This window comes from Bos javanicus, chromosome 23, assembly GCF_032452875.1.
Source record: "Bos javanicus breed banteng chromosome 23, ARS-OSU_banteng_1.0, whole genome shotgun sequence".
In the NCBI taxonomy this organism is placed as follows: Eukaryota; Metazoa; Chordata; class Mammalia; order Artiodactyla; family Bovidae; genus Bos; species Bos javanicus.
Genome location: NC_083890.1, coordinates 37,089,540 through 38,242,972, shown reverse-complemented (window position 1 = coordinate 38,242,972; position 1,153,433 = coordinate 37,089,540). Strand labels below are relative to the sequence as shown.

The window sequence follows — 1,153,433 nt, the reverse complement described above, 5'->3', positions numbered from 1 at the left end:
CATTTATTAGTGTTTTGGTGGAGTTGTTAGGGTTTCCTATACATGTGACGTGTGGCATCATGTCATCTGCAAATAGTGACAGTTTTACTTCTTTCTTTCCAATTTTGTTGCCTTTTATTTATTTTTCCTTGTAACTGATACAACTGGGACCCGAAATACTCTGTTTAATAAAAGCAACAAAAGTGGGTACCCTTGTTTTGTTTCTGATCTTAGAAAGCTTTCACCTTTTGTTATTGAGTATGATGTTAGCTGTGGGTTTGTCATATATGGCCTTTATTGACTTCAATCATCATGCCATTGTGATTAGAAAAGACGCTTAATATGATTTCAGCATTCTTAAATGTATTGAGACTTGTTTTGTGGCTTACCATGTGATCTATTCTGAAGAATGTTCCATGTATATTTTGTAGGGGAGAGAACATTTTTCTCTACCCTTCTAGTTGTTTTGGCTGTTTTAAAGAAAATTAACATAAGACATGTTATTAAATTAAAAAAAAATTAATTTCATACTTATGGAGGTTCCATAGATATGGAACCAAAAAAGTAACTGAAGCAGGATGTTTATACACCATTTTAGACAAAGAACCAATTATTTGTAAAGTTTTGACAAAACCAAGGGGTTATTGCTTGGAATAACAAGCTAATGCAGAAGTAGCAAAGTTTGTTTCTTTAACCTTCTTAATTTCTCTCTCTCTGGGGACTAGGATGCCCTCCATCCCCCTGGCACAGGGAGGAAAACTTCCCATGGGAGTTTACTGTTTTCAAGGGAGCAAAGAAGAGTCAGAGTGTTCTTTTTGTACTGGTTGTTTCTCAAGTAACTTTTATTCAAAACAATATGCTACTTTGGCATATTTGGAGCAGCTCATCCTTGAACCCCATCAGTTCCCTCCTCTGGGAGCTTCACATGTTAGAAGCTGAGGTGGTATATTGCTCAGTTATTTCATTTAATTTCTTCGTCTTAAAAATAGGTCAGTTCAGTTAAACAAGAATGTCTCATTCTATGAGGTAATGATGCAGCTGGGCATCATTACCAAAGTTAGGCCTGTATTGTGCAAGAAATCAGGTATCAGGACTTCCCTGGTGGCCCAGTGGTTAAGACTTCATCTTGGAATGCAGGGGATGTAGGTTTGAGCTCTGGTTGGGGAGCTAAGATCCACATGCCTCACAGCCAAAAAACCAAAACATAAAACAGAAACAATATTGTAACAAATCAAATAAAGACTTTAAAAATGGTCTGCATCAAAAAAAAAAAAAAATCTTAAAGAATCAGGTATTTAATAAGCTGTGCATACTGTGTGCTCAGTAGCTTCAGTTGTGTCCAATTCTTTGTGACCGTATGGAACTGTAGCCTCCAGGCTCCTCTGTCCATGGGATTCTCCAGGCAAGAATACTGGAGTGGGTTGCCATGCCCTCCTCCAGGGGATCTTCCTGACCCAGGGATGGAACCTGCGCCCCTTATGTCTCCTGTACCGGCAGGCGGGTTCTTTACTAGCGCCACCTGGGCACTTAGGTGGAAACAACAGAAAATCAATGGTTAATGATTACAGCAAACTATAAACCAGTTTCTGAGATCCAGGGGTTGGACAGTAGAGAAAATTACCAGATATTGGACTCAAAGCATTCCCCAGAGTGAGGACAGGCAGTGAGGACTTGATAGGTTTTCCTGGTTTGCAGTTGAATCCCTTGCAGTTGGTCTTCTGAATAGCCCACACAGCAACCCGTATGAAGATTGTCTGTACGTGAGTTGTGGTGATTTCTCTGAAGTTTCTATCAAGTTGTCCAACTTTAGTTTGCATAGCTTTAGAAAAAGGGAAGTTTTAGTACTTAATGATTTCAAATCTAAAGGGTAGAAGAAAAATTGGAAATATTAGTTTGGAGAGTTGTAGCCAAATTTCAAGGAAACTAGAAGAATTCAGGTTCTAGTCCAGTTTACAGGTAGAAAAACAAAACCTCAAAGATTAATAGAAAGTGAAAATGTTAGTTGCTCAGTTGTGTTTGAATCTTTGAAACCCCACAGACTGTAGCCTGCCAGACTCCTCTCTCCATGGAATTCTCCAGGCAAGAATACTGGAGTGGGTAGCCATTCCCTTCTCCAGAAGATCTTCCCTACCCAGGGATTGAACCTGGGTCTCCCACATTGCAGGCAGATTCTTTACCATCTGAACCACCAGGGATCTAGAATTCAATATCCATAAAGGTATATTACTGAAACATCATTTTTCTCTACAGTCTCTCCCGTTTCTATCAAAGATAAACCACAGTAAGATTAATTTGCTTGCAAATTCAATCAAGTTTTATTCAATCGAGTTTTATTAAACTTGGCTTGATTATTTACATAAGCACATCAAATATAGCAGCTGACCATATCCATATTTTAATTTGCTTTCCTGGAACTTCTCATAAGGAACTGCAGATTGAACTTGTAAAAGCCTCTTGTGGGTAAAAAGACTTCCCTTGCATTAAGTCTCTCTCCTCAAGGCCCTCCAAATATCCTGAGGTTCTTGTACCTAACAAAAAGTAACCTTCCTTACATGCCAAGGCTCTTAGAAACCCTGTAAGCAACATACCAGGCTTTTTCCCCAAGGGCTTTATTGGCTCCATAAACTCAATTTTAGTTCCTGAAAGCTGTCTAGTCACATTTAAGTCAATGCAAAATCTTAAGTATGACATTTCAGTCAAAACCTTGGTAACATGACCAACATGTTCCATTGTGTCCTGTTACAAGGAGTTGTTCAGTCACTCAATCTTGTCCAACTGTTTGCGACCCCATGGACTGCAGCACGGCAGCTTCCCTGTCCGACTCTTTGCGACCCCGTGGACTGTAGCCTACCACGCTCCTCTGTCCATGGGATTTTCCAGGCAAGAGTGCTGGAATGGGTTGCCATTTCCTTCTCCAGAGGATCTTCCCAACCCAGGGATTGAACCTGGGTCTCCCACATTGTAGGCAGACGCTTCACTGTCTGAGCCACCAGGGAAGTCCATGTCCTCCACTGTCTCCCAGAAATTGCTCAAACTCCTGTCCATTGAGAGGTGGATAGTAATGCCATCCATCCATTTCATCCTCTGTCATCCCCTTCTCCTCCTGCCTTCAATCTTTCCCAGCATCAGGGTCTTTTCCAATGAGTCAGCTCTTTATATCAGGTGGCCAAAGTATTGGAGCTTTAGCTTCAACATCAGTCCTTCCAATGAATATTCAGGACTGATTTCCTTTAGGATTGACTGGTTTGATCTCCTTGCAGTTCAAGGGACTCTCAAGGCTTTTCTGCAGCACCTCAGTTCAAAAGCATCAATTCTTCTGTGCTCAGCCTTCTTTATCGTCCAACTCTCACATCTGTACATGACTACTGGAAAAGCCATAGCTTTGACTCTAGGGACCTTTGTCAGCAAAATGATGTCTCTGCTTTTAATATGCTGTCTAGGTTTGTCATAGCTTTTCTCCCAAGGAGCAAGCATCTTACAAGAAGAACAGATTCTTATTGAACTCATGCAGACAATTGTATTGCCATGAAAATAATATTCACTGAGAGTTTCTGAATGCTGGAGGGATTAGGCAGAGGGAAAAGTAAATGTTTCATCTTTGTTTACAAAGTTACATTTCATCAAATTGCTGTAAATCATATCACTTAAGAAAAAGTTTTCTTAAATCTGGAAAACATAAACACGTTTAAAAAACAGCAGTACTTTAAGTTAGAAAGTCGTAATAAATTATAATCATCTATCTCAGTTCATGTAGTCCCATGTAATTAATGCTTGTTAGTCTTGATCTTTTGCTAGAAGTTTTACAAAGCCATCAGTCTCTCCATTAGGATTCTGTAAATTGTTATTTAGTTCAGTGGTAATGTCTGAAAAGTTATCAGAAACCTGTATTGTAGAGTACTTGTTAGAATCCTCCATGAATACCTAAAGATAAAGCACTTTTGTAGGGACACTTGTAAAATTGTTAGAGTAAAATATTAACTGTAAATGACAAGACTTTAAAAGGGCCATAGTTAAAAATCTAATGAGGGTTGCAATTAATAAAGAATTTGATTATTTCTGTGCCACATAACACTTCAAGATAGTAACTATAATTACAAATGATAACATATCAGGACACATCAGATTTCTAGGAATTCCATACAATTTCTGGAATACTTATAATAAAAATATAAGTATAATCTAAGAAAAGTTTTGCACTACTTATTTGATAATGCTTCCTACGTGATTTAACATACCAAATAAGCTCTACTTTAGGGCAACATCGTTTTAGAAGGAGAGAGAACAAATCTTTTGAAATGTTCTAAGGACCCTCTGAAAATTCCTAAAATTAATTTGAGGTCAAAAAGACTTTGTGTAGAATTGGATTGGGTGGAGGGGTGGTGAGAAGTTTGTCAACAATATCAAAAGATTTCAAAAGATTTGATCATATAGGATCCCAGGGCACTGTGAAACAGTGACTAAGAAAATAGTTAACTGGTTAACCCAAGTGACAATCACAGACCTCACGGGGTGGGCAGCGCCAGCTCTGGTGTCATCTATGGGGAGGTGCTGCGTGTGACACCTAAGACCAGGGACACAGCAGAAACCAGGGCCCTCCTGAGATCCCCCAGGGCGGATCTCATCTCAGCAGCAGCTCCAGCTTCTGGGAGTTGGTGCGGAAGAAGGCACTCTGTGGCTGCTCAGTCAGCCGGGGTCAGTGTCAGCGAGGATGGTGGGAGATCCCTGCAGCAAAGGCTGCAGATGTCTACGTGGGGCTTGCTGGGGTTCGCCTGCTCTCCTCCCCCTGTGGTGAGCTTCCCCCAGGGGATCCCTCCTGGTGCTGAGCTGCTCTTGACTAGGGTATGGGATGACACAAGCCAAGTATGTTCTGTACTTTTCTGTGTTGCCGTCCTTGGTTTTTGAATCCACAGGGAGTCTGCTGGTTCTTTGTAGTCCAGAGGTTTCCCTGTTCACCTCCGTTTGTAGTTACTTATATACTGCTCCTGTTGTGTGTGTGTGTGAGACGGGGAGATCGGTATCGGGACCTCCTTGCCTTCCATCTTGCTGATGACACTCTCATCCCCTTTAGAAGAATTTTTAAAACTCTGTTGTGAATCTACTCTAGGTTTTTGCTTTGTGGTTGCCAAGAGGCTTACTTAGAATATCTCAAATGATGCAGTCTATTTTAAGCGGATAGAAACCTAATTTTTATTGCCTACCAACGCCTCACATTTTTACTCCTCAGCTTTTATCTTTTTGATGTCATTCTTTACTGCTTGTTATACTCTATATTCATTAACAAATTTAGTAGCTATAATTATTTTTAACACTCTTCTCCTGGAATCTTTGTACTATGGATAAGTGGTTAACACACCATCTTGTTACAGAATTAGAGTTTTCTAAGTCTGTGTATTTACCAGTGTGTTGTCTACTTTCATCTTTTTCATGTCACTAATTAGCTTCTTTTCATTTCAGCCTGAAATGAAATATTTTTTGCAAGGCAAAATTTTTTGCAAGGCAGGTCTAGTGATGACAGGCTCCCTCAGCTTTTCTTTGAGAGAGTTTCTATTTCCCCTTCATATCTGGAAGGTAATTTAGCCAGGTAGAGTATTCTGGACTGGCAATTTTTTTCCTTCAGCACTTTGAGTATGTCATTTGATCCTTTCCTGTCCTCTATGGTTTCTGTTTAAAAAAATCTGTGGTTAGCCTAATGGGGCTCCTTTGTAGGTTATAATCTTTTTTTTTCCCTGACTGCTTTTAAAATTCTAACTTTCTTTGATTTTTGACAGTTTCACCATAAAAAAGTTTCTTGGGGAAACTCTTTTTGCATGGAGATAATAAGGTGAGCCACTAGCCTAGCGCACTTGGATGTCCAAGTCTTTCCCCATGTTTGGGAAGTTCTGAGCTATTATTTCTGAGCTTTAAATAAAGTTTCTGCCCCTCTCTCCTCCTTTCCTTGTGGAAACCCTATTATTCTAATATTTATGTGGTTTTGATGGAATCTTTTAGATCATGTATGCTTTTTTTACTTTCTCATTTTTTTTCTTTGTTCTATTCTGACTGGGTTATTTTAAAATTCCTTTTCTTTAGTTCACTTATTCTATCTTCCATTTGCTCTACTCCACTGCAGTTTTTCTCTACCGCATTTTTCATTTAGTTCATTGAATTCCTGTTTAGAATTTCTGTTTTTATGATTCCCATCTCTTTGGTAAATACCTCGTTTTGTTCGTGTATGTTTTTCCTGATTTCATTGAATTATCTGAGTTTTCTTGTAGTTCATTGAGTTTCTTCCAGACCATCATTTTGAATTCTTTATCAGTTAGATCACAAAATCCCACACTCTGAACTTGGGTTTTGGATAATTATTGCTATCTTTGGGTGATAACACATTTTATTAATTTTTCTGTGAACTAATTTTAATTAAATTTTTTCATACAGTGTTTGAAGGTTACTTTCCATTTATACTCATTATAAAACATTGGCTATATTTCCTGTATTGTGCAATAATTTCCTTGAGCCTGTCTTACACCCAGCAGTTTGTGCCGCCCACTCTCCCACCCCCATAGCGCCCTCCTCCTCACTGGTGACCTCTAGTTTGTTCTCTGCATCTGTGTCTGCTTCCTTCTTCTTATAGTCACTGGTTTGTTGGATTCGTTAGATTCCACGTATAAGTGATACCGTACAGTATTCATCTTTCTCTTCTGATTTTTGTCACTTAGTATGACGTCCTCCGAGTCCATCCATGTCGCTGCAAGTGAAAACATTGTGTTCTTTTTACGACTGGGTAGTATTGCATTGTGTGTGTGTGTACATACACAATGTTGTTGGTGTAAGAGTTTTATCATAGCCTCATATCCTTTGCATTTCTGTGGTATCTACAATGTCTCCTTTTTCATTTATAGCATTGTTTATTTGGATCCTCACTCCTTTTCCCCTAGATTAGTCTAGCTAAAAATGTCCAAATTTTTGTTAGGTCTCAAAAAGCCAACTCTCGGTTTGGTTAATTTTTGTTTTTCTGTTCTTTATATCCTTTATTTCTGTTCTAATATTATTTCCTCGTACTAAGTTCGGGCTGAATTTTTTCTTTCATTCTTTAAGGCATAGAATTAAGTTGTTTATTTGGGATCTTTGTTTCTTTTTTTTTAATTTTTTTATTGGAGGATAGTTGCTTTATAGTATTGTGCTGGTTTCTGCCGTACATCAGCATGAGTAAGCCACAGGTATACATATGTCCCCTCCCTCTTGAACCTCCTTCCCACCGCCCACCCCCTGGGTTGTCACAGAGCACTGGGCTGAGCTCCATGTCACACAGCCACTTCCCGCCGGCTCTCTATTTTACGTATGGTCATGTGTATGTTTCCATGCTTCCCTCTCAATCCGTCCCGCCCTCTCCTTCCCACACTGTGTCCAGACATCTGTTCTCTATGTCTGCATCTCCACTGCTGCCCTGCAAATAGTTTCATCAGTACCTATCCCTCCTTTTAGATTCCACACAGGGCATTTATTTCTATAAACTTCCCTCCTAGAAACGTGTTTGCATCCCATACATTTTGGTATTTGGAGTTTCCATTTTCATTTGTCTCAAGGTACTGCTTTATTCTGCCTTTAATGTTTTTTCTTTCATTATTTTAATATATGACCCCATTCTCTCATGAATGTTTATGGTGACAAATCCTCTAACGGTTGCACGGTGGTTCCCTTGTATGTAACTTCTCTCTTGCTTCTTTCAAAATTCTTTGACTTTTGACAATTTATTTACAATGTGTCTCAATACAGCCTTATCCTGGTGCAACCTATGGGGTCCTTTGGGCCTCTTGGATCTAGATGTCTGTTTCTCTTCTCATGTCTGTGAAGTTTCCAGCCATTACTGCTTTAAATATTCTTTCTGTCCCTTTCTATTCTCCTTCTGGAACTTCCATAATGCAAATATCATTTCTTTTAAGTCTGTCCCTCAAGTACTGTAGGCTTTCTCCACTTTTCTTTCTGTTTAGTTTTTGTTCCTCTGTCTGAATAATTTCAAGTGCTATACATTGCTGATTCTTTCTTCAATTAATACATGGCCGACTCTGCTTTGAAGCTCCCTGTTTGAATTCTTCAGTTCCATTATTGTACTTTTAACTCCAGGATTTCTTTGTTCTTATAGATTCTATTCTGTTGTTGTTGTTGGATGTCTTGTTTTGTTCATGCATTATGTTCCTAATTTCTTCTATGTGTGTTCTTATAGTTCACTAAACTTCTTTAAAAGGATTATTCTGAATTCTTTTTCTGGCAGTTCATAGATCTGCACATCTTTAGAGTCAGTTACTAGAAGTTTGTTAGTTACCTTGGTGGTGTCATATTTATCTGATGTTTCATGCTCTTTTATTCTTTATATGGTATCTGACACTTAAGTAGTCTCTTCCTTCAGGCTTTGCAGGTTTGCTTTGATAGAGATAGTTCTTCACCAGTCAATTCAGTTTGGGTTTCTGGAAGTGTTTTCTGGCTAACATCCTTGGGCACATGGGGCCTGCCATTAGGGTCTATTTTTGTGAGGAAACTGTTCAAGCTCTGAGATCAGGGATGGAAGGTGCCACTTGCTATGAACAACTGTATAGAACTTCTGGCTTGGTTCCCTGCCAAGTTGCCTGAATTCTCTCATCTGGCTTACTGGGTGGCCAGAACTGGGAACTATAATCAGCAGTAGGTGGGGCAATGAATCAGCTTTCCTGTCCTGGTGGGGTGGGAGGATGAGCCCCAGAGCCCTACAGGAGCACACACTGAGTATCCCGGTCAGGTGAGGTCACTAGTTCTGCTCTGCAGACAGGGAAAGCCGCAAGCTGCGCTGCTTGTCCACTGTTTTAGGCACAGCTTCTGGGTGTGTTTCAGCCACCCGTGCGCCCTGGGCAGACTTCCCTGGCCAGGTGAGCTGAAGTTCGTATTCAGCAATAGATGGGGCTATGAATCAGTTTCCCTGTCTGAGCACAAGAAAAGCAGCTCCATAGCTACTCAGACTCTTTGTGCTCTTGACCCAAGATGATCCTTCCCCCAAGTTTTTTGGCTGAACAGGTCCACTGGCTTGGCTCTGGGGGCAATCACCTCTGCCTTCCTATCTCTCAGCTCAAGCGTTGCTGGGTTATATAGCAGCTTGTAGGCATTTTCATGGAGCCCTTCCTGTCAAATAGCACTAGGCACCATACTCCACAGTAGGTGGGGCTGTGAATTAACTCCCTGACCTGGGTGTAGCATGAAAGTGTTCATCGCTCGGTTGTATCCGACTCTTTGCAACCCCTCTGTCCATGGGATTCTCCAGGCAAGAATACTGGAGTGGGTTGCCATTCTCTTCTCCAGGGGATCTTCCCAACCCAGGGACTGAACCCTAGGTCTCCTGCATTGTAGGTGGATTCCTTACCATGAGCCACCAGGGAAGCTACATCTGGCTGTAGCAGGTGAAACCTCCATGCTTGATACTGGCTTTGCTTTGTGGGTGATCAGCTCTGCCTGCCCTCCTCTCAGCTCAAGCATTGCTGGCTTATCCGTTCTCTGCAGCCCTCATGTCACATGGGGCTGGGAGCTGAGTTTTGTAGCAGACAAGGCTAGGACCTAGCTCTCCTGCCTAGGTAGGGTTGGAGGACCCACTTCTGGCAGTTGCCAAGTTTTCCCAAATAGTCTTTCTAGTCAACCGGGGCCTGAAGGCATGCTTACTCTACAATGGGTTTAGCTGTGACTCAGCAATTCTGCCTGAGCAGGAGCAGACCATGCTTTAGGGCCAGCAAATCTCCATTGAAGACTGAAATCAGGCAGGGTTGGAACCCACTGAGTTCCCTGATCAGACTACGCTGCTGACTTGGTTCTACAGATGAGCAAACCCAGTGGTTGGGGCTACCCGTGGGCTCTGCAGGTAGGAACGTGGCCTGCCAAGATCTGAATGATGTTGCTGGAAGCCCAGCAGAGTCCCTGTAGGGCAAAACCAGAGTAGGGGCTCCTACAGAACAACCGAGGTGCTATATGTCACCCCAGTGTCTCTCTTTCCAGCAGAGGAAATGTAGGCTCAGGGAAGACCTCTCAGCCTGGTGCTCCAATGGCCTGGAGCTACTGTGTCTAGCTGGTCGTCATTCCTCTCACCCTCCTCATGGAGTCTGCTCTGGTCTCTGTGTTGCAGCGGGTATTTCAAACTCACTCCCACATTCTAGAATTCTCTCAGTGGTGTCTTGTCTGTGAATAGTTGCAAAGTCAGGAAAGACCTATGTCACCATCTTGTGATGTCACACCACCTGGCACTGTAGACTTCTGTGTCCACACTAGGTTTATGAATTCTTGCATTACTGTGTCCTGGTTGTTGCTGTTCTGTTGGTTTTTTTTTTTTTTTTTTGACACAATATGATGGGGGAATTCTGTGATTATAAATTAATTCTTGTTTGTTTTCTTCCAGTTACATTCAAATCATTTCCTGTTTCTGAAACCAAAATTATAATACATATATTTGTAGATACCATTGCTTATTAAATTGACTCATCTGGGTTTTTTGTTTAATTTTAACATATGTGAAGTGAAAATAACAAAGGTACAACTCAATTATATCGTGAAGTGAACATCTGTGTGACTACCATGTAGACCAAGAAACAGTGTTGTCAGCTCTCTATAAGGACCTGTCATGCCCCTGCAGCCTTCCTAAAAGTAATTACCATGACTTCTGATCATACACTTTGGGCATTTTTGCTTTTTGGATTCTATAATATGTATTTATTTGTGTCTGCTGCAGCTGCTGCTAAGTCGCTTCAGTCATGTCCGACTCTGTGCGACCCCATAGACGGCAGCCCACCAGGCTCCCCCGTCCCTGGGATTCTCCAGGCAAGAACACTGGAGTGGGTTGCCATTTCCTTCTCCAATGCATGGAAGTGAAAAGTGAAAGTGAAGTCGCTCAGTCGTGTCCGACTCTTAGCGACCCCATGGACGCCAGCCCAGCAGGCTCCTCCGCCCATGGGATTCTCCAGGCAAAAGTACTGGAGTGGTAGCTATTTCCTTTCCTTTTGTGTCTTTCATTTGCTTTTGCTTTTCTGTTATCATAGAAATACTTTTGTATATAGACCTTGTACGACATGACTTTGCTAACCTTCTTTATCGATCCTAAAATTTATCTGTATGTATTTTCTAAAGATTTTCTGTTTATAAAAGTATAGCATCTGCATTTAATAAAAGGTTTACTTCTTCTTTCAACCCTTACATATTTTATTTCTTTTTATTGCCTTATTGAATAGAGTAGGAACTCCTGTACACATTTTCTCCAAATTCAAGAGGAAAGCCTTTAACCTTTCACTACTAAGTATGACAAATACCATAGGTTTTTTTATGTTTATTAGTTCCTTTCTAATTTCTCAAGACTTTTTTTTTGAAAGGGTTGAAAACTAGACTGATTATTTTTTTATTCTAGTTTTAATAATTTACACATAACACCTTATTTAAGATGTATAACATAATTATCTGATGTGTTCACTGTCAAATGATTATCACAAGTCTAGTAAATATCCATCACCTTACATATTTATAGCTATTTTTCTTGTGATGAGAACTTTTAAGATTCACTCTCTTAGCAACTTTCAAATATACAAAGCAATGGTAATAACTAGTCACTATATTGCACTCTGCATACCCAGAACTTACTTATCTCACTCAAGGAGTTTGTGCCTTTTGACTACCCTTCACCCATTTCCTCACCCCTCATCTCCCACCTCTGGCAACCACCAATATGTTGTTTCTGTAAATTTGTTGTCATTGGTCTTTTTTCGATTCTACATATAAGCAAGCTCATATGATATTTGTTTTTCTCTGCCTGACTTATTTCACTACTTAGCATAATGCCCTCAAGGTCCATTCATCTTGTCACAAATAGAAAGATTTACTTTCGTTTTTTGACACAATACTACTCCATGATACATGTGTATATACATATATATGTATATATACACACACATTTTCTCTGTCCATCCAGCTGTCAATAACATTTAGGTTGTTTCCATGCGTTGACTATTAGAAATAATGCTTCAGTGAATAAGGAAGTGCAGATATCTCTTTGGAATAGTGATTTCATTTCCTATAATTATATACCCAAATGTGGAATTGCTGGATTATATGGTAGCTCTGGACATGGAACAACAGACTGGTTCCAAATAGGAAAAGGAGTACGTCAAGGCTGTATATTGTCACCCTGCTTATTTAACTTATATGCACAGTACATCATGAGAAACGCTGGGCTGGATGAAGCACAAGCTGGAATCAAGATTGCCAGGAGAAATATGAATAACCTCAGATATGCAGATGACACCACCCTTATGACAGAAAGTGAAGAACTAAAGAGCCTCTTGATGAAAGTGAAAGAGGAGAGTGAAAAAGTTGGCTTAAAGCTCAACATTCAGAAAACTAAGATCATGGCATACCAGTCCCATGACTTCATGGCAGACAGATGGGGAAACAGTGGCTGATTTTTTGGGGGCTCCAAAATTACTGCAGATGAAATTAAAAGATCACTGCAGGCATGAGATTAAAAGACCACTTACTCCTTGGAAGGAAAGTTATGACCAACCTAGACAGCATATTAAAAAGCAGAGACATTACTTTGCCTACAAAGGTCTGGATAGTCAAGGCTATGGTTTTTCCAGTGGTCATGTATGGATGTGAGAGTTGGGCTATAAAGAAAGCTGAGCGCCAAAGAATTGATGCTTTTGAACTGTGGTGTTGGAGAAGACTCTTGAGAGTCCCTTGGACTGTAAGAAGATCCAACCAGTCCATCCTAAAGGAGATCAGTCCTGAGTGTTCATTGGAAGGACCGATGTTGACACTGAAACTCCAATACTTTGGCCACCTGATGCGAAGAGCTGACTCATTTGAAAAGACCCTGATGCTGGGGAAGACTGAAGGCAGGAGGAGAAGGGCACTATAGAGGATGAGATGGTTGGATGGCATCACCAACTTAATGGACATGAGTTTGGGTAAACTCCGGGAGTTGGTGATGGACAGGGAGGCCTGGTGTGCTGTAGTCCATGGGGTCGCAAAGAGTCTGACATGACTGAGCGACTGAATTGAACTGATGGTAGCTCTACTTTTAAGATTTTTATAAACCTCCATACTGTTTTCTACAGTGGCTGAGCCAACTTACATTTCTACCAAGAGTGCACAAGGATTCCCTTCTCTTGACATTTTTGCCAACACTTGCAATCTCCTATCTTGTTTTTTATTTTTTTCAAGTGACCTTCAAACAGGTAGAAGTGATATCTCATTGCTGTCTTCCTTGATTTGCATTTCCCTGGTGATTAGTAATGTTGAGTATATTTTTACATACCTGTTGGCAATTTGTATGTCTTCTTTGAAAAAAATGTCTAATTCCTCTGCCCATTTTGTAACTCACATTGCTTACTTTGATGCTGTTAACTTGTTCTTTATATATTTGGACATTAACCCTTTATCAGATATATGATTTGCCAATGTTTTCTCCCATTCCATGGGTTGCCTTTTTGTTTGATGATTTCCTTTGCTATGCAGAAGCTTTTTAACTTAATATTATCCTACTTGTTTATTTTTGCTTTTGTTGTCTTTATTTTTGATGTCAACTCTAAAGGATCCTTACCAAGGCCAATGTCAAGGAGCTTACCCTCAAAATTCCTTCTGGGAGTTTATGGTTTCAGACCTTATAGTCAAGTCTTTAATGCATTTTGAGTTAATTTCTGTGTGTAGTATGAGAGATTCTTTTCATTCTTCATCATTCATTCCATTTCATTCTTTTACATGTGACTGTCTACTTTTCCCAACACCGTTTATTGGAGAGACAATTCTTTCCCCATTCTATATTCTTGGGCCTTTGTTCTAAATTTCTTGACCATATATGCATAAGTTTTCTTGAGGCTTTCTCTATTCTGCTTCATTTGATCTGCGTGTTTGTTTATATGACAATAGCATACTGTTTTGATGAGTATGATGAAGTGTGATGCCTCCAGCTTTGTTCTTTTTTCTTAAGATTGCTTTGGCTCTTGGGGGTCTTTTGTGATTCCATACGAATTTTAGGACCATTTGTTCTGTTTCTGTGAAAAATGCCATTGGAATTTGCATTGAATCTGTATATTGCTTTGGGTAGTATAGACATTTTAACAGTGTTAAACTTTTCAGTCTTTGAGTATGGAATATCTTTCCATTTATTTGTGTCTTCTTCAGTTTCTTTCATTAATATCTTAGAATTTTCAGTGTACAGGTCTTTCACCTCCTTGGTTAAATTTATTCTTATATTTTCTTCTATTTGATGCAGTTTTAAGTGGGGGTGTTTTCTTAATTTCCTTATCTGATAGTTCATTATTAGTGTATAGAAACACAACTTTTTTGTACATTGATTTTGTATCCTTTATTGAATTTGTTTATTAGTTCTAAGAGCTTTTTTTGGTGGAGTCTTTAGAGTTTTCTATGTATAATGTTATCTGCAAATAGTGATGGTTTCACTTCTGCCTTTCTAATGTGGATGATTTTATTTATTTTCCTTGCCTAATTGCTCTGGCTAGAACTTCTAATACAAAGTTTAATAAAAGTGGGGTGTGGGCATCTTTGTCTTATTCCTGATGTTAGAGGAAAGCTTTCAGCTTTGCACAATTAAGTCTGATGTTAGCTCTGGGCTTGTCATATATGGCCTTTACCATGTGAAGGTACCTTCCCTCTATAACTCTGTTTGTTGAAAGTTTTTACCTTAAATGCATGTTAAATTGTGTCAAATGCTTTTTCTGCACCTGCTGAGATGATCATGGCTTTTTATCCTTCATTGTGTTAACATGGTGTTTCACATTGACTAATTACAGGTGCCGAGCCTGCCTTGAAGCCCTGGGATAAATCCCATTTGATCGTGATGTCTAATTCTTTTAACGTGCTATTGAATTAGGTTTGCTAATACTTTCTGAGGATTTTTGCACCCATGTTCATCAGGGATATTAGCCTGTAATTTTCCTTGTCGGCCTCCCTTCTGGTTTTAGTATCAGGATAATGATGGTCTTATAAAATATATTTGTAAGTGTCCCCTTTTCCACTTTCTGGAAGATTTTGAGAAGGACTGGTATTAATTCTTCTTTAAGTGTTTGGTAGATTTCGCCAGCAAAGCCATCAGGACCTAGACTTTTGTTTGTTGAAAGGTTTTGATTACTAGTAAGTGAGTCTGGGTGAACTCTGGGAGTTGGGGATGGACAGGGAGGCCTGGCGTGCTGTGAGTCATGCCGTCTCGAAGAATTGGACACGACTGAGCAACTGGACTGAAGGAGATTTAATCACTAATCAGTTTGTTCAGATTTTCTGTTTCTTCCTGATTGAGTCTTGATAATCACGATGGTGTGATCACTGACCTAGAGCCAGACATCCTGGAATGTGAAGTCAAGTGGGCCTTAGAAAGCATCACTACGAACAAAGCTAGTGGAGGTGATAGAATTCCAGTTGAGCTATTCCAAATCCTGAAAGATGATGCTGTGAAAGCACTGCACTCAACATGCCAGCAAATTTGGAAAACTCAGCAGTGGCCACAGGACTGGAAGAGGTCGGTTTTCATTCCAATCCCAAAGAAAGGCAATGCCAAAGAATGCTCAAACTACCGCACAATTGCACTCATCTCACACGTTAGTAAAGTAATGATCAAAATTCCCCAAGCCAGGCTTCAGCAATATGTGAACCGTGAACTTCCAGATGTTCAAGCTGGTTTTAGAAAAGGTAGAGGAACCAGAGATCAAATTGCCAACATCTGCTGGATTATCGAAAAAGCAAGAGAGTTCCAGAAAAACATCTATTTCTGCTTTATTGACTATGCCAAATCCTTTGTGTGGATCACAATAAACCGTGGAAAATTCTGAAAGAGATGGGAATACCAGACCACCTGATCTGCCTCTTGAGAAATCTGGATGCAAGTCAGGAAGCAACAGTTAGAACTGGACATGGAACAACAGACTGGTTCCAAATAGGAAAAGGAGTATGTCAAGGCTGTATATTGTCACCCATATGCAGAGTACATCATAAGAAATGCTGGACTGGAAGAAACACAAGCTGGAATCAAGATTGCCGGGAGAAATATCAATAACCTCAGATATGCAGATGACACCACCCTTATGGCAGAAAGTGAAGAGGAACTCAAAAGCCTCTTGATGAAAGTGCAAGAGGAGAGTGAAAAAGTTGGCTTAAAGCTCAACATTCAGAAAACAAAGAAAGATCATGGCATCCGGTCCCATCACTTCATGGGAAATAGATGGGGAAACAGTGGAAACAGTGTCAAACTTTATTTTTCTGGGCTCCAAAATCACTGCAGATGGTGACTGCAGCCATGAAATTAAAAGACGCTTACTCCTTGGAAGGAAAGTTATGACCAACCTAGATAGCATATTCAAAAGCAGAGACATTACTTTGCCAACAAAGGTCCGTCTAGTCAAGGCTATGGTTTTTCCTGTGGTCGTGTATGGATGTGAGAGTTGGACTGTGAAGAAGGCTGAGCGCCGAAGAATTGATGCTTTTGAACTGTGGTGTTGGAGAAGACTCTTGAGAGTCCCTTGGACTGCAAGGAGATCCAACCATCTCCTTCAGTCCATTCTGAAGGATATCAGTCCTGGGATTTCTTTGGAAGGAATGATGCTAAAGCTGAAACTCCAGTACTTTGGCCACCTCATGTGAAGAGTTGACCCATTGGAAAAGACTCTGATGCTGGGAGGGATTGGGGGCAAGAGGAGAAGGGGACGACAGAGGATGAGATGGCTGGATGGCATCACTGACTCGATGGATGTGAGTCTGAGTGAACTCCGGGAGTTGGTGATGGACAGGGAGGCCTGGCGTGCTGCGATTCATGGGGTTGCAAAGAGTTGGACACGACTGAGTGACTGATCTGATCTGATCTGAGGCTGTATGTTTCTAGGAATGTATCCATTTCTTCTGTATTGTCCAATTTGTTGGCGTACACTTTTCACAGCAGTCTCTAATGATCCTTTGTACTTGTGTGGCATTATAAGGCTTTTTTAAGTCATGAGTAGATATGGAAGGTTTCCATTTGCTTTTTATGCATCTGTTAAAATAATCAGTATTTTTTTCCCCTTTATTCTGTAAGCATGTTAATCACACTGATTAGTTATTGAATACTGGATCAAATCAACATTCTCAAATATAACAATATGAGCAAGATTTATTATCTTTTTATATATTGTTCAATGCACTCTATTAATATTTTGTTAAGGATTTTTGAGTGGACTCAACTATAGTTTTTCCTATAATGTTTGTTATGTTTTGGTATCAAGATTATTTAGGCATTGGAAATTACCTTTTTTGTCATTTCCTAATCTCTGAAAGAGTTTTTAAAGTTTACCACTAACTCCTTTTTAAATGTTTGGTAAAATTCAGCAATGAGAATTCAGAGCATAAATTTTCTTTATGGGAAGCTTGTTAATTATATGGGCTTTCCTTGTGGCTCAGCTGGTAAAGAATCTGCCTGTAATGTGGGAGACCTGGGTTTGATCCCTGAGTTGGGAAGATCCCCTGGAGAAGGGATAGGCTACCCACTCCAGTATTCTGGCCTGGAGAATTCCATGGACTGTATAGTCCATGGGGTCTCAAAGAGTTAGACAAATAGTTACAGCATTGTTCGGATATTTCTGTTTCTTCTTGGATCCAGTTTAGTCAGTCACCACTAATAATGTATTGAGCAAAGTCACCACTAATAATAAGGAAGGTGTCAATCTTATCTAACTTACCTAACTTTAATAGATAAGTTTAAAGCTGTTCATAATACACATAAAGTCTTACAGCAGGATCTATAGTGTTGTTTCCTTTTTGATTCCTGATATTAGTTGCCTTTTCTGCCTGTTTTCAATCAGTCTATGGTAGAGTTTATGAATTGGCATCAGTCCTTTCCAAGAACCAACTTTTAGCTTTATTGACCTTTTTCAATAATGGGGACATTTAAACATTTGTTATTTGTGTATTTGTTTTTGGTTGTGCTGGGTCTTTCTTGCTGTGCAGGCTTTTCTCTAGTTGCCCTGAGTGGGGGCTGCTCTCTAATTGCAGTGTGCAGGCTTCTCACTGCGCTGGTTTCTCTCGCCGCAAAGCACAGGCTCCAGAGCACTCAGGCTTCAGTCGTTGTAGCACGTAGGCTCCGGAGTTGGGGCTCGCAGGCTCCAGAGCACAGTCGCAGCAGTGCTGGCCCATGGGCTTAGTTGCCCCGTGGCAAGTGGGATCTTCATGGACCAGGGATCGAACTCATGTCTCCTACATTGGCGAGTGAATTCTTCACCACTGAGAAACCAGGGAAGCCCTGATCTTTTTTTGATTGTTTTCTGTTTCTTTTTTTCTCTTTCATTTCCTTCTTCCTACTTATTTTTTTTTTTTTTTTTTGGTGGTGGTGGGGGGCTGCTATTTAAGCTTTTTTTTATTCTGACTTGTTGAGATGAATTCTTAGGTCATTTATTTTTAGATCTTGTTCTTTTCATTTAAAGCTACAGACTTGAGGCATGGTTTTCACTGCGTTCCCTTCATCTGTTGTAGCAGTAATGCCTATGTAGTTCTACATGCATAAGCCTGTATTTTATCACTTATTTTAAAAATATTGGAACTACTTTTATTTACATCGCATCATAAGTCTCTAAACGATTTCTTTTAAGCTATATCCACCTAGTCATTTAATAAAAATGGGGTGAGACGCTTTCAGCTTCCTGTTATCTGGAGGACAGAGGAGAAATAGGTGCACGCCTGCCGGTGCTTTTCCTTTGATCACACCTTCAGTCTCACTCTCCTACCCAAATCCAAGCCCTTGGAGTTATTTTTCAGCAGGATTTTCCAATCTCTGCTTTCTCTGAATTCTTACAGTATTCGATTTCCATCTTACTCATTGTGACACTTGCTAATAAGTATCTTCCAGTGTTACTTGTTTCAAGTGTGTGTTTTAAATTAGTCTGTTGTGATAGGTAGAGATTCTAGATCTTCAAATGTATTTTGTGCTTCCCTTACCACATTGCATGGTGCCAAACATGTGACTCACAGTCCTATCACCAGATACAGGAAGAGCCAGGGAAATTGACAGGGGCGTGGTCAACGGCCACCCACGTGCTCTCAGACTCACCTTTCTTGGGAGTGCAGCAGCTGCTTGTTGCAATCCCCCTGCATCTCTGCTGGGGACCCTCTCTCCCTGCTGAGCATGTCTGGCCAGTTTGCAGGCCCTGCCATGCTGCTGGGGAGTGGTCCCAGTGACAAACGAGAGTTAGTCCTTCAGTACTTCGATCTCCTGTTCTTGGGTAGGAGAACTCTGGGGTATGTTGTCCACTGTCTCCAGGGTCCCCAGCAGACTGAGCTCCAGTTGCCCACAGTGCTCATCCACTAATGAGTGCATCCGATATTAGATTTCATCCCTCCCCTGTCTCACTTCCCCATTCCAAGTCCTTCCTGTTATCACTTGCCAAACAAATTGCTGTTGCTCAGCGTGACATCCCCGGCTCAAGGAAGGTCTGCTTCTCGGTAGACACACCCCAAGGCCATCTGTGGCCTTTCTGCCTTTCGAAAGGGATCATCCTCATTTGGAAATTTACAAGGTTTCAAAAACAAATTCTAGCGACAGTTAATTCAAGCTAATAGCACGAGAAGAGTTTATGAGACAATTTGTGAAATGAATGGACACAGTTTGGTGACTCCAGACCTAAGCCCAGGAGGACGGCCCAGGGTTCCAGTGTCAACCCCATCACTCACTGCATGTTTGCCCACAGGAAGGTCATTCATTTTTTTCAGATCTCAGGTTCCTAACTTAAAAATGGATAGTAACAACTCATTCCAGTAACCTCATATTCTTGGTTTGGGAAGCAAAGGAGAGAATGTATGGGAATGGGTTTTTATGAACTGTCAATTACAAATAATACATGAAGTAAAATGGAATTGTTGTCTTTTCTCATGAGGTACTGAAAGTATTCTGGTAATGTTTAGAAAACTAATTGCAAGAAATAAAAAGCGGGAAAGAGGTGGGGGAAGGAAAGAACAAATTTGCCCAAAATATATGTTGCTTCCTGATATTTTTCCCTCTGACAGTGAGGCATAAACTTGATTTGGGAATTTTATCCAAGTGCCTTGTAATGTTGAGGAACAAATGAGGTGGGAAGGGAGACCGAGAAAGATCGATCCACTTGCTGCATTGCTCGTCCTAGTAATCCTGGGCCCGAGGGGCAGGTGCCCCTGACCTACCTGTGAGAGCATGTCTATCAGACACAGAGGAGATCTAAATGCTTGCCAAAATATTTACCTGTTTCTTTCTAAATTAAGAAACTTGCCTAACTGCCCTCACTATAATACTGAATATCAGTGATGAAAGAGAATGCATAAAATGCTTCTATTAATATTTTCCTTTCAAAACTGGCCACCTAGCACTTATTATCCAGGGAACAAAACACTTCCAAGTTATAGGCCAAAAATAAGTTAGGCCAGACCAGTACAACCACAGGCTGGAGAGCTTAATCCTCGAAACAGGGACTCATTAGGGTGTAAAGGAAAATATCAAATTGCAGACCATTAGAAGCAATCTTCCTACTCAGTTCGTTTAACACTCATCTTGTACAGATGAGAAAATTGACATCCAAAGAGCTTAGATAGCCCTATGTCCCAATAACTTATTTCCACTATATCATCATTTCAGAAATCAGCTAGCTTAATAATTCACATTATGACTGAACTCATGTTTAACCTCTGCAATCTGACTGGTACTCTGCATAAGAGGAAAAGTCCTGAGTTGGCCCACTCATTCCACATTCACACAGCAAATAAAAAGCAGAACATGTCTTAAAGCTATTTGCCCACAACATCTAGGCTTCTTTGAGTCCATACATCCTCTTGTTTTTAAGATAAGCAGAAGTCTGGGTAGATTTGACCCTACTGGAAGAGTCATTAAAAATCTGACATTTACTCTGAAAGATTGTCATTTACTGTTTAAAAGGAACATCAGAGGTTAAAGTGGAAATTGCTATGTATTCACACAGTGAGTGAAAGAATGTATGAATGAACCTTAAAGAACTGAAGAACAAATGAACGAATGCTTGAATTTTTAGTTGTCTGAGTTGCTTGCAATTACCTTAACTGTCCACAAGATGTCACTACTTCACCCCACTTTAGAAAAGCCATCCACATTCAAGAATTTTTGATCTTTTGGACACAGATGATTTCTCTCTTGTAATTGAAAGAAGCTCCGTCATTTCTAATACCTTTGGCTGCTTCCTTGTTTTCTCTTAAATCTACTGTGAAAGAGTCTGCAAAAATGTAGATGTTAATTAAGGCCTGAGACTGAATGGGCTAATGCTGGGAATCTTTAACCAAGAAGTCACCCTCTCAGGAGGTTCCCAGGCTGCTCCAAGCCCTTCATCTGCTCAGCTGCAAGGCTCTCATCAGCACTTTTTTGTAATTCTACCAGCCTCAGTCCTTTGGACTCACAAAACAGTGATTTAGCAACACCCAAAAGATGGCACCTTGGGGTTTTAAATTGTGCTTCCTTCTTGAAATATTCCCTCTACTTTCCCTTACCGGGACTGAAGTTCCAATGACTAGTGAGTTATGTGTCATCTATTTATACAGCACACTCATAATTCAGATCAGACTTGTCCTGTGTTCACTGGGTTTTTTTTCCCCCTATATAATTAGAACCCAGTTTGCAAATCATTATTTCAAGTTTTTAAAAGTTTTAAACAGACCACACATACGTTAACCAGGCTTACAATTTCCACTTCAGCTATACTGAGCATTAACAAACCTTAAGTTTATTTTAAATACTTTATTATTCATATGAAATTTATTGGTACAAAAAGTGCTTGCAGATTGCAGATTTTTTAAAGGTCCCATCGTGTTTCAAAGTTGTGAACTTTATTAGTGCTCACTACTGAGACTCTTTCTCCTAATCTCTGTCTTTTTTAAAGCTGAAATTGAGATGAATAATCTTCAGTAATGGGGGATTCCCTGGTGGCTTAGCAGTAAAGAATCTGCCTGCCAAGGCGGGGGACACAGGTTAGATCCCTGGGTTGGGAAGATCCCCTGGAGACAGGAATGGCAAGCCATTCCAATATTTTTGCTTGGAAAGTCCCGTGGACAGAGGAGCCTGGCAGGCTACAGTCCATGGGGTCACAAAAGAGTTGGACACGACTTAGGGACTAAACACCAATAAATCTTCACTAATGGCAGTTCATGTCTGGCCACCCTGAGAAGGCAGTGAACTCATTTCATTTAAAAAAAAAAAAAAAACTTTTCTGCTTGGTAGTGTTCAGAAGAGGAGTCCACTTTATAGAACAAGAAAGCTGTTTTGCTTTAAAGGCCCATATCTCCTCCACAAACACATCCTACTTACTGAGGAGCTCAGTGGGGGTCACTTGGCAGGTAGTGGGTTAAAAGTCTCAGAGAAGCTGGCCTCAGCCTCTGTGGGCTGATGAGCTGTGGGGTAAGTCAAAGTAATTTCAGACTAATAATAATTAAGAGTTCAGTTAGTAATTAATTTACCTTTTAGAAAATTATGAGCCAAGTTCAAGCCCACCCCCATTATGGCCTCACTGGTTTTCATTCCTCAAAGTGTTTACTGGAGCAGAGGAGGAAGGCATGGAGGATTTAGCAGCTTGTAGACCTGCTCACATTGTAAAGTTAAATAATACACAGAATTCCAAGCTCCAAAAGAAGTCTTGGGCTTTTGTACAAATCAGTGCCTATAAGAAGAAGAATAAGAAAAGTATTTTATAACTACAGAAGAAAATAGGAATATAATAAAATATCAACAGGTACTGGGATTTATGGCTGCTTTATTCTTTTTATGAATTTTAAAAATTCTGGGAGGAATATTTTTAACAAAGCAACAACCAATAGCCAACAATTAGGCTGTTTTTCAAAACTATGACACATTCACTCACAGAAGAGTATGCAGCCATTTAAAACAACTTTTAAGAAGTTTCTATAATAACATGGAGATATGTGAGATATGTTCAGATGTTTCTGAAAAGTCAGATGTGGGGGCACAGAGTTACTCTGATGGGCTGTGTACAGAAGATGATAGTGGCCGCCCCCAGGAACTGAAACAGGAGTACTGAGGACAGAGAGTATTTTTTCACAATGATCAGATTGCCACAGAACAAAATTTGGTAACACCAAGTCTGATGAGAATGTGGACAAAGAACTGCCAAACCCCGCAGTTCAGTTCAGTCGCTCAGTCGTGTCCAGCTTTTTTCGACCCCATGGACTGCAGCACGCCAGGCCTCCCTGTCTATCACCAACTCCCGGAGTTTACCCAAATTCATGTCCATTGAGTCGGTGATGCCATCCAACCATCTCATCCTCTGTCGTCCCCTTCTCCTCCTGCCCTCAATCTTTCCCAGCATCAGGGTCTTTTCCAATGAGTCAGCTCTTTGCATCAGGTGGCCAAAGTATTGGAGTTTCAGCTTCAACCTCAGTCCTTCCAGTGAACACTCAGGACTGATCTCTTTTAGGATGGACTGCAGGGTTAGGGGGAAATTCCTGTAACCATTTGGAGACCAATACATACAGGCAAGCTCTAGGTCCATTTGTTCTTGCAATTCCATGTCCCTGCTTCTACCTTATCACCCCCGTGTACACAGAGAACTATGAAAGGATGTTCACCTCGCTTCGTTTATTACCATGGAAACACTGGGACTAGCCTGAAGGTCTGTGATGGGCAGAATCGTGGCCTCCCCAAATTCTTAAGTAAAGTCTAATCCCAGTACCTCAGAATGTAACTTAGTGTATTTGGAAATAGGGTCCTTAAAGACATATTAATAGTTAAGTTGAAGTTATTGTGGCTGGGCTCTAATCCAATATGATTGTTGTCCTTTTAAGAGGAGATTAGAACACAGACCAATGCTGAAGCGGAAGCTCCAATACTTTGGCCACCTGATTGCAATAAGCCAACTCACTGGGAAAACCCTGATGCTGGCGAAGATTGAGGGCAAGAGGAGAAGGGGGTGACAGAGAATGAGATGGTTGGATGGCATCACCGACTCAATGGGTGTGAATTTGAGCAAACTCCGGCAGTTGATGAAGTACGGGGAAGCCTGGCGTGCTGCAGTCCCCAGGGTTGCAAAGAGACAGACACAACTGAGCGATTGAACAACAGCAGCAGAGCACAGACACAGAGAGAGAAGCCCCTGTGAAGATGGAGGGAGAAGACGGCTGTCTGCCAGGAAGGGTGGGAGACCGCAGAAGGTCCACTCTGCCGACACTTTGATCTCAAACTTCTGGTTTTGACTGTAAGACACACACTTTCTGTTGTTTAAGCCACGGGGATGGTGGGACTCTGATGGCAGCCCAAGCAGCTGAAGACAAAGCCCAACAGCAAGGGATGGATACATGAAGACTTGGTTATGCAGGAAACAAAAGCACTAACCACACAAATTGTAAAAGATGAAGATTCCAGCGACATGGAGCCCAGTGAGTGAACAGCCCCCAGGGACCTGGTTCCAGCAATGGTGACCTTACCCCTACGGGAACCCCAGAGGCCAGAAAAGCTTGGTCTTGCACCCTATTCAAGGGGAAGCCTGGGCGCTCAGAGACAAGGGAACTTGTTGCCTTTGGTTGTGACTAGTGCTGTTTACAGGAAAGTGAAAGTGAAAGTAGTCGTTAGTCATGTCTGACTCTCTGCCACCCCATGGACTGTGGCCCACCAGACTCCTCTGTCTATGGAATTCTCCAGGGAGGAATACTGGAGTGGGTTGCCATTCCCTTCTCCAGGGGGTCTTCCCCATCCAGGGATCAAACTCCATCTCCAAGGGCCATTTCTAGGGCTGGTCTCTAAACGCAGGGGCCAGAGCCCCAAACCCAACCCACCTCCCCAGGCAGCCCCTCACCCTAGGGAATCAATCCTGCCAGAGGGGATGGAATCCATTCCTTCCCTCATTAGTTCAATGAACCATTGACTCCAGACCCTGTGAGTCAGCGCCTTGCTAGGCAGGAAGACATAAACACAGCATGGAGTTGTCAGGCAGCGGGCAGTCAGGTTGGGGAACAGACAAAGGAAACCAGGTCACTCGGGACACAGTGTCATTGGGTGTCTCTGAGAAGAATGCAGAGGCCCATGGAGGGTGACGACCAGTGAAAGAGCAACCAGCATCTGTTTTCTTGGCTGGAAAGGCCTGTCTTTTTTTTTTTTTTTTGCTTTGGGAAGTGCCCACTCAAAAAGGGCAAGTCCTCTGATGGTGACAGTCCAAGATACAGATCAGGTCACTCGGGAAGGGGTGGGCTTTCTGCTGTCCATAGTAGGAGACGACAGAAAGTTTGCTGCAGAGAACGGGCCTGATGGTCCATCCAGAAAGTTTCTCTGGGAGCGGCTTGGAGAAGGATGGGAGGGAGAAGGAGCCTGGTGACCCAGCAGGAAAGTTCTCCCAGCTTTTGAGGTTTTTCTGGGCCAGCACACCCACAGACGGTTGCACCCTGGGACTGCAGCTGGCAATGCTGAAAGGTCGTTTTGCCTGTGAAACACAAGACAATGGACAGAAAGGAGGCCTGCAATGAGTGGATGATTGTAGCTGGCAACTGCTTAGACCGTGTATATTTGAATGTCAAAAGTGCTTACTCCGGATGAATTTGCTTTGGGAACAAAAGAGGCCATTTGATCTGTTGGGCTATGTGGATCTAGAAAGGCATAGAAGGAAAAAAAAAATGCTGTACTGTCCAGAAAAGTGCTCCCTGTCTGCCTCCATTGGCTGGGTCAGCAGTTCTGGAAAGACTGTGAGGTGGCTCAGAAGCTGATGTTAGGCCACAGCACGTGGAGGGCCAGCTGGTACCCAGAAGATGCAGATGTTCAGGTCCGCGGAAGCAGGACCAATGCTCACCTGTACTATCTTAGGCCTTCCAGGGGCGTGTTCGTCCGAGGAATGGTCATAGAAAACTAAGATCGCTCCTCCAAGTCCTGTTTGTCCATGCAATGCGCAGAGCTGGGTGTCTGTTGGGGAGGAACTGTGAACTTGTGGGACTTACAAGCTCTACTGGAACAAGAGAATTTGCTTCTACCCTCAAATCAGCTACAGGAGAGCTTCATGATGCCTCAGGCAGGTCATGAAACTCCCTGGGAATTACCTCGGATGTAATAGTCATAATAAACCAGTAACTCCCAACCCAGGAGTACTGTTTCCTGAGCACACCTCCAAACCAGCTGAACCAAAAGATCTGGGGGCTCCTCCTGGAGTCTGTTTGTAGCCAAGTGTCTGTTAAGGTGTCTGTTCCCTGCATATCCCTGAGGATCTCTCACTTTATAAGAAACAAGTTTCTAAGTACAAGGGTAACAGGAAGCCCCCCTGCCCCCCAGTAATTTAGGGGGTTCTCATGGACTTAGGTCGCTTCTGGGCTTTTCTTGCTCTAAGCTCTATGTCTACTGCATTTTCTGTCTATCCTCTTCTCTCCTCCCAACACCAGCCCCAAGTGAAGCACAAGGGATTCCCCCTTTCTTTAAACTGAAAAGTGTCCCTAGCTATGGCAGTAAGAGACGAACCTTCCAGAACAGCCCAACAATTCTGCTCTGTTCTTAAATGTCACCCTGATCAGTCAACCCTCTGGGAATTCCTCTTCTCAGGTCCCAAATGTCTGCTGCCTCATTCTTCTGCTCCCAAGCAGGGACGGCTAATCCCCCCAAAGTTCTGTTCCTTTCTCCAGCAAAGTAGTTTTTTTCCCCACAACATACATCAGGTCCCAAAGGTCTAGGCCAACCTTTGCATATTTCACGTTAAACAAAATGTCTTGTAGCAGCACAAGCACAGACAGAAGCTTCAAAGTGCCTTCTGTCTCTCTTTTTAATATTTATTTATTTGACTCTGCCAGATCATTTTTTTCAGGGTAAAGTCTCTTTATTATAATATTGCAAATATTTTTTAAATCCATAAATTATTTTAATAAACATGTCAGTAATACTAGTCACTAATTTTTACTAAGTACTGACTGAACACTAGCCACTATTCAGAGCATTTTATGTATTCTCTTATTTTATTTCATGATAACCTAGTTGCTGTTCAGTTGCTAAGTTGTATCTGACTCCACGAGACCACGTGGACTGAGCATGCCAGGCTTCCCAGTCCTTCACTGTGTCCTAGAGTTTACTCAAACTCATGTCCACTGAGTCGGTGATGCCATCCAGTCATCTCATCCTCTCTCGCCCCCTTCTCCTCCTGCCCTCAATCTTTCCCAGAAACAGGGTATTTTTTAATGAGTCAGCTATTTGCATCAGGTGGCCAAAGTATTGGAGCTTCAGCCTCAGTCCTTCCAATGAGTATTCGGGGTTGATTTCTCTTAGAATTATTGACTGGTTTGATCACCTTGCAGTCCAAGGGACTCTCAAGAGTGTTCTCCAGCACCACAATTCGAAAGCGTGATGACCTACTAAGGAGATCCAGTTGTTATTCCCATCTGATAGATGAGTAACCTGAAGCCCAGAGAGGTTAAGCAGCTTGCCGAGAGTCGTTCAGTCAGTATAGAGTTGTGCCAGATCTTAGTTGCAGGACGTGGGATCTTAAGTATTCAATATTGTGCAGCATGTGGGATCTAGTTCCCTGACCAGGGATCGAACTCAGGCCCCTGCCCTGGAAGCACGAGTCTTAGCCACTGGACCACCAGGGCAGTCCCTCAGTGTGCCATCTCTTGACCAGAGTCCAGTGATTTGGTGTGGTTCCCACTCTACCAGTTTACTCCTTCCCTTCTAACCCACAGGGGCTTCCCTTGTGGCTCAGCTGGTAAAAAATCTGCCTGCAGTGCAGGAGACCTGGGTTTGATCCCTGGGTTGGGAAGATCCCCTGGAGAAGGGAAAGGCTATCCACTCCAGGATTCTGGCCTGGAGAATTTCATGGACTGTATAGTCCATGAGGGTCACAAAGAGTCAGACCAGACTGAGCGACTCTCACTTTTCTAATCCATACAGACTGAGAGCAGAGCAAGGTTTCCATTAGCCTCCACTGATAGGATTTCTGCTGCTCCCTTAGACGGTGGCAGTCACTGTTTTTCTGTCAACAGCAGATCCATCCTTCCCATCCTGCCTCTTTAGCAGGATGTCTAAGAGACAGGGCCAGCCTACCTGCATTCAGAAACCACTGGACCAGACAACTTGTAGAGTTACTTTCAGCAATAAATTTTTTTGTTAAAGGGATTGTTCACAAGGAGGCAGGATGACTTCAGAGTTACCTGGACCAGGATCCAAGCCCCAGCTCACCGACTTGAACAAGCTGGGTGACCTGGGGCAAGTTACTTAGTCTCTAAGCCCTGGCTTCCACCATAAAAATATCCTGGCCGAGGATATGAATGGCAAGTTTCCAGGCTGTATTAAGTAATGAATGTGAAAGGAATTGCCGGTAACTGCTAGTTTTCTTCCTCTCAGCATATGGGAGGTAGCCTCACATATGTTTTAGATTTTTTTAATGCTATTTTTTAAATTGAAGTACACTTGATTTATAATGTCATCTTCATTTCTGTGCAGCAAATTGATTTTTACATATTTAAACATTCTTTTTTGATATTGTTTCCCATTATGGTTTATCAAAGGATATTGAATATAGTTCTCTGTGCTATATAGTAGGACCTTGTTTATCCATTCTGTATATTTCAGCTTACATCTGCTAATCCTAGCCTCCCACTCCACCCCTGCGCAACCCCCTCCTGTAGCAACCTCAGAGCTGTCCTCTATGTTTATGAGTCTGCTTCTGTTGTGTAGATAGCTTCACGTGTGTCATATTTTAGATTCCATGTATAAGGGATGTGATACGGTGTTTTTCTTTCTTTTTCTAACTTACTTCAGTTCGTATGATAATCTCTAGCTGCATCCATGTTGCTGCAGATGCCATCATTTCGTTCTTTTTTATGGCTGAGTAGTATTCCGTTGTGTATACACACCACATCTTCTTTATCCACTCCTCTGTCAATGGCCATTGAGGTTGCTTCCATGTCTTGGTTATTGCGAATTGTGCTGCTGTGCATACAGGATGCACATTATGTTTTTGAATTAGAGATTTGTCTGGATAGATGCTCAGAAGTGGGGTTGCTGGATCCTATGGCAGCTCTGTTTTTAGCTTTCTGATGAGCCTCCATACCGTTTTCCATAGTGGCTGCACCAACTAAAATTCCTACCAACAGAGTAGGAGGTCCCCTTTTCTCCACATCCTGTCCTGTATTTGTATTTGTAGTTTTTTGGTTTAGGGGTGGGGTTACATTTATTTATTTTTGACTGAACCACACAGCATGTGGGATCTTAGTTCCCTAACCAGGGATCAAGCCAGTGTCCCCTGCATTGGGAGCATGGAGCCTTAACCACTGGACCATCAGGGAAGTCCCTGTAGAGTTTTTAATGATGGCCATTTTGACTGGAATGAAGTGGTACCTCACAGTAGTTTTGTTTGCATTTCTCTAATAATTAGAGATGTTGAGCATCTTTCCATGTGCCTATTGGCCATATGCATTTCTTCTTTGGATACATGTCTGTCTAGGTCTTCTGAACCCTTTTTTTTTTAATGGTTATTTTGTTGCTGTTGTTGAATTGTATGAACTGTTTGTATATTTGGAAATTAAGCCTTTGTCAGTTGCATCATTTGCAAATATTTTTTCCCATTCTGTAGGTTGTCTTTTGTTTTGCTCATGGTTTCCTTTGCTGTGCAAAAGCTCGTAAGTGTGGTTAGATCTCATTTGTTTATTTTTCTCTCTCTTGCCTTTGGAGATTGACCTAAGAAAACATCGTATGATTTATGTGAGGAAATGTCTTGCCTATGAGATCTTCCAGGACTTTTATGGTGTCGTGTCTTATGTTTAAGTCTTTCAGCCATTTTGAGTTTATTTCTGTGTCTGGTGAGAGTGTTCTAATGTCACCAATTTACATGTGGCTGTTCAACTTTCCCAACACGACTAGGGGAAGAGAGTGTCTTTTCCCATCGTAGAGTCTTGCCTTTGTTGAAGATTGACTGTGGGTATGTGGGTTTATTTCTGGGCTTTCTATTCTGTTCTCTTGGTCAGTATGTCTGTTTTCGTATCAATACTATGCTGTTTTGGTCACTGTGGCTTTGTAGTTTCTCAAGTCTGGGAGGGTATGCCTCCTATTTTATTCTTTTTCTTTAGGATTGCTTTAGCAATTCTGTGTCTTCTATGGTTTCATATAAATTTTAGGATTATTCTAGTTCTGTGAAAAATGTCATGGTTAACTTGATAGGGCTCACATTAAATCTGCAGATTGCTTGGGTAGTATGGTCATTTTAACAATACTAATTCTTCTAATCCAAGAGCATGAGGTATCTTTCCATTTCTTTGATCATCTTAAGTTTCCTTTATTAATGTTTTATAGTTTTCAACATGTACATCTTTCACCTCCTTTGTCAGGTTTATTCCTAAGTATTTTACTTTTGGGGGGTGTGATTTAAATTTTTTTTTTAACATTGTCTTTCTGATATTTCATTGTTAAAGAAATGCAACTGATTTCCATATGTTGATCTTATATCCTGCTACCTTGCTGAATTCATTTCAGTTCTAGTAGTCTTTATGTGGTGTCCTTAGGGTTTTCTCTATATTGTATCACGTCATCTGCATATAATGACGATTTTACCTCTTCCCTTCCAATTTGGATCTTTTCTTTCTTTTTCCTGATAGCTGTGGCTAAGACTAGTGGGAAGACTTTCAGCTTTTCACTGTTGAATGTTGTATTGGCTGTGCATTTGCCATAAATAGCTTTTATTATGTTGAGATATGTTCCATCTGTGCCCACTTTGGTGAGTTTATCATTAATGGGTGCTGAATTTTGTCAGCTGCTTTTTTTGCATCTGCTGAGATGATCATGTAGGCTTTGTCTTTTGTCTATGGCATACCACATTGATTTGTGTATGTTGAAGCAAACTTGTGAACTTGGGTTGAATTCCACTTGGTCATGGTGTATGATCTTTTTTATGTGTTATTGGATTCAGTTTGATAATATTTTGTTGAGAATTTTTCAATCTATATTCATCAAAGATATTGGCCTGAAATTTTCTCTTTTGGTTCTCTTTGTCTGGTATAGGTATCAGGGTGATGGTGGCTTCATAGAGTGTCTTTGGGAGTTTTCCCTCTTCAATTTTTTGGAAGGATTTGAGAAGGTTCAGTATAGGTTCTTCTTTGTGTGTTTGGTAGACTTCATCTGTGAAGCCATTTGGTCCCAGACTTTTGTTTGTAGGGAGTTTTAAAATTACAGATTCTATTTCACTTCATGATTGGTCTGTTCAAATTATCTATTTCTTCTTGATTCAATTTTGGTGGGCTGTAGAAACTTCTCCATTTCTTCGAGGCTGTCTAATTTGTTGGCATATTATTGTTAAATAGTTATTCATAGCATTCCCTTACGGCTCTTTGTATATCTGTGGTATTGGTTGTTTATGTCCTCTTTTCATTTCTTATTTTGTTTACTTGGGCTCTCATTTTTTCTCAGCAAATGTGGTGAGAGGTTTGTCAATCTTATGTAGCCTTTCAAAGAACTAGCTCTTGGATTTATTCATTTTTAAAATTTTTTCTATTGCTTTTAAAGTCTCTATTTATTTCCTCTCTGATATGTTTTGTTTGTTCATTCTCTAATTCTTTTAGGTGGTAGGTTAGGTTGCTTGAGATTTTTCTTGTTTTTTGAGGAAAGCTTGTATTACTGTGAACTTCCCTCTAAGAATTACTTTTCCTGCAACTCATAAATTTTGCACAGTTGTGTTTTCATTGTCACTTGTCTCAAGGTATTTTTACATTTCCTCTTTGATTTCATCACTGACCACTGATATTTTAGTGACATATATTATTAGTCTCCGTGTAATCACTATCTTCTCATTTCTTTTCCTGTGGTTAATTTTTAGTTTCATGTCATTGTTAGAAAAGATGCTTGAGATAATTTCTATAATTTTAAATTTGTTGAGGCTTGTTTTCTGCCCTAATATGTGGTTAATCCTAGAGAATGTTCCATGTGCACTTGAATATGTATTCTGGGGGTTTTTTTGGATGTAATGTCCTGAATATATCATTTAAGTCTAACTGTTCTATTGTATCATGTGGGATCTCTGTTACACTACTGCTTTTCAGTCTAGAAGATCTGCCCATTGATGTGAGTGGGGTGTAAAAATCTCCTGCTGTTACAGTAGTCCTGTCAATTTCTCCCTTTATGTCTGTTAGTGTTTGTTTTATGTAACTGAGTGCTCCTGTACTGGGTGCATATATGCTGATAAGTGTAAAATCCTCTCCTTGCATTGACCCTTTTATCACTCTATAGTGTCCTTCTTTATCTTTAGGATTGTTGTTTTAAAGTCTATTTTGTTTAAGTATCGCAACCCCTACTTTCTTGTCATTTCCGTTTGCATGAAATATCTTTTTCCATCCCCTCACTTTGAATCCATGTGCACCCTCTGCCCTAAAGTGAGTCTCTTGTCCGCTGTTTCTTTTTTATCCAGTCCGCCCGCCACTCATGTCTTTTGATTGCACCATTTAGCCCATTGGCATATAAGGTAACTATTGATAGATATGTATTTATTGCAATGTTAAACCTTGTTTTCCCCTTGATCTTATATTTCTTTTTTGTCCCTTTATTTTTCCTTTTGTGGCTTGATGATTTTCTTTTGTAGTATACTTCTGTTCTCTTCTTTTAGGTTATTCTCTGAATCTGTTGTATGTTTTTTATTTGTGGTTACTTTGTTTTTCAGGCATGTGAACTGCTTCCTGTATCTACTTGGTAGTCACATAGGCTCAAACATGTTCTGCTAAGTCACTTCAGTCGTGTCCAACTCTGTGCGACCCCATAGACGGCAGCCCACCAGGCTCCCCCGTCCCTGGGATTCTCCAGGCAAGAATACTGGAGTGGGTTGCCACTTCCTTCTCCAGGGCATGAAGGTGAAAAGTGAAAGTGAAGTCGCTCAGTCCTGTCCGACTCTGAGCGACCCCATGGACTGCAGCCTACAGGGCTCCTCCGTCCATGGGATTTTCCAGGCAAGAGTACTGGAGTGGGGTGCCATCGCCTTCTCCACAAACATGTTCTAGGAAGTGAAAAAAAAAATCTACATTTTCTTACTCTCCTCTCCTGTACTTTGTGATTTTGATGTCCTATTTTATATCTTCACATTCATCTTTTTGCTGTTCATTGTGGTTATCATCACTTTTATATATATATATATAAATTTTAATCTGTGTACTGGCTTATTTGGGCTTCCCAGATGACACTAGTAGTAAAGAACCTGCCTGCCAATGCAGGAGACATAAAAGATGTGGGTTCGATCCCTGGGTGGGAAGATCCCCTGGAGGGGAGGGCATGGCAGCCCACTTCAGTATTCTTGCCTGGAGAATTACATGGACAGAGGAGCCTGGTGGGCTACAGTCCACAGGGTTGTAAAGAGTCATGTACTACTGAAGCAACTTAGCACACTCTGGGTTATTTAGGTGACTTGCTTTCCAATTGTGATTTTCTCTTCCTAATAGATGCTTGCTTCTTTTCTATTTAGAGAAACACTTCCAAAGTTCTTTTAGGATAGGTTTAGTATTGCTGTCCCATCCCTTCATGGCAAATAGATGGGGAAACAATGGAAACAGTGAGAGACTTTATTTTGGGGGAGGCTCCAAAATCACTGCAAATAGTGACTGCAGCCATGAAATGAAAAGACACTCGTTCCTTGGAAGAAAAGCTATTACCAACCTAAGCAACATATTAAAAAAGAGAGACATTACTTTGCCAACAAAGGTCCGTTTAGTTAAAGCTATGTTTTTTCCAGTAGTCATGTATGGATGGGAGAGTTGCACTATAAAGAAAGTTGAACACTGAAGAATTGATGCTTTTGAACTGTGGTGTTGGAGAAGAGCCTTGAGAGTCCCTTGGACTGCAAGGAGATCCCAAAGGTCCATCCTAAAGGAAACCAGTCCTGAATATTCATTGGAAAGACTGATGCCGAAGCTGAAACTCCAATACTTTGGCCACCTGATGCGAAGAACTGACTCATTGGAAAAGACCAGATGCTGGGAAAGATTGAAAGTAGGAGAAGGGGATGACAGAGGATGAGACGGCTGGATGGCATCACCAACTCAACGGACATGAGTTTGAGCAAGCTTCAGGAGTTGGTGATGGACAGGGAAGCCTGGCGCACTGCAGTCCATGGGGTCGCAAAGAGTCCGATGCGACTGAGCGACTGAAGTATTGCTGTATTCTTTTAGTTTTTGCTTGTCCGAGAAATTCTCTCTTCTTCTATTCTAAATTATAATCTTGCTAGGTAGAGTATCCTAGGCTGTAGATTTTCCCCTTTCAGGGCTTTGAATATATCTTGCCACTCCCTTTCTGGCCTGCAAATGTTTCTGGAGAGAAACCAGCTTGACAGCCTTATGTGGGGGGTTCCCTTGTAATTAACTCTTTCTCTTCTGCCTTTAGCATCCTCTCTTTAACATTTGCCATTTTTATTATGTCTTGGTGTAGGTCTGTTTTGGCTTATTTTACTTAGGACCCTCTGTGCTGCTTGTATCTGGATATGTTTTCTTCTTTAGGTTTGGGAAGTTTTCAGCCATAATTTCCTCAAATACATTTTCAATACCTGTTTCTCTTTCTTCACCTACTGGAATGCCTCTTATATATAGTTTGGCACACTTTATCCCATAGGTGTCTTATATTGCTTTCATTTAAAAAAATTTATTTTATATTGGAGTATCATTGCTTAACAATGTTGTGTTAGTTTCTGGCGTACAGCAAAGTGATTCAATTATACATACACAAGTATCTATTATTTTGCAAATTCTTCTCCCATTTAGGTTACAGAATATTGAGCAGAGTTCCCTGTGCTATACAGTAGGTCCTTGTTGGTTATCCATTTTAAATATAGCAGTGTGTACATGCCCATCTCAAACTCCCAGTATCTCTCTTTCCTTCACCTTCCCATCTGGTAACCATAATTTGTTCTCCAAGTCTGTAAGTCTGTTTGTAAATAAGTTAATTTATATAATTTTGCTTTTTCAATTTGGCTTTCTGTCTACAGTCCTGAATGGGTGACTTCCAATATTCTATCTTCCAGGTCACTTATTTGTTGTTCTGCATTAATCATCCTGCTATTCATTGCCTTTAACTCAGCTTTCATCTTGGCAAATGAATTTTCTAATTTTCCTTGGTTCCTCTTTATAGTTTCCAGTTTCATTTTACAGTTCCTCTGCATTTCTGTCAATCATCTTTCTTAACTCCTTCAGTGTCTTCATTATCTCCTTTTTGAAATCGGTGTCTATTAGTCTGAAGAGGTCTGTTTCATTGTTTTTTTAGGGGAATTCTCTTGGTCTTTTAACTGGGAGTGGCTCTTCCGTTTCTTCATTTTGCTTGTATTTCTCTTATTCTGTGAGTTTAGGAAAAACAATTATCTTACTGTGGTCTTACAAGGTTATTTATATGTGGGAACACCCCTATGTAGCTTGTGCGGGTTTAATGTATTTGGGGTGAGGGCTGTGTTTAGTGTGGACGCTTGTCTCTTTTCTTGGCATGTGCTGGCCATCTTCCCCTTGATAGGGAGTATGCAGATGAGGCAACTGGTCCCCTGTCCTGGGGTTCTTGGCCGCAGGGGTAGCTAATGCATGCCCGCAGAGCACGTGATGGGGTCAGCAGCAGCTCCTCTCCTGGAGCCTGAGGGGTGGCAGGGACAGCAGCTTGCAATCATTCCTGGAGCTCCTGCTGCTGCTGCTAAGTCGCTTCAGTCGTGTCCGACTCTGCGCGACCCCATAGACGGCAGCCCACCAGGCCCCACTGTCCCTGGGATTCTCCAGGCAAGAACACTGGAGTGGGTTGCCATTTCCTCCAATGCATGAAAGTGAAAAGTGAATAGCCTAACATAAGTTTAGGGATTAGACAAAGCTGACTGAAGCGACTTAGCAGCAGCAGGAGGGCTGAGCCTTCTCTCAGCAAACACCCTTCCTCCTGGGCCTCAGCACATCACTCACTGAGCCTAGAACTTTCCTGAAGATCTTTCGGGGTTGGGGGCTGGCTTAGCCACCCCACGACCTCTATGGGCAACGGGGAATGCACGGTCTGCTCCTTTGGACCGTCACTGCAATAACTGGTACTGGTTTGTTGCAAAGGCAGCATCCAATTTCAGAACAAGGGCAGGCTTTACTTCACCCAGACAAGAGGCTGCTGAGGGGTGCTGTTGCTCTACTGAGGAACCTTCAGGCGCCAAGAGATGAGGTGGCTCCGAACTTACAGGAAAACAAGGACACAGCAACCAGTCACTGTGCGGTTGAGAATGCTGGGATCCCTCCAACCTGCAGCACATGCTCCGGATCTTGTCTTTCTGGTCCCACTGTGAGCTCTTCGAGGGCAGAGAATGGGTCTTCAGCATCTTTTACCTGCATCCTTTACGTGGCCAGACCTGACATTTGATAAATAAGCAAATGCATTAGTTAATGGATGGTGGGGGTGGTGGTGGGTTCAGACTATATGTATACTGCCTACCTAAGTGATTATTTCACATAATGCGCTTTCAGAATTCCCTGAAAACACATGCCCTTATTTCAAAAACTAATTCTGACAAGTAGAAAAGATGTTTCCCAGCACAAAAATGACTCCATCAAAACTGTCAAACCCAACGATGCATTAAACTAATGCATTCAATCCTTCATTCATTCAACAAACACTTACTGAATCTTCATTACATGCCCCGCACTATGCCAAGGGCTGGAGACAAGAAGAGAAATAAGATACAGTCTCTCACAAAGCTGGGCATCAACCACTTCTTTATCAACTTCCTATTGTGGTTGTAATGTGCGGCCAGTGTGGAGAAGGGTGTACAGAATGGACCTCTGCTCACTGCCTTGAGCCTACACAGTCCAGGGGGCACACCCACAACCTGTCCTGGGACCACCCACCAATTTCTCTCTTCTCCTCCCAATTTCTGCCTTTTTCTCTCTTAGCCTGTCAAAATCTCAGGCTGAAATACTTACTGAGTCTTTGCAACTACTGAATAATGTTTATGTTCTGTATGGCAACCTTAAAACTAAAATAGAATTAACTGAAAGATTCTTTAAAGTTTTATAATTTTCAAAAGTTTTGCACGCATGACTTCATATAATCCCATAATAACCCCTTTTCTACCCTATTCCTGTGTTGACTCTCCCTTCCCTCTCCCCACTGGTAATCACTAGTCTGTTCTCTGCATCTATGAGTCGGCTGCTTTTCTGTTTTATTCACTAGCTTGTTGTATATTTTAGGTTCCACGTATAAGGGATATCATTCAGTATTTATCTTTCTCTGACTTATTTCACTTCACACAGTGCCAAGTTCCTCCACGGTACTACAAATGGCAAAATTCCCATTCTTTTTATGGCTGAGTGGCGTTCCATTGTGTGTGTGTGCATAGTCTCTATGTATGTGTGTGTACACTGTATCTTTATCCATTCATCTGATAATGGACACTTAGGTTGCTCCCATACCTTAGTAATTATAAGTAAGGTTGCTAGGAACAAAAGATTGCATGTTTCTTTTCAAATTAGTGTTTGGGGGCTTTTTTGAATATACATCCAGAAGTGGAATTATTAGATCATATGGTAGTTCTATTTTTAGTTTTTAGAGGGATCTTCATACTGTTTTCCACAGAAGCTTCTCCAATTTACATTCCTACCAACGGTATATGAGGGCTCCCTTATCTTCACATATCTTCACATTCTTACCCACATTTGTTATTTGTGTCCTTTTTGATAGCCATTCTGACTAGCATGAGGTTGATTATCTCACTGTGGTTTTGATTCTCATTTCAGTGATGACTAGATCTGGCCTTTAAAAAAAAAAAACAAAACCCTAAAATGTATTTCTTTTAAACCTAAAACTCATCAACTCAACACATACTTATTAAATATATAATACATTTAGGATACCTTGAAACTCTTTGTTAAGTTGCTCAGTCATGCCTGACTCTCTGTGATCCCAAGGACTAGCAGCACACCAGGCTTCCTTGTCTTTCGCGATCTCCTGGAGTTTGCTCAAACTCATGTTCATTGAGTCGGTGACGCTATCCAACTGTCTCATGCTCTGCAACCCCCTTCTCCTACCCTCAATCTTCCCCAGCATCAGGGTCTTTTCTAATGAGTTGGCTCTTTGCATCAGGTGGCCAAAGTGTTCGTGCTTCACCATCGGTCCTTCCAATGAATATTCAGAGTTGATTTCCTTTAGGATTGACTGGTTGGATATCCTTGCAGTCCAAGGGACTCTCAAGAGTCTCTTCCAGCACCACATTTAAAAGCATCAATTCTTCGATGCTCAGTCTTCTTTATGGTCCACTCTCACATCCATACATGACTACTGGAAAAACCATAGCTTTGACTATATGAACCTTTGTTGGCAAAAGTGATATCTCTGCTTTTTAATACACTGCTTAGGTTTGTCATAACTTTTCCTCCAAGGAGCAAGTGTCTTTTAATTTCATGTGCAGTTACCATCTGCAGTGATTTTGGAGCCCAAGAAAATAAAAGTCTCTCACTGTTTCCATTGCTTCCCCATCTATTTGCCATGAAGGGATGGGACCAGATGTCATGATCTTCATCTTATGGATGTTGAATTTTTTTTCAGGCAAGAAAAAGAAATTTGTTAGAGGGTAAACGAGAGGGTGACTGGCCCTTAAGGAGAAGAATGTTGAGTTTTAAGCCAGCTTTCACTCTCCTCTTTCACTTTCATCAAGAGGCTCTTTAGTTCCTCTTCGATTTCTGGCATAAAGGTGGTGTCATCTGCATACCTGAGGTTATTGATATTTCTCCTGGCAATCTTGATTCCAGATTGAGTTTCATCCAGCCCGGCATTTCACATGATGTACTCTGCATATAAGTTAAATAAGCAGGGTGACAATATACAGCCTTGACATTCTCCTTTCCCAATTTGGAACCAGTCTGTTGTTCCATGTCCGCTTCTAACTTGCTTCTTGACCTTCATACAGGTTTCTCAGAAGGCAGGTAAGGTAGTCTGGTATTCCCATCTGTTTAAGAATTTTCCACAGTCTGTTGTGATCCATTTAGTCAAGGCTTTCGCATAAACCTTCACATAGTAAACAAAGCAGAAGTAAATGTTTTTCTAGTATGCTCTTGCTTTTTCTATGATCCAACAGATGTTGGCAATTTGATCTCTGGTTCTTGTCTTTTCTAAATTCAATTTGTACATTGGGAAGTCCTCTGTTCATGTACTAATGAAGCCTAGCTTTAAGGATTTTGAGCATTATCTTGCTAGCATGTGAAATGAGCACAATCGTGCAGTAGTTTGAACATTCTTTGGCATTGCCCTTCTTTGGGATTGGAATGAAAAATGGCCTTTTCTAGTCCTGTGACCACTGCTGAGTTTTCCAAATTTGCTGGCATATTGAGTGCAGCACTTTCACAGCATCATCTTTCAGGATTTGAAATAGCTCAACTGGAATTCCATCACCTCCACTAGCTTTGTTCGTAGTGACGCTTCCTAAGGTCCACTTGACTTCACACTCCAGCATGTCCTGGCTCTAGGTGAGTGGTCACAGCATTGTAGTTATCTGGGTCATGAAGATCTTTTTTGTACAGTTCTTCTGTGTATTCTTCCCGCCTCTTCTTAATATCTTCTGCTTGTGTTAGGTCCATACCATTTCTGTCCTTTATTGTGCCCATCTTTGCATGAAATGTTTCCTTGGTATCTGATTTTCTTGAAGAGATCTCTAGTCTTTCCAGTTCTGTTGTTTTCTTCTTTCTTTGCATTGTTCATTTAAGAAGGCTTTCTTCTCTCTCCTTTGCCTTTCGCTTATCTTCTTTTCTCAGCTATTTGTAAGGCCTCCTCAGACAACCATTTTGCCTTGTTGCACTTCTTTTTCTTGAAGATGGTTTTCCATAGTTCTTCAGGCACTTGATCAGATCTAATCCCTTGAATCTATTTGTCACTTCCACTGTATAATCACAAAGGGTTTGATTTAGGTCATACCTAAAAACTAGGAACTCTACGGCGATAGAAACAGTCCTCATCTTCTATCTAAATATGGGTCCTAAATTGAAATTTTTTTCTATGGGTAAATGTTCTCGGGGCGGGGGGGGGGAGGGGGTAGGTATGAATCACTCTTCAATGTGTTATCCTTTTATTACTGAGTAAAGCCTCATAGTATCAAAAACGTGTCCCAGGATCTAGCACTGTCTGACACAGACAATCTATAAGCCCAGATTCCATAGTCTTGACTTTATTCTATAATGAATAGTTGATTCTGGGTGGGTCACTTAGGGGACCAGTGGTCCCCACTTGCCTAGGACTCAGGGGTTGGCAGAGTCCCTGCAAAGCAGAGAGACGATAAACTCTCCTCTCACCACCAAAGTTCTTCTCTCAGAAATGAAGACACTTAAAATACAGTGAAACCTAGACATAAATCACATTGCAAGTTCAAGGATTTCATTGTAAGATGGATTATTCCACACACTCCATGCCAATGGTGATATAGACCATTTTTGCTAGTGTACAAGATTATGCATTTTGGTCTTGTACCTCAAAATATTCCTGTTGGAGGCAGACTCTGACAGATGTTAGGCACCTACCTTTTTCCCCTGCATCCACTAAGATTCCTTTCAGGACACTAAGAAGGGTTGCTAGAAGATTGAAAGAAGTGTTTAGTCACTCAGTCGTGTCCGACTCTTTGCGACCCCATGGACTGTAGCCCACCAGGTTCCTCTGTGCATGGGATTCTCCAGGCAAGAATACTGGAGTGGGTTGCCATTCCCTTTGCCAGGGGATCTTGCTGATCCAGGGATCAAAACCAGATCTCCTGCATTGCAGGCAGATTCTTTATCATCTGAGCCACCAGGGAAGTCCCAGAAGTTACCTGGTTAAATTGGCGTGAGCTTCCTACCCTGGCCCAAATGTGCTGCTTCTTAACTTCCACTGTCTCACATCAGGACTAGAGCTTAGGCTCTGAGCAGCACAGGGCCACCCTGGACTCTCTAAGGAACAAGAACACCATTTCACATTTCATTGTCCCAAGAGAAGCACCAGCATGGAAAGATCCCATGGCCAGCACCCTTCCTGGGACCACCGTGAATTCCAATCGTAGCTCAACCATGACGTCTGTGACTATGGGGCAGGTAGCAACCATCTTCCTGACTGTTTGCTCATCTATAACAGGAAGTTAATCCTATCTGCACTTAGGGGGATGAAGATCAGAAATCCAACCAAAAACCAAAACCACCCAAGCACTTGACATAAAGTATAGATGGAGCACATCATGCTCAAATTTTAAGCAAGTAAGACCTTTAAGTTTGTACACATTTGTTCACACACACACACATGCAAAATGCACACACATGCTTCAGAATGGCAAGATGCTACTGACACAGTACGCAATGTTTTTCAGAAATATTTCCTTTATATAGAAATACAGTATTCATTTAGTAAGAAACTTTTTACCATTTTATTTGAACAAATTCTCTCCTCCCAAGGGTTTTGATTGAAAATACATCATAGCATGTTTTATCATTATTATTATTTTCCATAACATTTAATACCACATTTCCTTCTCCCACATAGAATATCACCTAGCAGAAGTTTCCCAAAGGAGCCATAGCACATTCATGACAAAGACAGGAAAGAAAAGAAAACCATTTTAAATCTGCTTTCAGGCAGGATGATTCAACTCAAACAATGTCAAATTTAATCAGCTTTGAAACTGAAAAATGGAAACCAGCCCAAGTGAACACCACGGCCATGATCATGAACACTCCCAAGATGTGAGGGAAGAGGAGAGAAATGTCTGCCTTTTCTTCCCAAACTTCAATGTAACTTTATTTTTTTAAAAATTATAAAAAGGTATCCTCCTGCCTTCATAGTGTGAAATTTGGGTGTTTTCTCAGGACCATGTGTGGGTAAGTGGAAGGCATGTACTTGTGCAATGGGGAACTGTAACCCCTCTGAGACCTCTTTGTACCTGGACAGGAGACTTTCTGATTTTCAATCTTGGCTCATTGCAGAAGAAGGTTACATCCCTCGGGGGCGGGGGAAGAAAACACAGCCGCCTTCAGGGCACATGCCTGACTTCAAGTCCATACAGGTGTCCGTTCACGTTGGTGATCTTGGCACATCGAGTTTTCAGTATTCTGCAGACCTCCCTTCACACAGTTCCTCCCCGGAAGTCTTCTGAGTGTAGTTAATGTGTTTGAGAACAGTAATGTCACAAGTCAAAGGATTGGGGGCTTCCCGAGGCACAGCCATCTTGGGTGTATTCTGGAAGACAAGTCATCTCAGCTTCCCCTTCTCACTTTGGGAGCAGACACTCAGGTTCCCAATATTCAGATTTCAGGGGCTGGAGATCATGCCAGAAAAACAAAGACCCAGATGCCCAGAATGTATTGTCTCTGCAAGTTCTGGCACTTTCTCCACATACCTCCATGCCACTAAAATGTCCTATGAAATATGAAATCAACTGGGCATGGCTGATTCAATGGTACAAAAAGGCTGTATAAAAATACTCCCTGCACTTAAAAAACAAAAACAAGAAGAAAATGCATGTAAACATCGCCTCTAAGTCACTGGAGAACTCTGGAGTCTTTATCTTGTCCGTCCAATGATTTGCAGTCTTAAGTGTTCAGCGTTTTTTTGTGTTTTTTTTGGTGGAGGTATCAATCCATTTTTTTATTAACAGAGTTCAGAGTCTGAGGCCACCTTTGATTATGAGCTTGTGGTTTGATTGGCAGGAATAGAATGATCAGGAGACTGATGATGTGTAAGTAAAAGTACATAGACCTAGGAAGAAACATACACGTATTTCAAATGAGGATATACAAGGGAAATGTCACATGAAGCAATCACATCCTCCTTTGGCGCTGGCAGACCTAACCGCCCTCAGGCTTGCCTTGATCTACTCCACAGATAACTCCCTACAGTGGCTGAGCAGGCCAAGGATGGACCAAAACCTCAGAGCTGGGCAGAGCAAACGAACGAGCCCGTCTGCAGACAGACACGTGGTAATATCCCACTGATGTTATAAGCAGATTAAGAGCATTAACCCCACAGCTAGAAACTCACCATAGTAAAAGTATAAGGATGCATGGAATGCAAATTCAAGCCTTACCCTATGCTCCCCTAACACAAAAGCAACTGACACTTTAGCCAATGTGCTCCACTAAGTGTCGGGGTTCTTGTAGACATTATGAGCCCAAAGAGTCCAGATTTCAAAAGCCTACCCCATGACTCAATAATTTTCATCCAAACTAGAACACGTTTTGCTTTTGAAGTCTGTGGACTCACAGCCTAAGTGTGGGACTGGGCACAGTGTGGATGTTCAATAAATCTGTACACATCAATGAATGAAGTAATTAGGAACAGCTTTTATATGATTGCTGTATATCCATTTGGAAAAACTGAACTTTCCGTTTCTCCAATGCTTTTTGAAGAGCAGAAGAAAATAATGTTAAGGGGCAGGAGACCCACAACTGATTTACATCTCATCCCCCAGCTTCTGTGATCATAAGGTCGGGTCAACAGAATAGTCAAGAGCTCCAGCAGAAGCAAGCATACCTTTTCTTCTTTCAATAAGTATGTATTGTGTGTGTGCACTCCACTGCTCAGTCATCTTTGCGACTCCATGGACTGTATAGCCCACCAGGCTCCTCTGTCCATGGAATTTTTCAGGCAAGAATACTGGAGTGGGTTGCCATTTCCTCCTCCAGGGGATCTTCCCAACCCAGGGATCAAACCCACATCTCCTACATCACAGGGGATTCTTTACCACTGATCTACTGGGGAAGCCCACCTAGAATGTAGGAAGGATTAAACTGGGATCTATACAAACACACAGACTCCACCCCTTCTTCTGGGAATGGAAAAGACCAGTATAGACAGAATAATAGCAATTTGGCCAGCAGAGGGGTGAACAGCCACAGGTGAGTGGTCATCTGATTTACTATTTAAACCAGCACATTATTGAGAGTGAAAAACGGTTCAACAAGGAAACACACTGGCTCTGCAAGTATAAACTGGGATTCTCACATCTCACATCTCATAGGCACATCTGCTGCTGCTGCTAAGTCACTTCAGTCGTGTCCTACTCTCTGTGACCCCATAGACGGCAGCCACCAGGCTCCCCCATCCCTGGGATTCTCCAGGCAAGAACACTGGAGTGGGTTGCCATTTCCTTCTCCAATGCAGGAAAGTGAAAAGTGAAAGTGAAGTTACTCAGTCGTGTCTGACTCTTCGCAACCCCATGGACTGCAGCCTACCAGGCTCCTCCGTCCATGGGATTTTCCAGGCAAGAGCACTGGAGTGGGGTGCCATTGCCTTCTCTGAGGCACATCTGAGGCATAGGCAACTCCAGCTTTCAAAGTCTGCTCTCCTAAAACAGACTTTGTTTTTGCCTTTTGCCTGAATCATTTACATGTGGTCAAATCTACCCTGAAGCAGTTATGTTAGATTACAACCAAATATTCTGGAAGTCAAGGGGTTAAAATTTCCTTTTCAACCTCCCAGGAAGGTTTAGTAACCTATTCTGACATTCCATACCTCTCTCCAGTGTTAAAGAACCCTTCATCTTTTTTATTATGGAAGAACTCAGTTAACATTTGTATAGTGTTCTGGCACTGAACTAGGTGTCCAGATATACAGATGAATAGGGCACAGTCCTCCTCTCAAGGAGCTTGCTATCTACAGAAACTCCTACACAAATTCTAACATTCTTATATACTGAATTTAGTAAGCATTATCTAGTTAGACAACTTAGGAGATTTTGCTTTTGAAAATGATTTCAGAGAAGGGTTCTGCTCCTAAATATTTCTGTCCTCCTTGAATACATATGTTGAAACCCCGACTTCCAATGTGATGGTACTGGAAGTAGCCTTAGGGAGGTGACTTGTTTTAGAAGAGGCCATGAGGGTGGGGTCCCCATGATTAGTGTGTTTATTAGAAAATAACGGGAAATAGAGTGTGAGCTGTCTCTGTATCCTTCTCACTGTCCCTCAAACCATCTTTTTCGCTGTCCCTGTCTCCATCAGTCTCTCTCTCTGCTATGTGAGGACACAGCAAGAAGGAAGACTTCTGCAAGCCAGAAAGAGCTCTCATTGGAAACCAAATCTGCTGGCACCTTGATCTTGACCTTCCCAACTTCCGCCACTGTAAAGGAAAAAAAAAGTCTGTTGTTTTAAGTCACCTAGTCTATAGTATTTAGTCATAGAAGCCTGAACTAAGACAACTTCATTCTTTTTTTTTTATTGGATTATAGTTGATTTACAATGTGTTAGTTTCAAATGTGTGAAAAAGTGATTCAGTTATACATATATTCATTCTTATTCTGTCCTTATATAGATTATCACAGAATATTGAGTAGAGTTCCTTGGGCCATATAGTAGGTCCTTGTTGGTTACCTATCTTATATATAGTAGTATGTGTTCGTTAACCCCAAGCCCCTGATTTAGCCTCCATACCCCCACATTACCCCTTTGGTAACCATAAGTTTGTTTTCAATATCTGTAAGTCTGTTTCGACTTCATAATAAGTCCATAAGTTCATTTGTATCATTTTAAAAAAATCAGATTCCACATGTGGGGGATATGGTATTTGCCTTTGTCTGGCTTATTTCACTTAGTATGACGATCTCTAGGTCCGTCCATGTTGCTGCAAATGGCATTATTCCATTCTTTTTATGGGTGAGTAATGTACTTAGTTGCTCATTATGTCTGACTCTTTGCAACCCCATGGACTATAGTCCACCAGGCTCCTCTGTCCATGGGGATTCTCCAGGCACAAACACTGGAGTGGGTTGCCATGCCCCTCCTCCAGGGGACCCTGTGTGTGTGTGTGTGTGTGTGTGTGTGTGTGTGTATGGACCACATCTTCTTTATCCATTCATCTGTTGATGGACGTTTATGTTGCTTCCATATCTTGGCTACTGTAAACAGTGCTGCAACACACATTAGGGTTCCTTCCTCTGCAATTTTTTGGGGAGAGTTTCAGAAGGATTGTTGTTAACTCCTCTCTAAATGTTTGACAGAATTTGCCTGTGAAGTCATCTGGTCTTGAACTTTTATTTGTTGGAAGATTTTTAATCACTGTTTCAATTTCAGTACTTGAACAGGTTTGTTTTCTTTTCTCCTGGTTCAGTCTTGGAAGGTTGCACCTTTCTAAGAATTTAGCCATTTCTTCTAGGTTGTCCATTTTATTGGCATATAGTTGTTTGTGTGGAGAAGGCAATGTACCCCACTCCAGTACTCTTGCCTGGAAAATCCCATGGATGGAGGAGCCTGGTAGGCTGCAGTCCATGGGGTCGCTAAGAGTTGGACACGACTGAGCGACTTCACTTTCCCTTTTCACTTTCATGCATTGGAGAAGGAAATGGCAACCCACTCCAGTGTTCTTGCCTGGAGAATCCCGGGGACGGGGAGCCTGGTGGGCTGCCGTCTCTGGGGTCGCACAGAGTCGGACATGACTGAAGTGACTTAGCAGCAGCAGTTGTTTGTAGTAGTCTTTTAAGATCCTTTATATTTCTGTAGTGTCAGTTTAACTTCTCCATTTTCATTCCTGATTTTATTGATTTGAGTTCTCTCCCTTTTATTCTTAATGAGTCTGGCTAACATTCATCAATCTTGTTTACATTCTTAAAGAAAAAGCTTTTAGTTTTTTTCCATTATTCATCTCTCTTTCTGCTCTGATCTTATTTCTTTCCTTCTACTAACTGAATTTTGTCTGTCATCTTTCTTTGCTTTAGGCCTGAGGATCATAGCTTCTCTTCTCATGTCTGCCCTCTAGTGGCTGACGTTGGTCCTGAGGTTCGTGCAGGTTTCCTTGTGGGTGGAGCTGGGTCTTGTCATTCAGGTGGTCAGGATCTTGTCAGTTCAGTTGTGTTCGACTCTGCGACCCCATGGACTGCAGCACGCCAGGCTTCCGTGTCCATCACTAACTCCCAGGGCTTGCTCAAACTCATGTCCATCGAGTCAGTGATACCATTCGACTCATCATTGGATGGCATCCTCTGTCGTCCCCTTCTCTTCCTGCCTTCAATCTCTGCCAGCGTCAGGGTCTTTCCCAATGAGTCAGTTCTTCGCATCAGGTGGCCAAAGTATTGGAGCTTCAGCTTCAACCTCAGTCCTTCCAAAGAATATTCAGGACTGATTTCCTCTAGGATGGACTGGTTGGATCTCCTTGCAGCCCAAGGGACTCTCAAGGCTCTTCTCCAACAGCACAGTTCAAAAGCATCAGTTCTTCAGTGCTCAGTTTTCTTCACAGTCCAACTCTCACATCCATACATGACTACTGGAAAAACCATAGCTTTGACTACATGGACCTTTGTTGGCAAAGTGATGTCTCTGCTTTTTAATATGCTGTCTAGGTTAGTCATAGCTTTTCTTCCAAAGAGCAAGTATCTTTTAATTTCATGGCTGCAGTCACTACCTGCAGTGATTTTGGAGCCGAAGAAGTAAAGTCTGTCACTGTTTCCATTGTTTCCCCATCTGTTTTCCATGAAGTCACATTCATTTTTTGAATGTCGAGTTTTAAGCCAGCTTTTTCAGTCTCCTCTTTCACTTTCATCAAGAGGCTCTTTAGTTCCTCTTCACTTTCTGCCATAAGGGTGGTGTCATCTGCATATCTGAGGTTATTGATATTTCTGCCAGCAGTCTTGATTCCAGCATGTGCTTCATCCAGCCCAGCGTTTCTCATGATGTACTCTGCATATAAGTTAAATAAGCAGGTGACAATATACATCTTGACATGCTCCTTTCCCAGTTGGGAACCAGTCCATTTTTCCATGTTTGGTTCTAACTGTTGCTTCATTACCTGCATACAGGTTCTCAGGAGGCAGGTAAAGTGGTCTGGCATTGGTTAGGATTGTGTCAAGGGGTGTGTTTAGAGGTGGCTGTGTGGCTGAGACTTCCCTGGTGGCTCAGACGGTAAAGAATCTGCCTGCAGTTCAGGAGACTGGGGTTCCATCCCTGGGTCGTGAAGATCCCCTGGAGAAGAGAATGGCAACCCACTCCAGTATTCTTGCCTGGAGAATCCCATGGACAGAGGAGTCTATAACCTTGGCGGGCTACAGTCCATGGACTTGGAAAGAGTCGGACAACTGAGAGCCTAACATAAGGACCAGGTGACCTCAGTGTGGCTGCTGACTGTTCTGTCTGAGGCATTCCAGCACTGGAGCTGTAGGTCGTTGGTTACAGCCAGGTCTTGATGCCAAAATGGCAACCTCTGGGAGAGGTCAGTATTCTCTGGGGGCTTCTGCCGCCACTGTCCTTACGCTTCCCCCAGCCCAGTGAGCCGCAGCCAACCCCTGTTGCCACAGGAGAGCCTCTAGGACCCACAGGAGGTCCAGTCCCAGCTCCTATGGAGTTTACTACTGGGCTGGCTCCCAGGGGCACAGAACCTTGTCTGTGCCCTCCAAGAGTGGACTCGGTCTCCCCCAGTCCCGTGGAGCTCCAGTCCTGTACTCAGTCCCACTGACCTTCAAGGCCAAATGCTCTGGGGGTCCCTCCTCGCAGGGCTGGACCTTCATGCTGGGGAGCGTGATGTGGGGCTCAGCACTCCATCTTGTGAGGGAACCTCTGTGATATAATTACCTTGCAGCCTATGGGCTGCCCACCTGGTGGACATGGGCTTTGACTGTGTTGTGAAAGCACCCCTCCTACCGTCTCGTGTGGCTCCTTCGTTGTCTTTGAATGTATCATGTGGGGTAGATTCCAGTGTCTTCGGTGGAAGGCTGTTCAGCACTTGGTTGTGATTTTGGTGATTTCCTGAGGGGAAGTGAGTGCAAATCCTTCCACTCGGTCGTGTTTGTGGAGACACAAGTTCTTTCATAACACAGTCAAATGTTCACTTGGGGCTCACTTACAACTACAAGGGAAAAAATTAGACTAAAGCAGGATTTTCAGTCGCTACAGATTGAAAAGTGACGAGACAGAAAAACAAAGCCCGTCTGACACTTAAATGTCAATCAAGGAAGGGTATCCTGAGAAATGGATTTGCATACGACTGCCAGTCATCTCCAGCTACTGAAATTACCCCCTAGAGAGGAACAGATCTGGCCAGGCCCATGTCCATTAATTTCTTCTGCCAGATTCAGAGAGTCTCCTACGAGTTTCTGAAAAAGAATTGTTTTAAAAAGATTCTGAAAACACTTTTGAGAGGCAATCTATAATAGCCATTGGCAACAGCTATGCAGCTGTTAATCTAACTTTAATTACTTTGAATTTTAAGTTGAAAACTGTTTCTCAGTCACACTGCTGCTGCTAAGTCGCTTCAGTCGTGTCCAACTCTGTGCGACCCCATAGACGGCAGCCCACCAGGCTCCCCCGTCCCTGGGATTCTCCAGGCAAGAACATTGGACACATTTCAAAAGCTCGGTGGCCACCCTACTGGATGGCATTTCAGTCTCTGTAGAAACTTCTACTGGACAGAGCTGACCTAGGTAGGGAATTTAGATGGTATACTAAGCAAGGAGGAAAACACCATACCACTTAGGCTGAATTACTTGAAACTGACAAAAGTGACAGAAATGTCAATTTCACTCTAAACAAAGGTTTGTGTGTGTTTTAAGTAAAGCAGGTTGTTTTTAAAAAGAAATGGAAATCTCCTGAGAGTGATCTGGCCTGATAATGATTTCTTTCCCTAAAGCTCCTGCCTACAAATAGAATTTGGCATGCTTAGTTGGTTAAATGCATGTGATCACAAACAAATCACCACTTGTGTGTGACTCCCAAGTGATAACATTCTTCCAAAGTATTTTCTCCTACAGAAATTTTTAGTGACTGCACTCCTCCTCTTGCTGTTTAAAACAAAAAAAAACTTTGCAAGTGAAACTTGGGTTTTGCTGTGTGACACCTGTTAAATTACTCACCCTCTCTGAGCCTCCATGGCCATAAATAATAAACAGGGATAGTGATACCTACCATTCTCTCCTCAGCTCACTGCTCTACTTTGGATTGGTTCTACAGTCTTCCCACACTCGTGTTTCTCAGGGCTTCTTCCTATTACAATGGAGCTTCTCTGTGCTGCTCCCAGGGTTTGCAGCACAGCCCACAGTGCTCCATCCGCCCCGCTCAGCATCCCTACACACTCTCTACCTGCTTCACACTCCCCTGGTGCAGCCTCCAGGAAAGAAAGCTCAACGCTGCTTTCTCTCAAGAGTCAGATTCCTGTTACACGCACCATGTACATGTTACATGGTACAAAATCTCCAGACCATTCACTCAAGGGTCTGATCTTCGTGGATATTTATAAATCTGTCAATTATTTCCTATCACTTCTATCAAGCGATCTCCTCCACGGAAGTAGGAATGAGCTCTCTCTTTTGTTCACCATCCCAGTCCCAGCTTCTAGAGCAGTGCCTAGCACGTCGTTCTGTGCTAAGTCACTTCAGTTGTGTCTGTGCAACCCTATGGACTGCAGCCTGCCAGGCTCTTCGGTCCATGGGGGTTCTCCAGGCAAAAATACTGAAGTGAGTTGCCATGCCCTTCACCAGAGCATCGTTACGACCCAGGGATCGATTAAATGATATTGAGTTAAATACAGGCACTTCTGCTATAATATGACACACATATTCCTGGGAAAAAAATATTGCATCTAGCAACATCATACGCTTAAAATGCCAGGGCTAGGGTGGGTATGTTTCGCCTCTCCCCAGTTCCTGTTTCTTTATCTGCATAGTAACTTAGATTTTCCAAACACTGGGGGAACCCTCAGCCCCAGGCATCTGACTTCGGAATGCAAATCAATGTGTCTTGATGCCTGTTTAAAAAAAAAATAACCTGTTTAACATAATTCCTTGTTTACCTCACAGTTCCACTTCTTTATAAAAGGTCATCTCCTCACTAGCAGCTCTCTCCTCTTTCCTCTCTCCAAAGAAAACGGGGGAAAGAGCCCAGGGTTACCAGTTAGAAGCAGACACCTCAAAACTTATGAGAGTTTATGTAACCTGAGCACTAACAAAGACAATTAGCACCCAAGCCCAAAACTTGGACAGCCCAGGAGGATAGCTGGACTGGGCCTAAAGGCTGCTTCAGAGAGTGTTAAAATGTACAAGATGATAAAGGGCAAATGCTGGCTGGAGGGCACTCAGATAAAGTGAAAGTGAAGTCGCTCAGTCGTGTCCAACTCTTTGCAACCCCGTGGACTGTAGCCCACCAGGCTCCTCCATCCATGGGATTCTCCAGGCAAGAATACTGGAGGGGGTTGCCATTTCCTTCTCCAGGGGATCTTCCCAACCCAGGGATCGAACCCAGGTCTTCCGCACTGCAGGCAGACACCCACCAGGGAAGTACTCAGATAAGGGAAAAGAAAACAGAGCTGTGAGCAAGTGGGGCTGCTCAGAGGGAGGGGGCACAGGAGGTAAAACTGAGATGGTGCAGGCTTGGGGGGGGGGGCACCTCTGGAAAGAGGAAGCCGAGCGCAGGTGGGACAGCTCATGGCTCCTACCTCTGTAGCAGCTGAACTGAGGGTTTTTTGGCTGAAGATTATAATTCTTTTCCCACTATTCCTGCATCCCTTGTCTAGAAAAATCTGTATATAAACCAGTTTAACTTCCATGCTATCTGGACATAACGCCTACGACCTAACTGGAATTACAGAAACAGACTTCAACCTGAAAAAAAAGAATCCTACATCTAGACACTGATACCTGGACTGAGCAGTGAGAGTATCTTTGGTCATTCCTAACCGGTGTGTACAGTCTGATATACAATAAGGCACGTTTGCATGTTTATTCCCAAGCCACTTTTCTGACTGTAGCTGTGGCCCAAACTTAACCTACAAAAGTTCCTGCAAATCAGTAAACGATGCAAGTCAGTATTTATCGAGTACAGACTACACTGGGCTGAGCCCTTTGCATGTCTGCCTCATTCAATCCTGACAAAGGTGTTTTGAGATGAATTCTATTCTTGCCTTCATTTTACAGTTGACAAAACACAGGTAAAAGAGGTTAATAACTTGCCAGAGGTCACACAACCACTTCTCTGAGAGTAGAGAAATATGGCTAATTCAACAGAGGAGTGAGACAATAAAAGTAATCAAGAAGAGGTTTGCGGTTCAGCTGGAGGGCTGGTGTTTGAATACAAGGGCCTGACATCCTTTCCCTAAAGGCCTCGTCTGTGGGGTGAAGCCAGCTCCTGCCTGCTTCTGTCCCTCCTGGGGTGCCCCAAGGCCTCCAAAAGAGCCTAACCCCAGGAAAAACAGGTAAGGGCAGTGAACTCACCCTCTGAGCTTGTAATCCAGACACATGCCTTCGGAATTCGCTACCATAAGCATCCCTTACTTACTTTAGGAATGGTTCAAGGGCACTCTGCCCCATCTGCGTTACTGTCTGTCAGCATCTCCAGGACAGACACTTCCTCCTAAAGCCTTCTCTAGACATTTTCCCATTGAAACCACACATAGAAACTCAGTACTGGCTGATTCAGCTCACCAGCTCCTAAGCCAAACACAGAGGTTACCAGACAAGTTTTCTACAGAGCAATCGTGAGCAAGCGAAACTTACTTATATAAGCTGATGGTGGGTTCCACGGCCAACATAACGAAGGGGGCCACCGTGTAAGCGACGGCCAGCTGAGTGACAGCCCAGGTGACTATGTCATAAACTGCCTTGAGGGCTTTTGAAGAAAGGAAGTAATGTCTGTAGTTTTTCCTCACCTGCTCGCCAAGGAAGTTGGGGGGCGGGGTGCAAAAAATAAAAACTTTTATTCCATGCATGCACGTAGTATACTTCAGGAACACAGGAGATAAAAACTACCAACCATCTGAGTTCTATTTTCAACCAAAATTACCATTATCGTTTTGTTATTTTTAAAAAGTACACATCCATTCACTGTAGAAAAATGTTTAAAGAACAACTAAGCAGTCAGATTTTTTTTAACATCTCCCCAAGAAAAGCATTGTTGAAAAACCCTTTCAAGTCTCTTTTCTATTCATACATATTCATGTTTACATTTCCAATGGCATCACTAGATGGTTAGCCTGTTTTTTCATTTAGCAACATAGCATGAACTTTTTTCTATGTCAATATTAATCTGACACAATTTTAATTATGGGAAACTTTGTAAACAATTCTGTGATGTATATCCTTGTAGAAAAGTCTCTGCACTGTGTCTTATTTCCTTTAAATAACGGTGAAATATAATAGTGTAATAATGAGAGCTACCATTTATTGAGTGTTTACAGTATGCCAAGTCTGTGCAAATTCTTTATGGGTATCATCTCTGATTCTCCCAACAAGGCTATCATGTAAGCATCATTATGCCCATTTTACAGACAAGGAAACAGAACTCTTTGAGATGAAAAATGCTGGGTGTCAAAGGATTTGTAGGTCTTTGGACACAGATTTGGTTTCAGAAAGACACCCGATTTCCAGATGCCAGAACCAAAGACAGAGTTGAAACAATGGCTGGTTTAAAGGCAGGTCAGCAAGGACTCTTCCTTGGCTCTAAGGTCCTCTAGACAGAGGCTGGAGGTCCATCCATGGGCAGTACTGAGAAGCACATAAGAGATTTTATTAAGTAACTTCCTGGGCCTGAGACACTTCATGACTGTTTGAGTTCATTCTCCCTTCGGCAGGGAGGGGAATGGAAACACTGTTCCATCAACCCTCTCTCCATCTCTTATCTGACTCATTTGTGGAAAACGTTCCAAGGTCACCGGACAGACTTTATATACTGGGTTGGCCCAAAAGTTCATTTGGGCTTTTCCAAAAAGATGTTACAGAAAACCTCGAACAAATTTTTGGGCCAACCCAATAAGTCAATGCTTTTATACCAATTAAGATCAACTGAACGAAAGATGTTTTAAGAAATAATACTCTGAATGTATAAACAAAATTCTAGCCTTTGTCTTTCCATCTGTTTTTTAGTTTTATGACCCAAGTTGGTATATGAATGGGAAAAAAGAAAATGCTTGCTTTCACCGCACAAGTATGTACAATATATACTTTTATTGTTCTTGTTTAGTCACTAAGTCATGTCCAACTCTTTTGCGACCCCCATGGACTGTAGCCAAGCCAGGCTCCTCTGTCCATGGGATTTCCCAGGCAACAATACTGAACTGGGTTGCTATGAAACTTTAAACTGTGCTAATCAGAATGATCAATTATCCATCTTGTTCACACAACAAACATTTATATAAATAAAATATTGGGTCAGCTAAAAAGGTGCATACAAATTTTTCTACAAGTGCTTAATTTGTGAACTTTTTGGCCAAGCTAATAAGAACTGCATGGGTGAAGAACTTTTGTTCACTGCAGTAGCCCAGCACCTGCTAACACATAAAAGGGCTCCTGAAATATTCATCGAACAGATGAATGAGTCAACAGCTAAAAGAAATGGGGAAGAAATCCTACTCTACCCACTTTCTCCACTGAACAAACAGGAAGATGTTATCCATTTATATGAGATGTTTCCCGTTTACACTAGATGTTACGTCTCTATTCCCAGTAGACCAGAGTAGGGACCACATCCCTTCTGTTCTCCATTTTTTCCTCCAATACCCATCACAGCACTTGGCATGCAAGGAGGCACTCCATAAACATATTTAAAAAAAATGAGAGTGAATAGCTTTGTTGGGGCTCCTAAACCCACGTCTAAAATACCAGCTCAACAAATCTCATTAAAAGCTCTGTATTTGACAGAATACACTGACTTGTAATTACTTTTGTACATGTTCACTTCATTTTTGAGGACATTTTATTTTTTAATTCTGCTCTGCAGAATTATTATTATTCTTGCTCTGCAGCCAGCAAATCACAGGAACAGTCTAGGACAAACTGAAGGCTACTCCTAAAACCTAGAGAACTAAATTTATAAAATTCACAAAGGACTTTACACAAACTTAAATTGGATCAAACACGAGAGGTTCGAGAAATCTTTAAGAGAACAGTTCCTGTGGCTGCAATTTTTACAGTTCCTCAGAGATCAAATTATTTTTAGGTGAAAGATTATGAAAAGGACATTATGTATAGTATAAGCAAAATGAAGTTTTATGGAATCTCCATGGATGAATAACGATAGTCACCTGTAATTAGTAGCCTTTAATGATTAAAAATATTTTCATCTCTTAAGGTACTAAACATTGTTCCTAAAAGTCCTTTTGTTTTGCAAACACTCCCTGTAAGTAATATGAAAATGAAGTAATTAACCATTTTATGACCATAAGTTCCTATATACTGAAATATTTCTCTAATGGGAAGACATCTGTTGATTTCTCAAAACATCACTCCCACCATGGTCCCCAACCTGCTGGGACCTAAAAGACAACACACACACAGGCATCTGATTACTAACAAGAAGACCCCATAACCAGAGGAAGCTTACCGTTCTGGCTGCTAGAGTGACCAGGATTCCAGTTAAGAAGGTGAAGTAGTACCCAGGGTAGACACCGTGCCATAAGGCAGACAGGATGAAGGTCAGCACTGTGGGATACCAGGGAACCCGCTCATAGCACACACTGAAGACAGGAAGGTACAATGAGCCACAGGTCAAACATATCAGGAATTTTTACTGACACCTGCATCTTTTTGGATCCAATCATGCAGAAATCACTTGATGATCCATTGATGGCATGCCTGCCTAACCCTCGTCAGGGACTTGCAGTGTAGTCCAAGCAGCCTTGAACTCTAGTTTTCTTAAACACTAAGAGTCGTGTCCGACTCTTTTGTGACTCCCAAGGACTATAGGCCGCCAAGCTCCTTTATTCATGGGATTTCCCAGGAAAGAATACTGGAGTGGGTTGCCATTTCCTTCCCTAGGGGATCTTCCAGACTGGAAAAGTGCCATTGGCTCTAAAACATTTAGAACCAGGTAAGGGTCCTCATTTAGTGGAATTCATTTACTTTCCGCACTGGCCCCAATGCCACCTTAAAAAAAAAAAAAACAACAACAAAACCACGGCAGCCTTCTCATCTCTCTTGGCCATGACTCCAGCACAAAATCAACACATCAGTTACAGGGCCTCTTCAGTTCTCAGCGTCCACTGGATTCCAACCCATGAATTTGCCTTAAAGAGCGAGGGCGTTATGAGAATCCAGGAACTGCCAGTAAAAACCCTGCAGATCTCTGGCTTCTTGGTTGTTTATTAAAACGAAGTGACAGGGGACTTCCTCCCAAATCCAGTCTATAGATTGGCAGTGGTACCCTGGGGAGCAACTACATGGCTTCCTAAATGAGACAGCCCAGATGAAAATAAATCCCAACAGTCAAAAGTAACCAAGCTAAAACCAAACTAAGGGTCACGGCTGTCTCTTTATGGGAAGAAAGGGAATGCATCTGAGGAAAGAAACAAGCGTGGAATTCCATGTGAAATATTTCTTCTTGAAATGAGAGGTACTTTGCATGGGTGTTTGTTTCTTACCTCTCTGGACCTTCTTGAATGAATGAAACATTCCATTTTCTAAAGTGATTTTTTAAAAAGATTTCACTTTTTATATATATGTTCACATAAAAAATGTTTATGTAGAACAAGCTCCTAGTGGAGACTATAGGATTCTCAATACATTGGGGTCATTCAATAGGCAGAAATAGAGGTTTATGCTAAACTGATTCAGAAAATTAAAAGCAATAACTTAAGGGCAAATTTTCAAAACGTACATATTCAGATGAATTGCATGAGTTTACTTTGGTAGAACTGTTATCCTTTGTCTCTTCTTTGACCCCAGTGTTTTAACAAGACGGAAAATGCTACTTATCAAAAACAGTAGAACTGACAGTTTAATATTTGTATACTCTCTCTGCACTCATGTAATAGGAATATTCATGAGCTAGAGTCTGCTGCTTTGAGGATAGCATGTCATTAGTTCCATAAGAAGTAATATTTCTAATTTTGGAATGTGTAGAAAAACAAAAGGACAGAGAAATACCAAAAATACAAAGTTAAAAAGCATCAACATGTGGGGGGGTACCACAAAGTTTTCAATGCTACAGATAAAATAAACAGCAGTCTTCCGTGACATGATGCTGACATTGACCCTCCTTGACCCCTGAGCAATAGACTGTCCTCGAGGTAGGCAGCAGCACGTCACAGAGGTTAAGAGCCTGGCTCTGGAGATGCACTGGCCTCATATTTATTACTCCTTAGCTGTGTGACTGGCAAGTGACACAGCCCTCTGTGCCTCACTTTCCTCATCTGTAAAATGGAGATAAGTACCATCACTTCCTGGGATTGGTACGAGGATTGCTGGTACACAGGAATGGCATTAGCAAGTATTTGGTACAGTGAAATTAATATACTACAAAAAAAAATTAATATACTACAAAGTGCCAGCTGACATGACCCAGCAGACTACGGCTGTTCACCTAACGCTGCCCATCTAAACATATCCCAGCGCCATGAGTAACAAGGTCGTTTTTGTTTTCCTTACCGCTTTAGCCAAGTAGCTGTCTGAATATTCCAGTTTTCTACGTACATTTTGAAACTTGTGGCAGTCTAGAAAGGAGAAAATAACACCTATCATTAGCTTTAAATATCCCCAGAAACGGAAAGTCCTCCCCAGAATTTCCCTGGCGACAGACTAGATGTGCTATTTCCACGGTGACAACTGGCTCGGGCAGCTCAGCTGCTCCGCTGTACACAGTCAGACTTTATGGGCTTCCCAAGATTTCCTTTGCAACTAAAACTTGGCTCGCAGAGTCTCAATTTCTCTCAAAATCTATTTTCAAATTATAGGATGACCAAAAGAATGTTTTGTGGGTTTTCCTTCCATTCTGGTTAAACACAAAACCCAAGTCATCTGAATTTTAAAACTAAACCCTCTAAAATGGGATTTGCCACAGGAAAAGCTTCATCCTGTGAATTCAGAGTCCTTCCAGAGACACCTTGAATTCAGTTGCCATCGTTTCACTCTGGGGCCAGCCGTAAACTAGGTCAGTCTGGTGCAGTTATTCTGCAAGTAGCTATACAGGTTCAAACGCTTCCAATTGTATCTAGAATAGTAAGGAGATTTCACGCACGAAGGAGTCACAATACAGAAAAGAAAACAAAATATCACTCTTGCCGGCATGACACAGGTAGATCAACCATGCAGAAAGATTCCAAAATAAGTCTTCAATTGGGTTTTCTAATTAAAAAAAAAAATTTAATAAAGGCTGGTTGTAGAAAGCACATAGCAAACATTTAAGACCTAGAATTCCTAATAAAGTTGGAAAATGTAGATGTCCCTGTTTTCTGTTTCAACCATAAAATCTTAGGCCACACGTTGGCCTAATGTAATATGTTTGGAAGGAATGGAGGAAGAGGGAGAACGCATCTGTGATGGACAGACAGGTTTCTGTACTATGAACTTCTAGTTTGAACACCCTAAGGCAGGGGTCTCCAACCTCCAGGATCTAATGCCGGATGATCTGAGGTGGAGCCGATGTAATAACAATAGATATGAAGTGCACAATAGATGCAACAAGCTTGAATCATCCTAAAACCGTTCCCCACCCCTGGTCCGGGAGAAAACTGTCTTCCACGGAGCTGGTCCCTGGTGCCAAAAGGTTGGGGGCCGCTGTCCTAGGGAGTTTTATTTATCCATTTAGCCATCGTCCATGGCTAAAAAAGGCTATCCTCACAGAGCCAAAAGTGCCTAAATTAAATCAGACTTCCTTGGCGGTTCTACTTAGCTCCTGGCTGTATATCAGCTCCACTTCTTTCATCATAAATACATGACTCAGCATCACCCAGAACACATGCCCACAGTGAGAGGTCTCTGTCTTCAGGGCCACAGTGGAGGGGTTGGCGGGCAGCCGGAGGTCCAGGGGACCCACTCTGAAGGCCCATTTACCCTCAGCACGCCCAAGTAGCCAGCCGGGGTCTGACAGTTTTGAGGACGAGAAGAATTTCAGTGGGAAAAGGGAGGAAAGTCCTAACACATCGCTCTCTGACATCATCTAGATAGAAAAACAAGAGAGAGGGGTTGTTCTGGAGGCTGGATCATGTCCATTCAAAAGAAGAGAAGCCCCAGGTGTCAAGAAGGTGGAGGCCGTCCCCCGGGTCTCCCAGTGGGTGGGGGATGCCCACCAAATGTAGGCAGCAGGGGGTCAGTCTCCACCTCCTGGGCTTCCTGCCCTACACGGAGCCCCTCTTTCTGCCTAGACTCTCCAGTGCCATAGCCAACAGCAGTCATGAGTCTCTTGGCTGGAGAACCAGCACTTCTGCACGTTGAGAATCGTGCCCTCTGGCTGCAAGGAGGAAAAGGGCCAGAGGCTTGGCAGTCCGTTCAGCTCTGAGGGATGACAACACGGAGGAGATCAAGAAGGATGTGGCCCCACAGAGATCACCTCTAGAGATGGAAATGATAATACCGAGAACTGTGGTCCAAGAACAAAGCTAGTGAAAGAGAAAACACTCTAATTCTAGAGGCCTTAAAGCTGCGCACTGTTGCAATTCTTAAAAGCAGAGGCATCGTGGAAAGGAACCACAGAGAAACACAGGCAATACAACCGCTAGTCTGATCTCTGCAGAAAGGACACTGTCACCAAGAGAAAATGACGTCTGTACTTTCTAGTTGGTACAACAGGAGCGTAAACAACAAAAAGATTTTCCATGTATCATTATTACTACTAGAACCACTAATACTGCCAAGAAAGTAGGTACCATAAAATATATATATATAAGGAAAAAAGTTCTGACATACAGAGTGTTTCAGAGACTGCTGGAGCCAGGATTCCCTGAAAGGGGCTTTTTCTCGGACACTAACAAGGACCTCCCGTGTATACCACACTCACAGCACACCGTTTGCTTTACTCACAACGGCAGCGTCATTCACAAGCATGATACACTCACCTCAATTTTCCAGATGTTTAGGTTAGAAAGCAGATCCCAAGAGAAATTTCCATTCTTATCCACTCCGCTGAACCCAAAGCCAGCTGCATTATTCACTGCATCAGCTATGGTTTTTAAAACAACACATTAGGATGTGGGACAAAAGTCACATTGCTGCTTTCAAAGATAACTAAATGTCTGTCTAGCTTTAAGAGGAAGAGAGATGGCTGCAGTTTCCTTGAGAAAGAAACCAAAATCAGGATCTCCTGGATACTCCTAAGAGTCAGAGCTTTGGCGCTTGGGTGATGTCAACTTTTATTCATTCATTTTTATTCATTCACTAGCATTTCATGAGCACCTGCTAAGTAAGAAGGAAGATGCTCATAGAATGTGCAGAATGAGAAAAAGAGAGATGAAGAAACAAAACAGAGAAATAGGAAGATTTAGAGACCAACTAGATATAAGGGGGGAAAGGGAAAAAGGTGGAAATATTTACATATAAGCTCAGAAGACAGAAGGACCTCCATCCAAGAGTTGTCATTAACGATGGCATGACACAGGCTGATAGCATCACATCTGGAAGAGAATCAGCTCTGAAAGAGAAACTGAGCTCGTTCTGGATGTTAAGCATGACGTGTCAGTAGGGATATCAGTTGGGACAGCCAAGATACAGTTAGAACAATTTAGAACTTACAAAAAAGAACAGTACCAGAGCTGGGAATTTGGAGGCAGCTGCCAGAGAGGCCACATGCATACACGCTAAGTCGCTTCAGTCAGTGTCCGGCTCTGCGACCCATGGACGGGTCTGTGGGCTTCTCCAGGCAAGAATACTGGAGGGGGTTGCCATCCCCTCCTCCAGGGGATCTTCCCGACCCAGGGATCAAACCCATATCTCGTGTGTCTTCCGCACTGGTAGGCGGGTTCTTTACCACTAGCGCCACCTGGGAAGCCCGCCAAGAGGCCACACGTGGACACAATGACCAAAGCCACCCTACCGACAGAGTCGGCCTCAACGCTCCTGTATCCACCTTTATTTCACTTCACTCAACTCTGTGAAACCATCCCCCTGCCGTATTTCATTTCTAATCCGTTCCTTAATGATATTTTTTACACTCAAAGAGAGACCTGATGAAATCAACACACTTGTATTATAATGTCCAAGATTACTTTCTTTCAAGTTCACTCTGTTAGAATATTTCCTTCAGTTCAATTCAGTCGCTCAGTCGTGTCTGACTCTTTGCGACCCCATGCGTCGCAGCACGCCAGGCCTCCCTGTCCATCACCAACTCCCGGCGTTCACCCAGACTCACGTCCATCGAGTCAGTGATGCCATCCAGCCATCTCATCCTCTGTCGTCCCCTTCTCCTCCTGCCCCCAATCCCTCCCAGCATCAGAGTCTTTTCCAATGAGTCAACTCTTCGCATGAGGTGGCCAAAGTACTGGAGTTTCAGCTTTAGCATCATTCCTTCCAAAGAAATCCCAGGGCTGATCTCCTTCAGAATGGACTGGCTGGATCTCCTTGCAGTCCAAGGGACTCTCAAGAGTCTTCTCCAACACCACAGTTCAAAAGCATCGATTCTTCGGCGCTCAGCCTTCTTCACAGTCCAACTCTCACATCCATACATGACCACAGGAAAAACCATAGCCTTGACTAGACGAACCTTTGTTGGCAGAGTAATGTCTCTGCTTTTGAATATGCTATCTAGGTTGGTCATAACTTTCCTTCCAAGGAGTAGGCGTCTTTTAATTTCATGGCTGCAGTCACCATCTGCAGTGATTCTGGAGCCCAAAAAAATAGTTTGACACTGTTCCCCCATCTATTTCCCATGAAGTGGTGGGACCGGATGCCATGATCTTCATTTTCTGAATGTTGAGCTTTAAGCCAACTTTTTCACTCTCCTCTTTCACTTTCATCAAGAGGCTTTTTAGTTCCTCTTCACTTTCTGCCATAAGGGTGGTGTCATTTGCATATCTGAGGTTATTGATATTTCTCCCGGCAATCTTGATTCCAGCTTGTGCTTCTTCCAGTCCAGCGTTTCTCATGATGTACTCTGCATATCAGTCACACGCTAGTAAAGTAATGCTCAAAATTCTCCAAGCCAGGCTTCAGCAATACGTGAACCGTGAACTTCCTGATGTTCAAGCTGGTTTTAGAAAAGGCAGAGGAACCAGAGATCAAATTGCCAACATCCGCTGGATCATGGAAAAAGCAAGAGAGTTCCAGAAAAACATCTATTTCTGCTTTATTGACTATGCCAAAGCCTTTGTGTGGATCACAACAAACTGTGGAAAATTCTAAAAGAGATGGGAATACCAGACCACCTGATCTGCCTCTTGAGAAATTTGTATGCAGGTCAGGAAGCAACAGTTAGAACTGGACATGGAGCAACAGAATATTTCCTTAAAAATAATCAAATGAGCTTTTTAACAGATTAAAAGGAAAAATATGGTCATATTAACAGATACAGAGATGACATTCCATAGAACTCATCTTTTCCTAATTAAAAACAAACATCCCCTCACCAAAACCCCTAAACCTTTGCAAACAAAGAAGCAAACCTGTTTAACTTAACAAAGCAATCTACAGAGGACAAATAAATAAAAAAGCAGCAAATGTACTTGATGCTTGCTTCCAACTTTTGATAGTTATGAGTAAAGCTGCTACAAACATAAAAAAATCAAACTAATGAAGTTGTAAAGCCTGAGATCTGGGGGAGATCTCAGAGCAACCCTTCCCATAGCTCTGTTCATTCCGTTTCTAGGGGAGTTCAGGTCCAGCTCACGCTAGACTTCTAAGGGCTAGTGGGAAGAAAAACCACCCCCTCGAAGTTTGCCTGCTTTCCTTTTGGCATCGTTGATGCCTTAAAACTGCTTATCTTACGCTTAGCTTTACTGTAAAACGATCTGGCTTCTTTCAGAAAAGGGAGGAAAGAAACGAGTCCTGAGATCTCTTCCTCCCATGCCGACTGGAGGGAAACTCAGTGGAAAAGGAGGAGGACACAGCCAGGGTGCAGCAGCTAAGAGACCACGAATTTACACTGTGTGGGCACAGATGGCGAAGGACAGAATTAAAACCAGGAGAGGACGCGCTCTTGAGGCCCGGGCTGATGGTGCTGCAACCAGCACAGCAATCCAGGCATGCCTTGTCCTGTCTCCAGCCTCAGATCTAAAACACACAGAAGAATAACAATTTTTTCTTTTGGGGGGGCGGAATCCTTAAATATTTTCCCAGGATTCTGTAAAGCATTCCACAGACATTTCTCATTTAGTGCTCACAATGGTGTGGAAATGGTGGTTCATACTACCATCGTCGTGGGAACGGTGATCTCCTGGGTTCCTTTCTCTACTTGGGAGCGGGGTCAATTCACAGCCTTGGGAGAGCTGTCTCAACTTCTAGGAACCTCTTCTCATGAGTAGATATTATAACAGTACCTATTTTAAAGGAATGCTAAAAGGATTAGGCCGAATTGAAAATATGTAGAGTGCATAATACAGGGCCTGGCCCAAGTTAACATTCAAGAATGGTTAGCTGCCACCATCATCATTATTACTGCCACCCCCATCTTGCTAGTGAGAGGTCTAAAGCTTAGTGATGTTAACATTAAGATCACTCAGTCCCGCCAGGTGTGCAGGACTTCCCTGGTGGGCCAGTGGTTAAGACTTCGCCTTCCAATGTAGGTTCGATTCCACGGATGGGGAGCCAAGATCCCACATGCCTTCAGGTCAAAAAACCAAAAGATAAAACAGATGCGATACTGTAACAAACTCAATAAAAACTATTAAAATGGTCCACATCAAAAAAAAAAAAAAGAAAAGATTGCTCAGGTGGTAAACAGTGCCAGACTCTGAACACTAGGGCTGATTCCACCAGCCTGAATGGCTGCTGCTGCTGCTGCCAAATTGCTTCAGTCGTGTCCGACTCTGTGCGACCCCACAGACGGCCTCCCATCAGGCTCCCCCATCCCTGGGGGCTAGGAGCCGTCTTGAGAGTCCCTTGGACTGCAAGGAGATCCAACCAGTCCATTCTGAGGGAGATCAGCCCTGGGATTGCTTTGGAAGGAATGATGCTAAAGCTGAAACTCCAGTACTTTGGCCAGCTCATGTGAAGAGTTGACTGATTGGAAAAGACTCTGATGCTGGGAGGGATTGGGGGCAGGAGGAGAAGGGGACGACAGAGGATGAGATGGCTGGATGGCATCACTGACTCGATAGATGTGAGTCTGGGTGAACTCTGGGAGTTGGTGATGGACAGGGAGGCCTAGCGTGCTGTGATTCATGGGGTCGCAAAGAGTTGGACACGACTGAGCGACTGAACTGAACTGAAGAACCAGAAGAGGTGACTCTCAGAACTGCCGCATTTATACACGGTCAGAATTCCCTGCTCCCCTTAGTGCATCCTGCCACCTTTTATCCAAGATTGTTCTTGCCTTAAAGCAGTTAGAATCTCTAAGTTCACCAATCCAAAACCGGCTTCACTTGCATTGCACACGGCTCTAACATAACGGAAGATAAATGCATTGGACACCCCTATTTGGGCATCTGTGATCTTTAGAACACAGCCTGGGCTATAACTGAGTCTCACTAATTAGTACTAATTAGCAGGAGAAAAACCACTAGCCTCATATGCTAAGTCCAAAGAAAATAGCTCCATTCTTTCAATAGAAACGGTAACTAGAACTCGACGTACAGAGTGCAAGTCAGCTGGGAGTCATCGAGAGGCCAGCTTTAAGGAGTGAATGTATAACTGTGTATAATTAGTACATCAATTATATGCAAATGGTGTTTGAAGGAGCTGCATTAAACAATTATTCGGTTAAGCAGTTTAAATATTCCCCGTTACACTATTCATTGCATCTTTACTTATAAATAATACAAAGGTTAATTTCAGACCAGCCCATGCAATCTAAACTAATACAAACTTCAAATTGAGGCCATGCAAATTAATGAAGCGTTTCTACTGAAGCTACCAAAAACAATGAAGAAAGGCTGGTGGGGAAGAAAAGACAGAGGTAAGTCCACAGAGAAAGCAATCCATGGCAAGGGTTATTTCTCTACTCTAAATATCTGGGGTCACTCCACAAAGGACCGAGTGAGGCCGGACACCCCTGTGCCCTGCAACCACCTCCCCGCCCAGATTCCCGCCAGTACAACCCACCTCGTGTTAGACTTTCCCTACGAGGCCACGGAATGGCCTTTCTTTCCTCCTTAAATCAGGAGCCGATTTAGTCCAGAAGCCAGCCCATAAGCCCTGGGGTACAGAATGTGGGAGCAGGAACGGGAGGGAGAAGGGGGGAAGAAAGGGAGGAAAAGCGAAGAAGTAGAAATTAGGAAAGGAGTGAGAGATTCTATCACACACCCTCTCCAGGTTGGAGCAAAGCGAAGTCTACTTCAGTAGAAAAACACACCCAGTGTTCTGAGTGGTGCTGCATCCAGAGGAGGAGTAATGCCCACCTACTGAGGAAATGACTCTTCAACAGTAAAGCATCGGCAGGAAAGGCAATCAGATACAAGGAGCTGGGAGCCTCGCCCAAGGACCAGTCCGTACACGTCATCTCCTCTGCCATCCTGTCACTGCCGCAGCTCTGGGTATGCACTGCCTGGTGGGTATATGTGTCTGGGGCCCCACTGAGTGCAATGACCATGAGGGCTGAGATGTCCGACTTTGAGTTCCTCGTAGCACAGAGCCTGGTACTCAACAAAAACTCCTTGCGTTAAACTGAATGGGACCGGGAACAAACTTTCCCACACAGCAAATTGTGGAAAAGCTCTTACGTGTCTCTGTGGTCAAGTGTGACATAAATTCTGCATTGGGCTGCACTTGTCTCTGAACACTGTGATCTTTAAAAAATCATTTGGACCAGGAGCAGGGAAGAAAGAGGAATAGGGATCACTGCTCTGTTGAAAGGATAGAGTTTCTGTTTCAGGTGATAGAGTTCTGGAAATGGATGGTGGTTATGTTGCATTGTTGTGAGCGAACTTAATGCCATTAAGTTGTACACTATGGTGGATAAAATGGCAAATTCTACATTATGTTTATTTTACCACAATAAAAAAATGATAAATGAATAAATCAGTAGTTATAAACTTGAACTGGGTGCTAAAAACTTAAGAGTATGAAATGAGAGAACTCAGTTAAGTGCCGCACCCTTATGGAATATGGTCTACTAGGAACCAAGTTTAATAATCTACTCGATTTCATAAACCAAGTCACTGTTCCTGACATCAGGCCCCCAGGTCACTTGCAGCTAAGGTGTTAAACTTCCCCTCCTGAAAGTCTTCCAAATGCAAAATAGATATTCCCTATGGTTACCATGCCTTATCAAAATACTTTACCATTCTTGGTATGTAAATAGAAGGTTTATCGCTCACCTTAGCAAAGGTTTAAACTTTTCTGGTGTAAAACTCTTTAAAAGGAAAAGATATAAAGGCTTAATATTGACTAAAGTTACCTCACGGGGGAAAAAGAAAAGTATGATAATGCCCAATTAAGTTGAACTTTCTACCTTAAAAAAAAATCACTTGAAATCAGCTTCTTTCTAAAGCATAAAGCTTAACCAACCATTTCTTTAAAAGTTCAACCTAAATAAGCATATATATGGGTAAACTTCAACGTGTATCCTGTATTACAGACAACCCACAAAAATTACAAGAAAGCCAGATCATTCTGGAATTTTTCCCCTAACTTTCCATTACCCTAAATAGCCAAGTTTGATGGGTGGATGCAGCAGCTTCCAAGGTCTGACATCTGCTAATAACACTGGGTTTAAACAATAGCCAGGACTTTTTTCCTTATCACAGATAATTGAAAGGAGGGTTACCCTGGAAAGTACAGAGTCCCCCTGGCTCAACCGCCTTCCATTACACACCGGTCTTTTTTTTTTTTTTTGGTTTAAGTGATCCAAATGTTGCTCTGGCCAAGCCCTCCAAGAAGTAGCATTTTTTCCTCATGCATTCAGCGCCCTCCAGCAAACTCACCTAAGGTCCAGGCAAAGTAATACTTGGGCTTGGAGGCTTGCATGACAATGTATAAGTAGCAGAGTCGGGTCAGAAAGTTTGCTTCATGAACAAACCAGTCGTCAACCAGGGAGGTGACAGGGAAGGTCTTCGTCAGCGTCAGAAACAAAAGGAGAGATACCAAGGTCACGCACAGTTTGTGCATCACGGCTCCCTGGAAATGGGGGAGAAGAATGAAGTAACTATTCAGAAGACACTGGTGCGTGGAAAACAATTTCAGCAAAGGGATGCTAAGAATAAAGCTGCCCCATGGCTGCTGTGGTAATAGTCTCTAGAAGGAGAGGCAAAGGGCATTATTCCTCAGGGCACAGTTTCAGATGATGGGCATACATGCTGTATTTAGATGTAGGATTCGCCTCTGACACCCCAGGAAGGGATGGATCTTAAAAAAAAGAAAACTCTTACCAGCACATTCTACCATCAAAGGTCAGGTGGTTTTATTACCCAAGTGAGAGACCACTTGCTCAGTTGGGTCCGACTCTTTGAGAGCCCATGGACCGTATAGCCCACCAGGCTCCTCTGTCCATGGGGTTCTCCAGGCAAGAATACTGGAGTAGGTTGCCATTTCCTTCTCCAGGGGATCTTTCCGACCCAGGGATTGGACCCGGGTCTCCTGTGTTGCACGCAGATTCTTTACCATCTGAGCCATTAGGGAAGCCCCCAAACACATGCAAAATCAGTAACATTACAGGGTGGCAATCTTCCATCAGAAAGAAAGAGCCACTGGCCACCTGGTTGGTCCTGCAGCCAGCAGAGCCAAGGAAATGGATCTGAGTCACCAGCAAGGAGCACAGAGGCTTAATAAGGAAGGATTCCGGGCACGTGATTACATGTCTAAGCCAGGACATGGGCAGGTAGCTTTACAAACCCTTTCTGGATGGTTTCCACGCAGTCTGCTCTGGGGTTGAGATGTACTGAGGTTTTCAGTTCCCCTGGATGGAGTCATTTTGCCCAGATCCCCTGACATCCAGGAGATGTCAGCTAACACCCAAAGAATTATAGTCCCCAGCTTTATAAAAGAGACTACTTTTATTTGTTAACAGCGCCTGCCTCACAGGGTGGCTTGGGGTTTCAGCACAGGAATGTTTACAAGGGGCTAGGCACAGAGCCGGATTCCCGGCACATCACAGTAGAGCACAGCATGCTTTTCTAACTGTTCACCACTAGTGTGCGCCAGCCCCTCACAACCACATGTCTCTGGCCAAAATGCAACTTCAGAGCTTCATGTTCTCTGTGCACAAAAATGCAAGTCTCCTTGGAGGGCAACGTGAAGACTCTCTGATACCATTATTTTCCAAATAATGTGACACAGAACTCCTGTGACAGACCCTGTGTGTAAGCACTTGCGGTTACGCAGATGACACCCAGCCAGTGACCTCCCTCCTAGATTCTGTCCACAAAGGTCTCTGATTCACCATAAACTGCAGAGGACCTGACTGTGTCAAACTCTCAGAAAACATATGCTTAATCAATCATTTAAACTTTCACATACTTAATGTTGCCTAACAGTGGCATTTAAAAATATTTAAATTATCCTCAATTTCTCCCTTTCCAATGTTTCTCTTCCTTCCATTGATTACAAATTTTTCTTAAATATAGGATATCTGATCTGGATATGTTCAGCAGATTTGCAAAGTTCAATGAGTTATCCTCATGTTGATTAATTTGAGATTAATACACTTCAAATTAAAACATTATTTCAAAAAAACACCTTCAACTTTCTACAAGTCAATAAGATGAAACTTACTGACTATAAGGCATGCCAGGATAAAGCTGGTTTCCCTTGCCATAGTAAGGCTCTGCAATAAAAAGCACATGTATTCTGGTTCCCACTCTTTCCCTCTTCACCATTTATGACATAGTATCCTTTGGCTGTCTATGAATTTCTATTCGTAAAGACACATTTGAAGGTGTTAACTACACAATTGTAGGTACATCATAGGCAGTAAATACTGGCTGGTTGGCAAGTAGATTAATTGCTGTAATATTTCAGGCCAATGAGCTTCTCTGTGAAATAAATTCCTGTTGCACCAACATGGAGAACTCCTGCAAATAAATACCAATGTTGATATTTTAAACAGGGGGGAAAAGTTATGGGCCAAGCTTTCTGGTAAACTGTTTGGATTTTTAATTAGAACAATTAAAAGTGACAGCCCTGGTAGCAAAGCTCTACTTCCTAGACCTCTGGATAAATACTTGGCACTGAACAACTTACAGTAGGAGAAGGTTCTGGCAGACTGTGGAAGCCTTTTTCCTTCCAGTTCACTTCCAGCAACTTCATGTGTGTGTGTCTCCCCTCAATGAAGGCTATATAATCCTTGAAATTGTTACAAGGGCCTGCTATGACACTCATGAAGTTGAGAAGGTAGCTCACATATTCCAAAAAGGAGGGTTTTGCTCTGCGAAAATAAAGTGAAAAGTTGAAGAGTCTTCAGTCTTTGATTTTTCTTTCATATCTGCAAATACGCCCGTTGTAAAGACAGGTGTTGTCTCTGTCGCTTGTTAAATGCTACACGCTCTTTCTTTGTTCTGTTTCTTTAAAAACCCACCTAAGAGTGAAACGTAGTTGAAAGGCAGTGAAGGAGGCCAGTGGCTCAGAGACGGCACGGCACTCTATGGCGCCCTCTGCTGGCTATCCGCAGCTCTACACGCGGAGGGCCAGACCGGGACAAAGGCAGCCTTGAGGCTGGGGAACATTCTTTCTGGGCAACCTCAGCTGTCTGTCCACCCGAGAAAATGAAGGTAATAAACATCAGGCAGGGTGGGAACCCGGACTAATGGGACTTGGTCGAGATGGTGTGAGATGGGAAAACTCCCTCCCAACTGCCAAAATAAATACAAAACAAATGATGGGTGGAACTGGTTTCCACTTGAAGAGGCCACACAAACTACTGCTGTAGCTGTCTCCTGTCTGCTTTGGCCTCCGGGCATGACGTCCCGGCCAACAGACAGGGGTAGTGGCAGGAAAACACTCTGCAGAGACCGGCTGTGTCTAGTGTGTTAACGGCAGGCTCCAGTGGTTAAGACTCCGCACTTTCAATGCAGGGGGTGTGTGTCTGATCCCTGGTCCGGGAACTAGCATCCCATATGCCTCACAACCAAAAATAAATGAAGTGCTGTGATATTGTCTGAGTAGAGTTTCATTAAAAATCGTAACATTGGAGAGCAAAAATAAGTACCAAAGGGCATGCTCTTCTAACGACAGAGTTGTGGGAAAAGGATTCCTCACAGGGTTAGCCCTCTAGCGTTTACACCGCTATGATGCTCAGCAAAGAAGTTGGTTCATGAGACTCTTGCGGTGGTTCTGTCTCCATCACTTCCAAGTCCCGATTCCTTAATGAAGGAATGAAGCGGGGACCCTCTCTTCATACATCCCGGTTATCTCCTGCTACTCCCTGGTATTCTGGTATTCATTGGAAGGACTGATGCTGAAGCTGAAACTCCGAAACTTTGGCCACCTGATGCGAAGAACTGACTCACTGGAAAAGACCCTGATGCTGGGAAAGACTGAAGGCAGGAGGAGAAGGGGACGACAGAGGATGATATGGTTGGATGGCATCACCGACTCAGTGGACGTGAGTTTGAGTAAACTCCAGGAGTTGGTGATGGACAGGGAAGCCTGGTGTGCTGCAGTCCCTGGGGTCGCAGAATCAGACACTGAGCGACTGAACTGAACTCTCTGGTAGGAACTCTTCGCCGTGGCTGTACCACCCTCCCCCACATGCCATTTTACAGCCTTATCAGCGCTATTCTCCTCTTTACACGGCCTCCCTTCCTCTCTGATGCCCACCCCCTCTCTACTTCACATAACATTGGCCAAAATCCACCTTCAAACTTTAGCTTCCTCCTTCCTCCTCTTGCCCAGCCCATATTTCTTTCTCCAACCCTATATCCTATCTTTTTTCATGCCAGCATAATCATACTGATGGGCACAGGTAAGTGACTGTTTCTTGAGGATGTCCCCCAACTCCAGATACATGCCCAATAAAAATAATCCTGGAAGAAACAGAACAACCGCAGTGAAGGAGAATCCTGGGAAACTAAGAAAATTACAGAGCCACTGACCCTTTAATCAAGGGAACCTATCCCACAACTACACCCAAATCCATTTAAAATGACCTATGAACAAGGTTATCGTAGCTTACCACTTATAAAAGCCAAAGACAACCCAGTCTACCGATTGTCCATCATAAGTAGCTTCATTCCATAAACAATATTACATCCATATAAACAAGGAAGAGCTCTGAATACTGATGCCCAAAGGGCTCAAGAATATATCGTCAAACTTACTTTACAGCAAGTCGATGTTGCTCGCTGGAAAGATCTTCAGCCCTTCGACCTAGTCCTATGAAAAGAAACATTTAGAAATAAGAGGTTTCGAGTGAAGTAGATCACTACATCCTAAAAGAGGCTGATAAAAACTCCTTTGAAAGAAATGATTCATTTTTATTTCATCAGTCATAAAGAGTCTCTGTTTTCCTTTTTTTTTTTTTTAAGTGCTCTGGATCAAAGAGCCGCCAATAAGTACATGAGTGAGGAGGAAAGTCTTTATAGGTTCTTAGGAAGAGGGAGGATTCGGAGGTTACCCTTATTTAATTCACCAGTATGAACAGGGATCTACACTGCATATATTCCTTACCACGCTGTATAGGTTTTCACTGCTACATGAGACACACAAGCCTGCCTTTGCGGCCTGCACTTGCCTAACTGCCACCCAGATTATGCTGGGTACACACACCTGGTACACACTGAGAATGGAATGGAATGGGAAAGGAATAGGGCACTTTCCTCTTCCAAAGGGAAAAAAAAAAGGAAATGTAACCCTGAATGCAGGGAAAACACCAAAGAATTATCAGGAGGTTTTTCTTCTTTTAAAACGCACCCATGCCAGAACTCCCAACCCAATCACACTTGTGCCTCCTAGAAAATGCGTCTGTTAACTTACAGTCAAGGAAACCAAACTGTCATCTTGAAAGCAAAAGAATTCGACTTTAAAACTGTATATTTAGCTAAGACAGATTACGGTCAACAACCACCAACACAACTCAAAAACATGCCTAAGAGAAGGCAGAGTGTTTCTGGAATTTACTTGTTCCTCCTACACACAAGAAAGAAAAAAAGGCAAATAAACATTTTGCAGCATGTAAGGGATATTCTAAAAACAAAAAACAGGGTAAACTGAGAACGCTTTAAAAAGTAAATTTAGGCAAAAAGCCTATGTATTAAAATCAAAAACAAGAAGCAATGTTGATTAAACAAAATTACACTCACTTTTTTCTAAGATCTCATCAAATAGTCCAGCTCTGGCAATCTCAGGAGGGCTTCCCTGATAGATCAGTTGATAAAGAATCCGCCTGCAATGCAGGAGACCCGGGTTTGATTCCTGGGTCGGGAGATCTGCTGGAGAAGGCAGAGGCTACCCACTCCAGCAATCTCAGGAATTAAACTGATTTTAGCTTATTGACTTATGGCACTAGTATGAGTCTATAACCACGATCAAATGTTTTTCAGGTACAAAAATATTGACCAACTCTCACCATTTTGTCCAGGACTTTGCCAACTGGGGCACTAAATATCTCCTGTCCTGGGAAACCTTTGGATTCTGAGCAAACTCGGATAGCTGGTCAGTGTAGAAAGACTCTATCCTCAGAATAAAAGTACTCAGTTCTCTAGAGAATGACTAATCACCAAGTATGAACTGGGAATAAACAGGGTCAAAATGAAATCAAACCAGTTCTCAAGCTTTAAGTAAAAACAAGCAGACTCGCTAGTGGGGACTAAATCTTCCCAATCTGTCAACACATAAAGAAGTTTCAACAATCGGAAACCATTTGTTAGAGCCCTACAAACCCAAAGAAGACATCCTTACTAATCGCACCTGCTTCTCTTAAGCCCATATTGAAATCTTCCTCTTGCGTGGAAATGCCACCCTCCTTTCCTGGAACCGGTAGTAACGCTGGAAATAATCACACGTTCTGGCCATTATCAGCAAGGGCCCAAGTGAAGAAAATGTTCAGTTTTTAGACAACCAGAGGATTCTTCCTCTTGCCAGCTTTTTATAGGTTCGGGCCAATCTCATTATATAATTTTCCAAGCCAAAAATAAAGGTAACTTAACTAGCCAATGCTGTTTCTTCTTTTATTACCTTCTGAGCTTCTCAGAGATGAGCCCAAAGGAAAAAGGATGCCATTTCTTCTTAACAGATTTGGAAATCAAGGGCAGAGAGTACCACAAAATTAAACTGAAATTTAAAACATCATACAGCTAAACCAAAAACCCACTGCTCTTGATGCAAATATTTCAGCAAAGGCTACAGATTCAGCAATGGAATGGTAGGTCACGGCTGGGAAAGTAAAAAGCTATGATTAATCTGAGTTGCAAAAAAAAAATTTTTTTTTACAAGATATAACAAGATCTGCCAGCCCTTGTCTAAACTTTAGGCTGTGTATACAGTGGAAAAGAAGAACTCTGAAGGTCAGGCTCACTCTTAGACCCAAAAGGAGGGCTGCTGTTCTCACCGTCATGAACTTGGAATGCCAAGGTTGTGATCTTCTGAGTAACAATCATCAGAGGCCTGAAAGGAAGATAGAAAATAATGAAGACTGGCCACATCGCCACGGGAGAAAATGTTTATTCCATCTCTGGCCCTGGTAGTTTCTCATCTTGACGGTTATTAAGTAAAATACAAAAACCATGGAATTCAAAACAATTTTCCCCTTCCAAATCACCTTGAATAAGTAGAACAAGTGAACAGCAAGATCACGCGGAAAAGTCTCTCTTGCATTTTTACTCGAAGCTAAGTTCCAGAAGCAACACTGCCAGCATCTGCTGGAGCTTGTCTGAAACGCTGAAGCTTATGCTCCATCCCCGACCATAAAATGAGAACCTGAATTTTAACAAGATCTCCATGGAATTCAAATGCACATTTAAGCGTAAGCAGCACTTGTCTGGGAAACACCCAATCCAGTGCCCTGGTTCCACCTGGATGGGTATATATGTTGGCTTCTTCATCCTAATATGGTCTAACATGGTTTGTTCTATTTAAAAGCAATTCTTCCGTGCACACGTAGTAAAAAAAACAAACACATTTGTAAAATGTAGCTTCCTGTAAATAAAGCATTTTGTGACCTAAAATAGCAACAATCTTAATTTGAGGGGAAAAAAAAGCTTAAGAAATGACACCCATGTCAACAAGGGTGCCAAGATAGTTCAATGGAGGCAAGAACAGTCTTTTCAGCAAATCGTGATGGGACAACTGGACAGCCACATAAAAAGCATACTGAAAGTAACAAAAAATGGTTCAAAGGCCCAAATGGAAGAGCTAAAACTACAAAACTCTTACAAGAACACACCGGCAGAAAATTTCATGACGTTCAATGTGGCAACAGCTTCTTAGATATAACACCCAAAGCGCAAGCAACCAAAGAGAAAGAAAACGGATTAAATGGCTGTCATTAAAACTTAAATTTTTTGTGCTTCAAAGGACACACACCATCAAGAAAAAGTGAAAAGACATTTCACAGAATGTACAAACATATGTGAAAATCATACATCTGCTAAGGAACCTGTACTAGACTACACAAAGGACTCTTCCGAATTAAAAAGACAAAAATAACCAGTTTAGATGGCCTGAATGGACAGTTTAGATGGCCTGAATTTAGAAGGCTCTGAATGGACATTGATGTTAAAGAAGAGAGATAAGCACATGAAAAGATGTTTCGCTGTCATCAGTCATCAGAGAAACGCAAATCAAAACCATGAGACACCACTTGGCAAGCACCAGGATGACCAGAATCAAAAAGACAGGTTGTTTTGGCCACAAGGCGGAGAACTGGAACCCTCATACATTACTGGTGGGAATATTAAATGGTGCAGCTCCTTGAAAAGCAGTCTGCCAGTTTCTCAAAAGGTTAGACATAGAGTGACCATATGACCAAGCAATTCCACTCCTAGGTATGTACCCATGATGTGTCCACACATAAACTTGTACATTCATGTTCAAAGCAACATTATTCGTAACAGCCCCAAAGGAACAACCCAAATAACCCAAATGTTACATAAGTACATTTTATTTATCCATCCATCAGTTGATGGGTGTTTGGATTATTCCTTTCAGGCTGTTATGAAGTGTTGCTCTGAACATGTATGTACAAGTCTGTGTGTAGACATATTTTTCTTTCTCATCAACTGATGGGCAAATAAAACACGATATGTTTGTCCATCCAGGGCCTCCCCAGGAGGCTCAGCAGTAAAGAATCTGCCTGCAATGCAGGAGATGTGGGTTTGATCCCTGGGCCGGGAAAATCCCCTGGAGGAGGAAATAGCAACCCACTCCAGTATTCTTGCCTGTAAAATTCCCTGGACAGAGGAGCCTGGCGGGCTACAGTCCATGGGGTCACAAAGAGTCGGACATGGCTGAGCACAGCACACTCACACACACACACATGTCCATCCAACAGAATATTCAATAATTCAATAAAAAACAATGAAGCACTGCTAATGCTACAGTATGGATAAACCTTGAAAACATTATGCTAAGTGAAAGAAGCCAGACCCAATGGCCACATACTGTATGATTCCATTTATATAAAGTGCCGAGAATAGGCAAATCCACAGGGAAATGAAATAGATTGCTGGTTGCCTAAGACTGGGGTAAAGGGAGGAAATGTGGAGTGATAGTTAAGGCATACAAGTTTCTTTGGGTAGGAGGGTGATGAAAATGTAAAATTAACCACTGTAAAGAGTTAGACTCTGTAAATTCACTCTGCGTATATGCTAAAACCTGCTGAATTGTGTCCTTTAAATGGGTGAATTGTATGGTACGTGAATTATATCTCAATAAAGCTGCAGTTTGGTTTTTGCAATCATCTGGTCTAGCTCAGTACCTTTAATAGCTCTATTCTTGCCCCATAAGACAAGATAAAATCTCACCGCCCAACTACCGTACCTTCCTCTAAAGTACCTCTACCATACCTTCCAAGTTTAGCCTGGTTTTCTGATCTCCATCCTCATGGCTTCTTCCTGAATTTGCCATCTCTAACCCATATGTTCTGAGGGCTCATTTACATACAAAGCTGAGGGTTGGTCAGTGTCTATGACTGCATCCTTGAGATAACCTTAGGGTGCAGCACAGCCTCTGGGCCCTGAGCTCTGGCCACGCCAGGTGTGGGAGGATGGGATGGACACAAAGCATCCTTAGGCCAAAGCTGATGTGTCCACTGTACTCAGCCTCCTCTCTCTGAGGTCATTTTCTTCTTTAATTCCTCTCGTTCCCATTGCCATTTTCCATCTCTTTAAAAGAATAAACATGTAATATTTTAAACTACCAGTATAAGCTAGAAAGATACACTATTTTAAAGAGCATGTCAACAAAGGCCCTTTGAAATCTTAACACCTACATCCAACTTTATATCTCATTTGCAAAAGCCCCACTGCCAAGATTTGAAACAAGAGTCCTCACACTGTGAAAGGTGAAGAGCAGGGGAAGTGAGGGGTCTGCCTGTGGAAGGGAGGGGCGGCTTGCTCTCCGGGACTGGGGAGAAATGGGAGTGTCGGACAGGGGTCCCCAGGGTGGTCACTCTAGGGCAGCAAGACAGCTCACAGCTGACACTGATTTTGATTACACTCTTATATAGTGGAAAAAAAAAAATAACTGCTTCAAGAACATGGAGGTTTGGGTCCTAAAAATAAGATACATCAAAACTTTCTGTAAGAGCAATTTGGCCTTATAGACCCAATATAACCTCACAGCTCATCTTCTTGATATTCTACCAGACTTCTAACCCAGAATGTATAACAGATGCAGAGAGCTATTTATCTTGAAAGGGACTCACTCTAAGCATCACATTCCAAGTGGTTGCCAACTATGACCTTTTTTCCCCAAAGCCTTTTTATCCTGTAAGACTAAGTCTGAGGAATCAGTAATAGGACCTAAGCTCCCAGCCTTCTTTACACAAAGCCCAGCACAATTTTTTTTTGTATTCTGAGACACACATTCTGATGACCATGCACTTTGCAAACTTAGTTTCTACATTTCATTTAATTTATAACTTCATTTTTAAAGGGTTTATAACATTGATATATCCATAAAGAAAATGTGTCACAGAATTAGCTTGGTCTTCTCTCTTTACAGAAGACAGACGGATGGATAAAGAACATACGGTGTGTATATATATATAATGGAATATTACTCAGCCATTAAAAAGAACGAAATGATGCCATTTACAGCTCCATGGAGGGACATGGACACGATCATACTAAGTGAAGTAAGGCAGAGAAACACAAATATCATATCACTTATACGCAGAATCTTACAAAATTGATACAAATGAATTTATTTACAAAACAGAAACAGACTCACAGACTTAGAGAATGAATATGGTCACCAGTGGGGAAAATGAGGTGTCGGGGGCGGGGGGATAGATTGGGAGGGACATGTACACAATGCTATAATTAAAATAGATAACCAACAAGGACCTGCTGTATATAACTTAGGGAACTCTATTTTGTAATAACCTAAATGGGAAAATAATTTGAAAAAAGGATACATATTTATAATTGAATCACTTTGCTATACACCCGAAACTAACATTGCTCATCAACCATATTCTAATATAAAATTTAAAAAAAATTTTTTTAAGAAATGTAACATTTGTTTTCCTTTACCAGGGAGTTAGATTTAATGTATTTCACAATTAGGCACACGTTCAGCAAAGCATTTAGTATCTATTCCCAGAAATAATGGGCATGAGAAAGCAGCTCTCTGATTGGCTGCTGGGGGTGCGTAATTGACGGGCTCCAGCTCCATCCTCTGGTTCCATCGCCTTGTTGGTGCTGAACCCACACCTCCTGAGGTTGTGTCCAGTCAATGACTGAGCACAGCTGGGTACCCAGCAGGCCCTCCAGGCCAGGTATGGTGCTCCCCAGCTGGGGATCCGAGCTCGAGGACTTATCCCTGAACTCGCTGAAATATTACAAGAACTGCACTGCAGTCCAAGACCTCAGTCCCCTCCTTTCCTGTCCATCTCAGGGGTCAGACATGCATGTCCATCTGATGGCTCCCCCAGATGGAAGAACCTCCCTGTTTAGTTACCTCCATGTTTTCCCTCACACGTATTTCACCCAACAAATCTCATACTTCTGTTCCCACCTTGGCATCCACTTCTCACAGAACCCAGACTAATAAAATGCATAATAGTAAATATCTAGATCAATGTAAATGAATAACAGTTATTCCACATGAAATCTGTACCTTTAGGTCTATGTAAGAATCATATTGTTATTATTCTTGATGAAAAAAAATCTCCCTTCTAGGGGGGCAAAAGAAAGAAGCTATGGGTCAAATATTGTTACTCATCACCCAGACTATACTTTCAATAATATAGTGTTTCTGTTTGAAGTATCTGAAGAAAGTTCTAGCAACTTAAATAAGAAACAACTCACATGTGGGATCATGGGCTTATAAAACACACTGGCAACCTGTAGGAAAGGAAATGGGGTTAGACTCCTCCTCCATTCTTACTTTCCTGTGGGTGTAAGGAATGGAGCCATACGCTCCTGCTCAGAGGATGTCCATTCTGAACACTTTTTCATTCATCAATTTATTTAAGCCAATGGGTAGATCAGATGCCAAACTCAGATGGCACAGCTTACTGAGACGTCAGAGTTACTGACTTAGGATAAAACTCAAATACCATAGTACCATCCATGTTGCATTTCAATCAAAAAGTAATATAATCTAAGACACAGACCCCCTATTTCCACCGGGCTGATCAGGTCAGTGATTGGGATTATAGTAAACCAACAGAGGAAAACATCTCCCATGGAACAACAGGGCAAACAAACTCTCCTACCTCAGGGGGTGTGAGTGAGTGGTATTTCTAGAATGCCCAACAGGATAACCAGGAACACAAATGGCTGTTGTTCCACTGGTGTAGGCTGCAGCTCACCGTGAGAAGCATGCACAGTGTGCATTCAACTGTATTATGTTTAAATGACAGTTAGAACTTATTACATAAAATTAAAAAAAAAATTATTGAAATCACCAATAAAGACCACTCCCCAACCCTACACAGAATCACTGTCTTAGTATTTATTTCCCTCCACTCTTTTTTCCCCCACACATGTCCACATTCATGAAAATGGAATCTCAATACACGTATTTTTTGGTGTGGTTTTGATTTCCCATTATATTGTAAGCATTTCCAGTGTTATTAGATATTCTTTGAAGGCATCCTTTTAATGGATGCATATTAGTACCAGAATTTATTTTTTAATTTTTTTGGCCACACCATGTGGCTTGTGGGATCTTAGTTCCCCAGCCAGGGACTGAATCTGTGACCTCAGCAGTGAGAGCACGGAGCCTGAACCACTGGACAACCGAGGAATCCCCGTTTAGTGTCCCAATTTACCCACTCACCTCTTTTGGACCCTTTAGGATGTTTCCAATTTTGCACTATGATGGACAAGTTGCACTATTCATAAGTTGAACACACATATGAATAAATTTGATTTCCTTCAGGTAATTCAGTTCCTAGGAATTTATAATATGATATAAACTTTTAAAAATTTCTTGCTTAAAATTTGTGGCTAAGTTGCCTTCCAGAACAGTTGTACCAATTTATACTCCCACTAGCAGCGTATAAAAGTTCTCATTTCATGATGTTTTCAAAAAAACATGAGCAACTCAAATTGCCATCCTGATGACAGGGCAATTATCTGCCTGAATCTGGCCCTGTCTGCAAAAGGATTAAGGTTCCTTCTTGCTGTTGCCCTCAGAAGAAAACTTGATTTGCACCCTTCTGTGAGCAAAAAAACAATCAGTTCACTATCACAGACTTAAAAGGAATCAAGTATCAGCTTTATTACAAGCAATTGTTGAGCTTCCCCAGGGAGAACAGTTAAATCTTCCCATATTTTTAATAACCTGCATTCACAGAGAAAACACGGAGGGCGCTGGCCCCCGTGTGTACTGACACAAATGACGTCAGCATCACTAATAAAAGTGAATCTTGCGTGTCATGCTCGCCATTCACACCAGCTTTGATTACTTTCAGAATGATAAAATTTCAAGACCCAGAGTAATCTGAAGTACAAGTTTATGTGCTCCCCCAAATTAGAAACACATACACATCATTGCTGGAGAAGGGAATGGCAATCCACTCCAGTGTTCTTGCCTGGAGAATTCCATGGACAGAGGAGCCTGGTGGGCTACAGTCCGTGGGGTTGCAAAGAGTTGGACACAACGGAGCAACTAACACACACACCTCATTGTAACAACACGGACATAATCCAATCTTGGTCACCTCCTGTCTGCGCTCTTGCTCTAAACAACAGTGTTAGGCACATAGGTTTGCACACGTGCTCAGAAGAGAACAGCTATCACATCAGGCTGCTGCCTTAAAACACCAAGTGTAACTTCAAATCACTGCTTGACTCCTCAACAAAATCCTAAATAAGATTCTTAGACCAACATAAACAGGAGTGTTAAATTCCATTCTGAAAGAGAACTGCTGGTTGCTTGCATGTTCATCATGAGAACGGTTTCCTACTGGGGCTTCCCTGGTGGCTCAGACAGTTAAGAATCTGATGCACGTTTGATCTCTGGGTTGGGAAGATCCCCCTGGAGAAGGGAATGGCAGCCCACTCCGATATTCTTGCCTGGAAAATTCCATGGACAGAGGAGCCTCGTGGGCTACAGTCCATGAAGTCACAAAGAGCTGGACATGACTGAGCAGCTAACACAATGAGAACAGACTGTCAGAATCTCTCCTATTGACCATGTGTGATGTAAAACACTGTGTCAATTTCCAGTTAGTTTGTACCTCTCCATTTACGTTTCTGACATTACCCAAGAAGATGGATCTTTATCAGTGAGGCACTGTGCATTTAGGATGACAGGGAAAAAATAATGCTGCTGCCTAAGAATGCCCTATAATTAAAAAAAAAAAAAAAGACACATATCTTCCAGGAACTGAATAAAGTATGGTCACTTGCCAATTAGGGCTCTAAATCACCTTCAATGTACAGGAGCAGACACATTTTCGTTGTCTCCTTTCCCTAACAGAAGTGTCCTTTCTAATTCAAACAGTCTGCACTTTTATATGTAAAGAAGAGATTTCTTAACACAAGCAGACCCAAAAATGCCGGAGGACAAACACCACATAAGGAAATGTAGCACAATTTCGCCTACGCCGCTGACAGTGGAGTGGACAGGAACTTCCATCCTCCAGTGCTGTCAAACCCCAAATCCACCCCGTTTCAAAAACGCATGACTGTCTTCCCATAATTTGCCCTCTATCCTTCCCTTTTGGTAACTTTCCACAATTGCAATTATACTAAAAATGACGTAACAACCGTTCAAGAGTTTTACGGACAAAACCACTGGAGGACATGTCATGAAGGCAGGGAGGAATGTGGAGAGGGAGGCATTGTGTCCTGTTTGACCAAGAGCTGGGGACTGCAGTCAGCAGATATATATATGAAATCAGAACAATGGATATTCATCTCCTAGAGCCACCATAACCTCTCCCAGTTCTGGAGGTCAGAAAGGCCACAAGCAAGGTGCTGGCAGAGCTGGGTTTTTCTGAAAGCTCTGACGAAGAATGTTCCATGCTTCTCCCTGGCTCCTTGGGGCAGACGGCAGCCCCTGGAGTCCCTTGGCTTGTGGCTGCATCACTCTTATCTCTGCCTCCGTCTTCACGTGGCCACCCTCCTCCTGTGTATCTCTCTCTCTCTCGTGGACATTTTATAAGGACACCCGCCATGTGAATTTAGGGCCCATCCTAATCTAGCATGCCCTCACACTACCTAATTACACCTGCAAAGGTCCTGTTTCTAAATAAGAACATATTCTGAGGCTCCAAGTGGACACGAATTAGGGGCACGCTCGTCAAACCAGTTCATGGTGACGCGCTCACATGCGGCCTCCCTACACAAACCTGGAATGCGTAACTGCACATGCATTCTTCCTCAGTCTTTCCTCACCTTTGTCTCCTATAATCGCGCCTGCCATCTACAGGTTCTCAGTCAGGTCTGCTGAATGGTGAATGAAGGTACCTTCCAAGGCAGAACCCAAGCCACTCCTTGGAGTGTGGATCTGATCGATGATGGCTTTGCTCTTACACAATCCCCATCCACTTTCTCTGGAGTGGTTTTCTCCAACACGGATTGAGAAGGTAAGGGGAAGCAAAGATGCTTGCAAAGCAATCTTAATGCAAGATTTTCATGTTTATAATCCTGCCTCACACCCTTTTGGCTTTCTCAAATACTAGAGTATTTAACTCATTCATTTAGTGAACACCTATGACATGCCAGGTGTTCTTCCCTGGTGGCTCAGATGGTAAAGTGTCTGCCTCCAATGTGGGAGACCTGGGTTCAAATCCCTGGGTCGAGAAGATCTCCTGGAGAGGGAAATGGCAACCCACCCCAGTATTCTTGCCTGGAGAATCCCACGGATGGAGGAACCTGGTAGGCTACAGTCCATGGGGTCGCAAAGAGTCGAACATGACTGAACCACTTCCCTTTCACTATGACAGACCAGAAGCTCTTCTAAGTATTGGGAACGGGAGACATAGTTCTGGGGTTAAACCAAAAAAACTGAAGTCTGTTGATTAAACTCTAAGGAGAGTTATGACCACCATTTTGAAATTACTTTTAATGCTATAACTTTGCGACTGTGTTGCTAATCTTTGTTGCTCCCACGTTTTCCATATTTTGCTAGCCATACACATCATTGAAAAAAAACAGAAAGAAGTTTGTGAATCTGTTTCAGGAAACTGAAAGATAGTGGTCCACAATCTGGGAGGAAAGGAATAAAGAAAGGATGCAACTCAAAGAGAAAAAGGCAAAACCCAGAGGACTGAGGGTAAGAGGAACTTATGCCCAGAAAGCCAGTCTGAGACCAAACTAGGGTTGTGGAAGTTTCAAGGCAACAGGTTTTGTGTTCCAGGCAACACTTCGCCTCCTGAAGTCTCGTCACAATGGGAGAGTTTAGTTGCACAACTGGGAAGTTCATACAAATGAGTGGTAAGTTGTAGCCCTTATTTCATTGATTACTCTCTACCAACTCAGCCCACGAAAGGCAGGTCACCTCAGGCCGCCTGCGTAGACGAAAAGCGAACTCCTAAGGAAATGACGTGGAGAATACATGACCTGTGAGGAGGAGGATCTCTCCTTTAGTGCCTGTTCCTCAAGATTCGCAAAAAGCTGTTCCTGAAAGAGCATCAACAGAGCACAAACTGTTCACTGATTCACCATCACCTTCACCAGGCGACCCACTAGGATAGGGGTGGCCCCCTGGGTGAAGGCCGCAGTGACAGACAAAATTTTACAAGGATGGAGACCCCTGCTATGCATTACCCTTCTGGTTGCCAGAAGTCTGGGGGAGCTGGGGAGGGGACCTGGGAAGGCCAGAGCAGCCAGGGGTCACTCAATGGGGCTCACAGAACAGCTGTTGGATTGGCCAAAAAGTTCATCTGGCTTTTCTGTAACAGCACATGGAAAAATCCGAACGAACTTTTTGGCCAACCCAATGTTTATCAGCTCCTATGGAAGAATTTTGTGTTATTAACTAGTAAGAGATAAAACACCAACGCTGTATTTGGGACCTTAGAATAGAGATTGGCAGACTTTTCTGTACAGGGCATGATAGGAAATATTTTGGCTTCTGTAAGGTCATATGGTTTCTGTCATAACTACTCAGTGCTACCACCATAGTGCAAAAAGCAGCCGCAGATAACAAATACATGAGTAAGTGCCTGGGCATGTTCCAATATAACTACAGAATCAAGTGGCAGCCCAGACAGTGCCCATGGCATGTGGTTGGCAACCCTGCCTTACGACAACGGCAGAGCTCACCATCCTACGGAGCAATCAAATCACCGCCCTCAACCTCACGTGCACCGTCTCACCGAATGATTTAACCAAGTCACTGATGACTCATACCTGTGTTCTCGATCTTTACAGACCCCAGGGGACTGAGTCAAAGTCAGCCACCCAACCACCCCAACGCAAATGAAGATACTCACCCAGAAAAATCTGTAGTGAGAATTCCGTAGTGGAAGATGTAGATTCGACTGATGTGGCAGATTGTAAGGTAGCCCATTGCTACAAAAAAGGAGTATCTAGAACCAAAAAAAACCACCGAGGATCAGATCATTGTGCATGCAGTCAATCGACTTTCTCTTCTCTCCCTCATCCACCACATGCGATTAGCCGCCAAGTCCTACCTGGTCCACCTCCCTCCCAGCACATCCCTGCTCCTCACTTGCACACACACGGCTCTCAGCCCTTCATTTTTCCTCATCTGGACCACTGCAGTCGTTCTCAACTGGGGCAGCATGATGGAATCACCTGGGGAGTAACTGGCCCCACCCCCGGATATTCTAATTTCATTGATAAGGGATACATGTGGCAGGTGTGACTACAACGTGCAGCCAGAGCTGGGAACCGGGGACCTGTAAGGTCCTGCACTCAGATCCTCCTCTTCACAAGCCATCCTGTTTACACAGTGATCTTCCTAAAATATAAATTATCCTGTTGCCAACCACTCCCTTCCTGAAACACTTTGTTCCCTTGGCTTCCATTCTCCTTGTTTCCTTCCCAGCTCTCTGGTCAGTTCTTCCAAGGCTCTTGCTCAGCCTATCTTCCTCCCTCTACTCCTTAGGCATCAGCAGTCCCAGTGCTCTGCTCAGAACCCTCCCTGCTGATGCCTGAGGCTTCAATTTCCGCCTTCTCCTGTTCACTCCCTGGCCTCCTTCAGAGGATCATCCTATGGTATAAACCAGCAATGTACACACACACATGCATGCATGCCATTAAGAACATTCATCAACTTGTACACATAAAGATATATGATCATCTGATTAACCACTGTCTCCCTTACAAGCCGGAAAGCCCCATGAGAGTAAGGATGGTCACGTGTGTTTCATTCACCACTAGCTGAGACTGTCGCCAGTGTTGAATGAACACACAATAAATGAATGTTTCTTGACTTAAAAGCCACAGGGTTCAACCCTGGTTCAGGAAGACCCCACCTTCCCTGGGGCAACTAAGCCCACAGCTACTGAAGCCCATATGCCCTAGAGCCTGTACTCCACAACCAGAGAAGCTGCGGCAATGAGAAGTCCATGCACCCCAACTAGAGAGCAACCCCCACTGTCTGCAATGAGAGAAAGCCTGGACACAGCAACGAAGGCCCAGCGCAGCCATAGACTGATAAATAAAGCCGTTTAAAAAAGTGTTTTGCTCCTCCACCCCACGCCTACTCCCTACTGTCTAATCACATCAAAACTCCTGAATACAGCATTCCAGCTGCTGCACATGCTAAGCTCTACCTTAACAGTTCCTTTCTGGATCACCTCCAGCCATGTTCCATGTCCATCATGTGCTAAACCACACCGGATTGCTCCCTTCCAATTAAATCCTGAATTTTCAGGCCAGATTTCCTTCTCCTTCCTCTGCCTGCAACTCTTTGCTCCCTCCTATGGTCTGTCTGGACACAAATTACCTGATATCAGTTCAGTTCAGTCACTCAGTTGTGTCCGACTCTTTGCAACCCCATGAATCGCAGCACGCCAGGCCTCCCTGTCCATCACCACCTCCCGGAGTTCACTCAAACTCATGTCCATCGAGTCGGTGATGCCATCCAGCCATCTCATCCTCTGTCGTCCCCTTCTCCTCCCGCCCCCAATCCCTCCCACCATCAGGGTCTTTTCCAATGAGTCAACTCTTCACATGAGGTGGCCAAAGTACTGGAGTTTCAGCTTCAGCATCAGTCCTTCCAATGAACACCCAGGAGTGATCTCCTTCAGAATGGACTGGTTGAATCTCCTTGCAGTCCAAGGGACTCTCAAGAGTCTTCTCCAACACCACAGTTCAAAAGCATCAATTCTTTGGCATTCAAATTTCTTCACAGTCCAACTCTCACATCCATACATGATCAATGGAAAAACCCTAGCCTTGACTAGACGGACCTTTGTTGGCAAAGTAATGTCTCTGCTTTTGAATATGCTATCTAGGTTGGTCATAACTTTCCTTCCAAGGAGTAAGCGTCTTTTCATTTCATGGCTGCAATCACCATCTGCAGTGATTTTGGAGCCCCCCAAAAATAAAGTCTGACACTGTTTCCACTGTTTCCCCATCTACTTCCCATGAAGTGATGGGACCAGATGCCATGATCTTAGTTTTCTGAATGTTGAGCTTTAAGCCAACTTTTTCACTCTCCTCTTTCACTTTCATCAAGAGGCTTTTGAGTTCCTCTTCACTTTCTGCCATAAGGGTGGTGTCATCTGCATATCTGAGGTTATTGATATTTCTCTTGGCAATCTTGATTCCAGCTTGTGCTTCCTCCAGCCCAGCGTTTCTCATGATGTACTGTGCATATAAGTTAAATAAGCAGGGTGACAATATACAGCCTTGATGTATTCTTTTTCCTATTTGGAACCAGTCTGTTGTTCCATGCCCAGTTCTAACTGTTGCTTCCTGACCTGCATATAGGTTTCTCAAGAGGCAGGTCAGGTGGTCTGGTATTCCCATCTCTTTCAGAATTTTCCATTTTTTTCCAGAATTTTCCAGTTTCCTGTGTGTGATTGTGGTCCACACAGTCAGAGGATTTGGCATAGTCAATAAATCAGGAATAGATGTTTTTCTGGAACTCTCTTGCTTTTTCGATGATCCAGCAGATGTGGGTAATTTGATCTCTGGTTCCTCTGCCTTTTCTAAAACCAGCTTGAACATCTGGAAGTTCACGGTTCACATATTGCTGAAGCCTGGGTTGGAGAATTTTGAGCATTACTTTACTAGTGTGTGAGATGAGTGCAATTGTGCGGTAGTTTGAGCATTCTTTGGCACTGGAATGAAAACTGACCTTTTCCAGTCCTGTGGCCACTGCTGAGATTTCCAAATTTGCTGGCATATTGAGTGCAGCACTTTCACAACATCATCTTCCAGGATTTGAAATAGCTCAACTGGAATTCCATCACCTCCACTAGCTTTGTTCGTAGAGATGCTTTCTAAGGCCCACTTGACTTCACATTCCAGGATGTCTGGCTCTAGGTGAGTGATCACACCATCGTGATTATCTGGGTCGTGAAGATCTTTTTTGTACAGTTCTTCTATGTATTCTTGCCACCTCTTCTTAATATCTTCTGCTTCTGTTAGGTCATACCATTTCTGTCCTTTATTGAGCCCATCTTTGCATGAAATGTTCCCTTGGTATCTCTAATTTTCTTGAAGAGATCTCTAGTCTTTCCCATTCTGTTGTTTTCCTCTATTTCTTTGCATTGATCGCTGAGGAGAGCTTTCTTATCTCTCCTTGCTATTCTTTGGAACTCTGCATTCAAATGGGTATATCTTTCCTTTTCTCCTTTGCTTTTCACTTCTCTTTTTTCACAGCTATTTGTAAGGCCTCCCCAGACAGCCATTTTGCTTTTTTGCATTTCTTTTCCATAAGGATGGTCTTGATCCCTGTGTCCTGTACAATGTCAGGAACCTCAGTCCATAGTTCATCAGGCACTCATCTATCAGATCTAGTCCCTTAAATCTATTTCTCACTTCCACTGTATAATCATAAGGGATTTAAGTCAAACCTGAATGGTCTAATGGTTTTCCCTACTTTCTTCAATTTAAGTCTGCATTTGGCAATAAGGAGTTCATGATCTGAGCCACAGTCAGCTCCCAGTCTTGTTTTTGCTGACTGTATAGAGCTTCTCCATCTTTGGCTGCAAAGAATATAATCAATCTGATTTCAGTGTTGACCATCTGGTGATGTCCATGTTGTTGGAAGAGGGTGTTTGCTATGACCAGTGCATTCTCTCGCCAAACCCCTTAGCCTTTGGCCCTGCTTCATTCTGTATTCCAAGGCCAAATTTGCCTGTTACCCCAGGTGTTTCTTGACTTCCTATTTTGCATTCCAGTCCCCTATAATGAAAAGGACATCTATTTTGGGTGTTAGTTCTAAAAGGTCTTGTAGGTCTTCATAGAACCATTCAACTTCAGCTTCTTCAGCTTTACTGGTTGGGGCATAGACTTGGATTACTGTAATATTGAATGGTTTGCTTTGGAAATGAACAGGGATCATTCTGTCGTTTTTGAGACTGCATCCAAGCACTGCCTTTCGGACTCTTTTGTTGACCATGATGGCTACTCCATTTCCTCTAAGGGATTCTTGCCCACAGTAGTAGATATAATGGTCATCTGAGTTAAATTCACCCATTCCAGTCCATTTTAGTTTGCTGATTCCTAGAACGTCGACGTTCACTCTTGCCATCTCCTGTTTGACCACTTCTAATTTGCCTTGATTCATGGACCTAACATTCCAGGTTCCTATGCAATATTGCTCTTTACAGCATTGGACCTTGCTTCTATCACCAGTCACATCCACAGCTGAGTATTCTTTTTGCTTTGGCTCCATCCCTTCATTCTTTCTGGAGTTATTTCTCCACTGATCTCCAGTAGCATATTGGGCACCTACTGACCTGGGGAGTTTCTCTTTCAGTATCCTATCATTTTGCCTTTTCATACTGTTCATGGGGTTCTCAAGGCAAGAATACTGAAGTGGTTTGCCATTCCCTTCTCCAGTGGACCACATTCTGTCAGACCTCTCCACCATGACCCACCCGTCTTGGGTGATATGGCTTATCTGATATGGCTGGGCTCTAATGTCACCTAGCATAGTCTTGCTCCATCCACCCCACCCCAACTCCCAACACAATTCACTGCTCAACTGCCTGTGTTTCTCCAGTGCTCTATGCTAACACATCATCATAACATTAAAATTACATGTATCTGTTTCTCCAATTCATTGTAACCTTAAGCACCCAAACTCTCGGCCACCAAGAGGTTCACTTAACTGTTAGTTGCAATGAACTAAACTGAGAACATTAAACACCTTGGAAGAAAAGCTATGACCAACCTAGACAGCATATTAAAAAACAGAGACATTACTTTGCCAACAAAGGTCCGTCTAGTCAAAGCTATGGTTTTTCGAGTAGTCATGTATAGATGTGAGAGTTGGACCATAAAGAAAGCTGAGCACTGAAGAATTGATGCTTTTGAAGTGTGGTGTTGGAGAAGACTCTTGAGAGTCCCTTGGACTGCAAGGAGATCCAACCAGTCCATCTTAAAGGAAATCAGTCCTGAATATTCATTGGAAGGACTGATGCTGAAGCAGGAAACTCCAATACTTTGACCACCTTTTGACGAGAACTGACTCATTGAAAAAGACCCTGATGCTGGGAAAGATTGAAGGCAGGAGGAGAGGGGACAACAGAGGATGAGATGGTTGGATGGCATCATCGATTCGCTGGACATGAATCTGAGCAAGCTCCAGGAGTTGGTGATGGACAGGGAAGCCTGGCGTGCTGTAGTCCATGGGGTCACAAAGAGTCAGACACAACTAAGCAACTGAACAGAACTGAACTGAATGGTTCAGGAGCCCATCATAAACAGACATAAATTCACAAGGATGATTTTCAAACAAATGTAATAAAACTGGGAAGATGTATATTCTGATACCGAATGATGTTGAAATTCACAAATTCACATTAAAATAACTCATCAAGACTAAATCAACCTCAGGAATAGTAAAGAAAGGATAATAAACATTCATCTGGTAGCAAGGGAAAGCAGGATGCTAAGCCAGATACAGTAAAGCACTCTATAACTTTAGTTCTCTTCATTATTTGCAAGAAAGATGTTACCACACAGAAATGACTTTTCCCTCCCTGGGTTCAACCATAACCCCTTCCAGACCAAGAAGATGGTGCACAAAGCAAATGTTTAAGAAAAAACTCCCTTATGAGCTGAAGTACTAGAATGGAGTTAGACCTTTTCCCTCTAGTACCTGTCCCCCCTCCCAAGCCAGTTCACAAGGGTCAAGGCAGTAGCACAAAGAAGATTTGAGAGACTTTTCCAGAATCCTTTCGAATCAAAAGGAGCTACGCCCATGCCTTCCTGGGACCCTTCACCCAGAGAGAAAAGCAAGTTCAATTCAATTATTATACTTTCACCCACCTACCAAGGGTGGGGCCAAGTACTGAGTCCCCAGACAATAGAGAAATACATTCATTTCCCCTGAAAAACCTGAATCCAGGAGCCGCAGACAGAGCATGTATTCTGGGCCCAGACCAACATGAGTTCAAATCCAAGCACTGGCCAAACTCATCTGCAGGTGTGAGAAGTCAGGCTAGTAGTTACTTTAGGAAGGAAGGGTGTGGTAGAGATTGGAGCATGAATGACGGTGACACAGTCCTCGCTGACCTTCGTGGCAGTTGCAGGGGTGCATTCACTTTGTGAAAACTCACTCAACTGCAGAGCCATTTGTACACCCGGGGCTTTCCAGGTGGCACCAGTGGTAAAGAATCCGCCTGCCAATGCAGGAGACACAAGCAATATGGGTTTGATCCCTGGGTTGGAAAGATACCTTGGAGTAGGAAATGGCAACCAACTCCAGTATTCTTGCCTGGGAAATTTCATGGACAGAGGAGTCTGGAGGGCTACAAAGGAGCCAGACATGACTGAATGACTGAGCACGTACACCCATTCACCTCTCTGAACTTTCATCATTTTCCATCTCAGGAAAAAAAAAAATCTATACCTTATAGAGTTCTCCTAGAAAGAATATATTTGCCGTAATGATAGGAAATAGTAAATGTAATTGTATACTGATATACTCAATAAGAGTTTATATATCAATTTAATGAAACATATTTAAGAGAGCTTGGCCTCAAAAGTTGGTAACTGCATCACCAAGTTCCCACACGAGGCCTTCCATCCCAGGAGGTACTGTATTCTGTTCCAGTGGGTTCATATAAAGTAAGTGAACACCTGTGATTTTTGCCCAACAGAGTGGCCTGGGAAGTAAACAGCATCGGTACTTCATGAACTCTCTAGATAAATCCTGAATAACAGGCAGCTCTGCAGTGGGTTAGGTCCACATGGCAGCAAGTACCACCATCTTCCCCTCCTATTCCCAGCTATGCATAGAACACAACTCATAACTCAGGGAAAGGCAGAGGAACACAATTCACAAAGAACCCAGCAATCTTGAAGCAAACAAGCTCAAACCATCCTCTGGTGGCTCAGTGGTAAAGAATCCACCTGCCAATGTAGGAGATGTGGGTTCAATCCCTGGATCGGGGAAAATCCCCTGGAGTAGGAAATGGCAACCCACTCCAGTGTTCCTGCCTAGGAAATCCCATGGACAGAGGAGCCTGGCAGGCTACGGTCCATGAGGTCACAAAGAATCGGACAAAACTCAGCAACTAAACAACAAACACCACGACAAACCCCACGTCGCATAGGCGGGAAGCCCGACACGCAAAGAAGCCGCCTGGCTTTTCCAACCTTGTGCCGCTGCAAACAGCCAGGTTTCCTGACCCTTGCCTGGTGTTCTTTCCCAGCAGCAAGAGGAAACAACTTCCCTCCATGGGGAAATGTGAGCCACTCCTGACTTCGGCAGTCCTGGCAACCACACAAGCACAGAAAAAGGAGAAGAACTTGTTCTGGCATTTTTTTCTTTCCAGTCTTAGGACACGGCCCTCTGCTACCACAATGTTATCATGAAGAAACAGTCAGAGCCTGCCCGTGAAGGGCTCTCCCTACCAACGCCGGAGGATTCCACTCCTGGCTGGAGACTAACACAGCAAGCCTGAAAATACAGCTGGACCCTCTGAAAAATGGACCCCACCTCACCAGCATCACACAGATGCAGGGAGAACTGACAAATTATAGTTTGTAAGGTAGCTGGAAATCTGCTTTAGAGATGTGACATTTTTATTCATCATTTAATTCCAGTGTCAAGTGGAGGAAAAGCCACGCATTTTTACCTCCTACTGAAAAAAAAAAGCATTTTGTCATAACATGAAGCATTTCCCAAATCCATTCTTAACAAATTATAGAAATACCGATTTCTTATTTCCCTTCTGAAGGAATGACTCTATCCTCTTTAAGGAAGACACTTAGCAGAGAGATGACTAGAATTCAAATTTCCCAAGTTCATTCGAACACAGTTAAGTGACTATCCAAGTTAAAAGCAGGCAAAAATATTTTCCCTTGCAAACCAAAATTTTATTGGAAGTAATTACAAGATGATACACTAAAAAATTAAATTCCAATTCTTTTAAGAAGGAAAACTATTGTGCCAATAGTCTTATTAATCAAAGAGTTTTCCGAGGTTGAAATAAGGCATTTGCTTTTCCAGAGAAGTTATCAAAAATGAAGCCATTGAAGCATGAATGTGTTTTCAAGTATATTCAGCCATTCATTCCACAAATATTTACTGAGTCTTTACTTGTGCCAGGTATTGTTCTAGGCTCTGAGGCTACAACAGTGGAGAGAAAAGTCTGTGTTTTCACAGAGCTCACATTCCAGTGTTACTGAGAGGCTGAATTAATTCTGAGGTTTCAGAAAGACCACATGAATCAGAGACAATACAAGACAGCCACTCCAGGTATTTTCCTGGATTGTCCAAGCATGCAGCCTTCAAGGTAGAATTAAATTACTTCTGCACTTTGAAATCAAAATATCATAGTAAGAATATTTCTTCCCTTTTTAACACTTCTTTGGGCACATTTAAAGTATCCAAAGTTTTGACACATGTCATACTCAGAAAATCAGAGCCAAGTTCAAGATAACAGACATATCCATCACCCCCTCCCCAGGTTGTTTCACACCTCTCATGATCCCTTTCACATCTCCCTGAGCCATCTTGCTGCCAGTTACCCCAATCTGATTTCTGTCACTACAGCTTAGTTTGCTTTTTTGAGAAGAGAATTCGTGGGATCTCCTTCATCCAGCACATTGATGATGAGATTCATCCATGGCACTGTGTGAGGCAATCACTCATTCTTTTTCATGGCTGAGTAGTATTCCATAAGGTGACCACTTTCCAGGTTGGTGCCATGACAAATGAGGCTGCCTAATTCTGATAAACTCTCTTTCCCCTGAGTCCCAGTTTGCATCACACTTTTTTTTTCCCAAACAGCTTTCTCCAAAGACCCCCAGAATTTAAGGTTTTCCATCCCTCCCTTCAGATATCCCAGAGAACTTAGGATATACCATATGTGGCTAATGGAGAAGGCATCTCTTCATCCTGGAAACAGATTTCAAAGATCATGAAAGAGCTCACCTTGCATTGTTCATCCCCAGGGTCTTACCTGTGAATATTGGATATGCTTGCAGTGACCATGATTCCATAGCACATTAACACCAGCACAAAAAGATGCACAGAATACCTGCAGGACATTGTGGGGAGAAAGGGAGGACACCGAATGTATTTCATATTAACATACCTCTTGGCTGTCTCCACCTCCACTCCCACCAAAAAGCAAGTGATCAGTCAACTCATGTTTATTTAAGAGAAAATAAATCAAGTATTTTCATTCTATGCAAATAAGATACCTTGAAACGACACTAGGAAGTCATGACATAGATCTCCAACTGCAGAGAAGAGAGTTCTTTCTAACTTTAAAGTATCAAGACCAAAACTGAGCTGCCCCAGACACCAACACTTTGACCTTGGGGTGATTCAAAATACTCATCATCCTTTCTCAAATTTTCACTGGAGGAGGAGGAGCCATAAGCTACTACTCTGAACAAATTCCCTCAAGTTGAACTTCTAGAAATGTTTATTTCTAGAACTTCTTCCCCAAGAAGTATCCCTCCCATGAGATCTGCCCAGCTTACCTAGCAGAGAAAAGGCTTTCCCTGCTAAAGGAGGACACATTCCCGAAGACTGGCCCTAAAACTTTTCTTCTACTCTAAGTGCAGGATTAATGCCACTATCTCTAGCAGTGATGCAAGAAAAACACCAATAGCTATAACAGTTAGGAAAAGTTCCTTGCTAGGAAAATTCCATTTACATGATCTTGGGTGAGATCAGCAGAAGTCTAATTTTAAGAAAAATTCACTGAATTAACTTCTATTAGAGTCAATTTATTGGTTTCAGTTTCTGGAGATTCCTGCAATATCCCCATTATTTTACAATAAGAGTAAATGTCATATTTTTTCTTCCTTAGTGTCTGGGAAATGCCAAGAATATCTCCACAAAACACTCAAATGATAAACATTTAGAACGTAGGAGGTTCATACTCACCAGCCAAAACAAAAGATGACAAAATAGATGCCAAAAATGGTGGCAAATGCATGCCGGACAGCAGGACTGGTTTCACCGGGACTCAAGTAGAGGCGGAACCAGAAAGCAGCACACAGAGCAGAGAGCTGGCAGGCCACGAAATTCACCTGGACGGGGAAGCGAGAATCAGAACCTTTGCTGTTTGGCCCGAGCGTGGATTTTCTTTCCCTCCTCCTTGCAGAGTCTACATCAAGATGCCTCTCAGACATGGATGTTTTGCTCGGTAGAGCACTCGTTTGGAGGATGTTAAAAGATAACCATACCCTCATCTGGTAGAAGAAGTGACCAACCCAAAGGTTTCTTCTCCAATCCTTTGAGATGAGGCAAAGCTGCTTTCCCACCGACAAACTGGAGACTTCTTATTGGAAAGAGCCTTAGTTGACTGTGAGGTCACTTTGCTGAGCGTCTTCCCTACCCTCAGCCCTTAGCATTATCCTAAGATAAAGAACATATTCTTTTTGAGATGCCGATGAATCAAATCCTTGAGGCTTCCCTCACTGTGAAGTGAAGTGAAGTAAAAGTTGCTCAGTTGTGTCCAACTCTTTGCGACCCCATGGATTACACAGGCCATGGAATTCTCCAGGCCAGAATACTGGAGTGGGTAGCCTTTCCCTTCCCCAGGGGATCTTCCCAACCCAGGGATCGACCCCAGGTCTCCCACATTGCAGGCAGATTCTTTACTGGCTGAGCCATAAGGGAAGCCCAAAAATACCAGAGTGGGTAGCCTATCCCTTCTCCATCGGATCTTCCTGACCCAGGAATCAAACCGGGGTCTCCTGCATTGCAGGCAGATTCTCTACCAACTGAGATATCAAGGGAAGCCCTTTCCCTCACTGGTACCTAAGAAAGCAAATGCTTTTCCAAAACAATCACCAGTTGGTTTGCGGGGGGCTTTAAAATTTTTTTAAAAATATGGACTGTTTTTTTTTTAAGTCTTTATTGAACTTGTTATAATATTGCTTCTGCTTTATGTTTTGGTTTTTTGGCCCTGAGGTATATGGGATCTTGGCTCCCCGACCAAGGATCAAACCTGCAACCCGCTGCAAGGAGTGAAATCTTAACCAGAGAAGTCCCTCATCAGCTGTTTTCTGACTCTAATTTTTCTCATTTTAAATTAACACCAAATAAGAGATTGCCCAAATCCAAGGGGGTATTCCAAAGACGCTCAGAAAAAGAGACAGCCCTGTATTAAACTTTCAATATCAAAACTATCTAGTTATGTAAAATAGGCACTATATTTCCTTAGAAAAATCTCAATGACCTCTCTCTCAAAAATATTTTACCTAAAAGAAACTATAAAATATTTATAATTTCCTAATACCCTTAGGTATGCAGAGTACATCATGAGAAACGCTGGGCTGGATGAAGCACAAGCTGGAATCAAGATTGATGGGAGAAATATCAATAACCTCAGATATGCAGATGACACCATTCCTATGGCAGAAAGTGAAGAGGAACTAAAAAGCCTCTTGATGAAAGTGAAAGAGGAGAGTGAAAAAGTTGGCTTAAAGCTCAACATTCAGAAAACAAAGATAATAGCATCCAGTCCTATCACTTCATGGCAAATAAGTGGGGAAACAGTGGAAAGAGTGAGAGACTTTATTTTTCTGGGCTCCAAAATCACTGTAGATGGTGACTGCAGCCATGAAATTAAAAGACACTTGCTCCTTGGAAGAAAAGTTATGACCAACCTAGACAGCATATTAAAAAGCAGATATTACTTTGCCAACAAAGGTCCGTCTAGTCAAAGGCTATGATTTTTCCAGTAGTCATGTATGGATGTGAGAGTTGGACTACAAAGAAAGCTGAGTGCCGAAGAACTGATGCTTTTGAAGTGTGGTGTTGGAGAAGACTCTTGAGAATCTCCTGGACTGCAAGGAGATCAAACCAGTCTATCCTAAAGGAGATCAGTCCTGAATATTCATTGGAAGGACTGATGCTGAAACTCCAATATTTTGACCACCTGATGCAAAGAACTGACTCATTTGAAAAGACCCTGATGCTGGGAAAGATTGAAGGCAGGAGAAGAAGGGGACAACAGAGGATGAGATGGTTGGATGGCATCACCAACTCAATGGACATGAGTTTGAGTAGGCTCCGGGAGTTGGTGATGGACAGGGAGGCCTGGCATGCTGGTCCATGGGGTCGCCAAGAGTCAGACACAACTGAGCGACCAAACTAAACTGAACTGATACTCTTAGGAAAGAGCAAGGGACTTAACACAAAATATATTGAAAGGTTTAACCATTAAATTAACCCTAGAGAAAAAAAAAATTAACCCTAGAAAAGTACTTTAGACTTTTCAGAGTATTCAGAATGAAAACTTCAGCATCAGTTTGCTTTTAGAAGGGATCAAGGACATAGTATCTGAATAAATCAATTCCTTTTGAAGTGGTCTTTCATGGCTCTTCCAGCCATAATGGTCTCTGATTCCACATCTGACCAGCATCTTTTCCCTGAACTCTTGGTGCCCAAATGCAACACTTCACAATGGATTAAAAGTTTCCCCCCTATACACAAATACAACCCACCCCTCCAACCTTCTTCCCAACAATGAGTCTCTAGTCAGTCCTCAGATGTTCCAGAGCAAACTGGAACCTCAGGGTTCCAGAGCAACCTATTCTAAGGCGAAACTGAAAATACACAATGGCAGCACTTAGTTCTAGCAGGAAGGTTCTAGCAGAATTACTTTTCAATGACTAGAGGAACATCCTAAAAGGTACACCCTGAACCACAATTAGATACCACGTCACACCCATTAGGATGGTAATTACTTTAAAAACAAAATAATAAGCATTGGCAAGGATTTAGAGAAATTAGAATCCTTGTACACTGCTGGTGGGAATCGAAAATGGTACAGCTGCTATGGAAAACAGTACTGTGGTTCTTCAAAAAATTATAATACAGCAATTCCACTTTGGGGCGTATACCCAAAAGAACTGAAAGCAGGGTCCTGGAGAGATATCTGCCCACCAGGTTTAGAGCAGCATTATTCACAACATTCAAAAGGCAGAGACAACCCAAATGTCTATCAACAGATAAATGGATAAGTAAAATGTGGTAATAAATACATGCAATGGAATATTGTTCAACCTTAAAATGGGGGAAATTCTGACACATGCTACAACACAGATAAACCTTGAAGATATTATCCTAAGTGAAATAATCCAGACACAGGACAGATATCTGATTCCACTTATATGAGGTACCAGGCTTCCCTCATAGCTCAGCTGGTAACGAATCCGCCTGTAATGCAAGAGACCTAGGTTTGATCCCTGGGTTGGGAAGATCCCCTGGAGAAGGGAAAGGCTACCCACTCCAGTATTCTGGCCTGGAGAATGCCATGGACTGTATAGTCCATGGGGTTGCAAAGAGTCGGACATGACTTTCACTTCACTTCATATGAGGTACCTAGAAAAATAAAATTTATCAAGACTGAAAGCAGAATGGTGTTTGCCAGGAACTGAGGGGTGGAGAGAATAGGATTATTACTGAATGGATATGGAGTTTCAGTTTTACAAGATGAAGAGAGTTCTGGAGATGGATGATTTGGAAATAGTTACATGACAGAGTGGGTGTACTTACTGCCACTGAATTGTACTACAAGCTTTAAAATGGGAAACCCTGTATCATGTATACATTACAGTTTTAAAAATATACACAGGCTGGAGCACAATATCCATTTCTTTCTGTTTCCTAGTTCATATCAATACTGGTAACTGGTAGGAACTATGACCATCTCTGCAGCCAAGAGTGACTACCTGGCAACAATTTATACACGAACATTGTTAGATCTTTCCTCCTTTCCTCTCTGAAGGGTTAACAAAACTAGACGTTATATTTTACATACAATGTTACATTTCAGAAATAAATCCACAAACGGGTTTGATTTAATCTATGGGATCTACTTCCAAATAATCTTACAGGGAGGGAGAGTGGAGTGAGTATAAGTCAGTGGCCCTCAACTCGGGAGGGTGTGCTCCCCAGGGAACACTTCCGGTTGTCATAACCAGGACGCGGGGAGGGGTGTAGTGCTCCTGGCATCTAGTAGGTAGAGGCTAGGGATCCTGCTAAATATCCTACAAGGCACAGGAGAGCCTCCCATCCAAAGACTTTTCCAGTCTAAAATGTCAATAGTGCCAAGGTGAAGAACCCTGGTATAGATGAAACCAGGCTGGCCATGAGTTTAAAATTGTTGAGGCTGTGTGTTGGGCACTTGAAAAGTTTGCTCTACTGACATCTCCATGTTCACCTTTATGTTTAACCTTTTTCACAATAAATAGGTTTTAAAAACGACACAGCTCCAGGACTTCCCTGGTGGTCCAGTGGCTAACACTGTGCTCTCAGTGCAGGGGGCCTGGGTTCGATCCCTGGTCAGGGAGCTAAACCCCACATCCCGCAATGAAGACCCCATGTATCGCAACTAAGATACATCACAGCCAAATAAGTTAAAAAAAATTTTTTTTTAAATAACACAACTCTGGAAAGCAGTCACTGACCTGAGATAATACAGATTTTAAACCCTAGTGATTCCAAGTAGTTGAAATGAAGGTTTCTTTATCCTCATCAGAGAAACAGCTAAATTAATGAGGAAATACATATTAATATATGAACAAACCAAAACAGTAAAGAGATGATGCCTTCCTAAATAGGAAAAGAACCACCTTTTATGAAATGATCAAACTCCTGAAAGAAGAAAGCCAAAAGTGTCACAAATACAAGAGAAAAGGATTTCCCTTCAATAATAATCAGATTAAGTACTTGTCACCTCCCAGTCCCTGACCAGAAATAGAACCAGGGCTTCCCTGATGGCTCAGTGGTAAAGAATCGACCTGCCAATGGAGACACGAGTTTGATCCTTGGGTTGGGAAGATCTCCTGGAGTAGGAAATGGCAACACACTCCAGTATTCTTGCCTGGAGAATTCCATGGACAGAGGAGCCTGGTGGGCTCGTGGGCTACAGGCCATGGCGTCACAAGAGTCAAACACAACTCAGAGACTCAACAACAGTCTTACCGGGCTGCAAGACCCAGCCTCACCACTTACAGGGTGAAGAGTTACAAAGCTCATTTCATCTTGGCTCCTAGAGCATGTGGTGGAGGTAATAACAGTAGTACTAGGGACTTCCCAATTGGTCCAGTGGTTAAAACTCCATGTTCCCAATGCAGGGTTCAATCCCTGGTCAGGGAACTAAGATCCCTCATGCCACGTGGTATGGACAAAAAAAAAAATAGTAGTTGTCCTTCTCAAGTTGTTTTGAGGACTAAAGAAGTTAATGTAGAAGATTGCTCAAAACAGTCCTGGCACTGACAAGTACTTGCTATTAATATTATTCTATATCCACTAAATTATCACAGGAGGAGGAGGAGGCAACAGAAATGAGATGGCTGGATGGCATTACCGACTCAATGGACATGAGTTTGAGCCAACTCTGGGAGATAGTGAAGGACAGGGAAGCCTGGTGCCCTGCAGTCCATGGGGTCAGAAAGAGTTGGACACAACTTAGCCACTGAACAATAACAACACACAAACTGTGCATTCGATAAACTTAACACACAGTCCCCAGTTAAGTCACAGCACTGAACTGCTGTGTTGTTAAGAATTGGCTTCCCCAGTCTCTTTGTTGCCCTTGGACTGATTCCCTTTCCCACCCATCATTCAAGCAGCTGCCTAAGCCCTCCACATTCCTTTCTTCCCCAGGGACAAGCCATGCAGCCTAGGATGAGAGAGGCAATCCCTGGGTTTTCCAGTTCCTGAGTCGAGTTTTCTAAACCTAAAGCAGAGATAAATCTGAAAGTCAAAACAGTCTCCAGAACCTTAGCAAAGTTTTTCTTTTTCCTTTTTAATTCTGAAAGCTTATCTTCATAGCTGAAGAGCAAAACTGAAGAATTTAAAGCACGGAGTTTTACCATAATCCCACAGGGGAGAAAAGCTCTTAATGATATAAGAGCTATTTTTCGGCACAAAAGTTGATAAAAGTGTTTGGCCAGCAGACTGAAGGAGAGATTCCATGGGGTTGAACTAGCACTTGGGGCTTCCCCAGTGGCTCAGCAGTAAAGAATCTGCCTGTAATGCAGGAGCTGCGGGTTCAATCCCTGGGTCAAGAAGATCCCAAGGAGGAGGGCATGGCAACCCACTCCAGTATTCTTGCCTGAAGAATCCCATGGGCAGAGGAGCCTGGTGGGCTACAGTCCACAGGGTCACAAAGAGTTAGACATAGCGACTTAGCATAGAACCACACAGGACCAGCACTTAGACACCCGGACAAAAGGGTAAAAGGAAAGATGCTCAGACCATTAAGTGGATGGGATTCTAGAAAAGCCTAGAGGAAGCATGCAGGTATCACAGTAGAAGAGATGGTTGCCTGGCTTCTCAGAATGCAGCCGGGGGAGATGGCCAACTGTATAGAGAAGCACTCTAGAGGAACACAAAGATGGAGTAGAGACCAGCAAAGTCCCAATGGCACAGGCACCCGATGCCTGCCAAGAACACAAAAGCCTGCAACTCATTCCCAGGTGTAGAGGGAGACAAACCTTCATAGCCTTAAACAGGAAGTGAGTTGACTAAAACTGGCAATTCAGCTTGAAAACTAAATTAAGTTTAGTAGGGAAAAATGTTTAAAGTTCTATTTTTTTGTATTATCTGTCTGTGGCTGTAAATCTTATTTTTTTTAATATTTTGCTTTATATTGGAATATAGATGATTAACAATGTTTTGATAATTTCAGGTAAACAGCAAAGAGATCAGCTATACATCATAAACATGTATCCATTCTCCCCCAAACTCCCCTCCTATCCAGTCTGTGTGACTGTAAATTTTAAAACCACAATTACCTATTAGAAATGTGCACCAAATTTTTAATACAAACACAAAAAAGACACCTCAATATTATTTCTAATGGCAAGAAGAAGCAAACTAAAAGTTCAACACTTAGTAAAGACACTGGTTAACATGTGAAAAAAAGGATACACCTGGCACCATAGTCCTTTCAAAAGGAATATGGTAGATAGTAGTTACTACAAGTAACACTTCTGACCAACTCCTGGAAATTTATTCATTGGAATGACAAAAAGCTTAATGCCAAAAGATAGTATTTATGAGACAAAATGAAGCAAAATCTACCTACATGTAGGATAATAGAAAGATAGTAATTAATGGTACTGTTCAGTATAACAGTATTAAAAATGGGCCTTACAAAGCACCTATAATAAAATGAAAAACATTTGCTATAACTAATAAAAAGCAAAAGATAAAACTGTATCGATATGTACAACTATATTTTAAACAATAGTAGCATGTGAAAAGGCAAAGACATGTAAAATTGAATATGGCTGTTTTAACAGGATGGCAGGGATCTTGGCAAATTCTTTGTAAACTTTTTTCCAATTTATAATTGCAATTTCCATATGGAATTTCTCATACACACAACACCACACACAATCAGGGCACTTAAACTCATAACAATTCTTATTTAATTCTGCTTACTCTATCCTCAGGGCTGCATTTATTAGCACTTACTATATATATCAAGTTTAGGGAGGAATTAGGCATAAACAGAAGTTAACTTGAAAAAAACTTCATCTTAAAGAAAAACGTGCTTTTTACAGGCAGCAAAATGTCAGGAGTTAACCATGAAGATGGGCAAAGAAGATGAAAATAGATAGCTTTACTTTTAATAAACCCTTCCCTGGTGGTTTCAGATACTAAAGAATCTGCCAGCAATGCAGGAGACCCAGGTTTGATCACTGAGTCAGGAAGATCCCCTAGAGAAGGGGATGGCAACCCACTCCATTGTTCTTGGAAATCCCATGGACAGAGGAGCCTGGCGGGTTACAGTCCATGTGGTAGCAAAGAGTTGGACACGACTGAGCAACTAACACTTTTACATGTTCATATTGAAAAGGAAGGTGTGCCAAATTTTTGTTTTTCTACTGATGCCCTCCCTCTAGAGCAGGAAAGCAAGCTGCATTTCCATTCGTGATGTCCAACAACACGCCCTTCACAATGAAAGCATTGCCCAGGCCGTTCTGCAGAAGGAAATGGTATAGCACAGCTGTTTTGATCAAACACAACCCGTATTCAGCAAGACCTCAATTTCCACCACTCTCGCAAGATTTCAAAGTCACGGCAAGGAAATAAAACATGTGCCCAGGGAGGTGGGAGGGAGTTCAACGGACATATGAATTCAACATATCTATGGCTGAGTCATGTATGGCAGAAACTAACACAATATTGTAAAGCAATTATCCTCCCATTAAAAAGAAAAAAAAAAATACATGCCCAAGGGTTTGACTTATTTCACCAAAGGCCCATCACTTAGTGCTTAGTCGCTCAGTCGTGTCAGACTCTTCATGACCCCATGGACTGTAGCCCGCCAGGCACCTATGTCCATGGGGATTCTCCAGGCAAGAATACTGGAGTGGCTTGCATGCCTTCCTCCAGGGGATCTTCCCAACCCAGGGATGGAACCAGGGTCTCCTGCATTGCAGGCGGATTCTTTACCAGGCACAGGGAAGAACAATCACAATGAGCTGCAATCTTCCAGTGGAAGTTTTTGATCTTTCTGCTCTCATGTGCTGCTTGAAAGGCATTTCTTGGGGATTTATGTTCCAAAAAAAAGCCCCCAAACTTTGCCAGGAGCGCAAAACACTGCCTTCCTCCTAATGAAGAGATGCAAGCTGGCTATTTTTAACAAACAGCAAATATTAACAATCCAAAATTATTTCCCTACCACAGTGATTTACCGGCGGCTCACCAATGAGACAAAGGCAGCTGTTCAGGCCTGGAATGTTTTTCTCAGCAGCACTGCCTTATATGCCCCAAGACGAAACCAACCTAATTAAACAATTCCTTATTTAAAGGCAAGCCGTCCCTCTCTCACAAACAGTGCTCTTTTGCATTGCCTCCTACAAATGAATGTGGCTGGGGAAGAGAACAAAAAATGCAATTCCTTTCTGTACCACAAAACAAAAAGTGGCTGTACCATACTCTTTAGCTACTTTGCACTTTCAAAGACATCCTTGTCATACTTTAATTCCAAGCTCCTTGGGAGGTCAGCAAGAAACGCCTTCAAATCTGTGATAAGCCATTTTCCAAGCTTGTAGGTAAGCAAACAGTACTTAAAAGTGATAATCAATGTGCAAATTTATAACCAAACTCCTAACTGATATTCCGTCTCATTGTAACAACACTATTTTTTTGAGTGCTTACTAAGTGTCAGGCAGAGTAATAAACTTTATACAGACGAAGTCCTTTCAGCTTCACAACTTTATGAAGTAGCTTACTCCTGCTTTACACAGGAGGAAAAGAAAAAACAAAGGCTGAATTCACAAAGCCAGTGAGCAACAGAGCCAGAATTTAAAACCTGGCCTATGTCCCCACTGAAGATACTATATCACTTCCTTCACCTTCAAATAGTCTGCCCAGAAATACTATCACTCTGGGGAGAATTCAGTAGCTACCTGTATTAGTTTGCTAGGGCTGCCATGTCAAAGTATCACAGATTGGAGGGCTTCAACAACAGAACCTTGTTGCCTCACAATTCTGGAAGCCCTGAATTCAAGATGGCGGCAGGGTTGTTTTCTTCTGAGGCCTCTGTCCTTGGCTTGCAGACGGCCAACGTCTCCCTCCCAGAGGGTCTTCCCAAAGACCTCATTTAACTCAGTGACCTCTTGAAAGATACTATCTCCAAATACAGTCACGTTCTAAGATACTGGAGGTGGTTGTTTGTTGTTCAGTCACTCAGTCATGTCTGAATCTTTGCGACCCCACGGACTGCAACACGCCAGACTTCTCTGTCCTTCACCACCTCCCGGAGTTTGCTCAAACTCACCTCCGTTGGGTCAGTGATGCCATCCAACCATCTGGGAGTTAGGACTTCAGAACTGGGTTTTTGCAGGAACATAATTTGGCCTGTAACACTTCCCAACAAAAAACCCTCGACTCAAAGACAAGGAATGAAACAGACCTCATTTTCCTTGTGCCTGCAGGTGGGAAGTTAGCAACACCCAAACCAAACTGTGAGGGATGCCCCCTCCTCACCTGGAGGTACGTCTCAGCCCACTGCAAACGGGACTGAGAGGGCTTCCCAACAGTGCCCTGGCCTCCCTGCTCCTACTTAGGTCAAAAGCTCATTAGCCCACAAAGGGTTCACACTTGTTGAGAAAGTTCATGACCCCTAAGCCTTTTGTTTCAAACACACACGTGTAAGTAGTAACAATTGGCACTGATTGAGCATGTATGTGTACTGAGCAACACAAATACAGGCTGTTTTTCTAAATGTATGTGCTCAGTCACTGGGTTGCTTCCGACTCTTTTGCAACCCCATGGACCGTAGCCTGCCAGGCTCCTCTGTCCATGGAATTTCCCAGGCATGAACACTGGAGCAGGTTACTGTTTCCTCCTCCAGGGGAATCTCTGATTCAGGGATGGAACCCTCATCTCCTGCATCGGCAAGGAGATTCTTTTACCACTTCACCCCTATCATCTCACTGAATCTTCCCAACAATCCTCAAGGATTACTGAGGAAACCAAGATGTAAAGTAAATGGCCCCAAACACTCAGCTCCAGGGCAGCTCCAGGAGTTAAAGCGAGATGCTTAGTCATTGCCTGTGGTTGTCTCCCAAGACGTCAGGCTTGTCCAGGGGGAGGCTTTAATTAAGCTGCTCAAAGTCATTTCCAACAACTCTTCAACTTGTGCAAACTTTCTCTCTGAGCTTTTAAAAAAAATTTTAATATGGATTATTTTTAAAGTTTTTATTGAATTTGTTACAATATTGCTTCTGTTTTATGTTCTGGTTTTTTGGCCCTAAGGCATGTGGGATCTCAGCTCTCCAACCAGAGATTAAATCCACACCCTCTGCATCAGAAGGCAAAGTCTAAACCACTGGACCACCAGGGAAGTCCTGCTCCCCAACTTTTTATACTCACTTAACAAGCCTCTTTCCACTAGTTCAGAGTAAGTCATCCAGTCCTTCTGGAATGAGATAACCCTCCCTGGTGGCTCAGCAGTCAAGAATCCACCTGCAATGTAAGAGACGCAGGTTCGATCCCTGATCCAGGAAGATCCTTTGGAGAAAGAAATAGCAACCCACTCCAGTATAGTTCCCCGGGAAATCCCATCAACAGATGAGCTGGACAGGATACAGTCCATGGGGTTGCAGAAGAGTCGGACACAATTTAGCAACTAAATACCTTCTCAGAACAGTATCCTATATACTTGTTTAGGGTTTAAATTGTACAGGAAGACTCATGGCTGACCTTATTCTGTAAACATCATGCCATGCATTTATTATAATTTACAATGAAAACCCTTTAGAAACTGACTCCAGTGTATACAAAGGGGAAAATACTTAAGCCACCTCTTTAGCCATGGCAAAGAAAAACCTTAATATAGGTGGGTAGTATCTTTTAAGGATATCCCTCTAGCTTGCCTCCCACCTCATAAACCACATCCTTATAAGCCCTGGCCAAGTAGACAGGGAAGACTGGATAGAATTCAGGATTATTTGAGGAATCCTGGGAAACCTTGCCCATAAGCATGCTGTCATCCACCTCCCTGGAGATACCATTTCCCCATTAGAATTAATTTCATTGTTAGTCAGTTAATAATAGCTAGTATTTAGAGTAGTCTTCCCTGGTGGATCAGATGGTAGAGAATCCGCCCGCAATGTAGGAGACCTGGGTTCAATGCCAGGGTCGGGAAGACCCCCTGGAGAAGGGAAAGGCAACCCACTCTGGTATTCTGGCCTGGAGAATTCCAGAGAGAAGCCTGTTGGGCTACAGTCCACAGGATCACAAAGAGTTGGACACGACTGAGTGACTAACACTATCAGTATTTAGAGGGATGGCTAAAAGCTTCATTTGGGTTTTTCCATCACATCTTACAGAAAAACCCAGATGAACTTTTGACCAACCCCATATATTCCAGCACTGCTCTAAAGTCCTTCTGCCTGTAAGTCATAGACAGGTTACAAAATTTTCCTAAATATCACATATTTAAATGGGGATTTAAACTCAATATCACACACCTAGTAAGTGGCAATATGGGGATTTAAACTCGGGGAGACAGGGTTCAGAGTCCATCTGCTCAGCCCCCCTAGAATGATTCATTTAGTTCAATCTTCTCATGTAATTCCAACATCTCATTTTTCAGACAAGAAAAGCGGAGCCCAGAGATGGCCAATCACTCAGCCAAGTTCATAGTCACCAAGCAACAAACTGGCCTGATTCCAGTCCAGCGCACCCTCCCAAAACTCCCCACCAGCCTTGGGTGTAGGGGCTTCCCTGGTGACTTGGTGGTAAAGAATCCACTTGCAACACAAAAGATGCAGGAGACGCAGGTTCGATCTGTGGGTCAGGAATATGCCCTGGAGAAGGGCATGGCAACCCACTCCAGTATTCCTGCCTGGAGAATCCCATGGACAAAGGAGCTTGCTGGGCTACAGTCCACAGGATCACAAAGAGTTGGACATGAACGAAGCAACTGAGCACACGCATGCACACCTGGGTGTGGGGTGAAAATAAAACAAGGTGCAGGGGAGCTGACAGGCCCATCTAGAAACAAGTTCTCAGTGAAGACCCCTGAACTGCCAAAGGGAAGGGGGACACCAGCTGCTGAAGGCACCACTGAACACACAATGCAATATTTGCAGACAACTTTATGATATTTTTAATTGAGATAAAACTGACATATAACATTAGTTTCAGGTGTACAACATGTGTCAGTAGCTCAGCCATGTCCGACTCTTTGTGACCCCATGGGCTTCAGCCCACCAGGTTCCTCTGTCCATGGGCTTCTCCGGGGAAGAATATTGAAGTAGACTGCCATTTCCATCTGCAGGGGATCTTCCTGACCCAGGGATGGAACCTGCATCTCCTGCATTGGCAGGCGGGCTCTTTATCAGCTAGGCCACTAAGACTCCCTTACAGGTTTACAATGTAATGGTTCAGTATTTGCAAATATTGTAAAATGATCAACAGAGTAAGTCTAGTTGATATCCATCACCACACACAGTTACAACTTTTTTTTTCTTGTAATCAGAAATTTCAAGATCTACCCTGTAGTTACTGTATAACACAGGGAACAATATTCAATATCCTGTAATAACCTATAATGGAAAAGTAATCTGAAAATATGTATATATACATACATATATGTGTGTGTGTATATATATATCATGAAGTGAAGTATGAAGTGTTAGTCACTCAGTCATGTCTGACTCCTTTGTGACCCCATGGACTGGTGCCTGCCAGGCTCCTCTGTCCATGGAATTCTCCAGGCAAGAATATTAGAGTGGGTTGTCATTCCCTTCTCCAGAGATCTTCCCGACCCAGGGATCTAACCAGGGTCTCCTGCACTGCAGGCAGATTTTTTACCATCTGAGCTACCAGGGAAGCCCATATGTATCTCATAGCAACTCTCAACTAGACGTTTTCTTATAAAATTAATAAATGCTCATTTGAACAACTGAACAATACAGAGAAATGCAAGGGAAAAGCTCAGTTTCCCCATCACCAAAACCTTCCACACACCATTCTTCTTAGCAACTACAATATGTGTTTAAATACTTTTTTCTATATTTACAAAAATATACCCATATACATGGTTTCTCCTTTTAATATAATCATATAAAATCATATAAAAGTCACCTATAGCTCAATTTTTCACTTAAAATATGACAGACATCTTCCCAAGTCTGCTCACACTGAGCTAAGTTATACTGTTTAACACTGCATGATATTCCAAAACACTGTTGTTGGAGGAGAGGGGAACACTTCCCACTTCATAGATTTCCATAAGGAAGAATAATCTCCACTCCCTTCCCTAGGAGGGAAAATACAAAAGGAGAATTTCCACCTTCTCTCCACTGTGACTCCGCACTTCCTCCTATCCAGGGAGGGAGGAAATGACTAGCCCAACTGGTGAGTCTGAGAGGAGACACTGGGTGTGCTGGACTCACTTGGAGACTTCGGTCTTTAGTGGCCAGTCTGCATTCAGACAAGGACGTTCTCTGATCTGTGCTCCCTCCCCTGCTGCCCTTCCCCCATCACCACCAGTAGTTGGGAACATAAGTCCATCTCATTCAAGAATAAAGAAATAAGAAACACAGTCAATCAGCTTTATCACTAATAAGACAATACTTTGATCTCCCTCTGTCCCTTGGGTCTTATTTCCTAATTGGTTCGCTTCCCAGGTGGCTCAGTGGTTAAAAAATAAATAAATAAATAATCCGCCTGCAATGCAGGAGATGCAAGAGACTCAGGTTGGATCCCTGGGTCGGGAAGATCCTCTGGAGGAGGAAACGCAACCCACTCCAGTATTCATGCCTGGAGAATCCCATGGACAGAGGAGCCTGGCGGGCTACGGTGCACAGAGTCGCAAAGAATCAGACACAACTGAAAAACTGAGCATGAGCATGCATGCATGCTAGCTAGGAGAGGAATTGTTGATTAGTTTCCCCAAACTCCAAAATTAGGAATGCAGAATAATTTATGCCAGCATTTTCCAACTGCCAAGTGGTTTCCAGTTTAGGGTCATTACAAATAGCATGATAAAAAACAAATTCCTTGTACATGCATCCTTATGTACTGGTGATTTTATGTCTACAAGATAAATTCCTAGGAGTTCAGTCAAATGAAATGTTTAAAATTTTAAATAAAAATTTGAAGCAATTTTTTTACTCCCACCTTCCCACGAGTTACATATGAGCATGTGTCCTTACCCTCACACTTGGATGCTATGAATCTGTTCCATTTTTCCAATCAGGTAAAGAACTAGTGGAATATTCATTTCAATTTGCATTGTCCTGACTACTGGTTGAGCATCTTTTCATTTATTATTGGCCTTTGGCCAATGAATCTATTAGCCACAAGACTCATTTTCATTACTGTAAAAACAGCGTGATGCAGATGAGTTAAAGCATTCAGATTTGATCAATAGGACACTGTCCCTCAGAGTCTGTGGGGATTGGTTCTAGGACCCCAACAGATGCCAAAATCTGTGGATGCTCAAGTCTCTTACAGAAAATAGCCCAGTACTGCCAGCCCTCCTTATTCTCAGTTTCTGTCCATTTTTTCTGTCCACGGATTCAACAAACTGCAGATCTGTAGACAAAGCAGCAGACTGTAATGAAAGCTAGTGGTGTAAAAAGTTAAGACCACAGGCTCCGGAGCCAGACTGCTGAGACTTGAATACTACCCTAACTCACCCCATAGCTGTACAACTTTGGCTAGTTATCTAACCCCTACCCCCAATTCTTCTGTAAAATGTGGATAATAATATAGCTACCCTCACAGAATTAGTACTTAATATTCACTGAGTCATAGATTTAATGACTTAATACTTGTAAAGTGATTCGCATGGTGCCTGTCCAGCATGAAATACTGAGTGTATGCTAAATGGCACCTCTCTTATTTTCCGTCAGGCTGTCTACCAATACAGCAACAAGGAGAAAAGCTCAAATATATTCATTAGACTTGACCAATTTCTCTGCACATCCTTCAGTAAAAAACATATAAATGATGACCACCACCCCTCCATCTCTGAGGACTTTCCAGGTGGCGCTTGTGGTAAAGAACCCGCCTGCCAATGCAGGAGATGTAAGAGACAGGTTGGCCTGGAAGTGGCTTTTCCTCCTTTCTCCTCTGTCCTGGAGTGGAGAGGTTGATAGAGAACTAAGTCAATCAAAATCCTGCCAGGAGACCCACCAGGGCAGCTGCTGACTTCCTCATGGGTTGGGAAGATCCTTGAAGGAGGGCATGGTAACCCACTCCCGTATTCTTGCCTGGAGAATCCCATGGACAGAGAAGCCTGGCGGGCTATAGTCGATAGGATCGCAGAGTCAGACACAATTGAAGTGACTTAGCCCACTGATGGTCTACCAATGCATAAGTTCCGACATAGCCGGCAAGTGTGTTAGTTTTCAGTTGTATCCGACTCTTTGCGACCCCATGGACTGCAACACGCCAGGCTCCTCCATCCATGGGATTTTCCAGGCAAGAATACTGGAGTGGGTTGCCATTTCCTTCTCCAGGAGATCTTGTGGATCCAGGAATCAAACCTGGGTCTCCTGCACTGCAGGCAGATTCTTTACCCACTGAGGTACCAGGGAAGCCCATAGGCATATTTGGCACATGTCCTAAATGTAAAAATGAAATTAGCCCATCTTCACCCAAATGAGATTCAACTGAGTTGATGATGGTGCTTTAAAGAGGCCACATTCATTATCCTAACATTTTTTTTAAATCTCATTATTTAAAATTCTTAGACATTACACATTTGAAATAGTACAATCAATCAAGAAATATGAACCGAACAGCATGGAGCATGAATCAATTATACTATGATCCTATAGTGTCATTTTATTAAAAAAAAAAAAAAGAAAAAGTAACTACACACACACATACACGCACACACTGTGTTTGGTTACTTCACGTCACTAGGGAGGCAGTAAGTACAAATACCGTCAGTGGTTTCCCAGCGGGTACAATGGAGAGGTTAAATAAGGTGTATTTAACGAGAGAGAGGAAAACACACTCCCAAGTCACCTCTATCCCCAATAACCTATTGCTGCCTCCTAAACAAAAAGCCTGACTTGAGCAATTTCTTTCGTGGTGGTCTGTGAACCCTTCACCATGCCAAAGAAAGTGCACTCTACAGGTAGATCTGCTTTCTCATCACCCATAAAACTATCTACTATTTAAGACATCACTGTGAATGAGATCTTTAGGGAAAATGAAAATGCAGAACTCAGAGCTATATTTTCTTATGCAATTTCCCTAGGGTGTGACCAATTATCTCACACAGTTATGAAATTCTCAAATGTCTTGAAACAATTAATTTTCACTTCAAGTTGAAAATAAAACATAGCACCATTTAGCTTTCATAAAATAAAGCTCTTGTGGGGACAGGTGAGATATAACACAAATGTCACAATTCCAAGAGTGGAGAGACCCAAGCCCTAGGGGCCACTATACAACCAGGGAACATCAAAATGGGAATACCTGTGATTCCGTCTGGTCACTAAGTCCTAAGCTATTTACAATTCCTATTAGGTAATCACCTTCTCTAAAATATGTGTTAATGATCAAAGGGAGACTCCAATTTGGAGCAAGAGTCAAAGGAACTGTGCATCCCTTATTTTAAAAGAAAAGAAAATGCCTTAGCCTATAGAAAACAAGACAATGGTTTTCAAAGGCATAAAACAAATTCCAACTAACTACAGGTTAAAAAAAAAATTGCAAGTAGTAGGTAAGCTTTTCTTTGGTGCTTATTAATTCTCCCACCTATAGGTCACAGGGAGGGACCTAGTGAAGGGATTTGTATTTTTAAAATTTAGTTACGGGGCTTCCCTGGTAGTGCCATGGTTAAGAATCCGCCTGCCAATACAGGGGACATGGGTTCGATCCCTGGTCTGGGAAGATCCCACATGCCACAGAGCAGCTAAGCCCGTGCGCCACAGTTTCTGAGCCTGAGCTCTGCAACAAGCCACTGCATGGAGAAGCTGGAGCACCGCAACGAAGACTAGCCCCTGCTCACCACAGAGAAAGCCTGCGCACAGCAGTGAAGCCCCATCACAGCCAAAAAGAAATAAATCTTTTAAAAATTTAATTACAAAGAACCCCTAAAATCATACTGTATTGCTTAACCTCCACTACATGCCACAGGGCCTTCCCTGATAGCTCAGTTAGCAAAGAATCCGCCTGCAATGCAGGAGACCCCGGTTTAATTCCTGGGTCCGGAAGATCCCCTGGAGAAGGATAGGCTACCCACTCCAGTATTCTTGGGCTTCCCTGGTGGCTCAATTGGTAGAGAATCTGCCTGCAATGAGGGAGACCAGGGTTCGATCCCTGGGTTGGGAAGATCCCCTGGAGAAGGAAAAGGCTACCCACTCCAGTATTCTGGCCTGGAGAATTCCATGGGTCCACGGGGTCTCAAAAAGTCAGACATGACTGAGCAACTTTCACTTTCAGTGCCATAAATTACAACACTCTCTAACACTCTAAAACAACTGCTGTGACCAAGTCACCAACCATCTCATCGACCAAAGCCGGTGAGCAGGACCCAGGAGCTGCCGTGAGCTTTCAGCAATGTTTGACGCAGAGCATTATTCTTTGCTCTTTCTGCTTGACTCCCTGACATTCCTAGGTGGTCTTCACCTTTGAGAGCTGCTCTCCTGCCGCTCCACTTGAGACGGTGCCCTCTGGGGGGCCATCCCAGGCCAGCTTCGCTTCCCAAGCCAAGTTATACAGCAGAGGATCTCTCACACTCCCACGCCTCCGATGACCAGCAGATAACTTCCAGATCTCTTTTCTTCAGCCCAGATGTCCCTCCTGAATCCCCAGGCATACACCCTGGTGCCTACTGGAATCCTCATTTGGATAAACCACAGACACCTAAATTTCATGAGGTCCATAAGAGCTTATCGCTTTCCCCTTCACCTCAGCCTCCCCTCTGAGGGTGGGCCCTTCAACCACCCAACTGGTTAGGCCAGAAAGCAGAGAACCTGTCCTTTTCCCTTAAATCCTATTAATGGAATCAACCTCCTGACTCTATTCATTCTACCTCTGTCTCTTAAATCCATCTGCTTCCCTCACTACTTCTACCTTAATTCAGGTCACCCTTCATTTCACCTGGACAATTTCAACAGCCATTGAACTCATCTACTGCTTCTGACCATGCCCACTTCCTTCTCCCCTCTTCCTCCAACCTTTTAATCACAGCTTAGAAGTCACCTCCTCCAGGAAGGCTTCCCTTTTGACATTCCTGCAGTATCCTAAGCTTCTGCAGTCACAGCACTTCTCCAACTGTGTTGACCTCATTACCTGGGCAAACAGCTTCAAGAAGGCAAAGGTTGTGTCTTTACTTTTGATCAAAGTATCCATTTTGTTGTTATTCAGTCGCTCAGTCGTGTCCAACTCTTTGTGACCCCATGGACTGCAGCATGCCAGGCTTCCCTGACCTTCACTGTCTCCTGGAGTGTACTCAAACTATGTCCATTGAGTCACTGATATAATCCAACCATCTCAACCTCTATCATCCCCTTCTCCTCCTGCCTTCAATCTTTCCCAGCATCAGGGTCTTTTCCAATGAGTCAGCTCTTTGCATCAGGTGACCAAAGTATTGCAGCTTTAGCTTCAGCATCAGTCCTTCTGATGAATATTCAATATATAGCAGGGTGCCTACTATATATTGGGTTCTCAAAATTGGAATGAATGAATGAACGAATGGTAGGCTCAGGAGCAAAGGAGGTTAGCCAGCATGTTAAGAGGGTAAGAAAAGACAGATAAAGGAAAAGGAAAACAAGTAATAACAAGAAAAAACAAGAAAACAAGTAATAAAGGAATCTGTAGATCATGCTTCCTCTTTATTCTGTAAAGAATACAGTTCCAGGCCTCTACCAGGTATTCAGAAACTGCTAAAAGGCTGATATACAAGAGTGAACTGTTTTGGGGCCATGGGTGACTTTGCCAGAAGTATTCTTTGAGTTACAGGTGTCACTTTTTAAAATGACCAATGTTATTTCTTATTCAGCTATTTATATGTAATTAATACAAAACAAACTTGATAATCTCTTTCCAATTTGATCCTTCCTCTCAACTTCAACAGAAAACATTACAGTTAACCCCATCAATAACAAACTATGGAAAATTCTTAAAGAGATGGGAATATCAGATCATCTTACTTGTCACTTGAGAAACCTGTATGCAGGTCAAGAAACAACAGTTAGAACCAGACATGAAACAATGGAATGGTTCCAAATTGGGAAAGGAGTATGTCAAGGCTGTATGTTGTCACCCTACTTGTTTAACTTACATGCAGAGTACATCATGCTAACTGCTGGGCTGGACAAATCTCAAGCTGGAATCAAGACTGCTGGGAGAAATATCAAAAACCTCAGATATGCAGATGACACCACCCTTATAGCAGAAAGTGAAGAGGAACTAAAGAGCCTCTTGATGAAAGTGAAAGAGGAGAGTGAAAAAGTTGGCTTAAAACTCAAAAGAAAAAAAAGAAGTTCATGGCGTCCGTTCCCATCACTTGATGGCAAATAGATGGGGAAACAATGGAAACAGTAACAGACTTTATTTTCTTGGGCTCCAAAATCACTGCAGATGGTAGCTGCACCCATAAAATTAAACGATATTTGCTCCTTGGAAGAAAAGCTATCACCAACCTAGACAGCATATTAAAAAGCAGAAACATTACTTTGCTGACAAAGGTCCATCTAGTCAAAGCGATGGTTTTTCCAGAAGTCATGTACAGATGTGAGAGCTGGACCATAAAGAAGGCTGAGCACTGAAGAACTGATACTTTCAAACTGTGGTGCTGGAGAAGACTCTTGAGAGACCCTTGGACAGCAAGGAGATCAAACCAGTCAATCCTAAAGGAAATCAACTCTGAATATTCATTGGAAGGACTGATGCTGAAGCTGAAACTCCAGTACTTTGGCCACCTGATGGGAAGAGCTGACTCACTGGAAAAGCTCTGATGCTGGGAAAGATTGAAGGCAGGAGAAGGGGACAACAGAGGATGAGATGGTTGGATGGCATCACCAATTCAATGGACATAAGTTTGACACACTCTGGGAGACAGTAAAGGACTGGGAAGCCTGGCATGCTGCAGTCCATGGGGCTGCTAAGAGTTGAACACGACTGAGTGACTGAACAACAACTAACTCCATCAATACAATCCCCAGGAAAACTGCTGACAGCAGGGAATTCTTTTACATTTTTGAACTGAAGGAAAACAAAAAAGAAGGCAATAAAGATGCTGTGGTATAAACTGCTATGAAAAATCGATTCCTAGAGATGCCTCAATTTTCTGACACTATACCTGCAGAATCAAAGAAGGATCTGTTGCCTTGCTTTCTCAACTCTTGCTCTTAAAACCAAAAAGGAGGTGAAATTGGCTCTTTTGCCTTTCCGAATCTGTAGGTAGCAAATGCCTTGTTTCCTTGTTCCAAGAAAAGTTAAGTTCCCAGGAGAGCTATAGTGAGAAGTCCTGCAAACGCATAAATGAAAAATACGTGTGTGTGTGTGTGTGTGTGTATGTATAAAATCTTGAAGCACATCTATAATCATATACTTAATAAACATTTCAATATGAAAAGATGCACATAAACATATGGGGAAAAAAGCTAAAAGTGTAGAAACGTATAAATATCTTTTGGTTTCCTAGATGGACTCTATGAAGAAAAGGTAAGTTCTCCATGTCACACAAAATTGGAATTTTGTGGTCTCTGAGTAGTAGAAGCTGGTCTTTTCTAGATCTCTGTTCCCGTATAAGAAAAATGTCTTCTGAAAGTTAATCCAGGATTTGAATTTTTAAATTCCATAAAATAATCATAGGGATTCAAACTGGTTTTTAAAAGACACCACAATTGAGTGGAAACATTTCATCAAAAATGATTAATGACTCATTTTGGAAAATATCTGAAATAGAGTCAAAATTCATTTGGCTGTTCATAAGTAGAAGGACACAAAGGAGATTAAAAATTTTGTTTCACTTAGGAAGAGACAGACCAGAAACTGGGCAAATCTTTAAATATGAGTATTACATGAATAACTAGGCAGTGCCAGTAAATATTTAGGGATAGAGGGTTTAAAACACAGAGAAAGGAGAAAGACAAAAATGTTGGGGTAGGGAAATAAATAAACGACAAAGAGAACATGGTTTAACTGCTGCTTCTTACAACAGGGGTCCCCAACCTCTGGGATCTAATGCCTGATGATCTGAGGTGTAGCTGATGTAGTAAGAAATACAACAGAAATAAAGTGCACGTGAATCATCTTGAAACCATGATCCCCATCCGTGGAAAACTTGTCTTCCACGAAACGGGTTCCTGGTGCCAAAAAGGTTGGGGACCGCTGTCTTACAAGACGGTTCTAAAAATCAGATGAGGTCCTAGAATTGGCAGAATAAACAATTCAAATGCTAGATAAAGTCTACTTTTCCAATAGAATGTGAGGGTCTCGTGGGCAGAAACTTAATGACTTATTACTCTTTGGATCCCTGGCACCTAGCACAGTCCCTGGCATGTGGTAAATATTTAATCTCTGTAGAACAAATGAATAAATAAGAAAAGGCCCATAAAAGAAAGCTAAAGAAAATCTAAGACAGAAAGGAGGAACACTAAGATGGCTGCAAAGAGTATCAGTCAGTGGCGCCCACAACTGGTGGTTCCAAAGAACGACTCTAGTTTCTCTTGGCTTTACAGTAGATCACAGCTATGTGAGTCAAAGGAAAATTAAATCCGGGCTTTGCTAATAAGAAGACTGCTTGATTTCTTTTTTCTCTCAAGTTGAAAAGCAAAGGCCAATCTACCCTGATGTTCTCACATTCCACCCACCCCTTCTCAATGCCCAAGGAACCTGTCCTACACATCAATACACACCAGGCCAAGTGGGGAGAAAGTGGGGATGCTGAAGCTGAAACTCCAATACTTTGGAGTTTTGAAGAACTGACTCATTGGAAAAGACCCTGATGATGGGAAAGACTGAAGGCCAGGAGGAGAAGGCGATGACAGAGGATGAGACGGTTGGATGGCATCACCAACTCGATGAACATGAGTTTGAGCAAGCTCCAGGAGTTGGTGATGGACACGGAAGCCCAGCGTGCTGCAGTCCATGGGGACACAAAGAGTCAGATACATCTGGGCAACTGAACTGAACTGAGTCGGGGGAGTGGGGAGCAGCTCTCTCTCCATCCTGTGGGCCAAGCTCCACAAGCTACTGTGGTTGGTAGCCTACCTACCTGGTTAATCCCAATAACCTGGGGCCACTCTCTTACTCAAATGAAAAATGGGATTAATAATGTCTGTCAGGACTTCTGCAGAGATTTGCATGTTTTACAAAGAGCAAAGGGTTTGAAGGAAATCTTAGAAATGATAGCATGCTAACTAAACAAATCTGTGATGATACAAGTTGAAATACAGATGGTGCCCCCCAGATCCATCGTGGTCCAAGAAATATACGGATATATACACACATGTGTCTACATACATTAATATATGTATACACACACACACACACATATATATACACATATGTATTTCTTATGTATGTCATTTCTATAGACGTATACACACATGCACACACACTTCCAGGTGGTGAAGAATCCACCTGCCAATGCAGCAGACTTAAGAGACCTGGGTTTGATCCCTGGGTTGGGACGAGCCTCTGGAGCAGGAAATGGCAACCCACTCCAGTATTCTTGCGTGGGAAATCACATGGACAGAGGAGCCTGGTGGTCTACAGTCCGTGGGGTCACAAAGAGCCGGACACAACTGAGCACCAGAGCACATGTGCACACACACACACACTGTGCACAGATGTCAGTGGGCCACCTCCCCCAGGTTGTAAGGACATACTTGTTCTTAAGATTAAGAACTGAGCCTCAGAATATGGTTCCTGCTGTTTAGTATACTTGAAAGAGGAAAATTAAGATATCTGAGACAGAAATGGGGAAAAAAGTGTTAGGAGTCCAGGAACCCAAGCCACCAATCTATGAAAGGGTGTGCTGCACAGCTTCTCCGGTCACCTCCAGATGCCACCCCTGACACCACTCAGGGCACCAGGTCCCCTGCTGTATGCACCACTGGGAGGTGACTCGGGGCTCAAGAAGAAAGAGTTGCTTCTTGTGAGCATCTTGAGGAAATCAAGAGTACTTGAAAACAGTTCCAGTCACGGGATCCTTGCTGAATAAAAATAATACCAAGCAGCCAATGACGGAGGGGTTCCCAGGTGGTTCAGTGGCAAAGAACTTGCCTGCCAGTGCAGGAGAAGTGGGTTCCATCTCTGATCTGGGAAGGCCCCGTGCAGGAGGAAATGGTAACCCACTGCAGTACTCTTGCCTGGAGAATCCCATGGGCAGAGGAGCCTGGTGGACTACAGTCCATGGGGTCACAAAAGAGCTAGACACAACTCAGCAACTGAACAACAACAAGCCAATGATGAAGAGGAATTTTCAAAGCAAAAAGTTAGCTACTACTTTTAAATTCCTTCGATTTCTATTTTCATGTCTGACATGATGGGGATGTGCCAGAAGGGCAGTGACATCCACAAGAGGCAAATTAATTCATCCTGGACGTTATCATTTAGTAAGACAGTCAAGAAAGAGAGTCCCCAGCAAAGCCACACCTTGGTAAGTTCAGGATGCAGGGTAAAGATGTCTGCGGGCCAGGAGAGGAAATAGAGACGTATCCAAAAACCAGTCCCTCCCCTAAAAGCTGGTCTCTTTTAAGACCCCACAAAAACAGCCTTTTAATTAATAAAAATAGCAAAGCCAGAAAGGCCCTAAGAGAGAAATTATCTGTAGTAGAGACACTGCTTTCTCTTAAATGGAGAATTTTAAGTTTAGGTTCTTAACAGAAACTCGTCTTTTCTTGAAACTCAAGAAAAAAAAAATCACCTGTTGAAAATGATACATGTAATTGCAACACATGCTGAGTAGACAACAGCCTCATAAGTGCTGTTGGCAAAGGGCTATTTGAAGCTTGACTATGGGGGTGTGTGCATTTTATATTTTGTTTGTTTTACGATTAATGCAATGCAGTGGTGTAGTTAAAAGCTAACTTTTTTTTAAAGTTGAAGCTTTAAGCAGTCCCAAAGTAAGATGCAGAAGAGATACTGACATTTACCATCAATATTTACTCCGTTTCAAATATGATAAAAGGTCTAGAATCATAATTTTTTAAAGATTTTTTGGGGGGAGGTGGACCATTTTTAAAGTCTTTCTTGAATTTGTTACAATATTGCCTCTGCTTTACCTTTTGGTTTTGAGCCCCAAGCATGTGGGGTCTTAGCTCCCTGACCAGGGATGGAACCTGCAGCCCCTGCACTGGAAGGCAAAGTCTTTACCACTGGCCCACTGAAGTCCTATAACCTCGTAATTGTTAACTATAAAAAATGGGTAGCATCGGATAGTTCATAAAGCTATCTGCTAGTAGCTCAGTTGGTAAAGAATCTGCCTGCAATGCAGGAGACCTGGCTTCAACCCCTGGGTCAGGAAAATCCCCTGGAGAAGGAAATGGCAACCCACTCCAGTACTCTTGCCTGGAGAATTCCACAGAGGAGCCTGGCAGGCTCTCCAGCCCATGGGATTACACAGTCGGACATACTGTGGAACGAACTTTCACTTTTCACACATTTAGAAACACTGAAAATTTTGACAGTCTAGCCTGTCATCAAGAATGACCTGCCCTTAGTCACTACCTGGAAGAAAATACTAATAAAGACTTTAGTTGTTGGTATTTCGACAATTAACAATAGGCTGGTGCTTACTCACCTTTAGCCAGTGAATTAGCCTGTAATTGTCAGGCCGTCACCTTCTCTCTTGCTTCATGAGCTTATTAAGCAGCAAAAAGAAGGGTTCAGAACTGTCTTGAGGACATTATAATAACAAGAATGCCTATTTAAAAAATCCAAGATATGTTGATATGGACAATACACCAAAGCACAACATTGGGATTGCTCGTGAAACTTGGCACAGGTTTCTGAGACATCCTAAAATGTCAGCTTTCTCTAAAACTTTCTGCTTATCTTCTCACTTTGTTCCCCGCTGCCCAAAGCTTCAGCCTATCTGTTGCCACCACTACCACCTGGCTTTCCTCCTTCCTTTTACTCTGATGCCAGCTTCCTAAGTCCCTGGCAGCAGGTTCAATGGCAACAGGGCAGATTAGCGGGCATCAGGTGTCACTCACAAGACTCAGGTCTTGCAGTTGTCTAAAAGATTTTAAAGGTGCAGCTGAGCATTAAAGCTACTTTCTCTCAGTGTGGAGGGGAAAGTCCTTTGGGTTTTACATGTAATCCATTCATGTTTCCAATCTCCTGGATCCAATGCCTGATGATCTGAGGTGGAGCTGATGTAATAATAGAAACAAAGTACACAGTAAGTATCAGTCAGTTCAAGTCAATCCTGTCCGACTCTGCGACCCCGTGGACTGCAGCACACCAGGCTTCCCTGTCCATCACCAACTCCAGGAGTTTGCGCAAACTCATGTCCATCGAGTCAGTGATGCCATCCATCCAAGCATCTCATCCTCTATCATCCCCTTCTCCTCCTGCCTTCAATCTTTCCCAGCATCAGGGTCTTTTCCAATGAGTCAGTTCTTCATATCAGGTGGCCAAAGTACTGGAGTTTCAGCTTTAGCATCAGTCCTTCCAATGAATATTCAGGACTGATTTCCTTTAGGATGGACTGGTTGGATCTCCTTGCAGTCCAAGGGACTCTCAAGAGTGTTCTCCAGCATCACAGTTCAAAAGCATCAATTCTTTGGCACTCAGCTTTCTTTATGGTCTAACTCTCATATCCATACATGACCACTGGAAAAACCATAGCTTTGACTAGACAGACCTTTGTCAGCAAAGTAATGTCTTTGCATTTTAATATGCTGTCTAAGTTGGTCATAGTTTTCTTCCAAGGAGTGTCTTTTAATTTCATGGCTGCAAACACCATCTGCAGTGATTTTGGAGCCTAAGAAAATAAAAGCTCTCACTGTTTCCATTGTTTCCCCAGCTATTTGCAATGAAGTGAAGTGACAGGATCAGATGCCATGATCTTAGTTTTTTGAATGCAGTTTTAAGCCAACTTTTTCACTCTCCTCTTTCACCTTCATTAAGAGGCTCTTCAGTTCCTTTTAGCTTTCTGCCGTAAGGGTGGTGTCATCTGCGTATCCGAAGTTATTGATATTTCTCCTGGCAATCTTGATTCCCACGTGTGCTTCAGTCTGGCATTTGGCATGATGTACTCTGCATACAAGTTAATAAGCAGGGTGACAATATACAGCCTTGACATACTCCTTTCTTAATTTGGAACCAGTCTGTTGTTCTATGTCCGGTTCTAATTGTTGCTTCTTGACCTGCATACAGATTTCTTAGGAGGCAAGTAAGGTGGTCTGGTATTCCCATCTCTTTCAGAATTTTCCACAATTTGTTGTGATCCACATAGTCAAAGGCTTTAGCATAGTCAATGAAGCAGAAGCAGATGCTTTTCTGGAACTCTCTTGCTTTTTCTATGCACAATAAGTGTAAAACGCTTGAACCGTCTTGAAACCATTCCTACCTGCCCGCTACCTCCAGTCTGTGGAAAAATTGTCTTCCATGAAACTGGTCCCTGGTGCCAAAAAGGTTGGGGACCGCTGCTCTAGAGTCTATAGTTTTTTCAGTGGTGTAAACATAAAAAAAAATTACTCACCTCAAAAGCCTATTAAGCCAAGATGCAATTTCCTGTCTCCTATTGTGGTTTTTCTATTTGTTTGACATTTAAGTCAGACCATTCCAGGGTACAAGGCAGAAGTTCCTGCCTCCTGCTACCAGTTTTCCAGGGATGTAAATTCTATGGGGAAGAGGAGGCGGCAGGCAAGGGGCACCATCACAGAATGACCAGGAAAGTCCCTCCAGTGTGCAGGTAATGTACACACAGTGGTTACTGTGTATTCAACGAATGGCCTTCCAAAGCCACCCCCACATGACACCATTTTTCTTTAGAGCAAAAGCTGAACCTGCCATGGCTACCTACTGTTAACACTATGAAGATTCCACAGTTGCAATCAGTTCAGTTCAGTTCAGTCACTCAGTCGTGTCCGACTCTTTGCAACCCCATGAATCGCAGCACGCCAGGCCTCCCTGTCCATCACCAACTCCCGAAGTTCACTCAGACTCACGTCCATTGAGTCAGTGATGCCATCCAGCCATCTCATCCTCTGTCGTAACCTTCTCCTGCCCCCAGTCCCTCCCGGCATCAGAGTCTTTTCCAATGAATCAGCTCTTCGCATGAGATGGCCAAAGTACTGGAGTTTCAGCTTCAGCATCATTCCCTCCAAAGAGATCCCAGGGCAATACTTGGCCACAAAAACATGACAGTGTTAGAAAAGGACCACAGGATTCTGGGAAATATTTAAAAAGTAGTCGTTGCTGTTCTTCTAAACGTGATGTCCCTGCCAAGCACACGTGGTGTCAGAGTGTGGATACCCATTGCCTAATCTTGGACCAGACACAGACTAGGTCTGAGACAGGCTCATTGTGGGCTGAAGTCAACAACGATTATGCACTGAACATTAGACAGTCATTAGCCCCTGAGGTCCTAAGCTTTCCAATAGGAAAAATCAGGAGATCATACTAATGATCCATAATATCCTTTCTAACTCAAAAATACTTATAAATGCTTTCTGTGCTTTGGCTGGATAAAGTGACTCAGCCTAAGGCTGACTGACATCTGACAGGTGATGATGAACTGACCCACTTCATGTGAACCGATCCACTTCATGTAAACCGATCCACTTCATGTAAAGACTATACCAACAGCACAGGAAATAAATTCATTGTACTGACATCAAAACAATGAGTGGAGCAAGGTCATCCCACTGAACGGCCAGTCTTAAAAGTGTAGCTCACCAAACCTACAGTGGGTGCCTGGTTTCTATCAGGGATTTGCTGAGAGTTAGATTTTACATTTTTCTCCCCCTTGGCCATACTGCACAGTATGTGGGATCCTAGCTCCCCAACCAGGAACTGAACGCATGCCCCCTGAGGCACAGCTCCCTAATCACTGGACTGCCAGAGAAGCCCCAAGAGCTGGATTTAAAAAAAAAAAGAAAAAGCCAATAGCTTCCTTCAACAAATCAGAGAAGCCAAGCGCTGTATCTCCCTCCCTCCCTTTGGCAGCCTCTGCGGTTGCATCATGCCCGCACATTGCACCCATCACATCCTGTCTGGTCCCCTAAGTGTCTGTGTTCAGGCCACCTCCACTCTAGACTGTTTCTTCCTTGAAGAGTGGATCCTTATCTAGATAGTTGTGGCACTGCTCAAAAACTAGACACTTCTCAGGCTCTTTTCAATAAAACTCTGATGTAGTTTAATGTCACTGAACCTGCTTTAATTCCCCCCAATTCCTTTTTCCAATCACTTCCAATCCCTCCACACTCTCACTACTGGCCATCTTCCTATGTTACCCGATTCTCCTGTCCTTCCCCATGAAAATGTCCTGGCATTTTCCACTGTTTTCCCCTTCCTGTCATCTCTCCAGGGCCTCCCAGTGTGGACACTCAGGCCTCATGGGCAGCTAACTAACCCCCTGCTTGTTCCAATAACCACCTGTAGCCCTGGATCTCCTACACCCCACATTCTGCTCCCGCCCAACAGAATCAGCTGCTCTGGTATTTTGCTAATTAAACTCAAAAATCATCTGCACTTGATGAATCAGCCCACAAAGTTTCACTCTGAGCTACGCTAAACGTTATTTAAATGTCTAGCCTTTAAATAGGACACCAACGCTTCTTTCTACCACCCAACAAACACCAATTACTTGTTAATGTTCATCTTCTAACTTAAAAACCTACAGTGTATCCACAGACAAGCGAATTTAATGAAAACTTCTATTTAATAAATGGCATACCCTTATGTAAACTTGTGTTTTCCACCTGGACGTTTAGGAAGACTTCAACAGAACTTAAAATTTAAGAATGAAAGAAACTGAAATGATCAGAAACCACTCTGATGTCACCCAAACTGAGCCTGTGCTTGTACCTGCTAAGTCAATTCAATCATGTCCAAGTCTTGGCAACCCCATGGACTGGACTGTAGCCCACCATGTTCCTCTGGCCATGGGATTCTCCAGGCAAGAATACTGGAGTGAGTGGCTGTGCCCTCCTTCAGGGATTCTTCCCAACCCAGGGATCGAACCCTCGTCTCTTATGTCTCCTGCATACCGCTAGCACCACCTGAGAAGCAGTGAGCCTAAGGAGACATATAATGAAAACAGAAACAGTAGCAAATGATTGCCTTGAAATGATCAGTTTTAGGCAGTGTTAATGGCAGGCTGAAAATAGAAACCAGATAATGTAATCTTGTCTACTTCACAGCTGCCAAAGGACTGGCCTGTTGAGGCTGTTTCCCATTTTGGTGGCTGCAGTAGAGAGGTCTGAATTAGGGGTAACACTCTGGTCACTGCTGTGGTGACCCTCCTCGTTAAGTACCCCTCCCCCCAACACAAGAGTGATCAGAGCCACTCACAGGGGGCAGGGCCATCTCAGTGCAGGAGGAAGCACAAGTCTCAGCCCCGTGTCACCTCTTTCCTTTTTAAACATTTCTTTTCTTTCACCTCTTTATTATCAGGTTCCCTCTGTCTTCCTTCTTCCTGCTCTGACTTTGTTCTTTAAGGGGGGCCCACACTGCATGGTATAGGGGGCTCTAGTTCCCTGACCAGGGATGGAACCCATAACCCTTGCACTGGAATCACACAGAGTCTTAACCACTGGCCCACCAGGGAAATCCCTGCTCCCATTTTATTTTATTTTCAACTGCTGGCCTTTTCTCTCCATCTTATTTTCTTCTCTCTTGAACTCTAAGGTGGATGAAAAGTCATCACTTAAATGTATTCAATTAAATAACTAGTCCCAGAGTTCAGGATGGTGCCATGGTAGAAAAAGGACAGGCGCTCTGGTTCCCACCTTCTAGAGAAAGGGATAAAGCAAGTATCAATACAACAGACCAAAAAGCACATATTCGTGCATGCATGCTAAGTCACTTCAGTTGTGTCTGACTCTCTGCGATCCCCTGGACTGTAATCCGCCAGGCTCCTCAGTCCATGGGATTTCCCAGGCAAGAATGCTGGCGTGGGTTGCTATTTCCTTCTCCAGAGAAATCTTCATGACCCAGGGATCAAATCCATGTCTCTTATGTCTCCTGCATTGGCAGGTGGATTCTTTAGGAAGCCCCTAAAGCATAAGGCATCATCTTGTCCTCAAACACAGGAGACAGGAAGCCCACGGGCATCCAGAGGAGAGAGCTCGCATCTCCATGGGGACCAGGTGATGAAGGAGGGGCCATCCAAAGTGAAGACTATGCTTCCAACACAGAGCATGACTCAAGGGCACAGGTGTGTACGTTCACAATGCCTCAGACCATTGAGAAACTATGTTACACCTACACAAATTGAAGGAAGGGATTAACAACACGCACATCTATCATCAGGATAAATCAGCTCAGTTCAGGTTGCAAGAGCTCTCACATTTACGGTCCCCAGCTCTGTTTGAGCTCTCTCACTATCAAAGACATTATCAAGCACCCTAGCTGACACCTGTGCACGTCTCAACTGATTCACAACCCACTGGAGGGGGCGAAAATGAAACTCTCAAACCCCAATATTTATTATGGAAAATGATGGAGAATTTTTCATTGGTGGAGAAAAATTCAGGTAACACAATGGCAACAGTTGGTATTATATTTATAAAAAAGAACAAATTGACACACAGAGCTCTCCAGACACCAGAAACCCCCTGGCCTTATCTCCCACCCCTCTGCAAAGGGCCAAGGATATGACTGCAGCCAGAGAGAAATCCCTGTCCTCTGGACCCCTCTTCACTCTCTCACTCAAGGAGCCTGCCAGGTGGTCCTACCCTCCAGGCTAGAATGTAACTAAAATAAACTGTTATCTATCTAGTCCACAGCTTGGCTTCCTTTGTGGCTCAGGTGGTAAAAAATCTGCCTGCAATGCAGGAGACCTGGGTTCGATCCCTGGGTTGGGAAGATTCCCTAGAGAAGGAAAGAGGCTACCTGCTCAAGTATTCTGACCTGGAGAATTCCATGGACTGTATAGTCCATGGGGTCGCCAAGAGTCAGACATGACTGAGCAACTTTCACGACAGTCCACGGTACTATGATCTAGACAATGTGTTTACAGAAAGGAGAAGTCTGCCAGGATTTTATTAAACAAGGGAAAAACGACAAAATAGTTGACTACATGAACACCAAATAGGTAAAGAGGTACTACAGCCAGCCCATCCGGGTACAGACAAATGATGCAGCTGGGCCTATCTGGTCAGCCTGGCTCCATCACCATGACCATGATGTCCACCAGCAGACTCCATCTATTTCTGATTCAATTCTGAATTTGCAGAGAAAGTCTCCTATGTGGGAGATAAAGAGAATGACTACCCAATATCAGTATTTCTGTTCTGCTTACCAGTTACATTCTGTGTGTGATCAGTCGCTCAGTCGTGTCTGACTCTGTGACCCCTTGGACTATAGCCTGCCAAACTCCTCTGTCCAAGGAATTCTCCAGGCAAGAATACTGGAGTGGATAGCCATTCCCTTTTCCAGGGGATCTTCTCAACCCAGGGATCGAACCTGTGCTTCCCATATTGCAGGCAGATTCTTTACTGTCTGAGCCACCAGGAAAGCCCCTATACTACTATAGGTATCTAATATTTTAACATAATGGCAATTTGTGTGTGAATCTATATTCTAGCTATGTTTGAGTTCTCTGTAGGCAAGGAACAAGTTTTACTCATCTCTGTAAGCCCAGCACCTAGGTCAGAGCCCAACACACGATAATCAAAATTATACTCCCTATAGTCTTAGCATTTTCCCTATTTTTTCATTTCATTCCTTTAACAAAACCATGACGCAGGTCCATTATCATTTCCATTCAACAGATGAAAAGTCTTAAAAGGCAGTGAGGACAGATGGCCAAGAGGCACATGATTCAACATTGCTAATTATTAGAGAAATACTAGAATACAAAACCACAATAAGATATCACCTTGCACCAGTCAGAATGGCCATCATCAAAAAATCTACAAACAATAAATGCTGGAGAGGGTGTGGAGGAAAGGGAACACCTCTATACAGTTGGTGGGAATATAAATTGGTACAGACATAATAGAGAAGAATATGGAGGTTCCTTTAAAAACTAAAAGTGGAGCTACTGTACGATCCCACGATCCCACTCCTGGGCATATATCCAGAGAAAAACATGGTTCATAAAAGGATACATGCACCCCAATTTCATCACAGTGCTGTTTACAATAGCCAAGATACGGAAGCAGCCTAAACGTACATCGACAAATGAATGGATAAAGATGTGGGGTGTATATACAACGGACTATTACTCAGCCATTAAAAAGAATGAAATAATGCCATTTGCAGCAACATGGATGTACCTAGGGATTATCACACTAAATGAAGTCAGCAAAAAAGGCAAATATCATATGGTATCACTTATATGCAGAATCTTTAAAAAAATGATACAAATGAACTTTTTTACAAAACAGAGATAGACTCCAGACTTAGAGAATGAACTTATGGTTACCAGGAGGTGGGATGGAGAGGCTGGAGGATAGACTGGGAGTTTGGGATTAACATGTACACACTGCTATATTTAAAATAGATAACCAACAAGGACAAGGACCTACTGTATAGCACAAGGAACTCTACTCAGTATTCTGTAATAACCTAAATGGGAAAGGAATTTGCAAAATAATAGATCCATGAATAACTGAGTCAGTTTGTTGTATACCTGAAATTAACAACAACATTGTTAATCAACTATGCTCCAATATAAACACTGAGTTCAGTTGGTAAAGAATCCACCTGCAATACAGGAGATCTGGGTTTGATCCCTAGGTTGGGAAGATCCCCTGGAGGAGGGAAAGGCTACCCACTCCAGTATTCTGGCCTGGAGAATTCCTTGGACTGTATAGTCCGTGGGGTCTCAAAGAGTCGGACGTGACTGAGCGACTTTCACGTTTTCACTTTCACCTCTAAAAACTGAAAAAAACAAGGAGTTAACACCAGCTCTGACTCCCTGTCTTTGTACTGGGTCACATCCATAAATGATTGAGAGGAAGGAAGACGGTGGGGCAGGAAGGTGAGAGGCCTGGAGTTTGCTGGAAGCTTCAGCTCTGTCTTCATCTGTAGGTAATCTATCTCCTCCCTCCCACCAGGCTCACTGCCCCAGGGAACAAGAGTCCATAACTTTTCAATATGATCATGGGTATTTCAACATGAAGCCAGCTCTTCTAGATTCCACACATAAGTGAGATCATACAGTTTTTGTCTGTCTGTATCTGACTGACTCATCCCACTTCGCATAATGCCCTCAGGGTTCATCCACTCCTGACAAATGGCAAGACTTCCTTTTTCTTGGTGGAGGGGGGTCGGGGGAGGGGCTGAACAGGAGGATACGGATGCAGATATTTCTTTGACAGTGATCTCATTTCCTTTGTAAATATACCGAGAAGTGGGATTGGTCAATTATACAGTAATTCTATTTTTAGTTTTCTGAGGACTCTCCACACTGTTTTCCATAGTGGCTGTACCAGTAAGTCTTCCATCTCCAATGATGCTTCCAACATACCTCTTGCTGCTGCCTACATTCTCCAGGTCCAAGCAACTACAAATCCATATGTCCTGAGGGTCACCACCCTTCCTGCAGCCCAGAGTAAGAGAATGAGAAACAGAAGGCGAAGCAATACTGTGACCCTGTGGGGAATGGATAAGCACAGCTTCTTGGAAGCAAGTTTACCGGGCAAGTTATTCACTGGTTGTTCGCTGGATCTGAATCTGGAGGGTCAATAAGGCCAGCCTGAAACATCATCATTTTTAAGTAGAGCCCTGATGAAATCTTTGAAGAAGTAGCACAAATTAGAATATTTATCAAAGTACACCTTGAACAATGTAAAGGAGTTTAAACTCTGAGTAGGGGACTTAAGAAAGCCATAAGAGAGAGCAAGCATCTACTTCCAAAAGTAAATAAACTAATCAGGAAGTCAGGAGAAAAACCATAGTGCCTTGAGTAATTCCCGATTAACTTACTTTCCAGGTAATCAAACAAGCTCCACACTCCAACAAATGGAAAGCAGAGCATAAGCCATTCAGTTTTAAGCAAAACTTGCAGCCTGTAAATATGGTTATAAAACTATTTACCAAGTTGGTTAGAAATATTTATTTCAAACTTAAACATCTTCAGGATAAAAATAACTTCCTATGTTTATTCCGCTAAGACATCTTTGAACATCACAACTTGCTCATTCAGATGTGAATATAAAGTCCTTCCCAGGACATAAGAGAGGATTCTCAAGATTCCTGGAATATTTAAACACCAACCAATGGCAACTCTGGGCTTTCCTGGTAGCTCAGATGGTAAAGAATCTGTCTACAATGTAGGAGACCTGGCTTCGATCCCTGGATCAGGAAGATCCCTTGGAGAAGGGAGTGGCAACCCACTCCAGTATTCTTGCCTGGAGAATCCCATGGACAGAGGAGCCTGGTGGGCTACAGTCCATGGGGTCGTAAAGAGTCAGACACAATTGAGTGATTAAGCGCAATAACGGAAATCTGTGTGCAATAACCGTAATCCAGGGATCTAGTCTTTTCACTACGGTCATGTTTTACTAATTCTGAAGACACGAGCAAAACAGTAAACACGTCATATAGGAAATAGCATGGACTTTGGAGTCTGACAGCCAGTTATGTCATGAGTTACCTAGGGTGTCCTTGGACTACTGCTGTAATCTCGAGGAACCAGCCCTTCCTGTCTGTAAAATGAGGAAGTGGGAAAGATAACTGTTCGGATAATTGTGAAATTTCCAAAACAAAATATATGGATACATCTAGTACAAGCATCTAAAGGGCTCTCCCACAACTTATGGGGAGTGTTCTCCAGGGCAAATTTTACTGCGGTTCTATAGAGCTCACTTTCTTCTTCCTACTTCCCCTACAAAAACAGTTCCAACTTCTTATTTTACAAATTTAAAACAATTTAAAACGCCAGAAGGGGTTAACAATCTCTATCTTCAGCAAAGGAGAGAAGGAATAACAGAGTCATGACACTAAGAGTTAGGCTCCTGGATTAATATGAAAGAATAAGGAGTAAAAAAAAAGAATTTCCGTAAGTCAGGTCAAGAAACGAAGAAACTTGGCACACTGGCTTTCTACCTAAGTTTAAGAGTGAAATGGGAACACTATACAGGCATACCTCTTGATTGCACTTCACGTCTCTGAGCTTCACAGGTAATGTTTTTTTTTACGAATTGAAGGTTTGTGGCAACCCTGTGTAGTCAGATAATGGTTGGCAATTTTTAGCAATAAGTTATTTTTTAACTGAGGTGTGCATATTGGTTTTTTAGACACAATGCGATTGCACATTTAACAGACTACAGTATAGTGTAAACATAACTTTTGTATGCACTGGGAAATCAAAATGCAATACTTGCTTTATTGCAGTCGTCTGGAATTGAACCCCCAATATCTCCAAGGTCTGCCTGTGTGGGGCATAAGCGGCAACCCTGTGAACTGGAAGAGTACCTAGAGAAAATGACTCAAGGGTGCTCAGAGAGGCTTTGGAATCTTTGTGGGAACAGACATGGCAGACTAAGAACAGTAAACAACACAACAGATATCCACATCTACAAATGCTCAGCCTTAGAAATAGCAAGGTGTCTGATCACCATAGGAGACCCAACTTCCCTGAGTGAGCAAAATTTAGAACAAGTCCCCAAAGGAGTAAATGCTCAGACAAACCTATAGATAATACACAGAGTATTTTTCTGCCCCAGAAAGGCATTCTTCCTCTTTAGGACTCCCAGCATCCCAGGAAGCTCCTGGGGGTATGTTGAGTCCTTATTTTTTTCTCCTTCCAGTTCTATTGAGATGTTATTAACACACAGCACTGTGTAAGTTTCAGGTGTACAGCGTAATGATACGAATGACATACATCACAAAACAATTATCACAGTACATTTGGGGAATATCCATCACCTCTTAGAGATACATAATGAAATAAACAGAAAAAAAAAAAAACCTTTTTCCCTTGTGATGAATCCTACACTCTTAGGATTTACTCAGCGAACAACTTTCATACATAACATACAGCAGTGTTGATTATTGGAGAAGGCAACGGCACCCCACTCCAGTACTCTTGCCTGGAAAATCCCATGGACGGAGGAGCCTGGTAGGCTGCAGTCCATGAGGTCGCTAAGAGTTGGACACGACTGAGCGACTTCACTTTCACTTTTCACTTTCATGCACTGGAAAAGGAAATAGCAACCCACTCCAGTATTCTTGCCTGGAGAATCCCAGGGACGGGGAGCCTGGCGGGCTGCCGTCTATGGGGTCGTACAGAATCGGACACAACTGAAGCAACTTGGCAGCGGTGTTGATTATATTTAGCATGGTGTACATTTCATCCCGAGTATTTATTTATCTTACAATTGCAAGTGTGTTCCCTTTGACTACCTTCACCCACTCCCCACCTCTGGTAACAACTCTGATCTCTTTTTCTATGAGACTGCTTGCTTGCTTTGGACACATAATTGACCTACAACACTATGTAAGTTTCATTTACACCATAATAATTCCATATTTCTATATATTTCAAAACGATCACAATGAGTCTAGTTACATCACCGTACATCAATATTACATAGCTATTGACTATATTCGCCTCTCTGTACATTTTATATCTGTACTCACTTATTTTAGAACCGCAAGTTTATATTTGTTCGTTTCCCTCACCTATTACTTTCCCCTCTCCCCACTGGCAACCGCCTGTTTGTTCTCTGTATCTATAACTCTGTTCTGTCTTCTGTTTTAGACTGCACGTATAAGTGACATCAAATAGCATTTGTCTTTCTCTGATTTATTTCACGTAGCATAATACCCTCCAGGTCCACCCATGTCGTCAGAAACAGCAGGATTTCATCCTTTTTGTGGCTGAAAAATATTCTACTGGATTTATATACTATATCTCCTTTATCCATTCATCTATTCACAGGCACTGAGGTTGCTTCTCTATCTTGGCTACTGTAAACAATGCTTCAGAGAACATCGAGGTACCTATATCTTTTTTTCTAACTAGTGTTTTTGTTTTCTTGAGTAAATATCCAGGAGAGGAATTGCTGAGTACACGACAGTTGTATTTTTTCCATTCTTTGAGGAATCTCTGTACTGTTTCCCACCGTGGCTGCACCAGTTTATAGTCCCACCAACAGCACATAAGGGTTCCCTTGTCAATCCTTGTTATCCTTTTGAAATAGCCATTCCGGCAGGTGTGAGGTGGTATCTCACTGTGGTTTTGATTTGCATTCCCCTGGTGAGTAGTGACGCTGAACATCTTGTCGCGTATCTGTTGGCCATCTGTATGTCTTCTTTGGGACAGTGTGCATGCAGACTGCCTGCTCCTTTTCTTTGGCACCCAGACAGGGACATGAACATCTTCACAGGTCACTGCGATGGCTAGCGACATGGTAGTGACTATCATGCCAAAGCCAGACAGATGAATAGATGGAAGAGATGGCATTTTTATTTTTTAATCAGGACAGGAGATCATAATACACATACTGTTCTACAACTTGCTCTTTTCACTCAATATGATGACTATCTTTCAACCTGACCTCATTTTCTCTAATACGTGTATCTAATTTCATAGCTTGAGTATACTATAATTCAATCTAACTATTCTGCTATTGCTTATCATTTAGGGATCTTTCTGTCTTTAAAAGTCCATTGAGAAAAGGCGCTCCTTAAACCACTGACTTGTTTGTCAGCTGATACTAAAACTAGAACCACTGTGGACTGACAGCTGGATAAACAAAGAACGCAGAGCAAGCAGGGAGGGCTATCGGGAAGGAAGGGAGTAGATCCTGATGGCAGGAGTATCATCACCACACCGCCTCTGCTTGAATACTTAAAAACTGCCAGGGACGGGGCACTCATGAACTTCCATGATGACCGATTCTTTTATCGACACAAATCTCATCAATAGGAAACGCTGTGACAAATTGAAGCCTACTTCCCTAAAGTTTCCATCCCTTGAGTTCAGTTCTGCTGAGGACACAGCATAATTACATGCATCAAATATCTGAACACTACTACGGGATCCTATCTAAGGCTTTTCTTCTCCAAGTTAAACACCTCTTCTTCCTTCAATAATCCTGTTCCCAGGAACTAGGTTCCAGGGCTCTCACCTTCCTTCAGCTCTTCTTGTTTTCCGAGGTCTCTCTTTTATAAGTAGGTCTCTCTTTTATAAGTCTTTATTGCATTTGGTACAACGTTGCTTCTGTTTAATGTTTTGCTTTTTTGACCACAACGCCCATGGGATCTTGGCTCCCCAACCCAGGATCAAATCTTCATCCCCTGCACTGGAAGGCAAAGTCTTAACCACTGGACCACCAGGGAAGTCCCTCCAATGTCACTCTCAAAAGCTAACACGTAGCATTAAACACTGAGGGGCTTGTGACTCAAGCAGCACAGAGTGAACTGCTGTGACCATCCATCCCTCCACAGCATCACCGGCTATGGACAGGAGAGCCTAACACATCCCCTGGGTCATTTTACCACATGCCACAAGCCAAAGAGTTCAGTTTAGTTGAGTCACTCAGTCATGTCCAACTCTTTGCAACCCCATGGACTACAGCACTCCAGCTTCCCTGTCCATCACCAACTCTCAGAGCTTCTCAGATTCATGTCCATTGCGTCGGTGATGTCATCCAACCATCTCATCCTCTGTCATCCCCTTCTCCTCCTGCCTTCAGTCTTTCCCAGCATCAGGGTCTTTTCCAATGAGTCAGTTCATCGCATCAGGTGGCCAAAGTCAAAGAGGACAGCTACAAAACTTGCTGTGTATTCTAACTCATTCCCAGACTTACCAAATACTCTTTTGAATACTCTCTAATCAGCCCTGCTTTGAGGAGGCACTTGAAGCCCTTAGGCATAAAACACAAGAGTGGATAAGAACCCAAAGTTCCTGAGTCCCAATCCTGGCTCTACTGTAGGCCAGCCACGGGACCTAAAACAAGTCACTTACCACATAGGAGGTTGTGTGGCTTAGATAATTCATATGGAGTGCTTAGCACAGTATGCAAGAAGCAATCATTGCAAAAAGCTCAAGAATTCCATGGACAGAGGAGCCTGGCAGGCTACAGTCCATAGGGTCACAGAGAGTCGGACATGACTGAAGCAACTTAGCACACATGCGTAACTAGGTTAGCACAGAGACCAGAAGTTGAAAGCAGAATTCTTGCCATATGACAGAATAAATATACATGTGGCCCATACCTCCTGAGGAATTAAGCTGTATTTTCCTCTTCTTTGAAGAGATAGAAGTCTTGTCTTTTATATATCTAAGTGGCTGATAATAAGTAAATACCTGAGCTTCGGTGTCTGTTTCAGAAGACAATTGAGTTTTCCTAATATCCCACAGGTACAGCCACACTGCTGGCTGTGAACATACCCAAACTAACTAACCCCGCCTCTTCATTGATAAGAAGTAATGTTTATCAGATAAAGAGTGGTTCCTATGAGAGGTTCTTTCTCACTTCCTGGATACACTAAATTTACTTATATTTCAGCTTGGATCCACTCTTTCCCATTTCACTACAGTCAAAAAAAAAAAAAAGTTTCCCCCACCCCTCCCCTAGCTGTCATCCTTGTCTTTACTCACTGCCTTCTTCTGCCCCATCTTTTCTGTCTTGAAGTACTAAATTTTTTCATCCCCTAGAATCCTCAAAATTGAGTCTTTTCTTACTCATCACCAGATACTAACTGAAAACTCAACTTCCCCTCCAAACACCACCTACACCCACCTCACTTAATCTCAGTGCTGTGACATGAGCACTGAGCATGTATTGTTCCCTCTGAGCTTCAAAAATGTGATGGAAGGGGTGATGGGGAAGTGACAGCAAGCAGCATGCACATAATTGATGAACAGTTTACTAAAATCTTCCCCATGGATCACCCGCCTCATTTGAAATTCAAACCACTCTTAATGTACCTATAATAGCTCATTTTACAAATAAGGGATCAGGCTCAGAAAGCTTAAATAGGTTGGCCAAGGTCATGTGCTCCCGTCAAGTCCGACTCTGCAACTGCCAGGCTCCTCTCTCCATGGAATTTTCCAGGCAAGAATACTTAAGTGGTTTGCCATTCTCTTCTCCAGGGGATCAAAGCCGCATCTCTTACATTGGCAGGTGGATTCTTTACCACTAGCGCCCCCTGGGAAGCCCCAAAAGGTTACACATCTACAAAAGACTGGCTCTAAGTCTAAAACCCAGCTCTTCAAAGTCTACTGCAGCATTGCTCCTACTACAACTGAGCTAGGGTGAGTTCACAGGACAGAAGTCAGAAGGAAACACAAATATCAATTACACAGCCTGGGTCTAAAACGTGGTCGACTTTTTACAGCTTGCCCTCCATAATTCTTTGAGAAGAGTTTTTTGCATGAATTCTTTTGGCTTAAGCAATAGACACTTAGAATGGTTCTGCTGAATGGGCAACTGAGATGCAGAATAGCACTTTCAAGGTCAAAACTTAATGAGGAAATACCCTCAATGAGCAATGGCTAATGCCTGGAGAGTTTCGTTCGGAGGTGGAGGTGGGGGCTTGGGGGAGGGGGGTTCTGCTGTTTTATGTTACAAGACGAGAAATACTTATCTTACTAAACAATTATTTGTTCATGAAAATCACCTGATGAGGAGCTGGAGGATTCAGGATAAACCAAAGTTCTTTGCGTCTTTACTGAAAGTGACTTAGATGCATGCAATGATGTTAATAAATCTGACTTTAAAGCAAAAGTGAATGTAAAGAACAAACACGTACCAGGGTAACTGTGTGTTTCCTTTTCATTCTTCTGGCTAGAAAATTCTCTAAAACCACACTGGTCCCAGTGTTCACAGACACGGCACAAGTAATGATCCTTGATTAAAAACAAAAAAGGCAGGGACTTCCCTGGTGGTCGAGTGGGTAAGACTCCACAATCCTCATGCATGAGGTGTGAGTTCTACCCCTGGTCATGGAACTAGGTCCCACATGCATGCCCCAACTAAGAAGTCTACACGCTGCAACTAAAGATCCCAGTAAGACCTGGCACAGCCGAAAATAAATAAATATTTTTTAATTAAAAAAATTTTTTTAATTAAATAGCATTACGTTTTAAGTATAAACTATGTTTCAGAACAGCTTTAAAGAAAAATTGCAAAGATAGTACAGAGAGTTCTCCTATAGCCTAACCCTATTTCCTTTATTATTAGCATCTTACATACAAAGGTTTCATGTGCCACAGTTAATGAACCAATATCCATACATTAGTATTAACTGAAGCCTGCTCTGTATTCAGATTTCCTTAGACTTGCCTAATGCTCTTTGTCTGCCCCAGGACACAACACACATTAGTTGTTCTGTCTCCTGAGACTCATCCTGGTTATTAAAATGGACACACAGCCTTGTGAAGATACTAAAAAACATTGAACTGAACACCTGAAATGGGTGAATTGTAAGGTACAGAATCCCAGATTAGAAAGAGGACATTAGTTGAAAACCTCGTGGAATTCAAAAAGTCTGCAATGCGTTTAACAGTTATCAGTGTTGATGTTTTACTTTGGACAAGGGTACCTAATGAGGAAAATTGGGGAAGGCATATACAAAAACTCTTTGTACTATCATTACAAATTTTCTGTACATTTAAAATTATTCCAAAATAAATTTGGGATTTTTTTTTTTAATTACCATAGAACGTGATCTATTATTATGAAGCAAAGAGCAAACCTTAGACGGTATACCAGTTGCTTCTGGAAATATTGGTGAGACTCTTTTTTTTTTTTTAAGTTTTTCCTATTCATTTAATCAGGAAGCAATATCATTGGGTACTCATTATCTTATGTTACAAAACATTGGAAAAATGGAAAGAATAGGAAAAACGCATAATCTGTGCTTTCAACTGTTGTTCAGTCTAGGTGGGGTGATGGGTGGTATATAAGTAAATACATGCAAAACAAACATGAACTATGTATAGATGCAAAAGATGTATGTATAACTAGATAGTTAACAACAATTATAATAGTGAGATAAGGTATGCCATTAGGATATTTGAAAAGTTGTATATAAATTGGTTTTTTAAAACATTACTTCCTATTTTTAAATGATTGTGTTCTTAAAGCAATCATTTTATAGTTCTTTGCATTTAGTGCAGCCTTTAGAAATCATAGAACACAAAGAATGAGTTACGACACTTCCCAGAATCTGATGGTTTTCTTTTTTTTTTTCTCTTTTTTTTTTTTTTTTTGAGAAGGGGACTGGGGAAAAGAGGATACCCCAGGCCAAGAGAAAAGCATTTATAAATGATCATGGGGCATATTTTAATAAGGAATAATAATAATGATGTATTTGATAAATAGCACTGTTTTCTTTTTTTTTTTTCTTCCCAAATCTTCCCACCCTCTCCCTCTCCCACAGAGTCCATAAGCCTGTTCTATACATCAGTGTCTCTTTTGCTGTCTCGTATACAGGGTTATCGTTACCATCTTTCTAAATTCCATATATATGTGTTAGTATACTGTATTGGTGTTTTTCCTTCTGGCTTACTTCACTCTGTATAATAGGCTCCAGTTTCATCCACCTCATTAGAACTGATTCAAATGTATTCTTTTTAATGGCTGAGTAATACTCCATTGTGTATATGTACCACAGCTTTCTTATCCATTCATCTGCTGATGGACATCTAGGTTGCTTCCATGTCCTGGCTATTATAAACAGTGCTGCGATGAACATTGGGGTACACGTGTCTCTTTCCCTTCTGGTTTCCTCAGTGTGTATGCCCAGCAGTGGGATTGCTGGATCATAAGGCAGGTGAGACTCTTAGTATTTTCATTCAAGCTAAAGAGAGGATACCTATAAAATGACATGACAAAGGAGTTCTCTGAGGCCATCAAGTTCAAGGCCATCTTCAGGAAATGACATGCATCAGTGGCACACCCCTGATACGGTTACCAAACCAGCATTTTATGGTCCTCTTTGATCACCACCATTCCACAGTCTGCAGCTTTGGCCACCTTTAGTCAACTCTACTCAAGTTTACTTTCTTTTGTTCAGGAACCTTCAATTCAGTTGTCCTTATAACCGTTTTTCCTGCTCCTTTCTAACTATACCATATCCTCTAGAAACTTCGCAATAGAGAACCAATCTTGATACATATAACTCTAATAAATACTTGGGGGTTGCCAAGCATACAACAGACGGTGTTCCAGTTCTCATTAAAAAAAGTGGTCAATTTCTAAATCACTTTGACAGCTTACTATTGTCCTTCAGTGTCTCTCGAAGTTTCAAATAGCGAAGGTGCACAGTCATAATTCATTATTGCTCAAGACAGTGAAATTGGGCCCCACCTTGTACTCTGATGAAAAGATTACTTTTAGTTTATAGCCTCCTTTCAGCCTTCTTTTAAATTAAGATAACAAACTAGCCATCAGATAAAGGTATCTATAAAGACACTCTAAATACCTCTATAGAAAGATAAAACACGTAACTCAAGATTTGCAACTAGGTCAAGCTCACTATGAAACTGAGGTAAATGATAACTCAGTAAGGCTCAGACTACAAAACAGCCTTTCATTATATCCTTTTTGTAAACTCCACCCCCAGACCCCAGTCATTAAAAAAAAAAAAAAACACGTAAATTTTCTTTTGTTGTTCTTCCCTCCACAGGGTAGAGAAAGTGGACCTCTGAATACAATTTGAAATCCAATTTGATTTGCTTCCTTTTGAACCTGCAGGCAAGTTAACACTTACTGTTTGGAGATGAATGGGCAATTTTCTTTTGGGATAGAGAAGGGAGGAAAAGCAGCTCAACATCCCTAGTAAACAAGAAAGAGAAGCTCTTTTTCACACACAATTACACCAGTATGTATTTGTGCTTCAGATTCACTTTTACTTTGAAGTCAGATTTATTAAAATCATCGCATGCATCTAAGTCACTTTCAGTAAAGATACAAAGGACTTTTGGTTCACCCCGAATCCTCAGGCTCATCAGGTGATTTTCACGAACGAATAATTGTTTAGTAAGATAAACATTTCTCTCCTCAAACATGTGAACAAGAAATAGAAGCTCTTTTCGAATAAATTACTCTTATTTCCAGAGCAAAGCACACAAACTTCTAAGGCATTCTGACCGGACTCTAACAAGGAGGTGGAAGCAAAGCAATTCCAGAGCCCTGAAGTTCTATTCACTTCAGCCAACACGCGTGGAAATGCGCACACTTCGTTGAAAGAAATAAGAAAGGAACATATACAGGTGCAATTCTTTGAGCTTCATCCACTGAAAAGGAAAAAGAAAAGGGGGTCTTCACCCTCAAGAAGAGTTCCTTTACAATCTGAAACCAAGCCTTCCCTCTGCTGTTGAAGATCTTGGAATCACAGAATTTTAGAGCTGCACTGGACTTCAGGAGCATCGTTTCTGGCAGATGGAGAGAGCAGAAATTCTGGAGACGGGCCATGGACCTCACGTCTGAGAGAGGCAGAGCCATTTGAATCCCTGGGCCACAAGGAACAGACGATCCTCAACGTCCTCAAGCCTAAGTCCAGAGTGGATCTCTCTCCCTCCCAGCAGAAACTGGAGGCAAACCCCATTCTGCCCCTCCTCCTGAGCTCTGCACTCAACCGCCCGACCTGTCCCACTGGAGGGGGTCCTCACTCTACACATTCCTGGGGACCATGCCAAAGTGGAGGACCCCACCCGATTCCATCACCCACCCCCAGCAGCGTTTTTCAGCCTTGGCTAAAGGACGAGGTCACTCCTGGAAGCACAGAAACAGAACTCTCAGAAAAGGCAGAAAGGAAGTCGGCATTGCAAGAGCTCCGTAGACACAGATATGAATCAATTCCTAGGAGACACTGTTTTTTTCTCTTTTTTTTTTTTTAAAGAAGAGTGGAGGAACCTACGCTCTCGCTTATATCAGAAAAGACAAAAAGATTCCATATACATGGATGTCTCCCCTACCTCTCAAAGGGTGCCACTGGCTGCCAGTGGGGAGGGAATGTGAGCAGCTTCAAACTAGGGGGATGGGGGATAAGTGGGGGATCACCACTGGGACTGACCTTTCATCCTACCCCCCCTTTTCTGCCTTGTGATTCTGACACTAAATACATAAACTACCTAGTCAGAAAACTAATTTCTTAAAATCTGTATTTACACAAAGTAAAAACCCCCCAAAATGAGCTAATCAAACACAAATCATGTTCAATTAAAACAGATAAATATTTAAAATAAGTGAAATTAAATTTTTAGAAAGACAGAGCAACAAATCATGCAGGGGTGGGGATGGGTGGGGGACGTCTTCGGAGGAGACGTCTCAACCCAATGACACTCACAGTTAAACCACTTCGTGACATTTCACAAGATGACTTTTGAATTTAGCAACTTCCTCTAGGCCTTAGCAACTTTATGTTGTACGTACCTCTGCCGACTCTGTTTCAGAAAAGAAGCACAGAATGAGGAATGAGACAAAAGCGAGGGGGGGACAAACCACAGGATTTTTTAATTACTTGTTTGAAATATGAATTTAGAACTGAAGAAAACTTTTCCAGTATGACCCTGCTCTTTTTTTTTTCAAATGAAACAATAACCCAAGCTTTGTGTTGTTCTTTTGGTAGATAAGCTGGAGTATGGAATATTTTTAACACTAAGATGGTTGGGAAACCCTCAGCACCAACCCCCTTTCCCACCCCCCAGAAATCCTAGTTCAACACTTAGAGATGCTTTAATGCCGTGTGGACTTTCAAAAACATACTTCAGAGAAGATTAACCACTGACAACAGTTATAAGCAGAGCCCTTCTACTATAAGGAAGTTGGTAAATGATTCACCAAGTACATATTTTTTGGCCAAGTAAAAACCCATTACAAATGGGTTAATGAGTTCATCTTGTGGCACATGGTCATGTAACTGAGCCCTAAGGGATAGTGGTCTTTTAATAAAGCCTATTTTTAACCAGTATAAACTATGTGAAGGTAATTTTCCCATTGATTATTCTCTATCCTTTTGCTTTTCTGGCAAAACTACTAGAAATTGTCATTAATAAGTCTGCAGCAAGTTTTTCCTTTGTCTTATTTACTGAAAGGGTTGACTTACTTAAAATAGAAAGCTTCTAAAAAGTACACAACCAAATACTGTGATTAAATTACACAGACTGAATTCTTAATTTTTTTATAAGTTGCTGCCACAAAAAGATATTTCCAGATTGTATCTGCTTTGATATAATCTTTTCATGAAATTTTTTTTATGAATGTAATTCAGAGGCCATGCTTCAAAAATACTTGAGAGTACTGGGGTATACTGTACTTTTTGTTTAAGTGACTTGACTTCAGACTGGGAAAGGGATTTCTACATATTGTCCACACAAACATGAAACATTCTGACCCCCCCAAAAGATGATAATATCTGCATTTATGATATTACTATATCATATAGTAATAGATCTATCTAGGGTAATAGATCTATCAACTTCACACAATGAAAACAGGAATGGAGAATGTTATACTTACACAATCCAAGATTCACATTTCACTATCAGCAACTGGGCTGTTAATTAACTTTCGATCAGAAATTAGGCCTATTCAATCTGAAATGCAGGGTCCAAATAGGAAATAGGTAGGCCTAACCCAGTGGTTAAAGGAACTGGCCCCTTGGTTTCTCATCACTTAGTCATCCATTCCAACGCAAATATGTAAATAAAATTCCACTACAATGGAATCAAGTGTGTTTAGTTTTTACTTCACACGCCTAAGCATACCAAGATGACCACGACTCAGCCTTAGTCACTGCCCACAGAGAAAGTTCATCTTTTCTCAGTGCCTTTGCTCAGTTTCCTCTTCCTGGCATATTCTGCCTGTCCCCCCGGCCCCATCCCTGCACTTTCTCTCCTGCTTCTAAAGCAGGAACTCCCAGGAAGAACACTCCCCACACACATCATTTCCCAGAAGAGGCCCAGGGGTCCTGAGGCCTGGGCGCACACATTTTCTGTAATAATTAAGCATACTGCATTGTAAGAGTTTACACATGCTTATAAATCTGCCTGCTAGAAAGCACAGGCCCTAGCTCATCTCTGTATCCCTCTTCCAGCCCAATATTTGGTAGCCAGTGTTCAATAAGCAACTACAGAAAGAAGCCTCTCAGAGCGAGGCAGGGCAGAAACACCAAGAAATATCTGAGACACAAGAGGCACCAGGTAAGGAAAGAATGAAATATTGCCATTTGCAGCCACTTGGATGGACCTAGAGTATATCCTACTAAGTGAAGTCAAAGACAAATATTATATAATATCATTTATATGTGGAATCTAAAAAATAATACCAATGAATTTATATACAAAAAAATGAAACAGACTCACATAGAAAACATTTATGGTTACCAATGGGGAAAGGGTGGGGAGGGATAAATTATGCGATTAACAGATACAAACAACTATACATAAAACAGATAAGAAATAAGGATGTACTGTACAATACAGGGAACTATATTCAGTATCTTTTAATAACCTACAATGGAATAGAATCTGAAAAATAGATATAACTGAGTCACTTTGCTGTACAGCTGAAACTAATACAATATTGCAAATCAACTATGAATTTTCTATTTAAAAATGACAGAAACAGACACACAGAACCAATATGCAGACCAGTAGAAACACATATTGTTGTTCAGTCGCTCAGTCACATCCCACTCTTTGCAACCCCATGGACTGCAGCATGCCAGGCTTCTTTGTCCTTCATTATCTCCTGGCGTTTGCTCAAACTCACGTCCATTGAGTTGATGATGCCATCCAACCATTTCATCCTCTGTTGCCTCCTTCTTCTCCTGCCCTCAATCTTTCCCCGCATCAGGGTCTTTTCCAATGAACTGGCTCTTAGCATCAGGCGGCCAAAGTATTGGAGCTTCAGTTTAGCATCAGTCCTCCAAATGAACACTCAGGGTGGTTGATTTCCTTTAGATATGCATATACAAAGTCAATAAACATAACTCTTTGGACTACTGTCATAATCCTTCCCCCCGCAAAAGAGGTACATGTGATATGGAGAGAGTGCTGTGGAGAAACAAAGAAAATAAAAGGGGGGTCATTTGGCCCTGGGGAAGGGGGAGTCTATAAGGGAAGAGGGGAGAGCAAGGCCTGGGTCACAGAAAGCAGACAGGAGGGGATGAAACAGGAAATGAGCATCAGGATGAGGGCTACTGCCTGCGAGAGGGGAAGTGTGAACAGAAGCTGGAAGGTGTAAAAGACACAGGGGATCTGGGCCACAGGAAAGCACTGTCTGCTGCGCTGACTATACAGAACCCAGGAAAGCATGCTGGCATGTAAGGAAGTGACTACAGCAAAGCCTGCAGAGGCCCAGGTTCAAGTCCTGCCTCTGCCCTCGCCCAGCCCTAGGGCTGCAGGCAAGTTACTGAAGACGGGTGAGTGCTTAGTCGCTTCAGTCATGTCTGATTCTTTGCGACGCTATGAACTGTAGCCCGCCAGGCTCCTCTGTCCACAGGATCCATGGGATTCTCCAGGCAAGAATACTCGAGTGGGATGCCATTTCTTTCTCCAGGGGATCTTCCTGACCCAGGGATCGAACCTGCGTCTCCTGCATTGCAGGTGGATTCTTTTCCATTGAGCCACTGGGGAAGTCCCACTGAAGACCTGTAAGCCTGTTTAAGCATCCAGCATGTGGAGTTGCTGGTGTCTTTAGGGCAGACAGGTAAACTGAGGCCAAGTCAAGAAGAAACACATCTTGTTCCATGACAGGCAGGCAGAAGCTCCAGGACCCACCAGGCCTCTGCCTTAAATTCCAGAAAGCATATGGCCACACCCCCCTTCAACGGTGGTCAAATCAGGCCACCGGACTGTGACACCAGCCAGCACTGGCCATTCCTGCCAGTACCCCCTGGACCTACCCGAGTCCCTTAGGATAGAGTCGTCATTCCTCCCACACACAGGGCTGGACTAAGGAACATTGCCCAACGCCACCCACCCTGTCCTCTTTATTGTATGGAATTTGGGGTTTATAATATAGTCTTTCCCTCAATACATCTCACCGTTTCATTATGCTCACGCTAAGTCAATTCAGTCATGTCCAGCTCTTTGTGACTCCATGGACTGTATCCCGCCAGGCTCCTCCAACCATGGGATTCTCCAGGCAACAGTACTGGAGTGGGTTGCCATGCCCTCCTCCAGGGGATCTTCCTGACCCAAGGAGCGAACCTGCGTCTCTTGCATTGCAGGCGGATTCTTCGCTGCTGAGCCTCTGGTTATTTTAAAAGCCGCCTTTCATCTCCCAAAAGCAATCTCTTCAGAACCACAAAGGCTCTTTCCACTCTCTTTGTGAGCAGCTCCAAGAAAGACTGCAAGGCTTAGGGTCAGTTGCTGGCCATGGCCTTACCAGGCTCCTGGGCCCCCAGGGGGCACTTTCCCTGCCATGCCGAGCAACCTGCCTCTCATCCCCAGCCTCCTGCAGGGTGTGCACACTTGCAGCTAAGGACTTCTTCCTCCGCTTCCATGATTCATGTTCGCACCACTGACCTCCCTCCCACTTTTGACCTCTGCTCTGCTCCGGAAACCTCAGAGTCTTCCCAGCTCCTTCCCTCAGCTCTCGGCCTGGTGGGAGAGCTGTCTGCCCCCAGTGTCTGCTTTCCCATTTTACTACCACATGGGCAAGGAGAGAGAAGAAAGTCACTGCTTGTCCAGACTCCCCCAGTGCTGCTCTGGACCATTTTTCTTCCACCATCCCCTGTCATTTAGCAATACACTTGCAGACTAAAAGCCCTAAGTGTGTGTAAAATCAGCCAATCATGTGAAAGTAATACCTCTGCCCTTATTTATTAGCCTGAATAGAAAGAACTCTAAAATGGCCGTTTTTAAGAAAGCATTTGAGTGCATTTTGTTTGGTCTTGTATTCATGAAGTGTTCTGTTGTTGTTCAGTCACTAAGTCGTGTCCGACTCTTCCTGACCCCATGGACTGCAGCACGCCAGGCTCCCCTGTCCCTCACTATCTCCCGGAGCTTGCCCAAGTTCATGTCCATTGAATCGGTGATGCCATCCAACTATCTCATCCTCTGTCATCCCCTTCTCCTCCTGCCCAATCTTTCCCAGAATCAGGGTTTTTTCCAGTGAGTCAGCTCTTCACATCAGGTGGCCAAAATATTAGAGCTACAGCATCAGTCCATCCAATGAGTATCCAGGGTTGATTTTTCTTAGGATTGACTGGTTTGATCTCCTTCCTGTCCAAGGGACAATCAAGAGTGTTCTCCAGCACCACAGTTTGAAAGCATCAATTCTTAAAGTGTTTAATTAGCACCAATTATGAACTGGACCCCTAGGATGGGGCTGTTGGAGGGAACGGGGGTGGCAGGCACCAAAAAAAACACAGCAGGTATGTTCTGCTCCCCTCATCAGGCTCAGCTGCTGCCTCTTTCTATAAAGGGGGTAGGAGAGCTCCTAACACCCTTCGAGAGAGGCACCATCCTTCCAGCCAGGAAGTGCCTCCCCTCCAGACCCAAGTCCGGCTCCTCCTAACCCTGGGTAGGATGCACCCTGCAGAGCAGCTGGCCGAGAGCCTGAGAGCAGAGCTGGTCATGCCCTGTCTGGTCCCTCCTAGTTGTCAGCATCCACCAACCTCCACATTCCTGGAGAGCTTCGGTACCACACCTCACATCCCCGGGCACCTGGGGAGCTTCAGTGTTTACGAGGACAATTCCTCAAACCCCCCTAGTTCCTGGGCTTGCTAAACTGAATCAATTTCCATTCCTTCTCCCAGGGAAGCTTTGCTAGGGATCTTCAACTTGAATACCCCGGCGCCTGGCTCTCTCACTTCCCCAGCACCTGCTCCTCAAAGTCCCTCCAATCTCCTAATGTTTCCCTTCTCACTGTCACCACCTCTAGCTACTTGTCAGCATCTCTCAACACCCTTACTTCTTAACGTCTCAACGACTTTCCCTTCCAACTGTCTATTTCACTTTTGCTCTGAGAAGGCGCTGCTGAAAGAGAAAAATCACAGACTGGCACAAATCCTAACACTTTTGACTTTCAGTGGGTTGATTATACCCAGCAACCCATTCAACTGACCCCAGGCAGCTCCTTCTCTGCTCCCCTATAAAGACCACCTGAAACATCTGCTCATCCTCAAAACCCCGGCTTCACTTCCATCCCTTCATCCCTCAGCCATGACCTCCCACCCCACTTCACAAGATGAAAATCCTTTCACATTAAACCCTTCAACACTTTCCCTTTGATGTGAGCAATGCCTCTAAACTTCTGTTGTCAGGAGAATCACCTGGGCAGCCCCTTCACTCGGACAGGTATTTGGACTCACTAGGCCTGAATCGAATCCCAGAAGCATACACGGCAGTAGATTCAGATGCTGGTCCATCCACCAGATTGGAGGAAAATCAGTCTAGGACATGGATCTCAAACTCCAGCCCTCGGGCCAAATCCAGCCCCTGCCTGTTTTTGTGTGGCCTGCATGTTAACTATGTGTTTTTACATTTTTTAAGGGTTGTAAAAAAAAAAAAAAAATCAAAAGAGGAGAATTTTGGACTTTCCCTTGTGGCACAGCAGATAAAAATCCACCTGTCAATGCAGGGGACACAGGTTTGATTCCCTGGTCTGGGAAGATTCCACGTCCCACGGAACAACTATGCCCATGCAATTCAACTACTGAACCTGTGCTCAGGAGTCCAGAACCACACCTACTGAGCCTGTGAGCTGCAACTGCTGAAGCCCAAATGCCCTCGAGCCCAGCTCTACAAGAGAAATCACAGCAGTGAGAAGCCCCCACACCATGACGAAGAGTAGCCCCCAACTAGAGAAAAGCATACAGGAAGCAACGAACACCCAGCATGGCGAAAAATAAGTTTTTTTTTTTTTTTTTAAAGAAGGGAATGCCACAACCCATGTAAATTACATAAAATTCAAATTCCAGTGCCCATAAATAAAGCTTCAGGAGAACACAGCCAGGCCCAGTGATTTACATACTGTCTACGGCTGCTCTGAAGTGACAAAGGCACAGTGACGTGGATGCCACAGACTGCCTGCAAAGCTGAAGATGTTTGCTGTCCGGTCCTTTATATAAAAAGCTTGCCGCCCCCTGGTCCGCAGGATGAAGTGCAGACACCTCACCAGAGCCTTCCAGCTTCTCTGGGATGTAACCCCCGCCCCCCTCCCCAACCTACGGTCCCAGAGTCTTCACAAGCGCAGCCGCACCGCCACTTCAGTGGGCTCAGCGCCTCAAATGAAGTGCAGTTTCACACTTCCCCGTTTCTGTACGTGCTGTTCTTTCTACCCACCTTGCCACACAAACACTTCTTCGTCCTTCCAAGACCCAATTCATGTTCCTCCCCACCCGTGAGATGCTCTCTGACAACCAAACCTCACCCGACTCCCCACTGCACTAAACTCATTTGTATCCCAATTATCTGTACACAGCAGTGATTCTCAAACTTCTTGCTCCCAGCACCACCAGGAGGGCTCATGAGACCACCCTCTGGCTGGGTCTGCCCCGCAGAGCGGCGGACGGGGTGCCAAGCAGAGAGAATGGACATTTCTAACAAGTTTCAAGGCTGATGCTGCTGGCCCAGGCACTGCACAGAAGCAACACCAGTTGACTTCTGTGTCCCCCGCCCCAATCGCTAGTGAGTTTTTTGAGCAAGGGCCCAATTTTATTCACTTTTGAATCATCCCAGCCTCACTTGGTTCCAAGAATTCCTGGAATACGGCAGAAACTCAAGATTTGCTATCTGTGGTCTAACCTCATGAGCTTCCTCCTGGGAGTCAATGATTTTCACTCTCAGACAATGAAAGGGAAATTTAGTGGGGAGAGGAGATCTGGCCTTGCAGGAACCAGTGAGGCCAAAGAAATAAATGAAAGTGGCTCTCTGCAGGACCGACGTTTTCTGGCCTGCCAAATGCATCCTGAGCTGGGGTCAAGCCCTAGGGTGGAGAGCAGATGGTTCAAATCAGAAACCCAAGGGTACAGCCTGGAGGCACCACCAACAGGGGGGATGTTCAGTGGCGGGCCCTCTCCCTACAAAGGCCCATCCACTGTCCACTTGAAAAACAAGATTCTCTATATCAACATCTGATCACATACACCATTAGCATGGGCCTATACTGTTACTAATGATAAACATTTGTTGAGTACTTACTACTTGTTTGGGCTTCTCCTGTGGCTCAGCTGGTAAAGAATCCGCCTGCAATGTGGGAGACCTGGGTTCAATCCCTGGTTTGGAAAAATCCCCTGGAGAAGGGAACGGCTACCCACTCCAGTATTCTGGCCTGGAGAATTCCATGGACTGTATAGTCCCTGGGGTCGCAAAGAGTCGGACACGACTGAGCGACGTTCACTTTCACTTATTACTTGTTTAGAATACAAAGGGAAATAAAACCTGACCCTCAAGAAAACTTTAGTTTGAAACTCAGCACACAAATGTAGAAGGACAGCTAACAAAGTAACATTTACTAAGTGTCAAATACAAATGGTGTCAAAGGTAAACAGTAAATTCTACAGGAGTCCAAGGTGTCCTGTGGCTTTCCCGTCTCCATTCCACTAAGGTACCACGTGTAAACCTCAATCCTAAAGGAAATCAACCCTGAATGTGCATTGAAAGGACTGATGCTGAAGCGCCAATACTTTGGCCACCTGATGCAAAGAGCTGACTCACTGGAAAAGATCCTGATGCTGGAAAGATTGAAGGCAGGAGGAGAAGGGCAACAGAGGATGAGATGGTTGGATCTCACCCACTCAATGGACATGAGTTTGAGCAAACTCTAGGAGATAGTGAAGGCCAGGGAAGCCTGGCGTGCTACAGTCCATGGGATCGCAAAGAGTCAGACATAACTGAGTGACTGAACAACAGCAAACCTCTATTAGCACCTACACCGGTTCATCAGGACATAGTACTTGTATATTAATATTTATGTGGGTCTTTTGTCTCCTTTATAGGTGTATAAACTCTTCTAGGACAGAAACCTTTTTTTCTTAATCCTTATATTACTACAACCTGACCAAGTCCCTGGCATTACAAGTGTGAAATAAATATTTAATAATGACTGTGGAATGTGAGTTAAGCCTTTAACCAAGGGCAAGCCTTAGATAAGACAAGAATTGAGGGTTGGGCTTTCCACAGACAGGCAAAGGAACCAACCAGGTGACTGAAAACTCCAGGCAGGTAGAGAAACTTTATGGTCAGAGGCTTCAGGGTCAGACTCTTTGCTACCCCATGACTGTAACCCGCCAGGCTCCTCTGTCCGTGGAATTTCCCAGGCAAGAATACTGAGTGGGTAGTCATTCCCTTCTCCAGGGGATCCTCCCAACCCAGGGATTGAACCTGGTCTCCTGCCCTGCAGGCAGATTCTTTACCATCTGAGCCACCAGAGACACGGGTAGGAGCATCATACCCGCATATCACCATGAGTTGAGAAGGCCAGGCCTTGAGAGCTAGTCTTCACTAGCCTTTTAAACTGTAATACAAGCCTATAGGAAGAGGCCTAAACCTTGACAGCTTTAACCTCGGAAATCACTTCCTAGATTCTTATCTCCTGGTCTATTTTTCCTTTGCCCCTTTTTTCTGCTGATGTCAATTAGGGGGAAAAACTGAAATCCAGACAAAGAATCCTAATTTAATAATGAATTGATACTTTATGCAAATACAGACAAATTTGGGGGGTTTCAGTTGGTAAAAACGTAAGTCTTGGCACTCAGAGTTCCCCAAATTGCAAAGTCCTTAAAGCCAGGAATTCCTCCTCTTGCACAGCTCCTCGGATATGATCAAGTGACACACACATTAGGAATGTCAGCATTCTGGTAGCTGAGTCCATTTAGGACTAGTTGAGTCCTAGTCCATTCGAAGGCTGGGACAGTTTAAAGATGGATCTTGTCATAGCCCACAACCTAAACAGAGTGGAGAGGGCATGAACAGATGATTTAAACAGAAAAGCAAATAAGAAACAGAAAAGCTCCCTGCCCAAGCTCCACATCTGCTCAACAGAAAGGAACTCATTCTAGAAACACAGTTTTCAACAAACTCATGTGTGAGGCACCTGTGAAGGCCCCTACATCCTCCATTTCCTATACTCTGGATCTGAACTGCTAGGCTCCAAGTCTCTAATTAAATAAGATGATTTTGCATTTAACCTCTTTCAGAGGAGTCCAGGCTAGTCAAAGTCCCCATAAACTAAAACTAGAGACTTTTCCTGAGTGTAGTTGCAACGCACATGGGCTCCCCCGAGGAGCTAACAGAACAGATAAATGGAAGAATCGGATGAAAAACAGAGCTCTTCACTCACATAGTAGAATGCTCAGCAGATATCTCAGGTGTTGCAAATAATAAACGACTTGACCCAGGGAGACCTAGAAGCCAAAGACATTCTCACAAGTGCAATCAATTCAGAAATTAACAAACACATGTGAAATGCTAAAATATTAAGGAGAGGATTCACTGCCGCCTTTAAATGGTATATGAGGCACTACTTGGGCAACTTGAGATATGTTTTGTCATTCTTGGCAAATTGCAGGCCAATAAGAAGGTACTCTTTAATGGGCCAGGAGCAAATGTATATCAAGGACTGGGCTCTTAGCCTAGGACTGTCCTCCAGAGCTGGCTCCACATTTCTCGTCCCCTTTCTGTGGCCCAGGAGAAGCCCCTCAGACCACTTCACCTAGGTGCTCTAGGCCAGCCACCCACCAGGGGCCATGGCAAGAGATGCAAAGGTCAGGGGATGGGGAGCAGAAGGGCCAAGTTCTCTGCTTCGCCCCTGCATCCAGCAACAGGACTTTCTCCCTTTTCCCCTTCAGCGCCCAGTCTTGGTACATGAACATCCTTTATTGGCTCCTATAGTGCCACCCACAACTCTTAAGTAATTCAGGGAAGTTTCTTCATTATAAGCCATTGAGTTGAATTGTCTCCTGCCAGGCCCCTGCCTGATACAAGGACCGTAGGGCACTTTACATCTATATAAAATGTCTCAACTCCCAGAGGTAGGTCCTTTGCCATCTCCCACATTACACGTGAGGACCCTAAGGCTCCAGGTTGGTAGAATACCAGCTGACGGTCACAAAGGAAGATTTCTGGCAGACCAGGAATTACCCGCAAGTCAGTCTAACATCTAAAAGGCCCTTGAAAGTGTGAGGGAGAAAAACACATCAAGCTTCCAAACCCTCAAGCCACAGTTTCGCCTCAAACCACATTGTTTATGGTTTGGGATTCTCCCTCAGCCTAAATAAGCCAGCTGGGGTACTGCCCTTTATGGGTGTCTTCCACCAAGAGTCACTGTGATTGGACCCAACTGAAGGGCAGTAGGGCTCCCTAAGATCTAAGAGATCACAGGTGTGCCTTCCTTGTCTATAAGCCCACATTTTTCCTTCAGTGTACCCCCAAATCCCTCCCCTCTCAGTCTTTTGTTCTTTCTTATAAATTAAAACCAGGATTCCTTTGCCAGACATCCAGGAGACTCAAGATGAGAGTGGAGGCAGTTACAGGGCACTTAATAACATCCATCCTAGGTACCTCTTAGCCATCAGTCTCCAGGATCTATTAACAATCTCTCTTTCCATACAAAAAAAACCACCCTCCCTGGATTCCTCCATTCTCTAGTTGTGCTGTTCTGCTGCAAATGGAAAGTGCAATTAAATTGTGATGGAGGGTAGAGGGGTTAAGTATGAAACAAACTCCCCAGAAAGGAAATTCGGCTCTGAGTTAGATTTCATTTCAGGGCTAGAGAATTTGCTGCTATTGCTGCCTTTGCAGGTCCCTGGCAGTCACTACATCCTCACTACAAGAACAGGCACTGGCAGCTGAAAAAAAACCCTCCTGACCTTCGGGATTTCACAACTGATGAGAAGGCAACTGTCGGATCAGGTGGAGTTCTGAATCAAAGCCTCAAAGGGGGCCAGGTAGAGGGTGGCTCGGAAAACAGTCTGAGTAAAGCAAACATCCAGCTCTCACTTCCTCATTGCTGAAGGAATGGGAGTGGGAAGTGCAGCAGGTATGCTCTTGTGTGAAGGAAAGAATTTTTAAAGTTCACTAGGCAACAGGTGACTTCCCCAGTGGCTCAGACGGGAAAGCATCTGTCTACAATGCGGGAGACCGGGGTTCGATCCCTGGGTTGGGAAGATCCCCTGGAGAAGGAAATGGCAATCCACTCCAGGACTATTGCCTGGAAAATCCCATGGGCAGAGGAGCCTGGTAGGCTACAGTCCATGGGGTCGCAGAGTCGGACACAACTGAGCGACTTCACTACTATTCACTACTAGGGAACAGGCAGAGGAAGAAAACTGGGTGAAAACTCAGCAGGAAACAGGAGTATGCAGGCCCTCCTCCAGGACGCCTTACTCAATTCCATTTAAATAACATACAGCTGACCCTTCAACCACACAGGTGTTCATCTGCCTATAATTTACAGACAGCCTCTTGAATCCTCCGTTCCTAGACTGCAGATTTAAGCAGCTTCAGTACTGGTACAGCGCTGTAGTACTTACTATTGAAAAATATCCACATATAAGTGAATCCATGCAATTCAAATTTGTCTTATTCAAGGGTCAACTGTGTATTTACTGGCTCACTACTAAACACAGGGCAGATCTAGCCTGTAGCATCTAGAGAGACCAAAAAAATGGGTTAAGAGCCTCAACGCTTAGAAAAATTTCTTACCTGGAATTACTGTTTGTTGCTATTTTCAGTTTCCGTCCAAACACCTGCAGCAGCCTCTCTCTTCTTCCAATAACCTATCCTACTAGGGAGCCTGGACCCTCGAGGACGGACTGACTGAATAAACCACAGCCCTCGGAAAACCACAGCATCCTGTGTCCCTCCTCCCTTGCGGATAGAGATCGCACGGCACAAAATAACTGTCAACCCGATTTTCCAAGCCTCGCTGCCCGAAAAACCCGGGTCTCTCATCCCCAAACGGTAGACTACTGCTTAGACATCACTCAGGGTTACTTTCTAAGTAGGCTCAACTAACTTAAAAATAATGAAGACTTGAGTGCAATGACAGAAGGAACACGATTTCATTTATCAGAAGGCTTTAGAACTGGCTTACAGGAAAGGAGGCAACCCCAAACTTCAAACAAGACCAAAAAAAAAAAAAAAGTTTATTCGAACCTGCTGTGCAGGGTATACACATACTTACAGGAGAAAAACATCAACTCAAACAAACAAAACTCCACCTGTCTAGTCTGAAGCAGGGAAATCTGCTTGGGGGCGGGGACGGGAGGTAGATAACATCCCCCTCCCCGCTTCCCCCGGCTTCCCTCCCGCTCCGACTCGGGGAGGGTGCCTGCGCTCACGCCCCAGCCGCGGCCTGGCCGCCCGCCCGCAGTTACCTGGTCCAGCGGGATGCCCAGGAGCTCGCTGAGCGGGTGCAGACAGGTGGAGCCCGTGGTGCGGTAGGCTCCGCTGCCATCCTGCATCTTCGGGAGGAGCCGCCCCCAGCCCCGGCCCCCGGCTCGGCGTCCTCCTGCCCGAGTGCGCGCAGGCGACCGTCCCGAGGGTAGCGCGCGGCCGCCAGGCTCCGGGACACCGAGCTGCGAGCCGGAGGACGAGACGCGGCGCAAAGTCTCGGGGCGCAAAACTTGGCGTTCTGCGCTGCGGCTACGGGCGCGGTAGGAGGGCCGCGGCCCAGCGCGCTCGGCTTCCCGCTCCCCTCCTCTCGCCGCTCATTGGCCCGGCCGCCCGGGACGGCCCGGGAGGCGGGGGGAGGGAGGGTTGAGTGGGGACCAGAGCCCGGCCCCCCGAGCGCCACCCGGCCCGCCCTGCCCGGGCCGCGCGGGGCGGGAGAGGCTGCCACGGGCGCCGCCGCCTTGCCCCGCGCCCGGCGTTGCGCAGCCCCGGGCGGGGGTGGGGCGGGAGGAGCCAATGCTCTTCCTTCTCCGGAGTTCCCCGTCCTCTCCCCGCCACCCGAAAACGACCTCCTCCAGGGTCACCCAGGCGGGCGCCTAGAACTCGGGAGCACCCTGGCCACACCCTGTTTTGGTTCCGCCGCAGTCTCAGCACCCCCGCCCTCCCGGTTCCCTCTCGGGTGAAGGTTTCCTGCGCTTTCCCCGCGGCCAAGAGTTCATCTGCCGGGGGCTGGAAACCCAAGGACACCCCGATGCTCCCAGCCAGCGCCCCATCACCCACCCCTTAAGGGGAGAGTTTCCTACACCCTGGGTTTGTGTCGCAGAAGCTCAGAAACTAGGACTGCTAGCTTCTGACCTTGGATGTCCGGCCCCCCGCGGACTGTAAATTCTTTTTACTCCTGTAAGAAACGATGCTACTGCGATACTGTGTGCTCTCTGATCACTGTTTTGCCAGCACCGGTTCTAAAAAGGGGTTACCTGGCCCCCTTTGTCCCCAGAAGTGTATCACTGGTGCTTGGGAAACTTTTTCAGTTGATACAGAGATTTTGAGAATCATAAAAGTCTTGCTCTTTCCAGGAACTGCTGTAATGCTTGCTGGACTTTCAGGAAAGCAGTGTTGAAATCAAATGGGTAGGAAAAAAAAAAAAAGAGTTGGTGTCAATCCCCAGGCTTCACCAGGTAACCAAGCTCAATACTTTGCATTAGCAGTTTACCTGGGAACGGGCACCGAGCCACCCAGCCAAGGATTAGTTGGTGGCGAGACCAACCAAACAGGGGGGCAGTCCCTCTAGAGCAGAACTAACTGTCCTCCATGTGACCCTCAACTTCAAATCCAACTGAAGGCCTGTCAGACACTCCTAACACCTTTCCCTCCAAGGCTCAGCCTCACCCTGGCCTTCTGGAAGAGTTTCATCACCAAAAAGCTGCACAGAATTTTAGATGGTCAGGCCAGAGTTTCTCAACTCTTGTCCTCTGCTGAGGAGCAAAAAAAAGTCCCAACCACCGCTCCTGGTCCCCATGAAGATTTTATAGGCGGCCACTATCACCACGCTCCTTCACTCACGCAGTGCACACACTCACACACACAGGCATACGCTTGAGGATCAATGAGGCTGTGTGTACGCGTGTTAAGGCGCTTCAGTCGTATCCAACTCTTTGCAACCCTATGGACTATAGCCCACCAGGCTCCTCTGTCCATGGGATTCTCCAGGCAAAGAATACTGGAGTGGGTTGCCATGCCCTCCTCCAGGGGATCTTCCAACCCAGGGATTGTACCCCAGCCTCCTGCATTGCAGGTGGATTCTTTACCATTAATGCCACCTGGGAAGCCCCAATGAGGCTAGACAGGCTTATTAAATACCACACAGTTCTAGAAACTGACCAGAATTGAAACAATGTTCCTTTTATCTTCACCAAGACAACAGCTTACATGAAGTATTTGAGGGCAGAAAGAGTCTGAAACCTCAAAAAAAAAAAAAATCACTTAAATGTGAACTGCTAGAAAAGAAAAGTAGGCCAGTTTGGGTGGTGTTTATGAAGAAAACCCTCAGACCATTCATAGTTCTCCACAAAGCTATATTCTTCAGACTTCAAAAAATAGTCCTCACATTGACATAGGTTTAAAAACAGAAGATTAGCCCTACCTGGATTTTCTTCTCAACAAAACACAGATTATCATCTAGTCTAAAATTTACCCTTAAAAAGGCAGGAACTATGCTTAGATCTTGAAAACAAAACATCACAGAACTTAAATCTTAATAATCCTGTCCTACTGATAACTGTAGTACAATTAATCCTCACAGAACTCCTAGGAGACGCAGCATCAAGAGAAGGGATCAGTAACACTTGGTGGTGGTGGTGGTCGATCTGTGTACAGTGTGTGTGTGTGCACACGTACTCTGGTGCTGGTGCTCAGTTGTGTCCAACTCTTGGCGACCCCATGGACTGTAGCACGCCAGGCTCCTCTGTTTGTGGGATTCTCCAGGCCAGAATACTAGAGTGGGTTGCCCTGCCCTTCTCCAAGGGATCTTCCTGACCCAGGGATTGAACCCACATCTTCTGCATTGCAGGAGGCACCAGGGAAGCCCCAGTTATACTACAGGTTAATTCACTTGGGTTCTGGAAGATGGGCTATGATTCTAAGATGCACCATGGACTTATCACTCTTTTTTCCTTCCCCTTTGTTTCCATCCTCTGTGAATCATACATTCATCATAATAATTATTATATGTTAGTTATATCTCTACAAAAGCTCTCTCATTTACCAGTGACAATATCCCGTGTGGTAGTTATTATAATCTCTATTTTACAAGTGAGAAAACTGAAGTTTGGGGAGCTTAAGTGTCTTGATTGTGTTAAGGGAGGTTGAATAAAACATGTCTGTCTGATTCCAGAGCCTGGGCTCTCAGTCATTTGTCATTTGCCTCTTAAAACAAAGCATTTCTCTCTCTATCAGGAGGCCTGCTCACATCCCCGCAGGCTTGTCATTCCTATGGGCAAAACACTGCATTTACTGTTCAAAAACGAGGTGGCTGGGGTGAGGCTACAGGCGCTTTGTCTCACCTGTTTTCTATCTGCAGTAAAATGAGGCTTGATATCAAGGTCAAGTTTTTAATCTCCTTTATGAAGCTATGCTCAGAATGTGAAGTCATCCAGAAGACCCAGCACTTATCCTGATGACTGGTCTGAAATTAAAGGCCAGACAAAAAAGACCTGAAAAAGAATCTGGCATGTTTCAAGAAGGCAGCTTGATGCTATCGACTGATGAAAATCCAACACCAGTCTCATGCCAACACAGACCCAGCCAAATATAAACAACAAAATTAAATTAAAATCATCCTCAAAATTTACAAAGGTATAACCCCCTCAAGAAGATAGACTCTTATGATTCAATAAAAAATAATTATCACAAACACTAATTAAACCATCTAAAATGACATAACCCACATAAAAATAAATTGCCATGCTAATAATACCACATATTTGTGTATATTCTGTATTCACAGAGAACATTCATTTATATCATCCCCTTTGATCCTCCCACCAACTCTAGGAGGTTGAAAAGGCAGGTGTTACCACTTTTATTATTATGTCATCATCATTTCCATTTTTGTTCATGAAAATATGAAGTTTCTGGTAACTTGCAGCTAGCTTATCCACCTAGTAACCTGCAAAAGTAGGATTCAAACTTAGCTATTCCATTGTTCTTTTTTATCACACAGAAATCTTTTTTATTATACTAGGAGTCCACCTTCAGGAAAACAGCAGAAATTGTTGCCTGCCAAGGGCATTAAACTCCATGCGTTAATATTTGAGATCGGATCAGGAGAATGGTCTAAAGTGACCCACGATGGGTACCACTCTTGCTTTTAAAGCTGTTTCCTTAAGCATCATCCACATGAAATTGTAGGGAATTTATATTTTGCAATCAGTGCTTCACTTCACGTTTTTAGCTCAACCATTCTGCATTGGCTTGGAGCATCTATTTCCACCTACCTGCCTAACTTATTTTCTGAGTTGCAATCACAGTTAAACATTATTTTCATATTTCTACATGTTCAGAAAATTAAGATAACTGAACACATGCCAGATTTTTCTCTTACTATTTCATAACATAACATTTTCCCCTGAGAATAGTAGTATCATTTAGTCATTCAAGATAAATCAACACAAATCCGCTCAGCCTACTAATCTCTACTTACATCAGGGAGATGCTGTAAAGACAAAAGAATCCAAAATAATATGCCAGCCTCTGAGAGGAACCAGTTATGAGAAATACAAAGCAGAAGTTAGTCACTGATAAGCAAATGCAGAAATAAAACCTGCTACAAAATGCCATTCACTAAAAGTACACAGAGCAATAAATATGATTTTGCACAATTCCTGAGTAGGCAGGACTGGAGCCTAAAACACAGAAAAGGAACAGGGAATGAAAGTCGAAAGAATCCAGCCTTTAGAGCAAAACTAAACTGGACATGAAAACCAGAAATGCTTTTTCCTGGTTTTGTGACTGAGCAGGTTAGTTATCATCATGTCTCAGCTTCCTGCTCTACAACATGAAAATAAGAATTATGGCCTCTTGTCACTGGTATAAGGACCGAGGGAAAGATTATATGTGAACTAAACTGTTACGGAGTAACTGTTTTAAAAAAAAAAAATGCTAAAACTGCTCAGTGGAAGCGTACCCTCCACAAGCTAACATTTTAGTTTTAACTCTAGTCTTTTGGGAAGAAGAGGTTTCTAAAATGGATTGCATGTGTTCCCGCTTACTTAAAGTGATCATAACTGAATTTTTACTGATGAATCACGAACCCCATCCTGCAACACAGTGATGACATCTCAGAGTCCACTGACTTGTCAAAAGTTTGTCCAGGCACTAAATTTCACCCAAAGAGATAAACTTTTTCAGTTACTGTGTCTACTTCCTAGGTTTTCAACCTCCTCTCATAGTTGAGCTGTTGCTTCCTTGACGTCTATTTTGGTTCTGCTATGAGTTAGGGGCTGGAGAAGGAAAGGGCAACCCACTCCAGTATTCTTGCCTGGAGAATCCTATGGACGGAGCAGCCTGGTGGGCTACAATCCACAGGGTTGCAAAGAGTCGGACACGACTGAGTGACTGAGCACTTCACTCCTCGTTCTATTGCCTGATTCCTAGGCCCAGTGATAATACCAAGCACAACAGTGTTTTCAAATGAAGAGATGGCTGGTTTCCTGGCCATCTGTGCAGCCAATGGTACTCATGACCTCTCACTTAAATCCCCATGACCCAGCTTGTTCAGAGCCTGTGCGGCCATCAGCGTCAGCACATCAGACTGGCCAGCCCTAAATTATGCTGACGGTACAGTGTAGTCTCTTCTTTATAGAACTAAAGTAGGTATTTGTCTCTATTCCCTAAGCCTTCCCTACACTCCAATTGTGCCATTTCTGCAACTTCCATTCTCTTCAAAACAATTTCCATCACTACTGGTCAATTACTTCAGAGTACCTATCTCCACCACATACTCACAGGTGCTCGTGTCGGTGATCTCCAAGAAAGGAACATCAGGCTCCACTCACCATGGGACACTTTCTGTGTTCAGAGTGCATCCTTCAGAACTAGCTTTCCCCAGACTCACTTGGGGAAACAGTGCTTTTGCTTGTGAAGACTGAGTCGACATTCAGCACATGTTTATTGTTTATAATAAACTACTATTATTTAACATAAATATTATTTAATAAAGCACCATTCTAGGTGCTTGGGATACACATCAACTGTAAACAGACAAAAATCCGTCCCCAAATGGAGCTTATACTCTAGAAGGTGAAGACATAACAAAAACATTCGAGACCCTACTTTCAATCTTTTAGATATGTACTCAGAAATGGGATTGCTGGATCATGTGTGTGTGTGTTAGTTAGTCAGTCGAGCCTGACTCTTCGCAATTCCATGCAGTGCAGCCTTCCAGGTTCCTCTGTCCATGGGATTCACTAGACAAGAATACTGGAATGGGTTGCCATTGCCTCCTCCAGGGTTGATGGATCATATGGCAGTTCTATTTTTAATTTTTTGAGAAATCATCATACTATTTTCCATAGCAGCTCTACCACTTTATAACCCCACCCATACTGCACAAGTCTTCCAATTTTTCTCCATTCTTGCCAACTCTTTTTATCTTCTATTTCATTTTTATTCAATAGTAGCCATCCAAATGGGTGTGAAATAATCTCATTGTGGTTTGGACTCACATTTCTCTGATAGTAACGTCGAGCATCTTTTCCTATGCTTGTTAGCCATTTTACATCATCTTTAAAGAGATGTCTGTTCAAGTCCTTTACCCATTTTTTGGTGAGGTTATTGATTTTTTTCATTGTTGAGATGTAAGAGTTCTCTATTTATTCTGGATATTAACCCTCTTATCAGATATATGACTTGCAAATATTTTCTCCCATCCAATCCATTGTCTTTTCACTCTGTTGATTGTGTCCTCTGACTCATGAAAGGTTTGAAGCCTGATGTAGTCCCATTTTTCTCTTTTAAATTTCATCGCTTGTGCTTTTTTGTTGTATCTAAAAAATCATTGCCACATACAATGTCATAAAGTTTTCCCCCTATGTTTTCCTCTAGTTCTCTACTAATCGTTTTAGGTCTTCTGCTTATGTTTTTAGTCATTTTGAGTTACTTTGTGAATATAATATAAGATAAAAGTCTAACTTCAGTTTTTTGGCATATGGATTTCCAGCTTGTCAACAGTCTTATATTGTCCTTTTCCCACTGAGTGGTCTTGACATCCATGTCAAAGATCATTTGACCATATCGGTGAGAGTTTATCTGAGTTCCCTCATTTTTAATGTAAAACAATGGAACTATCTCTTTGCTTACCATCCTCTTTAAAATCCAGTCTATAAAAGGGCTTATTATTTTCCTACATAAAGACATTTTTCCCCCTGAAAGAGATTCTCCTACCTGTTGTTAAAAATTTTAGATTTTCCCTCAACTGTCGCACCTACAAACCCAGTCTTCCTCAGCTACAGTTTCCATGTATATGTTTGAGAAATAAAACTGCCTTGAAAACATTATAGATTTTTTAAAACTGTATTTATTAAGAGATACATCATATGTATAAGTATAATAATATATTGTTATTATTATGTATATGTATGTATATATATTGGGTTGGCCAAAAAGTTTGGGGTTTTGCATAAGATCTTATAGGAAGCACCAAATGAACTTTTTGGCCAACCCAATATATATCTATACAAATATAAACTAAAAACAGACCAATAAAAGATAAATGCATGTTATCACAACTCTTATAAGAAACAGAACATCAGAAACATCATCAGCAGTGCTCTCCAAACCAAGGCTTGCATGCCTCTCACCTTCCCACCCCTACTCAGGTACATAAGGACTTTTGTGAGTAATGGCACCCCACTCCAGTACTCTTGCCTAGAAAAATCCCATGGACGGAGGAGCCTGGAAGGCTGCAGTCCATGGGGTCGCTGAGGGTCGGACAGACTGAGCGACTTCACTTTCACTTTTCCCTTTCATGCATTGGAGAAGGAAATGGCAACCCACTCCAGTGTTCTTACCTGGAGAATCCCAGGGACGGGGAAGCCTGGTGGGCTGCCGTCTATGGGGTTGCACAGAGTCGGACACGACTGAAGCGACTTAGCAGCAGCAGCAGCAGCAACCGTCTACCAGTTAATGTAAATTATTTCTAGATACCCAAATTTCATGTATACTCTTGCTAAACCAAATTTGCCTGAGAAGTCTCAAGTTCACAACAGTCCTTCTCCCACTTGGTCAAAGCATCCACTGCAAATCTCACAGTGTACCAGGGTCCTGGGTGTGAACCCTTCTCATCTCCAAATGGGCCAGGTCTCCTGAGGATTAAGCAAGGCTCCGTAAATTCACAGGGCTTTCTTGGTTCCCATTTTATGCATATTTCTGTTAATGGCAGAGCATGAATTTTAGAGTTAACTATGTCAAGATGTTCTGACATCAGATCAATGGTAGTGATGAGAATGAAGGTGGCAATGATAATTTTCCACCTCTTTCTTCCCCAGCTCATTTTCAAAGAATGAGGAAGAGTCCTGGGAGAGAAAAATAAAGAAAAGATGGGTAAGAAATACTCAACACTAGGGCTTCCCTGCAGATCCAGTGGTTAAGACTGTGCTTCCACTCTGTGGGCATGGATTTGATTCCTGGTTGGGGAACTAAGACTCCACATGGTCCATGGGATGCCCAAAGAAAGAGGGAAAGAAAGGAAGGAGGGAGGGAAGGGAGGGAGAGAGAGAAAAAGACAGACTCAACAGTGAAAACTTGAGGTTTTTTTTCATGTGTTTAAAAACAAGAATTTCTTTTCAGCTATTTTCAATACTCTTTCCTAGGGTGTGTCATTTGCTGGAAATAAAAACATGTTGATCAGCTGAAGAAGCAGAATGACTGTGATTCTTTTCAATGTTACTGGAATGTTTCCTGGGTCTGCCAAAATTTTCAGGATAACTTTGGGTAAGATCTAAAAATAAAACTTTTTTTCCCCATTTTTGTATGTAGTACTCAGTGTGGTAATTAAAACCTATTTTATCAATTATATTATTAATTTTTTGTAATTACAGTGATTCCTATTGCTTTATCCTTTGAAATGTTTATTATTTTCTATCTCCTATCAATAAAAACAATATAGAAAATAACTGCTAGTCCCACCAGTTCTCACTAGTATAAACTGTTCTCTTTACTAAAAGCATAGAAAAAGAGCATGATTCTTCTTATAAAATTATTTATTTCTAAAATCAGCTATACTTCAAATTTAAATAAAAAGCAGAAAAGGATTTATTTCCAATAAATTTTGCTTTTTGTATTTAACAATATCAACATTTATAAATATATTTAAGAAGGGCTTCCCTGGTGACTCAGTGGTAAAGAATCTGCTTGCGATGCAGGAGATGGGGATTCAATCCCTGGGTTAGGAAGATCCCCTGGAGAAGGAAATGGCAACCCACTCCAGTATTCTTGCCAGGAAAATCCCATGGACAGAGGAGCCTGACTGGCTACATTCCATGGATCACAAAGAGTTGGACAGGACTGAAGCAACTGAGCACAATAAAAATTACAAAGATAACTCAATCTAGAAGAATTATTTTTTTAGAAGAATTAATCTTAGAGCCTTATACTAGAAAATGAGATAAATGTGAAGATTACATTTATATGCATATTTTGTTTTGAAAAAGTATGATAGGATAATTAATAGAAGACTTTCAATCATGTTAGGACAAAAACTTGTGGAGGGAGTAGAATAGAAATATTTTTCAAAGAGTTTACCACTGAGCCACCAGGGAAGCCACCCTCACAATTGTTTATCCATTTAATTACTGAAGGATATCTTGGTTGATTTTTTTTTAAATTTTGCTTTATACTTAACTCTGTCTCATCTAGAATTAATTCCTGGATATGATGTGAGATAGAATGTGAGGTTTCATTTTTTTTTTCTGTATGGATTATTAGATGTTTCAGAACCTTTTATCAACTTGTTCCCCTTTTTCCTGCTGATCAAGCTCTGTCATATATCAAGTTATCATTTTTGTGTTGATCTGTTTTAAGCTCACTATTTCATTCCACTGTTCTATATGTCTACTGTGGACCAATACCACAATGTCATAATTACAATCGATGTGTTAAAGTCTTGGAACCTGGAATGAGGTGTTCCATCATATTGTTCTTCAGGAGCATCTGGACAATCTGGGACCTTCTTCCATGTAAATTTTAGAGCCAGTTTGTTAGTTTCATGAAAAACCCCATTGGGTTTTGATTAGAATTGTGTTGAGTCACTTTCTCAATTTGTAGAGAAATTTTCAGTCTGCAGAGAACCGAAATCTTTGTGATATGTAAAGTTTTTGTTCCATGAGTACAGTATTTCTCTCTGCTTACTCAGACCTTGAAGTTTCTGATTAAGTTTTTATTACTATCTATATAAATGCCTCGATCATTCTGATTAGATTTATTCCAGGTACTTTATATTTTCTTTTGCACTAGTAAACATTCTCTCTTTTGTTTTATACACTACATATTCTGTTTGTTGCAATTTACTTTTGAAGTTGGTGATGGACAGGGAGGCCTGGCGTGCTGCGATTCATGGGGTCGCAAAGAGTCGGACACGACTGAGCAACTGAACTGAGCTGATCATCTTATACGTACGTAGCACCCTTTTAAATATTTATGAATTTTACTTATTTGTATATAGATTCAAATTTTCTAAGTAGAAAATCATATCATCTTCTTTACAAAGTTGCAGTTTATTCCCTTCTCTCTAATCCTTGTATTTCTATTTCTTTTTCTTATTCTGTTGAGCTGGCTAAAACCTCCAGGACTTTCATATGGAATTTGATAAGACACAGTCCTTCTCCGTGAAGTGCTTTATTCAGGGAAGTAATCAATATGATACATCATGACAGGACATAGGAATAGGTTGTATAGAGAATGTGGAAATTGAGTAAGGCTACATTTAATTCCTTCATAGAAGACAGAGACCAATCCTACACTAATCACTGTAGCTTAAATATATACATTAATGTTTTGCTAACTGAAATCAAATATATAATCATTCACAAAGATAGGTAGAACATTGTTTTTGGAGTGAGAAGATATATTTTAAAAAATAATAACTTTGTTCATACATATATTGAATATATATTTATAATGCTTTTATCCAACATTGTCCCAGACCATTCAGCATACTGATATACAGACAAACACAGTCTGCTCTTAGTTATTAACTGGGATAAGGGGAGGGACTCTGTTTAAACAGTGAAACATTTTTGTGTCAATTGGGTCTTCCAAGAAAATAACAAACATATGGGGCTCGTATGTAACCCATGACAGACACTGTGGAAACAGCATATTGGTTAAAAATTTCGATCATATTGCACTAAAACCTGCTGTTCTGAAACTCTTAACCACTCTTCCTAGTTCTGCCAAATAAAATAAAAAAATATTTTCTTCCATTTGACAGCAGTTAAAGACTGAAAAGAGCCTCTTTCCCCTCCTCTTATAAGCCTTCATTTCCATAGCTAAAGTATTCCTTCAATAATGTTGTAATTTTAAGATCTCATACTATTCTAATTACCCTGTTCCTGAGATTCTGTTGTTTGTCCCTGTCTCTCTTAAAAACCATTACACAAAACTGAAAACAGTCTTCCAAGCAAGAGATGACCAGTGCCGTATAGATGGAGACTATTATCAGCTGTTTCTAGAAGTTAAAAATATCCCTGCCCATGGCTTCCCCAGTGGTTCAGTGGTTGGAAATCTGCCTTGCAATGCAAGGGGCACTGGTTTGATCCTTAGTCCAGGAAGATCCCACATGCCATGGTGCAGCTAAGCTCATTCGCCACAGTTACTGAGCCTGCACTCTGGAGCCCATGAGCCACAACTACTGAAGCCTGAGCACTCCAGAGCCTGTACTCTGCAACAGAAGCCCCTGCAATGAGAAGCCCGCACACCACAACCAGAGAATAATCCCCGCTCTCTGCACACCTAGAAACGAAAACCCAGTGCAGCCAAACAAAAAAAAAAATCTCTGCCATGCTTAAGTAAATTTACATTATTTCTTTTCATTTTTCAGTATAGTACCCAGACTTATTGTCATACATTTCAAGAAATCAGATTTCAAATTAATATGAATAAGAATTTCTCTAGATAACCAACAAGGAACTATACTCAACAGTCTATAATAACCTATAAGGGAAAAGAATCTGAAAAACATAGACATATATGTATGTAAAACTGAATCACATTGCTGTACACCTAAAACTAAGACAACATTGCAAATCAACTATACTTCAAGTAAAAAAAATTCTCCAAAGAGCCTCTTTCACACAAATAATTGTTAGGCCATGTCTCCCCAATCCTATCCTTGTCCATTAACTTTTGATCATATTTTCATTATTTTTGTTTTTGTTTTTTTAGTTGCAAATGATAGACATGTCATTTCAAGCATCCTTAGGCAATTAAAAAAAACAAGGTGGTGATTTATTGGTTATCAAATTAATTAGTCAAATAATTGAAAACTCCTAGAGTATTTGCACTTCAGATACATCTAGATCCAGGATCTCAAGGTTTTCAGGACTGGTCTTTTAGAATTTCTGGGTTTTGTTTTCCTCTATGATCTTCCATCCCCTTAGGATGGCAAGATGGCTGCCTGCAGCTCCAGGCCAGTTTCCTGTCCTCTCAGTAACTAGAAGATGCAGTCCTCCCAGCAGGAATCCCAGGATTGAATCTCATTGGCCCTAAATGTGTCACGTGCCCATCTCGGAACCAAATAAAGAATGTATCACTCTGATTGGCCAGATCATTATCATATGGCCATCTATGGAACTGGAGGCTGAACTTGCATAACACAACCTCTTAACTGAAAGTGAGGGAGGAGTAATTTTCTAAGAAAAAAATATAGAGTTCTGTTATCAAAACAAGGAGAAATGGATTTTAGGTTTTCAAAAAAACCAAAGTCCACTTTAGCTCTAAAGCTCAGATACATTTATCTCTATTAAATGGAACCTATATTTCTATATTCTGATGTGGATGCCTTCACTAACTAGCTGCATTGTTTTGGTTTAATCACTTAACCCCTTGGAGTACTCATTGTAAAATGGAAAAGGAAAGGTGGTGAAATAATCGCTAAAGCTATTCCCACTTCTAATTTCCTCATTCCATGATATGTATGTTGAGTGCGGGAAACAGGACTTTAAAAAGTATTCCCAAATGTGAAAGTCTGCTATTTGTAGCAATGTCGATGGGGACGAGGGAGCCTGGTGGGCTGCCATCTATGGGTTCACACAGAGTCGGACACGACTGAAGCAACTTAGCAGCAGCAGCAGATGGGTCTAGAGAATATTAATGCTCAGTGAAAAAAGTCAGACAGAGAAAAACAAATACTATATGTTATTTACTTATATGTAAAACCTAAAAAATAATACAAATGGTTGCATATAGCAAAACAGAAACAGACTCACAGATATAAAAGAAAAACTAGTGGTTACCAATGGGGAGAGGGAAGGGGGTGGGGCGAGTTAGGGGTATGGGATTAAGAGATACAAAGTACTATGTATAAAATAGATAAGCAGCAGAGATACCATTTACAGCACAAGGAATTATAGCCATTATCTTGTCATAATTTTTAATGGAGTATAATCTACAAAGTTACTGAATCACTATGCTGTACATCTGAAATGAATATATAATAATATTGTAAGTCAAGTATACCTCAATAAAAAAAGACAAAAAAATTTTAAAATGTCTTCTCAAATGTAAGCAATGATAAAATTAAAATTCCTGTGGCTGTAAGGTTTATCAAGTATGCAAGCTCTATGGGAATCCTTAAATTAAATTCTAAAAACCTTCATTGAGTGCCTACCATCAATTAATCAGCAAGTACTCCTCTAAATGGAAAAAGACTCTTGGGAAGTATGCAAGAGAGGAATTCTGATTTCGTAATTGCAAATGTTCACCAAAGTGGGTAGGGGAGGTGGGTATCTTTAAAAATAGTTACAATTGCAGGCTCTATTTAGGTCAGATTTTTAAAATGATATTTGGGAAGGGTGGTCGGAGGGAGACAACCAAACACAAGCAAACTATGATACTGACCTACAAGAAATAACGGGAAGTCCAAAATCCAGAATTATCTACGGCTTGCCTTCTGAGATGTAGCATGCTGTAAGGAAAGAAACCAGGGATCTTGAACTCAGACAGAACTGAAAATAAAGGCCACTTCTGTACTTACTATTTACTGCCTTTGGGAATTTGAGCAATTTACTATCCCATCTATTCCCTTATCTGTAAAATGGATATAATGACTTTTCCTCAAGAGAATCCTTTGGTAGGGAAGATCCTCTGGAGGAGGGCATGGCAGCTCACTCCAGTATCCCTGCCTGGAAAATCCCATGGTCAGAGGAACCTGACCAGCTATAGTCTGTGCGGATGCAAAGAGTTGGGAGTTGGACACGACAGAAGCAACTGAGCTCAGGAGAATGAGATTATGCAAATAAATTTCAGTCACCAAGGGGTCATTCAAAACATACTCTTCAGTTGTGTCTAACTCTTTGTGACCCCGTGGACTGTAGCCCACCAGGCTCCTCTGTCCATGGGATTCTCCAGGCAAGAATACTGCAGTTGGTTGCCATGTCCTCTTCCAGGGGATCTTCCTGACCCAGGAACCCAACTCACATCTCATACATCTCCTGCACCTCAGGCGGGTTCTTTACCACTAGTGCCACCTGGGAGACACAGGAATTATATTAAATGAAAGTCAAGATTCAAAAAGATTTCACACTACCTTGCTATGTGATCTTTCAGTTAGTCAGTTCAGTCGCTCATTTGTGTCTGATTCTTTGCAACCCCACGGACTGCAGCACGCCAGGCCTCCCTGTCTATCACCAACACCCAGAGCCTGCTCAAACTCACGTCCATCAAGTCGGCGATGCCATCCAACCATCTCCTCCTCTGTCGTCCCCTTCTCCTCCTGCCTTCAGTCTTTCCCATCATCAGGGTCTTTTCCAATGAGTCAGTTCTTCACATCAGGTGGCCAAAGTATTGGAGCTTCAGCTTCAGCTTCAGCATCAGTCCTTTCAAAGAATATTCAGGACTGATTTCCTTTAGGATGGACTGGTTTGATCTCCTTGCAGTCCACGGGACTCTCAAGAGTCTTCTCCAACACCGCAGTTCAAAAGCATCAATTCTTCGGCACTCAACTTTCTTTATAGTCCAAGTCTCAGATCCACACATGACTACTGGAAAAACCATAGCTTTGACTAGATGGACCTTTGTCAGCTTTGTGTTCTTTGTAAATGTGATCTTTGGCATGTATTAAACAATTGGAACCTCAGTTGCTTCATCTATACAATTAAGAGAATTATTTTTACCGATTTTACAGGTTATGTCTTTGGGGGATCGTGATTCTACCCACACAGATTCCAAAGCCCATTCTCTTTTCTTACATCATAGTCCCTTCCCTCTTCTGTCCAACATCCTTTCCAGTTCTCAATGAAGCTTATGGAAAACATGGGGGACAAAGAAGACATGGTCGCTGCAGTTAAGGAGCTTCCAGGGGAGTTGGGGTGGAAGAAGAAATGTCAATTGTTGCACTCAATTTGGGTTTGCAAGTAACAAAGCCCATTATAGACACCGTGGTTATACTTCAGTTTACAAATTCTCTGGCTGTGGAAACCTACTGCTAACATTTAGTCATGAGAATAACTTTCTAATTTCCTGCACATAAGAGGGGCAGGCATGGAACTGTTTGGGGTATTGGACACCACGGAAAAAGTGATGTCTCCGAAGCAGAGAAAGCAGTGGCATGTGCTGGGGTGAAGTCACAATGGCAGTGGAGACCCAGGGAGGGCAGGTTGTTTGAAGGAGAGGTCCTGTGGATGGAGTGCAGGAGGCAGCAAGAGGGGCTGGGTCAGGGAGAAACTGCTGGAAGGACAGGTGTTTCATGAGCTGGCCAGAGCCTTGACGCTACCTCATGAGCCTTCACACCAGAAGTGCCCCCTCAGAATGCCCCTGCTTCATTCATTGTCATGACAGCAAGTCTAGAGAAGGGGGAGAGCCACAGGGACTGAAATAGTCAAATTCTCAGTGAAGTGGTGAGAACTGAAACAGAGGATTGTTATTGTGGTCACTGAGAGGGAGCAATTCAGGGCAGAAGCAACTTCAGAGAAAAGGGTCTGGAGAGGCAGGTGGGCACGCAGGAGAGCCTCTCACAGAGGGCTCCCCAGCCATGAAGGAGCCACCTTCATGATGAAGGCCGCCACCTTCATCCCCGAGCCAGCTGTGCTTGAAAAGCGTCTTTATCACAACCAGCCCTCTGTGACTCCAAACCCCGAGGCAGGCTCAGACCCTGCCAGTATCAGAACCTTCAAAGGTACTTGTCAAAAGTGCCGACTTGAGGGCTTCGTGACAGACCTTCCAGAGGAGAATGGCTAGCGCTGGGGGAACAGGAACCAGGAATCTTCCTTTTGAACAAAATTCCCCAAGGAGGTGAAGTTGAAAGCCAGGGAGGCAGGTGACCCAACTGCTTCCCTGCTAGTGAGATCACTGAAAGCAGATCAATGCCTCACCCCTAGGTGAAGGTCAATGAACGGGGCCAACAGGAAGTCGATGGAGAGAAAAGCTTTCTGTTTCCTGGTACTGTGGTCACTGCAGAAAGCAGCCTTGTGAAACATAAATGGGATGGCTAAGAGACATTCAACCTCCTTAGGTATCTCTTCTCAGACCCAAACTTCTGTGGTGCCAACTACTTGGTAATTTTAAAAGTAGAAAAAGAACTGTATTTTGCTCTGAAATGGTTTTACTTCAATCATTCTGTCTTTTCTATAACTATGGGGGAAATCTGTGTTAATTGCAGTTAGGGAAAGACTAACTGTCAACAGTATTTAAAAGGAGGGAGATCCCCTCAAGCATATCGTCATTTATTCACCAACAGCAACTATAAATCACAGGCACATTGTCAGAAAAGTAATAACATTGATGCTCACTGGATACAACCAAAAAGGCTTTCAGTTAAAAGAAAAGAAGAAGGACAACAAATGTGTGACTATGTCTGCCATTTTTAAAATTTCAGTCCAGATGAGCTTTTGAATGTGGCCCGAGAATCCGACTGCGATGCAGGAGACGCAGGTTTTATCCCTGAGTTGGGAAGATCCCCTGGAGAAGGAAATGGCAATCTACTCCAGTATTCTTGCCTGGGAAATCCCATGCAAGGAGGAGCATGGCGGGCTACAGTCCATGGGGTTGCAGAGAGTCAGACACAAGTTAGTGAGTGAGCACAGGCACGAGCAGGATTCAAAAGACCTCTGAATCCTTTAAAGTTTCAACACTTCTTTGTAGAACCATCCATACAGAAGAAAAATGCTTTCACATTACTAACTTGTACCACGCCTATCTATAGAGTATTTCGCCTCTAATAGGTGTGGTCTTGGCCACAGTCTTTTTTGTGTTCAAGCCAAGTGAGAACAGTGTGGCTGGAGACCAACCATTTCCATTTCTGGAGCTTCATCAAGATTAGTTGAGCTACTTTTTCAAACCTAGGCTTCTTCCTATTCAGATGGGCATATAATGGAGACAACTTGGAGGGCTGTAAAGAAATTTCTATTTCTTTCTCCTCCTTTCACTTCTTTAAATTTCATTTCATAGTCTCTTTCTCAGAAGATCCCACCTGTTCTTCAAACTTTCAAGCCAAGACTTGAATCATCTGCTCTCTAAGGGCAATTTTTCTTTAGGTGTATTTAGCTTTAAACCAAAGTTCACAACCTTGGCTATACATCAGAATCCCCTGGGGGTGGGAGTATAAATTACTGGTGCCAGGGCTCTATTCCAGGACAATTAAGGTGAAGTGATTCCCAGTAAGACATAGACAAACGTGTTCTAAAATTGATATGGAAAGATAAAGGACTTAGAATAACTAAGACCATTTTGAAAAAGAGGTATAAAATGGAAGGAATCACTACATATATTAAGGCTTATATAACCACAGTGATCAGCTTAGTGTGGTACAATGGAAAGATAGATATTGATACATAGATCAATGGAACAGAAAAGAAGACCTATGAATAGATCCACATAAATATGCCCAGCTTACTTTTGGACAAAGATGGAAGGGTAATTCTAGTGAGGAAGAATAACCTTTCCCAGAGATGATGCTGAAACAATTGGATATGCATAGGTAAAAAAATGACTTTCAGAGTAAACTTCATGTCTTATATAAAAATTAACTCAAAATGGGTCACAGACTTAAATGTAAGCTATAAAACTACAAGCCCTTTAGAAAAGACATAAGAGAAAATCTTCAGGACCAAGGGTTAGATGAAGAAATCTTAGGCTTGAGGCCAAGAGCATGATCCATTACAAGAACTGAAAAAATTGGATCTCACTGAAATTAAATTTCTTTACTTTGTGAAAGACCCATCTAAGAAAATAAAAAGACACTACAGAGTGAGAGAACATATAAATAAACCCTATATCCTACAAAAGAGTTGTTTCTAGAAAAATATAAAGAACTCAGGACTCATGGTTAAAAGCCAACAATCCAATTTTTAAATGGGCAAAAGTCACGAAGGGGCATTTCACCTAAGAGGATATACAGACAGTGAACAGAACCCATGAAAAGATGTTCAATGTCATTAGCAACTGGGGAACAGTAAATCAAAATCATGAAATACCACTACATCCTTACTAGAATGGCTACTTTTTTTTAAAAAAGTATCACCATCAAACACTGCTAAGAATGGAGAGAAACTGGACACTCATATACTGGTGGTAGGTATGCAAAATGGTACAGCTACTCTGAAAAATAGTTTGACAGTTTCTTATAAAACTAAGCATGTAGTTCCATTGTTGTTCAGTTGCTAAGTCGTGTCCGACTCTTTGCGACCCCATGGACTGCAGCACGCCAGCCTTCCCTGTCCTTCACTATCTCCTGGAGTTGTTCAAACTCATGTCCATTGAGTCAGTGACACTATCAAAACTTCTCATCCTCTGTCGTCCCCTTCTCCTCCTGCCCTCAGTCTTTCCTGGCATCAGGGTCTTTTCTAATGAGTCAGCTCTTCACATCAGGTGACCAAAGTATTGGAGCTTCAGCATCAGTCCTTCCAGTAAATATTCAGGGTTGATCTCCTTTAGGATTCTCTGGTTTGATCTCCTTGTAGTCCACAGGACTCTCAAGAGTCTTCTCCAGCACCACAATTCAAATGCATCAGTTCTTTGGGACTCAGCCATCTTTATGGTCCAACTCAGACATCCATACATGACTACTGGAAAAACCATAGCTTTGAATATGCAGACTATGTGACCCATCAGTTCCACACTTGGTCATTTATTCAGAGAAGTAAAAACTTAGGTTCACACAAAAACCTCTACATGATCGTTTATAGCAGCTTTATTCATAACAGTCCCAAACTGAAAACAACTCAAACATCCTTCAGTGGGTGAATAGTAAAATAGACTGAAACACCCATTCCGTATCGGATGAAGTGTTAGTCACTCACTCACGTCCAGCTCTTTGCAACCCCATGGACTGTAGCCCTGTCTGTGGAATTCTCCAGCCAAGAATACTGGAGTGGGTAGCCACTTTCTTCTCCAGAGGATCATCCCAATCCAGGGATCGAACCTGGGTCTCTTGCTTTGCAGGCAGATTCTTTACTATCTGAGCCTCCAGGGAAGCCCTCCATGGATACTACACAAAAATAAAAGGCAACCAACTGTTGATACATCCACAACTTAGAAGGATCTCAAGGGAATTATGCTGAGTGAAAAAAAGCCCACCACAAAACATCACATGCTACATGATCCCATCAACATAGCCTTCTTGAAATACCAAATTAAACTGTCAGGATGGAGATCAGATAAGTTGCCAGAGGGGAGAGGTGGGAGAGCATGAGGGAACCTTGTGATGATGGCACAGTTCTCTATGTTGATTGTGGTGGTGGTTACACAATTCTACACGTGTGCTAAAATTGCATAGAAACACACACCCATGCACACAAACATATTAACACTGGTGAAATCTGAATAAACTCTTGAAGACTGCACCAGCGTTGTTTTCCTGGAGTCGATATTTCAGTATACTTAATGCAAGATTATCACTGGGGGAACGGGATGAAGAGCACACAGAATCTCCCTGTACATTCCTTCCAATTTCCTGTGAATTTAAATTATTTCAAAGTAAAACTTTTAAGCCAAAAAAATACATTAACAAAATGCTGATGTTTGGGCCCTATTCCAGACAAATTAGGTGAAAATTTCCTGGGGTAAGACAGACCATTAATACTTTTTAAACTCTCTCCAGATTATTCTAAGGTAGATTAAGGGTTGGATCACTGCTTTAGCCAAGAATGGATTTCCAAAAATATGCAAATTACAAAAACGATAACTTGCTTTATTAAAAATCTTCGCTCTACAATACTAAATTGATCATAAGCAATATTTCAAGAAGTGAGCCCTCTAAATCACTTAAGAAATCTAATTTACATGTTACCTTTCAGGAACACATATATGTAATGGTCATGCTGAAACATGTGGGCAGTCATAGAGGCTATTGCTAAAGAGAAAAAAACCATAAACTGAAAAGACACATGCACCCCTCTGTTCATAGCAGCATTATTTACAACAGCCAAGACATGGAAGCAACCTTAGTGGACAGATGAATGAAGAGTGAATGAAGACAGAAGATGTGGTATTTAAGCAATGGAGTATTACTCGGCCATGAAAAAGAATGAAATAATGCCATTTGCAACAACATGGGTAGACCCAGAGATTATCATACTACGTAAAGTAAGTCAGACAAAGACAAATATCATATGACATCACTTATAAGTGCAATCTAAAAATTATACAAAACAACTTATACACAAAACAGAAATAGACCTACAGACATAGAAAACAAATTTAGGGTTACCAAGAGGGAAAGGGGGAAAAGGATAGATTAGGAGGTTGGGATTAACATACAAACACTACTATGCAAAAAATAAATAACCAAGAAGGACCCACTATATATTGAACCCACTATATATTGAACTATATTCAATATCCCATAATAATCTATAATGGAAAAGAATCTGAGAAAGTCCACATGCTGTGCTGTGCAGCCAAAAACAAATAAACCAACAAAAGACAGAACCAAAACCAAACAAAACCCAGGAAACACAGGCGTTCTCTGAGCCTCATCTAGGTTTTGCAGGGTGGTACACCTGAAACTAACATTGTAAATCAGCTATGCTTCAATATTTCTAAAAATCCATTGCCTTCAACTCTCTGAGAACATGTGTTTAACTAGTTTATTAATTTATCTTAATGTCTACTGCTTGTAACCACCGGGCTTTCCAAAGCAGTGTCAACCAAGTCTCACTTCACAATAGTCAGACATTTGCCTTTTGTTTCAAGAATCTCAACAGAGATTAAGAAGCAGCTCCTGGGGCCTCAGCAGTGTTCACAGAGGGCAGATGTCTTAAGGATATGAGTTTTACTGGGCCAGCACTAGACCCTGAGTACAGAACCCCATGGGTTTTTACTTGTTAGTACATGTGTGACATGCACAGGGCCCTCTCAGTCATGGGCCCGACACCTGGGCTCCTCTTACCCAGACTAAGGGCAGTCTGGCGCACATCCCATAGAACGTCTCATTTGATTGTTTGTATCTCAGTCGTGCACGTGACCCACTTGATAACCAACTTCATTTACCATCCTGGGATCAAGGAAACTTTTGCTCTAAAAATTTTGCCTGTCCACGAACGATGGTCTTTTATCATCTGAAGATCTCCGAAGAATATGCCAGAGACATAAAAGAGGAATCCAGAACAGTTAGAACAGCGGCAACATCCCTGGAATATCTCTGTAGATTCTCACGGTAAAGCGCTACCAAATCAAAACACTGATTTGTTTGTTCCATGTCGTGTCATTTTTAAATCTATGTTGAAAACTCAGGAGCACCTGGCAAAACCCAGGTGAGGCTCAGAAAGCTCTTTTATTCCCTGTCTGGTCTTTTGTTTGTTTTTAGTTCTGTTTTTCGTTTGTTTGGGGGTGGGGTTTTTTGGGCTACACCTCGTTACGGGATCTTAGCTCCCTCACCAGGGATCAAACCTAATGCCCTCTGAATTGGAAGCACAGAGTCTAAACAATTGGACCACCAGGCTGTGGATTCGGAAAGACCGAAACACTTCACCACTGCTGCCATCCTCCCCTCTGCATGATGTCTATCATGTTTTGCTAAACACTATTTCACATAATTATGGTCAAAATATATATACCTAAAAATTGTATATTCTAACCATCAGCACAGTGAAAAGAACATCTACAGAAAGGGAAGAATGTTTGCAAGTCATGTATCTAATAAGAGCTTAATATCCAAAATGTATAAAGAATTCATCCAACTCAATAGCAAAAGCCAAATAACTCAACTAAAAACTAGGTGAAGGACCTGAATAGACATTTCTTCAAAGAAGATACACAAACGTCAGCATCACTAGTCTTTATGGGCATGCAAGTTAAAAAGAGGTATCACCTCACACCTATTTAAATGGCCAGCAATAAGAGACAAGAGACAAATGCTGGCATGGATGTGAAGAAAAGGGAACCCTTGTCCACTGGTGGAGAAATTGTAAATTGGTGCAGCCACTATGCAAAACAGTACCGAAGTTCCTCAAAAAAACTGAAAGTAGAGCTACCTTACCAGAAATTCCGCTTTGGGGAATGTATCCAAAGATAACGAAAACACTAACTTGCAAAGATATATGTATCCCCATGTATTGTACTCCATTGTGTTTGTGTGGTGTGTGTGTGTGTGTGTATATATATAAAATGTTTACTGAAATATATATATATATATTGTATATACCACAACTTCTTTATCCACTAATCTTTTTTTTGACACACAAACACACATGCACACACACACACATACACACACACACAATGGAATACAATTTAAAAAAACATTTAAAAAAACAAGGAAATTCTACCATTTATGACAACAGGATGGACCTTGAAGTCATGTCCTACAACACCTCATAGAAAAAGAGATAAGATTTATGGGAGAGGGAATTGGAAGAAGGTGGTCAAAAGTACAAAGTTTTAAGATAAACAGGTATTAGGTACGTGTATATCCGTGGCGGATTCATGTTGATGTATGGCAAAACCAATACAATATTGTAAAGCAATTAGCCTCCAATTAAAATAAATAAATTTATTAAAAAAGAAAAAAAAAACAAGTATTAGGGAGGTAATAGGGTCTATGGGGTCACACAGAGTCGGACACGACTATGGGGCTTCCCTGGCGGCTCAGTCAGTAAAGAATCTGCCTGCAATGCAGGAGACCCAGGTTGAATCCCTGGGTCAGGAAGATTCCCTGGAGAAGGAAAAGGCAATCCACTCCAGTATTCTGGCCTGGAGAATTCTATGGGCAGAGGAGGCTGGCAATCTACAGTCCATTGTGTCGCAAGGAGTCGGATACGACAGAGCGACTAACACTCACTTTCAGGGATATAACATGCAACATGAAGACTATAGTTAACGCAGCCGTTTGCTACATAAGAAAATAGTTAAGAGAGGAAATCCTAAGAGTTCTCATCACAAGGAGAAAACAATTATTTTTTCTCTCAATAAAACTGGGAGGAAAAAATCTGTGATGCTGTTAGGCCACTCCCCAGAGAAAGCAAACAAACAGGACTGGCCGAATTCCTTGAGTACATAAAGGTTTCTCGCCACTGAAAATGTCCTGGCCCAAGACCATACAGTGTCTTGGTTCCCTCATTTTATTTTTAACATAACCACGATGCTAATTGGGTGCTCTTTCAAGCTGCCGGAATAAGATCCTGAGATTCCAAACTGCTGTCAGCCTCCTCATCTTTAGCCCTGAAGTGCTCCTCTATGAGGAACTTCTCACACTTGACATATCCCTGCTCTCTGCAAATTATTTTCAATGATTTCTTAATTCAAAGAACTCTCTCTCCCGTGGCTAATGAAGCACGCGGGAGCTGCAGAGCCAGCGGGAGACAGTGATGGTTCTGGCTCCCCTTTCTCCTCTCTAACCCCTACTTCTAACTGAAGTACCTATGTCCACCTTTTAGCCAACACTGTGTCTTTTTACAATAAAATGTCAATGCTTTATCTCTGGGTTGTGGATTTTTACAGGCATCAGAAAATGCAACTCTAGTTATCCTTATTTTAATGTTTTTCTCTCTCTACCAGTAACTTGTAAAGACGTAGACAAGAGGTTATTTCTTGCAGGAAGAATTATCTACATAATTTGTCTCTAACCCGGTAGAGATTGCTGTATGTTTTCCAAAGGTATTGAGCAGTCAGACATCAGGAAGACTTCCAATGAGAACTCAGTAAGAAACCATGGCCAAATTCAAAACAAATCCTTTTTCCTACAGTGGCTAGGAGAATATATTACTCTGCCTACCTTTATTAAGAATTTGCTTACCTTATCTATACCTCAATAAGAAAATGCTAAACTTTAAAAAAGAAACATTTGTAAAATAAATGAGTGAATAATGAAACTACCATCCAAGTTAATTTTTTTTAAATTTTGTTCAAACTTTTGTACAAAACTTTTGATTAATAAATTTCTTAAATTAAAAAATATTGTTATATTCTTATTTTCTACTGAAGTTCTTTCTGGCTTTGCTCTGCTCACAGCATTTTACTTGTGGGAACAATACTTTGTGGGCTACAGATATGCTCAATTATTTTTCTGAGAATTTTTTCAGGTATCTACAAGGAAAAAAATGAAGAGAAAGATATATATATAATTAAAATTGAGATCTTTACACTGAAAAGCACAAAACACATAAAAACAGAGAAAAATTAAAGGAGGTCAAAACAAAAGGAATTGGTGGTACTGGAGAAGACTCTTGAGAGCCCCTTGGACGGCAAATCAAACTAGTTGATCTTAAAGGAAATCAACCCTGAATATTCATTGGAAGGACTGATGCTAAAGCTCCAATACTTTGGCCACGTGATGCAAAGAGCCGACTCATTGGAAAAGACCCTGATGCTGGGAAAGATTGAAGCAAAGCGGGGGGCGAGGTGGGGGGGAGCAGTAGAGGATGAGATTGTTAGACAGCATCGCCAATTCAACGGACATGAATCTGAGCAAACTCCAGGAGATAGTGAAGGACAGGGGAGCCTGGCGTGCTGCCATCCATGGGGTCACAAAGAGTCCAAGATGACTTAGCGATTGAACAACAACAACAAAATGGAGAGATTATACCTCATTCATCCAAGATTATAATTTGGATTAGAAGACTCAGTATTTGCTAGCATGACACTTTTTCCCAAATCAATCTATATCTCTGTACTGTGGCTACTCCATTCAAGTGCCCAGTTCCTGAATGGCCAATGACAGGGGCCTTGCTCATGTCGACTGGCTAGATGCGTCTCCCATGACCCATACTTTCTGATGGGTATAGCATTTTCACACGCCCAACCATAGACCTCTGATCCAGACCTGTTTGTCACCAAACTTCCAGTCCACTCCCTTCCAAGTTCCTGAACACACTTCCTGGATTTTTAAGTTTATTTGACTGCACTGAGTATTAGCTGCAGCATGTGAGATCTAGTTCCCTGACCAGGGATGGAACCGGGGTCCCCTGCATTGGAAATGCAGTGTCTTAGCCACTGGACCACCAGGGAAGTCCCCTTCCTGGAGTCTTATTTAATCAGTTTGAATTATATTTATTCTTCTGTGCACATCATATCACAGGCCAGAGAATTCTGCCTGCATGATGTGGAAGGGGCCCGTCCACTAGCCGAGAACTTCCTGCCCAAAGGTTTATCCACTGTGTGAGAACAAGAGTCAGTTTTCTGGCAGTAGTAGTGTCATGCTCTAATACATGATCTGAATAGATCAATCAAAATAAAACATAAGCTTTAGAGTGAAAATAGCTTTAGGGAACACTGGATTAAATCAGATTTTTAAAATCTCTCTCTCTTTTTTCTTTTAAAACCAGATGTCGCAATGCTTTTAACATGCTAAGTTACACTGTGAATCTCCAGTAAAGAATTAAAATAGTCACCACATCCAAAACTTATTTGACCACAGACCCTCTTGCTTTGAACATCCCTCCTGATTAATGTTTTGTGGAACTCACTTTAGGACATGGTGTTCAATAGTTATATGATGAAAACAACACAAGTGGATTTTTGTTTTGCGTAACAGCTTCTGCATTTTGCTCCGCTGAAGCAAATTGCAATTACCATTTATTGTGAAATCGGTCTCTCTTTTCAGTCTTTTTCATCAGTGGTCCATTTGTAGTACCACCCTCTACATCTCTACTCTGCATCAGGAGTGTACCTTCATTTTAAACTTCAAGTTTTTCTGCACTTATAGATCTACCTCTTAAGATTTTCAGTGTTTAATAGAAGATAAAAGACTTACAAATAACTATGACAGATGACTAGAAAATGACTTAGAGATACTATAGTAAAAATTAAAATGATCATATTTAATGTATTTCTCAATTATGATTCAGTAGGTGTGAGTTTAATTTGTGCTCTCTGCCAAAAATATTCAAATAAACACTTTACAATGTCACAATGGTATACATAAAAAAAAAAAAGAATTCACACTGAGTATTGACCAATTAGAGAGGTGATGTGTTTATGAGTAATACTAGATAACACACACTCTATACGTGTACTACATTACTGTGTGATGCAATGGTTGAAGTGAAATACAGCTCTACCAGAATGGTAGAGTTGTGTGTAATGGGAAAGTGTTTCACACTGCTTTAGGTTTCTAAGTTAAAATGAAAATTACTTAAAATGAAATAAAATGTAAAATATAGTTCCTCAGTTGCTCTGGCCATATTTCAAGTACTCACCAGCCACATGTGACTAATGGTTACCATGTTGGCAATAGTGAAAGGAAATGCAGGGTCACGGGAGAGCGTCTGGAAAGACAAGAGAGACTTGCACACACTGTACATGGAAGGGATGCTGCCAACTGGAGGGGGAGAGTGGGTACCTCACAGTGATGGGCAAGGTCCCCAAGGAGATACGAGGACGTAGGATCCAGAGAGACCAGCCTTGAAGAGGAGGGACATATTACTCCAGTTCTGAGACTACTGCTAGACCCTTATAGTCCGTCTCCATGTACCCCATCCCTACCACTCTCAGAACAGTACATAAAGGAAGCTGAGAGCCTCTGAAGATGATTGTAAAGGAAGGGGTTTTAAAAAGAATGTAATCTGTGGCATCAAACAGACCTCGGTTCAAATCCTGGCTCTATCATTTACTAAGTGACTTTTGTCAAGTCATTTAAACTTCTGAGACAGTTTTCTTCTTCTTTTTTAATTGATGTATTTTTACAATAATATTTTACAATTGATGATTTACAATATTGTATTAGTTTCTGGTGTACAGCATAGTGATTCAGTTATATATATCAGATTATATTCCATTACAGGTTATTACAAGATGTTGAATACCATTTCCTGTGTTATATATAAATCCTTGCTGTTTATCTATTTTAAATACAGTGGTGTGTCTGTTCATTCCAAACTCCTAATCTATCCCTCCCCCAAATGTCCCCCTTTGATAACCATAACTTTGTTTTCTATGTCTGTGAGTCTGTTTCTGCTTTGTATACAGATTCATTTGCATTTGCATAATTTTTCAGATTCCACATTTAAGTAATATCTTATAATGTTTGCTTTATCTCTGACTTATTTCACTTAGTATTATATTCTCTTGGTGTATCTATGCTGCTGCAAATGGCAATATTTCATTCTTTTTATGGTTGAGTAGTATTCCATTTTGTGTGTGTGTATATATACGCATCTGCATCTTCTTAAATCAGTCATGTGTTGATGTGAGTTCGGGTTGTTTCCGTGTCTTGACTCTTATAAATAGTGCTGCTCTGAACACTAGGAAGCATCTTTTCAAATTAGAGTTTTCATCTTTTTGATATATGCCCAGGAGTGAGATTGCTGGATCATATGGTAGCTCTAGTCTTACTTTTTAAAGAAACTTCCATACTCTTCCCATAATGCTGCACCTGTTTTCTTATAATTAAGATAGGGACACTTCCTGTCTTCAAGAATGATGTGAGAATCAAACAAGGTAATGTACACAAAGAAATGTTGCGTGTAGTAGCCACCTCATTAGAAGCACTCGATCCTTCACATCAGGTAGTAAGAACACCTTTCTCCTATTCTGCCTGAGACTGTATCTGACAGCTGTGGGGAACCCCAGGGCTAAATGACTGACAGGGCAAATCAAAGAATCGTAGTGAGAAGCCTGGACATTTCCTAAAGTATTTTCCCATAAACACCATCCTTTTCCATGAGGCCTTCTGCGGCTACACCTCCTGCCCTCTCATTCAAAGCGTGCTACGAGACAGAGGAAGAGAGCTAGTAGTAAAAGATGACCTAGTTGACACCTTGGTGATACCTAGTTGGATACCACACACTTGGCCCTTCTTTCCTGTATCTCTGACAACCTAAATATAACATGACATTTCACAAAATATTTGAGAGGTTTCCCCAAGTTTTGTGGGTAGAAAACCTTTCCTAGACTCTTGAAAAGACATTCTTTAGTCCTCCAGTAGCCAGATAATCTCAGAAGGAACCTAACCAATGCCTACTGCCAAAGGAAGGGGACTCAGAGAGAAGAACTCTTCCCCGCAGATTCCTCCCCGCCCCGCCCCCACTGTGCACAACGACAGCAACCAGCTTTGGTGATGCTGCTAAGTCACGTCGGTGGTGTCCGACTTTGTGTGACCTCATAGACGGCACCCAACAGGCTCCTCTGTCCCTGGGATTCTCCAGGCAAGAGTACTGGAGTGGGTTGCCATTGCCTTCTCCATTGGTGATGCTAAGAATAGACAAGTTCTTAAAGAACTGTACAAAAAAAAAAAAAAGATCAAAAGATCTTCAGGATCCAGATAATCACAATGGTGTAATCACTCACCTAGAGCCAGACATCCTAGAATGTGAAGTCAAGTGGGCCTTAGGAAGAATCACTACGAACAAAGCTAGTGGAGGTGATGGAATTCCAGTTGACCTATTTCAAATCCTAAAAGATGATGCTGTGAAAGTGCTGCACTCAAAATGTCTGCAAATTTAGAAAACTCAGCAGTGGCCACAGGACTGGAAAAGATCAGTTTTCATCCCAATCCCTAGGAAAGGCAATGCCAAAGAATGCTCAAACTACCGCACACATCTCATACACTAGCAAAGTAATACTCAAAATTCTCCAAGCCAGACTTCAGCAATACATGAACCGTGAACTTCCAGATGTTCAAGGTGGATTTAGAAAAGGCAGAGGAACCAGAGATCAAACTGCCAACATCTGCTGGATGATTGAAAAAGCAAGAGAGTTCCAGAAAAACATCTATTTCTGCTTTATTGACTATGCCAAAGCCTTTGACTGTGTGGATCACAATAAACTGTGGAAAATTCTGAAAGAGATGGGAATACCAGACCACCTGATCTGCCTCTTGAGAAACCTGTATGCAGGTCAGGAAGCAACAGTTAGAACCAAACATGGAATATCAGACTGGTCCAAAGAGAAAAAGGAGTACGTCAAGGCTGTATATGGTCACCTTGCTTATTTAACTTATATGCAGAGCACATCATGAGAAATGCTGGGCTGGAAGAAGCACAAGATGGGATCAAGATTGCCAGGAGAAATATCAATAACCTCAGATATGCATATGACACCACCCTCATGGCAGAAAATGAAGAAGAACTAAAGATCCTCTTGATGAAAGTGAAAGTGGAGAGTGGAAAAGTTGGCTTAAAGCTCAACATTCAGAAAACTAAGATCATGGCATCCTGTCTCATCACTTCATGGGAATTAGATGGGGAAACAGTGGAAACAGTGGCTGACTTTATTTTGGGGGGCTCCAAAATCACTGCAAATGGTGATTGCAGCCATGAAATTAAAAGATGTTTACTCCTTGGAAGGAAAATTATGACCAACCTAGATAGCATATTAAAAAGCAGAGACATTACTTTGTCAACAAAGGTCCATCTAGTCAAGGCTATGGTTTTCCCAGTAGTAATGTATGGATATGAGAGTTGGACTATAAAGAAAGCTGAGTGCTGAAGAATTGATCCTTTTGAACTGTGGTGTTGGAGAAGACTCTTGAAGAGTCCCTTGGACTGCAAGGAGATCCAACCAGTCCACCCTAAAGGAGATCAGTCCTGGGTGTTCATTGGAAGGACTGATGCTGAAGCAGGAAACTCCAATACTTAGGCCACCTGATGCGAAGGGCTGACTCATTTGAAAAGACCCTGATGGTGGGAAAGATTGAAGACAGGAGAAGAAGGGGACAACAGAGGATAAGATGGTTGGATGGCATCACTGACTCAATGGACATGGATTTGGGTGAACTCCGGGAGTTGGTGATGGACAGGGAGGCCTGGCATGCTGCAATTCATGGGGTCGCAAAGAGTCAGACACGACTGAGCGATTGAACTGAACTGAACTGCCCCTCCAAATTCCCCACCCCTCTTCCCATCACTTTCCCTACCTCCACTAATTGGTTGGAAGTTTTCATCCCTCTAGCCTGTCATTCTGGTGGTATAATTTCCCCAGTGGTAAATCAAAACACTGATTAAAAGAGTGGGTGTACAGAATAACTTGATGACTTTAAAAGTGATCATGGCTTCAGAAAGCCTGTGTACAGGTGTTTTATTATGAGGTATTTCAAACAGAAAATAAAACCAGGGAGAACAAAATAATAGGCTCTTAGTCACCACCATCCAGATTGTTCTCATTTTCCCTGTGTTTACTTCAGATGTTTCTGAGGAAATAAAATATCACAGATGCAGTTGAAGTCCTCTTTATACCTCTTTTGGAAGTTGCAGTTATTATTATTCTTCAAATTTTATAAACAGTAGGTTGTGAGCATGTTAGTAATAAATCTGAAAATAACATTCAAAGGCAAAGTGAAATTTTTCTTCTCCTGTTACTATGGGCTTTAATTTAACAAGTCTTAGGGCATGCTTTCCTTCTCATTTATAGGCCTTTTTTTCATTCTTTTCCAAATAATCTCATACCCAGAATTAGGATTCATTGTGCTATTAAGGTATAAACAAAAAACAGATCTGAATGTGCTTTGAATTTTTTCTCTGCCTTCAATCTAAGCTATTAAAGTTTAAGATGCCCAAAGATACCATAAAAATCTTGTATAATTTCACAAGTTAAGATATTTGATTTTTATTTTATTTCCCTATAGAGTAGCCACGTAGAATTGCAAAATTTCCTGCAAAAATAACTGATTGCTGCTCTTGCCCAACTGAATCTCTTCCTATTCAACTTTTTACTTGTTTCCATCAAAGTCTGAATGGTTGCTTATCCATCAATTACATAACTCAGGGTGAGAGCCCAGCAAATGTAACAAATATGTATTTTTAGTTATTAATTATAGTTAGTATTGAAATTTTCACATTCTAGAAGACAAGACTATCTGGAAGTTTAGAAGCTTTTGGGGGTTATCTTCCAAGGACCCACTTGGAAAACTCAAACTTCCTTATCTTCCCCTCAAGTTCATTCATTCAAATTATTTTTCTTATAAAACTTTGTGCCCATTCTCCTGGAAGGAAATCTCCATACACATGTACTCCCTCCCTTCTGCCACCTAGAGGTCAAAGAGTAAAACAACTCATAATCTTTCCAAGATATTTCCACCCCCAGAGTTCTTAAACCTTCTTAACTGTACAAAATTATCTTACTTTCCTCCACCATGGGAATTCCTGTAACACCTTCTACCACTTTTAATTTGTTTCTACATTTTACCCTGTACAGTAGTTATTTGTGAACAAATCTTATGTCCCCTTACAGACACCGAATATCTTAAAGGGCAGGTATGTATTTTAGTCATTCTTCTTATCTTGCATAAAACCTAGCTGTGCTTTACAGAGAGAATAATGAATAAAATAATGAACGACCCCATAAACAAACATATCAATTTGGGGACAGAATCTCATTCAGCCCCGTTCTGTCTTGGGTATATAAGAAAAGATGACAACCATAAGACGCTTTCTGGAAGCATGGTGTAGGGTAGAGTGGTGTTGAAATATGGAAAAATATGACCTTGGGAATCAGATTTTTGCCTTCTCCAGTTCTAGCTCTGTCCCTAGCCAATCAGGAAATTGTTGGTTAAATGATATTTAGGCTTAGACTTGCTTTCTCTTTCTCTAAAGTAAAGAGAATAATACCTATTTTGTAATGGTGTATGAATATTAAGTAATTCAGTGTAAGAGAAAGTGCCTTGCTCTCATAATAAATAAACAATAATTATACATGATTGTTCCTGGAGAGGGAGCTTACTCATAGAAAGATAGAAGATGTTTCCCGCCCAGCTCTGACACAGGCTGACCAGCTGTGCAACCTTGAGGAAGTCATCACCCTCTCTGGGATTCCCTTTTCTCATTTGCGAAATTGGGAAGTAAATATAATCCTTGAGGTGTCTCCCAGCTCTATGACTTAGAAAATAAGTGTTTAATGTATCAACTCCTTATCACAGTATGTCTGGGTTGACGAACTCTACAATTCTCTTTTTAAAACAACACAGTTGACAAATTTATAGCAACCACCACTTCTAAATTTTGTTCCCCTTATGAGAAGAGTTAATCCAACTTAAAAAAAAAAACCTATGCATCTTTCAGAAAAGAATATTTAATTGCCTTTACATATGACACCATCCATTGAGCATATTTTTGCTTCAACACAGTTTTGCTGAATGAAGGAATGAATAATACTTTAGTGGGTGTTTGCCAAAAGTTCCAAGAATAATAATTCACATTCCCAACTAGGCTTGATTCTTTATAAACAGCCAGCTTAACTTTTTTTTTTCCCCTCTCCAAATTGGCTTTGAGTCACTGATATGATTCACAACATTAAAAAAAAAAAAAAAGGTTGAACCTGAAATTGCCCTGGCAGGCAGGAAATGAGCTTAAAGAACACAGTCGAGGTGAAAGAGAGATGCCACCCCCCTCCACCAGTGAAAAGATGCGTTCTTTTTTTATTTTCTAGTTCCCAAAATGAGATGACGAAATGTCAACATGTAGCCTGATTCTCATCTCTCTGATCAGACTGGTTGAAATAGTGAAATCCAATATGAAATACAGAGCAATTAAATGTCTAGGCACATTTTTTTTTTTCAGATGCAGTTGGTCTTCCCACTCCTCCCCCAGATGAGTCACTCAACAGGAGGTAAGCAGAGAAAGGTGAATCAACACTTCTGCCGGAGAAAAGGCACATAACCAGGTCAGGTCTTGACCTACACAGAAACCGCTGATGTCACACAGGAAGATATAGGTGGCAAGAGCTAAGAGATGAGTACCAGAGAGAGGTGACGATGGTTGAGCACAGGTCGCCTGCTGACATCCTTGAAAAGGGAAGAGAGACAGCCAGCAGCACAGGGGCCACTGGGAAGAGGGTCTGCCTGACCGAAGGAGTCCAGGCGCTTGCTTGTTTCAGGAAGTCTGCCATGTTTGAAGGAGGATCCTCAAAGGTGAAAGGGTGGTTTCAGTTCCATTTTCTACATCCTCTCTGCAGCTCAAACTTCCGGTAATATCTGGACGCTCCTTTGCCTTCTCCTGGCCTATATATTCCCATGAATAATGGCATATCTTCGTGGTTGTCCAGAAGCTTATAAAAGCAATTATCTTAAGAAAATAAACAAGATGGACTGAAGAGTATGTATTTTAGTAACACTGTTAAATAGGAGCGGGGTGGTTTAAGCGCTTAGGCAAGTACCCGGAAGTTACCTGGTGCCCACCCTACGATGTGGGCAAGAAAGCTTCCTGCCCTGGACTCCATGCATATGAGCTTCCTCTGGCTCTTCTCCACCCATCACCCCCACCTTCATGGGCAAAAGGACACACGAACTTGGAGCTCACGACCTCTCTCAGAAGACCGTGGCGTTCCCTTCCCAAACAACCCTGAGCCCTCTTCCAGGGCTTGCCCTGGTCTCTTCTCTGGGTCTGGTGCAAGGGCAAGCAGAACTGCCAGGATACCCACTCCCAGCCCACGGGACAGCTGTTATGGAGGTGGCAGAATGTGGACGGAGATTCTGTGCAAGACTAGGGTGCCCACATGTGCCAAATGCCACAAGGAACCCACAGTACCGGATGGAGGTGGTGATGGGAAGACAGGAGGGGTGGCCAGGGGCTGTGGACATTCAACACTAAGTAGTCTAAGAATTCTAAATCTGACCTTGACTTCCAATCATGAAAGTACATCAATCGATATAGGAGGATAGAACATATTTTGTTTAGCAACTCGCTAGTTTTGTTTAACCTTTCTAGGGATCCCCAACCTCTGGGATCCAATGCCTGATGATTTGGAGGTATAACTGATGTAATAATAATAGAAATAAAGTGAACAATAAATTTAATGTGACTGAATCACCCAGAAACATCCCTGCCACCCATCCATGGAAAAAGTGTCTTCCAATAAACTGGTCCCTGGACCAAAAATGTTGGGGACCGCTGTTTAAAGCTATGCCATGTGGGTTTCTATTGTTGCTTTTGCCTGGGCCATGCAAGTGTTGGAAGTGGGGTGAGTATACCATGCATTTCAATCAAAGGTTGGTTATTTATTGCTTTCATGATGACAAGGATTTGAATTTGGTCAGTAGTAAATGGCCGTTTCTTTGATATGCATCAATTTATCATTCTGTTAAGGAGATTGGTATGCTCTACACCCTAGAGCAGTTTGTAACTCATGTCAATAATTCATGACAATAGCAGAAGAGGGGCTCTGGTTTTTAATGTAAAGAAAATGAAGGTGTCAGTTTGGATTATGGTTTAAAGAAGTTTCTAGTGACAGCTGTTCAATTTATTTAAATTTCTAGACACTTTCTTCCTAGATGTCTTTACGAAAGGACTTTTCGAGGTCTGAGTATTTAGTAAATTAATGAATTTTCTGTGTTTTAGTTTATTTTAGAGAGAGCACTATCAAAATATTTAAACATCTTTAATTCTAAAATGTGTTTAGTAGCTCTCAGAATTTGCCCTGGTTTTTGCTATCGTAACTAGACTGGGGGCTGGGACCACTGCCTTGCAGCTCCACTCATAAAAATACCAAATAGACACCAAAGTCTTGTTAAACACACCCTGAAAAGTACAGAATCCTGTTTTACAGTCTGTCTCTAACACTGTTTAAGGGACTAAGTTGTCAGGGAACCTCACTATCAGCGGATCGTATCTGTGCCCTGGCCCTAACAGCCATCTCGGGCAACAGCATGGTTGTAAACTGCCAATTACCATGAATACAGAAGTTTTCAAAGGCTTTGTGAAAAGGGGACAGGATTTTTATTATTTTTATTTTTTTTACTTTTCTTAGCTCCCTTGCCATATTATTAGGCTTTGGGTATTTAATTAAAGATTTGATATAAATATTAAATTTCATCCTCTTATTGGTTTAGTTACACAACATAGAGTGATAAAAGAATGTCCTGGAGAGAGTATACTCAGTTGGCCAAAAAGTTCACTCAGGTTTTTCTGTAACACGTGGGAAACCCAAATGAACGTTCTGGTCAACCCAGGAAGTTCACTCACCACCCAGAAGAAACCGAACCCTGTAAGGATGGTTCCCTTTCGAGTAACAAACGCCCATAACTCAATCAGAACTCTTCAGGAAAAGGAGTCAGACTCTCTCTTATTTCTCCCCTTCCAGAGGAATGCATGGACCCCAGGTATTATTGTTCAGGCTGCTCTTCCTTGCCCTCGAGTGCCATGTTGCTTCCACTCTCTCTGCGGGCTCTCTTGGCTGCCAGTCACCTTGCCCTGTCAGCCACCAAGCTGGCACTTACTTCCTGACCGCTGGAACCCAGTCATGGCTGTGACAGCTAGCCTCACAGACATCCCCCTGCCAGAGACCTTTCTCACTCTGTCCCTGGCCAGCCATCACTGACTCTGTCATCACTGGCTCTGTTGACTCTCATATTAGTTCCTTGAGAAGCTGAGAAAAGAAGGGACATCTAGGCTGTAGACATTCTGTTGCCCAATGCAGATCTTCAAGTCTCTCTTTCTCTGAAGAGGTATGAGTCAGGCCAACTACCTAGTCTTTCACACAGATAGATTAGACAGGTCCATTCATGTTCTTTGATTAGCAGGTGTATAATGTCCTCTCCTTCAGGCTGGTCTTTTACCCTCTTGTACATCCCTTATCACACTTGTCTGTGTCTCTCTGCATTCACTTGCCCACCAGTGCTGTACGGGCAGGATTGCATCTCCCTTGCTAACTGTTACGTCTCTCTAGCACCTGGTCCTCCCACACCCCATAAATCTTCCTTAAACTGAACTGAACCTCAGAAACTTAGGGCAAAAACTGCACAGGCATCTTTCAACATGACAGCGTGTATCTCTAGAACTTCTTCTCCAGCCATCACCCCCCTTCCCAGCTCAACAATCAAAAATTTTGATCAAAGAGGAACCCCCTTCTCTGTGGGGTCTTATCCTGGGGGGGGTCCCACCCAGGGCATATGCTGGGCTATATTATTCTAGATGGTTGGGGTGAAGTTTTGTCTCAGTGACTGATGTTTCCAAACACCTCCTCAAAATTAGGGGTGTGACTAGTGACTAGGAGAGGAGGGGAAAGCAACTTTCTGTTTGGATCTGCAAAGGACACTGCATAATCTCCCTGCTGGGGAAGCCAGACTCTCCACCGAAAGTGATTCAGCCTCTGAACCACAGCCCCACCATGTCTGCCCACCTGTTGGTTGGTGAAATGGGATCAGGAGAGATGGGCATATAGAAATGGAATAGAAGAACATGATACAGAAAAGGTATGCTTCCATGTTCATTCTTAGCCCAATAAAGTCACAATTAACTAAATTATAACTTCATTTTCCTCTGCTGCTGCTAAGTCGCTTAAGTCGTGTCCGACTCTGTGTGACCCCATAGACAGCAGCCCACCAGGCTCCTCCGTTCCTGGGATTCTCCAGGCAATAACACTGGAGTGGGTTGCCATTTCCTTCTCCAATGCATGAAAGTGAAAAGTGAAAGTGAAGTCGCTCAGTTGTGTCCGACTCTTAGCGACCCCATGGACTGCAGCCTACCAGGCTCCTCGGTCCATGGGATTTTCCAGGCAAGAGTACTGGAGTGAGGTGCCATCGCCTTCTCTGTCATTTTCCTCTAACAGGAGATAATTCTTTAAAAATTTTTTATTTTGTATAAAGTTGCACAATTGGCGTATAGTAGTTACAGCAAGTTTATTCAGTAAATGTTATGATAGAGTTATATTTGGGCTTGTTTATTTAGTCACTAAGTTGTGTCTGACTCTTTACGACCTCATGGACTGTAGCCTGCCAGGCTCCTCTGTCCAAGGGATTTCTCAGGTAAGAATATTGGAGTGGGTTCCCATTTCCTTCTCCAGAGGATCTTCCCCACCCAGGGATCAAAGCAGTGTCTCTTGCATTGTCAGGCAGGTTCTTTACCACTGAGCCAGCAGGGAAGCCCATTCCTAGTATGCCTGATTGTAAAACAGGCAGGGCTTTGCTGGCTGCACAGAGCCCATTTTCTCTGTAGCATCTCTCAAGGGTGATCACAGCAGTGGGGGTCCTTGTGGGGATTAGGCATGCCCAAGTTAAAGGGCTAGTTCACTGGTTCATGAACAGGTGGGGAAGGGGAAGAGGGCTGGGGAGAGATGGGGGCTGATTTTGCCCTCAGGGAACATTGGACAATATCCAGAGGCAATTTTGCTTCTCATATCTGGAAGAAACCCTGCTCAACACCCCATAGGGCACAGGACCGCCTGCCTACCACAAAGAGGTGTCTGGCCAAAATGTCAATGGTGCTCAATCTCTGCTCCAGTTTTGAACCTCCAAAGGCCTTCTCTGTTTTCCTCACCCCCAGGTTGGATGCCTAAGGAACTTCACTGATATTCTCTTACGACCCTCACCATCTTTTAGCTCATTTTAGTTATTGAATAATTGGTTTCATCTTCCCTGTCTCCTGACTAGTATTTGGAATACAGCCCCTCTGCCAAAAAAAAACAGGACTTCCAATCTCACTGGGGGAAGTGGTATTAAGAGATGCTTCCAAGGTTGATGTTTAAGATGAATCTTGAAGGCTAAGTATGACATGGAGAAAGTGAGGAGGGAGGAAAGAGCAGGGGCATTCTGGGGAGAGGCCTTAGTACATGCAACGGCATGGAGGTACCACGCTTGGTATGTCCTGGGAACCATAAATATGGCTAGAGATAAAGGTGGGTTGCAGGATGTGGGAAGTGGTGCTACATAAGTCATGCGGAGCCAGATCATGCTGTAGCTACTGTGCTAAGCTCAGTTCAGAGGACCACAGATTGGCTTAGGTTGTTTCCTGTACTGTCAATGCTACTAAGGGCAGAGAGCAGATCTTCCTTGCACATTTCTGTATCCTCGGTGCCTAGAACGGGATAGACTCTCAATAGATGTGTGTTGGACAATTAGATTAATTTATTAATTAAACCCTGTCACTGGAAGGAAAAGAGTTTTTAAAACCAATTACAGGAAAGGACAACTTTTATTTATATTAGCATATAGTTATTGCAAATTTTTTTTAAATTTAAAATACGAAAGATATTTTCAGTTAAAGGTAAATCATTTTTTTGTTTTTTGAAAAATATAATTAGCAATAAGCTAGACTTACCAAGAAAAATAAAGAATTCAAATAAATAAAATCAGAAATGGAAGAGGAGACACTATAACTGATACCACAAAAGTACAAAATCATAGGAGACTACTATGAGTAACTAGATACCAACAAATTGGACAACCTAGAAGAAATGGGTAAATCCCTGGAAATATACAACCTACCAAACTGAATTATGAGGAAACAGAAATATCTGAACAGAGAATTACCAGTTAGAAGATTGGCTAGGTAATCAAAAACCTTCCCCAAGGGCTTCCCTGGTGGCTCAGTGGTAAAGAATCCACCTGCCAATGCAGGAGACATGGCTTTGATCCTTGATCTGGGAAGATCCCACACACCCCAGAGCAACTAAGCCCATGCACCACAACTATTGAGCCTGCACTCCAGAGCCCAAGAGCCACAACTCCTGATGCCTGGACACCCCAGAGCCCATGCTCCCCAATAAGAGAAGCCACTGCAAGGAGAAGGCCATGCACCACAACCAGAGAGCAGCCCTTGCTGTCCTCACACAAGCCCGAGAAAAGACCAGCAGCAGCGAAAACCCAGCACAGCCAAAAATAAAAAAGTAAAATGATTTTAAAAAAACCTCCCCCAGAACAAAAGTCTAAGAGCTGAAGTCTTCACTGTTGAATTCTATCCAATATTTGTGTGTGTGTGCTCAGTTGCTCAGTCATGTCCAAATCTTTGCAACCCCATGGACTGTAATCCACCAGGCTCCTCTGTCCATGGAATTTTCCAAGCAAGAATACTGGAGTGGGTTGCCATGGCTTCCTCCAGGGGATGTTCCTGACCCAGGGATCAAACCCACATCTCCTACAGCTCCTGCACTGGCAGGCAGATTCTTTACCACTAACATCACCTGAGAAGCCATCAAGCATTTAAAGAAAAATTAATGCCAATCTTTCTTAAAAAATTGAAGAGGAGGGGATACTTTTGAACTCATTTTACAAGGCCAATTACCAAAACCAGACAAGGACTCCACAAGAAAAGAAAATTATACACCAATATCCCTGATGACCATAGATTCAAAAATTATCAACAAAATCTTGGTAAGTCAAAATCAACAATATAGTAAAAGGATTATACACCATGATCAAGTGCGATATTATCCAGGGGTGCAAGGATGGTTTGGCATCCACAAATCAATCAATGTGATAGACTACATTAACAAAATGAAGGATAAAAATATGATCATCTCAATGGATGCTGAAAAACATTTTACAAATTCAACATGTGTTTATGATAAAAAAAAATTTCAACACAATGGGTTGTTCTTAAGTGAATAGACACTTTCCCAAAGTAGACGCGTAGATGACCAACAGATACAAGAAAAGATGCTCAAAATCACAAATCATCAGAGAAGTGCAAATAAAACTCACAATGAGATAACATCTTACACCTGTTCAGATCAGATCAGTCCCTCAGTCGTGTCTGACTCTTTGCGACCCCATGAATTGCAGCACGCCAGGCCTCCCTGTCCATCACCAACTCCCAGAGTTCACTGAGACTCACATCCATCGAGTCAGTGATGCCATCCAGCCATCTCATCCTCTGTCATCCCCTTCTCCTCCTGCCCCCGATCCCTCCCAGCATCAGAGTCTTTTCCAATCAGTCAACTCTTCGCATGAGGTGGCCAAAGTACTGGAGTTTCAGCTTTAGCATCATTCCTTCCAAAGAAATCCCAGGGCTGATCTCCTTCAGAATGGACTGGTTGGATCTCCTTGCAGTCCAAGGGACTCTCAAGAGTCTCCTCCAACACCACAGTTCAAAAGCATCAATTCTTTGGTGCTCAGCCTTCTTCACAGTCCAACTCTCACATCCATACATGACCACAGGAAAAACCATAGCCTTGACTAGACGAACCTTTGTTAGCAAAGTAATGTCTCTGCTTTTGAACATGCTATCTAGGTTGGTCATAACTTTCCTTCCAAGGAGTAAGCGTCTTTTAATTTGATGGCTGCAGTCACCATCTGCAGTGATTTTGGAGCCCAGAAAAATAAAGTCTGACACTGTTTCCACTGTTTCCCCATCTATTTCCCATGAAGTGGTGGGACCGGATGCCATGATCTTCGTTTTCTGAATGTTGAGCTTTCAGCCAACTTTTTCACTCTCCTCTTTCACTTTCATCAAGAGGCTTTTGAGTTCCTCTTCACTTTCTGCCATAAGGGTGGTGACATCTGCATATCTGAGGTTATTGATATTTCTCCTGGCAATCTTGATTCCAGTTTGTGTTTCTTCCAGTCCAGCATTTCTCATGATGTACTCTGCATATAAGTTAAATAAACAGGGTGACAATATACAGCCTTGACGTACTCCTTTTCCTATTTGGAACTAGTCTGTTGTTCCATGTCCAGTTCTAACTGTTGCTTCCTGACCTGCATACAAATTTCTCAAGAGGCAGGTCAGGTGGTCTGTTATTCCCATCTCTTTCAGAATTTTCCACAGTTTATTGTTATCCACACAGTCCAAGGCTTTGGCATAGTCAATAAAGCAGAAATAGACGTTTTTCTGGAACTCTCTTGCTTTTTCTATGATCCAGCGGATGTTGGACAATTTGATCTCTGGTTCCTCTGCCTTTTCTAAAACCAGCTTGAACATCAGGAAGTTCACGGTTCACATATTGCTGAAGCCTGGCTTGGAGAATTTTGAGCATTACTTTACTAGCGTGTGAGATGAGTGCAAGTGTGTGGTAGTTTGAGCATTCTTTGGCATTGCCTTTCTTTGGGATTGGAATGAAAACTGATCTTTTCCAGTCTTACACCTGTTAGAAAGGTATAATCACACACACACACACGTTGCTAAGAATGTGGAGAAAAGGGAAACTTTGTGCACTGTTGGTGGGAGTTAATTTGGTGCAGCCATGATGGAAAGCATGGAGGTGCCACACAAAACTAAAAATAGAATTACTATATGACCCAGCAGTCCCATTTAAGGGTGTTTAGCCAAAGGAAATGGAGAAGGCAATGGCAACCCACTCTGGTACTCTTGCCTGGCAAATCCCATGGATGGAGGAGCCTGGTAGGCTGCAGTCCATGGGGTCCCTAAGAGTCGGACACGACAGAGCGACTTCACTTTCCCTTTTCATTTTCATGCATTGGAGAAGGAAATGGCAACCCACTCCAGTGTTATTGCCTGGAGAATCCCAGGGATGGGGGAGCCTGGTGGGGTGCCGTCTCTGGGGTCGCACAGAGTCGGACACAACTGAAGTGACAGCAGCAGCAGCAGCCAAAGGAAAAAAACACTAACTTGAAAAGATTCTGGCACCCATGTTCGCTGTAGCATCACAGTTGACCCTTGAGCTACTTTAGTGTTGGGGCACTGGCCTCTGCTCAGTCAAAGCTTTACATTATAACTTTGTAGTTAACCCTCCACATCTAAGCTTCTACAATGGCAGATTCAACAAACTGATGATCTTGTAGAACTATAGTACATATTTGTTGAAAAGAAATCCAGTACAAGTGGATCCATGAAGTTCAAACTCATGCTGTTCAAGGGTCAACATTTCGGCATTTATAACAGCCAAGACACGAAAGCAATTTAAGTGTTCACTAATGGATGAATGGATGAAAAAAAGGCATATATACACAATGGAGTATTATTCAGCCACAAAAAAGAAGGATTATCTTGCCATCTGCAATAACACCAAAGGACCTTGAGGACATTATACTAAGTTAAATAAGCCAGACATGGAACCATTAGTACCATATAATCTTGCATGTATGTAGAATCAGAAAACCAAACTCACTGATACAGAGAAATTGGGGAGGGAGGCAGAAGTGAGTGAAAGTGATCAAAGGTACTGACTTTCAGTTATAAAATAAACATCATGGGGATGTAACATGGTGTATGCTGACTGTAGTTAATAATACTGTATTGCATGTTTGAAAGCTGCTAAAAGAGTAGACTGTAAGGTTCTTATTACACACAGAAAAAAGACGACAAACATACAGTACCTACCACAATTAATATAAAAAAGATTTAGATTTCACCAAACAGATCTCTTAAGCATGCATGGAGTTCTGGGGAGTGGGATCCTTTTTCATGTCTCATTAGAAATACAGCAGAAAGTATCTTTGAAGTTTACAGTGCTGGACAAGCGTCCCCCAGAATTCTAATTTCACATACTATGTCCCCTGCAATATCCCTTAATTCCTTGTTTATCTAAAATGCAACTTTAAACTGAATGTTCAGAATTTCATGTGTCAAATCTATACTACGGCCTTATAAAATACTGATTTAAGTTAAACAAATATCTTTAAATGCTAATCTTCACAGAGCCACTAAATAGATTCTGGTAAATAATGTTTCTCTGAGAGGGAACTGAATGTGCACTTTTTCTCAAACTTAACAGAAATTCATGTTTTAAGTGAACATCCCCAAGCTAGTCTGGAGGGCAAGTACTCAACTATCTCTGGAGGTTTGTTACCTTATTCACCATTTCTATAATTTCTTATTGCATTCTGATCAAATCATTTCCCCATTTAATATTAGTAAATCATTCCTTCCAAGAGAAAGTCTGAAATCCTTAGCTCGAAATTCAGGGTCTTCCCCAATCTGTTACTCATCTTTCCAGCTTCACTCCTAGGTTTTCCTCAAACACACCCTCCCTGCAGGTCTCACTGAGCTCTCCTCTACCCTCTGAACATTTCATGTCCTTTCAGACCACTGAGGCCTTTGCACATATTTCCAGAAATGCCCTTCTCTAGGCCCCTATCTTCTCAGTGAACCATTAATCCCATAAATAAATGAAGATGTTCTCGACTCCTCGCTGAACATTTAGTCATTCATTCCTTCTTTCTCTCCCAACACTTGGTACATTCGTCTATTAGTACTAACCTTCCTGTGTTATCATTTATTTATAGGTCTGGATCCCCCTCCCTCACCCTCACCAGTAGAGAATCAACTTTTCCAAGAGTATCACTTTACACCATTCTTTTCTATTTATTTTATTTTGCTTTTTGGCCATGCCATGCAGCATGTGGGATCTTAGTTCCCCAACCAGGGATCGAACCCACACCCCCAGCAGTGGAAGCATGGAGTCTCAACCATTGGACTGCCAGGAAAGTCCCTATGCCATTCATTTTCAAGTCAGAGCATTTGACACATATATGCTGGAAAACGATTTTGGAATTAATGAATAAATAGTAACTCTGATTTTTAAAATAGAAGATTCAGGTTGTGGCATGCCTGTGCGCTCAGTCGCTTCAGTCATGTCCTACTCTTTTCGACCCTATGGACTGTAGCCCACCAGGCTCCTCTTCCGTGGGATTCGCCAGGCGAGAATACTGGAGTGGGTTGCCATGCCCTCCCCCAGGAGATCTTCCCAACCCAGGGATCGAACTCACGTGCCTTACATCTCCTGCGTTGGCAGCCGGGCTACACTTCGTGCCACGTGGAAAGCCCTCGGATTATGGACCCTTTCCCTTTTCCTCAATCCTCTCTTCTGATTCTGCAGAAGACCTAGAACGTCTTCCAAGAAAATAATTACTTAACAAATAGGTACCATTTTATAGAAATCAACTCAGAATTCTAATGCTTCCTCTGAAAAGAATACGATGCAATGAAACTAGGTAAATGTCTCCAAACATAGTACCTGTCTCTCTAGGGATCCTTGCCTTCCCATGGATTGGGATTATTTGATTAAATTATTTAAAACCTGTTTTTCTCTAATTACATAGTTACATATTCAAGGAGTTTTACTGACATTCAATCAACCTGTTATCTTCTATCTGTTCCATATGTGAGGCATTATTATTTTCACTTTAAGAGGCATGAAAGTGTAAGAAGCCACACCCACATGAGAGGAAACCCTCTTCAGGGATTCATCTAAAGATCTTGACTGATTTAACCACCTTCAACAACCAATTAGGGGCTTCCCTGGTAGCTCAGATGGTAAAGAATCTGCCTGCAACGCAGGAGACCCCAGTTTGATTCCTGGGTCGGGAAGATCCCCTGGAGAAGGGATAGGCTACCCACTCCACTATTCTTGGACTTCCCTCATGGCTCAGATGGTAAAGAATCCACCTGCAATGCGGGAGACCTGGTGTCGATCCCTGGATCGGGAGGATCCCCTGGAGGAGGGCACGGCAACCCACTACAGTATTCTTCCCTGGAGAATCCCCATGGACAGAGGAGCCTGCGGGTTGCAGTCCATGTGGTTGCAAAGAGTTGGACATGACTGAGCAACTAAGCACACACACACACACACACACACACCAGCCAATTAGAGACCATAAATGTTATTCAATCTGTCTGATTCAGGTACCTCTCTTAAGAGTATATGAAGAACAACTTCAAAACTCAGGAATATATAAATTCAACAAAAAGATTAACTAAGACTAATGAACCCATTATATGGAATGAACAACATGCAATTTACTAACTACAGATATATATTATAGATAAAAGAGCCAGGTGTATGTAACCTTTTCCCAATTGGAATTTACTCTCACATCAAGTCTGGATATGTGAAGATTTATTTTCCAATATATTTTCAACAAAAAGAGAGTTTTACTTCAAATATTTTAAAAAAGGTGTATTAAAAGTTGTGATTCCCTCTATGAAGGAAATTGAAAAAGAGAGAATTCAACTCAGAAAAAAAGGAAGTAAAATGAGTGATACAAGCAAGGCTGCACACATGCTAAGTCGCTTCAGTTGTGTCCGACTCTGTGCAATCCTATGGATTGTAGGCCACCAGGCTTCTCTGTCCATGGAATTTTCCAGGCAAGAATACTGGAGTGGTTTGCCATGACCCTCCTCCAGGGGATTTTCCCATCCCAGGGCTTGAACCGATTGATGTCTTACATCTCCTGCATTGGCAGGCAAGTTCTTTAGGACCACCTGGGAAGCCCCCAGGCATGATTATTGGTATATAATACTTGCTGACTTGAGGTGGATCAAGATAAGGACATTGAGGCTTATGTAATAAAGTGAAGAGAAAGATATATTTTTTTAAAAAAAGGCTGAGGGAAAGTAAATGCAGGCTTTAGAAACACACTACTAGGAATGAGAAGCCTACGATGGGTAAAGGAGGATCTGATGGCAAATTGATTGGCACGAAGCCACCAAGGGCTGGAGGAAGCCTGGCTGCAGAGTCAGGGAGGCTGCTGAGACACACGAGCCTGATGGGGTCAAGGAAGCTGAGCAAGGCTGACACAGCTCTGCTCACTGCCAGCTTTCAGCGATTATCTCTGAGGCCTCATAGGGACCCTACAATAAAAGTTTATTTATTTGAGAAGTAAACTGTCTGGGATCATAAAATGAGAAAGACATTCGCTCTGGGATGGAGGCCCAGAAAGACACAGAGCAGCCTCAGAGCCCCACTGAGCATCTGGCAGGACAGCCCGAACAGCTGCTGGGGAGCAAACGAGGATGAATGGAAAGTGACTCCGAGGACCTCACGGTCTGCAAAGGGCATGGACGAGATCCTGACAAGTGTCCTTATTTAGTCCATTGTCTTTCTGGCTTTACCCTTAGGAAGAGTGACAAGTCAGCTTTCATCCTCCAGGCTTGTTCAAGGGCTTTTACATAGAAGCCATTTAATCCTATTAACAACCCCGTGGAGTTTGTACTGTTATGATTTTCATTTTATAAACAAGGAAACTGATACACAGAAAGATCTCTTGGCAAGTAAGTGATGGAGGGAGTAGCCACTGGAATCTAGTCGGTCTGACTGCACAGGTGTGCACATGTACCCCCAGGGTGAAGGTTTCATAGTAACTATCCGGCAATCCTCCTCCAAGCTGTGCTGGGAATGACCAGGGTGGTGACTGTCAGGGTGCACTGTAGGGGCCATCCCACACAGACAAATGCACCAGTGGTCGTGTCTGTGCTAAGCCAACACCCGATACACAAGCTGCTCACTCCAACCCCAAGAAGGGTTTGTGACCCCCTCTAGGTCAACAGACAGCCCACCCCTTGGCTACAGTCCAATAGTCCAAGCAGTGGGCGTCAGAATCCCATATGAACCATCTGAATCCTTCCATGAGATCTTTGCAACTGAAATTCAAAGATGAAGAGACATCTCTAGCTGCAGATCTTTCAGGATGTGACTTTGACAGTTGCTGAAGGCCATTTTTCCTACTGGGCAGAGAATGTCCATCTCTATTAACAGAGAAGGAAGCTTAAGTGGAACAGACGAGAGAGAGACAGAGAACCAGTGAGCGAACAACATTTGGGTTCTAGTCCGTGACACTTCAGAATGGCTCCAGGTCCTATGACGGTCCTTTGAGCTACTTCTACGCTCTTCCGATAAATTGCTCGTTTTGTTTAGCCTAGTTTGGATTGGTTTTCTGTCCCTTGCTATTCAAAGCATCGTGGCTAAAGACTCTTCTCTCATTTTGCATCTGCATCACCACATCCTGTTTCTTCATCAGCTGAGGTGCTTCTCCGCGTGGACCACATCCCGTGGCAGTCCACCTCCTATGCTGATTCGCATCTATACACACCCTCTGCCATCTGATCCATGGGCTGCAGAGGAGATTTCAGTCATTTATACCTACAGTTCTCAAAGTTTAGCTTCCAGACACATATGTATAATACTCATATTGTCATCTCTCTAGATATCCCCATTTTAATTGCTATTACACAAATTAAGTGGAGGTTATTACACTTATGTCATCTTAACTAAGTACATATGCAAAGACTATTTCCAAATAGGGTCACATTCCAAGGTTCCAGGTAGAGGTGAAGTTTAAGGAGATATTATTTAACCCACTATAGGAAATGACTGCTAACAGGTATAGGGTTTCTTTTTCAAATCATAAAAATGTCCTAAAATTGACTATGGTGATGACTGCTCTAGTCTATGAATATATTAAAAACCACTTAACTACATACATTAAATGAAAGAACTGTATGGGATGTGAATTATATCTCAGAAATAAAAACTATCTTAAGAAGCAAAAAGAATTAAGATTCAACAAGCTTCCAGTAATGGAACCTCTAAAAGATGTATAGGGAGAAGAAGAAAAATGATCCCAGGAAAAAGACAAAAAGTGTAGGAAAGTTGGAAGTTAAGTCCCTGAAGGTCAGAGACTTAGTTTTGCTTACTGGCTGAGTCCCTAGGTTTATAGTCGATTCAAAAATTACACGTTGAGGAACTTCCCTAGCGGTCCAGTGGCTGACTCCATGCTCCCAGTGCAGGGGCACCCAGACAATTCCTGATCAGGGAACTAGATGTTGCTGCCACTAAGAGTTCGCATGTTGCAACTAAAAATCCCGCATGCTGTAACTAAAGATCCTGCATACTGCAACGAAGATTGAAGGTCTCACATGCTAGAACTAAGACCCATTGCAGCCAAATAATTAGATAAATAAATATTTTTTAAAAATTGCATATTGGAGAAATGGCTGATGAGCAAACAAATTGGTAAATGGGAACATAAATCTAAATAAACATTTTCATTAAACAATAAATTCTAACTTGTATGGTTAAACCAAAAAAAGGAAGATAAAAATAGTGGACAATAGCGTGTAAGCTGGGAGAATGTGATCAGTTAGAGCAATGAAATGCCTTGGCATTTTTGAGGCATGGGTTAAAACGACTGAGGGATGACAGACTTTGTAAATTAAATACGCATGAAAATATTTCAAAAGGAACCATTACAAGAATAAAGAGGGTATAACTTCCTAGCTAATTGAGCAAAAACTTAAAAAAAAAAGAGAAAGGAAGCTCAGTTAATCCAATGGAATGTTGGAAAGGAGGAAAGAACAGATAATGTGGGACAATTAGAGAGCAAAAAAAGACAGAGCGTAGAAAAAAATGCACATATATCAGAAATAGATGTAAGTGGACTAAGCCTTCCATTTAAAAGACAGATTGTTATATTAGATTAAAAGTAAATCCAGCTATGTGTATTTCTTTCATAAATTTTATAAATATTACTTTGTATCTACTCAATGTATCATGAAAATATTCTTAAAAACTTAAATCTAGCTAAATGCCACCTAAAGATACATTTCTAAAGCAAGAACATGGGGAAAAATATACATAAAAAATATATTTTATATATTTAATTATATATGCAACTATATAAAATATATACTATGCTATGCTATGCTAAGTCACTTCAGTCATGTCCGACTCTGTGCGACCCCATAGACGGCAGCCCACCAGGCTCCCCCGTCCCTGGGATTCTCCAGGCAAGAACACTGGAGTGGGTTGCCATTTCCTTCTCCAATGCATGAAAGTGAAAGTGAAGTCGCTCAGTCGTGTCCGACTCCTAGCGACCCCATGGACTGCAGCCCACCAGGCCCCTCCGTCCATGGGATTTTCCAGGCAAGAGTACTGGAGTCAGTTGCCATTGCCTTAGGGCTTACCAAATCATGTTTCTAGAAGCTTCTGTTCACCAGGAGGGTATAACAATTCTAAATGCATATGTTCTTATTGACAGCCTCCAAACACAAAGAAAAACTGATAGGACAAAAAGGAAAATCTGGTGAACACATGAAATAATTTCAACATATGATATATTCTGTTCAGTATTCCAATGTGTGTATTGTCACCCCAACTAGATTGCAATAATTTAGCGGTGAGTGGGTGTTTTCCTTCCCAGTGAAAGGCCCTTTGTACTCTCGACCTCCTTTGAGCTTCATGCCCCTACGTGGTAGGAATGGTGTGGCCTCGCTGCAACAAAGGAGATAAAGTCATCTGTCCAAAATCGCACTGCTAAGTATCAGAGTTTGGATTTAAATTTAGTTTCGTTTGGCTCCAAAGAGCCAAAACCTTTATAGTGGATCCTGAAATAAGTATAAGACATCATTCCCCTTGCAGGCATGCCCGTGCCTGCTCAGTCATGTCTGACTCCTTGTGACCCCATGGACTGTAGCCCACCAGGCTCCTCTGTCCATGGGATCCTCCAGGCAAGAATACTGGAGTGGGTTGCCATTTCCCTCTCCAGGGGATCTTCCCAACCCAGAGATTGAGTCTGCTTCTCTTGCATTAACAGGTGGGATTCTTTACCACTTGCACCACCTGGGTTACCATCCCCTGAGTTAGTGAAATTGAAATGGCACTCACTGTGTAGAAGAATTTCAGTTGACACTAGCGACCTATACAAAACATGTGTCATTTTTCCAAGAGGCATATTATCAAGAGTCCACGCACAGGAGACACCTTCTAAAGTCTTGTACAATCATCATCCTCCTACAGCTCCCCAAATCTTGTCATTTTCTCCCTGACCTTCAGATAGCTTTGAAATGAGCTGAACTCACAATCCCAAGACATTCTGAGCTTTCTCAGCCTTAAAATCACATTATCCCTGTAACACAAAAATGCAGAGTTGCTTGGGTTAGGAACGAATTCATACTTTAAAATGTAAAGCCTTTTAAAACCTGTTTAAAATGGATTTTCTGCTTTCATTCAGCAATTATCCTCCATCAAACAGAAAGAGAAAAGGAAAACCAAAACCGGTCCCAGTGACAGCAGTTGGCAGAAAAAGAAATAGAGAAAAATAAAGTCTAGAAATAAAAACAGCATATTTGTCCTTATGTTTCAAGAACCAGAGACCTCGCAAGACGGGGCCTGCTTCTCTTCACCAGGGATAGCAGAGGATGCTCAAGACAAACCACGGCTCATCTCACGTCACAAAGAACCCCGGAGCAAGATGGAGACGTGCATACTCACAGTCCACCACAAGAGGGCGCTCATCAAAAGGGAGTGAAAGGTCATCCTGCCCTAAATATGCACCGGAAGAGTAAATCCCTGTCTGAAAAGCCTGAGAATATTTTTATCATCAGGCGCTGCTGCTAGATGGTTTGGTAAAACAATGATCCAAATTAAGATTTTTTTTTCCCTCCAATACTATTTTTGTGTCGTCAATCCCATTTCTGTAATGAATTCTAAAAGACATTCTATAAAGAATGAAAACAGTTTCCTGTCTGTATGGCAAAACAGAAATCAAATAAACTGCTCACATAAAATAATTACAGTAAGAGTCAGCAATGAGTGAATTTTATTTTAGGTAGACTTAGTTAAAAAAAAATTGGGAGAATAAAAGGGATTCAGCCTGCATTTCCCTTTTAGAAAGGGAGGGAGGGAAGATGTGAATTTAAATTTCAATTTCTTATGAACTATTGAAGAGTGAAAAACTTGAGTTCAAATTCCAGTTTTATCTTCCAAAAATGTTGTTAGCGGCTGTCTCAGCGTCACTGATCTCCATATCATTGGTACAGGGTTTGTCTTGGATGACTCTCCTTCAAATGACTTCCACTAATAAAGCCATTGTTGTTGTTCAGTCACTCAGTCCTGTAGGACTCTTTTGAGACCCCACAGACTGTAGCCCATCAGATTCCTCTGTCCATGGGATTTCCCAGGCAATATTACTGCAGTGGGTTGCCATTTCCTTCTCCAGGGGATCTTCCTAACCCAGGAATCAAACCGGCTTCTCTTGCTTGGCAGGCAGGTTCTCTACCCCTGAGCCACTGGGAAGCCCAGCAAATCCATCCTATAGATCTAATCTGTTAACCAGGAATCTGTTAGGTTTCCAGGCACCCAGCAGCCAAGAAGTGGTGTGCGCCCTGCAGGCCAGACAAGTTCTTTGGTCGGGCATTTCTGTGTTTGAATGCTGGCTCCATTTCTTACTAGATACTTGTAACTTCAGGTTAGTCTTTTAATATGCCTCAACCTGATTCCTTATCTGTAAAATGCACATAATAATAGAGCATAGATAAGGTTTGGGAATTAGAGGTCTAAACTACTATGTGTAAAATAAATAAGCTGTAAGGATATATTGTACAACACGGGGAATATAGTCAACCATTTATAATAACTACGCCTGGAGCATAACTTTAAAAATTGTGAATCACTATGTTGTACACCTGAAACTTAGTTCAGTTCAGTTCAGTCGCTCAGTCACGTCTGACTCTTTGCGCCCCATGGACTGCAGCACAGAAACTTATACAATATTCATTAACTACACCTCAATTTAAAAACTAATAGAGTATGGAACAATTGTAAGGACTCAATGAGATTAAACAATAGAAAGAATATAGTAAGGTGCTTTGTCCAAAAATGTGCTCGATAAATGTTAATTATTAGACTTCATTTACTCACAAATATTTATTGATTGCCTTTGCTGTGCCAGGTATATTTTGAGTGCTTGGGATACATCCATGAACAAAAGTACAAATGACCCCTGCCATTGGGAGTTTGTATTCTATCAAAGGCGGAGAAGGCTATGGCACCCCACTCCAGTACTCTTGCCTGGAAAATCCCATGGACGGAGGAGCCTGGTAGGCTGCAGTCCATGAGGTCGCTGAGTCGGACACGACTGAGCGACTTCACTTTCACTCTTCACTTTCATGCATTGGAGAAGGAAATGGCAACCCACTCCAGTGTTCTTGCCTGGAGAATCCCAGGGACGGGGGAGCCTGTTGGGCTGCCGTCTATGGGCTCGCACAGAGTCGGACACGACTGAAGTGACTTAGCATAGCATTCTATCAAAGGAAGGCAGACAGTCAACGACAGCCATTATAAGTAAGTAACATATGCTAGAAGGGAAGAAGGTAACCAGAGCCATGGAAAAGAAAACTTGCAGCAAGTAGTGCTAATGTTAAAGAACCCACCAGCCAATGCAGGAGACTTAAGAGACGCTGGTTCGATCCCTGAGTCGGGAAGATCCCCTGGAGGAGCAAATGGCAACCCACTCCAGTATCCTTGCCTGGAGAATCCCTTGGACACAGGAATCTGGCGGGCTACAGTCCATAGGGTCGCACAGAGTTGGACACGAAGTGACTTAGCACGCAGACAGGCAAGACTTTCTCTGCATGGTGTACAATTCTCTGAGCTTTGCAAATGCATATGGTTACGAAGCCACTGTCATCATGAAGATGCACAACAGTGAGGGCACCCTACTGAGACATTCCGTGTGTCCCTGTGTGGTCAGCCTCTCTCTCTGCCCACGGCAATCATTGATCTGTCTCCTGTTCCTATAGGTTTTGCTCTTCCAGCATGTCATATAAATGAAATCACCCGCTATGTGATCTTTTGAGCCTGGCTTCTTTCACTTAGCATAACGTATGTGGGATTCATCCATTTTATTGCATATACCAGCAGTCTGTTCCTTTTTCTGTTGTATGGGAGAACCAGCAGTGTGTAGAGCATTTAAACTGTTTTCAGTTTGGGGCAATTATGAACCAAGCCGTTAAAATCAGTCATCTACAGGTTTTCGTGTGAACATTATGTATTCATTTTTCTTGGATAAACATACAGAAGTGAAATTGTTGGAGCAGGTAGTGTATTAAACTTTTTAAGGAAATGCCAAACTGTTTTCCAAAGGGACTGTCACCATTTTACATCCCTGCCAACAATATAGGATGGTTGTTCTGGATCCTCAACAGCACTTGGTATTATCAGTTTTTCCTTTATTACTGCTATTTTCCCAATTCCAGTAGGTTTATTTCATTGTGGTTTTAATATATATTTCCCTAGTGACAATGTTGAGCATCTTTTCACATGCTTACTTGCCATCCATATAAATTCCTCAGTGAAATGTCTATTCAAATCTTTTGTTATTTTTAATTGCTTTGCTTGTTTTTTTTATTGGGCTTCCCTGGTAGCTCAGATAGTTTAAAAAAAAAAAAAATCTGCCTGCAAGGCAGTAGCTACAGGTTCGATTCCTGGGTCAGGAAGATCCCCTGGAAAAGGGCATGGCAACCCACTCCAGTATTCTTGCCTGGAGAATCCCATGGACAGAGGAGCCTGGCACACTACAGTTCATGGGGTTGCAAAAGAGTCAGACACAACTCAGCAACTAAACAACTATTACAACATATACACCAAAACAACTAAAACCTAGATCAGACAGAGTGTTCAGAAGCCATATTAAGGAAGAAGAAAGGAAAAAATTCAGCTGCAAACTTGCAATGAGATGCTTATTTGTTCTCTGAGCTTCCTATATTATCTTCCAGGGCAAAAAAAAAAAAAAAAATTCTTTTTGTTGTTAATTGGAGGAAAATAATTTTTTTCATGAGAGGAAAACGTTTTCCTTCACTAATTCTCAGACAAATTTGTCACATAATTTCTTATAGAAAAGATCCATAAGAAATATTGACTAGCATCATGAAAACCACAGTTTTGCAAGAGATGCAAGAATTTCTTCGTAGGAAATTGCATTGCATTCCATCTTCCAAATAATCTATCAGAACACAGCATGTAGGAAAACTCAATGTATTCATATCCAGTCTCTCAACATGGTCACTGGTACACGTGAGTCAAAATCACCTGGTGTTATTCGTGTGTGTGTGTGTGTGTGTGTGTTAGTCATTCAGTTGTGTCTGACTCTTCCACCCCACAGACTCTAGCCTCCCATGCTCCTCTGACTATAGAATTCTCCAGGCAAGAATACTGAAGTGGGTTGCCATTCCCTTCTCCAGGGGATCTTCCCAACCCAGGGATGGAACTCAGGTCTCCTGCATTGCAGGCAGATTCTTTACCATCTGAACCACTGGGGAAGCTGGTGTTAGTTGATACACATGCAAATTCCTAAATCCTATCCCAGAAAAACTCATTCAAAATTTGAGTAGACAGGGCCCAGGAACCTGGTACATTAGAGTTTGAAAAACCACCCCGATTGAAAAATATGGCTACTTTTAGGTCCCATAGAATGCAGAAACAGAAATGGAAGGATTTGGGGAAATGAATAATAAATAACATGCCCTTTAAACCATCTCTCAATATTAATTGCTTCCACTGTGCTTTTGGCAGCCAATTAAGTGCTGAGTTCTTTGGTAAGGGCCTAGGGTGCAAACCTTCAATATTATTGACTGAACCTTGGCAATTTAAATACTTTGAAGTGTGTAAGTCTACCAAAGAAGCCGTACTATAGATCATCTCTTGAAAAAAAGTCTCGATAAACACTTGAATTAAAAAAAAAAATGAGGTTGATCATATTTTCACTTCTATTTGCCCAAACTATCAGCTGTATGGATGTGAGAGTTGGACTGTGAAGAAGGCTGAGTGCCAAAGAATTGATGCTTTTGAACTGTGGTGTTGGAGGAGACTCTTCAGAGTCCCTTGGACTGCAAGGAGATCCAACCAGTCCATTCTGAAGGAGATCAGCCCTGGGGTTGCTTTGGAAGGAATGATGCTAAAGCTGAAACTCCAGTACTTTGGCCACCTCATGCAAAGAGTTGACTGATTGGAAAAGACTCTGATGCTGGGAGGGATTGGGGGCAGGAGGAGAAGGGGACGACAGAGGATGAAATGGCTGGATGGCATCACTGACTCGATGGACGTGAGTCTGAGTGAACTCCAGGAGTTGGTGATGGACAGGGAGGCCTGGCGTGCTGCGATTCACGGGGTCGCAAAGAGTCTGACACGACTGAGCGACTGATCTGATCTGATCAGCTGTAAGCATGTTAGCACACTTTATGTTAGTGTCTGCACCACCCATCACAAATGGGACATAAATATTTTTGTGAAAGTGAAAGTTGCTCAATTGTGTCCGACTCTCGGCAACCCCATGAACTATACACTCCATGGATTTCTTCAGGCCAGAATACTGGAGTGGGTCACTGTTCCCTTCTCCAGGGGGTCTTCCTAACCCAGGAATCAAACCCAGGTCTCCCCCATTGCAGGCAGATTCTTTACCAGCTGAGCCACCAGAGGCTTTTTTATTTTACGTGCTTGTTTTCTGCTGTGCTAGGTCTTCGTCGTTGCTTGGGTTTTTCTCTGGTTGCAGCAAGCAGAGGCTATGCTTCTTTGCGGCAAGCACGGGCTTCACATCGCAGTGGTTTATCTTGCTGCGGAGCGCAGGCTCTAGGATGCTCAGGCGTCAGCAGTTGTGGCTCCTGGGCTCTAGAGCACAGACTCAGTAGCCAAGGCACACGGGCTGAGGTGCCCCGAGGCATGCGGGATCTTCCCAGGCCAGGGATTGAACTCGTGTCTCCTGCATTGGCAGGCAGATTCTTTACCACCGAGCCACCAGGGAAGCCCACAGATGGGGCATAAACACAGACCAGGAGACCCTTAACTTGGAAATACCTTGCCTGAAGCTTTAGTTCACGTATGAGCCAGGAAGTCACAAACCATAGTTCTTTAAAACTATTCTCAAGGTTAGATTGTACTCCCACACTTCGTTGAGGTTATTGAAGTGTTACAGTCTATGTTTTGTGAATCTCCTCATTCTTACTTCAGTAAACCTCTGGAGGATTTGTCAATTTTCTCGTTAAAAACAAGATAAACAGAAGAGGCAAACCATTGAGAAACAGAAATTTCAAGTCTAGAAAACATTGCATTTATTTTATAATCCCATTTATATTTAGATCTAGTGCATGCCCAGAAGACCTTGATATACATTTATTTCCTTGGGAGGAGATGCCAGCCTGTATAACAATATCTGCAGTCATTATCTCTGTCTGGTAGCAGATCACATTTGTTAAGCCCTTGTGGGCATGTGTGAATGCTGGATGAGTTATAATTCCTCTATAAGTATTTACATTCTAGGGGTAAAAACTCCACGTTAACATTGAATGTTAGAATAACTTGGATTCCTAAAACCCAGTAGAAAACTAGGAAAACGACTCCCACTGAAAATAACATGCTTTTGAGCTTTAAATCCACGCAATGAAACATACCACTCTTCCTATCAGAATATGCAAAGAAAACCAATAACCACCACTCATTGTTTGCTTTGGAACGATTGGAAAAACAAAATATGTGAACATTATATTTGACTTATGACTAGATTTAACTTTCATTGCTGTTTAACCCAATCCTTTTCACCTCATGAGCTGAAAAATTCTGGTTCTCATTCAATACAGACCATCCTTTCTTCTCCCCACCCCCAACTTGAGCTCTCAAGGAATGTATTTCCTAGAGGAATTTTCTGGTCTGCGTTCTCATTCCCGCACTGCACACGGTGTGATGCACACACATAAGTATATACTTTGTGCTGTTTACCCTTAAAGGTCCGATGTGGATGGCTACCCTAACAGCTGACTCCTTTTCAATATGCAGTTGATAATAGCTGGAAGTTCCCTTAGAGTTCCCCAATTTTTAAACATTAAGTCTTTTAGACTCATTCCAGGCCATTTCCTTTTCTAGTCTTTGACTCTTTCTTGAAATGACCCCTTTTAGTTCAGCCAAATGTAAACAGAACTGAATTTTAGCCCTGCTCTTACAGGGCTGTGTTTAGATTGTGATTTACTTCAGGCCAATGCTTTCCAAAGGAGTAGATTTTGATCTCTGGGAATCCTTGAAGGTGAATAATGACAAGGATCGGGAAGGCAAAATTCAAATTATATATATATATATATGTATTTGTTCATCATTCTTTATGTTAGAGGGGGAAAAACAAGGTTTAGAGGCAAGTAAAAAGCATCTAAGCATGAACAGACACTGTCATAATTCAAAAACACAGAACTATTAACCATTAAAATAACTGTTTACTTATACCTCCATATTATTTCAAAATGGATTTTATTATGGTGCTCAGTCGCTCAGTCATGTCTGACTCTTGTGACACCATGGTCTGTGGCCCACCAGGCTCCTCTGTTCATGGGATTTCCAGGCAAGAATACTAGAGTAGGTTGCCATGCTCTCCTCCAAGGGATCTTCCCGACCTGGGGATTGAACCTGAGTCTCCTTTGTCTCCTGAATTGTAGGTGGATCCTTTACCACAGAGCCACCAGGGAAGCCCTTAATTTTATTATATGATTCCATTTATATGAAATATCCACAATAAGCATATTTGTAGAGTCAGAAAGGAGACTGGTCGTTGCCTAGGTCTGGAGGGTGGAGATGGGGAGAAATGGGGAGAGGCAAGGCTTCTTCTGGACATGATGAAAATGTTCTGAAACCGGACAGTGGCGAAGGTTGCCCAGCTCTGTGCATAAACTGAAAACCACTGTACTGTACGCTCTGAAAGGGGGGGATGTTACGGCTTTGTGCATCAGGTCCCAATAAAGCTGTTATTTTTAAAATGTACATGGTTCTCACCCGACAATAAGAAGATAATAAATAACCCAATAGAAAATGCACAAAGGATATGTATTGGGAACTCTCAGAAGAGGAACCAGAATTAGATAAATAAGTGGTTCCCCCCACAAAAGGTCGGGGAAAATGCAGAGGGCAGACAACAAGGAGATGTGTAAGCCCATTATATTGGCAAAAATAGTAACAATTCCAAATGATATCAGGATGTGAAAGTGAAATTCTCACTTTCCCACACAGCTGGTGGGAATGTAAATTGGTACAAGAGCTTCAGAGGGCGATTTGGCAACATCTCAAAGATAAGCATAGCCTCCCACCTGGCACTTCCGTTTCATTTCTCAGCACACTCTGGCACAGCAGCGTGAAGATATTTGGACAGGGACATCCGTCAGCATCGTTTGTAATAGGGAAAAAAGGAAACAACTGAAGGATCTATCAATAATGGGATGGGGAATTAAATTGTAGTACATGTTTACAACAGAATACCGTATACCACTAAAGTAAATTAGGTTCACTGGGGAACCTTTGGCAGTCAATGCAAAAAAAGAAAATTTGATCAATCACAGAATCAGACCGCGATGGAAAAACACACAACTCTTCCTGACACTAAGATCCAAGGGAAACTTCCCCCAGGGTTTTCAGAAAGAGATAACAACCATGGAAGTTGAGTAATTAACATCCTCGCTGTCATTCTCTCACGCATAAGAGACCCTCATTTCCACAAAGACACATCCCTGTGCTTCGGTCTCCAAGCGTCTGGCTCTGCCAGAAGATTCATTTTTGAGAGCAGGGGTTAGAAACTGGGTGCCAAAGTACTTTGCTTGGCAGCATGGTGTTTAAGATTTTTTTTTAATTTGAATGCCTTCAGGTGGGACATATACTCCTTGGAGGAGCCTTGGTAAAAACTTTCTGCCATGATGAACATGCTCTATTATCTGCACTGTCCAGAGTGGTAGCTGACAGTCCTATGCAGCAACCTACTAAGTACGTGAAATGTGGCTGGTTTAGTAGAACAGAATTTAAATTTAATTTAATTTTAATGTAAATAGTCATGTGTGTCTCGTGGTGACCCTACTGGGCAGTACAGCTCTAGAAGACCACAGGTCCCACCATTTTCTACTTTATTAAACCTCCCACCCTCAACATCACACATGTAGGTCGTCTGGCCCCTAGAGGTATTTTTGTGTGTCAATCATGTTCTAAAGTACCACATTTGGAAGAAGGACAGATTGTCATTTTATTGTATATCCTCTTTTGTTCATTGATTCAATACTCTTTCTACATATATCAGTCTGGGGCAACACAGCACTTACCATCTCGGGGGCAGCACAGACAAATCAGTCTATGACAGCCCTGCAGGGATGGGCGATGTGTGTGACGGGGGAAAAGCAAGCTCCATGGGGGCCACGCAGGATGGAGGTGCTCTGCAAGGGAGAACTAGGAATAAGCATTAATCAGCTGCGGGGAGGAGCAGTTTTCAGAAGAGGAAACAGCGTGACCTCCTCTACAGATTCAAAGAAATTCACTAGAATTTAGAATGCGGGGGTAGAGGATTGTGAAAGATTGTCAAAGGGTGAGATCCTGCAGGATGTTTGACCTGACTTTGGACTTTGTCCTGAAGGCAACAGAAAACCACTGAAACATTTTACACAGAGGAGTAGATTCTTATGATCTCTACATTCAAAGAAACCCATAAGAATTACCATGTGATCCATTAATTCCACTTCTGTAGATACCAAAAAAATTGAAAGCAAGGTCTTGAATATGTATTTGTATGCCCTTGTTCATAGCACCACTATTCACAATAGCCAAACGATGGAAACAACTCAGTGTCCATCAACAGATGACTGGATAAATAAAACATAGTCTATACATACAGTGGAATATTATTTGGTCTTAAACAAGAAGGAAATTCTGACACATGCTACTATATGGATGAATCTTAAAGACATTATACTGAGTGAACAGGTTAGAGACAAAAAGAGAGATAGTATATGATTCCACTTATATGAGGTAACTAGAACATTCAGATTCATAGAGACAGAGAGTAAAATGGTGGTTACCAGGGACTGGGGGGAGGAGGGAATGGGAAGTTATTGTTTAATGGGTACAGAGTTTCAGTTTGGGAAGATGCAAACTGTTTCAGAGATGGATGGTGGTGATGGTTGCATAACAATATGAACATATTTAATGTCAGTGAACTGTATACTTAGAAGTGGTTAAAATGGTAAATTGTCTGCTATGCATATTTTATCCTAATAAAGAATAAATGAATAAAATTAAATAAACTCTTCATTATTTCTTGCACAAACTCTGTAAAACCCTCCTTACTGATCTCTTTGGGACCATTCTTGATCCCTTGTACAAAGTTTATTTTCTACTCAATAGTGCAAGTGATGGATGAAACATGAGTCAGGTCACCTCCTCTCTGGCTGAACAGTTTTCAGTGGCTGGACAGTCTCTAGATATCTGGTCCCTCATCACCTCCCTGGCCTCCTTTCCTCCACTTTCCAAAGGCTGACTCCACTCCAACCTCATTGGTCTCTTTGAGCTTACCAAGAAAGCTCTTTACGTTAGGTCTTTCTCATTCTGGAACATCCTTTCCTCTGATGTTCACCTGGTTTGCTTTCTTACTTCATTCTGAAGGTAATATTACCCTTCAAACACCTTCCTTGACCTCCTATAAATATGGCTACCTTGCTTTCCTTCATAGCACTCAACCCACCCTTCATTTTAGTATATATCCATTTGTTAATTTCTTGTCTGTCTCTCTTGCAATGTTAAGTTCCATGAAGACTAGGACTTAGTTTTGGGTGCTACTGAATCCCAGTCACTGGAACAGAGGCAGTCATGCAGGAAACGTTCAATAAATATGTGGTGAATGAAAGAAAAATGATAGTTCTGTTTCAGCAAGATTGTGAGGATGGATTGCAGTGGGGACTAGAATGGGAGAAACCAGGTTGGGTGGCTGCTTCTTAATCACACAAGTGGTTAAAACAGCCAGGATGGATGATGGTGAGTGTGGTACACAAGGAGATTCAGGGAGACAGATATTTAGAAGAGGAAATCAAGAGGCGGGATGATGGGTTCATTCAATGAAGTAGAAGAGTCAGAAAGAGGAGCAGGTTTGCAGGAGAAGTGAACTCCATCTTAAACTCAGAGTGGACTTTCTTCATAGAAATATACAGTGGGCAGTTCAATTTCTTCAACAGAGAAATCTGGGTTAGAAATGCAGATTTGGCAGTTCATAAATATAATCTCAGTGGAAATTTTGATAACTGTTGAGCAGCAGTTAGTTGGAGGTTATACTGTTTGAATTAGTATTTAAATGTACATATTCACTGCTGCCAGTTAAACAGACTCATGTGCTCTCACAGCCAAGCTGGTCATATTTTTTAAACTGTAAGGAATGCAGGAAATGAAACTTCTATTTAAAAAAAAATTGGGGTAATGCTACTCTTTTTTAAATTGTAACTGGGTCAATTTTAATGGATGATATCCAATCTTAAACCATATATTCTATAATCCACCTAATTAAAAATACAGATTAATGTTTAGCCTTTATGGGAACATCATTATCCTTTATATTTAAAAAATAATCTCCTAATCCAACTCATCATTTCACTTATGTGGAAATAATATCCTTTGGATGTTAGTGACCCACCCATCTGAAAGTGAAAGTGTTAGTTGCTCAGTCATATCCGACTCTTTGTGACCCCAGAGACTGTAGCCCACCAGGCTCCTCTGTCCATAGGATTTCCCAGGCAAGAATACCGAAGTGGGTTGCCATTGCCTCCTTCTTTGACCCAGGGATCGAACCAGCATCTCCTGCATTGCAGGCAGATTCTTTGCCACTGAGCCATTGGGGAAGCCCAGCTCACACAGTTGGATGTAACAAAATAGAACTGGACTCCAGAGCTCCTACTGTTTCTCAGTAGTTCATAATCATGGGCACACTGTTTTGATTTCTGTTTCGGTGTATCTTTGGAGGATTCCTTCAAAACTGCTCATCACGACTGTGTGTGGTTAACTAAGGCCAAAGCTACCCAGAGATCCTACGGTTAACAGCTGTCCCACCCAGGGAAGCATTGTTAGACACCAAGTCTTCACTCTTCATTAGTTTTCTGCAAAGGTGAATATGTACAAGAACTGCTTGAAAATAGAGATATGGCCTCCAAGACATGCTCAGGATACTAAAAAGGACAAGGCATTTCTGCCTTCTTGATTTAAAGTCTGGACTTTGCAACCACTCCGGGCCTCTTCTCCAACGTATTTCTTACTTCATGGAAATACACTTTCAGATGATGTCCCTAAGGATCAAAGTTCAGTGCCCACATCTAGCAATGAAACCTTACCTTAGAAGCAGAATAAAGAGCCATCTCAATTGTGAGGGTCACTCGATCAGAGCTGGTCATTTTCTGACCATGGTGGAAACTAATTATGTCAGACTCTTTTATCACATGTGTAATTACAAAGGCAATCAACTTTATTTTTTTAACTTTTTGTTTTGTATTAGGGTGTAACTGATTAACAATGTTGTGATAGTTTCAGCTGAAGAGCAAAGAGACTCAGCCATGCATGTATATGTATCCATTCTCCCCCAAACTCTCCTCCCACCCAGGCTGTAACTGCGGCAAACTCTTTAAATGGCTACCCCAAGCCTCCCCGACTTCTCCTTAGACCTTCCTACTACAAATTCCTCACTGAAGTGCAGATAGCCAAGGGACTCAATTCAGATCCTGAGACACAAGCAGAAGTCTTCCCAGGCAGATGCTGGTAGTTGGCATGATCCTATTCCCATTTCCCTTCCCTCCTTATGGATGTGATAGCTTGAGCTACAGCAGCTTTCTTGTGTTTATGAAGGAAGTGAAAGTGAAGTTGCTCAGTCGTGTCTGACTCTTTGCAACCCCATGGACTGTAGCCTACCAGGGTCCTCTGTCCGTGGGATTTTCCAGGCAATAGTACTGGAGCGGATTGCCATTTCCTTCTCCAGGGGATCCTCGAGACCCAGGGATCAGACCCAGGTCTCCCGCATTGTAGACAGACGCTTTACCGCCTAAGCCACCAGGGAAGCACTTATGAAGGAAAGAGCCAAGCAAATCACACAATAGGGGCCCTCCCATTGTCTCACTGCTGAACCAAAACCCACCAATGCCAGATGTCTCAAGTGAGAAAAGTTATTCTCTTTTTGTTTAAGCCACTGAAGATGTATTTTCTGTTTCCCACCTCTAAATGCAATTATATTAGATTAGTCAATCTAATTATGGGGAGGTGGTGGTGAAGTGGTAGAAGAAATGGGAGAATTGGGTTCTTTTAGATTAAGTAAGTTTTATTATTTTAATTTTTAAACATAAATAAATTATAAATAAATACGATTATAGCCAAAACACTAATGAAACAACTCAAGTTGAAAGGGTTGGGGACGGGGGTAGGATCTATCAGAATATTTGTAGTTGGAAGCTAGTGTGTATATGAGTGTACACATTATAACTATGTGGGTGTGTATATAGCCCCCAACACCTTCTCTCCGAATTGGGAATTATTTGTGCATAAGGTTTTCTTATGAGGTCCAGTTTTATCCCTTTATACCACCATAATCAAGCATCAAAATAAAATTTTAAAAAATGTAAAAAATGACCTAGAGAGTCAATATCTGAAGACAACTTTCATACACAAGGAAACTTTCCTAATTTGTTAAAGACTGAAAATTGCCCCTAAAATTTCAGAATATATCCTAGGAGCATGAAATTGTACAAACCATTAGAGATCCTCTTAGGCCATTTGTGAAGCTCTCTAGGGCTGCACCCGCAGGACCATGTGCTGAAGAGATTAGGGAAAATCTGCTTTGCTCAGCCTGGGACTCGGGCTCCATGCGTGTCCTGACACGACCCTGTGACAGCCCACTCCCTCGTCTGTGCAGTACGCAGGGCCTCCGCTGACTAAGGAACTGCGAGCCCTGGGCTCTGTTGCTATCAACACCTTGGCCACATCACTGCCAACCATCTGCTGGCTTTCCCTGCCTCCATCACTCTGCAAAGATCACGGTTCAATCTGTTCTTTCACACCAGGGCCAAAGCTTCCTGATTGACAATGCTAGTCAACTCAGAAGTCTAGATCTTGCCAACACTGGATTTTTCCTTAGGTCCTTGGTGGGTTTCCACCCAGTTCTACAAATAACAAGGGTAGGAGGCCTTTGAAATCCAGAGGCATGTTCTTGGTTCTCTGACTTTGCAGGTAACAGCTGAGCACGTGTCTCAGCATTATGTTGTCATCCTTGATTTGACCACCAGGCTAGGAAACACCGAAATGGGTGAAGTCAGCCCACCCTGGCTCTGTTAGGACACCTGCTGGCACCCTCAGAGCTTCTTCTTTTCCCAGGTGCCACCTGATGACTCTCTGCCCACCCAGAACCCTCCCCTGGAAACTACACACAGGTGTCCCCAGCCAATCGCTTGCCACACCGGGGAGAGAGGCCCTTCATGAATAACTTAGCCTAGACTTAAGGTTGTATGCATTGTGGACACTGGCTCTTTAACAACCACCCCAAATCCAAAGGCATGAATCAGGTGGTACTATTTCAGGCACCAGTTGACAGGCTGCTGGGAGACATTCTTCAGCAGCAGCGACCCCAAGCATGTCTAGATCCAGCCTGCCTTCATTAGAAGCCTCTGGATTCTCACTTTTGTGAGACATTTTGATTACTCTAGCACTGACAAATAGCAAAATAAAAATGAATACAACCTGCACACATTTTTTTGTGTCCTCTTTCTACCATCAGCTATTTCTTAAATCAAGTCATCTTTTTTACTAACCATAGAAGTTGTAAAACAGTGTCAATGTTTGCTGGAAATCCTAGAAGCTCACCAAACTAGCCAACCTGTAGGTACACCACACCGTTGTAACCACACACAGGCAAAACTTGTCCAAACAAGGCAGAAAGACAGCCCATTGGGTCACTTTCCTTCACATTACTGTCATTTTCCAGTGGCCACTAAGAGTCATCTGGTCGGTCTCTCTAATCATGAATATTCCCTATTGTGACATTGTGGTTCAGTCGCTCAGTTGTATCTGACTCTTTGTGACCCCATGGACTGCAGCACACCAGGCTTCCCTGTCTTTGACTATCTCCTAGTTTGCTCAAACTCATGCCCATTGAGTCAGTGATGCCATCCAACCATTGCATCCTGTCGTCCCTTTCTCCTCCTGCCCCATTCTTTCCCAGCATCAGGGGCTTTTCCAATGAGTCAGCTCTTCACATCAGGTGGCCAAAGTATTGGACTTTCAGCTTCAGCATCAGTACTTCTAATGAATATTCAAGGTTGATTTCATAGTCTATATTTTATTTCATGAATTAATTTCTTTGTTTTTCTAGTTAATACAAATGAAACATCACCTGATTTTTCTCTCACTCAATGCAGCATAGACTCCCCCACTAGCTCTGCAAATTATTTTTTTCAGTGGTATGTGGAAGCTGGCAGAATAAGCGATCTGTTATTTGTCCTGTTGCAGTGGCTTATGAAGAAAAAAGCATGACAATTATAAGAGCAATGTTTTGAGTACTTAAGGTTGATGTAACTAATTTCAAAAGTCCTTGGATCATCGTAGGCTCCTCCCCTACCTTCTGCCAGATCTTTTAGGTCCTGTTAAAAGAGCCTCTAAAATCATGGGAATTGTGTTCAAAGTAATTTAAGAAAACAAACTTTACACCTTTGCAAAAATAGTCCACTGGGAATTATTGGTGTCAGTTTTCAACCCTGACAGACTGCCTGGTGTGAATTTCACCTGCCATTTGTTAAGAATCCCAAGGATTGATTCAGGGCAGCCGGGGGAGTCAACAGGCAACTCCTCATAACATAATTAGAAGGGAACCCTTTGTCCCAGGAGTGTTTTTCTCTTTCTTTCCTGCCCTCTGCAGTATGGGCTCCCGGTCTAAAAATGCTACTTCTTAGCAGAAGCATAACAAGCAACAGGCAAATGCATTCTCGTCTGTGATGGAAAGCAAGCCCACATGGCTCATTCTTACTGGGATAAAAACAAACCAACACGGAGACAAAATGCATTGCGAGGCGTACGAACCCATGGGTGGAAGATTTCACCTCAGAGGCTGTTTCTGTCATGTGATGGGCAGGTGCTCAAAGGCACCAGTTCTGTTAACCAGTCCTGCTGTGTGTGCCCTTCTCTCCCCCTACTTCCCTGGGTGAGACATCACGCGAAGCCTCTGTTCTCCCAGGTGTGAAACAAGCACAATGATAACCTCACACATCAGGTACCTCCGTGAGGACTGGGCTCACAGTCATGCCCCTGTCTACATCTGTGTCACTTTCCTTGCCTGCACCCACAACCCCCCTGTGAAAATCTGCAAGGGGAATTTCTGTTTCTTTCTCTGTCTTTATCACAGCCTCTTTTTCTATTCCCACTGTTGACACAGTCTCTCTAGTTCTACTCACTTCCATCTGGCTGCCAATTCATTCCCACAAAGCCAGATGGAATTACAACCCAACACTGTACCGTTCAAATGTGGATTTCCTCCTTGTCCCATACATCCTAGCTGTACTTTGATAAGATGAGACTCTTTGGACATCATAAAGTGATGATTACTTTGTAGTGTTACATGTTCGAAGGTCAAAAAGAAATACAGGAGGGAGAGTCTTATCCAGTTTCTTTCTTTTTTTTTTTTTTTTGGTTTAATTTTTTATTTTTGACCACTCTGCACAGGATTTTAGTTTCCTGACCAGAGATCAAACCCGAATTCCTTGCACTGGAAGCACAAAATCCTAACCACTGGACCACCAAGCAAGTCCCCAGTTTCCTTTTTAAACCGTATGCTTCCAGTCAATCTGATGGGATTACATAGTGAACTTGTATAAGAAGTAATTTTGCATCTATTGCCTGCTAATCTGCAAAAAAAAAAAAAATAGGGGGAAGAATAGGACTATTGTGCAATGAATTAGCTCAGTTTTAACAAGTTTTGTTAGGTGAATGATATCCTCAAATGCTTTATGGATTAAAAAATCCCAGCACTGGAGGTACAAAAACATATCTGTAAAACAACGCCAAGCCCATCAGCTGTTTTCCTTACCTGTGCTTCTGAAGGGAACAGAATTCAGTATTAATTTCATGACAATTTTTTTCTAAAGCTAGGATCAAATCGGAGAAGGCAATGGCACCCCACTCCAGTACTCTTGCCTGGAAAATCCCATGGACGGAGGAGCCTGGTGCACTGCAGTCCATGGGGTCCCTAGGAGTTGGACACAACTGAGTGCCTTCACTTTCACTTTTCACTTTCATGCATTGGAGAAGGAAATGGCAACCCACTCCAGTGTTCTTGCCTGGAGAATCCCAGGGACGGGGGAGCCTGGTGGGCTGCCGTCTATGGGGTCGCACAGAGTTGGACACTACTGACGCACCTTAGCAGCAGCAGCAGCAGCAGGATCAAATCACGGCTCTTCAAAAAACTTTGAGAAGGAATACATTTTTAGAGGCAGGGTTGTGAAAGTCCTAGAGTTATGTTCGACTGTTTGTGAGCCCATGGATTGTAGTCTTCCAGGCTCCTCTGTCCATGGAATTCTCCAGGCAAGAGGCAGGGTTACCTGGAAGTATGCAGAGGCTGAGAAATGAAGCTTTAGACTAATGTAGGTTCAAATTCCTGCTCTTCTACTCATCAGCTATATAACTTGGACAGATTACAAAGCCTTGGTTTCCTCATCTCAAAAAGAGGAATGAGAGCATTTTTTGTAAGATTTGTGGCATTCTGTATGTAAAAGAGGCTGAGCACAAATAGTGGAGTTTTCGACTTGGGATTGGATCCTGGCATTGTTATGTGACCTTGACCTTGCTATGCATTCCAGCACCATTATAGCTTAAATGGAACCATGATACATGTTTTACAAGAGTGCTGTAGAATTAAACGAGACTCTACTACAGGGGTCAGTAAACTTTTTCTCACAGGGTAAGATAATAAATATTTTAGACTTTGCAGGCCTTGAGGTCTTTGTCACAACTATTCAGTTCTGTCCTGGTCACAAAAAAGCAGCCATAGATAATGTTGAAGTGAATGGACATGGCTATGTTCCCATAAAACTTTACTCATGAAAACAAGTCATGAGCCAGATTTTGTCCATAGGCTGTATTTTGCCAATTCCTACTCTAGAGATGATTAATAAAAGATAAAAACTGTAGTAAGGAACACAATCTTTTTAATTCACATAACGGATAATAGATGAGAGACAAAGAGAAAGAACTGAAGATTCAGTCTTTCCTTAGACATCAATATGCTTTTACATAATTATTCCATGTTATGGTAGCTCAGCTGGTAAAGAATCCACCTGCAATGCAGGAGACCCTGGATCAGTTCCTGGGTCGGGAAGATCCTCTGGAGATAGGCTACCCACTCCAGTATTCTTGCCTGGAGAATCCCATGGACAGAGTTGCCTGGTGGGCTACAGTCCAAGGGGTCGCAAAGAGTCAGACATCACTGAGCAACTAAGCACAGCACAGCACATATATCCATATGAATTCTATGAACAATAATACTGCATATGTTGTTGTATAGCAGAAACTAGCACATTATAGACTAGTTATATTACAACTTAAAATAGTTTTAAACTAGTGCAATAAACAATAAAAATACATGTACTCCAGTATTCTTAGCAACACTGTTTATAATAGCCAAGACCTGGAAGCAACCTAAATGTCTGTTGACAGATGAATGGATAAAGAAGATGTGAAGATGTGGTGTGTGTGTGTATATATATATAATGGACTATTATTCAGCCATAGAAAAGAAAGAAATAATGTTATTTACAGCAAACTGGATGGACCTAGAGATTATCACACTAAGTGAAGTAAGTCAGACAAATATCATAGGATATCACTTATCAGTTTAGTTCAGTTCAGTTCAGTCGCTCAGTCGTGTCCGACTCTTTGCGACCCCATGAATCGCAGCACGCCAGGCCTCCCTGTCCATCACCAACTCCCAGAGTTCACTCAAACTCATGTCCATTGAGTCAGTGATGCCATCCAGCCATCTCATCTTCTGTCGTCCCCTTTTCCTCCTGCCCCGAATCCCTCCCAGCATCAGAGTCTTTTCCAATGAGTCAACTCTTCGCATGAGGTGGCCAAAGTACTGGAGTTTCAGCTTTAGCATCATTCCTTCCAAAGAATACCCAGAACTGATCTCCTTTAGAATGGACTGGTTGGATCTCCTTGCAATCCAAGGGACTCTCAACACCACAGTTCAAAAGCATCAATTCTTCGGCACTCAGCCTTCTTCACAGTCCAACTCTCACATCCATACATGACCACAGGAAAAACCATAGCCTTGATTAGACAGACCTTTGTTGGCAAAGTAATGTCTCTGCTTTTGAATATGCTATCTAGGTTGGTCATAACTTTCCTTCCAAGGAGTAAGCGTCTTTTAATTTCATGGCTGCAATCACCATCTGCAGTGATTTTGGAGCCCAAAAAAATAAAGTCTGACACTGTTTCCACTGTTTCCCCATCTATTTCCCATGAAGTGATGGGACCAGATGCCATGATCTTCGTTTTCTGAATATTGAGCCTTAAGCCAACTTTATCACTCTCCTCTTTCACTTTCATCAAGAGGCTTTTGAGTTCCTCTTCACTTTTTGCCATAAGTGTGGTGTCATCTGCATATCTGAGGTTATTGTTATTTCTCCCGGCAATCTTGATTCCAGCTTGTGCTTCTTCCAGCCCAGCGTTTCTCATGATGTACTCTGCATATAAGTTAAATATCACTTATATGGGGACTCTAAAAAATGATACAAATGAACTTATCTGTTTTGTAAAACAGAAACAGACTGACAGATACAGAAAACAAATTCATGGACAGAGTGATAAGACAGGAGTTTGGGATTAATAGAAACATACCAGTATACATAACATAAAATAAACAACAAGATCTCACTGTATAGCATGGGGAACTATATTCAATATCTTATAATAATCTATAATGGAAAAGAATCTGAAAAGAAATATATGTATATCTATATATCACTGAATCACTTTGCTGTATATCAGAAACTAACAAAACATTATAAACAAACTTAACTTTAAAATTATTTTTAAAGTATTTTCATAGGCTGAATCCAAATAAAGCAAGGTCATGTGGGTCATGATATATATTTTGGACTTCATCCTGAAGGAAATGGAGACCTACTATGGGGTTTTAAGCAGGACAGTAGCAGAAGTCAGATTTATGTTTCAGAAGACATGGTGGCTATAGTGTGAACAGTCCTGTTAGCAATCTATTGCATAGTCCAGGCATGATGTAATGGTAGCCGAGACAGGATTGGTAGAAATGGTGAAGAAGAGTGAATGGACCAGAGAAATATATAAAAGGTACAATTGACACAATGTTAGATTGGTTTCTGAGAATCAGAAGGCATGGGAAAGACTACAGTGGAAAGACGATAACAGTCTGGGAAAAGACAAGGAGTGGATAGATGGTCACATTATCTAGTGAGCTAGGGAAGAAGAACAGGATGATTTAGGGACAAGATGCTTCCATTTTGCACTTGCGTTTGATGGAACCATGAGATGCCCAGTTGGAGAAAGCTTTTACCACACCTTCTCGGCTGCCCACCTCCCGCCATGCACCTCTGACCTGCTTCCTTGCTCTTCCTTGCTCTCTTTCTCTCCTGAGTTTAAGGCCTCCCAACCTCAGGTCTTTGAATTCCCATCAGAGGAAACAAAAATAAAAACATATTTATGAGAAGGACTCATAATTAATTCTCCCTAGAGAAGACATTTGGAGAAAGCAATGGCACCCCACTCCAGTACTCTTGCCCGGAAAATCCCATGGGCGTAGGAGCCTGGTGGGCTGCAGGCCATGGGGTCGCTAAGAGTCGGACATGACCGAGCGACTTCACTTTCACTTTCATGCATTGGAGAAGGAAATGGCAACCCACTCCAGTGTTCTTGCCTAGAGAATCCCAGGGACGGGGGAACCTGATGGGCTGCCATCTATGGGCTCGCACAGAGTCGGACATGACTGAAGTGACTTAGCAGCAGCAGAGAAGACATTTGATAATCTCATATCAGAGTCTGAAGCATCTCCTTCCATTGATTGGATGGTATTCCCTGGTCTGGAACGTTCCCACAATAATGGTTAGTTATATGGTTCATCTCATATCTGTTGATTAAAAGTGGTCTCCAGTGGGTTCTTTCTCAGAAGACAGCAAGATCACTGAAATATGGGTTCTAACTTCTTTCTTAGAACCACCTGGGATCCCACCTACCCTGGTAGATGTCTCACAACGTATTTATATTAGAGCTATGATTTTTACCCAGTATCTAGTTGTGGAACCCTTTTGTCTAAAGAAAGTTTCCCTAGAATAGAAGTTCCCTAGCATAGAAGCTTAGATGGAGATTCTTGCACAAGTGATTTATGGAGGAAATGCTCTTGGAGAGGAGGAATTAGAGAAGAAGGATAGGGCAGGAGGAAGAAACTAACAAGGACAAGGATGCTATCTCAGCTGGAGCCTAGCTTCAGTTTGATCCCCAGGGAGCCTGGGAGCCTATCTACACCAGAGTCAATCATGCATTAGGCAGGGGGTCAGCCTTTTGTATCCCACCAGTTGGTCATTGACTGGGGGTGGCTGAGATGGGTATAACCTCCAGGCAGCTCCATGCTGAGGGCAATTCTTTGGACCAGGGGGGCAGCAGTGGGTCATAAACAGTCAATGTTCCCTGCAGTGAAGGGATGGGTGCACCCATCCCCCTAGATTATCTGGGAAAGGTAACCAAGACAGGGAACTCATGGCTTTCTTCAAACAAGATCTTATCAGGAAGCCCAATGTATGTAAAAGAAAACACATGCTCATGTACACTGCTGATGTATGGCACCTTCACCAAAAACTTTCTGACTCCTCATCACCCCCAGAAGGAGAGAAAGCTCACCAGTTTGTACGAGAAGCCTACCTAAGTAAATAGTAAATATTGTGTTTAAATACTTAATGTCTAAAAATGTGAGAAAAGTAACCAAATTAGATAAGATGACCATCATCTCAAGATATAATGAGCTTAAAGCACATTCTAAAAACCCAATGAATCAAAGAAGAAAGAATAGCAAAAATAAAGATGATTTTACAAGGAGATGCAAGAAAAGTGTGTGACTAGTTCGATTATTGAACCCAATCCACACTGGGTACTTAATAAATATTTGCTGAATTGAATGGCTGAATTGAGTATCTCCCCCAAAACATCATCCTCTGAATGTTTAATGTTTTAAATTCATTCGTTGAAGTCTTAACCCCCAGTATCTCAGAATGTGACCTTATCAGGAGACAGGTCTCCACAGAGATAATCAAGTTGAATGAGATCATTAGGGCGGGCCCTGATCCAGGATTGCTGGTGACCCTATAAAGGGGGAAATGCAGACATAGACACATAGAAGTAAGACAGTATGAAGAGAGACTGGGAGAAGACACATGTCTGCAAGCCAAGGAGGGAAGCCTGGAACCACTCCTTCCCTCACAGCTCTGAGCAGCAACCGAGTCTGCCAACACCATGATCTTGGACTCAGCCTGGAGAACTGTGACTCAACAAACCTTTGTTGTGTAAACCGCCCGGTCTGTGGTCCTTTGTTAAGGTAGTCCCAGGAAACCAATACATGTGTCAAGGAACATGTTTGGGGAAAACACTGAGGGAGGGGTTGACAAGGCTTTGCCTGTTTGATTATAAGAAAACCAAGAGTTGTGGGAGTTCTCTGGTGGTCCAGTGGTTAAGGCTTCAGCTTCCAATGCAGTGGGTGCAGTTCCAATCCCTGGTTGGGGAGTTAAGAGTCCCACAGAACTCACAGACAAAAATTTGAAACAAAACAGAAGCAATAATGCAACAAATTCAACAGACTTTTTAAATGGTCCATGTCAAAAAAGAAGAAAGGAAACTAAGAGTTGCTATCTCACTGCTTGATTTCAAAGTGAAATAAAGTCATCAAAGAATAATCAAAGTTATAGTAAATAGCAAAAAGTCTAAGAATACCAGCATACCATGCAAGGAAAATATAGACAGAAATAGAATTGTACTTTGAAATGATGGTATTCCACATGACAAATCTGAAGGATAGAGATTGAACAAAGAAAGTGTGGGGTTGATTATTATAATAAATTAGGTATAATTAACAGACGTAAAATCACAGAAGTTAAACTTTGTTTTAGGATAATGGGTCATCAAAAATATCAATCAAATAAAGCACAAAAAATTTTCTTCACTTGATTAACAACAAAAAAAAGAGATTCTACACACCACATTCCCAAAGTAAAAAATAGTGCAACTTGAAAGAATAAACAATAGTAGAGTTGATTAAAATTTTAAATAATAACCTACATCAGAGAGGAAATCCACTATATAATTCAGTATATTTTAAACAACACATCCATTTGGTCTAATACCCACATGTGGTCGATAAAGCTTATACATGACTGTCACAAAATTTTGCAAGTGCAAGTAAATGCATCAAAATACACATAGTTGTCTTTGGGTTGTCAGACTCAGCCCTAATTTTCCTTATTTAATGAATTTTCTAAATTATCTGTTTTTCAAAAAGAAAGAAAATCATTAAGAAAAACTAGGAAAAGGAGAACTAATAAACTAAGCATAAATAAAGAAGCAAAAGCTATAAAATGAGTAACAGGAGCTTCTTTGACAATTTTTTTAAAGTGTTAATCAATGAAATAAAAAGAAAATCTGGATTAATAATATTCAGTCCAAAAAAAAAAAAAATAGCTATCACAATTCAAACCCAAATTTTTTATTTCACTAAAATAGAGGACTATTATTTTCAATTGTATGTTAAAATACTTGATAACCAAAACAAAACAGATGAGTTTTCAAAAATATAAAAGCTAACAAAACTTGCAGAAATAAAAGTTCTCATTTTGATTAGTGTACTGTCCTAAAGAATACCTCATGAGGTTTTCTGAGAATGTCTTTAAAAATTAATCTCCAAGCACCAAGTACCTTTGTTATTCCATCTTCGCGTGAAAAATTAACAACAGGAGATGATTTATTATAACACACTTACTATATTGAGTTGGCCAAAAATTCCGTTCAATTTTTCTGTAAGATGTTACAGAAAAACCAAGGCAAACTTTTTGGCCAGACCAATAGCAGAGAAAAAAATGCCCCGGCAGAATTAAATAGAAGGGGAAAAAAAAAAAAGGAAAAGCTTTTACAATAAAATGAAAAAAAAAAAGGAGAAAAGGCCACTGACCCTGCTAAATTTGCAGATCTTTCCAATAATAAATAATTCCGTCACATATTGTTTCAGAAATGGGAAAAAAATATATGTTTCTGACCTGACATTTTAAAGTTAAACATGAATTTATGGCCCAAATCTAAGGCCAGTAACAAAGAAGAAAACTATAATTATCAGCATAGATGCAAAGGAAGAAAGGGCAAAAGGGAGGAAGGGGAAAAGGTAAGAGAGGAAGTGAGGTAGTAGGAAGGAGGAGAATGAGATTGTTCCAAACATCTAAACACAAATAATCACTGATGACTGAGTTAGGTTTATTTCAGGAATGCAAGGTCAATACAACAAAACATGATCAAGACCATCATTATATTAATAGGAAAAAGTAAAGATCATATAATTACATGAATAGGTACAAGGAAAGTATTTCATTAATTACAAATATTTTCTTGATTAAAACTCTAGGAATTTTTCTTTCTTAATTTGATAAAGAGTGCATACTTAAAACCGATAGTAACTATCACACATAGCATAGAACTTAGCATTAGAAATGTCCAACTTCAAAATAGGAAGATGACAAATTTCCCTTTGTCATTAATCCTACTTAATATTGTACTAGAAAAGTTGTCCATTGTATTCTAAATAAAAGAGATGCAAACATAGACAAAGGGGAAAATAATCTATGACTTTTCACAAAATGTTATATTTGAGTTGCATGAAGAAGCAGGCTATAGGGAAGATACATGCATCTTAATTGGATTGTCATAAATTAGTGACATGCCTTAAAAAAACAACCAATGAAGTAGTGGTACTAGATGTTTGTTCTAGAAACCAGGAAAAAATGATTAACCAAAAAGAATGGAAATCAGGAAAAGAGTCACTCATTAATGAGTATTATTGGGATAACTAGATATCCATATCAAAAATTATGTGGATTACTACATTATGTCATACAATGAAGTAAAGCCTATTTTAAAAATAGAAGCTATAAGAGTATTACAGCTATGGATGGCTAGTGATCACTATTGTCAATCAAAGATAAGATTTCAAAAGAGATGAACGGGTAGGATGAGAAAATACAACAAAACAACGCATACAAAATTCACAGGCTTACCATTAATTATGAAAATCAAAATTTAGTAACTCTAGGATCCACCTTTTAAATCAGCTGAACTTGATTTACATAGCAAAAATCCAATACACTGGGACTGCATGCAGAAGGGCATACTAACAGCTACCTCAGGGCATGTCTTTCCAGCAAGCAATCTGACAATATTTAAAAACATCATTAAACTCTTCTGCACGTTGACAAATCTATTCTCATTCTCCTCCAAACTCCAAATTTTAGGAATAATAGTTTACATAAGAATGTTCATGGCAGCCGTTTAATAGCAAGCTATTATAAACAGCCTAAATGCCCAACCAGGAGTAGATGCTTAAGCAGATGAAGGAGTGCTGTGTGAAGTGCTTGCTTTTCTCCTTCACCCCCTCTCTCAGTGAATGACAGCACCGCCCACACAGGAACCCAACAGAGAAACCTAAGACTTCTTTCTTTACCATATTCCAGCCCTCCCCCCATCTGTTAGCTTCCTGACTGGTCTGGGCCTCCAATCTCAGACTCCTCCAGGTCATTTTCCGCAACAGTGCCAGAGTGCTAATTCTGAAACTCGAGTCTACTTGAAAGTCCTATAGCGCCCATCCCCCTCTCCCCAATCGCCCATAAAATTAAAATCCAAACAGCATGGCATCCAAAGTTCTCCCAGACCTGACCCTACCTACCCGGTTTATTTCTTCACACCACTCCCCATCCCCCACTCCCTACACACACACACACACACACACACACACACACGCATACACCCTGTTCCTAACCATCTGGACCATTTTCAGTTCAGCAAGTTCATCACGCTGTTGACAATTTACAATGCTGTTTCCTTTGCCCGGAATGCTCTCCCCTCCCCTCCTGTCCTCCTGACAAACACGCCTCACCTTTTAACCTTCACTCAAGCTTTACTTCCTTATAAGCCCTGGGTCACATAGCTGGGGTAAAATGTGTGCACTTTTGTCTCAGATAGGCAAAAATGCACTCCTACATTGATTTCCCCTCTGTTGTATCACTCCTGCTCGTTATCGGGGCAGTACCAAAATGTATTGATAATTCCAGCTCTTGGGGTTTAAAACTGTTAACTTTCAGGAAGATGGGGAAGGTTCCAACACCTCATGAGTCAATTTCTTCTTTTTCACAGAGACTCATGTGCCCCCACCACCCCCACCCAACGTTGCCTGCAGGGACATCCCATATCCTCACCACCGTGCGTCTGAAGATACCAGTCTCCTTCCTGGCTTTGCTGAGATGCCACCTGCCTTGTCAAGTCTCTGAACATAATGAACCAGTAGTTGCTGAGATATGGTGTCGACCTGGTCTGAGGAGATTGTCATAATAAGAAATCCACGACCTTTGGCATCATGCCTATATTCTAAAGCCTCCTCAGTCTGAGCCCAGGAGTCTTGCCACTCTCCTGGCTGAACGAACAGTCCTGCTCTGACGTGTGTGTGGAGCTTCTGGAACCCTCGTGCCACGTGCTGGCTTCGGGCACCTGGTACTCTGCAATCAGGCTCATCCATGGTCCATCCTCTGCCAATGCCATCCTATTGTTCTTGAGAGATACAGGGTGGGATGATGTGATGAACTGCCCCCAAATAATACCCAAAGAAACAAGGGATCTGCCCCAATATAATACCAGACTGTTTCTACATCTTTTCCCAACCCTGAAGTTCAGCAGTTATAACTCAACCCTTGCCCTTCACCTCCTCTCTCCTGAGTACCTTCTCTTAGTGCTGGAATGGGTTTCTGATGGCCCTTCCCAACTTAACAGGAATTACTTACATCAGTGCTTCTCAAACGTTGATGTGAATATAAATCCCCTGGGGATGCTATTAAAATGCAGATTTCTAATTCAGTAGTTCAAGAGTGGGACCTGAGGGTTTGCATTTCTTACGAGTTTCCAGGTGACACCGAGCAGGCTGGTCAACCACCACTTTTTCAGGAATCAGGCTGATCCATCCTCGTTCACTGGATTGTATTTGTTTCCCCCACTCCACTTCCCTGGGACAATAACAGCAAAGATGGCTCAGGGAAAGAAAATAGGCGCTCAATGGGAAAATGTCTCAGAGGGTGTTCCACAAATATTCTCTCAGTCCACCACCTTCTCTCTCCCACTGGAATCCTCCTGCTTCTTATCTGCTGTACAAATTTCAGCCACTGCTCCTGTATCTGATTCTCTTCATTTTTCTAAGTAGTTTCTTGAAAGTACAGAACAGAATCCCAAGCTGGTGGCAAAGGGCTGCATATGGTCCCACAGATGTTTTGTTTTACTATCACAGTGTTTTTAAAATATATGAACGGGTTGCCAAAGGTAAAGCACTGATTCTCAACCCCAACTGCACATTAAAATCACAAAACATGTCAGTGTCTGAATGCTACCCTCAGAGAAATTCCACCTTAATTTAGTGCAAACGCATCAGTGCTTGTTTTTAATAAACTTTCTTTTTTTCCTTGTTATGCCACGCGGCATGCAAGATCTCAGTTTCCTGACCAAGGATCAAAACCCTTGTCCCCTGCATCGGGAGTGTGGAATCTTAACCACTGGACTGCCAGGTAAGTCCCTTTAATAAACTGTTTATTCTTGAACAATGTGAAATGTAGAGAATTATTGCAAATGTGGTGGTTTAGTCGCTAAATCGTGTCCGACTCTTGTGACCCCATGGACTGTAGCCCACCAGGCTCTTTTGTCCATAGCATTTTCTATAATAACAGGCAATAATTTTTTACTGTAGTTACAACTACATTCCCTAGACTCCCACACAGCAACTCACGGGAGGGTGGTCCTGACAAACTTATTTTGCCCAACTTGGAAGGAGGCATGAAGCCACATAAGGAGAAATCTGGGCATAGGGAGAGTGGTTTTTCTGGCCAGCACAGTAATGGAGAAACATTTGGTTATTCAGAGACCGGCAGACCTGATTGGGCCCTGGAAGCAGCAGCCAACGGAGCAGGCCAGTCCTCAGTGTGGTTCTGGGAACTGTTCCCCCAAACACAGCCTCCTCAATCTATTCCTGCATCTTCCCAACAATTTCTCCCTAAATTTACAGCCTGGATTCTGTCATCTTCATTTATTCCTCTTGAGTGATAGAATAATTGGTCCGAAACTGTAAATTGCCTACCCTGTAGCTATTCTCTTCTTCACTAACTTCTATATTTGGGAGGTGTAAATATGTCCTGCTTTAAAAACATATGCTCCATCTTCATATCCCTTTGCAGAATGAATGGCCAAGGAGATGAAATGGAAGAGTTTGGACAGCACTTCTGGGAAAGATCTAGAGGCAAGACCTCAGAGATACCGCAGGGTCGGTCCAGACCACTGTAATAAAGCATATAGTACAATCAAGCCAGTCACACCAATTTTGGGGTTTCCCAGTGCATCTAAAATTATGTTTACACTACACTGTAGTCTCTTAAGTGTAGTCTATTAAGTGTGTAGTCTGTTTCTATACTGTAGTCTGCTAAGTAGCACCATGTCTTAAAAAATGTACAGACCTTAATTTTAAAATACTTTATTGCTTAAAAACATGAGTTAACCATCATCAGCTCATCTTGCTGAGCCTTAAGCAAGTCATAATCTTTTTACAATCATCATATCAGAGATTGCTGATCACAAATCACCATCACCCATCTAATCATCACGGACAAGCTTGAAATCCTACACAGAGGTACAAAGTGAGCAGATGCTGTTGGGAAAATGGCACCGACAGACTTGCCACAAACCCGCAATTTGTTTTAAAAAGAGAGTCCAGTATCTGTGAAGGACGATGAAGAGAATCGCCATAAAACGAAGTGTGCCTGTACTCGCTGGCAAGCACTCATTTGTCCAGACCATCCTCCAAGTTGGACGAGATGTTTTTAACACCAGCTCTTGTGAAGATGGAAGCCATGTGCTAGGGATGGCAGAGAAGAAAACCAGGAGGAGGAGGCTGGATGCTGATGCCACAGCGGTGCCATCTCACCAGCCCTCGACTCCCTGCATCCAGCCTTCCTGATATGTGAGCAACAAACTGATCTTGTTTAAGCTACTATTATGGGGGAGGGAAATGGCAACCCACTCCAGTGTTCTTGCCTGGGGAATCCCATGGACGGAGAAGCCTGGTAGGTTGCAGTCCATGGGGTCGCAGAGTCGGACACAACTGAAGCGACTTAGCAGCAGCAGCAGCAGCATGGGGGAGGGGGTTCTCTTTTCCTAAGCATTTAGAGCAGTTTCTTCATAATATAAACATAATGCAACAAAATATCCAGCTGGAAATGAAACTTTTTGAGTGATTTTTGCTCTAGGGAAAGGGGAACTAGAAAGTCAGCTTGGCCTTTTCACCTCCCCAGTCTAATCTCCTTCGAGCAGTCAAAAGGGTCTCCCTCCATCTTCAGAGCCAGTTTAAGGTCTGGATGTTCACCCAGGTGGTCAAAGCTGAGACGATGAAAGATTGCCCTATTATCTGGCAAGGGAATTCTTTCTTTTTAAAAATAAAAATTATTTATTTCTTTGTGTGGAGTGTTTTGTTTTGTTTTTTAACTTTTTCTGGTATACTGTAATGGCACCCCATTCTAGTACTTTTGCCTTTCAGAAAATCCCATGGATGGAGGAGCCTGGTAGGCTGCAGTCCATGGGGTCGCTAAGAATAGGACATGACTGTGCGACTTCACTTTCACTTTTCACTTTCATGCATTGGAGAAGGAAATGGCAACCCACTCCAGTGTTCTTGCCTGGAGAATCCCAGGGACGGGGGAGCCTGGTGGGCTGCCGTCTCTGGGGTGGCACAGAGTCGGACACGACTGAAGCGACTTAGCAGCGGCAGCAGTATACTGTAGTACAGCCGATCAACAAGGTTGTGATAGTTTCAGGTGGACAGTCAAGGGACTCAGCCGTACATACACCTGTATCCTTTCTCCCTCAAACTCCCCTTCCATCCAGGCTGCAACATGACACTGAGCAGAGTTCCCTGTGCTCTGTAGGTTCCCAGTAGGTTCTTGTTGGTTATCCATTTTAAATAGAGCAGTGTGTACCTGACCATTCCAAACTCCCAGACTATCCCTCCCCTCCATCCTTCCTGCAAGGGGGCTCCCTCTCATCAGTCCTTTATCCAGACAAAGCCCTGTGGAGAGCCTGACTTTGGATTCACTTGTTTATTCAGGGCTTCCTAACTCTTCGTGTGTGTCACACACAAACACTGCGTATGCCAGACATGGTCTGGGCAGTAAGTGGCAACAAGAAATGAAAGATCAGGGTCTACCCTCAGGGAGCAAGCGCTCTGGTGGGGCTCCTGCTGGGAAGCCGAGCTGAGTTCTAGAAATCGGCCAAGAGGAGGTGACTGCGTGGGTGAAAATAGAGAAGAAATCTCTGCCCATGACGGCTCTGCAGCCTGGGACAGAGCTCCCTCGCCCTTTAAGGGAGGGTTTCTCTCTCAGGCCAGCTGTCGCTCTCTAATCTGCCCTCCCCACCGTGATCCCAGCTGGACTCACGGCTCACCAGCTTCCCTGTTCCTTTGTAAATTATGGATAGGAACTCTAGCCCTCATGTTCTAAGAATAGGAGCGTAAGCTGGGGTCCAGTGAGCTTAGAGAAGGGGGAGCAGAGGTCTGGTTAGGTAGTTATTAAATCTTGGTTTTTAAAGACAGCTTTCTAATAGAATATACGCACTGATAATATCCATTTATTTTATAATGAACACAGACAGTGGCCTGCCATGTGCAAGGCACTTGATCTCACTCAGTCGTCACAGAAACCCAGAGAGTGATACACTATTATCTTCATTTTACAAATGAGATCAGTGCTCAGAGAAGTTCATTATCTTGATTGGGTGCAGTAAGAAATCAAAATTGATCCATCAGGCTCTAAGGTCACGTTCTTTCCACTTCACTGTTCTGCCTCCTCCATGCCAGCCTGCAATTAAAGACCTTGGATCCTGGAGAATACGGCCAGTTTAAGTTTTGCCAGGGAAATCATACAAATTGAAAACACAGCCACAACAATCACCCCACAAGAACGGATACTGAAGCTTCAAGTGGGCTGCCCAGCTTGGAGGACAGCACTAGAGCCATATGAGTCCAGGAATTCAGTGTTTTTCAATAATTATCTTTCTCAAGAGTATATCCAGCCATAAGAAATATTTGACAGAACAATAAATCCCTGCCTTTTTTCCCCCCCTTTTTTGGTAATTTACATGACCTATTCTTTCTGGGGATGAGGGTTTAAGGCCAGTTACTGCTGCCTGAAAGACAGAAAAAAAAAATTTTTTTTTTTCTCACCATTTCACCTGCTCAGTCTTTGATTAACACTGTAGGGTCTTCAGAAATACCCACCGGTTAATGAAAATGCACAGACGAGGGGAAATAGGAGAAGAAAAGGAGTTACCAGAAACTTTTTTTCCAGACCACTGGCTCCTCCTAGAACTAATTAGCTAGAGGCATGTAGGAAGAGAGATTATATGTCTCATGGTCAGTAGGAGTGTTGGTTAGTCACCGACTGTTACCCTCTCCAGGCTGAGGAAACTTACTCCCCCAGACAGAGGCAGCGGCTCTGCTCCCATCACAGGAGGAAGATATCTCTAAATTTGTATTTACCACATACCTGCCACCTCAGTATCAGGAATGACAACCTGTCATTTATGTCTCTGTGTCAAAACTCTTGAGTTGTTGGTGGCAAAAGACAAAAAAGTTAACTCAAACTGGCATAAGCTAAGAGGAAGTGTGTGTGTGTGTGTGTGTGTGTGTGTGTGTGTGTGTTTAAAGGAAATCTATTGGCTCATGAGAGTGAAAAGTTCAAGGTTAGTACCAGATTGATAAAGCCTGGACCCAGAGGCTCAAATAGTTATTTTCAGAATTCCATTTTTCTCCATCTTAGCTCTGCTTTCCATGGTGTGGGTTAAACACTATGTGCTGACTGCTGGCAAGGTCAGGTTCACCTCATTCTTACTATTATCAACCCGAGAAGATATTAATGTAGTGCAATGGCACCCCACTCCAGTACTCTTGCCTGGAAAATCCCATGGACGGAGGAGCCTGGTAGGCTGCAGACCATGGGGTTGCAAAGAGTCGGACACGACTGAAGCGACTTAGCAGCAGCAGCAGCGGTGTTTCGCTCTTAAGTTCTGGGTTCAATCTGATTGGAGAAACCTGAGTGCCTCAGCCATTTCTGAACCAATCACCAGCTAGGAGAATTCAGTGCTGCTATTGGTCAGCCTTGAGGCACATGCTTCATCTCTGAAGTGGCGGGTGGAGACTCTAAAGGGGCGGGGGGGGGGGGGGGGGGGGGGACTCAAAACCATTGGGACTGAGCAAGGTTGGATGGGATCAGTTCCCTAAAAGAAACCCATGGAGCTTTTACCGGAAGAAAAGGTGGAACAGATAGTAAGCGATCAAATGTTAGACTCTTTGTGACCCCATGGACTGTAGCCCGCCAGGTTCCTCTGTCCATGGAATTTTCCAGGCAAGAATACTGGAGTAGGGTGCTATTTCCTTCTCCACCGATGGAACCTGGGTCTCCTGCATCGGCAGGTGGATTCTTTACCATTGCTCCACCGGGGAAACCTGAAACAACACATATTCGTACAGTATTCCCACTGCCTAACACAGTGTTTGGCACATAGTCGGAGCTCATAAGTCTTTATTCAATTTATTATTGCAGTAAGAGGTCTTCCTGGTGCCGATCTGTGCTTGGAGGAGTGCCCTGACTCTGGCTCCCAGTGGTGTTGGTAAGAGATGCCCCTCTTGGCTTTCTTTACTGTCAGCCCCTCTCCTCTGAGTTCTGAGTTGATTCTCACTTGATCCTGCATAATCTGCTCCGCTTCACAGCATGCCTTCCGTTTCCCAGTCATAACCAGTCAACCCTCTTTCCCCTGAGGTCGAGCTCTTTAGAAGGCAAAGTCCAAGTTGCCTCCCTCCCTGGTCTTCAGGACTCAACTGGACCTGAGCTGTTCTGGATGAGACACAAATGGGGACAAGTGCATTGCTACACCGGGATGAAGGACGGGGAGTAAAAAGATGCCAGAACGGGGGTCCTGTTCTCTAGCTCCTTCATTGCATCCTCTTTCCGAGCCACCCAGGGCCTCCTTTCCACAGTTTATCTGGTTGGTATCCCAAGAATAAGTCCGGTGATCTTTCAAGATGGCAGCAGTTAGTGTCTAAGTAGTATGACTACATTGGTAAATTTCCACCTCAGAGTGTTTTACTAGTTGGCCAGAAAATAGTGTCCTCGAAATAGTCAATAGCTAAACCCTGTCTAGCATCTGTAAGAAGATACACTCATTTCCTGGCTACTGTCATTTTAGAGGTAATCCCCAAAGAAATTAAAGTTGACTGAATCGTCTTAAATTATAACTCTCACATGCTAAGTTAGTCTAACAGGATGTTGGTAATATTCTCTTTTTTCCCCTAAATGTCTTCCTAATTAATCAGTTCAGTTCAGTCACTCAGTTGTGTCTGACTGTGACCCCATGGACTGTGGCACGCCAGACTTCCCTGTCCATCACCAACACCTGGAGCTTACTCAAACTCATGTCCATAGAGTCAGTGATGCCAAACTGATGCACTCATTTTAAAAATTTACATTGTATAGAACAGCTATTGACCTTTATCATGAAAATTGTGTTCCAGAAGGTAAAATATCCAATTTCCTATTTTCACCACCCATATTATTTTTAAATAAGCCTGACATTTAAGACATTAATTATAGACATGCATTCTTGTTCAGGCATCATAGAAGAACCTGGAGTAACAAATAAACTTTTCATTTCTTATGCATTCCAAATAAGAACTTGAAAAGGAGAATGGGGAAGCAGATACCCAAAACAGTGGATTTTAATGGGTGCTTGAGGATTTGTCTTCAAGTATTACTTTACAGTCTGAGGAAACCGAAAGTGAAATATAGCATAGCTTATGATAAGAGACCTAGTCTATATCTGTGCCATGCATTTCTTCACAGAATGTTGTAATCCTTATCTCAGTGATCTTTATAACCACAAGGGGAGTTGAGTAGGCGGTCAATGATTCCATTTTACAGATAAAGAAATTGAGGTACAGAATAATTGAGTTTCTCAAAGTCACATACATGAGAGAGAACGCTGGGAATAAAATCCACTCTTAATTATCAGCCAGTCTAGAAACTAGTCATATTTTTCAAAGCAAAAACCCACCCAGCTTGTTATGAACCTTTATTCTGCACACTCCCGTTCTTTCTGTCTCCCTTGATTTTCTTCTCAGATATCATTTCTCTTCCTGACACCAGAATCTTTTTTTTTCCCTAATCCTTGGTTGCCTCTGAGTATGAATTGATTTCCTGTTTGTGTTCCTAAAGCTCACGAGTGCATTTATTTTTACCAGCTAAAAGACATGAACCAAAATCCTTGTGACATACATTGAAATGCAGCTGAGTTGTTAAGTGGAGCACAAAATGTTGTACAATCAAAATACAATGGTTTGTGGGTGCAGAAAGTACAGGTCTTAGGCTATTCAGCCTTCATTTCCAGGAGGCATGTGTCTGCCCTTTGCTGATGGAGGGCTAAATTTGACAAATTGATTTTTTTCCAACCAGGGTTAAATAACAATTAATTTCCCAGGGGGTATAACTTTCCTTAGGGGTTCTGGTCAAATGTCCTTGTCATTTCCATGGTTAGGTGACAGAAAAGTTGAATCTTTGGTTTTTAAATAGGCATTTGACAGCAAACGTTCAGAAAGCTTCCAAGGGCTTACACTAAACACCAAACGCTTCCTGGATCACATCACTTATTCTTAAACATATTGCAGATTCCAGGAGGGGAAGCATTTATTTAGCACGAATCACCTTCTAGGTGTCAGGGTCTTCTAGACACTGTTTCCCTAATCGAAAATGTATCATTGAAAATGAAGTAGAGAGAATAAGGAATCAATATTCGAGTAGCTTTTAATAGGAGGATAGAGTGTGTTGATTAACAGCAATGGGCTACAGAGAGCTGTGGACTCAGAGCTTAGCTCTCTGCTGCCTTGGGATAGTCAGTTGATTTCCTGTGCCTGACTCCTCACTTATAAAATGATGTTAATGGTACCCAGTTCCTCGCATCCAAACGGAGCTGAAATGAGCATATAAAGCATCCTTATAATACTCAATGAATAGCAACTGTTTGAGAGTATGCTTAAACATTTTCAAAGGCTGTTAATTGCACTAGTGTGTATGAGAATATTCAAGGCAATTTGTCCCTGATGATTGGTGATAACCTGAACTTTGCATCCTGTTCTGTTCATCTTGTATACTGTTGTATGTCTCAGATACAAGGTAGCAAAGTCACTATGTGTCCATTTATAATTTGAATGAGTGCAGATGGTCCAGTTGTCTCATGGGCAAGTGGTAGAGCTTTCAGTTTCTGTAAGAAATGAGAGCATTGATTTCCAATCTTTTCTAAGAGGAGGGAGACAGAGTTCCTCCCACTTCCCTAGGGTCACAGAAAGGTAGTGGTGTATCCATGAAGATTAGAGAACCCAGCTGGTTACCCTTTTGTAAGTAGAAAATCTTTATAGATGTGATGGAATTGAATTTTAGTTTTGCAGATGATCTAATTTGAAGCGCTGGGGTTAAGAGGGAAAAATCTCTTATTTACTAAGAACTGAATTAGAATTGGAGCTTATGATGTGTTCTTTGACACCCCCGTGGCCATAAGGCAGCTGAGCCATGAGGACCTGGATGTAACCCAAGCTCAGTTTCTCTTCCATCTCTTGCTTTGTCGGATGTATTCTGCAAATGCTTAGGAGAATGCTTTGCCCTCCCCCCCGCCCCCCGCACCTTTTTACAACCAACGCGGCATCTGGAATTACCAGCAGCTGCCACTAGCAGAACTTTATGCAGGAGTTTCCAGGTCTTGCTTTCAGTTCACTCTGATACAGGTGTATAAAGCCCTGCAGAATCCCTGCCGATCGGATCACTGGTCATGGCATGCACGGAGCTCATTAGCACTTTTCCTGTGTGAATGGGACCACTGCCTTGGTGTTCGATTGGTGGGAGTCAGTTAGCCACAGTCAGACCAATTACCACCTATAAAGTCACTCTCTCTCTCTCAGACACACACACACACACACACACATACACACACTCACCCCCACCACCAGCTGCCTGACCTGTGGATAAACAGCCGCATCACATCCCCATCACAAGGTCAACACCACCACTAACTAGAAGGAAAGACCACAGGACTCCTTCATGTTGGGGAAAGTGGACAGTCCTACCCGAGGACGATCCTCATACCATCAGTACTGGAAACAGCAATGCGGAATGTATTTTAGCAACAAGGTAGGAAGAGTAAGGATGTGGAATGATTCAGGAAGCAGGGATAGAGATAAGCATGAGGTCATGTTGGTTAGCTATTATTATGGCACTTAAAAAAACAAACCAACCACAGAATGTACTTGGGTGTACATGAGAGCCCAAAAAAAGTCAGCTAGTATCCATTAAGCAACAATGTTGATCACAATATTGAGTTGGATGTGGTTGGAAGCACATTAGAAGTATCTAAATTCTACCCATCTTTTAAGGCCTAACTTAAGTACCACAGCTTCTAAAAAACCTACCAAGAAGAATCCTCTGAACTTCTATTCTCTTTCTTGTCTGCCAGAAGTTTTCAAACTTTATTTTTACCTTGTTTTTTTCTCCCCCTGTGCTATACAGTAGGTTCTCTTCATTAGGTATCTATTTTATACACAGTAGTGTGTGTGTGTGTGTATAAATCCTAATCTCCCAATTTATCCCCCACCCTTGCTTTCCACCCTTGGTGTCTGTACATTTATTCTCTCTGTCTGAGTCTCTACTTCTGCTTTGAAAATAGGTTCATCTGTACTATTTTTTCTAGATTCCACATATATGCGTTAACATGCAACATTTGTTTTTCTGACTTACTTCACTCTGTATGATACTCTCTAGGTTTATCCATGTTTCTGTAAATGGCACATGTTCATTCCTTTTTATAGTTGAGTAATATTCCATTCCAGCACTTCATGGCAAATAGATGGGGAAAAAGTGGAAACACTGGCAGATTTTATTTTCTTGGGCTGCAAAATCACTGTGAATGGTGACTACAGCCATAAAATTAAAAGACACTTGCTCCTTGGAAGAAAAGCTATGACAAAACTAGAGAGCGTATTAAAAAGCAGAAACATCATTTTGTTGACAAAGGTCCATCTAGTCAAAGCTATGATTTTTCCAGTTGTCATGTATGGATGTGAGAATTGGACTATAAAGAAGGCTGAGCACCAAAGAATTGATGCTTTTGAATTTTGGTGCGAATTGTGATGCTTTCGAATTGTCCAAGACTCTTGAGAGCTCCTTGGACACCAAGGAGATCAAACCAGTCAATCCTAAAGGAAATCAGTCCTGAATATTCATTGGAAGGACTGATGCTGAAGCTCCAATACTGTGGCCTCCTGATTCAAAGAGCCGACTCATTGGAAAAGATCTGATGCTGGGAAAGATTGAGGGCAGGAGGAGAAGCAGGCAACAGAGGATGAGATGGTTGGATGGTATCACCGACTCAGTTAACATGAGTTTGAGCAAATTCAGGAGAAAGTGAAGGACAGAGAAGCCTGGCGTGCTGTAGTCCATGGGATTGCAAAAAAGTAGGACAAGACTTAGTGACTGAACAACAACAACAATATTCCATTATATATATGTACCACATTTTCTTTCTCCATTCCTCCATCAATGAACATTTAGATTGCTTCCATGGCCTACCTATTGTAAATAGTGCATAAATATGTAAACATCTTTATTGAAGACAAGAATTCTGCAGAGGCCAATATGAACACCAGATATAAGCAGAGGGGCTCTGTGAGAAGTGGGGATGTGCTTGCCTGGGCATCTCTCCACTGATAGCCTGAGGAAACCTAGGGTACCCTGGCATACTATTTGAAGAATGCTTGCCTTTAAGGTCCGTCTAGCCAAGGCTATGGTTTTTCCAGTAGTCACGTATGGATGTGAGAGTTGGACTATAAAGAAAGCTGAGGGCCAAAGAATTGATGCTTTTGAACTGTGGTGTTGGAGAAGACTCTTGAGAGTTCCTTGGACTGCAAGGAGATCCAACCAGTCCATCCTAAAGGGGATGAGTCCTCGGTGTTCATTGGAAGGACTGATGTTGAAGTTGAAACTCCAATACTTTGGCCACCTGATGCGAAGGGCTGACTCATTTAAAAAGACCCTGATTCTGGGAAAGATTGAGGGCAGGAGGAGAAGGGGACGACAGAAGATGAGATGGTTGGATGGCATCGCCAACTCAATGGACATGAGTTTGGGTAAACTCCGGGAGTTGGTGATGGACGGGGAGGCCTAGTGTGCTGCAGTTCATGGGGTCACAAAGAGTCAGACACGACTGAGCAACTGATCATTTACTTGGCAGTTAATTGGCATACACTGTCTTATGCCTCCCCCTGATTCTTGTAGGTTTGCCAACTTGATTACAAGTTTCCAAAGGCTAAAGATTCTAATGACAACAACAGAAACAGCAAGGGCTAGGAGCCAGAAGATGGAAGTTCGGGCCTGGCACTGCCAGGCATCAGGCCTTGCATATGCGCCCACTCAGTGTGCTGGGCCTTCGAAGACCAAACTGGATAGCACATAAGAAATGTGACTCTAATTCCCAGCATCCCATGAGAGTCTTGGTTTCCGTGTGCTGTAGATCAACGACTCTATTATTTTTAGGGCTCCTTTCTGAGAGTGAAAGGAGCCCTAAAAATATCCTATGGATAGAGGAGACTTGCAGGCTACATTCTATAGGGTTGCAAAGAGCTGGACATGACTGAAGTGACTTAGAACTCATTCTCAGAAGTCTCCTGATTTAGGATGATAATCATATGACTTCTCTTTTTAAGGCTTCTTTTTTATTTTTAAAAAATATTTATGTGTTCTAATTTTTTTGGCTGTGCCAGGTCTTATTGTGGCATGCAGTATCTTTAGTTGCAGTATGCGAACCCTCACTTAGTTGCAGCACATGGGATCCAATTCCTTTGGCCAGGGATTAAACCCAGGACCCCTGCATTAGGAGCATGTATCACCAGGGAAGTCCCATGGCCTCTATTTGATTCATGATGCTGTGCTGGTCCTACAGTCTTCCCTGGTGGCTCAGACGGTAAAGAATCTTCCGACAAGGCCGGAGACCCAGGTTCAATCCCTGGGTCGGGAAGATCCCCTGAAGAAGCAAATGGCAGTCCACTCTAGTATTTTTGCCTGGAGAAGTCCATGGACAGAAGAGCCTGGCAGGCTACAGTCCATGGGGTGTCAAAGAGTCAGACACAACTGAGCAACTAACACTTGCATGCTGGTGCTTCACCTACACATTCACACACCCAAACACACACACACACACACCCCCTAGGATCCAGCATTGGGCTTAGGACATAATAAGAACTCAATGTATATTAAATTAATTCATGGTAAGACATAGTTATTAACCTAAAGGGACTCAAAACCTAGCTGAGGAGATGACTTACATGTATGAAGTCTCTGGAAATCAGTACAAACCAGTGTCCAGGGAGGGCTGGTAAATTGCAAGACACACGAGAAAGCCTGCAGGCAGATCCCACGTGCTCCGTACCACGGGTGGTCCTTCCCATCACAGCAAGTGAGATTCTGAACATCAGAGCCAGTGAGAGAAGCCAGCTGAGCAATGGCCAGGACCCAGACACGGCAGACCACCAAGTGGGAACCGTGACTGGGTCCACAGGGATTTCAAGGTAGTATCAGGGAGGCACAGTGTGGGTCTGGTTAGCTGGCTGGCTGGCTGGCAGCACTCCACAGAGTGAGACATTTGACAGCAATCCAGGCAGGCAGCGGTGTCAGTCAGGTCCTTGTGCGAATAGGCCAACAGCAGTGGGGTTAATGTGCTAAGGGCAAGCCAGGCATTGGGTCCAGGCAACCCCATGCAGCTGCCAAACCCTGGAGAAGAACAAGGCATAGTGGTTTAGGCAGGAACTTTCTGAATGTTGGGGGAAAGTGGATGCTCTAATTTGGGCTGATTTGGCCAAGGGACGTGCTGGGATCTCAATGGTGGGTGAGAACTGAAAGAATGAGCTGAAAGTTGGCGGAGACTGAGAAGTGGGATTAATGTGGTTTTAGGCATGGCCCCAGGGAGAGAAGCCGGATGTCCAAACCACAAACTAGGGTCTGACTTGGGTTAGTACCAGTGTTCAAATCTGGCAGCAGAAGCCCAGTCCCTGCCTCCTGTTAGAACCAAGCAAAACCACTGGGGCTAATCCCACCAGATATGATGGGTCCCTGGGCATAACACGACTTCCCCAGGGCGAGCGTTGCAGTGGGTGAGGCTGAAGGGAGAGACTTCTTTTTTTAATATAAATTTTAATATTTACACTGGATGTATTTTAAAACTGACTTTGTATTCAACTTCATGTTTTATACAAAAAAAATTTTCACAGGAATTAGATATAATAAAATATTAGGTGGCCAGTAGAAATGTGCTCCTAGACTCTAATAATCCTATAAAGAAGTATTTTCACTCTTGTGCACCTACAACAATTCAATCTCTGTGGCACGAATAGCTTCCTAAGACGAATGAATAATATCTGTTGACATAATCTCTTCAGCTCTATTGTTATTAGGAAAGACTAACTCAGGACTCTTAGTAAAGACAAATCTTCATAATGTTCATAGCAGCACTGCTTAGAACAGCCAAGATATGGAAACAATCCAAGTGCCCATCCACAGATGAAAGGCTAGAGAAAATGTGGTACATACACACAGGATGGAATACTACCCAGTCTAAGAAGAATGAAAATTTTTCTATTTGCAGCAACATGGATGTACCTGGAGGGTACTATGCTAAGTGAAATAAGTCAGACAAAGAAAGCAAATACTGCATGTGATATCACTTATTTGTGGAATCTAAAAAACAAATGAATATAATGTGAAACAGAAATAGACTCACAGGTATAGAGATCAAAGTAGTGGCTACCAGTGGGGAGAGGGAAGGAAGGAGGGATACAATAGGAGAAGCAAGTTAAGAGGTTCAAACTACTATCTATCCAATAAATAAGCTGCAAGAATATTCTTGTGTAGCCCAAGGAATACAGCCAATGTTTTATAATAACTTCAAATGGAATACAATCTGTAAAATTTTTGAATCACTATATTATACACCCAAAACTAATATAATACTGTAAATTAACTATACCTCAATAAAAAAGTAAAAAAATAACAAATTTCAACACACAAAATACTTAGACAGCAAATCTAAAACTAGGTCACACTCAGTCAATGAAAAGCCATGAACTCCTGGTTTACCATCAATATAACCCTCCCAGCTTCCTCTTCTGCTCCATAAAAGTGTCCTCTTTCTCTTGCTGTAGGGAGACTTAACATGGCTCACCGTGGTTGCAAACCCCAGATTGCAATGCTCTGCTGATTCCTAATAAACCCATTCTGCTGGGAGAAATAAATAAAACTAGGTCATACAGCAAGGGTTTGATTGAGAATAGTTTTTGAGTTAAAGAGCCCACTGGGAGATCAGGAAACTAGGGGAGAGGGTGAAGAGCGCAGGGCACCCAGGACGGCTTCCGGGGCAATTTCATGACAAAATGTGAGCCCCTAGAGGGGCCTTTATATGTAGCGGTCCCAAGAGGGACTGACACAGATGCGCTTGAGCCCCTGAGAGAGGAGCCAATATTGCATGGCAACAACCATCTGCAGATAAAGGTCGGGCAAGCGGTCAAGCAGGAGGGAGGCTCCTGGTTCGATGAGAGCCTGGTCAACTGAGCACAAGATTGCACCAGGCAGCTGGAGGGAACAGCTGCAGAAGAGGAGGTAGGGAAGGTCTGAGGCAGGATGCGAGGGCTTCAGCAAAACAGACTGGGAGTCAGGCTGGAGCTCCCGTCTAGGAGGAAACGTCAGAATCGAGGACAGAAGCACAGACACACGGACGAGGCACAGGCAGTGAGGAGAGATGTGAGGCCGGAGCATGTTGCACCCGCCCAAGTCCACAGGTTCTGGCCGTGGGCAGCAGGACTGAAGTGGGGGTGGAACCTGGCATCCGCTCTGGACTCAGACTAATTGGGGTTTTTGTCTTGATTCTGCCATGAGCTGGCTGTGAGACTGTCGACAGGTTAATTAACGTCTCTGAGTTGCGGTTGTCTCGTCCTGAAGATGAGGATAACAACATGCACTTGGCACACGGTGGCTGTGAAGATTATGTGACGGGACGTGTATGAAGCACTAAGCCTGGTGCCTGGCGCCATGCTAGATGCTCTGTAAACAGAGCTATTACTATCATTAAGACCAAATCCAAACCACACCTACAGCGAGGAAGGCGGATGGAGCCTTTAATACGCTGCCAGGTTGGTCCAGATCAACAAAGGAAATGGATGATGCCTAGCCTGGAGGCTCGGAGAAGGCAATGGCACCCCACTCCAGTACTCTTGCCTGGAAAATCCCATGGGCGGAGGAGCCTGGTAGGCTGCAGTCCTTGAGGTGGCTGAGTCAGACACGACTGAGCGACTTCACTTTCACTTTTCACTTTCCTGCATTGGAGAAGGCAATGGCAACCCACTCCAGTGTTCTTGCCTGGAGAATCCCAGGGACGGGGGAGCCTGGTGGGCTGCCATCTATGGGGTTGCACAGAGTCGGACATGACTGAAGTGACTTAGCAGCTTAGCAGCAGCCTGGAGGCTGGACAGTGCTGAGACAGAGGGACCAGGAGTGGCTTGGTCCTATGGAGAAAGCAAGGGCTGTGTTTCTTAAAATAGGAGTTCAGGTTCAGAGAAGAACCAGCCTTGGGGTGCCGACTCACTGGCCTCTGTTTCCAGCTCAAGGAGCGCCAAGCCTACAAGCAAGGTCCAACCCTTGCAGAAACAGGGAAGGGATATGGGATTCAGCAAATAAACAGCTCATCACCTTGAGAGCCAGTGGACCCTGTCATCCAAATATACCCCTCTCCTTAATTCAGGACCATTGGTACCTAAAATTCCATCATTACATGTTCATTTCTTTGAGTTAAATATTCTTCTCCCTGGGTGTAACTGTTCAAAAACGTAGGCCTTGGAAGATGTGGAATACACTGAGTCACTCATAATTCGTGTAACCAGACCTCAATCTGCTGAGATGCCTGCAACCCTCCCAGAGGATTCACGGGGGCACTGACCTTCCCAGACCTGGGGCAGCCAGCACCAGAGGAGATGAGGAAGCATCTTTAGGAAGACTTGGGAAGAAAGTGAGAAAAGATGGAAGTTCACACAGCCTTTGTTCTCTTCTTCCTGCTCACATCAGGGTTTCATGGGGTCTATTTTCTAGATTCAGTCCTCAATGTGAGGACTATAGGCATCTGGTCATAGGGAAGATGGTCTGGAAAGGTAAGTAGAGGAACATTGTCTCCACTGATTCCTTTTCTTGGTGTCTAAAACCCTGATGAGACCTTCTTCCTTTATTCTCCAGGCTTCCCCTGATGAAGCTAATACTTGGACGCAATCTGGCTGAAGCAGCTTTGAATTTAGGCTCCAAAGCTACATGAGAAATTTATGTGTGGTTGGCTTGCAAAGATAAGTTTTTGACCTGTAGCCCAAACCATGTGTGCCTTGAAATGTGGCTGGTTCAAACTGAGATGTGTTATAAATATAAAATACACACAAGATTTCAAAGACTTATTACAAAAAGAATGTAAAATGCCTCTTTAATAATTTTTTACGTTAATTACATGTAGAAATGATAAGATTTGGAATATGCTGGACTAAATAAAATATATTACTGAAATTTAATTCCACTTTTCTTAGGTTTTTTTAATGTGACTACTAAATTTTTTTAATTCCACATGTGGCTTGCTGCTGCTGCTGCTAAGTCACTTCAGTCGTGTCCAACTCTGCAACCCCATAGACGGCAGCCCACCAGGCTCCCCTGTCCCTGGGATTCTCCAGGCAATAACACTGGAGTGGGTTGCCATTTCCTTCTCCAATGCATGAAAATGAAAAGTGAAAGTGAAGTCTCTCAGTCGTGTCCGACTCTTAGCGACCCCATGGACTACAGCCTACCAGGCTCCTCCGTCCATGGGATTCTCCAGGCAAGGGTACTGGAGTGGGGTGCCATTGCCTTCTCCGCATGTGGCTTGCATTATGTTCCTATTGGACAGTACTGTTTTAAACAAATTGATGACTTAGTTTTGTCCAAAGAGCCCCAGCCCCCAAAGGTCTGGCCACCCCCACAGTGATTGGTCAGGTGGGTGGGTACCTGACCTCTGGCCAATCACAGAGGGGCAGCTTCTTTGGTGAGAGGGAGGGGGTGGTTCCAGGTAGGCAAAGATAACTGAACATTCCCTACAACAAAGGAAGCCTTCAACAAAATGAAAAGACAACCTGGATGGGAGAAAATAGTTGTAAATGATATAACTAATAAGGAGTTAATATTCAAAATATATAAACAACTCATACAACTCTATCAAAAGAACAAACAAGCCCATTAAAAAATGAGAAGACTGGTATAGACATTTTTCTAAAGAAGACAAACAGATGGCCAACAGAATGTGGAAAGATGCTCAAGATCATTAACCAAGATAGAAATGCAAACCAAAACCACAATGAGCTATCACCTTACACCTGTTAGAAGGCTTTAATCAAAAAGAAATGTGTTGGTAAGAATGTGGAGAAAAGGGAAAGTTTGTGCACTGTTGGTGGGAGGTAAATTTATACAGCCACCATGAAAAGCAGTATGGAGTTTCCTTACAAAATTAAAAATAGAACTACCATGTGACCCAGTAATTCCACTTCTGGGTATATATTTAAAGAAAATGAAAACATTGATTTGAAAAGATAGCTGCACTTCAATGTTCATAGCAGCATTATTTACAATAGCCAAGATATGGAAGCACACTAAATGTCCATCAACAGATGAATGGGGAATTCCCTGACTTAGGGGCTTAGGACTCTGCACTTTCACTGCCAAGGGCCCGGGTTCAATCCCTGGTCAAGGATCTAAGATTCCACAAGCTGCATGGCACAGCCAAAAACAAAACAAAACAAAAAAACAGCTGAATGGATTAAGAAGATGAGATGTCTACATACATACACACACTAGAATACTGTACATACACACAGAATACTACTCAGCCATTAAAAAGAATGAAATCTTACCATTTGTAACAACATGCATGGACCTAGGGAGTATTCAGTTCAGTTCAGTTCAGTTGCTCAGTCGTGTCCGACTCTTTGCGACCCCGTGAATCGCAGCACGCCAGGCCTCCCTGTCCATCACCAACTCCTGGAGTTCATCCAGACTCACGTCCATTGAGTCAGTGATACCATCAAGCCATCTCATCCTCTGTCGTCCCCTTCTCCTCCTGCCCCCAATCCCTCCCAGCATCAGAGTCTTTTCCAATGAGTCAACTCTTTGCATGAGGTGGCCAAAGTACTGGAGTTTCAGCTTTAGCATCATTCCTTCCAAAGCAATCCCAGGGCTGATCTCCTTCAGAATGGACTGGTTGGATCTCCTTGCAGTCCAAGGGACTCTCAAGAGTCTTCTCCAACACCACAGTTCAAAAGCATCAATTCTTTGGCACTCAGCCTTCTTCACAGTCCAACTCTCACATCCATACATGACCACAGGAAAAACCATAGCCTTGACTAGATGGACCTTTGTTGGCAAAGTAATGTCTCTGCTTTTGAATATGCTATCTAGGTTGGTCATAACTTTCCTTCCAAGGAGTAAGTGTCTTTTAATTTCATGGCTGCAGTCACCATCTGCAGTGATTTTGGAGCCCCCAAAAATAAAGTCTGACACTGTCTCCACTGTTTCCCCATCTATTTGCCATGAAGTGATGGGACCGGATGTGAAATAAATCGGACAGAGAACGATGAAGTCCATCTGAGCTCATTTATATGTGGAATGTAAAAAAGAAAACAAACAGAAACAGACTCACAAATACAGAGAACAAACAAGTGGAGAAAAGGAAGGCGGGAGGAGCAACATGGGGTAGGGGATTCAGCATGCAAACTACTATGTATAAAATATGTGTAAATAAGCTACAAGGATATAGTGTACAGCACAGGGAATGTAGTCAATATTTTATAATAACTAATAATTGAGTATAACCTTTAAAAACTATGAGTCAGTATGTTGACAGTATGTTGAACACACATATATATAAGCTTATAGAAACTCGTATAATATAAATCAACCATACCTAACAAAATAGATTTTAAAAAATAACTGACATTCCTTTTATCCCTGCTGCTGGGATCTGTTAAGAAAGTGCTGTCTTGCTTCTTGTCAGACACGAGGGACACTCAGGCAGCAGGAGAACCACTCCCACCCTTTCCCCACCATCAGTACTTATAGTTCCTGCCTGTGTGTGTAGAAACAGAAATTCTTAACTCTATTTTTTCACCAGCTGGTACCTTGGAGGATAGAACCTCCATTAAAATATCTTGTAGACCTCTTGACTCTGCTAGCACCCTCTCACCTAGATCCAAAAACCTGCTCTAGCTCCACCTCTGAAACAAGAAAAATTAGTCCTTGATTAGATTACTAAGGACACAGACCTTACCTCATTTCTTTATTCATTCAACAAATATTTGTGCAATGTCTACTCTATGCCCAGCGTTGAATAGAAGAGCTATCAAAACAGACATCTGGCTCTACCAGCAGAATTTGATGAGTCCACCTTGAAATTTCCTTCCTGAAACACTTGCTCCTTGTTGCCCCTAGACATCCTTTTTTCTTAGTTCTTCCTACTTAACTGTCCAGTCTTCCATCTCTGTGAGCTCCCTCCAGTCTTCATACCTCATTTTTTTACTGTCACAGACTCCCCAAGTTATAACTATCTTCCAATGGCTGCAAATTCAATCTATGCTGCAGCAGCATCTCATCTTCTCCATGACCAAATGCCGGTCCCACCTCCCTCTTGGGCCCCAGACTCATATATCCAGCTCCCTTTTCAACATTTCCACTTGGATGTGCAGTAACCATCTTAAATGGAACACATCTAAAGCTAACTTCTACTTTCTCCTCTAAAATCTGCTCCAGTTTGATATCTTGAAAACCCATTCTGCCAGCTGTTTAGGTTTGAAGACAACCCTGCTCAGTGTTATGTGGCAGCCTGGATGGGAGGGTAGTTTGGGGGAGAATGGATAGATACATGTGTATGGCTGAGTCCCTTTGTTCTGCAGCTGAAACTATCACAACATTGTTAATTAGCCATACTCAAATATGAAATAAAAAAATTTTTTAAAAGACATGGAGCAGTCCTCTTGCCTAGAATGAAAAATTAAATAAAAAATAAATAAAAATAGGAAAAAAAATATCTTGGCATTGTCCTGACTCCTCCTCCTTTCACATCCCATTTCAAATCTGTCAGCAAATCCTATCCACTCTATTTCAAAATATATCCATTTTCTGACGATTCTCTCCATGCTGACCTCTACTCCCTTGGGTCAAGCTACAGTCATCTCCTATGGGGGAATAGGGAGGAATATTACAGCTATTTCCTAATCAGTCTTCCTGCTAGTATCCTTGCCTTCCTATATGGTCTATTATTAAGTCAAAGGCCAGAGCGAGCTTAAAAAATGTAAGCTATAGCATTATCATTCTCAGAACACTCCAGCCACTTCCATCTCTCTCTAAGTGAAATCCAGTGTTTACTATATCAACCAGGCCTACCATAGTCCCCCTGCTCTCTCCAATCCAGCCACCCTGGTCCCTGGTGTCCTTGCTTTCTTCAGACATACCAGCCAAGATGCTCACACTTCAGAGGCTTTCTATTTGCTATTGCCTCTCCCTAGAAAACTCTTCTCCTAGACATGTGCATGGCTTGCTTCCTTACTTCCTTCAGGTCTCTACTCAGACGACTTTCTCCAAGAGGCCTTCCCAAACCACCTCTTATAAAGTAGCACTCTATTCCTTGCTATCCCCTTCTTCGGTTTGATTTTTTTTCCCTGATGCTCATCAGTACCTGTTGTATATTCACTTCCATGTTTTTTTGTGTTTTGTTTTTCAGCTACACCATGCAGCATGTTGGATTTTAGTCCCCTGACCAGGGATCGAACCCACATCCCTTGCATTGGAAGAGCAGAATCTTAACCACTGGACCACCAGGGAAGTCCCTCACCTTTGTGTTTATTGCCTGCCTCCTATTAGGATGTGAATTCTCTGACAATAGGGAGTGTATGTTTTTGTTCACTATTGTCTCCCAGTATCAAGTATAACACCTGAAAGTGAAAGGGAAGTCACTCAGTCGTGTCCGACTCTTTGCGATCCCATGGACTATAGCCCACCAGGCTTCTCCATTCATGGGATTTTCCAGGCAAGAGTACTGGAGTGGGTTGCCTTTTCCTTCTCCAGGGGATCTTCCCGACCCAGGGATCGAACCCCCGTCTCCCACATTTGCAAGCAGATGCTTTACCCTCTGAGCCACCAGGGAAGCATGGTGAAGCATTGTTGTAAATGCTGGTTCAATATTTGTTGAATCCACAGTGGCAAAGAAATGGTTTCCTTCATGAAGATAATCATTGTAAGAGCCAGACAATAAACCACAAAAGAATAAACATATATAATTACAAGTTGTGATAGTGCTGTGAGGAAGCTAACAGGTACAGTGATGGAGAAACCACTTTAAATAGGCTGGTCAAAAGGGATCTTGGGAAAGAAATGATGTTTAGGATTAGAAGAATGAGATAGGGCCAGCCCTGCCAAGGGAGGAGAAGACCATTCCAGAAGGAAAAAAAAAAAAAAAAAACAACACACATTCAAAGACCTTGAAGCAGAAATGAGTTTGACATCTTCAAAGTACTGAAAGGGGACCCAGAATAAAGGAAAAAATGACAAGAGTTGATGTTGAAGAGGATCTGATAGACTATGGTGAAGTTTAGATTCTATTCACCTTTCTAAGGCAAGATTTGTTATAGTAGCAAGTTGAGAGGCATAGGTGTCCAGAGATGGAGTATGGATTTCTGGCCCATTTCCTTAAGTTTCTTAGTTAGGAGTGAGGTGGCCTTCACAAGGAGAGCGCGGACTGGTCCTCCGACAACGGAGCTGCCAAGATGCCATTTCCCATGCAGGCAGCAGCAGCATCCTCTCTCTGTGGTCCCCGGCTGCTCCAGCTGTTCTCTTCGGGCCCTCTGTAATTATGTAGGCAGTTTCTTCTCCCGCCGCAGCAACGTATCGCATGACGTTTTCAGTCCAGGGGGCCTGGTCCCGACTGTCTCGTCTACATCCTCTTGGCTGACCCCTAGGCCATTGCTTATGCTGTTTCCCTGCAAAGAAATACTGGCCTCACCCACATCTCCAAAACCCAGCTCTAGTCCTGAGACAACCAGGAGATCTGACTTATAGGCCTGGCTCATCACTTCACATTTACTAGCTCAGAAGCCTGAATAAATGCCCCCTCCTACTGCCGTCTCCCCAGATACCTAATCTCCCTCCAGAGATTAGATATCCTGGATAGATAGACTTTGCAGATTGGTCTAAATGAAAGATCTTGGCATGGGGAGAGTATAGTCCACTGTCTGGGCCCATCCTAAATGCCATCACAGGGATTTTTATAAAAGAACAGTAGAGGGGGAAAAAACACAGACTAAAAGGGGGAAGGCAGTGTAACTGTGGAAACAAAGATGGGAATGATGCAGCCACAAGCCCAGGGATGCCAGCTGCCGCCGGAAGCTGGAAGAGGCAAGAAATGGATCCTCCCCTAGAACCTCTGGAGAGGGTGGCCATGTGATGTCTGGTTTCAGCCTAGTGATTCTGACTTCAGATATCTGGGCTTCCAGAACTGTGAGAGAACAAAATTGTGTTGCTCAAAGCCACCAAGTTTATGGTAATTTGTTACAACAGCCACAGGAAACTAACACAATTATGCTGCTCTTTCTCTTGGCATCTTGTCCCTTTGGGAGGTCACAGCACCTTGCTGTCGGCTTTCCTGGTGAATTGCTAGATAATTCCTATTCTTACCCTTCTTGAGGCAATGCCCACTCACATTTGTTGCATCCTAATTTCACAGTTTTATGCATGGATGTTCTCTCTCTTGCAGTCTTCATCTGAAAGCCCCATGTCCTAGCTAGTCAGACTCCAGGTAAATATCTTTATGATGTGGGTGGCAGAATCCAGGATAGATTGTGCTCAGCAGGTCTAGAGGCTAGTTCAGTCATCCATAGGGTGTGGACTAGTAGGTGGTTTGAGCTAGTTGGATTTTTTTTTTTTAATTTTGATAATACTGGGCACCTGAATTGTGATGACTAGAGGCAGATAACAAAGGCTGCAGGCTTTATTGTACCCAGGGACTTGATGACCTGAAAGGAAAGGGAAGAACTAGCAAAACATAATAACTGAATGGCTCCAGGGGGTAAATAAAATAGAAACACAAGGTTTTAAACCTGAATCACTGGGAAGATAAATAGTAGTACTATTTACAGAAAGGGAAATATCAGGATGCAACGAGAGTTGGGGAGAGAAAATTATAAATTTTTTATCTGAAATGTTGAGTCTTAGGTAAGTGGGAATGGCCACTTGAAAGGTCATCTCCTATGAGAGGGTTCCTCCTCACCTTTGGTGCTTTCAGAATCCTCTTAATTAATTAATGCCTACAATTCACGCCTTAATTGTAGCCCTGATGACCCTAAAGCATGATTACTGGCTTTTCTGTCTCCATAATGGGCTTCTCAGGTGGCTCAGTGGTAAAGAATCCGCCCACCAATGCAGGAGACATAAGTTTGATCCCTGGGTCAGGAAGATCCTTTGAAGATGGAAATGGCAACCCACTCCAGTGTTCTTGCCTGGGAAATTCCATGGACAGAGGAGCCTGGTGGAGGCTACAGTCTGTGGGGTCACAAAAGAGTTGGACACAACTTAGCAACTCAACAACAATTGTCTCCCTAACAGCCTGTGAATTCCTTAGGGGAAGAATCGTGTCTTCTTTTATCTCCAGCACCAAACACACTGTCCAGCACCTACTAGATGCTCAATAAATAAATTTTCAATGAATTAACAAATGAGATGATCCCCAGACAAGATGTTCAGGCTTCAGCCAAAGTCTTGGAGTTTATAGCCCACTTTCATCGGTAAACAGTGAAGCCATGAAAAATAGCACAGTTGAAACAGATGACAGCTTGTCATCAGTTGGGTTCTATAACAACAGGAGGTAGCTCTAGCTAAGTAGATTTGTAAACTTTGACCCAATATTCAGGTGTCAGGGATCACAATAATCAAATAAGGAAGAAGACAGGAGTCTGAGACATTATCATCCATCCAGAGCTTTCACGAAACTAAAAGTAATTTTTCACTAGCCAGGCAGGTCAAGGTTCAGTCACCCTTATCCCTGTTGTCATGCAATCTTATAATAAGCTGCAGTCAGAGGCATAAAGATATTCTTTATGTGATGTGCCTGACTTCTGGAGACTGGTAATTATATTTTATGCCATATCAAAGATCTAGTCAGGGCAGGAAGCTCTACAGGCAGTATACTTTCTTTGTTGGACATTTCTGCTCCTAAAAAGCCACCAAAGGTATGGAGTATTCTCTAAAATGCATTTCAGGCACTACTGGAAAATGCTCTTCCTTAAATTCCCAGCCAGATCCTTTTTGTACCTCCTGCAGATATCCGGATATGGAGGTCAACATCTTCTGAATGCCAAAAGATTCAGACAATAATCCTGGCTGTTTTAGATACTGCTCTTACCTTCATAGCCTGAATCTATCATTGAATTTCCCTGGGCATTTTATGATATATTGATTGAACCTAATTAAGTCAAAAACTTGCTTACTATTATCTGCCTTCACAGCCTCTGCACAGAGCTATTCAATTCAAACAACATTTACTAAGCTACTAATAAGTACAAAGCTCTGGGCTGGACACAAAGATAAATAAGACACAGTTCCTCTTGTCTGGCAGACCATGGTCTCAGAACAATTAGGGTTTGTATGCATATACTCTGGGATTCCCTGGTGGCTCAGACGGTAAAGTGTCTGCCTGCAATGCAGGAAACCCGGGTTTGATCCTTGGGTCAGGAAGATCCCCTGGAGAAGGAAATGGCAATCCACTCCAGTACTCTTGCCTGGAAAATTCCATGGATGGAGCCTGGTGGGCTACAGTCCATGGGGTCGCAAAGAGTCGGACATGACTGAGTGACTTCACTTTATGCATATACTCTAACCCAGGAAAATTAAGATAAATACTGCAAAAGCAAGGTAAAGAGGGATCAACCTTTTTTCACAAAGTTTACCTTCAGTTACTGGGTTGAAATGGTAATGATCTGAATTATTTGTTGGAAATAGTAATGACCCTGCCCATAGATTTGTATGCACTTGTTCCTGAAACAGGATAACGAATACTGACTCATGTGGTATTATGTACCTCACTCACTTTCTTCACGATTAACCCAGACACATTCTTCTGGTAACCACCTCCATTGCTCCTCTGGTTCCAGAGCCCGTGTTTAGACAGACACAAGAAGATGTGGGATTATGTCCTAGAAAAATGCAGTAACATTTTTAGGATGACCTTGGAGAGCTTTGTTTCTTTATTTTGTTTTTAATAATTGTATTTATTTGTTTTTCTTTGGCTGTGTTGGCAAAATGGATGTTTGAGGAGGCCTTACAAATAGCTGAGAAAAGAGGAGAAGCTAAAAGCAAACGAGAAAAGGAAAGATATACCCACCTGAATGCAGAGTTCCAAAGAATAGCAAGGAGAGATAAGAAAGCCTTCCTCAGCAATCAATGCCAAGAAATAGAGGAAAACAATAGAATGGGAAAGACTAGGGAAAATTAGAGATGCCAAGGGAATATTTCATGCAAAGATGGGCTCAATAAAGGATAGAAATGGTATGGACCTAACAGAAGCATAGATAACCATGATGATGCGGTCGTTCACCTAAAGCCAGACATCCTGGAATGTGAAGTCAAGTGGGCCTTAGGAAGCATCACTATGAACAAAGCTAGTAGAGGTGATGGAATTCCAGCTGAGTTTTTTCAAATCATAAAAGATGATGCTGTGAAAGTGCTGTACTCAGTATGCCAGCAAATTTGAAAAACTCAGCAGTGGCCACAAGACTGGAAAAGGTCAGTTTACATTCCAATCCCAAAGAAAGGCAATGCCAAAGAATGTTTAAACTATCGCACAATTGCACTCATCTCACACGCTAGAAAAGTAATGCTCAAAATTCTCCAAGCAAGGCTTCAACAGTATGTGAACTGAGAACTTCCAGATGTTCAAGCTGGATTTAGAAAAGGCAGGGGAACCAGAGATCAAATCGCCAATGTTTGCTGGTTCATCAAAAAAGCAAGAGAGTTCCAGAAAAACATCTACTTCTGCTTTATTGACTATGCCAAAGCCTTGAACTATGTAGATCACAACAAACTGTGGAAAATTCTTGAAGAGATGGGAATACCAGACCACCTTACCTTCCTCCTGAGAAATCTGTATGCAGGTCAAGAAGCAACATTTAGAACCAGACATGGAACAATGGATTGGTTCCAAATTGGGAAAGGAGTATGTCAATCCTGTATATTGTCACCCTACTTTTAAAACTTATATGCAGAGTACATCATGTGAAATGTCGGGCTAGATGAAGCACAAGCTGGAATAAAGATTGTCAGGAAAAATATCAATAACCTCAGATATGCAGATGATACCATCCTTATGATAGAAAGAGAAGAGGAACTGAAGAGTCTCTTGATGAAAGTGACAGAGGAGTGAAAAGGCTAAGATTATGGCATCCAGTCCCATCACTTCATGGCAAATACATGGAAAAACAACGGAAACAGTGACAGACTTTATTTTGGGGGGCTCCAAAATCACCGTGGGCAGTGATTGCAGCCATGAAATTAAAAGACGATTGCTCCTTGGAAGAAAAGCCATGACCTAGACAGCGTATTAAAAAGTAGAAATATTAGTTTGCTGACAAAGGTCTGTCTAGTGAAAGCTATGGTTTTTCCAGTAGTCATGTATGGACATGAGAGTTGGACTACAAAGAAAGCTGAGTGCCGAAGAATTGATGCTTTTGAACTGTGGTGTTGGAGAAGACTCTTGAGAGTCCCTTGGACTGCAAGGAGATCCAACCAGTCCATCCTAAAGGAAAGCAGTCCTGAATATTCATTGGAAGGACTGATGCTGAAGCTGAAGCTCCAATTTCTTTGGCCACCTGATGTGAAGAACTGACTCATTTGAACAGACCCTGATGCTGGAAAAGATTGAGGGCAGGAGGAGAAGGGGATGACAGAGGATGAGATGGTTGGATGGCATCACCGATTCAATGGACATGAGTCTGAGTAAACTCCGGGAGTAGGTGATGGACAGGGAGGCCTGGCGTGCTGCGGTCCATGGGGTTGCAAAGAGTCAGGCACGACTGAGCAACTGAACTGACTGACTGTGCTGGATCTTCATTGCTGCACAGGCTCTTCTTTAGTTGCAGTGAGTGCCGACTGCTCTATAGTTACCATGTTCCGGTTTCTCACTGTGGTGGCTTCTCTTGTTGCAAAGCATGGGCTCTAGTCTCGCAGGCTTCAGTAGTTGTGGATCCTGGACTCTAGAGCACAGGCTAAATAGTTGTGGCATCAGGCTCAGTCGCTCTGCCGCATATGGGATCTTCCCAGATCAGGGATCAAACCCATGTCCCCTGCATTGGCAGGCAGATTCTTTACCACTAAGCCACTGAGGAAGCCCTGTTTCTTTATTTTTATTTAATTTTTGGAAATGATCATACACCCATGAAATCAATTTTAAATCTCTGAGGGGAAATGGATGTTTTTTGTTTTGCTCTTGACATCTTAAAACTATTCCTAGCTTTTTAAAGTTATTGCTTATTTTTTTATTTTTTTCAAATTGGAGTATCTTTGCTTTACAATGTTGCATTAGTTTCTGCTGTATGACAATGTGAATCTGCTATATGTATACATATATTCCCTCCCTCCTGAGCCTCCCTTCTATTCCCCAGCTTTCTTTCTTTAGTTGCAGAATCCTTTTATCACATTCTCATTACTTGATTCCCAGTTCTGGTGGCTCAGCGCCATGTTACCCAGAAACATTTGAGAGCTAAGTTTCAACAGTTGTGTGTGGACTCTCCTCTCTGTGGGACTCTCCTGGTATCTTAGCAAAGGCTATTGATGCTGAGATAACATCCTTCACAATTCTTTCCCACTCCTTCCTTCTGAGAACAGCTAACATTCTGACATGTCTCCACCACTGCCAAAATTTCAAGACAGGCACTCAAGAAGTGGATGAATCCAAATCTTCAAGCAGACAGTGCTGTACCCTAAATTCTGATAGAAAATAATGTTTGTGAAAACCTATAGCTATGTCTCTGGAATATTATTTTACATAAAACTTCAAGATAAGTGGTGTTTGCTTACGTGTGTGTGTGTCCATATAGATAGACAATCTGTGTGTCAACTTCCTAGTTACTTTCAAAAACTATAATTAGAGCAACCTTTGCATCAAGGCTGTATATTGTCACCCTGCTTATTTAACTTATATGCAGAGTACATCATGAGAAATGCTGGGCTGGAAGAAACACAAGCTGGAATCAAGATTGCCAGGAGAAATATCAATAACCTCAGATATGCAGATGACACCACCCTTATGGCAGAAAGTGAAGAGGAACTCAAAAGCCTCTTGATGAAAGTGAAAGAGGAGGGTGAAAAAGTTGGCTTAAAGCTCAACATTCAGAAAACGAAGATCATGGCATCCGGTCCCATCACTTCATGGGAAATAGATGGGGAAACAGTGGAAACAGTGTCAGATTTTATTTTGGGGGCTCCAAAATCACTGCAGATGGTAACTGCAGCCATGAAATTGAAAGACGCTTACTCCTTGGAAGGAAAGTTATGACCAACCTAGATAGCATATTCAAAAGCAGAGACATTACTTTGCCAACAAAGCTTCATCTAGTCAAGGCTATGGTTTTTCCAGTGGTCATGTATGGATGTGAGAGTTGGACTGTGAAGAAGGCTGAGCGCCGAAGAATTGATGCTTTTGAACTGTGGTGTTGGAGAAGACTCTTGAGAGTCCCTTGGACTGCAAGGAGATCCAACCAGTCCATTCTGAAGGAGATCAGCCCTGGGATTTTTTTGGAAGGAATGATGCTAAAGCTGGAACTCCAGTACTTTGGCCACCTCATGCGAAGAGTTGACTCATTGGAAAAGACTCTGATGCTGGGAGGGATTGGGGGCAGGAGGAGAAGGGGACGACAGAGAATGAGATGACTGGATGGCATCACTGACTCGATGGACATGAGTCTGAGAGAACTCCGGGAGTTGGTGATAGACAGGGAGGCCTGGCGTGCTGCGATTCATGGGGTCGCAAAGAGTCGGACATGACTGAGCGACTGAACTGAACTGATGACTAGGCAGTAAGTGAATTGATTGCATCTCACAGACTTCTAGACTTCAAATGTATGGGTGGTTAATTTAGGAAGAAATTACCATGCTTTTCCTATACATATATCTTTAACAAGTCACTTAACCTAAATCTTAGTCACCTTTTTACAAAATGAGAATGGTGATATCTGACCTTCTGAACTTTCAAAGTGGTTATAAGGAACAGATAGAACCATATTGGTTAAGACCACCTTCTATAAAACAAAGGGATTGTGATGATAATGATTCAAAAGTGTCTTCGAGACCTTTGGGTTCTTTGCTCTCTGTAGACCACTTGGCAACCTAGGTATTGTGGGCATTAAAGGTGGACTTCTTTCCATTAAAATTACTTATAATCTTGAACCCCAAACATCTAAGACTAGAAGGTATTCGACTCAGAAAATCCAGAATCTTGTGTGCTGTGCTTAGTTACTCAGTTATGTCCAACTCTTTGTGACCTCATGGACTGCAGCCCACCAGGCTCCTCTGTCCATGGGCATTCTCCAGGCAAGAATACTGGAGTGGGTTGCCATGCCCTCCTCCAGGGGATCTTCCCAACCCAGGGATCGAACCCAGGTCTCCTGCATTGCAGGTGAATTCTTTATCATCTGAGCCACCCTGTCAATTGTTTAGTATTGTGTGTGATTAAATATTCCTCTGTGCCAGGCACAGCAATAGACCTTGGAGATGCTAAGACAAAGAATTCTGAATTTCTGCCTATAAAGGGCTTGGAATATAAATGAAAGCAACAAATAAATGCAATAAAATTGTATGGGTGATGTATAGAAGCTTGTATGGAAAAGAAATAGCACTCAGAAGGGAGTGGTTGAGTCTAGCATTGGTTGGGGGTGGGAGGGTGACAAACTCTGCTGACTGCCTACCTAACAATCACTCTTTCCCCTTCCCCAGCTCTGCTACCCACTGGACAGACTTGAAGGTCAAATATTCCCTTTCTCACCCTCCCAAAGCAACGAAGCATACATGTGACACAGATGTGTTCAGTGAGATACAAGGATAAATTTACTAGAATTGCTTTCTTAATAAAAGCTTTCATGAAAGATTGTATTTTTCAAACATGGCCACAACAAATGGTATCGATGAACTCATTTACAAAGAACAATAGAGATACAGATGTAGAAGACAAATATGTGGACATCAATGGCAGAAAAGGGTTGGGATTAATTAGGAGATTGGGATTGACATAAATACACTACTATGTATAAAATAGAACTATTGAGAACCTACTGTAGAGCACAGGGAACTCTAATCAATGCCCTCTGATGATCAAAATGGGAAGGAAATCCAAGAAAGAGGGGATATATGTACATGTGTGGCTGATTCACTTTACAGCAGAAACTAACACAACATTGTACAGCAATTATACTAAAAAAAATAATAAAGGTGGCCACAACAATGGCTCTCAGTGCTATGCTCTTCTTACAATGTGATCTTAAAGCATCTCCCACTAAGAGATAGGGTCAAGGTCCCGTTCCCCTGATCCTGGAGTGAGCACTGACTGTCTTAGACAACAGAGTGCAGCAGAAGTGGCACTGTGACATTTGAGGCTAGATCATAACATTGCCACGTGTTTCCATCTTGCTCTGTTGGGATATTTGCTTCTGGAAGCCAGCCACCATGTTGCAAGGAAGCCCAAACTGCCGGGAGACCACAGGGAGAGACCATGTTGCGATGTTCTGGACAATATAGCAGAGTCCTAGCCCACAGTTGGCACCGACTACAAGATGTGTGTGAGGACATCTCTCAGTGACTGTAGCCCCTTCCAAGGAATTGGCCTTCATCCTAGCTGAGACCCAAGATGTGGTGGGACAGAAACCATCTTTCCCCACTGTGCTCTGAACAAATCCCTACAGAATCTACAAGCAAAATAAAATGGTTCTTTAGGGATAACTAGATAACTAATGAGAACCAGCTGTATATCACAGGGAACTCTACACAGTGCTCTGTAGTGACTTAAATGGGAAGGAAACCCCAACAAGAAGGGATGTATGTATACATATAACTGATTCACTTCGCTGGACAGCAAAAACTAACCACAACGTGGTAAAGCAACTATCCTCCAATAAGACATTGTTTTAAATAAAGTAATTCCTTTTATGTTACTTAGCTTTGGGGTGATTCGTTCACATCTGGAGTGTGGATATAGCTGGCCTGACCCCTTCTTTCTTCTTCCAACCTTGATTCTAGGAGCTGAGCAGAGTGGGAGCAGCAGAAATCTTACAACCACGTGGTGAAAGCACGATCTTGGCCTTGACACTGTTGAGCTGCTGAACCAACACCCACAACTATCTATCTGCAAACCTCTTGAAATGGGGGAAAAATAACACACTCTTGTTTGTCTGTGCTGCTATATGCCAGATTATCTGTTACTTACAGTCAGCCTGGTAAGATCTGGTGGATTCTGGGGGGGATAAAATTTGATTTTAAAATATCAGTGACTGTCTAATCAGAAAGTGGAGGTAGCAATTGTAATCTACTCTTCTGAGAAATCTGACTCTGAAGAAAACAAGAACATGAAGTGGTAGCTGGGCTGAGGGTGGGGGATCCTATGGGAAAATGTTATAATCCATGAGGCACTATCTAGCAAAGGCTGAGAGATTAAACACTGGAAAGAGGATGACCTCAGCAATTCTTGGCACAGCTCAATCTTCCTTTGGTTCTCGCTGTCTTCAGCCAGTCTCCCATCCAAGTACTAACCAGGCCCGACCCTGCTTAGCTTCCAACATCAGACAAGATCGGGCACGTTCAGGGTGGTGTGGCCATAGACCAGCCAGTCTCAGAGACTCCCTTGGAATTGTTAAAAACAGGGCCAGGACTTCCCTGGTGGTACAATAGATAAGAATCTGCCTGCCAATGCAGGGGACATGGGTTTGATCCCTGGTCCAGGAAGATCCCATGTGCCACAGAGCAGCTAAGCCCATGTGCCCCAACTACTGAGGCCGTGCACCCCAAAGCCTGTGCTCCATAGCCAGAGAAACCACTGCAACTAGAAAGTATCCCTGTTCACCAGAGGCAGAGAAAGCCCACATGAAGGAACGAAAGGCACGAGGCTCCAGCACAGCCAAAAATAAATAAATAAAATTATTAAAAAAAAAACAAAAAAACAGGGCCAGCTTCCAGGGCATGCAACCTATACAGCTGCCCAGAGTTTTGTGCTGAGAAGGACCTCTCGTGTGATGTAATGCTCTACTCTCTCTGTCTTGAATGTCTTGATTTTTGAATAAGGGCCCCATGTTGTCATCTTGCAGAGTCCTGCAAACCACATAGACAGTCCTGCCTAAAAGTTTCTTGCTCCAACTACCCACATATGTGAGGTGCTAAGAAACAACTTGGACTTTTATTACTAATGGATTTTTGTCTTAAGGGAACTACACTCCTCTAGTTTTAAATAATGTGGCACAGGGTGACATATAGATAGATCCCCAGATGGCCATCAAGAAAGTAGCCTCTAAAAAAAAAAAAAAGAAAGAAAGTGGCCTTTTCCATCTGGGAAATTTTCCAGTTCCCACGAGTCATGGGCCAGATGACCACAAGAGAGGTGAGACTCTTGTACCTCCATATTCAGACCATTCATTCGAGCCCAAGAATCTCCTGCCCAACACCTGCATCACAGAGTCAAACGTGCAAGCAGACCTGTGAATTAACTCCTCAAGAACTACACCCCATTATGCCCAGATAATTGGGCAGTGGCCCATGGCTGACTAATACCTTCTATATGATCAGCTGAAATATTCCTCTCACAGTAATTATGAATTCTCTGGTCCATCCAGCCCATGACTACAACTGCGCCCACAGGATGCGCTCCTGGTCAGTCTCTGGGACACACTTCATGGGGCAAAGGCATGGTATGAAGTCTTTGAAAAAGAATGCAGCTGATTAAAGGGGATTCTATATGGATGCAATGACCTTGGTTGCCATACTCATTATATTTTATCTCTCTAGCTGCTCAGAAGACCTCAGGATGTCTCTCTGAGGACGTGGAGAGCTAAAAATAGTTAAGCAAGTGATCTGATCCGTCCACTCTTACTGATGTAGATGAACAAAACGCTGTTCTCTTTTTCCTTTCTATGTTTAAGATTACCAGAAGCTAGGACTTCACCCATTGCTCCCCAGAGACACCCCTAAGGTGGGGCAAAGGGGACAACAGAGTGTTTTGCGAAGCTGTCATTTACGAGCTGTCAGGTGTATTAGAAAGCAGAGGCATCATTTTGCCAACAGAGGTCCATATGGTCAAAGCTATGGTTTTTCCAGTAGGCATATACGGATTTGAGAGTTGGACCGTAAAGAATGTTGACTGCCAAACAATCGATGCTTTCAAACTGTGGTGCTGGAGATGACTCTTGAGAGTCCCTGGACAGTAAGGAGATCAAACCAGTCAATCCTAAAAGAAACAACCTGAATATTCATTGGAAGGTATGCTGCTGAAGCTCAAGGTCTAATACTTTGGACAAGAGTGCAAAGAGCTGACTCATTAGAAAAGATCCTGATGCTAGGAAAGATTGAGGACAAGAGGAGAAGGGGACGACAGAGAAGAGATGGTTGGATGGCATCACTGATTCAAAGGACATGAGTTTGAACAAAGTCCAGGAGATAGTAAAGGACAGGGAAGCCTGGTGTGCTACAGTCCATGGGGTCGCAAAGAGTCAGACATGACTGAGCGATTAAACAAGGCATGTGCCATAACTGTGGATCAGGAATCCCAGATGCAGAGCTTATTCCTATTCTAGATAAAGGCACGGTGATCAGGTCTCCAGCCAGCTGGGCTGAGCTTTAGTCCTACCCAGAATGGAAACCAAGCAAGGGGGTGGGAGGTCTGCTGGGGGGGTGGCCCACAGACGGTAAGTGTTTGATTAGAACCAGGGCCTGCATATCCATGAGGGTGTCTATGGCCCCATTTTCCAGAAAGAAAGCAGCAGACTCTTCCCAAGCTCCCTCATCCTCCCCACCAGTGGGCAGAGAGCCGCTGACATATACCACCTGGCCTGACTCTAACTGGCTCAGGGAAGCAGATGGTCATCTCTAGCAGATGGGGGTGAGTGTGCCTGAGATGAGGGCGGTGAAAGCAGGAACTTCCCTCCTCTCCCCTTCCTTCTCCCTGTGCTAAGGGAAAAGGCTGAGATGAATTTATGACTCCACAGCCCCTTATGCCAGAGAAGGCAATGGCAACCCACTCCAGTACTCTTGGAAAATCCCATGGACGCCTGGAAAATCCCACGGACAGAGGAACCTGGTAGGCTGCAGTCCATGGGGTCGTGAAGAGTCAGACACGACTGAGCGACTTCACTTTCACGAATTGGAGAAGGAAATGACAACCCACTCCAGAGTTCTTGCCGGGAGAATCCCAGGGACAGAGGAGCCTGGTGGGCTGCCGTCTATGGGGTCGCACAGAGTCAGACACGACTGAAGCGACTTAGCAGCAGCAGCAGCAGCAGCAGCAGCCCCTTATGCAGGGCTCAGCAACCATTTAAAAAAATAAATTTAAACACTTGTTTTTAATAACAAACACTGGCAAAAAGGCAGAAAACAAAAAAAGCACCTCTATTCACTCAGAGGTGCTGTGTTTAGACACTCAGTTGTGTCCGACTCTTTGAGAACCCCACAGACTACAGCCCAACAGGCTCCTCTGTCCATGGAATTTCCCAAGCAAGAATATTGGGGTGGTTTGCCACTCCTTTCTCCAGGGGATCTTCCCCACCCAGGGATCAAACCCGAGTCTTCTGCATTGCATGCAGATTCTTTACCATCTAAGCCACCACGGAAGAGGAAAAGCTGGTAAAAACCGTGGGTGGTTGATAAATGTCTTTAAGACTCATTTCTGTGCCCACAATAGAGAGCGCCGTGGTGCAATGCTTGCGTATCATAGCAGCTTGAAATCACTTCACCCCGAATATCTTGACAAGGCATATGACATCCTTTTTTAAATCTTCTTTTTCTTCTCTCACCCACTGTCCCACACTCAACAGCTCACTTCTCAATTCTCAAAACCCTTCAGAAAATATCCTCCTCGCCCTAGCCAATATGCCTTTCCTCTTAATACTCATCACAAAAGCCCAAAGGAATTCATCTGGTAAGACAGGCCCTTCCATAGAGTTTGAGGAAGAGAAAAGAAACCTCTCAGGCAGTTAGAATTCTCCATTTCAAGTGGAGAAAGGGGAAAGTCAAGCTCATGTTCTGGTAATCGTTGTCTTATATGTGCATTTTTTTTAAAAAGAATGCTTTTCTACATCAATCAATATTCTGTGTTGTAATTTTGCCTGGCTTCATTGTATTCCATTGTACAGAGAAACTATAATTTCTTTAACCAAGCCATTATTTTTTGCAACTTTCACATAAGGTCTATAATAAACTTGATTGGTTTTTAAATCTTTGCACATATCCCCAGTTACTGACTTAGGGTAAATATCTAAAAGTAGGAATTCAGAGGCATTACTTGGGATATTTTGGGCCACATGTGTCACATAATAGTAGCTTAAATAACATGAGTGTATTTATATCTGGGATAAAATCAGAGTTGGGATGGTGATTCTGCATCGTGACATCCAAGATCCAGATTCTTTCCATCTTGTGGCTCTGCCATCTTTAGATATTGCTCTTGGCCATGTGAGTGAAAGACACACGTGAATGCCAGGCAAGGAAAAGGGGGGACAAGACACTGCACCCCTACACTCCTGCCCTTTTAGGGCTCAATCCTGAGGTTACACACGTCACTTCTGCTCTCATCCCACTGACCAGAACTTACTCGTGTACCCATTCATTGCTGCAGGGGAAGCTGGGAATATGATCTTTATCCTGGGTAACCTGGCTAAGGAGAAGGCAACGGCACCCCACTCCACTACTCGTGCCTGAAAAATCCCATGGGCAGAGGAGCCTGGTAGGCTGCAGTCCATGGGGTCGCTGAGAGTCGGACACGACTGAGCAACTTCACTTTCACTTTTCACTTTTCTGCATTGGAGAAGGAAATGGGCTGAATTCCTTAGAACTTAAAAGGTCTGTTCCTCCCAGGAATTCCAGGTAAACTAAGTTCAGTGTTATCTTTGTTTCTTTAATGTTGCCGGTCACCCAGGACTCCCAGTCCTAACTAAGAGCCTGATCCAGGACCACAAAAACTCCTGCCAGGTCTGGGAGATGTTCACAGTATCTGTTATGCTGAGGTAACAAACCCTTCCAAATTTCAGTGGCTTTTTCACGCTTACAGCCCTGTCTATCTTGGGACTGTTTAGGAGTAGTGGGCTCTACTCCACGCCACTCTTAGCACGAGACCCCATCTAATAGAGCCTCACCATGCGGAACATGGCCAGCCCCTAACACAGCAAATCATGTACTTGCTCACAAAAGCTTTTTCTCAGAATGACATGTGGGGACTTCGCTGGTGGCACAGTGGATAAGAATCCGCCTGCCAATGTAGGGGACACAGGTTTGATCCCTGGTCTGGGAGGACTCCGCCGGCCTCAGAGCATCTAAACCTGGGCGCCACAACTATTGAGGCTGTGCTCTAGAGCCCTCGAGCCACAACTATTGAAGCCCACACGCTCGAGAGCCCAGGCTCCACAAGGAAAGGAGCCACCGTGATGCAGAGCAGCCTCCGCTCGCCTCAACTGGAGAAAGCCCAATCAAAGCAACTCAGGACAGCCAAAAACAAATAAAATAATACATTAAAAAAGTGACATGTGACTTCCACTCAGATCATATTAACCAAAGAAAGTCATATGGCTAGACTTCATTTCAAGGGGGAGGAGAAGTGAAATTCTACCAGGATCCGTGAAGGAGGAGAACCAGAAACATTGGAGAATAGCACTAATGACGATCAGACTCTTATTCCCCGGGATGTAGGGGATGGGGAATGCACTTCAGGTTTTAGGAATCTTCAGAGTCATCTTGATTGGTTTTCTAAGGGTTTTTAGGTTTGTTTTCCATTGTCCTTATGAACCTGCAGTCTCCTTAAGATACAATCTGGTCTCATTTGCTTTCGATCCCCAACACCTGGCACATCTCCTGGAAATTACTCAGCAAATATTAATTGAATGAGGGATGAGAGGGGGAATTGCTCTTATATAAAAAGTACTGGAGGATGGAGAGCATAGGAACAGAATGCTAAGAAGGGTGACTGCCTGCTTGGGGCATTTCAATTCACCGCATGAAAGGAGCCAGAAATAACAAGTTTATATAACTAGGAGGCATGAGTGAAATGGTGGACAGCTAGCTAGGATGGAAGGATATTGACCCACTATTCTCGTCATCACACACTCAGACTCATATCACCTTGACTCACACACACTCTCAGTGCGCCTGAGTTCACATGTGTATCAGTTTAAATTCCAATTACCTCATAATGCTACGGGGACACATAAACACGCACATACATACACCCAGCACTAGCTGATTATAAACGTCTTGTTCGTTTTTTTAAAGGCTTGGTAATGATTACCATCACCTTGAAAAAAGAATTTTAAAAGCCCAAAAAGTTTCTATGATTTAATTTATCATAGGCAAGAGGACAAGATTGATTTATTCTTTACGTTTTATCTCACTAATCTTTTACACTAAACAAGCAATACATGTTGTGTCAGTCAAGTGATCGTTTTGTTGTAAACTGCCAAATCAATTTAGGGTAACTTAAAAACCAAAGACAAAACAAATAGAAGAAGCTGGCTAACCCTAAAATCAAAGAAATTCCTAAATCCTCAAGAAAGATAGAAACCAAGGAAGTTTCAGGTCTCTCTTTTAACACGGCCAACAGGAAATTTGACTCTAAAAACCATATTTTCCTATATTATCCATATTAAGCTTTAGATTCCAGGAAAGTATCAGATTGGCTAACTTTAGGTGATATCTGCTTTTCTGTTGGTGGGATAGAAGGTGGTAAACAGAATCACACGGACGGAAAGCAGGGTAGTTAATAGAATGAACACCAATTAGGACAAAAGTAATAGCTATTTATGATATGCGCTTATACTTTTAGAATAAAAATAAATATACAGAAAGAAAATTTCAATCACCTATATCCCCAAGAAGTTTATATTCTGGTATATAGCCTTTCAGACACTTCTCTAGTCATATATTTCTTTTCCTTGCAATATCTGAGTCATACTGTATATCCTGCATTATAATTTGCCTTTTTTTTCACTTAAAATATTGAGTTGGCCAAAAAAGTTCCTTTGAGTTTTTTGTAACATGTCATGGGAAAACCCAAAGGAACTTTTTGACCAACCTAATACCTTGTGAAAACTCTATATAAATAGCAACAAGATCTAAATATAGTTTTTAATTCAGAGTAAGGACAATCAAATGAATTGTAATCAAAGATAGTGACCACTAGACTAATTAATCAATGTTAGAGTAAAAATTTACAGTTATGCTTTCCAGACCTATATTCCTACCCATGAACAACTACTACCAGTACCTCTGGATTCTCATCTCTTTGTCTATGTATCTTCCTACCTACACACATACCTTTCATCATCTGGCTGCTGCTGCTGCTAAGTCGCTTCAGTTGGGTCCGACTCTGTGCAACCCCATAGACGGCAGCCCACCAGGCTCCCCTGTCCCTGGGATTCTCCAGGCAAGAACACTGGAGTGGGTTGCCATTTCCTTCTCCAATGCATGAAAGTGAAAAGTGATAGTGAAGTCGCTCAGTCGTGCCTGACTCTTCGAAACCCATGGACTGCAGCCTTCCAGGCTCCTCTGCCCATGGGATTTTCCAGGCAAGAGTACTGGAGTGGGGTGCCATTGCCTTCTCCCATCATCTGGCTAGCGACCTACTATACCAGTCATGATGGACTAAGTTATGCTCTAGTAACAAACACCCAGGAAATCTCTGTGGCTTAATAAATGTACTTCTTCATCCTACCACATGTCCAATCTAGGTTGGGGAGATTCTGTTCACCTAGGTACCTGGGAACCAGGGTAATAAAATTTCCATTCAACCCAGCAGGGACACCAAATATGGCAAAGTACACCCTAGTTCTCAAAGCCTCACCCAGAAGTGATACATCTTTTTACTTCTGATCATAACTCATTCATCAAAGCAAGTCTCATGGCCAAGCTAACAACTCTAAGGCAGCAATCCTGCCATGTGACCCTGACATGTCTTCAGAAGAATGAAAATATTTGTGAGTGGCAAGTGGCAGAGATGACATTTTGTTTTTTGGAGTTTATAAACAATTTAGTAGTAGAAATTAGGTTTGGAATGGAGAATAGAATCTTTCCCAATTTGCAAATCCTCTAAGAGGATCAAATGATTTAACCGTATTAGTCAGAGTGTGCATCATAAATCATTTCCATTTCTATCTCAAACTGTATTTTTCCCTTGCCCTAATTCCCCTGTTCCTCTATTACCAAATGAACAAGAAAGTAAGGATGTGGACAGCTGGTGTCAGTAACTCGCACAGAAGATGACTTTGTGATATACTATTAAATAAAAAGCCCAGAGTTATTCATTCTAGGTGATCTAAAACAAATTCTGAATAGTTTTGATTATTTAAACTGCTTTAAAAACTATCCCAAGGAACAGAATATTAATATTAGAGCACTATCATCAGTGATTCAGACCAGGAAACTATTATGAAAATACGACCTATAATAGTAGGTAGCTCAGGGACCAGTTTACTTCAAGGGTTGCCTACCAAATATATTAACTGATTAATGTTAAACGTGTTTTTTAAAGAAGTGATATATTATATGGCTTTCCTGGTGGCTCAGTGGTAAAGAACCCATCTGCCAATGCAGGAGACATGGGTTTGATTCCTGGGTTAGGACAATCCCCTGGAGAAGGAAATGGCAATCCATTGCAGTATTCTTGCCTGGGAAATCCAATGGACATAGGAGCCGGGTGGGCTACAGTCCATGTAGTCTGAAAGAGTCAGACACAACTGAGTGACTGAGCTCACATGCAGATATATTAGATAGAATATGGGAAAGCTACATCTTTAGCCATTGTACGATGCAACTAAGATATATCAAACTGTTACATATATTGGTAGATCCCGAAGGGCACGGTCTTGGGGAAGAGAAAGATGGACAAGGCCATCTTAAGAGGGGATCTGAGTCTAGGACAAGTTGGGTACCAAAGTATACAGCCCTCTGAGTTAGGTGACAGCAGACATGGAGGCAAAGGTAGCTGATTGAGTCATACTAGAAACTGTGAGGCAGACAGATTCCAGGGATGACCTCTGATGAGACTAGACCCAAATGCTCGTTTATAACCAGTCTTGTCAACTCACTGGTAAAGAGTGGGAAAAGGGGAGATGATGGGATGACAGTTTGCAGCCCTTGGAAAGGGGAACTGAGCCAGCAGTGGGCACACAGAGGACTCCCTGAGGCCCAGGGCAAGTCTTACTGGGATGTGGGCAGGAAAGGGTAGCAGAGGAGGATGCTTCCTAGAAAAAATTCATGAAGACACTGAAGAACCAAAGCTTGCTGCAGAGGGAAATTCCAAGCTGGTGATTGAGGGCTTGGCTTTCACTTCCTGGTCCCTGCCTTCTGGTCCCTGAGCAGCTTAGGGAGGGTGAAACTGGCCTCTGTCACACACACACTTCTTGCCAGACCTTGGCTACTCTGAGCAGAGAAGTGAGGGTCTCCTAGGTCCTAAAAATGGGGGGGAGGGGGGGACAGGCTGAGGGAAGAGGGATAGATGACACAAAACTGGATTCAGAAAAATGCTGCCAATCCTGCTATGGCCCAGTTAGTCTATCCTTCTTTTAGAGTCCAGAAGGTGTATGTTTGGTGATAAACATTCATGTTTCAATCAAGCCAGCAAGTATTTTTTTCAGTCCAATATAATAAGCAAAATGGTTGAGCTATTTTTTTTAGTGCATCAAATATACTGGAATTTTTTTAAAAAATATATTTTGTAATTATAAAATTAATATCTGAAAATTTCAAATATTTTTGGAAAAGCAGGAAACTATAAAGAAAAGAATTTAAAGTAACCATAAGCTCACTGCCAGGAGATGGCTATTGTTAATGTTTAAAATAGTTCCTTCTCACCTTTCTCTTTGCAATTTTTAACAATCTAGACTTGTAAAAACATTTAAAATTATATGTTATATAGTTTGGACACTATATTTGTCAATTTTAAATAAAATATGAATGTCTTTCTATGTATTGGAAAACTCTAACACTATTTTAATGGCTTTACATCATCTTAGTGGTTCACTAGCACTTATTCATTTTCCTATTGTTAGTCCAACATTTCATTATTATAAGCTACATTGAAAGCATTCATAAATACATTTCAGTATAACTAAAAAACATAAATATGTATTAAATATAAGTATATTCTATTATATATATATATATGTGAGCATATAACTTTGTCCACATTTTGAATTGTTTCTTTAAGATAAATTCTGAGAAGTGAAATCCAAGAGTCAGAAGACAAACATTGAAGTAGTTTTGAAACATGACCCTAAAATTCTCTGATACTTTTTCTAGGGAGGGCTGAGGGTCTATATCCCTTTTTCTTGAATCTCAGCAGGTTTGGGACAACTTCAACCAACAGAGTAAGCAGAACTGATGCTGTGTGGTCTCTGAAATTTGATGGCTGGAGCATTCACACTTGAATCTCTGAGCTGTCATATATACAACATGACTACCCTATGGCTACCATGCTGGGAGGAAGCCAACTCACGTGGAAGCCAAGTGAGGACTTCAGGGGACGTTGCTGGCCTGTGCACCACTAGTTGAGAAACCAAACTTGTGAGTGAGCAAACCTGAAATTTCCAGCCCCTGGCCACTGAGTGACCCCCAGCCTTCAGGTCTTACCAGCTGAAGCCCCCACATGTCATAGAGCAAACAAACCATCTGCTCGAATGACAAACCCACTGTTCGAATTCCTGATTCCCAGAATCTGTGAACTTAATAAAATGATGTTTTAGGCCAAGTTTCTGGGTAATTTTTCAGGTAGCAATAGTAACTGGGTCAAACATTTTCAGGGTCCTTGATTTATCCTGTCAATTTGTTTTCTAGGCAGCTTATGGCAATTTGGCCTCCCACCTAGAGTACATGAGACCTCCCATTGCACTGCACTGATCCACACTGACATATTACAGACTTCATCTCTTGTTTAATCTTTAAAATTTTAACTATGGAAAATGAACATTCACAAAAATGAGGAACCAATGTATGAACGACCATGTACCCATCAGCTAGCACCAATAATTCCCACTCTTACATCATCTCTGCCCCTTCCCACTCCCATTTTTTCTACCAGCAGAGCTGTTATATTTATACATTATTCTTCTTAAATAAAGATATATTTGCTCCTGCAGTCAATGAAGACCAAGATTTGCCAGGAATAGCTTCATTAAACAATAACAATGGAGTAAGAAGATTGCTAAATACATATTAAATACTACATGTTAAATAGTTACAACAAGCAAGGCGCTATTGTATCACATGTAACTACTCATTTACGCCTCTTAGGAATTCTAAGAGGTAGGTCAAATTAATTATCATCATCCCATTTTACAGATGAGGACACAGGAAACTAATCTGTTCAAGTTTGCATAGCTAACTAGGAAGTGGTAGAGACAGAAACGGAACCCAAGCAATTTGGCTCTGAAGCCCAGGCTGATAATCACTCTACTACTTCACCCCTCTTGAGGAAGCCTAAATTTTGTGGTTGGTTATAGCAAATTAGCTTGTATGGCACACTGCACTGATCCTCTAATCCACCATCATCCAAGTTACTAGGAAGATATTTGAAGGTTGAAGATAGATATGGTGCCATTTGATGAGGTGGCTCAAGTAGAAGTATTCCTGGTTTGTGTGGAGCCTTGTAAAGAAAAAAGCCAGGCTAGAAAAAAAGACAACTGTGTTATAGGCTCATGAAGACAGGGTTTCTACTGCATATGAAATAGGTTGTTTTATACTAAAAGGAAAAAATACAACTTCTGGATTAATATGGTAGATATGGTGCCATTTGACAAGATGGCTCAAGTAGAAGTATTCCTGGTTTGTGTGGAGCCTTGTAAAGAAAAAAGCCAGGCTAGAAAAAAAGACAACTGTGTTACAGGCTCATGAAGTCAGGGTTTCTACTGCATATGAATTAGGTCTTTTTATGCTAAAAGGGAAAAATACAACTTCTGGATTAACATGGTAGATATAGTGCCACTTGACAAGATGGCTCAAGTAGAAGTATTCCTGGTTTGTGTGGAGCCTTGTAAAGAAAAAAGCCAGGCTAGAAAAAAAGACAACTGTGTTATAGGCTCATGAAGTCAGGGTTTCTACAGCATACGAATTAGGTCTTTTATGCTAAAAGGAAAAAATACAGCTTCTGGATTAATATGGTAGAATGAAGCTGAATCTTATTGCATTCCTAAGGAAATAATGGGAAAAAGAAGCAAGTCCTCCAAAAACTCATCAGCAGCAATCCAGTGAGGAAAGGAGCCTATTCCACTGCCATAAACCTTGAAATGATTTTCCAGAAAGAACACAGACTCAGGGTCAAGCAGGGCTGCCAACCCCAGTTCCTTGGGTCCCAAGTTACCAAAGCCTACACCTTCTCATCAAAACTCCATATCTGCAGATCTGTGTGATTACCCTTATTTTTTCTGCTTTCTGGATTGCAGGGAATGGAAATGGCTGCTGAGGTAAATTGGATGAAATAGTCAATTGGAATAACCTGGACGGGCAAGCTCCCAGGCTACCCTCTAAACCAGGGGTCCCCAACCTCCAGGGTCTAATGCCTGATGTTCTGAGGTGGAACTGATGTAATAATAATAGAAATAAAGTGCACAAGAATTTAATGCTCTCGAGTACTTCCCTGGCGGCAGAGTGATAAAGAATCAGCCTGCCAATGCCTGGGACACGGATTCGATCCCCGGCTCAGGAAGATTCCACATGCCGTGCGACAACCACTGAGCCCGTGCCCTAGAGCCCAAGCTCCACAACACGAGAAGCCATCACAGTGAGAAGCCTGCGCACTGAAAGGGAAGAGTAGCCCCTACTCCATGCAGCTATAGAAAGCCTGAGCACAGCAACGAAGATCCAGAGCAATCCAAACAAAAAATCATATAAATAAATAAATGTCATGCACTTGCCCCGAACCATCACACATCCACTACCACCCATGGAAAAACTGTCTTCCACAAAACTGGTCCCCAGTGCCAAAAAACTGGGGACCACTGCTCCAAACTGGAGAAGGGATCCAAACCGTGTAGAAATGCAAAATGAGGAATGAACTCAGAGAGAAGCACATAGCCCAGGTTTTCCAAGAGGGCTCCAGCCCCAGTGGAGCCCCCCTACCATGGCCAGAGGGTGCAGAAAAACAGGAAATACACCGAGCCCTCCAATTACCGCACCACACCGAAAACAAACTGGTTTCAGATAAGGTGGGAAGACAGTCACGGAGTCACCCACACATCATCAGAGCAAACTGGGGGGCTGACAGAGCTGCCCTAACTTAAGCAAGATGAAAAGCCTCAGCACTGGTGAGGACGCACCGTGCTGTGGGGCTGGGGGCGGAGTGAGGGTGGAAGGAACCCAGTGGAACAAAAGACAAACACACTGCAGCTGGCGTGAAGATGTAACTCAAGGGAAAGGAAGACGTGACCTTACCAGCGTCTAGGACAAGGCAGACCCAGGCAGCAGGACCTTTGAGAGAGGAGAGAATGGAGGAGAGGAGAACCAGCCAGAATGTGTCCACCTGAGACAGTGCTGAAGACCCGGCTGGGGAGCCTTGAGACCTTATTCCTTCATGAAATTCAAGGAAGTGAGCCAGCTCCAGCTTTAGGATTAACATGGAACCCTTCAAGGGCTTCCCAGGTGGCGCAGTGGTAAAGAATATGCCTGCAATTGCAGGAGACGCAGGAGACTCAGGTTCCATCCCTGGGTCAGGAAGATTGCCTAGGGGAGGAAATGGCAGGCCACTCAAGTATTCTGGCCTGGAAAATCCCATAGACAGAAGAGCCTGGTGGGCTACAGTCCGTGTGGTCACAAAGAGTCGGACACAACTGAGCATGCACGCACGCACACACACACACACACACACACACACACACACACTGAATCCTGCAGAAAGAAGACAGCTATTTGAGTACCTTGATGTATTAGGTACTAAGCTCTTTTCCTGCATTAAATCATTGAATACTTACAGTAACCCTACGAGATTATACTCTTATCATCCCATTTTACAGATAAATAAATTTACCCAGGGGCTGGAGAGGTGGTCTGCATTCAGAATCTACCCTCTTATCCATTATACTCCCTGGGGTCCCCTTTACTCAAAAAAAAAAAAAAATTGAATCTTCCTCTAGAGCTAGAGGAACCCATTAGAACTACTGGACAGACAGAACTAACCACAGCCTGCCTATCCTGAGAGAAGTTAAGAGTTTGATTTTTTTTTTTTTCTTCCCACTCCTATCCTCAGAAACAGGTAAAGAAGGAAAGCATCAGCCACCCACTTGGTTACACTTTTGCTAACAAACCTTATTGTCCATGTAAAAAACCAGGTGAAATTAATGTGATTTCTGTTAAGTGTTAAGAGCTTTCTCTTGGGTAAATGAAAATCCCTTCACCAACGGGTTTGGCTTCCCAGGCTGCAGACTACACCCATACATAAAACACCCACACAGGCACACACAGCTTGCAGCAGTGTTTTAACACAGACATAATTATGACTCACAGATAACCATGGCTGGAGCATAAAGCACTCAACCAGAAGTTACATAAGCATGGATGACATCAATTTTCTACTAGAGCAGTACTAACATTATGCATCGTGGGTTGGAGATTCAATTAACAGAAGGCAGAATAGGCCATTTATTGTAATGAATTCTTGAAACGGGGCGAGGGAGGGGAAACTGTCTTGTAATCACTAGTCCACTGTGGGGAGCGTAATATTTCAGCAATTAACAATAAACTCGGCGATAAGCCCAAATGTTTCTACCAGAGAGGAATTTGGTCTTCAAACCAGTGACTCTGACTCAATATTTCGTGTTCTAGAGTTGATTACCCTTAAATAATTCCCACATGTGAATGATGATGGTTTCTTTTTTATATCTCCCGGAAAGTACCTAAATTATATCAAACTTCTCAAACCAAGAATAGGAGAGAAGGACAAAGCCAGGGTTCTCGGCTCAGAAGCATGAGGGACACAGAAAATACCTACAGCCTGTGGGGCCGCAAAAGCGCTCGACCCAAATGCTGTACCCTCCTCTCTGTTTTATTTGCTCCTTGATCCTTCTCTAAAGTTTTTGGTGTACGAGTGTATGGAAAACTTGTGAGAAGAGGAAGGATAGAAGGAGCTGATTATTGGAGACCTGATTATAAGAAGTTGACTGTATAAAATAGATCATCGGGGACTTCCCTGATGGTCCTGCTGCTGCTGCTAAGTCGCTTCAGTCGTGTCCAACTCTGTGCGACCCCAGAGACGGCAGCCCACCAGGCTCCCCCGTCCCTGGGATTCTCCAGGCAAGAACACTGGAGTGGGTTGCCCTTTACTTCTCCAATGCATGAAAGTGAAAAGTGAAAGTGAAGTTGCTCAGTCCTGTCCGACTCCTAGTGACCCCATGGACTGCAGCCTACCAGGCTCCTCCATCCATGGGATTTTCCAGGCAAGAGTACTGGAGTGGGGTGCCATTGCCTTCTCCCTCCCTGATGGTCCAGTGATTAACAATACACATGTCCACTGAAAGGTGGTGCAAGTTCGATTCCTAGTCAGGGAACTAAGATCCCTGCATGCTGCCTGGTGCAGCAAAAAAAAAAAAAAAATATCATTGGCGTCCCTATCCTCTGTGACCTATTCTCTATAAAATATCATTAGTATTCCTGTCTCTATAGTACACCCAACTGTTGGCACATGTAAAGGTGTTAGGAAGATAAGCAGGAAGAAAGGTCAAGTGACGTCAAAAGGAGGATAGTGGCTGAAAGCGGTGTTGGCACCAGCACAACTTCCCCCTCCAGCAATGAGCGTGTGCTATAGGAAGTGATCTCACATCTAGGGAGACTCTGGGGCCCTCCCTGAAGCAGCCAGGAGTGTTTAGACACTAAGTTAGAACAAGTCAGCAAGAACTACTACTATTTAGAATCATCAAGGATATTTAAGTACTTGCACTGGTATGAGTGCAGGGGACAGAAGAACAAAGTGTATCCGGGGGAGAATCAGGAAGAGTGAGAAGAGGGGAAAAAAGGGACCAGTGAAAAGCAATTACAGGGAAGCTAAGAAGGTAGGGAGTTTCAAGAAGAGAGAGGAAAGTTAAAAGTGTCCAAACAGTAGGTGTCTTGAAACGTTTACTCCTTTAAAAAAAAAGTCTTTTCTGAATCCTACACACCTCCCTTGTGCTCTCTCCCAGCTACTGTCCAACCACGCTCTTCTTCAGGAGAAGTCCACTGTCTTCTGTCACTCTCCACCCTGCCTCTGAGTAATTCCATCCACTCTTGTACCTCCTCGCTCAAGTGCCCAGGTCACAGTATCTGACGCATGTTTTCTGAGTTAATTTATAGATGCAAAAATCCTAACCAAATGGAAGAAATTAACGACTTGATAATCATGAGTAGGTAGCCCCCATACCTACTGAAGCCTAAGGTGATCAGGTTAATACCTGTGACATCTGTTACCTCAACACGAACCAATCAGAGGATTGGGCATGAGCTGTACCCTGGAACACATCCCTCCCACCCCTGCCCCACTTACCTGGCCTTTAAAAATAAGTTGCTGAAAACTTTGGAGGAGTTTGAGCTTTTTGAGCACTAGCTGTCCTGGATCCCTTGCTTGGTGCCTTGCAGTAAACACTGCACTTTCCTTCACCACAACCAGACTGACTTTACTGTGTGTGGGTGAGCAAATCCAAGCTTAGTTTGGTAACACTTCCCTTATCTTAGCCACCTCTCATCTATATGTTCAGACTCCCAGATCAACCCTACCTCTCTCTCTCTCCCCCTCAAGTTTAGGCTTTTTTTTTTTTTTTCTTTTTCAACTACTTGCTAAACAATTTCACCTGGATGTCCTACTGACCCAAGTGAACAATTCTCCCTGTCTATAACTTTCAGCTATACGCACTACTTTGACCATTACCGAAGCTGGAACCCCGAAAGGCATCTTTTATAATTCCTTACCTCTAACCCTCATTTCTGATACCTGAGACTTGCCTCTTTTGAATTCTAAACATTTCTCAGATTCATCATCCCCTATCCAGCCTGCGTACTTCCTGCCACTTCATCTCTCCTCTACCACCACTTCACATATGCGCGTGCACGCTCAGTCAAATCCGATTCTTTGTGATTGCATGGACTGTAGCCTGCAAGGCTCCTCTGTCCATGGATTTCCCAGGCAAGAATACTGGAGTGGGTTGCCATTTCCTTCTCCAGGGGATCCTCCCTGCCCAGGGATTGAACCCGAATTTCCTGCATAGCAAGCAGATTCTTTACCACTGAGCTACCTGGGCAGCCACCACCATGATGATCTCCTATTACCAGAGAAGACCAGAAGGTCTCCACTTCTCTGGTCTTGCCTCCCTCAAAGCCATCCTTCCCACATTCTCAGGGTCAGCTGATGGCAAAGCTCACCATTTCACTCTCCTCTTTCAAAGTTCTCTGGGACTTCCGTGGTGGTCCAGTGGTTAAGAATCTGCCTTCCAATGCCGGGGACGCGGGTTCCATCCCTGGTGGGAGAACTAAGACCCCACACGCTGTGGGGCTACTGAGCCTGCGTGCGTGGAGCCCACACAGCACAACTAAAGAAGCACACGCAGGGTAACAAAAGATCTCGCATGCCGCAGTGAAGATCCCACGTGTGGCACTGAAGAACCGATGCAGCCAAATAAATAAATAAATACCAAAAAACCCAACCTTTCAATTGCTGCCATTGCCCATGGACACTATGTACACACTATGTCCATCGATGGATGAATGGATAAAGGAAATGTGGTATCAACATACAATGGAAGATCATTTAGCCACAAAAGAGAGATTTTGTCATTTGCAACAAAATGGATGAATCTTGAGGGCATTATGCTAAGTGAAATAAGTCCGAGAAAGAAATATCATGTGATCTCTCTTATATGGGGAATCTTAAAAAAAATAACAACAACAAACCCTCATCAGTAAAGAGAACATATTGGTGCTTGCCAGAGGCAAGAGGTGGGTGTGGATGAAATGGGTGAAGGCGGTCAAAAGACACAAACTTCCAGTTATAAAAAAAATAAGTCATGGAATGTAATGTACAGCATGGAAATTATAGTTAATAATAAGTGTGTGTGTTAGTCACTCAGTCGTGTCTGACTCTTTGTGACCCTATGGACTATAGCCCACCAGGCTCCTCTGTCCGTGGGATTCCCCAAGCAAGACAACTGGAATGGGTTGCCATTCCCTTCTGCAGGGGATCTTCCCAATCCAGGGATCAAACCTGGGTCTGCTGCATTGCAGGCAGACTCTCTACCATCTGAACCTCCAGGGAAGCCCATAGTTAGTAATACTGTGTTACATATTAGAAACTTGGTAAGAAGGTAGATTTTAAAAGTTATCATCACTGGAAAATATTTGCTATGTATGATGACAGATGTTAACTAGACTTACTGTGGTGATCCCTTTGCAATATACGCAACTATCAAATCATTACACTGTATACCTGAAACTGACATAATGTTATATGTCTATTATATGTCAGTTGAAAAAGAAACTTCACTTGCTGCCCATCATGCATTGGATAAAAGTTCCATGTCCCTCCATCATCCAGCCCCTGCCTCCCTCTTCCATCTCCTCCCAATGCTCTCTTCCCCAAACTCCAACAACAATGAAATTTATGAGGTTCTAATTACACGTGGTGCTACTTATTCCTCTATTTCTCTGCTCATGCCTCTTCCCTGAACCCAGCTCAGCCTGACTATCTCATACTTTAAGACTCAACTTTCTCCAAAAAGCTTATCTGGTCCTTCCAGGCTACTTTTCCTCCTAGTACCTTGTACGTTTTTTAGTTCATGCAATAAAACACTCAGAATTGTACCCAACAAGTGGCCTAGAGCAATAACTCCAGTACACTACACAGCTACTCTATTGCCTCCCACATCATATTTATAGTACCTGTTCTTATTTGTCTTAGATACTGAGCTACTTGAGGACTTGCAGGATACCTTTCATCTGGGCATCCAGATCCACTCCACCCTACTCCTCTTTGTTCTGCTTGAGGAGGCTGATGTACAGAAGCATCAACTGGGTTCCTCCTTCACTGGCTTTCAATTGGTTTGGAAGGGACCCATCAGGGTGAGGAGGTCAGGGTATTTATTCCCCAGCTCCCTGCTTGCTAGTTTATCCTTGGCTGAACGGCACCCTTGACTGACAACCACACCTGGGCAGGAGCGTCTCTGCTTACCTTCCTGGTCCTTCTTCTCCTTCACGTCCCATGTCCCAGTAGCCTGGCTTCCGATCTCCCCCAGTTTCATGCCAAAGGATGGTAAGGGATTCCTGCTGTTCCTGGCCTTAGAGGACTGCACTATCCCATGTGTTTTCCTACACTCTGTCTACATTCTCTTCATTTTTAAACTTTTTTAAAACCATCTTTTTTTAGATTAGTTTTTATTGGAGTATAGTTGCTTCATGATGTTGTGTTAGTTTCTACTATACAGCAAAATGAATCAGCCATACATATACATACATCCCCCCTTTTTTTGGATTTTCTTTCCATATCAGGTCACCATGGTATATTAGAGTTCCCTGTGCTATATAGTACATTCTCATTAGTTGTGCATTTTATACACAGTATCGATAGTGTACATATGTCAATTCCAATTGCCCAATTCCTCCCACCCACCCCCACACCCCACATTCTCTTCAACTTACCCAGCTTTAAATACCATACATTTTCTACTGGAATCCTAACTGGTACAGGATAGTTATCTCTGGATATTCCTATCTAGCAGAGTGTTTGGCAGACAGTAGGTGCTCAATAATGACTGCATGAATAAATGTGTCATCCTGCTGCAGTTCATCAAGTCACACCCAACTATGTCTGAAACAAGAGTGATAGTTAACAAAGTAACTAAACTGGTTCAAGAGGAAATAGAAATACTATCAAAAGCCAAGGAAGGGGAGTAGTCCCAACAGAGGGACTCATATAGTCTGTTAGAATTAGAGAAAGCAGGGATGGTCTTGATCTTCCTGGTAAATTTAGGAGAAAGGAAGTTCACCTTTGGAATGTAAAGAAGATTGGAACAGCTAATGTGAAGAAGCAGATATGGAAGATACAGAAAAAAGAACTATCAATTATCAGGGAAAGCTGAGTTGGCATTAGTAATTGTTTGTATTTGCACATTTCTATAGTATGCTGGGGTAATGACTCTCTGATGTGAATAGAGGGACAGAATCCAAATAAAACACTGTGTCAAGTACTCCCATGGGCCAGGCATTAGGGTATCATCTGGAGACATAACAATGAATGAGACACTCTATATTCAGATAAAAAAAGAATAGAAGAGAAGACAAATACAAAAACAGATCATTTCAGGGCCACTTGGTAAAGACTATGGTCTGTGGGGAGCACCAATAGACATAGGAAGGGTTATCAAGCCAGCTTGGAAGAGAGAATGGGAAAGAAATCCAGGAAGACTTTCTAAGCAGTGTCCTCAAAGAGTCAGCCAGGTGAAGAAGGGCAGCCCAGACTTGTAGTAAGTACAGTGAGCAGTGGAGAAAGTCAATGGGGTAGAAACCCAGGACTCATACACTCAACTCCAGACCGAAGATCCAAATACTAGGACCTTCTTGGAAAAATGTATTGTCTATGATTAGCTTTAATTACAAAAGGTATCATTAAAACACACCTGTAAATAATTCAAAGAAGCCAAAAGAGGATTTACAAAGTAAAAACAGAAAGTCTGCTCTCTCCTCACTTTCAGTTCCCCTCCACTCCTTAGCAATAAACCCCACTAATAACTGGAGCGGTTTCCCAAATTTTCTTCTGTGTGTGATGAAATAATATGTTGATATATTAATCGGAGTGATTTTGTCTTTGATATTTGTTTTCCGTTTGTTTTTTTTTTGTAATTCTTTTTTATGTGATAACTCATTCAGTCATAAATAGGTCCCTACAGACCCTATACACTCACACTCACACTCACACACACACACACACACACGCACACCATGAAAGCAGGACTGTGAGGCCAGGGCAGCGTAGGAATCAAGGTGACTCATGGCCAAAGTTTTCGATTCCAGTGACCTGATATAAAAGTATTCTCAGTTTCCAAATCTTGATGGTATGTATCAAAAGCAAAACCCTAAAATGCTGTGGTGTGCTTTGTCGTTCAGTCGTGTCCAACTCTTTGCAACCCGTGGACTGTAGCCTGCCAGGTTCCTCTGTCCATGGGGATTCTCCAGGCAAGAATATTGGAGTAGGTTGCCATGCCCTCCTCCAGGGGATATTCCCAACCCAGGGATCAAACATAGGTCTCCTACATTGCAGGCAGATTCTTTACCATCTGAGCCACCAGAACCCATTTTTAAAATATTTTTTGTGACTAAATGAAAAGTCCTGAAGTTCTTGCAGACAGCATAAGGGTATTGGTGAGGGATCTGAGTCAGAGACAACAGAATCACTCTAGCTAGCCATAACAGAAATGGATTTATCACTGCTATCTAAGCTTAAGGAATTTCCAAAAAGGCCAGGACCAGGTTTGGCAGCCACAGGGCCAGGAACAATGCCTTCAGGATAAACACCCAACCACACCAGGACCCTGTCTAACAGCCACTCAGCTGCCACTAGGACCACGGGACACCAGACAGTTGTGCCACCATCGGGTGGCACTGGAGGGATCACAGTCTCCACCACAGAATTCTCTCTCCCCATGGGCTGGCCAACTCATATCATTTGCTCCACCTTCTGAGTTTCTGGCAGAAGCTACTTACAAATGAGTTTGCAAAGTGGATTTTAAGCTTTCTAGTCTCCAAAGTACAGTCCAGAAGGGTTTGGAGTGAGCTCTACACAATTGACAGATTTCACTACAAGGCAACATACTTTTCTCCCTAAAGATTCAATAAAGTTTTGTCTTCTGTGAATGAGGGGATGAAAAGAGATATGATTTAGAAATATCTTTGTTTTTCCTGAATTGGCTCTCTTACAATGTGTCCTATACATGAGTGCAGGGCTGTGAGAGAGAATTAGTGGCTCCAGCTATAAGAACAAGGTGAGGGGACTTCCCTGGTGGTCTGGTGGTTAGGAATCCACCTTGCAATGCAGGTGATGTGGTTTTGATCCATGGTGGGGAACTAAGATCCCACATGCTGTGGGTCAACTAAGCCCAAGGACTGCAACTACTGAGCCCTTGAGCCTCAAGTAGAGAGTCTGTGCCACAGCTAAGTCCCAACACAGCCAAAAATAAGTAAATAAATAAAAGAACAAGGTGGGAACTGGAAACCAGTGAAGAGTCAACATTTCCAAACCAGGATAACCAGTCACCTGTTAATACAGATATGACAGTAATTGACATCCATGGCATTGTCCCCCCCACCCCAGCACTGACCTCTCTGCTCCTGAGAAGTGCTCTCCCCATCCCTACTCCCATCTATTCAATACATGGGTACATCAGAACTTCCCTTGTTCGTCTATGCTCTTTATCATTCTTGCATGACTACATCTCCCAGCCAAATGTGGCTGAGCGAAGGGGTGGCAACTGGACCCAAACCAAAATAATGCCTACCTTTACTGGTGGTTTTGAATTTGTGACTTGGTGGTGGAACCCATAAGATCTGACCCTAGAGAGCTATTGGTAGCCCTGTCTCTTACTAGTCTGCAGTGAAAGAAATAAAGCTAACCCAAATGAGGGAAGCCATGGCCATAGACAGAGTTCCAGTAGTACTTGAGCTACTGGCTCAAGTCGTTCCCAGGATGTACCTGCATTACAGCCCTCTGTGATTCACCATACCTGACGAAGTTTCAGACACCATCATACAAAAGATGCACCCCATGTTATGTATGCATCTTATGTAAATATACTTGTAAAAAACAGTTATGTTCCATCAATTGTCAGACTCATTTCAAAGCTATTTAAAAAAATTGTAATGCAAATTTTAGAATCAATGAGATAGAGTAGTTATTCAACTCTTCCTTGGCATCTAAGCAAATTCAAGTTGGCTTGCCATGAATTACAATGACAAGAATAACTAATATATTATGGACTTACATATGTGAATATGATGCAGAAAAAAGTTCCGACCTGGGAGTAGGATAATGTGAAAAACACACGGCAGTAAGTATTTCTTAAGGGAAAAATTATTTCATGCAAGAATTATAAACAGCATAAATTACCCTGAAAGTAAGCGTGAGTGCCAGTGTCCTCATTTGCCCTAGTATTACTTGGAAGCACTCTGGTGCCCCATCTTGAGGTGAAGAACTAATGGCAGTAACAATAGTTTCAAGCAAGTCAATTAAGCTGTTTTCTTATAATTATCAAACAAACACAATTTTGGATATTGGTTCATACACATAAGCATCTTCTCAAGAGTGAGAAAGTCCTCAGAATCCAGCCTCTTCATATAGTTAAATCATATTCTAACAATTAGTGATGAGAGAATAATTCGAACTAAAGAAAGCTTTGTTGTTGTTCAGTCGCTAAGTCATGTCCAGCTATTGGCGACCCAATGGACTGTAGCATGCCAGGCTTCCCTGTCCTCCACCATCTCCTGGAGTTTGCTCAAGTTCATGTCTGTTGAGGTGATGATGTCATCCAACCATCCCATCCTCCGCTGTCCTCTTCTCTTGCCCTCAGTCTTTCCCAGCATCAGGGTCTGTTCCAGTGAGTTGACTCTTTGCATCAGATGGCCAAAGCATTGGAACTTCAGCTTTAGCATCAGTCCTTCCAATGAATATTCAGGATTGATTTCCTTTAGGATTGACTGGTTTGATAACCAGTAAAAATTAACTTTTTTAAAGAAAGCTTTAAAACTTTACAAATAAGCAAACTTTTCTTTGGGAACAAAACCATTGAGAAACTCAGATTTACCTTTGTCAGCACAGGTAAAGGGGACCAGTGGGAAGACTACAGAGATTTGCCAACTTTTAAAGGTGACCGTCCCACCAGAAAGAATTTATGGAGCAAAATAAGAACTCATTCTTACACGTTCAAGTGTCCTGTAGCTCACTTTCATTTTAAATTTGACTCGTGGTCTCGTTTCTGCCATAGCATGAGCTGCAAACTCACACACTCTGCCAGATGGCTGCGGGAAGCCCATTAGTTATGCATCACACATCCTGATCAAAACTGAAAGAAATTATGCTCAGATTGAGGAGAGATGCTCGAGAGTAAGGCAATGATTAGAATTTTCTGTATTTCTACAGAAGATTTCACATCATCATTGTCCATAAATAAACTCATTCTTATGATCTGCAGACCCAAATTCTGGGATTGCTGCCAAAGGAACTCCTCTCATGGTTTGGGTCAAAACACGCACGTCCCTGTGATATTCATTAGAGAATGCCATGGAGTTGATGCCTTTTCAAGGTTATCTCAAAAAGTCTGAGAATTAGACTGCAAGATAATACATTAAACATTGTGCCTTTCAGAGGATGTCTGTTTTTTAATGCATACCGGGGAGGAAGAAGAGGAATTCAGTTACAAAGGAAGCTTATTAGAAACTTCAAGAGAACAAACTTGAAAATTAATGGGAAATGCAGTGTATAAATACTGGTGATGAGAAAGATACTAAGCAGTACTTTGAAAGGAACTGAGGGACCCAAAGTGCATACAACAATATCAACTAATTGCAAAATATATAATCTTTGAAATAAAATATAAGATCATATTTGTTGCTCAACAAAACCATCAGATTGTATTGTAATCATATGTTACCAGTTTTCTGCTAAGTAGAAGACATTCATATAAGGGCTTATTCTAATGTAGTCTCCCAAGAAAAGTTCTTTTTTGTTAGTGCTTAAGGAAAACCCATTACTGTACATATGTCCATGGAAGCCAATCCCAGCTCCACTTGGTATTCTTCTTTTGACAAAGAATGAAATGAATAACTATTTTAGTCCTTGGTTTCCTCATCCATGAAATAAGAATTAAAATACCTATCTTTTGGGATTTCCCTGGTGGTCCAGTGGTTAAGACTCCACGCTCCCAATGCAGGGGGCCTGGGTTGGATCCCTGGTCAGTGAACTATACCCACATGCCACAACTAAAGATCCCACATACTGCAGCTAAGACCCAGAAGAGCCAGAACAAAAACAAAAAGCTGTCTTTCCCCACCCACTGGGATGCTGTGAAGAAAAATGACAGAGAGAGACACTTCAAAGAGGGGAAAGCTCTGTCTCAGGTGAAGAGAGGAAAATGTCTGTCTGTCCTAGTCCCAGATTTTCTGAAAAAGCTAGACAAATGAACACTCACTGAGCATCTATGATAACTCGAAATCAGCTCCAAGCTTAGAAGACCACAGACAGGCAATGCAGAAATAGAAGTAGAGAAAATAGCACAGTGGCCCAGGGTGACGATGGCCTTCCAGTTGTGGGAGATGCAATTCCCTGCTCCTGTGGAGCATCCAGCTAGTGTCCAGGGGAACCCTGGAGATGCAGTGTTCAAGCCTGGAATGTCTCCAATACATTCACCTGGGAAGCTTCCTAAGAACACAATCCCTGGGTGCCTCTCCCCACACCCAGTGAACTGGAGCATCAGGAATGAAGAGGGATGTAACAGGTAGAGATGTAATTAGATGACGTCCTGGACTTCTCATCCAAACTCACATCACTGAGGCTCTGCCCTTATTATATTCAGCAAGATCCTGGTTGAATAGAGAATTCATCATCTAAAATAAAATTAAATTAAATTAACCTTTGATTTTGAAACACCATAGGTCTAATGGGCATCCTCCTGAACAGAAAATTATTTCTAGAGATTCACTCATTCATTCATCCTTCATTCCTTCAACAAATATTTCTTGTATGTCTCTTGTGGCACTAGGCTCTCAGCAGTGAAAAGGACAAAGTCCCAGCTCTGAGGAAGCTCTCACCAACATAAACTGGGCATCCAGGCCCCCAGCTTTTGTTTTCTCAGGTTTGATTCTTTAACTGAACCAGATGTTCTTCCCATAATTCCAAACATTCCTTCTCACCCTACCCCCTTTCTGCCACCCTTTCTTCCCTCCAGAAAGTCATTTCTATTTATTCGCAAACACAGGTTTTAACGTTTGCTCATCTGAAGTCTATTAGTCTCTGCATATTTCTGCCCTTGATTCCGCACTAGGCAATGCAGTAAAACAAGTGTGTCTGGGTAACATGTGCTTGCTCCTTGCTTCATTTTCTTCTGTTCTATATTCAGGATGACATGTGGAAAAGACGTCTTGGAGCAGGATGTTTACATGTACGGAGCTTGGGTAGATACAATTTGATGGGCAATGTAGACATAATCAACTGACAAAGACTTATGAGACATTCCTGAACATACAAAACAGTATTCTCATTCTCAAGAAGTGTACCAAGCTTCTTGCGATAGACAACACATTCAAAGTAACAGAGACCTACCCTCTCCCTTCAGTAATGTGAGCAGAGGAGAGGAGGGATTTTAAAGGTGGCAGGCAAATTATCTCCTGTTGAATTAACAGTCCAAAGTCAAAATAATAATTGCCTTGTATTGAACAGTTTCACATTAGGTACTATTTGTGTGTGTGTGTGTGTGAGTGAGAGATGCAAAAATAGGAATAGTGGGTACCTAAAAGGATGAGCTTTTCACTGAATATCTCACCAGCTTTGGGCAGGATGAAAATAAGGTCACTTCTTGATAAAAACCAACAAAAGGGAAGATGGGAAGGTGACCCTTGGAGCATCCTCTCCTCCTTTGTTCTTCCTGCTTGCCCTCAAGTGGACTTTCTCATCACCTTCACCTCATCAGCACCCCTCCCATCTTTCTGCTCTCAGACATTGCTACCCAAGGTCCTACTGTTTGTCTTGCCTCCTCACTAGGGTATGAGGATGCAGCATTCTATCCAGCCCCCTCCTTCATTCATCAACAGAGTAGGTCCAACTGTTCTGGTGGATGGACCTCCCTTCCTCCCTGCTTGAGAGCACCCCCCCCCCTCCTTAAAGCTGCCTGGCCAAAGGAGAGGACGACCTTCCTAGACAGAGAAGAGCTGTGTCCATATAAAGAGCCTACTGGTCTCTCCAACAGTCCTCCAAGCTCATGTTATTGTGCTTTCTCCACTACCAAATTTAGCCTCTCTGATCCAGATTCTTTGACATTGCTGGTAAACTTTAACAGATCAAGTAAATTATTCCAGGCTAATCAGCTCATGGGAGAAAAGCCATGGAGAATCTAAACACTTATCTGTTACCTCTCTCGGATGTCATCTGTGAATTATTACAATCTCTCAAAACAATGATGTCCTGACCTTTGTTCGCTTAACCCAAATAAATGACTCTGTAAGAGAAGAAATTTTAGGCTAGGGTAGAAAGGGAAGAGGGAGGTATATTAGTACCGGAGGGTCCTTCACTTCATACTAATACCTATAGGTCATCCCCCAACAAAACTAGTTCAACAAAGAAAATTCAGTAACCTTCTTGCAAATTATCTTCTTCATGAAGGGAAAAACATTACTATATTCTTCAAATGGTAGCCATGCTTTATATATTTTCTGCCATAGTTTAAGTTTAAAATGTTTTCACACAACCATAATGCGTAAGTAGCTCTCTATACATTTCCCCCAAAACATAACCTCAGAGTTTAAAAAGAAATCTGTTTTTGTAATAAATGTTGGGGGAAATAATGATAGGGATTAAATATCAACTACTTGCTCTTAAACCAAGAACACATCATTTCTTTTTGAACTCTGAAACCATCATTGAGTAACTGAAAGATAAAAATCATATTGTTTCTGGCTTTTTATGAGTGCTTTTGTTTTGTGTTGAGAAACTTAACATTTAAACAGAAAATACTATCCTGGAGAAAAGAATGTGATTTTTTTTTTCCCTTTGGCAAATAAGACGTTAGCAAAGACGTTTACCTTTATAGAATTTATTAGAAACAAATTTACCTGCTGTGTTAGTATCCTAGGTTGCTGTCATGTAGGGCTGTAAAACCAATGAAATTTATTATCTCATAGTCCTGGGGGCTTGGAGTACTCTTTCCTGGAAAATCCCATGGGCGGAGGAGCCTAGTAGGCCGCAGTCCATGGGGTCGCGAAGAGTCAGACAAGACTGACTCTTCCAATGTTCATGCATTGGACAAGGAAATGGCAACCCACTCCAGTGTTCTTGCCTGGAGAATCCCAGGGACAGGGGAGCCTGGTGGGCTGCCGTCTATGGGGTCGCACAGAGTCGGACATGACTGAAGCGACTTAGCAGCAGCAGCAGTCCTGGGGGCTAGAAGTCTGAAATCATGGTGTCAGCAGGACCATACTCCGTCTGAAAGCTGTAGAAGAATCCTTCCTTGCCCCTTCCAGTTCCTGGTAGTTTTCTGGCAATTTTGGGCATTCTTCAGCTTGCAGCTACACACCCCAATCTCTGCTTTCATCATCACATGGCGTTTTCCCTGCCCGTGTCTTCACATGGCCATCTTTTTATGCAAACACCAGTCTTACTGGATTAAGAGCCCACACTATTCCAGTATGACCTTGTTTAACTTAACTATGACTCTATTTCCAAATAAGATGACATTGTGCAGTACTGGGGGTTGTTGTTATTCAGTTGTTATGTTGTGTCTGATTCTTTGTGACCCCACGGACTGAGGGTACCAGGATTCCCTGTCTTCACCATCTCCTGGAGCTTGCTCAAACTTAAGTCCATTGAGTCAGTGATGCCATCCAACCATCTCATCCTCTGTCATCCTCTTCTCCTCCTGAGGGCTAGGACTTCACCCTATCTTTTGAGGGGGACATGACTCAAGCCATAACATCCAGAATCTGCAATTTTATTTGAGAATGACTTGGAAACCAGGTATGGCTCTCTGGAGGAGCTGGGTACTTGGTCTAGACCAGTGATCCATTTTCAGAGCTCTGTTATATATAGGTCACTGGGCTCCCGTTTAGGTGGTATGAGTTGTAGAAGTGTCACTGAATCAAGAGTAGGAACATCAGAGTTTGAAATTCAGCTCTGGTCAGTGGAGTTTGGAGGAGAATGGATACATGTATATGTATGGATGAGTCCCTTTGCTGTCCACCTGAAACCATCGCAATGCTGTTAATCAGCTAACTCCAATGTAAAACATTTTTTTTCTAACAAAACTTAAAAAAAGAAATTTAGGGTCTGCCATCTAGCAAGTGTATGATTTTGGGCTATGCATTTGATATCTGTAATCCCTTGTGTTGGCAATTTGATCATTACTTTACTAGTGTGTGAGATGAGTGCAATTGTGTGATAGTTTGAGCATTCTTTGGCATTGCCTTTCTTTGGGATTGGAATGAAAACTGACCTTTTCCAGTCCTGTGGCCACTGCTGAGTTTTCAAATTTGCTGGCATATTGAGTGCAGCACTTTCACAGCATCATCTTTCAGGATTTGAAATAGCTCAACTGGAATTCCATCACCTCCACTAGCTTTGTTCGTAGTGATGCTTTCTAAGGCCCACTTGACTTCACATTCCAGAATGTCTGGCTCTAGGTCAGTGATCACACTATCGTGATTATCTTGGTCGTGAAGATCTTTTTTGTACAGTTCTTCTGTGTATTCTTGCCACCTCTTCTTAATATCTTCTGCTTCTGTTAGGTCCATACCATTTCTGTCCTTTATTGAGTCCATCTTGGCATGAAATGTTCCCTTGGTATCTCTAATTTTCTTGAAGAGATCTCTAGTCTTTCCCATTCTGTTGTTTTCCTCTATTTCTTTGCACTGATCGCTGAGGAAGGCTTTCTTATCTCTTCTTGCTATTCTTTGGAACTCTGCATTCAGATGCTTATATCTTTCCTTTTCTCCTTTGCTTTTCACTTCTCTTCTTTTCACAGCTATTTGTAAGGCCTCCCCAGACAGCCATTTTGCTTTTTTGCATTTCTTTTCCATGGGCATGGTATTGATCCCTGTCTCCTGTACAATGTCACGAACCTCAGTCCATAGTTCATCAGGCACTCTATCTGTCAGATCTAGTTCCTTAAGGAGGAGAAGGGGATAATAGAGGATGAGATGGCTAGATGGCATCACTGACTCGATGCACGTGAGTTTGAGTGAACTCTGGGAGTTGGTGATGGACAGGGAGGCCTGGCGTGCTGCAATTCATGGGGTCGCAAAGAGTTGGACACGACTGAGTGACTGAACTGAGCTGAACTGAATCCCTTGTGTTAGAGAGGGTAAAAATACCTAGGTTTTTCTGGTTAGAAACACCTATGTATCTCAAGAGGCAAAAGCACCTAGCCAAGTAGGTGATTGTGAATATTTTAAATTGTTCAAAACAAGACTGTATTCATAGATTACTTGTAAAATTAAAATACCTTCATTAAAAAGCTTAAGGCTTTATAATCTGTAAAGCACTCCCAAATTAAGATATTATTACACTTAATAAGTCATCAGTCAGTTCAGTTCAGTCGCTCAGGCATGTCTGACTCTTTGCAACCCCATGGATAGCAGCACACCAGGCCTCCCTGTCCATCACCAAATCCCGGAGTTTATTCAAACTCATGTCCATTGAATCGGTGATGCCATCTAACCATCCCATCCTCTCCTTCTCCTCCCACCTTCAATCTTTCCCAGCCTCAGGGTCTTTTCAAATGAGTCAGTTCTTTGCATCAGGTGGCCAAAGTTGTGGGAGTTTCAGCTTCAGCATCAGTCCTTCCAGTGAATATTCAGGACTGATCTCATTTAGGATGGATTGGTTGGATCTCCTTGCAGTCCAAGGGACTCTTAAGAGTCTTCTCCAACACCACAGTTCAAAAGCATCGATTCTTTGGTGAAGAAAGAATACTTCAAGGTATTAAGTATACTCAAGGTCTTAAAAATATTAATATTCCTTCCAAAGCACCTACCATTCATCTTAGACTTCACTTGTGCAAGTAAATGGCATTTGACGCAATTTTGTCCACAGCACTCTGACAATTCCACCTTACCGCTTGCCTGTGACTGCAGAGGAGCTGTGCTGGAGAGCTCCCCAAGGCTGCTGCACCCCACGTGCAAACCCAGCACCTGCCTACAGTTCTGCTTGAAGTTTTCTCCCAAGGTGAGGAAGCCTACTCAACTGGCTGCACCAGCAGCCCTGAATTCTGATACACGAGGGAGCAGAGATGCTGGGTGGATGCCTGCGTCTCCCTTCCTTGGGAGGGACGAGTCTGAGACGGTCTACCCAGAGGGTCCCCGGGTCATCAACAACCCCTCTTCATTGGATTTTGCTCTTTCATTCTCACTGCTTCTTCACCCTTGCTTTCTTCACCCAAATAAACCACCCACACCCTAATACTTATCTCTGGCTATGGAGCTCAAACTAAGACAACATCTGATATTAAAAAAATAGAGAGACAACATCTCATAGACTTCAACTCCACAAGTCTTTAGATACGAATTGTTCCATTTGCAATAACAGAAACCCAACTCATACTAGATTAAGTAAAGAGGGTCCAACTCATATAATTGAAAGTACACCTAGGCCTAGGGATTCTACTTGTATTATTAGTACTTGAATTCTCTTCTCTTTTTTTTCACTTTCATTGTCCTTTGCATTGACTTCATTCTCAGGCAGTCTCTCTCTAAATGGTGGTCTCTAGATGATCTAGACTTATACCTTCCCAGCTTAGAATACAGTAGAAAAAATTCCTCTTTTGCAATAGATATAGAAAAAAGAGTCCTGAGTGGAGTTTCACTGGCTTGGTTTAAGCCATATGCCCACCGATGACATTCAGTTCTACCTCATCTTACCTTAAGAAGAGAAATGAAAGGCAAAAGGAGAAAAGGAAAGATATATCCATCTGAATACAGAGTTCCAAAGAACAAAAAGGAATGATAAAAAAGGCTTCCTAAGTGAACAATGCAAAGAAATAGAGGAAAACTATAGAATGGGAAAGACTAGAGATCTCTTCTAGAAAATTAGTGATACCAAGGAAACACTTCATGAAAAGATGGGCATAATAAAGGACAGAAATGGTATGGACCTAATGGAAGCAGAAGATATTAAGAAGAGGTGGCAAGAATATACAGAAGAACTATACAAAAAAGATTTTAATGTCCTGGATAACTACGATGGTGTGATCATTCACCTAGAGCCAGATGGAATGTGAAGTCAAGTGGGTCTTAGGAAGCATCACTAAGAACAAAGCCAGTAGAAGTGATGGAATTCCAGCTGAGCTATTTAAAATCCTAAAAGATGATGCTGTGAAAGTGCCGCATCCAATATGCCAGCAAATTTGGAAAACTCACCAGTGGCCAAAAGACAGGAAAAGGTGAGTTCATTTCAATCCCAAAGAGAGGCAATGCCAAAGAATGTTCAAACTACTGCACAATTGCATTCATCTCACATGCTAGCAAAGTAATGCTCAACATTCTCCAAGCTACATGAATGGAGAACTTCCAGACATTTAAGTTGGATTTAGAAAAGGCAGAGGAACCAGAGATCAAATTACCAACACCTGTTGGATCATAGAAAAAGCAAAAGAATTCCAGAAAAACATCTACTTCTGCTTCATTAAGCCTTTGACTGTGTGGATCACAACAAACTGTGGAAAATTCTTAAAGAGATGGGAATACCAGACCACCTTACCTGCCTCCTAAGAACCCTGTATGCAGATCAAGAAGCAACAGTTAGAACCATACATGGAACAATGGACTGGTTCCAAATTGGGAAAGCAGAACATCAAGGCTGTATACTGTCACCCTACTTATTTAACTTATATGCAGAGTATCTCATGCGAAATGCTGGGCTGGATGAAGCTCAAGCTGGAATCAAGATTGCTGGGAGAAATATCAATAACCTCAGATATGCAGATGACACTACCCTAATGGCAGAAAGCAAAGAGGAACTAAATAGCCCCTTGATGAAGGTGAAAGAGGAGAGTGAAAAAGCTGGCTTGAAACTCAACATTCAAAAAACTAAGATCCATGGCATCCAGTCCCATCATTTCATGTCAAATAGATGGGGAAACAGTGACAGACTTTATTTTCTTGGGCTCCAAAATCACTGCAGATGGTGACTGCAGCCACAAAATTAAAAGACGCTTGCTTCTTGGAAGAAAAGCTATGACAAAACTAGACAGTGTATTAAAAAGCAGAGACCCCACTCTGCTAACAAATGTCCTACTCGTCAAAGCTGTGGTTTTCAAGTAGTCATGTATGGATGTGAGAGTTGGACCATAAAGAAAGTTGAGCACAGAAGAATTGATGCTTTTGAACTGTGGTGCTGGAGAAGACTCTTGAGAGTCCCTTGGACTGCAAGGAGATCAAACTAGTCAATCCTAAAGGAATCAACCCTGAATATTCATTGGGAGGACTAATGCTGGAGCTGAAACTCCAATACTTTGGCCACCTGATGTGAAGAACTGGCTGGTTGGAAAAGACCCTGATGCTGGGAAAGATTGAAGGCAGGAGAAGGGGACGAAAAAGGACAAGATGGTTGGATGTCATCACCAGCTCAATGGACCTAAGTTTGAGCAAGATCCAGGAGATGGTGAAGGACACGGAAGCCTGGTGTGCTACAGTCCATGGGGTTGCTAAGAGTCAGACATGACTGAGCGACTGAACTGAACTGATCTTATCTATCTTATTATTTTTGGTGTCACACAAGCACAGGACAAGTGAGTCCTGTTCCTATCCCTGGAGGGATAAATCTTTCAATTTTACTCATGGATAGCTCACCAGTTTTGGGTAGAATGAAAGTAAGGTCAACTCTAGGCAAAATCAACAGAAGGGAAAGTGGACCTCTGAGCTCTAAAGCAGGAAAATCTAAGGCTTAGGAAAGATTTAATGACCAGGACGAGGCCACATTTGAATTTTATTTAATTTTTCACATCATGGGATATAGTCTTCTTTTGATTTTTTCCAGCCATTCAAAAGAGTAAAAAAGTCTAAAAATGGCTCTAGATTGCAGGTTGTACAAAAACACACAATGGCCAGATTTGGTCCAGAAGCCAGATTGCCCATCTCTGACCTAGATCATTGCCACAGTCCTGGCCCCTCCAATACATTCCCCATCCTGTCACCAGAGGAATCCTTCTAAGACCAAGTCTTATCATGTCACACATCTGTCTCAGTGACCTTTCATTGCCTTCAGAATAAATTCCACATAGCTTGTTAATGGGAAGCTTCACAATTTCTTGCTGAAATGCTTTCATTTCCTCCAACAAGTCATGCATCCCATATTCCCCGCTCCCACTCCACAATACTGAAATAATCCCTATCATTCTACTACCTACTTTTTCCCTCCAGGAAACCTTCCTTAAATTCTTCCGCCAGCCTGGGTTAGGTGTCCTTAATGTTTTGATAGCACTGTGTATTGCCTCACCTCACAGCACCTTTTAAATATGATATCATTAGTATCATAATATGTAATTACAATGACCATGTTATTATCATTTCCTGTTTGCCAGCCTGTATCTTCAAGCTGGATGAAGACATCTTTCAGTCTATCCGTTTCTCACTTACATTGCAGTTCCTGAATTGGGGTCTGGTACAAAGTTGATGCTCAACAAGCATTTATCTGATAAATAAGTAATATGAGGAGGGCTGTCTTAGGAGGCTTTGCAGAGGAGATGTCCCCTGGGCAGAGTCTTAATAGATGAGTAAGAGTTTATAAATTTGACAGGGTGACTTCCCTGGTGGTCCAGTTGCTAAGATTCTGCACCCCCAATGCAGGGGCCTGGGGCTCGATCCCTGGTCAGGAAACAAGATCCCACATGCTGCAATTAAAGATCCTTCATGTTGTGACAAAGATCAAAGATTCCACATGCCACAGCTAAGACCTGGCACAGCCAAATAAATAAGTATTTTTAAAAATTTGACAAGGAGTGGTAGGCATTTTTTAAGCAGAGTGACAGCTATATTAGACATAGAAGTGGGAGAGACCATTTGAGATACTCCAGACAGTGTGAGTACAGCTTGGAGTTCATGCTGCCTACTGGAAAATGATGGGAAATGGGGCTAGAGAGATAACTGGAGAGCTTGTAGACGAAGATAATGAATTTAGTCTTAAATCTTCAGGTAATGAAGAGCCTCAGAAGGACAGTTTGTTGGATTTACATTTTAGAAATTTCACTTAGATTTCATTGCACACAGAGATAGTCTAGATACAATGAAAGTGCCTAGGATAAAGCAGACACGATCATTCTGGCAGTAGAGGTAACTGGACTTGTTGCCAACCTCCTTAGGAAATAATATCGGAGTCTGCAGTGACAATGCATGTAAGAAATTAGGGCCATGTGATTCAAGGAAATGTCAGTGGAAAGTTAGTGAAAATGTATATTTAAAACAGGAAAAATGGCCAGATTGGAAATACAGAATTAGAAGAAGTCACAGCCTGTCAATATACAATGTCTGATTTACTAACCCACATGTGGCTATTTAAATTTGAATTTAAGTTGATTAAAATTATATAAGGGGCTTTGCTGGTGGTTCAAGATGGTAAGGAATCTGCTTGCATTGCAGGACACCTGAGTTTGATCCTTGGGTTGGGAAGATCCCCTGGAGAAGGAAATGGCAACCCAGAATTCTTGCCTGGAAAACCCCATGGACAGAGGATAAAAACTCAGTTCATTTGTCAAACTAGCTATATTTCATGTGATCATTAGCCATGTGTGGTTAATGGCTATTGTATTGGACAGTGCAGAATTATAGAACATTTCAATTATTGTAGAAAGTTCTATGGGACAAAACTACAGACTGTTGTTGACATTGTAGCTTATGTCAAGATTGTCCCAGGAGTGCCTCAAAAAGTTAAATATAAAACTACCCTATGACCCAGAAATTCCACTGCTGGGTATACAAGTATACTTCATGTTATTATGCTTTGCTTTACTGTATTTTGCAGATATTGTATTTTTTTACAAATTTAAGTTGTGTGGCAATTCTGCATCAACCAAGCCTATCAGCACAATTTTTGCAGCAGCGTTTGTTCATTTCATGGCACTGTGTCACATTTTGGTAACTCTTTCAATATTTTAAGCCTTCCACCAACAAAAATGTTATGACTCACTTAAGGATCAGATGACAGTTAGCAGTTTTTATCAATGAAACATTTTAAAAGTATGTATTTTGTTGCTCTAGTATAATGCCATTGCACATGTAATAAACTACAGGACAGTATAAACATATCCTATATGCACTGGGAAACCAGAACATGTGTGTGGCTCACTTCATTGTGATATTCACCTTATCGTGTGGTCTGGAATCAAACCCTCAATATCTCCAAGATACCTATATATCCAAAAGAATTGAAAGCAGGTACTTGAACAGATATTTGCATATTAATATTCATAGCAACATTATTCACAATAGCCAAAAGGTGGAAGCAACCTGAGTCTACCAACAGATGAATGGACAAACACAATGTGCATACATATAATAGAATATTATTCATCCTTAAAAAAGGACATTCTGACCCACTACAACGCAGATGAACCCCAAAGATACTATGCTAATTAAAATAATCCACACACAAAAGGACAAATTATATGATTCCACTTATACGAGCTACCTAGAGTAGTCAAATTCATAAAGACAAAAAGTAGAATAGTGATTACCAAGAACTGAGGGAAGAAGAGGATAGGGAGATAGTTTAGTAGATACAGAGTTTTTGTTGGGGATGAAAAAAAAAAGTTTGCTGTATAGATAGTGGCAATGGTTATACAACATTTATTTAGTACCACTGAATTTTACCCTCACAAATGGTTAAAATGATATCTACTATGTTATTCAGGTTTTATAATAATAATAATAATATAAAAGATTACCCAGAGAAAATGAAGAGAGAAGGAAGAGGAGAAAGAGATTTGTAAGGAAATAAAGAAGAAAATGAAGCCATCAAGGAGATCCAGAAGGTCAAAGGGTTAGAATGAGAAACCAGAGGCAGTACTGTCAAGGAAACCAAGGTGGAGAAGAAAGAGCACTTTTCTGCCCACAGGTCCATTTGTGACATGCTGCCAACCATGTTCCCTATTTAAAACCCACAAGAAAGTACACCCAGATACCAAGTCTGAAAAGGTACCTTGCATCCTTCTGCTTCCTCCCATCCCAGATCTCATTCTAGCCATTATCTAAGGGGACCACTTTTCTTCATTTTCAACTTCTCTCTGAGAAACTGAAAACAGCTTATCACTTTACATGCTGCTGTTAAGTCACTTCAGTCGTGTCTGACTCTGTGCGACCCCATAGACGGCAGCCCACCAGGCTCTGCCGTCCCTGGGATTCTCCAGGCAAGAACACTGGAGTGGGTTGCCATTTCCTTCTCCAATTCATGAAAGTGAAAAGGGAAAGTGAAGTTGCTCACTTGTGTCTGACTCTTAGCGACCCCATGGACTGCAGCCTACCAGGCTCCTCGGTCCATTGGATTTTCCAGGCAAGAGTACTGGAGTGGGTTGCCATTGCCTTCTCCCATCACTTTACATATATACATGTGTATACACACACACACACACATATTTGACTGTGCAAGGTCTTCCAGGATCTTTAGTTGCAGCATGTGGGATCTAGTTTCCTGACTGGGGTCAAACCTGGGCCCCCTGCATTGAGAGAGCAGAGCCTTAACTACTGGCCCAGCAGGGAAGTCCCTCCCTTAACGTTTGTTGGAAACATTTTTGGCTTATGTGGCGTTATTTCAATGACACTTCCAATCTGCTAGTCTCAAAACAAACATTTTTTTAAAAAAAAGGAAAGGTAAATCTGAACAAGAGGATGAAGCAGCATCATTTTCCCATCTCTCCTTACTCCCATATGAGAACAGAGAGACATCTAGATATGAAAATCGAAACCCATGGGCTACAAGACTTGGTGGCAGTGTTACCCCGGGAATCCCAAAATACAAATGAATGTGAACCAACCACCAGCTGCCATAAGAGCTATGTGGTCTCAGCCTGTATATGAGGGAGAAGGAAAGAACTGCGGTACTTGGTGCCTGCTGGATCTAAGAACAGGAGAACAGCCCCCTCTCCAAGAGATCCAGATTTTCACTGGGATGTGAGTGGACTGATGGGGTAATGGTGGCTGGAACAGAGAGTGGTTTTGCTCCCCAGGAGCAGGTGAGAGCAAGGGGCTGTAGTAGGAAGGTCTAGAGGGACCAGAGCAGTCTCACCCAACCCCCTCAAAACCGACCCTCAGGGCTCCCTTTTAAGACAGAGAGGAAGACCAAGGAGAAACTGCTGGGAGTGGAATCATACTGACCAGGACAGTATGGAATCAACTTAACTGTCCACTGACAGATGAATGGACAAAGATGTGGGGGGTGTGTGTGTGTGGGGGGGGGTGTGCGGTAGAATACTACTTAGTCATGAAAAGGAATGAAATAATGCCATTCGCAGCAATGTGGATGGACCTAGATATTATCATTCTAAGTCAGGTAGAGAAAGAGAAATATCATATGATATTACTTATATGTTGAATCTAAAATCTAAAATGATTCAAATGAACTTATTTACAAAACAGAAATAGACTTATAGACATAGAAAACAAATTTCTGGTTAACAAAGGGGAAGAAAGATACATTATGAATTTGGGATTAACAGATACACACTAGTATATATATGATAGATAACCAGCAAGGGCCTACTGTACAGCACAGAGAACTACAATCAGAATCTTGTAATTACCCATAATGGAAGAGAATGTAAGAAAAAGTTTATACATATATATAACTGAATCTCTTTGCTGTATATCTAAACTAATACATTATAAATCAACTATATTTCAATAAATTAAAAAAAAAAAAACCTTTATATCAGGGCTTCCCAGGTGACACTAGTGGTAAAGAATTCAGTTGCCAATGCAGGAGACTCAAGAGATGCAGCTTTGATCCTTGGGTTAGGAAGATCCTCTGGAGAAGGAAATGGCAACCCACTCCAGAATTCTTGACTGGGAAATCCCATGGACAAGGAGCCTGGTGGGCTACAGTCTGTGGGGCTGCAAAGAGTTAGATGTGACTGAGCACCCAGAAAGGCATATCACTATTTTTTAATGGGCATGACTAAATTATATTTCCTGGTGATGCATATTTGGGTGACAAATTTTTTTAAAAAACAAACAAGTGAAGACTTAAAACTATCAGGCTAATGGTACTTTTATTGGGAGGGAAGGGGCCGTGATCAGGATTTTGGGGAATGAAAAGGACTTCAGGGGTGCCGATCAAGTTCTACTTTTTGACTTGAATGGTGCTTACAAATGTTCACCTTATAATAATTCACTAATCTGTGATTTGTTTTGCTTAGTTTGTTTCAATAAAAGCCTGGTAACTACTGTGTGATCTATAAGATTCTTCTAGGAAATTCTGCTTTTAAAAGATAAAAATATCACACTGAGAGGGGTGACTTACTTATATCCCACACTAGTGGGTGGTCACTCTATTTATAGGATCTTTAAAGTAAGTACATTTTCAGTGAGCTAAGGTGAATAAGGAGACAACTAAAAGTTGTCAAAAATTTTAAAAAGATTAAAATCTAATTCAAAACAGCAAGGAAACACACACCTTTGAGATAATACCATTTTTTTTCCCCATCCAGTACATTGTATCTAAATAGTATTGTTAACTGAGCAGGAAGAGCTTTAGTAGAAGAGGCAATCTGCACTCAGGGTACAGTCTAAATAAATAGTTACACTAACAATGGTAACATTAGTTGCTCAAAGATTCTATATACAAGAGAATTGTCTATGTCATCATTGCCTAGGAAGCCAATGCACAGAGCAGAGACTGCTGGGGCATGCATGCCGGTGTGGCAGTGTTTCCCAAAGTGTGTTCTGTGGACCACTGCATCACAGTTATCCTGTTTATGAGGTGGATTCTTGGAGTCCAACCAGAAATTCAGATTCAGTAGATGAAATGGGGACTAATGCTCTAATGCAGGAAGTTCATCTGAGATTTATTTAAAAACACAAAAGCTCTATCTAAACAGTACCTTCCTGGACTGGTCAAAGAACTGAAGACAAGAAACTCTACACCAGCATCTATAATAAATAACCATAATGGTCAATTTTCAAGGATAAGCACTTAGAAATTTTGTTACTAGTGTTTGCTATGGTAATGGCTTAAGGACACGCTCCTTTTCTCTCCTAACCAGGAAGATAAAAAAACAGAATGTTATTTCTATGTGGGCAACCAACTGAATTGCAATAGAAAACCCTTAGATTCAAATCTTGAGATTCAAAACTCTATACTCTCAATCCAATGCAGCAACCAGATTTGGCTAAACTAAATTAGAGGCACAATTTAAATTTTAGATGTTCCAAAGACTATCTGGATTTGTGAGCAGTTTCCTTAATCTTGAAAACCCATAATTTTTCCATCTGAAGATTTAACTTTTAATTCCAAGATAACCATTTAATATTGAATAGTATTATTTCTTGGGAGTTATTTATATAGGTCTTATTATTGGCCAAATTGTATTTGACAGTGAAAAAATGAAGACTTTTAGAGAAAACTGTAATGTCAAACTTTATACCAATAGTGTATATAATGTGTGTATATATATACACATATGCATACTACGTTGCTTCAGTCATGTCCCACTCTTTGCAACCCTATGGACTGGGGATTCTTCAGGCAAGAATACTGGAGTGGGTTGCCATGCCTTCTCCAGGGGATCTTCCTGACCCAGGGATCAAACCCTTGTCTCCTGCATTGGCAGGTGGGTTCTTTACCACTAGCGCCACCTGGGAAGCCTATAAATGTGTGTGTGTGTGTGTGTGTGTGTGTGTGTGTGTCTGTGTGTGAATAAAGAACTTGTTAGAATAAATGGAAGGATAAGAAGGTGCAGTAGGAGATTGGAAGCACCCATCAGGGTATTAGACATTGGGGTGGCAAGGCTGGCTGTAGCAATGGGAAATAATGGGCAGACTATTTGGCCCTCAACTCTAGAGCATAAAGGACTTACCTGGAGGGACTCGTTAAATGAGTCTCAGGCCCTGTCTCAGGGATTCTCATTGGCTGGGGTAGAGCTCAGGAATCTGCACTTTTATAATCTCCTAGGCAGCAGCAGCAGGGTAAGTCTACACCAGGTGGTCAGCAAGTCATACTTTGAAGAATCTTCAACAGGAGCTATCACCCAGGCTGGCCATGAGTATCATCCATGTATAGTAAAGAATGGTATCTTGGCAACAATTCAAAACAGGGTGAGTAGCAGCTAAGAGGTCTGAGGCTCAGGTAGGCAGGCTAACCAACCCAGGATTGCCATAATAAATCACAATAAACTGGGGAGCTGAAAACAACAGAAACCTACTCTCTGGCAAGTCTAGAAGCCAGAAGTCTGAAATCAAAGTGTTGGCTCTGTTCTCTCCAGAGGCTATGGAGGAGATTCTGGTCCTTGCCTCCTCCAGCTTCGGGTGGCTGCCGGCATTCTTCAAATTCTGCTCCTCATTCCAACTTCTGCTGCTGTCTTCACATGGCCATCTCGCCCTCTCTACACATTTCTCTTCTGGGTGTCTAAGAATACTTGTCATTGGATTTAGGGCCCATTCAGATAATCCAGAATGATCTTGTTTCAAGATTCTTAGCTTAATTATATCTGCAAAGACCCTTCTTCCAAGTAAGGTCACAATCACAGGTTCTAGAGATTAGTACGAAGATGTGTTTTGGGAGCACTGACACCATTCAAACAGAATCAGGGGCCAATTCTGGGACAATTAGTTGCCTTGGGTCACTGTCAGAGCAAGGGAGAGCGTGGGGGTGACTGGCAAGAACAGTCTGGCTCCAGTGCTAGAGCAGTCTGACCTTTGAGGGAAGGTCTTGGGGCTCAGATTTAGGGACCAGTCAGAAGCTGGCCACCGACAGATGAGAGGGTTGGAGTAGGAGCTGCAAAGTTGACCTTGTTACCTTGAACTTCTGAGTCAGGATTCTATAATCCCCCCTAACCAGGACTTGACCGTGCTCCTGCCCTGGAACAAAGCTAAGCTGCCACGGCAAGTGGACATCCGGCGGCAGAGGGAAGATTAGAGGCTGAGTCAGAACTGGACCAAAAAGTGCTACAGCACAATTGCACAAATGAGTAGAATCATAAATTGTTGTTGTTTGTTGTTTAGTCACCAATTTACATCCAACTCTTCTTATGTGACCCCATGGAGTGTAGCCAGGCTCATGGTCTGTGGGATTTCCCAGGCAAGCACACTGGAGTGGGTTGCCATTTCCTTCTCCAAGGGATCTTCCTGACCCAGGGATTGAAACCAACTGTCCTGCACAGGCAGGCAGATTCTTTGCTGCTGAGCCACCAGATAAGCCCAGAATCATAAATACCTATTAATCAAAGTGCTATTATTATTGCTCCTTGTCATCATAATCTTGTGATATCAGTATTAACAATATGGGATCTCATTTAACATACAAGAACACAAGCTTTTAAAGATGAAAGTTAGATAGCCAGTAAGTAGAAGAGGTAGAATTTAAACCCAGATCACTCTGGCTCCAAATCCCCTTTTCTTTCTACTAAAACGTGCCACCTCTCCACAAATTAACTTCCAGCACTTCCTCTTCTCTCTTTGAACCCTTCCCACCCCATCCTGGGGTTCATTAAGCGTAACATGTCAAAATATGTCTTTCTCCACCAAATACCTTACATTAAAAAGTGTAACGTGGCTAAGGTAGAACGGTAAATATTTCAAAGCTTCCTAAACTAGAACCACAGGGGTGGGTCTAGGTGGTTAACATTTGCTACCTGTGACTATGTCCTATCCATCTTACCATGAGCAGTAAGGAGGAGCGTGAGGAGTTCAGGCAGAGATCCTGTGCACAGTCCCAAGTCCTAGACTTGTCTCTTATCTTAAAATGCAGGTCTATAATGAGAGTGCCTGTTGTACCATCACTCCTTCCACAACCCCCACTATATTCACCCAATTCATGCTGTCAGTGATGTACTGTTATTGCTGTTCAATCATGTCCGACTCTTGTAATCCCATGGACTGTAGCCTTGCCAGGCTCCTCTGCCCATGGAATTTTCCAGCCAAGAATACTGGAGTGGGTTGCCATTTCCTACTCCAAGGGTTCTTCTTGACTCAGGGATCGAACCTATGTCTCCTGCAATGGAGGATTCTTCACTGCTGAGCCAACGGCAAAGCCCAGTGACATTCTACAGCTGGTGATATCCAAGTAGTTACTAGTTTCTTCCACAGTGACCCACAGTGGAAAGTAACATTGATGATCAAGACCAAGGAAGTTGCTAATACCTTATGCCTCTAGCCCAATGAGGCATTGATGCCCTATGCTGCTACTGCTGCTAAGTCGCTTCAGTCCTGTCCAACTCTGTGTGACCCCATAGACGGCAGCCCACCAGGCTCCCCCGTCCCTGGGATGATGCCCTATGAATACCACCTAATCTGTCCTAAAGATAGTGTCAGTTTGATGACACGTATCATTTATGTTAATAAAGGTTTGGGTACTGGGCCTTGGATCCTCAATTAGCTTGAATGCAAAAACCAAAATTTTCCTAAGCCTGGTGCAAGTTTTAAAAATACTTTGAGCTCACCCTATTTCAGGTAATAAGACTGATATATCTTGTCAGGCTTTTCATAGGACTGGGTATATGAGTTTTGGAAATTAATAATAATAGTCTTGCAAAAGGGCTGGAGGTATTGCAATGCTCATCGCCCAGTGAACACCAGATCAGCAGTTATTTTGTACAGTTCTCAGTGACTGGAACTGTAAATGATGACCCAACCTATGTACACCTTTTCTCTCAACCTGCTCGGGGTCCTTTTCCTGCTCAGTCTCAAAGGCGCAATCTTCAATTTTAAAGTCCATGAATACTTGCAGCAGTACAAAAGTCAGTTTGACAATAATTTAATATTTTTCTGGTGGCAATGAATAGTTTACTTTAAAAAATTCTTTGAAAATATTTTGGAGTAAGTTTGGGTTGTCCTGTCAGAGAACTTGCTAGGAAACCAAAATTGTAAAGTGCTGGTGCCAGGCGTGCGGCGTTTGTTTGGAGCAAGACGTCATTGTGGGAAGCGTGTACTTCTTTGGATTACCGTTTGGCGGATTAGAACCCCGCCAATCAGTCCTAGGTTAGCCCAGATTAACTGCCCTGGGTGCTTCTGGGCCAGAGGGTGAGGGGTTGGAGGTGTCTGCTGAACTCAAAATTCGCTATAAGATTTCACTTGGCAAAACATTCGGAGTTAATTTTTACTTAAATCCCATCAGGCTAATAATGAAACTACCAGAAATGATCTGGAATGGTAACTAAATGGTGCCCGCAACAACGTCAGTCGAACCTTCTGCCCCCACGATTCTGTCTGCCCACATGCTTCTGTCTGTCAGCCTCGGCCTCGGGATCAGCTCTTGCCGCATTGGTTGGATTTCAGGAAGGGGGAAACCCACGATTTAAAGGGCTCAGTTTCCACCTGCCAGGCGTCATTTGCAAGGTCCAACTTGCCTTTGGCACACACTTGGGAGAATCTCTCGCCGTCGTTCACCTATTACGGTTACTGGTCAAACGAAAGTGAGTCCCCGAAAAGTGTCCCCTTGGTCACCTTGACAATTTCCAAAAGCGAAACTTGCGCTCTAGGTTAAATCCACACTGAGTCTGCGGGGTGCGGAGTCCTGCCCAGGTCAGCAGCGCCCGCCCGGCTGGAGGGCGGGGACGGGGGAGGAGCCTGTACAAGGCGTGGTCTTCCGTGGGAGAGAAGGCAGACTTTACCCCCCACCACCAAAAACCCACACTGCGTCCCAGCCAATCAAGGAAGAGTATGCAAATAGAGGCCCTGTCGCCCCGACAACCGTGATGCGCGGCAGCCAATTGGAACCGGCAAGTCGCGGTCCTGCTCCACGATTGGGACGGAAGGAATGAGACAGAGGCCCAATGGGCTGTGGGAACGGTCCTCGGCGGGTTGAGGGGCGGGGATATGCAAATATGGTTTGAAAAGCCGGCGGGAAATCTGAGTTTCGCGGGAGGACCTTGGCGCGTAAACCGTATCCCTTCATTCATTGTCAGCAGCAGCTTCCTGGAGCCATTTTTCAGCTGCCGGCCGCAGCACTCGGGCAGCCGCCGCCGCCTCGCAATCCATTGCATCGGCCGCCCCCGACGCCTCCATCCCCCCTCGGGGCCCGATATCCGTGCGGCCGGGACCCTCCTCTCTCCAGGGCCCCGATTATTTTTGGCCCCCGGGGCCCGTGCGGTGCGGAAAAATAAAAAGAAAAGAGAGAGAAGGGGCTCGGAAGCGCCGGGCGGGGAGGAGAGAAGGAGGAGAGACTTGGAAACTCCGACTGCAAATAATAAAAGAAATTGCAAACAATACGTTAATATTACCATAGCAATAAAAAGAGCAGGAGCGAGAGATGAGAAAGGGGATCCAGCCCGCCCTGGAGCAGTACCTGGTGACCGCCGGGGGTGGGGAGGGGGCGGCTGTCGTCGCTGCGGCCGCTGCAGCCTCCATGGACAAAAGGGCACTGCTAGCCAGCCCCGGCTTCCCCGCCGCCGCCGCCGCCGCCCCGAGCGCGTACATCCAGATCCTCACCACGAACACTTCCACCACCTCCTGTTCCTCCTCCCTCCAAAGCGGCGCCGTCGCCGCCGGCCCCCTCCTCCCCAGTGCCCCCGGCGTGGAGCAGACCGCTGGCAGCCTCATCTACACCACGCCGCACGGACCCTCCGGCAGAGCCGGGCTGCTGCAGCAGCCACCAGCGCTGGGACGCGGCGGCAGCGGCGGCGGCGGCGGCCCTCCGGTAAATGCCCTCCCGTCCCCACCGTCCCCAGCCCGGGCGGGAGGTGGGCTCGCATTGCGCGGGGTGGTGGGTGCGCTGCGGGCCGCCCTTGGTGGGGAGCGCGGGGCCGAGCGTCTCGGGCCTCGGCGGCTGCCCCTCCAACGAGGGTTTATTGTTAAAGACTCGTGTGTTGCCCCCCGCCAGCGCCCGGAGGGTCGGGGGACTCCGCCGCGAGCGCAGGGCGGCGGGGATCGCCTTGGCGCGAACCACATCAAACACTCCGAAACTTTTCGCGGCCCCCCCTCCTCTTCTTTTCCTGCACTTTTCCCTACCCCCACTCTCCCCTCCCCTCCAACTCGAAGCTTCCTCTTTCTCGGGCGTAGGAAGGGGTCACGCCCCGGATGGAGAAGGGGGTGGAGGAGGGAGTAGGGAACTGGGGAGTGGGAGACTCCGGGGGGTGGAAACCGGGGTGGGGGCCCTGGGGGTGATAGCCCCCCCCTTCCGGCCTCCAAGGCCCGTTGGCAGCCGGGGGTCCCTAAGGCGTGCTCGGAGTGCAGGGGCTCTACCAGGTTGCGCTTTGACACATTTGGGGATCTGTTAACTCCCGGCAACAAAGGGGCTGGGGGGAGTGGAGGCGGGCGGTGGAGCACGGATCCGGGTGCCGGCGCGGGCGTGGGCTGTCTAGCGGGTGAGGGGCTCGCGGGCTGGCGGCCCCGGCCTGGGCGCATCCCGGCGGTGGCCGCGGCGGCGCCCGCGTGGCCCGAGCGCCCGGGCCTTCCTCGCCGGGCCCCGGGCCTGCCCTTGACCCGCCTCTCCCCTTGCCCCTTCCTTCCCCCCGCCCTGTCCCCCTCTCCGCCCCCCGGCGACGGAGGGCGGGGGCAGCCGTGTTCCCGTCCCGCCGCCTGGGTCTGTCCCTCTCCCCGGGACCCGCCGGTGACGTTTCGCACACGTGCGCGGAGGACGCGCCTGTGACTGGGGAGGAGGCGGCGGCGGCGGGAGGGGGCGCTGGAGGGGGAGAGGGGGCACCCACTTCCTCCTGCTCGCCGGCTCCCTGGCCTGGGACCGTCCCGGCGCCCTCGCACCCGCCCCCGGCGCGGCCACCCTCCCTCTCCTCTCCCCGGCACCCCCCCCCCTCCACGGGCGCCCGCCCTCGCCCGGCGCCGCCGGTCCGCTCGGCCCTCCGGGCCCCCTCTCCAGCCGGCACCCCCCACCTCCCCCCCGGAGCCAGGCTGGTTTCGGAAATGCCCTTACAGCAGCAGGTTAGTGACCGGGACGGCTCGGGGGGCCGCCGCCGCCGTGGGGGCACAGGATTCTGCTGGGGGGCTGGAGCCGTGAGGGTAGGCGGTTGAGCGGGGTTTTGGAGTGGGAACGGGGGGTTGGGTGCTCGAGGGAAATGAGTAAGCAAGAAAAATGTAACTAAGTAAATGCCCCGGCCTCCGGTTCTAGGAACCCAGGGGGCAGGAGTGTCCGCCCCAGGGGGTGGGTATGGCGTTTACGTGGATTTTTTCCTAGGGGGGCCGAGGGATGGGCGATCGGAGGGGGGCTTCTCGCCGATGGCCGAGTTGAGCTCTGTTTTCTGTCTTCCTTCCCTTGTGCTGGAGGGGGAGGGGGGCGGGTCAGAGGGTAGGGTGTCTGTAGGATTCCCAGGCCACCCGCCACCCCCTCCCTTTGTCCCTGTAATTTATAAAGCGCCTTTGAGAGATGATTTAGGTCAGTATGCGGCTTCTTTTTTTGTTGATACTAGAAAGAAGTGTGGCCGGGAGGTCTTCCCCCTTTCTCCTTTTCTCTCCTGCATTCCCTTCCTCCATGCCTCCAGTCTTCTCCCTCGTGGTGAGGCTTGGCCCCCACGAGGCTAGAAACGAACCAGACCCAGTTTTGATAAATGGTGGGTTGGTCGTACCCAACGTTGACCTCACCTTGTCTCGGCTCCGAATGGGCTGAAATTTGGGGAGACTCGAGATTCTGCAGAGGTCTTTAAGAGCGGCAGCACCCAGGCAGCACTTCGGGGGCAAGAGATGGGTCTGGGAAGAATGAAATATTTTATTTCCTGACTTTTCTCAATTTCTCCTCGAGTTGGGTCTTTAGTGCTTTTCAGCCCCGGCGATACTTGCTAGGGATGTGTGATACCTTCTCAGTCAAAGGAGCTCTCATCGCGTTTAGTGACTAGGGTCTGCCAGCAGGGGGGAAAAGAGTATAGGACCTGCTCACACATACGGTATCCACTGTGCCGGATTCTGTCACAGAAATATGCCACGCTTTTACTGACATTAAATACTATTACTGACTTTACCTAAACAGGCTTGGATATATTTCAAGCATATATGCCCCCTACTCAGTTCTGCTCCTATATCATAAACCTAATCTGAAACAACCAGCTATTGACATACTTCTGGGATTTGATTCAGATTTATGGGAGGGTAGTTTTGATCATGGGAAATTGCAAGACCACCGGTTTGGTTTTTTTTTTTTTTAACTTTTGAATTTTAGCCCACTTGGGCCCAGTCTTTGAAACTGTGTAGCCAAACTTCTCTGTAGTTCATTGTATTTAAGTATAGAAAATTACCCTCACCACCTTCCAAGCTATTTCAAAACTTTATCCTCCTTTTCATGAGATGATTATTTCTAAAGACACAAAAACTGTATATAAAGTTTGGTTTCTTCTTTTTTTTTTTTCTTATCAAAATTGTATTAGCCCTCTATTTAAGTCTTGAACTTTTGTTGATATTCTTTCCCTAAGCAGGAGAGACAGCTCGGGGAGTGCTAAGTGATTGGCTGAGCAAAGAGATCATTTAAACACTTTCCATCCAAAACAGGTTGAGAAATCCTGTTGAGGTTGCCAGAGTTGCAGACCTACCTGGTTCTGATTTCCACGTTCTGTCTTTGGAATTTAAAACTAAGAGCATACTCTTCACCTTTTTTTTTTTTTTTTAATGTGGAAAAAATCCATATATATATGTGTATCTATTATTTTTATATATATATATATATATATATACACACACACACATTTAGTACCGCCTTACTGCTGCAATTGCCTGTGTCATTTACAAGTCATCAGATCTTAGGCAAATAACAATCTCTCTCACCAACACTACTGTAAAAAAAGGGGCAATAAGAAATATGAACATGAAAGTTTTTTTTAGGGTTAAATATGACAGTGCAAGTAAAACACTTAGCACTGAACCAGGCAAATAGTAGATGCCTAATAAAATGGATATCCAGAAATGTTATTTTTTTTTAACTTAGAGAAATAATGTAAGAACCTGTGCACACTGCCCCTTTGTTGACATGTATGAGTAAAATGGCTAAAACTCTTTCTAAAGTGGTACATAACTATACCTAACTGAGTTTTTAAATCCATATGTCATGGTGATCTTCAAGAATGGATAAAATAAGGACACATCACTAGGACAGGCCTGTGTTAGAGATGGCGGTGATGTACTACCCCAGCATGAGCTTGTGGCTTGAGTTGTGACAAATGTAGATCAACTCACCCTCACTTTCTGGCCTTGCCCTTCCCTTGATCCCAGGGACCTACCATCCTTGGGTGCAGCCTGTGCTCTGTCGCTTTTGTAGAACTGAGCTCTTCATCATTGCCATGGCATAGACATGCACCAGGTAAACCCAGTTTCAGATGACGAGCTGTTGGACACAGAACAGATCTAGGGAAACCAGAGTCAACAAGCACTGTCTTCTAGAACTGAAGGGGCTTCATCATTTTCTGCCTTTGCTAAAAAGCAGCTGAATGAGTTCATCCCACTTCTAGAAAGTTTGGGATCTATTAATGCAAGCGACAATGACCTGTCACATCTGATTTAATTTGATCCAGCCAGAGCAACCCGCTGATTAGACTTTGGGAAGGAACCCACAATGCTTGAAATTTCCGTGTAAGAATGGAGAAACCATAGGTGCTATAGCTGAGTCATTTTTTCTTTTTTTTTTTCCTGTATGAGTATAAAAGAAGAAAAATGCTGGGTTCCTGTGGTTCTGTACTCAATAATCTTGCTTCTGCTGAGATAGATGGTTAGTGCCAAGTTTAAGCTAGGAGAGAATTTTTAGTCACTACATACCCCAAAATGGAAGTTTTAATATAATGCAGTGCCCAGACTCGGGCAGTACAAATAGCTCTACTATAATCAGTACCCATGGTGCCACTCTAATCATCCTCTGAAACAAAGCACTCTTAAATGTGGCTCTGTGAGCTAAAGAACCCAAGCTTGCGACCAGGAAAGGATTTTTTTTTTTCTGTTTTTCTGTAAATCGTCACCTTGTGTAATACTTGGAAGAGTAGATTCTGAGATTAATGTTGTGTTGTGTAAAAGCTAACTTGAAAACAGAAAATAATACTCTGAGCTTAGACATGAATAAATAACAGCACCTGGAGATTGAAAGGTTATAGAGAAAAGTGGCTTTGATTCTCATTTCTTACAGGTATAATGCCTAGTTGTCTTTTATTGCCATTCCCAGCGATACACCATCCATACCTTTAGCCTCCCTCCGAAGGACCTGGACCCATTTGGCAAGGCTTCAAATATTCATAGTTGATTTTCTGGCTGCTTTTCTAATTTGACATGAGTTACATATATTCCATTTGTATGTCCAGTTTTCATCCACTTTCCTAGGCTGACCAACCCCCATTTCTTTTTTAACCATCTGCTTTCTACTAACATTTTAAACTAGGATGAGTGAAAAATCAACCACCGCCTGTGCTCACTAAATCATGTCCCTCCTAGATGTACGTGAAACCACCACAAATAGTGCGTGGCAAAGAAGGTAGCTTGCAATTCTTATCAGACGCTCTGTTTCATTTTAGTTTTTAAATAGAGGAACTTCCCTGAATTCTTTGAGGTACTAAGCATGTGGTTTAATGCATATTTTTCATGCTTGTTAGCAGCTTAAAAATAGTGTTTCGAGTACTGTATTTACAATGGCTAAGAAGCTTTTTTTTTTACACTAATCATTTTTCAGGGGACTAAGAAGGCCAGCTAACTGGGAAAGCAGTGAGTATAGGAAACCACCAATGGTATCTTCTTCCTCCTACCCTGACCCCCTCTTTGGCTTCCAAGAGTGACTTGGAAAATGTATCTTACCCAAGGACAAGTTGTACAGCAGAAGAGACAAAAAAGCAGCAACTGGGATGGGGTCAAGGAATCCACAAAGGTGACGGTGGGGATAATACAGAGGGATCACACATACAGCTTCTGCATCAGTAAAAGGGAAATTGGTTTGTTTTCTGTTGTCACTTTTGCTTCACACGCTCTTCCCCCAAAGCAATGCATTTTTAGAACGCCAAGAATGCGTGGGTTACAAGGATGTATTCTCAGGTTGCCTCCAACCTTAACTGCTGTGGCGGCTACGGTCATCTATAGTAGGGGTGCCCAAGCTCCCGGATCAAAGGGGTAAACCCCCTGGTCACCAGGTTGTAATCACAAAGCCTGTGTACCTTGCTTTGCTGGAGAACCTGAGTGAAACAGACCACTGCTTAGGTTTACATCAGCGGAGGTAGATAGAACAGACAGCTGATGGAATAGAGAGGACTTCAGAGGAGGTAGGAAGAATAAAAGTAATTGACTTCTGTCTGCTTTCTATTACTTTAGCCCAACTGTCTGGGGCCATTTCTAGTGTCCCAGCAACATTCTTATAACAAGTCTTACAATTAGCACAGCTGATAATTGATATTCTTGATGGTCTTTGAATCATAACATGTGAGAGCTGTAAAAGCAAGAATCATCATGTGACCCAATGCCCTTCATTTCACAGGTGAGGAAATTAAGACCCAGTGCAGTTGAGTTACTTACCCAAGGTCACAAGCTAACTAGCGACAAAGCCAGAACTGAAACCGGAGACTTGAATTCTTAGAAGCCTCATTCGCCAAGAGAGTTAACTGTGTCCCATGTGCCCTGTATGGGAAAATTGGGATGAGTAGAATGTATTTTAGATTGCCTTCAGGAATGGTTACACTTTTTGAAAATAGACACATACAAAAGTGTCCTTTGAACAGTTGGCTTTAGAGTAACAGCTCATTCTCAAAGATACAAAATAAGCGAAGCTCCTTTAGATGTTCAGTGAAAGGGAATTAAAAAAGAAAAAAAAAACAGAAGGAATGACTGACTCATAGAAACGTGATAGTAGCATGTTTAAAGCTTTCTGTGTTATTTGCAGACTTCTGTGGATATGACACTTCCGGTGCTCGGAAAGTGAAACATACACTTCACTGAGAATAGAACCTGGAAGGATTTTTGCCATCGTCTTTGGGAGAGGGGTACGCCGTAGCTCTGGTGTTGGAGGTCTGTCTGGGCCGTCCACATCCTGGGTGACTGCTGTGCTTTTTAGAGGTCAGGCGCCCTTGCCTAGTGACCTTAGACCAGGTGCCCTGCCGTCTTTGAAGATTGCTGGCTAAACAGAATGGCCGGTCAGTTTAACTCTTTCAGAGGAAGTCCTCATCCCCTAAAAGCCAGAACTAATTTCCTTAAAACGTCTTCTTTTAACTCTTGAAATTGAGAAAGCCTAAAAATAGAATCACTTCAAGCCCTGAAGCCCAAAAGTGAAACATAATCCAGTGTGGCGGTAGTCCACTGACTAGGAGGCAGGGATATGGCTGGTCTATAATCCACAGACCAGAAAGGTGCTACCTGCAGGTACAGTCTCGATCAGGGCAACTGTTGGTGAGACCTGTGGTCAACAGTGAAGCGGATTTCCCCTGAAGGACTCTATGGAGGATGGAGTCCATCTCAGAAAGCAGGGGAGCCAACCACCCTTGGTGCTCCCAGCCAGCTCATGCCTGGCTACCCAGGAGATCCCGTTGGCTCCTCCAGCCTGACTGCTGAGAAGGGCTTCTCCGAGCTCTGGTTTTCATGATCCTGAACGTTGCAGCTCTGGACACTGGGGGTCACGGGAGGTCCACTCAGAGCCTGTAGACTTCACCCCTCCCTGGCCCCTTTTCTGTGTCTGATGCTTTGAGGCTCCAGAAATAGAACCCGAGCAGCCACCCTGTGGCCCCATCCATTCTGAGCCTTTCTGGGTTTGGTGGCCCTTAGGAGAGCTGAAAGCTTCTATGTACTGAACCCATGCCCTCCACCTAAAGGGCAAAGTAAACTAAATGATTCAGACGATGGAGCGTGAAGCCAGTGTCTGGGTTCTTATTCTCTCACCAATGTGTCACTGGGCAAATCCGCTTAACCTCTGCATCTTCATTTCCTCCCCTGTAAAATGGGGGCATCATCCTACCTACTTCATGGGATTGGGAAGATTAAATGAGTTCATGCCGTAAGGTGTCTAGACCAGTGCCTGGCCCATGGGAAGGATTCAGTGGATTCCTGATGGAATTGCTTTTTCTGTTTAGGACTGTCTCTCGGGCCCTTCCTCCGGTGGTTTATTTTCAGAACCAGCCCCAGTGTTCAAAAACCAGTGATGCCTCTAAAGATGACAGTGATGGGGAGGAACAGTGAACCTTGAGGCGGGTTCTCCTAAACATATTCTTCAGGATTTTTGTATGTCTTTATAAATTGTGCATGGACTTGGGAGAAAGAGCAGAAAAATAAGCTCTTTATTATAATAGCCCTCTCAGTAGTGATAGTTTCATGACTAGAAATTTTATTTCTGTGATGATCTGTGCTACGAAAGTTGCAACTATTAATGTGATGTCACTTCTGTACAGTAAACGAGGGCTTAAGACAGAATGGTGGAGATCAGGATGTCTGAGGTCTCTGGGCCCTGGCAGGATGGGGAGGACCCCATGTCGGTGTAGGGGAGGGGCTCTGCCTCTGGGCCCCGCTCTCCCTTTCTCAACCCCGGCTGGCAGCGCCCGGTGGTTCCGTGTGTTTGCCTGTTCCTCCCACTTACCCCTCACCTCTCCCTCTGCCTGGCGTTTATAGAAGGATGCTAGAGTGACTTATCAAATTAATTACAACCTCCTCCCTACTGTTTGAGGTCCCGGGAAATCTTGCCCTTCCCGTTCTTCTTCCTAGCTGGGATGCTGGCGGGTGCAGCGTTTAAGGTGCTGCTGCTCTCCTTTGTTGTTCAACCGCTCATTCATGTCCAACTCTGTGACCCCGTGGACCACAGCTCGCCAGGAGCTTTCTCTCATGCATGTATTTGTTCGTTCCTCTCGGCCCTTCCCGGTGGCCTATCAAGGACACGTCCTGCACAGGGCCTCCCCTGATTCCCAGGGCCTCGGGTCCCCTCCCCTTCCTCGAGTTCCTGCTTCCTTCCTTCCTGTAGCACATTTTAGTTCACCTTCCATCCCCATCAGCGGTGCCCTTGACTTGCTCTTCCTCCAAACCCACAAGCTTCAAGAAAACCAGCCTGTGGTTTGTCTTCATGTTGCCCTTGCCATGGCTTCTTCATCGTGGATGCTCAATTATTTGAGAAGAGGCCTTTTCATCAGGCAGCCATAGTGTGCTTGACACCCCAGTCTTCCTGTCGAGGATGCAAAAGAAGTATGAGGTGTGCGATCCACCCACTCTTTGAGTTTACAGTCTGTTTGGGGAGCCAGGCTTTAAACACAAGCTGAGTTGCAGGCAAGACTAAACAGGAGTCGGGAGGAAAACACGACTCATCTTGTCCTCGGATGTACAGTGTCGGCAGGACGTGCCTGCCGGGCCGGCAGAATGGGGAGGCCATGGCTCCCGTGGTCACCAACCTTAGAGCACGTGCAGCTGTACTTCTGGATCACCTGAGCACTTCGGAGAAATACCCCATCTAGACGTGAGATTTTGAAAGTGTCCCAGGTCATTTTAATGTGCATTCAGTTGGAACCTCTGGACTAGGTGGACAGGGAGGGCTGGGGAGGCTGATCATGGCTGGGAAGACATCTTGAAGCCAAATAGGGAGGTGGGAAGTAGGCATAAGGAGACCAGCTAGACTGGCATCCATAACGGAAATATTCAGACCTAACACTGGATACATTGGGATGACTGGTCTAGAATAGAGAATGCCTTCCTGCAAGGGCCGGGGGTATGGGAAAGTGAAAGTGTTAATCCCTCAGTAGTGTCCAACTCTTTGCGACCCCACAGACCATAGCCCACCAGGCTCCACTGTCCATGGGATTCTCCAGGCAAGAATACTGGAGTGGGTAGCTATTTACTTCTCCAGGGGATCTTCCCCACCCAGGGATCAAACTCAGGGCTCCCGCATTGCAGGCAGATTCTTTACTGTCTGAGCCACCAGGGGGGGAATAAGTGGCATGGGGGTTGGTCTTGAACAGAGAAGAAATGCCCTTTCTGAAGAGTGCCAAGGGACCCCGCCCCAGGTGATGGTTGCCAGAGGGGAAAGCAGGCTGCGTTTGTTGCCAGGTCTTCAAGTGTCTTAAAATGGCCAGGAATCTACCAGTTTTTAAATGTTGGCTCAATTAAAAAGGAAAATGTGCAAGCCAAACAAAATAGGTCTCTAGGCCAGATCTGGCTTTAGCTCTGCCTCTCAGCAGTCTCTGGTCTATGGGATAATAATAGCTAATGTTTATCAAGTGCCCGCGCGTGGAGGCCACTAAACTAAGTGCTCTACGTGCATTAGCACATTATCCGTATAACCTGTGAAGTGGGTGTCATTATCATGCTTATTCTTCACAGGAAGAAGCAGACAGTGAGGGGTTAAGAGGCTAGCTCAGGGCTCCACTGAGGAGTGAGGCAGGTGAAATTGAACCCAAGGAGCCTGGCTCCAAGGTCTGCTTGTTCCTGGTCTTTATCCTCTATGGTCTGTGTTATGGTAATAATTCTATAGTACGGACCCCAGATACCTGTCAAAAAGAAGAGATCCAATGTTTTTTTTCTGAGCTACTCGAGAATAAGAATTGCCTGCAGCGTGTGTTCCAGATGCAGATTTCCAGGCACTTTCTCTACCCTCAGTCAGAGACGTGCGGCCTTCTGGAACATTTGGGAAACACTGCTGCAGGTGGTTGAGCACAAGCAAAGGTTCTTGTAGCTGGAGTGACCTGCAGAATCAGGAGCTGCCTACAGAATCCGCGCACATTCCATTCATCCCAAGTCCTTCCTCACAGACCCCAGAAACGTGGGCAAGGTGCACCGGTATCCCATACCTACCCTTGTCCCAACTTCTGGATTTCTAGCTCATTGCCAAAGGCAAACCATCCAAAGAAATGTGACCCAAAGCCCAAAGGAGGTAAAACAAGGACTTCCCGAAAGGCTGAGAATCTTAGGGGGTCCAAGGGAGCACTGCTGCCTGGCACAGCACCGCTGGGAACCAGGGCAATTCACTGGACATCCTGCCCTTGAGGGATTTGCTTTGGCTGATAGTAGGAAGGCTTTCCATTCTGTTGGGTCTGGGCTTGCCTGGAACAGGTTACCACGTGGACAAAAAGCCAGAACTCCCCCTGGAAAGAGAAGTGGGGCATACCCTTTAGATCATGGGCGCTACAGTGTCGATGAATCTAGAAGCAGGACAGCAGCAGGGATGGTGTGAAAGGCAAGATGGAAGAGAGAAGAAATAGATGGCCTTGGCTCCCCACATGGTTAGCTTATGGGGCTGAAAGAATGGACTGAGTTTTTCCTCCATCAGGGTTTGTACCACGTGGAGGGAATGATGAGTTTGGAATGTGTTGGCTGTGAGGGATGCCAGGGGCCACACAACTTTCAAAGAGGCTGGGACCCAGCACTAGAAATATGGCTTTGGCACAGAGGTTAGAGGGGAAGGCTTGATGAACAACAGCCAGCCAAGAACGATCTCCCTAGCTTAAAAAAAAAAAAAAAAAACTGTGGTGCTGCAAAAACCTTTCATTTTCACTTCTCCCTTTATAATATGAAAACGAGACAGATTCATCAGGTTGATTTGGGCGGGGAGAGGATCAATACTGTCAGGGCTCCCAGAGACGAGCCATCAGTTGTTATTTATGACGTGCTTTCCCAGGTCTGGGCCTGGCTCCTGGCTGCTTTGAGAAAGCCCACAGTTTGCAACCTCTCAGAGCAAAGACGAGCCAGCTGGAGAGAGCTGTGCATAGAGAAAGGTCACATAATTATGTCTTGAACTAAGATGGCTTTTTTGACCATGATTTCCTAGCCTCTCTGATTTTATTTAAAAAAAAAAAATCTTGGATTTATTTTCTTAAGCCCTCGCATATTAAAGTTTAAAAATGAAAGAGCCATGTAAATTCTTTGTTATTGATTTTTAAATATGTAACTTGTGTTTAAGCCTGTTTGCAATAACCCTTGAATTGACCGATTTTTGTTGGTATGGTGTATACCCAAACTTGTGATGATTCCACTAATAATGTGGTAAAGTTTTCAACCTTTTCTATTCCTGTTTTCCTTGCCAGCATCTCAGACACTCTAATCCTGGAATTGGTCTTTAGGAGGGAGGTTTTCAACTCTGGGGACCCATGGCATTGGTTGTGGGGTACGGAAGGAGCAGAGGGCTTGGCGATCTGGCTCCAGAAATGGGCCCTGTCACTTACCAGCCTGTGATCCTTCACAAATTCCATCTATGAGCTGTAACTACCAAAAATAGTGTTCCTGTCTCCTTCCGTAATTGAAAGGATTCAATGAGCTATGTTTATAGGAAGTGTACTGTGCATTCCTAACTTAGTGTGTACACCCCACCTCCCCTCCTCCATGGTAGGAGCTCTTGAGAATTGATTACATCTGAATTCTCAGTGTTTTTAACCATTGGAGGGAAAACAAACTACAGGACAGATACTGAGCACTGAGCTGACTGGGTTCCCAGTATTCTGGGTGCTCCAGTGACTAAGATACTCTTGCCTTCAAGTTCATCAGGAGATCAGTTTAGTCGCTCAGTCATGTCCGACTCTTTGCTACCCCGTGAACCACAGCACGCCAGGCCTCCCTGTCCATCACCAACTCCCGGAGTCCACCCAAACCCATGTCCATTGAGTCGGTGACGCCCTCCAACCATCTCATCCTCTGTCGTCCCCTTCTCCTCCTGCCCTCAATCTTTCCCAGCATCAGGGTCTTGTCAAATGAGTCAACTCTTTGCATCAGGTGGCCAAAGTATTGGACTTTCAGCTTCAAAACCAATGAACACCCCAGACTGATCTCCTTTAGGATAGACTGGTCGGATCTCCTTGCAGTCCAAGGGACTCTCAGGAGTCTTCTCCAACACCACAGTTCAAAAGTGTCAATTCTTCAGCACTCAGCTTTCTTTATAGTCCAACTCTGACATCCATACATGACCACTGTAAAAACCATAGCCTTCACTAGATGGACCTTTGTTGACAAAGTAATATCTCTGTTTTTTAATATGCTGTCTAGGTTGGTCATAACTTTCCTTCCAAGGAGAAAGCATCTTTTAATTTAATGGCTGCAGTCACCATCTGCAGTGATTTTGGAGCCCCCAAAAATAAAGTCTGACACTGTTTCCACTGTTTCCCCATCTATTTCCCATGAAGTGATGGGACCGGATGCCATGGTCTTAGTTTTCTGAATGTTGAGCTTTAAGCCAATTTTTTTACTCTCCTCTTTTCACTTTCATCAAGAGGCTCTTTAGTTCCTTTTCACTTTCTGCCATAAGGGTGGTGTCATCTGCATATCTGAGGTTAGTGTTATTTCTCCCGGCATTCTTGATTCCAGCTTGTGCTTCCTCCAGCCCAGCGTTTCTCATGATGTACTCTGCATAGAAGTTAAATAAGCAGGGTGACAATATACAGCCTTGACGTACTCCTTTTCCTATTTGGAACCAGTCTGTTGTTCCATGTCTAGTTCTAACGGTTGCTTCCTGACCTGCATACAGGTTTCTCAAGAGGCAGGTCAGGTGGTCTGATATTCCCGTCTCTTTAGAATTTTGCACAGTTTATTGTGATCCACACAGTCAAAGGCTTTGGCATAGTCAATAAAGCAGAAATAGATGTTTTTCTGGAACTGTCTTGCTTTTCCGATGATCCAGTGGATGTTGGCAATTTGATCTAGGGGAGATGAAAGGAGTTTTTCAGTAACTAAGATGAGAGAAAAGATGGTGAGGGCCCTAAGAGAGTATGGATGAAGTTTCTTAGGCATCCAACCTGGGGGCAAGAACGGATAAGGATTTTGGAGGTTCAAAACTGGAGCAGCGTTTCGGCACCATTGACACTTTGGCCAGACTCCTCCTCGTGGTGGGCAGGTGGTCCCATGCACGTTGGGGTGTTGAGCAGCGTCCCTGGCCTCTGCCCACTAGATACCTGTAGCACCTTCCAGTTACGAGAAGCAAAGTATCTCTGGACATTGCCATTGTCCCTTGAGGGTAAAACCCGCCCGCACCTCTTCCTGGCCCCCTCCCTGGGCCTGTTGATGAACCACTGAACTAGCTCTTTAACTTGGGCATGCTCAAGCCCCACATGGAACCACATGGAACCCCAGCACTGGGATCACTGTCCACCACTGAAAGATGATACAGAAAAAACCAGCTCTGTGTAGCCAGCAAAGCCCTGCCTGTTTTATGATCAGGCAGGCGCACTAGGAATGGGCCACTCGAAGCCCCTCCCTAACCTGGAGAAGAAGAGATCAAAGTCTGCAGTTCCAAGAAGGCCAAAGAAGTTTTGCATTTATCATTGACTCAACTGGGTAATTAAGAAAAGACTTTCTGAAAAAACAGGGACCTTCTGCTCGGGACCAGCTTCTCCACTGATAGACTAAGGACTTGGTCATATCACTTACTTTCCAACCTGTTTCCTCACCTGTTAAGTGAGGAGAGTCAAGGTTTCCATCTCGTAGGTAACTGTACAAATTGAGCGCCCAGTGCTGGCCACGTACACTCCGAGATATTGGTTGTCATCATGTGTATCGTTATTGCTGTTGCAGTCATTGCTGTCAAGCTGAGCTTCCCTCTCAGGGCAGTTCAGCTATTAAAAACCATTCCCTTCGTTGCTGGTGTTTCCACAGGAACTTTCCTTGCACCTCTATCTCCGTGCCAGTCCCAGTTTCCACCATGGGGCAAACTGATCCATTTGACTTACTTAGCAGGTATGTTTGGGGCACTGAGTATATATGTCAGCCCCCATTCTAAGTTCTGGGATGCAGCAGGGTAGGCACAAAAATCCCCTGCCTTCATGTGGTTTGGATCACGATTGATGAAAATTTTGCCACATTTTGGCAAAATAGCCACCTCCCCCCAACCTCCTACTGTTCCTTTTTTTTTTTTTTTTAAATTGGAGGATAATTACTTTACAATATTGTGGTGGTTTTTGCCATGCATCAACATGAATCAGCCACGGGTGCACATGTGCGCCCGTCCCCCTCCAGCCTGACACCTCTCCTTCCACCTGTCTCCCCACCCCATCCCTCTGGGTTGTCCCAGAGCACCCGTTCCTGTGTTAGATGGATCCTGTTCTGATTTTTTTTTTTTTTTTACAATGTTCTTTCTTAAATCAGTGGTTCTAGATCAGCAACAGCACTCAGGCTGTTAGAAATGCAAATTTTGGATTTATATCCTAGACCTACTGACCCAGAAATTCTGGGTGTGGCCAGCAGCTTGGGGTTTGACAGGTACCCCCAGCCCAGGTTGAGAGGCACGGTTTGGGGAAAGATGCCCCTCAACAAAAAGGACTAGGGGGAAACCAAGGTCTGAGTTGGGCTGTGTTATGTGCTGCCATCAGAGAGGGAGTTGCCCATAAAATGTGTATGTGAATCGCTCAGTCATGTCCAACTCCTAGTGACACCATGGACTCATGGTAGCCCGCCAGGCTCCTCTGTCCATGGAATTCTCCAGGCAAGAATACTGGAGTGGGTTGCCGTTGCTTCTCCAGAGGACCTCCCTGACCCAGGGACCATACCTGGGTCTCCTGCATTAGAGGCAGATTCTTTACTATCAGAGCCACCAGGGAAGCCCTGCCCAATATAGTACATTTCCAAAAACAGCAGAGCTTATGAAAGACAGTCTTAGATGTATCAAGACAGTTCAAAACTGGCAGCGTGCTTTGATCTCTTCCGGGCCTGGCCTCCCTCCTTGAAATAGGAGGATCCTGCAAGCCACAGCGCAGAACTCAGTCACAGACATTCTTAGCCTTCTTTGGGCTTTTCAGCATCCTGTGAATGGGAAAACTGCTTCCTTCCCTTTTCTCCAGAAGCTTGTGATGTGTGTGTTTGACAGTTATGCTCCTTCTTTTAATGTCTTCTCTTTTAATCATCCTCTTATCTATCTGAAAGTGAAAGTGAAAATGAAGTCGCTCAGCTGTGTCTTGACTCTTTGCGACCCTCTGGGCTGTAGCCCACCAGGTTCCTCTGTCCACGGGGTTTTCCAGGAAAGAATACTGGAGTGGGTTGTAATTTCCTTCCCAACCCAGGGATCGAACCCAGGTCTCCTGCACTGCAGGTATCTACCACCTGAGCCACCAGGGAATCCCATTCTTTTCTATCTAGCACCAGTAAAAAAAAAAAAAAAAACCCTCACATCATAAGCCAGCTAGATGGACCAGGCTTCCCTGAAGATGAAATGGTAGCTCTCCGTACTCGTCTGGTAATTTGGGTATTTAAAGATACCATGAGGAGTAAATGAAACGAGAGACCCTGGGCCAGCGTCCAGCCTGGAGCTGGGCACACAGTGTCCAGCCACTTGATAAATTCCCGCCCCTGTTCCCAACTCATTATGAAAACCAATAAAGGCATTAAATAGATACCACAGTTATTTATGTGAAAAGCTTTTGACTATAGACAGTTTGAATGAGTATGAATAACCATCATATAAATTATAACCCAAATCATGGAATCAGAAGTTTTGATCTGTTAAAACTTGTATTAAATATGTATGTAATTAAATAAACTTTAGAGACTTAAAAGAAGTAGATGTTACCTGATTTTTCTCTTTTTTTTTTTCATGAAAATGGATTTTTTTTTTCTTTGTCTGAAAGACATGTGGGAACTTAGTTCCCTGACCAGGATTTGAACATGCACCCTCTGCATTGGAAGCATGGCATCTTAACCACTGTACTGCCAGGGAAGTCCCAAAGATGGATTTTTATTTTTTTAAAGCCCTAATCAGATTAACAGAAATTCTTTACTTCTGCACTAACCCAAACCTGGTTCTGTTTATATGGAATCTGTTAATGTAAGAGCCATCTTCAGTTTACAAATGCTAATTAATTACTATTATGTTGATTATGTTAAAAGGCGTGTTTGAGATGGACTGATGGTTCCTTTTGATAAAGGGTTGTGTCTTGAAAATGCACGTGGAAGGTTATAAAGCTTTTCTGTGGTCCAGCTTGGACCTGTTGCTGTCTGCTTCTACAAGTGCCTCTCTGGCCATCGTTAGGCCTTTCCTCCCCCCACTTCCATCTGCCCACCTTCAGCCAAAACAACTTCTGGTTACAATGATGTCTTTCAGTTTGCCATTTGTGGTTGATTGTATTATAGAGGTTGGGAAAGTAAGGCGAGCAGTACTCATTTCTTGCTTCCTGCCTCGCTCGAGAATAAGGATCAGCTTTTCTCAGTCCTTGACTTTGAGCGTTCACTCCTGTATATGGTTAAGGGTGGCCAAGGTGTGGCCCTGCAGTGCCGCCCCTCTGAAGGTCTGTTATGACGCGGTGCCCACCGCCCTTTCCAAAACCAGGTCTGGGAACCAGGGTGTGGGCTTCCCCTGTGCCGTGCAGAGTAAAAGAAGTATCTAGACTAGAAGTAAAAGACTAGAGCCATGCTGGCTGCATAGTTGAGTTTCATAAATATTTTTTTGATGGATCTAAACAAGCATCATCACATTTGACAGTAACAGGTTACTGAGCGCTGGAGTTTTGCTGTAATAGAAGAAGAATGTTACAGTGGTCAGCTTGTGGGCTGCCGCTTTGAAGTCAGCTAAATCTCCGGCTCTTTGCACCTTGGAGAAGTGCACTCAATCAGACTAGACATAGACCCCAACTTGGCACGATTAAGGACTTTATTTATTTATTGCCCTGGGGACTACTTGGTGTAAATCAGAGTTCTGGAGGTTGATGAACTGGAATGCAAACTTACTAATTTACTCTGAGAAACTAACTGCCAAGTGGACAGTTGCAGAAATTGGTGTTGCCTTGGGTTTGCAATCAGAAGGTTATTAGCTGAGTCAGAATACGGGGTTTGACTCATCCTGTTAGCATCTTCCCACTGTGCTGGCTCCCCTCTGGAGCTCACCTGCAGGGTCGGGAGGCCTGCCTTCTGCTGGAAGAACATAATGGACACTGTCATTTACTCGGGCGTCCCATGGTGTCTGTTAGGATAACACTGACTTTGTTGCCTTTTTTAAGGGAAAATACTTGTTTTTAGTCCAGGTTTGTTATTTAAAGAAATCAAAGATGGTCTAAGTCAGTGAAGTAAAATTTGAAATACCCTCTCCACTCCCTCCTAGTCCTGCTTCACTTTCCAGAGGTGACTACCACAGCTTGGTTTGTCCCTTTTATATCCACTTGCAAATATATATGTTATATGCAGATGCAAGTTGCAGCTTGCAGTTTGTACTTAACAGGTATTAGATGCATTTCCATCTTAATGTCCGTTACACCTTGTATGTGACAGTCACTCAGTCGTGTCTGACTCTTTGCAACACCATGGACTATACAGTCCTTGGAATTCTCCAGGCCAGAATACTGGAGTGGGTAGCCGTTTCCTTCTCCAGGGGATCTTCCCAACCCAGGGATTGAACCCAGGTCTCTCGCATTGTAGGCAGATTCTTTACCAGTTGAGCCACCAGGCAACTGCTGCCCATTATATGGGATATGCCACAATGTAGTTAATTCTTCCTATTTGATTTTTATTCCTAATTTTATAAACGGTTGTACACTGAATATCCTTGTACATATGTTTTTGTGCGTACATGTATTTCTGAAGGTTAGATTTCTTTAAAAATTTATTAATTCAGGTATAGTTGATTTAGAATATTATATTCAGGTATACAACATAGTGATTCAAATTTTTTATCGATTACACTCCATTCAAAGATCTTATATGTAGACTTCTATACATATATTGAATTTGTAGATTGTATTGTATATATTATATTGAATATGTAGATACATTCATATCTATGAATGCATATTCATATTATATTGCGTATGTAGATTTCTATACATATATTGAATTTCTGTCACAGGGCACTTATAGTAAAATGCTGGATGGTTGTTGTTTAGTCACTAAGCCACGTCTGGCTCTTTTGCACCCTCATGGACTATAGCCTGCTGGGCTCCTCTGTCCATGAGATTTTTCTAGGGAAGAATACGGGAATGGGTTGCCATTTCCTTCTCCAGGGGATCTTCTCGACCCAGGGATTGAACTTATGTCTCCTGCATTGGCAGGTGGATTCTTTACCACTGAGCTACCTGGAAACCCAAAATGCTGGATAGATAGGGCCAAATTGTCACCGATTAAAAGCCAAAGCAACTCTTCTTCCTCTCACCAGTATGGAGAATGCTTCTTTTCTCATACTCTTTACAATGTGAGATCATGTTAGTTGTTTTGCAGTTTTGCTCATGATGATTTTGCTAGAAATGCTAGATTCTATCTCCCGATTCTTGTTTTGTGTTTCTTTAATTATACGACTGTCATCACCACCACTGCTGCTATTATTACTGCTGCTGGTTAATAATATCTGTTGGATGTTTTATGTGACAGGATTGTTTTAAGCACTTTAAATGAAATTTACTAATTTAAAGTTCAACATCCCTGTGAATGTGCTATGATTATTGTTGTGATTTTACAGATGATGAAAGAGAGAGGAATTAGTCAATTTAAGCATCTCTGCCTAATGTATTTCTGAGTTGCTTCTTTGAATCCTTTATCATTTGTGTTTATACAGCTATTTATAGTTTTACTGATTTATTGGAGCTTCTCAGATACTGCACTTGCTCTGTATGTATGTGTGTGCACACGTGTGTGTACTAAATATTTTTTTTGCCAGTTTGTCGTTTTTCTTTTCTATGAGATGTATTTCTCTGTACAGAAATTCTGCTCATTTTTTAATATATAAAATTATAGTCTTTACTTTTGTCAGTTTGGCGGCCCTTCCTAATCCCCAAATTATAAACTATTCTCTGTTTTCTTCTTCTGATCTTATAATTTTATTATTTTGATGCTTAACCTCTTTGGAAGGGGTTATGTGTAGGTGTTAGAGATCTGACCCCGTATTTTTCCCAGATGGATAGCTAGTTACACTAGTGCCATTTATTGAGTGGCTCAGCCTTTACCCGTGAATGTGAAATGCCACTTGTGTTGTGTGTGTGTGTACATGTGCGGCCTCGTGCACGGATCTTTGTTGATCAGTACCTGGACCTTCTACTCTGCTCTGCTGATATCTTTGTCTCTTTCTAAGGAAATACCATCCCTCTAAATACAGTAATTTTATGCTATGTTTTGCTATAAATTGGAAAAATCCCATCCCCTTTCATCTTATACTTGGTTTTTTCATTAAAATTGCTTTTTATTATTGAGTCATTATTGGTTTTCATTATTCATTCTTGCATTTGTACAGACTGGGGTTCTCTCTCCCCTCCCCACTGTCAATTTGGGGCCATAAGAAAGATAACAGTTGCCTACTTTATTGTGACTGAACCACCACCACCACAACCGGATTGAATAGTTTTGTGCACAAGGAATGGCAATGAGCATCTTAAATATATTATTTCATCTTGTAAAGCAACCCTCCCTCATCTGTCAAGGGGGAAGGTGAGGCTCAGTGGTTAAGCTGTTTGTCCCCAGCTACATTTCCAGACGAAAGGATTTCAAACCTCTCTCTTAACTCTGATGCTCCCTGCCCACCCCTAGACACGTGGAGTCTCTTCATGGGATACCTACAGGCCTTTGTCTGGGGTGGGTTATCAAGTGTTTCCATGTTCTGCGGGGCAGTTGATGGCACTTAAGCAGTCTTTATTGTGTGAAGAAGACCTAACAAGATCCCTCCTAAGGACTCAAACATTGGGGCAGCAAGAGTTGAAAGACCTGGCTTTGCCAAGAGTAGTTTTTCCAATTTAGGATGAGTCAAGGTGGGGCCACAGTGTAAAATATAGAAAGTGAGAGGAGAGAAATCACTTAGCAGATGCTTCTTAGGCTGGATACTGGTTTAACTCATCCTCGGCTCTGAGAGCATCTTTGGGTCAGGGCATGGATCATACAGAGGTGAGGTATACACAGTCCTGGATGTTAAAGGAGAGGCATTTTGATGGAAGAGGCCACAGACAGGACTCTGGGAGCTTCTACAGTTTCAGAGAAAGGGTAGCACGTGTTGGAGGAACAAAGGCCTGCAGAGATCCTAAGAGAAGGGTTTAAATAGGGATGCTTTCTCTCTCTGTCTAAATCCATCTACCTACCAATCTATGGGGCTTCCCACATGGCGCAGTGGTAAAGAATTCACCTGCCAATGCAGGAGACACAGAGACACGGGTTCAATCCCTCGATTGGGAAGATCCCCTGGAGTAGGAAATGACAACCCAGTTCAGTATTCTTGCCTGGAAAATTCCCTGGACAGAGGAGCTGGCGGGCTACAGTCCACGGGGCCGCAAAGAGTCGGTCACGACTGAGCAACTGAGCACCAGTCTAAGACGTCCTGTCCCACTGCTGGTTGCCTCTGGATTCAGTTTCTCTCAGGTGCCTTCTGTGGGTTTTTAAGGGTGAAAGTAATTTTCTTCGGAGAACTTTGAAAGTGCCTCCCAAACAAGTCCAGCTGAGCTCCCACCAGGAGTCGTGGAAAAGTAATCCTATTTATTAGTAGTAGTATATTGATTTTGTGTGTAAAATGGACCCAGAGGCCTGTGACAATGAGTCCATTTGAAATTATAATTTAAAATACCTAACAGAATAGCCGGGCAGAACTACCACCCCCTGAATGTAAATTATTAGATGCTTAGTGAATTTCTCGTGTGCAGTAAATTGGCAATCAGCAGGTCAAATTTTGTTTTTTAATATCCTAAATTCTTTCATTTTTTCCTTTTCTTCAGCAGTCACAGGTGTAAGGATAGAGGCGTAGCTATTAAATCTCAGGGACCCATATAAAAATAATAACATATAGTTGTGCTTTGTTGTTCACTTGTTTAATCAGTCCACTTTACCATAAAACACAAGGCACTTCATCAAAGAATTCTTTTGCTGCATGACTGCACTCTTAATTTTGTGAAAACTTGCAAGGTTTCCTTCCAGACTGAAAGGTAAATGTATGATTACTTTATTACCTATTTAGCACTGGCTGCCCGGCCTTGATTTTAGGTCTGCAGTTATGGCTGGTACATCCGTTTCAGTCCCACCTGCCCACTGGGCAAATCTTTCCAATCACCACCTAGTGTCCCAGGACTGTGACTCCCAGGCGGGCCTCGGGGCTGCTCTGGTGGTGACCATGTGGTGCGGGGAACTCTGATGCCCTGGCTTCACCTCTGCTGACCTGAGCTTTCCCTCGCTCCTGGGGCTGAAGTTTTAACTCTGCCCACTCTATTAGCTGTTCTTCTCCATCTTTCTTTTAAAATATACTTTCACTTTTTCCTTCCCATCCACACCCCCCGCCACCCCTAATACAACTGCCCCGGCATCCTGGCTTTTTCCATTCTAGACAAATGATCTGTCCACTGTAACTGTAGCTCCGTTGTGCTGATATCTGTTGAAATTAGACCTAGAATCTAAATGCGGCTTCATGGAACGATGGATGAGAGAGACATTTTTCTCTTCGAACAGCCTGTGATCTACTGCTACTCCAAACCACCTATCTGTAACTTCCCCACGATGATACCTGGGGGTGGGGGGGTGTTGGGGGGAAATGGGGAAAGGGACTTAGAATTAAAAGTTCTGTATAAGGCACTGGGTTAGCTGGTTTTGCCTCCATAATAAAGCAGCGGGGTGTTGCCCACCATTGCTAACTGTTCCCTCCCCTCAAGCATATTGAATGGACTTCAACCTCATTGCATTTCTTATCCTGTGATAGGAATCGAGAACCTTCCCTGTATTCACACCCACTGCTGCTTCTTACCCTAGTGTGACTTTGTAACCTAAAGGTGAAACTTTTCACTTGTGCTTTAGGGAATGTGCTGCCCAAATGTCATTTTCCTTTAGAAGTTCAAAACAATAATTGGGTCCTGAAACTACTCCTGCAAAGATAGGTGTGTGACAAATATGACTGTGTTGGAGGCAGGCCACACTGCATGGTGATTTCTTGGGAGGCTGCTTAGGAAAGAAGGATGGACCAGGGCCCAGCTGGCGGAGGGGTTTGCTGGGGGGTCAGACTTCTCATGGGGACATGGGGCCTGGTGGGGCTCACAGCCTGGAAGGGCCAGATCAGTTCTTTCACACCTTGGCTCATTTCTGATTTGTCAGGTGTGAGCCATCTTTATGGCCTCCTTCCGCTCAGATCCCCTGTGACTTTGTCCACTAAGCTACAGGGGTACTTGGGGGCTCAGGGTAGCCGTTCAGCTGTACCCGTGCATTGGGTGTTCCACTGGAGGTGACTGGGACCCTAGCAAGGAGGGGAAACCACTGAGGGCGGGGTCCTCCCTTCAGTCACCACACCCTTTCCCAGCCAGACTTGATGTCGCTCACTTCTCCTCTTTTCAAGTCCTAAGGGTTAATTATGTTGTTTACTGTTTACATTTGCATTCCTGATAGTGCTCTTTCACAGTGAGTTGGCTCCAGTTCATTTTCTAGTCTAAGTAGATCTCAGAAGCAGGGTGTGGTTCTTCTGGCCTTTGAGATGGGCACAGTTCAAGTGCAGCAGGCCTAGAGAATGCCACAGTCATTCAGAAATCGCTGAAGATCTCCGCCTGCCCGCAGCAGGGACTTTGGTCCCTGCCATCTAACGACTCACTGAACTGAAATTTAAGTTCTTGCAGCGATTCTGAGAAATACTGAGAATTGTTATTTCTGGGTTGCAGGTGAGGAAAGGAAATGAAGGTCAGAGACATTTAGTGACTTGTTTTTCCCCTCAAGGTTAAGAGGTTGAGGTTAAGAGGTTAGAACTTAGCAGTTACTTAGTTTTAAAATCTCTGCGCTGTGGGGGCTCAGCAAAGTTACTTCGCTTTTCTAGACCTCAGTTTACTCATCCATAAGGTGGGATAATTCATGGCCTGCATCTCCAGGTTGATGGAGAGACAGATGAGAAGGCACATCATAAAAGGTGACCAGAAGGTTAGGTCTTCCTAGATGGGGTGAGCAAGTAGGAGAGATGGGACCGAAAACAGATCTCCAGTCTAAACCTTGCATTAGCGCTCCACTTCCTCATATAAAGAGAATTAGAGGCGTCTTTAGATAGATAGACCTGTTGCATTTAATTATACTATAAATATGTTTAGAGCAATTTTGACCATCATGGATTCGGTGCAAATTTTGTTATAACTTTTTTCCCCCTTCTCTCTGTTATTCTAAGCTGAGCTGCAATGATACTTTTAAAAATTGCCAGGAGCTCAGGACTAGAGAGAGAATCAAGAGACTAAAGGTTCTCCTAGGCCAGTGATTCTCAACTGGAGCAATTCTGCCCTCCTGGGGATGGATATTTGACGGTGTCTGGAGACATTTTGGGTTGTCATAACTGCAGGTAGGAGGCTGCTACTGGCATCTGGTGGGCAGAGGCCAGGGATGTTAAGCATCCTGAAATGCACAGGGGCAGCCTTCCTTGTAGTAAAGGATTGTTGTTGTTTAGTCGCTAAGTTGTGTCTGACACTTTTGTGACCCCATGGACTGTAGCCCCCCAGGCTTCTCTGTCCGGGGGATTTCCCAGATAAGAATATTGGGGTGGGTTGCCATTTCCTTCTCCAGGATATCTTCCTGACCCAGGGATTGAACCCATGTCTCTTGCATCTCCGAAAGTCCATTATCAGGCCCCCAATGTCAGCAGTGCTGAGGTTGAGAGGTCGTTCTCTCAGATAATCCTACTTCTATTGCAGTCAGACTTTCTTCCATTAATGCAGAATCATTTAAATCTTTTCAAACAAGGTGTGCTCATTTCCTAAGGTATAGTGTTTTCCACGTGAGCTGTCTTCTAAGTCCTGAAAACTTTGGACCATGTCTCGGACTATAAGGGGAGGAGGAGACAGGAGAGGAAATTGTTCAGCTGTTCCTCGAGGTGTGTAAAGCATTCAAATCCAATCAATTTTTCTCAACAACTTTCTTTTTTGTGTGTTTCTTTCCCCCCACCAGGGTCATATAGCCTACATTAATGTTTTAGTTTTTGTAAGCACGAGGTAAACAGTAAGCTATACAAATAAAATGGGTTCTTAATACATTTTAATCGCTCTTTTTTTGTACAGGTAGTTTATGGCTTTTTGCTCCTACACATGGATTTCGGGGGAATTTTAATATTTATTCTTAAACTTTTAAATTTCTTTCAAATTGAATGACCATAATTGTTAGAATGAACCATCAGTTCTAATGGGAATCCTGTCAGAATAGCAGCTTATTTGAACTAGTCATGCTTTGAGCATGTGGTTTATTGAAGTTAAATTAAGAAGTTTAAATTCTAAAAAGAAATCTTACTTTTAAATCCTAATTTTGATAATTTTCCATTCTGGGATGTTAAGGTAAGTAGGATTGCCATATAAAATAAAAGATGCCACCAGATAAGTACTTTTAGTTTAAGTATGTCTCATGCAATATTTAGGATATACTTATAATAAATTATTTGCTGTTTGTGTAAAACTAATTCAGCTGAGTGTTCTGCATTTTTATTTGCTAAATCTGGCAACTCTAGTGATAGAACTCAGAGTATTGGAAAATACCAGGAAATTCCACTCATGTCTGGCATCTCCCTGCATAACTTCATCTTGGATGCTGTACTTTACAAAACTGTTAAATAATACGTTTCAGACAATTATTTGCCAAAAAGATGGAAATAATTTTCTGAAGGCAATTTGGAAAATTTGTTCTGTGATCCATCGATCTTTAAGGGTAGCTTGAATAAACTAGAAGTAATCTCATCTGAAGTTCAGAAGTGCCATATATCTGAGCTTAAAACTCAGCTTCAGAGATGAAACTTGGATGGGAGAGAATCCATTCTATGGTTTGACTTCCAGGGATTACCTGGAACTTAAATGAGGACTTAATAATCTCTAAACTCTTTCTGCTGCTCCTTTCAGTGCTGAAGGGCCAGTTACATCGAATGGAACAGGTAGATTGTAAAAGACTTTAGATTGGCTTTGGAAAATAGCAAAAAAAAAAAAAAAAAGCCAATCAAAATTCTTCTCTGAAAGACAGATTTTTTGTGGGACTTCCCTGGTGGTCCAGTGGTTGAGACTTTTCGCCTTCCAACGCAGGGGCTGCGGATTTGATCCCTGGTTAGGCAGCTGAGAAGCTAAGGTCGATCCCACATGCCTCGTGGCCAACCAACCAAAAAACGTCAAACAGAAGTAATATTTTAACACTCAATAAAGACTTTAAAAATGGTCCACATTAAAAAAAGAATCTTAAACAATAAAAGAATTTGCAAGAGTCTACGGAAAGCCTGCATGCCCAAGTGAGTCTTCTGTAACCTCCCTCTCAATTATCTACTGATAGCCATACTTACCCTTTGGGAGGAAAGCAGCTGTCATAGATGCCAACATCTTGTACGTCTTTGTGGCCTGGAAATGGGTCCATTGCAGAGTGTTGCTGCCTCAAGGATGTTTTTGCCTCTGGAGGAAAAGCCAGCTGTGTCAACTGTCGTCACCTAACTGCATGTTCCCTTGGGTCCCATATCTTCTTCCTGCAGTCCACCCTGTTTTCAGCCACCTCTGGTGCCAGCAGAACTGCTTTTTGCTTTCTCCCGAGGAGCTCTCTAGTGCCACACGCACTGCAGCCTACAAGTCAAGGGAGCTAACACCCCTAGAGGCAACCCTCCATTCCCTGGGAAAGGAAGGAAGCCATCAGTTAAATGGCCCTGCCTCCCAGAACAATTTTAGGGGGCATTCTGTTACCCATGGCCGTGAACTGGTCCACACTCTCTTAAACAATACACCTGCCTCCTGCCCCCTGCTGCCCACTTCTCCCTGGGAGCACTTCCAAATAAACTGTTTGCACCCAAATCCTTGTCTCGGTTTTTGTTTTTGGAAATGTCTAACATTAAGACACCTGTTGCATTAGTTGCTAGGGCTGTCATAACGAAATAACCACTGACTGGGTAGCTTCAGCAATAGAAATTTATTTTTCAGAGTTCTGGAGGCTGGCAAGTCCAAGATCAAGGTTAGGTTCAGTTCAGGCCAGCAGGGCTGGTTTCTCCTGAGGCTTCGCTCATCTTGGCTTGCAGATGGTCACCCTCTCGCTGCCTCTTCTCATAGACCCTGGGCATGTGGATCCCAGTGTCTCTCTGTGTGTCCAGATCTCTTCTTCTAATAGGGACACCAGTCATTGTGTTAGGGCTCACATTAACGACCTCTTTTTTACTTAGTCATCTCTTGAAAGATTCACTCTGAGGTACCAGGGGCTAGGGCTTCAACCTATGAATTCTGAGGTGGATGTTCTTCAGCCCAGAACACCTGTGAAGAAGAAAAGGTTGATGTAGGAAATGAACTGTTGTGAAAGTTAGTCACTCAGTCGTGTCCGACTCCTTGCAACCCCGTGGACTATGGCCCGCCAGGATCCTCTGTCCATGAGGTTCTCCAGGCAAGAATACTGGAGTGGGTAGCTATTCTCTTCTCCAGGGGATCTTCCCAACCCAAGGATCAAACCCAGGTCTCTGGAGTTGCAGGCAGATTCTTTACCATCTGAGCCACCAGAGAAGCCCGCCCCACCATAATTATTTGGTCCCAAGTTTGTGGCTTTTTCCACAAAAATTTTCCATCTTGTCTATCCTAGGACCTTGGAGAGGTAGGCCTAGGAACTTGGAGTGGAAAAAAACTACAGTAGTTGGCTATCTTGCTTTAAGTTTAGGGAGCAGCCTGTATGAGTCCACTCCCGCCCCCTTCATTCTGGAGCAGTCATGCCAGGCAAGGCTGCTTCAGCCTGAAGGAGGTTAATGTCTTAAAGAAGAAAAAGACATCATTAGGCATACATCAGCAGAAAACTGTTTGAGATAAAACTGACTATATGGTACAGTCCATGAACTTAGAAGTTTAGGGGAGACAGGCTGCTTCAGTGGGGTTGAATTTCTTGTCACTGAAGGACTGATCAGATTATGACAGGTCATGGTTGAATTAGGTGATTTGTGGAACTCCCTACCCTGAGATTCCCTGATTGAGAGATCAGTGTGGCCTGGAGCTTGTGAACACGTGTGATAGATGGAGGGAAGAAGTGAAGGTTACGGCAGAGATGAGCAGAGCCTCTTTCAGGATCTTGGAAGAGACCTGAGGGTCTGTAAGAGGAAACGCTGAAGGGCATGGTGCAGTCAGGTGTGTGGAAGGAGAGGGACCTTTTTATGTGTTTTCTCAAGGATCCCACAGCACAAAGGAAGATGCTCTGGGTGGTGTTTTGTGGGAGGGAAGGGGGGTCTAGAGGGTAGAGCAGCTTTTTAGAGGGAAATAAGTTAGGAAGTAAGAAAGGCCTGAGCCAAACTTCTTCCGGCCTCAGAGCCTTAGTACTTGCTGTTCCCTCTGCCTGGAATGGCCTTGCTCATGTCTTCCCACATGGCTGTGGTTCCTGGTCGTAACTGACTCAGCCGACACTTCAGAAAGGGCCCTGCCACCAGCCAGTCTAAAAATGCCCCTCTCCCACCAGCCACTGTCTCCTCTTCTTGTGTTTTATTTGTGTCACACTAACCTGGACCTGGGCTCTTCACCCAGTACCTAGAATGTCGCCCGCCACTTACAGGTGCCTGGTGAATATTTGCTAAATGAAAGAACTCGATTGGGCTCCAGGGCCCGGACCGTCCAGTTGACCATCTCTCCTTGTGGACTTGGCTTCTGGGTCCCGTGCATCGAGTTGCGAGTCAATTGCAGTTGATTAAGGATACGTGTCTTTTCAGTTGCTGGCAGTAGGTGGACTAGCTGAGATTTGGGAGGTTGAAGGTCACTAAGAGTTTCCTCAGCATCTTACTACTTTTTTTTTTTTTTTAAGGTCATATTTACTTAGTCCAGTTCAAATACTTACTGAGTGCCTGTCTTGTTGCTGTGTGTTGCTGTGCTGTGCTTAGTTGCTTGATTGTGTTGGAGCCCATCAGGCTCCTCTGTTCATGGGATTCTCCAGGCAAGGATGCTAGAGTGGATTGCCTTGCCCTCCTCCAGGCTGTGCATTAAACTTACTGTTAAATAGTTCTCAGGAATCACAGAGCAAATAAGACCTCAAGGAGATCACAGGTCAGTGTATGGTCCTTTTTTTTTTTTTTTAAGTTTGCAGTAACTTTTTTTTCTTTCAACAATTTTATTTATTTATTTTTGGCTGTGCTGGGTCTTCGTTGCCACTCGGGCTTTTCTCTAGTTGCGGAGAGCAGGGGCTACTCTCTAGTTGAGGTTCACAGGCTTCTCATCGTGGTAGTTTCTCTTGTTGCCGAGCACAGGCTCTAGGGTGCTTGAGCTTCAGTAGTGGGCTCAGTAATTGCGGTTCCTGGGCTCTAGGGCACCAGTTCAGTAATGTGGCACCCCGGCTCAGTGGCTCCATGGCATATGGGGTCTTCCCAGGTCAGGGGTTGAATCCGTGTCTCCTGCGTTGGCAGGTGGATTCTTTACCACTGAGCCAGGGTAAAGGGAAGGGAAGGCCCCAGTGTATATGGTTCTTGACGGCCTCTCAGATAGAATTCTAGATTTCCTTTATTTTTACTAGCCTCTAACTGAAATTTGGGGCTTCCCAGATGACTCAGTGATAAAGAATCTGCCTGACAATGCAGGAGACGCAGGTTCCATCCCTGGGTCAGGAAGATCCCCTGGAGAAGGAAATGGCAACCCACTCCAGTAATCTTGCCTGGGGAGTCCCATGGACAGAGGAGACTGGCGACCTATGGGGTTGCAAAAGAGTGACTTATCAACTAAACAACAACAGCAATGACTGAAATTTTGCGTTTCCTTTCATTATGAATGTAGGCAATAAATCAGAGCAGTCCTGACAGTACCTGTGACTTCATCACCTATAGAAATCACAGATGTTTTCATATCACATTACACTTGTTGGCACATATCTTGAAATGCTCATCACAGCTTCAAAATGACAGTGATTTTTGGACCTGTTACTGGATATTTTTATTGAATGCTTAGTAAAACACACAGATTACTATATCGTAAATGTCTTTTTAATATTTTGAGTAGCTGTATCTATCTCAATACAAGTGTTTCCTTTACGATCCTGTGTATTTTATCTTAGGCATATAAAAACATTAGTCTGAGCAAGCGTACATGGGCTTCCCCAGAAGACCAAAGGAGCCCCTGGCACAAAAGAAGTTAAGAGCCGTAGTGGAATTATGTAAAACAAACAAACAAACAAAAACCGGGTCCCATCACTTTATCTTAAATTAGGATAGTTAGTAATTCCTATCAAAAATGGTCCCCTGCTCTGGGCTTACTGATTCTTCTTGAGTCTTCATCTGGCCCCCAGGATCTTTTGTCATTTTGAGATGGACCTTGTGTGAAAGATTCTTTTTTTCTCGTAGTTTGATTGGAAGATATACTCACCTTGACAGGACTGTAAGAGGATATTGCAAGCTTTGATGATAGAGCAGAAAAATCTTAGGACAGCTGGTCAAAACAAGCTTGTCCTGCCTTGTGGGAGGGACAGGGCTTTCAAATGATCCTTTGGTTTAAGACCTTAATTAAAAACAGCCTAAATTCACTTGTGGCAAGAATTTATTAAAGGAAAATAACCATGAGTAAGTCTCTGTTGTGATCTAAAGAAAGGAGCATGCCAGCAAGGGTCAGGAGGCTTGAATCCTGGTGAACTTGGTGCAGAGTACCCAAGAAACCTCGGACGGTCACTTAACAGTTTGTGATCTATATAATTAGGGGGTGGTTTGGTCACTAAGATCCGGGAGTCTCTGAACCTGAAGACACAATAATCTGTAACATATTTACATATAGTTTAAACTGTGATGTTAAGATATTAGAAGAACAGTTTACCAGTGATACATCTCCATTTCACTTTTCATGCGAGAAGCCTCTTAGACCCACAAAAAGCGCCTCAATGCATCAGTGGATTCTTCAATGTTAACAAAAGTGTTCTGCTTATTCTTTCTCTAGACAATAACTAGAGCAATGCAGGTTTCTTCCAGAATGCCCTTTTATTCAGCTTAACTGTCATACCTTGGAAGCTTCACTTCTTGGTCTCATTTAGGATCCGAAAGGGGCCAGGTAGCTGAATATCCTTTCCCTGCCCGGACACCCCATTCACTGCTGCAAACTTTTTAATGCCTCTGGGCATCCTTGGAATGACTGAGCACTGGGGATCAGTCTCGCGCCATACTGAGCAGAGCGAGTGGCTTCTACCCTTCAAAATCAGCAGAGGCACCTGCACACAATCAGAGCCTGGCAGACGGAGAGGAGGTGGGGAACCTAGAGAGTGACTAGTTCCAGGCATACTCCATGGAGAAGGGCCCTGGAGTATGGCGCCAGAGCCATGGCAGTTGGCATCTGCCCCCAGCCGTCGATACAGCACTAATGTGCTAGTGGGCGTCGCCGTGGATGAGTGAGGTCCCACTGGATTATTTCAGAATATTTCATGATGGTTTTTATGTGTTCTTCCCAGCAACAGCTCTTTGAAGTAGTTTACTAGTGGATCCATTTTACAGAGGAAGAACTTGAGACCTAGGTTGGTTATAACTTGCCCAAAGTCAAGTGAAAAATTAATGGTGCACCCTGAATATGTGGCGACTTGAATATTACTTGGACTTTTTGACTTGATAACAAGACCAGACTGCTTTAGCATAGTAAAAGTTGTAAAAGTTTACTAAGTCGGTTTGTTAACTTTAAAAAAAATAAAAAAGAGGGAACAATATGTGTTACTAAAATTCATTGCACTGGCTGAATACCGTAATTAAAGGGATACCAGAGGTAAGAATGAGCTCCTTTTGTTATTCTAGAATAATAAAAGTGTTGTTGTTAGTCCCTCAGTCATATCCAACTCTGCGACCCCATGGACTATAGCCCACAAGGCTGCTCTGTCCATGGAATTCTCCAGGCAGGAATACTAGAATACTGCAATGGGTTGCCATTCCCTTCTCCAGAGGATCTTCCCAACTCAGGGATCGAAGTCGGGTCTCAGCGATTGTTATTACAGCTCCTTCTTTCCTTGCTTTCTTGTTCCTCTCAACCTCCCCTGGGGAAAAAGAAAACTTAATCAAAACTAAGATCATATACCAAAGAAGTGCCTTTGTGAAAAAGGAATATTTGCGTTTTCTCTTAGAACATTTACAGTAGAATGGAAATTCTAGATTTTCTTCCTCTCTCTGTACATTAGGAGGTTTCTCTCATTAGCAGCCCTTTCCCCCGTCCCTTAAACAAAAGGACCAGGCAGGAGTAGGGAAGCATGCAGGTAAAGAGATCACAGTGACTGTAATTCAAGCCCTTGAATTCCAGTAAAGTTCTAATATGGACTTACATAAAATTGTAGCCATTAAGTCCATTTAGGGAGCAGGGAAATCTTTCATACCTTTTAAAACATCAAAAATCAACATTCCCAGGTGGGATGTACTACCGAGAAAATGAAGTCTCTTGGTTGGACCTAACTGATATGGAAAGTGAAAGAAACATCAGTCATTGCCAACTACAGGTGACCGGTCATTTTGAATAGCATTTATCAGCTTTTGAAATGGCATTAATTTTAAAGGAACAATTTTTCTCTCTAGGGCAAGACTGTTCTTTGGCTTCTGATAGCCTTGATCTACCAGAAGAGTATAAAAATTGGAAATTTTCCAATCCAATTTGGAAAAGAAACAGCATTCTAATCTACAGAAAACATTGGATGATTCTCAAAATGTTGGTTCTGCAGTGTTTGTATATTGCTTTACTTAGGTTGGCCAAAAGTTGACAAAATGCATTTCATAACCCTGTTTCTGTTTTGATCCCTGGGTTGGGACGATCCCCTGGAGAAGGAAATGGCAAGCCACTTCAGTATTCTTGCCTGGAAAACCCCATGGACAGAGGAGCCTGGTGGGCTACAGTCTGTGGGGTCCAAGAGTCAGACATGACTTAGCAACAACAACAACAGCACTATTCTGTTTAGTTGGGGAGAGTGGAGAGTGATTGACTTGGAGAAGCATCTAATATCCAGAAGGGAAAGAAATTCAACACGGAATTCTGAGTAGGCATGAACAGAAAAAAGTGAAGCCACTCAGTTGTGTAACCAACTTGCTATTGAAAGGACTTTGGAGATTCTCTACTTAGTACTTTTGCTTTACTGCTTAAGAACTGAGTCAGAGAAATCCATTGCCCAGGGTCAGCAAAGCCAGTGCTAATGCGGCCTTTTTGATTACCACCTTCCCCGTGCCATCTGTATTCTCCCACCGGGCTTGGTTATAAGATTTATTTAACGATGTTGACCTAGGATTATTTGTGATGGTGAATACCACAGATTTGACTGGGTAATGTGATCCTTTTTATTTGCTTTAAGTTAACTTTAGCCCTTAGCATGGTGTGTTGGAAAGGGCACTAAACTTGGATCCGGAAGACTTGAGTTCAAGTTTCAGCTTCGACCTTAGCTTCTCCTCAGCAAATCTGAGAGCCCTGTATTCTTAATCCATAAAATGGGGATAATAATACCCAATTTACCCTCCATAGTGTGAGGATTAGTTGTGAAAAGCTTTGTAAAGTATAAAGTACTAAAAAAGCATAAGGGTATTCATGTTTTCAAATTTTGCTCACCCTAATTTGCATAATCAATACAAATGCTTTTTCTCTGTTTTTTACTCTGAGTATCTTTTCCCGTTAGAATTTCTAGATGCTAGGAATGATAGCATCTCTCTTGATCTGGCCTTTGTCTCAAGGTGTATACACACTCCAAGTAGTACCTCTGGTGCAATTTGTCAGTCCTTCAATCTGTCTTAAATTTTTGTTTCATTTGACATGAAGCAAATGTTCAAACTTATATTGTGAAAATCCTAGCTTGCTCTCCACTGGGGAAGTAGAGAACTGAGTATGGTTTGTGATAAGAGCATCACTTTAAAACAGCCCACCTAGGCAACACAGATTGGAAGGAGATCTGGTAATCGCACTCTTTTGTTCTTCTATGAATATAGCCGATCTGGGCAATTTGGGCACCAGAGTGAATTTTTAGGCATGAGTTATCTGGTTAAGTTAGCCAGATAATTGCCAGCTGTCTCCTCTGTTCTCTGTTCTGTAGACCCCAGCCTGAGTAATTGTCTTGTTTACTCATGCAAGCAAGTTGCTGGTTTCCATTTTCAAACAAAACCAAACTACGTATTAGAATGGTATTTTAATTGAGCTATTTTTGCCACTGATTCAAAGGTCCCCCATCTCTTGCCAGAAGAGTTGCCCAGATGAGAACCCATGAATTTAGTCGATTTGGGGGGTTCCCTTGTTGACTCTAGGAAAGACTTACACACAATAAAAGAGATTTGGAAGTTGATGGTCTGAGATTTTGTGAAATATTCAAAACTTATCTCACATTCTGACCAAATATTTTTCTACTAATTTTCATAACTAAATGGAAACTCCAGCTGTATAAATAATGATTTTTGTTTGGAAATATTTCTTCCCTTGTTTTTAGAACCATCAGGGGAATTAAATTATAAATAAGTAGCAGCAAAGAGCTGCTTTGTCAGTGTGAAAACAAATGTAAAATGGCTGAAATTTTGAACTGAATTCTAGAACGTAGACACCACCCTTCCACGTGGGTTGACAAAGTAAGCTGCCCTCTCAAGAGGGAGGAAGGTGTTTACTCACGTCTTTCCTTTTGTTTGTGTGTATGTTTATTCTTAATTTATTTGCCCATTTCTCTGTTGGATCTGATTTTAATCCTGAACTTCTTTCCACATACTTTTAACTGATTACCAGTGCAGTGATGTGTCCATCTGTACCCATCTTTTTTTCCTCCTATTTTTTTTTCTTAAAAAAAAAAAAAAAGAAAGAGGGACTACCCTGGTAGCCCAGTGGTTAAGACTTCTGCTTCCAGTGTGGAGGGGTGCAGATTCGATCCCTGGTCAGGGAGCTAAGACCTCACATGCCTCAGGACCAAAACATTCAAACCAAGGCAAAACAAAAAACAGAAGCAATATGGTAACAAATTCAATAAAAACTTTTAAAATGGTCCACATCAAAAAAAAAAAATCTTAAAAAAATTCACCTTTCATTGACCTCACAAACCTCATCCTACTTAAGCATATGTAATGAAAATACTTTATGACCCGTGCTTTCTGTATATTTGTATTTTGTTTATAAAGTCCAGTGGAGAAAGCAGTGAGTCATCAGCCTAGCCAGGGTGTTCTCTGCCCAATACTTCACCTGTTGCTGTGAAATCCCCTTATCAAAACATTATGAATGGGGACTTCTGTAGTGGTCCAGTGGTTGAGACTCCAAGCTCCCATTGCAGGGGGCCTGGGTTTATCCTCGGTCAGGGAAATAGATCGCACACACCGCAACTAAAAATCCCATATGCCCCAATGAAGATTGAAGATCCTGCATGCTGTAACGAAGACCTGGTGCAGTCAAATAAATAGAATGAAACTCAATTATAATGATAAGATAAGCAGAATAAATATAAAGAAGTAAAATTAAAAACAAAAACACATTTTGTGCTATCAGGACTCTTCATTGCACTTTCTGAACTCCTGTCACTGCACATCAAGGATGTTGTCACATTATTGAACTATAGGCTTCAGAGATTTTGAACTCATCTTTCATTGGAGGGAGTTGTATTCATCATTCCACAAACACTTAACCAATGCATATTTTGTGGCAGAGATATTACTATCAAAGAAATGGTAATAATGAATTATTTTTATTTAATTATAATAACCTAGGTTAATAGTGGGAGAAGGCAGTGGCACCCCACTCCAGTACTCTTGCCTGGAAAATCCCATGGACAGAGGAGCCTGGTAGGCTGCAATCCACGGGGTCACGAAGAGTCGGACACGACTGAGTGACTTTACTTTCACTTTTCACTTTCATGCATTGGAGAAGGAAATGGCAACCCACTCCAGTGTTCTTGCCTGGAGAATCCCAGGGACGGGGAGCCTGGTGGGCTGCTGTCTATGGGGTGGCACAGAGTCGGACACGACTGAAGCGACTTAGCAGCAGCAGCAGTAGCAGCAGCAGGTTAATAGTGTCACCATTATCTTATACTGAACTTTCCTGTAGAATTATTCAGTAGAAACAAGTGGTGGCTGTGATTTTTTTTTTCCATTATGAATTTTTACCTTAGCCCTAGCTTACTTCCTATCATGAGAGTTATATATCCATCTGTCCAAAAAAGAGAAGAGAAAATTTAGCCCCCCTCCCCTGCCCATCAGGAGAGCAAAAACCATCTACACGCCTTGAGGCTTCACCTCTCTCAGGCTTCTTGGGGGGAAGTCAGTGACACCAGGACAAAAAGGCCGTTTTTCTTACTTGGGATTTGGTCTGCTCTCTGGAAACCAGTGGCGACACTCAAGTTTTCTTTCCATAATGATCTTAAGTGTTGGTAGTTACCGTCTCTGTGAAAACTCGTTAGGAATGAGTTCTTTTCCTCTGGACTGGGAAGTCACACGCTGGAGCTCACAGTGGAACAACAGGACGGAGGATTGCAAACCTGCTTTAACTCAAATTTATTTCTGCCTGATTCTGCCAGGAGTCATTTCAGTGGATGTCTCACTGTGTACAGATGGTCAAGGAGAGGGAAAGTGGCCAGGGGTAGGGGTGGGGAGACCCGGCAATCCAGTGAAGCCCGCACGGGGTGAGGACCTGCAGGGCTGAGCATATCCTTTAGGAATCTTTGTTTAGTTGGTTTGTTTTATTGTGGTAAGATATATATAACATAACATTTGTCACTTTTAGGTGTATAATTCAGTGACATTAAGTACATTTCTAATGTTGTACAACCATCACCGCTATTTCCAGGATTTTTTTCACCATCCCTAATAGAAACTTGCTACCTGCCATGCAGTAACTCCCCACATCCCCCACCCCCTAGTCCCTCGTAACCACTGTTGTACTTACTGTCTTTGAACTTGACTACTGTGCGTGCCTCATACAAGTGGAATGATAGACTATTTGTCCGTCTGTGTCTGCCTTATTTCACTTTGCCTAGTGTCTTTGAGGTACATCCATGTTGTAGCATGTATCAAGATTTCACTCCTTTTCATGGCTGAGTAATATTCCATTGTGTGCATAATACACATGTTTGTTTATTGGTTCATCTTTCAATAGACTCTGAAGTTGTTTCCATCTTTGAGCTATTGTGAATAATCCTGCTATGAACACTGGTGTAGAAATATCTAGTTCCTGCTTTCAATTCCTTTGGGTGTAGATCCAGCAGTGGGATTGCTGGAATATATGGCATTTCCATGTTTAACTTTTAGAGGAACCTCTGAGCTGTTTTCCACAGAGGTTGTTTTCCACATTCCCACCAGCCTTGCACAAGGCTGGGAATCCTTGTTTTGACCCCTATGAATGTCACCTAATTCTGATTTGCTCGCCAGGCCTCATTCCTCACTGGGTTTCCCATGAGTAACTGTTTTTACTATCTGATGAGCTGGCTGTGGTTGGGGAAAGGAGCGTTTTTGTCGTGTTTTTACCTGGTTGGACATGGAAGCCTGTTTATGATGTGTACGAAGGCTTCCTGAGGCCTGGCTGTGGGTGCTGTGGTGTCTGTGTTCTCCACTGTAAAGGGAGCCACATGGCAAAGACTCACCCTCCCTCCAGAAGCAGTCTACTTTCCAGTCTTTTCATTCTCTCGGTAACCATCTTAATAGCTGCCGGGTCGTCTAAATGAAAAATTTATCTTGTGCTGCTTACCCAAAGGAAAGGCTCCTCACATGTCAGATATTATTTTACCAATTATCTTGGTAACTTCTGTACTTTTCATTTCTTCAAGCAAAGGTTAGAATTATTTGCGTCTCCATAACCTTCAACTTTTTACACCTTTTTATAATTAGTTAGTAACAGTAAACCAAGCAAACTTTAGAATTATTTGAAATGCTATGACACTTTCAACTGCATGTGTTTGTGTGTGTGTGTGTGTGTGCACTTATATTTGGACATGATTCTTTTCCTTCATCAATGCAGATAAAGCCTTTCATTTAGGTTTGCCAAACAATCATTTTTATGGAAATCTGAGATTTTTTAAAATTAAATTTTAAATTAGTCAATTTAATTAAACTTTACATTAATTTTTAAAATTAATTTATTTAATTGGAGGCTAGTTACTTTACAATATTGTGGAGGTTTTTGCCATACATCAACATGAATCAGCCATGGATGTATGTATGGCCTCTGGTCCCAAATGCCCCTCCCACCTCCCTTTCCACCCCATCCCTCTGGGTTGTCTCAGAGCATGAGCTCTGGGAGCCCTGCTTCATGCATTGAACTTGCACTGGTCATCTGTTTTACATTTGGTAATGTACATGTCTCAGTGCTGTTCTCTCAAATCATCCCACCCTCACCTTCTCCCACATAGTCAAAAGTCAGTTCTTCACATCTATGCCTCTTTTGCTGTCTTACGTATAGAGTCATCATTTCTTTCTAAATTCCATATATATATGTGTTAATATACTGTACTGGTGTTTCTGTTTCTGACTGACTTCACTCTATATAATAGGCTCCAGTGTCATCCACCCCATTAGAACTGATTCAAATGAGTTCTTTTTCATAGCTGAGTAATAGTCCAATGTGTGTATGTACCACAACTTCCTACTTCATTCATCTGCTGTTGGACATCTGGGTTGCTTCCATGTCCTAGCTATTGTAAACCTATGAAACCTTTTATATTGTAACCTTTGAAACATTTGCATGAAGTAGGTAGCTTGAGCACCATTTTTTTTTTTTTTTGGCAGACGAAAGAAGTGAGCATGTCTGTCAATGAGGAAAGCTGGACCTGCCCAAATTCCCTTGCGGGTATGATGTGGGAAAGGCTAGTGTAGACTGGGTACCACCATCTGTGATGGGAGCTGTGTAGGCACAAGTGAGGGCAGAGACATCTGCTTTCATTTCTGTCTCTCTCTGTAGCCTTATCCTTTTTGGGTCCCCACTCTTTTTCTCTTCCTGGATTATTATGCTGGAAATGGACATAACCATCCCACATTACAACTCGTTTCCCCATACCCTCACACTTTACAAATACACACTTTCTTCATCTGGAATCCCCAATATGGGGATAATCCCCATTATCCCCAGGGATTTGGGATAGCATTTTTTGAAAACTGTAGTGCTTCAGATGCTGTCTCAGCCTGTGTGAATTCCCATGGCTTTATTGCCTATGGAAATTATTTGACTGTGTGTGTACTAATATAGGCGCTTCCCTGATAGCTCAGTTGATAAAGAATCTGCCTGCAGTACAGGACACCCTGGTTTGATTCCCGGGCCAGGAAGATCCACTGGAGAAGGGATAGACTACCCACTCGAATATTCTTGGGCTTCCCTGGTGGCTCAGCTGGTAAAGAATCTGCCTGCAGTGTGGGAGGCCTGGGTTCGATCCCTGAGTTCGGAAGATCCCCTGAAGAAGGGAAAAGCTACCCACTCCAGTATTCTGGCCTGGAGAATTCCAAGGACTGTATAGCCCATGGGGTTGCAAAGAGTCGGACACAACTGAGCGACAATATGGGCTTCCCTGGCAGCTCAGACAGTAAAGAATCCACCTGCAGTGCAGGAGACCTGGATTTAATCCCTGGGTTGGGAAGATCCCCTGGAGAAGGGAATGGCAACCCACTCCAGTATTCTTGCCTGGAAAATCCCATGGACAGAGGAGTCTGGTGGACTACAGTGTACTAATATTGCATGTCTTCCATAAGTTAAAAGTTAGTGGTTATTTTATTTTATTTATTTCAGTTTAATTTCCTATCAACTATTTGATCATTGTTTAGCTTGTAAGTTTTGTTGAGATAAAAGTTCCATATTAGTGCCTTGTACCTTTGAAGACACATTAGTGTCTTCCCTATGGTGTCCTGTACCACACATTTATGATTTGATACAGTACATTCGAGCAAAGAGGTATTTTGTGTGTGGGGGGAGAGGGGTAGGTGTTGCAGCATGCGGGATCTTAGTTCCCAGGTCAGGGATTGAACTGGTGGCCCTCTGTACTGGGAGTGTGGAGTCCTAACCACTAAACCACCAGGGAACTCTTGCAAAGAGATTTTTAATATTAGATACTCATAATTCATCACAAGTTCAGCCTCTGTGAAATAAGCTTCATTCAGACCCTTGAAACGTCCAGTGTATTTTGCAGAAGAGTTGTGTAGTTGACACCTTGAACAGTTTAAGCCAGCCAATACGTGCTCAGTTGTATCAACCTCTCTGTGACTGCATGGACTGTAGCCTCCACCAGGCTCCTCTGTCCATGGGATTTTTCAGGCAAGGATACTGGAGTGGATTGCCATTTCCTACTTTAGGGGATCTTCTGAAACCAGGGATCGAACCTGTGTCTCTTGCATCGACAGGCAGATTCTTTACCAGCTGCACCACCTGAACAGTTCAAAGGTTTATCCATCTCTTAGTTCATCCCTTCACAAAACAAGAACATCTAGTTTCTAGTATGATCCCTAGTAGCCCTCAAAAAATGTTAGTTTCCATCTCCACTTGTCCAAGTCATAGGTCTGTTTCTCTTTATCCCATTGTGTGTCAGTTCCTTACTATGACTGATTCCAGAAGAAAAGGCAGGAAAGCAGAGTGAGGGCCATCCTGGCAGTTCTGCCCACGTTGTTCACATCCTCACCCAGTAGCAGCAAGATCCTTGAAAATGAAATGTTATGTCAAAAGACAAAACAAAAAGAACAGAGAAAACACATTTTATTAACTATTCAATGCAAGACTTTCTACTAAATCTGAGGAAATGTTGCAGAGTCAATCCAAAGGCCTTGGAAAGTCACCCTGAGTCATGAATGGGCGTAGTTTATGGCCGGGACATAGCATCAGGACCTCTGAGCTTTCATTCTGATGCTGAGTTCCCCAGAGGCAGGTATCACACGGGACCCAGGTCTAGCCCAGTTTCTGCCACATAATAGGTGCGTGTTTTTGGAGCTAAACTGCCTTGGTCCTGCCACGCCTTGAACCCTTGGTCAAATCACAGCCTTTTGAACCTCAGACTCTTCCTCAATCAGGGCAGGAAGTGGGGAGCAGGTCATCATGAGTTGTGTGTGTATATAAACCTAGAAAGTTTAAGAACAAATAAACCTTCATGCCAAAAAAGCAGCTTTATAAAATGTCACTAGTTTACTGCATCTTTATAAAGCAACGCGGCCACCTTGGATCCAGAAGACATTAGTTTTTTAAAGTGTCTTCCTTGGCTAATAACAGGATGTAGTGTGATAAGTCAGATTAATGTATTGTATTAGCTGTGGCTCCAGAGAAAACAGGGAGGTCCTCAGAGCACCGAGGAGAGACGACCCTCCATGCCGTCTTGAATGCCATTGGAAGGGGAATAGGACCAGCCACTGCCTCAGTGTTCTGCAGCTTTTGACAAACTTGGGGGAAGGGCCCAGGCTCTCTTGTGAGGTTTTTTTTGCCCATGGGACAAATGAGCTAAGCCGTACTGCATTATTGGTTGTGTGTGTGAGAGAGAGAGAGAGAGAATCTCACAGTGGCAGAGCTGAGTAGGTCCTGCCATTTTGCTTTACATCTGACCAGCCAAGCCACCGCCTTCTCTGCTTGGGCCTCTCAAGGAGGCAGTTCCTCCATTGCCCCCAACAGAGACCCACGGCGATCTTCTGGGATACTTTTTCCTGAGTGTCAGTGATTTGTACTGATCCAACCTCCAAGGGGAAGGGACAGGATGAAATAGAGAATTTATTTTTATGTTATGTCATCTCATGCAGAGACTGCTACATAATCGGGAGTCAGAAATTGAAAGGATTAGGCCATGAAGTCACTCTGCCCATGAGCTGGGTTACAACACGTTCATTCATTGTAAAGCAACAGAAGCCACTGTCGTTACCATAATTTATTTGTGACAGAGTAAGCTCGCGGAATTAAGCAACTTGGAGTTCCCGTCTCTGCTGGAGAATGCTGGGGAAGACCTCTGTGAGACCTCAAGTACCACCACCACCTTCTGGAGATGAGCACATAGAGGCCCAGAGAGGAGCGGTGACTTGCCCAGAGTCACACAGCAATTCAGGGCCATATCGAGGGTTAGGAAATGGGTAGTTCTTGATACTGTCCTTGGGTCTTTCTAATCCATTTTCTGATGACACAGTGGATAGGATTTTCCTCAGATTTCCTTCTTTAGGGTTGAAGTGAAAGGTCTTTCACTTGTCCAACCTCATTCTGTTTTCCAACTAGATTACAGGTAGCAATTGTAGAAATTGAGCAAGAGATGCTGGAAAGCTAGTTTGCGGAGTAGGTGGTTTGGTTTTTTTTTTTTTTTGGTTCGGTTGTCAGGAGCACTCTGTACACAGCCTAGAAACACCTCCCGGGAAATGATCATTGGTTCTCCAGGGAGTGTTGTGCAGTGGCCGGGTCTGTGCTTGCTGATAAAGGCCCTTTTGTAGGTTCCTGCCGCTGAGAGTCCATGCAGGAAAGGTCAGCTGACTTGTTTTCTTTCATTGATACGTGACACAGAGTCAGAACTGTAACTCTAGTGCCTTGACATGTGCCCAGAGTAATAAATGTGTTTGTTTTTATTTTAAAATTTTTTCTATAACATATATATATATAAGGTTTATATTAACTTTAGTTTTTGTTTTTCTTCCAGTTTTATAGAAATGTTATTGACATGCAGCACCATGTAAGTTTAATGTGTACAGTATAGTGATTTGACTCACTTACATCATCAAGTGATACCACAAGGTTAGTGAGCATCTGTCATCTCATATATGTGCAAAATAGAATTAAAGAAAAAAGTGTTTGTGGAGCTATTGGTAAAGAACTTGCCTGCCAATGCAGGAGACATAGGAGATGTGGGTTTGATCCCTGGGTCAGGAAGATCCGCTGGAGAAGGAAATGGCAACCCACTCCAGTGTTCTTGCCTGGAGAATCCCAGGGACAGAGGATCCTGGTGGGCTTCCATCTATGGGGTCACACAGAGTTGGACATGACTGACGCAACTTAGCAGTAGCAGTGTTAATATATTTCTCTTATTGTACATTATATCCTTGAGGACTTCCCTGGTGGCTCAGACGGTAAAGCATCTGTCTACAATGTGGGAGACCTGGGTTCAATCCCTGGCTCGGGAAGATCCCTTGGAGAAGAAAATGGCAATCCACTCCAGTACTATTGCCTGGAAAATCCCATGGACAGAGGAGCCTCATAGGCTATAGTCCATGGGGTCGCAAAGAGTCGGACACGACTGAGCAATTTCACTTTCCTTAGTATTTATTTATAACTGGAAGTTTGTACCTTTTGACTGCCTTCATCCAGTTCCTCCACCCCTACCCCTCATCTCTGATAAGTACAAATTGAAGTTTATATTTACTTTATAAATTTTATGCAACAACAGTCTGAACACAGAGATGATTTTAAAATAAGATACTTCAGGGATTATGTAAAAACTGCTATCACTTCAGGGAGGCATGGAGGTATTAAAAATTTGGTTACTCTGACTTATTTGTATATTCTGTGTATTGTACTTCATACAGTATCAAAAGATGTTTCCTGGTTTTGAATTAGAGAAAAGACAGGTCTGAGAGGTGGGGGGAGAGGAGGGTGTCATTCTTGGTCTGATCTAGGGAATTTTATGTTCCTGAAGTCTATAAATTAGGTGCTTCTATTGATTGTTTATTTATTAAAACAAGTGGGGGGAGAGTGCCACAGAGTGAAAAACACTGGATGGCAAACATCTTGAGCGTGGCTTAAAAGCATGGGCTGCAAAGAAATGGAAATTCATTGACTTAATTGGAAGAGAATATTTATAGAAATTGAATGATCCAGTAAAATTAAAAGCCTGGCTTCTTTCATCTTCAGAGACCTTTTGTAGTAAATGCTCTTCTGAAAAGCCCTTGCCTGTAGAGTGGACTTTGCCACCTAATGTCTGGCCTCCTAGAGGTCAGTGGTTTTGGCCCAACCCTATCACTTGACTTGTATTTGCTAAGCCCTGTTTTTTGAATGGGGGCAGGGTACAGGACTTTGAAAGGTGCTGAAAACATGTAAGGAAAAGTACTCACAGACACCAAAGTTTTCTCATGTTTTGAATAGTACTACACTTTGGGGCTTCCCTGGTAATAACTCAGATGGTAAAGAAACTGCCTGTAATGCAGGAGACCTAAGCAAAGCAGGTTTGATCCCTGGGTCAGGAAGATCCCCTAAAGGAGGGCATGGCAACCCACTCCAGTATTCTTGCCTGGAGAATCCCACAGACAGTGGAGCCTGGCGGGCTACAGTCCATGGGGTCGCATAGAGTCGGACACGACTGAGAGAACTTAGCACAACACACTTTGGTTTCAATCACTATTATAGAGGAACTTTTATGAGGTGTATCTGAAAATTGTACTCTCAGGCTTGTTCCCATCCACCACCCCACCCTCCTGTTGCCATTAGTGTCTTGTGAATTCTTCCACTGTTTGTGCAAACTCAAAAAATTAAATATTTTTATTTTCCTCCTTTTCTTACAAAAGATGACAGCTGTTGTTATTCTGAAATTTGTATTTACATTTAACGAAATACTTCAAAAAATTTCTGTTGGTGTATAGTTGATTTATAATGCTGTTTCAGGTGTACAGGAAAGTGACTCAGTTATACAAGTACATATATCCAGTCTCTGTTACTGTAAATTCTTTTTTCATATACTCAGAGTAGTGAGTAGAGCTCCCTGTGCAATACAGTAGGTCCCTTAATGAAATACTTTAATGAACCTTCCGTGTCAGAACATACAGAGCTACCTCATGATTTTCGGAGGTAAATAGGCTTTTGACTGTGTGGATCACAATAAACTGTGGAAAATTCTGAAAGAGACGGGAATACCAGACCACCTGATATGCCTCTTGAGAAACCTATATGCAGGTCAGGAAGCAACAGTTAGAACTGGACACGGAACAACAGGCTGGTTCCAAATAGGAAAAGGAGTACGTCAAGGCTGTATATTGTCACCCTGCTTATTTAACTTCTATGCAGAGTACATCATGAGAAACACTGGGCTGGATGAAGCACAAGCTGGAATCAAGATTGCCGGGAGAAATATCAATAACCTCAGATATGCAGATGATACCACCCCTATGGCAGAAAGTGAAGAGGAACTAAAAAGCCTCTTGATGAAAGTGAAAGAGGAGAGTGAAAAAGTTGGCTTAAAGCTCAACATTCAGAAAACAAAGATCATGGCATCTGGTCCCACCACTTCATGGGAAATAGATGGGGAAACAGTGGAAACAGTGTCAGACTTTATTTTTGGGGATTCCAAAATCACTGCAGATGGTGACTGCAGCCATGAAATTAAAAGACGCTTACTCTTTAGAAGGAAAGTTATGACCAACCTAGATAGCATATTGAAAAGCAGAGACATTACTTTACCAACAAAGGTCCATCTAGTCAAGGCTATGGTTTTTCCAGTGGTCATGTATGGATGTGAGAGTTGGACTGTGAAGAAGCCTGAGCGCCGAAAAATTGATGCTTTTGAACTGTGGTGTTGGAGAAGACTGTTGAGAGTCCTTTGGACTGCAAGGAGATCCAACCAGTCCATCCTAAAGGAGATCAGTCCTGGGTGTTCATTGGAAGGACTGATGCTGAAGCTGAAACTCCAGTACTTTGGCCACCTCATGCAAAGAGTTGACTCATTGGAAAAGACTCTGATGCTGGGAGGGATTGGGGGCAGGAGGGGAAGGGGACGACAGAGGATGAGATGGCTGGATGGCATCATCGACTAGATGGACATGAGTTTGGGTAAACTCCGGGAGTTGGTGATGGACAGGGAGGCCTGGCGTGCTGCAATTCATGGGGTCGCAAAGAGTTGGACACGACTGAGCGACGGAACTGAACTGAATATTCCACTGCATGGAAGTGTCAGTTACCAAACCAAGCTTCTATGAATAGTCTCATAGATTCTGTCAGTCTTCTTTTACTACAAACAAAGTTGCAGATGTATCAGCTTCACCCACTTGCAACTGTAACTGCAGAGCAGTTTCCTGAAGAATGGGTCAAAATTTTGATCAGAGAATATGTTCACACATACTTGATGTTGTTGATTGCCCTTTCTAGGAATTGTTTTATTTTGCTCTCTTTCCAACAGCATATGAGAGTTTTACCAACAGAGTGAGTTTTCACACTGTTGAAATTTTGCCAGTCTGATATGCAAACCATATCTCAATATATATTTTACATTTGCATGCCTTTTTTAAAGAGTGTGAGATGAGACATCTTATCCATTTAAAGGCCATTTGTATTTCTTTGTTTGCAAACTGTGTCTTCCTGTACTTAACTTACTTTTCTACTGAGTTGCTGGTCTTTGTGTTATTACTATATAGAGTGCTTTATCTAATAGGGAGATTAATTAGCTCTGAGACCATGATATGATCTCCAAGTATTTTTCACAGTTTATCATTTTCTTTAGCTTTAAGGTTTTGGTTTGCCACACTTGGAAATCAGTTTTTATAAAGCATATTTTTTTTCCATTCTTTCTTTGTTGACTTCCAGATTTTGAGTCACAGAAAGCATCCTCCACTATCCCCCTTCCACACACACATACAAAATTGAGCCCGTTTTGGGGTTTTTTTTTGCAGAATTATGTAGGGTTTTTTTTTTTTAATATTTCAATATTTGCTTCATTTGAGGTTTTTCCTGCTCTTTTATAAAGTACAGACTCAACTTTATTGTGTTTTTTTTTCCACATATTACTCAATGGCCCTGACCACTTAGTTAAAAAGCCCACATTTACAGCCAATTAAATGCTTCCCAGGTGGCAATGGCACCCCACTCCAGTACTCTTGCCTGGAAAATCCCATGGACAGAGGAGCCTGGTAGGCTGCAATCCACGGGGTCACGAAGAGTCGGACACGACTGAGTGACTTTACTTTCACTTTTCACTTTCATGCATTGGAGAAGGAAATGGCAACCCACTCCAGTGTTCTTGCCTGGAGAATCCCATGGACAGAGGAGCCTGGTAGGCTGCAGTCCATGGGGTCGCACAGAGTCGGACACAACTGAAGCGACTTAGCAGCAGTAGCAGCAGCAGCAGCAGGTGGCACTAGTGATAAAGATGCAGGAGATGTGGATTCAATCCCTGGGCTGGGAGGATCCCCTGGAGGAGGGCATGGCAAACCACTCCAGTATTCCTGCCTGGAGAATCCCATGAACACAGGAGCCTGGCAGGCTGCGGTCCATAGGATTGCAAAGAGGTGGACACAACTGCAAAGAGTTGAACACACAGCACGAATGCCACATTATGAAATAAGCCTTTTGTAAATGAAACATAGCCACTATTTTTTTCTAAAACAAGAAACTATGAAAAAAAAAATCATGAGTCCATGTTTTTTTGAGGGTAAATTTTTTAAGGTCTTCCTCTTTTAACTTGAGGCATCTCTCATTTTCTCCTCTGAGGGTAACATTTACTCACAAGTGAATGAATGAAGTTAACCCATCTGTACCTTTCTAGGGGGGTGATACAAATTTGCCTTTTGACATAAATCTCAAGATTTATCTTAATATCTCGTTTCAATCAAAGTGAGTTTTCTCTTTATCACAAAGCCTGAAGCCAGACAGAAACATTTCTTGTTACTTCAGAGCGTGCCATTTGTGAGTCCTGGGGACAGAGGTCCTCATCACCACACCACACCACACCAGCAGAATCTGTGGCACCTGGGAACTTGGAAATGCAACTTCGCATCCTCAGCCTCTGGAATCACAGATCTGTGCTGCAGGGTCCAACAATCTGCATTTAACAAGCCCTGTGGGTGATTCTCAGGGTGCTTAAGTTTGGGACCCATAGCCTTAGAACTTATATTCAATCTACGAATGGAAAATTGCAACCTTAGAGCACTGCCTTTAGGGTGGATAGGTTTGATCCTTATCTTTTTGCCATGGGAAAATTAAAGACTGGTAAGAAATGACAATATCTGCACTTTAACAATAGTATTCTTAGAATAGACATCTTCTCTGGATTCTCCCAGAAATCACAGAGATAATGTCATTAGTGCTTTGGACTAGTACATCTTCCATCCAGAATTCAGCAAAACTGGTTTCCATCATACGCTAGGAAGTTTTGTAGCATTGAAGACCTGCCTTATTCCTACAAAGCATCATTGTTCCTTCTGTCTCTTGCCCTTTCGCCTTTAAAAATAATTTGGTATCAGAACAGAATACATATTTCCCTCCGATGAGTGTTCGCTACACCAAAATTGTGCTTCTATTTGGCAGATTAAGGCAGACTTCCCATAAACAGCAGTACCTTCTGAGCCCAATTGCCAACCAGGGTATACCTTAGAGCTGTAGTTCGGAAACTTTGCTAGGCATGAGACTCAGTTGCAAGGCTTTAAAAACTGTTGCCACCCACGCAGCCACATGGATGGACCTCAAGATTATCATATTAAGTGAAATAAGTCAGAGAAAGACAAATAAAATATGATATCACTTATACGTAGAATCTAGAAAATGATGCAAATGAGCTTATTTACAAGACAAAAATAGACTCAGACATAGAAAACAAGCTTATAGTTACCAAAGAGGATGGTGACGTGGGGATAAATTAGGAGTTGGGAATTACTATAAACACTGCTGCTGCTGCTAAGTCACTTCAGTCGTGTCTGACTCTGCGCGACCCCATAGAAGGCAGCCCACCAGGCTCCCCCGTCCCTGGGATTCTCCAGGCAAGAACACTGGAGTGGGTTGCCATTTCCTTCTCCAATGCATGAAAGTGAAAAAATAAAGTGAAATCGCTCAGTCGTGTCCGACTCCTAGCGACCCCATGGACTGCAGCCCACCAGGCCCCTCCATCCATGGGATTTTCCAGGCAAGAGTACTGGAGTGGGGTGCCGTTGCCTTCTCCACTATAAACACACTACTATATATAAAACATAAACAACAAGGACCTAGTGTATAGCACAGGGAACTATATTCAATATCTTATAATAACCTATCATGAAAAAGAATCTCAGAAAGAATATATATTCCTTTTCAGAATATATATTCATACATATATATATATGTGTGTGTATATATATATATAGTACACCTGAAACTAACACAGCATTGTAAATTAACTATGTTGTTGTTGTTTAGTCACTAAGTCATGTGTGACTCTTTTGCAACCCCATAGAGCCCGCCAGGCTCCTCTGTCCATGGGATTTTCCAGGCAAGAATACTGGAGTGGGTTGTCATTTCTTCCTCCAGGGGAACTTCCTGACCCAGGGAACAAACTTGCGTCTCCTTCATTAACAGGAGGATTCTTTACCATTAAGCCAGCAGGGAAGCCCAAATTAACTATACTTCATTTTAAACGGCTTAAATAAATGAATATGAAAAACAATTTTGCCACCCAAACCACACCCATATACCTAATCAGTATCTCAGGTGTGGGACCCAGGCATTGGAATTATTTAAATGTCCCAGTTGATTCCAATGTATGGCCAAGTTTGGGAACCAGGACTTTAGTGTTTATTTTACCGTCATCCCGGATATCACAACAAAGACTCTTAACCGTGACCAGACATCACATGCAAAGAAAGTGGTCCTGAAAATGCCAAATACAATCAGAACAAGAAACTTGTAGTTGAAACAGCAACTGGCTTGAAACTTAAATCACCTGCTTTGGGGATGACTTTCTCATCTTTTGAAGATTCTGGGTGGTAGCATGTGTTTCTCTCCAAACCCCCTGTATTTCGTGGTAACAGTCTCGCTGATTTGGTTGGCTGCAGAGAAAGTGACACAGTGTCCGGGTGGGTCATTATTGGACTTTCCCATTGGCTCTGCTTTCGTGCATTTAGTGGGTTGATTCCAACCCACTTTGGAAACTTTGACCTCCCGAAGATTCTGCTATCTGAGCGCCTCTGGGAAAGCCGTGGTCCTTTTCAGATCTTTTCCTGCCTTTTGCCCATCAGATAGTGCTTTCTCTCCAGCAGGAGTCGATAATCATGCCTAGAAGTCTGTGACTTTATTAACTGACTCTGCCATATAATTTTCTCTGTAGAGAATCATAGTTGGCTGAAAGGGAAGATGAAGATTGAGTGCAAACTTTTAGAACATTCTGCATTCTCTGAAGACAGGAGACTGTTCATAATAAAGCAAACATTCTTTTGCACAAGCCCTGAGGCAAGGGTGTCCCAGATGCTTTGACAAGGGTGCCATTTGGTCATAAACAGTGTGATAACAGGGTGGGGACGGAAAAGAAACTCTCTCATCCCTTTTACATCTCCAGACAAGTCTAGAACCAAACCCTGAGGAACCCGGGGAAAGAGCTTGGGAAATGATCCACAAGTTGCTTACACACCCACACACACACCTTGGCCACTCAAGTTTAACGGTTGAAGGAGCTGGGGAGAGGGCAAAACTGTGTTTGGCTACGAACTAAGTCACAAATCAAGAGACTTCTGCTCTTCTTAAATTTCTGCTTCAGGTTCTATGACAGCTTTTGAAGTGTCTTATTTTCATAACTAATCTAGTAAAAATTTCTGGTGTATTTAACACTTCCCAGGGGCTGGTTAGAACCCTCTTATGGAAGCGATCTTCCTGAGAAATGTAAATACAAGTGAACTTTATTAGTAGATGAGGTTTCAGAGATGTTCACAGGCATCAAGGCTCTGGAACGTATTCTAGGGATCTTTCTAGTCCTCTCTTCACTGTGTACAAACAAGGAAACTGAGGCCCAGAAAGCTCTGCAGCTTGGCCAACGTTTCTTGCCCTTCACAGTCTCACTGTTAAAAGAAAAATCTTTTTTTTAAGTTATATTTTGTGAACTGACAAAAAGAATGATATACTACCGTGGTAGAAATAACAGTAATGTATATGTTCCTGTAGCTTCTTATTTTATTCTCCTTTATAAACCACTCTGAGAATATAAAAATAAAGAGCGTTCTCCAAAATTGGAATGTGACTCAAATAGCCCTCTTTTCCTCTCTGCTTTTTATGAAGTGGCTGCCTACACTGCACATGTCTTTCAGTGAGCAAATGCAATTGTGAGTACAAATAGAGATTTTTATAAAAAATCAATGTCAGTCCATGAGTTGAAAAAAGTACCAAAGTAATTATAGGATTCATTAATGATATGTTTAATAAAAACTATCCAGGTTTTTTTTTTTGGATTGGTTCCATTTATTCTATAAAAATCTTAACATCCTCAGGTCGGTAAACATAGCTGGTTTGCAGAGATCAGGAAGTTTGACTTATCACACAGATTTGTTATTTTTAGTAACCAGGTACTTATTTCACATTTATAATAACTGTGGAAAAGTTTAACACAAGTTATAGGAATCGCTAGATGAACTCTCAGGTGAGACCTCCGGCCATTCTTTAACGTTCGCCAGGGGTCCTAGGTCAAGAAAAGCTATGCATTTCCGGTTTGTGACCTCACGTTGCTCACCGCGAGATTTCCTGGCCCAGAAGCCGCGGGAGGTGGCTTCACCGCACTCAGAAGGAGCGGTGTTTGGTCGCGATTCAGGTACCACGTCAGAGATGAAGAGAGTGCTTGTGCTTCGTGCCTCCACCATGCGGGTATCTGGAAGTAAGTTCCGTCGTTCCTCGGTTTCCCCGGGAGATTTGGGTCCAGGACCCTTGCGTATTCCAAAATCCCTGTATGCGGAACCCACTGAGCCAGAGGGCAGACTATACAGACAGGGGAGAAATAGTTCTCCAAGTTGTCAGGTTCAACTTGAGTCATTTTCGTGATCTCTCTTTTGTCTACCAATTAACATAATATCTATCGAGATAACATCCAGTGCTCCAAATAAGGTACATAGGCTAGAGGTAGTAAAAAGATAAAGGGGGTGAGAAAAAGAAAAAAAAAAACTCACTTGTAAAAAAGGAGACAAGCTCCATTGGCCCCTAAAAAAGAACCTGATTTGTTCCACGACTGAGCTTAAGCCCTGTTCAGATAAATCGCTGCTTTTCCTGTAATTACCAAGCTGCTGAATAGAGCCAGGTCCTTGATAAGCTTTATAGTTATTGATTTTCATCATTACTAAAGGTTAACATTTATCATCATCTATACAACCCAGTAGCTTTTTTTTTTTAACTCGCGATAAAAAACATTTTTGCCTACATGCTCTTTGAATTCAGTATTATCAAGTTTGCATATTTTTAGAGCTATTGTAGCACCAGTATTCAATCCCACATTTTTCATAGCATTTATTTCTAATATGTTTGCAAGATCTTTTTATGTGCATTTGGGAAATGAACCGATTTCATATGTATTCATTAGCCATCACTGCCATAGGCTTTTCTGTTTGATTTTCTTCTGGACCTCAAAGGTAGTGGCTCATTATGAAGTAGAAAAAGCTAAGACCTTGTTCGGAACCTTTCCTGGGTAAGTGAAAGGATTCTGAATTATAATCTCTATCAAAATGTTTGCTCACTAATACAACAGGAAATTAAAGTCCTTTTCGTGTGTCAGAACCTGAGAAGTCAAAACTGCAAAAGTGAGTTGGGAGAATTTGACTCCTTTCAAAGGGTTATATTTTTTTCTATCTTGATGGCTGTATTGTTTTGGCCTGCAAATCTAAAAAGAGAGGATCCATGCTTTGTGTTCTCCAGACTGCTGCTGCTGCTGCTGCTAAGTCGCTTCAGTCGTGTCCTACTCTGTGCCACCCCATAGACGGCAGCCCACCAGGCTCCCCCGTCCCTGGGATTCTCCAGGCAAGAACACTGGAGTGGGTTGCCATTTCCTTCTCCAATGCATGAAAGTGAAAAGTGAAAGTGAAGTCGCTCAGTCGGGTCCGATTCTTAGTGACCCCATGGACTACAGCCCCACCAGGCTTCTCCATCCATGGGATTTTCCAGGCAAGAGTACTGGAGTAGGGTGCCATTGCCTTCTCCAGACTGAGGGGTTTTAAAACCTAGGTCATGCAGTACATACCATTCAGGAATTGCTCTACAGCTAAATCAGGGCCCACACTCACACAGATGACTCCTCTCCTCCCCTGCCTCAGACCATTTCTTCAGTCTTAGAAAACTCACTAGCTGTCCTACTTGGTGAGAAATTTCTATTCTTTATTGTTTAAAGAATAAAAATTTAATGTTTAAAAAATAGAAATTTAATGTTGAAAATTCAACATTTTAAGAGTGTTGAATTCTCATCTTAGAGCCAATACATGTCTTATGGGTATTATTTTATTCACTTTCCAATGAATCCATTCTATCTTTTAAACTCTGGGAAGTTTCTCAAAAATAGGTAGGCCTGTTGGTAAAATTCTGTAATTATAAAGCAGGTAAACTTGCATTTTTTGCAAGTGGGTACTTCATTTAAAATAATCTGTTCCCCAGAAACAGGAAGCTTCTGTAGAAGTTATTGGGGAGAAAACAATTAGAATAAAGAGGGTCTTCTATCATGTGTTCCATGTCTGGGTGTTTTAGGGTGATTCTCCCATCTCAAAAGTTGTTTAATCTCATATTTACTTTGTTGGGGATCATATGAATTAGGATCTATGTTAGATTTTCCATAAGTGTTTGCTCTTCAGTGATCTTGCCACAAAGAGCACCAGTGGGTGGAATGGATTTACAGGGATTATGTGAAGAGACTCATTAATCCCAGGATAACCTATAAAAACCAAGACTCCCTTATTACCTTTTATGGAGAGACTACAATCAGCCCTTCCTATCCACAGGTTCTGCATTTACAGAACATTTCAACCTCAGATTGAAAATATTCTGGGAAAAAATTCCAGAAAGTTCCAAAAAGCAAAACTTGAATTTGACATGCACACTAGCAACTATTTACATAGCATTTACATTGTGTTTACAAAGCATATCAGATATTATAAGTGATCTAGAGATGATTTGAAGTATATGGGAGGAATGTACATAGATTACATGCAAATACTAAGACATTTTATACAAAAAAATTGAGAGTCTTTTGATTTTGGTATCCTGGTTGAGGGGCAGTGGGGTGGGGAGGCAGTCTTGGAACAAATCCTCCGTGGACACTGAAGGACAAAGGAATTCTGAAATTCTCCAGTCACCACTGTACTGTGTATAATATTGTGCTTCTAAATAGTGTATCTGAGAATTGACATCACTATGTTTACATTGTTTTTTTTTTATATAAGAAATTTTCATCTTAACAAGTGAAAAATTTGTCAGAGGACCCACCTTTCCTTAATTGAAATAATCTATATGAAAGAAAGTACACAGTAGGCATTGGATAATCAATTTCCTTTCTGAAAATTCGAAAGTTACCTAATTATAGGGAAGCAAAGAAGTGATATTGTAGAAATGGTCAATAATCCTAAAACCTGAAGGCTCTCATCCCCTTCTTTCTTCCTTTCTCCCTCTTATCCTTCCATCCTTTTCATAGACTTGATTCTTTGTCAGTCTTCACGGAGCTTTCCGCCCACCCTACCTCCCAGAAGCCCAGCCGTCCTAAAACCTCATCATCATGAGGGCTAGGGCTGGCTAGCCCTCACACTTCTCATCTTTAATTTCTAGTTCCTCACATTTGTCATTTACAAATTCCTGGTCCCTAGGGATTTTTGTTTTTAACGTTTCCTCTGTTAATATTCTTTTTAAATCAGTTTTTGAAGTGAATCACAAGGTAGTGTATTATGATATACCTTCTAGCAGAAGTCTAAAACGTACTGCCTTCCTTCACCCTTCACATTCCTCCTCATTTGATGGACTTCCACTTAGGCCTTTTCTGTGTATTTTCAACTGTGGTTGTTTTTGCTTTTACATAGGATACCATAAGGCAAATACTGTTCTGACTTGCTTTTTCTCTTTCTCTAACTGCTGCTGCTAAGTCACTTCAGTCGTGTCCGACTCTGTGCGACCCTATAGACGGCAGCCCACCAGGCTCTGCCGTCCCTGGGATTCTCCAGGCAAGAACACTGGAATACCTTCTCCAATGCATGAATCTTGCCTGGGATTCTCCAGGCAAGAACACTGAATACCTTCTCCAATGCATGAAAGTGAAAAGTGAAAGTGAAGTCGCTCAGTCATGTCCGACTCTCAGCGACCCCATGGACTGCAGCCTTCCAGGTGCCTCCATCCATGGGATTTTCCAGGCAAGAGTACTGGAGTGGGGTGCCATTGCCTTCTCCACTTTCTCTAACTAGATAAAGCCAGAGATGGACCTCACCTTAAAATACTGCAGCTACATAATGTGGGTGTATAATGTAATGTTTTACTTAACCATTCCTCAATTAATGGACAACAGACATTTAGGTGTTTTTTTTTTTTTTTTTAATTATTTTTAGCTCCCCCTACCCCTCCCCCCACCGTTAAATACAATGCTGTATTTAAATCCTTGTACTTATCTCTCTGTGCATATGTTTTTAGTATATCTCTAGGATAAATTGGTTCTCAGAAGTGCAATTATAGTGTCAAAATGATGTGTGCATTTAAAATGTTGATCACACTGCCAGATTACCCTCCAAATTGTTGGGCATGTACCTACTCTTTTACTAGCCAACTCCTGTTTATTGTGTAATTTTTTTTAATTTACTATAAAATGTTTCAGGTACAAAGGGTACAAAAAAATAGCCACATGTAATAACATGAACATTTTAAGAGTGCTGAATTCTCATCTTAGAGCCAATATGTGTCTTATCAGTATTATTTTATTCACTTTGCAGTGAATCCATTCTATCTTTTAAACTCTGATAAATTTCTCAAGAATAGGTAGGCCTGTTGGTAAAATTCTGTCATTATAAAGCAGGTAAACTTGCATTTTTTTGCAAGTGGGTAGTACATTTAAAATAATGTTTCCCAGAAACAGGAAGCCTCCATGGAAGTTATTGGGGAAAAACCAATTAGAATAATGGGAGGTCTTCTAATGCCAAAGAAGCTGAAGTTGAATGGTGCTCTGATGACCTATAAGACCTTCTAGAACTAACACCAAAATAAGATGTCCTTTTCATCATAGGGGACTGGAATACAAAAGTAGGAAGTCAAGAGATACCTGAATAACAGGCAGGTTTGGCCTTGGAGTACAAAATGAAGCAGGGCAAAGGCTAACAGAATTTTGCCAAGAGAACACACTGGTCATAGCAAACACCCTCTTCCAACAACACAAGAGAAGACTCTACAATGGACATCACCAGACAATCAATACCAAAATTAGATTGATGATATTCTTTGTGGCCAAAGATGGGGACACTCTATACAGTCAGCAAAAACAAGACCAGGAGCAGACTGTGGCTCAGATCATGAACTCCTTGTTTCCAAATTCAGACTTAAATTGAAGAAAGTAGGGAAAACCACTAGACCATTCAGGTATGACCTAAATCAAATCCCTTACGATTATACAGTGGAAGTGACAAATAGATTGAAGGGATTAGATTTGATAGAGTGCCTGAAGAACTATGAACTGAGGTTTGTGACATTGTACAGGAGGCAGTGGTTAAGACCATCCCCAAGAAAAAGAACTGCAAAAAGGCAAAATGGCCTGTCTGAGGAGGCCTTACAAATAGCTGAGAAAAGAAGAGAAGCTAAAGGCAAAGAAGAAAAGGAAAGATATATCCATCTGAATGCAGAGTTCCAAAGAATACCAAGGAGAGATGAGAAAGTCTTCCTAAGTGATCAATGCAAAGAAATAGAGGAAAATAATAAAATGGGGAAGACTAGAGATCTCTTCAAGAAAATTGGAGATACCAAGGGAATATTTCTTGCAAAAGTGGAAGTCGCTCAGTCGTGTCTGACTTTTTGCTACCCCATGGACTATACAGTCCTTTGAATTCTCCAGGCCAGAATACTGGAGTGGGTATTCCAGTATTTCCCTTCTCCAGGGGATCTTCCCAACCCAGGGATCGAACCTAGGTCTCCGAGATTGCAGGTGGATTCTTTAACAGCTGAGCCACAAGGGAAGCCCAAGAATACTGGAGTGGGTAGCCTATCCTTTCTCCAGCAGATCTTCCCGACCCAGGAATTGAACTGTGGTCTCCTGCATTGCAGGCAGATTCTTTACCATCAGAGCTGTCAGGTATTCCCATTTCATGCAAAGATGGGCATAATAAAGTACAGACCTAACAGACGTGGAAGATAAAAGAAGAGGTGGCAAGAATACACAAAAGAACTGTACAAAAAAGGTCTTAATGACTCAAATAACCAGAATGGTGTGGTCACTCACCTAGAGCCAGACATTCTGGAGTGTGAAGTCAAGTGGGCCTTAGCATCACTATGAACAAAGCGAGTGGAGGTGATGGAATTCCAGTTGAACTTTTTCAAATCCTAAAAGATGATGCTGTGAAAGTGTTGCACTCAGTATGCCAGCAAATTTGGAAAACTCAGCAGTGGCCACAGGACTGGAAAAGGTCAGTTTTCATTCCAATCCCAAAGAAGGGCAATGCCAAAGAATGTTCAAACTACCGCACAGTTGCACTCATCTCACATGCTAGCAAAATGATGTTCAGAATTCTCCAAGTGAGTCTTCAACAGTACGTGAACTGAGAACTTCCAGATGTTCAAGCTGGGTTTAGAAAAGGGAGAGGAACCAGAGATCAAATTGCCAACATCCGTTGGATCAAAAAAAAAAGCAAGAGAGTTCTAGAAAAACATCTTCTTCATTGACTACACTAAAACCTTTGACTGTGTGGATCACAACAAACTGTGGAAAATTGTTCAAGAGATGGAAATACCACACCACCTTACCTGCCTCCTGAGAAACCTGTATGCAGGTCAAGAAGCAACAGTTAGAACCAGACATGGAACAATGGACTGGTTCAAGTTGAGAAAGGAGTATGTCAAGACTGTGTGTATATTGTCACCTGCTTGTTTAACTTATATGCAAAGTACATCATGCGAAATGCTGGGCTCGATGAAGCACAAGCTGGAATCAAGATTGCCGGGAGAAATATTAACAACCTCAGATATACAGATGATATCACTCTAACGGCAGAAAGCAAAGATGAATGTAAAGGGCCTCTTGATGAAGGTGAAAGAGGAGAGTGAAAAAACTGGCTTAAAACTCAACATTCAAAAAACAAAGATCATGGCATCTGATCCTATCACTTCATGGGAAATAGATGTGGAGACAGTGGAAACAGTGACAGACTTTATTTTCTTGTGCTCCAAAATCACTGCAGACAGTGGCTGCAACCATGAAATTAAAAGACACTTGCTTCTTGGAAGAAAAGCTATGACCAACCTAGACAAGGTATTAGAAAGCAGAGACATTACTTTGCCAACAAAAGTCCATATAATCAAAGCTATGGCTTTTCTAGTAGTCATGTATGGATGTGAGAGTTCAGTCATAAAGAAGGCTGAGTGCCGAAGAATTGATACTTTTGAACTATGGTGTTGGAGAAGACTCTCGACTCCCTTGGATAGCAAAGAGATCAAAGCAGTCAATCCTAAAGGAAATCAACCCTGAATATTCATTGGAAGGATTGATGCTGAAGCTGAAACTCCAATACTTTGGCCACCTGATGCAAACAGTTGACTCACTTGAAAAGACCCCGATGCTGGGAACGCTTGAAGGCATGAAGAGATGGGTATGACAGAGGACAAGATGGTTGGATGGCATCACCAACTCAATGGACATGAGTTTGCACAAGCTCTGGGAGATGGTGAAGGACAGGGAAGCCTGGCATGCTGCAGTCCATGGGGTCTCAAAGAGTCTGACCTGACTGAGCTACTGAACAACAAATACTTCCATCTGGCATAATTTCTTTTTGCTCAAAGGATTTCATTTAATATTTCTTTTAGTACACATATACTGGTTAAAGTTTTTTTCAGCTTTTGTGTCTCAGAAAAAATCTCTGTTTTGCTTTTGGATTTTGAAAGATATTTTTGCTTGGTATGGAATTCTAGTTTGACAGTTTCTTTTCTGTCAATGCTTTTAAAGCTGTTGCTCCACTATCTTCTGACTACATAGTTAGAAATGGGAAAGTTCCCATCATTTTTATTTCGTTTTTTAACTTGTCCTTTTTTTTTTTTATCCCTCTGGCTGCTTTTTGGATTTTCTCGCTTTGTCATTGATTTTTGAGCAATTTGATTGTGATGTGCCTTGATACAGTTTTCTTTATGTTTCTTGTGTTTGAGATACTGCACTTCTTGAAAAAAACTGTACATTTATGTCATTCATGTCTCTACTTAACTTTTTGAACATATGCAATATAGTTATATTAACTTTTATATATGTCTTTGTCTACTATTTCAAACATTTGTGTTGGTTCTAGGTTCATTTCTGTTGATTGATTGATTGATTTTTTTTTTTTTTCTCCTAAATATAGGTGGGATTTTCATGCTTCCTTGGAAGCCTGGTACTCTCTGGTTGGATGATAGTCATTAATTGGGTGCTAGACATTTTTGTATTTCTGTAAATATTCTTGAGTTTTGTTTTGAAATGCAGTTTCGTTTCTTAGAAACAGTTTGATCTTTCAGGTCTTGCTTTTTTGGGTGGGACAAGAGCATGTTTATTCAAGGGCTACTTTTGCCTCAGCAATGAGACAGTACTCTTCTGAGTTTTCTACCCTATACCTCATGAATTATGGGGTTTTTTTTGTATTTTTTTCCAGCCTGAGAACAATTGTAGGAACAATGTGCCTGTGGTTTCAGGCCCTGTGGGAACTCTCGACAGTGTTTTCCATCCCCCTTGGGTGTTTGTTTTTCCTAGACTTGGTTCGTGTCTTCACGTACATCAACCAGTCAGGGGTCTGCTGAATTCAAGGGACCTTCTGCAGATTTCTAAGATTCTCTCTTTAAATAGGTCTTTCCTTTTTGGTCCTTTGTCCAAATTGTAGCTCTTTTGAACTCCCAGACTCTAAGCAACATCTTCTCAACTCAGCCTTCACCTGGGTTCCTTCCTGCAGTACTACTGCAGCCTAGCAACTCCCAGCCCTCAAATACAGGGATTGAGTTTGCCACAAAATGAAAGTTGAGTGAGCGGGAGAGCAGCACTTTTTGGCCATCAAGTCAATTGTACAAGTATTGAATATTGCTGACATGATTCGACACTAGCAGGTGTCAGCTTTATGTTCTTTGTATTTCTTAAAGTAACACTTTACTACTTTAAGAAGGAGTTCTTCAATTAGTTCTTAGGGTCATAAATCTTCCAAAACCATTCTTACTTCTTGAAGTCCATTTATTAATATCTTGCTTCTGTACCAGGAGATAGTTTGTGAATCTATGTCCTCCAGAGCGAAGTGCCCTGTCCCTTGAACCCTGGGTGATAATTAAACACATGCTGTTTTTCTGAGATTTAAGGTACCAGCACTGTGCTGCAAGCTGTTTTAGCAACTATGTTCTGAAGCAGGCTTCTGTGAACTCACCAGTCTGGATTCAGAACAGTTACCCTCATGTATTAACAGTAACTCAATGGGAGAAAGATTGCTGACATTTTTTGGTGCTAGTAATGAAACAGTGAATTACTACTCTCTAAAGTTGATCCGTCAAACCCATGGTAAGAATTTGTTTATATCTGTTTATTGCATCTATAAACTCTTTTTAGAGGTGAATGGTTGAGGACATAAAAAGAAGTACCTTTGTGTGTTTAATTATCATTGTTTTCCGTGGATGGGATGAGGTCCAACTATTCAAATGGATAGCTCAGATTTGCTTTTATTTTTAGTACTTGTTTTGAGTCCTCACAGATAACATTAAGCATGACAGAGATGTAATTTCATTAACCCAAAAGATGATTGGCTTTGTCACTTCATAAAATTTTAGTGTTTGGTATGAGCAACATAGGTGTCCTTTGATAAAACATAATGAACATTTTTAAGATGGTAATAATTTATCCTCTGAGTCCATAGACTGTGGCCCAAGGCCATATCTGTTCCACTGCCTGTTTTTAAATAAAGTTTTGTTGGAATAGAGTCAAGCCCGTATATGTATGTGCTCTGGTTGCTTTCTTGTTACAACAGCAGATTTGAGCAGTTACAACAGAGCTGTGTCCCACAAGGCTTAAAATATTTACTGCCTGCTCTTCCTGGTTTATTCCACTGCTGATGAAAGGAGGTAAAATCTCAAGAAAAAAAACTAGGAATTGGAAAGGGAAGTAGAGATTAAATAGTACTCCAGTGAGAGCAGCAGAATGAGAGCCTGTTTCCTAACTGCCCATCGCTGAATATATTTTAAATACTTTTGCCAACCTCCAAATTGGAAATTCAGATGTCTGAAGAGAAGAATTCTTGAATTCCATTTTATGGGCAATAACTACATATTCAAGGCTAGCAATCATTTAAATTAAAGAAGAATACATTATGAATTTGGTAATATGAATAAATGTAAAACTGTCTTTTAAGTTAGCAATTTAATTGCACAATTTTCCCTGTCATTTATTTTTCTGTAAAAGCATAGAAAATTCAGACTTTGAAGGGAGCAATAAAGCATAAGCATTGCAGAGGGGATAAAAATCTTTTGCCCACTCTGATTTAGAGACCTCTGTGACTCACGGATAAAAAGGGTCATCATAGTGTTTCTTATTATTAAAAGTATTACTCATTTTTTCTTATTTCATCTGAGTAGCATTAGGTTTATATAACTTATTAATCATTACTTTATCTTAAGCTTCTTACCCATTTACTTTTAGTTTGAGATACATAGCCAGACAGACAGATTGACAGAATTAATCTGTTAAAGGTTTTCAGAGGTCTTCACTTTTTAAGACCAGCATATTATTAGGGGTAGAAAGACGTTAGAGCTTCAGGTCCTATTTTCAAAAGAAACAATTGCCTTTATTATGTGGGTTCATTTACTGATATAAAATGCCAAGCACAGTGCCTTATACTTAGAGACCCAATAGTGTATATGTGTCAATCCCAATCTCCCAATTTATCCCATTCCCCAGTTCCCTGCGCACTGCCCCCCGCTTGGTGTCCATACGTTCTCTATATCTGTGTCTCTATTTCTGCTTTGCAAATAGGTTCATCTGTACCATTTTTCTAGATTCCACATACATGCATTAGTGAATGTACTTAGTGCCACTGAATTATAGTGTTAAATATGGTTAAAATAGTATGTTTTCTGTCATGTGACTTTCACCACAATTAAAAAAAAACACTTAAAAATAATCAGTGGTATTAGAGAGGCTTTGCTATTCAGAAAACAAGAACAACATGCTATGAAAATAGGTTGAGGGAGCGAAACAAATGTTCTTGGAAATTAAAAATCTAGTTGCCCTTTTTTTAAGTCAAGTAAAAGCTAAATTTGGTGTAAGCAAGTAAGTAAATTTGATGTTAATGAGTAGAACAACAACAACAAAAAGACTTGGAAAATAGAAGATAAAAGCTTTAGAGGATCAATCCAAGAGTAATAGGAATTCCAGAAAGATTAGACCATGACAATGAGAGGGAGTGGCTTACAGCATAAATATTCCTCACCGCTGAAGGCCAAGCATGTAGTTTCTAGAAGCTCACAGTGAGTGAACAAAAGAAGCAGACCTGACTATGTGTTGTGAAATTTTACAATAAATGTGAGACAGGCCTGGAAGCTTTGAGGGAAGTTAAAAATCAAAGAGCTTCAAAGGAATGAGAATCTGTGACCGCAAGTTTCTCATCATCCACCGTCGATATCAAAACCCTGAGAGCAGTGACTTCAGAGTCCTGAGGGCTGCTGATGGCCAACCTTCAGTTCTTAGCTTAGAACCCTCAAGTGCGAGGGTGGAACACACATTTCAGGTATGTTAAGGGCTCAGACTTTCTCTTCCGTACCACTGTTGGAAGGTGTTCCAGGAAAACAACGAATTAACAGCGGGATCAGGAAACTGACTCTGTTGCAAGCAGTAGTACCCAACTCTGGCCAGCTTAAGCAGAAAAGATGTTTATTGAAAGGATATTGGATAACTCCACTGAATTGTCAGGAAGATTAGAGAACCAGGCTTGGCAAACAGGCAGAAACAAGGAAGGATCTGTAGCCAGAACCACAGCTAAAACATTTCACTGCAGCCATCAGCACCAATCTGCTCTTGTGCCGGAGCAACTCCAAATTCCAGACCTAGGGAAGGTGTATCTGCCTGTCCCAGCCCAGGGGACCCTAGCCCAGGTTCCAGGGAAACTGGGAGAGAGGACTGGGAGTCTTCAGTTTCTGTGGTTGACTCAAGAGAGGGAAATTTCTCCCCTAACCCTCTTGAGTTCCTTTGGCTAGTGTAATGATTTAATTGACACAAAACAGATTAACAGAGGAGGGAGAAAAAAGAGAAAAAAAAAAGCAATTCATATGCATGAGGTCTTAGAGGATTAAGATCCCCAAAGTGACCAAAACAGGCCATTTATCATTCTAGATGAAGAACCAATTACTTGTGAAAATTTAACCACAAAGGGGCTTGTGCTTGGGGTAACAAACTGGATGAAGAAGTAACAAAGTTTGTTTATATGGCTTCCTTACCCTTGAATTCCCTAATTCTGGTGATAAGGAGGCTTTCCATACCTTCATGTGAGAGAATTATTTCCCACTTTCATGGGGAATGGGGTGGGGGTAGGGGGGATGGACAGGGTGGTTTTTTTTTTAATATATTTTTTCCCATCTATTTCCTCAAGTAACTTTTTTTTTTTAACTTAAATTTATTTTTAATTGGGGAATAACTGCTTTACAGTATTGTGTTGGTTTCTGCTATATACCCACCTCAATCAGCCATAAGTACCCACCTCAATCAGCTGTAAGTATCCATGCATATGTCCCCTCCCTCCTGAGACTCCCTCCCACCTCCCACCTCATCCCACCTCTCTAGGTTGTCACAGTCAAGTAACTTTTAATTCAAAGTTTTTAAATATAGAAAGGAAGGCAGTCACCAGTTCATAAGTAATTGACTTCTGTTCCAAAAGTTGTACGTCAACCTGGTTAGATTCCCAAACTAGTCCATGAATACAAGTTAGAGTGAAGTGAAAATGCCTAGATCTGTTGTTTACAAATCAAAAGAAGCAAGAGAGTCCATTTTGGGGTCCATTCTAGTAGTCCAGTGAGAAATTGTGGAAGGATTTGCCTGGGGCCGTGAAGCAGGCGTGGAGGGGGGCACCTGAAAAAGAAAGAGACTATTCTGCCCACCAGATGCTTGTGGCTAGAATGTGGGACCTCAGGCGGCATCTCCACCAAGGAAAATGCACACTAGCTACTGCCGGTGCCAAGTGCTCCCATCTGAGCTGCTTGGGTGCTGTTCAGTTCATCAGTCCTCTGAGATACTGGTTTCTGAGTAGGCTTCTCACCTAACAGCTTCTCTTGATAGATTCTAAACTTAACCTGTTGCTGGAAAAAACTCCTGGAAAGACCAGAGCTCTTCCTCTTAGGTAACCTTATGTTCAATGAAAGATTGACGCTGGCAGTGTGGTTATTTCTTCTCCGAAAAAGAAAAAGTTAAGACAATAAAATCACTGTAATCCTACCGGGAGAAGGCAATGGCACCCCACTCCAGTACTGTTGCCTGGAAAATCCCATGGACGGAGGGGCCTGGTGGGCTGCAGTCCATGGGGTCGCTAGGAGTCGGACACGACTGAGCGACTTCACTTTCACTTTCCACTTTCATGCATTGGACAAGGAAATGGCAACCCACTCCAGTGTTCTTGCCTGGAGAATCCCAGGGACGGGGGAGCCTGGTGGGCTGCCGTCTATGGGGTGGCACAGAGTAGGACACGACTGAAGCGACTTAGCAGCAGGCCGTAATCCTACCACCCAAAGATTAATACTGTTAAACTGTTTGTTATTATGTATGCTTAGATACTTTCTTTCTATGCATATAGTTTTCCCACAGAAGTAGTAAATCTTACTGTTTACTGCTTAAAAAAAAATCTTACATACATAAATATACATCATTATTAATTGCATAACATTACGTTATATAAATGTAGAATAACTTCCTGAATTTTTCTTCTGAGATTGGGCATTTATGTTGGACATATGTGGAAAAGTATAAATATTCAAGAAACTGGGTGTGCTGTTTTTAATAGACAAACCTTAGAAACAACGTAAATGTTCTCAGAATATACTCCAAAAAATGGAAGTGTTAGTTTGAAAGATATAAATTTAATGTGTATACAGACACCTCACTTTGTGAAATCTAACCAAATGTTACAGAACTATAAACATGAAATCATTACCTCATATTTAATTTTACTTCTTAGACATAATCTCCATTAACATTGGATGTGGATCTTTTCAGACTTCTCTCCTCTGTGGATACATAGGAAATTTCATATTGAAGTCTATAGTTTTATAGTTTTTACCCCCATGAGATAATACTATACACATCCTTGTGCAACCTTAATTTTTCCCCTTTATAAATATGTCTTAAAAAAATATTTCCAAACATGTAGATGTATGTGTGTGTGTTTATCCCTTTTATAGGTTGGTAATGTTGGAGCTTTGTGACTGACCTGCCAAGAAACTTTGGGAATTTATTCCTCGATTCATTGAAAATAAATACGTCAGTTTGATTGAGTGCATACCATATGCAAGGCTTTGAGGAAACCAAGCTACTTAGGATCTGAGCTCATGGTCCAGTGTGGAAACCTGGAGAGTCTATGTGTTATGATAGTGAAGTCATGCCCCAACAGCAAACACTATGGCAGCAAAGGAGGGACGTGTCAATCAGTCCAGGGAAGTCATGGTCACTGACAAGCTATTTGAACAGACCCGAGTTCAATTCTGGTTTCTGTGATTTATTAACTGAGATTTTAGGTAAATCCTTAACTTCTCTGCCTCAGTGCAAGATGGCTTTAGGAATGCCTAGCCCACGATGCTGTCATGAATATTTATTGGGGAAGTGGTTATAGCAGAGGAGTGTTGAATGCCCATTAGTGGGTGTCTGTCTAACTAAACGAATCATGATATATTAATGGATACACTATTATGCAGCTCTGAAAAATAAAGTCATTCTCTGTATACTGATAGGGACCAAACTCCAAGATGTATTATTAACAGTGTGTGGTTTGCTACCATTTGTGTAAAAAAAAAATTTTTTTTATAAGATGTGATGGTTTAAAACTATATGTACTTATATTTACACAGCCTGTCTAAAAGGATATCTAAGTAACTTAGCAGTGCTTGCCTTTGAGGAAGGGAATTGGGGATCAAGAGTGAGAGAAAGACACAACATTGAAAATCAACTATCAATAAAAATTTTAAAAGGAACAGAAAAGAATGGGAGAAAGATTAGCTGTCCAGGTATATCCATTTGTGCTGCTTGAATTATCTTGTGTGTTTATTATGAGGAAAGTTTTTTTGAATTATGAATAAAATAAAACAAGTTTATCATAAAGTAAGATGGTATCAGTTTAGTATAACTTCAAATATTTTTATATGCCAATCTTTCACTATCATTTTATGGAATGGTTACAGACACAGACTTTAGAGTACATATTTACTGGCTGTGGGGATATTGGAAAAGTTATTTAAGAAATCTAAATATCCATTTTCTCCTGTAAAGTAGGAAATTATATTAACCACTTTATGGGGTTGTTGTAAAAATAAGATACATAGTCGAGTGGGAAGCGATTAACCTGTGATATGATATATTGTAAGCACTCAAATGTTGAGTGTGCTGTAGTTAATACTAAAAGGCTGTATCTAGGACTCTTTGTTGCAAGTGATAGTAATCTAACTGTTGTCATTTACCAAAAAGGGACATTTGTCAGCTCACACAAATGAAAGTCCAGAGTAGCTCTGTTTTGGGGACTGGTGACATCTAGCAACCCCTTTGAAGGGACTCAGTCTCCCTTCAGCTCTTAACTCTGCTTTCTTCTCTGTTGGCTCATCTCCTAGGGAGCTCCAGGCTCATGTCCTACTAGCCTCACAGTGAAAAGAACCCAGTACTATCCAACAGAAATCCCGTTACTGACTGATTCATCATGCTTTGGTCATGGGCCCATCCGTCAGTCAGGTTAGCCAGCCGACTGGACCATGCTGATGGGTGGGCCCAGGGCCAGCCTAAGATGCTGAACAGTGCCCGACCTTTTGTTCTCAAGCTTGGAGACAAAGAAACCACCTAAACTGAGAACTGTGAAGAAGTTCTCCAGATGAAAAAAATAGGAGCAAGAAATACCAAGGTAGACAGAAACCACGGATGTTCCCTCCGGCCCACTGCTTGGCTGCCTGACAGTTATTCCTGTTATTTTCATGTGTATATTTCCTGAAACGCTTAATGGTGCAACTCTTCCATACAGAGTCATGTCATCATAGTTGGGGCTGAGGTCCTGAAGTTAACACATACTTCCTTTCCAGTAAAAGCCACCCTTGATAATGACAGCTCAGGAAGATGCTGCATGGCTCATGGTCAGCATTTACTCCTCCTCAGGACCAAATGGCTGGGCCTTCTGTTAAGTACCACATGTATTAGTTGCTTTACTGGTAGAGGGCGTGTAATACGAAGATCCCTTTATAAACAAGGTAGCTCTCCGTTCAGCAAGACATTCACACTAAGAGCAAACAAACGTTGAGATAACCAAGAGGAGATTTCCTCTGTGCTGGGTGCTCTGCCCAGGGCAAGGGGGTGTGTAGGTGGAGACTACCTGCCCTGTTTAAATCCTCCCACCTGGCTTCTTATTTGTTTTAGCAGGCACATGTGCTCGAACTTGCTAAGGTAACCATTAAAGTAATGTTGCTGCATCATATATCAAAATGTGGAGCCCTTCCTCTAGAAGAGAGTCCCGTTATTGTGCCTGTCTTCAGATCTAGGACCTGCACAAGTTCTGTGTGGTTCAGTTTAGTCCCTGCTCACTACACAGTGGAAGAAAGGAAACAGGATAACCCGAAACTTCATTTGAAAAAGGGGAGATCACACACGGAGCTCACCTCCCGAAGCACATCCGTGTCCTCCCCACAGCGGAAGGCTTTCTGGAGATGTGACTTGCTTGTGGGGCCAAGATGGCCACTCTGATTTCTGTCCTTTAGGAGGATTTTTCTGAGGGTGCCCTTCTTTCATTTCCTTTGGGTATAAATTCACAGGCTTAGTGATTGATTCCCTCAGAGACAGAGGTCTCATAGGCTGTCACTTTCTCGGGTGCCTTTCAAATTGAGTCGATTTTCTATCTAGTATTGAGATTTGGTCCACTCTGGTTTGGTGCTTGGTTACCAAAGTCACACAGCCTGACTTTGGTTTTGGTCCTTGAAGTTGAATCTGAGTTTCTTAGCAACAGATCTCAGAATTTTCCCCACCCCACAGCCTACTGCTTCCATGGACCTTAGCCTCAGAGCAGTTGGAAACAACATCCTAGGATGGAGAAGCAAAAACAAGTATGTCCCCAGGCTGTTGGCCAGCGGATGGTTCTTTATTGAGGGGTCAAGGAGGATGCAGCCTGTAGGGTGCAGGAGTTAGGATCCCAAGCTCTTTTCCCATTTTACTTTCCTTCTGTGGGCGCTAGCCAGGCCAGAGAATACAGCTCTCTTAAGTTTTTACAGAGAGAAAGCGTCTCTAGAGCAGAGCTGTAGAGCTTTTCTCCTCTATTTTTAGGTAAGCCTCAAATGAAGCTTGTCTCTCTCAGTAATAATTTCCTGAAGACCACAAGAAGTGGCCACCACACCCTGCCCCTCTTTAGCGATGCACACCAGCTCCACATTGCACTGGAGCCCTTCATGACTCAGCCATTTCCACAGGCTCTTACTCTGCCCACCTCACCTTCCTTCAGGAGGTCCTTCCTTCAGGGGGTCCTCACCACACCTTCAGGAGCGCAACTCAAAGTGCTCTGAGGAAAAAAAGAGGCTTTATTGGCCAGTGTAACTGAAAAGTCTGGGGAAGACCAACTTCATGACCTGACCCAGAGTTCTGAAGGATGGCCTCAGACAGACTCCCACCTCTCCTTTTCCTCACTCTGCTTTCCCCTGGGGAGGCCTCATTTTCAGGCCACTTCCGGCTAACAATTTAACCTTACTAACAAGCCACACCCCTTACTAGCAGTAGTTCCAGAAAACTTCCTTGGATTGCCTTGTTCACCCAGCTTTGGTCCTAGGTCATCTGATTCGATCACTGTGGGGGAGGGTGAGGATGGAAAGAAAGACAAGCCTAGTCGGGGTCACCTGTGTGCACGGATACACCTGTCTGTGGGAAGAGATGCTCCCCAAAGATCAGGGAACTAGCCCGATTAAGAGGGAATGTTCTCTGGGCCAGCCAAAGCAACAGGCCCATATAAGGATTTGACGGACTATGTGGGAGCAGATGATGACATCCAGAGGGCTTCCCAGGTGGGGCAAGTAGTAGTAAAGAACCCGCCTGCCAATGCAGGAGACATGAGACAGGGGAGGGTCAGTTCCTGAGTTGGGAAGATCCCCTGGAGGAGGTCATAGCAATCCACTCCGGTATTCTTGCCTAGAGAATCCCATGGACAGAGGAGCCTGGCAGGCTTTGCTAGTCCATAGGGTCATACAGAGTCGGATACGACTAAAGCTGCTTAGCACACACACAAAGTTAATTTGCTAATTGTCATTTCTGGGCCTTTGGAGTGGTGATGTTTAGCTCAGCACTGCTCAGTGGAAAGATACTGTGTGCCACAAACACAGGCCACGCAATAAAAAGATATATATGTGTGTATGTGAACAATAGACTGGTTCCAAATAGGAAAAGGAGTACGTCAGGGCTGTATATTGTCACCCTGCTTATTTAACTTATATGCAGAGTACATCATGAGAAACGCTGGACTAGAAGAAGCACAAGCTGGAATCAAGATTGCCAGGAGAAATATCAATAACCTCAGATATGCAGATGACACCACCCTTATGGCAGAAAATGAAGAGGAACTAAAAAGCCTCTTGATGAAAGTGAAAGTGGAGAGTGAAAAAGTTGGCTTAAAGTTCAACATTCAGAAAACGAAGATCATGGCATCCAGTCCCATCACTTCATGGGAAATAGATGGGGAAACAGTGGAAACAGTGTCAGACTTTATTTTTGGGGCTCCAAAATCACTGCAGATGGTGACTGCAGCCATGAAATTAAAAGACACTTACTCCTTGGAAGGAAAGTTATGACCAACCTAGATAGCATATTCAAAAGCAGAGACATTACTTTGCCAACAAAGGTTCATCTAGTCAAGGCTATGGTTTTTCCTGTGGTCATGTGTGGATGTGAGAGTTGGACTGTGAAGAAGGCTAAGTGCCGAAGAATTGATGCTTTTGAACTGTGGTGTTGGAGAAGACCCTTGAGAGTCCCTTGGACTGCAAGGAGATCCAACCAGTCCATTCTGAAGCAGATCAGCCCTGGGATTTCTTTGGAAGGAATGATGCTAAGGCTGAAACTCCAGTACTTTGGCCACCTCATGCAAAGAGTTGACTCTTTGGAAAAGACCCTGATGCTGGGAGGGATTGGGGGCAGAAGAAGGGGATGACAGAGGATGATATGGCTGGATGGCATCACTGACTTGATGGGCGTGAGTCTGGGTGAACTCCAGGAGTTGGTGATGGACAGGGAGGCCTGGCATGCTTGGATTCATGGGGTTGCAAAGAGTCGGACATGACTGAGCGACTGAACTGAACTGAACTGATGTGTATAGATAAAATACACATACAGATAAAATGATCACTTTAATAGTATCTTATTGAATAATTTATAAAGCCAAAACAGCACCATTTTAACATGTAATCAGTATTAAAAAATGATTCATGAGCTCTTTGACCCTTAGTTTTTGAAATCCAGTGTGTGTCTTACATGGACAGCACGTGTCAGTTCACATGAGCCTCCTGTGGCTCATGGCCACTGTAGTGAACAGAATGAATTTAGCTGATAACTTTTCCGTAGAGAAGCTGGATATGTGTCATCAGCTGATAAGTTGTTACTTCAGTGTCTATGTCATGGGGAGTTATTTTGAAATTGTGAATCTCCTCATTAGAAGAATCCGCCCTGAAATGAGCCTAAATGCACATTGCTGTGTGGGTGTCTAGTTGGTACCACCCCTGTCTGAACGCCCTTCACACCCATGCAGTCAGCAGTCGGCAATTACTTACTTAATTACCTGGCTTCTTTCCTGGTCTCTGCACAGTAGGAACCAAGGGACTCTTTATCTGTCTTGCTTAGCTCTGTTCCCTAAGCCCAGAGCCCAGTACACAAAAGACACAAAGTGGATATTTTTAAAGTGAAAATCAGATGAAAAAGTTGGGTGAGAACTTCTCGTTTGCCCAAGTTGATAACAAAATGCAGAAAATAATCCCAGTGGAAGCCCAAGATTGAGTGTTTGTGGTATTTTTTATTCTGATGAATGACCATTTGTAGTCTGTGACTAGTTGTGTTCCTGTTCAATCACTCTTTCTTTCATTGAATATATCAATATATGTATATAGAGAGAGAGACTGTATGTGTGATTGAATACCTACAGAAACCCAGGCTCTGTGCCAAGCCCTAGGTCTGCAAGGATAAATGGGAAACAGTCCCTGCCTTAAAGGAAATGAGAAACAGATAAGTAAAATAACTCTTATATCCAGCAAGTGTTATGATACCAACAAACACAGAGTGTATGGGGGAACACATGGAAGGGGGTTCAGTCCAGGTCAGAGATGGAGGTAGCAGCCGAGGTTTGCTGGGGGAAAGTGAATTAAAGTTCCACGGTGCCTGTGGTATTCTTAGTTTCCAGCCCCATGCCTGGCACATGTGTTGAATCCATGAGTAAATGAACAAAGTGCCTGCAGAGCCTAAGCCTGAAGGATCGTTGGATCTGTCCATCTGTGCACAGGAGGCCAGAGCCCCGTCTTGGAGGGTTCCGGGGAGCCCAGGCTGGAGGGAACTGAGGCCCAAAGGAGGCCGAGGGGGCCAGGGTAGGGCTGATGCAAGCCTGCTGCGTTTGGCAGGAGCCAGGCCGCAGCCTCACTTGCGATTGTCCACATGACCCGCGACCAACAACTGTACTCTCTTATTCCAGGCAAAGCGCAGGCTGGAGCTAGGAGAAAGCGGCCAGCAGTACCTCTCAGATGGTTTAAAAACCCCCAAGGGCAAAGGAAGAGCTGCACTCCGGAGTCCAGACAGCCCAAAAAGTAAGGATTGTGTCGTCTTTCCCTCCCCCAGGTGTGAACTTCCCAACTTTCAGAGCTCGTGGCTGAAGGGACCCGAGGTGTGGACAATTTTGGCATGTTTGGTTCTTTTTCATTTCTGTCTTTGCCTGTCCAAAAAAATAAATATGATGTCTGCAGACACCCAGTGAAAGGTTTACAGAGTGAGTCCTGTTACCTGTAAGCTGTCCTCAGGGGAGGCCTCTGTTGATATGCACAATTTCATTTTTCAACTTAGAATGTAAACTCCTTGGTACCATTCCATGGTCAAATCTAACTAACTTGCCTTCGTGGACCTTATTTGAGGGACCAAGGCTAGCTGGGCATTAGGTGTTACCTCTGTTGGCCTAAATCTCTAGCTCAGCATATGGCAGCCTAAGACTTGATGGAGACCAGTGAATTGCAGCTAGTTTGCATTTCCATCAACATGATCATTGTTTCTTTAAGAGAAAAGGAGGTTGTAAACAGCTAAATTGTCCTTTATGTCTCTGGCATTTAATGTGGAGGCTAAATTAATTTAGACTTCATCCTCTCCTAATGTGTAGTTTATGAATTAGGGAGTCCACAAATTGTGTGTCATATTCAGTTAAACCCCTGACCTGTATACCTATAAGAGAATAAATACAATATTAAATGGAGATATTTCATACCAGAGGGATGGGGAGATGGGATTGAAAGACATTTCCTAGGCATTCTTCATCTACATTATTTGGAAAGTTGGTGAACAAGTTATATGCAAACAGATAAAGGAGTCTGAAAAGCCAGTTAGGATGGGTCTGTCATCAAAAGCTGGAGAGGTTCACAGTCTGAACCCATTGAGTTAGGCTCCATGTCGCTACAGCTCCATGAGGCTACAGCACTTTTCATTCATTCAACAGATAGTTTTGAACACCTACCATCTGTGAGATACTTCACTAGTCCCAGAGTAAGATAAGTCAAAATAGAAACTACTGAGAAATTCGCAGTGAAACACTTTCATCAAACAGGAATTTTTACCATCATTTCCTTTTCTAATAAAGCAGTTCATAGCTTTCTATGACTCACCAAAAACATCAGCAACAACAGCTTTGCTTCTGATGCTAATACCTGGGCTGCTGGGGGAGAGGGGGCTTGCTTGACTGCAAAGAAACCCTTCATTTCTTTACCTTTCCCCCTATTCCCCCTACCCGCTCGGTTTTTGTTTTTCTTTAAGCTCCAAAATCTCCCTCAGAAAAAACACGGTATGATACATCCCTTGGTCTGCTCACCAAGAAGTTCATTCAGCTCCTGAGCCAGTCACCTGATGGGGTCTTGGATTTGAACAAGGCGGCAGAGGTGCTGAAGGTGCAAAAGAGAAGGATTTACGACATCACCAACGTCCTGGAAGGCATCCACCTCATTAAGAAGAAGTCTAAAAACAACGTGCAGTGGATGTGAGTACGGGTCACCCCCCACCCCAGTTCGCTGGCTCTGGGCTGGGTTGGGGGTGGGGTTCCTTGCAAACTGCAGCGGGGTTTCTCCCAGCCCCAGCTTTCACACTCATGCCCACACTTTCATTCCTTTTTCCTCCTACTCTTCTCTCTCCTCTCTTCCCTCCTCAGTTCCTTAGCTGAAGTTCAGAGTCTCTTTACAAAGAGACCTTCTGTTTAGCTGGTGTCATAGATAAAAGGATTTATATTCAGTTAGCCTCAAGCAAGGGGACCCTGGGATTAAATAGGGCCCTGCAGATGTACAGTAACTTGCTGTTCAGCTGTCACCATCATATCAGCATGTGTGCTCTCATGTAATCTAACAGATGCTTACACAGGCCTCTGGCTTGTCTCTAGTAGGAATTTAGAAACTATCTATGGCTGGTATCCACACATACGTGTATTACACAGTATCTTTATCCATGGTTCTCACTGCAGATGAACTCACTTTCTCTGTAAATTAAGTCAAGACTTAAATGCCTTGGTTCCTTCTGGAAAGCCGAGATGATAATACTTGTCACCTACACACCCACACGCATGATTAAATGTGTGATCACATCATTTGTGAATTATGGACAGAGAATCTGAACACCCAGTATTTGAGAAGCAACTTCCAAAGCCTTATTAGAGGGGTTGACTTTGAAAAAACACTGCTTCTAACATAAGACAAACAGGTAGTTTTTTGTACTTTTTGGAATTTTGTGACGATTCAGTAACCCACTTTAGCTAGTAGTTGAGACAGACCTGTTGGGGATTGGTCTTTGTTCTTGCTTCCAGCACATCTGTGTTTCCTTAACCTCCTTTTCCTTCTTAGTTGTTGGTATAAGACCCTCAGAAATTACCTAGGTTTTTCATGCTTTTTTGGGGTGATGTTTGGTTGAATTTTTGAACCATTCCATCTTTTCCTTCCAGTCTTTCTACCTTGCTGTTTCTTTCCTTTCCCCCCCACACCACCCCACCCCCGCCATTTCTTTTTCCCCGCTGGGAGGCACGTGGCAGGAAGAAGAGCTGCCTCCTTCTGCCCTTTGAATTTGAGTCTTCTAAAGAAACAGGCCTCCTATGGAGGAAAGAAACCTGAAAATAGCAGTGTTTCTTCACTTAATTTCTATGGTGTGAAAAGTGAAGGACTGTATGTATAAAAAAAATATGTATAAACGTTCTAATTTTAACACTTGGCCAACAAGCAGTGTGACCTCCTGCATAAAGAGGGGACGTTTACCCGAAGGACCATTTCTCCCAGCCCTCCCTTTCACTGCCCCACCCCTACCCCCCGACCCTTTTGGCCTGTTGAACAGCCAGGCAGAGTCTGTGTTTGGATTTCCAGGGGCTGCAGTCTGTCTGAGGACGGGGGCATGCTGGCCCAGTGTCAAGGCCTGTCAAAAGAAGTGACCGAGCTCAGTCAGGAAGAGAAGAAATTAGATGAACTGATCCAAAGCTGCACCCTGGACCTCAAACTGTTAACCGAGGATTCAGAGAATCAAAGATATCCTTTGTGCCACCTGTTCAGTGGGGGTCAGTGCTTTCTAGACTATTTCCAGAGTTGACCACCTGACTTTTATGTGCAAGGTAGAATTTTACCCAAGTTTCATCCAAGTAAGTGGGGGGGGAGGGGCAGTGCGGGGGCACGTGTATGTGTATTCATTATTTATGGAATGATAGTTATTAGACTGCATCCTATCTTCTCTCTTCTGATAACCAGATGGGAACTATTTTTTAAAGCATTTTATTCACATGTGGTTGGGACATACGGGTACATTCATAGCATAGGACAACTCTATTAATGAGATCCATAAGGTGTCAGTATTCATATTAATGATAACATTAAGCAGATTCATCTTAGGCTTCCCGGATTTTGGATGGGTGTTAGCTGTCATTGTTGCGGTTCTCATATTCTATTTTCATTTCATCAGATATTGGAAGCAGTTGGAATTTATTGACTCTGTGTGACTGAACTATAGTTGAAGGAGTTGAATGAGTGTAAGAAGAATTGTTCTATAATTTTTAAAGCACATTATGGTGGCTCAGCGGTAAAGAATCTGCCTGCCAATGCAGGAGAGGCGGGTCAGATTCCTGGGTGGGGAAGGTCCCCTGGAGAAAGAAATGGCAACCCACTCTAGTCTTCTTGCCTGGAGAATGCTATGGACAGATGAGCCTTGTGGGCTGCAGTCCATGGGGTCACAGAGTCAGACATGGCTGATCGACTAAACAACAACAACACCAGTGCTGAATCACAGCACTGAAAACTGATTGCAGAAGCACCCTAAGGCTTAAGAAATCTCAGTTTATCCATTCTTCTAGTCATTGGAAGTAAAAGTATTAAAAAGCCAACTCTTGTTCTTAACTGGCTGGCAGTCTGTTGACTACCTGAAGGAAACTTACTGGTCATCACTTCACGTCAGACCATAGCGGAGGGCGATTACTTCATTGTGTTGACAAGAAGGTTTTGCAATCTTCTCAGTTATTAGTAGAAAACAAAACCAATATTTTAAATAATCTTGTTTCTAATTTTAGCTCCACGTTTATCTTTGTTAGACAAAAAATAAAATGTGACCTGCCCAGTTTCTTGTAGTGTCTCATCTAAAGTAACCTTTTGCTAAAAGTTATGGAGACATTTGTTTTCCAATTCAAGCAGTTTTCTCAATTGTTCATTTCCTGTTGGCCAAAGGATTAACCTTGTCAGCTGATGGTTAGTGAGCTGGAGAAGAGGTGTGATGATTTGACGCCCACCACCCGCCGCCTCGTTGGCCAGGGTGGTTTTACAGGGGAAGAAAGAAGAATAGCCGTAGCTAGGCTGTTTGCTACTTTGTGTAGTCGGGAACCCCTTAGAGGAGGAGATGCGGTTTTTACACACGATTGGCAACTTGTAGCCTTATCACCTACATTCGCTTTCTCTGGGGCCTTTTCTGCAGAAGTGAAAGCTTCCTTACAGGGGGCTGCTATCCCAAGAAACAAATTCAGGAGGGAGCCACAGTGGAAGCACTTGCAAGTTTGTAAGATTAGAGAATATGTTTGCACAATTTATTTCAATTTGCCATCCAGTTCCGAATGTGGTACAGCTTGTTCACAAATGTGTTGAAATTTTCCTTCCTGCAGCATGTTGGGTAATTGTAGATGAGCTTTTGTTTTAATAAGTTGTCAGATAGCTTTCTGACAGTGGGCTATGGGGCAAGTATCTAGTTACCAGTTTCCCCACTGTTCTCAGTAAAAATTCACAACTGTCAAGTCTTCCATAAAGATAGCAATTGGCTTCCTTGATGAGACAGATGATGACCTAAAACCTAGAATCCTGCATGAGCTGTTCTGTCAAGCTCAACAGTAAATTAGCTGTTGTCTAAACTACTGAGACTTAACATGATAGTCTGTGAGATGCTGGATGCTCAGTCACTTCAGTCGTGTCCCAACTCTTTGTGACCCCATGGACTGTAGCCCACCAGGCTCCTCTGTTTATGTGATTCTCCAGGCAAGAAGCCTGGAGTGGGTTGCCATTTCCTACTCCAATAGTCTGTGAGAGATGCCCCTAAATGTGCATGCAGGGACTTCCCTGGGCTCCAGTGTTTAAGAGTCTGTACTTCCACTGCAGGGGGCAGGTTTGATCGCTGGTCAGAGAATTAAGAGCCCACATTCCACTCAGTGCAGCCAAAAAAAATATTTTTAATGTGCATGCAGATTATGGGTGAAGGAGTTTTTTTTCTGGACAGTAGGTTCATAGCTTCCTTTAATTTCTAATAAAAAGCTACTAATCTAAGGGACATCATTTCCTCTAGGCTAAGACCTATGACTGTATCGAACATATTAGATCACAGACTCCTTTCACTATGTTATCTTCGGAAATGCCTTCATTGGCTTGTGATTTGCTATTTCATCTTAGGCATTTTTTGGTACGTTAATATAAAAAAGCAACTGGCTAAAGCCATTGTAGATTAATTATGTTATTCCATGTCCCTTATAAAAGAAAGCTATGTGAGCTCTTCTCTAGTAGCACCAAGTCAAAGCCTGTCTCTCTAAGCAAGCTTGCACAAATACTTTTATCATATAATAAATACCATATTCTTTCGTAATATCCTCTTAGGTTTGACTCTCAGGGCACTTTAAAGAATTGTTCAGTGCCCAGAAGTAGCTACCGAGAGTACTGAATATGATTTTATTCTCTTTTCCTCAATCATTTGGTTTGCAGAGCATCTGGAAGCTGCTTTCCTCCTTGTGAGCACCGAAATATTGTAGTTAATAGTATTATAGAAAGGACAGTTTTCCTAACAGAGAAATAATGACACTCTTATCAGCAAGCAGTCTATAACACAACCAGCCCAGGTGCACTTAAGAAAACAAGCTGTCTGCATGAGTGGGACTTGGAGTTCTTCCACGGATAAATGTAGTTGCTACTCATTCATTCATTTTGGGTGGCTGCTGACACTTTATAATAGTAGAGTAGCAGATATAAGTTACTGCAATTTCAACAAAATTATGGCTAATAGAGCTCAAATTTTTTCTGTAAATTGGGATTCTGCGGTCATTCAAGTTGAATGACAGAACACTCAGAATCTGGTTTGAAAAGCCCTGACCAAACTGAGTTTTAGTTTTCTTTTGAGAGTTTAACTATTCTGTTTGTTTTTATGTTAATATCTTAAGTAGCCGTGGACTTTTTAGAAATGGGCAGGAAAAAAGCTATATATTTGATTTGTTGTTTGGAAGATCTAGAAGGAGATAAGACATAAAATACTTAAAATTTTTTCCATGCATCTATTTGGTTCTGTTCATAGTGGTTACATCTGAGACAATTAGTTGGAAGAGTTCCTTAACACTCATTACGTTAGCTTATGTTACATATCAAGATATTCGAAAAATTAGTGGCCTTAAAGACCAAACTGTTATAGTTGTGAAAGCCCCTCCAGAAACAAGACTTGAAGTGCCTGACCCAATAGAGGTAAGGAGATAACATCTCTGTTCACCTGCAGAGATCTTTTTGGAGTGCCCAGTGTTTTTTGGTTTTCTCCTTATAAACTCTATTTTGTATTGGAGCATAGCTGATTATGTCATGATAGTTTCAGGTGAACAGTGAAGGGACTCAGCCATATATAGACAGGTATCCGTCCTCCCCCAGACTCCCCTCCCATCCAGGCTGCCATGTAACACTGAGCAGAGTTTCGTGTGCTGTATGGTAGGTCCTTGTTGGTTATCCATTTTAAATATAGCAGTGTGTACCTGACCATTCCAAACTCCCAGCTGTCCCCCCACCCCCACAACCATAAGTTCATTTTCTAAGTCTGTGAGTCTGTGTCTTGTAAGTTGTACCATTTCCTTTTAGATTCCCCATATATGGGATGTCATACGATATTTTCCTTCTCTAGCTGACTTAGTTCCCTCAGTGTGACGCTCTCGGGGTCCATCCGTGTCGCTGCAAATTGGAATGCCTAGTGTTTAAAGAATCATTGACGTCAGTTAAAATCCATATTTTCCTGAAAGCTTGAGAGTTCTTCCCCATCTGTTTTACTTAATCCTAACCTTAAAAATGTATGAACAGTTTGCTGTGTATTGAATGTCCATAAAGTCTAATTTTAACATACCAGGGCATTCAACTCAAAGTGGTTGATAGTTTACAAAGTGGTATATGGGGCCCTGTCCCTCTTGTGGTTTACTCTTTTTCATAATTTGTTATCTAGTGGTTCTGATTGATTTGAACCAGTGGGGACTTTTATGTTGATTACCCTGGATATGGTCCCCACCATGAATAAAGATATAGATGTTTTAAAGTAGCTCCCTACCTTGTCTTAGCACATTTAAAGAATTTATTCATTTATAACACATTAACATTTATAAAATCAAATGAGACTTTGGGTTTGCTGATAGATGAGAATATTATAAGGAGCATATTTTTGTGATTGTTTTCAAATATACTTTGATAATATAAGCTTAGACTATAAGATAAAGAAATGTAGTAAAAGAATGCACACAAAATAAAAAGAATGAAATTTACAAACTCCCATCTAGTGTAGAGTTCTCATCTTAAATGATCATAATAGGTTTATGACCTAGATGAAGAATTTTAAATATTAGTGTGCTGTATTCTTTTATTAAACTCAGTTCCTAGCACTTAAGACTACTTACTATTCATGCAGTGGCGATTAAAGTTCAGTATAAACAAACCCTACTCTTCAGGAATGAGTAACATAGAAATATGGTATTTGGAACATTTAAAAGACCTTTTAATAGTTTGCATAAAAGAAATAATTTTTTTTAAAAGATTCACCTCCTCTTGGCATGGATCAGCAAAGTTTTTCTTTATAAAGAGCCAGACAGTAAATATTGTTGTCTGTGTGAGCCCTGTAGTCTGTTGGGACTACTCAACTGCACAGTCCTACCGTTATAGCATTAAAAAAAAAAAAAGAAGAAGAAGCCAGAGGCAACATATAAGCAATGAGAATAGGTATAACTTTTCCCAATAAAACTTTATTTACAAAGCCAGTTGGTGGACAGGATTTCCCTTCGGGCTGTAGTTTGCTGACCCCTGCTCTAGAGGTTGACAGTCATTGACTGAGATAGACTACCAGTGGAGAAGTAAAAGCAACAATGAAAATTACCCTTTCCATTTTTCCATGAAAATTACAAAACAGCTTCCAGTTTGAACTTTTCTCACTTCTATTCATAGAGCCTACAAATACATTTGGCAAGTACCCAAGGACCCATTGAGGTTTATTTGTGTCCAGAAGAGACTGAAACACACAGTCCAATGAAAACAAACAACCAAGACCACAATGGGAATATCCCTAAACCCACTTCCAAAGGTAAAAATTCCACTTTTGTCATTTGGAAACTATGTTAAAAATGAAGGTAACTAGAAGGATCCTGTATCAGAATCACAAGTCTTGGCAAGAAACAAAAATTTCTATCATTAATGTTACATTAAAAAAAATTCCGAATAGTTTTCAGAAGAAAATAATGATCTTGGGCAAATGGCTCCTCCACCCACTTAATGGAGTCCCCTCAGGCTTTTGCTATTGGCAGAAACTGTTTCTTTGCAGTGTTTTGGAAAACCAGCAAAAGTGAAGAGTGGAGGTGTGATAGCTGTCCAGCTGAATCACCAGCTATACTTGGCCACATACCTCTGAGTGATATCACTGATCATTGGAGAGGGAACTGAAAAAAAGTTGGGAGAAGGAAGCCTTTTGCCCAAGAAGTTTTATCTTAATTTTTCCCCCCAGTGTGATGGGGAGAGAATAAGGGAAGAGAAGAAAAAATAAATCTAATTCCTCCCTTCATTGTCTCCACAGCAAAGGAAGCTCTTTGTAGTCTTTTTGTTGTCTCAGATTGGAGATATGTACTTAATTTTTTCTCCCTCCCAAGATAGCAGCAAGAAGTGATTTAAGTATTCAGATCTGACTTAATATTGAGAGGAAAAAAAAAAGGCACCTCAAATGGTAACACCAAAGACCACTTTTTTCCCCCACCCTAGAACTTCAAAGTAGATGTGTCCTTTTATTTGTATTTTTAGAATTATCTTTAATAAGCTAGTTGTTCAAAAAAAGACTAAAATCAGTGACCTCTACTGGGGAGCCAACTTTTCAGTCTGCATGTTTTGTTTTGCTTTTCCTAAAGGATGACTAACTGGTATTAGAAACTTGTTTTTGAACTTGTTAGTCTCTAATCTTTGAAGCTACCTGTATTCTTGTTTGCTAACAGTTGATATTTTAAAAGATGAGCGAGTAGACAAGAACAAGAAAAGGCTGACCAGAGTCCCTACTCAACAATGCACGTTAGTATAAAAGCTGATCTATACCATAATGGCAGGTTTCCCCAGTGGCTCAGTGGTAAAGAATCTGCCTGCCAATACAGGAGACGTGGGTTCCATCCCTGGGTTGTGAAGCTCCCCTGGAGAAGGAAGTGGCAACCCACTCCAGTATTCTTGCCTGAGAAATCCCATGGACAGAGGAGCCTGGCAGGCCACAGTCCATGGAGACACAAGAGTCGAACATGACTTATAGACTAAACAACAACAGTGTCGTAATGTCATCTAATTGTCCTTAGCAAAAGAATGCATGCTTCTATGACAGCAATGTGTATATGCTTCCTCCAGATTAGATTTTTACCTGACTCATTTTCTTGTTTCCACCACCTTTTTCTTTCTTCTCAGACTTGGCTTCAACCAACTCAGGACATAGTGATTGCTCGATTTCTATGGCAAACCTTTCTCCTCTGGCCTCCCCGGCCAACCTTTTACAGCAGACTGAGGACCAAATTCCTTCCAACCTAGAAGGACCATTTGTGAACTTACTGCCTCCCCTGCTCCAAGAAGACTATCTCCTAAGCCTCGGGGAGGAAGAAGGCATCAGCGATCTCTTTGATGCTTACGATTTGGAAAAGCTCCCGCTGGTGGAAGACTTTATGTGTAGTTGATTATGCTTCGTGTGAACTCCCCTTATAAACCAATATTTTTTTATTATGGAACCAGAACATGTGTCATGCAGTGTTGTCCCTTCCGCCCTTCTTCCTCCAAGATAGTATCATGAAGTAAACTACAGACTTCAGAACAAAGCTGACATTTTAATGAATTTAAAAAAACAAAACTATCAACGCACAGTTGCAGGCTCCCTTGGGAAAGCCCTGCCTTGCCCCAGGCTCCAAAATCTCCTGGATGAGTCAGCAAGTGAGAAAATGTGCAATCAGGTGTCTCTCACCCGTCCTCTTCCTCCCTCCCTCCCTCCTGGATTGGCTTGCTGTGCCTGACGGATGGGCTGTAGAATGGGGTCTGGCCACCTGGCCCACTCGAAAACAGCAATCTTCCTTAATAGCATTTCAAGCCGTGCCTTCTCCGCAGAATGCATGTCTTTGGGGTCTGCTAATTTGGGATGGAAACTGCAGGAACTGTAAACTTGAAGTCATGCAAAAGTATGAAATGAATTTCTTCAGCTCTTCTTAGGAATATTTAAATTACTGTCATAATTCAGTTTAAGCTATGGACCGCATGTCCCACTCGGAGGCCAAGAGATCTTCCACAGCCTTTCAGATGAAGAAACTGTTCTCCAATACTCATCGCAGATGCAGAAGAACAGTCAAGTTCTGCCCCTCTAAGCTGTTGTGGATTTTCCTGTCTCCATAAACCACTCCCACTCTCTTGCCCCCAACGTATTTGTAAGTTTGAAGTTTATAGCAAATGCCTACTTAGGAGTTCTTTGTGGATTGTTTTTTTTTTTCTTTTTCTTTTTTTTAGCTGCCATTTAAGCATTCCTGTGGCACCCATCAACCATTTCAATTTAATTGTTTACTTTGAAGCGGTTTTTGCTAATTCAAATTATTTTAAGCAGAGGTAGAGAACCTCTACTGATCAGAGCATGTGTGATCTAAGGCTTAATAGCCTCGGCGAGAAGCTTTGCCCCATCTCGCTTCCTTCCCCAGGAGGGGGTGCTCGGAGCGAGTGGAGCTCACTGACGGGGGTGGCCCATTGGAGAGAACCAGGTCAGACCCCCAAGAAGCAGCAGGTATGGATGGATCCCTCCGTCCCTTGGGCTTCCCAGGCCCCCTGTGACCGGGGAAAGGGCTCTTACACTGCACTCAGGGAGACCACTTCTCAGGATGGGGTCGGATGGAGAGGCCTCTGGGGAGAAGGACATCCCCCGTCGTGAGTAGCATGCTGTCAGTGGCACTTCGCTTCAGCCGTTGAGAGCAGGGAGCTCCCACTGTGTCTGGGGCTACAGGAGTCCTGGCCAGAACCCCCGTTCCCCCTTCCACTGTGAAGGAGCAGGTTGGACCAAGGAAAGCTGGGGCTATAGAAAAAAGGCAGGGCAGGATGCCAGGACATCTCCCACTTAACTCTTCAGGAATGGCGTCCCAAGTCGGAGGCTTCCTGACAGTGGCAAAATCCTACCAGTTGAGTCCAAGAATGGCTTTCCCATTGGCCAGGGGGTAGATGGCCATCTCCCACTGGGAATGTGGCAGAGTACCTCACATCCATTCCTTGGATGCTAATGACTGTGGGAATGAGGGAGTCATCTAATAAATAAAACCTCAACACCAAGAATGGTTGAGTTGAATTGCTGTTCTGCCCGACACAGTGGGAGGCACATGGTAGGCACTCGATTCAACAGGATGGGAAAAAAGAAATACTGGGTTGGCCAAAAAGTTCATTTGGGCTTTTCCATACCATCTTATGGAATATTCCTTACTTATATCCCTTAGGAAAAGTACAAAACCTACGAAAGCCCCAGCCGATTTACTCTAGGTAGATTTCCACAATATGCAAAGTGGTGGTGGGGTCAACACAAATGACACCAGCACTTTAAACTATTTGTGTAGGTATGCATGGGTGTATGTTTGAGAAGAAAAACAAAGGTGCAGTTTATCCTCCTTTTTCTTCGGCCTCCATCCCCGCCCTCCTCCCCTGGACACACACTGGACCTGGTCCGAGATGAAGCATTGGGTGGGGGAGGGAGGGGGAGCTTTGTGTCAAGTGCCTACTGGAAATGCACTGTGGGGTTTTTTTCCTCTATGGGAAACCATTTATGCCAAGCTTTTCCCTATTTCCCATATTTATCTCATCTGGTTAGCTGCCTCTGCTTCCAGCTTTGTGTAATTCTCTTTGCCAGCTGCACAAAGCTGATTTTTTTCCAAAGTCTAAAGACTGAGCTCACCTGGCTATGTGGTTGTGTGTTTGGTTGAATTTCTTGTTAAACCTTTTCGTAACGTGATGCCGTATTTATTGTTTTAAAAAACGAAAAGAATCCTAATAAGTCTTAAAAGTTCCTTCATGCATAAGGCTTTCCCAGTTAATGGGCTTAACTGGTGTACAGTAAGTAGACGTCCATACTGTATTCTGTTTGCATTAGTCATTTTCTTTTTGACATAAGTTTCTGGCACACGAAGTGGGTTAGTACTACAGTATTTGTGTTACTTTAAGTACTGAGTATGCAGGTTTCCTGGTACCATTGAGTTGCTGCTATTAAAGCTCACACATGAAATGGCTAAAAGTTACAAGTGTGCGAATTATGACTGCGTGAGCCTTAGAGAGTAAATTGTATAAAGAGCAACACATGAGCTGTCAAACAGTGTTAGGTGTGTGTTTATATGTACAGATTTGTGCGTAGTAATCATTTTATTTAAGTTGATACGCAGTCTCCTCATATTTTCATTATCTAGCAATTTTGTACAAAATAGCAATTAATTTGTAAACACTGCCAGAATATTTTCTAGCTGGTTTGTAATTTTTTAAGAGTGTTATTTTTTTTTTCTTGTTGTTGTTCTTGTTGTTGTGGTGGTTCTTGTGTTCATTTTTGTTGTAAGTGTAGATCTGTAAATACAATTGCAGTATTTAAAGCTTTAGCTTTCAGGAAAAAGAAAGTAAGAACTCAGTGTGTGCATGACAACTCGTGTGTACGAAATGAGGAATTTGAAGGAAGATGCCTTGCAGAGTGAGTTGGGTGGCAACTGTCCGATTGTGGGAATTTCTTTTCCTGTGGGGTACGAGATTTTGTCAAAAGGAAGTATTTCTCCCAGAATTGGGAGTATGCAAACTACTAATCAGTTTAGCTTTGTGTTGTATGCTAGTTTAAAAAAGAAAATATGTAATATAATGTAAAAAAAAAAAAAAAGCTTTTATGATGGATTTTGTAAATAGATTTGTTACAGGGTAACCTGTTCTCTAGCTGTGATCTTACCACTTCAAATGGGTGTAATTTGAATAAATTTTGTATGGTAAAGGATCAATAAAATGATTTTTTTTTAAGAGTTCAGCCTTGTGAATGGTTTCTTACTATTGTCTTATGCTCTTACATTATATTTATAAAGACATGCTTAAGTTAAGGGGAAAGTTTGAATAAAAACTCAAAACATCATATGCTTTACTGTTCTGGGAATCTGGGGAGCATTAAGCAAAAGGCTTTTTGACTACTTGTGAGTGTTTGCCACTTTAGGAAGCAAAAGAACTTGCCATGTCTCTGATCATCTGCAGAAGCCACCCCAGGTGTGGAAGAAGGATTTGTACACCGAGAAAACACCAAGTCAAGTTTTCTTCCTCATAAGGAGCTTGAAGCAAGTAGATTATTTCTCAATACAGGTAATTGCCTCCCTTGTTCTAGATTCACTCCATGTTCTTTAAGTGAAGTAGTTGTTCATTTATTCATTCAGTCACTCTGAATGAGCATGAAGTGATTACTATATGCTGGATATGGTTGTAAGTGCTGGAGTCCAAATAGAAAAAGACAAAGATCCTTATCAGCATGAAGAAGCTTACAGTCTAGTAGGGAAAGAAATAAGTTTTAATTAGAATTAAATTCTGAGGACAGGCTCTTAAATGATTTTTTCTTCTGAAGCCGTATTTGGAAGACTTAAGGATAGATGCTTTGAGGCAAAAATGGAAATGAAGGGAAGATAAAAGCCTTGCTATTGGAGAGCTGTACAAGGAGGAGAGATTCTGATCCAGAGAGCTTTAGGGGCCTATGCATCTGGATGCAGGAAGGTTTGCAGAAGACTGCCTGGGTGGGTACAACTCAAACCTGAATAGCCAATGGATTCATCTAGGATCCAGGAAGCTGGGGAGCACCTGAATCCAATCTAGACTACAATCCAGATATCATGAAAGAAAATGGAAAGATTAAATGGTAGGTCATGCCTTGGGATACGGATGAGAATCCCTGCCCTGCCTACTTAGAATTAATCACCCAGGAGTCAGTCAGAAGTTAACAGAAATACCATTAACAGCAGGAAGTTGCAGTGATCCACAGAATGCAAAGAGCAAGCTTTCTGTTGTGCCCTTAAATCTGGGACTTAAAGACTGAAAGACAAATAGAACAATTTCTTAAAATACTCTGGAATGTTTATAACACTAGGAATTACTATTATACTTTGTTGTGCAAAGAGTACTATCAAAAAGTTCTGGAATTCCTTATGCCGGTGTGTCTGAAAAGTGTTGTGGGAAACAGAAGGGACAAAGTCCCATGTTATCACGTGCCTTAGAAACAAAACTGGAAATTCTGGCATGTTGGGCTTCTGTTGGGCTGTTTTAGGACTTGAGTATATACAACAGAAAAGACAGAGTTCGTTCCTAGGGAAAACAGAGGATGTGTGTGTTTTCTCTTTCCTGCATCAATTTCAGTAGCTGCCTGCACACATCAGGAATACAGAAACAAGGGAATCAGAATCATGTTTTAATTTAAGCAGGAAATTCAGATAAACAAACCAAAAACATTCATTAAGGCCTACTTTTTCAACTTGAACAAAACCATGTCAACTGATAATGACCAGAGAGTCACAGGATTTGAGTAGGAAAGCAACCTGATCCTGAACAAGGAGCTGGTTTCATCATGTGACAATTCAGCCATCATTTTTTTTTCACCAAGAAAACCATCTCCAGAATCCTAATCCAGTGCTCTTCCTGCAATATTTTAAGGTCTCCTAGTTCCTCCTCCTCAGACACATATATCAGAAACTGGCCTCTTCTCAGTTTTACTCTTGGAACCACAGCCTGGCTGACATGGTTAATTCATCCTTCTGAGTTAACTTCACCTGGAAGCTCTGTGACCATCCTGTCCACGGGCACTAATTTCTTGTACTCTTCCCCATCATATTTGATGAATGCGATCACTATCTTCTGTGCCTCTGTGCACAGTTTCAAACTGAGAGAGATGGAAACCATTGGAAGTCTAAGTTGAAGGACTCCTCAGTGGTTCTTTTGTCCTCAGTCTTTGATAAAAATGGATTTGCTGTATTTAAACAGAGGAAGAAGTGAATCCACAACAGCTTCTAAATAGGATGTTCCATTTCCCCCTTGAAAGACTCAAACTTCTCTTCCTGTACAGACTACTTTTCAGCTCCAGAAGCCTTTAAGACTTTTTTTCTGCATAATCAAATTCAGGAACAGTTGCCTCAGCTGAAACCTAAATTAAACTGTGTCTCAGCCTTGAACAGCCCTTAGCATTGTACAGGGCTTTACAGTTTACAATGGATTTTCATCTGCCTTATCTCTGCATATAAAGCCATTTGTAACTGATGGCATTAGCTGCAGAAGTAACTAATCAATCTACAGAACAGTATGTGGGCAGTGATATGAAGAAAGGATAAAAAGCACTTAGCTTTAAGCCATACTCTGGAGACCCAAGGAACAAGAAAGAACACTGTGATTCCACAGGAGAGATCTGAAATAAAGACATCAGTAAGTAAAAATTAAACCATGTCAACAAAGAGAGCATGTTTCAATGGGTTAGGTATGGGAAGAGAGGTTGTATGTGCTTAGAAATGGGAAGAAGCAGAACGAGACCCAAGATGCTTGAAAAGAGCCACAACCAAATCCTACCCTTGGCAAGAAACCAAAGTACAGCTGTTCTTTAGTCAAAGAGAAGGTACTATCACCATTGACTCAAAGTTTGGTTATCTATCAAAGGAATAAAGTGAGTACTAAAGACAGGGACAGGCATAGGGGTGCAACAATGAAAAGGAGACAATAGAAAGCATAGAAATGATTCCCTTACCTGGTCCTGAGAAGGAGCTAAACCAGCAACAGGGGGGCAAAGTTATTTCTAAGTGAAGAAGAAAGAATTGGATAGGACTCCTGCTCTGGCAGTATGGCAGATTAAATGGCCAGGAAACCCTCCTGTTTCAGAAAAACAGAAAAAAAATTTTTATTATACTGCTGAGATTACAAGAAATTCCCATGGGCCAGAAGAATAAAAAAGAACTGAGCTAAAAAGAAAGGTTGAAGAGCATGTAAACAGTAAAGACAGATAAGCCTAAGGTTGGCTACCAGTTGCATTTCAAATACTGTTGCTGGCATTGAGAAAAATTGTCTCGGGCCAACAAAGAAAGCCTGAAGAACTAAACCTAAGATTCAGATTAAACCAGATAAACTGGAAGAAGGCTCTAGTGCTCCAGCTCAGAGTCATCTCTCTGGCTTTCAGCAGAGCAAACTCATCCATATTCTGGACAAGACCACATAGGACCACAGACTACCAAATAGAGTGTTAGTCACTCTGTTGTGTTCGATTCTTTGTGATCCTGTTAACTGTAGGCCCCCCAGTCTCCTCTTCCCATGGAATTCTCTAGGCAAGAATACTGGAGTGGGATGCCGTTCCCTTCTCCAGGGGATCTTCCCAACCCAGAAATTGAACCTGGGTCTCCTGCATTGCAGGCAGAGTCTTTACCATCTGAGCCGCCAGGGAAGCCCCTAATATAAGATCACAGTGAAAGGTCAACAAACACAAAAGGAAACAAACCAGCATTGATAACAGAAGCAGAAAACATCAGATTTAGAGCTCAAAGAATTCAAATAATGGAATTACCAGATACAGTATATAAGATAAATATGTATGAAGTGTTTAAGAAGAAGTACTACAAAAACAAGTGACCAAGAAGAAATGATCAAAACTGCCCCCAGAGACTTGGAAAAGAATAAAATGTTAGGAATTAAAAATATAATTGTTGGAGAAAAGAAATGATGGCTAAACCAGCAGTTTAGATACAGCTAAAGAGACCGAAATGAATTGGTATGATGAAATTACCCAGAGTATAGCACAGAGAGAAAAGGAGATGGAAAATATAAATACATTTTGAGAGATCCAGATAATAAATATTTTAGGCATTGTGGGCCATAAGGTCTCTGTCAAAACTACTTAACTCTGTACCAAGAAAGCAGCCATAAACAGTCAGTAAATAAATGAGTAGCATGGCAGTGCTCCAATAAGAATTAGGGATGCTAAAATTTGATTTTCATGTATTTCTCACTTGTCATGAAATAATATTCTTCTTTTGACTTTTCTCAACCATTTTAAGAATGTAAAAACTGTTTTTAGCTCACAGGTTGTACAAAAAGAGGTGGTGGGTGGTTTCTGGTCCAACATGTAGAGTATGGAAGCTGTCACCCCTGTCCTCAAAACAAGAAAAAGACTGAACAATGTGCAAATCAATAACTCAGAGTGAATTACAAACTCGAGCAGGGCTCAGACCAAGGGGCACTTCCCAGGACTGCTGCTGCCAGTGCCCCCGCCCCCATGGTGAGCCACTGCGACCCACGTCTTCACAGGAAACCCTCCAACACTAGCAGATCTCCGCTATTTCCCAATTGACCAGAGCGTGTCACATAGGAGCATCTCCATAATTGACTGCTTTACCTAGTTTCTTTCTGCCCCCCATTTAACAATAAAGAAACCGAGACTCCAAGAGCTTAGGTGATTTGCTCAAATTCACAGGGTTAATAAGTGGCAAACTGGGAATTTGAACCCAAGGACACTTGACGCCAATGTTTTTTCACTCTGCCACACCACCTCCAGAAGCAACTAGAACAGGTGGGCAAAATACATCCTTCTAGCTTTATCTGGAGATGCTGACACTACACGGGGGAGGTGCAGAGTTCTGCAACACCATTTTTTAACAAAAAGATAACTTCAGTATAAAGACCAAGCCCTTGCTGACCTCACTCACTTCAAGAATATTCTCACACATGTGTGCAACCCTTTGTGACACAGACACATATCACAACCTGTACCTCCCTGCTTCCTGGCCACACAGCTGGACTGCACTTCCCTGCCGCCCTTGCAGTGAGACACGGCACGTGGCTGCCTTCTACGCAATGGAATGAATGAAAGCACTGGCCATCACCTCCAAATCTGGCCTTTAAAACACCAAAAAAAAAAAAAAAAAACAGACAGCCAACTATATGTTATTTATATCTACTTTAAATACAAAGACAGCTAAATTAAATGTAAAAGAACGGAGAAAGATATGCCATGAAAATACTAACCAAAGCCAAGTGGATTCACTGTATTAATTTCAGATAGAGCAACACTATTTGAATTAGTGCCCCCCAGAAGCAGACACTTAGGCATTAACCTAATAAAATATGTATGAGATCTACATGAGGAGAACTGTGAAGCTCTGATGAAAGAAGTCAAAGATCTACATAGATAGAAGGCTATTCTGTGTCCATGGATAAGACAAAAAATTGTAAAGGGATCAGTTGTCTCCAATTTGACCTACAGATTCAATCCCAAATTAAAATTTCAGCAAATTATTTTGTGGATATCAACAAAGAGATTCTAAATTTTATATGGAAAGAGAAAATTCCCAGCATAGCCAACCCAAAACTGGAGAACACAGTTGGAAGACTGATACTACCCAACTTGAAGAAATACTATAAAGCCATAGTGATTAAGTCAGTATGACACCGGTAAAAGAATAGACAAACTCATCTGTGAAACAGAAAAGAGAGTCGAGAAGTAGAACCAAAAAAATGTAGTCAAGTCATCACTGAGAAAGTAACAAAGGCAATTCAATGGATAAAGGACAGTCTTTTCAACAAATGGTGCTACAACAATTGGACATCTACATGCAAAAAAAAAAAAAAATCTAGACACAGTTTTCACCCTTTTCACAAAGATTAACTCCAAATTAATTATAGGCCTAATGTATTGGAGAAGGCAATGGCACCCCACTCCAGTACTCTTGCCTGGAAAATTCCATGGACAGAGGAGCCTGGTGGGCTGCAGTCCATGGGGTCACTAAGAGTCAGACACAACTGAGCGATTTCACTTTCACTTTTCACTTTCATGCATTGGAGAAGGAAATGGCAACCCACTCCAGTATTCTTGCCTGGAGAATCCCAGGGACAGGAGAGCCTGGTGGGCTGCCATCTATGGGGTCACACAGAGTTGGACATGACTGAAGCAACTTAGCAGCAGCAACAGCACAAATCCATAAAACACAAAACCATAAAACTTCTAGAAGATAGAATATAAGAAAATCTAGGTCCCCTTTGGCTTGGTTATGGCTTTGAGATACAACACCAAAAGCATGATTTGTGAAAACCGTTTTGATAAGTTGGCCAGTTTGATATGATAGTAATGGTCCTTTATTCTTAAAAGTAGGTAGTGAGTTCATAGGTAGTCATTTTATTATTAATCATCAACCTTACATTCACCCTGCACATAATACTTTGTAAAATAATTACACAATTTTTTTCTTAAATTTTGAGGTTGGGCCTGAAAATGTCAGAAGGATAAAGGCAATGGATTGGTATGTTCTGCGACAACCAACTGATCTTTACGGTGGTTTATTCACTAAGTCATGTCCGACTCTTTTGCGACCCCATGGGCTGTTGCCCGCCAGGCTTCTCTGTCCATGGGATTCTCCCGGCAAGAAGACTGGAGTGGGTTGCCATTTCCTTCTCCAGGGGATCTTCCCCACCCAGGGATCAAACCCTGGTCTCCTGCAATGCTGGCAGATTCTTTACCAGCTGAGCCACCTGGGAAGGGGGACAACTGCTCTTTAGAGTACCAAATATGATAGATTAATACCTGATATATTGCTAACCCACCATAGATTGAATTATCTTTTTTTTTTTTTTCTGTGCTGCACACTACAATAAAGCCTTCTGATAGATAAAAATAGGGAATTGGGTAGAATTAAGAGAAAGGCAAAGCTTTACAATTCATTATTTTTTAAAGCCAAGAATTAAATCAGAAACAGAATGCTTAGGAGAGAAACAAGTAGACAGAAAAAATTAGTTTCACCTCAGCAGGACGATGGCATGCTCTGCCTAGCCCTTCTTTGAAGTGCTGATGTGTGCAGACAGAGTTCCACGAACTGCCCTCGATTAAAACTGCTTTTCCTCCAGGCCCCTTGTCCAGCTGGGTTCAGTTACCTTTTCAAAGGCCCCAGGCACAACCTGCTTGTGGACGGGTGCCAACAGGGTAGAGGTCGGTGAGAGCAGGAACCACCACTGATACTGAACTGTGTGCCTTGCCCCTTTTGTAGTAATTTCATGAAAATACTCAGCAAAAACTGGAATAAGAAAGGATTTTTTAAGCCATTCTTGCTGATTTATTCTCTCTTGCCTCTGTCTCACCTCCAAATTTCACAGCCCATATCATATCATCTTTGCCTTATCTTCTTTCTTCCTTCAGGCCTGTTCTTTGTCAGAAGATCACAACCAGTGTGAACTTGATTCAGATGCCTACTGACCCAGCACTGACCTCCCAACCCTGAGCCCAAATCCCCCCTTACCACCCAGAGTTAGTATTTCGCGTCTTAGACCTTAATATTCCAATTCTGACTCTCACAGTATGCACTAATGAAAGAGCAGAGACAATCAAACAGTATTGCATTGACTATCCTCTGGAAAGAGCCATTCAACTCATTTTACAACCTTCTTCGGTTCTCTGATCTTTTTTTCCCCCACTTATTGTACTTTGAGGGAAAATTCTATATAATCTATACACTTTTATCCTTTGTTTATTTTCTTCCTCTTCTTTGCTTTCAAAATAGATTTTTAGGTATTATCAACATTTGGCTTAACACATGAAGGTCTAGAAGCATCTAAAAGTTATTTCTGACACGTTTTCATTTCACTGCTTATGTTTCAAAAATTAGAAACCCTATAATTGAGTAAAGCTGCAGTGGTGTGGATTTCGTCACTGAAGTCTCACGTTTCCTCCAAAGCAGTCAACCAATATTCATCATCAAGCCCCAATTCCCTACCACCTACAAGTTCAGTGTGGCCTCTTCTTTAGTCCAGTGCAAACTACCCACACATACACACACATTAAGAGTCTCCAAGTCACCCACAACACACAACAGTCTCTCAACACTCATCTGGTTGCTAATTACGAGTTATTCTTCTTGACAGTGCCTACTAGCTCTTTTTCCATTTCTCCCATAATACTCAAAACAACAAAAGAAACAAGTTCCTTTTCCCTAGACACAGAAAAAAACTAGCTCTTTACTTTTATACCCCCTTATCCTGTACCCTACCTTTGTTATTTAGAAGGTGCAGGGTCTCCTTCACCTCTGCTACAGGCACCAGGACCCAGTTGCTGGCAGATCCAGGATAGACTAGCATCAAAGTCCTACACCAGCCATATTCAGTCACCTCATCCACCAGTTCAGTTCAGTTCAGTCACTCAGTCGTGTCCAACTATTTGTGACCCCACAAATCGCAGCACACCAGGCCTCCCTGTCTATCACCAACTCCCGGAGTTCACTCAGACTCACGTCCATAGAGTCAGTGATGCCATCCAGCCATTTCATCCTCTGTCATATCCTTCTCCTCCTGCCCCCAATTCCTCCCAGCATCAGGGTCTTTTCCAGTGAGTCAATTCTTCGCATGAGGTGGCCAGAGTACTGGAGTTTCAGCTTTAGCATCAGTCCTTCCAATGAACACCCAGGACTGATCTCCTTTAGAATGGACTGGTTGGATCTCCTTGCAGTCCAAGGGACTCTCAAGAGTCTTCTCCAACACCACAGTTCAAAAGCATCAATTCTTCGGTGCTTAGCCCTCTTCACAGTCCAACTCTCACATCCATACATGACCACTGGAAAAACCATAGCCTTGACTAGACGAACCTTTGTTGGCAAAGTAAGTCTCTGCTTTTCAATATGCTATCTAGGTTGGTCATAACTTTCCTTCCAAGGTCATGGATGCAGTTACCATCTGCAGTGATTTTGGAGCCCCCAAAAATAAAGTCTGACACTGTTTCCACTGTTTCCCCATCTATTTCCCATGAAGTGATGGGACCAGATGCCATGATCTTCATTTTCTGAATGTTGAACTTTAAGCCAACTTTTTCACTCTCCTCTTTCACTTTCATCAAGAGGCTTTTTAGTTCCTCTTCACTTTCTGCCATAAGGGTGGTGTCATCTGCATATCTGAGGTTCTTGATATTTCTCCCAGCAATCTTGATTTCAGCTTGTGCTTCTTCCAGCCCAGCATTTCTCATGATGTACTCTGCATAGAAGTTAAATAAGCAGGGTGACAATATACAGCCTTGACGTACTCCTTTTCCTATTTGGAACCAGTCTGTTGTTCCATGTCCAGTTCTAACTGTTGCTTCCTAACCTGCATACAAATTTCTCAAGAGGCAGGTCAGGTGGTCTGGTATTCCCATCTCTTTCAGAATTTTCCACAGTTTATTGTGATCCACACAGTCAAAGGCTTTGGCATAGTCAATAAAGCAGAGGCAGCTGCAGAGCCCAGGCCATCCTGGCTCCTTCCTTCTGTGATTCTCCCCAAGGAGGGCAAGACTGGAAAATTCCAAATCAGTATCTCCCACCTAGTACCAGCCAGCCACGCCTAAGTCCGACCCACACTGCCTGCACCCCTTGGCTTCTGGCTCTTGGCTGCACCGACCTTAAAAATTTCTCTCCCCAATTCTCTACAGCTGTGCAAGGTCCCTTTGGCTTAAGTCTTCCTGATCATCCGGAAGCACCCGGACTCCCTGCATCCCCCTCTCTGGCTCTCCCCTTAAGCTTGTGCTTCCCAAACAGACCAGCGACAGTGACCTACCTGCCGCCTACCCGGTGCTCTCAGGAGATTTTTGCACCTCTTCTTGCCCTCTTCAGACTGGAAGCCCTCTACCTCCTGGGATCTTCTCCCTCACTTCCAGCCATACCTAGTTTCTGGCCATCCCAAGATCTTTTCCGGTCACCCTTTCTCAACCCAGGACCCTTAGAACCTAATCCAAGGTTCTGCTGAGCCGACTCCCTGCCCTGTGTAGCCCCGTGTGCCTGGAAATAGAGATGGAGACAACCCAGCTCCAGCTTGAAACCAGACTAGCCAGGTTCCTCCACCGCCCCAGCTATCTAGCTTCTGAAAATCACAGAGGTAATTTGTTTCTGGTGAAATCACAATTTTGTCTTTATATATATATATATGATTGTTTGACATAACTGAAATAGATAGTACTAATGCTATGTCACTTATGAAAACTTTTGTTTTAGGATGACTATTTTCCTTTCTGGAGAAGGCAATGGCACCCCACTCCAGTACTCTTGCCTGGAAGACCCCATGGATGGAGGATCCTGGTGGGCTGCAGTCCATGGGGTCACGAAGAGTCGGACATGACTGAGCGACTTCCCTTTCAGTTTTCACTTTCATGCATTGGAGAAGGAAATGGCAACCCACTCCAGTGTTCTTGCCTGGAGAATCCCAAGGATGGGGGAATCTGGTGGGCCTCTGTCTATGGGGTCGTACAGAGTCGGACACAACTGAAGTGACTTAGCAGCAGCAGCAGCATTTTTTTTTCTAGGGTAAAAAGGTGATATGATAATAGACAAAGAAAAGGGGGCTACCTCCCTGGTAGTGGTTAAGACTTTGCCTTCCAATGCAGGCATTTCAGGTTCAATCCCTGGTCAGGGACCTAAGATCCCACATGTCTCAGAGCCAAAAAACCAAAATATAAAACAGAAGCGATATTGTAACAAATACAATAATGATTAAAAAACAAAAAAGGAAATGGGGACCACTCTCTGGCCTTTCTCCATTTTTTTATGTACCACTTAGAGCTGCTACTCTGGAGAAGCTGGGGAGATGCTAAATGAACATCACATAGAAAGCCTCAACTCTTAGTGTTACGTACATAATAAAGTTCCTATTGTTTCAATTATCAAAAATATAGTGGTTTCAATGTAACCTCCTAAACTTATATAGCTGTGTAATTAAGGAGATTTTCCAGATGGTTCAGGAAAATTCTAATGCTATCCATGTTTATTGAACAGATTCAGTTATAATTACAAAGACTCTTTTCTCAGTTCTCGTCTTGATCTCAGCAACTCTCTCTTACTTTAACTCACTTTTTAGCCCTGCCACCGCCAAACACGGCTTCCCTGATGGCTCAGACAGTAAAGAATCTGCCTCCAATGCAGGAGACCCAGGTTTGATTACTGGGTTGGGAAGATACCCTGAAGAAGGGAATGCAATCCACTCTAGTATTCTTGCCTGGAGAATTCCATGGACAGAGGAGCCTGGCGGGCTAGAGTCCATGGGGTTGCAGAGAGTCAGACACGACTGAGTGACTAATACACTATACACTATACCCCCAAACAAAGGGCTTCTAGAATCATTACGTTTGTAGATCTGAGGAAAACAGCATAGTTTTTGGAGGGGACGGCGGGCACTGTGCCAGGTCTTCATTGCTATGCATGAGCTTTTTCTGGTTGTGGCGACCTGGGGCTACTCTTTAGTTGTGGTTCATGGACTTCTCATTGCAGTGACTTCTCTTGTTGCAGAGCTCTAGAGCACTCAGGCTTCAATAGCTGTGGTACTTGGGCTTAGTTGCTCTTCAGGATGTCGGATCTTCCTGGACCAGGGATCGAACCCACTTACCCTGCATTGGCAGGCAGATTCTTAACCACCTGGCCACAGGGAAGTCCCATAGCATATGTTTTAAGATGGTTTTATGGAGAACAGTTTAAGCCCGTAAAAAAAAAAAAAAAAAAAAAAAGCCTATATATATCCGTATGTGTGTTAAGTTGTTTCAGATGTGTCCGACCCTGTGCAACCCTAAGTACTGTAGCCTGCCAAGCTCCTCTGTCCATGGGATTCTCCAGGCAAGAATATTGGAGTGGGTTACCATACCCTCTTCCAGGGGATCGCTCTGACCCAGGGATCAAATTCTCCTCTCTTAAGTCTCCCGCATTAGCAGGTAGATTCTTTGTCACTAGCGCCACCTTGGAAGCTCCTGTATACATATACCACATCTTTATCCATCTATCTGTCAATGACTATTTACAATGGACATTTAGGTTGCTTTTATGTCTTGGCTATTGTAAATAGTGCTGCAATGAACATGAAGGTGCCTGTATCTTTTTGAATTATGGTCTTCTCCACCTGAAAGGTACACCATATTTAAATCAACTATACTTCAATTTTAAAAAAATGCCCGGAGCTGTTTTGACAACACATTGCATCATTGAGCGCTTGGCTTTCATTATGCTTTGAACGGTGAGAGATTGATGATATGTGCTGTTTCTTTCGAAACTTCTTAACAGGAAGGCTGGAATGGAACGAATGTGAGAATCAAATCATATGATTGTAGCGGTGGCTCCCCAGCCCAAACCCGAGGTGTGATGATCCCTTCCCTCTTCCCTCCCTGGACTAGCTAGTGCTCTCTGTTGAGGCAGGGGCTGATTCATCGCACCTCTCTGAGCCCAGTTGCGCCTAGCCCATTAGGTGGCTGCTCCCACTACCCACCGCTGTACAAACTGGCACACGGGAGCTCCACTCTGGAGGTGCCAGCTCCCAGACCGCCTTGTTGGTCGCGAGGTGACTGGTGGGGCCAGGGAAAGGCTGAGCCCACGGTTCCCGCCGCCTCAGGCAGTGATCCTGGTTAACGGGTGTGTCAACTGCCTCTGCGTGGCCTTCATGATCTCTGCCGCCTGCAAGCCTCACTCCACTGGGGACTGGAGGATGACATTGCTGGAGCGGCGGTTACTTCTTCGGACATGGCAGCTTTCTGGAGTCACACCTTTCAGCTCAGGGTACTGTGGTGGCGAGATGGGCACCAGTTGTGGCGGGTACGAGTTATAGCGGCCGTTGGTTGGTGTTCACATCGGCCCGTCCCCCAGGCAAGCGACCAGTAGTGAGCAACTGTCAACTAGCGACCGTTAATGCTCCTGCTCCCCCATTGGTTGGTGGCACAGGGGGCCCCCTCCCCCCTCTTGTATATAAAAGGAGCCTGAATTCTGACTGAGGTAAGTTGGTTTTTTGAGAGGCTAGTCTGCCAACTTATCAGTCTGCTAGCTTTCTGATTAAAATAATTATTCCTTGTTCCAAGAACTCATCTCCCAATTTATTGGCCTGTTGTGAGGTAAGCAGAACCATCTTGGGCTCAGTAACAAGATGACTTTTAAAAAAAATGACTGGTCTGTTATATGGATATCCTATGGGTTCTGTTTTCTGGAGAACTTGACTAATGTAGCATCTATGTAGTAGAAAATTGTGTCTGCACCTCCTCCAAAATCAAACCACTGAGTCAACACTGGTGGGCCCTGTGATTAATATTACATAACCCTCATTTCCTAGACTCAGCTGATTGAAGTCTCTTCTCTAGGAATTGAAATTAAAGTTAAGAGAAATTCGTGTCTATTTCTTGAATAGAGGAGATGAAACGATTCGGGAATGTTGTGTAGCTACTTTTCACATGAAGTGAGTAGCAGAGGAAGCCATGGCAATTAAAGAAAAAGGAACTCCAGAGGTTAAGAGAAACTGAAGTAAGAGAGCAGTGAGTTCTACATGCTGCCTGAGACCAGCAGCCCCCTCCAGCCCTGAAATTCTTCTTATAATAAATTCTTCACTGCTTACTTGGGCTTAAGTTCTTTGTATTACTTGCAACCAAAACCTCTTAACTAATTTAATAACCTAGTGTGTCAGACAGTTTATCAGCCAGGAGGGATATGGAGATTTTAAAAAAAGATATAGTTCTTATCCCACCAGCCCACAACTCTCCACCAAAAAAAAAAAAAAAGACATGGTCCCTTCCTGCAGGGAACTTCCAGTACCCAAGGGAGAGGTACACACTTAAGCAGATAAAGGCTATACAGTATACTAAGTGAGGAGATACATTGTGTTGCCAAATTTAGAAAATAAAAACAAAAGCAGGATGCCTGGTGAAATTTGAATTTCAGATAAACGATGAACACATTTCAGTATAAGTGATTCCCAAATATTTTACCTGGCAACCCCAATGAAAGGATAAACCACAGACAGATGTTAGAGAAGCATGTGTGTGTGCACGCACGCGTGCTCAGGCATGTCTGACTCTTTGTAACCCCATGGACTGTAGCCCATGAGGCTCCTCTGTCCATGGAATTTTCCAGGCGAGAATATTGGAGTGGGTTGTCCTCCTCCAGGGGATTTTCCAGATCAAGGGACCAAACCCATATCTCTTGTGTCTTCTGAACTGGCTGGCAGATTCTTTACCAACTGCGCCACCTGGGAAGCGCTGTTAGAGAAGGGGGGTACTTAATTCAAACTATGTTGTCAGAGAAATCTTACTTATTTATATATCTGCTTGGTTCTTTTCTGGAAAAAGATCACTTGGGTTATGTTTTAAAGGACAAGTGTGTGAGTTCACCAGGGGAAGAAAGGCAGGAAGTGTATCTGAGTGAGAAAGAAAAAATAACAGGACTAAAGGCACAGAAGCATGACATGGCAATATGTGAGAGGGGATCTCAAACATTTTGTTATCACCAAAGCTCACCAGTGCAGGCAAGGAGATTTAAAATGTCAGTAAATGTTCAGGGATTCAGATAATACACTAAACATGATGATTTTCTGTCTGTGTGCACGCCTATTGGAACGTCAGGAAAGATATTTTTAAAAATGTAATTCATAATGACACTAGAAATGTAGAAGGGCTATAGGCAGCAGATAAAAGAGTTGAGGGATTCATGGAAAATAGAATATTTATAGCATGACAGTAGCAAAGCAACAAAATGGAGAAACTGTAGGCAAAACACAAATAGGAGAAAGTCACTTCAGTAATATTTCAAGAGTATGAATGAATTTTCCTAAAGAAACCCCAAGTTCGGTTGTCCATACATAGAAAAAAAGAAAAGAGCCTAGATACATCAAAATGGAATTACTGAAAGGTCTGACTTGGGACAGCAGGATCTTCTAGATCTCCCTCCCCTCCCTATGTGCTAGCCAACAGTTTGCTCCCAGAATAAAGGCTTGGGGATGTTTTTTCTAAGCATGGCAAGGAATGGTTAGGGTTAGAATTATCATGGATAGTTGGGTCAGAGAGCAAAAAGGGAGGCGCCAGAGGTAACTTTAGACTATGGCCAAGACTGTAGAGGGTGAAAGATTCCAAATTAAAGTCAGGAGCACTGCTCTGTAAAGAGAATTGTATTTCAAAAGATAGGTAGAGGCCCCAGGTAAGAGGAAGGTGCCTCCAAAAATCATCCTCAATATTTCTTGATTTCTCTTTCTGTATATAAACAAGTACATACATATACGCATGTATATTATGAATATAATATCTTTCTACTTTGGCAAATACTCCTTCATAACAAAAATTTTTTTAGTATTATATTAAAAGCCATGGTTTGCAAAATATTCAAGATGTCTGACTTTAAAAGTATTGTATCTGTCTGGATGGTCAGTTTAGGGACCAATCATGCTTAAATGTGTAAAAAAAAAATCTGTAATTGATAAATGATTATGTATTTAATCCATAGCATTTCTTTTTCTTGACCATAACAGCAAACTATTATTATATCAATATTTTCACATAATTGGTGCTCTACCAGCAGTTATTATCTGAGGGATTAAAAATGTAAATATCTTTAAAATGTATAAAATTTCAATTATTTTAATGAAAATGTGTATGAAAATATGAAAATTATTTCATACATAAGGTTTCAAATGTTATTTTTTCTAAAGTTTTAAATCATTAAAATGACAAACTACAAATTTAAGTTAATGAATATTGAATTTTCAAATCAAATTACTTTTAAAACTGAAATTTAATCTTATTTTTAAAAATTTATTTAAATGTTATTAATTTTAAAATAAAATACATTAAAAGGTAGTCACATATTTAGTTTTTATTATCCATCTGATTGTCAATAGAATCAGCATCATGTGACATGCCTATTATGTCTAAACATGTACATATATACATGCAAATTTAAGAGAAATATGAATGATAATATTGTAAAATTTTATTCAGCTGTACAGTTGTTACAAATGTTGAGCTAATATAAAAGAATCTTCAGATTCACAAAGGCAGGCAAGAAAAATGGATGCTGAGCCCACTTAGAGAATAATATTCATTATGCAAGAATCTACTGCATTCACCTTGAGAGGAAGGATTTGTCACAAGTATTATTTTGTATTTTCTCTCTCTTTAGTGTTTCTGCCTCTTGAAACCTCCCTGCTGAAACAATACCCATTTCTGAAATTGACAGAACACAGCTAACAAATGTTTAGGGCCTTTGGACAGGATTGCTTTTTTTTCCATTTCAAGGTCATGGACTTGAGGGAAGGTACTGGCATGACAGCAGATGTTTAGGGATGCAGATCTCACTGTGCCAGGACTGAGTTCCTGTCCTGAGTAGAAAAAGCACCTATGTTCTCTTTAATAATTTATTTCTGTGCAGAGTCTTTTATGCCCAAGTGTCAGAGAATGAACGCTCCTGTTGCCACATGACCCAGCTCTCACTTGCCATCATCAGAAATAGTTTTCCATGATCAAAACTTAAGCCCACTGGACTTCCCTGGTGGTCCAGTGGTTAAGAATCCACCTGCCAGTGCAGAGGACACGAGTTTGATCCCTGAGCTTGAAGATTTCACATTCTGCGAGGCAACTAAGCCCATGCACCACAATTACTGAGTCTGCTTGCTGCAATCAGAGAAAACCCACATGCAGCAACAAAGACCCAGTGCAGCCAAACATAAGTTAAAAAAAAAAAAAAGACAGGACCTTCTGTTTAAAAAACAAACAAACAAACTTGAATCCACTGATAGGTAACCAGAGAGTCTCATTTGAGGGCTTCCCAGGTGGTACTAGTGGTAAAGACCCACTCTGTCAATGCAGGAGACATGCGATGTGGGTTCAATCCTGGGGTCGGGAAAATCTCTTGGAGGAGGGCATGGCAACCCACTCCAGTATTCTTGCCTGGAGAATCCCATGCACAGAGGAGCCTGGTGGGCTACAGTCCGTGGGGTCGCAAAGAGTCAGACACGACTGGGGTGACAGCACACATGCATGCTCTTTGGAGTGTGGAAATAAGATGTTTAATTTACATCCACACAGCAAACATTAACAAGAAAGAAAAAACAAAATGAAACAAAGCAAGATCCACCAAGCATCCAGGGAAGATCAACCCTTTGAAAGAGCGGCATCAAGTGCAGCAAGAGAATTAACTCTTGGTTACACTGTGTTCATTAGAGGAGAGACAGACAACAGCCAGGTCCTGACAGGCCTTTCTGGTCATGCTAAGGAGACTGGATGCTGTACAGCTGTCAGAAGGCCAGGAAAGGTTTCATCAGGGAATGCCTTTATCATACTTGTGTTGTAGACAGGTCACAGGCTGCAGTGTGAAAAACAAGTTCCAGGGGAATAAGATTAGAGGCAGGAAATAATTTAGGAAACTATTTAACAGTCTAGATGGGAGTTGATGTATAGAGGCCTGAACTAGGCAATGAGAGTAGGAATAAAGAAAATTATCTGAAAGTACTTATAGATATTATTATTAGAGCATAATGAATGATTGGATGTAAAGAGGAAGAATAAAAGCATAATATAATATCAAGGATAATATCCAGTTTTCTGGTATTTTAACTGTCTGGATCATTGTCTTGCTGATTTTAAAAAAAAAAAACAGAGGAGGAGAAACAGATTTGGTTAAAATTAAAATTAAAAAAAAATAGTCACAACAATAACTGCAGATAATAATATAGATGACATCTCTTAAGTTTCCACTGTGTGTGTGTGTAGTCATGCAATCGTGTCTGACTCTTTGCAACCCTTTGGACTGTAGCCTGCCAGCTCCTTTGTCCATGGGATTCTCCAGGCAAGAATACTGGAGTGAGTTGGAGCTTCTACTATGTGTATATAATTCCATTTTATTCTTTGAAATAGCTGCATCTATTATTCTAGTTGATGTTACAGACATTCTGAAAAATGGATGCTATTCATTAGTCCCTTTTGACAGATGAAAAAACAAGGTAGTAAGGTTAAGTAACCTGCGAAAACTCACAGATAATACCCTTAATTAACAGTGTTACTGTTATTTTAGCATAGTTTATTAGGGTCGTTTCTTTTCATGTCTGCTTTAATCTATCACTGCGTAGTAAAATACCAGAACCTATTGGCTCAAAACAACAATAAACATTTATTATCTCATACAGTTTCCGTGGGTCAGGAATTGGGGAGCAGCTTTGTTAGGTGGTTCTGGCTTGAGGGGTCTCATGAAGCTCCAGTCGTCAGCCAGGGCAGCAGTCTTCTGAACTGGACTGAGACTGGAATATCCACTTCATGTTGGTTCACTCATGGTCAGTGTGTTGGTGCTGGCTTTTGGCAGGAGGCCTCAGTCCATCCCATGTGGACCCCCTCATAGGTCTACTTGAGTGTCCTCATCGCATGGCCACTGGCTTTCCCAGGGTGAATGATCTGAGAAAGAAAAAGATGGAAGCTATACTGTATTTTATGTCCTAACCTTCCAAATCACACACAGTCATTTCCTCAATATCCTAGTGGTTCTTCAAGTCAGCCAGATTCAGTGTGAAAGAGGAATATATAAAGTTGAGCCTCTTGAGATCATCTTGGACACTGGCTGCCATACATCCTCTAACCTCACTTTGTGGCATGAAGTCATAAAACCTTTCAACAGTGTAATCTAGCTCTCAGCTCATCTGACTTAATCCACATGTATGCGTGTGAGTGTGTGCTAAATTGCCTCAGTCATGTCCTACTCTTTGCGATCTTATGGACTGTAGCCCACCAGACTCCTCTGTCCACAGGATTCTCCAGGCAAGAATACTGGGTTGCCATGCCCTTCTCCAGGGATCTTTCCCACCCAGGGATTGAACCTGTGACTCTTAAGTCTCCTGCATTGGCAGGTGGAAGACAAGCATGCACTCCGTACCCATAAGGCAAACTTTTACTAATATTGAACCTGTCAACTGAGCTTTAGTCAATGTTGAGTATCAGAAAATTTGAGATGGTAATCACTGACAGGTTCCTTGAGACCAGTGAAGCTTTCTTGGGGACTAACAGTATAGAAGGGCTAGCGTAGTGGGTCTCTGTCTCCCTCCTGTCAGGCCACTCTCTTCCCATTCATATATTTCAGTTTCACGGGCCCTTTTTTCTACTTCGGAGCCTTTGGATCTGCAGTCCCCTCTACCTAGAATTTTTTTTCCTTGCTTCCTCACATATTCTCTCTCCTCTGGCTTCTTATTCTAGGCTTCAGTTTACATATCACTACTTCAGAGAGTACTTTCCTCTTCATATGAGATTCAAATGGAATAATGGCCTCTCATAACTGGGGGGCCCTGAAACTGACATCTTGCCATGAAGCAGGTGAAAAGAACTCTGCTCTGATTGAGGAGGGCAGCTCCATTAGCACCCACATGGGGAAGAAATGGCACCATTTTTATAGTTATTACGAAGGATGATAAAGACAATTACTGCTATTTGTCAGTACTTAGAGAGCAGTTGTACCCTTGTCCTCAGCTCTTTTAAGAATTCATAAAAGCAAGAGTGAGTAAAAGGGATTTTACTAAAGATGTCATGGGAAGAATGAGAAGAAAATAATCTGCAAATATATCTCTTACATATCTCTGTTTCTAAGCAACTTTCTTTGCTGCTTTGGTATATTTTATCCAGTGTTAAATGTTTACCAACCAACTCTTTCAGGGGTAGAAAGGACTTATTTGTAGAGTTGCCAACTGCTGTGGTGTAAATATTCTCATTGTAGTTGATTTAACACTATAAACATGATATCACTGAACATGGAGTTATGAAGAAATGCCAACCATCAGCCCTTGGGAGCCAAGAAGAGCCAACTAGAGCACCTTCTACCCCCTTAGCACCAACTACATCGATTCTTTTCTTCTTCCTCACAGATTTAACTTCTCTCTCAGCTCCTGACTATCAAACATCCCATATCCAAACCCTACTCAGAAAAACAAAGGGCCTCAGTCAACAAGATTCAACCCTCCTAGAAGGCAGTATATATATTTTTTATTTGATCAAAGTTAATAGATGGGGAAACAGTGGAAACAGTGTCAGACTTTATTTTTCTGGGCTCCAAAATTACTGCAGATGGTGACTGCAGCCATGAAATGAAAAGACGCTTACTCCTTGGAAGGAAAGTTATGACCAACCTAGACAGCATATTCAAAAGCAGAGACATTACTTTGCCAATAAAGGTTCGTCTAGTCAAGGCTATGGTTTTTCCAGTGGTCATGTATGGATGTGAGAGTTGGACTGTGAAGAGGGCTAAGCACCGAAGAATTGATGCTTTTGAACTGTGGTGTTGGAGAAGACTCTTGAGAGTCCCTTGGACTGCAAGGAGATCCAACCAGTCCATTCTGAAGGAGATCAGCCCTGGGATTTCTTTGGAAGGAATGATGCTGAGGCTGAAACTCCAGTACTTTGACCACCCCATGCGAAGAGTTGACTCATTGGAAAGGACTCATTGGAAATCCCTCCCTCCCTGATGCTGGAAGGGATTGGGGGCAAGAGGAGAAGAGGACGACAGAGGATGAGATGGCTGGATGGCATCACTGACTCGATGGACGTGAGTCTGAGTGAACTCCGAGAGTTGGTGATGGACAGGGAGGCCTGGGGTGCTGCGATTCATGGGGTCCCAAAGAGTCGGACACGACTGAGTGACTGATCTGATCTGATCTGATCTGATTGAGCAGCAACTATGTGCCCAACCCTCGGAATACAGCAGTGAACAAGAAGGACCAGCTATCTGTCCTCATGAGTTTATAATCTAGCAGCCAGCCAGCCAATTACATCCATAATTTTAACATTACTATTATAATAAATGCTCTGAAACAGGCCTGGTACTAAAAGTTTAACAGTACATCTTGACCTCCATCAAGAAATCAGACAAGGTCTCTGTGAGGAAGAAACACTCCGGATTAGCAAGGTGGGAAATGGAAGAGTGTTGCAAGCAGAGAGAACAGCCTGTATGCCGGCTCTGAGGCAGGAAGACAGTGAACAGAAAGACAGCCAGTGTGACTGGAACATAGGGAACAAAGAGAGGGTGATGGCAGGCAGAGGCTGATTTATGCAAGGTGTTTGGATGTAGGATTTTATTCCAAAAGAAGTTGGAAGTACTGAAGAATTGGCAGGAGGAAAGTTAGATGCTTAGGTTTGTTTTCTAGATCTCACTCTGCCATGTGTGGAGGTTATTGTTGTTTAGTTGTGAAGCCATGTCCAACTCTTTCGAAATCCCGAAGACTGTAGCCTACTAGGCTCCTTTGTCCTTGAGATTTTCCAGGCAAGAATACTGGAGTGCATTGCCATTTCTTTCTCGTTCAGTTCAGTTCAGTCGCTCAGTTGTGTCCGACATTTTGCGATCTCATGAACCGCAGCACTCCAGGCCTCCCTGTCCATCCCAACTCCCGGAGTTTACTCAAACTCATGTCCATCGTGTCGGTGATGCCATCCAGCCATCTCATCCTCTGTCGTCCCCTTCTCCTCCCACCCCCAATCTCTCCCAGAATCAGAGTCTTTTCCAATGAGTCAACTCTTCGCATGAGGTGGCCAAAGTACTGGAGTTTCAGCTTTAGCATCAGTCCTTGCAATGAACACCCAGGGCCGATTTCCTTCAGAATGGACTGGTTGAACCTCCTTGCAGTCCAAGGGACTCTCAAGAGCCTTCTCCAACACCACAGTTCAAAAGCATCAATTCTTCGGTGCTCAGCCTTCTTCACAGTCCAACTCTCACATCCATACATGACCACTGGAAAAACCATAGCCTTGACTAGACGGACCTTTGTTGGCAAAGTAATGTCTCTTCTTTTGAATATGCCATCTAGGTTGGTCATAACTTTCTTTCCAAGGAGTAAGCGTCTTTTAATTTCATGGCTGCAATCACCATCTGCAGTGATTTTGGAGCCCAAAAAATAAAGTCTGACACTGTTTCCACTGTTTCCCCATCTATTTCCCATGAAGTGATGGGACCAGATGCCATGATCTTCATTTTCTGAATGTTGATCTTTAAGCCAACTTTTTCGCTCTCCTCTTTCACCTTCATCAAGAGGCTTTTTAGTTCCTCTTCACTTTCTGCCATAAGTGTGGTGTCATCTGCATATCTGAGGTTATTGATATTTCTCCCAGCAATCTTGATTCCAGCTTATGTTTCTTCTACCCAGCATTTCTCATGATGTACTCTGCATGTATGTTTGGCAGTATATTTTGTTGGCATAGCTCGACTCTTGGGATCTTAGTCATCAAAGTATTTCTTCTAAACTCAAATGTGCTAGATCATAAGAGGAATTCAAGAGACTGTTGTCTCCTCTCTCTTTATTCATAGGACATCTCTTATACAATTCCCATGGCTGTCATTTGGGATATTATTATCTCAGTTTACCAATTAGGAAGTTGAAGTTCAAGGAGTTTAAGTCATTTTCTCAAACTCATTGAGATAGGAAGTGGAATAACTAGGATTTGAAGCCAGACTGTTTGGTTCCATTTCTGGGCTCTTGATCTTTATCTTACGTTAAGTGCACCTGTGAACCATGCTGTGTCACTGAGTTCTGGCTGAGAAGCACTGATAGAGCCGTTTCTCAATCAGCCCTACAGACTTTTCAGGATGTTGCTGGAGAACTACAGAATTAATAGTATGACTCAAACTGTTTTAAATATACATTTAGAAAACTTTTGTGTCAATTTTGTGCAAAACACAAAGCAAGATAGAGTTGTGAATATAAACTGGAACCAAGACCTTTTCTACATCTGTAGAAAACAGTGATTAAAGTATTTTAAGCCAAGTTTCACAGGGTGCTGCATCTTGGAGGCAACCCAGAGGATCATTGTTAACTGGACAAAGGGTCAACATATCAGGGGAGAATCTTAGAAAATCAGTTCATTCTTCCTAAACTCAGTTTCTGATGGATAGCAGCCATTCACCCTTCTTTTAAAAAGAATGCTCATTTTATTCTGTGAAACCTTGCCTCCCCAACCTTCAGTCCAGGTGTTGTAGGTGGCATTCATTCCATGTCCCACTTCCAAAGCGTTGGTGTGGGATAAACTTTATGGCTTGTGAACTTTATCTCAATAGAGCTGTTATTTAAAAAGTAGAATTCATGCAACTTAGACTGGCTAATTAGAATATTACATTTTCCTGGCCACAGTAAATTTGTTCAGGGACAGTCACGCAACTTAATCAAGCTAATAAAAATAAATGAGACTTTTGCTGGGATTGTTAAAAGGCACACCTTAAAATTTTTTTTTTAAATTGAATTGAATTTAGGAAGATGTTTCTACAGGCAGCCATCTCATTACCTCATGAAGCCAGAGAATAAGCCCAGGCTTCTCAAGACAAGAAATTGAAAAGGTGTTTCCTGATGACATTTTGTTTCTCCTTTCTCGCAATCCAACCTTGATTGAAGTGGGATCTTAATCAAGACTTAACTAACAAGCCAATAACCTATTTTTATTTAATCCAATTTGGATTATAGTTTCTGTTATTTGCAGTGACAAAGACGTTCTAAATGATGAAGAAATGCATAATAGAAGGACACTAAACTGTAGAAAAATCTAGGGTAGGGTAGTTTCAAGAAGAGTGAAGAATCCTTTCTCCTGGGCTGGAAAGTTGGTAACTCTTAACCTCTCATGTAAAGTAGTAAATAACTGATCAAATGACGATCATGTATTTTGTCCTGGGACTCAGACTGTTTATTGACAAAGGATGGGACATCAGAGGATGGAGTAGAATGATGTCAGAATTTTAGAGTATACTGGCTATTTCTTGTGGCCTATGTTCTTATGTTCCAAGGAGGGCTTAGGTTGCAAGTGATTCATTATGAAATCTAAGAGCTAGCATCAACATTTTAAAAACACTCCTAACCCCACAGATTCAATCTAACCACCTTGCAAAAAGTACTCTGCCTGAGAAACTGAGCAAGTACTGTTTACAAAAGAGTGGATGGAATATAGGCCTGGAGCAGAATAACCTCACCTACCTACCCCAGCACATCATTATGAACTTTTCAAGACAGATGTGGAAAGAAAGGTCACTAAACGAAGGGTTATAGAAGAACAACAGAGCACTGAAACCTGCTGCTAAGAAACAGAAGTCCATAGATCCTGTTCTAGAACTCAACTAGTTGTCTGGCTTTGGCTGTTAGCCCAGAGAATTGCAAAGAAGCAAGAGCTAACTAAACTCCAAGTCTGGCAAACAAAGACTAGTGATTATCTCACATCTGAATCTCTTGCCACACTATTAGTAGCTAAAGATATGTGAAGGGAAATCCTCCCCATTGTCCACCTCGAAAATGGCCATGGAGGACAGGGACCGTTTTGACCAATTAAGAAACTGACTCCACTGCCATGACTGGGGACCTTGCCGTTCCTATCCAGCAGTGTATGATCGATATGAACTGGGGACCACTATGTGTTTTTTCATACTTTTTCCTTTTTCAAAAAAGGGTTGATGGAAGCTTGGTAGCAAAGACAGATCATGACTTCACTTTTATTTCTGCTTCTCTCCCCCAGATAACTTGAAACTTGATATAGAGTGTAGTGTTGGTTCTAGCCTATCAGGAAGCAAATGCTGATGAAGTCAGAAGTGCAAAAAGGTGTATTGGTCAGGGGTCGGGGGTGGGAGGGATGGGGAGTGGGGGTGGGGAGAGCTTTACACTCCTTTAAAAAAATTTATTGGGAGTAATGTCTGTAAGGGCTTCCCTGGTGGCTCAGTGGTAAAGAATCCACCTGCCAATACAGGAGATACAGGTTTGATCCCTGAGTCAGGAAAACCCCCTGGAGAAGGAAATGCAACCCAACCCAGGCTCCATTGGAGCCAGGTGGGCTACTGTCTATGAGGTTGCAAAGAGTTGGACATGACTTAGAGACTAAACAACAACAACAAACGTCTGTAAAAGATACAAGGGGAGCAGGTTGTGTAGGGAAAACCTTCAGTTGACAACAGCAATCATATGAAGCCAGTGCCATGGACAGTTTTGTAGCAGTCAGAGTGATGGCTACATATGAATAAGTCTATCAAGTTTCACCACTACCTGAGGGCAGTTGCTCAGGAAGAGCATGGCCTCAGCTAAGAAGCTGGGGTGGATCCTGAAGGCGCTGCTGCTGAAGCGGGTAGCTAATTGCATTCTTCACAGCTGAGCAGCTTGTGCTTTCTTGAGAGCAACCCTGCTGGTTGCACTTCCATGGCTGCCACGGGGTGGTAACCAGTTGATCTGACCATCTGAGCAGCTTGTGTCTCTCATTACCATTAATACACATTTCATATGTTGGTGTGTGTGTGTGTGTATGTGTGTGTGTGCTTGCATGCACGTGCACAAGAGTTATTTTTATCATTTAATTTGGACTTTGCTAGATTATATGGAATCACTTAGAGAACTTAGACATGTATTTCAATGGAGCAACTAGACAGGTCTTTGAGTTGTCTTATTTTAAGAATGGAGTGGTTGTGTTTTGGTTGCATATGGTATTCCTGTATAGAAGTGTGGACGTGTTTTCAGGTGTGCATATGGAAAGAAGGGTGTGTTGGAATGTCGAGCTGCTGAAAGGAATGAAATGACTAGTGAAAATCCATTTTTCTACCTAGTAGTTGGTCATCATTCCAATTTGCCTCTGTGGAGGCCCCCCGTCCCACACCAGTGCAGGTGGTTTAGAGTGAGCATGTTCCACACTTGCATCCAGGGGCGAGTGCCACTCAGTCATTGTACTGAAGCCCCTGTGCCATAGCAACTCCTTAAGGAGAGGCACAACACCCAGTCAGAGCCGACAGTCTGCGATGAGACTTTTGTTTTTAGATTATTGACTGAAAAGTAATTTTTTCTTCTTTTCTTCTGGATTTGAATCTGGAAATTGGCCTGGAAACTAATGACAGAGTCTGAGAATGAAAATGAGGCCAAAATGAACGACAGAGTCAAGACATGGAGGGAGAAATTGGTTGTGGGTGAAATTATTTGAGGCTCTAAATCCATTTTTTGCCTGATGCATGAACCATCCAAAGATTTAAACATCATGTTTTACTTAAGAAAATCTGATTAATGTGTATTCACACACATCATTCGCCATAGACCTAAAATGTATATACATACATATATACACGTGCTATTCTGTTTATATTTTCTTCTATATCTACTTCTATATTAAAAATGAGTTCACACTGACGTCTGTAATTTAAATCCTGTACCACAGGGTTCCTCCTTATTTTGTCTGTTTTCATATTTCTCATTCTCTTGTTAGTGAGAAACTTGGCTCCCATTATCCCCAATACATTATTTGCTTGATCCTCTTATATGCAACTAATCTCCCATCATGGCCACCATGCCTCTTCCCCTGTCATAGACACCCTCTCACCCTTGGAATCTGACACCCCACCCTCACCCTTGGCAGACACTCTTACTCGGTCTGAGTTCTGATACTCTGATACTTTGTGCCAGGTTGGTACAGGTGTTGGCCCATACAGATATCCTGGGTCATCCCTGGCAGGTAGTATCCATAGTATGGAGATACCATTGTTCATGGAACCATTTACCTGTTGAAGGATGTGTTAGTTATTTCCAGTAATAGTGTGCGGTATTACAAATAAAGCTGCTGTGGACAGCAGCATGTTTCTGTGTTAACATGGGTCTTCATTTCTGTGGAATCAATGTCCAGAAATGTAATTTATAGATCATCTGATGTCTAGTTTTTAAAGAAACCACCAAGTTCTTTTCCAGAGTGGTTCTGCCCCATTACATTCTCCTAGTCTAATGACTTTTTCACTAAATTGTTCAAGCAGGGCAGAGCAAAGGAGGGAAAACAAGGGAAGGGAAGGAAAAGAGGAAAAGGAAAAGTTTGTAAACTATCACCTATAGTTAAGTCTATATCTATGTCTGGTTTCTTTGGGCTTTCCCAGGTGGCTCAGTGCTAAAGAATTTGCCTACCAAGCAGGAGACAAGCTTTTGATCCTTGGGTCAGGAAGACCCCCCTGGAGAAGGAAATGGCAACCCACTCCCAGTATTCTTGCCTGGAGAATTCTATGGACAGAGAGGCATGGCGGGCTGTAGTCCAAATGGTTGCAAAGAGTCAGACACGGCTTAGAGATTCAACAGCAAAACACAGCTGCTTTCTTTAAGTTTTTCTTTTGCTCTAGATTTCTGTTTTCATGCTACTAACATATCATTTTAATTTTGGTCTATAGAATACTCTTTTATAAGAGCATTGTTTTGCATGTGCATGCATGCTGTTGCTTCAGTCATTCCGACTCTTTGTGATCATATGGACTATAGCTCGTCAAGCTCCTCTGTCCATGGGATTCTCCAGGCAAGAATACTGAAGTGGGTTGCCATGCCCTCCTCCAGGGGCTGTTCCCCACCCAGGGATCTCTTATGTCTCCTGCATTGACAAGGAGGTCTTTTATCACTAGCACCACCTGGGAAGCCTAAGAGCACTTTTTTACCTGTTCTTTTCAGAATTATTCTTCAATATTTTGTCCATTAAAATTTTTAAAAATCCAGTTTTCAGTTCAGTTCAGTTTAGTTGCTCAGTCGTGTCTGACTCTTTGTGACCCCATGAACTGCAGCACGCCAGGCCTCCCTGTCCATCACCAATTGCCGGAGTCTACCCAAACCCATGTCCATTGAGTCAGTGATGCCATCCAACCATCTCATCTTCTGTCGTCCCCTTCTCCTCCTGCCCTCAATCTTTCCCAGCATCAGGGTAATCCAGTTTTATTGAGGTATAATATGCATACAATAAAATTCAACATTTTTGGTGAGCAATTCTAAGAATTTTGACAAATGCACAGAATCATATAACAACCATTATTAAGATATTGAACATTTTTTAATACCTTAATATGTTCTCTCACTGTTTACAGTCACCTTTTCCTTTATTCCCAATTCCTGTCAGTTGATGTTTTCTGTTTTTATAGTTTAACCTCCAGAATGTTATACAAATAGAATCATGTAGTATGTAACCATTTATGTCTTTTTCATGCAGAATATTTATATGTGTTAAGGAATTCATTTCTCTTGCTGAATAATATTCCATTAAATGTCTGTACTAAAGTTCAATTATTTACTAGTTGAAAGACATTGGGTTACTTTCAGGTTTTTCTGGTATTTGAAAAAATGAAGTTTATGAACGTTTCCTCATTTCTACAAAAATTCTTTTGATACTATTTTCATGTATAGTTTTATGTTATTTTTTATTTGCTTGCCATGTCTATATTCTAGCTTCTAATTATTGTTTTTTCTCTTTAGTGTGTTATATCTGTCACTTGTTATAGTAGTCTCTTTTAGAAAAATCAGCTGTTGATTTTGTCATGTGTTTTTAATTTCTAATTTATTTTATTATGCTTTTAATATTTTTTTCACCCAAGGTTTAAAAATTTTCTTATCTAAGATCTTAATTTAATGTTTATTTAATTATTAGTAACCAAATAATTTAAAGGAATATCTTTTTTTTAAAATTTTTTTTGGTGACATCGCATGGCTTGTGGGATTTTAGTTCTCCAATCAGGATTCAAATCTGGGTCCCCCACTTCTTCCCCCCTCCCCACCCCCACAGTGGAGACATGGAGTCCTAATCACTGCACTGCCAGGGAATTCCCAGCATATTGAATTTGCTTGCCTTTTACAGTTTTTGAGAAGTACTTTATTTTTTAAAATAAGTTTTTATTGTGTTCTTTTTGCTTGATAAGTCTACTATTTAGGAGAATTAAATTTTTTTGTATGTAACTAGGCTTTTTTTGGTTTAATATTTTTGTTATTAATTTCTGTTTTTATCACAACTGATGGCCTGGAGAACATTATGTATGCACTATAAATAGAATTCTTGCACCTCATTTAATTTATTACAAACATCAATTAATTCTGTATTTGAAGATGTCAGGACCTTTTATACAATACTTTATTCACTCAGTGTCTCATATTGACAATGGAGAATTAAAATCTCCAGCATAATTTTGAGTCTGTCAATTGCCTGTATTTCTAACAAACACATATACACCAGGGTTTTGACACTTGGGTCACATCCTCTACCTAATTTCTGCAACTTCTGCACATAAATTACATATACCATTTCTTACTGTCAGAGTTTCTTAGTCTCTACTCCAACTCTTACTTCCTTTCAACAGCTCACTCTCCTCACCATATCCTGTACCTTATTACAGTTTGGGGCTCCTCCACCTATGACATCGCTCTCTCAGACCACATCTTTCTTCTTGATTCCTGACTCCCACAAAGCAACAAATTCATCTAACCATGACCTGTAGCCTCTCCGCTCTTTTCCTTCTTCCAGTTGGATTTATCCCATTTGGGATTCTCATTCCAATTTGACTCTCATTTTCAACCACTGCAGCTTCGTTCTCACTGGTACCTTTAATTTCCTTTTCTTCTTGGTCCTTCTACTCTATCTATCCTACAGATCCCCATCACTGGGTCCATACGTTCATCTGCCTTTTCTGTCAATACACTCAACTATGTTCAGGGGCTGCAGAATCAGTAAGGACTCTTTATTGACAACGAGAAATCAACTGGAGCTAGCTTCAAAGGAAATTATCATGAAGATTCACATTTGTATCTGCTCAGGACTTCTCTCTTCATTTTTATCTCTGTTGCTATCTGCCTGATATGCTTCTTTCTTCTCTTTCTCTCTCTTTGGACCAGCTTTCTCATCTCCCGTAGTCACATGGATTCTCCTTCACAAACAACTCTTCTGTTAGATGTCAAAACTGATACTGGACTCTTAGTCTCAATTTTGACTTCATAGGGGAAGACCTCTGATTGGGCCAATTTTGGTCAGAGGTCAACTCTAGATTAATCTATTAGGGCCAGAAGGGCATGGTCATGTTAAATGGCAGCAGGGGACTCTTGTTACCAAGGGATTGTGTTACCATGTGCTCATCCATGAACTTACAGCCAGGGAGGATAAGATATCCTGATGGGGCTTGCCCAGTTATATGTAAAATCCAGTACCGTGGTTGGAGGAATCCTATGTTCTGATTGAACTGGTCTTAGTCACTTTCCCACTAATAGAGGCTGAAAGTAGTCCATGGCAGCCTGAACCACACAGAATTAGAGTAGGTTCTTCTGGACAGAGAAAAACAATGACTATCTGACGTCGTTGCTAAATGATAGATAATGAAGCTGAGAAACTTTCTGGTACATCTGTTTATTGGAAATTTTTTCATATGCAGGGCTAAGCTATGATCTAAGTTTTTACTCAGTGTGTTTTTGTTGCTTTATTTGAAGTTTTTAAAAAGATCTTAGCATGTTAAAAATATCCACATTCATTGCCAAATATCAAACACTTTTTTCAAAGTCCAATATAAATGACCTTAGATTATTTTGGATTAACCACATCATTGTTTCCCTCCATTAGCCAAGATAATCAACAATCAACTAAATAAACTTATATGTCATTTGTCTAAAAATACATCATAATTTTGTCAAAACAAGTCAACTTCAGGGAATACAGTTTTGTTTTGAGCAAATTCATTTAGGATATTAATTTTGCCCATATGTACACAAAACATAAATATATCCTTTGAAAATAAATGCTTTAATTATTCAGTAAGTGACTTTTTTCTAAACAGCCCTTTTTTGCCTCCTTACAAATAATTTATTGAGAAATTAAAGTGGGTAAATATAAGAATACAACAAAAAGAAGACAAAATATCTTGTTTCCTTTATTTTCCTTGCTTTTTCTTTTGATCTTTGTTCTTACTTTCTGGTTGAATAGACAACAAACTCAAGGGGGTCTTTGAGAAATTTAGAATAATCAAATTAACCATAACTGGACGCTCCCTCTACTTCCTCCCCTCCTAACTATTGCAGCTTATTTACTTACTTTATTTATTTGGCTGCACTGGGTCTTAGTTGTGGCATGTGGGATCTAGTTCCCTGACCAGGGATCCAACCTGGCCCCCTGCATTGGGAGTACAGAGACTTAGCCACTAGACCACCAGGAAAGTCCCTGCTGTTGCAGTTTAAAGCTGATTTCTCTGTAACTTCAGGGAATAAATTCTCATTATATCAGCTATGTGTTGATAGGGTTGGGTTGTAAGAGTTGTTCTGTTCTCTGGCTGAGAGTCTCTGACTAGTATTGTCCTACCTGGCCTTTATCATTCTCACCACTCACTCTCAAAGAGATTTTCTCTCAGTGGAATTGCAAATCTCTGAATTTCCGCTACAGATTTATCACTTGTAAGAAAGTACTTGGAAAGAAGCCAGAGAGAGATATGACTAATAGAGAGCATTTAATGAATGCATCAAATACACACACACACACACACACACACACAAGCCATCTATGGTTAAGGAGAAAAAAAGAAAAAGGAAGAAAGGATTTTCTGTTTCTACATTTTCCTGGCAATGATCACATTCTTCTACTTTTCAGTGAAATACATCTCCAGTATAATATATTAGTTGACTCTTGATGATCACTGCTAAGGTCTTATTATTTCACAGAAAGCTCTAGTTATTAAAAAGTCACATTTCTTTAAATATGTTTTTTAAAATAACATCAGCCAAATGTATTTGATTTTTAAAACTAGGTGAACAATCTTTATTTAGTCTCCGAATATTTACGTCTCAGGTACTACGATATAATGCTTAGAAAATCGTCACTGTCCTTTCTCAGAAGTATGACTTCAGTAGTTTTTCCCTCTCTGTACAGTACCATGAATTTTCCCATCTCCAAAGGATTATTCTCATTTAACACACAATAATTCTCTTGTTTTTCCTTTCTTAACAAAATTTCCCTCCTTTTGAACCCACTTTCTCCACTTTTATAGTCCTGTATCTTTGCTCCTCTTTTTAAAAAATTTATTTTTAACATTTATTATAATTGAAAGATAATTGCTTTACAATATTGGTTTGATTTTTGCCATACATCAACATGAATTAGCCATAGGTGTACATATGTCCCCTCCTTCCTAAGTCTCCCTCCCACCCCACCTGCCCCTGCCCCATAGGTCTTCACCGAGCACCCAGCTGATCTTTGCTCCTCTTTGTGGTAAAACTTCAAAGTTGTCTCTAAGTCCTACCTCCAGTTATCTTCCCTTCTTCCCCCTTGAATCCACTTCATTCAACTTCTACCCACTCCCATCCACCAAAACTACCCTTCCAAGTTGCTCAATTCAGTAACTTTTTCTCAGGCTTCATCTTACTTGACCTGTCCACATAATTGGACACAGCTGATCACTCCCTCCTCCATAATATACTGTTATCATTTGACTTCTGGGATACAACACTCCTAATTTTCTTCCTACCTCACTGGTTACTCCTTATCAGTTTTCTTTGCTGGTTCTTCTTTCCTCTTATCTTAGTATTGGAGTGCCTCGGGTCTCTCAGTCTTTGAGCCTCTTCACTTCTTATGTCAATTCTAATCTCATTTAATATTTTGGCTTAAATATCATCTAAATTTCTCACCCAAACCTCAGAATCATAATTCTAACTGCCAAGTTAACAATCCAGTTGGATGTCTAGTAGACCTCACAAGCTAAATAGGTTTAAAATCAAGCTCCAGAAGCAATGCCACTCGATAGCAATGAGCACACCCAATAGCAGTGAGCTCACGCCTAGTCTCTAAATACCATTTCCCACTAAAAGGAACCACAACTCCTTGGAGAACTGGTTGGTTCTAGGCATAGGACAGAGCAAGTGCAAGATGAGCCTAGGGCATCTTGTGCTGCCAGAAAATGAGGTGCGGAAAAAAAAAAAGGAGTAATTCTCTGGCATCAAGTGGTTAGGACTCTGTGCGCTCACTGTCAAGAGCAGGGGTTCAATTCCTGGTCAGGGAACAAAGATCCCACATGCTGCTCAACACGGCCAGGAAAGAAAAAAAAAAATGCAGATGTGTCAAAAGAGCACAGAAGCTAACCTGAAGGCCAATGGCCGAACCTGGAATAATATGAGCATCAAATTAATTTTGGTAGTGGATTACAAACCAGAGAATAAAGTAAGTGTCTGTGAACCCATACTAATATAAATAATTGAATAGAGAAATGAGAAGGGACAGCTCATTTAATAGTACAAATAGAAGGAATAATGGAAATGGAAAATGACCTTTGTTAAACAGCATAATAATAGCTGTTGTCTACATCTCCAGATCATTAAGAGATACTAAAACGGAGGCAAATACACGGTGGGAAACAGAATACTTATATATTCTCAAAGTATCTTCCCACAAGACACTTACTAATAACAATGGAAATATAGTAGCCTTACGTTGCAGAAGCCATGTTCGAAGTACATCACTGGTAAGTGAGACCTATCAACATCAAGTACGTCCTTAATATGATGGACTGAGAAGGGCACAGCATCACTGCTGGAGAGTGTTGCCAAAAATTTGTAACCTGAATTTGGTCATCAGCAAACATCAGACCAGCTCATATTGAGGGACGTTTTACAAAACACCTGATTCATATTCTTCAACAGTGTCAAAGTCACAAAAGACAAAGGAAGAATGAAGAACTGCCGTAGATTGGATATCATATCAATGTTAATAGTATTGTATCAATGTTAATTTCCTGGTGTTGATAATTATACTTTGTGTGGGTATGTGTTAGTTGCTCAGTTGTGTCCGACACTTTACAATCCCACGGACTATAACTTGTCAGGCTTCTCTGTTCATAGAATTCTCCAGGCAAGAATACTGGAGTGGGTTGCCATTCCCTTCTCCAGGGGATCTTCTCAGCCCAGGAATCAAACCGGGGTCTCCTGCATTGCAGGCAGATGGCTTGTAGTCTGAGCCACCAGGGATTATACTTTGGTTATATAAAATGCTATCCTCTGGGGAAGCTAGGTGAAGGTTATACATGAAATAATTATAATAATTTTACAACTTTAAAAAATCTAAAATTAAAAAAAAATTAAGCATATTCAAAAATACCCCAAGTTCCTGATCTCCTCCTTCGGCAGTCTGTTCCATTTCAATTGATAGCAATTTCATTGTTCTTGTAGTCTAGGCCCCAAACTTGGAAGTCATCATCCTTTATTTATTTTTTCTCCTGATACCCTAAATCAACCCACGGGAAATTCTAAGGACTTTGTCCTCAAATATGTCCAGAATCTAACCACTTTTTATCACCCGCTACTCATGCCGACTTAGTCTAGGATTCCATCAGTGACTCCCTGGGTTATTTCAGCAGCTTTCTAACCAAACTTCTTCATCTGCCCCTCTTCTTGGAACTCTCTAAAGTCTCTCGTTTCTTGAAAACTCAAAGGTCTGAAGACACTTGTAGTTTGGTTTTGTTCAATCTCTGACATCTTATTACTTACTCTGTTCCAACCACACTTATCTTCCTTCTGTCTTTTTTCAAAAAATTTACTTATTTATTTTTATTGAAGTATAGTTGACTTACAGTGCTATGTAAAATACAAGTGTACAACACAGAAAAATTTCAATTCACAATCTTTCAAGGTCATACTGTTTATAGTTATGATAAAATATTGGCTATATTCCTTGTGTTGTACAATATATCCTTGAAGCTCATTTATTTTATACATAACAGTTTATACCACTTAATCCCCTACTCCTGTCTTGTCCCCCCACTTCCCTCTTCCATTGGTAACCACTAGTTTGTTCTCTGTGTCTGTTTCTTTATATTTGCTCATTTGTTTTATTTTTAGATTTCATATGTAAGTGATAATGTACAGTATTTGTCTTTTTCTGTCTCACCTATTTCATGAAGCATAATACTCTTCAAGTTTATCTATGTTGTTGGAAATGGCAAAACCTCATTCTTTTTTATGCCTGAGTGGGTATCACATCCTCTTTATCCATTCATCTGCTGATGGACCCTGCTATCTTTTGAACATGACAGGTGTGCGCTTTCCTTAGAGACTTTCCCCTGGGTGGTACCTTTTATTTGAATGCTCTTTCACACACATTTTTTTTTGCTAACCTCCTTATCTTTTTGAAGGCTTTGCCTAAAGGTCTTTTTCTCAACAACCCAACCAATATAGGCTTAAAAACTGCAAGTCCATCTTTAAAAATTGCAGTGCTCACTCTTGGTTCTCCTTAATCTGCAGCAATTTTGAGGTTATTTTATCACCTCTGAATATACTAATTTTAATTTATATCATATTTATTATGTATTGTCTGTCTCTACTTGCTGTTATATAGACTCTGAAGAGGGATGAGATATTGGTCTGTATTTTTTCCCCAAGTGTTAAAACAGTTCTTGGTATACTGTATACACTCAATAAATATATTATTATATAACTCAATAAATTTGTTATTTGAGTCATATATTACTGAAGGATAGAGAAAGGATAGAGAAGGATAGAGAAAATATCATATGTCTCTTCTCCAATCAGGGAGTTAGACAACCAATATCAATTGTTTAAAAACTAAGAGAATATGTAAAAATAAGATTATGAAAGGGTTAGTCGCTCAGTCGTGTCTGACTCTTTGCAACCCCAAGGACTGTCCAGGCTCCTCTGTCCATGGGATTTTCCAGGCAAGAATACCGGAGTGAGTTACCATTCCCTTCTCGAGGGGATCTTCCTGACCCAGGAATCAAACCCGGGTATCCTGCATTGCAGGCAGATTCTTTACCATCTAAGCCACCAAGGAAGCCAGGGGGGGAAAAAAGATTAGCCAGGACTCTTTTGGTTGCAATTGAAAGACATCTGCTCAAAGTATTTTTAGGGATGAAAAGGGGAATTTACTTGTTCACAAAACTGAAGAGCTCAGAAGTAAACCTAGCTCCAGGCATGTGGAAGTGGGGGGCTTACAGCTGTCTTTACAATTTCTTGATGTCTCCCTACATCACTCAGATCTACTTTCCTCTGAAATAGCCCAGGTCTCAGGCAGGTGTCCACATGGTGGCCCTTGAAGTTCTAGCTGTAGATTCTCCCACTGACTGAGAGCCCAGAATCCTCTCTGGCTTGGCATGGGTTACCTGCCCTGGGGCAAGGCAATGTGGTGATCTCATCACTCTGGCCTGGGCCACAAGAATAGCCCCCAACCACCCACAGTGACAGTGGGAGAAGGGAAAGATAAGATTAATTATAAAATTGAGCCAAACCAATTTGTGTAAATTGATAGAACAGGATAGCTGATACTAGAAGTATAGCACTCTGACCCCTAGTGGTTAGATTACACCGAGAAAATTCATCATTAGCCCAAAGACAATAGCAGGTTAATTTATTTCACATCATGTTTTTAACATGAAATAGCTCAGATGGTAAAGAATCCGCCTGCATTGCAGGAGACCTGGGTTCGATCCCTGGGTTGGGAAGATTCCCTGGAGAAGGGAACGGCTGCCCACTTCAGTATTCTGGCCTGGAGAATTCCCTGGATAGAGGAGCCTGGCAGGCTACAGTCCATGTGGTCGCAGAGTCAGACATGACTGAGCAACTTTCACTCATTCACTTTTTCATTTATTTAAGGACACCAGTGTCTTTTTTTATCCTCTACATTGAAGCATTCACCCATTTGGAACGAATGTTCTTTTGACTATTCTTGTATCCTTTTTTAATTCTCTGTTTTTACTATCATCATCTTCTTGGTTTCATATTTAGACTATTGTGATAATATCGTTATTTCCTATTTTTTAATCCTTTATGAAAACAAACACCTGAAAACTCTTACTAAAAAACTGCTTTAGTTGTATGGCATTCAGCTGGGAAATTTACCTGACAATTTATCAGACCCAATCAAAATCCCTGGGTCTAGAATTAATTTTCATGTGTCCCCTTATTCTTCTGTCATTAAGAAATCACAGTTAGCTTTCTACCACGTGTGGTGGGAAGGTAGCATATGTAATAATATATTTGCATAATATATGTTGACCTGCTGAACTTTAAAAGTTGAGAACATATGCTTATATATAAATAGATTAATTCATTTTAAATTTCCTTCTACTAAACTTATCTGATATTCTACACAGAAAATTTCACATATATTTATTATCATTTTTCAAGAGTGAATTAAATGCATGATTCATTTATCATAAAGAGATACTGATTGGAGCAAATTTATAAGTATGCCAGCTAATTGCTCAAATCATAAACTAAATTTAAATTATGGCTCCTAAATTTTTATAAGTTTCATATTTTATTCCTTCTTTCTTCATTAGTGGCTGAGATAGTAAGAATTCTCTACCTTCATTATTGCCCACATTTTCTCTTTAATTTTCACTGTGAAGAATAACATTAAAAGATTGAGTTAATCACTCTGAAGGTTTATAATTTTATTCCATATTTCCCTTTTCATTCTTTTATTTTTTTTCTCCAGTGATTTTCTTTATTTGAAATTTTGCATTTTAAATGAAAGTATACAGTTTCTTTTTTCTGAGTTATTTATATAGAGTTGAAACAAGCACAAAAACCTGAAGTTGGACTGCCTAACCTTTAGTTTTCTCTGTAAAAAGGGGATAATGAGACTAATACTAGTACTCCTAATTTATAGGATTACTTATGGAGTCATTGTAAAGAATACATTTGATAATTCACATAAAGGACTTAGGGTGGTTACTGGCACGTGTAAACTCTCAAAATATGTTAGCTTTTACAATTATTTTATAGGCTCAGTTGCATTTTTAATGTATCTTTTTATACACCAACTGGTTTGTCTACCACCAATCATTTATAAAGCATTAAAAATACAATATTTTAATATTATATTGTTGGCTGGAAAAACAATAACAATATGGAGTGTCTATTCTTAGGAAGTTTAAAAGCTAATTTGAGATACAAAGCATGAATATTTAAATTTATAAACAAAATGTATTATACACATAAATGGAATAATATTTACCCTTAAAATGAAAGGACATTCTGACATGCTGCCACATGGATGAACCTTGAAGACTAAGTGAAATAAGCCAGTTACAAAAGGACAAATATTGCATGGTTCCACTTATATGAAGAAACTATAGTAGTCAGATTCATACAAACAAATTCTGTAGGATGGTTGTCATCAGGGTTTGGGGAAAATGGGGATTAGGGAGTTATTGTTTAATAGGTAGAGAGTTTCAGTATGGGAAGATGAAAAAGTTCTGGAGATAGATGGTTGTCTAAAAGTGTGAAGGTACTGAATGCTACTTGCTGCTGCTGCTACTTACTGAGCTGTATAGTTAAAAATGGTTAAAATGGTAAATTTTATGTTATGTACATCTTAATAAAAAGATTTGAAATTTAAATGTTCATAAAAAATACAATGTAAACAGATCAACCAGTAAATAATAAATTATCAAATGTCATTTTAATTTTATTTATAAAATCCATCCATTTACTTTTTGAATAAATAACACATCTGCATGGTCCAAAAATGAAAGGTATAAAATAACATACAGGGAAAAGCAAATCTTCCTTTAGCCACTCAGTATCTTTTCCTAGAGACATGATTCTATTACCAATTATTTATACATCCTACCAGAGATTTTATACATGTATAAAACTGTAGTTATAGCTATATTCACACACCCTTTTTCCACTTAAGAATAGATAGTGCATAGAATAGATAGTGCATAAAGAAATTATCCTTCAATTAAAAATAAGTTTAAAAAAGAATAGATAGTGCATTAAAAATAAACTTGTTCTTTTTCAAGAGCTGTATAGATACTATAAAGATATTTAACCTATTCCCTACTGAGAAGCCAGTGAGTTTTCAGTCTTTTGCCTTTGAAAGCAATCTTTCAAAGACTAATCTGGCACATATGTCATTTTGTGTAACCGTGAGCATTTCCATAAGTGAAATTCCTAGAAGTAGTGTCACTGGCTTTTCAAATGATCCAGATTGAGTGCCTTAAAGAGACAGATTTCACCCAAGAAGTGCTAGTGTCAGCTGCTTTATTCCCAAACTTGGAAACATCCTTGTATCCTCTCTTTTACACCTATCAATCTCTAAGTCTTGCTCATTTTACCTTCTCAAAATCTCTTCTGTCTTCTCATTTCATTTTCCCATTGCTCACAGCCAACGATTTCATTTAGGCTTTTCACTGTTTCTTCATGTTTGAAATGTCCTCAAACCCAGCCTCTTGCTCAGGTACTTTCATGCTACCCAATACAACCAGGATTAAGTCTAATGTCTTAATTTTAGCAAACGAAGCTCACCTTAATCTGGTCCCTGCACTTTCCTTTTCAGCCTTTTCTGCTATCACCCAGCTTTACTCTTTTTGCTTTTATAATATATAACAGTTTATAGTTTTAGGCCCCCATGTATTTGCCCTCACTGGAGTTGTCTTCTGAGTCTGGAATACTCTCATGGCATCCCAGGGGCAAGTACTGATTTCCTCATGTAAGAGAAGGAACCTCCCTGTTGTACCCACAGGCCCCTTGCATCCATCTTCGATAGGGATTGCTCTTCTCTACTGAAGCTATATCCTTGTAGTAGCCTCAAAGAGTGGTAGGGAGTTGTCTTTTTTCCTTTCTAACCCTATCATCCAGCATCATCTTGCTTGAGGACACATGGCATGCACTCAATACACTTTCTTTGATTGAACTTAGATCTTGCAGAGAAGGGGTGCACTCATTCCTTCACCCCACATATGTTTATTGAGAGGCTATTAAGTGCAAGATGATGTATTAGGCAGTGGGATTACCACCAAGAAGAAGATGAGCCAAGGCCCACTTTTGGTCTAGAGAAAGAGGTGGGGCAACATAACACACAATTCTAATTCATTTGGGTAAAGACTTCCATGGACCTTACGTCACAATTTAGAATTTTTTTTATAGATTAGGATGAACAAAGTGTGGCATTTTAACTGGAGGGAGTTGCACTAGGAAAGGTATTTACAAAATGAGGCAATAACTCCAAATCACTGTGAAACCCAGAGTCAGACGTAACTCTGAATTCCTGTTCGTGGCCTATTGTCTTCTATAGTGGAGATGCTTTTCTGGTAAACAAGGTCAAATACGATGTCTAGGGTAAAGAATAAGGTGAGATAATTCATGTAAAAGGTAACCAAGTCAGAATCTTACATACCCCTTATTAAAATTCTCTTTTTACGCCAAACTCCTACTTCTAAACTGTCTTCTGACCGTTAAAAAACAAAAACAAAAAACAACAAAAACCCTTGCTTGGTAATGATCTATATTAAGTTTAATGCAGCTGTTCTTTCTTTACCCTTTTCCATTTTCGTTAACACGATCTCTTTTCAGAAAAGGCTGAGGAAGCTGGGAAAATGTAATGAAAAGAGCAGGTTCTTTGGAGTCCGGCAGAGTCGGATTGAGTATGGAGGACAGTCGCCCCTAGCACAGTTATTTTGGACAAGTAATTAAACTCCTAGCTTCCTCTTCTGTAAAATAACAATAAATAAATGGGGAGATAATGTTTATATAAAGCGTTGAACACAGTGTCCCACAGTAGTAAGAGCTCAGGCATGTATGCATGCTCAGTGGCTCAGTCGTGTCCCATTCTGCAACCCCACAGAGTGTATGTAACCCGCCAGGCTTCTCTGTCCATGGAATTCCCCAGGCAAGTATATTGGAATGGGCTACCATTTCCTTCTGCAGGGAAGAGCTCGGGGAGGTTAGCTATTAAACGATTCTAAGAACTCTATGTCTTGAAGGTCTTCTCCCTCCTGCCGTCAAAGGAATTGTTAAGTGTAATCGGTTAAACCTGAACGCGCACGTTCGGCGCCGATGTAGTTTGACCTCTCCAGGCCGCCGTCTGCGAGCATGCGTACATAAATGTGGCGGCACGTACGTGTCATGGCGAGCTCCAGCTAAAGTCTGCAGTTTCCGGAGAGTGGCGTGTAGGTTCTGTTACTTTTGGTTGGCTTGTTATTTCCCGACTGCTGGGTAAGGGTGGCGGGTGGATCAGTGTGGGGCAGAGTTTGACCAAAGCTCCTTTTATGGCAAAGCCTTGTTCCCCTAGTTTCAGTCCTTCTCTTGGCCGTTCGCTGGTTTGTTTCGAAATTGAAAGAAAACTTACCAGCTGGGTTGGGAGCATTGGGAAGCAGCGTTGCCTGAAGTGAGGACCGGGACCTTGGCCTTAGGTGCTGCAGGACTGTTAGGAGTACTTAAGAGATCTCGTTGCTTACTATAAAATTTAATTTCCTCCGTTCTCCCACTTTCTGCGTTAGTGAGTTCGTGGGACGGGATAAGGCTTTTACAGTTACCATGCTTTCACAAGGCTGCATCTCAATAAAAATTTAAACTGAAATTGGTCTGAAGAGCAGGTGTCTTGATTTTTCACTTTTCTTTCTTGTTTACTGGTGAAACCTGTCTCTGAATCTTGGGACAACACGTGTCTTTTGGTGTCGGGTGATATGGATACCTACTTCTTTGCTCTGTTTTGTAGTAGTATTACTACTGGATCACGCTGACGTATTGTAGTGCCGGATAGTATTTATTACTAGGGCCATACGCTGGATCTCAGTCATAGCAAATGTGGCAGATGTCAACATACCAGTCCTAATCAGTAAGAAATTGGGAGTGGTACAGAACACCGGTAACCTTGCTGTATAAACAGCATTTATAGAGTGTAATCCCTTTTAGGTAGTTTTAGAGGCCTTACTGTGGTTTTGTAAACTTGTTGCGAACTTTCTTTTCTAAACAGTTTTTATTTTCCAGACTCATCTTTCAAGACGATTTGAGACTAATTGCAAATAATCAAGGTACTCGTTTATTTTAAAACTTTTATGTTGGGAGTGATATTTACCCAATGTAATATGCAAAGAGGTAGCCTAATTTTAATTTCTTAGTGATTTTGTCACCATCATTATATGGAAACGCTAAGATCTCCATATCACTAAATCCAAGAAACATTTTCACTCATTTTACTCAAGCTTTCATCACTTGCCTTAAGCAGCACTGACCATGTCCACCTGTTTGACATACTGTCTTCATTTTCCTTCTGTGACCCACTGATTTTTCTCATTTGGTGACTGCTTCTTGATCTCCATTATAGGAGGTTTCTCTTCTGTTTGGTAGGTAAATTTGGAGTTCCTTAAGGCTCGGTCCATCACCTTTTCCAGTTAGGAGAAATTCTATTCTTTTTCTCTCTGGTTGATCTAATCTACTTCTTCAGCAACACTATTCTTTTTTATTTTAGCCATCTTAGTGTGTGAGAAGTGTCTTGTGGTTTTGATTTGTATTTCCTTGATAGCTAATGATGTTGACATCTCATGTTACTGGCCCTTTGTATATCTTCTTTGGAGAAGATACATATTTGCAAATATGTATCTTCTTGATGGTGTTCTTTGAAGCATGAAAGTTTTAAGTCCAGTATCTTTTCCTTTGTTGTTCTTTTGGTGTCATAAGAAAGATGTCAGAAACACATATACCTATGATTTCTTATAAGAGTTTTATAGTATTTCTTAAATTTAGGCCTGTAATCAATTTAATTTTTGTTTATGATGTGAAGTTGCAATCCAGCTTTATTCTTTGCATGTAGCCATCAAGTTGTTCCAAAACTATTTTTTGAAAGCATACTCTTCCTCATTGAATATTCTTGGCACCCTTTTAGAAAATCAGCTGACTAGGTGACGTGTTTTTGACAGGCATTCTAGATGATTTTTATGAAAAAACAAACAAACAAACAACTCCAGGACAGTGATTTTCAAACTGTAGTGCATGTCAAAATCACCTGGAGGGCTTGTTAAAGATTGCTGAGCTTTACTCCAAGTATCTGATTCAGTTGGTTTGGAGGGGGACCCAAGAGTTTGTTTCTAGGAAGTTCTCTAGTGACACTTAATTGTGCTGGTGTGGGAACCATACTATAAAAAGTATGGGTGTAGGACTTTCGTTCCCAACTGTGGCAGCACATGAGACTTACTGGAAAGTTTTAAAAAATATTGATGGCTAGGCTGAGTTCTAGAGATTGATTCAACTAGAGCATGAACTAGTTGATGATTTTGTTGTTGATAATTTTCTATAGCTCCCCAGGTGACTATAATGAACATCAACTGAGAACTTTCCTAGGAGAACAGTGGTTCTCAGTGGGATGTATAGTGGAATCACCTGGACAGGTTTTACATAGCCACCCTTAAATTCCACTCTGGAGATTCTAATTCAAAATGGGGCCTCGGTATTTGCTGTTATAAAAGTTCTCCTAATAAATCACCTCTGTAAATAGCCAAATATACTATCTATTTGTCATCTTTTTCCATGTCTCCTTTTTCACTTTGTTTTTATTTCCTTTATCAAACTGATTTTCTCTGCCTTTGAGAGAGAACTTTATATGATTCATTCTGTAGCACTTAACTACTATCTTGCTTTCTACTACCAAAACTACTATCTCACACTTTTCATTATTATTCACTTATTTAATGTTTTCTGAAGGCTAACAATTCACTTTACTGGTTTGTTGGAAGTAAAAAGCTTGTTAATAGTGATAGGTGAGTTTATTCAGGTGTTTATGATATGCAGCCAAGTTTAGGAACCTCTGCATTTTATATTTGTCTCTTTTGTCTCTCTAGAGTGAATTTCTAGAAATGGAATTGCTGGGCTAAAGGACATACATGTGTTAAAGTTTGATATGTATTGCTAGATTGCCCTTCAGAAAGGGTATGGCAGTTCTACCATGCTTTTAGCTAACTGTTGGTTTTTTGTCAGTCTTTGTTATCAGTGGGGTAGAAGGAAAATAATTTCCTGTTTAATCTCAGGCCCTTAGTGTGTTTGAGCATTCTTTCCTATGCTTAATGGCTATTTGACTTGCTTAAGTGTGTTGCCAGTTTTTCTTTTGCCCATTTTTTTTTCTGGAATGTTTTTCTTTCTTAGGGTCATCTCAGACTCTTGTATTATTTGTGCTTTGCCAGTGAAACGGAGTCATCTGGGGAGAGCTTGGTGTTGAAAGAGGGTCCAGTTCTAGTTGTCAGTGGACAAATCTTCTAACTCCTCTGGACTTCTCCCATCTAGTGTGAGAATTTCCTTCTGTGTTATAGAAAGACTAGCTAAATTCAGCTTAAACAAAGATTTATTCATCCTTTCATTCAGCAAATATTCTGCACTTGCTGTGTGCTAGGCATTGTTACAAGCGTTGTAGATATAGTGGTAAAAAAGACAGGGTGCCTCTGTTCTGAAGCTTACACTGTAGTGAGAAAGACACAAACAGTTATATATATGGAGTCAGGTAAGTGTGATGAAGGGAAATGAAGCATAAAGTGGAGTTAGAGGCTGGTGAGAGTGTGTGGGATGCCTGATCAGTGTGTGGTTATTTTAGATAAGGTCGTTAGGAAAAGCCCTCTCCAAGGAGGTGTTATTTGAGTAAAGGAGTAGGCAGCAAGCCATCCAAATATCTGGGGATGATATTCCAGACAGAGGAAGAGCAAGTGTGAAGGCCCTGAGTCAGAAACTAGCTTGGTCTGCTTGGAGAATGTCGGGAAGGTTATTACAGTTGGGGCAGAGTGGGAGGTGGCAGAGGGACCATATTTTGTAGACTGGGTTGTGGACAGTTTAAAAAAATTTTTTTTGAGAAGCTGCAGTGAGCTAGGTAGTTTAGGCACCACCTGGGATGAAGCAGTGAACAAAACACTCAGAAACCTCCCCAGCCCCGGAGTATATATCCTAGTAGAAAGAGAGAGTAATAAGATGATGAAGGTACTGTGGTGGAGGAAGAAATTTTCCTCTACAGTTCTCAGACAAAAGTGTAGTAGCATGTGGCATGTGTACATGGGCTTCCCTAGTGACTTGGTGGGTAATAATCTGCCTGTAATGGGGGAGACCTGGGTTTGGTCCCTGGGTTGGGAAGATTCCCTAGAGAAGAGAATGGCTACCCAATTCCAGTATTCTGGCTTGGAGAAGAATGAGTGGATACCTACTCCTCTCCGCCATGGACAGAGGAGCCTGGCAGGCTATAGTTCATGGGATTGCAAAGAGTGGGGCATGACTGATCAGCTAACACTTTAACATACATGGGACAGACCCAGGGAAACTGAGTAACTTGCCAAAATGGCTGAAACTCCTACCTTAAATATTGTTTTCAGCTAAAGACAAAAGATCTTGGGGGTAGTGGTTTGGGACCTCAAAGGGGAGGAAGGCAGTTGCCATGAGATGGAAAAGCAAATGTTTGGTAACAGTTTTAACAGACAGACTTTGCCTGGTTGCTCCCCATCTGTGCACATAGTTCATACTATAGTTATCTATGGGGATTGCCTCCCTTCCTGAAACATGTCTTCTCTTTACATTCTTTTAGCAGTTAGAAGGAGGGTCAAAGTTTCTTCTTGGCCTTGATTTGTCTTCAGCTCAAAATAACCCACATGCAAAGAGACATTTTTGGTGGCAGGTTTGCTCCTCTGTAGTGTCTAAGCGTGTGGGGAGGTGCTATGGCACGAAAGCGAGGCTGGGGGGATGGAGACAGGGGGTGCGTGTACATGGTGAGGTGGGGGTTGTTCAGAAGGACCTCACTGGTGACATTTGGACAGAGTTCCAAAGGGTTTCAAGGCATGCCAGGCATGACCAAGACCTTGAGATGAGTGTGTGCCTGGTGGGTATGAACTAGCCAGGAAGCCCATGTGTCTGAGTGCAGTTGAAACTGTGCACCTCAGATGGGACTTGAATCCACAGCCTGGGACTCAAACCTTGCCAGAACCCAGACGGGACTTGAACCCACAGTCTTTTAATCGAAATCACATACCTGGTCTCAGGGCTTCCCCAGTGGCTCAGACAGTAAAGAATCTGCAATGCAGGAGATCTGGGTTCGATCCCTGGATTGGAAAGATCCCCTGGAGAAGGGAATGGCAACCCACTCCAGTACTCTGGCCTGGAGAACATGGACAGAGGAGCCTGGTGGGCTACAGTCTATGGAGTTGCAAAGAGTTGGACATGACCAAGCGACTAGCACATTAACACATACCTAGTCTCAGGACTTAATGAAGCTCACATTCTTCTTATCAAAATAATTCAGTGAGAGACAATAGGTAAGAAGTGGGTTTATTTAGAGAGAAACACACTCCACAGAATGTGGGCCTTATCAGAAGGTAAGAGGCCCCAAAATATGGCGTGGTTAGTGTTTATGTCTGGATAATTTCATAGGCTAATTTCATGGGCTTCCCTTGTAGCTCAGTTGGTGAAGAATCTGCCTGTAATGCAGGAGATCTGTGTTTGATTCCTGAGTTGGGAAGATTCCCTGGAGAAGGAAATGGCAACCCACTGCAGTATTCTTGTCTGGGAAATCCATGCACAGAGGAACCTGGCAGGCTACAGTCCATGGAGTCCCAAGAGTTGGACACGACTTAGCGACTAAACCACCAGCCTCTAATTTCATAGGCTAATGAGCAAGAGGATTATTCCACTTATTTTGGGGAAGAGGTGGAGATTTCCAGGAATTGGGCTACTCTAAAGTGGCTCAGAGGTTAAAGCGTCTGCCTGCAATGTGGGAGACCTGGGTTCGATCCCTGGGTCGGGAAGATCCCCTGGAGAAGGAAATGGCAACCCACTCCAGTAGTCTTGCCTGGAGAATCCCATGGACAGAGGAGCCTGGTAGGCTACAGTCCACGGGATTGCAAAGAGTCGGACACGACTGAGCGACTTCACTTCACTTCAGCCTTTCACAGTTAGCTCTGCTCTGCCGTGCAGTGGCTGTGTCACTTAGTGTGCTGATGTAGTACAGTGAGCGTATGAGGCTTAGGGCCCACTGGAAGTTGGATCTTCTGCTACCTTGGACCTAGGTGGTTCTTACCAGTGTATCATGTCCTGTGGCTAAGTCTTGTGGAATCTTCCTGGACAAGGGATTGAACCCGTGTCTCCTGTATTGGCAGGTGGATTCTGGATTCTTTACCACTGAACCACCAGGGAAGCCCCTGTCCTTATATAACTTAGTAGCGATTTTAACTATGGGCTTTTTACTCTGAGATAGACTACCAATGGAAGGTTTTGATCAGAAACCTGAGATGAACTTAGGTTTTAGAGGGATCCCTGGCTTATTGTGCAGCAAGGTTCCTTTGGGAATTGAGGGTAGAAGCAGGTGACTATGACAGTAATCCAGGCGAGAGTTAATGTTGGGACCAAGAATATAACAGGGTATGGTCAGAAATGGTTAGATTCTGAATATATTTGGAAGCTCAAGCCAATGGGATTTTGCTGATGTATTGGACTTAGGGTGAAGGAAAGAGGAGTCAGGGATGATTCCAGGATTTTTGGCCTGAGAGGTTAGAAGGTTGGTATTGCCTTTCAGTGAGATGGAGAAAGTCGTGGGGGGATCTGTGTGATCCTCCTGGCTGCAGATGGGGTCAGGTGGGGAGAGAATCAGGAGTTCTGTTCTTGATTTTAAGTTTGAAGTAACTCTTAGCCATTCAAGCAGGGTGTTGAGTAGGCAGTTGGATGGACATCTGAGTCTGAAGTTCAGGGGAGGCGTGGGGCTGGTTATATAAGTATATAGTTAGTATTTCAAGGCCACAAGGCTGGATGAGATCACCTAGGGTGCGCCTGTAACTAAAGAAGAGAAGACGTCCTGTAACGGAGCCCCGGGGGGGTTCTGACCTTGAGAAGTTGGAGAGATGAGGAGCGGGCAATGGAAACTTGGGGAGTGGCTAATGCGGTAGGAGGAGAACTCAGCGTGTGGGATCCCAAAAGCCAGGGAAGAAGATATCTTGAGGGAACGAAGGGTCAGTAGTGTCAAGTGCCGCTGGTAGGATCACATGAGATGGCTGAGAGGTGACCGTTCCGTAGATTGTTGGAGTCACTGAAATCAGGTTGGCAGTTTTGGGATGGTGGGGGTGAAAGCCTGGCATATGAGAAACTGGGAGGGGGAAACTGGAGACAGTTCTTGCAAGGATTTTTAAAGGATAGAAATGTGATAGAGACAGTAGGTAGAGGAAGCGAGGCCATGATAAGGTTTTTTGTTTTTTAAATGGGAGAAATAACAGTACCCGTATACAATTAGTGATTAGGTAGGGAGGAGCATGACTAGAATTCTGTGCTCAAGCAGGTTAGAATAGAGGGGTTGTTCTTAGAGGGGTGGGTAGTTCCTAGTAACAGGTTGGTATGTGGGCAAAGAACCATTTCCTATTAAGAGAATGCAGTCTTCTGTCTGCGGAATGTGGGAGGGGATCTGAGGGTGGGCTTCACTCACGCCTCCTGTTTTCAGTACCATCTACAGCCTCATGAAGAGGCAATCCATGAGAAATTAATTTTCAGAAAGTTTCTAAGATAAATGAGTTTGTTTCTTTACTGTAGTTCTTCCCAGCCCTTGCTCCATAGTATACACATACATGCATGCACACACATACTGGGAGTCTGTGAGAGGCAGAATTTTCCAAATTTATTTGACCACAGAACTAGTTTTTCCCTGATAGTTCATAGAACCAGTTTGGGAGAAACTTAGTTCATTTCACCTTCCCTAGTGTGCTGAGTCAGAGAAGGCGATGGCACCCCACTCCAGTACTCTTGCCTGGAGAATACCATGCATGGAGGAGCCTGGTAGGCTGCAGTCCATGGGGTCGCTAAGAGTTGGACACGACTGAGCGACTTTACTTTCACTTTTTACTTACATGCATTGAAGAAGGAAATGGCAACCCACTCCAGTGTTCTTGCCTGGAGAATCCCAGGGACGGGGGAGCCTGGTGGGCTGCCGTCTATGGGGTCGCACAGAGTCGGACACGACTGATGCGACTTAGCAGCAGCAGCAGTGTGCTGAGTCAGCCAGGGCTCTTGTTGGCAAGAGCAGAAAGCCCAGCTCAAATGAATTTAAGCCTCGGAATTCCTGAGCTCACATGAATGGGCAGAGCAGGGCTATGTCTGGCTTCAGGCATTGGTTGGATCCCGCTGCTCAAGGATCTCGTCTCTCCAGCTCTTATAAGACTTCCTGCCTTGGGTAGTCTTCTGCTTTGTGGCAGGCAGGATGGCCCCCCAGTAGCCTCAAGTTGACATCCTCCTAACTGAGCCACTTCAGTGAAAGAGAAGTTAGCACTGGCATGGAAGTCCTCGTGGTGATTGTGACTGACTGGGCTTGTTAGGTCCAACCCTGAGCCGGTCTTTATGGCTCAGGGTGAATTACTCTGGCAGGCATGGGTCACGTGCGCCATTGCTGCACCTGGGGAGGGAGGAGGCCTGTAATTGACAGGTGGTATGCATGCTGCAATTCATGGGGTTGCAAAGAGTCAGACACGACTGAGCGACTGAACTGATGCATGCTGTGGTATGTTACAGATTTGTAGTGATATCTCATTGTGGTTTAGTTTGTATCTCTCTGATTGCTGGTAATGTTAAATCTCTTTTCCTGTACTTTATGTCCCACTCAGTAAGATTTATCTGATTTATCCGATGTTTCTTGTTTTTCAGTATCTCTTGTATTTTCTGTAAAGTTGAAGTTAAAATCTAAAGGCTTTATTAGATTCAAGTTTGGCAAGAATATTTCATAGGTGATATGTTAAACAGATGTTCTGAGGACTCATGCCTGTATCATTTGTAACTTGTTTATATGATAGAGAAAATGCCTTCTGCATCCTGTGATACATTCCTGAATGACATAGAAGATATTGTGTCGCAAGAAGATTCAAAGCCGCAAGACAGGCATTTTTCGAGAAAGCACGTTGTTCCAAAGGTGCGAAGGCGAAATACCCAAAAGTATCTGCAAGAGGAAAACAGTCCCCCGAGTGATAGGTAAGCTGCTTTTGAGATTATATTCAGTACCGTACCATGGGAGAGGCTGACACTACTGTATGTGATGCACGTAACGGATCTTTTAAAAGAATCTTTGAAGTTTTGAAAGGAAATATGTAGGGTTTTTTTAATTTGAATGGTTATATTTAGCAAAGTCATTAATTAAAGATGTCAAACTGCATATTGGCCTAGGGCAGTATTTGGCACAAAGATAGATCACCCTGCCTCCCACCCTCCTCCGACCAGATCTCTTTGATATCACTGTGCTTGGTATGTTCTTGTTACTTCCACATTAAAATTTTTATTGGAATTTGTGATTCTTATGAGATCGTGGTGGTTTGGGCATGTGGTTTTTCTTAGCAAATTTAAAGTACTTATGAATCAACTAAAGGCTTTTGACACAAATTCTTGTGCTGTTTATACTATTAGGTGTCTAGTAGAATTCTAATACAACCTAGCCAGAAAGGATTATGCAGTTTTAATATGCTTATATTTGTATATCTAGTAAACTTGAAAACTTTGATGCAGTTGATTATTTGGAACAGAGTCATAAAGTCTATGAATTTAAATTTGCTTAATACCTGAAATTTATTAACTTTTTCTTGACCATATCATTAAAGGTAATGTCTTCTTAGTTGTTAATTACTTAGGGCAATCCAAGTTGAAAGTCCTTTTATTCCCTTTCTAAAAATTACATTTTTTAGAACTCTTTTTATATGTGGAATACTTTTATTATTAATAGTGCTGTAGGGTGACAGATTTTCATTTTGATTGAGTTATTTCTATCTAAGTTATGAAGATGGTGATTAGTATATATATAGTGGCCTTCAGATGTGTTTAGGTTTTCCTTGTTTGCTTTTGCTGCTAGAACCATCTTCTGTGCTATTGTTATTTGTTTGTACCTTTCCAGGAATTGAATTTAGTGGTAGTATTTAGTAGTATTGAACTTAAAATACAACTTGGAGAAAAGGTATTCTTTACATAGAAAAAGAGTCTTAGAATTTTATACTGTTATTTTATCTTGATTTTAGACTTTTGGTGTAACAGAACATTATGTGTTAAGTTGGTACATTTAATGAATAGCTTATGAATAGAATGCAGTGAGTGTTTTTGCATAATATGCCCAGAAATTAACTAGTGCTTTTTATTTTTAAAAATCCCTTAATGAGGCTTATTTTTTAAAATTGATTAACAGCACTATTCCAGGCATACAGAAAATTTGGATACGAACTTGGGGTTGTTCTCATAATAATTCAGATGGAGAATACATGGCTGGACAACTGGCTGCTTATGGATATAAAATTACAGGTAATGAGATACGTAATGTGTTTTATTGATTACATTTTTTAAAGCCAGGGTTTTTAGAGATATAAGTTCTAGCTTCAGCAACTAAAGGATATTTTAGCATGACTTAATGATTTTAAGAGAAAATAAAATGCTAGTATGTTGTCTAGACTCTTGAGCAACGTGGCTTTGAGCTGTGTGCCACACTCATCTGGGGCTCTTTGCCAGTGCATATGCTACTGGACTGACAGTCTGGGGCTGGTTGAGTCCTGGGATGTTGAGCTCTCCAATAGGAGAGCCAGGTGTGGCACTTGGGGATATGTGGATTGTGATATCGGCCACAGGTCTGGGAACCAGTCCCCTGCAAGTGCTGAGGGATGACTATATATCTCATTTAAAAAAAGAAAAATAAAACTCCTCATTTTGAAATAAGTTTGGACTGACAGAAAAGTGGCAAAATTATGTTTCTGTATGCCTTTTATATCTTATGTAGTTTTGGTATAATTCACTGGGAAGTGAGCATTAGTGCAATACTATTATCTAAATGACAGAGCTTGTTTGGATTTTGCCAGGTTTCCCACTTACATTCTTTTTATGTTCTAGGATCCAATCTAAGATCTCACCTTTCATTTATTTGGAATGTCTCCTTAATTTCCTCCAATCTGTGCCAGTTTCTCAAATTTTTTCTCATTTTTTTATGACCTTGACTCTTCTGAAAGAGAATCATTTTGTAGAATGCCCATCACCTTAGGTCTGTCTGCTAGTTTCTCATGGTTAGAATAAGGTAATTAATGCATTTCTGGCAAGAGGAGCATGCAAGTGTTCTTGTATCCTTCTCGGTGCATCACGTCACGGGCTTCATGATGTTAGTACACTAACCCTTATCTGCCAGATTTCTCTTCTGAGTTATTTTTCTCACTGTAACCAATAAATATCCTGTGTTTCCTCAACCTTTTGCATCCTAATTTTAGTGTCTGTTGGTGAATCTCGTCTGCAACAGTTGTTACTGTGATAGTTGCGTAGTGGTGGTTTTCTATTTTCTTTCCTCCCACATTTAATAGCTTGAATTCTTCTAATCCTCTGGAGAAGAAAATGGCAACCCACTCCGGTATTCTTGCCTGGAGAATCCCATGGACAGGGGGAGCCTGGTGGGCTACAGTGAGTTGGACACAACTGGGCGACTGAGCGTACACACTTTCTTCTGTAAGGAAGCGCTGTCCTTTTGCCACCATGCTACTTGTTTGTATCAGTATGGACTCATGGATATTTATTCTACAGGTTCTAGTTCGGTGCTGTCATCATGTCGTTGCTTGTATTTTTCCAGCTTTGGCCACAGGACCTCATCAGGCTGGTGCCTGTGTCTTTCAGACATGCCCCCCTTGCTTTCTGATCACTTCCTTATTTTCTGGCACCACAGGAGGTTCTAGTCTTGTATTTTCCCTTTCCCAGCCTCAGAAGCAACCACTTTTTCGAGAAATCCTGACCCTTTTCATTAGGAGACTAGTGTTTAGAACCAGACCAAAGACCTGGGCACTAGGTGTGCTCATTGCCACCATGAAGTATCAGTGCTTCTAGGTCCTCTCCGCAGAGTTAGGAAATACGTAGGCATACTAACTGGCGCGCACACATCTCTGTTTCTCTTGTATGTGTATTAGATGGGAACATAGTTTGAGTGCTTTGTGACAGGCAGTGGCCCAATGCTTTATTTGTGTTATCTTGCTTGTGCTCTGCTTAGTCATGTCCAACTCTTTGCGACCCCATGTACTGTAGCCCTCCAGGCTCCTCTGTCCATGGGCATGGACAGAGATAAGAATACTGGAGTGGGTTGCCATTCCTTCTCCAGGAGACCTACCCGACCCAGGAATCAAACCTGAATCTCCTGCATTACTCCAAAACACTGCTTTTGACCGCTAGTCTTTATCACATAGCAACTTGCTTTTGCATGTGTAATTGGCTGGTCCTAGGTTCAATGCAGATGTTAGGAGTAGGGAAGATTGGAAAGTTAACTCCTTTCATAGCTTTGTTTCCTTCAATAAGTAAATGGTCATATGTCATTAATTTTGTTTTTGATACCATTGTTTAGAGAGCGAAATCAGTCTTAAAACAGGTAAAAAAAAACACACTCAAAATCTGCTTTTAGAATCACTTCTCTGTGTTCATTAGTAATTTTTATATAATTTAGCCTAGACTTGTCTAATACATTCTGATGGTGCATTTGAAAATTAAGGAAATCACTTTAAAGGTAATTTCCTGAAACATTAAAAAAAATTCAAAGTTTGATTTATCCTGTGTGTGTGCGTGTTAGTCGCTCAGTCGTGTCCGACTCTTTGCAACCCCATGGACTGTAGTCCACCAGGCTCCTCTGTCCATGAGATTCTCCAGGCAAGAATACTAGAGTGGGTTGCCATTTTCCTATGTGATATTAAATATCCAACATATTTTAATGTTTCTGTCTATTAGCATTTTTAAAAAATCTTATAACAGTACTCTTCTATATAAAGTTAACAGTCTTAATGTGTTTACACAAGAATGTTAAGCTTTGTTATGCACACCTAATTTTGGTTTCTCATTTGGGAATACTAAAAAGGGAACATTAAGGAACCAATCACTTAAATATGAAATTTATTTTTCTTAATGTGGTTTATTTTATATGTCTGTGTTACTGATACATATTTTTATTAATTTTATATGTTTTTGATTTTACCCATTTCAGAAATTTGTAATCGGTTTCAGTTTAGTCTGGCTTGAGTGCAGTAGACACTAGGACCACTTTTCATGCTTGTCTAGATGCTATAGGCCCAGAAAATATAAGCATTATCTTCAGTAGGACATTTAATAAGGAAATCTCTACAGGGAATCTCTCATTTAGTTAGATATATGAATGATTTCTGGATGCCTATGCCAGTGGTCTCTTTTGTTATTGTGAAATAATGGGAGTTTATAAAAAATATTATTTCTTAATAGCTTATAATTAATCAAATGTAGACCTAAAATGGGCTTCCCTGGTAGCTCAGCTGGTAAAGAATCCACCTGCAATGCAGGAGACTGCGTTTTGATTCCTGTGTTGGGAGGATCCCCTGGAGAAGGACATAACAACCCACTCCAGTATTCTTGTCTGGAGAATCCCATGGGCTGAAGAGCCTGGCGGGCTACAGTCCATGGGGTCACAAAGAGTTTGACATGACTGAGCATCTAAGCACAGCACATACCTAGAATATTTTCATTTAACTCTGTAATTGATAAGAATGAGGTATAAAATAGTTATATATATATAATGTACACAGAGATTATTGAAAACAGGATACAGAGAAATTCAGAATTCTCAGTTACCAGTGGGGGATATTTTTACTATTTGAGGAAAGTGGATGTTTTTTTACTATTTGAGGAAAGAAGAGAGATTATGTCAGTATATACTTGAAATTGCTGCTTTTGTGTAAATCTAGGACTATAATTCGGAGAAGGCAATGGCACCCCACTCCAGTACTCCTGCCTGGAAAATCCCATAGGCGGAGGAGTCTGGTGGGCTGCAGTCCATGGGGTCGCTAAGAGTCTGACACGACTGAGCGACTTCACTTTCACTTTTCACTTTCATGCACTGGAGAAGGACATGGCAACCCACTCCAGTGTTCTTGCCTGGAGACTCCCAGGGACAGAGGAGCCTGGTGGGCTGGCGTCTATGGGGTCGCATGGAGTCGGACACGACTGAAGCGACTTAGCAGCAGCAGCAGGAATGTAATTACTCCATAGTAACACTGCGCAGAGGCTTGCTCAGAGTAGTAAGTGCTTGTTTGGTGACTCTTTCAAACCCTTTTTATTTTGAGGAGAAGGTGATTTAAACCTTTGAAAATAATTCCTGCTTGCTTTTCATTTTCTGCCCTACTGAGGGAAAAATGATGTAATTCTCCAAAACTTGGACACCTGTTTGCATGATATAATTAAATTAGTATCATGGAAAGCAGTCAAACTGTCCTGATAGGTACACTGGCTTTTAAAAGAAGTGTGATTTGAACACATACATTTCATGAGTGTGTTCTTCAAGTGAGCGATTTCTTATAGACTAAATAGAAAATGCACTCCCCCCCTCACCATAATGCTTCCTTTGGTTATTGGTTTTGGATTATTTATTTTGGAAAGTTGGTAAATTATTTTCAGTTCCTCATTGGTTCAGTTCAGTTCAGTTGCTCAGTCGTGTCAGACTCTTTGTGATCCCATGGACTGCAGCATGCCAGGCCTCCCTGTCCATCACCAACTCCTTTGGCCACCAACTTCGCATCAGGTGGCCAAAGTATTGGAGTTTCAGCTTCAACATCAGTCCTTCCAAGGGGTCGCACAGAGTCGGACGCGACTGAAGCGACTTAGCAGCAGTAGCAGATCTCCTTTAGAATGGACTGGTTGGATCTCCTTGCAGTCCAAGGGACTCTCAAGAGTCTTTTCCAACACCACAGTTCAAAAGCATCAATTCTTCGGCACTTAACTTTCTTTGTAGTCCAACTCTCACATCCATACATGACTACTGGAAAAACCATAGCCTTGACTAGGTGGACCTTTGTTGACAAAGTAATGTCTCTGCTTTTTAATATGCTGCTAGGTTGGTAATAACTTTCCTTCCAAGGAGTAAGCGTCTTTCAATTTTATGACATTTTAAGGGCGGTCTAGTATGGACATTATTAATGGCTTTAATGACTAGAGTAGTTGTTTTTTGCTGTCCTTCATTTTGAAATTTCTTCTTTTGTATGTAGTAGTCTCTTCTGCTGCTGCTGCTGCTAAGTCACTTCTGTCATGTCCAACTCTGTGCGACCCCATAGACAGCAGCCCACCAGGCTCCCCTGTCCCTGAGATTCTCCAGGCAAGAACACTGGAGTGGGTTGCCATTTCCTTCTTCAATGCATGAAAGTGAAAAATGAAAGTGAAGTCTCTCAGTCGTGTCCAGCTCTTCGCAACCCTGTGGACTGCAGCCTACCAGGCTCCTCTGTCCATGGGATTTTCCAGGCAAGAGTACTGGAGTGGGGTGCCGTTGCCTTCTCCATGTGATCCTTATTAGAAGCCATTTTTCTCCTGGAGTGGTGGGCGAGAGGAATATATACCATTGGACTCCACGCTGCAGGAGTGTGCACAGCTTATTAACTTCTGTTCTGAGTGAGAAGTTGGGAGTCGCTGTTTAGTTACAGACAGCAGTGTCAGCTGAGAGCTTCCTGGTCCATTCCTACCTCCTTAATTAGAAGGTCATCTCCCATCTTCCTGACTTTCGTATTCTTGAATTTCTAGTGCAATTCAGTGAAAGACTCATCAGCCGTCTTAGTGCAGAGCTTTTAGCTTGCCTTCCATGGGCCTCTGTAATTGAGCCTTCTTGCCCCTTCACCATCGCCACAATTATTTACATGTGGGTAGTGTCTTACAGTTTGTAAAGTGCATTCATATCTAATTGTTAGTTTTATGTAGCTTTGGGATAAAGACAGAACAAAGACTTTGTTGACCTAGGCTTTGAAAAAGTTATTTAAAAATATCCTGACATATAGGTTGCTGACTTAAATTATATATATTGGTCATTAATGTTTACAATGAAGGGTTTAGTTATGTGCTGAGTAGAACATTTTCTTAATGTAATACAGAATTTCCTTGCAGAAACTCTTTATTGTGTAGCCAGAGATGGTGCTTTTATCTGAAGGTTTTGAAGTCTGTCTGGAATTACAGTGAAAGTAAATTTTACTGTGATCATTTGCAGAGTGCCTGTAATGCAGAGGGGACTGCAGCTTATAGATTGTTGAATCTTAGCGTTATTTTAAAGCCCAGAAGTTAAACATAGAAAGGATTATATAAAGGGAAACAAAGCCTTTCCTCCAACTAAATTAGAAGCTATATCTGATCTGTAAAACGTCCTCATATGGGCATTTCAGGCTAATTTTATAAGCTTTTACTTTTTATATATATCATATGTTCTAGAAAACTATACTCTTATTTAAAAGTACTTTCTTTAAGTACTTTTAAGAAAATACTTTTTACTAACTTCCCAGTAATTTACTTTGATTTTCTCTCCCTGGTTATTGTGGAAATACTATATTAGGTGCTTTTCATGTAATCTTGTAAGAATATTCTTCATAAGTCATAATATTTTTATGGTTACTTTTTGCCACTATTAAATCACCTAGAAAATTGAGAATTTTATTAAAAGCTGGTCTTGTATGAAGAACCGATGGTGCAGGGGTAGAAGAGTAAACCTTTTCCAGGGTGTGTCTTCCAACAAAATAAAACCAGGATGAACCACTTGTGGCAGGGATGACAGTTGGTATTGGATCACTGAGCTCTGTTTTTTCTATGGAGTCTCTCTCCAACAGATTCAGCTTTTAAGGATAGAGGTCTTAAAAAGAAGTCTTAAAGAACCTTTTATCTGCCCAGATGGAAGAAAAACCAAAACAACTCACAATGTTAGGATTTGTAGACAGAAAGTAATTAGATGATATCTATATCTTAAATCTAAATGTATATTATTTACTTTTATTTATTGGGATTGAAACAGTCGAACCAGACTGTCTTTTTTGATCAGACCTCCTGTTCTGGGTAGGGCTTCCCTGGTAGCTCAGCTGGTAAAGAATCTGCCTGCAATGAGGAGACCCTGGTTTGATCCCTGGATTGGGAAGACCCCCTGGAGGAGGGAATGGCTACCCACTCCAGTATTCTGGCCTGGAGAATTCCATGAACTGTATAGTCCATGGGGTTGCAAAGAGTCAGACACGATTTCCTGTCCTGGGTGGGTGAGACTTTGGAATCCTGTACTTGGAGTTCTGGAATGGCTTACCTGAAACAAGAACATCCTTTGTGATCTCAGAAGGAATTGAGTCAAGACTTAGTCTTCAGCCACATTCCCTTTTTGTTGAAGAAAGTTGATAAGGAACGGTGGTAAAGTAAAAGATGCAATGGTTGAAGTGTGGAAGATGAGCACTATTTCAGGGGGCTAAAGTATGCTCTCTAAAGTGGAAATTGCAGGCTACAGATTTGATTTCCTAAATAAAACCAAAGACTGAAATGAAAGTCAGTGTAGGAGAATTAATTAGCCGAGGGTGTGCATGTGTATTAATGAAAGACTCCGTCATTTGGAAGAATGTGGACAAACGTAATTGAGAAATCATTTTTATAATTGGGTCTTAAAGTGCTTCCATTTGGGAGGCCATTGATACATATAATTAATTGCCATATGTTATGCATCACTTTCTGGAAAACTATCAACTGTTGCCTATGTGAGCTCAGGGAGTAAGTAGACTTTATAGAAGTGTTATAACATTGTTAGGTTACCTGAAAATGGAGCTGAATATGTACATTTCATAAGTGTTGTAATAAAGATATTACATATCTTAATTGGCATATTGTGATGAATGGTTTTCCTGTAACTTTTCTTTTCTTTTTTTTTTTTACTTTAAAGCAACTTTATTGATGAATAATTTAGATTATATTTACCCTTAAAATTTACCTGTTTTCCCTTATAAGGTCTTGTAAGGAAGTTGTCTTTATTTTAAAATCAGCCTGAGATGACTGAGAAAATAGGAGAAAATTGCTTTACATAAGGAATTGTTACATAAGGAATAATAGTATACTTTATATTATAAAAAGTGAATAGCTTTCTCTATTCAAGTTCCTAAAATTTAAATTCTGTATACTAAAAATTTACTTAAATCCTGCAGTACTTTAAGTGGAATGAAACATCTCAAAAAAGTGTGTTGAGACTCTGTTACTGTGATACAGATCAGGATACATACTGTTTTTTTTTTTTTTGATCTTTACATTCTAGTTTTTTCTTCTTTAAATAGAGCATGGGAATATTTAGTTTGTTATTTCTCCTCTTTTTGTCTCAACAGGAATGTCCTCTTATCATAATAAGAAGCACAAAGCTACATGTGTTTCAAACAACAGTCAACTAAGTGGGACTAGTTTTGATTGTACTGTTATCCATGCAGATTAAGTAGTGTCAGCTTTGTCATTGTTGTTTACATCCTGAGCAGTGTGTCTCTCTTGTATTTGAGAGTGAAACTACATGGTTGATTAGAATCTTCACCTTTTTCAGAGATACAGAGAAAATCTAGTTTACTCTTGTGAATTCTAAAATATTTTGGCTCCAGGTTGTGAATGTCCAGTAGTAGTTAATGTGCATGGTAATCAAATTATTTGGATAAAAGTTCTATGTTCTTTTTCTTAATTTTCTCACTAATAGATGTGGGGAAGCTTCACCTTTTTTTTTTTTTATCTTTCTTTGAGAACGTGAAGATCATTTTTCATCTGTTCCACTTTTGGCCTGACCTTTTCAAGTCACTTAAACTTCTTGTTTGCATTTTTAAAAATTAATTAATTTTGATTGGAGGCTAATTACTTTACAATATTGTGGTGGGTTTTGCCATGTAGCACGTAAGTGGTAGTACTTCAGCTCACACATAGTTGCATTAATTTTTGTGAATAAACTGCTGTGGAGTGCTGAGTTGTATTAAGATGACATCTTTTCAGAATTGCTGGCATTCTGGTACTGAACAACTTAAAATAGTTTCTAGGTTCAGTATTTTAGAATTTTTATGAGTGACAAATTGACAGACTGATAGATTTTCAGAAACTTTTGCGTAATTGCTTAATATTCATATTACCCTTTGAGATTTTATAAAACTTTTTTTTTGATAATTTAGAAATAGCCTGTTTTAAAATTTTATTTATTTTTTAAGAAAATGGGCAGATAAATAATTATCACCAAGGCTTCGCTTGAAAATCTTTCTAGGCATTGTTTTCTCTGAATTGGGGGAAAAAACTCTTTTGAGATACTGACACCAGAACATGTAAAATAATGTTGGCTTTTTTTGGCTTTTAAATTTCAGTGGGTTTGGGTTAGAGAGACATGTATTTTTAGCTCTTGGACAATAGATGGCAGTATTACATTATATGATCTCTGCAGCTGTGCCATTACTAGGAAAAGTGAATTTTGTGTTACAAATAGTCTTCTAATAAAATTATTAGAAGTCATTAAGTTTGTTAACTCTATTTTATTCTGACTTACTGCTTTTTAAACTTTTTAGTAGGACTTGTGTAAGAACTGGACAAATTGACCTTTCCAGAGGCAGCATGATTCAGCTTGGATACAGCTCACCATATGCTTGACACTGCATGTGAAATTGTTCATTGATCGAGTACTACTTGACATCCTTGTTGCTCTGTTGCCCTGACTGTGGTTCTTCTAGAATGTGGTTATTGTCCTTTGCCGTGCTAAAGTGGGAGATTTTGAATCTGAGGATAAACATTTGATTCCTTTTGGCATTATATTGCTTTCATGCTTAACTAAAAACTAACCTTTGTGTAAGGTACATCTTGAGTATCTCATTACTCCCCAAATCTGTTAACAAATATTGAGGTTAAAGATGTTCCATTTAAAGGAGAATAGAGTGAATTATAGCACTTTAAAATTTCCCCTGCTAACATGTGTTTGGTTAATTCAAGATGGTTTGAACATCCAGGCATTTTCAGAGACTTTTCGTTTGGTCCTTTCTTCATCGTAGCATGATTCTCAAATTGAAAAGTGTCTACGAATTTTTGTGTCGTGTTGTATACACATATTCATGTATATGGGTGATTTAAGGGCTGAAGGCAATGGCACCCCACTCCAGTACTCTTGCTTGGAAAATCCCATGGGTGGAAGAGCCTGGTAGGCTGCAGTCCATGGGGTCGCTAAGAGTCAGACACGACTGAGCGACTTCACTTTCCCTTTTCACTTTCATGCATTGGAGAAGGAAATGGCAACCCACTCCAGTGTTCTTGCCTGGAGAATGCCAGGGATGGGGGAGCCTGGTGGGCTGTTGTCTATGGGGTCGCACAGAGTCAGACACGACTGAAGTGATATAGCCGTAGCCGTAAGGGCTGTGTGTGTGTGTGGTGTGGTTATTCTTTTGATCACCTGATCTGATCATTTTAGATCCGTTTTAACTCCTTTTACAGCTGTGTCTCCACTTGCTCTGCTACCGTTCAGCTTACTTCCTTTGACTTGGAGTGGTAACTCAGCTACTTCCTGTCTTATGATTATTTATCGTGTTTTTTTTTTTTAACCCTTTCTCTGCCATGGTGTGTGAGTTCCTTCTGTCTTAATCATCTTTACCTTTGTTTGGCATCTCAGAGACACTGTAGCTTAGTGATTAAGAGCGGACTGTAGCCATTAATATTGAGCCAGACTGTGAAACCAGCTACCGCAGTGTGTTAGCTTTATGGCTCTCGACAAAGGACAGGACCTCTATGCTTCAGTATCCTTAGTTATCTAATGAAGATGACAATAGCAATCCTTTCTAAACATTAAATATTAGTATATACACAAGTATTCAGTGTGTGGTTTCATCATTATCAAATTCAGTACCTGGCACACGATAGGAATTCAGGTGTTTTTTTGTGTGTGCGTTAGTGAACAAATGAAAACTATTTTTTTGACTATAATGAAGTTAACTTTGTTCTTTATGCTCTAAAGAATATTTGTAAAATATACAAATTAAAGTATATTCTAAAGGTTCAATAAATGTGTGTGGTGTGTGTGCGTGAGTCCCTTGAGTTTTTTCAGTAAACTCCTATTTAGTGGCTGTCAAGTCCAGACTGCATGGTCCTGACATGTCTTGGTAAGACCCCTCATATTATCACTTTGCCTGACATGGACACTGCAAATTATATTGAATCAGTGATCTAATTTAATCCATTCTTATAAATTGGAAGTAATTGCTTTCAATTTAGTAGGATTGAATTCAGTATTAGAAATTTTGACGTTCCTTCAAATGCAGTAAAATTTAGTTCTATATGTTTTCATGTACCTATGTGTATGCCTGTGCATTTGCAGACAGAAGTGATCTTGGAGCATCGCTTGTAATCAAGTGAGTTATTTGCAGGAATTGGTAAGGGGGCATATAGTACAGGGTGTCAACGAAAGTGACATTTTCTCCTTTTTTCCCCTTCTACCTAGGGTGGAAGCAAAAGAAATAAAACTAAGGGCCTTCAAAATCGGATTTTCATTCATTCAGAAATAGTGGAGGGAAATTAAGAGTATCTAGAGAAGATTTCTATGTTATTTACTCTTGCGGTGGGGGCGGTGCATTCAGTCCTCCCAGTGATGAAGAAAGAACTGTGAGGGTGAAATGGAATACAAAATGTATTACGTTTATATTCAATCTTTCCCACTAAGTTATTTTTAGAAATGGCTAGCTTTACCAGCTTTTATGTCTCACACTGTGCTTATTCTTCTTGAATATATTAGGAACAAGAGGTGAGGCTACTTAACGAACATTTCTAGTTAATGTCTGGTAATTGTATTTGATTCTGGAGTTCAGTTTCTCAGAAGATGTAGTACTTCTGACTCTTCCCTCTGGCTTGCTCTTTGCTTTTACTTTTTCAGTATTTTCAGGAACCATTTTAGTTACCATCTTACCAGCTCTTCTTTCTTTTGAATTGAGTGGGGGTATACAGTAATTTAAGGACTCATTACATATATTAACTGTTTCTGAAATTTCCATGAATTACTATCAATGACTGCACTTTGAGTAAAATTCATAATAACAAGTGAATCAAAGATAAGACTGTTGAATATTTTCTTTTTTCCATGTGAGAGCTGAATTCTTAGTGAGCTTACAAAAATCAGGGAGTTGTGAGGGTGTTTTAGAATAAATATATTACAGTCTCATAAAAATTATTCAGGAAATCAATGGAAGAGATTAAAAATAGAAGATGTTGAAAATGCTCTATGCTATGCTATGCTAAGTCACTTCAGTCATGTCCGACTCTGTGCGACCCCATAGACGGCAGCCCACCAGGCTCCCCCGTCCCTGGGATTCTCCAGGCAAGAACCCTGGAGTGGGTTGCCATTTCCTTCTCCAGTGCATGAAAGTGAAAAGTGAAAGTGAAGTCACTCAGTCGGGTCTGACTCTAGAGACCCCATGGACTACAGCCCACCAGGCTCCTCCGTCCAAGGGATTTTCCAGGCAAAAGTACTGGAGTGGGGTGCCATTGCCTTCTCCGCTAAAATGCTCTACAGACATCTAAATACAAGAGATCAAATTAAGACAGAGAAGCTTTAGGGAGAATATTTGAAGCTTATCATTTCCATCTCATCTGTAAGCAGCTTTTTATCTTGTGTCTTAGGTAAGTTGCAAATCACGTGCAAGCCATAAACAAGGGCTTTTTTACCCTGAGAGAAAAAAAATGAGAGAAGGTTTTTTAGTTTTCAGTGAAGGTTTTCTCTGTTAGCATAGAGGCAGGAAGAATACTGTGTTAGACGAAGAGTTTTTGTGTTTGTAAAATGTAAACAGCTGTGTGAATGTAGTCAGTGGGTGTTCTTCATGTAATAATTTAAGCATAAATATCATTTCTTTGCAAGTGTATACAAAAAAACTGTACAAATAATAGTTATTTTGCAAAATCTTATGTAGCGTGGAAATGTGTGCATTATTGTTCAGTTCAGTTGTTGTTCAGTACAGTGCATTATTGTACCTTACAGGATTTGACTGAGGAATTAATGTTGAAATTTAAAAACTAGCAGTTTCAAGATATTGAGGACTCAGCCATTCTTAACTGAGGGATTATTTGGGTCAGGCATTAACATTTTCTGAACCTCAGTTTTCTTTGAAATGACATGGTGGTCTGCCAACCTCATGAAAATGCAATGGAAGCATATACACGAGATAATACTTCAGTTTTTGAAAATGTAAGTTTTAAAACAAACAGCTAATTTATTATACTTTAATGTTATTATATTGTAAACTGGTGTTTTTAAAATTTCTCTTTCATCTGTTACATTTAAAGGTATTTTTGTACAATTTAGAAGCTCAGTTCTGAAATATACCAAAAGGTGGCACTGTTTACATATGTATACTCTGCTTTTTGATGAAAAAAATGTTGCATGTTTTATCTGCAAATGTATTAAATTGAGGTTATATTTTTTAGGTTTAATTTTCTGTTTTGTAAATGGATTTTTAATTCATGTAAAGTTTGCTAGGACCAGGTTTCATTTTTATTTGGAAATGGTTTGGAAATTCAGATATTTAGCAATCATCTTGTAGACATAAACTCTAGTATAATCCAGTATAATTAATGATAAAACCTTGTATTAATGTGACAGCCTAATGTTTCATGGAAAACATAGTTGCTTTTGTATAGCAAAAACCATTAATTTTTTTTAAGCCTCTAAAAACTATCCAGTGATTAAAACATAACAGCTATAAATAAATGATTTGTGTGGCTTTTAGGTCATACCACATAGGTTATCCATTCTGCAGTGTTATTTTATGGTAAAAATACCTTTGAAAATTTACCAAGATCTTCCATTGCTTGAATTTCCTACTGGGAGTAGTGTGATGAAAGGAGACTCTAGATTCTATGAATAGCTTCTCTAGGTGAAGAATGCAAAAATTAAATAAAATGAATTTGACTCGGAGTGAGGATTATTTATATAATAGGATGTGGTGAATACATTTCCCATGCTATTAGGTGAAAACCTCCTGATTTTTTTTTTTAAATTCATGGAGCATATTATATCCAATGTAGTTTATGACCCAAGAAGATAATACAACTATTAATATTATATTTTTAATGTCCAATCAAAGCTATCTTTTTTTTGTTTTTAAATATAAATAGAATTTGCCAGTGATTTTTGCTGGATGTAGACTAGCACGGGATGCTTCTGTGACTAGTAGTATGAAATGCTTGACTTTTGTTTGGGGGTAAGATCAATAAATCTAAGACGACTTCAGGTGTGGTTCCACTGTTTCCTTTACTTAAAAGTGGAAAATGTTTCCAGCCAACATAGCTTGTACATTTTGGTTTTTGTTATTTTCTTAAATATCTCTTTTTAAGGTACTAATCCTTAGAAATAGTTAACATCTTGCTCCATTAAAAACTCGTCTTTATAGCTCTGACGTGATTGTCTCAGTTACTAAATGTATGTAGCTTGGGGGAAGTGAAGACATACTTGGCAGTTAGAGGGGTTCATTATGTTTATGAGAGTGTATGTGCTTATATCTAAATGTTCACTCTTATTGCTGCTTTTGCCAGTGTTACTAATATACATGTGTGATTTGTCTGAATTATTTAAAAAATGGATAATTAAAGGAGGATTTGACTATTCAGCAACTGTTTCAGTAGCTAAAAACTATCATTTAGACATTTTCTTCCAGTGGTTGACAATTTTTTTTGTGAGCTATGGAATAGTATGAAAAATTGAAGGAAAGTATTGTGACACTTTAATACTTCAGAGCCCATACTCTTAGGAAATTCTTATTGTAGAGATTAATAGTGTCTTAATTATTCAGCAAGAGACAGATCTGTTTTTTAACCTAGTCTTTTAATATATGTAAAACTTGTGGGTTTGGTAAATAACAGATTATTTTCATAAATGACTTTGGGTTTACAGATTTGTTGTAAGTTAGAGCAAAAATGCACTCATAATAACTTAAAAAAATTGTTTCTGTACATGAAACTGAGAGACAGCTAAGTGTCCCCAAAATGCTTTCAATAGGTTCCCATCTACAGCCCTTCCCCAGGTTCCCCATAGCTTCAGATGTGCTTCTCAGGATAAGAGCTGAAGTAATAAAATGTCATATTATACAAGCAGTTTTTTTTTTCCCTAAATAATGCTTGTGATTAAAAGAAATCCAGTCAATCAGCATTGTATATCTGTATGAAAAAAAAGATCCATCATACAAATTTTGTTTGGCTCCTTTAGATGCCTTCATAATGTGCTAATTTATGCTGCTGGTCTAACGGTATGACCCTTCCCTGTGGCCTAGATATGTAAATCTGTTATAGCTTTTTAATTTCAGTCATCTGTGTTGGTTGAATATGCTTGTTAGTCCACCGTACCACTCACCAGTCTATGTCAGAGACTGGAAAAGAACAAGAAAAATGAATCTCAGAATCTGTTTCTTTAAGCATGCATTAGTAATGAAGGAAATTACAAAATAGACATAATTTTAATAAGACTGTTACATCTGAACATTCATTGAAAATAGTAAGTACTCCAAGTACTGTCAGCTTTTAATTAGGAAAGGGAATTGGATCATTGGTTTTATTAAGCAGAGGCTTATCAACATCTTTTTATTTTTTAATTTTTAAAAATGTCAATGAGAAAATATCTCAAGAGTGAAAAACAGACATCATAGACAGTTTCTAAGAAGTCAACCATTTTATTATGCTTCTTTCCTATTCTGTGAACTTTGAGGGTCATGTATCCTCAAACACCAATAGTAGAAAAATACTACCTGTGGTTGAAAATTGCAAGACCTTATGATGAATATGCAGTGAGGATGACCAAGGCTTAAAATATGGGTGAACTAAAATATTTAAAAAGTGTTAAAAATTTCATAGTAAACAATGTATATGACTTAAACATAAGTAATTCAACTTACCTATTCTTCTTCATTCAATGAGAATTACAAAGTATTTTTATTCTTTCTATTCTTTCTGTGAAAAGTATTCTAGGGGGGATTACTTTTCCTTCTATTATTTAGCCCTTTATCTGAAAGTGTAATGCCCCTGTAGCTTTGCCTTGGAATTTTTGTCCCCCAGTTTTGGTTCTTGTCATAATCTGAAAGACACTGATCAACTCAGATGCTTGAACAACGTGGGGTGATTTTTAAATACGCATACTCAGCATCACTGAGTAAGTATTTCTCATACCTCTCTGAGCCTGTGACTCCTTGTCTCTAAAATGGGTTATGGGTTGTTGTGAAAATTAATAAATGGTTGATAAAATGTTAGCTTTTATTATATTAAGTATTTAATAAAGAAAATTCACCATTATGTTTTAAATTCGAGTCTCTGCAATGAACTGGTAACTTAATGAAATTTAATTTAAACGTGTTTAATTTACTGTAATCTATTTAAATATCTTTTAAAGTATTTCTCTTGCAGATCTTTTTCTTATGGTGAGTGTTAATTAGGACATGAGGCTAATATATTGAAGTAATGTATAATAAATGTCTTCTTTGGGGAACCAGCGAGGCAGAATGGGGTGATTTCATGGAAGGAATTAAGAGATTAGAAGTTGGGAGATTGGAGGTCTTGCTTCTGAGATGACATGGATTATCAGGGAACTTACTTATCTTTTCTTTGGCTTTCCCCCTTGTTTTTTTTTTAAAGTTTTTTACTTTGGGCTGTGTTTTTGTTGTTCAGTCGCTCAGTAGTGTCTGACTCTGCAACCCCATGGACTGTAGCTTGCCGGGCTTCCCTGTCCTTTACTAGCTCCTGGAGTTTGTTCAAACTCATGTCCATTGAATTTTGATGCCATCCAACCATCTCATCCTCTGACATCCCCTTCTCCTTCTGCCTTCAGTCTTTCCCAGCATCAGGGTGTTTTCCAGTGAATCTGCTCATCACATCAGGTGGCCAAAGAATTTCAGCTTCAGCTTCAGCGTCAGTCCTTCCAATGAATATTCGGGGTTGATTTCCTTTAGGATTGACTGGTTTGATTTCCTTGCTGTCTTTGGACTGTAGTTGATAGTGTATACATACATAGGCTTCCCAGATGGTGCTGCTGCTGCTGCTAAGTTGCGTCAGTCATGTCTGACTCTGTGTGACCCCATAGACGGCAGCCCACCAGGCTCCCCCGTCCCTGGGATTCTCCAGGCAAGAACACTGAGTGGGTTGCCATTGCCTTCTAGTGGTAAAGAACTCTCTTGCCAGTGCAGGAGATGTAAGAGATGCGTCTTCGATCGCTGGGTTCGATCCGTGGGTCAGGAAGATCCCCTGGAGGAGGGCATGGCAACCCACTCCAGTATTCTTGCCTGGAGAATTCTACGGATAGAGGAGCCTGGTGGGCTACAGTCCACAGGCTCGCAAAGAGTTGGACACGACTGAAGCCACTGAACACAGGCACATAGTGTTAGTTTCATTACACATATGCACATATCTTTTTTTTACTTTTTAATTCTCATTTGTGAAATAACACATTTTGATGCAGAAATATGAGGGGCGAGTGGACAGATCATGTTTTTTCACTTTCTTTGTCTCACTTTGAAAGAGGTAAAGCTTCAGGTTAAGTACCAGGTGTGAAATCCTTCTAATTCCATTCCTCCTCATCCCGTCTCCCTCACCACACCTCCAAATCAGGCTTTTTCCTTAACACACTATTACCACCAAGATCATCTTTATCTCTGCTTATAGCACTCATTAGCTTCTAGAGTTATTTGTTTACATGTCTTTCTCTTATAAAACTGAACTTGAGTACAGAGATAGCCCTTGTTTCTTGTATTCTTGGTACCAGTTACCATATTTGGCCTATAATAAACACTCAGTTCATGTTTGTTGAATGAATTTATATCAATATTCATGTCATTCATGAGAAATGGGTCAAATTTACCTAGTGATACCATGAAGTACAGAGGTGGTTTCTCATTTTCGTTGCCCTTTCTTTTACTATTAGGTGTAAACCACCGATGGTTTCTTAACCACCTGAAAGAATTAAATTTAGCATTTTTTTTAGGTCAAGTAGTCTTAAGTTTTTGAGACCATTTAATGAGCCTGACCATAGTAAGGGGCCTTCTTGGTGCATTACAAATGCTGTGATTCATGGGGACCTTAAGCATAGATTTCCTGCCTGAAATGACTGAACAGAATAGACACATTGTTCTTTGTTAGTTTCCTCAATTGGTTCTTTTAATTTTCCTGTTCCTACTGGTGATACCTTAAGGCATCTGGCCAGTGCTGAGTATTTCTTCCTGACTCATCATTTCTTCTGCCACCTGCCAAAGACATGCTTTTACTTTGGTCAAGAACATCTGGGGCGAGTTAGATTTCATCATGGTGTAGGTTATGGAGCACCTGAGAAATCTAAGCATGTTGTGCTAATTAGCATTGACTGGCAGCCACTAGAATGCTTAATTCTGGTGGTTTGCTTTGTAAACCTAAAGGTGTTATAGAGGATGGAAAAATCCTTTATCGGAGTATGAAACTAGCTGCTAAGTTTGAATGCTTGCCCCCACTCCCACTATGGTTTTTACATTGTGTGACGTTCCTGTAGATTATACTTACTTTTTTATAATCCTTCAGGATCGTTAGAATTTGTTTCCTCAGGTATATTTAAATCACCCCTTTTAAAGATAATTTAGAAAAGAGGACACTGAGGGTTAGTGATTAAAAAGGAAGAAAAATGGCTCCTAGATCGTTTGTAGAGACTTAACCTTTCACCCTGGAAGAGAGAGATAGTTTGGGGCCCTAGTGCTTATCATCTTTTATCTGAGAGATGGGACGAAGCTGAGGGATGTGCTGGAGGGTCCCTGGGACCTCTTGGGACCCCTCCCTGCAAACGGGAATCTGTTGGAATTCCCAGAAAGAATCTGTTGGACTTGTAAATGTTTGGATACATCTTGAGTATGCATTTTATCTGCTGCAAGTCAAAAGAAGTTTACTCATATTTGAATTAAACTATAGAAAGGAAATCCTGAATTTTCTCGGAAGCAGGGGAGGTTCAGTTCAGTTCAGTTGCTCAGTCGTGTCCAACTCTTTGCGACCCCATGAATCACAGCACACCAGGCCTCCCTGTCCATCACCAACTCCTGGAGTTCACCCAGACTCACGTCCATCGAGTCAGTGATGCCATCCAGCCATCTCATCCTCTGTCATCCCCTTCTCCTCCAGCCCCCAATCCCTCCCAGCATCAGATCTTTTCCAATGAGTCAACTCTTCGCATGAGGTGGCCAAAGTACTGGAGTTTCAGCTTTAGCATCATTCCTTCCAAAGAAATCCCAGGGCTGATCTCTTTCAGAGTGAACTGGTTGGATCTCCTTGCAGTCCAAGGGACTCTCAAGAGTCTTCTCCAACACCACAGTTCAAAGCATCAATTCTTCGGCGCTCAGCCTTCTTCACAGTCCAACTCTCACATCCATACGTGACCACAGGAAAAACCATAGCCTTGACTAGATGGACCTTTGTTGGCAAAGTAATGTCTCTGCTTTTGAATATGCTATCTAGGTTGGTCATAACTTTCCTTCCAAGGAGTAAGCGTCTTTTAATTTCATGGCTGCAGTCACCATCTGCAGTGATTTTGGAGCCCCCCAAAAATAAAGTCTGATATTGTTTCCACTGTTTCCCCATGTATTTCCCATGAAGTGATGGGACCAGATGCCATGATCTTCATTTTCTGAATGTTGAGCTTTAAGCCAATTTTTTCACTCTCCTCTTTGACTTTCATCAAGAGGCTCTTTAGTTCCTTTTTACTTTCTGTCACAAGGGTGGTGTCATCTGCATATCTGAGGTTATTGATATTTCTCTCGGCAATCTTGATTCCAGCTTGTGCTTCCTCCAGTCCAGCGTTTCTCATGATGTACTCTGCATAGAAGTTAAATAAGCAGGGTGACAATATACAGCCTTGACGTACTCCTTTTCCTGTTTGGAACCAGTCTGTTGTTCCATGTCCAGTTCTAACTGTTGCTTCCTGACCTGCATACAAATTTCTCAAGAGGCAGATCAGGTGGTCTGGTAGAGAACCTGAAAAGTACAGTCTTTGTCATTTTGAACTAAAAGTTAAATGTCACTATTCTTTTCTTTTAGTGTGATATCTTCATTAGATTGTAGTAAATTTTACAGATATTGATAGGGGCTTCTGTGGGTTCTTTTTCTACCTTTGGTCTCCCTGTCCTGTCTTCCAGTTAGATCTTAAATTTCTTCCAAATTTATTATTCTCCTGCTATGGGAATCTTTAGAAACATTAGCCCCCTGATTGGGGAGGGTCTACATTGCATTTGTATTTCTTAATCTCTAGAAAGATTTATATTGAGTAAAGAATAAGTATTAAAGGTGGTAGAACAAGAAAAAACTCGATGTTAAAGCAGCATCTAGTGTGTTAAACTCTGCAAGGCTGACCAACTTGCCATGTCATCTTAGCCAAGCCATTTAATCTTTTTGGGTTTCAGTATACTTATATCTAAAATGAGTGAGTTGAACTCCAGTGTTCTCTGGTTCTTTATAAATTCATTTATTCATTAGATATTCATCATGTGCCTATGGTGCTGTGTATTCATCAGTGAACAAGACTGATACAGTCTCTTCCTTGTAAGAAGGCTTCTATTTCTCCTGTCTCTGCTGACCTGTCTTTCTCCCCGTTCTTCGCTTATCTCGTACTTGGGTGGATAATGAAGAAATGAAGCAATGTGAGGTGATGAGTTACAAATTTGGAGACCCTGTTTATTTATGTACAGAATGGATCAGTGTTTTTTTTGGTGGGGGGACAACTTGTAAAGAACATAGTTTGTATATATTTAAAAAGTTATTAAAATGAAGTGAGTTATCTGCTAGTGGAAATGATGGGGTGACTTAGGAGTGAGAGAACTGAAAGATTGCTAGAGAATGATCTTGTTTGAGTTTTGGTGTGCCAGTTATAAATGGGATAGATTTATCCCTGGTGTTGAAAAGTAGTTTAAGAAGTGAGTTTTTGGTATATTTACTCATGCCTAAGGTCAGATGTAATTTTTTGGGGTGGCAGAGGAGTGGGTGGATCTCCTTGGTTCGAATCAGCTCTAATATCTTGAGCTTTATGCCTTTAGTTGGAGAACTGAATTTGTCTCAGAAAAGGGGGAAACAATTTGAATAGAGTTAATTGAAATGAATGGAGTAAATTTTTACTTAATTAAGAAATACACTGAGGCATCCAAAATGAAGGAAACTCCTATATTTGGCTTCTGCATCTGAAGTGATCCTCTAGTCTGTGTAGATTGGTTCAAGAGCATTTTACTCTCTTGAAGGCAACCAAGTTAGCTTCACAGAATTTAAAACTCTGGCTTTTCCTGAGATACTGACGAAGGCTGCTAAATTTATTGGTTATTAGGGAACGAGAGTAAGTTCAATTTTCTCCAGACTTGTGACAATTAGAGGTTGGTTCTAGCATATCTAATGCTTCAGTTTCAAGGCTCCCTCTATTTGAGAGCTGTTTTGGGGAGATAACCCTGTAATACATACATTTTAATGAGTACATTACTTTTACCACCTGCTGAAGTCGACTTGGAGTGACTACTGACCTGAAGTGAATGCCTGTGTTCAATATTAATATGGCATGTCTGGATCCAGACAGCAATCTTTCATTTTGACATGCACATAGTCAAAGTAAATTAATGTTTAAAATGTGAACACTTTAAGTTCAGCCAGTGTGTGCATTCCATAATAATCCTTCAGAAGCAGTTTACATAGAAATGCTGAGTGCTTTCTTATACTTTATTTATCATATGTATGGGTCCACATTGCAGTATTTGTAACAAGATTTATCCACTGCTATTTTTTGTGACTCGTCTTGAGGTGGCTAAAGAAATTAATTATTTTAGGATTTAGTCTTTGCATGTTTTAAATAAAATTACACTATTTTTAAAAGATATTTCTGGCAAGACAAGTAGTCTAATTTCAGTTATTTTTTTTTTTTTTTAAACTAAGCTAGTTCCTTCCTTTATTTCTGCTCAAATAACACATTTTTGAAAGTATAGTAATATCTAGCAAACGTTTATGTAATAAGGATATTGCTGAAGGATTTTTCTCTTCTTCCTTATGTACCATTTTCTAACCTTGCTTATATTGGTTAAAAAAACATTCATGGCAGATGTAGTAATGGGAAAATTATATTAACATTTAAGTATTAAATTAGCCTGTAGCCAGTCTCCTGCTAATATGATGACATTTAGTGAGTTCAGGATTTTAAGGACCACGTTGTGCAACTCATTGTTACACATTTCCTGTTTGCCTTTTTAAAAAAGTATGTTCGATCTGCCTTTTCAGATGGAAACTTTCCATTGTGGAATACAATATTCTTATTTTACCTTGCTTGTCACTGTTTGCTGCTTATGTATTAAGAATATGTGTATACGTATTTACACACAAGTAACAAAACGTGTGTGTATATACATATGTGACCATATATACACATTTACTATACACACATTCTTAATACATAAGTAACACACTGACAAGCAAGGTAAAATAAGACACACATAAGCACACGTAGTGACCATAATGGAAATAGTATGTGACTGGCGCCGTCTGCAAACAAGACAGTTTTCATAACACTTTTACAGTTTAATTTCAAAGAAGAATCTCAAGTTATATTTATTAGCAAACATATTTCAGTTAGCGAGCTTTTCATCCTTTAGAAAGATGGCAGATGGAAGTGAACCTAATATGTGTTTAAAGAAAATACACTGCATTTGTTTTAAATTCTATTTCTTAGAATCAGCCTCATGCTTTTTATTTTGTCTTAGAGTTGTAATAAATGGCATACTTTTGCTGCAAATATCAAAATTAGGTTTCTGCTCTGTCTTACAGAATTTTCTGTTCAGAAATAAATCATTTAGTTTAGGGTATAGATCATCAAATAACAGCTGTTAGACTACGCTTTTTTAGTACAGTTTTAGTGTCCTGGATCTTGGATATTCCTCCATCAGAAAATTATGTACATTTACCCATGATCCAGTGGGTTTAGTTCAGACTTGGAATCACTGTACAGAGAACACCTATTGTTTCCTGTGAGTGATGTGTGCCCTACAGACCTGACCTTTGACCTTTGTGACCCACTGCTCTTCCAGTGATCATGGATCTGCCCTGATTCAAGCACAGTCTTTCACTGGGGCCTGTTTTCAGTTCTCGTGTGTGACGGCTGGCTGGCAGAATTAAACATCTGCTTTGTGGCTGTGGAGGGCAATGTGACTAGCTGGCTTATACTGGGTTCAGATTTATAGCACTGGCTTGATGAGTATTAGGCTGTCACTACCTGAGTTAAAACTAGCTGTGGATAAATTGTCTTATACCATATGAACATGCTTATATCTTTTTGTTCTGCTGCATGAGGAATTTTTGTCCCTCTCTAAGGTTTTGTAAGAGGTTTTGTATCTGAGTTTGGATTCATTGAGAAGTCAGTATTTTAGCACTGCCTCTTTCCCAGTCAGAGACTTTGTGAGTGACTTCTACAAAAAAGAGACTGTATAAGATTATATGATCAGGCCTGTTAGTCCTGATCTGACTTTTTATTTGCTTATTTTATAATTTTCTACAAAAAAAAAAAAAAAAAAAAAACTCAGCCATATTCTACCTCTAGAAAGGATGAGTATAGCTGGAATATATGTACATGTAGGTTTTTATGGAGGGTTAGACATCTGTACAAACACATTATAGAGGAAGTGCATTTTGTTGAAGTAGTAAGATCTCTCAGAAGTAAGAGGTATGAAGGCCACGGAAGTCTTGGACTATTTTGTTGGAAGCTACCTTATACCTCCATCGACAGATGATGAGGCAGATATTTTCTTTGGTGAAAAGTAGTTCACAACAAACTCCGATATCCACCTCTTGCAGCTTTATGGACTTAATTCAGAGGGCTGGTTACTGAGAGCAAAATATGTGCATGATTACATATAATCAAGGTTAATTTTTATCAAGGGTCACCATGTTTTTGCCATGGTCTGACAGTCATGACCTACATTACAAGAGCCCTGTGGGTCTGTCTGGTGTATTTTTGCTTGATGTCTGGGTAGTTTATTTCAGATGCTTGTCAGTTTCATTATATATTATTGTTTGTGGCTCTTGCTAGATTTTCAGGTATACCATAAAAACAGTGCTCTTTGCAATTAGATTGTCATGAGGGAGCTTCTGTTTATGGTATGTAAACACTCTTTAATCTTGAAGGATGAGTAATTTGGAGGATGTTTTTCATTTGGTTTTGTGTTATATTCACTAGGTAGATTATTTTGAAATAGAACAGACTTTAGTTCTACAACCAAGATTCCAGAATTGATTCAGTTAATTCATTCTTAACTCTACTTGGGGAAAACATTTTGGAGTTTTCAATTCAAATGCATTTTCCTTGCTTAAGAAAAATCCAGATGAGTAGTTTATTTCACAGCTAGCAACTAAGTTGAATTTATAAGTCAGAAACTTACAAATATTTTCCCCTTTTGCCAGTACAAAAGGAATGGTAAATAGTGTTTTTAAAAAATGTGATTTAGGACATTTTGGTGATTCAAAAGACAAGCCTTAATGGCTGTTAAAACTGGGTATTTGGTTTTGTAGCTTGAAATCATATTTAATTTTGGCCGTATCTATCTTAGAAGTTTAAAGGATAAACAGTTCAAACAGTAAGAAAAAAGCAGTTTGTGTTTTGTCAGTTTTCAACTTTAGATATCAGTAAATCATTGCTGTAGCCTTCTTTATCTTTTGTTTGCACAAAAAACCTGTTAGAATTATGTCTGAGGGGACCATCTGCTGTGGTTCCCAGTCTTGTCAGTGTGATAAGGGATAAGCTGTATAAACAGGGGCAGCAAAAAAAAAAAAAAAAAAAGAAAGAAAGAAAGAAAAAAAAAAGCAGACTGCTTTTAGGAAGGGAAAAGTATGGTGTGGGTTTAATTTTATAATGTATCCATAGAAAGTCATAGGATTTTGCTCATAGTCTTTCGGGATTGAGGGTGTAATGTATTTATTTAGAAACCACAGGTCCATGTTATTTGAATGGCTTATCTTCACGTTAATATTATATCTTCCTTTTTGATTACAGAGTTCCTGTTTTGGAGGTCAGGCTTGTATAAGTTCTTTGGAAATATTTCACTATAACTCTTGACATTGCAGTATTTTCCAGGTTGTCTGTTCAGTTTTTGTTTTTTTTTTTTTCCCCCTAGCTGTTAATTTTTCTCTGAGTTGAATCATCAGAAATCATCCTATTCCTTTCTCATTTGCCATGAAGTCATGGTGCTTCATAAGGAATAAGCCAGTCATTTCCATGGCAACACACTATCAAAACATCGCAAATCTGTCTTGTCCCTTACCTTTAAACTCTCAAGTGCAGGAAGAAGGAGGTGTGTAAGCAGTGGCATTATTCTTAGAGCATATTGGATTACAGAAGGGTTGGAGGAAGGAGAGGAAAGTCATTTTAAAAAATTAATCTCAAAAGTACTTTAAATTTACTTTGTTATACATACGTGGTGTGTGTGTGTGTATGGTTGACTTTATTTTGAATCAAACATTTTTTTTTTTTAGAATAGAAAAATGAAGTTTCTAAAAAACTAACTTGAGACTGGTCATTTAGTGTCTATGAGAACAGCAAAAGAAGAAAAAGTAACTGAGTTGTATTATCCATGTAAACATATTAGTCACTCCAGTCAAGAAAAGTCTACCTTTGCTTAAAGGCTCAATCTAGCACATTCTCATCCGTCATTTCGGCTTAAGGCAGTATTGTCTCAGCAAGAGAGTAGCACCTTGAACTTCACAGTGAGTTCCAGAATTTTGTCAGTTTTTTTTTCCCCTGATGGGAGGAGCTAGTGAGATGATGTGATTACCACTTGTTTATGGAATAGGAGGATAATGAGTGTTGAATCATTACTGAATCATTACGAACCCCCTGTTGCAGACTTGTGCTGTGTCTTCTCCAGTCCTTACTGTAAAGTCTATCTGCTGTATTCCCGCAGCTGGCACCCCTGACTGTCCCTCCTATTGGATGGCAGGCACTTAGGAGGCAGGAGCTTGTTTTTCTCTGGGTGAATGTTAGCAAGTGTTCAGTAAACATTTGCTTACAGAATAGAGATCACAATGAATGGAGTTAGTTGTTTATGATAAACTATTTTTTTTCCTATGGCAGGTATATATACTCCCACTTTTTTTTTTTTCTGTGGATATATAAAATGAAGTTGGAATATGTCCTACACCCCAGGCCTAACACACAGCCGTCACTAGAGAAATCTTAGCCTGTCTCCTCTCCCATTCACTTCCACATCTGACTAGCTAACCCTGGCATCTCTAAGTTGTCTGTCGTGGGATAAGCAGCTGCTGGTGGGGAACGTTTTCAAAGTCTACAGGCACTACTTGGCGGATTGCATTAAATTTTTTTCATTACAAAATACTCGACAGAGAAAAAGAGTTAAAAGAATAAGGCACAGAACAGCCATGTACTCCCAACCTGATTTAGAAACAAATGCTGTCTATACAGTTGCAGCTCCCTTACGTATAGGGTAGAGATTAGGTGGGAGTCTATTTTTCATTCTCTTTCTGCGTATTTTCTTCAGAAAAGCTCCAGCCTTCAAAGGAAATCTTCCCCCTCCTCTGTGCTTTCAGAGTACTATACTCCAGGCCTCTGAACCCAATATATTATGACCATCTGTTCAGATGTCTGTCAGCTCTGCCCGACTGGGGCTCACCTTTGTATTCCCAGCAAGCACACAATGACCGGGATGGAATAGGTGCTCAGTAAGTGCTTGTTGAGTGAACGAATGAATGAATAGGTGCAATTCTTTTCCTCACAAACACCATTTTAATGTAGGATTCTGTTCTGTTCTGCAAACTATTTCCTTGTCTAGGCCATAGTTATAGGGCTTTGCTGCTCTGATTTGAACAAATTGAATTAAACATAAAATCCTGTGGAACAGATGCATTTACAAGTCTCTGCTCACACAGCTGCTTGCCTATTTAATAAAAACGTTGCTGTTTTGATTGAGTATTCATAGTCTTTCTTTCTGTTAACTCTGTTAGCATCGTGGTGTAAGCAGAGACAGCAAACTCTGCGTTGAGTGGAAGAATGAGCCAGTGATCAGAACTGAGAGAGACAATAGGAGATGGATGAGGTGGATATAAATAGGAGGTGTGCTGTTACTAGAAAGCACAGATGCATATATTTGTTCTTCGTGGACCATAATTCGTTAAGTTTTGACCCTAAATTTCACAATTCTTTTAGTTTTCCTTCTCCTAAATCACCTATATAACTTCCCTAACTCTCAATTACAAAGAGGTATTTGCTTTTTAGTAAAAAATTCAGGTACAATTTATGTCCAATAAAATATACAGGTCTTAAGTGTTCAGTTCGATGAATAATTCCCATTTTGTGTATCCATGGTCCAACCACCCAAAGAAGATGGAGACCATTTCCATCATCCCAGAAAATTTTGTTGTGCTTCTTTCCCATCCATCCTCCCTTTTCCTTCCCATCTGTAGCAGCCAGTTTCTGATATCTCTGCTTGTTCTTGGGAGACATATAAACAAAATCATATGATATGTACCCTTTTGTGTGTGGCTTCTTTTACTCAATGTTTCTGAAATTCATATTTTTGCATATACAAATTATATTTGCTTCTGATAACAAAATGTGTACACTCACAACCAGATAAAATTTCATTTTTACCTGAAGCCGAGAGATTGAGCAATGCTTTTTCAGGAGCATTGTTAATAGAATTAATGACTACAACTCACATTGATGGAGTGCCAGCCCTTATGCTAAGTTCTTTGCACACATTATCTTATTTAGTTGAGTTCTGTGGTTGTGTGTTTATTTAGTCCTCTGTGGCAGACCTATTTGATGGAAGTCTTGACATCTGATGAAGGACTGTCTTGTGTTGTAAAATTCTAATTGTTTTCCTCAGGACCAAGCAATGTTTATGGCAGGTGTTGATGACCTAAAAGACGAACCAAGAGCAGGAGCATAAAAGGGCAATGGAAGAGTGGCACTGGGTAGGAAAGAAAGCCGTGCGGTAGCTCGGTTTAGATTCCCCTGACATGGATGCAAGGAGATAGCCTTTGTATCTGTGAAAAGTTGTTGTGTTAAGACTTTTTAAAGGTGCTTGTAATAACACAGTGCCCTTCTTTTTGTTGAGGATTTTCAGTCCAGCTTTGAGTTTTCATGTCGGTTTTGTTTTGCTTGCACTTACGTAATGCCTGCCGTGTGCCAGACGCTGACCTAACTGCTTTACATGTATTCTCACAAGTGTGCGAAGTGGGAACTTTTTCTTCTTCATTCCTGTTTTGCATGTGAGGCTGCTGAAACACTGAGAGGCTAAAAGCCTGGACCAAAGTCACGTGAGTCATAACGGTGAGCTGGGATTCCTACCCTGGCCGGCTGGTTTCAGAACCCACACTGCTTTTAGTCACTAAAGTATAAGCCACAGTCCCCCAACCAGCTTCTTCCTTTTGCTTGACCTTGGTGGTGATACTGGCTGAGTCTTGGGTTAGGGAGGATTGATAATATTTATACAGAGGTAGTGATTGGAACTTAAATTAAGACTTGTGTAGTCCATGAAATAGTGCCTCTTTAAGCCTTTATGCACAGAGGATTGATACTTCTCAGCTATTTGTCTGTACACCCTGTGGGTGAGAGACTCAGAAGATTCGTTGTAGGGAAGGTCTCTGAATAAATGTATGTGTGTGTTTTCTCAGTCATTGGCAGTTGAAAGTAGTATACCACCACATGGGGTCTTGTGCTCTGAAGGATTGGACACATCTGCACTAGGTCCTTGACATTTGTGAACTTAGCCTTCAGGGTGTCAATTATTTTCAAGCACCCACAAAGTCTATGACATTTGGTAGTTAGTTATGAGAATACTATCAGTTTTGTAGTTGTAGGAATTAGCTGTCAGGAGGCGGGATTATAATATCTAGTCCTTCGGTTAGTGAGCCCAGCAGAGGTTCCCGCCTGTCTTGTGATGATCGTGAATGTGGGAGGACCTCAGCACCCATCCATTGGCCATGTCAAGGGGGCGCTGTTGTCACTCGGGTCCAGCCCGGCACAGATTTCTTCCCTGGACTCAGGCCCTCAGTGTTACTTTCGCCCCCTTGTCACTTATGGAGCAGTTACTTTTTACTCCTGTTTGGTCTTTAAAGATGAAATCCCTTAATTATTTATTGTCTGTCTCCCCTCTCCAGGTTGTAACAGAGACTGTTCATGGCTGTCACCTTTCTTAGCTGTGGGTTCAAGCATTCAGGATAGTACTTTCCCTTTTTCACTGTGCTGTAACTCTTGTATCTCTTCTTCAACTCATGGTTAGGTTGGCTTCACTGACATTTTTTTCTCTCTCTAATTTTTTTCATCTTAAAATACATTATTAATTTTTGCAAGAGAAGCCCAGGTGTTTTTTCAGCACAGCCTTCAGAACCTTAGTAGCACCTTAATGCTGTAGATCATTTCTTCGCTTCCTACTAACTTGGATCTTCGGACTTTGTGGAAACCTGGAATGGGGTTATTATAATACACATTTTTCATTTTTCAAAGTCATACTGTTATTTGGGGATAAAAGGTTATCTCACATTTGTATCTTAACAAATATACCATATATCCTTTCTGGTAGAGATTATTTCAAATTCACAATTCTTTTGTAAAAGAATATTTTATCCATATACTGACTCATGAGATATACTGCCTGTGTTTGGTTTGGTAAACAGGCCAACTTACAATTCTTGAAATTCTTAGGAGTTGTTTTCATTGCAGCTGTGCAGTGTGTACTTAACTGTGTAAAAGATACTGAGGTTTGTGTTGTGGGGGGTTTAGAGATGAAACCTTATCTTCCATTCTTACAAAACATTCATCCTTTTTTAAAAGTTGAAAGGTGTTAATGTTTTGGGCAAACCAAATATAAATTCCTTTTGTTAGAGTATGGGTAAAATTTTGAAGAACAATTCTATACATAATAAATTATTAATTTATCACAAATTTCATTAACCCTCATTTTTAATGCTCTTCCTTATTCCTTTAATGCTGTTCCTACATTAATGAAATGTAGGTATTAAAGTGACCCATGTAGTGTGACAGTTAGTAATGGCGGCTGTTGTAGCTCCTTCAGAACTGAGCAGATTACAGCCAGTGCGAAGTGCCTGCAGTGGTCTTGAAGTACAGTCTCCAGTTTGGGTATTATTTTACTTATGATTTATACTAAATATCATGAAAAAGGCACGTTTTGCCTTTTTCAGTGAAGTACAAGTCAGTAAACAACCTTTAGCACCCTAGTTTTGGTTTAGCTATTCATGGTAATATCGAAAACGTACTTAGCTTTTACTGTATGCTAGGCATTACTCTGCGGAGAAGGCAATGGCACCCCACTCCAGTACTCTTGCCTGGAAAATCCTGTGGACAGAGGGGCCTGGTGGGCTGCAGTCCATGGGGTTGATAGGAGTCGAACACGACTGAGCGACTTCACTTTCACTTTTCACTTTCATGCATTGGACAAGGAAATGGCAACCCACTCCAGTGTTCTTGCCTGGAGAATCCCAGGGACAGGGGAGCCTGGTGGGCTGCTGTCTGTGGGGCTGCACAGAGTCGGACACGACTGAAGCAACTTAGCAGGAGGCATTACTCTGCGGAGAAGGCAATGGCACCCACTCCAGTACTCTTGCCTGGAAAATCCCATGGACGGAGGAGCCTGGTGGGCTGCAGTCCATGGGGTCGCTGAGGGTCAGACACGACTGAGCGACTTCACTTTCACTTTTCACTTTCATGCATTGGAGAAGGAAATGGCAACCCACTCCAGTGTTCTTGCCTGGAGAATCCCAGGGATAGGGGAGCCTGGTGGGCTGCCACCTATGGGGTCGCAGAGTCAGACATGACTGAAGCGACTTAGCAGCAGCAGCAGCAGCAGCAGCAGCAGCAGCAGCAGCAGCAGGCGTTACTCTGAATGTTAATGCATGGTTTTCCAAAAAGTAATACTAAATCTTTCTGGGAAAATAGAACAAAGCTGTCTTGCAGAACCTGGGTTTGAAAAGCCTAGCACTGTATCCCCAACTCCTTTTTTTAGGGGAAAAAAAAATGTGCTTACAGATGTATAAATTGTATGAATATATATTCAAATGTAGACACACTGCAATTTTCTAATTCATGTATGTAATGCATAAAATGCTATTTCTTTCACAAGACATTTTATATCAACCTTTTCATTTATGTGAAGTCAGTTTTAACATGTTGCTTAGCTATTGAACGAATCTGTGAGATATACTGCTGCGGGTTGAGGGAAATGATTTTAAAAATGAAAAGATTGGGTCTTTGTCCTTATTTTTTTCAATTTTTGCAGGTGGCAAATATGTATGATTTCGATATAAAGTGATGCCCTTGTTTTCCCAGTGAGTAGGTTAAGTAAAGTGTTATGACTAACTGGAATATATAAAGTTTAGGAATGCAGATGAAATTGTCACATATCCTTATATTAAGTTATACATGTGTGCTTTAAAGTTGCATCGTATGAAGTAGTTGTTAAATGTTGCTTTCCTCCCCTGGCTTTTCATGAAGCAATTTAAACACTTCCAGGGCATCATGAACATAAGGGTTTTTTCTCTCTCCTTAAATCACTTTGAATTGTCTGACAGTTTGACTTTACTTCCATTTGACTTGTTTGAAATCCAACATATTTTGAGTCTTTGAGGTCCCTGGAAATTTTCTCTGTGGTGCCCGTTCTCATAATTAAAGGACAGTTGGTTTTGTCTTTCCTCTTGGAGAAGCATATATGTTGATCTCTAAAGTGTAACCACTTACTATAATGCTTTGTAAAAATTTGTCTTTGAAGGACTTGTTTACAGTGAAATCAAATACTTGCCAGTATCAGGTTATATCCTTAGGAGTTAAATCAGGCTTAAATCCTTTACAGCCCTTCTGACCGGTTCAGGTGACTGATTCAGGCGACTTCCCTAGGCTTCCAGGGATCCTGTTACTTGGGGTAATGTCTACTTGAAGTGATACTGTAACTCACAATAAGGGGATGGAGAGAGTAAGAGCCGCAGTAAAAAAGAAAGACTTGATATGGACTGAATAGGAATATGAAACAATTTTCTCTTCTGAGGGATAATTGTTCTAGGAAAAATAAACCATACCTTTGCATTTGGGCATTTTTTTTTTAATAGCTATCTAACACCTAGTAGAGAGAGTGGATAGCTATATTTTAGCCCACTTTTTTCTTACTGTACTGTCACCATTGCATACTTGCTTTTCCTTGCCATGAATTTAGTTCTTTTTACCTGATCTTTATGTTTTTTGGTTTCATATTATCTTGTTAGATTTTTTCCCCTCATCAGGTGAAGAACCATTTATCACTATTGATGTCTTCAGGATCATAAATACCTGTAACTCTTATTTGAGGCATTAGAATAATGTTCTATTGGCTAAGATTCTACCAACTTGACCTCTAGTACATGTTGATATATTTCTGGAATGAACGTTCCTGTGATCCATCCTTGCACACCAGAACTTTAATATTTGAATTCAGACCTGTGCAGTACAGAAAGACAAAATACGCTTTTAAAATATTTGCATGATAATCTAAAGAACAAAAACATTTAGTGGGAGTGGTGGTAGAATGTTTCCAGGATCAACACTTGAGTGCTGTAGGAGGAAAAGAAAATTATTTTAATGGATGGCAGGTGGTAGAGTTGAAAAACAGGTTTTTTATAATGGAAATGCTAAGAGTCTTAGCTATAGTGAATGGTATTGTTACACTAGATATAATAGACGTATTGCATTATCTTATCTAATCAGACACTTTTGTTAGTCAAAGCGTCCCCCCATTAGTTTCAGCATGCTTATTGCAGAGAATGATTCCTCTCAACAATTTGAACTACTTACAAAATTTTTAAAAGACTGAGGATATTATTTTATCTTTGTCAAGTTTTAACAGATTTAATAAGCCTACATTTATTTGGTTAGAAAAATACTGCGTTATGCTAGGAAAGCAAGTATAGGAAGCAAGCTAGATGTAGTCCAGATGAGAGGGGATATGACTTTGCCCCTTTAATGAACATCAGTAATGGTGATTGCTTTTTTTTTTTTTTTAATGTTATTACTCCTATTTAACATCTGATTTGTTTTCAGTGCCCTTACTCTTAGAAAAGGGCTCAGGAAATTGAATTACATTTTATATAGTTAATTTCTAATATTGTTCAAATTTTGTATAATTTCTGAAAGCTCATTGTAAACAGGGATCTGTAGTGTTTGCAAGTTTGGGAGGCTAGGAAGGGAAAGACCACACAGGAGCTGGGTTTGATCACAATGAGAAAGGCACTATGTATGGTATGCTTAAAGGCAAAGAGACTCAGTTATAGTCTAAGAAAGTAGAACCACTTGGTCTGTCCTGAGTAAACAGACCACTGTCTGATGGGGAGCATCAGTCAAAATAAAAGTAGGTAGTTGCCATTTGGGGATTACAGGCAGGAGACACTTTCTGCACATGGAAGCTGGATATGTGTATAATCCTCCCACCGCATCCTGGAGTAGCAGTGCTGTGTCTGGAGGGCAAGGCGGCAAGCTGTGTTTGGTGATGACTGTGGCACCCTTTCTTCTGTGTAACCTTGAGTGTTCTTCCTACAGGATGGATTGGTAAGTCCTGCACAAGTCAGGGCTTAAGCTGAGGTCCCTGTGTAGTCAGGTGGTTCCAAGAATATGTTTGTTGGATAGAACTCTTGAATAATTTAATGCGTGCCAGCTTGCCAGTGTTAGGAATACAATGATAAATAAAACACAGTTGATTCCTTTGAAAAGCAATGTCTAACGAGGCACATAACTGTTTAGAACCATCAGAAGAGAATAGTCACATGTTCCCAATACCAAATCCTCCTGTCTTCATGAATTTATTTCACCAACCTACCCTGGCCCCTCCATGGCCCTTGATGAATGGTCTATGCACCCTTCTGATGAGATGATTGGATGGCATTACCAACTCAATGAACATGAGTTTGAGTAAGCTCCAGGAGTTGGTGATGGACAGGGAAACCTGGTGTACTGCAGTCCGTGGGGATGCAAATAGTCAGACACGACTGAGCGACTGAACTAAACTGAACTGAGGCCAGCTTTATCATTGTGAATTCACCTCCTCTCATCTGCTCAAGGATGTTCCTGCTGTTTTTCTCCTTCCTCTATTGAACCCTTTCCCCTCTTTATTGGATTATTCCTGTCATCAAACATTGTCATCTTAAAATAATGTCCTTCTTTGGCACCATATTTCTCTCCAACTGTTCCATGTCTTTTTGTAGGTGGCAAAAACTCCTTGTAAGCAGTTGTTTATACCTACTGCTTCCCCTTCTGCTCCCAGCTTACTCCAGTCGCACCCCTTTATAAAATGCTCTTGTCGAGTTCACCAGTGACCAAATGCAGTCAGTACGTCTTTGTCCTCTTAGTCTTTATCTGTTTGCATTTGTCATAGCTCTTTCCTTCTCGAAATACACTCACTGGACTTCCTGGACACCACTCCCTCTTGGTTACTGGTTCTCTTCCCATTTCACCGGCTGCTCCTTCAGTCATATTTGTTACTCCTCCTCATTATTATGATATGGTATCTAAATGTTGGAGGGTCTCCAAGGTACTTCTTTGTTTTCTTTCCTATACTCACTGATTTGGAATTTTATAGAGCTCCACAGCTTTTAAAGAATCTCTATATGCTGGCACTTCTCAAATATATATTTCTGAATTTAATCTCTCCTTTGGGCCCTAAATTCTCTGGTTATGTATTGTTTGATTGTGGATCTTTAATAGGCCTGTCTATTTAACATGTCTAAAACTCCTGATCTCTCCGACAAATCTCTTCCTCCATTGTCTTAATAAGAGGAGTCCACCTTTCAGTTGAGGACGCGCAAAATTCTGGAGTCAAGGATGATGCCTCTGGTTTTCACAGCTCACACTGAGTCTGTCAGCAGATGCTGGCGGCTCTGTCCTGACATCCAGAGTCCCGCTAGTTCTATCTCCCACACCGAGGCTGCCATCTTACACCAAGTCAGTGGCATCTCGTTGCCTAGATTGTAATAGTTGCGTGACTTATTTCCTTGCTTTCACTCCTACAGTCTGTTTTCCACCCAGCAGTCAGAGATTCTTTGAATACCATCTTTCGCTGTTCAGCTCAAAAATCACAGCACTGTCCAATAAAACTTTCTAAGTGGTGGAAATGTTCTATTTTACATTGTCTAATGTGGTACCTGGGGCCTCCCAGATGGCTCAATGGTAAAGAATCTGCCTGCCAGTACAAGAAACGTGGGTTCGATCCCTGGGTTGGGAAGATCCCGTGGAGGAGGAAATGACCACCCACTCCAGGATTCTTGCTGGGATAATCCCATGGACAGAGGAGCCTGGCAGGCTACAGTCCATAGGGTCACAAAGAGTGGGACACAACTGAGCATACGTGCACGCAGTATGGTACCCATTGACTATCGGTGGCTGTTCAGCACGTGAAAATTGGCTAGTGTAACCAAAAACCTGAATTTTAAATTTTATTTAATTTTAATGAATTTATAAACAGGCATGTGAGTAAGAGCGAAAGTTTTTATCAAGACTTGTGAGGTGTCAGATGAGCACCCTTTCACTTCTCTGGCTCCATCTGCTGCCACTGTCACCTTCATGTTCTTGCTGTTCCTGGGACACAAGCATGTGCGCACACTTCCTTTCCCTTCGCCTGGACTGTTTTCCCTCCCGGTATCTCCTTGCTCTGGTCTCACATCTCAGACTTTGTTCAAACGTTGCCTCACCAGAGAGTCTTTCCATGACTCCCCTATACAAAAGAGCATCTTTCCCTTCTCTCTGTCTCTAATTTTCTGTATTTCCTTTGAGTAACGATCACCAGCTGATAGACTTATTTGTTTGTGATCTGTGTTTTCCTCACTAGAATGTAAGTGCTGTGAGAGCAGGGGCCTTGTGTCGCAGGACTGTCTGTAGCTCCAGAGCCTAGAGCAGTTGTTGGCAGTCAGTAACTAGTTAATAAGTAAATGATTAGCATCAAGGTGATGATATACTCTTGTTGACTGATGAATGAAGGCTTCTTGTCATTATAGAGGAATTAGTAATGACTTCAGATTCAGGACTAGAACTGTCTTCATAGAACACTGAAACTCGAATTAGGCCTTCATAGAAAATTGTCTTATTTTAGGAGAGAGAAAATTAATGTGACTTAATTTATATTTTGTTTTTACCTCATTTTCAACAATGGTGACATTTAGGCAACTCAAATGAATACACAAGTTCTGTTGTGTGGTGGACTCTGTGCTGGGTCATAGTGAGATAAAGAAGATAAATATGATGTTCTTGCTTCCTTCCAGGAACTCACTGTATGTGATACAGTGATATTCACTGATTGGAAATAGAGTAAAGTAGTGAAGTTTAAGTTCAGCTCTTTGTATTAGCATTTAAATGATATATGGATTATTTAATAATTATGAGATTGACATATAAAAATATTTTGAGAAATGTCTGTTTGATTCCATCTATACTGATAATGACCATTCCTCCTCATGGTTGATTTGCTCCAAGCTGTTGTTGATGGGGATCAGTTTTTTTTTCTACCTCCCTCCTCTTCTCATTATGGGATTGGGTTCTGTAGAAATCTAACCTGGCCAATAAAACTCATCAGTTGTCTATGAACTTTCAAAAATTACAAATCTGAATTGTTAAGATTTTCATTGTAAAAAAGGAGTGCTAACTAGGTTAATATGATAATCTTGGATTGCTGCAGAGTAGATCTATGTAAATACTTGATAAATTTAATGCTTTTTAAAATCGAGTAAATATAAACTGAGGCAGTGTCTTAGTACCCATTTCCCAGTGTGTTGTGGTTCATTTAGATGTCCTGGGTGAAAAATGAGCTTTTCAAAGCTACTTCCTTTTCTTCAACCCAAAGAGTATATTCTTCAAAGTCACCTTCAGCATCCCTCCCTCACCCAAGAAAACTCATCTTTCCTCCTAGCTGCCTATGTTCCTCTTAATTCTTAGAGCCCACCTTTGAATTTTGGACTTGTAAAATTATAAACATTTATAAATGTTTGATCTCTAAGTCCATGGAACAGCTTTAAAAATCTTCTTTAATCTCTGAGATGAGGCAGTCAAGAGTCAGGCATCTTCGATTATGGAATCTCTTTGAAGTTTTCTTTCTGTCTCAGTTTTTCCCTCTAGCACTCCTACGTTCAGTGGCTCAGAGGTGGGTTTTTTCATTAAAACATTTTTTTCCCCCTTTCACTTAGGTCTCTTTGGCAGTCTTTCAGAAGTTCACAGGCAAAATTAGTAAAATTAGGCTTTGAACTTTGTTTATTGTGTTCAGACTCCACCTCTCTACCAAGATTATTGCTTGAGTTAGAAAGATCTCCTTTCAAAGTGTTTTTTAAAATCTATTTTACATGTTGTTGCTGCTTCTCTTGTAGGTATAGTAGTCCTAAAAACAAGCTGTTGTTTTCCTTGTCTAGACTAGAAAATTCAATTAATCAAGATGTCTTGAGTCTAGCTACTATCCATTTCTGTTTAATAGAATTATACACATAAGTTTTGAAATGAAAAATCTGAAAACTTACAATGTGAGATTTTATTTTGTGGTTTTATGTGAATCAGAGTCTTGGGCCAGGGAATAATATGAAAACTCTCACTACGAAAAAGGTGTCTTGTTGTTCTTTCATTCAGGTAGCCCTACGTGAGATTATTGGTAGTCTTTTTATCTCACATCTACTCTCCTACATTGAGAAATGTGCTTTGCTTTTTGTTATCAGATTCATATGTTATGAATGTTCGGAGTAAATAGCATTAGTCAGAGCTGTTATACTACATGTATCATAAGATCTTGCATATTTGTGTTGGGCTTTTACTTTGGTGATAGGTTTGCCTCTGCTTTCTCCTTTATGCTTCGTACACACACATACAGACACCCCTTCTAGTTTCAGATCACTTGCTACTTGATTTTAGATGTCATTGATACTCTTAGTGAAAGTCAATGAAATTGAAAGGCTTAACTTTGTAAGAGAGTTTTTGTTTCTTTAATTCTATACTTAATAATTATTGTTTCTCAAGTTTCCTTTGGCAGGTATTCTCATGGAACATTCCAGGATCCTATAATACTTCTTGTTTGATTAGAAAATTATTCATTACCTGTCTCTCAGTTCTTTAGGAAAGTAGAAAGCCTCCCTGTTCACATCAGTGAGACTGAATTTCAGAAACAGAATATATTGCACAAAAATACTTAAAAATTATTTTGTTAGGTGAGTTTTCTCTTATTTCAGTGAAATTTTATGAAGCTCAAATTTATGTTTCAGAGATTTACAGAGTGACTCATTGACTGTAGAACCGCAGTCTGTTATTTTAGACCTTAAAGGGATGATATAGGAAAGCAGGCACCAGGCTGCCTAAGTCCAAGAGCCACTTCGTTACTTATTTTCTTTGTCACCTTGAATAAGCTGTTTAACCTCTCTGTACAGAGTTTTCTCATCTGTAAGGAGGATGATAGGACCTATTCTGTATGGCTGTTATGAATAATAAATGAACTTAGATTAAAATATTTAAGACACTTAGAAATGCATTAAAGTATATTGAGAAGAAACAGTCCGATAGTAATACAGCTGCTACTAGTATTATTCTTGTCCTATTAGTATTTACAGTTCTGTGCCTGGATTCTTGCTTTGTCATTGAATATTTATGCGACTCTCCAGCTTACTTTACTTCACATCTAAGTTTTCATCTTTAAAATGAAGATTATATTATGTTGTACCTAATAAAAGTCATCAGAAGGCATAGACGCATATCCAAATGATCTACTACACTGATCTCCAAGCAGAGTAGGGTATAACTTTATTACTAGCAGTTGTATTATTAGCATTTTTTCCTCTTGAAAGTCCTACCTGATATCCATTTTCCTTTTCTTTAACCTGTTGTAATGTTTCACTGTATCCTGCTAAATGAACATCTAGAGAGTTTCCAAAAAAGAGGAACGCTTTTGGAATTCCAGACTTTAGACAGAATTGAAATAAATGCTGCTTAATTGCTGGCTGTGGGAGAAACATGGTGGGGACCATTATAGTTTCAGCACTATGTGTGAGGATGTGAGTGCTGGGCCAACAGGCCAACATTTTCCCTCTCCTTTATCTCCTGTCTGTCTGCAGATAGGCCCTCCTCTTTGTCCGGTATTGTTTTTTTTTTTTTCTTCCAATTTTATTTTATTTTTAAACTTTACATAATTGTATTAGTTTTGCCAAATATCAAAATGAATCCGCCACAGGTATACATGTGTTCCCCATCCCGAACCCTCCTCCCTCCTCCCTCCCCATACCATCCCTCTGGGCCGTCCCAGTGCACCAGCCCCAAGCATCCAGCATCATGCATCGAACCTGGACTGGCAACTCGTTTCCTACATGATATTTTACATGTTTCATTGCCATTCTCCCAAATCTTCCCACCCTCTCCCTCTCCCACAGAGTCCATAAGACTGTTCTATACATCAGTGTCTCTTTAGCTGTCTCGTACACCAGGTTATTGTTACCATCTTTCTAAATTCCATATATATGCGTTAGTACCGGTATTGTTTCTGTTGTGAGGTTGTTACAGTGCCTGGAGTTACGGTGCAGACACTGTGATATGAATCACAGTCCTTTTAGAGTGCCGGCGTGGGGCCACGTAAAACTGTAAAGGCATTAAAGGATTAAATGAGTTTCAGAGGCACTGTTAGAAAGATGAAGTTGCATTTCCTTAAATTCTTACATTTGTCATGGTTATAGTTACAGAAAGCATGGGAATAATCTGGAACCTAGGGAAGGCTGTGGCATGGGCTAGTTTTGTGTCAGAATTTGCTTTTGCTAATGTCACATACTGATTTTCTTTTCTCCGGAATGCAAAATTGTTTCTAAACTGAAACCTCAGCTTACTGAGCTTATAGTATGAGCTTATGATTTTGAGGGCTGTATAGTGATGACTGAAAAATAGGTTACAGCCATTTTTGAAGCGAGAATGTGTTTGAACTTCTGCATTAAGAATGGCATGTGCTATGTGTCTGACACATCTTGCTGAAGCAAGTCGGTAATGACATGACCTCCTGTCATGAGCACAGACACATGTTTTAAATTCATAAATGGTGGCCCACTGAGAAATGTCTACTGTGTTCATTAAAGTATACATATGGAGCTGGAATCAAATTAAACATTTCAAACAGCTCATTTTATCAACTCTTAATAATTAATTAGTTTTTAGCACTAAGAATAAAGGTAATTAAAATAGATTTACTCCATGCTATAAGATTTCTGCTTCAGGAAGATGAAAGAGAACATTTATTTTTCATACATTTAAACATTGGCATATCTGCTTTTATTCTCTGGGGCCTTTATATATATAACAAAAGAACTTACTGAGTTTTCTAAATTATAAAACTGTAATTATAAAATATATTTAATGCTTTTTTAGCCTACCTAATTCAATTACAGTTTGTTGAAATGTTAAAATTCCTTCTTTAACTTCTGCAGTTAATGAAAAGGTATTTTCTGCTACTGTGGTGTATTGTCAAATCATTTTATTTACATTTTTCTTAGTCTCTAGTGTGGTTTATGTCTTCACATGGTTTAAAATACCCAAGACATAAAAAGATTCACAGACAAAAGTATGTTCCTGTCTGAATTCATTCCTTATTTGCTCTGTTCTCATATCCTCTCCTTGTGAAAACATTGATTAGTTTCTGTGTATCCTTCCATAGTTTAAAAAATGCAAACAAATACATTGTCACATTAAAAAAAAAAAAAAAAGGTAGAGATCCAGGCATATAAGGTAATAGATAGCAAATGTTAGATAATGCCTTGGAAAGAACAAAGTCAAAGTATTGTTATTCTTGGAAATCATTCAGCTGTGTGTATTACCTGCTCCCCTATTATTTCAGGTTGAGTGTACGTGTTTGCTTCATCTTCAGAATAGAAAGTTCCTGGTGAAGATCTACCCTATCTGGAACTGTTTCTGTTGGACCCATCCTATGCAAACTTACTCAGTCATGCAAACACTGAGTGCTTTATACAAATATTACCACCTGTATTTTTTATTTGTGTTTCTCAAAGGAGTTTTTGGTAAAATTTGCATAGTGATTCAGCTCATTTAGTTTTGTATATTGTTAGGAGTTCAAATGCTGTGGATATGAAACATTATAGTGTGTACCAAATAGAAAAGTTCTATGACAGGCAGCGTTCTCAGGATAACTCTGTCTCAGATATTCAAATTTGAATTTGCATATTGAATCTAGACCTATGATTATTAACCCAACTCCATTTACAGTTGATGAAGATTTGCATAAAATTGGTCTGCTTGATAGCTTATGGTATAGTGAGCAAAATGTTAACTCCTTATTTATGTAGCATGTGCAGCTCTGACTGACTGTCATGGTGAAAAGCTAATCTAAGCACATTTAGTTCACTGATAATTTTTTCTGGAAATTAGCTGTGGTATCATGTCACAGTGTCAGACACATGTCTGACAGGTTTGCCTTTTCACACAGGAGATGGTGGATGGCATGTTTCAAATCCTAGAAGCTGTGCCGTGTTAAATCCTCTCTATATGGATCTTTCAGGAGAAGGGTGTGTTTTATAATTTTGAAAGAAATTGCACTAATTTTGTTTACTTCATGTTGGCTCTTGTTTCATTGTAGGCTTTATTTCTGGTGTTAACTGATAACTTGCCATTCATCTCATCTTTTTTGTTATTGTTTTTAGAAGCGGATTCTGTTTTTTATTAAATACTGTGTGAGTGTGTGTGTATGTGATAATCTACTGGAGGCAGTGAGTGAGTGAGTGATAGTCGCTCAGTCGTGTCCGACTCTTTGTGACCCCAGGGGCTGCAGCCCACCAGGCTCCTCCATCCATAGGATTGTCCAGGCAGGAATACTGGAGTGGGTTGCCATTCCTTCTGCACGGGATTTTCCCAACCCAGGAATCGAACCTGGGTCTCCCACGTTGTAGGCAGACTCTTTACTGTCTGAGCTACTAGGAAACCCTCACTGGAGGCAGTGAGCTTATATAAATCTTTTCAGATAAAGTTCCTGGTTATTTACAAAGGTTGATTACTTTTGAGAACAGTGATTGCCTGAGATTTGCAAAGGCAGAGGAAAATCACACCTCTTGCTTTACCTTTCTCCATCTGTTAAACCTACTGTAAATATATTGGTAAGGGTGTTAGGCCATTGACTAGGCGGCTGTATTTGAACAGTTTGATTCTATCAATTCCATTGAAGTTGTTATTCTCTGTAGGACCTCGGGATGATATCAGGTTCGAGTTAGTGGCTGAACAAACATCAGTCCTTAAGTAGTACAATTTCAATTAAATTTCCCCTTTTATTATGAATAGTCTCTATGCCTTTAAAAATAAGTTTTTAATAAGATGGTAATTGAGTAATACTCAAGGTATTTGTAAAGTTTTGGCTGCCTTGAACAAATCTAATGATGTCCAAAAAAGCCTTGAATTATACATATATAAATATAAAATATTTTGTGGCATTATTTATAAGTTATTTCTGGCTAATGTGCACTCCTTAGTGTATTTAAAGTATTAGATTTGTAAAATTCACTTTATATACAATATTAGTTTAGGACATGTGTTACATAAAGCCAGGCAAATGCCTCTATGAAACCTGGCATGTTTTTTTGTTCCCAAATCCTGTGTTGTGTGTACTGAGTGATAAACAGTCATGTTCTTAGTCAGGTTGATCCTGGATCCCCTGAGGGAACTGGTAATTTCCCTTGAATGGCATTTCTAAATTTCCAGTTTCTTCCTGACTTGCTCTCCGTGTGGCTCACACTGAGGTCAGATTTCTGAGAAATTCAGTGTTACTGATGAATGCTTTGTACACGATTATAGAAGGCTCAGGACCTCTGAGAAAGAGGAGAGATGTAATTAAATGCAAATGGTAGTAACTTGTTTAATTTTGAGTTAATGTAGGTTAATCCCACGTCATTGACCACTTGGGGATATGGGGTCTGTCTAATAAATACAATGATTCTTAGTTTTCCTTTTAGATAAATTAATGTTTGAGTACAGCAAACTTTTATTAAGCTTGAACAAACTTTTTCTGGGAGAAGGGTAAGTAGTGATTAAAGTTTTGAGTTTAATAAGTGGAAGGAAAAGAGAAACCCTGAGAATTGATTTAAATTTGTTCTTGGAGAAATGGGAGTACTCAGAGCATCCCTGGTAGTGAGCTGGTGTGTGATGGTGATGAAGGTGATGATATGAGTAAAAATCTGGGAGGATCAAGCACAGCTATACTAATAACACAGAACTTCAAAGTTTGCTTTGTGATTATTGATGATAGAATTGTAGTAGAGGAAGAAACTCTTGCCAGCACTTGACTCACACATGTATTGTATTAATAGGAAAACTGAGGCCCATAAAAAGAATGGGGAACTTGTGCCAAGTTATTGAACTAATAAGTGACAGCTTGGATTCCAGGTCTTTTTTGTTTAGCCTAGCACCTTTTCCTTTGCTACTATCCTTACTTGTTTATTGGTTATACGGAATTATTATTGGGCTAGAACTGTGGTGTTGGAGAAGACTCTTGAGAGTCCCTTGGACTGCAAGGAGATCCAACCAGTCCATTCTAAAGGAGATCAGCCCTGGGTGTTCTTTGGAAGGACTGATGCTAAAGCTGAAACTCCAATACTTTGGCCACCTCATGAGAAGAATTGACTCATTGGAAAAGACTCTGATGCTGGGAGGGATTGGGGGCAGGAGGAGAAGGGGATGACAGAGGATGAGATGGCTGGATGGCATCACTGACTCGATGCACATGAGTTTAAATGAACTCCGGGAGTTGGTGATGGACAGGGAGGCCTGGCGTGCTGCAATTCATGGGGTCGCAAAGAGTCAGACACGACTGAGCAACTGAACTGAACTGAACTGACCAGATGGTTAGGTGTGATTGAGAAAGGAGGTAGGAAGACCTCCTTATTTCACAGTTCTACTGATGACCAGGGTGGCTGACAATCATAATTGCCATTGTAGCATCGAGGGCTTGCTGGGTAAGAGCCATGCTGCAGAGAGCTTTCCATGTACTTGCTGTAATCCTCGAAAAGAGATCTGGGGACTAGAGAGCATTGTTATTCTATTTTGTAGATGCAAAAGGTAGGTCTTAAAGAGATGAAGTAATCTGCTAAAGTATAAGTATCTGCTGAGTGTAGGCACACAGATCTGAACTCCCATTCTGCTTTCCATTGTATGTCTATCAACATCTAAGGGAAGGCCTTTGAAAAAACCCAAAGCCCTTTCTAGCTCTTAAAATCTAGTGACCACTGAATTTTAGTATCTTTTGTTTTATTTTTCAGTTACAATGGGAAAGTTAGCTTATTGGAACTCACTCTAACTTCTAAGTGAGTAGACTCCTTCATGTGATAGAGCTCCTGCTGGATGGTCTGATAACCCTTAGAAAGGGAACAGTTTGATTAGGTTGATCACAGATAAGTACATAGATATGTAATTTTAGTTCTCAAGATTTTAGGCTTCTCCTGCCTGGTTAGTGATTACTTTCTGAAGTGGTTTGAAACCATCTTTAAAATGATTTATTTACAGTCCTCTGAGGATTAATGGCAAATGGACAAGTTGCCCAAGGTACTTGATCTTTGAACATTGGAATATTTACCTACCTTTTTGTCTTCCCATGTTTCCTTATTTCTCCAAAACTTCAGAGATTAGTGATGGATTCGGCAGCCTCACCTGCTTGTTCTCTCATTACCTGAGATATCAATCACCTGGGCTGGATTTAGAACACTGAGACACTTTATTCTTCCTCATCTTGGCCAGTATTTCCTTTTTGTCACATTCATTGTTTTCTTCTCTGATCTGAAGAAAAGATATCACATCCAGTTTCTCAAGGCAAGAAAGAAAAACTCAGTAATCATCTTTTCTCTGGGTCTCCTTTCTTGGTTGGGACTGTAGTCCTGGCATACTGATGAAATCTCAAGGGGATAGATTTAGCGAGCAACACTCACTTGTTCCCTTTTGGGAGCAAAAGTTGTATTCTGTGATTTTTCTCCCCCTCCTACTTTTTCCTTTTTCTTGTGATTATTTGCCTCTGGCAAACACCAGTAAGAATCACAGTGCAGACGTCAAGGATTTAGAGGTAAATCTATGGCCTCTTCTGTAGATAATGATTCTTTTGAGAAATAGCTGCTGGTCTATATTGGGCCTTACTGGAGATTGAATATGCAATCATGAGATACCAGGTGACTATGTGACCTGAGCTGCCTGAGCATTGGGTGTTGTCTAACCCATTTGGCCAGAGATTGGGAGTGAAGACCAATCTGTTATCAGATGGGAATGGAATATGAGATCAAATTTGGGCAGCTGTGGAATGTGTAAGTCAGTTGTATGAGTAGGGGGGTCCAACTCCTTCAATGCCAACTTTTGTTGCATTGCTTCTTCTTTTTCAATCTGTGTCTCTGGCCTCTCTGAAGTTCCTTATGATCAGCTGAGCAAAGAAGAAAACGACTTGAGCCTGGTTTACAGATGGGTCTGCATGATATGTTGGTTATCACTTAAAAGCACAGACACTATAGCACTAAAACCCTACTCAAGACTAACCATGCATGACAATGGTGAAGGAGAATCCCTACAGCGGGCAAACTTTGAGCAGTATATTTTGTTGCCTGCAATCCTTGGAGTGGGAGATGACCAGAGAGAAAGACCTAGATTGATTAATGGGCAGTTGCAGATGTTTTGTGTAGAAGGAGCACAGTCTGAAGATTGGTGACGAGGAAGTCTAGGGAAGAGGTGTATGGATGAGCCACTCTGAATATTGAGGCTGTGAAGATTGTTGCCCTTGTGAACGCCCACCAAAGGGCAGTACTGCAAATGAGTTAGAACAATGTCCTCTGTGGATGTCAGTCAGCTTCTTTCTCCAGCTTCCCTGGTTCTTGCTCAGTTGGCTTATGGAAAAGTGACTGTGTTGGCAGGGCTGGAGGGGTGCTCATGGTTCGACAGTGTGGACTTTGTCTAACAAGACTGACCAGACTTAGGCTATTGCTGAGTCCCTAATCTGCCAGCAGCAGGTTCGACGTTGAGTCCCTGACCGGACTCTCTTTACTAAGGGAGCCAGTCATCTGCCTGCCAGTAGTTGATTGTAGTGGACCTTTTCTATCATGGAGCGAATAGAGGTTTAAATCTTCACTGTAATAGTCACATACTCTGCAAATGAATTTGCCTTCTCACCTCTAATGCTTCTTCCAACAGCATCATCTGGGTTCACAGAATATTTCATCCACTATCATGGCATCCTGTGGGCTTCCCTGGTGGCTTACTTGTGAAGAATCTGCCTGCCAATGCAGGAGATGCAGGTTTGATCCCTGGGTTGGAAAGATCCCCTGGAGAAGGGAAATGGCAACCCACTCCAGTATTCTTGCCTGGGCAATTCCATGGACAAAGGAGCCTGGCGGCCTACAGTCCATTATGTTGCAGAGAGTTGAACACGACTTAGCAGCTAGACAACAACAACATGGCAGTCTGTATTGTATTGCTTCTGGTCAGGGTGTTCACTTCACGGCAGCAAAGGTATAAAATAGGCTCCTGTCCTTGGAATTAGCTGGTCTTGCCACATACCCTGTTACCCGAAAGTGGCTTGCCTAACTGAAAAGTGGAGTCGCTTACTGAGTACTCCATTACAGTAGCATCCTTTCAATACCATGAAAGGATGGAGTTCTGCATTATAGGATGCAGTCTAGATTTTGAATTATACGGTTTTCTCTCTTCCACAGTTAGAATTCATGGCTCTGGTAATTAAGGATTGAAGTGAGAGTGGCGTTTCTCACTGTTATACCTAATAATCCACTTGTAGAACTTTTGCTATCTGTCTTGGGAATACCAAGCTCTGCGGTTTTGGAGATCTTAGTCTCCAAGGGAGAATGTTTGCACTAGTGGGAATGACGGTGGCTCTGCTGAATTGGAAGATGAAGATACCATTTGGCTATTTTAGAGACGTTGTGCCATTGAACCAACATATGGTGAAAAATGAGTGTAACTTATGCACTGGAGTGCTTGATGTTGATTACTGAGGGGAATTTGGGTTACTCTTATTTTATGGAGTCAAGGAGACAAAATCTGGAACCCAAAGGGTTTTGGGGCATTCCACCTAGCATTTTTATTCATAGTAATAAAGGTCACTGGAAAACTGTATCAGTCAAAAAAGGAGAGTGATTAATGACTCGTCTTTTAAAAATGAAGGTTTGGGTTCACTCTGCCAGATGAGGAACCCAGAGCAGCTGAGATAGTTTAATCTCTAGAGATTCAATTTTTTTTTTTTTTTTTAGTCTTTCGGGTCTATGCTTAATTTCTTGAACATAAGTAGATAGTTATAATAACTTTTTAATGTTTTTGTCAGCCAGTTCTAATGTCTATGTTAATTCTGGGTCAGTTTTGATTTACTGATTTTTCTCCTCATTATGGGATTTTATTTTCCTTCATTTTTGCATTGCATTTTTGAGTAGATGCTAGACATTGCAGACTTTACCTTGTTCGATGTGGTATTTTTGTATTTCTGTAAATATTCTTAAGCTTTGTTCTGGGATCCAGCTAAGTTACTTGGAAGCAGTTTGGTGCTCTGGAGCATGACCAGAGCCATGCTTGGTCAAGGGCTGCTACTGAGGCAAGACCTTTCTGTGTACTCTACACAGTGTCCCGTGAATCATAAGGTCTTTCCATCTGGCTGGGGAGAATAGGCATTATTCCCAACCTCAAGTGAGCTTTGGGCACTGTCACCTCCATTCTTTTGAGGTCATTCTTTTTCTGACTTTGGCTTGTTTCCTCACATGTTTGCACTGATTAATGCTTAGCTGAATATTTGAAGAGTCTCTTCTACAGATCTCTGGAGTTCTCTTGTTTCCCATACTCTGTCTTGCAAACCATAGGAAACCTTGGTTTCCCCAGACCCTTAACTTTTCTAAATTTAGATTCTTCTAGACTGTCTTGGTCAAATACATCTAGACTGGAAACTGTTGAGGCAGTAAGCTGGGGCAGTTGAGAGCCCACCTCCTTTGTATCCCATCTCGCAGGGCTCATTGTCCTTCATGGTGTGATGTTCAGTATCTTAAACTGTTGTTCTGTATATTTTGCATGTCTTTTTTTTGGTTGTTTCAGGTGGGAGCTTTTAGTGTAGTGTTTGAGGCCACATATTCATGTAACATTTAATAGGCTAAGATTAAGCAGAACAAAACATATTGATTATTTCAAAAGTCAAAAGAAAACCTTTCTGCATCATGGGAACCTGTTTTTAGCCATTTATATCCACTTCTTAATCATGGCGAGATGTATTTTTATTGAAGATTTGTGTGTCTCCAGAGTTTTTCTTCATAACTTCTATCAGTAGAACATAGAGAAGAGAGAATGCAGATAAGATTGACCTGATTGCCTCTGTAGGTTTGTGTTTGCAGAGCAGCTGAATGTGTAGAATTTCAAGGTGATAGAGAAGTCGAGAGGAGAGTTTATCTGAGCACCAAAGAATCATTTGTAAATAAATGTGGGATGGAAATGAAGAGTCAAAAGAGAAGCTTTTAATGCCCAGTATTCCTAAGGTCTTGTCTTCAGTATATGTTTCGTGTTTGTTGTTTATTGATTTGAGATTGGCTTTGTGTACGTTGGAGAATTTATCAGGCTGAAGGAGTTGATCCAGACATGCTACAGAAAAGTTGGATAAGAAATGGGAGAGCAGAGAGCTAAGTTTGCAACTTTTGATAGAATTGGTCTCAATTAAGGGAGAAAATGGCCAACCTTGTGGCTCCCACTGCGGTTTTGAAGGCCACTCTGGTTGTTGGTTTGAGTCTTTATGAAGTGAGGTTTTTATTTCTTTAACTTCTTTTTGCCTTACTGTATGTCAGGTGCTTTCCCTGGAAAAGGGAATGGCTACCTACTCCAGTGCTCTTGCCTGGAGAATTCCATGTACAGAGGAGCCTGGTGGGCTCTAGTCCATGGAGTCACCAAGAGTTGGACACAACTGAACAACTAACTTTTTCATTTCATGCCAGGTGCTTTACATATATTATTTCATCTTTTTTTTTTTTAATTGACAAATCCTGTGAAGTATTTGGTGTTAATCTCATTTTTAAAATGGAGATTTTTGAGGCTTATAAGGGTTTTAGGTAGTTTATTTAAGGTCACTGCTGGTTAGTGAGCAAGGATTGTGCTGGGGTTTTGACTCATAGACAAGTATTCTTTATACTTCATCACATACATGGGTTGTGTGTTTATATCTTCCTTCTGAAGGTAATAGATAAAGATTTCTTTCCGTGGGTAAAGAGCAAAAACTGAAGAACTGAAAGTAGTTCTTAGGTTATCTCAGTTTATTCTGGTCACCAAATTAACAGGAAAAGGGAAGTATAGACTGAGTAGCCTGTCTAAAACCCAAGCTTTGTGTTTTCCCTGTTCTGACTTAACGTACATTTTGTTGAAATGCCCACAGTCACTGTGTTGAAATGGCCATATGTTTCTAAATAAAATAGTTACATATTTTTAAATGCATTTTTAAAACTAACTAATCATGCATTCTTGTAAATGATCCAAGGATTAAAGTAAGTTTTTGTATCAGGTAGCACGTGGAGTCATAATTTTAGTATCTCAGGAAGATTCAGAGTCCATTTCCCAAATAAAATCATCTGATCCCAAAGCACAATTAAATAATACTATAAAAGCAGAGTTGTTATGACTAGGGGGTGGTGGCTGTACCTTTTTCTTGAAGGCAGTGTAAGAATAGAGTTGAACACATTCAGTGCCAGCATGTATTCTTTTGTTAAAGCCTGTTGCATTATTAAGAATGTTAAACAGTAGTGTACTTAGATAGCCCATTACTTTAAGTCTGAGTATGCTCTGTAGTTCCTAAAATAACATGAGTAGTAGATTCTGAGATACCACCATGTGGACAGATGGACGTTTACTGAGGAAAGCAGTTTAGTGCTCATTATATAAAAGATATTACTGCTTTTGGGAATGTATAAAGCCTGTGGCCAAAGTTGAGAAGATTCTTGAACTAATAAAAATAATTCTCATTGTGTGATTGTGACAGTGAGACTGGCACTGTATGTGCTTTTGTTTTCTTTGGTATACTCTGTATGTGTGTGTATGCTCTGTCAGGTCTGACTCTTTGCAACCCCGTAGGACTGTAGCCTACCAGGCTCGTCTATCTGGAGTTTTCCAGGCAAGAATACTGGAGTGGGTTGCTATTTTTTACTCCAGGGATCTTCCCAACCCAGGGATCGAACCAATGTCTCTTGCATCTCATGCACTGGCAGAAGGATTCTTTACCTCTACACCACCCTGGAAGCCCATATACTTGATATTTGAGGAATTAAAAAATTTAAGAAATTGAAGATCTTTTTAGTACTTTTTAGGTTCCTGGTTCCAAATTGGTATCAGGTTTTATAACTGCATTGTACTATGTTTTACTCTAGCCAAAACCAAAAAGTAAATAAAATTCAATTTTATATCCTTGACAAGAACACTGTTTTGTTGCTGGCATATGGTTAGTCATTAGTTGTATTCAGTACTATACCTTCCTCATTTAATGGCACCATCTGTTAAAACTATGACTGATACCAGTAGAGAGGAAGCCAATTATTTATTTAGTTTGTAAGCATGGAGTAAACGAGAGTATGTATGAAGTTGCCTGCAGTCAAGTACTTTACAATGGGTTTAGTCAAAAGAGTTGGTGCTAGTGCTACCTTGGGAAACCAGGTCAGGAAAGAACATGATTTGGCATCTTTATTTACTCTTAGCAAAAGGGTAATGTGTTATAAAAAGTAAATAACACTTGATTAAGTTATTTTAAAAGATTTGCATGATATGCCTTGTTTTTAAAGGAACTTCCCTGGTGACTCAGATGGTAAAGCGTCCGCCTACAATGTGGGACACCCCGGTTCAATCCCTGGGTTGGGAAGATCCTCTGGAGAAGGAAATAGCAACCCACTCCAGTACTCTTGCCTGGAAAATCCCATGGACGGAGGAGCGTGGTAGGGTACAGTCCATGGGGTCACAAAGAGTCGGACACGACTGAGTGACTTCACTTCACTTCCTTGTTTTTAACACTCTCAAACTATAGGTGTTTGTGGTTTGTGATTGCAGCTTAACATGCTGAGGGTTCAAAAAGGTGTTCACATAATGAGGCAGAAACTTGTACAAGAATGATTTTTATAGTCTGGATTTAGGACAAGTTTATACAGTAAAATAAATCTTAAGAAAATTGTTCAGTTCAGTTGCTCAGTGGTGTCTGACTCTTTGCGACCCCATGAATCTCAACATGCCAGGCCTCTCTGTCTATCACCAACTCCCAGAGTTTACTCAAACTCATGTCCATCGAGTCGGTGATGCCATCCAGCCATCTCATCCTCTGTCGTCCCCTTCTCCTCCTGCCCCCAATCCCTCCCAGCATCAGGGTCTTTTCCAGTGAGTCAATTCTTCGCATGAGGTGGCCAGAGTACTGGAGTTTCAGCTTTAGCATCAGTCCTTCCAATGAACACCCAGGACTGATCTCCTTTAGAATGGACTGGTTGGATCTCCTTGCAGTCCAAGGGACTCTCAAGAGTCTTCTCCAACACCACAGTTCAAAAGCATCAATTCTTCGGCGCTCAGCTTTCTTCACAGTCCAACTCTCACATCCATACATGACCACTGGAAAAACCATAGCCCTGACTAGACGGACCTTTGTTGACAAAGTAATGTCTCTGCTTTTGAATATGCTACCTAGGTTGGTCATAACTTTCCTTCCGGGGAGTAAGCATTTTTTAATTTCATGGCTGCAATCACCATCTGCAGTGATTTTGGAGCCCAGAAAAATAAAGTCTGATACTGTTTCCACTGTTTCCCCATCTATTTCCTATGAAGTGATGGGACCAGATGCCATGATGTTCATTTTCCGAATGTTGAGCTTTCAGCCAACTTTTTCACTCTCCACTTTCACTTTCATCAAGAGGCTTTTTAGTTCCTCTTCACTTTCTGCCATAAGGGTGGTGTCATCTGCATATCTGAGGTTGTTGATATTTCTCCCGGCAATCTTGATTCCAGCTTGTGCTTCACCAGCCCAGCGTTTCTCATGATGTATTCTGCATAGAAGTTAAATAAGCAGGGTGACAATATACAGCCTTGACGTACTCCTTTTCCTATTTGGAACCAGTCTGTTATTCCATGTCCAGTTCTAACTGTTGCTTCCTGACCTGCATTTAGGTTTCTCAAGAGGCAGGTCAGGTGGTCTGGTATTCCCATCTCTTTCAGAATTTTCCACAATTTATTGTGATCCACACAGTCAAAGGCTTTGGCATAGTCAATAAAGCAGAAATAGATGTTTTCTGGAACTCTCTTGCTTTTTCCATGATCCAGTGGATTTTGGCAATTTGATCTCTGGTTCCTCTCCCTTTTCTAAACCCAGCTTGAACATCTGGAAGTTCACGGTTCACGTATTGCTGAAGCCTGGCTTGAAGAATTTTGAGCATTACTTTACTAGCATGTGAGATGAGTGCAATTGTGTGGTAATTTGAGCATTCTTTGGCGTTGCCTTTCTTTGGAATTGGAATGAAAACTGACCTTTCCCAGTCCTGTGGCCACTGCTGAATTTTCCAAATTTGCTGGTGTATTGAGTGCAGCACTTAGTTATTAGACATTTATAATTTGCTCCTTTTCATGGCTTTGACTCTGTTGTGAAATAAAGTTTTGCATTGCCTGTATGGGGCAATAGCACAATTAGAGGCCTTGTTGCAGGCTGGGAGTATACACATTGTTGGGGTTCCTTACAGACCTCTGTGGTTGTGTTGTGGCGGTAGTAAATGTGCATGCTGTCAGTCTTTTGGTCTCTCCAGCTAGGCTCTTGGAACAGCTCTATTGTTTTTTAATAGTTTTGACTTTGAAATTACTTACAGTTGTGCTTTTGTCTGGTGTCCTCTTGACTCACTCTTCCTGCCCACTCTTTAAAGGACCAATAACCAATATTGGGTTGGTTGAAACCCAGTATTGAAATCAGGTTAGGATTTCCCTTCCCTCTCTCTCCCCCTCCTTTCCTCCTTTCTCCCTTCCATGAGTAAATCTTATCCAGGTGATAAAACCAAAAATTAACAAAATATAAAAGGTAGAGAGATACGGCAACAAAGTTCACCCTTGACTTAGAATCTGTCCTGAGTCATTGTGTCTGAAGAGGTCTGCGGTAGTACACTGTCTGCTCCTCCTTGACCAAACATGATTCATACTTGTTGGAATGGACATAGTTTTCTAGACCAAAAATGATTTTCCCTCGAATCTTTGAGGTATTCTTTCCTTTTAGAGTTCAGTCTAATAGATCAGAAATCTGATGAGAGTCTGGCTTTCTCTCTGTAGGTATCTTATCTTATCTTTCCTTTTTAGAAAACATTTAGGACTTTATCTTCAGAAAGCCTCAGTCTGAAATAGCAAAAGGGTATTTCCAGGTGTGGATGATCTTTCCGTTACCATACTTAGCACTCTATTATCAGTCAGAAGTCCCAATATCTTATCTCTAGGAAGTTTTCAATTTTATTCTTTATTTCCATAGCTTTATTTCCTTTGTCTAATTATATTTGTCATGGACCGAACTTCTTTGCCTTTTAACTTATTTTCTGTTTGTCTTTTTGCTGTACTTTCTGGAATTTCCTTTACAATGGTACACTAAAAAATATGTGGTAGCAGTTAACTTTAGTGCATATTTAAAAATTCATATGTGCATTAACTATATCTAAAGAAATGTTTTCCATATTCCACATTTTCATGCAGATTGTTAATATATTCTCAAATTTATATATACATATACAGTGTTAATTTTGTATGCTAGGATGACCACCCCTTTATCAGCAGTGACTTCTGGGCTCATCTTTCATGCCTCTCCGGCATTTTCTCTCAGTTCTCTTTTGTAGGTTACTTTCTGTTAACTACTTAACCATCTTTTGCTTTTGCTGCCTCTTTCCTAGCCTGAGAAAGTGTGCCGGTGCCCATCTACCCACCCCAGAATAATTTTCTTCTAGTTGTGACCATTTCATCATCTTACTTCTTTAGTGTAGAGACAGATGACAGGCAAACCAGACATTGTGCCTTGATGATAGACTAGTAATTATAACGAGCAGTTGGTTGTGCCTGCTACTTCTGTGGATGTAGGAGGAATTCTAATAGTCTGATTGAAAACAAATTAGAGATTATTTTTAAGTAATAGTATCACTGTCAGGCATCTTAACTTTTTTATCAGCGTATTTTGAGTAGGGAAGACTTTTTGTGACTCAGGACCAAAGCATTTGTTACATCTTTCAGTTTAGTTCAGTCGCTCAGTCATGTCCGACTCTTTGCGACCCCATGAACTGCAGCACGCCAGGCCTCCCTGTCCATCACCAACTACCAGAGTCCACCCAAACCCATGTCCATTGAGTCGGTGATGCCATGCAACCATCTCATCCTCTGTTGTCCCCTCCTCCTCCTGCCCTCAATCTTTCCCAGCATGAGGGTCTTTTCAAATGAGTCAGCTCTTCACATCAGGTGGCCAAAGTATTAGAGTTTCAGCTTCAGCATCAGTCCTTCCAGTGAACACCAAGGACTGGTCTCCTTTAGGATGGATTGGTTGGATCTCCTTGCAGTCCAAGGGACTCTCAAGAGTCTTCTCCAACACCACAGTTCAAAGCATCAATTCTTCGGCGCTCAGCCTTCTTCACAGTCCAACTCTCACATCCATACGTGACCACAGGAAAAACCATAGCCTTGACTAGATGGACCTTTGTTGGCAAAGTAATGTCTCTGCTTTTTAATATGCTGTCTAGGTTGGTCATAACTTTCCTTCCAAGGAGTAAGCGTCTTTTAATTTCATGGCTGCAATCACCATCTGCAATGATTTTGGAGCCCAGAAAAATAAAGTCAGCCACTGTTTCCACTGTTTCCCCAGTTACGTCTTTCAGTTTTACATTAATAGTGTATGTAACCAAGACTCTGGTATTTACTATTACCATCATGCTTTTGAATCAGATGGAGAATATTAAAAAAAAAAAGTTTTTGAATGAATAATTTATTCACATGACACAAAATTCAAAAGGAATGAAAGGGTGTACAGTAATGTCTCCATCCGCTTTAGTTACTAAATCTTCCTGAAGAAATCTGGTTTTAAAATTTCTTTCTCTTTATAAAGAAGGACTTGGAAATATAAGGATAAATGTGCATACATAATCACACTCACATGTATAAACAAAAAAAAATTTTTTTTGCTTCCTTTTACCTTTTACCTAAAATATTTTTTGCTTCCTTTTACCTAAAAGCTGGCATATAATACACATGATTTTGCACCCTTTTTATTTAGCAGTATGACTTAGTGATTGTTTTTACCATTTCATTGCAAATTTCCTTGATTCTTTGAACTAGTATTGTATTCTCCTGTATAGTGTAGGATCATTTTTTTTTTTTTAACTGGACTGTTTATTCTAGACATTCACACTGCTTCTGTTGTCTGTTACTGTTACCAACAGCACTGCAGTGGTACGCACATCCTTGTGTTTGTGTGTTATTTTGCATGTATATCTGTTTGAATAAATATCTGGAAGTGTAATTATTGAGTCAAACAATGTATGCATTTATAATTTTGGTTGCTCCCAAATTGCCTTTTTTGCTAATGTGATGAATGAAACATGGTATTTCAATGTCTTTTAATTTGCATTTCTCAGAAGAGCTATATTTATCTCTTGTGACCTGTCCATATCCCTTTATCCTTTTTCCATTGGTGATGCTTACTAATTAGTAGGCCATCGCTGTTTGGGAAAGTGTTCCTTTGTGATATGATTTCCAGATTGTCCCCTCTTTATTGTACTTGTTGTTTATGGTTGGTTTTGCCATAAAGAAAGTAATTGTTTTTTTATGCAGTTGACCTTATCAGTGTTTTCTTTTATACCAAGATGATGATCATAATTCTCTCATTGCTTCTGCTGTGACCTTAATGGTTTCACTTTCCTACATTTAAATCTTTGAGCTGCTTGGAATTCATTTTGATTTATGTGTGACATGTGGATCCAACCCTCCCCCTCGTCCCAGATGACTAACCAGTTCTCCTGACACTATTAACTGAGTCATTTATCTTTTCTCCTTTAATTTGAAATGCTACCTTTACCATACATTAATTTTGTATATGCATTTGTATTTTTTTCCATATTTAGGAGTTACGTTTGTTTATTGTGAAAGTGCAAACATCCACCGAAGTAGAGGGGATAGTTGAGTGAGCCCTCTACACCTATCAACAGGTTAAGTAATTAAGATTTATCTTTCTTTCATTATTTGTTTCTGCTGAGGAATTTTAAAGCAGTCCCAGATACGTTATTTGACCCTTATATAACTTTTGCCTGCAACTCTAAAAATACACATATTTTAAAAGATAAGTTAAATATTTGACTTTTTAATTTCAAATTCAAGAGAAAAAACATTTGAGGCTAACATTTGGTGTCTCTGTGCTTTTCTTAGTCATCCGTTGCTTCAGAGGGTGATGTCATATTAGCCCTTTGGTTGTTTTAGTGTTGAATCATCATGAAGTTCTCATCCTGCGCTGGGTTCTTTTTTTGAAGAGCCTGGATCTGTGTACCATGGGTATTGAGATATTTTTATTAGTGTAGAGGTGCTCCGATGATTTCACTAGTAGGCTGCATAATGGCCAGTCTGTGTGTAGGGTATGTGAATAATAAAATTGTAAATGGCAGTTAAATATAGCCAAATGTATGGGTGCTTATGTATCCATAAGCAATTAAGCAGGGATACATAAACAGTTAAGCTACATCTTAAACTACTTCTGACACTGTATGCTGCTGCTACTGCTGCTAAGTCGCTTCAGTCGTGTCTGACTCTATGCGGCCCCATAGACGGCAGCCCACCAGGCTCCCCCGTCCCTGGGATTCTCCAGGCAAGAACATTGGAGTGGGTTGCCATTTCCTTCATTGCATGAAAGTGAAAAGTGAAAGTGAAGTCGCTCAGTCGTGTCCGACTCCTATCGACCCCATGGACTGCAGCCTACCAGGCCCCTCCGTCCATGGGATTTTCCACGTAAGAGTACTGGAGTGGGGTGCCATTGCCTTCTCCATCTGACACTGTATAGAAGGCTAGAAATCGTACTTGAGAATCAGGGCTTCAGATTGTGCGGCCCGTTTGATTCCATAGTTCTATCACTAACGTTAGTGCTGTTTCAGGCGTGCCGGTTTCATATGAGAAAGTACACATCCACAGTGCCAGATGGGCACACATGTTTTACATAACTATGAATTTCAGTTTAACTTGTATTTGTCAGATTTCATGGCTAGATTGTTTCCTTTCAGTTTAATCTTAAAACTGAACTAACTTCATAGAACTAGTTCGTAATAATTCAATTATATCCTCAGATTTACTTCCAAAGGCAGCTTCAGAAACTTAAAACATATCTCACACTATAAAACTTTTGTAAATGATAAGCCATTTTCATCAAATAGCCCTGGTATTCACTATGATTCACCAAATATCTTACTGTGATATAAAATGAGTTTGGAATTTAGTTAGCATTTGCACATATCATATATCCAATTTGACTAGGAATTCTTCCGTTTTTTTTTTTTTTTAAGAATTTTATCATTCCTTGATTTTCTTTAGTTTCTCTGTGTTTTATGTGCCTTATTAACATCTGTTACTGTCTGGTGAGTCTCATAGATATTTGACTAGTTAGGAAGCTCTGGAAGCAGAGCCCTACAACTCTTGGAAATGATCTGAGGAGGCACTTTTTCATTTATATCATTGATTTTTACTATCTAGTCATTTGATTGAATTAAAATAAACTGCCCATATTCTTAAGCTTTTAAATATCCCCTTAACTTCTGTGTGTGTTCATCTGACTTGGAAAGGTTATAGCACAATCTCTTAATGAATAATTTAGTGGAAGTCTAATCACCACCTCTCTTATTTGACTTGAATAAACTGTCTGAAATCTTCTTTTCACCCTATGGCAAATTATCTATGGCAAATGTACTCCGTTTTTCCATGTTAGACAGAATTTCTTGTTTCCTTCTGGTAGGTTTTTGTCTCTGTGCTGGCTAAATAAAACAGAATGTGGGCTGAAAACCTTACTTTTCTACATACTTTGTATTTGAGGAAAAAACAAACATAAAACCTCAGTCTGAGGGAAATGGTAAAAATCTCAAAGTAGTATCTAGGCACTGTGTATTTAACAAGATAGCTTTTCAGTTTTTATAAATCTAACCTGCTTTCAGAACTACTAAATTCAGAATTATTGAAAATAATTATTAGTCCAGATCCTTAAAGAATTTAAGTGTTTGTACTATCTCTTGCTTCACAGTTTGCTCTATCTTTTCCTAGTAACAACTTTGCATATATCATCTTTAATTTTGACAACAAACCCACAAACTGAATATTATCTCCATTAGATGAAGAAACTGAAGCTCTAGAGGTTGTCCTTGCCATTCACACTACTAGGATATGAAGCAGTGAAGATTCAAAGCTACATTTCTGAATGCAAAGTTCTTAACTTTTCAACATTTGGTGGTTTCTATTGAGTTCATGAAGATGGCAAAACTGTCGATAACACTCTGATATTTATTGTACTTTTATTCCCTGTCTATCTAAGTCATCTTTTGCGGGGTAGATTGGAGAACTTTAAACTTTTAAAATAGTGAATATTTGTTCTCAGTAGGCTTTTTTGGTGGATAGTTTTAGACTTAAAAGTTAAACATATGGTACAGAGTTCATGTATGTGCCCCTATTCCCCCATGGATTACCTGTAAAGAGTCAATATTGATGCATTTTTTACTAAATCCAGATGTAGGTTGCCAGGCTCCTTCCTCTTCTTTAGACCAAGAGGCCGCCACTCATCTCTGAGGAAACTGCTCTGAAGAGGTAGAGCAGAAGCCAGTCTATATCTGATTTTTGGCTAGGAAATATATGCAGTCAAGCATTCATGTTGGTAAGAGATTACTGCTAACCACAAAAAATAAGTATCTCAGTTCAGTCACTCAGTCGTGTCCGACTTTTTGTGACCCCATGGACTGCAGCATGCCAGGCCTCCTTGTCCATCACCAACTCCTGGCGTTTACTCAAACTCATGTCCATTGAGTCAGTGATGCCATCCAACCATCTCATCCTCTGTTATCCCCTTCTCCTCCTGCCTTCAATCTTTCCCAGATCAGGGTCTTTTCAAATGAGTCAGTTCTTCACTGTAGGTGGCCAAAGAATTGGAGTTTCAGCTTCAGCATCAGTCCTGCCAATGAATATTCAGGACTGATTTCCTTTAGGATGGACTGGTTGGATCTCCTTGCAGTCCAAGGGACTCTCAAGAGTCTTCTCCAACACCACAGTTCAAAAGCATCGATTCTTCAGTGCTCAGCTTTCTTTATCTCAAGTTAATGATTTTAGTCTTTTTCTGTGTATGGGAAGATGCAGGAATCTGGGGTCATTGAAATTCTTCCCAAGGTAGGCTTCTAACTATCTTTGGAGCTAGTTCATCCAAAACAGAGTGCCTTATCCTCTTTTATTCTTTTTCATCCTAAATTGCCCTAGGGTGCACTGTCAGTCAGCAGCTACAGTGGCTTGCCACTTCACCATTGTGGAACTGGGTGGTGGGCAACACCCTTTGTTCTTCTTTGTTCATCCCCAGAAGCAGCCATTTCTCCAGGGAGCCCTCGTTCCTTTTACTGGATCGAGATGTTTGAAACCAAGGTTGGGGTGCTGGGTATACTGGTTGCCAGTGCTTGTCATTTCCTTTAGACCATCAGTGATGGCAGATCAAGGAAATATATATAGGTACTCTAACCCATGTGTCTGTACATATGTATAAATATTTCTATCTGTATCTTTGTTAGTTTAAACATGAGTTCTTACTTATGTCTCCAACTCTAGTTCAGTATAACTCTAATTTTTTAAGTAATTGAAAAAATTTTTTTCTTTTACAAATCTATGGCAATTTTATCCTGTCCCATAATAGATACCCTCTTCTGTTATTCAGCTTTGTTTGTTTAGCTATATTAGGTGGATTCATTGTTCACTCCAGTTGTTTCCTGTAAGGACTTCTCCATTCCTGTGTCATTTTCATTCTTCTGTGGACTGTATAGCTTTTTTATGCTCAAGTTGCTGCCTCCTCCTTCCCCAGTGTTTATGGATAGCTATATTTCCTAAGCTCTTACTCATATGTTTGAAATTGTATTTTAAATAAAAATTAAGTTCCATCAGTGAGATATTTTTGAAAATTTTATCCATTCACCTTTCATCCTCATAATACTTCTTTTATTTCTACATTTATTTATTTATTTTTTGGCCATGAGACATGAGAGATCTTAGTTTCCTGACTAGGGGTTGAATCCACACCCCTTGGAGTGGAAGTGTGGAGTCTTATAACCACTGGACCATCAGGGAATTCCCTCATAGTTTCTGATTTTGAATAGATAAGGGGGGCAAAAGAGTGAAGGATAACTCTGAGATGATGATTAAAATATTTTGTTTTCAGTTTTATATGTTTACTCTGCTTCCAGATGACATTTAAAACAAATTTTATAGATTAAGTTTGGTCCCTTCTCAGATTAGAATGTTGGTGGTATTTTTTTTTTTTCTTTGTTAATTTTATTTTTTCTGTTTAGTTCATTGGGGTTTGAGAAAGACAGGTTCAGTGATTCTGTGTTAATCTGCCATCTTTTCCCTTGACCAGCACATTTTTTCTTGAAAGCCTTCCTGCTCTGGTTTACTGCCTCCTCAAATTTACTATTTTCTTTTCAGTGCTATTGTGTCATCTAATTATTAATCTTAGCTGTTATATAGTACAACTCTCAATTTTTTAAGAACTTAATCAGCTGTCATTTTCATGAGAAACTGACAAATTGATTTTTTTAATACTAATCTGAAACAGAAAGGAGACCACTTGGATTTGCCAGGCTTTTTCAATAAAATGTTTTTGTTCCTAAGCATCTTTGTGGGGATTGTTTGTTTTTATATGGCTTTTTGGTGAAGAAAAATGTGTATTAAAGTTGCTTTGTTGGTTAGCGAGCAGTGAAATATAAATCAATCTGTATATTTCCAGAGCAAAGCTAACTTCTCTTCAAATAAACAGTTGTAGACAAGTTTTGTTGTTGCTGAAATCCCATTCATTTTTTAGTAACAAAGAGTTTTAACATTCCAGTGAAATATATACCCTGACTTTAGTGAAATAAGTTTTGAAAGATCTGAAGATAATCAGTATATAAGCTAACTTTTTAAGCCAAGAAAGCTAAGAAGTTTACATGGTGATCCATTTGGACTGTGGACAGTGGGGAGATGATATAATATTATAACAGCCTGCCAACTCACTTATTTTGTAACACTTAAATTATTTACTGTATTAAAGGTTTTAAAATGGGATCCTTTACAATATATTTTCCCAAACTCCACAGGAAAGGGAAATTGCTATGTTGTGTTCAGATCTTGTTAAAATGAAGTCTTATTACTGTAATTTACAGAAACAGAGGTATACTGATTCAGAAATTTTTTTGTCAAGTGCAAGATGCTTACTGTATGTGTTTTTACAATGTAAATCAAGATGGAAGTTACTAATTAATAGGGAGATTTTGCTGATTTCTAAGTCATAGTGCCTGGCATAAAGAAAAATAGTGCTATGTAATAGGCCCTTATTTTATTCCTGATATATTTTGAAGTGCTTTTACATACGTTTGACAGCAGGAGTGTATAAGTGGTGATTAAAGTTGAGAGTTTGGAGCCAGAGTGCTCAATTCAAATCCTTGTTTTATCATTTGGCAATGTGTGACCTTGGCCAAGTTGCTTACGCCCAGGTTCCTCATCTGTAAAGTGGAAACAACCATGTTCCTGTCTTGTGGAATTGTTGTAAGGATTGAATGAATTCGTGCATGTAGAACTCTGAGAATCTGGCACAAGAATGTGCTGAATAAGTAATAGTTGTGATTTGTTATTTTTTTTACATCTCTCTTTTTTAAGGCCACTCAATTGCTTTTTTTTTTTTAAATTTTATTTTTAAACTTTACATAATTGTATTAGTTTTGCCAAATATCAAAATGAATCCATCACAGGTATACATGTGTTCCCCATCCTGAACCCTCCTCCCTCCTCCCTCCTCCCTCCCCATACCATCCCTCTGGGTCGTCCCCAGTGCACTAGCCCCAAGCATCCAGTTATTCATGTGCTTTCTTTGGGAGACTGGAGAACCTTTTATTTGCAGCTTATTATGGAATTCTTTTCTTGAAACTAGATCCTATGAAGTTTGGGAGAGTTTACTACCTAATTCAAGGGGTTTGTTTTCAAAGTTTATGAGAAAGCATTTGATGATTTGGGGTGACTGCTAGGATGAGGGCTGTTCAGCTCTTGGTTTAGGAATGGAGTAGTAGTAGTTAAGAGATGAGACTCATGGAGATGGTCTCTTCTCTTCAGTCAGTGAAGAGGACTCATTAGGAAAAATTCATAGTATTTTGTCTGTTTTTGTAATACTTTCCTTCTCTTTTGAAGATGCTTATTGTTATCCTCTGACTCAGGAGTAGGCTAGGCAGCTAATAGGGTGTCCAGCTGCTAGGCAGGTTATAGGATGTCTTGTATATAAAATATGAAAGTCCTGCCTCTGATATACTTGGATCCCTACTTCTTTGCATCTTTATTCTGTCTCAACAGCTCACCAGCACCCTCAGCTCCCCAAACTCACATGAAACTGGGCTATCATTTCAGATGAGAACCGAGGGCCAAACTTAATTTAAAAGCATCCATTTCCACAAACGAAGGGAATAGTAGGGGGAAAAAAGAGACATGAAAATCTGAAAAGTATTTCAAATTATAAGATGACTTAATACTAAAATATGTACATAAACTTCTATGTTTAAAATGCTGTGTAGTGTAATATTTTTGCAGAGTTGATGGAAGCCAATTTTTGTTTGTTTTTAATTGACTTTGTTTTATTCACACCAACAACTGGTGTTAGAATAAGCTGTAGAACAGAAAATTTCTTTGTAACAATGATTTTATTGAAACAAAATTCTGTGTCTAATGCTTATATGCTTTTTGCATAGATCCTATTATTATAGTTTGTAAAAATATTCTCACCTTCTTCATCTGTTTTCTGAGTAGTAGCATGATTTCCCAGAATACTTAGCACACTTAATTCAAAAAGACAATATTTGTCTTTGCTGTGGTTGCAGTGACACACAACACTGATGCATTCTGGATAAAGATATTATGGACAGTTAATTCCTAGAAAAAATTATTTTATTTCTTTTAAAGCTTTTTCTAAGAATAAAGTCATAGATATGATTGGTATCTGTTTTAATAACTGTAATCTAGAAATAGTCCCATATTCTATTCCACTTTGGCAAACTTCTTTTAAATATGTTGTAGAACTTTTATTTGCATAAGTTCTCTTATCTATCAAATGTAAGAATGCCTGTTAGGGAAATTTTATTGGTTAATTAAGTTAGTGTATAGTCAGGATGCATTCATTTTACTTTTTGTGCATTGGTTAGTTAGACAGGAATTCCAGGGTGTCTGTATTAGTCTAGAATGTTAGCCACAGTTTCTCACCAGGGAAATGTGTGAATTTCACTCAATTAATAGAAAGTTTTTAATGTTTTTGTGACTCATGACAAATTGCTGAAAATTGGGGCTTTCTAATGAGTCAAGTTATATAGGTAGTGTGTAAGAAGTCAATATATTGCTGTAAGGTACATTTTAATAAGTGTTTAGACACATTTGACTTAAATGCACTCTGTATTTTAACTCTCTTAAGTGGTTTGTAATATTTAGATCTATTTGCCCCATGAGATTAAGTAGAAGTAAAGCATTTAACAATCAATAAATTGCTTCTGGGTAGAACAGAACAAACAGATTTGGCTGTAGTGAAGATTATAAAATATCATCGTAGAAGAAAATGTTGACTGGTAAGTTAAAAAAAAAAAAGTGAGATTTTATAAAATCGAAATTGGGAGACTCTACCCTCCTTTGACAAATCCTGCTTTCTTTTTTTTTTTGGTTTAGGCTTAAAGCCATAGCACTGTCTCCTAGACCTACCTTAATTGCGTTTGCTATTACCCAACTGTTATAGTCCGATTTAGGATCTGTTTTCTTTACTGCAGTTGCTTTGCGCAGAGAGGGGTTGAGAATGTGAATTGAGTGTTTTTTTTTTTTTCCTGTTTCTTTTATTTTGTAATTATTTAACTTCTAACTTCATAGTTAGTACCTTTTTTTCCCCTCCTAGACTCACCAAGTTGGAGTAGTCTCTTTCAGAAACCCCCTCACTTTATTGTTTTTTTCCTGATGCCTGTGTTATATGCTGAACCTAGCTTCATTGCTTTCTAACTGTGGGTTTTGGGAGATACCATTTTCCATGTGTCTCATTTTACAAATCAACTTCCTGCTAGAATGTAAGCTGGCTGGAGACAGGCTTTGACAAAATCTTGATCACTTTGTTTTCCCAGCACCTGGTAGAGTGCTTAACACATAGTAGGCTCCTCAGGGGAGAAGGCAGTGGCACCCCACTCCAGTACTCTTGCCTGGAATATCCCATGAATGGAGGAGTCTGGTGGGCTGCAGTCCATGGGGTTGCTAAGAGTTGGACACGACTGAGCGACTTCACTTTCACTCATTGGAGAAGGGAATGGCAACCCACTCCAGTGTTCTTGCCTGGAGAATCCCAGGGATGGGGGAGCCTGGTGGGCTGCCGTCTATGGGGCCGCACAGAGTCGGACACGACTGAAGTGACTTAGCAGCAGCAGCAGGCTCCTCAGGATACCTGTTGAATGAAAGATAGGAAATGAGATCCCAGAGAGGCTAAGTGAATATATGTGGAGAGTGTATATTATAACACATACTGTCAAATTAATATCCTTTATAAAAGTGCTCCAGAAGGCTTTAGAAAGATGAGTTATTATGTGTGATATTCATGCAGTAGTAAATCATTATTCATATTTTAAAAGAATCTATTACTAGATAACATACCTTGTTTCTAGGTAGGGATGCTTTATATTGTATATAACAAAACACCTAATCAGCAGTGGCTTAAACTAATGAGGATTTATTTTTCTTATATGAGGAGAAGTTTGGAGGCAGGTATCTTGCTGACATTGGCTGAGCTGCTTAACAATGTCAGGTCTGTTCTGTAATTTTCTTGGCCTTTCCTTCATGGTTGCAAGATGGTTGCTCCTGCTCTAGGTATCACCTTTCTGTGTGGGGTGCCAAGAAAAGGGTATGGATTGACAGAAGTATCTGTCAGGAAGCCGAAAGCCTTTGTGAGACATCTCATGTCATTTCACCAGGAAACCAGAAGCTGTCTTGGAAACCTTGTAGCACAGCTGACTTTGCCCTAAGTGTTATGGCCAAAACTGTTTCAAGGGGTCTCTCCTAACTGAAAGGAAGGCTGAAAAAGCTTTCCCAGCCTTTGGTAAAGAGGGAGGAAGGGAGAAAGTTTGGAAATAGGAGTTTGTTAACTGTTGTTTTTGCTTAGTCCCTAAGTCATGTCTGACTCTTCCATGATTCTTTGGATTGTAGCCCTCCAGGCTCCTCTGTCTATGGGATTTCCCTGGCAAGAATACTGGCATGGGTTGTCATTTCCTTCTCCAGGGGATCTTCCCAACCCAGGGATTGAACCCACATCTCCTGTATTGGCAGGCAGATTCTTTACCATTGAGCCACCAGGAAGCCCCTTATTAGCCATCAGTTCACTTCAGTTGCTCAGTTATGTCCAACTCTGCTTCCCATGGACTGCAGCATGCCAGGCTTCCCTGTCCATCACCAACACCTGGAGCTTGTTCAGACTCATGCGCATCGAATTGGTGATACCATCCAACCATCTCATCCCCTTTTCCTCCTGCCTTCAGCCTTTCCTAGCATCAGGGTCTTTTCCAGTGAGTCAGTTCTTTGCATCAAGTGGCCAAACTACTGGAATTTCAGCTTCAGCATCAGTCCTTCCAATGAATATTCAAGAGTGATCTCCTTTAGGATGGACTGGTTGGATCTCCTTGCAGTCCAAGGGACTCTCAAGAGTCTTCTCCAACACCACAGTTCAAAAGCATCAATTCTTCAGTGCTCAGCTTTCCTTATGGTCCAACTCTCACATCCATACATGACTACTGGAGAAACCATAGCCTTGACTAGACGGAACTTTGTTGGCAAAGTAATGTCTCTGCTTTTTAATATGCTGTCTAGGTTGGTCATAGCTTTTCTTCCAAGGACAAAGTGTCTTTTAATTTCATGGCTGCAGTCACCATCTGCAGTGATTTTGGAGCCCAAAAAAATAAAGTCTGTCACTGTTTCCACTGTGTCCCCATCTCTTTGCCATGAAGTGATAGGACCAGATGCCATAATCTTAGTTTTCTGAATGTTGAGTTTTAAACCAACTTTTTCACTCTCCTCTTTCACTTGTAAGAGGCTCTTTAGTTCTTCTTTGCCTTCTGCCATAAGGGTGGTGTCATCCCTGTATCTGAGATTATTGATATTTCTCCGAGCAGTCTTGATTCCAGCTTGTGCTTCATCCATAGTATTTGCAAAGTATATCACTTTGGCTAGCCAGAATCACAATGCAGCCTTCTTATGACTGCAGTTACCTCCTCTCTGGGGAGATGACATGCTGCTGCTAAGTCGCTTCAGTCGTGTCCGACTCTGTGCGATCCCATAGACGGCAGCCCACCAGGCTCTCCCGTCCCTGAGATTCTCCAGGCAAGAACACTGGAGTGGGTTGCCATTTCCTTCTCCAATGCATGAAAGTGAAAAGTGAAAGTGAAGTCGCTCAGTCATGTCCAACTCTCAGCGACCCCATGGACTGCAGCCCACCAGGCTCCTCTGTCCATGGGATTTCCAGGCAAGAGTACTGGAGTGGGGTGCCATACATGTACGTTATAGATCAGGATGTCTGCTTGACATGTAGTTTTCTCCATCGGCTCTGGTTGTAGCCTGTTGTCTTCTGGTGACCTAAAGCTAAAAGAGAAAATCTGCATCCTAGTACACTACAGTGGATTAAGGAACAAGATAACAAATCCTCCCACTTAGGAAAGTGGGGAATTAGAAACTCACTGGTCCACAAACACAGCATACTCTGGAGGATATGAATATAAAAGGGTTCTGTTCTGGCAGTGAATTTAACTTTCTAAATTAATAGTGAATTAATCTATCTGCTGCCCCATTTTATGTTTCTTGGGAGGATCTCCTCAGTCATAAAGGTCTTATTTCCTGTAGCTATCAGGAAGACTGACTCCTCCCACTCTCCTCTTCCTTTGCAGAATTGTTTGCGCTATATGAGGGACTTTCTTTTTTCATTTAAATTTTGGAGTAATTTTATCTATTTCTACCAAAAATCTTACTGGGGTTTGATGGGAATTGCATTAAGCTTATAAATCATTTTGGGGAGTATTGACATCTTTGCTGTGTTGAGTCTTCTAATCCATGAACATGGTAAGTCTCTCCAGTGATTTGGTCTATTTTAATTTACTTCAACAAAATTTTGTAATTTTCAGCATAGAGTTCTGATACATATTTTTCTTTTCTTAGATTTATACCTATTTCATTTTTGTTGAAGGACTTACAAGTGTTATTCTTTTTGTTGATTTTTCCCCCACTTGTTAGTTGCTAGAATATACACGTGCACTTGCTTTTGTTTGTTGACTTTATATTCTGCGACCTTACAGAACTCGATTATTAGCAGTTTCTTTTGTAAATTTCTTGGGATATTCTATATAGATAATCGTATTATCTGCAAAAAGAGAAGGCTTTCTTTCTGATTTGTTTGCATTTCGCTTTTTTTTCTTCATTGTGCTATCTGGAGCACCTAGTGCTTTGTTGGATTTGAGAAGTGAGATGGGGCAGTTGCCTGGATTTTTGATCTTAGGGGAAAAGAACTGTCTTGCACCATTACGTGATGTGAGCTGTAGGAGTTTTGGTAGATATTCATTATCTATTTGAGGAAAATACTTTTTCTTTCTAGTTTTCTGAGTGTTTTTATCAGGAAAAGGTATGGATGACTTATAGATACTTAAAAATGCTGTGAGGGAAACTGAATTATTTTTTACTAGGAAATATGTTAGTGCATGAATAGCAGAATGATAAAGTCTCTTACCTAATACATATGGTACTTAACACACCAAAGACATAAGTATCTGGCTCTGAATCAACTTCACTTATTTCTCCATATTTAAGGAAAGATTTATGAATATAATTACATGTGAATATTTTTCTCTTTAGCTTTTAAAATAGATATTCCCTTAATAAAGAGATTTACAAAAAACCTACTTTGTCAGTATATTCGTTGGTCCTGCCAGACACTGTTCCCATAAGAATGATGCGTATTTTCCTGTCAGAGAAAAAATGCTTCTTTTGGATAGTCATGTTCCATGTTTTTTAGTGCCTTTCATTCTCTTGCAATTTTTTTCGTGGCAGTCTTGTGTTCTTACATTGTGGAACAGCCTATTTTCTCTAGTTACTTCATTTCACAAATAAAAAATAATGTTTTCAGAAAAGTTGTAGGAGCACTATAAAAATCCTTTTCTTTTTCGAAGCTATTTGATAGCTTGTCATCCCCAAATACTTAGTGTCTGTTTCCTGTAAAGTTATTGTCCAACAAAAGCCAAAACACCGCCATCAAAAACAGGGAATTGGCTCTTAGGCTTCACCACCACCTCCTCCTTGGCCCTCACACAGGTTATCCCCATAATGTCCTTTATAGCAGGAGGATCTGCTTTGAAATTTTGTTTGCTTGTTTGTTTTATTTTTAAAAAATCTATAATTAAGTGAAGGATAATTGCTTTACCATATTGTGTTGGCTTCTGCCATACAACAGTGTGAATCAGTCGTAAGTATACATATGTCCCCTCCTTCTGCAGCCTCCCCCGCCTCACCCCGTCCCACCCTTCTGGGTTGTCCCAGAGCTCCCCGTGAACTCTCTGTGTGTTACACAGGAACTTCTCATTAGCTTTTTACACATAGCGAGGTAGATGTTTCGCTGCCACTCTCTCAGTTCATCCCACCCTCTCCTTCCCCCACTCTGTCCAAAGTCTGTGCTCTGTCTGTGTTTCTGTTCCTGCCCTGCAGTTAGGTTCATCAATACCGTTTTTCTGGATTCCGTATATACATCTGTTAATATATTTATTTTTGTGTTTCTGACTTACTTCACTCTCTATAACAGGCTTTAGGTTTATTCACTTCATTGGAACTGACTCAGATTCATTCCTTTTTATGGCTGAGTTATATTCTATTGTATATATGTATCACAGCTTCTTTGTCCATTCATCTGTCTGTGGACATCTGGATTGCTTCCTTGTCCTAGCTATTGTAAACAGTACTTGTGTGATCACTGGGGTACATGTGTCTTTTTCAATTATGATTTTCTCACAGCATATGCCCAGTAGTGGGATTGTAGTTTTTTAAGGAATTTCCAAACTGTTCTCCTTAGTGGTTGTATCAATTTACATTCCCACCAACAGCACAGGAGAGTTCCCTTTTCTTTCCAACCTTTCCAGCATATATTATTTGTAGAGTTTTTGGTGATGGCCATTCTGAGCAGTATGAGGTGATATCTCATTATAGTTTTGATTTGCATTTCTCTAATAATGAGCGATACTGCGCATGTTTTCATAGGTTTGTTGGCCATCTGTATGTCTTCTTTGGAGAAATGTCTGCATAAGTCTTCTGCCTACTGTTTGATTTTTTTTTCCTCTTGGTATTGAGCTCCATGAGCTGCTTGTATATTTTGGATATTAATCCTTTGTCAGTTTCATTTGAATCATTTTCTCCCATTCTGAAGGTTGTCTTTTCATCTTGTTTATAGTTTCAATTGCTGTGCAAAAGCTTTTAAGTTTAATTAGGTCCCATTTATTTAATTTTGTTTCCACTACTCTTAAGAGGTGGGTCAAAGAGGATATTGCTGAGATTTATGTCAAAGAGTGTTTGCCTATGTTTTCCTGTAAGAGTTTTATAGTTTCTAGTCCATTCTGAAGGAGATCAGCCCTGGGATTTCTTTGGAAGGAATGATGCTAAAGCTGAAACTCCAGTACTTGGACCACCTCATGCGAAGAGTTGACTCATTGGAAAAGACTCTGATGCTGGGAGGGATTGGGGGCAGGAGGAGAAGGGGATGACAGAGGATGAGATGGCTGGATGACATCACTGACTCGATGGACGTGAGTCTGGGTGAACTCCGGGAGTTGATGATGGACAGGGAGGCCTGGCATGCTGCGATTCATGGGGTCGCAAAGAGTCGGACACGACTGAGTGACTGAACTGAACTGAACTGAGCCTTACATTTAGGTCTTTAATCCATTTTGAGTTTGTGTATGTTGTTAGGAAGTGTTCTAATTTTGTTCTTTTACATGTAGCTGTCCAGTTGTATTCCTATAAAGTAACAGTGAAAAATCAGAAAGAGAAATTAAGGAACTAATCCCATTCACCACTGCAAAAAGAAGAATAAAATACCTGAGAATAAACCTAAGGAGACAAAAGACCTGTTTACAGAAAACACTGATGAAAGAAACCAAAGACACAAACAGATGGAGAGATATTCCATGCTGCTGGGTTGGAAGAAACTATACTACCCAAAGCAATCTGCAGATTTAGTGCAATCCCTATCAAATGACTAAAGACATTTTTCACAGAATTAGAACAATTTCACAGTTTGTATGGAAGCACAAAAGATCCCAAATAGCCAAAGCAGTCTTAAGAATAATGGAGCTGGAGGCATCAACCTTCCTGACTTCAGACTGTACTACAAAGCTACAATAACCAAGACAGTATGGTACTGGCACAGAAACAGAAATATAGATCAATAGGACAAGATAGAAAGCCCAGAGATAAACCCACACACCTATGGGCACCTTACCTTTGACAAAAGAGGCAAGAACATAACACAGAAAAGTTGGCCTTTTCAGTAAGTGGTGCTGGGAAAAGTGGAATCACATTTTGTGTTGAGGTGTCCCATCTCCTTAAGACTCTCTTAATCTGGACCAGTTTCTCTTTCCTTGCCCTTTCCCTTTTGTCACTTTTGAGGCGTACAGGCAGTTACTTGAATGATTGTCCTGTGGTTTGTGTTTGTCTGATGGTGCTCGTGAGTAGGTCCCCTTTAGGCGTCTTTGGAAGGACTGTCTTTAGACTCGATCCTCGTAGTGTATCCTGCCAGGTGACACCTGCCTTGGATTTGTCTCATTATCGGTGACGGAGGACGTTAACTTTGATCGGTTTTTTAAGGTGATGTAGGGCTATTTTTTTCCTGTTATACTTAATAATGTATTTTGTGAGAAGGTTTTTTGAGCTATGTAAATTTCTTCTTAAAACTTTTCACCTCTCTCGAACTCCTGTACTCTGCACCTTGCTGTGTCCTACAGGGCTGGCCTCCTCAGCCCTCTTGTAGCCTGGTGCCCTGTGAGCACACCCTCCTGACAGCTCACAAGGCTGCCCTCCGTGTACAGTCACCTCACACTGTTTATGCTCTGACAGCAGACACCTGCCTCATGTGGCACCGTCCTCACCTCCCATGGGCTTGGGCACCGCAGACCAGGCTGCCCTCTTGCACGTGCCCCTCTTACTGTGCTCCAGCTCTGGCACCCCGCTGGGCTGCCCCCCACCCTGCACCCCAGGATGCCCTTCTTGTTCTTCCTGGGCCCTGAGACCCTGGGCTGGGCTGTCTGCCTTAGTGGGTGTTACCGCTTTGCTCAGACTCTGGCACTTGGTGTCAGGCCACACTCCTTTAGTCTGTCCCTACCTTCTTCATTTGTGGCCACTGATTCCCCATGCCAGTCACTCTCGTCCTCCTGCTTGCTCTGACACTCCCTGCCTCCTGACCCCTGCCCGCTCGGTTGGGCTCTGATAGCACTTCATGGCCACCACCTTCCCCAGTGCCCCCTTTGTTCAGTGCCCCTCATCGCCCTGTAGGAAATTGTATGGAAGGGCGGGGAGGTGAGGGGCGCTCAGGTTTCCTCTTGTTACTCTTTTCCCCAGCCGCCACATTGTTGCTTCCTGGTCTCCTCTCTCTACTTCATAGCTCTTTTTTATGAGGAGTAGTTAGAGATAATTTATAACATTCGAAGTGCTAAATTCACTTTCTTTGGAGAAAAATAGATGACTATAATCTGTGATTCACTGTGCAAATCTTAGCTGTTTTAAGTATCATGAAAGAAATAATCACCCTACACGGGCATTAAGGCAACATCACCACTTCCCTCAAAAGGAAAAGCGATAGTTCAGATCACAAGTGCTTCAGTTCACCTGTTAAAGACACACCATCTTGGCCCTGCCTCCTGGCTTCCAGCTTAGGACGCCAGTCTGCAAGTCATGACATCTTTCTATCCCTGTTTCCTCATCCACAACCTGGGGATCATAAATACTTAACCTGAGCTGTTGGAGCTCAGATGAGATAATGTACTTGAAAGTGCTGTGCAGAGGGTAAAATGCCATGCAGATGTGGTTCTTCAGTTCTAATTTATTGCAGAGTCAAATGGGAATCTACAGGAAATTAAGTCAAGCATTTAAATTGCACTTGTGATTTCTAGGCAAATTCCCTCTGATTCATAAGGCAGGGAAGAGGTCAGCATAGATTTTGCTTTTCGCTACCAATTTAAATCAATTGTTCTGTCACCATTATTCAATCAGGCAAACACTCCTCTTTTGAAGTCCTGCCCACCCATTCTGCCTCTGTGACACATTTCCACCTCCTTGGTGATTTTTACCCCTGGTGTACAATAGTCCTCTTCACCACGGTGCCTGCTGTCTGCATCATTGACCTTACATGAGTTCTGCGTTTGACCTCATTTAGTTGTTTGTGGTGCAGTTGTGTTCTCATAGATCACTGGAGAGTATCTTTAAGTGAATGTGTCTAATGCTGCAGTCACACACTTTTCCTATGGCCTGCTCCTCCCTACAGCTTCCATTTATGTTACTAGTGTCACGCTCTGCGTGCGCCTTCTAGGTTGGAAACCTTAAACCCTCTGTTGTTTGCTGCTAAGTCACTTCAGTCATGTCCCACTCTGTGCAACTCCATAGACAGCAGCCCAGCAGGCTCCCCCATCCCTGGGATTCTCCAGGCAAGAACGCTGGAGTGGGTTGCCATTTCCTTCTCCAATGCATGAAAGTGAAAAGTGAAAGTGAAGTCGCTTAGTCGTGTCTGACCCTCAGCGACCCCATGGACTGAAGCCTTCCAGGCTCCTCCACCCATGGGATTTTGCAGGCAAGAGTACTGGAGTGGGGTGCCATTTGCTACTATCTAATTGATCTCAGGTGGCCTGGGCCTGCAGTGGTTGAAGCAGGGCTTTGGTTTCCTGCTGGAGATTGAGAGCACAAATCCTAGCCACTAGACCAGTGTTCAGTGACAAGGCCTCGGCTCTTCAGCTTTGCAGACAAATAACTCCCTGAAAGACAGAAAGTAGTGAAACAAGTAAAGTATTTATCAGGAGGAAAGAGAGTACAGTAAGTGTGGATAGAAACACAGGCAGACTCAGAGTTGCTGAGTTGTGCCATTGTGGTAGTTTGATTTACTTTTATGGGGCATTTCTTCCAGGTTTCCTATGGCCAGTCATTTTGATTTGCCTGGTTCAGAGTCCACATTTGATGTCTTAAGATACCTCCCATGTGTGTACATGCATCTCTTACCCAAGGTCGATTCCATACCAAAGAGGCTTATGGGTAGAACATCAGTTAGCATCACTCCTGTTTTGACCTCCAAGGACCCTTTCTGTGCTTGTGTGGTCAGGGAGGTCTCTTGACTTCAAGGATGAGGAGTATGTGGTCTCTTATCCCCCATCTGGGCAGGACCCAGCCTCCTCCCTTAGTTGTCCTCCCATTCTCAGATCCCCAGGGAACCAATCTCCGGTTGCTTTACTCTGGTGGCACCCATCTGCCTCCTATCACATCATCATTCACTAAGTTCTTTTGTTTTTGCAGAAACCTCTTTCTCACTTGAGCCTTCCTTTTCCTGTAATTAACAGACTATGTCTGGCCCTTATTACCTAATCTCTGAGCTATCAAAATAGTCTTCTTCAAGGCCAGTGTCAGAACCTTGACTTGCCAGGTCCTAGCCTGGGCCTCTGTTGAATAACTGGATGAAGAGGAACCTCAGGGCCAAAGCCAAGTCTCAGAGGGGCCAGCCCTTGCAGATGAGTCAGTAGGATGGTATAGAACACGTCTCCAGAGACCTTAGTTGAGATCAGGCTTGGGGAAGAAGCTCTGCCTTGTCAGGCTCAGACTCCTATCTGAAAGCCTCTAGAATTTAGGAAGACCTCATCTTTAGAACATGAGTGTCATTATCTAAATGTAGCTCCAGTTAACACTTTGGCATGTTTCCTTCCAATCTATTTTTAATGCATAGTTTTTTTTTTTTTTTTTTACTTTTTCTATAATTGTATGTATAAATTGCATAATGTCTATAAAATGGAAAACATTTCCCATGGTATTTTTGCAAGTGCAACTGAAAAAACTGATCGGTGCATAGTGTTCCACAGAATGAAAAGTTGCTGCTGTCTTTCTTCCTGTTAGAACAAGAAGATCCCGGGAAGAAATACTGGATTGTCTGTCAGAGCCTGACCCCAGCTTCTGTTGAAAGCAGTATTTCTCTAGATTGACTTTTGATTGCTGACAAAAACTACTCTGTTTGCCTCCAAAGTTTGGTCTTGATGCAAATTCATTAACTGTCCTGATCTTTGCTGCTTTGCTTATTTGTTCATCCACGTGTCTCCCCTTCCCCCTCCTTTTTTCTCTCTCTTTTCCAGCCGCACCTTCGCCTCTTTGCCTCTCACTCCCTCCTTCCTCTACCACTCCCTTCCCCTCCTCCCTTCTTTCCATCCATCTGCAGTAAGAGCATGTTCTCTTCTAAGTCCCGAGCTTGGCTCTGGGGATTTAAAGATGAATAGACAATTGAGGGACTTCTCCTGAGGGAGAGAGATGCTTATGACTCTTTGCCAGGTTGTGTCCCAAGCTCATTTGGGTGCACATGGTGGGCAGAGCCTTGCTCTTTCTGAAGAGGGTAGAGAAGGCTTCCTGGGGCAGTGACTTGTACCTGAACTGTGAAAGGTATCACCTGGTAGATGTTTGTGTTTTTCCTACTTTTTGTCTATTATAGATAATGCTGCTGTGTACATTGATGTACATGTTTTTGTGTGGACATATATTTTTATTTCTCTGAGATCTACACCCAAGAAAGGAATTTCTGGATCATATAATAACTCTGTACTTAACAATTTGAGGAATTTCCAGATTGTTTTCAAATTAGCTGTATAGTTTTCCATTCTGATCAGCAGTATATCATGGTTCTAATTTCTCTACATCCTCATCAAGGCTTGTACTTATTTTTATTATAGTCGTCCTAGTAGATAAGAAGTAACTCCTCGTAATTTTGATTTGCGTTTTCCTGATGACTGTTGATGTTGAGCATCTTTTCATGTGATGAGTTATTTGTATATATTTGGATAAATGTCTTATTCAGAGCTTTTGCCTATTTTTAAATCAGATTATTTGACTTTTTATCATTGAATTGTAGTGATATTTTATTGTCTCTAGTGTTTTGAAGCAAAACTAATACTACTTTATGCTTTAGACTTTTACGTAGAAAATGACTCAATCAAAATTTTGAACCACCTAAAAAGAAAGAATTTAAATCTGAAAAATAGATTTGGAGATGGGTATCAGTACTGATTTCCAAAAATAACATTTATAGGTTCCACAAGTCAAATGCTATTAGGTGGTCATTCTTGTTTTTATCAAGCTTCTTCTGCCTATTTATGTGCACTGCCTTGCCAGCTCAGCTGCTCAGTCGTGTCTGACTCTTTGCAGCTCTATGGACTGTAGCCTGTTAGGCTCCCCTGTCCATGGGATTCTCCAGGCAAGAATACTGGAGTGGGCTGCCATGCCCTCCTCTAGGGGATCCTCCTGACCCAGGGATGAACCTGCCCTCCTCCAGGGGATCCTCCTGACCCAGGGATGGAACCTGCCCTCCTCCATCCTCCAGGGGATCCTCCCGATCAAGGGATGGACCTGCCCTCTGCCAGGGGATCCTCCTGACCCAGGGATGAACCTGCCCTCCTCCATCCTCCAGGGGATCCTCCTGACCCAGGGATGGAACCTGCCCTCCTCCAGGGGATCCTCCCGACCCAGGGATGGACCTGCAGGGACCCTCCTGCATTGGCTTCTTTACCACTGCACCACCTGGGGAGCCCCACTGACGTGCGCTGGTATCAGAGAACTAAAGACTTCTCTCAGGAAGTCCCCAGCTGCTGTGACAAACGGGCAACATTTTCTAACAGTTCTTCTTGCCCAAATAGTCCTTTAAGGCAATTGTTTTTCTTCTCTTTATCTCAAGTTGGTCAAACACATTTGTAACTTCAGAAAGTGATACTGTGATTTGGGGATATTATTTATGCATATCTGTCAGTCAGTTGTACAGCAATTTTTGGATGCCTGCTTAGGTATATGGTTGACTCACTTTGTTTCTCTTCGGGGGTCATACTCAAAATATCTAACATTGGTGTGGTGTGGGCATTAGCAAATCAAAATGCAGACTGACTCTAAAGTACTTCACTCACAGTTTCATTATTTCAGTCATAGATCCTTTATATTGTTCTTCTTTGTATTTTGCAATCTAGCGAACCTATGCCTAGTCCATAGCTTTTTTTTTTCTTTTTTTTTTTGATGTGAATCTTTCCTCCTTTGGTAGCTTCATGTATTTTTCTTTTGATTGCCAAATTGATAACTGTTTTGGCCCAGTAGGTTTGTTGGGTGTTAAAATCGGAGGTAACTCTTGTATTAGAGATAATAATATTCAGCAGATATCATAAATTTACCTTCAAGGAGATACTTCTGCATTCTAAAATTGGTCATGGAAGTGTACTATTCCAAGCAGAGTTATCAATTGCTAACCAGTTGAGGATTGTATATAATTTGAGTGGAAACCAAGTGTTTTGCGAATTTGCTCATGAGTGGTTTCTCTAGGTCATTAAGATTTATTCCTCAGCTGAATAGAACTCTTTTCAGTATACCACTTTACAAATATTTGAATCAGGAAGAAAATTTTTCATGGAATACATGACTGTAAAGATGTAATTGGACTAGTTGGCTGCTCCACAAAGCCATCTTTTCACTGTCCCTGAGCCTCGCTCCCTGCGCACCGCAGCTGTAGGTCTGTCCACCTCTTCATGAGATGTGGAGTCAGGTGACTGTACTGCCAGAGTCCGTGAACTGGGCTTTCTCTTTAGTCTGGTGCACTGGATATCCAGTGTGCCCCACCATGTCAGACGCCGCTGTGGACACCAGCTCTGAGATCACTGCCAAGGGCTTAAAGGAGAAGAAGGAAGTTGTGGGGGAGATGAAAAGTGGGAGAGGTGTACCCACAATGGGAAGGCTAGTGAGGAAAGTAGGGGGCAGGAGGCTGCCAGTGAGGTAGAAGAAGGCCTAGAGGAAGGAGGTGTTGGTGAGGAAGACAGTGAAATGAAGATGAGGAAACTGAGGCAGCTGCAGGCAAAAGGGCAGCTGAAGGGATGAGGGATGACGATAGTGACACAAGAAGAAGAAGACAGATGAGGATAACTAGACAACAAAAAAGGAAAAAAAAAAAAGAGGAAAAAAGAAAAAAGCCCACTCTGAGCCATTCATTTTCCACTTCCTTTCTTAGAATCTCAACAACATGATTACCTTGGAGGGGGAGGCTGTCCAGGCTGCCCACTGTGGGCTGAGCCACCCGAAGGTGATGCATGCTCTCTCCACCATCCACCAAACCCACCACACAAATCTGCAATAAGAGAAGGAAAAAACCCCTAAGCTTTCCAGGCATGTCCTGCTTCTTAAAAGAGACATAGAAGACAAGCTTATGGTTACCAAGGAGGAAAACCAGGGTGGGAGGGGTAAATTAGGAACTGGAGATTAATGTATACACACTATTATATGTACAATTGATAATCCACAAGGGCCTACTGTGTAGCACAAGGAGCTATATTCAGTATCTCGTAGTAACCTATAATGGAAAAGAATCTGAAAAAGAATAGGTTTATATTTATTTCAACCCTGAATATTCATTGGAAGGACTGATGCTGAAGGTGAAGTTCCAATAGTTTGGCCACCTGATGTGAAGAGCCAACTCATTGGAAAAGACCCTGATGCTAAGAAAGACTGAGGGCAGGAGGAGAAGGAGGTGACGGAGGATGAGATGGTTGGATGGCATCACTGACTCAATAGACATGATTTTGAGCAAACTCCAGGAGATAGTGAAGGATAGGGAAGCCTGGCATGCTGCAGTTCATGGGGTCTCAAAAGAGTCAGACAAGACTTAGAAAGTGAACAATATATATATTTGTATAACTGGGCCACTTTGCTGTACACCTGAAACTAACACAGTGTTGTAAAGCAGCTATGCTCCAATTAAAAACAGTGCTTTTGAAAGGAAGATTTGTTTGTATTTTTAATTTGGATTTTTATCTTTAAACATACTGTTAGAGTTTAGCCATTTTTAATGATTGTGGGTGACCAGACCAACCTTTGGAGTGTTCTCCTTCCTATTTCTGACTTGACTTGTTGAGTGACCATATTCATTATAATTTCAAAGGAGAAAAAAAAAAACTGGGTTTAAAAAAAACCCCACAAAAACAACAACAAAAGCATTCTTATTCCCAGGATGCTGGTAACCTTGTATGCACGTACTGTGCTCTAAGTAGTTTTATGAGATGATTATAAAGGTCAAAGATAAAAGGTTTATTTTTTCTACTTTTTTTTGCCTATGAAGTTGTTTATTTTTTTGCCTGTTTGTGTGAAACATTGTTGTTCAAAAATAAACTGGAATTGTATTTTACTGAGTCATTTTTAAAAAAAAAGATACAGTTGTATTTTTTTTTAACAACTCTGTTTTCTGGTTTGCAGCAAATTTTCAATGACTTATTTTCTCCTTACCAAAATATAGTTGCAAATAGCCGCCAATAGTATGTATCTTGTTCACCCAGTTTTCACTATCCACATACATAGATTGTCATGATAATCTAGTGAAGACAAAAACAGCTCTTGCTTCCCTTTGGTTCATTGCTAGTTTTCATAGTTAACCTTAATGGCAGCCATAGGGAGGGACAAGCCTGTGGCGTGGTCCAGGTGATTTAAACAAGAATATTGGCTGTGGAGATAAAGAGCAGACACATTCACATTGTTTTGGAGGGAAAATCCTTTGGAAGTTGTTGGATTTGTGTGGGAGAAGATGAGGTGAAAGAAGCATCAGTGATGATTCCCAGGTTTCTGGTTTCAGCATCTGAGTACATAAGCCGTGAAATTGAAAGACTCTTGCTTCTTGGAAGAAAAGCTATGACCAACCTAGACAGCATATTAAACAGCAGAAACATCACTTTGCTGACAAAGGTCTGTATAGTCAAAGTTATGGTTTTTCTGGTAGTCATGTATGAATGTGAGAGTTGGACTATAAAGAAGGCTGAGCACTGAAGAATTGATGCTTTCAAACTGTGATGCTGGGGAGAACTCTTGAGAGTCCCTTGGACTCCAGGGAGATCAAGTTAGTCAATCTTAAAGGAAATCAACCCTGAATATCCATTGGAAGGACTGATGCTGATTTGAAGGTCTGATACTTTGGCTGTCTAACGCAAAGAGCTAACTGGTTGGAAAAGACCCTGATGCTGACAAAGACTGAAGGCAGGAGGAGAAGGCGTTGACAGAGAATGAGATGGTTGGGTGGCATCACCGACTCAATGGACATGAGTTTGAGCAAACTCCGAGGGACAGTGAAGGGCAGGGAAGCCTGGCCTGCTGCAGTCCATGGGATTGCAGAGAGTTGGACATGACTTAGCAGCTAAACAACAACATGTGTCATTTATAGAGATGGGGAATTCTGGAAGAGGGTAGAGTCAGTCATTTGCCTGTTTGCTCTCAGATTCAGTTTCCTGACTTCTGCCCTCTGTATTGCAGGAAACTGCATTTCACAGTTTCCCTGCCTTTTGGCATGTGTGGTTAGATTTGGCACGTAATGGGCACTGATGGAAGCCTAGCAGATGGGAGTAGGGATGAGGTAGGGTTGTTCCTCCCTCTCTTTTTGCCCAGGAAGTGGCGGTTTCATTCCTGTGGCTTCAGTCCCTATCAGAGGGCTCTTCCTTTGCTTGCAGTCCTGGTTTCTGATGGGCAGCTCCTGTTGTTGCTCTTGCTGCTGCCAGTGGTGAGATGCAGCTTCTGGGCCCTTCCAGTGGGTTTCTCTCGCCCTTGGGCTGGTAACAGTTTCCTGATGTTACTCAGCTCCTGGTTACTTCACCTTCCCCATTTGGTGACTTGGCTTCTCCATTGCCTATGTAACCACACTTCTATATTAATTATTCTTTATCTTAATGCCTAGAGTGGTTTCTGTTTTCCTAACTAGAACCTTAAGAATACGAGGGTGAAAATTTGAGAGTTCAATTTGGGAAATGGTCGGTGTTGAATTTAATATTTTTTCGGTACATTCCAGTGGAGATGTTGCTAGATAAGTTGGATGATGAGTTCAGATGGATGTTTCAACTGGGAATGTAAGTGTGGGTGCCACCTCTCAGTGCGCTGGCAGTGTTTAATACTGTGAGAAATACGGTTGGAAGCATCCAGTGAACAGATGACAAAATCTAGGCTTTAAATCTACTTTGTGGAGGACAGATGGGGAGGGATAAAGTAAAGTAGCTGAGGAGGTAAGAGGAAAACAGGAGAGGGATGCTCTTGTCAATGGAAAGGAGTGTTTGACGGCATGGTGTGCGGTCTTGTGTTTGGTTATCTGTTTCCTTGATGAAAGAAGTTTGCAGGCAATTGAGAGTGGCTGAAGCTCTTCATCAAAATGGAGTGGTGGAAGTGTGACTGGGAGGTAACAGAGTATAGCTGGTGCTCAGAGACAGTTCTTTCCAGGTATTTGACTGTGGAAGGGAGTATAAGAAATGGGAAGCTAATGGGATGATTAAGACAAACTGCATTTTGTAAAATTGCTCTTTTTTTTTTTTCTTTGAAAATACTGAAGTTTTGAATAGGTTCAAAAATTTTAAAAAGTTATACAAGGAAAATATCTTCCTCTTGGCTCCCATCAATCCCGTTCCACTTCCTCCTCCAGTCCCAGCCATTGCTATTCATTTTTTGTACACATGCCCCCAAATTTCTGATGCAAATACAAGCAAGTGTGAATATATATTCTTGATTTCCAGTGATTTCCAGTGCTGGCATAGTGTCTTTATTATTTGGTTTCTTATTTTCTTGAACCATATGTTCTGGACATCTTTTTACTTTAGGACTTTGAGGTTATTCTTTTTTTCTCCTTTTTTAAAGCAGCTTTATAGGAGTTTCAATTCTGAATATACTAATATGTCTTTAGCTGGTCATCTTTTGCTGTTACAAATAATGCTGCAATGAGTGACTTTACACCCATGCAAATATGTTTGTCATAGGCTAAATTCATGGAACTTCTCAGTCCCAGGATATGCATTTGCTATTTCCAGAGATAATGTCAAGTTGCCTCCATGGGTGATGGTCTAGTTTGTAACCTCTACTATGCATGAGAGTTCCTGTCTCCTCATAGTTACACCAGCTCAGTGTCTTTTCAAGCTTTGGGGCTTTTGACAATGTAGGAAGTGAAGAAAAATGGTACAGGTATAGTTTTATTTTGTTTTTGGTGCAGTTTTACTTTTCATTGATTAAGAATGAGGTTGAACATCTTTGTTCAAGAGCCTTATGTGTTTCTTCTTTCATAAACTCTGTTCATATTCTATGCCCTTCTTTTATCCAATTAGATTTTGGTCATCTCAGCATTTGAATTTTACGTACTAGGCCTGAGGGCCTAAAAGCTCAGTGGCAGGAACATAGCATATAAGGTGGGCTTTGGACAGAGGGATGGGGACCCGATCATGCAGTGCCCCGTAAAGTCCACTTGTGTGTATATTGCTGCTTAGTTTAGAAGCCTGTTTAACACATTTGAAATAGGGATTCTTTGGACACAGTTACTTCTGAAGTAATTATGTGTCAGGATCAGCAGAACAGTTTAACCTGGGAAGAGGATGGAGGAATATTAGCAGTGTTCTGTAAAAGATCTGTCTAGCATTCTATTCATACAGGTCTATTTACCTATATAATTAATTTTCAATGGTTATCGGTAGAGTTTTGCTGACTCTTACTTCTCATTTAGAAGAGGAAAAAAAAAAATGTTCTTTTCCCTTCATACAGTAAACAGGGTTCAAGCTGACCCTTGGCTTCCTCATCTTATTTCTGCAAAATGCTCAGCAGGAGTATTTTAAAAGAACAAACTCATTATGCATGTAATCTCCAAGGATAAGTGCTTCCCCGGGAGATGCTGTATTCTGCTTCACTCAGAAACATGCCGCGGTCACCAGCGCTGTCCAGTGAGGGAGGGTCAGTTCTGGCTCCAAGTGTTTCAGCCTGGGAGCTGGAGGTACTTCCCGTCAGTCTGTCCCTCTTTCTCCTCGTTTTCTTCTCTTCATCTTTCCTACTCCTTTTTCTCTCTCGTCTTCTCCCCAGCCTCCCAGCGCTCCAAGCCCAGCTGGTTAAAGGGAATGTACTTTGTCAGGATCACTTTGCTTTTATAAAATAGATCTTGAAAGCATGGTTATTCTATGCTTTCATGCATTTATACATTCCCTGTAAAGAACAATAAAATGTGGAAGGAAAATATGAATACATTGACTAGAATTTTTATTTTTTGCCTTTCATTGATTTGAAGATATTACTTTTCAATATGTTCCTTAAAGGTGCTTTAAAATTTTCTTATTAAAACGTGCTCCATTCTCCAAGTTTTTCGTAGGCATCCAGTGGTTTGTCTTACATAAAGAAATTTCCACAGCTGGATTAAACGTAATGGATATTGAAACTGTTGGGACATGATTTGTCTTCCAGAGTTCTGTGGTAAAGAAATTGCCCCCAGATGCTATTGGGTTTAAAACAGTCAAGACCATTTGTCCCCCTTCGTGTTGTTCTTACTGGATTTCTATTTTTATCAGCTTGCTAACTTCCTTACTCACATCTGTGAATTTAAGTCTTTTAAGGCTCCTCGCACTGTTTGCGGCTGTTCCTGTGCGCAGTTGACAGTGGAGTGGCTCTCTGAGGCGCGTCTCACTGTGAGTAGCTGATGTGAGCCACGCCCATCTCTTCTGTAACGTCACCTTTATGCAGAAGGCTGCAGGGGGATGGGAAGACGGGCTGCTTTGAGAGTCAGCCTGTGCTTTCCAGTGATGCTCCTCTACTCAGTAGTAAGCTTTTCTTTACTTGCCAGTTTCCCACTGATTATGGAAGGCCAAGAGCTGACGTGTTCATGGTCTTGAAAAGTTTGGAAATAGCCTAACAGCTCCTTTTGAAGCCTGTTTATTTGCCTTCTTAGAAATAGTATCATGAGGCAATCTCACGGTCATGGAATGCTGCTTTATTTTGTTTTTAGGTATTGGCTGTGTTATTTTTGATCAGGAGGCAAAGAGCCACTAATGAGGCATTCTGATTTCCTTAAGTTTACAGTTTTGGAGTCAGTTTGTCTGGATTTCTAATCCTGCCCCCACTGTCGTACTCTGATTTTAGGTGTTACTTTTCCTTTCTATCCTTAAGAGTCCTCCTCTGTAAAACCGGAGTAAAAGTTGAACCCACCTCAATTTGGAGGATTAGATGGATAAAAAGAAAAGGAAAATGACATGCTTGGCTCATTGCTGGGTGCATAATATGTACTCAGTAGTGTTAGCTATTATCATTATTGCTAATCAGATTTTTATTACTTTGGATTTGGAAGTGATTTATCTTGTGTACATAAAGAAATAGTTTGGAAAGTAAATGCATTTCTATTAAAATAAATAATAGTTTGTTTCTCTGTCCTCATACTCAAAGTGGGTGGTGTGTCAATGGCCATCATTTTCTTGGTTCAGTGAATACAAAAGCTTTTAGCAGTGGGGAGAAAAGTCCCAGAAAATGTTTATCAGATCGCTGTTTCCATGATGGATCACAGCAGGAGCACAGTTTATGTTCTTACCTTAAAAATAAAAGAATACTATTGATTCTGAGCTCTACAAAAAAAGGAAATTAAAAATGATTTTTTAAAGGCTTGATTAGTATTTTTAGTTTAAATGCTTTTAGAAATTCAAACAATGCATATGGATATAAATTAAATATTAACATGTCCCTTCTCAGGGTTAAACTTCATAAAATTATAAAAGTAATATCCATGCAAGTTTAAACAAAGAAGAGAGGGAGAGACTATAAAAGGTGCACATTAGACTATATTGGAGGCCAGCTGAGCCTTCATCTTATTTCCAAGGGTAAACACCTCAAACACTTTCATATTTATGCTTCAAGAAATTTTGTTTTTTACTTAGAATTTCCTCTTTTCTCCTTTTCCTTTTTTAAACACAGAGGAAGTACAAGATCTACTCTTTACCTTGCTTTCACTGATGATATAACAAAGATTATTATAAATAAGCACTTATAGATATATCTTGCTTTTTTAACAGCTAAATGGCTTTGTAGCTGCAGTCCCATTATTTATTTAATGTCTCCTTATAAAAATTATGTAAGCTTTCTGAGTTCTTTGTTTTTTCAATCTTCCATGTGAACTTTAAAGTTTGTTTGTATGTACATATATACACATACATGTATATGTGTGTGTTTGTATATAAATGTGTGTGTGCTGCAAGTATCCTACAAACATGTGTAGGAGAGATTCTAGGGCAAGTTTAACTGTCTGATAGCTATTCCTACATTGTATTCCGAAGAGCTTCATCAGTAGAGGCTCCATCGATAGAGTAGAGCTTGACACTTCCTCATTCCTTTGCTATCACTAGGTAGTTCTATACTTTTTAATATTTTTCAATTTGGTATTAGAACAAATGATCTTATTTTGTTTTGCATGAAAAAAATTCAGTGAGAACAATGTACATTGGGATACAGTTTTAATAGAGCAAAAATCTAAATGTAAAACCCTGAGTGTATTAAAATATGAGTGAATTCCTTAGTAATCTGGGAGTAGAGGAAGCTTTCTAATTATGACTCAGAATCTGGAAGCAATAAGAGAAATATTTGATAGATTAGCCAACACAAGCTGTTATATGTAGAATAGATAAACAGCAAAGTCCTACTGTGTAGCTCAGGGAACTATATTTAATATCCTGTGATAAATCATAATAAAAATATGAAAAACAATATATATATGTATAACTGAGTCATTTTGCTTCATAGTAGAAATTAACACTGTAAATCAACTATACCTCAATAAAATTAAAAGAAGAGTTTGATAAATTTGATATCCTGAAATATAAAAAGCATGTTCAGTTCAGTTCAGTTCAGTTGCTCAATCGTGTCCGACTCTTTGCGACCCCCTGAATCGCAGAACACCAGGCCTCCCTGTCCATCACCAACTCCTGGAGTTCACTCAAACTCACGTCCATCGAGTCAGTGATGCCATCCAGCCATCTCATCCTCTGTCGTCCCCTTCTCCTCCTGCCCCCAATCCCTCCCAGCATCAGAGTCTTTTCCAATGAGTCAACTCTTCGCATGAGGTGGCCAAAGTACTGGAGTTTCAGCTTTAGCATCATTCCTTCCAAAGAAATCCCAGGGCTAATCTCCTTCAGAATGGACTAGTTGGATCTCCTTGCAGTCCAAGGGATTCTCAAGAGTCTTCTCCAACATCACAGTTCAAAAGCATCAATTTTTTGGTGCTCAGCCTTCTTCACAGTCCAACTCTCACATCCATACATGAGCACTGGAAAAACCATAGCCTTGACTAGACGAACCTTTGTTGGCCAAGTAATGTCTCTGCTTTTGAATATGCTATCTAGGTTGGACATAACTTTCCTTCCAAGGAGTAAGCGTCTTTTAATTTCATGGCTGCAGTCACCATCTGCAGTGATTTTGGAGCCCCCCAAAATAAAGTCTGATACTGTTTCCACTGTTTCCCCATCTATTTCCCATGAAGTGATGGGACCGGATGCCATGATCTTCATTTTCTGAATGTTGAGCTTTAAGCCTACTTTTTCACTCTCCACTTTCACTTTCATCAAGAGGCTTTTGAGTTCCTCTTCACTTTCTGCCATAAGGATGGTGTCATCTGCATATCTGAGGTTATTGATATTTCTCCTGGCAATCTTGATTCTAGCTTGTGTTTCTTCCAGTCCAGTGTTTCTCATGATGTTTTCTGCATGTAAGTTAAACAAGCAGGGTGACAATATACAGCCTTGACGTACTCCTTTTCCTATTTGGAACCAGTCTGTTGTTCCATGTCCAGTTCTAACTGTTGCTTCCTGACCTGCATACACATTTCTCAAGAGGCAGGTCAGTAGTCTGGTATTCCCATCTCTTTCAGAATTTTCCACAGTTTATTGTGATCCACACAGTCAAAGGCTTTGGCATAGGAGAAAATATTGTAACTTCTATCACAGACAAAAGATTAACATCCTCTGTGTGTGTCTATTTGTATGTATGAGTAAATTAAAACATGAGATTAAAATGACTATTTAGCCTAGTAGAAAAATGGGCAAAAGATCTGAACAGACAGAAAATGGGGGTGGGGGTGGGGAATGACTCTGCAAATGATCCTTAAACACGTGAAAAGATGCTCAACTCATTCTTCATAAGAGAAGTGCACATATTCAAATCCTACTGCTGCTAAGTCACTTCAGTCATGTTTGACTCTGTGCGACCCCATAGACAGCAGCCCACCAGCCTCCCCCATCCCTGGGATTCTCCAGGCAAGAACACTGGAGTGGGTTGTCATTTCCTTCTCCAATGCATGAAAGGGAAAAGTGAAAGTGAAGTTGCTCAATCGTGTCTGACTCTTAGCGACCCCATGGACTGCAGCCTACCAGGCTCCTCCGTCCATGGGATTTTCCAGGCAAGAGTACTGGAGTGGGTTGCCATTGCCTTCTCCCAAATCCTGCTGGCTTCCTATTTCTCACTGCAGTGGCTAAAGTACAGAGGTTTGATAGCACACTCCATGGGCAATGCTGTGGATAAGTAGGTAATCTCATGCATTGCTCATGGGAGTGCGAAGCTAAGTACCCCTTACAGATGGAAATTTATCCTTTGACTGAACAGCCCCACTTTCTTGGAATGAACCCTACTTCGTTCCAAAGGTAATATGGGAAAAATACAAAATGATACATGCACAGGCTATTGATTACAACACCATTTGTAATAATGAAGGGCTGTGAATAATCACATCTTGGGCTCTGGATTCCATCTGGCCAGCCTCAAGCAGGTAGCTTTTCACACCAGTCCTTATATCCCAGCTCTGGCATTGGCAATATTTAGCGTATGTACAGATGATTTTCAGCTGCAGATCAGGGGTTAACAAGTGTTAGAGAACAAGTTGAGGGTAGGTAGAATTCAGTCCTTTGGCTTCTCAGAGTCTGTGCCTCCAGTCTTGGTGTCTTCTCCCTGCCTTTCCCTTTCTTGGTCCGTTCTTGCTCTAATTCTGCTTCTCTTGGGACTGGAGAATCTGCCATGGATTAAGGCAAGACCATGAGGTGTTAACCTTCTCTTGAAGTGAAGTGAAGTTGCTCAGTCGTGTCCAACCCTGCTACCCCGTGGACTGTAGCCCACCAGGCTCCTCGGTCCATGGGATTCCCCAGGCAAGAATACTGGAGTGGGTTGCCATTTCCTTCTCCAGGGGATCTTCCCACCCAGGGACCGAACCCTGGTCCCCTGCATTGTAGGCAGATGCCCTACCGTCTGAGCTACCAGGGAAGCCCCATTAGGATGGTAATAAAAAGAATGGAAAGGCAGGACAAATATAAATGACACTAGAAGATAATAACTTAAAAATCATTGGTGTCAAGAGGTTTCGAGTTTGAGCTCCAGGTTTAATGAAGACGTTAATCCAATAACTAAATTGCCTACCAGCAGTAGGATGTTTGAACATTTGTTTTGTTTTGGGTGATGAGGTTCTGGACACTGCAGGTGTTCTGTTATTTCCTAATTGTTCTAGATGGTGCTGCTCTAAGGTAGATGTACCAAATACTAGCTTATTTCTTCCATTTCAAATGCATGTCACCCTGCCTCCTATAGTAATGTTTGAAGTTGGGATGTATCTTAAAACTTAAAAGAACTGAATATAGTGTTCAGTATAATAGCTCTTGAAGAGCTATTACAAAGTTGACTGTGTTCCTTATGGTTGATGGCATCTTAAAACCCAGAAAATGGGTTCATAAGGGGACAGAAGATGTGGAATCAACATTTCTTAATGGCAAATAGCCATATATAATTTTTCTCCTCACTCGCCTTTTGTAATGAATGTTGCTGTGTTATTTAAAAACCTTAGAAAAAGGCCTTTGCTGAGTGTGTGTGGGTTGGCACAGAGCAAGCAAATACTCAAAATTGAGAGAGGAAAATGATAAAGGGTGGAGGATCATCTTAATTTTTTAGTAACGATACAGATATGTTTCTTTGAGCTCTCAGCATTTAGTACAGTGGATGACTCCTTTTAAAAATACTCTCTGCGTGGAATTTTGTGATGCCATGGGCCCTAGTTTCTATCCTCTTATCGGCTGTTTCTTTTCGATGGCCTTTTCTCATCTCCACTTCTCCATCCGACCCTGAAGCACCAGTGTTCTGTCTTCTACTTTTCTCTCCTTCCCCCTCTATATTCTCTCCTTAGGTGAGTGTGTCCATTCCTATGAATTCAGTTATTTTTTGGGGTTTCTGAGTCTCCCATTTGTGTCTCCAGCCTGGAAGACTCCTGAAATCAAATGACTGATCAGTATTTCTAGTTAAATATTTAATCGGGATCTCGAATATAACATGGCCACAACAAAACTTTGGATTCTCTGTTCCCCAAATCATGTCTTTCTACCCTTCTTCATCTCAGTAAATGGCACCACAGGCAACTGATACTCAGGCCAGAATCTTTGCCATGTGCTTAAGGATCCTTTTTGATTCCTTCTTGCACAATATATACCTACTCTATCAGTTTTTTTTATTCTACTTCTGAAATATGCCTTTCTTTACTTCTCTGATTCATGTCATTGCTCTGACCCCAGTCCAGGTTTCCATCACCTTTCGCTTATTCTTAGACCATTGCATTGCATCAGCTTCCAACTGGTTTTCTTGCATTTACTTTTTTCTCTCACTTGTTTTTACTTTTACCCTATCTACAGACTTTTCTTCACAGTGATTGCAGAATGGGATTACTGAGGTAGAAAGTAGTTTATATGTTTGAAATCCAATGGTGACTTCCCCTTACTCTTAAATGTAAAGCTCTCACATATTAAAAGCAGAGACATTACTTTGCTGACAAAGGTCCATCTAGTCAAAGCTATGTTTTTTCCAGTAGTCATGTATGGATGTGAGAGTTGGACTATAAAGAAAAGCTGAGTGCTGAAGAATTTATGCTCTTGAACTGTGGTGTTGAAGAAGATTCTCCAGAGTCCCTTGGACTGCAAGGAAATCCAACCAGTCCATCCTAAAGGAAATCTGTCCTGAATATTCATTGGCAGGACCGATGCTGAAGCTGAGACTCCAGTACTTTGGCCACCTGATGTGAAGAACTGACAGATTGGAAAAGACCCTGATGCTGGGAAAGATTGAAGGCAGGAGAAGGGGGTGACAGAGGACAAGATGGTTGGATGGCATCACTGACTTGATAGACATGAATTTGAGCAAGCTCTAGGAGTTGGTGATGGACAGGGAAGCCTGGTGCGCTGCAGTCTATGTGGTCACAAAGAGTCGTCAGACACGACAGAGCAACTGAACTGAACTGAAAGCTCTTAACTTGCCAACATCATCTGATTCCTGCCTGCTTCTCAGACCTTTCTCTCCCTATGTCCAGTCATGCTGATCATCTCTGTTACTGGAACATGACAGGCTTGGGCCTTTTTCATGGCCTTTGCACTTGTGGTATTTTCCTCTTGGAGTGCTCTCTCTTCTGATCTTTGCTTGGCGGATTCCTTCCCATTATGTCAGTCTCAACTCAGATTTAAACTTCTGAGGGAGACGTACTTTGACCAGCAACCCCACAGTTATTGTCTGTTCATTACCCTCTTTAATCATCTTAATATCATTGACCAGCGCCTGAAATTACCTTGCTCGTTTCTGTTCTTTTGTTTTGATCAGATTTCCTCTTTAAGACTGTAAACTCCTTGAGGCTGAAATCTCTTTTCACAGCCACATCCCCAGCACTTAGGACACAGCCTGACACATAGTACAACCTCATTGCATTTTGACTGTTGGTTGAACAATCTTTTTGTTGGTAGAACAATCTTTTTGACTTCTAAGTAGAATGATCTTTTTGCCAATATTAAATATATTAGCTCAAAACTAAGTTCAAAAGTAACTGGATAAGAAACTCATGTGTTCATTGGAGAAAGGACATTGTCTTTTTGGAAGTGGTTACCAAAAAGTTTGTCCTCTTTGGTGGCTCAGATGGTAAAGAATCTTCCTGCAATGCAGGAGATCCAGGTTCAGTCCCTGGGTGGGGAACAACCCCTGGAGAATGGCAACCCACTCCGGTATCCTTGCCTGGAGAATTCCATGAACAGAGGAGCCTGGTGGGCTATAGTCCATGGAGTCACAAAGAGTCGGACACAACTGAGCAACTAACACACACACACCAAAAAAGTTAGATACCTTTGTGGGCATATTGGTATATTCACAGGATTCCTATTGGTCATGAGTACTGGATAACCAAGCATAGTATTCACTTTATTTTGAAAGTACATTTCAACATTGGCAAAATTCCAGACAAAGTAGAATAATGTGCCTTATTTATTAATGGAGTTCTCCTTGAGAAGGCTTTTGTTAAAGTACGGGGAAAGTGGTCTGACGACTTGAAGGTGACCGGAGAAAAGAATGTGGCAGGATATAGAGTTGTCATCTGCCACATATGGTTCTGTCTCTTGACTTTTGTTTGTTTGAAGTAAGTCCGTAGTCTCTATATTCTTCATCATTAGCTAACAGACACCGATGATTTTTTCTTATGTGCATAATACATAGCTCATAGTATTGCTTTGTCTTTCAAGATTCAACATTCATTCAGTAAATAGTAGATACTCACTGAGTACCTATGTACGAGGCATTGTAATAAGTGCTGGGGATCTGGCTGTGAGTAAGGTAAAATCTTGGTCCTAAATATTTGTTGAATAAATTGGTGAGCTTCTTGAAGCTTATTTCAGAGGATTGGTGTGGCCTTCAGAGCTTTAGGAAATTGGTAGAAGGCATCTAACAAGCCATATGCATGTGGTCCCACACATTATCCCTCTGGCATCTTCTTTTTTATTCCTGCTTGTGCACTGTTTTGTTTTCCATGGTTATTTGAATGTCTGTTCTGTACCCATCACTGTGTTAGGCCCTGGACATTCAGATAACAGCAGAAAAAAATATTGTCCTCAATATCTCTTTAATAGTAATATAGACAGACTGGGAAAATGTATTATCTTAATGTAGAATTGTAAAGTACAAGGATAGTCTCAACACAGTCTACTATGGGAGTTCAGAGAGGAGGCATCGAACCAACATCAGGGGGAAACTGAAGGGTGAATAGGAGTTAGCCAAGTGGGTAGGCAGATGAAAGGGGATGAGCTATTCCTGTGAAGCAAATAAAGTGTGCTCCTCAGATTGACTAGGGCAAACTTGAGGAATTTGCTTTGGTGTGGCTGGAAGGATAAAGAATATAGGGAGAAATGAATATTGAAGTTAAGGAGGTGGAGATTTTTGAATACCAACTGGAATTCACTGGAAGATTGAAAAGGTAATCTGATCAGATTGCTACAAGAAGATTGTCTTTTAGGTAGCATTTCTGGGGATAATTTGGGAGGAACTAGAAAAGGTAGGTGAATACTTGTCATCTCTGAGTTTGAGCAGGCAGCATAATCAGATAGATGTTTTACGGACAGCCCCTCTGGGTTCTGGGTGGGAAGATAGACTCGGGTGCGGGTGAGGTGTGTGAATGGGAGGAGTAAGACAAGTTAGAGGGAATCTTAGTATTCAGCTGATGGATAGTAATGAGGAGCTTTTCTTTTCAGATAGTTGTGTATCTTGCCTCTTTGTAAAAAGAAATTTACCATTTTTATAAAAGATGCTGGGGAAGAAGGTTTTGCTAAGTTTTACTGGAAGCTTGGACATGCTCATCCTCCCTTTCCTGTTATGTCCTCACTGGAAGTTCCGTTCCCAGGTAGAGAATGTACACACAGACATCAAGTGTCCTTGGTTTTTCATTTCTTTTGACCTTTGCTTCTGTTCTTAATGAAATACCAGTGAAGGTGCTGCAGTTTTCAATTTTGGTTTTCCTTTCATCGTGGTAATCCTATTTTACTGTTTAAGTCCTTTTAGGCAGTAAGGTTGTTGGAATAGCATCAAGCACTTCAGGCATTTATAAATTCATTTCAGTAAACATGAGTTTAGGTGATTTGTTGCATAGCTAGTGAGTTTATTATTGTATATAACAGTATCTAATTGAATTAGCGAGAGGAGTAAAAGGCTCACTTTGATGTAAATCATTAACTTTTTCAAAGAGGAGAAACCATATTTTTAGTAACATCTTAAGCTGAAGAATATTCAGTGTATAATACATGTGCTTCAATAATGTTAATACACAGTCCCCAGAGAGGCAATTAATTTCATATTCAGAGGTAAGATTAGGCCAGTTTCACTTTATCTTTTGGATGTTATTAAATACTTGCAGGTATTGACAATGCAGGAAGAAAATGCTTATCCTCTTTATATTTTAAATGAGAAAATAAGAGCACAGGTTATATATTTTTAATATTTATTTCTCACCAATGTTTCCATATTGAAGCAGCTGCATGTTGTATTGTAATGGCCCATTGACTTGACTCATCCACTAGCTCTTCCCCCCAACCCCCCACCCCCCCACAGTCCCAATGCCACTTGAGTAAGCACTTGGATGTTTTTGGCTGATTAAATGTGATACTTACTTTCCTGTTTCATATTTCTGTTTTTAATAGAAAATGCATCAGATGCAGACTTATGGCTCCTGAATAGTTGTACTGTAAAAAATCCAGCTGAAGACCACTTTAGAAACTCAATTAAGTAAGTGAAAGCTGATTTTTTTTTTTCTTTCTTCATCTTTTCTAAGTGTTGTAAGAATTTCTGGAAAATAGCTTTTAAAAGATTACTAACATTACAAATACTCAGAATGTTATCAATAAAAGTATGAGTTGGACTTTTATAATTATACTGTTTTGATTTTATCTGATAAAGAGCAAAACTTGAATGTAGACTTTTCTAATAGATGTTTGAGTATATATAAAGGTGGCTAATAGGTGTTTTGAGTATCTGTTAAGTATTAATAACATAGTTTTCTCAGGGAATCCAGTCCCTACTTTTTGAAACTGCCCAAAGCAGTCCTTACCTCTTCGCTCTTGCCTGCCTGTTAGTGCTGTTCTAAGTGCTAATAATGCCTGGCCATCAAGGAAATTGCAGTTTACTGGGGGAGGGGGCATGTAATCCATGGTTATTGAATTGTTCTTCAACTTACAGTGAAAGAAATATTCTTTTTTTCACATCTCTGAATCTTATTCCACCCACCTTCTTAGAACCTTCATTCTATAAATTTATATTCTCATTCACCTCTATTTTCAACCTCTCCAACCCCATTGGTGCCTTTGCATTGACCTATAAACACACTCAGGTCTACTCAGCCCCATGCACCCCTTTTAGCTATCATCTTGTTTTTCTTCTTGCCTTTCCTGAAAAACTTAAGATTCTTCATTTCCTGAGTTCACTCTCAAATTCAGTCCCCACCACATTGGTTTTATTGTGAAATATGTCATACATAAATGAGTTTATGAAACATGTACAGTTTAAATAAGGGTAACAAATGTAACACTTATGCATCCACCATCCAGCCTAAGAAATAAGGCGTTACTAAGACCTTAGGTAACTGCTCCGTGTCCCTCTTTCAGTCATATCCTCAAGATGTAATCTTTATCCTGACTTGTGTGAGTCATCCCCTTCCTTTTATTTATCATCTGCTAAATATATCTGTAAACAATGTGTTTAATTAGTTTTTCCCTGTTTTAAGCTTTGTTTATTGGACTTACACTGTTTGTGTTCTGAACTTGCTTCTTTTCTCTACCATTTTGCTTTTAGATTTATCCACGTTGATGGATGTAAAATAACTCTGGCCATTTGTAGTGTCTTACTGAGTGAATTTGTCATAATTTCTTCATTTTATTATTGAAAGAGTTTTGAGTTTTCCCTATGTTTTGCTTTTATGAGCATTGGTGCTCTGAATATTTTGAACATTTTCCAGTGCATCCGTGCAAAAGTTATTTTAGGATATGTACCTGGGAATTGAATTATTGGGTCACAGGTGTGTGCATATTCAAACTTTTAGGTGATGCTGAACTTTTTCCCTGATGGATATACTGAACCTCATTCCCACCAGTCATGGATGTGTGTGGTTGTTCTCCATTCTAGCTAATACTTGATATGGTCAGGGTTGTAAATTTCTGCCAATCTGGTGGTGGAGATGGTATTTCAATGTGGTCTTAATTTGTTTCTGTGATTACTAGTGATGTTGAGGATCTTTTTGTATGTTTGCCATTTGAATTTTGTGTGTGTGTGTACGTGTGTGAAATGCTTTTAAAGTATTTTTTTCTGATACTTGTCTTTTTATTTGTGGGAATACATTCAGTGCATTCTGTGTACTAACCCTTATGTATTGCATCTGTTGCTCCTATCAGCTGTGGCTTATCTTTCACTTTCTTTAACAGTATCTCAAGCTGAAGAGAAATTCTGGCTTAAAATTTTCTGTCTTTGCCTTTGGGTCTGTGCTTGTATTCTTTAAAATGTCTTTCCCCTACTCTAAAGATATTCTGTGTATTTTCTTCTAAAAATTTTGTGGTTTTTAATTCTTAAATTCATTTTATAATTCATGTGGAACTGATTTTTTTTTTTTTCCCTCTTGGTATGGTACCAGGAAGGGGGTCCCATTTTATTTATGTTTTTTTGCATAAACACCAACTTTTCCAGTATCATTTATTATTTTTTTTAAAAAGCCTGCCCTCTCTCCTTTTATTTATTTATTACCTGCTTTGTCATAGGCTCATTGTCCATAGATATTTGTGTCTGTCCCTTGGTACAGTGTTCAGTTTAATGGATTTATTTCTTTGTGTTGGTGCTTATTCTACATAGTCGTAATTAGTATAGATTTATATTAGGCCTAAACGTTTGATAGCTCTAGTGCCTTTTTGTTCTTCAATTTGAAGGAAGCCATGTTTTAGTTTTGAAAATGTGAAGTTACAGCTAAATATTATAATAAAGTAATGGATAATATTTGATCTTCATCAAGTGTCTTTTATATGGCAGGCACTGTTCAAGGTGCTTTACAGCAATTGGATATTATCTAATTTAATTCTTACAGTCTTCCAATGAATTGTAGTTTTCACTTTTATTTCTGTTTTACGGAGGAAGCAGCATCTGTTTTGCAGATGAAGTTCTCTAAAGCCCTTGAGTTCATAAATGGTGGAGGTGGGATATTAGCATAGGCAGTCTCACTACAGTCTGTGAGTTGTTAAATTTAATTCTATGCTTTCCAGGTAAAGACATCAGGTAAGCAGTTGTAGATTTGGGGCAGATTATCAGACAACACTTGAGATACAGCTTTTGTATTTCCATAGAAGTGACCTTTGAATGTGATGGTGTTCTCAACTCAGTAACTATGGAATGAGCAGAGAAGACTTGCTATCTGAACAATGGTGGGAAGCTTAGGAGGGTGGCGGTGATGTGGGAAGGAACTAAGGAGTTAGGGCTGTGGTTAGGACCAGAAGAAGGTAGAGTTAAAACAAGAGCAGAGCATGAAATTTGCCAGGTGCTGCTTGTTTTCAAAGAATGCTTTTTATTCTGTGAGATGTCTGTCATGTTCCACATGATCTACTTTTTTCTGCACGGGAAAGGCATAAGATAAAAAGATATTTTAGTGCTACTGATAGCCTCTAAACTCAGAACTCAGAGAACTAAGTTTCTGTGATTATCAATGTTATAATGTAATTAATGGATACACTTCTAGACTGTTTGTACAAGTTTACTTAAAAAGTCAAATATAACTCGTGTCAGTGGGTTTTCTTATATAAACTGTTGTGAAAGTGGTTCAAGATAATGATACGGTGTTTGATTAAGTGAGGTAATCACTTAAGATGTGTTTGTCATTTTAATACTACAAAGCTAGTGGTAGCCAGCGCAGGTTCCTTTAATGCACTGTTCCCCTTGATTGAGAGAAAATTTAAAAACAGTATTAAAGGTGATTAAGTATTTTTTTTTAATGGCTTTGAAGGCTTTTGATAATCACAACTAGCTCTTGTTAATGTAACACCTAAGCTAACGTTGGGTTTGTTTCCAGAATAAATATAATCCTGTAGAAGGCACATTAACAATTAACATTGAGAAAACATCCAATTGAAGTGACATTTATATATGTAAAGACTTTCAGTGAAAGATTATCTACTCTTGTCAAGCATTTCACTTTATTTAAATGTTTTCCCCTCTTTCATCACTGTCTCCTAACAAAGCAAAACAAAGATAAATAGTTCAGAAACTTTATTATACCTTCAGTCACGCTACATGTTTGTCTTCTGTCCGGCTCTGGCTCCATCCTTTCCCTTCAGCCTGCTCACTAGATGCATTGTTTTCTTCTCATGATAGTGAGGCAACGTTTAAATGCAAGGAGAGCACTATCGGGGCTTCCCTGGTGGCTCAGATGGTAAAAAATCCACCTGCAATGTGGGAGACCTCAGTTTTATCCCTGGGTGGGGAAGATCCCCTGGGAGAGGGAATGGTTACCCACTCTAGTACTCTTGCCTGGAGATGCCCGTGGAGAGGGGAGCCTGGTGGGCTATAGTCCATGGGGCTGCAAAGAGTCGGCCACTACTGAGCGACTCAGTGCAGCACAGCGCCTGGTAGGGTGTTGCATTTCTCCTCGTTCAGCTGCACCTAATCCCTTATGCTCGAACTCACCCTTTATTGAATGGGTGGGGGGCTATATTTCTCTAGTCTGAAGGCACCACGAATGATGATTGCTTCACTTTGCCACTTATGTCTGGGTGTTTGTCATCATTTCTGATCATCTGCTTTTGTTTCGCTCCCAGTGTAATCTTGATATTTAAGAGTAGTTTGTCTGTTATCAAATCATTTTATCTCTTGAGCTACCCGACAGTAGACCCTCTTGTTTTCACAGAAGAAAAGAAAGAAAACTGTGAGAGCTTTACTATCTTTTATGTGATTAATGCAGTCTTGATTAAGATCTTAGAACTGCAAATATGTGACAAGGCAGCCATGGCCTTTTTCTTTTCTCTTGGTGGTGGTGGTCAAAAGTATTAGGTTTGCAGCATCACAGTATAAAAAATATTGGGAGTATTATTTAACCTTTGTTGCAGAGCATATTGGCATAAAATTATTTGGAAAATTTGATTTTATATACTGGTGCTGATAATAAATCATGTGTCCTTAAGTAATTTCTTAACCTAGTCAAAATAACATAGTTGGGATGAAAATGCATGTCTGTTCATCTGTAGGCTCTACGGCTCAATACTTTCTACTAGTTGATCTAATCACTAAGGTTTTGCAGTGTTTGTATTATTGATACTCAGATTGATAAAAGAGTAGGAGTTTTAAGTAGTAAAAAGAGTTAAGAATGATTTTTTTGTCTGCCTTTTGAACTCTGAAATCTTAAATGCTATTTTTGCCTTTACTAATTTTGAAAAAATCGCTAATGAGCCCCACGTTTTGTGATGGCAGGCTGTTTCATGCATACTCTTTCCTCTTGAGCCCTTGCCAGTTGCCCTGTCCTTGTTTTTATCCAGTATACCAATTTGATTTAGACAATATGGCCTTTAACTTGAGGGGCTCTTGAGTAAACGAAAAAGATCAAAAGTTTAAAAAAAAATAGAATTTCCTCTTAATGAGAGTATCAAATAAGAAAACTCCTTTGGTTCATGCTTTATAGAAATGTGGGATCTTTTCCATGCCACCTAAAGGAGGTCATTCAGAGGCTGGTGAAAATAAACACGTCTTGTGTGTTCTATATAAATGACAGAAAGAATAGCCAGCTTGCTTTGATCATGGACTGTCAACCTCTGTTTGACCTTGTGCGTTATTAACCCAAATGGGCACTGTGGTTTAGCCATACTGATAGTAGATAGACAAGTCACGAGTTCTTTGAACCACCTTTGCCTGAAGAAATAAATGGTAATGCTAAAGGGATGGTTTAGATATCTAAGTGAAATTACTGGAAAGAACCATGGAAATATAAGGAGAAATGGACCAAGATGAAAGTGTGTTTTGAGACAGAGGGTAACCTGCTTTGTATGATATCTTCAGTTTAAAGGAAAGTTCTTTTTAGAAACAGCATCTTGTTGATCAAACAAATTATTGGAACTTCATTCCTATTCTGAAAATATTTTTGGCTTTATGTGGATGTAGTGAACTTCCTTATCGTAAGTTAAAGTTGGGGGACACATCAGAATTATTATTTCAACTTGAATTTGTAAAATAAATTGCCTTCAAAAAAGCTGACTTATTAAGAACAGAAATGCTTTCGTTTTCAATTAGTACTTACACAGTTTAAAGAAAGAAAAAAAAAACTGGTTCTATTTTAACTAGATTTGTTAGTAATCAGGCAGTCTTTTTTTAACTAAAAAAATTGGCATGGGGAGATAAAAATACTAGCTTTTAGTTTGGCCGTTTGCAAGAAACAGGTTAGATAACACTGTTTTGTTAAACTTACTTTTTTTTTTTTTTAATGCTGTAGGCTGTGGATTTTTTCTTTAAACGTTTAATTTTGGCTTTTCTGATTGTATGAAGTGACTTTAGTTCAGTATCAGTTTTATGTTATTGTTTCAAGTGTCAGCCACAGAAAGTGAATCATTGTTTGCTTGTACGACTCACAGTCTCATGGTTCCAGCTCTCCTTTCCCGCCTTAAAGGTTTCCCTCAATATGGAGTGTTAGTTCAAAATATTGTACTGTTTGACCTAATATGTATTGTTGCTCAAGTTTTGTCTAATGTGACTGTTTTTCTCAAAGCAGTGCTATTTTTAACATGAGCTTACATTTCCTCCTACTATTTCTCATCTACTTCTACTGTTGAGATACTATCTGTGTGCTGATGACTCCCAAATTTCTGTTCCTGACCCTGGTCTCCCCTTCCAAGAACCAAGCTTGTATGTCCAGCTCCTTTCTGGACTTCTTCCTTTAGATGCCCCATTGACACTTTAAATCATTGTGTCAGAACCTCTCCAGTATCTGCCTCACCTTTTCTCCAGCAGCGTTCCTATTCCCTGTCTTGTTGGGTTACAAGTCACTGATCAGAGAGTCTGGGAGTTTTCTTTGACTCCTTCTTGCCCTTCCCAATTTTCCCTATCCTTTAGAATTGATTCTCCTGAAATGCCCTTCTCTTCCTCCCTTCAACTTCTTTCTTCTCTTTGCTTTTGCCCAGGGCTATTAGTGTTTATTGTGCTTCTTGGAATTTGCAGTGAACCAGTATGTTCTCATGTTTCATCAAATTGCCACGAACTGGACACATTAAATTTAATCTTTTCTCTCCATCCCTGTTGCTAATGTCTTAGTAACAGTCCTCCGTGTTTCTTGCTCTTAATATTACAGCAGAAGTTGAGCCTGTTCTCAGCTTTAATTATGTTCCCGCTCATGCTTTCCTGTCCTTCACACTCTGTAACGGTTCCTTCTCAGCTACAGAATAAAGGTAGAATTTCTTGGTTTAACAAGGTATTTAAAAATAATCTGTGTGGAGAAAAGGGAACCCTCTTACACTGTTGGTGGGAATGCAAACTAGTACAGCCACTATGGAGAACAGTATGGAAATTCTTTAAAAAACTGGAAACAGAACTGCCATATGACCCAGTGATCCCATTGCTGGGCATACACACCAAGGAAACCAGAATTGAGACACGTGTACCCCAATGTTCATCGCAGCACTGTTTATAGTAGCCAGGACATGGAAGCAACCTAGATGCCCATCAGCAGATGAATGGATAAGAAAGCTGTGGTACATGGAGTATTACACAATGGAGTATTACTCAGCCATTAAAAAGAATACATTTGAATCAGTTCTAATGAAGTGGATGAAACTGGAGCCTATTATACAAAGTGAAGTAAGCCAGAAAGAAAAACACCAATATAGTATACTAACGCATATATATGGAATTTAGAAAGATGGTAACGATAACCCTGTATGCGAGACAGCAAAAGAAACACAGATGTATTGAACAGTCTTTTGGACTCTGTGGGAGAGGGAGAGGGTGGGATGGTTTGGGAGAATGGCATTGAAACATGTATATTATCATATGTGAAACAAATTGCCAGTCCAGATTCAATGCAAGGTGCTCGGGGCTGACCCAGAGGGATGGGATGAAGAGGGAGGTGGGAGGGGGGTTCAGGATGGGGAACACATGTGCACCCGTGGCGGTTTCATGACAATGTATGGCAAAACCAATACAATATTGTAAAGTAATTAGCCTCAAAAAAAAAAAAAAATCTGTTCCTTGCCTGCCTCCATTTCCTCTTTTCTCTCTACTTCTCCATAGAATTTTACTTCCTGCCAAACTTGTATGATTTTCCAGACACATAATGTGTTTGCATATGTTTTTCTTCTTCCTTGGAGTGTGCTCTTCTTCCCCCACAAATGCGTGCATGTGAATACTCTCTTCTCCTCTCTCTTATGCACCCCACGCAATCCTACTTGTCAACCTAGTCATCTTGTGGCACTCCTATCAGAGGTAATTCGGTGTAAGGTTATCTTCCTGCTGCCACCCACCCTTCACCTCTAGGGTCCACAGAGGTAATCGCCTTCTGCTTTGTGCTGCTGCTTCATCCCAGACAAACAATCTGTTGTTGCGTATTACATTTTATTATTTGTTTACATATTTGGCTCTCTGCTAGATTGTGGTCTTTAAGTCAGGTTATTGACCTCAGGAAAATCGTTTTTTATGAAGTCTTTGACCCTCTGACTCCACCATATAGTGATTTTCTTTTTCTTGGGAAACAGATACCATCAATAGAGTAAGACTTGCTTGTCAGCTGTTCGGAGACTCCCAAGACCACTGTGACTCCCTTGGAGACACAGGCTTTTATTTGCTACAAGGGGAAAGAACTTTCTAAGTTGCAAGACTGTACGAAAGGGCTCTCTTTTTAAGGAATCATGGCATTTTGCTTTTTATGTTTTGCTTATAAACTAGGAAGAAACCTGCTCCCTTGTTGTCCTAAATGAGATAAGAAACATGCTTGTCACAATGAGTCCACAGTTCTTCCCAGAGGGAGGTAGTGAAAGGAGTGAGAATTCTTCCTTCTTGAAGTTTCGCTTGGTCATGTTGGCAGAAAGCTCAACTCTGAGTGGCAGGACCCTGTTCTTCCTGCCACATGAAGCAAGCTGGGCCTGCTTCAGAATCTTGGCCATTGGTTTAATTGAAGCTTCTCATCTCAAGTCAGAGGGTAGGAAAGGGTAGATAAAAAACAGGTAGTATTTGTCCTTGTTATAGACACATAGTTGTACTCAACATGTATTTGTACAATTAGGTTAAACCGATTGATTCTTCCTTTTGGGGGAAGAGTGCTTGGCATCATTCTGCTGTCAGGGCATCAACAAGTCATTGCTAATATATTATTTTGTGTTATATTAAGTATTATTAATTATATAACTTTATATTTGAGTATCAAGTTGTCCAGTTTCAATGAATGAACAAAATATTAAAAACCCCAAAGTGGGAGGAAAAAAAAAATCAACATGACTGTTGTGGGGGAAGAAGTAGATGTTTTGGGGAGGTTGACTTGATGCAGGATCTTTGTGAGAGGAGTGGAACAGTAAGATCTATGCGGACAGTGATGTGTCTTGTTTACTGAGGGATCTTTAGTTTCTAGAACGGTGCCTGGTAAGTATTTGGCACTGTTTTTCATTGAATTGAAAGCTGGTTTGATGCAAGCCAAATTTCTCTGGATAAGTTGCTGTTTATGTGTTAGATCTTCTTACTGTCTACCATATGTGAATTCATATTATTCAGGTCTTAAGTCATGGATCTGTTTAGTCTACTTTCTGTTGTTGCTAGGACTTTGTATTGTTTTTCTCCCCCGTCAGCTAGTCTGGGGTTAATGATGGTATTGAATGAACATGCTTTCTGGAAACATAAATGAAGAGCTCTCTGTTGATTCCTAAAGTGAAGGGTGAGACGTAAATAATTCAGGGCAGATTTGGACCCATTTCCTGTTACAGGCTTTAGTTGTGTGTCCCCTATCCATGGAAAAGCCTGGAGATGAATGGGAGTACGGGGAGATTGGTACGTGACAAATCCCAGTGAGAAATTTGATGGGGCATAAAGGAGAAAGTATATTTTAGGATTGAAGTCCTGGTTAACTTCAAACAAACAGAAAAGGAATAGTTAAATTTACAGTTGAAAGATTAGTTACTTAATTTGCAAATCAGGAACAGAAAAAGCAGTTTAGATGTAGTAAATCATTTTAAAATGCAAAGCTGAGTTTCATAGCTACCTAACATGTTTTTGGAGAATAGTATTTTGCATATTTCATGATTACTGTTACAGCAACAGTTGCTTTGTGTTTGCTGTTTTAAACAGGAGAGTAAGTGAAAGAGGTCAGTGTATTATGTACTGGCAACAGCTGGCTGATAGCATTGAATACTTACGTAATTAAATATATGTGTTGGCTGCTGTCCTAACATGTCTGTAGGTGGAGGCCCAGAAAGCATGCAGAAACTTGCTTCAGCAGGATTAAAGATGAAATCAACATGATCTAAGCCTGTGCTTTCAGCCAAGAGTGATTTCCTATTGTTTTGGTTTGAAAGACATTCTACTTATTCTTGGTGTGTATGTGTTTATGCAACAGGAGAGAAAAAAAGATGCTTGTGTTTTTTTTCTTCTCCTTCTTGTATGCTCTAAGTGTGAAAAACATAATCTTTCTGAAGTTTTGGTCACTCAGTAGTATTGTTTATTAGCTGATAATAAATGAAAAGTATGACTTTTAAACCCATAGGACAAGATACTAAAATATTAAATATTAACTGTTTCTATCCCTTGTGGTTACAATTAGGTTTAGGTGTCCTCTGGGTCCTATTAAAATAGTTACTTTGAATTTTAGACTACATTAAGACTTGGTTGTCAGTGACCATGGAAAACTGGATGGGGTGCAGTGAAGGATACATAAAATCGTCAGCTGAAGTGCAATTCTGCCTTTAGTGAGTGGTCTCATCTGTGGATGCACATTCTATCCAAAGTACCCTATGTTTAGCTTCTCTATTACTGTTTTTATAGCCCCAGGGCTGAGGGCAGTCCTTAAGGTGCACTTTTGAGCACAGACTTTGAGTGGATGGTACCACTGAGGGTATTAGGAAAAGATAACAATTTTTGTAGACACAATCTGACACAGCTGTGTGTGGCTGCCCCCTATAAATAATCCCAAATTTTAATCATATCTTTGTCTGTAACCCAGCCACTGTGTCTTTTATGTGTATCCCAGCACCTCATACACTGGTTGACAATAATAGTTGAACAAATGAATGAATCAACCCGTGTGTTTGCTTTCTTGGTATGTTGGCTATTTTTGTTTTTTGTTTTTTTTTTCTTTTTCTCCTGACCTACTCCACTCCCTGCCTCTGTCAGAACAAATGTCTTCCTTTGTAGCTTTTCATAGAACTTTTTCTGTATCTCTTTCCTATTAGATTGCATTACTTAGAAATTAAGTTCAGGTGCATGTCATAGAAGACCCTAAAAATAGAAGCTTAAGTAAGATTGCTGCTGCTGCTAAGTCACTTCAGTCGTGTCTGACTCTGTGCGACCCCATAGACGGTAGCCCACCAGGCTCCTCTTGGGGGTTTTATTTTTCTTTATATAATACAAAGTCTATAGTTAGGAAGTTGCTGGCTTTAGTTTACCAACTCAAGGATGTTGAGATCTGAGTCTCTAAAGTTCTGTTGCTCTTTCCATTATGATGTAAAATGGTTGCTACTCTTCAGGCATTGTATGTACTTTACAAAGAGGAGGAACTACGAAAAGGGACAGTGCCAGCTGCTGCTGCTAAGTCACTTCAGTCGTGTCCAACTCTGTGCGACCCCATAGATGGCAGCCCACCAGGCTTCCCCGTCCCTGGGATTCTGCAGGCAAGAACACTGGAGTGGGTTGCCATTTCCTTCTCCAGTGCATGAAAGTGAAAAGTGAAAGTGAAGTCGCTCAGTCGTGTCTGACTCCTAGCGACCCCATGGACTGCAGCCCCCCAGGCTCCTCTGTCCATGGGATTTTCCAGGCAAGAGTACTGGAGTGGGGTGCCATTGCTTTCTCCAATGCCAGCTGAGTTTGTCCCTTTTTTAAAGAAGCTTCTTGGGAAGTCTCACACAAAACCTTGTGTTTGCACCTGTTGGCTGTAGCCATATCACATGACCACCTCTATTTGTAAGGGAGGCTAGGAAATGCAGTGTATTTTCATTTGATTTCAGTTCTTGCCTGGAGAATTCCATGGACAGAGGAGCCTGGCGGACTACAGTCCAAGCGTTGGACACGACTGTGGCTAAAACTTTTACTACATATCAGTTTTGTTTTTGCTCCCAGCGGAATTGGGGTTCTGTTAGTACTGAAGAAAGGGAGAATACTTACTGTGTCTTGATACCTCTGCCACAGGTTGTAATCTTTGAGGCAGGATACGTGTTTTATTTATCTTCCTCATCTGGAATATTGTGTGACATTCTTAGCACATTTGTGAACCAATGGACCCTCTCACTCCTGTTTACTTTATTCAGAGTATTTAAGAAACAACATAGTTGATGTTTGAGAACTTTTTGTCTTTTTGGTTACCCTGTGCTATTTCAGAAATAATAACAATAGCAAAATGGGAATTTTCACATACTTTCTTAAGAACTGCAGTGACCATATTTGAAATGGATTTATAAGGAAAGTATGTATCTCATTGTTCTGATACTTTGTTTTGTGATAACAAGTAAACCTGGTTTAGAAAAGTTTTGGAAAAGTTTAGACGGAAAACAAAAACAGAGTTTAAAATTTATCATAGAAGGTCTTAAACAATTGGAGGACAGGTTGAGATTTAAATCCATTATATAATTAACTGCTTGAAAACAGTATTTTAATATAATTCTGAAAAGTTTGTTTCATCTGACAACAATGCTTCTTGTTCTCAGATGGAGGTTTAGTGTTTTACATTTAATTTGAAAATGGAGAATTATATACAAACCAGTGAAAAGCTAACCAAAGGGAAGAGTTCTATAATACTTGTTGGATTTCTGTAGGTGCTATTGATTATTATTAGAGGAAAGTTGAATATCCAGTTCCCATTCCAGATTGTGACTTTAACATTCTGCAACAGTGTCTTGGTGTCCCTGCAGAGATTCATAGACTAATTCTTTGTGCTCTTGTTCATTTATGGATTCATAAATGTTCTATTTTATATACATGAAATAGTATTTGCTCATCTATTGATGGACATTTAGGTTTTTCCCTAATAACTGGCTATTAAAAATATTGTTTATAAACATGCTTTGATTGGCATTTTGTAGAATATTAAACTTTTGTATTCATTTGCATCTTGAAATAATGTAATACTCAAAAGTTGCATAACAGTGCAGAGATTTCCTACGGACCTTTCACTCAGCTTCCTGTAATGTTTAAATATCTTACATTACCATAATTCAGTGATCAAACCAGGAAATTAATATTGATTATTAATTTATTGATAAATGACAATAAATTATAATAAATTTATTATTATAAATAAAATACCATAAATAAGTTCATGGTATTGACAATACCATGAACTGTTGTTCAGACTTCATTCAAAATTTTGTGCTTTTCAGGTTCAGGATTCAGTTTAGGATCCTACATTGTCCGATATAGGACAGTTCCTCAGTCTGTCGTTTATGACATTGACACTTTTGAAGAGTACTGGTGACCTTTGTTGTGGAACGTTGCCTAATTTGAGCTTTCCTAGTATTTCCTCATGATCGGATTCAGATGTTACGCGTTTTGTCAAGAATACAGAAAGTGATAGGTACGCATCCTTCTCAGTGTGTCATACTAAGAAGACTCAGGGCATTGTTAAATCTTTTTTTGTTGTTGTTAACTTTGACATATAGTAGCTGGGTATTAAATTTATCTGCTTAAGGTGGTGGCTTTGGGCTTTCTGCACTATAGTTACTATCTACACCTTTGGAATGAATGAGTATTTTGTGATACTTTGGTATTATGCATGTATCCTGTTTCTCATGTTTTCACCATTAATTTTTGCCTTCATTGATTATTTTTGCATATAACAATTAATACTGTGTTACTTTTCAAGTGATGATTTTTCTGTAGCCATCATGCATTCTTTGGTAATTAATTGCAATCTTGCTGTAAGAAACAGCTGACTCTTTCCTCCTCCCATCTGTCTATTGATGGCTCAAGCAGTAAAGAATCCACCTGCAATGCAGGAGACACAGGAGATGCATGTTCAATCCCTGGATCAAGAAGATCCTTTGGAGGAGGGAAATGGCAACCCACTCCAGTATTCTTGCCTGGAAAAATCTCATGGACAGAGGAGCCTGGTGGGCTACAGTCCATGGGTCACAAAGAGTTGGACATGATTGAGCACACACAGAGTCAAGGTTATTTATTTTAATCTTAGACATAATTCCTTGCTATCATTATTTTGCTGCTCAAATTGTCTGGATTCGGCCAATGGACACTCTAAGTTGGCTACTTCCCAATGCCATGAGAATCCAGGCTTCTCTTGTGCTCTTCTTGCTTTGGTCTTGATTTGAGCCATTTCTCCCAGGAGCTCTGGTTTCTTTCATTGGTGAGGGATATAAAGAAACCTCTGAGAAATAGGTATGCTCCTTGTTACTGGGATATCATTGCAGTTAGGCACTGTAAACTGTGGACAGGGCTAGGAAATGTATATTTGTACGCACATATTTATATCTGTGTATATGTCAGTTCAGTTCAGTTGCTCAGTTGTGTCCGACTCTGAGACTCCATGGACTGCAGCTCTCATCCTCTGTCATCCCCTTATCCTCCCGCCTTCAATCTTTCCCAGTATCAGGGTCTTTTCAAATGAGTCAGCTCTTCACATCAGGTGGCCAAAGTGTTGGAGTTTCAGCTTCAGCATCAGTCCTTCTAATGAATATTCAGGTCTGATCTCCTTTAGGATGGACTGGTTTGATCTCCTTGCAGTCTAAGGGAACTCTCAAGAGTCTTCTGCAACACCACAGTTCAAAAGCATCAATTCTTTGGCGCTCAACTTTCTTTATAGTCCAACTCTCACATCCATACATGACTACTGGAGAAACCATAGCTTTTACTAGATAGACCTTTGTTGGCAAAGTAATGTCTCTGCTTTTTAATATGCTGTCTAGATTGGTCATAACTTTCCTTCCAAGGAGTAAGTGTCTTTGAATTTCATGGCTGCAGTTACCATCTGAAGTGATTTTGGAGCCCAAAAAAGTAAAGTCTGACACTGTTTCCACTGTTTCCCCATCTATTTCCCATGAAGTGATGGGACCAGATGCCATGATCTTAGTTTTCTGACTGTTGAGTTTTAAGTCAACTTTTTCACTCTCCTTTTTCACTTTCATCAAGAGGCTCTTTAGTTCCTTTTCACTTTCTGCCTTAAGGGTGGTGTCATCTGCATATCTGAGGTTATTGATATTTCTCTCGGCAGTCTTGATTCCAGCTTGTGCTTCCTCCAGCCCAGCGTTTCTCATGATGTACTCTGCATATAAGTTAAATAAGCAGGGTGACAATATACAGCCTTGATGTACTCCTTTCCCGATTTGGAACCAGTCTGTTGTTCCATGTCCAGTTCTAACTGTTGCTTCTTGACCTGCATACAGATTTCTCAAGAGGCAGGTCAGGTGGTCTGGTATTCCCATCTCTTTCAGAATTGTCCACAGTTTGTTGTGATCCACACAGTCAAAGGCTTTGGCATAGTCAATAAAGCAGAAGTAGATGTTTTTCTGGAACTCTCTTGCCTTTTCAATAATCCAGTGGATGTTGGCAATTTGATCTCTGGTTCTTCTGCTTTTTCTATATCCAGTATTTGTATGTGTGTTAAAAAGTATAAGGTTTACTCAGAAGCATCACTGGCAACTTATGCTGTTTATCATCCCCGTTCTTCTCTTCTTTCCATCCTGTTCCCACCTGTCTCCATTAGCTTCTGGTTTCTTCTTTGTTTTTGTACATATAAGCGCAAGTCAAGTCTTGATTTTTCTATTTCCATCATGTCTTTTACATTTATTAATTGGACTTTTACGATGAGGGTAACAGTTTTCTCCCCCATCTATTTAATCATTTATTTATATCAGTTTTGACTCATGGTTATTTACTCTGTGGGTCATTATTCCACAGAATAAATATACAGAATTCTGTATGCGGAATCCATGTAAGTTTTAGAAATCTCCCTCTAATTTAAATGATAGTGTATTCTAGAGATTTCTCTATTCTTTACCCTTTTTTGGTAATAGAGGCTGGAAACTCTGCTTGAGTTGATAGAGATCATCCTTTCTTATGGCTGAGGAGCACTTTGAGTGGCTGTATTTTCAGCCACTTTCAGAGATGTGCACATTTACATTGTTTCTAATATTTTGTAGCTCCAAATAGTGCTGTAGTGACTAAACTTTTGCATATATGTATTTGTATTATTGGAAGTTTATCTTCAGGATTAATTTCTCAAGTAGACATGGCTAGGCTGAAAGGTAAGTGCATACATAGGTATTAGTTACCAAAGTACACTTCAAAAAAAAAAAGACAGTCTCTTTGTTTTTAAGGTTCTTTCTTCTGATGGCACATTTGTGAGATTCTCCGTTTCATATCCTCTAGTTCCATTGAGATTAAAATCCTTTCAGACTCAACCTCTTTATTTTATAAGTGTGGTTCCAGCACTATTTGATCCATGAATATTTCTAAGTCTTATAATTCTGTTGTCAGTTGTGGCTTTAGAATTAAAGTGTTCTTTTCATGTTTAACCCTTGTGGCTTGAATTCTACTTTGCTCTTTTTTTGTGCTCTTTTTATACCTTTGTCTATCCCTTTAATTTAACCATTCTGAACTACTCTGCTTCACTTTGTCTCTTGTGTATAGAACATTTGTAAGCCAAATTTAAAATCTTTTTTTTTTAATAAAGAAAGCCAAGCTCCTTTGTATTTGTTGATATGACTGATATATTTGTGTCTCATCTCCGTGGTGATATTTTGTGATTCTCTTTATATATGTATATTGTTTTATATTTGTTATGTTTCTCTATGAGATATACTGTTGTCCTTAGATTAAATGGTAATTAGGAACATTTGTATTTTTATTTCAGTAGTTACGTTTGTCTCTGTCCTGTTTGGATGATTGTATTCCTCTTTCACCTGTTGAGTCATTTACCATCTATTCAGCGCTAGAGTTTAACTTCTGACGTTTTGCATTCAGTGGACTTAGTTTACTTAGTCACTTCCTCTCCCTTTTCTTCAGGTTTTTTTTGCACCATTTGTACTTTGTTACAACTTACAACGTTTGTACATTAATCTTCAGCTTTCAAAGATTAATGTTCTCACTTTTATTTTAGTCTCAGATTTACAGTTATTTGTATGAATGGACTTACCATTCTGTTTCTCTGAAATTTCCCTAGTCATTGGTTGGTTGCATTAATAAGCTTGTTTTGTAGTAGATTCTTCAAGAAAGGATTATGAATTCTTATTATGTTTAAGACTTTTTATATAGCATTGATATTTGAAGGACAGCTTGACTGGATGTAAAATCCATTATTCATACTTTCTTTCATTGAATTTCTATAAAAACAAAAACAAAAAGCTGCTCTACTGTTGCCATGCCTTGTGTTTTAGAAACTCTGATGTCAGTCAGATTTGCTTGCCTCTGTTCATTGTTTTTGTTTTTTTTTTTGTGCCTGTGGTCCTTGAGTATCTTTATTTTAAAGCCTAAGAGTTTACTCCAGAGAAGGCAATGGCAACCCACTCCAGTACTCTTGCCTGGAGAATCCCATGGATGGAGGAGTGTGGTAGGTTGTAGTCCATGGGGTTGCTAAGAGTTGGATATGACTGAGTGACTTCACTTTCATGCGTTGGAGAAAGAAATGGCAACCCACTCCAGTGTTCTTGCCTGGAGAATCCCAGGCACAGGGGAGCCTGTTGGGTACCGTCTATGGGGTCACACAGAGTCGGACATGACTGACGTGACTTAGCAGCAGCAGCAAGAGTTTACTAAGGTTTATCCAGGGGATTGTTCCATGTTAACTCTCCTAGGTATTCGAAGAATTTCAATATGTAGACTCAGATCTTCGTTTATTTCTGGAAAGTTTTCTTGGGTTCTAATTTTAAATATTGGCTCTATCTTTTTTTTTTTTTTTTTAATCTTCTTTTGGAATCCAGTTTTATGAATGTTATTCACATTTCCTGTTCTCTAATTCCACCACTTTCTCTTCGACTTGCTTTTTTTTTTTAGCTTCTTTATCTCATTTTTTTTGGTGCTGATTGATTTACTGCATTTCTTAATTATTCCCTATTGCACTTTTATTAGTTTTAGAATGGTTCTTTATAGTTAGGTGGAATCATTTTGGGGTGAACGAGTTGGGAAGGCTTTTGAAAGAGTAACTTTTAATCTAGATCTCAAATGAATTCTAGATTATTTATTCATAGTAAGAGAAAAATATTTGAAACATAGCAGAAAAACACTTAAAAAAAAACCTGTGTGTTAAATTGCCATTGCCATTCCTCTTTCTGCCATTCCATTTCCAGCCCTCCTCAGGCAAGACCTAGATTATTACTAGGAATGGAAATTATATGTGGATAGTATTTTGTTCTGTCTGGAACCAGCTGACAAAGGGTTCATTATAACCAGTAGCAGTGAATAAGAATAAGTTGAATTATTCTTTCGTTAGTAATAGTGACTATGAGATAAAATGAGTGGCATTGTTATCCACAACCTGGGCCACCTTGTGTGTTAGACATCTATGTGGAGAGACCCTTTTAGCTATTTCTCCAGCAAATATCATCCCTTATGTCTTACACATTGTTCAGGGTTCTGGAAACTGGAGCATGGACCCTGTCCTCAGCTATAGATAAGCATCTTTAGGGGAGGGCTTTGAGTCTGGGTCTGTTTTGTGTTGAATGGTTTTAGAGGGAGGTTCTGGCATAATTGTATAGTTTCTGAAAGATAAATGAATGTTCCTTCTGAAATTTATTGGAAGAACATCTTAGGATACAAGGACATTATCAATTATGTTGCTATTTTAAGAAAAACTTTATTTTGTAATGATTGTAGACTCCCATGTGTTAGTAGTTTTTAAAGCTATAACATTATATTTGAAGTTAGTTTTGCTATAAATATATGCCAAATTAAGGAAAACTGAGAGTGAATTTCCTGACAGTGCTGTTAGCAGTGTTTGATTTTTTTAATCTTTATTGCTCAAAGCACTACTATTCTAGGACTAGTCTTTTTTTTTTTTTTTATAAGATGGTTAAGACTAGACAAGTTGTCACTTGCCTCGAATTGTTCTCTCAGTAAGCAAGACTTCATTAAGACTGAATGTTGTCTGTCACTGTCTACATCTGCGATTTTCTTTATTCTGATTGAAAGAAAATCTTTACTTTCTGCATGTAGCGTTCTGTGGGGCTTCCAGGTGGCTCAGTGTTAGTTCCACCTGCTAATGCAGGAGATGCAGAAGACTCAGGTTTGATCCTTGGGTCGCGAAGATCCCCTGGAGGAGGAAATGGCTACCCACTTCAGTATTCTTGCCTGGAAAATCCCATGGACAAGAGAGCCTGGCAGACTGAAGTCCCTGGGGTTACAAAGAGTCGAACATGACAGAGCAACCGAGCACACACACATGTGTGCTTTATGTAGAAATCTGGCTGGACAGGGCACTTTTGGATCAAATCTTGAGCCTTAAAAAACCTTGAAAAGGACAACTTAATGATGGTTCTGTTCAGCAAGGTGAGGTTTTTGATAATAGGGCAAAACTTAAACCCATATTTCTTTTTTGCTAGCTTGTAAAGAGGTATTTTGTTTTATCTCTAAGTTTTCTGACATCAGGATGTAATTTTAAGACAAAAAAGTAACAGTTTTGGATATCAATGATACTAAAGTTTTTCGTGTCTGAGGTGAACAACCAGCATTTTATGAAAAATGAGAAACAGGTCGGGAAGGATCCATGACTTCGGTTCTGTTTGTTGCGTCACTTTGGGTGGGTCTTTAGACTAGGCCTCTTTCCTATTGGCCCGCTTTGCCTCAGTTGTTCAGTGTCGTCCTGAATGCACTTACAGTTCTTTTGCAGGATGGCCTCTCTTTTGTAGATGAATCCCTATAAGGAACATAGGAAGGTGTTACGGTAACAACTCCTAAGTGTGACCTGGAGTCAGAAATGGTTCTAGGCAGCCACAGTCCTGTGCTCCCAGGAGTCGGGGAAATCAGTGCTTTCCTGCTGCTAAGTTGTGTGTTGTCCCCGGCCTTTGACCGGACAGGCTTGAACCAAGTGTTTGCCTGGGTCTAAATTCTGTTTTCTTTCCATGTCTTAAATTCCTACTTTTCAACAGGCATTGTATTAGGGGCCAGGGACCCACAAATGAATAAGGGAGAGTCCTGTCTTTATTTGATAGGAGAGACAGTGTGCCAGCTCTCAGTTTACCGTCTCTCAGCCCCTAGTCCAGCCTTCTCTGTCTTGCTTTGTGGAACTGGAACTGGACCCGGTAATAATAGTTCTTGTGTTAGCTGCTGCAGTCAGTAGAGGGCGCTGGTGGGAAATTGCAGGGCTGTAGGAGGAGGAAAGCACTTCTCTGGATTCTAGGCCTCCTTCCTTTCTCATGCACTGCAGAGCCAGGCGGGTGCTTGGAGGCCTGGCGAGGATGGAGTGGACAGTACAGATCCTTTCCAGCAATGATGACACTGCAGGCCACATCCCTCAGGCAACTCTGGTCCTGGCTGTGCCATACCATCTGTACCTTTACGATCTTCCAATATCATTGGTTGTTGATCCATAGACTTTTCAAACTATTTTTCTTCCCGATTGTTTAAAAAATAAGGTTAGCAGCAGATTGTAGAATGTTTAGAAAATGCAGTTTCAGAGCTGCTTGTGTTCCTTTGTGCACTTGGCATGCGGCTCTGTGACTCTCCAGTCTTTATCTGCATGCGTTCCTCTTTCATAGAGATGAAATTGTTTTGTGCTATTTTTGTGTCCTACTTAAAGACTCAAGTTTATTACTTGATTGATATGAGTTTTCAATGGCTGTGTAATATTTCATGTTATGGATATATTACAGTTTATGTACATTCTTTGATGCTTAAACTTCATCCAATTTGTCCAGTACGTCCAATACATGTATATAAACATGAAAGAAATGAACATCTCGGGTGTAAGTCTTTGGGTTCATTGCTGGCTGGCTATTGTGTATATTTTTAATGTAGCTTGTATGTGCAAAGGTATAATTTTGGGTGAAAACAGTATTTTAAAAACTCCAGGTACATGTTGTCACATTGTTCTCTGGAAAAAGTGTATGAATCAGCTTCCTGTCCAGCAGTGAAAGAGGCACATTTCTCCCTCATGTTCTTTTAGAATTACACCTTTTGACTTTGCTAATTTAATGGGGATTCGGATGATAGTTCCTTGTTTTAATATGGGTTTCATTGATTATGAATGGAATTGACTATTTTTAATGTATTTGGATTAGTTACCGTTCACTCTGTCTTTAATTACAGACTTTGTTTTTCAAGTATGCTCATGTGAGCTTCTTTGTATATTGAGAATCAGCTATAGGAGAACTTTGAAAGTCAGGGTTGCTTTACTGTGCTCTTAAAGACAGTGAAAGTGAAAGTGTTAGTTGCTCAGTCATGTCTCTTTGTGATCTCATGGACTGTAGCCCGTCAGGTTCCTCTGTCCATGGAATTCTCCAGGCAAGAATACTGTAGTGGGTTGCCATTTCCTCCTCCAGGGGATCTTCCCGACCCAAGGAGTGAACCTGGGTCTCTTGAATTGCAGGCAGATTCTTTACCATCTGAGCTACCAGGGGAGCCCATTTAGACAGTAATCAAGACAGTGAATTTAACATTCAGATCTTGGGAGAAGGTTTTGTAGATAATTTTTTGCTATTTTTCCTATGTATCCACCATGGTCTGTTTGAGTACTTTCATCGGTGTACAAAAATAGGAAATAGAGATTATGATATATTATATTAATAACTATTTTGCTCATACATAATGATAAATATATTTTTCAAATAAGATGAAATGTATACGTCATGCAACAAATACTGTATTACTCCTGTATTACTAGACTTTTTTTAAAAGTAGGAAATATCCAAGGGAGTGGGCAGTACTGCTTAAAAAAATCTTTAGGGACTGTGGGTGGGTAAAATGCTGTATGACCTAGCTCCTAAGAGGTTTTGTAGCTCTCATTTGTAAGCTGCCATTCATTATTCCGTCTCTTGTCTTTCTCTATCTCCAGCTTTCTTCCTGCATTTTTGGACTTGTTTCTGCTGAAAATATGAGTTCACAGTGGTGCCCCTCCGGGCCAGGGCATCTCTGGGCCAGCAGACCCCGAGCAGCCAGTGCTGCTGAGAGCAGGTGCATGTACAGATGGTGTGGTGGGGCCAGCCTGCCTTCTGCTGGGTGGTGCTGGAGGTGATTGATCACACTGCTTGCCCTGCATGATGGTCTGAAGCAAGGGCAGCAAGTGTACCAGGCTAGGTGAAAGTCAGCAGTGGCAGGGCAGACATGCACACTTAATTTAATCTGAGTTTTATTAGAGTTCCTCATTAGTGCTCTTAAGCAGTGGCCTCTGCACATGCTATTTTGCCTCCTTGTCCATCTCTTGCCCTGTTTCTTCTAATGGAGGTGATACTAAAGGTTTCAGAAAGGGCAGAAAGCAAGCATCTTGAGTTGGAGAAGATACTCAGTCATCAGTGCTCTCATAATTTGAATGGACTCCAAGGCAGTGTAAAGGCAGCTCATTATGCGCCTCATTCTGGTTTCTGTCTTTTCTTGTAGGTATTTCCAAAAGAGTACATATACCCATAGGGTAGATAAAACAGTGCCTTGGGAGTTGGGTGAGAAGAAAATAGTAAAAGCTTCATTTGTATCTCATTCTTTAAATGTTCTGTTTCTGTATATTTTTATGAAGTGCACAAACAGTTTTCACAGTGAGTTGTGTGTGTGCATGCTAAGCCACTTCAGTCGTGTCTGACTCTTTGTGACCCATGGACTGTAGCCCGCCAGGCTCCTCTGTCCCTGGGATTCTCCAGGCAAGAATACTGGAGTGGGTAGCCATGCCCTCCTCCAGGGAATCTTCCCGACCAAGAATCAAACCTGTTTCTCTTATGTCTCCTGCATTGGCATGCAGGTTCTTTACCTTTAGTGCCACCTGAAGAAGTATATAATTTACAAGTAAACATATATAAATTGGGGTGGTATGCTTAGAAGCCTTTTAGTTTGGACTTTGTTTTCACAGCATGCAGCTTTTAAATTTTGTAGGACTTTGTCTTACGGGATTTGTTGTATAGGTCTGGTAACTTTTGCGTATTAATACTAGGACATTGGTGAAACCACAGCCCTTCTTGGATGGGACTTGAATCCGTGATCCCTGATGATCCCTGACAGTGGGACTCAAACCCCCTGTCTTTTTTTTTTTTTTAATTATTTCTTTAAAACTTTTTATTTTATATTGAAGTATAGCTGATTGACGATGTTGCGATGATTTCAAGTGAACAATGAAGGGACTCAGGCATACATGTACATGGACCCATTCTCCCCTAAACTTCTGTCCCGTCTCGGCTGCCACATAACATTGAACAGAGTTTCCTGTGCTATACAGTAGGTCCTTGTTGGTTATCCATTTTAAATACAGCAGTGTGTACATAACCATCCCAAACTGGAACTACATGGTGCTGCTTAAGTCGTATGTATATTAGCAAAAGAATGGTAGCATATACTGAAATACAGTAATTCATCTCAGGTTTCGGTATAATGTCCCCTTTCACCTAGTTTTTTCCCCCTTCACGTATCTTCCTGGCTTGGGCAAAAGCAGGAACGCAGCTCTTGAAGGACTGTTAACTGCCTGTCGTCAGGTAACAAGATCCAGACCTCACATCTACCGTCCTGTGTTTCAGCTTTCAGGACTTGCGGCTTGGGTGTGCCGCGAGCTCCAGTGCGCCTGCTCTTCCTTCCAGGTAGTGAAGATTGTTGCCGGGTTACTGGATTCTTTTCTTGAGTGGTCATTAGCTTAGGATGGTCTCCCAAGCTCCCTTAACATTCCCTTTCTGTCTTTAATCCCTTAGTGGGACTTTTAAAGTAACTATTTCATTATCCTCCTCTATCCCTATCATTGGGACATTTACATAAGGTTACTGTCTACCTATTAAGAGTTTTTTTGTCCTGCCTTTTTTTCCCCCCTCAGAGTAAATCAGGCTTAATAGAGTACATATGAAGGCCATGAGGTCGAGGACAGTTCTCACTGTTTCTTTGCCAGGATTACATTCTGAATTTAAAAATGTCAAAAAGAGGAAGGACTTTAGAGATGGCTAGTGTGGATGTATTCTCGGTTTGTTATTTAACCTGGAGTTTTATAACTGTTTTAGGCAGCTTTCTGTTTGGAGCCCCAGCCATCATGAGCTCTTGTGAATTCTGTCTACAGCTAATAAATGGTGTAATGATGGTAATTTGTCTCTGGTTTTCTTCATCTTTACTTATTTTAAGTGTTTGTTTATGATGTTGAAACCATTCTGGCCTTTTAATTTGGTGTATTTCACCGAATTTCTGTATGAGTCACTGAGGGGTTAGTTATTTTTGGGAACTCTGATATTTTATTATTCTTGTTGTTTGAAAATCATGAAACCTACAGTGAAACCATTGTAGAAAGCTTATTGATGGGGAATATCAACTGTGAGAATTTACAGTAATTCTCATTTTTGCATTTTTTCCCCTGAGAATAAATAATTTATTAGGGCTTCACTTTTTAGTTTTAGTTGTTGTTTTTCTGCAGCCCCAAACATGAGAAAGAATAATCAAACCACTTGGATAAATTTGGAAAACTCATATTTTGAGGGGTCACAGTTAAGAGAAAATGGGAGCTGCCAACAGTGGCAAGAAGTTACGAAGGAGTCAGCTTGGAAGGGATCAGATCTCAGCTGGTCTTTTGAGGGGAGTGGGCCTTCCAGTTCTAAGGGAGATTCACTTTTCTTCCTACATTCTCATTTCCTTGACATATGTTTTAAATGTGCAAATACTTACTGGCTTTTCTTGTTAGTCAGAAATACTAACCATTTGTGATAATTCACCTAATTGAGATAAGAATTCTTGTTACTTACTTGCACATTACTGAAATTCCTTTGAAACTAAAACTTGTAGAATTATCAGCTATTAGAACTTTTTTTTTTTAATCAGGGAAGAAGAGCAGTCATTTTCTTGTTTCCCAGAAACCCAGGAGTGATGAACAGGACAGATGACCAAATTATCTTTCCAGATAGACGTGTTTCTTCCAGGGGTGAATATTCTGTTCTCAGTTTTTTTTTTTTTTTTGGATAGACTTCCTATTAATGTACACCTAGTACTACACACAGCAGCAGCCTTACTTTCTTGCCTGTGGCTTCGCATGGTCAAGACCACAGAAATACTTCTGCCTTCTCTTGTCATGTCTCATCCATTTAATATGGATGATTGAAATCTAATAGTAAAAGCTTTTCTAAGACCTAGTTATACTTGAGATTACTTGACTTAGAAAAATTTTGGTTTAATTAACTTGGAGTTCAGAACCTACAAGCTAAATTTGTAGAAGTCAGTTTTTGCTCTTGATACAGGAGGAACCCCTTTCCTTCCACAGAAGGAGAAGAAAGGACATCTGTACCTGTGCATCAGGGTGTCATTGTTTGAGTTGTGCAGAGTGCTCTCTGCCCCCATCTTTCCATATTTTCCATGTTAATTTGTTATGAGGCATCCACTCAGCAGAGGTAACAGGAACCACAGCTACACTGATGCCAGGGATAAAGAAGCCCTTTCTGTCTTTTCCTGCACAGCCCAAGAAGGTAATGAAACATGTCATCACTCATGTACGGAAATATGTAAAAAACATCCTGAAGACCTTTGTCACTCCATTTCACCTCTAGAGAAGTAAAAATGTTTTAGGTCCCTGTATAATACATAGCAGCCTCTCTGCCACCTTGTAAATTTGAAAGTAGAACAGGACTGTTTTTTAGGATGTTGTCTTCCTGGGAGAAATTGAGTTGTTTAACACTTTCAGAACCCCATGTTCTCATACTTCTAGATGAAACTTGATCCTGATAGGTTTGTCCAGAATTGTCTCTAAAAGGGTATCTAGGACATTTGGCCCACCGTCCAATAATCCTTTATCTCTCGGATGGAGGGCTTGTTGTAAAACTCATCCCCTAGGGCTGTTCATGGAGAAAGCAATGGCACCTCACTCCAGTACTCTTGCCTGGAAAATCCCATGGACAGAGGAGCCTGGTGGGCTGCAGTCCATGGGGTCGCTAAGAGTCAGACACGACTGAGCGACTTCACTTTCATGCATTGGAGAAGGAAATGGCAACCCACTCCAGTGTTCTTGCCTGGAGAATCCCGGGGACTGGGGAGCCTGGTGGGCTGCCGTCTATGGGGTCACACAGGGTCGAACACTACTGAAGTGACTTAGCAGCAGCAGGGCTGTTCAGGTTATAAGTCTATCCAGATGTTCATAAACACACATGGTTTTCTCTTTTAGAACTGAGCCCAGGTATCAGGTTATCCTTGGAGGAAGTGGTATTTCTCTACCATGAGGGAGCTTTGGGTCTTCATGTCTGCTAATTCAGTTGCCGCCTGCCTTCCTGATCCCTGTTCCTGCTACTTCCATCATCCTTTTGTTCACATATTCTCTGGCCATGCAGGTATACCCTTGATTGCCACTCATTCTGCAAGATGCTGTGTGCAGCCAGTCTGGGTTTCACTGATTTTATTTTTTATCATGATAAAATGTGCATTACATGAAATTTACCATTTTAAACCCTTAACTATACAGTTCAGGTGCCACTAAGTACATTCAGATTGCTATGTAATGCTCACCACTGTCCACTCCAGAACTTTTTCATCTTCTCAAATTGAAACTCTACCCATTAAACAATAACTTCTTTTTTCCTTCCCCCCAGTCCCTGGTAAACCCCATTCTACTTTCTGTCTTCATGAATTTGTTCCAGGTACCTCACGTAAGTGGAGTCACTGAAATGTAAAACATAGATCTGAAAAGATCACTGCCATGTTTCTTGAATGCATGGCATAAATCACCAGTTAAGTTTACATTTCATCTTCTCTTAGCTCCAAAAGACATTCTGCAGGACTGGCCGGCTAGAAGCAAAAGAAGAAGACATACAGGGAGACCCTAGAGATGATGGGCCTTCTTCCTTTTAATAAAGACTAATCCTGAGAAGTTATCTAAAAGTGAAAGAGTTCTTCCCCATGTTTTTTTTTTTTTTTCCCCCATGTTTTTTATACCCGTCAGTGACAGTGATGTTGTAGTTCGCAAAACATAAAAACTTGCCAGTTACTCAGGCTTTACTTAGTCTCCAAAGATTTTTAAGGTTAAACTGTGAATTCTTTAAGAAATTGGGTAGCTAAAGGCATCTCAAATTAGTGAATGAAATAAAGTTCATTCTTAGAAAACAAAAATTACAATTTTGCCTAGCAATTCAACAAGGACTTTTTCCTTTGGCTAGCTTTTTTCTCTCTAACACTAGCATATGGACATTTAAATTTGGAACTCCTTTTTATCTCAAGCTCTCATTTCATGCTTGGATTAGATAAATTTGTTTTTATTTTTTATAATTTTTTAAAGTAAATATTTTGACAAAAGTGTATTTTAACCAAATATCTTAAGTTATTTTTAATATAGAATGTATGAAATTGAAATATGCTATGATGGAAGAAGTATCACAGCTGATGGTTATATAGCATTTGAGTCCATGCTGTTTTATGCTTTCGTTAACTTTATGGAAGGAAGTCCATGACTGCGTCCGCTGCTCACTTTCCTTCCAGCTTTCCCCGGGTAGGATTTGATCCAAAATAGTACATGCTGAAGGATATTTGTGTGATGTTGGTACTCGGCACTCACTTTTCATAGTGTTCATTTGTAATAAATTTTAGCATTTTCCCACTTTTGCTCATGAGGATTGAAAAAAAAATCTTATATGTTGCTTTATCAGACACTTGACAGCTTAGATGATGATCTAAGCATTTCTGGTGACTACATAGAAAGTTATTTTTCTCTATCAGTTCATTCAGGATGAAAAAGATGAGAGAGGTGCAACAAGTGTAAAACATATCTGAAATAAACTGATTTTTTTTTAAATGAACAGCAATAACAACAACAAAAAAACAAGCCAAACTAAACCCCACTGAGCTGTGCAGATCATTCACACCTTTGGATAAAATGATTTGAAATCCAAAATGCATCACTGATTGAAAAATAATGACTTCTTGAAAGTTTTTATTTCTGCGTAGGGTGAGATGTTTGGGATGTCAAGTGAACTGTATTTCCTAATAGTTAAGATTTTATCTGTTTTTGGAAGGGATGGAGTAATCAAGTAAATCAAATGAGAAGGCCCACTTATTTTGGGGAAAATGTAAATTGTGTAATTAAAAAGAAGACTGATTTTAATGGAAAAAAACAGTAGTTGCTGGTGACTGATTAGGCCTATATGATTTTTGAGTCACAAATCATTTTAATAATCTGGTAAAAGCTCACAAACATGTGAGAAGTGTTCATACAATTTCAGTTGGATTTCTGGAAGGCCATCCATGGGGGTGAAGTTAGAACATACACAAATGCCAAGTCTTTCTCTAGAGACTGTAGTGAATTGACGTAAGTTGGGTTTGTCCTTTCATGACACTTCAGTTCAGTTCAGTTCAGTTCAGTCACTCAGTCGTGTCCGACTCTTTGCGACCACATGAATCGCAGCACGCCAGGCCTCCCCATCCATCACCAACTCCCGGAGTTCACTCAGACTCACGTCCATCGAGTCAGTGATGCGATCCAGCCATATCATCCTCTGTCGTCCCCTTCTCCTCCTGCCCCCAATCCCTCCCAGCATCAGAGTCTTTTCCAATGAGTCAACTCTTCGCATGAGGAGGCCAAAGTACTGGAGTTTCAGCTTTAGCATCATTCCTTCCAAAGAAATCCCAGGGCTGATCTTCAGAATGGACTGGTTGGATCTCCTTGCAGTCCAAGGGACTCTCAAGAGTCTTCTCCAACACCACAGTTCAAAAGCATCAATTCTTCCGTGCTCAGCCTTCTTCACAGTCCAACTCTCACATCCATACATGACCACAGGAAAAACCATAGCCTTGACTAGATGGACCTTTGTTGGCAAAGTAATGTCTCTGCTTTCGAGTGTGCTATCTAGGTTGGTCATAACTTTCCTTCCAAGGAGTAAGCATCTTTTAATTTCATGGCTGCAGTCACCATCTGCAGTGATTTTGGAGCCCAAAAAAATAAAGTCTGACACTGTTTCCACTGTTTCCCCATCTATTTCCCATGAAGTGATGGGACCAGATGCCATAATCTTCGTTTTCTGAATGTTGAGCTTTCAGCCAACTTTTTCACTCTCCTCTTTCACTTTCATCAAGAGGCTTTTTAGTTCCTCTTCACTTTCTGCCATAAGGGTAGTGTCATCTGCATATCTGAGGTTATTGATATTTCTCCTGGCAATCTTGATTCCAGCTTGTGCTTCTTCCAGCCCAGCATTTCTCATGATGTATTCTGCATAGAAGTTAAGTAAGCAGGGTGACAATATACAGCCATGACATACTCCTTTTCCTATTTGGAACCAGTCTGTTGTTCCATGTCCAGTTCTAACTGTTGCTTCCTGACCTGCATATAGGTTTCTCAAGAGGCAGGTCAATATGCCAGCAAATGTGGAAAACTCAGCAGTGGCCACAGGACTGGAAAAGGTCAGTTCTCATTCCAATCCCAAAGAAAGGCAATGCCAAAGAATGCTCAAACTACCACACAGTTGCACTCATCTTACACGCTAGTAAAGTAATGCTCAAAATTCTCCAAGCAGGCTTCAGCAGTACGTGAACCACGAACTTCCAGATGCTCAAGCTGGTTTTAGAAAAGGCAGAGGAACCAGAGATCAAATTGCCAATATCCGCTGGATCATGGAAAAAGCAAGAGAGTTCCAGAAGAACATGTATTTCATGACACTTAGTTTTTGTCAAATAAGTTTGAGGCAGGGGTACTTCTTCTCTACTGGTCTCCCACCACATTAATACACAGTATGTATTAATCAGTCATGAGTGAAACAGGCTCAAAACAGTTAATGCAGTTTGTTACATAAGCTTAACTGAAGGTTCCAATCTCTGTTCTCTTTGGTGCCTCTACTGGCACTTTGTCTGGAAGGTTCATCCAGGCAGATGCAGTGACATTTTAGAAGTAGGATTCAGTTACTTCCTCCTACACCCAAAACTGGACACAGGACCTTCTGGAGATGAAACTCTGGGAGCTGTCTCTAAGGTAAGAGCCACGGACCTCACTAACTTGTCTGCCCTGTCAGCTTAGAGTGTGTCATATCCCTAAATTGTTCAGTCGGTTCACGTGTCTTGCATCCCGTTACTTTCAGTAAGTGAAACCCATTTCTGGCAAGAATCCTGCACAGAAACAAGCTACTGTTTAAAAAACAACAACAACAACCACCCTCATTTCTGACATTTAATGTACCAATTAGCAAACAGTTGTTACTTGAGATATTGATAATAGAAATAGCTATACTCGTTGTGTCTGGAATTAGGATTCTGGTTAGAGCACCCTGAATGTCCCTAGACTCCAGGTTTGAACTACAGAAACTTCCTTCTTTATGCTAAAATATTTAAATTAGCTGACAGACATTGTAACAACAGATAATTGTATGCTTTCTCTCAATGAGACCCTTGTTTCCTATCCACCTGCTTGTAACCATTTTCCTACCAGGATTGATTTCAGTCCCATGTTTGAAGTGTTCCAGCGTGTGTGCACGTGGTCCCTGTCTCATGGTGTGCTCTCCAATACGTTTCCTTGTGTGTGGCTATAATACAGTGGCTGCTGAATGAGTTTTGATTGAATGAATAATGGACAGTAAAATGCCCGCTGAATAAAATGTCAGACGGCATTTTAAATTTGGAAGAATTTTAGATTTACACAGAAGTTGCAAAGATAATGTAGAGTTCCTGTATACCCTTCACCCAGTACTGCTGTGAAGTCTTGTTTTTACCCATTCCTCACTGTTGACCTTTTACATCACTGCAGTGCTTTTGTTACAAATGAGAAATTCACCTTGGTACATCACTATTAAGTACACACCGTGATTTTTTCAGATTTCATGCGTTTCCTTTTCTCTGCTCCAGAATTTCATCCAGGATTGCATTTGATGGTCATGTCTTCTTAGTCTCTAGTCAGTGACTGTTCCTCAGACTATCCTTGTTTTTGACAGTTCTGAGGAATACTGTCTTGAAGAATATCAGCTGTTCTGTAGAATGTCCTTAAGTTTACATTTGTCTGTTATTTTTCCTCATATTTAGAGTGGGGTTATGGTTTGAGGGAGGAAGATCAGAGATGAAGTGCCACTTATTAGGAGTACATACTAAACAAATTTTTAATATTTCAGTGTCAGAGTGGAGAGGTGGAGAGAGCAAGAAGGTGACATTTTAAATTAGTTTTGGCATGCTAAAAATTGTGGTAAGGATAAGGCAAGGACTCTAAATCTTAAAGAAAAATGTAAACTTATCTGGGGGAATTCGGTCCTAGATACTCATGTCATGCATTGTGCTGTATGTTGGAGAGTTGATAGTATTTACTTTATTTAAATGCTTGAGTGATACAAATCAGAGCAATGAAAAGGCCAGGGGTATAAAAGATGATGCACATCAAGGTAGCACTGCAATGATCTTTAAAAAGTCTATCAAATAACCAATTTTTTGAAGTCAGAAACATTCTTAATGGTATTTTTTTTTCCTTTGCGGCTCTGTGTTTTGCTTTCCCTGTGTTCTTCTGCATTAGGGTTGATATTTTTCAGGCCGAGTTAATGATATTGAGAAACATTTCAAAGCATTTGACACCAGAGTAGTTTATCCCTTAATTAATGGTGAGGTGGTTTTGCAGACGGATGACACACTTTAATCTGTTGCAGAGACTAGTCTTGTTAGTTATTGATTAGTGATGAATAAATTACTGCCATTTTTAATCAGAAGAAAATTTCTTTTGAGGATAATTAATCAGATTCGTATATTTCCCAACCAGTGTTGGGTTGTCATCTTTTTTAGTGGCAAGAATGAACCTGCCTGCTTCTGCCCTGGATAAATTCAGGATGGAGCAGACAGGCTTCCAGGTTTGTATTTTGATCTTTACTTTCATTTAGGCCGACGAGAAGTGTACTTACTTAAAAATTACTTCAAACCGCCTTTCCTGTTGAGTAGCTTTTGAACTACCTGCCTGACAGATGGTGTTGGAAGTAATTACTGAAATCATGTGTTTACCTGTACGTGGACATGTGTGCACCAGATGCACTCTGTTTACCCAGTGCTGCTGACTTCTTAAAGGAGTAGACACCTTCTGGATAGAGTTGCATAACTTAGGAGAAGGAATAAAAGCTCTGCCAGCCAGAGCGCTCCAGCCCTCAGTTGCAAAATCAGCTGTACTGAGAAGGACATTGATTTCTGCGTCTTCATGAGTGGTCACATTAGTTGAAAGAACCACTTTCAGTTATTATTTACCTTTCCTTCTTTTGACTTACTTAGTATTTTTATTTTACTTGCCTACTGATTAAGCAAATAACCCCTGCCCCCAACTGTATACTCAACAGTAGTTAAGAGTGGTCAAACTTTTAATATGATGATTATGGTTTATTATATTATTTATACTCAATATTTTAAAAACCATGTTTTATAGGCCACATGGTAAAGATATATCTACTTTCTCTATTTCTACATTCTGATTTTGGAGATCTGGCCTTGGATTAAGCATTTTTTAAAAAACAATTTGTGGGTAATTACCTTATTCATGAAGTTGGAAAATACCTACTTTTAATGTTTTATTTATTAACCATCAAATCTGAGTTTATGTTTTCCCCTTCATTTCTATTTTACTTCTATTTAAATAAAATTTTAAAAACTTAAATGATAATGACCACCTTTTCACATGTGTGCCTGAAGTGTTCAGATTTGAAACTCAGTACATTTAGCTGTCTATAAATCCTGAGAAACAAGGGAAGTCATTGTTTCAAGATTTTGACAGGTGCAAAACTGTAAATAATTACAGGCCTGGGCAGAAACTAGAACAGAAGTTGCAGAGCAGCTGGCAGGCCTGACCTGTGACAGGTCTGACCTGAGTTAAGTAGCCTAGATTTCATGGCAAGCTCAGATTTGTTTTATAGCACAAAATTCACCTTCTGCTATAAGACTTCAGTGATTGAGACTAGATACCAGCTGCAAAGGGAAAAACATATACAGAATATTGAGAAAGGAAACTGTCCATTGAGCCACCTTTTGTGTGACTTCACAACCAGATGGAATTTTTATAGATGAGTTTTTAAATTGATTTACATGTTGACTGAAATAAATCACTCAACACCCAAGAGGAGGGTGGTCTGGGCTTTTTTCTTAAAAAATACTTTTTATATTGTCTGTTTCTAAAACATCTTGATTTTCAGTCTTAGGAGCATAGCTGACTTATTTAAAGAACAAAGCAATTTTAATTATACTTGGGAATACCTGAGTTGTCCTTTTTTTTGATTTTCTTAGAAAATAATGCAGATTTTTAATGGAATGGGGTTTTATTACCTTCAGATTCCATTAGGCAGTTCCCCATTTTCAAATTGCCAGGTTTGTTGTTTCCCCTCCATACACCATGTTGTTATTGCCAGGGAAGATTCTAATAATGATTAACAGGAAAACATGGAGTAATATAGTTAGTAAAATCATATTAGTGAAAATTAGTGAAATAAAACTTCTGTTAGATTTGGGGCTACAACTCTTGTGGAGGGAAGAATATAATGGCAGTAAGTATGTAAGCATGACATTATGTAACCAGTTTTACAGGTAATATATTTTCAGGAATATATTTAATGCTTAAATGTGCACATATGGTTCATTGTGGTATTAATTTAAACTTTGAAAAGTGCTAAAAGTTTCTATTATTAGGGAAATAGTGAAGTTTAATTTATGATCAATTTAAACATGAATTAAAGATCTTTATTGTTAATTGTTTATTGTTTATCTTGAGAACATTTGAAAGTAACAGGCCTGTATTGTGAGGTTCAGTCAGCATGATGTTCAGAGTCTCAGGAATTAAGCACTGTTCTAGGCACTGGGGCTTCATTGAATATGAAAACACTTAGCTTACATGGTCACAGAGAGAAAGAAATATGCATTGATAAGTTATTTATTGAGGTATAGCAAATACTCTTAAGTCCTGAGGACATAGTAGTGATTAAAGCAGATCTTTTATGCAGTCTTTTATGTGTCTTGAGAAACCTATATGCAGGTCAGGAAGCAACAGTTAGAACTGGACATGGAACAACAGACTGGTTCCAAATAGGAAAAGGAGTACGTCAAGGCTGTATATTGTCACCCTGCTTATTTAACTTATATGCGGAGTACATCATGAGAAACGCTGGACTGGAAGAAACACAAGCTGGAATCAAGATTGCCAGGAGAAATATCAATAACCTCAGATATGCAAATAACACCACCCTTATGGCAGAAAGTGAAGAGAAACTAAAAAGCCTCTTGATGAAGGTGAAAGAGGAGAGTGAAAAAGTTGGCTTAAAGCTCAACATTCAGAAAACGAAGATCATGGCATCTGGTCCCATCGCTTCATGGGAAATAGATGGGGAAACAGTGTCAGACTTTATTTTTGGGGGCTCCAAAATCACTGCAGATGATGACTGCAGCCATGAAATTAAACGATGCTTACTCCTTGGAAGGAAAGTTATGACCAACCTAGGTAGCATATTCAAAAGCAGAGACATTACTTTGTCAACAAAGGTCCGTCTAGTCAGGGCTATGGTTTTTCCAGTGCTCATGTATGGATGTGAGAGTTGGACTGTGAAGAAAGCTGAGGGCCGAAGATTTGATGCTTTTGAACTGTAGTGTTGGAGAAGACTCTTGAGAGTCCCTTGGACTGCAAGGAGGTCCAACCAGTCCATTCTAAAGGAGATCAGTCCTGGGTGTTCTTTGGAAGGACTGATACTGAAGCTGAAACTCCAATACTGTGGCCACCTCACGTGAAGAGTTGACTCATTGGAAAAGACTCTGATGCTGGGAGGGATTGAGGGCAGGAGGAGAAGGGGATGACAGAGGATGAGATGGCTGGATGGCATCACCGACTCAATGGACATGAGTTTGGGTGAACTCTGGGAGTTGGTGATGGACAGGGAGGCCTGGCGTGCTGCGATTCATGGGGTCGCAAAGAGTCAGACACGACTGAGCGACTGAACTGAACTGAACTGATGTGTCTTTCATATAGTTTACATTGTAGTTGGAGAAGAGAGGTAATGGGTAATTCTGGCGACAAATGTTATGAAGAAAATGAAAGCAAAGTCTTGGGAGAGATTGGGGATTCTAGTTTGGATAGAATGGTTGAGAAAGATTAAGATTTCTCTGATCAGGTGACATTTGAGCTGAGACCTGAATGAGATACAGTGCTAACAGTGGAGATATTTGAGGAAAGAATATTCCCAGCAAATGGAATAGCGGCGAGAAAGTGCTGGGATAGGAATGTGCTAGGTTGTTCAGTGAACAGGTAGGACAGACCAGTGTGGTGGTGGAGAAGGAGCCAGCGGAAGAATGGTAAGAGATGAGTTTATTTTCTGCTTAATGAATGGCTATGCTTGTATATCAGGAGTAAAGTCACATGGGGCCAAGCTAAATTCTATATGAAGTGACAGTGGTATAAAACAAGAAAATAAGGATCTGTGGAAGATGTCCCTAGACCAGACCAGGAAATAATAGAGTCAATTTGCTCATTGTTCCTGAAATTAAATTTCACTTCTGCGACTCTCTTGGCGATTTACTCTTTCAAAGTGGAATTCTACGTGGTATAGTCCATGCCCTGAGGTCTGTATAAATTGTTGAATTTATGGTGTGCCAATACCCATTACAGTGTGGCCATCCGGTTAATTGCAACAAAGAATATGAGGTTTGGAATAAATGGGTCAGAAAGCCCGACTAAAATGAGGATAACAATTCACATTCAATTAAAATGTGCACAGCCTGCAATAATTTTTCATTGTAGTAGGGTTAAGGGGAGACCAGAAGTAGAATGATAATTAATAGTTGTAAATTTAAAAGTCAGATTTATTCCAAGTGTTAATTTTTCCTGGAAGTGTTGTGCAAAACGGTCAAGTTCCAGAAATTGTAGAAACACAGATCATAGTGTTTGTAATTGACAGGCATGCTAGGTAGCTGACCTCAAATGTGAAGTAATTAACTCAGGGCTTGTGTAATATGCTTTAGTAAAAGCAGATATTTAAAAATAATTGCTTTTTTTCATTTTACCAAAGAAAATATTTATGGAGTTTTAATTTATTGTAATATCACTGAGCACTTTTTTTTTTTTTTTTGGTGATTTTCAATTTTGACACAGGTATCAATGAATGAATTTTGTTTCAGGCATCATATTATTACTTCAGTTTATTCACAAAGTATTTATAAAGAACATAATCAACTATTATAAAGCTACCATATTTAAAACAGTGCAAGTTTTTGAAACTCAGTGATGAGTATTGAAATGCCGTACAAAGGTAAGACTAATTAAATCTGTACCATTCAGAGAAGTATTTCACCAAGAAGGCTTCTACGTGTAAACAGATTGTGTTTAAAAAAAGTTCTTTTGCAAAAACTTGGCAGAATTCAGGGTTCGTTTTTACTCAGGAGTAATAATATATATGGTATTTGATTTTCAGCCAAGCTCAAAATGTATTAGGAATCGATTCAAATGGATTTTAGAGACAACTCTAGTGCAGTTTTGAGCAGATCTAATTTCCAGTAAAAACCTGTAGCTTTTCTTTTCCTGGTGCACGTGTGTCAGCAGCGCACTCCTCCTCGAGTCCGTTTAGAGTTACTTGTGTGCTGCCTGTGTCGCTTTGTCCCCTGTGGTGGGTAAGAAGTCTGTGTCCGTGGGATTGCTTCATGTATTGGGTCTACAGGTAAGACTGTTATTGATGTCACCAAACGGTTAACCTGTCACTAGCTCTTCCCCGGGTCAGCAGTTCTTACCCATGGGGTCACCATCCCTTGATTCTCAGCCACAAGAAAGCTGAGGTGATGGGCAGAGCAGCCCCTGACCCCACCATGTGCTTCTCACCCTGTCCCACAGTGGGAGGTGGTGAATGCTGAGTACTTTGCCTTCTTTCTACTTAATGGCCCAGGGTGCTTCCTGTGAAGATTCCATTGACTTAACTTGACTCTAATGATGGGATACCCACCCCTTTCACTAACTTTGCCTGATGCAGGGTTGTTTGTGGTTGGGCATTGGCTGGAGGGTGAATTGTGTGGTGGGGGAAAATAGATAGGGAGGAAAGAAGAAAAAATCACTCAGCCTAATTCCTTTTACTTTACATTAGGCTTTCCTGGTCCATTTGGGCAAATTTGAAGTAGTGGTCAGATGCCTGTAGGCTGACCCATCCAGCTTTTGCCTACTTTCCACTCTTAAATTTCTATTAAAAATATCCTGCAAGTCAAATTCAAGGAAGCTGGCCACACGTTTCTCCTTGCTCTTGACTTTATTTCAGATTTGTAACATCTCACCTTTATTTACTGAAATAGGCGTGTTCATTTAATTGAGCCCCCTAATTTTACAACAGAGGAAGCAGAATACCATCAAATATATAACCGTATTTAAGTACAGAAGCATATTTAAGTACATAACTGTGTATCTGTGTTTATGTGTATCGTCTGTACGTCTGTTATACAGAGTAATAAATAATCCAGGAGCACAGCATCTGTCTCTCACCTGCTGCTCTCTTTATGATGTGAAGGGGTGAGTCACATGAGTAATTGTATAACTTGTACAAAGTACTCGGAAGACAGTTTCACTTGCCTAAGTCCTTTGCTGCCTGTCATAAAGATGAAAAGTTTGAGCCATCTGTTACTTAAAAAAAATTTTTTTTTTACCCTGGTGTACCACCTGGTGTTTAACTAGGCCCCGGGATTTGTTCCAGATACAGCACTGCTTCATTGAACAAATATTGGGGTGAGGGGCGGGTAGGGTTTGGTGATTACTTCTGCAACTTGGGAGGGGCCCTTTACACTGAGTCTTGAACAATGTTATTTAGATCATTGTTATCTCCTATTGTGGTTTGCCCATCGTTAAAACCAATTTTGTCTTAATTTTGAAAATTGGATATGAGGAGTAACATGACACAAAACCAACATCATACAATGCTGGAGATAATGTTCTGTGCAGCATGATTTAATTTGGAGCAGCGGATGGCCACCTGCTAGGCCTTTGTTCTTGTGGCAGCCTGGCAAGTGGCCCCAGTGTTTTGGGGCTTTTGTTGGTCACGTGGCCGTGGAGCTCTGCCGGGTTTAGTTGCAAACCATTAATCTGTTAGCGCTGAACGATGGAATATTTGACTAGTGGGTGTTTGAATTAAGAAAACAAATCCCTTTTAAAGTTGTTATTCAGCAATCACAGAATGCTTTTATCTTGTTGATATAACATCTGAGTCCTTACATTTTATCTGAGGTTGGCTTATTCTTATCTACAACATAGTAACAAAAATCTAATAGTAGTATTTGGCATTATGGTAACTAGCTACCATATAGCACCTGTCTGCTTACCCACTGTCGTAGAGTAAGCCTGTAATTCAGTGACTAACCTGGCACCCTCTGAGAGTGACAGAGAGCCACTAAAAATTATACTGGGGTTAGAGGCATACATGAGGACATATGAGTACTGTGTGTATAAAACGTGGGCATTTTTATCATCCCCTGTGATCAGGAATAACCAAATATTCCATATACATTTAAGGATGATTTCTTTATTTAAATTGCATTAATTGTGGCTGGTATAGAGTAGGCATTCAGTATTTGCAATTTGAGTAAATGTTTATATTTTTAAAATGTTTAAAGCTTCCTGCTATTTAAAGATATTTGTCTTTAAAAATGTACATTTATAAGCAACTTTGGGTTAAAAATCCTCTGTATATTTTCCCGATATTTGGGCCCAGTCTCAGGCTGCCCCATAGTGATAGTTCCCATTGGCTTATGATTTGAACTCTGAAACCATTTCATTATGCAGTATACTATAAAGGTAGGAATAGCACTTGAAAATTGCAATTGCCTATGGTTCTGTCTAAAATAATTTAAAATACATATTAGTGAGCCATTTAGTCAAGTGCTTATGACTTAGCCTAGTAACTTACTTTACCTTGTTACTTGAAGTTGTTAAACAACTCATTGGATACTTAATGATTCCTTAATTTCTTCTGACAAAATTAGGATACCAAATTATTCAATTTAGTTATCTGATAGTACCCAGTCAGAGAGATTCATAATGTGGGAGCACTGAAATTCTGGACAATTTTTATGCAGAGCTTTAAGTTTGTGTTTGTCACTTTAAAATTTTTCTTTGATTTAAATTTTCTCTATTGGCCTTTATTTTTTACTTATGAGACATAGAAAAGGGTGCAGGAATTTCTCTCTTTTTCTATATGAGATAATCAAATGTGTCTCTTGCTCATGTGGCCATCTCATGAGGTGGATTTTGAACCCTGGAATGTGGGTTACAGTGTGGTGGGTTTTGAAAAGTCAGTTGTGGTTTAGAGGTAGTCTATGATGTGGGCTGGGAACTTCAGTGTTTTTTTCTGGTCTGAGATAGGTTTTTTAAAAATTTTTTAAAGAGAGTGTTAGAAGGTCTGGGGTTCTAGACCTTGTTAATTGGTCTGACACGCCATTTGTCCTAGTTTCTTTCTTTCTAATGTGAAAATTGAAATAGATGTTAAATTCCCATTTCTTTATTCATTGTGTCTGTGTCTTGATGATTTCATAGTCTTGATCTTTCTCCATCTTTCCCTTCTTTTTAACAACTCTGACCTGACTTTTTTTTTCTCTTCATTTCAGTTTTTTTCTTACTGTTCTCAGGTCATGCTTCTCTGACTTTTTCTTCATGTTAATAAGAGTTCATGCAGTCTTCTTGTTTATTTCTACTCTCAGTTCAGTTTAGTCGCTTAGTCATTTCCGACTCTTTGTGACCCCATGAATTGCAGCACCCCAGGCCTCCCTGTCCATCACCAACTCCCGGAGTTCACTCAAACTCATGTGGATCGACTTAGTGATGCCATCCAGCCATCTCATTCTCTGTCGTCCCCTTCTCTCGCCTTCAATCTTGTCCAGCATCAGGGTCTTTTCCAATGACTCAGTTCTTCGCATCAGGTGGCCAAAGTATCGGAGCTTCAGCATCAGTCCTTCCACTGAACACCCAGGACTGATCTCCTTTAGGATGGACTGGTTGGATCTCCTTGCAGTCCAATGGTTCATAATTTTCAGATACTGATTATGATAGAATTTTCTCAGTGCTTCCTGATTTTTATACAGTAGAACTAAATCCATGACGAAGATTTTTATTTACTTGTTAATTATCTTTCCCTCTTTGCAGTGGAAGCTTCCAGGGCATTCTGCCTTGTTTATAGCTGTATTCCCAGAGCCTAGAAGTATGCTTGGTGGCTAATAACTATGTGAAAAAATGAATAGAAATACTTTAGTTTCCTGATAGTTTATTAAGTCAAGATATTAATTAGGGAGAGTCTTGGAGTTCCCTTGCTCTAGAGAAAACCTGAGTCTTGGCTGGTATTTGAACCATCTTTTGAGGGGGGAAGTTCTTTGTAGTGATTCTTGTTGTAATAATATAGGCTTAGAGCCTCTTCTCTTTCTAGTGCTTTTTGTCCATAGTCTTGATTTTACTATTTCATCAGTTAAGATCCTTTTTGCTGCAAGTAGTAGAAATTTCAGCTGAATGTCACTTACACAATAAGGAAGGTGGATTATTCTCAAAACAGGAAGCCTTGGGAAGCTTCAGGGTGGGTTGACTGAACTTAACTGTTGTCATAAGAGATCTAGGTTCATTTATTCTTTTTCCTCTTTTTTTTATATTCTTACCTTCATCCTTAAACCTGGTCCTTTTTGTGGTTATAAGGACAGGAGCAACAGCTGAGTCCCTATTTTATTAAAAGTGGGGAAGAGACTGGCTTTTCCTTCTTTGAAGACCATGGCATTGAAATATGTATAATATCATATGTGAAACGAGTCGCCAGTCCAGGTTCGATGCACGATACTGGATGCTTGGGGCTGGTGCACTGGGACGACCCAGAGGGATGGTATGGGGAGGGAGGAGGGAGGAGGGTTCAGGATGGGGAACACATGTATACCTGTGGCAGATTCATTTTGATATTTGGCAAAAGCAATACAATATTGTAAAGTTAAATGAAATAAAATTAAAAACAACAAAAAAAGACTTTCTGCATGTGTCATTGGTCCAAACTGATGTCAGACTGCTCCTTCCTGAGCGCCAGCAAAGAAGACGGAAGTATAGCAATTGACTTGGACTCCTCATCTCTAGTGAAATAGATATTGGAATCAGGTGCAACACTAAGATCTCATATAAATTAACCTTTTAAAATAAATTTCTAAGGACTGTTGATTTCCTGAGTTCCAGGTTAGTACTTCCAAAGGAATTAGGTTCATAACCAAGAGGATGCTAAACGTTATCATGATAATTGCTTCATTAGGGAAATTATAGTGTTTAAAAAAATGTGACAATTTTGGTCTGTCTTGCCAAAGTCTAATAAATATGACATGCTGCAGTGTTTTTATAAAGTAGAAAGTAGATGTGTTAAAGGCAGAACCATCACTCCCCCTTAAGTGTATTTACACTGATAACAATTGGTGTGTTTAAATTATTTAAATAAAACTAAATCTTGTTGACTTGAAAAGTGGAGAAGATAAATAGGACATAGTGAAGCTTACTTAAAAAAATAGAAAGTCAATATACAAGGCAACGTGCATCTGTTACCTTAACTTACTAAAAGGTTTTTGATTTACTTGAACATACAGTAATGGATTATTTTTGTTTGGCTAAGCATTGTTAGTAAATATTTAATGCACAACTTGGAAGCACTATGATTTTGTAGAGAAAGCACTGAATTAGGAATTTGAATCCAGATTTCTAGTTCTGATTCTGGCCCTAATGATCTGATTTCTAGTGAAACACTCAGCCTCTGTGAGCCCGCCTTCCTTTATCTGTAAAAGAGTTCCCCTTTAGTTTCATAAAAGTGTTGTGCACTTCATTGGTTGAAACCATTCCTTTCCTGGGAATTTAGTGACATATCTTTTTCCTTTAGAGGTGTGGTTTTTAGTGTAATTAACATTATATTGTACTTTAAGTTTATTTGAACTAGGAGGGACAGGTAAAGAATGAGTCCTGGTTGTGAGATAGATAGGTGTTTGGTCCTCAGTGCATATCGTACTTATAGAAAAGAGTTTTTCTGTTCTGAAACATACATATTAACTCATCAGAAAGACAAGTTTTTTGTAGGTATAAGTGTCTTACATTTTCCCAACACTTCTTGTACCTCATTTGCCAAAATGAACTTCTGATGATGTCTGGCATCTGGAATAATGTCAGGCTAGTAAGTTTGTAAATAAAATGCAGATGTCTAGATTTCCTAGATCAACTGTGATTCAGTAAAAAGAGGTCTGGATTTGGAGTCATAAGAGTTGATTGAAATAAACAGTCGCCTTTCAGCCTATGAAAGGGTGAAGCGGCACCATGGAGGGTGACTCTGCCGGTTGTTAGGCAGGAGCATCTTGTAGTGACTGTCACTGTCATGTCTGGCTATGGCAAGCAAGGAGGCAAGGCCTGCACTAACGCAAAAAAAAAAAAAAAAAGTTGGTTCAAATTCTGGTTTAGCCATTTAGGAAGAAAGCCTGGTAGGACAGTAGAATAATATGGACGCCGGGATTTGTTTGGTTTTACCGCTACATTAATATATTGTGATGAACCAAGACATTTCAGCTTGGGTACCTTTGGCTATAAGTAGCAAAAGACTCCAGAGAAGGCAGTGGCACCCCACTCCAGTACTCTTGCCTGGAGAATCCCATGGATGGAGGAGCCTGGTAGGCTGCAGTCCATGGGATCACACAGAGTCAGACACGACTGAGCGACTTCACTTGCACTTTTCACTTTCATGCATTGGAGAAGGAAATGGCAACCCCCTCCAGTGTTCTTGCCTGGAGAATCCCAGGGACAGAGGAGCCTGGTGGGCTGCCGTCTATGGGGTCGCACAGAGTCGGACACGACTGATGCGACTTAGCAGCAGCAGCAGCAGCAAAAGACTCAACCAAAAGTAGCTTGAACCATGAGGGTTTTATCATCTCACATAGTAGGAAGCCTGGAGATCATAGTTCTGGTTTGATTAATTTCGTGGCAGCAGTGTCTTCTACGATACATGGTCCTTTTGATGCTGCTCTTCTTTCTTTGTGGCAATATTGCTATCATAGCAATAATTTCCAGTATTATGTGCACTTATGGTGCACAGCCAGTGAAGAGAGAGGTTACCCTCATCATTGTCTTTTTTAGTAGAGAGGAGAATCATTCCTCAAAACTCCAACTGCATACCTCTGGCTAGAATTGAATCCCAAAGTCAGATCTAAAAGCAAGGAGAATGGAGACATCTTCACTGACTTCTTTAGACTATTTTTTTTAACCTGGCCTGGGATCTGGGGAGACATTCCCAAGCACAATGCCTCAAAGGACTGACAACAAACAAAATCAAGTTTCTGTTAGTAAGAAAAAAGGTATGAGTTGGGAGAAGGGATATGAGTTGGCAAGCAATAGTGAGCACTCCAGCTTTCTCAGAATCTAATAGGAGATGCACATACACCAAGAGACTGTGGTAATAGAATACGATACAGTCTATGCTGGGGAAGTGTATCAGGCGCTACAGAAGAATACACAAGAAAACCTAAGACCTGGTCATAGCAAACACCCTCTTCCAACAACACAAGAGAAGACTCTACACATGGACATCACCAGATGGTCAACACCGAAATCAGATTGATTATATTCTTTGCAGCCAAAGATGGAGAAGCTCTATACAGTCAGCAAAAACAAGACCAGGAGCTGTCTGTGGCTCAGACCATGAACTCCTTATTGCCAAATTCAGACTTAAATTGAAGAAAGTAGGGAAAACCACTAGACCATTCAGGTATGACCTAAATCAAATCCCTTATGATTATACAGTGGAAGTGAGAAATAGATTTAAGGGCCTAGATCTGATAGATAGAGTGCCTGATGAATTATGGAATGAGGTTCGTGACATTGTACAGGAGACAGGGATCAAGACCATCCCCATGGAAAACAAATGCAAAAAAGCAAAATGGCTGTCTGGGGAGGCCTTACAAATAGCTGTGAAAAGAAGAGAAGCGAAAAGCAAAGGAGAAAAGGAAAGATATAAACATCTGAATGCAGAGTTCCAAAGAATAGCAAGAAGAGATAAGAAAGCCTTCCTCAGTGATCAGTGCAAAGAAATAGAGGAAAACAACAGAATGGGAAAGACTAGAGATCTCTTCAAGAAAATTAGAGATACCAAGGGAACATTTCATGCAAAGATGGGCTCTATAAAGGACAGAAATGGTATGGACCTAACAGAAGCAGAAGATGTTAAGAAGAGGTGGCAAGAATACACAGAACTGTACAAAAAAGATCTTCACAACCCAGATAATCACGATGGTGTGATCACTGACCTAGAGCCAGACATCCTGGAATGTGAAGTCAAGTGGGCCTTAGAAAGCATCACTATGAACAAAGCTAGTGGAGGTGATGGAATTCCAGTTGAACTATTTCAAATCCTGAAAGATGATGCTGTGAAAGTGCTGCACTCAATATGCCAGCAAATTTGGAAAACTCAGCAGTGGCCACAGGACTGGGAAAAGTCAGTTTTCATTCCAATCCCAAAGAAAGGCAATGCCAAAGAATGCTCAAACTACTGCACAATTGCACTCATCTCACATGCTAGTAAAGTAATGCTCAAAATTCTCCAAGCCAGGCTTCAGCAATATGTGAACCGTGAACTTCCAGATGTTCAAGCTGGTTTTAGAAAAGGCAGAGGAACCAGAGATCAAATTGCCAACATCCGCTGGATCATAGAAAAAGCAAGAGAGTTCCAGAAAAACATCTATTTCTGCTTTATTGACTATGCCAAGGCCTTTGACTGAGTGGATCACAATAAACTGTGGAAACTTCTGAAAGAGATGGGAAACCAGACCACCTGACCTGCCTCTTGAGAAATCTGTATGCAGGTCAGGAAGCAACAGTTCGAACTGGACATGAAACAACAGACTGGTTCCAAATAGGATAAGGAGTACGTCAAGGCTGTATATTGTCACCCTGCTTATTTAACTTATATGCAGAGTACATCATGAGAAATGCTGGGCTGGAAGAAACACAAGCTGGAATCAAGATTGCCGGGAGAAATATCAATAACCTCAGATATGCAGATGACACCACCCTTAAGGCAGAAAGTGAAGAGGAACTCAAAAGCCTCTTGATGAAAGTGAAAGAGGAGAGTGAAAAAGTTGGCTTAAAGCTCAACATTCAGATAACTAAGATCATGGCATCCGGTCCCATCACTTCATGGCAAATAGATGGGGAAACAGTGGAAACAATATCAGACTTTATTTTTCTGGGCTCCAAAATCAGTGCAGATGGTGACTGCAGCCATGAAATTAAAAGACGCTTACTCCTTGGAAGAAAAGTTATGTCCAACCTAGATAGCATATTCAAAAGCAGAGACATTACTTTGCCAACAAAGGTCAGTCAAGGCTATGGTTTTTCCAGTGGTCATGTATGGATGTGAGAGTTGGACTGTGAAGAAGGCTGAGCGCCGAAGAATTGATGCTTTTGAATTGTGGTGTTGGAGAAGAGTCTTGAGAGTCCCTTGGACTGCAAGGAGATTCAACCAGTCCATTCTGAAGGAGATCAGCCCTGGGATTTCTTTGGAAGGAATGATGCTAAAGCTGAAACTCCAGTACTTTGACCACCTCATGCGAAGAGTTGACTCATTGGAAAAGACTCTGATGATGTGAGGGATTGGGGGCAGGAGGAAAAGGGGACTACAGAGGATGAGATGGCTGGATGGCATCACTGACTCGATGGACGTGAGTCTGAGTGAATTCCGGGAGTTGGTGTTGGACAGGGAGGCCTGGTGTGCTGGGATTCATGTGGTCGCAAAGAGTCGGACACGACCGAGCGACTGAACTGAACTGAAAGTTGCAGTGGTTAGAAAAGACTTTTTTGGAGGAAATGACATCTAAATTGTTACTTGAATAATGAATGGAAATCAGGCAATTATTAGTCGTGGGGCTGCGCTGCTTTTCCCCACATTTCTAAGAGGTCAAAACCTAGTCATGATGGTGTATCTGAGACTATTTTAAGAAAAGTTTTAGGGCAAAAGTTTTGAATTCAGTACCCAACAGATTTAAGCCCTATTACCTGTAGCTATAACAATTAATGTTCAGAATGTTTCTTATTCTTCAAGTAAAAGTTAGATAATAACTTTCCAAGGGCCATATCTTTTTAGTATGAAACTCTTATATAAGAGTCTTAGAATCAGCGAACTGTAATTGCGATATTCTTAACTCTTGTACAAGCAGCTATTACTTACCTGATGCCTTGTAGTGAGAAAGGTGTTGAGTAGAACAAAACCTAGGATGACGTTCATTATTCAGGAAGCACAGATGAGAGGCCTTTCCTTTTGATTAGGATGCAAAGCATGTGCAGTTGGCCCTTTTTGATAGAAAAGAGATGGAGTTCCCCACTTGTTTCACAGAAGGGAGATCAGGAATTCTGACTGGAACATGCTTCATTTGAGATGGTTACTAGACAGCTGTTTATATAGATGAGGTTGAGATTTGAGAGAAGTATTTGGGAATCCTCATTCTAGTATATAAAGCCATAAGCCCGAAGAAGTTTGCTTAGGGAATTGGGGTAGACAGAGGAGGAGAAGACCAAGGACTAGGAGCCAGCAGAGGGGGCTCAGTCCAGGTGGAAGAAACCAGGAGTGTTTTGTCTCAGAAGCCAAGTGAAGGATACGTCTCAAGAAGAGAGAGCGGTCAGCTGTGTAAGTGCTGCCAAGAGATTGAGTCAGTTGCAGACCGAGAATTGATCTGCTGAGTTTGTCAACCAGGAGCAAGCTGGTGGTGGTTCTTGCTGAGCAGTTGCAGTGGAGAGGTGGGGATGGATATAGGACTGATGTGAGTGAATTTAAAACAGAGTGAGAGAATAAGACAGGGTACAGATTGCAACTTAAAGGAGGTTTGGTATATAAAGCGAAGCAGAAGTGGAGCTAGAGCTGAGTGGGGAAAAATTTAGAGTCAAAGAGAGTTTTTGTTTTGTATTTTTATTTAAAAAAAGAAAAGCAATTTATTTGGCTGCACCAGGTCCTAGATGTGGCACGCAGGATCTTAAGTTGCAGCACACAGGATACCTCAGCTGGTAAGGAATCTGCTTGCAATGCAGGAGACCCCACTTCAATTCCTGGGTTGGGAAGATCCCCTGGAGAAGGTATAGGCTATCCACTCAGTATTCATGGGCTCCCCTGGTGGCTCAGACGGTAATGAATCTGCCTGCAATATGAGAGACGTGGGTTTGATCCCTGGGTCGGGAAGATCCCCAGGAGGAGAGCATGGCAACCCGCTCCAGTATTCTTGCCTGGAAAATTTCCACGGGCAAAGGAGCCTGGTGGGGCTACAGTTAATGGGGTCCCAAAGAGTTGGACATGACTGAACAACTAAGCACACACGTGGGCGCAGAGTGTGCACGAGGGACTGGGAGCCAGCATATGGATCCCTCGTGTATGGGAGCCAGCATACAAGCAGAGGTATTGGGCTTACATGGCAGTAAAGACAGTTGATTTATTTTAACAGATGTGGACACAGAGCAAGTAGTTTCATAGACACAGTGGTGGAAGGAAATAGCAATTCTCTTCTGATTGCTTCTGATTTTCAGTGAAATAAGATCATCTGCTGAGAACCTTAAAGGAGAGAAGCCATGTCAGAGCAATAAAAAATGTTTTATTTTCTAAATAGTATTTTAGAAATATATTTTTCCTTTAGCTGTTGGGTTTTGTTGTTGCTATGATGGTTAGCAATCTGTGCCCAAATACTTTTTATTTAACCAGGGAGAGTTGAATTTCATTAGGGCTCGTACATCATATATCAGACTCAACCTTCTCTCCTCCCACCGCCTTTAGAATATGGGTATTTGAAATTCTGTAATGATAGGAAAGGTTTAGGGTTTTCTCTGTGTTCTGGTTCTTTAATTTTTCAGTGGTAGAGAGGGAAGATGGATTCACTGAGTTCAGTTACTTTCTGCAGTATCCACTTGCTTACAAGACTTTCGAGTAGTTGAAAACACATTCCTTCTACAGTGAAGTGTTCCAACTTCTGAAGCTCTAGTGGCCTCCCTCTAGTGAGGGTGACCCAAGTAGAGAGATGCTTTTGTCCAGGTTTTAAGTGAAGTCTCATCTTTCTTCTTCAGCAGGTAGCAATCTCTTTTATATATTGTTTTTTTTTTTTTTCTGAGTATTTCGATGTATCCCTTTTAAGTTCTAGAGCCTAATGTTAATTTCCTCTCTTATTCTTGTATTCCATTTTTTTTTAGCTTGCTTCTCTAACCTTCATTTTCCTTATTTGCAAAGTAATAATCCATCCTTTAACTCACAGGTTCTTCATGAAGCTTGCATTAGGCAGCATGTAATGTCTGTGAAAATCGTTCTGAAAAAGCCTAATGTGATGTAAAAAGGAAAATTCTGTGGTCATGATTATCATTTTTGTTGTCCTCTAGGAGACATGGACCATCCTTTAGACTCTTGGGTTTCACCTTTCAGGGATGTTCATTTCTTGTGTTCTTATTTCTTTTCTGTTAGGCACTTAATGTAGTCACTTGAATGTTATTTGGAATTTTGATGGGTGGAGTTTAAATTTAAACACTTTTATAAACTGGAGGTGAGAGAAAGGAAATGGAATTTTTTTACCTGTTTTCATTATTGTCACTTTTTAAAGCCACAGTAATTTCTGTCACAGTTTTACAAATGGATTTGTGAAACCATAAACCAGAATTTAAAATATTCAAAATGAAATTTCTTCTTCTGTTTTCATTTGCTGATTTTCAACTCTGCTGGAGCTAAGTGGGGTGTAAAAAGATTGAGCATCCATCGCAGCTTTTTGGCGGGAATTATCAAAGAAATTTAATTTTTTTTCTAGTTAAATAAAACTTAATGGGAAAGAAAAAAATGTCTAATGATCTTTGCCACTGTGGTATTATTTGCCTAAACTTGGTGGATTCTTGTGGCAAATATTACCTTTTGGGGGCAAATATTTCTCAACCAAGATTTTTAGTGCTGGAATAAGTGTCAGTGTTCATCTTGTTTAACCATTTTCATGTGTATGTGAGAAAATGAAGACTCAGAGATGAAGGCAGTTTGTCTTGCTGATGATTCATGACACAGCCAGAACCCAAATGGACAGCTTAGGATCTTCTTTCCTGAACCGCCTGTCTCTTAAAGCTCACAGTTGTGTCCTCAGAAAGAACAAGTGTCGTTCCCTGTCCCTGGTACCGAAGAGCAGACAGAGTGCAGTTCTGTTCAGTCTTCATGCTCTTTCATTTTCCTGTCCTTTTGGTGATGTAAACAGTAACCAGTTGCCACAAAATATAGAAAATAAGCAGATTTTTTGTGATGTTCTCTTGGAATCTCTTTAGTAATAATTCTGACTTGCTTGGTCTCTTTCAGTGTCATTCCAGTCACCTCCTCCAAAGATGGTCAGAGGACAGAATACAGTTTTCTTTCTACAAGCATGCACTGGGGTTCTTCCAGCTAACTGTGACATCCTGTTTACATACCGTGGGTTCAAACTGCTTTCTGGTGGGTTCTGAGATATACAGGGAGATTGAAAAGGCTTTAGAGACAGCTACCACACTTTTACTTCTCTTCCCCTTTTTGTTTACTGGGAAATCTGTGGTTATTTAGTTCTAGAGTATTTTTTTGTTGTGGTTGTTGTTAGAAATTTATTTTATTTTAACTCTACAATAATAAATTTTAAAATTTATTATAATTTTATGATATATAAAAATTATATGCCGAACAGTGTATAGGTTAGGGAATTACTTTAAAGCAAACACCTCTGTCACTATCCCCTCAGTTCAAGAAATGACCCATTTAGGAGAAAAAACCTGAAGTGTATTTTAAAATCTCTCTTAATCAGTAGGTTCCCCTTCTGTCCCTTTCCTTATCTGTTGAAAATTTACCTGTTGAAGAACCTGGGCCTTTCGACCTGCGAATTCTTCAAAGTCCAGATTTTGCTGAACTGCATATTCCAGTACAGTTGAGTATGTTCCCCTGTTCTGTTTTTGCTGCAAATTGGCAGCTTGCTGCAGTGCCTTGACGGGATTTGGGGTTGAATTGTAGTCTCATCAGGAGGCGTGTAACATGTGGTTTGTCTGTTTGCAGTGTTACCAGCTTTTGATGCATAATACCCAGAGTCTGTATTTCTTTGGAGTTTGGAAAATGGTGACTTTCTACCATCTCATCCTGTTGTCAGAAATTAGCTGTAATGATGTTATAAGGACATGTTCCCCCTCATCTGCTATTTACTTGTTGGTAGAGTTTATAGAGAAAGGCAGATTAAATTCTAGATTCTTTTTGTTTAGCTGTTTTCCTGGATAATAAATTGGTTTTCTGTCATTCTCAGAAGGTGACTGGTAATCTGTTTTTTAAAAAGCATAGTTAGAAACTCATGAATTGAAACATATTTGGGCTTTAGTCAATTGCGATTCTTGCCCAAGTTCAAACTGTCCTGTCTTTGGCCACTGTGATGCCCTTCAGGTTGGTTTCTGAGACCCTTTGACATGACCCTGGAACCCTCTGATAGCTTCCTTGCTCTCAGGTGATTTGATAAGATATTCCAAGCTCATCGTGTACATTTCTTGTCCCAGATGTACAATCAACCATTTCTCTGCAAAGCCTTGGTTATTTTAATGGGAAATGGAGTTTTGTCACCACATCTGGTGCTTTGCTTCTGTGCTGGTTATTATTTCTAGGCTGTTTCAGTCTTTTCAGTGGATACATACACACACAAACTCAACTTTTAAGATAAAATAGCTCATGAATTCATATTGACATTTCCAATTTACACTTAAGTTTATAGGGTTTTCACCTTAATCTCATATATTACGTATATATTTCCTTCACCAAGAATCCTAGTTCTCAAGTACATTGAGGATGATAGAATTAGAATTATCCCATAGTTGTCATTGGGGTTCCCTGGTGGCTCAGATGGTAAAGAGTCTGCCTGTAATGCAGGAGACCTGAGTTCGATCTCTGGGTCGGGAAGATCCCCTGGAGAAGGAAATGGCAACCCATTCCAGTATTCTGGGCTGGAAAATCCAGTGCATGGAGGAGCCTGGCGGGCTACAGTCCATAGGGTCTCAAAGAGTCGGACACGACTGAATGACTTCACTTTCACTTTCGTAGTTGTCATTAGCTTTTCCCACTTTGTACATATGGTGAAAGTGTTAGATTTAGATACTCAGTTGTGTCTGACTCTTAGTGACCCCATGGACTATAGCCTACCAGGCTCTTCTGTCCATGGAATTCTCCAGGCAAGAATACTGGAGTGGAGAGCCATTCCCTTCTCCTGGGGATCTTCCTGACCTGGCGACTAAACCTCGGTCTCCTGTATTGACAGGTAGATTCTTTGGTGTCTGAGCCACCAGAGAAGCCCATATAGTAGTTTCAGGATAATAATACTTGTACATCACCGATTATAATTACTGAAAATGTTAAAAAGATTTTTTTTTTTTTTTGCTTATACTGGATTCCATTCTCCTCCCAAATATTTTCAATGGGAATTCTCTATCATCATGTAGTCATTACATAATCTCTCATTTTCAACCCTTATTTGGCATTCATTCCACAAATGACTATATGTTTAATGCCTGCCACAAGATCCCATGTAAATATCCTTCTAGTTATTTTTGGTGGTTTGAAGTGCATTTGAGTAGGTTTCTTAGGAAGGATTCCTGGAAACAGCAGCCTCTTGGTCACGGTATGTCGGTAATAGTGCTCTTTATACTTGATAGTCAGTTTTGCAAGATATAAAGTTCTGGGTCACATGTTCTTTCTGGCGTAGAGCACTGCTTTTGAAGTCTGGTGACAGTGTAAGTTTTCCCCCTTTTAAAAATCGTGTTGTCTTTGCCTAGAAGCTCAAAGGAATTTTTTCCTTCGAGTCCAGTAATCTTACTGAGTGTGTCCTGGTTTTGGTTGTTTTTGTTGTTTGGGGTGATGTTCTCAGGTATATAGTATAATCTTCCAGTATATAGACAAATCATTTAAAGTGTTTTTATGTCACTTTTCTTGAATTATAATTTTTAGTACACTGCTCCATTGCCTTCAGGTTTTTTTCTCTTTTAGGAACTCCTCTTATTCATATGATAGCTTGTCTTTGCCTGTCTATTAATTGCTACTTTCTCTGGAATCCCATGGTCTTGCTCAACTAACTTGTTTGTTCTGGTAGCTTTTTATTCCTTTAGAATTTTATACATACTCAGTTATTTCATTTGTGAAGAAACCTTTTTAATTCCCTTCCCCTGTGGTTGTATGCCTTTTCTTTCCTTATAGCTAGGCCCTCTATTATAATACTGAGTAAAAGTGATAAGAATGGGCATCCTTGCCTTGTTTCTCATCTTAGGTAGAAAACATGTTAATTATTAATTACAGATAAAATGAAGTATCTTGTTTATTAGTTCTGAGATAAAAATGAAAGAATATCAGTCTAATACTGTTGGTTCTCTCTTTTTCTCATGTATATAGATATGTCTGTGTTACTTCTGTGCATTAGTAAAATACAGTTACTTATAGGACCAATTAATTGATTAATTTCAGTAGAATTCAGAGAGAAGTCTCCAGAGGAAAATGGAAACTTTAAATTAACCATGGATGTCAGCTAGCCTTAATAATTAAAAGAAGAAAATCACAAGAATGACATGCTTTGTTTGTACAGATAAAGGGAAATGGATAATTAGTAAGATTATACAGTTAAACTAAACCAAATCTTTCCCTTCATTCTTAACATATATAGTTTTTGACTCAAGATACTGCATGCTTGCTATATAGCAGTTGTTCAATAAGTATTTGTTGATTAAGTAAAAGTTTTTTGTTCACTGCAGTCCTGTATGTTCTGTGTGTGTGTGTGTGTATACACATGTTGTTTTACACGTCTCAGTGGGAGCCTGTAGTCCCTCTCTATATGATTCTGCTGATAATGATGAAATAATAATGAAAAATCTTCTCTTTAGTTTATTATGGTATACTTTCGTTTGAATCATGTTGCTAAATGGTGAATGTCATTTGCTAGGTTATTTCAGTTGATAATTTGAATTGGTGTCAAGGTGATGAAGTTTGCCCTTTGGCTGGTGTTGCAAACAGGAAAACCTTGACAGACTCCCCCACCCCAAAGTGGATTTTGGTAATGGGGCATTTTCACATAGAAGGCAGTGTTTGTTTTGCTGAAATTGCTTTGCTTTCTAGGAGTAGAGTTGAGTAGTGGCTCCAAGGTTTGTCTGTGAGGTTAAAAAAAAAAATGTGTTTGTGACCTTTCTCATCTGATGTCAGAGTAGTTATAACTAATAGCTATATTACTTTTCTGAAGATAAAATAAAAAGTTAAAGAGTAATGGAGGGGACAAAGGAGAGAGTTGAAAGGAAAATAGTGCTGTTTAAACCCTATGAAAATAGTTCTGAATATGATAGTAATTCTTATAAACTGTTTACTTGATTTCTGAAAGTCAGAGACCTTTAAGGACTTACCATAGAATTCAGAGTACATAAACGGTGTTGATACTAATCGAAGGTAGTTCCTATGATTGGATTATCTATATTCCTGGTGATGAAAAAAGATGGATTCCTGCTTAGTGTCGGCTTTATTAAATTTTAAGGGATATACACATGGCTCTTAATCACAACTTGAGTGAATAATTGATTCTAGTGTTATTTCCTACTAATTGCTTCTTCATTGGTTTATTATATTGCAAGAAGTTTCTTGAAAATGTACTCTGAGGTGTGTAAAGAGAATCATCTAGGTATTACCCTCAGAGAGCTTACAGTCTTGTAGGGCAGAGATGTCTATTGAAAGACATAGTACTACATAGATCATTGCCGAAGATTGGAAATCATTTGCCTTAACAGTATTGATCATTTAAGACAATGACTTCTTCTGAATTAGCTAGTTCAACTAGAGTATGTTAAAAAATGAGTTTTTAAATAGCACCCTAGGGACTTCTCTCAGAGAAGGCAATGGCAACCCACTCCAGTGTTCTTGCCTGGAGAATCCCAGGGACTGCGGAGCCTGGTGGGCTGCTGTCTGTGGGGTCGCACAGAGTCAGACGTGACTGAAGCGACTTAGCAGCAGCAGCAGGGACTTCTTTGGAGGTCCAGTGGCTAGGACTTGTACTTCCAATGCAGGGGGTCTGGGTTCTATCCCTGGTTGGGGAACTAGATCCCACTTGCCACAACGAAGGCCCAATACAGCCAAATAAGTAAATAAATATTTAAAAAACTAGCACCGTAAAATGCTGATATTCTCTGTCTCTTCCCTTCTAATGAAACCTCTTCATCATGCAGGAGTTAGAGCTGCCTGAAGCCCAGTTAGGGCAGTTTCACTGAATCTCTTCCGTTGCCTCAGTCCTGTGGGTTGGGGATTCCATGACTGTGTAAATTAGCCAAAGAGATGACAACTGCTGGTCCTCACCTTTCCCAGGGCAAAGTGTTTCCTGCTTGGCCAGTTTAAACAAAGGACGTTTCTGGTACTGCTACCAGAGGATCAGTTTTTCCATTAACTAATGCCTCTTTGGAAACGTGATTTTGAAAAGATGTGAAAAAACTGAAAATTTTGTTTAGGAACCTTTTATAAGCTTTTACAACAGCTTTTTATTCAGACTGTATGAACCAGTTGTAAATTCTAATTTTGCCTGGGTCTTCCACCAGAAATCAGGTTGGGATCTAATAGTACTCTAGCTCAAATTGTACTCAAGTTGGAACTCTAAATATGGGTGAAAAACACTAACTATGTGTTTTCCTTCAGAACTTTTATCCCTGTAATACCGTGTTTAGTTGGAACAAGAACTGTGAATTTTCTTCATTCCTTTCTCAAAACATAGGTTCCTATCGTAAATTAATTTTGGTCTTTCTTGGTATATGTGATAATTAGAATAAATTATAATTAAATGTGCAAATTGGATGGCGAATTGGATAAATGTAACAGCTGATCAGGACACTTCTTTTCAATGTCACCTTATTAAAGTCTTCCTATATACTGATATATTTTGAGTTTTTATTTTTTTTCTTTTGAAACAATTTTTTTCTTTTTCATTTCTTTGTTCCTTTTCTCTGTTGAAGGATATTCTCAAGTGTTTGCTATGACTGGAGTATCAGTGTATTGATCGTAGGGAGGTGAACTAGTTACAGATTTGCTTTTCATTTTATGGAAATATTAAGTGCTATGCAAGTTCTAAATGCAGTTTTAAAAAATATTTTAAAAAGTCTATTGAGGTATCATGTATACAGTGATCTGGTGATGATTAGCTTCATTCATCTTATTTTGCCTTGAATTTTGAAGTTACATAAATTCACTGAACCTTAAACGTCATGATGTAGGATGGGCGGGGGAACCTCTTTCTATGTACCCTCTTAGGTTTAGCAACTGGGGCATGTAAATTAAAGTGATAAAAGACAAACTAATCAGAAAAACAAAACAGATGTAATTATGTAAGTATGCAGGAGTTAGAATTTGGAGATTATGACAGAGAAGGCAATGGCAACCCACTCCAGTACTCTTGCCTGGAAAATCCCATGGACAGAAGAGCCTGGTAGGCTGCAGTCCATGGGGTCGCAAAGAGTCGGACACGACTGAGCGACTTCACTTCACTTTCACCCCCTTAAAAAAGGGGGTAAAGAATTAAGAATTTAGGGGTTTGGGGTTTATTGGGGAGGTATAAATTATGAGAAGGTGATTAGGATATGTACAATAAGAAAGGCTTTTTAGTAAGGCTTATTATGCAGATAAGAGTCTGGTGGTAAGAGCTGTCTCTGGAGTAGTTCTCTTCCTGGGACTAGAGAGGGAGACACGTTTACAAATGGAAATTTATGTCCTGCTTTTTACAGATAAAAAAGGTTTTTTACTGAGTCTGCTGTTTCTTAATTGCCTTCAGCTCAAAATAGTTCATATGCCGAATTGGCATATTTTGGGTTGGCATATTCTAACCCTTCAATGAGAAAAGCTTCTAGGTGACTGATAACATTACACCAGATTTTATGAGGCCTTGTTTGTTGTTTAGTTGCTAAGTTGTGTCTGACTTCTCTGTGACTCCATGGATTCTAGCCTGCCAGACTTCTCTGTCTATGAGATTTCCCAGGCAAGAATACTGGAGTAGGTTGCCATTTCCTTCTCCAGGAAATCTTCCCAATCCAGGGATCAAAATCACGTCTCCTGCATTGGCAGGCAGACTCTTACCACTGAGTCATCACTTTTTTTTTTTAACTGGCATGTCCCTTGATAAAAAGTTTGGTTGCTACTTGTCTGTAAACTTACTTGTATTTACTCAAGTTCTAAAGACCCTGATGCTGGGAGAGATTGAGGGCAGGAGGAGAAGGGGACGGCAGAAGATGAGATGGTTGGATGGCATCCCTGACTCAATGGATATGAGTTTGAGTAAACTCCAGGAGTTGATGATGGACAGGGATGCCTGGCGTGCTGTGGTTCATGGGGTCGCAAAGAGTCGGACACGACTGAGTGACTGAACTGAACCTTGTGCATAAAATATATTTTTATATTTCTGTTCAGTTTGCATATTTCATGCTTTTGTTTTGATCTTTTTAACTTCATGTGTATTCCTGGAGGCACAAATTCCTTTTGGTATCTGACAGATGTCTAAGCATATATTGTACATGTAATAGACACAAAATATTTCATTAATGAATCTGTGAAAATAATTTAAAATGAAGTCTTTGATTGTTTCAAAATTACTCCAGAAATTTTTGTAGATTCATTGCATGGCAGTTAGAAATGGTGGTAGATTTGGATAGAAAAGTTAGAAGTATCTTGAAGTAATAGCTGACACACAGGAAAAAGAAGAATCAATATATATGGCTTACTGAAATTGTTTATCATGGGGCCACCCAACCTTATGGATCTTGTTACTCCCTGGTTAGGACATCATTATATCAAAGCAAAGGGTAGTGATGCGTGACCACTAGTACCGTCTTTACTCTGATCTTGGGTAATCTATTTAATCTTTGTGGTCCTCTGTTTCCTTTTTTAAAAGTGAAATGACAGGGTTGGAAAGTTTTAGATGTCTCTTACAGATGTGAAAGTCTATCTACAGTGATTATCTAAGGCAGTCAAATACAGGTTCAGTTAGGTTCACGGTACCTTATGTAATAAGAAGTGTAGGCATGCCACATATTTTGGAAATATTTCCTTGAAATGGTTACACATGTTTTGCCTGGGATGTAGGCCAGTGTGTAGACGATAAGGCTTTGGGAGGTAAAAGAAGGCAAATGAGAATGACTAACTGGAAGCTATCTAGAGTTAGAGTTTAATAATATAAACATATAGACAAAAACAGGTATGCAGTGACTAAACAGGAAATTTTGAAGTAGTAAACTTGGTTCCTTTGAGGAAGTAAAGCCAAAGCCACATGTCCACTTACAAGGGATATTGTAGAAAATATTAAGCATTTGAGTAAAATCTGGACAACCTTCCTATCCAAGAGAAGGTCTGGGAATGTGGGGACCACTTTGAGGTTACCTAAGTAAGTTAGGGAAGTTGATAGGGAGAAGTGTGACATATCCATCCTCTGAGGTTGGTCTCTATTCCAAGGTGATGTCTCCCAGAAGCTGGTTGGCCTGCCTTACCGTAGACACCGGAGAATCGTCCCCTTGCCCTGTTTGGGTGTCAGGTTTCTACAAACAGTGTTACGAGTGTCCTCTTTATTTTTCTTAATTCCTTATCCAATAGCGGTGACTATTATTTACAATTTGGGATATTTTCTTTCAGAATCCCTGCCGGGGTCAAGCCCCGGTGGATCCAGGGAATTCAGAGCGGGGATGGCGTCGGCGAACTGGATACAATAGCTTTAATTAAATATTAATTAGAGATATAAAGAGTAATAGAATAAGGATAGCTCAGTAGGAAAATTCGGTGGAGAAAAGAGGCTGAATAACTTGGTTTACATGGAAAGCTAATAAAATTCCAAGGTAAGGAATTTACATCACCTACGTAGGCCTCAGACATCCTCCCGTTCTCCCGAAGGAGAGGAGACCATAAGCCCTCCCTGGTCAGATCTTAGAAGCCCAGGCATAATTAGTAGGCTTGATGAGCCTCCATGCTCCAGATGGGAATTCAGCCAGAAGGTGAGAGAAAGAACGACATGGGGAGACCAAGTTTCGGTGAACAAGGCCCGCACTTTATTTCCCAAAGTACTTTTTATACCTTAAGTTATGCATAGAGGATAATGGGGGAAGGGGTAGAGTCATGCAGTAAGCCAGGCTTTCTTCCTGCAAACTTATCATATACAAAAGTTTAGGTGATTTACATCATCTTCTGGCCAGGAGGCCTGTTAACATTTTATGACCCTTTCTTCAGAAAACTTATTTTTCTCTAAAGGTGATTATTCTAAAGTCAGGCACCACCCTCCGAAGCATTAGATAAAGTTGCATTCCTATAGGGCAAAGGTGTGGTGGGCTATAACAAGAAAAGAATTAACTCAAGGGTCCAAGGTTACAAACATTAAAGCTACTACTTACATTCCTATACACCAATTATATTAATCAATACACTGCCAGGGACACAGTAGGTAAGGGATATGGAAACTTAGCAGCAAACATTGGCCCAACAAGTGAAAAACCCTTCACCAATACAATTTCTAATCAATCTTTTAACTGCTCAAAGGAATCTGTATTTAGAGAGTTTAGAACATCTCATGCCTCTCACGGTTGGGAGGCTGTGAACAATCACATGTGGCCAGAAGAACCTGTTCAGGCAGGTTAGAGGACTTCCAAAGGAGTTTTTAGGTTGAAACACTCTTGTCACACCCAGGAACTTTATCAACTGGAGCTGTAAGTTAACTCTTTTTCAGAGAGAGGTGGGGGGGGGACAGCCCTCCGTAAAGTCAGAGGTGTAGGTGAGAGCACAAAGCAGTAAATTAGGCAGATTCTGGTGTTGGGGGTAGATGCTCGAGAATTTCCAGTGGGACTCCTGAGGCTTGATCCCGTCTTTGCGTATGCCAAGCCTCCTTCCTCATGACCTTTGCCACAGGCGGAGTTCCTCACACTGGCTCCCGGCAAATCCCTAGTGGGATTCAGAGAGAAACATCTTCCCATAAGCCTGAGGAATCGTTCTCATTCTCTGCTCTTGACTCTGTTTGGAGCATCAGGTCAGTTAGGCCCACCTGGTGCTCTGTAACCACGGTTCTTACCTTCTACCCACCGTTCAAGCACCATTCACCCATTTTCTGATTCGTGCAGGAGGTCCTTCCTCCTCCTTCTTCCCAGACTTCCTGTCTTTGGTCTCTTCCCTGTCCCCCATCACTTTTCCCCTGTAGCTTTTTAAAAAAAAAAACTTTTTTTTATTTTTTTTTATTTTTGAAGGTTCATATGTAGGGGATTTTCTCTAAGTCTCTACTTACATGACAACAGACAATGACCCAGCAAACCCCTGCGTGTCACAGAGAAATCCTAGTCCCTGCTTCATTACAAGAACTCCTCCAGCCCTAACAACACCTGGCCTTGTCATAGGATTTCAGTTCAGTACTAAAATTATCATTAAGTCCACTAACACTCTGACACTATATGGATAATGATGAGACATCATCTGAGAAAGCCCCTGCCAAGGCCATCCTACACCAACTGTTCTAAAAGGACTTTGATCTGGACTAACTCTTTCTATGCTTTCAGAAGTCCTGTTTCTTTCTTCTTCTTCTTTTTTTTTTTTTTTTTTAGCACATCTCACCCTCTCCTTCCCTCTCCCCATGTCTATAAGTGTATTCTCTATGTCTGTTTCTCCACTGCTGCTCTGTAAATAAATTCTTCAGTACCATTTTTCTATATTCTGTATATATGCATTAGAATACAGTATTTATCTTTTCTCTTTTTGACTTACTTCACTCTGTGTAATAGGTTCTAGGTTCATCTACCTCGTTAGAACTGACTCAAAGGCATTCCTTTTTATGACTAATATTACATTGTGTATATGTACCACAACTTCTTTAGCCACTCATCTGTCGATGGACATCTAGGTTGCTTCCATGTTCTAGCTATTGTAACTAGTGCTGCAAGGAACAGTGGGATACATGTGTCTTGTTCAGTTTTGGTTTCCTCAGGGTGTATGCCTAGGAGTGGGATTGCTGGATCATATGGTGCTTTTATTCCTAAATTTTTAAGGAGTTGCCATACCATCTTCCATAGTGGCTGTATCAATTTACATTCCCACCAACAGACTTTTTGATGATGGCCATTTTGACTGGTGTGAGATGATATTTCACTGTAGTTTTGATTTGCATTTCTCTAACAATAAGCGATGTTGAGCATCTTTTCATGTGTTTGTTAGCCATCTGTATGTCTTCTTTGGAGAAATGTCTGTTTAGATCTTTTCCCACTTTTTGATTGGGTGGTTTGTTTTTCTGTTATTGAGTTGTATGAGCTGCTTGTATATTTTGGAAATTAATCCTTTGTCAGTTGTTTCATTTGGTATTATTTTCTCCCATTCTGAGGGTTGTCTTTTCACCTTGCTTATAGTTTCCTTTGCTGAGCAAAAGGTTTTAAGTTTAATCAGGTCCTACTTGTTTACTTTTGTTTTTATTTCCGTTACTGTAGGAGGTGGGTCATAGAGGATCTTGCTTTGATTTATGTCATCAAGTGTTCTGCCTATGTTTTCCTCTAAGAGTTTTATAGTTTCTGGTCTTACATTTAGGTCTTCAGTCCGTTTTGAGTTTATCTTTGTGTGTGGTGTTAGGGAGTGTTCTAATTTCATTCTTGTCCATATAGCTGTCCAGTTTTCCCAGCACCATTTATTGAAGAGGCTGTCTTTACCCCTTTGTATATTCTTGTCTCCTTTGTCAACAATAAGGTGCCCGTAGGTGCACGGGTTTACTTCTGGGATTTCTATCTTGTTCCATTGGTCTATGTGTCTGTTTTTGTGCCAGTACCAGTCTTGATGACTGTAGCTTCTTCCCAAACTTCCTGTCTTTGGTCTCTTCCCTGTCCCCTATCACTTTTCCCCTGTGGATTTTTTTTAAAAAAACTTTTTTATACTTCTCATTGAAATTTCCTTTCCTATAATGAACCAACCTCCCTTACTGTGTTAACCTCTCCACAGCAGTCTGTTGTCCTTGTCAATTACACCTCAGTGACGCTGGGAAGGAAAGAAAGTCCATGCCCTATCCTCATGGTCTTTCTTAACGTCACAGAATCCTTTGGTCAAACAAAATGTGTCATAGATTCTTGGTACGTAGAGCAGATGAAAGCACAGTAACAGGCTGCAGGAGGAAGAGGAAGACTCTGGCTGTCAGAGAACCCACCTCTCCTTCATAACCGGATTCCCCTGGGTCTCTGTCCATGGGCACATGCTGCTTCTCCCACAGAGATGTTCGCAGCTCTCCTTGCGACCTTGACATCTCTGTTTTCCCCTTTTATCCAGAAACCTGGGTTCTAAGGCTTGTTTCTTCCTCTTTTCACTAGATTGTAAACATCTTGAAGACTAGACCTTATCCTCTTATTTTTTTGTTTTCCTGTGTTTAGCATGTGGTGACTGACGGGTGGTAGAATGGAAACATGAAATGCTGAATTAATGACTTTTCAGTAAATAATAGTTCTTAGAGGTGAACCCAGGAACCTTGTATTGGCAATAAGCACAATAAAGGAAACCTATTGAACCTGAAATTAAGTACAGATTACCTGACTGGATTTAAATGGCTAGTTCATCAGGGAATGGTAGCTTGTTATATCCAGATACACCCTGAAGAAATGCCTGCTCTGTCTAAAAGGACTAACCACTGTGGTGATCTGTCTCTGGTGCCTATTTTGTTTGCCACTGTTACAAGTGTTGAGAAGCTTTAACCCTTCTGACTCCTCTTTTCTAGTGCAGTGAAGACCACTCGCCTTATGGTAACATTCTTTATTCTCACGGATTGTACAGTGTGCAACTATGTTTTTAGCTTTGTTGGTTAAAATCATATTCAGTCTTGTGATCCTGAGATTATACTCCAGTTACTTTGGATTTGAATGTCTCCAGATACCCCCGGTTACATATTTGAATATATCTGGCTTATTTTTTAGGTTGATAAATCCTATCAAGACTTAGAGTAACTTTATTTTCAACCTTTGGCAGCTCCTAGCCTAACTCTGCAAGTCCCGACAATAGTCATGTCTGGAGACAGTGGCACTGTTGGTACAAACTTTGCTCTTTGGTTGTTCCAAAACTTAGGAAGGACATTGTGGTTATTGACACAGATCACAACTCAGATCCTTAGTTGTTTTGTCTTAGGTTATTTGCTGAGATATTTTTTATGAGTTTCAGAGGGCTATATAGGCCTGCATGTAAATACTTAAAATAGCATCCTCTCACTTGAATATTTGGATGGGGACAATACTCACGTGCAGAGTAGTTTAGACTGCTTGCTTTGCATGGAAGCAGCTGGTTTTGACCCTCTTTCCACTACTGTTGTGAATAAGAGTTTTTAGGAGTGTTATCAGTAGACATTTAGGAATAAAAAAAATCAGACGTAGATTTAAGAATACTTTTTCATGAAAGAGAATTTTGATTGAAGGCTTAGATATTCTATGACTATTTTTATATGGATTAAGTGTCAATTTGCAGAAAGGATATAAGGAATAAGAGAAGTTAACATGGAGAATATGCAACATTTCCTCCTTTTAGAGGAACATTTCCTGCTACTTTTAGAGACCTGTGCTTTTCTTGATAGATCCATGAATTTATTATTACTCTTCTGTTAGACTATGATTTTGTTCATGAGACTCAGGAAAATAAGAACTGTGAAGTATTAAATAGTGTTTCTACTTTGAAGACATTCAACATAATATAATCTTTGTCTTTCTGTGTTGTTTTAATCAAGAAACTTTTGCTCCAATGTTTATTATACAGTCAAAACTCAAGTTTGATTTATGTTCTGAAATGTAAGACTCAAGGACCCAGAATATCCTGGGTGCTCTTCCCAGCTCCAGCACTAACTCCATAAAGTGTGGAACTCTGGGCCTCGACCATTGCGTCTTCTTAAGTCTCATTTGTGAAATAATAATATTATGTCATCTTTATCTTCTCTTGTTTTTGTTCAGTCACTAAGTCTTGTCTGACTCTTTGCTACCCCCATGGACTGCAGCACACCAGGCTTCCCTGTCCTTCGCTATCTCCCAGAGTTTGCTCAAACTCATGTCCATTGAGTCAGTGATGCCATCCAACCGTCTCATCCTCTCTCACTCCCTTCTTCTCGTGCCCTCAGGTTTTCCCAGCATTGGAGTCTTTCCCAATGAGTCAGCTCTTTGCATCAGGGTCATCTCTTTGGTCTCCTGTATTGATAGGAGGATTTTTTACCTCTCACCACCTGGGAAGCCCCTTATTTTCTATGATGCTATGAATTTTAAGATTCTGTACGAATTATGTCTTTTGATGCTTGGTAGAAAAGAAGAAAAGATTTCTTTGTCTTCTGTATTATTCAGATTAATGCCTTAGACAAGGATATATCTCTATTTCAATTTAGAAATAGGCTTCAGAAATATGAACGATGATATTGAATTAACGTTTCAATTTCCATTTTAATTGACATTCCAAGGCTATCTAAAATTTATAGTATTTTAGAATTTCTTAAAGTATTATTCTTGTCAGCATTCATATTTTGAAGGATAAGTCTTTAAAAAATATGTCTGTGCTAGGTACATTTCTAAATAAAAGAAATTTCAGGCTTTATTTCAGGCTTATTAACCTGAACAAAGTTCACTAAACAAAAAGAACAGGATGTAAGAAAGGAATATTTAGAACAAGAACACTCTTTGAGAAATTGCATTAAAACTTTTGGTCACAGAGTGTAGCATCAATATTCCATAGCTGGGGTATGATTTTTGGCTTATAGTTCTGGTCTGCCCTAGCATTTTAAAGCCAAATTCAACAAAAAGCATGAAATAATATTTTAAATAAATTATTTAAGCATCTCTATTTTGAACTTTTCCTCCTAATTTTCTGGTGTTCTGCTTACGCCCTAAAATCAGCCTTGGACTGTTATTTCTTGACCTGGTCTAGTGTTGATAATGTCAGCAGAACACTTTCCCTGGGTTATTGTATATTGGCTGTACTGTTTTCGAAAGTACATAATGAAGACCTTGAGGAAGTACGTATAAATGCTAACCATGATTATTACTGTTATAGAATTGTTGGTAGTGATTTTATCTTTTTTCACACTAATATTTTTTAGCCTATGGGAACATTTATACATTGCTAAAGAACCTTACAGTTTTGTACTCCACAGATTCTCTCCACATCTTTAGAGACTGTCGCATCCATTGTCATCAGCCATCACTTTGGAATGCATTTCTAAAACCTACCCCCAACTTTATTCCTGGCCAGCCAGTCAAGTTGCATTTTCAGAGACTTGCTGGGCACTACTGTTACCTCAGATCTGATTTGTCCTATTTGAATTTCCTTATGCTTCCCTGGTAGCTCAGACAGTAAACCGTCTGTCTACAATGCGGGAGACCTGGGTTTGATCCCTGGGTTGGGAAGATCCCCTGGAGAAGGAAATGGCAATCCATTCCAGGACTATTGCCTGGAAAATCCCATGGACAGAGGAGCCTGGTAGGCTACAGGCCATGGGGTCGCAAAGAGTAGGACACGATTGAGTGACTTCACTTTCCCTTTTCTATCTTTACTGGGGCTTCCCGGTTGATGATAAAGAGTCTGCCTGCAGTGCAGGAGACCTAAGTTTGATCCCTTGATCAGGAAGATCCCCAGGAGAAGGAAATGGCAACCCACTCCAGTATTCTTGCCTGGAAAATCCCATGGACAGAGGAGCCTGGCGAGCTACAGTCAAAGACTCTGACAGGCTGAGAGACTAACACTTTCGCTTTCTGTCCTTACTACTCAGCTTCTGCTGATAGCTGGTGGCACCAGTGCTCTTTTGTATTTTCTTAGAGTAGGGATTTGCAATCTCAGGCCTTTTGGCCAAATCGCACCTGCTGCTTGTTTCAAATAAAGTTTTATTGAAACAAACACACCCATTTAAATACCGCGTCTATCTGCTTTTACTCTAAGATGACAGAGCTAAGCAGTTGCATCAGAAACCTGTGGTCACCAAAGCCTGAATTAATTCACTGTCTGGCTGTTTTTTAGAAAATGTTAATCCTTGCCTTGGTCTCAAAACCTTGGCACCACCTTTGATCCATCCTTAAGCTTTCCCAAGTATATTCTAGCAAGAGAACTCGTCTCCTTTTAACTTTTCTTTTGTTTTGGATCCTGCACATGTGTTCAGGTCCTCACAACCTTTTGCCTGGGGTATTAGATGAATTCCACCACCCCTTGGCTTCTTTTCCCCATGCAGTTCATTTTGCACCTTGCCACCATGGTCCTTTACTCAGTTTGGCTCCACTTGGTGTCCACTCTGCCACCAAAACTTAAAAAATTTCCCCACTGCCCACTAAATTGGAGCCTGCCCAGCATTTTTTTGTGAGGCTCCTTCCACAATATAAGCCCTATTCATCTCCTTTATACAGAAATTTTCTCTGTAATGAAATGCTTTCCCCCAGCTTTCTCTCTTCTTGCCTTTGTCCATGCTGTAACAACTGCCTGAAGCTTTTTCTGCCTCCCTTGCACCCTCTCCACTCCTATGAGTGCATGCTCAGTTGTGTCTGACTCTTGGCGACCCTGTGGACTGTAGCCCACCAGGCTCCTCTGTCCCTGGGATTCTTCAGGCAGCAATACTGGAGTAGGTTGCCATTTCCTTCTCTAAGGGATCTTCCTGACCGAGGGATTGAACCCGCTTCTCTTGCATCTCTTACATCGGCAGGCAGATTATTTACCATTGAGCCACCTGGCAAGCCCTCTCCACTTTTATCTTGTTTTAAAATCCTCTCAGATTTTTTCATAAAGCCTTTTACTGTCTTTTCCTGTGTGCATATTCTTTTTCCCTCCATCATATGTTGCCTGTGTATCTTTCTGTTGCTTAATGCTGTGATGGTGTTCTTTTGCATCTTATCTGTTATAAACCAGAACCGTGTCAAGTATGACACGCGTGTCTTCTTCTTACTGTGGTCCCTTAAACACTTACTGTCGTGTCTTGTGTGGATACCTGCTCAGTCATGTCTGACTTTTGCGACCCCATGGATTGTAGCCTGCCGGGCTCTTTTGTTCATGGAATTCTCTAGGTGAGAATACTGGAGTGGGTTGCCATCTTCTTCTCCATCATGCCTTCAGTTCAGTTCAGTCACTCAGTCGTGTCTGATTCTTTGCGACCCCTTGAATCGCAGCACGCCAGACCTCCCTGTCCATCACCAACTCCTGGAATTTATTCAGACTTCCATCAAGTTGGTGATGCCATCCAGCCATCTCATCCTCTGTTGTCCCCTTCTCCTCCTGCCCCCAATCCCTCCCAGCATCAGGGTCTTTTCCAATGAATCAACTCTTCGCATGAGGTGGCCAAAGTACTGGAGTTTCAGCTTTAGCATCAGTCCTTCCAAAGAACACCTAGGACTGATCACCTTTAGGATGGACTGGTTGGATCTCCTTGCAGTCCAAGGGACTCTCGAGAGTCTTCTCCAACACCACAGTTCAAAAGCATCAATTCTTCGGTGCTCAGCCTTCTTCACAGTCCAACTCTCACATCCATACATGACCACTGGAAAAACCATAGCCTTGACTAGATGGACCTTTGTTGGCAAAGTAATGTCTCTGCTTTTGAATATGCTATCTAGGTTGTTCATAACTTTCTTAGATGTACTTAATAAGTAATTGAATCACATTATTGGAAGCCAGCTTTTTTGGGGGTGGGTTTAATTTTGGTGACCTATCAGATCCTTGCACATTTGGCAGTGAATCTAGGTGCATAGCTCAAATTTTTGAAGAAACCAAATATTATTCCATTGTATGTGTTATTAATGTAAAGAATTTTGTTACAATGTATTGATTTTTTTGTTTGTTTGTTTGATAAGGTATTTCATATGTCACATTTACTGCAAGAAAGCTGTTTGTGTGTAATGATGTGCTTGGTACTGAATTTTTTTTTTTTTTAAGTAAAACTAAGTGGCAGAGCCAGGCAGTAATTCTCTTGGTTATGTTAAGCAATTTACCACAGTCACATTTCCTTGATTCTGTTAACAAGTTTTTTCATGATTCCAAGTGGATAAGTTATACCAGAGTACTTTAAGAAGTTATGGAAGTGAAATGCTTATAGGTGCTGATAAACTAGTATTTTGTCCTCTGCCTGTTCATTCACTTAATCATGCTCTGCACAGTTCCCAGCAGGTTTTGGTGTTGGCTGTTGGTCACACATAGCTGGCTCTGTTAATCCACTCCCCACCACCCCCCCTACTTTTTTAGGCTTTCAGTTCTGAATTTGTACACTTGAGAAAGTTGACAGAAACAAGGTGTGCCAGCTATTGAGACTTTTCGCTTCATAGTGTGTAGCCTAAAGTTTCCACTTCTGGAAACGGGGCTGCTGATTCCCTTAGCTTTCTCTGTTGGTTTCAGAACCCTATGCATTGCCTGGAGAGGGCAGTCAGAAGCACATTTGGGTGTATAAATCACCCGTAACCGAGCAACCTGTGAAAAAAATATACAGAGTATCACAGGTCCAAAAACCACATACTTGAAAAAGAACTGAAGATTTACAATTTTAATGTAAAACAAGCAAAGAATATGGATAGTTTCCAGGAGGGGTTGTTAGCTCTGCTTGGTTTTCCACCGTCTTCTAGCAGAGCATCAGTGTTTGCCGAATGCTTGCGTGCCCAGACAAATGACTGACACCCTAACCCTCACTTACATCAAATATGTCCCAACTTCCTCCTAAGTAAGGAAATGCCTAATACAATAACCAGACATACATAACTTTGAAACAGCATTTCCACTTCTTAGAATTTATGTTAGGGAAATAGAGAACTTGGCATAGCTTTCACACCTAGGTTTTTATAATCCAGGAATACTTTCTCAAATATTCAAAGATTATCTTATCTATCCATCCACATGTGTTTGTGCATGTATATGTATGCACATATCTGTATGCGTGTTTATTGTAAAATAATTTGTAATAGTGAAAAGTTGGAAATACCCTAAATGCCTCTCAGGACAAGATTAGTTAAGCTATAGTATACCTATACTGTTAGGTTTAAAAAGGATGAGATTCCACTCCTGGGTGTATATCCAGGATATGTAAATACTAATTCAAAAAAATACATGCATCCCCAATGTTCTTAGCAGTATTATTTACAATTGTGAAGATTAGGAAGCAACCTAAGTGTCCATCAACAGATAAATAGATAGAGAAGATGTGGTATATATTCACTATATACACAATGGAATATTATTCAGCCATAAAAAAGAACAGAATTGTGCCATTTGCAACAACAGGAATGGATTTGGAGGGCATTGTGCTTGATGAAATGAGACAGAGGAAGACAAGTACCATATGATACCACTTATATGTGGAATCTAAAATATAAAAAAGCTAGTGAATTTAACAAAAAATGATAGACTCACAGTGAAAACAAACTAGTGGTTACCAGTGGGAAGAAGGAAGATCAGGATAAGGGATTAAGAGGTACAAATTTAGGTATAAAATAAGTAAGTTATGAAGATATACAACATGAGGAATATAGCCAATACTTTATAATATCTGTAAGTGGAGTATAACCTTTAAAAACTGAATCACTATGTTGTGTACCTGTAACTTATATAATATTGTACTGTACTGTCAACTGTAATATCAAATGTACTTCTATTAAGAAAAGTAGAATACAAAAATAGGGATGTGGCTAATCTTTAGGTAAAGACACAAATGATAAACAAAGTGTATTGGATGGAAGTTATAAAATAAAGTATTGAAGTATTGTTTCATCTTTGTGTATTTATAGTGAACACAAGTCTATTTACACATCATACCTGCATTGAGAGGGATTGTCTAGACATAAGCATAAATAATCCATAACTTGTAGACATCTCTGAGGAACAGAAGTGAGGAGCTGTGTGAATTCTCCGAAGAGAGGGGGATATTATACCTTCTGTTTCTTTCCTGTTCAACTTTTTAAACGTATATTTTACTTTTATACTAGACAAAAAGACTCAGAAATCATATAGTATGTTTTAGGAACATTTTCATTAATATTTAAAATAAATATAACTTATTTGAATGGCTAATGTCTGTCTGGAAAATGTGGCTTTCAAGAATGATTTATATCCTTGAGAATTCTATGTAAGTAAAATTTTTTTCTTTTAGAATGAGGCGGTAATGAATGACCTTACCAGATTGAACTGCCATGGTGTCCTTTATGGTGTGATAAATAGACGCCTAGTTCAGAAGTCATATTATAATGTACTTTCTTGAAGCAGCTGTAAGAAAATCCTGTTTTGTGCTAGATGGGCTTGTTGAGTTCTAGGGAACTTATGTCCACTAACATCGGTTTCCCAGGGTACACTTGTGAGGAAAAGAATTAACACTACTTTCTCTTCTATCTTTTAGAAAAGCTCAAGAGGAGAACAAGAAAATAGTGCTTGCTGGCTGTGTTCCTCAAGCCCAGCCTCGTCAGGATTACCTCAAAGGGCTGAGCATCATCGGGGTAAGCTTGCGCCTGATGGGAATATAGTCCCACACTGTTAAAACTTGTCATAGCCCCTTATTTTCTGTTTCCAGGTTATTTACAAGCTTGGTTACACTTCTGGATGTCCTTCACACACTTTCCCTATTGCTGTGAAAATTTTGTTATGTCTTTGTAACATTTGAACCTAGCATGGAAACATGTTCTAGGTTCTCTCATTAAAACACACACACACACACACACACACACACACACACAATAAAAACCATGGTATGGAATTTAACTTCGTTAATTATAACCTGGTCTATGTCTGCCTTCAGGAGTGTCTCTCATGTATCATAGTAAATAGATGCATCTTTTGGAATGTCCCACTTCCGTCATAGTTGTCCCCCGAATCTTGGCTTCACCATTACGCTGTCTCAGTCTATGCTGACTGCTCTGTGCCACCCTCGACAGTCCTGTCTCTCGGTTTCCGTTTCCTTATTATTTAGTTACCTTTCATTTACTCTCTCAGCATTTCACAGAGTTGTAAGTTTGCAGTTAACTTGTATGATGTTTTGAATATAGCCCACCTCTCTTTTTGAATTACTAGCTCCATGCCAACAGCTTTTCTATCTTTTTCTAAAACTCTGACCGTGTTTCTCCAGCCTTTCCCACGGTGCCAGAGATATAGTAGACAGTCTTTCAGAAAGTGTTTGGTGACTGAATGAAAGAAGTTTTCCCGTTGTACTTTTACTGTTGGTGTGCGCCTTTCCCTGTTGGGCAGTAAGCTCTCTCAAGTCGGGAGACGACGACCTACTATCTTTGTGGCCATCACTGTTCACACATGCCCAGAGGTAGCATTTGGATGGTATTTGTTGACCAAATGTTGGTGCTTCATCCTTTCCACCATTGATGATCTTTTAAAGAGGTTTCATAGTTTAAAAAATATATAAAAATATTACATGTTCATAGAAAAGACTATATATAAAATCGCCATCTGGATTGGACTCACTGGATTTTTTTTTCTTTTTTCATGTACTGTTGATAGGTTCTTATACTGTATTCTCAGTGTAATGAACTTGTTTTCCACTGTGAAGTCCTTACCCCACTGGCAAATTTAATAATCTTTGAACAAACATTCTCCTGTTAAACAAACAGAACCTGAATGTTTGGGAACTTTAGTTTGTTTTTACCACTTGTCTGTTTACATTTTGATTTCTCTTGGTTTAAGGAATGAACTGAATATGGACTCCAGAGTTATCTTTTCATGTCAAACTAACTTTCTCCATAAACATGATCCTGCTGTGTTAGGAAAATAGAAAACTAGTTAGAATGCTGTTCTAGAGACAAAGTGTGGTAAAAGCTTGGAATTCATTTTTGAGTTTATCTCAAGGAATTACGTTCCCAGAATAGTAGAATTTCTATAGTATGGCAGAAGCCTGCTCCCTGTGTGCATTATAGGAACATTCCCCAGAACTCTACTGTGTGTTGTGAAGAGTTCAGTGTATGTGAGGATCTTGGGGAGATTCTCAAGATGTTGTAAGAGAGGATGCCAGTGCTGGTGATACGGGAGATGATTTTCAGAGATGGTGTAACTCAAGGACGTGGCAGTAAAAAATTTTCCCCGTTTAACCTAGCATGCTTTGTATTCTGTCTCCTTGTCTCATTTTATTACCTTTTAAATTCTTTAGATTTATTTAGTTTCTTTATAATTGGAGAAATAATACGTTTGAAGAAAGTGAATAGAAAGAAAATTCATGATCCTGTCACCCTAACACAATACTTATAACTTTGCTTATTCTCTTCAGGGGCTTCCCTAATGGCTCAGACGGTAAAGAATATGTCTGCAGTGTGGGAGACCTGGGTTCAATCTCTGGGTCGGGAAGATCCCCTGGAGAAGGGAATGACTACTCACTCTAGTATTCTTGCCTGGAGAATTCCATGGATAGAGGAACTGGTGGGCTACAGTCCTTGGGGTTGCATAGAGTCAGACATGACTGAGCGACTAACACTTTCACTTTCATTCTCTTCAGACTTTTTTTAACCTCTGCATATTTTACTTAATTGCAATGTCAAAACTATTTCGTGTCCCTGCTGTTCCATGAGATTTTATTCCATGAACTCTTTAACCATTTTAAGTTCTGTGTTAATATTCTACTGAAGGATATACCACAAGTTACTTAATTGTTCTTAATTGTTGGATATAAGTAGTTTTCCAATTTTTAGGGAATATACATAATACAATAATGTTAATCAAGGGCTTTCTATCTGAAGATCAGCGTATTGTGAAAAGTTTCCAAAAGTAGAATTGCTGTATCAATAACAACATTTCAGAGTTGTAATATAATTATATCTTTAGTAATATTACTAAAGTATAAGATTGTTCTCTGTCAACATCCTTTACACAGCATTTGTATATGTGGCAGCTATATGACATCTGTCATAACTAGGTATAAAAACTGTGTCCAGTAGAACTGAAATCTTAAAAAAAAAAAACAAAACTGGAGAAGGAAACCAGTGTCATTTATAATTGGCATTTGGAGAGATCCGTTTCTGTATAGGGCTTCCCTGATGGCTCAGTGGTAAAGAATCTGCCTACCAAGCAGGAGACACTGGTTTGATCCCTGGATGAGGAAGATTCCTGGAGAAGAAGATAGCAACCTGCTCCATATTCTTGCCTGGAAAATCCCATAGACAGAGGAGCCTGGCAGGCTACAGTCCACAGGGCCACATAGAATCAGCTACAACTTAGTGACTAAGCAGCAACAACAGTAGTTTCTGAATAGAATTGTTGAACTGCTACAAAATCAAAAACCTTCTGAAATACAGTGAGTTCTAGTCAAGTAAAGAAGCAAATTATATTGGCTTACACAAAAGAATTCTGGAGTGTAAAACAATATGAAGATGTTTAAATTCAATTATTTGGGAAACTATTTTTAGGAGGATATTTAGAATTGTATTAAACAGTTGATTTACAGACTGTGTGAAAACTGTTATTCCAATCTCAGTATTTCCCTCATAGTGTTTCTATGATGGAGGCATCAGTAGAGATGGAAGGAAGACCAGCTGTAACTATGGCCTGTGCTTCCACCTCCTGCTAAGATTTGTCTTTGTTGCCCCTCAAGACAGGGAGGGTGCTCTGCTCTGTTGACCAAGCGATTGAAATAAAAAGCTTTAGATCATGAGCAAGGAACTTATTGCAACCCTGGGATTAAAAAGACATACTGCCCATGTTTGCAAGTGCTCCTGGAGTAAGCATTTAAGAAGATGTTTACTAAGGAAGAATGATATTTGTTACTGTTTTGACATGCTAACTTCCACCCATATCAGCCTTTAGAAATGGGACATTTAATTTGTTTCCATAATCAGAGATGGCAGTGTGGTGGGGGCACACAGTAATTGGTGATTTGACGCCTGGGCTTTATAATATCATCTCTTAATACTTTCTGAATCCAGTTGTGATTAATATTATCTGTGTGGTGGGATAGAGAAAGAGGGTAACAGAATATCAAAACCAGAGGTAATACCTATCAACCTCTGGGTCCAGAAGTACTGGCTTCAGTGGCAGTAATCTTTAGACTTCTCTCATCCTGGTTTTTCATTATAGTAGGAGAAGACAAAGGACAGATTTGAAAACATATATATGTTGGATAAAAAGATCTTTTTTTTAAGCAAACCTCTTTCCCTAATGTGATTAAATGAAGTTTATTTGTAGAATATAAATTTATAAAAATAAATTTATAGGTAATCTGTGCAGAATCAAGATCTTTTCCATTTTTAAGGGATCTTAAAACATTTTACCTTACTGTGAAAACTGTTATTTCTCTTTTGACAAATATTTATAGTTAACTATTCACCTTGCAGTTAGTTTTCATGCAATGCTACCTTTTTTCAATCCCTGCTCTTAATTGTATACATTAACTCTGTGGCTAGCTGTAGGTAGTTCCAAGATTGTGTGACTGCTCTATTGAATGCTATTTTTCTTCACTTTGTTCATTTTTTGGCAGGAAAGTTGCTTTTAAATTAGTCAGCCAGAAAGGATGTTCTCTTTTAAAGTTTGGTAGCAGGAAAGAATAGCAGACATCAGAGCTCAGAAAGCCAGACTTTAAGTCCCAGGGTTGCCACATTATTCTTTCCTCTATTCAGCTAGTACTTACCGAGTACCTACTAAGTGCTAGCTACTGTTCCAGGTGTGAGGGATGCAGTGGTTTATAAAAAAGATCCTTGTCCCCATAGAGCTTACATTCCAGTTCTTGGGGAGAGAAATCTGGTTTGAGCCCAGGATATCTTCAGCCTCCTGGAGCATTTGGTGGGATGGGTCCCTAGGCAACAGGGAGATTGATGAGGTGGGAATTTGTTTGTAAGGGTCAGATGCAAATACACTTTGTGTCCATCAGCTGGGAGTTCTGTTTGAAATAGACAGCTGAAATAGTATTTATTTACTTGAGCTCTTCCTGAGGTGGTGGTATTCCTCAATTCCTAGAGTAGGTTGGTTTTTATTCTGTTACATGAAAGCAGGCTTACAGAACTATACATTTTGTGTAGTTTTTTGTGCTAGTAAACAAAGACTTGCATCTGAACTTGGCTTGGTGTTGACTCATTAGCCTTGTCTTTGTGTTAATATCTCTAGAAATACTAAATAACGGAATTAATCAACTGGTTGTAACATTTTAAAACAGGCAGTTCAAAGCGGAATATACAGTTGGATGTTCAAAATTTGTGAGTGATAGAACTTCCTGATGTGCCAGCTGTGAGCCCTGCAGTCAGGTGCAGATTTTCTTTGGAGAAATGAACAAAAATGTCCTTTAACACAGGTGTCCACTTATCTCAGGGACTATTACCAGGTTGATTTACAGTGGTTTAAACATTTTTTCAGGCAGGCTACTCTAATCCCGAAGAGTCAGACAGCATGGTGACTGTTTCATATATGAATGTTAATTTTGAAAATTATGTGTGTAAATAAAGGAACATTTGAAAGAGGATATGTTTTAGAATATTTCTATGATATACTGTATTCCAAAAGGAGAATTCATGAAATGAAACAATGTCCCAGTAACAGTGGCATTGATATTGAGGGCAAAACTTGAGAAACTATTCTTCTATTTTTTTCCACTTCATGTCATTTAATATTTCTTCTTGTCATATTCCTTTTTTTTTTTTAACCTTTAATTATCAAAATGACAGCATTGGGACAGAATGACAGGTAGATTTAAAAGCCCGTTCATTTTTGTGCCTTCCTAGATCTATTGTCTTTACTTTTTTGGGGCCTCTATCTATATGTGTACATATTTTTCACCTACTGAAGTATATAAGAGGAGGTCTAGCATATTACGATTTAGGTTCATGTCCCTGGCCCACTGCTTGTTAGCTGTGTGACCTTGTTCAAGTTACTCAACCTCTCTGTACCTCAATTTCTTCATCTGTAGCGTGGAGAATAATAATAGAGCCTAACTCTGAATTTTGTAAGGGTTAAAGTATTTAATAAATGGGCTTGGCATGGTCCCTGGCACATCATCAGTGCTCTGTATTAGCTTTTTAGAATTATTTAATTCTCTTACTAGTGGGATTAACACTGAGTACAGCTATGTGCCTGGAATGAAGCTATCTGCTAGAGATACAGAGGTGAATAAAATTTGTTACCTAAAGACAGTGATATCTGAAGAGAGCTGCAAGTAATCATGATAAATACACCTAAGGATACAGTCTGGTGGGCACACAGAGGTTAAAGTCGTTCTTGACGGGTTTCAAAGGTCGAGTAGTGGTGTGATGAATGGAGGAAGGGGAGAGGGCTTCTGAACAGAAGGCTCATGTCTAAGGAAAAGCATGTGTGCTTAAGGGTGCCGTGGAGGTAGAAGGAATATCAAGAAGTGTGTCCTGATTTGAGTATAACTTGGAGGCACTGGCTTTAAGAGGTGTGGTTTGAAGTATTGCAGACTAGTGATGAATAGAGTGGGAAGGAGTTCAATGCAATGCTTAGGTCAAAATCAGCATGACTGGGTTAAAGATGAGGGCAGGAATAAGATAGTATGAAAAGGTGTTACAAGCAGTATAATCTGGTGGTTATTTCTATATACACCTGTTCATTATTTTAAACTCTTCTTGTATGTTATTGGTACTAACTTTTTTAAGTAAGATTTATTGAGATATAATTAACATATAATGAAATCACCATTGAGTTTTATGTGGAACATTTCCATTGTACTGGAAAGTTCTCTTATATCCTCCACCCCCCACCCTTAACAAATGTAAACAGGGTCCCTGGAAATCATAGTTCTGATTTCTGTCCCTACAGTTTTGCCTTTTTCAGATGTCACATAAATAAAATTATAAGCATACCTCAGAGATATAGTGGGTTTGATTCTAGACCACTCCAGTAAGGCAAACATCACAATAAAGCAAGTCACATGATTTCTTTTTTGCTTTTCAAATGCATATAAATGTTATGTTTATACCATATTATAGTCCCTTGTAGCTCAGTTGGTAAAGAATCTGCCTGCAATGCAGGAGACCTAGGTTCGATTCCTGGGTTGGGAAGATGCCCTGGAGAAGGAAATGGCAACCCACTCTGGTATTCTTGCCTGGAGAATCCCATGGACAGAGGACCCTGGCAGGCTCTAGTCCATGGGGTTGCAAGAGTCGGACATCACTTAGTGACTAAACCACCATCACCATAGTCTCTTAAGTGTGCAATAGCACTGTGTCTAAAAAATATATTCATACCTTAATTTTAAATGCTTTATCGCTAAAAATGCTGTGATCTGAGTCTTCATTGAGTTGTAATCTTTTGGGGAGTGGAGGGTCTTAACCTCAGTGTTGATGGCTGCTGACTAATCAGGGTGGTGGTGGCTGAAGGTTGGGGTGGCTGTGGCAATTTCTTAAAATAAGGCAGCAATGAAGTTTGCCTCATTGATTGACTCTCCTTTCCATGAATAATTTCTCTGTGGCCTGCAATGCTATTTGATAGCATTTTACCTACAAGAAGAACTCTCAAAATGAGTCAGTTCTGTCAGATCCTGCTGCTGCTTTATCAACTAAGTTTATATAATATTCTAAAGCCTTTTTTGTCATTTCAGTAGTCAATTAAATTTGCTGTCTTATGTGGGCACAGTTCATGGTGCCCCAAAATAATTACAGGAGTGACATTAAAGGTCACTTATCTCAGATCACCATAACAAACAAATATAATAATGAAAAAGTTGAAAATATGGTGAAAATATGTGTAACCAAAATGTGACACAGAGATAGGAAGTGAGCAAATGCTGGAGGAAAAATAGTGCCAATAGACTTTTTCAGAAGCGTTTCCATAAATCTTCTATATATACATATAAAACCCTCTGTATTTGTAAAGTGCGATAGTCCAGGCTTTGCCTCTTCTATGTATATATATAAAACCTTCCATATTTGTAAAGTGCGATAGTCCAGGCTTTGCCTCTGTATATGTTACTTTGTTTTTTCACTTAGCGTACTTCATTCAGTGTTCATACATGTTGTGGTTAACAGTTTTTTACTTGTTACTGTATGGAGTTATTTCACTATATGGATGGACCACAGTCTGTCCATTCAGCTAGTTGATAGAAAAGTTGTGTTGTTTGCAGTTTGGGGCCATGAAGAATAAAGGTCCTGTAAACACGTGTGCACAGTCTTTGTGTGTTTGCGTTCTCTTGGGTGAATACCTTGGAATGATACTGGTTGGTCATGTAGTTAGCATTTGCTCAGCCTTTTAAAAACTGCCAAATTGTTTTCCAAAATAGCTGTGCTGTCTTGCATTTCTACCAGCAGTTCAGTTGCTTCACCTCTTGACCAGAGCTTGGTACTGCCAGTTTAATTTTAGCAGTTGTAGTAGTAGATTAGTATTAATAGTATCTCATTGTGGTTTTAATTTGCTTTTCTCTGTTGGCTAGTGATGCTGACCATATTTTTTGTGATTATTTGCTATCCATATATCTTTAATAGAGCGTTTGAACTTTTTTTTTTTTTAAATCACCTTCTCTTTTGGTGACCTTGGGTTAGGACAGTGTTTCTTAGATAGGACACGGACACACACACACACACACACACACACACACACACACAGAGCACTGTTTTTTAGGACAGGAAGGAAAAGAAATCAATAAATCGGACTTTTCAGATACTGTTAAGATGAAGAAATAAGCCACGAACTACAGAAAGTATTTCCAAAACATTTATCTCCTAAAGGGTTTATATCCAGAATATATCAAGGACTCCTACAACTCAACAGCAGGGAATCAACTTATTTTATCATGGGAGAAAATGTGTGTGTGTCTTTTAATCACTACTTTTTATTGCCTTTTAAAATATTGATATCATAGAAGCTTGGAATTTGAGGGAGAAGGGAGTGAGTGGGTAAAATCTCCTGTGGTTTCAAAACTTAAAATTTATGTTTCTAGGATTAGGAACAGGTCTGATAAAATATATATATTTTTCTCTTTTAACACCCCCCCCCTTTTTTTTTAAAGAATGGAAGGGATTTGTTCAACTCTTCACTCTGTTTGCAGTTTACCATGGTGAACACTTAGACAAGCTCCAGAAAGCCAGGGATGTTTTTTGCTCTTATTTTACAGCTTTACATATTTTACATTATTTTCTGTACTTAGTACAGTGCCTGGCTCAGTAAATATTTGTTGAGTGGATATTTGTTAAATATCAAGTATGCATTTATGTTTTTCCATATTGTTCTCAGTTTTACCAGCAGCATTTATTTTTAAAATGTCTTTTCCTTCTTTGATGCTAACTCTTATCATGTTTGTTTCTTAATTAATGTATGAGTTTTGTATGTTGCTTAACAAATTACCATAAACATGTTGCTTAAAATAACACATTTATTATCTTATGCTTCTGGAGATGAGTTGGACTTGGGTTTTGCTGGGTTAAACTCAAGGTGTTGGTATGGTTGCGTTCTTTCCTGGAGTCTCTGGGGGTGTCTTCTTCCTTGGTCTCTCCAACTTTTAGAGGCCCCACATTCCTTGACTTGTGGCCCCTTCTTCCATCATTATGGCCAGCAGTGCTGTCTTTCTCTCTGTACCTTCCTCTAGCATCGCCTCTCATCTCCTGAGATGGGAAAGATTCTTAACGTTTAAGGACTAGATTGGGCCCCTTTGCCTAATCCAGGTTAATCTCATCATCTCAAGGTCTTTAATCATGCCTGCAAAGTCATGATTAAAGTTTGCCTTGGAAGGTAACATACTCTCCTGTGCTATGGATCATGACTGGAACATTTTTGAGAGGCTATTATTCTGCCCACTACCTGCAAATTATTTATTGATGATTTGTCCCTAATGTATATGTTTGTTTTAATTCTTTTTTTTTTTTTACAAGTTTTTTTTAATAAGAAATGGGCAAAGCCAGCTTTCTTTTCAGAATCAAAATGCAGAACAAATGGAAAAATTATGGCACTTAAACCTTCACAAGTTGGAGCCTCCACAAATAATGCAACCAAGTTTTACATTTTTTAACAGCCCTTCTACATACACTCCATCTTCTCTATCTTAGTTCCAAATTTTATCTTCATTCCCAAATATGCCAATTCCATTGTTACTTAAAAAGAAAGAGCCTTCCCAGTTACTGTCAAAAACTACTATTTAGCTTACCCCTCCACTACTCAGCAAACTACAGAGAGGATGGAGTGTAATATGAGCAGCACAGAGTCTTATGCAATTCATAAGGACCACTAAGTCCTTGCATGAATCTGGTTGCTAACATTTCTATTATAGTACTTTTTTTTTTTCAACTTTAGTATTACTTGAAAAATAATTTTTTACTTTATAGCATGTCCTATTATTTAATATGGCCATAATATTCTAATGTCCCAAGGAATGTTTCTTTATATCATTTAGTTTAGTGTGTTGATTAGCTGCTTAAGGTTTCTCCCTCTCCCCCCCAGAAAGTTTTATAGGCATTTTAATTAGATTTAAGAGCGAAAAGTTCCTGGTACTGATCCCCATTTTGCTGGCATCCATCTAGCCTGGCTTCATCTTTCACTTAGTAATTTTTATCTCTTACTCAGTGTTCATCACTCACTGGTACCATTCAGGTAGAAAGTATGATTTCAGTAGTGTGTGGAATGTGTTGTCACATAACTTTTGATGAAAGGGCTATTTCTACCACTGGGGAATAATTTTTCTCAATGAAGAGATGAAAGGAGATCATGTACTGGCAGATGAGAGAGTTGTTTTTTTTTTTTTTTTTAAAAAGTTAAACCACATGTAGTGTCAAATGCTCTTTTGTGTAATTCATGAGCAAACTTGTTCAGGGGCTTGTGAATTCAAGAAATTTTACTCCAGTAGAGTTAACTAGTGACTACTCTGGACTTCCCCAAATTTAAGAGATTTGGAAATTGAGTTCTCTTCCAATAGCATTTATAGAGATAGGGACTTTCCTTAACGGCTTAAAGAAAAATTTTTTTTGAGAGAAAAATCTTTATTTTTAACCATGAAGTCAGTATTGAGTTTTAACCTGTCAAATGCTGATTATTGGATCAAACTCCCATTATGGTAAGAGTGAAAAATCTGAATATACACTTAACGGAAAAGGCTTTTTATAGTATAGTTCTTCACAGAAAAAGAAAAGCTTTTTTTTTTTTCAAAGGTTGATAGAATTTTTAGGTGCTTTTAAAGTTTTGGTCTGATACTGCTTAATTAGAATGAAACACAGATTTGTCCTAGTTTATTTATGTACAGGCAGGGTTAAGAGTGCTAATGAGAGAGAGCCTCTGTATCTGTGTTGATGTGTATCTATAGTGTATAACCTTTGTTACTCCTGAAAGGATCTGAAGTGTCTTGGGATAAAATCAAGAGATAGTGAAACCCCAGCCAGATTCATGCAGGTATAAAAAGACCGGCATCAAGTAATAGAGAAATATGGATGAAGAGTAGTTTTTACACATTTTTGATAGTATTAGCCTGAGCGATGCTGTTGAGATTGTTCTGTTAATCCTTCAGTGACTTCCTTCAGCGGGTAGAATAAAATCTGACCGGCACAGCATGAGCTGCAAGGTCTTCCGTAGGCTCCCTCTTCTGATTATCTTACTTCATTACCTACCATGGTGCCCCCATTCACCATGGCTTCTGTCTCTCTTCTCCTGTGTGTGATCTTCCCCCTGGAGGCTCACGCTGGTGTTTCTGGCGTACGGCTCAGGTCGCAGCATTGATACTACCTGTCCAGAGGTTGGCCTGGACCACTGTAAAAAACTGCCCTCTCCTCCTCCAGTCACTGCCACATTTTGCTTTCTTCATAGCATCTGTCATGATAGAAATGAACATGTTCCATTGTTTAGCTCTTTATCTCCCCCAACCAGAAGCAGGGACTTGGTGTTTTTTGCCATTAGTTCCCAGGTTCCTAGAACAGTCATAGTCCTTGGTTGGTGCTTAATAGATACATGTCGAGTGAACGCATGCACAGCAGAGGTGATTTGTGGATGAGCATTTGGGGGGATAGTTGTTGCCTGGGTTCACTTGAAAGTCCCAAGTTCAGTTGGATAGCATTTTGTGATTATTTAATAATGACATCTACATATAAAGGAAAAGGGAAACTCGAGAAACCTGCCCCCTTGGTGCTGTTTCTAGATAAGATTTACTGAGACTCGGTTCAGTTCAGTCGCTCAGTTGTGTCCGACTCTGCGACTCCATGCACTGTAGCACACCAGGCTTCCCTGTCCCTCACCCACTCCCGGAGCTTGCTCAGACTCATGTCCATCGGGACAGTGATGCCATCCGACCATCTCATCCTCTGTCGTCCCCTTCTCCTCCTGCCTTCAGTCTTTCCCAGCATCAGGGTCTTTTCAAGACTACTTGGTTAAGAATTTAGCAGGATACCTTCATGCCTGTGTTCCCTCAGCTTAGGAAATAGCAGTAAGTATCTATTGCCAAGAGATGTTGTGAGGGTTAAAAGTGATGGTGCATGTGGCATGTTAGTACGGGGCTTGGGGCAAGGTAATTGCTCATTATTACTAGTCATTAAGCTTTATTGACTGTGTGAAAGCCTTTGACTGTGTGAATCACAATAAACTGGAAAATTCTGAAAGAGATGGAAATACCAGACCACCTGACCTGCCCCTTGAGAAATCAAATGCAGGTCAGGAAGCAAGTTAGAACTGGACATGGAACAACAGACTGGTTCCAAATAGGCAAAGGAGTACGTCAAGGCTGTATATTGTCACCCTGCTTATTTAACTTGTATGCAGAGTACATCATGAGAAATGCTGGACTGGAAGAAGCACAAGCTGGAATCAAGATTGCCAGGAGAAATATCAATAACCTCAGATATGCAGATGACACCACCCTTATGGCAGAAAGTGAAGAGGAACTCAAAAGCGTCTTGATGAAAGAGGAGAGTGAAAAAGTTGGCTGAAAGCTCAACATTCAGAAAATGAAGATCATGGCATCTGGTTTCATCACTTCATGGGAAATAGATGGGGAAACAGTGGAAACAGTGTCCGACTTTATTTTTGGGGGCTCCAAAATCACTGCAGATGGTGACTGCAGCCATGAAATTAAATGACGCTTACTCCTTGGAAGGAGAGTTATGACCAACCTAGATAGCATATTCAAAAGCAGAGATGTTACTTTGCCAACAAAGGTCTGTCTAGTCAAGGCTATGGTTTTTCCAGTGGTCATGTATGGGTGTGAAAGTTGGACTATAAAGACAGCTGAGCACCGAAGAATTGATGCTTTTGAACTGTGGTGTTGGAGAAGACTCTTGAGAGTCCCTTGGACTGCAAGGAGATCCAACCAGTCCATCCTAAAGGTGATCAGTCCTGGGTGTTCTTTGGAAGGACTGATGCTAAAGCTGAAACTCCAGTACTTTGGCCATCTCACGCCAAGAGTTGACTCATTGGAAAAGACTGTGATGCTGGGAGGGATTGAGGGCAGGAGGAGAAGGGGAGCACAGAGCATGAAATGGCTGGATGGCATCACCGACTTGATGGACATGAGTTTGGGTGAACTCCGAGAGTTGGTGATGGACAGGGAGGCCTGGCGTGCTGCGATTCATGGGGTCGCAAAGAGTCGGACACGACTGAGCGACTGAACTGAACTTATCTAGTTGCTGGTTGTTGAGAAAAAAGGATGCTTCATGCACATACTAAAGCTGTATCTCTGACTGCAGGACGGTTTCAACCTCTTCCTGGTCTGTGCTTTTATTTTAGCCTGGTTGGCAAAATTGTGTTTGAGGTGTGTGTTAGTTTCCTGGGGCTGCCTTTATCAAGGCAAACCAGGTGGCTGTCTTAGCCATACTCCAGTTGCCAATAACCACAGGTGTGTTTATGAATTAATTAAAATTAGAATTCAGTTCCTCAGTCACAGTTAGCCATGTTTCAAGCAGGCAGTAACTACATGTGACTAGTGGCTGCCATGTTGGACAGCCCTGTGTGTAAACATTTCTCTCATTGTAGAAAGGTCTGTTGGAGAGCACTGCTGGAAAGAATTAGGAAACAGACTAGCTCTTTTATTTGCTTTGGGTAACTTTGTATAGGTTTATTTCTTGAATATATGTTGCGTTATAAATTTGGAGTAGTTCATAATAGCTGAAAAAATATTTTTATGGGTTTCTTTTAAAAGTTCTGGAGCAGAATGACTCATTAATGTTATTTATGAATTGTTTATTCACCAACTCTTTTCTTCATTGTCAAGAACATATGGAGTCAGTAATAGAACATACTGCATGTCTTTTTTCCCCCTGTATATTTATAACGAAGTGCCTGAAGGACACAAGATACTGTTTTATTTATTTTATTTGAATTATATGCCTGAGACTAAGCTCTTGTGTATTCAAGGCTACAATTTATAGTATTAATTAAGAACAGCTTTCTTTTTCTCCCCAGAATGAATTCAATATATTCTTCATTATTATATGTGAATCTTGAGTTTGTTTTCATTCATGATTGTTTTTTCTCCTCTCCCTGCCTCCCACCCTGTGCTTTTTGCCTCCTGACCTTTCCTTCTTCCACTTAATTCCCCCTCCCCTGACTCTTCTCTGTCTTCACTGGCTACTCTTCTTTCTTTTTTTCTCCCACTGCTTCCTCCAGTAACCTCCTTACTAGAAATGGAAATGACAACAATATTCTCTTTAAAGCATTTAATGAACTTCTCCCCTGCTTTTTTGTAACCAAATGCTCCCCGCCCCCCACCCTGACCTTTTCCTTAAAGATACATCTTTATCTTTAAACACTTTTTTAAAGTATCCGTATAAAGTAAAGGTACATCTGTATCTTTAAACACTTTTTAAAAGATACAGTTCAATCACCGTACTATTCTTCCATTTAAAGTGTGTAATTCCATGGTTTTTAGTATATTCACAGAGTTATGTGACCATCACCACAATCAGTTTTTAAAATATTTTCATCACTTCAAAAAGAAACACAATACTCCTTAGCAATGCCTCTCCCGTTTTTTACCCACCCATCCTAGGCAATCACTCATCTACTTTGGCTCTCAAGTTTTTCCTGTTATGGTTATTTCATTTGCATGGAATCAGACAATATATTTTTTTCCCTCTGGCCTCTTTGCTTTAGAATAATGTTTTTAACATTATTAATACTTCATTCCCCTTTATGGTTTAATGATACTTCGTTGTATGCATAATACCAGATTTTATTTATCTGTTCATCAGGAACTGGGAGTTGGGTTGTTTCTACCTTTTGCATATTGTGAATAATGCTGTGACTGTGTACAGGTTTTTTGTGTGGACATATGTTTTCATTCCTCTTGGGTATCCACCTAGGATTGAAATTGCTGGATCATACTCTTCAGTGGTTTGAGGATCTCCTAGACCGGTTTCCAAAGCAGCAACAGGATTTTATTACATTCCCACTAGCAGCACGTGATGAGGGTTCCAATTTCTCCATATCCTTGCCCACACTTGTTACTGCCTGTCTTTTTTATTATAGCCATCCCAATGAGTATGAAGTAGTATTTCATTATGATTAAATATATATAACATAAAATTTACTGTCTTAACCAATTTTAGTGTGTAGTAGAGTGGTGTTAAGTGCATTCACTCTTCTGTGTAACCATCACCACCATCCATCTCCAGAACGTTTTCATCTTTCTAAACTGAAAATTTGTGCACTTTAAACAATAACTTTCCACTGCCTCCATTGTGGTTTTGATTTGCTCTTTTCATGTGCTTATTGGCCACGTGTATATCTTCTTGGAGAAGTGCCTATTCAGATCTTTTGCCCATTTTTAAGTGGCTTATTTATCTTTCTACTGTGTTGGAATAGTGCTTTATATAGTTTAGATTCAAGTCTCTTCTCAGGTATATGATTTACAAAAATTTTCTTCCATTTTCTATGTTGTTTTGTTATTTTCTGGGTAGTGTCTTTTGATGCACCAAGAGGTTTTAATCTTCATGTTCAGTTTGTCTTTTTCCTTTCATCACTCATACTTTTGATGTAATAGTAAGAAACCATTGTCTTATACACAGTTCATTTAGCTTTATGGCTGTGTTTTCTTCTAAATCTTACAGTTTTAGCTTACCTCCAACTTTTCAGCTGTTCCTTCCACATGCTATTCTGACTCTTCTCTAGAGATCCTGCTTCTTACTCAGTCCATGCGCTGTGAACTTGGGTGCACTACCTTGTTTGAACTGCTGTCTCCAAGTGCATAAGAAAGCATTTTTGTTTTGATTCCATCGTTGAATTGTTTCATACTGTACTTCTTTTATGCTGTCTCCATCCTCAGCTCATGTGTCGGTTGTTCACCTACACTGGCTGGGAAATTTCACCAACTCTTCCTTCCTTGTGGTACCCGTGTTTATAATATCGTGGGCAATCTGAGTGTCCATATGGAGTGTCTTGTCAACATTCTAACCTTCCTTACTTCTCAGCTCCAGTCGTTATCACTTTTCTCCTTTTTCAGCAAATTGTTCTCATGACACGATCTTGCCATTCTTCAAAAATGCTAAATGCTTATACCTGTCCTCTATTATCACCTCCTGTTCTCTTTTTCTTCTTTCTCTCTGTCCTCTCTCCCTCTTACCCATCCTCCCCTTCTTTCTTTGCTTTCCCCAATGCCCAGCCACTTTGTTTCTCCTTCCTGGCTCTGGTCTCCAACCTGTACTTGAAGTATCATCTTATCCAACATGCATAGTTAATTTCCTTTTTTCTTCATCCTTCATGTGCATCCTATAAATCTCTCCATGCTACTTCCTCAGCCTTTTGACCCTTCCTCACATATGTTGTTGTTGTTCAGTCACTAAGTTGTCTGCAACCCCGTGAACCGCAGCATGCCAGGCTTCCCTCTCCTTCACTGAGTTTGCTCAGACTCATTGTTCATCACATCTGTTAGATGTTCAATAAATGATGAGTGAATGAATGAGTGATAGAATGAGCAAACCTTGGATCAGTTTATTTAACTCTTCAGTTCCTGCAGAAGAACTGCTGGGGCCCTGGGCAAAATGACACCTATACAAGGAGTCACTGTTAAAGTTCATGGTGTCTCCGTACTTCAGCAATTTTCATGTATTTCTAGTCTTGAGGTCTTTTAAAAGGTACTAAACCTTTTAACACATATTTTAAACATCCACTGTGTTCTTATTTAACAATATTCTTTCTCTCTCATAGCAGATGAACTTCTATTTCATGTAGGAAATTGAGGCCATCAGATGGGAATCTTGCTTAGTATTCTCTGGCTTCTACAAGAATAATAGCATCTGTTTTCATGCTTCCCTCCTAACCCTCTATTTAAGAACAGGATGACTTGGCCCCTCTCCCATTCTGGGCTTGTGTCTCTACTGGTGTTTTGGATCTTACTCTCTCTACCTCCTGAAGGACCTAGCTTTATTAATTATTTCTTCTGTCTCCAGTTCTTTTTTCTCTATGACCCTTCTCTACTTAGCGTGTATATTTTAAAAAAGGAAAGAAAGAATTAATACACTAACACATGTATACTCAATTTTTTTTTTAGCTACAGGAGTCCTCTTTCTCTTTTTTCCTACTTTGCTTTTAGTAAGCATCGTCTAAATTAGCTGTCACCATTTTCTTATGACTCATGATTAATGAACTGTTTCTCCTGAGTTGATTGACCCCCTTACTGTTAAATCAGGCATACTCACTTCAGTCTTTATGTTACTAGTTATCTCTGAAGCATTTGACATTGTTGGCTACTTCTTTCTTTTTGAACTCTCTGCTATCTTAGCTTTGATCACATTGTATTAATATAAAGAAGCCATGTGGATTTCTTTTATAGCCAAGCTTAATGGTTCCAGTGGTTCTAGGTGGACATCCATCTCCAGTTAGGTAGGCTTGTTGAGGAGTGAAGCTCTAACTTTGAGATTTACTTTGCCTTTGACAATTTCCCAGCAATTATTGTTACCACCTCCATCTTGCTGGGCGGAATGATCACAGGTAGAGCTGGACTCAGTGTGCTCTCACATGTCTTGCCTTATTTCCTGTAAGGCACTGGGGCCAAAAGAATGTTTCAAAGAGATTTAATAAAGTGTTTTTAAAGGTTCTTCTTGTTTCAGTTGAATTTATTTTGACGTTTTTGTATAATAATGAAAGATGAAGAATAACAGAAATGCTCGTCAGTAGGGGAATGTGTGGATTGTTGCTGTTGTTCAGTTGCTAAACCATGTCTGACTCTTTTGCGACCCCATGGATGGCAGCACGCCACACTTCTTTGTCCTTCACTGTCTCCCTGAGTTTGCTCAAGCTCATGTCCATCGAGTCACTGATGCCATCCAATCATTTCATCCTCTGTTGCCCCCTTGTCTTCTTACCCTGTATCTTGCCCAGCCTCAAGGTTTTTTCCAATGAGTCGACTCTTCACATTAGGTAGCCAAAGTATTCGGAGCCTCAGCTTTAGCATCAGTCCTTCCAATGAACATTTTGGGTTTTTTGCCTTTAGAATTCACTGGTTTGATTTCCTTGCTGTCCAAGGGCCGAAGAGTCTTCTCCAGCACCACAGTTTGAAAGCATCAGTTCTTCAGCACTGAGCCTTCTTTATGGTCCAACTCTCACATCCGTACATGACTACTGCAAAAACCATAGCTTTGATTATACAGACCTTTGTCAGATAAGTGATGTCTCTGGTTTTTAGTACTCTGTCTAGGTTTGTCATAACTTTTCTTCCAAGGAGCAAGTGTCTTTTAATTTCATGGCTGTAGTCACTGTCTGCAGTGTCTCTGGAGCCCATGGGAATGAAATCTGTTACTGTTTCCACTTTTCCATCATCTATTGGCTACAAAGTGATGAGACCAGATGCCATGATCTTTGTTTTTTGAATGTTGACTTTTAAGCCAGCTTTTTCACTCTCCTTTTTCACCCTCATCAAGAGGCTCTAGTTGCTCTTCGCTTTCTGCATTATGTTATATCCATACATAGGATAATAGGCACTAGTAAAATGAATGAAGTAGATCTAGGTGTATTGATGATGTCTAGAAGAAAAAATCAAGGAGCAGTTCTATTACTTTATCTGTCACCTATCTCATAATTTGTAAGGGGGGAAAAAACCACTACGGAACAGAACTATGCATAAATGTTTAACAATTGGTATCTACTCATCAAACCATTATGAGTGAGTTCATTTGAGGAGTGGAAATGGAAGGTGTTATGAATTACTTTATTTATCTTTAATATTTCTGTTTTGTAGTAGAACAATAATGATTTTGAGAATTTTAAGTGTAGAAAAAAATATTAGCTTATGACCTATTCTTACTTGTCTTGCTCTCCTTCCTCCAGCTTCTTGGGCTACAATCTTTACTTGTTTTCATTTTCCTTCCAAACTCTAGCCACTCTTTTGAATCCCCTTAGTGGGCGTCTCCTATCTTAATCCTGTTTATCCCTCAGAGTCACCTTTGGTTCCCTCTAAGCATTGCTGGATTACTCAGACATATTTTATTATTAATGTCTTCCCTCTGTGTTCCCATGGCACCCTGGGAAATCTTTAGTCACTGGTGTCTGGAGCAGGAGCTGTTATTTGATTTTGTATTCCATGGACCTGAGTGGAGTACTCAGCACATGGTAGAAGTTCATTAAAAGGGGTTTCAGTGTTAAAATAATAAAGTATCAAATTTGGAGTAGATCTTCTTAATACCAGCAAGTCCTTTCTTGTAGGTTGTCGTATTATGCTATTTTCCTTGAAGCTCTGTGTGAAGATACATGTTTTAATTAAACTGAAGTTTATATCTCAGGATGTGCTGAGTTTATATTTGATAGGCTATTCTAATTGAACTCCAGTTTATTTAAATGTAATATGATTCCTTTAATTATAATTGTAGGATGGAGAGTGATAATTTCATACTTCATTGTAACACGAAACAATATGAAGTATTTTTATACTATCTTCAAACGCTTTAATTAAAGAAGATCTGCATTTGTGTGTTTCAAAATGTGTTCTCTTGACCCAAGCAGAAGGATAAACAAAAATTAATGTTTCTTTTGCATATAAACTGCTTGCCTGACAGTTTGTTTTCTTTTTAGGTTCAACAGATAGATCGTGTAGTAGAAGTTGTGGAGGAAACAATTAAAGGTAAATGTTGAAAGTGAGATAATATGTATATTGTTTGAACTGTATTACAGATGAAGTAGATCTAAGTGTATTGATGATGTATAGAAAAAAAAATCAGGGGACAGGTCTGTTACTTTATCTGTTACCTATCTCATAGTTAGTAAGTGGGAAAAAAACACTACAGAACAACTATGCATAAATGTTTAACACTTGGTATCTACTCATCAAACCATAAAGTAACTTCACCTGAGGACTGGTATTAGGGGGTGTTATGAGTGAGATAATGTATATGTTTGAAATATATCATGAAGGTACTATACTTAACATTTGTTAAGTATTTTTATGAAAGTTATTGTTGGACAAAAATCATAACATTTTGTCCTTGCCTGCTTCATGCATTGACCAGTCCAATATGGGAGGCTTATGTTTGTTTGGCTTTTTATTTGAGTGTAAAATAGACTTAATTTGAATCTGGGATTAGGAAGATAGGATTTAATCTTAACATAAGGAAATGGCTTTATTTGCTCTTTTTTCAGTTTTCCTGAGGTAATGGCTTTATTTGCTCTTTTTTCAGTTTTACTGAGGAAATGGCTTTATTTGCTCTTTTTCCAGTTGTACTGAGGCACACTTGACAGTTTTTGCTTGTTTTTATATCACATAATTAGTTGCCGTTATTCCTTCTGAAAGGACTGTTAAAAGTAGTACTCAGTTTTGATTTCTCTTCTGTATGTAATTTTTGTATTTACACCAGAAAATCGAATTACACTTTGATTGTTTTATTAGCCAGTATTCTTTGAAATAGATTCTTATTGAAGCCACTGAGGAGTAAACCATTCTTAATTCTGTGGATTAATTTGTAAATATTTATAGCCTACTTCTGTTAGATTAGCATGAATGAAAACTGATAATATGATATTAAAATATTAAGTGAATTGAGGTTCTCACTTAGAATTTTAGCCATTTTTTAAATAAATGCAAATTCTGTGTTTTTTTTAAAAAAAGTCTACTTCCACAAAGTTGATATTTTTAACCACATACTTTTCCTGCTGGATTGTATTTACTACCTTCCACATGCTGTTACTCATTAATTTTGAATCTTTAATTTACTCTTGTTGTTGAGTTGCTAAGTTGTGTCTGACTCTGCGACCCCGTTGACTGCAGCACTCCAGGCTCCTCTGTCCTCCACTATCTCCCAGAGTTTGCTCAAATTCATCTTCATTGAGTCAGCGGTGTTATTTAACCATCTCATCCTCTGCTGCCCCCTTTTCTTTTGCCTTCAATCTTTCTCAGCATCAGGGTCTTTTCCATTGAGTTGCCTGTCTGCATCAGGTAGCCAAAGTATTGAAGCTTCAGCTTCAGCAACAGTCCTTCCAATGAATATTCAGGGTTGTTTGCCTTTAGGATTGACTGGTTTAATCTCCTTGCTATCCAAGGAAGTCACAAGAGTCTTCTCCAACACCACAATTCAAAGGCATCAGTTCTTGGGACTCAGCCTTCTTTATGGTCCAGATTTATTTAATTTATTAAATGATTACAGAATATGAGGATTTTAGACTTACATATTAGTCTTCCTTGAAATTCTGAGACAAAATGAAATATCAGGATTAAAACTTTGTAGCAGTGATAAGTTTGAAACTTTTTTTCAAACCGTACCTCAACCCTGTCTTATGAGGTGTAGAAGTACTAGCATTTATTGTGCACTTAGAGTGACAGGCACTGTACTAAGCATGGAGTAAGTCACTTCAATATTTTACAACAGTGCTGTGAAGTGAGTATGTCCTCATTTTTCAGAAGAGGAAGTTTGGACACAGGGTATACAGGTAGTGAATGGCGGAGTTGGAATCTGAATCTAAGCATTATGACTCTGATGCCCCTGCTCTTAAATTTGCCACTCCATTCACACTATACTATGACTGCTCTGCTCTCTCCTGGTTGAGAATCACTACCGTAACAGTTGTTCAACTGAGCTTCTTAAAGTAGTGTTTCAGGATGCTTGAGGATTCTATTGCTTGTCTTGAGTACCTGGCATATATTGTTGTTGTTTAGTCACTCAGTTGTGTCTGACTCTTTGTGACCCCGTAGACTGTAACCCACCACGCTCCTCTGTCCATGGGATTTCCCAGGCAAGAACACTGGAGTGGGTTGCCATTTCCTTCTCCAGGGAATATTCAGGAATATTCCCAACCCAGGGCTCGAACCTACTTCTACATTGGCACGCAGGTTCTTTACCACTAAACCATCTCGGAAGCCCACCAGGCATATACTAGTCCCTAAATTATATTAAAAAAAAAAAAAAAACTAAATGACAATGAAGACAGGAGAAAAATCTAGCAGACTATGGATGTGGTTATGACTTTTTAGATGATATACCAAAGAGGGACTGTCTGTGAAAGATAATTGATGAGTTGAACCTCGATAAAATTAAAAACTTCTGCTCTGCAAAATATAGTATCGAGAGAATGGGAAGATGATCCACAGACTTTTGCAAAAGACATACCTGATTAACTGTAATGTAAAGTACACAGAATACCTCTTAAAACCCAGCAATTGGAAAATAAACAACCTGATGAAGAAATGGGCCAGTGACTGTATCAGAAATGTCCCCAAAGATACACAGGTGGAAAATAACCATATGAAAAGATGCTTCACATCACATGGCATCAGGGATGATACCAACCAGCCTCTTGCTGCAGGAGTTAACTCATTGGTACAGATTCAGATTTGCTCGAAAGGAGCTTATTATGAAGAACAAAAGATGCCCCTCTCACTGTTGTCACTCAGGAAATAATAAGAGTTTTAGGAAATTGGTACCAGGAATGAGGGACGGTTATGTATTTCTGTATCACAGTATCACAGAAGGCCTATCACTTCCAGGTTGGTTTAATTAGGGATAGCCTCTCTCTAAAGAGTTTTGCTTAAGTAGATTTATTGGAGAGATTGTAGTTGAGTTTTTGATAGTCTACAGCAAGAGTTGAGTTGAAGATGAAGTTGATGTGGAGTTGATGTGGGTGTTCACTGGCAGGTTGGTTTGAGGATGGGAAGGTTGAGGATTTAAATCTTAGTAATACAAATCAGGAAAGGAGTATGTCAAGGCAGTACTTTGTCACCCTGCTTATTTAACTTATATGCAGAGTACATCATGAGAAATGCTGGGCTGGAAGAAGCACAAGCTGGAATCAAGATTACTGGGAGAAATATCAATAACCTCAGATAGGCAGATGACACCACCCTTATGGCAGAAAGCGAAGAAGAACTAAAGAGCCTCTTGATGAAAGTGAAAGAGGAGAGTGAAAAAGCCGGCTTAAAACTCAACATTCAGAAAACTAAGATCATGGCATCCGGTCCCATCACTTCATGGCAAATAAATGGGGAAACTGTGGAAACAGTGTCAGACTTTATTTTTCTGGGCTCCAAAATCACTTCAGATGGTGATTGCAGCCATGAAATTAAAAGACACCTGTTCCTTGGAAGAAAAGCTATGACCAACCTAGACAGCTTATTAAAAAACAGAGACATTACTTTGCCAACAAAGGTCTGTCTTGTCAAAGCTTTGGTTTTTCTAGTAGTCATATATGGATGTGAGAGTTGGACTATAAAGAAAGCTGAGTGCCGAAGAATTGATGCTTTTGAACTGTGGTGTTGGAGAAGACTCTTGAGAGTCCCTTGGACTGCAAGGAGATCCAACCAGTCCATCCTAAAGGAGATCAGTTCATTGAAAGAACTGATGTTGAAGCTAAAACTCCAATACTTTGGCCACCTGATGTGAAGAACCTGACTCATTGGAAAAGACCCTGATGCTGGGAAAGATTGAAGGCAGGAGGAAAAGGGGATGACAGAGGATGAGATGGTTGAATGGCATCACCAACTCAATGGACTTGAGTTTTGAGTAAACTCTGAGACTGGTGATAGACCTGGAGGCCTGGCATGCTACAGTCCATGGGGTCACAAAGAGTCAGACACGACTGAGCGACTGAACCGAACTGAATACAAGATAATTTTAGAGACAGAAGAAATAATTTTGGTAGATGTCCTTAGTTTGCAGATCAGGAAGCTGATCCAGGAAGGAGTTTTGTGACTCATCTGAAATCTGGTTAATGGAAATCTGGAACTGATTTTTCCATTCTTTGCTTTCTATTTCTTCTGCCAATCCTTACTTTCATTAAGACAGCACAAGTTAGTGAAATAATGTGGTCCTTATAGCAGTTAACTACTTTCTGTCTGTCTTGCAGTAAGTTATTTCTCTGAGGCTCAGTTTAAAATGGAGAGGATTAAATGGGTAAGACTTTTGCAATGCCTGGGATATACTAGGGGAAAATTCTTGTGTATTTATTTCTACCTCTTTAATACTTAGACTGCTGGAATAATCTAACTCACCTTCAATAGCAGAGATGCTCCTTTCAATTGGACTGTGTCTATGGCCCTCATGTTCTGGAAATGTTTTCTTCTCCTGCATGCATACCTTCAACGGTTGCCTGTTACGTACCGAGTTAACTGGTGACTTCTGCCTCATTCTGCCATTTCCACTGTTTCTTCCATCACTTCCATACTAAGCCTTTTGCTCCAGCCAACTGGACTGTTTGATGGAATGTTGATATACTGTCCTGTATATTATTTGCAACTTGCTCTACATTTGTCTTAGGAACTTACACATAGCAGAGAAGTTCTGTTTGCCTGCCAGACCCATTCCCCACCCTTCCTCACCTCGACGTGTGTCCATGGAGGCAGAGCTGTGTGGACTACATTGGTAGGATCCCTGTTACCTGGTGTCTAGTTGCATTTCTCCAGTTAGAGGTGTGATTAGAGTATGAAATGGGAGGGTTCATTCCCTTCTCTCAGTTCCTTCTTTCCTGCTCATCCTAACCCGAAGGTCATAACTCCTATCAGGTGGCCCTCTCTAGTCATCTGTTTTTCTCCTGGTTCCTGTAACTCTTCTTTTCCTTTGCTTTTTCAGGCACAAGGCTGGAAAGAGCATCCTGTTGTTGCTTGCCTGAGACTCTTGCATTGTCTCTTGTTGGTCTTCCTAACCTTGCCAAACTTTAGTAATTAGTGCCTTTATTAAAACCTCTTCCATTATGCAGTGTGCCATCTGCTTTGCTGGGGCCCTGGTTGATAGATGCTCGGTGGAGAAGGAGGCTCTGCCCAGAAGGGCCAGATGGAGTACAGGCTGACCAGGGTATTCTGCTGTAACTGTTCTGTTTCCACATTTGATGCCTGTGGGGCTCCCTCATATGTCTTCCTTGATGGGGATTTGGACACACAGCCTCTACCACAGCCTGTTTGTGTGGTTTTTACATTAAATGAAGTCATGTTTTTTAAAAAACCATATTAATAAGATACGTTGGTGACAAAAACATTTAAATCTATTGTATTGGGTTGGCCAAAATGTTCATTCAGGATTTTCTGTAAATTGTTATGGGAAAACCCAAATGAATGTTTTGGCCAACCCAGATAATTATAGTAAAACCGTATAAAGCATATTCCTTTTATGTCTCTCTTGGTTGGAGGAAAATGGAGAATTTAAGTTAACGCTTTAAGACTTCTCAATGTTTAACACTAGTGGCTTGAAAATACCATCCATATATATCATTTGCTTTAGGAGAGACCAAATTATAATGACTTTAGGATTTTCTTCTGTGTCATCTTCACAGTTCAACAAGATATGTAGCTGAAGCTAATGGAAGGAGTACAGTATTTAAAGGATTTCAGTTCAGTAGAGTTCACTCGCTCAGTTGTGTCCAACTCTTTGCGACCCCATGAATCGCAGCACGCCAGGCCTCCCTGTCCATCACCGACTCCCGGAGTTTACTCAAACTCCTGTCCATCGAGTCGGTGATGCCATCCAGCCATCTCATGCTCTGTGCTCCCCTTCTCCTCCTGCCCCCAATCCCTCCCAGCATCAGGGTCTTTTCCAATGAGTCAACTCTTCGCATGAGGTGGCCAAAGTATTGGAGTTTCAGCTTTAGCATCAGTCCTTCCAAAGAACACCCAAGGCTGATCTCCTTTAGAATGGACTGGTTGGATCTCCTTGCAGTCCAAGGGACTCTCAAGAGTCTTCTTCAACACCACAGTTCAAAAGCATCAATTCTTCGGCGCTCAGCTTTCTTCACAGTCCACCTCTCACATCCGTACATGACTACTGGAAAAACCATAGCCTTGACTAGACAGACCTTTGTTGGCAAAGCAATGTCTCTGCTTTTGAATATGCTATCTAGGTTGGTCATAACTTTCCTTCCAAGGAGTAAGTGTCTTTTAATTTCATGGCTGCAGTCACCATCTGCAGTGATTTTGGAGCCCCAAAAAATAAAGTCGGACACTGTTTCCACTGTTTCCCCATCTATTTGCCATGAAGTGATGGGACCAGATGCCATGATCTTAATTTTCTGAATGTTGAGCTTTAAGCCAACTTTTTCACTCTCCTCTTTTGCTTTCATCAAGAGGCTCTTTAGTTCTTCTTCACTTTCTGCCATAAGGGTGGTGTCATCTGCATATCTGAGGTTATTGATATTTCACCTGGCAATCTTGATTCCAGCTTGTGTTTCTTCCAGCCCAGCATTTCTCATGATGTACTCTGCATACAAGTTAAATAAGCAGGGTGACAATATACGGCCCTGATGTACTCCTTTTCCTATTTGGAACCAGTCTGTTGTTCCATGTCCAGTTCTAACTGTTGCTTCCTGACCTGCATACAAATTTCTCAAGAGGCAGATCAGGTGGTCTGGTATTCCCATCTCTTTCAGAATTTTCCACAGTTTATTGTGATCCACACAGTCAAAGGCTTTGGCATGGTCAATAAAGCAGAAATAGATGTTTTTCTGGAACTCTCTTGCTTTTTCTATGATCCAGCAGCTGTTGGCAATTTGATCTCTGGTTCCTCTGCCTTTTCTAAAACCAGCTTGAACGTCAGGAATTTCACGGTTCACGTAATGCTGAAGCCCGGCTTGGAGAATTTTAAGCATTACTTTACTCGCGTGTGAGATGAGTGCAATTGTGCGGTAGTTTGAGCATTCTTTGGCATTGCCTTTCTTTGGGATTGGAATGAAAACTGACTTTTTCCAGTCCTGTGGCCACTGCTGAGTTTTCCAAATTTGCTGGCATAGTGAGTGCAGCACTTTCACAGCATCATCTTTCAGGATTTGAAATAGCTGAACTGGAATTCCATCACCTCTGTTACTGGACAAGAAATTGAAATCTGATCCTCTCTTTTTCTTGAACATTTTGACAGAAGAATTTACTTAATGAGACAAGTTGTAGGTTTTCTTCTATTAGGTGATGTCATTGGCCCTTCCTTAGAAAATCTAATCTTGCTAGCAACTGATGTTGAGAAACAATGCTCAGTTAATATTAAAGTTCTGTATCTAATGTTTGAAGATGCACATATTTTCTTTGAAAACGTCATCTCATAACCCTCTACAAAGCATACAGCATACATGCAGCCATTACTTCAGAGACTGCAAGAATAAATACCAATTTTGCTTACTAGTTTGAAGATGGAAAAATTCATTTGCAGAATCTCCAGTTAGGAGATCAACTATGGATGCATTTTTAAGTAGAAACTTAATCAGTACTACTGTTTTATAACAAAGCATATGCTGTATTGAGTAAGAAAGAAATAGTAATTGAAATGTCTTCATGAAAGATGCCTTCCAACACATGAAATCTTTATTGTAACTCTGAAATTCAAGTGCACCATTTCTTTAAGCTGCCCTGAAGTCTGGTGCTGTAATGGGTGAGAATCATTGATTGAGACTATGCAGGGTTATGCTGAAATACTTGGCTCTGCTGCTCACAGTGTCATGTTTAACAACCCACACAAGCTCCTTGGTTCTCCATTTCCTGGCCCATAAATTGTAGGATATGGTAGGTCCCTTCAACTCGGAAATTTTAGGAGTGTTGGGAGTCTGCAGTATAAAACTGAGCTTCCGAGCCTGTCATTAGAAGGAAATGGTGACATTTTGGACAGTGATCTCTAGCAAAAGTTACTGTAATGTCAGTAGCTTTTTCTTGCAGCCTGATCTCCACATGCCAGATTTTCCTTTTTTTCCCCTATGTTGTCTTACTTACAAAATGAATCTGAAGGCATTTGTGGCAGACACACTGTGCATTTGTCTTCTCTGTGTCTTCATATTCTCCAGTGAAGAGGGTCTTGAATAAAGACAGGTCCCTCAGTCCTTTGCCCTTATTCCATTCCCTGGTATCGCTCTCCTAGGTGGTGACAGGCTATGGAATTCCCAATGTTGCTTAAGAGTTTCGTGCTTCTCTAAAGCAACTTTCAGTTCTACCCTGGGGCGTGTTTATTTTGGGGCTTTGAGACAGGTGTTTTGCATCTTGGTGGCTGGGATTGCTGGGGGGGGGGGAGGTAATTTGAGAGGATTTAATGTAAGGCATGGATTTCACTTGCAGCAGTGATTCTGTAGAGTGTTTGCTGGGAGGGGGACCCTTCGCCAGAATGGCAAGGTAGTAGGGTCTTTTATTTGAACCTGGGGAAGCCAGGGGGGCTGGAGACTCTGCCACGTGGCCTCTCACCTGGATTCATTGCCTTGTGAGTCACTGGTATGATGCTAAGGATCCTGTCACTCAGGTGTCCTGGGGTGGGAAGATAGCCATGGCTGTCCGGGCACCTACGCTTAGACTTACCCAGGGTCAGGTACAGTTCCTGATGCCCTACTTCTGCCTCTTTCTCTTCCTTCATATCCAAGAAATTGCATCAGAATGCCAGTGAGTGATCTGAGAGGGATGACCTTGAATCTACTTTGATTTATATATTTAAAAAAAAAAAAAAAACTATTTGAAAACCTGATTATCATTATCAATGCAATTATTTGTGACCTATTTCCTAGCCCTCCGGAGGTTTAAAGATAAATGGAATCTGACTTTAACTTACAGTGCTTTAAAGTTGTAAAAATCTCCCTGCTTTCTTCCTTTTGAGAAACGTCATTTGCATTATAGGTCTTGATAGGATTACAATTGCATTAATTACAGTAGCAACTGTAATTAACTTCTTTCTGGCTCTTTGTAGCTTACACTTTCGTATACGTTAATTCATTTGTACTCCACAGGAACCCTGGCATTGCTGATTATACCGTAATTATGGTACATTGCCGTGTACCATAATTTGAAACCTAGTCCTCTAATCTCAAATTCTGTTAAGCTGCTTACCTTGAATGGAGGGAAGTGAGAAAGTGAGACCTATTTATTATCTCCATTCCTCCTGACTATTGACTAAGGTCCTGGTTCACCTATTTCTAGTTCCCTGTCATATTCTCTCACATATTTTGTTCCTTTACATTCCTTGTTCCCCTCTTTGATTTCTTTTTCTCTCCCCTTCTCAGTTTTGCATGCGATTTAATTTTGTGCCAACATAAAAAACTTTTTTGTAAGGAGTTGATAAAGATTTGCTGGTGGCTCAGCTGGTAGAGTCCACCTGCAATGTGGGAGACCTGGATTCAATCCACGGGTTGGGAAGATCCCCTGGAGAAGGGAATACCCACTCCAGTATTCCAGCCTGGAGAATTTCATGGACCGTATAGTCCATGGGGTCACAGAGTTGGACATGACTGAGCGACTTTCACTTCACTTCAATAAAGATTTGCTATATCTTTTAAAAAATTTCTGAAAAGCATATTTTAGTCTTAATCTTGTTGTAAAGGTATTTAATTTAGTAAATGAGTGATTTCCTAATATTCCTATGAATATTAATATTCATTAACTTTAAGCAACCAATAAAGTTAATCTAACCAAAAAAAAAAAAAAAAAAAAAGCCAAGACATTCTACAGCGCATTCTCTTGGGTGTTTTTTTAAGAGTAATTTTTGAGGGTTTTAAAGTAAAATGCAGTTTGTACAGTTTTTACTCTTAAATGATTAGGTCAAGAAATCCTCCTGTGTTTTTTAAGGATATAGCCTATGTTCTAAATTCTAGTTTTGTGTTTAGGCCAGATAAGTATTGAAGCTGTAACCAGAGGATTTTGATGTGGATAGCTTTCAGCCTTTAATATTTCATAATCAGTATTAATTGTAATTTCTTGAATTAAGGTTGTTTTTCTTTTCCCTCCAATATTCAACACTCAAGGTTTGAATTAAGCTTTAAAAATAATGTTTGACCAGTCTTCTGATTAGAACTAGGAATGCATCTCAAACCCACATAATTTCTACCTCATAAACTATGTTTAGACACATTTAATTTTTGAAGGTGTGGTTCTTCACAGTGGAGCTCCTTTATGCCAAGTCTTAATAAGTCTTTTCAGTGAATTCTGATTTTAGTGATAGGTTGGTTTTAAGAAGTGGAAAATGAACAAGCAGGAATTGTAGCAAAGATCTGTGCTTGCTGTGTTAGCAATATGGTGTCCAGATGTGCTGGGAAATGTATGTAGGAGTCATGTATGTAACTTGGCGCCTGTCTTGCTTGGCCTCCCACACTACCATGTCATTTCTCCTTGAAGCCTTTCCTGATCTTTTTCCTTTTTTAAGGAAAGCTGACCACTCTCTCACGGTGAACCACTGTACTTAAAGATGTTGATCACCTCTGGCACTTCATTCCAGTTATTTGTTTACAAGTTGTTTTCCTCAAGACCTTAAATCCCTTTAGGGCAGAAGTCACTGTGGTGACTCAAGACAGAATAGTTTTTTGGGGGTCAGGGTGTTTGTATTTGGGGAGTCTTTATGTTGTACCTAAATAACGAATATAATATTTCAAACATACTTCATTTTTCTACTCATCTGTGGCATTTTGGAACTTTCAGTTCCAGTTATGCGTGTGCATTAGTGTATTGTGATGTGATATAAAATGTGCTTCCTCTTTGTTTTCCTTATATTTCTACACTTGTTTCCCTGTCCACATTTCTGCAGAAAGGCAGTGATAATGCCTATCACAAGGGGTTGAGGACCATGAGTGTGAATTTAAAGCCAATAAGCAAGTGCCAGATGCCCCTTTCCCTACCTTCCTTCCTTTGAGGCTGCTTTATACTGTTTCCACCTCTCCTCTGTCATATTTTATAATGATTTGAATAATAGCAGGAGGAACTTGACATGTTCATTTGTGATTGGACTTGGGGATTGGAGCTTCAGTTTTTGAAAGTTGAATGTGGCTTGCAGGTTCTCAATTCTTGTATAATATCATTCTCTCTCTTTTTTTTAAGGACCCTTGAATGCCATCTGTTATTAGGTCTGTTATCTCTGCTTTCCATTACTGGTACAGTAATTTGGGGAACATGGGTTTGAGCATGAGCAATGATTAAGTTTTTGCTTTGCTGCCGTGGATGCTTTACTTACTGAAACTGAAGTGTTGAGTAGCTTTACTGCTATAAACGTTAAAGTCTTGGAGCTACTTAACTTTAGAATTCAGGAGAGCCTACTGTAGCCAATGACCTGAGTTTTTAAGAGTCAGTACTAAGGTGGAGTTACTGACATGGGACTGCTCGGACATTTGACTATTTTGATGTACACTTGGTTTAGATTGTGAAAAATACGTTGGCACCATACAAGTCTCCTCTCATTGTCATAATATCACTTGTCATATATCCACTTGGAAAAGAGGTAATTAAAACTTACAATTAAGTGCTTTTTGTAATTTGCCTCCAGAGTGTATCTCCATTAATGAAGATACCTTGCTTATGCAGATTGTTTATTATAAGTATTCTTTGTCCAGTGTGATGACTTTAAAATAGTTGCCATTAGTTACACCAATAACGCTGTGAAAATAAAAGAAAAAAATTGCCTGAGAACATTCCATTCCAACATGTTTTCCTCTTTACACCTTCCATAGTTCCAGCTGCTGCTGCTGCTAAGTCACTTTAGTCATGTCCGACTCTGTGTGACCCCATGGACTGCAGCCTACCAGGCTCCTCCATCCATGGGATTTTCCAGGCAAGAGTACTGGAGTGGTTGCCATTGCCTTCTCCCCATAGTTCCAGATCATACATTAATTTCACATCATTATAATTACAATATAAATACATTTTTGTGCAACAAGAGTTTTGATACTGAAATAACCCTCAAACTTTTAAGGGGGGTTAGGCTTTGTATTCTATTCTTGTCCTGTCTTCCTCTCCAACCCCAGACTCTGAAAATGCATGATGGTAACATCAGAACTTTAGTAGGCTTTCTTCACTTTTACTTTGATTCACGCTTTGAATTCTGTCTTTTTGGACAATTGATTCTTACTATTCTTCTCTTATTGTCTTTTTTCTAAGTGTCATTGTTCTAGTGAACATTAAAAATTTTCATAAGTGCTGAAATCTTAGTAGTTAAAATTGGCACTCAGATTGTACTGATCTTGTGTTTTTGCATCAATTCTGGAATTTCAGGTAAAATTTTCCAGCTTAGATTAGCTGCTTCTCTCACTTAACCCAACTTCTTTGTTTTACTTTGCTCTCTTCTTTTAAGATGACAGCGTTTCAAGAGAGTTACTAAGTGTGACTATTGGAGAATGTTGGCTTTCTTGGGAGGAGCCTACATCTAAAGAATGACATTGGTTGGAGTAGAGACAAACTTGGCCAAAGTTTTGTTTTTCTGTGTAATTAAGTAGTTAAAAAGCCTTTGGAGGCTATGCCAAGAAACAATGCCAAGCATTTTGTAGAAAAACAGAGTAAATTGAGCATTGGCTTTCTAATATTCTTAAACCATATTCAAATTGATGGGACTGTATTTACTTAGGTGAGAGTTGTGTTTGTAGTGCATTTACTCGTTTTTAGAAATTTTTGCTTGAGTATCTGTCTGTCTTCTCTTACCCTCTGTCCCCAGCATCGTGTTGGATTGCTTTATTAGGAAGTTTTCCAGGGGGCTGACCCAGAGCTTAGGGTTCAGATAGGTCTTTGGAATGTCTATTAATAGGACTGAATTTGTGTGAAGTGAGAGCAGTTAGTAAGGGATGAAAAAAAATTGGCATGAGGCCTCTCTGGTGGTGGTAGAGGTGGGTGGTCACATATTAAGGAAATAATGAATGACCTTTAAAATTAGGTGGAATGGATGAAATATTGAAGGAAAGTCTGGCTGTTAATAGAGCCGTTAGAAGAAAAAGAAATTAAAGGGAAAAGAAATAAACAATTGAAACACAAGTTGTCAGATTACCAGTGCTTCTCTAATGTGTAATGATATTCTAAGGCTTTTGTACAACTCACTTTAGTTTGAAGAATCAGAGGGGGAAGTTTGATTTTTATATGGAAACATGGTTTCATTAGTAAATATGTATTTTTTTTTTAGGTAGTCCTATTTCTATCACTCTGTGTGTGTGTCTATTTATATATACACTTATATTCCAGGGGTTGGTATGTTTCTGCTTGTAAATGACGATTATAATTGGATTCCTGATATGTCGACAGATTGGGTTTTCTAGTATGTATGGGTGGGATGTTTTTCCTCAGCTCTAATAACGTTCAGTGTGCAGTTAGCCCTGTGAGATTTGGAAAAGATTATTTGCTCCTGAAAAATCCAAAACAACATTGAATGTTGATTCAACAAGTATAGCAATTATTGTTCAAAACATGCCCTTTTCATATAGGTTTATCAGTATTATGAATTCACAAGTATGCATAAATAGTGAATTATGTAAAGCAAACTAGCTTTAGGTTCCATACTTTGTAATGTGTAATAATTTTAGCTAATAAAATGGTTTAGTAACATTCTTTACTGAATTAGATCAAATGTAAAAACCAGCACAGAATCAGGGTTTTGTAGCTGATTTATAAATAACTGCTGAAAGCCTCAGGCTTAAAATTAAATTTGGTTTAACAGGGCAAATTTTATGTGACACTTGTAACAACTTAGAGAGATGTTTATTAAAGATGGTTAATAAGCCCACTGAGACATATTTGACCATTATTTAAAGGAGATGAAATGTGAATTTACATTGAAAATTGGAAAGATAAAAGATCTCTGGAAATAGAACATTTGAGTGTGTCCCATTCTACATATAAGGCAATCTTCTTTTTTCATCGTTGCATTAAAACCATACATTTCTGTTTTAATCACTTACATCTTTATTTCTGTCTCCTCAGTGGTCTCATGTTATTATCAGTTGACGTGGTTACCCTGAGCATAATTGTTTCCAACTGTTCCTATTAATACTTCCTCCTCTTATTATGTGTGATTGAAAAAGTGAAAGTTGCTCAGTTGTGTCCGACCCTTTGTGACCCCATGGACTATATAGTCCATGGAATTCTTCAGGCCAGAATATTGGAGTGGGTAGCTGTTCCTTTCTCCAGGGAATCTTTCCAACCCAGGGATCGAACCCAGGTCTCCCGCATTGCAGATGGATTCTTTACCAGCTAAGCCACAAGAGAAGCCCAACAATACTGGAGTGGGTAGCCTATTCCTTCCCCAGGGGATCTTCCCAACCCGGGATTTGAACCGCAGTCTCCTGCATTGCAGGCAGATTCTTTACCACCTGAGCTATCAGGGAAGCCCATTGAAAGGATGTAAAAATTAATATTTTCACTTGGCTTTTCTTTCAAATTCTGTTGTCCTGTTTTCTTTTCTTCCTCTCCTTCTCTTTAGCCACAAAGGGTGATGAAATTCACAGTAGTCACAAAATAAATCAGTATTCATTGAACAGCGTTCTCTTTCCGTTACAGTGCTAGGCATCAGTGACCATCCAGAAGGAATTGAACAGAGAAGCCATGTGTGAGTGTCTAATGGTGGACCATGTGGCTTGGTCCCTTCATAAGTATAGCATGTTCATTTTCAATATAAATTTGCTCTCAGAGTTTCCTTTTTGCCTTCCACATTTTTATTCCTTGAGCATGTTTCCCTTTCCTGAGTCCTTTTTTCCTATCTTTCTGTCCCGCAGATAAACCTTGTTTAAGACTTCTTCAGTTTTATTCTTTATTTTGCCAAATTTCAATTTGTTTTAGAGGGTAATACTGATACATACTCATATAATGGATAATGATTTGTATTAATATTAAGAGTATATGTTTTTATTCTGTGGTCTGTAGATATAAGGAGTTAATTTGATGCAGCAATTCTGTTTGCAAAAAGATTTTTAAAAGAGATGGTATATAACAGTTATAAAAGTTTTATACTGCTAGCCTGTTTTTATTTTTATTTTTAGTAATCATTATGTGATTGAATTTCCTTTCTTTCATCTTTGGCCAGATATAATGAAGGGCTTTTATATTATTTCCTACTTTATTTTTAGTGTAGTATATTTTTTCAATTAAAAAAAAAAGACCCAGACTATTGTTAGGTCTGCCACTCTTTAATGAATCATTGGATTGGAAAATAACTCATTATATCATCAGGCAGAGATATGTTCCTTTATTTGCATGTAGATAGTGGAGATGAATAATTTATCAAATGTTATTAGTACGGGCTCATATTGCTGAAGTCTCAGCAGGATATAATGAAATTTGTCTCATGCTAGTATGAAAATAGCATGCCTTTGCATAGTCATTATTGAACTTTTGGCATCTCTCAGAACTATTATGTTATCATGCCAATCTTGCTCACCTCTTCATTAACTGGACTTGTGATGGAAGAGTTGAACTTATCTGAAATCTGTGAAATCTGGTATGCCAAATGCTTGCCTGAGTCGAGCTGTTTCTCCATCAGAGCAAGAATTTTCAGAGTAAATGAAGTACTTAATGTTTCTTATTAAAGTGATTAGTACAAAAAGGCTATGACTAATGGTTTTATTACTTCTAGTCCTGAAAAGCTGTCTGTACAGGAGATGTTTAAGCAATGTATCTTTCTGAATTCAGGGATGATGAAACATACATATAATTGCTTATATGAATCTTATATCTGTGCTAATTATGTATTTGAAGTTATTTTAAATAATTGCTTTAAAAAATTTGGCTTTGATTAGCTTGTGGCATGACTGTATGTGAAGGTCAACAAATCTCCCCACAAGCAGCAATAAAACTGGACAAATGGTCAAAAACAAACCATTCTGGCACTGTGGAAATTGACCAATAGCAGTCAGCAAACTGAGAAGTGTTTCTTTGTGGGAACAACTGAACTTTGGGTAAAAACAGTATGAGTCTAAGGTGTTTGTGCTTTCGGTAAGAACAGTGTGAGTCTAAGGTGGTACTGTTATTTTCTTTCCCCAGCTCCATAGGCAAGGTTGTTCACCTAGGGCAGAGCAGGCTGTGAAGACCAGCAGCTTCACTGCTGCACCAAGAAGCCTCAGTTGACTTGGAGAACTGTTTAGACTTTAATGGCAAGTGGCTAGGGGTGAGTAAGTTGGAGGCTGGGGAGCGGGGGTCGGTAGGTAGGGGATGGAGTGTCTCTGACTCTATATACCTGAAGTTGTAGCTTGTTTGGCAGAAGTAGTAGACAGACAGACTAGCCACAGCTTTAGCAGAGACTTCTGGGAAGTGAGACAGAGAGAGGATGCCTGATAACTCTTCACAGACTGAAAGTTGATTAGAGGGTACATGTGCCCAGCAGGGACCAGAGTGGGCCCAAGCCACTTAAACTTACCTGTCTGTTGGAGCTTGCATGCACACCCTGAGAAGATGGGAGAGGACCCAAAAAAGTCCAGGAGAAAGTAAAAGGTGGGGCAGACTTGAAAATGGCCCTAACATTGAATGCTCTCAGCTCACACACAGATTAGTCAACAACACGTAGTTAGGACTTTTACTGGCTTAAGGCATTTGAGCATATGTTGACTAGTCCTTCACTTAGCTTTGCTATGCAGATACAGAATTGGTTGCTAGAAAGTTATGTCTGGGGGCATAAAAGCCAAAAAAACCAAGAAGGGAGATCAATGGCCGTTCATTGTGGAGACATAGAATTCACAGATTTAGTCCATTGTTTAGTGAATTACTAAACAAAGACAGCAGCAACCTTTAGGAGATAAATTTGAATTGGGAATTGCTGCAATATATTACCTAAAATTTCTAATATTTAATAGAATATTATAATAGATATAAAGAAACCAAATATACATGTAAGTGAGCCACTTTGCTGTGTAGCAGACATTAAACACAACTTTGTAAATCAACTATGCTTCAATGAAATGAAAACAAAACCAAGTATAACCATAATCAAGGTGGGACAAAGCAATAAGTATCAATTGTCTTTGGCCAGAAGTGGTGGATTTAGAAGACAGAGACTTGATAGAACTAAGTGAAGTGATGTTAAAAGTCTTAAGAAAAGGATGATGACAGTGACTTGAATAAAGAATTACAAAATAATGGAAATTATATGAGAACCAGTGGAAAATCTGGAGTTGAAAAGTACAGTACCTGAAGTGAAACATGCATTAGAGAGGTTCAACTGCAGATCTGAGATGGCAGAAGAACATTTGTGGATAGACTAGGAGAAAGACCAGGCTTAGGTAGAAGGGCAGATGAAAAATGAGAAAGGCCTCAGAGACCAGTGGGACATCTGACACACCAACAGATGTATCATCATGGGAGTCACAAAAGAATCCAATAAAAAAGCAATAACAACAACAACATTTTTTAACAGTACTGGATGAAAACTTCCGGAAGTTGATGAAAACTGTTACTTTTGGATCCAAAAAGCTAAGTGAGTTCCATGTGGAAAAATCCCAGAGATCTGCACCTATGCACATCATAGTCATCGTTGAAAGAGAGGGAAAATCTTTATTGCATAAGACAAATTACATATTAATACTATGTGTGAGAGAACAAAAAGATTAATGGTTGACTTCTCATCAGAAGCAACAGAGGTCAAAGACAGTGGAGTGATGCATTCGGTACTCAGAGAACAAAACTGTCAACCAAGATTTCTATATTTAGCAAAAGTATCCTTCACAAATAACAGCAAACTAAAGACATTTCCAAATACCAATTTTTCTTGGTTTATAAGAAATATTAAAGATAATTTTTCAGGCAGAAAGTGGTGCCAAATTGGAAATTCCCAGGAGGAAATGAAGAGTGCTAGAAGTGGTGATTTGGAGAAGGCAGTGGCACCCCACCCCAGTACTCTCGCCTGGAAAATCCCATGGACGGAGGAGCCTGGTGGGCTGCAGTCCATGGGGTTGCTAAGAGTCAGACATGATTGAGTGACTTCAATTTCACTTTTTACTTTCATTCATTGGAGAAGGAAATGGCAACCCACTCCAGTGTTCTTGCGTGGAGAATCCTAGGGATGGTGGAGCCTGGTGAGCTGCTGTCTATGGGGTCGCACAGAGTCGGATGCGACTTAAGCGATTTAGCAGCAGCAGAAGTGGTGATTATGTGGGTAAATATATTGTACTCTGTACATGGTATTTTTAACATTTTAAAAAACATGCAATTGTATAAAACAACAATTCTAGCATTATATTTTTGGGTTTATACAACTATTTGAGGGCTTCCCTGGTGCCTCAGATGGTAAAGAATCTGCCTGCAATGCAAGGGACCCAGCTTTGATCCCTGGGTTGGGAAGATCTCTTAGAGAAGGGAATGACTGGCCACTCTCTCCAGTATTCTTGCCTGGAGAATTCATGGACAGAGGAACTTGGCAGGCTACAGTCCATGGGGTTGCAAAGAGTTAGACATGACTGAGCAACTGAACTGAACTGATGTTAATATATGTGATGACAATAGCACAAAGGAGGAAGAAGGAAAAGAAATGAAGCTGGGACAGTTGAATATCTGTGTGCAAAAATAAAGTTAGACCTTTATTAAAACAAAAAAAGTAACACAGTGGGCCCTAGACCCAATTATTAGAATGAAAATGATAAAACTTGCAGAAGAAAATGTAGGAGAAATCTTTGGGCTTTTGGTCTAGTCAAAGAGTTCTTAGATATGACACCCAAAGCATGAGCTATAAAATAAAATATAGGTAAGTTGAGCTTCATTAAATTTAAAAAAGCTTCAGTTTTCAAAATATGCTATCATGAAAGTGAAACTCTAAGCCACAGACTGAGAAAATATTTACAAATCATATATGTCATAAAGGTCATATAACCAGAATATGTAAAGAATTCTTATAATTCAATAATAAGACAAACACTACAACTAAAATATTGGCAAAATACTAGAGTAGACATCTCTCAGAGAAAGAGAGCCCAGTAGGGTGTGTGTGTGTGTGTGTGTAAAAGCAGGTATTATTATGTTACTTGTTCCCACCATCATGGAGGCTGAGAATTCCCAATGTCTGTAGTCAACAAGATGAAGACTCCAGAGACCTGATGTGTAGTTCTGGTCCAAGCCCAAAGGCCAGAGAATCAGGAGAGTTGACAGTGTAAGTTCTGGTAGGCAACTGGGAAGGCATGAGACCCCAGAAGATCTAATATTTCAGTTTGAGTCTGAAGGCTGGCAAAGACTGCTTACTCAGCTCAGTAGTCAGATGGGAGGAGTTCCCTCTTACTCAGCCTTTTTGTTCTATTCAAGTCTTTGATTAATTGCACCAGTGTTAGGCTGAGCAATCTGCTTTACTCAAGTCTACTAATTCAAATATCAGTCTCATGCAGAAACACCCCCACAGACACACCCAAAATAGTGTTTGGCTAAATGTCTGGGCACCCTGTGGCCCAGTCAACTTTACGTATAAAATTTACCATTACAGTTGGCTAATCACATGAAAAGGTGTTCAGTATCATTATCATCATGTAATGCATAGTCACTCAAAGCACAGTAATATACCATTACATGCTCACTGGAATAGCTGTTCTCAGAAGTTACAGTATAAGGTCTTGGTGATGTGGAGAAACTCAAACCTTCATACATTGCTGGTGGGATGTAAAATGGTAGTACTTTCAAAAACAGTTTTTTCTTATAAAATTTAAATTTACAGCATAACCCACAATTTTCCTGGATATCTATCCAAGAGAAATGAACACATATATATGCATGAAGATCTGTATTCAGGTATTCATAGAAGCATTATTATAAAAGGTTAATTGGAAACAGTCCAAATGTTCATCAGCTGGTTGATAGGTTAACAAAATGTATCTTTGGTATGGGAGCAGGGATAGACTATAAATAAGCTTGAGGGAATTTTGGAGGTGATGTTCTAAATGTTCTAAAAATGGGTCATGATGACTGTACAGCTGTATAAGTTTATTTAAAATTGTTGAATTGTGTATGTACAATGGGTGAGTTATACAGGATGTACCTCAGTGATATTATTTAAAAAATCATATGTATATATATATAAATAAAATGGCAAAGTAAATACGGAAAATAATAATTAGGAAATATCAAGCAGATGGAAATTCTTTGTTCAGTTCTTCCAACTTGTCTGTAAGTCTACAGTTTTTTTATTTTTATTTTTTTTAATTTTATTTTATTTTTAAACTTTACATAATTGTATTAGTTTTGCCAAATATCAAAATGAATCTGCCACAGGTATACATGTGTTCCCCATCCTGAACCCTCCTCCCTGCTGCCTCCCCATACCATCCCTCTGGGTCGTCCCAGTGCACCAGCCCCAAGCATCCAGTATCGTGCATCGAACCTGGACTGGCAACTCGTTTCTTACATGATATTTTACATGTTTCAATGTCATTCTCCCAAATCTTCCCACCCTCTCCCTCTCCCACAGAGTCCATAAGACTGTTCTATACATCAGTGTCTCTCTTGCTGTCTCGTACACCGGGTTATTGTTACCATCTTTCTAAATTCCATATATATGCGTTAGTATACTGTATTGCTGTTTTTCCTTCTGGCTTACTTCACTCTGTATAATAGGCTCCAGTTTCATCCATCTCATTAGAACTGATTCAAATGTATTCTTTTTAATGGCTGGGTAATACTCCATTGTGTATATATACCACAGCTTAATTCAGAATTTTAATGGGTCTTAGTGTTCTGATTCTTTTGTAATGGTTTTTGAAAAATTGTTTAAAAACTTTTTTTTCTTAAATATCCAACCCTCGTGTGTCATTTTATCTCAGCTTTTTATTTTTTACTTCTTTGATTGACAGTTTGCCTTGAGCAGATGATCTGCTTTTGCACTTGGCCTTCAGGACCAGTGCCCAAGTGAACCCTTCCTACTTTCTATACATGTCTGTGTTAGAGACCACTCAGACCTGTGGAATGACACTCTGAAGATATTCCTATTTCTCTCATCTGTGCAGTATAAATGTGCAAATATTCTAAGCAAGGCGCTTATGACTGGAGGACTTGGCCACAGCTGCCTTTCCCTTTGGTAGTATTACTTAAGGTCAATGATTATATCTTCTCTGGGTCATTTTGTTTGTTTTCTTCTTTTTATAAAAGAAAAAGTTAAATGCGAATATCAACAGATTTGTTGAAAGCAGTAAATTAAAGTGATGTTGTATGACTCATGCTCACATATATTTATGTGCTTTATTTGAAGGTCACTCTGTGAGACTGTTGGGTCAGAAAAAGGATAATGGAAAACGTTTGGGGGGAGCACGACTGGATTTGCCAAAGATTAGGAAGAATCCACTCATCGAAATCATTTCCATCAATACTGGGTAAGCTTCTCTTGCATTTACTCATTAAACATTCAGTGTACTCTAGTTTTTTGTTTATTTGTTTGTTTTCCTGGCTATATGATATAGGAAAGTAATTGAACATTTCCATGGGAAAGAAAAATAAAAAATGAATTTTTTAAAGAATCATACCTGAATATCATTCCCTCTAAAATGTTCCCTGTACACAGTTATGCTTATATTTGCAGCAAAAGTTTTTGTCTTTATAAAGATAAAAAATAAAAAAATTAACATTATTCTAACTTTTCCTTTTTGGTTATAAACACGGATTTTATTTTTCAGCTCTGCCCTTGGATAAAATCTTTTTAAGAAGAGTATTTCATTCTGTAAAATGGTTACTACACCCATCATCTTTGACTATTTTTTGAGTGGGTTTTATAGTAAACATTGCCCAAGATCCTAACCATATTCTGATTCTTAACTATCTGAAATGAAGGTTTTTCAGTGTTACTTTTATGAGCCTTAAACTGCAAATAAATACACGTTGTGACTGGATATCAAGCACTATGAGTTCTGCCTGACTCTTAACTCCTGGAATAACCAGTCATACTTGGTTTTATTTCCTTTTGTTTAAATTATGACTGCATCTGATAAAGTTACTTATTTCCCACTTTGATCTACATTATCATAGGCTGATAATAAACTTAAATTTAAACCTCTAGGGGTCCCTCCATTTATGCATCTGCCTCACATTTCCTACAGATTTAAGCCTTCCTGCTCCTTTAAAATTTTATCTTCCTTCCCTCTTTTAAAAAATTGTTCTTTACCTGCCCTTTGCTTTCTTCATGCTCTTTCCCATTGAGAACAGGTGAACTTATCTTTCCTGCTTCAGCATCTTCCTGCCTCTTTCCCAGCCCGTGCCATCCTTTATCCCTACACTATGGCAACTGTCTTGTCACTGGTCATCTTTGCTCTTGTCTCATCACCTTCTGGTTCATCCCACCACTGCAACCAAAGACCAAGGAATGTTGATTTTTCCCTAAAAGCCCTGGAGGCCTTTTAGCTGACTTTGTGAACTTGTCCAGGACTAACTCTGGCTCTGTGTGGAAGATTCAGAACCTTCCCCCCAGCCCCAAGCAAGTCTTACGACTTCTCCACTCACTTCGGGCAATCCTGCTGACACTGTTGTGTGCACCTTTCTTTGGGTGGCTGCTTGTTCCTCCCTCATGACCAGACTGAATACCTTCCTTTACACCTACAGCATTCCCTGTTTGCCTTGATTGTGGCACTTTTCAGAAGGTATAATTTGTATTTTCTACTGCATCATGAGCATCGTGAGTTTAGAAAGTATTTCAGTTGTCACTGTTACTACCTCTGACTTCAGTGTCTAGTACAAAGTGAGTACTCGATAAATGTTGAATTAATGTTGTATTTTTAAATTATTTCTGATTTATTTGGCCATGTGTTTTTCAAAATTTCCTCTAGGTAGCCATTGTAAATGCATTAAGTTAAATTTCTTCCCCTATATTATAACTTAACATTGTCTTCTCTTGGACTTAGTGTTTCTTAAAATGAGGCTGTGGACTTTTTCAAGCTTGCTGGATATTTCCTTTCACGTTCTCATCGTCTTACATCTCTCATATTACTGTATAGGAAAGCCCCTTAGTAAGTAAATCAGCAAACATTCTTCCACTGTTAAGAGGATTCAGTTCATACTGTCACTCCTTGAGGTAAGAGTTTCTAAACTTCTCCGACTGCTAATCGTTCTCCGGAGTCAGTTGGAGCCTTATCACTTGTTCCCAGATGAAAGTATCTCTGTGACTGTTTGTCAACGATATCACTCTTAACACCTTTACCTTGATTTTTTTTTAAACCTCTGATAGAACTCATAGCTTTTTTTTTTGTTTATATTTAAATATTTTAAGAGTTCTATGGGTAATTATTTCTTTCAAGTGAAAATGATCACCTCCATCAAAATCTTACACTTTTCAAAGTTTTATGGCTTTCAAATTAAATATGGATATACAAATTTCATTTAAATGTTGTATTTATCAGTTAGGGAAAGGATTCCATTTGTAACAAATTTCATTCCATGTATTGGTAAATTATCAAAGTGACTTTTTTTAATTTAAATTTATTTATTTTAATTGGAGGCTAATTACTTTACAATATTGTATTGGTTTTGCCATACAGTTTTACAGTTCTAACTTAAAATGTAAAAGGGTATATTAGTTGCTTTAGCCAAGAAACAAATTGAAACTCTCAGATCATGCTAGATTGTGGATGAGCTGAGATGACTATTTATTTGATCATATTGTGTATAATATGAGTACCTTTATTTCTTAAATAACACTTATCTTTTCCTTCTATACTGTCCCAATTTTGTGTTCAATTATTCATCCTACTCATGTTTGCTGTATTGCATGTATAAATTTGGTCCACTCTTTTCCTTGTCCCAATTTACAATGTTCTTTTTTTTTTTTTTTTGAGATGAACCTTTTGAGGTCAGCTGCCCCTTGTCCAATGTCACTCTTATTTCTAGACTGTCCCTTATGGGGTAAGGACTCCTTGTAGACATAAATAGGCACATGTTTGTCTAATAGGATGATAAAGCTATATGGATATGACTCAATACAAGTGAGAATAAAATTAATCATTGCTAATGTATATATCAGTGCTAAAGAATATTCAAACTACCATACAATTGTGCTCATTTCACATGCTAGCAAGGCAATGCTCAAAAATCCTTTAAGCTAAACTTTAGCAGTACATGAACCGAGAACTTCCAGATGTACAAGCTGGATTTAGAAAAGGCAGAGGAACCAGAGATCAAATTGCCAACATTCATTGGATCATAGAGAAAGCAAGGGATTTCCAGAAAAACATCTGCTTCGTTGACTACACTAAAGCCTTTGACTGTGTGAATCACAACAAACTGTGGAAAATTCTGAAAGAGATGGGGATACCAGACCAACTTGCCTGTCTCCTGAGAAACCTGTCTTCTGTATGAGGGTCAAGAAGTAACGGTTTGAACCGGACATGGAACATCAGACTGGTTCCAAATTGGGCAAGGAATATGACTAAACAATAGCAACAACAATGTATGTTGCTTAATATGTGCCAGACACAATTCTGTGAAATGCGTACTTTTTCCTGTATTTAATCCTCAGAAGAGCCCAGGAGATTTTTTTTAGTAGATGAGGAAACTAGGTTACAGAGAAGTTTGGTGACTTCACATTGTCCTGCAGCTAGTAGGTGGCCGAGACTGTGACTTATCCACTGTTCCCATCAGGTATTTTTGTGGGTTCATAGGAACAAGGGGTCATATCAAGTGAGGGGACAGAATAATCTTTGCCTTATAATAACATTTGAAATGCTACACACACACACACACACACACACACACTGCACATCAGTATCTGTAGGCCACCCATGTTTCTTGCCTGTGGTTCTGATATCAACCCAGCACACACACACACACACACCCCACACACCACCACCACACACACACACACACACACACACACACACTGCACATCAGTATCTGTAGGCCACCCATGTTTCTTGCCTGTGGTTCTGATATCAACCCAGCACACACACACACACCACCACCACACACACACACACACACACACACACACACACACACACACACTGCACATCAGTATCTGTAGGCCACCCATGTTTCTTGCCTGTGGTTCTGATATCAACCCAGCACACACACACACACACACCCCCCACACACACCACCACCACCACACACACACACACACACACACACACTGCACATCAGTATCTGTAGGCCACCCATGTTTCTTGCCTGTGGTTCTGATAGCAACCCAGCCAGGAAGGAACAAGTGCCTAGGTGGTAGTTTTGGGAATGAAAAGCTAGGGTGGCAGAACTGTGAAATGGTTAAGAAGATGGGCTTTGGCATTCTTCAGTGGATTTATTTGTTACCATGGAGCTAGAAGTTCCAAAGAGCGGTTGGAGGTAGAAGTACAAAGCTGAAAAGAAGCCTTAGTTGGAGGGGGTGAGAATTGAGGTCATTGAAGGTGAATGGTCAGTGCCTGTGTACAGAAAATAAAAGAAGAGAGAGGAATTATTTATGAAGTAGAACTAGTCAGAGGTGAAGGTTTTATGAATGTGTAATGTCTAACTATTACTTCTGATTCCTTAAGGAGAAGTAATACTGGGATTGTTGTTGCTCTTCAGTTGCTAAGTCCTGTCCAACTCTTTGCAAACCTATGAACTGCAGCACACCAGGCTCCCCTGTCCTTCACTATCTCTTGGACTGCTCAAACTCATGTCCATTGAGTCGGTGATGCAGTCCAACCATCTCATCCTCTGTCGCCCCCTTCTCTTCCTGCCCTCAATCTTCCCCAGCATCAGGGTCTTTTCCAATGAATTAGCTCTTCACATCAGGTGAATAAAATATTGGAGCTTCAGCATCAGTCCTTTCAATGAATATTTAGGGTGAATTTCCTTTAGGATTGATTGGTTTGATCTCTTTGCTGTCCAAGCAACTCTTAAGAGTCTTCTCCATCACCACAGTTCAAAGATATCAGTTCTTCAATGCTTAGCCTTCTTTATGGTCCAACTTTCACATCTGTACATGACTACTGGAAAAACCATAGCTTTGACTAAATGGACCTTTGTCAGCAGAGTATGGTCTTTGCTTTCTAATATGCTGTCTAGGTTTGTCACAGCTTTCCTTCCAAGAGGCAAGTGTCTTAATTGCATAGGTGAACCACTTTGAAAGAGTGGGAAAATTAGAAATTTTGTTAGAAATTAGTAGGCTTTGCTAAACGATGATTACTATTTGGAGGAGTTCAACTATAAAGTGAGAGAGATGGTCTTCAGAAAGATTTTTCTGAGCTTGTTTATAGAGGCAGAGAGGTAAGGATTAGAAATATATTGACAGAAAGTGAACAGGGACAGTTGTGAAATAGGTAGATAGGTAAGTGCTGGGAGAAAGATGCTTTCATAATTCCTTAGAGATAGGATTTAAGGGCATAAGTTTAATTGTAGAACTTATCACTTCATTTTTCTTAAAGATTTTCACTGATTTAGAGAAAGATGTCCAGTCCCTCCATGCCATCAGGCAGGATGGAGGGTGGAGGTTCTATGTCACATTCCTTTATGCTGTGGTTGATACATTAATGCCATGGTCTCTTTTTGACGCCACTGACTTCAGATACAGCCAGTGCTTGATCAGAACAACCCCCACCTAGGATTTATCACTTTTCTTCTTCCCCTCTTTTCTGCCTTTGATGGTAGTGTTCAGCTGATATTCTACCCTTGGCATTTTCTGTAAACTGGAAGCCATATACAATCTGAGATTCTAATTAAATATTTGGCCAGAAATAATCTTGTTTCTGAGGATATATTTAATGAAATTTGAAGATGCATCCAGAGTGTTTTTTTGTTTCTAATTTTTTTTTCCCTTTCATTACATTCATGGAGTGAGGTCATGGTTCTGACACACAGGAGAGTAGGAAATCTGTGGATATTTATGTAGAAGCGTATCAATCAAGTGTTCTGGTCAGTATAATGGGGAGTCAACATGTGCATAAAAGGAGGAAGTATGCTGAGGCTGAAAAGCTCAGTGTTTTGTCCAGGGACCCCATTTATGTGATTGCTTTATTTGGTTATTTATTGTTTAGTAGTGAGAATGGAGTGTGGAGATAGAACATAGTGCTGGGGACAAAAGGTTAAATATCAGAAATTGGGCCATAAAGAAAATCTCTGGTTCATTTTGCCTTCTCTGTCACTATTAAAGTCATCATTTTTGACAGTCCCTTGGCAATTTTTGTTCTTCCTAAGCCAGGAGTTGGATGCTGCTCAGAGGTTCTGATATGAGGTATGTCATTTTTTAGACACTACTATCAGATTATCACCAATTTGAAGGGATAATCCTCCACAAGGCTAAACACGTCTTAGAAAATACCCTCTGACCCTGTAATACTTTACTGATACTTTCTCTTTTAAAATTTATCTTGTCTTTCTTGTTATTTGCCATCTGCCAGACATAAAATGATGGTATATGGGAACTTTTAAGGGGAATCTAATTTTTTTGAAATTACATACTTCAATTCATTTTCATTTTTAAAGTATCTGTTACTTCCCCTCCCCGCCCCATGACACTTGAGCTTTGGGAAAATAAACTAATTTGGATGTTTTAACTTTTTTCTGTAATGTCCAGAATTTATAAGTCCCTATTCCAGAGCTAGATAGGTAGGTGACTGAATGAATGAAAGAGCAAAAGTGCGAATTTCTCTCATATAAGTGATGTTATTTTTAGAGACACAGAATTACTAGTAACATTTGGTTATCTTTCTGGTTCTAATGGTAAAACATGAAGTAGTTATTAACTTGATATAATCACAATGCATTTGAAAATACAATGATTATTGCTTACCACATTACCAGGTATTGTGTTAGATATTATGACATATACAAAGATAAACATTTCTGGAGTCAAAAGGTGACCAATACTGACTGAAATAATCTAAAACATGAGCACATGTATACCTGTGATGGATTCATTTTGATATTTGGCAAAACTAATACAATTATGTAAAGTTTAAAAATAAAATAAAATTTAAAAATAAATAAATAAATAAAACACGAGGCTCTAAATGCAGAGTAAATAGCACCTCCTCTGTGGGGAGCTTATTCTGTTCCATATTCTGGGGAATGAATGCTCATAGGTTCCAGCATGACCCTCGTCTAGGGGTGAGGGTACACAGCAGTGACTCCTGAGACCTCTGGAGGTAAGAGATGTGAGACCCTCAGTTATCCTCTCACTGCCCTTCTATGAGATGTGACAGCCACACAGAGAAATGGTCATCTTTTCCTTGACCTTTGTCATCAAACAAGACTACTGCCCTTATCAGTACATACGTGGAAAATGTAAACCTCAAATGCTGTTTTTTAATGTTACTTTTAAATTATAGCTTTCAGAAAATAATGTTCTGTTTAGAAAAAATTTTTGGAGGCATTTAATTGTAAGTGTTCTTATAAAGCTTGAATTAAGGTTCCAAAGAGATCCTTGGAGGGTTGAATATATGCAGTATCACACTTTTGTTAGGCTGAATCTTTCTAATATTTTGTAATTTATTAATATCTTAGCATAGTGTTGATAAATAAGATGTTCTTTTTTGCTCAGTTATACTGTACTGTTCTGTTCACATGTCTTGGTTGTATTAACTATGTCCCTATTCTGAATCTGCTCTCCTGAGAAAAGTTCCCTAAGCCTGGTGCCGTCCTCAGAGACATTCAGGTCCCGACACCTTTCTCTAGGAGACTGTATCTCAAGATAAAACATGTTCCAAAAAGCATTCAGCAGACTTAATAGTCACTCATTTACTTAACATTTATGGGCCAGAATCTTTTTTTTACATATAGACCACTGATTGACTATAAATTAATGTAAGTCAATTTTGTCATGTGTAACTCTAGAGGTTTTTTGATGGACAGTAGTAGCTACCAATGAGGATTAGTTTGCTTTCTACAACCCAGCTGTCAGGTTATAATGAAAGCAAGTCCCAGCGCAAAATCTGCAATCAGAGTTTAAGTAAACTGGCACCTTCTACCTGTTCTGGGTGATTAAATCAGACCTTGCAGGAAAGGGTCACTTGAGTCAGATGAGACAGTATGATTAGCCTCAGGCAGCCAGAATCCTCTACCCAGTGTCGAGAGTGAGTGTAAAGGAGGGACCAAGACAGAATAGTGTCCTTAAGGGTCAAACTGTTTCCATTGTTTCCCCATCTATTTGCCATGAAGTGATGGGACGGGATACCATGATCTTTGTTTTCCGAATATTGAGTTTTAAGCCAACTTTTTCACTCTTTTCTTTCATTTTCATCAAGAGGTTCGTTAGTTCTTCACTTTCTGCCATAAGGATGGTGTCATCTGCATATCTGAGGCTATTGATATTTCTCCTCGCAGTCTTGATTTCAGCTTGTGCTTCATCCAGCCTGGCATTTCACCTGATGTACTCTGCATATAAGTTAAATAAGCAGGGTGACAATAAACAGCCTTGATGTATTCCTTTCCCTATTTGGAGCCAGTCTGTTGTTCCATGTCCAGTTCTAACTCCTGGATGCAGGTCAGGTGGTCTGGTATTCTCATCTCTTGAAGAATTTTCCACAGTCTGTTGTAATCCACAGTCAAAGGCTTTGGCGTAGTCAATAAAACAGAAGCAGATGTTTTTCTGGAAGTCTCTTGCTTTTTCGATGATCCAGCGGATGTTGGCAATTTGATCTCTGGTTCTTCTGCCTTTTCTAAATCCGTCTTGAACATCTGAAGTTCATGGTTCAAGTACTGTTGAAGCCTTGCTTGGAGAGTTTGAGCATTACTTTGCTAGCTTATGAGATGAGTGCAATTGTGTGGTAGTTTGAACATACTTTGGCATTGCCTTTTTTTGGGATAGGAATGAAACTGACCTTTTCCAGTCCTGTGGCCATTGCTGAATTTTCCAAATATGCTGGAATATTGAGTGCATCACTTTCACAGCATCATCTTTTAGGATTTGAAACAACTCAACTGGAATTCCATCACCTCCACTAGCTTTGTTCGTAGTGAAGCTTCCTAAGACCCACTTGACTTCACACTCAAGAATGTCTGGCTCTAGGTTAGTGATCACACCATGTGGTTATCTGGGTCATGAAGATCTTTTTTGTATAGTTCTTTTGTGTATTCTTACCACCTCTTCTCAATATATTCTGCTTCTGTTAGGTCCTTCTAACGTCTAAAGAACATTTCTGTCCTTTATTGTGCCCATCTTTGCATGAAATATTCCTTTGGTATCTATAATTTTCTTGAAGAGATCTCTAGTCTTTCCCATTCTGTTATTTTCCTCTTATTTTTTTTGCATTGATCACTAAGGAAGGCTTTCTTATCTCTACTTGCTATTCTTTGGAGTTCTCCATTCAAATGGGTATATCTTTCCTTTTCTCCTTTGCTTTTCGCTTTTCGTCGTTTCACAGCTATTTGTAAGGCCTCCCCAGACAGCCATTTTGCCTTTTTGCATTTCTTTTTCTTGGAGATGGTCTTGATCACTACCTCTTGTACAGTATCAAAAACCTCTGTCCATTGTTCGTCAGGCTCTCTATCAGCTCTGATCCCTTGAATCTTTTTGTCACTTCCACTGTATAATTGTATGCGATTTGATTTAGGTCATACCTGAATGGTCTAGTGGTTTTCCCTACTTTCTTCACTTTAAGTCTGAATTTGGCAATAAGGAGTTCATGATCTGAGCCACAGTCAACTCCCGGTCTTGTTTTTGCTGACTGTATAGAGCTTCTCCATCTTTGACTGCAAAGAATATAATCAGTCTGATTTCGGTGTTGACCATCTAGTGATGTCCTTGTCATCTCTTGTGTTGTTGGAAGAGAGTGTTTACTATGATCAGTGCGTTCTCTTGGCAAAACTCTGTTACCCTTTGACCTGCTTCATTTTGTACTACAAGGTCAAATTCGCCTATTACTCTCAGTATCTCTTGACTTCCTACTTTTGCATTCCAGTCCCCTGTAATGAAAAGGACATCTTTTTTGGGTGTGTGTTCTAGAAGATCTTGTAGATCTTCATAAAACCATTCAGGTTCAGCTTCTTCAGCATTACTTGGTTGGGGCATAGACTTGGATTAATGTGATATTGAATGGTTTGCCTTGGAAACAAACAGATAATTCTGTCATTTTTGAAATTGCACTCAAGTACTGCATTTAGACTCTTGTTGACTGTGAGGGCTACTCCATTTCTTCTAAGGGATTCTTGCCCACAATAGTAGATATAATGGTCATCTGAACTAAAATCTCCTATTCCACTCCATTTTAGTTCACTGATTCCTAAGATGTTGATGTTCACTCTTGCCATCTCCTCTTTGATCACTTCCAATTAAAAGACGCTTACTCCTTGGAAGGAAAGTTATGACCAACCTAGATAGCATATTCAAAAGCAGAGACATTACTTTGCCAACAAAGGTCCATCTAGTCAAGGCTATGGTTTTTCCTGTGGTCATGTATGAATGTGAGAGTTGAACTGTGAAGAAGGCTGAGAGCCAAAGAATTGATGCTTTTGAACTGTGGTGTTGGAGAAGACTCTTGAGAGTCCCTTGGACTGCCAGGAGATCCAACCAGTCCATTCTGAAGGAGGTCAGCCCTGGGATTTCTTTGGAGGGAATGATGCTGAAGCTGAAACTCCAGTACTTTGGCCACCTCATGTGCAGAGTTGACTCATTGGAAAAGACTCTGATGCTGGGAGGGATTTGGGGCAGGAGGAGAAGGGAACGACAGAGGATGAGATGGCTGGATGGCATCACTGACTCGATGGACGTGAGTCTGAGTGAACTCCGGGAGTTGGTGATGGACAGGGAGGCCTGGCGTGCTGCGATTGATGGGGTCGCAAAGAGTCGGACACGACTGAGTGACTGAACTGAACTGAATTTACCTTGATTCATGGACCTAACATTCCAGGTTCCTATGCAGTATTCTTTGCAGCATTGGACTTTACTTCCATCATCAGCGGCATCCACAACTTGGCATTGTTTTTGCTTTGGTTCATCTCTTCATTCTTTCTGCAGTGACTTCTGTACTCTTCTCCAGTAGCATATTGGGCCCCTACCAACCTGGAGAGTTCATCTTGTGGTGTCATATCTTTTTGCCTTTTTGTACTGTTCATGGGGTTCTCAAGGCAGGAACGGAGAAGGCGATGGCACCCCACTCCAGTACTCTTACCTGGAAAATCCCATGGACAAAGGAGCCTGGTAGGCTGCAGTCCATGGAGTTGCGAAGAATTGGACATAACTGAGCGACTTCACTTTCACTTTTTACTTTCATGCATTGGAGAAGGAAATGGCAACCCCCTCCAGTGTTCTTGCCTGGAGAATCCCAGGGATGGGGGAGCCTGGTGGGCTGCCGTCTATGGGGTCGCACAGAGTTGGACACGACTGAAGCAACTTAGCAGCAGCAGCAGCAGCAGCAAGGCAAGAATGCTGAAGTGGTTTGCCATTCCCTTGTCCTGTGGACCATGTTTTGTCAGAACTCTCCACCATGACTCGTCCATCTTGGGTGGCCCTACACGGCATGGATCATAGTTTCATTGAGTTAGACAAGGCTGTGGTCTGTGTGATCAGTTTGATTAGTTTTCTGTGATTGTGGTTTTCATTCTTTCTGCCCTCTGAGGGAAAGGATAAAAGGCTTATGGAAGCTTCCTGATGGGAGAGACTGACTGAGGGGAAAACTGGGTCTTGTTCTGATGGGCGGCGCCATTCTCAGTAAATCTTTAATCCAATTTTCTGTTGATGGGCAGGACTGTGTTCCCTCCCCTGTGCTTGACTGGAGACCAAACTATGGTGAAGGTAATGAAGATAATGGTGACCTCCTTTAAAAATTGCTGCAGCTGGTGACAGCAACCACGAAAGTAAAAGATGCTTGCTCCTGGAAGAAAAGCTATGACCAACCTAGACAGCATATTAAAAAGCAGAAACATTACTCTGCTAATACAGGTCCATCTAGTCAAAGATGTGGTTTTTCCAGTAGTCATGTTATGGATGTGAGGGTTGGACTATAAAGAAAGCTGAGCACTGAAGAATTGATGCTTTTGAACTGTGGTGTTGGAGAAGACTCTTGAGAGTCCCTTGGACTGTAAGGAGATCCATCCAGTCCATCCTAAAGAAAATCAGTCCTGCATTTTCATTGGAGGGACTGATGCTGAAACTGAAACTCCAGTACTTTGGCCATCTGATGCAAAGAACTGACTCATTTGAAAAGACCCTGATGCTGGGAAAGATTGAGGGCAGGAGGAGAAGTGGACGACAGAGGATGAGATGGTATCACCAACTTAATGGACATGAGTTTGAGCAAGCTCCAGGAGTTGATGATGGACAGGAAAGCCTGGCGTGCTTCAGTCCAAGGGGTTGCAAAGAGCTGGATGTAAGTGAGCGAGTGAGGTGGACTGGACTGGACTGGACTGAATGGTCCGAGACAATGCTACCCGAAGTGTGATCTGCGGACTAGTGCCGACTTCTTAACAACTGTGGATGGCTTGTCTGTGACAGTTACAGAAACTGAGAGCAGGCACCTTAGAAATTTTTAAGATGGTTTAACGTTGCCGTTATGTCTTATAATTCCTTTTCATTGTATTTCACAAAAACACTGGTTTACAACAGGTTGGAAACAAAAATCCTGGTCTGTCACTACAGTTTGATAAATATCAATCTCAGCTAGGGTGTTGCAAGATTTATTACCCTCTTTCGGCAAATGTTTCAGCCACTCGGCTGATGTTGAGAGTCACTGATTTCAGTAATGTGATCCCATTTCTACTATCTTTTATGCTGATCAGTAAGCACTTGTGTTGAGTAGTCAGCCATTACTTTCAGAAATCAAAATTTATTTCTGTCATTTATTATGCTAATTTGCAAAGCCTGTGCTGTTGACCAAAGATAAAAGACAGCTAAAATGTATCAATTATCTCTGGAAGGTAATCTTTCTAATTAAGTACTAGCAAAAGGTGTCTGTTCTCAGTTGTAGCTTAAAATAACTCATACAGTTTTATGTTACACCCTTGACATTAGGGTTTTCGAAAGTAACTTATAGAAGTCCTAACAGGGCCACATGAATCTTCAAACTTAAGGTTATAACTATTTTTTTGGCACATCCCTAAGGTCAGTAGATAACTGTTATTATTCTTGTGCTTCTGCAAGCTTATGGAGGCCAGGAAATATCTCTTAGTAATGAGCCTGGAATGTGGCTCCAGTGTATTCCAGAGAAGATAGAGTTTATGGTTCATCGAAGGGACCTCTGTGCTTGGGGTTTAGAGTCATAGACACTGTTATTTTCTAGCTCCATGACTCAGATATGTTGGGTAACTTCTAAGAGCAGATCTATTTTGTAAGTTTTGACACATACTACGTGCTGTAGACGTAGCCTGACACATCATGGGCGTTTCAGTAAGTGTTTTCCATAACATTATGGTCTTGCTGTATCCTGTTCTCTATCAGCATTCTCCAAGCCACCCCCGCCATCCTTTCTCTTCACCCTTTGTACTTTTTTGGCTGGAAAGGTGCTGGTACTAGAATTTAAGGTTAGGAGTTTATCTGAGAATCATCAGCTCCTCAACTTCCTATTTCACTTGTTGAGTTTTAAGTGAATGTTTGATAAATAAATGGAGAAAAATTAATCTTAGTCTCACCCATAGCTTGTATAGCAGTCTTACTCAAAATATTCACTTCAGAAGCATTTTAGTATTTCAGTGACAGCAGGGTTACTTAAATGCAGGAAGTTCTCTGGCTGTGCTGGAATATAATTCTAATTACTTCTCTCTGGCTATAGATGATTGTTTTGTAGAGAAAAAATGTTAATTTGGACCATGAATGAAGTGAAACTTATCTCAAAAAATTAAATGTGTGAAATTGAAGCATTCATGTCAATTTTGAACTTGTTACATTTTTGCTTTTATCCCAGAACTAGTTGTCCTGAAATTTGCAGCTTTTTTCATATCTTCAGTGAAACCCTAGATACCTTATTTCCACTTAACTATTGTGCAAATAAAATTTTAAAGTAATCTTATTTTTAGTGCATCATAAAAACTGTATTTGGGCAAGATCATTTATAAGAACAGTGGATGGCACTATTGGCTCATACCTGTGAAGTAATTATCATTAAGTTGCAAAATTTTGAAATGCAAGCCATTTTAATAAATGGCTTTAAGTGGCCCAGTTAAAAATTTTAGGCAGTGTTAAGGTGGAGATTTATTCTTAAATTTTGTAACTTCTTTTTTATGTAGCATTATTTTATATAAACTTTGAAATGAATATATAACTTTTTTAGTAATTATATATAATAGCTGATTTTTAAAAGCCATTTCAAGTTCTAGCATGTTACAGTCTATAATGTCATTGTAACTAAACAGTGCATTTTCCTTACTATATTTCTCTGATCAACAAAATTGTTTACTTTGATGAAGCTAGAAGAACTCTGAATTTGGATAAAAAAGCTAAATTTAAAAGTACTCAAATTTTAGCAAGGAGATTAAACCCCGAGGAGATCAAGACATAAAGGAAATCAACCCTGGATATTCATTGTAAGGACTGATGCTGAAGCTGAAGCTCCAATACTTTGACCACCTGACACAAACAGCTGGCTCATTGGAAAAGACCTTGTTGCTGGGTCTTCCTCCTGGAAGTAGGAGGAAGTAGGGGACAACAGAGGATGAGATGGTTGGATGGCATCACCAACTCAATGGACATGGATTTGAGCAAATTCTGGGAGATAGTGAAGAACAGGGAAGCCTGGTGTGCTGCAGTCCATAGGGTCACAAAGAGTCAGACATGACTGAGCAACTGAAGAACAACAAATTTCAACATATCATTAAAGAAACCTTAATGTTAATTGAATAGAATGGTTCACAATTTTTTTCAGGTTTAGAGATTGTATAGTGAGGATATACATTAGTTATACATACTTACAAATGCTTTTATAGCTTAGAAGGTTTATCATTTTATTTCATGTATAGAAGTCTTTTATATTTGTTCTTTAAGAAAACTGAAGAACCCTGTTTTTGGACATTGATTTATTCAACAAACATGGCTGAACATTTATTAAGTGCAGAGAGTTGAAAGGTGCGTTAGTTTGTTGTCTGCCCTTAAGAATTCCACAGGAGACAGAGTGAAAGAAGCACAAAACACTTAAATGGTAATGTTGTAAGTACAACAATACAAGAGTGAACAGAGTTGTTACGAGCATGATGGATTGTTTGGATGAGTTAGGAGGAGCTTCCCTGAAAAGTGAATCCTGTCTCTCAAAGTGTATCTCATAGGTGGGTTCAAAAGTAGTTTAAGCAGGCACCCCCTCCTATTACCATGAACAGTGGTATTGACTTGTGAAAGGCAGTGTCTCATACTGAGTATGATGAGTGGATCAGTGTGGTGGTATTTTGAATAAGGGAATGGTAGGAGAAAGGCTAGGCAGAGAGAGCTTGAGATTCCTTGGGGTCAAATATGGCCTCATCATTTTATCATTTGCTTTGTGATATTGTATGTTATTCAGCCCCTCTATAGATCTCAATTTTCCCATCTATCAGTTCAGTTCAGTCGCTTAGTCGTGTCCAACTCTTTGTGACCCCATGGACTGCAGAACACAGTCCATAGGCTCACCTATAAAAAAGGGTAGTAATTGTGTTGTGAGAATTTAAAGAGATCATATGTTTAAAGTAATTAACACAATGCATAGCATGTAGTATCTGTTCATGCAATGATAATTGTTTACTGCTATCTGAAGAATTGATGCTTCTAAACTGTGGTTCTAGAGAAGACTCTTGAAAGTCTCTTGGACTGCAAGGAGATCAAACCAGTTGACCCTCAAGGAAATCAACCCTAAATATTCATTGAAAGGACTGATGCTGAAGCTCCAATACTTTGGCTACCTGATGTGAACAGCTGACTTATTGAAAAAGATCCTGATGCTGGGAAAGATTAAAGGCAAGAGGAGAAAGGGGCAACAGAGGATGAGATGGTTGAATGGCATCACCAACTTAATAGACATGAGTTTAAGCAAACTCTGGGAGACAGTGAAGGACAGGGAAGCCTAGTGTGCTGCCGTCCATGGTCGCAAAGAGTTGGATATGACTTAGTGACTGAACAGCAACAACAGTCAAAACTACACAGAAGCTAGACCTCAAGCTTCACTAGATTGCAGTTTCCTTAAGACCATGGAGGAGTAAGTGACAGAGTTGTAACTTAAACTACATCATCTAACCAGTTCTTTTCCCAGTTAACCACAGGCTCACTGGCTTCTAGCATAGTTTTGTATTTTTCCTTGCATCGGAACCATAGTTGTTTGGTTAGCAGAAAGTGAAGCCAGTCTACAGAATAGTCAACTAAACTCAAAAAAGACACTCTGGGCCCCGTGATTTTATGAGGAGAATGGAAAACATGGGCTGTCAAGTGAAGATGGACTGGGAGAATTTCTGCTGTTAGGTTTTACTGTGTCAGATACCTCTTAAGATACATTAAGTTTATCTAGTGGGACAGAATCTGAGGTTCCTATTCTGATGTGTAAAGGCTAGGACTGCTCAGTCATACAGCTTTAGAGATGGGTGATAAGTATGCACTCCTCTCTGGTTGTTTGTTTGTTTGTTTTTGGTTTGGTTTGTTTTTAAATCGGTGCTTGAGTTAGGGTGCGCTTTGCTGTTGTTTAGTTGCTAAGTTGTGCCCGACTCTTGGCGACCCCGTGGGTCATAGCCCACCAGGATCCTCTGTCCATAGGATTTCCCAGGCAAGAATGCTGGAGTCCGTTGTCATTTCCTTTTCCAAGGGATCTTCCCGACACAGGGCTTGAACCTGCTCCTCTTGCATTGGCAGGCATATTTGTTACCACAGAGCCACCTGGAAAGTCCAGGCTGCACTTAAAAGGGCACAACAGGAGTGGATGAATGGACGTTCCCAAAGCACTGCCGTTTGTCAGTTTTCCTGTTGCTTCAGGAAGACTTGTTTTCCAGTCTTGTCAGGAAGGGGAGAATAACCCCAATACTTGGGTTGCTCAACTTTAATTAAGTATAATTGGACACACGTGTAATAAAAGCCTGTCAGTTTTTCAATACAAAAATAATATATATTTTATATTCATTTCTGAAACCACTTTATTTTTATTCTGCTACATCTCAGCAGGGTAGCACACTAGTTGTTTTATTTTTGCTAACCCTAACAAAGCAGAATGTTTTGTTTGGCTTTTAAAAAAGGCAATAGTGCATGTAGTTAAGACCTGTACTTTATCTGATGAAGTCATCTCTAAGGAATGTCTATTTTTCTGTAAATCCACTAAGGAAACAGGATTTAAGACGAGGTCATCTTTTAAAATCCTGGTTTTCTATTTTTAAACAATGTATATAGGTCTGTGATTTGTAATGTGTATTTTTGTGGTTCTTTTTAGGTTGTCCTTAAAATAATAATGGTGAGAGATAATACAGATTTCGGAAAGTCTTTGTACCTTGCAGAGTACCTTTTATATGTTTTTCCATTATTGCTCTCGAGGAAAACAAACTGTCTGAAATGAGATTTTTAGTCTGTTCTCCTCTTCCCCCACTTCCTTTGCCCCATCTCTGTTTCTCTCCTCTACCCTTCTATAAATATTTGGGAACGAGGTATGTATGGATGGATCAATTTATTTAGGACTGATAACTCTTCTGACTGAACAATATCCCTAGTCATTATTGATGATCATATACTTTATTCATTGGTTTGTTCATATATTCGTTTGTTTATTCTTCAGTTCGGTTATTCAGCATTTACAGGTATCTGTATGTATCAAATCCTCTACTAAATGCAGTGAAAGAAACAAGGTTTACCTATCTTATCACTGCCTCATGAGTCTTTTATTACTAATGTAGTTTAAGTTAACTGATAAGTAACCATGTTTTAATCTTCATTTAATATAATAATCATCAGGTTTTTTTTTTAATGTGTGACACACAGAGCTATGTGCCTAGAAATGGCTGCAAATATAAAGAATGAATAGAACAGAACTTGTCTCATATATGATGGCTGAAAATGGACTTGTACAACAGGAGGATATCACTTTTGTAACAAGTCAACTGAGTAGGCCTCTTTGGTAAATTGATTACTGTTGAGAATTGCGTCATCTGTTGTCACATACTATTTTCACTCTGGAATTCAGGAAACCCATGATCTTTTGAATGTTGATCCTCTGCCTACTCTGTGAAACACCTGATTTCACTTCTAAAGAATGAAACTGTTAAGACCCCTTTTTGCTTCCTCCAACTTCTCTCTCATTCTTATTTCTACTTTTATATTTATTTATCCATTTTACTACCATAATTGTCAATAACATGCAAAGTAAGAAGCAAAACAATAACAGTAAAAGCAAACAAAATTTTGAAAAATTTTCATGTATTTTCCTTTTGGTGCATCTCATGGCTTGTAGGATCTTAGTTCCCTGACCAGGGATTGAACCCAAGCCCTGGCAGTGAAAGCTCCAAGGCCAAACCATTAGGCCGTCAGGGAATTCCCAAATTTTTTTCGTATTAAAAAAAAATTTTTGTGTCCAATGCCTATGAGGAGAGAGTGAGAATGAGGTTCTGTTGGTGCTGAAAGCAAATTTTAGTAATACTTAGTGACACCTGATGGTTGCGGGAAAAGGAGGACGTCAAGGTTGTATATTGTCACCCTGCTTATTTAACTTCTATGCAGAGTACATCATGAGAAACGCTGGGCTGGAAGAAGCACAAGCTGGAATTAAGATTGCCGGGAGAAATATCAATAACCTCAGATATGCAGATGACACCACCCTTATGGCAGAAAGTGAAGAGGAACTAAAAAGCCTCTTGATGAAAGTGAAAGAGGAGAGTGAAAAAGTTGGCTTAAAGCTCAACATTCAGAGAACGAAGATCATGGCATCTGGTTTCATCACTTCATGGGAAATAGATGGGGAAACAGTGGAAGCAGTTTCAGACTTTATTTTTTTGGGCTCGAAAATCACTGCAGATGGTGGCTGCAGCCATGAAATTAAAAGATGCTTACTCCATGGAAGGAAAGTTATGACCAACTTAGATAGCATATTCAAAAGCAGAGACATTACTTTGCCAACAAAGGTCCATCTAGTCAAGGCTATGGTTTTTCCTGTGGTCATGTATGGATGTGAGAATTGGACTGTGAAGAAAGCTAAGTGCTGAAGAATTGATGCTTTTGAACTGTGGTGTTGTAGAAGACTCTTGAGAGTCCCTTGGACTGCCAGGAGATCCAACCAGTCCATTCTAAAGGAGATCAGTCCTGGGTGTTCTTTGGAAAGACTGATGCTAAAGGTGAAACTCCAGTACTTTGGCCACCTCATACCAAGAGTTGATTCATTGGAGAGGACCCTGATGCTGGGAGGGATTGGGGGCAAGAGGAGAAGGGGACGACAGAGGATGAGATGGTTGGATGGCATCACCGACTCAATGGACAGGTGTCTTCATGGGTAAAGAATCCACCTGCAATGCAGGGAATGCAGGCAACCTGGGTCGGGAAGATTCGCTGGAGGAGGACATGGCAACCTGTCCCAGTATTCTTACCTAGAGAATCCTGTGGACAGAGGAGCCTGGCAGGCTACAGTCCACGGGTCACAAAGAGTCGGACATGACTGGAGTGACTTGGTCTTAAATGCAGTTAGCTTTGACATGTCTGACTTGTACTATTATATATTAAAGAGCATAGATTTTCAAATACATTCATAAATTCATTAGGGTGAATTTACAGAAGTGGAATTTTATGTCAAGGTTAAGAACCTTTTTATGGATCTTGGAATATAAACCCAATTTGCTTTCCAAAATATTGTTATTTACAATGCTAAGGAGAGGTACACGTTTTACTTCACTGTAAAGTCTTCATTATTATTCCCATTTTAGAGAAACTGAGGTTGGAGAGATTAAATAATGTGCCCAGAACTACCACCTTAGCATAGATATAGCTAAAATTTGCAGCCTCATTTTATTAAAGAGGTCTGTTAGGCCTAGTGTTAGGAGTATAATTCTGGAGCCAAACTTCTTGGGTCTAAATCTTGGCTTCAGTGCTTGACTGTGTAATTCTGGGCAGGTTTCATTGTTAGTTTTCTCATCTCTCAAGTAGGAATAATAATGAAAATAATATGTTTCATAGGATTGTTGTGAGGATTAAGTATACCCCTGTATATATGTAGCTTAGACAAGCATCTGGTAAATATAATTGCTGTATAAGAGATTGTTATCATTATCACCATTATTCTTTCTAAAACAATATAGGCATTTTGGGTAATCAGATTACTGAACCATTCAAACCATTTTGTGTGGATGAAAGAAAGCCAGCCAGTTAGCCAACCAGACTAGAACCCACATCTTTGGCTTTTATACAATTATGATGTTTTACTTATAGCCTCCTTATTTTGATACACTAGATGAGAAAGAACTAGTCTAGCTTTAAAATGTCTATTGTAAACATATGGATTTGTCCTTTGTAACATTTCCTTGCCAAGTGTTTGGATGGGTCATAGAGTCACATGATAGTTTGTGTTTTGAACAGCAGTTTCATTTAAGCTATTTAGTAATGGGTTATACTGCCTAAGATCTTTTGCCAATTAATGAGAATGGTCTGAGGCCTCCTTTTAAATAAGGGATGGAAAAAATAAAACCTTTTAATTAGGGATAGGCTCTGCAAACTATTTAAAATTTTCTTTATTATTTGTAGCCCCATGGCCAAATACCAACTGCCCACACACCTTCTTAATACGAATCTATTCTTGGATAATTAAAAATCCTTTTGGCAGATAAATATATTCAGAGACTGATGGAGCCAGAAAAGATTTTAGAGATTCAAAATCTTTTTTTCACAGGTGATGAAGCTGAGGCCCACAGGACACTCAATAGCCTGAGGTCTGGTGGCTTGCCTGTCACACTCACTTTTGGAGAATTTGGCTCATGACAAACAGAAACCACTTTGACAGGTGGTAGATCTTCACCTTTAGGATTTTGAAGGTTGGTGGGAGGATTAGAAGCATTTGTAGTCTGCTAGACATCATAAAAATGATATTTTATTTTAGCTTGTGTTGAGTTAAATATAGATCAAAACACCAGAAAGTGGTATCGCTTTGGCTATTAATGTTTGGCCAATAAACAATGGAAAACATTGACTCTACGAAGTGAATTGGATTGCATGAATTAACAAGGCTATTGAGACCTAAGATTTTCGTTTGATGAGTGAGAACCTTCACAGCAGCTCCAGATCTTGCATATCCTTGTGTTCCCCTTTTATTGACTCATTATTTGCCTTTTCTGTCAATATTTCTGGTTCTAATCTGTACCTTAATTTATTCCTGTTGGTTTATGTGTTTGTATCCTTCGCGCCTGTATGCTAATAGCAACTAACATGCAGATACTCTCAAAAAAGATTTTATGACCCAGTAATGGTGTATTTTCATTTTCAAGTGTCACTGTTTCCTGACTTGGCCATGTATTCCAGCCTTTCTCAGTTTGTGCTGAGAGAATTAAGCCTAAACTTACAACCCAAATGTTGTATGCCTTCACTGTGGATTATCTTCTCTCCTGGGCATCTGGATTGGTAAACAGCCATGTACGAGTCTTGGGAGAAGTGAGAAAGTGATCACTTAGATTATTTTTTCTACTAATTAGTTATCTTGGCACACTGGTTGAGAAAGTCTGGTTTATTCAATTTATCCGAACCTCTAATACCCTTCTTAAAACTTACTTTTCTAAGAAGTGACATCATTGATTGATGGATCAATGATGGATACCAGTTTTTTTTTTTCACTCCATATTCCTGTAGGTTGTGTAGACTTAAATTTTTACTAAGGGTGGTTGCTAAGTTTGCTTTTTTGCTGAATAGGTTACAGAAAATCGGCTTATTCTTTTCAAAGAAGCAGCAGTAAGTGTGTAATGGAGTTCTCATGTTTCTGTATTTTTCTCCTGTAAAGCCTTTACTACTTGAATGTCAGACTGGCCACTCCTTGGCTGGGCTTGTATGTCAAGGTCGTAGCATGTCATACATGCCAAAATATCATCCATGTGTGTTATCCGTGTCACTGCTGGAGAAAGGAGTACTTTGTGTACGGCGCTTCCTGAGAGAGAAAACAGGAAGCTTGTCGTATGATGCCTCCAGTCTTCACGTAATAGGTTCTTTTCCTCTCGCCCATGGCTAGAATCAACTCTAGCCCTGAGTGCAGCAGTCTCCCTGACAGTGAGTCACCAGGGCTGTGCGTGATTTTGGGTCTCCTTATAGTGAGTCACCACGTCTGAGCGTGGCCTTGGGTCTCCTACAGCAGGAGCTTACTGTGGGATATTGCACTGATGATCAGCATGTTACAATTTACAGTTATAACTAATTCAGTAGTGTTTTGAGACGTGTATTGCTGTTTTTATTTTGTTTTTGATATTTTTGATGATCAGAGCATAGCCATCATCCCAAACAAAAGAAAGGTATACTTTGAATGTCTTACTGTTAACGGTATAGTGTAGTGAGGATAATTTTGTTACTAGATTAGGTGGCAGAGCGTTGTTTATTATCCCCTGGCACTGTGCCGAAAGAATACAGCATGCCTTGACGTAACCAGAGGGAGCGCTCATCACAGGTTTCCCAATCCACAGGAAGGCAGCAATCAGAAAAATTGGCAATTTAACATAAAATATCTATTCACAGCAGAATTTCTTTAGAAAAAATGAAAAAATAAAAGTGAGGCTGCAAGCAAATTGTTTGATGAGCACTGTTGTTAGCCAAATAAGAAAAGCTGCTCATCAATAGTGACTTAATTAAATCATGTTTGATTGTAGTGCTAAGGAGGTGTATCCAGTGAAAATAAACTTGTTAAACGTTAGGTGAGAACAGTTGCCCAAAGAGTTGAGGATGTGGGATGCTACATCAAGAGTTGATTAAAAAGCAAGACAAATAATTTTGTGTGGTTTTCTCTGGGTCTTTATTAATCAACAGATGTTGCTAATGCTGCTTGGTTATGATTTATTAGTAGAGTCACTGATGAATTTGTGGTGATGGAAGGATGAGCCTCTCTGAATAGACTGTGTGGAATGATCTACAGGTGAGAATTTTTACAAAGAAAGTAATAAAGCATTAATTCAGTACGAGCTGAAATGGAATCTGTGAAGATGTGTTCAAATCTTTGATGAAGTTACAAAGGGAAATTGTAAGATGTGTAAAGCATATAGTTATTTACTGTTTTATTCATCAGCAGATAAGATTTAAGGAAAATAATCTGAATCTTGGCATGTATTATTGCACTAGTGATGTCATTGGTGAACTTCATTTTTTGTCTCACAGACTAAGCCTTTCTCATTTCCATGAATTTTTGTCAGAAACTAAAGCTAAATATAGTGACTTGCCTTACTACACAGCAGTTGGCTACTTAGCAGTGGCAAAGTTGTACTGTGACTTTTTTTTTTTTTTGAGATGGGGGCTGGAATTGAAATCTTTTGAATGGGGAGAACCACTCCTAACTACTATTGCTGAACATTAAATGACTTTGGAGATAACAAATCTTTGCTAAAGATTTGATAATATTTCTTAAAATGAAAAGGTAAAATGGAACTTACATGTAAAGCTTACACTCTAGTAAATTCATTGTTTGCAACTAATGTTCACATCACAAGTAGTCTCCGCCTGCTCTCTGCTTCATGTGCCATCAACTTAAACCAGGAAGCACGCTCTCCATCCCCCACAGGTTTTGTAGCAGATACATCTTTTGATCTCCAGCAGCATTTTTTTGGACCACAGTGTCAGAGCAAAGGAAATTTCCATACTTCAGCATCCAGCTGAATGTGCAGTGAGGACCTCCCACCTGATCTTCACTGAAAAGGATTCATGTGTCTTGTAAATGACAAACTAAAAGGCAAATATCGAGAACAGAATTCTGTAGATGCCTTCCAAGTGATGAGTATGCTCAATTAAAATCAGCCTTATGTGTGGTTCTTGGTATTTGCCATTACTTATCTATGTGAAAAGATGTTTTCAAAGGTAAAATAAAGTCTCTTCACATATCAGTCTTAACAAATGAACATTTGTAGTTGAATTTGATGATAAGGGGACATTAACTTGGAAATTAAGTAAAATGTTCTCTCTCATAAGTAAAGAATGTCACTCTTCTCATTAATATACTTTTATTACATTAATATATTAATGTATTGATTAGTTCTGTTATTTTATTAACAGAATTAATTTTTTATATAAGTACTTACATATTGACCTCAATATTGCCTTTGGCCTGGAAAGCCTGGCTTGAAAAAATATTTGCTCTCTGGCCCTTTATTTTTAAAAAAAGTGTTCCATGCCTTTATTAGTTGATTGAATGTGGGGAGGGAATAATGGTATCAGAAGACATGATGCTACCCATGGTAGCAGGAGCAGCCCGTGGTTTCTGGCGGGACACTGCTATGATGTTCTTGCAGACAAGGCAAGAGAAGAGGTTTGGTGGTGAGACAAAGATGAGCAGTTGAGTTTTGGCTCTGTGTTTGGGGTGCCTGGGGGAGATTTTCAGGAGCCAGTTGAAAATTTGGGTCTGAGTTTCAGGAGAGAAACCAGGACTAGATAGTTATAAAAGTATTCTATAATCCTTTAGGAAATATGTATGGTTTTCTACTATGTTTTCTGTTTTGAAACAATGCTTATTTTTCATGAAGTTCCTAAAACACAGACTCTGGTCACTAAGTAACTACTGGTCTTTGATTTTATACTAAGAGGAATATTTCACATTATTTTCTTGACTACATGATAGAATTCTCTTTCACTACACACACCTTTAATGCTCAGCTACAGTACTTGAAGTAGCATCTAGAACATCTTTTTTGAAGGCAAAAGGCATACATGCATTTTGGCTTCACCAGTGTTGCTTGCAGAAACCACAGTGTTTTTATCAGGGGGAAAGCAAAAACTTGTTTATAGTGGAAAGCATAACAAAATCTGTGATCTTTTTTGCCTGAGGACTCTTTCCAAAACAACTTACTGTAACAGACATCTAAGGTCAGTATTTCCTAATTAAGACTATTCAGCTAGCGCTGGGGCTCCCAGTCCCAGCCATCACCCATAGGGCCATTCCTAACACAGTCCCCACACACACTCCCCCCCACACACACTCCCCCCCCCACACACACATTCCTTCCATAATATGGTGTGTATTTCAAGCTATTAGTCAGCATCTGGGGGCTTTGCTTTTTTTAGCTTAAAATAATATGTTACGAAAAGTTATTTTACTTCATATCACAAGTGATTTTTAACTTTTATTTTTGCCCTTTTTTGAAAAAGTAAATTAGAAATTCAATGTGCTGAGTAGTAATATCTCTTCAATAGCCAACTGTGAGCAGAGAATTTAATGTATTGATATTTTTGCATCTGGAGTATGTGAGATGAAGCACTAGCCCAAGGAGGCAACACACTTTTTGTTCTTGTCTACTCTCATCAGAATGCCTCATTCTAGTGAATACTCAGTAAATATTTGTTCAGTTGAACTCAGTAAAATCAGCGAAATAGAGGATTAACAATTGAAGAATAAATACATTTTAGAAAGGGAGAAAGGAGACACTTGTAGATGAGTTGCTCTGGTTCTTGAAGAGTGACAGAAATTTGGGGACTGGTTTGGCTTATCCCTTTTAGCTAATTTTTTTTTGTTTTCTTTGAAGAGTGTAACTCCCTGAAGAAAGGTAGTTTTATTTTTGAGATCTTAATGAAATTACTCAACAATATTAACTATGTTTAGTATTCCAATCTTGTCATGTGAAAAATGCAGCAAGTCAGTTTAAAGGTACATCTTAACTTCCAGGGCTTCCCTGGTGGCTCAGTGGTAAAGAATCTGGCTGCCAAGCAGGAGATGCAGGTTCCATCCCTGGGTCTGCAATGTCCCTGGGAAGGAAATGGCTACCTACTCCAGTATTCTTGCCTGGAAAATTCCATAGACAGAGGAATGTGGTAGGCTCCAGCCCATGGGGTCGCAAAAGAGTCAGACATGACTTAGCAACTAAACAACAACAAACTTACTTATAGGTAGACATCCCTATAGGCTGATAGTTATCCTTTATTTTGCGTCCCATTTTCCTACCTATACTCTTCCACATTTCCTTTATTTATTTTTTCATTATGGAAAGTTTTAAGCATATAGGAAAAAAAAAAGTAATATAATGAACCCTCAAGCATTCACCAGGCTGCAGTGATTACCAACTAATGGGCAACCTGTATTATTTCATGTGCTTCCCACGACCCCCCGCCCCTTGTCTACCCTAGCTCAACTTGATTATTTTGGAGCAAATTTCAAACATTGTCTCAATTAATTGGTAAGTATATCAGTTATATATGTCTGAAGAAAAGATCTTGTTCATTCTTTTTCCTTATGTGGAGGGGAAGGGAAAGAGAAACCAATCTAATATCATGGTTACACCTAAAATAAAATTAATAAATTTCCTTACTATCAACAAATACATAGTCAGTCTCAAAACTTTCTGCTGACGCCCTTGCTCATTCTTTTCCTCCTCTTCGCAAACCATCTTTACAGTTGGTTGTTTTGAATCGGGACCTGAAGGAGATCCTCACATGCTTTTAGTTGAAATATCTACCGTCACAGCACTGGTGTTACATGTCCAAGATGGCTATCAGACTCATGAGTTTAATCTAATATGGCTTTTATTTCAGTTCATAGAAGGACCAAGGCCAGGAGACAGAACAGGTACAGCCTCTTCATCTCAGCAGGAAGCCTGGCCTGCCTACTCCTTATACAGCTTATTTTAGCCTTCACCTGTATAGAGCATTTCACCTGCCATGGTCAAGAGTGTGGATGCCACATTGACACAGTGAAGCCTCAGCCTCAGTTTTTTACTAAATTTTTAAACCATTCAGTTGCGTAGGCCACAGCCTACATACTGCTTTGCTGAATACCAGGGACAGTTCTATACTGCAGATGAAGCAGGCATAACATTCTAATTTTATAACCCCAACATTTCCAAGTGGGAGAAGAAGGACACTGACATCATTCCCAGGATGTCAGACCAGGCCATTATTAACCCTTTATTCACATGTTCTCTATAAGAATTTTTTAGTTTTTTTCTTTCTTTTTGATCTTAGGAAATCATTTCATTTGTCCTCCAGTTTCTCACATTCTAGGTTTTGTTGATTATATCCTCACCATGTTATTTGATATGTTTCTTTATTTCCCAGTTTCTGCTGTAAATTGGAAATTAGATCTAGAGATTTGATCAGAATTTAGAATTTTGGCAAAAATACTTCATAGCAAGTGGTATATACTACTTATTGCATCATATCAAGGGGGTTATTTTTAGTTACCTTACTTTGGTTAAGCTGTACTTAGCCTGTTTGGGCTGTATAACAAAATACCACTGAATAGTTTATAAACAACAAAAATCTATTGCTCACAACTCCGGAGGCTAAGCAGCCTAAGATCAAGGTGTTAGCATGGTCACTTTCTGCTGAGGGCCTTCCTCTTGGTTCAGAGCTGTCACCTTCTTGCTGTGTCCTCACATGTAGAAGGGTCACGTAATCTCTCTGGAGCCTCAAAATTATAAGGGCGCTAATTCCATTTATGAGGACCCCACCCTCATGACCTCCCCAAAGTCCCACCTACTAATACCATCACTTTTGGGGATTAGAATTTCAACATTCAAATTTTGTTATTAATTGTGGGTTTAATGTTTTTGAGAGAACTTACTTCTGTTCCTAAATTTGCTAGGGATGTTAATCATGAATGGGTGTTTAATTTTGTCTGATGCTTTTTCTGCATTTATTGAGATGATCATGTGTATATTTACTCATTTTTAGTCTTAGTATGGTGAATTACATTAAAAGATTTTAAAATGTTAAACCAACTTTGCTTTATTGGTTGGTATAAATCCCACATGGTTAAGAAGTATTATTATTTTATGTATTTTTGGATTCAGCTTGCTTAAAGTTTGCAAAGAATTTTAAAACATATTTTCTTGTAAAATGTTGGTCTATAGTTTTCTTGAAGTCTAGCTTATATATATGGGAAATGCTGACCTCCATCTTTTTATTGGTATGTTTAAACCACTCACATTTAATGTGCTTATTGGTGTGCTGGATTTAATACACCCATTTTGCTGTTTGCTATCATCACATGTGTTTTGATTCCATTTGTCCTCTTATGCCTTCTTTTGCATGAAATGTGAATTTTTTTTATTCTACTCTTTTTTTCGTTCCATTTTCTTAGTAGTTGCTCTGCATACTTTACAGTATTTATGTGTACTATAATTCCAAGTCATACCATTTTAGATACAGATTAAGAGAAACCCAATTAAGATGGTAGGTGTTGCAAGAGGCATCAGAGGGCAGACACACAAACCATAATCACAGAAAACTAGTCAATTTAATCACATGGACCACAGCCTTGTCTAACTCAATGAAACTAAGCCATGTCCTGTGGGGCCACCCAAGATGGGCGGGTCATGGTGGAGAGGTCTGACAGAATGTGGTCCACTGGAAAAGGGAATGGCAAACCACTTCAGTATTCTTGCCTTGAGAACCCCATGAACAGTATGAAAAGGCAAAATGATAGGATACTGAAAGAGGAACTCCCCAGGTTGGTAGGTGCCCAATATGCTACTGGAGATCAGTGAAGAAATAACTCCAGAAAGAATGAAGGGATGGAGCCAAAGCAAAAACAATATCCAGCTGTGGATGTGACTAGTGATAGAAGCAAGGTCTGATGCTGTAAAGAGCAATATTGCATAGAAACCTGGAATGTCAGGTCCATGAATCAAGGCAAAGTGGAAGTGGTCGAACAGGAGATGGCAAGAGTGAACGTCGACATTCTAGGAATCAGCGAACTAAAATGGACTGGAATGGGTGAATTTAACTGAGATGACCATTATATCTACTACTGTGGGCAGGAATCCCTCAGAAGAAATGGAGTAGCCATCAAGGTCAACAAAAGAGTCTGAAATGCAGTACTTGGATGCAATCTGAAAAACGACAGAATGATCTCTGTTCATTTCCAAGGCAAACCATTCAATATCACAGTAATCCAAGTCTACGCCCCAACCAGTAATGTTGAAGAAGCTGAAGTTGAATGGTTCTCTGAAGACCTACAAGACCTTTTAGAACTAACACCCAAAATAGATGTCCTTTTCATTATAGGGGACTAGAATGCAAAAGTAGGAAGTCAAGAAACACCTGGAGTAACAGGCAAATTTGGCCTTTGAGTACGGAATGAAGCAGGGCAAAGGCTAATAGAGTTTTGCTAAGAGAACACACTGGTCATAACAAACACCCTCTTCCAACAACACAAGATTCTACACCTGGATATCACCAGATGGTCAACACCAAAATCAGATTGATTATATTCTTTGCAGCCAAAGATGGAGATGCTCTATACAGTCTACAAAAACAAGACCGGGAGCTGACGGTGGCTCAGATCATGAACTCCTTATTGCCCAAATCAGACTTAAATTGAAGAAAGTAGGGAAAACCACTAGACCATTCAGGTATGACCTAAATCAAATCCCTTATGATTATACAGTGGAAGTGAGAAATAGATTTAAGGGCCTAGATCTGATAGAGTGCCTGATGAACTATGGATGGAGGTTCCTGACATTGTACAGGAGACAGGGATCAAGACCATCCCCATGGAAAAGAAATGCAAAAAAGCAAAAATGGCTGTCTGGGGAGGCCTTACAAATAGCTGTGAAAAGAAGAGAAGCGAAAAGCAAAGGAGAAAAAGATATAAGCATCTGAATGCAGAGTTCCAAAGAATAGCAAGGAGAGATAAGAGAGCCTTCCTCAGCTATCAATGCAAAGAAATAGATGAAAACAAGAGAATGGGAAAGACTAGAGATCTCTTCAAGAAAATTAGAGATACCAAGGGACTATTTCATACAAAGATGGGCTCATGAAAGTAAGCCCATGGTAAGTCCCATCTTACCGTCATGAAGTAAGACGGTAGGTGTTGCAAGAGGCATCTTACTTCATGACGGTAAGACGGTAAAGGACAGAAATGGTATGGACCTAACAGAAGCAGATATTAAGAAGAGGGGGCAAGAGGTTGCAAGAAATATTCTTTTGTACAGAAGAACTGTACAAAAAAGATTTTCACGACCAAGATAATCACAATGGTGTGATCACTCACCTAGAGCCAGGCATCCTGGAATGTGAAGTCAAGTGGGCCTTAGAAAGCATCTCTACGAACAAAGCTAGTGGAGGTGTTGGAATTCCAGTTGAACTATTTCACATCCTGGAAGATGATGCTGTGAAAGTGGTGCACTCAATATGCCAGCAAATTTGGAAAACTCAGCAGTGGCCACAGGACTGGAAAAGGTCAGTTTTCATTCCAATCCTAAAGAAAGGTAATGCCAAAGAATGCTCAAACTACCACACAATTGTACTCATCTCACACGCTAGTAAAGTAATGCTCAAAATTCTCCAAGCCAGGCTTCAGCAATATGTGAACCATGAACTTCCTGACGTTCAAGCTGGTTTTATAAAAGGCAGAGGAACCAGAGATCAAATTGCCAACATCCACTGGATCATAGAAAAAGCAAGAGAGTTCCAGAAAAACATCTATTTCTGCTTTATTGAGTATGCCAAAGCCTTTGACTGTGTGGATCACAATCAACTGTGGAAAATTCTTCAAGAGATGGGAATACCAGACCACCTGATCTGCCTCTTGAAAAATTTGTATGCAGGTCAGGAAGCAACAGTTAGAACTGGACATGGAACAACAGACTGGTTCCGAAGAAGAAAAGGAGTGCGTCAAGGCTGTATATTGTCACCCTGTTTATTTAACTTATATGCAGAGTACATCATGAGACACTCTGGGCTGGAAGAAGCACAAGCTGGAATCAAGATTGCCGGGAGAAATATCAATAACCTCAGATATGCAGATGACTCCACCCTTATGGCAGAAAGTGAGGAGGAACTCAAAAGCCTCTTGATGAAAGTGAAAGAGGAGAGTGAAAAAGTTGGCTTAAAGCTCAACATTCAGTAAACTCAGATCATGGCATCTGGTCCCATCACTTCATGGGAAATAGATGGGAAAACAGTGTTAGACTTTATTTTTGGGGGCTCCAAAATCACTGCAGATGGAGACTGCAGCCATGAAATTAAAGACGCTTACTCCTTGAAAGGAAAGTTATCACCAACCTAGATAGTATATTCAAAAGCAGAGACATTACTTTGCCAACAAAGGTCCGTTTAGTCAAGGCTATGGGTTTTCCAGTGGTCATGTATGGATGTGAGAGTTGGACTGTGAAGAAAGCTGAGCACTGACGAACTGATGCTTTTGAACTGTGGTGTTGGAGAAGACTCTTGAGAATCCCTTGGACTTCCAGGAGATCCAACCAGTCCATTCTAAAGGAGATCAGTCCTGCATGTTCATTGAAAGGACTGATGCTAAAGCTGAAACTCCAATACATTGGCTACCTCATGCGAAGAGTTGACTCATTGGAAAAGACCCTGATGCTGGGAGGGATTGGGGGCAGGAGGAGGAGGTGACGACAGAGGATGAGATGGCTGGATGGCATCACTGACTCTATGGACTTGAGTTTGGATGAACTCCGGGAGTTGGTGATGGACAGGGAGGCCTGGCGTGCTGCAATTCATGGGGTCGCAAAGAGTTGGACACGACTGAGGGACTAAACTGAACTGAAGAACTTTATAGCAGTATATGATTGCATTCTCTTTTCTTCCTTTATTCAGTTGTTCTCTATTTTGCTTTTTATATATATTCAAAACCACATAATAAATATGATTTTCTATTGCTTCTTCTTGGTCAGATGCTAAAGTCTTTTTGCCAGTGTTTTTTTTTAGCGTTTTTGCTCCCATATTCTTGGGAATGGTTGCAGTTTTGGTTTAATTGTCGAATTTCCGAATTATTGTCATGTTCATTTAAGAAGAAAAGTATGAGATAGTTTCCTTGTTTTTCTGGGTTTTGGAGTAGTTTATGTAGCATTTGAATCATCTACCCTCTCAAGACTCAGTGGTGGAAGGAATGCTTTAGATTGTGTGCTCTGATATTGGGTGTTTTGTCTTCATATCTTTTCTGGGATCAGTTTTCCTAATTTGTATTTTCCTAGAAGTTAATTCGTTTTACCTAAAGTTTTCAAATCATTTACATAAGTTTATGCAAAGTAGTTTCTTACTTTTAAAATTTGCCTGTTTTGATGATTATTTCTTTCTTGGCCTTTCTGATTCTGCATGTTTTCCCCTTTATGCCTTGCTTCTTGATTAGGTTAGTGTTTGTACACTTTTTTTTTTATGGCGTTATCCTTTATTGGCTTTTATTCTGATTTAAAGATGTAAACATGTTTATTGAAAAATGATTCACAAAATTTGGAAGAAGCACAGCTAACAAGATAAAAACCAGCTAGTCTACCACTCAGAGATAACCTTTTTTAACAGTTTGGTAACATTTCATATGTTGCTATGCGTGTAATTAATTGCATGTTAATTTAACACAATTGAGATCAGTTTTCTGTGCACATATTTGTATTAGTGTCCTAGGGCAACCTTAAAAAAGTAAACTGGGTAGCTTAAAATATAAAATTTATCTTTTTATGGTTTCAGAGGCCAGAAATCCAAAATCAAGGAGTAGGCATGGCCATGCGCCTTCCAAACAGAACTCTAGTCTCTGTTCATCTTCATGTGACTTACTTTCTTGTGTGATTGTACTTCCCTGTTCTTTTAAGGACTGTATTCATTGAGTTAGGGCTCATCTCAATCCAGTATTTTAGGTCATCCGAATTATGTCTGCTAAGACTATATTTCAATAAGGTCACAGGTTTTGGGTTGACATGCATAAGGGGGTTATACCACTCACCCAGGGCCTCCCTTGTGGCTCAGCTGTTAAAAAAATTGCCTACAATGCAGGAGACCTGGGTTCAATCCCTGTGTTGAGAAGATCCCCTGGAGAAGGGAAAGGCTACTCACTCTAGTATTCTGGCCTAGAGAATTCCATGGACCATACAGTCCATGGTCTTGCCAAGAGTTGGACATGACTGAGCGACTTTTACCGTTCACCCAAATACTATACTCTGTTACTTCCCCTTCTATTTATTACAAGGCCTTCTTTGTACTTTGGTTTTTATAGGTGAATTTCAGGATCTGCTGCTGGCACTGTCAGTGCTAGATTAATCAGCATTGTGATGAGCTAGCAGCAAACTACATTTACAGTTTACCCACAAGCACAAATTGCTGTGTTTACCTAACAAAGCATCCTCATAGGAAAGAGGAGCATGGCTCATTGCGTTTCCTTAGAGCTTATATTCTGGTTCATTTTAGAGGATGAGAATGTTCTTTCTCATATTATTCTTGAAAATAATTTAAATGTATCATATATAAGTGAATAGACTGAATGTTGTATTTTTAAACCCAAATTAAGTATTATAAAAAAATAATAGATTTAATCAAATTGTATCATTGGAAAACTTTAAAAAAAAAAAAAAGGGTGGCTTGAGTGGTTTTTTTTGGTTGTTGTTGTTGGTGATGGTGCTTTTTCCTGGACCTTTATCATGATACCCATCCTGGTCCTCGTGTACCCTGTAACATTCTCTAGTTATCTTCAACATTTCTTTAACAAATGTTGGTCTAGTTCCATTCCTGTTTTTGTAATACAAAGGTCAATGGCTTTTCCTTATTGTGATGAGTTAATAAATAAGTACTTACTGATGTGGCTGTTTAACACTTTAAATTTTAATTAGTCTGGATTCAGGATTCTAGAGGGCAGGTTATGGGCAAGGATGCAAACATTCTCTGTGGATATTACATGTAATGTACTGTGTGCTATCTGGATGTTTTTGCTTGTTTCTCTAAACTGACTGAAAGGTAAGTATTACACCACACAAGAGAAGACTCTGCAAATGGACGTCACCAGATGGTCAAAACCGAATTCAGATTGATTATATTCTTCGCAGTCAAAGATGAAGACGCTCTATACAGTCCGCAATAACAAGACCGGGAGCTGACTGTGGCTTAGGTCATAAATTCCTTATTGCCAGATTCAGACTTAAATTGAAGAAAGTAGGGAAAACCACTAGACCATTCAGGTATGACCTAAATCAAATTCCTTATGATTATACAGTGGAATTGTGAATTAGATTCAAGGGATTAGATCTGATAGACAGAGTGCCTGAAGAACTATGGACAGAGGTTCATGACAATGTAGAGGAGGCAGTGATCAAGACCATCCCCAAGAAATAGAAATGCAAAAAGGCAAAATGGCTGTCTGAGGAGGCCTTACAAATAGCTGAGAAAAGAAAAGAAGCTAAAGACAAAGGAAAAAAGGAAAGATATACCCGTTTGAATGCAGAGTTCCAAAGAATAGCAAGGAGAGATAAGAAAGCCTTCCTCAGCGATCAGTGCAAAAAAATAAGAGGAAAACAAGAGAATGGGAAAGATTAGAGATCTCTTCAAGAAAATTAGAGATACCAAAGGAACATTTCATGCAAAGATGAGCACAATAAAGGACAGAAATGGTATGGACCTAACAGAAGCAGAAGATATTGAGAAGAGGTGGCAAGAATACACAGAAGAACTATGCAAAAAAGATCTTCGTGACCCAGATAACCAGGATGGTGTGATCATTCACCTAGAGCCAGACATCCTGGAATGTAAAGTCAAGTGGGCCTTAGCAAGCATCACTACAAACAAAGCTAGTGGACGTGATGGAATTCCAGTTGAGCTAGTTCAAATTCTAAATGATAATCCTGTGAAAATGCTGCACTCAATATGCCAGCAAATCTGGAAAACTCAGCAATAGCCACAGGACTGGAAAAGTTCAGTTTTCATTCCAATCCCAAAAAGAGGCAATGCCAAAGAATGTTCACACTTTGTACAATTGCACTCATCTCACATGCTAGCAAAGTAATGCTCAAAATTCTCCCAAGCCAGCTTCAACAGTACATGAACCGTGAAATTCCAGATGTTCAAGCTGGATTTAGAAAAGGCAGAGGAACCAGAGATCAAATTGCCAGCATCCGTTGGATCATCGAAAAAGGAAGAGATTTCCAGAGAAACATCTACTTTTGCTTTATTGACTATGCCAAAACGTTTGACTGTGTGGATCATAACAAACTGTGGAAAATTCTTCAAGAAATGGAAATACCAGACCACCTGACCTGCCTCCTGAGTAATCTGTATGCAGGTCTAGAAGCAACAGTTAGAATTGGACATGGAATAACAGACTGGTTCCGTATCGGGAAATGAGTGCGTTAAAGCTGTATATTGTCACCCTGCTTATTTAACTTATTTGCAGAGTACATCATGCTAAATGCTGGGCTAGATGAAGCACAAGCTGGAATGAAGATTGCCGGGAGAAATATCAATAACCTCAGATATGCAGATGACACCAGCCTTATGGCAGAAAGCAAAGAAGAACTAAAGAGCCTCTTGATGAAAGTGAAAGAGAGTGAACAAGTTGGCTTAAAAGTCAACATTCATAAAACTAAGATCATGGCATCTGGCCCCATCACTTCAGGGCAGATAGACAGGGAAACAATGGAAACAGTGAGAGACTTTTTTTGGGAGTCTCCAAAATCACTGTAGGTGATGATTGCAGCCATGAAATTAAAAGACACTTGCTCCTGGGAAGAAACGCTATGACCAACCTAGACAGCATATTAAAAAGCAGAGATATTACTTTGCCTACAAAGGTCCATCTATGGTTTTTCCATACATGATCCATCTATGGTTTTTCCGTAGTCAAAGCTATGGTTTTTCCAGTAGTCATGTAAGTATGTGAGAGTTGGACTATAGAGAAAGCTGAGTGCTGAAGAATTGATGTTTTTGAACTGTGGTGTTGGAGAAGACTCTTGAGAGTCCGTTGGACTGCAAGGAGATCCAACAAGTCCATCCTATAGAAAATCAGTCCTGAATATTCATTGGAAGGACTGATACTGAAGGTGAAACTCCAATCCTTTGGCCAGTTGTTGCGAAGAACCGACTCATTGGAAAAGACCCTGATGCTGGAAAAGATTGAAGGCAGGAGGAGAAGGGGATGACAGAGGATGAGATGGTTGGATGGCTTCACCAACTCAATGGACATGAGTTTGAGTAAACTCCGGGAGTTGGTGATGGACAGGGAGGCCTGGCGTGCTGCAGTCCATGGGGTCTCAAAGAGTAGGACATGACTGAGCAACTGAACTGAACACCACTTTCAGTATTAGGAACATGAAGACAAAATTATATCAGTAGTTATTGGTATAATTGGAGCTGTAATTCAGGCCTTAAATTCAAAATTTTGCTTATAGCACTGCAGACAGGATTTTTAACTTTGGATTATTGTGAAAGTGATACATATTCAGCAGAAGTCTTACGTAAAACTTACTACATTATCTTACTACATTATCCTGAGAGTTTTTATGGTTTACGTCGACACAGAACTTTATCGTAGGATTTTTGTGGGGAAAAAAAATGGCTTGATTTTACAGAATGCTTTACAGAAATAATGGCAGACTGGATGAACATGAGTATAACCTAACGTGCCTGGCTCTCAAAGAAACTTCCTATTCCTTAAAAAAAGATCTTTTTACTCTTTTCCAAGCCTTGTGCTCCCATTCCCAACCCCATCCCCATCAGTACTTACCAAGTGGTCATTACATTATGGTTCATACTATGGTGTCAACTTTTCCCAAAGGTGCTCCCCTCAAACTAGTGAGTCATTTCTGTGTTGATGGCTTATTTCAGAGCTTTCACAGTCTCTCATTTGGTCTTGTGGAACCAAATGTTACACTATCACAATCAAGGGTTAGATTACGATCTTTGATAACATGTCTCAGATTTGGAGTAAGCACTGTTTCTTCACCTGAGGGATGTTTCTGAATTGAATCCTGCTAACTGTTCTCTGATAATAATGCCCTGTGTCTCAGATTAGTACCTCAGTCATTACTCACATACTATGGAGCAATAAAGTCAAATTATTATAGAACATTATTGGGTTGGCAGTATTATAAATAGCAAGCCAGTATCAACTAATTATCTTTTTTGTCTGAGTGTTTTGTATTTAAGAAAAGTGATAAGGTTCTTCTCATTAAAATCGAGCCAGTGTTACTTTTCTACCTCCTGTAATTGAAATCAGTTACTTCAAAGAATTGTAGATCTGTATTAACCACAGAAAATAAAGAAGAGTAACTACATAATTGCCCATTCTGGGCTTCTCCTTAATAAGGCTTCATTCAGAATCAAAGAATAAGGTTTGTTAGAACAGATGTGTTCAAATTACATAAACACTTAAGAATTCATCGTAAAATTCGTATCAGTGAATTATGCTATACCAGTGTGGTAGATGTATTTTAAAAGTGCTCCTTGTCAAGTCACAGTGAGATGCTGAGGTACCCTGGGGAGTAAGGAGAGTGGCTCAGTGTTGATCCTCTTGTGACACATCTTATAGAATGTTTTAAAAATCTTTTCATCCTCTATGTGTTATTAACGGATGGCAGGAGTATGTGTTTCTCCAGTTCATAGATTGTGCAAGAGCTTGATGTATGTTTTCTGTTAAAACAATCATTTGGCTTAATTGTGTTTGCAAGTTCCTCAGTTGATCTGGCTGTTGCACACTTTCTCATAGTGCCATTTTCAGGGGTGTTTTCTATATTTTTGGCCCTTGTGTGGTCAACGTATCTTGTTGCAGAACTTTGATTTATCTGTTTGCTGTTTTATTTCCCTGTGTTTTGTATGCTCAACTGTTTATCTTGAGTATGTATTTTTTTATCTATATTGATGGATTGTTTGGCAAAGATGGCAGTCTGCTGGGCTGTCCAAAAACGTTTCAGGTGGGTTATATGCAAACATATTTTTTACTTTGCTCGGGGAAAGATTTAGAGTATAGAGATTCCTTGGTAGCTCATCTGATAAAGAAGCCACCTGTAATGCAAAAGACCCGGGTTTGATTCCCAGGTTGGGAAGATGCACTGGAGAAGGGATAGACCACCCACTTCAGTGGGCTTCCCTGATGGCTCAGCTGGCAAAGAATCTGCATATATTTTTCTTACCTATGTTGATGGATTGTTTGGCAAAGATGACAGTCTGCTGGGCTGTCCAGAACGTTTCATGTGGGTTATAAGCAAACATCTTTTTAAATTTTCTTGGGAAAAGAATGAGAATGTGATAGGCGTGCCTGGTAGATTTCTTCTGACTCCAGGCCTCTATAGATACAATGATTTGGAGTTTTTTTTGAAGAAGTGGCGGAATATTTCATTGTTGCTGGCAAATGTATTTCTTTTGGGTTCATTTAGAACTCTATCTTGAGATGGCTGGACGGCATCACCGACTCAATGAACATGGGTTTGGGTGGACTCCGGGAGTTGGGGATGGACAGGGAGGCCTGGTGTGCTGCAGTTCATGGGGTTGCAAAGAGTCGGACACGACTGAGTGACTGAACTGAACTGAGAACTCTATCTCCTATATTCCTGATGGTCAAACTGATACCTGAACTCTGCTTCACCCCTTTGATGACAGAAAACACCAACTATCTAGATACTGTCCTGTGGTGACAGATCTAAGTATTCATCTTCTGACGCATTGAAATCTTTGATCACTAAGCACATGAGACTTTTCTATACTTGAAAACAATGCTAAGTTGAAAGATTTATTTACAGTGTATGAATATTTTTCTTACATTCTGCATTACAAATGGATTTTTATAACAGAGATAGGAAGATAGCAGTAAGTCTCATGTCAGAAAATGTTAGCTTTCATTCAGTGTTCTGAGTGAAAATTTTAGAGGATCTCTCAAGGACCTTGCTCACTCCTGCCTTTGACGCTGTGAGCTGAGGTGGAGGCTGCCTAGTTCCCGTGGTTGCCCCGGCTTCCTCTACTCCGAGAACACCAAAGGGCTGAAGTCTAGGGTGTAGCCTGCCCTGGGCGCCAGTGGATTCCCTCCAAGAAGTCTGTGCTTGCTTTCTGTTGGTGCTCCTCAGAAATCCTGAAAGTAAGCAGAAGTGCTTATGCCTAAAATGTGTCGGCAATATTGTCACTGCTCACAGCTCCTTAGAAACAAGGATTGTAATAGTGCGGGCAGAAGAGAGTGTAGGCTTCTGACTCGATTTCAGCTCCTTTTGCTGCCTGTGGTTGCACCAACATGTTTAGTCTTGCTGGATTCCAGTTTTCATGTCTGGAAGCCAGTCTCTTCTTTAATGGTGGTGATGGTGGTGGCCATGGAGGAGGAGGAGGGGGAACCCTTGTGCTCTGTTGGTGAGAGTATGAATTGGTAGCCACTGTGGAAAACAGTATGGCGCTCTAGCTCTATGTGCTTAGATGCCCAAAATATGAATCTTGTAAAGAATATGTTACTGGTGTAAGACAAGGTCCATACAGAAATAGTCAGTGTTGAGAAATTTTGCATCAGGTTTTAAAATTTGTTTTGTTTTTTGGTCATTTTAGATATAAGTAATATTTCACTGTGTCACACCCTGTGCTTTTATGACAGCTTTTGTAAACTTTTAGAGGATGACGTGATTCTTCTTGGCAGTACTTGTGACACGAAGGCATATCCCTTAGTGACACACTGTATTCAATGTAAAGACTTTTATGAATTTTTGCGGATAATATGTCTAATAAATGAATTTTTAAATGATCCCAGTTTACAGATACTGACCCAAGTTGGTTATTTGTAAATGCCTTAATGAAGATATTGCCAGATTCCAAATATGGGCAGGCTCCATAGGCCCCTAAACCTCCTATGGTTTGTTATTTCTTTTGGATTTATATCTCCTCTCCATTCTATTTTTTTTTTAAATAAAATTTGAGAGATTACTATGTTACATTATATTTGAGGGAAAAATTAATTTCTTTTTATTCACAGAGTAAATTTGGTCCTGGAAGAGAGGTTCTTGCAACATGTAATTATTTAATGTCCTCTTTATATAGGATCCACATTTAAGTAGGTGTACTCTTGCCTGGAAAATCCCATGGATGGAGGAGCCTGGTAGGCTGCAGTCCATGGGGTCGCTAAGAGTCAGACACGACTGAGCGACTTCACTTTCACTTTTTCACTTTCATATATTGGAGAAGGAAATGGCAACCCACTCCAGTGTTCTTGCCTGGAGAATCCCAGGGGCAGGAGAGCCTGGTGAGCTGACGTCTGTGGGGTCACACAGAGTCGGACACGACTGAAGTGACTTAGCAGCAGCAGCAGCAACTTACAGTCTACCTGCAGCCTTTCTCTTTTGAGATAGAAGTAGAGTTTTGAGTGAAAATTGCTCTCGGGGAAGCCAGTCCCCCATCCTGGTGGACTCAGCCTGTTGGCTTGAGGAGAGAATGGTTGTCCTCATGGGCTTAATGTAAATGCAGAAAGGAGGGGGATCTGCTGAATTAAGTCCTTATGACAAAAAGCTATGACTATTTTCTCCCTAAATATAGTAATTTCTTACTGTGACATATTTCATCCTCTGATTTATAGTGTTTCTTTTTTGTCTTTCTTGCTTGCTTCTTTGGTGAAACTTGCTATTTTCAGGTGTTTTGATTTGGAGGGAAGTTATAAATGGAATTGTGTATTTTGGAGAAGGTCATCAGTCATCACATGCCTATCTCCCTTTTTTATTTTTAAACGGCACACGAGTGTCTGACTCGCACGTGGTGTTTCTTGCTTGGCCGGCTGGTGCCAGATGCTGTGCCTTTTGTTTTTAAGAGATAAACGTCTGGTGGTTTTTGTTTTTCTATGAGACACATGTGAGTCATACTTATCATGAACTGTGTCCTTCTTCCAAACCTCTAATTATTTTGAACAACTTACCTAAGCATTTAGAAGCTAATAGGTTAAAATTTTCAACTGTGTGTCTGTTTATAAAGGATAGCTGAGTCATTTACACTTTTTATTCCTTCATAGGTTACTGCAATTTTGTCTTGGTTGAGTATCTACCAGTCCTGTTGGCACCAACTTTGTTAAAAAAATATCACTCAATCTCTGTGACTGACATCCTTCTTAGTCATGGGCAGTACCAAAAATCTAGATTTCATTTGTGTATAGAATCCTGTGAGTTACACTCTCTAGTTGAGTGGCTGGCTCATAGTTTTAAAAAGCAAGCAATACTAATAATCAAAAAGACAACTGAAATACTTCATATATTATTGAAAAACCTGTACAGCATGATCAAGGTCACTTTTATTTCCCAAATATAGTATGTGTAATGGTTAAGAGAATGGATGTGGAACCTGCCCTGTCTGGGCTTATATACTAGCTCTACCACTTAACTGGTTCTGTGATGTTTGTGATATTTGTCAAATCACTTTGTCTCTATGTGCCTCAGAAAAATAGGGAACAATAATAGTACCTACCTCAGAGGGTTGTTTTCAGGATTAACTTAATATATATAAAGTGCTTACAACAGGTAGGTTTATGTAAGTCTTAGCTATCATTAATCATCTTTGTGATTGTCTAGTGTTACTAACAAACAAAACTGTTAATAACAAGAATTTATTCTATATTAAATGTACTAGGACTTAAGTTTTTAAAGCTAAAAATTTCCTGTAGAAACCATTTTTTTATCCATAACTCTTTAAGAAGTGAACAATTGAAGCAAAACACTTTTCACTACCAAAGACAATTGCAAAATAGTGTTTTAAACATTAAAAAAATATATATACCTGGAGTTGTATGAAAGACCAAAGAATGTGGTTCTACCATTTTTAGCATTGTTCGTTCTTTTAAGATTTACTCAAGTTCCTAGTTCAAGACATAAAACATCTGATTTTCTACAGAAAGTAGATACCAAATCTTCTATGTCTTCTATCGAAAACTTAAGTTTTCATTGAGCTACCACTTAAGTTTTCTTGACTGTTGATACACTTCCACATTATTGTTTTAAATAGTCTTTTTTTTTTTTTTAATTGGGAACATTTCCTTGAACATTCACTTAAAGTATCAAAAGAAGTTTTTGTTTGTGGTTGGAAAAAATGTCTTTAACCTGCCAAGAGAACTTAAAATTGCATAAGAAAATGGGTGTTGATGCTGAGAAATGGTGTGTAGGCTGCAGATCTCTTGTTCTGTCTGAAAACAGTGATGAAACACAAACAACAAATGTGGAATTGCTGGTGCTCTATTTTTGTGTGGGAAAGACAACTTCAGAGAAGGAGAAAACTTTCTGCTGTTTTAATAAATTTTTATTATATTTAGGCATGGGATTTTCTTGGCAATCATTATAGGGATCATGAAAAGTTAATTTCTGTAAAAAGTCCTATGGTGCCTGTTTCATTGTATTTGTGTTGAAATTTAGCAGGAGTTTATAACTTGGGACTCTTTGTGGATCTTTAGGTGATCTGTGAACTCTGAAAATTATCTATAGAGTTTACTTTGTTTTTGAAGATTTTGTGGTATCTGTTTTCACTAATCAATTTTTACTTTCTTTTTTACATAGTAGTAAGATATATATATATATATATAACAACCATTTTACCCATTTTTAAGTGTACAGTTAGTTCATTGGTATTAAATACATTCATATTTTTGTGTAATCATCAGCACTGTTCATCTCTTAGAACTTTTCGTCATCCCAAGCCAAAACTCTGTGCCCATCAATCAGTGACTGTCCATCCTCTGCCCCACCCCAGGCCCCTGGCAACCACCATTCAAATTTCTGTCTTTAGGAACTTGACTACTCTAGATACCTCAAATAAGTAGAATTATACATTTGTCCTCCTGGCTAATCCACGTTGCAACATGGGTCAGAGTTTTATTTTTTTAAGGCTGAATGATATTCTGTTTTATGTATAGGCCACATTTTGTTTACAGATTAAACTGTTGACACACATTTGTGTTGTTCTGCGTTTTGACTATTGTGAATAATTCTGCTATAAACACTGATGTGCTGTTTAAGTTTCTCCTTTCAATTCTTTTGTGTGTGTACCTAGATGTGGAATTGCTGGATCATATTGTGATTCTCTGTTTCATTTTTTCATGAACCAGATTACTGTTAGCCACAGGGGCTATATTCTACTGTCTGTAGAATTCTGTGTTGTGTACATTTTTCTTGGGAATCAATCATGAGATTTGGTCAAAGTCTCAAAGTGAGCTATAGTTCTAGTATTTAGTCCTTATCAGATTCATTATAATGCCTACATACCTAATACAGTGAATACTGTATTCCAGACATTAGTTTTATTAAGCCACCCACTTGTTTCCTTGTTCTACCGAAACTTCCCTGGGAAGGTGAAATGCACAGCATTACCTTTCAGGTTTAGTCTTATGACTTAACATCAAAATAGGTAGCTGTAGGATTAAGTAGAATCTTGTGTTCAAGTCATCCTGAAAAACAATTTTTTTTCAAGCTTACCAAAGACTGAGATGACAAAACACAAAAAGTAGCTTCAGATATTTTATCTCAGGTCCTTCTGTCCTGATAGTATGGCCATGATCTAACATTTATCGTTTTGATTTCTCAGATTCACAGAAGAGACTGTATCGTGTACCTCTTACTACTTGGGTTAGCTGTTTTCAATGTGAATATGATAATGAATTTTCTGAAGTATTTTAGCAGTAGGTTTTTTATTCTCTACTTTAAGCTTTAAAAGAAGCAGGTGATGCTATCTCACTCCACCTCTTCTCTCCTCTTTTGTCAAGGATCCCTCTTGTTGATGGGACAGGGGCCTGTCTCAGCACTGTCTTCAGTCAGGAGAAAAGGTGGACAACAAGCAGTACCATTAAACTGCATTTTAGAAAACGTGCTTTTTTCTTTTCTTCTTCAAATTAATTAGCTGAATCACTGGGTCTCCATTTCTTATTGGTAAAATGAGAGGATTGAACTAGAAGGATGTACTTTCTGATGTTTTTTCTAACTCTGGTTTTCTTCTTTTTGTGTGTGTGTGTGTGTTTGTGTGGGAAAGGAGTATGATGCCAGACTCAGAAACACACCAAATTCTGAAACCTAGCATATTACCCAAATAATCTTTATGGAGTCTTGATAATATGTCTATGCTATAATTCTTCCTAATTTGAAGGGTCTATCTATCTTGTAAACCTCATATCTCCCAATATAAGGCATTTTTCAAAGTTGGCATCTAGAAAGAATGCAGGTGCAAAGAACGTTGTTCAGGTTAAAGTGAAAGTGGAAGTCACTCAGTCGTGTCCGACTCTGTGACCCCACGGAATGTAGCCTGCCAAGCTCCTCTGTCCATGAGATTTTCCAGGCAAGAATACTGGAGTGGGTTGCCATGCCCTCCTCCAGGAAATCTTCCAGACCCAGGGAAGGAACCCATGTTTACCACATTGCAGGTAGATTCTTTACCATCTGAGCCACCAGGGAAGCCCTGTTCGAGTTAAGGAAAGTATAAAATTATTGTGGCAGACAGTATTTAATTGGTTCTTAGACGTTCTTAATAGATTTTGCTGCACATATTGCTTGTTAGCATTCACAGATTTCAACTACAGATCATCAATAACCTAATGATAATGAAATATAATAATTTATATAATGCTAAGTTAAGAGATATACCTTACTTCAATGGCTTTGTTTGCACTTTTCTGTGATATTTTTGGCAACCTTCCTCTGACTTTCAGAACATCAAGTGGTCTTGAGTGCAAATCTGTACTTCATAATCTCTAAAGGAGAGGGACTATATTTTAAGAGCAAAATATTTCCCCCAAAGTCTCAGTGCATTTTGTTGATAAGAATTTTATTCTTGCGCACTTCTAAACTAATTCCAGTTTCCATAAGAATGCCATGTGCTGTTTGGCTTAGTTCTGAGTTCCTCAAATAATTTATTGGAAAAGGAAAAGGGGTTTCTCTGTAATCATGCCCTACTCTAGAACTGGTGCTGGAGCCGGTTTTTCTTGAGCTTTATGGATGACATGAGGGAGGAATCAATTCCTGAACAAAGCCAATATTCTTTTAGGAAAGGGAATGGGACTAAGTCCAGGGCAGGAACCTAACACCATGCCCTATAGTTCACTTTTCACTCCCAGACTCCTCTCATACATGTTCTTAACTAAAATTTGCTCTTCAACAAAACACCCTCATCACCTCCCCAAACGGGGACATTTCAATGTCTCATTCAGTTCCAAGACCAGGTCCTCTTTCTCTGGTCTGATGGAACCCCTCTCAGTCTTTCAGCGTAAGGCTGGGGAATCACTTCTTTGTGTCTGCTCATAATGCTGGAGCAAGAGCAGGATGATGGCGGTAAAAATTCCCACTTTTAAAGGAGAATAATGGGAAACTACCCACATTGGCCACTCTTTCATGGTCCAGGAACGATGAGTACTCCCTGTACCAGCAGGAAGTTAATTTCTTAGTCAGTGTACTTGACAGCAAGCGAGTTTTACCTCTGAAAATGTTTCCTGTTTCTTGTCTTCCATGGCATATCTGGGGTGGCCTTTGGGAAGGATTGTCCATTGGAACTACAGCTTCTAGTAACTCTCCCACAGTGGATGGGAGGCTGCCTCCGAGCAGTGGTTTTCAATGTGGTCTCTGGACCAGCAGCACAAGTATGACCTAGAGAGCAAGTTCTTAGATGTCACCCCAGACCTACTGAGTCAGAATAGGGCCACCAGCAACCCGTCTGTTGACAGCACTTTCTAGAGCTCTGGACCTACTCTCGAGTTTCCGAGCTGTTGACATAGACCTTTAGCAGGTTTTGTGATTTCTTTGGCAGGTTATCTCCCATAAAACCCAAGTAGACTACTGGTCGATTTGTGGTCATTTCCCATTCTGGGTACCCAGACTTGTTCTTCTTGAGCCTGTTAGAACCTGAAGCCTCCACCCAGGCTCTGGGACCTTAATTTAAAGGCCATTGGCCTATCTTGGCCTCTGCTTGCTCCTTACCCTTAGGCTGCATTTCAAATCCATTTTCACAATGAAGTGTATTGTCTTCTTTGTTAGGCTAGGGCAAGGCCTATTAGCTGGAGGTGCTCTGGAAAGGACAGCTGTGGGGGCGGGAGTTAGGTGTCTTCTAGGCTACAGTCTCCTGTCCTGTGGAATCTAACTTCCCAGACTCTGTTTCACAAACCATAGTTTGGCTTTCACAACTTAGCTTTTTGTTTGCTTGGTTTTTGTTTTAACCCTGCTGGAGTCCACATAAGGCCAGACTTTTAGGTTATTTGGGTTATAGAGGCAGAGAGAGTCTCTTGTAGCAAAGATCTGTTTTCTCTCCTCTCTGCTTTTAGCCTCAGTTTATCTTAAGTAGGCAACACATTTCATCATTCTTCATCATTTTTTTTTATCATTCATCATCATTTCATCATTTTGGGGATGCCTCCCCAAAAAGGCTGAGAGAAAGAATGCTTGTGTCCTTCAAATTAACCCTCTTCCTCGCCCTCCTTCCTTCTTCTGAGCATTGAAACAATAGCCCGTGGGTTCCAGCTTTGACCTCCTTTTCCTCCTGTGTAATGGAAAGGTAATATCGCCCACACATGCACTATTAAGTTGTGAATTGACTGAGTACCTGTGTCATTTGTTTGGAGATGCCCTCAAGAAATGGCAGTGGGAAAAGAAAAGGCTTGAAGTGAATCAAACTGAAGATTGTGTTTCAGTTCAGTTCGGTCACTCATTCATGTCTGTCTCTTTGCAACCCTATGGACTGCAGGCCTTCTTTCATCCAGGCCTCCCTGTCCATCACCCAGAGTTTACTCAACTCATGTCCACTGAGTTGGTGATGCCATCCAACCATCTCATCCTCTGTCATCCCCTTCTCCTCCCGCCTTCAGTCTTTCCCAGGATCAGGGTCTTTTCAAATGAGTCAGTTCTTCACATCAGGTGGCCAAACCATTGGAGTTTCAGCTTCAGAACCATTCCTTCCAATGAATATTCAGGACCGATTTCCTTTAGGATGGACTGGTTGGATCTCCTTGCAGTCCAAGGGACTCCCAAGAGTCTTCTCCAACACCACAGTTCAAAAGCATCAATTCTTCAGTGCTCAGCTTTCTTTATAGTCCAACTCTCACATCCCTACATGACTACTGGAAAAACCATAGCTTTGACTAGACAGACCTTTGTTGACAAAGTAATTTCGCTTGTGTTTCAAAGGCTGTTTAATTTGCTGAATTTTGCTTGTTAGCTCACTGTACCTATAATTAATTTGCATGTTATGAAAATATTTTCTCTTAGAAATAAAAAGGCAGCACCACCAAGGCAATCATAGCTAGAAACTCAGCTTAAACTTACCTTCTGTGGTGAATTAAAAGACTTTATACTAAGAAAGAAATAGACACTCCTGCTCCTGTAGCACATTGCAGTGGGGGATGCCTGGCATGCTAAGGAGTAGTGACTTTGCAGGGTCTGCAGCTGTTCTAGCTTAACATTAGTGTAGCTTACAAGCTATTTTTCTTGAAATTTAAATACCTTAGGATATGATATTTGGTCATGGATAACAGAATATCAGTGGAATCTTGTCTGTTAATCTAGCTAATTTTGACTTTGTATCTTGAAGTCAGATGACCTAGGGCTTCTTAAGTTCAAGTCCCAGCCTCACCACTCATTCAGTTCACTTCAGTTGCTCAGTTGTGTCCGACTCTTTGCAACACCATGAATCGCAGCACGCCAGGCCTCCCTGTCCATCACCAACTCCTGGAATTCATCCAAACTCATGTCCATCGAGTCGATGATGCCATCCAGCCATCTCATCCTCTGTCATCCCCTTCTCCTCCTGCCCCCAATCCATCCCAGCATCAAAGTCTTTTCCAATGAGTCAACTCTTCGCATGAGGTGGCCAAAGTACTGGAGTTTGAGCTTTAGCATCAGTCCTTCCAAAGAACACCCAGGACTGATTTCCTTTAGAATGGACTGGTTGAATCTCCTTCCAGTCCAAGGTACTCCCAAGAGTCTTCTCCAGCACCACAGTTCAAAAGCATCAATTCTTTGGTGCTCAGCCTTCTTCACAGGCCAACTCTCACATCCATACATGACCATTGGAAAAACCATAGCCTTGACTAGATGGACCTTTGTGGGCAAAGTAATGTCTCTGCTTTTGAATATGCTATCTAGGTTGGTCATAACTTTCCTTCCAAGGAGTAAGCGTTTTTTAATTTCATGGCTGCAGTTACCATCTGCAGTGATTTTGGAGCCCCCCAAAATAAAGTCTGATGCTGTTTCCACTGTTTGCCCATCTTTTTGCCATGAAGTGATGGGACCAGATGCCATGATCTGAGTTTTCTGAATGTTGAGCGTTAAGCCAACTTTTTCACTCTCCTCTTTCACTTTCATCAAGAGGCTTTTTAGTTCCTCTTCACTTTCTGCCATAAGGGTGGTGTCATGTGCATATATGAGGTTATTGACATTTCTTCTGGCAATCTTGATTCCAGCTTGTGCTTCTTCCAGCCCAGCGTTTCTCATGATGTACTCTGCATATAAGTTAAATAAGCAGGGTGACAATATACAGCCTTGACATACTCCTTTGCCTATTTGGAACCAGTCTGTTGTTCCATGTCCAGTTCTAACTGACCTGCATACAGCTTTCTCAAGAGGCAGGTCAGGTCGTCTGGTATTCCCATCTCTTTCAGAATTTTCCACAGTTTATTGTGATCCACACAGTCAAAGGCTTTGGCATGGTCAATAAAGCAGAAATAGATGTTTTTCTGGAACTCTCTTCCTTTTTCCATGATCCAGCGGATGTTGGCAATTTGATCTCTGGTTCCTCTGCCTTTTCTAACACCAGCTTGAACATCTGGAAGTTCATGGTTCACATATTGCTGAAGCCTGGCTTGGTTAGCAGCCTTTTTTAAAAAAAAAAGAACTCAGGGGACTGTAGTTGCTTTATAAAGTTGTTAGTTTCTGCTGTACAGCAAAGTGAGTCAGGTATACGTATACATATGTATCCCTTCTCTTTTGGATTTCCTTCCCATCTGGGTCACCACAGAACACTGAGTAGCGTTCCCTGTGCTTGATTCTCATTAGCTATCCATTTTATACGTACTTAGGCTCATTCAACCTGTTTTTTCACGTGTGAAAGAAGGTCGATAAAAACGTGAACCTCACTAGGTTGCTGTAAGGACTGAAAGTGATTTGTTGTTGCTGTTTAGTCACTAGGTTTTGTCTGAGCCCGTGGACTGTAGCCCACCAGGCTCCTCTATCCATGGGATTTCCCAGGCAAGAATGGGTTGCCATTTCCTTCTCCAGGGGATCTTCCCAGACTAGGGGTTAAACCCACATCTCCTGCATTGGCAGGCAGATTCTTTAACACTGAGCCACCAGGGAAGACCACAAAAGTGATTTAATACATGGAAAGTGCTTAAAATAGTACCTCACACACAGTAAACATTGTCCTGCTATTAGCTTACTATTTATTATTACGCCAGCAGTAGTGTTTTGTTTTTAAGAATCTGTAGTTGAAAGATTATTTCTTTATAAACTGTATACAAATTGTACAGTTTTTAAATGCAATAAAATATGTATTAGGTTGGAAATTGAGATATTGAGGTTATTGTGAGTCTTTTAACACATATTAGCAGATTTGGAAAAGTTAGACCAATTTGCACCCTTATCAGCAACCTTTGAGAACCCTGGAAATGGAATTACCAAGACAAATTAGAATGATTTTATCTTGAAAAATCTGAAAATGAACCGATATCCCCTATTTTATCTAGAAGAAAAGTTATATAGAACAGGAAATACTGGAATTTTCCAGTAGGATCTGTTGAAAGCCCCCCCCCCCCCAAAAACGGTAAGACATCTACTCTGGAAGAGACTAATAAATAGCATTTCCCATCATTTGTTTTATATTCTTTGGCAGTTGTGGGCACTCAGCTACCTGGTCTGATCTCTAAAATTTGGGTAAACGCTTTTACCCAAGCATGAGTCTTTAGAAAGGATTAAAATCTGTATTTAATTGGGGTAGCTTTTATCACTCCTCTCCCTGTCTCCAAAAAAAGGGAAGAAAAAGAGCTTTTTTGGGATCAATAGGGGTTCTTGGAATTGTTCAAGGAAATAGGTGTAATATGTATGAAGGAGGAGAACACTGTACACAAAACAAACTTTTGTGCAGCTGAAACTTGAGTGCAGACAAGGTTTTGGAGGTTTTGGTAGCTTGCTTCATGGGCAGCAACTTTACATTGGGGATCTGCTGGTCCCCTCATTTTATTGTTGATATGTGGTATTTTGTCTTGGCCCTGCTTTAGTACAATTGCCAAACGGAAGAAATAGGTATATGGATTTTACTTATTCAGTTATTTTAATTCTAATTAGAATTGTACTTCTCAAATTTGGAGGTTTTGTTGAAGTTAAAGTGGTGGGTAATTGCATAAATGCTTAGGTGTTACTTTTACATTTCAATTTAAAACACCTCCTCTCTCTTCATTATGTAATTTCACTATTATTTGGCCCAAACTGTTTTCCTACACAGGTTAGAAAATTATCTGAGTTTAGCTTACTAGTTTTAACACAGTTGAAATATAAGATATATTTTTTTCCCCAGGATGTTTTGACCCATGTTGGAGCAGTACCTTTTATCCTAGGCACCAAAATATGGTACCTGTTATATGTTATAGAATTCATTCCAGATTTCACCCTGGCAGACATCTGTCTCCAGAGCCACTGAGGAAGCAAAAACAACAGCTCTTCGCTGATACTCCTTTACTTTTTAATAGATTTGGGGGTCATTTATTCAGGTTTTTATTCTCTTGGTGTAATTAGTGTGTGGTTCATCAAACTTTGAGGAGATTAACCCTTAGATAAGTGTTGCTGGAGATTACTTCTCATATGTTATCCATTAGAATATTTAGAAGTGAAGCTTCAGTCTTCCTTAATAGCAGATAACGTTAGCAAATATGTTAACTATTTAGCCACAAGAAGTAAATTGTTATTTCTAATGTCACCAAGTAAATTTGGCCTCAATTCAGGCATATAAAAATAGTACCACTTTTTACAAATGCGTATGCCTTGTTTCCGTTCTTGTAGATTCTGATACAGTATGTTTGGAAAGCAACCAGTTGTCTGTATCTAAAAAAAAAAATCAAACCCCAAAACAAACTCAGAGATGCAGTGAGTATTTAGGAGTGACAGTGGCAGAATTCTCTGTGTGTATGTCTGTGTACTTGCACATCTGTGCTTTACATACAGGTGTGTATGTACTTGATTACATTACCTTACAAGAGTATTCATTACTGCTTTTTTGACCTTATCATATATATACATATATATATGTATATATCTGATTTACACACACTTTGTAAGTCAAGTGCCTTATTACTCTGTTAGCAGATAAATAGTTGCCATCAGAGTCCCTGTTTCTTTTTCAGCTTGGACATATATAAGTTAATTCACATCTGCTGCACATAGTCACTTCGGCCAATCAGTTGTTTTTGCTTCACTAGTCAATATGACTTGATGACTATAGCTGTCTCCACTGAGAGAGAGTTAATAAGCTTAACTTAGTTGTTTGTACTGCTGTCATTGTTTTATAAAATTAAAAATAACAATGTAGATGGAATAAAAGAAAAATTTGGAAAAGTATGTGCTTTATGATTGTCAGGATTTCCTCATCTTTCACCATATGTTTTGGTAAACACATTCAGAAAACAGTTGTTGCTGTTATGGGTGTGGAAGTATATCCCCCAGGGAGTAAGCCACTAGCTACAAATAGAACACATTTGGAAATCCAGCTGGTGATTTTTATTGTTGCTTATTAATTATATTCTATGTTTGTATCAGTTGGCATTTTACTTGATTTAGGCTAATATTCAGTAAAAATCTTTTTTTTTTTCTGCTTTTTTCATTTATCCATCTTCAATTCTAAAGGTTGTCATTGACCAAAGAAGGCTTGCACATGGCCAAAAAGCACATGAAAAGATGCTCAGCATCACTAATTATCAGAGAAATGTGAGTCAAAACTATAATGTGATATCACCTAACACCGATCAGAATGGCCATCATCAAAAAGTCTACAGGCAGAGCTGGAGAGGGTGTGGAGAAAAGGGAACCCTCCTATACTGTTTTTGGGAATGTAAATTGTTACCTCTACTATGGAGAAAAGTATCTATGTTCCTCAAAAAACTAAAAATAGAACTACCAATTCTTTCCAATATAGCTCTCGAAGTGGAATTGCTGGATCATATGGTAATGTACTTCTACTTTTCTGAGGAAGCACCATGCTGTTTTCCACAGTGGCTGTACCATTTTACACTTCCACCAGTGCCCAAGGATCCTGGTTTCTCCACAAATATTTCAACACTTGGTTTTTGGTTTTGTTTTGTTATTTTAGTAATAGCCATCCTAATTAGTGTGAATTAGTATTTCATTGGAGTTTTGACTTTTATTTCTTTAGTGGTTTGAGTATCTTGTCATGTCCTTCTTTTGGTCATTTGTAGGGCTTCCTTGGTAGCTCAGCTGGTAAAGAATCCGCCTCCAATGCGGAAGACCCTGGTTTGATTCCTGGATCGGGGAGTTCCCCTGGAGAAGGGATAGGCTACCCACTGTGGTGTTCTTGGGCTTCCCTGGTGCTCAGGCGGTAAAGAATCCACCTGCAATGCAGGAAAGCTGGGTTTCAATCCCTCAGTTGGGAAGATCCCCTGGGGCAGAGCATGGTGGTCCACTTCAGTATTCTTGCCTGGAGAATCCCCTTGGCAGGGGATACTTTTTACAGTCCATGGGGTTGCAAAGAGTTGAACACAGCTCAGTGACTAAGCACAGACATTAGTCATTCATATATCTTCTTGGAGAAATGTCTGTTCAAGTCCTTTGCACATTTTTGAATTGGGTGGTTGTTTTTGTTCTTACTGAGATTTTGAAGTTCTCTGTATATTCTGGACATTATCTTTTATCAGGTATTTAGTTGGCAGATATTATCTCCAATTCTGTGGGTTGCTCTTTTACTCTGTTGACAATGTCTTTTGATGCAAAAAATTAAGAACTTTTCCTGAAGTCCTTTGTCTGTTTTCTTACATTGTCTGTGACTTTGATGTCGGATCCAAGAAATTATTGCCAACTCCAATGTTGTGAAGCTTTTGTCCTTTGTTTTTTTCTAAGAAGTTTATTCTTTTAGGTCTTGCATATAGGTCCTTGATCCATTTGAGTTAAGTTTTGTATATCATTTCAGGTAAGGGTCCAACTTCACTTTTGTGTATGGATATCTAGTTTTCCCAGCATCATTTGTTGAAAAAGTGATCTTTACTCTTTTGTGAAAATCCTTTGACCGAATACATGAGGGTTTATTTTGGGGCTCTCTATTTTATTCCACTAGTTGACATGTCTGTGTTTATGTCAGTACCACACTGTTTTAATGTAGCTTTATAGAAAGTTTTGAAATCAGGAACTGTGAGTCCTCTAGTCTTTCCGTTTTGTTCAAGATTGTTTTGGCTGTTTGGGCTACCTTGATATTTTACATAAATTTTGAGATAGGCTTTTCTATTCCTACAAAAAATGTCATTGGAGTCTTTTTTTTTTTTTAATGGATTGCATTGAATCTTTAGATCATTATGGATAATATTGACATTTTAATGATACTAGGTTTTCTAATCTAACATGAGGTCTATTCACATTTATTTATGTTTTATTTATCATCTATGGGTAACATTGACAGTTTAATGATACTAAGTTTTCTAATCTAAATTGATGTGTATTTGTATTTTTCTGTCTTCAATTTCTTACAGCAGTGTTGTAGTTTTCAATGCAAAAGACTTTACAGCACTTTGGTTCAGTTAATTTGTAGGTATTTTATTCTTTTTGATGTTATTGTAAATGGAATCATATGCAGAGATGATTTTACTTCTTTTTCCTAATTTCGATGTCCCTTCTTTCTTTTAGTTGCCTAATTGATCAGGCTAAAACTTTAAGTATTATGTTGATTTGAAGTGGTGAAAGTAGGCATCCATGACTTGTTGCTCGTCTTAGAGGAAAAACTTTCGGTTTAATCACTGCATATGATGTTCTTTGTGAGTTTTTCATACATGGGTTTTTTTTTTTTTTTTATGTTGAGCAAGTTTCTGTTTCTAATGTGTTGATTGTTTTTATAGTGAAAAGATGTTGAATTCTGTCAAATGCTTTCTCTTCATCAACTGACATCATGTTTTTTTTTCCTCTTTCATTCTGTTGATATAGCATATTATGTTGATCAATTCACATTGCGGAAACTTCCTTGCATTTCAGCAGTAAATCCCAGTTGGCCTTACTATGTATTTCTTGTAATGTGCTGCTGAATTCTGTTTGCTAGCAGCTTGTTTATTGAGGATGTTCACAAGGGATTTCCTTCTCCTTTTCTGTGATTTCCTTCTCTTTCAGTGGTTTTGTATGATTTGAGTGTTAGGGTAATTTTGCTCTCAGAGAATGAGTTGGAAAATATTCCCTTTTCTTCATTTTTCAAAAAAGCTAGAGAGGAATTGTTATTAGTTCTTTGCTAAATGTTTGATAGAATTCACCAGCGAAGTAATCAGCTTCAAAGCTTTTATGTGTTGAGAGATTTTTGATTACTGATCCAAGCTCTGGACTAGTTACAGGTATATTCACATTTTCTATTTCTTCCTGATTTAGTCTGGATATGTATGTGCTTAGTCACTTAGTCATGTCTGACTTTTTGCACCCTGCAGACTGTAACCTGCCAGGCTTCTCTATCCGTGGGATTCTCTAAGCAAGAATCCTGGAGTGGTTTGCCATATCCTCCGCCAGGGGATCTTCCCAACCCAGGGATCGATCCCAAGTTTCCTGCATTGCAGGCAGATCTTCACTGTCTGAGCCACCAGGGAAGCCTATTTAGTCTGAATAGTTTTTTTATTTTCAGATATCTGTTCACAGCAACTGGGTAATTCAATTTGTTGGTGTACAATTGTTCATGTCACTCTTATAATCCTTTTAATATCTGTAGAGTTAGTAATAATGGCCCACTTTCATTTCTGATTATACTAATTAGTCTCCTCTTTTTTTTTTTCTTTAGCTAAAGGTTTGTCATTTTTATTAATCTTTTTGAGGAATCAACTTTTGGTTTTATTGATTTTCTCTTTTGTTTTTCTATTCTCTATCTTTTCTCAAATCTTTATTTCCTTCCTTCTGCTAGTCTTGACTTTATTCTTCTTTTTCTGTTTACTTACATTGTAAAGTTGAGTATCAATATGAGTGTTTTTTTTTAAGTGTTTTTAGCTAGCTATGAAATTCCCCATAACACTCCTTTATCTGCACCCCATAACTTTTGGTGTGCAGTGGTTGTTCTTGTTCATATCTAATTGTTTTCTAATTTCTCTTTTGTGGTTTCTTTTTTGATTCATAGGTTGTTTACAAATGTGTTGTTTGATTTCCACAATATTGTGAATTTTCCTCTCCTTTTTTGTTACTTACTTCTGACTTCATTCTCTTGTGGTCTGAGAAGAAACTCTGTGTGATACCTATCTTTTAAAATATTTGGAGTCTTAAATTTCAGTCTAACATCCGGTCTGTCCTGGAGAATGTCCCATGTTTATTCTGTTGTTGTTGGGCAGTTTGCGTTCAGATCTTCCCCTGTAAGTTGCTAGTCTTCAGCAGACTCCAGAATTCCAAAATAGTTACATCAGGCAGATTCTGCCAGTGCAGTTGTTGTCTAGGTGGGGAGACAGATTCCTAGAGCTTCCCACTCTGCCGTCTCATCTTAATCCTCTCCAACAATCATGTATTCTTACCTAATTTATTGTATCTCATGAGAAGTAGAGTAGAATCCATGATACAGGTATTTCCGATAAGATCGATTGCATCTTCCACTTGGCCATCTATGCAAATTTGGACAAATTTTTTAATCTTTTTCAACCTCAGTTTCCTGTATGAAAGTTAGGAATAATGATACTTATACCAAGATTGTTGCAAAGATAAATGAAACAATTAGTATAAAATTATTGTATGGCTGAGTGCCTGGCAAGCATTCCACAACCATCTTTTACTCTTACTAGCACTTCCCCACCCCAGAAGATTTTAAAGCTTGTGTTGACTTTTATGGAGATTGATTGACGATGATGATAAAGATACCTTTCAGGTAAAAGAAATGAGAAATAAGGGTACAGAGTTTAAATACATTGACACAACTCCTTGAAGCAAAAGATGTAGCACAGCAGCTAATGGGAGTAGGATAAGGAAAACATGTAGTTGCAGTTGTTTTTTAATTTAGTACAAATAGAAGAAAGGTTAGCAGTTGTGCTCCCAGACCCTTCTATCCCAAGCCCTGTAATTGCAAAGGGTACTGCTGCTGCTGCTGCTAAGTCGCTTCAGTCCTGTCCAACTCTGTGCGACCCCATAGACGGCAGCCGACGAGGCTCCCATCCCTGGGATTCTCCAGGCAAGAACACTGGAGTGGGTTGCCATTTCCTTCTCCAATGCATGAAAGTGAAAAGTGAAAGTGAAAAGTGAAAGTGAAAAGTGAAAGTGAAGTCGCTCAGTCATGCCCAACTCTTAGCAACCCCATGGAATGCAGCTTACCAGGCTCCTCCATCCATGGGATTTTCCAGGCAAGAGTACTGGAGTGGGTCGCCAGTGCCTTCTCCAGCAAAGGGTACAATTACAGTTAAAGACAGAAGCAGCAGTCCAATGAAATTTTGGAGTCGGACTGGATATGGAGGCAGGAACTCAAGTGGAGAGATTTGTTCCATGGGAGGAGCCCTGGCCATCAGTTCAGTTCATTCGCTTAGTCATGTCCAAATCTTTGTGAGCCCATGGACTGCAGGCCTTCTTTCATCCAGACCTCCCTGTCCATCACCAACTCCCAGACCTACTCAAACTTCATGCCCATTGTGTCAGTGATGCCATCCAACCATCTCATCCTCTGTCGTCCCTTCTCCTCCCTCCTTCACTCTTTTCCCAGCATCAGGGTCTTTTCCAATGAGTTGGTTCTTTGCATCAGGTGGCCAAAGTATTGGAGTTTCAGCTTTCAGCATCAGTCCTTCCAATGAATATTCAGGACTGATTTCCTTTGGGATTGAATGGTTTGATCTCCTTGCAGCTCAAGGGACTCTCAAGAACCTTCTCTAACACCACAGTTCAAAAGCATCAATTCTTCGGCACTCATCTTCCTTTATAGTCTAACTCTCACATCCATACCTGACTGCTGGAAAAACCATATCTTTGACTAGATGGACCTTTGTTGGTAAAGTAATGTCTCTGCTTTTTAATATGCTGTATAGGTTGGTCATAGCTTTTCCAAGGAGCAAGTATCTTTTAATTTCATGGCTACAGTCACCATCTGCAGTGATTTTGGAGGCCCAAAAAATTAAGTCTATCTCTGTTTCCATTTTTTCCCCATCTATTTTCCATGAAATGATGGTAGTTTTCTGAATGTTGAGCTTTAAGCCGGCTTTTTCACTCTCCTCTTTCACTTTCATCAAGAGGCTCTTTAGTTCTTCTTCACCTTCTGTCATAAGGGTGGTGTCATCTGTGTATCTGAAGTTATTGATATTTCTCCTGGCAATCTTGATTCCAGCTTGTGCTTCATCCAGCCCAGCATTTCGCATGATGTACTCTGCATGTAAGTTAAATAAGCAGGGTGACAATATATAGCCTTGATGTACTCCTTTCCCGATCTGGAACCAGTCTGTTGTTCCATGTCCATAGGAAGCTTAAAGAATTTAGGATCAGATCAGATCAGATCAGTCGCTCAGTTGTGTCCAAATTTAGGAAATATTCTAGTTTTTCAGGTATGTTATTTTTCCTTTGCTTGTTCAGGATTTTGTTCTTGGCAAACAGGAATTATCATTTGAAGCTCCAATCAGATTTTGCTGCTAAAGAGTATCTTTGGATTTGTTTAAAAGATCAAAAAGTTTGTAATTTTCCTGAAAGTACTCTTGAATACTTTAAAAACCATGATGAGGGTTCACAATAGACTATATTTAACTATCAAGTCTGGCACAGCCTGCTGTGTGTGAATCTTTTTGTTTCTTGAGTTTTTGTTTTTTCTTTGCTTCATGAGGGTTCCATTTGGAAAGGCACAATGTGATTTTTCCAAGGTTTTGGTTTACAAATGACTTATTTTGTAAAATTTGAAGCTTTGAGAAAGATGATGCTCTGTCAACTGATTAAAAATAAATAAGAATTAGAGTATGTGAATGACACAGAATGTTAGTTTGAAGTGTTAATGTTATTGTTAAAAATACTCATTTTTCCATATTTAAAATCATCTTTGTCCTGAAGCAGAAACAGAATCCTAAGTCACATAATTTTTTCTCCCCTTAAAAAAAGAGATATCAGTATAGGTGGATTTTTAAAAATATAACTCTGATTTTTAAGTCATTCTAAAGCTTGTGATATCAGAAGATGCTCTTTAAAAGAAAAAGCCTAATGTATTAAAACTTTTAATTTTCATTCACTGTATGTGGTTTAGGTATCAAATTAGCATGTTATGCATTTGAACCCTTTGAAATATTTTTTTGATAATTTTAAAATTTTAATTGTGGAAATTCATTATTTTATTTGTTTCATTTCTATAATGTAAAACTATTACACCACAGATGTTTTTCAAGACTTGAGTTATACTGCTGAATTAAATGCCTGGTCTGCCTCTGCTTTTGAGGTTTTCAGTTATTTCTTGGCGTGTGGCCATCTAACAACCTGTACAAAGATGGGTAGGTGGAGTGTGCTAGCTTTACCCTTCTGTGATAACAGGGTATGTCTGTTCAGGATTTTGCTTCTTCCTTACAGTTCAACAGCCGTCTCTTTCTGGTTTTGGCTTTCAACAGTCAACCCTCAAAGATCTTTTGTTTTCTCACAGTTAAAGAAACAGGCTCAGTGTTCTTACTCTTAAACAATTACTTAATTGTTTACAGATAACTGAAACTACGAAAGGTTTCTGTGATGAATCTATTTTGTTGGAGGCTTGTCGTGTGGAAATGATTGGTCATCATAATTCCTGGTGATTGAGAAGATTGTTTTTAAACCAAAGAGCATCAAATAGCTCACTGTTTTCTGATTTTGCATTGGCTATTTTTCCTGTGTGTTGTAACAAACCTCTCTCCTTTTTAAATGTAAGACGATAGCAGACTTAGTGCTTGATTAGTGCTGTTTTAACATGCTTAAGAAATACTCTCCATAGAAATTTTCACTTTATTTAAATAATAATAGGTATTATCGTGGTAACTGCAGATAGGGATGAACCTATCATACAATGGAGAGTGTAGAACTTCAAAAATACATCACATCAACAACTCTGATTAACTCTGGAGGGAGCAGTTTAGTAAAGAATATTTTGAATTCTTAATGTAACATTTGTACTTACTGCCTTGTTTTGATTATTATAAATGTTTCTGAGTATCAGTCACCTTGTTTTATTTAAACATTTTAGTCCATTTTTCTAATTGGTTTTCCATGGGGAGTACATTCCCACCTTTATTAAGTGAGCCAGTAGGAAAACATGATGTGGTTTCCATAGTTGATTGAAGTCAACGTATCAGCAACGCATCAGTTCCAGAAGGTCAGGTATTCCTGGAACATGATGGTGCATAATGCTTTCCTTACAGAATTGTTGAGGATGGTCACAGTGAACAACCACTGACCAGTACTTACTGATCACTTAACTAGGTGCCAGCAGTACTCTAAGTGTTTTATGTGTGTTAATTCATTTATATAATAAATACTTAAAATGCATTTTTCCCTTCTGTTTTCCTTTCCCTCCCCTAGGCTAGTACCCCTTAAGAAAGTTACTTCTAAGAAATAGCCCAAGTTAGAAATAGTATCAGCTTTTATCGAGATTGTCTACTTAATTTACGGAGCTCTGCATTGGGGGTAGGAGAAATAAGAGAATGGGTCTGGAGAAATAGATCAGGGGAAGTAGTATCAGGGGGTAGAGAGAGCATTTTCCCTGGTTCAACTTGAGTGAATGGCAGAGGGATCCTGGATAAATAAATGTGGGGTGTGCAGCATCGAGCCCATCATGGAGCCACTGAGGAGAGGGGCAGAGAGACCTTAGCTGTAGAATTTAAAAACCACAGCAAAACCAAGAAAGTGACACATTCTGCTAAAGTGACACATTCTGCTAAAGTGATACATTCTGCTACAGAGCAGCTGTAGGGTGCAAATAGAACTCTTGTAAACAACAAGGGTGAAATAACAAGTTTGGGCCAGTGGACGGACAGGAAGACTAGCCTGAGATTTCCAAAGAATGAACGAGAAACAGGTTTCAAACAATTCCACACACAAGAGGACTTCCCTAGTGGCTCAGATGGTAAAGAGTCTGCTACAATGTGGGAGACCTGGGTTTGATCCCTGGGTTGGGACGATCCACTGGAGAAGGAAATGGCAACCCACTTCAGTCCTCTTGCTTTGAAAATCCCATGGACGGAGGAGCCTGGCAGGCTACAGTCCACAGGGTCGCAAAGAGTCAGACACGACTGAGTGACTTCACTTTCATTTTTCCATACACAAGATGAAGAGTACTAGCTGTGTCTTTGAATATCTGTGCTGCATCACTGTACATCTCATGTCAGATGATTGCTTGTCTTATTATATCTTATCTGCATTTGTCTGTAGCTAGGTATTTGATGGACTTCCCAGGTGGCACTAATGGTAGAACCCACCCGCCAAGGTGGGAGATGTAACAGATGCGGGTTTGATTCCTGCGTCAGGAAGATCCCCTGGAGGAGGTCATGGCAATCCATTCCTGTATTCTTGGCTGGAGAATCCCATGAACAGAGGTGCCTGGGGGGCTGCAGTCCATAGGGTTGCGAAGAGTTGGACATGACTGAAGAAACTTAGCATGCACACAGAGGATATTTGATACGCATTTATTCTGGGGAGGCAGCTTGGTATGGCAGTAGGAGGGAATTTGAAATTTGATGGACTTGTGTTTTGAATTTTAGTTGTTAGATGTCTTGAACAAGCCACTTACCTGATTCCGCTCCCCCCAACACTGCTGCCACAGTTTCACTGAGATATAATTGACATATAACATTTTATGAGCTTAAGATAGAAAGCATAAATATTTGATACATGTATATATTGTGAGATGTTTGCCACATTAAGTTAATATTCCTCCTTTTATATAATTACAGATTTTTCTTGTAGTGAGAACTTCTCAATTCTCTTTTCTTACTGCTGTTCAGATATACAATAGAGTATTGGTAACTATAGTCATCATGCTGTACATTACACCCCCAGAATTTACTTTATAACTAGAATTTTGTACCTTTAGGCCACCTTCACTCTTTTCCCCCACCTCTCACAAATCCCACCCTCTGGCCACCAACAGTCTTTTGTTTCTATGAATTTGTTTTTTTGTTTTGCTTTTGTTTGTCTGGTTTTGAATTTCACAAAAATTAGATCATACAGTATTTTTCATTTTCTGACTGACTTATTTCACTTCACATAATGCCCTTAAGAGCCATTCACATTGGTGTAAATGGCAGTTTTTCCATGTTTTTTAATGACTGAGTAGTATCACTTATACAAATGTATCATATTTTCTTCATTCGTGTCTTTGTTGAAGAAACAGGTTGTTTTCCATGTTTGGCTGTCGTAGGTGATTCTGCCGTGAAAATGAGGTTGCGCGTACCTCTTTGAGACAGTGATTTCATCTCCTTTGGAGATACACCCAGAAATGGAATTGCTGGATCATATGATAATTCTATTTTTAGTTTTCTGAGGAACCTCTGTAATGTTTTTCATGCTAGCAATACCAATTTATATTCCTGCCAGTAGTGCACAAGTTACTTTTTGTCAGGTGCTGTCAACTCTTGTTTTTTTGATAAGAGCCATTCTAACAAGGGTGAGGTGATATCTCATTGTGGTTTTCATTTACATTTCCTTGATGATTAGTAATCTTGAGTATCTTTTCCTGCAACTGTTGACCACTTGAGTATTGTATTTAGAGAAACGTCTAGTCATAGTGTTTGGCCATCTTAATATTCGATTATCATTTATTGAACTGTATGAGGATTTTTATATCTAGAATATTAACCCCAAATCAGATATTATGAATCTCTTATTATGGAAAAGGTCAGTTTTCATTCCAATCCCAAAGAAAGGCAATGCCAAAGAATGCTCAAACTACCGTACATTTGCACTCATCTCACATGCTAGTAAAGTAATGCTCAAAATTCTCCAAGCTAGGCTTCAACAATACGTGAATAGTGAATTTCCAGATGTTCAAGCTCATTTTAGAAAAGGCAGAGGAACCAGAGATCAAATTGTCAACATCTGCTGGATCATCAAAAAAAGCAAGAAAGTTCCAGAAAAACATCTATTTCTGCTTTATTGGCTATGCCAAAGCCTTTGACTTTGACTTATCACAACATACTGTGGAAAATTCCGAAAGAGATGGGAATACCAGACCACCTGACCTGCCTCTTGAGAAACCCATATGCAGGTCAGGAAGCAACAGTTAGAACTTGACATGGAACAACAGACTGGTTCCAAATAGGAAAAGGAGTACATCAAGGCTGTATATTATCACCCTGCTTATTTAACTTATATGCAGAGTACCTTATGAGAAACTCTGGGCTGGAAGAAGCACAAGCTGTAATCAAGATTGCCAGAAGAAATATCAATAACCTCAGATACGCAGATGACACCACCCTTATGGTAGAAAGTGGAGAAGAACTAAAGAGCCTGTTGATGAAAGGGAAAGAGGAGAGTGAAAAGTTGGCTAAAAGCTCAACATTCAGAAAAGTTAAGATCGTGGCATCCGGTCCCATCACTTCATGGCAAACAGATGGGGAAACAGTGTCCGACTATTTTTTGGGCTCCAAAATCACTGCAGATGGTGATTGCAGCCATGAAATTTAAAGATGCTTGCTCCTTGGAAGAAAAGTTATGACCAACCTAGACAGCATATTAAAATGCAGAGACATTACTTTGCCAACAAAGGTCCATCCAGTCAAAGCTCTGGTTTTTCCAGTAATCATGTATGGATGTGAGAGTTGGACTATAAAGAAAGCTAAGCACTGAAGAATTGATGCTTTGAACTGTGGTGTTGGAGAAGACTCTTGAGAGTCCCTTGGACTGGAAGGGGATCCAACGAGTCCATTCTAAAGGAGATCATTCCTGAGTGTTCTTTGGAATGACTGATGCTGAAGCTGAGACTCCAGTACTTTGGCCACCTGATGCAAAGAGCTGACCCATTGGAAAAGATCCTGATGTTGGGAAAGATTGAGGTCAGGAGGAGAAGGGGATGACAGAGGATGAGATGGTTGAATGGCATCAGTGACTCACAGGACATGAGTTTGGGTGAACTCCTGGAGTTGGTGATGGACAGGAAGGCCTGGCGTGCTGTAGTCCATGGGGTCGCAAAGAATCTGACACGACTGAGTGACTAAACGGAAGGGAAACATGGAATAATCATATATTATGAATCAAAAATTCAATCATATATTTTGAATCAGATATGTGGCTTGCAGATATTTCCCCCGTTCTGTTGTTTGCCTTTCATTTCATTGATTGTTTTCCTTTGCTGTGCAGAAGCTTTTTCGTTTGATGTAGTCCAGCTTGTTTATTTTTGCTTCTGTTATTTGTGCTTTGGGTGTCATCCAAAATTAAATCATTGCTAAGAACAATGTCAAGGAACTTTTTCCCTGTGTTTTCTTCTAGGGGTTTCTGGTTTTACATTTAATTGTAATTGTAATTTACATGGTTTATGGTTTTACATCTAAGTCTTTAATTCATTTTCTATTAATTCTTCTCAGTGATAAAAGTAAGTGCTTTTGCAAGTGAATATTCAATTTTCCCAGCACCATTTGTTGAATAGACTGTCTTTTCTGTATTGAGTATTCTTGGCTCTTTTGTCAAATGTTAGTTGACTGTATATTCATGAGTTTATTCCTGGACTCTCAGTTCTTTTACATTAGCCTATATGCCTGTTTTTTCACTGCTGCTGCTGCTAAGTCACTTTAGTCGTGTCCGACTCTGTGCGACCCGATAGACAGCAGCCCACCAGGCTTCCCCATCTCTGGGATTCTCCAGGCAAGAACACTGGAATGGGTTGCCATTTCCTTCTCCAATGCATGAAAGTGAAAAGTGAAAGTGAAGTTGCTTAGTCGTGTCCAACTCTGTGCGAACCCATGGACTGCTGCCTACCAGGCTCCTCCGTCCATGGGATTTTCCAGGCAAGAGTACTGGAGTGGGGTGTAATATCGTTTGAAATTAGGAATTGAGCTGCCTTTGGCTTTGCTCTTTTAAAAAAATTTTGTTTCATCAATGTGTTAAACTTTTCATTCTGCAGATCTTTAACCTTCTTGGTTAAATGTATTCCTCGGCATTTCATTGTTTTCAATGCTGTTGTAAATGGGATCATGATTTAGTCCTGGTGGGCTGTTTGTTTCTAGGAGGTTTTATTTACCCTAGGTTGTCTAGTTGGTGTGTAGTTGTTACCACAGTAGTATCTTACGCCCCTTTGTATTTCTGTGGAATAAACTGTGTTATCTAACTTTTTCGAAGCATCTATAAGATGGAGACACTAACACCCAATTTGAGAAGAGTTAAATGGGACAATGTATGTACAACGTCAAGAAAAATGCCTGGTGTTCAGTCAGGGCTAAGCAAAAGGAAGTTAGTCTTCCACAGTGTGAAAGTGAAAGTCGCTCAGTCGTGTCCGACTCTTTACAGTCCATGGAATTCTCCAGGCCAGAATACTGGAGTGGGTAGCCTTCGGCATTGAAGGCGGATTCTTTACCAGCTGAGCCACAAGTGAAGCCCTAGTCTATGGGACAATATTTCCAATGGAAATAACTAGATTAATATTTACTTTTTTAACATCAAAAAGCTAATGGAGAGAAATTGCTGAACCAATGAAAGGTTAGAAACTTTAAAATGTAAGCCAGCACTTAGGGTCACTTTGGCCTAATAGGAATTTGCTGCTCTGAAAGGGGAAACTACTCTTAACTGAACATTTGCTAGTCTCATATAGGTATAAGTCATCAAAAATTAGAATTGATCTTTGAAAACCACCCACTATTTTGAGCTAAATGCCTGAAGGCTGGCACCTTAAAGGTAAGGGTAGATCAATAGTAAAAAAAAACTACAACTGGCTTCAGAATAAATGAGAAAACTTTAAGTCTTTAACCAGTGTTAAAGTGACCCAAGATTGCTATCATTTCCAGGCAGATACAAAGAAAACTTATTTGGAGGAAAATAATATACTAATTACTAAGCCTTAAATTATTTCTGTCAATAACTTTTAAAATATAGTGTTTAATACACAATCAACTGTAACCAAACACAAAAAGAGAATGGACACCATGAGTGAGAACCAGAAAAAAATGAGAAAAAAACAAAAAGACTCACAAATTGATTATGAACATTGGAAGTAGCACAAAATGTTTGAAAAGAAAAATAAATGAGCTAACACTTTAGTAAACAAGTTGGAAATTGTGAAATGCAAAGTTCAAAAATTGAGGAAAATGTAGTTTCAGAACTGGAAAATAAAAAAATAAAAAAATAAATAAAAGTTACTTTTTTTCCTTATTAGGGAACAGATGAAAGTTCAAAAGAGAAGACATGTAACAGTTAGGGGACCAGAACCTCTATTCATATGAGAGACCACAATTTGTGTGTGTGTAAATGGCTTAGGAAGAAACTGATGTTAGTTTTTTAAGAGAATGTAGTCTGTTAAAAAGTTAAAAATCCTTGCCAAAACAAATGTGTTGTTTTACTCAAGAGTTCCATGCAAAAATGATTATAAATTAAGCATTACATTGTTGCCTCATGATTTGTATGATTTATATATATTTTAAAATTATATATTAACAGAATGACACATTGGCTACTTGTAATTTTTAGAAGTTTAATTTTTCTCAGTTTGAAATTTTCAAACATTCGCTTAGTGATGGTCTTTAAAAACCTTGCTATTTATTATAGCAGTTGAATCTTTGAAGAGATGTTATTCTTTGTTCCGTTCAGTGTTGCTGAGACTTATCTTTTTGGCAAAAGTATATTTTATTATGTGTAATGTTTTTTTTTTTTTAATTTTATAATAAAATATTTAAACTTTTTAAATTATAAGAGTAGAACCAACATTTTCGTTATTAAAAGACAATTCTTTATTATCTCTTAGGTTTTTTGGGAGATAATTCTATTTTTAATTTTTTGAAACTAATATTGTCGTTTGGTTTCTTTGTTGAATATAATCCCAAAGAGCATTCATTGGACCTGTTTTAATATTTCTTTCTGATTTCCAAGAGTTAAAGATATTATCTGAAGATTATTAAGAATGTATTTTCTTATGAGAATTTTATGTTGCCGATTTATTCTTATATCATTAGTTAAAAGTTAAAACTTTTTCATTTATGAATAATGCAGTTTATATAAGTGATATATAAATTTTAGTTTTATAATAGACAAATAAATTCCATTGGTTTAAAAATTATGAATGTTTTTTCTTTTAGATTAGCCATTTTAAGCACTTATAAACTTTGTTCTGTATTAATGTGTGCATTTGAAATTAGTATTATGTGGTTTGTACAACCATACTTGAATAGTTGAAACTTAAAAGAATTACAAATTGCAGATTTCTGTGCCTAGTGGAAATAAATATGAAGCTTTAAAAGTTTTAACTGTATTTATCACTATCATTTGAACAGGTGTCTCAATGCTTGTACCTACTGCAAAACTAAACACGCCAGAGGAAATTTGGCCAGTTACCCAATTGATGAATTAGTAGATAGAGCCAAACAATCTTTTCAAGGTAAGAGTTTCTAGAATTCTGTGTGATTTCAGTCTCTTTAATAAATTTTAATAGTCTTCTAAGTAAAACTTCACTTTAGGTGTATGCCTATTTAGTTTTCTGAAGAGTTTACAAATGTTTCAGCTTATCTAATAGAAGATGTTATCAGATTCAGGTTATGATATTTGCATAAATTTTATTTCACCGCTCTTCTGTTTTCTTATGACTCTAAGGTAACTGACATACTTTGAAATTTATCACCTGTCTTTATATTTCATGGGAAAGACAAAAAAATAAAAATGAAAGCCATGACCTTCTGGTGTGTGTTAATTAGACTTTTGTAGACTGAGTGAAATATTTTTTAAAGATTTCTGCCTCTTTGTTAATGTTTGGGCCATTTAGAAAACGGAACTAATAAAGATTATCAAGAATCTTGGAAAGAGAAGGTAAATTTTACTTTGAGCAAGTAAAGATAACCCCCACTCGTCCATAGGACTGTTGGAGCTGTGAAGATTGGTAATGGTATAGAGTCCTAAAGAGAGTAATTCTTTGTGTGGGTGGCCAGCTACTTCGGATTCATCACTTGCTGGAAAATGTGATTGCCTCAATGTCTCTCAGCATATAGTAAGACATTTGTAACATGAATCACAATTGTGTTGACACATGACCATAAATTTCCTCTTTTGTCTTTGTTTATTGTATGTGTATGTAACATTGGTGTGTTTTTATAACCAACATGAGATAATCTATTGTCTCATAGTCTTGTGGGTTAATACTTATTGGCGATGTGCTTTTGCTTTTAGCAGGTAACTTAGAGTGCTACTTCCAGTACTTAACACCCTGAATCTCAGAAAGTATGTTTTACAAACTCACGTATTTAGTGAGAGGCTTTTATCAACATGAATTTGAACTGCTCTTTAAAACAAAGAGAAAAATACTCTTGATTAATTCAACACTTCTGGACATTTTTTTTTCCTAACTTTATATTCTTAGCAGAGTCCCCTCTTCTGTTCACATTCAACTTGTACTGAAAGGAATAAATAGAAACTCAGTGACTCTTGTCGTTCTGTTTCAGAACCAGGTGAATTGGCTAATCAGAGAAGTCTGAGTGGTTGTCTTTTCTGCAATATGGTTACTTTAAGGATACTTTAGAAAGGGAATGAATTTGTACAGAAGCCTACTTTGTTTGAAAAATGATCCTTTGCTGGCATTCTTACTTGGTGTTTGTTTTCCCCTATATCTATTGGATAACAGAGATATTAGGACTGTGATCATAGATATATGATCTATCCACTAACTCTGATTTAGAAGGCATACAAATTACAAGTGGGTTTGCTGATTAAAATGAGTGACTTAGAGAATATATCAGAGGTTAACAGTGACTTAGTGGCTATTTCTAGAGAAAGTATTAAAAGAGATTTATTTAATATTACTTTCATCATCATCAATAGATACATATATGCTTGGTTAGTCCCCCCACCATGAAATGTGTGCAGTGCAATGTTTTTCTATTGTCTTGTTGATTGAAGGCTAATTTTTGGACTGATGGGCTCATTGGGTTGATACGTGGAACTATTACTAAAATACCGAGGTCTTAACTTTCTAGGTAAGCCAGTGTGTTTAGGGAATTTTAAGTTGTGAGTATCTGATGCTCTTTGCCATAAGAGAGTTTGAGTTCACAACAGTGCTCTGCTGGGTTCCAGCCACATGATCTGACAAAGGTACTTGATGTATACAAATCATGGTTTTCTCATTAGTATGACATGTAGTGTTGCTTATTGTTTGAATTTGAGATAACTTACATGAAGTCATTGGTTGTGCCCTTATGATAAAGAAGGCATGTGACTTAAACTGGAGGAATTTAAAATAAATCAAAGAAGAGAAGTCTAATTTTTTTTGAGAAGTCCAGTTTTGAGTGAGAATATTGTAATATCTGTAACATTAATTATTAGAACCATGTGACATTTTCTTTTACTTTTAAAATATATTTTATGAAGAATGTCTTTACAGATAGGAACTATTGAGTATGACAGTCACCTTTTGTTTTCTCAGTTTGACAAATGCAAAATTATGTTAAGGATGGCCTTATAATTTCACAGTAGGAAATAGCAATCTATAAGCTCACATTTTAAAGACATTGAGTTAGCAGCATTGTCTTTTGTTCTGCAGCAAACCTGGGTATCATAATGGTTGTGTAGAGTTCCTATGAGTTTTATTTATTTTATTTTTTTTAATTTTTTAAAATTTTATTTTATTTTTAAACTTTACAATATTGTATTAGTTTTGCCAAATATCAAAATGGATCCCCCACAGGTATACCTATGTTCCCCCTCCTGAACCCTCCTCCCTCCTCCCTCCCCCTCCCCATACCATCCCTCTGGGTCGTCCCAGTGCACCAGCCCCAAGCATCCAGTATCGTGCATCGAACCTGGACTGGCAACTCGTTTCATACATGATAAGTTTTTAAATTGCAAAGAATAATTTATAAAGTTAAATGTAATAGTAGAAATAGCCTGTTTTTCTTCTTTGGTGACTCTTGTGTATCTCATTCTTTAATCATTAAGAAATTAGGAATATTTAGAGGATCAGAGCCCCTTAAATTCTACATTATACCATTATTAAATTTTCCCATAATCAGTAATAAACATGGTTCTTTGAGAATTTTAAGAAGAAAAGTCTAAATATGCTGTTGCTAAATTTTAGTGTTTAAACCTGTTAGGTCAATGCAAGTTAAATTTCCCAACTGAAAATTGCATTCCTTTTCTTACTTTTTCTTAAATTTTTAAATGACTATGTGTCACAAACACAAAATGTTTTTTAATAAATCTCTATACCAATTGTAGGATAGGGAGTATATCCCTGGTTGCCTGTCATGTGATAGACTATACAATAAGGTAACAATTTCTTTCTGAATAGCATATTCATGGAACATTTTATATTCATAAACATTTATTTCTTAGACATCTAATGAGTGAAGAGACTAGTGCTAGCCCATAGGCAAGGGAGCATTCAGAAGAGATTCTGAAATAATCATGAAATCATTCTGAATATAAAGTGGCTTCCTAAAGTACTAAAAATATACTGACTGTGCATTCAGCTGCCAAGAATGAGAAAAGGAGCCCATTAACTTTTGAATGGATATCATTAAACAAACTTTATATTTTTAATAGAAACTTTAGTTTACTTTTTATGAACAATATATATAGTTTACATTTTGTTGGTTTCCTAGCTTTTTTTTTTTTTTTACATTTTCATTGACTATTTTAACCTTCTCATGTGTTTGTCATTTTCGTGGCAGTTCTGCATATGAGTGTGATATTTACCAGGTTAATTTCTGGGTATCATCTCTTTGTTCTAACAGACCTCTGGGAAACCTCTCACCCTCACTTCACCTGTGCTGAGCTTTAGGTTTTAAAACTTCCTAGCCATGACATAGTCTTTGAGGACTGGGGTTTGACATAGTTGCATTTTAGATATCTAGAAAAACATGTCAAGCAATGACCAGGACTTTGTTGGGGCCAGAATGAATTTACAAGCTAGTGTTTTCTAGGATATTTGTATTGATTTTTCTCCAGCAGCTAATCAATCAGTTTCAGTTGTATAAGTGATGGAGCAAACCTTTTTAAGTGTGCTGGGTGAGTGGTGTGGAAACAGCACCTTTCTCTGCTGTCTCTGGAATCAAAATGTAGAGATGATGGATGGGCTGTTTTCATAGCTCTCGTGTGCTTTTCTAGATCTCATTTCTGTGTTGTTACTTTTTTTTTCTTCCTCATAAATCTGAACACCCCCCCCACCACCACAAGATAAGTGGCATAAACTGGTTATGGAAAGGTGAATAAATTAAGATGAAATATTCAGAGCAAGGAGAAAATTTCTTGATGCTTAGTGATTTAGAGATTTATGTTGGGATTTGATGAATTCAGTTTTATTTGAAGACTTGCAAAGACACTGTCTAGTGTGTATGAGATTAATTATGCAATGCAGCTGGAAAACATTACTTCCTGCCCTTTTGGATAAGAGAGGATATGAGCAATATTTGATTTTCTGGTATATAAACTTGAAATTGTTGAGTTGTATGGTTTACATGAAGTTGCATTTGACTTATAACCTTTAGTAATTAATACTGAATATTGATTTTCATCTAAGATGAAAAAGAGACCAATAATTGCATCCTATGATTTATATGGCAGTTGTTTAAATGTCTCTTTTATTCTTTTATCTTTTCATTTGTGCTGTGTTCAAACTGAGAAATCTATTTCTTCCGTAGGATTAATAATGTTAATATATATATTTCTTATACATTGTCAACTTCCACCAAAGGATTTTAGGCAGCTTACATTAAAGGATTATATGTAATAGACCATAAAAAAATAAAGGCTATCTGAAATACTGTATTGAGTTTCAAAAGAGGAAAGATAATTTTACCAACTTGTGAATCTTGGCTCTCCCAAAGAATAGGGAGTTAGGGTGATGTATATAATTTGATAATTAGTTTTTAATGACAAATCCACATGTCTGTAGACTGTAAATACTAAGAAGAGTTATTTGCTTACATCCTTTTCTAAGAGACATTGACAAATATAATAGAAATGCCTTTAGCCTGTAATGTATGGAGAAGGAAATGGCAACCCACTCTAGTATTCTTGCCTGGCGAATCCCTTGGACAGAAGAGTCTGTTGGGCTACAGTCCATGGGGTCACAAAGAGTCAGACATGACTGAGTGATTTAGCATGGTGATGTATAGAATTTCGAGATAGTCTCTCCATGGCCTTTTCTTCTGTTGACTGTTACAAACCCCCCCGATATAACATTAAACTATAACTTTTAAAAGAAATTTTAATGGCAGAGCTAAATAAATTTATGTAATATGTATAACTTGATAGGAGGATCTGATACCTAAATAGCTGTTTGTCAGATATTTGGTTTAAATAAGCTGAGATTAATTACTTTGGTGTCAGAGAATGTTAGTAAAGGTTACCTACAGCAGACCAGAGTATAACTGACTTGGTTCTTGCCTCTTCAGACCTTTGAGTTTCTAAGTCAGTGGTGTTCTTAGCAATAAAGTTTTCTTAGCAATAAAGCAACTCTTTTTTCAAATGAAATTTGAAAAGTAAAAGCAGAACTGCCAGGATTGAAGGTCAGAGGTGGGGCCCTGTTTAATACAAGTCCTTTGCTGCTGAGCCCTTTCTTTCCTCAGAACATTTAGGATTCAGCCTGAACTGGCTGGTATTGATTAATGTTTCTCTGCTCTATTCCTTAAATCCACCAGTCCAGGGCTGGCAGATGTTTTCTTAAAGGGCCACATCATAAATGTTTTAGGCTCTATGGGCTACAAGGTCTCTGTCCCATCTGTTCATTTTTGTCCTTGTAGCATAAAATCAGCTACCTGTAGACATGAATGAGTGGGTGTGGCTGTGTTTGAATAAGGGTTTAGTGGTCAGCTTTGGGGAAAGGTAACTTAAATAAGATATTATTGAGAACTGTCTTATGGTCTCTGATATGTTAGCTAATACACATAAATTCATAAGAGAAGGATGTAGTCTTTAGGAACTAATGTTCCTCTGGCATCGATTAACATTATCAGTCTGGCTGTTCATTTTAGTCAGTTGGAAATTTTGGAAAACCAAAACCACACTGATGTCTGTGTCCCCTTGCTGACAACTGCATCATCATTTCTGTGGATTGGGAGACCCTGCATTTTCTAAAATATAGATGGTTCTAACGTATAAGCGAGAGTTGAGAACTTGAATTGAGATCCACTAATTTAGATGATTTTTTGGTTGAAGTTACTAAGTGAACTGACCCTCTCAATCTCTACTGAGAGGGACTGTGAGGAGGAAACCCTGTTTGGTTAGTAAAGAATGAGCCAGGCTAGAGAGGATGGTGGGGCAGAATGAAAAGAGAAAGTGAAGTCGCTCAGTCCTGTCTGACTCCTTGCAACCCCATGGACTTGTAGCCTACCAGCCTCCTCTGTCCATGGGATTTTCCAGGCAAGAATACTGGAGTGGGTTGCCATTTCCTTCTCCCATAGTACTGTTCATTTGTAGATACCCACTCTGCTGGTTAATGGCTGGTTTCAGAATCCCCTAATGGTGCTTTCTTATGTGAAGAGGCTCAGTGATTTTGGTTTTCACTAGGTATCACAGAAGGGTCAGCTGGCATTTTACAAGTGTTTCCTGGGCTCTGTGGAAATCAGAAAGATGGAAAAGGCTTGTCTCCAAGGAGCTCCTCCTAATTCAGGGGGACAGAGTAGCCAGTTGGACTAATGAAAAGTAAAGTACACCGAGCCAGGAAAGACAGTGTTCAGATGGCAAAGAACATTGAGCTTTTTTAACTTTGGATTTTGATCCATGATCTGTCCAGGTGGTGTCAGCAAATTGACAGCCTTTGTGCTCCTCCCCCACCTTCCCAGCTCCAGGCATCCTTCACTGATCAGCCAAGCTTTCCTCTCAGAATCCCTCTCTATCCTGAGTGCTGTTCTCCACCGCTTAGTATTCTAGATGAACTCTACTTGCCATTCTGAATCTTAAAGTCTGTGTTATGCTGGAGGTAGACGGAAGAAACCACAGTAACTATTGGAACTGTATGGTTGTTGTTTTGACATTCATTCAACAAATATTTATTGAACATTGATTAGAAACAGTTCCTGGTTCTACTGATAGGTATGTGCTTTAGAAATGTGGTGATAACAATACATTATTATAATCAGCCTTTGATTACTTCTGCCAGTAAGATAGGGAGACCAGTGGTGAGGTTTGCTTATCCCTGCTGTGGGAAAGAAAGATGCAGTTCCAGGGCTGTTTTACAAAATGGCATCTGTTTATAATTCTGTAAGCTTTCATAGATCAGAGTACATATAACCCAAAAGTACAGAAAATTTGGAGCTTCTGGGAATATCGTTTTAAGTCTGTCCCTAGGAAAACTAGAGTGTAATCAATCCCCCACTGTTACTGGTGAGTTTTACCTTTTTCACTCTGTTTTGTTCTACAAAACAACCTGCAAGTATGCAATTAGTTATGAAAAATTATATATAACATAAAACCTTTGCAAAACAGATGGGAAAAGTCAAGACTTGGTGTGGAATTGGAACTTGGGAAAGTAGGCCATAGTCACATATGCTGTTTCGACTCTGAACTTGTCTTAAAAGCTTATTTTCTGTAAGAATGAAAAAACCAGCTTGGCATTAGATTTGAGAGAAAATTTTCACTTGTGATCTCTTGTAGGGAATGGGAAAGATGCATTAGGTCTCAACAGCATCCCCTTAACACTCAGATCCACATCCGAGTTTCTTACAGTTGTATGTTTTGGCATTCCTTGTTAGAACTTGTAGCCATGCCCTGTAAAGCATAACACTCTGACAGGATTTCTTGGGAGCCTAAGAGAATACATTCCAAGTGTTTGGGACTTGCTAGTGATCTGGCTGCACTCCCACGGTCCTTGGGTACTACAAAGGAATCCTGCTGTAGAGGCTAATAGCTTAGGGTTTGCACACCCAAGGTTGTTTTGCGAGATGATACATCAGAGTACAGGAAGGAGATACAAGGATTTGTATTGATTTGTATTTTCTCTTCCTTAAAAGCTTTCTTGGTATATGTTTTATATTGTATATAATAGCACAGTTGTGCTTGAGTATAATTAGTAAATATATCTCCATTGGGATTCATTAAACCTTTTTTTTAATTCATTCAGGAGAGTGATTTTCTAAAATATGGAGACCACTGATTCAGAGGAACAAATAGCCTGCCCGTTTACCACTAGAAACCCATTTCTTTGCACCAGGCATCTGGTTTGAGTAGGGTTTGCTCTCTGTCAGGGTCCTAAGGTGCCCATATTCTGTTTTGATTGAGGGCAAATCCGTCTGCTTTTGAGATCAAATAAGCAAAGGATAACGTTGATGACCTTTGGAGGAAACCTGTAGTACTTAATGAAGACTCTTGCCGAGCATCTGCTCAGAGGCAGGCTCTTAGTCCTCGGCAACACCTGTTTCCACTCTGCTTCCATCTGGGTTTCAGATCACTGGAAGACTGAGCCAGGAGGGTGTCGGGTCGGGTCGGGCCTGGGTGACAGTCCATATTTGGGTTTAGTAGGTGCTCAGTAAATGTTGAATCGGTGGCTATCCTGAATTGATTATGCTCGATGAAATTCCATATGCGACTTGGAACCTGCAATGAAAATATAGCCTGGAAAAGCTATATTTCTAAAGTGTGCAAGGGATATTGCTTAGTTTCAGCCGCTCTTCCGTCACAGTTGAGTACTGTGTCTCATAACACAGGCTTGATTTTTTGACACCAGACATTTGGTGGCAGTGGCTTTCTAAGATTTGCAGAAGAGAATTAATTTACTTTTGGAAAGTATCTTCTGGTAGTTAACAGTACCTGTCATTTTACCAAATGAGTATATCCATGTAGGTCCCATGTTTCTAGTTATTAATAAACATTTGCTTTGACATTTCTCTTCTGCAAAACAGAATACAGCAAACAATTTGTGGTGACAAGGGGACCAAAGTTAACTGAGGGTTTGCTTTCGGAAGTTCAAACTGAAGGTAATCTGTCTCTGGGATCATTTTGGTGAACTTTAAAGGCTGCAAGTTAGTTTTGGAAGGTTTTTTAATGGAATTTTAATAGCCCTGGAAAGATGCGAAACTGATACTGCTACCTGGTGGTTTGGAAACCTGACCTTTGTGAGATGTTTTCTGGGCAAAAGTACTATTTTGTGATGCCAGCAGCTTTTATTGATTCTGCAGAGTCTGCAGTTTTCTAACACTGGCTGTCAATTCATTCCAGCTGAAAAATTATTAAATTTCTTCTCCTGCTTGTGTGGATATTAAATTGCAGTAAACATACTTGCACAGTGTCAGGTACAGCAAGCACAATTTTCTGCGTGAAAAAAATGTTTGTTAGTGGGACCTTGGCGGTTCAGCAGAGGTTATAAATTTCTGTATTTCTTCTTATTTATTGCTCTCAGTTATGGTTTTATTTCTCTTGGTAAGTTCCTTGTTATTTGTAATATAAGAAAGAAAAGTTTGATTTAGACTGCTGACTTTAAAAACTATGCCCTTTAGTTCATTTCTGGTCTTGTCAAAAGAAAAAGATGGCAGTAAGAGGATTTAACCAGTAAAAATATAATTGGAACAGAATGAGAAAGATCTGATAAAAGAATGAATTGAATGAAAAAGGGAAGGGATAAATAAAATAATTCGATGATCAATTCAGTTCAGTTGCTCAGTCGTGTCCGACTCTTTGCAACCTCATGAACCACAGCAGGCCAGGCCTCCCTGTCCATCACCAACTCCCGTAGTTCACCCAAACTCATGGCCATTGAGTCGGTGATGCCATCCAGCCATCTCATCCTATGTCGTTCCCTGTCCTCCTGCCCTCAATCTTTCCCAGCATCAGGGTCTTTTCCAATGAGTCAGCTCTTCACATCAGGTGGCCAAAGTATTGGAGTTTCAGCTTCAACATCACTCCTTCCAATGAACACCCAGGAATGATCTCCCTTAGGGTGGACTGGTTGTATCTCCTTGCAGTCCAAGGGACTCTCAAGAGTCTTCTCCAACACCACAGTTCAAAAGCATCAGTTCTTCGGCACTCAGCTTTCTTTATAGTCCAACTCTCACATCCATACATGACCACTGGAAAAACCATAGCCTTGACTGGATGGACCTTTGGTGACAAAGTAATGTCTCTTCTTTTTAATATGCTGCCGAGGTTGGTCATAACTTTTCTTCCAAGGAGCAAGTGTCTTTTAATTTCATGGCTGTGGTCACAATCTGCAGTGATTTTGGACCCCCCAAAATAAAGTCAGCCACTGTTTCCACTGTTTCCCCATCCATTTGCCAGGAAGTGATGGGACCAGATGCCATGATCTTACTTTTCTGAGTGTTGAGCTTTAAGCCAACTTTTTCACTCTCCTCTTTCCCTTTCATCAACAGGCTCTTTAGTTCTCCACTTTCTGCCATAAGGGTGGTGTCATCTGCATATCTGAGTTTATTGATATTTCTTCTGGCAATCTTGATTCCAACTTGTACTTCTTCCAGCCCAGAGTTTCTCATAAGGTACTCTGCATATAAGTTAAATAAGCAGGGTGACAACATACAGCCTTGATGGACTCCTTTTCCTAATTGGAACCAGCCTGTTGTTCCATGTCACGTTGTAACTGTGCTTCCTAACCTGCATGTGGGTTTCTCAAGAGACAGGTCAGGTGGTCTGGTATTCCCATCTCTTTCAGAATTTTCTACAGTTTATTGTGATCCACCCAGTCAAAGGCTTTGACATAGTCAATAAAGCAGAAATAGATGTTTTCGAAACTCTCTTGCTTTTTCAGTGATCCAGCAGATGTTAGCAATTTGATCTCTGGTTCCTCTGCCTTTTCTAAAATGAGCTTGAACATCTTGAAGTTCATGGTTCACGTACTGCTGAAGCCTGGCTTGGAGAATTTTGAGCATTACTTTGCTAGTGTGTGAGATGAGTGCAATTGTGCGGTAGTTTGAGCATTCTTTGGCATTGCCTTTCTTTGGGATTGGAGTGAAAACTGACCTTTTCCAGTCCTATGGCCACTGCTGAGTTTTCCAGACTTGCTGACATATTGAGTGCAGGAGTTTCACAGCATCATCTTTTAGGATTTGAAATAGCTCAACTGGAATTCCATCACCTCCACTAGCTTTGTTCATAGTGATTCTTTCTAAGGCCCACTTGACTTCATATTCCAGGATGTCTGGCTCCAGGTGAGTGATCACACCATCGATGATCGTACATAACACATAGATCCTTTTGTATTGCAGAATTCTAGGTAAGGAAGGTGAATGATGGTGAGGTAGTGAAGTTGTTCTTAAACTTTCCTGTCTCTGAGACTAACTTGTGGACGTTGGAGGTGTATGTTTAAAATGCAAGTATCAGGCCAGATACCACCCTTATGGCAGAAAGCGAAGAAGAACTAAAGAGCCTCTTGATGAAAGTGAAAGAGGCAAGTGAAAAAGCTGGCTTAAAACAACATTAAAAAAATGAAGATCATGGTGTCTGGTCCCATCACTTCATGGAAGATAGATGGGGAAAAATGGAAACATTGAGAGGTTTTTTTCCTTGGGCTCCAAAATGACTGCAGATGGTGACTGTAGCCGTGAAATTAAAAGACACTTGCTCCTTGGAAGAAAAGCTATGCCCAACCTAGACAGCATATTAAAAAGCAGAGACATTACTTTGTCGAGAAAGGTCTGTCTAGTCAAAGCTATGGTTTTTCCAGTAGTCATGTATGTATGTGAGAGTTGGACTATAAAGAAAGCTGAGCGCTAAAGAATTGATGTTTTTGAACTGTGGTGTTGGAGAAGACTCTTGAGAGCCCCTTGGACTGCACAGAGATCCAACCAGTCAATCCTAAAGGAAATCAGTCCTGAATGTTCATTGGAAAAACTGATGCTGAAGCTGAAACTCTAATACTTTGGCCACGTGATGGGTTGAACCAACTCATTGGAAAAGACCCTGATGCTGGGAAAGATTGAAAGCGGGAGGAGAAGGGGACGACAGAAGACGAGATGGTTGGATGGCATCACCGACTTGATGGACACGAGTTTGAACAAGCTTGAACAGATCTGGCCAGATTTGCGATTCAGTAGGTCTGCCGTAGGCCCAGGAATGTACAATTTCAAATGAATCGCTTCTAATGACCTAGATGCAGGTGTTGTGGGAAACACTTCCAGAAACTTGTCTAGAGAATTTTCTTGATTAAATACACCAAGTCATTTGATCAGGATATTGAAGGGATGAAGTAATGTACTGTTTATGTCAAGAATATCAGCATAAACAGCGTAAGCTACACAAATGGTCTTCTACATGTTCATCTTATGGGAAATAGGTCTTGCAATTCTCTAAATGCCTTTGTCAATGGATGTGAAGTGACAGGCTTTCATGGTGGGTGTGGGACACTAGCAGTGTTTCATGAGTCAGGCTGATACAGAATGTGTGTGTGCACACGTGCACATTTGATATGGCATGATTAGAGCCCAGAAATATGGTCAAACTCAAAAAAAGTAGCCTGGAAAGCATCAAAACAGAGATCTGAATAAAGATTAAAACTAGAGTCTGAAACCAAAAAGATAGAAGATAAAATCCAAGTGCCTGGAGAATAAATAGATGATAGTCCTAATTAATTAGCATGGGCCATATTGCTTGCTTGCCACTTGCAGAGTGAAGAACTTAATTCAGGGTTTAAAGGCAATGTGTGCAATGGACAAAACCCACTTTTGGCATTATAAACTGTTTGAAATATTTAAGCTTAGGCTTTTTATTTTTTTGTTTAGGCTGTGCTGCGTGACATGTGGCATCTTAGTTCTCTCACTAGGGAACTAACCTGTGCTCCCTGCAGTGAACACATGGAGTCCTAACCACTGGACCACCAAAGAAGTCCCATAAGCTTAGTTGATTTTGTTTCATAATTAATTACATATTTTATAAATGCATTTTAGAATCTAAGATTTAACAAACCCAGCAAATCATAATCCCTGTTTTCTTCTCTCTAAATATCATGTGGATGAACAGTGAAAAATCTACTACTCAGTGGCCACCACTGACTCACTCCCCTGGTAGTCATGCTTTGTACAGACAGGGCCCTTCTACATTAGCCGTCTGCTTGGCGTGTGTCTTGCTTTGGCCATTGGAGCATGAGAAGGCCTGATGCAAGCAGTTTTATAAACACTTGTATACTGGGGCTTGTTCTTATGGAATGTTGCTTGGATCCCTGAGTCTCCTTGAAAGTGGTCCAGCTAACCTACTGCAGTTATTGCATGGACATAGTCAGCCCACAGATGTACCAGCTGAGACTCTAGATGTGAATGAGGAAGCCATCTTTAATTCTCCCACTATCACACTGGTCAAAAAAACCAAAACCCAATCCACATTGCAGAACTATGAGCGATAATAAATTATTGTTTTATGCCACTTTTTGTGTAGTTGTTTTGCAGCATTAAGTATATTGTGTTAGCTATTTTAAAAATGTATTTAAAATTAAAATGTCATAATGCTATCATTATATTTACAGTACCTGTTCATTTTAGCCAGATGGATTCAGGATTGCATTTGGGTTATGAACAGAAAGGTTAAATTCTGTGACCTTAAGAAAGGTGTTTCTTCTCTCTCAGGTTCAGTTTTTTCATCTGAACAGTAGAAATAAAGTATACTCATTAGATAATCAGCATGAATTTTAAGCAAGATGCTGTAATACTAAATCTATGATACTTTGAGAATACTTAAAAACTGTTGTTTTTGTTCAGTCACTAAGTCATGTTCGACTCCTTGTGACCCCATGGATGGCAGCATGCCAGGCTTCCCTGTCCATCACCAACTCCCAGAGCTTGCTCAGACTCATATCCATTGAGTCAGTGATGCCATCCAACCATCTCATCCTCTGTCATCCCCTTCTCCTTCTGATTTCAGTCTTTCCTAGCATCAAGGTCTTTTCCAATGAGTCAGCTCTTCGCTCAGGTGACCAAAGTACTGGAACTTCAACTTCAGCATCAGTCCTTCAAGTGAATACTCAGGGTTGATTTCCTTTAGGATTGAGCTTCTTGTTGTCCAAGGGACTTTTGAGTCTTCTCCAGCACAGTTCGAAAGTATCAGTTCTTCTATGCTCAGCCTTCTTCATGGTCCGGCTCTCACATCTATACATAACTACTGGAAAAACCATAGCTTTGACTACATGGACTTTTGTCGGCAAAGTGATGTCTTTGCTGCTTAATATGCTCTCTATGTTTGTCATTCCCTTCCTTCCAAAGAAGTCTCTTAACCTCGCGGCTACAGTCACTGTCCGCGTTGATTTTGGAATCCAAGAAAATAAAATCTGTCCACTGCTTCCACTTTTTCCCCTTCTAATAAATGGGTGCTTATTATTATTGTGTTTATTCTTAATGATTTTAGTAAAAGGACAAGGAGGAGGAAGGGGAACAGAAAAGAGAAAAGATTGTTGCCATTTTATTTTTCTTTCTAAATCTGTCCTGTGTGTATTAGTACATACAGGCACATGCCCTAGCCTGGCTATTTTTTGAGCTTCCCTGGTAGCTCAGACAGTAAAGTGTCTGCCTACAAAGCGGGAGACCCGGGTTCGATCCCTGGGTCGGGAAGATTCACTGGAGAAGGAAATGGCAACCCACTCCAGTATTCATGCCTGGAGAATCCCAGGGACTAAGGAGCCTGGTAGGCTAAGAGGAAACATTGGCTGGTAGATGTGCTTCTCACACTTTAAAGGGCAGACAGATCATCTGGAGATTTTGTTAGCATGCAAATTCTGCTTCCGATGGGTCTTGAGTGGGGCCTGAGAATTTGCATTTTAGGTTCTCTGTTGATACTGATACTGCTGGTCCTCATGACCTTTCATATTTTAGTTTGGAATCCCCTCTTCAGTCATCATCTTTCACCATTCATAATTTGTTCTTCACTCACTCAGAATTTTTTCTTCATATGTCTGTGATAGCACTTGCCAGGTGTAGTTAAAGTGATCCATTTAAATATTTATATTTTTCAACTTTGCCTCCTCTGTGATCTCTCTGATAAAAACTGCTTGGGTCTCACTTTTCTTGATATCACAATTAATGTTCAATAAATGTCTTTTGATGCATGCCCTTATGATTATCATAACTGAACTGGGAACTTCATCTTCCATTTTACTACTTGGAAATAGTAAATGTTCAGAGAATAAACCTTCTCAATATCTGGCTGTGAATCCTGGAGTTTGAAGGAATAGTCAGCTAGTGTCCTTGCTTGGGAATGAGAGAAGAATGGATTGTTCACAGATGTGAATAATTTTGGGAGGATAATGGGGATTGGGCACAGTTCAGACTGTTTCTTTTTGTGAATATTAATGTACACCCATACTATATCATATAAACAAATAGTAGAAAATTAAAATATTTGAAGCAAATTTAATGTTCTAGGTAGGAAATGTTGAAGAAAGCTTGTATTTAAAAAGATAATATCTGTTTTCTTTGAAAAATTGGGTTGCTACATGTTACGTAGAAGTGAATTCATTTCTGCTTTTATATCTATATTTGTTCACTCCGGCTACATCTGTGCTTTATTTTTTAAACTAGAAATAATTTATATGCAGTGGTCTGACCTTCATTTACAGTTTTACTGACTTTCAGATATAATTCACTGTGTAATTAGTTTTAGTAAAAAAAAATAATAATAATAAGGGGAGGTGAGTAGGAGAAGCCTGGGACTATGTTAAGTGGAGAATAATTGAATAAAGATTTTAAAAATAATTTCTCTAACTGTATTAGCTCTGTATTTGAATATTTCCAGCAGGATTATTTCTGCACCTAAATGTTCAAATAGTATGTGCTTTTTATAAATTCATAAATATTGTAATCACATGAAAATATACTTCTCCCTGTGAATTTTGAAAATCTGTAAATTTTTTTGCTCTGATTGTCATTTTGCTGAATAGTTCTTGATTTGAAATGAGTACATACAGGGAAATGTATGTTGTTTCATTTTTTAAGCACCTTTGCCAAGATTAGTGTTGGATTTAATCTTAATTGTTATTATTTGTTTATTTAACAAACATTTGTCAAGTACCTAGTAAGTGGGGATATGTGATAGTGAAATCCTGCTTACATTCTACATTTTCTGTAGTGAATCTTGGGACATCTAGAAGAAACAATTTGTGATTTTTAAGTATGACATGATAGCAGGTTATGAAACAAATATATATTTTTCTTCACTAAAATACAGAATTTGATAAAATGAAAGTAGCTACTTAAAAATGACTGACTTGTTCAGAATAATTCATATCAAAGGAAAAGTAAATGGAAACTTGGATCGGTGTATTTTAGGTAGGACAGCTTATTTCTCAAGTTGGGTTTCAGCTAACTCTTGACATCTAATCACATATTCAGCCCCTACAGTGCTAATTATTTTTAAACATGGACTTCAGGAAGCCAAATTGCCATCCCTAAGCAAAGAAAAGTTATTTTGTATGCTGCATAGTATTTATTGTATTCTACCACCAAGCAACATAGACTTTTTGCACATCACTGATTTTCTTCCTTGCTTTATTTTGTTCATATTAGTGACACTGAGTTTTTGTGTGTGATAAATATAGGTACGATCGTAAATCTAGATCAGACAGTTAATAAAACTGTGTAAGCAGTGGGTGTCAAGTCATGTTCTTTGTACTAATACATCTAGTGTTTCACTTCACCCTTACGTTCGTTGAGTGAATTATAGCTGCTGGTGCATTGGCCCTGTTTTACTGCAGCACAGGTTCCTCTGAAGGTCTGAAGAAGAATGTGAAGGTAGAGATTTCCTGATGGATGAGCCAGTGTGCTTTGCACTGTAGCATGCTGCTCCTTAGGGAGAATATTGCAAATGCATTGGTTGCTGTCGTGCAGTTTAATCTATTATGATAACTGGGGTCATTTCATCAGTTGGGAGCATTTTGAGAGACGCGCCTCGTGGAATTGCAATCATCATGTTCTTGAATGGTGGCACTGACACGTTTCACAGGTTTCCAGCTTCTTTGGTCATCACTCTTTCAAAAGATTAGATACCTAAAAAAATAACAGAATGCTGAAAAATCAGGCCCACACAGAAATTTTAGGTTCTAGGTACCTTAATACACCAGGAGAAAGTATTTTCATTTGTGTGTCAGTAAATAGACTACATTTAAGTCTGTTCATTAAGGTACATTTAAAACTCTGCCTTATTGTAAAATTACCTGTTCTTTTCAAGTTTGGAGATTTAAAAATGTTTAAATGTGTATTTCAGTGTACATGAAATGAATATAGAAATGATGTTAATGATGCAGAAAGATTAGTTCTATATGTAACTATTAACTTGAGACTTTGGATCTGTGAAGATCCTTAGTTTCTAGTGTACCCATCAGAGTTGCTTGATTGCCTAAAATCTATGTTCTCCTCACGCCACAGACTGGCACTAAATGAACTGTGAATTTTAATTTGAAATGTATTTGGAAACCAATTTCTATTTAAAAAAAATGGATTTATAGCTTGAAAACTGGGTACCTCAGAAATGCCAAGTAAATCCAGTTCATCTTCAGTTGCCAGTTGTGTCTGTTTTTAATTTTAGGCAATTGCATTTGTGACCCACTCTTGTTTGGCTTTACTTTTTGAGAACCAGTGCTCCAAAGAAAGAAAAAATAAACCCACTTTTGTTCCTAGTTTATTTGCAAACCAGGTCAGACGCCCTTGATTAGCTCTCAGTTGGAGGATAATTTGAACCTTGACAGATTGAACCCAAACAGCAGGGTTTCTCTAGTCTGGCCAACAGATAGAAAAAATAAAATAAAAGCTAATTCCAGTTCATAAGCCATACAACAGGACTGAATAAACGTGCAACTGTTAATGAATAGCTATTTCAAATATTTACAAAAGGCCCAAGAAAAAAGAAAAGATTAGCATCTTAGGCAGCTGTTCTAAGGGAACCCTATTAAAAATAAACATGATAAATGATGCTTGAGAGCTTATGTATCTGTCAAATATCAAATACATTCAAAGAAAAAAAAACACTATTTCAGAAAAACAAAAAACTATTAAGACTCTTTGGAGCATGGCTATCCTGCTTTGTGGTTTACAGTGGAATTTTATTTTTATTCTTTTTTAAATGTATCTTTTCTAACCCCTCAAATATTCTTAGGGATGCTGTTTTATAGAGTGTAAGGTTATGGGTAAGTGAATGAAATCATTTGAATGGTATCCATTGTGATTAAATTGGTTAGGAACTTTAAAATTCAGCTGTCTGTCATTTGAATGAAGACATACTGTTAATTTTTATTTTATGGGATTGCAGATGACATAATGGTTTGAATATGACTAATAACATTTTAGCATCGTGGCAGTTGTGCTAGAAAATGCTACATAGAGATGGAAATTGTTACTGACGCAGTGAGGTGTTGGTTCCCCACACTGATTACAAGTACAGTTATTATTGTCTCTGTGTGCTTTGAGCAGTGTTTCTGCAAATGCACCCTAGTCTATTTAGATAAAATATCCTTTGTGTGCTTAGCTAAAATAAAAGAAACTATACCTGCCATACGTTAATGACTTACGTACATATCTTTGGAGTTCAAGACTTACCATTCATGTTTCTAATTATTTTTGGTTCTTTGAAAGTGTGGAGAGGAGCAGTTTGAATTTTCTGAAGCTTGAATTTGTATTTGAGTAGCTGTGTTCTGAGGCTAAAGTGGAAGAACAAGTCATTTATCTGATGAGTGAGTTTAGATAGCAGCTCAGCGTTTGTCTCATGTGATGTAGAGTAAGTCTCTTGTAATTTTTTAGTTGTAAATGACTAAATCTTTGTTTCTGTGTCCAAGATGTCACCTAAAGGAAAGCCAGTACTAGTGGTGTAACCTTTGTGGATTTGGAGGTCTGTAGATGATAAGGAGCTACTGTATTAATCATTGAATATTTGAAAAGTTTGAAAAACTTAGTTATTTTGATTTGAGGTCATTTCTGATTTTGTAAAAGTGTGATTCTTCATCAGGAGTACAGCTCATTTTGTGAAAGTTCATAAAACATGTCAGTGGTTGAAGTGTAGCCTGTATGGGTGTGATGTATGTGATATAAATATAGAGCAACTTGGTCGTGATCTCAACTACAAGTCAGATCAGATATACTGATGGATTCTTAGGCCTACTGTTTATTTTCAGGCCAGTTTCATAACCAGTGCAGGAGTGTGGCCATCCTCACATCCTTAGTCCATTCTAGAAAGCGGGGACCAGGCTGACAAAGGATCATGGGATGCCGTGATCTGGCCCTAGACTTCTCTGACTTCACGTTCCATTCCTCTCCAGCAGTACTTTTATGGACCCATTTCCCCTATCCCCACCCAAACTGGCACAACTGAATGCTCCATAATACCCTATCACCTGAAATAGCCTTTAATCACCATTAATTTATTTTTGCCCTCTAATGTAAGGGTTAGAAAGTGGGAGGGAAATGACTAAAGAACATAAAACTGATGTATAAAGGGGGCATGAGTATGTAATAAGAGGATGAGGAAGAAAGACAAGTCAGTCCTTTTCAGTTACAGGTTGCTTCTGTGTAATAGACAATGTTATTATTAAATTACTATTTCTTTGAAATATACACACTGCAAACACACACACCTGAGGGGAATTATATTATGACTTATACATGTAAGGAGACCAGTATCGCAGTTTGATATTTTTAATGGTAACTTTTCTGTTTCTGCTCTCTTGAAGGGGTACTCAGTATCACCCCCTTTCTGAAAGTAGTTTTAGTGAAATCCAAAAGGGTCTGTTCTTTCGAAAATACTTGGGTTCAGACTCCGTTGATAACACTACATTTTCATGCTGTTCTGCAGTTATAGTAGACCCTTAAACTTAGAGACTCTCTTTGTGCTTCATCATTGTAATTTACACACTGGGCTGGTACATTCTCTTCAAGACAGTTTGTCTTGTGCCTCCAGCTGCTCCCCAATAGCCATTGTGCTGAATAAGCACTTATTTCAGTATGTCCTTGATACAATTAATGCAGGCATCTGCAGAAGCGGCGGTGGCGGCAGCAGCTGCAGTGCCTTATGGAAGCCAACTTCTGCTTAGCATTGTGATAAAAGAAATAGTTTTGAGCTGGAAGCTAATGTTGGCTTATTTTTAGCATAAAAAGAGTTGCACCTGCCAGGGCTAGTGGAGGACTGAGGTTTGTTGATTACACGTTCTTGTTAGTGCCATTGTTATTGGTAAAATGGGGATGATGTCATCCTTATCAGACTGAATTGGCACCCTGTAGAGTGACAAATAATTTACCCTCTGCGGTTTTATCAGCATGGGCCGCATGTCAGAAGCAGCCAGAGTGCTGGGTTTTCACAGTTGAATGCTATGGAACTGCAGAGGTGTATGAAAATGAAAGGGATTGATACTTGTAATCAGTGCACATAGTCACGGCCAAGGTGTAATGAAACATAAGTGCACATTTAGGGTAATTATGCTGCTACCAGGTGGGGCCCTGGGGCTTTGCATGTATAGACGCTGCTTGAGGTGGCGGATGTGCAGCGAGGGACCCTGCAGCAACCATCTGGTAGATTCTCATTTTCTCATTAATTCTTCTGTCCCCTAAGTCTGGGCTACATTGACTTGGAACAGCGCTTCATCTGTTCAGTATCTCATCTCATCTTAGTTGGGACTTGCTTTCAGCAGTGGTATTGATATGATGTAATTCAGTCTCAGCTATGTGAAATATATTAGAGCAAATCATCAAGGTGATTGTTTTGTTTTGTTTTTGCAGTAAAGCTTACTGTCTTTGATAACATCCACATGGCTAATTATAAATGATTCACCACTTTTGTAGTTATTTTTTAATAACATAAGTAGAATAGCTGTTCACATTGGCTAAATAAATGTACATGGTTCTCCAAAACGTTTTATAAAACACAAGATTATTTTATTTATAAAAATTACAAAAGTGCATTTTCTTTGGTAATTATAAAAATTATATGTCTTATTTCTACAGGGTGATATAATTTTTGTCTTAGATAATAACAAAAACTTACTTTACAGCCAAGCTTAGGGATAAATTATTTGCACAACGATATAAATATACTTAATGCCCCTGAGCTGTACATTTAAGAATGATTAAAATGGTTCTTAAAAAAAGAATAAGAAAGTGATATTTGAAGTTACGTTTGTTTTGTAGGGAAGTAAAATGCTTGAAATTTACTAAATGAATTCTATAAATATTTTCACATAATATTAAGAAAAATAAATTTAAGGCATCTAGCATAGCATTTGTAGGTAGTTCTCATGACTGCTTTATTTATTGATATAAATATTAATGTCTTAAATCATTTTAGTGAAATCTGTAGTACACATTCATATAAATACAAAAAATAGCAAAGTAACAGCTACTGGATGACTTTTTTATACCATATATTTTATATCAAAGTTCGATATATCATAATAATGTGGACAATCTTCTGGAGTCTGTGGTTCCATTTAACTGACATGAGATTAGTGATTTCACAATCTTTAATAAATACAAATATAATATTTGTATGGTTTGCGTGGTTCTCTAAGAGCTTTTTATAAATAATAAAAATACCCCTATTGAAATTTTCCACTAAGGGAATCCCCATCATTTTGTCATTGCATTTCCATGAATTTTCCTAAAATGGAAAATGAAAGAAAGATATGTCAAGAACTATAGGAACGCCCCCTGATGCCCCCGAGGTCTGTCAGTGGCCTTGCACAGAGGCCTGGTGGACATTTCTAGTCGCAGCAACGCTGCCATCTGAACATCACTTCAGTGGATCCAGCCTGCTACCCAGATACCCCCATCTGCATGGAAGGAGAGAGTTAAAAGCAATTTACTGCTTTAAAATACCCAACTATTTTTTTCCCCCATATTTGTCTTGAATAAGGCTCCTAAAACATTAATAAAATGTATCTCATTTCCCCACCTTTCTATTTATATAAATTCATTTAAGGCAGCAGATGAGAAGAGGTTGAAAACTCCTTATAAGTTATCTCTTGGGAAATTATTTGATTATTACTTACTAAGTAGTGTGGTGGTGTACAGAAAACATGTCAGCAGTACTTTATTCTCTCAAAGTTTACTCATTTGTGTTCAGAGCATTTAAATAGGATTTTTTTTTTCCTCATACATTCAATGGATATTAGCTAAATCACCTATTTACTAGGCTCTGAGCTTAGCCCAAGTCTGGACAAGAGGTCAAATCATTTGAATCCTGACTTGGCCACTAACCAGGTATGTAACTGAGCTAGTGATTGCACCTTCCCAAGCCTCCTCATCTAAATCCTGGAAATAAAGAGTCCTTTATACAAATTATGAGAATTCTTGATAATGTATTCCTAGCAGAGGGCCTGTGAATGGGCACTCAGTGGATGGTTGCTGCTGTTACAGTTTTTTTTTTACTAACAAGTGTGATTAAGAACCTGTACTCCAGTGTGTAGATTATCTTCAAAGAAACCATTACACAGGAAAATACAAGAATAAGTCATCCTATACTGACCAGCACCACACGTTTCTCAAAGGCAAAGGTGGACCTTTACCTACATAGTTCCAAGATATTTGCTGCTGCTAAGGCGCTTCAGTCGTGTCCGACCCTGTGCGACCCCATAGACAGCAGCCCACTAGGCTCCCCCGTCCCTGGGATTCTCCAGGCAAGAACACTGGAGTGGGTTGCCATTTCCTTCTCCAATGCATGAAAGTGAAAAGTGAAAGTGAAGTCGCTCAGTCGTGCCTGACTCTTAGCGACCCCATGGGCTGCAGCCCACCAGGCTCCTCCGCCCATGGGATTTTCCAGGCAAGAGTACTGGAGTGGGTTGCCATTGCCTTCTCCGTCCAAGATATTTAGTAGATCAGAAATGTCTGCTGGTGTGTATTGATCAATTAGGAGAAATACATGTATATCCCTTCTCATTGTGGTGTTATATATGTATGTATGTATTATTTTTAAATACATAAAATACATAAGAATTAAAAGAAACAAATTATATTGAAATACTATCAATGTGCAGAAAGGACATTTTTGTGGTACGTGTTTTTAATTAATATATTAAATGGCAAGATGCAGCTATATATCTAATAATTTTAATAATTTCCTAATAGTGATATATCAAAATATCTGGAATAACTATAATAGATAAAACTATATACAAATTTACAGGTACTGTAAATACCTGTATCTTGGTACTATAATTCTAGAAATGCAAAAATTTGGCAAAAGATTAGTGAAAGCAGAGTTGTGATATTTTTTTTTTCCCTCTCATTCAAGTTCAGGTATCATTCTTTCCTGCATCGCTCAAGTCTGTCATGGCTTCAGATTTTTGTCCCCCAGGTGGAGTATAGGTAACTTTCAACTAGCTTTCTTAGTGAAGGAAGAGATGTATAGAACAATGACAGAAGCGAATACACACACTTATCAACATCAACATAGCAATCCAAAAATGATTCAGACTAGCTGGTTTTCTGTTGTATTTGCCCTTGACCAAGATCCCTGATAAATGGACTCTTCAATACTATCTCTGTCCATCCCTTCACAGTTTTATACTCAATAGTTCCTTGTTATTTGATTATGTTTGCAAATACAAGTGTATAATACAAGTATTTTATTTGAACTAGAGTACAAACTTTCCATGAAACTGATAAAACTTCTTGTTAGATCTGTGTCATAGGTCTATAACATTCACTTAGTTTACAAGAAAATATCTATCCCTTTACCTGTGAGCAAGATTATTCAGGAACACAGTAGACTTGGAGTTCCCAAACCATGGGACCTTAGGTTGAGTAGATACCTAAATTGAAATCTTCAAATTATTTTGTCCAAACATGGAGCAACAGGAAAGATCCAAGCATATTTCTTAGAAATTGTAGTTGTGTAGTTTTGTGTATCTTTAATTATAGAAGATTGTAGCCACAAAAATATGCCATGTTTTTAAAAACATATTCAGCAACTTATATTATTGAAAACATTTTCATTTAAAGTACATTCATTAAAGCAGCAATACTTCCTTTTTTTTTTTTTTTTTAAACTCTGAAAAGCTTACTTTTCCTAATATGGGCTTTTCTGATTAGGGTTTTGATTATCAAAATTGTACTCTGAGCTAAGTAAAAATAATTTAATGAGAGTCATCAGAGTTCAGAGAAATTTGAATTTTGGCTTTCAAGATGGATGCAGGATTATCTAGGAGGTACCTGTAAGCTGAGTTTCAAGGACATATAGGATTTGATAGATGGTCATGAGGGACTTCGCTGGTGGCTCAGATGGTAAAGCATCTGCCTACAATGTGCGAGACTGGGGTTCAGTCCCTGGGTTGGCAAGATCTGCTGGAGAAGGAAATGGCAGCCCACTCCAGTATTCTTGCCTGGAAAACCCCATGGACGGAGGAGCCTGGTAGACTACAGTCCATGGGGTCGCAAAGAGTCGGACATGAGTGAACGAGTTCACTTTCACTTTCATGTGGTAAAGGACCTTTCTAGGCTGGAGGAAGTAATGAAAAGTAAAAGTGAAGGTGTTAGTTACTGAACTGTAGCCTGCCAGGCTCCTCTGTCCATGGGCTTCTCCAGGCAAGAATACTGGACTGAGTAGCCATTCCCTTCTCCAGGGGATCTTCCCGACCAAGTGATTGAACCCTAGCCCCCTGCACTGCAGGCGGATTCTTTACTGTCTGAGTCACCAGGGAAGACATAGGCTGGAGAAAGAATACGACCAAATACTGAAGAAGAGTGACATATATTTTCCTTAGGAGCAGTGCGAATATGGACTCTATAGAAGCCCAATTATTGAAGATTTATAGCCACAGCTAAGAAGCTTAACCAGTATTTTGTAATTATTGGAAGGAAATAAACTTTTCTTTTTTTAATAAGGAAAAACATAGGAACAAATCTACGTTTTAGGGAAATAATTCAGGTTGTATTATGAAGGATGATGAGAAAACGGAAAACATTGGAGAATGAGATTGTCAAAGGCTGTTCGAATGTTTGAGGTAAGAGACTTATATTTAGCATTGGGAATTTTGAAAATGATGCGTTAGAACCAAGGGATACCTTAGAATACAGATTTTAAAAAATTAGAGGATGGGAAAAAACACACACAGTCTCAAATAACCTGACATTTTAGCCTGCGTGATTGGAAAAGGAATTGGAAATCGAAAAAAGAGCTTGTTTTAGAGGAAAAGGCAAGTTTAGGCTTAGGTTCAGTGTAGTGTTGGAAGCTTTTCTTCATAGAAAAATATAGCTGCGTATTCTAAATTGTTATCTGATGCTCTCCGAAGAAGTTCAAGTTTAAAGAAGCCTGGGGAGTCAAACTTTGAAGGACAAAGCTGAAGAGGTGCCATCTGTTTTGGAGAGGTTAACTAGGATGAGATTTAAGAAAATATCATTGATGTGAAAATTAGGAACTCATTGATTTCCTGAAGAGAACAATTCTATTGTAGTAGCTGGCCCTAGACTTTCGAATGGCCATAGAAAGCTTGTCTAAAATGTAGGTTTATTAAATCGTTATCACCGGTCTCTAGGACTAGGGCAGGGCCTAGAAGTCTGCTTTGAAAATCACTCAGATGATGGTGATGACAGTGATGATGGTGATGATTATAAGTTGCTGATACACACACATACACACACACACACACACACACACACATACATATATACAAACACATATATACCTGATTTATTATATACCAGACACTGTTTTGATTATAAGCATAGTCTCATAAGAACTCTATGGAGTATGTACCATAATTGCTCTGTTTTACAAATGAGAAAACTGAATCACAAAGAGATTAAATAACTTGCCCCAATTTACACAGCCAAGAAATGATGACTCCACAGCCTGTGATCTTGACCACAGCACTGCTTCCGGCGAGTGCTGAGAATCAGTAACTTAGCACACCGGGGATCAAAGGCAGCCAAAGGGAGACCATTGACTCAACCTTTCATCTACCAAGGCCCTTAGTCATCGTATTTATTTATTTCTGTGGGTGTCTTAAAAGGCATTGCTTTGTTTCCTGTTATAATTCTTGTAACCCTGTTTTGATCTTGCTTAATTTTTAATATTATTTGAGCCTTAAAAAATGTAAGTGACTAGGTTTCTTTTCACTTTCCAGAGGCTCTGGGCAAGTGATTGCAGGGAGAGTTGGATTGCAGTGAAATTAGTAGCTGAGGGGAGGCAGAGAAATCAAAAGTAGCTGGGGTTTGGGGGTTAAGGAGTAGCTCCTGGCCCAGAAGTCTATGTAGAAGGGACTTAGGGAGGCCATCTGAGGTGGGGAAGCTGTGGCTTTCAAGCAAACACACTGAGTCCACTTCGAGTTATGTTAACTTGTACTACTTGGTTAGGGCATTGGGCCACGGATACAGAAGGAAATAATTGAGGTTGGGAGTTGGGGTCAGGGAGAGATTGCTAAAGCCCCATTGAAAACTACCCTTCAGTGTCCCCAACTATGGACAGAAGAACAAAAATGATGTGGTAGATGATGAAATTGTATGGAGGGACCGCTATTTTTACATTAGGGGCTACTTATGCATGTGTTGGTATGACAAGGAAAAAGAAAGTAGAGATAAAGTTTTTGGTCTTACTGGAGAGACAAATCTTGCATAATGGGAGAGCAATTTCAAAGGAAATGGGAAAGGATAGCAAGGTTAGACAAGCAGAAAACTAGGAACACTCATTACTGTGACACAAAAAGGGAAAAGGAGAGTTCATGTCAAAAAAAAAGAAATTTTGAAGTGATGGAAGGAAGGTTAGAGACTTTCAAGATGAATGTTCTCCAGTTTTTTTAAGAAGTAGGTAGCAAGGTCGTTGGCTCCCAGGACTCACTGGGGATTTGAGGAGAATGGTTGTATATCACCTGATAATTATATGTTTCTGTAGACTTTTAAGATTTGTAAGAGAAAAAAGCAATAGAAGCTCTTAGATGTTTCAGTATTTAAAATGTTTCATCTTTACTGTTGTTTCTGAGATGTGTTGGGGTTGGGGTTGGAAGACTGATTCCAGGAGGGGGCAGCAGTGCTATAATCATTTAATTTGGGTACATATTTCTTTCTTCTGTTCACTTGGCTTTTAAAAATTGAGTAATAATGTGTTTCCTGTCCCTATTACCTTAACTAATGAAAAAAATAGAGTCTATAAAGGCACTTAATTGTTTTACAATTAATTAATTTGTCTCACACTACTAAGCATAGCAATTGTGGAAAGCAATAAGAATTATCCTTATATGTAATAGTTTGATTTGAAAAATTTTAATTTGAGATTGGTCTAATTTTGCCTCATCTCTATGTGCAGCTTGTATAATAAGAAATTTAAAAAAAAAAAAAGCTCACCAGCTTAAATGGCTTTTAAAATGTAAACTGTGGGAATATAGGCCTAATTGTGCTTGTTGAAAGAGATTTTAACATATAAACATTAATTTTTATTGAGCACAGTCTGAATTGAAAAAGGCTAAACTTCCATGTTAAAATAATTTGGCAATCTAAGTGCAGATTCAAAATTTCTGAAAATACAAATAAATTAAAATGTTAGGCAGTGTTTTGCCATCTGTAATGAATTAGCATTCCATTTTACCAGCTGTTGCTGGGGTTTGGAAGCTAACTCAGGATCTGAACACACTGGTGGATTGGTTGCTACTGATATAAGAACCTGTAGTTTAGACTGAGGGAGGGCTGCACCAGTGATTAGAGAAGTCACTGCAGTTTTAAGCATTGGAGATTCTTCCATTTGAGGCAGGAAATAAGGGTACACTTTATGTATAGAAGTTAAATACAAAGGAGGAAGATGGGTACCATTACCTGCTACTAAGTGGTCAGAACATTCAGGATGTTGTTCTGACTACTCAGCAGTAGTGTTTGAGCAAGTAATTGTCCTTGCAGGGGGAAAAAAGAAAAAAATGGCACCTGTCTTTTATCTCAGTTCAGTCACTCAGTCGTGTCCGACTCCTTGCAACCCCATGGACTACAGCATGCCAGACTTCCCTGACCATCACCAACTCCTGAAGCTTTCTCAACCTCACATCCATCAAGTTGGTGATGCCATCCAACTATCTCATCCTCTGTCGTCCACTTTTCCTCCTGCCTTCAATCTTTCCCAGTATCAGGGTTTTTTCCAATGAGTCATTCTTCGCATCAGGTGGCCAAAGTACTGGAGCTTCAGCCCTTATAGTAGGTACATTTTAGGCTAAAATGGCAGTATTTGTATATTGCCATGAAATTTCATACTCCAAATTCTCAAATTTTTTTCTTCTTGCATTTTATTTCCAAAGCTTTTATTCTGAGCTTAGAAGAGAGAATGCTTTCTTGGAAAGAATTTGAACTTTGAAGTAGGCATCAGTTCAGTTCAGTCACTCAGTCGTGTCCGACTCTTTGTGACCCCATGAATCATAGCACACCAGGCCTCCCTGTCCATCACCAACTCCTGGAGTTCACTCAGACTCATGTCCATTGAGTCAGTGATGCCATCCAGCCATCTCATCCTCTGTCGTCCCCTTCTCCTCCTGCCCCCAATCCCTCCCAGCATCAGAGTCTTTTCCAATGAGTCAACTCTTTGCATGAGGTGGCCAAAGTACTGGAGTTTCAGCTTTAGTATCATTCCTTCCAAAGAACACCCAGGACTGATCTCCTTCAGAATGGACTGGTTGGATCTCCTTGAAGTCCAAGGGACTCTCAAGAGTCTTCTCCAACACCACAGTTCAAAAGCATCAGTTCTTCGGCGCTCAGCCTTCTTCACAGTCCAACTCTCACATTCATACATGACCACAGGAAAAACCATAGCCTTGACTAGATGAACCTTTGTTGGCAAATATGTCTCTGCTTTTCAATATGCTATCTAGGTTGGTCATAACTTTCCTTCCAAGGAGTAAGCGTCTTTTAATTTCATAGCTGCAGTCACCATCTGCAGTGATTTTGGAGCCCCCAAAAATAAAGTCAGCCACTGTTTCCCCATCTATTTGCCATGAAGTGATGGGACCAGATGCCATGATCTTTGTTTTCTGAATGTTGAGCTTTAAGCCAACTTTTTCACTCTCCACTTTCACTTTCATCAAGAGGCTTTTTAGTTCCTCTTCACTTTCTGCCGTAAGGGTGGTGTCATCTGCATATCTGAGGTTATTGATATTTCTCTCGGCAATCTTACCTAGAAGTAAATTCAGACTCTGTTGTTTCTAGGTGTGTAATCTTGTCAAAGAAGTTGCTTAAACCTTCTGTGCCTCAGTTTCTCCATCTGTAAAAGAATGATGATATCTATCTCGTGAAATTGTCAGGACAATTCTGACACCTTGGAAAGCCACCTCACTCTGATAACTGTTTCTATAGTCCAGAACATATGTAAATCGAGGGAGAAAAACAACGGTAGCTTGTGTTTGGTCATTAACGCCTTTCTGAGAGATAAGGCCCAGCTCAGTCATCTGTTGATTTCCTCCACCATGTTAAGATCTGTGATACTATGAATAGTAACCAAGACACAGATGTGAAGGTTCACTGAATAAAAATGTGCCAAAACCGTACTATATTCATTTCACAGATAGGAGATTACATTGGAGGCTCAGCTGGTAAAGAGTCCACCTGCAATGCAGGAGACCCTGGTTCAATTCTTCAATTCCTGGCTGTAGACTTACCAAAAGGACAAATGCTTAGTAAAAGTTTGTTTGCTTCAGAATTGAAACGTCAGAGTCCTACATCCTTACGTTGGCAGTATCATGCGAACTCAATGCATTCTGCTTCTAGAACAGATTTCGAATTCAGTGTGTGATCATTAAACATTTTGTTGTCTTTCTTCATTTTGAAGAGGACAGTCACTTTTAAGTGTTTCACTTTTAGCACCTTTAGGTAATGAAAACAGTTATGTAACAAATTGACCAGTTCCCAGTGTGCTACATACACTACACACTCATCTCTGTGTTTCCCTCTTACCTCTTGACTGTCAACCTTCGTACCAGTTAGCCTTCTAGATATTGTAAGAAGTCTTCTAGATATTATAAGGTACTGTAAGTCTTCTAGAATTTACATGCTAGCCAGAAACAGCTCAAAGTCAATATTTATTCAGTCAACACACAATATTTTTAGTGTACTGTGTGTGCTAGGTATGGGAAGACCTAGCTGTGACTGTTACAGTCCTGGCCTCACATAGCTGACCTTCTAATGGGAGTGGGGGGGTGATGGTTTGGACGGCTGCAAATGTGTGAGAAAAGACAAATATTTGTACTGTGATCTGGTGAGTGCTATGATGGGGAAGACTAGAGTGGTGAGAGGAGCTTTCCTGTAGCCAGTGGTACAAAATCTGCAACACTTTACCTAAAAATGTATGTAATAGCAGTTAGGACTCAGGGATGTGGAAATGCCTCCATTGTTCGATACACATAGTGATTCTGACTCTGACAGATTTGTGCAGGCCATGTACAAACCTGTGTGGTCTAAGACCTGACCGCAATTTAGAGAGTTTTTAGGTAAATACAGTGAAAACATCCTGGGAGTCTTCAGATCTTCCTTTGTCTAAAGTTTCTGTCATGTTCCCACTGTCACAGAACCTTCAGGTGTCCTCCCGGGTTGGCCAGCACTGAGAGTGCCCATCAGGCCGTCGTACAGGCCTGCCTGAGCTCACTGCCCAAGGGTGAAGACCTGTGTCGTTGATGGACTGGTGACTCACCTTGTGTCACTCTGCCTGGCCCTGGCTGCCTCCTCAGCAGGAGTTCAGTGTGAACTCAGAACCTCTTTGTGACCCTAAATTAGTTCTGTGTGCATTTCTCACCATTACTCATCCACGCGTGACTCATGGCTCGGCTCTCACTTTAAACGTGTGCACTGGGGTCACTCTTAATTGAGCCTTCCTTCTCTTAGAAGCAGAATCTCATACTTATCCTGTGTTGACTCAGCCCTCGAACGTTTGAAGTGTCTGTTTGGCTTTGTATGGTTATAATCCTAGCTCCGTAGCCTGGAAATTCAGGCTACTTGTGGTCTCTATTTCCAGCGGTGGCCTAACCACCCCACTTCCTGCTGCTCCTGTCAAGCTCACCTACTTAGACTTTTCCACATGTGTTTCAAGCTTTGCCACCAAGATGATGGATCTTGGCTGACCTGGTTTCATTCTTTCAAGTCAAGGTCAAAGTTGCCACATTGGTTTTGAAATTTGAGGTGATTTCTCCTACCAGAAATAATTTCTCCCTGTTTGAAAGTGTCTTGTGTTTAGTAATACCAGTAATACTTTCCTTTTTCTACTTTGCGTTGTAGTTTATTCGTATTATGCCTTGTCCCCTCTACTAGAGTATAAAATGTTTTTGTCTGTGTACCATGGAGAAGGAAACAGCAACCCACTCCGGTATTCTTGCCTGGAGAATCTCATGAATAAAGAGGAGTCTGGTGGGCCACAGTCCATGGGATCACAAAGAGTTGGATGTGATTGAGTGAGTACACATGTATTGTCTCCTTCATATAGGTTCTAAGTAAAATTTTGCTTAAATTGAAGAAAGTGGGGAAAACCACTAGACCATTCAGTATGACCTAAATCAAATCCCTTATGATTATACAGTGGAAGAGAGAAATAGATTTAAGGGACTAGATCTGATAGAGTGCCTGATGAACTATGGATGGAGGTTTGTGACATTGTACAGGAGACAGGGATCGAGACCATCCTCTCCCACAAAAAAATGCCAAAAAGCAAAATGGTTATCTGAGGAGGCCTTACAAATACCTGTGAAAAGAAGAGACGTGAAAAGCAAAGGAAAAAGGAAAGATATACCCATTTGAATGAAGAGTTTCAAAGAAAAGCAGAGAGAGACAAGAAGGCCTTCCTCAGCGATCAGTGCAAAGAAACAGAAGGAAACAGTAGAATGGGAAAGACTGGAGATCTCTTCAAGAAAATTAGAGATACCAAGGGAACATTTCATGCAAAGATGGGCTCAATAAAGGACAGAAACAGTATGGACCTAACAGAAGCAGAAGATGTGAAGAAGAGGTGGCAAGAATACACAGAAGAACTGTACAAAAAGATCTTCACAACCAAGATAATCATGATGGTGTGATCACTCACCTAGAGACAGATATCCTGGAATGTGAAATCAAGGGCCTTAGAAAGCATCACTACGCACAAAGCTAGTGGAGGTGAAGGAATTCCAGTTGAGCTATTCCAAATCCTAAAAGATGATACTGTGAAAAGACTGCACTCAATATGTCAGCAAATCTGGAACACTCAGCAGTGGCCATAGGACTGGAAAAGGTCAGTTTTCATTCCAATCCCAAAGAAAGGCAATGCCAAAGAATGCTCAAACTACCACACAATTGCACTCATCTCACACGCTAGTAAAGTAATGCTCAAAATTCTCCACGCCAGGCTTCAGCAATACGTGAACCATGAACTTCCAGATGTTCAAGCTGGTTTTAGAAAAGACAGAGGAACCAGAGATCAAATTGCCAACATCTGCTGGATCATGGAAAAAGCAAGAGAGTTCCAGAAAAACATCTATTTCTGCTTTATTGACTATGCCAAAGCCTTTGACTGTGTGGATCACAATAAACTGTGGAAACTTCTGAAAGAGATGGGAATACCAGACCACCTGACCTGCCTCTTGAGAAACCTGTATGCAGGTCAGGAAGCAACAGTTAGAACTGGATATGGAACAGACTGGTTCCAAAGAGGAAAAGGAGTACGTCAAGGCTGTATATTGTCACCCTGCTTATTTAGCTTATATGCAGAGTACATCATGAGAAACGCTAGACTGGAAGAAGTACAAGCTGGAATCAAGATTGCCGGGAGAAATATCAATAACCTCAGATATGCAGATGACACCACCCTTATGGCAGAAAGTGAAGAAGAACTAAAGAGCCTCTTGATGAAAGTCCCATCACTTTATGGAAAATAGATGGGGAAACAGTGGCTGACTTTATTTTTCTGGGCTCCAAAATCACTGCAGATGGTGACTGCAGCCATGAAATTGAAAGATGCTTGTTCCTTGGAAGGATAGGTATGACCAAACTAGACAGCATATTAAAAGCCAGAGACATTACTTTGTCACCAAAGGTCCATCTAGTCAAGGCTATGGCTTTCCCAGTAGTCATGTGTGGATGTGAGAGTTGGACTATAAAGAAAGCTGAGCGCCAAAGAATTGATGCCTTTGAATTGTGCTGTTGGAGAAGACTCTTGAGAGTCCCTTGGACTGCAAGGAGATCCAACCAGTCCATCCTAAATGAGATCAGTCCTGGGTGTTCATTGGAAGGACTGATTTTGAAGCTGAAACTCCAATACTTTGGCCACCTGATGTGAAGAACCGACTCATTTGAAAAGACCCTGGTGCTGGGAAAGATTGAGGGCAGGAGGAGAAGGGGACAACAGAGGATGAGATAGTTGGATGGCATCACTGACTCAATGGACATGAGTTTGGGTTAACTCGGGAGTTGGTGATGGACAGGGAGCCCTGACGTGCTGTGATTCATGGGGTCTGAAAGAGTCGGACATGACTGAGCAACTGAACTGAACTTTCCATGTTAATGTTCTTATGCATTTCAAAGTAAGATGCAGACATCAGTCAATTCATTCTAAATACTTCATCAAGCACATATGGCTATTTATTAACATTAAATAAATACAAACATTCAATTGCTCAGTTGTATTAACCACATTTCAGTGTCAAATTGCCACTGTGCCTATTGGCTACAAAAGCACTGGAGCAATACCCCATCACGCTCGTAGATTCCACCCACATTCAAAGGGAGGGAGTTATGTAAGGCATGTACAGCAGAGGGCGAGAATCTCAGGGACCGTATTTCAGTTCTGCTTACCACATGTGGGAAAGTGGCAGCTGCCTGGAATTAGACATCCTGATCTTGACGACAGTGCAACAACTGGGAAAAGAAAGCATGCCAGAGAAGGTAAGAAGAGCTCAAGTTCAGTTCCTCATACTCTGTTTCCCATCCAGTCACCTATTAAGAATTGGGTTTTATTATGCTTCAGTGTAGATCTGAGAAGCTCCTGTTGAAAGAATAATTGGGGCCCTAGGCCAATCTATAACAGAACTCATGGTAATACTTAAAGTATCCAATTTTATCTATGACTCACAAATGTCTTTAGACCACTCTCTTTAAAAGGATGAATTAAAAAAAAACTCACACTGAACAAAAATTTCAGCAGAAAAACAGAAAATAAAAAAATCAAGTACTAAAGACAGACACGTTTCCATCAGTACAAAATGTAAATATAAGAAGATTTCTTTCAGTTTTGGAAGCTTGTTCTTAACACACTAAAGGACATCGAATCCAGAAATCAGAGGAAGCCACTGTGAGAAGAGAAGACATCACAGGAAGTGAAGACTACATGAAAAACTGGTGAGGAAAGTCAGAAACTGCCTAGGATGCTATTTCACAAAAATCTGTACGTAAATATTTATAGTGGCTTTATAGATAATTGCCAAAATTTGGAAACAGTGCAAAGGTACTCCAATTGGTGAACTGATAAACAACTTATAGAATGTTCATACAATGGAGTACTGCTCAGCAATAAAAAGAAATGAATATGCAACAATAAGGATAAATCTTAAATACTCTATGCTAAGTGAAAGAAGCCAGTCTGAAAGGTCTACATTCCATATATACTATATGATTCTATTCACAGGACATTCTGGAAAAGGCAAAACTACTGGGACAAAAAACAAATCTGTGGTTTCCAGGGCTTGCAGTGAGAAGAGGGTTGGACAGCAAAGGAACAAAGAGGACATTTTTTATGGGTGGTACAGCTATTTAATGGGTTTACCAGGTGGCTCAGTGCTGATAAATCTGCCTGCCAGTGCAGAAGATGCAGGTTCAATCTCTGGGTTGGGAAGATCCCCTGGTAAAGGAAATGCCAACTTGCTCTAGTATTCTCATATGGAAAATTCCATGGACAGAGAAGCCTGGCGGGCTATAGTCTATAGGGTCCCCAAAATCTGACATGACTAAGTGACTGAGCATGCACATCTGTTTAATATCTTGATTGTAATGACAGTTACAATTTCCAAACAGAATGAATTTTAAACTATGTAAATTTAAAAAAATTTTTAATTTGAAGGCAGAAATAGGAGACTTGAGATTGCATAAAAATAAATAAGGGCAGACTTAAAAAAATAAAACCTTAACAAACAAATAACAGCAACATGCTAGCAGATAGGAAAAGCATTTCGCAGAGAGCCATTTCTGGAATAAGCAGAGTTCAAAGAGGAAAACAGAGAAAATATAGGTGTTTACCTAGAAAGCCCAAAAGAAGCAACTAAAAATCTACAGGATTAATAATTAATAAGAAAGGTCAATCAAATGTCTGGATAAATATAGCAAAATCAATAGCTTGCCCATCTGTAGGTTGATAAAGTCAGAAGACATAACCAAATAAGAAAATCCATTCACAAGAATAAGCTAAAAATAAAATCATAACAAATAAAGAAAAAAATTAAGGTTTTTAGAGTTACATATCAAATATACAGAATGTATGTTTATAAATATTTAAAGAAGGGGCTTCCCAGGTGGTGCTCGTGGTAAGGAATCCCTGCCAATGCAGCAACTCAAGAGACCTGGATTCAATCCCTGGGTTAGGAAGATCTCCTGGAGAAGGAAATGCAACCCACTCCCATATTCTTACCTGGAAAATCCCATGGATGGAGGAGTCTGGTGGGCTACAGTCCATGGGGTTGCAAAGAGTCAGACACGACTGAGCACTTGAAGTCAGCATAGTGAAGAAAGAATAATACAATGGAGAAAGGAAGGTCTCTTTACAGTGATCCTTGAAGTACAGTCCCAGACCACCACCAGCAGCAGCATCTTCAAACTTGAAAGAAATGCAAGTGCTCACGCTGTACTCTAGATCCACTGAATCATAAACTCTGGGGATGAGGCCCAGAGATCTGTGTTTAATAAGGCTTCCAGGTGACTGTGATGTTCCTCAAAGTTTGAGGACCAAGATGCTGATGCTGGTTTTAGGATCATACTTGGAGAACTGGTAGTTTATTTACGGAATAGTGATGGGACAAAGACTTAGCAGATATCCAGAAGGACACCACATTAATTCCTCATTATATACACACAGTTTATACTTAAGGGTACCAAGTGGGGCAGTGGTAAAGAATCCGCCTGCCAGTGCAGGAGATGGAAGAGACGTGGATTCGATCCCTGAGTCGGGAAGATCCCCTGGAGGAGGTGCCAGTGCAGGAGATGGAAGAGACGTGGATTCAATCCCTGAGCCGGGAAGATCCCCTGGAGGAGGAAATGGCAACCTGCTTCAGTATTCTTGCCTGGAAAATTCCGTGGATAGAGGAGCCTCGTTCAGGAGCTACAGTTCAAGGGGTCACAAAGATTCAGACATGACTGAGTGACTGAGCACACACACACATATATATGCATATATGTATATTAATAGATTTTATCCTGCATAAGCTCCAGATGGAAAAAGAGTAGCTAAGGGCAATGCCTGGGTAACTCCCCATCCTCAGAGAGCTGGTGACCCCCTGCTGAGGAAACACCCACACCCATCCAGCCAAGTCACCTGTAGATGTTCTTTCACCTGCTGAGCTGCTTGGGTGTCACAAGAACTAGTAATAACAAATTTCATAACCTTCTTATGGGGACTGAATTTGCAAACTTCTGCCCTTTATAACACTTAACTCAATATATATATAGTTATATAACATATAACTCAAATTTCTAGATAGTCGACCTTCCAATATATTTTCAGATCTACATTATAAATTCAGGAGGCTTTCTGTAGATCATATAAGATATATAGGTCATAGTGAAGTGAAGCAGTGCTTAGTCGCGTCTGACTCTTTGCGACCCCATGGACTATAGCTGACCAGGCTCCTCTGTCCATGGAATTTTCCAGCAAGAATACTGGAATGGGTTGCCATTTCCTTCTCCAGGGGATCTTCCCAGTCCAGGGATCGAACCTAGGTCTCCCGCATTGCAGGTAGATGCTTTACCGTCTGAGCCACCAGGGAACTATATAAATAACAGAAATACCTATTATGACATAGCATCTTTTACATTAAAGATGTAATGTAAATTTAAATGTAAATTTACATATTTTACATTAAAATATTGTAAAAACTGAAAGAATTTCATGTCTCTGATTGGGGTTGGGGGGGCGGGAAGCCCATAACATAAAATATGTAGAACTTCTTACCCTTACCTCACATTCCCATTCTAAATATTCTGGAGCCCTTGGCAAAACTTCTTCGCATTCATGCATAAGAAAATTACTTACAACAATTCCAATATAATAAAATAGTCCTGAGTGCTTTTCTGCCTGTTAAGAAGACATGGAATTTACTTATAAAAATAAAAAAAATAATAATTGAACTATTAAAAGTCACAACCTCTGAGAAAATTAAAATGACTCTCTTGGTGAACGAAACACTGGAAAACAATGGCAAGAACATGGCAGACATCCCTGCTCATAACAGCCAAGGAGGCCTGAGATGGAAGAAGAAAGAAGCAAGCAGATGTAAAACACAGTAAGACAGAAATTGCAAGAAGGCTGGGAATAGCAAGAGGATCATCAGCACCACGATTCTGCCTGTAATTGAGAGATGGACAGTCGTGGGAAACCTTTTAATTGACAGAGAGGAAAAAACCTCTGTTTAAGAAACATGGTCAACTGCTTGGTTTTAATGGGTTGGATTCTCTCACTAAATATCACTACAGGATGCAGGCAGCTAATAGCAGGGATAGTTGCACAGACAAGGACCCGGAAGTCCAGGAAATCAGGGATCACTTCTAAAACGAGAGAGGTAAGAATAATTAGAGGAGGTCAGGGGCAAAAGGTGTAGAAATTCAGCAAGGATAAGAAGGAATTAGCTGATAGAACGGAAAATGAAGTTTAAATTAATTTCAGAACACCAGGCAGAGACAGCAGTAAGCCTGACACCGGGACATACATTTTTGCTTCCTATATCTTGGAATCTCAGGCTTTTCATCTATAAAAGCAGGAATAATAATTACCCAAACAAGTTGTTTTGAAGATTAAACGACATAAGAAATGTTCAAAAACCTTGTACATAATGGACAGGAAATACTATTTATTGAGAGCTTTTTAAAGCGTATATGAGCTGTTTTAAACCAAGAGGTGTATTCTGCTCCTCTTAACCAGGGTGTACCAATACTGTACTTTAAAACTGAGTAGAGATTCTTACTGCACTTCCCTCTCATTTCTAAAGTGTTCACTGCCAGTTCAGCTTTGTCAGTGGTACTAATGGGCTTTCTGGGTCTAAAGAAATGGAAAGAAGGCCCAGATGACCGTCAGCCTTAACACTGTAAATACTTCTCTGTTCTCTTAGTACTGGAACGCTCTCTGCTGAGAGAGATTTATTTTAAAACATAGGGTTGTTATGGTTGGCTTCAAAGGTTCATTGACTTACTCAACAATTGAATGAGTGCAGGACAACAGTGCAGAGCTGCTCTATGTCGGAATGAGGGCAGGGGAGGTTAGCACAGAAAGGGGTGCTGGAGATCAAAGTCTTTGGGGAAACAGGGAGAAGCTCATTAGGTAAAAGGTAAGAAGGACTTTCAATCTTGCTGCTCTTGGTTCCTAGCTAACATATGGGAGCCCACTCCTTTCCACTAGCAAAAGTTTCAGTTCAGTTGAGTCGCTCAGTCGTGTCCGACTCTTTGTGACTCCATGAACTGCAGCACTCCGGGCCTCCCTGAGTGAGTGATGCCATCCAGCCATCTCATCCGCAGTGTACACCAACACTGGTGTACAGTCAATATAATCAACATTTAAAAGGTTGACAACACTAAATGTTGGCAAGAATGTTGAGTGACTGGAATTTCACTCATTGTTGTTGGGAATTGAAGTTTCTAACCACTTTGGTTTCCAGACCACTAGACCATCTGACCTGCTTCTTGAGAAATCTGTATGCAGGTTAGGAAGCAACAGTTAGAACTGGACATGGAACAACAGACTGGTTCCAAATAGGAAAAGGAGTACGTCAAGGCTGTATATTGTCACCCTGCTGACTTGTATGCAGAGTACATCATGAGAAATGCTGGACTGGAAGAAACACAAGCTGGAAACAAGATTGCTGGGAGAAATATCAATAACCTCAGATATGCAGATGACACCACCCTTATGGCAGAAAGTGAAGAGGAACTAAAGAGCCTCTTGATGAATGTGAAAGAGGAGAGTGAAAAGGTTGGCTTAAAGCTCAACATTCAGAAAACGAAGATCATGGCATCTGGTCCCATCACTTCATGGGAAATAGATATAGAAACAGTGTCAGACTTTATTTTGGGGGGCTCCAAAATCACTGCAGATGGTGATTGCAGCCATGAAATTAAAAGACCCTTACTCCTAGGAAGGAAAGTTATGACCAACCTAGACAGCATATTAAAAAGCAGAGACATTACTTTGCCAACAAAGGTCTGTCTAGTCAAGGCTATGGTTTTTCCAGTAGTCATGTATGGATGTAAGAGTTGGACTATGAAGAAAGCTGAGCGCCGAAGAATTGATGCTTTTGAATTGTGCTGTTGGAGAAGACTCTTGAGAGTCCCTTGGATGACTGCAAGGAGATCCAACCAGTCCATCCTAAAGGAGATCAGTCCTGGGTGTTCATTGGAAGGTCTGATGTTGAAGCTGAAACTCCAATACTTTGGCCACCTGAAGAGCTGACTCATTGGAAAAGACCCTGATGCTAGGAAAGATTGAGGGCAGGAGAAGAAGGGAACAACAGAGGATGAGATGGCTGGAGGGCATCACCGACTCAATGGACATGAGTTTGGCTCCAGGAGTTGGCGATGGACAGGGAGGCCTGGCGTGCTGCAGCTCATGCGGTCGCAAAGAGCTGGACACGACTGAGCAACAGAACTGAACTGAACCACTTAGGAAAAGGTCTTATAGTTTCTTATAAAAGTGAAAATGAAAATCGCTCAGTTGTGTCCAACTCTTTGCAACCTCATGGACTATATAGCCCATGGAATTCTCCAGGCCAGAATACTGGGTAGCCTGTCCCTTTTCTAGCGTTTTGTCCTGACCCAGGAATTGAACCAGGGTCTCTTGCATTGCAGGCGATTCTTTACCAACTGAGCTATCAGGGAAGCCCAAAAGTGAATGTACACGTTTCTAATGATCCAGATAGTCTACTCATTTATTGAAGAGAAAGAAAAGCAAATGGTCAGAAAAGATTTGTACGGGAATGTTCATAGCCATTTTGTTGACAGTAGCCAAAAAAAAATTGGAGACATCTCTTGCGTCCATCAGTTGAAAATGGATAACCAAAGGATAGTTTATTCACACAGGAAAGTATTATTTATAGATTAAAAGAAACCACTGATAGAAGCAAAAACGGATTTGTCTCAAAACGTGCTAAGTCAAAGAAGCACTACACAAAAAGCACTCGAGGTATGTTTTCCATTTACCTGAGTCTGTAGAACAGGCGCGGAGAAGGCAATGGCACCCCACTCCAGTACTCTTGCCTGGAAAATCCCATGGATGGAGGAGCCTGGTGGGCTGCAGTCCATGGCGTCGCTAGAGTCAGACATGACTGAGCGACTTCACTTTCACTTTTCACTTGCATGCATTGGAGAAGGAAATGGCAACCCACTCCAGTGTTCTTGCCTGGAGAATCCCAGGGACAGGGGAGCCAGTGGCTACCATCTATGGGGTTGCACAGAGTCGGACACGACTGAAGTGACTTAGCAGTAGCAGTAGAACAGGCGAAACTAACTTAGGGTGGAAAACGTTCAGTGTGTTGCTTTCTCTGGAGTGTGGCTCGGGAGGAGGTAGTGGAGGTTTATTGATCAGGTGAGTTGGGATCACTTTCCAGAGGAGTGCTGATGGCATCTTGAGAGTCATTTAGGTTCCACAAGTGTTAATATTTGTCAAAGCTCGCTTAAGATTTGTGCATTTCCTTTTATGTAAATTTTGCATCAAATGAAAAAAACACTCTAGTTCATGTTATAAGAGGAAAATAATTCTAAGCTTTGAAGTCAGTTCCTCAGTAGCATAAACCAACTGCATGTCTTATGGGGCTGTTACCACTGGCATTGGGCAGCGAGAGCCTGCTGTTTTACAATGCACTCACCTTACATCTTAACAATGAACACTCTAAGCTGCATCTTGGTGTTTCTGACTGCTTAATTATCAATTTGTATACTCTGAGCAGGATGCACAAATGCTGTTTATGGAAGCTTTCCTTTCTCAAGAACTTCCTGTCTAGTGATAAAGTCATTGGGGCCCAGATTTGAACACTGTGCGAAGTTGTAAAAAAAAAAAAAAAAGTGCTCAACAATGAAAGTGGAGGAAGTGACAGTAGGTAATTTGATATGTTTTCAAGGATAACAGAGTATTTATAAAATCATCTTTTTCTGTTTGTGCCCCTTGTAATTTCAGTCTGATGGCAAAGAACCTTCTGGTGACATCCAGATTTTTCCCTCCTAATGTCTTTTTTTTTTTTTTTTGGAGTTCACTGAAATTTTTTTTTTCTTTTTTTTCTTTCTTTTTTTTTTTTTTAATTCCACCACAGGTATACATGTGTTCCCCATCCTGAACCCTCCTCCCTCCTCCCTCCCTATACCATCCCTCTGGGTCGTCCCAGTGCACCAGCCCCAAGCATCCAGCATCGTGCATTGAACCTGGACTGGCATCTCGTTTCATACATGACATTTCACATGTTTCAATGCCATTCTCCCAAATCTTCCCACCCTCTCTCTCTCCCACAGAGTCCATAAGACTGTTCTATACATCAGTGTCTCTTTTGCTGTCTCGTATACAGGGTTATCGTTACCATCTTTCTAAATTCCATATATATGCGTTAGTATACTGTATTGGTGTTTTTCCTTCTGGCTTACTTCACTCTGTATAATAGGCTCCAGTTTCATCCACCTCATTAGAACTGATTCAAATGTATTCTTTTTAATGGCTGAGTAATACTCCATTGTGTATATGTACCACTGCTTTCTTATCCATTCATCTGCTGATGGACATCTAGGTTGCTTCCATGTCCTGGCACAGTTGCTCAGTCATGTGCAACTCTTTGCAGCCCTCTGGCCTGTAACCCGCCAGGCTCCTCTTTCCATGTGATGTTCCAGGCAAGAATACTGGAGTGAGTTGCCATTTCCTTCTCCAAGTGTTTCTTTAACATTGCTTAAAATAAGAATCACCTGGAGTGTGAGTTCAAAATACGTTTTCTACACTCCCCTCCTGGACATTCTGCCCCAGTGTGTCTGAATGGGAATCATGGTTGGTACATGTCTTTTGAACAAGTACATAAGGCAGTTCATGTCAAATTCTTTGGGAGACACTGCTTTCCGATTGTATGTAAAAACAGCAGACATGAAGTACTCTGGTAATTCTTAGTGGTGACCAATAATAGCTTAATTATTCAGTAGGACAGTAATAACAATTATACAATAATATTATTGAATATGGCACTGTTAATGTAATCCAATCACTCATCTGAAGGCCTTGTTTAATCCTCCACACAAGAAGAAGGTGTTATTATTATCTCATATTACAAATGAGGAAATAGGCCCAGAGAGGACAAATATTTAATTTGCCCTTGGTCACGAGGATAGAAGTTGACAGGATCAGGCTTTAAACCTAGATATTCTGGCTGCAGATTTCATCCCTTACCTAGCACTTTGCTTGGCCACAAAAATAGGTTGTGAAAAGAACCTCTTGGAAAAAAAAAAAATTTTTTTTTAACCTTTAAAAAACTTAAAAAAAAATACTTATTTATTTGCCTACCTTGGATCTTAGTTTTGGCACATCATGGCATCTTCCATCTTCATTGGGGCATTCGACCTCCTAGTCTCCACACGTGGGATCTAGTTCCCCGACCAGGGATCGAACCCAGGACCCTTGCAGTCGGCGCTCAGAGTCTTAGCCACTGGACCACCAGGGAAGTCCTGAGAATATCTTCTTTGGAAGGTCGGAAGGAACTTTTCTCCATGAGTGTGATGAGGTAGAATGATGTTCCAGTGCCTGGACCCTTCCTCTCGTATCTCCTTACTGACTCTAGACTCTTGACCTTGAAGCACATAGGGGTTAGAAGGCTTTGGCTTGACCTGTGCAGGATCACTTATTAGCAGCAGGGTGGTGGGTATGTTGCAGCCTTCCTTACCTTGAGTTCACAGTGCTTCCTGTGTTGGCTGGATCATGGCAGGGGATGCAAGGGGTATGTCACTCACCCTCTACTCCTGTGCTGTTTCGCCCTTTGCTGACCTTCCTGCTCTTTTGTGTATATGGGGCTCATCCAATTTTCTTGCTGGTTGCCTGTTTTTCTTTTTAGCTATTACTCTTTAGTCACTGAGTCATGTCCAACTCTTTGTGACCCCATGGATTGTAGCCCACCAGCTCCTCTGTCGATGGGATTTTTCCAGTCAAGCATACTGGAATGCCCTTCTCCAGGGGATCTTCTTAACCCAGAAGTCAAATCCGAGTCTCTTACATCTCCTGCATTGGCAGGTGGGTTCTTTACCACTAGGGTCTTTTGTCTAATCTCCATGGAGTTTTCTCCTTAACTCTTTCGGTTCCTGTGGCTTCCTTAGAGCTACTCTGGTTTTGTATCTCTCCTCTTCTTTAGCATTTTGTGACTTTTGCTTATTGTGTATCTCTGTTAAAATATGTGTTTCCACAGCACCCCCATGAAGAATCAGTACCTAAAAGTTGAACTCAAATTTGATGAAGGCAACACCAAAGACATGGGGACCTGGGAAACTGTACTTGAGTGCCGCAGCCTGAGGAACTTTATGGGATCAAAGATACGTGTCTCCATCAAAAAAAGAGTGATAGGAAGAGAGGTGGAAAGGGAACCATGTAGATGAAAGGATTTTAAAAGAAAATTGTGGGGTGTGGAGTGCGCGTGGATCCTTATTCAAACAAACTTTTAAAAGATGGACACTTATAAAATTGAATACTGATGAGTTAAAAAATATTTTAAACCTTTTTAAATGTGGTGATGAAATATCTGTAGTGAAGTGATATATCTGCAATTTGCCACAAAAATCTCTGGGTGGGTTCGGAAGGGAGGGCAGGTAGGAATGGGAGGCTTGGGTCTCTATGGGTTCTACTCGTTGAAGCTGATTGGTAAGTATATGAAGGTTCATTATACTATGCTATCTACTTGTATGTGCGTTTGCAGTTTTTCATTATAAATAGTTAAAATGAAATATATGCTTATACTCCTTTATCTGCATCAACCTCCAGAATTAATGAAGCAGTTCTTACTTTAAAATGGATTGTTTATCAGGAGTTTTCATTTACCTTATAGTAACTATCCACTTCTACCTTGAACTGCTAAGATTTTGTTCCAGTATTTTCTGACAAGATCTTTCAAGATTAACCAAGCCTTTAGAAAGCAGTTCCCCTCAGCATCTGTCAGTAGAGTCTGATCAGATTGGTTAAATTAAATGAATTCAAATGCGGCAAAGTCAAGTGCATGAGAACCTCCTGGTCTCCACCGAACATCTGCTCCTGGTGATGGGCTCGAAAAGGTCAGGCTACCTGCTTTACCTGAGCTGCGTTTGAGGGAGCAGGTGCAGAGTCCTTGGCTTCTTTTGTCCTGCACCTGCCTCACCTCAGGTAAGGAGAAACAGCTGTGGAAAGCAGAATAGCATTACTCTGTAGGAGGTGGGTCTGGAATGATATCAAATAGGCAGCTCTCCTTGCAGCCTCATTTTTAATAGCTGATAGCTTTAACTTGGCATCACAGAAGAAACACATTAGGACATCTGAATAAGGTACTAAATTCTTTGGGATTTTGACTGGAGTCAAGTAATCATGTTTCATTCCACTGCCTGCCCTGAATGCAGTTTAGAGCTTACTTTCATGAGGCGTTTGCTGGCCTTTTTCCTTGCCTCAGAGCCTCAGGATAGTAGGGTTCTGTGCACCTGCCTTCCTGCTGTATGGCTTAATGGTTCTTGGCATATTCATTTTAGATCTCAGGCCTGTGGCAAGTGTTTAATAATTGCAGTAAAGTGCAAGGATGTTTCTAGTGCTAAAGAACCTGGCTGCCAATGCAGGAGATATAGGAACGCAGGTTTGATCCCTGGGTCAGGAATATCCCCTGGAGGGGGCATGGCAACCCACTCCAGGATTCTTGTCTGGAGAATCCCATGGACAGAGGAGCCTGGAGGACTACAGTCCAAGGAGTCATAGAGAGTCAGACACGACTGAAGTGACTTAGCCTGCGTGTATAAAGGCATGTTACGTGATGTGTTAAGGCTGACTGTTTGGGGAGGGCCCCACTCAGCAGGGCACTTAATGTAAATTTTAAGGTGTATTTGTCTCATTACATGATTTTTATTTGTAGACAGAGTTGCACTTATCTATACAGTTTTCAAGGTTTTCTGTCTGGTAGAGTATAGAATGTATAATGGTTAAGTAATTGACTTCCACAGTTAAATGAATTGCTTTTCTTCTATTTGTTGAATCTCCATGACTTTAAATAACTTATTTAACATAATTATCCTCAGTTACTTGTCTATCAAGTGAGGAAAATGATAGAACTAACCTCATGAGTTGCAGTGACAATCAAATGAAAAAATGTATGCAAAGGGCTTGGTAGGGATCGGGCTTGAATAGGTGCTTAAGTGATGGTGATGATGGTAATAATACTCACGGTGGTGGTGATGGTGAAGGGAGTAGTAGTATAGTAGTGTGTGAACAAAGAGATTGGGTATAGAACTTTGGACGTTTTTAGAATTAACATTATTTTATGCTAACAAAACAGACTTTGCTCAAGCATTCAAGTGGTGCGATTATAAATGAAATATAAATACATAAAAAAATGTTGCAAGCTTTTTCACATATAATTGTGTACTAAGCCCATTTTAATCAAGGCAAGAATGGAATTACTGCCAAGGATACTGGTAGTTCATTTGCTTATTGGCTCCATACTTAGTATCTAAAAATGTCATTTTGGGAACGTCCCTGGTGGTCCAGTGGCTAAGACTCTGTGTTCCCAGTGCAGGGGACCAGGATCGGATCCCTGGTCAGGGAACTACGATCCCACATGCCACAACTAAGACCTGGCACGGCCAAATAAATACAAATAAATATTTAAACTGTCATTTTGGAGTCAGTCTAATACATGAGTTTTCAATTCAGTGTATTATTGACCTCACCTATTTGGTTTTTAAAAATTCAGCTTAACTCTTTTTTGAGTCAGACATGGTAAATTAGTATACATATTCAAGAAAAATCTTTTTTTTTTTTTTTACCATACCATTCAGATGGTCTTAATAAATCGACAGTAATAAATTTACTAATGTTAGAACTTGGGAGAATTAACCTCTGATCTTGCATTGTGCACTATTTTGCTGTGTTTTCAATCATATAGGAAATAATTCTTCAAGTGGTATCAAGGGGAAAGCACATTAACACATTAAATTTTTTAAAAGCCTTAAATTTAAGCTGTTTTTAAAAATAATTTTGAATGATAATCTTGTTTGTAAAGGCCGCTCTTCTAAATAAGAGATTTTCCATTTGGGAAAGTTGGAAGAAGGTCTTTTATTTCATGTTTGAGTGTTTCAGGTATAATAATTGACCCTACATTTATAGAGCTGAACCACAGATTTTTAGAGATAACCATTATTTTTATTTTTCACTAAGCTATGTACTTTCTAACTTTAGTTTTGACAAACAAAAATAACACATGAGATACATAGCTGTTGTAGCAAAAACTGAATTTTTCAAAGAGAATGAATAGATGTTGGTATTGTCACATGTTCTTTAGTTTTTTTAAGAAATAAAATACTATGAAGTTGAAATACCCTATCATCTCCCACCAGGTTTTATTCTCCTACTTTTCTACCAAAAGTAACTGCTGTCATGAATTTGGTATTTATTATGTGTGTATGTTTTGTAAGTTTATAACATTGAAAAATGGTTTCATACTCTAAAATATTTTTTAACTTTTCTCTTTTCACTCAACATGTTCTTTCACAGGGCTCTCCATATTCGTCCGTATATCTGTTTCACTCTTAACAGCTCTATAGTATTTCATCCTATGAGTTTACAGTTTATTCATGTATTTGGTGATGAACGTTTGGATTCTTTCTGGGTCGGGAAGATCCTCTGGAGAAGGAAATGGCAACCAACTCCAGTATTCTTGCCTGGAGAATCCCATGGACAGGGGAGCCTGGCAGGTTATACAGTCCATGGGATCGTAAGAGTTGGACGTGACTTAGCAACTAAACCACAGTTACAAATAATGAAATACAATGAACATCCTTATGCTTATTTCCCTGCATACATGTGTGGTAGTTGCTTCAGGGTATATTACCTCTAAGTGAAATCTTGGGTTAATGGATGTGTTTATTTTCAGCTTTACTGGATATTACCTTACTGCTCTCATATAATCCTTCCAGAAGGATATAAGTATTTCTGTTTCCCCACATCCATACAATTCATTTTTTAGAATTCAGAATCTAAAATTTCTGTCTGAAAAATGATGTAAGCTGACAGATACATAGATCAGTGAACAGACAGAGGTGTGTTTGTTCAGTAGGGTATTTACCATCATTGTGTTGATAATTTTCATTAGGAGATTTCAGAATTTGCAGGTTACATCTAACATTGGCTGTTGTGAGAAGGTCAGATAAGTCTCCTGTCTCTTTAGCTTTGTTTAACTTCCACTGTTTATAATCATTCCTAGAAAGAACAGGAATGGCTTCCCGTGATAATCTGCCCTATTGTGAGCACCTCTCTGTCCAAACCGCACTCAGGTGCATGATTACCCTGTAGAAATATGCATGTTTCTTCAGTTCAGTTCAGTTCAGTCACTCAGTCATGTCCAACTCTTTGCAACCCCATGACTTGCAGCACGCCAGGCCTCCCTGTCCATCACCAACTCCCGGAGTTCACTCAAACTCACGTCCATCGAGTCAGTGATGCCATCCAGCCATCTCATCCTCTGTCGTCCCCTTCTCCTCCTGCCCCCAATCCCTCCCAGCATCAGAGTCTTTTCCAATGAGTCAACTCTTTGCATGAGGTGGCCAAAGTATTGGAGTTTCAGCTTCAGCATCATTCCTTCCAAAAAAATCTCAGGACTGATCTCCTTCAGAATGGACTGGTTGGATCTCCTTGCAGTCCAAGGGACTCTCAAGAGTCTTCTCCAACACCACAGTTCAAAAGCATCAATTCTTCAGCGCTCAGCTTTCTTCACAGTCCAACTCTCACATCCATACATGACCACAGGAAAAACCATAGCCTTGACTAGACGGACCTTTGTTGGCAAAGTAATGTCTCTGCTTTTGAATATGCTATCTAAGTTGGTCATAATGTTCCTTCCCAGGAGTAAGGGTCTTTTAATTTCATGGCTGCAGTCACCATCTGGAGTGATTTTGGAGCCCAAATAAATAAAGTCTGACACTGTTTCCACTGTTTCCCCGTCTATTTGCCATGAAGTGATGGGACCAGATGCCATGATCTTCGTTTTCTGAATGTTGAGCTTTAAGCCAACTTTTTCACTCTCCTCTTTAATCACTTCTTAAAATTCTGTTTCTCAGCTTTCTTTCCCCCTTTTGAAGAAGCTCAAAGTCTGATTTCCCATGCTCCACAGCAGTGTGTCAAAAATAACTTAGCATTCTGGACATGGCCTAAAAGGGAACACTGACAGATAAAAATTAAGAGATTTGGATTTAGAAATGGCTTTTTTTCTTTTGAAATCACTTTATGAAGTTTAGAAATGAGATTCAGGAGGATGGATAAAAAAGTCTTGGTAAAAGCATATTAAGTAAGACATATATATTATGTCCTCTATGTATGTATGCTCAGTTGTGTCCGACTCTTTTGTGACCCCATGGACTGTAGCCCATGAGGCTCCTCTGTCCTTGTAATTCTTCAAGCAAGAATACTGGAATGGATTGCTGTCTCCTTCTCCAGAGGACCTTTGCTACCTGGGGATCGAACCCACTTTTCCTGTATCTCCTGCATTGTGAGCAGATTCTTGACTCACTGAGCCACCTACATCCAGTTGATATAAAAATGCATATTTTGAAAATTGCTTATATGAGTGTTTTCTGCTCATGTGAGAATGGAAATGAAAAGGTAAAAAATATTTTAAATCAATAATGAAAGCCAGGATTGGGTTTTGTGGTTTAGGAAATAAGTATGTATGCTGCTGCTAAGTCGCGTCAGTCGTGTCCGACTCTCTGTGACCCCATAGACAGCAGCCCACCAGGCTCCCCCGTCCCTGGGATTCTCCAGGCAAGAACACTGGAGTGGGTTGCCATTTCCTTCTCCATGTATGTATAGTTGTGTTTAATTTGTGAACTCATCAAATTAATGTGGTTCTTTCGTTTTTCAGTTAACATTTCAATGTTGATTAGGTTTCTGCTCCCCACTGTTTGAGACTGCGACTGCTAGGTGTTACAGGTTAGGTGTGGAGTGCAGCAGGGACCACCAGGATGAAAACTCCATCCCTCTGCTCTCCCTGCCTTTCTCAAAATAAATCTGTCTTCTCAAAGAGAGCTGTGGCGTTGGAACCCTGTAGTTCATCGAACTCAGTTGGGTTAAAATGTTCTTGAGTTCAGAGGATGGTCTCAGAAATTATTTTTTACTTAGACCTGCTGTCTCCAACAGTAAATGAAAAGGACTTGAAACTTCTGTTGGTAAAAGTGAAATCTTAAAAGAATTTGTATGAAACTTACATTTAAATGAAGAGCTACCAGGTAGAGCATTGAAAAGTGTGGCAATCTTGGCTAAATGTACTTAATAATTTGGAAACTAATTGTTAAGTTTTATTGTTTCCAGGACTCCTGTGCTACTAATGTAGATTCAAAATTGTCCTAGATAATTATCTTGATGTGTTCAATAGCCAGTGTTCTGCTAGAGACATGATTATCTTTATGGAAAAGATGACCTTCTTAGACCAAAAACAACTGAAATATAAAGGGTGGGTGAGGATTGAAATAAGTAGTTATCTCTTAGTAATTGAACTTATTTTAACTTTATATTATATAGAATTTTTATAGTGAGTGTGCAAAATCTTTTTTCACACAATTAATGTGAATCACACACCCCCCCATTATAAAGTAATTAAAAATGCATAGCTAAAGCACTTAATGGTTTTAATACTGCACAGAAAGTAGGAGGATATATGGCAGCTGTGATTTTTGTGTCATTTATTCTTTTTTTTTTTTAAGTTAAATGGCTTCACAACTAATAAATCAATCTGCTTAAGATTGGATTATATGGGGGAAAAAAAAAGATTGGATTATATGAATGACTCAGTCAAGGTCTGATGAATTGATGAAATCTATAGGAAGTCCATGAAGAATGTAGTTACTCCTCAGGGTATAGTCTTGTTAATCAACAGACTTTTACTCATTCACTCCTGGGTGGAGAAGGAGATCGCAGTGACTCTTGGGTATATTTCAGCTTGTGACAGTTTATAACAGCTGGGTTCTGTAATGGGGGACTCCTTGGGCTCTTTTTGCTGTTATTGCTCGGTCTGTTTTGTCACTTGCCTCTGCTTATCTCCGCATACTCGTCCTGTCCCGTGGGTCTTTCTCCATACCTCTAGATCTTCTCTTGGTCCTTAGAGGTGCCATTTTTCTGCCCCACACCCTCCTTTTGTCTCTCTTCTTGTTCCTGATCAATTTGTAGCCCTCTCTAGTTGGGGCATTCTGATGAGATATTTAGAAAGGCTAGACCTTAATGACTAGAGCAGACTCACTAAATGTGACTATCATCCAAAGAGTGGCTTCATGCTTAGTTTTCTTTAGCTTCTTCTCAGAAGTGAACACATTTTTATAGGAATGCTGTCATTATTCTAAAGTGGCCTACTCTTGACTAATGGCTATTTTTCTTGGCATCTGAAATCCAACAGAAAACCAAACCAATTCTGTTTTCCAAATACTATGAATTCAGTAGGATTGGGAATACTTATTGAGAGTACTGATAAATGGACCAACATTTAAATACTATCACCATGAAAATTATTAAATAAAATAATGTTCTGTGAAGTCAATCATATATATTATCTCATTCTCAAACAGATTCTGTAGGTAATCTTATGATGGAGCTTTTTGCAAAACAGTTCCCTCCTAATTTATGTTTGCTCAAACTAGCTTATTGCTAAGATTGATGACTTCCAGAGGTTCCCTCTATATAAAATATTTTATTGCTAATGAGTATTTGGGACATCATCTTACTAAATTCTGTGTTTTATTTGTATGGAAATTGAGAGCAAAAGGGGATAAGTGACTTGCCCATGTTATATAATTAACTAGTCCTAGTGAAGTCAGCACAGCAAAACATGGTATCCTAGGATCCTTCTTCTATTCCACTCCCAGTTCTGTGCTCTGAGAGTCAGTATCACTATTCAAGTATAACATATATACAAAACATTATATGAATGTTAAGTGTATAGTTTGATTTTTGGAAACCAAAACCACAAAATGTAATATCTAATGGCACCCAGACTAAGAACCAGAACATTCCCAGCAACTCAGAAACCAGTTTCTCATCTTGCAGGCATCCACCCAGAGTAACTGCTTCCCTGACTTCGAATACATTGATTAGTTTTGCCTTTGTAAATGGCCGGATTATAGGTTTGAACTGTATTTAAGGACAATGGAAAGAAGTCACAGCAAAAGTTTTGAGGAAGAGAGGTGACATCATCTGATTTGCATTCATAAAAGATCGGTAGCTGCAGTGTAGAGAACAAGTAGTAGAGGCCCAGAATTGAAGTGGAGCGACCAGGAAGAGGCTGTTTGATGACATCACCTGGTGGTTTGACCTGGTGCCCTGGCAGTGCAGATGGGAAGAACTGGGCAGATTGAAAACACACACACACACACACCTTGGCTGCACAGCTGGCTAGGGCAAGTAAGCAGAATTTAGATGTAAGGTGTGAGGAAGAAGCAAGGGAGGCACTAATATTTCCCAGGTTTATGGTTGTGATATAATGTACTGAATGAGAAGGACCAGAAGAGGCACGAATTTGTCTCAGAAGCTCTGGAGGTCCGTGTGGGGCATGTTATTTTGAAATAAATGAGCTGTCAAAGGGGGATGATCAAGGAGGTGGTTAAATATATAGCAATATCTGAAGTTTGAGAAAGAGAGTCTGAGCTGGAGATCTGAATTTGAGAATCGCTAAAAGAAATTATTTAAGAAGGCATGGAATACCATAAAAGGGAGACAGAGAAATGAAGATGTGATCCCAAAGGCAATAACTGAAGAATGGCCATTGGTTGTAGATGGCAGCAGGTCATTTAGGCAAGCAGGCCACATGGATGATGAATGAAGAGCCTGTTGAGGTAAAGCCCTCCTGGGAGCCCAGGAAAGTAGTGATATGCTTGGCTGTGACCTTGGGGCTTTTGCCCACAAGTCATCCATCTGTCAAACTGTGGCTATCACCGTATTCTTATAGGCTAAGTAGCACTTAGCTTATAAAAGTTAGTCAGTTCAGTCAGTCATTTCCAACTCTTTGCGACCCCATGGACTGCAGCATGCCAGGCTTATCTGTCCATCACCAACTCCTGGAGCTTGCTCAACCTCATGTCCATTGAGTTGGTGATGCCATCCAACCATCTCATCCTCTGTCGTCCCCTTCTCCTCCTGCCTTCAATCTTTCCCAGCATCAGCGTCTTTTCCAATGAGTCAGTTCTTCGCATCAGGTGGCCAAAGTATTGGAGCTTCAGCATTAGTGTAAGTGGTGGTTTTTGAGGGAAAATGGGCAAGTTTGAAGTTGTGGATGGAAAAGCCACACTATTTTTTAATGTATATTTGCCAGTCCTGCTTACAAAACGTCTATGCCTAATTTCTGTATCTGAACAACCAAGCTTAACTGCAGTCTTCCCTTCCCCCCTCCCCTTTATACACAGGCACACACACACATACCTTTAATGCTGAATATCTTAATTTTTGATATCAAAGCTTTTCTGAGAATGTTAGTCTTTGAAACACTAGCTCCTTTAATCTTCCCAAGCATCATTATTTGGAGATGTGTTCTTGAATAAAGTGCTGCTGGAATTAGTAAATGTGTATGTTCATTACTTGACTCAGCCAAGTTCCTTTGAGACTTTGTAATTGAGCATTAGTAATATGCATCATTTTAGAAGTCTGCAGAGATCAATCTTGATGTTCCCTCTCTTAGCGTTGCTGCTCTTACGTGCCCTTATATGTTTATTGGAAAAGACTAGATGATTTTCTGCTCCTGCATGCTTCAGTTCAATTGTTCAGTCACAATTGTATTTTCTATGGAGTGCATATAGTAACATAGAAGACAAAAGAATTCTGGAAATGAACGTGCTATTTTTAAATAGAAAGTGTTTTATTTGGAGGTGCATATAACCAACCCTAAGGAGTAAATGAAACTCAAATCTCTATGCAGTCCTGTCATAGAACAGAGCTGGGCTTGCTTTATTTTGTCATGGTAGACATAAATCCTTTTAGGATTAGAAATTGTAGTCTCAAAAGTGACTATGAAGAAAAACTAGTAATTAGGGAAACTAACAACCGTTAGCTGATCATCTCACCACTGTAGTCTAGGAGGTATATGGATCAGTTAGGTCTGTCAGGGGAGCAGGGCCACTGGGAGCTGTGGGATAAAGGATTCCCTACAGGGGGTGGGGGAAGCGACAAATCCTCCAAGTGAGGCTTCAACAGTACAGGAACCGAGAACTTCCAGATGTTCAAGCTGGATTTAGAAAAGGCAGAGGAACCAGAGATCAAATTGCCAACATCCGTTGGATCATTAAAAAAGCAAGAGAGTTCCAGAAAAACATCTGCTTTATTGACTATGCCAAAGCCTTTGACTGTGTAGATCATGACAAACTGTGGAAAATTCTTCAAGAGATTGGAATACCAGACCACCTGATCTGCCTCCTGAGAAATCTGTATGTAGATCAAGAAGGAACAGTTAGAGCTGGACATGGAACAACAGACAGGTTCCACATCGGGAAAGGACTACGTCGAGGCTGTATATTGTCACCCTGCTTATTTAACTTATTTGCAGAATACATCATGAGAAACACCGGGTTGGATGAAGCACAAACTGGAATCAAGATGGCTGGGAGAACTATCAATAACCTCAGATACGCAGATGACACCACCTTTATGGCAGAAAGTGAAGAAGAACTGAAGAGCCTCTTGATGAAAGTGAAAGAGGAGAGTGAAAAAGCTGGCTTAAAACTCAACATTCAGAAAATGAAGATCATGGCATCTTGTCCCATCACTTCATGGCAAATAGATGGGGAAACAATGGAAACAGTGACAGACTTTATTTTCTTGGGCTCCAAAATGACTGCAGATGGTGACTGCAGCCATGAAATTAAAAGATATGCTCCTTGGAAGGAAAGTTACAACCAACCTACATAGCATATTAAAAAGCAGAGACATTACTTTGTCAACAAAGGTCCATCTATTCAGAGCTATGGTTTTTCCAGTAGTCATTTATGGATGTGAGAGTTGGACCATAAAGAAGGCTGAGCACTGAAGACTTGATGCTTTTGAACTGTGCTGTTGGAGAAGACTCTTGAGAGTCCTTTTTACTGCAAGGAGGTCAAAACAGTCAATCCTGAAGGAAATCAATCCTGAATATTCATTGGAAGGAGTGATGCTAAGCTGAAGCTCCAATAGTTTGGCCACGTGATGCAAAGAACTGACTCATTGGAAAAGATCCTAATGCTGGGAAATATTAAAGGCAGGGGGAGAAGGGGACGACAGAGGATGAGACAGTTGGATGGCATCAGCGACCCAATGGGCATGAATTTGAACAAGCTCCTGGAGTTGGTGATGGATAGGGAAGTCTGGCGTGCTACAGTCCATGGGGTCACAAAGAGTTGGACACGACTGAGCAACTGAACTGAACTGAACTGATAGGAGGTTGAGCTTCCACAGTGGGGCAGAAACAGGATGTCCAGGCTGGAGATTGGCCGTGGGCCTCAGGCTGCTGCTGATCCACAGGGTCAGGTCAGACACACGTGCTGGAAACAAAATGGAGGAGAATGAGAAGTTGGAATCTGCTGGCATTTCTGTGCTGTCAGCACTTCTAATTACAATGAGTTTCATTCAGAGTTGTGGCTGCTGCCTCACTTCGGCTTACAAGCCTCATGTGAGGTCCTCCTTGGGCGGCTTACGCTCAGGACAGAGCAGAGTAGAAACAGACGGCCACAGTGCAGAATCTGAGCAACAGGGCTCCTGAAAGTTGATGTTTGCTTTCAGCCACTTTAAATACCAGAAGTATTGAATGGAGATAAAAGAAACGTTAATGTATTTTTCACTAGAAAACAAAAGTCTTGAATATGTAAAGTCAGCTTATTAAAATTACGCACTGCCAATGTTTATCAGATTTAGATGGGCCTAAGTGTAATTGCTTGAAAATATTTAGTATTGATTAAAAAAATGATAGGAATTATGAGTTCAGATTTAATTGAGTGAATACAGTGAATTCTGTCCTGAATCTTCCTTGGTAGGCAAATACAAAGACACACGGCGCCAGGCATAACTCTCTCTCGATTTTAATAGTAGCTGTGTTACAAACCAGCTCTGTGACTTGGCATGAATATTTAATGTCTTTCATCTTTACCTTCTTTATTTATGGAGATTAAACCAGGACATGGAAGCAACCTAGATGTCCATCAGCAGATGAATGGATAAGAAAGCTGTGGTACATATACACAATGGAGTATTACCCAGCCATTAAAAAGAATACATTTGAATCAGTTCTAATGAGGTGGATGAAACTGGAGCCTATTATACAGAGTGAAGTAAGCCAGAAAGAAAAACACCAATACAGTATACTAACGCATATATATGGAATTTAGAAAGATGGTAACAATAACCCTGTATACGAGACAGCAAAAGAGACACTGATGTATAGAACAGTCTTATGGACTCTGTGGGAGAGGGAGAGGGTGGGATGATTTGGGAGAATGGCATTGAAATACGTATAATATCATGTATGAAACGAGTCGCCAGTCCAGGTTCGATGCACGATACTGGATGCTTGGGGCTGGTGCACGGGACGACCCAGAGGGATGGTATGGGGAGGGAGGAGGGTGGAGGGTTCAGGATGGGGAACACATATATACCTGTGGTGGATTCATTTCGATATTTGGCAAAACCAATACAATATTGTAAAGTTTAAAAATAAAATAAAATTAAAAAAAGAAATAATGTATTTGAAAACTAAGAGGCAGTATACAGTCTTCAGATATTACCATGTCTTTAGGGAAAGGTTCCCTCCAATTGACAAGAGGTTAACTTACAGACATTTTAATTTGAAGTAACAACCTTTTAACGAATAGACCGTGTGCAATACCTAGTAAGACTGACTCCAGTGAAGTCTCTCTTCAAGCAGTTGTAATGTGACAGAATATTTTTATTAAAATTTAGGTATTCATATTTCTTGGTTGTTGTTCTAAGAGGATTCTTCACCTGTATTTTCAGTGAAAGTACTGGGTTAGCTTTAATAATAAGAAAATTACTCATTTGCATCCTAGAAATGATATCCTTGTTTGCCCTGTTGCCACAGTACATCTGAAGGAGCACTAGGCATTGATCTATTCCAATGATTTGTCAGAGTTTGTGGTGGTTTCCTCTTTGGTGCTGTCTCCTTTCCTCATATACAAAACTATATTCAATAAAAGATCAAGCACTATATGTTAAAACCCCAAAGCTACAATAACCAGTAATGTGATAAAACCATGTATGCTTTTCTCTCTGTGATTTGTGTATGATGCGATGCATACAATGGTTTTGTTGAATTTATGCCTCTCTAGGACAGAGTTCAAATTACACAGGGCTGAGGAATCTTTCTAAATATCTCATACAAGAAGAAAATTGAGGTTAGGTAATCAGAATTGATGAAGGGACCAAAAATGGGTCAGATTTTCCCAAGAATATGTCACGGATCAGCACCTCTTAGAATTAATCCAACAAGTCTTGACTCATTCACTATAATTTAGTTTTGTAAACCATTGATACTTTGCTTAAAAGGCCACTAGTCACATCTAGACTATTATTCCACAGGCAGTCAATAAGATTTATCTAAATGTTTTAGGTGCTTCATTTAAAATCAACTTAAAGCACAGATTTTATTTTCATGTGGTATTTGCCCTGGTTTTGTTTTGTTTTCCAATGTTTGAAACATACATGAGTACATTTCACCCAGACCACCCACCAACTAGGTGCAACTCTGCCCTTCTTCTCCATTTACAGGGAGAAAAATGTTGCCCTCGTGAGAAGGAGGCGGGAAGAACAGATTCCTGGGCAGGCCTCAGGCAGAGCAAAGCTGTGGTGCCCAGAGAGGCAGACAGCAAGTGCTTGTTTTCCACCAGGAGGGGCCCTTGGTGGTGGAGCAGTCTGAGTTTACAACTTGAACCTGGTGGATTGAGCCCAGTGGGGAACAGTGTAACTCATACAGTCATCACACCCACTCCCATCTCTCCAGAAGATAAGCATTAATTATTTGTGGTTATCAAGTCCTCTTTCCTCTATTCTCATGCTTTAAATGAGAAAAGGCTTGTTATTCTCAACTGTTTTATTTCTAGATGTTTTCACTTGATCATTCTTCTTTGTTCTTATTCTAACAGCTGTTCTTTGTCCTCAGCTAGCCCACTGTTTCCCAGATGTCTTTGGTAGGAATCATCTTGGCTACTGGTTAAGCTTCTAGTTTTCTAGCCTTTTCCCATGGAGGGTCTGCTTCTGTGATTCTGGGTGGAGCCTGGGAATGCACGTGTATAACAAGTACCTCAGGGGATACTTAAGGTTTAGGCAGCGCTGCCTGACCTTGACCTCAGTGTGGCAGTGGGCTGCTGCTGCTGCTAAGTCGCTTCAGTCATGTCCGACTCTGTGCGACCCCAGAGATGGCAGCCCACCAGGCTCTGCCGTCCCTGGGATTCTCTAGGCAAGAACACTGGAGTGGGTTGCCATTAGCAAATCCATATGCGGGTAGGATGCCAGCTTTAGCAAATAAAAATACTGGTGACTTATGGAACATACTTATGCCCCAGGTTATTCATTGTATATCTGAAGTTCAAATTTAACTGGGTGTTTTATCTGGTAATCCTACCTTTGGGAAAAAAATAGATCTCTACTCTAAATGCACCTATTTGAACTCATATAGCCTGGGGGCCAGATAAATTCTAGCCAGAGTTAGAAGTCTCTTGGACATAAAATGGAGGCGCCGCTTCAAACCCTCAATGTGTTCCCTCCCCCAAATTCATATGTTGAAGTCGTAAGCCCCAGTACCTCACCTTTTTTGGTGATAGTGTTGTTACAGAGATAATCAGGTTTAAATGAAGTCATTAAGGTGGGCCTTAGCCCAATATGACCGGTGTCCTTATCAAAAGGGGAAATCTTGTTGGCCAGCACTCACACAGGGAAAATGCAGTGTGAAGATGAAGGCATCATGAGGGTGATACCACAGAACTCCAAAGATGGCCAGAGACCTCAGGAGGCTGGGAGACAGGCGTCAGATTCAGCCATTGTAAGGAATTAGCTGTTCCAGCTCTGTGGTCTTAGACTCTAGCTTCCAGAGTAGGAAATTCTGCTGTTTAAGGCACTCAGCTTGTGGTGCTTTGTTAGGGCAGCCCTAGCAAGCTAATAAACACGTGGTACAAAACTTGGGCTGATGAGCTTTTTTTCTCGCTTTGGTGTGGAAAATCTGTGGAATGTGGGCTTGACTACTAGCATGATCTCCATTTTACAAATGTGAGAGCTGAAGCACAAAGCAGTTAAATGACTTACACAAGCTTACACAGCAACCCACTGATCACGGTGTTTCATATTTACCAACATTTATTAACATATAAGCAGAATCATATTTATTGCCAGTAAAGTAAAAGGTAATAACTTTTGTTGAGTGACTGTCTTATGCCAAACACTTCATATACATTATCTATATAATCTTCAAGATAACCAGTGATTAGGGACTGTTCATTAACTTCATTTTATGGATGAAAATCAAAGCTGAGGAAGATGAAGGGTTTGGGCACAGTCAAGGAGTATTCCTCCAAGAGGAGGAGCCAGGAATCAAGTTCAAGTCCTCTGGTTCCAGGCTCTATTCTGTACTACTTCTAGACAAGGAAGATGCTCACCAGTTGTGTAGCTCTGTAAAGGAATAGATGAAAGAAAAATAGGTTATTTATTTAGTTGGATTTTTTTTTTTTTTTTTGCTCTAGAAGTGTGTATTTTGCTTCACATTCTCATTTTGCATACATGCACATGAATCAGTAATGTTTGATGTGGGCAAGATCACCCACAGTGCCTTCATCCGTGAGTTTTTACCAGAACTAGAAGAATGTGATAAAAGTAAAGTTTTAGTGTTATTACAGGCACTTTTATTCATGCTCTTTCTGTTTTGCCTTTAGACCAGAATCAGTTCAGTTCAGTTCAGTTGCTCAGTCGTGTCCGACTCTTTGCGACCCCATGAATCGCAGCACGCCAGGCCTCCCTATCCATCACCAACTCCCGGAGTTCACTGAGACTAACGTCCATCAAGTCCGTGATGCCATCCAGCCATCTCATCCTCTGTCGTCCCCTTCTCCTCCTGCCCCCAATCCCTCCCAGCATCAGAGTCTTTTCCAATGAGTCAACTCTTCGCATGAGGTGGCCAAAGTACTGGAGTTTCAGCTTTAGCATCATTCCTTCCAAAGAAATCCCAGGGCTGATCTCCTTCAGAATGGACTGGTTGGATCTCCTTGCAGTCCAAGGGACTCTCAAGAGTCTTCTCCAACACCACAGTTCAAAAGCATCAATTCTTCAGCACTCAGCCTTCTTCACAGTCCAACTCTCACATCCATACATGACCACAGGAAGAATCATAGCCTTGACTAGATGGACCTTTGTTGGCAAAGTAATGTCTCTGCTTTAGATGTTGTCAAAGTTAATTTCTGGGTCTTAAATTCCTATTAATGCTCAGCAGTTTCCCTATAGGATTGCTGTTGATAAAATCTTTCTGACGAGGGAAATGTTAAGATTTTACTTCTGTCTTCTTCCTCCTGTGCCTTCCCCAGCATCTGAGATTTGTGGTGTGGATTTATTCCTTTGAGTTTTCACTGCAGTGTGTCTAGCCCAGCGTTTTAACAGTTAATTTTTGCCTAGTAACATTGGAAAGGAGGATTTCTCACCAGAGGTGATTTCTGGCACGCAGAGTGTGTGGCTTCTGAGATTTATTATTTTTATGGGGTGGAGAATTTTCTCCAGGCTATTTCTGTGAATGAGAGATCAAAGTCAGATGGATCTGACAACTTTCCTCTGAGAGGGACCACCCAATGGTTTGATAGTTCTTGTTTTGTTTTTTTTTAACCACTCGGTGACTGATGTTCCCATGATCCACTGTCATTTTGTTTGGAGTGAAAGCGTATGAAGAAGCCCCTCTTTCTGCTCGTGATTTTTGCCAGAAAACTACTGGGTGCTTTTATTGTTTTTATTATTGTTTCATTCAAATTCATAAAAATTTCCCATGTTCTTTTCCCTCCAGCCACCCCTCCAGCTTCTCTTAGCTACTATTTGTTTGTTTTCCCTTCACCTAAAGTGGAGTTCAGTGAAACCTATTTGACTCCATGTCTGGGTGGGGAAGCAGCAGACTTTCCTGGATTGGGTTCTGGCAACAACTCGGAGACTAGCTTCACCTTCTCTTTGAGGTGAAGTTGGCCTCCTAGATTCTGCTGATGAATAGTTTTATCAGGGAAGTGGTGTGTTACTTTGGCCTTCAGTTCCTTACCACGGGTAAGGCGTTCAGGAGTCTAGATACATGAGGAATGGGGTGATCTAATTTAGGAATAGCTGAATGAGGCAGGTAATCAGAAGTGAAATCAGAGGTACCTTATGAAAAACCAGATAGCTCAGCAAGCAGGATTAAGTTGGAGGCACACACGGTCAAACAGTTGATCTAAGAATCAACTGTAACTCAGGAAAATTTCTGCGGATCTCACTTTCCACGTTGCCTTGTGCGAGGTCGCTCACTTTTAAAAAGTCCATGTTTCACACAAAACTGTATCTGTTAAAAGTATTTTCTAATGTTATTCTAAAAAATGAAAGTGAAAATCATAATAATCTTGAATTTTCCTAGAAGATAGCATTGTAGGTTAGTTAGATTTGCGAACTATTTACTCAGTAAATGAATCTGCCTGTTTTCCCTAGTGGGAGAATTGTGACACATGGTCTTTTTTGCACATCAGAGAAAAGCCACAGAGAAGAGTAAATCATGCTCATTCTATAATTCTGCCCACATATAAGTACTGTGAAGTTTTGTGTGTGCTTCTAATTATTTTTAAGGCTTACACAGTCATTCTACTTGACTGCAGGAAAGGATTCCAGGACTGTTGGAGACACAAAAATCTAGATTGCCCAAGTCCCTTATATAAATTTGAACAGTACAGTTGGCCTTCTGTATCCATGGTTCTACATTCACTGATTCAACCAATGGTAGGTTGGTTTTGATCAGTGATTGTTTGAATTCCAAGATCTAGAGTCCACAGATGCAGAGAAGGCCCAGTGTAAATGCAGTGTTTGTTTTAGGACTTCAGCCTGGAGCTGATAATCCTCTTACATCTACTTCTCAGTCTATTTACTCACTTATATTCCTATCCCTAAATACAGTTTTTCACACGGGAGGCTCCATAAAGTGATGCTGTCTTATGGAGGATTAAGAAACAGAGATCCACCCATCTTTGTTGTGTTCATCCATGCATGATGCTGAGGTGAGCAAGAATGCCACCAGCACTTGGCTTTCCTGGACGATCCTACCCTCTAGGATTGACCAGTAACAGTTTTGTACGTATCATATCCTGAAATCCTTCACTTTATGAGTCAGAACAAAGTGTCCATGTTACAGAGGTGAATACACGTGTTTAATGATGAAAGTGGTTTTTTGTGAGAACTTAGCAAAAACTAGTATGTCAGTAGTCATTGAGTTACTAAAGGTAAAAGGCAAAAGGAAAGAGGAAAAGGAGGATTAAAGGAAACAGAATTCACCAAGTGGGACACAAATCAGTAAAGGGCGTGAAGCATCAGCTGTGCCTATACAGTTTGAAAAGGCTACTGCTAAGTCACATCAGTCGTGTCCGACTCTGTGCGACCCCATAGACGGCAGCCCACCTGGCTCCCGTCCCTGGGATTCTCCAGGCAACAATACTGGGGTGGGTTGCCATTTTCTTCTCCAGTGCATGAAAGTGAAAAGTGAAAGTGATGTCGCTCAGTCGAGTCTGACTCTTTGCGAACCCATGGACTGTAGCCTACCAGGCTCCTCCGTCCATGGGATTTCCCAGGCAAGAGTACTGGAGTGGGTTGCCATTGCCTTCTCCTTGAAAAGGCTGAGGGTGACTAATATGTATCGGAAATGTTGGCACCAGACAACTAGAAACACTGCAGAGTTTCTTCCTCTCTGTAATGGACTTAAATCATGCTTAACGATACTGCTTGAGCCAGACCATATTTGTTTGCTGTATTTGATATAATTATTTGTTTTAAAACATTCTCTTTTCCATGATGTAGGGAGGAAAGCTATTCACTTTCTTCTTTGTGAGGCTGTTTATTTGGTTTTAGCAATTTATAACTTCATCCTGTTGGCATTAGTTGAGTTTGCTGGCCACCCAGTACCTTTTGAACTTTCTTGGGTGTAATCTGGGATGTTTCCAACCTTGGAGAACCACTTCCCCAGGATGGAGCTCAGAAAACCAACCTCCTGTGCCCTAGGGCACTAGAGCATGACCTAGATTCCACTAAGAAATCTAAATTCTGAAGTGAGCAACTTGAGGATAGAGGCCCCACCTGTAATCCGTTTTTGCTAGCCAGAGAGGCAGAGCAGCCGCCTGCTCTTGGGGGTGGCCGTGTTTGCAGGCTTGGATTCTTGGTGCAGCGGAAGCACTGACGCTCTCCTTCAGCCTGTGTTGTATTGTGTCATATGTTGTTCCCGGAAGCTTAGGACTGAGCCTCATTCTCGGTATCTTGTTAATAAACTCCCCTTTTCTGCGATTATTCAGAAATCAGCTGCTGTTACTTACAACTAAGAACTTGAATAGTATCAATTCTCAATTAACACTGTGAAGCATCTCATTAGGGTGCCAGACTAAACTTAGAATGCCTGTATTTCAGTGACAGATAAAGGCAGAAAGCAGGGTGTAGGCTTAGAACTTGAAGAATGATACCGTTTTTAGGACTAGACCTAGAACAATAGGCCTGTCAATGAGAAGTGATGCCTGGATTCAAGGTAAAGGTTTGAGTTCACTCTGGGAAAAGACAACTCCAGCATGAGGTGACAGTAGATATCAAAGTCAGGAAAGTGAATGGAATACGTTAGATTCATGCTTGATAGGCATATTGCTGCTGCTGCTAAGTCACTTCAGTCATGTCCGACTCTGTGCGACCCCATAGACGGCAGCCCACCAGGCTCCCCCATCCCTGGGATTCTCCAGGCAAGAACACTGGAGTGGGTTGCCATGTCCTTCTCCAGTGCATGAAAGTGAAAAGTGAAAGTGCAGTTGCTCAGTCATGTCCGACTCTTCGCGACCCCATGGACTGCAGCCTATCAGGCTCCTCCGTCCATGGGATTTTCCAGGCAAGAGTACTGGAGTGGGGTGCCATTGCCTTCTCTGGATAGGCATGTTGAAATACGGGTAATTTTTGTATTGGTTTTAGACAATTTTAGATCTCAGTACCAAATTTTTATTTTGACTTTCCTTTGTCATATTTCCAAGATATTAAGTCTTAAAAAGTTTCAAAGAATTGGGTTCTTTGTCTACTATATACAGAAGTGACTAAGCCTAAATTATTTTTATCTTTAGGATTATGTCTTATCATCCACACTTTTGTTTAGTTGATTTTCAAATTTTGATGCTAATTTTTCAATTTTTAGTGAACAGTATGCCCAAGACAGCACTTACAATGAAAATACACTTCAAAAATTGTGGACCTGTGAATTTATTATTTGGATACTCTGAGTTTAGTAGACTTATCCCAATATTGTGAGTTTTACTTAAAATGAATACTAACTCTTAATTTGAGAATATGACAATCAGGAGGTAATGTTATTTTAATAATACAGACCAAATACTAAGTGCCTCTCTTCCTTGAGATTCAGATGATTATCTTAAAGTCCTTCTCATACCCATACAACTGAAGGTTTCCTTCTTAAAATTTTCTTATTGCAAACTAGTACAGCCACTATGGAGAACAGTATGGAGATTCCCTAAAAAACTGGAAATAGAACTTCCATATGACCCAGCAATCCCACTGCTGGGCATACACACGGAGGAAACCAGAATCAAAAGAGACACGTGTACCCCAATGTTCATCACAGCACTGTTTATAATAGCCAGGACATGGAAACAACCTAGATGTCCAATCAGCAGATGTCCATCAGCAGCAGAAGAAAGCTGTGGTACATATACACAATGGAATATTACTCAGCCATTAAAAAGACTACATTTGAATCAGTTCTAATGAAGTGGATGAAACTGGAGCCTATTTTACAGAGTGAAGTAAGCCAGAAAGAAAAACATCAATACAGTATACTAACACATATATATGTGGAATTTAGAAAGAAGGTAACGATAACCCTCTATGTGAGACAGCAAAAGAGACACAGATGTATTGAACAGTCTTTTGGACTCTGTGGGAGAGGGCAAGGGCGAGATGATATGGGAGAATGGAATTGAAACATGTAAAATATCATATGTGAAATGAATCGCCAGTCCAGGTTTGATGCATGATACAGGGTGCTCGCGGCTGGTGCACTGGGATGACCCAGAGGGATGGGATGGGGAGGGAGATGGGAGGGAGGTTCAGGATGGGGAACACATGTACACTCATGGTGGATTCAAGTCAATGTATGGCAAAACCAATACAATATTGTAAATTAAAATAAATAATTTTAAAAAATACAATGATAATAATAAAAATAGCCTCCATTTATTTAGTGGTGATTGGATCCAGTCTCTGTGTTATATGTTTCACATAAATGATCTCTAAACAACACCCAGCAAGACAAGTTGTTATCCCTGTCATATTAATACCAAGAATATAAGGCTCAGAGAGCTTGAGTGACTTGCTCATAGCTCTCCAGGTCTGTTTAAAGTTGCTGTTTCAGAGTAATGTTTTGTTTGTTTGTTTTTGGCCATGCCATGCAGCAGGAAGGATCCACCCCAACCGTGGATGGAACCTGTGCCCCCTGAAGCAGGAGTGCGGGGTCTTACCCACTGGACTGCTAGGGAAGTTCTCAGAGTAATTTAAGATTAAACAAAAGGAGACAACGGTGCTTCTCTTAGGGATCTTTACTTGTTGCTTAACCCTGAACCTGATCTCAGAGTGTTAAGTATAGTTACTTGTTGCTTAACCCTGAACCTGATCTCAGAGTGTTAAGTATAGTGGCCCTGTGGCCCAGCCTAGCTTTGATATTCAGACAAGAGTTGTCCCTACTCTGTGGACCAGATCTGTGTCTTGATGTCACAAGTTACTATCTTGTAACAACCAGCAGTGACTACTGAGAATGACTTCATTTCACTCCCTGTTGAAGTAACTCCTCATAGATTTCAGCTTCACTTTGTCTAGTTTCCATTCTTCACGCAGGGCCAAAACAGTAAAATGAGTTGAAAGAGTGCTGTGTTGACTTGTAAACCCTCTGACTTGTTTCTCAACAACTGCGGATACCTCCACTCTTCTTGTTCTAAGAAGGAAGAATAAGTCAAACGTTTCCTCTTATCCTGAGAGATGCCAGGCCTGATTTGCACTTACTTTAGAAGCCTTAATATATTGTTTGTATGCTGTTAACTGTGAATGAAGTACCTCAGATAGATTTTCCAGAGCTGTGGTACTTAAAAGCATAGGATATTTTGAATAAAAAATAACAGGATATTTGAACAAAATTCAGCTTGGTTTTGCGATGAGGGCATGCATTCTGAGCCAATGCAGAGAGAAGAATCACATCAAACTTTTGTGAATCCTCCTGTGCTATTTGGAGAACAAACTTTATATTTGAATAGATCTTCACCCCATCAACATTCAAAGGGTCTGCTTCATGTTACATAATGAATCACATACTCAAAATACAGACATAAAAGGAAGCACTATAAATTTTTTTGTGTGTTTTCAGCTTTAAAGAAATTGTGGTTTTGAAGTTTTTCTCTCTTGACCCTCTTTAGTATTCTTATTTCTGGGATGTCTGAGTAGGAGTGAAGGAAGAACTTAACAAAGTGATGGTCTCACCTGAGAAATACTGGAGTCAGAGAGAGGAGACAGTATGGAAATGAACATTTTCAGTCTTACATATTAATCTAGTAACATCTAGTCGTGTGTGTGTGTATGTACTCTTTTGGGAAGGATGACAGCCAAACTGCTATAGTGAAGAAGTGGCGAGGTTAAACTGAGGGTTCCTTTATTTCCCTGTGCATTGCATTCAGTATTATTTTTTAATTGTTTGAGTCAAACAGCTCCAAGCTTTTTCACCCAGAAAAATAGTCTGCAGTCTGCAAGATCTGGCTGAAGACTGGGATGAGAATAGAGAAACGGGAGTTGAATTTTATGGCTTCACTTTATTCACCCAATAACTATCCCTTTGGAAGCTTTTGTTCATTACAAAAATAGGTTATTTCAGTAAGTCTAAATAATGCACAGAAATTTCCATCATTTATCAAATGGTTTGTAAGTTCAGCTACATCTGCATACATTTGAGCTGATGTATTAAAAATAATGAATAGCATAACTTATCTTTTAAGGTATAGGTCTTAAGCATTAGGAACCAGAGTATTTATTAGGTGGGGTGGTATTTGACTCAAAAATGTTCTGTTATGCAAAGTAGCACTTCTAAAAATGATACTGTCATTTTTAAAATGTATTTAGAGGGGAAAAGCATGAACATATAAACTTAGGTATTTAAGGTATTCAAAATTCTAATAGAGAAAATTGGTTATTAGCACACTGACTTGTTAGATAGTTAACTCTCTAGCTTACATTATAAGTACTACATTAGTGATATTCTAAGATATATTTGCTATAGAATACAGTGTTGCAAGAGCAAAAATCCACAGTACCCTGTTTAGTAAATTTTAGAGTACATTGATTTTTACTTTGAAGTGAGGATGCATTTATATACGTAAATAAAGATATATTTTATAAATGAGGAAATTTTGTAATTATTTGGAAACATTTTATGGTAGTTTTTTCCCTTAGAACCACATTTTACAAAGTGTATTTTATTTTTTCCCAGCTTTATTGATACAGAATTGACATATAACAAAAACAGTGTATTTTATATTGTTGGTATCTTACATTCCATTATATGTAGTATATATCTTTTAAGTATCAGTTCACTTCAGTCGCTCATTCATGTCCAACTCTTTGCGACCCCATGAATCGCAGCATGCCAAGCCTCCCTATCCATCACCAACTCCTGGAGTTCACTCAAACTCACGTCCATCGAGTTGGTGACGCCATCCAGCCATCTCAACCTCTGTCGTCCCCTTCTTCTCCAGCCCCCAATCCCTCCCAGCATCAGAGTCTTTTCCAATAAGTCATCTCTTCGCATGAAGTGGCCAAAGTACTGGAGTTTCAGCTTTAGCATCAGTCCTTCCAAAGAACACCCAGGGCTGATCTCCTTCAGAATGGACTGGTTGGATCTCCTTGCAGTCCAAGGGACTCTCAAGAGTCTTCTCCAACACCACAGTTCAAAAGCATCAATTCTTCGGCACTCAGCCTTCTTCACAGTCCAACTCTCACATCCATACATGACCAGTGGAAAAACCATAGCCTTGACTAGACGGACCTTTGATGGCAAAGTAATGTCTCTGCTTTTGAATATGCTATCTAAGTTGGTCATAACGTTCCTTCTAAAGAGTAAGCGTCTTTTAATTTCATGGCTGCAATCACCATCTGCAGTGATTTTGGAGCCCCCAAAAATAAAGTCTGACACTGTTTCCACTGTTTCTCCATCTATTTCCCATGAAGTGATGGGACCAGATGCCATGATCTTAGTTTTCTGAGTGTTGAGCTTTAAGCTAACTTTTTCACTCTCTTTCACTTTCATCAAGAGGCTTTTTAGTTCCTCTTTACATTCTGCCATAAGGGTGGTGTCATCTGCATATCTGAGGTTATTTATATTTCTCCCGGCATTCTTGATTTCAGCTTGTGCTTCTTCCAGCCCAGCATTTCTCATGATGTACTCTGCATATAAGTTAAATAAGCAGGGTGACAATATACAGTCTTGATGTACTCCTTTTCCTATTTGGAACCAGTCTGTTGTTCCATGTCCAGTTCGAACTGTTGCTTCCTGACCTGAATATAGGTTTCTCAAGAGGCAGGTCAGGTGGTCTGGTATTCCCATCTCTTGAAGAATTTTCCACAGTTTATTGTGATCCACACAGTCAAAGGCTTTGGCATAGTCAATAAAGCAGAAATAGATGTTTTTCTGGAACTCTCTTGCTTTTTCCATGATCCAGCGGATGTTGGCAATTTGATCTCTGGTTCCTCTGCCTTTTCTAACACCAGTTTGAACATCTGGAAGTTCACGGTTCACATACTGCTGAAGCCTGGCTTGGAGAATTTTGAGCATTAACTTTACTAGTGTGTGAGATGAGTGCAATTGTGTGGTAGTTTGAGCATTCTTTGGCATTGCCTTTCTTTGGGATTGGAATGAAAACTGACCTTTTCCAGTCCTGTGGCCACTGCTGAGTTTTCCAAATTTGCTGGCGTATTGAGTGCAGCACTTTCACAGCAACATCTTCCAGGATTTGGAATAGCTCAACTGGAATTCCGTCACCTCCACTAGCTTTGTTCATAGTGATGCTTTCTAAGGCCCACTTGACTTCACATTCCAGGATGTCTGGCTATAGGTCAGTGATCACACCATCGTGATTATCTTGGTCGTGAAGATCTTTTTTGTACAGTTCTTCTGTGTATTCTTGCCACCTCTTCTTAATATCTTCTACTTCTGTTAGGTGCATCCCATTTCTGTCCTTTATCAAGCCTATCTTTGCATGAAATGTTCCCTTGGTATCTCTAATTTTCTTGAAGAGATCTCTAGTCTTTCCCATTCTGTTGTTTTCTTCTATTTCTTTGCATTGATCGCTGAGGAAGGCTTTCTTATCTCTCCTTGCTATTCTTTGGAACTCTGCATTCAGATGCTTATATCTTTTCTTTTCTCCTTTGCTTTTCGCTTCTCTTCTTTTCAGAGCTATTTGTAAGGCCTACATATCAATACATAAGAATTGTAAAGATACTAGAACCTCAACCAATTTTGAGGTTCTAATGTTAAGCCAGTGATATGGGTTGGTAAGTACTATGGCATCTTGAATAATACTTCCAATTTTATCTCTTTTATGATAGGGATGTCCTAGCTGAAAATGTGGGAAAAAATTAATGTTAATTATCCAGACATCAATGAAAATTTTGACAAATTCCAGTATATATTTTCCATTAGAATATTAGGAAGATGAACTCAAACATATTAAAAGATATTCTACAATGCTCTAGTAATATTTAGCCTGTGGATGGTTTCCTACAGATGATATCATTAAACTGAAACATTATTGCACTTTAGTAAATAGAATGAAAAGCTTACAGAAGGTATTGATTCATGACATCAGTATGGGAGAAATTGGTGGTGTTAACAGAATGGAAGACTCTGAATTAACTGTAGAAGATTTGGTCTGTAACATCAATAAGTATATTAGTATGTTGAACTTGTATAATTGTTTCTATAAAGAATTGAGGTTTAGTGCTCACCCTGCTTGGGGTGCTGGGGGTTTGAGGGTCTGGGCAGCTCATATAGATTATGCCAAGGATATGTTGTTCTTATAAGAGTTAATATTACTTTGGGGTAAAATGTTGATATATAAGTATTGAGAAATAATTCTTCTGTTAGTCTCTGGGGAAATTCGGGGAAAATGTGTTAGAAAAATAGACCTCTGAGAAAAATTTTTAAAAATTGAAATGGTTTGATTTAAACAGAAGAACCAAGCGATTGAGTTATAAGAAGAGGTCCCAGCTGTCCCCCATTTCTGTGAACAGATAGTAAGAATAAATGAGTATCAGTGAGAGTGGAAGCAGGTTGCTCATTGTATTAGTACCAGAAAGAAAAAGAGGAACCTATTCTTAGGAATTTTGAATACAGTACATAATTGCACCTGGTAATAACTGTGTACTCATTTCATAAATATTGAATGTCTTCCAGAGGAAGGTCTAATGTTAGGTATTGATTCCTGTTTGAAGCCAAGAAGCTAAGGACTAGATATACAGTACCCTTCCTAGTTCTCTTTCATGAAAGTGGTTAGCAGGCTACATGAGACTTCTTGAGAAATGGAAAAACGTGTGTGGTATCTATTCCATGAGGTGATGTATCAGTGTTACATACAGTCAAGAAGAATAGAATGGTTTTATAGAGTTCGTCACTCTTTGATGTCAATTAAACTGACCTTCATACTGAAGTGTCTTTTGCATATTCCTTAAGAAATGTCAAGAGAAGCAAGAGAAGGTTAGTAATGCGACTTATATTTTCTTTGTCATTATTTACAGTGTATTATGTACATAGTGTAATCTGTCAGCCAACTTTAATTTCATAAGCTATTCATTGTGTTTAAACAGTGCCTTTCTTATATTAAATATTTATGGCAGTCTTTGAGAAGAATACATTAAAATGGCAGGTGGGGGTTGTTTTAAACATTTCCTTGATTGAAGGCAAGCGACACCCTTGTGAATTTATAGTTTGCTTTCAAAGAAAAGTTCACAATGTCTGATAATAACCCAAGGAAGCTAGAATTCCACCAATTCCCAGCACTGCGATTTCAAAAAGCAATGGCTGCAAACAATCTTCATGCTTCAGCACCTTCCATTTTGAAATTGTTTGCAAGGGCAGTGAAGAATGATGAACAAAAACATTTACAGTTGTATTGCCTATTAATAATTCAATAGGAGTACACCTATTTTGCATTAATATTACTTTTTCATTGATTTTTATCCACAGTAACAAAGATAAGTGGAAAATCAAATTTTTGACCTATGTTGGACAAGCAGATATGTCCTAAACTCTAGAATTCTGCAGCTTAAAGGATATTCTGGGAGTCTTGTCCTTGGTTTCCAGAAGGAGGGATGTGCCTTTTTGCTTTATTATTTTCTATTTGCCTTGGTAGCTGATAAGCCTGAATGATGATTATTTATTGGAAACCATCCAATAACACTTAACCAGGAATAGCACTTTTTTTTTTTTTTTTACCTTCGAGAATGATGTCTTCTAGGTTAAACTTGAAAGAACTATCTATCTTTAATTACAGTACTGTCTTTAGTAGTCATGATAAAATCTGTTCTCTTTAATAAGAGCTTTGCTGAATATAAAAACGAATTCTGTGAATTTTTATGAAAATCTTAGAATGTTATTTATTAACTGTCTCATCTGACTGTTGATAATTGAGATGCTGTCTCCTTAACCACTCTTACTCTCTCTTTCTAAGTGAACAGCCTGTGTTTGATGTAAAAGGGTAATGACTGTTTCTGAAAACAAGTTATTTTAGTTCATCCAACTACTTCATTAATGTTTGGTGAGAGCTTTGAAAGTTTCTAGTTGGAGAGAAATTATGACTCTTGTACTACTTAAGTCACTTCCTAATCCTTAATGGCCATCCTTGGTTGATAAAGTATTTATTTACAACTAGTAGAAAATATGGGTGTGTGTGGGTACCTTGGACAGTCTGATAATTTCAGAGTTCTTTTAAATTTATATCTTTCAAGTAGTTAATTGACATTTAGTGTGGATGTTAGGCAACTAAGAAAAATTGTGTGTCTTAATTTTTTTAAATGGTTTATTATGTGTATGGTCTCTAGCGTCACATTTTTAATATATAATTGAAGAATTCTTCCACACATGTGCTTTCAGGCATCTTTGAGTCCCCTGAAATAGCAAGCTAAATATTGTATGTGGCTTATTTCTGGAAAGGGATCCATAACTTCCACCATGTCAAAGGCAATCTCTAACCCAGAAGATTTGAGCTACAGTAAGAGCCAGCAAAGTCAAGTGACTTATTTAAAGGTAGACAGTATTGAAGGAGCCTCATTTAAAATCCTTTCTCCCACCTAGACTGTCCCTGAGGTTTCCCTATTTTAAAAGTTACATGTGCAAAACCTGGAATTAAAAAAAAATTATGGACCTTTTCCATACAAAAATCTATTCCACCCACGATACGTATGAGCTAGAGACCTGGACTTATAATACTTCTATGATACTGTTTTGAATTGAATCTGAGCTTTAAGTTATTATTTGCAGAAGACAGCCAGTATTGATTCCATTTTGTAGGAGGAAGTAATGCCTCCTCCCCTGCCTAATTTTAACCTTATACAGTGGAAATTTAGCTTCTCCTTCTGACATTTATTGAATAAATCTTGATAGTTCCCAGATAATAAGAAGGATTCCCAGTAGACCCTGGAAGGATCCTCACTTAAAGGCCCCAGCTTAGTGAGACGGCCTTTCTGTGAGGATGGTGACAGCATGTGGTTTTAATACCTGCAACCACTCATTTGTTGGGTTTTCTTTGGGGATACTCCTGGTGTTCTTGGGGCGAGGATACATAGAGATATTATCCCATTCTTTCTGGTATTAAAGGCTCACTTGAGGGCAAGGATACTAGTTACCAGTGCAGCACAGTGTAGGAGAAGGTGGAGGAGAGACTCCCAAGGAGCAGAGATGGTCTCCATTCAGAGCCACAGTAGGGAAGGTATGATACAGTCAAGAAGGCAGTGGGATGGGGATGTTCTGACAAGGGCAGCTACTCACAAGGAAGGAATGATAGCAGACTGGATGTTTCCTGTTTAATCTTAATCCTGTTTTTTAATAGTCTTTCTGTATATTTTTATGTCAGCAGCCATGATTTTTGCTTTGTATTTGGCCTTTCTTTAACATTCATAATCATCAAAATAGGGTTTTGGGGGTTTGATTTGTAGCAGGCAGGGCATGGGCTAGATTTATTATTTTTAATTTTTGCTGGCTCACACCAGCCCTCACTGAAAATCTACCCCTGTCCACCTCAGCAGTCGCTGGCACCTGTCTTCTGCATGGGCAGGTAGGCTGCTGATGGCCCCTTCCCGCACATCATTCAAGGACCAACTCACGTCAGTGTCTCCCATCCCATTTGGACCAGACAATATACAAGGAAAAAAGGCTAGAGATTTAGTGCACTTTTATTTATTTTTTTTAAAGTGTCAGCTCCTGGCTTGTGATGTAAGTACTTGTTTAAATATTCTAAAACTGTATTTTCTTTTTCTTCTCTAATTTTAACTCGTCTTCATAAAGTCTTTCAAAAAAAATTATCAAGGTGGTTTGGATTTTCCAGATCAAAAGTGTTAGTAATTTCTGGACTTCTTTCTTGACCAAAAAGTGCCAAGAAAAGCTGCATTAAAACAACAAATCTAATTTTAAGAGCACTTCATGTGTTAAAAAGCAGACTCAAACCAAACTAATGAAAGCTATTTAAGAGAAGTCAGTTGAAGTGGTTCTAAGCACTTATTTCATTGCTTTCTTAACTCCTTGACTGTTAACACTATAAACGTGAATTTGAGAAAAATTAACTTGTTTTTGAACTCTATAAAAAGTATTTTTTTTTCTTCTAATTAACTTTATTGTTTTTAAAGCCCAGCATCAAGCTCTATTTCTGTGCTTGGGTAGTTCCCATTTGCAAATGGGGCCATTTCTGCATATAGGTCTGAACAGACTGTGCCACAATTATCCTTTTTATTGTAACTTGACTGTCAAACAAGTAGTTTCCTTCTCCAAATGGGAATTCAGAGTAACTCAAATGCCTTCGTAAACATATTGTCATTTCCAATTTCCAAAGGCAATGGCCCCTGATCCAGCAAACAAAACCTGCATTGAGACCTGAAATGGACCCAGACTGCCTTACTACTTTGGTATTCCACATAATAGTAACGTTCCTAGTATTTGTTGTCTACTCTGTGGCAGCCAGCGTGGGAATTGCTTTGTATGGATTATTTCATTTATCTTTACATCTCCCCTGTGAGGTGTGGGTATAATTATCTCCATCTCACACCTGAGGAAACTTGTGCTCTGAGTTATGGAATCGACTTTACCCAAGGCTTGCTTGTTGTTTAGTTGCTAAGTCATGTCCAACTCCTTTGTGACCCCGTCGACTGTAGCCCACCAGGCTCCTTCTTGTCCATGGGCTTCTCCAGGCATGAATACTGGAGTGGGTTGCCATTTCCTTCTCCAGGGAATCTTCCCAACCCAGGGATCAAACCTGCGTCTCCTACCCAGCTGGCAATGGTAGAGCCAGAATTCTGAACCAGGTTGACTCTAAAGCTCCTGTAACATGAGCATCTGTGCTGTACTGATACCCAGGGATGTATATTTGTGTGTGTGTTTCTAGTGATAATTCATCTTTGAAGCCTCTTCAATTTAGGGGAGTAACTATACAAAGTAGTTGGCCTTGTTGGCTTTAGGTCCTGTGCTGAGTTCTTTACTGGAAAATTTGCCATCATTGAATTGTCACAGTCCAATGTTACTGTGCCCACTTTACAAACAATACAGAAGATTTTAATGTGGTCATTGTCACCGACTAATAAGAGGCCATCCGAGGACATTAGAACCTGGTCTTTCTTACAAATATCATATGATGTCACTTGTATGTGGAATCTAAAAAAAAAAACAAAACAAAATTGTAAATAAGTTCTTTTTTTTTTTTTTAGATTCCACATACAGACTCAGACTTAGAGAACGAACTTATGGTTACCAGGAGGGAGGCGTAGGGAGAAAGGGGAGGTTGAGAGTTTGGGATTGACATGTCTACACTGCTATAATTAGAATTTGTAGTCAGCAAGGACCTATACTGTATAGCACAGGCAACTCTGCTTAATAATCTATAATCTAAATTGGAAAAGAATTTGAAAATGAATAGATACATGTATATGTATAACTGAATCACTTCTGTCTACACCTGAAACTAACACAGCATTGTTAATCACCTATGCTACAATATAAGTAAAAATTAAAAAAGAAAAAGAACCTGTTTTTCTCCAAACAAAATTATTTTTCTATTTCTGGGTTTTCTATTTAGACAATAGAAAAACTATTTTCTATTTCTGTACTATTGGACAAGCCACACAAAAGGATTAAAGTACAGAGGTGGGGGGTTTTGTTTGTTTGTTTTGTTTTAGTGTGTGGTGGTTATTTGTCTCTGTGGGACCTAATCATCTTCAGAACACTTTCTAAAAAATTGTTTCCTAACTACAGAAATATTGGAATACTTTGTTATTTAAAAGAATGCATCCTTTCCACAAAGGTTAAATATTTGAATCATGTCCCTGCTTTCTGCCCCATTGCTTTTCCTCCTTTAGCAAATATTAGTTAAGTAGTTATTATGTGCTATGGTCCTTGTATGAAGGGCTGAGAGCACCTAGGTGAGTGAAACCACTGTGACCTGTAAGAACTTCCAGGTGCTTTTTGAGCAACTACTGTGTACTGCTCACTTTGAGGTTTACAAGTAGAGTAAAACTCCCTAAGGTCTTCAGGGGATTGATTTTACAGTGTAGGTTATCTTTACATATTTAATATGCATCTCAGAACACTGAGATCTTATTCTGTATTTTGGTTCCCACACCTAACCATAAAATCTGGCCATTGTCTTATCTTCCTCTGTTCTGTGTTTCTTTTAACTGTAGTGGGAAACCTGTTCATCATGGCGACACAAGAACTATTTGCAAACTCTTGTTAAGAATCGAGAGCCTATAATCCTTTTGGGGATCAATAATTGGGAAGTATGAAATCACAGTGTGTTAATTGATTTCAGGGAGGAAATTTTAAGTCTTGAAAAGATTGTTTTTAAAGACTTTTGATAATATAAATTGTTGTTGCTGTATACTCCCATGAAGCCTAACCCCTGGTGTTTCTCTAGGTGTGGTTATCAATATCAGCAGAATACCTAGACTTAGATAGACATCACCCAGATGTACTTCAGTAGAATTTTATCCACCCTGCTTGAATTTTTAAGATGCTTTGTAAGTGATCCTTAAGCACAGTAGCACTTGAAATCTCTTTTCTTGTTGATTTTGTATGTATTTAAGCAGAAGCAACTCTGGTTTGAGTAAAACAGAAATCACAGAGGGATACTTAGTGACTTGTGAGCCCTAAAGAAAGCCTTACTAGATGTCTGTATGCCTTCTGGCCCAAAGATGTGCCTTCCTTAACAGATGGTTGTTTCTTCAAAGGTTCTAAGTAGGGTGAGGCCAGAATTCCGTAACACCAGATTCCAGAGCTTTGAAAACTCCCACTTCTCAAAGGATCTAATTTCCTAACCAACACCAAAAATATTCCCTTAAAAAAAAAAATGGAAGGAGAATTTTTTTTTCCCCTACTTATTTCCAAAGAGACCTCTTTTTCTGATGAATTCATGTAATCCTCACAGACCCCTCCCAGGAAACAGTGTTAACTTTGGTATATCCTTGCTACAGATATCTAGACTATCTACTAGATAGATATTTTTGTGTTATTGAACAGTTAAGTGAGATGGTTATTATTTATCCTTATGCTATGCTAAGTCACTTCAGTCGTGTCCGACTCTGTGCGACCCCATAGATGGCAGCCCACCAGGCTCCCCCGTCCCTGGGATTCTCCAGGCAAGAACACTGGAGAGGGTTGCCATTTCCCTGTCCAATGCATGAAAGTGAAAAGAGAAAGTGAAGTCGCTCAGTCGTGTCCGACTCCTAGCGACTCCATGGACTGCAGCCTACCAGGCTCCTCCGTCCATGGGAATCTCCAGGCAAGAGTACTGGAGTGGGGTGCCATTTACATCCTAGTTAAATAACTAGCCCAAAGATACCAAGTTAATCAGCAAAGATTTTAGGAATGAAACCGTGGTTGGCTGAATTGCACAACCCTCTTGCTAAGGCAAGAACAATGGAAGATAGCACTTCCCATTCTGAGCCCCACACACAGAAATTCCCATACGATGAAGCCAACATCTTTCCGAGCTTCGCAGCAGATTAGTACTGAGTGAAAGGACTTTCTTCATCTCCCCTGAAAGAGAGTCACCCTCTTTCTGAATTTAACTATTTACCTTACTCATGAGACTATAGTGTCATAGTGTCCTTTGCCTCAGGACAGTAAGATAATCGTTTTGGTTTTAGAGGTCTTTCCTTTTATTAGAATAAACCGAAGTTATGTTTTAGTAAACAATATTATACAGCCAAATAGGTGACACTGTCCTTGTGAAAGTTGGATGAGAGTTGAATCTAAGACAGTGATGAGACGTTTCTGAACTAAAACTAGAGTCTCAAAATTAAGACTGTCTCTGCAACTGTAACTTTAGCACATTTGACTGAATGTTATAATGTATTCACTGTAAAGTCTAGAAGCCTTATAAATATATGACTGGCAGTTGCCTTAGGCAGAAACCTTTTACTGATGCAATGAGATAAAAGTAATTAAGCTACATGTAGACTGATGGGTAATTAAATCCATGTGAAGCATTTTGTAACTAATTGCTATGTTCTAATCACAGATTGCTTTCTATTTGTCAAGGTAAGTGTATATAATTACACAGTCCTTATTTTCTTTAATCTGAAATCATCCCAGTTGGATGAATATTTTTAAGCACTGAATCTTAGACTATATTTGGTACATTTCTTGCATAAAGATAATTTGCATATTTTGTCATTTGAGGGCCTTTTATAATAAAATAGCTGTTAGGGTCACTGATGGCAATTCTGTGGTCAACAGAGATTTCTGCAATCTAGGTTCATTGTTCGTTTTTATTTCTTTTAATAGTAAAGGTGGTTCGTTATTTGCTGAAACTGGTAATGTTCAAAGCATCATGCGCACTGTGGTGCTGATCACAATCGTTTGAAAAGACCAAGGGTCAGTGCGTGGTGTGAACGAATTTTAGTCAAAAATGGAACTAGAGGATGTGAAATGGAAAATCTCAGAAGGACGGAAGTTAACTGAGAGAATGATTTCCCATGAATATCTGATTTACAGAAGATGGAGTCATATCTCTTGTATGTTGTTGTTTGGTCGCTGAGTTCTGTCTGATTCTTTGCGACCCCATGGTCTGTAGCCCACTAGGCTTCTCTGTTCATGGGATTCTCCAGGCAATTATACTGGAGTGGGTTGGCATTTCCTCCTCTGTGAGATCGTCTTGACCCAGGGATTGAACCCAGGTCTCCTGCATTGCAGGCAGATTCTTTACCTGCTGAGCCATCATCGAGGAAAGCCCCTTTTTATTGCTAATGACTATTAATAGCCTTGTACTTTATAATAAATATTCTTTACCTTTGGTCTCTTCTGGTAACTGTTGTGCAAGTCATGGTTTCAAGATGAAATGTAATCTGTTTGATAAAAAGCCCTTGTCCTTCCCACTGTTTTTCCTCCAGTAGTTCAAGTCCCCTGTGAGCATGTGGAATTGGACTCCTGCTGCTGCACAGCAGACCCTCCCCTGCCCTCTCTATGGAAGAGAGTGTCTGCAGCTTCCCAGTGATGGGATCTGCTCCTTATCAGTCATAAGTCTTATGTTGATTCCTTTACACCAGTTTCTTGTCCACTAGATTCTCCTCTGTATTAGTGCTTATATAATAATAAATATAGATGTAATATATTTTCTTTGTTATGTGCTGTGCGGTTGCTTAGTCATGTCCGACTCTTTGCGACCCCATGGACTGTAGCCTGCCAGGCTCCTCCTCTGCCCATGGGATTCTTTAGGCAAGAATACCGGAATGGGTTGCCAGGTCCTCAACCCAGGGATCGAACCCAGGTATATCTCAATTTAATATCTCAGAAACATGGAATATTCTTTCCATTGCATGTTGACATTATCATTTTCACATCTCCCTGGGCTACTCCTTAGGATTATCTACAAGATAGATAATATCTTATAAATATGTAACTTAAAAATATTCTGTGCATTTACTTCTAAATTCTCTTTCATAAACGTGTCATCCATTTTGTTTCTAAGTGCCCTATAACTGGCAAACGTCACGTAGGACTCAGTGGTGACTTCTTAATAAGTACTACTCTGTGAGGTTAATGGCAATAATAAGACCTGTTTCAAAAGCAAGACTTTTCACTTTTAATAGCAAATAAGTACATAACATTTTTCTTCTTTATGTTATGTGTGAAGCTTTTAATTTGAAGACAAAATTCTTCAAATTTGGTTCATTTGATGGTATTAAAAAAAAATAAGGTGATAATTTTTAGAAGCATCCTGACATTAGCTACTTTAAATCAGGAAGTTGTACTCTTTGCTAAGGGAAATGGGTTCTTGATTTGCATTGTTTTTATGGGAGAATGGTATTTAAACCCAAGGTCACTAGTTGTGCTGACTGCTTCTGGCTTATCATCTTCTGGCTTGATCTTTGACATTTCAAGTGCGTGGAGTTCTATGGAACTGAATAAAGTGCACTTCTGTATAAAGTGATGATCTTCAAATAATTCTCTAGTGGAACTCTTTTTTTACCATTAAAATAATGCTGCTTTCTTCATTTCAAAAGGAAAATATTAACTTAATTCATAGAAGTATCTCAGTTGTCAGTATTTTTCAGAGAACTTTTTCTCATTGTTTTGATGTCTAGCCTTTACTTGGCTGGATGTATGAAAGATGACAGATTAATTCCTAAATAGAAAACATGTATTAACTGAAGCTCAAATAATTTATTATGATTATTTTATAGTCTTTGCTTTTTTTCTGTTAAATGTGTATTTTAAGTATTTTTTGATTGTGCAGTTTTCTACTATAATGAGAAAAGCATTTTTTTACATTTTAAAAATTTTTAATTGGAGGATAATTGCTTTACAGTATTGTGTTGGTTTCTGCCATACAGCATCTCAAATCAGTCATAACTATATATACTTCCTCCTTCTAGAAGCTTCCCCCCCAGCCCCCCCCCCATAGTTATATTTTGTATTCTGTTTGAAATACCATGTCTTTCTTCTGTTCCTGCCACTTAAACCTGAGGTCTGCACTTGCAGGCTCCTAGTTTAGTCTCCACGTTCTCGCCCCCGAGGTGTCGTCTCCTTCTCTAGCGCTTTGTGTGTTCCTTTTTTCCTGTCCTTATATTAACTGAGTAACTAAATCAACAAATATACATTGGATGCTCATCAAGTTTCAGGCAGTAGTCTATATTACAGGAGATACATTAGTGAAGAAACCAGGTGAAAATCTCAGTCTTATTGTAGTTTTCATCCTAGTTGGTGGGGAAGAGTGAAAATACACTATAAACATAATTAGAAGTAAGCTATTGTGTGTTAGACATTTTTTTCCATATTTCCTTCTGCTGGCTTCTCCCTCCTGTGCTATTCACCGAGTTACCAGGGATACTTTTGGAGATCTTAAGAATAAATAGAGAGTGAAAGAGACCCTCTCTAGGACCTCAGCTTAATCCTCAGCCAGTTGAAGTCACATGAGATAACACAGAAGAACTAGGAAATTTCAGAATACAGAATAAATCCCTCCCCCACCACACACACAAAGGGTTTTTTATTTTTTAAAGAATATTTAAGTAAACCCATTTGAAATATTGAGATTGGATTTCCTGGAAGAGATTTTGCAGACTTAATAGAGGTAAGTTAATGCATTTAAAAAATGTAACCAACTTATTTAAAAAAAAATTAACAAAATGACTTTGCTGCAGTTGGCTGAGTTTGGTCTGGTGCAGTACTACAAGTACTCTAATTTCTTTTTAAATCATTTCTGCATAGTTAGAAAATATTATAATAATGTATTGACTGCAGGAATGGAGGAGGAGAAGGTAGAGAGTTCCTTGTAATGGTTTTATGCAGGGGAATTGAGGGAAGGCAAAATTATTATTAAGTTAACATGAATGTTTGATATTTCAAACACAAATGAATGGGTGATATTTCATTTTTTCACAAAGAAGAAAAGTTGTGTATATCAGCCTCGAAAATTAGCTTTTTAAAGGATTTCTTCTCAACTGATATGTTGGTTAATAACAAGTGAGTCACTTACCTCACTCATATTATGTGTTTCCTCATTTTTAAATTATGAGATAAATAATGGCTTACAATTAGAGACAATTGGTAGATCTTTGTATCAAAGTTTGGGAATACTATTTGTAGTAACACAAAGTGTGAGATTAAGTATTCAAGGAATTTTTAAGTATAGTTTTATATAGAATAATAATCTTGCTTTTTTTAAAAATTGTGAACTATATGAAATGTGCATGTCAAAGATGACTTAAACATAATACACAAAATGGTTGTAGTAGAATTGGGAGTTTGCTAATGGCATTTTTATTAACTTTAATACTTTGTGAGATTTTAATACAATATAGCAACACAATCAAATAAAAACAGATATAAGTAAATGAAGTATAAAATGTATAAGGGATAACATCTTATATCTGTTGTTATTTAACTGAAATTTTTCAGTTTCTCTTGATTATTTAGAAGAAAGTACTTTTTATTAATGAAACTTCGTGTTCTTTTAGTTCTGCAATGTAGACAATTTTATAGTCTATATAACGGTGCTGTCCAGTACAAATACAATGTAAACCAAGTATGTGATTTAAAAGTTTCTAGTCGTCACATTAAGAAAAGTAAAAGAAAAAACTACAGGTTAAATTTTATCAAATGTTTTAATTAACCCAATATATCCGGAGTATTTCAACTTGTAATCAACATAAAAGTTCTTATTGAGATATTTGCAGTCTTTTTTCATACTAAGTCTTCAGAATCTGTGTACTTACTGCATATCTCAATTTGAACTAACCACATTTTAAATATTCAGTATCCAAATGTGGTTGGTAGCTGTCATATTGAATGGTGCATGCTTATACTCTTAATGCATCTCATGGGTTATCTGTACCGTGTTTTGATTTTCTTCAGTCAGCTCTTATTTCTAATGTTACTATAGCTTTCTTTCTTTTGAGTTTTAGTTGATACTTTTCAAGTTTCCTTTTCCAGAGGATCTTCCCGACCTGGGGATCGAGTTCACGTCTCTCGTGTCTCCTGCATTCCCAGGCGGGTTGTTTACCATTAGCTCCACTTGGAATGTCTGACTCTTTGCTACCCCATGGACTGTAGCCTGTCAGGCTCCTCTGTCCATGGGGAATCTCCAGGCAAGAATACTGGGTGGGTTGCCTTGCCCTCTTCCAAGAGATCGTCCCAACCCAGGGGTTGAACCCAGGTCTTCTGCATTGTAGGCAAGATTCTTTACTATTTGAGCCACCAGGGAAGCCCATGGTTGCTCTAGGCTTTAAATATGCATAGTATTCTTTACAATGAATTTTCTCCGCTTTGTTTGTCTGAAGTCTTTATTTATCATTGGAAAAATATTTTTCTGTTTTCTTTGAATACAAAATTCTAGTTCAGTGTTTGAGTATTTTGAGGATGTTTCTCCATTACATTCTGGATTGCATGGTTCTAACAAGAAGTTTTCTGTGATTTTTATATCTATGCCTGTGTATAATATCATCCTCATCCTCAATTGCTTTTAAAAGTTCCTCTTTATTTTTAAAAAGCAATTAATTTATAATATCCTTTGGTGTGGTTCTTTATTCTACTGAGGCTGATTGAGTTTCTAACATTTTACAGTTTTTATCAAATTTGGAAAAAAATTCAGCTGTTACTTTAGGGACTCTATGCATGTATTAATCAGCTTACTGTTGTTCTGTTCACGCTCATACTCAGGGTTCTCTGTGCCTCTTGGCTTCATTTTGGTTAGTGTCTGTTACTAGATCTTTTTCTCCGGAAGTTCCAGTACAGTCTTTTAAAATTTTCTGGTTATTTTTTCATCATGTTCATATTTTTCGAACATGTGAATGACATCTACAGTAGCTATTTTAATGTCCTTGTCTGCTAACTTTGTCATCTCTGTCATTTGTGACTCTGTTTCATTTGATTAATGTTTTTCACCACATCATACCATAGTTAGTATTTTGTTATATGCATGCCTGGTAATTTTTGTTCAGATGCCAGGCATTTTGAAAATTATTTTGAATTTTGTTGTGTTCTTTTTGGACTTTGTCCTGTTTTAGAGTTAAATAGTTTGGAGAAGACAATGGCAGCCCACTCCAGTACTCTTGCCTGGAAAATCCCATGGACGGAGGAGCCTGGTAGGCTGCAGACCATGGGGTCATGAAGAGTCACGACTGAGTGACTTCACTTTCACTTTTTCTTTTCATGCATTGGAGAAGGAAATGGCAACCCACTCCAGTGTTCTTGCCTGGAGAATCCCAGGGACGGGGGAGCCTGGTGGGCCACTGTCTATGGGGTCGCACAGAGTCGGACACGACTGAAGCAACTTAGCAGCAGCAGCAGCAGTTTGAAATTAGCTTTATTTATTTTTTGAGGCTGTCTTTTTTCAAGTCTATTAGTATAGGTCTAGAGCAGCTATTGGAGAAGGCAATGGCCACCCACTCCAGTACTCTTGCCTGGAAAATCCCATGGACAGAGGAGCCTGGTGGGCTGCAGTCCATGGGGTCGCAAAGAGTTGGACATGACCGAAGTGACTTAGCAGCAGAGCAGCTATGGGGCTTCCCTGGTGGCTCAGTAAGTAGAGAATATGCCTCCAATGTGGGAGATCTGGGTTTTATCCTTGGGTCAGGAAGATTCTCTGGAGAAGGAACTGGCAACCCTCTCCAGTATTCTTCCCAGAAGAATCCCATGGACAGAGGAGCCTGGTGGGCTATAGCTCACAGGGTCACAGAGTTGGACACAACGGAGCAACTAACGCACATAGAGCAGCTTTTAGTTTAACACAAATTTTTTCTCTACCCGTAAGTTGGTTAACCTTGTAAGAACTCTATCCAGTGATTTGTATATTCTGAAGTCTTTCTTTTGGCTTGTAGGAACAAACTGTTCCTGGTCCTTTGTGAGTTCCAGGAATTGTTAGTCTTATGCTTTTCTGTGACTCTTAACACAACTTTGGGGTTTAGTTTTTCCTCCCATGCATTCTCAGTGAGAAACTTGAGAGGAGCCATCTGCTGTTCTTTGGAACTCTATCTCTGTACATCTTTCTTGTCGATGATATTTGCGCCTGTAAAGGTAGCTCTCTGAACTCCAGTTTCCATCTCCTCAATTTGGAAAGATGACCAGGCTCTATTTGCTTCTCTTTTTCTGTGCTGTGGCCTAGAAAATGCTGCCAGGCAGTAAGATGGACAGTTAGAGGACTCACCTTACGTGCTTCTCTCAAAAATCATAGCCCTGCACTGCCTTCTGCTCCTCGTCTGATGATTGTTGTTTTATATATTTTGTCAAAATTTCTAGTTGTTTATAACATTAAGGCAATTCTTGTTACAGTTAATCCTTCATGTGTAAAAATGGAAGTCCTCACAACATTTCTTTTTAATTAAAATTATTTGCTGTCATTAACATGGCCAGACTCCACAATTCATACTGGATATTATACGTTCCTCTACAGAAGCAGATTGTTGGTGGATATAATTTTGATTACTGGTCAAGCTACAGAGCTAGGCTTTGGCATATATGTTATTCTATTATAATATATATTAAAAACTTTTATTAATATCATGTGCAAATGTTTATAGTGCTTTGTTCTTAGAAATTTTAAATTGAAGAGTAGTTGATTATGAAAATCAGACCTTCCTATTCTGATAGGTCTTCTTCTCCAGGCCCAACCACCAACTTCTCCATACAACTTCCAAACGTTTAGATATGTTTTTGTCCTAAAATTGTACTGTAACATTTCATTATATAAAAATAGCACTCACTCTTCCCCCCGCATTTTTTTAGTTTTACTCAGCAGAAAGCATAAATATCTTCTGATCTCTTTGATATTACACCTGGAAAGTGCACAAGTAATGCTTCCCGACTGTTCTAACTAGCCCATTTTTTTGTCAGTTGCCAGTTATAGTAAAAAAGAGTAAAACTGACCTCAGCTATTCTTATTTATCATAATAGTTAATTGGTGTGTGGATAATAGATTTTTGAGCACGAGCCTCTTTGTCCTTTCTTTTTCCCTGCCACACAAGAGAGAATTCTATTTTACTTATTCTTATCTATCCTTCTTCCTGAAGTCATTGTAGTGGTCGAGCATCTTTGAAGACTCTCTGAGTCTGTGGCAGTTGTTGGTTAGTTGAATGTCAGCCTAAGTGATGCTCAGTGATGGGGTAGTAGTGCTTAGGCTCTGTTGGATGGGAAGGAGAAGAAAAAGGAGCAGATATATAAGGATGATACCACTTTCTTTTTCTCTTTCTAGTGCTCCCAACTAGAAAGCATAAATGTGTTTCTGGTCTTGGGTTTTTTGCTTGTTTCTATTTAAATACATGAGTCTTGTTTCATGCGTTTTTGTCAATATTAATAAATTCCTTCTTCAAAAAAAAAACAGTGAAAGAAAGCAATTTGACAAAGACTGGACGGTGGCATTTACTGTTACTTCTTGTCCTGGCCCTTCTTATGTGCCAAATCTAGTGATTTGAGGATTCCCAAACTGTTTGGAATAATTTTGATCATAGGTTTGAGAGTATCTTAAAACCTGGAGATATTGAGAGCTTTCACTAGTAATTATAATATCCAGCTTGCATATCCATTGCATACAATAGTTAGTAGGTTATGGATGTATCATATTTACTTTCTTAGCTCCGCCCAGTGAGCTTGAGCCTCTTGCAGCAACTGTTGTCACAAGTGGCTCCCATTTTACAATTTTTTTTTTCCCAGCACACATCCCTTCCCCATTGTGCCCCAACCACACTGACAGCTTTGTGCTCCCTTGGGAACTGTGAAAGTGCTTGTGCTGGGTCTTTGCACTTACAGTGCGTTTGCTGCAAGCACTCTTCCTTCAGATCGCTGGTCTCCCGGGCTTGCTACTTGGTTCATTCAGATTTCATGTCATCCTGAGTTGTCCTCACTTTTCCCTGTCGACAATGACAGCATCCTTTCCCAATCACTGTATCACTTGTTCCTCCGTTCCTGCTTTCAGACATTTTATTAGCAGTTATTTTTACTTGACAACATATTCTTTATCTCAGTTTATTGCCTCTCACTTGAATACATTTCTTAAGGGCAGAGACCTATCTCTAGATCTGAAACAGTGTCTGGCACATAGTGATACTCAAAAGATATTTGCTAGAAGAAGGATGAGTGAAAGAATGTTTGAATGAATGAATGATGTATTTGTATTAAGACACCTGCTCGATGTACCTTCAGGCTGAATATAAGAAATTCTAGAAAATGGAAAACTCTGTTTGCTGTTTAAATACTTGAAATATCAATAAGCTTTATATTTAAAGTCAAAGTTCCCTGATTCTAACTACAGATGTTTGGTGGAGTTCACTTATGAGAAAGACATTTAGAATTAAAAAATGTTAGTCATAAAAACATTCTGTTTATAAATATTTTGTAATGATTATATGTAATAATTACATAAAATTATTCTGTAATAATTTAAGTTCTCTTTGTTCCTCATTCTGTAATTGAGTTCAGTAGCCAAAATAACACCAAATCTTTTTAGTTTCCTTTACCCTCTAAACTCTTCTGTAGGTCTTCTGGTTTGTCTTGGAATCCAGATAAATTTCTGCCATTACTGTGATCAGCTCATATGAATCTTCTCTGAGACTAGGTACTGCATTACAGGTGTCTGTTTCCTCCTCCTCCTTCCTTTTTTATCTATACTGTTTGGACTGCTGGGAGTGGAGCCTGCTGTAATTTAAAAAAGAAACAAAAACAAAATAACATCTCCCTACATCCTATTGAAATACCGGAGGGTCCTTTCATAGACATGGCTGTCTGTATTCTCTCTAGGGGTATTTAAAAAGCCCGTGTATGGAGCAGAACACACTAGTATTAAGAGGATAAACTTAATCTGCCTCATTGAGGCTTATTGCAGATTTTCGGAGACTGGGGAGTCAGATGCCTTATTTTTAGAAAACGTGTCATCCTTTTGTGGTGTTTAGTTTGGTTTTAGCTTGCCATTATTTCCAAATTCTTACGAAAGTGTGGAAATAAACAATTTTTATATGATTATGACCTTTCAAAAGGAATTAAGTAGGTTGTTTTTTTTTTTATTTAGCAGCAACATTGTCAATCTATTCAAACAATTCTTTTTTTTCTGTGTATGACTGCAGTCAGATATCAGTGTACTCTGGAAATACTGTCTCTTTGTTAACTCTTATTGTTAAAGCACTTAAAAAGATCATTTTAAAGTTTAGTAAATTTATGGATAATTGGTCCATCTGAATTTACATGTACACGGGAAGTTTCACCTCTAAGTAAAAAGATGGTTTGTATTCACTTTCTATGGTATCCTATAGTCACTATCCAGTAATAAAGAACTCTAAGTAATTCTAAGAACTCTAAGAACTTCTAAGGATTGCTTAGAAGTTAAACTATGCAACAAATGTGAAGTATTCAAGTTGCGTTTTCATAGTGTCCAGAGAAAATTGATTTTGATATTTTCTCATTGCCTAGTGCAGAACCTGGTACATTACTGCGTTCACTCTGTGTGTATCCATGTGTATACATATATGTTTATATATACCTATGTGGGGACAAGGAAGAGGTACTTTCAAATGTTAGCTGAATTCAACTTAGTTACTCATTTTTATTGAACACAATCTTATTAATTAAATTGATTGGAACCAAAGTTTATTGAGGGCTTCCTGTGTGCTAAGGCACCATAATAGGTCCTCGGCATAAATGTATTTAGGAAGATTTTGCATCTCTGTCCAGAAGATTCTTCCATCCTCTCAGGAGAGACAAGCAGTTAAACCTGTAATTATAATGCATTGTGGTATGGGATTTTGTACAAGATGCTGGGAAGCACAGGAGAGGAGCATCTCAATTAGCCTGGTTGGTCAGCAAAGTTTCCTGGAAGAGGTATTCATTATGCAAGAAGAGTGAGGTGTGTTTTAGACAGAGAGAACAATGTGTGCCAAAGCGTTGAGTTCTGACCGCAGTGTTCCCCTGGCCTGGCATAGTGCTTGTATTGTGAGAATGTGACGGAGAATGTTCTTGATCTTAGAAGCTATGTGCTGACATATTTAGAGGTAAAGTACCCTAATGTCTGCAGCTAATTCTCAGATGGTTCAGGAAAAAAAAAAAGAAAGTTGTATTTGTGGATGTGGAGAGAGTGTTCACAAATGTGACAAGATGTCATTCCTGAGTCTGGGTGAAAGAGGTACATGCATTTGTTGTACTGCTCTTGAAAATTTTCTTGAAATTCAACACTGTTCAAAATAAAAACAGGGCAAAAACCTTCAGGCCACTAATAAACTTTTTTTTAAGTTTACAAAAACAGTATAGACATAATTGAAGAATTAGCTCATCGATAACTATCTTCTTTGGCGGCCTGTTTGGGTATTTGTCCATGATGAATCATTGTTCTATAAAAGATAGCCTTGATTGGATCTGCTGTGATGCTTCTTTAATAAAAGTGTTACTTAAGCCCTTTTTATCTCAATGGAAACTTAAGATCCCTGAGTGTCTAATAGTAGGATTAGAAAGGACCAAAGGAGTTATATTGCCCAATTCACTCTTAAATGAATTAGCTAAATAGGTAGAAGGCTACCTGTGTATATTATTACTTAGAAATGTTGCCATTGAAGCAATTTTCATGACCTTTCATATGATAAAACAGAGGGTCATATTCAATTCTGGATTTTAAGATAATTTTTTAAGAAGAAAGAGCCCATAAAAGTCTAGTTCATATACACTGTGACCCTTAAAAGAGAGAATGGGGAATTAAGAGCAGAGAATGCAGTACAGACTCTTCTGTCTATGGGATTTTTCAGACAAAAGTGGTAGAGTGGATTGTCATTTCCTTCTCCAGGGGATCTTCCCGATCCAGGGATCAAACCTGTGTCTCCTGTGTCTCATGCATTGCAGGCTGATTCTTTACCAGCTGAGCCATCAGGGAAGCCAAATAAAGCTAACAAATAATGTATATTTAATTCATATTCCCTACTGGCCTATATTCCCTATATGGAGAAGAAAATGGAGCATGAAGGCTGGGATGGACGGTGAGAAAGACTGGGGAATGGAACTGTAGGGAAAGGGAAGGACAAGGCTGGTAGTGGAGAGCACAAGACACGGGGAGACAGAGCGCGTCTTCTGAGGAAGAAAGGTGTAGCAGATTTTGAGGTGATTTTTTTTTTAGTATAAAAGTATAGTTGATTACAATGTTGTGTTAGTTACTGGTGTACAGCAAAGTGATTCAGTTAGACCTATGTGTGTGTGTGTGTGTTCCTTTTCATATTCTTTTCCACTGTGGTTCATAGCAGTATATTGAACATCGTTCCCTGTGCTATACAGTAAGCCCTTGTTGTTTATTTTATGTATAGTAGTTTGTATCTGCTAGTCCCAACTTTCTGCTTTATCCCTCCGTCCAGCATCTTTCTCCTTTGGAAAATGTACATTTGTTTTCTATGTCTGTGAGACTGTTTTGTAAACAAGTCCGTTTGTGTCTTTAGATTCCAGGTATAAGTGATATCATATGGTATTTGTCTTTGTCTGACTTCCTTCACTTAGTGTGATAATCTCTAGGTCCATGCATGTTACTGCAGATGGCTTTCTGCTCTTTTTTATGACTAATATTCCATTGTATATACGTGCCCCATCTTTATCCGTTCACCTGCCGATGCACACACAAAGGTTGCTTCCGTGTCTTGGCTGTGGTAAATAGTGCTGCAGTGAACACAGGGGTGCGTGAATCTTTCAAGTTATGGTTTTTTTCTGGATGTATATGCCCAGAAGTGAAATTGCTGGGTCATGTGGCAACTTTGTTTTTGTACCAGTCTGCATCCGTACCAACAGTGTAGGAGGATTCTCTTTTCTGCACATGAGGTGGGTTTTTTGATGTTATGTTTAGTTGATGTTGATTTTCTTACCATATAGTGCTAAGAAAACATCACAATTTGCAGTTTTTATATTGGTATAGTCTATATTTTTAGAGACTACTCATATGGAATAACTGAAACAACTCATGATCGTGGAAATTTTTCCCAGTGATAAAGCATGAGCTACCAGAGAAATATCACTTCTCTGATCAGATGAAATCAATCATCACCCATATTTTAATTTATTACAATGAAGCTCATACACAGGAAAATTTATAGTGAGTCATGTCTTTTGGAATTCAATTTTGGCAAAGTTTGGTTTTTCCGAAAGGGTTTTCTTTATTTTCAGACTGTGTTACTGAGAATATTATCTTTCTTTTACTATTAACTTTTTATGTCTTCTACTTTTTCCATCCTCTGTCATCTCAAATTACTGTGGAGCAGAGATCAAAATCCAACTGTTGATATTGCTCTGTCTTCAGGGGAAAGAGCATTTCAGCTATAAGCTGATCTGTAATTACTTGGGTAAAATGATAATAAATTCCAATAACTAAACTTTTTAAAGAATTTTCCTTTATAAGATGCATTTCCTTTCTTCCTGGTATCTGCTTTTTTTTAAACCAAAATTAACACAACCAAAGGATGATAGATAATCTTATGAACCTAGTGTGTATTAGAAAAGTCAGATAGACAGTAAGGAACATGAACAAAAGTCATTTTTAGGAAAAAAGTAAGGTATCTCCATGGATGCTTAGAAAAGACTCACTCCTGTATCCTGAGTTTCTACCCACCACTTTCTTTTATGCATGTATTTTTTATTAGAAATATGGAAGGATTTATTGGTGATTCACTTCTCTTGTCTCAGTTCTTCCTGCCTCCGACTCTCTCTCATTTCCATGTGTTTGTTTTTCTGACATGTATCGGTATTAATTCAAATCTATGTTGCAGTGTAGACTGGCTCTGTGTCACTGGGGTTACCTCATATGCACTTCAGTCCCCTCAGATTGCCCTTGATTTCCATTTCTCAGGCTGTGTTCCGCCAGCATCCACCCCTGTCCACCATCACCACTGATAGGGATGTATATGAAGTTCCCAGGGCGTCTGTCAGTGTCCCCTCACCAACGCCTGTAATAGCGAGTCTCAGGTCACAGAAGTCTAATGATGAATCCATATCTGTCATGAGCTGGAAGAGCTGCAGGGCACATAGTAGGTAAGGGCCTAATAACTGTTTGATGGACGAATAAAGGAATGAATGTGCAAAGGAATAGAGCTCATAACTGAAGTCCTTGAGGAATGAAGCTGTTTAGGCAAGCACTTCTGTCCGTAAGTATAGCCAATTACGTATGCAGCTCGAAGCATGCATGCGTCCCAATGTCCATTAGTGATTACAGACTGCAGCCTTGGGTTTCCCTGGTAGATTCATATGCAAGCTGACCTGGCAGGAACCGCTTGCACTATGAATAATCCCAAGGTTCCCAGAGGGCAGGGTTTCAGTGGCGGGGATTCCGCACCACAGAGCTTCACCTTTGCTATGAAATGGCTTTGTGTGTCCTAACGGCGGGAGGCACTCTCATTAGAATGAATGCTTGAAAGGTCGCCTTCCAAAACCTGAACTTTCTGATATAAAGAGCAAAATCATCTTTGACAAAGTTGGGAATTGAATGAGCAAGGCACAGTTCTCCTCAAGTCCAAGGACTTCACATTTTGCACATGTTTTCTCATTTCATTGTGTTTTACACCAGGTTGCTATTATATCAAGCATTTTAGCAGCCTTGATCTTGGAGGCATGGAGACCATTATTCCTGTTGTTGCTGACTTAGTGCTACAGCTGCTTCCTCTTTCTGTGATTTAATTTGAAGCTTCAGCCCACCAGGGGGCTGTTGGTCCCCACCTATGCAGACTGAAGAGCTGGCTGCTGTTTCCACATGGCTATTATTTCCACCCTATTCACAGCGATTTTTCCCCTTCTATATTCATCTAGCAAACAGCAAGGCACTGTTCCAGGAACTTGCTCTCTCTACATAAGGCATAACATGGAACCATTTGGGTGGAAAAATTATAAATTAAAATTATTCTGTTCATTTTAAAATATTCATATTGTGTTGCTCAAATGCCAGTAACTGGAAAATCATGGATAATGTCCTGTTTTTATAACCTCTTTCAGAGTGTTTTAAAATCCGTTTATGTTGTTACTTAGCCATCTCTTTTCCTGGAGTGGATTTTGTGATAAGATTTAAAAAAAAAAATGATTGTATGAGTCCAGTGTCTGATGGCATATGTCATGTTAAAATACAGATGATACCACTAATTACAACCAGTTTTTTTCAACAGAAAAACACTCTATGTACAGAGGATATTTATAAAATTATAGAGCCACAAAGATAGCCTGTGGATATGCCAGATTATTTACTTTGAGGATAAAACTTTTTATTAAATGATTAAAACTAAGCAAATGTTTATTAATTTCTGAAACAACATATTTAAATTAAGAAAAGATATATTCATAACATTACAGATTTTCAAATATGAGGTGTTAGAAATGTTTAAAAAACATCTCTAACTTTTAAAATGGAACTTTTTTTTTAATGTCTTCTTTAATTTGGGGAAACTAAATTTTATTTCTGTCCTTGTGTTTTCCATGTTGTCTGGATGTGGGTGAGGATGTGCTTGTCTGAGAAAGAGAATCAAGTGGGGAAGAGTTAATATGTTTTTATGTCAGTTGATTAGTTTGTTGATAAAGTAAATATATCTGTTCTTCTAATGGAAAGAGCTCTGACTGGAGACCGTAACTTCATGTATATTTTTCCACCTCTGTGTAACACATTAAAGAGAGTGAAGATCTTTCTCTTTTGCTTCTTTTTTCTGTTAAAGTTCACATTCACATAGAAACCGTATGTTTTATTTGTTGTCTCTCTTGGCTAGGAATATTTAAGTGTATTTTTTAGATTCTTCTGTCAACCAAAGACAATTTAAAATTTTAATTTTTAAGTGTCTTCCTAGAAACGTCTACTTTTGGTTCAGGCTGTCGTATTTGTTTGTGTGCCTTGTGCGTGTGTCGAGTTTCTTCAGAAGCAACAAACCACATTAGCCTGAGCAAATTTCACAGTCCCTCGTCACTGTTTGTTTTTGCCTTGTGAATCATTTGGCTTATAAAACAGGCTAATCCTTTAATTGAATATGCCTTCAGAAACATTCTGTGCACCCTACAAACTTGGGTGGCTCTTGCTAACTCTGCTTTATTTATTTTAAATAATACTAGGTGATCCCAAAGTATTTCCTTTCAATTTTTGGAAGACTGTTATTGCAAGCGGTAATGTTTGAAGTCAGGATCCTTTATAACAACAGTAGCAAGGAAACGCAGATACCTTTTCCTAAAGTCCAACTGATGGAAAATAGGATGCGATCTGTCCTATTTTTAGTAAACAGGTTTTCCAACACAGATGCTTAGTTCCTACAGCGACCAGCTTCTTTGAATGCAGCAATACAATGCACTCTATTCTTAATTGAATAAAGAAAACAAATTGGCATAGTTACTGCAGGAGAAGTGGGTACCTCATGATGAATAATTTGTGAGTCCAACTTTAACTACACTTGACATTTTTCCTTAGGTCGCTGACAGACTGATTAGTGAGTTAACTGCTGATGGTACCTATTCTGTGGAGGGACTCTTTCAGTTCTGGGGCTTATGCTGTTCAATCAACTAGGTATCCTCTGTGATGGGACTAAAGCCTCAGTCTTGATCAAAGGGCTTTGGAGGAAGCATTGGTTGAACTGATTGGCTGTGAATGTTAATCACTCCATAGGATGCACTGATAATTTACAACATTGTTGTAACTCTCTGGTGTTCATAAAATGAACTTAATAACCCAGTGCCACCATGGGATAAGCTGCTTTTTCTCTGCAATTGAATACCCAGACTTGCCTGCATAATAGTGTTGAAAAAACCTGCATTAAAAAGAGTGAGCAGCTGTATGATGAAGGAAACGGCTCTGCAACAGATTTGTTAATTATCTTCTTTGATTTGCAGAGGGTGTTTGTGAGATATGGTTGACCAGTGAAGACACGGGGGCTTACGGCAGAGATATTGGCTCCAGCCTCCCGGCCCTGCTGTGGAAGCTGGTTGAAGTGATTCCTGAGGGAGCGATGCTGAGGCTGGGCATGACCAATCCACCCTATATTTTAGAGCACCTGGAGGTAAGGAAAAGCAGCTCATTTCCATGCTGACACAGACCTGAACCAACCCAGACAGCGTGGTGGCAGCCTCAGCACCATCCCACAAGTTTCCTTTAAGACCACTTTCACATTTCTTTTGTGGTCGCACATTACCAAGAATGAATTGGGAATTTCAAACCCCCTCTTTTGTCATTCTGCACATCTTGTTTCTGTTTCCTCACCCTTAGTTAATGTTGCCTAGGTTTTCTAGCATTTGCCATCTTGTCCCAGTTCTTTGTATCTTGCTTACAGCCCTTCAGTTTTCCAATGTGTAAATTTGCCTCAATCCCTCCATTTTTAACCCTTGTCTATTTCAGGACAGATAATATGGTGCATTGATTTTGCAACCAACTGTGAACATTGCATTATCTGAACTGCTGTTAGCCCTACCAGTAAGGATACTGTGCTGCAGAATTTAAGGATGTTTTAAACTCCATCCCTTTGTCTGGCGATAGTTAGGGGTGAAATGAGATCAAAGAGACACAGACCTTCATATTCTTCAACTTGGTTCTCTTGTGACCACTGTGAAAAAAGGAGTTATGATAATGCAAGATCCAGAGTCTTATTTTTATAACTTCCATGGATCAGGTTGCTTACCCTCAAGTAGCCTACTGTTAAATTAGGAAAATGTACATTTGTACAAGTAACTATGGTTGTTGTTATCATTTAGTCACTCAGTTATCTCCAACTCTCTTGTGACCCAGTGGACTGTTGCCTGCCAGGCTCCTCTGTCCATGGGATTTCCCAAGCAAGAATACTGGAATGGGTTGCCATTTCCTCCTCCAAACTCTTCCCAACCCGGGGATTGAACCCAGGTCTCCTACATTGTAGGTGGATTCTTTACCACTGAGACTCCAGGGAAGCCCAAGTAACTATGGTACTTGATGACAAATGATACAATAAGTATGAGCAAAGAATATGGACAAGGGAGCAACCATTTAAATGAAAAAGTGTGTGCTGGGATCCATGATTTTTATTTAAGAAATAAATTATGCTATTAATCTCATAGTTGAGGACAAGTACTCTTGGAAAATCATGCAGTCACTTATATATATATATTTTTTAGTCACTTATATTTTTAATGAGTTGTGTTCTTTGCAATAAGTTTGCACAGAAAAATGACATTGCAAAATTTTAAAAGCCAGTATAGTGGCTGAAATTAAATGTGTAAATGCAAATAAATATCCCTGAATTGTTTCTGTTGATTTGGTTTAGAGGCATTTACCATGAGGTTGTTGCTGAAAAGTCACGCTACTATGAACAACTTATTTTAGAAATTCTGAAAACAGTTGATTGCAATCTGGTTGTTAAATATAAATATATAATGAAGAGATTTAGCAATTTTGTTACATTTTCCCAGCAAGATCTTTTTAGTAACTGTGTGTGATTTATGTGTTAAGTGTGGTACTTTGGGCAATGTGGGACAATTATGATTTACTATTTAAAAATAAGTTGCAGGCATGTCTGTTTTTACTTAACTCTTTGACTTTTAACTTGAAAAACCAAGATGCTTCTCTGTAAAAAATCAACTCTGCTAAGAGCGGTCTTGGGGTGTTTGCAGTAAATGTGAGGCATCATGAAGACCAGGAGATGTATTGGGTCTTTGGTGGGTAGGAATAGAAGTAAGCCCTGCCAGTATAACAGGCCAGTTTCTTTGGATTTAAAAAAAAACAAAACAAAAAAAACAACTCATTAAAGATCAAGGGAACATTAGTAGCTACAGAGAAGTTCAGGTGGGGAGTAAACACAAGGGGAAAAAAATAATGTATTGGCTCTGAGATGAGTAACCTAATATCTCTTGGAAAAATTTCAGTCCTTTAATTAATTGCAAAACTGCAGAAGCTAATATTGCAGTGATAGCAAACCCTAACGCTCAGCACCTGGCATGGTGCTAGACTTGTTGACCTCCGAATAGATGCTCCAGAAGAGCTGCTAGTCAATAGGAGATGCCAAATATAGCTTTATACTTTACCTGGAAAAACAATAGGTGTTTAGTTCATAGATTGTAGTTAGAGTGAAATAATTTCCAATTGTCATGATGTTATTGTTATTCAGTCACCCAGTTGTGTCTGACCTCACAATCTCATGGACTGCAGCACGCCAGGCCTCCCTGTTCCTCACTATCTCCTGGAGATTGCCCAAGTTCATGTCCATTGCATCGGTGATGCCATTCAGCCATCTCATCCTCTGTTGGCCTCTTCTCCTTCTGCCTTCAATGTTTCCCAGCATCAGGATCTTTTCCAATGAGTCGGCTGTTTGCATCAGATGACCAAACATTACCTTTTAAAAATGCTTGCTCTAAGATATCTATAATGTTGGCCTTCCCTCCTACATTCTCATCTTCACGAGGGCATTGTCATTGTCTACCTCTTGATACCCCACCCAGTAGTGACTGAATGAATAAGTGAATCAAAGGGTGAAAAAAGAAGACCTTTCTTCATAAAATAGATTATAGAGCCCATGCTATCGTTTTGAATTTCAAAGTGTTAACATTCTGGCCAGAAGAGGCAGCACAAGATGACAAAGTAAATGAGCTCCAAGGGCTTCCATGTGTGAAAAAGGACATTAGGGAAGGGAGCCGACCCGAGGGAGTCTCAGCCCATACCCACAGTGCATTGTATTTACCCCTTTTCCTCTTACTAAGCTTAGACCACTCTGAAGAAACTACTTGATTTATCTAAAGTGCTGAAGAGAACTCATCAATAAGGAAAAAAAGAAAACAGAAGAAAAGCTGAAAACAGAGGGGGAAAAAAAAAATCCCAGTGAATGACAGGTGATTTTTTTTCTAAACCATCAGGATAGAAGGAAGCCACTCTTGAATAACTTCTCTGATGCTTTAATACCTTTATGGTGGGCATTCCTGGCAAATTATGCTGGGAGGACCCAGCCCTTTTGTGTTTCTGGAAGACGCTTCATGCGACAGACTTTAATTACAGAGCACTCCACTAGGTGGGTTTCCTTTCTCTTGGTTCTGTTCACTTCACATTACCTGACTCTTGAGATTTTTCTTAAACTCTTTTAACAGTTTTTTTTTTTTTTTTTAATTGAGCAGTTTAAAGGAAAAGTCATTTAAAGGAAAATACCAAAGTTTCTATCATTATTTAAATGTATGGTGTGGAAAAATGGGTCTGTTGAAAATACATATTATTAAGTCTTCCCAGGAACAGAAGATATCACACTTAACATAGGATGTAGGTTTAAGTTTCTATTGAGAGTCTAGCATTATGTATGGCACTTTATATAGCAGATATTGCATAAATGTGTAATGAATAAAAGGAAAGGAGGGAGAATTCTTAATCCCTGACAGGCAGTCAAAGTTGAGTATCTGATTGGAACACCTACAAACCCTATTTTTAACTTATCGATGCTGTAAAAAACCATAGGGGATTCATTTTAAATGATGACATAACTGACAAAGATATCTTATTTATACACACACACACATATATGTATATACAATCTATATATGCATGTGTGTGTGTGTGTATAAAATGCTTGGTGGGAAAACACCCTAAAATTGATCTATGTAATAATCATTAATTTGAATATGAAATAGAAACTGTTGATAAAATAATAGATTAAAAAGCATTTTACTTCATATTAGATCTGTGATGCCTCTTCATTACTCACCATGTAAAGATAAGCTCTTTATAATGACCTATAGGGTCCTGCCAGCAAATTTGGAAAACTCAGCAGTGGCCACAGGACTGGAAAAGGTCGGTTTTCATTCCAATCCCAAAGAAAGGCAATGCCAAAGAATGCTCAAACTACTGCATAATTGCACTCATCTCACATACTAGCAAAGTAATGCTCAAAATTCTCCAATTCAACAATACATGAACCGTGAACTTCCAGATGTTCAAGCTGGATTTAGAAAAGGCAGAGGAACCAGAGATCAAATTGCCAACCTTCGTTGAATCATTGAAAAAGCAAGAGAGTTCCAGAAAAACATCTGCTTTATTGACTATGCCAAAGCTGTTGACTGTATGGATGGCAACAAACTGTGTGAAATTCTGAAAGAGATGGGAATACCAGACCACCTGACCTGCCTCTTGAGAAATCTGTATACAGGCCAAGAAGCCACAGTTAGAACTGGACATGGAACAACAGACTGGTTCCAAATCAGGAAAGGAGTATGTCAAAGCTGTATATTGTCACCTGGCTTATTTAGCTTATATGCAGAATACATTATGAGAAATGTTGGGCTGGATGAAGCACAAGATTGCCAGGAGAAATATCAATAACCTCAGATACACAGGTGATACCACCCTTATGGCAGAAAGTGAAGAACTGAAGAGCCTCTTGATGAAAGTGAAAGAGGAGAGTGAAAAAGTTGGCTTAAAACTCAACATTCAGAAAATGAAGATCATGGCATCCGGTCCCATCACTTCATGGCAAATAGATGGGGAAACAATGGAAACAGTGAAAGACTTTATTTTGGGGGCTTCCAAAATCACTGCAGATAGTGAGTGCAGTCATGAAATGAAAAGATGCTTGCCCCTTGGAAGAAAAGCTATGACCAATCTAGACAGCATATTAAAAAGCAGAGACATTACTTTGCCAACAAAGGTCCATCTAGTCAAAGCTATGGTTTTTCCAGTAGTCATGTATGGATGTGAGAGTTGGACTATAAAGAAAGTTGAGTGCTGAAGAGTTGATGCTTTTGGACTGTGGTGTTGGAAACACCAAAAACAACACACTGAGAGTCCCTTGGACTGCAAGAACATCCAACAGTCAATCCTAAGGAAGTCAATCCTGAATATTCATTGGAAGGACTGATGCTAAAGTTGAAATTCTAATACGTTGGCCACCTAATGCGAAGAACTGACTCATTGGAAAAGACCCTGATGCTGGGAAAGATTGAAGGCAGGAGGAGAAGGGAATGACAGAGGATGAGATGGTTGGATGTCATCACCAACATAATAGACATGAGTTTGAGTAAGCTCTGGGAGATGGCCAGGGAAGCCTGGCCTGCTGCAGTCCATGGGGTTGCAAAGAGTTGGACAGGACTGAGTGACTGAACTGACTGATAGGGTCCTTAAGATGCTTCTTTCATTACATTCCTGTTTGCTCTTCCCTTCGCTCCCCTTATGCTGCCTCCTGTATAGCCTGAATTTTTTTAACCCATTTTATACTCCTGCTATTTTTACTTTAATGTTTTTTTTTTACATTTCATACTTACCATATGATGACAGTGGGTAGTAATCAGTTAAGCAGAATTACTAATGTTTGCTACTGCATATATTGACTAATATATTCCCCTAATATGTGCTCCTATAACATCTAGTAAAGAGATATTTTCCCTCTATTTTTGCTTTCCTGTTGATATCGCTAAGATAATCATGCTAGCATATTCCTCTTCAATGAACTCTGACCTTCTAGATGGAGTGGCTTGTGAATTTGATACTCTTGAAACTGCATTGCTTAGTTTTGCCCTCTGGGTTGTGGGTAGCCCACAGGTAAGGTATTATGTTACTTCAGACTAACCAGTTGGTGCTAGTGGTAAAGAATCTTCCTGCCAATGCAGGAGATGCAAGAGATGTGGGTTCAATCCCTGAGTTGGGAAGATCCCCTGGAGTAGGAAATGGCACCCTATTCCAGTATTCTTGCCTGGTAAATTCCATGGGCAAAGGAGGCTGGTGGGCTAGTCCGTGGGGTTGCAAAAGAGTTGGACACGACTGGGTGAGTTAACATCATCTTCATTTTATTGACAGAGAAGCCAAGTCTTAGAAAGCTTTAATAATTGACTACATTACATAAGTGATTAGCAGCTGCCTGGTCTCTAGTGTCCTCTGATTCTAAAATATATTCTACAATCCTCCATCTTCCATAAACCTTCCCCAATAATTTCCAGTTTCTTTCCTTGTTTTGTCAGACTCTGTCCAACATGTCTGTGTCGGCATTTGTCCTGGGGCAACATGATTCCTTATTTACACATAAATCCAACAAAAGTGTTCTCATCTTTAGGGAGAGGCTGTATCGTTTATCTTTGTGTTTCAGCGCCATGGAAAACTTGTGCTTGATAAGTGTGTATGGAATGATGTGCTGGCTCTCACTTTACCTGCTGTTTGACTGCGTGTCTTACACATATTGAGGCTCTTTCATATCTGGGCTGAGCATCTGGTTTTGGAAAAGTTTGTGGATAGTTGTCATACATGCTTCTCACCGTGGGTCACCCTAGTGTGAGGAGGCACTAGGTGGTGGGGAAAAACCCACCTACGCGGTATGCTTTAGTTATTTGCCCTGCTAACGTATCACGGTGACAGATCGTCTCTTTTGAACTACCTAGAGCCAATGAGTTCATTATATGATTACTGAACTTGTCGATTATTTAGGTTTTTAGCTTCTTTCTTCTCTTTCCTGCCTCTTAGCTTTCACTGCTTTTTGTCAACTCCATCAGAGAAGTCAACAGTGGATGGTCAAGGAGGAGAAATTAAAACCAGGCAGATTGTCTTGCTCTTTATTTTATGGGTTGGCTGGTAGGGAAAAGATATGAAAGCTGTTGACCAGTAGGGGATATGAGGATTATCTGTGAACTTGATTTATCTAACCTATCCTTGTTCTCCTTTTGTTACGAATAATTTAAAATAACTTTTATCTTCCTTGAAGATGCCTGTATGTCCTAGAGTCCTATCAGAATTTTGGTGTACCACTTTCAGCCTGGTCCAGAGAGAGCAGGTTGATTAATCTGAAGGACATATGCTTTTTATTAAGGACTTTTCTTATGTTCGGATTATGAATAAAGCAAATTGGTTACATTTAAATTTATGTTACTCTGCAAAACGTTGCTGAAAAGTATTGCCACCCATATTTACATTGATTACATTTTAATCAGCTTGATTTAAATTGTATAGTTTTTTTACAAGATTTATATTTAGTATATTTGTTATATATATTATATTATGTAAGTTTAATCATAGTGATATTTTAAGTATTCCATCCATTTTTGATTGAGAAATCTTATAGGTACTACAAGACAGTTTCCTGCTACTCTTGATTTTTGTATATTTTATTTACTAACTTCTATTTAAAAGACCTTACATTTTAATCTAATTGTTGATTTAGCAAAGTTAATTTATCTGGTAAAAAACAGTAGATATCTGTCAAGGACTTTCACTGCATGGTAATTTATAAACATTAACAGTATGTTTGGCTTGGTCGACTTCTGAAAAATGCCTCATAGTTTCAAAATAATAGCAAACTCAGTACCTGCTGTGCTTATGTTTTATCAAAGCAGTACAGAATTTCCAGATTGAAGTGAACAGTTCACATGTGTCTTTAAACCTTTGGATTTTTCCTTGAGATTTATACTTTGCAGCCTAATAGAAAAATACGCAAATAGATTTTGTGCTGTGGTATGCAAACCATTTCACCCTTTCCGTGAATAGAAGGGCAAGGACATGAAAAGGAGAAGTCTTTTATTTCTGCAGTCCACTATAGCTTTTGAGTCTTGTCAGAGGGGTTTGATGTGACTGTTGGCACCCAGCTTTCTACTAATTAGAATTACCAGCACCTTACTTCATTCTTAACCTGCCATTGATTTGTGACTGGATTTCAAGAGATCAGTGAAACTTCTGAAACTGGAAACCAGAGTTTGTGCCTCTGAAAATTTAGGGGGAAGAGGCCTTCATCAATTATTAAAAGGATTTCTATATCCTTGATAAAAAGCTTGTCAAGCCTAATTCTGAGAGCTGAGAGCAGCCCGCCAGAAAGGAAGATAAATGGGGCTTTTACCCCAGTCCTGTTTGCTGAATGACTTGAATCCTGGTAAAACCACAAAATAAATTCATTTATTTATTAAGGCACTGCTTGTATTTTTAAAATTAATTTTTATTGAAATATAGCTGCTATACAATATTGTGTTGTTTCTTCTGTACAGCAGAGTCAATCAGTTATCCATACACCCACTCTTTCTTAGATTCTGCTCGCATATAAGTCATTACAGAGTACTGAGTAGAGTTCCCTGTGTTATACAGTAGGCTATTAGTTATCTATTTTGCATATAGTAGTGTTTGAGTGACTAAGTCTCGTAACAGCACGCAGGTCAGAGGACCCAGAAAAGAAACAAGCTCATAAAAAGTTAGACTTTATCTCAATAAATAACCGTTGCTCTCCTCACAGCCACAGACTCATCAGTTTCATCAGGAATCTTATGTTTATCATCCCAGGTATGTTTTTCCCAGGGGGAGAATGAACTATTTTGTGCATGACTGTTTCTCATGTTGAAAATATTATCTCTGTCTTCTTGGGGAGAACAATGGAAAATCCATGTTTTAAGATTCTGTTTATGTGGTGGTAATTTATACAGCGACTCACCCTGTGGGCCTCCCTGCCGCCCCCAGTTTCTAAATGACCAGATAGCATGGGTGGGAGTGTAGACTCAGCAAACAAATATAAATAGATTGGTTTTGGTTATCATAATATGGTTTAATCCACTTGGTGATAATATCATCTGAACTTTGCAACCACTGATAACATTTTTCTCTTGCCATTGGCCTAAATTTTTACGTATTGCTCATGAAATCTAGTGACTTATTGACAGTCATTCCCCAGAGAGATGATCATTTTCCTGAGAGGAAAAAACATAGAGATAAAACATGGGATATATATTTATATATCCTTTAACAAAGCAGAACACTTTAATAGGTCAGAATTGTAAATATAATTCTAGGATACAAGAAACCTGGAAATTTACATATTTTGATTGTGGCATACAAAATATTCCTGTTTCATCTTTTAGTATTCTGGTGTACATCTCAGTTTCTAAAGAAGGGCATTAGATATGTATATGCTTTAATTTGCATCTTAAAAGGCATTTCACTTTGCCATTTCCCTGAATCCTTAATTTCACAGGAATAGCTGAGAAGGCTTCCATGTCACCTGTCAAAATTTGTATAGTTCAAACTCCACAATACACCATCTGTGGGCTTTATCTTCCTCATTAATTTAGGAAGTCAGTTATGCTCAAACCATTGAGAAAAGCTGCCTCTGACTTTTCCTTCAACAGCACAGAACATGGCTAACACATAAGGTATTTGATGTCATTTTTTCTTTACACCTTTCTTTGAATACTAGGATCATTTCTGTATTGATTTCTTTGCTCTGATAGCCTGCGGAAGGCTACCATTGCTAATTCAGCACTTAGTAAAATGAAATCTTCATATTTTATATCAGGTGGGTAATGGAATTTTCACGTGATTCATGGTGTAGAACAGAAAGGTTGGTAATGAAGTTAATGGTTCATAGAAGAATTGAGAGACATTCTGCATATTTTCCAGAAATAGTTCTTGGTTAGCTTCTATTTATTTTTAATCTACTAAATTGTTTGTTGTTTTTAGATCCAGTGTGCCTCTGTCCTTTTTCCCTTATCTTCCTTTGCCTATCACAAAAATAATCCACATGAAAATGTTAGGCTGTCACATTTTAAGTCCAAAATTCTTTAATGTCATTTAACAGTAAATGATGATTGTGTCCTAAATTGGAAATGTAAGGGGTCTTAAACTATTGAGAATGCCTTGATTTGAATGTGTTGAACAGAACTATCAAGTAGATAATGAGCATGGGGGGTGTATGTATACTATTACATCATTGTTAGCATTAGTGGGTGCTGCACGTGGGCCAGGTAAGTCAGACTGTTTAGAATAATATTGAAAGTTCTCCAGTTGTTCATTAGTTTAAGGGGGCAGAAATCCATTCTGTCTCTTTATAGCTTGTATTTTTCTCTGTTTTTCAAATTGCTGTGAGAAGTTTGCTCCTCGTAAAGCCTTGTTTGATTAGAGAAAATATTGTTGATAAATCTATCTCTAATATGTGGCAACAGAGAAGTAACTTTCATAGTTATGTGTTAAAATATGTCTAAAAAGCAAGCTTTACATCAACTTTTTATTACATAGTCATATGAAATAGCAGCCTAAATGCTACTCAGTTGAAGTCTCAGACATTCATCTTTTCCTTCATTGTCTGCTCTATATTCATGCTTCTTTTTTCCACCTCAGTAGATCTTGTTGTCTTTTGTTCCTCTATTACTGTCTTTGTATTAGCTTCCTAAGGTCACCGTAACAAAGTACCACAAATCGGGTGGCTTACAATAACAGAAATCTCCGCTCACAGCTTGGGAGGCTAGAGGTTCCTGAATCAAAGTGTTGTCAGGGTTAGTTCCTTCTGACCTGTTCTCTCTCCCGGCTTCTGCTGGTTGTTCACAGTCCTTGGCATGCCTTGGTGGGTGGACATATCACTGCAGTCTCTGTTTCCACTGTAACATGGTGTTCTCTGTGACTAAACCGCCTCTCCTTTATAAGGGCACCAATCATTGGATTAGAGCCCACGCTAACTCACTGTGACTTCATTTAAACTTGATCACATCTGCAAAGACCCTGTTTCCAAAGAAGCTCATTTTCATAGGTTCTGGGGATGATGATGTCAAAAATGTTTTTTTGTGAGTCACAGTTCAGCCTACAATAGCATTCTTTTGTGGTAAATAGATATCCTCTATGTGCCATTTGAATTTATATATTATAATCTTTAAAATTACTTTCTCAGTGCTTACTTTGGTATCTTAACCTATAGTAGTCTGCTGCTACTGCTGCTGAGTCGCTTCAGTCGTGTCCGACTCTGTGCGACCCCATAGACAGCAGCCTACCAGGCTCCCCCGTCCCTGGGATTCTCCAGGCAAGAACACTGGAGTGGGTTGCCATTTCCTTCTCCAATGTATAAAAGTGAAAAGTGAAAGTGAAGTCGCTCAGTCGTGTCCGACTCTGTGCGACCCCATAGACAGCAGCCTACCATGGGATTTTCCAGGCAAGAGTTTAGGCTAATATCAACTTTGCAATAGGATGCACAATTTTTGCTTCTATATGTAGCTCAATTCTCTTTCCCCTTCTTTACACTAATGTTATCATACACAAGCATATCTTTATAAACTGTACATATATCTACATATTCATAATTAATACTTCATGCATTTATTTACAGAGAAGGCAATGGCACCCCACTCCAGTACTCTTGCCTGGAAAATCCCATGGACAGAGGAGCCTGGTAGGCTGCAGTCCATGGGGTGCCTAAGAGTCAGACACAACTGAGCGACTTCACTTTGACTTTTCACTTTCATGCATTGGAGAAGGAAATGGCAACCCACTCCAGTGTTCTTGCCTGGAGAATCCCGGGGACGGGGGAGCTTGGTGGGCTGCCATCTCTGGGGTTGCACTGAGTCGGACACAACTGAAGTGACTTAGCAGCAGCAGCAGCAGTTGTGTAAGTTAGAAAGACAAAAATAAGAGTTACAAACAGAAACCACAGTTACATCATCTTGTATATTCACCTTTACCCGTGTTCTTTATTTCTTTGTGTGGATTGGAGTTTACTACTATGTAGTGTCGTTTCATTTTGGCCTTGGTGGACTCTGTTTAGTATTTCTGAATTGGGGTTCTTAGCAAAGTATTCTCTCAGTTTTTGTTTATCTAGGCATGTGCTAAGTTGCCTCAGTCATGTCCGACTCTTTGCAGCCCTGTGGACTGTAGCTGACCAGGCTCCTTTGTCTATGGGATTCTCCAGGCAAGAATACTGGAGCGGGTTGCCATGCACTCCTCTAGGGGATCTTCCTGACCCAGGAATCAAATCCGCATCTCTTGTGTCTCCTGCCTTGGCAGATGGGTTCTTTACCACTATCGCCACCTGGGATAGCTTAGCCTTTTCTTTATTTTTGAAAGATGTCTTCTCTGGAGAGAGAATTCTTGGTTAGCAGTCTTTCAGGACTTTATATTTGTCTTTACACGACCTTCTGGTCTCTGATTTCTGATATCAACAGTTAATCATATTGAGGATCGCTTATTCACGATCAGATACTTGTCTCTTGCTGTTATCAGTACTCCCTTTTTGTCTTTTCAGTGGTTTGTGAGATCATTAGGTATAGATCTCTTTGAGTTTATCCTATTTAGAATTTGTACAGCTTCAAGGTTATGCAGATTAATGGTTTTCCTCAAATTTCTGAGTTTGGGGATATAGTTATTTCAGATATTTTTCTACTTTTTTCTTCCCTTCTAAAATTTATATTATGTATATATTCATATGTTTGATGGTATCTCACAGATTTGAGACACTATTAATTTTTACTCATTGTTTTTTCTTTCTGTTCCTCAGACCGAGTAATATCAATTAACCTGTCTTCAAGTTTGCTGATTGTTTCTTATGCTAGCTCAAATCTGCTGAGATCCTACAGTGAATTTTTAAATTTCTTTTACTTTTCATACCAGAATGTCTTCTCATTATTGGTATTCTTTATTCAGTGAAACATCATTCCCATGCTTTTCTTTAATTCTTAAGCATGATTTTCTTACTTCTTTGAAAGTCTTAATCAGTCGATCGAGTCTCTCTTTGTGACCCCATGGACTACAGCCCATCAGGCTGCTCTGTCCATGGAATTCTCCAGACAAGAATACTGGAGTGGGTAGCCATTCCTTTCTCCAGGGATTTGTCCCGCCTCAAATATTGAACCCACGTCTCCTGCATTGTAGGCAGATTCTTTACCACCTGAGCCACCATAGTTAAAATAATGATTTAAGGTCATTGTCTAGGAAGTCCACTCTGTGGGCTTTTTCTGGGTGAGTTACTGTTGATTGCTTTTTTTTCTGTGTGTTTTTCATGCTTTGTAATTTTTTTTTGAAAACTAGACTTTTAAATATAATGTGGCAGCTCTGGAAGTCAGATACTCTTTACTCCCCAGGATTTATTATTGTTGGTGGTGGTTTAGTGACTTTTTAAAATTCAGTCAAGTCAGTACTTTATTATATGTGGCCAGTGAAGTCTCTGTCAAATTAAAAGGTTAATAGTCAACTAACGATTGGACAGAAATTCCCTTAAATGCCTAAAACCAATAAGTTTCTGTCTTTGCAGAAGAGCCCTTTATGCATATTGGAGCATCCTTCAGCGCTCAGGTTGCTTACAATTCCTGTTTGTGTAAAATCTCAGACTTAGCCAGAGGTGAGAGCTAAAGGCCTTCTCATGTCTGCTGAGTAGGTGCATAGCCAGACATGCACACGGCCTTGTGCGTGCACACGGCCTTCGAGAGTCCCAGGAATATGTCAGTGTGTTTCAAAACCCCTTCTGGACATCACATTCCCTAGCTTTTCCTTTTTAAGCTTTTTGATTTGCTTATTATTTGCTCTGTTATTTGCAGCCCCAGGCAGCCATGATGTTAAGCAATTGCAGCTGATTATTTTTGACAAATGCCCCTGGGAAAAAGGCTTTTCTCACTGGGTGAGTGCCAGGTCAGGTTAAATAAGAAATCCATGTGAGTGGAGTCTTCCATGAAACCACGACACAGGTCAAATAGCAACAGTTTTTCTGGGAATGGAGTTTTGAAGAAGCTCCAACCCTCTTCTGCCCCCTCCAGTGGCTGCCATAGCTGCTGGTTTTCACCATGATTAAAGATACTTGGTTTTTAAGGCCACCACAGAACTGAGGAGTGGGAGGTGAGAAAAGAGCCGGTTTAAAATGCCACGTATCTCTGTGTTCTTACCATGACTGCTCCACTTTTCCTGAATAAACACTCCTCAGGTTGCTGTAACTTTCAGTTAATTTCCGGAGTTCTGGAAAAAATTAATTCTGACCATTTTTGTCACTGTCCTCATTGTTTTTTATGGAGGAGAGGCTTTTCAGGGGTCTTTACCTTGCCATCCCTGCTGATGTCAATAAATACTGCTTACACCTTAAAATGGGCTGCCTCTGTGTCTCTCAGGCCAGGAGTGTATGGGGTTGGCTCAATATTCTTCCTCAATTTTTGTGTTCCACGTCAAAGGTGCCATCAGCCATTTATGGTTCCATCTGCCCTTGTGAAGCTTGTGAGGAGGAACTCATGTTATTAGTAGGTTATTGACTGCAAAAGATCACTATTAATTGAGTCTCTCAGTGGCCTGTAACAAATAACAGCCTCATAGAAGGCATTTTAGCAACTAAAATGCATCCCTCATTAGATACTCATAGCTGTGGGCATCAAACAGGAAAATGTCGCTTACATCTACGGAACCTTGCTTGAGACATATGGTTGCTCCCCTGTCTTTTTTTATTGATTCTTTTTCTCAAAACCATATGAAATATTACTCTGCTATATGTATTCTAATAGATCAGCCTCCAGATCACTTTCCTGTATTGTTGAAGCTATTGTAAATCTCTTGTCATGGAAATGCTTCATTTTCTAATACATGGTATTTCCATATATGTTCCATCCTCTGGATCATCTTCCAGAAAGCTTTGTGCATCAGTTGACTAGGTATTTGTTAATTCAAAAGAGGTTTGCTGTTGATGCTGCTTTACTGAAGTAGGAAGATATCAAACTTAGAATTAAGCTGTACACCATAGAATTTGCAGTGAAGCACTGGAAAATATTGGTAATTTGCAGATGTGTAACTCCTGAAATTAAAGAGTCATTTTGAAATTTGCAGTACATTGTTTTACTGTCATGAAAATAAACATAGGTTTTAAAATTTACCAAAATTTTTGTTAAAATATCTTTATGATGTTTTTCTTTATTATCCTTCTAGCTGAAAGGGACATGACTGAATTGAAATGTTCACAGGAGACCTGAATCTGAATCAATTTGTCATTAATCTGGGAAATTAGTTGAATCTTGATCACTCTATTTACATTTCAGTCTTTTTGAAAAGGGAACATCATTTTGAAGGGATTGAGATGAATGAGATAGATTGATATTTTTCCATTTGATCTCTTTAATTCTGAGCCTTCTAAAATCTTGGCAAACTCATTTTACTTGATGTGACCTAGAACTTAAAAATATAGCATTTCAGAGAATTGCTGGAATTCCCTGGTGGTCCAGTGTTTAGCACTCCATGCTTTTATTGCTGAGGGTACAGGGTCAATCCCTGGTCAGAAAACGAAGATCCCACAAACTGTGTGGTGCAGCCAAAAAAAAAGAACGAAAGAAAGAAACCCACAAACAAACAAACAAACAAACAAAAAACGCCAAAGAAATGTGTCATTTCATCATTCCATATTTGGTATGAAATAATCATCCTAATACTTTCTTTGACGGTTGTATCATGTTTATATAAGCCTGTGAATGAGAGGCCTGGATCACAAAAGCTTTCTGATTCTGTAGTTAAGTGTGGGGAATCACTTAATTTGTATCCTCTGTCCAACACCTGAGAAAGAAACATGGAGCTCCTCATTTGCAAGTGCTTTTCATGCTGCAAATGATACAGTAGAAAAATGGAATCTGTAGAAAACCGTATCAAGGAGATCTCTCTCTTATTGAAGGAATAATCGTTCCATAGACCATTCTGGTTCCCCACTTACATCCCTGGAGAGGAATTGGGGATCATTTAGGGGGCTGGAGCCATAAGCCCTCGGGAATACTGCCAGCATTCACTCCCAGTCTTCCTGGGTTTGAGGCACTTGACCCCATGGGCTATACAGTCCATGGAATTCTCCAGGCCAGAAGACTAGAGTGGGTAGCCTGTCCCTTCTCCAGGGGATCTTCCCAACCCAGGGATTGAATCTAGGTCTCCCATATTGCAGGCGGATTCTTTACCAGCTGAGCCACCACGGAAGCCCATGGGGTTGCACAGAGTTGGACCTGACTGAGTGACTTTCACTTTCACTCTTTTCTCTTAGTGTTCTTTTACAAGTCTCCCAGGGCACCGGCCACTCTTCTTTTGTATACAAACCTATCTCAGTTAATTGCATTTACCAAATATGGTGCTTTATACAGGTTTAAAGGTTTGCGGCAACCCTGCATTGAGCGCCTGTCAGTGCCATTTTTCCGACATCATTTGGTCACTTCATGTCTCTCTGTCACAGTGTTGTAATTCTTGCAATATTTAAAGCTTTTTCATCGTTATATTTGTTATGGTGATTTGTGATCTTTGATAAATCTATTTCAAAAAGATTATGACTTGCTGTAGGCTCAGATGATTGATTAGCATTTTTTAGCAGTATTTTTTAACTAAAGTATATACACTTTTTAGACATAATGCTACTGCTCACTTAATAGACTACAGTAAAATATAAACATAACTTTTCCCACCCTTTTTTCCCTTTTTTTCCCCAACTTTGAGTTATAATTGACACATCATATTGTATAAGTTTAAGATGTACAGTATGATGATTTGATTCAAATACGTGTTGTGAAATTCACAAGGTGAATTGACACAGCCTTTACATCACGTAGTTACGACTTTGTTGTTGTTCTTGTTATGGTGAGAATATTAAAGCTCTGTTCTCAGAGCAGATTTCCATGATACAGTACAGTATTGTTAACTATAATTGCCATGCTGTGCATTAGATTCCTAGAACTTAATTCCTCAGTTCAGTTCAGTCGCACAGTCGTGTCCGACTCTTTGCGACCCCATGAATTGCAGCACGCCAGGCCTCCCTGTCCATCACCACCTCCCGGAGTTCACCCAGACTCACGTCCATCAAGTCGGTAATGCTATCCAGCCATCTCATCCTCTGTCGTCCCCTTCTCCTCCTGCCCCCTGTCCCTCCCAGCATCAGAGTCTTTTCCAATGAGTCAACTCTTCGCATGAGGTGGCCAAAGTACTGGAGTTTCAGCTTTAGCATCATTCCTTCCAAAGAAATCCCAGAGTCCTTACTATTTCTGAAAAGAAGTTGTCAAAATAGAGCAGGAAAACCAATAACCTACTTCTGTTTCTCTGTTCTTCTATACTTCCAGTCCTTTTTTTACCAGGTGATGGGAGGCTGTGCTGTGTGGCATGTGGGATCTCAGTTCCCCAACCAAGGGGTCAAAACCTGCACCCCCTACAGTGGAAATGCTGAGTCTTAACCACTGGACCACCAGGGAAGTCCTGAACTTCCCTATTTTGATATAATCCTGGATGTGCTGCTGATTTTTGTGGGGCACTGAGGGAATTTTTCACATTTCTCTGGGTCTTGAGGGCATAATAGCAGTTACCTATACAAAGAGTATTGAACAGTGTGTCACCAGTGCTCTGTAGGATGCTATATAAATGCAAAAGTTTGGTTTTAGTTGGATTAGAGTAACATTGGCAGAACAACGAACATCTTAGAATAGTATCTAACATATAGAAGTACTTAATAGTTTTTAGCTATTAGTATTACCATTATTATATCAGAGTTTTGGAACTTTACCTTAAACTGATGCATCAGATCAGAAAGTACTTAACTTGTTCTTTTTCTGTATAAAGGTATCTTTTGGATCACACATGTATTTGCTTATCAGAAATCTCACAGTTAATAGAATAAACTGAAGTACAAGGTCTTCATGGGGAAAGAGAAAGAGATCTAGTGAGGGAGTGAAGCAGGACTCATTTGGGAAGTGAGAGACTTTCCGAGGGCTCTGGGGAGGAGTGGCTTGTAGGTAACTGGTAAGTTTGAGCAGAGATGGAGGGATGCCTTTGGTCACCTGGGCTCTGCAGTGATGCTGCTATCTGTCGTTGCCCACCAGAATGCCTACAAGAGTCCCCCATATTATTCTCTGTATTGGGAATTTGTTACTATTCCATTGTGTGAAGTGTTCCATAGTGTGAGTATATCATAGTTTGTTCAGCCATTTTCCTGGTGAACACTAGTGTGATTTCCAGATTTCAATTATTGTGAAGAAAGCTTACATGAACATTATCATATGCGTCCTTTACTGAACCAATGTATTCATTTCTCTGAGGAATATACCTAGGAGTGGTATTGCTGGGCCATCGGGTAGACAAATGTTTGGCTTTGATAAAATTGCCAGCCTTGTGTGAGAGTTGTCACTATTCGCTTAAATAGACTTCTGAATGAGAAGACCCTTCAACATTGTAAGGCTAGTAGTTTGGAATTGGTTGTGAGTTGGTTTTCTGCAATAGGTACTTGATGTAATGCCTATTCAAGAGAATTTTTAAAAATTTAAATGTGCAGGTTTTTTTATGTTAAATGTGTTTATATGATAGCAGATTCAATAATTGAACCAAATATTCTAGAATGCCTTTTGATATAATTTAGTTTAAACTTCCTATCATATAATACAATTTAGATTTATATTTGAGAGGACACTGCTCTGAAAATCTGAAGATCTTAGTTCTAACCCTAATTCTAGCACTATATATCTGTTTGACCTTAGGCAAGTCATGTAACCCCTTTAAATCTTCCTATAGAAGTAGTAGAGGTAGAATGGGAGTTTGATTTACTTATCACTTAGTTTCCTCATTCTATGATTTGTTTAATATGTCACTTAAAGCTAATATTATATTCTAATTAAAATCTAAATAATAAATTAATACCTAACAGATTAGTTTTCATTAACTCAAAGAATAAAAGTGGTTACAGACTCAAAGACATGGGAAGTGACTCTCAAATTTTCGACTGCTGAGACTGTAGGATTTAGTAAACCAAAAATGTTAAGTTCTTAAAAAATAAAATGCTAGCAACTTTTCTGGCAAATACGTTGGTTTTGTAATATGTCACAGATGTGTCTACTTCGCTACTACATAATCAGAATCCTAAAGGAATTTCCACATATAACATTGCAGAGGTTCAGCTTTGGAATGGGTTTTGTAAAGTCAGCTTAAAACAGATTCAAACCGTCTATGGCCCTTCAGATCCTACCTACACAGATTCTGAGTTTCATATGTGGCTAGTGTTTTTCTTACAGTTACTAGTAAGTGCCATAGTGTACGGAAAAGGGCAATAGCTGTTTCTGTTCTGATTAAAGGTAGAAATTTCCTTTCACAGTCTTGCCATTTCAGAATTTGATTCTTCTATTACATCCAGATGGGACTAAAGGAAGCCTTATATTGTACTTTTTCTTACTGAAGAATATATAATTACACTGAGCAATGCAGAATACTTTGTGAAAATATAAACAGGAAACAGATGTTAAGTTAGACATACAGATAACTATAAAGTTGAGCTGTATCTGAAGAGTACCATGTTTTCATATTCTCTTTGGGCTATAAGTTAATAATCATATTACTGAGTGATAACATGTTATATATTCTGTTTGAAATGGACATGGGAATTTATCACTGCACATTTTAATGTTGAGTAAAAAAATTAAAATGTTTAATTATCATTTTGTTATTGTTATTTGAGAGACATAAACAGTAAAATGGCTAGTGAATATGAAATTTTTTGTTTTTTGAGATTGTAGTTTGTCTGCTTAGAAAATTTCATATTTTGAAGAGGAATATTTTAAGATATGTTTGAGTATTTTAGCATTGGAGCAGTATTGTCTGCTTTTCAACTGATTGGCCTTGTCATGTGACCACCTTGTATCTTAAAAATGGCTTTAATTTTAGGTTCCTATAATTTAGTAATACTTACAATTGGTCTCATGCTTGCAAATGGTGACAAATTATTTTTTATTAACTTCATTAAAAATTCTACTGTATAAAAAATGTAAGATGTCCATTGATGAAATGAACCATAAAGAAAACAACAACCTGAATGGACCTTGAGGACATTATGTTAAGTGAAATAGGCAGAGAAAGACAAATACTGTATGATCTCACTTACGTGTGAAATTAAAAGAAAAAAGAGCCCTTATACAAAGAGAACAGATTGGTGGCCGCCAGGGGTAGGAGAGTGAAGAAAATGGGTAAAGGTATTCAAAAGGTACAAACTTCCAGTTATAAAATAAACAAGTCCTGGGAATGTGGTGTGCAGCATGGTGACTATAGTTATAATATTGTATATTAGAAAGTTGCTGAGAAAGTCCCTCTTAAAAGGTATCTTCACAAGAAAAAGAAATTTTAGATCATGAGGGATGTTACCCTGACTTATTGTGGTGATTGTTTTGCAACGTGTATATATATATATATGTCAAATCATGAGTACACCTGAGACTAATACAATGTTATATATCAATTTTATTTCAGTTTTTAAAAGTGAATGCCAATTTTGCTTTTGGTTGTACCACTGTACAAAGTTACTCAAACTGTACAAAAAAGCAGCACTATAATCTTCCAGCTTAAAGTGCAGAAACTTAGTTAGGTATATGCTACCTATAAAGTTGAGGATTCCCTTGGAGGCACATGCAGAATCATTGAAAAAGCCAAAATGAGAATTGTGAATCAGTTCAGTTCAGTCGCTCAGTCGTGTCTGACTCTTCGCGACCCCATGAATCACAGCACGCCAGGCCTCCCTGTCCATCACCAACTCCCAGAGTTCACTCACACTCACATCCATCAAGTCAGTGATGCCATCCAGCCATCTCATCCTCTGTTGTCCCCTTCTCCTCCTGTCCCAATCCCTCCCAGCATCAGTCTTTTCCAGTGAGTCAACTCTTCGCATGAGGTGGCCAAAGTACTGGAGTTTCAGCTTTAGCATCATTCCCTCCAAAGAAATCCCAGGGCTGATCTCCTTCAGAATGGACTGGTTGGATCTCCTTGCAGTCCAAGGGACTCTCAAGAGTCTTCTCCAACACCACAGTTCAGAAGCATCAATTCTTCAGTGCTCAGCTTTCTTCACAGTCCAACTCTCACATCCATACATGACCACAGGAAAAACCATAGCCTTGACTAGACGGACCTTTGTTGGCAAAGTAATGTCTCTGCTTTTTAATATGCTGTCTAGGTTGGTCATAACTTTCCTTCCAAGGAGTAAGCGTCTTTTAATTTCATGGCTGCAATCACCATCTGCAGTGATTTTGGAGCCCAAAAAAATAAAGTCTGACACTGTTTCCACTGTTTCCCTGTCTATTTCCCATGAAGTGATGGGACCGGATGCCATGATCTGAGTTTTCTGAATGTTGAGCTTTAAGCCAAGTTTTTCACTCTCCTCTTTCACTTTCATCAAGAGGCTCTTTAGTTCCTCCTCACTTTCTGCCTTAAGGGTGGTGTCATCTGCATATCTGAGGTTATTGATATTTCTCCCGGCAATCTTGATTCTAGCTTCTGCTTCCTCCAGCCCAGCGTTTCTCATGATGTACTCTGCATATAAGTTAAATAAGCAGGGTGACAATATACTACCTTGACGTACTCCTTTTCCTCTTTGGAACCAGTCTGTTGTTCCTTGTCCTGTTCTAACTGTTGCTTCCTGACCTGCATACAAATTTCTCAAGAGGCAGGTCAGGTGGTCTGGTATTCCCATCTCTTTTAGAATTTTCCACAGTTTATTGTGATCCACACCGTCAAAGGCTTTGGCATAGTCAATAAAGCAGAAATAGATGTTTTTCTGGAACTCTCTTGCTTTTTCCATGATCCAGCGGATGTTAGCAATTTGATCTCTTGTTCCTCTGCCTTTTCTAAAACCAGCTTGAACATCAGGAAGTTCACGGTTCACGTATTGCTGAAGCCTGGCTTGGAGAATTTTGAGCATTACTTTACTAGCGTGTGAGATGAGTGCAATTGTGTGGTAGTTTGAGCATTCTTTGGCATTGCCTTTCTTTGGGATTGGAATGAAATACTGAGTCTATAATTTGTCTCACTTAAACACATTGACTCATGATGAAATTAACTGCTATTCAACTCAAACAAAAAGGTACCAAATATTTTTTTACTTATGATGTGGTAGGGGGGTGTGCTGTGGTGGGGGGCTTAAAATATAAAGTGCTTTAAATGAGAATTGAAAAGAAATGATCCTTTGTGTACCTTGTGAAACACAGGAAGAGTTGATATATGAGATGTACATAGTTTTTCATAGGCACGAGTAACCTGTAAGTAGGGAGTTGCATTCTAGGGTGAGAGTGACATATGAACAAGGGTGAAAAATCTAGAGAACGTTCCAGGCAAAATGCTATAGATCTTTTCTGAGTGGAAATGGCTTCCCAGGGAGTTGGTATATGTTGGAAAGAGAAAAGAAAGCCATCAGGGAAATGAGATTGTAATAGAGCAGAATGCCCGACTAAGATGTTGGGACTTGGTTTTGCAGACCCGTGCATGTTCAGTTACTCAATCTTGTCTGGCTCTTTGTGACCCCATGGACTGTAGCCCACCAGACTCCTCTGTCCATGGAACTTCCCAGGCAAGAATACTGGCATGGGTTGCCATTTCCTACTCCAGGGAATCTTCCTGACCCAGTGATCAAACCTGCATCTCTTGCATCTCCTGCATTGCAGGCAGATTCTTACCACTGTGCCCCCTGGGAAGCCCATGAGTGGTGTTGAAACTTTTGCCTGATATTCAGTTCAGTTCAGTCACTCAGTTGTGTCCAATTCTTTGCAACCCCGTGAACCACAGCACACTGGGCCTCCCTGTCCATCACCAACTTCTGGAGTCCACCCAAACCCATGTCCATTGAGACGGTGATGCCATCCAACCATCTCATCCTCGGTCATCCCCTTCTCCTCCTGCCCTCAATCTTTCCCAGCATCAGGGTCTTTTCCAATGAGTCAGCTCTTCACATCAGGTGGCCAAAGTATTGGAGTTCCAGCTTCAACATCAGTCCTTCCAATAAACACCCAGGACTGATCTCCTTTAGGATGGACTGGTTGTATCTCCTCGCAGTCCAAGGGACTCCCAAGAGTCTTCTCCAACACCACAGTTCAAAAGCATCAATTCTTCAGCGCTCAGCTTTTTCATAGTCCAACTCTCACATCCATACATGACCACAGGAAGAAACCATAGCCTTGACTAGACGGACCTTTGTTGGCAAAGTAATGTCTCTGCTTTTTAATATGCTGTCTAGGTTGGTCATAACTTTCCTTCCAAGGAGTAAGGGTCTTTTAATTTCATGGCTGCAATCACCATCTGAAGATTTTGGAGCCCAGAAAAATAAATTCAGCCACTGTTTCCACTGTTTCCCCATCTATCTGTCATGAAGTGATGGGACCAGATGCCGTGATCTTAGTTTTCTGAATGTTGAGCTTTAAGCCAATGTTTTCACTCTCCTCTTTCACTTTCATCAAGAGGATCTTTAGTTCTTCTTCACTTTCTGCTATAAGGGTGGTGTCATCTGCATATCTAGGTTATTGGTATTTCTCCCGGCAATCTTGATTCCAGCTTCTGCTTCCTCCAGCCCAGCATTTATCATGACGTACTCTGCATATAAGTTAAATAAGTAGGGTGACAATATACAGCCTTGACGTACTCCTTTTCCTATTTGCTTGTTATTACTCCAAAATAATTTTTTAAATCATGTGCCACCTCATACATTTTTGATTGATATTGTAGTTTTTTCATGGTAAGTTTAAATAGTTGCAAAGGATGTAATCTTTGCTATGTTTTAAACAAAGAATTATAGTCAAATAAAATTATCACTCATTTTTCAAATAAATATTAAAAATTAGAAAAATTTACATCATCCTTTTTCCCCCTGGATTTAAATCTCCATTTTCTCTATAGAAGCCTAATATTTTTAAGCTTGAAAGTCATCTTACTTTCCTTCCAAGGAGTAAGCAAAAAGATTTTTTAGATGTGTATATAAATTAAAAGATTTGTGACCACAAGGATCTATGTATTTTTTAAGAAGCCTATTTTATTAAGTCATTAGTGGTAGTATACAATTCATCAGAAACTAAAAATACTTAGTAAGCATTAATATAGAAATGCATTATAAGTTCTGCCTTGAATGAAATGGATGTTGAGGGTGGCAGGCACGGTAACTCTCTATGTTGCTTTGAAAAAGGCAGCTTCATAAGTCCCTGTGTGGTGACCTGAAGGTGTTCAGCAAAAGTGAGAGGGAGGTGTGACAGGAGAACTCCGAATGAAGCCTTGACCACAGACAAATGGGTTTTATGAAAATGTACAAATGGAAATTAAAGAGCTGGACATGGATTCATTTTTAAATGACCCTCACCTACTGGTTTGTTTTGCTGGTTGCTTCGCTCTAGGAATACTCTGTGCCCGTTTGAAGGGCCGCACTTACACTATGCTTTGTAAGAAAGAAGTATGTGACCTAGACAATGCAAAGTCATGGTCAGAAGGTGGATTTGGCCAAATATCAGAGACTTCTGAGGGTTGAGTGGAAGAAGAAACACACAGAAGTTAATGGGATATAATGGGTGAAGGTGAGAAATGCAGAGAGTTTGAAACTAATCAGGAAAAGTTTGCAATTCTTTGACAAAGATGTGCTGAGTTCATTTTTTAAAACTGAGCTATAATTGTCATATTACTTACTAGTGTCAGATGTACAACATAAAAATTTGTTATTTGTATGTATTCTGAAGTGATCAGAGTAGGTGATAAGGCTGGGCAGCCACCAGTCTGCTCTCTGTGTCTTATGAATTCTTTCTTTTTTTAAATTTCGAATGTGAGATCATACAGCATTTGTCTTTTCTGTGTGATTTATTTATTTCATGTAGCATAACACCCTCAAGGTCCATCCAAGTTGTCACAAATGACAGGATTTCCTTCTTTTTTTGGTCTGAATAATACGTATACTGTTGTATACATACACCCCATTTCCTTTGTCCATTCATCCACAGTGAGTTCATTTTTAAATGTCATATATATAATCAGTCCTTGGGAAGGTCTTTCAATAGTTTATTAACGGGAAAATAAACACCAAGATGGGAGTATCCCATTTGTTTTTAATTTTTAATGAGTAGTTTTAATGTCTAATCTTTAAACCTCTAAGGGGTTGGATTTTCCTGTCTTCATTTCACTCAGCTGAAAACATTTCAGAGTGTTCATTGTTCTCAGGGCAGCCTCTGCAGAGAAATTTCTTTGTCTGGACCTTGTTCTCCTACTTCTTGACACCATTTCTTCAGGGACACTGAGTATTATTTATTCAGAATAAATTATTATTCTTATTTCAGAATAATCCCAGGTTTTTATAGATTGCCTGTATGAACTGTGCCTGTCTAGTTAGTTCTGTGGAGAGGTTATTTAGAGTCCTGTGAGGGTGGGACAAAGGAAATGAACTGAACACGCTATGGACAACTGTGGGTGGCACCGTCGCTCTCCATAGGGTTCATTTCAACGTATTACACATTTTGTTAGCCTCTCTTGGACACTCTGTTTTCCTGTCTTCTAGATTACCAATCTCTAGATAATTTTGAAATATTAAAAAAGACAAAATAATTGACTTGGAAATTCTTTTTCTCACCTAAGACAGGAGGAAATACATAGCACATAATATGGTGTCTTACATCTCCTTAATGATTGTTAATCCACATTGTAATCCACATTGCAGGTGGATTCTTTACCAGATAAGCCACCAGGGAAGCCCAGGAATACTGGAGCGGGTAGCCTATCCCTTCTCTAGAGAATCTTCCCAACCCAGGAATTGAACCAGGGTATCCTGTATTGCAGGCAGATTCTTTACCAGCTGAGCTACCAGGGAAGCCCTTAATGATTGTTATTTAGACCTATATTTATCCAGTTTTGAAGCCAAGTAAACATAATATGTGAATAATGTATATTTATAACATTTGATCATTGGGAAGATGAAGTTCAAGTCCTACTCTACTATGTTTATTTTCTAAATAGGTAAATCTTCTAAAAATGGCAACATGTAAGATCTGAAAATACTTTTGTATCAAATGATCACTTGTCTTATTAGGCAGATCCTTTCAAAAAAGGTGCATCAGTTTTTCATATTTTTAAAGGCCACAGACTTTGACAGAAAGAAGGAAAATAAAAATCTTCATTTTCCCCTCTAATCTGAGGAAATCAACTTTAATTGCATAGGATTTTAACTTCAATTTGATTTAAAAAACACTTAAAAAATATTAGGTTGGTGCAAAAGTAATTTCAGTTTGGGACTATGAATTTTAAATCATTATAACTAGGCTCAAGCACATCTTTTTAAATCAAAATTGGAACCATTACAGTCAACATATTTTTGCCAGCAAGCAATAAGTTTGGTTATTCCTGTAGCATAAAAATCCAGACTTTAGGATTCAGCAAACTCTTGGAAAGCATTTTCTGCTGCTGTTGCTTGTGGATGGATTTTTCCCTGCAAAAAGTTGTCGAGGTGCTTGAAGTGGTGGTCCGCTGGCAAGCAGTCAGGCGAATATGGCAGATGAGGCAAAACTTTGTAGCCCAGTCCGTTCAACTTGTGAAGCATGGGCTGTGTGACATGTGGTTGGGTGGTATTGTAGAGAATTGGGGCCTTTCTGTTGACTGATGCTGACTGCAGGTGTTGCAGTTTTTGAAGCATCTCATTGATTTGCTGAGCATATTTCTCAGATATAATGATTTGCCAGGATTCAGAAAGCTGTAGTGGATCAGATGGGCAGCAGACCACCAAAGAGTGACCATGACCTTTTGGGGGGTGCTAGTTTGGCTTTGGGAAGTGCTTTGGAGCTTCTTCTCAGTCCCACCACTGAGATGGTTATCGCCGGCTATCATATACAATCCACTTTTCATCACACATGACAACCCAATCAAGACATGATCGTTGTTGCATAGAGTAAGAGAAGACAACCCTTCAAAACAACGACTTGTTTTGTTTTTGGTCAGTTTACGAGGCACCCACTTATGAGCTTTCTGATCCTCCCAGTTTGCTTCAAATGCTGAACTGCTACAGAATGGTTGGTGTTGAATTCTTCAGCCACTTCCCGTGTAGTTGTAAGAGGATGAGTTTCAGTGATTGCTCTCAGTCGGTCGTTGTCAGCTTCCAATGGCCAGCCACTTCACTCTTCGTCTTTAGGGCTCTCGTCTTCTTTGCAAAACTTCTTGAACCACCACTGTGCTGCACGTTCATTAGCAGTTCCTGGGCCAAATGCACTGTTGATGTTGTGAGTTGTTTCTGCTGCTTCATGACCCATTTTGAACTCAAATTTGTTTTTTGTCTAACATCATTTCCCTAGTCTAAAGTAAATATAAAATAAGCAGTAAGTAATAAATTTTTAGCAAAAAAACATAAAGGAGAAGTTCCCATTCAAATGATGTTTAACATAACCACATTTGTTTATTCCAATATAAAAGGGAAGATTTCAATAATGCAAAAACTGCAATTATGTTTGCACCAACCTAGTAGCTCAAGTCTTAACTGGTAAATTTGGCTCATCAAATGAAATTTTTTCCTGATGTTTCTTTACATTCTAGACAAGCTATCTGATCCTATAACTTTGTAACCACAGTGCTTAAAAAAGCAGATTCAAATATCAAAATACTCTGTTAAGGTGTTCTTAGACAAGCTAGCCTACCATTCAGTAACTGGAAATGCTTTCATTTCAGGTCCAATTAAGGAACTGACATGTGAAGCCAGTTTTACTAAAGTGAAAACAATTAAAGTAGAACAAAAAAGAAATAGGCTCCTCTTTGTTCCTTTATAAAAACCATATACCCATTTATCAGTTTCAACTCAAATTCCATGTTATTCAATAGCAAAGGAGTAAAAAGAGTCTATTAATTTGTTACCTTTTAATTTCAAGTACTGTTGTAAGAGCCATTTAATTCAGGCATTTTGAGACATTTGGGGAAAATTCACATTTTAATAAATCAAATGCATTTTGAGACATTTGGGGAAAATTCACATTTTAATAAATCAAATGTAAGGAGAATTTTGCAAACTGAAAATTTGTAATTGTCTTTGTGTTTTTGGTATGGTTTTGGAGTGAAAACTCTTCACTGTTTATTTGCAGCCCTGCTTCTAGAAATGATTTACTGTTTACATTGTCATGTGAATTAATTAATGCTGGTCCTCAAAAAATATTTTAGATTTAGTGAGGACACATTTGTGAGACACATTTTGGTGGAGCAGAGTGTTGGAGAGTAAAAAATCTTTTCCTCTACCTATCTAAGGATCTCCAGGTGGTTTCTGTAAGTTAGACTGGCCAAAGATAGATTAGTAAGAGAAAAAAGGTTATTGACATGTGCTTCCTGCCTATGTGCATGGAAGCACCCAGTAGTCAGTAACCCTAAAGGGTGTTTAGAACTTGGGTTTACTTACCATCTTATGCTAAAATTAAAGAAAATGTATTTGTAGCTTTGGGGTGTAGAAAACTAGTTATGGGAAAGTGACTAAGAAATGTATAGTGAACAGGGATTGTTTAGAAAGGTTTCTTATGCATATTTAAGTCTTGTCTTCACCATTGATTTGTTGTTGTTTTTCATTCACTCAGTCATGTCTGACTGTTTGTGACCCCGTGGACTGCAGCACGTCAGGCTTCCCTGTCCTTCACCATCTCCTGGAATTTGCTCAGATTCATATCTGTTGAGTCAGTGATACTATCTAACCATTTTATCCTCTGCCAGCCCCTTCTTTTGCCTTCCATCTTTCCCAGCATCAGGGTCTTTTCCAGTGAGTTGGCTCTTTGCATCAGGTGGCCAGAGTATTGGAGCTTCAGCCAAGGTATTGAAGCTTCAGCCTCAGTATCAGTCCTTCCAATGAATATTCCAGGCTGATTTCCTTTAGGATTGACTGGTTTGATCTCCTTGCTGTCAAGGGACTCTCGAGAGTCTTCTGTCACCACTGTTGATAGGAATTGTTAAAATTTTGTTCTCGGTGTGGAATTTCCATGTTTACATCTTTTTTTCCCCAAAATTTCTACCTTTAAAAATGGAAATTTTATATGTAGAAATTCCTTTTACCAAAGGAAAAGGAAGGTGCCATTTTTTGAGCTTTTCCTGGGTCTGCTGGTTCTCAGTCGCCTTTAGCTCAAAATAATGTATATGTGAAAGAGGCATATTTGAGAGTTGGTCTATTGTAACTTTAGTCAGGGTGACTGTGTTTACACTACAGCTGTACCATTGACCTTAAACAAGGTTTTAACTTCCCTGAGTCTTAGATTCAGTAAAACTACTTTCTAGGTTTGTGCAGAAATTTAAATGAGATAATGAGTGTTGTTATCACAGTAAACTTGGGTCTGCTTTCATGACTCACCAAAGCCAGTCTGCTGGCACTAAGTTGTACGAAGGAAAGTATAGCATTCATTGCAGGGTGCCTTGCAAGGAGAATGGGCTCCTCCCACTCCAAAGACCTGAGGTTCCTGATGACTTTCAGGGAAGGATTTTTAGACAGAATTTGGGGTGAGGGTTGCAGCTCATGGACTTCCCTGTGATCTGTTGGTGGTGAGGTAACAGGGTGATGTTCTGGAAATCTTAATCATCCACCTTATGGTTCACAGACCTGGGACTGTACCACAGTCAGAAGTCTAGAGCTTGTGGTCAGTATGTAATTGCCATTTCCACCTGGGTGTGGGTCTTAGTTTCTGTAGAACATCTCAAAGGTGTGTGTCAGACTGTTATGTATATCCCTTGAGGAGGAACTTGGACTCTCTTTTATCCCTAAACTATTGCTTCAGCTTTTAGTGCTTTTCTTGCTTCACTACTTTTTCTTTGTGTCTGCGTTCTCTAACTTGGATAATTAGACTTGAGTCTGCTCTTTGGAACTTGGGGGAGGCCTAAGGGACTAAAACTCCCCTGAAAGCCCCTGCCCCCCAGCTCTGCAGGTTTCAGCGTGAATCAGCAAATGGTACACCCTGGCACCTAGGGAGGCTATCTGTCATCATTGTTGTTATTACTATGACAGCTACTACTGTTGGGCTTCCCTGGTGGCTCAGATGGTAAAGAATCTGCCAGCAATGCGTGAGACTTGGGTTCAATGCCTGGGTTGCGAAGATCCCCTGGAGAAGGGAAAGGCTACCCACTCCAGGATCCTGGCCTGGAGAATTCCATGAACAGAGGAGCCTGGCATTCCATGGACAGAGCAGCCTCTTTCCATGGGATCAAAAAGACTTGGGCATGACTGAGCAACTTTCACTTTTACTACTACTGTATCACTTAATGGTATGTGATTCAGAAACTGCTGAGATCTTTCTCCTTTCCTCTAATAATCATTCCAATTAAATGACTGCTTATGGTCCTTTTTTTTTTTCCCAAAAAAATTCCCTTGTGCTAATTGGCTTCAGTCTTATCCAACTCTTTGGGATCCCATGGACTATAGCCTGCTAGGCTCCTCTGTCAGTGGGATTCTCCAGGCAAGAATTCCCTTACAATAAATTTGAGAGTGGGGAAAGAATTGCCCCTCCCTCTTCTCCTTCTGCTTTCATTCTCATTTTTGTCTTCTTTTCAAACAAATAAATTTCTTCCATGTCTGTTTTTTTCCTACTCTCTGATCATAACACCAGGGACAACACCGCTCGAATGGTAACAACTTCTTCAGGAATGATTCTGAGCTGTTTTGCTGATTCTTATCTCTGATTCTCCTTCGTTTATTGTTTTCATATTCCAGTTTCTCTCTCCTGCTATGCTAATGTGGGAGCATTAGGGGTCCCTTGAATATAAGAATCGGGGTGATTTGGACCCTGCTTAGAAGAAAGTTTTGCTTCTTTCATTTCTGAAGAAATAGAGCTCTCACAGAATGATATATTGTCAAGAAATATTATTAACTTGATATTTGGTCTTTGAAAATCATTTTAGATTTTCTAAGCACTGGCAACCCACTCCAGCACTCTTGCCTGGAAAATCCCATGGATGGAGGAGCCTGGTAGGCTGCAGTCCATGGGGTCGCTAAAAGTGGGACATAACTGAGCGACTTCACTTTTACTTTTCACTTTCATGCATTGGAGAAGGAAATGGCAACCCACTCCAGTGTTCTTGCCTGGAGAATCCCAGAGACGGGGGAGCCTGGTGGGCTGCCGTCTATGGGGTCGCTCAGAGTCGGACACGACTGAAGTGACTTAGCAGCAGCAGCAGCAGCAGCAAGCCTACTAGATCGTATCAAGTATAATTTTATAATTGTTTCATGATGATAGTAGCAACATTGTTTTAACTATGATTTGTTTTTCTCTAGTTTTTTCTGTTTTTCCAAAACCTTAAAAACGAGTATCTATTACCTTTGTATAAAGTAAAGACATTCATTTTTTAAAACAGAATAATGTTTTTTTTTCATTATGTTCACTAATTACCATGTACATCTTTATTTTAGAAGTGAGTAACATGTTTAGCCTGTAAAATCTATGAGTCCAACCCTCAAGCAATTCTTTTTTTAATTTCAACAAATAATTTTACAGTCAGTGTATTTGATAAAAGAGTAAATAGGTAGAGAATCATTAAGTGGTCTCCAAGAGTACTTATTACTTTTCCCAAATGTACTTTTAAAGATAGAATTGATATTATTAGATTTAAAAAAGCAGAACTGATATGACAGGTCACTGGATCACTTTATAAGATATACCGCCTTATATCTTATGTGTTGTTATACCTGTTGACTGTTTTTGAGTGTACAGTTCACTGACATTAAGTACATTCACAGTATTTTGTACCCATAACCACAGTCCGTCTCTGGAACTTTTTCATTTTCCTAAACTGAAATTCTGTGCCCATTAAACAATACACTCCCTGTACCTCTCTCCCCCTTGTCTCTCTTGAGTGTGCCTATTGTAGGTACCTCATGTAAACTTCACTTTCACTTTTCACTTTCATGCATTGGAGAAGGAAATGGCAACCCACTCCAGTGTTCTTGCCTGGAGAATCCCAGGGACGGGGGAGCCTAGTGGGCTTCCTGCCGTCTATGGGGTCGCACAGACTTAGACACGACTGAAGTGACTTAGCAGCAGCAGCGGCATGTAAGTGAGCTCATGCAATATTTTTCATTTTGGTCTGGCTGATTTCACTTAGCATAATGTTTTCAAAGTTCATCCCTGTTGCAGCAATATTATGTCATTTTAAATATCTCTTTTTTGGGTAGTTTTATTCTCACCGCCAGAGCACTCTGTACAGACTTCATTTAGCTCTTCTGTCCTACAATTTTACCATCCATGCTCATACCCCAAGAGCATACTGTGTTTTTCTGTATCTCCTCATTTCCTTGCTTCCTGGCACTTAAAAAATTAATGTATAGTTGAATGAATGGATGATGGAATGATGCAGTTGAATAATCAACATGGCTATTTTGGAGTAAGTCCTACAAAGGTTTCTAGGTAAAGGTAAAATGTCTGATTGGGACAGACATTTGTCTTCACTTATTTTAATGCAAACACTGAAAATGTTAACTCTTTGCAGTTTTGCATTAAAGACAAAATCCGTGCCTGTGTTCTAGGAGATCCTATTTCTGGAGTCACCTTCAACACTCTTAAAGTCATATAGGTCAAGGTAAAATAAGACCAGAGTTGTATTTCACGCATTCCTTCAGTAATGACACTGTATCAGCCACTAAGTCATTTCCCTGCATCTACACTGATTCTTGGGGCTCAGTGGTAGAGATCTGCCTTCAGTGCAGGAGCTTTAGGGGACTCGGGTTCCATCCCTGGGTCGGGAGGATCCCCTGGAGGAGGGCATGGCAACTGACTCTAGTGTTCTTACCTGGAGAAGCCCATGGACAGAGGGGCCTGGCGAGCTACAATCCATGGAGTCGCAGAGAGTTGGACACGACTGAGACAACTTAGCACATCCACATTCAAACTTCTTCTCAGCCATCCAAAGATAAATTATCATTAATAGCATTAGAAAGTGAACTAGGGAGCATAAAAAGAGAACATTTCCCATCCTTATATCCCAAATGAAAAGGAGTCGATATTGTGAACAGATTCTAATTTACACTTTGTCTATAACTTAATTATAATAGGAAATTCACTTCTAAACTGCAGAGTTAACATTTTCAGTATTTGCATTAAAATAAGTGAAGACAAAATGTCTGTCCTAATTAGCTTTCATAGAAATGGTAAAAGGACTTTAGTGCCCAATTACCATTACTGCTTCACCTCAGTGTCATTCTCAGTTCAGTGTCAGAGTCAACAATCAGACTTTACATTATGAAGATGATAATATATGTTAATACTAAATGTCAAAACACTAAGAGTTGTAATTATACACACATTTATTTTCAACTGATATTATCAATGGCTTGTGTTATTTTTAAATTATTCTGCTCTGCTAAGGCCAAGAAATCAAAAGAGAGCTCTTATATCTGGATTGTGGTGATTGTTGCATAAACCTACACATATACTAAAATTCATGAAACTGAACACATAGAAAAAAAGTCAGGTTTACTGTACTAATTTTAAAATAAGATAAAACAGAAGAAAACTAACAACAAAATCTGTTGTGATTCAAACACTGTATAACATGAACAAGTATATGGTAAAAAACAAATATATATATATATATACACACACATATATATGTACACGTGTGTGTGTGTGTGTATACACTTTAAAAAGTATACTTTTCCCTTAAAAAAAGACCATGTCTACCAAACACTAAAAGAACAAATCAATACCTGATCAATTTAATAGGGATAGTATTGATACATTCAACCTAGTTAGACTGAGCATTCAACTCAGACAATTCAGTTGGCTTCTCTTTAATATGAAGTAAATAAATAATTAGCATTGACTGGTGGGTTCCACCCTGGAATCCCCAATTAAAGAATCCAGTCAGAAGGCAGATGTTAAAGATCTATCTAGAAATATTCAGCTCTCCTTTATTTATGATCTCATTATCCCCAATGATGCTAATTTCAGATAACTTTTGTTTCATGTGTCACATGGAATAGAGTGGAAAGTATGTTCTGGTGATTACTCTGCTCTAGTTAGGGATGCTTGGTATATAAAATGATGCAGCAAAACAAGTGTTTATTAAACAGCAAGCTGTGTCTCTCAGATAGGGATGCAAAGAAGGCAGTAACCTCCTTTGCGTTTTCTAAGCATGTGAACACACAACAGCCTCCTTTGATGAAGGCACGCTCACGTGTGTAAGGCACTCCACTGAGTACTTTATGGATATCTCATCTGACCCCTTCCTCTTCGGTGTAGGTATTTTTTATTATTTCTCTGGTAGATTGTATCATTGCTTACCAGACATTCTGGTTTCCCTCTCCGTGATGGGAATCTCTGCCTCTCCCTCCTCCGTGTTAGAATCTCTACCTATTAAACCTGAGAGTAGCTGTGAGACCTACAGTGGCCAGTGAAATGCATGCAGAAGTGACAGGCACAATTTCTGGGCATATGGTTCAAGTTGATGATTCTATGTCTCTCTTTGCTTCCCCCTCTTCCACATTTTAAATTTGCAAGTGAAAGCGACTTAAGCAAAGCTTCAACCAATCCATGACATTCCTGTAATGTGAGGAAGAGTTACATTTTTGTTGTTATAAGCCACCAAGAGTTTTGAGATTATATACAGTATCACCTGATGCATCCTACTGATACACTGTCATTTTATGAATGAAGAAAACAAACATTCAGAAACATTTAAATAATGTGTCTGCAGTGAAGAACAGTAAATAGAATAACTAGATTTAGAGCCTAAGCCTGTCCAGACAGCTGAGTCCTTTCTCTTAACCACTTTTCAATACATATTGGAATGAAAATGTATATCAGTTACAAAACTAGAACACAGGACAGAGAAATGTAGTTTTATGGGCCACAGAAAGTTCTACCCCAAATGGAGTTTACTTATATTTTAAATTTATTTGTTTTTTTAATCAAAGGATAATTGCTTTACAGAATTTTGTTGTTTTCTGTCAAACCTCAACATGAATCAGCTATAGGTATACATATGTCCCCTCCCTCTTGAACCTCCCTCCCATCTCGCTCCCCATTCCACCCCTCTGGGTTGATACAGAGCCCCTGTTTGAGTTTCCTTAGTCATACAGCAAATTCCCGTTGGCTATCTATTTTACATATGGTAATATAGGTTTCCACGTTACTCTCTCCATACATCTCACGCTCTCCTCCCCTCTGCCCATGTCCATAAGTCTGTTCTCTATGTCTGTTTCTCCATTGCTGCCATGCAAATAAGTTCTTCAGTACCATTTTTCTGGATTCCATGTATATGTGTTAGTATATGATATTTATCTTTCTCTTTCTGACTGACTTCACTGTGTATTATAGGCTCTAGGTTCATCCACCTCATTAGAACTGACTCAAATGTGTTTTTTTATGGCTGAGTAATTTTCCATTGTGTATATGTACCACAACTTCTTTATCCACTCATCTGTCTGTGGGCATCTAGGTTGCTTCCGTGTTCTAGCTATTGTAAATAGTGCTGCAATGAATGATGGGATACATGTGTTGTTTCCAATTTTGGTTTCCTCGGGGTGTATATCTAGGAGTGGGATTGCTGGGTGAAGTTTACTTTTGAGTGATAAGAATTTTCCAGGCACACTTCACCATCCTGTGAATATGCTAAAAAACATTTATTAATAATTGCTTACTTTTTATGAGTGAGTGGTATGCTATGTATTTATATATCAAATAAGCTATTTTTAAATTCCTAAGGGTAAATGGCATAGTTTCTTACCTTTTTTTTTTTTTTAGCGTATTCTTAGGTTAGCTTATGTATATTATGTATGCTTGCTTCTTAGATTAGCTCAGGTATCTTAGGTTAGCTAAAAAAAAATAGCAGTGTTAAATTTTGCATTGTAAGTATGCATATACTTGCCAACAGAGTTATAATCTGAGAGGGCTTTCACTGTGAGTGAGTTGCAGGGACGTCTGAATGCAAGTATTAATGTGTATTACACACTCCTACACACTGAGCAACTGTGCTGGCTCCTAGTGTATATATATTCAATACCAGGTGGAAAATGATGACTGATATGATAATTGCAGGGCAATAAAAGTGAGACTTAACATTGCTTTTAAAAATATACCATATATAAATAACTTTTCAAAATTAAACCTGTTTTCATTCTTTTTTTTTCTTTGCTTTTTAAGTTCATTAAAAAATCACAAACACTGAGATGATTACCAGCTTGTAATAGGAAAACTCCATATGAAAACAACAGATAGAAATACTATTTTCTTGATCTGTTAGGCATTCTGGTCCTTACCTACAAAGTAGTCAACATTTATATTTTAAGCAGCCTTGATACTTCAACCCTTACATTAAAAATGAACTGGTATTAAAATATTAATAGATACTGTTTCTCGGAGAAGGCAATGGCACCCCACTCCAGTACTCTTGCCTGGAAAATCCCACGGATGGAGGAGCCTGGTGGGCTGCAGTCCATGGGGTTGCTAAGAGTCGGACACGACTGAGCGACTTCACTTTCACTTTTCACTTTCACACATTGGAGAAGGAAATGGCAACCCACTCCAGTGTTCTTGCCTGGAGAATCCCAGGGACAGGGCAGCCTAGTGCGCTGCCGTCCATGGGGTCGCACAGAGTCGGACAGGACTGAAGGGACTTAGCAGTAGCAGTAGCAGATACTGTTTCTATGCTAGTTGCTACAAGGGCTCCTCAAAACACACCCAGGCATGTGCACACACACCTGTGTGCGCACATGCCTGCTCACACACTTGCCTGTTTTGTTGTTGTTGTTCAGTCACCCAGTCGTGTCCCACTCTTTGTGATTCCATGAACTGCAGCACGCCAGGCCTCACTGTCCTTCACCATCTCTGGAGTTTGCCCAAATTCATGTCCATTGAGTTGGTGATGCCATTTAACCATCTCATCTTCTGATGCTCTCTTCTTCCTCTGCCCTCAGTCTTTCCCAGCATCAGGGACTTTTCCAATGAATCATCTGTTTGCATCAGATGACCCGAGTACTGGAGCTTCAGCCTCAGCATCAGTCCTTCCAGTGCATATTCAGGGTCGATCTCCCTTAAGATTGACTGATTTGATCTTGCTCTCCAAGGGACTTTCAGAAGTCTTCTCCAGTGCCACAGTTTGGAGGCGTTCTGCCTTTATAGTCCAGCTCTCACAACCATACGTGACCACTGGGGAGACCATAGCCTTGAATGTACAGACCTTTGTCGGCAGAGTGATGTCACTTGCTTTCAGTCTCTGTTACCCACCTCAGAGCTTAGGGTTGCTCTTGACTGCTGTTCTTGAGCACACATTTGTAAATTACTTCCATAAGAGTATACATTGTGATTTTAATCCAAAGCTCCAGCAGATTTTTAGAGCTATAACCCATGGTGGGGCTACCTAGAAAGTATCTGATCTTGGCTTCTAAAATTGTTTGTTGCTGTTCAGTTGCTAGGTTGTGTCTGACTCTGCGACCTGTGGACTGTAGCAGGCAGGGACTCCCTGTCCCTCACAGTCTCCTCTCATCCTCTGCCGCCCTCTTCTCCTTTTGCCTTCAATCTTTCCCAGCCTCAGGGTCTTTTCCAGTGACTCGACTGCTTGTATCAGGTGGCCAAAGTTCTACAGTTAAGGCAGGCCAATTATCTGCTTGTATACCTGCCTGAATATGTGCTTATCTACCTGCTTTAGCCAAGTGGAACTAATGGAAAGTTTGTTTTACTGTCAAATAGCAATTATATTTTAAATCTTTCTCGTTGTATGTGGATGTGGTTTTGACTTAAATCTCTGTTTATATGTTTGGTGGTGTATACTTGGCATAGTCCTAGTCATTGTAGAATCCAGAGAATGGAGTAAGACATGAGTACTATCCTTGTAGACCTGTTTAGGAGATGCACGGCCACGTTGCATGGTAGATTTAAGGAAATATGTTGGTGATAGCAGGAACAGATTGCTGAGGCATCACAGAATAAAAAGTCATCCCTTATACCAGAGAATCTGGAACTCCAAACTAAACCTTAAAAATAGAGAAGAATTTTGAAAGGGGAAGTAGCCCAAAGGTTATTCATTTGTTGTTCAGTCACTCAGTTGTGTCCAATTCTTTGTGACCCGATGGACTGTAGCACACAAGGCTTCCTTGTCCTTCACTATCTCCTGGAGTTTGCTCAAACTCATGTCCATTGAGTTGATGATGCCATCCAACCATCTCATCCACTGTCGTCCCCTTCTCCTCCTGCCCTCAATCTTTCCCAGCATCAAGGTCTTTTCCAATGAGTCGTCTCTTCGCATCAGGTGGCCAAAGTATTGGAGGTTATATGTAACCAACAGTGTTAAGTGAGAAGAGGGATAGAAGGGAAAACAATACAAAAAAATATCTACTTTGTCTCTTTGGGTTATATTGCTGCTGCTGCTGCTAAGTCGCTTCAGTCGTGTCCGACTGTGCGACCCCATAGAAGGCAGCCGACCAGACTTCCCCGTCCCTGGGATTCTCCAGGCAAGAACACTGGAGTGGGTTGCCATTTCCTTCTCCAATGCATGAAAGTGAAAAGTGAAAGTGAAGTCGCTCAGTCGTGTCTGACTCTTAGCGACCCCATGGACTGCAGCCTACCAGGCTCCTCTGTCCATGGGATTTTCCAGGCAAGAGTACTGGAGTAGGGTGCCATTGCCTTCTCCATTGGGTTATGTTAATATACGTTAAGTTGTGGTTCTTCTAGTGAAAGAAGTACAGACTTTATGCAAGGGGTGAGCTTATTTTTGTGTTTTGGCACCTACTTCTATGAAGTTGCAAAGTCTGTAGTATGAAGCTGGAGATAATTACTGTTGGGAAATCTTACTTTGAGAGCCAAAGGGGGGAAAACCCACCAAATTTATCCTGCTTGTTTTCTATTAACATTGTAATTTGAAAATTGTCATACTATAATAGGGTGATGTTTCATCTAGTGAAATATCCTGTTTATAGTAGAAGGGCCACCCTGAGTGTTTCCAATAGAGACTGCACCCCTTCTGGCCCCCAGGTCATGTTCACTGGGAACCCCTTCCAAATTTATTTTTTGCGAATCAGTACAAGTTATCACTCCTTCACTTACTAGTTAAGGAAGCTACCTTGTTGAAAAGCAATTCTGTCTATTGATGCTTTCATTAACGTGTATGAAAATGTGTTAGTATGAATTTTAAACATTCTCCAAAGATGAAGCATGTTAGATAATTTATGTCTTAAATGCTAACACATAAGCACTTTACTGGGTTGTCTTATTCTTACCGTAGCCCAGTAACCCTATGAGGTGGGAATTACCACTGTCTTCATTCTTCAGATAAGAAAACCAGTGCACAGAGATTGAAAGTAGAATTTCAATTCACAAATTGTGTTACTTGTAAAGGTGTCATTTTTTTTTGCCACAGTATGTATGTTGCAGGTTAGCTAAAGCTGAGTCCTGCCCCTTTAGAAAACAGAGATTTTTGTATAATTGTTTTTCTCACACTGTTCAAGAATGGTGATGCTCAGGTGTAAGAAACCTGAAAGATGGAGAGTCATAGCAGGAGGCCAGTGTATTTACTCAGAGTCGGTAGTGATGATGAATGTTCAGGCCTGCCTCCCGCAGCCTTATACATCGTAGTCTTGAGTAAGGAGGTAAAGAGCCTTCTGACTAAATACGCAGCCAAGAAATGCCAATTCTGTGAAGGAGAACTTCAGGTCATGTGTTAGCCAGTCGTTTGCTGCCAAATCAATCCTTGAACTTCAGTCCCAGTTGAGTGATCTATGTTTAACACAGTGTGTCTGTGTGTGTTAGTCGCTTGGTCGCATATCCCAATTCCTGCAAGAGAAGGTCGATAAAGGACATCCATGAGTAATATCATTTGGTTATTTGAATTTCTTAATCAGAAGGATTTTTTTTAAACCAACTAAGCTGCTCCGAAGCAAACAAGGAGCTTGAGTTTGTCATTCTTTTCTTCCACTTTGGTCAAAATACTAGTATTCATAGTCAGTGCGAAGAAAAGGAAGGGACAAAGGTCACGGGTGATACGTACACATGACTGAGCCCTGAATAGCAAAGAGGCGGTCACCTCTATGGAATTAGGTGGCTCTTTGAGCCCACAAGATCCCTCAAAATGCTTTTCTAATGATAAAATTAGATAGCAGATGTGAGAGTACAGTATAGTACTTTGAAAAGTAAAATCACTGGACACATGCAAGGTACTGAAGAGCAGTTCCTTTCTTGACACTGTTACCTCTTTCGGACGCTTAGTGTCCACCCTGTCCCTCAACTCCCTCTTTCCCCCCCTCCCCTCCCCCACCACTGATGGGCCATAGTTCGGCACATTTTTCTTACTGCTCACATAAATGGTTTCCTTACCTCAGTTTTCCTTTTACCATTCTTTTTCCTGTCCATTTCATATCCTTGGAGGAATTTAGAACAATCTATGTATTTCCTAATTATTTCACTCAGACCTGCTCTCTTTAACTTTACCAGACAGATTCTTCTTCCTGCTCTTCCCTTCTTTCTCCTCTTTGAAACTCTGCAGCTTATAGGTGGAGAAGGCAATGGCACCCCACTCCAGTACTTTTGCCTAGAAAATCCCATGGACGGAGGAGCCTGGTAGGCTGCAGTCCATGGGGTCACTAGAGTCGGACACGACTGAGCGACTTCACTTTCACTTTTCACTTTCATGCATTGGAGAAGGAGATGGCAACCCACTCCAGTGTTCTTGCCTGGAGAATCCCAGGGACGGGGAAGCCTGGTGGGCTGCCATCTCTGGGGTCGCAGAGTCGGACACGACTGAAGTGACTTAGCAGCAGCAGCAGCTTATAGGTAGATACCAGTAGGTGACCAGAGGTGAACTGATTGGCTTCGTTGTCTGATACTGTGCCTTTTGCATGCTCAAAAATAAGTGTTTGCTAACTATCTGAAAAAGAAACAAGTGAGTCACAGATTTCTTTTTCTGCTTTAGTATTAAAAAAAAAGTATTGACTTTCTGTAAATTTGGGAACTTTATTCAAGTACTCAGGATTCTGCAGCTTCAACTGTTTGCCTTAAATATTGCTGTTTCTGCTGCTAATGTAACAGGCCAGAATATAACATTGCCTTGAGGCAAGGGATGAGTGGTGCTTATTTTGAAGAACTCAGAAATCTTTTTAGTCTCTAGGATTTACATGAGTTTATCTCTGTTTCGTCACCTAAGAGAGGCAATGACCATGAGGAAGTAGCTTTTCTGTTAAATCCTCGGGAAGTCATGTTAAATTCCCAGATGTCATCCTAGAGTGTAGTCAGTGGCCTTCACTTGAGGAGCCTAGAGGATTGGTATGTTTTTAGCTGTGTTTATTCACTTGCACTTGTGAGAGTTGATCTGATTTGTTAAAATGATTAATGTTTTCTCCTTCCATCTTTCCCAAGGAAATGGCAAAAATCCTTCATCACCCCCGAGTCTATGCTTTTCTGCACATACCAGTTCAGTCTGCCTCTGACACTGTGCTCATGGAAATGAAAAGAGAATACTGCGTGGCTGACTTCAAAAGAGTGGTGGATTTTCTGAAAGACAAGTAAGTCTGTTAGCACTTAAGAAAATCACCGTTTCTTTTTTCTTTTAAAAGCATGTGGCAAAAATGCACTCGTGGTAGCCACAATTAAAGGCCAGAGAGGTGAGGCTTTTGAAGCTTTCAAAGCCTTGAGTTTTCCTTAGACACCCTTGATGTGGTTTCTTCTTTCCTCTCAGTTTTATCCACCTTCCATCTGTGCATCACACACCATTAATTTGTGTAGGGTTGCCAGTCTTCCTAAGGTAATGTGCATTGTGATCATCTCTGTACCTGACCTAGTAGATGAAAACTGCTTTAGCTTTGCTCTGCTTACATCTCCTTTCATGTGGCTTTTTGAAGCTGTCAACTGTTTCTGACATGGAGGTAGGTCAAATCATGTCACTACAAAAGAGATAATTTTCTACGAAATAGCATTTTTGGAAGAGTATCTGGGAACATCTTTGCTTTTACACACTTACCCCTGTAGTTTTCTTGAAGAATGGAGCTTTATAAGGAGGTTTTGAGATTCTGTTTTTTTAAAGTTCAAATTGCCATTGACCAAAATTAAGGCATATTTACACAATCTCAGACATGAATGATAATTTTGCTTCCACAGAAAACACTTGCAGCCTATAATTATATTCTTAAAAATCCTACTTCTCATCATCACCAAGGGTTGAATGCCTTCTATGATTATACAAGGCAGGAAATAGTGCCGGCCAAGGTCATTCGGAACGTTCTCAAGTCCGGGGCACTATCCTCCCCTTGGGGAATATGTCATTTATCTTGGCATATTTGTGGCATGGGTCTTTCTACTTTCCATAATTTTTTTCCCATAATTTTTTCCTCTGTTGTTTTTCTTAATTAAAATACAACTCTTTATTTCCATCTTGTTTATAATTATGTACCTTTGTACCAAGTACTACGTGGATATGATTGCTTTATACAAATTGTAAGCAATTATTTTTTCCACCTTCAATTAGTCACTTATCCTGACTACATACGAATCTTTTTCCTCTGTTTACTTTCTCCTTCCTTCCTCATCTTCCCTTTATGTGTCTAATTTTTTTTTTCACCTCTAGGCGTTTCTTGATTATCCTAACCACCAGAAATAAAGACACTTGGTTTGCATTCAAGCAAATCCAGCTAATTGTTCAAATATTCAAATCAGTGAATGGAAAGTATACTTATTCTAGGATTTCATAATTATAATCATTAAGTATATACAACTTTCAAAGTAGAAAACAGAATAATGATGGATCTCTAATACTTCCTGATCTTGAGAACGGAGGGCAAAGCTAAAGAATAAGAATTTTTATGTTAGATGTCTGTTGTTGGCCTGTGTCCCTCCTTTGCATCTGTTCTAGCTTATTCTACATAAAGTTGTCTCATGTACAGACAAGTTTGGGCACACCAGTATTGGTGAATGTCTTGTTTTCAGAATTACAAATAAATTGTTGTGATATGTGCTGTGCTCAGTTGCTCGGTCGTGTCTGACTCTTTTGAGACCCCAAGGACTGTAGCTCGTCAGGCTCCTCTGTCCATGGAATTCTCTAGGCAAGAATACTAAAGTGGGTTGCCATTTCTTCTTTGAAGGTTATCTTCTTGACCTAGGGATCGAACCAGAGTCTGCTGCTTTGGCAGGAGGATTCTTTACCACTGGGCCACCTTCAGTTCAGTTCAGTTCAGTCGCTCAGTCATGTCCGACTCTTTGCGACCCCATCTAGGAAGCCTCAAATGAATTGTTACACCTGTGAAATTCCTTGCCTCTTGCTTACCAGAGCAGTAGCAGGTAATTCGGTAGCAATAGCAGATAAGCACGTGGTTCATACATTTGCACAAGATTTTGCTGAGAGCAGACATGTAGCCTGTTGTGCAAAATAGACAAGAGCACTTTCCAAATAGTTTTATTAATGTGATTCAGTGAGGTAAAGGAATCAACAGCTTCCTTTGCCTCCATTTGGGCAAGTGCTAACTCAGTCATTTGGGGAATTACTGTGGCTGCTTAACTGGACAACAATCTCCTGACAAGTTCTAGCCGTTTATGCTACTCCGAAGATGGACCTTTTAAGTCTGTTGCCTCTTGAACACTTTCAGCAGCATCCATAAGCTAAATAGGGGTCAAAAGATGGATCACGTCAAGGAATTAGAAAATAGTGCTGAGCTCATTTTTCTTTCTTTGGATTCTGAATTACTCTGAGGCATCCACAGAGCTTTTCTAGAATTACCCAAACTGTCTGGAAGACTCCAGAACCTACCCAGGGATCTCCAGGATTTCCAGCACTAGAAATATCAGAGGTCCCTGCAAGAGGGAATTAGAGATTGCTGGAGAAGATAGCCCATCCCACCCATCCAGCCACAGTTTCAGTTTCAGGTGCTGTGAATCACTGGAATTGGAAAATACAAGTCTAGCCAGTTAGGATCTAAATTTTTTTTTTAATTAAGTCTTGTACTATTTCTAGTTTTAGACAGTTCATCAGAACCAAAAAATTGTGTGTTTTGTCCAGTTTGTCTTCTTGCTTGGACTAGTTCAGGCTCACTCTTGTGCAGACTCTAACTTTACTCTTTAGTAGAAAACTTTTCCTGTCCTCTCAAGGAAGTCCACCTATCCAGTGAATCATTTCCAGTGATGATGGACATATAGGAATAAATGAAATATTTTAAGCTCTGACATTTGCTTATTTTTCCCTACGAAAATCTAGCATTTGGAAACAGCAACATTTCATGGATTTCCGTGGAACACTCGTCTGGGCAACTGATCCAGCACATAGTTGTTTCATCCAGTGTTTACTGAAATTTAATACAGTCTTGTCATTCTTAGGAGAAGGGCTGATATTACCATGTTGCTCCTGTGTTGTCGTTCAGTCTGTAAGTCATGTCTGACTCTCTGCAATCCCATGGACTGGAGCACACTGGGTTCCCGTGTCCTCCACTGTCTCCCAGAGTTTGCTCACACTCTTGTCCATTGAGTCAGTGATGCCATCCAACCATCTCATCCTCTGTCACCCCCTTCTCCTCCCGCCTTCAATCTTTCCCAGCATCAGGGTCTTTTCCAATGAGTCAGCTCTTCGCATCCAGTGGCCAAAGTATTGGAGCTTCAGCTTCAGCTTCAGTCCTTCCAGTGAATTTTTAGGGTTGATTTCCTTTAGGATTGATTGACTGGTTTGATTTCCTTGCAGTCCAAGAGACTCTCAAATCCTGTCTAGCACCACAGTTCTAAAGCATCAATTCTTCAGCGATCAGCCTTCTTTATGATCCAACTCTCACATCTGTACATGACTACTGGAAAAACCATAGTGTTCACTATATGGCCTTTTGTCAGCAAAGTGATGTCTTTGCTTTTTAATATGCTGTCGTGATTTGTCATAGCTCTCCTTCCAAGAAGGAAGCATCTTTTAATTTCATGGTTGCAGCCACTGTTTGCTGTGATTTTGGAACCCAGGAAAATACTTCACTTCCGTTTGCCATGAAGTGATGGGACCAGATGCTGTGTTGCCCTATTTTGTGAGTGAGTGAAGTCGCTCAGTCGTGTCCGACTCTTTGTGACCCCGTGGACCGTAGCCCACCAGGCTCCTCCGTCCGTGGGATTCTCCAGGCAAGAGTACTGGAGTGGGTTGCCATTTCCTTCTCCAGGGGATCTTCCTGACCCAGGGATCGAACCCAGGTCTTCCACATTGCAGGCAGACGCTTTAACCTCTGAGCCACCAGGCAGCCCTATTTTGTGCCTCATACTAAATACTTGACAACGGTGTTCACTTAAAATAGTAGGTCTGGTGCTCGCTTCTTTTGCTTTTTAGCTTCTGTATAAATGTGGCCCTTTTTATTTGCATCCTGTTTCCTCTGAAGCCTTTTCTGTAATGAACCTTTAACAAATGAAGAGTCATGTTAATTCATTTTTTTCTCCAGCAGTGTGAGCGTTCTCAAATAATCATGTTATGAATTAGGGACGAGGCATTTCCTAATCTGTTTCTTCAAAAAATCCAGTCTTTAAAACAACCTACTGCATTTAAGAGTGAAATCCACACTTTGGGATTTTACCTGAAGCTGCACGCTTTTAAACTCCCCATTCAGCAGTATTTGTGGTGCCATGTTTCTCAAACAGCAGAGGTGAAATCTTTTTAATTAATTTTCTTTACAGTTGAAATCGGCCCGTGTTTTAGCTAGGAGCAGTAGAAGTTTACATGTGAGCCAACTTGAAGCTGATTCATTATTCTCTTCAGTTGGTTGAAAGTTGGCAGCTACTATCATAACAGCAGCTGGATTGAAGATAAGCTGGAAGTGTTGGCACGTGTGGCGGCATATGGGACTTTATTAAATCATGCAACCTTTGCAAAGAAAAGTGTCTGAATTACTTAATATACTAATTTAAAACAGCTGTTCATGAGCAGACACTGACTAAAATTATTCTATTCAAATTTATTAATCTAGTTGGACAATTAACTATAGTCCTTTGATGTTTTTATTTAAATGAATAAGATGATTTCTTGAAAGATGTGATGGGATATATAGGGATATGGAAGGAAACTACATAGAACAAAGCATGAGATGCAATTCGGGTTTTCAAGAGATCTGTGTTTTAATAATTTTTAGTAAATACCTTGTAAATTTACTTTCATTCCCTGTCACTTTACTGGTTTCTCTGTTGTCTTTTTAACATAATACTGGGATTTAAGAAAGCAAAATGTTTGAATTATTTACTTTTATTTTCTCGTGTAATTTTAAAGAGTTACCTCTCAATGAGAGAATTTTTCACCATGATATATGAGGAGATTGTAATTAGGGTTCCCAGGACCTTGGGGCCTTAGATATAAACTTTGAGTCCTTCCCCATTTGAGCTGTGTTGAATTTACAGTCACTCCCCAATGAAAACTGTATATTGTCATACATGTTTAAAAAATGATAACATGCAGAGTTCTCCTCTCAATCATGTGTTCTGATGCTAAGTAAAACAACTGCTTAGTCCTCAGATTCACACATGAATGTGTGAACGGAACAAGCAAGAATGTCCTATTGATAGCTGCATCTTCAGAAATGAAATTGTTTATGAATTAAAAGACCTAACTGTTTACACAAATTATTTTGTTAAAAGTCCAGTGGCCTTGTGGTTTATGTTAAGTAGACCTTAAACATGGGAGACAAGATCCATCTCCTAGGCAAGGGTGGGATGGTTTCAGAGAATAGCATTGAAATGTGTATTACCATATGTAAAATAGATGACCAGTGCAAGTTCGATGCATGAAGCACGGCACCCAAAGTCAGTACCCTGGGACAACCCAGAGAGATGGCGTAGGCAGGAAGGTGGGAGGGGAGTTCAGGACAGGGGAACACATGTCAATGTATGGCAGAAACCATCACAATATTGTAATTATCCTCCAATTAAAATAAATTAATTAATCTAAAAAAGAAGATGTGATATGACACCCTCCCTGAGAGGATCTTCCCAACTCAAGGATTGAACCTAGGTCTCCCCTATTGCAGGTGGATTGTTTTACCATCTGAGCCACCAGTGAAGTCCTATAGATACACAGTGGACTTAAAAAAAAATTAAAGGATTCATCTCCCTTACTCAGTAAATAAAATTTGAGTGAATTAATGACCAGTTTATTTTTACTTGCAAGTTGCATGGATCTAAAGTAAGTCACACCGTATGATAGCATCTTTGTGTTGCCTTGTAATTTTATGATATTTGCTATCTCAGAATTTACCTTGTCCCTTTTGTCCGTGATATCCATTCACACACCCCTAAGTTTACTATACTCAGATTTCCCAGAGAATGCCAATAACCAATAACTAGTGAGCACTCAGGGGTAAAGAGGCATCTTCTAGTGGCGAAAGCAAAGTAGAGGTGAAGTGGCAGCTTTGCAGAGAAAGTTCTGACCTCTGATCTCTCCACTCTACACTCAGACAGCGAAGGGTCACAAGGGCACGAAGCCTGAGTCACCCGGGCAGGCTGATTTCTCTAAGTGAGTCATGGATGTACCATGTCCAGTCTGTCCTAGGCCCTATTTTATCCATCTATCTGCAAAAAAGTAATGCTCTCTTTTTAGCATGCTGAGTTCTTTTTCTTCCTTTCATGTGCCCATACTGGAGCACAATCTGATAAAAGGCAAATTATTATTAAACTTGTATTTTATTCCATCCCCTCCCACCTCCATCTTGAAGAAAAGAAAATTGCAAAAAAAAAAAAAAAGAGTGATTCAAGAAGGATTCGGTAATTAAGTTTTCCTCCAGATGCCTTCCCAGATGTGTTTCTGTTCACTGAATACCCACCTCCAAAATAACTTAGGGAAAACACTTTCCTCAAATATATTTTCTGTCTCTTTATCATCATCTTTAATATCTTTAACTCGATTGTTATTTTGGGGAGACCCTAGGGTCTTTTTCACACTTTTATCTTTTGTCAGATTTTTTTCAGAGGTAGTAAAGTTCTGCTCTTCTCCCTTCTCTCCTTTGCTGCCTTTAAATTTTTTCAAGAGAATGAATGCATATCATTGGAACAGTTACTTAGTCAAAAAGCAATTACTTTTTTCTTTTTGAACATGGTATTATATTTATATTTGGAAGATTTTGACATCATATAGTACATACCATTTTACTTGTGGATTACCCCAAACTTGATTCATTGGTTTGAAGGTAATTAAATTTTCTATTGATTTAGTTATTTTCCTTCTAGACCAGTTAAGAGAAAAGTCTCATCACCCCTAACCTCTTCCCACCTTCTTTTGTAATATGATTGTAATGTAATATTTCTGGTAGAAACTGAGATGTTATCTTCCTCCAATCCTTTGTATGTTTTCTCTGCCTAAGTGTTTTCTTGTAAACATTAGAGGCTGTAAAGTCATATACCAATAGTAAGCATTTTTCCTTTCGGAGTGCTGCTTCATTTCGTAAGGCTCACACACTGTCACAGTGTTACAGAAACCTCGGCACGTGTGTAGGATAGGTGTTTTCAATCTGCACTATAGGATGGAAGTCAAGGTTCACACGCTTAAAAAGACTTGTTGAAATCCCATAGTGACTTAATTCATTATAGGACTAGATCTTCAGTTTCTACTGTTTTTCAGTCTTCCAACTGATTCTAATAATGTTAATTAAATGGTTCAGTTTTTTATTTATCTTTTTTGTGCCTAACACTATAATACCTGGAACAAAAACAACACGTATATTTATGTATATAAAAGTCATGGTTCAGCTTGTCTGTGAGTGACAGAAAAAAAAAAAATGGCCATAAAGAAAGTAGTTTATTTTTCAGTCAGGTAAATGAAGTCCAGAGCTAGGAAATAGGTCTTTATAAGTCTCTGGCATATCAGGGATGCAGGCAGGATAAAGCTTTCATCTCATGGTCCAAGATTGAGCTCCAGCCATCAGATTTGCATTCTAGTCTGTAGGAATGTGAGAGGCAAAGAAGAGTATGTGTTCCTTCTCTTTAAATGCTTTCTGAAAGTCACACATGTTACTTTGTTTATATCCAGTTGGTCAGAACCTAGTCATGTGTCTGCACTTGGCAGAAAGAAAGGCTAAGAAAGGTAACCTTTATTTTGAGTGGCTTTGTCCCCATTTGTAAATGAAGAGCTCTGTTGCAAATAAGAGTGAGATAGTGGGGAACAGCTAGTAGTCTCTGTCTCAGTTTGTCCCATTTGATCACTCTTCTTGCTACATACAGAGCTCATCCCTTATCTGAGAGAGAGAACCCAAGCCCCATCTAGGTACCCTATCCTACTGTACCATGATTTATCGCTGATGCTCCTTCCTTTTTAGAAGGTCCAGATGTGGCTTTCTGTGGACTGATGCTATAAACTAAAGACTGGTGTAAAGTCTTTGTTTAAAATGGATTAAAAATAAGATGAGTATTATAACTTTTATTTTATTATTTTTTTAATTTAAATTTATTTATTTTAATTGGAGGCTAATTACTTAACAATATTGTATTGGTTCTGGCACACATCAGTATGAATCCGCCATGGGTGTACCCGTGTTCCCCATCCTGAACCCCTCTCCCACCTCCCTCCCCGTACCATCCCTCCGGGTCATCCCAGTGCACCAGCCCCAAGGATCCTGTATCGAACCTGGACTGGCGATTCGTTTCTTATATTATACATGTTTCCATGCCATTCCCCCAAATCTTCCCACCCTCTCCCTCTCCCACAGAGTCCAAAAGACTGTTCTATACATCTATGTCTCTTTTGCTGTCTCGCATACAGGGTTATTGTTACCATCTTTCTAAATTCCATATATATGCGTTAGTATACTGTATTGGTGTTTTTCTTTCTGGCTTACTTCACTCTGTATAATAGGCTCCAGTTTCATCCACCTCATTAGAACTGATTCAAATGTATTCTTTTTAATGGCTGAGTAATACTCCATCGTGTATATGTACCATGGCTTTCTTATCCATTCATCTGCTGATGGACATCTAGGTTGCTTCCATGTCCTGGCTACTATAAACAGTGCTGCGATGAACATTGGGGTACACGTGTCTCTTTCCCTTCTGGTTTCCTCAGTGTGTATGCCTAGCAGTGGGATTGCTGGGTCATAAGGCAGTTCTATTTCCAGTTTTTTAAGGAATCTCCACACTGTTCTCCATAGTGGCTGTACTAGTTAGCATTCCCACCAACAGTGTAAGAGGGTTCCCTTTTCTCCACACCCTCTCCAGCATTTATTGCTTGTAGACTTTTGAATCACAGCCATTCTGACTGGCGTCCCATTTGAAGAACGGGAGAATGGGAAACACATTTCAGCTACCATTTGGTGGGAATTAACAAACCCTGCTTGGTAGAAATCATGAACATTTTCTGCCCTAGTACTGAGGGACATTCTTTAGTTGTCCCGTCTGATAAGCCCTGGTTTCCTTCTGTGAGGGCAGCTCCCCAGTTGACAGGCCTTCGTGGCCATATCTGAGAAAGGCAGTAAGCAATGTGATCTGCTGGGTGCAAACACTCCCGTGCCTGCTTCCTTCTGGTGCTGATTAGAGACGTGGAAATTGCTTTAAGAGCTGTCCAGTCTATCCATGGCATCCTGGTGTATCTTTAGCAATTCCATCCCCTCAAAAATTTAGTATGCTTTGTCTGTTTGTTTCTTGTCAGTTCCATGAACAAGTGTAGTCAAAAGTCATGTCTGGACATAGTTTTGAACCTGAAGGCTGTCTTATTTATTGACCTCTGGCCTCTTTATCTCCCTCCTCTGAATTTACTGATGACTCCTTTCAGACCACCTAAACCTCTCTCAATCCCATCACTGCTGGTAAACTGGGGCTAGTGTATGACGGGGCCCCGGTTCCTCTTCCATGGTATTGTACCAGAGCCTTCCTTGGCTTTTGCAAACCTGCAAACCTCAAAATCACAGGATTCTCAGTCCAATTAGACTGTAATTCACAAAGATTTTCTTAGGAAAGCTCTGTTTTCTTCGATCTCAGCTTGCAGCTGGATAGCCCAAGTCTGTTCCTTGTGGCAAAGAACAGCAAGGAGAAGCCAAGTAGTATTTAACATTCTGAATCATTTGTAACAATTCTACTGCTGCAGACTTTGTTAACATTTGGTCTGTCTCCCAAGGTTCAGTTCAGTTCAGTCGCTGGCTCAGTTGTGTCCGACTCTTTGTGACCCCATGAATCGCAGCACTCCAGGCCTCCCTGTCTATCACCAACTCCTGGAGTTCACTCAGACTCACGTCCATCGAGTCAGTGATGCCATCCAGCCATCTCATCCTCTGTCATCCCCTTCTCCTCCTGTCCCCAATCCCTCCCAGCATCAGAGTCTTTTCCAATGAGTCAACTCTTCGCATGAGGTGGCCAAAGTACTGGAGTTTCAGCTTTAGCATCATTCTTTCTAAAGAACACCCAGGGCTGATCTCCTTTAGGATGGACTGGTTGGATCTCCTTGCAGTCCAAGGGACTCTCAAGAGTCTTCTCCAACACCACAGTTCAAAAGCATCAATTCTTTGGTGCTCAGCCTTCTTCACAGTCCAACTCTCACATCCATACATGACCACAGGAAAAACCATAGCCTTGACTTAGACGGACCTTTGTTGGCGAAGTAATATCTCTGCTTTTGCATATGCTATCTAGCTTGGTCATAACTTTTCTTCCAACGAGTAAGTATCTTTTAATTTCATGGCTGCTCATTATCTGCAGTGATTTTGGAGCCCCCAAAAATAAATCTGACACTGTTTCCACTGTTTCCCCATCTATTTCCCATGAAGTGATGGGACCGGATGCCATGATCTTTGTTTTGTTAATGTTGAGCTTTAAGCCAACTTTTTCACCCTCCTCTTTCACTTTCTTCTAGAGGCTTTTTTGTTCGTCTTCTCTTTCTGCCATAAGGGTGGTGTCATCTGCATATCTGAGGTTACTGATATTTCTCCCAGCAATCTTGATTCCAGCTTGTGCTTCCTTCAGCCCAGCATTTCTCATGATGTACTCTGCATATAAGTTAAATAAGCAGGGTGACAATATACAGCCTTGACGTACTCCTTTGCCTATTTGGAACTAGTCTGTTGTTTCATGTCCAGTTCTAACTGTTGCTTCCTGACCTGCATATAGGTTTCTCAAGAGGCAGGTCAAGTGGTCTGGTATTCCCATCTCTTTCAGAATTTTCCACAGTTTATTGTGATCCACACAGTCAAAGGCTTTGGCATAGTCAATAAAGCAGAAATAGATGTTTTTCTGGAACTCTCTTGCTTTTTCGATGATTCCTCTAATTTATTGTGATTCAGTGTTTTAATTGTATCATTTGAAAAAATTTCTATTCTTTTCAGTTTTTCCTTGAAAAAAGTTGCTTCATTGTCTAGTTCTGACTCTTTCAACAGTTATAATTGGTTTCATTCTTTTTCCTTCTTTTAAATAATTTGTGCTTTCAAGAATCATGATATAATTAAATTTTGCAGAGTGTTTTTCTGCTTATAAGAAAGTCAGAATTCATCTTAACTTTTATAGCAGTGTAAGTCCCTGAATTTTTCTTCTAGTGATAAAAGAGACTAAATTTAATGAGAAACACTTTACAACATTAAGAATCCTGGTACATAGGAAACTTAAGAAAGCTGTTAAATTTTAAAACATTTTTGAGTAATATTTTCATGCATAAAAGATGTATGTTTTCCCTTTCTGTAAGCGAAAATAAATCTCTATTTTTCCCCACATAAATAAACAACAGAAATATGCAAATAGAAATATATTTGCATAAAAATATTTACACTTAGTGCCATGACCTTTTGTATATGTATTACTGAATAATTATATTAATAGCTAATACTTAGTACTTAAAAATGTCTCAGTTACTCTTCAGATTGGTTTATATGTATGAACTGATTTAATTCTTAAAACAACCTTTTGAAACAGGTATCTTTGACTGTCACATTTTAGAGATGAAGAAAACTGAAGCACAGGAGAGCTTGAGGTCACACAGATAGTAAGTGACAGAGAGAACTTTGAGCCCTTGTTGCCGGGTACCAGAGCTAGTTCTTTTTAACTATTTATTGTGCTCTACTATTGAACTTGCTGTCCTCTGAATAAGTACTGCTCAAAAACTGGCTCATAGACCAGTGCCTCTTTGCAAATTCTTTGTCATCGATGCACAAGATTATTACTGAAATTGAAAGCAATCACGTAGATTTTCTAGTAATTTAACATTTCCAGGACATCAAATTTGTGATATGTATTTTTAGTAATTCATCTTACTTCCATTTTAGAAATGTATTGGTCCATAATGAATTGGAAGGAAAACTGGTTATTCTCCACAAATAGTTCAAGAAGCACTGTTCTGAATAAAGTGCCTTTTATGGCTGTTAGGTGCTTTTAAATTCATAATTTCATTCAGTTCTCACAATAACCTTGGAAGTTTATGGTGCTATTCACATATTTTTTAGGTTGAAAAACTAAAGATTAGAGAAGATATATATATATATATATATATATATATGTGATAGATCTACAATTCAAAGCCTGTTCTTTATTCTATAAAATACAGAAATCATATTCTCCTGTCCCTGGTGACATTCATATTGAAACATATAAATTTGTTGAAGCCTTTCAAGACATTTTTTTTCTTCTGTTGGTTATCTTCATAAAAGAGAACTTTGAGGAAGTAAGAATTTTTTTTAAATGTAAAGATTCTTGAACTCTAACAGAGAATAATACAACCTGGTCATTTATTAATTCTTTGGTAAGACATTATTTTTATTTTTTAGAGGCAGTTCTTCAGATATTTATTGGCAACCCTAGCTCCTTCCACTTACTAGTAAATATTGCTTAGAATGAGGACTTCAGATCTTCTTATGGTAACAGCAGAGCATAAGGTAGCGTTTTCTCAGCTTCCTCATCTATAAAATGAAAAGGATGGGGGACTTGCCCGGCGGTGTAGTGGCGCTTCTCCTGCAGGGGGTGCGGGTTTGATCCCTGGTTGGGGAACTAAGATCCCACATGCTTATGCCGTATTGCCAAAAAAAATTTTTTTTTAATTTAACTTTCAAAAGGATGAGCTAAGTTATTTTGAATTCGAGTCTTACTGAAGATTTGTGTCATTTCCCCCCCTTTTCTTAGCTTTCTTCTGATGAGTGTTAGTCTTTTCTTCTTTCCAGTTACTCCCATTCTCCAGAAACCCTTCATGGAGCTTGCATTTACCTGTGACTCATTCCTCCTCATGCCCACTTTCTCTTGAAGAAAGTGGCTTTCACTTGAAGAGTAGCTGCTTCCACTGCATGCCTCCACTGTCTCAGCTTTCTGTCCGCTTCTCAATCCTCTAGGGTCTGGTTTCTGCCCACTCTCCTTCACTCCTGTCAAGTTCCTCATTGCAGACTCCAGCAGGCAGTCTTCAGCCTTAATTTTCTCCTCTTGCATTGGCCAGCTCCCTCCTCTGTGAGTCAGGTTCAGTCTATGCTTGTCCCCTCCCTCCCCGGCCCTCACACAGGTGCATGCATCTACAGACTGCTTTTCAATGAGAGCCTTTTGCCTGTCCCTCAGGTGCTCAGTGCTCACCTTTCACGCTTACTCTTCCTGCCCTTCGCGTCATCTTAGTATGAAGCCCCGCATTCATCCATCCAAGTCAGAAGCACAGTTTTTTTGAACTTCCCTCTCACCTTTTCCCACTCAGTCTCATCTGCCACCAGGTCTCATGAGTTTGATCTTCCACTCAGCTCGTGTCCCACGCCTCATCCCCACTGTCACTGCCTTCATTGTGGAGGTTCTTTGAATTGCGTTGCCTCGTAAACCCCTTCCCAAACTCCAGGCTCATTCCCTCCAACCCATTCTTCTCTTCGTTGCCAGATTGTTGTTTCTAAAATATGTACTGACCTTGTATTTTTTAATCAAAATTATATTCCAGTAAAAAAAAAATCATCCTTAGATCCCCATTTCTGGCCTTCAGTACCAGAAATGACAACAGTAGCCATTATACCAACTACTAGTTACTGATGTGTATGCCAGAAATTCTGCAAAGGATTTCACCTGCATAATCTCCTTATAGTTTATCTCCGTTATGGTGTTTCCCACATGGTTCTGTGCTTGTGTTTCCCTCCGCAGACACTCCCCCCAACCCTCTTTAACTTCATGAGTCTCTTCATGTATTTCTCTCCAGCACCTACTATAGTGCCTGAAACATAAACCCATTGTATTTCTGCTGAATGAAGGATTTCTGTTGTTGTTGACATAGGACTAACTTGAGTTGTGGGATGTGGAGATTTCAGAAACCTTTAGTAGAAAAGCCTACAGTAAGGACAACAAAGGCTTTGCTAGCGAGGACGGAATACTTGTCTCAGCTCAGGGAGCCAGAGGCTCTGTAACCCAGCGCCCCTGCCTCTTTCATCATCACCTGGTTGTCGCAGGTCCCAGAAAGGGTGAAAACGATTGTCTTTATGCTTTGATTCAGTGCATACAGCCTGCTACTAGCAGCCTCATGCCGACATGCACCATATTTTAAGGTAAAATAATTGTATTCTCTAGAAAATAGCCTTGGAAATTCAGCTCCCTTCCTCTGTCCATTTTGTCTCATTCTTCACTGCCGACCCCCTTCACTGAAAGACAGTGATTTCATTATTGCTACTGTGAGAGAGCTGACTCTTCCAAACTGTTTTTTATTTCCTAAATGATCAACCTTCACACAGCACGGTATTCTCTGGTTAGCAGCAGAAACGGTTCTTTTTAATTTCCTTTCTTGGGTGTTTAATTTAAAATATATAAAGTTTAATTTAATTTTTCCATTTCTGAGGTGTTCAAAGGGTGTAAGCTGAGCTTGTGAACACTTTCAGGTCAGGTTACCAATAGGAATTTGACATTTATATGAATAAGAATAATACCAAGAGTTACAAAAGTTAATAAAGAATTGCAAGGACTCTCAGGCTCTGTGCTTGCGGCCATAAATTGATTGCCAGCAGGGGTCAAACAGGAGTCTCTCCTGGCCCCGCGCATTCTCCCTTGGGTAAGCCAGTGCAGCGTTCGCTGCACCAGCAGAAAGGGCAGAGTGAATTTATGCCTTCCTTCAAACAAATTGCTAGAATATTCACTGCTTAAGATAGGTGTGGATTAATAGAACTTCTTACTTAGCTAAACGCAGGGCTCAAGATTATTTTTCTAGAAATAATACCAAGCCAAGAGAAATAAATCTAACAATGCAGGCACGTATATACAGACAGGCTCTGTTTGGTCCATACTGTATGTTTCAAGACAGGATTTTGTATTTCTGTTTCTGCTGTAAAAGCAGTTGAGAAAAACTAAAGAAACACTGATTTCAGAGGAACTAATTTGGTGCTAATTCCCTAAAAGAAAATGCAGAAACCAAAGTTGATCCTTCAAGTATGAATATGTATATGTTACAATTTTTCATTGGGTCTGTTTATTTCATATTGGTTTAATGGAATGTATTCTTATAAAAATGTCATTGAAATATTGGAATAAGCTTGTGTCTAAGTAATAGAAGTTATACTTAGATATAAAATAGGATTGTCTACCCTTTTGCAAATATTGTGACTTTGAGTGCTTTTGGTGAAGGTGAACTCTAAAGTCAAGCAAACCTTTAATGGCCTAAAATGAAATAATACAAGTTTCTACATTATTTTATCGTTTCCAGTCACTGCTTTTCGTTCCTTATAGCGGTCAGGGTGTCTTTTGTGAAGGTAGGAAGTGAACTCTTTTTGGTCTGCATTCCGGCACATGTTGTTTATCCATATATAAACTAGGTGTTTTCTTAGTGGCAAAAGGGAGGTTATACCTCACCTACCTTATTTTATTTCTGTTGCTTTGTCATATGTCTCATTTGTTAGGTGTTTTCTTATTTTGGTTTGGTTTTCATTTTTAAGTATAAGAATTGATTTCTATTGTGCTCAACATCGAGTTATTCCTTTTTTCTTTTCTCTCTCAGCTTAAAGAGAAACTATTTCTGGGTGCCCGTTATTTACAATACTGCAGATGTATTATTATTTTTTTCCTAATTGAGATCCCATGTGTTACTCTTTCTACTGCTGTGTCAGGTGCTGTGTACAGAATTAGAGTTTCTAAGGGAGTTGTTTTTTGCATTAAAAAAAACAGACTGGAGTCTAGATGGCATGCATCTTAGTGGTTTTGGGTATGAATGGGATATATGAAATGTAAATAATGCCTTTGCCAGAGCCTTGAAGCTCACTCATATAGCAGAGAGCGGCCTGCGCTCAGCTGTCACACAGCGGACCACTGTCCTGTGTGGCATGCGTCTTTTACAAATGTTCCTTACTTAACTCGATGTACATAGGGATCATCATCCATACAGCATTAAGCAAAATATAACCTATTTAAGTCTATCCTTCAAAATGTTTCATATGCTGGTAGGCCACTAGGAGATGCTAAATAACAATATGGCCATTTAATTTATTTATGTCAGCTAGCATGAAGGAAGGAACCTGAAATGTTGCTTCTGGCTATATATATATATATATATATATATATATCCCCCTGCCCCGCTTTACCTTTTTTCAAATCATTTTATTTATGCAGTGGTCATTTTCTCTTTCCTTCTTCACCCCGCAAATATTTTATCTCCAAAGTAAAAATGCTTCTTTAACACCAGCATCCTAAATGATACTGTTAAGAAGTTTTAGGAGCTATGGTGGTAACCTTATTAGAAACACATGTTTCTTCCTCTTTTTCTTTTATTCTTTACTCCAAAAAAAAAAAAAAGAAAGAAAGAAAAGATATGTGGTTTTGCCAGTTTAATTAGTATGATCATGAACGTAAAGAATGAGAAGGAAGCTTAGAAACATAGTCTGTTTTTCCTTATTTTCAACCAAAGCCTAGAGAAGTTTTGGGGTTTCTTTGTTTTTGTTTTTTCTGTTTTATATATATTTAACAGGGTTGCAAAAGAGTCGGATATGACTTAGCAACTAAACACCAACAAATGGCCAAGTCAATCTCTGGTTTTCTGTGGCACCTCGTGACTGCCATAAAAAAGGCTCGTTTCTGAAAATGTCAGAAATCTGTAAGTTGGCTTATTGGAGATGGCCCCATATCCTCATTCTGAACAAGAACTTTTTTGTGTGGAAATAGTTAAAGTGAGAATATTGGAGCAGAGGCCAGATAAGCTATGTTTAAGTCCTATCTTTGTAATATTGACCCAATTGCTTAACCTTTTTGACTTTGGTTTTCTTACCTCTAAAATGAGGATAGCAATACCCTTTCTTTAAGGTTCTGAGACTTTGATGAGCTTATATGCAGCAAGATATACTTTAGGTCATGTCTGACCCTTTGTGACCCCATGGACTCCCACACACCAGGCTCCCCTGTCCTTATTGGGAACAAAGCTAGTGAAGGTGATGGAATTCCAGCTGAGCTATTTCAAATCCTGAAAGATGATGCTGTGAAAGTGCTGCACTCAATATGTCAGCAAATTTGGAAAACTCAGGAGTGTCCAGAGGACTGGAAAAGGTTAATTTTCATTCCAATCCCAAAGAAAGGCTGTGCCAAAGAATGTTCAAACTACCGTACAATTGTGCTCATTTCACATGCTGTCAAGGAATGCTCCAAATTCTCCAAGCTAGGCTTCAGCAGTATATGAACTGAGAACTTCCAGATGTACAGGCTGGTTTTAGAAAAGGCAGAGGAACCAGAAATCAAATTGCCTCTTCACTGTAAACCTTTGCTTTCCTGGAACACCTTGAAATCTTCATCACTGGCAGTTAATTTTGCATGAAGTTATTCTTGTTGAAATGTCATTGATTGATAATGCCTGAAAATTTCTTTCCTCAATAAAATTTACATTTGCTTGGGGTCTTTATTGACTTAAGGAAAAGAAGAAATAATAGAGAATAGGTTAAGAACTCTGAAGAGCCAATGTGCAAGATAATTTTGTCCAGAAAGAAATGTCAGAAGTTGCATGTTTTTAAATGAACCCACCTACCCATTTTAGAAGCGCTACCAGTATGTGGAATAGTACAGGCTGCTAGCACTGCCTCTTCCTTTTCTGCCCCCAGGTACAAAATGTAGTTTCATTTAAAAGCAGAATTAGTTCTGTCATCTCTGGGTGGTGTAACACATTACCTTGTTCCACTGTTTTAAAATAAATACAGAAAAGTATTCTCCTGAGTTGTTGCACAGGTTTCTGCCTAGCCCAAGAGTTAATTTGGGCCAGAGCATTATTGAAAGAGGGTAGATTATCTTCAAAACTCTCATGGCCTGGCTACTGCCCAGAGTCCTGGGAGATGTAATCAGTTTCAGTTAATTCTAAACAATAGATTGTGGTGGGAACTCCAGTAAGTGGCGGGTTGACTGCGCCCAAACTGTTGATTTAAGTTGTCAAGAGAGCTTGACTCATACTTAGACCTGACACCAGCTTGGATCAGCTGACTTATCTGTAAACCATTACCAGTAAAGGAGGCTGCTTTTGTGTGTGAGGAGGGAGGGGATGACCTCTGGTCATGTTACCCCTCCTCCCGCTCTCAGTGGCCTTCACAGCCTGGCCACAAGGCTCTTTCAGTGACTTTTCATCTGCCCAGGCTTTGGCTTCTTCAGACCACTTGTTCCCACCACTGGTTATCCTCTCACAGCCCAAGGGAGATGCCAGTGTGGTGGTGGTGTGTAGTCGCTGTAAGTCGTGTCTGACTCTGTTGTGTTTCAGTCACTAAGTAGCTGAGCCAGTGTCCTGTGTGCTTTGTCTGATTTCTATTTATTTCTGTCTTGTTAGTGATGTTTAATAAGAAGTCCATTCGTATTCACTTTATCATGTGCCACATCTATATTGCACTTCATGATTTTCATAGGGAATCATATCTGTCCAATATATTTTAGGCTAGGGCAGGGCAAGAAGTCCATTGCATCAGCATTACTCATCCTTGTTACCTTAGGATTAGATCACTTGGGTTAAATACTGGTTCAAAGAGTGATCTAAGGTTGAAAGCATGAGGATGAATGTGGGCAAAACATTAGCAGTTCAGTATGATTTTTTTTTTAAGTTTGAAGGTAAATGTTTCTCAATTGGTATTCAGTTTTTTTCTACCATTAGTCTTTGAAGATAAGTAGTGATTTGAAATTGAGACACACAGACAAATGGAAACTTGTTAGCCCTTTGATATATGTTTAAATTTATTTACTCTGAGGTGACTGAATGTCCATCCCTAGGTATGTTTGTTTCAGTAGATCCTCTTAAAGGGTACTTTTATTTCATGGGGAGGTTCTGTGAGGAACTGGACCCCAGAGGGTGAGCCAAGGTATCTGTGACCTCACACCCTCCTGTTAGTGCCTGACTCTTGAGTCTCAGGAACCCTTGAGGACCATGCTTTGATATGGATTATCTTCATATTCTTTCTATAAATTAGTTTTTGGTCTGGAAAACCAAAAAGCTGCAGCTCTTTAAGTACATAAGTCAAGTGATTTTCTTCTTCCATTGCCTTATCACGCTTTATTCTCTATCACTTTCCTGTTACAATTTTGGAAGTCTCCAAATCATTTAAAAGATTTGCTTTTCAATCATAAATGATTCCATTTTCTAATGACTAGTATTTTATCTTTTGGAGAATGTGTGTGTGTTAAGTTGCTTCAGTCGTGTCTGACTCTTTGTGACCTCATGGATTGTAGCCCTCCAGGTTCCTCTGTCCATGGGATTCTCCAGGCAAGCATGCTGGAGTGAGTTGCCATTTCTTCCTCCGGGGCATCTTCCTGACTCAGGGTTGAACCAGCATCTCTCTCGTGCATTAGCAGGCAGCTTCTTTCCGACTAGTGCCTTCTGGGAAGCCCCCCTTTTAGAGAATATTTGCTACAAATTTCCCTTGGTTTTTGTTTTACTTTTCTGTTTGCTTTTCATTTATCTTAGAGTGTGAATTTTCATGAGAATAGAAGCAATGGAATGGCATGATATATTTTTATTTACCATTGATCATGGCCATTTCACTTTTCCCTGGCAAAATGGGGACAAATCCATCATGGCTGTTTCATCATTTTCTGCGTCATTCACTTTAATGGGGTACGTTAGTTACTCACATGGTGTGACATGGGAAAGGAAAGTTACAATTGTTTTCCTTTAGTTTACATAATGTCTTCACATGAGAGGAAACTGTCCTCGAAGAATGTATCATGAATTTTAGTATGTGGCATTTCCTTTTATATTAATTTGTAAATAAATACAGAGATAGTAAAATAACAAGACATGGCAGTTCCATTTTAGCCAACAAAATAATATGCATATTATGCTTAAATCTGCTAGGTTTTACTTTACAGAGATGACTTGATAAAAAGCATCAATATTAGGAATACATTTTTGAGGGGACAAGGTATGAAACAGTTTGATATATGACATGAGCTTATATAATTTTAACATATTAACAAAATGTATTCATTTATACCTACTCTCAGGAATTGAGTATTTCATAGAGAAATGTGAAATGTATTTTTTTTAATGCAGTTGAAGAAATCAAGAAAAAGGAGAAAATTAGGCAAGATAAGGTGATGCCAGTGGTCAGGTTATTATGAAGAATGTGCATCCTCCAGTGTCAAGCACTTTCAAGTTGGTTCTGGGTAATTGGCACTTGTACCTTTGTCACCCCATCCTTTTTCTTCCCCCAAATTCCTTCTGCTTTGTGGATTGTTAAGATGGGCTAAGATGGTATGTATCAGTATTTAGAAGATAGTATTTATCACTCAGACACACTTTTTCTGATTAAGCATGCTCTTATCTAGTTGCTTTTCTGTATGCTTTCAGGTTTTTTTTTTTTTTTTTCCCCAAAGACTTACTTGTCTGCTCTAGTTTTTTGTCTTGACTTGGTTTTGCTTGTTTATATTTGTTATAAATTCAATCAAGTTTTAAAGAAATGCAAAGGAGGATGAGTGTTCTTGTCTCCCCTCTCCCTCCAGAACTTACAGGCCACCCCTCTGACTTCTTCCTTATTGCATTTGGAGACAGAGATTTGGGTCTGTTAAATGAGCAGTGAAATGGAGATGAATGAAAAGAATTCAAACTATTGTTTTCTCTGGGCCTTGGAAATGAAAGCTTTAAGGGAATTCTTTGAATATATATGTGCTGTAATCATTCTCTTTGAAATAAATAGTAAACTGATTTTGTGAACCCTTGCTACTCTTTCTAGCTGCCAAGGAACTTAATATCAAGAGAGAGAAAGCTTCATCCCAAACTTGCCTGACAGCTTGCTCATTCATCTGCTTGCTTTTCATTGGTTTATGTTATGGACATGGAAGAACTTTATAGAAAAAAAATATAATGTCAGTTAATTTTCAACTATTATTGTTCGCTGAATTTACTGCTGAATATCTATCAGTTTGTATCCATTTCTCTCACATCATTCTTTTGAATACACATTTCCATGATTCAGTGTTGTCCATTTTTAGAGGTTATATAACATTTTAGAAAGTTAACATTCACTTCTTTCCTTAGTTATTCCTCATTGTTGAACATATGAATTGTGTCCAACTTCCAACTATCATGTAAAGAGTTGGCTAAGAATTCCTTTTCATTTTTTATGAAGTGGAGACTATAGAAACAAGTTAAAATTCATTGTACAGTTGTTTCTTGGTATCCCTGGGGAATTGGTTCCCGAGCCCCAGTAGATGTCAGAATCCATGGGTTTTCTTTTTCAGTCTGCTTTCCATATTCACATTGGCTCAAGTCCCTTACATAAAGTGGCTTAGTACTTTCGGCTCCCGTGGATTCCATACCCCTGGATACAGATGGGCGACTGTAGGTACAGCTAATGTATTAATGTTAGATAGTCCAAAATTATGATACTATACAGGTGCATTTTTCATTTCTGTAGATTCACTGTAAGTAGATTATATATCCATATATATTCAAAATAAACAGTATAGTTTTGCTCATATTATGGGATTCTTTTGAAATAGGCTGTGAAGACATTTATTTGAAATCAAAAAAATAGCTTTGTTGAATTGGAAAAATTGATTTAATCGTTGTAATTTCAATTTGAGTCTCAGCTTTTGCATACAGAGAGTAGATTCAACATGCTCTGAAGTTCACCTTTGCTCTAAAAACTCTACCATTCTAAAACTTGAAACACAGTTTTGCTGTTTTAAATTGTTATACATGATTATTATTATATCTTTGCTTTTTATGATGTATTCTTGGTCTCATCTCTGATTTACTTAATGTTGAGTCACAACCAGGAGGGCAGCAACCAATATCTTTATTATTCCTTTGAGAAAAGGCAGACTTTCAATGATGTTTTTTTCCAGGAATTTATTTTGGGGAAAAGTGGAAACTACTCATGTGTGAAAACAAACAAATGTGTGGTCTTAACTAAGATGTTGTCAGAAAAAATGGCCTCATTTCTAGACGCTTCTTTATCTCTTATTGGGCATGATTTTATGTATTTTGTTGTTCATTTACAATAATGAGTGGCTGCCAGAGGGTGAACTTCAGCCTCCCTGTGCTCTCTCTTTCCTGTTCTTCATCCTTGTCATGAACTCTCATCATTTGATCTCTCCTAATTCTCTGATCTCCTGGTTCCCACCTGGCCTGGACCCCACTGTCCTCTCTTAGTGACATTCTTTGGTAACAGCTTTGACATTCATTTACTTCTAATCCCACCCTACCACTAGCCTTGCCTCTACCACTAGCATTCACTTCTCCACCCTCCGGATTGCTAAATATGCCTATAGAAGTCTGCCTTAAACCTTGCTAAAGGAGTCAAATGTTTTAAATCTCTGAATGAACAAGAGAAAAAAATTAGATGAAAGTCAGAGTGGAGATCATTGGAAGTCAGAGTGATGGAGGTGGTCGTGGAGAAGCCCTGTTTTCCTATAAAATTTCCTATAAAACTTAGAGCTTCTCTTAGGATAAATACGTTTTGATATGTGGATTAAGTGCTCTAACTTTAAGGTTTGTAGGTATATATGAGCATCAGTCCAGTTCAGTTCCATCACTAAGTCGTGTCCGACTCTTGGCGACCTCATGAACTGCAGCACGCAAGGCCTCGCTGTCCATCACCAACTCCTGGAGTCCACCCAAACCCATGTCCACTGAGTCGGTGATGCCATCCAACCATCTCATCCACTGTCGTCCCCTTCTCCTCCCGCCCTCCATTTTCCCCAGCATCAGGGTCTTTTCCAATGAGTCAGCTCTTCACATCAGGTGGCCAAAGTATTGGAGTTCCAGCTTCAACATCAGTCCTTCCAATGAACACCCAGGACTGATCTCCTTTAGGAAGGACTGGTTGGATCTCCTTGCAGTCCAAGGGACTCTCAAGAGTCTTCTCCAACACCACAGTTCAAAAGCATCAATTCTTCGGCGCTCAGCTTTCTTTATAGTCCAACTCTCACATCCATACATTACCACTGGAAAAACCATAGCTTTGACTAGATGGAACTTTGTTGGCAAAGTAATGTCTTTGCTTTTGAATATGCTATCTACATTGGTCATAACTTTTCTTCCAAGGAGTAAGCATCTTTTAATTTCATGGCTGCAATCACCATCTGCAGTGATTTTGGAGCCCCCCAAAATAAAGTCAGCCACTGTTTCCACTGTTTCCCCATCTATTTGCCATGAAGTGATGGGACCTGATGCCATGATCTTTGTTTTCTGAATGTTGAGCTTTAAGCCAACTTTTTCACTCTCCTCTCTCGCTTACATCCAGAGGATCTTTAGTTTTCTTCACTTTCTGCCATAAGGGTGGTGTCATCTGCATATCTGAGGTTATTGATATTTCTCCCGGCAATCTTGATTCCAGCTTGTACTTCTTCCAGTCTAGCGTTTCTCATGATGTACTCTGCATATAAGCTAAATAAGCAGGGTGACAATATACAGACTTGACGTACTCCTTTTCCTCTTTGGAACCAGTCTGTTGTTCCATGTCCAGTTCTAACTGTTGCTTCCTGACCTGCATACACTTTTCTCAAGAGGCAGGTCAGGTGGTCTGGCATTCCCATCTCTTTCAGAATTTTCCACAGTTTATTGTGATCCATACATGAACATCAGTTTCCATAAATCCCATCTTCTGATGCTTTCTTGAAATCACCTGCAGATATGTCATGATGAATTTCATTCTTGTTTTTTTTGTAATAGAGAAAAGTTCAAAAAAAGTACAAAGGGGATGCAGTCAAAAATAAGTCTCTCACACCAGCCAGTCAGTTTCTCTTTTTCTGGGGTATTTTTAATTGAAGGGAGTTGATTTAATTACTCTCTTGTTCCATCCTCTCTTTTCATTGAAGCTGACAGGGGTTATAGTAAAAGTCTGGGACTTGGCCTTAGTTCACTCTTTCTGTCTTCATTTCTTATTACTGAGTGATAGATTACGACATCTCAAAACCTAGTCTCTTTCAGTGTGTTATTTGCATGACCTTTGAATATTATTAGGAAAATGTTTCAATGTCCCAAGTTTCCCCAAAGTGTGGAGTCATCTAGGCCTTTATTCCTGCATTACCTCTGGTGACTTTTTTTTTTCCTTTGTTTGCCTAGGACCTTCCTGGTTTATGACTGTTGTCCTGGCATATTTATTAATAACACCATGATTTCACTCCATAGTGCCTGTGCTTGTATGGAGGATAAATAGCTTAGATACATAATCTGTATCATTTAGCTCCCACAAAATGCATCTTTTTCAGCCTCTTGTTTCTACCATCCTGATACTGTTTTATATACTGACAACCCACCAACCTTAAAGCTCACCCCATTGCATCATTTGTCATACGCACAATTAAGGAAAGGATTTTGAACAGCGTCAAACACGGTAAGTAGGTCAAGTGGAGTCAGGGCAGAAAATAACATCTGTGAATTTGCCAGAGATGAGATCATTTCATCACTGTGCTAGGGCAGGAGCCAGGTTATAGCAGGTTTACCAGGAAGTTAATCATGAGGAAGTGGAAGCAGCAATGAAGGGAAAGGAAGCGGAAATATTTGGAACCAGTTAGGGGAAGACCCAGGCAAGACCAGCTGGATGGATTTTGTACTTAGTGTAGGCAAGCCATAGTATAGAGAAGAGCTTGGTGCTGCTAGAGGAAAGAGCAAGCATAAAGAACAAGAAAGCCCATCAGGGTCTCTAGCAAAATAGAATCCAGAGCACAAAGAAAAAGCAAGTGTGTTTTTAGGAACCTGGAAGGAAGATACAGAAAATGATACCAAGCCATATTGATACATGTGGATGAAGACAAAATGGTGGTCCTGCCAGGTGGTCCCCATCCTCTCCCTCAAGCAGCCAGCGTTATTTTCTGTCACCATGTTGGCTTTGCAGCTTGTCCTTTTATTAGTTTCCCACTCTTCACCTTTGAGCCATCGTTGTCTTATCTCTGGAGATTCTAACATCCTCTAAGTATCTTTATTTTTATTATTTTTTTAAATTTTATTTTATTTTTAAACTTTACAATATTGTATTAGTTTTGCCAAATATCAAAATGAATCCGCCACAGGTATACCTGTGTTCCCCATCCTGAACCCTCCTCCCTCCTCCCTCCCTATACCCTCCCTCTGGGTCATCCCAGTGCACCAGCCCCAAGCATCCAGTATCGTGCATCGAACCTGGACTGGCGACTCATTTCATACATGATATTATACATGTTTTAATGCCATTCTCCCAAATCTCCCCACCCTCTCCCTCTCCCAGAGTCCATAAGACTGATCTATACATCAGTGTCTCTTTTGCTGTCTCGTACACAGGGTTATTGTTACCATCTTTAATTAATTAAAAAAAAAAGTAAAGTAAACAACTGTTTGGAATTACACCTATTTAATTTTAAGTAAGTTAAAGCAGCCAGTTAAAGCAGCTCATAGATGAGCTAGTTCGATAGGCTTTATGTTACAGAGATGAATGCAATCTTTTAAAGCACACATGTAGTTTGATCTCAAGGCTGGCCTGTACCTAGTAAAGTTAGCCAAATCACTGAGGAAAACATCTGTTTTGTTATCAGGCCAACACAAACTGCCTACAAGTTCAATGCATAAAAGACGTGCTCATGTGAACATAGGGTTAGTTTAATGCAGCTGTTTGTTCATCCAACCAAAAAATGGATAATCTAATCTCAGCATATTATTTTTGCTATTTTTTTAAAGAACCAATTTTGGTTCAAGATAAATATGAAGAAATAAAACATGAGCAATTCATGTATGACATTTTCCCTATGCAAACAAAAGAGACAAGGGTACAAAATTCCATTTTAAAAATTTTATTTGTGAGTTGTAAACTCAATTACTTTTGAAATCTTTTAATCTATAAATTTTGCAGTGTAGTGGATTTGTCTGCATGGCATGTGTAAAGATACAATGTGTTTTACTGGTGCTCATTTTTTACAGGATGCTAAGAACTTTTCATATTGAAATATTTATTCTGTTAATGTTTATGCTTGTTGGTGTTTATGCTTGAGATTCAGTACAAATTTTATTTCAGCATCTTTCTCTTCTTATCAACAGCAGTCTTAGGCAGTCTTAGGAACATATCACAGGAACATATAAGATTTAATTAACATCAAATATTGCCTAAAGAGTTAAGTTGTCAGTGAGCAAGGTTTTGAGACCCTCAATTGGAGACTGGACTTGTTTCAAATCTATTGAAATTCTCTTTATAGAATTATTCAGACTAAAGAGCAGGCAATATCTGAGACAAGGTACAACTGCCTAGTACCTTCTTGGGAATCTCCTGTATTCTGGTGCTTATCTTTACTATTAAATGATATAGCTGCCATAGATTTTGTTTTCAGCATAACATATCTGAGAGGAATGCTTTACTTATAATATATATTTTAAACTATTCAGAGTATTTAGAGAAGCATCTATTACAGGGCTCGGCAAGATTTTTTGATAAAGGGCTGAATAGTGTTTTAAGACTTCGTAGATCAAGAAACAAAATCAAGGATGATTTATGTACCATCCATCTCTAAAGAAAACCAACCTTCATAAATTGTTATTGTTTAACTTAAAAATATAATAATTACTACAATATTTAAAATATTGACCTGCTAGTAAGAAGGATAGAATTAATTTATTTGAATAACATTTCACTTTTTGGAGTACAAAAATTAATGTTCCCTGTCATCACTGACTGTCATCACTCAGTCACTAATATTCATTTGTCAGTGTTGATATATAATGAGATTTTTTTGTATTTCTTTTTTTGAAAATATTTTTTCACACAGAACCATAATGCTGAATATTGGTATCACTTCATGATATCAGTGTTTCATGGTTTTAATTCAATATTTCTATCACTTGGCATTTGTAGAATTCTGTTAGATCCTTTTTTTATATATATTTTTTCCTTTTATCAAATCTGTCACTTCCAATTGAAGGTTGAGTGGAAATTCCTCTTAGTCATACAATTAAATGACTTTTAAATGTGGATGTTTCCCAAGCACTGGAATTAAGATCAGAAAAAATGCTGCTTATACTGTAGTTTGAACTCAGAAAATAAATCTGCTGGAAATTTGTGTAGGAATGGAGAGCATGCTGCACTTCTGACAGCACAGTAAATATACAAAGCAGATGAGCACTGTGATTTAAACACTTGTGATTTAAACAACTTAGTTGTCGTCATAAATGACTTTGTATGTGTGTGTGTTAGTTGCTCAGTCGTGTCAGCCTCTTTCCGACCCCATGGACTGTAGCCTACCAGGCCTCAGGCTCCTCTGTCCATGGAATTCTTCAGGCAAGAATACTGGAGTGGGTTGCCATTCCCTTCTCCAGGGGATCTTTCCAACCCAGGGATCAAACTGGGTCTCCCACATTGCAGACAGATTCTTTACCACCTGAGCCACCGGGGAAGCCTGTAAATGACTTTACTGCAGTATAATAAATTTTGCATAAAAGCAAAACTTACTGTTTAATAGGTTGATTCATTAAGAAATTGAATAATTAGGTTGAATTCATTAAGAAACATTATCAAATCTATAACAAAATATGATCTTCAAGCCCTTTTGATAATATTGGTTGAAGCTGATTTTTTTTGTCAAGAAAAGTTTCAATTATCGACCTCGATCTCAAAAAAATTACTATATGACTTTACCACTGCTAAATCTTTGAAGTGGTTTGTGGTAGGGTGAGGCCAAATATTCAACTTCTTTGTCTCTAACAAAAATTCAAGGAATTGATGAAAGTTAAGTCCACAAGAGTGAATGAAATTGTTGGTATTCCTGGCTCAATAACATAAGATTCAAATATTTCCACAGAGTACCTGCTCATCAGTATCATTGGCTTTCATTCTCACAAACTTGTAAATTTGTTCACCTAAGGCTTTCTTTGTGTTTCATTCTTTATTTTTACCTGCCATCAGTTATGTCATAGCAGATTCCACTTCAGATGGTAATGAATTACTGTTTTCTCAACTCCTTTGAAAATATTCTTGCCTGTAGGTGTGCCATGCAGATTATTCACAGAGGCTCATTTTCAGTTACTTCAATTTTGGCATGGACTTCACTCATAAATATGCTTCCCAGGTGGCTCAGTGGTAAAGAATCTGCCTGCCGATGGAGGAGCCACAGGAGACATAATTCAATCCCTGGTTTGGAAAGATCCCCTGGAGAAGGAAATGGCAACCCACTCCAGTATTCTTGCCTGGGAAATCCCATGGACGGAGGAGCCTGGTGGGCTCCATGGGTTGCAAAGAGTTGAACACACCTGAGAACACACACATCTTCTACCTAACTCATAAATGAAAATAACTTTGCAGTACTTGTAATATCTCTTTATTTATCAGAGCCAAGGATTACATGTCAAAATCATTTGCTTTGTTTTCTAGTTGATTGTTGACATTGGTCCTAATATCCTCAACTCTGTGTGGATAGAACATTGAAAAGAAGGAGGTTGTGGGGAGAGATGGGGCCAGAGGAGTTAGGTTGTTACAGGCCTTACCTGCTTGCTATTTATAATGCTAGAGATGTATCTTACAGGACATTGAAAGTTTTAGGATTTTTTGTTTGTTAGTTTGCTTGGTCTCACAGGCCTTTATTGAGAAGAAAAAAAAATATGTCCAGGGTAAACCCAACCTGGAAGTTAAATCTGAAGTTGTTTTGGTTGAAAAGTCAGAAAGTGGGAGACCTAGAGCCCGTGGTCCTAAAGTGCCACTCAAGCCCTATTCCCTTAGCCTTTTGTGCAGAACAATTTGAAACCACTGTTTTTAGCTTGACTGGGGACATGTGATAAAATGTCCTTTGAACAAAGTGCCTTTGCATTACCAGAGCAAGAGGGAAGAAACTTAACCAATCCTGTTATGTATTAGACACTGAGCTAGTAACTCTTTTAAAACATCTCAATCCTCATGGCAATATAATGAGTAAATATCACCAATTTATGAAACGAGGAAAAAGAAACTTCAAATTCATGGTTAGAGGTTTTGTTGTTGTTGTTGTTTTTAACTATCTATAGACTCTCAGCTCTCAGAAACAGTGCTGTTCAATAGAGCTTTTTGAAATGATAGTTACAAACGAAGGTTCTATATCTGTGCTGTCAAATATGATAGAAAGTAGGTGTATGTGGCTACCGAACCACATACACCTGAAAGGTGGCTGGTATAACCGAGGAACTGAATCTTAAATTTATTTGCTTTTAATTCACTTTCATTTAAATAGATAGCTAGCATCTCCTATATGTGAAAATTCAGCTCTAGGTAACAGTCTCATTCAAACTGATTTGTTCTCCAATGATCCTCTTACTTTCATTTCCTTGGAAAGATTATTACGTGCTTTATATTTATCTTAGACTGTCTTGTGTATCACATAAATGTTTAATTTCACTTATTTAAACTAAAAAGCTGACAGTCGTGCCTCAATAAAAAGCGTTTATGGGATTTGATTTTTCCTCCTTAAAAGGAGGACTAGGTCTTTAACTGGTTGATTCATGTTTACTCAGCACCCACTTTGTGCCAGGCACTGAGCTGGACCCTGGGAATGCAGTGGTAGCAGGACAGTCAGTGTCGTCAGGAAACTTACCAGTCCCCGTGGAGAAAACATAGACATAACAAGCAGTTGCATTGGAACCTTAGAAAATATGGAGGACTTGGCCGCTCGGAAAAGGAGTGAATGAGTCAAAGTGCAGAAAAGTTTTCCTAGAGGAAGTGCCCTTTAGTTTGAGGCCTGAATAATGAGGCAGGGTTAGCTTTTCCAAGAAGACTTGTAGGAGCAGTGAGGAGACTGTTGTTTGTGACGTCTTCAGCTAGAGAGCAGGGACCGCAAAGAAGGGATGGACTGTAACACAGGATACGAAGTTTAGATGATGTGTCCTACACAGCTCAGTTCTCTGGGGGCACATAGCAGGGCACAGAGGCTAGGAATGGCTGGCAGGAAACAGAATAATTAGCACAAATTATAAAACCTAGATGGTATTTTTAAGTTTAATAAAAAGCAGGTTTTTTTCATAGTGGTTATTACTGCACTTACTAGTCATGCTTACTTTCATTACCATCCCTTTGTAAATTAATTCTAGCTTGAGAGAATTTGGGGGATCACTCAGTAAGAAGAACTGTAAATCTACACTTTTAGAAGGATGGTTCTCCTCTTACACGTCAGAAATATCCTTTTTGTACAAATCTGAAATTCCTCTTGAAATGGTCATTTTTCTTAAACTGACCTAACATATTATAGTACCTTAAAAGCTTGTTCGAAAGATACATGTGTGTGTGCTCAGTCATGTCCAGCTCTTTGCAACCGCATAGACTGTAGCCCACCAAAATTCTCTGTCCATGGGATTATCTGGGCAAGAACATGGGAGTGGATTGCCATTTCCTTCTCCAAGGGATCTTTCTGACCCAGGGATCAAACCTGCATCTCCTGCTTTGGCAGGTAGATTGTTTACCACTGTGCCACCTGAGAGGCGTCACTTGAAAGATGGCCAGTATATAAAGCTTTTCCATTATCAGTTTTTAAATCAATTTTTGATGCAGTATAGTTGATTTACAGTATTAGTTTCTCCTGTACAGCAAAGTGAATCGTATACATGTATCCACTCTTTTTTAAATTCTGTTCCCATGTGGGTCATCACAGAGTATTGAGTAGAGTTCCCTGTGCTATATAGTAGATTCTCATTATAATTATCTATTTTATACATAGTAGTATGTATATGTCAATAAATCCCAATCTCCCAATTTATCTCTCCTCCCTCCCATATCAGTTTTATGCTTAATCTTTACTTTCCTCATCTATGAATAAAGAAAATATTAGTTGCCCAGTATATTTAGCATTGGTGTAGGTAGTAGCACTGCCTAAGAATGAACCTCATGCATGACTATATTTACTCTCATATTCAGTGTCTTCCTTCAGAGTGGAACATATGGGACCTGCTTGTACATATATATCATGTAAAATGGTATACATTAATTCACTGTCTGATGATATTGATAACTAGGTATTTCAGTCAGCATACTTGTCTTCTTACACCACTAACCTAATGAGAAGTGGGCACGATTTTCAACAGCTCACCATTAAGCTTTACATTGATACACGCCTGCTCTAAACATGTGAAAAACCTGTTTAGAAATTAGCACCTTGTAGAATATAGGGACCATTTAATTAGGGTCTCCACCTTCATACTTGTATTTTAGTATGTTTAATGTCTTGCTAAATATTGATGAACTTCATAATCTTCATAATTCCAAGAGGATTTAATTAATTGTAACTTTTGGAAGCATGTCTGTAAAAAATGAAATCAGAGCAGTATTATGCCTATAGAAATCACTCAGCTATTTCCCCTTGAACAACTGCAAAGTATGGTTGAAATGTAGGGAACTGAGCAATATGAACCAATGTCAGTCAGTAGACTTGTCGTATAATTTTCTCTATTTTGATGTCTTCCATTACCTTTTTTTTCTGTTCATGCATGAAGGTTTTAATGTTTTACATGGAGGAGTTATATAAAAAATTAGTGTAGTTTCAGTGGCTGATTTTGTGCAACAAACATTAAATCAGTTCCCATGAACAGCCCCTTGGTGCAACCCTTAATAAATGCAAACTTTATTTTTAGTAATGACCTTTCGTAATGTGAGCCTTGATCCATTGAGATGCTCTTCACTTTTGATGCATCTCCAAATCCCTTTTTTTATGCATTTTAAATCAACACACGCTTGCTCTGAATTTATGCATGTGGATTGACGGAGATGTAATTTAAACACATCTGTTCAAATATGCATTTCAGATCAACTTGGTGCCGGTTCTCATAATACGATGGAGTTCTTGACGGGTATTATATCCCTAAAGTACACAACAGATGGCATTTATTAGAGAATGAATAGAAATGAAGTTTAAGGATGTTGAGCTTTTTGTCTTAAGTCATTCATTTTTTAGTCATAAAACAATAATGGTCTGAAGTCCTGTGCCCCTGTGATAAAGCTTTGTGTGAGCCTGTTCTGTTTTAGATGAATGTCTCTTTGTCAAGTCAAGATTAAAAATATTTTTGTTGAGTGCTCACCATTGCTGAGAAAGTTAGATAAAAAAGGGATAAAGTAAATAGTAGGCTGTTAAAAATTAGATACTAGCTCCCATTAACACTTTATAAGCCATATACATAATGGATTTAAATAGATTGAATAGCTTCTTGAAAAATCTTTATCACTTTAGGCATATGTCAATGAAGAGTTTCAGATTTATTCAAAATATTGTTACATTAATATTTTGGGGTCCTTACTTCAGTGCTAAAAGTGAGATTTCTGTATTAATCTTCAAAGCCAACCTTTGTAACTTTTAGTACAACTACTTGTACTAAAATAAATGACATAATATAATGTCATTTATAATAATATTATTATTTGTTATTAATAATAATCTATTCTAGATTATTTTTATAATAATATTATTATAATCTATAAAGGATGATCTAAAATTAATGTAACTTAATTTAATATAATTTAACATCATAATCTTTAAAAGGATGATCTAAAATTAATATAAAGAAACTCATTGCCTTTCAGATTTACCATTTTCAGTTGTGAAATACGCCTAAACCATTGTCATTTCAACAAACATTGAAAAATACCACATAAACACACATTGTGTATTCCTTAATTCCTTGCACCCCTCACTCTTTGAAGCGTCATGCCCCCCACATATATCTCTATGCCCACTCCTGTGGATGAGAAGCTGACAAGACTGCAGTGGCCCATGAGATGATGAGCCTTTGAGAACAGTGAGGACTGAAAGGTTTTCAGAGCTATAATTAGTTTTTAGAACTTATTTCCTGTCCCAGAATTTATAATGTTGGGAACCAGTTCCAAAGAGCTGAATCAAGGATAAGAAACAAAATCTATATATGCATGCCTTTTCCCTGCATTTGATGGGAAGCTGTATTCTCACATCTGTAATCAGATGCAGGTAAACTAGACTGAGATTATTTTTTGAGCTATTACTGACTTCTACAAATAATACCACAAATAAGTCTCCCCCTCTCCCCCAAACCCCAGAGATTTAGACCGAGGGAGTACAAAAAGAAAGTCATGATTTGTAAGGTAACCTGCAGTTATGTTAGGCATTAATAGAAAACATTTTAAAATATTTGAAATAATATAATTGCTTTGCACTGGGAACACGCACATGAATAAAAGATGTTAGCAGGTGTCCTGCTAGTATGGAATCTCATGCTGTTGTATTTATTGGAAATATGCACACCATCAACAGATTTAAATTTGTAAAAAGTAATTGGACCAAGTTTGAATAAAAAACTCAGGCTTAAAACCATGTAACTCCTTTAAAATGAATTTCCAATTTAATAAAATAGAGTTCCTGCATCAAATTACCTTTTATCTTAGGTTTTTCACTATTATTCTGAAATTCATACTTCTGGGTATTTCATATTTTCTCCTTGAAAATACTTTAACACACAATATACAATTATTGCCTATCATATGTGATGTGTCCTTTGCATAATATGATAATGGTTTTTGTAGAATTTCTAATATTTGACTACTAGGGATTTAATGTTTAATGTCTCTCTTGGTTGTAATTTTTATGGTGAGTAGCATAAAGATGTGTAAACATCTCTTTATTATAATTGATGTACAAAGATTCATTTTCTTTCTTTTTTTCATTTTCTTGTTATTTCATGTTCATCAGCACAATTTGTTTTAATACAATAAATTACATGCAAAACAGTTTTAGCTTTGTATAAAGGAATAGTCATCTATAATACTAGAGTACAATTTGCTTTCTGATAAAAGTGTTGTTGTTTTTTTTTTCCTTCTCCTTTGGCTCTGTTTTTATTCCCTTAATGTTCTGAACTACTTGGTAAATGTAGAGTCAAGTCTTAGTCCATTTTGAGAGAGTGCGCCTGCCTTTCCAGTGCTTCATATAGTGCGGTCATTATGCTTACCTTTCAACGTTATCTTTTAACTTTCCTGCTATGTACTCTCCCACCACTACTCCATCCACCCCATCCCTGCTCCTGTGCTAACAAACACTTTCTAAAATTGACATATGACATTATATTAGTTTCAGGTGTACAACATAACGATTCGATATTTGTATGTATCATGAAATGATGGCCACAATAGGTCTAGTTGACATCTGTCTTCATGCAGAGTTACAAATTTGCATGTGTATCCAATGAGGACTTTTAAAAAAGATCTACTCTTTAGGTATGATGTAATAGCCATTGGTTGTGTTTTACCACCTTGAGTTTCTTCTTTTATTTTTTTGATCAGAAATTGATTGGTTAAAGCTGTTTGGAAGTATTCTTTATGATTGGCGCTACATACATAGACTGAAGTGGAATGTAGATTCTAGTGATGTCACACTTTGTTCCTTTCAGGAGATTGTACGTTAGAAGGTGACAGTCTGGGGCCCTGTGCACCCTGTCATGCCATGCTGTTATCATGCCAACAAGCCTCTGCAGTTTTTCCTTGTGTCCTTTCTCTCCCTATCTCCAAACCCGTGTTATTCCTAATTTCATGTTCTCTGTAGTTCATACTCCCATTTATTTCACCACCTTCTCCTTGTATGGAATCTGGCCCTGTCGGCCACACTACTGTTCACCCCCATGGGTGCGCAGCCCTCCAGTGGACTCTGATCCTGTTTGCTCAGTCCTTTGGTTTGTAGGTGAAATTCAGTTATCGTGGGCTTCCCAGGCGTCTCAGCGATAAAAAATCTGCCTGCTGATGCAGGAGACTCAGGAGACCTGGGTTGAATCCTTGGGTCAGGAAGATCCCCTGGAGGAGGGAAGGGCAACCCAGTCCAGTATTCTTGCCTGGAGAGTCCCATGGACAGAGGTACTTGGTGGGCTACAGTCCATCGAGTCCCAGCGTTGGACATAACTGGGCACACCTGCACCTTTCAGTTGTATTTTGGATTGAATCAAATTGCCTTTAAATCAGGCATTCATCTGGTAGCTCTTACCACCCCAGTGCCTTTCTGATAGACTACACATCTCTATTTACATTGGTGCTCACACACAAAAATTTTTGGTGGTCTTACATCACAGTACAGAAACCTTTTAGATGGACTGTGTTCCTGAGAATGGTTCAGTTGAGTAGGTTTGAGAGGTAGTAATGTTCCTCTATGCAGAGGCTTTGCCTCTCAGAACCTCTGTAAATCTTCTGAGATGGTTGTTTTGATGTCTGTGAAACAGCACAGAGAAAGCAGTATCAGCGTGTACCACACTGTGGTTTTTTAGAGCTGTTAGTAGTGTCTGAACTGTATGAGAGACAGAGATACTGTGGTTTTTGTACCAGGCTGTGAACTGTCCAGGACTTGGAATTCAGCATCACCATCATTATCTTCTAACTATTCCTTAGATTATTTCACCAAAAAAGGATACAATCAGGGCTACTTTCTAGACCTTGCATAACCTGGGACGTGCTGTGAAGTGTTAAAAATTAACAAGATTTTTTGTTTTCTCACTGGCTCTCTGAGCCAAGGGCTAGTTCTGTCTGCTAATGTTTCCAATCTCCTGGGAACCTCTCTCTCCTTCTCATTTGGGCACTGCTGAAAATGTGTGTGATAAAATCTCAACTTTCATGAATATCTTTTTGCTAGCTACTGGCACAGATAGGCTATCTGGTGAGGATTTTTTTTTCTTTCTTTCTCTCTTTCTTTCCTTTCTACATTTCTTTTCCTTGGCTGAAAGGACTGGGAGTCAGAAACTGTAATCCCAGGTCTGCTGTCCTTTTAAGTCACTCTGTGTGACTATGGACAAGCGACCTTGTCCTCAGTGACCTTGGTTTTTAGCATGAAAGTAATAATTGCATAACTGAGGAGAGACTGAGCAGATGATGTTAAGTGGGTATTTTTGTTATTTCATGGTTGTGGTCTCGTCAGATGGCACTTGTGTTTCTGGATGAACGTCTCAGTCAAGTCACTCTACAGTGACGTCCAGCAGTTTGGTATTTCTGGAAATGGAAGTCTTTGGGGATGATTGTATCTAGCACTACTGGAGATGCGCTGCCCACCATTGCAGGGAGGCAGTTTGTCATTTAAAGTCATAGACTCTGAAAACAGACAGACCCAGGCTGTGCTGCTTATTGCTGCATGACATTAGGCAAGAGACTTAATCTCTCTGTGCTTCTGCTGCCACATCTATGAAATGGACAAAATATTAGCTATCTCATTAACTGCTCTGAGGATTAAATGAGTCAGTATAGGAAAAATACTTGAAGAATGCCTGAAATAGGGTAAGTGTTCAATAAGGTTCAGAGAGGCTGGCCTCAGAAAGCACCACTCAGTCAGCCTGGCACTGAGCTAAATCAAGTGTGACTAGTTGTATCTGTCTTCTTGCCTAATGGTGACTTTGGAGTTTGTTATAATGTTCTGATGTTCCCTTATGCTTTGCTCCTGGCTTTTAGAATGTTTCTTGATTTACGATCAGCTTCCACCAGCCTCAGAGCAAGGCCCAGCATCCCAGCCCCACTAAACCCAGCGTATGGGGCACAGGCTGCCTGCACACAGCTGCTGTGGTCAGAGTGGAACCGGGTTACTTGCCATTGGGGAGAGCCTCAAGCATCTTAAGGCTTGGAGAAGCGTGTCTTAAGTCATGCTGTAGAGGGCTGGGGGACCCCCACTGCTGACAGACCAGTCTAGCGTGGTGTGAGACAGAGCAGAAGTGCTCTTTTGGAGGTAAAGATGTGGACCAAACCGGGGATGCGGAAGGCAGTGTCATATAGAGTGATGGGCCCTTCATGTAAAGTCTATAATGTCTCATGAACAGGCCCATTTCATGTGATATTTGTGTGGAAAGGGATCTCGGTCCCTGCTGCCTCTCTGGCACAGCAGCCCTTTGAGACGTTCTCTATCCATCTGCGGAGAGGGGCTTCCCCAGAGGCTCACTGGGTAAAGAACCTGCCTTCAATGTGTTAGACGCAGGAGATGCGGGTTTGATCCGTGGGTCAGGAAGATCCCCTGGAGGAGGGCAAGGCAACCCACTGCAGTATTCTTGCCTGGAGAATCCCATGGACGGAGGAACCTGATGGGCTACAGTCCGTGAGGTCTCAAAGAGTCGGACGCAACCGAAGCGACTGAGCACACACACACTTTACTGAGAACGTACCATCCAGTTAATCAGCAGGTTTTGAATGGTGGGACTTACCACCCTCAAAAACACAAGGAAGCAACTCTAATGCAGAATTAGAATGAAAACTCCTCTCCCAAGTCTCATAAACCTGGCTTCAACTTCAAACATTCCAGCTCAAACCCCATTTCGCCAAATTTTAAACTGAAAGTTACAAATAAACTCAGGTCATTTAAAATAAGCTTTGACCCCTCGTAAATCTTCTACTTATTTCTAGAAATAAGAATTGAGAGTGAAGCAACTGTTAGTGAACTAATACATATTTTTAAAAGTGCTCACTGGAGAATCACTGCCCTCATTGTAAGCAGGACAGATCAACTCCAGTGGCCAGTGTCTGGGCAGCATCTATGAAGCCTTTACTCCAAAGAGAAGATTGTCACTTAAAAGCCCTGAAAATCGCCCCTTCTCTTCCCCTGCCAGATAGATAAAGGCCAGAAGTGAGCTTCTAGGACTTTGAAGGAGAATGCTGAGATTGATACTAGTCAGAACAGGATTACTCATTAGTGCATATGAGTAAGGGGGTTCCCAGGTGGCGCAGTGGTAAAGAATTCATCTGCCAGTGCAAGAGACACAAGAGACACGTGTTTGATCCCTGGGTTGGAAACATCCCTTGGAGTAGGAAATGGCAACCTGCTCCAATGTTGTTGCCTGGAATATTCCACTGGACAGAGGGGCCTGGTAGGCTACACCCGTGGGGTCACAAAGAGTCGAACACAACTGGGTGACTGAGCATGCTCACACACACACACATATGAATAAAGCCTGTTACTTTATTGAGATTTTTTGTTCATCACCCCTGTCTTTTTTCCCACTTCTCCCTTTCCCATCACCTTTAATTCAACGAGCACCTTTGTTGAGCCTCAGCTATCAGTAAAGCTGCTGCAGCCTTGCCAAAGAGTATGAGAATGTGGCTCTGACCCCATCCTAGTTCCACCAAGTGCTTATGATTTACTAGGACACATAAGACAAGAAAAATGTGAGAGGTGCCAGGTGCCATCATAATCTGGCCTTCACAGATGTACGAAGTAGGAACCAGGGAGTCGAGATGCTGAGAGAAAATCAGAAAATATTTTGTCAGAGAGATGTGTCATGAGGGATGAATTGTAGAGATAGGTGCTAATAGATTGTGCACCAGGATTCCTCAGGGAGAGAGTATTCTGATTTGAACTGTATCAAGAGGACCTTGGTGATAATGAAAAGATTGATTTGGGCTGCATTTTGCAGAGCATCATATGCCCACTGACACCTCTCCCCGCCCCCCACGCCAGTTACCCTGGAGTGTCCCTGGGAGTACTTACCTACAATTAGACTCATCGGTTTGTTTGGCTGTTTACGATACAAGTGATAAATATTTTTGGCTTTGTGATTGCAACCGTCACAGTTACTCTTTTCTTGTAGCCAAAGCAGCCATAGTTGACATGGAAATGAAGGAGTGTGGCCAAGTTCCAATAAAGCTTTATTTATAAAAATAGGCAGTGGCTAATTTTGCCCCACGGGCCATAGTTTGCCAACCCTTGATCTGATTTTGAGAGTAAGCAAAACAAAACAGGAATTCAACCAGTGAGGGATAAAGAAAGTGTGAATACTGCTTCTGTGTTTTGGTTTGATGGCTTTTGGATGCCCCCTCTGTCTTTATTTTTCCAGTATTACTTAAGATGCTGTACAGGTTGCACTTTAGGATGGTATAGACTTGAAATGTGATATCTCTGAGTTCTTGATGATAACAACACCTCTATTAAAAGTAGAAATTTGCCTAATTTCTTATTTGTAGTTGACTGGATAGCATAGTGATAACATAGTTATCACTATAGCATTTTATAAATTATTCTTCCTGAACCCAGTGTTCAGTCACCTTCCAGTGATGCTTTCCTATTAGAGAATGCTGTGATATGGCTCTGAGTCTCTAAAATTTCAGTAAGTGATTTTTTTTTTCAAAGTTTAATTTAAAAAAAAATTAAGCAACTTGCCCAACTTTGTAGTTTTTGCCCTGTCCTGATATTCATTTAATTGGTTCTGCTAATGTGAAAACCCTTTCAAATATGAAAAAAATAAAGCAAGAGAGAAAAGTTGATTATTTCTGTAATTGGATTTTCTCTTGAATAAAATGATTTTACCCACTTTATCTTTCTGACTTAAGGGATGGGGGTGGGGGACCAGTTTTCTTTCATACTGTAGTCAGAAGCAGACAGAAGGTTTAGTCTGTTCCAAGGTATCAGAATAGTGTATTGGTTATGGTTGTAATTAATTACCGATGCTGAATATACCCTGGCCCCTGCTTTCATTCCCAAATCTAAATTTCCACTGTGTGCAAAATAATTCCATCCAGGAAGAATTCTAATTACTTCAGTAATTATCGTCTTATCTCTAAATGGAATTCAGACATTTGCGGCAGTTTATGAATGTTAGAAATGTTTCATTTCCTTTTCACCTTGAGTAACAGAAAAATACACATTACAGAATCTGGCTTCATTGAACCTTATAATTCATGTTACCATAGAAACAGGAAAACTCATATAAGAATTGTGTTAACAGTAGCATAGATAGTAAATACCTTCACTTTAACCAGCAATATCATAAAATGATTTTAATAAAAGATGTGTAAAACTTCTGTGAAATTTAATATGGTTCCTTTAACTATTATAACAATATTATCCAGTTTGCTTACTTTTAATTTTTAAAGCAATATCTTTGGTCTTACGTAGGGCTTTGTGCTTACTCCTACATATTTGCTGAGGAAAGCAAACACGGTGTTACAGGATAAAAAACTTACTTAACATGGTATTTATTTAGTTTTTAGTTAACTGTGATGATTCATTTGATTTTTTGCTTGAGGCCAAACTGCATATTCTGGATTTAAACCAGGTTTAGAAATGTAATGGATGACACTAAATTCTTTGGTGTTATGCATATGCACATCTTTTTTTTTTTCCCCCTGTTTACCAGCTACTTTTCTTTATGAGTTTCACAAACACTTCTGCCCATGAACCTGATTAGTTTTTACACAGACATTTAATAGTCTTTTTTGTTTTTACCATTTTATTTTGTTTTTTTCAGTTTGTAATATTTTTAAATTGAAGTGTAGTGATTTACAGTGTTGTTAATTTATGCTGTACAGCAAAGTGATTCAGTTATATACTTTGTGGTTTACCGTAGATATTGAATATAGTTCTCTGTGCTATCCAGTAGGACCTTGCTGTTTATCCATTCTCTCTCTTTATATAAAAGCTTACATCTCCTAACCCCAACCTCCCATGCCATCCCTCCGCCAACCCATTTCTTTTTAAATCCTGATTTAAAATTTTTAATCCATTTTAGATCCTGATTTCTTAGAATTTCTGGAAATTTACAAAGCTTCAACAGATCATCTGTCATTTTATCCATCTTCCTTTGCTTGTCTCATGTATATTACTTTTTTACTTCAAAAAAGTTAAGATTGTACCAAATTTAAACAGTAAACATCTGAATTTTTTTAAGCTTATCAAAAGATTTTGTTACTTTCAAAGAGAAGAAATAATTTTAAAAACTAATTACTGCTAGCTGCTCTTTCTCAGAGAGAGACCTTGAAAGTCTATCCCTGATTATAAATATCACTTAAAATTACTATGTGAATTATATATTAGCATGTAGATTTTGGCTACTATTGAAAGTAATTTCTTCAAACAAGTAGATTAAACTGCTCTCTGAAGGTCAGGAATTTTATATGTTCTGTTTTGAAAAAGATCACAGCTATTTATTTGTAGGAATATATTTATGTTCTTACTGTATTCAGGTTCTTAAAAAATAGGCTTGAAGTTTTTCTAAACCTATGTTTTTACCATTTATGTGTAATTTTATCCTCAGAGAATGTGATCTGTGTAAGTGTGATCTCATTAAGGTAGTAGAATATGAACTTTGATGAATTTGATTATTTTGATCAGTGTCCTTTCATGAGGAAAAATTTTGCAAGCTTTTTCTAACAGAGGATATTTAATAAACCCAAACAGTTCAGCCTGATCAGTGCTCTTTCCACTGCTCTTCTCTGGTGATTATAGAGGCATTTAAAGCCTAAATGGTTACCTGATAATATATACTTTTTTATGTTTATCATCACTCATCAAGAAATAGGTAGATATAATTATTCCTATTAACAGATGGTTCCAAGAAAGGAAGCAGTAATAATATCCCTAGAAAGAAATCAGATTTTAAATCCAAACAGATTTGGGTTTCTAGCCCCAGTTTCTAGCCACTCAATCACAGATTATCTTAGTTTTCTGAGCCTCGGGTCCCTCTTTCACAAAATAGAGGTGACAACACATTCCTTCCTGGACTGCTGTGATGACCAAGTAAAGTGATGAATATGAAGCATTTATAATACCGGCTGTTGTACAGTATGTGCTTAATAGAGGCCAGCTTGCTTTTATGTTCCTTAAGAGACTAACAGAAATGGGGAACAAGACCATGCCAACTCCCTTGAACGTGGACTCGCCTCCTTCTGCTACACTTATGGCCCCTGCTTCTGCTCGTGTTTCTTCTGTATCTGGTAGTGTGGGTAGTGAAAGTGAAAGGAGCTCAGTCATGTCCAACTCTTTGCGACCCCATAGACTATACAGTCCCTGGAGTTCTCCAGGCCAGAATACTAGAATGGATAGCCTTTCCCTTCTCCAGGGGATCTTCCCAACCCAAGGATCGAACCCAGGTCTCCTGCATTGAGGGCAGATTCTTTACCAGCTGAGCCACAGGGGAAGCCCAAGAATACTGGAGTGGGTAACCTATCCCTTCTCTAGTGGATCTTCCCAACCCAAGAATTGAACCGGGGTCTACTGCATTGCAGGCAGATTCTTTACCAACTGAGCTATCAGGATAGTGTGGGTAAGTGTTAGTAAAAAATCACAGCAGTAGTGTATGATGAGAATATAAAAGACACTAAAAGTTGACGTGCCATGATTAGTTTGATACTCTTCATCACACAAAATATTAGAAGATACTGACATGGTGATGTGATTAAAGTATAAATATGTATGAGTATGTGTAAAGTTGGAAGAAAATTTATGACCAACCTAGACAGCGTATTAGAAAACAAAGACATTACTTTGCCAACAAAGGTCCGTCTAGTCAAGGTTATGGTTTTTCCAGTAGTCCTGTATGGATGTGAGAGTTGGACTATGAAGAAAGCTGAGCGCCGAAGAATTGATGCTTTTGAACTGTGCTGTTGGAGAAGACTCTTGAGAGTCCCTTGGACTGCAAGGAGATCCAACCAGTCCATCCTAAAGGAGATCAGTCCTGGGTGTTCATTGGAAGGACTGATGTTGAAGCTGCAACTCCAATACTTTGGCCACCTGATGCCAAGAACTGACCCATTTGAAAAGACCCTGATGCTGGGAAAGACTGAAGGTGGGAGGAAGGGGACAACAGAGGATGAGATGGTTGAATGGCATCACCAACTCAATGGACATGAGCTTGAGTAAACTCTGGGAGTTGATGATGGACAGGGAGGCCTGGCGTGCTGCAGTCCATGGGGTCGCAAAAAGTCAGACACGACTGAGCAAGTGAACTGATGTGTAAAGTATACGAAATTCTAAAATACTCTTAATACTAACAATTTCTGGCCTCAGTGCAACCTAACAAAAGTCCTAAAATATCTAACACAGGAATTATACTAGCACTGAGTTTGTTTCTGTAAGTTAATTATGTTAAAACCTATTGTACAAATAAAAACTGGTCAATAGAAGTTGATAACTAAAAATAAAATTAAATAAGTAGAACTTAAAATATCTGAGCCAAGTTTCTACTTAGAATGTAACTTCACCAGTAGTTCTGTACACAATTTTCTGTTTGGTAAGGTTTCCATATGTACATAAATGTGATCAATACCTAAGTGACACAGATAAGTGATAAGACTGACCCTTCCTTTACCATGTAGTGGAGTGGGTAGCTATTCCCTTCTCCAGGGGATCTTCCCAGCCCAGGGATTGAACCCAGGTCTCCCTCTTTGCAGGCAGATTCTTTATCAGCTGAGCCACCAGAGAAGCCCAACAATACTGGAGTGGGTAGCCTATCCCTTCTTCAGTGGATGTTCCTGACCCAGGAATCAAACTCGGGTCTCCTGCATTGTAGGCAGATTCTTTACCAGCTGAGCTACCAGGGAAGTCCTACCATTTAGTGATTCTGTGATTATTGGCAATTTCTTCTACCTTTCTGAATTTTATTTCGCTAATGTTACTTTGGGGCTTCCCTGGTGGCGCAGAGGTTAAAGTGTCTGCCTGCAATGCAGGAGACCTAGGTTCGATCCCTGGGTTGGGAAGATCCCCTGGAGAAGGAAATGGCAACCCAGTCCAATATTCTTGCCTGGAGAATCCCATGGACGGAGGAGCCTGGTGGGCTACAGTCCACAGGGTCGCAAAGAGTCGGAAATGTTACTTTCCTTCTCACAGAGACTAAATAGACTCTACCTTACATGGAGGTTATATTAAACAAGATATTTAAGTTCACGTATTGCCTGTTACTTAGTATCATATGATAAGTGATGGTCACTGTTAACATCTCTCTGACAGGATTAGAATAACACTGGTTAAAACATCAGGTAGTATGTAGCATGCACCATCCTAAGCAGCTAGTATAGGTACTAACTCATTAATCCTCTTATCTGTGAATACTTTCGCTATCCTCATTTTATAGAAAAGGAAACTGAAGCATCCTGGTGCTAAATAAATAACTTGCCCAAAACCTTGCAGCTAGTTAGTAGCAGAGCCCCTCGGGGAAGATTTTCCTCTTAGTCACCCATGTTAAAAGATTAGGAATGGACTCCCAAGCCTTCTGGTCTTTCTTTGTCCTAGTGACCCATTTTGGCTTTTCAGCCCTTAGCTAAATAGATCAGGGGTGTTTCTGTTTTCAGTCCAGGTCCTTTGAGAACTTTTTTGCAAACTTATGAAAATAAATTTAAAGCTGCTGAAAATTTTTTTAACTTTATTTGAAGATGTCATACTGTTTCTCCCTAAATTTCCTCCTTCAGTATGAAGAGAATGACTCCTTGTTGTCATAAATCAGTAGTTGGGAAATAAGTGCACGTTTTCTTCCTTCTAGTCCTTCATGAAAGCAGGCTCTGAACATAACTCCCTTTCAAACTTAACTTTACCTTTTATTATCTTTGCCTTTTCTCCCCTATTTGACCATATTTAACTCTTAGGCTATGCTCTGTCAGGAGCTTGGCTAAGGACTTCTTAGAATCAAGTATGTTATGGAGAATTCCATTAACTGTCTATCTTCAGACAGATAATTTTTGTTTGGGTGTTGTTTTTTCACTTTTAAGAGGTTTGTTGTGGGTATAATTCGGATGCCATCCAGTATGCACCCAACGTAAGTGTGTGTTTGGAGATTTTTAGTAAATGTATACATTTGTGCAACCGTCATCACAACTCAGTTTTAGAATGCTTTCGTTATGACAAAGATTCTCTTAATGACTACTTGGAGTGAATCCCTGCTCCCAGCCCCAGGCAACCACTGATCTGTTTTCTGTCTCTATAGGTTTGCTTCTTGTAGAAATTTCACACAAGTGGAAACAATAAGTAATCCTTTGTGTCTCCCTTCTTTTATTTAGGAATGTTTTCGAGGTTCATCCATGTTGATGCATCTATCATTAGTTGGTTCTCTCTTATTTCTAAATTTCCATTAGATGGATATCCATTTGTTTATTCATTCACCAGCTGATAGACATTTGGACTGTTTCCAGGTTTGAACCATTATGAAGAAAGCTACTGTAAAAATCTACGTGCAAGTCTTTGTGTGGACATATGTTTTAATTTCTCTTGGTGCATAACTAGAAATAGACTTTCTTAGTAACACTGAGTGAGTTTTTAACTTTTTAAACAATTGCCGAACCATTTTCCAAAGTGCGCCACTTTAAATTCCCACCTGCTATGGGATAAGGGTTTCCGTCTCTGAATATGCGCACTGATGGCTGCTGTTCCCAGTGGTTTCAGCATAGCCGTGCTCCTGAGCATGTGGTGTCTTACGTGGTTTTACCTGGGGTGTCCAGATGACTAATAATGTAGGCAACTTTTTATGCACTTTTTCATACTGTCTGCATATCTTCTTTAGTGAAGTGTTAAAAATCCTTTGCCCAGTGATCAGCCCTGGGTGTTCTTTGGAAGGAATGATGCTAAAGCTGAAACTCCAGTACTTTGGCCACCTCATGCGAAGAGTTGACTCATTGGAAAAGACTCTGATGCTGGGAGGGATTGGGGGCAGGAGGAGAAGGGGACGCCAGAGGATGAGATGGCTGGATGGCATCACTGACTCGATGGACGTGAGTCTGAGTGAACTCCGGGAGTTGGTGATGGACAGGGAGGCCTGGCGTGCTGCGATTCATGGGGTCGCAAAGAGTCGGGCACGACTGAGCGACTGAACTGAACTGAACTGAACTGGTATCTTCTTTAGTGAAGTGTTAAAAATCCTTTGCCCAGTATGCAGTTGTGTTGTCTTCCTGTGTTGATGAGCCAAAAGTGTTCTTAATATATTTTGTGTACAAACTATACTAATCTTTTTATCAGATATATGATTTGTAAAGCTGTTCCCAGTCTGTAGCTTCTCTTTTTGTTTCCTTAATGGTGTGTTTTTCAGTAAGCCCAATTTATCAGTTTATCCAACTTTTTTTAATAGATTGTGCTTTTGGTATTGGTGTTATAGCTATAAAATCTTTGCCTTACTCAAGTCTCAAAGAGTTTCTTCTGGAAATTTAGTAATTCTAGCTATTAGATTTATATCTATGATTCATATAGAAGTACTTTTTATGTTTAATGCAAGATAAGGGTCTAATAAGTTCTTTTTTTTTTTCTTTTTTGGCATATGGTACGTAATTGCTCCAGCACCATTTACTGAAAACACTGTCTCTTGCCCTTGTTGAATTTCCTTGGCTATTTTGTTGAAAATGAACTATAAATATATGGGTATATTTTTGGATTTTCTGTGTTGTTTCTCTCACTGGTCTGTCCTTATACTGCTACCATGCTGTCTTGATTACTGTAGCTTTTGTAGTAGGTCTTTGTTGCTTGTTGCTAAGTCGCTTCAGTCGTGTCCGACTCTGTGCGACCCCATAGATGGCAGCCCACCAGGCTCCCCGTCCCTGGAATTCTCCAGGCGAGAACACTAGAGTGGGTTGCCATTTCCTTCTCCAATGCATGAAAGTGAAAAGCGAAAGTGAAGTCACTCAGTCATGTCCAATTCTTAGCGACCCCATGGACTGCAGCCTAACAGGCTCCTCCGTCCATGGGATTTTCCAGGCAAGAGTACTGGAGTGGGGTGCCATTGCCTTCTCCAAGTAGGTCTTTAAGTTGGGTTTCTTATGGCAGAAAGTGAAGAAGAATTAAAAAGCCTCTTGCTGAAAGTGAAAGAGGAGAGTGAAAAAGTTGTCTTATAGCTCAACATTCAAAACAAAGGTCATGGCATCTGGTCCCATCACTTCATGGGAAATAGATGGGGAAACAGTGGAAACAGTGTCAGACTTTATTTTGGGGGGCTCCAAAATCACTGCAAATGGTGATTGCAGCCATGAATTTAAAGGATGATTACTCCTGGAAGGAAAGTTATGACCCACCTAGATAGCATATTCAAAAGCAGAGACATTACTTTGTCAACAAAGGTCCGTCTAGTCAAGGCTATGGTTTTTCCAGTGGTCATGTATGGATGTGAGAGTTGGACTGTGAAGAAGGCTGAGCGCCAAAAGAATTGATGCTTTTGAACTATGGTGTTGGAGAAGACTCTCGAGAGTCTCTTGGACTGCAAGGAGATCCAACCAGTCCATCCTAAAGATCAGTCCTGGGTGTTCATTGGAAGGACTGATGTTGAAGCTGAAACTCCAATACTTTGGCCACCTCATGCGAAGAGTTGACTCATTGGAAAAGACCCTGATGCTGGGAGGGATTGGGGTCAAGAGGACAAGGGGACAACAGAGGATGAGATGGCTGGATGGCATCACCGACTCCATGGACGTGAGTTTGGGTGAACTCCAGGAGTTGGTAATGGACAGGGAGGCCTGGCGTGTTGCGATTCATGGGGTCGCAAAGAATCAGACACGACTAAGCAACTGAACTGAACTAAAGTTGGGTTTGTCCATTCCATTAACTTTGTTCCTTTTCAAAATTGTTTTGGCTATCTTAGGTCCTTTGCATTTTCATATAGATTTTAGAATCAGTTTGCTGATGTTTTGTATTGGAAAACATGCTGAAATATTTTGATGGCGGGTGGATTGAATCTTGCATCAATTTGAAGAGACCAGCAATCTCAACAACATTAAAATCTTTCAACCCCTGAAAATGATATTTTTCAGTTTATTTAGCTATTCTTTAATATTGCAGCAAATTTTAAGAAACTCTCTTTATCTGTTTTTATGCTCAAATGTTTTCTTAAGTATTTTTATGCTAATAGGAATGAAATTCTTTTCTTGATTTAATTTTCTCATTATTCATTTAATATATAAAAATACCATTGATTTTTCTAAGTTGATCTTTAGCATTAGTGAACTCATTTTTTCTAGTGGATTCATTAGATTCCTTAAATTTTCTACATAGGAGGCTATGGCACTTGCCCCCGAAAAAACTTTTCCTTTTCAATCTATATGCTTTTAATTTCTTTCTCTTACTTTCCTGGCCTGAATATATGTTCTGCTCCACTAAAATGCTGAATTGAAGAACAGAATTCTTTGCCTTGTTGGTATTCTTAATGGAACAGCATTTAGTATTCTACCAATAAAGATGATCATAGCTCTAGACCTTTTATCAGGTTGCAGGAATTTCCTTCTGTTCTTTCTTTGCTGAGAATTTTTATCATGAATCAGGGTTGGTTTTGTAAACTGAGTTTTCTGCAAGTACTAAGATCACCATGGGGATTTTATCCTGTGTTCTTTTCATATGGCTTATTTCATTAATATTTGCATGTCATACCAACTCTTGCCTTTCTGATTAAAAACATAGTCATGACATAGAATGCTTTTAATGTATTTCAGTATTCAAAATGTTTATATTTTGTTAAGGATTTTTGTCTCTGAGTTCATGAGGATTATTGGTCTGAAAATATTAATATTTCCATCTCTTTTTCTGTTTTTGCATATAGACCACTTTTGCTGAACTTGTAAAATGAGTTTATTTCTCATCTGTTTTTAAAATCATGTCTAGGAATTCCTGATTATCCAGTGGTTAGAACTCAGTGCTCTCACTGCTACGGTTCCAGGTTTGATCCCTGGTCAGGAAACTAAGATATGGCATGCCAACTGGCCAAAAAAAAGAAATAATCTCTGTAGAATTGGTTGTATTCCCTCTTACATATAAAGTCATCTGGACTGGGTTGTTTTGTGTTGTTTTCTTTGACTATTTTAAATTACAAGTTGGATTTTTATAATAGATAAAAGGCTATCCAGATTTTCCTGTCTTTTTCAGTCCATTTTTATAACTTACATCTTTCAAAGAATTTGTCCATTTCATCTAAGTGTTTAGTTCATTGACACAAATTGCTTATAATATTCCCTTAGTATCCTTTGAATATTGATCGCATCTATAGTGCTGTCTCCTTCATCATGTCTGAAGTTGGTTATTTGTGGGTTATCTTCTCAGTCTACTACTAGTTTAGTAACTTTATTATTTTTAAAGATACGGCCTTACTTTTGTTGTTTTTTCTCTATTTTCTATTTTTTTGTTTCCTTCTTTTACCTTTATTAGTTTATTTGTCTTACCTTGGGCTTGATTTGCTCCTTTTTAAACCTTTTAAGATGGAAGGTTAGATTACTGTTAACCTCTTTCTAACACAGACATTTAAATTTATTAATTTCTTTCTGAGCACTCCTTTAGCTGCATCCCATATATTTAGATATGTTATATTTTTATTTTTCATTCAAGATTTTTTTTCTCTTTCTACTTCTAATTTAGTGTTTCCTGAAAGTGTGGGCTGATTGTCCTAAAATTAATCTCTGTAAGACTAAAAAATAATTCTTTTAATTATGTATTTTGCTTATGCCTAATAATTTTAATAGTCTGATATCCTTTTTTTGATCATTTTTACTGCTTTGAGATAGCATGTGTGTTAGTCTTACTTTTTTCACATGTGGAATTTAAAGCTCATAATTTATTGAGACCTAAAGAATGATATAGAATCATCCTTCTTATACTTTTGCCAATAAAACACCAAATTGCAAGTGAAAATATTGAAGTGAATTAAAGCACCACATTTTTTGTAGCATTTCAGATATAGTATGGAGTGTATATTTGTACATATTTTTAGTCAGTCTGAATAATAAGTATTTTAAAATATTTGGGGTTTTCTTAAATGCTGGCCTACCTATTACATAGGTAGTATTCTCTTCACATGTCCCTGACTAATTTCTCAGAACTAATCATAAGATCAGAGCAGAGGCATAGTTGGAAACACTCTCATTAATTCCATTCCCAAGTTATTTAATGAACCTTTTTGCAAGTAAATAACTAGTGTAAGTCGGGAAAAATGCATCAAAATTTCTCTTATTTAAGCTAATTGAACATTTTCACCATTCTTTCAGAAATAATACTACTATGAAAATGTAAATACAGAAGGTCTTCTAGATTTTAAAAAGGCTTAACAGCTAGTAATTATATTTATTAGACTCACAGTTTCAATAAATTTGTGGAAATGGTCATTTAAAAATATTAGTATTTTGAAAACTTATACCGTCTCAAAAAGCAGCGTTTACTCACAGTTAGCATTAAATATTTGCATTAATATTCTGTTTTACGCCCCTTAAAATTTTCTCACAGACTCTGAAATCATATGCAGTTAATTTAGAATTTGGTCCACTTCAAACTTGTTTGATTTTTCTCGTGTACTGAAGAGAATTATTTACTAAGCAATTAACAGTGTAAATATGAGATTTTTTTTATTTGGTTCACCTAGGGAGCCCAATTATTTTGAAGAACCTAAGTAGAATGATTTGCATATACAAAATCAATGTATAGATAAGTTTCAACATTAAGGTGTAGTCTCTAGTTTGAAACATCTCATGGGTAGTCAGTTTATGTTGTTATATACTTTGAAACTTAAATTGCATTTACTTTTAAATACTAACTTAGGTCTTTCACTAACTCAGTGTCCTACCCTCACCTCTGTTATTGGTCAGCTTTTTTGTAGATGATCAAATGTTTATGCATTGAACACCCTCTTCCTTAACATTTATGATGACTACTGTAAAGGTTTGTCTTTTCTTTTTTGCTCTGGACTTGAAGGCCAAAGTAAGCAGGTGTTGCATCATGCTGAACCCAATTACACGGGATCAAGAAGGATGCTGGGTGAGGGGGAGGAGCAGTAAGGTACTTTCCTTTGGGAATGCCCCACCATCTAGTGCCAAGTTCATTCCAATTCATAGCCAAGCATAATAGCCAATTGTCTTTGTCAGTGCAGTGTTTCACAGGCAGTTTCTCAGATTTTTTTCCCTCTAATTTCCTAGGGGAGATGGACTCGTCTCTCTCATTTCTGCTGTGATCTATTACTTTTATTTTTAGTTGTGGATTTCTTTTGTTCAGAAGTAGTTTATGTCAACTGTAAAAAAAAAACTTGCTAATTGAAGTTACTGACATAATTTTATTTCACGTGCTTTAGTAAGTCTAGAAAAGCATCTTTTTATTTAAAACTTACTATTAAAGCATATGTTTTTATGATATTTAAAAATAATTTTGATAATTACCCTTAAAAGAAAAAATATTTTTATATCACAATAAAAAATAAAAAAAGTTTTTTCCAAATATGCTGTGTCATTTTTCTCTGTGCATTTTGTCTCTTTTTCTGTTTAGCAGCATATAGAAAAGTTCCAGACCTTGGAACTTTTACTAATTAAAGTTCAGCCAAATTAATAGCTGGGTGAGACTAAGCAGAAAGCAAGAAATATTTTTAAAAATGAATTTGTCATTCTTTCACACAATATTGTGGCATACTTATGGAGAAACTCAATAGCCAAAGAGAAATGACTGCCAAGATGCTAACATGAAATTTTTAAAACTTTCAAAAAAAAATTAACACCCTAAAAAGTTAGGGGGGGGCACATGTAAAAAGTTTGCATCATAGTCAATCTGGAAATCTCATCAGCATCCTTGCCTAGTTTAAAAAAAAAAAAAAGAGGAACAACACAACATTCTGATGGCTAATACTTTTTATTCTGGAGTACTGTGCATGGCCACACTATTGGTCAGTTGTGTGGATTAAGATGTTCAGAGATGCTAAGACAATAACAACAAAATTTCCCTGCCACTCTTTTTGATGAAGCTTTTGAAAGAATACTCCAGCAGAATTAAGGAGAACAGAATAGTCAAGAATTAAGACAACATCAGTTAATTCGGTCGCTCAGTCGTGTCTGACTCTTTGCGACCCCATGAATTGCAGCACGCCAGGCCTCCCTGTCCATCACCAACTCCCGGAGTAAGGACGACATAGGATCCAGGAAAAAAAGGTGATTGAAGAAAAGACCAAGGAGCCATATTCAAGAATGAGAGCTGGTCCATTATGAAAGCAACTCATGTTTGAAGAAAGTTAGGAATGGCATTTCCAGAGAAAAATGGAACCGGTGAATTATATGGTACTTTGAGAATTTAGAAAATAATATTGGATTTTGACAGAACTGATGGATCTGGAAAACATTAATTAACTACATAGAATATTAAACATTTTTTAGAAAATCAGGCAGTTATTAATTCTACAAAAAACTAAATGTGCAGAAGAAACCCTATTGATAGTATACCAGTTGACCATAGAGTGAACAATATCATAGCAATTATACCAATGGAAATACAATTAATACTGTTAATTTAACTAAAAGTTGAGCACTGATTATGTTGGGAGGAGAAGGATAAAGTAGTTTAAAGAGCTAAATCCTTGTTGAAGTCAGCAAATGTTGCCTCAATTCAGGTCAGTCACTCAATCGTGTCCGACTCTGCAACCCCATGAATCGCAGCATGCCAGGCCTCCCTGTCTGTCACCATCTCCCAGAGTTCACTCAGACTCATGTCCATCGAGTCATTGATGCCATCCAGACATTTCATTCTCTGTCGTCCCCTCTTCCTCCTGCCCCCAATCCCTCCCAGCATCAGAGTCTTTTCCAATGAGTCAACTCTTCACATGAGGTGGCCAAAGTACTGGAGTTTCAGCTTTAGTATCAGTCCTTCCAAAGAACACCCAGGGCTGATCTCCTTTAGAATGGACTGGTTGGATCTCCTTGCAGTCCAAGGGACTATCAAGAGTCTTCTCCAACACCACAGTTCAAAAGCATCAATTCTTTGGTGCTCAGCCTTCTTCACAGTCCAACTCTCACATCCATACATGACCAGTAGACAAACCATAGCCTTGACTAGACGGACCTTTGTTGGCAAAGTAATGTCTCTGCTTTTGAATATGCTATCTAGGTTGGTCATAACTTTCCTTCCAAGGAGTAAGCGTCTTTTAATTTCATGGCTGCAGTCACCATCTGCAGTGATTTTGGAGCCCCCAAAAATAAAGTCTGACACTGTTTCCGCTGTTTCCCCATCTATTTCCCATGAAGTGATGGGACCAGATGCCATGATCTTCGTAACAATCAGTAAATCTAGAAATAGCAGAATAAGCATCAGTACTAAAATGTAAAAGAAAAGACAAACATCTGAATTATTTAAAAAATAGGTACTTTTGGGGAATGGTAGGGGGCCATGTTTTTCATAAACTTTTACAATTTAGGGTATTTTAAAACTCTTTGCAAATGTCTCTCCTAAAAATAAAATTTAATTTTTAAAGGAATAATGGTGTTTAAATTGTCAAGGAAGTAGAATAATTATGGATTGTAGTTAACTTTGTACATTTTTGTCTCATTATTTTCTAGAGTTCCTGGAATAACTATTGCTACAGATATTATCTGTGGTTTTCCTGGAGAAACAGACCAAGATTTTCAAGAAACAGTGAAACTTGTTGAAGAGTACAAATTTCCAAGTCTCTTTATTAACCAGTTTTACCCAAGACCAGGAACTCCTGCTGCAAAAATGGAACAAGTTCCAGCACAAGTGGTAAGACATTTTTCTTGTAAGATATAAACTTTAGCCAGTAGCTATAACAGTGCAGCTGTGTTGCCTACCTTCACGCAACCAGCTCGTGGTATGACCCTTAAGTTACAAATTATGGAGTGTTTGTTCCCAGTTGGGGTCAAGGGCAGGGAGACCTTAGTACACTAAATGACCTTAGGCGACTAAAATGTTACTTTTTTTTTTTTTTCCTCTTGGGGAATGAGGGTCAGATAACACTGGGAAAATTTTTTTAAAACTTATATTTAGTACTAACTGTATTTACAAGATAAGTCCTTGAATGTTTGAAAATAAGGCAAAATTTAAAAATCTGTGAGTGAAGGAGGCTTCCCTACTTCATAAGAGCTGCTTTTCATAATTTGTTGCTTACTGGGGAGTCCCCTGGTTTTCTTCCCTTTCCATGGGATAGATTTGATGCTGTCTCTCTATTTCGGATGTGGTATTGCTTTCACAAGGAACCTCAATTTCATCCTTACACGTTCATTGATATATTAGAATAAGATGACATGAAATAAATGTGAAAGAGTTTGAGATCCAGGAAAGGCAAACTGTTTCCCAGAATGCCCCAGAAATTAATAGCCTCACACAATTTCTCACACAATAGCCAATTTCAGTTAAATTCATTGGCTCAAGATGAAAAAATATTAGTAAGCCTTAAGAGGAAGTAGAATTTTTTCAATGAAAAATTTCTGCTTTGTTTCTGATAACTAAAACAAATTGTGTGCCACCATTAATTTTTCATAAACATAAAAAGAAATCAAATGAATTCCTTGCTTTTTATATCTAAATTATAATTTTTTTGACATATAATATGCATACAACGAAATTACCTCTTTCCAGCATGTGGTTTTTCAAATTTTGATAAATGCATTCACTAGTGTAACTGCACCTACCATCAAAATCTGGAACAGTTCCATCAGATCCCCTCAAATTCCCTTTTACTTTTTTGTAGTCATCTACTCTCTCCATCCCCAGCTCCTGGCAACTACTGTTCTGTTGTCCTTAAATAGTCTAATTCATTCTTTTTTAAACTTCTTTAATAAAAAAAATTTTTTTGAGCTATGACATACATGCAGAAAAGTGTGTTTCTAGATGTTTTCTCTTCATCTCTTTTCTGGTTTCTTGCTGTTTGCTATAGCGAGGAGCGAGGTGAACAGCAGCAGTGACGTGTTTGGTCCCTACAGAAGTAGAGCTGCTGTGCACCCACGGGGCCGCTGGAAATACAGGCTCTGAAGCCCCGCCCCCCCCAGACCTCCCCATTCAGTCTTCTTCTCCAAGTGATTTGTGTGTACATTAAAATTGTGGTCTTGGAGAAGACTCTTGAGAGTCCCTTGGACTGCAAGGAGATCCAACCAGTCCATCCTAAAGGAAATCAGTCCTGAATATTCATTGGAAGGACTGATGCTGAAGCTGAAACTCCAATGGTTTGGCCACCTAATGCCAAGAACTGACTCACTGGAAAAGACCCTGATGCTGGGAGAGATTGAGGGTGGGAGGAGAAGGGGACGACAGAGGATGAGATGGATGGATGGCATCACCAACGTGATGGACATGAGTTTGAGTAAACTCCAGAAGTTGGTGATGGACAGGGAAGCCTGGTGTGCTGCAGTCCATGGGGTCACAAAGAGTCGGACACGACTGAGCGACTGAACTGAACTGATCCTAGTTTACCATTGCTTTACTCATCGGTTTTTAATCTGTCTTCAAATCCACCTAAGGAATTTCTAACTTTCTTTAATTAATCTATTTTTTACTTCTAGAGTTAAAATATTCTTTTTTTTTTTTTTTATAGATTCCAGTGTTCTGATGAAGTTCCCCATACTTTCTTCTGTATTTTTTTTAACATGTTTAATCAGTTACCTTAATGCCCATACTGAATTCTCTAATATCTGAATCTAATGTCAGTTTGTTTGTATTGACTTTTTTCCCTGGATTTTGATGACTTGTCTTCTCTTTCCATATATATGATCATTTTCATTCTATGATTACCTTTGTCTATTAATTTTTAAAAAACGGCTATGGGTTCTAGATTGTAATATATCTTCCTCTGGGAGGACTTTGGTTTTGTTAGACTCTAAGGTAAGGACTAATATTGCAACCGATCTGAGATTGATTTTTGAAACTATTTTTTAGTCTTTCTGAGGATTGGGTTATTTCTAGCTTGCCCTAACTTTTTGAAGGTGGACAGTGGCGTGTTGGTATTTAACAGCTGACATTCAGTGGGATGGTTTCTGACTTGTAGCTTTTCCCGATTTCCATAGTGTAAATACTTTCACTGTTGCCAATTTCAAATCACCAGTGTGATATCACTCAACATCAAATTGGAAAAAGAAACACATAATCAACTCTTGGAACTGGTAAAAAGCCTGAGCAAACCAAAATTCTGTGGTGGTTACCAGGGCCTTTTCTTTATAGGAGGTTTTCAACTTTTAATTTTTGTCTCTGTAAGCTCATGAAAACGCTTAAGGCTCTGCATAGTTACTCAGTCTCTTAGCTTTTACTTGGCTTCTCAAGCTGCCATCCGCTGCTTACAAATTGATAAATACCCAGAGGGGAAATGTAGATTCAAATATTGAGCTTTTCTCTAGGATCTTCATTTTTCAGGTTCTCACTGCCTTGATAGCTTTTTGATGTTGAAACAGTACATATTATAAATTTTATTTACCTTTTCTAACTGTTGTTGGAAAGATCACTGGTCTGATACAAGCTGGTTTGCCTTAGCCAGAAGCAGAACTCTGCATAAAATCAGCTTTCAGATGCTTTTTATTTTGTTCTTTCATCTTTTACACATAACCCCTTAGCATCTTCCTTACATTTTTAGACTTCAGTCATCCAGCCCTGGTATAGCAGAACCTTTTTTTTTTAAAATGACTTTATATATTTTAGAGCAGTTTTAGATTCAAAGCAAAATTGAGTAGAAGGGACATAGAGGTCCCTTATGGTCTGCCACATACACATGCAGCTTCCCCTGATACCAGCATCGCTTGCCAGAGTGGTATGTTGGTTACATCATTATCACCCAAAGTCAGTAGCTTATATTTCATTTCACTCCACATTCTGTGGGTTTGGGCAAATGTGTAAAGACATGCAACTACCGTTATAGTATCGTGCAGAATAGTTTATCTTCAATAAAAATCCTCTGTACTCTCCCTTTTTGTTGTTCCCATGCCCTTCAATGCTCCTGATTATTTTTACTGTCTTCATAATTTTGCCTTTTCAACTATGTCATATAGTCAGGATCCTAGAGTATTGTAGCCTTTTCAGATTGCCTTATTTCACTTAGTAGTATGGAGTTAAAGTTTCTCCATGTCCTTTTATGGCTTAATAGCTCATTTCATTTTAAAACAACAGAAATTCATTGTCTGACAATTCTGGATACTAAAGCCCAGAGGCAGGCCCCTGCTTCTCTGGACGACACAGGAGAATCCTTCCTTGCCTCTTCCTGGCTTTGGGTGGTTTCCTGATCGTCTTCCCCTTGCTTATATCTGCCTTCATGGTCACATGATGTCCCTATGTGTCTCTTGTCTTCATATGGCTGTCTTCCTGTAAGGGCTCCAGTCAGAACAGGTTTGGGACCCACTGTACTTCTCACCTCAACTTCTTACATCTGCAGTAACCCACTTTTCAAATAAGGTTGTGTTCTGAGGTTAAGGGGTTATGACTTCATCATACAACACAATCCACAGCACTTCTCTAAATGTCTGTAATTATGCTCTAGGTGAAAAGTGTAGCCTGAAAGACTTTGATCTTTATAAAATTCAGAATCTTTAATAAAGGGAAATAAGTATTAGTGATGAAACTGTAGAGGCTTTCCATCAAAGAGAGGATGTATCATGTGCCTTGAATCTCATTGGTTTTCTTAAATTTATCAAAAGTTAACAATTGTCTACTTTAAAGTAGGTACTTTTGAAACTCCTTAGTAACTAGACTTCACTAAAGTAAAACACTGCTACCAAATACTCATTGGAAAAGACTCTGATGCTGGGAGGGATTGGGGGCAAGAGGAGAAGGGGACGACAGAGGATGAGATGGCTGGATGGCATCACTGACTCGATGGACGTGAGCCTGGGTGAATTCCGGGAGTTGGTGATGGACAGGGAGGCCTGGCGTGCTGCGATTCATGGGGTCGCAGAGTCGGACACAACTGAGCAACTGATCTGATCTGATCTGATCTGATCTGACCAAATACTTAGATAGGAAAATTTTCTCTAATTTGTTTCCTTATCTAAAAAAATCAGTGATAACAATAGGCTCTAACCCATACTGAAAGAAAAACAAAATAACAGTTACTTTCAAACAACACTTTTTATCCTGTCTTTAGAATGCCTCTTAGTGAAAATATGTTGTTGCCTTGAATATATTTTATTTCCATTAGAATCAGACTCCCCAGATGTTCTTTCAAAAGGTCAAATTTGCATGTTTATATTTTCTATTTCATTGAGTCTTCCTTTCTTAGTCTTCATTAATCTTAAGTAATTCTATTAGTATTTTAAAAATTGTGGCTGAGGTTCTTAGTCTAACTAGAAAAGGTAACATAAGTTTAAAAAGTCCTTTGATTCTTAGCTATCATTTCCAGACTTTCTTTTTAAGAAAATTTTGATGAAGAATAAATAATGAAACTGTAATGAAGTCTGTGTTTTAAGAGGCCTATGACTTGAAAAAAAATAATTTTTAGGTGACAAGACTAGCTTTGGAATGCTCGTGTTGGTTTAAAACATTACCTTGTAATATTAAACCCACCTGCTTGCTTGTCTTACGTCTTGGAACCAGAGATAGAGATAATGTGTTTAGATCTATGTTAGCATAAAATACTCATAACTCACTCACATGCAGTTTCTAGTGCATTTATCCTAGGGATGATGCTTCTTCCTCAGCTCTGAAGAGTGTAGGTGCTTGTTTCTGAGACAGCTGCAGGGCTATCCTTAGGGTAGATGAAGGTGGCTTCGCTGAAACTGTGCCCAGCGGATTTCGCTGAGGGAGTGAATTTCTGCTGGAGGTATTTCGGATCAGGGCTAGGTGACCACTTGGAATAGATGTCAAATAAGAAATGTTCTTAAATCATATGCAGATTTAAGAACAGTGACATATAACTGCTCTCCCAAATCTAGCTGCCTATGAATTCTTTAAAAAAGCAGAATGGAGAAATAAAGCAGATAGATAAGAACTTTGTCACTTTTCTCTAAATGTTTTTAAAACTTACTGTTGTTTCTGAGTATGATGTAAAAGTTTAACAGCTTAATATTTTAGAGAATCTCAAGTTGCCTTAATGGAAGGAATTCTGATATTTTTACCTTGCTTGATAGCATAATTACATTATTTACACAGTTTCTGATTTTCAAATTAAACTTTTTTTTTGGGGAGGAGAGGGAAAAGTATTTTCCAGAGTTTTTATACTCTAGATTGTTCATTGTATTTTATTCTAAACCAATTTCCAATCATACCTCAAGGCAAGCCCTTTTTCTCATGATCTTTTTCATTTGATTTATCTTTTCAGAAGGAATATTTTGGGTTTCTTAAGCAGTTAATTGCATTTGGTTCCTATAGTGGGTCTTTTAAGTTTCTTTTTTCTGGACATGTCATATCTCTTTTTACTTCCATTTTTGATAGAGTTTTTAGCCTGACAATAGTTTTGTTTTTATAGATTTCAGCAGATTACTTAGACTCTTTTATGGTGACTCTATAGTAACAGTGAGAAGTATGAGCTGGGTTTTCATCCATATAGGTGGTTGGGAATCACCTACCTTGTATGAATTTTAATACAGATGGTATTCATTTAACAAATGGAGAAGCAACCTGAATGGTCTGTAAGGCCCCTTGAAACTCTTAATTGTCTTTGATTCTCTATCATTTGGTCTTAAGGCCACCATTCAAACCAATATTTAGAAACTTTGGGTGCTTTAGCTTCCTAGGTCATCCACTTAAATATGTTTTCTGCATTTCCCTATTCTTTCACCTTTTCCTTTATTATAAATCTGATGACTTTTTGTTTGTGTAATCAGTTAATTAAATGGCCTTTTCTTGACTATAAACTACTAATAGTAAACATCATAATTTGTTTTTTGTGGGGACTTGTAATGGTGGCAGTAAGACCAACTGTGGTAGAGAGAATAAATGACTCCCAAAAATGTCCACAGGCTAATCCTCACACCTGTGAATGCATTGCCTTACAGAATAAAAAGGGCTTTTAAGATGTGAGTATGTGAAAGCATGTTAAATGGGTAGGCTCAGTGTAATCTCAAGAATTCTTCTAAGAGGAAGGCAAGAAGGTTAAACCTACAGAGAGGAGATGTAAGATCAGAAGTAGAGATCAAGTAATATGCTTTGAAGATCAAGGACAGGACCATGAGCTAAGGGATGCTTGTGGCCTCTAGAAACTGGAAAAGGCCAGGAACAGATTCTCCCTTAGATATTCCAGAAGGAACACAGCATTGCCAACACCTTGACTTTAGCCCATGAGACATGGTTGTAGGCTTCTCACCTCCAAAACTAGGAAAGAGGTAGCATCATTGAGACCACTGTTCATCTTTACTGCCATAGGTGGGTTTTTGTTTGTTTTTTAAGGTGATTGCTCCTGATTCCTCTCAGCCTGAATCATTCTTCAAAAAATCCCATCGCTCCCTCCATGAATCCTCACTGCCCCTGCCTTGATTTCTGCACTCTGAATCTGACCTTTTGCCTGCCTGCCTGCCACTTACCTTTTTATTAAGTCCTGATGTGACGGTAATGAACTAATTCCATTGTCATGTAAATCAGTTCTCATGTAGTCAAGCCCACAGGACTAGACATATGTAGACTGTAACTCCAGGATGGAGCCATGTTTTGCTCAGGATGGTAAAGATAAGAAAAAGCACAGATTTTTGTTGGTACCAGAAACCCTTTCATATGACTCTTCTATTAAATACAAGCTATTGTAAGAAAAAATTAGAGATGGCTATACTTTAGAACCATGGTTTGTCTTGAAAACCTTAGTATTTCAAGTTTTCTAAGATAATCCAATTTTAGGACAGTGAAAAGTCAGATATGATTTGAGAACCTTGAGTTCAGTGATAGCAGTCTGAGTTCATACTTTATGGTGACCTCATAGAAAGTTGCTTTTTTTTTTAACTTTTCTTAGAAAAAAATTTGCTTCATATGATTTTTTTAGATTTTTGGCATTTATTTTTAGCCTGCTTATTTTATGAATTTATAATTACCAAATAGTGGGAAGGTATGTGGTTATAAGTCTTCTATCAGATGCTGAATAATTGTGGGTATTCGGGTTGAGAAGGACTGAGTGATTTTGTATTAAATAAAGAGAATATAAACTCTATCCTTTGCAAAGTCATCTTTATTATATTTTAGTCTAACTTTTTTTCAGTGATGATTACATGCTTTGATTCATACAAGTTTCAGAAAAGTTGGAAAGATCTACATAATTCTTTTATGCCTTTTATATGAATTTGATTTATTAAAATTGTAATATTCAATTTGAACTCACTTTTATTACCTTAATAACAATTTTAGAACTGAGTAGACTCTTCGGAGTAACTTCTAAAGATAAAGAACCTTAAGATCTATCCTGTTTTTTGATCTTATATTATTTTTTCTGTGATAACTATGGTTCATTAATAACTCCATATTTATAACCTTCCAAGGGATTTATATGTGTAGTTCCAAGTATTAGAGCTAATGTTAAATGTGTGTTTAGGTCAACATAATATATTTGGTAATTTAATATGACACTCTTTTCTAACTTCTGCCTCTTAGGATCATGTTTATTTCATGATTAAGGACTATCTTTATTTTTGCTACTCATAATAAGATACCTTTATCAAAGTGGTATGTAAGATTAGAAGATACATTGGCAGGGAAAATAACCTTCCATTGTTTGAATATTAATGTGTGCCTGAATCATATAGTCTGTATTTTTCATGTACTTTGTCCTATATTATTCCTCCAACAAAACTTTTCGGTGTTGTTTCATACTTTAGGGGTGAGTTAGGTGAGACTCAGAGAAGTTAAATAAACTCATCCATGGACTTCCCTGATGGCTGAATGGTAAAGAATCCACCTGCCAGTGCAGGAGATACAGTTTCAATCCCTGGGTCAGGAAGATACCCTGGAAAAGAAAATGACAACCCACTCCACTATTCTTGCCTGAAATGTCCCATGGACAGAGGAACCCGGCGGGCTGAAGCCCACGGGTTACAAAGAGCACACGACTGAGCGTGCGCGTGCACATAAGTGACGTGTCTGAGACCCCGTTCTTTTCTGACTCTTGGCGCCATACTCTTATAAACAGTAAAATAAGTATTTATCCCACAGAGTCAAAATAATTTAAGGATATTTTGACCAAAAAGTGTTGGTTTCCAAAGTTGTTTTTCTATCATAGCAGTGATTTCTAAAAATTTTTATTTCTGAAAAATGATTGTAAACTGATAGAAAAGTTGTATACCTCCAGTATACCCTTTACCCAGAGTTACCAGATTTTAACATTTCCCTACATTTGCTTTTTCTCAAGAAACAGACACTTAGACATTGACTTTTCCCCCTAACCTGCAATGGAATATAATCTGAGAAAATACACACGCACACACACACTCACTCACAAAACTGACATCATGCTGCTTTGCCGCTTAATATCTAGTGTGCATTTCCCAAAAACAGTTTCTTAATCACAATATTGTTATAAAATTCAGGAAGCTTAACAGTGATACAGTGCTTTCTCTAATTTACAGTTCAGATTCCAATTTTGTCAAGGATCCTGACATTGTCCTTCATAACTGTCATTTTTCTGATATGGGACTCAGTTCAGAATGTTACATTTAAGCTGTTTAGTCCTCTTTAATCAAGATAGTTTCTCAGATTTTCTTTATATTTTGTGGTGTGTTGACACTTTTTAAGAATAATGGCCAGTTATTTTATGGAATGTCCCTCAATTGGGGTGTGAATTTTCCTCCTGTTTAGATTCATGTCACATATTTGGCCCTGTTTAAGTAAACAAATGATGTTATATCCTTCTCAGCATATCACATCCGGAGACACATAATGCCTTTCTGTCCCTTGCTGGTGATCATGCGGTTAAGGTGGAGTCTGGTTTTCTCCACTGAATACTTATCTATTTTTAGCAAAAGAATGTTTAATCTCAAGTATTTAATAGGATCATAGACAGGGATAAGAAAAAAAAAGGCCTTGAAAACTCAAAAATTTTAGTGATTTAATTCACACTTTCAATTTTATGATAGCTTGAACTGCCATAATGATGTAATTGAAACAATTTTTCCTTTCTTAGTTTTAATGTATTCTAAATCTTTAGATTTTTTCTATCAGTTTTTAATCCTTAGAGTACAATTGTTTTAAACAAGATACTTTTCCCATCTTTTAATTGAAGCATAGTTGCTTTATAATGTTTTAGGTGTACAGCAGAGTGATTCAGTTTTGTGAATGTGTATATTTTTGTATTTTCTCAGATTATATTCATTGTAGGTTATTGCAAGAAACTGAATATAGTTATGTGTGTTATGCAGCAAATCCTAGTGTCCATCTGTTTTTTTATTTAATGTAGTGTATATCTGTTAATCCCAAATTCCTAATTTATCCTTCCCCACCCCTGAACATGACAGTTTAAATTGGGTGTGCAGGGACAGAGAGGGGAAACTAAAATTGGAAAGGCAGAAAAATTGTTTCATTGACGTGCCTGTATATTTACACAGCAAATAAGCACATGTAGAACTTTCATTCTTAAAAATTGTGCATATCAAAAACTTGTGTGGGTCGAGAGGAGCTAGGAAAATTCATGGATCTTTAACATTTGGAGGGAATTCATAGGTCATGAGTGAGATATTTCTCCTGAAATACTGTGATACTTACCAACTCTGTTGGAATATACCCAGTGTCAAAGTCATACTGCTGGAATAAGAAATGTTTTCCATGTATCTTTTATTCCTTTAGTCTTTCCTCTTGAACTTTGTTATTGGTGAAATGAAAAGGCATCCTCTCAAACTGCTTTCTGAGTCATTTTAACTTATTATTTTAGGACAAACAAATATAAAAAGGTGGAGGGCAAATTCTGTATGTAAATTCTGTGGCGGAATCCAGTTACTGTTGGTTCTACTTGGAATCAAGCACAGAAACTTGATTGAGATCACTGGGGACATTACAGAGTTAATGAAAAGATTCAGTAATTGATGGATCTCTTCCCAACTAACTTGATATTAAGTCTTAGAGAGCCCAGGAGCTCCAAGACCCCCCTAGGGAGCAGCCCTCTTTATTCAGATGCTATTAAAATGAAAATCAGAGTGTTCTTCAAGGGTCTAGAAAGGTTATCCAAATGGATAATTTGTCAGGTACCTGAAATCCTATTCCATTAGAGAATTTAAAGACCACTTTGAAGTAGTTTAATTTGATTTCATCTTCTGTTAGCGGCCAGAATTATACAGGGACAGATTGGAAGATGGAAAGAGGCTCTCTGCTGGCACCTCACACCAGTATGACGTAACCACAGCAGTCAGAGTGCCCATAATGACCAAAAACATGGTGCTGGGGAGGGGTTTAAGTCTCTTGATCCCTTTGGAAATTGGATCTGCTGTTGTTAAAAATATAGTTAAAACTATAGTTAGTGTCAAAAAGTCAAAGTGTTAGTCCAGGTATCTAATTCTAGGTCAGTGGGTCTTAGCATTTTTTGAGAATTTGATGACATATGTAAATATATATATATAATATTTACTACACATATATACATGCATATATATCCATACATGTGCATTGTTTCCAGAAAAAAGGCAAATTTTCCTAAAAATGTTAATGTTTTTAGAGTGTATAGGTGTCCTTAGGCCACCCATGGTAAGGAACAGTGTGCAGACTGATTTGTGTCACCTGACTGGCCCTCTGTTGTCTCTGTTGACTTCCTGTCCACAGTTGGACGTTTCCTCAGAGATGGCAGGCGCCAACAGGGAATGCTTGCTGAATGGAATAAAAGGTTAAGTGTAGACTAACCACATAATTGCAGAAGAAGTCTCATAAAAACACTAACTTTGATAAATAGATTCTTTCATGAGGAAGACATACTTGAACATATGATTAGTGAATATGCTTCGTATAAACCTAACAGAGAAAACCAAGTCAAGAACAAAGATAGTACAGCATTTCTAGAAACTGGACTTATAGAGGTCTGAGATAGAATGAGAAAGAGACCGCTCTAAGAGTCATAAAATATGACTGAAGCAGTTTATAAATGGCATTTAAATGAAACTGAAACAACGCGCGTGCTCTGTAGGTTAAATGATTGGTTGGATTTTTTGTTGTTTGGGGTTTAGGGGATGTGGACGTTCTATCAGAATGTAATCATTATTTATAATGAAAACAGTGCAGCCTGATTCCAAACAACCAGTTTACTTCATCATCTGCATTTTGGGGGAGAGACAGTTCAGTTCATGTACTTTATGCTTAGGCAATCAAAGATTACTAAACAGCTGAGGAACACAACTAACATGAAGAATAGGGCCAAAGCAAACAAAGAGAAGTGGGATGAGAGAAAGGGGGAAAAAATAGACACAGGACTACACAGAAGGAAAAAAGCTTTAAAAAAAAAAAAAAAGACCTTGATATTCTCAGAGAAATGAGAGAAAGTATTATATTCCTGAAACAAGATCAGACTGCCAAAAGTAAAGATTTAGAGAATAAGAATAATTCTTGGACATTAAAAGCATGGTAACAAAGTGAAAAATTCAGGAGAGTTAGAAAATAAAGTAGAGGAAATCTCCAGAAAGTAGAACAAAAGGAAATGAGATAGCAAATTTGCTAGGGAAAGAAAGGAAAATTAAAGAACCAATCCAGAACAGGCTAACATTCAAATAATAGGAATTCCAAAATAAGTAAACAGAGAAGGATGCAATTATCAATGAAATGAGTCAGGGATATTTCCTGTGACTATAGGACATGAATTGCCAACAGAAAGCCATCACCCCGAGACCAGCAGTATGTATGAAGACTAGACCTCTACTAAGACAAGAGACATGATCCAAGTCACATTAAAAGGATCTGTAATCAGAATGGCTTCAGACTTTTTAATGGCACCCAGAAAATGAATGATGCCATCTCAGTTCTGAAGTAAAATGCTTCCCGTCCTAGAATTTAATATCTCACCAAAGTATCAATCAGGTTCCAACATACCTCTTTTTCAGAAAGCTTTTAGAGAATTTCTGAGCATCATCAAAACAAAGGAGTATACTGAGAAAGGATTTAAGACAAAAGAAACAGAAGACTCAACACAGATGAGAGGCAAGCAGAATCTCCAAGACCATGGTTAAAGAGAGAGCCATGAATCAGAAGAGCTTGGAGAACAACCAGACTAAACATTTAGTCTGAGGGAAAGACTTCAAGAAGATTAAAAGGATAGACTACTTCATGTGAATGAATTTCTTGAACAAAGTCTTAGATAAGTGGAAGGGAATTGGGGATTGAATTAGCAAATGCATAGAAGATTAAGTAAGTGAGAAAAATGACTTTAACTCCAGAAAAAGAAAATATACATAAAAGGAAATGTGATCATAGTTGTTACACAGCCAGATGCTGCATGGCATGTGTATGATGTCATCATATCAGGAAGTGGAGCTAGGAAACATACAAGTGAACAGGGGGAGGGGAAGGTGTGAAAGCTCATGTCCTATAGTGAAAGATCCATGTGTAGTATTTAAGACTAAAAAGTAAGGATAGCAATAAAGACATGTTTACTTAGCAATATGGTGATAAATAGACTAAATACTACTGAGGAAGCAGAATTGGGAAAGGGCAGCTGGGAAGGATGTTGAGGTTGACTCTGTCAGATTAGATGCAGGTATAAATGATTTTGGAAAACAACTGAAAAGAAAAGCAAATGATGGGGAGATTAGGATTAAGAGAGTTGCTAAAACCAAACAACACACAGAAAAAAGAGATTACCCCATCACTGCAAACTCTCCAACCTAGGAATTTGTCGCTGCTGCTGCTGCTGCTGCTGCTAAATCGCTTCAGTCGTGTCCGACTCTGTGCGACCGCATAGACGGCAGCTCACCAGGCTCCCCTGTCCCTGGGATTCTCCAAGCAAGAACACTGGAGTGGGTTGCCATTTCCTTCTCCAGTGCATGAAAGGGAAAAGTGAAAGTGAAGTCGCTCAGTTGTGTCCGACTCTTAGCGACCCCATGGACTGCAGCCTACCAGGCTCCTGCATCCATTGGATTTTCCAGGCAAGAGTACTGGAGTGGGGTGCCATTGCCTTCTCCAGAACTTGTCGAGGTGCACATAAAAGCCAAAGAAGAGGCCAGCGGTGTTGAAGGAGAAAAAGAGTTATAAAGAATGCATAGCTCTTTATATGAGCTATAACCTATACGGCTAATAGGTTCATAAAGAACTTCCAACATTGCTCTGAAATTTAAAAAAAATAATAATGAAGCTTATGGTCATCTGCTGTTTGTAATAGAGGAAACCAGTTTATCCAGTCACTGGGTGACAAGATGGAGGTTGAAAGTTGCTTAGTCGTGTCTTGACTCTTTGTGACCCCATGGACTATACAATCTGTGGAATTCTCCAGGCCAGAATACTGGGGTGGGTAGCTGTTCCCTTCTCCAGGTGATCTTCCCAACCCAGGAATCGAACCCAGGTTTCCCGCATTGCAGGTGGATTCTTTACCAGCTGAGCCACCAGGGAAGCCCAATTGCTGATAAAATGCATGGAGCATTCAGTAAATCTTTGAGTAAATGGATAAATACTTACCATTGTATAGTTATGAGCACTTTGAAAACATATAAAGCACTGTATAAATGTCAAAAAATAGTGTTTGGACTTTGACATTTATTAAAGGTACTTTAAGCATAACTCTTAAAATCATCGTAGTCAGGTATATCCAGCTTTTTCTAAGATACTCTTGTGATTTTGCATTGTAAACGTGCATGTATGTTTACCTAAAGGCCTTTTCTCCTTTTTTTTTTCACCTTAGGATCATCTCCCAGTCCGAAAAAAGCAGAAAGCACACAATATTCACAATAAGTAGCTATCAGGGTCTTCTCACTTAGCTCTTCCTCTTTGGAGACAGAAAGATAGGTGAGAGATGAGAGATTGATGAGGGTGTGAGAGTGGTTTGAAGAGGCTGAGGAAGGAGTCCTTCCCTGAGCCCCGAGGATATGCCTTAGGGGATAACTCCCTAAGAACCAGGAGCCTGGCTGAAGTGACAACAGTTGTACAACCTCCAAGGAAGTTTGTAATCCTGGACTTGGTAGAAGCATGCCCGTCTTCTCATTACTTACTAGTCAGGCCTGTCATTTGGTACAGAAACCTACCCTCTCTGGGCATTTTTTTTTTCCTGCTTGTGTGAACATGGGTTAATTTCTCCAAAAGCTATTATGTAACATGAATTACATTTAGCTGGAGTTGTCTCGTGTTGGAATGGGCACAGCGCAAACCACAGCCACTTTATGTTCCTCCTATCTTGCCCTTGGTCTAACTTCCCAGGCCTCAACCACCTACCCACCTCCACCTGCATCTTTCTTGACAGTGGCTGAAAATATTGTTTGTCTTAGAGCCAACCTCAGAAATTTCCATCCACTGGCTGGATGCCTAGTAACCTTGTTCTGCAACGTGAAAAAGAATCGACTGATTTCTGAAGTGACGAGGACAAGAGAATGGAGAAGATTGAGCTATATATTAAATTGTCTTCTGGTTATCAAATAAAGAGTCCTCTGTCATAAAGGCCAAAGATAAAAAAAGAAAATGTGTATGTTTAATACATAGAACAAAAATAAGTCTATTTTTGATGTAGGACTGGAGGAGAAAATAGGTCAAAAAGCCCAACCGTCCCTGAAATGAATTTTAGACTCTTATTATTGATGTGATAGGGCAGAGAGAGATATGGGTGATGGTCGCGTTGCTGATAAAAGTGATTTTTTAACAGTAGATGCTGAATTAGATGTAGAAAGCAGAAGAGTTATCAAAACTACATTGTCATGTCTGACCTTCCAGGTCCCAGTCGTGGAATCATAATAAAAACGAGTTGTGGGCTTATCTCGAGATGCAGCAATAACTGGCGCAGAACAATTTTTGAGCTCTTTGAATAGAGTGATACCAGGGGTTCTTTGGGGTCATGAAGGAGATACATTGGTTTTGATCAGTTTTTAGAACCATAGAGCAGCTTATTTGTGGGTCAGAGAAATTTAGTTTCCTTCATTCTCGTGTCATCGTTTTTCCCCTTGGGTGCGAGGGGGGTTAGCCTCTGGAAGCCATGATGAGGCTCTGAGCCTTAATAGAGTTTGTGCAGATCCAGACTGTACAACCCTGTGCATTTCACTATGTTGGGCTCCAAACTCACCAAATGTTAGATACAGTAAAAGCATGTTACTACCTCTCTGTAAAGGACAGGAAGGAAAGTATTTAATGCCAATACAGAAAGACATAGGACTCCAGGGCACTAATTAGAAAAAGCCAACCTGCATTTATTTTTATCCACTTGCAAAACAGCATTCTCTCATAGTTACATCTCTGATACAACTTCCTATTTTTACCTTTTTTCAGTTATATAATTTGTCCTTACTAAAATGGTTTACAGACATCAGATGTTGTTATTAAGCAAGTAGACAAAAAGTTTAATAAAATCACTTGTCCCTGTCCTCTCCCTAATTTCAAGCAGGTCATAGCATAGTCAAACTTTGGAGACAAAAATAAAAGCCATGAAGTGCGTAGATGGCAGCGGATTTGTTGCCTGATGCTGTTCACTGGGTTGTGTTGATGGGCCAGACATCCAGAGGGTTTTAGCACCGTTAACTGGCCGTTCTAAAATACCACGGTGAGAACAGTTGTGACGTGTTAAAGGGATTTAAAAAATTTTTTAAGTGACAGTGAAACCTCTTCTTGTATTGGTAATATTTATATGTATGAATTGGTCTAGAAATTCTCAAATTGTGTGAAAGCAAATTTTATAGGAATTAGATTAAGCCCAGTTTCCTTTCCTTTGCCAAACTGCTCAGGTAAAGAGTACCCAAAGGGATGGGGTGTGGGAATGGAAAAACCTCCGTGTGGAGGTAATATTTATTCTTGCTCAGCAAGTGTTTGGGTTATGTTGTAAAAGCTAGTACTGAATGTATGGATAGCGAATCAGTTATCTGGCTCTATTCTGAACTGTTATTGGTTATTTTATTTACTTGTTTATTTTAAATGTTAGTAGCTCAAGTCGTGTCTCACTCTTTACAACTCCATGGACTGTAGCCCGCCAGGCCCCTCCATGCCTGGGATTCTCCAGGCAAGACTACTGGAGTGGGTTGCCATTTCCTTCCCCATGGGATTTTCCCAACCCAGGGATCGAACCCGAGTCTCTCACATTGCAGACAAACTTTACCATCTGAGCCACCAGGGAAGCCCTTGTGGGTAATGCATGACTTACAGCTGTTGATTTTGTCCTTTCCTAGTATTTTTTCTGCTTGGCAAAAGAAACCGGTGCTGTCCTTCCCCATCCTGTGTGTAACTTGTCAGGGAGAGGAGCAGTTTTCGTGAGGGTGTAGACATGCTAACAAAAAATGTTGTGTACATATAACTTGACTCAAAAGCAAAGTCCCATGGAAATAAGTTTCAAATTCTGGAGTTTTTATGATTATCATCTTGAAGCAACATTTTACGGTTATAAAAATAACTATCAGGCATAAAATTAATTTGCATTGACTTAGTAATCTGTATACAAACCATAAACAGGCCATTCGTTAGCACAGTCACTTAATAAACAGTGTTAATGCCACAATGTTAATAGCCAGAATTTTTGCGATTCATTTAGCAAACATTTAAATACTTGCTGTCTGTGTGCCTGGTTGTGGTTAAATGTGATTATTTCTCCCTGCTAGTTTGTAAGTTCTGTTGAGTCCAGTGGCCTCATCTGACTTGCTTTCCAGCTCAACAGTGATGAGTATGACCCCCTGGGTACACAGTCAATGCATCAACTGAATGAATCATAGATTCTATTAATAGCTGAAGGTTTTTTAAAATTTTATTTTATTGGAGTATAGTTGATTTACAATGTTGTATTAATTTCTGCTGTACAGCCAAGTGATTCAGTTGTGTATATATACATTGTTTTTCATACTCTTTTCCATTATGATTTATCACAAGACATTGAATATACTTCCCTGCGCTATACAGTTACGACATTGTTGTTTAGCCACTCTATATCACAGTGTGCATCTGCTAATCTCAAACTCCCACTCCGTCCCGGCCCCAGCCCCCTTGGCAACCACAAGTCTGTTCTCTAGATTTGGGAGTCTGCTTTGTAGATAAGTTCGTGTCATATTTTAGATTCCACATATAAGTGATATGGTATTTGTTCTCTTTCTCATTTACTTCACTTAGTATGATAATTTCTAGGCTCATCCATGTTGCTGCAAATGGCATCATTTCATTCGTTTTTATGGCTGAGCAGTATTCCATTGTGTATATGCACCACATCTTCTTTATCCATTTATCTGTCAATGGACATTTAGGCTTCTTCCATGTCTTGGCTTTTGTAAATAATGCTGCTATGCACATAGGGGTTTAGTAACTAAATTTTAAAGCTTAGAGAGGATATTTTAGGTACAGAGGAAGAGAGTGAAGGCAGAAAGACTTGAGGAAGCTCTGAGGAATGACCAAGGAATGCTGCAGTGGCTTTGGTTCAGAGATAGTACCCAAATTACCCAGGGGGCAAGTGATTGGATTAATGTGACACAGGGGAGCAGGCGTCACAGGGAAAATGAAGGACAAAGGAATATGCAGAAGCCAAGGTTACCAAGTTGAGTGTTGTGTTCATGAATCAAGAGCCTGGGGGAAAAGATGACCTGGGTTAGTTGTTTGAGGCTCAATTTCAAAGGATCAGTGAAAATTAAACCAAAATGATGTGGGATTATGGGGGTGGCAGCATTTGTTGGGCAGATCCCACATGCAAGTCACTTTCTTTAGTAAAACATTGTGTACAGAAGTGATGTCCAGGACATGGCTTCTGCCCCAAGGAGGCAGTGACACACAGGGAGGGTGGTGAAGAGATCTGTGGAAGCCCATGGTTTAAAAGTTTCTTTCTGTTTTTCTAGGGAGGCGCGGGGATCCAGAACAAATTTGAACTGGGATTTTCAAATGGATATAATATGTGGAGGTGGTAGGGAAAGCATTCCAGGCAAACGACATAGCGTTAGCAAGATATGGACTCAGGAAAAGGCAGGGTCTACCAGGAACAGTACATTGTCTTTGGTGTTAGTGGGGAAAGTGGGACGAAGCCCTGATGTGATACTTGAAACTTGATTCTCTGAGTGATGGGAGCCCTTGCAGGTTCTGAAAGAGGAGAGTGACAGATGATCATGTCTTAGAAAATTCACTCCAGCCTCAGGACAGACTTGGGTTAAGCAATGGTTCTCAACCTTGGTTTCACGTTAGCCTCACCTGCAAAGATTTAAAATTCCAAATTCCAAGCTGAACCCCAGATCAATTAAATCAGTCGTGTGTGCTTAGTCGCTCAGTCATTTGCAACCCCATAGACTGCAGCTCGCCAGGCTCCTCTGTCCATGGGACTTTCCAGGCAAGAATCCTGGAGTGGGTTGCCATGCCCTCTTCCAGGGGATCTTCCCAACTCAGGGACCCAACCCAGGTCTCCGGCATTGCAGGCAGACCCTTTACTGTCTGAGTCACCAGAGTCTCTAACAGTGGCACCCAGACGTCAATATTCTTTAAATCCTCCAGTGATTCTAGCGTGCAATGAGGACTGCACACCAGTGACTTTGAACAGGGCTTGGCAGACTCTTCCTGTCAAAGGCCAGATAGTATTTTTGGCTTTACGGGCCACAGGGTTTCTGTTGGAGCCATCCCAGGCCGCCTTGGTCCACAAAAAGCAGCCACACACAATATGTGAATGAACGTGTGTGGCTGTGTGCTAATAAAGCTTTATGGAAGTCTGAATTTCATATAATGTTCACAGGTCACCAGTATTCTTGTTCTCTGGATTTTTTTTTTTAATAGCCGTTCACAAATATAAAAGCACAGTGCAGACTGTACAAAACTAGCAGCCAGTCATTATTTGGCCCGCAGAGTCTATTTTGCCAGTTCTCGATTTTAGAGGGTGAAAATTGGCCTCAGGTAGGCCAGGAAAGAAAACATTTCTACAGCAGTTCAGATAAGAGGTAAGGTTAACTCTCTTTTGTGGTTCATTGCAAGGGCAGAGTGAAGATAAGTGATACTGAGTCGATATTTATAGCGACTCACGTTCTCATGCACTACTTTCGAGCACCCAGAGGTTACTGTACAAAGGAGCCTGGAAGGAGGAACCATTGTTCGTGGTGTGTAGAGCTTAGTTCCCCTTTGACTTTGTTCTCTTTGCGGGGATTTGTTTTACGTTGAAAGGCTGTTTCTTTTCCCACTGCTTGTGATGGCTTTTCATTCAGCAGCACCCATCACCACCAAACAGCCAAGTCTCCTTCCTTTCTTACGTGCCAGCCATGCCTTTGTTTTCAAAGAATGACCTTTCCTTGCACACAAATGTTCTCTTTAGAAAGTAAGGTGAGCCTGATATAAGGAGATAGGGCTACTTATATTTTATTTTATCAGATACCACTGAATTTATGCAGAGTCCCCTCTGCGTTTTCTTCCAGCATTTGTTGCCTCGTTAAGGACTTGCCAGGGCAAATGGTGCCCCTGCTCGTCCACCACCCCCACCGTGAGACCCAGAGGCTGATCACTGCTCCTTCTTTCCACTGTTTTAGGAAACATGCGACTGGTGAAAGTTTCCCACTGATACCCACTGTGCTTTAAAATCAGTGGTGCATTTCCATGATGGCCTGGTTATTTTATTTGAGCACCATTACATTGAGTGAACACATTCACTTATCTGTTTTCTGACTTCCACTCTTAGAAGTCTGCTATCTCAGTGTTCTCTGAGAAATATCTGTCCTGACCCCTTTCCTGACTGTGAAGACTGGAGAAACTAAAGAACACACTCACGCTCCTTGGATTTGCTCTTACAGGAGGGAGAGAAGGAGATTTAAGACTACAGCCAGCAGCGTTCATGGTCATTTCCATTTTCTTGCAAATCTTACTAGAAAATAAGAGGTCAAAAAAATCTATAAAGTTAGAGCAGTTTTCTTTTTTTTTTTTATTTTTCCTACCATCCTCACAGTAGAGTTATTTCTCAGAGAACACAGAAGTAGTGAACATACCATATAAAGGAAAAACAGATGATATTCTGAAGAATCTGTTTGTTTTCCTGAATGTTTTGGGGTGTTTTTGATCACCAAACATACTGCACATCACTAATTTTTTCCCCACCAATTTCTAAATGTGGGGGTCCATTGTTTAAATTCCAAAGACTTGTTTTTCCTTCTCTGCAGTGACCTTGAATGATTATCATCATTTTAGGGACACCAGCCAAAAACATACAACGTAAAAGTGAGGTTGTGATTGAACACTGATAATGTCAAGTGCTTTTAATTAAGCTTCTGACGTTTTATACGTCGATAACAAAATAAAGGTTCAGGTTTATTAAATTAGCTTTCGACTTGTTTTTTCAAAAGCTCTTACCACATAGGGAACTAAATATATAACAGCAGCCTGTTCTCTGCAGTCAAAGCCTCAATGTGCCCCAGAGGAATTCCTGCATGGAATCCATTTTTAAGGAAAGGAAAAGGTCAGGAAATAAGGCAAAGCCACAGACATAATATGGGGATTAAGAATGGGAATGTCTGGTAGGAATCACAACCTAGGATGGCAGCAGCTGAAAGACAGCGGGGAAATGAAATAGAGGAACAGAGGTTACCAGTTGGAGGAGACCTTAGAGATTGTCTGGGATAGTGGCTCTCAGCTTTGGCTGCTCACTGGAAAACTCAAGAGCATTTAATTCACACACTTGCATAGGTCGCCCCACGCCAATGAAATCAGCATCTCCGGGGATGAAGATTGGAGCGCAGGTTTACTTGAAAGGCTCCGCAGTGATTCTGACCTGCAAGCAGGGTGGAACCTAACCTGACTCCTTCATTTCACACTGAGGTCCATAGCAGATGCCCCGCCCAGTGGTCAGAGAGGTGTTGTCAGTCTAGGTTCCTCATCTCAGTGTAGGGCACCCCTCTCCCCTCAGCCGTCTGTGCCAACAATCATGGTGTCTTCCTCTGCCCTCCCCTGTCTTGTATTCCTGTCTCACCCAAGTGCCCCCTGTCCTGCCTCTGGGCTGTTGCTCACATTCATCTCGCCTCCTCTCCTTGCCCCTCGCTTCCTGTGGGACGGTGTCACTTTTTGGAGCCACTGCACCCGCCTCTCTCCGTCTTCAGCCTCTAGCCTTGCTCCCATGCTCCATATGTAACGCCGTGACAAAACTCTGAGACACACATCTGATGGTTTTTCACAATTCCTACACCACACGCTCGAATCATTTAGCCGTTTCTTTGGTTCAACAAAGCATGTCCTTTTTTCTCTGTCTCTGCGTGCCTGTGCTCGACCTACTTTCTTATGGTTTATAAACGGCACGATCTATCTATAGACTCAATTCTTTTCTTTCTGCTTTTATCAAAAACTGACCTCCCCCCAGCAGGCGAGACGATTTTCCCTCTTCAACCAAATGTTGTCCTATTTCAGCTGAGTTTAATGGGCCGCGCTTTGCCTACAGCCTGACTAGAGGAACCTGCCGATGCAGAAAGTATAATAGAGGATCCCACGGTCAACATCAGACCTGCTTCAGCCCCAGGCCACATCCCTGGGAGTCACGGCCTTCACTGACCTCTGAAGGTGTCCCGGCCACTTCCTTTCTCTTCTGACTTCAATGTCTGTCCTTGTTCCCACGGCGGTTCTCCCAGTTCCTAGTCCTTCACCAACAACCCTTCGGATTCTCAGTCCTTGGTTGTTACCTTGCAACTCTTGGCTCTGGCTCTCTCCACCCTTTTGTCTCAGGACATGGTTCTCTGGCTCTCCTGTGGAGCACCTGCCTCTTCTAGGTCATGCAGTGACTGACCAGCCCTTGTTCCCTAGCCCTTCCTACCTGGAGTTTTGACTCCAGCCCCGTGGGTTGAACTTAGAGCCATGCTCTTCTAGTCCCCTCGGCACCATCACTGCCCGATAGTCACCGCTGCCTCTGCACAGCACAAAGGGCAGCTGTTCAGAACTGACCGTCCAGAGGGTGAGCTTGCTTGGCTCCCGTCCTCTCACTCTGACTTTGCTGCTGCTGCTGCCAAGTCGCTTCAGTTGTGTCCGACTCTGTGCAACCCCATAGACGGCAGCCCACCAGGCCCCACCGTCCCTGGGATTCTCCAGGCAAGGACACTGGAGTGGGTTGCCATTTCCTTCTCCAGTGCATGAAAGTAAAAAGTCAAAGTGAAGTCGCTCAGTCGTGTCCGACCCTCAGTGACCCCGTGGACTGCAGCCCACCAGGCTCCTCCATCCATGGGATTTTCCAGGCAAGAGTACTGGAGTGGAGTGCCATCGCCTTCTCCAGGCAGTGTGAATACTTTGTAATAACAAAATAATCCTCATTCCTTCCTCCCATCCCTTGTATGGTGGCCTTACAGGAGGAATAATATTTCACATATACATGAGCATGTATAATCAAATACATTGTTGTTGTTACATGTATTTTGAACAAACAATTGCCTATTAGATCAATTAAGAATAAGGCTCACATTTCTGACCTATATTATTTTCTTTTTCTCTAAAGAGCTTCTTTTAACCAATTCCCTCAATTTTTCTTTGTCTGAAAGAGTCTCCAGTTCAGTTCAGTCGCTCAGTCTTGTCTGACTTTTTGCGACCCCCATGGACTGCAGCATGCCAGGCTTCCCTGTCCATCATCAACTCCCGGAGCCTACTCAAACTCATGTACATTGAGGAGGTGATGCCATCCAACCATCTCATCCTCTGTCATCCCCTTCTCCTCCTGCCTTCACTCTTTCCCAGCATCAGAGTCTTTTCCAGTGAGTCAGTTTTTCGTATCAGGTGGCCAAAGTATCGGAGTTTCAGCTTCAACATCAGTCCTTCCAATGAATATTCAGGACTGACCTCCTTTAAGATTGACTGGTTGGATCTCCTTGCAGTCCAAGGGACTCTCAAGAGTCTTCTCCAACACCACAGTTCAAAAGCATCGATTCTTCAGTGCTCAGCTTTCTTAATGGTCCAACTCTCACACGCATACGTGATATGGGTCTTAATTGCTCCTTTATTTTTGAAGGATTGTTATTCAAGGTACAGAATTCTAGGTTGGTGGATTTTTGTCTCTCAACACTTCAAATACTTCATTCTACTCTCTCCTTGCCTGCAAGGTTCCTGAAGAGAAGTTTAATATAACTCTTACCTTTGCTCCTCTGCAGGTAATGTGTTTTTTCCTTTCTGGCATTTTTCAAGATTTTTTCTTATCTTTGATTTACTGTAATTTGAAGATGATATAGCAAGGTGTAGTTTTCTTGGCATGTGTCCTGCTTGATGTTCTCTGAGCTTCCTAAATCTGTGGTTTAGTTCCAGAATTTTCCAGAATTTGACCTTAGTTTGGGGAAATTCTTGGTCATTCTTACTTCAAGTTATTTTGTCTTCTCCCCTCTCTTTTTTCTCCTGCTATAAGTCCAATAGCATATATGTTATACCTTTTATCTCACAATCTTTGGATATTCTCTTTTATTTTAGAGTTTATTCTCTGCTTTGCAGTTTAGAGGTTTCTATCAAAATATCCCCTAGCTCAGAGATTCTTTCCTCAGCTGTGTTCACTCTATTAATAAGCCCATAAAGGCATTCTTCATTTCTGTTACATTATTTTTGATCTCTAACATTTGTTTTTTTTTCTTAGCATTTCTCTCTCTCTGCTTCCAATGTCCATTTGTTCTTGCATGCTGTTTGCTTCACCCATTAGAGATGTTAGTGTATTAATCATAATTGCTTTATGATAATTCTAACATCTCTGCCATGTCTGGTTGTGACATTTGCTCTGTCTCTTCAAATTGTGGGTGATTTTTTCCTTTGACATACCTTGTGGTGTTTCTTGATCATCAGATATGGTGTCCTGGTTAAAAGGAACTGCCTTTAATAATATGGCAAGATGTGTGTGGGGGGAAGTGTTATGTATTCCTGTGATTGCGTCTCAGTCTCTCAGTCAGCCTAGGCCTCTGCACTGTGATCTTCACAAGTGTTTCTCAATGTTTTTCTCTCTCTTTAGGTGGGATTGGACGGTGAGGTGGGCTGGAGCTGTGTGTTCCCTTCCGAGGTCAGTTAGGTAATAACCCTAGCAGGTTAGGCTCTGATTAGCTAGCTTCTCTTGGGGGCAGACCTTGTGAAGAGCAAAATGCACTGGTGTATTCCAAAATGATTCATTTTCCCCCTCCTCCTGCCAGAAGCCCAAGGGGATTTTTCTCTGATTTTTCTATGGGGCTTCTGCTGGTAAATCTCACAGCCTTGTGGGGGTCCCTACAACTGGATCCCATCGGAGTCCTTAACTCCCAAAGTTGTCAGCACTGAGCTTCCAGTAATTATTGTTCGGGTTTCCCTGCCCCAACTCTGGTCCCAGCAAGGCCCTGCTCTGCTCGGTTGCTTGTTGGTCTCTCCAGTTGAGGGGGTGGTGCGGGGGGGGCAGTGTTCCTCGTGTCCTTTGCTCTCGTCTGGGTCCAAGACACGTTGCTGGTGTTTCAGAATAGTAACTTCCAAGTTCCTTATAGACAGAACCAGAAACCAGCAGTCAGTCCATTGAAACTCAAACTTGTTCTTTTGTCTTCTTACCACAAAGTATGATGAAGACCTGCTGAAACACTTGAGTTTTATTAGAACATACCTTAAACACATCAAACTCCTTGAAAGCTTGTAGGTTTTCCTGTTTTTGAGAATCCATATGTAGAGTTATTGCAGTTTCACCTTATACTCAGCACTATTTTATTTTAGAAAACGTTAACCTATAAATAGAGAATGGGCCCAGAAAGCATTGAATTCGTTTGGGGAACCAGGAGAAGTAAAATTGGTGGATATTGTTAAAACTCAATTGATTATATTTTGATCTTGTTCGAAATACAGGTTCTCATCACATGTGTAATGCCTTTCAGATCTGAGCTCTATTGTTATCTTTGATGAAAACTGAAATAATTACATTATCTGCAAACCTGAACTGTTAAAAAAAATTCTCCCCTAGGACCTTTAATTTTGTTTGGTTTTGTCTGAAAGGGAATTTAAACATGAACATAAAAGGGGTCATTGGTGTTTTCTGTCCTTGCAGAGTGAGATTCTGACTTCCCCTGGAGGAGGGCATGGCAACCCACTCCAGTATTCTTGCCTGGAGAATCCCACAGACAGAGGAGCCTAGTGGGCTGCAGTCTATGGGGTTGCAAAGAGTCGGACACGACTGAGCATGCACGCACATCTCTGTGACCTGGACCTTGAGCTTAGTGATGAGGTGGACTTGAAGGCACCTTACACAGTTCTTGGGGAGGTGTTTGCCATACTTATTGTACTTTGGCCACCCTCATTCCAAGTTCATCACACAACTTGTTTAACATGTTTACTTTTTAAACACTTGGAGAATTAACAGGTGGTTGCATGACTGAGATGTTTGTTTTAACAGGCGAAAAAGTGGGAGGTAATTTAGACACACACTGTGATGCAATAGGAAAATACCTAATTATTCCATTTTTGGCTCAGCTTTTAGTTTCAGTTAAAACTGCTGATAGCAAGGCTCAACAAGTCTTGTAGCTTCGTATTGTTAACATGGTCTGTGTGTGAGAAACTGGCTCACTAGCAACTGGCTTACTTTAGTTACTTGTACACAAAACCTGCTACTTGGCTTCAGTGCTAGAACTTAGTAAAGGGTCTCTTCTCAAAGTTTCTGTCACCAGCAGTTATAATGTGACTACAGAAAGCTCCAAAAGCCCTATATCTATTTCAGCATGCTCTCAAAGACAACTTGTAACATTCTCTGAGTATAGAATGCTCAGAATGCAAAATCCTGAAAAAACAGCTAATTGATATTTTCCTTGATATGTTCATCCTGATGTGTCAATATAGGTTATGATTGATTCTTGAACTGTCTTCATTCAGTGAGCAAAAGGAACAAGGAATTTTGCTGGACAAATAGTTGTTCATTTAATTTGGGGGTCACAGGACTATTGCCAGAAGTGGACATGGTCAAAGATAGAGATTCTGTGAATAGATCAGAGATGGCTATTTCTATAACTTTTTTTGTAAAGGGTCAGATAGCATTTATGAACTATAGAGTCTCTGTTGCAACCACTCAAATTCTGCTGTTATGGAGTGAAGTCAGCCATAGATGATACATAAGCAAGTGAGTGTGACTATTATTTTTCATTAACATTTTATTTGCAGAAACAGACAACAGGCTGAATTGACCCAGGGGCCCTCATTTGTCAACCCCTATTCTAGATCCCAGAAGATGCAGCTCTGGGCTACATGACTCTGACCTCACAGGAAAAACAGCAGTGGTCTTCAGTTAACGGGACTAATAATATGTAGCCTTCCATAGTCACAGCCAAGACTTCACTGTAGTTGTATATAGTAAATTTGTTGTCGGACAAAAGGGCATTCTTTCTTCACTGTCTGCTTTTTGGGTTTAATCTGAATAGTGTTACTTGCTATTTATTTATACCCTACTTTCTTCCCCAAATAATAGAAGGTATATTTAGGTTTTAAAACCCAAACCCACATAAAAGGCCGCACCAAACTGCCTCTGCCTATCCCTTATCCACTTGCTGACTCAAGCTGGGAGCTCTACCATTTTTGGACTGATCAGTCCTGGGAGACCCCGTAGGCTGAATACTGATATGCCACCTATTTTATCTTCTCTAGCATAATTTCCTTTCTGAAAAAAAAAAATTTTTTTCCCCAGTGTTTTATATTGTCTCCTACCAAAGGAAGTGTTAATATCCGTCATTTCTCTTCTGATTGAAGTATAAGCCAAGAACTGTTAAACCAGCTAAGTGGGTGTATGGAGAGGAAAGAGAAAATTAGAAGCTAATGAAAACTCTGGTGGGCAGGTGACCTGTTCAGAACAGATGCCAGGGCTTGGAGAGCCATGAAACTGTTTCCATACAGTTAGACATACATCTCTGCTCTCCAGAGAAATGGAGTTAGGGCAGCCAGGTGGTCAGCAACATGGCTCAGAGGTAGACAGGGGAAGTGGGGATTTTGGCTGAGCTGCAGGGAGGGATGTCGGCTAGTGGGTGTCAGAATGTGGAAACAGGCCAAGTGATTTGAAGGACTGCTTACTTGAATTGGGCTCCAAAGATAGTTCCAAAGTAGAGAACTAATCTGTAGGAAACCCGTGAGTGTGTACAAATGACTCTAACACAAGGGCCTCAGTGATAATAGCTCTGACTCTGCAACCAGGTAGATGCCAAAGGTCATGTAGGACCTATGCTGGAGATCTTTGTGGATTTCACCCTGGGGAGGTGCAATGGGTGTGCTCAGGAGGAGACTGGAGTTTAAAGAAAGGAAACATGGGTACTGGCCAAGGATCAACAACATCAGAGTAGACCCAGAAGCCAGATGGGAGCAGTCTTAAGGACAGACTGGCCACTCTCATGACAGAATTTTAAGATGTGGTATATGAGATGTTCGGATGGCATCACCGACTCGATGGACATGAGTTTGAGCAAACTCTGGGAGTTGGTGATGGACAAGAAAGCCTGGCATGCTGCAGTCCATGGGGTCACAGAGTCGGACACAACTGAGCAACTGAATTGAACTGAAGTGGGCTAACTCTATGATACACAAAATCTAAATACAAGAAATGCATTCTATAATCAGCAGCTGGGATGGTGTTTAATACCTGTTTTTTAAAATGTCTTATCTTTTCACTAAATTTATAAATGTTCTAACCTTTAAACAGAAAAGAGAAATTAAGAATTTCCAACCTAAGCCATAATCCCTTTTTTCATTCACTCTTGGTGAGGGGAAGGTTGGTCTACTCTCTGGAGGAGGGGGCTGCCTGGCTGTTCCTATCAAGGTAATAAACATGCCTACTCCTTGATTCTGCAACTGGACTTCCATAATTTATCCTTTTAAAAAACGCACACTCTCAAGCTGGCCTAGATGTTTGTGCAAAGATTATCGTTATATTTATAAATTGAAATGCATTGAAGGAAGAAAGTTCAGATTTCAGGAGTTTTGGGATTTTAGAACTCTTAAGGGATCACAGTGCTGGATATACAGGCACTTAAGTTTGGCAAGGATAAATAGTGAAGTGGAAAAAAAGTAAATTTCAGAAGAATGTATACAGAATGATCCTTTTTCTTTGAAAGTAAAAGTTATCAGTTGTGTGTGAAGATACATGCACAGAAAGTCTGAAACCATCCACAAAATTTCTCACAGTGGTTACGGGAAGGTGGATTAACACGCTGATTAAACAATTAGTAAACAAAACAATCAGTAAAACAAAAGTAAACAAGCTGATTCTTACAGTCACCTCTCCTAAGAGAATAGCACCCTTCATTATCACAGATGCTGGGGGTAAGGAGATGGAGAAGACTCACTTCTTGTAATGAAGAAGACATCATGAGAAGTGAAGGGGGCTTTTCTTCTCGTAACTGTGTATGAGAGTCACGTGTTGTCATTACTGATACAGTTGGTATATGCCTGTCTAACTCAGGTATATTCATTTATTCATTAGTTCAGCAAATATTTATTGAGTGCCTACTGTGTGTGAGATACCATTCTATCTATAGCAGTCATATATATGTATGCATGCATGCGTGCTAAGTCACTTGAGTTGTGTCCAACTCTTTGTGACCCTGTGGACTCTAGCCCACCAGGCTTCTCTGTGCATGGCATTCTCCAGGCAAGAATACTGGAGTGGGTTGCTACTCCCTCCTCCAGGGGATCTTCTCGATCCAGGGCTCCAACCTGTGTCTCCTTCAGCTTCCACATTACAGGTGGATTCTTTTACCACTGAGCCTCCATGGAAGCCTTGCTCGTGCCCAACTCAGAATAACAGAAGTTGGTGTTGCTGTGAAACCGAAAGTGTTCTAAATGTATTTTCTTTCTTCTCATATATATTTTTTTTAGTGTCTGAATATATGCATTTGTAATAAGTAGAGCTGTAATTATGAAACTTTGCATAAAGAGACTGCCTGGCTGGCCTGTGACAGTGATCCACATGACCGTCAAGTGGCCTTGGTTTCTGGTTGTATCCATTCATCCCAAATTAACCGTGTAGGTCCTTGGCCTGCACAAAGGAAAAAAATTTCAAAATAATGTCATAAAGTAGATAGAGAGATAGAGCTAGAGATCTACATTTAGATATATACACATGTGTGTATTTTTGCCACCTGTCAACTCAAAGGTTTGTGTTTTCTCCCACAGAAAAAACAAAGAACAAAAGAGCTCTCTCGGATATTTCATTCGTACAATCCATACGATCACAAGGTAAGAGCAGCGTGTTATCAGTGTGATTGGGTAATAGAAGTGCTTCTGAACGTAGAGCACCGTGTTCGCCAGTACACAGTGATTTGGAAGTACACTTCTACCAACTACATTTATATTTCAGTTTTAATTTTTAACTCTTTATCTCTTGTAAAGAAGAGAGAAAATTTGTATTTCTGAACTAAAATATTCTTCTGTATTCACATTAAAATCTGGTTACATATTGTCACTGAAGCCTCAAAGACTGTGAAAAGACAGATTTGGGGGTGTTTCTTGATTAGTGGGTTTTTTCCTTTCCAAACAGTGTAGTAAATGAACTTGGCTTTTGAATTGATGAAGATAGAATATTATCTGCCAACTCTCGGTTCACCGTTGCTCCTGACAGAAAGTTCTATTTCTTAAGGAAAAAAAAAAACACTCTAACAGAAAGCAGTGCCTAGAATTATACCTGAAATACTCACTCCCGAGAGCTTTGCTGTACCGAAGACCACATAGTTAATGACCTTGGCCCTCCGTCCATCCAGTAACTTCATAGATCCACAGCCAGTCGTCTTGTATGTATGCCCCACACTCTCCACTCCCTGTCTTTGAAAAATTCTTAAGCCTCTTCTCACTGATAAGTATTTTACTATATATTTGTAAAACATAAATTCTTAAAAAAAAAAAAAGAAGCCCACTAACTTTTTAAAGAAAATGCACAATACAGCATCTTCATGGGGAAATATATGAAAGTATCCTGAGACTTGTTCAAATCTTCTATATCATGTAAGGTTCCAATAAACCTGTTAATTTGAGGTGATTTCAGAAGCAAACAAAAAACATTTGCACGGTTGAAATGCTGATATAAACTTAAATCTTTATCTATGAATTTACAAAGAGACATGTGGTAGGGATTTTTTAACTAGCCAAAATAAGGAGTGTGAAAACTACTTTCTTCATTTGAGAATACAGAGATGTCTGGATTCAGGAGGAAAAAAATTGTGCCAATTGTTCATAGAAGTTGAAAGAATTTGAATAGCTTCTGGTTTTTCTATAGTAACCAGTTGACTTAAGCGTCAAAAATCTGTCAAAAGAGATGTTGTATTCCATGTGACCACAGCGATGTACAAGACTAAACATTTATCATTTCAAGTTAAATTTTTCAAGTGAAATCGATCATGGAAGAATAGCAATTTGTTGGAAAGAGCTTGAGCAAGCCAGGAGTGTCTGACAGTGCAGGCGGAAGGTGCAGACTGATAAGTAACAGGACAGCCAGAGGAATGAGATTGGCCAGATGTCCGATGGGAAAGTCGCCTTTTTTTTTTTTTTTTAGACAGTGTCATTTAATTAACATAAATGCAACAGTGGCTGAAGTTAATATTTAACAGCAGCAGCAACAATAGGCTGTGACAAATCAGAGGTTGTGCCTGACTTGTCTAATTTTGCCCACTTCTAACATTTTTTGAATTCACTGTTAAGGGAAATTCCATTATTCTTTTATTAGAACTCTTAATGGAGCTTAGCCACTCACAGCTTCTCCTGGCTTCCTCTTCATATCCTTTGTGGCATTGTATCAAAGTCACCTCAGATGATTTTGGCTTCCTCTGTGAAGACTTCATTCCTCTACAAATTAGTCATCAGGCAGTGAGGAACTGAACATAAATGCTGGATGGAGCTCCCTTTGATCTTTGCTTTAGGTCGGTCATAAATTACTGTTAAGTAGCTGGACGGCTTGATGAGTGATTTTTGAAGCACCCAAGGTTTAGCCTGATGGCATTCTGTTTTTTTCTATATATGCGGTTAAAAGGATGAAATTTTCTAGAAAAATTTCTCCTTCCCCCTTGCTCACCTCTTCATGTTTTTCTAAACTCCTTTCAAGCAAGTTTAACCGTTTTACTCTTAACCATGTCTCTTGAATAATGGGCATTGAGTGACGTGCAGTGTTTTCTCAATGTTAGAATGTTCCTTTTTTCTCCGTAAGTAAAATAATAGAAGATTGTGATTTGAGTTACCTTGTCATTTTAATTCCCCAATTATATTCAAATTAGTTTTCTAGACAGATAGATTTTAGTGTAAAATGTTTTGTAAGATGTGGTTAAAATTGGTTTAAACATCTCATGCTCAATGAGCTTTCTGGAGAGATCTTTCAGGTTATATATATATATATGTTGTAAATGAAAGCTTATAAAAAATAAAATATAGGCTGTCTTGGATTTGCTTTAAAAAAGAATTAAAAGGGGGACATGGGTAGGGCACAGTAAAAATAAGGTTGGCCTTGCGTTGATGATTATCAAAACTAAATTATTGGTTTGTAGGGGTTCATCCTTCTGTGTATTTTTTTATATGATTGAAATTTTCCATAGTAAAAATTATGCCAGAAGTAAAAAAAAAAAAAAAAAAAAAAGCACTATGGTCTACTCATGGGAGTGAGTGTTATGGTATTCTATTCTTCTCTAGCTAGATTTTTTTTAATTGTTCATTTTCCCCTTGATGTAAATTTGTACCCAAGAAGGAATACTTAGCATTTCAGAAGGTTCATAATGCTGAGTAAACCCAGAAATGCAAATCCTGTTCTAAAGTTGGCATAACTTTCTGGGGGTTCATCCCAAATTATAGTGGGTCACTGAAATGATAGTCTTGCCTCCAAGAAACCGTTAAAACCGTTGTATTGAAAAAGGGGCGTCGGCCCCACCGTTTTGTTCTCACTGAGTCACTTAAGTTTGCTCTCCTTTTCTCCGCCAAACTGAGACTGTGCCTGCCTGACCCCAGACACAGGAAAGTCACCAGGTTAAACAAATTTGTTGTTTGAGTGAAGCCAGGTGCAGTTTCTTAATCAGACTTGAAAGCCATTGTTTAGGTTGTAAATGGTCAGTTGGTTCTCTGTAAGTGCTGTGGCAAAAAGCAAATAGAGCTTAGGGCAAAATGAGCACTCAGGATGAGTCTTGAGGAAAATACTCGATTTGTTTTTTTTAATACTCTAAGTCAAATTTTGCTGGAGCCTGGAAGAATTTCGCTTTGGATTGTTATCTCTAGTCCTATGTTCATCTTTTTTAAAAATTGTTTTTAGGAATTCTCGTAAACATACACAGAAAGGCTTGACCAAACCCTGAGTCTCATTTCTCTATCCTAATAAAAAGGGAACATTGGTAAAGGAAATCCAGTAGCCGCAGGTAATCTGATTGTGTTTTGTACGTTATATTCTTTCCTCTGTTGTTTTAATAAACACATAATAAACAGAGCTTGGAATTTCTGAAACCACATCACAGCTAACCACAAACTTATAGGACCAAAGGTCTCCCAGGCCAAGGACAGCCAACCTGGAGTTGCATTTCTGCTTTGGATAAGTGGAATAGGTTATCATTAGAATGTTGTTATTAAAGCTATGCAGATTAGCTTTAATGCTTTTTGTCTCTGACCTGAAGAAAATATCGCCATGCATATATAAGATGTCTCCCTCTTTCCTGTTGCCTTCCTTTCTTTCTTGTTACATACTATCAGAATTATGTGTGGGAGAAATCTAGGTTTATCAGCTAAACACAGATGTTTATAATTTGCTATCATAAAATGCTACTATAAAATATGAACATACTTGGAAAGGAAAAGGTACACAATCTGTTTAGGTCTGTAGTGGTTTTTACATCTGCACAATTCAATACTTCCTCAACATAGATAATCTATATGAATTAATATATACTCGACCATTAAAAGGGAGTCTTTTTAACAGGTTGTCACTGTTAAAGTTTCTGTGTTTTGTGAAGCGGGCTTCTCATTTTCTTTTAGTGACTGTTGTTGTTTGAATAATTTTCGACATAAATCAGTGGACACACATGAGTAGAAACATACTTGTGTTGGTGAAGTAAACTTTTCTTTGTCTTTTGGTGACCAGTGTTATTTTAATGATTTTTTCCTGCACACGTAGACATGTATCGCTTGAACTGTAAACAGACTCATGTGTGTCCAAAAAAACAGCTGCCTGTGAATTGAATACACTTGAGAAGTTAGCATATGAATAGACAGAAAATCACTCAACCGGAGGTCTTTTGTGTAGCGATCTTAGCCATCAAAAACACAACCCAGAACCTGAAAGTAAGCCAGCCTAGGCCCAGACTGTCACAATCATCTAATTCTCTCTCTCCCTGCCTCATTAGTTCTTCAGTTCTCCATCCATAAATAGTCCACTTAAAAAAAAAAAAATAGTTCTAACAAACATAGATGTGTACCACAGTCAACTCTAGCAGCAGTTAAAAAGAGGGTGGTTATTGCTTCAAGAAGTCAGAGCTGCATTAAGAAGTGGCCACATGCAAATGAATGCAAGGCCGAGGTTGGCCGTAAAAGCTCTAAGTCATTAACAGAGGGCTTCTAAACGTGCAGCCGCCCAAGGCCACTGAATGTGCGTCCAAATATCCCTATAATACAGTTTTTGTAGTCCCAGAGTAAAATAATTGGACCTAAATTACCTCAGGAAGCAGAAGTTTTCTTTAAAAAATTGTAGAGATGTGTATAATCTATTTTTACAAACATTGATCTTTTCAGAATAAATCGTCTTTATCCTGAAAACTCTCTTAGGAAGAGCTGGTTGTTAATAAAATTGGATAAATGAAGTATGTATTACTATAGAGAGTGGTTTAATAAATGAGAAATAGTCAAAGAGTGGTTGAACATGTATTGGTAATTGGGTAAAAAATTAACCAGGTGGGACAGAAAATGTATGAGAACCTAAGAAATGAGAAGGGTAGAATCTGTCTTCCCCCCAATTATTTATTTAGTAGATAGTCTAAAATTATTAAAGCCTTTGAGAATTGTTATACTTTTATCCTAAAGCTTATTCTAGGTATAACTTGAGTGAATACTTGTAAGTAGTGAATCAGTACAATGCATTTTTTCACATTTCTGAGTTGGTTTTGGCTGCAGTGGGTCTTCGTTACTGTGCACAGACCTTCTCTAGTTGCAGTGACTGGGGCTACTCTTTATTTGTGGCACATGGGCATAGTTGCCCAGAGGCATCTATGTGGAGTCTTCCCAGACCAGGAATTGAACCTGTGTGCCCTGCATGGTAGGCAGATTCTCAACCACTGGGCTACCAGGGAAGTCCAGGACAGTGCATTCTTACCTGCAGTATTAAATATACGAAAATAATTGACGTGTGTTTTCCTGATCCACACTTCCTAAGATTACCTTAAGAACTGTTGTGGATACAAATACTTCTTGGAATTCATACCTACTAGTGTACAGTGAACTATGTAATAGAAAGTGTAAAATTATATTTTTTGCAGCTTCATTTGGACAGAAGCCCAATCTATTTCAGAAGTCTTGGGTAAAAGAAGTCTTTGGTTATATACCGTCCTTTCTTCCCTAAGAGACTAGTAATCTCTATGGCATCAAGTTTCATAAATCCACATAACACAACTTAAGCCAAAGGAACAGTTTCATTTCAGAAAATCATCTACTGATTTACGTTTTTCCATTAATCACATCTGTCTAGTAATTTAAAATGGAAGTTACTTTATCCAGTTCTTTATGTTTGAAGAGTCACCGCCATTTGACTCAATCCTGAGGCAGCTACAGAACTGTCAAACCTTCATCATGCCCTGTGCTTGGAGTGAAGTAGCATCAGAGTGCCTTGGGTTGTACATTTAGAGAAGGAGATGCGGGTTTGGATTATTGCCTGCTGGCCCTATTGGGCTTTGAGCTATCTGCTCTCTGGAAATAGCAACTTCAGTTCTTAATGGATCCAGCTCTCTTTGATAGCCAGATTTTCATGGCACATGCAGAGGAAGAGACAAGTTATTGATTTGCCATGTTTATGCCATGCTTAAAATGGTTCTCTGCAGCAGGTTGGGCAAAGCTATTTGTGCACTTAACTCTAGTCCCCATCTTTGGCAAAGACTAAAAGTTGTTTAAAAAGTAATTTGGGGGATGTTGCTAAATAGCAGGAACAATTGGATAAATGTCTGATTGAGTTCCCTTATTGTTACCTTTGTCACATTCATACTAAAACCATAGTTTTAGTTGTAGTAAACTAAAGAGCATACAGCATACTAAAACCATGCTCAGGTTATGGCCTTGGAACACAGGGAAGTGAGCACTTCAGTAAATACTAAACTCATTTCATTGGCCTCAGGAACTCTACACTAAAGTCGTATGAGTAACTCAGTCTCAAAATAATGGACATTCTAAAGAGCTCTTTTGGGGTAAAATCTGTGCTTCCTGCTCAAGGTAACCATACGATTGTTACCAAAGAGGCAGATATAGTTCTGCTATTTCTGGCTTCAAGAATAGGTATCTCTAGACACCCTTTTGCTTCCTGATCCATGCCAACCTGATCCAAAAGCATTTTCTTTATTTTTAACTTTTCTCAGCTTGTGATTCAAGTTGAATAATGGGTCATGTTTCCTGGGGCCTAACTTTGATATTGTACCATTGTATTTTTCTCTTTTCCTTCTAACATGGCATTGTTCTAAAAATTAAACTTTTTTTTTTTAAACACATTGATTTATTTTGTTACTGTAACTTCAGGGATAGGTTGTATCGAAGTATATATAAATAATGAAGATTTTAGTGGTATGTTAAAATGATATATCCAGGGACCCATAGATGTCAGAATTCTGCTCTGGCAGTTTCCCTGAGGATTGGCAAGGAGACTGGAATCTGATTGGATTATTATCATCATCATTATCATCACACTACTTAAAGCACACTGTGTAACGGGTACTGTTCTCAGAGCTTTGCATATACACATTTAACCTTCATACCAACTCTATCCGTACTGTCATTGGATTGGCCAAAAAGTCCGTTCAGGGTTTTCTGTAACATCTTACTGAAAACCCAAAGAAGTTTTCTGGCCAACTCAGTATTATCCCTTGTTTTACAAATGATGAAACTGAGGCATAGGTTAAGAAACTGCTCAAGGTCACACAGCTGTAAGTTACCGAGCAGTTTAGCTCCAGAGGCCATGCTCATCACCCCTGTGCCACAAGTAGCAGCAGATCTGCAGATGAAGAGGCTCTAATAAAGGTGGATTGATGAGCGCGACTCAAGTGCCAGGTCAAAACGGGCCTTCTTACCCTCCACCTGCAAATCTAAATCTAAATAGGCAAACTCCATGTAGACACAGAGGTAGGAGAAGAAATAAGGAGAGAGAGAGGACACAAATAGTCCAGGGGAAAAGCATCAGGGGTTCCATAGACTGCTTCCCCATAAAGCACCCAGTAGAGCAGCGAGAACTACCACCGTCACCTCCACTCTTCCCCCATCTGATAAATCCACGGTCAGCCTGGGGCAAGGGAAACTTCCTTTAAGCTGGACTTCCACCATCAGAGACTAACAGACGACTATTAAGCACTGTTGGGCACTCTGTTTGCAGAACCTGTTCACCTTGCTCTCCTCTCAGCTTGCATCTGTGAGGGTAGGGACGGGACAAGCTGCAACTAAAGGTTGGAGTGTTTAGGGCCAAAACAGCAGGGGATATCCAAGCCAGAGAAATAGGACAAGCCCGCCTATAAGCCTAGAGCCCAGAAAAAGGTTGAGGAGAGAATGAACTGAAGTCATGTGGAGATGGGAAAATGCCAGCAGGACAGTTTGGAAACCTGTTCCATTTATCAGGACCCCAGCTAGCATTTGGGGTTCTAAATCAGAAATCAGAAAGTTCCCCAGGTCCTCATTTAAGAATGTTTTATTTAGTAGCATGCTCTCTTACCTCATACCTCTCTGCCCAGCTGCACCCAGGAAATATCAGGAATAAGGAGAAATGAACTTCATGATCAAATATTTTGCTAGCATTTAATGTAAAAGTATTGATAAAAATTAATCAAAAGAAAATCTAAAAGGCAACAGAAGCAAAAATAAACAAGTGGGATACATCAAACTAAAAAGCTTCTGCACAGCAAAGGAAACCATCAACAAAATGAAAAGGCAGCCTATGAAGTGGAAGAAGATATTTGCAAATCTTATATCTCATGAGAGATTAACATCTGAAATATATAAAGAGTTCATACAACTCAGTAGCAAAGTAACTCACAAACAGTTCAATTAAAAAGTGAACAGTCTTATGGAATCTGTGGGAGAGGAAGAGGGTGGGAAGATTTGGGAGAATGGCATTGAAACATGTAAAATATCATGTATGAAACGAGATGCCAGTCCAGGTTCAATGCACGATACTGGATGCTTGGGGCTAGTGCACTGGGACGACCCAGAGGGATGGTATGGGGAGGGAGGAGGGTTTAGGATGGGGAGCACATGTATACCTGTGATGGATTCATTTTGATATTTGGCAAAACTAATACAATTATGTAAAGTTTAAAAATAAAATTAAAAAAAAAAGGTCAACTAAAATATAAAAAAAAAAATAAAAAGTGGGCAGAGAATCTGAATAGACATTTTACAGAAGGTATACAGATGGCCAACAAGCACCTGCAAAGATGCTCAGCATCACTGATCATCGAAGTCAAAGGAATCAAAGTGAAAGTTGCTCAGTTGTGTCCAGCTCTTTGGGACCCCATGGACTATACAGTCCATGGAATTCTCTAGGCCAGAATACTAGAGTGGGTAGCCTATCCCTTCTCCAGGGGATCTTCCCAACCCAGGGATCGAACTGGGGTCTCCCGCATCGCAGGTGGATTCTTTACCAGCTGAGCCACAAGGGAAGCCCAAGAATACTGGAGAGGGATAGCCTATCCCTTTTCCAGTGGATCTTCCTGACCCAAGAATCGAACTGGGGTCTCCTGCACTGCAGGCAGATTCTTTACCAGCTGAGCCATAAGGGAAGCCCTTATCGCTAATCATCCGTCACTCATCATCAGGGAAATGCAAATCAAAACCACGGTGAGACATTAACTCAAACTGTTAGAATGGCCATTATCAAAAAATCAAGAAATAAGTGTTGGTGAGGACGAGAAAAAGAATCCTTGCATTCTATTGTCAGCCACTATGGAAAACAGTATGGTAGTTCCTCAAAAAATTAAAAACAGAACTACAGAACTACCAAGTGATCCAACAATTCCACTTTTGGTTATTTATTCAAAGAAAACAAGAACACTAACTCTACAAGAGATATACACCCCATTGTTCATTGCACCTTATTTACAATAGTCAAGACATGAAAACAACATGAGCGTTCATGGATAGGTGAACAGATAAGGAAAACGTGTATGTACACACACACGATGGAATATTATTTAGCGATAAAAGGGAAGCCTTGCTAATGGACCTTGAGGGCATTATGCTAAGTGAAATAAGTCAGGCAGAGAAAGAAATACTGCATGATCTCACTTAAATGTGAAATCTAAAACAAAGCAAAATAAACTCAAATTAAAAAACAAACAAAAAAACAGATTGATGATTTCCGGAGTCAGGTGGTGGTGGCAGGTGGGAGAAATGAATGAAGGGAGTCAAAAGATAGGACTTTCGATTATAACATAAATAATCCATGGAGATGCAATGTACAGTATGACAACTAGAGTTAATAATTTTGTAGTGTGTATTTGAAAATCGCTAAAAGAGTAAATCTTTAAAGTTCTCATTAAAAGAAAAATATCTTACATGTATGGGGACATATGTTAACTGGACCCACTCTGATCATTTTGCAGTATATACAAAAATTGAATCGTTATGTTGTACACCTGAAACTAACATAATGTGTTTCAATCATATCTCAAGTAAAAAAAATAAAATCTACATAGAAGTGGCAGTTACTGTATTCTAAATTATTTATCAAGTCTAAAGGTATCTCATTTTCTACTGTCGCTGTTATATGAAATTCACTAGCGTGAGGAAGAAATCAGCAGAGGAGGGAAGAGGAACTGCATAGTATCAAGAGCCAGAGTGTGTGGTGTACCCCTCAGCCCTCAGCTGCTTAACTCCCTCTGCTCCACCAGTCACCCCCCAGGCTGGTCTTCTACCATCAGCCTCTGCATGCAGTTAAAACGCATCACCAGCCTCTTTCTGTCTTGGTACACACCCTGCCCAACCTTTTTTTCTGTGTCTGACCACCAGTGGGCACTACTATCACTTACCAGCCTTCCCCAACAACATACTTAGCTAGCACACCCTCCACTTGACATATTAGGCCTGTTGCATGTTGGGTTGTCAGTGTTGTTCAGTCTCCCAGTCACGTCTGACCCTTTCCAACCCCATGGACTGCAGCACGCCAGGCCTCTCTATCCCCCACCATCTCCGGAAGTTTGCCCAAGTTCATGTCCATTGCATTGGTGATGCGGTCCAGCCCTCTCATCCTCTGACGCCCTCTTCTCCTCCTGCCCTCAATCTTGCCCAGTATCATGGACTTTTCCAGTGAGTCAGCTGTTTGCATCAGATGACCAAAATACTGGAGTTTCAACTTCGGCATCAGTCCTTCCAACATGTCGGGTTGCCAGTTAGCAAATCAAAACAGGACACCAGTTACACTTGAACTTCAGATAAACACCAAGTTGTTGTTTGTTTCTTTTTCTTTTCTATTTTTTTAGTGTAAGTATGTCTCATGCAATATTTGGAGTTTACTTATACTAAAAATTTATTCGTTCATGTGAAATTCACATGTAAGTGGATGTTTTGTTTTTATCTGGCAACCCCAGTTGTATGTGCATTACACTTTTCATTTTGGCAAATTGAGATAGAAAGATGAAAGGGAAAAGAATATCCCAGAGAGAATGAAATAAAAAATGAGTTTAAAACCTCCCCTATATATAACATGAAGGATATGCGCAAGTTTCTTCCTATTCCTAACCCCATCCTTGTATAATAATGTGCCTGGCCTCCCTGTCAAAGACTGACACCAGTGTCAGATGGTTTTTCAAACATTTACTGTTTTAATGAAGAAGATGAAACAAGTTACTCATTTAACTTTTGTTCTCTAAAATCTTGTGACTGTGTTTTTTAACCTGGGGAACCTGTTTGGAAAATTGCTTGGAAGACACAGAAGTTAAAATTAAAAAGTGCTCGTAGCTTATTTTCAAGGAAGAGTGTTCAGATCCCCCCTGAAAAGTACACTTTGTTTCTCCAGCAATACATTTTGTTGTAAAATATGTTAATGACTTCTCTCCATCTGAAGTTCTTTTTATTGAGATGTTTTGACACTAAAAAGCATTAATGCCAGTGATGCTTAAAGCAAGTAATGCAGGCATCCACTAGAGAAATGAGGAAGCTACTCCTAATTTTTTTTTTTCCCATCTATAGCTCTGGTGCTAAAGTTTTCATCTAGATGACAGTCTTTTCATTGGTGGTGTGAGGGTTGATGCTCTTTGCAGAGTTTTCTTCCCAGACCTGGCCTCTATCTTCCTCAGCACATAATTAGCAACAGATACAGACCTCATTCTGTGTACCACTCCTATGATCACCAACCTTCAATACAGATTGTGACTTCCACATTTTCCAGAATTCTCTTGACAAAGAGTAGTGAAATGAAAGTATTTCCGTGGGCCAGTAATTCATTCTCTCTATGGTTTCTGTGCAAGGTTAAGAAGACATAATTATGGTTAGCATCGGTGGCATTTTTTAAATGTATACATTAATACTCTTCTCTTGAAATTGTAAATGTAGAGAATTTTAGCATCTGAGAAAAAAATGACTTAACCAGCTTCTTCTCATGATTGTTAATACTTTTCATTATTCAGCGTTCTAGCTTTGGATGCTTTTCAGATTTCCAGAAGTATTTTAAATGCATGTGTGTCAAATAAAAATGAAGGAGTTTTGAAAACTCAAGTTTTTTTAATGTAGCTCTGTCATTATATGGCACACACATGAGTAAGAAAGGAGATTATTCCCTTTTTAATTACTGTAAACTATTATCATCTGACATAGATCTCTAGTTCAACTTAGGCTCCCCCCTTTTTTTTTGAGGGGGTAATTTTAAAGTTGCTTGTTTGTTATATCCCTCACTTCTTATTTCATATCAACACTTTATTTTTCTAATTTAATTTAAAACCATGGTGTAGTTAACACTTTTGCATTCGCCTCCCTCCCCTGACCTCTAGGGGCTTCCCAGGTAGCACACCTGCCAGTGCAGGAGACACCAGAGACTCGGGTTTGATCCCTGGGTTGATTGCCTCCCTGGAGAAGGAAATGGCAACCCACTCCATTCTTGCTCGGAAAGTCCCAGGGACAGAGGAACCTGGCAGGCAACAGTCCACGGGCAAAGAGTCGGACACGACTGAGTGACCAAGCACGCACATACACCCGCGCCTCTAGCGCCTGGGGGCTTCCTTTGATTATTCTTCAGCTTGTCCCTCCCCGTGAGCTGAGTGTCTTCCCCATCCATTGTTTGTACTGCATTTCCTTACCGTTGCCACTTTTATATCTCTCCACAGAGTTTCTTAGATGTTTTTGCTTTTTACCCTCTAACGTATTCCTGCTTGGAGTTGTATGGGTTATAGTTCTTGGGATCTTCAACCTGGTGACGTATTCTGGGACTTGCTTCCCGTCCCTTGGAGACAGAAACACGAAAATTCAACACTGTGTCTGTCCTTTCCCCCTTCTTAAACTAGAGAGCGCCTATAATCCCGCCACCCTCCCTGTTCCACGTCTTGTACACATAAAGAAGTCTCTCTGGTCCTGTTGAATTCTTCCTCTTACTTCAAGACTCAGTTTCATTTTACCATCTTTGCATCTTTTCTGATGTACCTGGGAAATTGTTCTCATGCTGCCTCTATGACGAGCGTATGTCTTTATTATTTGAGTTGTCATGCTCTTAGAATTCAGCAACCATGAGGTTTGCTTGCTTGTTTGTTTTTTAGGGAACTGGTACCATACCTGGGATAAAATGCCTAGAATCCAGTGGGGCAAGAGGAGGAGGTGGCAACAAATGCTGCATTAGAGTCATTTTGTTCTGTTCTGTATTTATTGTTGACATGGCTGTTTCTTCCTATTACACCATTCGTGTCAACAGGACAAAGATCATGTCTTTTTCTTTCCCCTCCAGGGGAAGACCCTGAATGATGGACTAGAATCGAATGTGTTATGTGTATGAAGTGTATCTTGTTCTTCTTTTGCTCTGCATACCATAACTGTACCAAGCCCTTACCCGTTATCCCACAGCAAGTACAGGGTGAAAATTCAGCCTTCTCATTGCCAGTTTGGTGCTCCGGCCATGTGACTGTGTGGTTGGAATGTTCCAGTAGTAATGACCACCGCTGCAGGAGGATGCACTAAGTTTGTTCTTGGTTTTTAATCATAAAGTAGGTAATACATGCACTTAATACCATATTCAAAGAAAGTCTCCCTCCTGACCCAATATTAGAGATCCCTGTTCCCCTCCAGAGGCAACCACTGTTTTAAGTTCTTTGTGTAGACCTCAAGTTGTTTTCTGCATATAAAAGCACATACCTTTCTATGTGTCTTTATAGACATTTATATTCTTTTTTTTAATTTATTTATTTTTTAATTGAAGGATAATTGCTTTACAGAATTTTGTTTTCTGTCAAACCTCAACATGAATCAGCTGTAGGTATACATATATCCCCACCCTTTTGAACCTCCTTCCCACCCACCTCAAATGCTTCTCCTTTTCATTTTATAGTATGTCTTGAAGATAATTTCAATCCGTAAATAAAGAGCTGCCTTTTTCCTTTTTATAAAACAATAGATGTATATGCGCAGCTCCAGATGTGCACTGTATTTATTTAAGTAGACTTACTGATCTTCAGATGGCTTCTGATCTTTTGATCTCATACTCATTGCTGTAGTCTGTAATCTCACATGTCACTTCACTCATGTATAAATATTAACTGTAGGATAAATTTATACAAGTGGAATGACGGGATCATAGGTGTGTGCCTTTTAAATCACGATAGGAATTGTGAAATACCCACTAGACAAGGTGTTGCAACGTACATGCTCATCAACATGGTCGTTCCCCCACACCCTCTCTGACATACTTTGTCAACTGACTTTTAAAATCCTTTGCTGTTAGAGAAAGACATCTTCTTATAGTTTTCATTTGTATTTATTTTCTGAGTGTAGCGACTCAGTTGTCAGAAATAGCCACAAAAAATAGAATAATTGAATCTTTGATTTTATGTAGGTATCTCCACATTTAAAACTTAAAATTCTGACCCATAGATTGGCTCGGCAAAAAAAAGTTCATTCAGGTTTTGTACCATCTTATAGAAAAACCTGAAAGAGTGTTTTGGCCAACCCAGTATGTACCAGCTGTGTACCTTTGCCAAGCAACTGAAGCTGTATTTATCTCCATTTTCTCCTATGCAAAATGAAAATGTATATAACCCTAAGAAAAGAAAAAGCTCTAGCTATTATAATAGTGAGACACCATTCATTAGAAGATGCATCTCAAACTGAGAAACGCTAAAATGTAAAGGAGAAATGTGCAGTTAAGAATCAGTGAAATTTGCTCACACCTGATTCGTAGGGTTGTCCTGAGGATGAAATGAAAAGCATTTGGAATAGCACCCAGCAGGCACATAATAAGTGCTCAAAAAAATGTCTGCTTATTGTTCTTGCAGTAAAATCATAATTAGTAGAATGTCAACTCCACCACTAGTACTAAGCATATAGTACATTCTCAATAAATAACCGCTGCTGTAATTATTTTTATTATTAATGCAAAATTTATTGTTAGAATGTAATCAGGAGTTTTGTCCATTTTGTTCAATGCTGTTTCTCCACCACTGGAAACAGTGCTGGCCTATGGCAAGTGCTCTATAAATGCGTGTTGATTGAAGAAATTAATCTACTGCCTCCTCCAAAGCTTCAGCAGAATTGTATGTAGAAATCTTCATTTTTTTCTGAGTAGCAGGGTTTGGGGATCTTAGGAGTCTGTGGTCTTGGGCTCTTCTCTCCCCACCCCCGCCACTTCCATATTCACTGAAACTTCTAGACCTTATTAAAAAACACCTGCTTTAGTTCCAGAAATAGCAGAGCCCTATGGAGCTCTATGGAGCCCTGTGGAGACTCTGATGCTGGGAGGGATTGGGGGCAAGAGGAGAAGGGGACGACAGAGGATGAGATGGCTGGATGGCATCACCAACTCGATGGACGTGAGTCTCAGTGAACTCCGGGAGTTGGTGATGGACAGGGAGGCCTGGCGTGCTGCGGTTCATGGGGTTGCAAAGAGTCGGACACGACTCAGCGACTGATCTGATCTGATCTGATGGAGCTCAGTGTAAACACTTAAAAGCCTATATTTATAAAGCTAAAAACTTTGAAAGAATTCTTCAGGATATTGTTGGTATAATTTTTTTTCCAAACAGTAGTCAGACTATTGGTCGGTTGGAAAAAAAAAAAGTTTTATATAATCTGTACATGATTCTAGGGCTTCCGAGGTGGCGCTAGTGGTAAAGAACCTGCCTGCCAATGCAGGAGACATAAGAGATGTGGGTTCGATCTCTGGGTCAGGAAGATCCCCTGGAGAAGGAAATGGCAACCCACTCCAGTATTCTTGCCTGGAGAATCCCATGGACAGAGGAGCCTGGTGGGCTATAGTCCATGGAGTCGCAAGAGTCAAACACAACTGAAGCAACTTAGCACATACATGATTCTAATAAGAACTAATAAGGTTTGTGTAAGTCCTACATTTTTAGAGTTTGCATTGTCAAAGCACAGTATAGTCATACTTCAGTTTCCATAGGGGACTGATTCCAGGACAAACCCCTCGCCCAAGGGTACCAAAATTCACAGATGCTCAAGTCCCTGATACAAGATGATAATAGTATTTGTATGTAACCTACACACATCCTCCCACGTACTTTAAATCATCTCTAGGTTGCTTATAATACCTTGATGTTCAGTTGCTAAGTCATGTCCAACTCTTTGCGACCCCATGAACTGCAGCATGCCAGGCTTCCCTGTCCTTCACTGTTTTCTGGAGTTTGCTCAAAGTCAAGTCCATTGAGTCAGTGACGCCATCCAATCATCTCATCCTCTGTTGCCCCCTTTTCCTCTTGCCTTCAATCTTTCCCAGCATCAGGGTCTTTTCCAATGAGTCAACTCTTTGCAATTAGGTGGCCAAAGTATTGAAGCATCGTTTTCTTCCAATGAATATTCAGGTTTGATTTCCTTTAGGATTGACTGGTTTGATATTGCTGCCTAAGGGACTTTCAAGAGTCTTCTTCAGCACCAGAGTTCAAAACTATCAATTCCTCAGCACTCAGCCTTCTCACTCCAACTCTCACATCTGTACATGACTACTGGAAAAACCATAGCTTTGACTACATGGACCTTGGTTGGCAAAGTAATGCCTCTGCTTTTTAATACCCTGTCTAGGTTTGTCATAGCTTTTCTTCCAAGGAGCAAGTGTCTTTTAATTTCATGGCTGTAGGCACTGTCTGCAGTGATTCTGGAGCCCAAGAAAATAAAATCTGTCACTGTTTCCACTTTTTCCCCATCTATTTGCCCTAAAGTGATGGGACCAGATGCCATGATCTTTGTTTTTTGAATGTTGAGTTTTAAGCCAGCTTTTTCCCTGTCCTCTTTCACCTTCATCAAGTGGCTCTTTAGTTCCTCTTGACTTTCTGCCATTGAAGTAATATTGTTTGCTATGTGAGATTATTGGTATTTCTCCTGGCATCTTAATTCCAACTTGTGAGTCATGCAGCCTGGCATTTCACATGCTGTACTCTGCATGTAAATTCTATGTAAATAGTTGCTCTGTGTGTGTGTGTGAGCTCAGTTATGCCCAACTCTTTGCGACCCCATGGACTGTAGCCTGCCAGGCTCCTCCATCTATGGAATTTTCCAAGCAAGGATACTGGAGCATTTCCTTCTCCAGTGATCTTCCTGACCCAGGGATTGAATCCTCATCTTTTACATCTCTTACATTGGCATGCAGGTTCTTTACCACTAGCACCACCTATGAAATATAGGAGATATGAAATATAGACTTCAAGTGTGTGTATATGTCTTATAAATATTTGTGGGGTATGTGTATTTAAGTGTGTAGAGAGCGGTGCGTGTGTGATATGACTAAAGTATAAGCTCTGGCTAATATCAAGGTTGGGCTTCCCAGGTGGCACAATGGTTAAGAATCTGCCTGCCAATGTAGGAGATGCAAAGAGACATGGGTTCGATCCCTGGGTCGGGAAGATCCCCAGAGAAAGAAATGGTGGCCCCCTCCAGTGTCCTTGCCTGGAAAATCCCATGAACAGAGCAGCCTGGTGGGCTATAGTCCATGGGGTCACAAAGTGTCAGACGCAACTGAGCATGCAAGCAATATCAAGGTTAGCTTGAATAACTTAATTCTCTGCAAATAGCCAATTTCTGGGTAGTTGTTCCCACCTTAGAAGTCACCCTAAAATTCTTTGAATGGCTTCACCCATACTCAAAAATTAAATGTGGATGTTTTTACCTTAAATTTAGTTGAGTGTTTGAGTGACAGTTCGGTTGAAAAATCAGCTATCTCTTAAATCAGCAGAGCCTGGCCCTGCTCTCGGGTCCTTGGTAGAGGAAAGAGGGCCTCTTGCTCTTGTATGAGCATCTCAGTGTAGATGGAGGTCAATCCACGGGTTATGAAAGTCCCCTTTTATCACAGCCCCATTTGCTGATGGGTTTATCTGACTTTACAGTCACTTACCTTTCACTTACTTGAAGAAGATTAGGTCAAAACCTGAAAGTTTGCTCTGAAAAATGGAGGCAAACCTGGTGTCTCCTGCTGAAATGCTGTCACAATCTGTAGTGAGGTTAGAACAACAGAAGAGAACTGCTACCAAGCTGTCACTAAGCTCGCGCCGCCGAAGGCCAGCAGCCGCCGAGGCTTCGGGTCTGCCGGTGATGCTTCTCCACCTGATGACCGAGTTCACTCTCTCTTTCTGGACTTGGTAGGTGGAAACATCCCCCAGTCTTCACTTCAGTTGTAATGTGCAAATGTACTCATTTTAAAATAAAGACAAATGGTTTTAGTTCAGGGATGAGAAAGCTCTTCAGATTGAAAGAGAAAGCTCTTTCAAATTCTGAAGGTGGCACATATGAGTATTTTAAAACATCCCTTAAGGATTGCAAAACCCTGATCTAAGGATATAATTTGCTGATTTCCAGGTAATAGGTTCCTAGTGTAATACACGCGCGTTAGTTTGTTGATCTCTTCAAGGGTTTCCCCCAGCTCTGCGGTCTCCCCTCCAGGCTTCTCCTCTGTGTCTCTGACAAAGGTAGCTCTCGCCTGTTCACAGTAGTGTTCTAGTCCTCGCGTGCCCGTGCATGCGCCCAGGAACCTGAGCATCCATGCAGCAGGCTCCAGGGCATCTCCTCTGGAATCATCCCTTAACCTCACCACATCCTGGACTGGATTCACTCCCTCCCTCCACTCCACACCCAGCACACCTGCTCTGTGTTTACCACCTTGACAAATACCAAGAGATCATCCTGGCTTCTCAGCCACAGTCCAGGATGGCATCCCTGGCCTCTTCCCTCTCCCTTTACCCGCCACCTTTGCCTGGTCAGATTCTCCCAGCTCTCCTCCTGTGCTTTATCTAGATCTGACCATGGTCTTCATTATAGACCCCCTCATGGGGGCCTCTGACAGTGCTCTTCTGAGTTTCTTCACCTGCCTCAGATTGATTTCCCTGTTTGCATTCTCACTGTGCTCCCAAACTCTAATCTGTTCTCCTGCTGCTTTCTTTTTTTACCTGGTTGATTGTGTTTTTTAACATTTAATAGTAGATTGATTGTTTTTTTATTGTAGTATAGTTGTTTACAACTATGGTTGTGTAATTGTAGTTGTATAGCTGTATAGTTGTTATATTAGTTTCTGCTGTATAGCAAAGTGAAACAGTTATATATACACTTTTTTTTTAAGATTCTTTTCCCATATAGGTCATTTCATTACAAAGTACTGAGTAGAATTCCCTGTGCTGTACAGTAGGTCCTTATTTATCTATTTTATATATAGTAGTAGTGTATATTTTGGAGAAGGCAATGGGAACCCACTCCAGTACTCTTGCCTGGAAAATCCCATGGACGGAGGGGCCTGGTAGGCTGCAGTCCATGGGGTCGCTAGGAGTCGGATACAACTGAGTGACTTCCCTTTCACTTTTCACTTTCATGCATTGGAGAAGGAAACGGCAACCCACTCCAGTGTTCGTGCCTGGAGAATCCCAGGGACGGGGCAGCCCGGTGGGCTGCCCCGTCTATGGGGTTGCACAGAGTCGGACACGACTGAAGTGACTTAGCTTAGCTTAGCTTAGTGTATATATGGGGCTTCCCAGGTGGCTCAGTGGTAAAGAATCCGCCTGCCAGTGCAGAAGACACAGGAGATACGGGTTTGATCCCTGTGTCGGGAAGATCCCCTGGAGAAGGAAATGGCAACCCACTCTAGTGTTCTTGCCTGGGAAATCCCATGGGCAGAGGAACCTAGCGGGTTACATCCATGGGATCCCAAAAAGTCAGACACGACTGAGCATACACACACACACAGTGTATGTATGTCATTCCCAGTTTGATGGGGATATTTATAAAATACAATTCAGATTGTGTTAATCCCCTGCATGAAATACTTCCACAGCCCTGAGTCATTTACAGAATAAAGCCCCAGAGAGATAGCTAAGGCCCTTTCTGGCTGGTTGCGCCTTCCTTTTACCTCATTCTCCAGCCTTCCCAGGTCCAACAGAATTGCATGCCTCTCCCAGGTACCCCATCTCCTTCTGCCCCTCATGTCTATGTGCTCCCTGTTTTCAATTTCTGGGAGCTGCTGCTCTTTCATTTCCCTATTTCATCTTTCCTCCTCCAAACTCAAATCCAGTCACCTCCTCCAGGAAGCCATCCTTGTCTTCTTTCCTCTCCCCCTGTTCCCCCAACCTCTTGGTCCTTCTGTCTCCCCTGGATGAAGTTTTTGAGGACAGAGTTTGTGTCTGTAAGGTCTGCAGCTCCGAAGGATTAGGGATGGCTGACACACAGAACATGTTTAATAAATGGTAATTTAAGAGATGAACATAATGTTTTTCAAGGTCTGATTGTCTCTACTCTTGGCTGTGTATCTCTGAAGCATCTATATCTGTGCACGCATGAGAATTATAAGCTTGTACGGACAAGCAGTGATCCCACTGGATTTCTGGATTTCATATTTAAAATTTATCTTTTCTGTTCCCAGTTATGTTACCTTTATATAAAATTAAGGAGAATGGTTTGAAAGCAGGGTATGCTTTCTTCTGTGGTTGAGTGGAGTGTACAAGGGTATGTTGCCTCTTCCACACCCAAGGTTTACAAATTTGATGGCAAATTAGAATAATGGGGGTGCTTTAAAAGGTACTGATACTTGCATCCCACGTGTCTGCACAACGTGTGTGTGTGTTACATTGCTTCCAAATGTTCTATATGAGCATAATCGGCTTCTTTTATAAAGTTATGCATTCCCATCTCAACTGAGCCCTCAGTCTTATCCTTTTCTACATCGGCAGTCAGCTCCCTTTCTCATTTCTCTTGGCACTTATCCTAAACCTTTATCACTTTTCTGAGCCTTCCTGTCTCACTTCTACCTGTAGCATGCACATACGTGCACACACGCACACACCCCCCACAGCCCAGTCATGAACTGGTCTTCTGTTAATATTGCTCAAACAGAAGACCCAAGTCTACAATTTTGATTTGCTAGTTTTACCCATATTGTACTTAATTTGATAATGTGACATATCCCTAAGGATCCTAATTGACTTATTGGATATTTTATTTAAAGTAATGTTGTGAATAACTCAACTCATGCTGACTTAAACGAAGAGACAATTTATATGTATAATTTATCGTCTTCCTTAATTGAACTGTCAAGGTAGATTTTTGCATTAAGCCAGGTTTGATTCAGAACTCACATGGAGTCACCAGTAGCAATCTCTGCTGTGTCACTTGGCAGGATTTGATGTATCAGCCATCCTCAAGCTCCCCCCACCTTAGAGTTAGCAAAGTGGCTGTGGCAGCCCCTCTCCTCACACCACCAAACATAAAGAAGAGAGAAAGCCACTATCCGGAAATATCCAGCTGAAGTTCCACCAAACCTGATCAGTTTGAATTGTATGTACTTCCCTGACGTGGGGATCAGTGTGCTTATTGACTGAAGCCAGTCAGCGTTCTCACCCCGGCAGGCAAAGGATGTGGTTAACTCACTCAGACCACATTGGCTGCAGCATGAGAGATGAAGGGGCAATGAATTCCCCAAGGAGTAAAGAATGAGCACAGCTAGGGCAAACAACAAATGTTCACAGCCCCTACGCTACCATAACATAGTCTGTCTCTGAGGATTCCATCCACATTTCAGCAATGTATATTTAATTTGAAGTGTCATGCATGTGGATATAGTAAAATTGCTGGGTCATATTGGACCATTTTGATTTTCTAGTGAAGCGAATGCCAAAACATAGTTATAATATGCTCTGTTGTTATAAGCAATGTAGGAAATCACTCTCTGTCATTTGAATTTATGAATTTAATTTTTTTACAAATAATGAAATTGCTCCACTAAGTATTAGAGTTATGGTAAAACAGAGTCTGAAGTTGTTGTTGTTCAGTCACTCAGTCATCTCTGACTCTTTGCCACCCCATGAACTGCAGCACGCCAGGCTTCCCTGTCCTTCACCGTCTCCTGGAGCTTGCTCAAACTCATGTTCATTGAGTCATCCAACCATCTCATCCTCTGAAATCCCCTTCTCCTTCTGCTCTCAATCTGAAGAACCAACTTCAGATCAGTGCTTCATGACTTGATGTTGGATAAATTATTTTGTCTGATCACTAATTTTGTTATCTGCTAGATGCAGATACTTATTTATCTCACAGAGTTATTGTACCAAATGAAGTGATACATGTTAAAGCATATAATGAAAAACAAAGTTAATTCTTATTTATTTCAGTATTTCATCAGGTTGAGTTTACTTGACCAAAGAAAGTATCATTATAATTAAAATGTGATTCTCTTTTACTGACACATTGCCTTCATTACTTAAAACCTGTTTTCTTTTTATTTTTTGGCTTTATCTAAAGCCTCAGGGTGGCTTATATAAAAAGTACATAATACATTTTAGAATAAAATAAGAAGAGCTGTGTTGTTTACCCATAAAATCTGAGTCATTGTTACAGTTGAGAATAAAAGCCTGGGCTTCTGGGAAGCAAAGGCAAATAGATAAACAGCTAAATGCACAGCTTTCATTTTGTAATAACGGAAAGTATATCACTCAGGAGGAGTGACAACCTTTTCTTAGGGCAAATCTCTAAATAGAATATACCCCATCAATCTTCCTGTTAAGGGGCATTGAACAGCATAATGGGCTATTGTACCATCAAATTTATAAAACCCAGTAAGCTTTCAAACTATTTTGGACAGTTTTCAAAAGAGAGTACTGAAGCCTGAGTTTTAATAGGCCATTTATTAGCTGTGTGACATAAGCAGTTTGCTAAACTTCTCTGAGCCTCAACTTTCTCATCTCTGAAATGGAGATTAAAAAATAATACCTACCCCATGGGGTTATTATAAGGAATAAGAAGAGAATATATGTTGAAGAGATTGGTACAGTGCTCTGAATGTTGTACTTAATAAATGTTAAAAAATAAATCCACCAGTAAACTTGTATTGCTATAATTAGATATCTGTTAAAGAATATCAACAATGAGGAGATTTTATGGCAGTTAAAGCATCCGTGTGATTGGATACTAGAAAGTATCACTAGGGCCCTTCAACTAGATAAAAATCTAACCAGTTTGAAATCTAAAGGAGAGAAGTGAAAATTGTTCACGTTCTCTTTGTGAACTGATTGTTTCTGCTATATGTATATTTCTGAAGTAAGTCATTTTAGTATAGTACTGAGACACTCTAGGGTAGCATAACAGTGGAAAGCCTGTGCTGTGAAGGGTCAAAAAGCTAACTAACATGTGTGAACCCAAAGTAGACCTCATAATTCACACTTTGACTGACAGTACCTGCCTTAGAATGCTGCTCAGATGTGTGTTGCCATATTAGCATATCGCAGCCTGGTTCTTGTGGTCCAGCCAGTCCTTTGTATAATCAATATTGTCTTGCAGGATGCTAACTCTAGTTTAGCATTTCCCCCACCCCACCCCCCAAAAAAGAAAAGGAGAAAAAAATAAATTGTACTGATAACTGTAGATATAATCCAAAATAAGATTACTTAGATTATTTTACATACTAATACATTGGCAGTAGATGGTTTTTACCTTTATCCCTTAAATAGTCAAAGTAACAGGGTATATATTTAGAAGCATTAATGTTAGCACTGAGAGGAATTGTTAAGGTCAAATTAATAAGCAGCTCCTTCTTTTTTCTTTCTTTTTAATTTAGATATGAAAACTGTGGCCCACAGGGGTTACATGCCCTGGTAGTTAGCTAATTAATGATAAAACTATACCTTGCAGTGAGATTTGCCAACTCTTCATCTGAGAGGCCTTTCACCTCACCACAAGGTGCTTTGGAGATTTGGGGGCATCGTTGTATACTTTTGTTTGTAGCTATTACTGATTTTCAATATTTGCATTCTACAGAATAAGAGCTTCCTTATTATTTCTAATTACTCCGGAATTCAGACCTTCAGTGAACTCCACATTTTAGCAAACTGGACTTAACAGTTTGGACTTCCCTCATAACTCAGTCGGTAAAGAATCTGCCTGCAGTGCAGGAGACCTGGGTTCAATTCCTGGGTCTGGAAGATCCCCTGGAGAAGGAAATGGCAACCCACTCCAGTACTCTTGCCTGGAAAACCCCATGGACAGAGGAGCCTGGCGGGCTACAGTCCATGGGGTCACAAGAGTCAGACATGACTTGGTGACTAAACCACGACCAGCACTTAACAATCTAACCCCTTCAGGTTGATGTGCGGTTGACTTGTGAATGTGACTTTGCAGGTGACTCAGCCTCTGATCAGTTAAGTGGTGCAGTATCATAACACACCCGCTGCTCTCAGGTTACCCAGGCCTCTGGGATTTGTATGGAAGGAAGCAACAGTTGTGGCCCTCTTGGCTTTTCTTCTGGTAGAAGGTCACAGAATTGGCCAGGCTAGTTGGTAAGCCTTCGGTTCCCTGGAAGACCTCTCCATAGCCCAGAGAATACAGTGGTTAGGGCTGAGAGAGAATGGTGTGACAGAAATCACCAGTGCCAAGACAGCAAGGACCTGCCACTTAGAAGTAAACTTGATTTCTCTATTATAAGCCATCAGTCCTCTTCTCTCTGGTTTGCCCTCTGCAATAGCTACCTGCCACAGTGGACTGAAAAAGAATGTGTTCTCAAAGACTACCTAACCCTAACAGAGTCACGCTTATGACTGTACAGAGTTCAAAAAGTGGTTACAAAATAGCGTATTCAGTATGATGCAATGTTAGGTATTGGTGCTTCTGAATTGTCTACCTTTTATATAATATGATTTCTCTAAGAGGAGTAAAAGGAGTAAATATTCCTTTCCTTTCAGAAGTCTTTGACTGGGCTGGAGAAAATTTGGATGCCTCTAGATTTTTCAGACTCTGATATTTTAAATCTGTGTTATGTGCTTTAAATATAAACACCACTGAATTTTGGAACTACCAATGGAGGACAGACACTGTGTTTGGGGGTGTTTATCTCAATAACATGTAGTTCTAGAAGGATATACCGTTTCTATATCAGTTTAATTTCTACTTTATTCTTGGCCCTTTTTGATGGTATGATGTTGTATGTGTGGATCACAACTTTTTACTCTTTTTTTCCCTAATGGAGAGCAATTTATTCACTATATGCATAAGTTAACCTTAAAAAAAGGTCACAACTATTTTCTATTCAGCTATCACCATGCATCTTCATTACTTTGGTGTGGTCCATGCTGTTCTGTGTAGAACAGAAAGTCACCATAAGTAAGTCAAAAGGAGCTTGACAAACCACCCAATATTCAAGTTTTAGTAGACATCAAACAGAGAAACATTTCACGGGAGGGAATTACTCAGAAAGGTAAATGTTGTTCAACTTTCCTGACACTGAAAAATTTAAATGAAAACTAGATGGCTACTCTAAAATGTTTTTGATCAGTTCAGACTGTTTAGTTCTTTACATTAAAGTTTCACTGATTTGAGGTAGTTTCCAGGGAGACTTGATACTGCATTAGTCATATCCTGAACTACGAACAAAGCTAGTGGAGGTGATGGAATTCCAGTTGAGCTATTTCAAATCCTGAAAGATGATGCTGTGAAAGTACTGCACTCAATATGCCAGCAAATTTGGAAAACTCAGCAGTGGCCACAGGACTGGAAAAGGTCAGTTTTCATTCCAATTCCAAAGAAAGGCAATGCCAAAGAATGCTCATACTACCACACAATTGCACTCATCTCACATGCTAGTAAACTAATGCTCAAAATTCTCCAAGCCAGGCTTCAGCAATACGTGAACCATGAAATTCCTGATGTTCAAGCTGGTTTTAGAAAAGGCAGAGGAACCAGAGATCAAATTGCCAACATCCGCTGGATCATGGAAAAAGCAAGAGAGTTCCAGAAAAACATCTATTTCTGCTTTATTGAGTATGCCAAAGCCTTTGACTGTGTGGATCACAATCAACTGTGGAAAATTCTGTAAGAGATGGGAATAGCAGACCACCTGACCTGCCTCTTGAGAAATCTGTATGCAGGTCAGGAAGCAACAGTTAGAACTGGACATGGAACAACAGACTGGCTCCAAATAGGAAAAGGAGTACGTCAAGGCTGTATATTGTCACCCTGCTTATTTAACTTATACGCAGAATACATCATGAGAAATGCTGGACTGGAAGAAGCACAAGCTGGAATCAAGATTGCTGGGAGAAATATCAATAACCTCAGATATGCAGATGACACCATCCTTATGGCAGAAAGTGAAGAGGAACTCAAAAGCCTCTTGATGAAAGTGAAAGAGGAGAGTGAAAAAGTTGGCTTAAAACTCAACATTCAGAAACAAAGATCATGGCATCAGATCCCATCACTTCATGGAAAATAGATGGGGAAACAGTGTCAGACTTCATTTTTTCTGGTCTCCAAAATCACTGCAGATGGTGACTGCAGCCATGAAATTAAAAGACGCTTACTCCTTGGAAGGAAAGTTATGACCAACCTAGATAGCATATTCAAAAGCAGAGACATTACTTTGCCAACAAAGATCCGTCTAGTCAAGGCTGTGGTTTTTCCTATGGTCATGTATGGATGTGAGAGTTGGACTGTGAAGAAGGCTGAGCACCGAAGAATTGATGCTTTTGATCTGTGGTGTTGGAGAAGACTCTTGAGAGTCCCTTGGACCGCAAGGAGATCCAGCCAGTCCATTCTGAAGGAGATCAGTCCTGGGATTTCTTTGGAAGGAATAATGCTAACGCTGAAACTCCAATACTTTGGCCACCTCATGCGAAGAGTTGACTGACTGGAAAAGACTCTGATGCTGGAAGGGATTGCGGGCAGGAGGAGAAGGGGACAACAGAGGATGAGATGGCTGGATGGCATCACTGACTCGATGGACGTGAGTCTGAGTGAACTCCAAGAGTTGGTGATGGACAGGGAGGCCTCGCGTGCTGTGATTCATGGGGTCGCAAAGAGTCGGACACGACTGAGCAACTAAACTGAACTGAACTAAGAAAGTATAGACACATCTGTTTAACCTGTACTCATACATAATGCTACATTAGTTACTAATTCAGCCTGCAAAACAGTCATAATGTATGCAAGGTCCAAATTAGTGAACAATATTTATTTTTAAATAAGGGAATATTTAGTTTATACTAAAATAATAATGGATAATAAATACATAAACTTAAAAGCTATTACCTTCAAGTAATCTCAACTGATTTCAAAGAATTAGACAAATTCAGTATTCCAAGGAGGAGTATCTTTGATTCATATTATGAGTAGATAAGAGTGACACATTTTCTAAGACATCAGTAAGACTTTAAAAAGGAAATGTGGTTATTTAACCATAGAACAATTCTTAACCTAGCCAGTAATTAAAGCAGTACAAATTTAAATTATAATAAAGTATTATTTTCACCTATAAAATTATGAAGACTTTTAAATAGAGACTACCAAGTGCTGGATGAGAATATAAATTTTAGAGCCCTAAAATTTGTACCATTTAGCTCAGCAATTCTGCATCTGAAAATCTATTCCAAGGAAATATTTCATAAGACAGAAACACCACTTTTCACGAAAATGTTCACTGTATTATTAATGATGATAGGAAAGAGAGAGAAAAAAGCTCAAACGTTTGCCATTAAGGAAATTAATTATGTAAGTAAACCGTAATATATAAGTGCGGTGGAATAATGCCCAGCTGATAACGATTATTTACACGGAATTTATAGCAATGTAAGAAATGCTCATATCACTAAGGGAGATGGTAACAGAATTTTACGTAACTTTGCAACAAAATATTGAAAATAGAAATATAAAAAATTTAAAAATCTCCTAAGTACTGCAGTTCTATTTAAGGTCTTAATTATGTAAATATGCATGATCACTTCTTTTTCCATCATTGCTACAAAAGTTAAAGTAGGCTGTTCTCTTTCCAAATTATTTCACATGTCAAGCTATGAAGGTCATAATATAATTTTTATCTTTAGATGGAAATATCTTTAGATAACACATTTAAGTTTTCCAAATATTTTTATTTCCATTAGCCTTTTAAATGTGTGGTTTTCAACGTATTTAAATACCTCATTTTGCTGCATAACTGTCCTGGAGGGAGTATACATTTCCTGGAATTTTCTTCTTGCGTGTACATCTGTCTCCCTCCTCTAAATTCTAGAAAATTAGAATTCCGAGATGGTATTTCAGTGGCTATTATATATATTCGTTTTAATTTTTTTTTCCTAGTCCTGCAATGCATGGGGATTATTTAACATTTTCTAAGCACACATGATCCATTTACAAAAACAAAGCACCTTGTGTTTCTGTAGTTATTTTTATGTAAAGCTATTAAGGGAACAGGAAACATCTTTCAACCACCTTTCTGCCTATAACTGCCCCCAAAATAGTCGTTAGTATTAAACATAACAGAGACTAAAATTGTTTCCCATAGATCCATGGAGAAAGGCTGCAAAGTAATACTAAAGCATTTGGGGTTATTTATAATAAAGCCTGTGCGAGAGAAGCAAGACGCCAGCCCACGCGTCAGGCAGACAGTGGCAGCTGCTGTGTTGCTGCGTGGCACTGTCCCATCCCAAATCAAATGGGAAATGGATGCTGTTTGACACATACTGTCATCAGTGCAAACATTATTAAAATAATGAAAAAGCTTCTGAATTTCTTTTTTGTTAACCTTAAGGACAGACTGGTTGTTGGGGTTTTCCCAGCTCTTATGCTCAAGGGCTCCAGCGACGAATGCCCACGCCAGATTTTGTATCCCGCCAAGCCTGAGCTGCGACTTTTTATCCCAGTGGGACAGTGCAGCTATGTTCTTGGCATTTTCTGCCTATTACCAGTTAGGGTCTGTGAACAGCATCTCCATTTGTGAGAACCTCATTGTGGAGAGCACGCAGTGGTCTTTTCATTTTGATTGATGGTTCTAGTTCTGCACCATCTGGCTTCTGATAGGCTGCATTAATCATATCCTGAACTAAGAAAGTGTAGACACGTCTGTTTAATATGTACCCATACATAATGTAACATTAGTTATTCATTCAGCTTGCAAAACAGAGTCATAATGTATGCAAGGTCTTTATATAGTAAAGCATAAATATTAATATGCGACCCATTAATGCTGTTTTTACTTGTGCTAACCTCCCACTAGTGCATTTGTTTGTGAAGATTGAGGAATTAAGAGAAAGAAGGCCATATGCACATTTACATGCACATATATGGTTTTGCCGATGTCGCCTATGAATTTAGAGCGCTGCATGCTTATAATACTTACCTTGCCCATATTTACTTTGTATGTCTCTCTAACTGCTTCTTAAGATGCAGGGTAAATGCAGGCCGCAACACAGATGCACTTTTTCTCCTGTGAACTGCTTGCGTCCCATGTCGGTCATCCGTTTGCTGGGGTCACTGGGGTTGTACACCGCCTGCTCTTTTGTGCTGCCTCTGGCTGGGCCCACCTTTCACACACTCTGCCTCCTGCTGTGTCATAACACCGAAGGGAAAAAGAGAGAGGATAGAAATTCTCAAGTCTCAGGAAGTTGTTCCAGATTCTGGACTGTCGTACTTCTCAGTAGCTTAAATTTGGTTTTAGAAATTTGCTAGGCCCTTTCCAGTAAAGAGGGATTTAGTGTGCATTAATCATAATCGTTTCAGCACCTCGAAGAGGGAGGGTAAAAGAGGATTTAAATTCTCTTGGGAAGTTCCCTTGTACACAATTGCAAGAGCATATTTCTTAAGGTAGCAAATTAAAACCGTAACTTCGTAAAACACATTTTGTGTTTTATTAATTAAATTTTATCCTAACAGCACCACACCATATTCCTCAGTGGTTACATCTTCTTAATGTGTGCCTTAAATTCTAAGGATGTATTTTAATGACTCCTACTCCTGAAGAAAGAGTGAAGGTTAAAGCTTCACTTTAACCTTGCATACAACTTGGGTTGTATGCAAAAGACAAGCCAAACTCTTATCAGGGCTCAGTCCTGGAAGAATGCATGGGACACAAGGCTGATACTGTGTTTTTTTGATGAGAAAAACGTGAACTGCAGTTTCTGTTTGAAATGTCATTTCTTTTAGGTTTAATGTGTCACATGAGCACTATGAGCAATACCAATAGAAAATTGTATAAAATGTAATCCATGGGTCCAAATGGACATCCGAAGAGTTTATGATATTAAGGTAACATTATCTATAAAGCTAGAAAAAAGTAGTTTTTAAGACTTAAAACAGTAACATAAAATATTCATCTCATCTGTTTCTTATTTTAAAGCTATTTTAAGCTATTTCTTCCAGCAATTTACATCCCATTATTACTTAATTCATTCCATTAATTGATTTCAAAAGATACACTCAACTGCCAACAACACTGCATTGAAAAACTAGAGAGTAGAAAATCTATGATAAACAGGACTATGACCATGAGAACACCAATGTAGTTCTAGGAATTTGTGAAAAACTCTTATTTTGCTAAGGGGAGGCAGGGTTCATATCTTGACAGTGCCACTCAGCTAGCTGAACAGTATTGAAAATGGGTTCAAACTGGCCAGCCTATTTCCAGTAATTTACATCCTATTATTACTTAATTCATTCTATTAATTGGTTTTTAAAAATACACTCAACTACTAAGAACACTGCATTGAAACCTAGAGAGTAGAAAATACATAATCATCCTTCTTATACATAATAGTCTCACTGAGCTTTTTATCTAAAAAAGAAATATCTTTAATTCAAACCTGATTTATTATCTTGAACATGGTTGGTGAGGACCAAATGGTATAATGTACACGTGTTAACTTTTAAATACATGAGAAATATATGTGTTATAATTTGTGTCGATGAAACTTCCCTGGATTTCATCTGTTATATTCATGAGAGTTTGCACAGTGATACATACCCGTCCTACATCACAGTTAATTAAAAAACCAGTGAAATGATGAATACATGTGTTTCCTGGTGCCTGGGTTCCTTCTCTTGTATAAAATTCCTTTAGAGTTTACAGCAGAGGTTGAAACTTTTCTTTGCCTGTAAAGGACCATATGCTAGTGAAATAAAACATAATTTAATGCCTTCTTCAAGGAATATCTAAACTATTGGACTGTGCTTCTTTAAAATTAAGGACATTCATCCTGAAGCTTGAACAGGACTGAAACGGTAGGGCTTTTGAGCAAAACATTTCATTCGTTCAGGAAGGCAGTGCCAGAAAGACAGCTTTCTAAGCCCAGTGCTTCACTTCTCTATTGGAGAACTGGGGCCAGGCAGAGGGAGGGCATGAACAGATGTACAAGTTACAAACTAGAGAGCTTTCCCCTTCCTCCATGACTCATCATTAGACTTTGATTCAAAAGGCAATGAAGTCCCAGAGCGCCAAATAAACCTCTTTCAAATAGTAAATACAAGAACACAAGTGACTTTTAAATCTGTACCTTTTTAATGAATCTACACTATTGTGTTTTGGCATTATCATGAATATATAAACATTTATTTGTTATTGAATTTTAGACACTTTTTCACATGCCAGCTTGTTGGAGGGATGTGTATGGTTCTGCAAATAAGGAAAAAATAAATTCCATTCAAGGCTTGATTTTGTGTTTGCTCTGACTTTGGATGAAATCAGGTGCCTCTGTGCACTGAGCCTAGTATCACAGGGTGAATTTTAATGTCTGTAAACTAAGTCTTGCCCTGATGCCAGCTTTGTCCCCATTTAGCTCAAGACTCAGAAATCATTATGTGAAATTTTATAAATTTGCATTTGTTCATTCAGTCACTGTAAGCAAGGCACTGGAAACACAGAATCGTGTAGGCCAAGGTCTCAACACGTGGTGTGCTTAGGAGGAGAGAGGTGAGCACCTAATTTTAATTCTAACGGCCACACCAAGTGCCACTCACACCACTGTTATCAGTGACTCTGTTATAGTAATATTGTTCATGCTGCTGCTGCTGCTAAGTCACTTCAGTCGTGTCCGACTCTGTGCGACCCCATAGATGGCAGCCCACCAGGCTCCCCCATCCCTGGGATTCTCCAGGCAAGAACACTGGAGTGGGTTGCCATTTCCTTCTCTAATGCATGAAAGTGAAAAATGAAAGTGAAGACGCTCAGTCATGTCTAACTCTTAGCGACCCCATGGACTGCAGCCTACCAGGCTCCTCCGTCCATGGGACTTTCCAGGCAAGATTACTGGAGTGGGGTGCCATTGCCTTCTCCGAATATTGTTCATAGCAAGCTACAGATACAGTTCAAAGGACCTGCATTGTATGAAATTTTGAAAGCACAAGGAATGCTGTACCAGCTTCATACCTGAAGACAGTTGAGGGGATCAAGACTCATTCATTATTTGATTCAGGTCAATGTATTCCTGGTTGTTCATTGGAAGGACTGATGCTGAAGCTGAAGCTCCAATACTTTGGCCACCTCATGCGAAGAATTGACTCATTGGAAAAGACCCTGATACTGGGAGGGATTAGGGGCAGGAGGAGAAGGGGACGACAGAGGATGAGATGGCTGGATGGCATCACCTACTCGATGGACGTGAGTTTGAGTGAACTCTGGGAGATGGTGATGGACAGGGAGGCCTGGCGTGCTGCGATTCATGAGGTCGCAAAGAGTCGAACACGACTGAGCAACTGAACTGAACTAAACTGAATGTATTCCTCATTCTCCTAAGTCCTAAAATTACCCACATTTTCCCCCTAAAACTCGTATTTAGAAGTTTATCTAAAATTGTCCCTTGTGTTCATTCACCAAGAAGGTAATGGTCCCAGTGTACCTCTTTGGGTTTCTACATCCAGCTTACATTGTAACCAAAGAAGCAACACCTACCTGTGCAGGTAACTTCCCAGTGCTTTTTCCTTGATGGAGGAAATACTCTCATGTATTACGTCTTTTGACGCTATCTCAAATCATAAAGATAATACTGAGGGATTGCTTCCTAGCTGTCTCTTCTCTACCACAGTAGATTATTTGCCCTTGTATCTTCCCCAAGGTCTCCAAGGTTATTGACAGTATAGACCGGTGTCTGCCATTTCCACGCCCTCACCCCCACCCCCGACTAATGTGTGCCCTGCGCCACATCCATAGACGTGGAGTAAGTGCACTGACTGGAATAAAAGCCGAAAACTCTATTGGGAGGAGCTAGAGAGTGGGACAGTCATGTATCATGCAGAGTTTGTCAGCATTAATGTGAACAAAAGGTCATCAAGGCTCATTTACAATAGGGAACGAACATTGATTGGCTCTGTAGAATTCTACATGTCAGAGTTAACCCAGTTTGCTGTAATTATTTAGTTTCACATTGAAGATACCCATTCTTTCTATTAAAAAAAAAAAGCTAGCTGTTTTTGATAGTAGTTGATCAACCTGTGTATTAGTTATGAGTTATTTCAATTATTTATAACCTGCACTTGACCTTCACTGCCAAAGGTGGATTTGTAATATTAAAGAAAGGAACTACTCTTAACTTACCTTCTTTTTCAATCTGTTACCTATTTTCAAACTATTTTCAAAAGGTAGTTTAAGCATGAAAATGTCTTGAAATGGTAAATAGACTGAAGTCTTCTAAATATACGAGATATTTATCTATTGAAAGTGTCTTCATTTTTATGATGTAGGCTTTTTTAAAAGATAAAACACATAAAAATGTGAATTGGTTTTCTTTTCCTAAACAATAATTTCACTAGAATTCTTCATTAAAAGAATCTATTCACAGGGCATAATGATGGCATGATGGCTGTTAAAGCTCATTTTTTTCAGATGGCAGAAAAACAAAATACTGAAAGGAAAGCTTCTTGTATGGTTAATAGAAAGGTTAGACAAGATGGGAAGATGCTTGTCAGAATCAAATAATATATAGGCCAAGGTGTCCCTATTTTCCCTAAGAGTGGAAAGTCTTAATATCACAGCTCTTCGGCTCTTCATTCCACATCTATTGTTTATAAACATTCCTAGAACAGCTCCGTGTAACATACACGTGTGCCCTGTTCTCCTCACAATTCACTTTCAAATGTGTTACTAGGGCCATATTTTTATTTCAAATGATGCTTGATGCCCTTAACCCCGGAAGATCTGTGTAGATACTTTATTGCTATCTCAATTTTGTCATGCAAAAGAAAACAATTTCTCCAAAGTCAGTAGCTCAGCCATAGTAACCAACATTATCAGCGGGTGTGTGAGTTTGGAGGAAACCATTATGTAACATTTCAACCCGGCAACCACACCCAAAGCTTTTTAAATGCCCATCCTTTAGTGAACATAATTTTTTTCCCATTTCTGTAATAGAAATTTGGCAAAACATCTGGGCGGCATAGCGAATAGGAGAAAGAGCAAGTAATAAGAAGGTTAGGTGAACCTAGCTTAGAAAGTGCCTTTTCTCCTCAACTAGCTGTGACACGTTGGGCACGTTTCCTAGTCTGTTTGACCCTCTCATTGGTCATCTATAAACTAGGGGAGCACCGTGTCTAATTGTTGTGAGAAATGAACCTTTCAAAACAGCTGATTCATTGTACATAAGTGCTCCTAAAGTCTCTTATCCATTTCCTTTCCCTTCCTGCTAAACAATTACTATTTAATATATTCAGGAGTCTAGACACTTAGAAATACTGAATTATTGAATATTTTCATGTTGTGTTTCTCACGCCTTTCCATGACAGTTGAGAAAAATAGATCGTAATGAAAATACACACACATCATGGCTTGACCCAGTCAAGGCCATTTTTATACATAAATTCAAAGTCCAGCCCAGACCTGGAGAAGCTTGTGAAGTCAAGTTTGCCAATTTTTGGCAGTTACCTTCCCCCTTTCCTCTCTGCCTGACCTGCTCATTGCTCCCAAGCTCCTCCCCACCTCTCACAGTCAAGCCACTTGCAGGAAAGACTATGCTATACATGTCCATTACCAGGTATAAATGATTAAAAAGGGTCAATGTGACAATCTCCCTGGCTACTTTCATTTTAATAGAAGAGACAAGGACTCAAGCCCAAGTATTCATAACTAATTGTTGACTCACCTGTGTTAATGAACCTTCTTACTTTCTAACAAACTTTCTGGAACTGATCAATTATGCAATCTATGAAAATGATAACTTGAAATTAGCCTTCTCTCCAGCGGGAGGTTACTTTTGATGACTATGATCCCTGCAAAGAGATCCACAGATCACTGGCAGCTATCCCTTTCAGGCAAAGCCCATAACACTGTGACCATGTAGTTCAGGAAAATGTAGTGTCATCGAGAAAGAGAACTGGGGTGAAGAGAGCATGGCAGCAGCAGCACAATGACCAGAAGGAGTCATTTCTGGTCACCAGCGTATCCTAAGAAGGACATAACAGCACTGGAGAAGGCAGAGAAAAACAACTTCCACCTTCAGCACAAAATCAGTAGTAGTGTGTCTTTTCTTAAAATCATCACTTATGGAGAATATAGGAAAATCATGTTAAGTGTTAAGATATATGTTACAGGCAAGAATAACTTTATTTCCTCTTAGGTAAATTAAAATTGCATCTTCTCCAAAATCCCTAATAAAGGAGAGACTGGGCAGACTGGTAGGGAGTTGTTGGTAATCTCTGCTTTCTGCTGACTCTCTGTTTTGTTGCACTTCTCTGATAGAGGATGTGGTCAGATATGAAAGATCAAGGAGAAGGAGTAAAGAGGAATCCACTTAACTGCTAAATGTTCCCATGAAACATATGAATAATACTCTTGTCAAGCACTGGATTATATTCCGCCCTGTGTGTATGCTTAATTATGTCTTGGCAACTAGATTATACATTTCTCATGGGTAGAGGCCATGTCTTACATTTTCAAGTGCTTTAAAGGAAACTAGGCCAGAAGTTGACATTTAATAGGTTCTAAGTAGATACTTGATGAGTGGAATCGGATTTATGGTAAAGTTACTTATGGATTCACCCCCATGTAGAGGCCAGATGTAAACACTGGAGGGATCTAATGTGATTTTTCTTGGGAAAAACCTGGATGTGACTGATGTGATTTTCCTTGAACACATGTTTTAGGATCACCCTTTTAATTCAGACTAATTGGTTCCACTGCATCTTCTTAAGAGACTTAGCCACTTCTTGACCAAATAATGTGTCTACCCAAAGCTCTCAACCAGGGTTGTTGTCATACTATGATGGTGTCTTGACATGTGGTACCAGGGGTCAGGAATGCTCAACATCCTGAGTATTGCTCAGCACAGTCCTACACAGCATAAACTTGTGGTCATGAGCTCATAGGAAGCACTGCATTCCCTACTTTTCCCTTCCTCCTACTCACACCTTGTGTTCACACCTTGCTGCTTATCCGCTGTGTCTAAGCTTTACTCCCCTACTTGACTCTCAATCATGCCAAGCTCCATCTGCTTCGTTATTTTTGCAGGTTCTGTTTCTTCTGCTCTTGTCCTGCATTCTCCTCTGGCAAATGTTCTAACCCACTGGAACTCAGCTCAGGCACCAGCTCTTCCAGGAAGCCTTTGCTTGTTTCAAACCCAGACTGGCCTAAGTGACAGTTTCATCCTTCTGCCGTGACGTGTATCCCCATGAAACTGTGGTTATGGGTTTGTTTCCTGTCTCTCTTATTAGACTGAAATCTACTTAAGAACAAGTTGGATGTCCCAGGATCTCACCGAGTGCCTGACACGTACTGAACACTTCATAAATAATTTTTTGAGTGAGTGAATCAATCAGTGCAATTTTCACACAGGAATTAGTTCATTCAGCAAATATTTATTGTGTACCTTTCATAACTAGGAAGCGCCTTTGCCATGAGGCATACATGGGTATCAGCACCGTTGGCATCGTGGACGACGAGGGAGGGGATGAGGTCAGGATAAAGGATGGAAAATTATCCTTCCAATGGGGCCAGCTCAGGTTTGACTCACTCGGTAGCTCTGAGACTGTGCGTGGGACCCAAGAGCATAAGAAGCCTAGCCCATGCTGTTCTAAGTGAGATCATCAGATCCAGCAGGTCCTCAAACGTTTTGATCTCAGAGGAGCTATGTAAAGAGGTGGGAGTAAGCATTTAAGAATTTGACAAAGTAATTTATAAGTCAATTCGTTCCTGATGCATCTGAAATACTTTTCAGAAAGGAAAGGAAAGAGGGGAAAATTTTTTAAGCTGCTCTTCACCTCAGATATTTGAGCATCATTGGTCCAGGCAATCCCAGAATTGTGATGAATTTGTTTCACACAAGACTTCAAGTTGGGTGATGCCAAAGCAGGATCTTCCTGCTAATTCTCACCTTCCTTTCCTCCCCTCCTAGCAAGGGACTAGTGAACTTGAGACAGAGCCAAGGGGTTAGAATTAGGGGCCTCTCTGAGTACCTAGGGCTTTCCTCATAACCCAGTTGGTAAAGAATCTGCCTGCAATTTAGGAGACACAAGTTCAATCCCTGGGTGGGGAAGATCCCCTGGAGAAGGTCATGGCAACCCACTCCAGTATTCTTGCCTGGAGAATCCCATGGACAGAGGAGCATGGTAGGCTATAGTCCATGGGGTCATCAAGCAGAAAACCAACAGAAAAGAAAGAAAGAAAAGAATGGGTGTGGATCAAGTCAACCTGTCAGGAGTTTCAGGAGAGCTGAGACTCCACAGAAATTGGGATACTACATTTTCGCTTCAAGCAGCGGGGTTTAGCACACCTAATTTCAGCTCCTATCTCCTAGTGAGCTAGTGGCCACCAATGTACCCTCCACCCTGACAATGATTTAGCTCAAGAACTAAGCTGGACTGGCTGGATTCATCAGCTGAGAACTCTCTTGGCAGCAACTGAGTGGGTTACGGGAGGCGGAAGCTGACATGCCTAGGATATGAGGAGCACTGTGCCAGGTATTACGAAGAGTCAGAGGTGAACAGTTGTGTTGACAATTTGAGCCAAAGCGTAGGCCAGAACACAGATAGAATGCTCTCAGAGAAACAGGAAGTACAAATTGTAGTAAGATATTCGTAATGAATAAACATGAACTAGTTTGTGTGACAAAATTCTTACAAAAAGTCAGAGACAGGAATGGTAGTGGTACATTTAATGACTGTTAAATGGGAAGCAGTATGACCCTCATAAAGATTGTTTATGTGTGACGGGGCAGAAGCGCCACATGACAAAACTCATAAGCTTTACTCACAGGAGTTCTAACTAGTGTAGAAAAAAAAAAAATTCCTGCCAGACAGCATGTCTGCTTTGTTTGGAATAGCAGCATAAATATCTAATTTGCCTTGTTACAGAGAAGAATGCATGATCCGGCAGCCTGTAGCCAACCAAATAATCATTCCATCAGGCCGAAAATGTTGGAAACATAATTAATTTGCTGATTTGACCTAATCCTTATTTTCCAATGAAGAAACACTAATCTGTAAGTTCATATTTCATTTAGTCATATTTTATTTTTTAGAAGCTCAAAACAGTTTTGCCAGGACATCAAAAATAAGAGCAACCAGGATAGGTCAGTATACCCTTAGTTGGGGACGTTAAAAACACACACAGTAATAAATTTCCAGAAGTTTGTTTTTCTTTGAATATATCTCTGTTTTATAGGGTTGTTTTTTTTTTTTGTATTTTCGTGTGTGTCATCAAAGCAAGTGCGTCTGTAAGGATGGCCCATGTCTCATGAGTGCAAGGCAGGACCGTGTCAGCCTTTAATATTAGCGTTTCCTCCCCAAAGCGCTGCTGTTCATTTTTCAGTGGCAGAAAAACGAGGGTGACTAACAGCTCACACAAAAGCTTTGTGTTTGTTTTTAAACAAAATCGGCTTGATGTTATTTAAATTAGAAATTGGTATTCTACCTCTTAACTTTGTCAGCCTTTCATTTTTTTTTTCAGCCGGTGTCTTGCTAGGCGTTTCAGTTTCCTGGTGCAGTTGTAATAAGTGAAAGCAGATACATTTTTATTAAACCATAAAAATGATCAACTATGCACTCTTCTAGAGAAGGCTCATGTGTAGCGTGATTGTTTAATACTGTTTTCTTTCCACACAGAGTCAACCTGAAAGACTATTGATTGTACCAAACCCCGTTTCTTAACGCCGTAATTCTCCAGGCCTGTGTCCCCCGGGGCCCTCGTCGGGAGGGTAATTGTGTGTCTTGCTGCTTTCTGTTGAACGCCCAGGGACAGGCCGTCTGGAATAGCTCAGGTCATAGAAGTGTGCATTTCCCCATGCTGACCGGCCTGCTGTCTACCACAGAGGAGGCACACCTCTTCATGGGTGGCTAAGTGAAGAGGAAATTTGAAGGTGGGAAACACCAACATTTTAGTAGGCATATTCAGAAAAAAATAGCATACCCTTCCATGTGAAGTTTTAATTTTGCCTTCATTTATAGAGATGTGCCAGAATCATCCTAGTAATTACTTTCATTTGTATAGTACTTTACACAAGGCACCACTAAGCCCTGTTCTCTTGAATCAGTTAATTTCACTTCCTTGAGCCTCAGTTTTTTGATCTGTGGGGGGAAAAAAAGAATGGGCATAAAGTTGTAAATGGTCCTCTTAACCCCACCAAACTGTGAAGGTCAAATGATGTAGAGTTTGGTCAAGCAAGCGTCAGGTATCTTCCCCTTGGCTCGAGTGAAGTTGCCTACATCCATTAACAACTGTTTTTAAGCAACCACCTGCTGGTAAGGTCTGAGCCATGAGCGGAGAGCCCAGTGTCTCACAGGCTCTAGGAATGGATTCTGTGATGGGGTGGGTCACTCTGAATCACCTGTCAGTTCTTCAAAATGAAGGAAATGGGTGCAGGCAAGCTGGGACCCTAGTGAGCAGGCAACCCAGGAGAATGCCTGCCATCACTTCACATATTTTCTGAGACTTTTCTGTTTCAAATATTCTTCAGTTCAGTTCAGTCGCTCAGTCATGTCCGACTCTTTGCGACCCATGAATCGCAGCACGCCAGGCCTCTCCATCCATCACCAACTCCCGGAGTTCACCCAAACTCATGTGCATCGAGTCGGTGAGGCCATCCAGCCATCTCATCCTCCATCGTCTCCTTCTCCTCCTGCCCCCAATCCCTCCCAGCATCAGGGTCTTTTCTAATGAGTCAACTCTTCGCACGAGGTGGCCAAAGTATTGGAGTTTCAGCCTCAGCATCAGTCCTTCCAATGAACACCTAGGACTGGTCTCCTTTAAGATGGACTGGTTGGATCTCCTTGCAGTTCAAGGGATTCTCAAGAGTCTTCTCCAACACCACAGTTCAAAAGCATCAATTCTTTAGCACTCAGCTTTCTTCACAGTCCAACTCTCACATCTATACATGACCACTGGAAAAACCATAGCCTTGACTAGATGGATCTTTGTTGGCAAAATAATATCTCTGCTTTTTAATATGCTGTCTAGGTTGGTCATAACTTTCCTTCCAAGGAGTAAGTGTCTTTTAATTTCACAGCTGCAGTCACCATCTGCAGTGATTCTGGAGCCCCAAAAAATAAAGTCTGACACTGTTTCTACTGTTTCCCCATCTATTTCCCATGAAGTGATGGGACCAGATGCCATGATCTTCATTTTCTGAATATTGAGCTTTAACCCAACTTTTCACTCTCCTCTTTCACTTTCATCAAGAGGATTTTTAGTTCCTCTTCACTTTCTGCCATAAGGATGGTGTCATCTGCATATCTGAGGTTATTGATATTTCTCCCAGCAATCTTGATTCCAATCAAGTATTCTTACTTACTCTCAATCAGAGATTTACACACAGTGGCTTCAACCTCATGAAGTGACCAACATTAGTTCTTCACTCTCCGTAGGCTTGAGCACTAGATGGTCACGTCCTCTTCTGTTGCCTGGAGCCTTGAAGATTTTAACATCTTCCACGTGTTTCTCTGAGGTCTGCAGAGCTAAGTGTGCAGGACTCCTGTACACATATTGGAGTCACAGCTTCTCTTCCCAGGCCGTTACGTTTGCCTTCTCAGAACATTGTCTTGACTGTTAAAAGTGTGCAGACTTTCGTATTTGTTTTTAACAATGAAGGGCAGAAAGTCTGTAAAAATTTTAAAGTAATAATGTCAATGTCTTCATTTACTGAACTAAACTTTTCACGTTCAGAATAAATATCTCCTTTGTAGTAACTCCTTAAAAAGAAGAAAAGATTCTGAAAGTTTGTAACATTATTATGAGAAGAGATTTTTTTTTCCCTCCTGTGTTAGTGACATCCCAGAAACCTGGAATTCTCTATTAACCCCTAGGTCAAGCATCCACCTTGACACGCATCTCTCTCATTCTACCTCATTTGTAAAGGAGCATTTTTTTCTTAACTTGATTCCTCGCCTCTTTTTAGGGAGCATTCCAAGTTAATCTCAACAAAGAATAGTAATTTGGATTTGCAGTCTGTGGTATTAGGGAATAGGTGAAATCAAGTAAGTTTAGCATTAGAAGAGCCATAGAGATCATCTTATCTAACCACTTCATTTTGCACTGAGGCTGCCATAGCCCAGAGAAGCTGAGTGTCTGTCTAAAATCACATGGCTGGTTTCTGACTGATTCTATAATTTGATACACTAGGCAACATAAAGAGTGATATTTCCTAAAGGTTATGGTGGACTAAAATGTAATGTTTTTTATTAAAATAAATACATGTGAAAACTGGCTTGGAGACTTCACACTTCCAAACTAGTATTCAGTATTACATCTTCCTGCTGTCCTTATTGGGTCTGGACTGTGTGCAATACAATTGCCCAGTAAAAGAAAATGTATCCTCAAGTATGGCTCTGGGAATCAGGGACCAGGCAGCTGCCTGAGTGCCGGCATGTACTTTCCGGGTCTTGAGTTTTTTCCCCTGCTCTGAAATTAGAATGATAAGGTGGCTGACATGTCCAGCTATCAGCTCCACGGCATACCACTCGTCCTTTAAGATTACCCCAAAATACTGCAGTTGTTGTCCCATAGCCCAGAGAACAAACAGTTTTATTTTGGACCCTAACCTCTCCAATCTATCATACAAATTTGAAGGTAGGTTCAACCCAGTAAATATGGAAAGACTGGACTGGACTCAGTTGCCTCCACTCTTAACCTTATGAGTTTTGAAGTGAGAAGGAAAATATGTGGATGTATTTCTAGAGAGTCTAGCATTGTTCCTGGGAGAGACTGGTCCCACTAAGACATTCTTGAACTCACCTTCCTACCCAGGTCCCTACCTGGTGCCTACCTTCAAATCTTTGCTGTTTCCCTGTGATCAAAATAAACCTCCTTTCTCCTGCACTCTCCTACCTGATCTAGATCCATAACTACATTTGGGGGAGCCTGCAATTGCCCATGCCCATCAGCCGTCATGGTTGTGGGTGCCATGACAAAAGGCTCTTCAGCCAGCACAGGCAGAGAGTTGACTGTCGACACCCTAGAACTTGCCACCCAGCAGATAGGTTTTTGCTATGACTGTATCACACGATACAGGTGAGGACCAACTTTGCTTCTTTTTCATACAGTAAGTCATTTTTATTGAGATGCTCCTTGACATAAACACAGAGTGACTTCATTTAGTACAGAGAACGCTCAGCAGGATGAAAGTCTGGAAAGCTTAGGTCCTCGACTTCATGGTGTTTTGTTTTTCACTTTAAAAAATGGCTTTCACCTTTAGTCGTCTGAAAGGCAGCACCGTGTGAGTAACTTTCTTACCAAACTGGCCAGTAGAGCCAGGTGGGGACTAATGGGACCTGTGGAGTTCGGAGGCCTTTCTGGACTGGTCTGGATCTAGGAAAGGTCAGACCATCACACAAGGGCTTAGAGCCTAAACTAGTAGGAATAAAGAAGCCTAACCTGCATCTCTTCTTCCCTTGTCAGTTCCCAGGAGCCTTGCAAGTTATTTGAGCCAAGCTCCCTGGTTCGTGCCCTGAAACCAGGACCACCCTCTCTCCTTAGTCATGTGGGATCCTGACTCTACTTTGACTTGAGAAGAAGTTAATTATGGCTTGATTTTTTTTTTTTTTTGGAAAGAATGATTAATAATCACTTCCATTTGGTGGAATGTAATCTGTGGAGGTAGTATTAATGCTTTTACTCCCTTAAAAAGCACCATAAGGAAGAAAGAAAAGAAACAGGAAGCCTGGTACACTTTTTTGCAACAAGCTATAAAATGATATATTTAATCTTGAATAATTAAACAAAAACATTTTTATTCACATAATGTTACAATCATATTGCTAATACCAGCTTAATGCTTACTTTTTAACTAATTCATTTTCTCATTTGTGGCAATCGAGAAAGGTTTATTAAATCTAATGACTGTTTGAGGATTAAGTAGGGGGAAAGCATGTTCTAATTACAGGGATGGATAAAAGCAAACTAATTAACCAAAAACGTGTATTTCCTTCCTGAGAGCTGTCTGGTCAGCCATATCCGAGATGAACTTGGGTTACCTAACTCCTGAGTTTTTTAATCATGTTTTTAGATTGCATTTTGTACACCATCTGTACCATTAACACGACTGTAATTTCTGTCACAGTTGGAAGCCTCAGTTAATAAATGTTTTGTTTTGGAAGGGGATGGGGAGGCAGACAAGAAGATGGGAATGTTTATGAATGAACCAAAGGAAGAGACTGTGTCTTAACTGAGGGGTTATGAAGTTAAATGCTAGGCATGTACAACTGAGGTTTTGGTGTTGCCCTTCTGTGCTTCGCATTATTGCTAATGTTTACATTGGGAAATAGTCATAATTCATCCTTCAAAAAAAATCTGATCTCATAGATTATCACCATCTAATAACAATAATAATAATAATACCCTAGAAAACCTCATTCAGAACATATACAGAAGAATAGATCTTTGTTTTATGAAACTCAGAAGCATTGATTTTTTCAGTGTTTTGTATATTCCGAGCAAAGCACAGAATCACAGTGCTATACTTTTGAGCCCCCAATAAATTATTTTATCCTTTTTTGAAAAAATTACAGATTTTCTGGGCATGATTTCCTTTTTTAGCTAGCAACTACCACAGCAGTCTTTTTTCAAACATTTTGATTATGTTTTCACAGCTACAGAGAATGATCAGAGGTTTTTAAAGCATCTGATTATAATTTCAGAGAATGGTAGTATACTGATCAAATGTCCACAGGAATAGAGGATAAAGTTGAAGGGTGGGGGAAGAGATGAGACACAATTGGAGCTGCAGACTGTTGTCGAAAACCAAGGCTACATTCTTTGCAGATGGAAAAGATGGCCACTCATGACTAAAATCTTAAAAACTACATGAAGACTGAATTTTTAGTTAAGTCCTAGAATACTCAGATGAAATTTTATATCTGGAAGCAGAAGAGACATTAGCATTCATTCTGTGTAGGAAACATCAGTGTCTGTTGTATGCCTAGTATCTGCTGTGTGCTTAGGGATACAGGGAATAAAGATAGCCTCCTTCAAGGAGCTTATGGTGTCAGTCAACATTTGAGGAACTCGGAGTTAAAGCAAAATAGAAATTGTAGTAATTTGTATACAAAAAAAAAACATTCTAAGGAGAATTTATATAATAAAATGATCTTGGTAGTATACAATGAAAATAGCACTGATCTGGTTGCAGTAATTTGTATATACAATGGCCTTTTGGCATTCTGCCAGCTATATATCCTAGCGCCTTTGTGAAACTCCAGACTCCCCAACAACCTTACAGCTTATCATTACCACACTACATTATGCTAATAAAAGTATTTGAAAATTTATTAAGGCATGGCAGCTTCGGGGCTTTCTGAAATAGACTGTGTACACTGGCAGTAAGGAAGCCATGTAAAGATGTAAACACTGGGAAGCTGGCTGTCTTCACTCTTTAAGCAAGTCCGTCCCATCCACCAGTCTTGAAGTTGGGAATTCTAGATTGTGTGTCACCAAAAAAGCCAAGAGATACTTGCCCTGAACATCCCAGTTCAGAGGAGTAGTAAGTATCTCACACTCCTTTGAGGATGAGGAGTTCTTGCACTAATTGCACGTTTATCAAACAGCACACACTTTGAGGAGTGAGAGACAGTGGCTGTTGGGTATTCATAAACAAGGTACGCAGGTACCCCTTATTTGCAGTACTAAAAGTCAAAACTTCCAATGACGCCTTTGAAAGCGTCTGGTGGAAGCTTGTTTACATGGCTTTGGTCCAGGACCGTGTTTTCTAGCAATATGTTCTTTTTAACAGAATCCCACCACTGAAGGGAATGGTTCAGACAGGAATTTTGTTGTAATGCACATTTTCCTATATAACCAAATCGTCACCCTTAAAACCTAGTTAAGATGATGAGGGCAAGTATAGTCAAAGCCTCCATAAAGTTTCTTGAAACCTGGCTCAAATGTCAGCTAGCCAAACATTCTTATCAATAAAACCAGTAACCTTGGAACTGATCAGATTACATACTCCAGCTAACTTAATATGTAAAACGCTTTCAGATAATTGCCACCCAGCCTTATTAAATACAGCAGCCCGATTTCAAGGTTATCCTGTCAACTTCATCCTGACTGGCTTTCCATATTCCATTGCTGGCTTTCTAACTCACTCTTCACCAGACTGAAATCAGAGTAATGAAAACAGTCAAACTGCTCATAAAATGTCACACTACTATGAGAGCACACATTATTTCTACAGATATTTTCTGTCAGTCACTAGATCACTACTCAGATGACAGCATTGCCAGCCTGAAACAGGCTTTAGAAATGACAGCCCCGTACCATAAAGACTACTTCAGCAGTAAAATTTACTGAGTTGTCCCTTTGATCTCAGCCTACAAAAGATACCAAATGTTACTCAGGAATAAATAAAACATTTATAGAAAAGGGGAGAAAAGGTTATATGCTTCATTTTGCTTATCAATGTCATTTCCAAGCCAACAATTTTATTAGGGGTAGGGGTATGGTGACATGCTATTTTTAGGTTGTGGGGGAGAATTGTGACATTTAGAACAAATGTCATAGCATTTCTTCAATAAAAATCCATGCTGTCAGCTGCCTAGCTCTAGAGAATTACAGAAAAGCCGCACTGAACTGAAAGAGAAGTAACAGTAACTTGATTTTTACCTTAACCCTCTCAGACCCAGCCTCAGTGTGGACCGACATTAATGACAGTTTTTGTTTGGTGTACAGCTTAGAAACAGGTCTGTATTTGCACAGAATGTTTCTTAAAAGAATCTGTTCTGTCTACTTAAGAAATGACCCTGTGTTCAACCAAAGCTTTGTCATTTGTTTTGTTCAGTGAACCTTGAGGAGAAGCAAATTCTTCACAAACAAAAGAACTCAAATACATACTAAAATAACTACTCCAAAATGAAAGCCAGAAAATGACTGTATTTATTGACTGTGAACAACAAAATGTGCAGCAGCAAAAAAGAAAAAAAAAACGGGCAGAAGAGATAATTATTAGAATTTAATGTAAAAAGAAATAGCATGAATGTAGTTCTTGTTATGGAACTTCTTGCCCTTATCTCTCTCACTTTTTTTTTTTTTTTTTTGGCATCTGTTCCCATTCTACCATGAAATATCTCCAGGTTGTTATTTAACTTCTCAGGGACAAGAGCCATATCTTACATTTCTCTCAATTCCCCACAGTGCCTAGCACAGTTCTTGATAAAATTATTGAGCAGTTACAGCACTGGTTTGAGAAATACGGTCCGTATCTAATTTGTCAGTGTTTTAGTTCTCGCTAGCATGCCACACCTCCCCATACACACAGTGACTTTCAGGCTCCATTTTCAAGGCTCAGATTCTACTCAGTCCACCTTTATTCCTGGTCAGGTAATAATGTCATCTTCGCTGACCATGACCTATGCACTTTTAAAATAAGTATCAGTATCTCATTAACTGAGAAGATGGAGACCGCTGTGACTTTCTAAATATTCTCGCCTTTCCTCTTCGGAAGTAACCCTGGACTTCGTTCATGATCTTTCCTTTCCTTCCTGTCCCAAATAGATTCCTCTCTTCCTTCCCCTCGACTCTCAATCAGGTCTCTGCCAGCTTTCCTGGAATGCTCTCACTTGTCCCCAGGAGTCTTTTTGCTTTCTGATGGGCCTAGTAATAATCCCCGGTCTACCTGCCTTCTCTGTGTGCTTAGTCGCTCAGTCATATCTGACTCTTTGTGGCCTCATGGATGGTAGCCCACCAGGCTCCTCTGCCCATGGAATTTTCCAGGCGACAATACTGAAGTGCGGTGCCATTTCCTACTCCAAGGGATTTTTCTGACCCAGGGATCGAACCTTTGCATCTCCTGCATTGGCACGTGGCTTCTTTACCACTAGCGCCACCTGGGAAGCCCACCTTCTTTAATGACCATTAAATACTAAACATGAATGCATACTCAGTGGGTCCCAGACATTGGGCCAAGTAATCCATGTGGGTATATGATATACCTTCGAATAAGGTAGAATCTCTTCTTTTCAGTAGCTGACAGCTGTCAAACCAATTCAACAGGTAACCTGTTCTACATATCACCCCCACAAACAATCATTCAGCAAACATTTCCTGAGTCAAATCCAAGTGACACAGTGATGGCTAATGACACTCCTTGCTCAGGGATTGCACAGTGTTTGCAATTCCGTGAGCCCACACCAGCCTCACTGCTCATTTTGAACTTGCACTTGCTTCCTGTCCCAAATTCTGAAGTGTATTTTATATGTATCCAGAATGCTTCATGTGGTTTTTCTTCAATTTTGGTAGAAACATTTTGAAGGCAAAGACTGTTTTTCCAAAACTGAATTGCTTTTTATCTTTCGTGGTCATTGCCTGACAGGGGGCTCTAACCACAGGGCCACCTTCTGCAGCCCCTCAAGCTGTGCTCTGTTCAGTTCCAGGGGGACCAAACACATCTCCATCTAAGTGACTCTTGGTGCTCAAGAAATATCTGTTTGACTCTTAGGATGCCAGCAATTTATGAAACATCGTTTTGTTTTCAAAAATGTATCCTTAAATCCTTTCTTTCTCCTACTCTCTTCAGTTTCCTCTAGAACATAGAGCCATGGAAATAACTCATACTCACTGGTTCAGAAGTAGGTGATGTTTTGAAAATTCGTTTTCTTATGAATCAGATACATATGATTTAGTAATCTGTGTATGCCTCCAATTATATTCCTAACCTGTTGTTTTCTAATGGTGTTTTGACATGACTTTGTAACACTTGTTATATATATTGACAACCTCATTGGAAGGGTGGAGGTATGTGATTTCTTTTTATCATTGAGGGTTGTCGTTTCTAACCATGGATTCTCAAAGAAGAATGATTGCTCTTGTATGGGTTTAAGACTTCAGTGAATTAACGTAGTGTCATTTAAACTTGAGTTGCTTCTGCTTCTGTTCTGATGTCAGTGAACATATGTCAGATTTCTTCTGTTACGGCAGCAATATAGCATCAATAGCAATATTTCATATTAATCAAAATATAAGATGTCTCACCTTTATCTTCATGGGCATATATAGGGCAAGGTGGGGAGGGTATCACTCTCTTAGCTTGGAAAAGAATTTCTCTTAGGAAAGGAAATAGCTTTATCTAGGAAACTATTTTGAGAAACAGTTTTATGGATGAAAAAAGAACCTGAGGCCATGAATTACAAGGAAACAAGACTGTGAAAGATAGAACTGACCACTTGGCAATAGAAAAATAGAATGAATTTTTCTCTCAGTATAAATGGAAGAAAGTTAAAGAGAGGAATGAAGTAGGGAAATAATTAATATTCAGTTCAATTAAATAATTAATAAGTGATTTGTACTTTTTTCCCTTTGTGCCCTTAATCACAAAACTGAGTCAGAAGACCAGAAATTGGGAATTAGATGTGACCTTGAGAATGCAGGACCCCTAGATGTTGAAAGTCATTTGGAGAAGGAACTGTACTTTTTTTGGTAAGACAAGATGTGGGACATTGGAGCCTATATCTAAAGGAGCAAGAAGACCCCGGATGACATCCGTGTTTCATATACAGTCATGCCTGGCTTTGATCCTCAGCTCTGCCTTTTTTACCAGCTGTGTACCTTTCGGAAAGGTACATAAGTGCATTGTGCCTTAGTTTCCTCATTCACACAACGGAAATAATAAAAGTATATACGTGTGTGTGTGTGTGTGTGTGTGTGTGTGTGTATGTATATGTACGTGCATGCATGCTAAGTCGCTTCAGTTGTATCTGACTCTTTGCAACCCTATGGACCATAGCCCACCAGGCTCCTCTGTCCATGGGGATTCTCCAGGCAGGAATACTGGAGTGGGTTGCCTTGCCCTGCTCTAGGGGATCTTCCCGACCCAGGGATCAAACCTGAGTCTTCTGTGTCTCCTGCCGTGGCAGGCAGGATCTTTACCAGTAGTGCCATCTGGGAAGCCCATACATATGTATGTATGTGTATGTGTATATATATATATTTTTAAAAACTGGGTTGTCTTGATGAAATAAATTAATACCTGTGAAGAAGTTAGGAAAGTGCTGTACATAGTAAGCACTGGATGTTGCCATATACATCATCCATCCTCATGCAAGCACGCGTATGTCAGAACATTTTGGTTTGCTTTTCATGTATATCCTTAAACCTGAGTTCCAAAGAAGTAACACATATAAAAGCCATGCTCGTGCTTAGTTGCTCAATCGTGCCCAACTTTTTGGGACCCCTATGACCGTAGCCCACCAGACTTCTCTGTATGGGGTTTTTTAGGCAAGAATACTGAAATGGGTTGCCATTTTCCTCCTCCATGGGATCTTCCTGACCCTGAGATCAAACCTGTGTCTCCTGTATCCCCTGCATTGCAGGCAGATTCTTTACTTGCTGTGCCATTGGGGAAGTCTATAAAACCCATTTTAAGTAGTTAAAATTGATTCAGAATCCATTTTTTTCTAACACCCTTATTTCTCTTTTAAATATAAAAAAGTATTTTATACTTAAATGAGTAATTTATTATCTGTATATAAATATATGTTGATATCTATGAATGAATATATTGATATCTATAGATATCTACATATTTATCTATATCTTGAAATATAGATATCAATATATATTATCTGTATATTATTTGGCTCCATATGTCATCCTGTATTTATTTTCTTTTTTCATTATATATTTTATAAGATGAAAATCGTATCAAAGTCTTGATATATTTTCCAATCCGCATATATTTGCTCTTCAGAAGTAATGCTTTGTTTCTAAAGTAATGGTGTGACTAGGACTCATTATACATAACTTTTATAGCTTTAATCATTGGGCTCTTGTCTGCATAAAATGGAAAAGCAGCTTACTTTGTAGAAGTTATTAACTTCAGCAGTTACTAAATGCTGTCCTGTGTAAAATATTAAACTACAGGGATGGTGATGTTATTTTGAGAATGTAATTACTGTGTGTTTTGATTGCTTCCTTTTAAACCTTCAGGCCATTTACTACTGACCAATTTTGGTAGCCATTTAAGTTCGTAAAAACTGTTTTACCATATTGATTCCAATATATCTAGAAACTTAGCCATGAAAAACTATAATTTATATCTAAGTAATCTTCTAGAAAACCTTTTCCCCTAAATAACTGTTTGTTTTACCTAATTTTTCTCCAGAATTATTCTGCCTTTTAATCATTGTGTAGGTAGGGTGGCAGGGTGTTGTAGGGGCACAACTTTAAAAAGATACACTATTTAATAGTGATTTCTTTTATAGCTGGGAGGGAACTTTTGAAACAAGATATTCTGTTTTAGCTCAGCACAAATTAGAAATAGAAAACACGGGAGAACAGGGGAAATGGTGACGGCAGAAAGGATGAGGGACCTGACTTGAGAAGAACATGAAGAAATCCGACCTCATTCAGGACATCGGGCCAATCCCAGTACTTCCCCCTTTACCTCCAGACACTTTTCCAATCTGGTCTTTCTTCTCTGTTCTCATGACCTCCCATTTTTTCACTTTTTACATCTTATTGCTTCCTTCATTTTCTGTCTTGATACAATGAAAGCTCTAGGAACAAGGACTGTGTCTGCTTGCTTTATCCCCAGTACCTAGGGCATTTAGAAGGCTAACGAGTATGTGTTGAATGAATTAGTGAATTCACTTATACGTCACTTCGCAAGTTGGTGATTATTCACTGTGTTCAAAAGACCCATTTCCCATGCCTTAGTACTTAGTCTGGCAAGGAATTAAATTCATAAAATCTGTGAGAAGGACAGCCTGCCAGTACGTATCAAGGCCTTCCAAGTATGTAGAGGAATATGTTAAAAGAAACAGTCGTGAATCTGAGTAAACATAAATCTATGAGAATGTTCATTATAGAACTGTTTGTAATAATAAAATGTTAAAAAAAAAACCTAAATATCCAATAATAGGTAATGAGTTAATAGATACTCTACATTCACAGGATAAGGCCATGAGGTCACTGAAAAATCATGTTGTAAAGGAATATTTAATGGTGGGGGGATGTTTATTGATGTGTAAAAAATGGAAATAATATCTTTGATATCAACTTTATTAAAATAATAATTACTATACATTTGCTTAGGAAAAAAAAAAAAAGACTGGTAACACATACCACAACGTTAATAGTAGTTATCTCTAAGTGACAGAATCCTGGGTGGTTTCCATTTTCTCCTTTGGTGGCCTTTCTGAATTTTTTGAAAATTTTTAAAACAAACACACAGCACTTTTGTAGAAGGGTGGGAAGAAAGGAAGTTTTTCCAGTGTCACTTTGTGGGACAAACTCATGAGAAAGGAATTGAAAGGGCAGTGGATGGTGAGGAGCGGAGATGGTGTGGGCTCAAGATACAGATGATTCAGTGGTCAAGAGGAGCAGCCACCAAAGAGTTTGTCTGGTGGGGTCAGCAGAGCTCGGATAGCTGGCCTGGTCCAGAGAGATCCCTGGAACCTAAGGAGCAAGATTGGCATGCCTCACCTTTGTCATTGCTTTGGCATGGAATCCTCCGAAGAATGTTAAGCCATGTGAAGTAGGTAGAAAACAGAACCCTGGTAAGTTGTGTCTAGAGGAAGGGTCTGTATTCTGCCTGGGTGGATTTTCAGCATAGGATTAGCCATGTATTCCTTTGGCTCTTGCTTTCTTTTTCTGCACCGTGTTCTTTGTTTCTGCAGTGGTATTTTGAGAAACACTGGGTAGAGTGGAAAGAGATGGGCTTTTGGGCTTGGCCGAATTCAGCAGACAGGAGCTCAAGCCCTGCTTTATCAACTCTGAGCTCTATGACCTTGGACAACTTTGTTTCCATGCCCTGAGCCAAGAGTATTAAAATGGGGCTAATAACAAGTACCTTGCAGGGTTTCAAGCAAGATAGATGTATATAAAGTCACTGGCTCGATGCCTTTCACAGTTGTAGAAAGCTAATAAATGTTAGCTGTTGTCCTTAAGATTGTCTTTTCTCATTGCTCTTGCTTACACAAGCACAGTGTATCTTATAATTACAAAACCATATGCTTGTGTTGATGTTTTGTTTGTCATTTTCAAAATTTTTTTTTTACTCAAGTAAAGAAAAGCCAGTCAAAATCTTTAAAAAGTTCAAATCTTCCCCAGTCAAAGCAAGCTGCCTTGTTGATTCTGAGTGATCCTAACCAAAATCAATAGTGTGGTGATACTTCTGTTTCATTCTGACATCTAGCAGTCACCTAAACTGGCCTTCCCAGAACAAAACAGTCTTTGAGAAATGCAAGCACATCACTCAGCCTTGTTATGGAAAACTGGCAGACACCTGGATGTGCCCACAGGGACTGTGATTCCATTTCTCACTCCATAAGCAACATCCTTCTGTTGTGAATTAAATCTTCACAGTCGAAGTCTGTGTCTGCATGTGCTTGTTTATTTGGAAAAGAAATGTTATTCAGAGACATTTTATTTGTAATTATGGAGCACCATGAGAGTGGGTGAGCTGCATAGTGGCATAGTGCGCTTTCCATGTGAAGATTCCTCACGAGCATTTATTTTTCTTTCTGGCTTAACACTCATTTCCTATTAGGACAAGGGACAAGTTATATTTTATACCTAAGTGTGAGTGTGAGGGCTTACATGTGTTGGTAACATCATGTATGGATATTGTATGTGGTCTGTACGTCAGTTGGAGTATATAATACCTGAAGCTGTGCATGTTGGGGAACTGATTTCTGTTTGCCCAGGGAGGTTTCTTTTCTCTGGTTTCACCCACCCTTGCTTTATCCAAGAGGGTAAATGCTGTCCTCTTATCTCACAGCCCAAGCCGAGTTCGGCATCTGAAGAAGCTTAAGGTCCCAATGCATCAAATTATCGTGCTCAAACTGTTGTTTATTACAGTCCAGTTTGTCCTGTCATTCCAGTGACAGAATGTCAAAGCTTTTCTTTCCCGTTACCTTCAGCTCTCAGCATCTGCAGGGATCTGATATGCTGTTCCTGCTTTTACTCTGGGGGGACTCTAAATGCATGAGATGAAGGCTGCAGGCGCTGGTTAACCCTTTTGCTGAAGCTCAGGTTTCCACCCTGCTGTTTCCCTCACCAGACCGCGAAAGCGTGGTCTATTTTATGGCTGTCTGGTACTTTCTTACATATTTCCATCACTCTTCTTTTGAGCAGTGAATAACCACAAGCAAATCATGTGTGATAGCCTTCAGGAAAGTATTGACGGTTTAAGTCTAGAAATTCAATGTGCGTTTCATCACTAACTACAAGTATACAATCTGTAATCTGAGTGATTTAATTTGGATAAATAGGAACCGTGTATCCTTTAAAACTCAGTCTAGAATAGCTAAATACGCACATGAATTTCCCATTGGATGTTTAAAATGTTCAACTTCTAGACTTTCTTTTTTTTTAATTAGACACATGTCTACATAATTATGTATTTTTGGTTTTACATGACTGTCATCATACATGTAATTATATATGACTTGTCTTTCTGGGATGAAGTTTTGTGCTTCCTAAAAATACTTTCATTGCTAGGATAGAATGCAACTTCTCTTGTTCAGGTAAGAGAAAATCTGCCAGTAGTGAAAAATGCCACCCTGATTCAGGGAAACATTTGTATATTTCTCCTTAAAATCTTTGACCAGGGCAAGTCCTCTTCTCTCACATGGGCTTCAGCAGTCACCTGCTCACTCATCCCTCTGCGTTCATTCTTGTTTCCCTCTCAGATCTTTTCACTGAAGGGAAACTAGAATGATCTTGGATACCAATAAATTTGATCATATCACTTCTCTGCTTGAAACTTTACGAGGACTTTCCAATCCATGGAAAGCCCTCCTGTACATGAAGCTGCATCTCTCCCCATGCACCCCCAGCTCTCTGCTCTGAGCACACCTCGCTGCCTTCTGCTCCTTCATGCAAACCTTGTTCCTTCTGTGCTGTTTCTCTGCCCTAAATGCTCTGCTCACTCTTTTTTTTTAAACCCCATTAGCTCCTGGTTACCTTGTGATCTCACCCCGGAGCTTCCTTAGAGAACCTTTCCCAGACCTGTCTGCCAAGGCCAGATCACCATCCTTGTTAATAACAGGTGACACGCCTCTTAAACACACATCGGAGTTACCATTTTATACTTGTGTCCTTGTTTGATCACGGTTCATCTCCCTCACTAGACTGAGTTCCATAAGGACAGGGATCATACCTGGTTTTGCTCACCGTGTCAGCAGAGCCCAGCCCAAAGCCTGGCATATGGTACATGCTCAGTGGAAGCTTGTAGGAGAATGGAATGAAGACAACCGTATCTGTAGTATCTTCTGTTTTATGAAAGTATATCCTCAGTCACCCTGGTTTACAGTTTTCACAGATATCCACTCTTTTTTTAATAAATTGAAGTCTAGTCGGTTTACGATGTTGTGTTCATTTCTGCGGCACAGCAAGGTGATTCAGTTATACATATGTATACATTTTGTAATATTCTTTTCCATTATGGTTTCTCACAGGATGTATCACAGTTCCCTGTGCTGTACAGTAAGACCTTGTTGTTTATCCATTCTGTATATAACAGTTTGCATCTTCTAACCCCAAACTCCCAACCCATCAGTCCCTCCCTCCCTGCCTCACAGCCACAAACCTGTCCTTTACAGATAATCACTCTTAACAGTGACGCCTAATTCACTTAATTATCACTGTTGAGAACTTGCTTCCCTTGTATATTCGTTTTGTAGTCCGCAGTATAGACTAGCCTTTCAAAAATTAAAATCCCTGCTCCAAGCAGGGTTTGAAATTCAAAAAGAAAGTGAAAGTGAAGTCACTCAGTTGTGTCCGACTCTTTGCGACCCTATGGACTGTAGCCCATCAGGCTCCTCTGTCCATGGGATTTTCCAGGCAAGAATACGGGAGTGGGTTGCCATTTCCTTCTCCAGGGGATCTTCCCAACCCAGGGATCGAACTCAGGTCTCCCGCATTGCAGGCAGACTCTTTACTGTCAGAGCCACCAGGGAATCAAAAAATTCCCTCTAGTTTTAAGCAGCATGGATCGGGTTTGAGGATATGTTTCCATAAGAGACAAGAGAGAGAGATTATTGACTTCCTAGCACCTCTTGAAAAAGATCCTTCCAGTGAGACCTGATTATTTTCATATCGTGTGTTTTCAGAACAAGACATGCTAAAAAAGAAAAAGACACTGTGACGTCAGATGTGCAGGCAGTCCCTGTGGTTTTGGATTACCTTTTGCTTTTGTCCGTTTGTGGCCGTTCTCTCGGGGATTGCTTTGCCGAGCTGGGCAATATGTGCCATGTTTGTGGTCTGTAAATACTTTTGTAGACCCACTTTAAACCACACTGAGACCCAAGTTTGAGGGTTCCAGGGAAAGATCAGGAAGAATCTTTCGGCTTTTTACCAATTACAAGGTAGCATACTCAGATGCTACCTTTTCGTTTCATCTTTTAGTTTGAAGGAGGGAAAAAAATGATTTTTTATTCACTATAATTTTTGGATACATATATATTTTTACTTAAACAGTGGCTAATTCAGTCAACAAAATAGCTGTTAATTAGAAAATGCAAGTTTAGGAAAAATAGGAGTCAATTGTAATACAGGAAGCTTAGGGGATGTGGTGAAGTTGGGGTCAAGGTGGACAGAGAATGACCTTTTGGTGTCACCAGCTCAATTTGCGTGTCACAAGTGCAGAATAATGAGTTACCCCACTCCTCTGAGCTGAGAGATTATGGGAAGCTTATATAAATGGACCCATCTTCCTCCCATACTTGACGAGGCTACATTTTTTTCTCCCCTCCAAAGATACTGTATAAGATTGACATTATCAGAATGAAAATGTTGCTTGCTATTTTTTTCCTAAACAGCAGCAGATAAGCAGAGGCCATTTTCTAAGTAACAGTGACTTCCTGCTTCATTAAAAGATTATTTATGTTCTGTAGAAAAACACGATTGAAATGGTAGTTCCAGCAAGCAAGTTGGACCAATATCGCTCTTTCCAATCAGTGCAGAAGATAAACCGTTAGCAGTAATGAAGAGAAGCCCACCGAACTAAGAATATACTGCTTCGTGATACAGAATTTTGGGGTGGTTTTAATCACTTTTTGCCTTTCAAGAGAATTTGTCCACTTAATATATTAATAGAAGCAATCTTAGTTTCAGATTTATAATGTTTCTGAATATATGTTTTTCATTGTACACATAAAAATTAAATTTAGAGGAAAAAGTCTCAAAAATCACTCTTCTGTAAAGCTGACTATAAACTCTGCTTCTCCGTTGCTGCCATTATGGGATTGGAGTAATTAAGCAGACATAATATAACACATAAAGGAATTTATTAGGCTTTTATTAAGAATGGATAATTTGAGTTTCAGGTTTTAAATCTCAAAGGGCTCATAATTGTTGTCATTTTCTGCTAAAAGCCACATTTAGAAAGAAGTTAAACTACGGTGCAAGGGAAAAGATGTGTTTGAATGGAAAGTACATAGTGCCATTTTCATTAATTCAGCACTTGAATGCGAGTGCCTATTGTGCCTAGCATGAGGCTTTTAATAAGTAATAAGACACTGCTTGCCTGAGTTCCCTAATTTATGCTGATATTTTTCTTGAAACAGTGTTAATTGCAGGAAGTCGTCATTGGAGATGGAGATGTGCCTTGGTAGGAAGGGAGAGATTGGTTTCAAATTCCAAAAATGTGAGCAACTAATTTGCTAGACCAATTTAAAATCTTAGAAAGGTTTTCAATTTGATTATTGACTCAAGAAACACACTGAAACAGCTCCAGGACTCGGCAGCGTGAGTTCGGGAATGGTTTGGAAGACTGAACAGCCTTCTCTGGTTAAACAGTGTGTCCTTGCAGTCCTTGGTTTTTAAAAATTCTGTCTGAAGAGTGTCAGTGAGTATGGTATCTTTGATTTTTTAGGACTTTTTTTTCCCCTGAATATTAATATATTTGGTACTGAAATTCTCTCTGTGGATATTGTAAGGTCTTGAACTTTACTGTCCCCACAAAATTCCTTGAAATTTTGCCTCTCTGATTATGAGCCTTAATTTACAGTTTCTCCCAGAAGTCTAGAGAACATCCAAAAGCCTTTCCTAGGGGCATGGTTGTCAGGGCAACAGATAGGTGATACTTCCCGTCCTGTCCTGTCCTGTCTCCTTGCGTGTGGTCTTGTATGCTCTGCTGCTCTTCAGTCTTGTCCAACTCTGTGCAACCCCATGGACAGCAGCCAATCAGGCTCCTCTGTCCACGGAATTCTCCAGGCAAGAATACTGGAATGGGCTGCCATTTCCTTCTCCACATATATGCTCAGTTGTGTCCAACTCTTTGTGACCCCATGGATTGTAGCCTGCCAGGCTCCTCTGTCCATGAAATTTTCCAGGCAAGCATACTGGAGTGGGTTGCTTATTTCCTCTTCCAGGGGATCTTCCCTACCCAGGAATCAAACCTGAGTCTCCTGCATTGAATGTAGGCAGACTCTTTACCACTGAGCCACCTGGGAAGCCCCCATCCTATCTCCTTACAGACTCCTCATTCCCCATAAAGCTGCATCTCTTTGGGGTCATGAAAATAAATATTTCCCCAAGAGAGACAACATTTTAAAATTTAAGAGACCCTGGAACCAAAAGCTTTCATGGAAAGGGGGTAAACGGGACTCAAAACCCTGAAGTTCATTCCACTGTTTTACGTACAACCAGCCCTGGCCCAGGATTTAAGTTGGAAGAATTCTGTTTAATGGAGGTTTTGCTCTTACATTGAAAATAAAAACAAAACTGCAGGGATCAGTCGGGCTGAGCATCACATTTGTAGTTTCCATGCCACCTGTTCTCACGGACCTGGAATAAGACTGTTGATGTCTCATTTCCTATGTCACACCTGAGCCCATCAGGGTGGACTCACCACACCCACAGAGTGAAGTCAGGGCATCTGTCTCACAAAACACAGAGTCTGGCCTTAAATTCCTGCCTGGTGTAGGGGGCCAGCAAATGGCCCTTTTCACCTCTCTACTCCTCACTAGCCCCGCCTTGTGAAAAAGACACTTCTCTCCAGGTGGCAGAAGCTGACATGGTGGTTTCTTGGCCCCGGCTGGGTCTGGCTCCTTCCTGGAGCTTCTGTAATACTGTGTGCCACCTCACACCTCAACACTGCAGAGGCCTCACGCACATTCCTCGCCTCTTTGAGCTGCACCCTCCTGGCCTCTTGGTCTTCACAATATCATGAAGCAAATACCACGTGGAGCTACGGAGGGAACCCTGTATGGTTTGGGGACAGAATAGCTCTTAATTTCAAGTCACCACCTTTTGCTCTTTCCTTGCCTGTTTCTCTTCCACCTTAGTCCCTACCATTCTGAACCCTTAATGGTTCTCCATCCAAATGCCAAAATCCTTACTCCATGGAGGGTTATAAACCACAGACATTTGTTAGATGAATATCAGGAAAAGGCATATGGAATTGAGTTCTCAAGCAAATCTTATCATAAACTTTGTGGCCTTATAGTGATTCTATGGTTTTAATTATGTGGGCTTGTGGCTCGCAGTCTTGCCTCTATAGCTCTGTCTAAATTATAGTCCCAGGATGGTCTGTCTCAGTGCTCTTAAGCCTTCAGTGCTAATCCAGGGTGATGTTTTCACCAATCTAACATAAGGACAGTACAATAAAGTAAATTTAAAATCATTGTTGAAGAGATACTTTTTAAAATGCCTTCCTATTTTGAAATGATTATGATCATAAATATTAAACCTTCATGAAAGTATGTCCCTACTTGTAAAGTAAAAAAAAACAAACGGTTAACCTTATAAACAAACTGGTTTTCTTTCGTTTTTTAGAAGCTTCATCTGCCCCCTTCCCCAATTTTCCTAGTATTCCTGCTCTAATACCCGATAATACCCACTGGTATCTAAGCTTCACCACCACACAAAGGCCTGAACTGGCCCCCTCTACTTTCCATCATCTCTACCATTTCCTGTCTCAGAACTCAATTGGCTGGATGGCATTCATTCCTAAAAGTTCTGGCTGGGGAAAAATACATCAATGATGGTATAATAATAACCAAGAAACTTATATTCATAAGCACAGGGTCAAAAAGTTCTCAGTCCTGCGTCTAGATCAGAATGCCCTTTCCTCTTCTATGGCTTCTTTTCTGCTTGAACCAGCTCTTCCACCTTTGTAAACCTGATTAATTTGGGGAGGTTTGATTTTTTTTTAATTGAATTACTGTTTTTCATAGTGGCTACACCAATTTACATTCCCACCAATAGTGTAGGAGGGTTCCTTTTTCTTCATACCCTCTCCAGCATTTATTGTTGGTAGACTTTCTGATGATGGCCATTCTGACCAGCATCAGGTGATACCTCATTGTAGTTTTGATTTGCAGTTCTGTAATTGATGCTTTTGAACTGTGGTGTTGGAGAAGACTCTTGAGAGCCCCTTGGACTGTAAGGAGATCCAACCAATCCATCCTAAAGGAGACCAGTCCTGGGTGTTCATTTGAAGGACTGATGCTAAGGCTGAAATTCCAGGACTTTGACCACCTGATGCGAAGAGTTAACTCATTAGAAAAGACCCTGATGCTGGGAGGGATTGGGGGCAGGAGGAGAAGGGGATGCCAGAGGATGAGATGGCTGGATGGCATCACTGACTTGATGCACGTGAGTTTGGGTGAACTCCGGGAGTTGGTGATGGACAGGGAGGCCTGGTGTGCTGTGATTCATGGGGTTGCAAAGAGTTGGACACGACTGAGCGACTGAACTGAACTGAATAATTAGCAGTGTTGAAATCTGATGAATTTTTATTCATCCTTAACACTTGACTGCCAGCCTCACCATCAGTGTACCTGTCTCTGCTCCACACCTGTGCTCACTGCTTTCCTCAAGAGCATGGGCACATTATATCAGAAATAATCTTTTTTTACATCTGTCACCATCCCTAAGCTAGAAAGTTCCACCAGGTAAGGAATCTGGCTTCTTCAGCTTTGTGACCTTTGCACACCCTCGGAAGATTTTTTTGAACTGAAATGAATGGAACAGACAGCTAAGATGTGGCTAAGCCGGATGGAAGCACTTTCTTTCTTCCTTCTCCAAGTGACCCTTCAGAGGAGCAAACTTCCTGATTAAAACCCTGTTGCAAAGCTACTAATGGTAGCTTTGGCAGCAGCAAAGAACACTTCTTACATTCCCTCCCTTCCACTTTCTCTTTCATGAGGGGTGGGGCCACCTCATTCCTATTTAAATCATTCAACTCTTCTAAGAGTGTCGGAGCAATCACTCCACTCCTGAAATCAGTTTCTTTGTTGCCCAGCTCACCTAAAATTTGGTGCTCAAGTTTTTGTGTGGTGGTAAAGTAAAAAAGTCGCCAACAGTTGGACACGACTGAGTGACTGAACTGAACTGAAAGTAAAAAAAAGTATCAGTAGTATTGTTTAGGGGTCTAAACAAAAGAGCCAAAAATATACTTGATTGATAATCAAAATATCAAATTGCTTTTATTTGCTCTGAGTGGTCTGACGTGATAAATAAGCTGCTGCTGCTGCTGCCGCCAAGTCGCTTCAGTTGTATCTGACTCTGTGCGACCCCATAGACAGGCAGCCCACCAGGCTCCCCTGTCCCTGGGATTCTCCAGGCAAGAACACTGGGGTGGATTGCCATTTCCTTCTCCAATGCATGAAAGTGAAAAGTGAAAGGGAAGTCGCTCAGTTGTGTCCGACTTTTTGTGACCCCATGGACTGCAGCCTACCAGGCTCCTCCGCCCTTGGAATTTTCCAGGCAAGAGTACTGGAGTGGGTTGCCATTGCCTTCTCTGGATAAATAAGCTAGTCGGTTCTTTTTATTTTCATATTCATATAAAATTTCTTGATATTGCCTATGGAGAAGGAACTACTAAAAAACACTCAGATTTGAAAACCATAAGAAGAGACTAGATCAATAAATTGTTGTGTTGATATATTGTTCTCATTGTAAGAACATTTTTCATTTTATTCAAGCAAAATGCATTTCTTCAGAATGGACTGTGTCCAAAGCTTGTGGCAGATACCAAGGAAAGGGTGAAGAGGACACGGGCCACTGTCCCAGACAGGGAGGCTGGTGGGGGTCAGCTCTGCGTATCACAGGACACTTACCGAAGAGTGGGTAGAACACTGTCAGGGTGATAGCTGTGAAGAGTGAGGGCCTTAGCTACCTGAGGACTGGGGCAGGCAGGCGCCTGAAGGGACATTTCACAGGGGAAGAGAAACCTGAGCTGAACCTAAAGTCTAGTTCAGAGCTTAGGAGGACATTCTGGAGGCAGACTGCCCGGATTCATACCCTAGTGCTTCCATTTACCACCTGCGTGACCTTCAGAAAGTAACTTAACCTGCCTGCGCTGATAGCTTTCTCATAAGTAAATGGAAGGTAAATGTAGCCCTTACCTCTTATAATTTTTTCTAAGTGTTACACATTTGAAATGACTCATGTTGTACTCGCTGAGCGCTTAGGACAATGCCTAGCATGGAATTAACTTTAACTACTATTAGGAGTTGACCTGACAGTTGAATTAGGGAAAAGAAGTCAATGTGGGGGTATTGAAGTGTGAGAGAGCCTCTGAAGCTCAGGGAACTTTGTGTAGTTTTTCAGTATTGCCCCCAAAGGAGGTGCTACATGTAAGAGTAAAGAGAGGGGAGCTCTCTTTACTGTGCGAGCAGAGGGGTTTGGACTTTATTCTGGGATAAAGTGGCGGGGCGCCTATTAAAAGGCTTTAGGTGACTGAGTTTGGGCTTTGTAAAGAATATCCTCCTGCCAGTTTTAAGGCTGGAAAAGGAGATTGAGGATAATGTTAAAGCAGATAGTATGACATGGCAGACAAGCAGGTGGGTGGACTCACAGGAGCAGCAGAGGAGAGGGTGCTCCACTCCTCACATGGAAGTTTTGTTAAAGGCTAATTGCTTTCATCCCTTTTGATGGGCCACGTCCTTTGATACACTAGTCATCAGCCACATCAAATACTACTACAAGTATATTGTCCTCATTTCGAATTTAACTACTGAAAAATCTTTAGATGGACAAAGGCTTAGCTTTCAATTACTGGAAAAGAAAAATTTAGACCTGCTGTGAACTATTGGGACTATGGATTTTTTAGATAGAGGAATAATTAAATAACTTCAGTGAAGATTGTTGTTGCTGTTGAGTCCTAAGTCATGTTCAGCTCTTTGCCACCCCATGGGCTGTAGCGTGCCAGGCTTCCTTGTCCTTCACCATCTCCTGGAGTTTTCTCATACTTATGTCCATTGAGTCAGTGATGCCATCCAACCATCATTGTCCCCTTCTCCTGCAGACTCTTCTCCAGTGCCACAGTTGAAAGCATCCATTCTCTGGTGCTCAGCCTTCTTTATGATCCAAGTCTCACATCCGTTCTTGGCTAGTGGAAACACCATAGCCTTCTTTATGATCCAACTCTCACATCCATTCTTGGCTAGTGGAAACACCATAGCCTTCTTTATGATCCAACTCTCACATCCATTCTTGGCTAGTGGAAACACCATAGCCTTCTTTATGATCCAACTCTCACATCCACTCTTGGCTAGTGGAAACACCATAGCCTTCTTTATGATCCGACTCTCACATCCGTTTGGCTAGTGGAAACACCATAGCTTTGACTAGATGGACCTTCGTTGGCAAAGCTTTGCTGGACCTCTGTCTCTGCTTTTTAATACGGTGTCTAGAAAAGCTGTCATAGCTTTTCTTCCAAGGACCAAGTGTCATTTAGTTTCATGGTTACAATCACTACCTACAGTGATTTTGAAGCAGAAGCTAATAAATACATGGATACCATACTTTGACTATCTCATATGTGGCTGCTGCTGCCGCCAAGTGGCTTCAGTCATGTCCGACTCTGTGCTACTAAACATCTATTTATTGTCTGCATCAGTACCAGTCTATTATGAGGGTGTAATATATAAAACCCATACAACTGCCTATGCATGTGTGCATGCTCAGTCGTCTCTGACTCTTGGCAGTCCCATCGACTGTAGTCTGCCAGGTTCCTCTGTCAGTGGAATTGTCCAGGCAAGAATACTGGAGTGGGTTGCCAGTTCTTTCTCCAAGGAATCTTCTCGACCCAGGGATCGAACCTGTGGCTCCTGCATTTGCAGGCAGATTCTTTACTGCTGAGCCATTGGGTAAGCCCTGGGTGACTATGAACATATCCCTTAACCTCTGAGAGACTTGGTTTCCTTTTCAGTTTCCTGGAGATAATATGGTCATGCCCTGGTATCCTTGGGGATTCCAGAATGCACACACACGCACGCACATGCACACACACACACACACACACACACACACACACACACACACACAAAATACCCACACCAAAATCTGTGGGTGCTCAAGTCCCTTATATAAAAGAGGCATAGTATTTTCATATAAAATACATACATCCTCCTGTATACTTTAAATGGTCTCCAGATTTTAATACCTAATACAATGACCTAATACAATGTAAGTGCTATGCAAATAATTGTAAATACAACGAAAATGCTATCTAACAGTTTCCAGGCATACATAAAATTCAAGTTTTGCTTTTTTGATCTTTCTGGAATTCTTTTTCCAGACCTGCAGTTGGTTGAATCTGCTAATACAGAACCCACAGGTATAGAAGGCCATCTGAACTTCAGATGGTTGTCATGAGAAACAAATGTGATAATGTAGGTGAGAGTCAGGTGAAACAGAAAAGTAGCAGAGGTGCTGTGGTGTGTCAAGCTATCCATCTCCTATGGGCTATTTTAAGCTGTTTGTCCTCTGGTTGTTATGAATTTGGGTTTAGTCTTTGTGGAGTTTTTGTGGAGTTTTTGAGCCAGGGTCGGAGTTTGAGTTGTAATGCTGTTCAATTTTAATTTTTGAATTGCTTTTCCAAAATATTTCTTCCAAATGCAGTGTCAGAGCTGACAGTTGATTGACTTAATCACTTGTAATGAAAATGCCACTAAAAGTAACCATAACTAATTCATATGAACCATGGAAGGGCTATTTAATAAATACCAGAAAATATTTAATTAGCTTAGAAACAAAGACAGCAGCTAGTTTATAATAGACATGACGATCTTACCTAGCAATGGCCACTCAACTTTATCATTCTGCCTAGGTCACTAGAATTATTTAACAATCTTAGGCCTCATTGTGGCCAAGGATATGCACTGCTCACAACAGTTTTATGGTCTCTGTATTCTGTGACCTCCCTTTGACACCATGTGAATGTACCATCTCAGATGACTACTGCAAAGCTTGTAAACTGATTAAAGGACCAAACTCCTGAGTATGTTTACATGGATGGCCAGTTGACAGACCTTATCTAACATGTACTCCTCTGCCATTGAAGTAAATCAGGACTGTTAGAGATTCTATTTGATTTAATTTAATAAACTGTATTTGCCATGAGGCATTATGTGCCTTACTCAAGGAGACACAAGGGCCTGCAAGCTGATGTCAGAGTACATGTGTGAGTTTATGAGGCCTGTTTACATTGCCTTCTACAGCTGTCTTCTGAAACTCTCGACTCTGTCATGTGTGATAGACGCTAGACATAGCCTAGACGGTGTGCTGGATTATAAATGGCTGTGCAGTTGGCGGCGCATTCGTGCTTGACAGTAAGCCTGAGGCGTGGTGCGGGTCTACCCAGGCTGTATGTGTGGGATTTGTCCCGTCTGTGGCCACAGACCACAGGTGACCGAAGGAAGCATGCTGACTAGTGGCTTGAGAACAGAAGCAGAAGATGAAATGAAGTCAGTCAGTATATCCTTTGAGAAGATAATAGACAACTTCTCACACCATTGAACTCAACTTTCTACTCCTAGTGAAGAACCAAATTCCATGCGGGTAACATCTGGGCACTCAAGCTGCTTCATCAGCGATGCCTATGAAGGGCATTTGAGAGTAAAGCAAGATGGGGTCGTGATCAGGGTCGTCAAGTGTCAACCAGCCTAGAAGACAACTCGTTTGAGCAGATGCTCTACAAGCAACACATGGAGGCTACAGAGAGATCGGTTTTGAGTCACTTTGGGGAAGAACCTTTAATGCTTAATTGACAGAGCTACACACGACGACATTTTTGTAAGTGTGCATTTCCTTGGACTCAAAGCTGTTGTCTTACAAATCAGAAAATAATACACCACAGTTGGGAAACGTTGATAGGAGTAATTTCAAAATAAAATGCATACCATCTGTTTCTAAGGGCTAAAGGGAATTTTCCGAAAATCAGGGTGATTTCAAAGAGCTATAGAAACAATTTTTAATATCTCCATAGCCCAGGTAAATAGCAAGCTTTCTTTTAGGTAATATATTTAACCCCAAACCAACAGCACTTACAGTATTTTTTCTGTCTCTTTCCATCTCAGTTTCTATTCCTGTTTGTCCCTCTCTCTCTTTCTCTCGTCTTTTTCTCAGAGATTCCTTTTTCCTCTTTACAAATATCCTCCTTCCCCAAAACATAAACATGTAAGTGTATTCTTTCCTACCTGAGACAAGAGCTGATGTGATGTGACTAGATCTCTTGGGCTATAAGACGGAGTTCCGAATCAGTGAGGACTTGTGAGAAATCCACGTGAGAGCCAATAAATTATTTATTTAGAGAAAGGAGGAGCCTACACAGGACAGTTTTTATCCCAATGAAGAAACAAAATGAGATGGTCTACAAGTTGGACATTAAAAATATATATGAGATTAGAATGTTTCACCAAGTCCACCCAGTGACAGCAATGTTGACACCAATGTTGTGCACCAGTGTCCCCACTGAGACCTCGAATCACACCTAGCCTAACCCTCGGTGGCCTGGTCAGACAGGATGAAGGAAAAAAAGAAAATAGAAAAGCCATCAAGCTTTTGCTGGATGTAGATGAACACATACTTACCAGTGAGAGAACAAAAGTAATAATGAGAGTAGCTATTGACCTGTGGAGCATGCGAGTGAAGCTTAGTTTGTCTGATCAGGTGCCTAAAAGCATGCCCGATCACCCGAGGTGATCATCAGGACCATACCACACTGTCAGAGAAGATGGGTTGGTTGACCAGGCGATCGTTTAATATTAGTAAGGCCAGAGTTATGAGGGAAGATTGCAAAAGAATTAATAGTTGTATTAGTCATCTTATTTCATACATATTACCTACTTAAGGATTTTTTTAGGTTTCCCTTCTACTTCGTGAAGTTTGGAGCAAAAAATCATGACCCTGTTTCTAAAATATTTCTGAGGCCATGAATATGTTTCACTGTTTTCACAGGAAAGGTAGGGAAAACTTCCTGTCATTTACAGAGGCTGAGAAAGTATTGATACCATAACCTACCAAAACAGACTGTATTGTTTTTAGCCAACATTAATTCACTGCTTAGGAGAGTTGTAAGGTAATGGTTTGTTTGCAACTCTTGTCATTCATTGTCAGTATTCTTTAATTATCATAATATTAAAGAGAAAGCTGAAACAATTTTATAAGCAAAAGTTACAAAGTGGGGAGTGGTAGTTCTGCTGACCCATTTGTTTGCTCACCTTCGTTAGTAAGATGTGTGTATGCTTGTTGCTCAGTCATATCCGACTCTTTTGGGACCCCATGGTCTGTAGCCCACCAGCCTCCTCTGTCCATGGGATTTGCTAGGAAAGAATACTGGAGTGGGTTGCCATTTCCTCCTCCAGGGGATCTTCCCAACCCGGAGGTCGAACCTGCTTCTCCTGTTCCAGGTGAATCATTACCACTGAGCCCCCTGGGAAGCCCCTATTAGTAAGATATTTTTATTAAATGAGTTTTATATGATTGTTTTAAAAATGCCTGTTTTAGAGCATCTGTAAAGGAGGGAGGAAGGGAAGGAAGGAAGAGAATTAATCACTCTTAATCCCACCACCCAGAGTTAACCATTAGCACTTTTTTGTGTATTTACTTCGTTTCGCTTATGTTCCTTTATTTTATGATGCTGGCATTATACTCTGTATACAAGTTAATTTAAAAAAATTACGTTGTGAACATCATTTGTGTCTTTGAAGTTCGTGAAGTCAGGAATGGCTACACACTAAACCTGGAATGGATGCATCAGTTTGCTGGCTATTCCTCTATTGTTGGACACTCAGATTGTTTCTCATGTTTTGGTATTATAATTTACCCCATAATAAGCATCATATAACACACATTTTTTGGTCCCAATATCCATTTTCAGTAAATGTATTTCTGGAAGCACAATTATTAGGTTAAAGAGTATAAATATTACTCAGTTAAGGGTTCTTGATAGATACTGTGAAACTGTTTACTAGAAAAGCTGACCACTGTACATTCTCACCCAAGTATAGCCTTCAATTTCAAAGATTAATTTTGGGGGTACCGATGAATGATTCTTCTAATGTGCTTTTGTATTTATTTTGCTTATATTGCATCCAGATTTTCTACATCTGTACTCTAAAGTAAGATTAATGTGTAACAGTGGGTCTTAATTTGGAGGAAGTCATGATTCATTTGAAAATCTCATGAAAACCATTAACCTTCCTCTCAGAAAAATTGACATACCGACAAAATGCATAATTTTACATATTTTCAAGGGAAGACTGTCCACAGTCATTCCCTTAAAATATTGTGGCTGCCGTTATACTAAGTGCTTTACGAGGATTATTTTTTTAATCCTCACAGTTTGGGGCATCACAGAGGAAAATAACTCACTCAGAGTGGCATAACTAGCACAGCTGACGCTCAAACAACACGCATTCAAGTTGCACAGGCCCACTTCTGTCGTCAACAAAGCCATCCTGCAGTACTGCACAATTCACAATTGGTTGATTCTGCAGACACAGAACCACAGATGTGGAGGAGAGACTAAAGTTACTCAAGGATTTTCAACTACACGGAGGGTCGGTACTCCTAATGCCTGTGCTACTCAAGGGTCAACTGTGAGTGGCTGACTGGAATTCCAGCTCCAGAACCTGCCCTTTTATCCAACATATTACATTGTGTTGAGGTTAAGATACCTCATCTTTCATCTTCCTTTTTCGTATTATTTTCTCAGGTTTTTTCTAATACTGACTTCTAAAAATCTAATGGGGAGATTTGCTGTATTTTTCGATGCTCTGGATCTGTTTCTCTAGCATGAGGTTATCTGTTTCTCAGAAGCTGAGTTGACTGCTAAGAAGCTTTCTTACGTAGAGTCTTTTAAGAGGAAATTGTGTAATAACCTTTTCAATTGCTTGTATGCATAAAAGTTTTCATTTTGAGTCAATTTTTGTAATACAGTCCTACAATCCGTCCTACACTGATTTCCTTTTTCACCTTTTTTAGCATAGAGTTGTATGTAATGTTCTCTTGCCCTTTTCACTCCTCATTTTTCTTTTCCCCCCCATCTTGACTGGTTTGCTAACATTTTGTCTGCTTCAGGATTGATTTGTTGCTGTGTTTCATTTCGGTTTTGTGAGCTCCTCCCCCCTCAACATGAACAAAAATATGCTTGAATGATTAATTGTTCCTATTTTTATGTTTTCTATTTCTGGCTTTAACTGTATTCCTTTATTCTGCATTTCATAGGGTGTGGCCATTGTTGGGGTTGTTGTTCTTATTTCTCTGATTGCCAAACTTACATATTTGTTAATTCGTTTTCTTCTTTCCTGTCTAGTATGTAGTATTCTAATCCTATTCTTAAACTGACTTATTTGGAGTTTCTCTTTTCTCTTTGGTCTAGTGATTAGCATAGTGTTTTTAATTTTTGTATGTATTTTAATAGGTTAATAAGTCTTAAGATAGTAGAATCTTAAGTTCATTCCATTCAAGAAGTTTGACCATCATAGAGAGGAAAGCACGTGAACTGACACTCACACGTGAATTTACATTTTAAATTCTGTTCAGTTCAGCGACTGTTTATTGATTCCCCACTGTGTGCCACGATCTATGCCAGGCAGTAGGAACATGCCAATGAAAAGATAGGCGTCATCTCCTTTCTCAGGAAAGTTTTATTCTGGTAGAGAATACAGACAAGTATACAAGTTCAGGAGAATTAACTGAAAAACTAAGGGGTGGTACAAGATTCCATCAAGACTAAAATTAACAGAAAAAGACTTTAAATGAAAGTAATAGAAAAAGATCCCATTCACAATAGAAACTAAACAATACATATACCAACAAATAAATCCAGTAACAAATGATAAGATCTTTAGGATAAAAGCTGATTTTTTTGAAAAATATAGAAGGTATATTTAAATTATAAAACATAACACATTCTTTTGTAGACAATTTAATATCATGCTACTGTCAAATTTCCCCCTATTATTCTATATTGTCAATATAATCTTAATCAAAAGGCCAACAAGACTTTTTGATAAATTTTGCTACCAAAGAGTAAGCATTTCTATACAATAAATGATAATTAAAAGATAGGCAAGAAATCCGGGGGAAATACCTTTAATATGTTGTTGTTGTTCAGTCACTAGGTCGTGTCCGACTCTGCGACCCCGTGGACTGTGGCATCCAGGTGTCCCTGTCCTTCACTGTCTCAGAGTTCACTCAGACTCACGTTCATCGAGTCAGTGTCGCCCTCCAACCATCTCATCCTCTGTTGCCCCCTTCTTCTCCTACCCTCAATCTTTCCAAACATCAGGTCTTTTCCACCGAGTCAACTCTTTGCATCAGCTGGCTGAAGTATTGGAGCTTCAGCTTCAGCATCAGTCCTTCCAGTGAATATTCAGGGTTGATTTCCTTTAGGGTTGACTGGTTTCATCTCCTTGCTGTCCAGAAGACTCTTAAGAGTCTTCTCCAGAATTACAATTCAAAAGCATCAATTCTTCGGTGCTCAGCCTTCTTTTTGATCCATCTCTCACATTCATACTTAACCCTTGTACTTCAGTAATTGCAGCTTAACAGACAAACGGGCAAATGGCATTCAACAAAGGTGTGAGAGATACTCAAACTCACTGGCAACTAGGGAGATGGAAATTACACCAAAAATATTTCTTTCCTTTTTATGCTACAAAGGTGGCACTACTGGTAAAGAACCTGCCTGCCAGTGCCAGTGATATGAGACACAGGTTCGATCCCTGGGCTGGGAAGATCCCTGGAGGAGGGCGTGGCAGCCCACTCCAGTATTCTTGCCTGGAGAATACCATGGACAGAGGAGCCTAGTAGGCTGCAGTCTATAGATTTGCAGAGTCAGACACAACTGAAGGGACTGAGCAAGCATGCACACACCATGTTGCTGGGTCTAGAAGGAAAGCCCTGTATACTAGATCAGTTCAGTGCAGTCGCCCAGTCGTGTCCAGCTCTTTGTGACCCCATGAATCACAGCACGCCAGGTCTCCCTGTCCATCACCAACTCCCAGAGTCGACTGTCCATCGAGTCGGTGATGCCATCCAGCTGTCTCATCCTCTGTCGTCCCCTTCTCCTCCTGCCCCTTCTCTATGCTCAATGGGAAGGTATAAATTGATAAAGCCATTCTGAAGGGCAATTTGGTTGTATATGTGAAAATTATAACTAAATATTCTTCCTTCAACCTGGTTATTCCACTCCTAGAGAAATGCTCAGCCATGTGTCCAGAAAGGTATGCATTGTTGTTTTTCATAGCCAAAAACTGGAAACAAGCCAAATGTCTATTAATAGGGAAGTAGTCAAATAAATTATGACATCTTTATTACATGGCCTCCTGTGCACTGATTTAAAAAATAAAATATGGCTTTATGTGATAGCTTTCTCCTGAGAGCACTGGGGACCCATTGTAGCATTTTAATGGAGGTGTATGACATGACCAGACTTGAGTTTTTAAAATATCTCTTTAGATGGATTATGGGAAATGGATCTGAGAGACAGAAAATAGAGGCTGTTAATCCCTTCAAGTATCAGTGGTGGTCTGTGGTATGGCAGAGCTTGAAACCGCTGTTACACAGCTGAAAAACACTCTTATTAGAAATTTATTTTGTGCTCCATTTTGATATGTATTTGTTGTTAATTTTCATTTTATATTGGAGTGTAGTTAGTTAACAGTGTTATGTTAGTTTCAGATGTACAGCAAAGCAATTCGCTTATATATATACACGTTCTTTTTCAGACTCTTTGCCCATTTAGGTTATTACAGAATATTGTACAGAGTTCCCTGGGCCTTGTTTTTAAAACTAGGTCTCTTGCCTTCTACTATGGAGGTTTTTGGGTTTTTTTCCTGCACATTAATACACTGGCTTATTTCCATTTTTAGGATGTTTTGTTTTTATATATCATGATAATTACTGTTTTGCTAAATTAAACACACATTACACACACACTCATAAATCCTATTTTGTAGAAAGTATATCTATTATCAAATACAAGGAGGAACTAGTTCTAATTTCTAATGATTACTTATTTTTCATAGATTTGATTTGCTTGCTTAATTCTGTTTGGAAACCTCATATGATTATTTTTCTTTTTTTAAAATTATTTTTCTACTCTCTTGATTAACTTCTAAACATGAATAGATAAAAAGTAGGTGTTTTGAGCAAAACCAGAAGACTTGATGTATGAAAACAAAGACTTGATTTAAAGAGTGTGATATGATTTTCAGCCCAGCTAGGTATTATTTAAGATTTTCATCTTTTAGTAGCAAGACGATGATGCATTACCTCAAAGATAACTGCTGGATGTACTCAAACATTTGTTCCATAAGGAAATTAGAGAATCATCATTTACTGAGATATTTGATGATTTTCCAAAAAGATAATGAAAGCAAACACATAGAGTAATAGTTTATTTTTGATTAAAAAGGTTTTCTTAGAGCCTAGCAACCTAACTGGAAATGTTGAATAAACCAATACAAGAAGTATCATTTTAAAATATATTTCAGAGTATTTTAGCTGCTATTTTTATGTATGTTTCTTTAATTCTAAGGTAGTTGGATGTAAGCTTTTCCCATTTTATAGGCAGCAGAAGTGAATGGCTTGTCCAAACACAAGTCACAATCTCACTTGACCTCAACCTGTTTTGTCACCCCTTGATGTTCTGTCTAGTCTGTCAACTAAGTAAGGAAATGTCCCTTACAAGATAAGAGTAGCCAGTGCTGCAAGCACCGAACAGCAGAAAAAAATGAGAAATGAAGATTCAAGGGGCCATCATACAGTATCCAAGGTGAGGGCAAGTTATTGGGGAGAGAGTAAGATGAGAGAGAATGGGAAACGTCATGAAATTACATTCTTATCATCATTCTAAACCATATGACAGGGGTGATATATTTAAGGATTTTTAATAATATAAAATTCTTGCACAAAGCCCGTGCCTATTGTTCTTTGTAAATTCTTCACCATCGATGTTGCGATTGCACTGATAGTGGAAAAAACATCAGTGTGCTAATAATATAGATGTGCTCTGTGTAGATTCTGAGCTCAAATAATGAAGAAGAGGCTATACTTTTTAGCTTTTTTTTTTTTTAAAGCTTGATTTTAGTGTTAATTTTGGGCTTCCCTGATGGCTCAGATGGTAAAGAATCCGCCTTCATGGCAGGAGACTGGGGTTCCATCCCTGCGTTGGGAAGATCTCCTGGAGGAGGAAATGGAAATCCACTCCAGTATTCTTGCCTGAAGAATTCCATGGACAGAAGAGCCTGGTGGGCTACAACAGTCCATGGGGTCACAAAGAGCAGACACGACTGAGCGACTAACACTTTCACATTAACTTTTAGCGTTAATTTTAAATTGTATATGTGTGTGCATGCTCAGTCATGTGGAGAAGGCAATGGCAACCCACTCCAGTATTCTTGCCTGGAGAATCCCAGGGACAGAGGAGCCTAGTGGGCTGCCTTCTATGGGGTTGCACAGAGTTGGACACGACTGAAGCAATTTAGCAGCAGCAGCAGCTCAGTCATGTCTGACTCTTTGCAACCCCAGGGACTGTAGCCCACCAGACTCCTCTGTCCATGGGATTTCCCAGACAAGAAATACTGGCATGGCTTGCCATTTCCTACTCCGGGGATCTTCCCGACCCAGGAATTGAACCTGCATCTCCTGTGTTGGCAGGCAGATTCTTTACCACTGTGCCCCCTGGGAAGCCCTAAGTCGTATATAAGCCTTTTTAATTGAAAGCAAGGAGGAATCACGTTGTCAAAGATGATCCTGTTAAAAGCTACTGCAGAAGGAATTGTTTGATAAAAAATAGTACCCAAAAAAGTTTCTAATCCTAGGCATCTTCCAGAAATAACTTCCTCACTTGTACAATCTCTGGGCCTCTGTAGTTGTAATGGTGATACCAGCATCACTAGCAACTTATTTTCATGGAGCAGTCATCACGTTCTTAAGAAATCACACCTGCTGTCATTTGTTGAGTGAACTGGCAGTACTTGCATCTGACTGAGGACCAGAGAGGACTTAGCCAAACACAGGAGAGCTCAGCTCTGGTCTCCAGCTGGGTTCCATGTTCTCTCTGTAACGCTTGGGTTCCTTGCAGAGCACACAGCTTAGGGAGTGAGTCCAGCCTGCCACATTTTTCTGAATTTTTACACAAACAACATTTCAGCTCAAAAAGTGTGAGAAGATCGCTGTCACAATGAGTTTTACAAGTTTAGAAACTTCCTCGCCAGCATTGCTGTTATCTTTTAACCTAGGACACAGCAAGTGAGAGACTCATTAGAAGGGAAGTGACTTCCATGCTGTCAAGTATAGCTGCATATCTTCCCTCACCTCTTCTCAGAGTGAGAAAAGGCCCCAATATCTTTGCAAAGAAGGTCTGGGATTTTCAAAGAGGGAAGAGGAAGTGGGGTGCGTGGGTGGGGGCATGATGGTCAGGGGAAGAAAGAATGAGAGAGAGAGAGAATGAATGAGACCATAATAGAAACATAACCCAAAATAGACTTATAAAGTCAGTTGCCCAACAGTTCTTTATCATGGGTGTGCTTGTTGATAGTCAGATGTTTCCTTCATTTATTAGTCTGCGGCCTTATTTAACCTCAAGACAAATCTAAACAAGGTCACATACTGAACATGAAGCTGCCTAGTTAGAAGCAAGTAGTTTGGGGGAGGGAGGGCATTTCCCCCCACCCTGTTTTGTAGGGTGGGTGTATTTCAGTAATTAGCCTAAACTTTTTTTTTCTACTTCTTGCCTACTAGCTTTCTGGCAAGCTGAAGAATTTGGAAGTAATTGTTTATTCATAATAAAATACTTTGTATTTTAAAAAAATCAGAAATAAAATTTTTGTGACTGAATATTGTAGCTTATGAACTATGCCTCCCTAAAAAGGAAATTATTCCGCTTCACCATCATACAGTATGTGACCTTGACTTTCTTATATACCTCTTATCCAGGGCCTTGTTTCCTGCTCTCTTCCAGAAGCAAAATAAATAGAAGGATGGTGCAGCATTGGAGACTGCAGAAAACGCTTGGGCTAGGATGCTTGGTGCCCTAGAGCTGTATCTAACTCACTTAGCCTTGAGCTAGTTACTTACCTTTGTGTTTCTTGGTCTCAGACTTAGAAACAACAAAAGTACAGGTGAAAATGAAAAACAGGGAACTGTTGTCACCCTTCACCAGAGTAGTACATTTGTTACAAATTATGAACCCACGTTGATACATCGATAGAGGCTGTGCCTGTATTGGACAAGGAGATACTTGGGAAGTCTCTGGATCCTCCTCCCAGTTTTTCTATGGACATAAAACCACCCTAAAAAAAAATAAGGTCTTTAATAAAAATAAATAAGGAGCTCTGTAAGCAAGATTATTGCAGCTGCTATTGGGCTTCCCAGGTGGCACGGTGATAAAGAATCCACCTGCCAATGCAGGAGACACAAGAGAAGCAGGTTTGATCCCTGGGTTGGGAAGATCCCCTGGAGAAGGAAATGGCACCCTGCTCTTCTTGCCTGGAAAATCCCATGGACAGAGGAGCCTGGCAAGCTGTAGTCCATGGGGTCACAAAAGAGCTGGACATGACTGAATCACACACAACAATAGTTTGTTATGAAGGTGGTAACAGAAAAATGTATTTCTTCTGTGTTCCTTGGAATAAAATAGAAAATTAAATCCTTTGAGAATAATCTCACTGATAATTTGATTCCAGTTTAGCAAATTTTTACAAAATATCAGTACTTGACAGCAAATAGAAATATGTACTCTTTAAACCAGTTCACTCATTCATTCAACCTTTTTTAAGCACCTACAGTGAACCAGGCATGGTGTTGGCTCTAGAGATATAGCTGTAAATAAAAGAAACACAGTCTCTGATCTCATAAAATGTAGAATCTTGTGAACTTTCATCTAGGTTATTTATTTCCGCTAAAAAAAATTTAAGGTATCAGCTCGCTTACCTTAAGTAGGATATTTTGCCCTGCCGTAGTGCCATTTGTATATACTGTTCTTAAACTTCCCACCGCCCTGTGCCCTGCTTGGTAACAGAATTGTTTATTATTATGATTCTGATATGTTAATGAAGAGGTACTCATTTGCAAATAACTGTTTAATCTGTAATTAAAATCTGGCAGCTCTCTTAAAAATAAAGACAGTTAAAATGCATAGTCACTGGCCTGCTGTATTAAATATGCAGTTGCAAGACATTAGGCAAGGCATATCCTATTTATCACTTTTAATGAATCTTTCACCCTAGTCCCACTATAAGCCCTTGATGGTATTCCTGTTATCCCACTCATATGCTTCTGAAAGCATTAACTGTTCATGGGTCTGTGCGTGCCCCAGTATAAAATCAAAATCTCTAGGGTGTTTTTGATCACATATAAGCAACCTTTAAAAAAAAAATTATCACTACCATATCCTCATTAAGATGATGGGCCTCTGACCATATCCTGATGTTTGCCTAGCAATCTGAAATTCATGTATGCAGAAGGAATTTTTCTTATCCTTTTGAAAGAAGAATGATAAATATTTATATAGCCTTAACTCTTTCAGGCAGGCACAGGATCATGTTTTAGAAATGACAAGAAGCTGCTTGGGGTGTTGTTTTCTTCTCTTTTAGCATAATTCATCTGTCCAATAGCTACTGAAAAAATAAATTGTAGGTTTATCAATATTGGACAGTTTTCTTCCTTTTTTCCCATTAAATGTGTTCTGTCTTCTCTGAAATCCTTGTGAGTCATGGCTTTGAAAAGGAAGTACAGAGCTATCTCTGCTTTGGGGGCAGAATTCCTCAAGAGAGGCGACAACAGGCCCAGCAAGACCAGCAAGGACCCCCTGCAGCCTTCTGTTTTGTTAGCTTGTTTGGCCACCATCTATATACGCTAAATAGTCCTGCATCCATACTGCGTTGCTTTCTAAAAGTTGTGCCTATTCTGCAGCAGTAATTGGACAGAGCCCCAAGATGGTTTTTTTCTTAAAATTAAATTTTTCTCCTTACTCCTTCAATCAAGATATCCAGGAGTAGGGTTGAACTCATAAATGTGTTTCAGCTAACAGATCTACCTTCTACAGCCAATGAAAGATGCATGAAATTTGCGAACTTACTCCTGGCGGGAACAGGAGTCCCATCAGCTGTAATGTTGGATGCCAATAGTCATCCAACTTTTCCAGCACATATACTGACTCCCAAATTTAGGTCATTAATCTGAAGACAACTCAAGATTCAAGCCAGGTAATTATTGTAATTGTTTCTTTCAGACAGGTAAACCGAATACCTGAAATGTGACTCCCATTCATTCTTCTGTTCAATCTTGCCTTTGGCAAACGTTGTTAATTCCAGGCTACCTGTCAGCTCTGGAAGTGAAAGGAAGGAACAGTGGTGATTAGACTAGTGCTGAGCGACTTAGCAGCAGCAGGTGTGCGGCAAGGGCCAGCCCGGCCGTGTCCAGGGGATGCTCGAAGCTGCTGTTGCCACCGCAACCACTGCCTGCTGAAGTGCAGTTTCCACTGTGGGCGCTTAGCCCTCACTGCAGGACACCTTGCTGGCCCTGCCTCCTCCACCGATATGTGAAGCAGAAGTAGCCTTTCCATTGACTGGTTTCAAACCCCCTTTAAGATGAGGAAGCTGAGGCCCCAAAGTGAAATGATTTGTTTGTGGAATCAAACAGCTCATTACTGGCAGAAGTCAAACCACAGGCCTCTGGTTAGTTTATTATGTGTCTTGCTGTGTTCCTCTTGGGTTCATCCTACTTGGGACTCTGTATTTCCTGGACTTATGTGACTGTTTCCTTTTCCATGTTAGAGAAGTTTTCAGCTATTATCTCAGGCCCTTTCTCTCTCTCTTCTCCTTCTGGGACTCCTATAATGCAAACGTTGGTGCTTTTGATGTTGTCCCAGAGGTCTCTTAAACTGTCCTTGTTTCTTTTCATTCTTTATTCTGTTCCATGGCAGCAGTTTCCACCACTCTGCCTTCCAACTCACTGATCTGTTCTTCTGCCACATTCATTCTGCTGTTGATTCCTTCTAGCGTATTTTTCAGTTCAGTTAGTGTATTTTTCAGCTCTGTTTGATTGTTTGTTGTGTCTTCTCTTTGCTAAAATATTCTTGTAATTTCTCACTCTGTGCATCCTTTCTTTTCCTGAGTTCTTGGATCATCTTTATCATCATTACTCTGAACTCTTTGTTGTGTAGATTTCCTGTTTCCACTTCACTTAGTTGGTCTTCTGGGGTTTTATCTTATTCCTTCATCTGGGAAACAAAAGACTTCTTGATTCCCTGTTTAGTAGTCTTCAAGCTTTTCTGTTGAGAATAATTGTTATTCAGTCTTCTTTAATGAGATGTATTGCCCACTGCTGAAAGATTGGAGCTGTGTCTTTTGTTATGTTAATTAGACACCATTAAAGCTTGGCTGTCTTTGATTTCTGCTTAATCCTTTCTGCTTCCTCTGCCTCCATCCTGACTGGCAAATGGTTGAAAGATGGTGGGTGCGCTGCACGCGTTATTTATTGCTCACATCTATGCTGAGTTCTTTGGTAATAGGGTTGCTAACAAAAGATTGATCTCACCAAAGGCGGTAGGTATTTTGGATGTTCATTTTGGCTTTTTAAAAAATGAATTTGAGAATGGTCTATTTCTGCCAAACATCATTGTTCTTTAGATGGTTGCTCTTGCAGCCACACAGAATGGGAAGTGACAGATTGGAAATTTTAGACGGCCTTTCTTTGGTTGCCCGGATTACCTGGAAAACAACAAGCAAATTGATCATGCCTTAGGCTTTTGGAGAGGCTAGGGTTGACCAGAAAAAAATGGAAACAAGATTAATTTAAAGGTCAAAAAGAGAAATTTAGTAGTTTGAAATCTCTGCCTTTAACAATTTATAGATATGTAGGAGAAGGAAATGGCAACCCACTCCAGTGTTCTTGCCTGGAGAATCCCAGGGACAGGGGAGCCTGGTGGGCTGCCGTCTACGGGGTCACACAGAGTCAGACACGACTGGAGCGACTTAGCAGCAGCAGCAGCAGGTATTCTTTCCTAAAATTAATGCATTCTGTTTACATAATTAGTCCAAATAAGGGTGTTTGGGGTGAGTTAAAGGGGAAAAAATTAATCAATCTGGTCCTTAAAATAGTGAAAGGGGGAATTTCTGTTAAATTTTTAAAGATCACATAATAATGTTTTAGAACAGCACTATCCAATGGAAATGAATCACAGATGTTATTTTAAATTCTCTAGTAGTTACACAAAAAAATTAAAAACAGGCGAAATAAATTTTAATATTTTATTTAACTCAGCATATCAGAATCATTATTTCATTGCCATACAACAAATAAAGACTGCCATTTGTTTCTCCAAAAAAAAAAAAAAATAGATTCATTACAGATCAACAAAGAATGGCAAGTTTGGTGCCTACCACCTTGGTGCACGTGTGGGTACTTAGTCACTCAGTTGTGTCCAACTCTTTGTCACTGTAGCCCTCCAGGCTCCTCTGTCCAAGGGATTTCCAGGGAAGCATACTGGAGTGGGTTGCCATTTCCTCCTCCAGGAGATCTTCCTGACCCAGGGGATCAAAACCTAGGTCTCCTGTACTGGCAGGTGGATTCTTTAGCACTGCACCACTGGGAAACCGCATCCATGGAGCCACATGCAAGGCTCCACAGAGCACGGAGAAGAGAGCTCTTTGAAAGGAGGCAAAAGAAGTCGGAGGGCTATAGGAAGCCAAGGGTTCCCTGGAGGAATTGAGTTCAGAGCACTACTGGAACTGGTTTTTGGCTGCGTTGTTTCAGTCTCATGTTGGCTGAGCTCTTGCCAGGAAAGCAGAGGAAGTCTTCTTTACTCTTGGGTGGTACAGTCCTCCTAAAACACAGAGCTTCCCCTTCCAGCATCTTGACTAATTTAATTGAGGTTTCTGTTCATCAGTTAACAACTTCAACCTGTAAACAATGTAAAATTAATAAGCTAGTTTGCACACTCTTTTAGTTACATTAAATTTTTGAGATCTGCTAAGTTTTTTGTCCTGGTGTGTGTTTTCCAGCATATCTCACTAAGGGTTTGCCACATTCAGGTGCTCCACAGCCACCTGTGGCTGGCGGCCACAGTACTGGGTGGTACAGTTTCAGATTACTTCTTTAATTTACCACATGGCCTAAAAGCACCTGTCAGGATAAAATCCAATTTTAAAGTTACAGATAAACTTGATGAGTTATATGTTAACATTAAATCTCTCTCTAAAACTCAGCTGCCTACTTCCCTTTCTTTTTGTAATCTGAATTATTTATTGTGTTAACAGTGAAGCAAAAATTCTAAAGATGCTTTCCAAGGAGGTAATCTGTTCAACAGTTCTAAGATATAAGTATGGTCACCTTTGCACTTAAGTGAAAAGCTCGTCAAAGAACAATGGCCCAGACATGCTGAGCAATGGTTGATAGGGACCAGTGGGAAAAGATTGGGAAGGCAGAAGCAAATGGAGATAATTTGTTCAATCTTAGAACTTAAATCTTAATAAAAAAGGGTTCCACATACATGTCCCATGTTGGCCCCGCTTGGTCATCCCATTAATAAGACATCATAAATAGATTTTACTGGCAACATCTGGTTTTAGCACTTTTGATAGTTTTTAAATGTAGAGTTTTTAAATTGTAGAGCTTGCCTAGTTTGGGAAAAAATACATGTAATGTACTTGTGCCAAATACGTGATAAGGAAAGGCTATTTGGGTTTGTTAAGAGAACAGATGTCATGTTGTATATTCTTATCACAATTAAAATAATTCCATAAAAGCATTGCAGATAATACCTCAGAATGTTCTAGATTACCAAAAATCTCCAGGCAGATAAATAAAACTTGACTGGTTTTCAAATTGGAAGTTCAGTCAGCACTGAGGTACAGATTTCTAATGCAGCCAAGGAATCAGGTCAACATTTGTCATGTAACTATTTGCTATTGAGAATTACTGTATCAATAAAGCACTGTTACTATACTGATTATTGTTGGCTAACTCCAATACTTTGGCCACCTGATATGAAGAACTGACTCATTAGAAAAGATCCTGATGCTGGGAAAGATTGAAGGCGAGAGGAGAAGGGGACAACAGAGAATAAGATGGTTGGATGGCATCACCAACACTATGGACATGAGTTTGGGTGAGCTCCAGGAGTTGGTGACGGACAGGCAGGCCTGGTGTGCTGCAGTCCATGGGGTCACAAAGAGTCAGACATGACTGAGCTGACTCAACCAACTGGACAGAACTGATCAACCAACAGAAGGAAAAAAACCTTTGTTTGGAATGAAATTGCCTCCACCTGGGAAGAGACCCCTTTGGTTGCCTTTTTCTTACTGGGATGTGCACATAGCTAAAAGAAAATCAGCCAGCAACTGAAGACAGAAATACAAGGGCTGTTGTTAGAAGAAATTTCATTTTCTGATTCAATTCAGCAGAACCACCTTGGTCTTTGTAACTTTCATCACTGTTTTGGGAGGAAGGACTTTGAACAAGCCAGATTGTTTTTTGTGTGTGTTTAGGTTATTTATGAAATGTGAGGAAGGACTAATAGAGACACTAAGATGCTCATGGCAATTACTAGATAAATAAACACTTTAGAGGTATGGATATTCTACATTAAAGGAGCGTTCTTTCCCTTTGAACACACTTAATTCTAATAATAAGAATAGCTAGCTAATATGTGTTTTTTTCACACAGAGGATAGTATTTTAAAAAAATCTAACAATGTATTTCCCATCATTGTTTAAGAGTCGGATCCAAGTCCAGCCCCTTTCACAGTCAACTGTCCTCCGTCGTCTCTCAGGAACCCTTAAGTAGACCAGTAACTGATGGCAGGCGTTTCCAATATGCTGGACTTAGAGGCTCATTACTTGTTTTCTGTGCTATCATCATTTTGACACACATTCCTGTGTCACGGCCCTGTTTCGTTATAGAATGGCGTTGTGGATAAGGATGATATTAAATTTTAATGTTATTGCTATTATTACTGTTGACTGTTTTTAGCTTAAGTATGCCTGCTTCTTTAATTCCAGCTTCTGCAGGGCCAGAAAACAGAAGTGTGCATAAACAGTCAGGAAAATTACTGTATACCCTGGAGACCCAGCATCGCATGCTCTGCCTGTTGTGAATGATGAATCAAAATGGAAAGGTTATCATTTTCATTAGCTAGGAAAGAACAAGACCATACTTTTCTCCAAGTGTAATTACAGTGGTTCACTGGCAACATTACACTGCAGTAATTAGTCTAAAGGTGTATGTGAGGGCAGGCTTTTGCACAGACACTAGAAATATTATTTCAGAGTTTAAGGTCACAGCCTTGTGTTTAACATGTTCCAGGCAGCTTAGGGGGAAAAAAAAACTAATTTGACTGGAGCTAAAGAAAGACATTTGACATTTCCCAGAGTCATGCATTCAGAAACCAGTCAGGTAGAAAAATTGTATTTTATTATCTACAATTAAAAAAAAAAAAAAACTTAGCTGCAAAAGTAGCATGTCAAAATATTGTATAGGATAAGCAGAGATAAAATTCAGGTTTATTAGAAATGTGCAGTAAATAATTAGAGCTTTTGATACATGTGTTTTAATCTCCATTTCTCCACCTAAGGCAACTGGACAGAAAAATTAATTGCTAGAAACTTTTCAGAGGAAGCAAAATAATTCCTCTACCTTCTTGTAACTGTTTTCAAGAAATAAATATTTCTCTTACACAAGTCTAATATACATCTGTCCTTTATGAATGTTTTTGGGTACTCTGAGCAGTTATATTGAATTGTTGAAATCTCTGTAACCTGACCCTTTATGAGTAGAAACCAAATTGCAATTATTTTCCAAAGCCACACGTAAGGTTTTCTGTTTAAGTAAAACAAAAGTGAGAAGAGTGAAAAAAAAGTTGAAAAAAAGTAAAATTTACATAAAGTTTATATTTTAAAGCCACATTATGGACTTAAAAGAAACTCTGCTTCTTCTAGTTCAGAGAATACTTATACAAGTCACAGTTCTTACTGGGTTAAAGGTAAAAACCCAAGTACTCTTAATGTCTTTGTTAAGTTTCAGTATTATCTGCCTGTCTTGAAGCAATTCTTTTTAGCTTCTCTCTTTACATCCTGAAATAGCCGTGCAGAATGTTGTTTGTTTTAGGACCCGTGGAGAAATAGAATGTACTTGAATGAACATTCATTCAGCAACCCAATTCTGTTGGAAACCACTGCTTTTTTCATGCTAGTGTGTGTTTTCTGTGTGTTATCTGCCCATATGGCTAGAACTGATGTTTCTCACCACTTAAGGCACTTGGGAAAATTTGAAGCATAGATGTGACACAAATAACACAGCCAGCTGATTATATAACGGACTGAAAAATCTGCCCCCAAATTGAATTAAAAAAAAAAAAAAAGCCACTGCTTTACTGCTTTTTGTCTGTCACAGATGTTTCTCTGCTCAAGGAAAAGCCGCACACTCCAGAATTAGAGCCCTGATGTTGTACGTTTTCTGCAGCTAGGAATTCCATAGGAGACATCAAGTAGCAAGGATGCTTCCAAGACTTCTCTCGGCCACTGAACAGATCAGTGCATTCTGCTGAACCTCAGTCTCCTCTCTGTGAAATCAGAGTTTGCTAAGCCCCTTTCAGGTTCTGAGCTTCTTTGTCTATTCAAGGGAATGCAGTCTTTATTTTCTGCCTTTGTGTTTGGAAAAAAAAAAGCAGACGCGCTTTTTTTTTTTTTCACGTCTTTCCAACAAAGCCTGGAAAGTTCTACCCCGCCTGCACCTCCCGCCTTCATAGCAGGGACCATGGTTCCCATCAGCTCTGTGAGATTAGCAGATCATGCAGGATCCCATGGGCTTGTTCTGTACCTTCAGTGACCCCATCTGTGAAACGGAGGGATGGTTTCATAGGACTGTTTCTGTTACAGCAGGCTCCACTGAATCCCAGAGACGAGGTGTTGAGGCAAGAAAGAGACTTTAATCGGGGAGCGGGCAGACCGACAAGCTGGCAGGCTAGCACCTCAAAATAACCATTTTATTGGGGTCTGGATGCCAGATTCTTTAATAGATCAGAGAGAAAGAAACAATGAGGAGCTAAAGTCAAAAGGCAGAACAGAGAGGAAGAGGCAGTGAGAAAGTCAAGTGAAAGGGTCTTCCATCTTGCCAGACATCTCCAAGGGAATGGCCAGCTGTTGGAAGGGGTGTGTTAATCTCTTCTCTTCACAGGTGGACAGGGACAAACTCTCTCTCCATGAGCTGAACAAAGGCACTTCAGTTTACAGTCAAGCAGAGGGCAGGGTCCCCCAGGCGAGCCATGGAGTATCAGTAATAATAAGCCATGGAGTATTGATTATAATGATAAAAGCAAAAAAAAGCAAGTCAACGAAAGTTTCCAACATGGAGTCAGAATTGGCTTCCTCCCTGCAACATTTCTGCAGTTCATTTCTCTTAAAATGTAATTTTGAAGTCAGGTTCACATGGACTGAAAGAAGTTGTGCGTGTCATAGGAAAAGCCACTGTCTTCACTGACATCTGATGAATAAATTACAGAGTACATTTGTCTGCTTACAGCAGGTGCCAGGTCTGACAACCACTTTGAAAAGTTCTGACGCATGTCCTGAAGGTCAGACTTTGTAAATGGAAAGTGAAAAGTGCAAGAGACTATATTCCCAACCCAACTTCTTAAACTCTAAAATGCTTTAGAAATTAAAGAAGCATTTTATAAATCAGCTATAGATTATGTACCTGTAAAGCAAATCAAAAGGCAAAGAGATTATTTTAAAAAGAACTTTGTTGGGAAGATTTTAACAGGATTCTTCAGGTGCAGGTCACTGGATAGCTTTATGAGAGACTCTGTCAATGTTTCTTTGGTGGGTATTAAAATCAAGTTGTTCCTTTCAGGGCAGCAAGAAAGTGGCTATAGTTTGCAGAGGGCTCTAAGCACACATTTACTGGGAGAAAAGGGACAGCCTGGATTCAGAGTACAAATTTCCTTCATCTGAAACCTTGTCAGCAGATCAAATCTACCATGAATGATGACTTAGAATTTTGGACCTGAAAGGTCCTCTAAAAATCAGAATCCACTTCCTCTTCAGTCTGCTTGCCTCGCCACCTCCATTGTTACTTCTACCAAACTCTCATTTTTTTCCTGTAAGGAAATCAAAGGCCCAAAATGTAGCCAAATTTCTTTTATCTTAAAAATAATCTACTCAGACCTGTGTCCTCTCGCCCCACTCTCCAGTTCAAACATGTGGCATTTGATGTCTTTGAATAACCCTTCTTCCTCTCCCCAGGGTTCTGCTGAAACTGTGCGTTCCTGCTTCTGACCCTTCCTTCTCCCTCCATCACTTTCCCCTTCCATCCTGTCCTTGAAAGTTCCGGTTATCTGGGAGTCATCCTCTGGATCCTTCTGTGGGTTTACAGTTCCACTTGCATCTTCATCGTTCCTGCTGAGTAGCCATATTGTGCTGCCAGTCACAGAGGGCATTGAAACCAGTATCTTCAGCCTCCTTTGTATTCTCTTTCTCTCTCTATGGGCGTGTGTGTGTACCTGTATATATTTTCTGTAAACTCAGGAGTTTGTTCATTTTTTAAATTACACAAGCAGTCATTCTGTTAACTTCCTCTGCAAGGGGCTTGTCTCAAAGCCAGTGACATAGCCTTGCATTCCTGTCAGAGATTCCAGTTGCTGGGGAGGTTCTGTCAGCGAGGGTGAGAAGCCAGGGAAGAAGCCTTCTTTTCACAGAATCTCAGAACGTCAGCAGAGAGTAGATGCTGCAGAATCTCAGTGAAGATTCTGTATACACCTATCCTTCTGTAAGACAGGCTGATCCCTCTCCTGGGGGATCCCTCTGCCTTTAGTATATTTGAGAGCTGAGTGATGGTAGTCCTAGGGACCTAAGGGTATCTATAGTCTTGCCCTTTTGCTCCTGAAGCCCTGCTTCTTCCTCTGAGACCAAGACTGCCTTGCTGGGCAGTAGAGGCATTCTAAGTCAAATTAGGATGATTACCCTAAATCTAGTACCGTGATAGCTCAGGCAATAAAGAATCCACCTGCAATGTAGGAGACCTGGGTTTGATCCCTGGATTGGGAAGATGCCCTGGAGAAGGAAATGGCAACCCACTTCAGTATTCTTGCCTGGGAAATCCCATGGACAGAGGAACTTGCCAGGCCTCGGTCCTTTGGGTCGCAAAGAGTTGGACACAAGTGAGCAACTGACTACACCCTAAATCTTGTTATGTGATCTTTAACCACACAGAGTTGTCACGTAGAGTTGGGGAGAAAGCGGTTGGAAAATAGGGAGATGGCTCATTTAAAAAAAAGATTTAAGACTTACACGTTTGGACTGTAAGTTTCCTTATTGTCACCAAGGCAATGTTGCCTCTTCCAGAATTCCAGCTCAATCTCCCCTCTACTGCTGCTAAGTCACTTCAGTAGTGTCCAACTCTGTGCGACCCCATAGACAGCAGCCCACCAGGCTCCGCCATCCCTGGGATTCTCCAGGCAAGAACACTGGAGTGGGTTGCCATTTCCTTCTCCAATGCATGAAAGTGAAAAGTGAAAGTGAAGTCGCTCAGTCGTGTCCGACTCTAGTGACCCCATGAACTGCAGCCTACCAGGCTCCTCCTTCCATGGGATTTTACAGGCAAGAGTACTGGAGTGGGGTGCCATTGCCTTCTCCAGTCCCCCCTCTACACACTTCCTTAACTTTGTTGTTGTTTTTAAGGTTATTTGAAACCGTTGATTCTCTTAAAAGTCATATTTGATGTTCAGTTCATTCTTTAAAAAATACTACATTAGAGCATTTATTATTTTTTGTGTGTGTGGCGGGGAGGGCGGTTTCAGGGGGTGGGGATAGATGGCATCAATTTTTGGTCAAAGTCCTAGGTTGCTCATGCTCATTTTTGCTCAGTAGTTTCTGGGGAACTTAAAGAGCCAATGAGACAAAATCGATGGCTGAAGAGACCAAAAGGGTGACTGGAGAGGTGTTTGCCACTGTAAATGACCGCCCATCGCAAGTTTCCTGAATCCCATTGGCAAATAGTGAAATACTCCATACAAATTGTTCTCTAATGGTTGACCAAATGCCCTGCCCTGTGCTGTATAAACATAGCAAGTTTTTCTAACTATGTGTGTGAATTACTGTCATGGTTAGTCTCTCCAGATAAAATAGAATAACCCCCAAAGTGATAACTGCAAACATCCACATTAATTCTAACAAGAGGAAAGTCTCAGCATTCGTTTTTGGTGGCTCTGCAGTCTCGTATTGTTGTTAATTTCCTGAAAACTTAATGTTAGATGAAGTGTAATTGCAGATTTCCTTAAGAACCATTGACAGATACTTATCCTAAGTCATAAGCAACTCACACTGTGAAATGTGTGCAAACATTCTAAGTTTCCTTCCAGAAGAATATACTTCAGTGAAACCCAGTATTCATCAGGTTTTTTTTTGTTGTTTGTTTTTTGTTTTTTGTTTTTAATAAACAGGGCCATTAAAGCTCAAAGTAGAAGTTAGGAGAACTTCCTTTTGTTGTAACTTGATTTTTAAAAGAGATTAATGTTGCAGGAACTTTCACTGGTTTTCAAGGAGTGAACTACATCAGTCTGTAATGTGTCATCTTGAAGACTTTACTAAGTGGCTATATTTGAATGATACAGTTAAAAAAAAAAAAGAGCAAATTATAGTGTATTTAGGTATTGGCATTGTATAATGGAGAGAGGAGTTTGGTGTTTTCAGTTTTTTCTTTGTAATTGTTAGGTGGTCTATTTAGTGCAGCTGTGTTTATGTTTCCTAAGTGGTAACTGCCTGAACATGGTGACAAGTCCCTACATAAGAGAAAAGGGATTTTGTTCAAAAAAATCTTGCCAACGTACTTTAACATGGAGGGTTGTATTTATCAAGGAGCAATGGCAAAAATGATTCTAGGCATAATCATCTAATATAGCTGGTTTGCCTCATCAGCCATTTTGACAACCTTGTTTAAAAAAAATAAATAACTGATACTTTAAATGTTGCATTTCACAGTGGAATAAACTTGGAAATGGTAGAATAATTTAGAATGGTCACATTGCTTTAACCAACATTTTGGCTAATTTAACTTATTGGTTATTAAAAATCCATGCTTAAATCATAAATACAGATCCTGTAGAGAATAGTCTCTTAAAAAAATAAAATTAATATGCAGTCACAGCTGCAGCAAAAAAAAAAGAGACAGTTGCCCGTGAGAGAGAAAATGTGTATATTAAGCAAATAACTGAATTAATCAATAATTTCAGAATTGCATGCAGTGTATGAAATGTTTAGGTGCAGAGACTTAATGACTAGTTTTTGAGGTGTTTTCTTTAGTGTTACATCCCTCATAACTCAAATTAATGTTTATTACCAGTCTCTCATATTGCCAAAATATTTTCATGAATTTGGATTAGAAGCAGCTTGTTCTGGCTTGTTTTGCAACTTTGTTTCAAGAAACAAAGTGATATTTAGAAGATTTTTGTATGTCTCAGAAGCCTTAATTATCTAACTTCTGTTGAAGGAAGACATAAGATCAAGTTTTGCTTCATAGTTCTCTAAGACAAGATTTTTTTCTACCCAAATTTTATATTACTACATAAATAATAATGCCTTTCTGGAAATTTGAATCCGTGATTCTTGTATTGGCTGTTAAGTAGCTAGCAATTTAGATCTACTTTAAATTCAAGAAGACACGACTTGGGACTTCCCCAGTGATCCAGTGGTTAGGACTTCATCTTCAGTGCACGGGGTGTGGGTTCCATCCCTGATCGAGGAGCTGAGATCTCACATCCCTCACAGCCAGAAAACCAACACATAAAATAGAAGCAATATTGTAATAAATTCAACAAAGACTTTAAAAATGGTCCACATTAAAAAAAAATCTTAAAAAAACAATTTAAAAAGACATGACTTGCTGGTCCATAACTCTTTGGGTTGGTGTTTATTTTGGATTCTCAGACATCTGCCTGATGGCTCCTATTTTTTTTTCTCCCCTCTTTCCACAGATTGGTCAGAGACAACAAGTGTTAGTCACGGAAGAATCTTTTGATTCCAAGTTTTATGTTGCACACAATCGATTCTACGAGCAGGTAAGAGACAGTCCCACACTCTCAGGATTTCTCCAAAATGAGAAAGAGTTCTGAAAGTAAATCAATTTAAGCAAAAGAGACATAAAGTAGCAGAGATTCGTATTGATAGCATCTTGTGGCAGGAAGGCTGTTTTATAGCATCAAGCCAGCCAAGCTAACGTGGGGCTTATCTTTGTGGATCTACAAAACATTCTATCCAAAGGAGTAAGTCTGTTTTAGTCCTCATTCGTCTTTGATGGGAGCAGCCTTTGGCGTTGGGGAGTTTGAAACAGGCAGTTCTGACTGCCCCAGCCTCCCACAGCCTGGCACCGTGGAGGGAAAAGTTCTGTCCAGGGGACAGGAAGGATGTCTGCACTGGCGACATTGGCCTGGAAGGGCGGGGACTTCCTCTCCCTGTCTCAGCGCTCTAACAGGCTTTTGGTTGTTTGTCTGTTGGTTGGCTTTTTTAGTTTCAGAGTTTTATTGTTTTTGTATTGCCTTTTTTAAAAAAAAAGAACTTCCATCATAATGAAAAGTGCTGAGGGCAAAAGGAAAAGAGTTCCTTGGATTCAGCTCACATTGTGTGAACAACTTTGGAGACCAGAGTGAGGATCACACTAGCTTCACGTGGAGAGTTTTCTTCGAGGCCCAGCTGAAGGGGGGCTCCCCAGTCCCTGCCCTTCCACGGCAGCGTGCTTTGCTGCACCAGCAGCCAGACTTCTAGTTCAGTGTTTGGGGTTGCACTTCCCCAGGCGGTGAAGCAGTTCAAAAATGACTAAAGCAGACAGTGCCTCCTTCAGGGGCCATTGGCCCTGGGAAGGGCCAAGGAGGAGGTGCCATAGGCCCCTCTGGGTTAGAGACGCTCCTAGGGGCAGAGGGATTCTTTGGGTCATCCCTGGATCGTATTTTCTTAATATCAGGCGGGTTTTCCTACTTTTTTGTTCTTCTGTCATCAAATGAGAAGTGAACTTTTTTTCTGTGGATTGTGGCTTGGGAAGGCTCTTCAGGCCAGTATGGGCCACCCTGGTAAGGGATGAGCAAGGGAGGCTGACCGCCTGTGTTAGAAGCAGGGAAGCAGGAGTGGGAGGGGAGCTCCAGCATGGGTGTTCCATGTGGACTCATCTCACGCTGGGCACCGGGTCCTCAGGGAACGGGGGAGAGCCTTACAAGGCCCAGGCTGAACATGCCCTGTTTAGGCCCCAGTAGAGACTACATTTGAGGTGGTGGTGGTGGTTTAGTTGGGAAGTTGCGTCTGACTCTTTGTGACCCCATGAACTGTAGCCCGCCAGGCTCCTCTGCCCATGGAATTCTCCAGGCAAGAATGCTGGAATAGGTTGCCATTTCTCCTCCAGAGGATCTTCCCGACCCAGGGATTGAACCTGGGTCTCCTGCATTGCAGTCAGATTCTTTACCTTTGAGCCAGCCAGTTGAGGACTGATCCCAGCTCTCCGTGTTTGAGCTGAGAGTCCCCATTTTCCGTCTCAGTAAATGACTCCAGAGAACCCTCTTCCTCTTCAGGTCAGCCTTCTGCTCAGCTCTCTGGAGGAGCTGGATTATATTTTGGTAGCCTCTTTCCTCTTCTTTCTCTTGCCATCTGGGTTTTTGCCTCAGCAGGGAACTTTTTTTCCCCCTTCATTTTAAAGGCGATGGCATGCCTCATTAGCTGTTTCCTCCAATTTAAAGCAGTAGAGCTTTTTCCAATTATTAAAACCGGAGAGGGAAAAAACACTGAGCCCTTCATTCAGATCAAGGCAGCAGATCAAGGAGAGTTATTTTCCCCCAGAATACTACCAGATCTCCCAGGGACAGTTTACTCTAGAGATTTTCTTATTTTATAAAAACTGATTTAAAAGGGCTTTCATATCCTGACACTAAGGCTCTCTTAGTTCATTTGCTTGCCATGAGTAATCCACCACCCAGGTGACCTTTTTCCTATACTTTGATGAGCAGTGTACTCAATGGTCATAAAAAATCAAACTCAGAAACACCAAGATCCAATTTAGCCTCTCGGAGAAACTGGCTATGGAATTTCTGGCTCTCATCTGACTTTTTGTGTGTGTGTGTGTGTGTGTCTCTACAACCAAGCCTATCGAAGATTTCATAGGAATTATTTTTCTACAAAAGATGACCTCCAGAAGTGAAGATTGTATCTAGATATCAGAGTAGACTGCTGGATCAGAATTAGGCTGTTTATTTTGGATTCTGAGTTGAAAAGATTGGCAGGTAGCTCCAGTTCTGAAATAGAAGTGTGAGGGAGAACAGAATACATACAGGCTACGTGTAAGTCCCAGAAGAGGAGAAACATTTGCTGGAGGTAAACAAGTATTTTGATCTGTAATCTTTAGTGGAAAGAGACCATCTGACAGTTTCCTATGAGCCAGCCAAAGTACCCTTCAGAGGAGCTGGCTCTATGTGGACGCAGAACTAGCAAATAACATGCATTTTATAACAGAGCGAAAGAAATGATGGAAACCATCAGTTGAAGAAGTCATTTAGCTCCAAACACCAAGGTTTGAACTATGGAAAAGGGAATTGTGAAATGTTCTTCTTCTTCCCCCAAAACAACAGGCATGTGCACACTCACACACACACACACACGCACCCAAATATTCAGGCCTTAATTTAAAGGGGCTGTTTAAATCATGACTCTGACAGTGAACTTGCCAGGTTCCAAACGTATGAGGGTTTCATCGGTGTTGTCCCAGTTTTCTTCATTGCCTGGGACAGCCGAGAGCAGGAAATCAAAGGCCTGTTCAGAAGTAACTGGCTGTGCCTTCCACGTGCCTTAGGACCACAGGCGTCCTGCGAGGAGTGAGCACTGTCTGTGGCCCCACCCCTCCCAGAAATGCCCTCCCTGTCTGCTGGATACCCAGATTTTTGAGTATCTGGAAGATAGAGCCCACTTAAGATGGGATCCCCAAAGAGAAAAAGGACATTAAAGGACAAGTGAGGAAATCTGAATAAATTATAGACTTTAGTTAATAGTAATACATCAATAATTTGTCTACCTCATGCGAAGAGCCAACTCATTGGAAAAGCCCCCCATGCTGGGAAAGATTGAGGGCAGGAGGAGAAGGGGACGACAGAGGATGAGATGGTTGGTTGGCATCACTGACTCAATGGCCATGCATTTGAGCAAGCTGTGGGAGATCGTGAAGGTCAGGGAAGCCTGGCGTGCTGCAATCCATGGGTTCACAAAGAGTCAGACACAACTTAGTGACTGAACAACAACAATGCATCAATATTGGCTTATTAATTGTGACAAATGTATCATACCAGCGTTAGATGTTAATGAGAGGGAAATTGCACCTGGGGTGTGTGAGCTCTTTGTGCTATGGACAATAATTCTGTAAACCTCAAGCTGTTCTAAAATAAAATTTTATTTCTTAAAAATTAAGTCTTCTGTCATTTTTTTTTCAGGTTTTAGTGCCAAAGAACCCCACATTCATGGGGAAAATGGTCGAAGTGGACATTTATGAATCAGGAAAACATTTTATGAAGGGGCAGCCAGTTTCAGACGCGAAAGTATACACACCATCCATCAGCAAACCATTAGCAAGAGGAGAAGTCTCGGGTTTAACAGAGGTGGGTAAAAGCGCCTTCCTCTCTGCCCAGCTGGTAAAAGGCAGCTATGGAAGCTCAGTGATTTCCAACCATGTTTCTGTTATCTTGTACAGTTCCCTTTTTATATATGCATGAGGCTTTAATCCTTTCTGACAGATTGAAATCCAAATTAGAAAGATGCATTTTTGCTGATGCCTATAGCTTTGCTTCTCTGCTTGCGGAGGGAAGAAGCTCTTTCTGCTTCTAGGCTAGAGGCAGAGGGCAGAAGCCATTATTTCCAGGTGAAAGATTTAACAGCAAAGATGATCTGATCAGTATGTTTCTGTGTCAGTAGATCCTGAGTGGAAGCAGGTAAGGAAAAAAAGGGTCATTTTCGTGCTTTGTGAAGATGGTTATAATACAGTAAAAAAAAAAAAAAAAAAAAACTACCTACAGTTAAACAGGCAGTAAACCATGTCAGTGGATATGGTTATGGTGCCTTTCTCTAGGGTGTTAGCTGAGTATCTGCTTTAGTCATGTGGAGTGAAAATTAAACATTTTTTTTTTCTTTCTATAAAAAAGTAACCTGACCCCTATTTTATACCTTGGTAAATATGGCTGTTTGCCAGGCTCTCTCCTACATTTCATTGAGCTACAGCTGTAAAAGCTGATGGAGTGTGAAATGAAAATGTGTATCACATTTCTAAGCATCATTTGATGTCCTTTCTTCAACACAATTGTTAAGTGCTCCAAAAAAAATAAAAAGTAGAGCGCTGACTTAACATTCAGAAAAATGATGAGTGATATTTATCTGGCTGTGTAACTCCAGATTTGTTTTAGTAGATGTAGTATCTCCCATCCCACCCCACCCCCACCCCGAAGCAATGGCAAAGGCATGCCCATTAAACGTTAGGAGCAGTGACAAAGAGGGTCGTATTATCTGTATTCTCACCTATTGTGATGACAGTCTCTGAAATCCGAAAGTGAGTGACACTTCTCACGAGCTTGACAAGGACATGTGAAGACTCTGTGGGCACAGCCGTCTGACTGATGCGGAGTGATGTCAGCCAGCTTTTGTCGAAACCCTGCCAAGTGTATCAGCCCACTTGACCAGGAGGGAACTCTCCAACTTGATAAGCATATAAGCATAGAAATTAATGTTTTCTGTTGTTTAGAAAAAAAATCATACATCATACTTGGGGGTTTGGATGGATGACCAGGAAGGAGCAATGAAATCCAGCATTTGAATTCTATTGCTTTTGATATTTTGGGTAGTACTTCAGAAATTTTTCAAGCAAGCGACTTAAGAAAAAAAAAATCTTTTTCCTCATGGTATATTTTACAAGGTTGATTTTAAATTGCCACAGTGAAAAGAATTTTATGGCAAATAGCAGCAGTGGGCAAAATTGTTATTTCAAAGACCCTGCCTGATTTAATTCCTTCATGTATGCCTATCAAAATGGCTGGTATTTTAAAACATCACATTATAATTATATACAAGTGAGGAAAAGCAGCATCCTTTCATTGGTTCCTTCGCTGTAATGTTACTTCCTAAGAGGGCAGCCCCATTTAAATTCCACGGGCCAGTCTGTTCTATTTTCCTCTGCCTCCCTCCAGCCTGGGAAATGGTGTCATCAGCTCCCTGACCAATCCCTCCTCTGGGCTGGGTTGACCCTAAAGTCCTAGGTGAGATGAGGATAAAGGTCATTTGACTGCTGGCCCTTCTGCCCCTCTAGGAAATATAGGTTGATCTCAGGCATGAGGCCAAAGGGTTCAGAATATTGATTTGTGCATTTAACGTTAAGGGGAACATCCAGCAAGCCCTTTATCACCATTTGTGACTTCATGTAAATTAATGAACAGAGCTTTCCGTTTTATTATTTGTCTGCTTTTAAAGATATGCCAAACTCGGGGTCAAAAAGCCTTCTTCAAAAAAGCATTTGTCCTGGTGTTACAAACGTTTTTGCTGATGATATGAACCAAAATAGATTAAACAGGAGAACAGCTCCCATTTTTATAGGATTTAGAGGAAGGCGATAGAGGTTATAATCCTGCCTCAGACATTTTGAGCTCTTTGAGCTCTGATAAAGGTACTGGAACTCCTCAGTGAAAAAATGAGCTTCACTCTGTGGATGAAATGTGACCCTGGGGTCAGATAGAGCTGAGTTTGCATCTCGACTTGTCAATTTACTCCTCTGAGCTTTGGTTTAGTCTGTTAAATGGGGATAATCATTTCTTTCATGGGGTTGTTGAAAGGAACGCATTCAATAGTATGTAAACCACCTAAAACTAGGCTTGGGACATAGTAAGTAGTTACTAAGTGGCTGTCTCCCCTTTCCCCTAAATCTAGCTGCTTTAGAAACAGCAGACTCCGAAGATGACCTTTGGTTCTTAATTATTTAGCGGTGATTATGCAGTGCACATAATCTCTGGGGTGAATTTCTCTGATAGGGTAATCTATTCAGTGCCAAAGAAACTAATCCCATCAGAATTTCTATCTTCTTAAATTTTCTTGGCTTTTCCTGAGTTTTTCTACAGTAAATGCTTCCTCCTCCACACATTATAAAGAAATCTAGAAAAGCCAAAGCATCTAAATAAAAATACTGTAAAAAAAAAAAAAAAAAAGTGTTTCCCATAGTAAATATGTTTCCTTAATTGAGAATATTATGATTATTCTTAAAGTCTTAAGCCCTACGCTACTTTGGACTTAAAACTGGGAGGGGTACAGCAGACCAGGGGAAAAGCGCAGGCCGGGTGGGAGTTACGAGATCTGGATCAGAGGATTCTGGCCTCTGTGGTGATAGACTCTGTGACCTTCTGTACATCACTTAGGTTCTCTGGACCTCGGTTGTCTCTAAGACTCAGTGTTTGAAATATTTCATCTGACAAAAACGGGTTGAATGCCTACCCTGTGGCAGGACTTTGAATTCTGTAAATATTAATAGAAATAAGGCCTAGTTATTTTCAAATAATGATAGTTATGTAAATGCCCATAGCATGGTGGAAAAGGAAAGCTTCTGTAGAGTCAAAAGGTAACTGTCCTCTAAGAAATTATATCCTAATAAAAACAGCATGTAGTAACATTTTTAAATGGTTATTGCTATTCCTCTTTTCAGTTTGGTTAGAAGAATAGAGGGAAAAGAGAATAGGATAGAGAGACAAAATTTGTCTGATTATTTTTAGAGAAGATTGGAGCCAAAAATGCCACCTCTAACCAAATAGGGAACATTTTTGAATAAGTATTCTTTAAGGATAATTAATTGCAGAAAGAAAGCTATGAATTATTATCCTATGGAAAGCACTATAGGGTTCAAAGGAGTAAAAACATAAAGGACAGATCGTGCATTTTTCTGTGGACACAGTCAGGCAGCTTTGTTCTTAGGATGAAGAAGAGATGGGAGAAAGCAGAGGACATGTACATTTTCATAGGTGTTCTACGATAGTTGGAGAAGGAAATGCCAACCCACTCCAGTACTCTTGCCTGGAAAATCCCATGGACGGAGAAGCCTGGTAGGCTACAGTCGATGGGGTCGCAAAGAATCGGAGACGACTAAGCGACTTCAACTTCACTTCTATGATAGTGATTCTCAAGTGTGGTCACCAGATTGGCAGCATCAGCAGTATATGGGAACTTGTTATAAGGCAAATTCATGGGCCCCAACCCAAAACTGAACTAGAAACTCTAGGAGAGGGACCTAGTCCTCTGTTTTTTCAAAGGCTGTCTAGATAATACAGACGCACACTGAAATTCAAGACCCCACTCTTCCAGGAAAATGATGCTCAAGTCGGGGAGGAGTGTTTGATGTTTGTAAAAGCAGTTTTACTATTTTAATGTAGTAATGCCAGACTTTTAATATACCAGAGTGAGCTTACACTAGGTACAAAAAGAGAGAGGAAAAAAAGGATGAGAAAATGGACAGTGTTAACCATCTTCCCCTTGTTCCAAGAGGTGTTCGAGCTGTGAGTCCACCTTAGGAATACCAGGGAATGTGAGCACTGCTGCTGCTTGATAAAGACGAGCCGGATCCACTGCTGATGTTTCTTCTTCTGTGGCCCCTCTTACCATACACCACTTGTATCCTCCCATCTCTTAGATCCATACTCAAGAAGTCAGAGCTATTTTGTGCCTTGCAAAAGAGAGAAAAGAAAATTCTCTCCTAATTCTAAACTTAGAAGTAAGCAGTTTTATTCCAAAGTGTTCCTCTTTTTAAGTTTCTTCGTATTTGTAAAGAATCACTTTAAAGAAAGAAGAGGCAGGGTGGCTCTCTGAAAAGAGCTCGAGACTTGGAGCCTGGCAGGTATGGGTTCAGACCACAATTCCTACAGTGTTGTACAGCACACCTTCTTCAGTCAAGTCTCTCCATCTGTAGAATGGAGGTAAGTGATTTGCAGAAGATTAAACTAGATAATGTGGACAACATACCCACGGCATAGTGTGTATGTTAGTATTTGATAAAGGGATGCAGTAAGTATTCCTTTAAAAATCAGTGATTTAATGGCTTTATTTTAATGTCTTTACTGTTCTAAGTGGTACATTGCTTCCATTGGTCTTCACCATCCAACACAGTGTAGCAAATAAGAATGTGGATTCTGTATTCTGATCATCTGCATTTGAATCCCTGATTTACCATAAGAAACAGAGCTTGGGACACTTATTCAACCTCTTTCCAGCTTAGTTCTTGCCTCTGGAATTGGGGAATAACAACAGTACCCACTTCATAGAATTTCCATAGAAATGACTCAGCAATCAATCAATGTCAGCTCCTGTTACAGTAAATGTTGGTCACTGATAATTAATAATAATTATCATTATAATTTGCAGCACATGCTACAGCATCATTTCACTTTAGGCAATGAAGGTAAAAATTGCACAGTCTTGTATCATTGCAAATGTTGTGCTCATCAGCCCTTGATTTTGTACAGATCAATTTAAGGGTTCCTCCACACAGTGAGAATGACAAATTCACAGAGAGAGACTCATAACAATCTTACATCACTGACTGTTCTTACTGCCAGGCATTTCTTTCTCTTATTCCTTACACCGCCTTTTAAAGAATATTCTAGAATGGAGACCAGGACCTGCCCTGTTTCTCACAAGGGAAGGGAAGGCTGCCCCAGGGTCCCCGGCTGTCACCTGTTTCTCATCTACCGGGACTTTGATCCTAATAATGTATTCACTTGAGCGGTCAGATAGCTCAGCACCAACACAGCCGACTGCCCGCAGAGAGGAAGCGGGAGTTTTAAAGGGTGGCGTGGTTTGCCTCATTACCAGACAAAGGGCCAGCAGGATGTTCAGGTGTACTGAGTTTTATGTACAAACTATACTATATTTTTGGAGCTTTGACCCTTAGAAAGGCATCGTTAAAATGCTTTCCTCTCCATCTAACGTTCATTTCCAAAACCACTGAAGTAAAAGGGTCTATTAGTTCTGGGCCAGATTTGAAAGTGCATGAAAACTGCATTCATGAGGTTAAGAAATGGCTTAATAATTAAGTTAAAACATTTGAAAGTAGATCTAATTTCAAACAGATCAGCTAACCGTGTTAGAAGCAAATGAGGGTGTGTTCCTTCCTATTTTTCCTTCCACACCCCACCCCCCAAGATACTGGCTCCAGTCCCAAAGCAGTTTTTCCTAGTTTTTTTTTTTTTCCCCTTTTAATTTAATGTAAGATTGAATTCTTCATTGCCCATATGTTCAATCGGTGTCACGGTGAGAACTATAGCACGTTTAATATTTAGTCCATTTCTTCTGTTCTTATGGCTTCTACTTAGTTTCATTTGTAGATCTGTTAGGGCGTATTTGGGTTTCACAGTCTAGATACATAGCTTTTATTCTGTGGGCTTGAGCTGAATTTATTGGGGATTACAGCCTAACTCATACGATTATGTCAGTTCAGAAGGCCTTTCGTATGTTAGCTGTGTCTTCCACTCACCAGTTTGAGTACCATCCACAGTGTGGTCAGAGCAGGCTGATGCTAAACCATTAGCTTTCATTTCACTTGTATCACTAACTGTGCCATCACTCGTGATAATATTCCCCCCCTTGAGGCTTGTGGCCAGGGCATGGTGAGGGCAATTGCGTGCATCAAGAAACTGACTCCACCTCAGTGATAATAACAATAGCTGCCATTTACTGAGCCTCTACTATGTGCTGGGTGTTGAGGCTTCTTACCTGTGTTACCTCCACTTATGATTCCAGTCTGGATTAGAGCAGCAAGAACACTCAAAAGTGTTCTTTACACGGCTGTGCACGCTCACGAAGAGGCATCCTAGGGTGGGACTTGGTCCTCTGCATCCTTTGCCCACATGCGGGGAAGCAAGTGCAAGGGGCTTGAGGCAAAAGCGGGGGCAGACTCCCAGGGCAAGGAGGGGCTCAGGGCGAGAGAAAAGGATCAGGCCCCTGAGCCTGAATGACTCACACGTTCAACCCACAGGTAATGCCTGGCCTCTTAGGATATGTCTTAGCACTTACTGAACATATTATCCCAGCACTGGACTACATATTGGAGATAGAAGTAATGAATATGGTCTTAGCCTTTGAGATTTGAGTCTGGATGTTCTTCTGGTGGCTCTGGTGTTCTGTTGTGACCCTTGTTGGGAGGGATTAGAGTGAGAAAGGGTCCTGTGGGTGTGCACTGGCAACCCGTGTGATGTCATTGCTCTGGTGATGGGAGTTTTACAGGTGATCCCCACCAAATCTCAGATGCCAGGACTGCTCTTTGGTATTCTCATTTGGACTATGTTCCTTTCCTTTCAAAAGTCTTGAGCTTTTTACTCAGGCATCAGTGAGCAGTGCCGAGTATGATCACGTCTCAGTTTGTCTGGGTATAATTAATAACAGTGCCTTTTTTCATTCTTTGAGGGGTCCTCGTTTGGATGATAAATCAAGTGGTCCTCCGATCAGTCTGTAAGGTAGGTCCAGACTGCTTGGGGTCAGGAGTCTAAGGTGTGATCCTTGCCCTCAAGGAGATGGAAGTGTAGTTGGGAAAGGAAGATAGGTGCTTTTTGAACAAAATCTGTAATATATAAGGTGATAAATGAGATGACATCAGATCAGAAGAAACTGGAAGATGGGAGACCTTTGTAGAGTTGAGGGGTCAGCGAATATACGGATCAGGGTTCTCTAAAGACGACAGAAAACAGTTAAACAGAAAGGGGTCCAAAAAGGGATACTGAGCAGTTCACAGAATAATTAGAAGGGCTGCGGAGCAGACTCTTGGCTAAGTTTTCCAGAAACAAGACCCAAACCACATAGAAGCTGCTGGTAAGAGATGTTGCCTCTGCCCCTCTTGCCCCAGCAAGACAGAAGCCCCAAGCTCCTGTCTACTTCCTGACGAAGCTTGCTTCACAATCCGGGTCTCAGACCTGTTGCATCTGAGTGTGGAACCAGGGCTTCAGATTTGCACCAGAAGGACAGAAGAGGATGGGAAGATGGAACGTGTTTCCTGGAGTCTGTATCAGTGAGGTGGAATTTACAGTGTGGAGAACACTAGTGTGATGAGGGTATTCACACAGTTCCCACTGCAGAGGGTGGCATGGGTCTGATGGGGTTAGAACTGGACTGGAAGATAAGAAGGACTTAATCAGGCAAGTGAAGGAGAAGATTCTTCTCAGTACCAAAGGAACATAAGTCAGTGACAGAATGAGCAGGAATGAATTTGGCTTTCTTTGGGCATCTGTAAGTAGATGTGGGCAGTTGGGCGCAAGTGTATAATAATGTTCATTGTAAAGAGTGGCCCTCTGGGCTTTGAAGTGAAGGAGCAGATTATATTGGGTTTACCGGGTGCCTCAGTGGTAAAGAATCCACCTGCCAATGCAGAAGACACAGATTTGATCCCTGGGTTGGGGAGATCCTGTGGAGAAGGAAATGGCAACCCACTCCAGTATTTTTGCCTGGGAAATCCCATGGACAGAGGAGCCTGGCGGGCTACAGTACATGGGGTCAAAAAAAGAGTCAGACATGACTTATGACCAAACAAAAACAGCAGCATGTTACACTGGGTTGACTAAACAGCTCATTTGGGGTTTTCATAAGATGTGACAGGAAAACCTGAATGAACTTTCTGGCCAGCCCAATACAGTAGAGCACATGTATTAGTCTATGATACTGCAGTAACACATTAACCCTGAAATCTCAGGCTTAACACAGGAAAGGTTTATTTCCTACTCTTCACTGCAACACATCTAGTACCATTTATTGGGTGATCTCAAACCAGGGCTTATCTGCTCTACACAGGCACTCAGGGACCCAGGCCAACCGGCTAGAGAACCAGCTCTTCACGGCCTCAGCACAGGAGGGGCAGAGGGTATTTCTACTTCTGTCCATTGGCCAGAAGTATTCACATGGCCTAGAGTTTAGGAGATACACACTTCTGTATGAATAAGATATGAGGGAGTACTGGGAGTTTCTGCCATGCACGCTGGAAGGGTTTTGAGCACAAGTATAATGGTGAAATTTGCCTGTGTGAGCCAAGTTCACAGGAGCAGGGCCGCCCCGTCTGCTCCGTTTGCCACCAGCTTTGGGTCATAGCACAGCGCCTGACTCAGAGCTGGTGCTCTGTGCACATTTGTAGAATGGACTTGACTCTTACTGATGCGCACGGTAGGAGAGAGGCTTTCTTGGCCGGAGGCAGGGAGGTTGACAGTGCGTGATAGGCTGATAATCCTCGGTTCCTTCAGCTCAGGACATTAGTATATTCTTCAAAGGCTAAAAAAAAAATCACAGTCAAGCCACCCAGTCTGCTCTTTGAAGTCATTTGACATCTTGATAAGCAGATTGCAAAAGCCTCTTTTTAAATTGATAATAATCTTGCAAGTTTAAATTCTTTTCACGGAAACTGTAACGATGAGGACCTTACAGCCAGGCATGCTTCTAACCATCAATTTTCAGCCTGTTTCTCCTGTCATGTTCAGAGTACTAACTTTGACTTGTGCCTAAAATAATAGAAGCATGAATACCTTCTGTTTGGTAGCACAGTTTGCCACGTTTTAAATTTAAAGGGCTTCAGAGAAACAAATTCTCTCCTGTCCCTCAACCTCCCCGACACCATTGTATAAAACTACTGAGAAACATAAATGTACAAGCCATGTGTCAAGTCAACAGTTGTCTGGTAGGAAGTCAACCTGTAAAAGTAAGATCTGGTAACTTTCAAATTTGCCACCACTTGAGAAGTCCAAAGGACAAAAAAGGAAAAGCCAAAAAACACTGGAGATTTACATAATCGAGCTCAGCATTTTCCCTCTGGAGGCCCCCAGCTCCTGGGGATTCTTTCTTGCAGATATCCACTCTGAAAGACAAGTATATCCCTCAAGCACATAAACTTTGTGATCTTTCTACATAGATTTGGGATTTTGGTTCTGTCCCTGATAACTGTGTGATCATTGGCTGGTTACTTACCATCTCACGGTGTGTTTCCTCTTCAATAAATTGAGGGTAATAGAGTCCATTCAGTAGAGTAATTCTGGCAGTGAAATGAGATAATGCATGGGAGGCACCCAATGGTACTGGCACAGAGGAAGTGATCCGTGACTATGTGGTACCAAATTGGAGGTGTGCTGATGATCACTGAAGATTTATTTGGGCCTGGTTAACTGAGATGCTAATATCACATCCATGACATATATACCGTGAGAAGAGGAGGCGGTCATTGGTCTTTTCAGTAACGTTTATAACCGCAACAGCGTTTTTAAAAGTATCAGATCAGATCAGTCGCTCAGTCGTGTCCGACTCTTTGCGACCCCATGAATTGCAGCACACCAGGCCTCTCTGTCCATCACCAACTCCCGGAGTTCACTCAGACTCACGTCCATCGAGTCAGTGATGCCATCCAGCCATCTCATCCTCTGTCGTCCCTTTCTCCTCTTGACCCCAATCCCTCCCAGCATCAGAGTCTTTTCCAATGAGTCAGCTCTTCGCATGAGGTGGCCAGAGTACTGGAGTTTCAGCTTTAGCATGATTCCTTCCAAAGAAATCCCAGGGCTGATCTCCTTCAGAATGGACTGGTTGGATCTCCTTGCAGTCCAAGGGACTCTCAAGAGTCTTCTCCAACACCACAGTTCAAAAGCATCAATTCTTCGGCACTCAGCCTTCTTCACAGTCCAACTCTCACATCCATACATGACCACAGGAAAAACCATAGCCTTGAATAGATGAACCTTTGTTGGCAAAGTAATGTCTCTGCTTTTGAATATGCTGTCTAGGTTGGTCATAAGTTTCCTTCCAAGGAGTAAGCGTCTTTTAATTTCATAGCTGCAGTCACCATCTGCAGTGATTTTGGAGACCAGAAAAATAAAGTCTGACACTGTTTCCACTGTTTCCCCATCTATTTCCCATGAAGTGATGGGACCAGATGCCATGATCTTCGTTTTCTGAATGTTGAGCTTTAAGCCAACTTTTTCACTCTCTACTTTCACTGTCATCAAGAGGCTTTTGAGTTCCTCTTCACTTTCTGCCATAAGGGTGGTGTCATCTGCATATCTGAGGTTGTTGATATTTCTCCCGGCAATCCTGATTCCAGCTTGTGTTTCTTCCAGTCCAGCATTTCTCATGATGTACTCTGCATAGAAGTTAAATAAGCAGGGTGACAATATACAGCCTTGATGGACTCCTTTTCCTATTTGGAACCAGTCTGTTGTTCCATGTCCAGTTCTAACTGTTGCTTCCTGACCTGCATACAAATTTCTCAAGAGGCAGATCAGGTGTTCTGGTATTCCCATCTCTTTCAGAATTTTCCACAGTTTATTGTGATCCACACAATCAAAGGCTTTGGCATAGTCAATAAAGCAGAAATAGATGTTTTTCTGGAACTCTCTTGCTTTTTCCATGATCCAGCGGATGTTGGCAATTTGATCTCTGGTTCCTCTGCCTTTTCTAAAACCAGCTTGAACATCAGGAAGTTCACAGTTCACATATTGCTGAAGCCTGGCTTGGAGAATTTTAAGCATTACTTTACTAGTGTGTGAGATGAGTGCAATTGTGTGGTAGTTTGAGCATTCTTTGGCATTGCCTTTCTTTGGGATTGGAATGAAAACTGACCTTTTCCAGTCCTGTGGCCACTGCTGAGTTTTCCAAATTTGCTGGTTACCTAAAATGAATACTTTGTGATCGTGTTTCTAAGTTTCCCCTTTTCACTGACTTTGAGTGCTGTTTCTTTTCTGCTCTCCTTCAGATGATGTCAGTTCCTCTGAACTGTCAAAAAGCATCATGGTGCAGGATAGTGTTACTTGCTACAGGCTTTTTTAAAAAAATATTCTTGTAGAAGGTGGTTTTCCATGCTCTGTACTGTATAATCTGATAATAAACACAAACAATCTGCCTAATTGGTCTCCCTCTTTTTACCATCTATAAAAGTCAGATCATGTTTCTCTTGTGCTCACAACCATCTAGGATTCCATGACCTAACATATGTACCCAACAGAATAAAAGCAGGCATTCAAATAGATATTTGTTCTGTTTATATGCCAATTATATTGTATACCAGTGTTCATAGCAGCATTATTCACTATAATCAAAAGCTGAAAACAGTCTAAGTGTCCATCAACAAATAAATGGATTAAACAGAATGTGTTTGATATGTTGATATATACATGCAATGGAATTTTGTTCAGCCATAAAAGGAAATGAAGTTCTGATACTTGCTACCACAAGGATGAACCTTGAAAACATTATGCTAAGTGACCTGTCAGGCACACAAAAAACAAATATTACATGATTCCACTTATATACAAGATCTAGAATAAGCAGAGCCTCTTTCTGTAGAGCCAGAAAGTAGATTAGAGTTTATCAGAGGTTATGGGTACAAGGGTTGTTTCCTAATGGTTGTAGGGTTTCTGTTTGGAATGATGAAAAAGTTTTAGAAAGAGACAGTGGGGATGGTTGTACAACATGGCAATTGTAATTGCCACTGATCTGTACACTTAAAAATGATTCAAATGGTAATTTTTATGTTATATGTATCTCATCACAGTAAAAAAATTTTTTTTTAAAGTCTAGGGTTTCCCATGACACTCAGAATGGAAGCCAAAGGCCCTGTAGTGACCTCCAAGGCCTAGTGCCTTGCACACCCCGCTGGTCTCTCTACCGTATCATCGACCTCTTCCCCGTCAAACCCGCTAAGCCAGCCACAGGCTCATGCTGCTCCTTGGATGTGAACACACCGAGTTTGCTCCCTCCGGAGGGCCTTCCCGTTTGCTTGTCCCTCCGCATGGAACATGCTTCTCTTAGGTGCCACATGACATGTCTGTCATCTCCTCCAGTCAGGTCTCTGCTGAAATACCACCTTATCCATGAGGCTTCCTGAGGAGCCCTCTGTAAAATAGTTACCCCCACCTTCTGTGAGACCTAGTACTCGCTGTCCTGATGGTACATCTTACCATCAGACATAGCAAATATTTATGTGCTTGTCTCCAGCTAATAAACAGGAGTCCCATCCATGAGGGCTGAGCTGTTCTGCTTTGCTCACTCCTTTGGCCTTAATGTCTGAAATAGCGCCTGCTCACTCGGTGTCTCTTGAATGAATGAATGAATATATTTGTGCTGTTAGGGTATCCCTTACTTCATTGATTCTAAAACCATATACCCAGTGGCACTGAGGATAGTACTCAGGATGACAGGGTTGATTGTGACAGCAGGTAACATCACCCTTTTTTTTTGTTGTTCTTATTGTTTAAAACCCAAACTTCTGCCAAAACACTCTCATGGTGACCCATTTGGACAAAATCCCTAAGAGTAATTATTTTGAGTTGGACTGATTAAAGATTAACTGCAAGGCACTCAGTTGTTATCTTCATCTACATCCCAGTTCTCAGTTTGCTCCGTGTGAGGAGGAGGATGGTTTCAGTTGTGGTTTAAGAGATTATCGAAAGGACTTAATTGTCAACGAAGCATTTTGACCCAATTCATCCCTTCTTTTTTTTTTTTAACTTTACCACACCTGTGGAGCAGCTTGCTTATTTCCAGCCAATAATTTGGAATAGATGAGTTCTGATTTCTGCTACTGTCATGAACATTGTAATCCCAGGCTTTATAGTTCTAAGCAAGCCTCCTGGGGTAGGTGTGTGTGGGTGTGTGTGCACATCTGTGGCTGATATTTAGTAAGCAAAAGAGAGAACTGTACTATTAATTTCGAATCTCTCTACCCTACCCTGCTCCTTATTTTGGTGAGTGTTAAGAAGTTGAAAATAAGGAAAATGTAGGTTTATTTGAATGGACGTTTGGTGCTAAGATTAAGAAGGACAAATAAGATGAAAGCATTCAGACAGAAGCCCACAGTGGAGGGGTGAGAAGGCAGCGAGCCTGAGCAGTCACCTTCATTCATCGCTTCTTCCCCGGACTCTCTCAGCAGTGACATTAGGGATGCTCGAGTGAAGATGTGCCTCCCTAAGTTTATATTTTAGGGATAAAATGCAGTTACGATAGAGATAATTTTCTGCTCTGAAGATAATTTTGTATTCTAAGCAAACTTTTTAAAATTAGGAGATTTTGAGTTTCTTTTCCAATAGTGTACTGCACTGCATAATGTATATTTCAAGACAGTTTCCTTGCATTGATCACATATTTGGTTTCGATAGATTTTCTGTGTAGGCCATATGTTCAGGCTCAGTTAAGAAAAGATTCTAAACTCTAATTTATCTTGAGTTATAAGATATCAAACGATTTTCCTTCCTCCCTATTAGCTCCCACTTCAAGCTGTAACAGTGCCTCTGGGCCATGAGAAAATTTACACATAAGAAATATTTTGAATTTGTTAAAAGAAGTTCAGAGCTTAAGAGTTGTTTTCAGATCTCTTGAGTAGGATGAAATACGATCTTACAGGAAATAATTAGGTGATGGGCAGATGCCGAGCTTTGGTTTTTGATATGATTATGTATCTTTCTTTCACTTGGCGCAGCTCAAGTCAGAAAGTTGGGCACCTAACAAGGAGGGGTCACCGAGACCACACAGGGGCACTTCAGATCTGTTCCTTTGGTGGACGTCAAGCCAGAATTATTCAGGATAGACTCTGAAATGCATTTGATCCTATGGTAGATAGTTTAATAATTTATGTTTGGCCTTATTAGCAAAGCCATGTGTTTACTCGATCACCAAAATAAGATGAAAAAAACTGAGATCATAGTGAGTTTTTTAAGTGTGTATGTGGTCCAGTTGAAAACATTTTCTTTGCAGTTTTAATGATCTTATGGCAAGTACACATTTGAGGTGGGGGGAGGGGAAATGATACATGAATAATGGCTGCTTTAGAATTGCTCATGCCCCAGAGTGGCACCCAAAGGCTGATGGTACTGTGCTGTCATCTTGTAATTGCAGCAGAGGTTTTCCAGTGTCAGTTTTCTCCCAGAATAAATGAACAGGTGTACTAGATTCCCAGTTTCATTTGTTGATCCTGTTACATGATGACGTGCCTGTAACACTAATGGACTGTGTGTGTAGCGTTCTTTCCGGAGACTGCAAGAGCTAGAAAATGCTACCATGTTTGGTTTGGAGATAATGAACACTCTTAGTGACGTGGTATTAATATGCTCCCAATTAGAGACAGGTCCCGAAGAAGAGTGGAGAAAGGTGCCTTGGCCTCTGTGATCCCCTGTCTGTCCTGGCATCAGATAATGACACGAACGCAGGGACAAGGTTGTCTGTTCGTCCGGGAAAGGGAACTGGCACATGGAATGCCATCGCTGGGTCCTGGCAGCACCTGCAGGTGGCAGGGCTGAAGAATTCACTTAGAAGCTGCGCTGCAAGATGGGGAGACAGTTGGCAGCTCTCTTACAGGGATCTCTCTTATTTGAGCAGAACCAGACCAACTGTTCCTCATTAAAACACATTTTGCAGCATGTTCTAATGTGAGCAGATTAGGGATGTGTGCGTGTCGCCCATGCAGAGAAAACCCAGTGACACACCATCCACCGGTCACGTTTACTGAGTCTCAGCGTGGCTCAGGGCCGCAAGACAGGTCGTGTGGAATCACCTGACCTGAGGCTGGTTTTCCTGGATGGGCATTCTGTAGCGAAACACAGAACAACACCATCACCTCCCTGTGAAGTGGACAAAGTCATTTTGGTAGGAATATTGATACTGGCAGTTGTTTTAATAATTAAGCAGTGCCTTGATTTTTCTCATTTGTTCGCATTGCGTTATAAGTATATCTCTGATGCGTAACCACCCAAGCTGGACTTAATATGACTAAAGCCATGCCTCTCCCCCCTTCCCCTTTACACCTGCTCTATAAGCTGGACAAGTACTTCAAGTTGGGAGCAACTCACGTTAACTTCTTCACTGAGTGGTTGGGAGAATTAAAGGAGAGATGGCATGGGGAATAAAAACATGTGCTGGACACTTGGGGAACATTCCAGAAACACTGAGTCTTCTCCTTTGTGTTTATGCACAGAGCTTACCTTCCGCCTGCCATGGCCTGATCCTTATGCCTCTGGCTCTTCAGCCGTGTCTCACTTTATAAATGTTTTTGGTGAAAAGGAGAAGGAAGTTGGAGCTGTCTCTAACTTAGTTCCTTCCTTTCTAGTTTCCTTGAAAATAGCACCACAGCAATGGTGGTGTGATATTGGAGGAAGGTGTTATCTGCTTCCTGAGGTTTCTGAACATCAAAATTGGTTTGGTTTCTAGGATTTTTTTTTTTTTAGTGTATATTCATGGTTCTATTCTAATAGATTTATTACTTTAATAGGATTTGATAAGCTACACCTGTGAAAATTCGTAGAATATGTTTAAGAATTTGGATGTAAGTATGTTTAGAACTTAATCAATGAAACAATGAGATTTACAAGGAGGAAAGATCATGTTAATTAAAGTTAGCACTTTCTCAATATGTCCTTAATCTACTGTGACTAGATAAATACGTGAATCTTTTTGACTGAGCAGAGGTCATATCCTGCTCTGTTTCCATCTGTCTTGTAAAGGCACTTCTAAATGGAATTTGACTTCTTAAGAATTATAGATCTGAGCGTTGATGTTTGGTCATAGTAAATAATAAAATTTCTTGTATTTGTTGTATTACAGCTTGAGAGATAAAAGTGTGTCTTGAATTTCAAAAGTTAATAACTCTGAAAATGTTTAAGAGGTTTATGGAAGGTTCAAGCCTTCTATTTACTTTCCAGAACTATTGACTATGCCAAGTTTTTCTTCTCTAAAGTCAGTTATGTGCATTAATCTATGCACATGTCTATGTTTAAACTTTATCTTGCTACTGGTTATTTATCATCACTTCACCTATAAGCACTTTTTTTCCATTACAGCATGGAAATACTATATACACTATTTTCTAACCATGAATGCTGCTTCTGACTGTGGAAACTGCAATAGTTGTGCGTTTGCATGTTAGACGAACTTGGACTTTATGAGAAAGTCCTTGTATTACCTTTATTTCCAAATTACTTTTCCTTCAGTATCCCAGTGGTAGTTGACAATTGAAATGTGCAAAGCTACATTGTAGTTGGCTACCAATTACTCTGTCATCTGAGAAGCTTTTTTTCAATCATATTTAAAAACACATCATCAGACTCTTTTAATCAAGATCATGAATTGGTACAGAGTGAAGACCTGGAGGCACAGATGGTAAAGAATCCGCCTGCAATGCGGGAGACCTGGGTTCGATCCCTGGGTCAGGAAGATCCCCTGGAGAAGGGAATGGCACCCCACTCCGGTATTCTTGGTTGGAGAATTCTTGCTTGGAGAATTCCATGGAGAGAAGCATGACAGGCTACAGTCCATGGGGTCGCAAAGGGTCAGATACGACTGAGCAGAGATAATAAGAGAAGCACAGCGTGGTAAAGACAGGCTGCGTTTTCTCTCTGCTGCCCTGTTGTCAGGCTCACATTGCTCTCAGGGAGAGTGGCCGGTCAGGGGGCTTCTTGTGGCTGTGGGGGGAGGCCACTGCACTTCCATACGCTCCTGTGATGCAGCCTGTCCCTCCAGGACAGGAGAGTGCTGGCACCAGATGGGTCAGTTATGTTCAAATGTGTTCAGTGTTTGCGTGGGAGAGGAAAAAAAAAAATCAGTGCCTGAGGAAGAATGACTAAGGCAAACCCAGCCCCAGATAATCTACAATGGTAGTTTAATAGGTACCGTTTATATTTTGAGCAAAATTTTATGGCAAATGAGTTGGAAGGAGCAGAGGAAAAATTTTTATGAAACTCTTGTTAACAGTCTAAGGGATTTTTTTTCAGACTCGGAGCACAAGTACTTTACCTATTCTTGTAGCTTTGTGAAGCAGAAGGTGTTACAAAGTGAAAGTCTCTCAGTGGTGTCCGACTCTTTGTGACCCCGTGAACTATACAGTCCATGGAATTCTCCAGGGCCCAGAATACTGGAGTGGGTAGCCATTCCCTTCTCCAGGGATTTCCCAACCCAGGTCTCCCACATTACAGATGGATTCTTTACCAGCTGAGCCACAAGGGAAGCCTGAGAATACTGGTGTGGGTAGCCTATCCTTTCTCCAGTGGATCTTCATAAAATCAACCAAACAGGTGGGTCAGTGGTAAAGAATCCGGCTGCCAGCAGAGGAGATATGAGACGTGGATTTGATCCTTGGATGGGGACGATCCCCTGGAGAAGGAAATGGCAACCCACTCCAGTATTCTTGCCTGGAGAATCCCATAGACAAAGGAGCCTGGTGGGCTATAGTCCACGGGTCGCAAAGAGTTGGGCACAACCGAGTGACTAAGCATACACAAATGATTAAAGCTTGGAGACTCACCTAGTCCTGCCCCCAGGCAGCCTGACCCCTGATCCAACACCAGTAATCACCGAGTGGCAGCTTCTGGAATTGCAGGCACAGAACCAAGGTCCAGCATTCAGAGCTGAGGGTTGGGGTAGGTCTTCCCTGAAGCTAGTAGAGCTTAAGACTCAGGAACTCACACTTTGAGGGGGCCATTCCAAGCGCCTGTACCTAATTTTGAATTGTTTTTTTTTGAGAGAAGGCATCAGGCCCCACGGTATCTGGATCTGTGAACCTCCTGAAGTTCTCTGCCAGGTGTGAGCCAGGCTGCGTATATATGTGCACAGACGCCTCCACATTTTTCTGGGGGACCAGTCTGTAGTCCTCACTGACTTCTCAAAGCCATCTGTGACTTAAGAAGATCAAAGGACTCAGGCCTAGGAGAAATTAATCAGCCTCTTAGTTCTGGTCTTGTAAAGCTAAGCTTAGAAAGTGATGGTTTAATTGCTAGAGGCAGCAACCGATGACTTGTGTACAGTTGTGCCCACTGATCACCAGAGACATGGCTGAGCCTGTTTTTAACCAGCTAGATCTCATATGCAATACATCCTCACACCCATCCATCCATCTATTCATTTCTAAACACTTGCTCTGTGTTTGCAGCTGTGGAGGTTCCGAGAGCCCAGAGATGAACTAGGCGACCTCCCTGCTTTTGAGGAACTTGCAGAGCTTCTGTCGTTTCAGCTGCAGAAGTACACGTTCTTTCCCAAGGCTGCCATTATCCTTATGAGTGCTGTCCTTCAGACCTTGGGGCTATTTTAAATGAATCAGAATGAAAGCTTGTCATCATATTCCCAGCTCCAAAATACCACACAGAACACCCATCTTACAAGAGAGTGATTCCCAGGGCGTGTCGAGGTACAGGTGTCTCTGCTTTGGGGACAGTATCTCCATCTGACCAGCTGTGAGCCTCCTTATCTGGGCCCCCGGCACAGGGACAGCAGGGGGTCAGCCCAGGTCCCCAAGGGGCCTGGAAGGAAATGATGACGTGACTGCCATTGGAATTGAGAGATATATCCTTGTGATCAAAAGCTGCATTAATTTTGCAATTAGTCTCCTGCGGTCAAAGCAAGAAAATTCTTCCCTATCTTTCACATGTAAGTCTTTGCTGGTAGAAATTGGGTTGTGAAAGTTCTTCTCATTTCCCCCTTCCTATTCTTTGTCCCTCCATTACCCACTCACCTGAACTCAAGTGTTGTTGATTCTACATCAGAAGTCTGTCGTTCCCTCCTTTCCATGCCTCCAGCATGGAGGTCCTCGTCCCCCTCCACCCCATCTCTCGCCACAACTTGCCCCGGATTCCCTACCCGCATTCTCTCCCCTCCCCTCACTCCACCCTACTTTCCTGCCGGAGTCGCCTCTGTAAAGCACACTTCCAGCACTTCTGCTGTGCACAGTGGGGCTGCTGTTCCCCGCAGGGCCGAAGCTGTCACCAGCAGATTGTTTGAAAGCGTGGAAAGAACGAATAAGCGAAGGGAAGTAGCTGTTCAGAGACCTTTGGTGCTTCTGTGGATTTCTTGTGCAGTCGTGCCCCTGGGTCACCCCCTCCTCCCCATCCCTGCTTCATTCCTTCCACCCAGTATTCTCCTTCCCCAATCCCCACCTCCATCTCTTAAAATGCTATTCAGGTTTCAACAGGGGAGGCACTGATTCTAAGGCCTGTGCATCAGGTGGAAATCTTATATCATGGAATCAGAACTATACTTTGAAACCCTAGAAGCACCCTGAGAGTGGCCAGGGCCCCGTCCTCCCCACACCTGCAGAGATGCCCGAGGGAACAGACACTGCCTCAGATTCTCACTGTCACACCTCCTGGCTCCTCATGTCCCCACCGAGCTGGGTTTCCCAGTCTTGCCATGTCTGGTACCCAGAGGGTCACCCAGAGGGTTATATGGCACCCAGGGTCAATGGAAGGGCTGCGTGTGGGGTGGATCCCTCTGGCCACCTAGACCCCTTCAGGTGCCCCCTCAGGGTCAGGAGCAGCCCTCCTACAACCAGTATGTTTGCTGAATAAAATTACTTTCTGTGGTTTTTCCTTTGTCGTTATTCTTTTCCTCAGTAGGTACAGTCATATCCCTGAAAGTTAAGTTCCTTTGTGATGCAACTCCATATCAGTTCTGCCCTTCAGGGAATTCTGCCTTGATTCTCCATAAACACTCTTTGTCTCTCCCATATAGTTTGAGTATAACCTGGAAATTTATGAACTTGGTCTTACCCTTAAAGGAAAGGAACCGTCGCTTATACCTGACTTAGCCCCCCCGATCTGTGTGGGTGTTTGAATGCGTCTGTGGTGGGTTTTGAATGCATCTGTGGTGAAGGAGTAAGTGAAGCTGCTTCTTACATCAAACTAGAACAGTTCTGCAGTGCAAAGGAGGCCATCAACAAAAGGAATAGGCAACCAACCAAATGGGTGAAAATATTTGCAGACTGTGTATTTGGTATCTGATGGGGGGGGTTGATACCACAAACATATAAAGAACTCATGTAGCTCAATACCAAAAAAGAAAAGTGATTTTAAAAATGGGCAGAGGATCTGAATACTCACCAAAGACATACAGATGGCCAACAGGTGCGTGAAAAGATGCTCATCAGCACTAATAATCAGGGAAATGCAGATTAAAAGCATGATGAGATATCACCTCATACCTGTTAGAATGGCTACTATCAAAAGAGATTAGAACTAACAATGCTGGTGAGCATATGGAGAAAGAGGAACTCTCGCGCACTGTTGGTCGAAATGTAAATTGGTGCAGCCGCTCTGGAAAGCAGTATGGAGTTTCCTCAACAAATTAAAACTAGGACTATGGTTTGATCCAGCAATTCTACTTTGGAGTGTTAGACCAAAGGAAACAAAAACACTAACTCAGAAAGATGCCTGCATTCCCGTGTTCATTGCAGTGTTTTTTACAGTAGCCAAGACATGGGCAGGGAAGCAACCCAATGTCCATCAATGGATGAGTGGACAGGGAAGATGTGGCATATGTACGCAATGGAATATTACTCAGGAATAAAAAAGAAGGAAGTCTTGGCATTCACAACAGCATGAATGAACCTTGAGGGCATTATACTAAGTGAAATGCATCAGAGAAAGACATGAAATCTAAAATAACAAAACTGATTGTATAGGTGCAGAGAACCCCTCGGTGGTTGTCAGAGACAGGGGCATGGCGGATGGATGACATGGGGGAAGAGAGTCAAAAGATACAAACTTAGAGTTAGAACTGCATTCCGGGGATGTAAGGTACAGCACGGTGACTGTAGTTAACAATTCAGCGTTGTATACTTGGAAGTTCTAGACAGTAGATCTTTAAAAGCAATCTTTACTAGAAAGGAATTTTGTAACTGTGCTGTAACAAGACCTACTGTGATGCTCATCTCAGTGGATACAAATACTGAATCCTGTGTTGTACACCTGAAACTAATACAATGTTATATGTCAGTTATATCTCAATAAAAAAATGTGTTCCTTCCAGGAATCTTTTGCTGAGCTGATATAATATCAGTGCTTTTTTCTTTTTTCTTTTTTGTCCTTAAAACCTTTGCTTTCCTCTATGTTTCTGTCTCCATAGGAATTCAGAAATAGGCTTGGGAATCACCTGAATTCAGTACCCCACACCTCAGCTGCAAATCGACGAGAGTCGGCCAGTTCCCGAATGGTGCTACGATTGCAAAGACTACACCAGGACTTTGCACTGAAGATGTCTGTGGGCCTGGCTCTGTTTGCTCTTCTTTTTGCGCTTTTGGTCAAGGTCTATAATTAAAACACAACCAGCTGAAGCATCTGTGAAGAGGAATAAATTTCTAATTCAAATCTTCAAAGAAAAGGAGAGCAACCACATCAGTTCTCAAAGGGCAATGACTTATACTGGCCTCACTGACGGCCCTTCAGCCACACTCTTTAATGAGGCTTCCCTGCCTCACATTGAGTTGGACCCATTGGTTATTTGACCTAAAATCTAATAACGGCTGCCATAGCATATCTTTTCAATTAAGCGCCCTTGGGTTTATTTTTAGCAAAAAAAATGCAAGTGGTTGCATTTTCTTTAAATCACCAGTCTTCAAGTCAGAACCTGTTTGTATGGCGGGTCTGGTTACCTCTTCCTCATGCAGGAAGAATTTTCCATTTTCAATAAACATTTTAAAATCTTATCTTTCTCTTTATGCGTTGTTTGGGGCCCCAATGTTACAAAGCTTTTATTTTCCACAGCAGATGTGTTACGGAAAAGTTTATATGGAAACCTGTGTTTGGAACGTCAGTCCTTCCGGAATGCACAGGAAGAGCCTGCCAATTAAAGGATCCTGGCAACATTTTGAAAAATCTGAGGAATCACCCGCCTCTTTAATAACCCACAAACTTTCAAAAACTGAATTTGTCTAAAACAAGCTCTGCCTCTTTTCTGGCTTTTTTTTTTTTAATCTATTTACATCAACTGTTTATTTCTACCTGATGTCATTGGTGTTCACTAAATGAAGTGATTTGTGTTACAATAAAAGCAGTTGGTGTAATGAACAAGTCTCACGACTATTCGAATTTAAATAATTTATTTGGATTGTACAGTTACAGGAACATCAGGCACCCTGTGGTTACAGGACAGTTTTCATTTTAAATCCCCACCCTCTTCAGCTTGTGGTTTTATCCCAAAATGTTTTAACCTCTTTTGTGTCTTTAAGGAATCTAAGTTCAAATTATGTCATCAGTCATTGATTTAAAAAAAAAAAATCAAAGACTTCAGTATATACCTCCCAAACCTGGTATGTGGTTCTAAGAGATCGCATTTAAAATGCAAGAATCTGCTCTTGACCCTCTGGGAGCCCTGCAGTGACTCAGCCACTTAGGATCCTGCTGATCCATCAGCAGGAAGAGGGAGAAGAGTTAGCAGAGTATGGGAGGGAGCCTGCTGGGTGCTTCCTTTTTGAGATACATGCAATCATTTCTTTATTAATAAACAGTGGGTTCCAGCATAGTACTGATTTAATGAAAACCTTGCAGACGTGGAAATACCACCAAAAGCCTAGAGTCACACTATACAGGGCAGAAGAAAAGCTTCACCTCTGACGCTGGAGACAGCAGGCTGCCCGGTGCCTTCCCAGTCCCTAGCTCTGTCCCCCAAAAGCTTGCAGTCCTTATTTCTAACATCATAGATTGTCTGCATGTTTGTGAATTTCATGTCAGTGGAGTCACATGGCGTGTGCTGTTCTGTGTGTCTGCCTTTTGCTCGGCATTGCATGTGAGACACACCCAGGTGGCTGTGTGTGGCAGTCGTTCATTCACTTTCCTTGCTGAAGACAATTCCATTGGATGAGTATACCCCATTGTAATTATCCATCCTGCTTTTGAGTTGTCTCTGATATTTTGGCTATTGGAATAATGACGCTATGAACGTACGTTTGGGTCCACATATATATGCATTTGTGTGAACTTACATCAAGCAGGGGCATTGCATTTGTGCACGCCACCAAATGGCGTTTTGCAAGGGTTGTACCAATTTCCATTCCCGTCAGCAGTCATTGAGAGTTCTGTGTGTGTCCACTTGTTGACGTGTAGCCTGCCATTCTCCCCACTGTTTCTGCACCTTTGACTTTCTCCAGCCGATCTCATCTCTGTTGTCTCTCATCGTGACTAGCCCTGTTTTGATCATAATGATAATACTGATAATCATGAACCGTCTAGCCTTTAAAAGCATCAGACGAAATGATGTGGACTTTATAAGTGTTCTTCCTGAAAACACAGCCCTGAGATAGGTATTGTTATTCTCATTTTGCTGAGGGGAAAAAAAAAAAAAAAACCTGAAGCCCACAAGATTAAGTAACTCGCAAGGGACACAGAACCACTAAGTTGTAGAGGCAGGACTTGAACTCAGCTTGACTCCAAGGCCTGTGCTCCTGGGCTGTATACTCTTCCTACTCCCTTGGCTCCATCTTCCATATGAACTTGACCCTGTGGGTGCCTGGGTTCTGTGGGAGCCCAGCCTTGCCCTCTGTGTTGTCCTGCTCCAAGAATGTGCCTGGTACTTGATACACTTTTAAAAGATGTATCATGCAAGTTTATTGTCTCTTCCTTCGTCCCTCCCTCTCCCTCTCTTTTTCTTTCTGTCTTGCCTGATTCACCAAGTGTGAGACTATCAATAAGATAATGTAAAAATTATTTGGTGAAAACTTTGCTTTGTTGCTGGGAAAATGTGTCTAAACATCAGATTTCCATATGTCGTTCAGTCAAAACATGGGCTTTTCCATTGACTTAACTCCAGGTTGCATATTTCAGTGTAAAATATAAGATGTCATGGGGAAAGAATTAAGAGTTACAAGTGAAGCTTCAGGAGGCTTTAGCATTATAAAATAAGCATAGGGGGAAAATGTAGGAAGGGAGAAAGGTAGAGAAGGAAGAAAGGAGGGAGAGAAGGAAGAAGAAAGAAGGGAATGATTTTCTTAAGGCTCGCCTGACCCTAGGCATCCCAAAGTGCTGTAGTGAACTCGAAGGAGGACCATGGGATATTTTAAATTTTTGAAGGAAACAGAGTGAATTTGTCAGATACCATGTAGAATAATAGCTCAAAATAGTTTACAGTTTCAACATGAAAATGCACATTTTTTGATGTTACCATGGGCTCCCCTGGTGGGTCAACAGTAAAGAATCCACCTGCCTAGCAGGAGATGCTGATTTGATCCCTGGATCAGGAAGATTCCCTGGAGAAGAAAATGACAATCCACTCCAGTATTCTTGCCTGGGAAAATCCCATGGACAGAGAAGCCTGGTGGGCTACAGTACGTGAGGTCGCAAAGAATCAGACATGACTTAGCAACTAAAGAACAACAACAAAAATACTTTTCTAAGACTAGGTTTTAGGTGGTTGCTGTGAGGAAAAGCCGGTATGAAGTGAAAACATCAGTCTTTAACAAGAAATGAATGTGATTTTATTTCAAACTTTGACAAGTTGTGTAGTGCCCAATAGATGCAGATAATTATAATTTTAGAATGAAATAAAGATATCTTTATTTCAATCTACACGTATATTTTTTCAAACACTTTTTGTAATATAGTAAGATGGAAGTACTTATTAAGTTGTTAGTCCCTACCTACTTAATGAAAGAGAATGGGTAGCTGTTTGTTTTGGCCTAGGAGTACCTGAATCAAGAAAGCTTGGGCACCTCTGTTCCATGATGCAGCCTAATGTAGAGCATCCAGGCCAAATTTGTATTTAATCTGGTGTCCTAACCATTTCTCAAAGTGCTGTTAAAAGTTAAGTCATCAATAGCACATGTTTAATAAACTTACACTTGCTTTACCATTGAGCTTGGTTTCTACAGTATTGAAACTAGAATTTGAGTTAAGGAACCATGAAGGAATTAAGGACCCGGATCGACTGGATTCAGATCTCACTTGTTTCCAGTACAGATCTGAGGAAGACAGTATAGGGAAAGAGCATGAGATTTTTTTTATATCAACCAAAGTTTGGTTTACATTTGCAGCTAGACCACTTCTTTCTGAGCCTCATCTGTCAAATAGGAGCAAAACTCCATTGCCGGGTCATTGAAAGATGAAATGAGATCACATTTATCAAGTAGCGTGTCCTTGGGACACATCATTTCTTCCCCTTTCATGATTCCTTTAGCAGTTTAAACATGAAAATCGATTTTATAAATAAGGGTAGGTGTTTTAAATTTTGATATTAACACATGGCCACCCAAAAGAATTATATGTGGAATAAAAAGATCCCTGCCTCAAGGGACTTACAGTCTAATTTTAACAAATGCAGCAGAGGAAGAAAAATTCAAAGAAAATGGGTTGCAGCTGTATGTGAGGAGATCAAATTAATGAATGCTGCACAGATTTGGGTGGCCAATCTAAGATCAAGAAGCAGATTTTTCCATGGCCAAAGATGAAAAGAGCAAAGAGATTAATAGGGAGGTCTAGAAGTCATGCCCTCCTCCACCCTACCTTGAGGATAAAAGGAAATGCAGACACTGTTATTCTTCATTAGTTTTCTGTCAATTATTTCATACCAGTACTGTTTCCTAGAGCTCTAAAGCCAAAATATCCCAGCTGTAGCAATTGAAGCAAAGTTTCTTTTGGTTTCTTATGGTCTTCTTAATTTATGGGCATCTGAATACACTTATAAGTACTGATAAGGCAAGTGCCTAGAAAAATTGTGGAGGGAAAAAACCCAAAAAATCTTGGATCAAGGTAAGGGAAAGCTGGGAGTTCAGAAAAGCCTGAAGAACTAGGAAGTTTAATTCTTGGGTTTATCTAATCTGCTTTTAATATGCCTGATTAATCATCATAACTATAGTTATCCCAGACCGTCCAGTTCTGAGGACAAGCTTTTACCTTTGATTTTTAACTCCCAGTTTTCATAAAGAGCAATATAACACATGTGTTTTTAAAACAGACCTAAAGATTTTCAAATAGATAATAAAGCAAATTGTGTACTTATGACTTGATACACTTGGACCCAGCCTTTGTGGCCTGAAGCATACCATTCACATAATGTATACATACGTAATGAAGTAATGAATCTAATTATACACTACAGCGTACTTTTAAATTGCTATCTCCCTCAAAATGTCACTTTGGAGTTACTCTGATGACACTCAATCCTGAAAGTAGCTCCTCTTGCTATCTTGTGAATCTTTGCCCTTGCAGTAGGAATTCATACATTTTTCAATCTTGCAGGTGTAATTTATTTTGAAATAACCAGAAGTAATTTAAACAGTGAAGCAAAAGACTGAACTAAGTGTATTCAGCAAAAGATTGAACTAAGTCCCTGGGAAAATTCTTTTTTGGGCTTTGGCTCTCTTAAGAAAATCCCTTGCAGGAGGAATTGTTTTCTTTAAGCACTAGAGTTTCATCCCTGACCAGCATAAACAAAGAAAAGTCCAGGAGCTGTTCACCTGGCTTCACAGGTGAATTCTACCAAACATCTAAAGATAATTGACATCAATTCTTCTTAATCTCTTACCCCAAAAAAAAACGGAAGAGGAAGGAACAGTTCCTAACTCATTCTACGAGGCCAGAATTACCCTGATATTAGAGCCAGATAGACACTATAAGAAAATTGCAAATTAAAAATTCCCCTATGAATATAGAGGCCAAAATACTCAGCAGAGTATGAGCAAATTAACTTCAATGACATATCAAAAGGATTGTTTACCATGACCAAGTGGGACTTATTCCAACAATACAAGTTCAATATAAAACCAATCAATGTAACATTAATCAACGTAACATTACATTAATTAAAAAAAAAAAAAACATGGGTGGGGGGCATGTGATCGTCTCCCCTGATCCAGCAAAGACATTTGACAAAATCCAACACCCTTTCATGACAAAAACTTCTTAGAAAACTAAGAATATGAGAGAAATTCCTCAACATGATATTTATGAAATATCCATGTAGTGGTGAAAAACCAAAAGTTTTCCTTTAAGATAAGGAACAAGACAAGAATGCCCACTTTCACAGCTGCTATTCAACACCGTGCTAGTAATCCTGGTCAGAACTGTTAGCTAAGGGAAAGGAAGAAAAGGAAGAGGAAAACTATATTTGCTGATGACATGATCCTATGTATAGAGAATTCCGAAGAATTCACAAGAAATCTACTAGAGCTAATAAATTCAGCCAAATTGTAGATGACAAGATCAACACACAAAAATCAGTTCTTTCTGCACAACAGCAGTGAACTAGAAATTCAGAAAGCAGTTCCATTTACGACAGCTTTTAAAAGAACTAAATATTGAAGAATAAATCTCACAGAGGAGGTAAAAATTTGTGTGCTGAAAACGACCTAACATTGCTGAAAGACATTTTTACATTTCAAAATAAATGGAAGAATATCCACTATTCATGGATAGTAAGACTTAACATTGTTTAAATGTCAGTATTACCTAAAGTGAGCTACAGATTCAATACATCCGCGTTTGAAACAGCCCCCTGTTTTTTTTTTGTTTTTTTTTTTTTCAGAAGTGAAAGGTAACCTTTATTCTACTTTCTGTCTCTGTGAGTTTATCTACTCTACACTTATGAATGGTTACAATGATCAATAGTATGTTATACATATTTTATCAAAATAAAAACAGCATGTAGTCTACAAAGGTATGTATGGTGAGTTTGAGAAAAAGTGTAGCTAGAGTGAAAAATATATAAGAGAAGTGCCTGGAAATTACACTAAAAATAAGCTCAGGTGGTGAAAAGTTTTTATCCCATTCTAAAGAATTTAGACTATTTGATAGTCAAAGAAGAGCCACTGTAGGATTCTAAATGGGCTTCTAAGCTCTGAAGAGATTCCTGATTGGAAAGATAAGCAGTCTGGAAGGTGGCCTGTTCTCTTGTTGATGATCAGACCAATGGGCTCCCCTTACCTCACCCTATTCTGCCACTTTTGAAAACATACGTCACTTTTCAGGGACCACAAAGCAAGACTTAGGGAGAGTTAAATCTCTGTCCTCGGTTTTATATTTTTTATCTGCTGCCAACCTTCAAATTTGTCCATTTTCAAGAGAACCATTTGCTAAGCCTCACTTAGCCAGTGGGTGATAGTTCTTATCATTGCTGTAACTGACAATGGTGTTGCTGATATGGGGCTTTGTTTTACAGTTGTTGCTGTAACATGTCACTAGAGCGGGTTGTGTGGGTCCCATCAGTATTTCAATTAAGAGAGTGCCTCAGTAAGAGTCCAGCTCCTGTCTTCGCAGTTCAGCGTGTTTGATCCTTAATCTTTGCTTTGGCACTCCTACACTGAGGAGCTTCTGGGGACCTAACAACCCTCTGCTCCTCCAGCACCTGCTACTTAACTCTGCTTATCTACAGTGATTCCCATCAGTGCCTCCAGCTTTCTGGTCTTGATCTCCTGTATCTCAAATTCTCTTAATACACCTGTTCAGTTAAGAATTCACATGCTTTGTTCTCAACACATGGATGAGAATTCTTAACCAAAAAGCCACCTGGGATAACTATCTCAGGCCGTGACCTTAGACAACAGATGCTTCTGGGTTTTTTGTTTCTCTGTTTTGGGAGGTTTCCATCAGTATGATTTCTGCAGTCTTACCTGGAGCCATTTGAGATACAAGGGAAGGGTTTTGTTGCCACAGAACCTTCATGGTCCACTACTCTCCACTCCGAACTCCACAGAAAAACTCTAGATTTCTGATTATTCGCCCATAGAAGTGTTAACACTTGCCTTGTCCACAGGACAAGGAAAAACTAGGCTACAATTTGGTCTCAACTCCATGCTTTGGGCCTGAGGAAGGAGACTCGACTGTAGCACAGTCTCTCGCCCGGGAATCAATGGAGAATAGTCAATGCCATGTCTTATTTGGTTCCATATCCGATAATAAAATTGGAAGTTAAACAGAAAATAAACCAGGAGATGGAGCTTGTAGAGTCTGAGTCCCCTTGAGAGAAAGTAAAGGAGCTTTTGAAATTCAGCTTTAAATGCATTATATGAAGAGGCATTCCCAATGGGCTGAGTTTTGTGTCATTGAAAAGGTCTGCTCTAGCTGTTGCCCTTGACCATTTCTCACCTTTGCTGTTTTTATGTCTTTTTTGGTTTCTGGTTTTCCAGTAGGTTTGCTTCTTACACATTTCTTTCACATGTAAGATCTCTAACCCTATTCAGGCAGGATAAGATTCTCAAGCCTCCAATTAAGATCCATCTTCTCTTTTTCCCCTTTTAACACAACATCCTCCAAGATTTTTGAGGTTAGAGAGGTTGAAAGTTCCAAAGCAGTCTGACAAAAAGCACAAGTTGGTTGGATCCCAGTCTGAAAAAAATTAATCTTATCAAACCGGTTTGCCTTGGGCAGTCAGAATTATACCAACTACGAGAACATTCACTAACTAAAAATGTCGTATTTCAGGTTGGAGACTATTTTTAATGCCTTTGGACACACAAATGGAAAGGAGAGGAGGGGTTGGGGAAGAGCAGTTTAGCACCAGCTTTCCCTCACGCTATGTGGCAGAGTCAAGCTGTCTATCTGAGTAGCTGCCGTAACTCCAATTAATATTTGAAGCAAAACTCATAGCAGCCCAACACTGAAGTCACAAGTGTAAACCCCTAGAAGGTCACCAGCGGCTGTCTTCTGGTAATCAGTCCCAAACAGCATCTGTTTCTTTGCAGGGAATTTAAACTTTCCTCCAGTCAGAGTGGAAATTTGAATAAGTTTCGCAGAAAGACTGTTCTTTCTCATCGCTTGATAAAAGACTGGGCTTGCTGCATGTCTTTCTGCTTCACCCATGATTTGGGCTCGCAGGAAAAGTAGGGGTGGTGAGCCCTGCAGGTCAGCCTAGAATAAGAGCAAGAGGGGCTCCTGGGAACCGTAAAGGTTGGCCCCCTTACAGAAGGCAAAGCTGAGCTTAGGAGGAGTTTGGTGGCTTGTCTAAGATCCATCCCTCTAGTCTGGAGCATTTCTGAACAGGAATTCCAAGGATTCTCTTTGGTGTTGAGATGCTTTGGGACTTACCTGTGTCCAGACAATGTGTCTCTTGAAGTTCCCCCTCATGACTAAGAGAATGCTATGCACCCTGATGCCACCGGGTCCAGAGGTGTCCCCAGCACCTGTCTCCATCCCCTCAGTTCTTAGTCCCAACCCCAGAGAAGGCAGTGGGGGGCCCTGTGCTGAACCGACCCAGACTGACTTTTATCTCTCCACTGGAATGGGCTTATAAAAAGCTGAGTTATAAGAAGAAACTTAAGTGGAGTTATAAAATGTATATTCCTCAAACTCGAGTTTATTTCCTCCCTGCCATTTTTGGTTTTAGAAATGATGCTTAAGGATTGGTTGGATTGGCACAAGAATCCAAGCAAATGGAAGCTTAGACATACTTCTGATGCATGTAGCAGTAATAGTAAAGAACAGCAGCATCATCATAGCCATAATTTACATAGACTCAGGCAAGCACTTTGAATACATTAGGTTATTTAATCCTCATAGTCACTCCAAGCAATTATTCTAGATGAGGAAACTGAGACCCAGAGACGTGACTTGCCCAAGGTCATTAGCAGGTAAATGGCAGAGCCAAGATTACAGCCCAGGCAATCTGGTACTACAGCCTGTTCTCAACCAGTTTACTGCTCTCAAGCTAGAGGGTGGGCAGGGTACCCATAGATACACTGAGACCATGGATACAGGAGGTGCTCACATTAACCTGAGGGCACTGGGAGAAACAGAATCCCTTCTGGATGCAGGCTGAAGACTTTGTGAAGGAGAAAGACAACTTGGCAGTTGTTTGGTGCTAGGTGCCAAGCACTGTGCTTGGCACTGGAATTGCAAAAAGTGAACAGGACAGATACCATCCTACCTTTGGGAAGCTGGGCAGCAATTGCAATCCAGCCACTCAAGGTAGAAAATAGGGAATCATCAGAGCATGGGAGGGACATCTAACATGGACTAGGGAGGTCCTCAAAGGCTTTCTAAAGAATGTTAAGGGACTTCCCTGGCGGTCCAGTGGTGAAGACCTATACTTCCAATGCAGGGGACACAGATTTGATCCCTGATTGGGGAATTAAGATCCCACATGCTGCATGGCCAAAAAATTAAAATTAAAAAAATACTAAGTACAATGAAAGGGCAGATGTCATAAGATCAGGGGGCATGCAGAGTATAAAACAGGTTTCTAAACAATGAGGGGATTTAGCCAGGCAGAGAGGTCAGAGTAGAGTTTGGGGGAGCCTGAAGTCAAGGGTCAGTAGAGAGGCGACTAGGGCAGTCGGACCTTTACCAGAAGGTATCCCTGCTGACAGACCTTCTAAGGGCACGTTTCCTGTAATTGGACGAGTGAAATGTCATCCCTAAAGTTTACTCTAAAAATGATCAAATGAGGAAAAGTAAAGCCTATACATGAATTGTTTCTACCATCTAGAACAAAAAAGCCACAGATTGTAGCTATTTAACTAAGCAATTTTATTTAGCCCCTTCTCTTTTCTTTCTGACCATCTGTAGAAAAAAAAGTTAATTTTGGAACCCCTTAGTACTCGTCAGAACCTCCCCTATCTTCAGAAGGTGGCAGGTGACAAGTCTTTTCCTTTGCTGATAATTTTCTCTATCTCTCAGTGTTTTGTAATCAGATGTGGTAGTTCTAAATTCCCTTTATTCCAAACATAGGCAGGAAGCAATTTCTCAGACAGTTTAACTTTGATAGCAGGTAATTTTAATCCATTGCAAACATCAACCTGACATGGACTTGCTATCTTCATTATTTTAATTACTCTTTTGGGCCACTTCGCCCATGCGCCGCCCCCCCTCCCCACTCCCAACTCCTTCCTGGAAGAAGTGAATAGAAATTGGCAGCTTTAATCTATCATGCCAAAGACCAGATAATTTTTTGCTTAATAATGATATCATTTAGCTGCATACCTTAAGTAATGAAATTTGTTTGTGAAACTCTTTATCTTAACCCCCCAAAAAAGAGAAAAAGTTACCTTTTTTGATGGGAGGTGAGTCCCCTCTGTCACACTGCTGTCCGTGCTGTTCTGAACAGCTGACAGTTTCTGTTAATTTACTTTCGCTCCCCAGTCCAACTTCCCATATGGAAAGCTGGAGTGATTTTTGAATAACAGCAAGTAATATCTGATGTGGCAGCAACTGGCAACTCTGACATTGAGCTCGGCTGTGGCCATTACCCAGGATCCCTCACTTCTCCTTGAGATGCAATTACAATTTCACAGGCTGGAATTAAAATTCCCTGTGGTCTGCAGTAGAGCAACTGACACTGTCAAAGTGATTTCAGGCTGCTAATCTCTTGCTGGGGTATGAGTGCAAAAAAACAGAGTTCTTCCTCATGGAAACAAAGGTCTGACAACTTTAAAACTCGGACTCTTTGATATGTTGTAATTCACTCTGAGGTCAGCGGGCACTGCCTCCTTCCAGCATGACTTGTTATAGCACTAGATTGCAGAAGACAGGTGTTTTCATAATGATGGAGCAGAAAGAGGGCTTGGGAGGGGAAGAAGTGTTCAGACTAGGAAGAAAATGAATGGAAATGGGGAACTTCCCTGGCGGTCTGGCAGTTAAGACTCCGGGCTTCTGCTGCTGGGGCCGTGGGTTCGATCTCTGGTTGGGGAGCTAAAATCCCACATGCTATGTGATGCAGCCAAAAATAAAGAAGAAGAAAGAAGGGGCCCTGGCTATTGTATAAACCGAATGAGAACATGGGCAACTTCTGAGCCCTGACCTGGGAAAGGACACAGAAGCACACGGCCTTTGCCAGAGTTCTCTGAAAGGTCTTCATTGCTCTCTTTTGCCCCAACCCTGCAAGGGAAAAGCAGGAGTAGTGCGTTTTAACAGAAGACTCAGAGATTTGGGCATTAGACCTGAGTTCTAGTCCTGGCTTCTCCTCTTATTGTGTTATCTTTCACAACAAAATTTAACTTCAAGGCTCAACTTCCTTTTCTGTCAAATGGGGCTCCTAACACCAATCTCTTTGCCTTTTCCTACTGTTGATGGGGTTCCCATAGCAAGAATACTACAGTGGTGTGCCATTCCCTCCTCCAGTGGGCCATGTTTTGTCAGAACTCTCCACTATGACCTGTCCATCTTGGGTAGCCTGGCCCGGCATGGCTCATAGCTTCATTGAGTTAGGCAAGCCCCCTCACCACAGCAAGGCTGTGATCCATGAAGGGGAAATGCAGAGTATGCCCTGAGAAATGCTGGGCTGGATGAATCACAAGCTGGAATCAAGATTGCCGGAGGAAATACCAACGACCTCAGATATGCAGATAATACCATTCTGATGGCAGAAAGTGAAGAGAAACTAAAGAGCCTCTTGACGACAGTGAAAGAGGAAAGTGAAAAAGCTGGCTGAAAACTCAACATTCAAAAAACTAAGATCATGGCACCTGGTCCCATCACTTCAATGGCAAATAGAAGGGGGAAAAGTGGAAACAGTGACAGATTTTATTTTCTTGAGTTCCAGAATCACTGTGGACGGTGACTGCAGCCTTGAAATTAAAAGATGCTTGCTCCTTGGAAGGAAAGCTATGACAAACCTAGACAGTGTAATAAAAAGCAGAGACGTTACTTCCCCAACTTTTGAATTACAGTGCTGGAGAAGACCCTTGAGAGTCCCTTGGACAGCAAGGAGATCAAACCAGTCAATCCTAAAGAAAATCAACCCTGAGTATTTATTGGAAGGGCTGTTGCTGAAGCTTAAGCTCTAATACTTTGGCCGCCTGATGCAAAGAGCCAAATCATTGGAAAAGACCCTGATGCAGGGAAAGATTTAGAGTAGGTAAAGGGGGTGACAGAGGATGAAATGGTTGTATGGCATCACCAACTCAATGAACATGAATTTGAGCAAGGTCTGGGAGATAGTGAAGGACAGGGAAGCCTGGTGTGCTGCAGTCCATGGGGTTGCAATGAGTCGGACACTACTGAGCAACTTGTGAAGGATCGGATGTGAAAAGTGCTCTACACAGTGGCCTATCCATAATACATGCTGATTAAATATTAGCTTTTATGACCAAACATAAAGGCTTTGTTCAGTTATGACGTTTCCCAAACCTCAGGACTTTTGTCACAGCCAAGTACCATCGGCAGAGTTGCTTACTAAATAGTTTGCTTTCAATCAATCACTTTGGAAACTTAAGTTTATCTATTTTAAAAGAAAACATTTATTACAAATGGGAAACCTGTGTCACTTGCCATCCACAGAAGGTCACCATTTAAAAAATGAAAAATAAAAGGTGCTAATAAATTCTACTTAGCACCTGGTGAAGAAGGCTCTGGAATTTTTAACACTAATTGGTTTAAAAAGTAAAATAGAAAAGAGGAGACAAGAAAAATCATAGAGAAGCATCCAGGGCATTCTTGCCCCAGTCTGAGCAACTTCCCTAAACCGATGTCTCAGTCCTCCTTCTCCATCAGCTACTCACCCCTACAGGTGTTTGTGGATCTGATCAGTTTCCATGAGACTGTTGTTTCATTTCCTGTAGCCTCCTTCTTGCACTTGAAAATAGACAACCATCTAGCAGAGAAGAGAGTCAATCCCTCTGAGTCTTTCTTTCACTCTACTCCCCAGACCCTGATGTCAGTTTATAAGCAAAAGCATGTGGGTAAAACTCATTTTCTTTCTGATGAAGAAACATGCAGACCTGCCAATGAGAGTTGGCAGTAACCCAGTAACACCCAGTCTGCTCCGGAATTTCTCAGTGGTCAGGAGCCTGTATGGAGCAGAGCTAGGAGATGTATCTCCCACATCCTGATTTCATTCCCTCCTTCCTGAAGCCCCACTCAGCAGCACAGGCCCGAGCAGCCACACCTTTTGTTCACTGTTTTCACATTACCCAGTTATACCTTTGGTTCGTTTTGATCTGATCAGTTTTTCAAAGGAAAAAATTACGAAGCAGGTCTTTTCTCTACAACTACCAAATCATGTGATTTTATCATCTTATTTTCCAAGTTTATCTTCTGAAAGAGTTTTTATAAAATTTCCACACCAAACCCATGTCCCTTCTGGGAATGATATTAAGACCTGTTTCAGCTACATCTATAAAAGTCCATGGCTAGCCTCAGACTGGCCACATCAGTATTCCTGGGACAAAGGAATCAGATGATGAGAAATTTCAGTTTCTACTGCAACCTTTCTACTTAGCTCCTGTGATCACCTCTCAGGATGCTCCGATATGTCACATACCCCAGGTAACCAACAAAGGCCAACCCCTTGGAAAACCTCACCTGTCCATTCTCAGAAGAACCTAGGGGAAACAATTATGCAAAGGAATAGAAATATTTATAACATTGAATAAAAATTACCTTTTAGAGGGAAAAAATATAAAACTGTCCTAAAAGAAGGCATACAAAGACAAGGAAATTACTAAGATTAAGTAATAGATGAAAAGTAATCCTTGGATTCGTCTTTTATGTAGAATGATCACTTAGCATCAGGCAGTGTCTGGAGCCAGTGCTTTCCATGAGTACAGAGGGAGGTAGGATACTACCTCCCTCTGTACTCAGCTTTTAAGCTGTTTCTCAACTTTCATGGGGATGACTTCCACCTTTTGTTTTTAAATTGCAGTGAAATTCACATAACATAAAATTACTTTAAAAGGAACATATCAGTGACATGTAGTATATTTGCAATGCTGTACAACCTCCGCTTCTATGTTCAGTTGAACCCTTTCACCAACTTGGGGTTAGGGCTATCAACCCTCAGCGCAAAAATCCACACACAACTCAGAATCGGCTCCCAGTACCCGAGGTTGCTCTATGTCTGTAATTTTTCTCCATATCCTCAGTTCAGCCAACCACGAATCCTGGAGTATTAAAACTACAGTATTTACAGTTGAAAAAAAATTTGCATTTAAGTGGACCTGCGTAATTCAAACCCGTGTTGTTTGAGGGTCTGACAAACTCTGCACGGAGTAAGCAGTAACTTCATTTTCCTGTCCTCTCTTTGTAGCCTCTGTTGTATTTTTTGTCTCTATGAATTATGCCCGTTGTACATCCCTCATTTAAGTGGCATCCTGTAATAACTGTTCTTTCGTGTCTGACTTACGTCACTTCACATAATATTTTCAGTCCGTGTTGGAACATGTAGCAGAACTTCGTAACTGTGGTGGTTAAATAATATTCGGTGGCTTGTATACACCATTTTGTTTGTCCGCTCACCTGTTGGTAGTTGGGCTGTTTCCATCTTTTGTCTGTTTTGACTGGGGTTGTTATGAATATGTGTTTTAGTTCCTATTTTATTTAGTTCCTAAAATACATGTATTTTAGTTCCTATTTTCAATTCTTTTGGGGTATATACTTAGGAGTGGAATTACTGGGTCATATTGTAATTCTATGTTTGACTTTTTGAGGAACTGTCAAATGGTTTTCTTACAAATCCGCTTCTGGTAACTCATTCTATTGGAGTATGCATTCCCATTTCCTTAGATCCTCTTAACAATTTGCTTTAAAAATTTCCTACCAGATCTAGAAATTTAAAGTACAACAAGTCCCATGTAGATACAACTTATCTGCAATAGCCGTCAACCTTCTGCTACAGCTGTTTCATTATTTCTCCCCGCAGACTACCTCATTTGGGTTTCGTGTATCATGTAATCCCTCCATTCCCCAATCAAAACTTAAGTATACTACTAAAAATAAAGAGCAGACTCTTGTTACCACCATAACCAAATTAACATTAATTCTTCAATAACAACCAATTAATAGTCTATATTTACATTTCCCCAATAGTCTTAAAATACTGTGTTGCCTTTGATTTGTTTGAATCAGGATCCAAACAAGATCCACTGTATTTCTTTGGTTTATATCTGAAGTGTCCCTATAAGTTGGTTTTAGCATCTTTCCTTTTTTTTTTCTTTTGGCTGCACCTTGAGGATGTGGGATCTTAGTGGCCCAACAGGGATCCAACCAGGGCCCATGGCAGTTAAAGGGCCAAGTCTTAACCACTGGACAACCAGGGAATTCCCAAATCTTTTTCCCTTTTATCTATGTCATTGATTTGTGTAAGAAACCAGATCAGGGTTTCCCTGATGGCTCAGCAGGTAAAGAATCTGCCTGCAATGCAGGAGGTACAGGAGATGTGAATTTGATCCCTGGGTAGGGAAGATCCCCTGGAGGAAGAAATGGCAACCCACTCCAGTATTCTTAACCTGAAAAATCCCATGGACAGAGGAGCCTGGCCAGCTGTAGCCCAAAGGGTTGCAAAGAGTAGGACACAACTGAGCAAGTAAGCTGCAGCACACGGATGTCTTACAGAATGTTCTCGTTTTGAACGAACCAGTTTCTTCCTCGTGGTATTGTTGATGTTCTCTTAACAGAGAACATCATGTCCTTAGCAGGTAAACATATCTTGTTTATAATAGTGATATAGTAAATTCTTACAGCAGTCAATTCCTACAGTAGTCAGTTATGTAAAGCTTCTCTCAGACTTTAAAACCAACAGTAGGAATCACCTGAGATTTTTTTTTTTTAATGCAGATTCTTGGCTCTTGTGCCCCTCCCTTCATATTCCCCTCTGCTCCCCAGAGTCTGACCGAGGAGGTGTGGGTTACAAACAAGAAATCTGCATCTTAAGGAAACTTCTCAGGCATTTGGTTGCAGGTGGTCCCTAGCTACGAGGTAGAAGACTCACTTTATGGTGCAGTGTGAATGGACATGTGTATATTTTAAAGTCACTTTTTATTCCACGCTTTAACCATACATTTCAGTTACCCAACTAACTAACCCAGTATAAATAAGAATGTTGCTACTCTAATGCTACCCTAGATAAACTAGAAATGACCACCCAACACTCACTGCGCTGATTCAGTCACATCTTAAGTTACCCACAACTTCATTATCCAACGAAAGGGCTAAACTCAGGTCCCCACCTGGGCCTGAAAAAATGTGGATTTCCTCAGCTGTAAGTTGTCTAGGGGAGGTCTGGGATAGCTGATGGGGTGTCTCAGTATATCCCAGATGCTGTATATTTTATCTATGTTTAAAATATTTCTTTCTGTATTTGTCGTGTTTGTATTTGTCCTGACCACAGGTAATAGGTCAGAAAGCACTGGAAAGAGTGCTAAAGCAACATCTGGCCAACCTTATAAACCAGTTTTCTCTGTCATTCCATGTTAATAATGGCAAGCAATAAGTAAATAGATAACGTCAATTGTTGTGGACAACAAATTCCTAAAATACATTGGTATATATTGAATATTCTATTCTGAGTGTTTGTGACTAGCAAGGATAAATGCCTAGTGGATTTTGGGAATTTAATATCCTTGTGTGCATGTCCCAATACTGTAAATATTGATATTGTAATGTGTACTTCTATATTATTTGGAATATCTTAAAACTACATTTATTGTTATAAAACTATAGCGTTAATTGCCTAGCAACTATTGTTCCTTTCTTAATTTCTTAAATCATTGCCCCACCTAAAATCACTTGGTCAAATAATTTTGTTTAACAATCTTATAATTCATCTTCTGTGTATGAATGCAGGGTTTGAACTGACGGAAAGCTTTTAAATAGCTTTGGGGATAACTTTCAAATTACTGATGGCATTTGCTTTAAATTGTGATTCACTTCTCTGGGCAGAAGATTTATTTCGATAAGCTCTTAAAATTAACCATATTCTCTAAAGTAAGTTTTCTTAAACACCGGCCTTTGTATTTTATCAAGAATACTTACATTAGCATTTGCTATATTACTGTCCAACTGTGGATTTTTGAGAAGAGAATTTTCTGTGAGGTCCTTTATTTAAGACAAATTCTCCCACCTACTTTCTAAAAGTGTCTGAGGTTCTTGGGTCTTTGTGTCCTCCTGCAATCACTATTCCTGACATTTACAAAATAATGAATCACTTTTTCTATTCATTATTAGTTCTTTTTCCTAAGAGGTTTCAATACCAGCACATGTCTGATGTCATGAGCCACAGAATATTAATTAAGGGGAAAAAGGTCACAAGTCCACTGCCCATTCATATGAGGAAAGCACCAGGAGAATGAATCCTTGGCTCTTGGCTCACTGTCATTCATTCATATTCCAAAACTGTCACCCTCGTAGCTGTCAACCACTTCTTTCCCCCTATGCTATGACTTGAACAGTTATAACCAGTCACCTTACTGTCAGGAAAGATTAAGAGATAATAAGGAGGAGAAAAATGAAAATATTGGAAGATTAGAAACATTTTTTCAACTTACTATTTATTTTCAAAAAATGCTTTTGATTTTTCAAAGAGTTTTCAGTAACACACAGCAGGTATAGAAGAGTTCTCTGTAATTCTTGTCACTAGTTAAAAAAGAAAGGGGAAAGAAGCCAACGTGTGCTTCTTTCATTTTGCCAGACACGAAGTAGGGCGCTTGATAGGAGTTGCCTCACTGAACATAATTAATAGTATTTAGAGTTCTCAAAATTTAGAAATAGTTTAATCTATACAGCATGGAGACAGGACCCACGAATAATATGATACAAAGACAAGATGAAGATGGTCATGTTTTCTTTAAGGAAATACTTACGGATACTTGATAAAACTCAGGGAAGAAACCTAGAAGTAGAGAGGAGTTGAGCTTTGTAATGAAAAAATACTGTTTTGTGAAGACCTGACTTTTAGAATGTCTTCTTAAAATGATTAAACCCTCTTATGTGGGCTCTGAGTAACAACGAAACTGCCTTAAAGCAACCTCCCCCCAAGAGGCCAGCATGGGAAATTGTTTACAAACTGTTTCTGATTCGTTTCTGGCCCTCTCAGGAAGAGTCCCTTCTTCCCTCCTGACATATACATCCTTCCTCCTTTCTTTCTTCCAGACACTTAATGGTGTCTATTATGTGCTAAGTTCTATTAAGTAATGGGAATATGAAGGTGAAAGAAACACGGTCTCATCCACGAAGAGCTAATAGTGTTTATTTAGCAGGAAAGAAAGCCACATAATACATGGCATTTTGGGGTTAAAGAAGTATCTGTTCTTCTGCTCAGAAATGCTAGAAAAATAACGGTTTCATTGCTTTGCATTATATATATGTGTGTGTGTATGTGTGTGATAAAGAAGTGAAAATGTTAGTCACTCAGTCATGTCTGACTCTTTATGACCCATGGACTATAGCCCGCCAGGCTCCTCTGTCCAAAACCTGACTCCAGGCAAGAATACTGGAGTGGGTAGCCATTCCCTTCTCCAGGAGATCTTCCCAACCCAGAGATCAAACCCAGGTCTCCTGCATTGCAGATAGATTCTTTACCATCTCAGCCACCTTATATTATGAAAAAACAGCACAGTCTTTAATCCTAGAGCCATGAAAATTGACAAGCAACCAGGCCCAACAAAATTTCAGAGAGTCGTGGAGCTAGTAAGTGATGAGAGGGTAGGGGAAACACCTGTATTTTCCAAGAAGGTTGTCTCTAAAATATCAGTGTGCTCTGCTGACGATGCTTCTCTCTCTTCCTGCTTTGTTTTTGGTTCACACTTTCCGCCTTGACTTCCTGGCTACCTCTGCTGGGGAAATACTCTCCTGTTAGTTCATCTGGTCCCTTTCTTCTTTGGAGGGTGTATCACACAGTCCAGGAATATGAGGGAGAAAAGGCTTAAACAAGTGAAGGGGGGAATACTCTCACATACAAGAAGTCTGTGGATTGGCTGGGAAGGTGGCTCCCTATGGCTTCGGGAACCCAGATTCTTCCAGATGTCTGCTGAGACCTTAGTGTGTGGTGGTGATGTCCTCTGGGTGGTGAGATGAGTATCTATTCTGTGGCCTCGCGTTTGTGCAAGAATAAGGAGAACAAAGGCCAAAAGCACTTCTCATGGATTTGGCCGTTTTTGAAGTTTTCCCAGAATCCTCATTCTGTGACTGCTGCTTACGTCTCTTTGGTCAGAAACATATCGTATGTCCGTCCAGTCATACTTGCAGGAAGCTGGGAAATTAGTGGTTTTTTTTTTTTTTTTTTTTTTTTACTTTTTATTTTATATTGGAGTATAGCAGATAGCTTCAAATGGACAGCAAAGAGACTCAGATGTACATCCATTCTCCGGCAGCCTCCCCTCTCATCCAGACAAAAAGCTGGGAAATATAGTGTTTAAAAGCTGGGCACATTCTGTGAGCAGTGGGATCAAGCAAGGATGAAGGAGATGGAATTTAAAAATCCCATGCCAGAGGGCCTTCCCTGGTGGTTCAGTGGTTAAGAAACCACCTTTCAATGCAGGGGATGTGGCTTCAATCCCTAGTCAGGAAACTAAGATTCCCACATGCCTGGGGGCAACTGAAGCCTGTGCCCCAGACACAACTAGGAAGAAGCCTGCACATTGCAACTAAGACCATTCACAGCCCAAAATAAATAAATATATATATTTTTAAAATCCTACTGCCAGGTCTCACCCCAGATCACTGACATCTCACACTGGGTTTTAGCCTTGACTGCATGTTGGAATCACCTGAGAAGTTTTAAGAACTGCTGATAACCTGGTATCATCTCCAGAGAAAAATAATGTGATCGCTCTGGGGTGAACCCTCCCAGGTGATTCTAATACCTAGCAACGTTTGGGAACCACTGTGCTCCCAGCAAGCCCAGCCCTCAGTAACTGTTCGCACTGCGCAGGTGATGGCAACGTGCAGCCCGCCGGAAAACCACTGTGTGAAAGCAGCTCCCTTCTCAGCAGAAAACTCGTGGTACTGAGTTGGGAGCTGCAGTGGGTCGCCATTCCTGTTCTTAAAACTGGGATTTCAGAGTTGGTATCGTTTGAGCTTGTAGACAGATCATGGAGAGGCTGCTTTTCAAAGACAATGATTAAGACAAAGGAATAATTCAATCTCTACAGCCTTGTATTATCCAATTCATGGCCGACTCAGTGGACATGAATTTGAGCAAACTCCAAGAGATAGTGAAGGACAGAGAAGCCTGGTGGGCTACAGTCCACGGAGTCACAAAGAGTTGGACACAACTTAGCACTAAACAACCACACGCTTACAAAGCACTGGTTGTTGGCACAGAGATTTGCAAAGGACTTTTCCATCCTTGGATACTTTTATGTCTTCAGTCCCTCCTCTGAGACCCTCTCAACAACTAGGTGAGTATTACACTTTTTATTTGTGGACAGTGGGATTGGAGGGTGCTGTGAGTAGGAGGAGGGAGAACCTCTTCTGGATGTAATGAATGTTCTGCCCGGGGCTGCCCTGTGAGTTGTTCAAACTCTTACTGGGGATTTTATTTTCATTGTGTCCTTGTCTATGGTCATACTATCCTGCTAATTCTGGAAGGGTGAGAGTGTGTTGTGTTCAAAACCCGACTGCTTTGATTTTGAATGGAAATCAGAACAAACTTGAGATGATTTTTTTTTCCCCCACTCACAATTAATAGAAATTGTTTCATGTATCTTTGAGCTGGATTATTCCACCTGTGGCAGGATACATTATTTCAGAGGCCTGATTCATGATTTTAAAATGCTTTTAAACCATTTCCAGAGCTTGACCAATGGCCCAAAAGTTTGCTTTAGGGAGAAGGTAAGCTAAAGCCCCTTTTGAGCAACACAGTTCTACAGTAAAGATAAGGGAGATGAGACCAGAGTTGTTGTTTAGTTGCTAAGTCGTGTCTGACTCTTTGTGACCCCATGAACTGTAGCCCACCAGGCTCCTCTGTCCACAGGATTCTCCAGGCAAGAATACTGGAGTGGGTTGTGATTTCCTTCTTCAGGGGATCTTCCCAACCCAATGATCCAACCCATGTCTCCGCCATTGCAGGTGGATTCTTTACCCCTGAGCCACCAGGGAGGTCCCTGAGACTGGAGTCTCAATGATAATTAGTACAAAAGGAAGTTTTGAAATTGAAAACATAGATTTGGCTCTCAGAGTCAAGGTGGAACCAAATAAAGGAGAAGGTTTCTTGGATAATTCCCCATAATGTCACCCTGACACACTGCATGTGTATTGGTCTTTCTTAGAATTTATCCAAAGATTTGAGAGATTGGAGTATCAAAATGAGTTTGTTATAATAATAGGTTCTGTGTTTTAAGTACCTGTTTTGTACAGGACGCTTTTCTAGGCCTATTTTGCATATTATCTAATCCTCACAATAGCCCTTTTTACAGAGGGTTTGCCTAGTGATTCAGATGCTAAAATATATGCCTGCAATGAGGAGACCCAGGTTCAATCCCTGGGTCAGGGAAGATCCCCTGGAGAACGATATGGCTACCCACGCCAGTATTCTTGCCTGGAGAATTCCATGGACAGAGGAGTCTGGCGGGCTACAGTCCATGGAGTCAGCAAGAGTTGGACACAACTGAGTGACTAACTCTCCCTTACAGAAAAGCAGCTGAGGCTCAGTGCAGTATGGTGAGTTGACGGAAGTCAGCTCTGTGGTAGGTGGTAGGCTACAGAGCTGGGATTTGAAACCAGGTCTCCCCTTAGGGCAACACTCCCCAAGCTTTTTGGCACCAGAAACTGGTCTCGTGGAAGATGATTTTCCCACAGACCAGCAGTGCGGGATGGTTGGGGATGTTTCATGTGCATTACATCTATTGTGTACTGTATTTCTATTATGATTACATCAGCTGCACCTCAGATCACCAGGCATTAGGTCCCAGAGGCTGGGGACCCATGCCTTAAGGAATTCCTTTAATTGCATTATTTACAGAAGAAGGAGGAGGAAAAAAGAAAGAAAAAAAATCTGAGAAAGTGTTACAGAAATGCTCAACCATCTGTGGCTAATTTTTCAAAATATTTTTATCTGATGACTCCACCTCCAGATTTATTTCTAGACATAGGATAGTCATTTCATCAACCATGCTGAGAGGCGGGGGGAGTCATGACAGGCCCTCCCCAAGTATGAACTGAGTGTGTGAATGTGGTTTCTGCCATCTGCTCACTATGAAGTGAGAGTCAGTGGGACCAGAGCAGAGGTGCTCAGTCCTGTGAGCAGAGTTGTCCTTTTGAGGAAAAGGACTTCTGTTTGTATCATTGTGGAGCATCCTATCTGTGGTGGAAATACCAATGGCAGCTAAGATTTGGAAAAGCAATAACTATGGCCTCGGCATTTCTTTCCATGGTTCCTCCCTTCTGACTCTGAATTCATACTCAGTAGGAACTTATCTTGTGCCTTCTGTTTGTCTAGCATTATCCTGGGTGTTGTGCCCACCTTAGCCATAATTTTCAAACCAGAAATTTATTCTACATTAATTTCTAGTTTTTTAAATCTTAAAACTAAAGCTGGTTTTAGGAATTGCCATTGGCTGCCAGTTGTTGACCGGATAATATCTGAACACCTTAGCTTGGCTCACTGCATGCTACCAGTTGCCTTGCCAACCTAATCCCTTGCCAGTCATCTCCATGGCAACTCCAGCTCCTCAGAGATGTTCATTGTTTTCGGGGGGTGCTTGGTCCACTGATGACTCTGTGCCTTTGCATATACTATGTCTTCCATTTCGAATTCCTTTCCCTCTTAATCTGTAGGGTGTATTCCTGTCCATCCATAAGAGCCTTACTTGCACATCCCCTCTCTGGGAGGCCTTTCTGACTGTTAGGCAGAGTGAGTTGTTCTGTCTTCAGTTTTCATGACTGCTCCCAAAGTAAAGTAAATATAAAGTAAAGCCTATAACAATACTTCTTATTGACACTTCGCTCCCAATGGAATTTGAGAGCAACAAGGGCCAGAACTATGTTTTATTTATCTTTTTCTGTGTCATGCCTGCCTGTTGTAGGATTTCAGTAGATGTTTGGCTGAATAAGTTGATAAAATGACACAAAATTGAAACTCCATTCAGAGAACCTGAGAGTTGGAAAGGTTCTTAGGGACAGGAGATATGTTGGGAGAAACATCATTCCTGATTGTATAACTTTGAACAGATATGGAGTACAATGATGAATATGTAGGTAATAACCAGGGTATTTAGACATATTAAAACTTAATATATGACATTTATATAACTATAAAGAAATTCAAAGTAAAGATGTAGTTTCTGTGGACTTGAAATTATTTCTAGAGGCTTTGTGAAGGAGATCAGTTTGAAACCTATGCTTGAAAGATAGGATGGAAGGTTCTCTTTAGTTGAAGGGGGAAGTCTCAGAAAGCCATCTGCATTGAGGAAAAAGAGGCAAGAATCCAGAAACACAGAGTGCCTGGTGCTTGGCAAGTCCTCAGTGCTTGTGTGATTTTGCCTGAGCGTTTGGAGTATCCATGTGCCCCTCATCGACTCCAATTTTCAGTTAATTGAGAACAAACGCTAGCAGTCAGATGAGCAACAGAGTTAACAGTTTCACTACCCAGAGCACGCCCCCTGGGAAACTGTGGACAACGTGCTCCCCGAAGCCAAAGCCCCAAACCTAAACCCCAAATGGTCTTCCTGCTCCTACGTCTGCAAGATGGAGGCTGGTTCCCACCTCTTGATGAGCCAGGTGTGCAACAAAGATGTGTGGCCATCAGAGACAGTTGCAGTCACCTAATGAACCCAGTCAGTTCACCCAGCATGAGGGAGAAAGCTGGAGAGTGAAGGAGAGTGAAGGAGAGAACTAGAGGCTGGCTCCTCAGGCGGCTTCTAGAAGCCAGACTCTGCACACTAAGAACCACAGGGACCCGGAAGAGAAGCAGGCTCCCTGCCACCTTTGGGAGTCTGTGGCAAGGTTTTAGGGGAGAGAGGGGAGATGGAGACAGCTTCAAACACCTCTGACACTTTGGTGTTCAACTTGGAGTTAAACTAAAGCAGCAGGGTCTCTTTTTTTCTGGGAATAGCATAGACTTTAATAGGGTTGTGCTGTGCTAAGTTCTGTCTGACTCTTTGCGACCCCATGGACTGTAGCCTGCCAGGGTCCTATGTCCGTAGGATTCTTTAGGCAAGAATACTGGAGTGGTTACCATTTGCTCCTCCAGGGAATCTTCCCAACCCAGGGATCGAACCTGCATCTCCTTCACTAGCAGACAAATTATTTACCACTGAGCCACTAATAGTGTAAGAGAGACATGTTTCTTTGCCCTGGCCCGTGTTTAAATTGGGACTCAAATCTGGTCTAAATGAACATCTTTAGGACCCCCAGGTGAGGAAGGAAGTCTGTTTCGAGAGGTGCTTGGCTGTGGGATTCACAAGGATGTTGTATTTATTTCCCAGGGCTTCTGTAACAGATTACCTCAAATCATGTGGCTTAAAACAACAGAAACATAGTCCCCCCAGTACTGGTGGCCAGGAGTCTCAAATGAAGCTGGCGGCAGGGACACGCTCCCTCTGGGGTCTCCAGAGGTGCATCTGCCATGCCTTGTCCAGCTTATGGTGGCTCCAGGCCTTCTCTGACTTGGATCTACAGAATCCCATCCCTGTCTCTCTCTCCACGCGGCCTTCTCCCCGTGCATCTGAGTCTCTCAAACCCTCACTCTGCCTTTTTCTTATAAGAACACTCACAAGTCACTTTATATAGGACCCACCCAAATCCAGGGTGATCTGACTTTGAGACCCTTCATTAATCTGCAAAGATCTTTCTTCCAAATAAGATCACCTTCATGGATCCTGGTGGTTAGGAGTTGGACTTCCTGTTTGGAAAGTTCATATTCAAGCCTCTGCTTGTGGGAATATTTCCACTGAGATGGTGGCCCATATAAGCTAAAACCTCTTGGAAGCCGTGTCAGCTCAGTCCTGTTCTGACTTTCTCTGTTCTTCAGGGCTTAGGGCTCCCCAGACTGGACCCAGGAATCCAGGAACCAAATCTCCTCTCTCTGCCATCCCCTTGTCAATCTCCTACCAACCCCCGGCCCCCCTTATTCTCTCTCCTTGCAGTAGGAAATACCCACTTTAAACACATGGGCCTGGAGAAGTGAAGCAATTTGTCAAGGTTATACAACCAGTTAGCAAAGGCAGGACCAGAGTTCTGTGGTCCTAATCTGAAATAGTTATTTTAAAATCATATGGCCGCAGTTAGACAGCATGTGGAGTAGCGCTTTGCAATGAGAACATTCCGCTTCCTGCATTCCTGGCAACCTTTCCAGGCTGTCTCCAGAGAAACTTATCAGCCTGTCAGCCTTCTCACCAGCCCCTCTTACCTTCTCTGTGTCATAGGCACGACAAAGTGCAGACAAACTCTCTTCACACAACCTCCTCAGCCAAGCGCTCCGGAGGCCTCCCATCCAAGGCGAGCGATGGCAGTGACTTCCAGGCAGCTGAGCCACCCACGAGCTCTGTGAACTACGCTGTCAATTTTTATTTGAATCCTCCTTTATTCTCAGTGTGATTTCATTTAGGGTTGGCCTCACTTCCTGTTCAAATGCCAGGCCTGTGGCCTCACACTAACTGGCAGAACTATCTTGTCATCACTACAAAGAAAGAACTCTGCCCCTGGACTCTCGAGGAGGAGTGGGGCGTCTATGCTAACTCCATCTTCCCGGGCAGCTCCCAGACCTCAACCAACAGTCGAGAGAGAGCAATGAGGGATTCCATCTTTACTTTCTGTTGCTGGGAACCACCCTGGGTTGAAATTGTTTCTTTTTCTCAGATCAAGTTTGCTTTCTTGTGTTCTCAGGGAGTAGAAACAGAGAGACCAGGGTGTAGATCTCTGAAATGATGGCTCCCATGAAAAAGATCTTCAAAGGGAAATGAATAAAGTATTCTGAACCTCGCCTTGGAGTGCTTATGGAGTCAGAAAATGCCTTCTTTGGCAAAGGATTCATCTCAGGACACATGTAAGGGCTAGAAGCTGATCTTTTAGCAAACATTAAAACTGGAGTATAAGGAATAGGAATGGGACAAAAGAAGTTCACTGCCATTACATTTTCAGTTGGACATCTTAGGGTGACCAGCAGGCGCTATGCCACAGCCAGGAAGGGCCAGGATGCAGGTCTCTGACCACAGCCTAAGCAACCCTGAAGGTTGCTTCTGATATTTTGCCTGTATTCTCTGACTTGATATAAAGCCACTCTAAGTGTCTGCCTCTTTGTAAAGTTCATTTACAGTTGATGGTGGTGGTGGTTGTTTAAATCTGGGAAGTTTAAGCCTAAGAAAAGCAGAGGCAGCAACCTGAGATCACATTTGAGCTAACTTGGGTGCCCAGGCTTCAGAAAGGGCCAGAGGTTAGTTAAGGTGAGTTGGATACGCACCACCTAGCATAGCTCACAGACACCAGAGCTGAGGTTGGAACCAGACTGAAATTAAGCAAGTAGGAAATGAAGCTGGGAGCAGAGGACAAAAGCAACAGTGGTGTTCAGGTCTTTGTCTTCTTCTCAGCAAGGGGCCAGAAGTCAAAGTATGCTCTACCCACGAGTATACTCAAATCAAACCACATAGGCCCCATGAAAGGAGGACAGGCAGATTCCTGAAGTTCCCCACATGCTTTTCAAGCTGAAATGCCATCCTCTTCTCCCACTCTTTCTAGGTTTTCCAAATCAGCCCTTTATTCTCATCTACAGCCATAAATGGAACTTCATACCTCTCTTGGGGCCTATGGAAATGATGAAACTGAGGCTCAGAAATGAGGAGACTTGCTAAGCTCACACAGTAGGACTCAAAGCCAGGACTCAGAACATGCAATTCCAACTCCATGGCCAGTGTCTTTTCTCTATTTAGGGCAAGATCAATAAATATTTTAGGTACATAGACTTTGCGTTGGCAACATGGCACTCATTTTGGGATATGCAACCAGTTAATAGTGGATCATGATCTAGGGAAAAGTCCAGCCTGGAAATGTCAACTTGAAGAGTCACTTGCTTGAGAGCTGGGAGGCTGATGAGAATGTTCAGAAAGAGAATATTGAGGAAATCAAAAAAGCTTGATGATAAATCCTAAAGGAATTTCCCAATTTAAGGAGTGAAGGACAACATATGAGCAGACAAAGATGCCCTGGTGGCTCAGACAGTAAAGAATCTGCACCCAGTGCAGTAGACCCAGTTTGATCCCTGAGTTGGGAAGATCCCCTGGAGAAGGAAATGGCAACCCACTCCAGTATTCTTGCCTGGGAAATCCCATGGACAAAGGAGCCTGGCAGGCTACAGTCCATGGGGTCACAAAGAGTTGGACACAACTGAGCAACTAACAGAAGGAAGATGGAACAGCGAGAGAGGTGTGAAGAGGAGCAGGACAGGCTAGTGTCAGAGGAACTAAGCTAAGACAGAGTTGTAAGGAGGAGGCAGTGTCAGAAGGTTTTACTTGGAGGTAATGTTTTGCAGGGGACAAGCTCCAAAAAGAGTCTCTTTGAGTTAAAGTTAACGAAGCAGTTGACCTTAGAGGTCTTCAGGCTAGACCTCTTTTCTGAGTTCTAGCCTTGTATGTTGAAGTAGTTACTGGGCTTTCCCAAAGTACCGTGAATCATATAATCATGTATTCAAAGTACTGCAAATCGTATAATCGTATATTCAAATCGTGTGTCCTGAACTTACATCCTCCTTTCTGCATTCAGCTCCCCAGTTCAAATGCTCTTTTGTGGTTCTTACTTCCTTCAATGTATCTATCATCTACTATGTATTCAAAGGTAGCTCTTGGTAACATCTTGTTCCAGCATCTTCCTAGCTGCAAGGGAGGCTGGGAAATTGGGCTGGAGTTGACTTGGACCAGGGCTTGGCAAGTGTTTTCTGTGAAGGGCCAAGCAGTAAATATTTGAGGCTTTGCAGGCCATATGCTCTCTGTTGCAGCTACCCAAATCTGTTCTTGGAGTGTGAAAGCAGCCACAGACAGCAAGTAAATGAGTGGGTGGGTCTGTGTTCCCATAAAATTTTATGGACAAAACCAGGTGGTAGGCTGGATTTGACCCAGGGGTCGTCTGCCAGCCTCTGGCTTAGACAAAGCACAACCTACTTCTAAGTGTCGGGGACACTGGAGCTGCAGACAGTCATGATTCTGTAAGCATGAAGTCAGGGGATGCCAGCTATTGGTGGGCCATTAACAGGGCCAGCTATGCCTGGTCAGGGGCATTCTCTTCTCAGGCATGGGAAATGCCCCTTCCTGTGACTGAAGGCCACAAACTAGAGATTGGTGGTCTTTGTTGAATCATGGAAGCCATACTTTGGTTTTCAATAAAAAGTGCAGCTAAATGTTTTCTTCCCTGTCTATTGCTCATCAGAAGGGTTAGTCACTGATAAGAGCCTTTGGCAAAGGGACCCACTGAGCCTACAAGTCAGCAAATTATAAAAATTTTAAACTGGTGTGTTCTGGCTCTAGAAACTTGGTGGAAAGGAAAGTCGGATTGAAATAGCTGGAGGGAGCTGTGAGGCCAGGGCACCTGTGCTGGGGTGTATGTTAATTTGTTTGGAAATATTTATCTATGCACACATAGATGGTGCACTTGATGAGTGACTATATTTGTACTGCACTTACATGCTTTTTCTCCGCCTTTAATGCAATCAGTGCACATTATAGAGGCATGAATATGTAAATGTTGAATAAGGCTTGAATTTTTTAATTAAAAACGTTAAATCAGGGGAATTGTAAGTACCCAATTTAACATTTTAAATATGAAATGAAACGTTCTCCTTCATTCCCATTCATGGCCATGGATTTTGTTGATATTCATCATGGAACTTGATGATTTTGTGCCAATCTGTTTTTAAAGGAGCTGGCTTGGGCTTTCGTGAGATCACAAGGACTAGAAGTTGGGGGTGTGGGGAGGGTAAGACTGGGGGAAAATGACTGTCTAAAGAACGCCTCGTTTCCTGTCCTGGTCGATGCTATTGGCGTGTGAAGCGGTTTGCAGTTGTGTACTTGTGAAGACTAACAGCGTATAAATACTCAGTTGGGAATTAAATTTCCAAAAGGAAGCATTTCCCCACTCAATTTTCTCTTAATTCAGAAAAATTGCTTTTAATTTGATGTAACACAGCAGCTTATAACAGTTCCATTATTCTCCCCCAGGAATAAATGCAGGCTTTTCTCTGCTCCCTTTTCCAATTGGTAAACAAAACTCTCTCTTCAGGTTTTGCTCTTTCTGAAGAGGAAAGCAAGCCTGTCTACTGGCTTGGGACTAAAGAGTTCACATTGAGATGGGTTGTTTGTTTATTAAACACTTCCTTACGTGGGGTTCACTACTGTCCATGATTAAGTTACGAAGAGTCCATGCCAGATTCTTTGGAGTTTAGAATCTTCCATGGTCTATGCAGTGGGGTGACCTTAGCCAAGTGGCTGGTCATGATATCAGTAGTAATGATACTTTATAATCTTGTAGCAATTTATTCAAAGTATTTGTGCCCGTGTGTTCTTGTTTCATTTGAAACCTGCCTGCGGGACTCAGGAAGAGAATGGGTCAGGCCATTCTAAGTCTCTTTTGAAGCTACCACCATGAGTTCAATAAGGTGGTTAAGTGAGAAAGAAAAGAAAGGGCTAGCCTAATGATGATCGAGTTTGGGTGAACTCCGGGAGTTGGTGATGGACAGGGAGGCCCAGCGTGCTGCAATTCATGGGGTGGCAAAGAGTCGGACACAACTGAGTGACTGAACTGAACTGAATGATGATCGCACCCAATTGAAGCCTAATTGACATGCTAGTGTGAACAGGTAGTGGGAAATCCAGTATATAGTGACTCAACAGTGCTTGGTCCACACTTGCCAGTAAACTGTCAGGATTTGGAAGGCTTTTCACTTGAGGTTCCCTGGTTTGGTCATTTTCTAGGGGAAATTCTCCCTGGAGTTTGTCCTACTCCTAGTATTTTATTCTATTTTATACTAATTACTGTCATAGTTCAAGGCATACAATCTGGAGTTTTCCAAGAATGTGAATTCTTCAAATTCTGAGACCCTTCCCACATTAAGAGAGGGAATGCAAAGTGTTCAAGTGACCATGATCTGATGGTGCAAACATTGCATTCATGGCGATAGCAGAATTAACCTGTCTTTTCTGAAATGAAAGGGCTGGCAAAATGTCATCTTGTAATACCCCTGTTTAGTTTAAACCCAATGTTTCTTTCACTTATACCCAAGTGAGGAAAGTATATATTAAAATTTTTTTAATAAATGCTTCATTTTTGAATAATTCTAGATTTGCAGAAAAGTTGTGTAGATATTACAGTGTTCCCACACAACCCTCACCAAGTTCTCTCTACTGTTAGCATTTCACATTACTATGGTACATTTCTCAAACCTGAGAAACCACTGATAGCCACTATTAATGCAACTCCAGACTTCATTTGGGTTTTACCAGCTTTAGAAAAATATTTTCAAGTCTCCGATGTCTGAGTCTGTGTACAGGGGTCAGTTCAGCAGTTTCAAGTTCTGTGAACCCAAGCTGGTGATGTTGAATCACAGAATGGTATTGTAGAGAATTTTAAGATCCATATAGTGCTACAGTATTTTTAGAAATGAGAGAAATAAGGTCACTGGGGGAACAAAAATCACACAGGGCCAACATCACTTCAGTTGTGCAGAGTATTCTGCCCAGACACCTCTGACTAGTGGCCACTTAGGTCTTGGCTGCCCTTTTCTTGGTGATAAAAAATCCTTGGATATACAGACACACCTTCAGGACACATCCGTGTTAGAAGTCCCTTCCTTTATAACATGCAGGAAGATCCCAGTTCTCCTGGTCCTTCTAATCTGTTCAAGAAGAAGTTCTATGGCAGGAGCCCAGGCAGAACAGGTAGGCGGAGCTTCTGAAAAGAGTGTGATTGAGGTCTATTTCCAGTCTTGAACAGTACAGGGGAGAAACGGGTCATCCTAAAACTGTTCGGGTTTCCTGGCAGTAGGCACTTCATTTGGGCTGTCTGTGTGGATGTGGGTTAACTTCAGGTACGTGTAAGGTGGTGTGATCTTGCATGTCAGCACAGCAAGGGGCACAGGAAACACTCTGTCAACATGCATAACCATTAGTCTATCTACAGCTGATGCCTTTGAGTCATCTCATTGAGGATCAGGGCGACCCAAATACATTTCTTCATAGCAGTACAGATGGATACCAGGAAACGGAGCAGATGCATCGTCGCTAATCAGGCAGAGACACAGCAGGCTAACTAAGAGCGAGGATTCACATGCCTTCGCAAACCTTAATTAAAGAGCTCGGTGCCTCCTTTTGTTTTATCTGTTGCCAGTGTTTGGTCTCCTATTGTGACAGCTTTTTTTTTTTTTTTTAAGTAGTCATCAATTCGCTGTGATAATGGAATGGGGAGACAGAAGAGTACTGTATCTGTGAAACAGCCATAATGTCTGGCCAAGAGTTAAGGAGCTGCTGTTTCTGCAGCTGCAAACCAGTGTTTGCAAGAACCAACCGCAAGGGAGTCCAGAGAGAGGACGCAGGGATCTGGATACCTCGGAATCCATCCCACATCGTCTTCTGTCTTAGGCAACAGCCAACAGAAACCAAATGTCCTGTCCTTAAGGGAGGGAGCGCTAAATTATTGAGCAGGCTCTCAACAGCAGGCGAGTGGAACAGGCATCTGCAGATTTGTGTTTCACGCCCCAGTAATAAATACAGTGTTGAGAGGCGAAATCTGTCCCAGCAAACACACAGGGCTTGGGGCAGACTCTGCTCACAGGCTCTTCCATCTTGCAGAGATTTGAGGCGAAGGTTGTTGGCTGGGCTCAATATCCCTCCATGTGAGCTGGGGGAAGGGCTAGGGGTGGAGAAGAGGTACCTCAGCTCATGTATAACAGGGCTTCCTGTCATTGAGGGAGTTCAAGAGAAGGAAGCCAAGGGAAAATTTCACGTGCTGGAGAATATGCATGAAAATGTAGCTCCGAGCAGGGTTTGTCTTGCCTCCAGGGCAATCTCCTTGAGGTGAGGAGCCCTCTCTGGTTTGCCATCCTGTATCTAGTTCTTTGAATAGTCTCTGGTCATAGTGCTCTACTCAAGAAATATCTCATGGGCCTAGTTTTGTAGAAGCCTCTAAATGACACAGTCTCATGTTTGTTGCTGGAAGGCAATGGAGAGACACATTGCATCCTAATAATTTGCAAGTAAAGATAGCTGGGTCCTTAGAAAGAGTATTGAATTAGGAGTCAGAAGTCCTGATGATTTGGAGTGTACTTTATAAATTCAGAAGTTCTTTTGCCAAGATATGTAACCTCTCTCCATGCCAGTTTCTCAGGACAGTCCTATTTGATGGTGACAAAGGGTGCTAATGGGCGTGTCCACTGCCCTGGGCGGTGTGTTACCCCTTTACATCTTCATCATCCCTAGATCTAGACAAATTCTTATCTTTAAAAGATGACTGGCTCAGGCCCCTCCTCCCCTCCTCCCCCAAAGGAATGAATTCCAGGTATGAGGATTAGAGAGACCAGAAATACCTGAATCTGAAGATAGTCAGAAGGTCTGGGTGGTATGCCTCACTAGTGTGAGATCAGCCCTGTTTTAAAACCCTTGATGTGGGTGTACTCACCCATATTAAGCACATGCAGTCACTGTGGCCCGGGCTCAGTGACCTCATTCACTCAGCCTACAGCGCCTGCTTGACCTCAGCTCCCCGCTCCTATGCCCTGGCCTTGGGACCATCTGGCTTCATCTTCTGGGTCGTGATATCAACCTAGGATCTGCCATGTTTGGGTGACCCATCAGACATTTCCCAGCATGCTTTGCTATAGACTACAATAGATCCAAGATGGTGATAGAAATGAGTCTTGACATGTGTGAGTTGACGCCTGGTGTTTAGTCAATTACAATTAGTTAAGTTATTAAGTCAGGCCAGAGACAGACATGGATTGGCCTCATTGTAATCTTGAGTCTCACAAAGAGGCCAGCTGACAAACCATGTGGAGAATGTATGTAGCCCGCATTTGGAGAAGCCCAACATGCTTTCTCTCCTAGTGGGAAAAGAAAGACAGAGGAAACCATTCTGTGACCCTCTTCTCTTCATTGGAATAGGTTTTTCTTTAAATCATCTATCTTTCAAAAAGTTAAAAATGCTTTATTATTACTTAGTTACCTGTGAACTGGCCTAGAGGCCCCTTGGAGCCCAAGATTGGAAGCTCCTTGGAAGAAAAGCTATGACAAACCTAGACAACATATTAGAAAGCAGGGTCATTATTTTGCCAACAAAGGTCCATATCATCAAAGCTATGGGTTTTCCAGTAGTCATGTAGGAACGTGAGAGTTGGACCATAAAAAAAAGCTGAGCACTGAACAAATGATGCCTTTGAACTGTGATGTTGGAGGAGACTCTTGAGAGTACCTTGGACTACAAGGAGATCAAGCCAGTCGATCCTAAAGGATATCAGTCCTGAATATTCATTGAAAGGATTGCTGCTGAAGCTGAAGCTCCAAGCTTTGGCCACCTGATGCGAAGAACTGATTCATTTGAAAAGACCCTGATACTGGGAAGGATTGAAGGCAAGAGGAGAAGGGGACAACAGAGGATGAGATGGTTGGATGGTATCACTGATTCGATGGACATGAGGTTGAGCAAGCTCTGGGAGTTGGTGATGGACAGGGAAGTCTGGCGTGCTGCAGTCCATGGGGTCGCAAAGAGTCAGACACGACTGAGTGACTGAACTGAACTGAGAGGCCCCTTGGATTCTGGAAGTCGTCAGCCTATAGCTTGTGTTTTAATTTAGGTTTACCATGCAAATATTTCTGTACTTCCAAAGAACTTCAGATTTACTAAAAGCACTTGTGGAATCTGAGGGCAAGTTTGGATCCATGTTTGTTATACCCCACGCAGAAACAGTGTCATCTATGTATCTCTAAAAGGCTAATGCTGGTTGGTTCTCAGCAGAACATTTGGAGAACTACACCCAAATGCACTCTCATCAGTCCTGTCAGGGTATTTCTAACTTTGGTTGGGATTTGTGTTCATCATCTGCCAGTGGCTCAGCTTTGAGGGTAAGTCAAATTTTATTTTTTTGGGCTCCAAAATCACTGCAGATGGTGACTGCAGCCATGAAATTAAAAGACTCTTACTCCTTGGAAGTAAAGTTATGACCAACCTAGACAGCATATTCAAAAGCAGAGACATTACTTTGTCAACAAAGGTCCATCTAGTCAAGGCTGTGGTTTTTCCAGTGGTCATGTATGGATGTGAGAGTTGGACTGTGAAGAAAGCTGAGCACCAAAGAATTGATGCTTTTGAACTGTGGTGTTGGAGAAGACTCTTGAGAGTCCCTTGGACTGCAAGGAGATCCATCCAGTCCATTCTAAAGAAGATAAGTCCTGGGTGTTCTTTGGAAGAAATGATGCTAAAGCTGAAACTCCAGTACTTTGGCCACCTCATGCGAAGAGCTGACTCATTGGAAAAGACTCTGATGCTGGGAGGGATTGGGGGCAGGAGGAGAAGGGGACGACAGAGGATGAGATGGCTGGATGGCGTCACTGACTCGATGGACGTGAGTCTGAGTGAACTCCGGGAGTTGGTGATGGACAGGGAGGCCTGGCGTGCTGCGATTCACGGGGTCGCAAAGAGTTGGACACGACTGAGCAACTGAACTGACTGACTGCCTGAGCATATTGAATTTGCTCCAGGGCATTTGAAAATACACTGGAGTTAAGAGTTGGTATTGCATTTTTTGTTTCTCATTCTTACCCTTCACCCAAAGACGAACATTGAAGTCCCGTTGGGTGGGTGCTGACCATCAGCCTGGAAGCTGAGGACAGCTACACAGAATGGAGAGGTCATGGTTCATGTCTGAGAAGAGTGTAAATGGCAGAGAGAGAAACTGAAAACGGAAAGTGACGGAAACAGGTTAACACTCCCGCAATACAATCTGACCATTGGGGGCATTCTACCTCTTTGGGATACAAAAGCTTCAATTTTCCTTTTGCCACCCATGTTTATCTGAGTCAATTGTCTTGCTAATTCATTAGATGATTTTGTTTAAGTTGATGAGTTAGATTTTAGCCACACACATTTTGGTAATTCTCACAATATTTCAAACCTTTTCATTATTATTGTAGTTGTTGCGATGATCTGTGATCCATGATCTTGGATATTACTCCTATGACTCTCTGAAGGCTTAGATGATGGTTAGCAATTTTTGGTAATAGAATATTTTTAAATTAAGGTCTGCACATTTTTGAAGCATAATGCTACTGCCCATGTATTAGAATACAATATAATGTAAGCATAACTTTTACATGTACTGGGAAACCAAAAAAATTCATGTACCTCACTTTATTGAGACATTCCCTTTATTTCTGTGGTCTGGATCCGAATGCACAATATCTTCAAGCTCTGCCTGTATTACTTTGCAAAGGACCATGACTTGTGTTGTGTTCATACTCTCTCTCTTGCCATCCCCTTTGCTTGCTTGATGAAGCCAGCCACCATGTGGCACGCTGCCATGTGAGGAAGCAAGGAATAGAGTAAGGCCTCTGGCCACCAGCTCATGGGGAACCAAAACTCTCAGTCCAACAGCCTAGGAGGAAATGCCTCCTGCCATCAACCTCTTGAGTGACCGAGGGCAGTATCTTCCCCAGTCAAGTCCTCAGCTGATCACAGCCAACACTGGGACTGCAGCCTGTGAGAGTCCCTGACAGCAGAAGACTCACATAAGCTGCACCTGGATCCCTGACCCATAGAAACTGTGAAATGATGAATGTTGTTTCAAGTCACTGAGTTTGGGAGCGATTTGTTAAGTAGCAGTAGATAACTAATTTGGCACACTGAGTAGTTGACCTCTGATACCGCTTCCAGACCTATAGGGTTCTATGAGTTTTCAAGGGTTAAAAAAAAATGAAACCCAAAGGTATTGACTATATTGATATCTAAGCTGTGTTTTTTTCTTTTCTTTCTTCTCTTTTCTTATTAAGCCCAATAAATAGTTGTGCTATCTGTTGGGATTCATTTTTCCTTGTATCCAGGCTTGTCAGTTGGCTGAAACCTTATTAGGCTGGCCAGAAAAAGTGAACTAATTCAGGCAAGAGTCTTTGGAAATCCTAGAAAGTCCAGCAGGAAAAGGAAAATACCATCTGGTAGCTAATGCGGTGTGCCTTGCATGTGAAGTAAGAGCGATCAGAGCTCAAATAGAGAGAGTGCTGAGGTGTCGTTGATTGCTCTGGGTCTGAGCAGTGCTTTCTAATCCAATCTATTATTTTCACCTTTAGCATCAGGGCCCTTCAGCGCCGGTACTGAATGGTTCCTGAAGTCATCTATTCGAGTTGCTGCCACAGTTGCTTTCTGCATAGATACATTTGTGACTTAACTGCTCTTGGTTCAATAAAATAATTACAGAGCTTTATTGCAACTTGAGGAAGCCCCAGCAAGGTTTTGCCACTGCCGTTCCAAAGATCTATTACTCTGCCAGTCCAGCCCACAGAGTTAATGTTTTATATTAAGATTTCTAGTCTTTATTCCTAGAAACGGAGAGGCAAGTGACATGCTAATGCCTGATGTTGTTGAAAGAAATAGAAAATGTGGTTTGAAATTTAGGTGATTTAAGTAAAAGGAAAATAGCACAGTGAACCAAATTGACCCCCTTTCCCCGCAGGGGCGTACTTCACAATGCTGAGCATTGGTGCATTTTAAACCAACAAAATGGTCTAGAAGACAGACCCTATGGAGCTCAGTCGTGTAAAAGAAATCATCCTGTGCTCTCAGCACATCAGGTACTTAGAATCCATTAGGAACAGGCACAACTGCTTGTTGATGCCTCTAAATAGTGTTCTGATCGTGAGTAGCAGTCTGTCTTGGTGGAGAGAGAACGAGAGACATTAAGGGGATGTGCTCAGGAGAGTGCACCTGTCACCTTTAGAATCATCCCAGTGGCCTGGTGTCATGGATTTCTTCAGCCGTTGAGTATGTGCTCAGTATGGTGGGTCTTACAGTTCTCTTCCAAAAGAGTTTCCATTTGTAGGACATCCCTGGTGGACCAGTGGTTAAGCCTCTGTGCTTCCAATGCAGGGGGCACAGGTTCAGTCCCAGGGAACTAAGATCCTACATGCTGTGCAGCCAAAAAAAATTTTTTTTCAAACATTTCCATACACAAAGATTTTCACAAAATAGGTTATATCTCCCATAAAATACCAAGGACAATAGATCTAAGGGTATAACAGAAACCCAGAGGTTAAATCTTTTTCTTTTTAACTGGGATAAAGTACGTAGAACGTGAACTTGGCAGCTCTAGCCATCTTCAAGTATGCAGTGTACTGGCATTAAGTACATTCACAGTGTTGTGCATCTGTTCCCACCATCCGGGTTCAGAACTTTTCATCACCCTATGAGGAAACCCTTACGCACTAAGCAGATGCCCCCCATTCCCTCTCCTTCCAGATCCTGGCAACCACTAACTAATCTGCTTCCTGTCTCTATGTATTGGCCTATTTTGTATATTTCGTGTAAATGGAGTCATATAATATGTGGCCTTTTGGGTCTGCCTCTATCAGTATTTCATTCCTCTCTATGGCGGAATAATAGTGTGTGGTACGGATGGGCCACATTTAGTTTATCCATTCATCAAATGATGGACACAGGTTAAACGCTTTTGACATTGATTAACAGCAACACTAACTGAAAGTGTTTTAAGTATCTACCACAAATTAATAGATAACTATATTAGTAATAATTACCACTTAGTCCTAAACTCTTGAGAGTCCCTTGGACTGCAAGGAGGTCCAACCAGTCCATCCTAAAGGAGATCAGTCCTGGGTGTTCATTGGAAGGACTGATGTTGAAGCTGAAACTCCAATACTTTGGCCACCTGATGTGAAGAACTGATTTATTTGAAAAGACCCTGATGCTGGGAAGGATTGAGGGCAGGAGGAGAAGGGGACGACAGAGGATGAGATGGTTGGATGGCATCACCGACTCAATGGACATGAGTTTGGGCAAACTCCAGGAGTTGGTGATGGACAGGAGAGGCCTGGGGTGCTGTAGTCCACGGGGTCACAAAGAGTCGGACATGACTGAGCAACTGAACCAAACTGAGTCCTAAACCAAGTAGCACATCATAAGAATGACCTCCTTGTTCTGGAAGCAAGATTCTTGATTTTGAATCATCTTCTAAAATGCTAAGACAAAAAGGTGTTTGAAAGATGTGATTGTCTTGAAAATGGATCTACTGAATGCCATAGGATGTTGTTACTGGTTCTGGCTTTGGCATTGCACTGGTGAAAACTTGGTCCCCAGTAGAATGATGGTGGAGTGCTTTGGGGAAGGTTCTAGGAGGAGAGTCCAGGAAATCTCTCTTAGGTTATGTATGCATGTGGAGGTTCTGTTCTTCTGCCTTTCTGGTTAGACCTTTGTCAGTGTTCATGAACGATTTTGCCTTAGGCATGCAGATGATCTTCCCCTAGCAGAGACATTCTTGTGTGTGGGTTTCTGTTACTCCAAGGGCTCACCATTACTCCCAGTATGATTGGCACTGTTGAGCTTGGGAAATGGGATAGAATATAGGAAGGGAGAACCCATAGCCAGGGAAGCTGGTAGTAGGTCTGAGATGGAGAGGTTGGGCTGGTGTAGATAGAAGCGTCTCTAACTTCACATGTGTCTTCACATGAGGACAAGAGCTATTCCGATGTGTAATCAGACACCTTCTGTCTAAAAAATGAGATGATCTGGGAACTTCTGAGGGTAGACAGACATCACAGGCCAGAGAAATGGGAGCATATTTTGTTCTGTAGTTCACACACATGTTGGTCAGTTTTAATCAACTCAGCCTTGTGTATTTAGAGACTCCTATCTGAGTTATCTTCCAAGACACTTCTCAAACTCCAGCACTTACATCAGAGGAGAAAGAAATAAATGCCAACTTCTTCTTGAACTGAGAGAGTGAGAACACAGGGGTTAGTTATTGCATGATTCTTTATATCCTCTATAGACTTTATAAAAAATCATAGATACCTTCTGATTTTGTAACGAATTCCTAAAGTGTTCTGCACACACCAAGCAGTTACAACTGAAATGGATAGCAACTGCCTTTCCTTTTGGAGAAATAGCCCACGCCCTTAATTAGGCCACTGTGTGCCCTGCACAGCATCTGTTTGCATGGTGCTTGCCGGAAAGTCTAACGCGCAGCGTTGAATACTAGTGTCCTGCGTCCTCCACCACCACACATCCAAATGTGAGCTGCCACTTCCACTCCGGTTTCTAGGATTGGCATTTCTCCCTGGCCCATCCCTGCAGTTCTTAGGACAAGATCTCAAACTGGCTCCTGTCTGCAAGGGAACATTGTGTGGGTCAAAGTCAAAGTGATTCATGAACTGTGAACACGATTTATCTACCTGTGTAGAATGGCTTTTCAAGGAAGCTGCATTCTCTTTCTAGAAGGGTTATCAGAGTACCTTGGTCATGACAGTATAACACATCCTAGAAAAAATGCACATGGTTAACTATGAGTATCAGTGTACAAGGGACACTCACATAGAAAATGGAGCATATTAAGTGCTCAATTCATGAGCCTTCATTTTGAAACCACTGGCAAAAGTCTAAGTCGGGGACCTAGAATATTTTCCGGGTGGGAAAGATATAAACAACAAAGGCTTATGCCAGGCTTTTTGGCACAACCTGTCAAACGTTTGTCTGTTTCTTTGAGATGTGACAAGAAAATTTTAGCCTGATGCCAGGTGGACTCTGCACACCTTGTGGGAGAACTTCTGGATGAAGGCATTGAATTCGGTGAGATACTTAAGGTGTTTCTAAAGTCCGTCTCTTCATATAGAAAACATAAATCCTTTCTACCTTCTCTCCTGAGTGGGCATCCCATCTGTGTTTGAATGTCTTCACTAGCAGGATCTCATTCGTCTAATTTCTGAAAATGAAACATTTGCCCTGTGTGTACTTTATGCCTCTCACAGCTCTAGAGGCCAAGACATCTGAAATCAAGCAGCCAGGCTATGAAGACACCAATCATGTTGCCCATAGCTTCTTGCCACAAACTTGATAGCTTAAGACAACAGAAGTCTGTCCTGTCCCAGTTCCTGGGCTGCATGCACAGGAACACCAGGGTCTAGAGGAAGAAAAGAATCCTTGCTCTAAAGAGGTGTCCTTGTAAGGGGCCCTGCCTCACTCTTCTCTAAGGAGAAGTAAAGAGAAGAGAAGGAATCGGGGAGGCAGGAAGACTAGGAGAGCTGGGGTATTCTTTTCTCTTCTCCTTTGAAGATTCCATTTAAATCCTGAAGAGAAAGCATTACCCAAACCCTTAGGGATCCTGGAAGAACAGAGGAAGTTTGCAGCACCAAGAGGGTTTGCTGATACTTAATGTGCTTTCTAGCCTTGGAAGCCACAACAGGGCAGATGTGGTGGGAAGCCTAGACAGCAGAGGCTGCAGAGCCTCGAGATGGATTCCTACTTTTTCCATTATGTTACTTGTGACTGTAACCCCATTTGCTTTCGTGATGAGCAACTGAGAGCCCACTGGCGTTTCTCATCTACTAGGAGAGAAGACTGTGCTAGATAGAACTATGAAATCAGGGTTTATCTGCTGTATGAAAATATAGGAACCAACTTGTCAAATTCTCTGAGAAGTATGAGAGCAAAATGATCATAATGTGGTCTCTAAATAAAAAGAATACACATACATAGTAAAAGAGCAAGAAATGTTTATTGTAAAATATTTAGAACATGCAGAAAAGCCCTAAAAAGAAAATAAAACTGCTTGTACTACCATCCAGTGATAACCCTTGGCATTTTAACATACATTGTTCATAAAGACACACACACTCCCAATTTGGATTATATTATTCATGCTGTCGTGTGTTTTCCCTTAACAATATTGTTAATGTTTTCTTAAGGTGTTAATTATTCTTCTAAAGGTGATTTTAAGTGACTGCATAATATTTCGTTGCATGGTTATGACATAATTTATATAACTAATCTTCTAATTATTGGACATTTAGCTTGTCTCCAGTTTTTCACTCTAAGTGATGCTGCTATAAGCATCCTGTATGAAACTTTTCATGCACATCCTTTCCAGATAATTGCCTTGTTGTGTTATCTTTCCTATTTTTGCTATTTTCTCGATATATTCAGTTCAGTTCAGTCACTTAGTCATGTCCAACTCTTTGCGACCCCATGAACCGCAGCACGCCAGGCCTCCATCATCAACTCCTGGAGTTCACCAAAACTCATGTCCATTGAGTCAGTGATGCCATCCAACCATCTCATCCTCTGTCATCCCCTTCTCCTCCTGCCCTCAATCTTTCCCAACATCAGGGTCTTTTCAAATGAGTCAGCTTTTCGCATCAGGTGGCCAAAGTATTGGAGTTTCAGCTTCAACATCAGTCCTTCCAATGAGCATCCAGGACTGATCTCCTTTAGGACTGATTGGATCTCCTTGCAGTCCAAGGGACTCTCAAGTCTTCTCCAACACCACAGTTCAAAAGCATCAATTCTGCAGCACTCAGCTTTCTTTATAGTCCGACTCTCACATCCATATGTGACCACTGGAAAAACCATAGCCTTGACTAGACAGACCTTTGTTGGCAAAGTAATGTCTCTGCCTTTTAATATGCTATCTAGGTTGGTCATAACTTTCCTTCCAAGGAGTAAGAGTCTTTTAATTTCATGGCTGCAGTCACCATCTGCAGTCATTTTGGAGCCCCAAAAATAAAGTCTGACACTGTTTCCACTGTTTCCCCATCTATTTGCCATGAAGTTGATGGGACTGGATGCCACGATCTTAGTTTTCTGAATGTTGAGCTTTAAGCCAACTTTTTCACTCTCCACTTTCACTGTCATCAAGAGGCTCTTTAGTTCTTCTTCACTTTCTGTCATAAGGGTGGTGTCATCTGCATATCTGAGGTTATTGATATTTCTCCCGGCAATCTTGTTTCCAGGTTGTGCTTCCTCCAGCCCAGCGTTTCTCATGATGTACTCTGCATAGAAGTTAAATAAGCAGGGTGACAATATACAGCCTTGACGGACTCCTCTTCCTATTTGGAACCAGTCTGTTGTTCCATGTCCAGTTCTAACTGTTGCTTCTTGACCTGCATACAGGTTTCTCAAGAGGCAAGTCAGGTGGTCTGGTATTCCCATCTCTTTCAGAATGTTCCCTTGGTATCTCTAATTTTCTTCAAGAGATCTCTAGTCTTTCCCATTCTGTTGTTTTCCTCTCTTTCTTTGCACTGATCACTGAGGAAGGCTTTCTTATCTCTCCTTGCTATTCTTTGGAACTCTGTACTCAGATGCTTCTATATTTCCTTTTCTGCTTTGCTTTTTGCTTCTCTTCACTGCTATTTGATATATTCACTTAGCACTAGCAATGTTAAGTTGTACTTATGTATTATATTAAGGAAGCTCTCGTTTTATTTGCTCTCCATCCATGACACAAGTTTATTTTCTATTTTAAAAGCACTTCTTAAATAGTTAGGATAAACTTAGAAAACCTTGTATTCAACTACAGACACACTAGAGCATTGGACTGTGAGTTAGTCGACTTACTTAGAGTGGCATAATAAAATACCATAAAGTGGGTGGCTTAAACAATAGATAAGGAGGCTAGAAGTTTCAGATCAAGGTTCTGGCTGATTCAGATTCTGGTGAGCATCTTCTTGGCTTTGCAGATGGCCACATTCTCTCTAGGTCCTCACATGGCCTTTTCTTGCTAAGCACATGTTTATGGGTAGAGAGTGGACTCTGGTGCCAATTTTAATAAGAACACTAATCCTCTCGGATCGGGGCCCCGCTCTTATGACTTAATTTAACTTTACTTCCTTAGGGACCCCATTTACAAATACAGCCACACTAAGGGTTAGGGCTTTGACATAGTGAATCTGGGGGGAGATGCAAACATTCAATCTATAGTATGCTGCTCCTTACTCCCCAAATCCATGTCCTTCTCAACGTGCAAAATACATTTACTCCATCCCAAAGCCCCCAAAGTCTTAACTCATTACTGGATCAACTCCGAAGTCTAAAACCTAAAAATCTCACCTAAAGATCACCTAAACTAGATATGGGGGAAACTTGAGGTAAGATTCATCCTGAGGCAGAATTTCCAGTTTCTAATTTTGCCATTGAGAGTGAATTGTCCCAAATTCAAATGTGAAAGCCCTAACCCCCAATACGATTATATTTGGAGACATGGCCCTTGGGAGGTAATTAAGTTTAAATAAGGTCATAAAAGTGAGGTCCTAATCCACTAGGGTTGGTGGCCTAATAGGAAGAGGAAGAGAGAGATTTCTGTTGTTTAAGCTACTCAGTCTATGAGGCTTTGTTATGGCAACTCAAACAGACTAACCCAGTACCCCGTGCTGCTCTGCCTCTGCTCCTTTGCATGTAACCTTAGTTTCTTCTCTAGAGGTGTTTAGGATCTATTGTTTCTAATGTTCTGAAATATGATAATGCATCTTAATGTGAGTCATTAAAAAAATATGAACTTAGTAGATATTTTAAATTTGGAGATTCAGCTTCATTTATTTCAGTTTTGGAAGTTTTCTCTTGTATTATTATATCTTGATGTGAGTCATTAAAAAATATGAACTTAGTTCAGTTCAGTTGCTCAATTGTGTCTGACTCTTTGCAACCCCATGAATCGCAGCACACCAGGCCTCCCTGTCCATCACCAACTCCCGGAGTTTACCCAAACTCATGTCCATCAAGTCAGTGACACCATCCAGCCATCTCATCCTCTGTCGTCCTCTTCTCCTTCTGCCCCCAATCCCTCCCAGCATCAAGGTCTTTTCCAATCAGTCAAATCTTCACATGAGGTGATCAAAGTATTGGAGCTTCAGCTTCAGTATCAGTCTTTCCAGTGAATAGCCAGGACTGGTCTCCTTTAGGATGGACTGGTTGGATCTTCTTGCAGTCCAAGGGACTCTTGAGAGTCTTATTTTCAATTTGGAGACTCAGCTTCATTTATTTCAGTTTTGGAATTTTCCTCTTGTATATCTCCCTAATATTTTTTCTGCTTTCTTCTTTTGGAATTTCTGTTATTTGGGTATTGGACACTATTGTCCAACCCTTAATTTTCTTGCCTTTTTCTTCCTATTCTCCATTTTTATCATTTTTTAAAAAGTCTTCCCTATCTTTTAATTGTATTATTAAAGTTGTAAGTCTGGCTGTCATATTTTTTAGCTTCCAAGGGCTCTTAAATGCTGACTATTATTATGATTATTAAATATATCTTATTCTTGTTTCATGAATGTAATGTCTAAGTTTTCTTTGATTTTCTGTGTCATTTTTATTTCCTGAGTTTTTTTGTGGGGGGAGGGCAGTTATATGTTTATAGTTTTCTCCATTTTGTAAGTTTTCCTCAATAAAGGCTGAGGAGGAGGCAAGAGTCAACTTGTTTCCTATACAGAATTCCTAACAGTGTCCCTATATTTGTCTCATATCTCATATGTATGTCCTTCAGGCTGAAACTGTCTCCAGTATGCTTTTCTGGGTTTCTGAGATGCAAAGTAGCTGGTTTCTTAGCATTGTCATCTCTGCCAACTCTTCAATTTGAATCTTCCCTTATCTGCAAAGTATTTACTGTTCCTTCCTTTTCTTTCTATCTTTATATGTTTCCATTACAGTTATCTTCTGGTTTCATTAAACATGAACTTTGTGTTTCTACATCCTTGTTGTTTTGAGGGGGTTTGAGGGGTTCTTTTCAAGAGAAGGGGGCCACAAACATGTTTACCATCTAGATCCAAAAGCACTTCAGACCATCTGAGAATGTTTTTCTAGTTCCCTGGTGGGAGGGCGAAACATTTTGAGTCCCTTGTGAAGATAATGGACTTTAAAGCCAGATGAGGGCCTTTGTGTGTCCCACAGAGGATCAATGATGTAGAAGAAAATTGGAAAAAATTCAAATCCCATCAAGGATTTTTCTGAAATGCAGAAAATGGATAAACGGTCTATTTGAATTATGGAATTTCCTGTTTGATAATGCCCATTGCTCGTAACTGGTTGGTCAAAATTAGATTTCACAGAAACATGTTTTGATTACAATGTTAGAATTCTACAGCAAGACATGCAATGTGATTTGAAGTCCTCAAACTCCTTAACTGTCAAATTGAATTTTTGTAAGCCATACTTGTTCAGCCTTTAGAAAAACAGAAAAATTTGACAATGTTCTTCTGGCCAGAGTGAAGCAGAGTGGGAATAACCATGTCATATTTAAAGTGGGGATGGTAAAATTCTGCCACTCTTTTCAAAATAATCAAGGTGAAGTTTAACTTTCCCCAGTGACTGAGGAGAAAGATCTAGGACTTGACTTTGGGCTTCTCCAAGGCACAGAATGGTTTTGTGGTTCCTGCTCTCAAGGATATTGAAGGAATAATATTTTTTAAAAAGGCTTAGTCATTCTGTGTGTGTCATTTACCGTCTATATGGTTTGCATTAGCAAGACTTCTGCAAATTGTGTGGAAAGGATTTAAAACAGTTCTCTGGCTTATAAGAGAAATGAGCCCGCAATTCCTGGCTCAGAGTTCCTTGTGGGAGTCCTGGTGTAAAATGATCTTTTACATGCCTGGTTGGAACTATGAGTCTAATGACATCTGCATTTTTTAAAAAAAAATAATCATTTTGCATGTTGAACTAAAAATTTCTATTTCAGCCTTTTTTTAGTACAAAGTAGATGGATTCATTGTATATACATATTAGTACACAGAGAAGAATCGTCAACAGATGTAGAATACATATTTGAGGAGATCTTGGGGTGATGACTGTGTAACGATTTTGGGGTTGGGGTTCTCCACTTTTTTCCCAAACAGTGTTGTGTGTTAAAGGAAAATTCTCCCAGGTTACAGGTGCATATGGCCAAGTCAAATTTTTCCTATAGGCAGGACCCTCTCGTGTGATTTTAGGCAGTCAGAAAAAGTCCCTACCTCCCCAAACAGCTTATGATACTATTACCCTCTGATAGAGTCTCTTGTTCTACTTCTATAAATCCTGTCTCTATTTCAGCACCTTTGGGAGAAGTAGCACATTTCCAAAGGCACACATGTCCCAGACCAGGTGGTGAATTTGCTTCTCAGCATGGACATGAGAATCCCAGGGACGGGGGAGCCTGGTGGGCTGCCCTCTATGGTGTCGCACAGAGTCAGACACGACTGAAGCGACTTAGCAGCAGCAGCAGCATGGACATGAGAGAGAGGAGGAGCTAGAAATGCCCATAAAATAGAAAGCAAGGAGGGCTTGGTTAAAAGGAGGATTTTGTAGCGAGACAGACAATGTGATTTGAAAACCACGAACTACTTCGCTGTCAGACTCAATTTTTAGAAGCCCAAAGCCAGAAAGGTTGCAGAGCCTAATTAAGGCAAGCTTTTCTTACTTTTCAGTTTCGCTGAGGGCAAGCCCTGCAAATGGACCAGGAATCGGAAGCTTCCATGTCCTGTGTGGTGAAAGGGCAGGGTGACAGAGGAGCAGATGGGTCCCGGGAATGTGGTTTCTCTGGACCACCAGGTGAACTCTGGGCTGGAGGATGGAACGCTTGTTTCTCCACCACCTGCCCGGAACAAGTTCCTAGGCATATCTGGGCCTAATAAACAGAATTCCTCATCTTGTCAGCATCTTAGCTCCAGTGGAGAAAAAGGGAATTTCACTCCTAGAAGTATTTGCTTACAAAGAGTTTCTAACACTTCATAAAGTACAACTGTTTGGGTTGGCCAAAAAGTTCTTTCGGATTTTTTCCAAGCCCATCTTAAAAAACCTGGAAGAACTTTTTGGCCAACTCAATATCTCTTTAAGAGAGTACAACTGACAGGGGGAAAAAAAAATCCTAGCTTCCTTAAAAGGAAGTGAGGATGGTTGTTACAAGTAATACTTTAGTGGCAGATTCCCAACTTTCTTTGTAATACAGGAGACAAGACTCTGGGGCATGACCTTCTCCAGGTTAAAAAATGTTCTTTGACTCCTCTCTACCCACAGCAGTTATTCTTACCTCTGTGACAATATTTTTAAAAAGCTCTTTCCAGGAAAATGTGTGCACACACGCACACATGCACACACTTACACTCTTTAATTATAACTCTTAGGCAACTTGAACGTTTTCACATGAGAAACTAGACCTGCAGAAAAAGTCCAGTTTCCAAAGCTGTCCTTTTGTTTATTTATCAGCCTGGTCCTTCCAGTCGTCATATCCACGTCGGGCAGAGATGTCTTGCTGACCTGACTCAGTTGCCCTGCCCCTCTGGGCTGCTGGCTCCTGTGGCTGCCCACGTGACTCAGACTCCGTGGTCTAAGGCCGACCAGCCCTTCTTAAGGGCATCTAGTCTGCTTGGGTTGCCATAGAAGATACCATAGATTGGGTGGCTTAAGCAACATACATTTATTTCTCACAGTCTGGAGGCTGGAAGTCTGAGAGCAGATTGCCCTCTGGGCTCTGGTGAGAGCTATAGAGATCTCTTCCTGGCTGGCAGATGGCTACCTCCTCACTCTGTGCTCACATGGTGGAGAGAAAGGAGGCTCTGGTCAAACCTTTTTCTTGTAAAGACAGTGCTCCCATCACGGAGGTCCCATACTCATGACTTCCTGAAGGCCCCATCCCCAAACACCATCACACTGGGGGGTTGGGCTTCAACAAAGAAATTGGGGGAGGGACACAAGTGTTTAGTCTATAATATTTTCTCCTCTCTGACTGCAGATTGAAAGAGGGTAAGAAGTGACTTCCAAGGAAAAGGACAGAGTATACCCGAAGCATTGTAAATCAAATGTATTTTCAGTAAATAAAGTCCGTTTTGTCTTAAAAAATGAAAAAGAGAATTGAGGGCAGAGGTGAAAGAGGATTAGAAGTGAGGAACCTGAGGTCTTCAGATTTGCGTTCATCTACTATTTCCAGTGTTTGTAACTTGAGCTTTAGAGACCCTTTCCTGACACTTGTCTAAACATTCTGATGAACATTTTAACTTTCACATCAAAACATCTTCTCAGTTGAGAGGAGAGGTTTTCTGGGAAAATGTTGGGCTTCATTTTGAAACAAATGGTGTCTATAATTGAAATAGAGATTAAATTATCCTCCTCCAGATTCTATAGACCTTCTTTTTCCTTGAAGGATCACATACAAATTTCATGCATCCCCTGGCAAAATTGTGGCTGGAGACAAGAGTCTGCCATTGAGGACAAAAATGTAATCTCTAAAGGGTTCCATCCTTGACCTCGACAGAAATAGAGTGTTTCCATGTGGTCGCCTCTTGGACGAAGGTCAAGATGAGCAGAGACCACCAAGCACATTTCAAGAAGGATATTACATTTCACTGGAGCCAGTAGCTCAGAAGTGAGTTATTAGAGTTTTGTTTACTATACCCTCCGGCTATATCCTTAATTAGGTGGAACTGATAAGCTTGATAAATTTTGAACTATTGCTTTCTGTTTGCCAATAACAAAATATTACTGTGTAGGATGTTAGTTATTTTCCGCATCAAACCCCTTCTCTTTTCCTGAAAATATCATTAGTTTCCATTTCAATAGGCCTTTTGTTTAGAGGGAGAAGAAGGTCCTTTTTACCTTTTTTAATTAAAGCACCTCAGTGACTAGTATACAGTTTCTTTAGACTGTACCCTGACCCCAATTCTCTGCTTCCTTCTCTTCAGGGCTCCAAGGTTTCACTCTCTCAGGTAGTAATTAGATCAAAGAAAGGATTCAGGCACAGGTTATTTCTCCCCAGTTCTCACACGTATCTTCGCTTATAATTTTTCATTCTCCTTCCTTTCTCTCCTTCCTTCCCTCCCTTCCTCCCTTCTCCCTCCTCTCCCTTCCTTCCTTTCTTTCTTTCTCCTTCAACTGTGAATTAAGCAGACCCTACTGTATAGGTATAGGAATCGGTATAGGAATCTTATACCTATAAACATTATATTTCTATTACAAACTGATAAAAAGATATACGGACAGTATTTTAAGGAACCCCAAACCACTGGGGTAACAGCAAGAAAAGAACAACAACAACAAAACATATAAAGCAACCACGTGCTTGTTTATGAATCAGTCACGCACATAAATTTATTCATACAATTGCACTGATATGACATGTTGGAATATTTCCTTAGTGATGTTGCAAAACTATAATTATAATCTTAATAAAGCATTGTGTCAAGTTTTAACAGGTCCAAGAATAATTATTTTACTGATCTGTGTGGGATGCAAACTTAGAAGCCTAAGAGTTCAATTAATTCTCTTACAGTCAAAGAGTTTGAAAGTAGAAGGCTTTTTTTTCAGGGTAGTGTTTAATATAGATTTAAGTCTGGGTTCAGTCTCTGTAGGCCAGAAAGATATCCTCTTGCTAACCCTGTCATTCAAATACATCTAGGAAGAATAGTCCAAGTAATCACACCTAGGAAATGAATCAGCTTATTGAGAGGTAAGGGGAAACACCTGGATTTTAGAAATGAACAGCAAGCTCAGCAAATGAGATTGCCAAGAATATCTGTGGGAAGGAATAAATCAGCAAGTTTTCAAAGATGAGGTTCATAAGTTGTTGCAAGTTACCCTCAAAACAGAAGAATGTGAAACAATTGGCTAAAATGCTCTTTCATCTTATACAGAAAGATTGCCTCTAGGAAGAGGCTATTTAGAAAGATGGTGCTTGAATCATTTTTGAAAAAGTTTCTTCTTTTCTGACTTATATCAAAAATGAGACTTCTAGACAGCCTTTTGTTTCAGGATGTTTTCTTTAGTTGGTTACTAACATGTTTTTCTGTGGCTGGGCAAATTTGAAAGAAGTGAAAGAGAAGGTTGAGGTAGAGAACAGATGGGAAGAAAATAAAACCAAGGGTTGGAAGTGGCAAATATATAGGTAAATATAAAAGACTGTGTAAATGTATTTTTTCATGTTCTTCAAAAGACATTTAGAATTGTGTAAAGCAATAATTATAGCCCTGTACTGGTGGGTTTATAACATATATACACATATGTGTGGCAGTAATAACATACAGAAAGATGAAGGAAATGAAGATATACTGAAGCAAAATTTCTATATTTTAGCAGAATTAAACTGAAGTATATTGTTATAATTTAAGATGCATAGTGTAATCCCTAGAGCAACCACTATGAAAATAGCTTTAAAAAGAGCTTAAAAATAGGAATTAATATGGCACACTAGAAAATATCTATTTAACACAAAATAAAGTAGTAAAAGAGAAATAAACAAAGAAGACTTGAAATATGGAAAACAGCAAAACAACAAATGTAAATCCAACCAGATCAATGATTACATTAAATTTGAGTGAACTAAACATTCCAATTAAAAGGTAGAGATTGCCAGAATGGATTAAAGAACAAAAGCTGACAATATTCTGTCTACAACTAATACATTTTAGAGTCAAAGGCACAAATAGATTGGATGTAAAATGGTAGAAAAAGATATACTATGCAAATAATAATCATAAGAGAGTTTGACCATATTACTATAAGACAAAATAGTCCTTAATAAAAAATTATTACCAGAGACAAAGAGGGACATTTTATAATGATAGAAGAATCATGGAAAAGATATGACAGTATAAGTGTACACATATATAACAACAGTACTCCAAGATACATGACCAATAACTGACAGAGAAAAGAAAAAATGTCGAATAATCATAGATTTTAATGCTCTTCTTTCAATAATTAATAGACTAACAGAGCATGATCAAAGATATAGAAGATTTGACTAACATTATCGAACTTAAATGACCTAATGACATTTATGGAACACTCCACCCAATGACAGTAATTAATATATATTATTTTCAAATATAAAAGGAATATTTTCCAGGATAGACCATATATTATGTCATAAGAATAAAGGGATTAGAACTATTCACCCCTAATGGAATTAAAGTAGAAATCATTAACAGGAAGAAATTTAGCAATTTCCTGTTATTTGGGAATTAACAGAATTACAAATAACACATGAATCTAAGAAGACATCAAAAGGGAAGTATTTTGAACTGAGTGAAAATTCAAACCTAACATACCAGTAGTTACAAATGCAGCTAGAACAGTACTTGGAAGGAATTTTACAGATTTAAGTACCTATATTAGAAAAGCGGTTCTCAGAATAAATCATCTAAGCTTCTATAAACCAGCTAAAGAGGAGCAAATTGAACCCAAAGCAGGCAAAAGGAAAGAAATATAAAGGGTAGAACTCAATGAAATGGAGAGCAAAAACACAATAAAGAAATCCAGAGAAATCGAAGTTGCTTCTTTGAAGAAATGAAGGAAATTGGTAAACTTTTACCTACCCTGACCAGGAATAAAAGGAGGGAAGACACAAACCATTAAAACCAGGAATGAAAGAAGGGACATCACTGACCCTACAGAAATGAAAAGAATTATAAATGGAATATTATACAACTTTATGCTAATAAACTAGACAACTTAAAAGATGGACAGATTCCTAGACAGGCATTAATTACCAAAATTAACTGAAGAAGAAAGTAGAGAATCTGAATAGAAAGATAAGAAGTAAGAGGAAACTAAAGTAGTAACTAAAAATCTTCCTACAAATAAAGTCCCCCCAGTCCCAAGTGGTGAATTCTATCATTTATTTAAAGATGAAGTAATACCATTTCTAGATGATGCTATCAGAAAGTAGAAGAGAAAGGAACACTTCCCAATTCATTCTTTGAAGCCATTATCACCTTGATAACAAAGCCAATCAAAGACATCATAGATGCAAAAATCTTTTTAAACATGTTAGCAAACTGAATCTAGCAACATCTAAAAAAAATAATGATATGTCATTGCCAGGTAAGATTCATGTCTGAAATACAAGGTTGGTGTAACATCTGAAAATCAATTAACATACCATATTAATGGCTTCCCTCGTAGTTCAGTTGGTAAACAATCCGCCTGCAATGCAGGAAACCTAGGTTCGATCCCTAGGTTGGAAAGATTCCCCTAGAGAAGGAAAAGGCTACCCACTCCAGTATTCTGGCCTAGAGAATTCCATGGACTGTATAGTCCATAGGGTCGCAAAGAGTCAGACATGACTGAGCAACTTTCACTTTCACCATATTAATACATAAAGGACCAACTTCCCTACATGATTAATGATAATCACTAAATGCAAAAAATGCCATTGGCAAATCCATCTCCCAATCATTATAAAAACTCAAAGAATTAAAAGGAACTTCCTTAACTTAATAAAGGGTAGGTATGAAAAATCTATAGTTAATGTAATACCTAGTAGTGAACTGAATGCTTTCACCATGCCTATCCAACACATACCAAAGGTTCTAGCTAGTGAAATAAAGCAATAAAAAAAAAAAAATCAGTGGCATCTAAATCAGAAAGAAAGGGGTAAAACTGTTTTTGTTTGCAGAAACAGAATCCAGTATAAAAAATCTTAAGGAAATTAAACAAAAGCTAGTAAAACTAATCAAGAGTATTTAGCAGGATTCCAAGATAAGAGTCAGACACAACTTAGACACAACTGTTGAACAACAAAAAGATAAAAGATCAGTATACACAGATCAATTGTTTTTTCTATGTATTAGAAATATATAATTAAAAAATGAAATTAGGAAACAATTCCATTGATAATAGCTTCCAAAATAAAAAAAATACTTCAGAAAACGCTTGGGGCTGGTGCACTGGGATGGCCCAGAGGGATGGTATGGGGAGGGAGGAGGGAGGGGGTTCAGGATGGGGAACCTGTGGTGGATTCCTTTCGATATTTGGCAAAACCAATACAATATTGTAAAGTTTAAAAATAAAATAAAATTTAAAAAATAAAAATATTAAAAAAAGAGCATGTCTCTAAAACCTAAAATTGTAAAACATTGATGTCAGGAATTTAAGACGATCAAAATAAGTAGGAAGACATCCTATGGTCATGAGTCAGAACACTCAATATTGTTAAGATGACAGTTCTCCCCCAAAGTGATCTATAGATTAAATAGTATCTGTATCAAAGTCCTATCAGTTTTTTCTTTTTTGGGGTAGGAATTGGCAAACTAATCCTTCATGTATATAAAAATGTAAAAGACCTAGAATAGCCAAAACACTTTTGAAAAAGAATAATAAAGTTGGACAACGTACACTATCCAATTCTAAAACTCACTGTAGAGGCATAGTAGCTAAGACTGTAGCGTTGGCATAGGATAAACGTATAGATCAGGGGAACAAAATTTAGCATCTAGAAATAAACTTTTATAGTCTTTTTTGATGAGAGTGCAAAGCAGATCAGTGGGAGAAAAAACAATCTTTTTAACAGATGGTTTTGGAACAATTAGCAACTTTTTTCCCTTAAGTAAAAAGGAATTTCCACCTAGACCTTACACTATACACAAAAAATAAACTTAAAATAGATTACAGATTCAGGTGTAAGAGCTAATGCTCTAGAGGTAAATTTAGGGGGAAATCTTTGTGATCTTGAGTTAGCCAGTGGTTTCTTAGGCACCAAAGTTACCTTCCACTTAAAAATGTTGATAAATCAGACTTCATCAAAATTAAAAATGTTTACCCTCCAAAAGACACAAGAAAATAAAAAGCCATGTCACAGACTAAGACATAATGCTTGCAAATCTAATAGAAGACTTCTATCCAGAACATACACACACAAACACACATACACAAAGACACATGATATATATCTTATAGATAGATATCTTAATACCTTATAAAATATCTTATATAAATCTGAAGTATTTTATAAGTATGTCTTATAAGATATATATGTCTCACTGTATATGAGACATATATATCTCATTATATACACATAAATCATATATGTGTGTATATAATGGAGGGCATATTGATGGAGTATATTGTTTTAAACTCTTACTATTAAATAATAAGGAGATTCCCAAGTGTCACAGAGGTAAGAAATTTGCCTGCCGGTGCAGGAGATGCAAGAGACACCGGTTTGATCCCTGGATCAGGAAGATCCCCTGGAGTTGGGAGATGGGGGAAATGGGGTGATGAGGGTCAAAAGATATGAACTTCTCATTAGAAGATGAATAAGTTCTGAGGATCTAATATACAGTATGATGACTACCCTTAATACTGTACTGTATACTTGAAAGTTGCTAAGCAAGTGCATCTTAAATGTTCGCACCACAAAACAGCAATTGTAATTCCATATATGTGATGTGATAGAGGGGTTAGCTAATGCCATGGTAAGGGTATCAACACATTGTACAGCCTAAACTTACACAGTGTTGTGTGTCGGTCATATCTCAATACACCTGGGAAAAAGTGTTCAAATCTCCTTTATCTCTTAGTTGGTTTTTAAAACATTTGACATATCTGGAGTTTGTTCTGGCATCAACCCTTAACACCGCAGTAAGTGGTACAGTTGGCTAACTAAGTTTCCAAAAGAATTGGGTAATTGGTACCAATGCTGATGACATATATTTAATTATAAAAGTAAATTTTTGTGCAGAATATTTATCATCTACCTCCAATGTATTATGAATTCCACTGTGGTTTTTAGCGATAATCTTTTGCGATTTTTGTGGGAGAATGTATTTAGTGGGCAACAGGAGAATTAACTGTGTAGACTGTAACTGTTATCTCGTCCTTCTTTGAATTGGCTGAGGCCGGCGTGGGCTAGCCAGGAAAAGATGTGTTGTCAGGAACAAGAGTAATTGGCCTTTCTCCATGACTGCTTAATGGGATCTTACATTAATGTGTATTAATGTATCCAAATTAGTGTCATTTTTTAAAGCAGTGCAAGTTTAGAAACTGAACCAAAGGAATGCTATTACTTCTTTTGTTTTATAAAAGGAAGCTGAACAGAAGGTTGATTATAATGTGGCTGGTTTGCATGTATTTTAATTACATTTTGTGTGGCCCATAACCTCAGGAATAATGAGATTCTAGGAGTATTCCATTAGAATCTTGGTGATGATTTGAATGGATGAAATATATACATAAATTCTCTGCCTGGCCCCTCCATCACCCCAACACATGCAAACATATCATTTAACAAAAAAGTCATGTGTGATTTCTAAAAAATACACATGCTAGAAATTCTATCCCAATGGCTTCTACCATCTAATCACTCTGAGACTAAAAACTTATTAAAACAATGTTGGTCAAATGTTTCTGTTGATCAAACCAGTTTTGACTTTTTAAAATAAATACAGCTAGAACTTGTCTCAGATTTTTTTAAACAGTAAAGTTGACAAACCTTTGCCCTAGGAGGGTCGCGTGTTTGAAAACAACTGGGATTCTTTTGGGGTCAAATTTGATGATTAAGATGGTTTATCAGGTTGGAAAATATAATTTTTAACTGAAAATAGTATATCCTGATTAAGTATTGAGATCTTTACTTAGGTGGTTTATAAACTCTTTTAAGGAATGGAAGTAGCTGTTGATTTCTTTTATGGAGATGAATTTTCTAGTTATGTGGAATGGAAGAAACCTTTTAGTCTAGCAGTTTTATGATTTATGATTTATGATTCTTGGGAATCATAAAAATCATGGTGTCAAACTGAGTTGAAGGTTAGATACTATGATTATATTTTCAGAATTCTGAAAATCACAGCTCCTCAACTATACCGTTGTCGTTCGTCACTAATCATGTCTGTCTCTTTGCAACTCCATGGACTGCAGTACAACAGGCTTCCCTGTCCTTCACTGTCTCCGGAGTGTGCTCAAGCTCATGTCCATTGGCCACACAACCTTCTCATCCTCTGTTGCCCCCTTCTCTTCCTGCCCTCAAGCTTTTCCAGCATCAGGTTCTTTTCCGATGAGTCGGCTCTTCACATCAGGTGGCCAAAGTATTGGAGCTTCAGCTTCAGTATCAGTCCTTCCAATGAATATTCAGGGTTGATTTCCTTTAGGACTGATTGGTTTGATCTCCTTGCAGTCCAAAGGACTCTCAAGAGTCTTCTCTAACACCACAGCTCGAAAACATCAGTTCTTTGGTGCTCAGCCTTCTTTATGGTCCAACTCTCACATCCATACGTGACTATGGGAAAAACGATAGCTTTGACTAGATGAACTTCTTCAACTATACATATAAAGCGAAAGCTCCTCTTCTCTTCTCCCCCCACCCCCCCCCCAGTCCATCTTCTATTTGGTATCAAGAGTAATCTTTTTTTCAGTATTTATTTATTTGGCTGTGCCAGGTCTTAGTTGCAGCACATGGAATCTTTTTTTTTTTCTTAGTTGTAGTATGTAGGATATAGTTCCCTGACCAGGGATTGAACCCGGATCCCCTACATTGGGAATGTGGAGTCTTAGCCACTGGACTGCCAGGGTAGTCAGAGAGTAATCTTTTAAAATGGTAAATTTGTGTCTTCTCACTTTGGAATTTTCAGTAGGAATCAGTGATTAGATGTGAACAGTGAGGGAAAGAAGGGAATCGAGAGTGACTTCTAGGTTCTAGTTTGAGCCACTGAATGGACTCTGGTGCCATTTGTTGGGAACTGGGCAGCCGTATGTTCCTGCAGAGTTTCCTGGGGCGGGAATCCTCATTCATGCCCACCCACTGCAGCTCCTGCTCAGACACCCTACTCTTCCTTCTTGGTTTGGCCAACTCCTTTTTCTTTAAAACTTCAGCTCAAGAGTAGCCTGTTTACAAGCCTTATCTCCCCTTCTCCCACCCAGAGATACATAGGGTGAGTGTCTTTCCCCTCCTCTTAGTGCTCAAAATTTACATTTGTGCACTCACACCAGTGTCTTCTCATGGCTGGTTTGCATGACTTTTCCTCCCTTAGACCATGAGAACAGCAAACCCCCTGCCTTACCCATCACCCTGTTTCAGAGCCTAGCGCAGTACCTGCACTTGGTCCACAAAGAATGTTGGTTGAAATCAAATGAAGCTACTCGCAGGTTTCAGTGGTCACCAGTACACCTCCCAGCTGCCACATGGCAATGACAAGTTTTGACGTTTAGAGACTTTTTCCATGTCTATCTGTGTTATGCCTTTTAAGGTGCTGATGATGTCCATTTATATGTGTGTTTATTTAAGATGGCAACATCTGGGGTGGGGTTAGGGCAGGCTTGGAGCGAGTAGAGTGAACTGTGATTACATCTCTGATCCCAGGTGCTTTTAAGTCTACTCAAGTCCTTCACTGGCCATATTGACTTAGAGACATTTTCAAACGCAGTTTTCTCAACCTTATTGGGATTTTACAAGTACATTCCTTTCATTTGTTCTCACAGGTATGTTCAGTACAACATGAGAAATGCTCATGTGATGCCTTTTCAAATAATGCCTCTCTCAACTCCCCCTGAATTGTTTCTTACAATGCCGAAGACCTGCAGTGTCGTGCAGGCAGTGGAGAGCCCCTGGAAGAGCGAGCCCTTCTCTTGACCTACGGATTCTGTACATGGAATAGATAGTTATGTGCACCAATGTGGAAAGCTGCCCGTACTGAGGCCAGTTTGATGAGAGTGAGACCTTAAAGCAGAGAGCCTGTTCTCAGTTACCAGGGAGAAATCAAAACTATTTAAAACACCTCCGATACAGGGATGGGATACAGGATGGACTAGGATACACGAGGAAAACCGCTCCTCGCGGGTCTCTTTGTGCTTCCTCCTTCTGGCTTCCTCTCCCTTCCACATTTTTTTCTCCCACACGTGCCTTCTCACTTTTTCCTACCTCTTCTTTGTTTTCTCACTCGCTACCTGTCACCTGCCCCTTTTTGGGGAACAGTTGATGAAGAATTACTGTGCATGTATCACGCATCCCATACATATGCATATGTTGTTTGTGCCTGTAACAGAATTATATATGTTTCTTGAGTGTATGGTGTAAAGCTTCCCATTTCCAGTTTCTAATTTTAATAGTTATATTTCTTTCTCTCTCAAAACAGTTTTTTTTTCTTTTTTCTTGATCAGGTACATGTGAGTCTTTCTTATTAGTTTATTTTTCTTCCTCAAGATCAGTTTCCCTGCCTGGCCCACCCTCCCACATTCTTGCGTTCTGGCTGAGGAAGAAAGGAGGAGAAGAATGGGCTGAAATGTGCTGTGGGGGGCAGGGCTGGAGGCAAGGAAACCAAGTCCCAAAGAGTGGGTGCCCCTTCCCCTTTGCACTTTTGCCAGCTAGAGCTTTGGACCAAAAGCTTTATTTAAAACAGGAGCTTCACTTTCCTCAACAAAAATAGAAAGCCATCTTTCCCCATTACAAAGCTGCTTTGCTCTTATTCAGCGTCATTTTTTCAGGGAGCACTTGACTTGCTCGCTCAGTGCCCAGGAAGCCACACTCTCTCTTGTCACTGCAAATGAACCAGAAAATTCTCTGAAGCGACAGGACCCGACAGACAGAGGCTTGATTTCTTTTGTGTGCACATGTGTGTTATGCATAAGAAATCATTATCTTTCCATAGACTGGGGTCATTCTCTTCTTTCTTTTTACTACCGACCTATAAATTTAATTATTTGGTCGCTGCAGCTTTAATTAAAAAGTCTTACTTATCTTTAGAGGTTTCCTTTTTAAATTTCTAGAGATTAGGATTATCCACAGCATGTCAGCTTGTTTTATGTCCATATACTATATGGTTTCTATAATGATATAAAAATGAATTACTGAGATCCTATGAAGCTAATCATATTCTGCATTTCCCTCCTAATAATCCCAGATTACATTAATCATAAATGTCAGCAGCGTCTCTAGATGACTTCTTGACTTTTGACAAAAAGCCTTCATCTTGGCCCTTTAAATTCCAAGGTCAAGGAGAATGTAACATTCAGAATAATTATTAGCATTATTTTACGTTGACATTTCCCCCCTGCTTCTAGTTTAACATTCCACCCAGGCAATGAAGACGAATGTCATCTTTCGATTCACTGGAGGGAATTGCCCCAATTAAACCTGACTTAAAGGCTATTGGAAATGCTGTATTAATTTGCCGTTTCTTCTTTAAAATAGAAAATATTTCATGAAGGAGAAGAATTTTCATTAAAAGCATTAAGGATTTACCATGACATGAACAAGCAATTTTTGAATTGACTTCTTTTCTCCCCAGGCTAGAATAATAAGCACAGCGCACCTCAGCCAGACCAGGGGCTCCCTGTCAGTGGGCATTCCATCCATACAAGCCTCCTCCTCCTCCTTTCAGCTCAAAGGTCATCATTACAGTTTTGTCACATCAAAAATGATTAGAGGTGTCTTTTAGAAATCCTGGCCTTTCCATGTAGCAGGGCCTCCTGCCTGTACTCCCTTTCCCCAGACCCCACCCTTCTCCACGTTAAAAAAAAAAAAAAGAAAAAAAAGGCTAAGGTTATTGGCCATAAGAAATATCAATAACCTCAGATACGCAGATGACACCACCCTCATGGCAGAAAGAGAAGAACTAAAGAGCCTCTCGATGAAAGTGAGAGAGGAGAGTGAAAAAGTTGGCTTGAAACTCAACATTCATAAAACTAAGATCATGGCATCCAGTCCCATCACTTCATGGCAAATAGGTGGGGAAACAGTGGAAACTGTGAGATACCTTGTTTCTGGGGGGCTCCAAAATGACTGCAGATGGTGACTGCAGCCATGAAATTAAAAGACACTTGCTCCTTGGAAGGAAAGCTCTGACCAACCTAGACAGCATATTAAAAAGCAGAGACATTACTTTGCCGACAAAGGTCTGTCTAGTCAAAGATATGGTTTTTCTAGTAGTCATGTATGGATGTGAGGGTTGGACTATAAAGAAAGCTGAGCACTGAAGAATTGATACTCTTGAACGGTGGTGTTGGAGAAGACTCTTGAGAGTCCTTTGGACTACAAGGAGATCCAACCAGTCCATCCTAAAGGAAATCAGTCCTAAATATTCATTGGAAGGACTGATGCTGAAGCTGAAGCTCCAATACTTTGGCCACCTGATATGAAGAACTGACTCATTGGAAAAGACCCTAATGCTGGGCAAATTGAAGGCAGGAGGAAAAGGGAATGACAGAGGATGAGATGGTTGGATGGCATCACCGACTCGATGGACATGAATTTGAGCAAGCTTTGGGAGCTGGTGATGGACAGGGAAGCCTGGTGTGCTGCAGTCCATGGGGTCGCAAAGAGTCAGACACTACTGAGCGACTGAACTGAATGACTGAAGGTTACTGGAGCATGTTCTGAAAAAGCATCTAATGCTATGGTTGCTATTTAAGATGGGGGTAGTGAGATACTTTCCAGAACATAAGAGCCAGGAAGTCAGAGCCCCTCTCTGACTTATTCAATATTACATCTCCAGCAACTGAACCGGGGTCAGACCAGTATTTCTGATGTAAATGAATGGAGGCCTGAGACTGTGAGTTCTGGAATCCAGACTGGGATTGTATCCCCAGTCTTGCCAACTACTTGAATTCGTGTTCTCTTGTGTCTCCTGGCAAGTTATGACATCCTTCTAAGCCTCAGCTTCTTCATCTGGAAAGTGAGGGTCATAGTACCAACTCCATGGGGTTGTTGTGAGGGTCAAGTGAGATAATGCTTGTAAAGTGTTGAGCTCTGAGAGGCCTGGCAACATTTCAGTCTTTCGAGTGAGGCAGAGATGGGCCAGGGTTAATATCACATCTCCCCTCCCTGCCCCTGCCCCACTTAGATCTGTTGCCTAACTTTTGCCCTAGGGTGTGGGGAAAACTAAACACCCAGGTACCATATGGTTTGGGGCCAACTGCTAAATCTCTGCCATTCACTTTCCAAGCATCTCCTGTGAAACTGTAGGAATCTAACTTCCCGCACCACCCGCCCCACCCCCCGCCCCCCGCCCTCGCGGACTAGTATTCTAAGGCAAAATTCCCAATTCAGTCCTGCTTGCCAGGTGCCTGTTCCAGCCACCGTCTGAGCTTACTGCCTGCAGCAAGTTTGGGTCTTAGATGCTTGTCTCTTTGGACTGAATTTCCGGGCCTGGCTCACCTGGATCTCACCTACATCTATGCCACAGCCTCACCTTCCCTGCGGATTGGATAGGGTCCCCTGGGTTTTGCACGTGTTAACTTGCCTGATCCCCCATCTCCTGTGACTTGTGGCCTGACATGAGGCATGTCTGTCCCCCTGCAGTCTGGCCTGGCCCTTGGTTTCAATCCCTTGTCCTTTCATAGAGCCGCCTGCCACTGAGCAACCCCCTGATGTCGTCACCTGCACAAACTTCATATTGTTGTATACTGGGGCTTGTCCTAATGTCATGTTCACTATAGGTAGGAATTTTGGATTGGCCAAAAAGTTCATTCACGGTTTTCCATAAGATGGTATAAAAACCCAAACAAACCTTTTGGCCAACCCAGTGTTTCTTCCCTCATGCTACCTGCTCAAATAAACAAACAAGATACTTTGAAATATATCAGACATCCCAACAAAAGAGAGAGAGGAAATGCAGAGATAAAATAATACCCCACCATCAACACTAAACAAACATTAACATTGAGCTGCGATGGCTTCAGGCTTTAAAAAGCTGCAGGGTGCAGACAGAGGCGCGTTCCTTTCCTGAGCCCTTCTCAGCACAGCTTCCTTCCTCCTCCCTTGGAGGGAAGCGCGGTGCTGAAGTGGGTCTTTTCCCTCCCACACATGTTCTCATACTTTCACTGTGCATTTATGTGTCCATGAATTATATCTGCCATGGTTTTTGTTTTACGGTTGTATATAACTTAAAATTTTATGCAATAGGCTGATGGTATCTGTTATGGGTTGAACTTTGTCTCCCTGAAGTCCTCTGTTAAAGGCCTAACCCCCAGGACCTCAGAAGCTGGCCTTATTTGGAAAAAGTACTTTTGCAGACTAGTTGAGTTATGGTGTGGCCCTCCTGAAGTAGGGTGAGTCCCTGTGACTGCTGTCTTTATAAACAGAACATCCTGGGGATAGAAAGCCCTCCAAGGGGAAGATGGGATGTAGACATAGGAGAACACCTTGAATAAGCCAAGGAAGACCCGAGGTATGGGAGCAGATCATCCCAGCTCTCAGAGGGGAACCCTGTCACCCCTCTTTTTAAAACGTGCACCATAATGTCTATTTTTATTATGAAAACATTGAATGTTGACATGTTGCTTTATTGCTTTTTAAAAAACCTACTTTCTGACTTAAACCTATTCAGCAAAAATGCCAGTAAATCATATAAACTATAGTTTGGGTCTTTTTAAAACTAGGAACATCATCTGTTTAATAATAATCAAACAGTAACACTCAACCTGAGTTGTATGAGCCTTTAACTTACAGTTTGTTTCAATAGCGAGCTTAAAATAAGACCAAATAAAACAAATAAAAGCCAAATAAAACCAAACACATGTGATAAACTGCTGCAGAAGTTTCTGAGAAACACACTCCTCTGCACTGCTCAGCATCCTTCTGTCTCTTCGCCGAGGTGCAGTTGCAGCCAGATCACGTGTCAAGGCGCTCATTCTAGACTGCTGTCCTGCTCATCTAGGAGTCACACTGGGTGGAGGGCTGATGCTGCGTTACCCCCCCAGACCATACTATCTTGCCTTTGAGTAAATCCATTTCTTTAAAAGGAAATCATTAGCCAAGAACTGCAGTATCAAATTTAGAAACAATGATGCCAACACATTAAATCAAATGTGTTAGTACTTAAAGTCACAAAGTCTGAAAAGTAAAAATAGACAAATACAGAACTTTTATAAGCAACCAATGAACTAAGGCAAATAGCATTGCCACCATATGCCTCAAAATGTTATATTTTTGGTGTCTGTAGCCCTTTGCAAATTATATTTTGGGACAGTTCAGATGAATTTTAGTAAAAGATGTGTGTTCTGCATAAAGTTAGAGTATTGACATGGGTGGCATCATTTAAAAAAAATACATTAATAGTCATATTAGTGCATGTTTTTCACTTGGTTTCTAAATCTTTATTTTCTGCGGAAGCAAACCGAAGTGCTCTCTTAAGACTCAGTCTTCAAAGTTACAATATAATCTCTATTATTCCTAGAGGTTTTAGAGCTAGGTATGGCCCTGTTCCTTGCCATCATCTTCATTTTCGTCATTCTCACCATCTTGGTCTCCAGATTCATTTCACCCTCTACTTCAGCCTCTTGATCTCAGGTTCCTAACCTCCAAATTCATGAGTGAATTTACTTCTGAGGTTGAAGCCACCCAGTCTGTGATACTTTGTGAGGGCAGCCCTTGCTGACTGATACAGTCTCCTTCCACAGAGTTACTTTCCTTGCCTCAGAGCTGTGCTGTCTAGGTTTAGCAATGTCAGAGGTAGCAGACCACCACCCCCATTTGAAGTAGCAAATGTGGTAAGGCTAACATCTTTTAAGAGAACGTAGCCCCACAACACATGCATCTCTTGTTTGTTCTTTCCAGTAAAAAAATGTTCTGAGCACCAACTATGTGCTAAGCCCTAGGACTTCAGGGAGAGCTGATGAGCAAGGGGGAAAGGCATTTAGAAGCGAAGGGAAGTGACCTGGGGCTTTGAACATCACTCCAGCAGGGAAGGGCAGTGGGGAGTGCGCTGGGTGGCATGAGCGTCTAAGCTGGTGGTGTCGTGGGGAGAAGGGAGCTGTTGTTGGAAGCATCGTACTGCACTGCTGCTGAGATGTGCACTCCTCTGTTGCAGGGCTTCCCACACTTCATCAGAATCCCTTGGCGGGTTTGCTGGAACACGGATTTCTTGGCCCCACTCCCAAAGTTTCTGATTCGGGAGGTCTAACTGGGGCCCAAGAATCTGCACTTCTAACAAGTTGCTCAGGTGGTACTGATGCTGCTGGTCCAGGGAACACACTTGAGAACCACTGAAAAAGAAAGGGAAAGTGCAAGTTGTGCCCAACTCTTTGTGACCCCATGGACTGTAGTCTGTGGGATTCTCCAGGCCAGAATACTGGAGTGGGTATACTTTCCCTTCTCCAGGGCATCTTCCCAACCCAGGGATCAAACCCAGGTCTCCCGCATTGCAGGCGGATTCTTCACCAGCTGATCACAAGGGAAGCCCAATTGGTCTATTGGATTTGACAATCTCATTGTAGTTTTTGTGGCCTTTTGTTGTTGTTTAACCAGTTTTTAGCAGGATCAAAACAAACATGTGTCATATCCCGGGTTGTAAAAGTCTTGCTCTGCTTAGTCTTTTTTTTTTTTTAAGTTTCTGGTAGGGTTTGAGAAATTTCCTTTTATATCAGTTTCTTAGCGTACAGTTCTCACAACATCCAGCGAGGGTATGTGTGTCTACACCTGTACATATTACAAGGGCTTTTACTTCTCTCTGGTGATCTTCACACCCTTCTCATCCAAAGCCCCTTATAAATGATGAGAAAGTTTCTTAAACTTCCTTACTGCCTCTCTGAGCCTCTGTGTAAGGTTTTTGTCAGCCTCTGTTATGGACCGAACTGTATCCCCTAAAATTCATATGGTGCAGCCCCTAATCCCTAGTACCTTAGAATGTGAATATATTTGGAGAGATCTTTAAAGAGGAGTTAAGGTTACATGTGGTTATATGGGTGGGACCCTAATCTAATCTGACAAATGTCAGTATAAGAAGAGAGACACTAGGGATGCACAGACGAAAGACCATGCAAAGGTCACAGGGAGCAGGTGACCATCTGCAAGCCAAGGAGAGAGGACTCAGGAGAAACCAAATCTGCCAATACCTTAATCTTGCACTTCCAGCCTCCAACAGTGTGTGAAAACAAATTTCTCATGAGCTACCCAGTCTGTGGTATTTTGTTATGGTAGCTTGAGCAAAGAGTACAGCTCTCCACTGTGGACTATATTCTCCCATCACCATCTACAGGCTCTACCTCTTATCTCCATGAACCCCAGAAACCCATCAGTCTACATCTAGGAACTTGGAAAACCCAGGGGACTGCTTCTGCATCAGCTTCTGCTCATTTCTCTGACTTTGGTTTCTTTTCTTTCTGGCACCTGGCCATTTCCCCTGTTTTCCTTCAAGCTCAGCTCTCCCTCTGTATTTGTAAGTGTTCTGCTTTATCCAACATTTGAGTATCTTTGTAACTGGAGGGATCGAGGCTACATCAGGTTCATCTGCCATGCTGCTGGAAATTCAATATTATATCCTGAAATCCATTTAACACATTCTTGCATGCGACTCAAGTCATACTCCTCCCAATGATTTTCATAAGACAGTATTATCAAGCACAGGTTACAGATGGAAATCTAAAGGTCAGAGAGTTTCAGTGATTTTCCCCATGTTGCAATGCTAATTAATTTGGGAACTGGTCCTGAAACCTAACACCAGTGCCCTTTCCCTTCACCCTGGCACTGACTACAGCCTAAGTGTAATGGGAGTGTTTCTATAAGGTATGAGAGGAATATTCTAGTTCTATAGGCCATAGACTTATTTAAAAAGCCATAGAATATGCCTGGAAACTCTCCAGATTTCAAAAACACTGCTAAAATTCTTCCAAGTAAAGCTGGGAGATGCTGTCAGGAACATCCACATTGGACAGTTTCTCTTATATAGAGCTAAAAGCATCTTTCTGAGAATCTGAGAAAACTTTCTTTTCCATACCATCCATGCCATCAATCCCATGAGACCGATTTTCATCTCTATTTATGCCTGGATTTAGAAGAAATCCTTTTTTTTTTCCCTAGTAGATTCTAGTGCCGGCCTCTGAAGGATTTTCTTCAGTAGTATATAATCTCAGAACTCTTGTGTGTTATGAAAGGAATATGGAAATCTAACTTACCCGTTTAGAAATAAATTTTAGGCTTAGCTTAGAAGTAGATTTTAAGGTGAATTTCCTTCTTATATCCACTGACTTGGGTGGCTAGAGGACCACGTGGATGCAGCAAGCATCTGAGTTAGCTTACTGTTTGCTGCTCTGGCATCTATGACTGAGTTCTTTTGAACTGTCTTTATCTCTCACTTCCAACCTGGGTAAAGCAAATTGCAGATTATCCTTCCGCCTGGGGAACTCCAGAAGGATCCTCTAGTTTGCTTTAGATTCTCTCCGTTTCTGCCCCATTTCCATCCACCTCTGGGGTTTGTTTGTTTGTTTGTCTACCTCTCATGTATGTTTCTTGTCAACACCCTTCAGCCCCTGCCTTTCCTGAAACTCATTTCCTGGCTGGTCTCGTGAGAGCTGCGGTGGATTTGCTCTTCATTCCCGTAACTGCTCGCCTTTCTCTATACATGGTGTTTCTCTACATTTGCATCCTTTCGTTCTGACCGTCTGATATTGACATGCAATACCCACCTTTGCTTCTATACCCATAACTTTTTTATAGACACAGAGTTACAATCACAGTAGAGCCCTCCCTCTGTATTCATGGGGGATTGGTTCCAGGACCATGGTACCAAAACTGGGGCATGGTCAAGTCCTGTCTAAAATGACGTAGCATAGTTGGCCCTCCATCTGTGAGGCCAAACCCATGAGTACGGAGAGCAGACTGTACCTACTTAAGGCAGAAGAGTTCTTGCACTGCGGCGCTTCTTCTTTGTTGGCCTGCCATTGCCGCAAAGTAACTCTGTACAGAAAGAGGTAGATGCTCAGAACCTGAAACCTCCTTTTAGCTCCTTGGTGGCAGGATTCTCATACTGCAGCAGTACCGCCTGGCCATGTTCTCGGGCACATGCTACGCTGTGGATAATCACAGAAAAGAAAGTTCTGGAGTCATGTCTTTGGAGTACTGTCCATTAGCTCTGTTTTCTTCTAATTTATTAAATGTGAAAAAAAAAAGATCGGGGTCAAAGCCCACGTCGTCTCCTCAGCACAAAAGGCTTCTCACAACAAAAGTGGTGGAAGCCTCCAGCTGACAAGAAGTCTTGGGGATATTATCAAAGCGACTTGGAGATGTGATCTCTTCTAGGGAACAACGACGCTGCCTACACCCGCCGCGCGTCCTCCGATCAGTCCCTCGGGCCGAACTGTGTTGCTTGCGTGCTACTCACACACACAGCAGGCCCTAGTGATGCCGGGAATCTGTTTAATCGTCTAATGTGCTTTCACGCTTCTCAGGGGATTCAGGTGATTCTTTCAAACGGCAGGATTTTTTTTTTTTTTTTTTAATGGTTGAGGGGATAAACAATAATCAAAAACATAGCGCCCCTTGGATCATTTTTGAAGTGCATCTATTTTTGTTTTCTGCCTGAAACCAAAATGCTCTTGGCAAGGTCTGTCCCTGCAATGATAAATATCTGAAGTCACAGAGTCCAAAAGAAGGCAGGGGGCCCAGTGCACTAGTAACCAAAGTAGGAAACAAAAATCCAGATTTGAATACTTGACTGTGATTGCCTGGGTGAGTGAAGTGTTGGGTAAAATAGAACTTTCTATGTGTGGGGGGGAAAAAAAAGACATTTATTGCTACCACTCGCTTCACAAGGATGCTTGGCTCCAACAGCAGCTTTGCAAAGCATGAGAAGTTGCTTAGGTTTCTACATCTGTGAGCTAAATGCTCTTGGAGGTTGTTTTTTTCTTTTTGGTAAACAGAAAACATCTAAGCAAAAACATCATCTGAATAATTGCTGTGAAGGAATTTGGCTTCTTGGATGGACTTGGAAAGCCTGTTAGCTTACCAACATCTTCCATTTTTCTATTCCTACTTATGTGTGTTGAGGAGAGACCAGCAGATGAAGCCACCATATTCATCATGTGCTTTTACATTGGCATCTTCTTTCAAACACCTTGAATCTACACTTATGTTAAGGCTCTTTCTTTGCATCTTTGGGTCCTGACCCTGTGGCATTCATATCATGTCTCAACCCAGCATTCCTCAAGCCCCAAGATTGGGCCTGGGCTTTGCTCGATGTCCACAGGGTGCTTAGAAATAGCTTGCATTCACAAAACTGGAGTCAGCTTGAGTTTTCTGAGAGCAGAGGATGGGGAGATTCATTTGTGTGACTTCTAGTGAGTTTGCTCAACAAAGAAAGGGAATTTAGGGTGAAACACACCAGAGAACCAGAGTAGGTTTTTCTGAAATTTCAGTTGTTGATTTACTTGTTGATTGGGGTTGGGGGTGGTTTCTGCTGCTCAGGGGAAGCCCTCCTTAGGCTCTCCGGTCAGTGGCTTCTTTGTTTTCGTGTTGTACCACTTCTCACCTCTGCCCTCAGGATTCCAGTCTTGATTTCCACTGAGAGAAAAATCTCATTCGATTTCATACGACATGACGGGGAAGAACTGCTGTGAGGGTGTGAGTGGAGCTGGCAGGGGTCTCACCTGCGGTGCAGGGCGGCAAGAAAGGAAATGACACTCTCCATCATTCTACCCGTGCCTATGCTCGATTCCATGCCAGTGGCTGGGCACCTCCATCATTGATGCTGAGGCTCGACTGGCTTGTAACTTCTGTTTCCAGAGGGTTCTCTCTGAGCTCCCGACAAAATGATTAATAGCCCCTTAGGTCAACCCTCCAAGACTGAGGAGACAAATATACCTTGTTCCTGGGGAAACAAGCCCCGGGACATATATTATCTAGGAAAAATGAGGTGGCCAATGAGCTGTTTCATTAGGTATTTATCAGCTTTAGTCTTTATTGTCAGACTTTATTTGGTTTTTATATACATATTTATATGTATGTATATTTTTAACTGTATATACATATATATATATACTTTATTAAAAACAAGAAAGCACTAGATGATAGAATATTATTTTTCAATTGCTTTTCCATTATTTTTCTTATTTCAAAAGGTGGAGAAGACTGAGATCAAAATAGGTTTAAGCAAAAAAAGAAGCTAAAAATAATCTATAGTTTTAAAATCACACAAATTAACTACTGTTAACAATTTGGTATGTATCTTTCCAGTTATTTGTCGATGCATTCAAAGCCATTTCTTTAAACAATGAGAATTATATTGTGCATACAGTGTTATAATTACTTTTTTAATCTCAATATATTGTGAGGATTAACAGGGTAAATTATTTTTTAAAAAAGATTCAATACACAACCTACTCAGTTTACTTCCGTTCAGTTGCTCAGTTGTGTCCAACTCTTTGCGACCCCATGAATCACAGCACGCCAGGCCTCCCTGTCCATCACCAACTCCCGGAGTTTACCCAAACTCATGTCCATCGAGTCAGTGATGCCATCCAGCCATCTCATCCTCTGTCATCCCCTTCTCCTCCTGCCCCCAATCCCTCCCAGCATCAGGGTCTTTTCCAATGAGTCAACTCTTTGCATCAGGTGGCCAAAGTATTGGAGTTTCAGCCTCAGCATCAATCCTTCCAGTGAACACCGAGAACTAGTCTCCTCTAGGATGGACTGGTTGGATCTCCTTGCAGTCCAAGGGACTCTCAAGAGTCTTCTCCAGCACCACAGTTCAAAAACATCAGTTATTCAGTGCTCAGCTTTCTTCACAGTCCAACACTCACGTGCATACATGACCACTGGAAAAACCATAGCCTTGACTAGATGGACCTTTGTTGGCAAAGTAATGTCTCTGCTTTTTAATATGCTATCTAGGTAGGTCATAACTTTCCTTCCAAGGACTAGGCGTCTTTTAATTTCATGGCTGCAGTCACCATCTGCAGTGATTTTGGAGCCCCCCAAAATAAAGTCTGACACTGTTTCCACTGTTTCCCCATCTATTTCCCATGAAGTGATGGGACTAGATGCCATGATCTTCGTTTTCTGAATGTTGAGCTTTAAGCCAACTTTTTCACTCTCCTCTCTCATCAAGAGGCTTTTTAGTTCCTCTTCACTTTCTGCCATAAAGGTGGTGTCATCTGTATATCTGAGGTTATTGATATTTCTCCCGGCAGTCTTGATTCCAGCTTGTGTTTCTTCCGGTCCAGCGTTGCTCATGATGTACTCTGCATAGAAGTTAAATAAACAGGGTGACAATATACAGCCTTGACGGAGTCCTTTTCCTATTTGGAACCAGTCTGTTGTTCCATGTCCAGTTCTAACTGTTGCTTCCTGACCTGGATACAGGTTTCTCAAGAGGCAGGTCAGGTGGTCTAGTATTCCCATCTCTTTCAGAATTTTCCACAGTTTATTGTGATCCACACAGTCAAAGGCTTTGGCATAGTCAATAAAGCAGAAATACATGTTTTTCTGGAACTGTCTTGCTTTTTTCGATGATCCAGCAGATGTTGGCAATTTGATCTCTGGTTCCTCTGCCTTTTCAAAAACCAGCTTGAACATCTGGAAGTTCACGGTTCACGTATTGCTGAGGCCTGGCTTGGAGAATTGTAAGCATCACTTTACTAGCGTGTGCTGCTGCTGCTGCTGCTAAGTCGCTTCAGTCGTGTCCGATTCTGTGCGACCCCATAGACGGCAGCCCACCAGGCTCCCCCGTCCCTGGGATTCTCCAGGCAAGAACACTGGAGTGGGCTGCCATTTCCTTCTCCAATGCATGAAAGTGAAAAATGAAAGTGAAGTCGCTCAGTCATGTCTGACTCTTAGTGACCCCATAGACAGCAGCCCACCAGGATCCCCTATCCCTGGGATTCTCAAGGCAATGGAATGTTTGCCATTTCCTTCTCCAATGCATGAAAGTGAAAAGTGAAACTGAAGTTGCTCAGTTGTGTCCGACTCTTAGCGACCCCATGGACTGCAGCCCACCAGGCTCCTCCGTTCATGGGATTTTCCAGGCAAGAGTACTGGAGTGGGGTGCCATCGCCTTCTCCAACTAGCATGTGAGATGAGTGCAGTTGTGCAGTAGTTTGAGCATTCTTTGACATTGCCTTTCTTTGGGATTGGAATGAAAACTGACCTTTTCCAGTCCTATGGTCACTGCTATGTTCCAAATTTGCTGGCATACTGAGTGCAGCACTTTAACAGCTAATCTTTTAGAATTTGAAATTACTCAGCTGGAATTCCATCACCTCCACTAGCTTTGTTCATAGTGATGTCTCTTAAGGCCCACTTGACTTCTCACTCCAGGATGTCTGGCTCTACGTGAGTGATCACACTATCATGGTTATCTGGGTCATGAAGGTCTTTTTTGTGTAGTTCTTTTGTGTATTCTTGCCACCTCTTGTTGATATCTTCTGCTTCTGTTAGGTCCATACTGTTTCTGTCCTTTATTGTGCTCATCTTTGCATGAAATGTTCCCTTGGTATCTCTAATTTTCTTGAAGAGATCTCTAGTCTTTCCCATTCTGTTGTTTTCCTCTATTTCTTTGCATTGATTGCTGAGGAAGGCTTTCTTCTCTTTCCTTGCTATTCTTTGGAACTCTGCATTCGAATGAGAAGATCTTTCCTTTTCTCCTTTGCTTTTCGCTTCTCTTCTTTTCACAGCAATTTGTAAGGCCTCCCCAGACAGCCATTTTGCTTTTTTGCACTTCTTTTCCATGGGGATGGTGTTGATCCCTGTCTCCTGTACAATGTCCTGTAGAATGTCACAGCCTACTAGTATCCACTAATAAAATTCACTGTTACAGTTATTATTTTTTGTATCAAGTATCATTACCTGTTTTCATTCTCATTATAAATAATCCTCTAATGAAAATTTCATGGACCGATCGTTAAGACAGCTATTGTTATTTCTTTCATATTGGTGCTTGGAGAATGACTGGGTTAAGGATATTCACTTATTCATTAAGCAACTCCTTATTGAGTGTTTACTATTTGCCAACAACTGTCTTAGGAGCCAGAAATAACAACCAGAATAATAAGACACATTTGGTGTCTGCTCTGGTGGAGCTTGCACTCCAGGGGGAGATGAAAAATAATTAAACAATTACAGAGAAATTGAAGAAGAACAAATTCAGATGGTCAACAAACATAAAAAGATACTCAGCCTCCCCCTGTAGCAAGGGAAATGCAAATTAAAATATCAATGAGCTGTCCCATCACACCTATCAGAATGACAGAACTAACCCACAAACACCAAAAGCCAGCCAGGATATGGGAGAGATGGGTGCTCTTGGACCCACACTGCTGGCTGAGACATGAATTATTATCACAACTTTTTAGGAAAGTAATCTGGCCACATTTATAAAAAATAAAATGCACATATACTTTAACTCAGCATTCCTATGGAAATAGTACTTAAGAACATAACGTTTGAAGGGGATCAGTTAATGAAAGAATTTTAATAGAATTTATTTATCAAAATTTTAAATCAAAACATAGTTGATTTACAATGTTGTGTTAATTTCTGCTGTATAGCAAAGCAATTGATATATATACACACACACACAATCCTTTTTTTAATATTCTTTTCTATTATGGTTTACCATAGAATATTGAATACATTAATAGTTCTTTATGCTTTACAGTAGAACCTTGTTGTTTATCCATTCAATATACAAAAACTTACATCTGCTAACCCTAACCCCCCATTCCATCCCTTCCCCAAACCCCTTCCTCTTGGCAACCATCAGTCTCTTCTCTGTACCTGTGATTCCATTTCTGTTTCATAGACAGGTTCATTTCTGTCATATTTTAGATTCCACATGTAAGTGTTAACATGTGGCATTTGTCTGTCTTTCTGTCCACTTCATTTACTAGGATAATCTCTAGTTGCATCCGTGTTGGTGCAAATGGCATGATTTCGTTCTTTTATACAGCTGAGTAATATTTCACTGTGTATTTGTACCACCTCTTCTTTATCCATTCATCTGTGTTTCTGTGTCTTGGCCATTGTAAACAGTGTTGTTGTGAACATAAAGGGTGCATGTATCTTTTTGAATTATAGTTTTGTCTGGATGTACGCCCAGGAGTGGAACTGCTGGGGCAGATGGTAGTTCTATTTTAAGTTTTCTGGGAAACTTCCATACTGTTTTCCACAGTGGCTGTACCAGCTTATATTCCCACCAACAGTGTAGGAGGGTTCACTTTTCTTGACACCTTCTCCAGCATCGGTTATTTGTAGACTTTTTAATGATGGCCATTCTGACCAGCGGGAAGTGGTACCTCACTGTAGTTTTGATTTGCATTTCTCTAATAATTAGCAGTGTTGAACATCTTTTCAAGTGCCTGTTAGCCATCTGCATTTGTTCTTTGGACTTCCCTGGTGGTTCAGTGATAAAGAATCCACCTGCCAATGCAGGAGATATAGGTTCAATTCATGGGTCAGTTTCCTGGGATATAGGAAAGATCCCCTGGAGAAGGAAATGGCAAACCACTCCAGTATTCTGGCCTGGGAAATCCCAGGGACAGAGGAGCCTGGCAGGCTATAGGTCATGGGGTTGCAAAAGAGTCAGACACAACTTCGCAACTAAACAAGAATAACAAATTTCTTCTTTAAAGAAATATCTGTCTTGGTGTCCTCATTTTTAAATTGGGTTGTTTGCTTTTTTGTTGTGAGTTATATGAGCTCTTTGTATATTTTGGAAATGAAACACTTGTTGGTTGCATCTTTTGCAAATGTTTTCTCCAATTCTGTAGATTGTCTTTTCATTTTGTTTATAGTTTGCTTTGCTGTGCGAAGCATCTAAGTTTGATTAGGTTCCATTTGTTTTTTCTTGTCCTTGTTTTTATTTCTATTGCCCTGGGAGACTGACCTAAGAACACATTGGTATGATTTATATCAGAGAACATTTTGCCTATGATCTCTTATAGGAGTTTTATGGTGTCATATCTTATGTTTGTGTCTTTAAGCCATTTTGAGTTTATTTTTGTGCATGCTGTTAGGGTGTGTTCTAACTTCGTTGATTTACATGCAGCTGTCCAACTGTCCCAACACTACTTTCTGAAGAGCCTTTTTTCCCCACTGTATATTCTTGCCTCCTTTGTCGAAGATTAATTGACTATGAGTGTGTGGGTTTATTTCTAGGCTCTCTGTTCTGTTCTGTTCATTGATCCACATGTCTGTCTGGAGCACAGAATTGAAAGTAAGTTAGCTGTCATGCAGCAGACGAGTCAGCTTTCAGTCCTGGGGCATTCCTCTCTCTGCTTCTCAAGCATTCCATCTGTATGATGGGTAACTTCTCTCGACCTTGTAGGATGCTCAGCAGGATACCACGAGGTGAAATAGATGAAATGGCCCAGCAGGAACCTGTCACAGGAAATCCTCACAAGGTGTTGCTTGATCTAAATCTGCCCACTCAGTCTCACAGTGAAGTGAAGTGCAAGTCGCTCAAATAGTGAGGCAGGAAGAGCTGTGAGGGAACTTGGGAAAATGCAAGGCCTGTTGCCCAGGGGAGGTCTTGACAGCAGCCACGGAACCAGAGCCGGAGCCTGAGGGCTGGGCAGGCACTTGGTTCTCAGCTACATTCTTTGCATACTTTTCGCTGCAAAAAGTTGAACCAAGTACAAGAAATTGGTGACTGTGCTAACGGCCGGGAGAATGAGGAACTGGATGGGGTGAAGTGCTCCAGAGGAATGTCTGGCACAGAGTTCTTCTTTCCAGAACTTTCCAGCACTGGCAGGTGTGAGGTTGTGCGGTCACCACCAGCCTTGCCAAGGAGATTCAGCACTAACCAGGGAGCACAGAGGGGAAAGTCCCTTGCGTGCCAGTCACAGAAGAGGGCATGATGAATATCAGCTCCAAAGATACTCTACAGGCATCAAGGCTTGGCCTGTTACAGAGGTGCAGTATGCTGGCCAGCTCTAAAGGATGGGGGAAAAAAGTGACCAGACAAAGCCCGTCCCCACCATTCTTTTTAGAAGGTTCGGTGTGTACCAAGTGTCTCATAGCACAAGGGGAAAATATCTGAAAAGACAAGGAAAGGGGAGAGAAATCCTGCCTTATGTCCATGAAACTGAAGCCTTTGAATGTCGTCCCCCGGCCCCATACGCACCTAAAACATGGTAGGGCTCCCAGCCTTCTTTCAAATCCAGCTTTAATTGTGCTGCATGATGTTTCTGTGGTGTGCTTTGACCTTGAGGTAGAAATCTGCTGCCAAACCATGCCCAGGCCCAGTTCTCCTGAGAGAAGAAAGGGAGCTAGTGTGATAGATGGATGCGTCCTCACGTGCCCCAGCTATGAAAGCAGAAGGAGGCAAGGGCAGCCTTGAGTCTGCAGGTAGGCGAAGGTCAGAGGACAAAGGGCAAAGGATGAGACTGTGACTAAAACACGTACTTTGGTTTTGAGTTCTGAGGTAAAAGCCTTTTCCAGATGGGCCTCCTTCCTTCTCCTCCTTTATTCTTCACCTTCCTGGCTTGATGACCTCATTGTCTCAAGTTAAGTCATGGTGGAAACCCTGTGAAGTAACTGACCTCCCACAAAATCCTCCTGTCCTCACATCCTGTGGTCAGCACAGGTCTAGGTAATCATTAATTAACCTTTTAGTGCTGGCTGTTTCTGTTGGCCACAGATATACAAAGGCTTCAGTATAAAAACAGTGTCATGCAGGAGACCTGGATTTGATCTCTGGGTCAGGAAGTTTCCCTGGAGAAGAGAATGGCTAACCCACTCCAGTATTCTTGCCTGGAGAATTCCATGGGCAGAGGAGCCTGGCGGGCTAGTCTATGGGGTCGAAAAGAGTTGGGCACAATTGAGCAACTAACACACATTCACACACATAAAAACAGCAGCTCAATAATTCCCCATATTTATGTGAAAAAATATTCATAAAAATGGAAGGTACTGTAAATTCAATAGCTTTTTCAAAAAAAAAAAAAAAGAAATCATGCCAGAATTGCTGTTGGTAGAACCTCAGCACTTTGGGGAGATTCTAGGCCTGGTTCTCCTAGTGTTTATGAAGACAAGTAACTTTCCTTTTTCTCATACATAAAATGAGGAGGTTGAACTAGAAGATTGCTATGGTTCATCTTCTTCTAAAAAAAAAAAAAAAAGACATTTTTCCACGATTCTTCTGCCTCAAGCAACAGTTAGGGATTACCAGATTGAGCAATATTTGGGACACACTTATTCTAAGAAAACGTTCGTTGTTTATCTGAAATTCAGATTCAGCCTGGTGTTCTGTATTTGTATCTGGCAACCCTACAGCAGTTACATTTTTGCTAGGAGGAGAGCGGCTGACCCGGGCTCTGCTCTCTGACCCGGGCTGGAAGCAGGACGGATGGAAGGTGCCTGTGAGAATGGGCTCTCTCCCACCCGATCGCACTGGTCACCCCGGCTGCAGAGCAAGAGAAGACCCCACTGTCCCACTCAACTTTTCTCTCATCAGGGACGCAGCAAATTAAAATCTCTCCAGATCTTTTTAGGCAGAAAAGCTCAAAATTATATTTAATTTGGTCATGTTTCTTTCTTTCTTTTTTTTTTTTTTTTTGAGTTGCAGAGAACATTTTCTTTCTTTAGGTTCATGCAATGAAACTCATGAGATAAACACCCTTAAAGTGGCACTATTTTGAGGCTTCAATGAGTATATGCTGATTCAATAATGTTTTTTTCCTTACATTTTCTTATTTTTATTTTTTAATTATTTTAATTGGAGGCTAATTACTTTACTATATTGTGGTAGTTTTTGTAATTTGGCCACATTGCTAATCGGCATTAAAAAACAAAAAAGTAATAACTCCTTTTCAGTATAAGGAGACAGTTTTTTCCTCTTTCTCCATGGAATCAAGTTCTAGCATGTAACCAAGGAGGTAGGTCCTCCTCAACAAAACAATCTTGGACACAGTATGCATTGGAATAAAATTCACTTTGTGAGGGAGACATACAGAAAAGATCTTCACGACCCAGATAACCATGATGGTGTGATCACTCACCTAGAGCCAGACATCCTGGAATGAGAAGTCAAGTGGACCTTAGGAAGCATCACTACGAACAAAGCTAGTGGAGATGATGGAATTTCAGTTGAGCTATTTCAAATCCTAAAAGATGATGCTGTGAAAGTGCTGCACTCAATATGCCAGCAAATTTGGAACACTCAGCAGTGACCACAGGACTGGAAAAGGTCAGTTTTCATTCCAATCACAAAGAAAGGCAATGCCAAAGAAGGTGCAAACTACCACACAATTGCACTCATCTCACACGCTAGCAAAGTAATGCTCAAAATTCTCCAAGCCAGGCTTCAACAGTATGTGAACCACGAACTTACAGATGTTCAAGCTGGATTTAGAAAAGGCGGAAGAACCAGAGATAAAATTGCCAACATCCATTGGATCATCGAAAAAGCAAGAGAGTTCCAGAAAAACATCTTCTTTATTGACTATGCCAAAGCCTTTGACTGTGTGGATCACAATAAACTGTGGAAAATTCTGAAAGAGATGGGAATACCAGACCACCTGACCTGCCTCCTGAAAAATCTGTATGCAGGTCAGGAAGCAACAGTTAGAACTGGACATGGAACAACAGACTGGTTCCAAATAGGAAGAGGAGTCCGTCAAGGCTGTATATTGTCACCCTGCTTATTTAACTTCTATGCAGAGTACATAATGAGAAACGCTGGGCTGGAGGAAGCACAAGCTGGAATCAAGATTGCCGGGAGAAATATCAATAACCTCAGATATGCAGATGACACCACCCTTATGGGAGAAAGTGAAGAGGAACTAAAGAGCCTCTTGATGAAAGTGAAAGAGGAGAGTGAAAAAGCTGGCTTAAAACTCAACATTCAGAAAACTAAGATCATGGCATCCGGTCCCATCACCTCATGGCAAATAGATGGGGAAACAATGGAAACAGTGAGAGACTACTTTCTTGGGCTCCAAATGACTGCAGATGGTGACTGCAGCCATGAAATTAAAAGACGCTTGCTCCTTGTAAGAAAAGCTATGACCAACATAGAGAGCATATTAAAAAGCAGAGACATTACTTTGCCGACAAAGGTCCATTTAGTCAAAGCTATGATTTTTCCAGTAGTCATGTATGAAGGTGAGCGTTGGACTATAAAGAAGGCTGAGCACCGAAGAATTTATGCTTTTGAACTGTGGTGCTGGAGAAGACTCTTGAGAGTCCCTTGGACTGCAAGGAGATCCAACCGGTCCATCCTAAAGGAAATCAGTCCTGAATATTCATTGGAAGGACTGATGCTGAAGCTGAAACTCCAATACTTTGGCCACCTGATGCGAAGAGTTGACTCATTTGAAAAGACCCTGATGCTGGGCAAGATTGAAGGTGGAAGGAGAAGGGGACGACAGAGGATGAGATGGTTGGAGGGCATCACCAACTTGATGGACATGAATTTGAGTGAACTCTGGGAGTTGGTGATGGACAGGGAAGTCTGGTGTGCTGCACTCCATGGGATCACAAAGAGTTAGACATGAGTGAGCAATTGAACTGAGGGTGACATACCCAACACCTCAGGGAAATAAGGGTGCTCTAAATCTAGAAGCAGGATTCACCTTTAGAAGAAAAATGGGATGAGATTTACATTATATAGCATTTGATAGCTTATAAAAATTTTTCTTACATTGTTTGAATTAATTTTTTATCAATAACCCAGTGAAAAGTCTAGGTTTTTCCTGGTAGCTCAGATGGTAAGGAATCTGCCAGCAATGCGGGAGACCAAGGTTCAACCCCTAGGTCAGAAAGATCCTCTGGAGAAGGGAATGGTTACCAACCATTCTTGGTATTCTTGCCTGGAGAATTCCATGGACAGAGAAGCCTGGCAGGCTACAGTCCACGGGATCGCAGGGTCAGACACAACTGAGTGACTTAACGCTTTTCAATGAAAAGGTTATTCCATTAGTCTTATTTTACAGGTAAAGAATTTGGCTTAGAAATGTTACATTTCTTCCCCAAATCACCCAGCAAGTCAATGGAAGATGGGGCTTGAACCCAGGTTCTTAACCACAGTTTCCTCCATCTGCCTGCTGTCTAAGAACTGTTTTTCTGGAAGAGTCACATATTTCTAGGGTCCCCATGGGATTTGGAAATAAATTTTCAATGCCTTCTTGATGCTTTTGACAGAATGGTAACATGCCCATCCTTACACAGGCCCCTGTCCTGGGCCAACCCAGCAAGCCAGGACAGAGGCTCTGAGAGCTGGCTGATCAAAACCAGCCAGGCTGATTAGCATTATTTCCACAGATGAGGAAACTGCAGGTCAGATTGTTGATATCAGAGCAGGCAAGCCACTGCTCGCCTCTCTCCCTCCAGTGATCAGGCCGTGCTCAGCCCAGGCAGCCCGGGAAATCCTCAGAAAAGCGCACATTGTGAATAGAAATGGCTTATGAAAAAAGTACACAGCCCTGTTTCTCATTTCTGTTGCTGATACGGGCTCACACCCTGCGTGTGTTTGGTGACTTAGTAATGACTCCATTGCCATTGATCCGATTCACTTCTGTGGTCTCCGCATGGGTGGACTGGGCTGGGTTCCAGGCGTTGTTTATGCCAGGAAACTAGAAAATGGACCAGAACTCTCATATAAGCTTCGCCATGCTGCTCGGAAAAAGAGCTGCTAGTGTTAGGGTTTTGAATACTGATGGCATTGTTTTCTCTTACACGAATAGTCTTAAATGTTTTCCTGTTGTATTTGAAAAGTACGTACTACTGATTTTATATAGTAATTAATTAGTTAATTTAGCTCTTGAGAAATAAATCTCTCACATCCCCTTACAATCTGTGGGTATCCCGTTTGTCTTTACTCATTTATATGCTTTACACATTTACATATTTTTTGATCACCAATGAAGAAGAAGAATAAAAACTTACTGTAACGACATAGGACAAATGACTTTCGGAAAACAGACACCAGATGAGATTATGGAATGAGTTTTTAGATTCTTCTTTCACTCTCATAAATATAAAATCCCTTAAAAATTATAACTCAAGGGAAACCTCCAAGTTACTCAAGCCTACTTCTAAAACCCAGTCTCCACAACTGCGTAACAGTCTCAGTTCTTTCTAGCTGTTGACAAACAACACATATTAACATAATTGAGATAATTAAGGGCAGTGCCAGGTACTGTTATGCTACAGGCTTCTGCAGAGCAGGGGCTGCCAGTTTCCGCTCCCTCCTAACAGCCTGGAAGGCGTGGAGATTAACACCTACAAAGTGTGGTGGCTTGAATTTAGATGAGGGGAGAGAGACCGGCTGCTTCCTTTGATTAAAACATTACAAGAATAATTATTACAATAGTGAAATGGCTTCGGCCTTCTGTTAACATTTTTTTTCCTCTCTCCTCTAGTTTATTCTGTATCTCTGGAACTTTTTTTCCCCCCCCTATTCCTCCATATGGCAAATCACTGTCATTGAAAAGTCTTCTACTTCAAGTTGAGAACATTTTGTATGGTTTGAATTGGTGGTCCACAAGACAGGGTAATTTTCATTGTTGCCAAGGAGAGGAAAATATTACTTCTGGAGAGCCAGCAGGTATTGTATTAAACAGTTGTACCCGCTGGAAACAAATTATTGCCTTTATTCGAAACTACCAATTTGAAGTCGGATGTGTTCATTTTAGTGGGACATGAGTCACAGGACCAGCTAGGGCTCTTGTGTTGACAGGTTCCTCAGCAGGTCAGTCTAGACCCAAATCAGGAGAAACACTGAGCCTGTTGGCTGCTGTTTTTACATCAAGGTTGTAACTGCTTTTAACTTGCAAACTGATTCCACCATCACTCTTTTCTCTGTCTCAGGCTCTGGAATATTTAAGAAGGTTTAGAGGAAGGGAGATACACATATTGAGCAGAATCCAAATGCAATATCCATGTACTTCTATTTCAGTTGTGATTTCTACAAAATTATTGCATATATATTATTGCTGCAGCCTCTGGGTCCCCTCTGTGATATGAGATAAAAGACAGTCACTGCATTTTTGCAAAGGACAAAGACACTCTGGCTTTATTTCTAAAGATCTTGTGATCCAGAACTTGGTTCTGTTCTTGGAAAACAAATACAGGCTCAGCCAAAAGTAGCACGAGCCATGTTATCAGCTGATATCTCCGTTCTGTATTTTTAGTGGGCAAATAAAATCTATCAGGACAGTGTAATTTAGAAGGGTGGAGAGAGCCGCATAATTTCCAGGGCTGGGAAAAGAGTTCTCTGGAGCATTTTTGATGGAACTGATCTGTTTTGGCAGTAACCTTCAGCTTCCTTTTTTTTTTTTTTCCTATGTGTGGGTTTGTTTGTTTTTTTTTTTTTAATGGAAAAATACAGCACAAGACCCTGAAAGTTGAGAAGCAACTACGGAGAACACTGCCTGTTGCTCTCTCACTAAAATTTGTTTTCTGCTGCCTCCTTGCTAGAGACGTGTTTACTAATAAAGCGCCTTCCTATCAGAAACTTAATTGAATTGAACTTATTCATATCTTGGAGGAAAAGTGCCTTTTGGGCATTTCATTCCGTCAAAATCTGACATACCTTTTGACCTAATTGATTAAAACCAAAAAGCCCTCCATTTAATCATATGAGTTGGGAACCCAGATCATTTTCTCAGGAAAATCATCCTCCTCGATTCTCCCCTGGAGCCCACTCTACTCCCTTAGTTTCTCAAGGGAGATAGAAATCAACTTTGGGTAAACCAGCACTTTTTTGAAGATGGTGAAAATGAGACAGAATTAGAATACCATACTAGATTAAACGGGAGCTGGAATAGGGAGGGTTTGCACCTTCAATTCCAGATCCCAGAAGTTAGCCACACAGAATCTTGTGTCCAGAGCCCAGAAACCATCTACCAAAGACATGTGCTCACTGTGTGGAGCAGAGTGAAAGGATGGAGCTGACTTTGGTAGCATCGCATCAATTCTTTCTTTGTGAAACAGAAGTGGAGTCCCTGGTGAAAGGTGGTGACCACCTCCAGTTCCATTTGATTTGGCAGGTCCGTTGGTCCTATGAGAGGATGCCCTTCCTCTTCCTCTCCTCCCCAATCAGTGAGACCGAGGGAGATGCTTGTTGCCTCTTCCATGTTCGAGGGAGCAGCTGAAATCAGATGCACGTGGCAGGAGTTGTATAAGGTCTGAGTACTTGGAGCTGGAGAATTGCAGAAGCTTAACTTGAATATATGCATCTGTGTGTGTGTGTGTACATTTGAAATTTAACAAAAAGTACAGTAAGAAATAAATACCTGTGTTCGTTTCCTTTGCTGTAACAAATGATCATACACTGGTGGCTTAAAACAACAGAAGTGTATTCTCACCCTTCTGAGGCTTGAAGTCCAAAAACAAGGTGTCAGAGGACTGTCTCTCTGAAAGCTCAAGGGGAGAACTTGTTCCTCACCTCTTCCAGCTTCTCATGACTGTGGGCATTCCTTGGCTTGTAGCTGCATCACTCTAATCTCCACCTTCATCTTCTCATCACCTTTTCCTCTGTGTGTCTCTGTGAAGGATACTTGTCACTGGATTTAGGATCATAATGATATCCTCATCTCAGGATTCTTAATTACATCTGCAAAGACTTTTTCCCCCCCCAAATAAGGTCATATTCACAGATTCTGAGGTTTAGGATGTGGGCATAACTTTTGGGGGGCCACCATCTTGCCCACTATGGTTCCTCAAACTTGACTGTTTGCTCCGAAGAAAATGTTTGGAAGTAGGTGTGATATTGTAAACTGGTTGATTAATTTGCATAAATGTAGTTTTTTTTTTCTTTTATATGCCTTAATTTATTCCCCAAAGGTTTTAAGGTAGAAACATAAGATCATGCATTGTTTATGAAGAGAAATGATTTTTATTCTAGACTCGTATTGTTCTTGCAGATACACATAATGGTTGGTGGGAATGGCAAGCCTTTCTCAGGCACCTCCAAGCACAGGAGCACTCATTTCACAAAAGGAGGGAGAGGATATTTCTCCTACTGTCTTGCCCATGTTCTACCGAGGACTTTGTCATCCCTACTTTGCCGAGTCTCCTGGTAAGCTGCTTTCACAGGTTCTTTCAAAGGCAGTGATTCTCTACTTTTTTGCAACTGCAGACGCTCACGCAGTCATGTTTGTTGACTCCTGCCCCTTAAAGGAAGTTAAGGAGAGAAATGTCCTCAGCATCCCAGAATATTGCCTGGCCAGTTGGCCAAAGATGAAGAGACAGAGGACCTCAACTGACCAGCACACATTTCTTTGGTTTGCACCATGCTGTGCAGACACAGGCTCAAGGGAGACGTGGCGACCAGGATATAAAATGATAACCATTCTCCCTTGTTCCGTGTGCATCTTGCCCCTGTTCCCTGAAGCCATCACTGCCCATCTTTTCCCACAAAGTGTAGCCCTCTTAGAAACCTGACTCACAATCCCTCTTAGGGATCATCATATTTTAAACTCTAGATCCCCACAGATGTGCCCCAGTGTGCTGGTCCCTAGTCTTGGATTTGCTGATAAGCTGGACGTGAAGCTCATGCTTAGACTGGAGCTTCAGTGGTGGACTTAAGTCCTGGTTTTATCAGAGGAGCCAGCACTGGGGATTGAGGAGCATTTGTGCCATTATTAAGACTCTGAATTTGGTTCTTCTCCTATGACTGTTCCTTGAGTATTGCCGTTGCGGAATCCTGGAGGGAGGTGGGGTATTTGTAGTCAGGATGCAGACATTCTTGGGTTTCCATTCACAGTGCCTTCAAAGTATCATCAAGCCCTCTTGCAGGGGACATTCACTTCTTTGACTGGCTCAGTGACGTATTATACTGATTATAATTGACATCTGCCATCATAAAAAAGAAATATTTCTTCAGAATCTACAGACTACAACGAAACCCCATACAGTATCTTAGCACGGGCCTCTGCCCTCTACCTGAGAGATCGTGAGGGAAAGAAGCCCAACAATCAACCTGAATCATGACTAATCAGATGAGCAATTCCTACTGAGCAGGAGAAAAAGCAGAAGCGGATATGATATGAGCAGAGCAATTCATTTCCCTCTCCACTTCTTTTAGTCACCTTGATTGTGTTGAACTTGACCGTATGATGGGCCCTATTTCATTCTGTTATCACTCTGCTGGATCAAGGTTTGATCAAATCCGTAGTCCATCTGAGGTGAGCTGCCATGGGGTCTTAGCCTGTTTGATATCCCAGTCTGACATTTCTTCTCTGAAGTGTCTTCTTCCTATAGCTTGTATTTATACTTAGTGAAGGATTTCCTAGACTCCGATCCAAGAAGCATGAGTCCTGAGAGCTGTTTTGACAAGAAGAATAAAAGGGGGTCTGGCGTCTAATATGTTTGGAAAACTCAGCATGCTGTAATTCCCTACTTGGAGATTCATAACAAGCATTAGAAGTCTCCTTGACCTTGGTTAATGTGGAATTTCCCAAACTTATTTGATTCCAGAACTCCACTTTCAGGTAACACCTATTAATAGAGGCACATTCTGGAAAACACCAGCCTGGTAGGAGATATGTTGGATTTTGAAACGAAAGACCTTTGTCCAACTCACCTCTGTGATTTTCTGTTGTCATCAGATAAGGTACTAGTGACCTCGATTTGCCTTGTATATAAAATGAATGTATACAACACTGGCTTATCTGCCTACCTGGGGAGTGAGAAACCAAGGTGTCTATGAAAGCACCTTTAAAATTATAATGACCGTTCAAAAATAGCTCTGTGTATGTAGATCTAGAACAGCACATTGAATCTGCTCCCATTCCTGATTTTGTAAATAAAGTTTTATTGGCACACAGCCATGTTCCTTTGCTGTGTCTATGGCTGCTGCACCAACAACGGCGGAACTGAGTCACTGAGACAGGGACCATATGGCTTACAAAGCCCCAGCCTGGAGTCTGGTTTGAGGGTGCCCAGGTGGCTCTGACCCCCTCACCAAGTAGTTCAGATGTTAAGGTCTCTAGGACTAGCTGGAAGATGGTGAAATAACTGCACACAGACTTTCTCTAGATAATAACTTGGGTGATGAACATGCCTGGACACTTACAGTAGATTCTAGAAGGTTGCCCAGTCCACCCCAAGTAGGAGGAGGAGCCAAAGAGCTTGCTACTCCAGGCCTATGGAAGGGGCAGAGGGACATTTGTCACAAATGCCTTATTGTCAATTGCAGCCAAGGACGTGATGTCTCTATGAGTTTCTGAAATCCTGAGGAACCAGAAACAGATATCTACTTGCAAGCACCCTTCTCAAAGGATTAGCAGAGTGTTGAAATATTGTGGTCACCTTTCTTAACATTTCATCCTCAGGTCCTCCCTGGTGTGAGAGCTGGTATTCAGGACCCCCGGTACCCACCACTCAAACTGGTGGAAACACTCAGATCAGCATTCTGAAAATCCACCTCAAGGATTTTTCTGGAACTTGGCACCCTGAACTCAGCCACTTTATGTTCACAAAACATTCCTGGAAGAAAGAATGCTGTCTACTTAGTTGGCGGGTGAGTAACACGATAAGAGCCTTAAGGCCGGGAACTGGATGCTGGTCGTATCACTCAGACCCCCTGTTTCTGGTCTCCGCAGTCAGGAGCTGCTAACAGCATCTGGCGTCCGTAACTCTTGGTGGAGGAATGCTGGCCAGGCTATTTGTGGCGCCTATCTCTGAGAGCACACTTAAGACACCTCATACATCTCCAGCCTTCCTCCCCTGCTCGCGTGGGTGCGTCGGCGGTGATTGCGTTCATGACGGGGAGGGATGACATGCGCCGGAGAGTCACCGTGACCTTTCAGGGCTCTGTTTGTCTTCTGAGAATTGCTCTTGAGAGTGTGTACTTACTTCTAGTCCCCAAGGATCTTAAAAATTCAAAGAAACAGGATGGAAATCACAACTTGAGAGCTGATTATCATCCTGCCCACTCTCCCCTGCAGACTCGTCAACTCCCCTGAGCAATTTAGAGGCAAATGGACTTTCCTTCTGCTTGGGGTTCACGGCCCTCTTCAATCTGGGGGTGGTTTTGTTCCCCAGGACTCCCTGGCCTCCCGCGATGGACAGGTGGGAGCGTCCCTCTCCCTTCTCCTTGCCTCACTCAGGCTCTTCTCTTCACCCCTCAAGCCCCATTTTTCCTGACATCTCTCAGCCATTTTATCTGAACCTAAGCTCTACATTGCAGTTTAACATTTAAATAGATCCTATGACTTAGAGTCCCCTTGAAATACATATGTATTTTTACTTTCCTCTTTCCAGCAAGAAACATCAGCTTCTTAAAAGCAAAACCCATCTACTTCATCTGGGCCTCCCCATCAGTCTAAATACTACCATATAGTAGTTTGTCAGTAAATGCTGTTGAAAAAGGAGAATTTTGAAGAGAGGTTTCAGGGTCTCTCTAATGACTACATTTAGAAAAAAAATGCCAGGTTTCAGAGAGCTGCAGTGGCAGCTTCAGTGTGAGCCGTGTTCATTCCAGGACTTGGATGCGTCTGGCAGGCCAGGGGTAGGCCACCAAGACCTATTTGCATTTGATCCAAGGAGTTTCCTAGGAAGGGAGTCACCCTCGAGGAAGAGACAGAAAAGGGCTGTGATATTTGGACAAGGCCTTAAGCCAATGAGGGACAGAAGGGATTTATCAGTTTCCTGGCACTGGCATTACAAACTGAATGATGTAAGACACAGTACAGTGTTCTCTCACCATTCTGAAGGCTAGCCGTCCAAGATCACGATGTTGGCAGGGTGGATTTGGACCTGCCTTGTTGCTTTCAGCTTCTGGTGGCCCCCGCATTCCTTGGCCTGTGGCCACATCACTCCAGTTTCTGCCTGGCCTCATGTGGCCATCTTCCTCTGTGTGTCTGTCTTCACATGGGGTCCTCTCTCTTATAAGGACACCAGACATACAGATTAAGGGCCCCCGCCATGACCTCATCTTAACTTGATTGCATTTGCAAAGATCCTATTTCCAAATAAATCCACCTCCACAGGTACTGGGGCTAGGACTTCATCACATCATCCTGGGGGCATAATTCAGCTCATAATAAGAGACATCTTTAATAGAGTTACCTGTTGCTCTTTAATATCTTTCCTTTCCTTAAAGCCTGAGAGGAAATAAGTCAGTAAATCTTTATAAAACATCAAGTTCATATGCTTTTGTTGTATACAGTCAGCCTTCTGTGTCTCTGGGTTCCACATCTACAGCTTCAACCAGCATAGATCAAAAATATTTGTTTAAAAATATTCCAGAAACCAGAAATTCCCTGGTGGTCCAGTGGCCAGGACTCTTCATTTTCACCGCAAGGGATCCACGTTCAATCTTTGGTCAGGGAACTAACATCCCAAAAGGCATGCGGCATAGCCAAAAAAATAAAAAATTTCCAGAAAGGTCCAGAAAGCAAAACTTGAATTTGCCACATGCTGGCAACTATTTAATAGCAGACATTTTACGAAGTATTATAAGTAATCTAGAGATGATTTAAAGTATATAGGAGGATGTATGCAGGTTAGGTGCAAATACTATACCATTTCAAATAAGGAGCTTGATAGCTGTGGGTTTGGGGACCTCAGGGTTCCTGGAACTGACCCCCCTGGACACTAGAGCGGGCACGCTGGTGAGGTTACGGACATCTCCCCTCTTCTGGAAGCTGGTGGAAGCTGAATGAGCAACCGAGTCTGAGAAGAGGCAACCATGCCTACAGCAGGAGCAGAAAAGCATAGGAGCAGAGGTTTCAGAAGAGGCAAGAGGACTGTGTCTAAGCACGTATTGGAAGGTGTAAGACCTCACCAGAGACTACGGGCAACCCTCTTCCTTCCTTTCCTGCCTGCATCTAAGCTTCCCTCCCACCGCCACATTTCCTCTATGGGCGGTCTTCCTTGTTTCTCCAGCTCTCTCAGTCTCACGCTGTCTGGGCTTCACTTCTACCTTTTCTTCCTTATTCCAAGTCCCTATCAAGCCATTTTATTCAGAGGGGAAAAAAATGATTTTCTCCTGTAGAGAGTGTCATCTGTATCATTAGAGTTCTCTTGGCTCTGTTTTTCATTGTGTCGCTTTCAAGGAATGTACCTTTGCCTTGACAAATGAACGACCCCTGCTTGCACTTGAGAGCCCATCTCGTTGCCCAGGGCTGTGGCCCCTGCTCCTCTCCAGATCTGGAACATCCTCTGACCTGCCCCACCCAGGCAGTGGAGGGGGTCAACAAGCCCCTTGGAGCTTTAGGTGGAGAGATCGATTTCTAGAAAATGTGAAGCAGCCCTCTTCCAACCCACTTCCCTCTGGCTTCCCTGTCCCACTGATCGGCAGAGGGTGGAGATGACCAGACGTTTCCAGGTGTCACGAACGCCCTTTGGTTGTAGCAGCTCTGAAAAAGTGAAGTGAAAGTGTTAGTCGCTCAGTTGTGTCTGACTCTTTGTGATCCCATGAACTGTAGCCCACCGGGCTTCTCTAGCCATGGAATCCTCCAGGCAAGAATACTGGAGTGGGTTGCTATTCCTTTTCCAGGGTATCTTCCCGACCCAGGGATGGAACCTGGGTCTCCCACATTACAGGATTCTTTACCGTCTGAGCCACCAGGCAGGCAGCTCTGAACCCCTGCCCAGAACTGTGTGGGTTGGCGCTGTACGTACCTGTTGTTGACTGAGCTGGCTTTTATACATCCCCAGTGAGCGTTCTCAGCACCCTTTTTATTTGGTCACGGGCATCCTCTTTTTTGACATAACAGAAATTAGACTAACGCCAGCCTCTCATTCTGGAGGCCCGCATTCGGTGCCTTGGGGAGAAACCTGTAGTGGAAAGCTGCCTCTACCGACATGGACCCACGGGGCCCAGGGCATCTGCCCCGGATGTGATTCCACGGGAGCAGAAGCCAGGCTGTGGCGGCAGCAACCACAGGCCTGGCACGTCCTGCGAAGCCGAGCCTCTGGGGATCTTGTGACCGGCAAGGTGGGCTGCCGCAGGGGGGTCACAGCGTCTCCTGAGGGGCAGAGGGGGCAGGGTAGGAATGAGCGCCTCCTTCTCCTCCCTGCCACACCTCCAAGCTGTGCCCTTGTTCACCTCCCTGGTACCCAGGCCCTTTCAGGCTGGCACTGATGGGGTAGGAGGATGCTCTGGTCACAAGCATGCCAGCCATACCCCACCTTATGCATTTGCTGTGGGTATAATCAGGGCATCAGTGGGAACTCGACAAACCAAAAGAGTAAAGCAAAGTCCTGAGATTTGGGCAAATATTTAGGAATTGAAAGATCTTTGTTAACATGAGCGTGTCTGCAGATGATATGTTCTTGCATGTTTGTGCTTACATATTTACTTACAGAGGCTTAATCATTAAATCATGTTATCCCCTAAAGATGTTCTCAGCGGCAACAAATCTCTTGGCATGAGATCTCATAGCAATAAAAACCCCTCGTGACAGGCAGGATGCTGCTGGAGTACAGAAAATAAATTTGAAAAACTAGGTTAAAACAGTAGGAGGCACGATAGTCTAGCAGAAATAAAAAGGACAATCTAAGACTGTCACATCTAGATCTTTTTCTGAATCATCTCTGCACTATTTTTAGCTCTGATTGTGTGTGTGTGTGTGTAAAAATGATGATAGCATTGCCTTTTCTCCCAGTTCCTGCCCAGAGCTTCTCCATCTTCCTCGAGTCTGGAATCAATATAATTTTTATTGAAAGGAAACAACAGGATTGAGAAATTGATTCAACAGATTGGGTTCAGAATAAATGATAGTAATGAGGGGGAAGGAAAGAGGAAACTTGGGGACACACAGCACACTCTTTTTATATTTTTTAAAGAGTTTATTGTTACATGAAGTTGGCTATGATTTTTTAGATATCAGTTAGTCAAAGATTAATAATAATATTGCCATGTGACAGCCTGATAGAGGCCCTTTTTCATTAATTACTCAATCACACCATCTCCCTGGGGAAGGTGGAACACTCCCTGTTTTATAGATGAGAAAGCAGAGGCTCTAAACCACCAAATGAGTTGCTTACTTAACTTGTAACCATTGGAGTCTGGCCAAAATACCATGAAATGCATTGGTGGAAATATCATAGATCTTCAATGTGGTTATCCTATGGGCTGTTCCATATCTTCTATCACTTACCCTCCCTTTCCCCAAGAAACTTGCTCTTGTGCTGGGTCCTGTGCTTCATCGCTTCCAACGCCTTAGCTATTTGCCCAGCCCAGGACAGACTGAGAACAAATACAAACTTGTCCTCCAGGTAAATCTGGAGACCAGAAGATTAGGTCACCATGGCTGATGGACCAATCAGTTACTCAGTGACTCAAAGGTTTTCTTGCTTCCTGGCTTTCCCTCCCCATGCAGAGGCAGGCCATCGAGGGATGAAAGTGATGCTGCCTCAACTGGCAGACCCCGGGCAGTGTGTGGACCAGGCTGGCCCCTGGCTTCATTTAGCATTACATGTTCCAAAGGGCTTTATATGTTCCAAAAGGCAGCCTGTGAGACATACAGATGTTAATTGTTTGACATTTTTATTTTATATTGGAATATAGTTGATTAACAGTGTTATGTTAGCCTCAGGTGTATAGCAAAGCGGTTCAGCTATACATATACATGGATCTATTCTTTTTCAGATTCTTTTCCCATATAGGTTATTACAGAATGTTGAATTCCCTCTGCTGTACACTAGGTCCTTGTTGATTAGGGATGTTGCTTTTTAATCTCTATTCTCAAGAATAGAGATGGGAGAACAGAGGCCTGGCTAGTGCGTACGCTGGTCGGGAGCACCTGCCCCCAGGGGTCTGTTACGTGTGCAGCCCTCTCTACTTTACAATCCAGGTGTGGCTCCTGAAAAGCTTTACTTCTTGACTGTCTCCAGCAGCAGCAGCAGCACAGGCTTTGTGAGTTAGCACAGGAGATGTTCGGAAACACTTTTCATTGTCAGGACAATGGTGTTGAAGATACAGGCACAGGCTGGGATAGTCCCTAGGCCCCTCTGCCCTCGACATTCGGGGCTGACGGCTGCAGTCAGCCTGGCCACAGGGCCTCCTCAGAATGGCATTTTGTGTGGCCCGGATGCAGTCACCTGATCTCCACTGGAAAGTAAACAGAAGTTTTCTGTTAGGGTTGAGGAATACACACCTCAAATTAGAATATTTCAGAAAGTGCTTGTTGGGATGTGTAAACAGACCTGGGGTTTTACTCGCCTTTCAAGAACATGCGCTGTGACTGCATGGGTACCTGTTTCCTGGTCAATATTTGCCAAGTCAATCTGGGACTCACTTTCATTGTAACATGTCCCTGCTGGTGAGTGTGTGTGTGTATGCGTGCGTGGGTGCTCGCATGCACACCTGTTATCCAACTGGTTGGCTGAAATTGCATGCATTGACTAATGTGGGCTGGAAAGGGGTCATTGTACAGATCGCTTCTCAACCTTGTGTCACAAAGTAGCTAAACATTCACCATGAAAATAATCAAGAAAGCTGGGAACGCTGGTCATTAAACATTCCCTGGGAAAGCTGGTCATTAAACATTCCCTGCACACCACTGCCTGTAGCCTCTGGAGGCTAATTGAGAATGGCCAAATTGGTTTAGGAGAGTTTGCAAAATAAATCAATCTGCTTACCTCTATTTTTAATCCATAATGATGCTCAAAGTAAGGTTTTAATTTGTCTTATAAGAACCTTAGAGTATATATATATGGCCTCTCAGGTGGCTCAGTGGTAAAGAATCCGCCTGCCAAGCAGGAGATACGGGTTCAATCCCTGGGTTGGAAAGATCCCCTGGAGAAGGAAATGGCAACCCTCTCCAGTATTCTTGCTTGGGAAATTCCATGGACAGAGGAGCCTGGTGGGCTGCAGTCCATGGGGTTGCAAAAGAGTCAGCCGTGACTTAGCAACTAAACAACACCACAACAACACACACACACATGTACACACAAACACATATACACACCAGGTTTAAAAATGCTAAAAGCATCACTTCATGAAATAGTAAGATAATAGAGAGGGAGCCTGGCCAGCTACAGTCCATAGAGTCGCAAAGAGTTGGACACGACTGAAGCGACTTAGCGTTCACACACACACAAGACATACAAAAAACTGAAAAAAATGGAAAATATCATCCTTAGTTCTACCACCCAAAGATAAGCATTTTAAAAAACAGAAATTTACAAAGTTAAGTCACTTGACTAAGCTTTACCTTTAAGAAAGAAAGCCTAGGGAAGCCCTCTTCTTGATTTTGTTGATCAAGAAGGAAGGCCCACTGGACAGGTGACTTTTCAGTCTTTCATGATCACTTAAATGAGTCACAATTCCAACAGAAAATCTGCTTTTCCACGAATTTAAAACAAGTTTGAAGTTGGCCCTCCCTTTGTCTTGGATTCCAGGGTCCAAAAAATTACAAGGCTGTCTGACTTCAGCGTGTTAACAGGAGTTTTAGGGGTTATGAAATAGCAAGATAAACCGTCCTCCAAATTCTCACAGTCTGCCGCATCTGAGCTCCCTGAGAAACTGTTCTCGGCAAGGCGTTTGGTCTTCAGAATCACTGAAAAACGAAGGCTCCTTCCGGTTGCACAACGAGGTCAGCAGTCACTGCGGTGAATTCACGGGCCCGCACAGCGCAGCCGTCAGGGCCTGGCTGGTTCAGAAGCCCGCAGCAGAGCTCATTAGCTGAGACGTGTTTGCTTTGGAACCAAGGCTGTTGTAGAAATAAATCGAGGATCCAAATGTAATAAGAGATGCAGGGCCAAGACTCTCTCTTCTTTTTAAACAGCGCTTGCAACTTGTTACCCTGCCTCTGATGCTGTCACCCTGCCATTGAGCTGAACTCACTGCATCTGGCTCTGATTAAGTCACACGAGGAGATCCAACCCACTAGCCTTCCAGGGCACCACTGCTGCCCCTGTCCTGAAAACGCACCCATGTGAGCTCACCCCTGATGCCTTGTGTAAAGTCAGGCTTGTGACTCTTCCCAACCTGTAGGATAAGTGTAATTCTTCTATTCTAGAACTTGAAGTCCATAGCAATAGTTGTACAGAATGTTGATGGCTTGGAACTAAAGTCCCTGCCCTCATGATGGGGACATCAGGGGAGAAACATCAATTCATAAGGCCCAGCAGAACTCAGATCACAGAGCAAGTGTCATGAAACCCATGGCTAAAAAAGCTTCCACTCACCAAGAGTGAACCTAATGTAGACTAGGGACTCTGGATAATAATGATGTAGGTTCATCAGTTGCAGCAAATGTACCCCTCTTATGTGGAATGTTGGCAGAGGGGGAGGCTCTGTGTATGTGGGACAGGGAGTAGATGGGAACTCTCTACTCTCTATTCAATTTTGTTGTGAACTGCTCTTAAAAATAAAGGCTATCTTTTAGAAAAGCTTCTATATTCAAAGGGTGGGAAGAGGCAGTTGCGAGAGTGGTGACATTTCTGGCGACACTCTTGAGTATGTGTTGAGGGATGCACTGGACCCTAAGTCATTAGAGATGAGTTTTCGAGAGAGAGAGAAGAGCGAAGGAAGGAAGGTCATTGGTAAGCCTTTGTTTCCAGTAAACACATTCACCCATTGGTTTCCAAAAGTTTTCAGTTAAAAGTGATGAGAGAGGGAGAGGTGATTTACATTCAGTATGGTGCCTTTGACAACATTGTTTGCGGAAGATTTGATTCGTTTCAACGTGATGCAGTAGAGGTAGAACAAGGGAGACAGTCAAAGGCCCAGAGATCTGCAGTGTGACTTCCTCCTGCCAATCCACAAATCTCTAGCAAAACCTGTAAAGAAAAGAAAATTAATAAAATGCCTGCCTTGGAGTCATCAGAGAACAGGCTGAGTTTTGTGTTCAGGGTGTCTCAGGGGGTCACAGGGACAGCTCCCAAGGGTCTAGGAGAGTGAAGCCAAGAGAAAAGCATGAAAGGGAGTATGATTGTCGTAGGAAAAATAATTTTATTAGTGCTGGTTTTCTTAACTATGGTAATGGTCAATTTGAGGAATATTGTTACAACCAGAAAGATCCCTCTGGTGGATATATTATACCCAAACCTAGAAATTGCTGACATCAACACCAAAGCCAGATGGTGGTTTCTAAACTGGTTTAATAATAGAATCCAGTGTTATCACACAGAAGGCCTACAACTACTAAACCAATTTAATCTGAAATGATGCTCAGAAGGTATAATAGCGAGAGACAGGATAGCTCCAGTCATATGGGAAACTACTCACGATCCATTAATGTTGGAAGGTTATTGTAGAAACAGAGACATCACCTGGGGTTTGACTGTTTATTGTTAGAAGATAAATTGAACCACACCGGGAGGAAGTCATGACATCTGCTAAGTACTTTGAACTTGGCCAGAAAACCACATATCTCTTCTTGGTGACTGATGTCTCCAAGGTGGCTTTGATAAGACTTACTGGTTTTTAGCTCCTTCATAATCAGACAAGAAAGAAGGTGGCAGGATTTTAGTACGATGCTCAAAGATACTTGTGGGAGAAACACATCATATATGTTTATATTAACTTTCTCTTCTGCTAGATGTGGAGCGGATCTGAAACATCTTTGTGTTGGGTGACTGGGAGGGATGATGGGGGAATGCGGTTTTTCCAAGGTGTGGATTATTGATCCCGCATACATTTAGGGCCTCTGAAGGGCAGGGCCATTGTGGGGGAAGGGGTGGGGTTTCGTAGGACATCACAGCACCGCCATCCCTACTGATAAGCTTGGCACTGAGGGAGTGGAGCCAACAGTGGAACCACTGGACTTTGAAGGGATTATGTGGACCTGGGGAAATAGTAGCAATATGACTCCCCTGGACTAAGGACCAGGCCCTCTTCCATTTTCCTAGGCCCAAAGACATGTTTTAAAACCAAGCTAGTTATCCTGCCCAAGCATCTATATCAGAATCTACCTTCAACTGCTTCCTTGCACGTTGTTTCCAGCTGGAGCTGGAAACAGGTGACCTCTTCCCAACCTCCCCCAGGGTTAAGCTCTTGTTGTCCATGGCATGTGACTACTACTTGCCCCTACAGGACTCCTTAAGAAGTCTTTAGCTCAGTGTTTCTCAATCGTGACTGCAAATTTAGAGTCACCTCTAGCCATACTTATGCTCTAAATTTGGACTGGAGAGGGTTTGGTATAGACAGGGGTTGATTATAGAATTTGGACTAAAGCATAGCTCAGATGGTTCTAATATATAGCCAGGGCTGAGAACCACCCCCTTCGCTGAATCTACATCTGGGTTCTGCCCAGGGTTTATCTGATCCTCTTGTTATATTGACTTCTATTGAGTTGACCTGGTATTGACTCCCCAGTGTGCCTGGGTTCTGATCTTTGGTATTTATTTGTCTTGTCTCCCAACCTATTGCCCACTTGTCCTCTGAAACTTGCATTCTTCTTCACAGTCTTCTGGAAAATGGCTTTTCCTGCAGAAAAACCCAATCATATCAAGAGGCATTTTAGTAGGATCTTTACTTCCAGAGACCAGAACATGATTTTCTGGTTCCATCTGCAGTCTCTGGATGAGACTGAATCTGAAGCCCAGGGGTGTCCTGATAGCACAGTCCCAAAGCTGTAACAAAATGTCTCTAGGGGTCTCGCTGTCTGCATGGCTCCCTGAGTTCAAGACCCAAGGTTGGAAGTTGTGTACATGCAGCTTCCAAGGCTCTCCAGCTTAGAGCCAGCACTCCAGTTATAGAATTTTATACACCTCAGAAAGGGTGGAAAAACAAGGTGATCACAGTTTACACTTTGCCTAAGTAACACGTTCTCCCAAACGTAGGAAATTTTTGCTTCAGAAATGCCCAGCCTCTATTCTGAGATACTCCTGTATGGTGTTTAAACTTCATCATTTCACTGTTGAGGAAACAGAAAGGACAATGGGTGGCTTCCGGAATCTAGAGCAAGGTGAAACTCTCATAAACCTTTATTAGACCTCACTAATCCCTTCCCTGCTCTGTGTCTGTTATCCTGAGACACAGGCTTTGCTGGGTGACAGTTTAAAAAAAAAAAAAAAAGAGTGAGAACTTCCCATGTCTCAACAACTTTGGTTAAAACCTCCAGGAGCCCTGGTCTCTTGCAAGTGAGACATTAAAAAAAAAAAAGAAGAAGCTTAGGAGTTGTGAACTCTTCCTTTGAAATTCTCATTTGCTTTTGAACATTCCCCTCTTCATAATGTAGGAGACTCACTTATATTACCCACGGCCCAGGCTGACTAGGAGAGATTTTCAGTTCTACAAAGCTAGCCTGGTGTTTTGTAGGATTATATCTTCTTTCTTAAGTCTTTTTTGTGATGTAGAGTGATGGGTTTTCCTGAGCTCAGGTTCTGAGATCTGAACACACCACCCCTAGGTTATCAATCTGAAATACAGCTTTAAAAACCTGCATAGATAGGGTGGTATGTGAAAAACCAAAACCAAAAACCCAACTCCCATACGTGAACTTTGTCCTCAGGAGATATTGAATCATATGTTTGCTAAGTTAGAAATATTATTTAAAGCAGCTTTATTTGTTAAATTACTCTCTGTTCATTACATGAAGGACACATACAATTTAACAGTAATTTTCTAGCTACTATTCCTTTGTTATTATGGGTAGTGATGCTAATTTTTCAAGAAACTGGTATGGTGATTTCGGTAAAATACGGGTTTAGGCTGCCTAGTGAAATTCAATGAAATCAATAGGAACCTCCCGTGCTTGCATCCTGAGCATGGAAACTAAGGAGGTGTCAACACACATACATTTCCCAGTAATGAAGCTTCAAGATGTGCTCCTTAATGGAAGATAATCAACTGCAATGCAAATTTAATGAACTCTGATTTTGAAATGCAAACCAAATCCAGTATCCCACAGAAGATTAACATAGTCGATAATCTCATTTGAAGCTTTGAGCTGTGAGAACCATCCAGGGCACTGACCAGATCTGCCTCTCGAGGTGCTCGTAGCCGTCCTTCTCAGGCTCACTGCCGGTTCCTGTGGTCTTTTCTGCATATTTCACTATTGGCTAAATGCTACCACTCTGATCCTTAACAGGGGTACTATCATATTCACAGTAACTACCCATGAAATGTTAGCCTGCATTAGACTGTTTAGAAGAAGAAGAGAAAAAAAAACTTATCTGAACTCATGTTTTTTTTAAAAAAGAGAAAGAAACAGATGAAAATATTGGCTTTATTACTGGTAAACTGAATTGGAACACTCTGTGGCAGAACAGCTGGAAACTGCACATGTCTCTTCAGATTCAGAGCTCAGGCCGAAGACTTTTCAGAAAGTAGCATATTTAAATTTTAATGGCAGTCATCTAAAGATAATGTGATGAAATGGAAAATGGAAACAGTGTTCCAATGTAGTTTACCAGTAATAAAGCCAATATTTTCAATTGTTCCTAAAAAAAAATAATAATAATAAAAACCCTTAGAACTGTACGAAGAGTGACCTTAGTTGTAAATATAGCCTTCAGTTCATAATAATACATCAATATTGGTTCATTAATAAATGTACACAGTAAAGTGTTAATGGAGAGGAGAAAAGGAAGAAAGCCTTCTCAGCCAAACCCTGCTCTGGTTTAATGCAGGCATGCACCCCTCCACAGAACAGCTTCTCTTTTCCTCGTTCCATCCTCTATCAAGCCTTGGGGGGCTCTTCTTACTTTCCTTGAACCACAAAGAACCTCCCTCAGCCCCTCTGTCTCAGAAAATGGGGCCGTTTGCCCTGCATCAACGCTTCAAAGTAGAACTCCCTTCCTTGATCCCATGGCCCTTTATCCTTCAAAGGTCCCCAGAGAAGGCCGCCTGCAGAGTACCCTTCTTTCCCATGTAAAACTACTTCCTGCGGCTCAGGTGCCTCGACTCACACCATGTGTTTTTAGGAGTGGCTGACAATCAGTAGGTCCGGGATGTTTTTCTGGCTCTGTTGTTAAGGCACCCTGGTGCCAGGCCGAGCAGGCAGCGGAATATGTAGGTCTGGAAAGTAGGAGAGAGGTCACAGTCGTCCCCACCTGGAGCTATTCATTGACATTAATAGCTAAGCCAGGATTCTCAGCCAAGGAGACGGAAAATGGAAACAAAATTCCATAGCACCTTGAGCTCCATGGGGCGGGGGCTTGGTCTCTTCCATGTGAGAGAGAGAGTGGAAAAGTAGAAAAGAGAGACAAGTGTAGCAACTGGAAAGTCACACCATGTAGAGAATTCTCACAGCACAGAAAAAGGATGTGATGTTGTTTTTTGCAGCTTTCTAAGTCAATGAGGAATACAGGTTGCTAAGCCCTTTGAAGAGTATTTTGGAAGCAAATAAAGCCTTCTGTAGAAGTTAATTTCTGAAGATTTATAGACTTGGTACTTAACAACTGTACTTAGAGTAACTGCATAAGGGAGAAGAAGACTTAGCAATAACAGCTTGGAAACAGTAAGGGCTGCCATAGTGCGGTTGGTGTGATTTGTGGTTCACAAACCACATGTGGCATATACGGTGGGATCAAGACTTGAGATGAGGAGAGACTGTTTCTGAAGCCACATTTGTGTTCAAGGTTATTCCCTCCCCCACCCCCCACCCCCAGTTCCTTAGAGGAGAAAGAATTGGAAGCACGTGTTACAAACCACTATGTAAACTTTAGAGTTCATTTTGTTTAAATAATCACAGTGTGCATTGTAAACTGAATCTGGGTTGCCAGATTTACCAAAAAAAAAAAAATATGGGACACCTAGTTAAATTTGAATTTGAGGTAAACAATGAATAATTGTTTCAGTGTCTGTTCTGTATTTTATAGGACAACCTTAAACTGAATGCAGTTCTCATTAGAGTATCATATTCAACATTCTCAACAAAGCTTACTGTTTTCCTCATGAGGCTCCTAGTGAAAGGCGTCTCGGTTTTGCTGCTATCATCTGAACGGACTGAGTGTCCTCTAGCTCCACCATTTGCTGTTTCTCCAGTTTCTCTGTAAAATCTCCATTCCCTTGTGTTCTTGTTGTTGTTTAGTCGCTAAGTCGTGTCCGACTCTTTGTGACCCCATGGACTGTAGCCCACCAGACTCCTCTGTCCATGGAACTTCCCCAGGCAAGGATACTGGAGTGGGCAGCCACTGAGAAACATTCCAGATTCTTGCTTCCTGAACCTGCTAGATCCTAACTGTGCTTTTCTATTGTTGACCCTTTTCTTCTAGTTTTTTCTCTTCACTGGTCCACTCCCCCACTTCTTGGCTTTCCAAGATGACCCGCCTTCATCTATAGATGTCCTCTGCTTCACTTCCCCAGCTGGGAGCCAGCCTTGCCCACTTACAAGTGGGAGCTGCTTTTGTGGCCAAGATGGTACACTGCACCCTACATACCCCAATCTGCAAGCCCAATAGATCTCATACATCCCCCTTAACTAGTCAAGCCTAGAATTTCATGCCCGCGGAGGCCAAGATGAAGAGACACAAGTCCCTCTTACAGAGCACTGTCTCTTTAAGGCTAAGTTCTGCAAAGCTTCCACAGTGAAGGCTGCTCAGACAGCCCCAGGGGCTGATTAGAGGCCAGTTCTCAGAGATCTTAGGTTAAGGCAGGGGCACATCTGAGAGTATTTTTGCACTATTTTATTTTATAACACTAGGATCTCAGGGGAAGGGCATTGCACCATTTTCTTAGGAGCTCCAGACTCCAGCTCAAAGCCTCATTCCAAAGAACCCTTTCATATTTATTCACCCTGAAATAAAAAGATTTTAATTTGAGCTGACAGTCTCGACATTTCATTAGCACTGAAATCAAGTAAAATCAATTCATGTCACCAGGATTGTTTATTACAGAGAAGGAATTTTATATATATATATATATACATATATATATATATATATAAAACCGCAGAGTGGCATTTTTCCACCCAATGGTTATAGAGAGAAGATGCCTTTCTTTGCAACTGATGTACTCAATTCCATCCAGTCCCCTGAAACTGTTCTCCCTGGTTACCTCTGTGGGGTTATCTCAGCATTTCTGTGACCTGGAGCCCTAAGAGTTCTGTTTTGGGTCCTCTGAGGCATGTTTACCCTACCCAGGCTGGCAGTGATAAATGCCTTATCTTTTTCAACCAGAGGTTACTTCTACCAGAGTTCTGCTCAACTACTTCTAACAGCTCAATACCTGGGTATAGTTTCTGCAGTGGCCCAGGGTGGGTTAGATCTGGGCAGGACTGGGGCAAGCCCCAGGAACCACTCCTAGCTAGTTAAAACATTATTTCCATGTGAGCTAATGCCATTCTGTAAGCTTTTCATGGAAACAGCTCAGAATTATCTAGCAACATCTGGGATGACTCTCTCTCTCTTTTCCCTCACAGCATGAACACTGTCAGAGATTCTTAGTTCATGTGACTATTCGCCCTGTAAATGTGATTATCATAGGAACTGCATTTATCCACGTGGACAAATGAGTTTGTACACGTAAAAATCTTTGGAGCCAAAGCCAAACAAGGCCCCTCTCAGAAACGCAGACTTTTTGCCACCCTTCATTCCTTCGAGCTCACGGCTATTTTTATAGCAGCTCGAAAGTCTTGAGTTTTGGGAACAAGCCAGATGTTTTGGGGTGTGTCTGTGCAGATTCAGAGATCTTTGAGGGGGAAAAAAAGGCAGCAAAAGAAAACAATTTTCCTTCCCTTGGTTTCTAAGCATTTCTGTTCATCTGCATCATGTATGTTATGCTAAGTTGCTTTACATTTGGGAAAAGAGACTGTACTTTAATATTCTCTGTAATCTTGGTTTTCATTTCCTCTCAAGTCCTTTATTCTACTGCCAAGTTGCTGACCTGTCTAACCTTTGCTGCAAGGATAAACTCTGACCTTCATGGAAATTCCACCATCTCAGGAAAGGAAAACTTTAGCTCCAGCCAGGCCTAGAATCTTGCAATGAAAGGAAGCTGAAATGAGATTTTTATTGGAATAGACACTATCCAATGGTTTGCTCAAAATTTAAAGAGCATTTTTAAATCATTTAAATTTAAAGCATTTTAAAGAGTTTCTTTTAAAAAAAAAAAAGTCTCCAACATTATTGTTTTAAAATATGTAGCTTCAGATGGTGCCTGGAATTAGGCTGTTAAAATAGTAATAATAATAACAAAATCGGTGTTTTCTCAGTGTTCAGATCCTAAGTTCAAATCTTCAAATTTTATCATAATGATGTGTGTGTGCACTCACTCACTTAAGTTGTATCCAACTCTTTGCAACGCTATGGACTATAGCCCACCAGCTTCCTCTATCCATGGGATTCTCCAGTCAAGAATACTGGAGTGGATTGTCATGTCTGCCTCCAGGGGATCTTCCCAATCCAGGGATTGAACCCGTATCTCTTACTTCTCCTGCATTGGCAGGCTTTCTCCAGGGGATCTTCCTGACCCAGAGATCAAACCTGCATCTCTTAAGTTTCCTGCCTTGACAGGCGGGTTCTTTACCACTAGCGCCACCTGGGAAGCCCAACAATTTTTAATATCACAAATAGGAAAAGCTGCTTTATGAATTACTTAGTCTTTCTCTTCCGTATCTTCCCATTTCCTTTTCCAGTTCGGAAGGGCATTTTTACTCACTAAATATATTGTGATATTGCTTTTCCAAACTTTTAATTCCATGGGTTATGGAGGGTTTATTAAAATGGGAGTGATTCCCAGTACTGTAGAAAAAGTGTTCTTTTTGTGGGGAGGGAGCAGCATCAAGCCATACTATTACCCTTACTTGCCTACTTGTTACTTGATTTTCAGAAAGAATTTACAATTAGTCTGAGGTCAAAGAGTCTTTGGGGCTTCCCAGCTGGCACTAGTGGTAAAGAACCCCGCCTGTCAATGCAGGAGACTTAAGAGATGCAGGTTTGATCTCTGGGTCAGGAAGATCCCCTGGAGAAGGGCATGGCAACCCACTCCAGTATCCTTGCCTGGAGAATCCCATGGACAGGAGCCTGGCGGGCTACAGTCCAGGGGGTCGCAAAGCACCAGACACGACTGAGCAAGCCATCACATATATGTGATATGCATATAAATATATGCATTAAATATATGCATATATGTAATACTAGCTACATATATTCCTTATCCCTGGAGAAGGAAAGGGCAACTCACTCCAGTATTCTTGCCTGGAAAATCCCATGGATAGAGAAGCCTGGCAGGCAACAGTCCATGGGGTCGCAAAGAGTCGGACATGACTGAGCGGCTAAACAAGAACAAATATGTCTTATACTTGGTATACTAAATATGTTTAGTTTTATATACCTTATTTTTAATATTTTAATTTTATGTGCATGTAACATATGTATAATCAAGGTACATAGATACACGTGTTATATTTAAGGCTGGAAAATATTAATGTTCCTTAGGAAAAAGAATTATTTTTTGTACCATATGAGAATTATATTTGGGAAAAACACCCAGCAGGGGGATGTTTTGCAAACTTCTTTGGCTAGATGTGTTGTGGAGGCGTCCTGTGGCAGAAAGTCTCCATGTTGAATGCATATAAGAAGTTGTGTATGTGGAAGGAATATAGATCAGCTGCATATCTAAGGGAGAGAAGGAGCAGTGCTCTGTATGGATTTGACCATTTGCTCCTCCTCCAACTGCATAAAGTAGAGTTGTTATAACTGAAAGTGGGAGGAAGTGAAAACTTCTGAAAGACGGGTGTCAATTCTTGACACCGACAGCTCATTTCAAAAGCTCAGCAGCAGTCCTATTTTCAGAATTTCTAAACTGGTGTAGATTTGAGGTGCCAGCTAGTTAGAGAAGACAGAAATATATTAATAGACTCAGGAGGTGTGACCCAAAGGTGTGACTTTAATATTATAAATCAAATCCCTGGTTTTCAAAATCCACCCTCCCCCAACCCCATCCATCTCCAGTCTCGCACCCCACTACTGATCAGTCATCGATTCCCAAGTTTTCATGATTGACGACAGTGCCTTCTGCTAAAAAAAAAAAAAAATATATATATATATATATATATATATATCCCTGAGATATGTTAGCATATGGACTGAGATGCAAGCTAAGTACAGGGAACAGACCTCAACCCTTCCTCCCTGATACTCTTATTCAGAAGGTCTGGGTGAGGCTAGGAATTTGCATTTTAATGAGCACCCCAGCGCTTCCCTGGTGGCTCAGACAAGAATCTCCCTGTAATGTGGGAGACCAGGATTTGATCCCTGGGTTGGGAAGAGTCCCTGAAAAAGGAAATGACAACCCACTCCAATATACTTGCCTGGAGAATCCCATAGACTGGAGCCTGGCAGGCACAATAACAAGGGCTCAATGATAGGAAGGGTATTTGGAGTATAACTTGAGCCAGTCTATATTAAAGTGTGCATGGCTGAAGGTAGATGCCTCCTCCCGAAGTTGAGAGGAGCCCTGGGCATATGCTTCATGGGCATCGCAGGGAACAGACAAATTTGGGCATACCACCACCTCCTCCACGCTTTCTCAGGACTAGCTCTTGATAATTATCCATATGAAAAAGACTAGAAAAAGCTCTTTGCCTTCTTAAGAACAGTGTGAGTAAGATCATATGAAGGGACCATTTTTTACTGGAGGGAGGAGTGTTCGAAGCCTTTAACTTTGGAACTTGGTGAATGAATATCAGCAGTGTTTGATCTGCAGAGCAGACAGGGCGCCGAATGATCTGGAATGGTTCCCCTGGACACCCTCCCAAGATGGACATCTCTGCTTCATGCATATTCGATACTCTGAGGGCACAGGCGCTTCACTACGAGGAAGGCTGATTGGATTTGTGACCAGGAGTTGGGGCAGTCGGCCAGGGAGACCACTGGGCATGGGGTTGAACTTGCTGGGAACCGGCGAGGACCTTGGAAAGACTGAGGACACAGAAACAGGGACGGCCTGGGGCAGAGGGACAGGCCTTCCTGGCCAAGGTGGCGGTGCCCTGGAGGACCTAAGCAGACTGATCTTGACTTGTGTCGACAGGAAAGCTGTAACAACACACAGTAGGGAGGCATCACTTTGGGTAGAAGGTTTTAGGGAGAAACAGCATCAGCCAGAGGGACCTTGAAGAAAGAAAGGCATATAGACATCAGATAGGGAAGTGTGGGAAAGGGCAGGAGCCCAGATGCTAAAGGATGCTCGCAACTCCTGTGGTCCGGTCCATTGTCCACGATAAGGCTGAAAGGTGGGCTGGGAACAGCCCACCTGTATGTCAGGTTAAAGGTGTGTGTGTGTGTATGTCAGTGATGTGATGGAACAGGTGAGTTCTGTGATGAAGCCCAGGTTTTAGGAAGATTGAGTTTAGGAAGCTGCAGATAAGGTGGATTCACACAGAGCAAGAATGAAGTCAGAGACATAAAGGAGATTCTTACCATAGTCAAGGGAAGCATTTTATGGAGGCCTAACTCCAATACTTTGGCTACCTGATGCGAAGAGCTGACTCATTGGAAAAGACTCTGATGCTGGGAAAGACTGAGGGCAGGAGGAGAAGGGGACAATAGAGGATGAGATGGTTGGATGGCATCACCAACTCAATAGACATGAGTTTGAGCAAATACCAGGAGATGGTGAAGGACAGGGAAGCCTGGCGTGCTGCAGTCCACAGGGTCACAGAGTCAGACACAACTGAGTGACTGAACAACAGCAGCAAACCAGGGCAGTGGCAATTAGGGCCTTTGGGACACTTGAATTTTGCAGTGGAGCTGGGCCTGGTCAAGGAAAATGACCAGTTTGATTTTGAACCTACTATTACATCTGAGATGCTGGCAGGCAGTCCTTGTGGAAATGTCCAGCTGGCAGCTGGGGACATGGGCCTGATGGTAGAAGCCCTGAGCTAGGGAGCAGAACCTCAGGAGCTGCTTTGGTTAGAGGCAGGAGTGGGCAAGGCGGGGAGGGAAGGAGACAGGAAAGAAGGCCTTCCCGAGGGAGGGACCACTGTGGTGCAGCGTGATGGGAGCCAGTGAATCAAAGAACCTCAAGGAGGAAGTGTCAGCAAACAGTGTCAGCTGCTGCAGCAAGGCCAGGACTGATGACCCCAGGGGTCGGGGCTACTGTTGGCATTAATAATACAGGAAAAGTATAGAATAACTCACAACCTAGGTGTCGGAGCCAGGGGGCAGCTTATCCTTACACCAAGTGGTTAGTGTAATCAAGGGAAGGATTTTCAAAATATTCATTCATTCATATTACCATCAGAAAGACAGAGGTCCTTTTGTCAGAGGGGTATAATAAAAAGAGTGCAGAGGTTGAAGATACAAACAGCCCATGTCCATTGAAACGGCTCAGAGAGGATGCAATGAAGAAGAGCCGTGAGCACAGGCCTTGGCACAAAAGGGGCCCCCGTTTTCTTCAGGCACAGGATGGAAGTTGCTGGTGAAGTTACAGAGAAGGAATGTTAAAAGAGAAAACGGGTACAGAGCTTCAGTTCAGGATGATGAGAAAGCTCTGGAAATGGAAGGTGAATGTACTTAATACCACTGAGTTGTACATTATAGATGGTGAAAGTGGGAACTTCGGTGTTCATTTCAGTTCAGTCGCTCAGTCGTGTCCAACTCTTTGTGACCCCATAAATCGCAGCACACCAGGCCTCCCTGTCCATCACCAACTCCCAGAGTTCACCCAAACTCACGTCCATAGAGTCGGTGATGCCATCCAGCCATCTCATCCTCTGCCGTCCCCTTCTCCTCCTGCCCTCAATCCCTCCCAGCATCAGAGTCTTTTCCAATGAATCAACTCTTCGCATGAGGTGGCCAAAGTACTGGAGTTTCAGCTTTAGCCTCATTCCTTCCAAAGAACACCCAGGACTGATCTCCTTTAGAATGGACTGGTTGGATCTCCTTGCAGTCCAAAGGACTCTCAAGAGTCTCATTTAATCAGAGAGAGAGAGAGAGATAAAGAAAGGGTGTGGCCAGTCAGGCAGGTGAGCAGCCCCCTTGGGCAAGGACAGGGGTGAAGAGCAGTGAGGACCCATACCAGGCAGCCTAAGAACTGGGTGCCTGAATGGCCCAGGCTCAGGGGTGCGGTGGGAGATGCTCCTTTTCTTGGTAAATCTTAATCCGGTCACATTCATCCTTTGCGCAAAATTTGTCAGTGGTTTCCCATTTCTCTGAGGACAGAACCCTTGACTCTACCAGGACCTCCCAGGCCTGGCGGGAGCTGACCCCTGCTCACCTCCCTAACTTGCCCCCCACCACCCTTCCCCTCAGACTCCTCCCTTCAGCCACACAGGCCTCCTCATGTCCCTGGACGTGAGGATAGATGCCCTCCCAGGGCTTTTGCCTGTGCTACTCCCCCCGAACGGCCCCTCTCATGCTTCAGGTTTCAGCCTGGATGCCCCCTCCTCCGGAAGTGGCCTCCCTTGCCCCCATCATGTCTAGCCACAACATCGGGGCACTCCCTTCACAGCACTTGTCACGTTGGGGAACAGTGTATGTATTTGTGTGTCAACCTGTTCATTCACTGTCCTCCCACTAGTGAGGGTGTGGTGGCACTGAGAACCACTGTGTCTGGCCTGTCTCTTCCCTACAAAGCGCTCTCCACGCGTAGTAGATATTTGTTCAGTGACAATCTGCCGTGTGAATGAATGAATGACTAGATCAACCTCTTGACATTTTGCCACAGTGCCCAGCAGCCTGGGCACAAGAGAAAAGAAAACAGAGAATGGCGATTCCACCGGAGTAGGAGTGACTTTGGGGGAATGTACGTGAGAATCTGGGAACAAGGGGAGCTTACCAGACTCATGAGAAAAGAATGTATGAACCCACTAGGGTTTTGAATAGACTGACTGAGATGAAAGTACTCAGATAAGGAAGAGATGGCCATGCTCAGGTTTATTGTGTATGTGTGTGTATTTCTGCATAGCGCCTTGAGGGTGGTCAGGCCAACAGCCCCAGGAGATCCCCACCCAGATTGCCTGAGACCTGAGATGGTCTGAGACGTCAGCAGTAGTAAAAGCTACTTGGGCACTTGCTCCAAATTAGTGCTTGTACTTGGCGAATTGGCTTGTTTAATCGTCACAACAGCCCTCGTGGTGAGTACTTTTATGAAGAGCAAGCTGTGAGCAAGATGGCAGAGTCGCTGACAGAAGGCATATATTCCAGGTGCTCCTTGGAGACAAAGGGTCAGTCCCCCACCCATCATTGAATAAGCGAATGAATCACTTGCCTTGGGGCCTAAAGTCTTTTCTTCTGCGAAGTATTGTTTAAAAATGCCTTGTCCAGAGTACACCCTTCAGTGATGACTTGATTAGAAAGCCCCCACGGAAGCACTGCATCCTGAGTCATTAGACTCATTCTTCCTCCTCCTTTTAAGCACCAACTGCCATCTTTGGCACTGTGCAGATTGGACAGAAGGTTTGCCTTCAGGGGCAGAGAGTGAAAGCCATAATTTTCTGCCCCACTTAGCACGATACGCAATTTTCATTTTCTGTTTATAAAAGTGATTAGCACCCATAGTATAGGAGCAACTTTTGGGGTGGAGTTGTGTTGAAATTTCAGCTTGGGAGCTTGGAAGGGAAAATAAGATCAAAGTGGAGTAAGAGGAGGAAATGTAAATATTAGGGAAACGGCCTGGAGAGGAGGGTGAAACGCCAGTCCATCTGACAGCAGGTTTCCACAGAGAAGCGTATTTTCATGACCAGTTCACATGTAAATAGTCCACGGCATGGGTTATTTTGGCAAAAGCGAGTTCAGAAAATCTGCTCAATAATATTCATTCAACTTCCTTCGCCTTCCTGTTGACGTCAGTACTTTCCAGCATGAGCAAGTGCTCAGGAGCCATGTGGAAGGTGTAGAGCCCAGGCAGGAAGCCCCACCCCCCACCCCTTCCCCCCACCCCCAGCATCAGCCTCCTTTGGGTCATGGTGAGACAGTTCCCTTCAGGATCTGCTAGAATGGTTTTCAGCTTTGGTAATAATGATTGTGAGGGCTGAAAGTCCCTTCCCAACTCCTGCCAAGCCCGCAGTAGATGGTCTTGTCGGTAGTAGATGTTCACGTCGTTAAGGGTTGAACACGGAAGCACCATTGCAAGACAGAAGAAGTGTTGATGCTATGGCTCCATGAACTATTTCTCCTTATTTTCATTGACCTCTGTACTGCTCCTTGTTAGAGCAGAGTAATGTAAAGGATACAGCTAGGTGGTTTGGTAGGAAACCTAGATTGAAAACTGTTCTAGAGATTACTCTCATCTTCATCACACCGAAGCAGTGTGGGAAGTACATTAACTCACTGATAACCTGAGGTGAACAAGACTTACTGAGGGGGAATGACTGAAAAAGATTGCATTTTGGTTACATTCCTAAATAGGGAAGATTTCCGTTCATTCCTATGAGACTCTCACGCATACTCTGTCAACACAGAACTGATGGTGAAACCTGTGGGAAACTGTCTAAAGTTGAAATGGGTGCCCATACGCTTCATTTATGGAGAGATGGCCCTGTTTCCAAATCATGGGTTTTAAAATATTTTTTATTTTTTATATCTATTTGTTTGCTTGGCTGCGCCAGATCTTAGTTCCCACATGTGAGATCTAGTTCCCTGACCAGGGATTGAGGCCAGGTCCCCTGCATTGGGAACAGGGAGTCTCAGGCACTGGACTGCTAGGGAAGTCCCTCAAATCATGGGGATCTTAAATACAGCAATGTATTGATTTTCCAGACCTGCTATAACAGAGTACGACAAACTGGGTGGCTTAAACAATAGAAACGTACTGTCTCATAGTTCTGGAAGCTAGAAAATCCCCAAGGTCAAGGGGGCCCCGTAGTTGGCTCCTCTTGAGAACCACGAGGGGGACTCTGTCCCAGGCCCATCTCTCAGCTTCTGGTGGTTGCTGGCCATCGTCGGTGTTCCTTGCCTTGGAGAAGCATCACCTTGATCTCTGCCTCTCTCTTCGCACGGTGTTGTCTTTATGGGCATGTGTCTGCATGCAGATGTCTGCTTTTTTTTAATATTTCTTTTAAAAATATGTTTTTAATTTACTTTTGGCTACACTAGGTCTTTGCTGCTTCACGAGGACTTTCTCTAGTTGCGGTGAGCGGGGGCTACTCTGGGTGGCAGCGTGCAGGCTTCTCATTGCGGTGGCTTCTCTTGTGGAGCTCAGGCTCTGTAGTTGTGACGCACGGGCTTAGCTGCCCCAAGGCATGTGGGATCTTCCCAGACCAGGGATCGAACCCATGTCGCCTGCACTGGCAGAAGGATTCTTACTCCACTGCACCACCAGGAAAGTCCCAAATGTGTCCTTTTCATAAGAAAGTCATATTAGATTAAGATTCACCCTACTCCAGTATGATCTCATTAACTACATCTGCAATGACCTATCTGCAAATAGGGTCACATTCTGAGGTCACGTGGGTTAGGACTTTAACATATGAATTTTGGAGAAAATACAATGCAATCCATAACAAAAGCATTGTTATGAGCTTATTAATTAGCTGATAGGATATATAGGCTCTTGACTTCCCCTTTTTACTTTTTCTTGTTGTTGCCCAGTTCCTTATAATAAAAGGTTAAGAAGGAAAAAATAAAATTCAAGCTAATGTATCTCGCTTTGTTGCACGCAGCTTTGGGAATAGGATGAGGGTCAAAATGAGGCTTTTAGTTCATGGTATGTGTAAGTGGCTTCCCATCTGGCTGAATTAAGGATAGGTACCAGATCTAATTAGAATGACAATGATGAAGTAGGGATTATAATCCAACTTAAAGTCAGGAGCCATGATATTAATGTTTTCTGGCAACGATGCTCACTGCCATGTGGTTTATTGTTGGAGACCTTCATCCAGTATGTACAGGTGGCAGGTTCTGATTTAGGCTGACCTCAGAGCCCATACTCCACAGAGTGAAGCTGGCATATCCCTGCCTGGAGGTCCAGGACAGGCCTTGAAATAGGTTGTGGCCCATTGAACAGACTGGGAAGACTGGTGGGCTTTATACTGACAGACATGCTTGTTTGCAGGTCAAAGGGTGATGCAGCTCTTATTTAAAAAAAAAAAAAAGACCAACTTTTTCTTCCTACGTATCACCATCTCATTTTCCTTGTAGCCCATTCTCAAGACCTCAGTCATCTTAGACATGCTACTGTTTCCCATCTTTCCATCTCATAAACTGATTTTAGACCAAATAGTTTTCACAGTTTTCTCCAAAGGAAATTATTCTGAAATTTCCACTGCCAGAGTTTTTTTTTTTTTCTTTTTTTCAGAATATTCTAAAATGTAACCTCTGAAGGTATCAAGGAGATGTTTAGAAAATGAAATTTCATTTTACTAATTGCCATGCTGCATAGCTCTTAGAGGGCTGTGGTTAGGATTACGGGAGGAAGGCACCAGAGTGGATTACAACACAGAGCTGACCTTTTACCACCCGGCTGAAGCTCGAAAAACAAAACCAAATCCCATCTTACTAAACCATACCTGCGTCTTTTCTGGGAAATACCCCCAGAATACTAGTTTGTTTGTTTTGTAACATGGTTTTTCTTGCCTGGGAGAATAGTCCTGAAACTCAAGTTGTACAGTTCTCATGCTACATAAGCATTTTGCCTCCTCGGGTTGGGCTTGAGGCCTTTTTTCCTTTCCTTCTCCAGCACACATCAAATGCTTAAGATCACAGTTTTGTCCTGGACAGGTTATGCAATTTTAATCTTATAAATATGAAAATAAAAGGCATAATTAGAGCTAAAACAGGATGCTTTAATTTTAATCCAAAGGAAGCAAAAACAGCAACAGAGAAGAAAAGAACCCGATTAGGACTGTCTCTGGGGTAAATGTCCACTGGCCCTAGTTTCTTCTACTTTTCTCACTCTTTTCTCCATCCCCACCCCATCGCTCTCGGTCTTCATCTTCTCTGCCTCGGTGACACTCTCGTGTTCCAGTTCTACCCCAGCTTGGGCCACTAAAACAACAAAACTTAAAAAACAGATTTAACCTGATGTCTTTGTGACAGTGCATTTTTCACTCTCAGGAAAAAAAGGGGGCTGGGGCTTCCCTGGTGGCTCAGCAGTAAAGAATCCACCTGCCATTGCAGGAGACTGGAGTTCGATCCCTGATCCGGGAAGACCCCACAAGCTAAGCCTCTGGGCCACACTCGAGCTTGGAAACCACAACTCCTGAGGCCGCGTGGCACTAGAGTCAGAGCTCTACAGGGAGAGAAGCCACCGCAGTGAGAAGCTCGAGCCCCGCAACTAGAGAACAGCCCACACAGCAGTGAAGACCAGCACAGCCAAAAATAAGAACATATTTTAAAAAAAAGAATAAAGGAGGCTTTAGAGTTGGTGAGATACTTGAGCCAGTGAGTGAACTGCTGGTGGTGTCAGGGAAGGTGGCCCCAGAGTGGCAGTGGCCTAGTGGTACAGACCTCGTTAAGAATAAATGGCTAATACTTACTCACCACTTATGTGCATATATGAGAATTTGTTTCTATTTTATAACAGTCCACAGTGACAGGTGAAATGGTTTCATTTTACAAGGAGGGAATTTGAGGGGAAAGAAGTTACTTCACAAATTACTCTACTCTCCTGATAGAGCTGGGAAAGGAACGTAGGTCATTCTGACCAAAACATTACCCATTACTTCAGTTCAGTTCAGTCGCTCAGTCGTGTCCGACTCTTCGTGATCCCCATGAATCCCAGCACGCCAGGCCTCCCTGTCCATCACCAACTCCCGGAGTTCACTCAGACTCACGTCCAGCGAGTCAGTGATGCCATCCAGCCATCTCATCCTCTGCCGTCCCCTTCTCCTCTTGCCCCCAATCCCTCCCAGCATCAGAGTCTTTTCCAATGAGTCAACTCTTCGCATGAGGTGGCCAAAGTACTGGAGTTTCAGCTTCAGCATCATTCCCTCCAAAGAAATCCTAGGGCTGATCTCCTTCAGAATGGACTGGTTGAATCTCCTTGCAGTCCAAGGGACTCTCAAGAGTCTTCTCCAACACCACAGTTCAAAAGCATCAATTCTTCGGTGCTCAGCCTTCTTCACAGTCCAACTCTCACATCCATACATGACCACTGGAAAAACCATAGCCTTGACTAGACGGACCTTTGTTGGCAAAATAATGTCTCTGCTTTTGAATATGTTATCTAGGTCAGTCATAACTTTCCTTCCAGGGAGTGTCTTTTAATTTCATGGCTGCAGTCACCATCTGCAGTGATTTTGGAGCCCAGAAAAATAAAGTCTGACACTGTTTCCACTGTTTCCCTATCTATTTCCCATGAAGTGATGGGACCGGATGCCATGATCTTCGTTTTCTGAATGTTGAGCTTTAAGCCAACTTTTTCACTCTCCACTTTCACTTTCATCAAGAGGCTTTTTAGTTCCTCTTCACTTTCTGCCATAAAGGTGGTGTCATCTGCATATCTGAGGTTATTGATATTTCACCCGGCAATCTTGATTCCAGCTTGTGTTTCTTCCAGTCCAGCATTTCTCATGATGTACTCTGCATATAAGTTAAATAAGCAGGGTGATAATATACAGCCTTGACGTACTCCTTACCCTCTATCTAATAATAACAGGGCAAGAACCAGAAGAACAGGGAGTCAGAGGTCTCTTCCTGATCTTGAAGGTAGAGTTATATGAGATCTAGAAGTTGCAGGTGCCAGGCAAGATCATTAGGTTGCAGCGTTTTCCATTCTCCTTTGGTCATGGGGCAGGGCGAATGTGGTTTCCACTGAAGATGAGGCCTGAGAAAATGTTACAACTAAGGTTTAAGTATCAAATGTGTGCATACAATGGAATATTATTCAGCCTTAAAAAAGAAGGAAGTCTTGACATATGCAACCACACAGATAAACCTGGAGGACATGATAAATGAAATAAGCTGGTCACAGAAGGACAAATACTGCATGATTCCATGTACATGAGGAATCTAATATACCCAAAGTCAAAGGCATGGAAACAGAGAGTAGAATGATGGTTTGCAGGAGCTGAAGGGAGGAGGGAATGCAGAGTTGCTGTTTCAGTTCAGCTCAGTCACTCCTGTCCGACTCTTTGCAACCCCATGAATCGCAGCACGCCAGGCCTCCCTGTCCATCACCAACTCCTGGAGTTCACTCAAACTCATGTCAGAGTTGCTATTTAATGGATATAAAATTTCAGTCTTGCAGGATGAGTAAGTTCTGGAGACCTGCTATGTGACATTTGTCTACAGTCAATACTCTATTGTACATTAAAAAGTCTAGAGAAGTAGGTCTCATGCTGCTGTTCGTACTATAATAAAAACCACCACCACAAACAACCTCAAGTATGTAATGGACCCACTCAGCTTTTTTTCAGCAATAGGATGGGGGTTAGGGGGCTGGCAGCATAGGAGAAAGTCAGTGATTAGATGGCACTTGAGAGGTGGATTAGAGAGAGGGGCAAAGCTTCAGAAGAGGACACAAGAGAATGGAGAGGATGCTGGCAAAGCAGAGACAGAGAGTGTGTAAACTGGAGGGATCCAGGGTACCGCACAGGTAAATATGGAAATAAAGCCGGTGGCTCGTCCTCTTGTGATTTCTTCAGCTGTCCCCTCTTGCTAGCTGCTTGCTGGTTGTAGCATAGCTTCTATGCCTCCAGCTAACATGCCTGCTTCCCAGTAGAAGGAAAACAGTGTCAAGGACATCCTTGCCAGCACTGTGCTTGTGTTCCATTGGCCATAATGACTCCTGGACACCCCAGACTAGAAAGGCTGGGAGAACCAGTAAGCCAGCTGGGATTGCATTAAAAACTATAAGAAGGAAAAGAATGGGTGAGCAAGGTATGTGCTTCTGGGGTTGCTGTTAGAGCCTTGGTGTAAATAACTGATCAGTTGGCTTTTTTACCTGAAAGCTGTTACGCTATAGGAAAGGACTTTTGGTAGGTAGGACAGAAGTAGACCCAAGGTGAGGAAAGAAAGGGCAGTTTCGTTGTACTGTGTGTTTTAAGAAACCAGGTTTTTGGGAAGTTCAAAGTGCAGATCACTTAATAGGTAGAAAATAGCCAGGCAGTCAAGGCTCCCAAGGTGGGAGCAGGGCCGAGTGATGGGACAGGGTGATAAAAGCAAGAGGTGATGGCAGCAGTGATGAATCCAACTTACAATTGAAATTTTCCCAGTATCAACAACTTTTCTGGTGTCCCAGTTGCTCAACAGCTTCTTCAGTGCCTGTTTGTTTGGGGTTTTGATTCTGTTTTCATTGCCATGCAAACTAAGACTTCACAGATGCCAGCTGTCAAAAAAAACCGCACCCTGGACCCTTTCCAGGCCATTAAGAAGGATGCTAGCAACCTACAACCTACAGCACAGCTAGAGGAAGGAGCAGGAATGCCCTCCTGGCTTTGGGCAGCTGTTGCCTTTGGGAGTCAGCCTGTTCATCACCGAACTAAACGGGCTTAGAGGGGCAAGCCCAGGACAAACCTCTGGATGCTGCCTTCGCTTAGCCGCAGACTCTTACGGCCAATCTTGAATTAGTTTATCAAGAACGAGGCCAATCATGAATTAACTCAGCAGGAAGAGCCAAAAGGAGGGGAGATCCTGAACCCTCCCATTTAATTTATTTTCTCTCATTTATTCCCAGTTAATTTTAGTTCAGTTTCATCTTAGAAGTTCCTTTGGCTGCAAAGGCGTGGGTTTTCCCTGCAGTGAGGTCACGGCACTGGGCTTGGGGAGGATCATTTACATTTTTTGGTCTCCCAAAGGATGGAGCCGCTGGCAGCTCTCAAAGGCAGACAGTGACTCTTTGTGGACACAGCAGTGAGTGACTTGCCAAAGGTCATCCTTGTAGCTTGAGAGAAACTGCCACCCTCGGGGCTCCCAGTTGAACTTGGAGCCCAAAAGAAACCCAGAGGAAGGTTTACCCTTTTAGTGTAACTTCTGTTATCTCCAGTTCGAGCGTTTGGCCTCACATTGCTGGAAGATGATTTTTTTAAACTTGCCTTATTTAAAGTGATTTCATCACGCTACAGACCCACCTGCTAGTGCAGGAGATTTAAGAGATGCGGGTTTGGTTCCTGGGTCTGTAAGATCCCCTGGATGAGGGCATGGCAACCCATTCCAGTATTCTTGCCTGGAGAATCCCTGTGGACCCAGGAGCTGGGTGGACTATAGTCCACAGGGTACCTGAGTCAGACATGATTGAGCAATGCACTAACATAAAGGAAAAAATATAGGCTCTTCTGAGAGGTAGTTTTCATGCTACCTCATGTGAAATTAATTTTGTGGACTTGAATAGAAAAGTGATGTGAAAATTAACTGTTGTACAGTTTGGCTGTTTTTAGGTTCACCTCACAGATCTCTGTAGATACCTCCACTGTATCGTATGCCCCATTGAATTCCAGCTCTCTGTGTACTTGCTTGTCTCCTCTACCAGCCAGTAAGCTACCAGATGATTTTGGATGAATAAATAAATGTCTGGGAATGGAAGGCGAGTAAAATCAAACAACGAATAATGAGTTAGAGTGATCCTTTAAAAGGCACCAAGCACTGAACAGAAAGGCACAGTTTAGCTCAGGTGCAGTCTTATTAAGATGCCAGTATAAAAACACACAGAAATGTTTGCATCTTATTCCCCCAAATTTAGTTAGGGTCCTTTTGGTAGTACATAGTAACAAGAGTGGGGATGAAGGTTTCATTTTCCGCCCAACAGTATTGACTTGTCCGTTCAGTTCACAGTGGACCCACCTTCACTCACACCCTTGCCGTCTCTCCTGGGTCCTCCTGTGACAGCCTCTGAGTTTGATCTCCCTGGCCCCTCTTTACAGATAATCTTCACAAACTATGGGCCTGAATGTGTCATTCCTCCTTTCAAAACCACTCAGTGTCTCCTCCTCATCTTAAAAGAAAGCCAGGCATCTCAGTGTGCCCTGCTGCTGGGCTCCTCCTCACTCACCCCCATCTGCCACCAAGCAGACCATATGTGTTAGTTATTGTCAATTTTGTGCAGCCCTTGAACTCTCCATGTTGTTTCACATCTCTGGGCTTTTTGCACATACCATTTGCTCTGCATGGACTGTCCCTCTGCCCTTTGTCTTCCTATAACCCATCTTCAGTTTCTAAACTCAGCTCAATAGTCGAGTCACTTGAGGGCACGCCCTTCCTTCTCTCTCTTCCTTTGTGACTGAGTTCATCTGCTTCTCTTGTAATATCTCTTAGTCTTGTTATCTTGTGTACCTGGTGATCATCTCTGGTGCACCAGCAGGACGTGGGTCTCATTCATCTCTGTCCCAAGGATTCATACAGTATCTGATATGTTCCCTTTTCCTGATTCATATGTGTGAGAATGGCTGAGTGAAGGAATATTTGTGGACTTTGTTGAAGAAGTAGAGCTGTGGGAGATTTTCAAATGGTGAGGATGAAAGGTATAGAAAGGCCTTGTAATTCCAAAGTGTATGTGGACTTAAGTCCCAAATACTTTATATTAATTTTAGAGAAGCCCTCTTTCTAGTCCTAGAGCAGTGGTTCTCAAAGTGGGATCCCCGGATCGCAGCATCCGTTACCTGAGACCTTGTCAGCCATGCAGATTC

At 40.7% G+C, this 1,153,433-nt stretch overlaps 4 protein-coding genes and 3 long non-coding RNA genes across 19 annotated transcripts; 4 read left to right on the top strand and 3 right to left on the bottom strand.

Annotated features, from left to right (window-relative positions):
- Positions 1-41,218: 41,218 nt before the first annotated feature.
- On the bottom strand, positions 41,219-152,943 carry MBOAT1 (membrane bound O-acyltransferase domain containing 1). Of its 6 annotated transcripts, XM_061398745.1 has the most exons (14): positions 152,619-152,695; positions 139,635-139,731; positions 93,678-93,823; positions 92,740-92,817; positions 83,611-83,706; positions 73,102-73,157; positions 70,874-70,928; positions 68,799-68,982; positions 66,545-66,737; positions 59,591-59,694; positions 57,186-57,250; positions 55,144-55,276; positions 52,323-52,474; positions 41,219-42,613 (listed from the first exon to the last, which is right to left on the bottom strand). In XM_061398745.1, the coding sequence occupies exons 2-14, from the start codon at positions 139,653-139,655 to the stop codon at positions 42,490-42,492; spliced, it is 1,407 nt and encodes a 468-aa protein (XP_061254729.1). In that variant the 5' UTR covers positions 139,656-139,731; positions 152,619-152,695; the 3' UTR covers positions 41,219-42,489. The 6 variants fall into 6 exon arrangements, with proteins under 6 accessions (XP_061254729.1, XP_061254734.1, XP_061254733.1 ...); XM_061398750.1 differs by lacking the exon at positions 139,635-139,731 and having other exon boundaries at positions 152,619-152,943; XM_061398749.1 differs by lacking the exons at positions 139,635-139,731; positions 152,619-152,695 and adding an exon at positions 114,553-114,730.
- Positions 152,944-258,659: 105,716 nt separating this feature from the next.
- On the top strand, positions 258,660-271,209 carry LOC133236630 (uncharacterized). 2 transcript variants are annotated; one of them, XR_009732953.1, is made up of 3 exons: positions 258,660-258,873; positions 260,487-260,683; positions 270,775-271,209. It is a non-coding gene; the product is annotated as an uncharacterized LOC133236630 (long non-coding RNA). The 2 variants fall into 2 exon arrangements; XR_009732952.1 differs by having other exon boundaries at positions 258,661-258,873; positions 270,772-271,208.
- Positions 271,210-302,095: 30,886 nt separating this feature from the next.
- Positions 302,096-305,715, bottom strand: LOC133236627 (uncharacterized). The gene is made up of 2 exons (XM_061398744.1): positions 305,611-305,715; positions 302,096-305,502 (listed from the first exon to the last, which is right to left on the bottom strand). The coding sequence occupies exon 2, from the start codon at positions 305,306-305,308 to the stop codon at positions 304,766-304,768; it is 543 nt and encodes a 180-aa protein (XP_061254728.1). The 5' UTR covers positions 305,309-305,502; positions 305,611-305,715; the 3' UTR covers positions 302,096-304,765.
- Positions 305,480-389,829, top strand: E2F3 (E2F transcription factor 3). 2 transcript variants are annotated; one of them, XM_061398742.1, is made up of 7 exons: positions 305,480-305,961; positions 376,543-376,654; positions 377,862-378,081; positions 379,442-379,600; positions 382,924-383,038; positions 384,761-384,896; positions 386,243-389,829. In XM_061398742.1, the coding sequence occupies exons 1-7, from the start codon at positions 305,575-305,577 to the stop codon at positions 386,503-386,505; spliced, it is 1,392 nt and encodes a 463-aa protein (XP_061254726.1). In that variant the 5' UTR covers positions 305,480-305,574; the 3' UTR covers positions 386,506-389,829. The 2 variants fall into 2 exon arrangements, with proteins under 2 accessions (XP_061254726.1, XP_061254727.1); XM_061398743.1 differs by lacking the exon at positions 305,480-305,961 and adding an exon at positions 306,400-307,199.
- A 1,403-nt stretch (positions 389,830-391,232) lies between these two features.
- Positions 391,233-402,467, bottom strand: LOC133236629 (uncharacterized). Its single transcript, XR_009732951.1, has 4 exons — positions 402,056-402,467; positions 396,600-396,870; positions 392,568-392,689; positions 391,233-392,234 (listed from the first exon to the last, which is right to left on the bottom strand). It is a non-coding gene; the product is annotated as an uncharacterized LOC133236629 (long non-coding RNA).
- A 94-nt stretch (positions 402,468-402,561) lies between these two features.
- On the top strand, positions 402,562-1,133,071 carry CDKAL1 (CDK5 regulatory subunit associated protein 1 like 1). 6 transcript variants are annotated; one of them, XM_061398740.1, is made up of 17 exons: positions 430,117-430,221; positions 431,042-431,085; positions 438,835-439,009; positions 440,205-440,317; positions 532,541-532,625; positions 601,377-601,473; positions 620,873-620,921; positions 642,115-642,235; positions 708,047-708,150; positions 801,268-801,434; positions 842,110-842,255; positions 894,930-895,110; positions 924,391-924,453; positions 1,012,401-1,012,484; positions 1,015,884-1,016,048; positions 1,120,008-1,120,162; positions 1,122,420-1,133,071. In XM_061398740.1, the coding sequence occupies exons 3-17, from the start codon at positions 438,840-438,842 to the stop codon at positions 1,122,433-1,122,435; spliced, it is 1,716 nt and encodes a 571-aa protein (XP_061254724.1). In that variant the 5' UTR covers positions 430,117-430,221; positions 431,042-431,085; positions 438,835-438,839; the 3' UTR covers positions 1,122,436-1,133,071. The 6 variants fall into 6 exon arrangements, with proteins under 6 accessions (XP_061254723.1, XP_061254724.1, XP_061254725.1 ...); XM_061398741.1 differs by lacking the exons at positions 1,120,008-1,120,162; positions 1,122,420-1,133,071 and adding exons at positions 1,022,869-1,022,918; positions 1,037,299-1,037,385 and having other exon boundaries at positions 430,118-430,221; XM_061398736.1 differs by lacking the exons at positions 1,120,008-1,120,162; positions 1,122,420-1,133,071 and adding an exon at positions 1,037,299-1,037,878 and having other exon boundaries at positions 430,118-430,221.
- On the top strand, positions 469,272-489,268 carry LOC133236623 (uncharacterized). The gene is made up of 2 exons (XR_009732950.1): positions 469,272-478,877; positions 479,270-489,268. It is a non-coding gene; the product is annotated as an uncharacterized LOC133236623 (long non-coding RNA).
- Positions 1,133,072-1,153,433: the final 20,362 nt, after the last annotated feature.

Excerpts from the sequence above, each read along its gene's own strand:
- CDKAL1 (XM_061398739.1), top strand. The coding sequence starts at position 438,840 with ATGCCTTCTGCATCCTGTGATACATTCCTGAATGACATAGAAGATATT. Across the intron at positions 642,236-708,046 it reads ATCATTTCCATCAATACTGG|GTGTCTCAATGCTTGTACCT; the intron begins GTAAGCTTCTCT and ends TCATTTGAACAG. Across the intron at positions 924,454-1,012,400 it reads ACAATCCATACGATCACAAG|ATTGGTCAGAGACAACAAGT; the intron begins GTAAGAGCAGCG and ends CTCTTTCCACAG.
- MBOAT1 (XM_061398750.1), bottom strand. The coding sequence starts at position 152,705 with ATGCAGGATGGCAGCGGAGCCTACCGCACCACGGGCTCCACCTGTCTG. Across the intron at positions 55,277-57,185 it reads ACAGCTACTTGGCTAAAGCG|TGTGTGCTATGAGCGGGTTC; the intron begins GTAAGGAAAACA and ends TCCTGTCTTCAG. Across the intron at positions 52,475-55,143 it reads TCACTCTAGCAGCCAGAACG|GTGAGGAAAAACTACAGACA; the intron begins GTAAGCTTCCTC and ends CTTGGCGAGCAG.
- LOC133236627 (XM_061398744.1), bottom strand. The coding sequence starts at position 305,308 with ATGCAATGGATTGCGAGGCGGCGGCGGCTGCCCGAGTGCTGCGGCCGG.
- E2F3 (XM_061398742.1), top strand. The coding sequence starts at position 305,575 with ATGAGAAAGGGGATCCAGCCCGCCCTGGAGCAGTACCTGGTGACCGCC. Across the intron at positions 376,655-377,861 it reads GAGTCCAGACAGCCCAAAAA|CTCCAAAATCTCCCTCAGAA; the intron begins GTAAGGATTGTG and ends TTTTTCTTTAAG. Across the intron at positions 378,082-379,441 it reads AAAAACAACGTGCAGTGGAT|GGGCTGCAGTCTGTCTGAGG; the intron begins GTGAGTACGGGT and ends TTGGATTTCCAG.